General features: G+C 42.7%; 13 protein-coding genes, 5 long non-coding RNA genes, 1 other non-coding gene and 1 pseudogene across 72 annotated transcripts; 12 read left to right on the plus strand and 8 right to left on the minus strand.

The window, feature by feature from the left end:
- The first annotated feature begins 2,305 nt into the window (after positions 1–2,305).
- On the plus strand, positions 2,306–24,913 carry GCKR (glucokinase regulator). The gene is given in 24 exon segments (XM_081484249.1): positions 2,306–2,365; positions 2,660–2,699; positions 2,702–2,758; positions 2,761–2,813; positions 2,989–3,062; positions 3,873–3,936; positions 4,318–4,351; positions 4,354–4,381; positions 4,690–4,756; positions 4,953–5,012; positions 6,497–6,547; positions 6,549–6,613; positions 8,850–8,954; positions 10,300–10,400; positions 11,081–11,208; positions 11,451–11,536; positions 11,864–11,942; positions 12,330–12,426; positions 12,625–12,691; positions 12,761–12,867; positions 21,252–21,406; positions 21,697–21,718; positions 23,759–23,874; positions 24,507–24,913. Coding segments are annotated over 24 exon segments (1,890 nt in total). The 3' UTR covers positions 24,681–24,913.
- On the minus strand, positions 22,357–30,035 carry LOC145503828 (uncharacterized). Its single transcript, XR_014051800.1, has 3 exons — positions 29,789–30,035; positions 23,730–23,854; positions 22,357–22,538 (listed from the first exon to the last, which is right to left on the minus strand). It is a non-coding gene; the product is annotated as an uncharacterized LOC145503828 (long non-coding RNA).
- A 71-nt stretch (positions 30,036–30,106) lies between these two features.
- SPATA31H1 (SPATA31 subfamily H member 1) lies at positions 30,107–64,298 on the plus strand. Its single transcript, XM_081484233.1, has 5 exons — positions 30,107–30,272; positions 44,668–44,710; positions 45,376–45,430; positions 45,932–46,027; positions 46,416–64,298. Exons 1-5 carry the CDS (start codon positions 30,129–30,131, stop codon positions 64,075–64,077), a joined length of 18,000 nt encoding a protein of 5,999 aa, XP_081340359.1. The 5' UTR covers positions 30,107–30,128; the 3' UTR covers positions 64,078–64,298.
- Positions 34,272–45,199, minus strand: LOC145503829 (uncharacterized). The gene is made up of 2 exons (XR_014051801.1): positions 45,051–45,199; positions 34,272–35,736 (listed from the first exon to the last, which is right to left on the minus strand). It is a non-coding gene; the product is annotated as an uncharacterized LOC145503829 (long non-coding RNA).
- Positions 64,299–64,571: 273 nt separating the features above from the next.
- On the plus strand, positions 64,572–92,197 carry ZNF512 (zinc finger protein 512). Of its 15 annotated transcripts, XR_014051796.1 has the most exons (16): positions 64,572–64,669; positions 65,190–65,248; positions 73,379–73,566; positions 74,514–74,609; positions 74,901–74,984; positions 75,641–75,765; positions 76,322–76,408; positions 76,817–76,915; positions 77,502–77,669; positions 80,463–80,657; positions 84,069–84,170; positions 85,072–85,134; positions 86,637–86,735; positions 88,931–89,025; positions 90,255–91,501; positions 91,938–92,197. XR_014051796.1 is itself a non-coding variant. In XM_081484238.1 (14 exons), exons 1-14 carry the CDS (start codon positions 64,640–64,642, stop codon positions 90,561–90,563), a joined length of 1,704 nt encoding a protein of 567 aa, XP_081340364.1. In that variant the 5' UTR covers positions 64,572–64,639; the 3' UTR covers positions 90,564–92,197. The 15 variants fall into 15 exon arrangements, 10 of the variants coding, with proteins under 10 accessions (XP_081340364.1, XP_081340365.1, XP_081340370.1 ...); XR_014051795.1 differs by having other exon boundaries at positions 90,255–92,197; XR_014051793.1 differs by lacking the exon at positions 88,931–89,025.
- Positions 92,198–94,580: 2,383 nt separating this feature from the next.
- Positions 94,581–99,037, minus strand: CCDC121 (coiled-coil domain containing 121). Of its 3 annotated transcripts, none has more exons than XM_081484252.1 (2): positions 98,609–99,037; positions 94,581–97,564 (listed from the first exon to the last, which is right to left on the minus strand). In XM_081484252.1, the coding sequence occupies exon 2, from the start codon at positions 97,450–97,452 to the stop codon at positions 96,610–96,612; it is 843 nt and encodes a 280-aa protein (XP_081340378.1). In that variant the 5' UTR covers positions 97,453–97,564; positions 98,609–99,037; the 3' UTR covers positions 94,581–96,609. The 3 variants fall into 3 exon arrangements, with proteins under 3 accessions (XP_081340378.1, XP_081340376.1, XP_081340377.1); XM_081484250.1 differs by having other exon boundaries at positions 98,373–99,037; XM_081484251.1 differs by having other exon boundaries at positions 98,369–99,037.
- GPN1 (GPN-loop GTPase 1) lies at positions 98,615–125,791 on the plus strand. Of its 4 annotated transcripts, none has more exons than XM_081484260.1 (14): positions 98,615–98,935; positions 99,884–99,977; positions 106,219–106,258; positions 107,064–107,130; positions 108,010–108,047; positions 111,174–111,252; positions 111,466–111,560; positions 112,489–112,534; positions 113,408–113,554; positions 114,322–114,404; positions 116,293–116,332; positions 117,232–117,322; positions 123,144–123,251; positions 125,126–125,791. In XM_081484260.1, the coding sequence occupies exons 3-14, from the start codon at positions 106,251–106,253 to the stop codon at positions 125,209–125,211; spliced, it is 888 nt and encodes a 295-aa protein (XP_081340386.1). In that variant the 5' UTR covers positions 98,615–98,935; positions 99,884–99,977; positions 106,219–106,250; the 3' UTR covers positions 125,212–125,791. The 4 variants fall into 4 exon arrangements, 3 of the variants coding, with proteins under 3 accessions (XP_081340386.1, XP_081340387.1, XP_081340385.1); XR_014051798.1 differs by lacking the exon at positions 98,615–98,935 and adding an exon at positions 99,080–99,205 and having other exon boundaries at positions 117,232–117,361; positions 123,099–123,251; XM_081484261.1 differs by lacking the exon at positions 98,615–98,935 and adding an exon at positions 99,080–99,796.
- Positions 125,767–139,922, minus strand: SUPT7L (SPT7 like, STAGA complex subunit gamma). 4 transcript variants are annotated; one of them, XM_081484255.1, is made up of 7 exons: positions 139,662–139,922; positions 139,386–139,441; positions 138,753–138,853; positions 136,879–137,496; positions 133,046–133,370; positions 131,638–131,875; positions 125,767–128,891 (listed from the first exon to the last, which is right to left on the minus strand). In XM_081484255.1, the coding sequence occupies exons 4-7, from the start codon at positions 137,289–137,291 to the stop codon at positions 128,629–128,631; spliced, it is 1,239 nt and encodes a 412-aa protein (XP_081340381.1). In that variant the 5' UTR covers positions 137,292–137,496; positions 138,753–138,853; positions 139,386–139,441; positions 139,662–139,922; the 3' UTR covers positions 125,767–128,628. The 4 variants fall into 4 exon arrangements, with proteins under 4 accessions (XP_081340381.1, XP_081340383.1, XP_081340380.1 ...); XM_081484257.1 differs by lacking the exon at positions 139,386–139,441 and having other exon boundaries at positions 136,879–137,283; XM_081484254.1 differs by lacking the exon at positions 139,386–139,441.
- A 263-nt stretch (positions 139,923–140,185) lies between these two features.
- SLC4A1AP (solute carrier family 4 member 1 adaptor protein) lies at positions 140,186–161,475 on the plus strand. The gene is made up of 14 exons (XM_081484237.1): positions 140,186–140,852; positions 141,063–141,258; positions 142,949–143,071; positions 143,923–143,983; positions 144,315–144,454; positions 149,473–149,633; positions 150,729–150,798; positions 151,172–151,358; positions 154,082–154,193; positions 154,873–155,110; positions 156,887–156,973; positions 157,638–157,699; positions 159,223–159,292; positions 161,137–161,475. Exons 1-14 carry the CDS (start codon positions 140,193–140,195, stop codon positions 161,184–161,186), a joined length of 2,217 nt encoding a protein of 738 aa, XP_081340363.1. The 5' UTR covers positions 140,186–140,192; the 3' UTR covers positions 161,187–161,475.
- A 43,787-nt stretch (positions 161,476–205,262) lies between these two features.
- On the minus strand, positions 205,263–329,501 carry RBKS (ribokinase). Of its 3 annotated transcripts, XR_014051802.1 has the most exons (9): positions 329,371–329,501; positions 300,684–300,816; positions 288,635–288,698; positions 287,631–287,693; positions 284,287–284,451; positions 277,121–277,212; positions 271,820–272,008; positions 262,387–263,309; positions 205,263–207,359 (listed from the first exon to the last, which is right to left on the minus strand). XR_014051802.1 is itself a non-coding variant. In XM_081484264.1 (8 exons), exons 1-8 carry the CDS (start codon positions 329,463–329,465, stop codon positions 237,423–237,425), a joined length of 975 nt encoding a protein of 324 aa, XP_081340390.1. In that variant the 5' UTR covers positions 329,466–329,501; the 3' UTR covers positions 235,682–237,422. The 3 variants fall into 3 exon arrangements, 2 of the variants coding, with proteins under 2 accessions (XP_081340390.1, XP_081340391.1); XM_081484264.1 differs by lacking the exons at positions 205,263–207,359; positions 262,387–263,309 and adding an exon at positions 235,682–237,596; XM_081484265.1 differs by lacking the exons at positions 205,263–207,359; positions 262,387–263,309; positions 329,371–329,501 and adding exons at positions 235,682–237,596; positions 322,188–322,282.
- MRPL33 (mitochondrial ribosomal protein L33) lies at positions 227,562–235,768 on the plus strand. Its single transcript, XM_081484269.1, has 4 exons — positions 227,562–227,629; positions 228,506–228,524; positions 230,166–230,272; positions 235,465–235,768. The coding sequence occupies exons 1-4, from the start codon at positions 227,608–227,610 to the stop codon at positions 235,512–235,514; spliced, it is 198 nt and encodes a 65-aa protein (XP_081340395.1). The 5' UTR covers positions 227,562–227,607; the 3' UTR covers positions 235,515–235,768.
- A 377-nt stretch (positions 329,502–329,878) lies between the features above and the next one.
- On the plus strand, positions 329,879–738,381 carry BABAM2 (BRISC and BRCA1 A complex member 2). The gene is made up of 12 exons (XM_081484262.1): positions 329,879–329,968; positions 333,284–333,435; positions 372,419–372,495; positions 411,892–411,986; positions 446,764–446,958; positions 463,558–463,632; positions 540,356–540,465; positions 632,541–632,640; positions 636,920–636,990; positions 639,718–639,800; positions 700,664–700,817; positions 738,003–738,381. The coding sequence occupies exons 2-12, from the start codon at positions 333,308–333,310 to the stop codon at positions 738,064–738,066; spliced, it is 1,152 nt and encodes a 383-aa protein (XP_081340388.1). The 5' UTR covers positions 329,879–329,968; positions 333,284–333,307; the 3' UTR covers positions 738,067–738,381.
- Positions 403,943–406,756, plus strand: LOC145503836 (uncharacterized). Its single transcript, XR_014051830.1, has 2 exons — positions 403,943–404,763; positions 405,229–406,756. It is a non-coding gene; the product is annotated as an uncharacterized LOC145503836 (long non-coding RNA).
- Positions 517,931–521,606, plus strand: LOC145503832 (BCL2/adenovirus E1B 19 kDa protein-interacting protein 3-like pseudogene; annotated as a pseudogene). The gene has a single exon (XR_014051803.1). The product of XR_014051803.1 is annotated as a BCL2/adenovirus E1B 19 kDa protein-interacting protein 3-like pseudogene (transcript).
- Positions 595,988–608,555, plus strand: LOC145503835 (uncharacterized). Its single transcript, XR_014051829.1, has 2 exons — positions 595,988–596,088; positions 604,093–608,555. It is a non-coding gene; the product is annotated as an uncharacterized LOC145503835 (long non-coding RNA).
- Positions 730,436–735,526, minus strand: LOC145503833 (uncharacterized). Of its 27 annotated transcripts, none has more exons than XR_014051815.1 (6): positions 735,103–735,526; positions 734,445–734,599; positions 733,806–733,898; positions 733,062–733,315; positions 731,410–731,648; positions 731,109–731,226 (listed from the first exon to the last, which is right to left on the minus strand). XR_014051815.1 is itself a non-coding variant. In XM_081484267.1 (6 exons), exons 1-6 carry the CDS (start codon positions 735,115–735,117, stop codon positions 731,185–731,187), a joined length of 627 nt encoding a protein of 208 aa, XP_081340393.1. In that variant the 5' UTR covers positions 735,118–735,526; the 3' UTR covers positions 731,109–731,184. The 27 variants fall into 27 exon arrangements, 2 of the variants coding, with proteins under 2 accessions (XP_081340393.1, XP_081340392.1); XR_014051805.1 differs by having other exon boundaries at positions 733,806–733,911; XR_014051804.1 differs by having other exon boundaries at positions 733,806–733,911; positions 734,445–734,602.
- A 40,142-nt stretch (positions 738,382–778,523) lies between the features above and the next one.
- Positions 778,524–778,595, minus strand: TRNAC-ACA (transfer RNA cysteine (anticodon ACA)). The gene has a single exon. It is a non-coding gene; the product is annotated as a tRNA-Cys (tRNA).
- Positions 778,596–790,483: 11,888 nt separating this feature from the next.
- Positions 790,484–816,394, plus strand: FOSL2 (FOS like 2, AP-1 transcription factor subunit). Of its 3 annotated transcripts, none has more exons than XR_014051832.1 (6): positions 790,484–791,379; positions 801,130–801,381; positions 806,188–806,295; positions 808,674–809,948; positions 814,082–814,183; positions 815,974–816,394. XR_014051832.1 is itself a non-coding variant. In XM_081484272.1 (4 exons), exons 1-4 carry the CDS (start codon positions 791,278–791,280, stop codon positions 809,193–809,195), a joined length of 984 nt encoding a protein of 327 aa, XP_081340398.1. In that variant the 5' UTR covers positions 790,484–791,277; the 3' UTR covers positions 809,196–814,018. The 3 variants fall into 3 exon arrangements, 1 of the variants encoding a protein (XP_081340398.1); XR_014051831.1 differs by having other exon boundaries at positions 816,076–816,394; XM_081484272.1 differs by lacking the exons at positions 814,082–814,183; positions 815,974–816,394 and having other exon boundaries at positions 808,674–814,018.
- A 15,768-nt stretch (positions 816,395–832,162) lies between these two features.
- PLB1 (phospholipase B1) lies at positions 832,163–1,018,413 on the plus strand. The gene is made up of 63 exons (XM_081484271.1): positions 832,163–832,318; positions 834,486–834,631; positions 844,550–844,644; positions 849,694–849,883; positions 871,780–871,958; positions 897,756–897,941; positions 916,407–916,468; positions 917,721–917,802; positions 918,988–919,037; positions 922,645–922,685; positions 923,271–923,314; positions 924,850–924,940; positions 925,299–925,350; positions 927,249–927,335; positions 934,326–934,388; positions 935,422–935,501; positions 936,429–936,504; positions 937,425–937,529; positions 938,572–938,628; positions 943,571–943,642; positions 945,622–945,696; positions 947,931–947,994; positions 954,188–954,246; positions 955,796–955,869; positions 957,550–957,593; positions 961,012–961,120; positions 962,403–962,454; positions 962,776–962,856; positions 964,159–964,224; positions 964,553–964,653; positions 966,638–966,719; positions 969,628–969,732; positions 969,846–969,941; positions 970,172–970,243; positions 971,288–971,326; positions 971,898–971,958; positions 972,773–972,831; positions 973,786–973,859; positions 977,928–977,971; positions 978,421–978,529; positions 980,049–980,100; positions 980,485–980,565; positions 981,112–981,177; positions 982,105–982,205; positions 983,112–983,193; positions 983,834–983,938; positions 984,949–985,044; positions 985,599–985,670; positions 991,891–991,956; positions 995,512–995,572; positions 996,129–996,187; positions 997,796–997,863; positions 998,110–998,153; positions 998,371–998,470; positions 1,002,567–1,002,618; positions 1,003,994–1,004,074; positions 1,005,569–1,005,634; positions 1,006,171–1,006,265; positions 1,007,479–1,007,560; positions 1,008,412–1,008,510; positions 1,009,249–1,009,344; positions 1,016,418–1,016,492; positions 1,018,023–1,018,413. Exons 6-63 carry the CDS (start codon positions 897,887–897,889, stop codon positions 1,018,224–1,018,226), a joined length of 4,386 nt encoding a protein of 1,461 aa, XP_081340397.1. The 5' UTR covers positions 832,163–832,318; positions 834,486–834,631; positions 844,550–844,644; positions 849,694–849,883; positions 871,780–871,958; positions 897,756–897,886; the 3' UTR covers positions 1,018,227–1,018,413.
- Positions 1,018,414–1,093,654: 75,241 nt separating this feature from the next.
- LOC145503839 (uncharacterized) lies at positions 1,093,655–1,112,973 on the minus strand. Its single transcript, XR_014051833.1, has 3 exons — positions 1,112,870–1,112,973; positions 1,099,136–1,099,876; positions 1,093,655–1,095,389 (listed from the first exon to the last, which is right to left on the minus strand). It is a non-coding gene; the product is annotated as an uncharacterized LOC145503839 (long non-coding RNA).
- Positions 1,112,974–1,121,952: the final 8,979 nt, after the last annotated feature.

Raw genomic sequence — 1,121,952 nt, forward strand, 5'->3', positions numbered from 1 at the left:
GCAGCACGCCAGGCTTCCCTGTCCATCACCAACTCCCGGAGCTTGCTGAAACTCGTGTCCATCCAGTTGGTGATGCCATCCATCCATCTCATCCTCTGTCATCCCTTTCTCCTCTTTCCTTCAATCTTTCCCAGCATCAGGGTCTTTTCCAGTGAGTCAGTTATTTGCATCTGGTGGTCAAAGTATTGGAGTTTCAGCTTCAGCATCAGTTTTTCAATGAATATTCAGGACTGATTTCCTTTAGAATGGACTGGTTGGATCTCCTTGCAATCCAAGGACTCTCAAGAGTCTTCTCCAACACCACAGTTCAAAAGCATCAATTCTTTGGTGCTCAGTTTTCTTTATAGTCCAACTCTCACATCCATACATGACTACTGGAAAATCCATAGCTTTAACTGGACAGAGCTTTGTTGGCAAAGTAATGTCTCTGCTTTTTAATTTGCTGTCTAGGTTGGTCATAGCTTTTCTTTCAAGGAGCAAGCGTCTCTTAATTTCATGGCTGCAGTCACCATCTGCAGTGATTTTGGAGCCCCTGAAAATAAAGTCTGTCACTGTTTCCACTGTTTCCCCATCTATTTGCCATGAAGTGATGGGACCAGATGCCATGATCTTAGTTTTCTGAACGTTGAGTTTTAAGCCAACATTTCCACTCTCCTCTTTCACTTTCATTAAGAAGCTCTTTAGTTCTTCGCTTTCTGCCATGAGGGTGGTGTCGTCTACATATCTGAGGTCATTGATATTTCTCCCAGCAATCTTGATCCCAGCTTGTGCTTCATCCAGCCCAGCATTTCATATGATGTACTCTGCATATAAGTTAAATAAGCAGGGTGACAATATACGGCCTTGACATATAATAAAATCATCATCTTTTTTAAATTGAATTATAGTTGACTTACAATGTGTTAGTTTCAGGTGTACAACAAAGTAATGCATATATGCATATATATGTATATGTGCTGGTGTGCTCAGTCACTCAGTCCAGTCGTGTCCGACTCTTTGTGACCCGCTACAGTCCATAGGGTCACAGAGAGTTGGACATGACTGAGCAACTTCACTGTGTGTGTCACATTAATATATATTCCTTTATAGGTTATTACAAGATATTGAATATAGTTCCCTGTGCTATATAGTAGGTCTTTATTGTTTATCTATTTTATATACAGTAGTGTGTATCTGTTAATCCCAAACTCCTAATTTATCCTCCCCTCCTTTACCCTTTGGTAACCATAAGTTTGTTTTCTAGATCTGTGAGTCTTTCTCTGTTTTGTAAGTTCATTTGTATCATTTTCTTTTTAGATTCCACATATAAGTGATATCATATGATATGTCTTTGTCTGACTTACCTCACTTAGTAAGACAATCTCTAGGTGCAAATGGCATTATTTCATTCTTTTTAATATTATCTTCTTAATGTATCAAATGAGATACTGTATGTGAAAAGTGCATCATTCAGTGTAAATAAATGTTGGCTAAACTTGTATTTAGGGCAGATACTTTGGTTTCTAATTCTCACTGCAGTATTTCTATTTCTGTGGCCCTTTCCCCTGTAATATCCAGTTCAGTGTGTGCACCCCTGGGGCTCTGAAGTTTCTGTTGCCTTCTTTCTGAGAGGAGAATGAAATGGGGTATGTGGGGCAGGGAGGACTGTGTGTGCTGCGCATGTGATCAAGCCATGGTCCTGGTCTCTGACCTTTGCTGATCCTGAGGACCCTGATCTCTGCTTCCTGATGCATCCTAGTTCCAGAGCACTCATGCCCAGGGATTCTCTTTGCCCTGGGCCTGAGTATTGTCCTTCCAGGCTCCAGGCCCTCCACAGAAGAGGCCATTGTCTGAAGGGCAAGAGTAATGAACCTTAGGTCTTCCTCTTCAGGAGCAAAGCAGAGGCTGGGGACTCTGGGTGCCTTTAAAGAGGGACCTGGGGAGCTCCCTGGGGGTGACCAGAGGGCTGGGGGCCTAGTGATCAGGAAAGGGTGCAGGCAGAGGTGTTCATAGCGGGTGGTGCTCAGAGAGGCCAGGGTACTTGGGTTAATCATCAGTGTGCCTCATTATTACTGTGCCTGATGAGATGGTCAGATGGCATCACTGACTTGATGGACCTGAGTTTGAGCAAGCTGTGGGAGTTGGTGATGGACAGGGAAGCCTGGCGTGCTGCAGTCCATGGGGTGGCAAAGAGTTGGACTCCACTGAACGACTGAACTAACTGTGCCTCAGATAAGGCCCTGCCAACTGGAAGTACAGTCAGTGTGACACAAGGGGTTGTGTGGCTGAAAAGACACACAAGACAGTGTGTCCACAGCATCAGACCATGCCAGGCACAAAACGGTTTCAACTTGTGATTGAGACCCCGGAGCCTGGCAAGTGGGAGGTAAGACACTTTCTCCATGTTGGCCTTCTGTGCCGATTCCTAGAATGCTGTCTGTTCTGGGCTTCCCTTCCCCCTGAGTTTCTGCCGTTCCTGCCCTCCTTCCTATCTTCCTTCCTGATTTTCTTTCCTTGATAGGCCCAGAGTACCAACTGCAGGCTAAATGCTGTGTGCGTGTGTGTGCATGTGTGTATGTTTGTCTCAACACCGTGCCTGCAGCCACTCCCACCTCCAGTTCAGCAGGCGTGAACGAAGCTTTGGCTCCCTGCCCTTACCCTTGTCCCAGCTTCCCTCTCCCTGTCTGGGTATGAGGCAGCCCTGCCAATTACAGCGAAGTCAAACCATTGACCCAGCATCTGGACAAAGCTGATGCTGAGCAAATTGTTCAATTGCTGGGGAATGTGATGCTGAGATCTTCCAGGAGGAGGGGCAAGTCATGCCCACACACCAGGTGACCCAGACCCATCCCCTGGACACTGCAAATAAAGATGCCAACCCCAACCCCACCTCAGCCTCTGCCCTCTCAAGCCATGGTTCCTTATTTTTGAAACCCTGAGAGCCTCTCCACCCCCACCCCCAATCCACTGTCCTTTCCTTGGCTGCTGATGCCTACCGGTTGCCTCCAGAAACTCTATAGTGAGTCAACTCTGACCACCATGGAACAAGTGGCTGAAAAATTTCAGAAACTGCTGAAGGTACCAGCTCTCCATTCCCTCCCTGCTTAAATCTGTGTTTCCCTCTACATTTCTATTTTCTTGGTCTCTATATTTCACTTTTATAGACTTTAGTCCTCCTTTCTTCCAGTCCTCCCTCTTGGATCTTTATTGCCATCTTATCAATCAATAGTAATAATAATTATTATTGCATACTACTTTATGATTGACCATGCACTTTCACATCCATTACCTTCAAAAAAACCTGTGAAATTGGTGTTATTGTTTCCACTGTTTTTTTTCAGATGGGAAAACAAAGACTTAAGATAATCATAGTGGTGGTGGTTTAGTCTCTAAGTCATGTCCACTCTTGTGACCCCCTCGCCAGGCTCCTCTGTCCATAGGATTTTCCAAGCAAGAATGCTGGAGAGGGTTGCCATTTCCTTCTCCAGGGGGATCTTCCCAACCCAGGGATTGAACCCAGGTTTCCTGCACTGCAGGCAGATTCTTTACCAACTGAGCTACCAAGGAAGCCCGTAGTAGCTTGCCCAAATACACCCAACTAATAATTGCTGGATAATGCACTTCTATCTATCTATCTACCCATCTAGGACCAAGCTGCTTTCAGTCCTTTTTTGGATTAAGTAAGGGTTTGAATAAGTAGCTAAGCCAGACTTTTGGGTCAGAATGAAGTTTCTCAAAGCCGAGGTTCTTTCTACTGCACTGCACTCTCTGTGTTCTGTTCACTTTTGTGATAACAGGCGAGTTCTCTTACCGGCAAAGAAGAAAGCATACTTTCCCCAATGGGCTGGGGCCTGGAGAGCTAGGCATTTTTCTTTTCTCAGGAGCCTGGGGTGGGGTGGGGGACTGGTGGTGCTGAATGGAGGGGGCACCTCTGGCAGGATGGCATTCCTCATGTCTGTGAGTATTTCAGTCCCCAGTTTTGCTCTCTCTGCCTCCTTGGGGTGACCCTCAGGACCGTAAAGCTCATCATGGCTCAGCTCCCAGGCAGACCCCCTCCAGGTCTGACTCTCTTTCTTCTCTGAAAGCTAGATCTTACTATGGAGCCCCATTTCTTCCAAGCCCATCTGAGCCCCACCAGTCTATTGCCAATGTCTCCAATGGCCCACATTCCCTGAGTCAGTCATCTCCAAGAAGTGTCAAGTGTCAGATTCCAAGCAGTACTGGCTAAACACTAACCTAAGAGAATCATTATACAACCTCTCCTTTCTAGGTGTTGAAAATCCAAGATAATTGTTCCTTCCCTGTCTTTACTACTTCATGTTCTCTCCCCCTTGGCAGGTCTCCTTTAACCAGCTGATGAAAGGTCTAGGAAAGAAACCTACCTCATTGCTGGAGGTGACAGGTAAGCCAAGTTGGCCTATGACTACTGTGCTTGACCTGAATAACGTCTTTTAGAAATTGAATTTGAATGCTTTTAGGTGGAGATTGTGTCGGTTTTCTTTCCACTTTGCATTCTTATGTTGCCTGACTAACCCTCATAGGTATTTCAAGTTTTTCAACCCTACTGAGTGTTCATCATGGTGCCCAACAAATAGTAGGTGCTCCTCAGTGATAGTTTTCCCCTCACTTCCTCCTCTCAGGAGCAGTCTTAATAAACCATAGGCTTCCGCTTCCCAAGCAGTGCCACTGACCTTGCATATGTCCTTTTAGGTCTGTGGTGGCCTCTAGGGAGGGGATAGAAGATAGTGCCTTGGACAGGATTGAGGAACTGAAGAAGGTCTGTGTTTTCCACTGACACCCAGCCAGAGACCTCTGTCCGTTCCTTCTCATGGGGACATCAAAGCCCCAACATCCAGCCAAAGCCCATTCCCCGCCTCTGCCACCCCTCCCCACACAAATCCCTGCCCTGACATCCTCACAGTAGGTTTGTATCTGGAATCCTCTTGGTGGATTCACCCATCCTCCCCTCCTAGGTGGCTGCTGGGAAGAAGAGGGTGATTGTCACTGGCGTTTCGGTGGGACTCTTTGAGTATGCAGATGGGTTGTGTGAATCAATTTTACAGGAAGGCAGGCATAGAAGTGGAATAGCATGGAAGAGACGTTGACAAGATTTATCTAGATTTAGCTCAAAAACAGAAAAGATTTGCGTAAGGAAGTTTGATTTTATGATTAATTAGGATCCAGTTGTATGAATGTGGATCAAGGGGAAGGGATCCTATCTTAGAATAACTGTGTACCACTCCATTTCACAACCAAAACAGAGAAGTCCAGGGGTCAGCCAACTATGTTGGTAGGTCAGTCCAACTGCTGCCTGTTTTTGTAAATAAAGTTTTATTGAAACAACCATTTATGTTTACATATTGTCCGTGGCCACTCTCATTCTTTAAAGACTGAGTTGTGAAACAGAGGTTATAGGGCCCAGAAAGCCTAAAAAATTTGCCTTCTGGCTCTTTACAGAAAAAGCTGACCCTGGACTAGTCCCTTGCTACTTAAAGTGTGGTCCTTACACCAGCAGCATCAGTATTACCCAGGTTTTGTTAGAAATGCAGAATATCAGGCCTCCCCACCTGGGATTTACTAAGCCTGAATCTGCATTTTAACAAGATTCCCAGGTAGTTTGAGAAGCACTGGGCTAGAGGACCCTGAGTTTCCTCTCAGCTCCGCAGCTCTGACTCTGACTCAGAATTCACTCAGCAGAGCCTGGACCCCAGCAAGGGCTGGATGTGAAATGAGGCACGTGAGGAGAGCAGGACATTGACCTCATGGAGCTTTCAGTTTAGTTCAGTATTTTCAAACTTTCCTCCAGATTCCTCAGGGGAACTTGTTAAAAATGTTAAGTCCAGGGCTTCCCTGGTGGCTCAATGGTGAAGATTCCGCCTACCAATGCAGGAGACATGGGTTTGATCCCTGATCAGGGAGATTCCCACATGCAGCGGAGAGGCTGGGCTTGTGCACCACAGCTGTTGAGCCTGTGCTCTGAGCCTGGGAGCCGCAGCTGCTGAACTCATTTGCTGCAGTTACTGAGGCCTGTGAGCTCTGGAGCCCATGCTCCCCAACGGGAGAAGCCACCGTGGTAAGGGGCCTGCGCACCACAACTAGAGAGTAGCTCCTGCTTGCTGCAGCTGGAGAAGAGCCCTCACAACAACAAAGACCCAGCACAGCCAAAAATAAATAAGTAAAATTTAAAATAAAAAGAAAATTAAAAAAACGTAGGTCCAAGGGATTCCCTGGTGGTCCAGTGGTTAGGACTCAGTGCTTCCACTGCTGGGGGCCACAGTTCAATCCTTGGTTGGGGAACTAAGATTCCACAAGCTGCATAGTGTGGCCAAAAATAAAGATAAAAATAATAATACAAAAAAATGTAGGTTCATGGCGTTCTTCCCTTCAAATTCAGATCCAGCAGATTTTAACTGGGCCCAGGAAATTGCCTTTAAACAAGCATTTGGGGGTATTTTGATGCACATGGGCCCCAGGCAGCACTAGAATAACCCCCTCATTGTGCCTCCTCTCTCTCTAGGTTCCCTTTGTGGCAGGCCAGGTGGACTACTGTGTGGATAACCCAGCCGTCTTTTTTGCCAGTCCTGGTTGGTCTCAACCCATTGAACATGGCCAGATGAGCCTTCTGTAGTGAAAAGTGGTGGCCAGAACCCCAGGGGAGGCTGGGAGGGAACCTGTGAAAATTACCAGGCGATCACAAAAGAGAGGGCAGGGTAAATATAGCCTTGTTCACCAAATCTCAGAATAAAAAAGTAAATAAAGGGTTTTTCTAGCTCAGAAAGCTTTTGGTTGGTCGGTTGGTTTGTTCTCTCATTTCAGAAAGGATTGAAGGCAGCTTACAAATGATAGATAAAATATAAGAAAGCATACATTGAAAGCAGGAGTGAAGAGGCAAGAAAAACACAGGTCAGAGGACAGAATGAGCTCAGGAAAATGATCCCACAAAGACCCGTACTTTCATCTGCTGTGGGCCCCAAGCCTCTTTTCAAAGAAGAAGTAGTGAGTGCTGACTGGCCTCATACTCTCTCTCCTTTGCCTATTTTTCTAATTTTAGAGCCCTTTCTCCTTCATCCATGAGCCCCTTTGGTACCTCTCTGGCTACTCACATCCCCATCCTATTCCCCTTTCCTGAGATTCCAGTGCCTCCAAATGACCTCCCTCTTATTCTCTGCCTAAATGGCCACTTTGATCTCAAGAAGGTCAGCATTTTAAACCAATAATGCTTAATTGTAATTCTGTGGATACACTGCCTTGAGAATATTAAAAAAAAAGTAAGAAAGATTTCTGTAGGAGAGGTCTGATGTAGGCTTGAGGTAAGGTCCTGAAATATCTAAAGTTTGGAAGCATCCTTGGAGATTCTGATGTACAGCCAGGCTGGGGAAACTCTGCTAAATAAACCATTGGAGTGGGCCTCCTGAAGAAGCAGAGGGTTTCCTGTCACTGGAGGTATTTCAGCAAAGGCTTGTTGATTACTCAACAGCTGCTTTGTGTATCTAGTGATGGTCTCCGGGAGAAGCACAGCTGAGTTCTTTCGAAGACTTTTTCAACTCTCAGATTCCAGGCATGTGGTGTAATTCATATGAAGGTATAAATGATCTCTTCTAATGGAGGACCTTCCTTTACCAAAAATGTTTCTGCTGCAGTGGATGCTAATTTCAGGCACTGTGACTAAGTGAAATGAAGGATTTCAAACAATGTAGGCGTGGAGATCTTCCAGTTGTTCCTTAAATCAGTGGCTCCCAAACTTGGCTGATCTTCAGAGTCATCTGGGAAGCTTTTTAAAAATACAGATTTGGGGGCTCCACTCCAGAACTACTGAAGCATTCTCAGAGTGGGCATGGAACCCAGAACTGGGTAATTATTAAAAAAAAAAAAAAAAGACAAACCACCCCAGGTGATTTTGATGACCAGCCAAGTCTGGGAATCTCAGTTTTCAATCATACAGTAAACACTGTCTCCTCTCTCTGCTTAGGTCTCCTCTGCCTGAGGTCTCTAGAAAGTTTCAGGAGTAGTTTGAGGACAAGTTATAGAAAACACTTTACCCAGTAGGTATGTAACATATGAAACTTGTTTGACCTAGAAGTAACGCAGATGAAAAAAAAATTAAAATAGTTCAAGAAGGGATAGAACCTTTGTAGGAATGCGATGATAAGAGGAAGTTAGGGAAGCCATAGACAGAAATAACTTTTTGAGGTCTTGCCATGGTGAGTAATTCCCGAATTATCCCCTTTCAAAGCCTGGAGAGCCAACCACAGAAGATCCCCATTCGTTGAGATTCCGTGGTTGCACCTAAGCAGATAACAAACCTGTTGCTCTCCTCATCCACACTTTGTCTTGTTCCTGATTAACTTATTCAAGGGAGGTTCCCAACTGTTAGGTGCTACACTTCAGATCTTGTCGCTTGGTTCTCTCAGTAGGAACTTCAGCTAGTGAGGGGTTCACTATTTGGAGAGATTTCCAGAATATATTTCCAGGAATGGGAAAAGCTTCTGATGGACCCTAAAACTGAATAGGTGGTGATTTTGACATTTGGTTGATGGGCATTCCCTCAGGTACCTGCAGAGGGTGTAGCTAGTGTGGTCCTGGCAACGAGACCTGTGCAAGGACCAGGTCATGAGGAAGTTCTGGTCTCAGGCTGGAACTTTATGCTTGAGTGTTGGTTTTTCTCTGGGCTTCAATTGCTGAATGTTTTATTAACCCTCGTCCTTGAGGTTCAGGGACACAGTGCTCCTGTGGGCATCAAAGCACATCTCTCTAGGAAATTGTAGACCTCTGACCCCTATCCCAATGTGGTCTTTGATCTCGACTCCCATCTGAGGTCCTCCCATTAGATCCTTGAGACAATCACCCCTCTGTCTCTCTTTGGGCCCTAGAAATGATCCCATTGAAGACTGGAGTTCAACATTCCGACAGATAGTGGAGTGGATGCAGAAACTGCAAGAGAAACAGGAAGCTTTTGTGCGCAATCCTGCAACTGGGGTGAGATCTGCCACCACCCCTGCCCCTTGCCCCCAACTCAGGATGGTTTGCCTTTGAGGGCCTCTGATTTTATTTTCTGTTACATCTTGTCTGAATTCCTGGCATTATGTGTCTACTGAAATGTTGAAAATCACATCCTATTTTCTCATTTTGTTTCTCATCTTAAGATGTTTTATTTCCATTCTGGCCCTGTCTCTTAAATCAGTAATTGTTAAACACCTAAATGGTCTAGGGAAGTTTCTATTTAAAGACATTCTTTTGTATCTGTGTGTGTGTGTGTTTTGCTAAGTTCCTTCAGTTCTGTCCAATTCTTTGCAACCCTGTGGTTGTAGCCTGCTAGGTTCCTCTGTCTGTGGATATTCTCTAGGCAGAAATATTGGACTGAGTTGCCATTTCCTTCTCAAGGGGATCTTACCGATGTACAAAGTATCAAGTAGACTGGTGAACTGCTTTATGTCTCTTTTATATGTTTAAATTTCAAATATGGGATTTTAAAAACAATGGGATGCAGTTTCATTCTTCTGCTTTTCTAAAAGTCTCCAAAATTGACTTGGGCTTTCTAAGCCTCCTGTGCTCCTGTTCCTTTTGTCTCTGGATTGTGACTGCATCTCACTAGTATCATCTTCTCTTCTTTTCACCTTACAAAGTACCTTAACCAAATCCCTGATCCTCTCTGCCAGGGATGGGCACATCTGTGACATTTCCTTGACCTTCCTTCTGTGAGATTGGAAGGCAGGAATTCCATATCACCCACAAGTTCTGTATCTTTCATCTCCCAGGGACTCATCTCTTCTCCTCTCTGCAATTACTTACTTTTAATCTCCTTTTCTCAAACACTGCTTTTTATCATTCTCTTTGCTGTCATCTCTTTATCTGTTTGGTGTGTCATGTTACATATCATGTTACGGCTGCTTCATCGGTCTGTCCAAAGAACAGGAAATGTGATGTCTGGATTAGTAAACTGCTATTTAAAAAGGGGAGGATATAGGGGGGAGAAAGTTCTTGGGAAAAAGAAAAACCCTCTCTGAAAACCCTTATCCCCAAGTAACGGAAGACCCATTATTCTGGCTTTGTCTCTAAAGTCCTGAATGTATCATAGAAATGACAAGAGCGAGGATCTTTCTCTCTTTCTTCTCTTCTCTCAGTTAAGCTCTCAACCCAGCTTTCCTCTTCACAGCACACTGGGTGCCACTAGTCCTACAAATGCCTGTGCAGTGGTCACTAATCAGAGCACATGTCTAAGAGCCACTGTAACCAGACTGCATGCACAATGGTCACTAACTAATAAACTCCAGGACCCTCTTTTCACTCCCAGATTCTCCTCGGTGTCATCATCACTCCCCAACCTGAGGGCCTCAGTGACTCCTTCCGGATGAAAGGTCAAAGCACCACCAACATCCTTTTGGAAGCCCTGTTGCCAGCAGCTCACGAGACTGTGGACCATTGTAGCATCAGGACCATTGGACCATTGTAGATGGGGCATTGCAGCATCTCCAAGGTAGGGAGGATCTGGGCGAGAGAGAGATCAGAGTTGGGCAGTGGGTGGGGTGGACAGTGCAGGTGGAGGAATGGCAGATCCAGACCTGGAGACTGGGCTTAGCAGCAAGACTGAGGCCTTGCTGGTCCTTCCCTGGGAAGGGAGCTGGCTGGGGACACTGGTGGTCCCATGACACAGTCACGACATCTGGCTTGTTCCCAATGGACCCTGGGTTCCACGTGTCCAGACCTGATCCCTGTGCCTACCTGGAACATCCAAAGCTAACATAGCTTCTGAGAGTCTTTGCTGTGGGGACAGTCCAGGCCATGTAGGGTAGAGGTCATATTGCTGTGGGCCTGCTCCCCTCCCCAGGGTCTCTTGTCTGGCTTCCACATGGTTCACTTACCTTCTGGTCAGCTCTCTGATCCCATCCTCCTCTCACTGCTCTGGATGCTCTCTGCCACTCTCTCCTCTTTAGTCTTCTTCCCACCAAAGCCCTTCCTCCCCTTCTTGAATGCAATCTGGCCCTTCTTCCTACACCTCCTCCAGGGACAAGCAGAACTTATTTTCAAGGGAATTGTGCCTTCCCTTGAATTGGATGGGAGGGACCTAGGTTTTCTGAAGGGTGCACTGGGCCTGCCCTGGGAGATGGTCACCTTTCTCCCAGATGCCTTTTGGAAATCCTGCAGACATTTGAGTGAGCTTATCAGGTGACCTATGGTCAAAGCCCCAAGATCGCCACCCTGATGCAACAGGCCAGTGCCAGGTATGTAGATGTATATTTGGAGGGAGGAAATGACCTGGGCAGAGAATGTTCTGAGAGCAGGGGAGACTCTATGGGATATGTTAACATGGGGAGGTCCGGGGGCAGGGGCCTGTGTGTTGGAGGGTCAGGATAGGCTTTTGGTTCATTTATTCCTGTGCTCTTCCGTGTGTATTTTTCTCTGATCTCTGGACTTTTTTCACCGTGATCTCTCCTTTCACATCCTGACCTCTGACCTATCCTCAGCCTGGCGAGAAAGGCCAAGTGTACCTGGTTGACTGGCAGACCCTGGGCATCATTGCCATCATGGATGGAGTAGAGTGCATGCATACCTTTGGTGCCGATGGGACCCCTGTCCAGACTTCCCTCCTGATTCTTCCTGATCCAAACCGATTGGTCTGCTATCCAAATTCTTTCCTACTCCAAGCCATGGCGGGGCTCCTTATTCAGTGTCCATCCTGTGCTATCTAGATAGGCATTTAGTCAAATGCTCCTTCTTTTGAACCCTCACTCAGTCCTTGATCCCTTGCTTAACTATGGCCTCCCTTGTATGTTACTCCACACCCTGCACCCCACTTGCCACTTTCCTCCCAGCCCCACTGACACCTTCCCAAGCCTAGAACCTTCTTCTCCTGTGAAGCCCCTCACTCCTCTCTCCCTGATTTCCTAGATTTCTGAGATGTCCATGGCTTTCTCATTGCTGATCACAGTGGCATTTTTAACCAGAAGGCTGAGCTTATCAACCAGGTGGGAAGATGATGCGATGTGGGGAAGTTGGGAAGATAACTAGTGTGCAGAGGGTGGGAGAAAAGAGGAAGGTGGAAACAGATAGGGGAATACTATGGGATTCCTTTCTAGAGAAGGGGAAATGGGTTAAAGGTCGTGAGGCTTTGGGGCAGCATGGGGGCTGTGGGAAGCTCTGAATTCATCCCCCCAACCTGGCTCTAGTCCAGAGATCTTCCATCAGCTGCGTCATCTTGGGCAAAACACTTTACTTCTTAGAGTCTTGGTTTTTTATTGTACATCGGTAGATAAAAACTCTGGACTCAACGTCCTTTAAGGTCCTCTTTGGTCTCCAAGTCTGTGTGCCAGGGCTTTTCATGGGAGGGATTCTCTCCTCTTTTTCTGCCCCAGGGTCCCCATTTCTACCTCTCCCAGGAAGTCTTCCTGACTTCCATCCTGCCGTCCCTCACAGAAATTGACACTGTGCTCTTCATTTTCACCCTGGATGGTGAGAGGGAAGATGGGAGTGATGGGGTGAGGAGCTGAAGGAAGCAGAGTGACTCGGAGGAACTATTATTTTTCCAGGTCTTAGGGTGCCTGCTCAGAGGTGGGGGCAGCAGTATGCATCCTGACTGGGCCCCAGGGGAGGAGGAAGAACTGCTGAAGAGCCAGCCCTTCCACTCTGATGGCCTCTCCCTCTCCTTAGACAACCTCACGAAGGTGCAGACACTGGTGGAGAAGGTAAAAGAGAAGACCTCCAACATCCAGGCCTTCCCTGCCAGTGAGGGGCCAGCCTTGAGGAGGGGACCCCCGGGGGCAGTGACAGCCAGGTCTTTCTGGGGATGGCATTCCTGCTCCTCTCTCTCTCTCCAGATCCCTCTGAAGAAGCTCTTCCCCTCCAGCATCAGCATCACATGGCCCCTGCTTTTCTTCAAATATGAAGGGAACTTATCCAGGTATGAGGGATGAGGAGGTAATGTCTACAGTGAGGGGCACAGAAAAGGCGGGATCCCAGGAATTAAAAAACCCAGGGCTGGAACTTCCCTGGTGGTCCAATGGCTAAGACTCTGCTCTTCCACTGCAGGGAGCACAGGTTCGATCCCTGGTTGAGAAATTAAGATCCCACATGCCGTATAGGTGGTGCTAGTGGTAAAGAACCCACCTGCCAATGCAGGAAACTTAAGATATGTGGGTTCGACCTCTGGGTTGGGCGGATCCCCTGGAGAAGGACATAGCAACCCACTCCAGTAGGCTTGCCTGGAGAATCCCATGGACCGGAGAGCCTGGTGGGCTACAGTCCATGGGGTTGCAAAGAGTCAGACACGACTGAGCCATTAACACTTACTTATGCAGCAAAAGAGGAGAGAATCCCTCCCATGAAAAACCCTGGGTTCTCTTAACAACCTAAGGATTTTATGTTTAATGTCCCCATTTCCCAAATAAGGAAGCTGAAATGAAGACATTAAAGGATTGTAATCATGACTACACAACTAAGACAGGAATCAGGGTTTTTTAAATTTAATTATTATTATTTTTAGCTGCACTGGGTCTTCATTGCCGCAGGTGGGCTTTCTCTAGTTCCGGCAAGTGGGGCCTATTCTTCGTTGCAACATACAGCTTTCTCATTGCCTTGGCTTCTCTTGTTGTGTAGCACAGGATCTGGGCTTGTAGGCCTCAGTGGTTGCAGTGTGTGAGCTCTAGAGTGCAGGCTCAGTAGTCATGATGCAAGGGCTTAGAATCTCCACAGCATGTGGAATCTTCCTGGACCGGGGATCGAACCCATGTCCCCTGCATTGGCAGGTGGATTCTTATCCACTGCACCATCAGGGAAGTCTAGGAGTCAGGATTTGAACCCCGTTTGAACTCAGCTTTTGTGACTCTAAATCCGTGGTTTATTTCACCATATGTTGTAAATTTCAACTGTCTTCATGAGTTGTGTGAGATTCTTTTATTCATTCATTCAGCAAATAATTTTAAAGTACCTGTCACTGGAGAAGGAAATGGCAACCCACTCCAGTATTCTTGCGTGGAAAATCCCACGGATGGAGGAACCTGGTAGGCTACAGTCCATGGGGTTGCAAAGAGTCGGACACGACTGAGCAAAAAAAAATGAAAAAATAAATAAATAAATAAATAAATAAAGTACCTGTCACATGCCAGGTACTATCCCAGGGGTGGGGGATATAGTAGGGAATGATAATCTGTGCTATTTTAAAGAACTGTATTTTTAAAGAAAATAGTAATTATAATAGCAATATATTTTTTTATTGTCAAAACTTTCAGAAATACAGAAATCAAAGAGGAAAAAAACCATCCATAATCCGTCTTCTTCCAGGAAAACCCCTCAGACAAATTTTAGAGAATATCCCTTTATTTTTCAGTGCATATGTAAAATATTTATATAAAAATAGGATCATACTCAGCATGCTGTTTTTAGCTTGCTTCTCTTTATTTAAAATTATAAACACCTTTCTGTACTAATATTATTTACCTCATCATTTTATTTATTTACTTATTTATGGCTGTGCTGGGTCTTGGTTCCTTTGCATGAGTTTTCTCTAGTTACGGCGAGTGGGGGCCCCTCTTTGTTGTAGTGCATGAGTTTCTCACTGAGGTGGCCTCTCCTTTTGTGGAACACAGATTACAGAGTACAGGCTCAGTAGTTGTGGCCCACGGGCCCAGTTGCATCCATGGTATGTTGAATCTTCCCAGACCAGGGGTTGAACCTGTGTCCCCTGCATTGACAGGAGGATTCTTATCTACTGCACCACCAAAGAAGTCCCTACCTTATCATTTAAAAATTTTATTTATTTATTTATTTATGGCTGTGCTGGGTCTTCTTTGCTGTGTGCAGGCTTCTCATTGAGATGGCTTCTCTTGTTGCAGAGCACCAGCTCTAGGGCACTCAGGCTTCAGTCGTTGTGGCACACGGCTCAGTAGTTTCGGCTCTGGGCTCTAGAGCACAGGCTCAGTAGTTATGGCCCACGGACTTAGTTGCTCTGAGAGACATGGACTTTTCCTGGACCAGGGATCAAACCCATGTCTCCTGCATTTGCAGGTGGATTCTTTACCACTGAGCCACCAGGGAAGCTCTCTGCTTCATCTTTTTTAATGTCAGTATAGTATTCCATGGAATGGATGGACCATTATTTTTTACTCTAACCCCAGTCATCAGATGTTATAATTTCAACATTATGGCTTTTATTAAAATGCTGCACAAAATATCCTTATACACATATTTGACGCTCTCATTAGTATAAGCCTCCAAAAGTGGAATCACTGGGTTAAAGTCTGTCTAAAATTTTAAGGCTTTTTGATGCATATTGGTACCTCCAAAAAGGTTTATAAACAGATGGTAAAATTGGTTGTTCCCCCACACCCTTAAAATACTGGGTAGCATTGTTCTTTTTAATCTTTACTAACCAGCAAAGGAAAAAACAAAAGGCATTGAAGTGTGAATTTATATTTCATTACTATGGAGATTGGCTGCTTAAAGATATTTGTTGGCTTTTGAATATATAAATAAATAAATATATATATATATATATTTTTTGACTGCACTCTGTAGCATGTGGGATTTTAGTTCCCAGACCCGGGATCAAACCCATGCCCCACTGCATTAGAAGCAATTTTAATTGCTTCCTGAATATTTTTATCTTTTTGTACTGCTTCTTCATATCTTTTGGGCATATTCACTCATTCTTTTTTAGGGTATTTTTTCTTACTAATTTATAAGAGGGAGTATACATAGCAAGGATGGTAACCCTTTTTTCCCGTTCTATATTTTCCCCTGTTTATTATCTTTAATTTCTATGTTTCTGATGTAGAGACATTTTATTTACACTTTTTTACATAGTCAGATAGATCAGTTTTTTTGTATGTGTTTGTATAGTTTTTGTCTTTTGCTTGATTCTGGTTTTTTATCTTTTAAATGTACTGACATTGTTTGAAATAAGGAGGCTTCTTTTAAAGCTTATAAATCTTTAGTTGTAGAAATATTTTTGATGTAAAATCTGCCCACACTTTTATTTTGAAAACTTTCAAATCTGCAGAAAAATTGCAAGAATAGTACAATGAACACCCATATGCTTTTCGCTAGATTACCAGTCATTAACATTTTGCCACATCTGCTTCATCTGTTTTTTCCCCTGAATCATTTGAAATGTAATTGGAGATATGATACTTGACACAAATTACTGTGTTCCTTAAGAACAAAGGGCATTTGTCTCCATAATTACCACATAATTATTGTTCAAGAAAATGACAATTAATACAACATGATTATCTCATATACAGACTATATTCAGATTTCCCCAATTATTCTTGTATTGTTTTTATCTTCCAGATCCAGGATCTGATCAAGAACAATGTGTTGCATTGCATTTCATTATGTTTCTTTAGTTTCCTTTAATCTGGCTGAGTCCCTCAGTCGTTTTTTATGTTTTTCATCAAAACAGTGATGTTTTAGAAGTCTAGACCAATTGTTTCCCATAATGTGCCTCACTTTGGATTTGTCTGATTGTTTTTCATTATATTTACCTTAAATTTGGGGGCAGGAATCCTGCATAGATGTGGCTGGTCCTTTATCAGTGTATCACACGGGGAAGTTCCTGATATCAGTTTGTCCCTTTGTTTGGTGATGCCATGTTTGATCATTTGGTCAAGGTGGTGTCTCTTAGGCTTCTTTTTATCTTATTCCTCAGCAATATTTCACCCATGATTTTAGCATTCACTGATGATTCTTGGTTGAATCAATTATTACTATGACAGTTTTCAAATGGTGATTTTCCTATTTCTACCCTTCTGTCTACATTTATTAGTTGGCATTCTTCTGTGAAGGAAATCTCTCTTCTCTCCCCATCTTATCTACATTTGTTTAGTATTGATATGAATTCATGAATTTTTGTTGTTCAGTGTGTTTTAATCTATTCCTGTTATTACTCATTTTAATGCTTACTCAGCTCACTCAAACTGGCCCTTGTGTTCTTGTGACATATCTATCCACATTAGCATTTAAACACTCTACTGTGCTGCTTTTGGCAAAAAAAATTTTTTCCTGTTCTCTTATGCAACATACATACTCTTTTGTGCCTTGCATTTTTGCTTAACAAGATATACTGAAAATCTCTCCACTTCAGTTTATAAGTCTCTTCTTCATTATTTACATCTGTATGTGTATGTGTGTGTGTATTTATGTACCCAGGGGAGAATGGTATAACTTACAGTCGACTCTCTGTATCCATGGTTTCTTCCTATCTACATGTCGTTGTTGTAAGTCAGTCAACCGTGTCCAACTCTTTTGTGACCCTGTGGGTTGTAGCCCACCAGGCTCCTCTGTCCATAGGATTTGCCAAGCAAGAATACTGGAGTGGGTTGCCATTTCCTTCTCTGGGGGATCTTCCTGACCCAGGGCTCAAACTCACATCTCCTGCATTAGCAGGCAGATTCTTTATCACTGAGCCACCAGGAAAGCCCCTCTCCACATGTAGGAGCACAAGATGTAGGGACACAAAAATGTTGGCCCAAGTTCACCTTATCCTTTCCCTGGTTCCAGCCCTGGAATCAATCATTTTCCAAGGAACCCTGATTGTTAGTGGAAACTGATATTTAGAGAGCTAGATGCTTGGTATGCTCACTGCTCCTGGCTTGTTTTGCCTCCAAGTCCTTTCAGTAGAAAGAAAAGGAAATATGTAAAGACATATGTTTTCAAAGACACACATATATACATGTACTCTGCTCCAACATCATCAGTATATTTATGCATCTGTTCAGTACTGCAGTGAATACCAGTTTGGAACTGCTACCCTTGTACCACTGTCATTAACAAACTTACCAAGAAGTGGTCAAGATTTTTGCAGTTCTTTTTGTCCTTTGGTCACATCCCACTCAAGATAGATAAAGTGTTCAAAAGTCACTTGTATTTTTTCTTCTTTGTGGTTATGTTATTAAGGTGAAACACAGTTAGGTTCATTTGTTTTTATTTGTTTTCAATTTCAGATTTTTTTCAGTGTTTGATCTAATTTTGTCTTTTGAACATGTAAAATGTGAAAGTAAAAGTCACTCAGTTGTGTCTGACTCTTTGTGACCACATGGACTATACAGTCCATGGAATTCTCCAGGCCAGAATACTGGAGTGGGTAGCCTTTCCCTTCTCCAGGGGATCTTCCCAACCCAGGGATTGAATCCAGGTCTCCTGCATTGCAGGCAGATTCTTTACCAGCTGAGCCACAAGGGAAACATAACATGATTTAAAAGTCAGAACTTAAAAAGTTGTCTTCTTCTCTATTCCTTCCCTCCCATTCCCACTCATCCCTGCAAGTAACAATTTCATTTGTGACTGACTTCTCCTCCTGTGTTTTTTTTACCAAAAAAGTGTGCGTGTGCGTATATGCTTTGCACTTCTTTCTTATACAGGAAGCAGCTTACTATATATACTCTTTTGTGCTTTTGCGAGGCACACTGAAAATAACTGCACTTTGGTTTATAGAACTCTTTTTTAAAAAGCATCTCTATTTTTATTTTTTAAATGAACGTGGTTTATTTATACATTTATTTTTTTAACTATTTTGGCCATGCTGTACGGCTTGTGGGATGTTAGTTCTCAGACCAGAGATTGAACCTGGGCCCTTAGCAGTGAAGAGCATGGAGTCCTAACTACTGGACTCCCGGGGAAGTTCCTATAGAACTCTTCCTCATTATTTTTCACATTCAGGTGTGCTCTACATGTGCAAGGTTATTCGGGTAGTCTCTTCTGCAGGGCATTTGAACTGTGTGTCTATGTATATACATGCTGCTGCTGCTAGGTTGCTTTAGTCCTGTCCAACTCTTTGTGACCTTATGGACTGTAGCCTGCCAGACTCCTCTGTCCATGGGGTTCTCCAGGCAAGAATACTGGAATGGGTTGCTATGCCCATTTCCCCACCCAGGGAGTCTCTTTTGTCTCCTGCATTGGCAGGCAGGTTCTTTACCACTAGTGCCACCTGGGAAGCCCTGTAAATACATGAAATACACTCATTTTCTAATGATATGGTGGTCTTGATGATCCCTTGATTGTGAATTCTTTATAAATTAGAGATATTAGTCCTTTATTTCTGATATACAGTTATCAATTGAACAAGGCAGTGGTTAGGGGCACTGACCCTCTGTACAGTGGAAAATGGTATAACTTATAGTTGACTCTGTGTATCCATGATTTCTCCTTATCCGCATTCCTGGGATAGGAACATTGTAGTACTGTGTATTTACCATTGAAACAATCTGCATATAAGTGGACCCTTGCAGTTCAAACCCATGTTGTTCAAGGGTCTCTATATATTATATTTTCTGAGTTTTAACAGTACAAAAGTCTTTGCTTTAATATTTCTATGGTAAAACGTATCAATCTATCTTTTATTGAATCTGTATCTTGAGGAACAGAAAGCACCCCTCACCCTACCCCCATCCCCAGACTGGAAATGAACTCCATCTGTGTTTTCTTTTAGTATGTGTTTTCTTCTAGTAAAAATGGTCTTTCTCTTGCTCTCTTTTATCAAAACCATTTTTTAAATGGAAGTCTGTTTATTTTACAATGTTCTGTTAGTTTTGAGTGTACAACAAAGTGATTAAATTATATAGTATATATAATTCCTTTTCAGGTTCTTTTCCATTATATAGTTCATTATAAGATATTGAATGTAGTTCCCTGTAATATACAGTAGGTCCCTGTTGCTTATCTACTCTATATATAGACATGCCTAAATGTTAATCCCAAACTATCATTAGGAGCTTATTCTTGTGTATAGGGTGAGGTATGGACTCAATTTTATATTTTTCTGAATGACTATCCAATTGTCCCAGTATATATTTTTAAAGTTACTCTTTTCCTAAGTGATTTGAGATGCTACCTGTATCAAACACTCAGTTCCCAGGTGCAATGGTTTATTTCTGGAATTTGTGTTCTGTCTATTGATGTGCTGGTATCATACCATTTAAATATAGATTCTTTATGGTATATTTAATGTCTGATAAGGGCTAGTCCTCCCTTCAATACTCTTCGGTAGAATTACTGCCCTTTTTCCACATGAACTTAATTTTTTATAAGATTTATTTATTTTTATTATTTTTTGGCTATGGTGGGTCTTTGTTGCTATATGCAGGATTTCCCTAGCAGCGGCGAGCTGGGGCTACTCTTTGTTGCGGTGCACAGGCTTCTCATTGCAGTGGTTTTTCTTGTTGCAGAGCATGGACTCTACAGCACAGGCTCAATAGTTGGGGGACATGGACTTAGTTGATCCAAAGTATGTGGGATCTTCCTGGACCAGGGATCGAACCAGCCTCCCTTGCATTGCAAGGCAGATTCTTAACCACTGGACCAACAGGGAAGCCCTCCTCATGAACTTTAAAATGAACCTGTCTAGGTTCAAATATGTAAAACTTAAAATATTTTTATGTTTATTTGTGTGTGCTCAGTCCTGTCGGGCTCTTTGCAACCCCATGGACTGTAGCCCACCATGCTCCTCTGTCTATGGAATTTCCCAGGTGATAATACTGGAGTGGGTTGCCATTTCCTATTCCAAATGGTTAGTGATATAACTCAGAGTTGATGATATCTCCCCAGCTGCATAGTCTGACATGTAGCCTATAGCATCAGTACTGCATACTCGCCAGCTTTATTCTGATTGGTCAGATTTCTGTTCTTAAACTCAAGAGTGTTTGTTGACCACTTGTTAAGTATTTTTAGTATAGGCCTTGCCAGGGGTTTGTGTGACCAGCTATGTATAGAGTTGCAGAATAAGGAGGTAGTAGTAGTAGTAGTAGTAGTAGCCTGTTTCCTCAGCCTGGTAAGAACCAAGTACTTAATCCCCTCAGTTCCTTTACTGGATTCCTGGTACCCTCAAAGATGTTATAAATGCAAGATATGAGGGCCAGGAACAGGTGATAATTAATACAGTCCCATGTATTTGTACAACTTTTCAATTTTCATTGTGATTTCATATCCGGGAAATAATTGTGGCATAGTAGGAAATGCCCTCATCACTAAATCAGAAGACCTGGATTTAGGTCCTGATTCTATGTTTCACTATTAAGTTATTTTACTTCTGACTTCTAGTTTCCATATATGCAGAAATGGGTATAGAAAAAAATCTATTTCATAAGATTGTTTTAAGAATTAAATTGAATTAATTTTTCAATAAAACAACAGTAACCATGGTGTTGATCAGTAACCATGTATCAGCCATTACCAAAGCAAATTATGTCTGCACTTTTGATTCCTGGATTCCTGTCTTATAATAAGGCCCTGTTCATCCTGCTGCTCTACTGATAACTCATTTTTGATACCCCCGTATGTCTGCCTTATTTAGAAGTTCCAGCATGAGCTAAGCACCAAGTGGGTGCTGAATACGAGTACAGGGGCCCATGTGCTTCTTGGGCAGATCCTCCAAAACCACGTGTTGGACCTCCTCATTCATAACTCCAAGCTCTTCTAGTGGGCCCTGGCCATGCTGCAGGTAGGATGTGATGCGGTGGGGCTGGGTGGGGCCTGGACCCAATGCCTAGGCTGCCATAGGAATCATATTTCAGAGGTATGGAGATGTGTAGATGTGAGGGCTGACTTTTCTCCTGTGCCTCTCCTCCTCCTTCTATCAAGTCATCCTTTTCTCTAAGAAGTCTATGTGCACACATGGATGCGTGTTTATGAAATTATAACTATTAGGCAAGAGTCCCAAGGTAGCTAGATCCAGACATGCAAAGTGATGTGCTCCAGAACTTTCAGGCCTTAGCTCTGCTTTCCTCTGAGTCACTCTTATTCTCAGGCAGGTGTTCTCCACTAGGCGGCAAACTGGCCACCAGCAGTGCCAGCCTAACATCCTACCAATCCAGCAACCCTGGTGGAAGGAGAATTTATCTGTCCCTGTGATTCCTGAAAATACCTGGGGGAGGGTTCTCATTGACTTGTCTTGGTTCACATGCCTATCCATTAGCCAATCACTGTTCTTCAGGGGAAAGCAGCCCTCTGCCCAGGCCTGTGTCATGTGTTCTCCCTTTAAGATGGCAATGGAGGAAGGGGCAGGAAGTGAGCCTCAATCAAACATAAGTCACACGTGGCTATGAGAATGGGGGAACAATCATTCCCCAGAGGAAAATCAAGGTGCTGATGCCAGGAGGAGGAGAAACGGATGCTGAGCAGATAGCACAACAGATGGTCCTGAAAGTAGGGTTGCTAGATATAGCAAAGAAAAGTACAGGACACTGGTTAAATTTGAATTTCAGATAAAGAATAATTTTTAGTGTAAGTATATTTCATGCAATATTTGAGACATACTCACACTATATATATATATACATATATATACATGTATGTATGTATATATTTATTTATTTATTGTCCATATGAAATTCCATTTAGCTGGATATCCAACATTTTAATTTTCTAAATCTGGTAACTCTACATGAAAGGAATCAATCAATGGTCATTTAGTGAGCAACCAACAGGGCCCCAAAACAACTTTTTAAAATGAGTAAAACCAACCAGTCAACTGGGAAGATAAAATCCTTCATGCTTTTCTCGTTTCCGAAGTTGGGGCAGGTCAGGGGAGCCAGAGTATATGATCCAATTCTTGCCACCTCAGCATGGCCCAGCTAATGGAGGAGAGACAAAGCCAACACTTGAAACAGAGAATGATTAAGTGTCAAATTGCATGATCCTTACTGAAGTCCAACAGAATGTCAGAGAAGGTAGAATCTAGGCACTATAGCAAAGCAGAAGGCTTCACAGAAGAAGCAATGTTTGAGCTAGGCCTACAGGTTATGGCTCGGGAGAAGTGAAAGGCAGAAAGGCATTCTTGTGAGAAGGAACATTAGCCAAGGCCTGGAATGGGGATTAGGCATGATATGTGGGGGACACAGATCTGGAGTCATTTTCACAGAGTGGTGAGGTGTGATGCGGGAGCAGGAAGGTGATAAATTGTGGAAGATTAAAAACCAGACAGGAATTTAGACTTGCCAAATGTAGCTAGATCTGTGCTGTCCAAGATGGCAGCCACTGGTCATATGTGACTACTGGAGCCCTTGAATTGAACTGAACTTTACATTTTGTTTAAAAAATGAAGCAGTGTAATTTTTTTCATTAAATACAACTTTATTCTTTTGGTAGGACTATATTTCACTTTTGCATTGAAATTCAGCACCTGAACTGAAATGTCCTGTGACTGTAAAATGCAAACTGGATTTCAAAGACATGGTACAAAAATATTGTAAAATATCTCACTCATAATTAATTTTTAATACAGTTTTCATGTTGAAATAATATTTTAGATATATTGGATGAAATAAAATGACCAAAATTTATTTCACCTGTTCTTTTTTTAATGCAGTACTAGAAAATTTTAAATTACATATGTGACTCACATTTTATTTCTATTGAACAGAGCTGAACTACATAGCAAGGAGAAGGGTGGTGAAAAAAACTAGAAGAAAAGTTTGCAGATGAACAGTCTTACAGCAGCATAAAAGATGGATGTGGTTTGGGAGGAAACCAGAGGGAATGAGTTCAGTTTAAGATGACCAGCCCTTGGGGTTGGTGGGACGTGGCCGAAAATGTGATCAATTTGCCATTAATTCTCCAGTTTAACCCAGCCAATCAAGGCCCACCATCAACGCTTTTAGCCCAATTTTCCTTTACATCTGGGGATTTGAGTTTGGGATTGCATACAAGGGTGAATTCTCTATGACTGGTCTTCAAGATCCCAGCCTCCCCCCTCTCCTGATTGTTTTTCCTTCCTTGACCCCATTCTCAGCTCCCCTGGCATTCTAGCCCAACATTGACCTTACCGCTTCTTCCACAGCGGTTCTCCAGACAGCCCAACCATGATGGTTCGAGAATCTCCTTCAGGTGATCCACTTCCCTCAGCCACTGTTGGATGATATGCAGGAAGCTCCCATCTTCCACGTCCAGGCTGCACACGAGAAAGAACAGGTAACTCGCCAACTGCTAGTCATTTAGCAAACACCAATGGCAACCCACTCCAGTACTCTTGCCTGGAGAATCCCTTGGACAGAGGAGCCTGGCAGGCTACAGTCCATGGGGTCACAAAGAGTCAGACACGACTGAGTGACTTCACTTTCACTTTTCTGAGTACTTACAGTGTGTCAGGAACTTGACTTGGCACTGAATTTACAAAGCTCAGTGACAGTCTGCCAGGAGTTCCCTGTTCATGGAGGCAACATGGGTTGTGACAAGTATCACAGAAGTGTGAAACAGGTACTAAAGGAGCGCAGAAAAGGGGTCTTCAGTTTTGCCTGGAGGGGAGTTAGGAAAGAGAGGGAGAAGGGGTCTTTGAACTGCATCATGAACCAGGCCTGGATTAATAGGAGTTTTCTGGGTCAGAATGAAGGCTTCTCTCTGTTCTTGACCTGCCTCATTCTAACTTCTAGTCTTTGGAAACTCCCTTCTATTCTTTCATCCAACCTGGTAGCTTCTCACTCCCACACTGAATATCCAACGTGGTAGCTTCTGACTCCCACACTGAATACGCGAGCTCCTCCAGGGTTCTTCCTCACATGACCTCGTCTTCCCAGGCTTCAGTTCTCCCTGCCTCTTCCCTACAGATGATCCCCATAGCCTTGCTGAACCTCCTCTTCCGGTGCTCCAGTGCTCCGTCCGGAGGCCCAGGCACACCTGGCTGCAGCTCTGTCTGTGGGGCTGTCAGGAGCGCCCTCTCTGGGCCAAGTCGGAAGTGCAAGGCGGACCCCCTGGAGACCCTAAAACCTGCCCTGCCGTGAACTGGTGTTCCTGGGAGCGTGGAGAGGGCCAGCCCAGCCCAGCCTACCCCATGGAGACTTGCTGGGCCAGCAGCAAGTGTGGTGGGAGGAGAGGCTCATTCTTCAGGAACACCAGCTGTCTGGGATGGGGAGATGGTTTCTCTCCTTTGGGGAGAGCTTGCTCTGCAGCCAGTGGTCTCCACTTCCCCTGGCATATTCCGATTTCAGAAGTAAAACTGAATGTCTTCTGAAAAGTTAACTTTCCACTCTCAGTTGATCAGACTCAATAGATCAAAGTCAATAGATCAGAGGAGAACGGGAAGAATGGCATGTGTTGGTCCCAACAACAGGCTTGTTTCTGTACTTCTCCATCTACCTCCCAATTCCATTTTAAGTGGCCACTGACCCAGATCTTATTCCAGCTTCTTTATATCCCCCCATCTCCAACATGTAGGTACGCGTGCGCGCGCGCGCGCGCGCACACACACACACACACACACACACACACACATTTCACTCCTACACAGGATCACACAAGAAAAGAGCAGTAGGAACTTAGATAATTCCAAGGAAAGAGAGAGGAAATTGTGTCCCCAATAGATGACATCCAGAAAACAACAATCCCAGTTAGGCATGACAGGATCCTCATCACTAGGATGAGTGCTACATCCACACATTTTAGCATGAAATGAGCGTTGCATCTCCTAGCCAGTGTTTGCAAAGGAATGTAGGGAACTCTGGCAGTGCTGAACACCTTTCGATGGTGGGCCTAACACACACTAGAAACCCCAATACATTTTAGACCTCAACTATCATCTGTTTTGACAAATCGTAGGCACCCTGGCCCATCCCAGACCCCGGCCAGCTCTTCAGTGCCTATGAGGTATGATCCCTGTAATAGAGAGCTGGCTCCCCCTTGTGGCCAGAGAGTACCTTGGTGCTAGATACCCAGGAACTCTCAGGGAACAAAACTCTGAAGCTCACTTGAAACTTTTGGTACAAGAGTGACTGTTAAGGAGCCAAATAGATTTCAGTTTTATGAGAACAGAGTATTCAACCCTTTAAAGACAGCCATAAGGGCCTGCTCTATACCTGTAGGCCTCCAGCCTCTATTTGAACTCCCTTTTGTTGTTCTACATTTATGTGGCTACCTCAGGTCTTTAACCAATGTCCCCTTCCTCAACATCATTCCCACAGGGCCTTCTGACTGTCATCCATTTGGTTTTTATCCTCCACAAACACCTCTTCTTAATGCTACAAGTCAAGATGGATAAGGTCAGGAAAAGGCCCTGCAAAGGCTTTCAGTTTCTCTTTGCCCACAGCTCTCCCATGCACTCTGTTGGGTAGATTCCTCTCTCATCTTGGCCTCATGAGCAGGGTCAGGTCAGAGAAGATATCCAGCTCTCCAGGGCTAGAAGAGGCAAAGCTAACATGTGCAGTAGGCCTCCTCCCACATGTGGAATGGATAGAGTGCAGGGTCAGATTTCCCCAAGGCTGAATGCAGGACTACTCTGGAAGTCCAGAAAGTTTTCCTTTTTGTGTTTTTAGTTTACTTGCCAAGTACTTGGATGGTGCAAAGACAGCAAGTGAATTCATTACATGTGCAGTTGCATGTGACACGTGTTATGAACAAGGTGGACTACAACTCACCTTGGGAAACTTTAGTGGCTTGGCAATACTCTGGCATTGTAGAGCAGATAACTAAGATCTGATCCCTACCCTGTAGGAACTCAGAAGCATATATGAGCAATTCCAGTATAGGGCAGAGATCACTGAAGTGGATTAGAATACCAGGCTAGGTACAGAGAACTGCCAGAATTATTCTGAGGAGATTACAGAGTAGGCCAAGAATCAGGGACAATTTTGAAAGAAGATTGGGGTAGGGTGAGGGAACATTCAAAGAAAACCTAGGAATGTCTGGAGACTTGCATAGGTGTGTGGATCCAGCATCAGAGAGTCAAGTCATTGTCAGTGGAACCTGAGTTCTAGGAAGAGCTAAAGAGATTCAAAGATCTTTTTTAGAACTATCCACAAACAAAAGATGATAATTTTTACCACTATATTTAGAAAAAGCAAATATCTGAGGTCAGGAACAACTGGAGAGTAATCTATAATAACACAAGGCAGTAATTTATCCTGAAATGACTAAAAGAGTCTATACCAGGGGACTGGGTTGGATTGTGGAAGATGATGGAAACAATTTCCTGCTACAGCCACTTGCTAGATCAAAAGTAAGAGGTGAAGAGGCAAAATATATCCGGCCATTGCATATACTTCATATTTAATATATTTAAAAATAGAACTCATGATTAACATATTTTAAATCAATGGCACCCCACTCCAGTACTCTTGCCTGGAAAATCCCATGGACAGAGGAGCCTGGTATGCTGCAGTCCATGGGGTCGCTAAGAGTCGGACACAACTGAGCGACTTCACTTTCACTTTTCACTTTCATGCATTGGAGAAGGAAATGGCAATCCACTCCAGTGTTCTTGCCTGGAGAATCCCAGGGACAGGGGAGCCTGGTGGGCTGCCGTCTATGGGGTCGCACAGAGTCGGACACGACTGAAGCGACTTAGCAGCAGCAGCAGCAGCAGCAAATCAACTATACCTCAATAAAACAAAATTTTTAAAAAAGAAACAAGAATGAAAATTATCAGAAAAAATAAAGTCCATCACAAGGCCAGAAGAGGTGAAGAGGGCATGACAAGTTAATACAATATAAGGCCTTGGTTGTATCCTGGGCAGAAAAGGGGCATTAGTGGAAAAATTGATGAAATTCCAATGAAGTTTGGAGTTTAGTTAATAGTGAATGTACCAAATCACATAGATTTTTTGAATGTACCAAAGTTAGATGAGATGTTAACATTCAATGAAACTGGATAAATGCCATACAAGAACTCACTGTGCTATCTTTGCAACTTTTCTGTAAATTTAAAACTTCCAAAATAAAGTGTTTCTTCTTTTAAGGTCAAATTCATTGTCATAAAATTATTTGTAATATATTATTATTTTTTTCTATGTTGGTTATATGTTTTAAATATAGCAGTGTATACATGTCAATCCCAAACTCCCACTTCATCCCTCCTGTTCCCCCTCCCCCAGAAACCACAAGTCTGTTCTCTATATCTGTAAGTCTGTTTCTGTTTCATAGAAAGTCCATTTGTATCAAACTTTATTAATAGTATAAAGAAAAAGAGGAAACATTTCCAACTCATAAGTCTAGCATAACCTTGATATCAAAAGCCTGACAAAGACAGAACAAGAGAAGAAAATCACAGGCTGGCCTCATTCTTCCAAATAGGTCACAAAAATCCTAAACAAATTCAACTGGAATGCAGCAGTACATTTAAAGACAGAACGCTCAATTTACTTATGAAGATGTGATCACAAGCTAGTAATTATTAATAATTAGAGAAATTTAAGTTATAACCACTATGAAATATCATTACCATATACACCAAAATGGCCAAAATTAAACAGCCTGACAGTCACAAAGGGTCAGACATGACTGAGCAACTGAACTGAGCTGAAAACAGCCTGACTGACAATCCCATGGACAGAGAAGCCTGGTGGGCTACAGTCCACAGTATCACAAAGAGTTGAACACGATCGAGCAGGAGACAAAACAAAACAAAAACAGCCTGACAATACCACATGTTGTCATGAAAAAGAGAGCAAGAAGAACTGCCAGTCACCACTGGTGGAACTATTAATTTACATAACCATTTAGGAAAGACAGTTTGGCACTGTCTACACGGTTGAGTTATACCTACACTATAACCTAGCAATTTCATTCCTAGATCGATACTTTGATCAGAGATCCTCAAAGTATAGTTCCTGGACCAACATCATCAATATCACCTGGAAACTTATTAGAAATGCCAAATTCCTGGGCTCCAGTCCAACTTAATCAGCAATCAGCGTTCCACAATCTGTGGTTTAACAAGCCCTCCAGATGATTCTGATACATGTTAAACCACTGCCATAGAGAAATAGAAATATATGTTCACTAAGACACATAGACAAGGATGTTTTTAATAGCATTGTTGATAATGGCCAAAATGGAAAACAAGCCAAATGTCCATCAACATCAAAATGGATAAAAAAATTATGGACTAGCTATATAATGCTATATATATTAGCTATATAATGTACTGCAATAATAATATGAATGAATCTCAGCTTTACAAAATAGCATGAATGACTCAAAATGGTGAGTGAATATTTAAGACACAAAAATACATTTTTATAGAAATATATTTACGTAGAAAAAAGTTCTTGTTGAAACATATACATGTATTAAGAGCCCCAAACTATACCTCCACCCCTAGTCTTTTTTTTTAGAAATTCAGTACCTGCCATGTAATGTGTGCTCTTATGACAGGCTTCATTCCTTATAATCTTTATGGTGACTGCAGAGTATTTCATAATACGGATGTATCACATTTACTTAACCAGATCCTTGTTGATGGGCTTTTCAAGAATACTATTTTGGCTGCCCCAGCAGACTGAAAATTCTATGAGGTGAGAGAGCACGTCTGTCTTCTTTTAAGACAGTGCCTACTATTTAACAGTTATTGCATTGTTTTTCCAAATGAATTTTCCTGTAAGAAAAAAAATGCCCTGGCCAGTTTTATTTATCTTTGTTATAGCATAGGTTGATTCCTTGTAAATTTTGTTTTCAGTGAATTAGCTCTAGAAAATCCAGTCAGTTCTGGATGTGATGACAAAATGAAAGTTCTAGACTTGGAAAATGTTACAGACTTAGAGTAGCTGCTGCTGCTGGTGCTAAGTTGCATCAGTCATGTCCGACTCGGTGCGACCCCACAGACGGCAGCCCACCGGGCTCCCCCATCCCTGGGATTTTCTAGGCAAGAGTACTGGAGTGGGTCGCCAGTGCCTTCTCTGGACTTAGAGTAGAGTGATCCTCTAAGATCATTTAATTTCTCTATGTGATATCTCTTCTCTGTCTCAATGCAGTGACAACTAGGAAATGTGTCAAGCATTGGAGTTAGGAAACCATTTATCACACATTTTCTGAGAGTACCTACTTAAAGTATTCTAGCTTTCTTAAATGTACTTGACCTTGTAGTCTAACGTCTGATTTGAAACATATGGCACCATACCTGGACCTCTAGGGAGTGACTGGCTCCAGAGAAGATGCTTACAGGGCAGGACATGCCATTTGGAAGGCTTGCTCTTTTGAAACCTTGCCATCATATCCGCTTGTCTATAACAAATGGTCCAGCCTAATTCTAGAAGAATCATAAAGGAGCTTCCTTGAGCATTGGCTGTCAGAGCAGGGCACAAAGGCAGCTGCAAGAAAGGGCAGCAGGTGTATGACAGAGAAGAGACTCAAGCAGCAAGCACATTGGCTGGACTCTTGGGATGCCCATTGTGACGTCATATGGAGTTACAGCCTTGAAGGATAAAACTGTTTGGCTGAGACGGGCATGGGGTTGAGTAATGGCTCCAATCTGGGGGCTCACCATCCCACTGCCACCATATGTCAGCCTTCTACTATTATTTGGTTTCCTTGTCTGGGGGATTTGGATGCTGTTTTCTGGGAAACAGAATAGGGAACAGGTGGCAGCCAAGACATGCTCAGAGGTATGTGATGCAACAATCTCTTGAAACTATCTGCTCCTTGCCTCTGCTCCTGGAGACATAGAAACTCCTAATCTTGGCCTGTGGGAGGAACTGACAGTGGAAAGAGGGGAGTTGAGATGGTGCCTATGGATGTCTTCCTATAAGTCACTCTCAGTCCTTTTCCTTTCAATCCATTTCAACAAACCTTGAGCACCTATTATATATATATCAGCATACTGGGCATTGAAGAAGAATAAAACACCATCTCTACCTTTTCAAGGTGTAGTGGGGGAGACAGTCAGACAGATATACATATATACATATAGCCCAAGGAAAGAGAAAGGGATGAGTTAATAGAAGTATAAATATTGCTAAAGAGATGGGAGGTAAATATCTTTGGGGGGAGCTTAGGTTTGAGTTGTGCTTCAGAGGAAGGATAGGATTTTAAAAGTGGATAGGATGGGGGGAGGAGGGTAATGGATGACTTTCTGGACAGAAGGAATTGATTGGGGGAAGGCAAGGGAAGCAGAAGAGTGTTGGTAGGGTTATGAAGAGAGGTGAAGATGGAGTGTAGAAGTGTAGGGAACGGTTTGGGGAAAACTGAGAGGAAAAGAGGTTAGAAAGAGGAGAGAGGTTAGAAGTCCCCTTGCAGAGGGATTCAAATGCCAAACTGAATAGTTTGCATAAATACTACTCTGTCTGCAATTGAAAGATATTAAAGATTTTAAAGCCAGGTGAAAGTGTACTTAGATCTGTGCTATCTAAACAGAATTTAAACTTAAAAAAATTTAAACTTTTTTCCTCAAACTTATCACATGGGAGTCGAATTAAAAAGCAGATTCTGATTCAGTAGTCAGAGGAAGGGATTGAGAGTCTGCAATTCTAAGGAGCTCCCAGGTGATGCTACTGCTGGTAAACTGAGAACCATACTTTGGGTTTTTTGTTTGTTTGTATTTGTACTTGTTTGGTCTTTTGTTTCATTTTGGTTTTTGGCCACATTGCCTGGCAGGAATCTTAGTTCCCTGAGTAGGAACTGAATCCTGGGCCATGGCACCGACTCCTAACCACTGGACTGCCAGAGAAGTCCCAAGTACCATACTTTGAATGTGAGGCTTTACATACCTCCAGTGAGTGCTTCCCTAGTGGCTCAGCTGGTAAAGAATCCACCTGCAATGCGGGAGACCTGGGTTCGATCCCTGGAGAAGGGAATGGCTACCCACTCCAGTAGAATTGCCTGGAGAATTCTAGGCACAGAGGAGCCTGGTGGGTTACAGTCCATGGGGTCCCAAAGAGTAGGACACGACTGAAGCGACTTAGCACAGCACAGCACAGTGAGTGCCTATGGTAGTTGTCTGGCTTGGTTAAGCCAATAGGAGGCTACGTTAAAAATGTAGTGAGGAGAGAAAAGGAAGTGAAAGAATCAGAGCAGCCAGATGGGAAAGAGGATCTTGATTCACTCCCCCAGTGTTTATCACCTGCCACCAACACCATGTACAAGGCACTCCTCTGGGGACCACGGATGAAGCAGTAAATGGAAGGAACAAAAATCTCTGCCCTCTGGGTTGTAAAAAGATAAGGGCCTCGGGTGAAAATTTGGATGTAGGAAGCAAGGCAGAAAGAGTGAAGGGGGAAATTCCAATGGTTAGGACTCTGAGCTTCCATTGAAGGGAGCATGAATTTGAGCCCTAGTTGAAGAACTAAGATCCTGCCACACTATGTGACCAAAAAAAGGACAAAGAAAGAAAGCGAAGAGACTGAGTCTTTTTTGCCTGATTGGACCTTAAATACAAACAGCTGACTATAAGCATTATCATCATTTTCCTACAAGGACTATATTCATGTTTGTATCCTCTATGCCTGGTATACTACCTTTCACTTAGTAAGCACTCCACAAAGGTTTGTGAAATGAAAGAATGGCTTCTCAGTTTTAACCCTGAATGATTGTAAAGATAGCATTTTTTTTTTTTTTTTTTAAAGATAGCATTTTAAACAACACAGGAAACATCTGACAAAAGTTACAAGTGTGGCAGGAAGCAGAAAATGTATGTGGAGATATTAACCAAGCTTCTCAAATTAATAGTCTGTACTTGGGCTATCCAGTCTAATATCTGTTGGCTACATGTGGCCATTTAAGTTTAAATTAACCAAAACTAAATAAAATTTAAAATTTGGTTCCTTTATTGCACTACCTACGTTCAAGTGTTCAGACAGGATGATTTCCATCATCATAGAAAATTCTGTTGAGTGGCACTAACCTAGACTTTAGATCTTGGAGATAGATAGTGGTGGTCTATGTATTTGGCCACAAAGTCCTTTTAATTGTTTTTCTCAGAAACATTTCTCAAACGTGGCAATCCAGATTCAGTGTCAATGTTTTAACTACAATTCCTCTTGAACTGTTTTCAGTCTCTAACTGGTCTCCTACAAATGTTTTCCAGCATAAGAGCATAGACCCTGGCTCTACAAAACAACATGACAGCACACACAAAACCTCCCAAAGCTGATTGTGCCACTCCACTAAAAGTAACTAAAGAAACTAATAGGGACTTCCCTGGCAGTCCAGAGGTTAAGACTGTGCACTTCTACTGCAAGGGGCACACATCTGATCCCTGATTGGGGAGCTAAGATCCCACATGTCTCCTGGCATGGCCAAAAACAAACAAACAAAAAGAAATTAACAAAAATTTCTCAGCATCCCACTGCCTGAAGCAGCATTTCTTAAACTTTTCGACTTTCAAACTTCTTTGCCAAAATTTGCCAATCACCTTAAGAATTTAAAAATTGTTTCATCCCTTTTTCATAATATTTAAGCGATTTTGGGTAAATAATATTTCATTTTACAACACCGTGTTTTCTTAAAATTGCAAAGTTCATTTTAATATCATCTATAAGAGATAAATGTTCACTTTTTCTCATATAACAAGTGATGCATGACATTTAATTGACTTTAACTTAACAGACGGAGAAGGCAATGGCATCCCACTCCAGTACTCTTGCCTGGAAAATCCCGTGGATGGAGTAGCCTGGTGTAGGCTACAGTCCATGGGGTCGCTGCGAGTCGGACATGACTGAGCGACTTCACTTTTACTTTTCCCTTTCATGCACTGGAGAAGAAAATGGCAACCCACTCCAGTATTCTTGCCTGGAGAATCCTAGGGACGGCAGAGCCTGGTGGGCTGCCGTCTATAGGGTCGCAAAGAGTCGGACACGACTGAAGCGACTTAGCAGCAGCAGCAGCAGCAGCAGCAGCAACTTAACAGATATGAATCTCCCCCCCAACATTTAGGTATGAAAAATGGCAAATATATTTCTTTGTCTACATCAGATATAATCCATCTTAAACTTCCTATCACCTAGGATGGCATAAACTCTAGTGTCTGTTTTTCTTCTCCCACCTGTGTGCCATATGAGAACCCTGGAGTGGGTGCAATTTATCTAAAATAGCAGAGGGCAGGTCCTTAGCCATGGAAATAGCTGTTGCTTTTCTTCTTTGCCATCTGAAAGGCAAAAATTGCAGTTGTGTGCTAAGCTTGGTCACAGAGACCTTTGCCAAGGCCCCCAGTCCACTATATCTGAGCTCTTAAGAGCAGGAGGAATAAATTGCATCAGGCTGAGGGCCTCGCTACCCAGCAAACCTGTAGTGTCCCTGTTGTTTCCCAGTTTCAGTGAGTCAGCTCATCTCTTAACTCCAGAAGCACCAAACACTAAACCTCTGGTACAATTCAGCTTAAAATTCTCCACAGGCCTAGTCTTATATGAGGGTTATCTCACATATTGAGATATATAATACATTGGAAGTTCCAACCAATCTTTTCAGCACCCAAAAACTAGCTCCCTACTCCGGATTAGGAGAAACGAGACTGTAAGAACACCATCCTGGCTACCTTTTTTGGTGAGCGGAAACATTAGTTTCTCTCCCAGAAGAATGCAGCAATAAACACAAAGTGGAGTGTAACTTATTCCATGCTGCTCTTCTACATAAAAAAAAATCTCACTACATATTTATGTAAGAAGCAGCTATTTTTTTCAACAGTCCTACTTTTTATTCAGCTACACAGGTTCCCCTTGACTTTTATCACAATAAAAAAATTAAAACAACAACAAAGAAAAGTAGAGTGAGTCTATAAAACCTTTTATAAGCCAAAATGACACAAAGAGAAGCGATTACCTCAGCACATATCTTCCTAATGGATGCATAGAATAAACTGAGATAAAGCGCATGCTCACAGACACATTTCAAAGCTATGACGGTCTGATGCTGAGATGCTGAGTGTAGTTCACAGGGAAGCTGTGTGGCAGGGCTATTCTTGCCGCTGGAATGTGTGCTGCTTCTACAACAACTCACTGCAAAACGAATGTTGAATGCTTTTTGCCTTTGTTTCCCCCATAAAAATAAAACTCCTCTGTAGATTTCTTTGTTAGCAAAAACATACTAATATAGGTCTTTCTTAAAATGGAAGCAGCATAAAGCAAATTTTTCAAAAAGTGGAGGATACTTGTAGTTCAGTTCAGTTGCTCAGTCATGTCTGACTCTTTGCGATCGCATGAATGGCAGCACGCCAAGCCTCCCTATCCATCACCAACTCCTGGAGTCTACCCAAACCCATGTCCATCAAGTCGCTGATGCCATCCAGCCATCTCATCCTCTGTCATCCCCTTCTCCTCCTGCCCCCAATCCTTCCCAGCATTAGGGTCTTTTCCAATGAGTCAACTCTTCGCATGAGGTGGCCAAAGTATTGGAGTTTCAGCTTCAACATCAGTCCTTCCAATGAACACCCAGGACTGATCTCTTTTAGGATGGACTGGTTGGATCTCCTTGCAGTCCAAGAGACTCTCAAGAGTCTTCTCCAACACCACACTTCAAAAGCATCAATTCTTTGGCACTCAGCTTTCTTCACCGTCCAACTCTCACATCCATACATGACTACTGGAAAAACCATAGCTTTGACTAGATGGACCTTTGTTGGCAAAGTAATGTCTCTGCTTTTAAATATGCTATCTAGGTTGGTCATAACTTTCCTTCCAAGGAGTAAGTGTCTTTTAATTTCATGGCTGCAGTCACCATCTGCAGTGATTTTGGGGCCTAAAAACATAAAGTCAGCCACTGTTTCCACTGTTTCCCCATCTATTTGCCATGAAGTGATGGGACCGGATGCCATGATCTTAGTTTTCTGAATGTTGAGCTTTAAGCCAACTTTTTCACTCTCCTCTTTCACTTTCATCAAGAGGCTATTTAGTTCTTCTTTGCTTTCTATCATAAGAGTGGTGTTATCTGCATATCTGAGGTTATTGATATTTCTCCTGGCAATATTGATTCCAGCTTGTGCTTCCTCCAGCCCAGCATTTCTCATGATGTACTTTCCATTTAAGTCTTCTTTAATGTCTTCAACAATGGTTTGTGGTTGTCAGTATGTAAGACTTACATCTCCTTGGTTAAATTTATTTCTACACAGACAAATACTGTATGATGTCATTTATGTGGAATCTAAAAAATAATACAAACAAATGTATATATAAAACAAACAGAGTCACAGATATAGAAAAAAAACAGTTATTACCAAAGGGGAGAGGGAAGGGGGAAGAGCAAATTAGGGGTATGGGATTAAGAAATACAAATTACTATGTATAGAATAAGATATATATCATATAGTAATATTTTATATTACTATGTATAGAATATATACATTGTGCATAGGGAATTATAACCATTATGTTGTAATAACTTTTAATGGAGTATAATCTATAAAAATACTGAATCACTATATGCTGTACACCAGAAACTAATCTTATATTGCAAATCAACTATACTCCAGTAAAAAAAATCATTAAGTATTTTTTTAATTAAAAAAATTTTATTCTTGATACTAAAAATGGAATTATATTCTTCATTTTCTTTCCACATTGTTCACTGTATGTAGAAATACAACTTATTTTTGTGTATTGATGTTGTATCTTTTAACTTTTAGAGGTAAATTTATTTATTAGCTCTAATAATTTTTTATGTATATGTGTTCTTTAGGATTTTCTGTAAGTAAGATTATATCATTTGTGGACAGAGATAATTTTACTTTTTCCTTTCCAATTTGGGTGTCTTTTATTTCTCTTTCTTACCAAATTGCTCTGGTTAGAACTTCCAGTACAATGTTATGAAAAAGTAGTGAAAGTGATCATCCTTTTTTTATTGAATTATAATTGATTTACAATGTCGTATTAGTTTGACTGAAAATGTCTCTTTTTCATCTTTAATTTTTAAAAATTTATTTTTTAATTGAAGGATAATGCTTTACAGAATTTTGTTTTCTGCCAAATGGATAGTTTCACTGAGTACAAAGGTTTGAGTAGTTATTTTCTTTTAGCATACTGAGGATGTCATTCTACTGTTTTCTGGATTCCATTATTTCTAAAAAGATATAAACTGTTAATCTTATTGCTCCTTTGAATGTTATGAGTCCTTCATCTTTGGCGCTTTTAAAAATTCAGCGTCTTTTGTTTTCAGCACTTTCTAATGTATTTAAGCTTGGGTTTTCTTTGTCTTTACATTGCTCATAACACTTCTTGCATTTATAGCTTGAATCTCAGGCTTTCTCAGTTTTGCAAAGTTCCCAGGGATGAACTTTTCCCCTAAATGTAGGCTTTAGTTTTTAGAGCAGTTTTTAGGTTCACAGCAAAACTGAGCAGTTAAGTACAGAGACTCCCCATATACCCACTATTAAATTTCTCAAATATTTTTCTCTCTCTCTTTCTCTTCTGGAATGCCTATCACTTTGTCCTTGACATTTCTTGGTTCTTATATCTTTTTTCTCTTTCTTTCCTCACCATGCTTCAGTATGAATATTGCCTTCAGACTTCTCTTCAGTTAGTTGCGTCTAATCTGCTGTTACACTCATTTTAAGTTCTTTGCTGTTGTTCTCGAATTTCCATTAATTAAAAGAGATTCTAGTTCTTGGTTAAGATTCTCCATCTTGTCACTTAATTTCTTGAAGACATGAAGCATGTATATTTTAAACACCATGTCGTTTTAACAATATCTGGATTGCCTGAGAGTTTGTTTGTAATGCTTGTGTTTGTCTCTTAGTTTTCAATCGTTCAGTCTTATCTTCAAGTATACATGGCAATTTTTAGTTGAATAACAGCTATTTTAAAAGTAAAGTTTAAGAGATAATTCAAAGCTCTGGATAAATTTACTTTCCTCTAAACAGAAAAAAAAAATTACTTTCCTCTAAACAGTAGAATTATTTTTGCTTCTGGAAGTCATCTAGAGTAAGCAAAGATGATCTTAATCCAATCAAGGATTAGACTCACTGGAGGCTGAGCTTCAGTTTTAGAGACTAGCTTATTTCAGGTTTATTTCCAAGGTATGGCCGATTGCAGGTACCAACTGCTACTGCTACTGCTAAGTCACCTCAGTCGTGTCCGACTCTGTGTGAACCCATAGACGGCAGCCCAGCAGGCTCTGCCGTCCCTGGGATTCTCCAGGCAAGAACACTGGAGTGGGTTGCCATTTCCTTCTCCAATGCATGAAAGTGAAAAGTGAAAGTGAAATCACTCAGTCGTGTCTGACTCTTAGCGACCCCATGGACTGCAAACTGCCAGGCCCCTCCATCCATGGGATTTTCCAGGCAAGAGTACTTGAGTGGGGTGCCGTTGCCTTCTCCGGCAGCCAAAAGCCTGGAATTTCTATTAAGGCCCCTCCTTTTTGGTCCCTGAAGTCAGTTTTTGTCCATTAGCCATATAAAACTACTGAATGTTCTGCTTAGACTTTTATACATAATTTTTTTTTAAGTTTTTTATTGAGTTTGTTACAATGTTGCTTCTATTTTATGTTTCAGTATCTTGGCTTCAAGTCACATGGGATCTTAGCTCCCTGATGAGGGATCAAACCCACACCCCTGGCATTTGAAGGTGAAGTCTTAACCACTCCACCATCAGAGAGGTCCCCATAATTTTTAAAATAATTTTTTAAAATTTATTTTTGGTGGTGCTGGGTCTTTGTTGCTGCGTGGGCTTTTCTCTAGCTGTGGTGAGTAGGGGCTACTCTCTAGTTGCAGTGCAAGGGCTTCTCATTGCCGTGGCTTCTCTTATTGTAGAGTATAGGCTCTAGGGCACTCCAGCTTCAGTAGTTGTGGCACATGGGCTCAGTAGTTGTGGCTCCCAGGTTCTAGAGCACAGGCTCAATAGCTGTGGCCCATGAGCTTAGTTGCTCTGTGATTTGTGGATTCTTCCCAGAACAGGGATCAAACCTGTATCTCTTGTATTGACAGGTGGATTCTTTACCACTGAGCCACCAGGGAAGCCCTTGCTTAGAGTGAACATTGACATTTTAGGAACCAGTGAACTAAAATGGACTGGAATGAGTGAATTTAATTCAGATGACTATTACATCTACTACTGTGGGCAAGAATCCCTTAGAAGAAATGGAATAGCTCTCATAGTCAAAGAGACTGAAATGCAGTACTTGGGTGCAATCTCAAAACCGACAGATGATCTCAGTTCGTTTCCCAGGCAAACCATTCAATAGCACAGTAATCCAAGTCTATGCCCCAACCACTAATGCCAAAGAAGCCGAAATTGAATGGTTCTATGAAGACCTACAAGACCTTCTAGAACTAACACCAAAAAAAATATGTCCTTTTCATCATAGGGGACTGGAATGCAAAAGTAGGAAGTCAAGAGATACCTGGAGTAACAGGCAAGTTTGACCTTGGAGTACAAAATGAAGCAGGGCAAAGGCTAATAGAGTTTTGCCAAGAAAACGCACTGGTCATAGCAAACACCCTCTTCTCACAACACAAGAGACAACTCTAAATAGGGACATCACCAGATGGTCAATACCGAAATCAGACTGATTATATTCTTTGCAACCAAAGATGGAGAAGCTCTATACAGTCAATAAAAATAAGACCAGGAGCTGACTGTGATTCAGATCGTGAACTCCTTATTGCAAAATTCAGACTTAAATTGAAGAAAGTAGGGAAAAGCACTAGGCCATTCAGGTATGACCTAAATCAAATCCCTTATACTTACACAGTGGAAGTGACAAATAGATTCAAGGGATTAGATCTGATAGAGTGGCAGAAGAACTATGGACAGAGGTTTGTAACATTGTACAGGAGGCGGTAATCAAAACCATCCCCAAGAAAAAGAAATGCAAAAAGGCAAAATGGTTATCTGATGAGGCCTTACAAATAGCTAAGAAAAGAAGAGAAGCTAAAAGCAAAGGAGAAAAGGAAAGATATACCCATCTGAATGCAGAGTTCCAAAGAATAGCAAGGAGAGATAAGAAAGCCTTCTTAAGTGAACAATGCAAAGAAACAGAGGAAAACAATAGAATAGGAAAGACTAGATATCTCTTCAAGAAAATCAGAGATACCAACGGAACATTTCATGCAAAGATGGACACAATAAAGGACAAAAATGGTATGGACCTAACAGAAGCATAAGATATTAAGAAGAGGTGGCAAGAATACACAGAACTGTACAAAAAAGTCTTGACCTGGATAACCACGATGGTGTGATCACTCACCTAGAGCCAGACATCCTGGAATGTGAAGTCAAGTGGGCCTTAGGAAGTATTACTACAAACAAAGCTAGTGGAGGTGATGGAATTCCAGCTGAGTTACTGAAAATCCTAAAAGATGTTGCTGTTAAAGTGCTGCACTCAATATGCCAGCAAATTTGGAAAACTCAGCAGAGGCCACAAGACTGAAAAAGGTCAGTTTTCATTCTAATCCTAAAGAAGGGCAAAGCCAAAGAATGTTCAAACTACCACACAACTGCACTCATTTCACATGCTAGTAAAGTAATGCTCAAAATTCTCCAAGCTAGGCTTCAACACTATGTGAACTGAGAACTTCAAGGTGTACAAGCTGGATTTAGAAAAGGCAGAGGAACCAGAGATCAAATTGCCAACATCTGTTGGATCACTGAAAAAGCAAGAGTTCCAGAAGAACATCTACTTCTGCTTCATTGACTACGCTAAAGCCTATGACTGTGTGGATCACAAGAAACTGTGGAAAATTCTTCAAGAGATGGGAATACCAGACCACCTTACCTGCCTCCTGTGAAACCTGTATGCAGGTCAAGAAGCAACAGTTAGAACTGAACATGGAACAACGGACTGGTTCCAAATTGGGAAAGGAGTATTTCAAGGATGTATTTTGTCACCCTGCTTATATAACCTATATGCAGAGTAAGTATATCACGTGAAATGCCAGGTTGCATGAAGCACAAGCTGAAATCATGATTGTGGGGAGAAATATCAATAACCTCAGATATGCAGATGACACCACCCTTATGGCAGAAAGTGAAGAGGAACTAAAGAGCCTCTTGATGAAGGTGAAAGAGGAGAGTGAAAAAGCTGGTTTAAAACTCAATAGTAAAAAACTAAGATCATGGCATCTGGTCCCATCACTTCATGGCAAATAGATGCGGAAACAATGGAAACAGTGACAGACTTTATTTTCTTGGGCTCCAAAGTCACTGCAGATGGTGACTGCAGCCACAAAATTAAAAGACACTTGCTCCTTGGAAGAAAAGCTATAACAAACCTAAACAGTGTATTAAAAAGCAGACACATTACTTTGCCGACAAAGGTCTATCTAGTCAAAGCTATGGTTTTTCCAGTAGTCATGTATGGATATGAGAGTTGAACCATAAAGAAGGCTGAGCACCAAAGAATTGATGCTTTTGAACTGTGGTGTTGAAGAAGACTCTTGTGAGTCCCTTGGAATGCAAGGAGATCCAACCAGTCCATCCTAAAGGAAATCAGTCCGAATATTCATTGGAAGGACTGATGCTGAAGCAGAAGCTCCAATACTTGGTCATCTGATGCAAAAAGCCGACTTATTAGAAAAGACTCTGATGCTGGAGAAGATTGAAGGCAGGAAGAGAAGGGGATGACAGAGAACAAGATGGTTGGATGGCACCACCAACTCAATGGACGTGGTGAGCTGGTGAAGGACAGGGAAGCCTGGCATGCTGCAGTCTATGGGGTCGCAAAGAGATGGACACAACTGAGTGACTCAACAACAACAACAATAGTCATGGAAGTTTTTTTAAGCTTAGGATGAAGATCTTTCTCAGAGAGTATCTCATCTCTTTTAGACTATGGCGCCATCAACCCAGGATGACCTCAAAATCATAGTTTGGGGACCATGCAGATGATGTGAACTTGAGCTGCAAATTATACAAAAGTCAACCTGTAGTTACAACTTCTCAGATACTTTCTTCCAGTCCTCTTAACTTCTCAGTGTCAAGGCAACTTTCCCATCAGGTCTCTGAGATTAGAAGTGGCAGATTTGTCATTTTGCTGTCCCAGTTGGATATGGTAGTCTTCTATGGATTTTTTCCCCTCATGCTGGTATTTTTGAAGTTTTAAGAAGTTATTCTATGCCCTAGGTCACAATGGTTTTCTCAAACATTTTTTGATTTTCTTGTCTACCTTTCACATTTTAGTTTTTAATACATTTAGAGTCCATCTCTATATGCAGTATTAGAAAGTGATCCAATTTTATTTTTCTCTTTCTATTGAGCCAGTTTTCTCATCACTATCTGCTAAAGAATCTTTTTCCCATTCATTTGTAGAATTCCTTTTTTTCATATTAAGTAGCCGTATACATAGGAGTCCCTTTTTGAGTTCTCTATTTTGTTCCATTGGCTTACTTGTTCCTGTTTCTATTACCATAGATTGTAGTATGTCTTAGTTTTTGGTACAGCAAGTCCTTTCTTTGCTCTTCTTTTTAAGGTTGATTTAGCTGTTAATAGACCTTTATTTAGCCATACAAATTATAGAGATTTTTTACAAGTCCTTGAAATAGTCCAACTGAAATTTGAATTGGGAATGTATTAAGTATAATTTAATTGGGGGAGTACTGACATCTTTATAATCTTAAATTATTCCAACCAGAGCCTAGAATGTCTCTCCATTTATTCAGATGGTGCTCTATGTCTTTTAATAGAGCTCTAATAGTCTTCTACATGATGCTGTTCTGTCTTTTTGGTTAATATCTTGGTACTTGGTCATTTTATTGCTATTGTGAAAAATATCTTTCATTATTTAAAATTGCATTTGTCTAGATTTTTTGCTACAGAAGAGAAATGCATTTATAAGACATTTATAAGTTGTGCTTGTGTTCAGAAACCTTGGTGAGCTCTTTCATTAGCTCTGATGAAGAATGTCTTTGATTATCACTTCAGTTGCTTTCATGCTTACTGTTCTACTCAAATGATCTATTTTTTTTCCCCAATTTTGATGTTTTTTTTCTAAGAAGTTAACCATTTCACTAGGTATTTCACATTTATTATTATAGTTATTCAAACTATTTTTCTTCTCTCTCCTCTTCTACTTCAATTTTCAAGGAGCTTTATATTTACTTTTGCCTTTTGCCCAGGACCACTTTTATTTTCAGTTTGAGGGCTCCTGACTACACAGGGCATATAAGTTAGAATTTCAAATCAGTATGAGGGTAGATTCTTGGTTAAAATTTTCAAAGAAGGCTTTTTTCCCCACCCAGAGTTCAAGCTTCCTTGTCTGGCAATTTTTTTTTTCTTCTTTTTTTTGTCTGTGTTGGGTCTCTTGCTGCACGGGCTTTCTCTACTTGCAGTGAGTGGGGGCTACTCTCTAACTGTGGTGCAATGGCTTTTCATTGTGGTGCCTTCTCTTGTTGGGGGAGATGGAGCTCTAGGCATATGGGCTTCAGTAGCTGTGGCACTTGGGCCTAGTTTCCCTGAGGCATGTGGAATCTTCCCTGACCAGGATTGAACTACATTTTTTGAGGAAGTAGCCCCTGCATTGCAAGGCAGATTCTTAACCACTGGACCACCAGGGAAGCCCTGGTAGTATTTTTTTCTAGCCACCTTTTTACCAAGTGTGTAGCAATTTGTGAATCCTGGCTTTTTTTCCCCTGGGGTCTCATTTAAATACCACTTCACACAGGCCTTGTCTTTGACCCACCTTGCTGTTCCCTCAGTGGCTGACACTGCAAAGGACTAAGGGCATTTAAGTATTAACAAGTTTCCATTCTTGTTTTTCAGTTTTCTCCTGATTTTTGGCCTGGAGATTTTCCTTACTTTCTTGTAAGGAGCTACATTCTGCATTTAAAAAGATGTTTGTTGTATTTTATTCAGCATTCCCAAGTGTTTTATAATGGGAGATTATTTTAGGTCTATAATACATAGAGATCATTTTGAGACAAAAATATAGACAGGTCACTTGTAAATATATAAACTTGTATTTCAACATTAATTTTCCTTTTGCTTACGTTTTTAATCAATAGTCCATTATGGATGTAAATAATATATCATAAAGTATAAAATCAATTTTAAACTGTCTAAAAGTCAAAACCACCACTGCATCTAGGGCTATTCTACTGAGTAATAAACTGAGTTTCTTCATCATCAGCATATTCATGAATTCCCAACTAATTATTGTAGGTTCTTTTAATACACTTTCAGAGACTGGTATCGTAATTTAAAGAGAAAAAATAAAAAAAATGTTTAGTTGAAATTGTAACAATGTCACTCTGCCTTCAAAAGGACCTGGAACACTCTTGCAGAAACACTAGGAGTTTATTACCTACTGAACGGGAAATTCTGCCCTGCAGGATGAAATGAAAATCCCATATGATATGGCTTCCCATCTACTTTTTCAGCTTCATCTCTCACTACTTAGCAAAGATGCATCTGACAGGGACTTCCCTGGTAGCCCAGGAGTTAAGAATCTGCCTGCCAATGCAGGGGACGCTGGTTCGATCTCTGATCAGGGAAGATACAATATGCCGTGGGGCAACTAAGCACATGTGCCACAACTACAGAGCCCCCGCTCTAGAGCCCACGAGCCACAACTAGAGAGAGAGTAGACCTCACTTTTCACAACTAGAGAAGTCCTGAGCACAGCAACAAACACCCACCACAGACGAAAATTAATTTATTAAAAAAATGTACCTGACAATTGTGATGCTCAGTGATATTCCTGCTTGCCTGGAAGGCTCTTTTTTCACCTAAAAACATTCTGTTGATTCTTCAAACTCCAGTACAAATGGTAACTTCTTTGAGTAATTCTTCCTTTCTCTCCCAAGCAGTTAATCACTATCCTTTTTATGCTCTCACATTTCTATTTTGTTACAGCATTTACCACGTGGTATTGTAACTTACCTGTTTAGACTTCTTTTTTCCCTGCTAGCGTAAGTTCCTAGAACACAGGAATCATATTTATCTCTACAGTTCCAGCACCCCACACATCACATTGAACATAGTAAGTACTCAATAAATGATTCAGTATTAAATGAATGAAGTAACTGTTGCTGTCTTTATGAATGCCAACTGTTTCTATTTATGTCTATGAGGTGAAATGTGCTATCATAAAGTCTCTAACCTAGAGCATTACTTGATTTTATTTGTTCTTTTTGTGCCTTTCTAGACTTCAAAGCAGCATATATTGAAAAAGATCCAGAAATTCACAGGTCAGAAAGATCTTATCTTTTATTCTTCCGTTCAAGACTAATGACAAATCAACTGTGGGGTCTGCTTTAAGACTTTAACCTGTAATAGCAGGTAGAAGGAGTAAGGTTGAAAAGATTATGTTATATGAAAGAAATATGCCTACTTTTTCTAGCAACTACACTTCTGAAGAAATGTAAACGGCTTCATAATTCTTTTCATGAATGAAAAGAATCGTGAATTCTTTCATTCCTATCCTCATACTTCCTTTCCTAGTCTCCTTTTGTGCAAAGCTTAAAGTATCAGGAAAGAAACTGTGAGAGGGGGTAACTATGAAAAGTTTGGTGTAGGAAGTTTTGATACCTTTTTTCTCTACCATAGAGACTGGATAATATATATCTTTTCCTCCAAAGATATGTATTTCTCTGTTCTTCCCACTTCTCCCTACCATGATTATTTCTGCTGTTTCCAATGGCTTACATTGACCACATGGTGAAGACAGCACACTGTAGCTTAAAAGAGAAACAAACAAAATGACACCTTGGGTAAATCTGAGCTCTACCACTAATTAGCCTTTTGATCTTAGGCATGGTTTTGTCTTTGTTTCCTTATTTGCAAAATGAAGGAGTTGAACTAAGGTAAGGTCAAGAGTCATAATGCTAATAGATTCTTCACCTCTTACTCCCAGATCCACAGTTGGAAAAAAATCTCAGGATGTGTTGCATTGAAGCTAACCTGAAACGGTGAGTAAAATCAATCTTCTCTGTGTCTATTTTTTCTCTCTTCAGCTTACCCTACTGATAAATCCTGTGAAAGTTAGGAGTAAGATATCTGGGATTCTGTTTCACTTCTCTCACTATGATAGCTGTCTCCTTTCTAAGTCTCTCTTTTTATTGCTCTCCTAACCAGTACATTATGCTATGCTATGCTAAGTCGCTTCAGTCGTGTCCGACTCTGTGCGACCCCATAGACGGCAGCTCACCAGGCTCCGCCATCCCTAGGATTCTCCAGGCAAGAATACTGGAGTGGGTTGCCATTTCTTTCTCCAGTGCATGAAAGGGAAAAGTGAAAGTGAAGTCGCTCAGTCGTGTCCGACTCTTAGTGACCCCATGGACTGTAGCCTACCAGGCTCCTCCGTCCATGGGATTTTCCAGGCAAGAGTACTGGAGTGGGGTGCCATTGCCTTCTCTGAACCAGTACATTAATATCACTTCAATTACGCTGACACACTCTGCTGCATCCAGTTTTTCAGAACTCCCTGTGGGATGGACCCAGGAATATGTACTCGGGTCAATGGACAGGAGTCTTCAACAGATCTTCCAACACCTGGAAAGTACAAGGTCAGGTGGTTTCTGAGTGGGGGTTGAAAGTGGTAGAGCTTTTAAGAGGGAGGAAAGAAGGGAGTGAAGGAGGGAGGGAGGGAGGGAAGGAGGAAGAGAGAGGGGAAGGGAAAAGAAAGATGGTTAGTTAGTTTTAGTAGTGGGGCAAAGTTTAAGAACCACTGGTCTGTGAATCATTTCTGATTGGAATGGGGACAAATGCCTCCCTTTTTCCTGGTGGAGGAATTCTTTCCATAAATAAGCAACTAATGTTGGGGAAAGCAACCTTTTTTGTTTGTTTGCCTTACCTCAGTCCAAAATATTTTGCATTCAAAATGGCCACTGTCTTTCCATTTTCCTACTTTTTCCTGTTTCAAAACAAATGGGAACTTTTCTCTTTATTTCTTAGATCAAGTCTTATGGAATTTGGTTTGCCTGAACCACAGGATACGATTTCTTCTTCCACCTCCTCTGTTTTTGTGGCTCAGGAGCCTGTTCTACCCCGTTGTGACTGTAAGAATGCAGAACATTCTACTGACAGTAGCATCTCCTCTGGATCATCCTACAGCTCGAGCCTGTCTCACCTTACTGTCTTTTCTGAAGAAACAACTTGGCAATTCCGGAGCCATAGTTTACCTATTTTACCCCAAAATCAACCTCCTGTGTTCAGGAACCAAGGCAGATCTCTGCCTTCTTTTAGGATTTCAGAGTTTGGGAAATCAGAACTTTTTCAGAATTTGGAAACTCTTTCATCCTTAAGCCCTCAAAGCACTTTTATCAACTCTCTTTTTGAATCCCCAGATCTCCACAGACAAGAAGGAAAAACAAAGGATAAGAGAAGGAGCAAGGGTGATTTGACATCAGATCATAAGCCAAATATTATCTTCAAAGAGAGACCACTATTGTCAGGGTCAGCTCCAATCCAGCTCTCTCCTTTGGCTAGGTGGGAGTTAGAGGGACATATGGCTTGGAAGGTTTGTACTTTGCGGAAACAAACAGTGCCTCTGCCTGTGAGGGAATCATGGGCAATGCTGAATTATCTAATTGAGGTGCAAGGAGGAGTCCCTGAACCAGAGAAACCCCAAATCCAGCTATCTATGCCCATTCATCAAAGCACTGAGCAAAATATCAACAATGAATCCCCAGACCTTCCATCTCTTCAGCTCCAGGGGAACACTGGAGTGGAATCTGGATTAAATAGAACAGAAACAAGAATTTCTCAGACTCTTATCCCAGGTAAGCAGTCACAACCTGGAGATGGCCCCCAAATCCTTGAATCCAGGCCATTGATGACATCAACAGGTATTCCACTTCCCAAAAGGTTAGGAGCTGACATCGCTCAAGAGGAAATGACTTTACTGAAGAAGGACCCAAAACATGTGCTAGAGCTTAATATAAAGCAGAGGGTCTTAGGTCTTCCAGACAAAAGGATACAGCAGCAACAGACCCAAGTGCCTAATATGGAGCTGACTCCACAGCTACCATACCAAGTCACAGATAGTGTAAAAGTTACTCCACTGGCATTACTTCAAGTCATGGATTCAATGGGGATGATTCCAGGTTCACATTCAGAAGTGATACAATCTGTGGGTTTGTTCCAATGGCCACCAAATGAAGTTGTAAAACCAATGGAAGCCATGGAAACAGTGCATGTAAGCCAAAAACCATCATATCAAGTCATTAAATCAGTGGAGGTAACCCCAAGACCTCAGCAGCAAGTTATGGAATCAAGAAAGATAACTTCAAGACCGCTGAATCAAGTCATAGATAATGTGAAGGTAACTCCGATAGCATTGCTTCAAGTCATGGATTCTATGGGGATGATTAAAAAATCACATCCACCTATCATACAGTCAATGGGAATGACCCCAACAATGCAATATCAAGTTATGGAGTCAGTAAAAAGGAGTACATTGTTGGACCATCAAGTCATACAACCAGGAAAGATGAGTCCAAGACTACAACATGCAGTCATAGAAACTGTGGAAATAACCCCAGGGCCACATAAAGTTATGCAATCAGTTGATGTAACATCAAGGCCACAAAGTCAAGTCACAGAATCACTGAAGATTACTCCAGGGCCAGTATGTCAAAATATGAAATCACTTGACATGATCCCCAGGCCATTGCATCAAGTGATGGATTACATGAAAGTGACTCCAGTGGCACTATTACAAGCTATGGATTTTATGGGGATAATTCCACCAACAAAGTCACATGTTATAAAATCTGGGTGTTTGATTCCAGATACACAGTCTCAAATTGCAAATTTAACCCCAAGGGCAATTCAATCAGATGGTTTGACTTCAAGCTCTCTTACTACTATTGGTACATTTGGAGTGGTAGAATCTGTGGGCTTACCTCCAAAGCCACCACATCAAGTCATGCAATCAGTAGGAGTGATTCCAATATCTCAAGCCAACTCCAAGAGTCTGGAGTTGACTCCTGGGCCATGTATTCAAGTGCCAGACTTTGAGGGGATGACTCCACAACCATATTATCAAGGCACAGAATCCATGGCATTAATACCAGGGCCATCTCATCAAGTCACGGAGTCTTCAAGGTTGACCCCATGGCATCAAATTCTGGAGTATTCAGAGATGAGTCCAAGGCAAAGTCATCATGTCATAGAAACTATGGAGTTGACCTCTGACACCTGGCTAAAAATGGAGAAATCTGCAGAGGTGACACATTCACATCATCAAATGATGGAATCTTTACGGACAATCCCAAGGTCATTGGGTAGAGGTACAAAATCTATGGGAATGAGCCAAAAGCCACTGCCTCAAGTCACAGAATCTGCAGAAATGTCCACTACATCAGTTCAAGATGTGAACTATAGAGAGATGAAATCAGTCCCACAACATAAGGTTATGAGTTCTAAGACGTTATCCCCAAGATTGCAAAATTTGAAGTCTGGGGAACTGGTTTTGGCAGCAGAGTCACAAAATATAAAACCTGTAGACATAACCACAGGTTCAGTCCCAGAACTGGGAAATTACAGCCAGCCAGTCTCAACTGTGAACTCTATAGACTTGGCCATAGAGCCACAATGGCAGAGTGTAAAACCTGAGGAGTTGGCCGCCATACCACAGGGGCAAAGTGAGAAATCTGTGCAGTCAGCCCCAGGCGCTCAGCTTCATGGTGTGAAATCTATCCAACTGATGCTGGGACCCCAACAACAAAGTAAAAAATCTACTGGGTTAGTTCCAGCACCACAGTTGCAAAGTAGGAAATCTATAGATTTGGTCCCCAGTTCACAGTCGCAAGGTATGGAATATGTTCATTTGGCCCTACTATCAGAGTTTCCAGGTATAAAAACTGTGGAATTATCTCCAAGAATAGTACAAAAAGATATGAAACCTATGGAGTTGGCCCTAAAGCCATGGTTACAAGATATAAGATCTGAGGAGACAGCCCCAGTACCATTGCTTGAAGATGTAAAAACTCCTCAAATGGTAGAAAGTACAAGACTGACTCCTGAGACAAAGGTAGAAGGTATGAAATATGAGGAACTGATCCCAGGAGCACACATTCAAGCAGTAAAATCTGTAGAGATAGACTCCAGACCAAATCATCAAATCATAGAACCTGAAGGACTGATCTCACAGTATCAAGCTTCAGAATATTTAGGGACGATCTCAGAACCAGGATATCCAGAAACAGAAGCAAAGCTAACCTCTGACACTTGTCACCATGTGAAAGAGTCTATGGGGTTGATACAATCATCTTTAGGAAGCACCCCCAGGTCATTGAGCCAAGCATCTATGCAGATGAACTCGATGTCATTCAGGGGCACTCTTGAGCCAGTGTCCCAAAGTGTGAGAGCCATGGATGAAACTCCAGTGTCACAGTACATGACACAAGAATCTCTGGAGTTGGTACAAGGATCAGAGATGCAAGGTATGAAATCAAAGATGTTGACCCCAGAGTCTCAAGATACGAAGTTTGTTCATCCGAATCGAGGACCATATTCAGAAGTTATGAACTATGAGGAGCTGATCTCAGAACCACAATTTCAAAATGTGAAATCTGTGTCACTGACCTCAGAACCACAGTCCACAAGTATAAAACCTGAGGAGTTGACTCTAGGGCCATTAAGGCATGATGATAATTTTGTGGATTTACATGTACCACTGGAAGAATCTAGTAGGTTAATTCCTGAATCACAGTTACAACATGTTGAATCAAGGAAAGTGACCATGGAACTGCATTTACAAGGATTGAAATCTGTGGGTCTAACTTCCAGACCAAGGCATCAAGACATAGCACCTACAGAGTTAGCTACTGAGATCTGGCCACAAGAGGAGGAATCTGTGAAACTGGTCTCACAGCTAGTCTTGAAACCTGGTGGTGTGATGCCCAGGCCGCATTTTCAAAAATTTTCAGAGCTGACTCCAGGTCAAGACCGTAAAGACACAGAAACCGTAAGACTGACTTCTGAGGCTTTGCCCCAAGTTAATTTGCCCCAATTAATGCAAAAACCAACAGATCAAGTTATAGAATCTGCAAGAATGACTCCTCTAAGGCCACATCTTCAAGATACAGAATCATCAGAGATACCCCTAAGGTCAGAATATGCAAACACAGAAACTGTGGGGTTCGCAACATTTCCAGTTGAAAACATCCAGGTGGTAATACCAGTACAATCGTATTCAGAAAAAGGATCTCTGGAGTTGACTTTAGAACCAAGGATGCACTATGAGATATCAGAGCCACTACTACAAAATTTGAAATATGTGAAGTTAACCTCTGAGTCATCCCCATTAGTGGTGGAATCTAAAGAGTTTATTACGGGACCAAACCCCCAAGTTACAGAGTTGACTCCAGAGCCACAGCTCCAGGAAGTAACATCCAGGCAGTTGGAGCCAGAGCCAAAACTACAAGACGTGAAATATGTTAATTTAATTCAACAGTCAACTACTACCAAAATGGTAGAATCAGAGAAGCCAATACAAGAGCCAGTGCTACAAAGTATGATAACAGAGGAACTGACTCATAAGGTACAGCTCCAAGGTGTGTCCCTGGGACCACAGTTGCATAGTGTAAGATTTTCAGAGTTATCTCCCGAGCCACCACTTCAAGGAGAAAGACTTTTAGATTTAATCTCAGGGTCTCCACATCACAGTGTGACGTCTGATGAATTGACCCCAGGTTCCCCAATACAAGAAATAAAATTGTCAGATTGTATCCCAGGACCAAAGCGTCAAAGTGTTGTATCTACACAGTCAACAGCAAAACCACAAACTCAAAGTACAAAATTCGTGGAACTAAGCTCAGGACCATGCTTACAAGGTGTCAGATTTTCTGATTTGACTCCAGACCCAAAGCATCAAGGTTTCAAACACGTGCAGTTAATGCCAGGAACACAGCTTCAAGATACAAAGCCTGTAGGATTTGTAACAGAGTCATCTTTGCAGTTAAGTCAAGGGCTCCCGGTTGAAAATATGAAATCTATTCTGTCTATTGAAGGGTCACAGTTTCATAGCATGAAATCAGTGAAACTGACCTCAGAACTACAATTTCAAGATATAAAATCTGAGGAACTGAACCTAGGGTCAAGGCAGCAAGATGTCAAATTTTCTGAATTGACCTCAGGGCCAAAGCTTCAAGGTGTTAAATTTGGGAAGCAAATCCAAGAATCACCGTTTCATAGTGTGACTTCCATGGAGACAACTCTAGAGTTAGGGCTTCAAGATTCTAAATCAGCAAAGATGTCTCCAGGGCTTCAAGGTATGAAACAGGTGGGGCCATGGCTACAAGATGTCAAATTTTGTGATCTAACATCAGGAGTTCAGTCTCAAGGTGTGAAATCCTCTGAGTTAAACTCAGGGCCACAACTACAATATGTGAAGATTTTTGAGTTAACTCCAGAACCAAAGATGCAAGGAGAAAGACCTATGAAGTTGGCCTCAGGACCTGAGCAGCAAGGGGTTAAGCCTGAGATGTTAGGACCAAAGCCACTGTTTCAAGGCATAAAATGTGAAGCAGCAGACCAAATGTCAAGCTTTGAAGGTGACATTTCTTATAAATTAGTTTCAGAGCCACAGAGACCAGAGGCAAAATCTATGGAGGTGTCTCCTGGACTCCAGGTGCCAAGTGTAAACTATTCTGAGTTGACCGGAAGACCACTGTTACAAGTTATGAAATCTTCTGGATTGACCCAAAGACCACAGATGCAAGATGTAAAACCTGCAGCGAGGACCCCAGTCTCAAAGGTTGAAGGTTTACAATCTGAGGCACTAATGCCAGAGCCACAGCTGGAAGATACAAAATCTGTGAAGTTAACCCCAGGACCACATTTAGGAAGTATGAAATCTATTCAGTTAACATCAAAGCCACAACTGGGAAATGTTAAATCTATGGTGTTAACCCCTGGGTCACAGGGGGAAGATGTGAAACCGGTAGAGGTGACCCCAGGCTCAAAACTTCATGGTTTAATATCTGAGTTGCTGTCCTCAGAGTCAGAGTTGAAAGATGTGAACTCTGCAGTCTTAACTCCAGGACAACATCCAAGAGGTATGAAATCTACATTGCTAACCCCAAGTCCACAGCTGGAAGGTAAAAAATCTGTGGAGATAACCTCAGGACCACCGAGAGATGTCAAATCTGTGAAACTCACCTCAGATTTCAAGCTTCAAGGTGTGAAATCTGATGTGTTGGCACTGTCCTTAAGAAATCAAGGATTAAAAACTGTGACATTCATCCCAAGAACGCAACTGCAAGATGTGAAAGCTGTGGAATTGAAACTTGGGCCAAGGATGCAAGATGAGAATTCTGTGTTTTTGGCACCAAGGTCATTGCTCCAAGGGCCTCAACTGCAAGGTATGAAACCTCGGGAACTGACTGCAAAGCCCCAAACGCAAGATGTGAAAATTTTGCAGCTAACCCCACGTCCAAAGCTTCAAAGTTTAAAACCTGTAGAGGAGACTCCAGATCAAGAGCTGCAATTTGCAAAACCTGTGAAGTTGACCCCAAGGCTAAAGAAGCAGTTAGTAAAATCTGTGAATGCAAGCAGAAGACAAAAGTTTCAAGGAGTAAAATCTGTGGATTTAGCCCCAAAGCAACAGTTTCAAGAGAAGGCACTTGTGAACTTAACTCCTGGGCCAAAACAGGTTGGTGAGATGTCTGTAATTTCATCAGAGCAGCAATGTGTGAATTCAGAGTCACTGAAGAGAGGGTCTAAGTCAGAAGATGGGATGTCTTGGGAGTTAATTCCAGAGCTAAAATTTAAAGACGGAAAATTAGTAGATCTCAACTTTGAGTTACAGTTGAAAGGTAGGAAATCATCAGAATTGACTCCAGAATCAAATATTCAAGGTGTAAAATCTAAAAAGTTAAAACTTGAACCACAGTTGCAAAGTCTGAAGTCTCCCAAGTTGACCCCAGAACCACAGTTACACCAAGTAAAATCCTCAAAGTCAACTTCAGAGCCACAGCTTCAAGGTGTGAAAACTGCTGAGTTTAAACACGAGCCACAGCCTGAAAGCATGAAACGTATTCAGTGGATACCAGGATGTGAGTTCCAAGACGTGAAATCTGCAGAGTTAAATCTTAAGTCACAACCTCAAGGTGGCAAATTTGTAGAGCTGAAATCTTCAATACAGTTAAGAGATACGAAGTCATCTGAATTGTATCTGGGGCCAAAAATTCAAGGTACGGCATATATGAAGTGCAACCTTGGGCCACAGTTGAAGAGGGTGAAAACTCCTGAGTTGTCCCCAGGACCACAGTTGCAAGAAGGAAAAGTTTTGGCATCAACCTCAGAGCCACAATTTAAAGGTATGAAAATTATGGAGTTAAACCAAAAGCCACAGTTTGGAAGTACGAAAACTGTTCAGTGGATGTCTGCACCAGTGTTTCCAAGGGTGAAATCTCTGCTAAATCTTGAGTTGCAACCTCATTGGGTCAACCCAAAAGAGTTGATACAGTTAAGAGATATGAAGTCATCTGTATTGACCCCAAGGCCAAAGCTTCAAGATGTACAACCTTTGACATCACTCCAAGAGTCTCAGGCTCAAGGTCTCAATTTGAAACCCTGTCTACAGTTTAGCAGTATGAAATCATGTGACCTGACTTCCAAGTCAAAGCTCTGTGATATAAAATCTATGACATTCAAATCTAGGCTTAACTTGCAAGAAGGGGAATCTCCTTCATTGACCCCAGGACCATGGCTTCAAGAAGTGAAACCATTACAGTCAGCCCCAGGAACACAGCTTCAAGGTGTGACATCTCCATTGCTTACACAAGAGCCACAGTTTCCTGAGGTGAAATCTGAGGTATTAAGCCAAGGGTCACAATTACAAAGTGATAAAACTATAGAGTTGAATTCCCTATTACACTTGAAAAGTATGAAGTCATCTGAGCTGACTCTTCAGCCAAAGCTTCAGGGTGTGAAATCTGGGGATTTCAATGCTGGGCCACAGTGGCAAGGTCTAAAATCTTCTAAGCCACCGTTTGAGACGAAGTCCCAAGATAAGAAAGTTACTGAGTTAATCCCTGGCTCACAGTTGCAAGGTACAATGTTTTCTAAATTGACTGTGGGGACAAAGATTCAAAGTGTCAAATATACAGATTTTGACCCTAGGTCTTTGTTACAAGGTGTAAACTCTTCTGGGCGGACCTCAAAGGCCAAGCTTCAAGATGTAAAGCATAAAGAATTTAGCCCCAGTCCCCAGTTGCAAGTTCTGAAATCTTCTGAGCTGATCCCGAGATCAAAGCTTCAAAATGTGAAACTGGTGTTCAACTCTGAGTCACAATTTCAAGGAGAGAAATCTTCTCAATTAATCTCAGACTCAAAGTTACAAGATGTGGAATCTGCCAAGTCCACATCTGGGCCACCGTCGCAAAGTGTGAAATCTGAGTTGACACTGAGGACAAATCTTCAAAAAGTGAAATCAGTGGAATTCAAGTCAGGTCCACAGTTGCAAGATATAAAATCTTCCAAGTTGATCACGGGTATAAAGCTTCAAGGTGTAAAATCTATGAATTTCAGGTCTGGTTCAAACTTGCAGGGTGTGAAATTGTCTGAAGTTATCCCAAGGGAGAAGCTTCAAGGTGTGAAGTCTGTAGACCTGAAACCTAGTCCAAAGTTACAAGGTGCAAAATCTGATTTGACTCTGGGGAGGAAGATTCCAGTTGTGAGATCAGTAGAGTCAGACTCAGGCCAACACTTACAAGATATGAAATGTTCTGAACTGATCATGGGTATAAATCTTCAAGATGTAAAATCTAAAGGGTTAAGTTCTAGACCACACTTTCAAGGTATGAAATCTTCTGAAGCGGTCTTAGGGACAACGCTTCAGGAAGCGAAATCGATGTTCAACTCTGAACCACAGATACAAAGTAAAAAATGTTCTGAATTGATTCAAGGGACAAAGCTTCAAGATGAAAAATCCTTAGAGTTCAACCATGGACTGAAGTTACAATGTGGGAAATCTGAGTTAACCCAGAAGAGGGAACTTCAAGGTGTGAAATCAGTGGAGTTCAACCCTCAACCACAGAGACAGGGTGAGAAATCTGATTTGAGGCTAGGGTGGAGGCTTCAAGATTTGAAATCTGTTGTTCCATGTCTGCAAGGTATGACATCCTCAGAGTTAACAGCAAACACAAAGCTTCAAAGTGGAGAATCTATGGAATTCATCACCAGGCCAATGTGGCAAGATATGAAACCTTTTGAATTGACTCTTGGTACAAAGGTACAAGATGTGAAATCTTTTGGGTTCAACTCAGCTCCACAGTTACAAGATAGAAAATTGTCTATGTTGACATCAAAGGCACATCTTCAAGGTGTGAAATCTATGGAATTTAACCCTGTGGCAGAGTTGCAAGATGCAAAATCTTCTGGACCTATAAAGCTTCAATTGATGAACTCTACAGAAGTCAATCCTGGCCTAGAATTTCAGATTGCAAAATCCTGTAAGTTGGCCTTGGAATCAAAGATTCGCAGTGGGATATTGTCTAAGAGCAATACTAGAAAGCAAAAGCAAGAGGAGAAATCATATAAGTTGAATCCATGGCAAGAGCTTCAAAGTGTAAAAGTCATGATGTTCAGTCCTAGGACACACTCACAACATATAAACTCTTCAGAATCATGCAAAGGGACAAAGCTTCAAAATGTGAAGTCTTTGGAATTCAATCCTGACCAACAGCTGCAAGATGTGAAATCTTCTGATTTGAGTCTGGGAACAAGTCACCAAGGTATTCAATCTTTAGAGTTCAATCCTGGACCACAGTTGCAACAGGTAAAATCTGAATTGAGCACAGAAATAAAGCTTCCAGATGAGAAATTGCTGGAATTCAAGCATGAGCCTAAATTACAAGGTGGGAAATGCTCTGAACTGAAGCCAGGGCCACAACTTCAATGTGTGAATTATACACCATTCAACACTGGGTCACAAGTGCAAGATACAAAATCTTCAGAGTTGAATCCTAGTACGGAGCTTCAAGGTAGAAAATCTAAGGTGCTCTGCGTTGGGCCAGATTTGCAAGGTGTGAATTCTTCTGCATTCATTTCAGAACCAAAACTTCAGTGTGTAAATCCAACTGAATGCAAGCCTAGGTCACATTTGCAAGGTACAAGCTCTTCTAAATTAACTTCAGTTTCAAAATTTCAAGGTATGGAGTCTTCTAAGTTAAATTCAGGGACAGAGCTTCAAAATGAGACATCTATGGTGTTCAACCCTGGACCACATTGCCAAGGTCTGAAAGGAGCAAAATCATTTGAGTTGACTTCAGGGAAAAAATGTCAACATATGGGATCTGAGGTGAGACTAAGCACAGAGAATCAGTGTGAGACATCTATGGTGTTCAACCCTGGACCACATTGCCAAGGTTTGAAACCTGAATTGAGTCCAGAGTCCAAGTTTCTAAGTGTAACACCCACAGAATGCAACCTGGGGCCACAGATGCAGTGTGCAAATTCTGAGTTGAATCCAGAGCCAAAATCACAATGTTTAAATTCTATGGGTTGCAAATGTGGGCCACCTTTGCAAGGTATAAAATCTCTTGAGTTGACTTCAGGGGAAAAATGTCAATATATGGGAACTAAAGTGAATCCAGGCACAGAGAATCAATGTGAGACATCTATAGTGTTCAATCCTGGACCACACTGCCAAGGTCTGAAATCTGAATTGAGTCCAGAGTCAAAGTTTCTAAGTGTAGCACCCACGGAATGCAACCCTGGGCCGTGGATGCAGTGTGCAAAGTCTTTTGAATTGAATCCAGAACCAAAATCACAATGTTCAAATTCTATGGGTTGCAAATGTGGGCCACCCTTGCAAGGTATAAAATCCCTTGAGTTGACTTCAGGGGAAAAATGTCAAAATATGGGATCTGAAGTGAAGCCATGCACAGGGAATCAATGTGAGACATCTATGGTGTTCAATCCTGGACCACACTGCCGAGGTTTGAAATCTAAATTGAGTCTAGAGTCAAAGTTTCTAAGTGTAACACCCACAGAATGCAACCCTGGGCCACAGATGCAGTGTGCAAAGTCTTCAAAGTTGAAGCCAGAGCCAAAATCACAATGTTTAAATTCTGTGGGTTGCAAACGTGGGGCATCTTTGCAAGGTACAGAATCCCTTGAGTCAACTTCAGGGGAAAAATGTCAAAATATGGGATCTGAAATGAAGCCATGTATACGGAATCAATGTGAGACATCTATGGTGTTCAACCCTGGGCCACATTGCCAAGGTTTGAAATCTGAATTGATTCCAGGGTCAGAGTTTCTAAGTGTAACACCCACAGAATGCAACCTGGGCCCACAGATACAGTGTGAAAATTCTTCTGAGCTGAATCCAGAGCCAAAATTACAATGTGTAGATTCTATGAAGTGCAAATGTGGGCCACCCTTGCAAGGTATAAAATCTCCTGAGTTAACTTCAGGGACAAAATGTAAAGGTAGGAAAGCTTCTGATTTTAATCCAGGGCCAGAACTTCAAGGTATAAAACCTGTTATGTTCAACCCTGTGCAGGATTTACAAGACATAAAATGTGAATTGACTCCAGGGACAAAGTCTCAAGATAGAACCTCAACAAAGTTCAACACTGGCCCACAGCAGCAAGGTGTGAATTCTACTGGGTTGAATTCAGGGTTAGAACTTCAATACTTAAGTTCTGTAAAGTCTAATCCAGGGCCACAGATGCATGGTATGAAACCCTCTGAAATGAAACCTGGGCCAGAATCTCATGGTACAAAATCTATGTTGTTCAACCTGGAATCACACTTGCAAGAAGCAAAATCTCCTGAGTTAACTTCAGGGACAAAGTTTCCAGAAGTCCAATTTTTGGTCAACCACGCTGGGTCAGAGCAACAAGTTGTGCAGTCTGTGTTCACTTTGGGCCCTCAGTTAAATGTTATGAAACCTATGTTATTTTTACCAGAGCAACTGTTTGAAGATATAAAATCTATGAAGATGAACAAAGAGCCACTGCTCTGTGGTACCAATTCCACAAAACTGATTTCAGACTCTGAGCTGCAGAATTTGAAATGGAACGTGTTTGCTCTAGAGCCATGTTTTCAAAAAATGAAACCTATGGAGTTAAATTCAGGGCCACATCCTCAAGTTATGAATTGTGAGGAGTTGCCCTCACACCTCAGGCAGCATGGTATAAGATCTGTGGTGTTTGCACAAGAGCCACGTTTTCAAGATGGGAAACCTCTGGAGTTGAAACCAGAGACACAACCTCAAGATGTGAATTCTAAGAAATTGATTTCTTGCTTCAGGCAGAAGTCTATAGTGTCTGTATCAGTGCCATGTTCTCAAGACATGAAATCTGTGAAGTCAAACCTACTGCCCCAATCTCAAAGTATGAATTTTTTAGGATCATCATCATGTCTCAGTTCACAGTGTGTTAAATCTGAGATCTCTGCACCAGAGCCATGTGTTCAAAATATGAAATCTGTAGAGTTGACACCAGGATCCCAAGAACAAGGCATGAATTGCCAGGAGCTGACTTCAGGATTGCAAGGTGTGAAATCAGTAATCTTGGCACCAGAGTCAATTAAGAACTTCATACCAGGACCAATGTTGACTAGTGTCAAATTTTCAAATTTGTCTCCAAAATCACAGCAACAAGGTGTGAAACATTTGGAGTTTACTCCAGAACCAAAGTTGCAAAGCACAAGGCATGCAAAATCGTCTTCAGTGTCTCTGCAACAAGCTATAAAATCTGTGGAGTTAGCATCAGAGTCACTGTTTCAAAGACCAAAATCTGAGGATCTAACTCCAAGAACAAGCTCTCAAATGATAGGCTCCTCTGAAATCATCTCTAGGCCAGGGCATCAGTTTGTAGAACACACAGAGATGATTCCAAAGCCAATGCATCGAGTCCCTAAATCTGTTAGTTTGACTTCAATACCAATTTATCAAGTCACAGATTCTTCAAAAATGGCACAAAGGTTGGCACATCAAGACACAGTAACTGTAAAGAAATCTGTGAAGCTGACCCAAAAGCTAAAAGGAAAAGCCATGAAAGCTTCAGGAATGCCTCTGAAACTAGATCTTCAAGTACCAGAATTTGTTGATCTGACTCCAGTGCTAAGGAATCAAGGTTCAAAATCCTTAGAATTAACACCAAAGAAAAGCCACCAAATTCCGGAAACTCTGGAGTTGCTTTCTCAGTCAGGGTCCCAACTTAAGGAGTTACATACAGGGCTGCTGCAGCAAGTTGTGGAATCTGAAGGGATGACTTCAGGACCCAAGGATCACATTACAGAAACTATGGGGTTGACCTTCAAGACAAAGCTGCAAGGGGAGGAATTTCTTGGAATGAGTCCAAAACCAATAAGTAAAACCACTGATGCAGAGAGATATCCAAGGCCCTACCCTCAAACCTGGGAATCTGTGGAGGTGATCTCTGAGCAAAAACTGCCAAGGGGAGAGTCTGTAGCATTGATTACAAAGACATTTCAAGATGTCCCAGAATCTTCAGAGATGACAGAAGGAATACGATATCAAGTTCCTGGGTCTGTGGGTTTGACCTCTAAGCGATTCCTAAAGGCAAAGCAAATAGGTCAAGTTGCAGGACATGTAGAATCTGCAGAGGTCACCACTGAGACATGGCAACAAGGGGAGGGAAAAATGAAGCTAACACAGTCACAGAATCAAAGTATGAAATGTTCAGAAACAGCCCCAGGACTACTGGGTGAAATTACAGAATTCACGAGGATTAGTCCAAAGCCACTAGAACAAGTCACAAACTCTACAAAGACACAGCTTCAAGTTGCTCAAGCAGTAGGGGTAAAGCCAGTAGCTCCCATCAGAGTTGCTACACCTGTGAAACTGACTCCTGGGCCACCATTTCAAGTTGTGAAGTCTGTGACGTTAACGTCATGGCCAAATTCTCATATGGTAGACTGTGTTGAGTTGACTTCAAAACCACAAGATGTGAGACCTTCAGAGTTTACCTCAGGCCTAAGGTTGCAAAATGCAAAACTTAAGAAATTAAGCACAGAACCAAAGTACCAAACTTTGAAAAGAATGGATTTGACAGGGTTTCAAATTGTAAAGACTGTGGGGCCACCATTTCAAATTGTAAAATCTGAGGAATTAGCACCAGGGCCAATTCCCAAGATTGCAGAACCAATAGGATTGGGGCTTAAGGCAACAAATTACTTGGATTTATTCACAAGGCTACATCTTCAAGAACCAGTAGAATCTGTAGTATTAACTCCAAGGTCAAATATTGAAGTGAAATCTGCAGAATTAACCACAAATCCAACATCTACACTTGAGGCACCTACACTGTTAAATCATAAACAAGGATTTCAGGCTGAGAAACCTACAGGGATAAAAACAGGACCTCCTCAAATCATGGAATCTGAGGATTTGAATCTAAGTGAGGTATGTCAGAATAAGGACTCTGAGGAGGGATCATCAGAAGAAGAGTTACAAACAGGGAATTATTTCTCTAGGTTTCTACACAACTCTTCAGACTCACTCATCTCAAGTTCTGTCAGAACATCTGAATTAGATCTTTGGGATTCTGAGATGCCACAAGTATCAAGTGTGTTGGATATAGAAAACCTTGCGACAGATATTTTGCAACCTGAGGAGTCTTTTATAGACCTTGATATGATACAATCTTCAACTTTTTCCTTATCCCTTCATAACCAACCCCCTGATGAGACAGCTATTGCTGTAAAAAACTCAAATTTTGAGATCCCAGGAGTGGATGTCATACCTAATGAAAGGACTAAGAGGAGACATGTGGAGGAGTCAGAGAGCTCACTCCAGAGACTCTCACAACATTCACCACAAGACTGGAGATCACCACCTAGGTTTTTCCAGGCAGAATCAGGGGCTCAAAGAGCCCTTTCCTGGCCTGTCCTGGGTAGGCAACGGAATGTCTGGGAGAGTCGCTCCTCGAGGCCACGACTACCTAGAAAATATCTCTCCAATATGCTAATGCTGGGGAATGTCTTGGGGACCACTATGGAAAGGAAGCTTTCTTCTCAAACATCTTTAACAGAAAGAGCCATTGAAAATACCTGTCAATCTATTCAGAATTTATTTGGGGTTCCAGCTGAATTGATGACATCTTCTGAGAGACTGCTTGAGAAGGGTCAAGGTACTATTTCTCAGCCTTCAGTGGTCAAAAACTACATTCAGAGACATACTTCATGCCATGGTCATGAGAAAAAAACACCCTTAAGGATGTGGACACGTAGTTCCATGCCCTCCATAATACAGCACTACTCTGGGAGTAGAACGAGAACAAAGAAAACAAATTCAAAACCCTGCGATATATCCCAGGAAGTCATTCAGTACATGCCTGTTTCATGCACAGGGAGTCAGCCTCCTGCCCCAGCAAAGTCACAGTCTTCCCTCAACATATTTTTTGCCAGGAGAGATTCTGTTCCAATGGAAGAGACTGAGAACTCACAGAGTGATTCACAGACAAGGAGTTTTGAGTCCCAACACTCTCTCAAGCCAAGTTATCCTTCCCAGGCCAAGACTGACTTCTCAGAACAGTTCCAGCTGCTACAAGATTTACAGCTAAAAATAGCAGCAAAACTGTTGAGGAGTCAAATACCCCCCAATGTACCTCCACCTTTAGCTTCAGGTCTGGTCCTAAAATATCCTATCTGCCTACAGTGTGGCCGATGTTCAGGATTTAATTGCTGTCATAAATTACAGGCCGCTTTTGGGCCTCACCTTCTTATCTATCCACAGCTTCACCTTGTAGGCACTCCTGAAGGCCATGGAGAGATTAGGTTACATCTTGGCTTTAGGTTGCGAACTGGTAAAAGACCCCAGCTCCCAAAGTATCACAGAAGAGACAGACCAGTCACACCAAGGAGCCTTAGATCAACATCATTAAGGAAAGCTAAAGGTTATACACGAGTTTCCAAGAGTCCTACTTCTTCAACAGATTTCCAATCTGGGTCTTTCCAGTCTCCTACTCCTATAGAAGTCCACATCAGGCGAAGGCAATATGACAGATCTAGCCTAGTAGAAAAGACAGAAATTAGAGAGCCTGGACACTATGAGTTCACTCAAGTTCACTCTCTATCAGAGAGTGACTCTGAAAGCAATCAGGATGAAAAATGGGCTAAAGTGAGAACCAAAAAGACCCATGATTCAAAATATCCAATGAAAAGAATCCCCAAGGGAGTTAGATCACAAAATACAAAGTTCTACACAAATGGTAGAGCTATAATACAGAGTTCCTCTAGGGAATTACCAAACCAGTTAAGAAGGAAGAGGAGTGGAGCATCTCAGACAACCACCGCCTCTTTAAAAAGACAACCTAAGAAATCCTCCCAACCAAAATTTATTCAATTGCTTTTTCACGGCCTAAAGCAGGCAATTCAAACAGCACACAGAATTATGGCTTTGGCTGGGCAGAAGCCTGAGGGCACAACAAGGTCAGACTATTTCTGGTCAAGCAAAACCTACCTTCCAAAACAAAAAGCCGAAGACTATTGCTTAACAAGAGACAGCAAAAGACACAGGATGCCAACTCTCAAGCTAAGGCATTCAGACTCAGTCACCAAGCAGGAGAGCACACGGTGGGAAGAAACAGACCAATTCAGACCAGCTCAACAGCCAAAAAGGGATAGCTCTTTCCAACTCAGACCTAAGCAATTACCCAAGCCCACAGTTTCCCAAAGAAGTACTACTCTCAAAAACACCTCAACCAGCCAGTGTTTGGGTCCTGTTCAAAATGACAGTAGTAGCAGAGCTAAGAAAAACTTTAATAGAAATGAAATCTCTAACCAGGAGTCCAAGAACTTCAAACCAGGAATCACAGTTCATGCTGGAGGGAGACTCTTACAACCTGGTTCTCTTATGAAAAGGACCTCACACAGTCACCTCAAAGGGAAACCCACACACAAGGAACGAAACCACCAGAGCTTCCACTTCAGTAGGGAAGCAACCCCATGTTATTCTTCTGGAAGGAGCCAATATAGTCCCTCTGAGAGGGGCCAGCACAGTACCTCTGAGAGGAGCCATAGAAGTGCCTCTGAGAGAAACCACCGCAGTGCCTCTGAAAGGAGCCATCGCAGTGCCTCTGAGAGGAGCCATCGAAGTCCTTCTCGGAGGAGCCATCAAAGTGCCTCTGAGAGAAGCCATCGAAGCGCCTCAGAGAGAAGCCATCGCAGTGCCTCTGAGAGAAGCCAGCCAAGCCCTTCTCAGAGGAGCCATCGCAGTCTCTCTGAGAGGAGCTATCGAGGTCCCTCTGAGAGGAGATGTCGCAGTCCCTCTGAGAGGAGATGTTGCAGTCCCTCTGAGAGGAGATGTCGCAGTCCCTCTGAGAGAAGGTGTCGCAGTCCCTCTGAGAGGAGCAATCGCAGTCTCTTTGAGAAAATTCGTCGCAGTTCCTCTGAGAGGAGAGGACACAGTGCTTCTGAGAGAAGACAGCACAAGCCCTCTGAAGGGAGCGGGCAAAGTCCCTCAGAGAGGAGCCACCACAATCCCCTCAAGGATAGACTCAAACACAGCTCCCCTAGGGAGAGGCCCAGACATGGTTTGAGTAAAGACTTCAAGAGTAACTTTAACACGTCTCCTAGAGACCACACCAAAAATCCCCAAAGGAGGGCAAGTTTGGAGGCCTGTCGCTAGTAGATGGAAGAGACCCGCCCCCGTTATTCATTGCCTAGCTCAAGTCTCCCCCGAGCAGCCCTGGCTTCTTTCCTACTCGGCCAAGGCCTCCACTTCCTAAGCCTTCAGCAATGAAAGAGCTTCTTCGTCTCTCCACCTGGGGGGAGGGAGAGCGGGAATGGGTCTGTCATTTCCCCAAGATAAATAAAGGGCAATAATTGACCTTCCTGTGCATCAAGAAAGACCACTCTTCTTGCGGGGTGCAGCCTGGGGGCGCCGAAGGGGAGGAGAGCTTGTGCAAACCGAGGGAACGAAAGGGAGAGGCTCTCAGGCCAAAGTTGACGCTCCAAACCCCACCCCAGTTTCCCGGGTCCCACGGCGCACTGCCGGGGCGGGGAGCAAAGGGGGGCTAGTCACGTGACTCGCCCCTGCCGCAGCCCCCGCGGAAGCTGCTAGGCGGAAGTAGACGTTCGCCACCGGGCTCGCGGACCCGACTCCACATCCGGGAGCGGAGCGGAGAGCGGAAGTGGCGTTGGTCTGGCCGGAGCCCTTGGGTGAATTTGTTAAGCGTGGAGAGGGAGTGATGTCTTCCAGACTCGGTGCAGTGCCCGCTGTGAGTTTCTCGGTTTGACCGTTACGCTTTAGGGGTAGCGCTGTCGAGCGCGCCACACGCGGTGCCTCGCTTTTGTCCCCTGCTCAGAGTCGGTTTTCTTAGAGCTCAGCGTAGGCCCCACCCTTCTAGGTTAGATCTATGAGCCCCCGTATTTCCCCCCCACTTTCTGCTGCCCGTTCCCCACCCCCTTGGACTAAGTTCTTCGTCAGAATACCGTTAGTCTGTATTCCTTTTACATCCCCAATGTCTCCCATATCCTTTGTCCTGTCTTTCCGTCTCGCATTTAGAGTCTTTCTTGGACCAGGGCTTTGAGAATGGAAGAGATGAAGGCTCTGGTGTTGTCACCTGCCTTGACCCCGTAGGTAGGGCGGCGCACTTTTCCTAAAAAGTCTTGCCTTGTTCGGTTTGCAGTAGTAGCCCCGGGAGAGCTTCAGTTCTTGGCGCAGGGGGATTCATCTGTTTGTGGTCAAGTTTCAGAGGTCCCTAGCATACACTCACTGATGTGCTTACCATTTGCTAGACCCCGGGACCCACACCCTTTAAGCAGCAGAGGAGCACGAGGATCGTGGGAGCTAAGAAGTAAGTGAGGTTTTCTGCAGTCCATTTGTAATTGTGTCACCAGCGTTGTCCAGTGGAACTTCCTGTGATAAAAATATTCTGTATCCACACTGTCAAGTACGATAGCCACTAAGCCACCTATCCTTTTTGAACACTGGAAATGTGGCTAGTATCAGTGAGGAACTGAATTTTAAATTGTATGTTGATTAACTTAAATTTAAATGGCCACCTGTGGCTAGTGGCGATCTGATTAGACAGTACAGGTCTAATCTTGGTGTGGGGGAGGAAAATGTCCCTTGCAAAAAAAAAGTACTGGATTGTAATAAAAATGGAATGTGTGACTCTGTAGCCCTGCATTTCTTTAGACATCATATATGTACTCATGAATACATTGATGAACTTGGGAAGGACTGATGAAAATGACTAAGAAATACTTATATTTTCAAACTACTTGGCCTCAAGCCTGGTTTATTATATTGTATACTGAATGCGCTAAGCTTTTCCATATTCGTTAATACAAAAAAAATTCTTGTTCAGGAAATACTCAGAAAGGATTAATTCCTTCATGTAACATTTACTAAATATCTGCTTTGTGCCATTTTTGTGATAGGTTAGATATACAGACATGAAAAACACAAGATCAACACAATACTGTGTAAGGAAATATTTTTATTTCAAGAATTATATATAGCTTTTTGGGAAGGGGAATGATGTTTGGAAGGGAAGGGTTGCCAGAGCAAATCACTCCTAAACAGACTTGAAAGTCAAGGAATAATGCGTTTAACCATAAGGAAAAGGATTTTTTTTGTTTGTTTTTCAGAAGAAATAACAATGTGAATTTGTACAAGGTTTTAATGGAATAGCAAATGGGTAATTGTTAGGAAATGGAAAGGTTAATGGACTCTCATCCATTAATAATCAGAATCATTGGGCATCAGAATCCCTATTTTTAACTGGCCTAGGATATTGTGAAGTTTGAGAATCACTGGTGAGAATTGAGACTAGAAGAGTAGAGGATGAAAACGTGGAAAAGATCAGTGTTTTAAGGTTTGGGTAGAATAAAAAAAAAGGCTGCACATGATAGTGAGATGAACTTAAAATATTTTTCTAATAAAATATAACTTTTCACCTAGAGAATGAACTAGGGGCTCTTAAAAATTCTTGGTAGATCAGAAAGGAGTTGAAAATAGGTTAAACTTTACATCTTTGTGATAAGAAACCAAGACTAAACAACAAATTATTTTAAAGTCACTACAATTAGGATAATCATTGTTAGAACCAAAAGCTTTTTCTTGTCATATTTATGGAAAGAAAGTGAGTGAGTGAGTCAGAGTCGCTCAGTTGTGTCCGACTCTTTGAGACCCCATGGACAGTAGCCCACCAGACTCCTCTGTCCATGGAATTCTTCATGCAAGAATATTGGACTGGGCTGGGTTGCAGTTTCCTTCTCCAGGGGATCTTCCCGACTCAGGGATCGATCCCGGGTCTCCTGCATTGTAGACAGATTGTTTACCAACTGAGCCACCACAGAAGCCCCAGGAAAAAGAAGTTTGATATTAATCTGGTCTTTAATAAATAATAATAATAAATAAATAAATAAACCCTGAGTTGGCAGGTACTGTAAAATACTTGAGAATTGTTTTTGTTGCGTGCTTTAAAAATAAGAGACCTGGAGAGAGAATTTCCTATTCACATTGACTTAATCCTCGAGGTGTTAATCACGCTGACCATATAAACTATTGATTTTTCACTATACTCATATGCTTATTCATGAGCAGGGAGGTGGTATATCTGAGTCCAACATTGACAGTATAGAAATTCCTATGAGGATGTTTCCCAAGAGGAGTCATATGGGACTTGACTCCTTATAGCCTGTTGATACTATCAAGTCTTTCTGGTAGACATTATTCTCATTGTTTGGTATGGTGGGTTTTGGCCCTACAGGACTGCCTATTCCCATTAAATTTTTTTTATACCTTCACTGAGGCATAATTGAAGTGCAGCTGGCTGCATATATTAAAAGTATACGGTACCTTCAGCCTTGACATAATATAAGTACCCATGAAACTGTCACCACAATCAAGATAAGTTTCCCTGTTTCCCATAAGTTTTCTCATGTCCCTTTGCAATTCATTCCTTCCTCCACTCCTGTTGCCAGACACCCACTGACCTGTTTTCTGTTACTGTACAGTGGTTTGCATGTTCTAGGATTTTATATAAATAAAATCAGACAATATGTCCTCTTTTTGCATGATTTCTTTCACTCAGAATAATGATGTTGAGTGAAAAATAGTTTTTATTGCTAAAAAGAATTCCATTATGGATATACCATCATTTGTTTAGCCATCTACCTGAGAGATGTTTGCATTATTTTCGGTGTGGGGATGTTAGAATAAAACTGCCGTGAACGTTATGTGCAAGTCTCTGTGTGGAAAAATATTTTTGTTCTCTTGATAAATACTTAACACAATATATATTTATTAAGATGGTATTTACCATCTTAGATTGATTAGCTCATATGTCAGGAGTATGTTTAACTTTTTAAGAAATTATTTTGCAAGTTGGTGGTATGATTTTACATTCCTACCAGCAGTGTATAGAAAGTAGGTCTCTAATTTTAGCAACTTTAATGGTGTATAGTGGTGTTTCATTTTGGTTTTAATTAGCATTTTCTTGATGAATAATGATGTGAAACATCTGTTGATGTGTTTTATTGGTCATTCATATATCTTCTTTTGTCAAATGTGTGTTCATGTCTTTTGCCACCAAAAAAAAAAGTTTCATCTCACTATTAAATTGTATTATTTAATTAAAAAAAATTTTTTTGAATACAGTTCCTTTGTTACATATATCTTGACTATTTCCTCAAGTCAGTAGTTTGCATTTCATTTTCCTAATGGTATCTTTTGAAGAGCAAAAGTTTTAAATTTATCATTAAAAATAAAAACAATTTTATCATTTTTTCCTTTTATGTTTTGTGCTTTTGTGTTTTATTTAAGGAAACTTTGCCATCTCTAATTGCAAAGATTTTTTTCCTGCATTTTCTTCCAGATGTTTTATAGGTTTTGCATTCAGGTCTATAGCTCATTTCGAGTTAATTTTTATGCATGGTGTGTTATAAAGATCAATATTAATTTCTTATATATCTAGTTGTTGAAAAGACTTTCCTTTCCCTATTCAATTGCCTTTGCACCTTTGTCAAAATCAGTTAAATGTAGATAGGTGTGGGTTTCCTTGGTAGCTCAGTGGTAAAGAATCCAACTGCCAATGCAGGAGACATGAGTTTGATCCCTAAGTCAGGAAGATCCCCTGGAGAAGGAAATGGCAACCCATTACAGTATTCTTGCCTGTAAAACATCATGGACAGAGTAACCTCGTGGGCTACAGTCCATGGGGTCACAAAAAGAGCCGGACATGACTTAGTGACTAAACAACAATGTATATATAGGTGTGGGTCTGTTTCTGGACTCCTGTTATCTTATTCCATTGTTGTATATGTTTGTCTTGTTGCCAATACTGAACTGTCTTGATACTGTAGCATTAAGAGTAAATCTTGAAATCAGTTAAGTCACGTACTTTTCTTGTTTTTTCAAGATTGTTTCAGCTGTTTTATTTTCTTTGCTTTTGAATATAAATTCTACAGTTTGTCATACCTATAAAAAGAAGCTAAAATAAAAATCAAAAAGAAAGCATGCTGGAGTATTGATTGGTACGTATATTGAATCTGTAGGTAGATGTAGGGAGAATTGCCATTTTTAACAGTGTTGCATTTTCTGACTTATGAGCATATTTTCCATTTGTTTTGGTCTTCATTTTTTCTTACCACTGTGTGGTAGTTTTCATTGTAAAAATCTTGGATGGCTTTTTTTTTTCATTTTAATTGGAGGCTAATTTACAATATTGTGGTGGTCTTGGATGGCTTTTGTTAGATTTGTTTTTAGGTTCCTAGATTTGTTCCTAGATTCCTGTGTTTTTTGTTATTGTCAATGCTATTATTTTTATAAGTCTGTTTTCTCGTTGCTTGTTGCTAGCAGCTATGAATACAATTGAACTTTTGTACTTTAACCTTGTATCCTGCCACTTGCTAAATTCATTTTTAATTCTAGTAATTATTTCATATATTTCCTTAGATTGTCTTTGTAAGCAAACTGCGAAAAATCTGTTAAAAAAATCTGCAAGTCAGTTCAGTTCAGTCGCTCAGTCGTGTCCAGATCTTTGCAACCCCATGGACTGCAGCACGCCAGGCCTCCCTGTCCATCACCAACTCCCGGAGTTTACTCAAAGTTATGTCCGTTGAGTTGGTGATGCCATCCAACCATCTCATCCTTTGTTGTCCCCTTCTCCCGCCTTCAGTCTTTCCCAGCATCAGGGTCTTTTCAAATGAGTCAGTTTTTCTCATCAGGTGGCTAAGATTTGTAGAATTGTCAGCTTTTCTTTTTCTGTCAGTTTTGTTTTGTATATTCTGAGTCTCTGTTGTTAGACATGTGCAATGAGTAATTATATCTTCCTGATGATGTTATTTTTATTATAAAGTGTTTCTTTTTATCTCTGGTAATACTTTGTCTTGAAATCTATTTTATCTGATAGTAAAATAGCTACTCCAGCCTTACTGTGTTTGCTGATGGCATAGTATAATTTTTTTCATACCTTTACTTCCAATCCACATATGTTGTTTATATTTAAAGTGTGCCTCTTGTGGACAGCCTATATTAAAATACTGCTTTTTTATTTCTCTCTCAATGTCTGACTTTCACCTGGAGTATTTAGGCCATAAACATTTAAATTAATTATTGACATGATTGGATTTAAGTTTGCCATTTAATTATTTGTTCTCTCTACCTTGTTTTTTTGTTCCTGTATACCTTCTTTTGGATTATTTAAATGTTTAGTGTTCCATTTTATTTTATTTAATTTTTACTTCCTTTTCTCCCACCGTCTTTTTTTTGGTGGGGGAGAGATTTGGTAATGGTTGCTTTCAGAATTACAATATACATACCTATCGTTTCATCATCTACTTAAAGTTAATATCCAACCACTTTGCTTAAATGTAGAAGCTTACAACCATATAGATTGCTTTAACTGCCTATTGCTGACTATTCAATTATAGCTGTTGTATATTTTACATCTACATTTACCTTACTAGATAATGTTAAAATTTGCTTTAAACAGTTTTTTAATATTTATCCATCTATTTACCATTTCTCCTACTCTTTCTTCGTTATTAAAAATCCAAATTTGTGTCTAGTGTCATTTTTTCCTTCAGTTGAAATTATTTCCCTTTGCATTTTTCACAGAGCAGGTCTGCTGGTGACAAATTTTCTTAGTTTTTCTTCATCTTCAGGGTATTTTTCACTGAATATGGAATTTCAGGTTTATAAATCTTTTCTCTCAGGATCTTAAAGATGTTGTTGTGCTGTCTTCTGTCTTTGGTTTCTGTTGAGAAAATCATCATTTGAATCATTGTTCTCTGTATGTAATATGTCATTTTTTTTTCTAGCTGCTTTCTGGATTTTTTTAATCTTTAGTTTTAAATAGTTTCATTAAGATATATCTAGGTGTGTTTTTCTTTGAATTTACCCTATTAAGTGTTTGATGAGCTCCTTGAATCTGTAAATTTTAAGTCTTTCATTAAACTTGGGGGATTTTTCCACCATTACCTTTTAAAACTATTTTTTCTTAGTCTCTCTTTCCTCTTCTGCGATTTCAACTAAACTAGGTTAGGTCTTTTGATATTGATCCACAGGTTGTTGAGCCTCTGTGGACTGTTCTTCAGTCTTTTTCCCTCTTTGTTCTTCAGATTGGATAATTTCTCCTGATCTGTCTTAACTTCATAGATTCTTTCCTCTGTCATCTCCCTTTTGTTATTAGTCCATCCAGTGCATTTTTATTTTATTTGTTATTTTTCAGTTCTTAAATTTCATTTGGTTCTTTTTTATGATTTTTATTTTCTGGTGATAACTCCTGCATTTTCCTTTATTTCAAGTGTGTTTTCCTTTCATGAAGTGTAGTTATAATAGGTGCTTTAAAGACTTTGATAGTTGCGTCATCTGCATCATTGTGGAATTGACACCAGTTTATCATCTGTCCTTTAAGAATTACCTGCATTTTACTGGTTCTTTGTCTGCTGCATAATTTTGGATTTTATTCTCAAGATTGTGAATATTATTTGTGTAGACTGTGGGTCTTTTTAGAATCTTCTGGGGATTGTTGCTGTTTTTATTTCTGTTTAAGTTCAGACCATAAATTCTGTCCTGCTTTCTGAAGGCATTGGTTCAGTCTTAGTTCCTTTCTGTGAGTCTTTTTTATGATGGTTTAGAGCTTAGGGGTTAGTTTTAGACTTTTTCAGGTTTTTCAAATCCTGTTTTCAGTTTTCCAATTTTTTAATACATTGGTTTGGATCTGTTTCACACTGATAACTCAGGGGTTAGTCTGAGACTTTGCTTTGTTCAAATCTTATTACACTTTTTAAAGCCTTTGCTAAGCTGGTTTGACTATGTTCCATGCATACATAGCTCAGGTTAAGCAGTGATTTGTGTGGATTTGTACACAGAATTATGAGATTACCTTCTTTGCCTGCCTCTACTCCATGATTCACTCACATTCTCTAGTATATGCTGCTGCTGCTGCTGCTAAGTCACTTCAGTCGTGTCTGACTCTGTGCGACCCCATAGACAGCAGCCCACCAGGCTCCCCCGTCCCTGGGATTCTCCAGGCAAGAACACTGGAGTGGGTTGCCATTTCCTTCTCCAATGCATGAAAGTGAAAAGGGAAAGTGAAGTTGCTCAGTCGTGTCCGACTCTTAGTGACCCCATGGATTGCAGCCTACCAGGCTCCTCCGTCCATGGGATTTTCCAGGCAAGAGTACTGGAGTGGGGTGCCATTGCCTTCTCCGTTAAATAGTTAAGTCCTTATAAAATAGCTAGTGCTATATGTTTATTTGTTAATTTACTGAATTGACATTGTGCTATAGATCTTGTTCTGTTTCTTTTTTTCATTCCACAATATGCTTTTTAGTTACCTTTGTAGATGTGTAGAGATGGTTTATTGCTTCTAACAACTGATTCTGTGGTATTCTACAGTAAGCATGTATCACATTTTACTTTTTTCCCCCAAGAATGGTCACCTGTGTTACTTCTAACTCCCTGCTACCACAAACCTCTATGTGTAATTATTACCAACTCTACCTGTAAAGTGTTGTCTTGAGTTTGTTGGTTTGTCATCTCTACTACGAAACTTTAGTTCAAGTTCAAGCTTAAACTTTCGTCATGTCTTACCCATACTGTTGCAACAGACTGCTAACTCTTCTCTTTTCATTCACTCATCCTCTGTGGGTCATTTTTCATATATCATCCTGAGTGGCCTTTCTAAACCATAAATCTAAGGCAAGTCGCATACAGTTGGTTGGAAAGGGGATGTCTCAGAGATCCTGGACGACAGTTTGAGAACTGCTACTCTACCACACTTTGAGCCACTTAGAAGATACTGTGTTTCTACCCAGTAATGTTTGTTAACTACATACATGACTGGTCTTAGATTTGGAAATTAGGATCTAGCTGTATACCAGATTTCTGGCCAGTGCAACTCAGATAAGATAGCACCCTTCCTTTAGCTATGAAATCTAAGTATCATGTTGCTTAAGTAAGACAGGGTGCCCTGACGTCAAAGTTTAGGGCTGAGGCTAAGGGAAAAGGAAGATGGATCAGACTAGAGCCTACAAACTGTTCTTTTCCTTCTTTATTCTCAGGGGTACTATTTGGTTACTGTCCCTCTGCCAGAGAAATAGAAAGCCTGGATATACCTTCTTATAGATCCAGGGGATCTTCTGAAGGGTCATCAAACACACTGTTACTTTTACTACTTTCTTTTCTTTGATGAATTTAGGAAGGAATACCTACGTTGGCTATAAAGTGATCATTTATGGAGAGTGCTTATTCTTTCTGATTATAGCAAAGTATTATAACAATTTTATGTATTGTATCAGGTCAACTATTTTAATTGTTAGAAAATTACAATCTAAATTGTTTTTATTATCAGGCTTCTTAGTTTTTTTGCACAGGTAACCAACTTGGTTATCTTCTTAGGATGTAATGTAAGTAATAGGAACTTTATCCCAGACCCTCCTTTGTGGTATTTCTCTTTGTGTCATGTTAGTAGCAGGACCCAATGCTCCATAAAGGATAATAGTTTCCAGTACACTATCCCTCACGATGACTCCTTAAGCGGCTCATCATCTGCTTCTTCATGTGAACCAGTGAGTGATTTTCCAGCATCCTTCCGAAAATCTACCTACTGGATGAAGATGAGAAGGATCAAGTCAGCTGCTGCTTCCCATGTAGAAGGTATCAATATCATTATCTTATTCTATCTTATTCCAAAGACAGAGAACTCTCTAGTTATATTTTGAGGTGGTGGTTTAGTTGCTAAGTTGTGTCTGACTCTTTGTGACCCTGTGGATTGTAGACCAGGCTCCTCTGTCCATGGGATTTCCCAGGCAAGAATACTGGAGTGAATTGCCATTTCTTTCTCCAATATTTTGAGGTAGCTATTGTAAATTACTTGTAAAATATTAAGTACCACATATGAGTTTCTTATTAGTGATTGAATTTTTTTTTTTTCGGCTGTGCTATGCAGCTTGTGGGATCTTAGTTCCCCAACAAGGGATTAAACCCGAGACCCAGCAGTGAAAGCACTGAGTCCTAACCACTGGACAGCCAGGGAACTCCCTTGAAATTTTTTAAGGTGTTAGGCTGTCACATACTATTAGTTTCATGAACTGTTCCTCTATTTTACTGGGTGAAAGTCTGCAGATCTTATTACTCTAGGCTATACTGGTATCACCTTTCCTCTTCATATGAATTGAACTTTTTTTCCCATTGTTCTAGTTTGATCCTCTGTTGAAGGTTTAGGGGCTGGTGGTAAAAGGGCTATTCTAAGTAGAATTTTCTTAGTGGTTATAATCTGAAGGGTTCTTAGGAGCCCTTTATCTTGGACAGGTAGCCTCAAATCAGGATCAAACAAATCACACTGCCTAAAGGACCTTATTATTCACAGGGAACAATTAATCACTTGGGATGGAGAACAGTACAGAAGGAAAAGGGGAGGTTGAGTCAATTAGTGGAAAGTTATATCAGCTTCCCTAAAAAAGTTATCAACACTTCTGTGAGGCCTCTGCTCGCTGATGATCTTTTTCCTTTCATGATCTTGTGATAGATTATTTAGGGGCAGGCCCAGATGTTCACACATAAACCATACTAAGATTTTTTTTTGTTTTCTTGTGTTATTTCAGGGTCAGGTGGAGTATCAACCAAAGGAAAAAGGAAACCCAGGCAGGAAGAAGATGAAGACTATCGAGAATTTCCTCAGAAGAAGCATAAGCTTTATGGTAAGGGAATAACTTTGCTAATTCTTTTTCCCTGGGTGCCTAGGTTTTGTTCTTTGAAGGTGAAAGGAACCTTAGGTTTTGGCCCTTAAGCACTTTTGAGCCCTTTGAACTTTTTGGCAAGGTATGGCCTCCAACCTGCCTTATTTTTTATCCTTTTCTTCTCTCTTGACTTAAGGGAGTCAGTTGGTTGAGGGAGTGGGGCACAGCGTGTTGAGGAGGGAAGAGATTTTGGTGGTAGCGCAGGATCAGCAGAGGTGATGTGTCGGGCTTCAAGTTTTTGTTTTGCGTCAGGGAGGAAGCAGCGGCCTAAAGCTCAGCCTAATCCCAAAGCCCAGACTCGCCGTATTCGGAAGGAACCACCAGCTTATGCAGCAGGTATGCTTTCGGAAGCTTTGTGAGATCTAGTTCTCTCATTCTGTCTTTTTTGTTGTTGCTGTTGGTAAAGGAATGATGTACCAAAGCATTTCTTTAGGGAGGCACTTATTAAGGGCATAGGTTTGACAATAAGTCATGTTTGTGCAAGTTTTGGCTCTTCGTTAATTCTTTGATCTGCCTCTTAATTTCTGCAAACTTCAGTTTCCTTGTCTCTAAATAGGAATAATAAAGCAGTCAGAATTGTTGTGAAAATTAAATGGGATAAAAACATTCACCAATCTCTGGCACATATGAACACTTAGCAAACTGGTTGTTACATATCTCAGTTACATATCCCATTCTTACATGCTGCTATGAAAAATGTTACTCATTGTCACTTATAGTTCAGTAAAACTGGGAAAAACATTATTGTCCATTTCTTTAAGCCACTGGGCTTTGGAGTGGTTCTTGGATGGTTTTTATCATGGGAATTGAGTAGGAGTTTCAGAAGCTCTTCACTGTCTGAAAAAAATTATTTCTAGAAGTTATATACAGCAAGAGTCTTCCCCCAGGAAGGGAAAAAACCGCTTTATGATACTTTTCCTAAAGTCTGAGATTGTGCTTTTTGTTTCTGGAGAATACCGCAAATTTTAAGTGTTCCTTTCTCTCCTTTGTAGGCAGTTTAGAGGAGCAGTGGTACTTAGAAATTGTGGATAAAGGCAGTGTCTCCTGTCCTACCTGCCAGGCAGTGGGGAGAAAGACCATAGAGGGCTTAAAGAAACACATGGAAAACTGCAAACAGGTTAGATAATTTGTGGCATTTCATAACTCTTATGACTTTTTACCCAAACTTGAAACCTCTGGCACTGCCTTGGATATGCTGGTTATTGTGGAGAAGAGGCAACATTGTGTCATACAGAGTCTGACAGACTTGGGTTTGAATCATCATTCAGCCACTTACTAGTTGGGTCATTTAGCTTTTTATTTGTGGACCTCAGTTTTCACATTTATAAAGTAGCAATTATTACTACCTGTGTAACCCATGAGGATAAAAAAGAAGTACTTCATGCTAAGTGCTTGTCCCATTTCTTGACAAATACTGGCACTCATTAAATGGTAGTTCTTATTATTTTAAAAATGCATAGCCTTTACCTCTTTGCCCTTGACATGACAGTGAATTTGGGGGATTTTGAGATTCATTACTATTGTATAATTTGGGAAATAAAGATACAGATGAGAGTATTTGCATAGGACTTTGTGACATTCTGTTTCTTTGTTGAGAGCGTTTGCATAGGACTTTGTGACATACTATTTCTTTGTTGAACCGCTTGGCACTGAGCAGCATTTTTCTCTTGTAGGAAATGTTTACTTGTCATCATTGTGGGAAGCAGCTTCGTTCACTAGCAGGGATGAAGTATCACGTCATGGCAAATCATAATAGCTTGGTAAGAGTGTCTTCTGTCCTTCGTGAGCATGTGATATTTGGATGTCTTTACTTGGATGAGTATAGATACCTCAGTGGAGATGGCTAAGGCTCTGGGACTTCATAGGGGTGTAAGGAAGAAGAAATCCTTTTGATAGAAGAGTTATACACAATGAAATGTGGATACGGAGGTATTTGAGGTATTTGTGTGTTTAGGTTAGCCCGAAGGTTCACATCCTGGGAGGTAGCGGCTTTGAACTGTTAGTTCCTTTACATATTCACTTTACTGTTCAGGAGAAGATGAAGAGAGCCAGGAGTCAGATAACATAGATTTCGTGATCATTAGCTTAGGTTCTAGTCCGGTCCTTGATTCTCCTCATGGAATTTTTTTCCGTGAATCATCTGCCTGTTTGTTTCTCTTGTTTTCTAGCCCATTTTGAAGGCTGGAGATGAAATAGATGAGCCAAGTGAGAGGGAACGTCTCCGAACAGTTCTCAAGAGACTGGGAAAGCTGAGATGCATGCGTGAGGTAAGAGTCCAAAGACAGCAACTCCATCTGTCTGGAGCCTCAGGTCAAGGTCTTTCTGTTACTTGCTCCCATGTCTCTTTCTCCCTTACAGACCTGGTTTTGTGTCATCTTCCAGCATCAGAGTGACTTCTGATTTTCAAGGTCTCCTGAACTCATTAACAGTTCTTTATTTTCTTTCTCATCTCCAGAAATGTGTGCTTCTCCCTTTTCCCTTTGTTTGAAGGAGTTTCTTTGTCATCCTTTCTTTTGTGTGATAAAGAGGATCGTAGTAACCTCATGTGAGGAACTTTGATATTGCTGGGTATTTGGTATTGGGATGGAGTTGGATCATAGATCAAGGAGGAAGCTCTGACACAGAGGAGGTATACAGTTCTAGTTTGTTGAATGCTGACTAAATTGGTTGAATGTCTTGCTTGGTGGTAGATAGGATAGCAGTTGGGCCAGGGAAAAGGAAGGGTTGTGCCAATGGGAAATGTTGGAGAGGGTCTAGTAATATCAGAGGGTCTAGTTGTGTGATATGGCTCTTTAGAAATTAGAGGTCATACCAAAATATGTAAGATTATATAGGCCTCTCTCCTGTGTTCAGAGTTGCTCTAGTAGCTTCACCAGCATCATGGGATATCTGTACCATGTGAGAAAATGTGGCAAAGGGGCTGCTGAGCTGGAGAAGATGACCCTGAAATGTCACCACTGTGGAAAACCGTATAGATCAAAGGCTGGACTTGCGTATCACCTGAGGTCAGAGCATGGTCCTGTGAGTATTGATTACTTTCCAGACCCTGTTTGGGGGTCTATTCTGTGGTGACTGCTTTGCTGCTACATCTTCCGTACATCCTTGATTCCTCATTTGTAGTTCCTTTTATTCTGAATGTTTTTTTTCTCTTTTTCCTTGTTTCTTGTGCTCTTCTTTCTGCTGTTTGATCACTATTAGGTTAGAGAAATCAGTTTATTATATAGTCTGGGTCGAAGTAAACTCAATACTATATTTTTAAAGCATAAGGCATTCTCCCTTAGCTAGAAATTTTATGGGACTCTATCCAGCTGATTCGGTCCCTCTATTCCAGTTTTCTTGTCCTGACTTTTTCTTTTCCTCATGACATTTCTGGGCTCCCTCACCTCACGTTTCTTTTTAGCACTAAGTTTCAAGGTATAGTTTAGATATGGCAATTAATATTCACCATTTTTAGTGTACATTATAAGAATTTTGAGAAAAACATATAATTATATAACTACTACCACAATCAAGATATAGAACAATTTGATCATTCCCCCCAAATTCTTTTGTGTCCCTTTGTAGTCAGTTGTTCTTCCCACTCCCAGCTGGCCGACCACTGATATATTTCATGTCCTTATAGTTTTGCCTTTTTTGGAATGTCATATAAATGAAGCTGTACAGTATATACCTTTTTGAGTCTGACTTCTTCCACTAAGCATAATACATTTGAAACTTGTCCATGTCTTACATGTATCATTAGTTTATTCCTTTTTGTTTCTGTCTAGGATTCCATTCTTTCTAGGATGTTTCACAAGTTGTTTATCCATGCACCAGTTGAAGAGCATTTGAGTTGTTTCTAGTTTTTGGCAATTAGGAATAAGCTGCTGTAAACATTTACATAAAGGTTTTTGTATGAAAATAAGTTTTAATTTTTCTTGGGTAAATAAATAGTTAGGAATGGGATTGCTAGGTCATATGATAAATGTTTACCTTTATAAGAAACTGCCAAACTTTTCCAAAGCAGCTGTGCCATTTTGCATTCTCACCAGCAAGGTATGAGAATTTTAGTTGCTTTGCATGTATATCAACTCTTGGCTATTGTCAGGTTCACTTTTGAAGACCATTCTAATAGGTATATAGTGGTATTTTACTGCTGTTTTAAATTTGCACTTCCCTAATGACTAGTGATGTTGACTGTCTTTTCATGTGCTTATTGGCAATGTCAGTCTTAAGTGAAATTTCTTCTTTTGTGAAGAGTCTGTTGAAATCCTTTGTTCATTTTATTGTTGGAGTATGTATTGTTTTACTAATAAGTTTTAGGGCTTCCCTGGTGGCTCAGAAGGTAAAGAATCCACCTGCAATGTGGGAGTCCTGGGTTTGATCCCTGCGTTGGGAAGATCCCCTGGAGGAGGGCATGGCAACCCACTCCAGTATTCTTGCCTGGCTTCCCTGATAGCTCAGTTGGTAAAGAATCCGCCTGCAATGCAGGAGACCCCAGTTCCATTCCTGGGTCTGGAAGATCTGCTGGAGAAGGGATAGGCTACCTACTCCAGTATTCTTGGGCTTCCCTTGTGGCTCGGGTGGTAAAGAATCTGCCTGCAATGTGGGAGACCTGGGTTCAATCCCTGGGTTGGGAAGATCCCCTGGAGAAGGGAAAGGCTACCCACTCCAGTATTCTGGCCTGGAGAATTCCATGGACTGTATAGTCCATGGGGTCACAGAGTCAGACACAGTTGAGCAACTTTCACTTTCATTAAATTTTAAATATATTTTGAATTTTTTAAAATATATTCTGGACACAAGTCTTTAAGCAGATACATGTTTTACAAATATTTTCTTCTGGTCTTAGTTTGTCTTTGCATTTTTTATAGTGTTTTTCAAAGGGCAGAATTCTTAATTTTCATAAAGTTCAGTTTTTCTTTTTTCTCCCTTCATAGATAATGCTTTTGTTGTTATAGCTAAGATGTCTTTGCTCAGTACGATGTATAATTTTCTTTTGCTGCATTAAAATAGTCACCATAAAATTAATGGTTTAAACAACATAAGTGTATTATCTCACAGTTTATTAGGCCAGAAGTCCAGGCTCAGCTGGTTCCCTTGTGTAGAACCTCATCAGACTGGACTCAAAGTGTTGGTAGGACTGTTCTTTTATGGAGGCTTGAGGGGCGGATCTGTTGCAGGCTCATTAAGCTCAATCAAAAATTCAGTTCCATGCAGGTATAGGACCTTATTTCTTTGCTTGCTGGGAGATGTGCTCAGCTTCTGAAGGCCACCTGCAACCTTTGGCTCATGGACCCATTTGTGTTTGAGTCAGCAACAGTATTGAGTCTCTCTCACCTTGAGATTTTTTCCTGTCTCTTTTTTTCTGTCACACCTGTCTTACTTAAAGTCAGCTGATATGGACACAAATTAGATTTACCTTAAAATTAAACCTAGATTAATGTTTGATTAATTAACTGATGACAGTAGCCTAACAAAGTTGACACATCAGAACCCATCATGCCCAGGATCATAAGAATGTTCTCCCTAGGTTTCTCCTAGAATTTTTATACTTGTTATGGTTTATATTTAGGGCTATGATGCACGTTTATTTCTTTTTATATGGGTATGTCTTGACTTTTAACCACTTGTTACAACACAACAGATTTTATCCTGCTAAGAAGCTTTTTTTACCAGTAAAATATGCAATAAGATGGTGGAGCTTGATACTAGTGGTTAGCAAGCTAGTAAAGAGCTCTTTTGATTTTTAGGGCAGGAAGGACAGCCTTTAATCACCGGCTCTAATGGAAACCATTTCTAAAGCCTGTGTTTTACTATGTCTTATTCTTGCAGATATCCTTCTTTCCAGAGTCAGGACAGCCAGAGTGCTTGAAGGACATGAGCTTGGAGTCAAAAAGTGGAGGCCGAGTTCAGAGGCGTTCTGCCAAGATAGCTGTATACCACCTGCAGGAACTGGCCTCTGCTGAATTGGCCAAGGAATGGCCTAAGAGAAAGGTGCTTCAGGATCTGGTACCTGATGATCGGAAGGTGAGGCAGAAACTTGTATTAATTTTGAACCGTTATGTCTGATATTGTGCTTACTACATGCAGAAAGGTAAACACACTTGAGTAATTACATGAAAAACAGTATTTTGCTCCTTTGTCCTCAGAGATGGAGTACATATGATCCAGCTTCAGTGTTTGAACTCGTGTAGGTCCTAGAGTGACAGTCTTTTTCAGAAGTTCTTTAAGGAGCTCTCTTAATTTGAGACTACTTCCAGGGGAACCTGAATTCCCAGATTTTTGTTTGGTCTTTGCCCAGTGTGTTTTTACTTTGTTAGTTCATATGTAGTAGTTTAATATTTAGTTTAGGTAAGTGGTTTTAATTTGCTTTTATAGCAGTAGAACTCCTCTTCCCAGCTATATAAAAGCTTATGCAAAACACCATTTTATATACTAAAAATGGAGTTGTACTGACTGGGGTTAGTGAGCCCAAAAATGAAAGAAAAAAAATCTTAAAAGCAGCAAAGCAACTGGATATGTACAAGAGAACTCCCACAGGACTATCAGTTGACTTTTCAGCAGAAGCTTTGCAGGCCAGAAGAGGGTGACATAATATATTTAAAACTGTGAAAAAACCTACAACCAAGTACCCTACCCAGCAAGGCTGTCATTCAGATTTGAAGGAGAGAGAAAAAGTTTAACAAGACAAGTAAAAGCTATAGGAGTTCAGCACCACTAAATCAGCTTTATAAGAAATGTTAAAGGGACTTAGGGATATATAAAACAAAAAGATGTAGAATATGTCTAAAACATTTGATGGGGGTAGAATAAAAATGCAGGGTTTTTAGAATGCCTTCAAACTTAAGAGAACAGTAAGTATGTATTTATATGTGGCTTGCTGTTGGATTTCCTCTGGTGGCTCAGATGGTAAAGAATCTGCCTGAAGTTCAGGAGACCTGGGCTCGATCCCTGGGTTGGGAATAGCCCTTGGAGAACAGAATGGCTACCCACTCCAGTATTCTTTCCTGGAGAATTCCATGAACAGAGGATCCTGGCTTGCAGTAGTCCATGGGGTCCCAAAGAGTCAGATACGACTGAGCAACTAACACTTTCACTTCCAAGAGTTGCTGTATGTAAACCTCTTGGTAACCACAAACCAAAAATCTGCAATAGATAAACATGAAAAAAGAGAAAGGAATCCAAAACTGTCACTAAAGATAGTCACAAAATCACAAGGGAAGAGAGCAAAAGAAGAAAAACGAACAAAAAAGAATAGATAACCTGAGAACAGTTAACTAAACACAGTAAGTACCTATCTGTCAATAATTACTTTAGATGTAAATGGACTAAATACTCAAATCAAAAGACAAAGTGACTGAATGGATATGAAAATAAGATTTGTATATATGCTGTCTAAAAGAGACTCATTTCAGATCTGACTGACTAAAAGTGAGGGGATGACAAAAGGTATTTCATGCAAATGGTAACAGAAAGAAAGTTGGGCAATACTTATATCAGACAAAATAGAACTTAAAGACTATAACAAGAAACAAAGTACATGACATAATGATAAAGGAATCAACCCAACAAGAAGACATAACAATTACAAATATATATTCACTCAAGGTGCTCACTCAAGGTGCTCAGGGAGAAGGCAATGGCACCCCACTCCAGTACTCTTGCCTGGAAAATCCCATGGACGGAAGAGCCTGGTAGGCTACAGTCCATGGGGTTGCTAAGAGTCGGACTCGACTGAGCGACTTCACTTTCACTTCTCACTTGCATGCACTGGAGAAGGAAATGGCAACCCACTCCACGTTCTTGCCTGGAGAATCCCAGGGACGGGGGAGCCTGGTGGGCTGCCGTCTATGGGGTCGCACAGAGTCGGACACGACTGAAGCGACTTAGCAGCAGCAACAGCAGCAGCAAGGTGCTCATGCTCAGTTATATCCAACTCTTTGTGACCCTTTGGACTGTAGCCCACCACGCTCCTCTGTCCATGGGATTTTCCAGGCAGGAGTACTAGAGTGGATTGCCATTTCCTCCTCCAGGGGAATCTTCCTGACTCTGGGGTTGAACCTGTATCTCCTGCATTGCAGACAGATTCTTTATCTGCTGAGCCATTGGGGAAACCTGTTAAATACATGAATCTTAAAAATAATGTGTATTCTGCTGCTTTTGGATGGAATATATATATTTAATGTATATAAAGTCCATGTGGTATAATGTGTCATTTAAGGTGAGTTTTCCTTATTGATTTTCTGTCTGGATGATCTGTCTGTTGATGTAAATGGGGTGTTAAAATCCCATGCTGATATTGTGTTACTGTCAGTTTCTCCATTTTTGTTTGTTAAATACATAACGCAAGTATTAACAACCAGTTCTGTACTCTGATTTATCAAAGGTTCTTTAGTTTACCTTCCTTACTTCCCCCATTACCTCTACAGACTTGGTTCTGTCTTTCTATCTCAGAGAATCAGCTTCCTTTCAGGTACTTTCATTTTTCAAGTAGGAGGATTCTTTACTCACCAGAAATGCAATTATATGTTACCAATGGTGAACTTTGTAAGAACTCTCTCTGCAGATGTTAAAACTCTTTTCTGGAAACTAATTAACAAGACTTCTCTTGTGGTCCAGTGGTTAAGACTCGGTGCTCCCAATACAGGAGGTTTGAGTTCGATCCCTAGTTGGGGAAATAACAACCCACATGGCTCAAAGCATGGTCAAAAAAAAAAAAGTCACTGAAAACTAGTTACAGTTGTAAGAAGAGACCAACTGGTGTCAAAACGTGTGAAAGAAAGTGCTGGGAATAATTCTAATTTTTCAGTGTAAGGAAATAATAGGTGTTCTATTTCCTGAGTCTTCTCACATTCTTTCAGGTTGAACCTTAATTTTTTGGTGTTAGAATTTTTTGAATACCAAAAATTAACATGATTTCACTGAAGAAATGCAGATAAGCAGAAATAAAATGAAAATCATTCAAAATTCTAGCACCCAGAGAATACTACTGTTAACATTTTGATTTCTATCTTTTGACCTATATACATATATTTCTATTAAATATATAATGTATATATTTCTTGAGTATAACGTATACATATATATTATATACAGAGAGGACATATCTGTATTGCTTTCTCTCTCTTTTGTAACAAATATTTTTACTGTGTCATGCTCTGTCACTAGCTTTTTTATTCTCAACTTTAGATGAAATGTTATATCTGAAAGTCTCCTGTCTTCTGTTAAAAGTCAAATTGTTTTAAGACAAAACAGTAGGCAATGTTTTGAAACATACATATGTTTCAAGAACTTAAAAGGATCTTACATGTTTTTTGTGTACGAAAATATACTTCTGTAACTCCAGAATTACATGACCTGAAGAGTTTACATAATTCTCTTATGGGATATTTTGGTTAAAAGTTAAGTTCCTCCAATAAAATGTTTCCTGTCTTGTAGTTAAAATATACTCGTCCAGGGCTACCGACCTTCAGCCAAGAAGTACTACACAAATGGAAGTCAGATATCAAGAAGTATCATCGCATTCAGTGTCCTAACCAGGTGGTTCTTTCTCATTCATCTAGTCATTAAATGTTGATCAAGTATCTGCTGTTGTTTCAGTTATTTATTCCTTTGTGACAAAGCATGTGAATCTTAAAGGGTTAAAACATCAATTACTTTATTCACAATTCTGTAAATCACCGGTTCTAGCCATACTCAGAAGGCAGTTGTATTAATACATGGCATCAGCTGGAATCATTTATGGGTTGCTTTCAGCTGGAAGTTCTGAGTGTTGAATGGCTTCTAAGCAGTCACTTCAGCTGGGATATTGGCTGCACATATGGCCTCTCTGTCTTGCATCGTAGTTGGGTTACCAGCAGGATACATGGTGACTGAATTCTCAAGAAGAATATTCCAAGAACATAAAGCAAAAGCTCAGATCTCTTAGGCCTAGCTTCAGAATTTGTTCAGCATCATTTCCATAGCATTCTATTTGTCAAAGGAATCACAGGACTTACCCAGTTTCAAAGGAAGGATATATGACTCATTTCCTGATTGGAAAAGTGGCATAGAACTTCCAGCCATCATTAATCAACTGCAATTGTATATGCAGTGCTTTGGGGAGGAGTAGATATACAAAAAGAGAGACATTTATACTAGAGAAAGTTGATTTTTGCAAAACCTGAGCATACGATTTTTTTGTGTTTTTCTAAGTATCAGAAAAGCACCAGGGAAGAGAGTGTTTTAAGCTTTATTAAGCAGCTTGCTTACCTCTTTTTCTTGTACCTCTTCTTGATTTTCTTCTTGTTCTCTGGCTTGCATATTTTTCTGTGTGGTTGTGGTGCAATTTATTTGACCTCTTCCTCCTGAGGGTAGAGTGGGTTAGTATGAATGGCCAGATTGCTAAGAAAACGATGATGTTTGGTGTCATCTTCACATGCTTTCTTCTTCTCTTTTACAGGGTTGTGAGGCTGTCTACAGTAGTGTATCTGGTCTTAAAGCTCACCTGGGCTCTTGTACATTGGTTTGTAACATTCTGAACTATTTATCTGAACATGACCTCTAAAATAGTCTGACATGGAAGAGAATTCAGATTCAGTGAACAGCTAGTTATCCTGTTGTCTGTTATCTTCAAAGACTGGTTTAGTTTTTTAGCGTGTCCCAAAAATTCTTGGTCTGTTACTAGGTGGGATACCAGGGCATGCCAAAGATGCAGAATAGCCCAAAATAGCCATAAGTCATATCAATGAAAAAATTTTGCAGAAAAATACATAGTTCTCAGTGCCTATCAGAGATTTAACTTTTTCCATCTGAGCATATACTACACTGGGCCTGTCCTGCTTTACTGGGCCTTCAGCTTCCTAGAATCAACTTAACATATGTTCATCTAGATTGGTGAAGATCTCCAGAACCATCTGAATTATACTGTCTTCCGGGGATGGGAGATGGGATCCCTGGATGTCAGGTTCATAGCCATTCACCTCACTGAATCTTTTCCATGTTGACCCAGGGGCCCTATAGCCCACCAGCCCTGGGATTGCTGCCAGTTTCCATTTCCGTTCAGCAGTATCTGCTCACACAAAATGAGCACCATGGAAACCTGAAGCTTCAGGAAGGGAGAGAAATCTTAATTGAAGGCAGCAAGGGAGTGATAGGCTCCCAAATCAGACCTGTGCAGGAATGCTTAGGGGTTTGTCATCTTGATCCTAGTTTGAGTCATTCAGCCAGGTCTTATGGAGGGTACTCTTCTAATTCTGGATTCCCAAGGCATTCTTTACAGCAGTGGATTGATTCTAGTGGGAAGAATTACATGTTGGTCCCTCATTGAACTTAAGGAGTTTGATCATTTAGGGGGAGAAACCTGGAAGGAAGTGGAAGACATAGGGAAGATAGAAGAATGTGACATGTTACATAATAAATCAGGGAACTTCAGATTGTGTTGGGGGCTTAGTGGGGGCAGTGTTTGGTATAGAATTGCATTAGAATAGATGTATTATGATGATAATATACCCAAACGAGTTTTCCTAAATATATTGTTGTTCTTCACTTTGCCGAAGTCATATTTCCTCTTTTCATCTCTAATAGTCCCTACCCATTGCCCAGGTGGCATCTGTGGCTTGCTAGAAGGGTAGTATTAACTATTTAATATGTAATGGTGTACTTTAACTTTTACCTAGCATGTTGTCTTCTCCGTACTTTGAGGAAGGGAGGGTCTCTGCTGGCACTAACTTGTTTGTCTGCTGAATTAGCAGTTTACTTGTGCTGTAATCATTATTTGTAGATGTCACTTAGGATAGGCTTAAAGTGCTGGGTGGTGATTTGAGTTCAAACAATAAATTGTATTTTTTCAATATTGTAAATATATGTATGTGTATATATATGTATGTGTGTATGTATATATATATATATATATACATACACACACACACACACACACACACACACAGATACATACATTACTGTTTGGGATTTTCCTAAATTTGTTCCTAAATTGACCAATCATGCTTTTTTTTTTCTTGAAAATAGGGAACATTTGTGGCTGGAAAATACAAGTGTCTTCTCTGTCAGAAAGAATTTGTGTCAGAGAGTGGTGTCAAGTATCACATCAACTCTGTCCATGCTGAGGTAAGGTTCCTTCTTTCCCACAACTTCATAATCTTGTGGACCCCATGACTGTGTCACAAGGGCACATGGATTTTGTGCCTCTTACTATGGGCTGGGACTGTCAGAAAAACTAAAGGGTTTACTGGACTCATTAGAGTTAAAAGACTGCCTTAAATCAGATGTAGACTAATTTTTTTCTATGAAAGCATTGGGGCTTCCTTGGTAGCTCAGCTGGTGAAGAATCTGCCTGCAATGCAGGAGACCCTGGTTCGATTCCTAGGTCGGGAAGATAGCCTGGATAAGGGAATGGCAACCCACTTCAGTATTTTTGGGCTTCCCTGGTGGCTCAGACAGTGAAGTATCCCCTCGCAGCATGGAAGACCTGGGTTTGATCCCTGGGTTGGAAAGATCTCTTGGAGAAGAGAATGGCTACCGACTCCAGTATTCTAGCCTGGAGAATTTCATGGACAGAGGAGCCTGCCAGGCTACAGTCCATGGGGTCACAAAGAGTCGGACACGACTGAGCGACTTTCACTCACTCACTCATGAAAGCATTTGAAATAACTGTGGCTATGAGCATCCCTGATTCTTCTAATTAACTTATGTGCATGGGCTCAGTTGTGTCTGACTCTGTTGTGAGCTCATGGAGTGAGGCCCAGCAGGCTCCTCTGTCCATGGGATTTCCCAGGCAAGAATACTGGAGTGGGTTGCCATTTCCTTCTCCAGGGGATCTACCCGACACAGGGATTGAACCCACATCTCCTGTTTCTCTTGCTTTACCACTGAGCCACCTGGGAAGCCCTCTGGTTACCTGAAGTTAAATTAGGCATTTGACAACCAGGCTGCATTTACACCTTTGGAATTCTTGCTTCACAGCAGTGTTTATACTCCTGTTTTCTGGTATTCCAACATCTTTGAGCAACCTGTTTTGAATATTGTTGAAATACCGCATAGAAACAATGTAAAAGATGTTATTGAGAGAACTGAGGTAATTTGAATACTAACTATACTACAAAGTGATAGTAATGTGTCAATGTTAATATTCCAAAATGTGATAACTATATTGTAGTTATGTAGGGAATGCCCTTGTTCTTAGGCAGATACATGGCGTTTTTAGGAATTAGGTATCATGTTGGTAACTAAACTGAAGATGGTTCAGAGGAAGGAAAAAAGGGAGAGTTGGAGGGAGGGAAGGAAGGGAAGAAGATTAACAGTGGTCAGTCTAGTTACTATTGTAACTTTTGTGGAAAGTCTGTAAATTTTCAAAATTAAAATATTAAAAAGTTGAAAATGCTTTAAGTTCAGAAGGTCAGGAGTTTTCTGTTGGGGAAAGTTTTTAAGAGTCCAGATGAACAGAGAAATTGTTTACTATAGAATTAAATCCCTTATTGCAAAAGCTCAAGGAGTAGAGTGTGCGTTCTCTTGGCATATTTTACTGCAGAAACTATTGTTGCCTGCTGGGGAAAAATAGCAAGCCCCTGCAGCAGTTCTCTGCCCTCAGATGTAATAGTTCTCAGCTATGTGGGCTTCAGTTAGTGTCATCCATTGTGGTTCCTGTTGCTTTACCGGTTGAAGCTTTGGGAATCCCTTTCCACATCTGAGATTTCTTAAGGAAGGCCAGTCCTTCTTTTCTTTTTTTTCTTTTTTAATAATACTGTAACTTTTTATGCTACTGGAAGTGTTTGAAAGATAATTATCTCCTAACAAAATATGATTTTGTGTAATTCACTTGTTTCTCCAGTTTCCTCCTCAAAAGTTGGAACCAACAAATTTCACTTAGTCTGGGACTTGCTCCCAAGCATTTGTTCAATAATTTATGACGGTATTTATGAACTCTGTACTGTGGTAAACATGTTTACCTTGTTCCTACCATTTTGCCTCACTTTCTTAGGCTACATTTTTTTAAACAGACGTTCAGAAATGTGTAAGTGGACAGAGTAGTGTAATGAACAGCTTTCACAGTCCTCAGTGTTTGCCCATCTTGTGTCATTGGTAATCGCATCCACTTTTCTTGTCCTTTTAAGGCTTATTTTAAAGCAAATTCCACATATCAGCTGTCAATGCTTCTTTCAGTCTGTGTCTAGAAATATGAGGACTTTTAAAAATACATAACTGCAACCATCATCACACGTTAAAACTTAACAAAGCTTCCTTAATATCATCATATATCTGCTCATTATTTATACTTCCCTAACTGTCTCATCGTTTTATTTCAGATTTGGTTTATTCCAATCAAGATCTAAAACCGGACTTCCCTGGTGGTCCAGTGGTTAAGCCTCTGTGCTTCCACTGCAGGAGGAAAAAAAAGGAAGTAAATGAATGAATTAATTAAAATAAAATAGACAAATGCAATATATGGACCTTTGTTTTAGATTTTTTTTTTTTTTTTGGCCTCGCCACATGGCATGGGGAATCTTAGTTCTCCGAACAGGGAATCAGTGCCCCTTGCATTGTGAGTGCTGAGTCTTAACCACTGTACTGCTAGGGAAGTCTTTGTGTTTGTCTGTTTTAATCTAGAGTAGTGCTATCTAATAGAAATATAATCTGAGCCACATGTGTAATTCAAATTTTTCTGCTAACTGCATTTTTAAAAAGTATAAAGAAAACTGGTGAAATTGACTTTGATACTGTATTTTGTTTAAATACAATATATCTAAAATACTATCTTTTTAACATGGTAGTCAATACAGAATTATTAATGAGATACTTTACATTTTTTTTGATAGAAAGTCTTTGAAATTTACTGTGTGTTTTACATAGAAAGCATATCTCAATTTGGATTAAGCACATTTCAAGAGCTTATTAATGACACATGGCTAGTGACACTCTCATCAGGCAATGCAGGTCTTTCTTTTCTTCTATTATTTAAGAAACCAGGCCCTTGGTCACCTGTGTTTACTCACATTCTGGACTTGGCTGTTTGCATTCCTGTAGCAGTGATTCTCTATTCTGCTATTTCCTATAAATTGGTAGTTAGAGCTAGAAGACTGAGCAGATTTCTTGATTTAGGTTGACATTTTGTTGATTTTATTTCTGTGTTTTGTTTTGTTTTTTTTCTTTTGCAGGAATGCTTGGTTGGGTTCCATTTCCTCCAGCCCTTAATTTTTTAAACTGAGACTCAGAGAGGTTAAGTAATTTTCTGATGGTCACATGGTTAGAAACAGAGCTGAGATTTATACTTAGGTGATCTGGCTGCAAAATTAAAAATTGAAATAAAAATCTCCTATGGCCAAACGCTTTATGTTTCATGAGGAGATCTTCAAAAGGAGAGAAATGGGTGGGATGATGCTAAGTCATCAGACTTTGTAGATCCCTTACTTCAGTAGTACCTGAAGTCATGTCTTACACAAGAAATGCTTGTAATGACTGCTTTGTACTGAATTTCTCCAGTTTATGAGACACAGTTCTAAGCTCTGGTTTCATATCTGTTTCCTCCTTACTGTGTTCTGCCTAATCCTACCTTAAAAAAAAAAGTCTTCCCATACCACTTCCTCAGGCATTGTATTTTGACTGGATGGTGTTTCTGTTTTGCCTCTGTAGGATTGGTTTGTTGTCAACCCGACAACAACCAAAAGCTTTGAGAAGCTGATGAAGATAAAACAGCGACAGCAAGAAGAAGAGAAGCGGAGGCAGCAGCACAGGAGCCGACGGTGTCTAAGACGGCGGCAGCAGCCTGGCATTGAGCTTCCTGAAACAGAGCCGAGTCTTAGAGTAGGGAAGGATCAGAGGAGGAATCATGAGGAACTGCTAGTGGCGACATCCCATAAAGAACCAGAGCAGGAGCCAGTGCCAACACAGTTTCAGAAAGTCAAGTCCCCAAAGACGAATCATAAACGAGGAAAGAAATAGGCAGTCAGTGTGAAAGCACTCTTGGGAGAGTGGATGGGAGGCTGTGGTCACAGGGACCTGTGTGGAGAGGCCTGAGTCACGGGGGCTGAGTGAAGAGAAATTTACTCTTTCAGCTGTTTGTGTAATGCTGTGACATTCTCAGCTCCTTCCTCCTGTGTAAATTTCACTGTTTTCCCTACTGATTCTTGTGAACCCTCTACCACCCCCACCCCCATCTCCTTTTTGGTAGATTTTCCTGCTATTCTCACTGGAGTCCCCCTGTTTTTCTCTCATCTTGCCCAAAGAGCTCCCCCTTAAGGTCCACTGTAGGCCCTCTTGCCCTGTACAAGACTAAGAAACCTGTTTGATTATCCTTTCCATACTGGGGTATATAATGTTCTTGGAAGCACCATTGATTTCGTAGTTACTCCATCATCTATCTTATAAAATGATTCCAAACTAACTTTTTAAAACCATACTGATTGATGATTTTGTATTTGTGATATAACAAGCCTAGAACCTAGAACTGTTGTCACTCCTTTAATAAGGTTCCCCTGTCTGCTTGGGTGACAGAATTTATGGAGGCTGTTTGTTTCATTATGGTTTTAGGATTAAAAGTGAGAAAATACTTAGAATAATAAAGCTAGACCCTCTGGACACAGGTTTTCCTGGGAAATACTTTGTCCCAGGTGGCAGTAAGTAACTAGACACACAGGCATGATATGCAGCCTTAGGAGGAATATGTCTCACATAAAATGACTGGAAAGAAGAAGGCAGCAGAAATAAATACCACCTCAAATCAACTTTCCTGCAGTTTATTTTGTTCCTGCAGTTTTGAGGATTGATAAGTAATACCCTTTTGCCTCTGATATTTGACACAGAACCGTAATATTGCTGGCACTGCCATGAAGATTGGTAGCCGAGGTGCACATTCCTTCTCCCCTGGACTTGACCTGATGGTTAGTCTGCAGTCTGTTAAGTCCTCGTATCTCCCTTTAGCCAAAGTCTGTCTCTCTGAATTTTCTGAGAATGTTGTTCTTTACCCTTTTTTAGATGTTGTGTTCTGTCCTCTTTATAACCTGAGACTTTGACACCAGGTGTAGATACTTATCTGGAGTTGGAAAGAAAAGTTCTTTTTCTGATACTCATGCCTAGCCGATAGTATCTGTTAGGCTGTTTCTCCTTGAGGCTGGCTTTCCCTGGAGCATTGATTAGAGCAGCTCTGTTATTGTATTTCTGAATTCTCTTCCCCTTTTCAATAAATATTGGTCTTCTATATTCTTGCCAGTTTTTGTGGCTTACGCCACATAAAAAGCCAGAGACCCTTAATCCTGATGTGGGCCAGTACTGCCTTTTCAAAATCTAAAAGGCTGTTCTCTGTACTCCTCCATATAGCCTTAAAATGTGGGCTTTTGTGAAGACCACTTGGAAACACAGGAGCATTGAAACCTGGTTGGGATACTGCCAGAACAGGTAGTTTTGAAACGAAGGACATGGTCTATCCACTCGACATTGTCATTGGCAGTTGCTCTCTTAAAGCCCTTTCCATTCATGAGGATTGTCAGGAAAATGGAGAAGCTCTGTTAATTTCTGGTGAGTAAGATTTGGGGAATGTTTGGCAATGGCAAGAAAAATAAATGACTGTGTTAGAATGATGTTTTCCATTGTTCATTGACTCCAATGTGCTACCTGTCTCCTTGCTGACACTCGGTGTGTGAAGGGAAGGAAATGATGACTAGAGATGGGAATGAGTTTTGAAGAAGTAAGATACAGTTGTCTCAGTAGTTGCTTAGGTCCAAAATTATACTGGTTCAAACGAATCTACTCATACTTTGCTTTATTGCTCTTCCCTTTACAGATACTGATTTTGATTGAAGTATGTACAATTGTTGCTTTAGACATAATGGTATTGCACACTTTAAATCAACTACAATGTAGTGTAGTCTACATTGCATACCTTTTATATGCACTGGGAAACTGGAAAATTCATGTGACTTGCTTTATTGTGAATTTTACCTTATTGAAGTAGTGTGCACCCAAGCCCCCAATAATAGATGTGTGCCTGTAATTGGTTTGAGATTAAACTTGTCCAGTCTCATCCAGGGCCTTCACAGGGGATCCTTTTATTTTTGCTGTCTGAGCCAGGGATCAGCAGGACACACTAGAGAGGATTCTAATCATATTACTGAGTGTTTTAAGTTTTTAAACCAAATTCATTAGAATAATATTTCCTGAAATTGGACTGTATCAGGTCCAGCTAGATTTTGGAGCAGTGTGAATTCCCTGCACTTGGGAATGGACATTGGTACAATCAATTTGTAAACAAATTAGCAAGACCCCTTAAAATTGAAGATATGCCCTGTGACTCAGCACACCCTAGGGCTAGGGCTATATAGATTCCTCCTGCTCAGGGGTTCCAGTAGACATCTACAAGAATGATAGTCCAGTCTAAAAATAATGATACTGCAATCTTATTCCCAATTCTTATTGGAAGCATCCTTGTACCAGACTACTGGCTGTCCAGCAAAATTAGAGTTGCAGAGTTTCGGACAAATGACTACACTTCCCAGGGCTCCACCCAGTCCCCCTATAGTGATGGGGTAACCAGCTAACTTCTCTCCAGTGGAATGTGAGTAGAAATGTGTCAATTCTGTGCCAGAACTTTTAAGAGGGTGAGTGTACCTCCATGCTTACTCTCCCCTTTTGGTAGATGCATATGATAAGGCAGCTCTAGGGCATGGTAGAGCACAACATGGAAGATGTTTGATTCCCTGAATCACTTCAAGAAAGACTATTTGCCCTTCAGGACGATCTTAGACTATTATATGAGTGAAAAATAAATGTTCTTTGAGACATGATACAGTCTTGGGTCTGTTCTCCTGTATAACCTATTTGTCCCCTCCCACTAAGAGTAAGCTCTCCCCTATGCCTTCTGTTCGCTCCCATGTTTGCCTTTCCATTCTGAACAGTTATCACCTCTTGCCTTTTCAAGAGCTTCCTAACTGGATTCCTTCTTTTCACTGGCTTGGTATACTCCACATACAACTGTGCTGAGTTTTTTATACTATAAATCAGACTTCATTCACTTGCTCAAAGCCTGATTTCCCAGTGCACTTAGAATAAAGTTCATCCCCCTTTGTCCTACAAGGCCTCCTTGCTCTTGCCATTAACCTTTTTAACCTTGGCCTCTGCTCCACCCTTTTTCTGTCTAGTCCCCAACTATACTTAGCCACATTGACTTTTATTCCTTAACCCTCCCAAACTCCCCATCTTGGGACTTTGGCATTCTCTGTTCCTACTGTCTAGAATGTCTTTTTCCCCAGTTGTTGTACTGCAGGCTTCATTTTATCATTTAAGTCTTAACCTAAATTTCACCTCTGAGGTCTTTTCTGTCTAACACACTTTCTGTAACATCACCCTCTTTCCTTTCCAGCATTGGAAAGCAGACAAAAAGTGGACTGAAATCCTAGTTGGCCAACCTACTGCTGTCTTGCTGTTATGAATTTCCAAGGGCCTTTATCAGATGACCCACCTCTTAAAGTCTTCAAGTCCTCAGAGGCCTCACTCCCAACAGAGAAAGCCAGAAGTACTACACCAGATCAGATCCGTTATCTGGGATGAGAGGAATTCAAAATAAACAGACAGGATGGAAATTATTCACTCCTGATTTAGATCATCAGGATAGCACTGGCAGGAGGGGGAATTAACAGAATAATAAGATTCTCCATCCCTCCTGCATTCTGACTCATTATCCTTAGTTATATATTTTCCTGTGGTTTTTGCATCCATAGAGAATAAAGGTTTCAAATGTGTTTTGTTTTGGATACCACGTTTTAAAACAAGCTCTATTTTCAGCTCCACTGACAAACTCTTTAGGTTAAGGTTGCTATGTGCTACCTAACATTTGAGTTTGTACACTAAAACTGCATTTTTATTTTATGCACACTAGTATGAGGAAGACATTCAGAGTTGCTAAGAAGTGAGAAAAGATACGAAGTAGAAGGCATATTATATTGGAACAATAATGAAGTCACTGGGTATATTATAATCTTTAATTTTTCTATTTTCAATAGAAAATTAGGAACCGAGATATTACACATTTAACAGCAGAGTTGTTAAAGCTAGAAGTAAAGGCACATGGAGTCAGAATCCTTTTCTGAATTGAAGTACAAGAATTCATTTACATATGAATGAAAACTGGGAAAATCATTGTGAAGTTTTTCATCACTGATAGTTTCTTGAAAACGTAAAGTTGATTCTATTTTTTCATAAGGAGTGATGTTAAAATATGAAGCTATATTTCTGTACCAGGATTTAGCATTCAAAGAAAAATCCCTTTTCTGATCATTAGTATGTCCTAAGTGCCAAAAATGTAACTATTCTAAAAGTCTAGACTAATTTAAAATCCTATTCCTCGTTCAATTGAAGGGGCATACACATGACCTAAAGTTAAAGTGCTCTTTCTATTGAAACTTCAGTCTTCTTTGTAATCTTAGAATTTGAGGATGTTGCTAGGGAACAAGATGGCAAAAGAATCTTCAAAAAGTTCTCCAAATATATGATCACTTTCTTTTGATACATTTTTCTAAAACAGGCAGAAGCATTCAGTCATCTCACTCGGGTTAGTGGTATTTCTCCACAGAAAACTGACTAGCTATACTGTGCCCTCTACCCTTCCTTCACAGAGTTTGAAAGTGTAAGTGAAAGTGTTAGTTGCTTAGTCGTGTCTGACTCTTTGTGACTCCATGGATTGTAGCCTGCCAGGCTCCTCTGTCCATGGAATTCTCCAGGCAAGAATACTGGAGTGGGTTGCCATGCCCTTCTCCAGCGGATCTTCTCAACCCAAGAATTGAACCTGGGTCTCCCACATTGCAGGCAGATTCTTTACCGTCTGAGCCACCTTGGTAAAGATTCTGCTTGTAATGCAGGAGACCCAGGTTCGATCCCTGGGTCGGGAAGATCCCCTGGAGAAAAGAATGGCTACCCAATCCTTGCCTGGAGAATTTCACGGACAGAGGAGCCTGGCGGGCTACAATCCATGGGGTCACAAAGTGTCAGACACCACTGAACAGCTAACATCACACAGTTTACTCAAAGTTAAAAGTGTATGGGTTGAGCATCAGACAGCAGGTCATCCTGTTTACACTTGCTGTTACTAATCTTTCAGTCATGAGAAAACTACAGAAACAGCTACTTGATCACCAGCACAGACTTTACAAAGAAGCTTGAAAACACTGCACATGTGTGCTAAGGTGGCCAAAGAAGGGAGGATACATGGACATTGGTTGTTTACAGAGCACAAAGCAGAATCTTAACAATCTGAAATGCTATTCCTCAGGGGTTTCTTTTTCTATAAAGAAACCTAACTTAGCTAGGTAGAACACACTACACAACCTTTTTTCTGTCACTCTCAAGGTATTTTCTTGAGGTGGTTTCACAGGTGGATTTTTGGCAAATGGTACTGGGTTATCTGGAGGTATAAGGAACAGCCCAGTTATTACCAGGAGCTAATTACGTGGCCCAGACACGTGACCCAAAAAGTTGTCTAGACTCGTATCCCAGACTCATATTCAAGATCACGTGGCAAAGTCACGTGACACTGACTCATATTCCTCGTAACGTGGCCCAGACACGTGACCCTGAGTCATATTCAAGGTCACGTGGCCCAGACACGTGACCGTGACTCATATTCCGGGTCACGTGGCCCAGTCAAGTGACCCCAAAAAGTTATCTAGACTCGTATCCCAGACTCATATTCAAGGTCACGTGGCCCAGACAGGTGACCCTGACTCATATTCTTGGTCTCGTGGCCCAGACACGTGACCCCGACTCTTATTCCGGGTCACGTGGCGACGACACGTGACCCAAAAGAAAAAACAACGGGAAGCCAGTGCTACCAATAATCTAGCAGTACTGGTTGAGAAAAACACCTAATCTTTCACATTAACACATTATAATGGGTATTTTACCATAGCAACCTGAGATCTCAAAGCCTTCCTAACCAGGGTTATGTTATATAGCACCTAAGAACCCTTTCTCCAGTCTTGACTTAGTGTTATTTTAGAAATTACTTTGGATGAGCCTTTGATTTGGTGCCTAGGGCAGGGTTCCTTGTGGTCTTTGGACAACCCTGTCCATTTGGGCACCGATTACATCTTTCTTGCAGCCGTTGCCTCCCTCTCCTTAAGCACTCCACGTACCAGTGCTCCTGCTGCAGCAGCTGCTGCTGCTTTTTTAATTGGCTGTGAGTATCCTCCAACTGATGGCATTTCTGAACTAGCTCTGGCAGTTCCTTCTGTAACTGTTGGTGCTGTCTGTTGATGTTATCGTGGAACTCGGAAACACGCTGCTTTGCTGCCTTCTCCAAGGCCTGGTTCTTCCTGTTCAGCTCCTTTGTTACCTTCTTTCCTGACTCCCTTGCCTCTAGCTCACTCAGCTGTGCCTCCAGTAATGCTTTGTCCTGGAAGAACTGGAGGAGCATGGCCTGTTTCTTTGCAGCTGTCTCAACGTGGGTCTTCTTTATCTCCTGCTGAAGTTTCTCAATTTCTCTGTCCTGTTTTTCCTTTATCACTGAAATGTCCTTCATTGCCTCCAACTGCTTATTCAAATTGGATAGGGTGTTTTCCTTCTCCAAGAGCTCTCTTTTAAGCGCTGAATTTTTGTTTGCATATTTGGAGGTTAATTCTTGTTTTCTTTGTTCCATCTTCACGCTTTGTTGTAGATAGTAGTTCCACAGCTTCTCGGTTCTCTGTCTAGACTCCTCCGTTTGCTTGGTCAGGTATTCCTGAAAGAACTGGTTTTCCTTCTGTATGTGATCTTTTTCCTCCAGTAGCTGCTGGGTTTCCACCACTAAGGGCTCTAGCCGAATTTGAGTTTCTTTGATTTCCTTGTCCAGCTTCATCATTTCCATTACTGCTCTTCCCTTAAACCTCTTCTCGACCTTTGTTAGCTTCTCTGGCTTGAGAAAAGTATGTATGAAATTAACATCTGGTTGAAGGGAATTACTGGTGTCCACAGCCAACCTGAAAGAAGAATAAGTGAGACATTTGCTCATGTTTTTCACGAGAAATTAGGGAATAATTTTAAAAATGCACATTTGTACTGTAATTCATATCTCAAGTATTTAGCAGGACAAATTGATGTCCCTCACATAACATAAGGGGGTAGGAGTGGCGGGGGGAGAGTGGTAGAACTAGGGGTAAAGACAAGGGAGTGTCATTTAAAACTGACATGTCTTCACTGCAACCCTGAGAGGTAGTATCTCGAGCTTAAAGAGGAGAAAACAGGTTCAGAGAATTGAAGTGACTTCACTACAGTGTACACCCCCAGAAATTCCCAGTTTCTCCGAGCTAGGCTCTATGTATCTCGGCGGGGCCCAGCAACTCTGGGGCTCAGATCCTGCCAGGGTCCCGAGTCTTGCAGTCCTAAGCCGCTTAACGTCCTCAGCTTATGGCCAGCCCCCAGTTCTGTTCAGTTCAGTCACTCAGTCGTGTCGGACTTTGCGACCCTATGGACTGCAGCACGCCAGGCCTCCCTGTCCATCACCAACTCCCTGAGTTTACTGAAACGCATGTCCATTGAGTCGGTGATGCCATCCAACCTCTGTCGTCCCCATCTCCTCCTGCCTTCAGAAGTTAACTCCCGGAGTGTACAATGTACAACAGTGCCTGGGTGTAAAACCCACATTTCACAGCTTACTGAACACTACAGCCGCTCCAAAGGGCCATCGGAGCCAACTGGGTGACAGAGGAGTACACGCCTCGGCTCTTTCTTCAGCTTTCCGGGTGCCAAGGGCCCTAGGGTGGAGGGAGGTGCCCCTTCAGTACCTACTTGACAAACTCGTCAGCCGACTGTTCTTCCCCGATGTCACGGTTCTGTCCCTTTCGGGAGACCACCAGGGAGCGAGAGTTACTTTTGGGGGCTGGCAACACGCGGAAATAGCGTGCCATTACGGGGGTTATTCCCAGTTTCTCCGAACTAGGCTCTGCGGATCTCGGCGTGGTCCAGCAACTCTGGGGCTCGCATCCTGCCAGGGTCCCCTGTCGTGCAGTCCTAAGCCGCCTAACCTCCTCAGCTGACGAACGAGCTCTGACGGCCGGTTCTCCAGCGGCTCGGTTCCCCGCTCCCCGGGGGCTGACAGGAAAACGCACTCTCTTCACTAACGTAGCGCGGGAATCCCTGGTCGTCCCTGGGGCCCCCGGGGTCCCTGGTGGACCCTGGGGTCCCTGATCGTCTTGCCTGCCCGGGGTCCAGAGCTTTGACCTTCCCAGGCCCTGCCCGACGACGGTGAGCAGCTCTTTGGTTGGCCTTTTCCAGCCGTCCTCCCAGTGCCTCCACTTCCCCGACGGGGTCTCTAGTTGGGCCCCCATCTGGGTCACGAAGGACAGAAAAAGGTACACGCCTCGCCCCTTAAGACCCTGCCCTTTCTGGCCGGTTGGGTTGGATTCGATTTGGTTTTTTGGGGTTCTAGTCTTATTCAGAATCCGGAAAGTCGCGAGAGTCTCTCTATTAAGTAGCGTCTCTATGGTCTAGTGGGCGGAGCCAGGAACAAGATGGCCGCGCCCGCAGCAGCCACGGAATCTCAAGCTTCAGGGGCTCCCCGGCCCCCAACGTGTCTGTTGGTGTTGGGAATGGCGGGGTCTGGGAAAACAACCTTTGTACAGGTGACCTACATGGCGCGGGCGTAGTAGGGGCCTGCAAGAAGCTGTCTGTGGTGGGAGTAAGGCCAGGGGAGAAAGTGAGGGAGGTCTCTCTGGGGAGTTGGAGGGAACTGGCGCCTGCTTTCAGGGACATACCGGCAACTCAGGTTCCTTTCTCCTCGAAGCCTTCTCAGATCCTAACTTGGGTTCATTTAGACTCTCCTACGCACCCTCAGTACCGATTTGGTACGACCGTAGTTGGTATAGGAATTATCATGTTATTGCCAACTCCACAAGGCAGAGGCTTAAAGGAATTCTGGCGGTTAATAGAGTGCTAGGTTTCTAAAGTGTAGATTTATAAAGAATTCTTTCTGGGATGCCTGCTATGTTTCAGGCACTCGGGATACGGCAGAAATGACAAAGTTCCCGCTTAGGTGGAGCTAATATTTTGGCGGGGAGATAGAAACCCCACCCCCGAGCCAAGTTAAGTGATGTAGAGTAGAGGAGACTCTTGGATGTGTGACGAAGAAAGGTAGAATTTCACCTGAGAGTGAATGTTGTAGGTGGAGATCAGAGACGAATAAGGTAGAGGGAAATGGAAGTACAATTCTTCTGGTAAGTTGGATAAAGGGGTGGAAGTTCACTCTTGTCCCTTTGTCCTGCTCTTGGTCTCAGTCCATCCCTCTCTCCATGTCACTGCAGAGGCTCACAGGATATCTGCATAGTCAAGGGTGTCCACCTTATGTGATCAACCTGGACCCGGCTGTGCATGAAGTTCCCTTTCCTGCCAATATTGGTGAGTAAACTCTGCCAGAACTTGTGTAAAGTTTATTAGAGAATGGGAAGCTGTTAACCTATCCTACCTGTCTTCAATACTTTCATTTTTAATGTTTTCTAAACTGCCTAATTTCATTTCCCTTAGATTTGCTAGTATCCTGAAACAGCCTTCTTCCTATTTCCCATTTTTTTCTTTGTTTACTCCCTCCCCTTCCTTGTTATTGTTCAGTCCTTCAGTTTCTCAGTCATGTCCAACTCTTTTAGACCCCATAGACTGCAGCGTGCCAGGCTTTCCTGTCCTTCACCATCTGCTGGAGTTTGCTCAAATTCATGTCCATTGAATCGGTGATGCCATCCAACCACCTCACTCTCTGTTGTACCCTTCTCCTCCTGTCTTCGATCTTTCCCAGCATCAGGGTCTTCTCAAATGAGTTGGCTCTTCTCATCAGGTGGCTAAAGTATTGGAGTTTCAGCTTCAGCATCAGTCCTTCCAGTGAATATTCCTAGAGGTTTATTTCCTCTAGGGTTGACTGGTTTGATCTCCTGGCTGTCCAAGGGACTCGCAAGAGTCTTCTCCAGCACCAGCTTTGAAAGCATCAATTCTTTGGTGCTTAGCTTTCTCTGTGGTCCAACTCTCACATCCGTACATGACTACTGGAAAAATCATAGCTTTGACTATACGAACCTTTGTTGGCAAAGTAATGCCTCTGCTTTTTAATATGTTGTCTAGGTTTATCATGGCTTTTCTTCCAGGGAACAAGTGTCTTTTAATTTCATGGCTGCAGTCATCATCTGCAGTGATTTTGGAGCCCAGGAAAATAAAGTTTGTCACTGTTTCCATTGCTTCCCCATCTATTTGCTGTGAAGTGATAGGACCAGATGCCACGATCTTAGTTTTTTGAATGTTGAGTTTTCAGCCAGCCTTTTCACTGTCCTCTTTCACCTTCATCAAGAGACTCTTTAGTTTCTCTTTGCTTTCTGCCATTAGAGTGGTGTCATCTGCATATCTGAGGTTATTGATATTTCTCCCAGCAATCTTGATTCCAGCTTGAGCTTCATCCAGCCCATCATTTCTCATGAAGTACTCTGCACCTAAGTTAAATAAGCAGGGTGACAATATAGAGCCTTGATGTTGTCCTTTTCCAATTTGGAACCAGTCTGTTGTTCCATGTTCAGTTCTAATTGTTGCTTCTTGACCTGCATACAGGTTTCTCAGGAGGCAGGTAAAGTGGTTTGGTATTCCCACCACTTTAAGAATTTTCCAGTTTGTTGTGATCCACACAGTCAAAGGTTTTAGCATAGTCAATGAAGCAGAAGTAGGTGTTTTTCTGGAGTTCCCTTACTTTTTCTATGATCCAGTGGATGTTGGCAATTTGATTCCGGTTCCTCTGCCTTTTCTAAATCTAGCTTGTACATCTTGAAGTTCTTGGTTCACATACTGTTGAAGCCTAGCTTGAAGCCTTGCTAGCATGTGAAATCAGTGCAATTGTGTGGTAGTTTGAACATTCTTTGGGATTGCCCTTCTCTTTGGGATTAAAATGAAAGCTGACCTTTTTCAGTCCTTTGGCCACTGCTGAATTTTCCAAATTTGCTGGCATATTGAGTGCAGCACTTTAACAGCAACATCTTTTAGGATTTTCAGTAGCTCAGCTGGAATTCCATCACCTCCACTAGCTTTGTTTGTAGTGATGCTTTCTAAGGCCCACTTGACTTCACATTCCAGGATGTCTGGCTCTAGGTGAGTGATCACACCATCGTGGTTATCCACGTCAAGACTTTTTTGTGTAGTTCTTCTGTGTATTCTTGCCACCTCTTCTTAATATATTCTGCTTCTGGTAGGTCCATGCTGTTTCTGTCCTTTATTGTGTCCATCTTTGCATGAAATGTTCGTTTGGTATCTCTGATTTTCTTGAAGAGATCTCTAGTTTTTCCCATTCTATTGTTTTCTTCCTTTTCTTTGCATTGTTCACTTAAGAAGGCTTTGTTATCTCTCCTTGTTATTATTTGGAACTCTGTATTCAGATGGGCATATCTTTCCTTTTCTCCTTTGCCTTTTGCGTCTCTTCTTTTCTCAGCTGTTTGTAAGGCCTCCTCATACAATCATTTTGCCTTTTTGCATTTCTTGGGGATGGTTTTGATCACCACCTCCTGTACAGTGTTACAAACCTCCGTCCATAGCTCTTCTGGCACTCTGTCTATCAGATCTAATCCCTTGAATCTATTTGTTACTTCCACTGTATAAGTGTAAGGGATTTGATTTAGGTCATACCTGAATGGCCTAGTGCTTTTTCCTACTTTCTTTAAGTCTGAATTTTGCAATAAGGAGTTCATGATCTGAGCCACAGTTGGCTCCCGGTCTTATTTTTATTGACTGTATAGAACTTCTCCATCTTTGCCTGCAAAGAACATAATCAGTCTGATTTTGGTATTGACCATCTGGTGATGTCCATGTTTAGAGTTATCTCTTGTGTTGTTGGAAGAGGGTGTTTGCTATGACCAGTGCGTTCTCTTGGCAAAACTCTGTTAGCCTTTGCCCTGTTTCATTTTGTACTCCAAGGTCAAACTTGCCTGTTACTCCAGGTATCTCTTGACTTCTTAATTTTGCATTCTAGTCCCCTATAATGAAAAGGACATATATATATATATATATTTTTGGTGTTAGTTCTGGAAGGTCTTGTAGGTCTTCATAGAACCGTTCAACTTTGGCTTCTTCAGCATTAGTGGTTGGGGCATAGACTTGGATTACTGTGATATTGAATGGTTTGCCTTGGAAATGAACAGAGAGCATTCTGTCATTTTTGAGAATACATCCAAGTACTGCATTTTGTACTCTTTTGTTGACTAAGAGGGCTACTCCACTTCTTTAAGGGATTCTTGCCCACAGTAGTAGATACAATGGTCATCTGAATTAAATTCGCCCATTCTGGCCCATTTTAGTTCACTGATTCCTAAAATGTTGATGTTCACTCTTGCCATCTCATGTTTGACCACTTACAATTTACCTTGATTCATGGATCTAACATTCCAGGTTCCTGTGCAATATTGTTCTTTACAGCATCAGACTTTACTTTCACCACCAGACATATCCACAGCTGGGTTTTGTTTCCTCTTTGACTCAGCCTCTTCATCCCTTCTAGAGCTGTTTCTTGACTCTTCCAGTAGCATATTGGACACCTACTGAGCTGGGAAGTTCATCTTTCAGTGTCATATCTTTTTGCCTTTTCATATTGTTCATGGGGTTCTCAAGGCAAGAATGCTGAAGTGGTTTGCCATTCCCTTGTCCAGTGGACCATGATTTGTCAGAACTTTCCACCATGACTCGTCCATCTTGGGTGGCCCTACACGGCATGGCTGATAGTTTCATTTAGTTAGAGAAGGCTATGGCCCGTGTGATCATTTTGGTTAATTTTCTGTGATTGTGGTTTTCATTCTGTCTGCCCTCTGATGGATGAGTATAAGAGGCCTGTACAAGCTTCCTGATGGGAGGAACTGGCTGTGGGGAAAACTGGGTCTTGCTCTGGTGGGCAGGGCCATGCTCAATAAATCTTGAATCCAATTTTCTGCTGATGGATGGGGCTGTGCTCCTTCCCTGTAGTTTGGCCTGAGGCAGCCCAGTCTTAAGAGTCTACAGACTCTATGGTAGGGCTATAGATTTCCTTTATTCCTTACCACTACTATTCTCTCTACCTCTTTTTGACCTGAGGGTGTCAGACTATGGTTATTTGGAAAAATGAAGTGACAGAAAGTCAGTCCTCTGTCTTCTAAGCTGTAAACCCTTCAGCAGGCTCTGATACATAAACCGTGTGTATGTAGTTTCTTTTCTTCAAGTTTAGAGCATGAGGGTTTGGTACATAGTCTGCTTACTGATCTGTAGCCATCTTGCAAAGTTACATGGGAAAATGTGTGTATATATGCTGGTGTCATGGTAAGAGATTCCCTCCCTCATCACACTCTGTGAGGATAAAAAAGATTAAGAAAAGGTGAGAGCCAGTGTCCTGATACTTGATAGGATCTAGGCCTCCTGATTTTCAGACTATTCCTTGATGTTAGTCTTTTCTCTCCTGGTCTTTTTTTAATCTTATTAAGCTTGTACTCCAAACATACTAATTAAGGAAGACCTGGTATTAAGAAGCAGAAATCATTATGGGAACAATTTTGGAGAAAAAATATTTCCATCTTTTCACTTAAAGGCTCAGTTCAGTTCAGTCGCTCAGTCGTGTCCAACTCTTTGCGACCCCATGGACTGCAGCTTCCCAGGCTTCCCTATCTGTCACCAATTCCTGGAGCTTGCTCAGACTCATATCCATTGAGTCAGTGATGCCATCCAACCATCTCATCCTCTGTCGTCCCCTTCTCCTCCTGCCTTCAATCTTTCCCAACATCAGGGTCTTTTCCAGTGAGTTGGTTCTTCCCATCAGGTGGCCAAAGTATTGGAGTTTCAGCTTCAGCATCAGTCCTTCCAGTTAATACTCAGGACTGATTTCCTTTAGGGTGGACTGGTTGGATTTCCTTGTAGTCCAAGGGAATCTCAAGAGTCTTCTCCAACACCATAGTTTAAAAGCATCAATTCTTTGGTGCTCAGCTTTCTTTATGGTCCACCTCTCACATCCATACATGACTACTGGAAAACCCATAGCTTTGACTAGAGGGACCTTTGTTGGCAAAGTAATGTCTCACCTTTTTAATATGCTCTCTAGGTTGGTCATAGCTTTTCTTCCAAGGAGCAGTAGTTGATGGGGTAGGTCTACTAATTGCTGCATAGGTTTAGTTAGATATTACTGGATAGATCAATTTCCTTTTTATTTTGAATTCTATCCAAATAAATTTTTTTCTAATTCTATTGAGGTATAATTGACATACAGCATTTTATATGATTAAGTTGTATAACATAATGGTTTGATTTACAAACTCAGGAAGTGATTATCATAGTAAGTTTCAGTTCAGTTCAGTTCAGTTGCTCAGTCGTGTCCGACTCTTTGCGACCACATGAACTGCAGCATGCTAGGCCTCCCTGTCCATCACCAACTCCCGGAGCCTACCCAAACTCATGTCCATTGAGTCGGTGATGCCATACAACCATCTCATCCTCGGTAGTCCCCTCCTCCTACTGCCCTCAATCTTTCCCAGCATCAGGGTAGTGAACATCTATCATCTCATATAGATATAAAATTAAAGGAATGCAAAATCTTTTTTCCTTTGTTATGAGAACTCTTAATAGCTTTCACATGTAACATATAGCAGTGCTCGTTACATTTATAATATTGTGTATTACATCCCTAGTATTTATTGGTGTTAGCATTGGAAGTTAGTACCTTTTGCCTACCTTCGCCCAATTGTTCCCTCCCTCCGCACCCACTTCTGGTAACTACAAATCCAGTCTACTTTTTCTGTGCATTTGTTTGTTTGTCTTGCAGTGTAAGTGACCTGACAAAGTATTATCATTAGTTCCTGGTACACATACTAATTTGAAATATCTGTAAACATTTGAAAATGATCGCTATGACAAATCTAGTTAATATCTGTCACCATACAACAGTATTATATTATTATTGACTATATTCCCCACACTGTACTTTTCACCCCCATGACTCATTTGTTTTGTAACTGAAAGTTTGTACCTCTTAATCTCCATCACTTATTTCTCTCCCTGACATCCACTCCCCAAGTTAATGCCTTTATAAAAATGTTATCTGCTTTAAGTTAGTTACCAGTAAGTGAGAAGTAAGAAATAAGCCTTTTTTCTTGATTTAACTCCCTTTTTCTATATATATATGGTCACTGAGAAAGTATTTAAGTTGTATAAAACCTTTCTTTTCATCTCAGACCATCCCTACTGTAACCAGAGAATTCCTAGCCTAACCTTCTTCTTGGGTTACTTGGTAGTTATCCTTGGCCGTAAGGAAGTAAACCAGTGTGAAGCTGGAGAAATTACTAACAGACAGTGCTGAGCATAGAAGCTTCAAAAGCTGGTTTCAGTTTGTTGTTGGAAGGGAAGATACTTACAGGGTACCTTTTGTCCTCCTAGTCTGTTCCTGAACTTGCTTCTTTTGCTATCACAATTCAGTGATCTTAGCTTGAAAATTTAGGAAACAGATTTGAAAAGTGACTTGGGTGCTAAGAGAGAAACTGATTTGTTTCCTCAGAGGAAGCAGAGATGACTCCAGAGGTCAATTGGCTTAGATATTATAGACAGTCTCAAATTATATTGTTTCTTATGTGTTAAATTCCATTTCATTCTTTGTTTTTTTTTTCCCCCACAGACATTCGTGACACTGTGAAGTATAAAGAAGTCATGAAACAGTATCCTTTTCCACATCTACTTTGTTGTTGGCTCATCCCTGGTTAGTTACTATCTGTGTATTGTGTAGCTTTGAAAAAATATCTCTGCCTTTCCTTGTGAATTATACTAACAAAAGCATTTGATAGCTTTCAAGTAACTTTATAAAGAGGAGGGATGATGAATGTGAGGAGAGGCATTGTATGTGATTAGACATCCTATTTCAGCTTGTGAGTTCCATTTTCTGCCTTTTTCCCAAACTGCAGGATGTTGTGATTAGCACAGAGGATGAGAGGCTAGCTGGTGGTGTGCCTGGGTCCACAAGGTAGTACTGCCTTGATGGATACAGCTATTGGTCACCATCTCTTTAGACTGGGAAACTCAAAGGTTAGTAGGATCAACTCTTAAGTTTTGGGTTGGTCAACTGTTAGTACATTGTCCATAAAATGTGTACTTTCCCTTTAGGTCCTACTAAGTAGGAAGACTGACTCCAATCCTCAGGTGACTTGATGAGTGAGAGTCAGAGCAAGGAATGGTACATAGACGATCTTCATGGCTAATGCTTTCAGGCTGTCAATGCCTGAAATATCTGTCCATTCCATTTGGCCCCATTTTATGTGGCCATTTTTAAACAATAAATGAATGATGTAGACATCAATAATGAATGTTTCCCTATGAAGTTAAGACTGTGTGGTACATTCTAGTCAATGGAACACTAATGTTATGCTGGGTTTGTGTGTGTGTGTGTGTGTGTGAGGGATTATAGATAATAAACTTTATCATCTAAATTGATCTATAAGCAATTTAAATCCTTAACTTAATGTCTAGGTATGGACTTGGACCTAATGGTGGCATAGTGACCTCACTCAATCTCTTTGCTACCAGATTTGATCAGGTATATCTGTCTCTATTTACATAGACATGGCTGTGTTAAAACTTATGACTCTTAAATGCCTTGGCTTGATCACATCGGGAAAGAAGGGCAATCCATCTGGATGTCCATATAAAACATAAGGAGAAATTTTGGTGGACACAGAAGTAGGCTATGTGAGGATGATCAACATGGCGAGAGACTTCACACTGAATGTTTGTGGCAGCCAACAAAGCAGACACTTAAGAGACTTGGATTCTCTCGCTCTCTCTCTCTCTTTTTTTTGGGTGGGGCCATGTGGCTTGCAGGATCTTAGTTCTCCAACCAGGGATTGAATCCTGGGTCTTTGGCATTGAAAACACAGAGTCCTAACCGCTGGACCGCCATGGAATCCCCCTGGATTCTATTCTTGATCTGTTGTTGGCTTGCAGTGTTACCCCAAGGATAGGTTGGAGCGATGGGGAGTGGGAAGATCTGCCAGGCGGGGAATGGAATGATTATGGGGCTTTTCACTTGCAGCAGATAGTTGTCATCTATTAGGTTTTCTCTGTCACATTCCACTTCCTTAAGAGGGTTTTGCATCACTGTTTTTTTTTTTTACCCTGGTTTCACTCAATGAGACAAGCTGTTACCATTTTACTAAAGCACCAAGAAAGAGCCGTGGGAGTGACAGATCAAGTCTCCAGCTCCTCAGGTCCTTGCCCTGTGCTCCAGGGTGTTGTGGTGCTGCAGGTGTAGCTTTGTTTCTTTAGTTCCATGAGCATGTTAGTTGGTGTCCTCAGATGGAGAGCATAGAGATTCAGTTGTTAATGGTGCCTGTGAGGTGGGCCTCTCTGGAGAGGGCCCTGTAATTTTTTTTTGTTGAACTTGGATCCTGTTGTAATTGACATCTTTCTCTTTTAGGTGATGAAATTTATTGAGAAGGCCCAGAACTTGTCTAAGTAAGTGATTTCAGTCTAATGCCTATTTATTACTCTGTAGTAGACGTGTTTCTAGGCTGTTTGAAAGATTTGGGGATACTATCAAGTTTTGAAAGAGTGAAGTTTGAGATGAAATCATGATAAGTGAAAAAACTGTGAGCAAGAAGACAAGTCATTGAGATGCTCTACAGTGTGGAGCTCAGTTTAACAGAATTCCACCCCCAATCACTTTGAAATATGGTTCTGGCTTCTTAGGAGGGACCTCTAGAATTTGAGTCAACTCACTTGTTCAGTTGCCTTCTCTTGCTTGTTGGCATTAAAGTCTCTGAAATACCTTTCTAATCTTTGTATAAAGTAATATAATTCACATGATTCAGAGAGACTGTTTTTTAATTTAAAAAGTATTAAAACATAAAATAGAGTAATATTCTTATTATCATTGTCTATGATTAACTGTTGTTAAATTTTTAATAGGTTTGCTTTTTTAAAAGAAAGGAAGATAATTTACTGTTTTTGTAAAAAGACTATAGACATTACTGTGAATATTTCATACCATGCATAGATTTAAAATAGGAAGCCATCACCCTTCTTATCATTAGAAATAACAATCATTGTTATCATTATTGCTGCTATAAGGATATAGTAGCAGTGATTTATCATCCCAGGTGTTTCTGTTTATATGTACATAGATAGAAGGATGGCTGGATAAGGTGTTTTTACAAAAAAGGATCATATAGGAGTAGTTTTTTTAAAGTAACAGCTTTATTGCAGTATGAATTCACAGACCATAAAGTGCACTCTTTAAAAGTATACAGTTTAGTGGGTTTTGGCATATTCACAAAGTTGTGCATTGATCATAACCACCTGATTTTGGAACATTTTCATCTCTAAAAGAACCCCATTCTCATTCTTATTCATTCTATTCCCTGTTCCTCCAAGCTCCTGATGGCTGCAGGCACCATTTTATAACATACATGCATTGAGGGTTCCATTTTCTATACATCCTTATCAGTACTTATTACAGTTTTTGATTAGAGCCATCTTAGTGGGTATCTAGTGGTGTCACATTGTGTTTATGGTATGTATTTCCTAAATGATTAATGATGTTGAGCATATTTTAGTGTACTTCTTAGCCATTGGTATATATTTGGAGAAATGTCTATTCAAATTTTTTGCTTTTTTTTTTTTTAATAAGTTTCCAGTACACATTATAATTTAACGTCTGAATACATTGCAGAGTGATCACCCCCAAAGGCCAGCTATCATTTGTCACCATACGGTTGATCCCTTTCACCTCTTTGACCCACCCACAACCCCTTTTCCCTCTGGTAACCGCTGATTTGTTCTCTGGATCTGTGAACTTGCTTTTGGTTGGTTTTCTTTTCTTTTTGTTTTATTCTCTCTCTTTTTCCCAGATTATTCCACTTATGAGTGAAATTGTACAGTAGTTGTCTTTTTCCTTCTGATTTGTTTTACTTAGCATCATCCATGTTGTCACAAATGGCAAGATTTCATTCTTTTTGTATGGCTAAATAGTTTTCTACTATGTGTATACCACGTCTTCTTTATCCATTCATCCATTGGTGAACACTGAAGTTGCTTCTGGGTCTTGGGTGTTATACATAGGGCTGCAATGAACATATGGGTGTATATTTTTTCTAATTAGTGTTTTTATATTCTTTGGATAAATACCCAGAAGTGGAATCACTGGATCATATATGGTAGCTCTACCCTTCAGTTTTTAAGGACTCTTCCAACTGTTTTTTGTAGTAGCTGTGCCAGTTTATACTCCCACCAGCAGTGTACGAGTGTTTCTTTTTCTGTACATCTACTTCAACATTTGTTATTTGTTATGTATTTGATAAGAACCATTCTAACAGGTGTGAGGTGACATTTCACTGTGGTTTTGATTTGCATTTCCTTAGTAATTAGTGATGTTGAACATCTTTTCATGTGCCTATTGACCATCTGTGTATCTTCTTTAGAGAAATGTCTACCTATTAGATCCTCTCTCATTTATGAATCATGTTGTTTGTGAATTGTATGTGTACTTTATGTATTTTGGATACCAATCCCTAATCAGATGTGATTTGCAAATATTTCCTGCTGTTCAGTAGGTTGCCTTTGGGTTTTTTTTTTTTTAGCCATGCCCAGTGACTTGTGGGATCTTAGTTCCCCAGCCAGGTATTGAACCTTGGGCCACCGCAGTGAAAGCGCCAAGTCCTAACCACTGGACCACCAGGGAATTCCCACCTTTTAGTTTTAATGATGTTTTCCTTTGCTGTGCAGAAGCTTTTTCATTTGATGTAGTCTCATTTTTTATTTTTGCTTTTGATTTCCTTGCCTTTGGTGTCCAATCCCCAAAAACTTCACTAAGACAGATGGCAGTGAGGCTACTGCCTCTGTTTTCTTTCAGGTGTTACATTCAAACCTTTTATCCATTTTGAGTTAATTTTTGTATGTGGCATGGTCTTGTTTCATTCTCTTGCATATGACTGATTTTCCCAACACCATTTCTTGAAGAGACTTCCCTTTCTCCATTGTATGTTCTTGGCTCCTTTGTTGTCATTTAATTGTCCATGTATGAGTGAATCTTTGTTCTTTTTTACAAACAGCTCTATTGAGATATAGTTCATGTGCCATACAGTTTACCCATTTAAATTGTGCAATTCTGTGGCTTTTATGGTAGTTACAGAATTGTACAGCCATCACCACAAGTTTAGAACATTTCATCCCCTCAAGAAGAGATCCTCTTCTTTAGTTACCACCTTCTTCTTTTTCTCTTCCTCCCTTCCCTCCATTTTACTCCAACCCCACTGCCTAAGTAAACAAGTTTCCTAAGAGATTTACACACTGGTTTTGCTTATCTCTCATTTTTAATGCAGTGTGTTTCTAAAACTATCAGTTTCCTCTGTGGCTGTTTGCAGCACTGATGTATTGCTGCTCCTGCCAATGAACCTGAATACTGGACACTGACCAAAGCCTGGGGGAATGTGATCTTCACTTTAATGGCAATGGGAAGATGTGAGACTTGGCATGGGAGGTTATTTCTTCAGTCTTATATGCCCAGATGATAATGTTTTGTGGTCTGGAATATCTTTCAGAATGCATAAGTAAAAACTTCTTTTATGATCTTTTTTGACACAGGTATGTCTTGATTGACACACCTGGACAGATTGAGGTATTCACATGGTCAGCTTCTGGGACAATCATCACCGAGGCCCTGGTGAGTATTCTAGGACTTGTTACTGAGGGTTAAGTAGCGAGCCAGACAAGAAAAACTTCATCTTTCTGCTTGGGAACTTATGTGGGATAGAGTCATCTATCCCTCTACCACACCCTCCTAAAGTGGTTCTTCTTCTCCACAGAGGGTAGGAGAAGAGTTTGGGGACAGGTCAAGGACCTTTTGACTAAAGCTGTGATTATTCTGTGGCTTTAGGCATCCTCGTTTCCAACGATTGTCATTTATGTAATGGACACATCTCGAAGTACCAACCCAGTGACCTTCATGTCCAATATGCTCTATGCCTGCAGGTAACGCATTATTGTTGGGCATAGTGTTGTGTCAAGAAGTGAAATCTCCACTTCTTCTTTTCCTTCATTTTTCAGTCCTGAGTGCTTCCCTCTGGGTTTGTGCTGCCCACACCCTCTTTAGTGGCTCTGGGTCGGTGAGGGAAGAGAAGCACATATGCCTTGGCATCAGCCCCTGGTTGCCTTTCTCCTTTGCTTATTACAGAACAGGTGATGAAGGAAAATGCACCTTCTGGTAGATGCATTGCCCCCAGCTGAATGAAATCCAATTCTGAATAGAATAGAGGCCCTGGTCTAAATGCTTTTTTTTTTTTCATGCTAGGAAAAATGAGATTATAACATGAGGAGAGACTGAATTAAAAGATTCATCCATGATTCTGCATGCACATATTTTCTCAAGTGTGGTGCTGTTAGGAGAGGAAGGGCATGTCCTGCTAGGCTATGTTAGTGCATTAGACCTAGGAGCAAGGTGGGCTGTTATTAACACTGAGTTTAACTTTAGGCATTTTCAAAAAGCAAGCACTCCAGTTTGTCTCTTCTGATGTGACCAGGGATGTTCCTGTTGAAACAAGAAATCCTTGTCCAAATAGAAATCTGATGTTTGATAGCATGATTTCATCTTCATAGTAACTGTTTAATAGACAGTTAATTTGGTGAAAAACAACACACACACACACACACACACACACCCAGGATCAGTACCAAAACATTATTACTCCAAGAATAGGAGAGAGTGTGTATGTGTGTTGTTTGCTTAGTGGCGGTGGTTTCCTGCTTGGGATGGGAGCACACATGAGTGCTGTGTGAGAATGGATACCTGTATTTAGAGTCTGAACCCGTCTCCCTTTTCATTACTCAGTTCCATTGGACTAATAACACAAGCAGAAGCTTAAGTGCTTTCACTAATAATGCCTTCATATTTGATTTTCAGCATCTTATACAAAACCAAGCTGCCTTTTATTGTGGTCATGAATAAAGTAAGTGGAGTCTTCTTGTCTTGACTGAGTATTTCTTTTCATCCGAACCTTGTGTTAGAAGTTTGGTTAGGTGAGAAGGATGATTTCAGATGCTGGAGAGCACATTTAAGCTAACTGAAAGCAAAGTTGTGAGCACTTCTCAGAAATGGACTCAATTAAATTGAATGAATATACTGTATGTCACTGATTCTTCTCCAAAGTTATTTTAGGCTAAATAGAGTAAGTAGCTCCTGGTCCACAGCATATGGGTTATCCCTCAGGATCAGGACTGTGTAAGTGGGGGAGGGACTGCCAGTCTATGGAGAGTGGCAATTAAAACCAAAACTTCGCTGTGGTTGGTTGTTGGCCAGAATGCAAGAGACTGTGTACTTGACTTTGGAGCCTGGAAAATACTGGCCTCCACTGTGGCCATGGTCACTTGGCAGTGGATAGTGAAGGGTCTGTTTTAACCTGGAATATACAGATCTTCATTTAATTATTTATACTGCACAGCAGTCTTGGCTCTTTGTGGCTTGTTTCAGTGGAAGAGGAAATGGGGGAAGCAAAGAAGGAAAATATATGAATGATTGCTCTTTGTTGTTACCACTTAATTAAAAGAAATTCAGAGGAGGAGCTTCCCTGATGGTCCAGTGGTTAGGACTCCACACTTCCACTGCAGGGGTCATGGGTTCAATCCCTGGTCAGGGAACTGAGATCCACATGCTGTGAGATGTGGCCAAAAGTTTTTCTAAAAATTTTAATTAAAAATAAATAAATAAAATTTTTAATTAAAAAAATAGTTTTTAAAAAATTTTTTAAATAAAAAAAAATTTCCCATTGTTTGGGGTCTGACCTCATCTCTGGTTACTGATAATTGACTTCTCTCTGGTACAGACTGACATCATTGACCACAGCTTTGCAGTGGAATGGATGCAGGATTTTGAGGCTTTCCAAGATGCCTTGAATCAAGAGACTACATACGTCAGTAACCTGACTCGTTCAATGAGCCTGGTGTTAGATGAGTTTTACAGCTCACTCAGGGTAAACTTTCTCTCTTGCTTATGCTGTCCATCTCTCCAGTTAACCTATTAATCCAAAGGGCTGGCTTTGAACATATCTTTGAAGAGGAAGTTCATTACCTTCTGAAAAGTAATTTATAAGGCATTGCTTATTAAAAACTGGAGATTTAAAAGATAAATATGATAGAGACCCTATCCTCAGAGAGTTTATGGTCCAGTTAGAAGAGAAGGCTAAACACAGAGTTGAAATACAATGTATTGTAACTTATATTGTGGTATCTTAAGAAAGATTAAAAGTTGGCCTGATAGTGGTTAGGTGGTAGATCACTTTTGAAATGAGGGATTTTGGAGGATATAGCACATATAGGTGTGCTTTGAAGGAAGGGTAAGATTTGTGTAAGCAAAAGAGGGTGTGGGTAGCAGGGAGTATGTTCCTTGTCTAAGCAAAAACATTGAGATACTAATTTTTATAGAGAACAGACTGTGGTTTGATGTGATAGAGAACAGATGAAAAGAACTGCTGCTTGTTTGGTCCAGATTTTCTTTTTCAGTTCTCTACTTTCCATAGACTTATTACCATGACTTAAACTTAAAAATTAAAAAATTTTTATTTCCATGACTTTTGAGTAAGCATGCTGTTCCATATTGTTTTAGCGTCATTCTTTGCCAGGGACTTCTTAACGTATCCAAACTTCTTCTATGAAGATTTTATGAAATTTGAACCAAATAATGTACACTGTTTAAAAACATGCAGTGTTTCCTCAGTGGCATCAATGATGCTTTTGGCAGGTGGTGGGTGTGTCTGCTGTTCTGGGTACAGGCTTAGATGAACTCTTCATGCAAGTTGCCAGTGCCACAGAAGAATATGAAAGGTGAGGATAAAAGAACATTTAATTGATTGCATTCTTAGTTACTCACAATTCTCATATGACAGCAGTTTTGTCAGGCAAAATGTTTTGGTTTTCACAATATTTGTATTATATTTGCCATGCAGATGTGTACTGGGTCTCATCACATTTAGGGTTAACAAGTACTCATTAGTTAAAAAAAAAAAAACAAAAAACCCCCCACAATAATATAAAATCTTCACTTTATTAAATGATAAAGAGCAGGCATCATCAGACATTGTAAAAGTCAGATATTAAATATTTTTGGCTTTGTGGACCATAATAACTGTCATTGTGGTGCAAAAGCACCTATAGATAACTCCTAAACAATTGGGTATGGCTGTGTTCCATAAAACTTTATTTATAAAAATAGACAGTGGGCTGGATTTGCCTGTTTGCCACATTGGTTGACCCCCGATTAAGAACATAGACTTTGGAGTCAGATAGACATGAGTTCGATTTCTTTTTCCTTCGTTTAATAAAACAGTGGAAACAGTGTCAGACTTTATTTTTTTGGGCTCCAGAATCACTGCTGATGGTGACTGCAGTCATGAGATTAAAAGACGCTTACTCCTTGGAAGGAAGGTTATGGCCAACCTAGATAGCATATTTAAAAGCCGAGACATTACTTTGCCAACAAAAGTCCGTCTAGTCAAGGCTATGGTTTTTCCAGTGGTCATGTATGGATGTGAGAGTTGGACAGTGAAGAAAGCTGAGCGCCGAAGAATTGATGCTTTTGAACTGTAGTGTTGGAGAAGACTCTTGAGAGTCCCTTGGACTGCAAGGAGATCCAATCAATCCATCCTAAAAGAGATCAATCCTGGGTGTTCATTGGAAGGTCTGATGTTGAAGCTGAAACTCCAATACTTTGGCCACCTCATGCGAAGGGTTGACTCATTGGAAAAGACCCTGATGCTGGGTGGGATTGGGGGCGAGAGGAGAAGGGGACGACAGAGGATGAGATGGTTGGATGGCATCACCGACTCGATGGACATGGGTTTGGGTAGACTCCGGCAGTTGGTGATGGACAGAGAGGCCTGGCGTGCTGCAGTTCATGGGGTCGCAAAGAGTCGGACACGACTGAGCGACTGAACTGAACTGAACTGTAGTAGGTTTTTGTTATTTGTAGATGAGGGATAATAGCATTTATTGTTAAGGTTGGTCATTGTGAGGATTATTTGAGATGATATACCTAAAGCACCTAGCACAATTGCTGACACATGGAAAACAGGTTTCTTTATAAATGATTGTTATAACTGTTGTCATGGTTAATACTGGAGTTCCATTTATCTAAAGGAAAGTGGAGTCAGAGCATCTCTACACTTTCCTTAGGCCTGATAACTGGCTGCTTTCTAGCAAGCTTCATACTTAGTACATTCCTAATAGCCACATTATTATTTTCAGACACATTATTTTTTGTTCATCAGACAAGGGTTGTGGGTTTTTTGTTTGTTTGTTTGTTTGCAAGTGTTATCAAAGCCTCAGGATAGGCTCTTTTCTGTATCCTTTCATTGTTGCCCAGTTTATAAACTGGGCTTCCTGAGTAGGCCTAGCTTCTTTTACTCATCATTTAAACATCTTTTATTCATGTTCATCCAAGTGTATGATGAACTCATCAGTCATAGTCTCTCCAGAGTTGATCTTCCCAACTCAGCAGTCAGTGTTTTGTCTCTTTGCTGGTTTCAGGGTTGGGGGCAGGCACCTTGCTTTTAATTCCTTAGGGATAGAGTCTTAGTGACTAAGACTTGTTACATCTGATGTCTGGTGACATAAGATCTTTTGTTATTGTCAAAGTACTAGGAAAATAGAAGTGACATGGGGGCGGCCAGGATAAATTATTAATCAAAGGGATTTAGAGTGTTTCTCTTTCCAGAGATTATCGTCCCGAATATGAACGTCTGAAGAAATCACTGGTAAGATAAGAGGCTGTTTGTGTTTTAGGGCTACTAAAAAACAGTCGCAAACTATGTCCTAATCCTTCTATCATAAGTGATTTTGTTTTGGTTTATCCTTTAGATACTTGTAAGGGCTTCCTTTGTGGCTCAGCTGCTAAGGAATCTGCCTGCAATGCAGGAGACCTGGGTTCGATCCCTGAGTTGGGAAGATCCCCTGGAGAAGGGAAAGGCTACCCACTCCAGTGTTGTGGCCTGGAGAATTCCATGGACTGTATAGTTCATGGGGTCGCAAAGAATCAGACACAACTGAGCGACTTTCACTTTCACTTAGATACTTTTGAAGGATACTTGTATCTTTTAGTACAGTGTATCCTTTAGATACTTGTTAATTTGATCTGTAAATTGGTATGTATGCTGTATGGATGCACAAAGGCCTCTTTTTTTCTTCTCTAAATTTGAAGTAATAAAAGTCAGGTTTTTCCTGTTATGTGTGCTGAGCCCTTCTAGTGCTACACCTCCACCCTGACTCCAAGGTCCATTTAAAGGCTGCTGTAGAATTTTGTTTAAGAACAGAGAAGCATTTCATAACTCTTACCCCAAATGATCAGGTGTCCTGTCCCCATTGGCTCCATTGGACATCTTATCATTTATCCTTCCTGCTATGTCTACTTGAGGGTTCTTTTGAAGATTTTGTGTCCAATTTCTGAAACCTCTAATACAGTCTGCAGAGCCCTCGGGAATGAATTTCTGCTAATATGGACCCACACTGCTTAGGGTTTCTGTCATCATTCATCCCTTATTTCTCTCATTGTTTAAGTAGCCTCTAGTATTTGTATAATTTGTCATTTCCATTAGAAGTCTGGCATATAACTTGGGCCTTCTTTTTAATATAATGACATATTTTTCTATGTATATAGGCCAGTGCACAGAGCCAGCAGCAGAAAGAACAACTGGAACACCTCCAGAAAGATATGGGCTCTGTAGCCTTGGACACAGGAACTGCCACAGGTACTGGAGGGTCTTCTGGTGTTAGGAACTAAAAGAAGGGTACAGTTATCTCCACGTAGTAGTTAGGTGTTGGATTTAAGGGAGAGAAAGAGAAAAGAATAAAGTAAATGTGGTATTTTATATCTGTCAATCGATTTAGATAAATCCTAGATCCAACAAGTAATGGATACATGGCTTGATGTTAGATTCTCCTAGAGACCATTCCCCAACAAGCTGAATCCTCTGCTCAGGACTCAAACCCACTTGCTTAGACTTTCTCCTGATTATTGGAGCTCAGCGCTTACTTAGTTTCCCTGTGTAGGGAGCTTACTTCTATTAGTATATTCAGTTTTCCATTTTTTTCTCCTCTTTTTCCTTTTTTTAAAAAATTTATTTATTTTAATTGGAGGCTAATTACTTCAGAATATTGTTGTGGTTTTTTCCATACATCAACATGAATCAGCCAAGGGTGCATATGTGTTCCCCATCCAGAACCCCCATCCCACCTACCTCCCCATCTCATCCTCCAGGGTCATCCCAGTGCACCAGCCCTGAGCACCCTGTCTCATGCATCAAACCTGGTCCAGCGATTCGCTTCACATATAATATACATATTTCAACCCTACTCTCAAATCATCCCACCCTCGCCTTCTCCCACAGAGTCCAAAAGACTGTTATTTACTTCTGTGTCTCTTTTGCTGTCTCGCATATACGGTCACTGTTACCTTCTTTCTAAATTCCATGTATATGCATTAGTATACTGTATTTGTGTTTTTCTTTCTGACTTACTTCACTCTGTATAATAGGCTCCAGTTTCATCCACCTCATTAGAACTGATTCAAATGCATTCTTTTTAATGGCTGAGTAATATTCCTTTGTGTATATGTACCACAGCTTTCTTATCCATTCATCTGCTGATGGGCATCTAGGCTGCTTCCATGTCCTGGCTATTGTAAACAGTGCTGCGATGAACACTGGAGTACACGTGTCTCTTTCAATTATGGTTTCCTCAGTGTGTATGCCCAGCAGTGAGATTGCTGGGTCGTATGGCAGTTCTATTTCCAGTTTTTTTAAGGAATCTCCACTGTTCTCCATAGTGGCTGTACTAGTTTGTATTCCCACCAACAGTGTAAGAGGGTTCCTTTTTCTCCACACCCTCTCCAGCATTTCTTGTTTGTAGACTTTTTGATAGCAGCCGTTCTGACTGGTGTGAGATGGTACCTCATTGTGGTTTTGATTTGCATTTCTCTGATAATGAGTGATGTTGAGCATCTTTTCATGTGTTTGTTAGCCATCTGTATGTCTTCTTTGTAGAAATGTCTGTTTAGTTCTTTGGCCCATTTTTTGATTGGGTTATTTATTTTTCTGAAATTGAGCTACAGGAGCTGCTTGTATATTTTTGAGACTAATTCTTTGTCAGTTGCTTTGTTTGCTATTATTTTCTCCCATTATGAAGGCTGCCTTTTCACCTTGCTTATAGTTTCCTTCATTGTTCAAAAGCTTTTAAGTTTAATTCAGTTCAGTTCAGTTGCTCACTCGTATCCGACTGTTTGCAACCCCATGAATCACAGCATGCCAGGCGTCCCTGTCCATCACCAGCACCTGGAGTTTACCCAAACTCATGTCCATCAAGTCAGTGATGCCATCCAGCCATCTCATCCTCTGTCGTCCCCTTCTCCTCCTGCCCCCAGTCCTTCCTAGCATCAGGGTCTTTTCCAATGAGTCAACTCTTTGCATCAGGTGGCCAAAGTATTGGAGTTTCAGCTTCAACATCAGTCCTTCCAATGAACACCCAGGACTGATCTCCTTTAGGATGGACTGGTTGGATTTCCTTGCAGTCCAAGGGACTCTCAAGAGTCTTCTCCAACACTACAGTTCAAAAGCATCAATTCTTCAGTGCTCAGCTTTCTTCACCGTCCAACTCTCACATCAATACATGACTCCTGGAAAAATCATAGCTTTCACTAGGTGGACCTTTGTTGGCAAAGTAATGTCTCTGCTTTTTAATATGCTATCTAGGTTGGTCATAACTTTCCTTCCAAGGAGTAAGTGTCTTTTAATTTCATGGCTGCAATCACCATCAGCAGTGATTTTGGAGCCCAAAAAAATAAAGTCTGACACTGTTTCCACTGTTTCCCCATCTATTTCCCATGAAGTGATGGAACCAGATGCCACAATCTTAGTTTTCTGAATGTTGAGCTTTAAGCCAACTTTTTCACTCTCCTCTTTCACTTTCATCAAGAGGCTTTTTAGTTCCTCTTCACTTTCTGCCATAAGGGTGGTATCATTTGCATATCTGAGGTTATTGATACTTCTCCTGGCAATCTTGATTCCAGCTTGTGCTTCTTCCAGTCCAGCATTTCTCATGATGTACTCTGCATGTAAGTTAAATAAGCACAGTGACAATATACAGCCTTGACGTACTCCTTTTCCTATTTGGAACCAGTCTGTTGTTCCATGTCCAGTTCTAACTGTTGCTTCCTGACCTGCATACAGCTTTCTCAAGAGGCAGGTCAGGTGGTCTGGTATTCCCATCTCTTTCAGAATTTTCCACAGTTTATTGTGATCCACACAGTCAAAGGCATTGGCATAGTCAATAAAGCAGAAATAGATGTTTTTCTGGAACTCTCTTGCTTTTTCGATGATCCAGCGGATGTTGGCAGTATGATCTCTGGTTCCTCTGCCTTTTCTAAAACCAGCTTGAACATCTGGAAGTTCACGGTTTATGTACTGCTGAAGCCTGGCTTGGAGAATTGTGAGCATTATGTTACTAGCGTGTGAGATGAGTGCAATTGTGCGGTAGTTTGAGCATTCTTTGGCATTGCCTTTCTTTGGGATTGGAATGAAAACTGACCTGTGGCCAGGTCAGTCCTGTGGCCACTGCTGAGTTTTCCAAATTTGCTGGCGTATTGAGTGCAGCACTTTCACAGCATCGTCTTTCAGGATTTGAAATAGCTCAACTGGAATTCCATCACCTCCACTAGCTTTTTTTGTAGTGATGCTTTCTAAGGCCCACTTGACTTCACATTCCAGGATGTCTGGCTCTAGGTGAATGATCACACCATTGTGATTATCTGGGTCGTGAAGATCTTTTATGTACAGTTCTTCTGTGTATTCTTGCCACCTGTTCTTAATATCTTCTGCTTCTGTTAGGTCCCTAACATTTCTGTCCTTTATCGAGCCCATCTTTGCATGAAATGTTCCCTTGGTATCTCTAATTTTCTTGAAGAGATCTCTAGTCTTTCCCATTCTATTGTTTTCCTCTATTTTTTTGCATTGATTGCTGAGGAAGGCTTTCTTATCTCTCCTTGTTATTCTTTGGAACTCTGCATTCAAATGGGAATATCTTTCCTTTTCTCCTTTGCTTTTCACTTCTCTTCTTTTTCATCTATTTGTAAGGCCTCCTCAGACAGCCATTTTGCTTTTTTGCATTTCTTTTCCATGGGGATGGTCTTGATCCCTGTCTCCTGTACAGTGTCACAAACCTCTGTCCATAGTTCATCAGGCACTCTGTCTATCAGATCTAGTCCCTTAAATCTATTTCTCACTTCCACTATATAACCATAAGGGATTTGATTTAGGTCATACCTGAATGATCTAGTGGTTTTCCCTACTTTCTTCAATTTAAGTCTGAATTTGGCAATAAGGAGTTCATATTCTGAGCCACAGTCAGCTCCCGGTCTTGTTTTTGCTGACTGTATAGAGCTTCTCCATCTTTGGCTGCAAAGAATATAATCAATCTGATTTCGGTGCTGACCATCTGGTGATGTCCATGTGTAGAGTCTTCTCTTGTGTTGTTGGAAGAGGGTGTTTGCTATGACCAGTGCATTCTCTTGGCAGAACTCTATTAGCCTTTGCCCTGCTTCATTCTGTACTAAGTTTAATTAGGTCCCATTTGTTTATTTTTGCTTTTATTTCCATTACTCTGGGAGGTGGGTCATAGAGGATCTTGCTGTGATTTATGTCAGAGAGTGTTTTGCCTATGTTTTCCTCTAGGAGTTTTATAGTTTCTGGTCTTACGTTTAGATCTTGAATCCATTTTGAGTTTATGTTTGTATATGGTGTTAGAAAGTGTTCTAGTTTCATTCTTTTACAAGTGGTTGACCAGTTTTCCCAGCACCACTTGTTAAAAGATTGTCTTTTCTCCATTGTATATTCTTGCTTCTTTTGTCAAAGATAAGGTGTCCATAGGTGCATGGATTTATCTCTGGGCTTTCTATTTTGTTCCATTGGTCTATATTTCTGTCTTTGTGCCAGTACCATACTGTCTTGATGACTGTGGCTTTGTAGTATAGTCTAAAGTCAGGCAGGTTGATTCCTCCAGTTCCATTCTTCTTTCTCAAGATTGCTTTGGCTATTTGAGGTTTTTTGTATTTCCATTACAAATTGTGAAATTATTTGTTCTAGTTCTCTGAAAAATACCCTTGGTAGCTTGATAGGGATTGCGTTGAATCTATAGATTGCTTTGGGTAGTATACTCATTTTCACTATACTGATTCTTCTGATCCATGAACATGGTATATTTCTCCACCTATTTGTATCATCTTTGATTTCTTTCATCAGTGTTTTAATAAGTTTTCTATATATAGGTCTTTGTTTCTTAGGGTAGATTTATTCCTAAGTATTTTATTCTTTTCGTTGCAATGGTGAATGGAATTGTTTCCTTAATTTCTGTTTTCTCATTGTTAGTGTATAGGAATGCAAGGGATTTCTTTGTGTTAACTTAATATCCTGCAACTTTACTATATTCATTGATTAGCTCTAGTAATTTTCTGGTGGAGTCTTTAGAGTTTTCTATGTAGAGGATCATGTCATCTGCAAACAGAGAGAGTTTTACTTTTTTTCTTTTTCTTCTCTGATTGCTGTGGCTAAAACTTCCAAAACTATGTTAAATAGTAGTGGTGAGAGTGGGCACCCTTGTCTTGTTCCTGACTTCAGGGGAAATGCTTTCAATTTTTCACCATTGAGGATAATGTTTGCTGTGGGTTTATCATATATGCCTTTTATTATGTTGAGGTATGTTCCTTCTTTGCCTGCTTTCTGGATGCTTTTTATCATAAATTCTCTTTTTCTTGAATAATACTCAGCTCCTCTGTAATTTCACCCTCTGTTCTCTTCAGACCCTCTCTGAACTTAAATTTCCATCAGGAAGTTTCCCGAACACTCTACACTTTTACGCTGGACTTATCAGCACACTGGGTCTGCTCACATGTCTTTAGCCTTCATAAGAAAAACCATAGCCGCTTTCAAGCTGAGAGCTAGTAAAAACAAATGCTGCTGCTGCTGCTGCTAAGTCGCTTCAGTCGTGTCTGACTCTGTGCGACCCCATAGACGGCAGGCCACCAGGCTCCCCCCGTCCCTGGGATTCTCCAGGCAAGAATACTGGAGTGGGTTGCCATTTCCTTCTCCAAAGCATGAAAGTGAAAAGTGAAAGTGAAGTCGCTCAATCATGTCCGACTCTTAGCGACCCCATGGACTGCAGCCTACCAGGCCCCTCTGTCCATGGGATTTTCCAGGCAAAAGTACTGGAGTGGGGTGCCATTGCCTTCTCCGAAAAACAAATGACATTACTACTAAGACAAGCTTCTTGAGAGCTGAGTTTTTCCTCAACTTAACAATGAGACCTCTTGGGTTACTGGCTTCATGAGAGCACTTTGTGAAATAAACTAGTGTAGAAATGTTTAATGGTATGAACAGTACATTTAGAAGAGAGAAGATCCTGCATTTTATCATGATCACTTTTATCCTGCCAATTTTTAATCATAGTTACTTACTGATTCAAAATTACCCTTTTGAGGAGGCCTGTGTTCCTGATATGCTGCTGATAGTATTTTATATGCAGGCAGCTCATCTCCTGTGCTGGACCCTTCTGATTTGATCCTGACTCGGGGAACCTTGGACGAAGAGGATGAGGAAGCAGACAGTGATACTGATGATATTGACCACAGAGGTGAGAGGTGGCTGAGATGACTCATGAAAACAGACCAACTGCTTATCCTCTCATTGTTTGCCTGGGAGCTTTCTGTTATTGAGAGACTTTAACCATGCAGCTAGTAGTAGGGGAGAGGGGGTAAAGGATATAGCACCAGGAGGGAGTTCCATACATTGAGAGTTCCTGTCTTTCCACAAGAATGGTTAGTTCTGAGCTTGATTACGGCCTTTTGTTAGTCTTATGTCTTTTCATCTTTAGGTCCTAACTCAATTTTGAGGAATCCAGGATTGTTTATTGTAATTATTTTAAGAATACAGGAGGCCTTAGTGAACCTAAACTAGTCAGAAGGGACTGTAATATTGAGGAGAGAATGGCTTTGGAAACCCTAAAGGGTTTTGTGTAGCATAGTTTTATGGACTGTGGACAGAATCTATTTCTTGAAACAACTCTTTTAGGTCCTTGCTGTGCTCAAGGGTAAACCTCTCTTTCTTTCAGTGTGCTGGATGCTAACATGTAAATTGCCTCATTTAATAATATTTATTGAGGTATAATTTACAAACAATAAATCCCACTCCTTTGAAGTGTATAGTTCAGTTCAGTTCAATTCAGTCACTCAGTTGTGTCTGACTCTTTGCAACCCCATAGACTGTAGCACGCCAGGCTGCCCTGTCCATTACCAACTGCTGGAGCTTGCTCAAACTCATGTCCATCGAATCAGTGATGCCATCCAACCATCTCATCCTTTGTCGTCCCCTTCTCCTGCCTTCAATCTTTTGCAGCATCAGGGTCTTTTCCAGTGAGTCCATTCTTTGCATCAGGTGGCCAAAGTATTGGAGCTTCAGCTTCAGCATCAGTCCTTCCAATGAATATTCAGGGTTGATTTCCTTTAGGATTGACTGGTTTGATCTCCTTGCAGTCCAAGGGACTCTCAAGAGTCTTCTCTAACACCACAAGTGAATAGTTAGATGAATTTTAATACATATAGTCTTGTAGTAATTACCATCATAAGCAAGAAACAGGATACTTCCATCACCCTAAAAGTTCGCTCATGCCCATTTTTATTTAGTCCCTTCCCCTACACCAGTTCCTGGCAACCACTTACCTGATTTTTGTGCCTATAATTTTGCTTTTTCCAGAATGTCATGTAAGTGGAATCACAGTATTTAACTTGGCTTTTTTCACCTAGTGTAATGCTTTTGTGATCCTTCCATGTTATTGCATATATGAGTAATATGTTTTTTTTTTTAATTGCTTAGTAATATTCCATTATGTGAACATGCCTTTGTTTATCCATTCACAAGCCAGTTGACATTTGGGTTGTTGCCAGGTTTAAGCCATGGTAAATAAACTGCTATAAAGATTGGTTAATAGGTTTTTGTGTGGACACAGGTTTTCATTTCTCTCAGTTAAAAATATGTAGGAGTGGGACCTCATTTTAGTTACTTTATGACAGAAGCATCTCCCCACTTACTGGTCAAAGAAATTGTACATTTTGGGCAACATGATAAATAGAACCTGCTTCTAGGAAATACTTCCTTATTGGGAGAAGTGAACAGGTAGTGTTTTAGAAAGAGTACAGTTGACTCTTGAACAACTCAGGGGCTGGAGTACCTATTCTTGGTATAGTTTTAACAGTCCTCATATAACTAACTTATAGTTGGCCCTCCGTATCTGTGGTTCTGCATTTGTGGATTTCATCAACCGTGGATTATATAATACTGTATGTTGTGTTTACTACTGAAAAAAGTTCGTGTGTAAGGGGACTCACCCAGTTCAAGCCCATGTTGTTCAAGGTCACATGTAATATTTCTGATGGATGGGAGACAGTGGCTTTAATCCACATGTCTAATGGGGAGAGTTTGAAAATAACTCACTTTCTTTTTTCCTTATAGTTACAGAGGAAAGCCGCGAAGAGCCAGCATTCCAGAATTTTATGCAAGAATCAATGGCACAGTATTGGAAGAAAAACAACAAATAGTTTCTGAGGTTCAAAATTTTGGAATTCTGTGTGAAGGACTATCCTTATCTCTGACTGGGGGCTATTATCTATAAAGGATGGTTTTGTTCAGAATAGCAGTTTATCTTATTAGTGAAACTTCCTGACTCGGATGAAGCCAGGAATAGATTATTTGGATCTGCTGATGCCCACTGGCCTTCCCCTCAGATTTATGCAAGGAAATATATTCTGTTTTTGGACGCTGATATCCCTTTGAGCCTAAAACCGCAAGTTGTATCATCTGAACTGACATACTTCTGCTACTGATGGATGAAACAGAGAATTTAGTAGCCTGGATCTCTAGCCTCTACTTGCCAAGCATTTGCCTTTGAACTTGCACCATGAGTTCCCTTCCTTTTTAGCAGAAAGGACGAGAGGAAACAGGAGCTTGTCCAGAATGACAGTGGAGTCTCCTTGGCAACCAGTCAATGTTGGTATGAAATGTGCCTCCCACTGGGGAGCTCATTATAGAACATCAAGTTCACTGAAGAAAGTGGGCAACACGTAGTTAGTAAGAATTCTACTTTAGATGGTGGCTTGGATAAAGAGTTTTTAATTTTCACTTTGTTGTAAGCCTGCTTGTCATCATTTCAAGTAAGAAAATCATCACAAATAGTCACTTCAGTTCAAAAGAGAGATTTAAAGCCACATGATGTTGACTAAAGTTCTGTGTACACACCACACCTAATAACGAGGTATAAAGCCAGGCCCTGTTTGTATTGTACTTTAATGCAGTGTGTCCTTCCTTAGTGATTTACTCAAAGGACATGGGTTTGGGTCAGGTGCACATTCCATGCATAGTAGCCCTGGTAAGGGTTTGCTTCGCCTCCATATTCTTCACAGTATCTTAAAACATAATATTATTTCTCTTAAGAAATTTTATTCCTGCCTAACCTGTATTTCAGTTCAGTGGTTCTCAACATGTGGTCTCTGGAACAGAAGCATCAGCATCATCTGGGAAGTTACCAGAAATGGGACATTCAAGACCAAAATCAGAAACTGGGGGTGGGGTGTGGGGCCTAGCAGTCTGTTTTAAAAAGGCCTCCAGGGGATTCTGATGCATGCTAAGCTCAGAACAGTGCTCTAACTCAAACAGCCTATGGCATAATTCCAGACCAGGTGAATCTCAGGTATCAATGCTCCTATAACCTGTTTTATCAGAGTACCCGAACCTTGGCCATCTAGTGCCTATTCTCCAATTTAAACCTTCTAAAGATAAAAATATTTTGTTTTATATGAAGTGTTAATTTCAATACTGTGTAACTAATGGGAACCACTGGTCTAAAAACTTGAACTTGTTCTTTAAGAGGGAACCACTTGCACAGCAAACCTGTGCATACCTGTTTTTTCCCTAATGCCTTTGAATCCTTTTTCATTAAAGAGGAAATCATCTGGCCTATGCTATAAGCTCCATAAGGGTAGAGACAGTCTTAATCATCTGTGTATCCCTTGCAAAGGACCCAGTACATAATGGGTACTCAATAAATGTTTGCTAAGTGAACTAATTAAATACTAAATGGCTACTTTGTGGAAACTGACCACTAGATGTGTACTTTGATCAGTAAATAGGGGAAGTGAAGTGAACTGAAAGTCGCTCAGTCGTGTCTGACTCCTTGTGACCCCATGGACTACAGTCCATGTAATTCTCCAGGCCAGAATACTGGAATGGGTAGCCTTTCCCTTCTCCAGGGGATCCTCCCAACCCAGGGATCGAACCCAAGTCTCCTGCATTGCAGGCGGATTCTTTACCAGCTGAGCCACAAAGGAAGCAAATAAGGGGAAATGAAGCTAAACCTGGAACAGGAAGAGTTTAAACATGCCAAGGATGTCCAATTAGCAAACTTATAAATGCTTTGGCAACAGTTTAAATCATAACCTCATTTTGTTGCTGTTGCATTCATATTTATTCCCAATACCTGAGATATTTAAGGCACTCAGTGATATGGGCCTTGATTTCTAGTCGACTAAAAGAGTGCTCTAAATTTCACAAGACTTGTATTCTGCACCCCTAAACCAAACTTCAGCAGTACTTAACTTGCACACATTTGCTACTTACTCATGATTATTCCAGTGCTACATCAAGTACTTAATAAATAATGATTGACACTATCAGATGCCAAGTAGGGCAGATACTGCAATGGATGAGTAACAGCAGTCAAGCTGATCAGGACATGATGTAAAGCAGAAAGGTGCATACTGTTAGCCTTTTAGAGGCTGCCCATCCAGTAGAAGCACAATGTGCAGATGCAGAATTCTGGTAAAGGAATGGACCACTGTCCTCTGATGGCCAAGCAGATGCAACAAATGAAACAGGCACAAGTCTGTCCACAGACAGGTCCTGTCTGCTTCATTCACAAAGTGAAAGTGTTAGTTGCTCAGTTGTGTCCCAACTTTTTGCAACCCCGTGGACTGTAGCCTGCCAGTCTCCTCTGTCCATGGGATTTTCCAGGCAAGAATATTGGAGCAGGTTGCCGTTCCCTTCTCCAAGGGATCTTCCTGACCCAGGGATTGAACCCAGGTCTCCTGCATTGCAGGCAGACTCTGATGAGCCATCAGTTAGTTTCATCATTCAAAAAGGAGAAAATGAAAGGAGCAGCTGAAAAATGTACATGCTGAAAATACTGGGTTGCCCAAAAAGTTCATTTGGGTTTTTCTATAGCATTTGGAAAAACCTGAACAAACTTTTTTGGCCAACCCAATGTTAAAAAAAAAAAATCTGACTGGAAATAAAGAGGATTGGAATACATGGACTAAGTCTAGAGAAGGAAGAAGAAAAACATATGGCAGAGATAGGAGAGGGCTATTTGGATAAGCAAAAAGGCTGTTCACAGACTGCTCTGATTTCATAGGAGTTTCTATGGGCAGCAGAAACAGTTTGAAAAAAAGACTACTGATAGATAAGCTGTGCAATATTTAGCTGTTTCCATTGGATTCTCAATGACTTGAACCAAAAATGAAGCAAGTTAAAAAAATTGACATCTGATATCAGCATATAAGTGAGTCTGTTCAAGCACAGCTGTGAAGCTTAATAACATCTTCATCTTCCTAATATCCCTGCAGTGTAGGCCAGACACAGTGTGATTCTTCTCGGTTGTGCAAGAGAAACAGCTCAAGAGAAGCTAAGTCACTTGTCACACAGTAAAGACAAGTCAGGGACACTGTTTTGGTCTCTGGATCACCATCCCGGTGTGGTATCTGTGAAAGGTGGCTTGGTTGTCGAAAATGACAAAAACTGGATGCAAAAGGTAAAAGTAGACTTATTTGGTTAAATCCAGCTCCACTGATATCAGGAAAACCCATTGTGTTTAAGAGTTCAATCATTATTTGTGGAAACAAATTAGAATTCTTCAGAGTTTCTGTTGGGTCTTCTAGGTCTGGAGAAGTCTCCCTCTTTGCCTTTTATATTTTCCTCATCCTCTTTTTGCAGCGCTGGTTGAAAACAGGGGAGGAGCCCATGAGGCTGTCAGTGGAATGGGAGCCGTAGCTGCTGTCTGAGTCATCAGGGCTTTGGGGGATCCCAGCTTCACTCATGCCTGACATCGGCTCCTCAAATACATCGCTGCCCAGCACGCCGTGCCCAGAGACATTGCCTTCTTCACTCTCTTGAGGCTCCATTTTCACATGGGCCAAGTTCCAAAAAGGGGAAGCATTTACCTCTGTACCTGGGAATGGAAAAGAACACAGAACTAACTAGCAGCAAGAAAGGCTGGAACAAAGCAGGTGGCATACACCACCCAGGGCTGGCTGATGGCCTTTGAACTCAGTTTTCATTCTGATTCTCTACTTGTCTAGAGAATATGGTTATTCTCTGCTCAAAAAGTTACCAACTCAAAATATCTTCTTTTCCACTTCCTCCCCTTCCTTTACCTCGCCTCATCAATCTCCATTTCCCCTAAACCAGGGAAAGTAAAGCTACGCAGGTGGAAATATTCATGGTTCAAAGGCAGGCACAACCATGGGTTCTTGGGCAAGTGTTACATTTGCCTGTCCTTTTATGGGGCTGTCTTGTTTTTCTGCCTTCTGTTTGGGTCCCTGGTTCTCACATTATGAAAAGTTAGTGATCAGTACAAAATGGTGGCAGCAGTTCCCAGACTGCTGAAAAGAGACATGACCCTTATGTCTGCAAGAATTTCTTTTTGGCTCTCCCGCCTCTGTGTCTTCTAGCAATGCTGTTCTGTGGTTATTACGTCTTCCATAGTGAAAGGCTCTCTGCCTAGTACTTTGAAAATGTGGCCTAATTCTGTTTAGGGCACACTGGAGGACTGGCTGTTTGCATCATTAGTGCAATGATGACATAATTTATATTTGTAAAGAACTGGGACTTCCCTAGAAGTCCAGTGGTTAAGACTTCCACTGCAGGGGTCTCAGGTTTGGTCCCTGATTGGGGAACTAAAATCCAACATGCTGCATGGCGCAGCCAATAAATAAGTAAATATATTGTAAAGAACTGAGCCTCTAGGGTTATTTGCGGTCTTTTTGACTTACGGATCAGATTGAGCCATCTGGTTCTGAAGGGAATCACGGAGTCTATCTGGAAGAAGCAGCCAGCTGCCTATAATTGAGTTGCCCTATTTTAATCCCTTTCAGGTTCAACTTGTTGGTACTACTCTGAGGAACCCCAACTATTCAAACATCCTTGAGTATTAACATTACTCCACATGTCTGGAAGTTGCCTTAATTAACTCAGCACAAGCATCAGGAAAGACCAGAATACAGAGAACAGGAGGCCATCTGTCCACCTAGCTGGGTCGGCTGAATTAACTGTCATCAAGAGAGTAACAGCAAATTTGGAAAACTAAGCAGTAGCCACAAGACTGGAAAAGGTCAGTTTTCATTCCAATCCTAAAGAAAGGCAATGCCAAAGAATGTTCAAACTGCTGCACAACTGCACTCATCTTACACGCTAGCAAAGTAATGCTCAAAAATCTCCAAGCCAGGCTTCAACAGTGCGTGAACCATGAACTTTCAGATGTTCAAGCTGGATTTAGAAAAGGCAGAGGAACCAGAGATCAAATCGCCAACATCCGTTGGATCACTGATAAAACAAGAGAGTTCCAGAAAAACATCTACTTCTGCTTTATTGACTACACCAAAGCCTTTGTGTGGATCACAATAAACTGTGGAAAATTCTTAGAGATGGGAATACCAGACTACCTGACCTGCCTCCTGAGAAATCTGTATGCAGGTCAGGAAGCAACAGTTAGAATTGGACATGGAACAACCAACTGGTTCCAAACTGGGAAAGGAGTATGTCAGGGCTGTATATTGTCACCCTGCTTATTTAACTTACATGCAGTGTATATCATGAGAAATGCTGGGCTGGATGAAGCACAAGCTGGAGTCAAGATTGCCGGAAGAAATATCAGTTACCTCAGATACACAGATAACACCACCCTTATGGCAGAAAGCAAAGAAGAAATAAACAGCATCTTGATGAAAGTGAAACAGAGTGAAAAAGTTGGCTTAAAACTCAACATTCAGAAAACTAAGATCATGGCATCTGGTCCCATCACTTCATGGCAAATAGGTGGGGAAACAATGAAAACAGTGACAGACTTTATTTTCTTGGACTCCAAAATCACTGCAGATGGTGACTGCAGCCATGAAATTAAAAGACGCTTGCTCCTTGGAAGAAAACTTATGACCAACCTAGACAGCATATTAAAAAGCAGAGACATTGCTTTGCTGACAAAGGTCTAGTCAAAGCTATGGTTTTTCCAGGAGTAATGTATGCATGTAAGAGTTGGACTATAAAGAAAGCTGAGCGCCAAAGAATTGATGCTTTTGAACTGTGGTGCTGGAGAAAGCTCTTGAGAGTCCCTTGGACTGCAAGGAGATCCAACCAGTCCATCCTAAAGGAAAACAGTCTTGAATATTCATTGGAAGGACTGATGCTGAAGCTGAAACTCCAATACTTTGGCCACCTGATGTGAAGAACGGACTCATCGGAAAAGACCCTGATGCTGCAAAAGATTGAAGGCAGGAGGAGAAGGGGACGACAGAGGATGAGATGGTTGGATGGCATCACCGACTCGATGGACATGGGTTTGGGTAGACTCCGGGAGTTGGTGATGGACAGAGGCCTGGCGTGCTGCAGTCCATGAGTTGCAAAGAGTCGGATGTGACTGAGCGGCTGAACTGAACTGAAGAGAGTAACATTGCATCTACATCCTAACTAGGAATAATTTCAAAGAATATCTGTAAAGCTGTGCTAGTTCCCTCTTCACTAATTATGAAGAGAATGTTGGTATCTCTAGATCAGTGAAGCTATATTTATTTTTAGACTTTCCATTCCCCTGCCCTTCCCTACTTTTGCTCTTCCATCTCCAGACTTTGAGTCTAAAATGCAAGAAGTACTGAGGCTGGCACATGTCCCAGAATCAAGATGGGTAGGTTGTTCTCTCTTACCTGAAGCCTGTGGTGAAGCCTCGACCTCCAGGTTAGATGGGAAGCGCTCACTCTGAGCCCCGAGGACTCCCATGGGCAGCGACTGGTCTCCAGAAGCAAGGTCAGCCTCCACTTCTTCACTGACAGGGAAGGTGATGTCGCTCACAGGTTCTTCCTTGATCTTGACAGGCTTCGTGTCCTCTGTGGCCTTCTCAGGATTGACGATCCTCTCATACTCTTCAGAGAGCTGCTTACTAATCTGTTGGTAAGCAAGAGTCAATTTTCCAAAGGAATGTTAAAAGCAAGTTGGATAGTCAGCTTGTGGCATCTGGTGGAAACAGAATATGAATATGAATAAAGCATCACTGCCAACGGGAGGAATTTGAGTTTGAAATTCATAAATGACAGGGACATGTAAAAAATATTTTTTTGGCAGAGAACGTATATGTCATTAATTAAAAGGTACATAAAGGTAAAATATTTAGATGTATTATATCAGAACCGGGACGAAAGGTGACATTTTTGGCTATAAAAACTAGCATCTGACATAAATACAACAGGTGGCTAATGAGCACTGTAGGACATCTGTATCACTTAGCAAAGCTGATTGGATGTTAAGAATTCCTTATATTTCAGACTTGGGGGAACCAAAACAGTGAACAAAATGCCTAAGACCACAAGGGTGGAAGAGATTAGATAGTTCTGGTTTTAACCAAAAATGGTGTCTCCCCCACCACACTCGACCTTTGAGGGCAGTATCATCTCACTGTTTTGCTCCTGGTTCATAGCACTTAACACCATCTGAAATTATTTTGATCATTGTTTGTTTACCTGTTTTTGTCTCTCTCTCAACAAGAATGCAAGCTCAAGGAACTTGTCCTATTAAACTGCTGAATTCCACAATGCTGCTGCTGCTGCTAAGTCGCTTCAGTCGTGTCCGACTCTTTGCGACCCTATAGACGCCAGCCCAACAGGCTCTGCCGTCCCTAGGATTCTCCAGGCAAGAATACTGGAGTGGGTTGCCATTTCCTTCTCCAGTGCATGAAAGGGAAAAGTAAAAGTGAAGTCGCTCAGTCGTGTCCGACTCGTAGCGACCCCATGGACTGCAGCCTACACCAGGCTCCTCCATCCACGGGATTTTCCAGGCAAGAGTACTGGAGTGGGGTGCCATTGCCTTCTCCACAATAGGCACTCAATAAATATGTGTTGAATAAAAGCAGGCTAGTCACATGCTATAATTTCACTGACTGAAGGAGAACGCTGGGTCTGGCCAGGTCAGTGTGGGTCACAGCCAGGGCCAAGAGGAAAGCCAAGTTAAGTTCACTCTATTCCAGGCCCTGTGCTGTGCACCCTAGGGCAAGTGTTAGGGATCCCACTGAACACTCCCAGATCACACATCCTTGTGCACCCCTCCTCAGGGTCCTCTCACCTGCAGCATGTAACTGTGATAGTCCTTGATGCGGTGCTGCCAGAATTTCTGGAGGGAGAGCACGCTGCCGATGCCCACTTCATGGAACACCTGCTCCATCACGTCAGGAAAGGGAGTCTGCCCCAGCCGGGCCTCCTGATCCACAGCAAAGCGCAGCAGTTTGGTGAACTTCAGGCAGTATTCGTGCGCCACATCAGTCAGGGTCTCCAGGACGCTCTCGTTAGCACACTCAAAGCCCGCGTGGGCCAGGATTGTGGCCACTGCCTGGTAGAGGAGCTGTCGGCAGGAGTGCCAGCTGAGTTCAGTCACAGGCTCCCCTTTCCCCCTGAAAGTGGATACACGATGAGTGTCATTGGTTCTCTTGCATAGGGGTGACCTGTCCTGTCTTCCTAGGCGGTTTACAATCCTAATCAAACATCTGGCTTAGTTTTCCAGGAGAATTTTAGGCAAGTTACATAGTCCAGTTTTACCTTGCTGTTATTTCAGGGCATGTCTCAACGACCCACAGTCATATCCCTGAGCGGTTCCAATTACATAAAGCTTGCATAGGTGATACGTGTTTATAGTAAACAGTATAAAAGGGTATCTACTGAAAAGTAAGTTCCCATCTTGTATCAACTGCTCGATTTTGATCACTTTTAGAATCTGATTAATTTTAAGAGCACAGCTCAATGGTGCACATTTTCAGCATAGCATAGGTTCCTCACATGCTGGGCAATATATGGACCTCTAGAATTTAACTACAACAAACCATTTGTAAAATAGGAAAGCAATTCAATTTTATAAAAGCAGTTTAAATATATATTGCTTACAAGCAACAGAGGATGAGATGGTTGGATGGCATTACTGACTCAATGGACATGAGTTTGAGCAAACTCCGGGAGATAGTGAAGGACAGGGAAGCATGGCTTGCTGCAGCGTGGGTCGCAAGAGTCAGACATGACTGAGAGACTTAACAACAACAATTGCTTACAAAGCATTTTTATCCTACTTTATGCTGTGAAATTGGTAGGGGTCCATATTATTATTCCTATTTGGCAGGTGAAGAAATTGAAGTTCAGAGGGGGTGATTTGCCAAATGTTTTTTGGTAATATAAAGTAATAGAGCTTCTGACTCTAGATCCTGTGTTCTTCATAATACTCTGTTTTGCACCTAATCATTATGGCAAAAATCCTATCTTTCTAAAACAAAACAAAAAAACTTCAAAAGCTGTCTGATTTCATAAAAGTAACTTTTAATGAGCTCCTAATAATTTACCCGTTCTCCTGAAATTTCCTATCTTCTGCCTTCCCCTGACAAAGAAAGTAAATAGATAACAATAAAATAGGGTACAGAAAATGACTCTTCCCTGTCTACACTTTGCATTTGTCAACCTGTGCTTGCTGTACAGAGTGCCTGAGAAGCTCTTCACCCATGCTGCTATCTGCTCAGTAGCAACTACTGCAATTCACCTAATAATTGGAAAATAAGGAAACCAACTGTCAAGTAATTTTTCATTTACTGTTTATATCATCATTTCCCATGGCCAGTCTCTCTGGACCAAAAGCTAAAGACTTCAGAAGTGTCTATTAAACGGAGCTAAATCAGTACTGTTTTACTTAATATGTGGACCCATTTCAAAGGAAAATAATTCTTCCTGCAGCCCCATAACTGATGCAAATTATTTTTGTTACAGTCTCTTAAATATATATAAAATAAACTATGAGTAAACTTCTGATGTTCACAGAATCTTCCTAACAATTAAAATTAAAAAACTGACACAAAACTACAAATTCTAAATAATAGCATCAATTTAATATGAGGGACAGTATTATGTTGTTAAAGCTAAATTGCTCACAAAATGTAAAGTTGGTACTGATTGCTACAGAGTAAGTGTTCTGAAGTTGGGCACATCTATACCAATATATGCCAAGCATGTAATGACACATTTCTCGTTCCTTTTTTCACTATTCCAGTGTCTTCAAAACTTCCAATTAGACAATGCACCATGACATCATCTCGCCTTAATCTGGCCCAACTGCAAACCTTACATAATAAGTCTATTTCTCTTTTTTCATTAGTTTGGGACAATTAAAATAGTAGCAACTATCATCATCAACAGGCAGATGCAATAAATGATGTAAAACACAATTAGTTATGAAGCATTTTTACCAAACATTTAATCTGAATCTTATCTTGAGAAAATAATCAGCAAATCCAGTCTGATTTGGAACAGACAAATGATCTGAACTCTTAAAAAAGATTAATATCATGTATTATAAAAGGGGGAAGTTATTCTAGCTTAAAAGACACTAAAGAGGCAGAGAAAGACAAATACTGTATGATATCATTTATACACAGAATCTAAAACAAACTAGTGAACACAATAGAAAAGAAGTAGACTCACAGATATTGAGAACACACTAGTGGTTAACAGTGAGGAGAGGGAAGGATGGGGCAAGATGAGGTAGACTAAGAGGTACAAACTACTATGTATAAAATAAATAAACTACAAGGATATATTGTACAGCACAGGAAATATAGCCAATATTTTATAATAATTTTAAAAGGAGTATAATCTATACAAATATTGAATTACAGTGTTGTACACCTGAAACTAATATTGTAAATCAACTATACCTCAAGAAAAAAAAAGACATTAAAGAGGTATAACAATGAAATGGAATACATGGTCTTTATTAGGTTCAAGACTGGGGAAAAACATACCTAATAAAAGATATTTTTGGGACAACTGGAAAAATCTGAATACAGATGTATTGAATGATAGTACTTAATTCGTGTTCACTTACTTTGATGTCATACTGGTTATTGGGATTATGTAGGAAATTTCCTTATTTTTAGGCTAAGGCGAAGAATTTAGGGGTGAAATATTGTGATATCTACAACTCTAAAAGATTTGGCAAAAAACACTTTGTATGTGTATATGTATATATAAATGTTTATACATTTGTAAGTAAATGTGTGTATACACACTTATACATATGTGAGAGAAAGTAAATGTAGTAAAATATTAACAATTGGTGAGTCCAGGTGAAGGGTATTTGAGTTTTTGGCATCCTACTATTTAAACTTTTCTGTAGGTCTGACAAATTTCAAAATGAAAAGACAAAAGTACTTATTTGGCATCAGATGCAAACTTTCATACTGAAATCTAGTAGTAGCACTTGCTTACAAGGCAATCACTCAGAGGATATGGAGCAGGGCTTCTCAAATTGAAATATATGTATGACTCTCTGGAGATCTTGTTAAAATGAAAATTCTGATTCAGGAGGTCTGGGTGAGTCTGAGACTGCATTTCTAACAACCTCCCAGGTGATGTTGATGTTGCTGATCTTGGATCAGATTTTGAGCAGCAAGGATCAGGAACATTTTCATACTATTATTTCTTGAACTGTGTTATCAAAATGAAAACACACCATTAAAAAATTCTTGTATAGAACTCGCTTCCTAATAGTAAGAGAATAAGTCCATAAATCTCATCTTGAGGACAATGAGCTAAACCCACAGTATATCTTTTAATTAACAAGAAAAACTAGATTTGGAGGACTACGAGACCATGGCCTATCTTACAAACCAGTGTGGTATTTTGCTCCTAGCAAAGTGCTTGGCATATATTAGGTACTCAATAAATATTTGTTGCATCAGAAAATACAGACTCTGGATTTGGAAGAACATGGTTCAACTCTTAGACTTTCCACTAATTACTTGAGCAACTCTGGCCCAGTCATTTACTCTCATCTTCAGCTGCCTCCTGGACATGTGGTGACATGCTTAACAGGGTTGTTGGGAAGATTTTTTGAGAAAAGTAACATATAGCAAAGCCTTGCCTTACCGATAAAAGTCACTCTCTGGGTCACTGTGCCGGACCTGGAATGGCGCATTGGGGTTCTTACAATCTAAAGGAAGGAGATCATCAGGAAGAGGGGGTGACCCAGGGCAGGATGGAAGAGGTTCACTCTCTTCAGTCTTTACACCTTCTGTCTGTTGTTGATTCTGGGCCTGCGCTGTGGCAATGAGGTTACGCAGACGTCGGTTGTGCTGGATCAGCTGAATAGTGTGGATGGTGAGGCTGCAGGGCTCTGAGGGGATGTCCAGCATAGTGGGGGGCTTGGGCTTGTTGGCTGAGGGTTGGTGCAGAGGCGGGTCATGGACTTCTACCAGTCGGAACTCCCGAGGGAGCAAGTCAAAAGAACTTCTGTTGGTCTGGTTTGACGAGATAGGTATCTCTCCCCAGTATCTCAACATTTTGGAATTACAAAGGAAGAGCTCCCAAGTTAAATATGGATGGTATCCTAAAGGCAGTGTTTTAAAATCTCTAGAAACTGCAGGTTAAGGGCTTCTGTAGTGAAGAATATGAGGTCTAGCCAGGTATTGACATAAAAAGTAGGCAGTTCAAGACCACTTAGAAAAAGTCAGTGTCAGCAACACTGTTGGACCAAGGATGTTCTTCCTGAAGAAATTAAGAGAAATATAACTGTTAGTATCACAGTCATACACTCTGACAATTCCTACTGGACCGAACCACAAGGTAGACTTTGGGTCTTTAGTAGACTAATAGCTGCAAGAGTATACAAGATTATAGTGTCCATATTTTCCAACTCACCGCACTAACTCATTACCAATCCTGAATGATTTGCAAGGCAAGATACTTAAAAGAGACCTGGAATATTTCTCAGAGTATCTTGACACTTCTCTCCTGGATCCACAGGAGAAAAAGGAGTAAAGACAGGAAAAGGTTCTTCTTCTTCCTTTTTTTTTTTGGCTGTGCCGTGCAGCCTGTGGGATCTTAGTGCCAAGTCCTAACCACTGGACTGCCAGGGAATTCCTGAGGTAGTTATTAATCTGTGAATGCTTCCCAGGTGGACTAGTGGTAAAGAACCTGCCTGCCAATGCAGGAGTAAGAGACATGGGCTCAATTCCTGGGTGAGGAAGATCCCGTGGAGAAGGAAATGGCAATCCACTCCAGTATTCTCGCCTAGAGAATCCCATGGACAGAAGAGCCTGAGGGGCTACAGTCCAAAGGGTTGCAGAGTCAGACACAGCTGAAGCGACTTAGCTTGCATGCATGCACGCATGCCAAGCATGGGAACCTTTAGTCCTGGTGGAAAAATTTATGAACCACTAACCTAAATGGTCTTATGCATTCAACTTCTGACATTCATAGGGAAGAATCTGAGATGTCTGCTATCTCTTAAATAATATCCCTTCCTTTAGTCTCTCCTTGTATCAAATCTACTCTCTACAGTGATGCTGTGCTGTGCTTAATTGCTCAGTCGTGTCCTATTTTTTGCGACCCCATGGATTGCAGCCTGCCAGGCTTCTCTGTCCTTGGGATTCTCCAGACAAGAATACTGGAATGGGTTGCCATGCCCTCCTCCACGGGATCTTTCCCACCCAGGGATTGAACCCGGCCTCCCACATTGCAGGCAAATTCTTTACTAACTGAGCCACCAGGGAAGCCCAAGAATACTGGAGTACCCTATCCCTTGGCCAGAGGATCTTCCCAACTCAGGAATCGAACCCTTGTCTCCTGCACTGTAGGCAGATTCTTTACCACAGCTGAGCTACCAGGGAAGCCTCTATAATGACGCTAGACTTAGTATTTTAGACTTAGACCTAATGACTTCCCATTGCCTACTGGAAAAACATCAGTCAAAATTTTTTGATTTACCATTCAACACCAATTACAGTCTAGCTTCAACTCACCTTTCCAGATTCATTGCCCATATGTCTCTTCAAATTCAACAAATATTTATCAAATGCCAAGTGTCATGTGAGGAGATAAAGACTAATTCAAGGTCCTTGCCCTGAGGTGAGGGAGAAAAACATGAAAAGAATGTTTCAGCATTAAAGTGTGTGGTCAGTGCTGTTCTAGAGACACAGACCAAGTTCAGTGAGAAAACACAAAGGAGGAACTTCCTGAAGAAAGTGACCATCTTAGTTCCAACAGTATCAGACTTCTCTGGTTGCAAATGCCATGCATTTCTACAGCTTAATGATGTGATCTCTGCAGGCAATGCCTTGTTACCCGTCACATCCCTGGAAGAATTGTATTCATCCTTAAAGCATGATTTAAGTCACCACCCTCCATCACCTCTCCAACACATCTCCCCTTGTTACTGTCTCACAGCACTTTGTATGTTTCCATCACAGCATTTATCCCTGTATTTAAACTAGTTACTTATTTCAATTTTATTCTTCTATCTCTCACAGCTGTGATCTTGGTGTCTAAGATTTGAGTGTCTACTACATGCCAGGCTTTGCCTCTACTGTTAATTCAATTCTCCCAATCTTTCTATAAGTAGATATCGTTTTTTTAAAAAGTAGTAATATTATTACCTCACTTTTCAGATGTGGAAGCTGAGGCCTTCTGCCTGGCCTAATGTCAGAAACAGCTAAGAGGGAAGATCGAGATGGTCAGGCTCCAGGGTCTGCACTCGTAACTACACTATGCTGCCTCAATTGGTTTCAGAAAGAATAAAAGAACGAACGAATACATGACTGAACCAAGTGACAACAAAAATCGCCCTCTCCCCTAACTTCACCGAAAGGAGCAGGAAGGACAGGCATCAAGCACAAGCAATGCCCACATCCCTACCAGGGCTCCTCCCTCACCATCAGCGGACGCGGGCGCCAATCACAGTGTCCTGGGGTTGTCTAATGCTGGGCAGCCCAGACACGGGGAGATGTGGACCTGGACCGAGGCAAGGAGGCTCCACTATGGACTGCCTCGTCGCAGGCACGGGTCTGGGCGGCTGATCAACTCCGAGAGGCCTGAGACGAGGGTCGTATCAGGTCCGGAAGGCTAGTGTGTTGACCAGTGGTTCAAGGCTGCCGGAAGCGCTTCTTCTCAATCGGGCTCTGCTGCAGGAAGTCATTACAACCCGGTGGCAACCTCTAAAGATGTCCCCATTCTGTCAGTACCCACGCCGCGTTTTTCTGTTTTTCTCTTACTATAACTTCCAGGGATAACTCACTTATTCACAAAGCTCTGGGTCGTAAAGGATCAACTCCACTATCGCTGCTAGAGTAGCGGCTTGGGGGCTGGAGAGCGGGAGACGTGGAGAGGAATATAGAGACCCTATGGGGGTGGGGGTGCGGGTGAGGTTTCCCAGGGACAGATTTTGAGGCTGCTCCCTATCGAGGATGGCTGATAGTCCCTCTCAGTCCGAGCCGCTGGCTTCGCCGGAACTCAATGACGACTTCAAGAAGCCAGCCCTGCCGGTGCCCCCGGCGGTGCGGAGCAAGGCCCCGGCCAACAATCCTCCAAACCCGGAGGAGGTGAAGGAAAGGCCCACGGCGCTGCCGGACTCTGATTCCGGGGAGCCTGACGTCCCGCCGGCCCTGCCGGACAGCGGGGAGACTAGGGGTCCAGCGGAGGAGCAACCGCAGCCCCACACGGCGACTTCTTCCCCTGGCGGCCCGGCCCGGGCTCCCCCTTACCGAGAGCCGCCGTGGAGCGGCCCCACCACGGCCCCCTACAGCCTCGAGACACTGAAAGGCGGCACCATCCTGGGCACCCGGAGCTTGAAAGGACTGAGTTGCTGCCTTTTCGGGAGGCTCCCTAGCTGCGACGTGTGCCTGGAGCATCCTTCGGTGTCTCGCTACCACGCCGTGCTGCAGAACAGGGTGTCCGGCCTCGATGCAGACGGCGACGGCCACGGGCCTGGCTTCTATCTCTACGATTTGGGAAGCACGCACGGCACTTTTCTTAACAAAACCCGCATCCCACCCCGTACCTATTGTCGGGTCCACGTCGGACATGTTCTTCGCTTTGGAGGCAGCACCCGGCTCTTTCTTCTTCAGGTAAGTAGAAAACCCTAGAATTGAAATCTCTGGAGCCCACCCGGCTGCGTTCTTGAGCTCCTTATGTTTTCTCTGAGGAAGGAGATTGTCCTTTATGAAAGTGCGGGAATCTGGCTCCTCATCTCCAGATGTCTGTACTAATTGCCTTGTTTCTGAAAGTGACTTCAGCAATCCTAAACTCTAAAAGAATTCTTTCGCTTGATTTATCAGGGACCAGAGGAGGATCGAGAGGCAGAATCCGAGTTGACAGTAACGCAACTGAAGGAATTGCGCAAGCAGCAACAAATGATGTTGGAAAAGAAGATGCTGGGAGAAGACTCAGATGAAGAAGAGGAAATGGATACTGCTGAAAGAAAGAGAAATACTAGTAGTCAGGATGATGAAATGGGTTGCACCTGGGGAATGGGTAAGGCATTAAAACTGCTGCCAGAGGTTAATGAATCCGTTTCTATTGGTACAGTTAAATTATTAAAAATCGTACAGCTTTCATGACTCTGAGAAAGATAGGGCAAATACAGTTTGCACGTAGGTTACCAAAACTTAGGTTTATTAACTTTTCTGATGCCAAAAACTGAATTATGGGCCCAATTGATTTCTCTTCATGTGTTTTACATTGCACTCCCTTGTTCAAAACTCTTAGCATATAGTTTGTTTTTAACAATTAAAATTTAATTAATTAAGTACCAATTATCGCTAGAGGGGGTGAAACTACATTCAATCAACTAAAATGAAATGTTATCTAATATAGGAGTTCTGTCGAATTTTTTGTACTTTGTGTAAACACCTTGAAATGTGAAATATCTAATCAGAGGGATAAATTGAATTTTCCATAACACTAGACATTTTGGCGAATAGGTATTCAGGAGTGGACTCTGAAAAGCTAAGTGACCTTAACTATGTTGTGGGGAAGACAGATAAATCTTATGAAATTATTTGTGGTAAGTGCCAAACAAAAGCTGGAAACCACTAGTATGCTGGAGTAAGGGTTTAGAGAAGGGAGCAGCCCCTGAGTACCTGCTGCTGCTGCTGCTAAGTCGCTTCAGTCGTGTCCGACCCTGTGCGACCCCAAAGACGGCAGCCCACCAGGCTCCCCCGTCCCTGGGATTCTCCAGGCAAGAACACTGGAGTGGGTTGCCATTTCCTTCTCCAGTGCATGAAAGTGAAAAGTGAAAGTGAAGTTGCTCAGTCGTGTCCGACTCCTAGCAACCCCATGGACTGCAGCCTACCAGGCTCCTCCGTCCATGGGATTTTCCAGGCAAGAGTACTGGAGTGGGGTGCCATTGCCTTCTCCCCTGAGTATCTAGACCTGCACTATCCAGTATGGTCATCATCAACCACTCTGGGCACTTACAGGGTGGCTAGTCCAAACTGACAATGTGCCGTAAAGGTAAAATACACACTGGGTTTCAAAGACTTAGTGTGAAAAAAAAATGTAAAATATCTCATTCATAATACTTTGATTACATGATAATTTCACCTGTTTCTCTTATGTTTTTAATCTGGCTACTAGAAAATGTGAGATTGCATATATGGCCTTCATTATAATGCCTGTTGGGCAGCACTGACAGAACTTTGGGACAGTGTATAAGTTTATAAACAGAAGAGTTTTAAGCTGGGATTTGAAGGAAAGGAAAAGAAGCCCTTAGGAAACTGAGCATTGAAACGGTGTCCAGGGCAGGGAATGATGACTTTTAAGGGAGTACTGAGTAGATCAGTCTGTTGGTGGACATTATAAGTATTGGGAAATTATATTGAAGAAAAAGTATTAGACCTGGTTGTGAGAGAATGAGAATGCTGGACTGAAAAGTTTAGATTTTTCTTTTTTTACATAGAGAATGTGGTAGGCAGTCTTGCTTTTAAAATACATATAGTCATGGAGAACAAAAGTAAGATGCCATGAAAACAAGTTTTAACTTGTCACACAATGTAGAAAACTGAAGATGTTCAGATTGATGGTTTTGTACTTGTTCTTCCCCACTCCCCCTTTCTTTTCGTCACTGGTAACTGTATCTTTATGCAGCCTGAAAGGTTAGTGAGTGCCATTCAGATAGTCTCTTATGTCTGATTGTCTTTGCTTTCTTTCCTGTATCCTGTAGGAGAAGATGCTGTAGAGGATGAGGCTGAAGAGAACCCCATTGTCTTAGAGTTTCAACAGGAAAGGGAGGCTTTTTATATAAAGGATCCAAAAAAGGCTCTCCAAGGTTTTTTTGACCGAGAAGGTACGTATACAGATTCTGAGCCTGCTGGTAAAAATGTATCCACAAGAGGGTGCTTTTCTAGATCTTTAAGTACTCAGAAATGCTGTATTTTATCTGCTGTTGTCCTTGTTCAGTTCTTGCCTGTGTGGTCAGTTGCTTCAGGTTTGTTTTGGAAATTGTAAAAATTCTGTTAGTCTTTTTACACATCTTGGAAAAAGGAAGTACTTTTTTCTAACTCATCTCATCCTTCTCAGAAGATTCAGGACGGGTGGTGGGGAGATTGACCCAATTTGTTACAATTTGTTTGTTTCTAATTCCCCTGATCTTTTGTAATTCTTAACATGGATTTTCACTTTATGTGATTTAAAGAATGTTTCCATTAAAAAAAAATTAAAACTGGAATAAAGCCTTTGAGATAATAATAATTTAAAAAAGAACAATTCTGCAGAGAATTGTTTCAGTAGATATGCTTTTAGAGAACATTTATATGTACGTATGTGTTTGAGTATAAATATATATATATATTAGCTGTTTGTATTCTGCACTTAATAGTTGTGCTTCTAAAAACTAAGCAACTGTGACAAATTAACATTAAGTCTACAACTTACAAGTGTGAAAGCTTCTGTTTAGTGGACAAACCTGTATGTGGAGAATTGATTGTTTTGAGTTTGCTGTTCTCCATCTCAAGCTCATCCTAATTTTATTATCAGATAATGATTCCTAGGAATAGGAAGTGAAATGCTTTGAAGTTTAGTATTCAATGTGGTTTGAGCCCTTTGTATTCTTATTTAACCTCTACTCTCTTTTCCCTTTGTATCAACTGGTAATATTCAGATGCTATTAAAATTGTTTTGTCTTTCCTCTTCTCACAGGAGAAGAATTAGAATATGAATTTGATGAACAGGGTCATAGCACTTGGCTCTGCAGGGTGAGGTATGTTCTCTCCTCAGTAACATCCATTTCTAGAAAGTGGCCAATTTCAAGTTTAATTTATGGTTACAGACAACAACCCAAAGGGCAACTTTAGTCTTTTTGAGACTATTCCTGAATTTGGGGCTTGATAGTTTAGTAACACATTGGGGTTATAGAGAGATGGGTAAAAGCTGTAAGGAAAAGAATTGAAATTCAACCTTGGCAAGATAGAACAAAATGAACTTAGAGATTAAAAAGCTATCTCAAAAACATGACTGTTACCATAAAATATTAATGTTTTTCATGAGACTTGGAGCTTAGTTCTGTGCTTAAATCCCTCCCATCAATGCAGATTACCTGTGGATGATTCAACTGGAAAACAGCTGGTGGCAGAGGCCATTCACTCAGGAAAGAAAAAAGAAGCAATGATTCAGTGCTCACTGGAAGCTTGTCGAATCCTCGATACTTTGGGATTGCTGCGGCAGGAGGCGGGTAAGTATGTGGGGACTCTTTTTCCTTTAAAAAAAAAAATGGATAGAAGGAAGGAAAATTTAACACATAAAGTAATAAAACCTTTTTTAGGGGAAAAATGTAAATTGCACAGAATTCTGTGAAATGAGAAGAAAAACATTCTCTATCTCTCTAACCAAAGGTAACCAATGTTTATTTATATTCTCCCAGACATTATCTGTAGACATGTGTTCAGAGCTAGATCCTTTAACAAAAAACAAACACTCATAGCAAATGCATTTATGTTTATACTCTTTTGTGACTTTAAAAAATTTTTATTTATTTTTGGCTGCACTGGGCCTTTGTTGCTCTGTGTGGGCTTTCCCTAGTTGCAGAGAGTGGGGGCTGCTCTCTAGCTTCAGTGTGCGGGCTTCTCATTGTGGTGTCTTCTCTTTTTGAGGAGCACCAGCTGTAGACTGCTGGCTCAGTAGTTGTGGTGCACGGGCTTAGTTGCTCCGTGGCATGTGGAATCTTCCAGGACCAGGGATCAAACTGGTGTCCCCTGCATTGCAAGGTGGATTCTTAACCACTGGACCACCAGGGAAGCCCCTTTTGTGACTTCTTAACATAAAAATGTATCATGGATAATTTTTATATCATTGCATTAAATTTACATTATTTTGGTAATTTTTATATCATTGCATTAAATTTGCCTTATTTTTATAAAAACTGGGTATGTAATTATTTTTTTATTTATTCTGAAGTTACTTTTTATTATTGCAAAGTAAATTACATGTACTTTAAAACTACCAAAGGCTTGTAACAAAATATACCTGTTCTTGTCCTGCCCCTCCTCAGTCTTCAACCCTAGAAGACTTGTAACTCTTTCAATTATTTCTTCAGTCATTTAAAAATATCCATATGTCTAATCCAATATCTTGTAATAACCTGTAAGGGAATATAACCTGCAAAACAAAAATAAATTACTATGCTGTATACCTAAAACTAATGCAGTATTATAAATCAGCTATACTTCAATTAAAAAAAGTTTGAAAATTTTCGTATTTCTAAAAAACATGAGTGTGCTATTATTTTTTTAGTCATTTAAACATTATTGATTGTTACAAGTATTTAATGTTTACAAGGTTATGTTTATGCAAATATTAATCACAACTGAGCAGTTTTATTTTGTTGTTTTTCCTAGAGTTAATAATTGTGTTTGTGTGTCATGTGTTTGATTTTTTTGGTACCTCTTTCTCATTCTTCCCACACATTTCAATAGCCTTCTAGTGTGTTTTTCCATATGGTCAATTACATTAAGTAATTTATCAGTTCTGATTTTTTGGGAGACATTTCTCCTGAAGAGCACTCTTCTTTTAAGGATGCCTGCTGCAGAACAGTAATCTAGGGCTTCATTTGCTATCTTCCTTGAGATTTCCTTTCTTTTTCTCGAGGGATGGATTTTCTGTTTCATGATTCTCAGTTCTCATATTTCTTGGTTTATTCGCTTGTTTTAGTGGAGCACATCTTTCTGTAGTTTTGGCAGGTTAGGAAGCTGGTACCAACAGTAAGGGCATGGATGGTAATAATCTTCAGTGGAGTTCACATCTTTCATTTTTCTTGCTCTACTGTTGTTTTGGTGGACATCCTTTAGTAGATTCCTAAGAAAGGATAGATAGCAAGTCAACTTTATTAAACTCTCCACTCTGAACGTAAAATTATTCTGGCTTTACTTTTGGTTAATAGTTTGGCTGGGAATAGAACTCTAAATTGGAAGTAATTTTCCTTCACAACTTTGAGGGCATTGCTCTTATATGACATCCAGCACTGCTATTGAAGTACTAAACTATTCAGATTACTGATATGTCATCTTTTCTCCCCTCCTCTCACTAGAAGTTTGTAAGAGTTTCCCATTGTTCTTAAAGTTCTGAAACTTAACTATGATGTACTTTTCTGTGGGTTTATTTTTATCCCTTTCCCTGGATACTTGTTGGATCTGTTTGATATGGAAATCTGGACAGTTCAGGAACATTTCGGGAATTGTGCCATTCCTTCATTTCATCCTTCTGTTTTCTCTGTTCTCTGGAATTTTGTTTGTTAGATATTGAACCTCTTGGGCTGGTTGTCTATGTTTCTTTTTTCCCTTCTCTGTCCTGTTTCTGTGTCTGTTTTGTTCTTTCTGGGTATTTCTACAACTTTCTTTCTGTATTTTGCTATCAAGATTTCAGTTTCCAAAGCTCATTTTGTTCTTTGGATATTCATTTTTAAAACATAATATGCCGTTGTTGTTCATGGATTATTAACATCTCATCTCTCTGCTAATCTCTTTTCTCCAGGTTGTTTTTTCTTTTTATTTGATGTCTATCCTGCATGGTAGAGGTCTTTCTCAGGTGTCATGTAGTTCTTAGTTGTAAAAACTACTTAGGGACAAAAAAGGTGATGGGCAGCTTGGAATATATAGGTGGGACTATTTAAGTTTGAGGAACACTATAGAAGGATGTGGGTGGGCATTTTGCAGGGGAACTCCTCATGTAAGTATCTTTAGATGTTTCTTTTTCTGCTGGCAAGATTCCCTAAAGAGTACTCCTCAGTCTCCTGCAGGAAGGGAGAGGACTGGCTGCCAGCATTCCTGGACCTGTGTGGTAGAGATAGCTGAACATGTTCTCAACATTCAGCCATTTTCAGGAAAGTGCTATTTTTTGAACATAGTACCCATGCCCTCAACTATGCTAGTCAGTCCATAGTTCAGAGATTTTCTATCTTAAACTCTGGGTTTTTCCTGGGGGTGGGAAGGAGGTGAGTAGGCAGGGTGGATGATCTGTTTCTCCATCAGCTTTTACTCAAGCCTCTTTATTTTGTCACTGCTATCCAGCCCCAGTTCTAGATCCTTTTGAGGATTCTGTAGTATAATCAGATTGGTTCTGTTTTCCCCCCTGTTAGGTTAGGATCCTTTTTTTTTTTGTAAGTTTTGCTAAGTTAGTTTCCACTCATCGTCTGCTTTTTAATTTCCAAAAATTTGGTGTTGTTGCTGTCCCCATTTCTATTCTTCCTGTCTTTGTAGATTAGTGTCTTTAAAAAAAAGATCTCTTTGCTGCAGTCTTAGTGGGGTGTGGGGAGAGAATGAAGTTAGGTATGTGTGTTCAGTAGACCATCTCAACTTGGAAATTACCAGGTTTATTATTAATAAGGACTGTTTTGTTTGCAAATAATAGAAGCCTAATGAAAACTCATATGGGGAAAAGGTTATTGGCTACAGAAGCCGGAAAGAGTAGCTCACAGATTGAAGAAAGAACTGCATGAAGCAGGACTGCAAGTTCTGGAAGCAAAACTTAGTGCTGTGAAACCAGAACTCGATATCCTGAGGACACATGCAACCTGTATATGTGTACCTGTATGTCTGTCTCCTGAGTTCATGGTTTTCTTTTGCAGACAGATTCTAACCCCATATGGAAAAGCTGGATGCTTACAGGTCTGGATTTGTATCTTCTGTCTGTAATAATCTCATTGGAAAGAGAGCCTCTTTTTCCCCTATATCTAAATACAACTCTGGGGGAAAGATTCTTATGAATCTGGCTCTGGTCACATGACTACACCTAATCTAGATGGAATGGGAGAAGAATTTTCTAGAGAAAAGAGGGCACTTTTACAACACCCAGGGGAGTAAGATGACATAGGATAGATAGAAACATAATGGCTGCCATAGCCCCCTGCTGATGGACTTTCTATATTTTCATTGTTACAATGTTGCATTGATAAATATGGTATACATTCCTTATAAATAGAATGCTGGATTAATTGCATCTTTAATGTTGATGAATGTTGTAAGATTGACCATCAGAAACATTGTGTCAGTGTACATTCCCACTAACTGTTTGAGAGTCTTGTTTCCCCATATCCTTACCAAGGGAAAGGGAAAGTGTTAGTTGCTCAGTCCTGTTCGACTATTTGCATGGTCTGTAGCCCACCAGGCTCCTCTGTCCATGGGATTCTCCAGAATACTGGAGTGGGTTGCCATTTCCTTAGACATTATTGATCTTTTTATGTTCTTTCTAATCTAATATATGCTTCCCTTGTGGCTCAGCTGGTAAAGAATCTACCTGCAATGCGGGAGACCTGGATTCGATCCCTGGGTTGGGAAGATCCCCTGGAGAAGGGAAAGGCTACCCACTCCAGTATTCTGGCCTGGAGAATTCCATGGACTGTATAGTCCATGGGGTCATGAAGAGTTGGACACAACTGAGTGACTTTCACTTTCAGTCTAATATATGAGAAGTGGTATCTCATTATTTTAGTTGGTGTTTTTTAATTATTAAAAAATGTTTGACATCTTTTTAAATGTTTGTTAGCCATTTGTATTTCTTTTCTGTGAACTGCTTTGATTATTTTTAAGATTTCTTTTGGATTATTGGCCCTTTCCTCATTTATTTTTTTCCTTTTCCACTGATTGATTTTTGAGAGCTTTTGCTCATTAAATAAATTAGCTCTTCCTTTGTTTAACTTTTTTATTGTGGTAAAACATACATATCATAAAATTTACCTTTGTAAGCATTTTTATGTATACAGTTCAGTGGCATTAAATGTGTTCATGTTGTATAACCATCACAGCTATCCATCACAGAACTTTTTCTTCATCTCATACTGAAACCTTGTTCCCATTAAATAGTAACTTGCTATTCTTCCTCCCTCCAGCACCTGGTAACTAGTGTTCCACTTTGTCTCTATGAATTTGACTAGTTTAGGTACCTCGTGTAAGTGGAATCATGCAATATGTGCCCTTTTGTGTCTGGCTCATCTCGTTTATAATAAGGTCTCCAAGGTTTTCTCATTTAGTCGCTAAGTCGTGTTGGATCTTTTGAGACCCCCATGGACTATAGCCCTCCAGACTTCTCTGTCCATGGGATTTTTCTGGGCATGAATATTGCCCTTTGTTTTTATATGTAGTTTGGCAGCTTGTGGAATCCTATCTTTTAATAATTGGTGGTGGTATTTTAAGCTGCTTGCCTACTTCTTTCTTTTTATTTTATTTTTTTAATTTTATCATTTATTTTATCTACCTCTAGTATCTCGGAAAAGGAAAGCCAAGAACTGGGAAGATGAAGACTTTTATGACAGTGATGATGACACATTTCTTGATCGCACTGGCCTGGTTGAAAAGAAGCGTTTGAATCGAATGAAGAAGGCTGGGAAGATTGACGAGAAGCCAGAGACCTTTGAATCACTGGCAAGTTTTAGTTATAGAAGTAGCTGTGGTAGTTTAATTTGTTAAAATAATATATTATTTATGTTTGTTTTTTAGTTTTTAAAGCAGTAGCATTGAAATCTGGTAGTGAAGTATAATTTTTGTGATCTGTAAGTTTGATGGTAATAAACAACCGTCTAGTCTTATCCAAGTTGGAAAAAAGTTTGACTTGTTGCTAGAAACTGCATCTACCTCTAGGTGGGTAGTGATCCATTAATGAGCATTCTTTGGATATGATCTTACCGTATCTTTGGATATGATCTTTTGAAAAAGAAAAAGTTCCAAATTGTGACTTTCTGAGATGCAGTTGACCTTGGCTTTTGGTAGTCAAGAATTGTGAAAGGAATTTTTGAGGAGTATAGTTTTGGTAATATAGGCACACCTCAAAGACATTGTGGGTTCAATTCCAGACCACTGCAATAAAGTGAGTATTGTAATAAAGTGAGTCACATGAATTTTTTAGTTTCCTGGTGCACATAAAAGGTGTATTCACACTATACTGTAGTCTCTTAAGTGTGAAGTAGTACTATCTCTAAAAAAATAGTATATATTTTAAAAATACTTTATTGCTAAAAAATGCTAACCATTGTTCTGTCAATACAGAGTTGTCACAAATCTCTAATTTACAATATCTGCAAGTTGCAAGTAAAGTGAAACTCCATAAAATGAGCTATGCCTATAGTCTTAAACAGTGTGTCCTTCATGAAATTATCATAAGATGGCCTGCATTTTCACTATATTAATTAGTATTCAGAGTTTAAAACATTACTCAATGTCTAGCTTTTTGATTCATCAATGAAAACAAATACCTTGGGTCCCTTTGAGTAAAATAAAGTCTTGTGTTTTGTACATTTCTCCTATTTAATTCTTGGTTCTTTAATTCAGAAATCAATTCAATTAGAATTAAATAAACAAATGAAAAATGTTAACTCCATGAGGAGCAGATTTAAATGCACTTCTGAATTAATCCTTTTAAAACTTGTCACAATAATGAAAATAAGAGGAAGAAGAAAAGGAAAGCTACCATATTTTGAAAGATATAAAACATATGCTAACCCTGTTAATTTGGTGTTGTAGGTTGCGAAGTTAAATGATGCTGAAAAGGAACTCTCTGAAATTTCTGAGAGACTGAAAGCCTCCAGCAAAGGTAAGGCAGTGACTCATTAAACAAATATGTATTGAGTGTCTACTGTGTGTAGTGCACTTTGCTAGGTACTAAGGCTGTATTGGTTAGTAAGATATACAGGATATGGAGCCTTTCTAAGGAGCAACATAGAATTTTAAAACTACAAAGAACATTATAAATTATTTGTTTCAACCTTTTTATTTAATAGATGAGAGCGAAGCCCGTTGAGGCAAAGTGACATTCTAAGATCTGGTACAACCAGTTTCCTTATTCCTAATATCAGTATCGTCCTCTGTCCAGCTTCAAGTTAGTGACTTTTCTGTGGAAACTTGGGCTGAATTTTAAAATATTTTCAGCCATCTTTCTGAACATGCATTATCCCTTTCTTGGACAGCTCTGTCAGAGTCACCGTCTCAGGACTCTTTAGATGAATTCATGTCAGAAATGAAGTCAGGGAGTGCATTAGATGGTGTGTCCCGGAAGAAACTTCACCTGAGAACTTTTGAACTGAGAAAAGAACAGCAGAGACTTAAAGGGTTGATCAAGATTGTAAAGCCAGCAGAGATTCCAGAACTAAAAAAGTAAGTAAGTCTTAGTTATACTTGGAATTTTAAATAAGCATGTTTACATAGATACCATTCTGAATTATATCTTTGTTTCTAAGCTAATCACTTTGGACTAGAAATAGAATATAAGAAGCTCTTTAAAGCACAAAAGACAGTGGTTTTGAAATGGGTAAAAAACCATTTCATTGTGAAATATAAACTGCTACAAGATTTTTAAAAGAAAACTGTATTGATTCCTGTTTCATTGGAGGGCTCTAAATTTTTACTTAATCTTTTAGTGCAGCATAAACTTCTTTAAAAAACAACATGCACAAAAGGCTAATTTCCCTAATATATAAGGAACTATCCACCAAAGAGACAAATGGGCAAAGCGTATCAACTGAAAGTCCACTAAAAAAGAAATGCAAATAACTCAACTATGTAAAAAGAGAAATACAATTACTATACTTATAATAAGAGAAATATGAACACTACAATATATTACCATTCTTAGCTATGATTTTAAAACCACAGATGAAAAGATATGAGTACAGATTGTCATTTTAATGCCTATATCTGTCATCCTAAAGAACGAATTGAAAACTCTTTAGTATATTTAAATACTTTTTAAAAGTGGAATCTGTTCCTTTAAAGGGGGAAAAAGCACAATCCCCTGAAGTTGATTTTTTTTTTTTTCCCCTGAAGTTGATTTTATCATTAACTTTGGTTTTGGGGAAATTATTGGACACAAATGATTTTGAATTACGTTACGGATAGGTGGTAGATTAGCACTAGAATTAGACTTCCTAGGTTTCATTCTCTGTCAATTACTTTTTGGGAATTTTTTATTTTGATACAAAGCATCATTTTGTTTATAAAGCAAATTTGGAGTCTATCAGTAGTTTAGTTTGACAGTCGGTCATAAATTGTACATGAATATTCTTTTTTTAAAATTTTTATTTGGAGGATAATTGCTTTACAATATACTTTTTGGGAATTTTAAGGGAAGTTATATAACTTCTTTGATCTTTACTTTCCTCTTCTATAAATTAGAAGAAATGACGTTGCAAAGATTAACTGAAAAGCACTTAACAATGTGCTGGCATATATATATATATTATTGTTGTCATCTTGTCATAATTTTTACTGTCACTGATATACTTAGCAACTATTTGTGGAGCAAAGGTAAAAACTCAGGAACTATAGTCCAGAGCAAAAACAATTAACAGTTTCAATTCCAATTCTGTAATCCTTTAATCTGCTAAGTCAGCTCTGCGGAGTAGTCCAAGCTAGAAGACACCCATCAGCTTCCTCCAGAACCTCCCCTCTTGCTGTCTATGTGTCTTCAGAGTTTCTCCTCCCTTTTTACTTTAGAAAGTAAAGTAAGAAAAAACTGCTTTAGAAAGCATCTGGCCTTCAGATGCTGTGTATCTTCTCCCTCCTCTTCTCACTTGAGGATTGAACTTCTAAACTTCCTACCTAATTCCATTCCTTCTCCACCCACAAGCAACTCTTGGTTGTGATCCCATCTTCTACTTTTTCATCTCCTTTGGGAGTCTTTGCGTGTCCTCCAGGCCAGCCAGGCTATTTAATGGAGATGAGAAATATCGGTGTTGCTCTTGCCTTTGCTTTCCTGTGCTTCCTGATTCTTGTGGGGAGGGGATATGAGGGATGTTTGACAGAGCATCTTTAAGGACAGGCAGGCAGGATTTCCTCCAGTGGCCTTATCAAGGCGGTGGGTCTGTCTCAGTAGAGAAAGGGCGAGAGCACTTCTGAGGGGGGAAGACTAGGTAAAAGAAAACAGGATTGGAACTGGGGCTTCAGTTGAGCAGAGTAATCAGTTTCTTGTATGGGTCCCTGTGAATCAAGAGTGCCAGTGCTGTCCTTATGTTCCAGAATACAGGGTTGTCCTCTCGTCATGCAAAGAAAGCATAGGGCTTTCTTCCCTCTGTCTCCTCATGCTATCTTGTCCTTGTCACTTCTGCCTACTCTCTGAGTGTATTGTAAACTCAGCTGCTATCCTTTTTGTTTTGCTTTGTTCTTTTTTTCCTTGCATCTTTTCTAATTTTTACAATATCTTCGTTTTGCTCTTCCTTAGCTTTACCCTCAGGTGCTTAGTTTTTAAAACTATATTCAGCCAGTGAGAACATTGACAGCTCACCAGCTGTCGGGTTTCTCATTGAGTCTTTGTCAGGATATCCTGCCTCCCACCCCCTATATACATACTTTTTTTTTTTTTTTTTTTTTAATTTCTGTGCTCAGAGCTGTTGTGTGTGGTTATGATAAGTGTGGCCTCCAGGTAAGTAAGGTATGGAGTCCTTTTCAGAGGTTGGTGGAAAATAAGGCTTTACACCATGGATCCATCTCCTGCCACTTAGTGGGAATGGGTCATGTCTATGTGTACTGGCATGTTACGAGTAAGTAACATAGGCAGTACCCAGGTTAGTGTCCTTTGCCAGTGACCTGTGTACTGTATGTATCATTTTATGAATGTGAAGTCAGATAGCATGTTGTAAATTAAGCACCTTGTAAATTACTAGACTGTGGTAGCAGCCTCATCTGACCCTTAATAGCTCTGTGTCTTTGTTGTCCATTCAAACTCTGCTGGCCTGAATCCCTTTTTATTGTGTATGCGTAAGTGTTTACTTTATGGAAAGTTTTGTTCTGCCAAAAGTTTCTTTCTCATGGTATTTTAAAACGATAAAACCTTGGCCTCACTGGGATATATATATATATAAAAAATTATTCTTTCTTCCTAGAACTGAAAGTCAGGCTACAGATGGAGAAAACAAAGCTAAAAAGCTCACATTGCCTCTCTTTGGTGCCATGAAAGGAGGAAGCAAATTCAAATTAAAAACGGGAACAGTAGGGGTAAGTTGTGGGTCAAGGTCTTAAACTTTTAGCTCTTGATTTATCCTGAGCGAATTTTTCTCTTTTCTTTTCAAAACACAATGACTCATCACACAGTAATGTGAAAAGAGGCTGTGGACTTGGTATGATCACATCTTTTCCAGGATGTGGTTCTTGGATTTTTCTCTTCAGCCTAGGGTTATCAAGAATTGATGGATCGGGACTTCCCTGGTGGTCCAGTGGTTAAGACTCTGTGCTTCCAATGCAGGGGGTGTGGGTTCGATCCCTGGTTGGGATCTAAGATCCTACATTCCACCCAGCTGAAAAGAAGAAAGAATTGATGAGTTGATTCATGCCAATTTGCATGTAACCGATTTGTGAATTAGAATACCAGTTTATTAATTTGTGATCAGTATTGCATTTAAGAAAAGGTCTCCTGTGTGGTTTTTTGTTTTTCTTTTTCCTGGCAGATAGATGTTGTAATATTCAGACTCAGCTAACACTTGTTAGTAACATAATCTATACACCTAGTTCTGCCATATGGTTTTTGTTCCTTCATTTAATCCTTCCATCACTTTATGAGACCTTCCCTGGTGGCTCAGATGGTAGAGGATCCCCTGCTAATGTGGGAGACCTGAGTTTGATCCCGGTCATACTGTAAAGCTGCTTGTTCATAGATTTTTTTTTTTTCTCCTCATAGAAGTTACCCCCCAAGCGTCCAGAACTCCCTCCAACTCTAATGAGAATGAAGGATGAGCCTGAAGTAGAGGAGGAGGAAGAGGAGGAAGAAGAAGAAGAGAAAGAAAAGGAGGAGCTTGAAAAGAAGAAAAGGGAGGCTGGAAGCAGTAGGCTGCATCAGGAGACAGAGCCGGAAGAAGCAGCACAGGAGATGAGTCCTCCCACAGACTTCACGTGTTCTAGGAAAACAAAAAACCATGGTAATGTCTTCTCTCTCCTTCCTATGCTGTGCAGTGGGCATTTGCATTCATCGTGCATAGGTTTTAAAAAGCAAAGCCAGTTCTTGCTTATGCATTTTGACTTTGTGACACTTTGTGATAATGTGATAGAGCTGACTCTAACCTACCTTCCTGGTCTTTCTTTGATTGCCAGTTATTATTTATTCTCACTGCAAAATAAGGGCGAGCATTTCCAGTGTGTTCCAGAATTACGGAAAGTGGAAAGCTGTGGAATCTGAAACCTCAGTGGCTGTGGAGCAGTCCTGAGCTGCTGCCACTCAGTGACTGGAGGCCGGTGGAACAGGGTGGATGACGGAGCCTGACCAGGTGGTCTCAGGGAAAGCCTTCCCTTAGTCATTTTTTTTGCGCAGAGGCTAAACATAATTGTATCCGCAGCTTGTACTTCTCAGGAAACATCATACCTCATTCATCTTTTTGCTACGGTACCTGGCCGAGAACCTGGCATGTAGTTTTCACCTACTTCAGCAAAGGGCTAATGAAAAATGTAAAAGAGGAAATTGATTGATTTTTAAATATTAAGTATAATTTCTTCTGCTTATAAAAGGCATATATGTTCATTTTAGAAACTTTTGGATCATACATAAAAGTCCAAAGAAGAAAAGAGGAATCTGCCACCCCTAGATATTATTGATTATCTTTGTATCCTTAACCCTTGTCAACTGCAGGGGTTATTTTCCTGCAGGTTCGCCAAACTGCTTTGCAAGATTAAGACTGCAGAGAAAATAGGGAACATTAGGAAAAACAAAAAACATTGGCAGTAAGCATGTGTGGAAATGTGTGCATATGGACTTCCAAAACAAACCAGGCATGTCCGTGTAAAAACACCAGGCCTACCTGTATTTTTAAGTTACTTTCAGCTGTTTTAGGCACAGAAAAGTTACTGTTTCCTCATCTATGAGAAGTAAATCTTTTGTTTTTGCATTTTCCTTTGTTATTGGCACAATGCTTGGCCTTTTCAAAAAAGGCAGTTATACTTACTTTTTTCAGCATCTAGTCTTTGATTCATTCGTTATAAGGATGATACATAAACAGCATTATAGGGGAGCAGTAAGTATTGTATTTTTTTGTTTGTTTGTTTAAGGGCCCAAAGCAAATGTGTGTGTCTAAAAATGGCCCATTTAAAAATTTGGTTTATAAGATACATTGATTAGTAAATGCAGCTGATTAGGGGTTACTCCAGGCATTCATTTATTTATTACTTATTTATAAAACAACAGTGGGATCATATTGTACATGCTATTTTATAATCTGTTTTTTTCTATGTCTTAAAAATATATTCTTTTAAGTGTGGTTTTAATAAGGGACAAAGGGGTCCACATCAATGTGCCATAATTCATTTAATCAACTATATTATGCATGTATGTATGTTTTTATTAATTTTTGCTGTTATAAACATGCTTGTATGTGATAAATTTTGGTGCTCATCTTTGATTATTTTCTTTGAATGTTTTTCTTGAAGTAGAATTTTTGGTTAAGGAATATGTCAGTTTTTCAGGCTTTCAGTAAGTATTGCTGAAAAGTTTTACTTCAGAGATGGCCCGTTTTTGAAATAGAAAATTGGTGGTTCTCTGTTAGACATCTGGAGGCACATTTATTGAAAACCTAATTAAGCTTAGTTGAAGCCAATGATAGTAAAACTGGATGGTTATGTATGTACTTAGCTTTTCTTGCTTTTGTTTTCTTGGGTCCCCACCACAGATTAAGTAATACAGTATGCTTTGGTTCTGCATTTTATAGAAAACATGTCTCAACTCAGCCAAGTGGAACAGAATAAAGATTACCAAGAGATTAGTGAAGCAGCTGCATTGTGTGAGGAGCCCTCAGGCAAGTAGAACAGAGACTGCTCCGCACACGGGCAGCCAACCCGTGTCAGAGAGGAGGGGTTGGGAGTTGAACTGTGGGGCACAGACCCGGGGTTGATGCTGCTGCCAGGGCCATGGACAGAGTCGGAATATATGAGAGGTGTCTGTTTGGTGCCATCTCATTTGTCCTTCTTTTCCTCCTCTGCCTCCTGGGGTTCCCCCCCATCCTACAAAGCACCCTAATATCTTCGTTTTCCTCTGACTCTGCAAAGCCCTCTACAATTTTACCTCTCCCAGTGTTGAGTATATGCCTATCATGAGGGTTATTCCAACATTATTAAATTGGTTGAAAGATTGGCCTATTAAAAGGACTGTGTTTTTTTTTTCCTGGTTTTTCACTGCTTTTAACTATAATGATTAAATTGTAAAATAGTAAAGTCACCCCATTTTCCTTTACCTTTTCAAAAGGTGTGATTAAATTCAAGCTTAGGATTTGAAAACTAAGGTTATTAATGAAGGGACAGTTCTTTCTTTATATGGTCTTTACAGTAAGAGTTTTTGAGAATTAGACTCTGATGTTTTCTTCAATAATTTTAATACTGTTTAAGGAGGAATTTTTCTTTTCTGTTTTAATTTCCCGAAATAGCCATTTACTCTTTCTTTTTTTTTTCTTATTCATAAATTAGCATCAAAGAATGAGAAAAGCAGAGATGAATTCAAGAAAAAGAAAGCTCCTGGCCCAGGCAAAGTAAGTATTTTAGTCATAATCTTCACTTCTGCAAGTAAAAATGAATCCCTTCGTCATGAACCATATCCAGAAGAGTGAATCCAGGGGCTATCTTAGCAGAATTCCCAGATGTCTACTACTCTCTCTTCTAGAAATCTGGGCTCTCTTATTTTTATTTTTGAATTTTTACTTTTTTAACTTGTGGTGGAAATCTTTGTATTAATATATAAGTGCACTGAGAGCTTCCTACCATGTGAAGCGAAGTGAAATGAGTTGCTCAGTCATGTCCGACTCTTTGCGACCCCGTGGACTGTCCATGGAATTCTCCAGGCCAGAATACTGGAGTGGGTAGCCTTTCGCTTCTCCAGGGCATCTTCCCAACCCAGGGATCAAACCCAGATCTCCCACATTGCAGGCGGATTCTTTACCAGCTGAGCCACAAGGGAAGCCCGAGAACACTGGAGTGGGTGGTCTATCCCTTCTCCAGCGGATCTTCCCGACCCAGGAATTGAACCAGGGTCTCCCGCATTGCAGGCGGATTCTTTACCAATTGAGCTGTCAAGAAAGCCCTCCTACTGTGTGGGTGTACTGTATTGAACCAGTTCCCTACTGATGGATACTTGGGTTCTTTCTAGTCTTATTATAACAGTGCTATAGTGAATAAACTTAATGTATATATAATTATGTTAGGATAATGTAAGTTCCCAGAAGTGGAATTGCTAGGTTATGTCAGGAGGTCCACCCTCAGGCTGGGTAATTTCACAAGAGGCCTCACAGGACCCAGCGTGTGATGGAACTTACAACTGTGGTGTATTATGTCATTCACATGGATACTAAGCACAACCAGCAAAAGGGAAAGGCACGTGAAGTCTGGGAACCAGATACAAGCTTCTAAGGGTCGTTTTCCAGTGCAGCCACATAGGCTGTGCTTAGTTCCCTTCACAAGTGACAACTTGTGAAACCAGAGAAGCTCATTAGACTCAGTCCCCGGGATTAGTATTGGGGACTGATCACATAGCAATCCTGCCTGGCATCTACCCAAATTCCATTGTCCTAGAAGGAAAGCAGGTGTTCAGCATAAACCACATTGTTTTTGTAATTTTGGCTCAGTGGGCCACTCTTGTCAGGTAGAGTAGTGGGAACCTTCCTGAAATTCAAGTTCCCAGATCCCAGCCAACAAGTCTTTCACACAGGCCCTTCAAAGGGTAACAGTTAGGCTGCTTTGTTAACTTTTCTGCACCTGGATCAAAAGGCAGATGTCAAATTTTCCTCTCTGGGGTTATATCATTTAGAACTCACACCTGCATTGACTGCCTCTTTTAGAAAAAACACCACTCTCATTGGCTGAAAATAAGCTTGTTGAGGCTTTATTGGGGAAAAAAAAAAATCAAGATTCAGAGAGAGAATGATCCCCCAATTTTGGTTACTTATGTCAAGATCATTAGTGGAAACTGTTCTTTCAATTTTTGTTTGCTAACAAAGATAGGGACAATAGTTCTTAGAGTTAAAATTCTTTTGAATGAAATAACATCTTTTCTTCGCAGGTTCCACTGATACTTTCCTCCAAATATCCAGAAGATGACCCAGATTACTGTGTGTGGGTCCCACCTGAAGGTAGATGGTTTTTACTTTTCTTTTACTCTAAGATTTATTTATTTAGGTTTCAGAATAGGTAATATGTACTTAAGTATAAGAACTTTACAAGAGTACATAGTAGAAAAGTCTCCCTTCTGGAGGAATAGGTAGATATTTGATGATACTAGGAAATTATTGTTAATTTTTTTTAAAGTATGAGTGATATTGAGTTGTTTTTTTAGAGAAAGTCCTTATCTTCCAGGAATATTTTATTGTATAGAAGTGTTTACAGATGAAATGATAGCTGGGACTTGCTTAAGATAATCCTGTGGTGGAGGATAAGGGAAGATAGAGGAGGGGCAATAGATAAAGCAGGATTTGCCACATACTGATAATTGTTGAAGCTGAGTTCTGGGTACATAGAAGTTCATTATATTTTTCTCTTTACTTTTACATATGTTTTAAATTTTCTGTAAAGTGGCAAAAAAAGAAGTCTTCTAGCTATTATTTAGCTACTCAGTTTTATCTTTTAAAGACAACTATCAGTTTCTTATCACTTCTTATATACATTATATAAAATGCCTTTGAAAGCAATACAATTTCATCACTTTTTTTTTTTACATAAATAGAAGCATATCCTATACCTTACTGTTTTGCACTTAATAGTATATAGAAATCCTTCCATAGCTGCTTACAGATTTCTTTTCTTTTTTTATGGTAACATAGTTCTTTTTTATGGTATGGATATATCTTCACATATTTAACCGTTTCTCTCAATGTATATTTGCTGTCTTTCCAGTCTTGTGCCATTACAAACAAGTCTACAATAAGTAACTTCTAATAAGTATAATTTTGCAAGTAATAGATGTGTACTTGTAGAAAACAAATTCGTAAAAATCAACATATTGGAGCAGAGGCTATGAACATTTTTAAGATAGTGTAAATCGCATTCTATAGGGATTGTACTGCTGCTGCCGCTGCTAAGTCACTTCAGTCGTGTCTGACTCTGTGCGACCCCATAGACGGCAGCCCACCAGGCTCCCCTGTCCCTGGGATTCTCCAGGCAAGGATACTGGAGTGGGTTGCCATTTCCTTCTCTAGTGCATGAAAGGGAAAAGTGAAAGTGAAGTTGCTTAGTCGTGTCCGACTCTTAGTGACCCCATGGACTGTAGCCCATCAGGCTCCTCTGTCCTTGGGATTTTCCAGGCAAGAGCACTGGAGTGGGATGCCATTGCCTTCTCCTAGTTTATGTTCATACATACACCCTTAAGGTGATACAGGGCTTCCCTGATAGCTCAGTTGGTAAAGAATCCTCCTGCAATAAAGGAGACCCTGGTTTGATTCTTGGGTTGGGAAGATCCTCTGGAGAAGGGATAGGCTACCCACTCCAGTATTCTTGGGCTTCCCTGTGGCTCAGCTGGTAAAGAATCCGCCCGCAATGTGGGAGACCTGGATTCGATCCCTGGGTTGGGAAGATCCTTTGGAGAAGGGAAAGGCTACCCACTCCAGTATTCTGACCTGGAGAATTCCATGGACTGTATAGTCCATGGGGTCCCAAAGAGTTGGACACGACTTAGTGACTTTCACTTAAGGCAATATATGAGTTGCTTGTTTCCCCATGTACTTACCACAGGTTGCTTTTTCTATGGATTGGGTTTCTAATATGCTAGCAATTAATAGAAATGTAGGTACTAAAATGCTTGCTTTTTATTTGCTAGTAAATGTTAGAGTAGTGGTAAAAAGACTGTAGTTTGAAATTATATACAAAAGGTCATATTTCTGTTTGTTTTACTTTTTGGCCCACTGATGACTGGTTATCTTTTCACTCCTGACTTGGAAATGTGAATATCTATTTTCCTTTGTTTCTTTTTATGCTGATATAGGCCAAAGTGGAGATGGCAGGACCCATCTTAATGACAAGTATGGCTATTGATTGCTTCTGAATCTTAAAGGAAGACCCTTGTGGACCATGTGACATGGGATATTTAGAATAATGTATCAAGTTGAATGTCCGGAGAAGGAATTCAGATGATCATTTGTAAAATCTGGTGACTGGCATTTTCTTCTGTGCTCCTAGCTTCCTAAATTTACCTACCTATCTGATTCTCTTGAATTTGGTATTTATGTTTAAAAGTGTTTGTGTATGTATGTAAAAAGGAACCATATATTTTGAGAATTAGTAAAGTGAGAGACATGAGTCTATTAAAGTAAGAAGCTGAAAATGTCTCATGTTTATTTAAGGCCACAATGTCTTTCTTAAGCTTTAGGGACTATGCTTTTACTGAGCAATAGGGTGCTTTTGTCAGATGGGCTCTAGGATTCACTGATAATTGCCTCCTCAAGTAAGTGCCGAAATAGGAGGTCATGCCAGGGCATAACCCTGAGTTCTCTGTCATTCTTGGAACTAAGAATAGATACACAGTGGGGGTTTCCTCCTCCCTCCCACTGTAATCCTCCTGCCAAGTTTGAGGACAAACCAGGGCACAGTTCAGGAACATATAGCACACCTCATGCACTCAGGCACCAATGCTGATAGAAACTCAGCCCTTTGAATATCTTGGATTCTGACCAATTGGGTTAGTCACTCCTCCTGTGGACAGGTGCAAATAAGGTCACAGAATGAATAGCTGGATGTCTTCTGCCCACTGTGGGGCTTCTCACCTCTGTAACGAGGGGAATAAAAATTCCTTCCTCTCTGGAAACATGAAGAAATGCAGGACTATGTCTATTTCCACTCCTACTTCCCATCATTAGTGCCTCTTTTCCACAGGAAAGGAAAGCCTATGAGTGGAAGCAAGGTGGAAAACCTGTGGATTAGGCTGGAGGCAGACATAGTAAGCAGGCAGGAGAAAGGCTGTGGCCCAGCGAGAGGGAGTGGGTGAGGACGATGCTTTCCTGGTGTGGATTCTACGAGATGATGAGGTGGGCAGGAAGTGGTAATAAGAAACTTCAGTTACCCTGACAGATGTCTGGCCTGCTAAAAATAAGTCTGACTTCTCAGAAAACAATACCAATATTGGCATTAAGAGAAATTACTATTTTGGATTTCATTTAGACCAACAGACAAGAACTTGATGTAAGGAATTTGGGGGCAGAGTGTCCATGCCACTGTAGATCTAAACAGTGGACTGATCCAGACCACTGATCTTCAAAGGTAAAACTCTTTATTTAAACAAAATTGCATGTGGAATCTTAATACTTGAAATAGACCTAACTCTGGTTGAGTTGAAGGCATCAGGATTGGATGTACGTACATACATACACCTGCATGCATATCTTCCTCTCCTCACTCTACTCTCACAGTGACTTTGAGGAATCCTAGGTGCTCCATAGAGCACAGTCTGCTTTAGGAAGGCAGATTTCTAAATGTTCTGGGAATGGTAGGTATGGTCCTATGTCTGGAGAGCATGAGAGCAAGTAGGACTCCATTGGCCAAAATAAAATATAAACATGTAACTTGTACAATTAACATCAGTGGTCAGAAGACCTGCACATGAATCTTAGCTTCTTTTTACCAAATAGGAGGCTTTGGGGACATGACTTACATTCCTTGAGCCTCAGTTCTGTCATATGTGAAGCCGGGACAGTAATGCTTTTAGCTCTTTGGATATCGGGTTTACTCTAGGATCAAATGAGACCATGTAGACAGATGTGCTTTACACAGTTTTGAAGATACTAGTAGCTGTTATTCACCACAAAAAAGATCATAACATCTGGGCTGACTTATCTGTGAGAGACTGGATCATATCAGTGATTCATCACTGTAGCTGCATATTAGAATTACCTAGGGAAATTTTTAAAGTTTTTTATTCCAATACTTGGATCCCATATCAGATCAATCTAATCAGAATCTTTGGGCTTACCAGGTGGTCCAGTGGTTAGGCCGCTGCACTTCCGCTGTAGGGGACACGAGTTCAATCCCTTGTCAGGGAACTGAGATCCCACATGCTGTGTGGTGTGGCCGAAAATAAATAAATCAGAATCTCTGAGTCAGTCCCTTTTAAAGGCAGTCCAGGTGATTTTAATGTGTAACCATAGTGGAGAACCTCTGAAGCGGAATTGGCAGACCATTTTTTTTTTTAATTAATGGCCAGGTATTTTAGACTTGTATGCCATACCATCTGTTGCAACTACTCAGCTCTGCCATTGGAGCGCAAATGGCATAAACAGTATACAATGAATGAGTGTGACTGTGTCCCAATAAATATTTACTTATAAAAACAGGTGGCAGACCAGGTTTGGCCCAACCTCAGCTCTAGGCTAATTCACTTTTCAGGGTCTCATCTGATTCAAGATGTTCCTTACAACTTCTTTAGGATATTTGAAAAGTTTCTAATCAAAAGGCTAATGACCTGCTCCTGTACTATATGGGTTGTAGCTTTTTGGTTACCAGAAATCAAAGTGATCCAGTGTCCTTTTCACAGAAATGAAGGCAAGGTTATTAGACATTACAAAGAATATTGTTAACACCAAGAATTCAACAGGTTATCCGTGAGCAAGGTGTCCCTGGTCTACTCTCCCGGCCTCCTCAGGAGTTCTGCATCACATCTGCCTCTGTATTTAAAGAGCAATGGGAAGCCACTGGGGTGTCAGTGATAGTGAAATGGTCAGATTTGGGTCTTTAAAAGAACACTCGAGCTACTGGTCGAAGGAAGGATGAAAGAGGAAAGAGGATGCAGGAAGACCAGTCAGGAGTCTGCTGCAGCGATCCAGCTGAAAGATGATGGCAGCTTGAATTAAGTGGAGATCAAGATGCAGAGACAGAAAGGGGTCCTTGCAACATTTTAACAAGTAAGATGGCCGAGACTGAGTGATGGATTGTCTGGGAGTGAAGGGGAAAGAGGCTGGAGGGTAATTCCTCAGTCACTGGCTTGTACATCTGAATGGCTGATGCTGTTTGCTGAGATGAGGGGACACTGGAGGAGGACCTGCTGGAGGTGGAGGATATCATAGATGTCATCTGGACAAGTTGAACTTGATGTCCCTTTAAGACATCTAAGTAAAGATGTCTAGAAAGCAGTTGGATAAAGAGGTCTGGATCTCAGAAGAGGGCTTGAGAACAATTTCAGTCTTCACCAGCTGAGCCTAAGATTCAGACCAGGTGGCAGGCAGAAATTTTGCAGGCAGACTCCAGTCTTGGACAACTGGTCTCCAAATCTTTGGTACTGGGAACGGTTTTTCTTGGCTACAGGTACTCATTTATTTGGGGAAAAAGTGAGTGATACAGTGAGCAGCATTCTGGAAAGAAAAGGTCAGTGGCGTGAATTTAACTTTAAACAAAATCTCTGCTTTTGGACATTTCTAAGGATTTTGCATAGTACCTGGTATATGCAATAAATGTTTGTTGAGTGCCTGCTCTAAAAATTTTCCCTGGAATTGTCCCAATCTATGATAGGAAGTATGAAGTCCCATTATTTCCATGTAGCCCATTACAAGCCTTTACCCATTACTACTTCACTGGAACTGGAAGGAGTTAATTCTGTGGGAAATAATGACACAATTCCTATCTATTGAACTTTGAAGTCATCACCACAGCCTGGGGATCTGTTGCTTTACTATTAAAATGCTGCCACCTCCCGGATAGGGTGTGACAAGTGACCAGCAGCTGTGGACGGCTTCCTGAGAATGGGAGCCAGGGGGAAGCCTGCCAGCCTTGTGGCAATCAAAAGCAGGAACCCAAACCCCTGTTGAGGCTGAGTTCCCATACAAGGTTTGGTCCACCCCTGTTTGGACCCAGCAGGTTTGATGAACTGCTGGGAAATGACGTAAAACTCGCCTTGACCTTTCTGGAGGGTGGGTCACAGCATCAAGCCAGTATGGCGTCTTCTCGTGACAGGCTGCTCTTTGATCCTGAGATTCCTCACTTGATGTGGGCATTGAGAACTATTTTTCAAGATTTCTTGTCAGCAATCTGAGAGGACTGCCCTGCTTTGTTTTAGAGATTTGGCGCAACCACAGTCCAGGGTGGGACTGAGAGAGATGTCTATTCTAGGGTAGACCAGAAGTTTTTACCCCCCAAAATGACCCAGCATGGATGACAGGTTTGAGGGCTTACCATGTGATGGGGACAGTGGTTCCCAATGAGTGTAACTCCACCTTCTTCATTCTCTAAATCAATCTTTATTTCAAGTCTTCATAGAATTTGTTACTCATTTTAATGAAATATCAATAAAATTGATGGTATGACTTTGAATAGATTTCTATTTGGAAAATGTGAAAAGATTTAAGAATAACTCTCCTTTTACACTTAGTCCACATCCTTGGTTCTGACTGTACTAATTGCCAATTTGATATGGAATTTTAAGTGTAGCATTTAGAGTCCTCATTTATCCTTAAAAGTAAAAGTCTGTTTACTTCCTACAGAGGACAATTTTTCTTGCCATCTAACCCATGAAAGAACATCTTATAAATCAATGTGTATATCTTATATCTCTTGAGGAAGCATTTTTGCAGGCTTCATAAGCCTTTAGTTGAAAAGGATTCTATAACCATCGTGTCTAAATGTTGGTAGTAGAGGGTAGTATAACATGAAAATATATCTCTTGAGGTCTTTGTCTGAAGCCAAACACTGTGACTTTGTTTTGCTCAGCCATTTAAAGTACCTTCTTGTTTTTTTTCTTTTAGCATTAAAAAAAGATTGACCCCAAGTCAATCTTAAAAATTTCTCCATGTAGAGGTTTTAGAATTCATTCCTCTGTATCGCCCACTGCCCTGACCCAAGCTCCACTCCCCTCATGATTCCTCTCAGATTTTCCTCCCTTTAGCCTGTGCCTCATCCAGCTCTTGTCCACACCTCTGAGCTCTCCTAAAGAGAGAAAAACCTAAAAGAACTTCTTGGCCAGTACATCACTGAGCAGAATCCTTGTCTCCAAAACCTCAAAAGCCTCTCAATTATCCAAAGGGTGAGGTCCAAATTCATTTGAGGCTTTAGAATCCGTATCATAGAGTTCCTGTAATTTTTGATCGTAACTCATTCCCATCTGCTCTTGTCCCTTCCCCATCTGTCACCCAACCACCAGTACCCTATACTCTAATAGCAATAGATTTGCCCTGAACAGAACTTTTCCTTTTACTTCTTCCCGTATTGTCCATCAAGCCTTGCTGTACATGGCCTTGAGCCTCAGTTTCCTTGTTTATTAAATAGAGAAAATATGAGCTACCTCAGAGTATTGTTGTGGAGATTAAATAACTGAGCTGTCTATAAAAACTTTAGCCATTCTTGATACATAATCAGCCCCCCAAAATGTGGTCTTGGGCTTCCCAGTGGTAAAGAACCCACCTGCCAATGCAGGGGATGCTAGAGACTGGGGTTCCATCCCTGGGTTGGGAAGATCCCCTGGAGGAGGACATGGCAACCCACTCCAGTATTCTTGCCTGGAGAATCCCACGGACAGAGGAGCCTGGTGGGCTACAGTCCATGGGGTCACAAAGAATTGGAAATGACTGAAGCAACTGGGCATGCAGCATGCATGGTCCTCCTGGCTTGTATCTACTGGGTAAAGTCCTACCCATTTTTCAAAAGTTCAGCCTGAGTCTCACTATCTTCAGGAAACTTTGATCCTCATGGTTGTCACTAAACCCCCCTCTCCCCAGCAGCCCTACAGCACTTTATTTCTGCTTCTGTGATAGCTCTTGCTTGGATGGCCTGACAGCTGTTTATTATGTGTGTGCTTGGGCCATTTACGTTTGTAAGCGTTATGAGTTGAGGACAGAAATTATCTTATTTTGTACCCCACCTGCACCTCATGGAACTTACCAGTTCACAAAATAGGTGCTCAGCTAACTTGCTTTACATGACTGAGGGTTGGAGGGCAAGTTCAAGGCCTGGCCCTTCCTACCCTTGGGTTTTCCAGGCAGAGAAGGGGCATTAGAGCTCTTTGTTTCCAGAACTTTTCCAGACAAGCTGGACAATGTCAGCACCAACCATTTTAGTAGGGTTAATGCAGGCAGAGGCCTGGATTCCTGTCCTACTTGGGGCAAAATCAGGCAGAACTACCCTTTCTGTCGAGGAGCTCTGGGTTACAGCAGCTGGCTTTAATTTGGGCTTTTAAGTCCTCTGCTGGCCCTGGAAAATCTCGATCTGGAGGGTTGGCTCTGGTTTCCTCAGGCTGTCACGCACAGCCCTTCAAAAGTCAGTGTAGCTATGTCAGGGAGTGACCACAAGAGGGCAGTAAAGCTCCATTGCTGTACAGGAGTTGAATGCCAGAAGACAAACATTTCAAAGCAGAAGAAAGAATAAGAAGGTCCTGAACTCTTTCACAATCAGAACTCTGAAAGACTTCAAGGCAGCAAGCTGGTTCAGGTCACCAATGTCTTCCCAGGCCTAAGACCTGGAAGCAGCAAATTAGGGACACTGACAAGCTCCCCAAATCTCTTCCCAGCCTGTTGTTTCTGGTGCTTCGTTTCACCTGGAGAAAGTCATCCTCCAATCTGAATGCAAATATTCTATGGAGGAGTTTGCTGCTGCTGCTATCAGTCTTAAAGGTAAAAAGAGGAGCTATTATCACCTTTTGTCTAAGGAAACTGAGGCTCAGAAAATGAAGCACCTTACTCAAAGGCATGCCAAGTTCATGGTGGAACCATAATTCCAAATTCTTTGCTCATTCCTTCTAGTTTTCAGTTGTTTATGTTTGTAAGGTTTGTGAGTTTCTCAAGCAAAGACTACAGCTCATTTGTCTCTTTGTCTCTGCATGCTGCTCCCTTAACCTTTAGGACTGTGAATGAGTGTGCTGTATTAAGACTCTGCCCCTTAGGAGTTGGATTCCATGACCTCTCTTATCCCCTCTGTTTTAGTAATTCTGTGATTTGGAGGCACAGCACTAACAATGACAGTGGTGGTCCTGAGTGATCCTACTGGCTGAACATTTCAACAAGGGCAGCCACTTGGCTGCCAGCCTGTGACAATCCATCATTAGTAATGCAGGGAGGGTGGAAGACAGTTGGACAGTTTCTCAAAGTGTGCACCAGCATCGCTGGCATTATGAAAGTTGACTTTGGGGGAGGAGAATGAACATGTTTAATTTTAGCAGTTGTGAATATAAATACATGTGTTATTATTTATACATACACACACATATGTAATGTTGCATAGAATGAGGTCAACTTTTAAAGTGAGTTTATTTAAAGAAGAACATTAAGTAAGTAACAGTATGGTGGAATGAAACAGGTGCACCAGTGAGTGAAGTTCAAGGAACTGTGGTGGGACTTCCCTGGTGGTCCAGTAGCTAAGACTCTGCACTCCCACTGCAGGGGGTCCAGGTTTGATCCCTGGTCAGGGAACTAGATCCCAGACTACAACTAAGATCCCACATGCCACAGCTAAAAGATTCTGCCTGCTGCAATGAAAGATCCCACATGCCGCAACTAAGACCTGGTGCAGCCAAATAAGTAAAACATTTTTAAAAAAGGGACTGTGATGAGGTGGCAAATGCTGTAGTCACAAAACTATTTCATATTTGGCTCTGTGACCCTTAAGCCATGAAGCCCTAGGTTGCTGACTTTAAACAAGTCTTGGTTTTCTCATCTGTAAAGTCAGAGAAGAGCTCTTGCCCTCCTTAACTCAGATGAGAACAAATGAAAGCACAGTGATTCTGGAAAAGTGTCCAGTGGTGCTGTATCATGATTCCTGCTTCCACCCAGCTCTCCCTGGGACCTCCTCTTTACCACCACAGAGGGGGCCCCTCAACTAGCATCTGCTTTCCAGATCCCAAGGACCGAGTCCAGTTCTGCTTGTTGTTCACACCTGGGGCTGCCATTCTGAGGAGGAGGAGGAGGAGGAGGAGGAGGAGGAGGGAGGGGCTGGAGAAACCCGGGAATCAATCCGGGAACAAGTCCCAACACGTCACTGTTTGCTTTGTCATCCTGATTCAATGACCTCATACAAGGAAGGGAGGGAGCAGAAGGAGCTGTTCTCTCCCAGATACCTAAGGAGGCTTCTGACATCTCCTGTTTTCCTTGTCATGAGAAGAGCAGGCGCCAGGCTGCGATTTTTAAAGTCTGAGCTAATGCTGGAAGCGAAGGAGAACAACACCTCCCATAACTGGCCAGACTCTGCTTCTTGGGGAGCTGCCTGGAGCAGAGGGGCAGAGGTGGCTGTGATGGGCAGTGGAATCCAGGCTGTTGCCCCTGCTCCCCGGAGGGCTCGAGAATACACAGCCTTGTCCTTGGGTTCTGAACAATCTCAGCACTACTTGGGTGAACCCTAAGGATTGGCGGTTATCTTTCCCTGAGGCTTCTCCAGGAGGTCTTCCTGATGCAGGGAAACGCAACCCACTCCAGGCTTTTTGCCTGGAGAATTCCATGATGGAGGAGCCTGGTGGGCTACAGTCCATGGGGTTGCAAAGAGTCAGACATGACTGAGTGACTAACACACACACACACACACACACACACACACACACACCCATCTCTTCTGCTAACCTGAACTTAATATTTAAATGAATTATCTTGTCAGCCAAACAAACTACATTTGTAAGGTGTTCATTTCCAAGTTTTTTGTAATCAAACATTTATGTAACTGCAAATAAGTGCTTCTGATCAACACAAGATAATAACATTATGACACTGAGTATCTAGTCACACAAAAGCAAAGAAATTCAGCATTTTTGCTATCCTGTTTATCCTCGTTGGGCTTTTTAAAACTTGAAAAGTAGCTGGCAGTCCACCTGGGGAATCAGTTCAAGGTTTTTGAGGCAGTGACATCTCAGCTGGGTTTAGAAAGATAAGCAAGCTTTCACAAGCAGGAAGAAAGAGGTCCCTGCAGGCAGAGGGCGCAGAGCGATCCAGGTGCTGGGCCCAGCAGCTCCATCCCTGGGCCGGTCAAGGGGATCAAGCTGTGACTTGAACTCAGTGGGGTGGGAGCTGCGATTTGGGATGGAGCTGATGAGGGTGGAGATGGGAACCAGCGATCTTACAGTTGAGTCTAGTCACGTGATGGTCCTGGAGAAACCGAGGCAGGAAATACCACTGGAGTCCCTTTGGTTCCCAAGGGCAGGAAGGAAAAAGACAGCAGAGGCCAAGCCAAGACTCTGCCCCAGAGCTGGCTGGAACCCTGTCTCCCACCCTGGCTGCCCCGCCCCTTAACTCCCAGAGCAAGCCGTTTTTCTGTGATTTTTTGGCTCATCTCTTAAATGTTCCAGAGTCAGAACAGGCTGTGCCATGGTTGAACAAACCTGTTGAACAAATAAACAAGGCAGGCTGTGGGGCTGGGAAAGCACCAGACATGGGCCCCCAACCAGACCCATGGGTTCCGGTAAGTCTGTCCCAAGCCTAGGCCTTGGCTTCTTCCTTCAACCATGAGAGGTGGGAGCCTGGTAGTTTGAGGGGATCCTTCCTAGCTCTGTGATATAAGGAAGTTGCCCACAGAGAGGAAAACTCCAGAGCTGCCAGTTCAAAAGAAGCCTCCTTTCTTCTCACTACCCAATGCAGCTAAGGGCAGAGAGAGGGGAGATCACCTCATGGCAAATATTGAAACCAAAGGACACCCGTTCACTCATTCTCTCATCAAACACTAACCGAGTGTCCAATCTGTGCTGGGTGCTGTGCTGCCCCTTCCCTCCAGGAACATACAAGGAGTTATAAATGCTCCAGCTGAGGAGACAGGGTCACAGTTCTTGTGTGTAACTAGTTCTCACCACCGCAGGGCCTTTGCTCCTGCTGTCCCCGTCCCCTAGACCACCAACCCCTCCTTCCTCCTTCTCCAGGCTCAGCTTCAATGGCATTTCCACTGCCTACCCTCTAAGTGGTAGGCTTCCCCATTTCTCCCTGTCTCTCTGGCCACACTGCATCATCCTCATAGAATTTATGGCAGTTTGTAACTGCATGTCTGCCCTTCATTTAGTCATTGATTTTTTTCACCTTTTTGACTTGAGTATGAGCTACCTGAGGGCAAGAATTCTGTTTGCATTTTTCACTTCTGGACAGTTAGCAGCATATACTTGTAGAATTTGGCATGGGCTGGATGTTTTTACATGGACTACCTTATTTAGTCCTCTAGATAGTCCTAGGAGAGAGGCATTGCTATTCTCTACATTTTGGAGTGAAGAGACACATGTCCAGAGGATGTTAAGTATCTTGCAGCTGGCAGGGCTGAGTTTGGACCTCGTCTCCAAGTCAGGGCACTTTCAACTTCACAGCACTGCAGGCCAGATGATGTGAGGCCCTGTGCCCTGCTCTAACTAACTGCTGGCTCAGACTTTTTCTTCTTTTTTCCCTTTTCCTTTGGAAATAATTTCAGAATAATTACCAGAAGTTTGCAAGACTAGTACAAAGTAAGAACTCCTGTGTCCTCTTCACTCAAGTTCTCCAGATGTAAATATTTGCTGCATTTCTTTTAATGTTCTCTTTCTCTTTGCACGTGTTTTTACATGTCTGAACTTTTCTTTCTTTGGACTTTTTTAGAATAACTTGCAGACATTTTATTTCTTTATCCTTAAATCCTTCAGTGTGGATTTCTCAAGAACAAATTCATTCTCTTCCATAAAATAAAAATCAGGGAATTTAAAATTAATCTAATACTGTTATTTAATGTACAATCCATATTAAAAATCTACCGAATTGTTCCAATATTCTTTATAATGATATTTTTTTCTAGCCCAGGATCCAATCTTTTTTGCATTCTTCACTTCTGGATACTTCGCAGCATATACTTGTAGAATTTGGCATCGGCTGGATTTTTTTTACATGGACTACCTCATTTAGTACTCTTGATAGCCCTAGGGGAGAGGCATTGCCATTGTTCTCTACATTCTGGAGTGAAGAGACAGATGTCCAGAGGATGTTAAGTATCTTGCAGTTGGCAGGGCTGAGTTTGGACCTCGTCTTTTAATTTTAATTCTATTTAATTGTTATATCTCTTTAGTTTTTTCATGATATACATTTTAAGACTTTTCTTGATGTGGACTATTTTTAAACTCATTCTTGAAATTGTCACAATATTGCTTCTTTTTTATGTTTTGTTTTTTGGCCTTGAGGCACATGAGATCTTAGCTCCCTGAGCAGGGATTGAACTTACACCCTAGGAAGGCAAAGTCTTAACCACTGGGCCACCAGGGAAATCCCTCATTTTGTAGAATGTCCTTTTGCTTCGGTTAGCCTGATGTTTGTCAGTGATTGGATTAAGGGTAGGCATTTGTTAGCAGGAATCTTACAGAAGTGCTACTGTGCATCTCAGTGCATCATATCAGGAGCCCACGTGATATCTGTGTGTCCCGAAACTGGTGATGTTAACTTCCATCATTTGGGTAAGGAGGTGTTGGCCAGGTTTCTCTGTGGTAAAGTTACTGTTTTTCACTTTGTAATTAGTAAGTAATTTAAGAAGAGATACTTTAAGCCTGTGAATACTCTGCCCTCATCAAAATCTTCCATCTATTTTTTACTTATTTGATTAGTTAGTTATTTGATTTTGGCTGTGCTGGGTCTTTGTTGCTACTCGGGCTTTTCTCTAGGTGCAGCAAGCAATGGATACTCTCTAGTTGCTGTGCGAGGGCTTCTCATTGCTGTGGCTTTTCGTGTTGCAGAGCACAGGCTTTAGGGAGCTCGGGCTTCAGTATTGTGGCATGTGGGCTCAGTAACTACAGCTCCCTGACTCTAAAGCACAACACAGTTGTGGCACAGGGGCTTAGTTGCTCCACGGCATGTGGGATCTTCCCAGACCAAGGATCACACCCATGTCTCCTGTATTGGCAGATGGATTTCTTACCACTGAGCCACCAAGGAAGCCCCAAACTTTTCCACCTATTGATGATGGATGACTGAATCAAGAATTAGTTGTAAAATCAAGATCTTGGCTCTGATTTTAAGGCTGGTCTGTATTTCAGAATGATAGCATAGGATGGAAGGAAGGCGGAAGCAAGAGACAACATCTGACTCTGTAAACTGTTTCTCAGATGTCTATCATGGAAAATGGAAGGTGACTGATACTGACTTTCTAACCCTATTAAGAAAAAAACTGAGGAGGTGGAGGATTGGGAACTTAGGATCAATACATAATCACTATTAATACTATGTATAAAATGGATAACTAATGAGAACCTACTGTATAGTGCAGGGAACTCTACTTAATGATCTGTGGTGACCTGAATGGGAAGGAAGTCCAGAAGTGAGGGGATATATGTAGACGTACGGTTGATTCACTTTGCTGTACAGTAGAAAGTAACACAACATTATAAAGCAACTATATTCTTATAAAAATTAATTAAAAAAAAAGGAAAAAAACCACCTGGAAAATCAGACTGGATTTTAAGCAATAAAAGCTTTTACTTTCTAATGGAATAAGAATTTCCCCTTATCTGGCACCAAGTTCCAAACACCACACCAGCCATTTAGCAGACACAGTATTTTAGTCCTCGTAACCACTCTTCGAAAGAGTACTGTAATCTCCAATTTATAGTTGAAGAAACTGAGATCAGAAGAGTGGAGGTGTTTGCCTGAAGTTATACATCTAGGAGTGGAAGAGTGGATTCTGACTAAGATCCATTGGTCTCCACACTCTTACTCTTTTTAGAGGGAAGGAGCTTGGGGTCGTGTGACTTTCAGCCTCAACACACATCCCACCAGTGCCAGTTTTCAATGAATTCCCAGCTTAGGAGTGAGATAGTTCCCGCTCCCCACGTGGATGTTAAGCCCTGGAGTCCTGCAAAGAGGCTGATGAGGTCCCAGTGCAGTGATCTGGCCCCAGCCAGCTGGTCCTTGACCCCAAGCAGCCCCCTGGCGGGAGTGTCCTAAGAGGACCTCCCTCAGCTCTGCTGCGGCCCCTGCGGCCCAGGTGGCAGGGCCATCCAGACATTGACTCAACAGTTTGCCTTGCCTGCCCAGCACGGCTGCATCTCCCGTGCTTAGAAAGGCAGGAAACTGAACTCCGGTATTTTAGAAAGTCTTTTAACAATAAGCTTGATTAAAAGGGGATTTTCCGGTTAACCCTGGAGAATTTCAGTTAACCAATGACTTATTGTGTTCTAGTTCTTTGAAATGTGGTTATCTATGTTCATTGTGTATTTAGGGTAAATCTCATTTACCAGACGATTCAGTAAAACAGGATTTCCCTCTTTAGGGAAATCCTAAAATTACCGTTTGGTATAAGCCACAGAACCAGAGAATAACCATGTTGAAAAGGTTTTAAGGATCATTTAATACGATTTTTATATTGTTCAGATGAGGAAACCAAGGCCCAGAGAGGACTATAACTTACCCAAGGTCACACGGCTTATTATTGACCTAACTATTAACTAGGAACCTCTCATCCAAAGTGCTTTCTGCCACATCAAGAATAATTACAAGGCAGGAAACCTTTATGTCTAGGGTTACCTGCAGGCTGAATTTATTTTGTAGCTGTGTCTTTTGTTTGTCCTGCACAGTGTTTTAAAAGTTGGGAGGTTTCCTGGAAAAATCCAAATTTGGTGTTTCTTTGGAAAAGCTGGACAATCTGGCCACACTGAGCCCAATGGCAATGAATAGGGGCTGAGCTGCCTCAAGCCCTCTGGAGTAGGGTCATGGGATCTACATTCCTCCATACCCTGTCAGCTCACATCTGGGTAAGCTGACATTTCATGACCTGCTGGTCCCTCTAGGCACTGGGATTTGGGTTCTCTGCTTTCTGGTGGAAGGCACTCCTTAGTTAATTAAAATAAATAAATAAAAGAGGGCTGGAGTGGCCAGACTGAAAAATAGGGGAGACCATGAGGAATCAGAAACACTCATGTTACACGCCAGGGTGCAGTGCCAGGCATGCAGCTGGTCCTAGGCAAGCTCAGATCAGGGGCTAGAAAGAGCTCCAAGAGCTTCTCATTTAGGTGAAAAAGGTAAAAAGCTCAACAGCAATAGGAGGGACTTCCTTCAGGGTCCAGTGGCTAACACTCTGTGCCTCCCAATGCAGGGGGCCCAGGTTCGATCCCTGGTTGGGGGACTAGATCCCATATGCCGCAAAAGAGTTTGCATGCTGCAACTAAAGGTTTTGCACACTACAGTGAAGATCGAAGATCCTGTGTGCCACAACTGAGACTTGGCACACCCAAATAAATATATATATATATATATATATATATATATATAAAGAAATAAACAGCAAAAGGAGATATAGCACCTGGCAAGATAATATGTACTGGTAAAGTGAGTGGAACAGGAAAGATGTGCTAGAGTAGTTCAGATGGTCAAGGAAGTTCTAGTGGAGGTGGATCCTGACTCAGAAGTTGACTTATTTTAAAGAATGGAGACACTGTGGGCAGAACAACTAGCCAGGAAGCTATTTCAGCCATCGGAGCCAAGAGCCAGGGTTAGGTGAGTGGAGACACAGAGACATCCCCCAGCGGGGATGGACAGGATCGGATGCCTGCATGGAGGAGAGGGAAAGAGAACAGTCAAAGCTGGTGGATCCTTTGTGTCTGGGTGACCAGGAGGAGGTCATGCCCCAAACAGAGAAGGGGAGCTGGGAGGAAAAGCTGGGTGGGAAATGATGAAGAATTTATTGCTAGACATGTTGAGTTTGAGGTGATAACAGGGTCAGGCAGGTCCAGTTGAGGAATCAGAATGCAGACCCAGATCATGCCCCTAACCCCCAATAAGCACTTTACAATCTAGCCTCCCTTTGCCCATTTGGGAGTGAAATCCTTAAACATACAGACACACTGATTAAATATAAGGAGGCCTACCGTAGGGGAGGGGAACAGCAGAAGGGAGTGGTGAGCATGGTTGGGAGGAAACTGGCGGGAAGAGATGCATCTGTGAGTACTCAGGACTTTTGTGCTGGAGCTTTTAATCTGGGGTCTTGGGACACCTAGGGTCTCATGCATAGTCCTGTCCTTAGAGGCAGAACTGAGAGCGAGCGAGTGTGTGTGTGTGTGTGTGTGTGTGTGTGTGTGTGTAGTGGAGGGGTGGGGGTTGCCTAAGGCCATTTTTTGGAAAGAGAGTACATAACTTTCATTAGAGTTTCAAAGGGGACTTGTCTCCCTGGCAAAGTTGAAAACCACTGAAATGGAAGCCCCTGCAGTCCCCCTGGTGAATCTGGAACACAGTGGTATCATTTATCCTGGTTCCCTGTCATTTTTTTCCCAGATCCTTGCTTAGAAGTATATTCTAGCTGGCCTCTCTCACCCGGAACAGGGGGAATGTCCCTCCTCCTTAAAGGCCTCTTTTTTGGGGTGGGCGTGGCTGAGTGAGTCCCCGAAGCCCCTGGGGTGCAGCGGAGAGGGGTCGAGGAGGCGCAGCTTCCAGGGGACGGGAGGGGGAGGCTGCGGGGAGCCGGAGCGGATGTCACGGCTTACCTCAGAGCCCGAATTAGAAGGCTGAAAAAATCACAGCAGGAAATAACGTGGTGCCTAAAATAGAAGCATCAACTGGGAGAGAGGCCGGGAGTAGGTGGCATTTGAGGCTCCCGCCGCGTCCTCCCCAGCGGCTGCCTGACAAGCGCGTCGGAGGAGGAGGCATGTGGATGAGCAATGGGGCCAGAAAAGGCCGGAGAGGCCGAGGCTGTGTTTCTGCTGGGGAGGAGGGAAGGAGGCTCGGAAAACAGCCACAATCTGAGGAGCAGAAAGGGCCCTGCTGTCCTGGTCATCTCCCCAACGCCCCCCCCCCTCCTGCCACACACACGTCCACCGTCCCCCTAACCTCCCCCTTCCTTCTCACCGCGGGCGCCCCCCCCCCCCCACCGCCCGCGCTGCCCAACACAACACACACAGCCCCCTCTCCACTTCCTCTTCCTTCCTGCACCTTCAGTCTCTCACCTTGCCCACTGCCTCAGCCTGGCCATCCCCCCCTACCTTCCCAGTACCCCTCCCTCCTCTCTCCTTCCCCCAAAGTCCCCTCCAGGCTTGTCACCTACACCAGCGCCTCCACTTCCACCCTCCTCCCACCGGCCCTGCCCCTCTGCTCCAAGCCTCTGGACTGCAAGGCCTTGGTCTCCAGACAGGAAGCTGCCCGGAGGCCCTCGCTGCCTTCCTGGGCCATGTAATCAGAGGTCATTCTAGGAGCAGCAGTGCTCAAGGTCAGCCTCCCTCTGCCTGACTGTAGTAACCCCTCCACCACCCCAGGCCCAGCCCCTTCCCCTCCTCTATGAGACTGCCAGGGCCTGGTGCCTTGGGAAAGGGCGGCAGACAAGGGGTGGGGGTCCTTCACCTGGACTCTTGCCTCAGGAAGGATTGAGACCACACAAAATCTTTGTCTGCAGACCTGGGCTGCCCTCCTTCCATAGCCACATCTGTAGAGAGGACTCTCAGTACTGTTCCCTGACTGTTGGGTCTCCCAGCACATACCTGCTCAGAGCAAACAGCCAGGAACAAAAACAGTAATGGCCACTACTTATAGAGCGTTTATGTGTACCTATTAAACTCACTTAATCCTCACAAACCCCATGAACTAGGTATTTTTATCATTCCCATTTTACAGATGATGAAACTGAGGTTAAGACTCTTTCCTTCCACTGCAGGGGACTTGGGTTTGATCCCTGGTGGGAGAAGTTCTACATGCCTTGAGGAACAGCCAAAGGAAAAAAAAAATGTTTAAATTATGTAAAAAAAAGAAAGTGGTGAATTCACTTGGCCATATTCACAGAGCTAGTCAGGGGAAGGGCCAGGCTTCGGGCCCAGGGGGTCTGACTGCAGGTCCTAACTGAATTTCACACACCATTGCCTCTCAGCTTAGTGCCATTCTACGCAGCTCTTTTTTTCTAAAAATGTAGATTTTGTTTTATTTTGTTTTTTCTGAAAATAAGCATAAGGTATTTGAGATTCTAAGCATGATGAGTGCTTGGAAATTTCAATTTTTTAAAAAATCAGATAGTTTTATTTTTACTTCCCTGGGTTGTTTTTCCCCCCAGCTGTTGCTCTTCTGAAAACAAGCGTTCTCATTTTTGCCAGTCTCAAGTGCTGAGCGTCCTCATCACCATCTGGAATGAAGGGGCATTCATTCGTGCCCAAGTGCACTGCCCACACACGTACGCGCACCACCCGCTCCCTCCCGAATCACGCCTTTGTGTTGTTCTGGGGTTAATGGCTGATGATTTGCCAAACAGAATTCTCAGGGAAGGTATGTGGCTAACGTGGCTTCACGCAGGCTTTGTTCCCTGGAGGCTGGGAGTTATTGGAATCGTGGTAAGAAACAGTGGCTAAGGTTGTGGGTAGGGGACTCAAAAAAATGTCAGAAGGAAATAATAATGTAGTTAACATTTATTCATACTTACTAAATGCAAGGCTTTGTACTAAACATTTTACAGGAATGATCTCATTTAAGTGACACAATAACCCTATGACATTAGTAGTATCATTACCATTTGACAGAAAATTTGAGGTCATGTAAGGCTTAAGGGCAGAGGGTCTGATGTACTGAACCAGCACTTACTGCAATGAAAACTTGCTGGTTTCTGCAAGGCTGTTTTTTTTCTCTCCGATATGGAAATATCTTTGTCATTTGCTAATTATGAAAGTAACACATGCTCAGGACTTCCCTGGCAGTCCAGTGGTTAAGATTCTGTGCTTCCAATGCAAGGGGCAGGGATTTAATTCCTGTTGGGGAACTAAGATTCCACATGCCATGTGGCTCAGCCAAGACAATATAAAAAAAAAAGTAATACATGCTCATGGAAGAATTAAAACAACACAGAAGTGTATAAAGTAAAACATTGAAGTCTTCCCCAATAATGCCCCTCTGCTTAGACTTTTAATGCAATTCTCCATTTTAAGATACCTGGTATCCCACCATTATACTCCACAGTGGACAACTTTGCACATGTCAGTACACATTAGATGATTTCCTTAATTCTAGCAGGGGAATTGGTGAGTCAGAAGGTAGAAACATTTACATTTTGGTCACTTGTTGAAATGGATGAAGTATTTTATTTTAAGCCATGGTATGCAATGGAGGGTAAAGAGGCAGTGAAAACAGGCCTTTGTTCTGCTGGCAATAGTTTAACTAGTACAATCTTGCTTTTTAAAGAAATGTTGTTTATTTATTTATTTGATTGTGCCAGGTCTTGGCCGCATGTGGGATCTTTGATCTTTGTTGTGGCATGCAGACTCTTAGTTGTAGCATGTGGGATCTAGTTACCTGACCAGGGATTGAAGGGCCCCCTTGTTGGGAGCATGGAGTCTTAGCTACTAGACCACCAGGGAAATCCCTAAGTAGTACAATCTTAAAGAAATTTGTTAACATATATTTAGAGACTTAAAAATGTTCATACTTTTTACTTTAGAGCAACTTATGGGAATCTATTGAACTCAAGGAAATAAGTGAAAAAGTAATATTTAGCGTGATGATAGGCAAAATTTGGGTATGACTTAAATGTCTTTCAATAAAGGAATGGTTAAACAAGTCTTGAAAAAAATTATGACCATCTCCATGCTGGAATATTATATAGTCATTAAAAATGATGGTTTTGAAGACTCTCATAACATGGTGGAAATGCTGAGAAAGTAAAGTCAAGTGAAAAAGTAATATACAAAATTATATGCATGTATGGTTATAGTTGGAAACCCCCTGTAGCTCAGTTGGTAAAGAATCTGCCTGCACTACAGGAGACCTGGGTTTGATCCCTGGGTCAGGAAGATACCCTGGAAAAGGGAATGGCAACCCACTCCAGTATTCTTGCCTGGAGAATTCCATGGACAGACCATGGGGTTGCAAAGAGTTGGATGTGACTGAGAAACTTTCATTCATTCCATGATTACAATTGTACAAAAAGAAACAGTAAAGAAATAGTAGCAAAATGATATCATTGGTATGTTAGAGTGTTGGGATTAATGCGGTTTTTCTTTTTCATTCTTTTTGTAATATGGTTTATTTTTGTAGTAAATGTTATATTCGTTAAGAACTGCAGAATCATTGGAATTTATCAAAAGACTTTGCTTCCTTTTTCCTCTCTGGATTTGAGTTCTTACCTCTATAAATGAAGCAGTTAGAGTGAAGTTGATGACTTCTAAGTCATCCCAGTCCTGTTATTGTATATTCTCTGATACAAGCAAGCGCTTCTTTCTGTTACAGATTCAAAGTCAAAAGTCAGTCTTCATACTGAAGGTGGACAGATCGGACTGGAACCTATTTTGTGACCATGAGCTCAGGTTATGCTTACATGTGTCAAAGCCTCCATATGAATTTGAAGAAGAAAACAGAATGTTCGTAGAATCTTCATAGATACATCTTTAGGCTCAGTGTTTACCCCCAGGATATGGGGTGTTTGAGCAGTGACTGCCCAGCTTGTCCCACTGTTGAGGGGCTATGTCTTAGACCCGCTCCCCCCCTCGTTCCCCCTGCTATGAGTCGGTTACATTGGAGACCCAGTAGGGTTTCACTGACCCTGGGAAATAATGGGAAATAAGTGAGGCTAGCAGACAGGGGAGGCATGTTGAGTTGATCTGGAGAAATCCAGTTGATCTGGAGAAATGTGTGTGTGTGTGTGTGTGTGTGTGTGTGTGTGTGTGTGTGTGTGTGTGTGTGTGTGTGTGTGTGTGTGTGTGTGTGTGTGAAGGGACAAGGCTGGAAGAATGCCACTCTGCTGGCACAGCTTTCGTCAGAGCCGTGTGTGTGTGTGTGTGTGTGTGTGTGTGTGTGTGCGCGCGCGCACAGCTTTCGTCAGAGCCCTGTGTGTGTGTGTGTGTGTGTGTGTGTGTGTGTGTGTGTGCGTGTGCACAGCTTTCGTCAGAGCCCTGTGTGTGTGTGTGTGTGTGTGTGTGAAGGGACAAGGCTGGAAGAATGCCACTCTGCTGGCACAGCTTTCGTCAGAGCCCTGAAAAGGGCTGAGTGGGCTCTGACTCAGCTCTGTGACTCACCCTCTGTACTGCCGTCTCCATGCTCTGGGCACATCCTTTGGACCATTTCAGCCCAGCCTCCAGTGGAGGAAGGTGAGATCTGGGCCGGCAGCTCCAGATGACTCATCCTGCTGAGCTGGAAGGAAGGGGCCACAGCCCCCTCTCCTACACCCCTCATCACCACCCTGCCTCCCAAGGGGTCCCTATGCAGGCCCAGACCCCATGTGGACATTATGGCTGCTCCACTAGCAGCCCCCATTGAGGCTCAACCCACCCATCCACTCAAATACCTGCTCCCTTACCATCATTTCCTTGGTTCCTTTCCCTAGTTGCCCCTGTCCTTCCTGTGGGCATCTGAGGTCAGCTTATAGGGAGACTTGTAAGCCTCTCTGGATTGCCTGTCATTCTGTTCTTTGCGTCTCACAACTTCCCAGCTTACAAAATAGTTTTACATCCCTTTTCTCATTTGATTCTCTGAGACCCTAAGAAGCCTGGCAGGGCCGTAAACATCACCATTCTACAGGGAAGGACATGGAAGGTCACAGAAATGAAGGAAATATTTAAAGGAATTTGTGAAGGGCATTGAGGACTGTGATGCAAGAGGCTTTCCGGGGAAGGGCAGAGCTGTTAGGGCAACTGCAAGGCTTTTGACTGGACAGTGGGCTGGGGAAGAGGGACAGTGCTGGCCACTTTGTGACATGACAAGAAACGTGCCTGCCTGAGAGCAGAAGATGGGTGCGGTGTTTTGACTTTATCCCAAGACCAGTGGGTTTCAATGAGAGGTTTTAAGTGGGGGACCTGAGGGTGGCATGCCAAGGAGCCAGGAGGCTATTTCCATGGTTCAGATGAGAGTGGATGATCTACCTGTGAGCAGTGGCTCCTGGGATGATGTCAGCCCTGAGAAAATTGTAATTTATTCCTATAAAGAGGCCTGGAGCTCTCTGTAGATGGTGACTGGAGCCAAGCAGAGAGTGAGAGGAAGAGGGAGGGACACGGGGGACACCACACTTAAGAGCTGAGCCAGGGAAGAGTGCTTTACCTGAACAAAGGCATGTGTGGCCCCTGCGACAACAACCTCTCAGAAAGAGGGCTGGTAATAAGTGAAAGCACTGCCCACCCTGACTTCCATCCATGTGGACAAGACCCTGTGAAGGAGACAGGTTACTGTCACCTCACAGAGGCAAACGTGAACACCTGAGGGAACCCCTTGCTTCCCCTTCTGTCATGGTCCTTCTCCTCTTCTACCCAGTGCTGGGCTACGCGGGTCACCAACTGAGGACACAGTCTTGGCAGGCAGCCAGCAAGTGGCCTCTTGGGAGAGTTCCTGGAACCTCCAGTGAGCTGTGGCTCCAGGCTCTGGGAAGAGGCCGGGCTTCCTGAGCCCTTTTATTCTCAGGCATTGGTGGAGGTGACAGGGTTTCCAGATAAAATAGGGAATGTCCAGTTAAATTTGCATTTCAGATGGACAAAAAAAAAAAAAATTGTTTTTTTGTATAAATATATCCCAAACATGAGATATACTTATATTTTTAAAGTATTTGATGTGTATCTGAAATTCAGGTCTGACTGGGTATCTGTCCTGTATTTTTATTTGCTAAATACAGGACAGACATCCATGGGGGTGCCTCACTGCCCCCTGCCTACCAGGGCCTCAGGGATTTTCCTTTGTCTGAGGTCACGATAAGACCCAGCCTCTGCATCCCTCAGCCTGCCCTGGGACTTTATGTGGGGCTTAGGGTTGCATGGGGAGACATGCTTGCCCTGATGGCCTCCCACATTCTGGTTAACTAGCATCGAACCCAAGCTACTGTGACCTTCCATGTGTCTGTGGCTCCCCACCTGAATGAACAGCTTGCTGCCTCTGCTTGTGAGGCCTAACCAGTGAGGGGACTGGGGGTCTCCTGCTCCAGCCATCAGCACCCTCCAAGGTGTCAGTCGCATCCAGGCCCAGTTGGTGGCCCCAGGAGCCTGCCGCTCCCAGCCACCAGCAGCTTGCACAGTGGGGCTCTGGCTGAGGACTGGAGGAAAACGAAGGTGTAAGCTCTGCACCTGGGGTAGTGTAGTGTGTGTTTGTTCAGAGGCCTATGTTAGAAAACAGCAGCACCACACCTGGCCTGGGCTTTACAGAGTTCAAGGTGCTTTCCCATGTCTGAGCTCATTTGACCCTCACCACGTCACGGTCAGGGGAGCAGAAAGGGAGCTGCCTCCACCTCTATGGATGAGCGACCTGGGGCTGAGAGAGGTTAGGTCTTTGCCCAGAGTCACCTATCCTAACACACGCAAGAGTGGCTGCTTCACCCTTGCATAGAGCAAAGTGCTACAGCTCGGAGTTGGTGAGTTGGTGCTCTGGGTGAAGTTCCTTTGTTCCTACAGTAGGGGGCAGACCTGAGGCCTTGCATTGAGAACCAGGTGGACCAGGTGGACAAGTCTGCTGCCCTGCCCTGGCCATAAGCAAAATAGACAGGCCTCCCCACCCCAACCCCCGCCCCGCTCCCACTGGCAGAGCTTGGAGAGCTTCCTCAGGATACATCTTATCTCCCCGCTTCAACAGGAGAGAGGAGCAGAGATCTTGGTGAGGACCTCCCTGGGGCAGCAGAGCTGGGCGTTGAGTGCCCTGAATGAGGATCTGGCTCAGTCACAGCAGAGTCTTGGTGAATGCTGAACAGACTTTGAAGGAGGAGGTCACAGTGAAGAGTGTGTACGTGAGGAATTATATATATCTACTCCACAAATATTTTCTGAGTATCCACTGTATCCACTGTGTGCCAATCACCATTCTAGATGTTGGAGATACTTAGTGAAAGTCACTCAATTGGGTCTCTTTGCAACCCCGTGGACTGTAGCCTGCTAGGCTCCTCTGTCCGTGGGATTTCCTAGGCAAGAATACTGAAGTGGGTTGCCCCTGGAGAAGGATCTCCAGGGGATCTTCCCAGCCCAGGGATTGAGCCCAGCTCTCTCGCATTGCAGGCAGATTCTTTACCATTTGAGCCACCAAGGAAGCCCTGGGAATGCTTAAGGATGGAACAAATATGCATACACTGATGCCTCACAAATTGACTTCTCTTGCTTGTGAGCTATCTTGACCCCAGCAAATGGAATGTAAAGTTCAGCCCCTTTACCAGTTTCTAGAAAAAAACTTTTTCCTCCAGACATGGGGGTGGGGTAGGGCATGTGTATATGGAGTGGGGGTATTGTACTAAAGATTTATGGGGCCATGATGAGAGGCTGTCACCCCCTCACAGGCTCTCACTCTGTGAATCAATCCTCAGTGTAGAAGACCCTTCTCCCAAGCCCCCGTTTTGGCCCTGCAGCCATCCTGGGGGTGCACCTCCCTCCCTCTGCTCCGCCTCCCACCTCGAGCTCCCAGCCTAGTCAGGCTTTCTCTGGCAGTTTTCTCTTAGATGTCCCCTCTTGGGAGGGAAGGCTTTTGAGTCATTCTGCTGTCACTGTTTGGTCTTAAAGGACACAGTCTCTTTCTGCAGGGTCCCTACTTTCTGACATGGGGATGCTGTCCCTATTCCATTTCTGCTTCTCAGAATTATTCCAGGGTGAAATGACCTTGTATCTGAAAAGAATTGTTCTCAGAACCCTCCAGCGCCGTAGGTCATGTCAACAAGAAACACACTTGACAGCAGCTTGCTCTCAGTGTTAGGTCAGCCAGCGGAAGAGCAAGCCCAGTGTTTACAGGAGGAAAGCTTGAGCTGCGCCCCTCTAGTCTGAATCGGCTGTGATTTAGCATCTTATTCTCACACTTTTGTTAATAAAATAAAACAATAACACACACTACCATCAAAAGAACATTGACAGCCTGTGTTTATGTGTTTATGTTGTGTCTGTCTCTAATGCAACCACTATGTAGATTTTTTAACAAAATGAGTTTTCACTCACTGTTGGGGGGTATGTTAATTAAACCAAAGAGGGAGAGCTGATCCTTTTACTGTGTCTTTCTTTCTTGCTCTTTCTTTTCCTTTTCTTTCTTTCTTATTTTTTTCTTTCTCCCTTTAAACAGAGATGTTGGCCCTTCCATTAATGTTGATTTTGTCCATCTCTGACAAGGCTAAAGCAGAGAAACTGGGTTCTGAGCAGGTCTGTTTTCACTCTGCAAAGACTCCAACCAGAGTCAGGCAAATACTCTTTCCATCTGCTGTTCCCAGGGGCTTTCTTAGCTGCTCTACCCTACCCTCCCTGGAAAGGACCTTCCTGTGAGATCTGGCTACCTGAATATGGTGCCTAGGGCAAGAGATGTGGGAATGAGGAGAGCAAGGAGAGAGGAAAGGAATGGAAAAGAAGAGAAAAGAAAAAAGGAACATTGAGAGAGACAAGAGAATTACTGTAAGCTTTGTGAACTCAGTGACAAGAATGACAGACACAATAGCCATCTGTACGTTTTAATGAGGAGTTTGATCTTTTGGCTGAAAGTAATAGAAACACAGCTGTAATTAGCTTGGGCCCCAAAGGAGGAGGCATTAGTTCAGTTAAGCTAACTGTGGAGACAGCAGAGAGGGACCATTTGGGTTCATGGACACCCTTAGGACTCACCCTCCTCTTTTGGGTGTTGGTTCCCTGAAGCTCTCAGGGCTGTGCCAGAGTAGAGAGAGGCCCTCCCACTAGTGCCAGCACTGACAGAAACCCCTGAGACATCTTGGCAAACAGCAACATACCATTTTTCAGTCGTCAGATTTCAAAAATGTTCAACTCTGATACTCTCAACTATTGGTGAAAAACGGGGCAAATAGTGATGTTAACACTCTGGTATACTGCTGGAGGGGGTGTAACTTGTTCCAGCCACTTTAGAGAGACAGTTGACCCTATTTATTCTCTTTTTTTTTTTGGCCTTGCAGGATATTAGTTCCCGTGACCAAGGATCAAACCCATACTCTGGGTGGAGGGGTGGAGGGGTGGCGGGCAGTGAAAGTGCAGAGTCTCAACCACTGGAACACCAAGGAATTCCCTCTATTGTGATTTTAAAGGAAGACTCTGCTTCCACTGCAGGGGGCGTGGGTTCAATTCCTGGTTGGGGAAGTTTGCATGCCTTGAAAGTGAAAAGTTCCTCAGTCCAGTCCAAGTCCGACCCTTTGCGACCCTATGGACTGGGGCCTGCCAGGCTTCTCTGTCCATGGAATTTTCCGGGCAAGAATACTGGAGTGGGTAGCCCTTCTCTTCTCCAGGGGATCTTCCCGGCCCAGGAACTGAACCAGGGTCTCCGGCGTTGCAGGCAGATTCTTTACCAGCAGAGCTACCAGTGCAGCCAAAGGAAAAAAAAAAATGAAAATTTGCAAACTATAAAAAAAAAAAATGTGAATATTATTACTCTGATGGTGCCACTTCTCAAAATCCTGACCAGTAACTCTCACACGTGTACATAAGGAAATAGGCAAGGGTGTTATTTGAAGTGTTGTTTGTAGCACAAAATTAGGAATAACTTAAAAGTCCATCTTTAAACGATAGTATCTTTTATACTCTGAAAACATGGAAACTTAAAAAGAATGAAATATACACTGATATAAACCCCTAAGATATCTTGGTTAAATGAAGAAAGTAATTTGCAGAATGATACATACAATATGGTGTCACTTAAGTATAAACAAAAACAAAAGTTTGAAGTAATAATAGGTATGTCTCTGTGTATGTTTATAACATATATTTCTAAATGTGCCCAAGTGCATAGAGAAAGTTCTGGTGAGGGACTAAGATTAGGGGTGTGGAGGGGGTCATAGGAGACTGTCAGTCTTGAATTTTTTCAATGATAACAAATTATGTATTTAGACTTAATTTTTAAAACTTAAAATGAAAAAGCTATGAAAGGATTCTGATTGGTTTAACTTTGGTCATATGACTATCTTTAGACCAAGCACTGTAGCCAAGGAGCCCCTAGGGTTCTATGACTGGCCCCACCTCTGTGAACCTGGGAGCAATACATTTGATTGGCAGCTCTTTCCATAATTACACGTTGGAATGGTGAAAGAGGAGTTCCCCTAAAGGAGGTACGTGTTGTTCTAGACAGGCAACATGATAAGTCCCTATAGTGAAAGCTTTAGAGCCAGCATTGTTGTTGTGGGTTTATGTAGGTGTCATCCAAGGCTGAAATACTTCGTCCAGTATATTTCTATGACAATACAGGATAAGGATTTGTTCTGCTCACTGGAAGTTCACCCATGGAAGTTCTGGGAATACAGTTGTTGTTGTTCAGTTGCTTAGTTGTGTCTGACTCTTTGTGACCCCATGAACTGCAGCACGCCAGGCTTCCTTGTCCTTCATTATGTCCTGGAGTTTGCTCAAACTCATGTCCTTTGAGTCAGTGATGCCATCCAACCATCTCATCCTCTGTTGCTCCTTTCTCCTCCTGCCTTCAATCTTTCCCAGCATCAGGGTCTTTTCCAATGAGTTGGCTCTTCGCATCAGGTGGCCAAAGCATTGCTTGGTATAATAGATATTGGTAGAATGGAGACAACACTACCATAGTCTATGATTATTTTCGTAGTAATCTACAAATGGACAGCTGCAAAGGCAGCTCCTCCCAATGCTCTCAGCAAGGGCAGAAGAACAAAGGAAAAGGAAGACAAACTACCAGCTTGAGACTCCTCCCAAGGCCAGGGAGTTGCCGTGACACAGGCTGGGACAGTTTGACGATGATGTGGACTAGGTGTGGGGTTGGGCAGGGGGAATGTCTTCAACTCAGTTACTCACACCCACTCATGACTAAGTGGTGATTTCTTTCCAGGCTGCTGAGAGTTTGTAAATGCTCCTTTAGTCGGTGTTAATACCTCACAGTTCAACTATGAGAGATGGAGACACAGTGGAAGAGAAGGTGGCAAAAAGGCCCAGGTCACCCAGGATGGGAGACCCTTGGCGGGGAATCACCTAACTCACCTAGAACCTTTCCTCCTCTGCAAAGTGACGAGGATCTCATAAACAGTCTCTCCGTGATCCTGTGAACATGTTCCTTCACTATCCATTGTAAACATGGAGACATCAGCCACAACCATGATGAGGGTGTGGTTTTCAAAGAGAGCCCCCCTGGAGAAAGAAGAGCAGAGTCCCAATGATAGAACCTTGGGGGGTACCCCCAGCAGGGAGGGAAGGGTTTGTAAAGGGTACCAAGGAAAAGAAGGAGTGGTCTCAAGGGAACAATGACTGACAACTGGAGGTCAAGAAAACCAAGGGTACAGAAGCTTCTAGGAAGGCCCTCCCCCACCCCTGCAGTGTTAACACTGGTGCTGTTGGAAGGAGGCCTATGGGGCTCTGGAAGGAGAATGGTCCCAGAAAACAGGTGAGGCTAGAAGTCAGCCTGCAGAGGAGAAAGGGGGAGATGACGTCCAGTTCTTCCTTGAGAACTTTCCAAGCTGTATCTAACCTACGAGGTGAGCCCCAGGACAACTGGGGATCCCTTCCTCCTTCCTATCTTGCTGCTGGGTGCTGGCCTCTGCCCCAGAGAACAACTGTTCTGCCCATGGTCTACAGGCATGGAAGCCTCCATCCTGAGCCCCAGACCTGACTCTAGCCATTGTCACCCCCTCTGCAAGATAATTGGATCCTGCTGGGTCCTGCGCCCACCCAACCTCTCTACTCCCTGTGGGCTGAGGTCCTCCCTGGAAGGGCCCAACCAGCTGGAACCTTTCTTCCCAGGCCTGGCCTCCCAAGAGCATGATGGCGGAATGAGCTTCCTTTAGCCAGCTCCAGAGCATGCCTGCCCAGAACCTCGGTGTTCCAGACCATGTGGTTTTCCTGTTTACAGTCTTCCCTGCCAGGCATGCTGTTGAGTTCCCAGCATGCCTGTCACTTAAGCGCACTTCCTGAATGGAGAATTAGGGGAGAAATAATATGGTCTTAAGACACAGCATGAAGTGTTATAATATTAGACATATACATAAGTATATAATATATAAATAGTATAACATTGTAAAGTATACAGCATCCATATTCCTATTAATATTAGTTTATTTTAGGGGGTTGAGGCTTTACTATAGATACACAATTTGTATCTCTCTCTTTTTTTTCTCACATAACACCAAATCACAAGCATTTTACCAGGCCATAAAAAAAACTTGTGAAGGCATTTTAATTAAGGCCAGGAGAAGCCAACGTAGAAACCAGTGAATAGTTGTAGGCAAAGGAGAAGGTGTGAGTGGAGAAAGAAAGCACAAAGATGCTACAAGGTGAAGGAGTTCAGCCAGGGGTCCCAGTGGAGCCACAAGGGCGGAGGCTGAAGTGGCAAGGCTGGTGGTGTCCCGGATGAGGAGTTGGCTTGCGCCCGAGTTTGCTGACCCGAGTTTGATCCCTGGGTCGGGAGGATCCTCTGGAGAAGGGAATGATGGCAACTCCCTCCAGTATTCTTGCCTGGAGAATACCATGGACAGAGAAGCCTGGTGGGCTATAGTCCACATGGTCACAAAGAGTTGGACCCAACTGAAGTGACTTAGCACTCACTCACTGCTTTACTCTCACTCCTGCAGGTGCTCTAGCGACCCTCAGAGATCAGGCAGGGAGTCTGATCTCTTTAGGTTCTATGGCTTTTTCTGGTTGGAGAAACTTGAGAATTTTAATTGTGGCAACCAAACCAATTTAGTTGCTGTCTGTTGGGCTGAGTCTAGCCTGGCTCAGTTTTCCCTAAGGAACCAAGAGGAGCTAGAGATGTGTATGTCTGGTAGAGATGAGAAACCCAAGCCGGAGAGCCCATGGACTGTGCACATTCCAGGGTGGGTTTTCAGATACGTTTCTTTCGTTTCCCACCACCTTGTCCCCTCCCCAGCCTCGTCATCACTGGCCACCTCAACTCACACAGCTGGGATTCTACCCTGGTGAACACCTCCATCCTTTGCTGTCATCTTTACCCAGCATTTAATTCATCCATTGGAAATATTTAATGAGCATCTCCTGGGTGTCAGATACCATGTTATGCTGTTGCTCTAAGTCACATCCTTGTCCTCAAGAAGCTTCCATCTACCCAGCAGTCAGCTCAAGGGACCACAGAGATCACCAAACCTTTTGTCTGATTATCAGACTTCTCCCCTCACCATGAACTGATGACAGTTTTGTACACTTCCCCAGAAAAATACGCACATGCATAGATATGTGCATGCAACTGTGGGCAGCACCAACCTCCTGAGGCCCATTTATCATTTAAGGATCTATGTTCCCCAAGTTTCAAACAATTGATCTAATTTAACTGTCTCATTTTGTCCTAGAGACAGAAATGACTTGTCCATAGTGGATTATGGGCTGAGTCAGCCCTGGAAGGCAGGTGACTGGCTCCCCAGACACTGCTCCACTGGGCTCCTCTCTCTTCCCTGTTGGCTGGAGGAACCAGGCTGGAGAGGGGACCTAGGCTAGTTCCCTTTTCAACTGCCAAGACCAGGGTGTCCAGCCTACAGGCTCTGGCCTTCACCAGCCCTTTGGCTCCTGGGGTATATGGGCTGGTGATCAGGAGCTCCCAGAACAGTCTCTCTGACCCTGACCACCCCAACAGGTTCCCCCAGACGTCAAGGGAAATGTGATAGAAGGAACAGGATGTGTTTTCCTGCAAAATCACTTGTCTCACAAGATGATTTGCATACTGGTGGGACACAAATGTCAGTTCCTGCCTATTTCCTCCCTAGAGAAAAGTGTTCCCATCACAGCTTTCCCTTTAAGGGAGGAGACAGCTGTGTGGGCACAGCCCCAGGCCCCCGGGGACAACTTCCTGATAGAAGGGAATCAGACATTAGTGAGGACTCCCGGAAGTAAGGAAGTGCCTTTATTTGACTTCTTCCCACTCCCAGGGCTTGGCTGGAAGGGGCTCATGGCTCCAACTCTGGCAATCAGCCTGCTTCTGTGATCCCTGGAACCCTGGGCATCCCACCTTGCTCTATATTTGTTGTTGTTGCTTAGTCGGTAAATCGTGGTCGACTCTTTGTGACCCCGTGAACTGTAACCCACCAGGCTCTTCTGTCCATGAGATTTCCCAGGCAAGAATACAGATCTTTCCTCCTCCAGGGGATTTTCCCAGCCCAGGGATCGAACCCACGTCTCTTGAGTCTCCTGCATTGGCAGGTGGACTCTTTACCACTGCACCACCTGGGAAGCCCTATATTATTATTGGAGTTAAATAACTGGAGGTTCACTTGCTAAAAGAGAGGGTTGACATGATGACAGGTGAAAAATAATAATGAATACTTAGTGTTTACTCTGTGTCAGACATTGCTCTAAGCATGTTACATGGACTGTAAATTCATATAATCCTCACAAGGATCCATTGTCTGTATGAGAAATCAGAGTTCAGAGAGGTTAAGTACTTTGCACGCACTGCATTTAGTTGTCATATTCTCTTGCAGTTTGGAATAGTTTCTCAGCCCTTGTTTATCCTTTAGTGGCTTTGTGAATTGCCCCTCAGTTCAGGTTTATCTGATGTCTGGCTGGCTGAGCTTGCATGGTTCGTTTGGTGGGCGCCGAGGGGAGGAGCCCGGGCAGGGCACAACCTCCTGAGAGGGGCTCGGGGGAAGCCGGAAGAGGAACCTGGGCTGCTAGATTCCCCACTTGGCGGATTTACTGGGAAGTGCCCCGAGAACGACAGAGGCTCTGTGGGGACTTCTCCCTCACCCTTTCCCAGGAACAGCCAAGAGAGAACGCGAGGGTGTGTCGAGGCCAAGTGCTTCCCGTTGTGGCTTCACTGAGGGCTCCCGAGGCCTCAACCAGCCCGGCCCCGCCTGGGAAAGGCAGCAAAGAGAGACGTCGGGATGTCCGGGAAAGGGCGGGTGGGGGGAGACCAGCAGGCCCAGTGCTAGGAAGGAGCTGCCCCTTTCTGGGAAGGACTTTGATGCAAGAGCCCACCCCTTCACCCCTCCCTCCCCTGCGCCCTGCACTCCAGCTTCCGGCGGTCCCAGCCCGGTTCTCCGGGAGGCTCTGGGGGAGGAGGCTGCAGCCTGATTCTAATCAGAGGCTGGAAATGGAGATGGGGGTTGGAAGGCGGCTGGCTTCGCTTGGCCCTGAGCCTGTGTGTTCCTCAAGGACTCCCAGGGCAAGGCCCCGCCCACCTTTGCAAAAGGCCGTCTAGGAGCTCCATCAACAGGACTGAGGGGAGCAGAGTCTTTGATCCTGCCCCTCAGCTGCCCAGAAAAGTTCTGCCTCAGGCAGTAGTGGCTTGTTTGTTCGTTCATACATTCCTTCATTTTGTGGCTGAAGATCCATGTTCCTCACCCTGACCTCACCCTCCTGGGGAAGAAGCTTGGTGGGCCTTCCAGGTGGCTGTCTGGGACCGGGCCTGCTTCTGTTGAGAACACCGGTCCTCCTCAGCTCCAGGGCCTTTGGTTCAGGCCACAGCCAGGGCTGAGCCAACCCCGGCTCAGTTTACAGTGTGGCCTGGAAAATCCCATGGACAGAGGAGCCTGGTAGGCTGCAGACCATGGGGTCGCTAAGAGTCGGAAACGACTGAGCGACTTCACTTTCCCTTTTCCCTTTCATACATTGGAGGAGGCAATGGCAACCCACTCCAGTGTTCTTGCCTGGAGAATCCCAGGGAGGGGGGAGCCTGGTGGGCTGCCATCTATGGAGTCGCACAGAGTAGGACACGACTGAAGCGATTTAGCAGCAGCAGCAACAGTAACCACCTGGGTAGGGCGGTGCCTTAGGGAGCCAACCAGAAGCAGAGCAGGGAGAGGAGGAAGGAAACTAATACAGAGTGAGCCCAGAGGCCAGCAGGCAAGTGGACATCACCTGATCACCAGCAGGTATGCTCTGTTCTGCCCTTACCAGCTGTTGACAGTTGAACAAGTTCACGTAAAAAATCCAGACTTCTGATTTTTCTTGACAAATAGAAAGAGCTGGCAATCCTGAGCCTGCCTTCCACGTGGCAGCCATGGTAAATCAGGAAACTTGATTGCGGAAACTCTCTTCACTAGTTCCATTACCTTCCTGTTCCCCAAGGGCACCTGTGATCACCATCCTGTTGAGGCCAGAAACATTAACCCCATTTTAAACGTGAAGAAAGCGAGGGGAGAGGTCGGTAGCCTCGCCCGAGTCCTGGCCCGGGAGAGGCAGAGCTGGGCTTCTCATTCAGGTAATCCCCTCCGGGTCTGGGCTCTCTGCATGCCCCTCAGCTTTTCCCTGGTCAGAGAGCTGGTACTCCCAGCAGCAGCTGAGGGGACTGAAGATGCAGACAGCAAATGAAAACCGTCTGACTTTCCAGATCTGGGGCCTCCTAAGCCTCAGCAGAGTCCTGAGCTGGGTGAAACAGCGCTTAGCTGAGGCCCTAGAGAGGCAACTCTTTACCCACACGTGGAGCGGGAAGTGGCTGGTCATCGGTCACACCTCCACTCAGACAGGCGAGAGGACCCAGGCACTTCTGGTCAGTCTAGGTAGTGTCTCCCATCCTGGCTTCTCTCCCTTTGCTGGAAGCTGGCTCCTATGGCAGGATCTTGCTCCATTTAGCCTTTTTGCACACATGGTGCAGGCCAAACCATTGCTGGTTGCAAATAACAGCACAGTTCAGACCAGTAAGGCTTCCTTGAGCGGAAGCCCTCTTTCTGGTCAGTTGTACATGCTCCTTGCTTCTCGAGAGGCTTGCTGACCCTTTTCCTGGAAGGGTTTGTCCAGTGTTCCCTGGCAGTTTTTAGGAATGAATGGAGGAGCAGTGCCTGAGGATGGCAGGGCGTCAGAGGTGGAAGGGTAACTGCCTTATAAAAATAGCTCCACTGTGTATGGCACTTACAAATCCATTCACTTCCACGTGTAGTATTTGGTTCTCACAACTTGGTGAGCCAGATAGAGTAGCAATTGGCAAATAAGGCTCATCTAGGAAAGGGCACAGGATTCTGAGTTCCATTCTTAATTGTGCAACTTACCTTGAGCAAGTTTATGCCTTCTCTTTCAGCTTTTATTTCCTCATTGACTAAAAAAGTTAACAGGTGCTTTGTAATGGGTGGTTTTTTGTTTTGTTTAATTAAAAAAGATAATAATCTCTCCCAGCAAGGCTCCTCTGCTTTATAACTTCCGGGAGTATTGTTCACATGGACTACCATGTATCCCCTTGAAATTGTGCCACCTATGGAACTCCTCATGTGTGTGGCATGATGTAATCTATGTGCTAGCACAAAGCCTGGGAGATAGTAGGTGACTAACAAATGCGTGTTGAGTGGATGAACAAACTCACTCGTCAGGGTGGATTTTGAGGAGAGCTCACAGGAAGAAGGAAGTAGTGCTGGCTCCCTGTGGCTGGTGTTGCATTTCCTGCCCATTTTTTCTGTGACTCTTGCCAAGTTGCCCTTTGTCCTAGGCCTCTGGGCTCCAAGCTGGCTGGAGGCACAGACTTATCTGTGGGGACTGGAGAGCTGGGTCTGGACTGGGTAATGACCAGCCTTCCGCTCACTTGAAGTTTCCGCTGGGGGGACTGGAAGCCACAGCATCCAGATGGCTAATTGCTTTGTGCCTGTTTCTGCAAATCACAGTGATTCACTGTCCCTGCTGAAAACACGCTCTCATTTCAAAGATTTAATGGTTTCCAAAATTAATTTAGCCTCATCTGTTATCCCCCTGCCCTTCTGCACTGTCCCCTCCCCCCAATATCCTCCCCCATCCCAGGATGGAGTTTTCCGATCCAGAAAACCTGCTTTCACCCTGCAGGGCATAGAGGAGAGGGGTGGGGAAGGCAGGCCCCTTTCCAGGGTCACCTGAGCACATACTGAGTGCAGATTTTGAGGGGAAGAAGCCCGGGAGGGCAGGGCTAGTGTTAGGAACACACTTAACCTCCCACCATCCTACTTGCTTTTGACCACCCAGCTCACTGACTCTCCTAGATGAAGAACTCCAAGAAGCTCCATTTGCACTGCTTTGCTTATAAGACTCCCAAAGATGATCTGTTTATTTTTTCTTTGCATGTGAGAGACATGGGGAGCTCTGTTTTAGGCAGCTCTTTATGGTTCCATGAGACCTTGGGGCCAGAGCTCTGGTTAAGAGGCCAGACTTTAAGAAGTTTTCCTCCATCTGATTCTGAATTGTTTCTTGACCATCTTAAGACTTCTGTTCTTCCCCGGTGATATAATCCTTCCCTCTGCCCACTATTCATTTATTTAATAAACAGTTATTGAGCTTCTCTGCCTATTAGGCATGTGCTAGGGATTAAGAACACAGTAACCAAAACCCTCCACAATCCTGGCCTTTCAGGATGTGAAATCCAGGCCTTTCTCTAGAGTAGAGAAAGAAAAGGCCTGAGGCGAGCAGGCTGATACATTCTGTGTTAGGAAACAGTGGGGGCTAAGGGAACACCCCATCTGGAGGAGCCAGGAAAGAGCACCGGACAAGGTCATGCATGCCTGAGCTGAGCCCTAAGTGATTAGAAGAAGTTATCCTGAAGAAGAAGAAAAAAAAGGGGAGGAGGAGAAGAGGATAGATGAGCAGTGTCCAGGTAGAGGAAACAGCATATGCAAAAGCCCAAGGCGGGAGAAACTGTAGTTCATACTGAGGATCTGCACACCAGTGCCTCATGACTGGTGGGAAGACAGGGAAAGCAGGAGTGGTGAGACAGGTGGCTGAGGACAGATGTGGAGCCAGAGCAACAAAGTCCTTTTACCACTTTGTGGAGTCACTGCGGGGTTCTAAGCATGGTCCAATGTGTGCTCTGGAGAAATCACTCTGGCTGCAGTTTGGAGAATGGATTGGATGGACGAGACTAGAAGTAGGAAATCAGTCTGCAATGGCTGCATCTTAAAAGCATTCTGAGACCCTGGGTGAGATATTGCTAACCATATTTTATGATACAAATCGAGAAAATATCTTTATGGATTTGTAAAATTCTCTCTGTAACTCTTTTGAATTTTGCTTTATATATTTCAAGACTGTGTTGTTGAAAACATTGAGATTCCCAGTTATTACATCTTCTTGGTAAATTGTTCCTTTTATCAGTATGAAATGTTCCACTTTTATCCTTATAATGCTTTTTACCTTAAATTCTATTGTTTTGTCTGTCAGTAAGAGAGTCATTGAATCAATCATGGTATATCTATGGCAAATAAAATTACAGAGAGAGGCATTCAGATATAACATGTCTCCTGATGAAAGTCTACAACACTGTCTATTAAGCATTCTGGCCAAAAGCTGAACCTGAATCAGATAAAAATTCTGCTATCTTGTTACTGATTCACAGGAAATACAGGGTACAAAAAAAGATGTAAAGAATATATAAAGAGGCAATCAGCAAAATCCAGACCAAAATCCAGAAATTCTACAAAAAAAGATACAATTCAATAGATATAATAGAGAAATAGAATTTTAAATTATTTAACATATAGTAAATATAATACTTAATATACATAATGGAAGTATGTATGAAGAATAAAAAAGGAAGAACCTTACAAATTAAAAGAGACTTAAAAGATATATAGAACAAATACAACTTGATAAAAACCTGATAAAAACAAACTTGATAAAAACATTTTCAGTGTGATACAATAGCCAAGAAGTGGAAGCAACCCTAATATCCACTGACGGATGAATGAATAAACAAAATGTGGTATATACAGTGAAATATATATATATAGAGTGGCATATACAGTGCCATAGCATGGATAAACCTTGATGACATTAAGCTAAGTGAAGTAAGCCAGTCACAAACAGACAAATATTGTATGATTCCACTTATATGAAGTAATTAAAATAGTCAAATTCATAGAGACAGTAAGTAGACTGACTGGTGGTTACCAGGGATTAGCTGTTGTTTCATGGGTATAGAATTTCAGTTTTGTGAGATGAAAAAGTTCTGGAAATCTGTTTATAATAAGGTGAAAATACTTGACGCTACTGAAATGTATGCTTAAAAATGACTAAGATAGTAAATTTTATGTTATGTATTTTTTTTAACAACCATTTTTAAAAAGAATAGGTTCAAGGCAAAAAAAAAAAATGTGTGATAACGACACTGTGGTTATTTTTAAAGAGAGTCCTTAGCTGTTCTGGACGTGTACTGAAATATTCACAGTGTAAATAATAAGGAATCTTGGACTTGCTTCAAAATAATCCAAGACAAAGACGGAGGAGTGAGTGGGGATAGAGCTGAAATAACGTTACTTACATGCTGCTGATTATTGAAGCTTCTATAACGGGTATAGGGAGCATCATTATACTATTTTCTTTATTTTGCTTACTTTAGAACATTTCCATAATGTATTAGTCAGCTTTTCTGTGCTAACAATTCTTTAAATCTCATTAACAAAATTTAGGGAGGCACTCACTCTCTGGTGTGGACTCAAAGGACATTTTATATCCTAAACTGTCACAGTTTCTTTTTGTACAGGTTGGTAGTTCTTTTGATGATGCAATTTTCTCAAAAACTTTGCCTTTTTTTTTTTTTTAAAGAACTGTTTGATTTCAGTCAACTCTTTGTGTCCAACATTGTACCCATAATTCTTTTGGAGACTTGCTTCTCTTTCTAAACTTTGTTACAGATGATTTGAGTTAATCTGCTCCTGTGGAATGCTGTCCATACTCCCTTTTTTAATCCAACTGAAAGGATTTACTAGGGGCCATCTCATAATGGGCTTCCCTCATGGCTCAGATGGTAATCTGTCTGCAAGTTTGATTCCTGGATTGATCGCTGGGTTGGGAAGATCCCCTGGAAAAGGGAATGTCTACCCACTCCAGTATTCTTGCCTCCACACCCCGAGGCTTTAGGTAATCAGTTCTTTTTCTCTCTTGACTTCAAAACTTTAAAATTTATTCTTGCTATTCTCTAGATAATGTTTTTGATATTATCTCATTTCTGGAAAACTCTCACATATTCTTTGAAAAAAATTACTTTTTGTCACCTTTTTCACTTTCTTCCAGAATTCTTACTATCAGACTCTTGCCACTTCTTTCTTATCCCATCTTTTTATCTCTTTGATGTTTCTGGTTATGATCTAGAAAACAGTCCTTACTTCTGTTTTCTAAGTCACTAAAGTGTCACATCTCAGAATAGAGCTACAGAGTGTAAAACTGCTTAGCCACAGTCTAGAACTGGCCCCACAGTTAATGCGCACCCCACAGTTCATGTTTCAGTCATCCAACCCCCTTCGTTTCAGTTTGTTTGACTGTTTGGTGTATGGGACAGGAGCACAGGGAACTGGCATTTTTGGCTTCTTCCTTTGCTGTCTATGTGAGTAAAACATTGTCTAAGTCTCAAGGTGGCTAATTACATCTTTACTGGTTAAATCAATTAGGTCTTGATTTTGCTTTGCCTTGTATGCATTGACTTGACAGATACTATCTGTTGATTTTCTCCATGGTGACTGAGGTGTGTGTTCTCTTACATTTCCCCTTTCTCATATTCCCATATAAGGGTAGATGTGATTTTAAAAATTAGTAGTCAAATGTGAAACCGTACAACCATACAACACTGGGACTTGACCCACATCCTGGGACACAGCAGAGCCTCCTTCCCCCCTGTTGCAAATGCTTATCTTATGATTTTGTAAATATCATTTACTGCTGAAAAATAGTATTATATAATTATATTCCCTCTGACTTTGTGATTTTCTTGCAGTTAACACTTGGCACAGTTTTTATTTTGCTTAGTTTCTTTATAATAGCTACTGCTTATGTTCAAAATGTTCTTTCATTTCAGTTCAGTTCAGTCATTCAGTCATGTCCGATTCTTTGTGACCCCAAACACTGCAGAACGCCAGGCCTCCCTGCCTATCACCAACTCCCGGAGCTTGCTCAAACTCATGTCCATTGAGTCGGTGATGTCATTCAACCATCTCATCCTCTGTCATCCCCTTCTCCTCCCCCTTCAATCTTTCCCAGCATCAGGGTCTTTTCAAATGAGTCAATTCTTCACGTCAGGTGGCCAAAGTATTGGAGTTTCAGCTTCAACATCAGTCCTTCCAATGAATATTCAGGACTGATTACCTTAAGGATGGACTGGTTGGATCTCCTTGCTGTCCAAGGGACTCTCACGAGTCTTCTCCAACACCACAGTTCAAAAGCATCAATTCTTTGGTGCTCAGCTTTCTTTATAGTCCAACTCTCACATCCATACATGACTACTGGAAAAACCATAGCTTTGACTAGGCAGACCTTTGCTGGCAAAGTAATGTCTCTGCTTTTTAATGTGCTGTCTAGGTTGGTCATAACTTTCCTTCCAAGGAGTAAGCGTCTTTTAATTTCATGGCTGCAGTCACCATCTGCAGTGATTTTGGAGCCCAAAAAAATAAAGTCTGTCACAGTTTCCATTGTTTCCCCATCTATTTGCCATGAAGTGATGGGACCAGATGCCATGATCTTAGTTTTCTGAATGCTGAGTTTTAAGCCAACTCTTTCACTCTCCTCTTTCACTTTCATCAAGAAGCTCTTTAGTTCTTCCCTTACTGCCATAAGGGTGGTATCATCTGCATATCTGAGATTGTTAATATTTCTCCCGGCAATCTTGATTCCAGCTTGTGTTTCTTCCAGCCCAGCGTTTCTCATGATGTACTCTGCATATAAGTTAAGTAAGCAGGGTGACAATATACAGCCTTGACGTACTCCTTTCCCAATTTGGAACAAGTCTGTTGTTCCATGTCTAGTTCTAACTGTTGCTTCCTGACCTGCATACAGATTTCTCAGGAGGCAGGTCAGGTCATCTTGTATTCCCATCTCTTTCAGAATTTTCCACAGTTTATTGTGATCCACACAGTCAAAGGCTTTGGCATAGTCAATAAAGCAGAAATAGATGTTTTTCTGGAACACTCTTGCTTTTTCGATGATCCAGCAGATGTTGGCAATTTGATCTCTGGTTCCTCTGCCTTTACTAAATCCAGCTTGAACATCTGGAATTTCACAGTTCACATACTGTTGAAGCCTGGCATGGAGAATTTTGAGCATTACTTTACTAGCATGTGCTGCTGCTGCTGCTAAGTCACCTCAGTCATGTCCGACTCTGTGCGACCCCATAGATGGCAGCCCACCAGGCTCCGCTGTCCCTGGGATTCTCCAGGCAAGAACACTGGAGTGGGTTGCCATTTCCTTCTCCAATGCATGAAAGTGAAAAGTGAAAGTGAAGTCTCTCAGTTGTGTCCGACTCTTAGCAACCCCATGGACTGCAGCCCACCAGGCTCCTCCATCCATGGGACTTTCCAGGCAAGAGTACTGGAGTGGGGTGCCATTGCCTTCTCTGTGCTAGCATGTGAGATGAGTGCAATTGTGCGAAAGTTTGAGCATTTTTTGGCATTGCCTTTCTTTGGGATTGGAATGAAAACTGACATTTCCAGTCCTGTGGCCACTGCTGAGTTTTCCAAATTTTCTGGCATATTGAGTGCAGTACTTTCACAGCATCATCTTTTAGGATTTGAAATAGCTCAACTGAAATTCCATCACCTCCACTAGCTTTGTTTGTAGTGATGCTTCCTAAGGCCCACTTGACTTCTCATTCTAGGATGTCTGGCTCTAGGTGAGTGATCAGACCATTGTGATTATCTGGGTCATGAAGATCTTTTTTGTATAGTTCTTCTGTGTATTCTTGCCACCTCTTCTTAATATCTCCTGCTTCTGTTAGGTCCATAACATTTCTGTCCTTTATTGTGCTCATCTTTGCATGAAATGTTCCCTTGGTGTTTCTAATTTTCTTGAAGGGATCTCTAGTCTTTCCCATTCTATTGTTTTCCTCTATTTCTTTGCATTGCTTGCTGAGGAAGGCTTTCTTATCTCTCCTTGCTATTGTTTGGAACTCTGCATTCAAATGGGTATATCTTTTCTTTTCTCCTTTGCCTTTTGGTTCTCTTTTTTTCTCAGCTATTTGTAAGGCCTCCTCAGACAACCAGTTTGCCTTTTGGCATTTCTTTTCCTTGGGGATGGTCTTGATCCCTGCCTCCTGTACAATGTCACGAACCTCAATCCGTAGTTCTTCAGGCACTCTATCAGATCTAATCCCTTGAATCTATTTGTCACTTCCACTGTATAATCATCAGGGATTTGATTTAGGTCATACCTGAAAGATGATGCTGTGAAAGTGCTGCACTCGATATGCCAGCAAATTTGGAAAACTCAGCAGTGGCCACAGGACTGGAAAAGGTCAGTTTTCATTCCAATCCCAAAGAAAGGCAATGCCAAAGAATGCTCAAACTACTGCACAATTGCACTCATCTCACATGCTAGTAAAGTGATGCTCAAAATTCTCCAAGCCAGGCTTCAGCAATACGTGAACTGTGAACTTCCAGATGTTCAAGCTGGTTTTAGAAAAGGCAGAGGAACCAGAGATCAAATTGCCAATATCCGCTGGATCATTGAAAAAGCAAGAGAGTTCCAGAAAAACATCTATTTCTGCTTTATTGACTATGCCAAAGCCTTTGACTGTGTGGATCACAATAAACTGTGGAAAATTCTGCAAGAGGTGGGAATACCAGACCATCTGACCTGTCTCTTGAGAAAGCTGTATGCAGGTCAGGAAGCAACAGTTAGAACTGGACATGGAACAACAGACTGGTTCCAAATAGGAAAAGGAGTACGTCAAGTACCCTGCTTATTTAACTTATATGCAGAGTACATCATGAGAAACGCTGGGCTGGAAGAAACACAAGCTGGAATCAAGATTGCCGGGAGAAATATCAATAACCTCAGATATGCAGATGACACCACCCTTATGGCAGAAAGTGAAGAAGAACGAAAGAGCTTCTTGATGAAAGTGAAAGAGGAGAGTGAAAAAGTTGGCTTAAAGCTCAATGTTCAGAAAACTAAGATCATGACACCTGGTCCCATCACTTCATGGCAAATAGATGGGGAAACAGTGCGAACAGTGAGAGACTTTATTTTTTTGGGCTCCAAAATCACTGCTGATGGTGATTGCAGCCATGAAATTAAAAGACGCTTACTCCTTGGAAGGAAGGTTATGGCCAACCTAGATAGCATATTTAAAAGCAGAGACATTACTTTGCCAACGAAAGCCCATCTAGTCAAGGCTATGGTTTTTCCAGTGGTCATGTATTGATGTGAGAGTTGGATGATGAAGAAAGCTGAGTGCCAAAGAATTGATGCTTTTGAACTGTGGTGTTGGAGAAGACTCTTGAGAGTCCCTTGGACTGCAAGGAGATCCAACTAGTCCATCCTAAAGGAGATCAGTCCTGGGTGTTCATTGGAAGGACTGATGTTGAAGCTGAAACTCCAGTACTTTGGCCACCTCATGCGAAGAGTTGACTCATTTGAAAAGACCCTAATGCTGGGTAGAATTGGGGGCAGGAGGAGAAGGGGACGACAGAGGATGAGATGGTTGGATGGCATCACTGACTCGATGGACATGGATTTGGGTAGACTCCAGGAGTTGGTGATGTACAGAGAATCCTGGCGTACTGCAATTCATGGGGTCGCAAAGAGTCGGACACGACTGAGCGACTGAACTGAACTGAACTCAATGGTCTAGTGGTTTTCCCTACTTTCTTCAATTTGGGTCTGAATTTGGCAATAAAGAGTTCATGATCCAAGCCACAGTCAGCTCCTGCTCTTGTTTTTGCTGACTGTATAGGGCTTCTCCATCTTTGGCTGCAAAGAATATAATCAATCTGATTCAGTATTAAGGTGATGTCCATGTGTAGCGTCTTCTCTTGTGTTGTTGGAAAAGGGTGTTTGCTATGACCAATGCGTTCTCTTGACAAAACTCTATTAGCCTTTGACCTGCTTCATTCTGAACTCCAGTGCCAAATTTGCCTGTTACTCCAGGTATTTCTTGACTTCCTACTTTTGCATTCCAGTCCCCTGTAATGAAAAGGACATCTTTTTTGGGTGTTAGTTCTATAAGCTCTTGTATGTCTTCATAGAACCATTCAATTTCAGCTTCTTCAGCATTACTGGTCAGGGCATAGACTTGGATTACTGTGATATTGAATGGTTTGCTTTGGAAACGAACTGAGATCATTCTGTCGTTTTTGAGATTGCATCCAAGTACTGCATTTTGGACTCTTTTGTTGACTATGATGGCTACTCCATTTCTTCTAAGGGATTCTTGCCCACAGTAGTAGATATAATGGTCATCTGAGTTAAATTCGCCCATTCCAGTCCATTTTAGTTCACTGATTCCTAAATGTCAACGTTCACTCTTGCCATCTCCTGTTTGACCACTTCCAATTTGCCTTGATTTATGGACCTAGCATTCCAGGTTCCTGTGTAATATTGCTCTTTACAGCATCAGACTTTACTTCCATCACCCGTCACATCCACAATGAGTGTTGTTTTTGCTTTGGCTCTGTCCTTTCATTCTTTCTGGAGTTATTTCTCCACTGATCTCCAGTTGCATACTGGGCACCTACTGACCTGGGGAGTTCATCTTTCAGTGTCCTATCTTTTTGCCTTTTCATACTGTCCACTAGAGAAGGGAATGGCAAAACACTTCAGTATTCTTGTCTTGAGAACCCCATGAACAGTATGAAAAAATGTTCTTTATGTATCTGTTAAATATCTAACAATGTTTCTCCCCCCAAATAAATAAATGTATTGAATAATCTATCACTATTTTCTCTCCACTGCCCCACCCCTCAAATCCTCTGTTTTCCTGCTTCAGTTTGAATGGGTTTTTCTCTATACCTGGGGCTCAGATGTCATCTTAGAACTTCCTTTTATCAGTCTTCTCCTTTGAACTGTTCTTCTGTTTTCTGGAATTTCTTTGTTCCTTCTTCTTGGCTTAGTCTTGCATTTCACTGAATCATACCCTTCACTATCTTCCTAAGAAAAGGTATGTGGGAGGTAAAATTTTTGAGTTCTTACATATCTGAAAATATCCTTATTCCCCACTTACACATAGTCTTTATTTGGATAAGTATAGAATTCTAGGATTAAAATAGTTTTCACTCAGAACTTTGGGTTCCCAACACTAGTATCCTCCAGTATCTTGTACCACTGTTGAGGTGTCTGATGCCCCAGCTTTTTACTCCTTCACATACGATGTGATTTTTCTCTCTAGACGCTATGATATTATTTCTTTTATCTGGGCATTCTGAAGTTCTAGTTATTGCCTTGGTATTTTCCCTCCATTTTACTGGACATTCAGTGGGTATTTTCAGTTTGGATATTTATCTGTTTCACTAATGGGAAATTTTCTTACATTGTTGTTATTTTTAAAATAATTTACTAACCTTTGCTTTCTCTTTCCTGAAACTGCATACAGATGTCAGAACTTGAATAATCCTCTAATACTCTTTCTCTCCTAATTTTCATCTATATTTCTATTCTACTTTCTAGGAGATATCTTCAAGTTTATTGTCCTACTCTTTTGTTTAATTTTTAATTTTAGCTATCTATTTAAAATTCCTAATTGCTCTTACTCATTCTCTGATTATTCCTTTTTTTACACCATGGCTTCCCCAGTGGCTCAGTGGTAAAGGATCTGTCTGTAGTGCAGGAGACTTGAGTTCGATCCCTTGGTGGGGAAGATCCCCTGGAGGAGGAAATGGCAACCGATTCCAATATTTTTGCCTGGAAAATCCCATGGACAGAGGAGCCTCGCAGGCTACAGTTCATGGGGTCGCAAAGAGTTGGCCACAACTGAACAACTCAACAATTCTTTTTCATGGGTGTGTATCTTCTTTTAGCTCTCTGAGGCTATTAAATATATACATAAAATTTTAAAATTCAAAAAATCATTTTCTTAAATTATCTCTGTTTCTTCTGAGTTCCTTTTTCATTTTAATGTTTGTTTGCTTTAGTCTCTCTCTTTCATGTGGGATACGTTCTTGTAGATTTCTGGTGATTTCAGGCTGTCCAGTCCTATGTAACAGTGAGCATCAGTGTGATTGACAGCTGCGTGTGTGGGCAAGGATTTGACTGGTGGGGTTCATCCTCAGGCCATTTCACTGGGGAACCATGAAAAGTCAATACTTTGAGGATTTCTCTCGGGAGCAGGTAAATTTTTTTCCAGTGAATCTTCTATCCAGGGTACATATGCCTGAAAGTTCCTTTCTGGGAAGGAATCTGGTGGAGGGCCGTACTATTATCATATGAACTGACACATGATCAGACATCTGTCCTTTTTTCTTGCTGGAATCCTGGAATTTGGGGATGCTTTGATTCAATTTCTCTAGAGAAACCTCCACTCTCTGGTAGGGGTATGGTTCCTGACCGTGTGATGGAAGGGTATCTAGAGTTGTAATTTCTTCATATCTCTTCCAGCCAGTTCCCTAGAATCTAATCCCATGCTTCAAACTAGCTTCTTGCAGAACCTGCTGCCTCTAAGTCCCCTGCCTCTCTGGGCTCTGTGGGGAGAGTCTGCTCACTCATCACCATCAATTCCTCTCCAGGTCCTTCAAGTCTTAGTTTTCTCTGTTCTGGTGACTCTGTTACCATTCTCCCAGCCACTTTCTTTCTTCTTTTAAAAAATATTTATTTATTTGGCTGTGTCATGTGGCACGCAGGATATTCTATCTTAATTGCAGCTGCAAGATCTTTAGTTAGGGCATATGGGATCTAATTCCCTGACCAAGGATCATACCTGGGCCCCCCTGCATTGGAAGAGCAGAGTCCTAGCCACTGGACCAGCAGGGAAGTCCTTTCCAGCCCCAAATTACTGCACTCAATCTTGTCCACTGATGTCCTCATTTCCACCCTCTGTATTCTCATGAGTCTATACTTTAAAAAGAATTTTGTGAAGTCTGTGGAGGAAGAGGAGATAAAGATAATGATCAGTTTGTTATCTCTAACTGTAAGTTCATACCTACTTTAAAAAGTGGTTTCAGAATGGTAAAAAATACTTTCAAAAATGGTACTACTATATAAATAGTACATACTTTGTAGAAAATTTGAAGCAAACTTGTATGATCCTACCATCCAGAAATAATCAATATTAACATTTTGGTGTATGGTACTTTTTTTTTAAAATAAACTTTTTGTTTTAAAATAGTTTTAGATTTACAGAAAAATTACAATGATGGTACAGAGTTCTCATATACTCCTCACCCAATTCCCTCTATTATGGACATCTTACATTAGTATGGCACATTTGTCATGATTAATGAACCAGTGTTGGTACACCATTATTGTTGTTCAGTCTCTCAGCCATGTCCGACTCTTTGTGACCCCATGAATGACAGAGTCCAATCTTATTCAGTTTTCTGTAGTTTTTCTCCAATTTCCTTTTTCTGTTGTAGGATCACATCCAGGATACTATGTTATCTAGTTGTCATGTCTCCTTAGGCTTCTCTCGACTGTGACAGTTTCTTGGAATTTTCTTGTTTTTGATGACTTTAACAGATTGACAGTCAGGTATCTTATAAAATGTCATTCAGTTGGGATTTGTCTAATGTTTTTCTCGTGATCTGACTGGGGTGTGGATTTTGGGGAGAGGAAGACCACTGTCATCATATCAAGAACACGTATATCAACATGACTTCTCCATCTCCTTGAAGGCAGAGTATCTATAATACACAAGTTATTTGGAATTTTTCTATATGGAAGTTCATCTTTTCTCCCATTTTTCATTTGTATTAGTATGTACTCATGAATAGTCACTTTATGCTTTGGGTTATAATACTTTATTTTCTTGTTCGAATTTTTACAGCTTTAGCCCTTAGGAGCTGTTTCAATTGGCTTCTGTATTTCTTTGTGTTCTGTACCCACTCCAAACCACATCATTGTGGAGTTTTGAGCTTTGTAAGATGCTCCTGAATCATTCTGTATATTTCCTGCCCCAGTTCTAGATCAACCATCTCTTAAGGTGACCTAGTCCTTTTATTGAAAAATGGTATTAGAAACCAAGTTCTGAGCAGTAGGTGTGCTTGTGCTACTGGGATGTCATTGCTTCTTGATCCTCTAGGCTGACACAGCAAGGAAATAGATGTATGTATACTAACCCATGTATGTGTACATATATCTATAAACATTTCCATATGTAACCATCTGTATTATATCAAGTTATACATGATTTCCCACTTATGACTCTAAGTCATTACAACATGGATCATTCTACCCTTCTCCTGTTTGTCTGTAAACACCTACTCCAACAATAAGAAACCTGGCTCTCACCATCTGCCATTCATTTACTTAATTATTCAATTCCAGTGTACATGTGTTGTCAACCACCTGCTTTTTAAGGTAGGAATTTAATTATTCCCAAACTACTTATTTAACATGTCCAAGATTCCATAAAGGACTTTATGCACTCAGCCCTTATAGTCCCTGATCTGCTGCCAATCTTCAGTTCGCCAAACTAAAATGCTGATTCTCACACCGATGTCCTCTCCAGGCTTGGGTTGACTGATTTTTTTCTAGTCTCTCTCCAGCTGAAATGTCCTCTGTAGGTCTGCTGACGGGAATGCATCATTTCAGACACTCCCTGAGTAACAAACTCTTATTCTACCAGATCTATTCCTAAATGGTTGACCAGGTGGTATAAAAGGCAGAGCTTGCTTTTGCTGCGAGGAGAGGAGTACGTTCTCTACATTCTTCCTCACTGTAGACAAAGTTCTCAGAAGCCACTTGGGCTGCAATGAGAGATAGAAGTATCCCTTAAATGGTGTTTTCCCACATCGCCACACACCACACTGCCTGAGGAAACACTGCTATAAATAGCACGTGGTCTCCTTACCAGTTGGCCACAGCCGGGTTAACCCAGACATGATGGAGACTTGGTAGGAAGAGGAAAAAGCAGAAAACTAGATTAAAGCAAGAAGAGGGGAGGAAGAAGGATGACGGGGAAAGGGTGGTGATAATATTAATAATACATGTAATGATTTTAGTAATCACTGATATTTGCAGAAATCTTCCACATGCATGGTCTCATTTATTTCATTAAGTATAACAACTCGAGAAAGTAAATATTTAGTTCATTTTAAGCTATCTTGTAGGTTAAATTGACTTTTGTGGGTTCTAAATTCAGGGTTCCTTGAGTCTAGAATCCAAGCTGGGCCAATGAGAGTTGGTCCTGCCCCCATTGCTATTAATAGAACTATTGGAAAATAACATGTTCTCTTTTCATTGGAATTAAAATAAGCATGGGTGGATGTTCAATATATCTAGTTATCTGTTTGTTTATTTATTTGTTTATATGCATAGAGGAAGATCTGAAGATAGTATCCCAAATGTTGACATCGATTCATTTTGGGGGAGGTTAGGTAATTGGTGATATTTATGGTTTTTACATGTTCACGTATTATTTATATTTTCTATAAAGTAGCATATTTATATTATCATAAATTTTTCTGTTATAAATTATTGTTTTAAATTTTATACTATATGTATGTTAAAATATGAATATATCATAATATGTTTATAATATGTTTTCTTATTAAGAGTAGTGTAATTTTTATAATATAAGACAGAAGTCCTTTACCCCCCATTTTTTAAGAATCATTTTGCACCTTCATAGCTGGTTTTTTTTTTTTTAATGTTTATTTATTTGGCTGCATCCAGTCTTATAGTTGCAGCACGTGGGATCTTTGTTGTAGCACATGGGCTCTATAGTTGTGGTGCATAGGCAGGCTTAATTACTCTGCTGCATGTGGAATGTAGGATTGTTAGTTCCCAGACCAGGGATCGAAGCCGTGTCCCCTGCATTGCAAGGCAAGTTCTTAACCGCTGGACCACTAGGGAAGTTCTCATGTAACCTCTTAATGCCCATTGATTCCTTCCCTTGGTTACTGACTCAAGCCCAGTTCCCTATGCCTGGTAGGACATGCACCCTTAATCCCAGGATGATCCAGTTCCCTAGAGTAACTTTTTCAAAAGAAAGTTTTTTACCTTTTCAAAGTAAAGTATTTGTGAAAAAGAGATTTTTCAAAATAAGAATATTTAGGAACTGAGAGGTTCTGTCGGGTTTGGCCACATTCCATCAGACACTAGGCCTCATCAAAGAGCAGAGTGGAAAGGTGGGTGAGGTTCTGGTGTCATGGAGGTGCTCCTGCTCCAGGCTGACAGTGGCAGGGGTACCAGGGGTGGATGGGTCAGTTTCACTTGGCTTTGTAGTCATTTTAGAAGAAGCTCAGTTTTTTTTTCTGTAGCCCTGCCAGAGGGAAGAACAAATCACAACCCCCAAACAAAAGAGAAGCAGCGCCAGTGGCCACGATCTTGCTGGGGTTCCCTCCTCCAGGTTTGTGAGAAATCTGGTAATTGTACGCAGACCTGCCCTCCCTGCCCATCACCCACTCAATCCAGCTCTCTCCTGCTGTAGACACAGGCCCCACTCTCAAGTCCCCAAAGCACAGCTAAGGCCAGGCTGCAGTATTCAGAAAACTCCCCATAAACCCTGACGAGATGCCACTCATTCCATAAGAAAACCACCTTTTATAATTACGATGCAGAGCCTGTAGTTTCACATTGTTCTGAATTGCATTGTCTCTTTTCCAGAATAGGTTTATGTTTTATCCCTTCATAACCCAAAATCCTATTAAAATATTTGCCTAAAAACAAAAGGGATTATTCCCACAAGAGCAATTTGCTTCCCCCTCCATAGGAGATAGAGGAACTGGATGAAAACCCAAACCCACACAGTTTAGACTAGCACTTTGTTCCCTTTTCTCACCATTGCAGTTTTCAAAAATAGTAGAGACCACTTTCTTCTACACATTTCAGTATCTACCCATTTGGAAGCAAAAGCCTGGGTCTAACAAGGGTCAGGGGCTTGGCTGGGGGGCGGGGTGGGTGTAGGTGGGGAGTGTGGATAAAGGGGTGAGGTGTGTGCTCTGGGATTGACTTTAGGAGGAGGGAGGGAGGCCAGGACACAGAAAGCACCAGTTTCCCTTTGGCTCGGATTTTACATCTTGGAGTCAGAAGTAGGGAGAGAGGGATAGACAGCCATCACGGGCAGTTGACCTGACCACTGAGTGTTTATTTCATCTTTAAAGGAGGCACCAGGGATAGATGACCTCTCAGGCTCCTTTCAGCTCCCGAGCTCTCTGGACCTCAGCCAGGTCAGTGAGGCAAGGGGCTTGCTACCCATGTGTAGGTCGCCACAGACCTTTTCCTGGATTGCAATCAGTGGCTGCCTGCCCACCTGCTGGAGAGCACTCATTCTCCCAATTCCAAGAGCACCTACACCTCCCAGACTTCTTAGCTTGAGATAACAGCCTTTTGTCCTCTCAGTGACTCCACACCCATGGGGAGAGAGAATGAGGAAACTTTTGGGAGAGTGGGGCCTATTTGATGAAGGTATGAGGTGGGAGGCTGCCCCATTGCTCCTCGTGCCTTCCAGGTTCCCAAGGGCCCCCACCCAGCTCAGGAGGCATTTCTGGGCTTGGCTTTCTGGCAGAGGAGGTTTGCAGGCACTGGGGGAGCTGAAGAGGGTGGTGAAGGCCCTTGGCTCATAAATCGTCATCTTGGGGATTCATTAGGGATTTTTTCCAAGGACTCTTCCAGGGTGGAGGTGGGAGTCTGACCCATCAGACTCAGGATCAGGTCCCAACTTCTCAGCCTGGCATCAGGATTCTGCAAAATCTTGCCTCAGCCTTCCTGGCCAAACCTCTCTTCTTTTTCCCAGACCCACTGAGCTCTAGCAACATAGAACTACACTCTAGCTACATAGAGCTACACTATTTCCCTGGACACATTATGCATGTTCACATCTCTGTGGCTACTTTGCATATTGTTTCCTCTGTCTGGAGTGCCCACTGACACTTCTCAAAGAACTCCTATTCATCCTTCAAGACCCTACTCACTGCCTCTTCAAAGCCTTACTTGACTCCTTACACAGGGTTGATTGCTCTGTGCTCCAAGGGATAGGGTTCTTTCCCTGGCTCATTACCCAGTAGGGTAGTTATTGGGATTTGCATGTTTTATCTTCCTCCTAGTGGCTCCTCTAGGGCAGGGACCATGTCATTTACTTTGGTAAACCAGTGCCAGGCTAATAATTCTTCAGGCAACATTTGTGTTAGAATGAACACCATTTCTGCTAGATACATGGTATTTTGAGTAGCATTAAGAAAATGCTTCTGGGGACTTCCCTGGTGGTCCAGTGGCTGGGACTCTGTCCTCCCAATGCAGGGGGCATAGGTTCAATCCCTGGTCAGGGAACCAGATCCTACATGCCACAACTAAGATCCAGAGCAGCCAAATTAAATAAATAAACATTAAAAAAAAGAGAGAGAGAGCAAGAGAACACTTCTGTTACCATGGCCATTTCTTGGCTCACAGTGCTATTTCTCCAGACAGAGGTGATATATCTGTGAGTCTATGTATTCACACAGCATCAGTACAGCACTCCTCAGGTAATTTTACATCTGATTTATTTATTTTGTGCGTTTACCTGATGGGTGGTTATTATAGTTACCATCATAAGATGAAGAGACTGAAATGCCAAGAAATTAAGCAACGTCATGTTCAATGTTACAGTCCGTGTATGGCAAAGCTGGAACTTGAACCTGGGTGTTCTTACTGCAAGATCTCTGCCTATACCAGAGATTCTCAATAATCTTTGGATCATCATCACCTGGGAACTGGTTAGACACGCCCATCATTGGGCCCCACCCCAGACCTACAGAATCAGAAACTTCTAGGGTGGGCCCAGCAATGCTTTAACCACCTGCAGGTGACTCGGTTCCACACTCAACTCCAAGAACCCAGGCCTGCATCCTCAGAGCTACTCCAGTGGCTGCCCAGAGCCAGAGGAGGGCGCTCCAAGGCAAACTTTTACCCCTGAATAGTCATGGCTTCTGCGATAGAAACCTAGCCCCTGGGTAAAGGGAAGAAAACACGTCGATTGGGAGTTAGGAGCCAGAGTTCTAGTCCCACGGGTTCTGCAATTATTGACAGTGATTTTGAGCACCTCCCTGGGTCTCAGTTTTCACATCTGTAAAATGAGGACGTTGACTAAATTATCTCATCTCTAATTTCCCTTTACGCTCTGTTATTCAGCTCTCCTTTGGACTATGTTGTCCATGGCAGGACTGGGATGAAGATGGAGTATGTGTGCTCATTTTTCATGAATTTTCCCCGTACTTGGAAATTGATCATTTCCAAATTCCAGATCCTTGGGCCAGCTATCCTCTTATCAACTTTTTCTTTGGGGGCAGAAAATGGGAGCAAACATTTGAGTTGACTCATGAAACTTAATTAGGCAAAAGATAGAAAACTGTTTAATGATGTTGGATTGGACCCCCTCTGGTTGCCTGAGGCTCCTCATCTGAGCCTCTCCCCTGATTCCTCTCCTGTCGCCTGCTTCCTCACTATAACTGTGCCGGACGCTCTTGCTCACAGGACCGTCTCCTGTCCCTGTCCCCACTGTGAGCTCCTATGTGTCCCCTGCCCCTCTCTGTGGGGTCGCCTGATTTACAGGCTCTTGATAACTCCCCATCCTTCTGAGGAGGAGTGAAGAGTGATGTGTCAGGGTGACTTCCTAGGTGCACCAGCGAGGGGCTTGGTGACCAAATAGGGGAGCCCCATGAACACAATGAAGCCCTGTCCCACTGTTTTCATGTGGACCTCATGGCTCGCCCAGCAGCACACCTGATAGTGGATGGTGTTGTGCTCATTGGTACCTGCTGGGGCGCAGCATTTAACCGGCAGCTGGAAAATCTCCTGTGTGCAGCAGACTGAAAAGAAGGAAAAATGCCTCTTGCCCCTTTGAGATAATGATAAGAAATTCAAGGTGAGTAATTGCATTGTAAGAGTAGAGCCCTAAGGGACTTCCCTGGTGGTCCAGTGGTTAAGAATCTGCCGTCCAATGCAAGGGACGTGACTTCGATCGAGGATGCCCTGGTCGAGGATGCCCCGGTCCCACATGCCACAGGGCAACTAAGCCCACACACTGCAACTAAGACCCAACTCAACCAAAAAAAACAAAAGAAAAAGTATAGCCCCCCTGAATCAGAAAGGTGGGTTGAAGAATTTTAATCTCTCAGGACCTGGGTGTCAGCAGGAGAACATGGCTGAGCTCTCAAGTCCTGAGGGGCTGTGAGAATGTGGGCAGTTCTAGAAGTCAGTTAAAGAAGATATTGCCTTCAGCAAAGTCACAGATACCAGATAAATAGCACAAGTGTCTGTTAAATCAGTGTCAGGCTCAGAGAGAGACTCAGCATGAGGTTTCCAGAGTCCAGGAAAAGCCTAAAAACTGTAGGACATCACGTGTTGCTGGCAGCTTTTGGGTTAAAAACCAAAAAAGGTGGTTCTTAAACAAGGTCCCAGAAAGAGAAGGAGCCGATGTTGGTCCTTCATCAGCTAAAGCTCAGTGAGGCTGCACTTCTCAGCTGCAAGTGACCCAGGAAGCTGGACTCCTCTTGGACTGAGCATCGGTGGAACTACACGTAAATAAAGAAGATGTGTGTATTCCAAACTCATCAAATTGTGTACATTAAGTATCTTCAGCTTTTTGTGTGTCAATCATACCTCAATAAAATGATTTTTTAAAAAGAATATGTATGTGGATTTGTGTGTAGCTCTAGCTTCTGTTGTTGTTGTTCAGTCAGCCTTGTCCGACTCTGCCACCCCATGGACTGCAGCACTCCAGGCTTCCCTACCCTTCACTATCTCCCAGAGTTTGGTCAAACTCATGTCCATTGAGTCAATGATGCCATCCAACCATCTCATCTGTCACCCCCTTCTCCTCCGGCTTTCAATCTTTCCCAACATTAGGGTTTTTTCAAATGAGTTGACTCTTCGCATCAGATGGCCAAAGTATTGGAGCTTCAGCTTCAGTGTCAGTCCTTCCAATGAATATTCAGGGTTGATTTCCTTTAGGATTGACTGGTTTGATCACCTTGCTGTCCTAGGGACTCTCAAGAATCTTCTCTAGCACCACAGTTCAAAAGCATCAGTTTTTCAGTGCTCAGTTTTATGGTCCAAATCTCAATATACCCTTTAAATCAGCATACGTTGTCAGTAGTTATTGATCTCCACCCAGTGCCCTGGAGTCCCATGCTCGTACCTTCAGCTGATGGATGCTTTCTTTGTGTACCTGGGCCCCCACAGTGGGCCTGCTAGTTGAGTTCAGCCTGGAAGCTGACCACCTGCCTTAGTGGACCTGTGACTTCCCGGTATTCCGGGGACTTGAAGGCTGGGGGAAGAGCCAGGCATTGGTTAGGCTTTCTGGGACTGCTCCAGAATGGGTCCCTCCCTTCCCCAGTCTGCTCCTGTCCATCTCAGTCTAAAATTGGCCTGCTCTCCCGCAAGACTTGGATTAAGGGATTCTTCTGCACAGGTTCAGAATGGATTTCAACCTCACTCATTAGAATCTGTTAAGCATCATACTCTCCATCTTAAATGACTTCACAGATCTCAGAGCATTCATTTCTGGTATTGTCTTCCATTCAAAGATTTCTCAAGTCCAGATACTTTGGTCCTTTGTTTCTGAGGTTGTAGAAGGAGAGAGAGGAGATGTGAGCTATAGACTGAGCAAGCTGATGCAATCTAGCTGTGGGCTCTTTGGCAAGTCATTTTGCTTCTCTGGGCCTCAATTTTATCATCTGTAAAATGGGAATGTTGGTTCAGGTGCCCTCTGAGGTCTTCCAGCCCTAACATTCTGAGATTCTAGACCCAACTTTGACCAAAACAGAAGGCTCAGAAGTCCTGTCCATCACCACATGATGTCCAGGTGGAGGTAGAAAGGGCTGCGTGTAGTGTTAGGACAGCTGGGAGGACTCCGGGGCCGACATGTGCTTTCCCTTCGTGGACTTGGATTAGGAGTGCCTGTTGGGTGGGTCCTGGCTGGAAGGAGTGAGACAGTCTCTTCCAGATGTCCCCCTGCCTGAGTGGTTGCTTCACAGTGGTTGCCTTACGTAGCTCTCCCTACCACTTTCCAGGGTGGGGCGGGGAAGGGCAGCTGGGGAGCAACTGATGCAATAGGCAGGCTCAAGCCTGTGTTCTTCGAAGACTAACTAAGCAGAAATTGGCTGGCTGGGCTGGGCCAACCTGGGCTACAGCTTCAGGGCCCTAGTCTTTGTAGGGTTTCAGCTTCCTCTTCTCTTCCTGTAATTGAAATGGGGTTCATTCTGTGGTCACCAGAGCCAGTAATTGACACTTTGTATTATACGTTTACTCAGTGGAGCTCTTTAATCTTATAGCTTAAGAGAATATCCTTCCTTGCTAGGAATGGGGACATGCACAGTGTAGGGACACACACACACAGTGTGGGGACATGCGTGAGTACACACACGCACACATACAATGTGGGGACATGCATGAACATCCGCGCGTGCACACACACACACATACACACACACACTCACAGTGGGGTCCTCCAGAAGTAGGATAGTTGTTTTGAGAATCTGCTCCCACCAGACCATGCTTCCCACTAGCTCTTCCAGGAGGAAGTGGATCCAGTCAAAAGGATCAGACAGCATCAGAAGACGGGGAAATTTCCTCTGTATAGCCAAAGCCTCCAAATATGCCCCAAGGGATGCCATTTCTATTCAAGGCCCATCTATCAAATATAAATGAGTCTCTGGGCTACTTTCCATCTCCCAGGGATCTGGATGCCCAGAACACAATAACTAATCTTTTAAGTTAGTGAGAGGGGAAAAAAAAAAGGAAGTGCATCAAGGTCTCAACAAAAGAAAAATGGCTAAATATTGCACTCAAACTAGCTTGATAATGAGCAACTATGCCTCCATCATAAATTCCAAGGAACTTTGTCTTACTAAACCCATGCTTCAAGGCTCTGTATTCCCTGCAAAAGGCTCAAGAAGGAAAGTTGAAGTCCAGTTGGGCTCTACGTCCCTTGTAATTATCACAATTTACTTTGTACTTACTATGTTTCAGGTCCTATGCTAAATGATTTATGTAAATTATCACATTTCATTCTCACAAAAACCCTATGAGATAGGCTACTATAATCCCCATTTTACAGATGCAGAAACTGAGGCACAGAAGTTTAAGTAACTTGCCCAAGGACACAGGGCTAGTAAGTGGTAGAGTCAAGGTGTTAACCTGATTCTCCTGACTCCAGGGCCTAGGCTGATAACAATCTGAAAAACCCACATGTACAGATAGAGAGTTTAAGTGGCATAGAATCCTTCAGATTACAAAAGGATTCATCAGAATGTTCTCTAAATCCCAAATTCCTCTATAGCTTTAGTTGATAAAATCCATAATTTTATTTTCCAGAGTTTGTTTTATATCCAAATTTTTAGGAACGTACTTTTTTCTTTTTTAAAAAGTTATTTTTATTTATGCTGGATCTTTGTTGCTGCACAGGCTTTTCTCTAGTTGCGGCAAGTGGGGGCTACGCTCTAGTTGTGGTGTGCAGGCTTCTCATTGCAGTGGCTTCTCTAGTTGTGGCTCCCAGGCCCTAGAGTGCAGGCTCAGTAGTTGTGGTGCATAGGTTTAGTTGCTCTGCAGCATGTGGAATCTTCCCAGACCGGGGATTGAATCCACATTCCCTTCATTGGCAGGCAGATTCTTATCTACTGTACCACCAGGGGAGTCTAGGAACATATTTTTTAATCTAACACACAGACTTTTGCTCTTTGGGAAGTGTCACTCCTAGACTTTCATCAAATCAGTTCATTCTGTTAATAGTTAACAACTGACTTGCTGTCTTATTGGCACTGAATACATTTAGAAAGGAGCTTTGAGCAAGGTAGTTCTAATTTAAGTATGAATTGTATAATTATACACTTGTATATATTCACACATAATCAAATTTAATCAAATGGACAGCCTGAAAGAATGAAATTGGAGTGTTTTCATGGTGGAGCAGGAATTGGGGGCTTTCTTCTTGATTTGGCCATCATCTTGATTTATAGATGTTTTATCTCATTAACCTTAATGTCATGGAGCTAATTAGTAACTCTGAAAACTGCAAAACACACTTGAAGCAGTCCTGTAGCTCTTTAACTTCACCATGCACCAGATTAAACTGGACTCAGTTATTCTGAATCACAGAAGACATCTTTCGAAAGGTTTTGCCTCCTTCATTTGGAATGGCTTACTGCCATGAAAATCAAGCTGGATGTGGATCCCAATTTTCCCTTTTGGCTGCACATCACGTTACATCAAAACCATCTGAATCCTTCAAATCCCTTGCTTCACAGAGAGACAGACATATGCACATTGCTGTGATTACCTCTGTTTGGGTTAAGTGGTCCCAGGACCCTGTGGAGGGGCCTGAGGATCTTACTGCCTGCATTGTGCCTGCTGGTGAGCTTCAAGGCAGCCATGTGGGGACCCAGTCCTGTTCAGGAGGCTGCCATCTTCAGGATGCAGAAGGTCCCTTGGGTCCTAAGAGCACTATGGGCATCCTTTTCCTTCTTTCCCTCTTCTCACCTCTGGACCAAGACCCTGAGGCACAGGTAGTTACAGTCTTTCTTCCCTTCTGGCTTTCTATGGGAGGACTCTGGGCTGCTTGGCAAGTCCTCCCTGCCCTCCTCCCTTTTCTTATGGCTGAATTAGATGGTTGCTAGGATAAAGGAATGTAGACATCAAAGAGGCTAAATTAATCTACAGGATAAAGGGAAAAGCCATTCTCTGGAGAGAGAATGGGCTAGGTATGGCCACTTCTCAGGAAACTTCTCAAAGGTTTCCATGATTTTTAAGGCATTTGGAGTTCAACTTATGTTTCTTTTGAATAGGATACCATGTGAAGATAGAACTACATAAGGGAGGAAGGGGGCTCAGGTTTATTCAAGTTACATTTCAAATAATTTTTTTTGAGAAAGGAAAGTGATTTAGGTAGCAAAATCTAAGATGATGACTTACAGTGGGGTTTTCTGAATTTGCCTGGTCCTGGAACAGGATTGTGAATTGTAGGAGTAACAGAGAGCGGCCTGTGATGACATATTATCAGGTGGGGAGCCTTGGATCTGTGGGTGAAGCTGAGGTTTCTCCTAGCAGGATTTCACATGAAGAGCAAACTCCAGTGCTGGAATAGGTGATAACAAGTGAATCTCTATTCTTGATTTAGTTTGAAAATGGACTAGATTGTTAACAGACAGATGAATTTTTGTGTGGGCCCTTGTTCCTTAAGTGCCAAACTGATGTTCTAATGCCGTTTGACATGTCTCCCAGCTGAGTGACTCAGCCCTGGCCCCACAGACCCTCCGCAGGCTCTCCCTCCCTCAGGGGTGCAGGTGTGTCCCCACCTCGGTCAGAGGCCAGGAAACTAACCACAATCTCCTGGCTAGAGACATAGGCTTCTGCCTTGGAGGCAAAACAGGGTGAAACACAGGCAGGCAGGATCCCAAACCACAGAAGCGCAAGTTAGATCATCCTTGTGAACATGACAACTCTCTGTCTCTCTTGATCAACAAAAAAGAAACACAGACCCATTCAAAATGGCCCTAAAAGACCGAGAATTTGCATGACTATGGCAACTTGCCATTGAATGCTATTCCTAAACAACTGAAAAGATAATTAGCCATTCTTTTCACAAGGCAAGAAAGGTGCAATGATACATTCACACCAGGACAGTGGAGTACAGGAGTTTAAATCACTTTTCTGGCAGCCAATGAGTACAATGTTGGAGTTCATGATCTCTCCTTATATGCACTTGGCAACTTGGGGGACTGGGTGCTGGGCAGGGACCATCCTCCCAGGAGATGCTGCCAAGACATTCAGAGGATTGTCCCTCTGTGGGACCCACCTCTCTGGAACAGTTAGAAATTAGGTTGAGGATTGGGTTGAAAGTGAGGAAGTCATGATGGAAAATTATTATCCTTTTGAAAACAGTTATTCACGGAGACTTCCTTGGTGGTCCAATGGCTAAGACTCCATGCTCCCAATGCAGGGGGGCCTGGGCTCGATCCCTGATCAGGAAACTAGATCCCACATGCTGCAACTAAGACCCAGTGAAGCCAAATAAATAAATAAACTTTTTTTAAAAGAAAGGAAAATAGTTATTCATGGAAACTTTGCCATGACTGGCATGGCCATTACCATGGTCATTTTACTTTACCTTAAACATGGATCCAAGTTCAAGACAGAGGTAGATGAGCCCTAGGGAATGCACAGTTACTATTTACTCAATTCATTTGCAGGAATCAAGCAAATGAAATTGATGATAAAAATGACATTGCTTTAGAAGGCATTCTCTCATGTTCACGGTATATTTAAAATAATCATTAGGAAAAAGGTATGGTGTTTTGAAGAATCTATTAGAAATCTTCAGCCCAATTTGTTCCTAGGGCAGGATGAAAATGGATTTCCTTTGGCTGAAATTCTAGCTTCTATTGTTAGGATGATGCAGAAATTTTGGATAATAGTACACATAGGAAAAACAAACATTTTCTCTTCTAGACTGACATCCTTGAAGACTACTTCAAATATGAATTATTGGTCTGTTCCTCTAAGGCTAGTTAATAACAAACATGTTTGTCCTTTGTAGGATCTACTATTTCGCCAACCCACAAAAGCCATACTGGTTGCCTTTGACTCTGGGGTAGATCTTACTGACATCCATTTTAAACAGAGGAAAGAGGAGGTATACTAGAATTGTTGCTGAGTGTAATTAAATTCTACCCACTATAAACATGTTGGAGGCAGCTTCATGGATTCCCTCCTCCAGACCAGAAGAGTTATTTCTGGAGCTGGGGCTCCTTTGGCCACCCATATCTCACTGGTTGGCTCAGCCCCTGGTTCTTGTAGCAGACCTACTGGAGAAGACTAGTGTATTTTTTGGCTGCAATTTCATATAGCCTTTTCATCTTCACAGATGAGACAACTAAATACATTCCTGCCTCACATGGCCATGAGTTCTGCTCTGTGCCAGCATCAGGACCAATCTTGTCTTGGACAGAGGGCTAGAAAGACTTGGACCCTAGAAGTTGGCATCTAGTCATGGTGATTACTGGCCCCACTCTAGCCTCATACCTGGCCCCCGGAAACTGGACTCTTAGCTCACCCACTCACTTGACAAATATTTATTGAGTTCCTATTATGTGCCAGGCCCACAAATATGGCAGTAACTAAAAGAGGTGAAAATCTCTGCCCTTCTCTAACTTAGACTCTGTTTTAAGGAACCGAGCCTTGTTTTCCCATTTGTCTTTCAACCTTGATTCCCTGATCAGTTAGTCACTTCTAGAACAATCTTTCTCAAACTTCAAGGTGCTTATGAATCACTTTGAGTTGCAGATTCTGATTCAGTGGGTCTAGGGTGGGGCCCGAGATTCTGAATTCCTCCCAAGCTCCCAAATGATACTGCTGCAGCTGCTGGGGGTGTTGCCTGGATTACGCTGAGTGGCATTGATGCACAGCCAGTAGCACCATCAGTGAGTCTTTCAGAAACACAGAATCTCAAAAAAAAAAAAACACAAAAAAACCCAAAATCTCAAGCCTTACTTTGGACCTCATGGCTGAGAATCTGCCTTTTGACAAGATCCCCAGGAGTTTCTCCCCATGGTCTAGAACACTGATTCCCAAAGCATGTGAAACATCAGAAGCACCAAGTGAGACTTACAAACCACCTGCGGGCCCCCATCGCCCACTGAGCTGTATTATTTGGCATTGAACACCCCATGTGATTCTGATGGATAGTAGGTTTGAAAACCTCAAAGAGCATTTTTCAGAGGGTGCTTTCCTTGGCTCATGGGACCTCACAGCGAAAAAAGCCTTAGAGATGACCTGAGGATAATCATCTGAGATTGTGGTTTCCTCTGAAGTTACTGTCACACAAGTTCCAGGTAAGGAACTGAGGCCAAGTCCTCGAGCAGGGCCCCTGGCTGGTACACAGTGGGGTCAGGCCTTACACCAAGTTCTCCTTCCACCGCAGCTGCCTCTTCTGCTGCTGTGATGCAGAACTGCTCCCACCCACCACCACCCTCAGATTGCTTCTCCTTGACCACATCCCAAATCTTCCTTTCCTCCTGCCAAGAGTTTCAGCCCATTACCTCCACACCCTCACACCCGCTTTATTTCAGCACCCACAGTTGCCACCCTCTCCCCACCTGTGTCACCAACCACATATTTAACTGGTTGACTTTCCCCAAAGGCTGATTCTGCCAGCCCTTTGATAAAGTTTGCAGCTCTTCTTGGGGAGGTGCAGTGTGTGTGTGTGGGAAGGGTGTTGTCTCCTGGCCTTCCATCCATCTCTCAGGAAGGCAGTTAAGCTTCCGGCTCTTTGTCTTCAGTTCCAGTGCCTTTTTTGCTAAGTATTCTGCAACCTTCTGGAATGCAGGTGAGCACCCCCTCTCCTTACTGACAGCCCCAAGACTTCCTCATTCTTTCAAGCTGGCTACATTCTCCCCTCCCCTGCCTACACAAGTAGGTGCTGCTCACTGTCAAAGTTAAATGGACACACATGAAATTTATGGTCTACGCTAGGGGCCTTCACTTGGAGTCCACAAATCCCTAGCCCAATACTTTAAAAATTTGAGTGTACACTAAAATCTAGGGAGTTTAAAAATCCAGACTGCACTGAGATCAATTAAATTAAAAACTCTGGGGGTGGGAGGCAGGCATCAGTTGCTGATAAATCTCCCCAGGCATTTCTAGTGTGCAGCCAAGGTTGAGAACTACTGGAAAGTCCAGGTAAAATTGTTTCTGGACAAGTATATGTGCATTTGGTGGAAAAACTAAGCCACAGCTTTTAGCAGATTCTTAAAGGTTCCAATGACACTCTTCTACTTCCCTTTCTCCCTCTTTCAAAAAAGGTGAGTTGACTGGTCTAAGGTAACAAGCAGGAAGAGCTTACCAGTTATTACAGAAACACCAAATACATGTGTTAACTAAATAAGCAGGTATTAACATGTAGGGCAGAGAAAGTGCCTATCGGTGCTTCACAAAGTGAAGGGGGCTTGGGAATGTTGTGTTTGGTGAGATGGGTTGGTCCCTGCCTCTCTCCCAGTTAACAGGAGAAAGGTGTGATTTCAGATGCTATCACTACAGAGATCTGATCACATCACTTAACTCCCCTGCTGCCCACAGAACCAAGGCCGCGCCCCGGACTACATCATCTTGGCTCCTTCCTTCCTGGTTACGTAGCCCCAGGGATCCTTTCTAGTCACCACGCTCATTTCTTCACACACTCTAGCCCCAGAAGGATGTGCACTGCTTTTTTTTTTTGGACAAGTCTGTGCCTTTGCTTCTATTCTTCTCCTGTTTCCTCCCACTCTCCCTGTCTCAAGTGGACCTGGGCGGGGAGGTAGGATTGAAGAGATGGAGAATGGCTGAAGGCAGGGTTCCCTAGTATAGAAGGTGCTCAGTTCATACTCGTCAAAGTTAGTGGGGCACCGCTTTGTGTTAAGAGCTCCTGCTGGTGGGGAATGGAGGGTGGCACAAGTGTGGGATTGGGAAGATATACAGAAACTCAGAAGCTCTGGCTCTCAAGGGACTTAGATGCCAGTAGGGAGGCAGACAAGTGATCCAAGGAGGGCAGGAAACATAACAAGTGCTCTTAGGGGAAACTGTGGAAGGTAGGATGGGAAGTGGAGGGTCAGGAGAGACTTCCTCCAAAGAGTAACTGTTACTCTTCCAGGAAGGGCAGGCTCCACGGAAGAGAGATGGGGTTGAATTAGGCGAGTGAGGCCAGACTATAGAAGGCACTGAATGCCAACTTGAGGATACTCTCTGCACACAGATTGAACCTGGTTGGTGCCCCTAGGTCTTGCCAGCCTTTAGTATTGCTGCCTCAGGAAGTTTTTGCTGTAAGACTAAGCTGTTGAGGTGGAGGACCCGATTTTGAAACTGTCCAATCTGCTGGGAGGTGCCTGAGTTGGTGAAGTGAAGTGAAAGTCACTCACTCTCTGCTACCTCAGGGACTGTAGCCTGCCAGGCTCCTCTGTCCTTGGGATTTTCCAGGCAAGAATACTGGAGTGGGTTTCCATTCCCTTCTCCAGGGGCTCTTCCCAACCTAGGGATCGAACCCAGGTCTCCCGCATTGCAGATGGATTCTTTACCATCTGAGTCACTAGAGGAGTCCCTACAGATGTGAGAGCTGGACCATAAAGAAGGCTGAGTGCAGAAGAATTGATGCTTTAAAACTGTGGTGTTGGAAAAGCCTCTTGAGAGTCCCTTGGACTGCGAGGAGATCAAACCAGTCAATCCAAAAGGATGTCAACCCAGAATATTCATTGGAAGGACTGATGCTGAAGCTGAAGCTCCAATACTTTGGCCACCTGATTCGAAGAGCTGACTCACTGGAAAAGACCCTGATGCTGGGAAGGATTGAGTTGGTTATGGTAGAAGCTATTCGCACCTTGTCCTGTAGTCTCCCTCCCTCAAATGCCCATGTGCCCAGGCCCCTGGGACAGCCAGGGAGCCAGGATCACTGACTCTGTAGGCAAGAACAGTGGCTGTACTTTCCAACTCTAAGTCAGGCAGGATGTAGGTAGGACAGTGTGCTGAACAAATAGGCAGTTAGGGACCTCTCAGCCCAGCAGAGAGGGCAACAGCTGTGATCCTAGATCCTTACGGTCTAATCCCAGTGCTAAGCAATGTGGGGTCGACCAACACAATGCAGACACTGGCTAAGGCCCTGTGAGAGCAGATATTCAATAGACGTTGTTGTTTCCCTTCGTCTATTTTTCTGGGCTGAGAATCTAAGTTAAACAGCTCTACCTTCTCCCAGGTGCCAAGAGAGGATGAGTGCCCCTCCCCTAAGGACTATACCCTTTCCATTTGGGCTGCCAGGATGCTCTAATTGTTCTGCACTTTAATAAGGCACAGAGGGCTCATTATGTAAATTCAGACAAATATACACACATATCCCAGATCATAAATTACATCTATATTAATAAACATTTTAATTAACACTTACCAACTGCCAACAAAGTGTTAGGTGTAAATAACAGGTGGATGTAGGGTGAAGTAATAAGACTAGAAAGCCACTGCTTCTCTCTACTCCATACAAGAATTTCAACAAACAGTGTACATGCTCTTTTTAAAAGTAAGCTTATAAGTTTGCCTGAAGCAATCAACAGTATACAAATTCTTATCACTGTTTGCCATTTAAATGTAAGTATTTATTAATAATTTAACATTTGTATGGTGTATCTCATTCCAGAGTCATTCATTTATTCATTCATTCAACAGATATTTAATAGAGGCAGCAGGCATTATTCCAGGCACCAGGATACAGAAGTGAGTAAAGAAGACAAAATTCCTGATCTTAAGATGTATACATTCTGGTGAACAAAGATAGACAATAAGGAAATTAACCAGTACACAAGTAATATTAAATGATAATAAGAACTATCAGAAAATATAAACTGGGGTAGAGCGAATAGGGAGTGTGTGCCTGTGTGTGCATGTGCTTGCCCATTGCTTTTTTACACAGTGTGCATAGGGGCCTCACAGATTAGGTGACATTTGAGTGACAGGACTTGTTGATGGGTTAGATATAGGGTGTAATAGAAAGAGGTATCAAGTTGGCTGCCAGGGTTTTCATTTTAGCAACGGGAAAAGTGAAATTGCCACATACCGACATAGAGGAAGACTGTGGGATGCAGTGCAATTTTGGGAATTTGATTTTGGATGTGTGATGTCAAGGAGGCAATTAAATGCACCATTCTGAAGTTTGGAGAAAAGATTGGGACAGGTGACATAAATCTGAAAGTCTTCAGCTTGTAGATTTTTTTAAAAAAATATTTATTTATTTGACTGTGTTGGGTCTTAGTTGCAATATGCAGGATCTTTGTTGAATCATGTGGAATCTTTCATTATGGCCCACAGACTCTCTAGCTGTGATGTGTGGGCTCAGTAGTTGCAGTACACAGGCTTAGTTACTCCATGGCATGTGGAATCTTAGTTCCCTGACCAGGGATCAAACCCATGTCCCCTGAATGGCAAGGTGCATTCTTAACCACTGGACCACCAGGTCCTAGCTTGTAGATTTTTAAAAACATAAGCCAGATGTGACCATCAAGGGAATGAATGTAGACAGAGAAGAGATCCAAGAACTGGATCTGCCCTCATGACCTCGTCACCTCCCAAAAGCCCCACTTGCAAGCGCCATCGTGTTGGGGATTAGGTTTCAACATATGAATTTGGTGCAGGTGAGGGGATACACAAACATTCAGTCTTTGGCAGATACTCAGTAACTGTGGTCCTGAATTGATTCTGAAGTGCTGTTTCCTATCTCTGAGGAGGTGTAGGTTTTGAGTGGTCTTCTGCTCGAGGCTGTTCCTGCTGCTGCCAATGTGCCCATAAAGCTCTCTCCTCCCTGGACCAGCTTCTGCATGGTCAGACAGTTTGGGAAGGAAGACAACAGAAGTATGACAAAAGGCTGCAGGGCCTGTGGGTGGGATTTGAAACCTCAAACTGGAATCCAGAGCAATGGCACTGGAAGAGAATGTGGCCATTTCCATAATCCAGAGTTTCCATGACTTGTGGCGTCCAAGATTCTGAGGACATCCCTCAAGAGATGATGTTTCATTTTACACTGTGAGCTCTGAGACAAATTTCATTTAAATGAAAATTCTATGGCTTAAAATAAAACTTGAAATCCCCTAAAATCTAGTCCAGTGCTGTGTATCAGATGGTGGCTCCTATATATCACGTCTTTCCAAAAGAACCAGAGTACCTTGAAGAAATGGCTGATTCCATGTTTGGGCCAGGGAAAGTACAAGGTTAACCTGAGTTAGCTGGTGACAGAAAGCAAGGAAGGAAATGCATTGAAAAAACACTGGACCAGCTTGAAGGAATTCCTAATGACCTCCTTTGGGAAACTTTGAACATCAAAAATAATAATGACCATGTTTGACTATAAAACAAGGAATAAAAATCCCTTATAGTGATACTAAAAATTTAAAGAAAATTACACAAAGGGGAAAATATCTTTGTCACCATTGGAAGTGACTCTTATGCTAATGTCTTACTTGAATATTAGTAATTAAAGAGAAAACAATTAGCATTTATCCTGCCTTTTTAGGAAGAATTATAATTCTGCCTCAATTGATAATAGAGAGCTTTTCTTTACAGAAGAAAACTAACAAATGAATAAGGAATGAAATGTTAGAAAAATTACCACTGTGTACCCCAAAACATAATTCCTGAGTGAAAAAAAGATCATCAATGAATGCTAAAACCATTGAGGGAAGGTTGATGCTGCTACTGCTGCTGCTAAGTCACTTCAGTCGTGTCCGACTCTGTGCGACCCCATAGACGGCAGCCCACCAGGCTCCCCCGTCCCTGGGATTCTCCAGGCAAGAATACTGGAGTGGGGTGCCATTGCCTTCTCTGAAAGGTTGATGGGGAGCAAGATATTTTCATATGCTGAAGTATCACCATACAGAAAACTGCAAAGAGAAACAAAATCTACTTTTACAAAGAAAAGGAAGGAAAGGTTGTGATGTCTCCAATTTGCTTTTACACAGCTAGCCAAAAACCCTAACCAAATAATATATATAACATATATATATATACACACATATATGTTATATATGCATATTAAAAAATTCAATATACATAGCAGAATCTTAATATTTACTGAATTGGGTATACAGTATGTTCATTGTACTATCTTTCCTACTTTTTGGTATATTCAAAATGCTTCTTCATAGAAAACTGGGGAAGGGGAAGAAATACTGTATAGACTCTGGGCCTCACCTCTGGCATCCAGGACTTTTAAAAGACCCCAGATGACTGATACACTCTCAGGAATGAGAGTCACTGATTCAGTGCCCACATTGAGCCTGAAACTGAGGTCTGAAGAGTTGAAATGACTTTCAAAGGCACAGAATAAACACTAGAATTCATGTTCTTTGGCTTCCAGTCTTGTGTTTTTTTTCTTATAAATCTTCAAAAGGATTTTTCCTCAGTAAGAAACCTTATCCTCTTGAACACCTGAAGCTGTTGTTTGTCAGCAGCTGAACCGCACAAGGTAAGGAAGGATTTGGCCACCTAGAGGGTGCTCATCTGTTGGAACTAGTTATGGGAAAAAACCCGTTAGAGGTACCCAGGGCAAGGACAGTCCTAATTTAAAAAATTGAGTTGTATTGGATAACATTTTCTCTTTTGAATAATTTTATTACCTTCAGTGAGGAGAATACATGAGAATAAGTCTTTCACTTGTTTGTAATATTTAATATGTAGATAAAACCACAGATTAGAAAAAAAGTCCTAAAATCCTAATTATTAGTTGGGAATTGAGGTTTTTGCTGAAGTACTTGGTATTGCAGGTACTTGCAGGTTTCTTGCAGAAAGACGAAGACTGGAAGATGGCAAAGTGGTTAGGTCCCAATGTCTAGTGGGAAAAGCATGAGTCTTTGCAGTCAAACTCTGGGTTCAAATTTTGACTTTGCCATTAACTAGTTTTGTGACATTAAGCAAATTATGTGACTGCTCTCAATTTCAGTTATTTGCCCCCTATTGCCAGGTAGGTGCTTAGATACAGCAGTTAAGATGCTCAGGGCCCAGCCCTTCTAGAGATCCAACACATAATCAAGGAATAGGGATATTCAGGGGGAGTTCTTAATTCTAGAGGGACTGAGAGTCCCAGGTGGAGATGAAGTTGGGCCGGAGGAGGAAAACGAAGGCAACAATTTAAGGAAATAATGCACCTGGAGTAGGTGAGGAACATGCAGAGTTCCTGTGGCTTTAATGTAGTCGACTGCGACTATTTAGTGAAACGTGTATGGAAAACATCTAACTGTGACCCAGAAGTAGGCGTTAGGGTCTGGGGCGCAAACCCCGAGGGATAACAAAGGTCCTCTCCAAAAATAAAAAGGACTCCACACTCCAGCACCACATAAGAAACACCTGGACTGTAGAGAGCACAGAAAAGAGGCGGGCTCAGTCCCGCAGGTTTATATAGGGGGCGTGGCTGCGGAGAACTTCCGGGCATCCTTTTCCGGAACAGGCCTGTGCCCCGGAAGCAGTTGTTTGTTGCGGGAACTTTGGTCCCGTTACCGAGTCTTCAGGGGTACTGTCGCCATGTTCCTGTCAGCGGTTACCTGTAAGTGGGGCTGGAGGCGGCGGCAGGGCCCGCAGCGCGGGCGGGAGGTGGTGACAGGCGGGCCCTGGGACATTGCAGGGTGGAGTGCGCGCCCGGGGAGGGAAGCTGCCGCTGCGACTTCCCAGGCCTTCAGGACTACAGCACCCGGCATGCCCCGCGGCGCGCTCCCCGCTGGGCGAGTGGGTCTTGGGGGTCTTCGGCGCAGATTTTAGGTCCGTTGTGGCTCTTTCGGACGGTAGAGTCTGGCCGGTAGAAGTGGGGCTCTCCCTCGCTCTCTGTAGCGGCGTGTCAGCAGAATCGCTGGACGTTCTAACTGAGAAAACTTCAGAATTTCTAGTTCACTCATTTCGAGTTCTCAAGGTGAGAAACAGTGATTGATCCTAGGTCGTACAGCGGGCTGGGAAAGAAACCCACTGGCTCCCAAGACAGTGTTCTTGAGTGCACCAGGCTGACTTCCCGGATGGATTTAATTTCCTTTCTCCATCTGATGTGATGGTTGTTGAAGTTTACATAGGTTAATTTACCAGACAAGAGGCTTGTTCTAGTGCAAATATTTGCACCTTAGAAGAGGAGCAAATGGAGCAGATCTTACTTTGGGAAGATTTAAAAGGTAGTCAGTTCAACTGAAAAGAGATTATGTAGAGCATTCCATCCAGAATTGTGGTGGTCCGATTGGATTTTTAAAAAGCTTCTATAAAATCCTAACGGGATCCCCCATAGCTCGGGAGTAGTTACTTGAGTGACAACTTATGACATTTCATGACTTAAATATTTTTATTATAATCTTAAAATTTGAGCTTTATTTGAATTTTGCTTAAGCAAGATAATAAATTTTTTTTTTTCTTTTCTATCCGACTTTTCCTGCCTGTGAAAAAGTTGCCAAGAGCAAGTCAAAGTAAGTAGAAGTTTTTCTTTTTTTTTTTAAAGCTTGTTTATGTTAGATTCATTAGTTCAGCTACTCTCAGTGAATCCTTATGTTAAATTAAGCATTTGGCTTCAATTTTCTAAAGTGTGATTTGAGGATTACACTCAATGAATTGTTTTGGCCCTATGAACTGTTTCCGAAAATATTTTCCCTCCCTCCCAACTGATCTACTTAAGTCAGCCTTCAGTTAATTTACTTAAAAGTTGCTTTTGCTGTCTTGTTCCTAAAGAAATCATCAGGGTCCCCATGCTCTTTGGACTACGACTGCAGTTCTGTTTCCTCAAATTGAGGACCAAGGGCCATTTGTCTGTGCAGCTCACTACAGGAATATAGCAAAAAAAAGCTGTGATTTGACTATCCACAGAGCCAGTTTTGAGTTTTGTAATCTTTTGCATTCATGGTACAAGCATTTCAAAAATTGCAAAGGCTAAAGATTCCATGCTGTACCAGAGAGACTATTATTACCAAACTGGTATTTCAAAAATAAATTTTGTAGACAATAACTGAAGTAAGATTTTCTGTGTTAAAGATAGAAAAATTCTAAAGCAGGCAGCATTTGTTTACAACCCAAGACACATAATAAATCGTTAAAGCTAGGTTTTCTGGATTAAAGTTAATGAAAAACATGTATGTTAGTATTCTTCCCTCAATATCTTTTATTGCTTTATATAGCTTTTCACACAATCCAGTTACTTATTTTCCTTCTTCACATTCTGTGGGAATCTCCTGTGTCTTCAGTTCTTCAGAGGTGTGTCCTGCCTCTCATGTTCTTTGTGTCCTTCTGGTGCCATTTGTCTTGCCTTGTGTACACAGACTTTGTGTACACAACTCACCTTCCATACTGTTAGTGTTACTTCTCCAGGGTGCAGATGTAGACTTAGAGGGCCTTGTATATAGTGCTTTCCATAGAGCAAGTACTTATCTATTGTATCACTCTAATGCATGAAGCACTATGCTGAACATTGAAAAGGATGCAAAGATGTATAAGATATCTTAGGTGCTTCAAATTCTTTTTGGAATTAGATGAGAAATCAAATAGCATGGTCTACATAGGAAGATAAGACACCTGAAAAAGTAACAAACAGTATGAGGTATTACAAGGTCCCGTGGGACAAAACATGAACTTTGTGCTTTGGATGATTATAACTTAAACTATTAAAGGGAACAGCAGGGTTTTACACATTTTCAGTGTGGAAGTTCCAATCCCTTTATTCTGTTGCTTCCTGATTTCACTCTTACTGCTCATACGTGAAAGATAAAGCTCTTCGGAGACAACCATCTTGACTGGCCTGCTAGGGTTACCAGTACTTGTGTATTTTCCTTGTCCTGATTTCTCCTCCTGAAATGTGGGGGTCTGAGTCTATTCCCACAATGCAGTTTGATTAGTCTTCTTGCTTTGGTTAGGTCATTTCCAAGGCACTCTGTGTAACGGAACAAATCTTGGGAATCAGAACCATTCTAAGACATCGACTGTCTTAGAACTGAACTTAAGGTTTAATTGATGTCCCCACAAGTAATACTACTGTATAGTGTTCTCAGAATGTGCCATCCCCCTACGACTGATTTTAGTCTTATTTCCTTAGCTTGTAACAACTTGCTTTTAAATCTTAGAACAATTCTGGTAAAAATGGTGAGCCAAGCTGGAACAGGTTTTTCCTTCAACACTAAGAGAAGCCGACTATGGGAGAAACTGACTCTACTGCATTATGATCCAGTAGGTAAGATTCCAGAAAAGTTGCTCCATAATAAATTCAAATGCTTTCAAGGCCTGTTCCCCTTTTCAGATGATGTTGAACAAAGGCAGTTTTGTGGCCCCTTTGTCACTATAGGATTCATTCCTAGTGTATATTGAAAGTTTACTTTGGTGCTAGTTACTATCCCAGGTGCTGGGATACTCATGGACATAAGATAGACTCACCGCCTTGGCGATCGAAATCTGGTTTTGGAAAGGAGAGGAAGGAAGATGATAATTAATGCTCAGTGCAATGGGAGAAATAAGCAGGATGCTGAGATACAGGATAGAGTTGCAAGGAGGTAGATCCCATCTTTATTCTTTAGGTAGAATAGTTCAGGGAATGTCTCTCCAGTAAGAGATAGTTAACCGAAGATTTGAAGGTAAAAAACCAGATATGTAAATAGAATAGGCGATACTGTTCAGGAAACAGAGAAGTATGTCAAGGTTGAGTTGAATTATAAGTCACTTGGTTGGTGATTAGAGTTGGAATTGGTGCTAGAATCTTATTTCTTCAAATTAATCCATTATGTAATGAAATATGGGCAGTTAATGTCATAATCCCTGAGGGAGGAAATGGCAACCTACTCCAGTACTCTTGCCTGGAGAATCCCATGGACAGAGGAACCTGGCAGGCTTCAGTCATGGGGTCGCAAAGAGTCAGACGTAACTGAAGTGTCTTAGCATGCATGCGGTGTCATAATCAGTTATTTTGTTAACTAAGAACAAGGCCTGATATACTCACTTCTGGCCAAGATGGAGCATTGGGACCAAATTTACCTTCCCTCCTGAAACAACGACAACAGAAGGACAATATAGGCAACAGAAGGCAGTGACCCTTGAGAGAAAGCAAACAAGTGCTTGTGAATAACCAGACAAAATGGAAAATTCTGTCTTCTTTGTTTACCTGCCTGTCTTCAGATACATGAATGCATTGTAACACAAGCACCCGTACTCTCCAGGCAATCTGAACCCCATTTTATAGATGATGAGCTTGATGCCAAGAATTTTAGTTAAGGACACATAACTAAAATATGTGACAGAATAAAGATTTGAATTTAGGACTGTCTGACTCCAAAACCTAGGCCCCGAGTCACTCTATGTATGAACCTCTTACTGAGAGAGGAGGCTAAAACTCACTTACTAGTGTGTGACCTCTGGTTGGGCACCTCTGGTTGAGTACGAATCTGGCTGACAACCACCCTAATACCTGCTTTCAGAGTTTGTAAAGAAGATCTTACAAACTGTTCATTATTCTGAATTCATCAAAATCAAAAATAATATCACCTTCAAAAAAATCAGGGCTGTACCAGTGTAAGGAGGCATTTCAAAAGGGCTCTGAGAGGGATTTTCCTGGTGGTCCAGAGGTTAAGACTGTACTTCTACTGCAGGAGTGAAAGTGAAAGAGTCGCTAAGTCATGTCCGTCTCTACAACCCCATGGACTATACAGTCCATGGAATTCTCCAGGCCAGAATACTGGAGTGGGTAGCCTTTCCCTTCTCCAGGGAATCTTCTCAACCAGGGGTCGAACCCAGGTCTCCCGCATTGCAGGCGGATTCTTTACCAGCTGAGCCACAAGGGAAACCCAAGAATACTGGAGTGGGTAGCATGGGCTTAATTCCTGGTTGGGGAACTAAGATCCTGCATGCTGTGTGGCCAAAAAAAAAAAAAAATAATTGGTATGCGTTCCATTCTTTAACAGAAATAAAATTTCCTGCTGTTATGATGTGAAACTTTCTGGTCATTCTTTAATAAAAAGGGAATTCTAGGTTTGTCCCTGATGATTAGGCGTCTGAATTTCAGGATGATATATCTCAAATGATGGAAAATTATTAGAATGACAAGGTATATGTCTAAGTCTGGGTTGATATAATGAAATACCACAGACTAGATGACTTATAAACAACACAGTTTTATTTCTCACAGTTCTGGGACCTGGAAAGTCCAAGATCAAGGTGCCAGCACGGTGATTTTCTGGTGAGGGCCCTCTTCCTTGTTTATAGGAGGGGGTTCTTCTTGCTGTGTTCTCACTTGGTGGAGGGGCAGGCAACCTCTGGGGGGTATCTTTTATGAGGATTCATCCCATTCACGAAGGCTCCACCCTCCTGACCAAAGCACCTCCTCATAGCCCCACCTCCTAATACCATCATCTTTGCGGGTTAGGATTGCAACATAAATTTGGGGGAACATAAACTTTTAGACCATAGCAATATGATATTAGATTGATGTGGTGGTTTTCTCCCTCTGATTTCTTTTTATCAGCTAGTGAAAACCCAAAAGGACGAACTTTACAATAAAGTGGTTTTCTAGCATTTTAGCTCCTTTAGAGCTTTTTTAGGAACTTGTACAACACATTAATATGTTGATTGAATAACCTTCTGTGAGATTTTAAGTGTGAAAATGTACTGGAATTTTCAGTCTTAGTATGGAGGTATTAGGAGCTTTCTGTCAGATTGATTTTACATTTTGATATCGGGAAAGGATAAACCATAAACAGTTCCAACCATGAGTTGAAAGTGGAAGAAAATATTCATATATAAATTTCAGACGGACGATTAGAGATTTTCTGAGAAGGGATCGTTGGAGCCTTGACAGCACAACTTTGTCCCTTCTGAAGAAAAGAATGTTCTGGGATAGCTGACTGCTTGGCTTTCTGCCCACCTACTGAATGCCCTGTGGGGATGCATGATGTTTGCCTTGTGGCCTGCCCCATTGCCCAGGGTACCAAATAGCTTGGCAGTTGTCCTAGCATGTTTTACTGCAGTGAGAAAATGGTTTAAGGGTTTAGTTTAAGGGTAATGTTTTGCTTGTCTGCTTTACAAAGAAAATCAGGCAAGGAAACATGGAAAAATTCCCAATTATTTGAGTACTTTATGGTATACTCTGTGACTAGAACCAGCCTGTGTCCTTTCAGACTTCTTTTCCTCATATGAAACTAGATGCAAATTTCCCAGGAGGAAGGATTAAAGGCTGAGGCATAAGTGTATTAAACTTTGTTAAATATATGAAGGTTTATTATAAAGAAAATGAAAACTTGTCAGTTTTAATTCCTTAGATGACTAAACAAGACAATATAGACTTTAATTGAAGCAGAATAGATTTAGGTTAGATGTAGGGCAAGAACTTGACAGATTCATTCTTCTATGAATTAAGCAGCAAATATTTTGACAGAAAATTAATTTATGTTTATGACTGTGGATAGCAGTGTGTCATTTGAACTCAGCTAAACACATTGTGAGTGTTTGCTCTCTGGCAGCCCTGTGAGGGAGATGGAGTTATCCCTCTCATGGGGAAGAAAACTGAAGGAAGAGTATTTTGAAAAATTTGCCCAAGAACTTACAGTAGATAAATGATGGAGGCAAGGCTTGAACCCAGTCTTTCTGATTCCAGGCCCCCTATTTTTTCTAGTACATGGAGCCAGTTTAGTCTATTTTTTTCCTTTTTTAATCAGGACCTTCCCCTGTGATCAGCACTGTTGTTCTTACCTCCTGCCACCATTTGTCTAAACTAGATGCTCTTCCCTGTTAGTTCATCCAAATGCTGCTGCTGCTTGAGAGCCTAAACTTGACCCTCTTTGTGAGATGTTTGCCTCACCATTCCAGTCCCTTTTAGTCTTTAGGTTCCCACGGGGCTTACTGGATGTTCATACAGGTACCTCATGCTATATTGGTACTAAATCAGGGACTCTTCTTACACTTTCATAAATTCCACATTGCCTAGCACAGTTCTGTGGACTAAATATTTATTCTTTGAATTAAGGGAATGAATGCAGCAAGTATATCAAATTTTCATGAATAATCTTCATCAGTTATTCCTATCCAGGGTCACTTAAATAATCTCCTGATCAGTTGTCCATGAGACAAGTTCTTTTTTTAATCCATTTTTTAGTTCTATGTAGAAAAACATGGAAATATTTCTTGCAGTGAATAACATTGATGGGAAGTTGTTTGGGTTCTTTACTACTGTCTTACAATGCTTTGTAGTGTTCCTTGGAATTTGAAGGAGCACTGGTCCTACTTATGTTTAATACTAGATCTTTTGAAATATATTAAAAATATTCCTATGTACAAAGTAATAAAATACATTATTAATTTTATAGATAAGTTTCTGTTGACTGGTTAATGGTTATTAATTTTAGCTGCCATCAGAATCATCCTAAGAGTTTTAAAAAATACAGACTTCCAGTCCCACTCTAGTTCTACAGAAATAGAATTAGGGTAGAGATGGAGGTTAAAGTAGGAATGTATTTAAATAAGCTCCCTAGCTAACTGTTGATAATAGACAGTTTGGGGATCTCACATACAGGGTATCCATATTAATTATAGAAGAATAACAAAAAACAAAGCTAAAATTTGTAGGGACAAGTGAGTTGCTGTCATGTCATACATAGTCTCTGGAGTTCCTGGATCTTCCTTGGTGCACTGTTCTTGTTTTTTTGCAAAGAAGAATTCAGGTGGGGTGGTTTTGTGTGTGTGTGTATGAGAGAGAGAGAGAGAGAGAAAGAGATACGTGTGATGTTAGTGGAATGCTATATAGGGCATTACAGGAACTATCAAAACCTTATTGCCTAGCATCTAGTCTCTAATCTTTCATCCTGGCAGTGAGCACTTTTGTTTGATGTGTTTCAGAGAACTATACTCTGTTATGATATTCATAATAATAAGATTTGGGTTATAATAGTAAATCTGTACTTGGGTATATATCAAACCATTTCTGGAAAGTACAAGGTTTAATGTGTATTTACTCTTTCAGCCAGGCTGCCTTTTCTTCTGTGGTCTGCTCAGTTTTTACCACTCTTTTTCTGGACTCCAGCTTTTTCCTACAATGAGGTGCTTTACCTCATACAAGAGTGGGCATTAGCTGAGTGAAGACATTTTTTTTGCCTGTAATTTTCTTTTTTTAATTTGAATATTTCACATTGGTTAAATGTGACTTTGTGGGGTATCAGGGATGCCGCTGGTTGGCTGGTGGGCCTTCCCTGTTTTCTTACCATTTTCTCCAGTCCTCTCTGGTCTCTGGGATCAGTGAACTGAGTTTGCAAGTCAGCTCCATCCTCATGACAAAGGAAAGTAAAAGAAGAGAAAGGAGAGGGCTCATGGTCTGATGTGTATTTTTATTAAAAAATGCTGATGATACTTTTTAGTTTTCTGCTACAATCCTTTTTTCTCCTCCTACAGTGAAAAAAAAAGTCCTCTTTGTGGAACAGAAAAAAATACGCTCCCTCTAAACAATGGATTGAAAATGAATTTGATTTATAAATGAGAAGATCGAGGGTGGGATACTGATTCAGAAATTCTGCAGCGTGTAATAAAAGAAGAGGAAATGGCACAGAATCACTGCCTCCTGTGATTTGAAGGCCATTGTGAAGGAAAACAATGCAGTGAAAACAAGTTCTTCATATTAGGACATATACCATTGCATCACATTTATTTATCTTTCTGGATATTTTTATAGCCCTTAATAAAATATATTAAAATAGTCTGTGCTATTGTCTTTTAGTGATGTTTTCCCCCACTATTTGAAATTTAAAAACTACAGTACTAAAAAATAACCATTGTTTCATACAAGAAAAGAAAATTTTCCATAGTGAGATTTGTGCAAGAGTTTCCAGTCTGCCCTCACTTGTACTTCATAGAAAAGGCAAGGTCATGGTCCAGAGAGATCTTGAAAGAACTCCTGTGCAATAACACAAATGGCAAAGGTGAGCAGGAATGAAAGGAGGAAGCCAGCCTGTTAACACAGAAGAAACCAAGAGAACTTCTATTTTTGATCTGTGCTTATATAATTAGAAAAATGCCATTGGTCCACACTCTCAAACTCAGGTCACCAAAGCAGTATCTAGGATTTTCTAGTAACAGTTCGGACTACTTCTAGAATTTTTTTCTTTAATAAGAGGCACTATAGTGTATTTCCATAAAGCTAATGGCTCAGCTCCTGGGGCAGTGGTACTACACAGCCAACCAGCTTGGAAATTCCACTGATTATCCCTGATGTACAGGTAAGGACTTCTGCCCTACCCAGATCTGTATGCTTTCCCACCCAAGCTGTTGTTTACCACAAGTTTTCAAAATTGCCCATTTCTCTCCCTGTCAAATTTCTCATTGAAGGTAAGGATCAGCTCATATTTTGAACTCTGTTGGTATGTATCCTATAGCATTTAAAGCATTTATAGGGGAGAAGGATGGAGTGTCCACCATGACCACAAGTATTAAGAAACCAGTGCTGTTCCTGAGTAACAGGTGTTCCCTCACTGTGGCCCAGTCTTGTCTCCTGAGGAAATGTGAGAGCGCCTCTCTGGAAATGGAATTAGACAGTTGTTGAGTCTTACAGACTTGTGGCATTACAGTCAGTCAGCTATTTTTCTGGCATCTTTTGTTAAAGCTCTAATTGAAAGCAGTAATAGGAGAGATCTTGGCTATTTTTAGATTGAAACTCTACATTGTGGTATTGGGTTACAAGAAAAATCCTTCACCTGATTCTACCTAAACCCAGTGTAAAGGGTCTGTGACATGCATGAATCACTTAAAAAAAAAAAAAATTAAAATCTGGCTTAGCAAATGACTTGTCTATTTAGCACATAGGCTAAAAGTGGCCCACAGGTGGTGTTTACAATTTTAAAAAACTGAGTTGCTGATACTTAAATGTTGAAAGATTTCAATAAACATCTAAACTTCTGGCTTCTCTTGCAAAACCAGAAGCTCTGACAACACTCAAGGCAAAGCTGAATATCAGCTGCCCTTCTTAGGAACTGCTTGTGTGGCCCAAGTCATAACCCCTCTTTCCCTTGGTTAGCATTCTCTGCTCTGATTCTAGACACTGTTACTCACAAATTCTGCTGTTTGGTGTACATAACAGTATTCATGATGTGTTGGCAGTAGAGTTTGCTGGTTCCTGAATGGTGGGGTTGTTTGTACGGGTCTTTGTTGTAGTATCCTTAATTCTGTCTAGTTGACTTTTGCATGAAAAGCAGAGAAATCATTATAAAGAAATAATTGAAGGCTTGAGGATGACTTGGTAAATGAACATAATATTTGCAAAGAAAGGAGGTGACATTTTATAGTAAGCTGCTAATTAACAGTGACCATCCCTAAGTACATTTTATTTCCAGGTATATTTACTTTGGAGTTAATAGCAATCAAAACAGGTCAAGGGGCAGGTCTTTTTTGTATGGATAAGATGACTGTGTTCCTGTGGCCTGGACACTGACTGCTGCGATGAAATTAGATCTCTTGAGCATTTCTTCCAAGGACAGATTTGAGTAGTAAGCCAGGTAGAAGGCCAAAGCTCCCACAAAACTGTCACCAGCACCCTGTAATTCAAAGCACATTTGTAGAGCTAAGCATATAGTCACTTGTTGCCCAATCTGTGTTTTCAAAATATTTAAGTATACTTTTAACTTTAGTTTTAGATTTACAGAAAAGGTACAAGGATAGTAGAGATTTCACACAGCACACATCCAATTCTGTAAACATCTAACATCACTAGGGTACATTTGCCACCACTAATGAAATAACAGTGTTATAGTATTAACTAAACTCCATTCTTCATTCTGGCTTCCCCGATGGCTCAGTGGGTAAAGAATGTGCCTGAAATGCAGGAGATAGAAGAGATGTGGGTTTGATCCCTGGATGGGGCGGATCCCCTGGAGGAAGAAATGTTAATCTTTTCCAATCCTTGCCTGAAAAATTCCCATGGATGGAGGAGCCTGGTGGGCTACAGCCCAAAGGGTCGTAAAGGGTCAGACACAACTGAGTGAACACACATACACATAACGTACTTCATTTGGATTTCATTAGTTTTGCTTAGTGTTTTTTTTTCTGTTCCAAGATCTCATCCAGGATACCTGAATTACATTTCATTGTCCTATTTCCTGAGAGCCCTATAGATTGTGACAGTTTCTTAGACATTCTTTGTTTTTGATGACCTTGATAGTTTTGAGGACTGGTTGAGTATTTTGTAGAATGTACCTCCATTGGGATTTGTGTCTGTTTTTCTCAAGATTAGACTGTGTTCATGGTTGTAGGGAGGAAGACCACAGAGGTGAAGTGTCATTCTCATCAAAGCATAACAAGGGTACATACTGTCAACAGGACTTACCACTGATGTTGATCATGATTGCTTGGCTTAGGTAGTCTTTGTCAGCTGTCTGCACTCTAAAGTTACTTTGGGCCCTCTTACCACACTGTGTTCTTTGGAAGCACATCACTAAGTGTAATCCACACTTAAGGGGTGGGGAGTTACGTTCTACCTTCTTGGGGGTTGAGTATCTCCATAAATTATTTGGAATTCTTCTCTATGGCAGATATGTTTCTTTTCCCTCATTTATTTATTTAACTGTTTATTTATATCAGTATGAACTCAGGGATATTTATTTCATTCCTTGGGCTATAATCCAACACTACACTATTTATTTTGTTGGCTCAAGTTGTTCCAGCTTTGACCATTGGGAATTCTTTCATCTGGCACTTGTGTCCTTCTGATAAACTCGCATCATTTTGTTTTTTGAGTGCTTTCCTTATTTTCTGACATTATAAGATGCTCCAAGCTCATCTTGTACATTCTCTGCCCTAGCGCTTGTATTAGCTGTTTCTCCATTAAAAATTCATCAAGGAAGTGGTGAGAGGCATTCAGATGTTATTTTCAAACTAAATGTAGGGACATATAAGGCTTATTCCATTTTCCCTGAATTTCCAAAGGCCTACATTGGTGAGGGCCATATAGGAACTCAGGGAAACAAAAACCACCAAAGAAAGTCTGTTGACCTTGCCTTCAGATTGGGCAATACTTAGTCATGTGTTCATCCAACAAATGTGTTTAAAATGAATCTGATGACACAATTTCACTTGAAAAATCACTCTGGTATTTAATGGCTTTCAGGGTCATTGTCCAGTTTTTCCCAGTTTGTTGCTTCCTTAGTCCCAAGGGCTTTCATAACAAATCTTAAGGCTCTACTCGAGCCTTTATAAAGAGCCTTGGTATGCAGGACTGTTTCAGTTGCAGTTTTAAGTATTTAATGAGCTATGTGCCTAGCACAGTGATGGATATTTGAAAAACAGTAAAATCCATTGTGGATTAAACACTAATGTGGCAGTACTTTACATATACTGTTGAACTACAAGGAAGGGTTTGAGGAAAGCCTGCTTAAGGGGAGTCCTTATGAAATGGGACAGATTTATAGGGAGAAGGAAGGCCTTAGAACAAAGATAAAGGAAGCGGAAGGAACTGAGTGAGCTCATGAGACAGCGAATGGCTTTAAGGAGAATGACATTTCCCCTTGTTTACACAGATAAGCCATCAATATTAAACTTGCCAAGGAGTCATAGTAACACAGGTGTGAATTCAACACTTTCCTTCCTCCCATAAATGTTTTCTGAGTACTGAAAATATGTCAAGCACTATGCTAGGTGCCTTAAAGTTGTTTATTAGTGTTTCCTGATGGAAACAATGGAAAAAGAGACAGACATGCCCTACCTCAGTTTGGAGCACAGCAATGTGACAATAGACAGGTCCCAAAGCAGAGAAATTATGAGCTAGGTTGAGGGTGTATTATGAAAACAACAATATATGAAGAGTTATGGCAAACCCTTTTTTCTTTTTTTTTTGGCAAACTTAAGATTTCACGTCTTCATTCCTCCTTATATCATACACAAAGTTACACTCCTGGTAGGTTAAAGGCTTGAATGTAAAAAAATAAAACTAACATAATATGAAAATTTATATGAATATTTGAATAATTCCAAGCATGGAAACCATAAACAAGTCACTAAACCCAAAAACCATAATGAGAAAAAGAATAGATTTAATTTATAAAAATTAAAAAAATATATGTCCAAAGACACTGTAAATAAAGTTAAATGAGGGACTTCCTTGGTTGTTCAGTGGTTAAGACTCTGTGCTTCCTCTGCAGGGGGCCCAGGTTCAAGCCCTGGTAGGGGAACCAAGAACCCCCATGCTGCATTGCTCAGGCAAAAAAAAAAAAAAAAAGCCAAACCAAAAAAAAGTACAAATTTGGTGAAAATTCTTCTAGTATATATGACATATTCCTAATATTCAAAGAAACCTTCAAATTGCTGGGAAAAAGACAAATCCAGGATAAAAATGGACAAAAGATACAGGTTTGCAACTTCAGAAAAGGAAAAGTAAATTGCCAATAAACAAACAAGATGCCACTGTATCAGCTATTAAAGAAAATTCAAATCAATACTTTTTACCCATCAGACTGATAAAAGAATAAGATTGATAACAAAAGCAGCAAGATGAAGATAGAGAGGACAATGATACTCTCATATAATACATTTGTTGGTAGGAATGGAGAAGAGCAATACAGTATTTGTTAAAAAATGTGTGTCTTTTGACTCAGTAGTCTTGCTTCTGGAAATCTACAGAAGTGAAAGCTCTTATACATTGGGATATATGCTCATAGATGTTTACTGCTGCATTGTTTCTAAAGACAAAATACTAGAAATAATGTGATTTTCTATCAAATAGGAGAATGGATGAATAAACTTATACTTTTGTGTTATGGAAAAAATATGCAGCTGTTAATAAGGAAAAAGGTTAGCAGTATATGTACATACCTGGAGAAATGTCCATTACTTAAGGCAAAAAAGATTTCAATATCATGATCCCATAGCGGGTTGGTGGGAGAAAAAAGAAAAACACTTGTGCCTATGTGTGCATTTTTTTAAAAAGGAATACAGAAAAAATGAAGAAGGATATGTATCAAATTGTTAAAATTTATTTTTCTTATCTGCAAAGAATGGCAAATTCTTTTTTTCCCTACCTACTTTTATATTATTGTTTAATCTTGTTATTTAAGCTTACTGTTGTAGGCTTTTAATACTTTTCCAAAAAAATTTAAGGCAATAAGCATATTTAATGAGAAGTTAAGTCACGCCTCTGTGCCTTGCTCATTTAAACTTGCAGCCTAACCAGAGCAGAGGCACAGGGCTGACAGGAAACATTCTAGCACCAATGAAGACATTAGTCTTACACACTCCTGTCAGCTAATGGGGCATTTGACTGTAAAGGAGATTTTGAAGGAAGTTTTAAAATACGTACCTGTATCTGAAAAGACTATTCGATCACTTAAATTTTTTCCCACTATAGCTAAAGCCATGGAAACACAGTGCTTGGTAGAACTGTGTGTGCCAGCAGCATTATTTCGGCACCAACAATTTTTACAGCTTGATTTACATTTATTCTCTGCTATACAGTGTGTTGGTAGACAACAAAGGCAAATCCTTCCTGTATTAAAAAAGGGATTTTTTTTTTTTTTTCTGCAAAGAAAACTCTAGGCTAGATGAAAGAAAACTGAAGTCTAGATGACTTCACTGGAGAATTCTAGCAAATGTTTAAGCAAGAAACAATACTAATTCTACATAAAATTCTTTCAGAAAATAGAAGAGACAAGGGAACACTTCCCAAGTCATTTTATAAGGCCAGCATTACTGTAGTACCAAATTCAGACAATGACATTACAAGGAAAAGCAAAACAAAACAACAGATCAGTATCTCTCATGAATGTAGGTGTATAAACCTTAAAACTTTTAGCAAATTGAATATATATCATGACCGAGTAGGGTTTATCCCAGGAATGCAAGACTGGTTTAACATTTTAAAAGAAGGAATTCATTGTATTAAAAACCTCAAAATATTGTATATTACTTATACTCCAAAAAAGAAATAGAAGCAGAAAAAGCATTTTGATAAAATTCTACATTCATTCATGATAAAAATTCAGTTTGGAATAAAGGTATAACTCGATCTTCTTGATAAAGAACATTTATGAAAAATCTACAGTTAACATCATTCTTAATGAGAAAGACTGAAAGCTTCCCCCTCTAATACTGGAAACAGTTCAAAGATTTGTTCTCACTGTTTCTGTTCCGCATCATACTGGATTTCCTTGCCAGTGCAATCAAAAAGGAAAAGCAGGAAAAGGTATACAGATTTGAAAGGAAGAAGCAAAACTCTTACTATGCAGATGGCATAATCACCTATGTAGAAAATACTAAGAAATCTAAAAAAGTTACTAGAAATAGTGGCTTTAGCAAGGTAACCAATATTAAAAAAATCAATTTTATTTCTGTGTACCAGCAATTAATAAAGTTATCAAAGCAATACCATTTGCAGTAGCATAAAAAATATGTTGTCAGTTCTCCCTAAACTGATCTACAGATTCAATGCAATTTCAATAAAAACCCTAGCTTGCAATTTTTAGAAACTGGCAAACTGAGTCTAAAATTTATATGGAAGTGCAAAGGACCTAGAATAGACAAAACAATTTTGAAAAAAGTAGAACAAAGTTGGAGGATGTCAACTATCTCATTTCAAGAGTTACCATAAGTTATAGTAAACACGGATATTGATGTAAGGATAGACATCTAGATCACTGGAACAGAAAAGAGAGTATAGAAATAGACCCACAGATATATATGGTCAGCCTGTTTTTGACAAGGCAATTCAATGGATGAAAGGACAGTCTTTTCAACAAATGGTGCTGGAACAAATGGGAATCTATATGCAAAACATGAAACTTTACCTCACACTGTATACAAAAACCAACTTCAAATGAGTCAGAGACCTAAATGTGAGAGTTAAAATGACACAATATCCAGAAGAAGAAAATATAGGAGAAAATCCTTGTAACCTTGTGTTAGGCAGATTTCGTAGGACACCAAAAGCATGAAATATTAAAAAAAAACCAAAAAACTGATAAACTAGGCTTTGTCAAAGTTAAAAGTTTTTGCCCTTCAAAAGAATATCAAAAGGCAAGCCACAGACTGGGAGAAAATATTTGCAAAACATATGTGATAAAGAACTCATAACTCGATAACAAAACTCAATATGACAAGCCAAAAATATGACCAAAAGATTTGAACAGAGGTGTGTTCAAAGAAGACATATAGATGGCAAAAAAAAAGTATATATAAAGATTCTAGACATTATTAGACACCAAGGAAATCCAAATTAAAAACAATGAGATAATACTATATACTCATTAGAAAGGATAAGATTAAAAAGACTAAAATACTGACTTTTGGTGTAAATGTGGAACAATCTCATTTCATCATTTGTGGGAATGCAAAATGACACAGGCACTTTGGAAAATAGTTTGGCAGTTTCTTACAACATGTAACATACACTTACCATATAACCCAGCAGTTCTCCTCTTATATATTTACCCAAGAGAAGTGAAAACATACATCTAGATAGAGACCTATATGTGCATGTTTATAGCAGCATTATTTATAATTGCACCCAACTGGAAACAATACAAATGTCCTTGAACTGATGAATGGGTAAACAAACCGTAGTATATCCATATAATAAAATACTACTTAGCAATGAAAGGAAATGAACTGCTAATACAACAGCATGAATGAATCTCAAAAGTATTATGCTTAGTGAAAGAAGCCAGTCAAAAGACTACATACCATATTGTATGATTTCATTGATACGAAATTCTAGAAAAGGCTGAAGTATTGAGATAGAAAGTAGGCCAGGGGCTGGAGAATATCAATTGCAAAGGGACTGCATAGAGAGCTTCCTAGAGTGATAAAGTTCTATATTATGATCATGTTGGTAAATGATTATATACATTTGTCAAAACTCATTGAATCATAAACTTAAAATGGGTGAAATCTTATTACATACTAAAATGATATTTCCATAAAGCCGATTTTTTAAAAATAAAGACTGGGATAGGGTGGGGGCATTCAGACATGCGGGGTCATAAATTGTGAAAACCTTAACTTTCTTAAGCACACTGGGCTTACTACTGATTTACTCTAAAGTGCATGGTTGGGATAATTACTGAGATGTTATGACTGGCACAATGGAACCTGTTTTTATATTGAGAGCCCTAATTCTATCACTGTTCTTCCACTACAGATGTGTCTCTTTCTTTTGACAGCGTGGGCTTTGAAGTTAGATAGATTTGTGTTTAAATCTTGGCTTTAAACTTAGTATTTTGGGGACATTGGGAAAATTAAATTCTCTGCGACTTAGTTTTCTTATAAATAAAATGAAACTATTAATATCTTCCTCATGGGGATTTTGGGAATCTGTCATTCCCTGCTGCTCAGTATTCTTACCCAAAGTCATCGAATAGAACTCTTAACTACTTCACATACCTTTCCACCTTACTCCCTTGACCTCCCTTGCTCTTCTGTACACTCTACCCACAGACTGGGCATATTAATTCCACCCTGGGTTCTTTCCCTGCCCTTCCCCCATGCTCAACATTTCTGCCAAGTCCCCCTTTCTCTGTGTCTAGTCTGAAAGACATTGATTGTGCCTTCTCTCACCTGTCTGTAGAACCCCTTTCCTTCCTTTTTCAAAAAGGCCTCTCAGAGTACCCCATTTTGCCACAGCTATTCAAAACACTTCAGTCAACTATGTGTTCAAGCTTAAAAGTGCCATAAACGTTTTCTACTTCCTGTTCACCTTTGCAGATATTGGGGTGTAGATTAAATGTTCAAGTTCACATAAAAAAGAGATCCGCTTGCAATTAGGTTGACCTAAAAAATGGAGAAGTAATTTATCTAAGGGATGGATTCCAAATATAGGTAAGTTGTTAACAATTACATTAAAATTTACTAAGGGAGGACTTCCCTGGTGGTCCAGTGGTTAAGAATCCTTCTGACAATACAGGGGACATGGGCTTGACCTGTGGTCCAGGAAGATCCCACATGTTGCTGTGGAACAACTAAATCTGTACACTGCAACTGCTGAGCCCATGTGCTGCAACTACTGAAGCCTGTGCACCCTAGAGCCCGTGCTCCACAAGGAAGAGTAGCCCCTGCTCGCTGCAACTAGAGAAAGCCTGAGTGCAGTGGTGAAGACCCAGCACAGCCAAAAATAAATAAATAAAAAATTTATTAATAATCCATAAATCTATACTGATATTAAATAAAGGGAAAAAAGCCTGGACAAAACTCATCCTTAAAGTAGAATGCCAGCTAGTAAATACAGAAATCTGAAAAATCACCATTTTGAACCCAGAGTAATAATAACTACTTCAGGGAAGAATCATCAATGGCTACATTAAAACTGCTAAATAAAGGTCTGATGAAGGCAGAATATTTACAAGTTTCAAAGTCTCTCCCCACAGATTACCTATTAATTACAAAAGGGAAAAAGAGTAACTCTACATGGAGAAATCTGGTGGACAGCACCTTGACCAAGTGATCAACGTACCAGTAAAGAGAGAAACTGACATCACATGCTTCCTGATGTGGGGCCTTGAAAAGGAAATATGGTCACTTGTGTAGTAATCCTGCCCCAAATGCATAACCTAACTTGGATTATGGGGAAGCATCAGACAAACCTAAACTGAGAAAAATTCTATAAATGATGAGGTTGTGCTTTTCAAAAAAGATCAATATCAAGAGAAGCAAAGGTTAAGGACCTATTTCATAGTAAAGGAGACTAAAGCAACATGACAATTCAGTGAGATACATAATCTTGGACTGGCTCCTGGACAAAAAATTTATAAAGAACATTATTGCGCTGTGCATGGAAGATAAGATTATCTCAGTGTTAAGTTTCCTGAATTCAGTAATTACATTGTAATTTTTTTATGTCCTTGTTCTCAGGAGATATATCCTGAAGTATTAAGAGGTAAAGAGTCACCATGTCTGCAACTTACTCTCAAACTGTTCATCAAAAAAAAAAGTATCTTTATGTATTTTGAGAGACAGCAATAAAACAAACTGGCAAATTTGTTAGTATTGTAAAAATGTTAATAATTGGTAAAACTGTGAAGAGTATATGGGAGTATTGCAACTTTTCTGTTCTTTTAAAAATTAAATTTTTGTTAAGAGAAGTTTTTAATAAAAGAAATTTTACTGAAGAAATAAAAAAAAATCAATGTCAGGCACTCTTGAATTTTTAAATGGTCCAACTTCACCCTCTGAATGATTTCTCTCTTTTTCTAAATTCAATCAAGTGGACATCTGAGACAAGCTGGGGCGAACTTAATTGAGAAAACCTCCTTCCTGCAGTTGGGAATACCCCATCTCATTGAGGCAATTTCCTTTGCAACTGAGGACCAGGCAGTGACACCTGCAAGTCCAGGGGACTGGAAGGAACATTTTCTGGCTGTGACACTGACTGCAGAGAAGCTAAATTCCAGGATGTCAGTGGTAGCATTGAAATGGTGTCCAGTACTCCATGCCAGTAACACAACTGGTTTTTAACCAGGAGCTTTGATTGAGGCAATTCCACATGTCAAACTCCTCAGAGAGGCCAGAAATCTTATCTGGTTCTTTCCTATCTGCTGACTCCCCAGTTACACAATCCTTACAAGTAGCATGTGCTCAATTAATGACTGCTGATGGGCCAACTCTCAGCTGCCTGGGTCTCCACCTTCTCACCAGAAAAGAGATGGTGGGAGTCTGGGGTGGTGGTGGACTACATTCTTCTTCACAAAGAAGGCAGCTGTCTGGCCTCATTCCAAAAACAGTACAAGAAAGCAGGGAGGCTCCTGGCTGACAGGGGCCGTAGCTCAAAGACGTGAAGGCCAGTAAATACTATCTTAAAAGTCACATTGCATCAAACAGTGGGAAAACTCTGAAATTTAAGCATGAAGGGGTAGGAAAGTACTACTTGTGTAGAAGAGTGTTGCATAGAAAGGAAGGGAGTGAACTTCTATTGTCTGCTCTGCATCCATCAGGAGGCAGCAAATCTGGGTACTTTCATAGACACGAGACTGACCTCATTTCATCTTACAACGACGTCCCCTCCCCCCCGCCCCAAACCAAGCTGAAAAGAGCCTCCCTTTCAAATATTTATTTGGCCTCACAGGTCTTAGTGTGGCACTCAGGATCTTTAGTTGTGACATGTCGGCTCTAGTTCCCCAGCCAAGGATTGAACCCAGACCCTCTGCCTCTGCACTGGGAGTGTGGAGTCCTGGCCACTGGACCACCAGAGAAGTTCCTCCCTCCCTTCTGATGTATTCATTTGCACATCTTTAGGACACTTAAAGCACTGTAGTGACTATTCGGTGTACAGGCCTAGAGTCTGGGACAACTTGAAAACCCCTTGAGGGCAGAGACCATATCTCTGTCCCCTCTGTGTCTTCGACTGCCTCCCTCAGTGCTGACTGGGTGAGCTGACCTGACTCTCGGTCCTAGCTTCACTGTGTTTTTCTTTCCTGGTGCTCTCTTCCAAAGGGGCCAGATGTCCCTCACTGAACTATGTGTGACTTTGTTTTGTATCAGTGAAAATGGAGGTTAGGTTGCCACAGCCCAGTTACTTGATAGTCTCATTGTTGAATCTATTTATACCACAAGGCTTTCAAGTGCCAATAAATTACTCGGCTGTTGATTCACATCTTCGGTATAACTATTTTTATACATTGGTATAATTTTTTTTTTTAATGGAAAGTGCTTTAAAAGTAGAAGCTGTATTGTATCACTGTGATTTTCCTGTAAGTAACGTTTTTTCCAATCAATCATTCTTGGAATAATGGAATAGTTCTCATTGATACAACATGATGGTTTTAACCTTTTACTGAAAATTATTTTTGTGCCAAAAGGGGTGATGGCATAATTCATCTATCTTCAATAAAAATACCCAGGTGGCTACTATTCATTGCCTTCTCAACAATAATTTCCTCTTAAGGAAGAGCTGCCCTTCGAGAATGGATGTGGCATTCTGGAAGTCCTGCTCTCCCGAGGGCCTGCCACTCCTGGATCCTGAGGGGTGCTGGTCTGAGGGACCTGGGAGACAGCTGGAGTATCCATGAAGTGGAAGGAGCAAGACACGCCTGTGGAGAACCTGAGGCCTCCAGTGGGGTGGAGGGTGGGAGGGCGAGGCACTCTGCAGGGCTGGTGGGGTAGAGATGACATTCATGAGCAGCTGATGAGAGGAACCCCAAGGGGAGAATCTGAGAGGTGGGTGCTCCTAAGGACAGCACCCAAAGGTAGCTTGGGGAGGGGGCAGCCTCTGGCACCAGGACTTGAGGCGATATGGCCCTGGGAAGGCTGGTGGCTCTTTTCCCTTCTCCTCCCTTTCAGACCATCCTCTCTGTCCACCTGCCCCCACTCCCCATTCCCTCCCACTGCCCCTTGCCTGCCTGAGTCCTTGACTATGACCCTGGTCTGCTCCTGCACTGAGCTCACTGGCTCAGTCTCTCAGGGCTCTGCTGTCTGACAAGAGACACAGTGATAAACCTCATAGGTATTGATGGGGCTGCAGGGTCTGGTTATACAAGGTGGTTCTGCATGAGGGTGCTCAGGTGACAGGGTGACCCTGGGTCTGCAGGCCATGCTCAGCACTCGGAGCTGCGTGCCTATTCAGAGGCACCTTCTGATGTGCACAAAGTGCCTCAGGGGTTGGCAGTAAGCCTGGGGGATCCTTATTTTAAAACAGAGGAAACTAGGATTTAAGGAGGTTAAGTAACTTGCCCACAGTAGGAATAAAGAAGGTAGATGGCAGTAAAGACTGTACCAAGGACATCTGGGTGGAAATCTAGCGGCAGAGCAGGTGGAGAAGCTATTTTGGGAGTGAGATTGGGCTTCTGGCTACTGCTAAATTTTTCCTGTTTCCCCAGGGGAAGAACTTATGTTTTCTGTAGTGATGAAGAATGCCAGGGATGAGTGAAGACCATGAATCTTTAATGATGTCCCTCTGGAGGGGGTTCTGTTTCTCTCTGCATGTTTGGAGCAGGAGCAGAGAAGAGAATGGGAATCAGAGTTGCCCTGAGCAGGTGCGGTAGAAGAGGGCAGGTCCAAAGGGAGCAGAGATTTCAGCAAAGAATAACCAGATACATAATCAGTCTAGCCTGGGTAAGGAAGGAAGAGGTCAGGAGGGGTCAACAGGTCAGAGGTAACTAAGGAATGTGAGAACTAGTGTAGGAGAAGAAGGGTGAGAGCTGGTTGTGGGATGTGAGGTTTATTTCCACAGAACTGAAGCAGTGCCAGGTATTAACCATTTCCTGGGAGTCGTCATGGGAGTGGGAGGCTGGAGTGGAGGTGAAGAGTCTCTAGAGGTGAGGGCATCTAGGAACTATGGGACTTGGTGACGTTTCATCCTCATGGTACTGGAGTAATCTTATGTTGGTAGCATTGCAGGGGTGGGAGGGGGATGGAGAGAGAAATGGTGATGTGGATGCCAGCATCTTAGATAAACAGAGAATGACCAGGAAAAGAGATTCAGGCTTTGTAACTGACTTGCATGAGCCTCGAAGATGCAGGAATCTTTACAGGAGGGGAGAGAAGGGGTGGCTGGAAGCCGCAAGAATGTGCCTTAGGACCAGGAGCAGCTTTCACCTACAGGGGCTGTGTGGGGAGTTAAGGATGTGAAAGAGCTTACTTATGAAGAACAGGACCGCCAGAGGTTTAGGGGGCAGAGAAGCGCAGAGCAGCAGGGCACTCTCTTGGGGCCCTGTGGCTCTCTGACCCTCCTTCTTTGTCTCTGCCATGGGTCCATCTTCCCCCTCCTGCACCATGGTTGTTGATATTCTCTCAGGTTCTGTCCTTCACCCACTGCTTTTCTCTTCCCCCTAATATCCTGGGTGTGTCAAATACTGTGCTGTTGTGGTTTTGACTGCTATGAATCTTAGGAGTCCTCAGTCATTACCTTTAGCCCAGATTCTCCTCTGTCTTCAGGCTTGTGTATCTTACCTACCTGTGAGTCAGCTAAACCAGTTTCATGCCTCAGTCAAACTCCTAATCCTGACTGAACATGAGCCTTTTCTTTTCCGTTTGTGGCACTTCCACCCTGAAAATCTTGGGGGTCTTCTAGATAGTCACCAGCTGCCAAGTTTAAATTCTAAATATTTCTCTAATCTGTTCCCTCATCTCATCCCTACTCCATCCCTACCTCATGCTCACATAACTGCCAGAGGACCACGTTCACTTCCTTAGCTATTCGCCCTGTCTCTGCTCTGGCCCCTTCCACTCCATCCTCCATACTGCTGTACATTGGGCCACCTCAATTCCATGCTTAAATCCCTTTGAACATATCTCATCTTTCTTAGGATAAAGTTTTAGCTCCTTAGCGTGGCACATGAGGCTCCCCCTGCCCACCTCCCCAGTTTCATCTCTTGCTTTTTCCTACTCACACATGTAACCTTGGGTCTTCATTCATGGAGATGTCTCTGCTTGAGCTCATTCCTACACGAACTCCTACTCCTCCTCTAAGACTCAACTCAGGTATGAACTTAGTCATCACATATTTACTGACTGGTACCATATTCAAAGCACTGCGTTTTCCCTGATCCCATAAGTCTGGGTTACGTACCCTCCTAGACACCCCCGCCCTCCTCTGTGGTCTTCATCACTTCCATACCCTCGGACTAGGGCAAGGCCAGGCTCACTGCCGAAATATGTGCTGACTGCATCAAGGACTGTCAGGAGGCTGGGTGCTGAGTGATTAAGTGAGGAGCACATGCTGTCTCAAGACTGCCCTGTAGGAAGGATGACAATGAGACAGACCTGTGAAAGTCCTAGTTTGCCAACTTCCAGTTGATAGAAAAATGGAAGAGTTGTTAAGTGTGATGGGTATTAAGTGTGGCTAGGAAAAAAAAACAACAAAAAAAACAAACCATGTGGTGAAAATCCCCAAGATAAGAACTTGTCAGGCACCTACAGCAGAACCTAGATGATCTTGCAAGAATGATGTCATCATGAGGGTTCATTTGTTAGGAATCTGTACCCACACGGGATGATTCATCACCCAAACTGCAGAGGGACCCTAACAGTTAAAGTCCTTGCATTCCTGCCCAATGTGTTAACACATTCCATCTGACAAGCAGATACCACTTTCCTTTCTTCTCAGAACCTCTCCCTACACAAAGCTATTCAAAGCGTACACTGTGGACCTGAATTCCTCAGCCAGGCTCGTGGTTTTTGAGGCCAGGGAAAAGGCAAATGGGATGAAACATGACTAAATCCCAAGTCAAGGCGCTACTTCTTCATAAAAAAGAATATTGCAAGGGGCTCAGGAAAGGGACAGAGAACAATGGAAATGTACCAGGTTCCCTACTCCATTCCATCCCTATGCAGGCAGGGCTGCTGAGGTGGCACTGAGGTGGTTCACCCTCAGGCTAGCTTGGTGGCAAGTCCTGCTTTGCTCTTGCTTCCAGGTTCCAAGAATGGGGCTTCTGCCTCATTCCTGTGTGCTGGAGGTTTAGGCATGAGCATCTGGTTAGACCTGGGAGAAGAAACGTCATCCTTTGTCCTTAAAGGGCTAGTGGTGTCATGAACTTTGGTCTTGGCTTTGAAGGAGCACAGAGGGAACACACACATGGAATTAAATCCTACCTTCTTCCCTCTATGTTACCTCTGTCATCATTTGGGAATGGTAAACCTACAGTGAAGTCCCTCTGTACACAGCTGGGAAAAATGTGTTTCTCAAGTAGAAACACGTTTTCTCAAGTGGGACAATGCGGTAAGTGGTGTGGAGTCAGACAGACCTGACCTGAAGCCCTGACTTCACCACTTTGGAGAGTGACTCAACCTCTCTTGTAAACACTGAACTGGATAACATATGTGAAAAGGCCTAGCACAGTGCCTGGAGCACAGAAAGTGCTCACCAAGGTGGGGGTTACTGGATGGTATCATATCAGAGGCCCTTTAACTCGCTAGCATTTTGGGAAATGAAAGCCTATGATCTAAGTTGGAGGGTTCTAAGGGACAAAGAAGGTCATGTTCCTGTGGATCCCAGGGCCGGGGGTTTCTGCTGTGCCTGGCATTATGTCCCCCGCTCCAAGCAGAAGAGGGCCTCCAGGAATGCTCTAAGAGTCAGGGAAGGCAGAGGAGGCAGAAGCATGTCCTGCAGCTTTTAATTACAAGGAGGCCAGGCTCCAGAGAGTTCTAGCAGTGGCCATCCATGTGTGCTGGGGTCTCTGAAATCCATTTCTTTGTGGGGGGCAAGGGAGATCTTTATGAGGCCTTTAAAGAGTTTGTGAGCAGAGACTAAAGAATGTAAAGTGAGAAGCAGAGAGGTCAGCACAAGACTGGAGAACCTGGTAAATCTCCTGCTTTCATTTGGATGAAGGAACAGAGGGAGAACAGTGAACAAGGGTTCGGGGAGAGGCTAGAGCTGGGAGGGGCTGGAGGACAGCCCGGGAGGGAGGGGACCTGCTGCACAGAAAGCTGTGCATCTCTACCTGCGATGCTGCTGTGATGGAGGAACTGCCTGCATCCCCACCAGCCGGTCACTGGGCAGAGGGCTCCTGCCAGCGAGAGGAGGTGGTTTCAGAACCCTGAGGATGGCAGGCAGGCTGCATGGATAGTTGTGGGGACAGTGTGACTCAAGAGGACATTGCTCAAGCTGTGCTGGAACCTGATGTCAGGGCCTCTCTTGGTTAGTGATGGACACTTGGTCAGCTGGTCCACCTTCTCTGTGTGACTGACCTTACTACTCCAAATGTAAGCGGAAAGAGAAAGGCCCTGTTAGACATTCCCTCCAGGGCATGCATTCTTAATGGAGGGTGAAAATTCATTCTTGTGTGTGTGGGAGAACCACAGTATGTAAACAGACATACACATATATACACACATGTGTATATATTATATACATATGTATATATTATATATATACACACATTTATTTATATATATATATATATATACATACACACATACACAGAGAGAGAAAAAATATGAATGAGTATCTGTGGTGTTAAAATTTCATGGGAGAAGATAATTAGGAAAAGAAAATCTCTTAAGAGGCTCCTTGGGGTAGTGGGTGGTGATTAATGATAAAAAAAAAACGTGTTTGAGATACACCAAAGTAGGGCCTCTCACCACAGAGAACTGCCAGTGGTCAGTCATATGCTTCCGGTGCATTAAGGAGCCCTAACCAGCAGCCTCCAAAGTGCAAGGCTCACTAGGCAGGTGTTGGTAACTCCCTGGTTTCTTTCCACTGAGCCAGAAATTCCTCCATCTCCCAGCCAGTTCCCTTCCTGTTTACCTCATTCGACAGTCTCCATGGCCACCAGTGAGCCAAGGGCAAGCCCCAAACCCTGGAGCGAGGACTTTCACAAGGAGATTAGAACTAGTGTGGCCTGGCCTATCTTGCCAAGGCAGGAAAAGGGTAAATGTTCTCTCCTGGGCAGACAAAACTGAAGCCTAGACGATAAACATACCACAAGATATGATGTTGCTTATACAAGAGCCCCATTTCATAGCTTGAATCTGAATATTTCTATCTTCTCTTATCAACACATATTCCCATCATAAGGATGAGATCACATCCTTTCTAACTTCAACCTTCCAGCCTTCCCTAACCAGATCAGCTTAGGGCATCATGATGGACAGTGAGAATCCAGTTTTCTTATCATTATTGTGTAAATGCTGTTGATTTTTATTCTAAATAAATCTTAGGGAACATGGGCTAATTATTCTGTCATAAATGTTTATGACTTTGGTTTCAGCTATTAGTCACCTTAATTTATTACATTTAAATTTCAGTTATTTGGCCGAGATAGTCTGTTTTTAAAATAGTGTGATTAAAAGAAAGCAAATATTTTCTGCCTTAATGTATTTCAAATGATCACTATTTCATATTTATCAAGTAGGAAGCTACATGCAGGAAAGTTTTGATATGATTTTTATTTCTGTCCTAAATAGATACAGTGTTTTCCTTGGCTCCACAATTTATTAGCAATTTGACTTAAAAAAAAAAAGGCTTGGTTGAGATATAATTCATATTCCAAATAATCTGTCCATTTAAAGTATACAGTTCAGTGTTCTGAATATTCAGTTCTGTCCATTTAAAGTATATAGTTCAGTGTTCTGAATTCAGTTCAGTGTTCAGTATATTCACAGGGTTGAGTAACCATTATCACAGTCTAATTTTAGGAACTTTCATCCCCCCTAAAAGAAACTTTGGACCCATTAACAGTCACTCCTCACTCCTCCCTACTCCCCCTAGACCTAGGAACCACTAATGTACTTTCTGTCTCCACAGATTAATTAAATAGCCACACATTTGGAGCAAAATTATTTCCTATTCTAATTTCATAATTAACCAACAGCTTATTTTCCCATAATTAACCAATAATTTAATCATAATTAACCAATTAGATTCCTATAGAATCTCTTGACTTTAGCTGCCACTGTGTGTAAGAAGTAAAGCTGATGTTGGCCTAGTGGGAACTGTTCCACGTCACTAAAACTGAATTCTCAGTAAGCACTAAGGCCACAGATTTAGCTTTCTTCCTGCCCAGATACGGTCCCTCAGGAGTCTGTAAAGTTTTGAAGTTAAGTTATAAACGCACCAGGAGCTTGGTGTTTATGAATACCTATGGTGAAGCTGTTTGTAAGTGCTAACCTCTGAAGGAAAATCCACCTACACTCTCCTCAAGCACAGACACATTAACGGGTCTGTTTTAAAATCTTGGTTGCTCTAGATTTGGTTTGCTGGAGGGAGTTTCTCTTTCGTCCTCTTGGCAGTGACTAGGATGTAGCAGTGCACACTTAGCTTCCTTTTTGAAGGTCATGATTCCCTTGCACAGGGCTGATGTGGGTGGTTTCAGCATAGACACTTTAACTGCTAGTGTGTGACACATTCTGGCATGAGTGTGCAGTGCCCACATACATCGTCCATCCATATTCACCATCACTCATCATGGAGCTTTCCATAGAAAATAGCATGTCTGAAAATAAATATATTTTCCTTGCCCCTTGTAGCCATTAGTCAGGCAATAGTTTCCCTCTCTTAACACCAAATAAATTGGTGGGCTGCAATGGCAGAATCTTAGACATATCTGCTAAGGTGATGAATCGGTCATAATATGAACAAAAAGGTGGATCTGGCCAAGCGCATGATAACTACAGGCCTTTCCCCAACTCTTTGCCCTGACATAACACCAGGACTACCAGAATCCTGTCTGCAAAATGATGTGACTTTTGTATTTACATAGTACTTTCTGGTTTCCAGCGCATATTTGTAGTTGTGGCTCACTTTGAATCTCATTACAATCCTGTGAAGTAGGTAAGGTGGGCCTTTAATTTTCCAGAGAGAAACCAAGTGTTAAGAACTTGCTCAAGGTCAAATGGCTAGGTGGCAGACCTGGAATGTTTTGGTGGAAGACCAGTCTCTTTTAAAGCAGTCCCCTGGAGAGGCATATATGTACTCCAGCTTTGCTCAGAAAGGTTTTGAAACCCGTTCTTTGGAATGTCTTAAAAAGTAGTAGCACATCTTTGAATATCCTCAATAAAGGCAATAGTTCATCTTGTAAGTCAGTGGTTCTCAAACTAGGATTGCCTGGAGGTCTTGCTAAATGCAGATTGTTGAGCTCCACCCCCAAAGTTTCTGATCCATTAAACTTGGCCCAGGATATGTGTTTCTTGGAGAAGGAAACGGCAACCCACTCCAGTATTCTCGCCCGGAGAATCCCATGGACAGAGGAGCCTGGTGGGCCACCGTCTATAGGGTCACCAAGGATCAGACATGACTGAAACGCATGCATGCATGCATGTGTTTCTTATGAGTTCGCAGGTGATGCTAATGTTACTAGTCCAGGGCCACACTTTGAGAATCACTATCCTCAGGAATTTATTTCTGGAAAGAGTAAATCATTTAGAATCAAGTCTAGCGATTAAGGTGGGGGATCAAGCTAGGAAGTTCCACCAATGGCCAGAAACAATGGGCAACTGTAAAGAACAGCACTGGCTGTGAGGGAAATCTGAATAGAGAGCTCCAAAAGGTGCTGAATAACGGCTGCTCACTGGACTGATCCTTCTGGATGTATGCTAAAGAACATTTCTCCTAAGTGTTAGGAACACCTCGTGCAGTCGTACACGTCTGAAATGTTCATTATCAACCTTTTATTTTCCAGCTTTAGGAAAACAAAAGAAACCATGGACGTAACACCCACATTAGAAAGAATCCATATTAAGGAAGAATTAGTAGCTATTTACAGCAGCTGAACCAGTCAGACTGGCCGAGTGGGGTCCTTTCTGTGCTGCAAACGTGATGGGTGTGGAAGATGAGGGGAAAACTTTGAGTATTCCTACCCTGACTTTTCTGTCAAGAGCAGGATGGAAAAAGTGAAAAGATCTAATTTTGGATGCCAAAGATAAACAAGCAACATTTTATGGGGAAAAAAATACCAGCAGAAAAGAAAAATGAACTGCATTAGGTACTTAAGCTGAGAGTCAATCCTTCATGTCACAGTAGGAAAGAAAGAGGTGGAGAACTGCCTAAATATTGCTTCTAATTTTATTTTCAATTCTACATTACATTAAACTCTCCGTGTACTCGTCTTTAATTTACAGCAACTGCTGACACAAATTGGTGTGCCTTCTCTTCTTTGACATCACAATTTCTCTTGAATTATGCATTTCCATCTGGAATGAGGTTTATGGGGCTGAAGGCTTCTTTCATTTAGATGGATGAAAAAAGAGAGGGATCAATGGGGGGTCGAGTGCAAAATCTAAGTAAGGTGGGGCCAGATATGTTCAAGGCAGCATTTCACTCTCCCCAAAGATTGTAAGTGGTGTTAAAAAATGACTCTGGTCTTTCAACCTTCAACATATTGATTAAAATTCAACTACTAGAGAACAAGAAAAACTCTACCAACCTTCATCCCAGAATTGCCAGATTCTTTATTTATTGGTACCCTACTAATATTTAATAATAATTTGTAAGAGTAGGGTGATCATAATAACTGCATCACTTTGATCTGATCTAAAATTGAGTCAGGGACTTCTGTGGTGGTCCAGTGGCTAAGACTCCATGCTCCCAAAGCAGGGGGCCCGGGTTCAACCCCATGCTGCAACTAAGAGTCTTAGCCTATTCAGGGGCAGGGGCAGCGGCATGGCCGGCACGTGCCCAGCATGCTAAGCCACACAGAATGGCCTGTGGAGACTGAAATTGATTAAAAACCCTATTCTGCCCCAAATGTCTGTGGTGTATTAATTTATGCTATAATTTAAAGAATTCCACTATTAACGAGAGAGAAGTAAAATCCTGAATATGAGCTAAAACTGGAATAAAGAAGGCCCATTCTTCAGGCACTATTAATGGAAGCTTTGTATATAAATAACTTTATATATTGATGAATAAATGGCATGACAACTAAAATGTCTGTTCGTCATTCACTGGGTTCTAAAGACTGCCCTGGCCTTCTGTGGTCAGTGATTTTTTCCTTTGTGACTCCACCATTCTAGACAGAACACAGTTAATCCAATATGATTTAGTATCTCAGAGAAGAGTCTTCTACAACATTTTCTGCCAAATGTTCCTCTTCTAACAGCTGCTTTTTTATTTCGGTGAAAGCTACTTGAAATAAAACATTGTTCTCTGTGAAAACTGCATGCTAAATAATATAGAGCTACCAGATTATTAAACAGCAAAGGCATCTGATAATATTAGCACCAACCACAGGTCCCACTTCTGCTGATGCACAACATTTTGAGTAATTAGTCATTGCACAATATTGTATTTATATCCTTTTTTTTTGCTTGAGCTGTTAGGCCACAAAATCAGCAGGCAGTTGCTGTTATAAAAGGGTTCTCTGGGTTATTTATAATGTTTCTGCTTCCTTACAGTTACTGCTTCACTCTTGGGTCCTGGGCCAGGTCTACACTGTGAAGGAACTGAGCAATGTTCTGTGAATCTAACTGCTGAAAGCTGGTGTAGGTGATTCACAGTGCACTGTGTGCGCCTTGGCTGGAATACCTGGTATTTTTGTCTGCACAACCCAGATTCACCACATACTGGCTGATGTGTCACTTCATCAGCAGGGAGACTGTGTAGTTTCATGAAGACTGTGTCTTTATCAGGAGTCAGCTATTGTCTAGGGCACCGGTGGTAGGGCGAGATAGGTGAACTAGCATTCTGTTGCAAAAGAGTTTCCTTCAAATGTTATTTACTTTAAATGAAGGACAAGTTTCTCTTCCAAATGTTTCTCTGTTGCCTAGACCAGTGATTCCCCCAAATGGTGGCAGGCAGCCAGGCATGCCCAATAGAAGGGCACAGAGGAATCAACAGAGCATTTCATTTTCATTTTTTGTAAATGACACAGGCGTCTTCCTGTGCCATCTGCAGAGAATCACTGATGATATGAACTATTTCTAATCGGAGGAGGTCTGAGCCTTAGGTGAGTCTGGGCTCAGAAAAATGCTGAGAACCAGAGACCAGTAGAATGATCTATTTGTTCTGACGATGAAATAGGCATCTTACGTAGCCCCCACCCTGCCACCCCCATTTGTAAAAAAAAAGGACATGAACTACCACTATGTCCTCTGAATTCTTAAGAGCTCTCAAACCCACATCTCCACATCCCTGTTGCCTTGTTGCCAGTCTAGGCTGCCATAATCTCTCAGATCAATGCAACACTTTTTGGATGGTTCTCCCTCCTCCACTCAATCGCCAATTTATTCTTCACTCAACTGCCACATTAACCTTTTTATAAAGTACAAATCTGATAAAATCTATCCCTTGCTTAACCTCTTTTCAATGACTCCCACTGCCTGCCAAAGAAAGTGCAAATTCCCAGGAGTGGCAAACCAAGCCCTTCACGACCCATCCCCGTTCTAGATGTGCATGCGTGCGTGTGTGCTCAGTCATGCCCAACTGTGGGACCCCATGGACTGTAACCTGCCAGACTCCTCTGTCCATGGGATTCTCCAGGCAAGCATACTGGAGTGAGTTGCCATCTCCTCCTCCAGAGGATCTTTCCAACCCCAGGATCGAACCCGTGTCTCTTATGTCTCCTGCACAGGCAGGCAGATTCTTTACCCCTGCACCATCTAGGAAGTCCCGGATTCCAGCGGATTCCAGCTGTATCTCATCCTTTCCCATTCTTCTTGTACTTTGACCCCTTTACAATCAGAACTACTTGAAAAAGCACAAGCACGACCTGTTCTCTTGCTTCTGGGCCTTTTCATGAGCTGTTGCTATAGATTTTAAAGGAAGGAAATCAGGAGGAGGAAAGCACGAGTGACTAGTTACCCCTTTAACCTCTGTCCCACTGTAGTACATTTACTCACCACCCTGCCACACACACACACACACACACACACACACATACAAACACATGGCATTCATGCAACTCATCATTCACATGGAGCACACATCATCAGCACTGAAAATACACAAAGTAGATATACCACTAACCTAACACATACTTTATAACACACTTATACACAAAGGGCAGACAGATGTTCAGCAAGCTGTGCCACACACAGCTGTTTTCTCACTTCTGTGTTCCCCTGTCAGCAGCCATGGGCACCGAGGGCAGTGGGTTCCAACTCATTGGGCTCTACAGTTTGGCTCTAAAGGGGTTTTTCAGCTCCTTATAATTCCAAGCCTATCCAAGAAGTGTCCTCACACAATGGAAACCTCTTAGGCGATCTACAGTACAGTCCTGGGAGCTCTGCTCCTGGGGACACTACCGCAGCATCCTAGGAAGATGAGCAAAGAACAGACTGCCAGTTCACTCCTGTGCCCTCACACTGATGTCCAGAACACTGAAGGAGCAGGGAGAATGGGAGCTTAGGCATAGGAAGCTAAGAAGACTTAATCATGGGTGGGTAAGCAAGCTCCCACAACCTCATCCTATCCTTTCTTATTGGGAGAGGGACTGTTTCCTGTCCCTTCCGTTAGGGGCCTACTGGATTTAGATTTTTCTCTCCTGACTCTTGCTAAGGTTATAACAGTTTTTTCCCCACTACATCCTACTTCCACACCCTTACCCCTATTATCCCCTACCACTGCTCTTCTTTAGTCTCTGGCCATTATGGCTTCTGAAGCAGGGCCAGGGGAGACACTTGGGAGCACCTAAGATGTCCAGCTCTAGGCACATGTACCAATACATGCAAGTTCAGTTCTGGCCATGGGATGGTACTTTAGAAAAATGGAAAAAAAAAACAAAACACCCCAAACAGCCTTGTATCTGGCCCTGGTTCAATTCTTCAAAGTCAAGATGACATTTCTGGTAAGCAGTTAGAATTAGATTTCTAGAGCCCTGGGTTTTCAAATGATCACATGCAGGATTAAGAAAGATAATTTAAAATGTTTAATTCTGCCTGATTAGCTAGTAAATGAGGTGATTTGCTGATGTGGAAATAATGTAATAGAGTTAATAAGACCCCCCGGCATGACAGATGTCTTGTGCCTTGTCTATCAGTCTCCTCAGCAATTACCTTGTCCTCTGTCCTTTTTTTTTTCTTTTTTTTTTTTTATAGTCAGTGAACTTCGTTTTGTCATCTTCATCTTTTCTGGCAGCCAGAGTTGGCAGAGTTTGCACAGACATCATGCCCATTTATTAGTATCATTCCTAAGGTGAAGATGGCTATCTCAGAGCTCATTTGGATGTAGGTTTTCTTTCTTCTATGATGCTGATTTCAGAGATGTCATTTGGCCTCTGTCACTTTTTAAGGAATCCTGTAGCTTCTAGTACCCCGAGAACATGGAGGGTCAGCAAGGCTGCATGCGTGCATGCTGAGTCGCTTTAGTCGTATCGACCCTTTGTGACCCTATGGGCTACGTAGCCCACCAGGCTCCTCTGTCTATGGGGTTCTCAGGCAAGAATACTGGAATGGGTTGCCATGCCCTCCTCCAGGGGATCTTCTTGACCCAGGGATCAAACTCACATCTCTTATGTCTCCCGCCTTGGCAGACAAGTTCTTTACCCCGAGTGCCACCTGGGAAGCCACTCAGTGAGGCTAAGTGACTCTTACTACTTTCCCAGTAGGAACTGGAACTCTTTCCTTATTTCAGGAGGACCAAGCATTGTATTAAGCACTGGGGTTGTCCAAAAAGAACTCTGAACTGGACCTTGGGGATGGGTAGGTGTTTGCCAGGCAGGGAAGGAGTAGTATTTTTTCTTTCCTTAAATGGGAGGACTAGTTTGGGGGAAAATTAAAGAAGAAGAATTGTATTTTCCTTAGCCTCGCTAGTTCTTAAAGAAGTTACTTAAAGAAGTTCAGTGAAAGATGTTTTGGTTACAGATTCCAGGAGTGGTGCACATTTCCTCCTTGATCATTCAAAGACAAGAATGAATGAAGTGATCTGGGTCTGAAGCTTGGATATCTGGCCTGGCATCATCCTGCCACACGGCTACCTGTGCGATCCAGCTCTTTGTCCTGTACAGGAAGATGCTGGAGTTGAATGGCAGTGGGACTTGGGCTTCTCTCCAACAGTGTACAGAGCCAAGGTCATACCTACCCTGTGTAATGGTGAGTAATGCAAGCTCCTGGTATGTGCTACTGGTTACCCACCCCCATACACCCTAAAAAAAAAAGAAATCCAAGTAAAGTGAACATTTAGGCACATAGGGACCTACTAATAAGCACTAAGGATGTACTGAGCTCTTACATGAGCCAGGCCCTGTTCTTAGGGCTCTATGTGGGTAATTGCATTTAAGTGAGGCTGCAGTGTCCCATACAAAGCAGGTGGTGCTTTGGCAAGATCTGGAACTTTCTGAAAAACTAGAGAAATGGAGCAATTTACAGAAGCCTCTATCATGACAAATACAAGGAGACCATGCTGGAATGCCAAGCAGAAGAGACTGGACACTAGGTAGACTGCTACTAAATCAAGAGGGTGTGGTAGAGAGTACATGGATGTTAACAGTCAGACAGATGGGCAGGCAGACCTAGAATCAATTCCTGACTCTGCCAACTTACGAGCTGGATGATTCTGGGCAAGTTGTTTACCTTCGGGCCTATAACTTTCTCCTCTCTAAAGTGGGCATTAGCCCATCTTGCAGGATTGTTCTCAACATGTGAGAAAATGCACAAGGAGTGCAGCACAATGCCTGGACTAAAGTAGTGCTCTGCTTTTCATTATTAGTCAAAGGATTCTCGTGTTCCCAAGAATCTGTAAGAATCAAGGAATTTCAGAGGTTGAAGACACCTCAGAGATTGCCTACTCCAAATACATCATGTTTGGATGCATCACCTGAACCCCAAACATAGTGAGTCATTTCCCCAAACTGTCTGCTAGTTACTTGTTAAATGAGGATGAGAACCCAGGACTTCACCTGCCCCTAGCTACTGGGACCAGTGATTCCAGTTAACCCATAGGCAATATTCTTGAGATATTTCATTAAAAAGGTTTTACACTGACCCTAAATTTAGGGTTAGTTAGTTTGCTTCAGCTTATTTTTTCCTCACAGAACAGCTGACCTTTTGAGATTCACTCTCGGTCACCTCTGAAGCACGCTCATTTGCTTTCTTGTGCCAGTTGACTTGGGTCAGTTCAGTTCAGTCACTCAGTCGTGTCTGACTCTTTGTGACCCCATGAACCACAGCATGCCAGGCCTCCCTGTCCATCACCAACTCTCGGAGTTTACCCAAACTCATGTCCATTGAGTTGGCGATGCCATCCAACCATCTCATCCTTTGTCCTCCCCTTCTCCTCCTGCCTTCAATCTTTCCCAACATGAGGGTTTTTTCAAATGAGTCAGCTCTTTGCATCAGGTGGCCAAAATATTGGAGTTTCAGCTTCAACATCAGTCATTCCAATGAACACCCAGGACTGATCTCCTTTAGGATGGACTGATTATTGGATCTCCTTGCAGTCCAAGGGACTCTCAAGAGTCTTCTCCAACACCACAGTTCAAAAGCATCAATTCTTCTGCACTCAGCTTTCTTTATAGTCCAACTCTCATATCCATACATGACCACTGGAAAAACCATAGCCTTGACTACATGGACCTTTGTTGACAAAGTAATGTCTCTGCTTTTTAATATGCTGTCTAGGTTGGTCATAACTTTCCTTCCAAGGAGTAAGCATCTTTTAATTTCATGGCTGGAATCACCATCTGCAGTGATTTTGGAGCTCCAAAAAATAAAGTCAGCCACTGTTTCCCCATCTATTTGCCATGAAGTGATGGGACCGGATGCCATGATCTTAGTTTTCTGAATGTTGAGCTTTAAGCCAACTTTTTCACTCTCCTCTTTCACTTTCATCAAGAGGCTCTTTAGTTCTTCTTCATTTTCTGCCATAAGGATGGTGTCATCTGCATATCTGAGGTTATTGATATTTCTCCCAGCAATCTTGATTCCAGTTTGTGCTTCCTCCAGCCCAATGTTTCTCATGATGCACTCTGCATATAAATTAAATAAGCAGGGTGAGAATATATGGCCTTGACGTACTCCTCTTCCTATTTGGAACCAGTCTGTTGTTCCATGTCCAGTTCTAACTGTTGCTTCCTGACCTGCATACAGGTTTCTCAAGAGGCAGGTCGGTGGTCTGGTAGTCCCATCTCTTTCAGAATTTTCCACAGTTTATTGTGATCCACACAGTCAATGGGTCACCATAACATAAAACCACAGACTAGGTGGCTTAAACAACATAAGTGTATTCCCCACAGTTCTGGAGGCTAGAAGTCCAACATCAAGGTGCCAGGAGATAAGTTTCATTCTGAGGCCTCTTTTCCTGGCTGGCAGGAGGCTGCCACTTTGCTATGTGCTCACATGACCACTGTGAATGCACACACAGGAGAGTGAGCTCTCTGGTGTTTCTTATAAGGGCACTAGTCCTACTGGGATCAGGGCTCCACCCTTATAATCTCATTTAATCTTAATTGCCTCCTTATAGGCTCTGTCTCTAAATACAGTCACTTTGGGGGCAAGGGCTTCAACATATAAATTTTGGAGGGAGCACAATTCAGTCCAAAGGCTTGTATTACATATGCTCCTCCATCCCTCATGAACCCTTCCATTTAGGTTGGTTTCTTTTTTTTCTTTCTATTTTTGCCATACCATGGCGGCATGTGGGATCTTAGTTCCCCAACCAGGGGTTTGAACCTGTGCCCCTTGCACTGGAAGCGTGGAGTCTTAACCACTGGACCACCAGGGAGGTCCCTCAGGTCTGTTTCAAATAGGAGGTACATGAACAGTGAAGTCCATGAACTAGTAAGTACCTCAACCTGAGGCATCTCCTATGGCCTGGCCCCTTTCACATCTCCTCCAGGTCATCCATTAGCCAAAGACTAAGAGATGTGGTAAAGCCAAAGTCTGGATCATTCATTCTGCTATCAGTTGTGATAATGAGAGTTAAAGAGTTAAACAGATACATAAGCAGGCTCATTCAGAAAGAAAACCTGAACATGAGTGAAGTTTCTCTGAAGATCTGCTGTGCATTTGAGTGACAAACAGAAACAGTGCAGCTCTGACATTTATTCTGATATTTCCAAAGGAAACTGTATAAAATAACATGTTTTTGAGGGAAATTGTTTCTTTAGAAAGATTAAGGAAAAAACCATCAAAAGTGTGTAGTGAAATATCCAGATTTATGGAGGCTCAAGTTTGATGGATCTGAAGGACATGCAAATCTACGTGTCCATATATAATCAGGACTACATTCAGAGGTCATCCTAAATCAAAGGGCTACTCAATCTACACATATAGAGCTTGGGAATGCATGAGAGGTTCCTTATGAGACTGGGAGTGAACTGTGGTCCTTTTGTGAGAACAATGCCCAGTTTGCCCTTTGAGAAATATTACCTATGTTACTTGCTAGATGTGGCTCCAGATAGTTTTTTTGCTATGTCTGAAAGTCGTATTTACTCCAAATTTCAAAGTAGTACATTAAAAATACAGGTTTATGGAAAAATGCAAATAAGTAAGAAGAATGTGGAGTAGAACATAGAAATCCTCCTTTATAACACTTTCCTATCCTCCAGTTTATTCCCTTTCCCATGAGTAATGGAAAACGGTTTGGTGTTTTATCTTTTTTATTTTTATATTTATTTTAAATTATACTTATGGATAGCTAGAGTTATTTTTAAATCAACGGCACCATACTATATCATTTGACCTTCTTCTACTGATGATTATGTAGACCTGTCTAGTCAACTTTTTGGTTATAACAAACAAAGCTAAAGTAAACATTCTAGGACAAATATTTATATATGTGATCAATTCTGTAGGACAGATTCTTAGAAGGAAATATACTGGGTTACAGGCAAAACATGTTTTAAAAATTCCTATTGTCAAATTGCCTTCCAAAAACATTCTGTGAATTTATACTCCCACCAGAATTACATGAGAGCATGTGTTTTCCAATTTATTTGGACTTTGACATTAGCAATTTTTTATTTTTTGTGACCTAATGGTCAGTGAAGGGAATCTCACTGTTATTTTGATTTGCATATTCCTGATTTCTTGTGGGGTTGAACAGTGTCTAATTCCTTTATCTTTTGTATTTCTTCTTCAGTGAATTGCCTATTTACATTATTCTAAAGAAATGTTTGATTTTTTTGAGCTGTAGGGCCTTCCCATAATAACACATTCACATTTGCTGTTAACAGATATTCAAAATTATGCATAGAAAAATCTGGATGGATTTATACTAAAATGTTAACAGTGGTTGCATCTAAGTGGTAGGATCATGAATATCAGACTTTCTTTTTTATACCTTTCTATGTTGTTTGTTCTTTTCTCCTCTTGAACACTAAGCATGTATTAATTTCAGAAAGTGGAAAAAAAATAGTGTGATTGGGGAGTAAAGGTGATGAAGGCTCTCAAGGCAATTCTAAAATAGCATTTCCCAAGGTACTCTGAGTATTGGCAGTATCAATATAGATGTAATTCTCCTAAGGTCAAAATTTGAAAGAAACAACAGTCACTTCTTAAATAATAAATTGATAGTTAAAGTTAGCCTTATTATTTTATAGTTACCTCTTTAGCACCCAAGATCCTGTCATTCAGGATGTCATTCATTCATTATCTATCGTATTTTATGGCCCAACCCTTCCTGAAGTATCGGTAATCAACAGTGAGGGGCACGCAAACATTTTGGCTATAACAGAAGTTTCTGGACAGAAATGTGCAAAGTCTCTATTGAAGGACAAAATGGCTACTAAGCTTCAAAGACCCCTTAGAAACTCTACCAATTATTAACAAGTGCAAAGAATGTACATGTTGATCAGAAAGAAGGAGGTGGGAGAAAGAAAGGTTTGCTAGGGAAACACAGTTTAAGGAGCATCACAAAAACTACCACTGGCGGGGCCACATGAGACCTGGTGAGTCCCCAGTCCTCTCAGCAAGACTATGGCTCAGGAGGAAACAGTACCTAAATTTGCTGGAGTTGAGAAACACCTCTTGAGAGCACCTAAGTTCAGTGGTCCTAATTATATCTGACAAATGGCCAGGTGGCTGGGGATGGGAAGTGGGTGGAGGTTGGGGGCAAGGTCATACCAAGATGGAAATAATGATCTTTCTGTTGTTGGATTTTCAAAGACTGAACTACCATTCTGGATGATATCAGAAGTGGGTCAATGGGAACCTATGCTTGAGAGCTGAATAAGCCTGTGCTTGGATGGCTGAAGGGTGGACCCCAGGATGAGGGCAATATACCAAGGAGGTTACCTTAGAAAGCTGTGGGTAGCCCACCAGCCCCAGCAATCTCCCCACCCTCATGAGCTGGCTTCCAAATCAACTTTAACAGAAATGATTCCATTTCTTACTGGTACAGTCTCCAGTCTGGAGCTGATTCTCCAGCCCTGTATTGTTCCTTGGGGGTATCCTAGTTGGGCTGATGCTGTCCAATGCCTCATCAACAACCGTGAATACTACAGGACTCAAATGGATAGAAAGAAAGAGGAATAAAAAATAGGGAAGATGAATCCCTAATCTCACTGGCTTCTCATTTTTCTCAGCTTACTTATATACCCTGAATTATGATGATTTATTACAAAGTGAGTGATTATTGAGAAGACAGATTTAGCCTATGGGCTGAATTCTTGAAATTAAGAGTGTCAATGTAGCTTCTTAACCATTTACACAGTGGAAACTTGTAAATCAGGAATTTTATAGAGTCGACAGGCCAAGGATAATTAATGTTACAATATGTTATTTCACCCGGTCACAATAATCCTACAGTATCACCATGCTTGTATGTGTGTAACTCTGACAGTGGAGCGAATGTTCAGCGCAGTCATGAACACAAGAAAGCAAGCCCCTGACCTTCAGGTTGGAAGGACCTGAGCGAGGACATGAGTGCCAGAGATGGGAAAAGAGACACATCTGTCACGTTTTCCAAACTGAGCTGAGGACATCTGCAGCTATTGCCACCCTCTCACTCTAGTACAACGGGAAAAACGGATTAAAAATAGAAGCGATACATCCAACTATTAACACTGAGGCAAAACCGAACATAGCAGCCTGCAGAGGCCTGGTGTAGAGGGGGCGATGGCTCCTTCTAGGGCTGGCTGGCTCCAGTGGACAACGTGCCGACTAACTGAAGAGGTTTCCACCATCCATGCCATTCCTGATATACTGAATTCCCCCCAAGCTTTACTGAGATATGACTGGAAAATAAAAAAGTTGGCTATGTTTAGGTTGCACAGCAGGATTTTTTGCTAAGGTGTAATGGATGAGGAGGAGGAGAAAAGGGAGAAGGTTACAAACCGCCTGAGAGCCAGTAATACCCTCCTGACAGGAAAGTGAAGGAGCCCATTTGTTCAGAAGAAAATGCCTCCCTGGGAGTTCCTTGCCTCAGCAGGTGAATTAGCTCCTCTTTACTAGGCTTATGAAGAAGCTGAACAGTTGTGTGCAGAACAAGCAAGAGTTTTAATAATGAGAGTGCTGGATGAGAGGAGAAAGACAGCGTACAAAAGCTTGAGGGAGATTCTACACCCAGAAAATAACTACCCTTGTTTCCTGTGGCACCTCTGTTGCTCGGGGTTGGGGAGGGGGATGTTGAGTGCCCATTCAGTAGATTTAGTAGAGCAATTAAGTGAAAGATTCTTTATCACAAGAGTATCCATTAGTGAAGTGGCTTTTTGTTATTTTTGTCTGTACTTTGTTTTCTCAACTGAGATATAAATACACACACCATAAAATTCACCCTTAAGAAGTGCACAATTCAGTGATTTTGAGTATATCCACAGGGTTGTGCAACCATCAGCACTATCTAATTCTAGGACATTTTTTATCACCCCCAAGAGGAATCCCTATACCCATTAGCAGTCACTCCCCTTTCTCCACCCTCTAGTAACTGTCAATCCACTTCCTGTTTCAATAGATTTACCTACTCTGGATATCACATATAAATTGAAATGAATTTATATGAAGGCTACAATATGTAGCCTTTTATGCCCACCTTCTTTCACTCAATATAATGTTTCAGATGTTTATCCATGCCATAGCATGTATCAGGATTCTTTTATTTGGCTGAATAATATTCTATCATATGTGTCTACCACAATTTGTTTATCCAGTTTGTTTATATCAGTTGATGAAATTTGGTTTGTTTCCAATTTTGGTCTGTTATGAATAATGCTGTGTGAACACTTGTGGATAAGGTTCTGTGTAATATAAACTTTTATCTCTTTTGGCTATATACCTGGAAGGAGAATTGCTGAGTCTGTTGTAATTCTACATTTAACTTTTTGAAGCACTTCCATAGTGTTTTCCAAAGTGGCTACATCATCTTACATTCCTGTCAGCAATGTTTGAGGCTTCTGATTTCTCACATCTTAGTCCACAGTTGCTATTATCTGTTTTTGATTATGGCCATCCTAGTGAGTGTGAAATGGTATCTCACTGTGTTTTTCCATTAAAAAAAAATCCAAGCCATCCATATACATAGTGGATGTACACTAAAAGACAAAGCTTAAAGTGTAAATGCCCCATTCCTCTCCACTCTCATTTCTATGAAGCAAATACTTTAAATTCTTTTATTGCTTTCCTCTGTTTTTAATCTTCTATTTCTTGGAGTGTTTATACTGTTGTGTTTTTTTTTAAATCTGTTTTAGATATTATCTGTTGAATTCTAGCTAAGGAAGGTGAGCATTTAGTTCTCTTATCTTCCTTGATGTGCATGCAAATACACACTCACTTTATCTTTCCATTTTCATGATATGATTATAATCTCCATGTTTGGTTAATTAATTATTGTTTCACCCTCAAATTCTGCAAGAGAGCTAAAAATCTCTGGGCATATTCAAACACACTGGGATAGCTGGATATTGCACTATTTCTTTCTTTTTCCTTGTTTCTTTTTTGTTGATGGAAGACATTCCTTCCGGAATGGAAGAGCCTGCCAAGCTCCTGCTCCAATCTGGACTGACTGAGGATGGGGTTTCTGCATAGCTATTGTCCTGGAACTTCCTTCATTGTCACTGGCTTCTCTCTCTCTCTTTTTTAAATTAGTTTATTTTTTAATTGAAGGACAATTGCTTTACAGAATTTTGTTGTTTTCTGTCAAACCTCAACATGAATCAGCCATAGGTATACATATATCCCCTCCCTTTTGAACCTTCCTCCCACCTCCCTCCCCATCCCACCCCTCTAGATTGATAGAGAACCCCTGTTTGAGTTTTCTGAGGCATACAGCAAATTCCTGTTGGCTCTCTATTTTACATTTTGTAATATAAATTTCCATGTTACTCTCTCCATACATCTCACCCTCTCCTCGCCTCTGCCTATGTCCATAAGTCTGTTCTCTATGTCTGTTTCTCCATTGCTGCCCTGCAAATAAATTCTTCAGTACCAAGTTGCATCACCTGTTTCCTGGACCCTATATCTTCCTTGGTCTTAGTTTTATCCCAATTTACAACAGCATATCTCTCAGTATCTTTATTCCTCTGTCCCTCCATTACTGTCTTCCTTTGTGTTTAATAGATATTTTCTAGTGTACCATTTTAACTATCTTGATTTTTTCTTTTGTTCTTAGTAATTGTAATTAGTTGGTGATTCCAATTAACACCTTAACCTAGTTTAGATTAATACCAACTTAATTTCAAGAGCATACAAAGTTGTTTATGGATGCTTTCATGTTATGACGATAGTGCTGAGTGGTTGTAAGAAAGCATGTATGCATATGGCATATAAAGCCTAAAACTCTACCATCTGGCCCTTTACAGAAAAAACTTGTCAATCCTGATTCAGCACCCTGATCTCACTGATCCCATCTTCTCTCTCCTGCCTTCAAGTATTAAGTAATCCGTTCTCTCTAAACTATCACTGTCTCTCACCTTTCCTGAACCATAAAAATTAACTGCAGGAGCTCAGAAACCAAATGAAAGGGCACAAGACAGTATCAATGAAGTGTGAAAACCTCCTTGGTGCACATGGCTATACGTAAGATGCTCAAGGTTATAATCCATCCTGATCTGTGAAAGCCAATCCTTCAACATGAAATTACTGAGCATTATTACTATTGATTCCAATTTGAACATTTCCAAGGCTAGTTTCTCCAATCAATCCTATACCCAAGCAGTGCATTTCCACATGAATGTTCTGTGGTGGGCACAGGTGGCTTTCCCTGATCAGGATCCACTTCCCATCCTCTGAAAAGAGCTCTTTGATTTTTATTTGACATCAGGGATGGGATCATTTTGTGAGACACAGTTTGGGAAGGGCACTGCCAGGGGCTACCACCCGGAGGGTGCCAGTCTGAGCTCAAAGCCCACCACGAGGCAAGCAGAGCTGACAGAGCGAGGGTGAACAAGTGAGTCCTGAGGACACGGTTTAGTCTCTGCATTCTGCTGAGACTATGTACCTTCGAACATTCTACTTATGTGCACCAGATACATCCTTTGTTCTGGGTTAAGTCACTGGGGTTGTGCTTCTGGTTGGTACTTATGAGCAAAACGAGTTGTGATTGACACAGTGTTGAAAGCAGAGGCTGAGCCACTTCTCGGCAGCCACAGAGGTCCGATAGCTTCACAAGGACCCTTCGCTTTATTTTCAGCAAAAGAGGACAAACTCTTCTGCTCTAGTTCAGGACATGGAATAGTTTTAGTCTAATGGAGGACTGAGTTCAGAACTAATAAGGAGTCTCTCAAATGCAAGTTACTGTCTTTCTCCACAAAGCAGAAAAACTAGTGGTTTCAGAAATAAGTAAATATGATGAGAATAACACTGCCAAGTATAGTTTATCAAATTCCTGATAAAGCACATTTTAAAAAGCATTCAGGATGTAATTTTATGTAATAGAAGTATTCCTTGCACTTACGTATTTCAATGCATATTTGTATCTAAAACTTTATCAAATGCCCATAGGCTTCTTTTTTGATAAATGACCCACATTTTAAAGTCTTTCCTAAGCAATGAAATAAACAAACATACTGTATAAATATAATAAAACATACAATATATAATATAATAAATTAAGTATATTAACTAGTATATACATATATATGTAATACAATAGTAACTAGTGCTCCTTGCTATTTCATTCTAGGCAAGAAGCTTGTAGGATCTGGCAGTGTGCTTATTGTTTAAAAATCTGGCCCCATGAGGGCAGAGACTTTGTCTTGTACATCACTATATATATGCACCTAATACATGACTGGCATATAGCAGGTATTCAATCAAGGCTTATTTAATGAATGAATGAATAAAGGTAATATGGGTATAATTTTACTGATATTCCAGTTTTATGGAGGAAACTGATTCAGAGAGGCAAAGGGACTTGTATAAAGTCCCACAGTGGGCTAGAGAGGGTTAAGATACAGTTCTCCAGCCTGATTGATTGTTCTTCTCTTCCAACATATTACCTCTTAGGGCCGTTACAACATGATCCAAAAATTCAGGTGCAGTATCTTAGTTACTACATGATGATTTTCAAAGGCCAAAAGGATTCTGAAATTGAAAAACCTACCGTAGTATCCACAGCCTTGACTTTCTCCGTGGGAATGTGCTTTGGGACAGGTTCTGTCTGTGACAGCATCACACATCCTTCAGCACCTAAGGTGATGATTACGACCTGGCAGCCCCTTTCCAGGAGCACCAAAGCAGCCTTCCCAGCATCTGTGGGGCTGCTGACCTCAAGGCCGGTTAGAATCTCAGCCTGAAATACACAAAAGAGAAAAGAAACAGTGTTGAGAATAAGTGACTGGGTCCACTTCTAGATTAGATCTGTTTTTCTAGGAGATGTCTCCCTTCTTTTTCATAACAACCAAGGCCATGGCAAACACTGGTGGATACTGGCTCAGGAAAATAAATGAAATAATAACAGTGACAACAAAAAAGCTATAAAAGATGTTCCTGGAACAACTGGGAAATTTTGAATGTGGCGTGACTATTAAATGATAGTATAGAATTACTGATAATTTTCCTAGGTGTGATAATAGTATTGTGGTTCCTCTTAGGAGATGCAAGCTGAAGTGTTCGGGGTTGAGGGATCGTGTCTGCAGCTTATTCTCAAATAATTCAACCAAAACAAAAATAAATACACACAGGGAAGAGGGGAAGCCAATGCAGCAAAATGGTAACAACTGATTAGGTGGAGAGGATAGGAGTATTCATTGCCCATTCAGCTTTTCCTTATTTATGATGATTTTCATAATAAAGAGTTAGGAGAAGCAAAGAGAATTTCACAAAAGAAAGAAGGGAAGGGGGAAGGGAGGAAAAGAAGGAAGCAAGGGGCCACTGCCAATGATTTCTGATGTAAATCGTACCCATAACTTTCACACCTAAATCCTTTTAGTACTCTCTTGGGCCATAATGCCTTTTTCATATTACTAGTTTGCAGACCATTCATTTCTTCTGTTTGTTTTGCTTGAGAAGATGGAACCAGAGTACGAAAGGCTCTGATATATAGCAGAAAAAGCAATGCGCTGACATTCAGAGACCTCCACTGCTCACTCACACTGGAAACTTCTTCAAGCCACATAAAATCTGTAAAATGTGGGGCTTGGACAGGATCAGTAGTTTCTCCCAGAATATAAACAAGTCTCTAGCTGAAGTAGGGGTGAAGGACTGCAGTCCTGCTTCCTTGCCCGCTAGGTACCCGGCCAGCATCTCCGGGGAACCTTTATGGTTTTGAGATAAGCAGCTGAAAATACACTGGAATAGATGAATCATGTGATGCTTTTTGACTTAAAAAGTTTATAACCAGATTCTGTCTTTTCTGTGTTACAGCTTAATCATATACTATCTTTACTTAAGAGTGGGTCTGTCCCTTCCTGTGCTTGCTCCAAACGTGCCCAGATGAACCCTTCTTGTTGCCTATAAATCATCTCAGTGTCTGCTAACTCTTGGTGTCAGTTTTCCCAGGAGCACGGGTTTCACTAACTTCACCGTGTACCCCACAACCCGATCTTTTCCATAGACCCTTTCAGTCTGAGTGGGTTATACTGTGAGGCCACTTTCTTTTTTCTTTTTATATAAAAGAAGGTTTGCTTTGATCTTCATTACTGGGATCACTTAGGTACGTTGAGCTGGATGGTTCATTTTCAGAAACATTGATTTCTTGTGGTTTTTAAAAACCTTTTAAACAGCTATTCTTTAATGAAAAAATCTTGAACATGAAAAATAATACATAAACACTCATGTACTTACAACCCACCTTTAATAAATTTTACTTTGTTTTATTAAATTGTACTTTATTTGCTTCTAATATTTTTCTTTAAAAAAGTTAAATGATATCTTCCACTTATATTATTTAACAATGTATGTTTCCTCTTAACATTTTAAAATTTGTGTTGATATATATAGCTTAAAAAAAAACTGCTCTGTATTCCATTCTGCAAATATGCTACAGTTTAAACAAAATCTGTTCTCTTTTTCATGGACGCTTTCATTTTTTTCCATTTTCCCCCTTTACAAGCAATGACGTATCAGATATTCTTGATGTTTATATGTAATCTTTTTTCCTCTAGCTGTTTAAAAATATTTTTATCTTTATTAAACCCCTTGATTTTATACAGTTCCACTAAAATGTACATTAGTAGAAAATTATATTTATTTTATATGGTGCTTTTAATACACTTTTGATGTTTTGAGGGCTCATGTCTTTTCTCAATTCTAGAAAACACCCTGCAGTTTTTCTCCTAATAGAGTTTCCTTCAGTTCCATTCTCGTCTTCCTTCAGTCCAGTTTGACACATGTTGAAGCCTCTCAAGCTGTCCTTCATTTCTCTAATTTCCTCCTTAATAGTTAACTATTTTTCTTTCTATACTATTTTCCAGGAGAATTGAGTTTTCTTCCTCCAGGTGAACTGCTTAAGATTTTCTTTCAGTTTGCAAATTCTTCATCCCAGTTTAATGTTTATCTTTCTATGAGTGCTTTAAAATTTTTTTCAACGACTATTTTTTCATTTTCAAGACTTCTGATTGGTTGGTTTTCATATTCACATACCATCGCTTCAATTCTGTTTTTCTTTCACAATTTTCTTCTTTTTAAAAATTTTTTAATTGGAGGATAATTGCTTTACAGTATTGTGCTGGTTTCTGCCAACAACAATGTGAATCAGCCGTAAGTATACATTATGTTCCCTCCCTCCTGAACCTCCCTTCCACCCCACCCCATCTCACCTTTCTAGGCTGTCATAGAGCACCAGGTTGAGCTCCCTGTGTACTCCTTTTTTAATGAATGAGAATCTTGATCATACTTATTTTAAATTCTTTTTTGCATTGTTTTATTATTTGGATTTCATCTTGGACAAATTCCTCTTCAGATTGTTGATTCTGCTGGATCTCTTGCAGCAGTACATTTCTTCATTTGCAGGCTCACTGCTCGCAGTGAGGTGGAGAGTCTGGAGATTTCACTCCCACCAAGTTTATCCCTGCCTTTCTATTGGTTCAATGGCTGCATCCACTAGGTCCCCAAGGGTCTCTAAACCAGAGTTTAGATGTTACATTGACAACAGGGAGTTCCTCTTCTGGGGTTCTTAGCCATACTGTACCGCCTGTCCAATCTCTACGTCATCAGTTGGCTTGGTTTTCTTTCTGATCTGAGGCAGTCTCTCTGTTCTCCTATCTCTACATGTTGGGAGCCTTCTATATGTTCTCGGCATAGCAGCTTCCACCACTTTTTCCTTAGCAGGGAAGCCTTAGCCCAGCACTTCTGGTTTCCAGCCATGGGCACTGCTCCATGCTCCCATGAGTGGCACCCTTTCAGTGCCCATTACCCATCCAGCCACCACTGCCAGCTTCTGGGGCCAGAGTACAGCATACCCAGGGCTAAATGCTCTGTGATTCTGTTCCATTTCTGATCTGTAGAGTTATTTATCTTGTTTTGGGGCTTGTAAGTATGTTTTTGTTGTCTCTTTTTATATTTATGTATCAGTGGTTTGTGTGTGATGCACAAGGAGTATCTTAGAGCATGAATTTACATTGTTATCATGATTAGAAGTCATCCATGAGAATGTTAAGTTTAAAATTTTTTTTTTATTCCATTAAGTTTTTGAGGTCAATTTCCTTAAAGACCAGAGTTCAATCCATTTGTTCATTCATTCAATAAGGATTTACAAGGTGCCAACTATGTTCCAAATATAATATAAAAGGTGATAATTTCCAAAGATAACTATCAATATATTATCACATTGTACATGTTCTTTTCACACTGTGACAATGACAGTCTTCTATTGAGAGGGAACCAGGGTATACTTTCCTATGTCAATCATTAGAATGGGCTAGAAGAGATGCTGTGTGACTTACAAAAGTCACGTAAAAGCTACCATGTCTTTCGCTGGGCTCTCGCGCTCTCTCCTTCACCTTTCCTTAGGAGACTGGATCTAGTGGGAACCTAACTTCCATATTGTGAGGAAGCCCAGGCCATAAGGAGAAGCCATGTGTAAGTGTTCTGGCCAACAGCCAGCATGTGAGTGAAAGAAGCTTTAGATGATTCCAGCCCTCAGTCTTTGAGTCTTCTAGCTGAGACCCCCAGATATCGTAGAGGAGAAACAAACCATGCTGTGTCCTGTCTCAATTCCTGATGCAGAGAAACCATGATGGACCATAAATAGTTACTGTTGTTGTAAGCCACCGGATTTGGGGGTAATTTATTATGCAGCAATGATAGCCACTGGGATACAACAGTGAATAAGAGATGTCCATGCCTTTCCAGGAGAAGACGGAGGTGTGATGAGTGTTTGAAGAATAAACAGTGATGCTCTGTAAGTGTCTAACAGGGAAATCTAAACCAGTTTGGCAGTTGAGGGTACTCTAACATCTTATTGTGAAATGGCCACTATCTCCCACAGTTTCTTTTTCCCAGCACAATGCTTGGCTGTGATGGTTGCTCAAAAATATTGCATAACCTATTGTGGCTTCTTAAAATTACTCTCCTTGTGGCAGTCTTCTTTCTTGTTTCCTTTATGTTCTGAGAGATGAACTTAACCAAAAGGCAGATCAGGAAATCCTAAAAACCTTCATTCGGCCTTTGTACTAAGTGGAAAACTACTATTATAGTTTATTAATTATAAACTGTCTTTCTCTGTATGTTGCATTATATAATACATCTTGCCTTGCAATGGTGGGGGTGAGTGCTGGTCTAACACTGTCTGGTTGATAAAAGGGAAAACATGGAAATTTTTTCCCTAAAATACTTCAGAATGAGTGGCATGATATGAATCCATGTAGACATTTTATGCAGATATATACATTATGACCCTCAGACGGACTGAGAGGGTGGTTCCCCAACAGAGTGGCCACAAGGGTTTCCCATGGCATCAATGGAGAACCTGTGTCGGTCTACCAATGCAGTCACAGGATCTTCACAACAGAATGTAGCAGATGCTCCAGGGTTATATGTTAATTATTAATAGCACTGGTTGATAAAATGTAGGACTTTCAGTTAAACTTGAATTTCAGATAAACAACAAATAATTTTATAGTATGGTTAGTATATTATTTCTTGTTTGTCTGAAATTCAAGTTTAACTGGGTGTCATATTTTGTTTGCTCTCTCTGGCAGTTCTAATGGTAATTAGTCCATAGACTATGGAATGATTAAATAAGAAAACAGAACATGGGTATGACTCAGGGAATTCTTTTTCTTCTAGGACTCACTACTTTCCTTTTTTCTACATCCCAGTCAACCCAAAAAATCTGTTTTCATTATGCCCAAGAATTCACATGCAATAAAGTTCACGTGGTTAGTCCTGGATTCTTTGCTTTATCCACATACATGAAAGTCTTTTGGTCTCTCAAGGAATGAGCACAACCTTCCATCCTTACCTCACTTTCATTGCAGCAGAACACATCCGAGAGGGTGTAGAACTCGGGGTCCAGGTCAGCAATGGCAGGTGCCGGATTGAACAATGTTTTCACTACAAAGGAGTGAAAAGGGAGTTCCGTGGTTATCGTTTTTAACATGGTGCATTTGTGAACATTCAGTAAGGGAAACCCCCAAGTACAACCATTTTCCCCAGCAGATTAAAAAATCAACTTAGTTATAGATGTAGAAAAGTTTGGAATCTCAATCTCTGTGATAGCCTAGTATCAACTCCTTCTTATGTCCATTTGGTCTGCTTTTTACTTTACAACATTTCAGCTCCAAGGGCAAGCATCAGTATTTACAACTAAGGTGGTAACAAAGTTCTGGCAAAGAGCAAGAAGAACATTAAAGAAGAATTTGAATGATGTGGCATGAAAGGACACGTGCAAATGTGAAAATGCAGGCTGGTGAACATTTTTGCAGATTACTTTAAGCACTTAGTTGCAAGGCTAGTTCGTAAATCCATTTTCCAGGAAAAAAATAAAGACATGATAGAAAGGAAAAAATGAAGAGCTCAAAAATTTCCTGGTAAGGATAGTAAGTAGGAGGGTCATGTACATATGCATGTTTTGAGCACCTATTTTTTTAATATCTTACGAATATATTCCACATACTCACGCAACCATGCAGATTCACACAAAAGCTTACAATCTTGGCTTCTATGGGCAATCTGGGAACATGAAGTAAAGATTGATAAAGGAGGAGAAATTCAATCAGAGGCTGAGAGCTAGCTCAGAATAGGAGACTACAAGAGGAGAATGGATGGGGACAGCAGAAAGAGGAGAAATGAGAATGTCACAGCCATCACAGTGTCAGAAGAAGTACATTTTTCAGAGGAGGAAAATGAGCCTCAGAGAGATGAGGTCAGCCTGAGGACACACACTGGGAGATGGTTAAGCAGGGTCCCTACCCAGGGTCCTCGGGCTTGAATTCTAGGGTTTAGTCATTTCTCAAGTGGTTGCCCTCTAGGATAGGACTCTGTGCATAGCAACACAAGCCCCCCATGCCAATGTGCACTATTTAACAATAGTCTTTGTTGTGGAACTTTGTAAACATTTTAAAAAAGTATTTAAAAATTACATTCACAGGAAGTTCTCCTTCTGTCAAAACACTTATGTATTCACCAGAATACCTGACTAGATTGGTTGGTCTTTTTTTTTAAACTTATTTTTAATTGGAGGATAGTTGCTTTACAGTGTTGTGTTGGTTTCTTGGTTGGTCATCTTTTCCTTACCTAGGTCCACTGACTTATGTGTTTAGTAACTCTGCTGCTGCTGCTGCTAAGTCGCTTCAGTCGTGTCCGACTTTTTTACTATAAACCCGCAGAGTAAAATACTCTAGCTGCAGTCCTCAGAGACTCTTTTAGAACAGTGGTTCACAAACTTGGCTGCATATCAGCCTCACTGGGAGAGCTTATTAAAATGCCCGATTTCTAGGCTCCACCTCACACCCACTGAATCAGAATCTCCGGGGGTGAGGTCAGTGTGTGTGCACAGTAACAAGTTTTGCAAGTGGCTCTCCCGTGGTTAGTCTGGTGCTGATCCATCCACGTTCCTGGAGAAGATGTGTATCAGCACGTGGCTAGTGAAAGCTGTCCACTCCTTCTGCCTGGGGAAGCGAGCTGGTGTATGGCTGCACCTTCTTTTGTCTTACTCAACATTTTGGTTTCGTCGGTGGATGTTGGCCAGCGGTTTGTAGGCCAACGCTATTCCCACATTTTCATTATTTTAGAATCTAGAATGTCCACCCACAGAAATTCTATGGTATATTTTTGACTGTTCATATTTTTGCACAGGGCTATTGTGAAGCTTAAATTAGAAAATGGATGTAAAAGCCGTGTGTAAACTGTAAAGTGTTGTACAAAAGTAAATGATTATTACTGTTATTATACTGTCCTTTAGCCATAGCCCCATACCCCTGCCTGTCCACCCATCTTGTCTGCCTTCTGTTGGAGTTTGGATCCTGGCAACAATCTCTCTCATTGGTTTTCCTGCTTCAGCAAGGTCTCAGAGATGTCAGTTATGCACAAAAACTGTCATTGTCCAGCATTCTAAAACACCCATTTAGTTTTTAGGTTTTCAAAACAAATATGTTGTTCCCTATTTTCCACAGGCATAGAGTTGAAACACCATTGCTCACCCTATCTGATCCTCAATTCTGCATCCAGCAGCTCTGAGCAGAGGTTAGAGCAAGCTGTCAGGATGGAACAACTGGACAGTCATTTTTCTTATAAAAGTTCCATTTTATTGCAAAAGAGTCTTGATCTAGCAATTCCTTTTCTAAACCTGTTCTATACACACACACCCAGGCCTGCAAAGATGAGGTACAGTAGTGTTCGTTCAGCTCTGCTTGTAACAGAAAAAAACAAAAGAAACTAAGTATCTATCAGAATAGATAAAAAATTATGACAAATACCCCCTGCTGCTACTCAAAAAAATGAAGCAGATCTCTGTTTTGTCAGAAAGACTTCTATAATTTATTTATAAGTAAAAAAAAAAAAAAGTATTATAGTAAAGTCTGTGGTAAGATCCCCCTCTTTTTTAAACAAAAGAAATAAAATATAACTATATGTGTATTTATATTTATACACCTACACAGAAGAGAAAAAAGTCCGAGAGATTACTCACTAAATTAATAAGTGATTAGTTACAAAAGGCTGAGAATAAATCTGACCACAGATTAGTTGCTATATACCATGCAAAGACATAATTCTTAAAATATATATAATATCTCACATCAAAAAACAAATACACTCTGAGTGAAATGATATAATGTCTTGGTTTCATTTCAAAATAATCCAAGGTTGCAGTGGAGGATAGGAGTAATGAGTTGGGGTATAAGTGAAACAAGATTGGCCAAGTGTTGATAATTGTTGAAGCTAAATGATAGTATATATGGGTTTACCATACTATCCTCTATATGTTCACATATATTTGAACTTTTTCACAATAAAAAAACAAATTTTAAAAGAAACAGTTACATTGAATTTTAAGCAATAATCGCTGGATTGAGAAATTCTGCAATTTAATTTGACTGTAAATACTGTATAAAAACCAGTCAAATCTTATTTGCCTATATCTTACTAAGGGGAAGCATTCTTACCAAAAGAAACTGAATACATCTGGTTAGAGTCCAACTAATAACTAAATTTAGGAGAAAAGTGAAAATACCATAAAGAAAGGATTCCCTTTGGCTCATGCTACCATAAATAAGCAAGGATACTTTACCATGATGAAAAAATGAAGAATCAGTAGGTAGAGCTCATCAAAGAAGAATGCAAATTTGTAATAGCCAAGATGGAAAAAAAAATGATGTCATCTTGGAACCATGTGAAACTAGAGAACACAGGATGTGCAATGCCGTGGAGTAACTTGGAGCTGAAGAGGTGACAGACGGTACTCGACAGTAATTATTATTCATTACCATGTACAATGGACTAAACTCCCAATTGTCTTAGCCTGTTGATGGCTGGCACAATAATATCAGTGAGGCACTGGTGAGGGAGGCAGGGAGGCAACTGTACAGGCAAAGACAGGAAAACGAAGCTGACTCTTAAAAGATGTCGGCATGAAAGGCAGAGGCTGGATAGTTAAGAAGGCCCTAAGAGCAAGCTCAGAGAAACAGGAGAAGACATCACCCTAAGTAAAGAAACCATGGGAGAGTTGGGCTACCCAAAACACTGGCTAGGCAGTCTCTCACTCTAGAGCTCCTTCTCTGTGACTTGAGCAACAAAAACACCCAAAGCTTAGGTTATGTGCTGAACCATGTCATCAAAGTCAAGGTGGCCAGCCAAGAAGCCTGGTTTGCTAAATGGAAAAGGACTAAAGTGGCATTAAAAGATATTTTGTATCCTACCTAGAATTTAATTTCTTGGAGATCTTACAATTTCAATTATTTATAATTGTTCCTGTAATGTTCCATTTGCTTTAAAATGGATATAAAGACCAGAACCAACATGCATAATTTCATCACAAGCAGCTGCAGCACCAGCTCTGCCTTGGGCCTCCCTCACAACAGTGTGACCTAGACAGGAGAGGGCTGTGGAGGGATCTCAAGTTATTTTTGACATTGCAGGTGTTGCATAAAACCAATGCTTTCATTTTGGTAAATTCTGAGACAGTATATTCAAAGATGGAGGGGGGACTTTCTTCTCTGTATTTTAACACCTGATATATAATCCAGTTATACAATGTTTAACTCAAACCTCACTGCTTATAAATATAGAGATAAGGGAGTCATGAAATAAACCCATGACAATGGGTTTATTGTCGTCAATGGATGACGACAATGATTTTACCATCTTTCTTGTAGATGGAATAAGGCTGATCAGCACCTATGCCAGCCCTGGGCAATGGACAGGACACTCAGTGCTCAACAGATCTTCATGCTGCCTGTTCTGCTCTGTGATCAGCCCACTCTCACATTACAACATTAGAGGAATGTGAGGGCTCTCAGTCCGATTCCCATGTTTCACAGAAGAAACTGAGGCCCAGTGAGAGGAACCAACGTACTTGCACGAGGTCCTCCATTTGGTAAATGATTTGATTCTGAATTCAAAGCCATACTTCATGACGCCCAAACCAGTGCTGCTTCTATTGTACCATACACTTCCCTCAGGTGAGAATGAAGACACGTTAAACTCAAACACACACACCCACAAACCACTCATAGTATAGAATCTAAGCTATGTCTGACTGGTAAGTACCAAATGGGGACCAGCTGGATACTAGACAAAGGCACATGTGTGCACGGTTGCTTGTGTATGTGTTTTATGTGGGCAGGTAGGGGACACACTGCCGAAAACACTGTAGGGTCTTGTCTCTGTGACTTAAGCAGTAATAACACTGAAAGCTTAGGCTACATGTTGGAGAGTATTGCAATTCACTGGTTTCACTTTTCTAGAGGTACTCTTCATAAAAGCTCAGTTCCTTGAAATCAATGGGATGTGGCAGTTTATTTAAAGTTTGCCCTAGGACATAGAACTTGGCTCTTGGAGTCTGGAATGATGTGACCTTGGTTGAGCTAATTACTTAACCTCTCCGAGTCTATCTTCTCCTCTTTAATCTGGTAGAATAATGTGTGCCTTACTTTGTCATAAGGCTTTTCTGAGGATCAAATATGTATGAAAGTGCTTTCTAAACTGTAAAGTACATATAGGTGCAGGTATTACTAGTCCCAATATTACAATATAAGAAAGATCATGCAGAATTTCCTGAGGCATGCTGGCTCTCAGGAAAAATGTGAAGTAGACTAAGTCGACTGTGGCCCTCCATCACCTGCTCCCACCCATTCCTGATGCCCCAGGTCCTCCAGCTCCTCAACAGAAAAACTGCCTGGCAGATAACAGAGGGAACATTGCTGGACCTCAACCAAATGACCACCCAGGTCAGGCTGCCTGCCCATCCAGATAACTCGAGCCTCACCTGTGAAAGGTTAGCTCTTCAATTGTGGTTGCTGTACCTTTCTCTCCTCCACAAGCTGGGTAGGTAACAGGCTATTAGACTAGGACAGAAGGAAGAGTCATCTCTGAGAAGCAAGGGATAGCAGGAAAAAAAGAGAAGTTACATGAGAACATGCTTTGACCTATACAAGGAAAGATAGGAGCTTGAATGAAGTGGCTTGTTGTACTCACATCACCTGATTATGATGAGTGCAGTGTGGAGAATGCTCACCCTAAGCCTTAGACTTTATCTGTGACACCCTAAGGAAACGTAACCAAATGAGTTTTGGCTTAAAATTCTTTCTGACAGCTTCGAGTCCATTAGAAATACATTAAATGTCAGTGCAAATTTGCCACAGCACATTGTTTTGCCAAGAAGAAATTTGTTAAATCAGGACATACATTTTAAAATTCTTTACAAAAATCATTTCGGTAACTTATTTTCCATTTATTGCTATGTAGAACACTAACACTTTGAGAGAAAGCACTTATTATAAACACACACACACACACACACACACACACACACTTTTCTTTTTTTCCTTTTTGTCTTGATGAGAAAGTTCAATCTGGAAAAGTCAGTGTGGTTCTCTCCCTATTTTCTTTTTAGTATAAGTCACAAAACTATGGCCACAATATCAAGAAGCCACTGTCTTAGATAAGTGGCTACTTTTTATTTTGATTTTTTTCACCAAAGGGTGCTGAGATCAGGATATTATCCTAATTTTAATTTAAAAAAAGAAGTGAAAGAGGGAAGAAAATTGGTGTCTACTGAGAAGTACTACACCAAACTTGGCATCCTATTTTATTTTATTTCATTCTTAGAACAATTCTGTAGGGGAGTATGTCTATATGCATTTAACAGACATGGCTCAAAAAAATCAGATAATTCTGCTAAGACTATAAAGCTAACAAGGAACAGAAATGGGATTCTAACTCAGATGATTTCCTATTAGTCAGTGGTAAAAAAAAAAGAAGCAAACAGAAAGAAATTACTTAGATTTTTTTCAAGTTTGTTATATGTTGGGGGTGAGAGAAGGGGAGTGGGTGAGAGAACAGATGAATCAAGATGAACCACGAGTTGACAACTGTTGAAGCTGGGTGATGGGTTTCCTTATAGAATTCTGCCTGCCTTTGTGTGTTTGAAAACTTCTAAAGCCTAAGATTAAACAAAACAAAAAGAGCTACTTAAAGGACACTGACAACATAGAAAATATTACATATAAATAATCTTTTGTTGTTTTTAGAAAAAGTGATAAAGTTTTATAAAAAGGAGGAAGATTTAATCTTCAATCCTTGAGATATTTATCCAAATGTACCTGGGCAGTGATTAGCCACGACCTGCAGCTTAAACTCTGCTTCTCAGAATGGAACTCATTCTACTACTTAGAGTATATCTTGGACAAGGGGCTCTTTCAGAGATTCCAGTTACTACTTGAATTATTTCTGCTAACTAGACTGGAGATTTATATTTCAGTATATCAGAAATGCTACTCATGTTATTTCTCCCCTCCCCATTTGTAAGGTTTTCTAACATTATTGAGAACTACAGGAAGACAGTGAATCTCAGATTAGAGAAAATATTTTACTGCAGAAAAATATGGCATTGCTTAACTTGAAAGGTTAACTTTCACCGAGACAGTGATAAAAGCTTTTATAGAAAGAAGGACAAATGTGTAAAATTACCTCCATTGCTGTGGGCTATTCTCAGGGCTTCCAAAGAAGTTGCAGGAGTTACTTCTAGCTGGCAGATCATTACTTTGGCTCTGCTAATGGCACTGGCTGCTTCCCTCAGGTCTTCTATATTCAAAAGTAAATTTGCTCCAGCTACTATAACGATGATATTCTGGCCTATAAAGAATTTCTAGACGTTTATATTAAATATCAAGCAAAATCAAGCAACAACATCCTGTAGTGTTACGTTCACCCTTAGAAAATCATTATATACAAAAATGTGTTATAAGTATGAATTTTAATATTTCTAAGTCATTCAGGTTAAATTTTGTATTCCTCATGGATCTTCTTTTGTATCTCTGTAGGAATCATATTATTCTGATCATCTTGAGCAAAAAAAAGATTTCCCTTCCAGTATTCTTATGTACACAGAATATTAGCTGATAAATTATATATAACATACTTAAAATAGTTTCTCTTATGGGAAATGGCTGATACAATGTATATGGTAAAGATTCTGAATCCTAAATGACAGATGTCATAATGATGAGTATAAACAGGGAGAAGCTTGCTTAATGCTAAAAACTAATGCTCTTTAGTATGCAGTCAGTTCATGTGTATGTCCCAGGGTATTTTGAAAAGTGATTTTGTAAATCAAAACAGATTTTATAATATTAAACAGATAAAAACTGTACTAGGTAAGTAGGGAGACAGTGATATCTGGCCTGTACTGTACTACATCAAACAGAAGCAGGACTGAGGAATCTTGTATGCTCATCACTTGGAGCCACTCTCTACAGTCCAACCCAAGTGGGGGAGGGATGGTGGTGCATTTTCTCTGTCAGGTGAACTCCCCAGAGCTGTGCTGTCCTTTAGGGTAGTCATGAGTACAAGCCACGTGTGGTGACTGAGCCCTTGAAATGTGGCTCGTCCCAACTGAGATGAGCTTCAGTTGCACAATACACAGCAGATTTCAAAGACTGAGTAGTAAGAAAAGAAGCTAACATATCTCATTAATTTTAAAGAACATTTTGATTACATGTTAAAGGATAATATTTTGGATTAAGTCAATATATTAATTTTACCTGGTTCTTTTTACTTTTTAAAATGTGGTTAAAAAGGTGGCTCAGTGGTAAAAAATCTGCCTGCCAGTGTAGAAGAGATGGCTTCGCTCTCTGGGTCAGGAAGATCCCTGGGAGGAGGAAGTGTCATCCCACTCCAGTATTCTTGCCTGGGAAATCCCATGGACAGAGGAGCCTGGCGGGCTACAGTCCATGGGGTCACAAAGAGTCAGACACGACTTAGTGACTAAACAACAACAGTGGAAAATGTAAATTTATGGATATAATTTGCATTATGGTCTACAGCACAGCCTGACTCAGAGGGATGGGCTGTAGCAGTCTTCTGTGCCCTAGGCTGCTTGTGCTGATTGTGTACAGACATGACCTAAAATCTCTTCTGACTACAGAACACGTGCTGGCCTGTCATGTTACCACAGGTATGTGTGTTGACCAAGGAGGACTTGATAACATGGGGGCGGTTCAGGGTAAACCCAATCTCAGTACTGGAAAAATTCAAAGTACCTGCATCGTGGAAGACAACATACCTCCTCTCCTTTTTCCTCCAGTGACTTCATTCTCTCGGCCACAGTCCACTGCTGCTCTGTGTTACTGACGGGTTTGGCCTGGCTTTGGCTGATGTGCAACAAAGCCCAAGATTACAGCTGTCTGGTGGACACTGTTATATGGCTAGCTCATTCATACCTCAAATTTAACTTGTCAGAACCACTACTCATCCCTCCACTTAAAGATGCTGCTTGTTGCCTCTTCGGGTATCTGTGTTAGCTCTTATTCCATATGCTCTAAACCAGACAAAGTCTACTGTAATAGGCAGCCCATACACAATATTAAATTATATCTTTGCATGGAAAACGTGGTATTGTGTCACACAGATAAGGAAGAAACAGAACTTGACGATATCCGTAGAAACCCCACCACCACCGAAAAAGAGGATTCAGACAGGAAATGAGCTGTTGTTGGCAGTGATAATTACATAAGATATGGCTTAAAGTAATGGACACAGACTGTTGTTAGAATGAAAACTTTTGTCTACTGTTTTTAAGTGGAATATATTTTTGGGGGGTTGTTAGTGCAACTCTGAGATCACTAAAGTAGACTAAAAATACCATATTTTCTGTGATAAATGATTTTGTGAAACTGCATTATAAATAAAAGACATATTGGGACAGTTCAGTTCAGTCAAATCCTAATTTAATACAGTGCACTCTGACTCCTCCCAGTGCAGTAGGTTCTTCTGTCCTAGGAGCTCCATGAAATGCTTGGTCCTTCTGAATACTGTGTGTGTGTGTGTGTGTATGTGCCCAGTCATGTCTGACTCTTTGTGACCCCATGGACTGTAGCCTGCCAGGCTCCTCTGTCCATGGAACTTTCCAGGCAAGAATACTGGAATAGGCTGCCATTTCCTACTCTGGGAGATCTTCCCGATCCAGGGATCGAACCCTTGTCTCCTGCATTGGCAGGTGGATTCTTTACCACTAGCAGCATTCAGAGGGTGGTGGGAAGCCCTCTGAATATTAACTCTGATTTAAAAAAATCTTATGTAGGTGTTTTTATACTTAAAATAGTTGGCAGAAATTCTAAAAGCTTTCCTTGAGGGTAAAGAGAAGTTACTGTTTTTCTTTGACTGCACCTTGCGGCATGTGGGATCTTTGTTCCCCAACCAGGGATTGAACCTGCACCCTCTGCAGTGTAAGCATGGATTCTTAACCACTGGACCATCAGGGAAGTCCTGGAAGGTTACTGTTTTTAAAAGACACATTTCAACTATTGCAAGGCCCTGTGACAGACATGGTTGTATATATAGACTTTTGAGATTTGATTGCTGTTTAAAGAGCAGACAAAACTGAACACTAATGACAAGTTATAAGCAATTGGTTGCTGCCATTTGCTCAGTAAATATTCTATAAATACGATTCATCAACTTTCCTTTGCACCTATCTATTTACATGTATTTACTTAGTAACTGAAGTGACAGATGAATACTTAACTACTTTTAGAGACAAATATCAATTCTGGGTTCACATGAAGGGTAATGCGATGCTACAGAATATAATTTTGAGGCAACTATATCACCTCATTTGTATTGGATGGACAATTTTGTATTTGAGCGATCAACTTGGGAAGTATAAATAAAGGGAAACATATATATTTAGATTGGAAAGACCATACATTAGGCCTTGGAGTGGTGAGTATGGTAAGAGACCACAGGAATAGGGTAAAAAACGGATGTTTCTGCTCTAGTTCTGGAAACGATACTCCAACGTGCAAAACATATACCTTCATTATCAACAATGATAGAAGCAGCTCCTGTTGCAGCTTCTTTAGTCTGATATGTAAATTCTAAAAGAAAAAAGAAATCATCACGTATGTACAGCCTGGCAGGGATAACCTATTTTTTAACAATTTCAATGCAACACTAATCCTTGGAAAAACTTTTTAACCTTTAACCATCTGGAATGATAAAAAAGAAACAAGTAATTAGTGCTAATTTATACCCATCACCTACACAATGAGGAACATACAAGTCTTCACACTTAGTTGTGCCTTTTTTCTACATTAGTGGCAGCCCGGCAAACCACCCCCGCTTCCAATTCCTTCAGATTATTCACAGTTGTACATGTGCATTTTCCTAGACCGCCATATTTCTTTTCTTCAGTGAAAGAAATGACAGACTTGAGATGAAAGACTAAAGGTCAAACTCATAAAATGAACTTGTTTGATTCTCTTCATTTTCATAAGCTTTGCATCTCATCAAGGATTATGGTCTGGCGCGTAAATGGAAATGTTGATCAGGCAGCCTTTGGCAGCAGCAAAGAGCCCTGAACTGGAGCCAAAGACCTGCATTCTAGTCCTAGCTCTCGCTCCAGCTTAGCTGTGTGCTCTTGGACACATTCAGAACCAATCTGGCCTTCAGTTTTCTCTCTTGTGACATGATGGTATCAGCATCAGTGGTTTCTCAGATCATTTCCAGCTATGACATTCAATGACTTTTCTTAAAATATCTTCTGTGAATGCAGCACCTGTTTTCTCTTGTCACCTACTTTTGAAACATTTCTACGAGATGAAGGTTTGTAACCTCCTACCATTTTATTCCCATCTGGAGAAATGTATATGAAAGAAGTAACCAAAGGGTAGTCAAGCAAGACTAGACAAAGCTGAGGATAAAAATTCTCTGGCCACCAGCGGAGGATCTAATAACTCTATTCTATATTCAACTTTTCTTATAACCAGATTCCAGAAGAAAGTTACAAAAACTAACTTTAAGAAAGATGAAATTTTACCTGTAGAAATATCATTCTGTTTTAAGTTTTCTATATAATCATTGCCAAAGGAATCTTTGCCAACCTGTACCAAAGAAATGATGAACATTAGATGTTTTACACTTAGTAAAATGCTACAATGTAGTTTTTAGAATACTTAGCATTTTAAAAGGGCATATCTGTACGGTACTTTATAAACATTAACTAATTAATCTTCTTAATGTAAGATGCTAGACTTGATTTCAACCCAAAGAATTGTTATATATTAATGTTCCATTTATATCCTGCCTAAAATGTGAAGCATTTAATGACTGTCACAAGTTCCATTGCTTCATTCTCATTTTGATCTGTTCATATGAAAATTCCCATTGAGACAGAGCTGTCCACCATCAACAATCCTCAATATTTATGAAGAATCTCAGTTATTCATACTATATATCTATATTATCTATAGCTCATACTGATATACTATAAATCACTATACATGAAGACAACTTTGGAATGACCTGCCTGGTGTTTTAGAATCTTCTTTATCTTCTCCTCTGACCCTGACATGGGGGGGCAAAGAGGAAGGAAGTTAAAAAGCCCTAGCTAACTTGGGTAAGTTGGTATAGTTGCATTCTGTTGTTTAGCATCCTAGCATGCATTCTGGTAATGATACTTCAGGTTTTCCTTTGGACTCTTCCAGTCATAGACAACATGAGTAGGGTGGCCTATTTGTTACAATTAGTGAATCTGAATTGACACATCATTATCACTTAAACTCCACAGCTTACATTTGGGTCCACTTGGGTATTGTACAATCTTTGGGTTTTGACAACTGTATAGACATGTATCCACCATTATAGTCTCATACAGAATTTGTTGTTGTTCCGTCACTAAGTTGTGTCCAGCTCTGTGCAACCCCATGGATTGTATCACACCAGGCTCCTCTGTCCTCCACTATTTCCCAGAATTTGTTCAAATTCATGTCCACTGAGTCGGTGATGCTATCTAACCATCTCATCTTCTGCCATCCTCTTCTCCTTTTGCCTTTAATTTTTCTCAGCATCAGGGTCTTTTCCAATGAGTACGCTCTTGCTCTTCGCATCAGAATATATATATATATAAAGCTATGTATCTTATTCCTTTCATAAGAACAATATAGCCAACTGGGTGCATATCTATGCCTAGGTTCCAATGTTTATTGTATTGAAATGTGGACAAAAAGCAATGGAGATCTGAGTCCTATTTAAAAAGGACTTTAAAAAGTCCTCTTATTTGTGCATTACAGAGTTGCACAGATTACTTGTGCAATGTTTTGTTGTTGTTGTTCAGTTGCTAAGTCATGTCTGACTCTTTGTGACCCCATGGACTGTAGATGCCAAGCGCCTTTGGCCTCCACCATCTCCCAGAGTTCGCCCAAATTCATGTCTGTTGAGTTGGTGATGCTATCTAACCATCTTATCCTCTGCTGCCCCCTTCTCCTTTTGCCTTCAGTCTTTCCCAGCATGAAGGTCTTTTACAATGAGTCAGCTCTTTGCATCAGGTGGCCATAAAAGAATGCCATCTTCCCTATTTCCTCTCCCACAAAATCTCTTACACACTTATTTATTCTTCTGGATTTACTTTAAAAAAGGATGAGAGAAGTGAACATCTTCCAATCTCCTTTGTTTACTTCTGACTCAAATGTAAGCAACTGGAAACTGATAACCAGAAGACCACTGACAAAATGTGGTCCACTGGAGAAGGGAATGGCAAACCACTTCAGTATTCTTGCCTTGAGAACCCCATGAACAGGCAAAAAGATTTAACACTGAAAGATGAACTCTCCAGGTCGGTAGGTGCCCAATATACTACTGGAGAAGAGTGAAGAAATGACTCCAGGAAGAATGAAGAGATGGAGCCAAAGCAAAAACAACGCCCAGTTGTGGATGTGACTGGTGATGGAAGTAAAGTCGGATGCTGTAAAGAACAATATTACATAGGAATCTGAAATGTTAGCTCCATGAATCAAGGTAAATTGGAAGTGGTCAAACAGGAGATGGCAAGAGTGAACATTAACACTTTAGGAATCAGCGAACTAAAATGGACTGGAATGGGCGAATTTAACTCAGATGACCATTATATCTACTACTGTGGGCAAGAATCCCTTAGAAGAAATGGAGTAGCCCTCATAGTCAACAAAATAGTCCAAAATGCAGTACTTGGGTGCAATCTCAAAAACAACCAAATGATCTCTGTTCGTTTCCAAGGCAAACACCATTCAGTATCACAGTAATCCAAGTCTATGCCCCAACCAGTAATGCTGAAAAAGCTGAAGTTAAATGGTTCTATGAAGACCTACAAGACCTTCTAGAACTAACACCCAAAAAAGATGTCCTTTTCATTATAGGGGACTGGAATGCAAAAGTAGGAAGTCAAGAGATACCTGGAGTAACAGGCAAGTTTGGCCTTGGAGTACAAAATGAAACAGGGCAAAGGCTAACAGAGTTTTGCCAAGAGAATGCATTGATCATAGCAAACACCCTCTTCCAACAACACAAGAGAGAACTCTACACATGGACATCACCAGATGGTCAATACTGAATCAGATTGATTATATTCTTTGCAGCCGAAGATGGAGAAGCTCTATACAGTCAGGAGAAACAAGAGCAGGAGCTGACTGTGGCTCAGATCATGAACTCCTTATTGCCAAATTCAGACTTAAATTGAAGAAAGTGGGGAAAACCACTAGAACATTCAGGTATGACCTAAATCAAATCCCTTACGATTATACAGTGGAAGTGACAAATAGATTCAAGGGATTAGATCTGATAGACAGCGTGCCTGAAGAACTATGGACGGAGGTTCATGACATTGTACAGGAGACAGGGATCAAGACCATCTCCAAAGAAGAGAAATGCAAAAAGGCAAAATGGTTGTCTGAGGAGGCCTTACAAATAGCTGGAAAAGAAGAGAAGCTAAAGGCAAAGGAGAAAAGGAAAGATACACCCATTTGAATGCAGAGTTCCAAAGAACAGCATGGAGATATAAGAAAGCCTTCCTCAGTGATCAATGCAAATAAATAGAGGAAACAATAGACTGGGAAAGACTAGAGATCTCTTCAAGAAAATTAGAGATATCAAGGGAACATTTCATGCAAAGATGAGTACAATAAAGGACAGAAATCGTATGGACCTAACAGAAGCAGAAGATACTAAGAAGAGATGGCAAGAATACACAAAGGACTATACAAAAAAGATCTTCATGACCCAGATAACCATGATGGTGTGATCACTCACCTAGAGCCAGACATCCTGGAATGTGAAGTCACCTGGGCCTTAGGAAGCATCACTACAAAGTTAGTGGAGGAAATGGAATTCCAGTTGAGCTATTTCAAATCCTAAAAGATGATGCTGTGAAAGTACTGCACTTAATATGCCAGCAAATTTGGAAAACTCAGCAGTGGCCACAGGACTGGAAAGGTCAGTTTTCATTCCAATCCCAAAGAAAGGCAATGCCAAAGAATGTTCAAACTACTGCACAGTTGTACTCATCTCACACTCTAGCAAACTAATGCTTTAAAATTCTCCAAGCCAGGCTTCTACAGTATGTCAACCATGAACTTCCAGATGTTCAAGCTGGATTTAGAGGATTTAGAAAAGGCAGAGGAACCAGAGATCAAATTGCCAACATCTGTTGGATCATAAAAAAAGCAAGAGAGTTCCAGAAGAACATCTATTTCTGCTTTATTGACTATGCCAAAGCCTTCGACTGTGTGGATTACAACAAACTGTGGAAAATTCTTTAAGAGATGGGAATACCAGACCACCTCACCTGCCTCCTGAGAAATCTGTATGCAGGTCAGGAAGCAACAGTTAGAACCAGACATGGAACAGACGGGTTCCAGATTGGGAAAGGAATACATCAAGGCTGTATATTGTCAGCCTGCTCATTTAACTTATATGCACAGTACATCATGCAAAATGTTGGGCTGGATGAAGTACAAACTGGAATCAATATTGCTGGGAGAAATATGAATAACCTCAGATATGCAGATGACACCACCTTTATGGCAGAAAGTGAAGAAGAACTGAAGAACCTCTTGATGAAAGTGAAAGAGGAGAGTGAAAGAGTTGGCTTAAAACTCAACATTCAGAAAACTAAGATCATGGCATCTGGTCCCATCACTTCATGGCAAATAGATGGGGAAACAATGGAAACAATGACAGACTTTATTTTTTTGGGCTCCAGAATCACTGCAGATGATGACTGCAGCCGTGAAGTTAAAAGACTCTTGCTACTTGGAAAAAAAGCTATGACCAACCTAGAAAGCATATTAAAAAGCAGAGACATTACTTTGCCAACAAAGGTCCGTCTAGTCAAAGCTATGGTTTTTCCAGTAGTCATGTATGGATGTGAGAGTTGGGACTATAAAGAAAGCTGAGCGCCGAAGAATTGATGCTTTAGAAGTGTGGTGTTGGAGAAGACTCTTGAGAGTCCCTTGGACTGCAAGGAGATCAAACCAGTCAATCCTAAAGGAAATGAACCCTGAATATTCATTGGAAGGACTGATGCTGAAGCTGAAACTCCAATACTTTGGCCACCTGATGTGAAGAACTGACTCGTTGGAAAAGACCCTGATGCTGGGAAAGATTAAAGGCAGGAGGAGAAGGGGACGACAGAGGATGAGGTGGTTGGATGGCATCACCGACTGGATGGACATGAGTTTGAGTAAAGTCTGGGAGCTGGTGATGAACAGGGCAGCCTGGCGTGCTGCAGTCCATGGTGTCACAAAGAGTCAGACATGACCGAGTGACTGAACTGAACTGAACTGAACTGAACCAGAAGTCAGGGGAACAGAAGCCAAGTAAAGGAGTCATTCATTGCTCACCACTGAGAGCTAAGTGAAAGTACCTTGAAAACCACTGTGAATGCTACAAGGGCAAGGCCCCAGAAATAATGACAGTTACAAAGGAATCCTCATGGGTATTGTTGGAGGCTTTCCCATTTTCCCTTCACACTTTGGCTGTCAAATGTGTGAAAACTTTAAATGTGGCCATGAGGCAAAATGGCGCTTGTGAGAATCAGGGCATCTGGAACTGATTTTCAGTTCCACTATTATCCTAATTAAAATGCTTTACAGTTTTCTGTAAACTATTCCACCTGAGCCAGGCTGTAGGGTGGGACTTGTATGAGTTATCTTAGGCAGGTAGGAAACCAAGATTTCTCAGCCTGAGGATGCCCAGGTTACACTGCAGACCAATTAAATCAGCCCCTGTGGCAGGTGGGACAGTGGCAAGGTCCCCAGGTGATTACAATGTGTGACCTCCAGTCAAGGCTGCTGGTTGCATGGTTAGAGCTGGGAGTGTCCGGAAAGCTGTGTCTGAGTGGAAATGAAGAGGGGGAGCATAGTCCTGCTTGGTTTCCATTGGGAAGTCTGCTCAGTGGGAGCCTGAAGGGACCTGCAGAATCTGCTGGGGGCAAGAGGCCCATCAGGGTCCAACACTGGCATCAAGGTACTGTAAAATCCGAAAGCTTTCTTTGGCTTGTGTTTGCTGACTCCAGACTGATTTTGACGTGGCCCAGACTTGCTTCCCCTTGCTTCTATTTCTCAGAAACTCATAGTTGGCAAAATAGTAGGATTTCTGTTTTTCAGAGTGGTCAGTAGAGGCACTCCTAACTTGAATGGTCAGTGTTTGTGTTAAAAACATGCTGTGAGTACAATATATTTATGCCTATTTCCTTGCCTTCTACTTACAAGAACTCAGAAGTCCTTTCGTCTCTCCTCTGCCTAATCAAACCTCACCTGTTTTTCAAGCATCAACTTAAGGCTTACCTTCTCAATTCTGGCCCTTGTTATTCCTTTCATTTCCAGAACTCCTACAGCGTTCCTCATGGATACCATATAATTAAACACTTAATTGAATATCATCTTATCGTGTTTGCCCAAACAGTCTTGAAGTCTAGTCTTCCTAAAAGTTTACTGGAGATTCTAGCTTAGCATATATTTATCCCTCCCCCAGTCCTGTGCACTAAAGGTGTTCTGTAAGTATTTGATCGTCTTAATTGCTTGTCTGTTCATTTTCCTTGAGTCTAGCATATCATTCTTAAAGGGACATGACTTACAGGCATCCAGACTATGCTGGTTATGGCTACAGAAAGCTTCTAGCCAAGGTTTTGCTTTGAACAGCCTTCTTGAAGGCACCTTCACATTCTTTTGGTTGCAGCAGTGAAATACTTTTGGGAAGAAAGACTCTGGGAAAACCACCTAGTCTGAGGTAGCCTGTGTCAGGTGAAAGAAGCCAAGTCAGCAGCAACTAGGGACAACCACTCAAATGTAAGCCAAGGCAACTTACGGAACCCCGGGTGCTCTTCAGGAAATCCCAGGTTTCAGCCCTACCTGAACATTGTAGAATGGAACTTTCTGCAATCATGAAATGTTCTATATCTGTGCTGCCCAGACAGACACTTGAAAATGCAGCCAGCATGACTGAGGAACTCAAATTTTTTTCTTTATTTTTAATTGAAGGGTAATTACAATATTGTGTTGGTTTCTGCCATACATCAAAATGGATCAGCTATAGGTATACACATGTCCAATCCCTCTGGAGCCTCCCTCCTACCTCCCTCCCCATCCCACCTCACTAGGTTGTCACAGAGCCCGGTTTGAGTTTCCTGAGTCATACAGCAAATTCCCACTGGCTCTCTATTTTACAAATGTTAGTGTTTATGTTTCCATGCTACGCTCTCCATTTGTCCCACCCCCTCCTTCCTACCCTCTATCCCCCTGTGTCCAGAAGTCTGTTCTCTTATGTTTGCATCTCCATTGCTGCCCTGCAAATAGCTTCATCAGTACCATCTTTCTAGATTCCATATATAAGTGTTAATATACGATATTTGTTTTTCTCTTTCTGATGAAGAACTCAATTTTTAATTTCACTTGAATTATGTTGAAATATAAATAGCCACATGTGGCCAGTGGCTAGTGTATTGGACAGTGCGGCTGTGGAGAGATGTGAATTAGGATCATGGAAAAGTAAAGGGCTGGACTGTGTTTGGGAACAAGAGCAGCTCCTCATGCTGAGGGCACTGAGGTGCTTCCTTCACTCTGAGGACTGGAAAGATCTCTCTGCATCGAGGGAGAGCCACTCAGCGGCTTCCACAGTCCAGAACTATGACCAGTGCTGAGGAGAGGAACTTCAGTTAGTGCGGTCATGATAACCAACACTGTCAAATGGGTGAGAATGATATTTTCTGCCATTCAAGGGTTCCAAGCGTCATTCATCCAAGGAATGATGCTTGGAATCCTTGAATGGCATAAAATATCTAGTAATTCCACCCATCAACATATACTTGAGCTAAATGAAACAGGGGACCAAGATAGCATACCCAGGGACACATGAAATGATATATACTGCTAAAAAAATGGTCACATGTATTAAAACAGGTTCCTGAGTTTCAAAGTTAGAATACATGAAGATACAATTAACAGTAAATCTAAGTTGAACATAATTTAATCTTTGTGATTCAAGAGATTTTGTGGCTTTTCAGTGCCTGAGGGTCACAATGAACAGCACGTTGAAGAGACTATAAGCTGCATTTGTTGTCACATAACAAAACTCAGCAGCTGCTTTTTTTGGAGGAAAACTCTCATAGTAATTTTATAACTTGTCATTTGTGGCTTTATCATAAAAGATGAAAGAAGAATACATAAAATTCCAGTTTATGCTGTCTGGTTGTTTAAATCCTAGATAAATGGGTGTTTACCTTACTGAATGATGGCTTTTAACATACAAAGTTAATGTTTCAATCTCCATTATCAGGCCTGCTTATCTGAGAGTGGTGGTGGGTTTGTGATAATCCAACTATTTTTTCCATTCTTCCTATATGAGGCATATTGGTTAGGGTCATAGGATCCTAGTGTTTGAACATGCATTTCTATCAATACAGCCAACTAGTTTTATCCAGTCGTCTTTCAACAGAGTTCAGAAAAGAGATTTCACTTCATTATGTATATTATCTATAAAGGCCTGGTGACTAGTTTTTGATCTTTGAAGATTAAAATCTCAGTGCATGATCAGTGGATTGTCCCACAGTAATCTAACATAGAGGGCTTCCCAGGTGGCATTAGTGGTAAAGAACCCACCTGCCAATGCAGAAGACTTATATAAGAGACTCAGGTTTGATCCCTGGGTCAGAAGATCCCCTGGAGGAGGGCATAGCTACCCACTCTGGTATTCTTGCCTGGAGAATCCCATGGACAGAGGAGCCTGGTGGGCTACAGTCCATAGGGTCACAAAGAGTTGGACATGACTGAAGCAACTTAGCACACGATCTAACATTTAGAAGGGTACTTTTATGGCTAACGTGATGGACACATTGCTTTTCAAGTTTTTCGTGGTGAAGGATCAGGTTTCTGTTTTTTTGTTTTTCATTTTCTATACATTATGGACTAATAATTTTTAAAATATAACAGTAAAATAAAATTACGAGTCATACAAAATACAAGGCCTAATTTATTATTGTTATATTCAACAGCTATAAAGATACCTTCAGATTGCTGGAAACGCTCCTAACTGCTTACTCTCAAGTTTCTGTACTGTTCTGATCAGTGACAGTTTGCCCTGAGGACCAGATTTTGAGTAGAACTGCTCTAACATACTGCCTCTGTCACAGACCTTTATGCCTTTAAAAAATTAAAAAAAAAAATTTTACATTGGAGCACAGTTGATTAAAAAATGTTGTGTTAGTTTCAGATGTACAGCAAAGTGGTTAAGTGTATACACATACATGTATCTGTTCTTCAAATGCTTTTCCCATTTAGGTTATTATAGAATATTGAGCAGAGTTCCCTGTGCTGCGCAGTAGGTCCTTTTTGGTTATCTATTTTAAATGTACTAGTGTGTATATGAATCTGACCATTCTTAAGAGAAAATAGATGACTGCTTATATGACAGTTTAGACTATCCCATTGTGTGAAGGAGGCAAGACCAGGTAATTTTGTGAAGGTCCTCCCAGTTTGCTGATTTGCTGTGTGGGTTGTCAGGGTCCACACCTGCTCATGGCTTCTTTCTACCCTCATGGGAAGCAAGGACCCTGGGCCCATGCTGGGTCACTGTTATGTTTAGCTGTTTATCCTGTCATGGTCCTCCTGAGCTGCCGCTTTTTGATATTTAGAAATAACTTCCTTCTAACATTTGGCTTCAGTGGAATGGAGGAGGAGGAAATACTTAAACTGGGTGAGGTCCGATGCAATGTGTCCTAACAGGCTCTTTGCCCTGCCAAGTAGACCTTCATTTTCTATATCTGCCTCAATTTTTAATGTCAAAACATTACCTCCAATTATCCTTGGACCATGACTTTGGCCCATGACTCAGCTGAATACTGACTGCACAACTCTTAACTTCTGGAAGTGTTTCATTATACAGGTATCACTGTGCACATGTTGATGGACTCTTGTTTAGCAGCCCTCATCACAACTGACAGACATTTCTCCTGAGTTCAGTGTAAGATGTTGTACCTGTGTCATCAAACAGTGTTCCTTCATCAGAGCTCGAATCTGAGCTTGTTGCAAGGCAGTAGTAGATAGGTTAATGTTGCTAACAAAGCCATAGAACATTTTCTACCTGTTTTTCTTTTGCTTCATCTGTTCATTTTTATCTTGAGTAATTTAATGATTTTGGTTTTCTACTTGGAATTTGTTACCTTTAAGAAACTGCTATAAGGCAGTTAGGTTAATTTGCTCAGTAAAAATATACCTCACAACTGAAAGAAATACTATGATTAATGGTTAACAATAACTCTTATTACAAAAGATTTTTTATTTTTATTTTTAAGAAGCCTAAGAATACGATGCAATTTGTTTAAGCTTAAATAAATCTACATCTAAAAGTCCCTCAGGGTATCTAAGCAAAGTAAACTTGTACAGGCTTTAGATGAGGCCATGTTTCCATGTCCTCTCAGTACAGACAATTAGGGTAAATTTCACTGTGGGGCTACACCACAGACGACTAGACCAGACACTGTAGACATAAAGAACTTTCAGAATTGTATAGGTGCTCACATAACCATCACACACAGACCAGAATAAAACAAACAGCATCACTGTTTAATCAACCTCCTTACTGGAGCATTTCCCAAAATACAGCCCTCTGTCTTCTATTCTGCTCACCTCCACTCCTATGGTCATGATTCATTTCCCAAGTTCAATTCCACAATTCAAATATTTCTATTTTGCATTTCTCCTTGCCTCAAGTTCAACAGACCTAAAATAAAACCAACCTCCAAATCTTTGAGTTGGATGAGATTGCAGGGGACATCCATTTTTTATTTTAATGGGCTTCAGGAATAGCTTTTATAAAGCTTCCAACAGGGGGTTCTCTAAACTCTCCTTTCACATCTCCAACTCTAGGGGACTCCCCTCTGCCCAGGGCACCCATTTTTGGTACCTTGCTTCCAATACCAGTACTAATTCTCTGTCCAGGTTTCCCAGCCAGGAAATGATACCATCCTCTTTTCACTTCCCACGCCCCGCTTAAAGCCTGCACCATCTGATTGTTCCCCAAACCCCCATTTCTAATCAGGTAGAGGATGGGTCAGGCCTAACACTTTTAATCAGCTCCTTCTCCCAGTCCCATAATTCTTAGCACATAATAGGTTATCAATAATTAATTGCTAATTGATATTTTAAAAATATTAAGAGCTCAACCTTAGCAAGAGAAGGTTTCTTAATTTGAATTTTGTGCTTCATGTGATGTTTTTGACCAATAGCCAGGTGAGAATTATATCATCAATTAGAATAAAGATACAGTTCCTTAGCAGATGAAGTGATAATTGTATAGCTTATACATCATTTAAAGACTCCTGTGGAGAGAAAAGTGCTGTATACAATGGGAAATGACATTTCAGAGAAATTTTGGTAAAATCTACCCAGCTCACAGGAGAGAGATTATTCTTTTAAATTTCTCATGTTTTTCTTATCCTCTACTGTGCAGACCCTAGCTAAAGCAAATAAATGATTTTTCCCATTATACCAATAATCCTAGCATCTTAAAATTTCATTAAAGATGCAAAAAATTGAAACTTTGGCAGCCAATTTTGTTTTATTTTCAAATAATTTCAGTAGAATGGCTAGAAACAGGATTTCCATATTTTACATGTCTTTTCTTAATATACCTGAAAACAGAACTAAAGATCAGTTATGTGCAGTTCATTAAGGCCCAGATTCCTTTCTGATCTGAGATACAGCATTAGAAGAAAACAGCTTAGAGGTGAGGAAACCACCAATTATTAGACCAAGTTTCCAAAAGCCATGCTGCTGGAGTGAAACTTGCTAAAACAAGATGATTCATGCTGTTGTTTAGAAGCAGGACCACAGGAACCCATCAGAGTAGGCTAATTCCTCTCACTTCTCACACTCCAGTTATAAACTTGTTAAATTCAGGGAATGCAGCATTAAGTTATTTGAGGACTGCTACTTCCCAGAAGATTCAGTGAGGTAGAAACTAATATAAAGGACAAGGAAGATTACTCTCTCCTATTTAAATCTTTAAAAACAATGAGCCTCTCAAAGGCTCATACAGATACTTAAACATGCATGTACATGTACTTGTTTATAGCAGCACTGTTCACAATAGCCAAAAGGTGGGAACAGCTCATCAACAGATACATGGATTAACAAACTGGTACATACAATGGAATATTATTCAGCCACAAAAGGAATAAAAGTACTGATACATGCTATAAGGTAGATGAACCTTGAAAACATTATGCTCAGTAAAAGAAGCCAGACACAAAATGTCACATATCATATGATTCCATTTATAGGAAATATCCAGAATAGATAAATCCATAGAGACAGAAGGCAGATTGGTGGTTGCCAGGGGCTGAGGGGAGGGGGAATGGGGAGAAACTGCTTAATGGGGAAGGAGTTTTACTTTGAAATGATGGAAGTGTTCTGGAACTAGATAGATATGGTGGTTGTATAACACTGTGAATATACTAAATGCCACTGAATTGCTCATTTTAAATAGTTTATAAAAAAACGAGCTCATGTCTTAACCAGGTTCTTGCCTCTAGAACCCTCTTCACTGTACTTTATGCTTACCTTGCATACCATGGATGTCTTTGCTCCAAGCCTAGCAGCTTGGACACACTGGTTGGCACCTTTCCCTCCAAAGCCAATAAAAAACTTATGTCCATGGATGGTTTCTCCAGTTTTTGGCAGACGAGAAGTAAGGCTATAATTTAAAAGAAAAAGAGGGGAGAAAAGCACATTGGTAACTGCAGTCAATTTGAGTTTTTCAGAAGACAGAGGGATGTTTATCTGATGGAGCCCTGGCCTTAGCAGCCAGAACTGCAAGCAGGAGCAAGAAAGATTCTCTTTTCCTTGAAGATAATATTCAGTAGTTTGTATCACTATCAAGAAGTCATCTGTTTGACAAAATTCCTTACTCTCATACTGCTGTAGCTCTACTTCAGAGCACAACTCTTAGAGTCTGTACTGCATCAGGGTTGTTCATGGGTGCCTCTGTTTTCCTTCTCGTGGAACTCTAAGAGGGAAGTAACTTCATATTCCCCTTTCCCAATGCCCAGCACAGAACTTTATTCACAGTGGGACTTAATAAAAGGGACCAAGTTATTGTGTTCTGTACAGGTTTACCTAGTCACTTACAAGAAGGAGGAAGTGTGCTATAATTCTGGTAATCATGTGCAGGACCTAAAGAGAAGAGGGACGTTGCAAATCCAGGCACTAAAGAATCTTATTTGTTTCCTTGAGGGTGGGGTGGAAGTAGGGTATTTAGATGGCAGGATTAGGTTTTCGTCCTAGTCCATCCTGTATACCATCCATTTCATGCACTGACTCAAAAAGAGCATTAATCAAAAAAAAAAAAAAAAGATTCTAAAGATCTTAGTTTAAAATTTTTACTATAGAAAATTCCAAACATAAAACTATAGAAAATGTTACAGTGACTTCCCCTAGCCTCATGTACCTATCACCCAGATTCAATTATTGTCAACTCAAAGCCAATCTTTTTTCAGTTTGTACCTTCACTGACGTCTCCAAGTGCTAAGGATTTTTATTGACATGTTACTGCCTAGTGAGGATAGTATTAAGTGAGGCAGAAAGAGGAAAAGACTTGCTCTAGGATAACATTAAAGATGTAAGATGCGAGGAAACAGTACCTTTGAAGAATAGACAACTTTAAAAGGAGAAAGAGTTCTGGGTATAGGGACAAGTGGAGAAGATGGACTCCAGAGGCATGAGGACTGCTCAACTGGCCACAAAGAAGTGGGCCAAGGGCTGTGCCTGTGTGTGTGCTGGGTCGCTTTAGTCATGTCTGACTCTTTGAGACCCTACAGACTGTAGCCCGCCAGGCTCCTTTGTCCATGGGGTTCTCCAGGCAAGAATATTGGAGTGGGTTGCCATGCTCTCTTCCAGGGGATCTTCCCAACCCAGGGATTGAACCTGGGTCTCCTACATTAGCGGGTGGATCCTTTACCACTAGGGCCTGGAACCAGCGAAGAGATAGCAGGCATTAACTACCTTTAGACAAGAAAGAAAGGCCAAGAGTTAAGTCCACAATAAGTCAACTGAGAACCTACTCTGCTTTAGCAGGTTAGAAATTTATATTCATTTCCCACATAGGCTGCAATCTAACAGAAGACAGTATCTTACTGTATTAGAGTAACAGAACAGTGCCAGTTCCTACAGGTCCCTAACAGCCTATTTGCAATGGGATGACATATGACTGATGCCAGGAACACATGATCATGTCAATAAAATCCAAGTTTGACCTGTGAACCTCCCTTATGAAGTTATAAAAGTCTCAATAAATTGGGCTAAAACATTGCTCGGTTTCCTAGCAATGCCCTGTCAAATATGGTTATTTGAGATTCAAAAGAGACTCATCAATAATTTGAAAACATCCCACTCTACTCCTCCCCTTTTCAATTCTATTTTTATCTTGGATTCTAAATGCATTTATAGTACCGATGGAAAAAATATACATCTACAAGGTTCACTTCTGAAAAAGGTACTCAATCAAGAGAAAAATGCTCTTAATGTAATGTTATTATCCTGTCATTTAATTTAGCAATGACAAGTGATGATGAGAGTTTGATTTGCATCAGAAATCTTAAGCACTTTAGGATTCTGTTATGAACAGGCAATGATGAGTAATCTGTGTGATTGAGTAACTGTGTGAATTCTTGGCTTATTGATGCTGCTACAAACAACATTCATAACAACCTTAAAAAGAATAAAGTATACAATGTGGCTAAAAACAGGCTGAAATAACTTAATTAGTAAGACTGTCACTAAAGAAACTTATGACTTCCACTATATTTATACTTAGATCTGGGTCACAATTCACTGGTTTGAATTAAGTGTATTTTTTATTATCAACTGTGGGAAATCATGAAAAACATATCACCAGATTATTATTGGGATGTACGTGTTTGTGGGGGAGGAGTGAAGTCAAGGGTACAGCGTGTATGTGTTTGACGTGGGAGCAGATGGCTGAGATTTAAACTCATTTCTAAACAACTTATATTAACACAAGCACTGTACTGATTTAGCCATCACTTAAATTTCTCACTCCTTTGGAATGCTACTATTTTCTTTTCTGTCTGCATCTCTGTTCTACTCTTATCTCTTCCTCCCCTCAGTTGTCACCTTTTCCAGCACGAGGACAGGGACCAATGTCTGTACCATCTTATCCCCATTTGCTGACTGGATGAACCTTGTAAGAGTCTCCTCTTGTCTCTGAAGGGCAGCAGAATATGCTACCCCAAAATATGACTGTAGGAGTTGAGGACACGCCACTGAAAAATGTGCTGCTTTGGTATATTATCTGGAGTTGTAGGCACTTGAAAACCAGCAGATACAGGGAGAGGCTTGCTCTGAACTCCCTCATCTGCCTATAGGCAGATCCTCCAAAGGAACTCAGCTGCCATCAATCCCCTTCCTGGAGTTTGATCAACCAGACGGGATGGACTCTTGTCACAGGAAAGGAGAAGTCAATACCACACCTAGACAGCCTTTCTTGCAGACTATCACACCTCCCATCTCCCATCTATTTTTCTAAGGGCCATCAGTCTGTCCTAAAAATCATTTACTCTCCCCTAAAGGTTCTACCAGGCTTCCCAGGTGGCTCAGTGGTAAAGGATACACCTGCCAATGCAGGAGACATGGGTTTGATCCCTGGTCCATGAAGATCCCCTGGAGGGGGAAATGGCAACACACTCCAGTATTCTTGCCTGTAAAATTCCATGGACAGAGGAGCCTGGCGGCCTACAGTCCGTGGGGTCACAAAAGAGTCAGACATGATGTAGAGACTAAAAACAGTGAAGAGACCTACCACTCCCCTCCCTCTTCCCTATTAAGATGTTACATAATCCCAAATTCTAAGTCACCTTGTGGATTCATTTCTTCCCCTGGATATCTCCCAAGTATATCTGAGGGATACATGTTACTGAATTTCTGTTTTCCTCCTGCTAATCTGTCTTTCATTACAGGGGTCTCAGTCAAGAACTGAGAAAGGTAGAGGGAAGGTGCTTATTTCCTCCCCTACATCTCTTTTCCATGTCTCCCTTGTATGGCATCCTTTGTTTCTCCTCATTTGAAGATGTGGAGGTGTTGACGAATAGGGAAGAGGAGGCTGGGATGACAGTTCAATTGTCTGGCAATAACAATTCCATGTTTTATAAGATCTTGTCCACTGCATTCCCAATATCAGCAGCATTCCTTTTCTATTAATATAAGCAAGAACTGTAACTATCATTCTTACATTCAGACATTAATTCAACAAATGTTAAATCAGTGTTTTCCAATGAATTTCCTACAGGGCAAAATCAGCTTGCTGACAATAAAATAAAATCTAACCATGATGCAAATAACAGAGGAGTGAAAAAAACATGTTACAGAAGAAGATTAGTATAACCCAGTTCATGTTTCTTAAAAGGAAAAAGATAATATGTATATATCCTCACATGGTATGCAAATGTATAGAAAATGAAATGTTAATGACAGATATCCATGAGAAAGATGGGAGTGGGGAGCAAAAATACACAGAAATGTATGTACCAAGAATATCTTTGTCTTTTACAGGAAGCCACTTGTAACTATTTCAGATTTATCTGGCCTCTCTGCATCCCAGCACCAGTTGCCTCTAGCTGGCTTCTTGCAGGTGCAACCTAACAGAACCTTGCCTTGGGCGACCCTCTCACCATTTCAGGGTTTCTGTTTCTGTTCTGGGCTGTTCTGCAGGACAGAGAAATCTGTTAAAATACATCAAGTATCTTGGTATAGACGCTTCTGCTTCCTGGCTTCACTTTCTTTGGCTCTTGCTTCCTGGATTATAGTCCAGCATACAGGATGTGCACTCAAGCCTTTGTCTTATTGATCTGCTTTCTGCTGAACCCAGATTAAGGCAGTCTATTGTTGATTTATTATTTTTTAAAAGTGAATGAGTTAAAGAGTGGAAAGTGGACTGGAGAGCAACTAGAAAATTAGTTACAAATGGGCAGAAGAATTTCTGAATTAAAGATCCTAATTTACTTTGAATTAGGTTTTTCTATCTTTTTGTTTTCTTTATTAAAGCCATGAAATTAAGGTCAGGTTCATGAAAGAACCTGCACAAAGTACTGTCCTCTGTATGAAAGCATCACCATGATTCTTCCCAATTCAAACATGAGCTCTCAGTAGGGTGTCAAAGACCATACTCAAATAAGGACTCAAAGAGAGAGAAAAAAAAAAGGAAGTAGTACTGGTAGAAATATGGAAATACCAGGTTGCTCAGTGGTAAATAATCTGCCTGCCAATGTAGGAGACTGGGGTTCAATTCCTGGATGGGGAATATTCTCTGGAGGAGGAAATGGCAACCACTCCAGTATTCTTGCCTAGAGAATTCCATGGACAGAGCAGCCTGGCAGGCTACAGTCCACAGAGTCACAGAGTTGGACACGACTGAGCACACACTGGTAGAAATACACTGTTGCTACCATTTAAAATTTTAAATAGTATAAATTTCTGAATGAAGGAGAAAACCAGTTATAAGAAATATATTTGAATTTAAAACAAATTTGTAGCTTTAAAATGTCATGATATTTCAAAGTTGGACAGAAGAAGAACCAATAAATGTTTAGAGGTGGCCCCCCAGTCACTTGGGCCATGAGAGGCCATGCAGTTAGAGCTTAGTTGTACAAGGCAGGAGGCCTGAGCCGCTTACAGACTGTATTACCTTTGACAGCTTTTCCCTCTTTGAACCAGATTCTTCTCTTGCAAAACAGGTTTAATAATACTTGTCAACTCCTTAAATGCCTGGGTTTTGTACTCTGAGTTATTTCACTGACAGGTATTATCAGAACAACTTATCAATTGCTTTTAACTTCTTGACAATGACGTCCCTGTTAAAGATTCTCACAGATGATTCATATTGAAGGAAGGAATGACCTGGTGAAACAGGGATGAGAAGCGTTTTGGGACCAAAGAGGTCACACTGATACTGACTCCAGCCAGAAGTCAAAGGATGTGTTGCTTTTTGGCTTTTGAATTCCATCCTTTCTTCTTTCAGGCTGCAAGCTTCTGACACACGGTACACCCCTGTAATAGGGGATTGTACCATTCGTTTTTACCCAGTTAGCATTCATTATGCTCATTTATTATTCCTACAGCCTGTATTTTTCACCCATATCTATTCTTCTCATCATTTGTGTATGTCACATTTATAAGCATAAGAGTAATTCCCAAACCAAGCTGGTGACAGCTATTTCTACCCTTGTAAAAAGAACTTAGCCTCGAAACTAAAACTTCATTTTGTGGAGCCTAACCTTACATTTGCAGACATACACTTAAGATTTATTTAAGGAAATGAAACATGAATTAGGCTTTAAATGCGTCTTAACTGATTTCCATTTCTAACTCTTTTCCTGGCTAAACAAGCCTGGGGCTAAAAAGTCATTTTGTCTGAAGATACAGCTAGTTTTGAATTTATAGAATAGATAAACAATATTCTAGTCAGAAGTGGCCAGCCTTTCAGCGTGTCATATACTTGACCCTTATTTATTTAAATTTTGCTTATGTGTGAAAAAGCATGCTGGGCATTGGAAGAGCCAGTAAAGCTTTAGCACGTTATGGCCTTCTTCCATGTTATGGTCTTCCATGGCATTTCATTCACTACTTTGCTCCAATGTTACCTCCTCAGAGAGGCCTTCCCAGACCACCTTACAGGTGAGATGTCTGTACCTAACTGAATTTTTGTGACGTATTCATTCATTCATTCTGACAAGAAGCACTAAGTTTTTGAACCAGATCCAGGCTTTTAATTACTCATAATTGTGTTAGTTCTCTGTGTACCAATCCCCCGTGGGGTGAGGTGATGAGAGAAACCTTTAAATAATGAATTTTGGGAGTTGATGCAGGACAACTGCCACAGCTGCTGCTCCTCCTGCCCTCTGGGGTGGGACAGGCAGAGAGCAAGGGTGGGAGGGAGGGATGGGGAAGCCGGCTGACCTTTGCTCTACAGTGTAAACCAATCCTCTTAGAGGAAAGGAGGGGGAGGTCTCTAGGTTTATAACCCCTAGAATGTAAACAAATGTATCCAAGGAAAAGTCTAAATTTCTCCAGAGGTCTCTGACTTTTAGGCTTTGTTTGGCATTCAAAAACATACTTTAATCCACGTGCCAACAGACTTTCTCAGAAAGTCCTGATCGCACAGCAACGTGAAAACATTTATGGAGAACTGCTTCCCAACAATTTTCTTCATAGCAACACCACTGCCCAACATTACAGCACTCACTTCTGTCCTTTTGCCCTAGTTTCTTCTGGAATAATTGTATTCCATTTCTTCTTCACTATACTTCCCTGGTGGCTCAGTAGTAAAGAATCCTCGTGCCAACGCAGGAGACACAGAAGACCTGAGTTCAGTTCCTGGGTTGGGAAGACCCCCTGGAGAAGGAAATGGCAACCCACTCCAGTATTCTTGCCTGGAGAATTCCATGGACAGAGGAGCCTGCTGGGCTACAGTCCATGGGGTTGCAAAGAGTCGGACACAACTGAGGGAGTAACAATTATGTGTTATTGACTCTCTTGTTCTATTTTTTTAAAAAGCGACTGATCTAGGGTTTACAATATGCACTTTAACTTGGTTTATTTCCCAGTGTTACGAAATTACTTTACTTATAAATGTAATTTACAGTAGTATTCTTCCATTTCCCCTTCTTAACCTTTGTGCTATTATTGGCCTACATTTTACTTCGACCTGATATAAACCTTACAGTATGGCGTTATTTTTATTTAAATTGCCAACTGCCTTTTAAAGAAATTAAGAAATGAAGAAAATAACGCTTTGCATTTACCCAAAGATTTACCAGTTCTGGGGCTTTTCACGCCTTTGAGTGCATCTGAATTTCCATCCAGTATTATTTTAGTTTCCCCTAAAGAACTTCCTTCAGTATTTATTGTAGTGCAGGTTTCTAGTAAGAAATTCTCTTTGCTATTGTTTTTGTCTTTATTTCCCCATCATATTTGAAAGATATAGAATTTTATGTTGACAGTTTATTTTTCCAGTACTTGATTTTTTTTTTTTTTCTTCTGGTTTGCATTGTTTCCCACAAGAAGTCTGCAATCAATTTTTGTTCCCCTTATGTAATGTGTATTTTTCCCTCTGGATACTTTTAGGAGTTTCTGTTTATAATTGGTTTGCAGGAATTTGATTACACAGTGTCCTTTGCTATGGTTTATATTGTTTATTCTTCTTGGGGTTCATTGAAATTCTTAGATCTATGTATTTATATTTTTTATAACATTTGACAAAAATTCAGTCATTATTTCTTCAAATATTTTTTGTGCCTCTCCCACTCTGTTTTTCTTCTTAGATTCCATTTACATACATGATACACTGCTTGTCTCACATTGTAGAAGCTTTGTGCATTTGCTCAGTCATTTTTTTCCTTCTATGCTTCAGTTTAGATAATCTCTATTCTGTCTTCGAGCACAGTGATCCTTTCTTCCGTAATGTCTACTCTGCTGATAAACCCCTCCAGTGAATTTTTTATTTTTTAGATATTGCATCTTTCATTTCCTACACCTCCATTTGCTTCCTTTATACATCTTCCACTTTTCTCCTCACTATATTCATGTTCCTCTTTAAATCACTGAGCATATTTATAAGGGCTCTTTTAAAATCCCTTTCTGCTAATTCCATTATCCCTGTTGTTTCTATGTTGGTTTTGACTTTTTTTTATTGGTTATGGATAACATTTTCTTGATCCTTTGCATGTCCAGTGACTTTTGAGTGAATGATGAACATGCAACTATTATATCAATGTGTATCTTAATTTTGTTGTATTTTTCCAAAGGGTTGAACTTTGTTTTTTCAGGCAGCTAAGTTGTGAGTCTGTTTGATCCTTTGAGGATTGTTTTTAAGAGTTGGTACAGTGACATCTTCCCTGGTGGCTCAGATGGTATAGCGTCTGCCTACAATGTGGGAGACCTGGGTTCAATCCCTGGGTCGGGAAGATCTCCTGGAGAAGGAAATGGCAACCCACTCCAGTATTCTTGTCTGGAAAATCCCATGGATGGAGGAGCCTGGTAGGCTACAGTCCATGGGGTCGCAAAGAGTCGGACACAACCGAGCAACTTCACTTTCATTTTCACAGTGAGTATAGAGTAGCCTTTACTTCAGGGCAAGATTCCCCTTCTACTAAATCCAATAAATGGTCCTTATTGGGTCTCTATTGAATGCTCCAGGGGTTCAACAATGTCTCTGGCTGGACAGAACTCAACACCTCCCATTCCTGTATAATCTCTGGGACATGTTCAGTTTAGAGCTCTCCAGTAGGAGCCCAGTTTTGTGGCGTTTCTTTTTTTTTAAACATTTATTTGGCTGTGCCAGATTTTAGTTGTGGCACACAGCATCCTTAGTTGGGATGTGTGGGATCTAGTTCCCTGATCAGGGATCAAACCTGGGCTCCCTGCAGTGGGAGCACAGTGTCTTAGCCACTGGACCACCAAGGAAGTCCCCAGTTTTGTGGAGTTTCTATGTATGTCCATTGAGTATTTAGTAATACAATCAATGGGACTCCTATGTAGATTTCTGGACCTTTCTCTGATTAGTTTCCTCCTTCCCAGTACGTGTTGCCATAAATTCTAGCCACTGTCGTCTTCCTAAATTATAAACTCAGTTTTCTCAGCTCATGAGAAAATGCCACCATTTTCCTGAATTCCTCTTTGTGCCATGGTTGGTAACATGCTTCCAGGGCCCACTCTATTGTTTCCTTAGTCTTCTGGATAATACTCCTGTTTGTCCAGTATCAGAAACAGTTGCTTCATATGTTCTGTCCCATTTTCTAGTGGTTTATAGTGGTAAGATAAGTCTAGTATTAGTTATTCTAATATGGCCAGAAGTAAATATTTTTGAACGAATGGTCTGTACCTTAAAAGGTGCTTAGATAGTTCTTCCACTGTAAACTGAGTCCTCTTCCAATAGAGGACTGAGTACAGAAGACACCAGGAGAGGCACATCGGTCAAAGTATTAAAGACTTTAAAGTACCAGCTAATGTTAACTATTCCTTTTGAATAGACACACACACACACACACACACACACACACACACACACACACACGGCTTGCCAGGTGGCGCTAGTGGTAAAGAACCCACTCCAGTATTGTTGCCTGGAGAATCCCTTGGACAGAGGAGCCTGGTGGGCTACAGTCCAGAGTTGCAAAGAGTTGGACACCACTAATGTGACTGAGCACATACCCACATACATACCTCCTTACTCCCAGCTGAGAAAAGTCCTGGAGAAAGACGAAAAGCTTGGATAGGTAGGTGCAGAATGAGCTAATTTTGGAACTACAAGTTGCAAGAGGAGAGGGCAGGAGAAATACATATATGTGTATATGAGAGATCAGTGAGGGGGGGACTGGACACGATAGGATAGCAGAAAGGTATGTAGGATGAGGAAAGAACTATTGAGGCCAAAGCATTTATCAAAGTTCCTGATGAAAATGTTTTAATTCTTTGAAGAAGACAAGCGAAGTATGATAGTGACAAATAACTATAAAATGAATATTTTATTTTCTATTTTGCCAGTTAATTATAGTACATTTTAAATTTCAAAATGACTTCTGTCACCACCATTGTAATTATCTGTAGGCTACTTCTTGGCATCTGCTGGTGTGTATGCCAAGTCACTTCATTTGTGTCTGACTCTTTGTGAGCCTATGGACTGTAGCTCTCCAGGCTCCTCTGTCCATGGGATTCTCCAGGCAAGAATACTGGAGTGGGTTGCCATTTCCTTCTCCAGGGCATCTTCCCAACCCAGGGGTTGAACCCATGTCTCCTGGGGCTCCTGCACTGAAGGCAGATTCTTTACCACTAAGCCACCATTCTTTACCGTCTCCTATGATTCCTGCATTGGCAGGTGGGTTCTTTACCACTAGTGCCACCTGGGAAGTCCAGCTGTTAGGTGCATGAGCCTAAATTATAATTCCGGACTTAGAAATCCACTGCCATGGTCTTTAAACCACTCAATACTACTTTTTTTGGCAATAAACTTTCAATTTTTTAAAATGAAAACTTAAAAAAAACTACTCTCTTAGCAATATAGTATTATTTACTATAGTCACCCTGTTACACTACATCCTTACAACTTTTTTATAACCGGAAGTTTGTTCCTTTTGAGCCCATACCCATTTTGCTCACCCCTGAACCCCACCTCTGGCAACCAATAGTCAATTCTTTGTATCTATGAGCTTAATTCTTAAATTAAAAAAAATTTTTTTTAAAGATCCCACGTATAAGTGATACCAAAAGGTATTTGTCTGACTTATTTCACTTAGCATAATGGCATCCAGGTCTATTTATATTGTTGCAAATTTTAATGTTTTTCTTACGACTGAATAATATCCCATTGTATATATGTATAACCACATTTTCTTTAACTGTGCATACAACAATGGGCCCTTAGGTTGTTAGTTCTACTTTTAATTTTTTGAGGAAGCTCCATTCTGTTTTTCAGAGTGGCTGCACCAAGTTACATTCCCACCAACAGTGCACAATGGTTCCCTTTTCTCCAATGCCTATTTCTTGTCTTTTTGATAATGGCCACTCTTAACAGATGTGAGATGATAATACATTGTGCTTTTTGATTTGCATTTTCTTCATGATAAGTGATCATCATTAGTGACTGAGCATCTTTTCATGTACCCGTGAACCATCTATAGGTCTTTGGAAAAATGCCTATTCAGAACTTCTGCCCATTTTTTAGTTGTGTGTGTATATATATATATGCTATTGAATTGTGTGAGTTCTTTATATATTTGAGATATTTTTCCTCAATTTTGACTATAATACTGGACATTCAGTAGCTATAACAGATATATTTAACATTTTTATGAACATAGAAAACAGCAAGTTCTGTATTCAAAAAGACTTGTAGTTCATTGCATTCCTCTACTCCCTTTGACTGTGGCACCAAGTGATATTACACAGGAGAGCAGTGGCCTCCACACAATGTCATAATAGATAATTGTTCATTCAGCTGCAGGGTCTTCGCTGCGTCATGAGGGATCTTTCTGCTGTGGTGCACAGACTCTCTAGTTGTGAAACGTGGGCTCAGTAGTTGGGGTGTGCAGGCTTAGTTGCTTCATGGCACGTGGAGTCCTAGTTCCCTAACTAACCAGCGATCGAACCTGCATCCCCTGCGTTGCAGGGCAGATTCTTAACCACTGGACCACCAGAGAAGTCCCAATAAATGTTCATTCTTAAAATTTAACTTGTATGTTGAATCTCTTTGCATACCCTATTCCCTATGATTGGAAATTTCTTTCCCCTGCTTCTTTTTGGAGCCAGTCTATATGCGTTCTTCAAAATTCAACTCAGTTATTACTCCCTTTGGGAGTCTGAATGTAACTGTGTGGGTTAGCTGCCCTGCCTCTTCTCTCTAGCAGTCTATGCATGTTACCTCTCATAGACTGTATCCCATCTGCTTCTGTATCACCATGGCCTAAGACTTTGCCCATACACACCAAGTGTCCAATAAACAGCCGTTAAAATATATGTACATCAATAGTGCCAGATACCATTTCTTCTTCTTTTTAAAAAATATTTATTTGGCTGCGCCGGGTCTTAGTTGTGGCATGCAGGGTTTTTGATCTTAATTGCAGCATGTGGGATCTTTGTTCCCTGACCAGGGATGGAACTGGGCCCCCTGAATTGGCAGCATGGAGTCTTAGCCACTGGACCACCAGTGAAGTCCTCAGGTACCATTCTTTGAGTGCTTATAAGACAAACAGTGCACTAAGCGTCTTATGACTGCTAAATCACTCAATCCTTACAGTCGCCCCAAGACAAGGTTATTATTTTCATCTCCATTTCACAGATAAGAAGACTGAGAATTAGATTAAAAAAACATACCCAAGTTCACCCACTAAAAGACGGCAGAGCCAGAATTCAAACCAAGGTTGGTCTGACTCCAAAACCCATATAAGATATTATGTACAAATGTATTCAGTGTCCCTTGGAATTATTTATATTTCATGTTTTTATAATTTCTCACGTAATTTTTGGTAGCTGTACTTTTGAAGAACATTGGAATTTTGCAAGCTGAACCAAGATGGTAAGGTGGGAAAACCAAATAATGGTGTTCTTTTTCTTAGAGTTCAGAAGGAATTGAGTTGATGGATCAAAGAAGAAATCCAATGATATTTAGGAAGTAATGAAAACTAAGTTACAACAACAACAAAAAGTTACAAGCATACCTCAGAGATATTTCTGGTTCAGATCCCAACCAGCACAATAAAACAAATATTGCAATAAAGTGAGTCACATGAATTTTTTATTTCCCAGTGCATGTAGGTTACCTTTATATTATACCATAGTCTATTAACATGCAATAGCATTACATCTAAAGAAAACAACATACCTACCTTAGTTAAAAATACTTCATTGCTAAAAAATGCTAACCATCATCTGAGCCTTCAGCGAGTCATAATCTTTTAGCTGGTGGAGTGTCCTGTCTTGATGTTGATGGCTGCTGACTGATCAGGGTGAGATAGCTGTGGCAATTTCTTAAACTAGGACAACAATAAAGTTTGCCACATCAATTGACTCTTCCTTTCATGAACGAGTTCTCTTTACAGTGTGCAGTGCTGTCTGATAGCATTTTACCATCAGCAGAACTTCTTTCAAAATTTGAGTCAATCCTTTCAAACCCTGCTGCTACTTTACCAACTAAGTTTATACAATATTCTAACCCCCTTGTTATTGTTTAAACAATCTTCATAGCATCTTTACCAGGAGTAGATTCCATCTCATGAAACCACTTTCTTTGCTTATCCACAAGCAGCAGCTCCTCATCTGTTCAAATTTTGTCATGAGGTTGCAGCAATTCAGTCATATTTCAGGCTCCATTTCTAATTCTAGTTCTCTTGCTATTTCTACCACATCTGCAGTTACTTCCTCCATTGAAGTCTTAAACCCTCAAAGTCATTTGTTAGGGTTGGAATCAACTTCTTCCAAACTCCTGTTAATGTTAATATTTTGACCTCTTCCTATGAATCACAAATGTTCTTAACAGCATCTAGAATGGTGAATCCTTTCCAGAAGATTTTCAATTAACTTTTCCCAAATCCATCAGAGGAGTCACTCTGGCAGGTTTAGCCTCATGGAATGTATTACTTAAATAATAAGATGTAAAAATTGAGAGAACTCCTTGATTCATGGGCTGCAGAATGGATGCTGTGTTAGCAGGCATCTCGAAACATTAATCTCATTGTAAACAACATTAATCTCAGTGTACACCTTCATCAGAGCTCCTGGGTGACTAGGTACACTGTCAATGAACACTAATATTTTGAAAGGATTTTTTTTTTTTTTCCTGAGCAGTAGGTCTCAATAGTGAGCTTAAATAAACGTTGTAAACACATGTGGTGTCATCCAGGCTTTGTTGTTCCATTTACAGAGCACAGGCACAGTAGATTTAGCCTAATTCTTAAAAGACCTAGGATTTTCAGAACGGTACATGAGCACTGGCTTCAACTTTGAGTGGCCAGATGCATTAGCCCCTAACAAGAAAGTCAGCCTGTCCTTTGAAGCCAGGCATTGACTTCTCTCTAGCTATGCAAGTGCTAGATGGTATCTTCTAATATGCAGCTCCTTTGTCTGCACTGACAATCTTCTGTTTAGTGTAGCCACCTTCTTATGATCTTAGCTAGATCTTCTGGATAACCTGCTGCAGCTTCTACATCAGCACTTGCTGCTTCACCTTGCACTTTGATGTTATGGAGATGGCTTCTTTCCTTAAACATCATGAACCAACCTCTCTGCTGGCTTCAAACGTTCCTTCTGCATCTTCCTCACCTCTCTCAGCCTTCACAGAATTGAAAAGATTAGGGGTGTGCTCTGGATTAGGCTTTGGTTTAAGGGAATATTGTAACTGGTTTGATCTTCCATCCAGACCACTAAAATTTTCTCCATATCAGCAATAAGACTGTTTTGCTTTCTTACTCTTTTATGTGTTCACAAGAGTGAACTTTTAATTTCCTTCAAGAACTCTTCCTTGGCAGTCAAAACTTAGGTAACTGTTTGACACAAGAGGACCATTTTTCAACCTCTCTCTGCTTTAGACATGCCTTCCTCACTCAGCTTAATCATTTCCAGCTGTTGATTGGAGCCTGAAATATGGCAGAGAGATGTGCGACCCTTTCACTTGAACACTTGGAGGCCACTATAGGGTTATTAACTGGCCTAATTTCAATATCGTTGGTTGTCTCAGGAAACAGGGAGGTGTGAGGAGAGGGAGAGAGACAGGGGAATGGCGGGTCAGTGGAGGAGTCAGAACACACAAAACATTTATCAAGTTTGAAGTCTTATATGGACATGATTCAGCAGCTCAAATCAATTACAATAAAAACATCAAAGATCCCTGATCACAGATCACAGTAACAAATACAATAATAATGAAAAAGTTTGAAATAGTGCAAGAGTTACGAAAATGTGACACAGAGACACGAAGTGTGCAAATGCTGTTGAAAAAATGGCATTGACAGACTTTCTCCACGCAAGGTTGATATAAAATTTCCATTTGTGAAAAACATATCTGTGAAGCACAATAAAATGATGTTATGCCTATATTGAAGAACAGCTTATAATCTTTATCAAGCCTGAAGGACTTTAGAGTTGAGTTTCTTTTAAGAGTTTTGGCAGAGTACAGCTGACCCTTGAACAACTAGCTTGAACTGTGTAGGTCCACTTACAGTCAGATTTTTTTTCACTAAATACTCACTATTGTGCCACATGACCTGTGGTTCGTTGAATCCATGGATGTGGAACCATAGATATGGGGGGGGGTGACTTAACTCCTGCATTATTCAAGAGTCAACTGTACTTATTTGCAAACAGGTAAATGAAAATTTAGATTTGTTATTTCTCACTTGAAAAATGAAGATTTCTAATTTAGAAAAAAATCAGTATTATTGCTATCACAGTCTATGGATTATATAGCATTTTAAACCAGTGGTAAAAATCCAGATGTAAAATATAATATGTAAGAGATTCTTAAAAACTGCTGCACAAGTTACTTTCTGCAATATTATGGAAGAATTGCATTAAAAAAAAATTTTGGCCACAGAGGAAAAGCCAGTATCTAATATGTGATATATTTGGGAAACAAACTAAAAACAAAACAAAACACCTCCAAGCCCCCAAAAACCCAAACCCCAAACAAAACCCCCAAGTTTTGTTTAGAAAGCAAATCGATCATATACATACAAAGATCATTTATAGCTGCCTGCCTTCTGCAGATATACAAGAAATGCCCCAAGTCAAGCTAGTATTATAAAAATTGTGAAGAAAGTAAAGTAAGATAGATGGAGATATTTAAAGTGCTCACATGAAGATTTTAAGAAGATAATCAGTTGTCATAAGAACTTTGCACAATTCAAGGAAACCCTCCCCTGTGACCTTTGTTGTATGACCTTATCATACAACGAAAGGGTAACTCATCACCATGTGGAGAATACTAACAAGTGATTAAAATTATATCCAATGAGGCAGAGTTTGACTTAGTAGTATTCTTTCCTGGGAAATCTCATGGACAGAGGAGTTGGCGGGCCACAGTCCATGGGGTCGCAAAAGAGGTGGACATGACTGAGCAACTGCATGTAACTATGGAAGAAATACATTGGAATCATCTCAGACCTGTTTGGGATACTCATTTCAACTGTCAGCACACATTAATTGTGTTATTATATTCCAGGCTCTGTCTTGAGGTTCTGGGGACATCCACACCCTGTCCTCACTGAGCTTACAGTCAAGTGCTAACCCTGTAAGCTCACTGTCAAAATGGAGAAAGATCCAGCCACTTAACTAGGAGGTAACTATCCTTAGCAGAACTCATGTAATTCAAGAACTGATATCCATTGTGTCACTGTTCTGTGACACAATGTGTCAGGAGTTAACACTCTGTATTATCACAGCTCAGAGACTGTATAACCAGGTATTTGCTGTTGTTTAGTTGCCAAGTCGTGTCTGACTCTTTGTGACCCCACGGACTGCAGCACGCCAGGCGCCTCTGTCCATGAGATTTCCCATAACCAGGTATGGTGCCACTTAAAAACAGATGTGCTCATCTGTGCCAAGGATGACTCCCCAGGGTCAGGAATAACCCTACTCCCATTCTCTCAAAGGGTTATTTCTCCAAAAAATTGAGTGTGTTTTGCCACATTCACACGACTTCACAGTTCCTGGTTTTATTGATTAATCACTATTCTCTACCCTGGTGGCACATTAAAAATCTATGGTGGTAGGACAGGAGGTGGGAGGGAGGCTCAAGAGGGAGGGGACATATACATAATTATGGCTGATTCACATTATTGTATAGCAGAAACCAACACAACATTGTAAAGCAATTATCTTCCAATTAAAAAATAAAAACATATTTTTTCTCTGTGCAAAAAAATAAAAAAAGAAGTAAGATAACTAGGCTTACTTAGTAGCTCAGACAGTAAATCATCCACCTGCAATGCAGGAGACCTGGGTTTGATCCCTGGGTCAGGAAAATCCCCTGGAGAAGGAAATGGCAACCCACTCAAGTATTCTTACCTGGAGAATCCCCATGGACGGAGGAACCTGGTGGGCTACAATCCATGGGGTCACAAAGATAATTGTAAAGGTGAATACTTTAATTATTAAATACTTCTCTATCTTTATTGATCACCTTAAAAAAAATCTATGGGAGGAATTTATTTAAAAAAATATTGATGACTGAGCCCTATCCCTGGAAGTCTAGTTTAATCAGCCAGTGTTGAGACCTTTTTCTTCTTCATTTCCACAGTGTCTTATGCTAGCTGGAGTCAATTTTTTAGCTCTACTTTCACTTTTACTCTGTTAGTTCCTTTGCTAGATTAAGAACTCTCTTTCATACTAGATTCCTCACTTTTTTTTTTCCTCTGAACACTCTCATTTAAAATCTCAAAGGGAAGGCAACAGAATAATGGACAAAGGACTCATGGATGGGAAATTCTCGAAAGGAGAAATACAAACCAACAAATATCTGAGAAAAAACTCAACCTCACTAGTAGTAAAACAAGAGAACATTTATCACCTTTCAAACTAGCAGTGTGTTGGTTAGTTTTCTAGGAAATAGGTGTTTCTCACATTGCTGGTGGGAGTGTATTTCTGAACACATTTTATGAAGGCAAATTGGCAATATATTACAAAAATGTTATTTCCCTTGATCTAGAGATTCTATATCTAGGAATTTTCCTAAGGAAAAGGAAACAAGTCCAAAAGATAAGAGTTCAAAGAAGTTTATCAAACAGATCAACTTACAGATATAAATTTAGGACACTGTAACTTCAAGTAATACAGTGGTGAAACCATGCTGTTGCTGAGTGTGGGGCTAGTGGAGAAGGTGTGAGGTTTATTGAGCTCCTCTTCTGCACAGACACCCCCTCCCCCACCAAGCATATACTTGTAACATGTATGCATGCACAAGGGAGATACATAATTACATAAGAGGACATAAAAGAGGGATTACTAGGCAGGACCTGCCTCTTGAGAAACATGTATGCAGGTCAGGAAGCAACAGTTAGAACTGGACATGGAACCACAAACTGTTTCCAAATAGGAAAAGGAGTACGTCAAGGCTGTATATTGTCACCCTGCTTATTTAACTTACATGCAGAGTACATCATGAGAAACGCTGGGCTGGATGAAGCACAAGCTGGAATCAAGATTGCTGGGAGAAATATCAATAACCTCAGATATGCAGATGACACCACCCTTATGGCAGAAAGTGAAGAAGAACTAAAGAGCCTCTTGATGAAAGTGAAAGAGGAGAGTGAAGAAGTTGGCTTAAAGCTCAACATTCAGAAAACTAAGATCATGGCATCTGGTACCATCACTTCATGGGAAATAGATGGGGAAACAGTGGAAACAGTGGCTGACTTTATTTTTCTGGGCCCCAAAATCACTGCAGATGGTGACTGCAGCCATGAAATTAAAAGACGCTCACTCCTTGGAAGGAAAGTTATGACCAACCTAGAAAGCATATTAAAAAGCAGAGACATTACTTTGCCAACAAAGGTCTGTCTAGTCAAGGCTATGGTTTTTCCAGTAGTCATGTATGGATATGAGAGTTGGACTATAAAGAAAGCTGAGCGCCGAAGAATTGATGCTTTTGAACTGTGGTGTTGGAGAAGACTCTTGAGAGTCCCTTGGACTGCAAGGAGATCCAACCAGTCCATCCTATAGGAGATCAGTCCTGGGTGTTCATTGGAAGGACTGATGTTGAAGCTGAAACTCCAATACTTTGGCCACCTCATGCGAAGAGCTGACTCATTGGAAGAGACCCTGATGCTGGGAAAGATTGAAGGCAGGAGGAGAAGGGGACAACAGAGGATGAGATGGTTGGATGGCATCACCGACTCAATGGACATGAGTTTGGGTGGACTTAGGGAGTTGGTGATGGGCAGGGAGGCCTGGCGTACTGCAGTCCATGGGGTCGCAAAGAGTCGGACACGACTGAGCGACTGAACTGAACTGAACTGAACTAGGCAGGAGCTAAAAATAAGAGACAAAAGAAAAAAATCTTACCCACATTTTATAAACTGGAATAGAAAAAGGAGGCTTAAACAGGTAAGATGAAAAGTGGGCAGTTTAAAAAGAAATGCAAGATAGGAAAGGAAAAGTACAATTGCTACGGAAAATAATATGATGGTTCCTCAAAAAATGAAACAGAATTACCATGATCCAGCACTTCCAGGTACGTACCCAAAAGAACTGAAAACAAGGACTTGGAATAGATATTTGTACAGCTATGTTTCATAGTAGTATTATTTACAGCAGCAAAACTGGAAGCAACGTAGTGTCCATAGATGGATGAATGGATAAACAAAATGTGTCTACACACACTGGAATATTATTCAGCCTTACAAAGGAAGGAAATTCTGATACATGCTAAAACGTAGATAAACCTTAAAGATGTCATGCTAAGTGAAATGCTAAGTGAAATATGTCAGTCACAAAACGACAAATACCATATGATTCCACTTACATGAGGTACATAGAAAAGTCGAATTCATAAAGCAAAGCAGAATGGTGGTTGCCAGGGGCTGGGGGAGGGGGAGGGGTGATAGAGTTATTATTTAAATGAGTACAAACTTTAGGTTTGGGAAGATGAATAGTTTTTAATTATGGACCTTTTGAGTTAGTGGTTTTCAACCCTGATACATATTAAAATTATCAGAAAGTAATCCAAAAAAACCCAAGGGGGACTCTGTCTAGCTGGAGGAAATCGACCAGGTAGGGTGGGTCGATTTTTAAACTATTTTTAAATTTTCCCTGCTGCAGCTAGGGTGGCAAAGACTGCTGTAGGCCAGAGGAAATAAAATATTGTGATTTTTCTATAACTTAAAAAAATAAGTTCTGGAGATGGATGGTGATGATGGTTGAATGTACTTGATACCACTGAACTGTACACTTAAAAGTGCTTAAAATAATTTTATGTCTAGTGTATTTTACCATAATTTAAAAAATCTGAAGGAAAAAAACCCTCTAAAGGACAATATTAAGCCCTTTGATACAGGTAATTGCATTATTTGCTTTTTTTTCCTTGCAAGGAAACTGTTCCCTAGTAACATTTTGAACTCCTTATCTCTTGCAAATGTATGTCAAACTGCTAAAATGCTACTCTAACCTTCACAATAATGTGTTAGTATCTGAGAGTCAATAGAGGTAAATTTTAATCCTGGCTCCAACCTTTACAGGTTGGGGCCAGATCACTGAAGTCTTCCCAAGTCTTGTTTCCAATAATTAACATGAGCAGGGTGGCAGACAAAAAAGAACTGGACTCAAAAGTCTCTAGTTCCATGGTACTTAAGTTTCCAAATCACATTTTGCTACATTACAAAATCTTTGTTACATGAGTAGTTGAGTTTGTATAGTTTCTGTGTTTTCAAAAGTATTGGTATATTTACTATCTTAGTTTCATTATCTCCAATAAGCAGCTGTGAATTTCCTGAGCCAACTTTGTCATTAATTTCTCCATTATAATTATAAAAGCACATCAGTATTTTCTCTTAAATCTCAAAGCCAAATTTAGGATTCATTCCCTCTCACTCCCCACTGCCCAACTCCCCGCCATCAGGGGATTTGACTGCCTTATAGTTACTTGATAACACTTATTTTGATTTTTTAAGGAGTAGAATCTTTTTCCTTGCTAAAAAGCATGAAACATAGTATTCTTTCCTTCCACAAAGTGTGATTCTTTCTAAGAACTCCACTTTCCAGGTATTGTCAGTGTGGGAAAGCTAACAGGGTTTGTTCCTAAAGGAACAGAGAGCAGAAGCTTGACTCATGCCCATTTTACTGAACAGATGTTTTGAAGTCTTTTACTCCCCAAATATTTAACCTTTCTCTTCTTTACTTCTCAGTACTGTCTTAGTTAAGGTCCCTATCAACTCTTGTGAAGACCACTGCTTTCCCTTGGGTCTCTCTGTCTTCAAGGACAATATCTTTGATGACTTCCAAACACTGCCTTCTTTTACATCTGCCTTTGGCACTGAGCAGGCTATGGCACTGAGCAAGCTAAATGAAATGCAAACCTGACCATGTCATTTCTATACTTTGAATCCTTCACTAGCTCTCAGAGCCTACAAAATAAGACCCAAGCACCTTAGCATGGCTAATGGGCCCTTTCATTGACATCTTTTATCTGATGCTTAGTGTACAGTGAACAGACCCAGTGGTTGCTCTTCCTGGCACACTCATGCATACCCACAGCCATGACTTTGCTCCTGTGTGACCATCCCAACTGGCCAGGATGTTCTCCCTTTTCAAGACTTGGCTGGGGAGGCATCTTATCCAGGAACATTCCTCTGTGCTCCCACAGAACCTGCAGGTACTAAGCACATCATACTACAATGATCTGCCTCTGTGTCTGCCTACTTCTTTCGTCTGTAAGTTCCTTAGGAACTTGTTACACTATGGCCATGTTACACCAATTGCAGTATCCCCAGCACTTAGCACAGTCTCAGCATTTCAATATTAAATATAAGTAATCAAAATACTGGAGCACATTCATCACAAAGCCCACCTCACCGTGCTCTCCCCACCATGCAGACACTAGGGCATGAAGAGCTGGCCAAGGAATGGATTGCTAAGTGGAAGTTGCTTGGTCGTGTCCGACTCTTTGTGACCTCATGGACTATACAGTCCATGGAATTCTCTTGGCCAGAATACTAGAGTGGGTAGCTTTTCCCTTCTCCAGGGGAATCTTCCCAACCCATGGATCGAATCCAGGTCTCCCGCATTGCAGGCGGATTCTTTACCAGCTGAGCTGCAAGGGAAGCCCAAGAATACTGGGGTGGGTAGCCTGTCCCTTTTCCAGGGGATCTTCCTGACCCAGGAATCAAACCAGGGTCTCCTGCATTGCAGGCAGATTCTTTACCAACTGAGCTACCAGGGAAATCCCAAAGTATAATAATACCAAGCAATAGGTGCTCTTTGTCACACGCAATTTACCTTTTAACATATATTTTCTTTGAAGGGACCAAAATTAGCAAATTTCCCATGCATGATTGCTTTTGAATTTAGAGAATTCAGTTGACAGGAACATGTTCAATGAAATATTAATTGAAAAACTGATTTGTAACTGATAAGCAACTTTCAAGGCCAATTTAAGGAGCAGAAAGAATAATGATGATATGATATTCTTCTCATATTGGGAATGCATGATACTTCTTGGACCAACATTACTTTGGATTTTAGTTTCCTGAAAATGTGATTGCTAGGGAGATCTTTCTGTTCTAAATACGACAAGTCAAGAAGCTTTTGTGGAAGGCAGGTTAGAAGGTACTATAATTTGCCAAACACATATAACCTTTTCTAAGTATAATATAAAATTTTGGCCTTTTTTTTTTTTGTAATCGAGGTCCAGCATTTCATCCACTTTGGATCTAAAAAGCTTCTGAATTCACTTCTGCCACCATCCAATTAAAATCTTTTGAGAATTAAGCAATCATTTCCTGACTTGCCAAGGATTAAATTTAGATGCTTGGTTGAACATGAGCCTTATCTCTCCAGCCATCACTTTTAATTGGAGCATGTAAAAGGATAACATAGGGTTTTAGTTGACATCATAGTCTATTGCCATGGAAATGTAAACATGGGTTTGTATTACACTTGTCTCCAAGCAAGTTTTAGGGGTACAGAGAGACTGGGAGACAGGAGATAAATTATGTAAAACAGATCCTCTCAATGTTGGAGTGCCCCAGGAGCACAGACCTGGGTGATCTCATCTTGTCTCACGGCTTTAAATACCATCTATACACTGATGACTCTCAAATTTATATCTCTAGCTCCATCTTTCCTCTGAACTCCAAACTCATATATCTGTCTTCTTGACCACTTCAGCTGGATGTCTGACAGGCACCTCAAGTCTCATACATCCGGCCTGAGCTGCTAATACTGCCCTCTCCCTATGCAATTTGCTCTATCACCATCTCAGTACATGTCAGCTTCCCCTTCCACTTGCAGAGGGCATAGAACTGGGGGTAATCCTTGACTTGTCTCGTATTCCTCCGCAAATCCTGTCAGCTCTACCTTTAAAATATAATCAGAAGATGCTCACTTCTCCCCACTTGCACTGTTCAAACTACCATCGTTTCTTGCCTGGACTATTGTTAATTAACTCTGAATTGGTCTCCCTGTTTCTGCTCCTATGGGTCATATCATGTCACTTGTCTGCTCAAACCCTCTAATGGCTTTTCGTTTCATCCAGGATAGGACCCACTGGCCTTTAACCATCAATTATCTTCTCTTCTCTCTTATTTTCTTCTTTAGCTACACTGGACTCCTGGTAGTTCACTGATCCTACGAGGTGTGCTCCTGCCTCTGGGCCTTTGCATATGCTCTTCTTCTGGAGATCTGTATGGCTTGCTTCCTTTCTTTTGGTAGGTCTTTACTCAAATCACTTTCTCGTTGAGGCTTTCTGTGGCTAATGATCTAAAATTACTATTTCCACCCCCGTTTCATGCTTTCTTTTCCTCCTTAGCATTTCTGTAACAGGCTGTGAATTTTACTTATTTCTACTGATATTGTTTGTTTCTGCCACTAGAATGTAAGCTCCAAGTGGCAGGGACCTTTGGCTGTGTTTTTCATTGCTGTATCCTCTGCCCTTAGAGAAGTGCAGAGGCACATGATATAAAACCAATAAGTAATTGCTGAGTGAATAATTTTAAAAAAATGGGTGATACATGTCACAAGAAATAAAGGCTAGTGAAAGCATGATTAACCAGTGTCTAAAAAAATTCATCTGTTACTGGGTTTTCATGGGAATCTGTCTTTGGAGGAACTCTGACTTAATTTTCCACGAGAACAGACTTGATTTCTCTTATCTTTGCCATTTGGAACTTCAGAGATGATTGTTTAAGAAGGAAGAGAATAATTAAATAAATACAGGTGGGTAGTAAATAATGTTCATTGTTTGCCATGCTGGATGAGCTAATGATTTTTACAAATTATTAGCACACAGAGCTTACTATTCATAGTGGACTGAAATTAGAAATGAAAAAAGCTGCTCATTGATTGCATTAGCAGTGTCTGGCACACAGTAATGTAATATATAAAGTGAGTTAGACTTGGATACTATCCAAGAGGGCTTAGTTACTGAAGTAGTTTCATTTCTAAAGCGATTCTACAGTATAGGCATGGGTGTCCAGGTTGGTTATGGTTAAGCTTAGATAGAAACTAAGAAACAATAATGGAGAGCCTATCTTTAGACCTGAAAATGATAAATCTTTAGTTGATATTCCTTGCCAACTTACAAAGTAAACACTTAATGAATCCACAGACTATAAGCCCTTAAATGAACTGTAGATGAAAAGGGCAATAAGTATGTGCCAGAGTTAGTGGTACAATGATATAATGGAAAGATAAAGGTTGAGAAACCCAGGTTCCCACTGACTGGCTCTATGATTTGCAGTGAGTCATCTAACCTCTCTTAATTACCTCATCTGTAAAATGTGGAGGATGGACTGATAGGCTTCAGTGGTCCTCCAAGCTCTAAGTATTATAAGATTTTTTGACTTTAATCACTGTGGTAGGCAGAATTATGCCCCACCTCCACCTCAACAATGTCTACATCCTAGTCCCCAGAACTTGTGAATATGTTATGTTATATGGCAAGGGGGAATTAAGGCTGCTAATAAGCTACCTTAAAATAAGGAAATTATCCTGAATTATCCATTTGGGCCCAATGAAATCACAAGAGTACTTAAAATGTAGAAGATGGAGGCAGAAGAGTGAGTGTGAGAGTGAAGCTATGTGAGAAGGAATTCACCGACCATTACTGGATTTGAACATGGATGGGGAAACAATGGAAACAGTGAGAGACTTTTATTTCTGGGGGCTCCATAATCACTGCAGATGGTGACTGAAGCCATGAAATTAAAAGATGCTTGCTTCTTGGAAGAAAAACTATGACCAACCTAGACAGCATATTAAAAAGCAGAGACATTACTTTGCCAACAAAGGTCCGTCTAGTCAAAGCTATGGTTTTTCCAGTAGTCATGTATGGATGTGAGAGCTGGACTATAAAGAAAGCTGAGTGCCAAAGAATTGATGGTTTTGAACTGTGGTGTTGGAGAAGACTCTTGAGAGTCCCTTGGACTGCAAGGAGATCCAACCAGTCCATCCTAAAGGAAATCAGTCCTGAATATTCACTGGAAGGACTGATACTGAAGCTGAAACTCCAATACTTTGGCCACCTGATGCGAAGAACTGACTCACTGGAAAAGACTCTGTTGCTGGGCAAGATTGAAGGCAGGAGGAGAAGGGGACGACAGAGGATGAGATGGTTGGATGGCATCACTGACTCGATGGACAAGGTTTGGGAGTTGGTGATGGACAGGAAAGCCTGGTGTGCTGCAGTCCATGGAGTCACAAAGAGTCAAACATGACTGAGTGACTGAGCCAGTTGCTGAACTGAAGAGGCCATGAGCCAGAATGTCAGCAGCCTCTAGAAGCCAGAAAAAGCAAGAAAACAGATTTCCCTTAGAGCCTCCAGAAAGGAATGCAGTCCTACAAAAGACTTGATTTTAGCCCAGTTAGACCTGTATCAGACTTCTGGACTTCCAGAATTATCAGTATTCAATTTGTATTGTTTAAGCCATTAGGTTTTTGGTAATTTGTTATGGAAGGGATAGAAAAATAATACAAGCAAGTTTGGACCCAAGTTTATTACAGATACAGGCTTTTAAATAAAAATCCTATACTCAGGTATTCTGTAAAGATCTTCAGAGGTAGCAATAATCAGAAACCATGAGAAGGTTGTTAGAAAAATCGTGGGAGAGAGAGTGTGTGTGTGTGTGTGTGTGTGTGTGTGTGTGTGTGTGTGTGTGTGTGTGTGTGTGTGTGTGTGTGTGTGGTGTGTGTGTGTGTGTGTGTGTGTGTGTGTGTGTGTGCGTGTGCGTGCATGTGCATGCTCGCACTAAGTCACTTGAGTCGTGTCAGACTTTTTGTGACCCCATGGACTGTAGCCTGCCAGGCTTCTCTGTCCATGGGCTTCTCTAGGCAAGAACACTGGAGTGGGTTGCCATGCCCTCCTCCAGATGATCTTCCTGACCCAGGGACTGAACCCTCATCCCTTACATCTCTTGCATTGGAAGGCGGGTTCTTTACCATCAGCACCACCTGGGCGATTTACTAGTGATTCATGTGAAGAATAGAAATCTGGGTATCTTATAAAGAAAATAAAATGTCAAGAGAAGAGAGATCAAAGATTATCCACAATGTAAGAGTTTCTTCTCTGGATCTCACTATACTCATCTATAAGTACAGTGAAGGACTGGGATAAACAATCTCCAAATTTCTCTAGCTCTGAAATAAGCTTTTGAATCCTGACAGATGCTAATACGGGCATTTGAGATCCTCCCCTCCCAAAAGTTTGAAGAGTATTCATTTTAGAAAGTAACTATAATTATCTTTAATGTGTAATAGTCAAGCTTCACAGAAAGCTGTACTTAGTTTAACAAGGAGGGGGCTCTGAATTCTAACCCTGACATTCTTATTCAGAAATTGTTCAGCTTTCCTTCTCTTCTGTTACTTCCCCTATAGAAGTATGGTAAAATTTTAGCTAGATGGATTTTCTAAAGAATGAATTATTTCAGATGTCTCAAGGTTTAGTCCTTTATGTACTGAATAACTAAACTTTAAATATATTTGATGGAACTATATCTAAAGTAAAACTCATGCCCCATTTTTATATACAATTTAATGATTACCATATTCCCTTCTCTTGAAAAGAGTCATGACTAACAACATCAATTACTAGAGTGAGCTGTCGGATAGCAATGCTCTAGACAGCAGTTGGCAAACTATGGCCTGCAGGCTGTTTGTAAGGTGTAGTTTTTTATATTCTGGTTAAAAAAAAGGTGGTGGTGGGGGGGATATGTGACCTTAGACCCTATGTGGCCTAAAAAGTCTAAAATAAATATTATCTGGCTCTTTGCAGAAAGGTTTGCTGGCTCCAGCTCTAGAGAAAGATGTGTAGGCCTCTTCATCAAATGTACAAAACTAGACTGAACTCTGTTATGTCACTAAACGAAGCACATTCATCTTGGCACAAGGTAGCTCAAGTATTCGTGGAAAAATAAAGGCTCTGGGCATTTTTTTTTTTGGCTGAGCTGCACAACTTGTAGGATGTTTAGTTCCTGAACCAGGACTCCAACCCCAGGCCCACATCAGTGAAAGTGTAAGCGTTCTGTCCACTGGACTGCCAAGGAATTCTCCAGGATCTTGACATTTAAAATTCTTCTGTTGCTTGTTGATACACTCTCCTTACTTTTAGGTTTTTTTTTGTAATTACTACCTGCCCCTTGCAGTCTCCCCCCCTTTCTAATCTCAGTCTGGAGATTTGATAACCTGGCTTATAAACATTGTAAACAATGTAAGATTTAGTCAGTTATGTGAAGACCCTAAAACTAGCTTTTAGATAAATCACAGGTGGTTTAGTGCAGGGATTTGGTAACTAATTTTGCTGGTCCCAAGGTCTTTTTATTTATTTCCAGGTTCTCAGCTGTCCTTTGAAAAGGCAAGGTGGCAGGACAGATAAGGTCTTACTGTAGTGTGATCATTTTTTATTTTTATAATATAAAAATAGCAGTATATCTGAAAATACACTCACCAAAAAATTAAACTCAAGCAACCTGAATGGTAGGATTTTCTTGGAACATGTTTTTTTTTTCCTCTTTAAAATAAATTAACATTACTTTTACAATCAAAAAGGCGATTTCATTTTAAAAAAAAAGATATGTTGGAAAGATCTCTCCATCCAATCTCACTGCCCTAACTCAACTATTTTCATCTAGCATATTTTGTTTATTCAGTCACTTTTTTAAATGGCTGTATATACTGGGGTTTTAATTTGATTCACATTTGGTTTGCCATAGATAACCTATGGTTACTCTAATACTGAAAAATAAGCTGTAAATATGAAATGCAAGAAAGCTGACAATCAATATGGTGAAAGATGACCGCCTAAAATTTTGGTCTCGGGTCTACCCATTTTCTACACATTCACACGTATAATACCCAACCTAGATAGTGTTAACAGCTCAAAACACTTTCCTCCATTTAGTGTTCAAAATAACCCTTATGTTAAGTGGGCACATTCTCGGAGGTAAAATGACTTGGCCAAAGTCACTCGGCTAGCCAGGGAACAGGTTTAGTAGCCTACGGGGGAGACTGGTGGGCTGCTGTCTATGGGGTCGCACAGAGTCGGACACGACTGAAGCGACTTAGCAGCAGCAGCAGCAAGAAAACAGGAGCAGGTCTTTGGAGGCGCTGCTAGTTAAACGAGAGCTTTCATTGTACGCTGGCCTTTATGTTCCCTCATCTGACAATGACCTTTAAAAACTCAAACCTGCCTCTTCTACCCTATCGAGGCACGCGCGGCGGGCTGCGGAAATCCGTGGGGGTTAGTCGCTCAGTTGTGTCCGAGTCTTTGTGACCCCATAGACTGTAGCTCGCCAGGCTCCTCTGTCCATGGAATTCTCCAGGCAAGAATACTGGAGTGGGTAGCTATTTCCTTCTCCTGGGGATCTTCCTGACCCAGGAATCGAATCCGGGTCTCCCACACTGCGGGCAGATTCTTTACAGACTGAGTAGCTCACACCTAAAGTCAACACTCCATCCCCAAAGCCCTAGTGCCAAGGCAGAGAGAAGAGAGCACAGTCCGCCCCTCGCTGGAGGCGCAGCCTCTGCGCGCTGGCCCCGAACTAACCTGACCAGGTCGGTCATGCAGGAGCCCACTACCACCACCGCCGCCTCCGCAACCTCCTCCTGCCACTGCCTCCCAGGGTCCCCAGACGCGGCCATTGCTCAGAGTCGGCACTGTTCAACCTGGAGGCTGCCCTTTAACCTTTGCCCCACCCCGTAACCAGAGACGCCGCTCCCACGCTCCCTAACGACGCGGGCCTTCCGGACGCCCGGGTGGGTCGCCCACCTGGATGCCCGAAATAACCCCATCCACCAACTGCCCCCAGTTCTTCCAGGAATTGTCTTCCTGCACAGCCTCTCGTAGCAGTGCCATCCTACGGAGTTCCAGACTCCGTGCAGCTCGCCGCGCACGAGGTAGGCGCGGAGGCAGGAACTTTCAGGCACTCGGGGGACGCCCTTCCGAGCGCTCGGCCTGGCGCGGCCGGGGACGCGCACGCCGCCCCGCTCCAGGGCCGCCGAGGGGGCGGGGCGGGGCGGGACGTCCGGGGACGCGCACGCATCCGGCCAGCGGTGCGCGCGCAGGGTGGTGCGTCGGTCGGGGGCGCGCTCGGGTAACCTGTACCCCACGTAGTCGCCGGTTACCGATCCGACTTAAGTTCCAGGTACCTGGACTGGGGCTGGTGCGGGGAGGTTGGATCCCGAGTTGCACAGGTGGCGCTGAGGACCGTGGTTTTACATATGCCCAGGGCTCGCCTTCTCTTCCTATAGATAAGGCCCCTGTCCCAAAGATGCCCTACTCATTCTCGTCACGCTGGTCCCCTCAAGAACGAGCCCCCAAGGCCAGAGGCTGCTCTCTCTCCACACCTAGCCCACCCCCTGGTCCCTGATTAAGCTCAAGACTCTTTGCTTTTCCCCGCCTGATGAGGGGATCATACAATTTGGGAGAAGGTGTCCCCTTTTAGAGCGGGGTGGTCATTCTTTGGGTTCGAGCTGATTGTTTTTCTTGAATGCTGCCCCTTGGAGAAATTACTTCCCCTGTGTACTTCCCTCGTGCGCCGTATGACGTCGACGTGACGCAGCAGGACGCCACCCCTTTCCGTTCCATGACGTAAGCTGGGCACGTGTTTCCGTATTTGTCATCCCATCTTAATTGCGAGAAGGTAGACGATGCTTTAGACGTGTTTGTATTCCCCAGACTGCCCATCGAAGTACCTCATGTGACCCTATCTTGAGGCAGCAGAGCTCTGTAAAAATTGTATTTCTGCATTTCCTTCTGTATGTTACACGTCAAAATCAGAAAATAGAAATTTCACAACTAGCTTTCAAGGGAAACGGGCCACAGTAAATTTTTGCCTATCTGGGATCGATTATTGTGCTTTGTTGTGTAAAAAATACTACTGGGAGATCATACCCCGCCTGTGTACCCGGCTCAGAAGCCAAAGAACTACCATTTTAGCTATTCAGTGACCTCTGATTTTGGAGTCAGGTTTTTTCCCCCCTCTCTTCTCTAAAGAAGTCACAGCAGCTGTGCTTGTAACATATTAATGCTGCATGAAATCTTGCACTGTCAAGACAGTATTATGGCTGTTCAGGAAACAAAGACAAATTCATTCCTTCAGGTGTCATTCTAAGGTCATGACAGTTGCTGAATTGGATGGGGTGTTGTCACCTTAAGTATAGTTTGGTTTCTGGAGCAGGTTTGTTCCCTCTAGCATTTTACCTAGTGAATCACGTAGGCCAGCTTCAGCAGTAGGCCAGCATTAGTCTAATTTGTTTCTAGTTGTCAAGCAACCGTTAGTCTAAATTCATGACTTTTTTGTTCATTTTACTAGATGTATGCTTTTAAAAAAACAAATTGACTTTGATGTTTTTCTCTTTGGTGTTTATTTGAGAAGAAGATAGGTATAGTGGACTTTGAGGGAGATCTGGATTTGAATTCCAGTCCTTCTGCTTGCTAGGTTTGTGACTTCGAGTAAGTTACTTAGTCTTGCTCAACATTAGTTTTCTTATCTTTGAAATGGGAACAATAATATTAAACAGAGGATGAAGTAGTTATTGGGAAGTAAATGAAATTTCAGCTAGAGATGGATAATATAGTGCCTGATATTCAGTAAATTTTGAGAATGTATTGGTTCTGTTTCCATTTTTCATAGAAATGAGAGATGAAATAATAATGGGTATTGTGGGAAAACACATGGAAGAATAATTTTGTAGTGTAGATAAGGTCCTTTTGCTTTTTTCCAAAATGAGTATTTCTGTTTTGCATATGATCTAGATAAGCATCCTTTCAAGAACTGTGACATCAATGAGCAGAAGTAAAAGTGGAAATGTTGCAGAAATAGGAAAAAAATAGACTTCAAAGTGATAATATGGTCTAGTATACTATTCAAAGACAAATTATAAAAGTTATCTATGTCATCTTTAAAATGGGAATTCTAATATATGCCTTACCATCCAGAATTGTGGAGGTCAAGTGCACTAATGTTTATGGAAGCGCTTTATAAGTGATGAAGTGTTATAAAATGTACTTGATTTTTATGACTGATAATTCAGTGCATTAGATGTTTATTCTTATTTTGTGATGACATATTGGAATGGTGGTGGGAGGCCATCTGTTAAGTGGTCAGAGGAGGACCTTGTTTTATATTTGCAGAAAAGATGACTTGAGTACTAAAGTATAAAGCTTTTTCTACTTAAGAGGTACTTTTGGGTGTCATCAGTATGTAAGGTCACAGTGGGTTTTTATGTTGTTATTTGTTTTTATGAGTGTTATTTATTTTTTTTGTCATTTATTACTACTCTGAAATGTTTAAAATGGGTACTAGTTTTCAGCATTTAGCAGGGAGCTGTAAATCCTCATATGGCATAGTATATGAAAACTAGAATGAGCACATCATTTACTTGCAATTGTAACTTGCAGGAAATTAATTTGCTTTTGATGTGGGATTATCCTTTCAGATTGAGGAAGAAAATGATCATTTAAATTGACTTATTCACCTCTGAAAGTGGAGGCTTTCATTTAGAAATCTATTAAGAGGAATTCATGTACTCCCTCCTCCCGCCCCATGGGTTTCCAAGTAATTTAGAGATGATTTATTGGTTTTACTTTTGTACAAGTGTAAGAACTTCTTAGTGCCTTAGAGTCAAAAACTTTTAGATCTATGATAGTTTGTGCTGCTTAGTATCTGGATAGGTGTGTGTTTTCATGATTTAATGGTTACATAGATTTTTGCTACATCTCAAATATGCTATTTTCTACCAGATTTTTTGAGGGCATAATATCTTTTCTTCATACCTAAATATTTCTCTAGCTCTTGTCTCCTTATTCATCTTTATTAAAAGATGCTTCTTGGTGCTTATGATGTACAAGGTACTTCTGTTAAACACTAGAGAGTCAAGACAGTTCTTCAGGGAAGAGATCACTAAGCAGGTAATTATACTGTGGAGGGGAAATAAGTAAGAGAGGTGTATCAGTAAATACACCTACAAATAAATAACTTGTAGTAAGTAATAATTGCAAGTAGGTTTGCTTCTTCTGAAATTTTGAAGTTTTATCAATCAAGTTCTTACTCTTTGTGGGGACACGGAGAGGGGGACTCCTAACCTAGCAGCGTGTGTGTTTTGTGTGTCGGGGGAGAGGATTGTCAGTAAACCCTTCTTGAGAAGGAAGGACCTGCCAGTTGTAAGACAGAGTAGGGCAGCTTTTAAGTAGAGTGTGGCAGCATAGAAACTGGCTTTGAAAAGGGGGAGGCAATTAGATTTCAGGGGTTGCTGCTCCTCCTGAAAAGTCTGTGTCTTGAGTAGGCGAGCAATAGTGAGATAGGCTCTTTTGGAGGGTCACTGCAAGGGGCTGCCATAAGACAGGAGATGAAGTATCAAGCAGGAGACACTTCTATGTACTGCACCAGTTTCCAGGAAGATTGTTATATCTAGTTCCTTTGGATAATCTGATCATCATTCTTTCCTTCTTCTTTCAGTGGTGATTTGCAAGGCAAGTTAAAATGTCTCCAGAAGTGGCCTTGAACCGAATTTCTCCAATGCTCTCCCCATTCATATCTAGCGTGGTCCGTAATGGGAAAGTGGGACTGGATGCTACAAACTGTTTGAGGATAACTGACTTGAAATCAGGGTATGTACCAGAACCAATTCATCTATTTCCTCATAACAGACCTTTCTCACCAGGCTTGTAAAAGTCGAGCACCACAGAAATGCATTAAGTCATGCCCTTATCATGTGTTAAGTTGGTTTTGTCCAGTTCTTGACATTTTATGTTTCATGTTATTTTGTTGTGCTGTGGGCCATTGCTTTATGATCAGAATGTTGTGTGTGTGTGTGGTTAAGGCATATCTCTTTGTTAACAGTGTGCCATGTGGTTTTTAGCTAGTGTGTTTTTCATCATTGACTTGTTTTCTTGTTTTGTGTTCTGCAATTCACTATGCACTGTTAAGAACTGGGATTTGAGATTGTGAATCTGACATTATTTGATAGTCTCTCCTAATAGGAAAGTTATAATTGCTAGCCCAAAATGAGTCATTTTTCACAATGGAGTTGAAACAGTAATATCTCATGCCTAGAAATGTTGCATTAAAAAAACCCAACTTTTTATTTTGAAATACATTTACTTAAAAATAGTTACAAAAATGCTACAGAAAATTAATGCTGTTACATGCTGATAATTGTTCTGTAAGTCTTATTTGAATTTTACCAGTTTTCCTGTTAATGTCCTTTTTCCGTCCAGAATCCAATCCATGATACAGACTGCATTTAGTTGTCATGTCTACCTTATCTTCCAAATCTGTGACAGTTCTTGTCTTTCATTGTCTTCCATGATTTTCAAGCTTTTAAAGATAGCATTGGTTTGTTACTTTGTAAAATATTGCTCACTATGGGTTTGTCTAATGTTTTCCCTTTATCAGAGTGAGAAATGCTCACTCTGATACCCCCCTCAGTATTACGGAAGGGATGTATGATTTTCAGTACATCATTAAGATAGTGTGTATCAGGTTTTGCCACTGTGAAACTGATTTTCCCTTTGTAATTAGTAAGTACATTGTGCAGTGTGTTTGACATTGTGCAGATGTTCTGTTTCTCATCTTACTTTTGTCCGTTAATTTCAACCTCCATTAATGGTTCTTGCCTACAATAATTGTTACTGTGGTTCTTAGGTAAGAGTGATTTTTAATTTCCCTTTTCCTCCTACATTTAGTCATTTAATTCTTCTGTAAAGAAGCATTACCCCTTCCCTGCCAATTATTTACTTATTTATATCAGTATGAATTTTGAGGCATTTATTTTATTCTTTGAGTCATAATCCAAATACTGTGTTCATTTATTTTATTTTTTTTTGCTCAGTTGTTCTAGCCTTTGTCATTGGGAGCTCTGTCAAGTTGTCTTTTGAGCATATCCCATCATTTTTCGAACATATTCTTACTAGAGATACTACATTCTTGATTTAGCTCTTCTTTTAAAAGCTCTTTTATTTTTACTTTCTACAAATCTTGCTATTTTCTGACTAAGCTGAAGACCTGGATATAAGTAAGATAGAGGAGACTAGGTTAGTTGGACATGTCATTGGAATGGTAGGATGCTTTTTAAGTAATCAGTGGGTATGGGGTTTCTTTTTGAGGTGATGAAAATGTTCTGAAATTAGTGGTAATGGTTACATGACTCTCTAAATATACTAAAAATGACTGATTTATGCATCTATAAAGGTGAATTTTATGGTTTGTGAATTATCTCTCATTAAAGTTGTCATTAAAAAGACAGACCTGTGTATCCAGGGTTATTTACTGGCTTAAATGGATGGGACATGGAGAAAGGTCTTTCTTCTTTAGTTTGTCACAAGTATTCTTTTCAGAGATATTGAAGACATGACAGAACTGATGGCAGAGGACTAGGAACTGGTGTATGTAAGATGATATAAACACATAAACCTGAACTTCCTACTCTTTTGTTGGTATCCTGAGAGAACAGTTGGATTCATCCAGATAGAGTCACTTTACTTCTTCTTTGTAGACTCCCTCTTTGGTGCTCCCAAATTCCTGAATGTTTAGCTGAGTGTTTAGGTGCAAATAGTGGATCTGATGATTAATTTGAAATGAATCGACTAGACCTGGCCCTGTCTGGACTAACTCTGTGTAAAATACTTGAAAGGGTGTTTAGTGACTTGTCGTATTTATGGAGTTTACTTTCTTTAGATTTAGAAAAGGAATAAAATTATCTCTATCTTCATTAACAAACCCGCTACAGATAAAATGATGTGAAAAGCGTTATTAATCTAGAGCATTATTGATGCCTTTTATGTAGTACTTAACTGAAAGATTCATGAAAGTTCTTTTGAAGCTCATTAACAATTCTTTCCTTAGTGTTTCAACCAAAGTATGAATTCCTGAAGTTTCTATAGCAAAACAATGGCAGAGTTAGAGAAAATAATTTTTTTTTTGGTGTGTTGCTTTTGGCATTTCCCTTTCTTTTAGATCAGCAGCCATCTGGTGGCTCAAACGGTAAAGAATCTACCTGCAATGCAGGAGATCTGGGTTCAATCCTCATGTCTGGAAGATCCCCTGGAGAAGAAAATGGCTACTCACTACAGTATACTTGCTTGGAGAATTCCATAGACAGAGGAGCCTGGAGGGCTAGAGTCCATGGGGTCACAAAGAGTCAGACATGACTGAGTGACAGACACTTTCACTTTTCAGTCAGTTATGAGAATTGGAGTCCATGTTTGGGATTTCTCTTAACTCAAATGTTTAAAATGAGGAGACTGGTTTTTATAGATCACAAGAGCCAGTATTGTTACCGTATATAGCTACTTGCCCTTAAGAGATGAGTTACCAGGATTTCTGTATTCTAGGTCTGACGCACAGAAGGACTAGATAGGCAAGAATCTATGCAAAGTAAGTTTTTTTTTAAAAAAAATAGCAATTCACTTTTATTTCTCTTATGGCAACTAAATCTCTCTACCTTATGTGAGATTATGTGTGTTTCCAAACTCCATTGCTAGGCTGTCAGTATCAAGGACAGGATTCTTGTTTAAAATATTTTTATGCCTCTAAGTTCTACCATGGTGTCTTTCTAATGTAGTAAGTAAAGGTTGAATGAATGAATGCATTAGCTGTTTTCCCAGAGAAGTTGCTCTGTTTGGGGATCAGAGTAGTTTGGACTTGTGGTTCAGAACATGTTTGTTGGTCTGAGAGTTGATCACTTAAATTCTGTTGCGCATAATCCTTTTAAATGACATTCCCTGATAAATGAGTTGGTTTTAGAGATTACGGTCAAGTGTGTTACAGTACGGGGTTTACTCTTCTAGGTAGAATTTATATTGAGGCCTGGAGGGGCTGAATTTTTACTATTAGGGAATTACTCCATGAGCCTACTGAAGGTTTATTAGCTCTCTGCCCTATGTTAATTTGATCACAAGCATGTGTTATTTGTAAGATGCCATATTTTGTCTTTTTTTAGCGATTTACTAATCTCGAAGATGTCTAAGTGTTCCACATTCTGGAATGATGCCTGAGAGGAAAGCAGGGGAGGGCTCACTGCAACCTGTGGCAGCTGAGCCTTAATATCTTTTTTCAGCACATCACAGTGACTCAACCTTACTGGCACATGGCTGTGTTTGGGGCATCTGCTATGACATCTCATCCACCCACAACTACCTGTTGCATTTTTTGGGTCCATGTTCTGAATTTCATTACTTAGTTAAAAATAGATACTCAGTGTAGTTGATTACTGAACAGTTTTGAAAGATGAGTGTTGTCGGCTTTGAAGACTGATCTCAGATTGGCTACTTTAGTCTCTAGCTGGCAGGCTGAGCCTCTCTCTTCAGCCTCATGTCTAGAAGGGAGTTGCTGCCCCGAGAAAGTGTTAGTCTCTCAGTCGTGTCTAACTCTTTGTGACCCCATGGACTATAGCCCTCCAGGTTCCTCTGTCCATGGAATTCTCCAGGCAAGAATACTGAAGTGGGTAGCCATTCCCTCCTCCAGGGGATCTTGCCAACCCAGGGATCGAACCCAGTTCTCCTGCATTGCAGGCAGATTCTTTACCAGCTGAGCCACCAGGGAAGCTTCCCTGAGAGGCAATAGTTTAATTTTGAAGATGGGCAACTTTTAACAATTTAACTATCTAGCTGTTCACTTGGTCTTTCCATTTTACTTGCTTTTTCATACTCTTCTGTGATCTTTTTCCTTTTTCCCTGTGCATATTTTTATACTTTATTCATTATGTATAAATGTATCCCTAAATAATATGTAGTATTGTTTTGTAAGTTTAAAAAGTTTATGCAACTGATACCATACTAGATGTATTCTTCTGTAACTTGCTTGTTTTGCTTAGTATTAAATTCATCAGATTTATTGATAATTATATTTAATGGTCTCGTTCTTTCATTGCACCGCTGTATCATATTCCATCGTCTGAATATGCCTCCAGTTTTTTAATTCACTCTTATGCTGACTGACTTGTATGTTATTTTAAATTTCTTTTGAGAAAAGCAAGCCGTGATGAACATTGTCCCACCTTTGCTCAAGAAGCTATTTTGAGATTATTTTCTGGGGCAAAGGTTTTTGAATTGGGTATGTTTACCCATTTTTGGTTGTAAAATCAGTGGAATGAGTCACCCCAACATTTAAAAACTGAATGAGAAGAGAATGGAACTATCAGAATGTGTCACACTTAATAAGAATAAGCACCATTTTGTGAATTTTCCTTTGAGTTGTATGCCTGAACTGGGTCACAGTGTAAAATGTGTGTGATGATCAAAAAAGTTTGAAAGCTACTCCTTTAGAGTATATTCCTAGAAATGGAATTGCCAGCTTTTAGGGTATATGGTATTTTATTCTATTAGATATTGCCAGATTGTATCAATTTCCTTCCACCAGAAATGAATGAGAGTTCTGGTTTTTCTACAGCCTTCACAATACTCTGTGTTGTCAGACTTAATTTTTTGTGAAGCTGATGGATGTGAAGTAGTATCTCATTATGCTTTTAATTTGTATTTCCCTGATTGCTAGTGTAGTGAAAAATCTTTTCACTGATTTCTTCTTTTGGGAATACCTTTGCTCATCTTTTGGGCTTCCCTGGTGGCTCAGATGGTAAAGAATCTACCTGCAATGTGGGAGACCTGGGTTCGATCCCTGGGTTGGGAAGATCCCCTGGAGAAGGGAATGGTTACTAACTCTAGTATTCTGACCTGGAGAATTCCATGGACAGAGGAGCCTGACAGGCTACAGTCCATGGGGTCACAAGGAGTAAGACACGACTGAGCGACTTTCACTTGCCCATCTTTTAAGTGGATTGTTTATGTGTGTGTGTGTGTGTAGAGAGATCTTAAAATGTTTACGTAGTTTAGATACTAATCTTTCAGCAGTTACATATATTACAATCTCCATTTAGTCTGTGGTTTACGTTCTTAATTTGGTGCTACTGATATCTAGCAGTTTTAATTTAATGAAGTCATTCATCCATATTTTCCTTTTTAGATTTGTTCTCGTGTGTGTGTGTGTGTGTGTGTGTGTGTGTGTGTGTGTATGTATTTATAAGAGACAGGAAAGAACTATTTCAGGAAATTCTGTCCAACTCAAAAGTTATATGTCTTTCTCTCAGAATTTTAAAGTTTTCCTTTTTGGGTCTTTAAATAGGAATTTATTTTTCTATAAAATACGTCGTAAAATAGGAGTATAGTTTTTTTCCACCAATGGATAATTGGTTGTCCCAGCATCATTTATTGAAAAGCTCATCCTTTGCTTGTGGCTTGGTAGTGCTGTGTCTCTTATTATGTAAAGTTTACATTGCACGTGGATCTATTTCTAGGGTTCCCGTCCTGATCAGTCAACCTCCTTGTCCTTGTGCTTGTTTGTGCTATATTAACCATTACAACTTTATAATATGTCGTGATAGCTGGTAGGAAAATTTCTCCTCATCCATCTTGTTCTAATTCTTAAAACTTGTCTTGCTTAACCATATATCCTAACTACTTTTTTTTTATAACCTCATTAATTTTGTTTGTTTGTTTGTTTTTTGGCCACACCATGCGGTTTGCAGGATCTTAGTAACCCAATCAGTGATTGAACCCAGGGCCATGGCAGTGAAAGTACTGAGTCCTAACCTCTGGAACTCCAGGGAAGTCCTTCATTGAAATGGTTGCATACGTAAGAATCTGCCTGCAATGTGAAAGACCTGGGTTTAATCCCTGGGTCAGGAAGATCCCCTGGAGAAGAAAATGGCAACCCACTCCAGTATTCTGGTTTGGAGAATTCCATGAACAGAGGAGCCTGACAGGCTACAGTCCACGGGGTCTCAAAGAGTCAGACATGACTGAGTGACTTTCACTTTCACTTTTCACTTTCATGCTGTTAAGGATATACCATAATTCACTGAACAAAACTTCTTTTTGACTCACTGAGAAAGGAAATGAAAGGAAACTGACCTGGTGAGGGGCTAATTGAGAATTGACGGTCAGGAAAGTTCTCTCTCAGGAAATGACATTTAAGGTGAATAGTGAAAGATGAGAATAGTTCAATGTGAAGAGCTGGGGAAGTTGTTGTAAAAAGGGAATATCACGTTCAAAGATAGGAGAAAGCTTCCATGTTCAAGGATCTGCAAGGCCACTATGGTTGGACTATAGGGAGGGAGTGTGAGAGGGAAATAAGGTGAGATTTTAAAGATAATCAAGGGCTAGATTATGCAGAGTCTGATGGGCTAAATTTGGGAACTTGGATTTTATTCTGGGTGGAATGAGAAGCTATTGAAGGATTTTAAGCAGAGTGACATCTTATTTATATTAAAAATATTACTGGTTGTTATGGAAAATTGTTTGTGCAGGATAAGGTAGACTAGTTAGCTGTCCATTACAATAGACCAGGTGAGAGATTAAATAGAGTCTTGGAATATGGTGGTACCAATGGAGATGGAAAGAAGTGAATGCATTTATAAGTTATTTAGAAGGTAAAATCAAGAGTATGTTGAATTTGAGTTTTGAGAGAGTCAGGAATGACTTCTTTGTTAGCTTGAGTGGGTAGGGTAGCTGGTCATGCCATCTGCTGACATGAGAAGGTGAGAAGATGGATGGAGGAACTGCTTTAATCTGGATTGATTGTTGTCTAGGTCTGCCAGGCAGCTCTCATTGCATCATGTATCATTCCCTTTACCTCTTTCCTGTGTTGAATCTCATGTCTTACTTTCTTGTTTTACCCTCTAGCTTTGTTGGAGCAAGTACTCCAGTAGCATCCTAAGAAAGGGAGAAGAGGAGATTCCTTTTTGAGTTCTTGGAAGTCTGGAAATGTCTTTATTCTACTTTAAACTTGGTTGCTAATTTGGACAAGTACAAAAGTGTAGGTTGCAAGTTATAGTCTCTTTGAAATTTGGGAGCCTTGATCTGTAATCTTGGGGACTCCTAACACATACTGCAATTTTATGGATGGAGTATTCTCTTTTCTGCAGGGATATTAATTGTAGTTTTTTTTTTTTTTCAGTTGAGATATAATTGACTAAATGTTTAAAAACCACTTCTTTATCTTGTAGTATCCCTATTTTCTCTTTCATCTTGGTGGCTTTCCTTAAACTGATGATTCTTGGCTGTCCATGTCTATTAAAGAGTGAGGTTCTGAAATGTGAAACTGAAGCTCTTTGAGCATAGGTGGGCTTGTCAACTACTGAGCCTCACTGCAGTGTTATCAGGCAGTGTGGTGTTTTGGTTTATATTTGTCTCCTATATATTTGGTCTTCATCCACAGGCTCATAGCTCCCCAATTCCTTGGAATTTCCTGAATGATAAGAGCAGTGGGATATATTTGGTCTCTTGTCCTCAGTTCCTGAACCTGCTTCAGGCAAGGTGACTATTCGTTCCCATCCAAGGTTGGGAGCTAGCCCCTTAGATCGTAGTTTTACAATATTGAGTATTCCTGCTATATAATATTGAGTATACCTCTTCAGAAATGTGGTAAATTTCTCTTATTTACATCTGTTTTTGTATCTGTGAATAAAAGTTTGTGTTTTCTTCATTTTGTTCTTGCACATTTACTGTTAACTTATTCCTAGGTTGTTTATTCTTTGTGTGCTATCAGATAGAAATTCTTAGTGGTTTATTGGCATATATGAAAGCTATTACAGAAGTTAAAGTGAAATCAGGAGTTGTATTGAAAAATTTAATAATTCAGAAATCTATTATCAAAATACTGAAGAATACTTAGGGAGAATTTGGAGAAAGGAAACATAACCATGACTGGAAGAGCTGAAGCATGGCTGGGGAGTGGGGCTAGGTGGGCATAAGCTAGAAGTCAGGGTAATGGGACCGGAACCCTCTGAGCCATCTTTAGAGGCGTTGGGTAGCAGCATCATATAGTGGTGAGTATACAGGTTTTCCAGCCGGTCAGGTCTGAGTTTGAATCCTAACTTTACCACTTAGTAGCTTATGACCTTTGGCAACTTACCCTTTCCGTGCTTTTTCTTACATAGGGATGATGTTAATAATTATCTTATTATGTAGTTATGAGAAGCCTTGTGGAACCCGAAGGTGCTGCTGTGGCTTCCGGTGGGGCTGATGTGAACATCGTTGGCTGGGCAAATGAAGCTCCTGAAATGCCAGACTACATGGGTGATTGGCTTGAGGGCATCGACTGCCCTGCCACTGATAGAAATGCTTTTTGGAAGAACTTGATCCTCAGTTTGGGACTTTTTGCTGTGGGAGTGTGGCTCGCCAGGAGTTTAAGTGACATTGATCTAATGGCACCTCAGCTTGGGGTGTAGCCAAAAAGGCACACAGAACCTCTGTGCTGTACTCGGACCTTCTAAAAACAGAGCCTCCAGTCTGTGAGTGTCACAAGAACTTGCCCAGAGGGGCACCTTTCCTCCTCTGCCGGATTTCCTTTGTCCGCAGAGTCTACTCAGAACACCATTCTCTGGTCAGTAGTCAGGTTTCAGCTACAGTGTTGTTTTCTGTAAAGTTCTGTACATGGTTGCCAAGTTTCTGTAGGGAATTATCTTTGCTCCTATCCTGTGGAATAACCTAATGATATTTTAACAAATACTTGAAATAAAGACTATTCATAAAGATAAAAAGTAATCATAGAGTTGAAATGAGATAACTTATGTAAAGCACTTAGAGTAACTTCATCATAGTGCTCAATAAATGGTAGCAACTATTATATTACTATTGTTATGTTACATATAATATATACATATTTTTTAATAGTTTGTATATATATTTTTTCATAGTTTATATATTATATATATTTATTATTTCACTGTGTTATTATTGTTTGGTAGTTGGTAGAGTCACATTGGCATTCCAGAATCAGGGACTCTGTGAAGAGTGAGTGTTCCTGTGAGTGGTATAAAGGAGGTGTCTAATAAAACCCAGGTAATTCGAGCAAGATAAGAACTCACACATGTATAACAGAGATCAGAAATCATAGAGCAGACAAGCGCAGGAAAGCCAGAGACTTTTGTTTCTAGGGTAACTTTCTATCTTGTTCATTGGTTTTTGGAGATCTATGGAGGGAGGAAAAAGTGTGGCTAACTGAGACCCAGCAGGGGGATATATTGTTCATTTGGAATATATGATTATGTTGAAGAATGAATGGGTGTGAAGATACAAACTTTTTTTTTTTTTTAAGCAGATGGAACCTAACAGTTTTAAACAGCTATTAGAGACTGAACATTGCTTGTCCTGAGCAGAGACATGCAACAGTTTTTAGCAGAGGGTTGAATAAGCCTGCCTGGCGAGGCCTGCTGAGATGGTGTGCAGGCTAGATTAGGGAGCTCTGTTGGAGGGTGGAGAGTTAGTGTGGGCAGTGGGTGGGTGGGGTTGTGGATATTACAGAGCAGATCTTTGGCCAGGGTTCAGGGTGCTAATCTAGGTACCGAAGCATCAGGAAACCCCGTGAACAGTGCATGGTATTACCATGTTCAGGTCATCCTCTAGGAATTATTCCTTGAGCTTTTTTAACCATTAGAAGCACGAGTTCTTCATCCTCCTCTGCCCCAGCCCCATACTCTTTACTTGTCTTAGATGTTTGTCCTGAGCAACCTTCTTCTGATTATAATAGTATAATACAGTAATATAAATAATCTTAATGAAACAGTTAATGGGTCTTTTTAACGTTTCAAAGGGCTGTCATTTATTTTATATTTTGTACTTTGGATTTTTGGGGAAAAAGTCAGAGTGGTGATATTGTCTTTGACCCAGTGAACTCTGCCATCACTAGCTTTGGGAACTTTTGCTAGGATTCCACAGTCTTCCCACAGAGTCTGGGGTGGTGAGTGCTAGGATAAATCTGAGTCTGGAGTTTTAGATGGTTGTCAGTCTTGGACTTTTCATGCCTTGTAGTGACTTCATTTCAGGATGGCTTCATTTGGGGAGGGGGAATAAGTAGAGGGAAGTAGCCAATTTAATGTGGGAAGGAAAGAACAGAAGATTCATTTAGTCAGTTCCTGGCTCTACTTTGCATTGTTCAAGGGAACAAAAAAATCACTCCTACCCTTATTTTTGTCCTCTCTGTTCTGTGCAATTTTAAGGTAGTATTTTTTGACTAGTTTTTGTTTAATTAAAATGAAAAATTTGTAAATTGCTTGATTAGAGTGTGGCTCTTTCAATACATGCTAATAGGCACATCAGTTTGTTTCAGGGCTCCAAGTAACTGTTCCTGTGGCATCACTTACATGTTAAAGGACCCCTTATGTCCATGTAACACAGCCCCCTTTTTAAACTTCCATGTTGTTTGAATTATCTTGCTTTTTGATGCCATGGTCTTGAGAAATAATTTTGTAATTTTCCTTTCCAGGGCCACATTTCCTGAGTCATTTAGTTATCTTTCTAATGGCATGTTATGAAAGTTGTTTTTCCATTGACCTTGCTTCTCTTGACTTTTTGAAAAACATATCCCTTTTGTTTTCTGAAAAGGTTTTTTATCTCAACCTTTGCTCTTGCCAACTTATTGATAAGAGATCTTGAATCAAGTGGAAGTTTTGGGAAACATTTTGATGTTCTACTATTAAGTAGATATACTGCCCCCAGAAAAATAGCTTGTTTCATCTGTAGACACATTTGTAGCCTGCTAACACTTCTTCAGTTAAAAAGGATTATTTAAAAATTTTTGTGTTTCAGTAAAGTATTAACATGTAGGTTCAATTTGGGACTTAGCACATACTTTGTTTTTAATGTGGTGAAATATACATAACATACATTTACCATTTTCACCATTTTAGGTGTACAGTTCAGTGTCATTACATACTTTCACATTAAACTAGAGCTCCCCATCCCTCCCTTCCCTCAGCCTTGGCAGTCACCATTTTTTTTTTTGTCTTTGAATTTTACCACTTGAGGTGCCTCATGTAAGTGAACTCAGGAAGAATCTGTCTTTTTGTATCTGGCTTATTTCACTTAGCATAATATCTTCAAGTTTTATCCATGTTATAGCATGTGTCAAATTTTTCTTTTCTTTTTCTTTTTTTTGGCTGCACCTTAAGGATCGTAGTTCTTATAGGATCTTAGTTCTCTGGTTAGGGATAGAACCTGGGCCCTTAGCAGTGAGAGTGCAGAGTCCTTACCAGGGAATTCCCCAAATTTTCTTCATTTTTAAGGCTGAATAATATTTCATTGCATGTATATGCCACATTTTGTTTATCCACTCTTTCATTGATTGACATTTAGGTTGCTTCTACCTTTTGGCTATTGTGAGTAATGCTGCTATAAACATGGGTGTACAAACGTCTGTTTGAGTCCCTATTTTCAGTTTGGGAATATACCCAGAAGTGGAAGTTCTGGATCATATGATAACTTTATGTTATCACCGTACTGTTTTCCATAGTGTGCTTTGTGTTCAGTCACTCAGTTGTGTCTGACTCTTTGCAACCCTGTGGACTGTAACCTGCCAGGCTCCTCTGCCCATGGAATTTTCCAGGCAAGAATAGTGGAGTGGGGTGCCATTTCCTACTCCAGAGGATCTTCCCGACCCAGGGATCAAACCGGCATCTTTTGCGTCTCCTGCATTGGCAGGTGAATTCTTTACCACTAGTGTCACCTGACTGTTTTCCATAGTGGCTGCTGCTTTTTACATTGCCCCTAGCAATGCACAGGATTCTAGTTTTTCCACACCCTCACCAACACTTGCTGGTTTAAAAAAAAATAATAATAATAATACTATCCAAATGTATATGAAGTGGTATTTCATTATGGTTTTGATTTGCATCTCCCAGGTGATGTTGAGTATCTTTTCATATGCTTATTAGCTATTTTATATATCTTCTTTGGAGGCATGTCTGTTCAAGTCCCTTGCCTATTTACATTTTTTCATTGATGTTGTCTAGGGTATTTTATGTATCCTAGATATCGAATTCCTTATCAGATATTTGATTTGTGAATACCTTCTCCCACTCCACGGGTTGCCTTTTCACTGGTTGACAGTATCCTTTGATGCATAGAGTTTTTACTTTTGTTGAAGTCTAGCTTATCTGTTTTTTCTTTTGTTACTTGTCCTTTTGGTGTTATATCCAAGAAATTTTTTTTTCTCTTTTAAACCAAGAAATTATTGCAGAATCCAATGTCATGAAGCCTTCCCCCTGTGTATTCTTCTAAGAGCTTTATCATCTTAGCTCTTGTAATTAGGTCTTTGATCCATTTTGAGTTTTGAATTAAATATTTTAGGGTATGGTGTAAGATTAGGGTTCAACTTATGTTTTTTTTTTGCTCATGCATATCCAGTTTTCTCAACACTGTTGAAAAGACAATCTCCCCCATTAAATGCTTTTGGTACTATTGTTGAAAATCATTTGATTATATATTCAAGGGATTATTTATGGGCTCTCTATTCTATTTAGTTGGTCTGTATGTCTGACTTTATGCCAGTACCACATTCTTGAGTATCATAGCTTTGTATTAAGTTTTGAAGTTGAAAAGTATGAGACCTTCAACTTTGTTCTCCTTTTTCAGGATTGTGTTGGGTATTCATGAATCCCTTGAGTTCCCATTTGAGTTTTAGGATAGCATTTTCTATTTCTGCAAAAAATGTCGTTGAGATTTTGATAGAGATTGCATTGAATCTATAGATTGCTTTGGGTAATATCAATATTTTAACAATAGTAAGTCTTCAGTGAACATAGAATGTCTTTCCATTTATCTGTGCCTTTAATCTCTTTCAGAAATGTTTTTTAGTTTTGAGTATTCAAGTCTTTTGCACCTTGGTTAAGTTTATTCCTAAGTATTTTATTCTTTTTGATACTATTGTATATGGGATTGTTTTTGTAATTTCCTTTCCAGATTATTTATTGTTAATATATGGACCTGTAACTGAATTTTGTGTGTTAATTATGTATTCTGCAACTTTGATGAATTTATTTATTAGTTCTAACAGCTTTTTTTCTGGAATCTTTAGGGTTTTCTAAATGTGTGACCTTGTCATGTGCAAACAGAGGTAGTTTGCTTCTTTTTCAGTATGGTTGTCTTTTATTTCTCTTTCTTGCCTAACTGCTCTAGTTAGGACTTCCAGTACTATTTTGAATAGAAGTGGTGAAAGCAGGCATCCTTGTCTTGTTCCTGACCTTAGAGAAAAGGCTATCAGTCTTTCACCATTGTTTTTTTTTCCCCTTCAGTTTATGCTTTGATTCAAGCCTTTGGCTGAGAAGGCAAACTAAGTTCTGTGAGGAAAGCTACAACAGTACTGAAGTTGTGAACTTATTCTTGAACTGTAAATTCTTATGAAACTAGCTTCTGTAAAGGAGGCTGCCCCAAGATTTATTATTAGCCAGAATAATAGCAAGGGGAACACCCTCATTAGTTTTACAAGCAGCTGAGGTTCTTAAAACTCAAAGAGGCTTTTTTTTTACCTTTTCAGTCTGTACAAGCATATAGATTTGTATCCACACTGTATTTTTAGCTTTATGGTGTAAATGTGCCTGAGTACATACTGTTCTGTGTAGGACTGAGGGATACAGTCAGGAAAAATAGAGGGGATCAACGTGTTGACAATTTGGGCTGTATAGGAGTGGCTTTTAGTGGACTTCTGTATATAAAATAGTCACAATAGTAGCAACAAAGTAGCAATAATAATAGCAATAATCCTGGCTAGGGAAATTAGGTATATAACCTCCTGCAACATCACATCACTGCATAAGGTGTAGATATTAGCATCCTCTTGTTACAGGTGAGGAAGCAGTCCTGAGAGGTCAAGGTGAGGGTCTCAAGCTGTTACATGGCAGAACCAGGATTTGAAACTAAGTCTCTGATTTCAGAGCCCTTTTGCTTTCCCCTGAATTTGTTGTTTTTGTTTGATTTTAGTTCTGCCACCATATCATAAGTATGGACCTTGATCATTGTGGTACCAAAAAAGTACCAGGTAATAAATGAGGGTACTGCATATATTTTCTTTTGTTGGTTAATTTGAACTCTGAGATGATGTCACTTGTCTAGCCTTCTCCTTTCTTAGCTCTGTCTGTCTGTGCTTGCTTCTCTTTAAAGGCTGGAGAGGGCTGTGCTGAAATTGAGTCAGGCCTTTGTGTCATTAGCGCTTCTTTAGAGGGAGTGGAGAGCCATTTATCAATACACCTGCTTCTACCTAGAATAGAAGCCTTTTAATTGAGAATTAGTGACCTAGAAAATACTATTCCTTGTTATTATTACTGTATTAGTGTAGACCAGGCTGGCATTGGTTAACTCAAGCAACTTTATATTGAGCATGTGCATGCTAAGTCCCTTCAGCCGTGTCTGACTCTGTGTGACCCTCTGTGTGAGCACGCCAGGCTCCTCTGTCCATGGAATTTCTCAGGCAAGAATACTGGAATGGATTGCCGTTTCCTTCTCCAGGGGATCTTCCCAACCGAGGAATTGAACCCTTGTCTCTTGCTTCTCCTGCATTGACAGGCAGGTCTTTGCCACTAGCGCCACCTAGGAAGCCCCAAAGTGTTAGTCGCTCAGTTGCATCTGACTCTGCCACCTCATTGACTATAGCCCACTAGGCTCCTCTGTCCACGGGATTCTCCAGGCAAGAATGCTGGAGTGGGTAGCCATTCTCTTCTCCAGGGGATCTTCCTCACCCAGGGATCAAACCCGGGGCTCCTGCATTACAGGCAGATTGTTTACCATCTGAGCCACCAGGGAAGCCCTCTTATATTGAGCAGTAAGGGCAATAATTTGATAAGAGCTGTTATCATTAATAATGCTATCATTATAAGTGCTTTGAAAGATATTATCACATTTGATCCTTATAATAATCTCTTAAGGCAAATGAGGTAACTAATATTCAAGTAAGTTAAGTGACTTGTTCAGGGTCATCTAGATAGATGATACCATCAAGAGCAGGTCTCGCCTGTTTTTCTCCATTACAGGATCTGGCTTTTTGCTAATTTCAAGCATATATATATATATATATATACACACACACACACACACACACACTCACACACACACTCACACACACATATACTTGAAATAAATATACACACACACACACATGTATTTGTTGCCTCAGAGAAGGCAGGCTTCTCCTCTGGCATCACAGCTATGTCCTCAGTGTCTAGAGTAGGACCCAGCCCAGTAGAGGAGCATTAAGTATAAAGCTGGGAATCTGAGAGTAGATTTCATGGTTCCAGGTTCAGAGCCATATCACAGTTGTTTCCTGGGGTAAACAAAGTAAGTTATTAGGACCTTGAGGTTCTAATGATCCATAAGGGCATCATGGATCAAAAAAGTGGCTAGTTGTTGCTACTGCTTGCTTCCCCTGGACATTAAAGTTTTAAGCTCATTGATTTAAAAAAAATTTTATTGAAGTATAGAATACATTCAGAAGACTACACTTAATCAAATGTGAATATAACTGAATTTTCACAAACTGAACACATTTGTGTAATCAGCAGCCCCCAAAATGGAACGTTACCAGCTCCTTATACATCCTCCTGGTGCTCTTCCTTCCCCATCACACACACAACTACTATCCTGCCCTCTAAAAGCATAGATTAGTTGTGCTTTTTTTTAAAAAAAATTTTGGTGTAAGTAGGATTTATATTCCACAAGACACTATTTTGTGTCTGGTTTCTTTTGTTCAACCTTATGTTTGTAAGATTCTACATTGTGGTGGATATATTGATTCTCTTGGCTGAGCAAGGAGTATTCCATTATTTGAACACACCAGTTTATCTTTTTGGCTGTTGGAGGATATTTGGGTAGCTCTTGGTTTCTGTCTTTTTTAAAAGAATTTATTTAATTTTTGGCTCTGCTGGGTCTTCCTTGCGACATAGGCTTTTCTCTAGTTACAGTGACCGGGGGCGCTCCCTATTTGCTGTGTATGGGCTTCTCTTTGCAGTGGCCTCTCGTTGTGGAGCACAGGCTCTAGCGCTATTGGCCTCAGTAGTTGTGGCTCCCAGTCTCCAGAGCACAGGTTCAGTAGTTGTGGCGCTCAGGCTTAGTTGCTCTGCCGCATGTGGGATCTTCCCGAACCAGGAATCGAACCTGTGTCTCCTGTGTTGGCAGGCGGATTCTTTACCACCGTGCCACCAGGCAAGCTCCTAGTTTTTGTCTTTTGTGAATAGTGCTGATGTAGACATTCTGGTACATGCCTTACGGTGAATGTATATAAACATGTTTGAATCCTGCAGATTTTAAATTAAGAACTGTTCACTAAGTAGAATAGATATTTAAAAATGATTTCCATTTCATATTGTATCTAAATAAGGAAGGAGGTTATGGAGGGAAAAAAGAAGGGATGGAAAGGAGGCAGAAGGACGATATGGGGAGATAAAATTGAGAGAGGGAAAGATCAGAGAGAAGAAAGGGTGAAGAAAACCAGAGGCCAGTATCCAGACATTAAGAGGGGCTCCTATGTAAAGGGAGCTACTGAAACAGACTCCTGACCCAACCTTGAGTATGGACTTCAAGGTTACTTTACTTCTTTTTTATTTTTTTCAAGGAGTTTTTTTTTTTTTTAATTTTTAAGTTATTTTTATTTGTAGGATAATTGGTTTATAATATTGTGTTGGTTTGCCATACATCAACATGAATCAGCCATAGGTATACAAATGCCCCCTCCCTCTTGAAATGCATCTCTTTTTAGTCTCATCAACTCTTCTCAGAGGCTCTTTGATTTCCAGTCTACCCATTTCCCTCCATCTACATTGTCAGTGTCAACTCATATCTAACTAGTCTCTTCATAAGTGCTCTAGGTCTTTTCTGTAATTCTAATCAATTTATTTTAAGTTAAAAATAAAAAAATAGATCCTGTGACTCATTCAGAATTATTGAACAGCTTCCCTTTGCTCTTAGAATAAAATCTCCAAATGCTCATTGATTTGCCATGTGGTTGGGCTCCTCTCCCCTGTTCTGCCTTATCTTGTGTTGCTTTCCTCCTTGTTCCCTTCCCTGAGCTTCACTGACCTCTATGTTTCCAGAAGGCCCCAGATCCTTTTCCAGGTGGGGCTTTTGCTCACCTGCTTCCTTTTTCTGGATCATTCTTTCCCATTACCAATTGTCTGATTTTTGTAATGTTTCAGATTTATTTTGAGTGCAGCTTTTTTTTTAGTTTCAGAGGAGTCCCCCAGCCCCTATCTGAATTAGATCTCTTGGCTGTGTTCTCTTATAACATGTTATTTTAGCACTTACTGCCACTTGAAATTATATGCACAGCTGATTATTTAATGCTATGTCTTGCCAGATTTTTAGCTCTATGAGGGCAGGCACCATGCCTGTTTTGTTCAAAACTTAAAACGTTGCAGATGGCACAAAGTAGGCACTCGGTAAATACTTGTTGAAGCTCTAAGAAACTGCTGTGAGTGGAGTAATCTCAGTGGCTTACCTCTGGGAAGTATTGCCTGTACTGCCAAAGTGCCACTAAAGGAATGTTGATCAGGACTGAATGCCAAGTAGGTTGAGTGTCAGTCTACAGCATAACAGGTACTGTATGACTGTGTTACCTGCATGTGTGTGTAAACAGGTACTATAGGACTGTGTATACCTGCATACATGTGTGCATCTTAAGTTGCTCAGTTGTGTCCGACTCTATGCGACCCTATGGACTGTAGTCCACCAGGCTCCTCTGTCCATGCAGTTCTCCAGGCAAGAGTGTACTGGCATGGGTTGCCATACCCTCTCCAGGGGATTTTCCTGACCCAGGCATTGAACCTGGGTCTCCTGCATTGGAGGCGGATTCTTTACTGCTGAGCCTTCAGGGAAGCCCATATGTATACCTCTGAATTTCTAAGTGTACAGAGGAAGATTTGGAAGGATATTAAGCAAACTTTTTTCAGTGTTTAACTTAGGAAAGGGAAGGAGTGTGAAAAGTGAAGGGATTCTTGGTACTTTCATTTCCATATTATTATAGTTTTTTTATAGTAAAAATTTTTACTTGTATTTATTTTAAAAAAAGGTAGATTTGGCTTAAGAACAGTTTCTGCTGTAGGACCCCAGTGGGATGAGACAGTAGCAGGAGGTATTTATCTTAGTATTAGGAGAAAAGACAGACATTGGGATAGAAGATAGAAGAAATGGAACTTGAGGAAGAATGAAATTCTAGAAAAAGCGTATTTTTCACTTTGTGCTTTTCCCAGTGTAGGTTTATCATCAAGATTCATTGTGTGAGTATATATTTTATATTGTAATAATGACAGGACTTTCAATAGTATTCCTGGAAAGAGTATAAAATTTGTTTTATTGTGAATTGAACAGTGGATTCAGAGCTCTAAATAGACAATATTTTTCTGTATATCTGCCTGTCTTTTATCATAAAGAAATGGGCAATAAATGTATTTAGCATTTGTGAATAGTATAAAGCTCTCTTTTCATTGGCTTTCTTTGTCTTCAGTAAATCCATGAGGAATGTTTTTATAATCATCCCTTAAAATTTATGCGTATATATTTTTAAAAACATGTGAGGACATAAGTCTCAGAGAGGTTAAGCAACTCATTCAGGGTTACTTAGCTGATAAGTGGTGGAGGATAGGACTGGATTCCAAGTCTTATTTATCAGATTTTATTTATTTTTTAGGAAAGCATTGGCCAGAAAAAGGTAAGAATCACTTATTAATAGAGTATGCTGTGGAATGGGTGTTTTGGCCATCTTCATTTGTGAGACATCTTTATATATGACACTAACAAAACCCATTTACTGGGCAGATTTTAGAAATTGTTAGACAGTTGAGACTAAAACTTAAACATCAGAAAGAGGTCAGTATTTGAAGTTATTTAGAAAAAGCTGTCTGAAATAACATTTTCTAGGCAATAAGTTACTACAAATGAGCTAGCTCTCAGCATTTTAGATAATTTGACAAGAGTTTGTAGATGTCTACAAATCAAAAAGACTATGGGAAGATAATACAATTTTATAGTAGAACCTGGAGCAGAACTTAAAAACATGTAGTTTTTTTTATTAATACTGTCACTGGTTCATTCTTTGACCTAAATCTCAGACTCCTTCGTAGTTCTTTTTTTTTTTTTCTTTTTTCCATTATTCAGGTTATTGAACAGTTGGAAGCTTAAGTGATATTGCAAATCTTAACTAAAAGTATGTAATTATTGGAATTCTGGAATAATTTCTTATAGTACAGCCTTGTGTATTTATTCAACTTTTCCTCAGAGTAGTATTGATCATATTTTTGTATAATAAAAATATCTTTGGGAATTGTTTGTTATTGGCAGATTTTTATAACTACAGCAGTTGCCCTCCTCTCCTCACTTTATCCATGGGAGATACGTTCCAGAAACCCCTGAAACTACAGATAGTACTGAACTCTACATATATGGTTTTCTTTCTCTACACACATATTTATGATAAAGTTTAATTTATAAATTAGTCACAATAGAGGTTAACAACAATAATAAAATAGACTAGTTATAACAATGGGGCTTCCTGAGTACCTGAAACAGTAATCTGCCTGCAATGCAGGAGACCTGGGTTGAATCCCTGCGTCTGGAATTATCCCCTGGAGAAGGGCATGGCAACCCACTCCAGTATTTTTGCCTGGAGAATTCCATGGACAGAGGAGCCTGGTAGGCTACAGTCCATGGACTCGCAAAGAGTCGGACACAATTGAGCAACTAACAAACACACACAATTATAAAATATACTGTAAAAAGTTGATGCTTTTGAACTGTGGTGTTGGAGAAGACTCTTGAGAGTCCCTTGGACTGCAAGGAGATCCTAAAGGAAATCAGTCCTGAATATTCATTGTAAGGATTGATGCTGAAGCTGAAGCTCCCAATACTTTGGCCACCTTATGTAAAGAACTGACTCATTTGAAAAGACACTGATACTGGGAAAGATTGAAGGCGGGAGAAGGGGACAACAGAGGATGAGATGGTTGGATGACATCACTGACTCAATGGACATGAGTTTGAGTAAACTCTGGGAGTTGGTGATGGATAGGAGGCTTGACGTGCAGTCCCTGGGGTCGAAAAGAGTCGGACACGATTGAGCAACTGAACTGAACTGAAAGTTAAGTGACTGCAGTGTCTCTCTCAGGATATATTGTCAGTACCCTTTTGCTTCTTAGGATGATGTGAGATGATAAAATGCCTGCATGACTTAGGTGAATTGAGGTGAATAACATAGGAATTGTGACTTGGTGTTAGCTACTTACGACCTGACCATTTGTCAGAAGGAGAATCATCTGCTTCGGGTGATTCTGGATCATTGAATCCTGACGATATCAGTGACTGATGTCAGGAGCAGACTGCATTGATGGTTGGGGATTCCTTATGGGATGACCGAAAATTTCATCCTGCTACTCAGAAAGGACATGAAACTTAAAACTTATGACTCGTTTATTTTTGGAATTTCCCATTAATTCCTTTGGACTTTGACCATTGGTAACTGAAATCTTGGAAAGGGGAACTGGATTTAAGGGGGGACTTGTTGTTATTGTTGTTTAGTCACTAAGTCAAGTCTGACTCTTTTGTGACCCAATGGACTGTAGCCCACCAGGCTCCTCTGTCAATGGGATTTCCCAGACAAGAATACTGAAGTGGGTTGTCATTTCCTTCTCCATTAAGGGAGACTATATATGTATTATATCCATCTTTGTACTTATTTGTGTAAGAAATAAAAGAACATGTAAGTCAGAAAAGAGTTCTGGGGACCAAAATAATTCAAATGGAGAATTGAGAGTCCAGGTAGATTGACAGAATTGCAGAGATATCAGATCTTTACATGAGTTCAGGATGCAGCAGGCCACTACTTCAGGTGTGGAGGCTTAGGGTTTAGACTTGAGCGATACTTTCTTTAGACTTTTCTAAAACATTGTGGCTTGCTGCCACAGATTCTGCCAGCAGTCTTATTGTAAGATTGGGTGATCCCCTTCAAACTGGATCTCAAATTACTTAATATCTTTTTAAAAGGAATGAATCCAAGAACATGTTGGAACTACATCTGGATACAAACGAGGTAGTGTTACAAATTCTGAGCAGTCAGATAGATAATCTGATGATAAATTATAAGCAGTGAGCTATATTGATATTACTGTCAATTTAGTAGGGATATCAAAAGAACACTTGGCAAGGAATAAATTAATAGTGTTTGTTACTATAGTGGGAAAACCAAAGTGAGTGGAGGGACTGGGAGACTTCAAAGGAAAGCAGTTTATCTTTATAATCAAAGACCTTCAGCATTTAAATAAAGGATATTTAGCTAAATGTTTCTTAGTTGTCTTTGGTGAAGGACTAGAGTTTTAAAAAGCTTCCAGTCTGTCACCAAGTCCTACTTTTATAAAATATAATAAAAAGGAATTAGTCAAAAAATGAAATTAAAAAAGACACATGAAATACAAGGCATGGCTTTTTTATGTTAAACTCACCAGACTTAAAACTGCACTTGTAAATTGCTATAAAATTTTCCAAATTCTTACTGTCAGTATCTGTTCTTGTCTCATCATGGATTAGTAATAGTTTGTAGTCTAGTACTGGTCCATGGGTCTCACTTTGAGTATCACTGTTCAGGGGGTTTCTGCATTCTAACAGTCTAAGAGCTGGCCTTTTCAGAATTCTGAGTGGTGAGACAGCGGTACACTAGTGATAAGTAATTGCTAGCTACACATGGGGTAATCTGAGATAATTTTTTTCCTTTTTAAACAAATACAGTAGAAAAATATGGTAGAAGGTTGTAAGAATGCAGACTTCTCTCAAAATTACTAAAGTTTTCAATTAGTAGGTCAGTGAAAACTGAGAGCATCCTTACTTTATTTATGTTTTCTGCATATAGACCAAAGAAGCATGACTTTTGAGTAAGGAGAAAATGTTTACAATACAGTTCTTTTTTGGGAAACCTTCTTTATTTCTGTACATTTTAAAGATTATTATTATTATTTTGCTTTTTGCCTGTTAAAGCTATGTGTAGATTTATATTTTCTAAGTTGGTAAACATCTTAACACTATGCCAGTGACTTGGGTGGTAATTCGGTTTTTCTCTCCTTGTAACTGATAAAGGTTTTTATTGACTGGACTAGGCACATTTAGTCGATGTTTAGCCTGTTTTTTGTTAAAATGTTAACATTTGCCATTTCAAGTTTGTTTAATGTAGTTCATGGTAGAATTCATTTCTTTATAAAAACTTAATATAGTTGTAAAGAGAAAAACAAATATCATATATTAATGCATACATGTGGAATCTAGAAAAATGGTACAGATGAAAGTATTTGCCGGGCAGAAATAGAGACGCAGATGTGGAAAATGGGGAGGAGAGGGACATGAACTGGGAGATTGGGGTTGGTGCCTGTGCACTGCCATGTGTAAAACAGGTGGCTGGTGGGATCCTGCTGCATAGCACAGGGAGCTGAGCTATATAGCACAGAGCCGTGCTCTGTAATGCCCTTGGTGGGTGGTATAGGGGGCAGGGAGGGAGGTCTAATAGGGAGGGGCTGTATGTATACATATAGCTGATTCACTTTGTTGTACAGCAGAAACTTACATAACATTATAAAGCAGCTATATCCCCCTGCCCCCCGCCAAAAAAAAAAAAAACTTAATAAAGAACTGGTGTTGGCTTTTGAAGTCATATTATAGTTTAACATTACTTTAGTCTGGAGTTACAGAATTTCAGGATTGGAGGCATTAAACCCTAACCGCTACCATGTGATCTATTAGCCCCTCCTGATGCTTCCTTGCTAAATACCTACTCAGACTGTGCCTGAGTATCTCCAGTCACAAGGAAACTCCTGAGACCCAAGGCCACTCATTGGGCACCTGTGCTGTTAGAAAGTGCTTTTGTGTCACTTCTGCTTATTGACACAGTATGGAACAAACTTAATCAGTCCTCCATGTGATAGCACTTTGAGTAAAGGGAGGTAGCTGTCATGTTTTGTATTTTTTTCTTCTGTAGACTGGCATATAGCCTTTGCTTATACCAAATGATTTGTGTCCTTTTACCATTCTTGTTGGCTTTTCGAAAAGTGGTCCAGTTAATCTGTCTGCTTCTTAAAGTGTAACACCTAGAACTGAGCGACTTTTTTTATGGATAGCTTTGACTGCTGTGTAGTGTAGTGCTGTTGTTTTCATTTTTCTGGAAGCTACATTCTTGGAAGTTGTTTTGGATAGAGCTTTGGTAGCACACCATTGGTAAGTGGTAATACATTGGTGTGTTATAAAATCATGTTAGTGGGTCTTGATCCACATTTTAAAAAATATCAAATAGGATAGAATTGAATAAAAAATTTCAGTGCATTTCATGTAGTATTATAGCTAAGTATTATAGAAAAAAATGTTTCAATTTATGTAGACACTTAATGTACACTTGTGTACACTTGTATGTGTACATAAATACTCAGCACATGTGTGTGTACTGGGTGGTGGTATAAAGTGGTGACATGTAAGTTTCTTACTGTGTGTCAGAAACGTGTGAATGTCTCTGGTCTTTACTCCTTGCCTCTCTCTGAGGGCTGCTTCCCGTCTCTTCTGGCTCTGCCACCACTTAGATTTTCCAGCTGATACTCTTTGTTTTGCCGTGGGCCCTGCTGTGCAACCCGAGGGGCATCCTGGGCTCCATTTGAATTGGCACCTGGGGAAATCATTTCCCTGCTCTGATTCAGTCTCTGCACAGTGGGACCACTTCTGATAACTTTTGTCTGTAGATTAAAGAAGGCATAGTAATGAGGTGAGGGGGTACACTGAAGGTTTTTTTGGTGGTTGCTTTAAATTCTAAAAATTATTGCCCAAGTGAAATTAAGGCTTTAATGAAAATAATGTTTGAAATAGTCTTTCCTTCTCCATATTTTTGATTTTGCAGTTGTGCAAAACTGTTTTGCAGTACTTCTAACGGAGAGTACTTATTCTGTGCCAGAATCTGTTCTAAGTACTTTATCTGTATCATGTCAGTGGATCCTCATAACAACTCCATGGAGTGACTATCATCCCCATTTTACAGATGAGGAAATTGAGGAAGAGACAGACTGTTTAACTCACACAAGGCTTTACAATTCATGGTGTTTAACTGTTATAACCCAGATGGCAATCTAAGGAAAAAATCCTCTAAAACAATCTAACAACCTAAAATACATGGATGGTGTGTTTATCCCATTGCCCTGTAGTTCTTGATACACTTATATTAATATTACTAAGTCTTTTCATAATCACTTAGAAGAATTTGAGAATTAAAAATTTTTTTTCTTTCATCTATAGAAAGTACCTCTCACCAACAGTAGTGGGAATCCTTTAATGACACTGCAGAATCTATTAATTCTCCCACTTCCCTTCTTCTCTGCTCTCCCATTCTAGCCTCCATTTTTATCTCTACCTTGTTGTCTGTCTCCACTGCAGTTCACTCTTCTACTTTTTGCTTGTTGTTTTTTCTTCTTTCTGTCCTGTTCTACCCCCTGCCAGTTTTCTATCTGTTCTTTACTGTACCCTCCCTTTGCACTGTTCATGTTCACTCATATTTATTTATTTTTTATTAGAAAAGCATATATTGAGCAGCTAGTAAGTGTGAGGCACTGTGGAGATACAAACATAAATAAAACTAGTATCATGAAAAATCAGTAAGAGAAAGATCAAGGCTCTGTTAGTTCATTCCCTTGAGAACCACTGAAGCCTGAACCACTGGAGCCTGCCAAGATAAACACTCTCCAGTCCTTTCTTGTAAGGAGCAGGAATTGAGATTGAGATCTAGATACGTAGGATATAAATGATATAGAATATAAAGCAGAGTTCCGAGAATAGGGAATACATCCATTTAGGGCATTTTTGGGGTCAAGGATTGAAAATGGTGGCATAAAACTATTATAGGAGTATTTTTATTGAACAAATTAAAAGTATTTAGTGTAAAAACTGCTTTTTCTAAATATATGTTGTGTAAAACATTAAATGTAAAGGAGTAGTATGTCAGTTGGCCTTGTCCCTGGGGATTTCTTATGCAATTTTTTTTTTTTTTTTTAGTGTAAGAATTAACGGCATTCCCACAGTTGGAATAAGAATCTGTCCAGGACATTTATGTAACTTATTTTGACTTTGAGATGACCTTGGAGTGTGCTTGTCATCTCTGGCTCCCCTTGCTCACCTGTACTATGTATGCAGTAGCTATCAGGTACCTCCTGTGTGTTGTCAGGTATGCTGCTGAGCACTAAGGGATCAAAGGTTTAATGTACTTTAGTTCATTATAGAGCTTTTTTTCTAGCAGACTATCTGTGTTTTTGGTTTTGCCTTATTAAGGACACTTGCTGGTAGATATTTTTCCTTCCTCTGTCTTGATCAGACCCAACTTATTCTTTGAGGCCAGTTATATTCCAGTGAACCTTCTTTGATTACTTCTGCTGAAAGTGGTTTCTCTGCTCTCTCAGCTTCTATTGTGTTTATTTTCTTTAACCACTAATTTGGCAATTAATCATGTTAATTGCTTTGTGACTTGTATCTATTGTTGTCTTGAGTTGTTATTTAAGTTGTGCCTTGTTTGACTTTCACAGATTTGATTTTTGTCTTCTGATTACAGTTCAAGGTTCTTGAGGAGAGAGACTCCTTTCTGTAACTTACAGCAGTGATCTTGTTCAATCATGCACCTCAGATAATTTGATTATGAACCCCTAATACATGCAAGTTTATTTAATTATAAAGCATGCTTGTATATTATAAAGCAAATATAAAAAAGAATGATATATCCATTACTATATATAAAATAGATGATCAACAAGACCTATTATACAGCACAGGGAACTCTACTCTGTATTCTGTAATAACCTCTGTGGGAAAGAATCTAAAAGAAAATACCTGAAACTAACAATACATTATAAATCAACTATACTCCAATATAAAGTAAAAATTAAAAAATGATATAAAATGGAATAAGCGTTACTGTAAATATAATTTATATAATTGAAAAATTGTTTTTGGCTGTGCTGTGCAAAATGCAGGATCTTAGTTTCCCTACTAGGGGTCAAACCTGCACCCCCTTGCAGCAGAAGCATGGTGTCTTAACCACTGGACCAAGAGGAGAGTCCCAGGTGTAACACTTTATATTCATGTTCAACAATACTTATAATTTGATTTGGAGTAAAGAAATTTGTATTCCCAGTTGCAAATTTTTAGAAAACTTTCTGGCTCCATAAGAGTTAAGAAAAATTCAATTAAAGAGGAGATGAAGATTATGAAAATAAACTATTTCAAAATGATTTGGTATCATGGGAAAGGAAAATGTCAAGTTGCATATGCAGGTGGCTGTGTTGATCCACTGACAACAGAAAATCCAGCTCAGATTACTGTGATCAGTACTAAGCCTAGACATGGTACCCATTCATAGCAGTGGTCAAACTGAGTGTGCATTAGAGTCTCCTGGAGGGCTTGTTAAACCATAGATAGCTTAAAACATATTCTTACAACTTAATGAATATTAAAACATGAACATCTGAATTACCACTACCCAGATCAAGAAATAAAGTGTTTGGCAATGCCCCGGAAACTCCGTATGTGCCTCTTCCCAGTCATCACCCCATTCTTCCCTCACTGGTAGACCACTGTTCTGACTTTTGTAGTCATCACTTTCTGCTTTCTTTGTGCTATTTTTATCAGTGTACAAACACTTAGTTTTTTTTTTCTGGTTTTGAACTTCAAATAAATGGAAACACACAGTATGTATTCTCTCTTTAAGCAATATGTTTGTGAGATTTATCCACCTTGTTGCATGTAGGTATGGTTTATTTATTTTATTGCCATATAATATTTCTTTTGATGATTATATCCTAATTTGTCTTCCTAGCTTCCCTGGTAGCTCAGCTGGTGAAGAATCTGCCTGCAATGCAGGAGATCCTGGTTCAATTCCTGGGTCGGGAAGATGCCCTGGAGAAGGGATAGGCTACCCACTCCAGTATTCTTGGACAGGGAAGAATCTGCATGCAATGTGGGAGACCTGTGTTTGATCCCTGGGTTGGGAAGATCCCCTGGAGGAAGGCATGGCAATCAACTCCAGTATTCTTGCCTGGAGAATGCCATGGACAGGGGAGCCTGGTGAGCTACAGTCCATGGGGTCTCAAAGGCTTGGACATGACTGAGGGACTAAGCACATCCTATAGCTAATAGGCATTTATATGGTTGTTCAGTTTGAAATTCTAGTTTAGTTGTTCAGTTTGGGGCTGTTTTCAAAGATTGATGCTGTTATTGACATTTTTGTATTCTTTGGTGAGGGCTTACCTGGTGGCTCAATGGTAAAGAATCTACCTGCCAGTATAGGAGATATAGGTTCAATCGTTGGGTTGGGAAGATCCCCTGGAGAAGGAAATGGCAATATTTCCTTCAATATTTCCTTCAATATTTCCTTCAAAAGGAACTTCAATATTCTTGCCTGGGAAATCCCATGGACAAAGGAGCCTGGTGGGCTACAGTCCATGGTGTCACAAAAGAGTTGGACACAACTTAGTGACTAAACAACAAATTCTTTGGTGAGGTATATGTACACATATCAATTGGGATCATTTTAGAAGTAAAATTGCTAGATCATAGGGTTATATATATATATATATATTTAGCTTTAATAAATACTATCCAGTGGTTTTTCAAAGTGGCTGTACCAATTTATACTTCTGCCAGCAGAGTATAAGAATTCTCGTTTGTCTTCATCCTTGTCAGTACTTGGTTGAGATTTTAATTTTAACTACCCTGATGGGTGTGTTGTGGTAACTTATTGTGGGTTTAAGTTGTATTTTCCTGGTGACTAACTCAGTTAAGCACATTTTCATATGTTTATTGACCATTTGGATCCCCTTTTATGAAGTGCCCCTTTGGATCTACTAACTTAGTTGCCTTTTTCTTACTGACTATACAGATGTATATATATTATATACATATATATACACTATATACATATTATATATATTATATATTCTGAATATGAGCTTTAATCAATTTTGTATGTTGTAGATATCATTTCCCCCTCTGAGGGTTGTCTTTCACTGCCTTATGTGTGTGCTAAGTCGCTTCAGTCATGTCCAACTCTTTGCGACTTTATGGACTGTAGCCCACCAGACTCCTCTGTCCATGGGATTCTCTAGGCAAGAATACTGGAGTGGGTTCCCATGCCCTCCTCCAGGGGCTCTTCCAGACCCAGGGATTGAACCCACATCTCTTATGTCTCCTGCATTGGCAGGCAGGTTCTTTGTCACTCGCACCACCTTCACTCCCTTAATGGTGTTTTTTGATGAACAGATCTGTAATAATATTAATGTGATCCTATTTACCCATCTTTTCTTTTATAGTTAGTGCTTTTGGGGAATTTTTGTTCACCCCAGGTTCTTTTTTTAAAGGTTTTAATTTTGTGTTGGAATATAGCTGGTTAACAATGTTGTAATAGTTTTGGATGGATAAGCAAAGGAACTCAGCCATGCATATACATGTATCCATTCTCCCCCAAACTCACCTCCTATACAGACTGCCACATGACATTGAGCGAAGTTCCCTGTGCTTTAGAGTAGGTCCTTGTTTTTTCACCCCAAGTTTTGAAGATATTCTTCCAGTATCTCCCTCCATCCCAGGTTATCTTCTAAAAATATTTTTCTTTTTTTTTTTTTTTTACATTCAGAGTTTCAATCCACTTGAACTTGATTTTTGTGGAATGTTATGAGGACAGGCATTGAGTTTCGTATTTTTCACTATAAGTATCAATATGTCCAGCTGACCCAGCATCATTTATTGAAAACAGTTTTCTTTCCTCACTTCTGTGTAGAGCTACCTTTGTCAGAAATCAAGTGTTCAGGTATGTGAGGGTCTTTCTCTGGACTCTCTCTTCTGTTTCTCTGTTCTTTTTGTCTATCTTTGTACCAATATCAATACTTTAATGATTTATAGTAATTTTTGATAGCCAATAGAGCAGGTTCTCCTACTGAGTGTTTTTCTTATTGTGGTAAAATATCACACAAAATTTACCATTTTAATCATTTTAAGTTTACGTTCAGTAGCATTAAGTATATTCATGTTGTTGTGCGGTCATGGTCACCATCCATCTCTATAACTTTTTCATCTAGCAAAACTACAACCCTGTACCCAGTAAACACTCTTTCCCTTCTTCCCTCAGCCCCTGGCAACCATCATTCTCTTTTCCGTCTCTTTGAATTTGACTACTCTGTGTACCTCATATAAGTATTTGACCTCTTATGGCTGGCTTGTTTCACTTGGTGAAGCATTTTCAAGGTTAATCCATATTGTAGCATGTGTCAAAATTTCTTTCCTTCTTAAGGCTACTGAATAACATTCCATTATGTGTGTAGACTACATTTTGTTTATCCATTCATCAGTTGATGAACACTTGGATTGTTTCCACATTTTGGCTATTATAAATAACTCTTTCAAGTTTTTCTTCCTCAAGAGAATCTGGTCTATTCTTAGTTCTTAATATTCCATTTACATTTTAGATTGTGCCATTCAGGTTCCAAATCAACTTAAGAACTGTTGTCTTCTCATTACGTTTCTTTTAATTTGTGAACGTGGTATCTATGTTCTTTTTTTTTTTTTTGGTTTTCTTTATTTTCTTCTTAATAATAGCTTTTCTATATAGTGCTCTTGTGCACCTTTTGTGACATTTATTTCTATATATTTGATTGTTTGATGTTATTTTTAATGACATCTTTCTAAAAGTTTTTACTTTTTAACTGACTGTTGATGGTATATCAATATACATATACAGTGTACGGTTGATTTTATGTGTGTCCTTTGTCTAGCAGCTTTGCTAAACTTGAATGTCATTTCCAGTGATAGATGTGAAGAATTTAAAATACTTTCTACATAAGGTCATATTACCTACAAATAAGTATAGTTTTATTTCTTCCTTTCCAATGTTTATACCCTTATTTCCTCATACTGCAAACTTTGTACTAGCCAGGATTTCAATTTCAATGTTAAGTAAAAGTGGTAACAAAGGATATCCTTGTTTCATTCTTCGTCTGGAAGGGAAAAATTTAACATTTTGTTAGTAGTATGATGTTGCTGTAAGTTTTTTATAGATGGTCTTTACCATATTAAAGAAGTTTCTTTTTTATCCTTGTTTTCAAAGAGTCTGAAGAATCATGAATGGATATTTAATTTTATCAAACACTTATCCTGAACTTATTGAGATAATCCTCTTAATTTTCTTTTCTGTTCTGTTAACAGAGTGAATTAAATGCATATATTAGAAAAGAAGAAAGGTTGAACAGTAATGAGCTAAGCATCTATCTCAAAAAGTTAAAGGATTTCCCCTTGCCTACTTAACTGTTAAAAATAGTATTTGAGCCCATCGTTCCTACTGAAATGATATTATAATGTAAACCACATTTTTGCTATAGAACACCTACTAAGATTTAAAAATACTCCTCACTCTGAAGTAGAGTTGAAACCTCTCATTTGTAAATGGAGATATAGCAGAGAAACTGAGAATAACAGTTGATGCCACATGAACTGGCAAACACATATTTTTGAATATTTTAATTTTATAATTTTTAAAACATTCTGGGCTGAGTCACTTATTTTGGTAATGGCATTTTGGATTCCTATGCTACGAATTAAATCCCTCACTTTCTAGTAGGGTTTAGAAATAGGGTTTAGACTTTAGAGTTGTAGAGGATGTACTTGGTATATCAGGAACATCATATGTCATCAAGTGGGTAGTTCCAGTCTTCTGGATAATCACTGAAACATCTACCTCAGTGTGATTTTGCTGCTTTATTTTACCAATTTTAATTCATGAGTCTTCTTGTAGAAAGGCCTAAGACTTGCCCTAGTGGGTTTTGATGTAGTCAACTTGTTGCACCATAATTTCCTTCCAAGACTGAAGGTGAAAGATTCTGTGAATCAGAAGTTCAGATACCTCCACAGATAAAATGCTCATTTTATAGATTATTTAGATAGCTGTTAAGATATCCTACTTCAGCCTTCTAGCTTCTTTACTGCTGAATTTCAGTCTGGAAACCATTATAATTTTGAAAGTGCTTTAGTCTGAGTGGAATTTTTGATGTTAGAATTAATTCAGAGAAAATTAACTCTGTAAAATGAAAATGTGCTGAATATCAACTCACAATAATTCACTCTAATTTATGACTTAATAGTTATTTAAAATGCAGTTATTGGTCTTTGAGCCTGTTTTTGCTTCATACTCACCTGGTATTTTAGGTTGCCAAAGCTGAAGACTTCCTTCTTAGCTAATGTTAAATATTGTTGGTTAAGCACACACGTCATTATCAAGAAAACAGGAAGCTATGTAGGAGAACATGCCAAATAGTGAATTAATAGGGTAAAGGAAACTGACGTATACTCAGGGAAGGAACCCTAGACTCATCTACTTTGTTCTTTTTAGGTGGCTTGAAGAATAGAAATGGTTTGTCATTATTTTTTTCCAGAAAGTATGTCAAGTAATAGGTTTAGCTTTAAACTGGAAAGCATATATTTTGCATTTTCTTAAAAATGCTGATGTCTTAAAGGTTGTAGAATATCTTCATTTAACTTTGATAAATCAAGATTAATTCTTGGCTGTTACTCAGATCGTGTAAAGTGTTGGGAAATTGCCTACCTTTTCTTCTTTATAGTGAGACACTCCTAATTTGAGTATGATCTCAGTAATTAGGAACAAGTAATGATTTAAAAAGGATTCAAATCTCAATTTACATTTCACTATTATTTAAAGACTTTGCTGAACAAATCAAGAGTGTCAGCACTGCAGCACAGATTTAATCAAATACATTTGTTGAGAAGAGTTATAATTCACATTTTTCACTAATTCTGATGGTTTTCTCTTTAATTATTGAGAGATGATTTAGTTTGGTGGTTAAGAAAATGGGCCTTAAAACATAAAAGAAAATGGGCCTTGGAGCTAGACATCCTGGGCTTGGATCCCAGCTCTGTCACTTACTAGCAAGTTACATAGCTTCTATTTGCCTCAGTTTCCTCATCTGTAAAATGGAGACAATAATAGCACCTATTGCTGAAAAGTTGCTGTGGGCTTAAATAGTTTAATTAAAGAACTTAGTGCCCTTTGCACAGTAAATGCCTAATAAATGTTAGCTGCTATTGTTAATTATTTATTTTGAAAATAGAGTAATTTTAGGTTATGACTTTAAATTCTGAGTTGCATGGACAATTCTTCAAAGGGCGTACCTTCCATGAATAGTTACTTTTAACTTTCTCAGAGGTGAGGATGAGAATGGCTTCCCAATTCCAGTTAGATCATTGGTTCTTGCAGGAAAAGAGCACTAGACTGGGAATCAAGTTTTACGCAAACCTTTCATTCAGCAAACCTTTACCTCCGTGCATAGTTGTTGGACTCTCCATGTCCTGGACATAAATGCTGCTGGATTCTGAAGATTAGAGATGATTTAAAGATGCTTAGGTCAGGGAGACTAAGATGTGACTAGAGTGCCTTGGAAGTGGTTTCCAATCTGTTGTCATCTATAAAATGACAATTTTTGAGTTTAGTTGATGATTTCAGTCATCAGTGCTGAGTTCTTAGCACTGTGCTGGATTGCTGTACTGAGACATTTTGAAAATGGTAAAGCAGTTCTTGGCACCAAGAATCTTAGAACTGGAAGGAAAAACAAACTGCAATTAGAAAATAGATCAAAGATAATATTGCGAGTCATGTGATTAGATGGGAAATAGGAGATTATAGGGATAATAGTTTGAGAAGGTTATTATGCTTAGCATTTTATCACGTCAGTGGTTGGCTCCAAGTTCTTAATAAGGTACCAGAATAAACTGCCTGATTTGATGTTAACTTGAAAGGAACCTTCTCTTTCTCAGAGTACATCATGGGAAACGCTGGCTGGATGAAGCACAAGCTGGAATCAAGATTGCCGGGAGAAATATCAATAACCTCAGATATGCAGATGACACCACCCTTATGGCAGAAAGTGAAGAACTAAAGAGCCTCTTGATGAAAGTGAAAGAGGAGAGTGAAAAAGTTGGCTTAAAGCTCAACATTCAGAAAACTAAGATCATGGCATCTAACACGCTAGTAAAGTAATGCTCAAAATTCTCCAAGCCAGGCTTCAGCGATACGTGAACCATGAACTTCCAGATGTTCAAGCTAGTTTTAGAAAAGGCAGAGGAACCAGAGATCAAATTGCCAACTTCCGCTGGATCATTGAAAAGCAACAGAGTTCTAGAATAACATCTATTTCTGCTTTATTGACTATGCCAAAGCCTTTGACTGTGTGGATCACAATAAACTGTGGAAAATTCTGAAAGAGATGGGAATACCAGACCACCTTACCTGCCTCTTGAGAAATCTGTATGCAGGTCAGGAAACAACAGTTAGAACTGGACATGGAACAACAGACTGGTTCCAAACTGGTTCCAAATAGTACGTCAAGGCTGTATATTGTCACCCTGCTTATTTAACATATGCAGAGTACGTCATGAAAAGCGCTGGGCTGGAGGAAGCACAAGCTGGAATCAAGATTGCTGGGAGAAATATTGATAACCTCAGATATACAGATGACACCACCCTTATGGCAGAAAGTGAAGAAGAACTAAAGAGCCTCTTGATGAAAGTGAAAGAGGAGAGTGAAAAAGTTGGCTTAAAGCTCAATGTTCAGAAAACTAAGATCATGGCATCCAGTCTCATCACTTCATGGCAAGTAGATGGGGAAACAGTGGAAACAGTGTCAGACTTTATTTTTGGGGGCTCCAAAATCACTGCAGATGGTGACTGCAGCCATGACATTAAAAGACACTTGCTTCTTGGAAGGAAAGTTATGACCAACCTAGACAGCATATTAAAAAGCAGAGACATTAACTTTGTCAACAAAAGTCTGTCTAGTCAAGGCTGTGGTTTTTCTAGTAGTCATGTATGGATGTGAGAGTTGGACTATAAAGAAAGCTGAGTGCAGAAGAACTGATGCTTTTGAACTGTGGTGTTGGAGAAGACTCTTGCGAGTCCCTTGGACTGCAAGGAGATCCAACCAGTCCATCCTAAAGGAAATCAGTCTGAATATTCATTGAAGGACTGACGTTGAACCTGAAACTCCAATACTTTGACCACCTGATGCAAAGAGCTGACTCATTTGAAAAGACCCTTATGCTGGGTAAAATTGAAGGCAGGAGGAGAAGGGGACGACAGAGGATGAGATGGTTAGATGGCATCACTGACTCAATGGACATGAGTTTGAGTAAACTCCAGGAGTTGGTGATGGACAGGGAGGCCTGGCGTGCTGCAGTCCATGGGGTCACAAAGAGTTGGATATGACTGAGTGACTGAACTGAACTGAACTGAAGCGTCACTTGGGAATTCCCATATGGATAATCTTTTTAAAAGGGAGCTCAACACCCTTTGTTTTCTTACCTGTTAAACTTTAAAATAGTGAATCCCCAGTATAATGAGGTAGTTAGAATTTAGTGGAAGATACATTTTTAGAGCATGGTTCATCGCCAAACCCTTTTTGTGTTGTAGTGGTAAGATAATGTCTTTTTGTTCTTGTCATTGCTGTATTCCCAGCATCTAGCACACTGTTTGATGTGTAGTCAACACTCAAGAAATATAGTTGAGAGAGAATCCCCCGATGGTCCAGTGGTTAGGCCAATATACTTTCATTGCTGAGGGCATGGGTTCAATTCCCAGTCAGAGAACTAAGATCCCACAAGCCTCCACTTGGTGTGGCCAAAAATGAAAAAAACATAAGAAAACAAAAATATAGTTGAAAGGCAAATTTGAAGTTACATTTGAATTGTCAACAATTTCTAAGTCATTAAAAATTATTTTATTGTTAAAAGATACTGGTCTTTTTAAACCTTAGATCTAACTATGTTAGAGGAAGTTGCCATTATGCAACTATAATTTTAATGAAGCTAGTAGCTTCTTACTTACTAGCTTTTTCATACTTGGGTAAGGAAATGCCTTTCTAGGAGAATGAACCTGCATACTGTATTAGTTCTCTGTTACTGCATTTGACCGCAACTTCATGGGAGATCTTACACCAGAGTTGCCCTGCCAAGCCATTCCTAAACCCTGACATGTAAGAAACTGTGAGAGGTAATAAATATTAGAAATGTCATGTTTTGTGATATCATAATATAAAGAGTTTCATACATCTCATTTGAAGACTGTTCATCGGTAAATCACCCTGCCTTATTTCCTTTTGAAAAGGAGTGAAGCACTTTAGAAGAAACAGATAAATCAAGCCATCATAGCCAAGTTTCCTGAGTCAAAATATAAAAGAATATGTTTAGCTTTAAAATATTTAATTGTAGAATAGTTCATGTTCATTATTAATCAAAACAATGCAGAAGGTCATTGAAGAAAGTTCTAAGGATCACCCCAAATCCTACTACGTTTTGGTGATGCTCTTTTTGAAATCTGTTTTTGTACATAGACATAAGCACACTTAGATCTTTCTTTTCCATACGTGGAACCTTTCTTTTCATCTGTGTTTTTCAGTATTTTTTAGCCCAAACCTTTTTTTTATTAATTGAAAAACTATTGGCCTCCTTATGTATGATTTGAAATTTCACAGTAAGTTAAATAACATGACCAAAACCAGTTTTAGACTAAGGTAATTTAAAAAGGGAAAACAGTTTAATCTTAAACGAACCATTAGGTAAGATGACATTGGCTTGTTTCCCATCAAGCTATTTATCCTAAGACATACGGAAGACAGCATAACAAGATTTTTTAAATAATTTGCTCAACGTTTCCTTGGAGGAGAAGCTGAGTGCTGTTTAGGAGAGAGAGACCAGCTTAGCCTTTCTTCTCTGCTCCCTTGAACAGTTTGGTTCTTGGCCCCAAATTTGTGTATACCTCTCAGCCAGACAGAAGCCCTGCAGTTAACTGGAGGTTAGCTGATGTAACCTGTGTATAGTCCTGCTTGAGGACTGTTACCCCTGCCACCATCCCCACTTCAGTAAGTGATCTTTCCAACAACAGACAGGGCTCTTTTTTGATGAGTTTTTCTTCTATCTTCTGTTTTTGTGTGTGTGCTGCTTTAGTGGCTCTTATAGAATGGCTGGCCCTCCCACTGATCTGCCTCTGTTTCCAGGAAGAATTGGCTGTCAGCTGACACTTTCAGCTCTTCACTTCCCTTCTCCCTCAGCTTGCTTCTCTCCTAGTGTCCCTGTTCAGTAAATCCTCTCATCTCCATCACCACTCTCTTTCCCCAGTCCAAGGGTCCAGCATCTTTCTTGCCTGTAATGGATTTGTCTCTGGTTTCCTGGTTTCTGTTTTACCTTGTCACAATCCCCTATCCATACAATATACTGGATAATCTTTTAAAAACTTAGACTCAGATAATAATACTCTTCCTAAAACCCTCCTTTGTACTCAGAATAAAACCTGAATTAATCGCCACTGCTTCTGTGGCTCTGCGTGGTCTGTCCCTTGTATATCTCTTGTCCTGATCTTTTGCTGTTCTGATCTCCCACAGTCACTCTGCTCTAGCTGCATTGCCCAGACTTAGCAAGATCCCTTCCCCCAGAAATACCCAACTTGTTCCTGCCTTCACGCCTTTGCACCAGCTGTTTCCTCTGCCTGGAATGCTCTTCACCAAAACTGTGCATGGTTGGCCCCTTTGCATTATTCAGGTTTCAGATTTCACCACCTCCAAGGGTCTTTCCCAGTCTTTCAGCATCGTGTGGCTCCTGTTTTATTGCAGCTCCCTGTTTTATTTTCTTCATTACATTTAGCAATCTTAAACTATCTTTGTACATTTGTCTCTCTCTCTCTCTCTCTTTTTTTAATTTTATCATTTCTCCTTCCCTTGCCAGCATTTAAGTATCATGAGACTGTAGCTCTTGTCTATCTTGTCCACCCTGTATTCTTAAGACGTGGGACAATGTTCAGTCAGTCTTATCTAAGTGAAAAGAATCAGGGAGTGAATCACTCAGATGGAGAAATGTATTTTTTTATGCCCTGAGGTGGCTGGAACCAGCCATTCAAGTAGGAAGGGAGGAAGGTGAAAGGGCAGAGCACAAAGACACCTTCCTAGTCCTGGTTTAAGCATAAAGTGAATAATATAAAGTGTGGCACCACAGTGACTGTAATTATTTCAAAATTTAATTCACATTGTAGAAGGATGAGTTTATTCAAATTAGAATCAGATTAATCTTGAGGATTTCCTGGACTATTAATTACTTCAGTCATTAAGTGATGTAGGTGATTTGATCTTCAAGCCTCCAAAGACACTTGATTGTATGCTTATTTGTTAAATTAGTTAAAAACATTGTTGAATATCATGTAAGAGAAAAAAATTCTTAGTGTTGCTTGTAGAGTCATTTCTGTCATTAGATTATACTTCATATTTTATAATGTTAGTGTTTAAGTGTTTTCCATAAGTGTTTTCAAAGAACTATTATGTTGTAGGCTAGAAAAGATGATACTATAAGGGAGATATTTTAGTACCTTTAATAAAATGTGCCCCAAAGAATTTTTTATGTTGAAGGGTAAAGGAGACTGTGATCTTAAAACTTGTAAAAAAAATTAAAGTAAGTTCCTCTGTAATTACCAGTGCAGTTTTGTTGTTTAGTTTATAAACTAATGTTTTTATTGGCCCCTAAAGATAAAGAGGGATACTAGACCTGGTGTGTGTGTGTGTATGTGTGCGCCCTCAGTCACTCAGTCTGGTTTATAAATACATTAAAGTTTCTGTCTGCTTTTCTCTTTCACATTCACAGAGTTTTGGGAAAAAAGTAATAGTAAATCTAATATGAGCTCTGATTTAGTGTTTTTAGAGTCAGCACTTCTCAAATTTAGTTTCAAATGCCGGTTGCCTTTCACAGTGGCCATCTAGGGAAGTGGTACATTTGTTCCAACAGTGCTTCCTTCCCTTAAACCACTTATGTAGGTTCTTTTTCAGAAATGTTTCATAGGCAGTTTTGGAGTTATGAAAAAAATTAGCCTTCTTACTCTACCAATGAAAAGCTTTGCTTATTTTTTTGACTAAATGAAGACATACAACTTCCTCAACTGACTTCATATTAATATTTCATTAATTTATGAAGCCAATATTGCTGTTACACAGTTGAAGTTATGACTCAGAAGATCATGAGAGATAGCTTACAAAGTAAATCTGTGTAAAGAACAAAGAACATTGTATAGAGATATCTTACAAAGTAAATCTGTGTAAAGAACAAAGAACAAAGAACATTGTATAACTTCGCGAAGTAATAGATTAAAAAAAACCCAACAAGCTCTTGAGACCTGGGTGGCTAACTCACCCCCCCCCACTTTTAAATTTGCATTTTATCTGAAACTGAGTGCAGAGCATTGTGCTCTGCTACAGATGTAAGTTATGGGGTGCCAAATCTAGAGGAAGCGCTGTGTTTTCAGGAAAAGAGAGAAAACCATCTGGTACCAGAAAAAGGCCAAAAGTGGGCTCTTTTTAGTACTAACTGAGTGAAAACTAAGAGTCTATATATAAACTATGACCATAAAACTACGCTTCGTTTACAATTCTTGGCATCAAAGACTACAGACCTGTTTTGGATCATGTACCTGTTTTCAAAGTTGAGATATACTTCTTTGAGAGAAGTAGCTGAAGCAGTGTTGGTATTTAATGTTAGAAGGCATATAGGTTTTATTGTGAGATAAATTAGTTATTTCTTTGAGCACAGGTCTTATTTTGTCTTAGCCTCCATGACCATTAAGGGCTTTTATTTTGGTCTGTAAGTCAGTGTTTTAATCATTGGTCTGTAAGGATTACTTTTAATTAACTTTATTAAATATTATAAATATGTGAGATTTTGAGAAATGCTTTTCTTTTCTTTCTTTTTTAAAAAGCTGCACGTCATTGACTCCTGGACCCAACTGTGACCGATTTAAGTTGCATATACCATATGCTGGAGAGACATTAAAATGTAAGTAAATGATGACTATTTTACTGAAAATGTAGATGACAGTGCTAGCTATTGGACTTTGTGTTTTAGTGTTTTTATTTCTGGCTTTTAAGTGTTATCTCCTAGGATATCAATCAGAAGGATTTACCACTTTTTGAAAATTTGTCTTTCAGTCCTGGTTCTAGTCAAAGTAAGTTGGCAGGCAGTAAGTTGTGGTCAAGTGGGCATGCACGTGTTTTATCTTTTATAGCAAAGATCAGAAATATAAATGACTATAAGGCCAGACTGGTAACATGAATGAGGGAAGTAGGCTAGGGGTGGCAAATTGGAGCACTCAACCCAGTTTTGAGGGGTTACCCTTACTGATTTATTGAGAAAAGGTGGAAATCTGCATTTTTATTTGCATTCTCTCAGTTTTAGACCTTGGCCACTTCTTCAAAATTACAGTGTGGGCCAGCATTATGTAGGCCAAATGAAATGTGTGTGTGGGCTGCCTTGAGTTCTTGAAACTCTGGTTTGTGACCTCGATGAATAATATGCAAGACCTCCTGTTGGATTTAGTCCACCATCTGCAGCACTTGCCTAGGTTGCGTCAGCACTTCTTTGCCGTAATCACCAGGACTAAAGCTGTAGCCTGTGATGATGGAAATGATGATCGCTTTGGTTGGTTAGTATCAGTACTCTCATCAGGAATTTTCCCTTGAAGCCATTCTACTGAACAGGGTATGAAAGTCTGACTTTTCTTACAAAGAGGAATAAAGAACAAAGATATTGAAGGTGGGACAGATGGGCAAGCAGTACCTTTCAGACCATGGATTGTGTGTTTTGCCATTTTAGGCCAGGAAAGGCCACATCTTAATATTTGTAGAATCACTCTATATTAATTTACCAATTGTAACATGAACTGAAAAATGTGTGACATGCTGACGTGTTAACCTTTTATTGTTAGGTCATTCTCTGGAAACCATTAAAATAGAAAAGAATTTCACCTGACTGAGATAGTAGGACAGATTGGATTGCTACTTTTGGGGGGAAAAATATTATTAACTAAATTTGAAAGAAATTATCAAAGTAAATCATTCACAGGGTGAAAAATGTGCGAAGTTCAGACATTTTTTAATATATGAAAGCAGTGGTCCTCTGTCCCATTTCTCTCCAATCCTAGACCTATGTCTCAACGGAACCACTTAAAACCTTAAAAAAAATTGTTTCAGCATCTAGTTATCCTGGGGATGATCTCCGTATAGCTAAGTAATATGCTTATGCCTCTGTTTCTTGGCTTATCAGGTTTAGATGTTACTATCTTTTGATTTCCTGCACTGATGCATGAGGTATGGCCTGTTTTCATTGTACCGTTTATCTCTCTCATCATCTTCATCTTATAAAGTTACATTGTTGTAATTATATAACCACTATTGGTTCCTGTATTGGGAAACAGTGGAAAAGTGAGAGACTTTATTTTCTTGGGCTCCAAAATCACTGCAGATGGTGACTGCAGCCATTAAATTAAAAGACGCTTACTCCTTGGAAGAAAAGCTATGACCAACCTAGACAGCATATTAAAAAGCAGAGACATTACTTTGCCGACAAAGGTCTGTCTGGTCAAGGCTATGGTTTTTCCAGTAGTCATGTATGGATGTGAGAGTTGGACTATAAAGAAAGCTTTCACTGAAGAATTGATGCTTTTGAAGTGTGATGTTGGAGAAGACTCTTGCGAGTCCCTTGGACTGCAAGAAGATCCAGCCAGTCCATCCTAAAGGAAATCAGTCCTGAATATTCATTGGAAGGAGTGATACTGAAGCTGAAACTCCAATACTTTGGCCACCTGATGCGAAGAACTGACTTATTGGAAATGACCCTGATGCTGGGAAAGATTGAAAGGAGGAGGAGAAGGGGGTGACAGAGGATGAGATGGTTGGATGGCATCACTGACTCAATGGACTTGAGTTTGAGCAAACTCTGGGAGTTGGTGATGGATAGGGAAGCCTGGTGTGCTGCAGTCCATGGGGTCTCAAAGAGTCAGACATGACTGAGTGACTGAATTGAACTGATTGGTTACCCTGTAGTTTCAGTTTTTTTTTTTTAAAGGTTATTTGATATGAACCACTTTTAAAGTCTTTATTGATTTTGTTACAGTTTTGCTTCTCTTTTTTTGTTTTGGTTTTTTGGTCCCAAGGCATGTCGGATCTTAGTTCCCCGACCATGGATGGAACCCCCACCCCCTGCATTGGAAGGCAAAGTCCTAACCATTGGACTGCCAGGGAAGTTCCTTCTTTTTTTTAAAGACTCATTTAAAGCGTTGTATTGTATAGTTAAATGAATAGCTCCTAAAAATTCTTAGTAAGTGCCTGGCACCCAGTTACCACTGTTGTTTCTTAAGCAAAATCTCTGTGCAATAATGATGCTCACTTAGTGTGCTTTTGTTTAGTTTCCCATTAGCCATAGATGGCGTCTTTTGGCTCCCCACTTTGTTGTCAAAGTTGATAACTTATTGTCTGTTCTAAATCTGTAATTGCCGTCTGTGCTTTGTCTATAAATTGCTTGACTGATTACCTTGCAGGCCTGCTCCTGCAGTTATCACTGTAGGATTCACCTTTATTCTCTTGAGTTTGACCTTGCTTTAAAAAATTATCTGAAAAACTCTCAAATCGATACCCTTTGGGGTGCCTCAGTGCTTCAATATGGAGGCCAAACTAAAACCTCTTTAGATTTCCAGATGGAAATTGTTTTTTAATATCTGTTGATATTAAAATATGTTAGAATCATCAAAATAAATGAAACCAACTACATAAATTTTGAAACAAGTTACTGCCCTCTGATAGTATAAACTAGAAAAATTTATATAAATAAAATCAAAACAGATGTACAAACCCTTCAAACACCTAGTTAAAATTCAAGTGAATGAAGATCCATTGAACTTATTGGACTGGTGTTTTGTGAATCTGCCCACCTAATGTCAGTGATTATATAGCAAGATTATTTTGCTTTCCTTAATTTGTGTAACTTTTAGGCCATGGCAATTAAAGTTTCTCTCTTTGAAACTGTACTTATTTAAATTATTTCAAAATTAAATCTCTTTACAGTATTTTATACAGTTTATCCCTTGGTATCAATGGGATTTGTTCCAGAAGCCCCTGCAGATACCAAAATCCACGGATACTCAAGTCCCTTAGATAAAATGACAGTACATTCGGTCCTCCATACTCATGGGTTTTGCATCCATGAATATGGAGGGCTGACAGTAAACTTTTCTAAGCTGAGTTTGTTGAATCATGATGCATCAATGGTAGTAGTAATGTAAACAACTTCTTTATCTAAGGTTCTCATTGAAAACTTGTGGTATGTGATTTAAACTATAATTTTAATCAAGGCTGAATCAAAGTATTTGGAGTTTACTTATTACATAACTTTAAACTCAGCAAAGTTAGAGATGGAGACCTTTTTGTTTATTTTGTTTATTAAATTGTATCTTCAGTCCCTAGCACTGTAAAGATATTCAGTTAGATATTTATTGAAGGAATGTGATGAATGCATGCATGAATTTTTGAATCTTAGTGTTCAGATTTTTGTGGGTTGAAGTATAGTGTTGTAAAGAATGTGACATTCTGTTACTTGTATCAGCCTTTTGCCAACAGAAATTCAGTCTTTAGAAGTTATTTATTACACAAGGAATTTGTAATTGGAACATTGCTCTTAACAATTCAGAAAACAGGAAGGACATACAGTATTTTGCAGATTTGGAGTCTGTTTCCATTTTCTTTATATATTTTACTGTGCCTTCTCAAAGCAGATTAATGAAAATAATGTGTGACTAAATTTTATATTTTGGAATGTTTTATGTACTAGGAAATAGTTCTTCTATAAATGTTTCATCTGGAATAAAGGAAGTTGAATAAAGGAAGCTTTGCAGTTAATAATAGTGAAAATGAAAGACAAAGGAGAGGGCATATTTCTACCTGTAAATTTATGAATCGATTCCTAAGAATTACCCACATGTATAATGAAATAACAGACATTAAAAAAAAATAAGATTATCATGAATTAGGAATGATGTTTCCTCAGCTATTTTTAATGTGAAGAGAAAACTGTTGGGCATTGAAAGAGGTGCTAATTTGTGTAAGATTCTCATAGAAAATATCAAAGGATATCTGAATTAAAGAGAAGTCCTTGTATTGCATGATCATAGAAGAAATGACTAGTACTTACTTAAAGAGGATTGGAAAAGTGACTCTTCAGTGATCAAATTGATTTAAATAAAACAAATATTAAGGTCTAGGATAGTGCCATTGAAATGACTCAAAATATGCAAGTTACAGCAAAATTCACAAAGGAAGATGCGAGTCATGTATATGCTTATTTGTAATAACTGTCATGCTCTAAATCTTGAAGAAATTATTGTGTTTGTGCTTTTGTGTATCCTGTTTAAATAGGGCCGTAGTGAGGCTGTTTTGATCATTTTATTCCCAGTCTGGAATTGAGAGTCCCTTGGACTGCAAGGAGATCCAACCAGTCCATCCTAAAGGAGATCAGTCCTGGGTGTTCATTGGAAGGACTGATGTTGAAGCTAAAACTCCAATACTTTGGCCACCTGATGCAAAGAGCTGACTCATTGGAAAAGACCTTGATGCTGGGAAACATTGAGGGCAGGAGGAGAAGGGGACGACAGAGGATGAGATGGTTAGATGGCATCACCAACTCGATGGATGTGGGCTTGGGTGGACTCCAGGAGTTGGTGATGGACAGGGAGGCCTGGTGTGCTGTGGTTCATGGAGTCACAAAGAGTCAGATACGACTGAGCGACTGAACTGAACTGAACTGAACCTGGCATTTAGAGGGGCTAAATACATGTTTGTGAAATGAATGAACCATGCTCATTCTTTGGATATAACACTGATGAGGTTTGATGAAGTGGCAGAATCCTGAAATATTCTCAATTTTACAGGTTTTTTGAACAGCACTGTTTCATAGCTACAAAGAGAGATAATGAAAATATTTTAAGTTTCATAAAGCAAAATCTGTGGCTAGTAAATCAAAAGATTTCCTAACATTGGTTTCAAATATGAAATTATCTTTTGTTTAAAATTGCTATTTTTTCATACTGACAATTTGTTTTAATCAAGGACTGTTTGGTTATAAGAAATCCATTGGAACAAAGATAAACTGAGGAGTTTGTTCGTTTGTCTTTATAAGGAATTAAGTGAATTCCATGGTGCCCAAGGGCAGGAAGTATAACCAGGCCTCGTAGGGACTGAAAGGATGGTGGACACAACAGTAACCAGGCAGTATCTGTGTTTTTGAGTGTCTTTATCCTGTAACATATTTTCTTGTCATCATATTCACTTTATTCTTTTTTAAAAAATTTATTTATTTTTAATTGGAGGATAATTGCTTTATAATGTGTTGGTTTCTGCCATACATCAACATGAATCATCCATAGGTATACATATGTCCCCACTTTACTCTTTTTCCACCGAATTTCTGTTTCTTCTCACAGAGAGTAGAAATGACTTCCTGAGCCCCGCTAGGACATGGTGACTAAGCTCATGGCCAGCAGAGACAGCCTATGGTCTAAATTCCTGGGAGAGAGGGTCTGATTGGCATCTTGGGCTGGATGTTCACTTGTGATCCAGTCAATGGTCAAGAGTTCTGGTTAATGTCTTGGCTTGGGTACTAGAGGCCAGTTTAACACAAAGTGAGCATGGGCTGGGCAGGTACCCAGGAACCTATCTATCACACTGTTTCAAGAGTTCTTTCTGAAGAGCTTCGAAGTGAAACTAGAGACATTTCCCTTTGTCTTTAGCAACAGAAGCAATGCCATTGTTTATCATCTGAGAGGAATGATGAATATTTCAAAGCCATTTGTGACAGAGTCAAGAAGTCATGCCAAAAAAATTATCTCCAAAGGTTTTGAAGTTGAAAGACTTCCCCAGAGGAAAAGCTTTTTCCTACAGGAAAAAGTGGGAAAAAAAGAGATAATGATTTGAATAATATGTTATCTCTTCCATGTCTTCAGAGGAACAGTATAAAATTACTGTTCATTTCCAAAGCTTTGATACTACGTCACTAAATTTAAATTTTTTTTGAGAGTTATTACAACAAAAAGAAATCAATCTCAGAGCTCCTATTTCAGTAGAATGCACCATTTAATTGAACATTGGTCAGACACATACAAAAATTTTTATAGGCAAACTGCAAATAGTGTTCCAGAGTTTCTGCTTTACTGAGTCTTGAAATTCAGCTTCATTTTTTGATTCTGTCTCAAGTAGTTTGGCTGCCTTATGTGTGTGTGTATGTGTTTCTTTCATCTCAGGTCTACTATATATTACTTTGTCTTAGCCAATCAGCATAGTAAACTCAGAATACTCTTTTTTCCTCCTCTTTGTCCTCTAAGAAGACTTCACTTATGTAGTACTGTGTAGAGACACTCAAGGTCTTCATACTGATGACTGTCAAACAGAAACTAAACCCCAAACTGATAGTACCAAAAGGTCCCAGTGGTATTGAGGAGAAGTTTGTTGCATCAGCTGAAGGAGATACTAAGGTTCTGTTGATATATCTAAACGAATCTTGCACTTTCCTTAGGTTTGTTCTCATACCTTGTATTTTGAACTTTGGTACATCCAAAGATTGGCTGCTGTGACTACAGCTGTTGGCAGTTTTGTTGGGATGACAGTGTTATTTTATGAAAAATTTCTTGTATTGTTTACAATAAATAATCTGTTTGGGAAATGTTAACCACGTAACGTTTCCTCTCTTCCCTTCAATATTTTAGTAGCCAAATCCCACAGCCTAGCATTCAAGGCTGCCACAATCTGCCCTTCCAGCCCCTCCATGGGCCCCCTTGGTGGACCTCAGCTGATGACAGTCCAAGTCAAAAGCCTGTACAAATGATTTGCTTGTTGTCCTTCTCAGATATCCTGCCTGTCCTCTTTCTGCTTTTGTTCACACTGTTTAGTCTTCAGTGCTTGTGCTTAGTTGCTTAGTTGTGTCCGACTCTGCGACCCCATGGACTGTAGCCTGCCAAGCTCCTCTGTCCATGGGATTCTCCAGGCAAGAATACTGAAGTGGGTTGCCATGCCCTTCTCTAGGGGATCTTTCCAACTCACGGTTCGAACCCAGGTCTCCCGCATTGCAGGTGGATTCTTTACCGTCCGAGCCAACAGGGAAGCCCTTTAGTCTTCAGTAGGACTTCCCTGATAGCTCAGTTGGTAAAGAATCTGCCTGCAATGCAGGAGACCCTGGTTTGATTCCTGGGTAGGGAAGATCCCCTGGAGAAGGGATAGGCTACCCACTCCAGATAGGCTTCCCTTGTGGCTCAGCTGGTAAAGAATCCGCCTGTAATGTGGGAGGTCTGGGTTCGATCCCTGGGTTGGGAAGATCCCCTGGAGAAGGGAAAGGCTACCCACTCCAGTATTCTGGGCTGGAGAATTTCATGAACTGTATAGTCCATGGGGTCCCAAAGAGTGGGACATGACTGGGCAACTTTCACTTTCACTTTCAGGATGGACCAAAGAAACAGTAACATGGTCTTACAATTCTGTGACATATTTGGTTCTTCACTCGCGCTCACCATCCTGCCTTTCCAGTGGCTGCATTCTCTACGGGGCTCCTTGGCCAGCACTCTTCTTGTCTTCAGGATCACCTGCAAGGAGAGGAGGCGTGAACCACTTTTACTAGGACTTGTAACAGTTGCGCTTAGTAAAAAAGTTGGATGTGCAGTCCAGGGATTTAGTTTGGCATCATGCTGAGAAGCATTATAATTTTCCTTGGTAGCGTAGTTCATTTTACTTTATTTTCATCTTTTTAAAAGATTCATTTACTTAAGGATTATTATTATCTAGCATTCAAGGTATTTTTAGAGGCTAATTAGGGAGGCAGGTCACCTTTGATTTAGTGACTGTTCTAAAAAATGCTCATTGAAAGGCAAGTAAAAAGTGCTAATTTTGTGGATTAGACATTAACTCTCCCTTAAACTTTGAGGATTCCTTTGTCTTGGTGTTTCAGAATGTTTTTTTCTTGGAATTCATGGAATGTTAGAAGAATTTTTAAGAATAGCAACTAACATTGTTAAAATTTTATAAAGTGAGCTTAGTTATAAGCTCATATGTATATGTTTAAATCTGGTTTTGATGCTGATAATTATTTATTAAAAATGATACAACTGTTGAAAGTAAATTATTGAGCATATATTTTATAGAGTATTAGACTTATTTTTATACATGTTCTCATTTAATCACACAGTAACTTTGGGATAGAAATTTATATCCCACATTTTTGTATTAACTTTATAGAGGTATAATTTATATAAAACAAAATACCCATTTTAATGTACAATTCCATACATTTTGGCAGTTATAAATAGCTATTTAACTACACTACAAAGTGTAGAACATTTTCATCCTCCAAAGATAATAGAACATTTTCTTTCCTCCCTAAGTCAGTCCCTTCCACCATCATCCCCCAACCCATGATCTTTATCTTCTCTCTGAAATTGTAAAACATTTCTTCCTAATTTATAATTTCATATAAATGGAATCGTATACTATGTAATTTTTGGTGTATGGCTTCTTTTATTCAGCCTAATGTTTTTGAGATTCATCCATATTATTCCTTATATCAGTACTTTGTTCCTTTTATTGCCGAATGGTAGAACATTGTATGGATATACCACAGTTTGTTTTTTTTTTAAATCATTCATCAGTTGAAGGTTATTTGAGTTATTTCTAGTTTTTGGCTAGTATTCATAAAGGTGCTATTAAATTTTTGTTCACATCTTTTTGAGGAGATATGTTTTTTCATTTTTTGGGTAAATATCTAGGAGTGGTATTACTGTATTGTAAACTCTGTTAATGGTTAAACTGTTTTCTAAAGTGCTTATACTATTTTGCATTCTAGTTACGAGCAATTTGCAAGAATATTTCCTAGTCATACCAACATTTGGTATTGTTGGCCTTTTAAATCATATCCATTCTAGTGGATGTGTAGCAGTGTCTCATTGTGGTTTTGATTTGCATTCTCATGTGCATATTGGCTATTCATATATCTTTTCTTAACTATTCAAATCTTTTGCTCAGTGTTTTAATTGATTGTTGGTCTTTTTGTTGAGTTATATGTTCTTTATATAGTCTGGAAAGAAGTTGTTTGTCAGCTTGTCAATATTTTCTAATAGAATGTGGCTTCTCTTCATTTTTTTTAATGGTATCTTTTCAAGAGCAAAAGTTTTTAACTTTGATGAAGTCAATTGAACAGTTTTTTTCTTTTATTGTTTATGCTTTTGACTTCTTGTTTAAGCAGTCTTTGTCTACCTGAGCGTCTTAAAGATTTTCTCCTAGAAGTTTTATACTTTTATCTTTAACATTTTAATCCATTTTGGGTTAACTTTGACCATATCTGTGTTAACCAAGTGTGGGCCCATTTTTGGAGTTTACGTTGTATCCCACTTATTATGTCTGTTCTTATGTGAATATAACACTGCCTTGATTGTAACAGCCTTGTAGTAAATCTTTAAATCAGATACAGTAAGTCCTACTACTTCTACTATTTCTGTTTCCATGAAATTTTAGAATCAGTTTTCAGGTGTCTACAGAAATTCTGCTGAAACTGCGTTGAATCTGGAGGTCGATTTGTGGACCTTAATAACATCAAGTCTTCCAATGGATGAAAATGATAACCTCTTCATTTATTTAGGTCTTCTTTAATTTCTTTAAGTATTTCATAGTTTTTAGTGAACAGGTCTTATAAAAATTTTGTTAAATAAATCTCTGAATATTTTATATTTTGATGTTAATTAGCAGTACACATATTTAACTTACTTTTTCCCTTTATTGCTCATCTATTGAAAATACAATCCCCCCATGTTTCTTTTTCTTACTTTAGTGCCTTGACTAGAATCTTGTACGTGTTGTTGGATTCAAGTGATGAGAGCATATATTCTTGCCATGTCCAGATTTTAGGGGAAAGTGTAGTCTTTCACCCTTAAGCATAATGTTGGCTATATATTTTTCACAGATACCCTTTATCACTTTGAGAAGTTCCTTTCTATTCCTAATTAATTGAGAGGTTTGTGTTTTGTTTTAAAATAAAAAATGGATGTTGTATTTTGGCAAATACTTTCTTCTATTGAGATGATCGTGTAATTTTAAAAAATTTTACTAATATGGTGATTAACTTTTGAATATTCAGCTTATCTTGCATCTCTGATATAAACTCCAATTGGTCATGATGTATTAGCCTTTTAATATGTTGTTGATTCAACTTGATAAAACTGTTTAGAATCTTGCATTTATGTTCATGGATGATACTGGTTTGTAGTTTCTTTTATGCTTTTTACTGGTTTTAGCATCATAGCAAAACTGATTTCAGAATAGGATGAATTGTGAAAGAATCGTGAAGGAAAATTGTGAACCATTTTCCTCAGTATTTGGGAATAGTTTCTGAAGAATTCATATTGTTTCTTCCTTAAATGTTTGATGGGATTCTCCAATGAAACTACTTTCAAGTACAGATTAAATTTCCTTGATAGATATAGGCTTAGGTCATCTACTACTTCTCGAGTGTCAGTAGTTTGTATCTTTAAAGAAATTTGTCTGTTTCAAACAAGTTGATGAATTTATTAACATAATTTTTAAAATAATATTCTTCTTTTTTAAATATGTAAAGTCTGCAGTGATGTCATATCTGTTTATCCTGATGTTGGTGACTTGTTTCTTCTCTCTCTCCCTTTTTTTTACCAGTCTGGCTGACTTTTTAATTTTCTCTTTTCAAAGAAACAGCTTTTGACTTCATTCATCTTCTCTGTTGTATTTCTGTTTTCTGTTTTATTGATTTCCATTCTGATCTTTAATATTTCTTTCTTCTCTTTGAGTTTTCTTGCTCTTCTTTTTTTAGTTTATTAAGTAGAAGCTGAGGTTACTGATTTGAGATCTCTCTTTTCTGCTGTCAATATTTAATGCCATAAATTAGTACCTAAGTACTGCTTTAGCCTTGTCTCAGAAATCTGGATATGTTATATTTTCATTTTAGTTCATCATATTTTCTTATTTCCTTTTTGATTTCTTTTTTGACCCATGGGTTATTTAGAAACATATCATTTAGTTTCCAGAATTTTCTCGATTTTTCAGATATCTTTCTTTTAGTGATTTTGAATTTAGTTCCACTATGGTCAGAGAACATATTTTGTATGATTTACATCCTTTTGAAATTGTTGTGACTTGATTTGGACTGTCTAAGTAAATGTGTAGTGTCTTGTGAGGGTACAAAGTTGGTGTCAATTCAATACATGCTTGCCTTAATTATCTTTGGGGAATTTCCCCCCACTCCCCTTTTTGGCAAGATTATGGCACTGGCAATAGTGTCTTCATATCAGAAAAGAGGGACTTGAAGTTTTTCAGAGTAGGTAAAGCAGAGACTTTAAAATTCTGGTCTGACCTAAGACTTAATGGAAGCCAGTTAGAACCTTATGTGGAACAACAGTGACAGATTTTATTTTCTTGGGCTCCAAAATCACTGTGGACATTGACTGCAACCATGAAATTAAAATACGCTTGCTCCTTGAAAGAAAAGCTATGACAAATCTAGACAGTATATTAAAAAAACAGAGGCATCACTTTGCTGACAAACGTCCATATAGTCAAAGCTATGGTTTTTCCAGTAGTCATGTATGGATGTGAGAGTTGGACCATAAAAGAAGACTGAGTGCTGAAGAATTAGTGCTTTCGAATTGTGGTGCTGCAGAAGACTCTTGAGAGTCCCCTGGACAGAGGGGACTGTCCAGAGGGACAGAGGTCAAACCAGTCAATCCTAAAGGAAATCAACCCTGACTATTCATTGGAAGGACTGATGCTGAAACTGAAGCTCCAGTACTTTGGCCACCTGATGTGAAGAGCCAGCTTATTCGAAAAGACCCTGATGCTGGGAATGATTGAAGGCAGAAGGAGAAAGGGGCAACAGAGGATGAGATGGTTGAATGGCATCACCGACTCAGTGGACATGAGTTTGAGCAAAGTACAGGAGATAGTGAAGGACAGGGAAGCCCGGCATGCTGCAGTCCATGGGGTCGCAGAGTCAGACATGACTGAGCAACTGAACAAGTCAGATTCTTAATGGAAGAGTATGGAGGGCCTGGATGTGCTTGTGTTTGTTTTGAACTAGTCCTTTTTCTTCATTATTTTGGTCCTTAAGTACATTCAACCACTCTCACCTCTAGGATATTTCTACAGAAGGTAGTATAAGAGCTTTTGGGACATTTGATGGGCATTCCAGATGGCATAGGCACTCCAGATCACTGTAGGTTGCGTGGCAGGATTTGTGTGTTAGTCACTCAGTCATGTCTGACTCTTTGTGACCCCATGGACTCTCTTAGGTGGCATTTTCTGATTGCTGACCTCCATTGATTTTCATTGGGTCATTAGTCTATTTTAGAGGAAATAATTGAGATTTCATATTTCTGTTAGGTAGAAAGTTAGGCATGAGCACAAGGGTTGGGCTAGCTGGAAAGGATGCAAGCTGATTTCTAAACCCCACCCCAGACACACCCAGGAGAGCTCACAGATATGCTACAAAAATAGCAGCAGAGACTTTCAACTCCTCCACTTGCTCCCTAGATGTGCAGTGGATACAAACTAACCACAGGGGTTTCTCCAACTTGGTCACATGTGCCCTTGATATATGGCTATATCCTCAAGTAAACTTAGGCAGCCTGGAGCCAATTAAGGGTTCATAAATATTCTATACATACATCAGTTCAGTTCAGTCGCTCAGTCGTGTCCGACTCTTTGCGACCCCATGAATTGCAGCACGCCAGGCCTCTCTGTCCATCACCAACTCCCGGAGTCCACCCAAACCCATGTCCATCGAGTCGGTGATGCCAACCAACCATCTCGTCCTCTGTCGTCCCCTTCTCCTCCCGCCCCCAATCCTACCCAGCATTAGGGTCTTTTCCAATGAGTCAACCCTTCGCATGAGGTGGCCAAAGTATTGGAGTTTCAGCTTCAACATCAGACCTTCCAATGAACACCTAGGATCGATCTCTTTTAGGATGGATTGATTGGATCTCCTTGCAGTCCAAGGGACTCTCAAGAGTCTTCTCCAACACCACAATTCAAAAGCATCACTTCTTCGGTGCTCAGCTTTCTTCACCGTCCAACTCTCACAACCATACATGACCACTGGAAAAACCATAGCCTTGACTAGACGGACTTTTGTTGGCAAAGTAATGTCTCTGCTTTTAAATATGCTATCTAGGTTGGCCATAACCTTCCTTCCAAGGAGTAAGCATCTTTTAATTTCATGGCTGCAGTCACCATCAGCAGTGATTCTGGAGCCCCAAAAAATAAAGTCTGACACTGTTTCCACTGTTTCCCCATCTATTTTCCATGAAGTGATGGGACCAGATGCCATGATCTTAGTTTTCTGAACGTTGAGCTTCAAGCCAACTTTTTCACTCTCCTCTTTCACCTTCATCAAGAGGCTCTTTAGTTCTTCTTCACTTTCTGCCATAAGGGTGGTGTCATCTGCATATCTGAGGTTATTGATATTTCTCCTGGCAATCTTGATTCCAGCTTGTGTTTCTTCTAGCCCAGCGTTTTTCATAATGTCCTCTGCATGTAAGTTAAATAAGCAGGGTGACAATATACAGCCTTGACGTACTCCTTTTCCTATTTGGAACCAGTCTGTTGTTCCATGTCCAGTTCTGACTGTTGGTTCCTGACCTGCATACAGCTTTCTCAAGAGACAGGTCAGATGGTCTGGTATTCCCATCTCTTTCAGAATTTTCCACAGTTTATTGTGATCCACACAGTCAAAGGCTTTGGCATAGTCAATAAAGCAGAAATAGATGTTTTTCTGGAACTCTCTTGCTTTTTCGATGATCCAGCGGATATTGGCAATTTGATGTCTGGTTCCTTTGCCTTTTCTAAAACCAGCTTGAACATCTGGAAGTTCACGGTTCACATATTGCTGAAGCCTGGCTTGGAGAATTTTGAGCATTACTTTACTAGCATGTGAGATGAGTGCAATTGTGCAGTAGTTTGAGCATTCTTTGGCATTGCGTTTCTTTGGGATTGGAACGAAAACTGACCTTTTCCAGTCCTGTGGCCACTGCTGAGTTTTCCAAATTTGCTGGCATATCGAGTGCAGCACTTTCACAGCATCACCTTTGAGGATTTGAAATAGCTCAACTGGAATTCCATGACTTCCACTAGCTTTGTTCGTAGTGATGCTTTCTAAGGCCCACTTGACTTCACATTCCAGGATGTCTGGCTCTAGGTGAGTGATCACACCATCGTGATTATCTGGGTCATGAAGATCTTTTTTGTACAGTTCTTCTGTGTATTCTTGCCACCTCTTCTTAATATCTTCTGCTTCTGTTAGGTCCATACCATTTCTACATCTGTTTATAACAGACTGAATTATGGTAAAGGGACGTGCAGTAGAGCCTATTGTTATTAACTTGGCAGCTGTCAATCAAAACTCTCAGTCCAGGCCCACCTGGGTGAATATGTAAAAGCCCTAATTTTCATGTGTCCAGACACACCCCTTCCCTGATTGGCATTGAGCATATGCCTATTTGTATTCCCTTTTCTGATTGGCGGTGGGTACAGGCTCTATTTTGCACATGGCCAGAACCAAGAGTTGGAAGTATAAAATGGGAAGCCAACAGAACACCATTCCAGGTCCGATGCATGAGACAAATGCTCAGGGCTGGGGCAATGGGATGACCCAGAGGGATGGGATGGGGAGGGAGGTGGGAGGGGGGTTCAGGATGGGGAACACATGTAAACCCATGGCTGATTCATGTCAGTATATGGCAAAATCCACTACAATATTGTAAAGTAATTAGCCCCCAACTAAAATAAATAAATTTATTAAAAAATAAATAAATAAAATGGGAAGCCAAGAGTGATCATGGCCTCTCCTTTGGGGTTTGCCTGCTCCCATGTCAGGAGTGTCTTATCTGCTGTCAGTTTAATAAAAGTTCTGTCTACTTGAGCTGTTACTGAATTGTAGCTAGTCTATTGTTTCAAATCCTTGCTACCGCTGCAAGAGCCTAGAAATCCTGCCTAGTTGAGCTGTAATTAGGCCCTCTGCTATACCAAATCTTTGTTACAACAAGACAAGAACCAAGGCAGAGAAATAAACCAACCTGACATTTCCATTCTCCCAAAGGATATGAACCATGTGTAAATTTCCTAGTATGTGACATCATTCATATTAACTTGTATGTGTTGGTTCTTAATAAATCAGTCTCTCTTTATATACTTATTTGTGTGGTAGATATGACTCTTCTGTTTCTACTGAAATTAAAAAGTGAGACTTCTGTCTGATATAAGCAGCCTAACTCTTCATAGAACAGCCCTTTTAATACTTTTCTCAGGTTTCTGTCAAACTTCCAATTTATTGAAAGCCTTCTTCATATTTCCAGAATCAAGCAAAATCTTTTGATTCTTCTACAGGTTCTATATCAGTGTATAAAAAAGAAAACCAGCAGTGACTTTATACTTCCCATTTCCCTTTTGATGCCATTCATGTTAATATCATTAGTAACCACCCCACCAGAAACAAATAAATAAAATTCTTGTTTTTCTTCTGCTTTTGGCTACAGGCTAGGTTGTAAAAAGAAGAGAACAAAATGTTTTAGTATGCTCATGTCTTTAGTGATGGGGAATTAGAGCCATTAAAAAAAAATAAACAAGTTAACCAAAAATATGGCAAAATGGGAAGGTAGATGCAAGAGGATTTAGGAAGTTCCAGAGCATTTTACAGATATGAGATTTCAGGTGAAGACCACATACATCTATCTTTTCGGGGAGGTGAAGGGACACAGGAAGAGAGTTAGCTTGAGGAGGAAGAGAAAGGAATTTGAAAAAAGTTTTCATGCAGTCTGAATAAAATTTATAGTTTCTCCCTTCCTGGGCCTTAGAAATTAGACTCTTTTCCTGTTATTGTCACTCTGTATGAGAAACCCTGTTTGATAGTGGTGCTGTAAACCTGAATTGATGTGGCTGCATTCACTGTATAGAAAAGTTCCAACTCCATCTCTAGTTAGTTCTTCCTTTGTACTTATGCCTAAACCTCTTCATCTGGAGAAGTGCCAATTTACCACTAAATTTAAATAAATAAGAACATTTCTCATCAATAGGGGTGGCAAATTTAGCCCCTCTTTAGAGCACTGAGCAATTTATGACCATATGTTAAATACCATAAAACAGCTTTAAAGACTTGGTCCCTGGCCATTGCCAGATTGTACCGTAGGAGTAGGCAGCACTGCGAGGGACTGGGAATGTTTCCTCCGGCCCTTGGAGGCCTCAGTAACTCACTGATGTCACAGCCAGAGAGGCCTGTTTTCAAACATTCCCTTTATAAAGGTGAAATACTAAAAGATTCCATTTTGGCATTTGGGTGCAAAGAAGGCAAGGCTTCTTTTTTAATTTTTAGGGGTTGAAATTAGTATGGAAAGTGTTGTGTGGGAGAATGAGTAACTTGGCAGCAGCGAGTCCAGAAGGCAAGTCTAGGAATAGGTAATAGATATCCTACTCATTCTTTTTCTTGGAGCATGAACTGGACTTTTATAAGGCGTAAGCAAACCAAATATCACGTTTCTCAATCGTTTTCTTTTTGCCAACTTTTATGGAATTAATATTAATGTTAAAAACAATTTTGAAAATTTCGTTCTATAGGGCTGCCAGTTACAAGGATTTCTTTTCTTCCAGGAGTATGACTCATTATTTGGTGAACTCCAAATATTAGTTTTTATTCTTACCATCATCACAGCCTGTGAATCATTTATGGCATTCTGTGGGCTTATGGCTGAGAAAACGAAGGTGTGTGCCAGCAAGCATGTGATTTTTTTGGTCAAGTAAGTGCCATAGGATCTTTGATGGACTTCTGACACGTGAGGAAACCACTGGTTCAGGCAGGGGGAACTTACTGTTACTAAATAGGAATGGGCCTCAAGACGCTTTGTCCAAGATTTTTCTGACTGTTCTCTCTGACGGATAACTCTTCCTACAAAGGAAGATGGTGAAATTGGGTGTCAAAGGTCTAGGAATCCTAGCCTTCTTAAATGTGTCAGTGCCAGCCCGAGGGCTGACTTCCTGTCAGTTCCTGTGTGGTTTGCACTACATCCTCTTTGCATCTGATCAGTGTTTTAGGTCATCTATCATAACTGCTATCCTGTGAATTCTTGGCAATCTGATCTCAGTCTGCAGAAGGCAGCTGGCACCCTTCTCTAGGAAGTGCAACTGGGGAGCTCCCGTCTCTCTCTTCCTCAGGCCAGGAAGTACACTATTGTTATCAATCGGTGCTTTCTTCCTTTGAAAGAACAAAAATCTTCAAAAATCTTTGGCAACTCCTAAAAGTGCTGGGTAGCAGTTTGAAATGACCCTTTCCATTTTGTTGGTTTAGGGCAAAAACTTGAGTGATCTTTGACATCACTTGTAAATCTTGTCTGGTTTGTCCCTAATGCATGTATATGCATTAGTGGAAGTTTTCCCCCCATTGTGAATGAAGTCATGCTTAAGTCTTCAGAGTCACATCAGAGTGCTTTGTTTTATTTTGGGCTTTGATTTTCAAGGGTATTCTTTTGACTTAGGCTATGTTGTTGCCCAGTTATTTCTTCTCTGTGTGTCTTCTTAACAGTGGGAATTTTCAATTCCTGTTACCAGCATTCATTAAAGACTGTTCATCTTGGATATGACTTCAGTATTTGCATTGGATTTTCACTCTTTGAAATAAGTGATAATTTAAAGCACATTTCTTCACTATTGAATGTAAAGACAAATGTCATCTTAGTTGTCCTGATTTGTCATGCCATAGTTTGGCATTTGTCATGCCAAACATGACATAGTTCATGTCATACCATGAACTATATTGTGGATCTTAGAATAGTTTTCTTCCTTTCTCATGACTCAGAGGTCACATTTGGGCAAGTTGATTTTATTCACATAGAATAGGAGTTACCTTTAGCCCAGTTCATCTAAAGAACTTGTTTATAAGGGAATACAAACCCATGGATGAGTTATTTTAAGTGGCATCCTTCAGTCTGTCTTGGCATACATCATTTCTACTTCTGACTCTTCTTCCTTTCATCTTATGAAAACCCCATTTTCTGTAAGGTTTCAGCATCATTAGTGTAGCTCTTGGTTTCTTTTGTGTTCTGCTTATTAAGATGGGTGAGGGGAAAGGAAAGATAAATTGTGCTTCTTTACAGAAAAAAGATGAACTTTCTGAAGGTGGATTTTATGTTATATTTATGGACATCAGGCAGTATCATCATATAGAGAGCCTGAATCCTGCTAATGCACTAAGAACAGCATGAAGGAAGAAATTCGGATTTCAAGGCTTGGGAGAATTTGTTATTCAGATTATTTATAGCCAATCAAATCTATGGTTCCTGAAATAATACACTGTTAAACTCTAGGGGTGGTATCCCTGAGATCTCTAAGGTCTGTATACCCCACACAGTAGCTGATAAAGAAATGTTTGTTTATTAAATGAGACCAGAGCACTAAAAGAATTATTTATGTGGAAAGTCTCAATTGGAGGGATACTAAATTTCAGAGGGACTTTGAATAGGATGTGGGTTATCTAAAGATATTTGAGAAAGAGCATCATGGTTTCTGCATTGAAGACAGGGAAAGAGAGCTCTGAAAGTTTATATAAATCTACCAGGTTGACATGCATATTTAGAAAGAAACAGGAAAAAGACTCACAAAGGCAGTTTTGCCAACACTTGGCTACAACAGGACTAAATGACTTAACTTTGTAAGAACAACTCTTAATCAATGAATCTCTTATTTTAAAATGATAAGTATAGTATATTGAGAAGGAAAGAATAAATTGAATTTGTCCTGAGGGTAGCAGCGCTTTTGATTTTATCTTCAGGATGGATCGGAGAAGCAGATCATGAAATGATTAGTGAGACATTAAATACGTTGCTTGACAGTATGCCTAAAGCCTGTCATGACGAAGAATTAATGCTCCTTATTGTTGAAATCAGACAGTTTGGTCATCCTAATGTAGAGCAAACTGCAAAATGGTTTCTTTTGCAGTTAATTTTTTATTGTTCTTATTTTCCTGTTTCTCCTTTTTCTGTTTTTCTGAGTATAATTTCACTACTCTTGGGTAAGACAAGTTCCAGGCAGTCGTCCTCAGACATCAGACTGTTTACCTGCTTTCTCAGGGTTGGCCATCTCCTGTAGAAAGGAGAGGTAAGGATCCATGAATCTCAAAGCACTTTTGCCCATGCACTCATCTAGTCATTATTGAGCACCTCCTCAGTCCAAATTCTGAAGCCCAATACTTGAGGGCCTCCACTATTTGGCACCATCATAACATTGTTCACATTCTCTCTTTACCCACTTTTTAACTCTGAACAAGACTGCTTGAACAGTCTGTCCCTAACCTTCATTTTCATCTCTTATCTGCCCTCCCCCTTCTGAGCATCTCTTTCTTACCAGTGTAGTCTACTTGCTATCCCCTGGGCACATAATTTGCTTTCTGCCCCCAAGTTTCGCTCAAGACTGCTTGAACAGTCTGTCCCTAACCTTCATTTTCATCTCTTATCTGCCCTCCCCCTTCTGAGCATCTCTTTCTTACCAGTGTAGTCTACTTGCTATCCCCTGGGCACATAATTTGCTTTCTGCCCCCAAGTTTCGCTCATTCTGTTACCTTTGCCAAATTTCTCTGTTTATTGAAGCCTACTAGGGACAGCCCTCAGCAGACATTTTAAGAGAGATTTGATTAGACTGAGCTTGATTTTAAACTGAAGCAAAGCAGGCTGTGAAGTGGGAGGCTGTGGCAGGTTGCCTGTAGAGGGTCATGGCAGTATCTCCTGCTCTGCATGCTCTTCTGTACTCAGTGAGACCTTGCCACCTCTGCTTCAAGCATTGGAGTGTAATTTTCCTCCCCTTGAATCTGTGTGAGCTTGTGACTGTTTTGACCAATAGAGTGTGATGCAGATAATGGTGTTTGACCTCTGAGGCTGGGTCATCAAAGATAATTGAGTTTTTGTCTTATTAGCAGGGACACTTGTGCTTGGAGCTTTGAGCCACTGCATGAGAAGTCTGACTGCTTTGAGGCTGCTGTGCCGTCTGGTAGCCAGGCCACCTGGAGAGTTCACCTGTAGGCATTGCAGTTGGCTGTTCTTGGCCTTGGGATTATCCCAGCCCAGATATTGGACCCTTCAAACTAATCTGTCCACTAGCTGAGTATCACTTAGTGATATCAGTCAATGCTGTGAAGAGTAAAAGAATCACTCACCTGCATTCTACCCAGATTTCTTTCTTGCTTTCTAGCTCTCTCTCTTTTTTTTGTTTTGTTTTCGTTGTTGCTGTTTTGGCTGTGCTTTGTGGCTTGTGGGATCTTAGTTCCCCAACCAGAGATTGAACCCACACCCTTGGCAGTGAGAATATGGAGTCCTAATCAGTAGATTGCCAGGGAATTTCCTCTACCCAGGTTTCTAACCCAGAGAATCTGTGAGCATAGTAAGAAGGTTGTTGTTTGAAGCCTCTGAGTTTTGGGGTACTTTGTTAGGTAGCTTTAGTAATTAGAATACAGACCCTGATGAACAAGAGTGGATTAAGAGCCTGTAGGAGGGCGGCAGAGGTGGGACCCAGGGCAGAGACCAGAGGTGAGGTCTGCAGAGGGAAGAGGAGAAGACAAAAGGATTAGGAGAGAAATGGGAAATTACTTTTCATTTTATATTAGAGTATAGTTGATTAACAATGTTGTGATAGTTTCAGGTGGACTGAATCAAAGTGATTCAGTTCTATTCTTTTTGAATTCTTTTCCCATTTAAATTGTTATGTAATACTGAGCAGAGTTCCCTATGCTATACATTGGTCCTTGTTGACCCTCTGTTTTAAACATATCAGTGTGTACACGTCAATCCCAGACTCCCTAACTCTCTCTCTTCCCCTTCCCCCCAACCATAAATTCATTTTCTAAATCTGTGAGTCTGTTTCTGTTTTGTAAATAGATTCATTTGTATCATTTCTGTTTAGATTCCTTATATAAACAGTATCACATGATATTTCTGTGACTTAACTTCAGTCAGTATGACAGTCTCTAGGTCTACCCATGTTGCTGCAAATGGCATTGTTTCCTTCTTTTTAATGGCTGAATAATATTCCACTGTGTATATGTACCACATCTTCTTTATCCATTCCTCTGTCAATGGGCATTTAGGTTACTTCCATGTCTTGGCTGTTTTAAACAGTGCTGCAGTGAACATTGGGGTGCATGTACCCTTTTGGATGTTTTTCTCCAGATGTGTGCCCAGGAGTGGGATTGCAGGATCATATGGTGTTTCTCTTTTTCATTTTCTGAGGAACCTGTATACTGTTTTCCATAGTGGCTCCACCAATTTACATTCCCACCAACAGTGCAGGAGGGTTCCCTTCTCTCCACACCCTTTCCAGCATTTATTTGTGGAGTTTTTGATGATAGCTGTTCTGATTGGTGTGAGGTGATATCTCATTGTAGTTTTGATTTGAAATTTCTCTGATAATTAGTGACGGTGAACATTTTTTCATGTGCCTCTTGGCTATCTGTATGTCTTCTTTGGAGAAATGTCTGTTTAGGTCTTCTGCCCATTGTTTGATTGGGTTGTTTGTTTTGATGGTATTAAGCCACATAGAAATGGGTAAATTTTGAGGGAAAAAGGTGGGGAATTCACATAGATGATTATTAATTATATATGTATATATATTAAATATATCTTTGACTTATGTTACTTATTTTCATGTTTGGGTGAGGTTGGAGTTGAGGTCCTCTTTCAAGAAGCAGAAGGTCTGGAGAGGGCCTGGCTGCCTGATGGAGAGTATTGAAGACAGTACAGATAACTTGCCGTCAGGTCTTGCCTTTGACAGATACTCTGGTGAGGAAAGACAGGAGCTTGGTGTTTAGTCATTATGGTGTGCTTTCCTCAGGTGCATACTGTCGGTGTGAAGTGCTTGGAACCCTCAGAAGTACAGGAGACCCTCCCCAGAGGGGTGCCTTGGACCTCCATGGCTGTGTTGCAGTTCTGAACCTCAGCATGGTTCTTCAGGATTTCCAATAACACACAGCTGCCTGTGGTTTTGGGGAATGAAAAGGATCCTACCTTTGCCTGGGGACATTGTTTTTAAGTGGCAGCTTTCTTGAGAGAAGAGGGGAACACACCTCCAGTTTTAGTTAAGGACCATCAGAGGGCTTTTGTCCACACTGAAAACTCAGCACGTGCTATGAATTGAGTGTTGGCATTGCTTTCATAAAAGAATTGTTTTCTGTATCCATCCAGCAGTCTAGCCTCCAGCCACATGCAAGTCAGTTTATTTCTGTGAAGAATTACATGCTCCCTGTCTAAGTGGACTCTTAAGATTCTGGGAATCCTGCAAGTTTTAGATAGCTTTCCGTTTAGTAAAATATTTAATTCATAGTTGAAATCTTTTAATTACTGTTGTAAGGAGAGAGATGCTATAGCCTCATTGAAATGCTATTACTGGATAAAAGAGTGCTACTTTTGTGACAAAGTAACCATAATGTATCAACCCTTTGCTTCATGTATTATTGTCAGGATAGAATTTGCCCCTGTGTTATAAAGAATTCTACTATGTTTCACTTGGTCTCTGTTAGGTGCTTTTAGATTTCACTATTTCTTATCTTATGAATGATAAAATTCATTCTTTGCTTTCTGTAAAGCATTTTCTTTTATCTACTTTTGAAGAATTTTATTTAATCTGTTCATCTTTATTGTTCAGCATTCTGAATTTTCATTCATTTGGATAGATTCCCGCCGCCCCGCCCCCCCCCCACCGACTTGAGCTTCTGTGGATTACACGACTTGCTTTTGTTCATTGTTAGACTTGTTTGACTCTTGTCGTGTGTGAACTCAAAGGATCCTTCACTATTTATTTATTTATTTTTTTTAGCATCTTTTTCGGTCCAGCTGCTGGGCATTTCAGAGTTATTTGACAGTGAGAAGTATTATTCTGTTTTTTTGTTTTCATGAATTCCACAGGCTGGTCCTTGGTTTTCACACAGTTTCTGAAAGTTTATGAGTGGGCTTTTGCACGATCTTCCAAGCCCTGTTGTGTGGGAGCTGAAGCACAGGGCCTGGACTGAGATTGTTCTTTGTGTGCTTGTTTGATTCTGCCGCTGGTGCTCTGGTTTATGCCAGTGGGTGCAGTCAGCAGAAGACACATTGCTAAACAATGAACTCAGAACTGAAAGAAAGATTGGTGTGGTTTTTTTCTCCCCATCTAGCATTCTGTGGTTATTTCTCCTGATTTTTTGGCAAGTGTTATTTGCCTTTGTCAAGCTGTGGCCACATCAGCCTTAAATTTTTGCTTTGTATAATTCAGCTAGGAATTAGAAAGAAGTATTTGCAATCGTATAGCATTCCATATTTTTCGAAGTATTTATACCTAAATGATCTCACTCTAATTGCCCGACAGCTCTCAGAGGGCCAGTGGCTCTGTGTCTTCACATACAAGAGCAGACTTACAGAGTCTAAGTGACAAGGTCACATAATTGGGAAGTCAGGGACCCAAATCCAAGACTTCTGAGTACAAGCCCGATGCTTTTCCTGTGGTTAACATGCTGGGAAAGAATTACTGTCTTTATTACCATACACTCATAATTGGCTTTTCAAGTAGAATCAGATAAAGGCAAATCAGCGTGGTGAGAAAGTCATCCAGGAAATAAGGACAAGCAGTGACACTGCTGAATAGGAAGTAAACACAGCATCGAACACTCATGCCTTCTGTCTTACATCAGCTGGGAAAGGTGTGGTGGTCAGTTTGACTATACCTGATTGGGAAACTAACTGACATGCTTCCACTGTTGTGTGGATTTCTCTTGGACACTTGAAGAGTAATAGCTCATGGCTGGATATATTTGTTTTGTTTGTTTCTGAAGGCAGAAATCACAAGCAGAAGTTGCTGAAAACAGAATGAGAAGTTAATCAGGTTTGTGAGAGATAAAGGCTTAGCGTCACCCCCGAGATGTAGAGAATAGCCTGAAACGCTGATTTTACTGTGTGTGTCTTTAAGCCTGTGATCTTCAGTTATCTTATAGACCTTGACCTAGCAACATAGCTTTATGATTCAGATCTATTATCTGGCCTAATACATCTTTCATTGTCTTAATTATATATTTTTGATATAATAAAATCTGTTGTTTAATTTGCAGTCAGATCATAAACAACAATTTTGAGTAACTTTTCAAAATCACTTGGATGGTTTCTCTTTAATGTGGGAAAGATGAGGGAAGAAAATTTAAAGGTCAAGATAACTTAAAAGTCAAGATAATAAAATGGATCAGTTATGTAGAGCCAAACTCTTTGGGTATTTTTGAATGAAAGAATTGGCTTTTCATTTAAAAATGTACTTAAAGTTTATTTAGAAATGAAATTATCAAAAGATTTTGACCTTAGCATAAGCTTTAAATATCAAATACTCAGTTTTATTTTATGAAACAAAAGGAATCTTAAAGGAATTAGATATGATCAAAAGCAAATTTACTTAAAATAGAATATTCTACCCTCCACCTATTAGTCTTGCTGTAATTCCTCTTATGAGACACATTGATTTGTTAGAACTTATGTCATCCTAATAATTAACTGAAGTAAAAGAATTTTATTTTTAGAGCTGTAGAGTCTTTGATGTCATGTAATCCAGTACCAGTTGTAGCAATTTCTTTGGTAAGTGGATAAATAGCTACTGTCATCAATGGGAATCTTATCATTCATAAGACAGCATTACAGAGTGCTCTTCAATAAATATTTTTTGTCCCAGAGACAAAACAACTTTATTTCCTCATCTGTATGACAGTTTCATGGTACTAAAAGGAATGCTTAGTGGAGTTCTTGTTTGAATTAATTAGCCAAACCAAGATTCTTTTTGTAGTGGTGATCTTTTTTGGAAAATGGAATTGCTGGAATTGCTAGAATTACCAAATAATTATTAGGATTGAGAAATTGTGGGTAATAAGCAGACTACAGATGAGGAAAATCATGGACCCAGTATTTAAAGAAACAAGAAAGATATATTCTTAAAATGACAGATTAATTTTTGTGTTGATGCTGGTTAAACTTCAAGAGCTGATTATTTTTTAATTTTTTTATTTTTGAGCTGATTGTTAAGCAAATGGTTTGAGAGCATTTAAAACATGTTATATGTTTAGTAGCCGGCATAGGTTTACTTAGCAACAAGTTATGCCAAACTAACTTATTTCTTATTTTTGATACATCAGCAGCAAGTCTGACCACATCCCTGTGATGTCCTTCTGGATATATATGTTAATAAACCAAAAAATGGTTAATAGATTTTCAGTAATATGTACAATCATTGAAAAGTCTCTAAATGAAATAATCTAGGGTTGTATTTTTGACTGTGTTTTAAGATTTTTATGAATGATACGGACTTACGTGTTCAACTTGAGAACACAAGTTTAAAGAGGTTAATACAATCTTTCATTACCAGGCAGTATTCAGATTTCCCTGAGTCAATATATACACACAGACACATACATATGTAAACAAAATGTGTTTGTGTGTTCACAGTTTGTTTGGATAGTGAGAGTATATGCATTGCAATAATAGGCTGATGTGTTATTTACAGTCATCTCATCTCCCATCCTTCCTTCTTCCTCTTGTTTTTCCTTTTTCTCTTCATGGTCTTTTATGTCCTGTTCTCTTTCCTCCTCTTCCTCCTTCTTCACTTTTCTTTCTCTCTTTCTTTTTCAGTCTATTTGTGAAGAAACTGGGGCATTTGTCCTATAGAGTTTTCCCCTATATGAATTTTGATGATTTCAGCCATGTGATTTAGCATGTTCCTTTGCCGCTGTGTATCCTGTATGAATTGGTTATCAAAATGAGTAGTTTCCTTTGCATTTTTCAAAGATAACTTGATTGTTTTAGTGTATCATTGTTGACTCATAGTTAACTGGTTATTGGAGCTTCCCAGATGGCACAGTGGTAATCTGCCTGCCAATACATGAGACACAGGTTTGATCCCTGGGTTGGAAAGATACTCTGGAGGAGGAAATGGCAAACTATTCCATGTTTCTGCCTGGGAAATCCCATGGACAGAGGAGCCTGGCAGGCTACAGTCTGTGGGGTCACAAAGAGTCGGACACAACTGAGCACACAGGCCTGACTGACTTAATTGGTTATTAATGTGTTTCAGCCCATTACACTTATTGTTGTTGATGCTTGAAGCGACCCATCTTTGGCCAGTGAGAGCCTCTCCATGATGTTCCTGAGTCTTTTCAGTATGACCGCAAAAGCTTTGATAGCTTTCTTGCTTGCTGGCTTGACCAGATGTTCCAGGCTCATCTTGTAGTTTTTTTTGCCCTGGGCCTCCAGCTTGCCTTTTCACTCTTCCTCTCCTTCCAGGGAACAACTGGGAAAGGAATTTTTTGTAGGAAATTGTTGTACTTTGCAAAGTTGTGTGTCTGTCTCTAGTGAGTTGCTCAGCCAGATTCTCTCAGGTCTCAACCTACACTTTGGTTCGATTAAGTTGGTAGAGGTAGCTTTAATAGTGTGAAACAGTCTCCTCTATTTGAAGTAGCTTGGTTTGTTTAGCCTTCTGTTCCATTTTTTGCCTTTTGGGTACAGGGATTCTACATTCCTTTTCTGGTTGTGGATTAGAAGTGGAAGGACTGAAGCCCAGTCTCATGACACTAAACTGTAGGGGCTCAGACAGAGCGCTGAGCAAAAAACTGTCAGCGATGTGGTTATGGAAACTCCCACCCAGTCAGGGTTAAACATTTCATTTTTACAGGAGGAATGTACATTTCTTCTTTGAACAGCCACATGTTCAGCTTTAAGTTTGGATACTTAGAACAGCGGAGCCTGAGACAAGGATTTGTGTACAGATAGTTTATTTGGAAGGTGATCCCTGGAAACATAGTGAGGGAGTAGGGAAGAGAGACAAGGGAGGCAGAAAAGCCAAAAAAGGGTGTATAAATGAGTGGTATTCCTGCGGGCAAATGGGGTTAAACCATACTTCCAGTCTTCCAACTGTAGAACTCTTCCATACTGTCCCAAGGAAGGGCAAGGAATGTTTATATATCCATTCTCATCCTTTAGTCTTAGTGTCATTCACTTTCACTTTTTGTAGCCTTTTTGTTTTGTTTTTTGGCCAGGCTCTCTTTTAGGCCAGAGAATGCCCTTAGGGAAATAGGTGAGGTTACTTAAGCTGGGTGGCTATTAGTTTATAGTGTGTGTGTGTAGGAGGTGTGTGGCAGGATTAAGAGGTGAGGTAGGGGAAAGGGAGTGGGGTCTGGCGGGGGAGGTTGGTTTGTTCCCCAGTGACCATTTGGTAGTATCTGGAGATACTTTTGATGGTCACAGCCAAGGGTGGAGGAGAGTACTACTGGCTGGTATTTAGTGGGTAGAGGCCAGGGATATTGCTAAACATCCCTCTCATAGGGTGGCCCTGGACAACAAAGTATGGAGCCCCAGATGTCAATGGGACTGAGGTTAAGAAGCTCAGATGGAATCCAGAGCTGCAGTGAGTGCTGCGGTGGGGGGACCAGAGGGTGTGTTGGGAGCACTGGAGGTGTCTGCTACATTTCTTTACATGTGCTTTGGGTTTCCTGCGACTCTGCTTTTTGCTTGATGTTCCCTTCATAAATTCATTTTTAAATCTTTTTCACTCTTTAATTTTTTGGTATATATTCTGTGTTATTTCACTTTTTATAAGAGAATATATTGTATTTTGTAAATTTTTTTTTCTTTTAGAGCCATTTTTGTTATCTAACACACAGCTCAAGTGCCACTTCTTTGATGAAGCCATCTCTTACATTCCTTACTAATTCCTCCATTTTCAGAATTTCCATATCATATTATTTGTCTGTTTACCGTGACACTAATCTGCAGCCATGAAATTAAAAGATGCTTACTCCTTGGAAGGAAGGTTATGGCCAACCTAGATAGCATATTTAAAAGCAGAGACATTACTTTGCCAACAAAGGTCCATCTAGTCAAGGCTATGGTTTTTCCAGTGGTCATGTATGGATGTGCGAGTTGGACAGTGAAGAAAGCTGAGCGCCGCAGAATTGATGCTTTTGAACTGTGGTGTTGGAGAAGACTCTTGAGAGTCCCTTGGACTACAAGGAGATCCAATCAATCCATCCTAAAGGAGATCAATCCTGGGTGTTCATTGGAAGGTCTGATGTTGAAGCTGAAACTCCAATACTTTGGCCACCTCATGCGAAGGGTTGACTCATTGGAAAAGACCCTAATGCTGGGTAGGATTGGGGGCGGGAGGAGAAGGGGACGACAGAGGATGAGATGGTTGGATGGCATCACTGACTCGATGAACATGGGTTTGGGTAGACTCCGGGAGTTGGTGATGGACAGAGAGGCCTGGCGTGCTGCAATTCATGGGGTCGCAAAGAGTCGGACACGACTGAGCGACTGAACTGAACTGAATCTGTTTTAACCTTATACCATTTTTTCTGTCAAATTTTTATTTTTAACAATAACATCTATAAAAATTTGAAAGAACTGTATGATGAACATCTGTAAACTCTTTAATTTGTCAGTTGTCAACATTTTACCATATTTATTCCTCTCTTTACTCACACACATGTGCAGATGTATGAAGTTATAGATTTTATTTATATCTATATGTCTTCATTTTTTGTAGAATGATTTTAAGGTAAGTTGCAGACATTTTGATAGTTCACATGTAGTACTTCAGTATATATCTCTAATGAAAAGGACATTTTTCTTCTACAGAATTTCATGCCATTATCACACTCAAGAAATGTAACAATGTTGCAATGCTATTATCTAATATGTGGCTCATATTTATATTTTCAGTTGTCTGGTGATGTTGTTTTCCCTTTTTTCTGCTGATCTATGGTCCAGGGAAGAATCATCACTGTTCTTACTGCTCATCTCTCTTTTATTTTCTTTAATCTTGAAGAGTTCTCTAACCTTTTTTTGCTTTTGTTGTCATTGTTGTTTTCTTTTTTTGTTCATGATATCTATGGTTTTGAAGACTCTAGGCCAGTTGTTTTGTAGAATATCCCACAATTTGGTTTGTCTGATTATTTTTCTTCATGATTGCATTTAGCTTAAACACGTTTGTCAAACTTTCTAAACAAGTGACGTTATGTCCTCAGTGCGGTCTTCATAAGGTCCATGTTGCCTCTTCCATTGTTGGTGTTGCTAAGCTTGACCACATGATTAAATTAAGGTAGTATCTGCCAGGTTTCTCTGTTATAAAGATAGCCTTTTTTCTAGTGTAATTTATTAGTAATCTGTGGGGGTGATGTTTGAGACTATCCTGTTCCTCAACAAGATTTTGAGAAATGGTTTTAGTATCCATTGGCTGATCATATACTGAATCAGTAATTTATCAGTGTTTATAGTTATTTTCATATCTCCTAGATTGCAAGCTTTATTGAAATAGAATTTCTTGATTCTTTTTCTGTTACTGACATGACTCAGAGTATTGTATATGCTTAATATTTTTGAGATATTGAGTGAATTAATAAGTCAAGATTATCTCTCTAGAAAATGAGAAAAAAATTCTTCTTTCATTCTGCCAGTTCAACCTAAATCTTTACAGTACGTAACTACTTCAATGGTTACATACTCTTTTTGTTAAGCTTCTTCAAGTATAGAATAATCAGTTACTCTTTTGTTTGGTATTGCTTCACGTTTCAGGATTTTTTTCTATAGTGCCCTCCAAACGATAGTGTCTCTTGTTCTTCTCTGTAAGTGCAAAGTTACTTACTCTGTACTTTTAAACTAACCTTTTTATCCACCCAAGTATGATATTTAGTTCACAGAAAGTGAAATGTAAATACATAGCAGTTTAGAGGCTATACCTAAATTGATTAACATCAGTTTTTCACTATTTCATGACAGTCATCATTACTGACTGTTTAAAAATTATATTTGATTCCTAACTACTTTTAAAAACTATAGAAGAATCATAGAAAGATTGAGAAAGCTTACTTTCTTTGTATGGTGTCAGATACATTGTAGTCATTAAAAAAGAATTGGTAATAAATCGTATTAATGAAACATTTTGTGAATATGCATTAGAAAATTATTATGACTAAAATTGTCTGCAGTAGAATATTTATTACTCAATAAGTAATGCTAATTCACAGTGTTTGGCTTAAGATATTGTTATTTTATGTGCTGAAATAAGAACACAGAAATTCAAGGGTAAAGGTTCATTTAAAACATATTATAGCATCTGAAGATGGGACATTATACCCCTAATTAGCCTAAGTTTCTAAGAATCAGTAACACAGCAAATTCCCTTTGATATACCTAAGAATTATGTAGCTTAGGCTTAATTTCCTGAGAACTGTCTCTTATTGTACACCAACCACTGAAACAACTGGCATATTTTATCTGAAGAAGAGAAAACTAAAAGAAAAGGTCATTTGCAGATAGATGATTTAGGGACTGCCATGTAGAATAATGCTTAGGGTAAGATTTCCATGAATAGGTAAAAGTGATATACAGACATATATAGTTTTCCTATATAAGAAAGTACTTTACCCATAAACTAATAACTGACCAGCAACAGACTATGCTGCTTATGAAGTTGTGAGCGCATTTTACCTGGAAGTGGCCATGGAAGATTGGGTGACCTCACCTTCTTGCTTTCCTTTCATTCCCTTTGTTCTCTTATTTGCTTTTATTTGTTCCTCTAGCTCTCTGCTGCTCAGTGTGGTCACTGCTAGCCACATATGGCTGTGGAATACTTAAAATATGAATAATTTGAATTTGAGGTGTGATGTAAATATGACACATCAGATTCTGAAATCTTAATACTAAAAAGAATATAAAAATCTCACTAATTATGTTTATATTGATTATGCATTGAAATGATACTATTTGGAATCTGTTGGCTAAATAAATTGTTAAGATTAATTAAGCTTACTTAATTATTTTATTTATGATTATTTATTAAATATTTATTTCTTAAGATTAATTATCAATTACAGATAAGAAGACATAAATGTATTGCACCCTATCTCTCTCAGTGGTTGCAATTAAAGACCCTAGAATACCTAAAGAATGTAAATAGCAACTACTTGAGGACTCAGAAAAATAAATAATAGATACTAAGAAGAGAGGTAAGAGCTTAAAGAATGGCCCATATAGAGGTAAGAGGTTAATTTCCCGCCCCCCTCCCTATCTTTCTTCCTTTTCCTGGATCCTGGAACCATGCAGGGTGTGGACAGAAGAAGCTTCAAGGAAAACCCTTTTTCTCGGGTCAGAAGATCAAAAGGATTGAGGAGGGGTTAGGATGGAGCTTTTTTAATCAGGTAATGAAACTGAACTCCTGCAGCAGCCTCCATAACTCTTTTCTTTTGTTCTTTCATCTTTAGGTGGACATAGACATAGGAAGTGCACTTGGGGAGGCTATAATTCCAACTTCTACCATAACACCAGGAAGACGCACCCCTAGGAGCCAGAGAGTATAGAGAGAAATCGTGAAGCGGAGGGAGCTGGAGAAAAGGCATCCTTTAGTTTGTGTGTGGAATCTCAGACTTATCCTCGGGCTGCACGTGTGTGGAACTGGACAGAGCCAATAGGGCAAAGTCTTTGAGAACTGGACTGTAGTGTAGCCTCTTGCCCAGGTCCTAAACTGGTTTCTGGGTAATAAACACTTCGAGAAAACCAGGATAGCATTAAAAGGCTTTGAAAACTATACTGACATTTGAACCAAGTCCACAGAATGTAGTTCTGCACTTTTAGTCTGAACCTAACTTTTTATCAACTCATTTGACAACTTAAATGAACAAATTCCTCAAAAGACTTAAATTATTGAAATTCACTCAGGAAGAGATAGATAATCTGAATAATCTTGTATCTATTAAAACAATTGAATTCATAGTTTATAAAAGAAATCTTTCAAAAGTAAAACTCCAGGTCCAGATGGTCTCAGGAGAACATTTAAGGAAGAAATAGCACCAGTTCTACACAGTCTCTTTCAGAAACTGAAGTGAACACAGAATTTACCAACTGATTCTATAAGGCCACATTTTCCTGATAGCAAAACCAGTCAGAGAAAGTACAAGAAAAACAAAGCATACTATAAACCAGTATCCATCATTTGAAGAGAGAAACAACTCTTCAAAAAAATACCAGCACGTTGAATCTGTTCTCTTCTGTTCAGTCGCTCAGTCATGTCTGACTCCATGTTGCGACCCCATGGACTGCAGCACACCAGGCTTCTCTGTTCTTCACCATCTCCCAGAGCTTGCTCAAACTCATGTCCATTGAGTCAGTGATCTAGTGGGAAAAAAATGTATCGCTACCAGGTGGGTTTTATCCTAGAAATAGACAAGAGTTTCAACATTTGAAAATCAATGTTATTTTCATTGTTTATGGACTACTATAAGCTATATGATCATAACAATAGATGCAGAAAAAACATTGAACAAAATTAAAAATCTCTTAATGATAAACCTAAAAATAATATGATGGACTGTAAACTAAAAAGCTAAATCTGACAAGATTGAAGTGGAATAAGGGTAAATTTAAAATCCTGAAATGGCTTCAAAAATTCAGGTGTCCAAATTAAGACCATGTCTTAGCATTAGTATATATGTAAAAGTTTGGGGGCTTTTTTAGTTGATAGGAAGCATAACATGAGTTAACATTGATATGGCTGCCAAAAAAGCTACTTCAATATGCAATGATATTTGTTAGTATAAGTTTAGTATCTAAAATGAAGGCATGGATTTTTATTTGTTTATTTTTTTTACTTGATCTGTTTTCTTTAGAGCACACCTGAAATCTTGTGTTTGGTTCTGGGTATTACCCTCAAAGAGGACAGTAGACAAAAACTGGTACACATGCAGAGAAGAGAGAGAAAATGGTAACAAAAGAAATGGAGACCAAGTCATAAGAAAAGTAGTGCAAGAAGCTGGGATGTTTAGCCTGGTTACAAGGTGACTCTTGGTAGGGTTGAAAGAGAGGTCATAAGAACTGCCTGTGAATAATTTAAGGGCTATGATATTAAAGTGAAACTATGCTTGTTCCATAAATTCCTAAGAGCCAGTGAATGAAGTTTTCAGAGGAAGAGAGGTAAAATTTTCAGAGAAAGATAGGTTAAATTTCAGTGTAAGGAAACACTATATCAGGAGTTAGAACTAACTCTTGGAAATGAGTTACCTCTCCAGAATCTTTGGTAAAACTAAACCTACCTTTCCAATGAAAATCTCCTTCACCCTGGCATTTCCACAAGACTCTTGTCTGACCCTTACTTCCTATAGTTGAGAGTTTCAGTAAATAATCATTTTATGTAGCCACTGAAAAGAATATTTCTTCCATTACTGGTGGGCTTCCCTGGATACCAGTCATTTGCCATTTGAATTGTTTCTTTGAAACTGTGTTTTCCTGTCAGTTATTTCAGCTTTAAGGTAGACGAAGTCACACAATACTATTCATTGATGAGAATAAGGAAGGGAGCTTGGGGACAAGCTGCATTCCTTCTATAACTGGGGAGCAGGACAAGTGGCCCACTCTGCAGCTCTGGTGACTGGGCCTTCCTGAGATGGTGCTCATATGTTCCAAAGGGTGTCAGCTGCGAAGACACAAGAATGTAGACAAAAACTTTCTTGCTCCTATTGTGCTTTTTATAAAGAATTGTAGACGTGTATTTTCAAAGAGAAGAATTTCTGCCCCATTGGTCCTACAGTTGTAGTGTGTGAATTTTCAGGGAATCATGAAAAGTAAGACTTACTTACAACAGCCCCATTTTGTTGTTAGGTGTTTGTTATACTTCTAGCCGGAGAAGGCAATGGCACCCCACTCCAGTACTCTTGCCTGGGAAACCCCATGGACGGAGGAGCCTAGTAGGCTACAGCCAATGGGGTCGAAGGAGCCTAGTAGGCTACAGCCCATGGGGTCGAGAAGAGTCAGACACGACTGAGCGACTTCACTTTCACTTTTCACTTTCATGCACTGGAGAAGGAAATGGCAACCCACTCCAATATTCTTGCCTGGAGAATCCCAGGGATGAAGGAGCCTGGTGGGCTGCCGACTATGGGGTGGCACAGAGTCAGACACGACTAAAGCAACTTAGCAGCAGCATACTTCTAGCCATTCTAGGAGTTTTGTTTCTTTACTTACTTTTTTTAAAACCTCACCTTACATCGCCTCTGATTCTATTTTTATTTCTTTGTTCTCTTGCCTGCTCTTCCTTTTTATGAAACGTTGGAGCAAGCAGTATCCAAGGGATCTGTCCTCTGAGTTCCTATCATCTTGTCCAGGGTGAAATAAAGGAAACACGATGTTATTGCTCTTCTCCGTGATTTGTGTTGGTCTTTTCTCCACCATCTCTGCCTTGAGGTCAGGGACTGTGTTTTCTACTTCCTGTATATCTCCCCAGGTGTCCAATATGTGCATCTGTGCATGGTGGGTTTTTAATAAATGTTCTTGACTGATTTACTGACTGTTCTTCCTAGCGAGGAAACAATGCTGCATTTTATTCCAAAGAGGCTATACAGTATTAAGGTAAAGTATTGTAGGAGTTCTTTGAGGTTGAAGGTAAAGAGTTTGAGAAATTCTGAAATGTTTAAGAGTATGAGATTCTGGAAGACATTTAAATTTATTTTTTGTTTTGAAAATTATTTGTATAATATTTTTTACTCTGTGTAATATGGTAATATCTCTCTTTCTAAAAGGATTGTTACAGTTGAGGATGTAATCATTGGTATACATTGTTTCCTTTAAAATTTTTTTTTGTATATTTAAATAACTTTGGCAGCTTAAAAATTTTTTTTTAGATTAAAAAAATTAACACCCCCCCAGTACTCTCCTTTAAAAAAACCCATTGGGAAACTTCTTGAAAAATAAAGATCTTTGTTAAGTATTCATCTTATAAAAACATTATTTGCTTTTAAAGAGGACTCATTGCAGTTTTTTTTTTTTAAATGGAGAACTCTACAATTGCATTTTCAAGATGACTTTATTTATAAAAGGTAATTTACTCATAACCATTGAGTAAAACACCTTCTAATTTATTTGTGTTTAAGTTCGAATTAAAGTGAGGTGAATTTTTGCATCAGAGTAAAAAAAAAAAAAAACACAATGGCTTTATTGAGATATAATTCACCTACCATGCAGTTCACTCTTTGAAGTGTCTAGTTTAGTGGTTTTTAATACATTCATGAAGTTGTGCAATCATCAACACTAATTCCAGAACATTTTCATCTCTACAGAAAGAAACTTTGAACTCATTAGCAGTAACTCCCTATTCCATCCTTTTCAGGCCCCTGGCAACCATGGATCTACTTTCTGTCTCTATGGATTTATATATTCTGGACATTTCATAGAAGGGGAATAATACAGTAATCATATAATATATGGTCTTTGGTGTCCAGCTGTTTTTACTTAGCATAAAGTTTTCAGGGTTTATCCACATTGTAGCATGTATCTTTTTTTATACTTGAATAATATTCTATTATATGTATATACCTTATTTTGTTTATCCATTTATCAGATGAACACTGGATTGTTTCTACTTTTTGGCTATTGTGAATAATACTGCTACAAACATTCATGGGCAAGTTTTTGTGTGGACATGTATTTTCATTTTTCTTGGGTATATACCTAGGAGGAGTCATGACATAACTCTAGCATTTTGAGGATTTGCCAAACTATTTTCCAAAGTGATGGCAACATTTTATATTCTCACCATCAGTAAATGAAGGTTCTGATCTCTCCACAACATCACCAACACTTATTATATTCTCTTTTTTCTCTCTCATTTTTTTCTTTAGTCTCATCCTTATGAGTATCAAATTATGAAAAATTCTTTTTACCTCATTGAGTTGTCCTGGCACACTTGCCAAAAATCAGTTGACTATAAAGAGAAGATTTATTTTCAGACTCTGAGTTCTATTCCATTGATCTCTATGTCTGTCTTTATGTTGTTGCCACACTGTCTTAATTACTGTGGCTTTGTAATCAGTTTTGAAATTGGGAAGTGTGAATGTTTCAACTTTGCTCTTTTTTAGGATTACTTTCTGTTCATACAGAATCCCTTACACTTCCATATGATTTTTAGGAGTGGTTTGTCAGTTTCTGCCCAAAGAGAAAAAAGCTGTCAGGATTGATTGAAATCTGTACCTTAATTTAGGTAGTATTGCTATCTCAACAATAGTAAGTCTTCTGATCTGTGTACATGAGAAGTTCATCTCCCATATATGTAGGCTTTCTTAAAGTCTTTCAACAAGACTTTCGTAGTTTTCAGAGTACAAGTCTTCATACTTCTTTTGTTAAGTTTATTCCTAAGTATTTTATTCTTCTTGATATAGTTGTAAATGGAATTATATTCTTAACTTCATGTTTGGATTGTTTGTTGGTAGTGTATAGAAAAGCAATTGATTTTATACATCCGTCTTGTATTCTTGGAACCTTGCAAAACTTGTTTATTAGTTCTCATTGTATGTATGCATGTGTGAATTCCTTAGGCTTTTCTCTATGCAAGATCATGTCATGTGGATAGAGATAAGTTTGCTTTTTCTTTCCAGTATAGATGCCACTCATTTCTTTTTCTTGCCTAATTGCCCTGGCTAGAACCTCCAGTACAGTGTTGAATAGAATTGGCAAGAGTAGATATCCTTGGATCAGATTCCTAGTGTTTAGTGGTTTGGAAATATGTATTACTGACAATGCTCCTTTGAGAACTTGAAAATCCAGCTTTGTGTCCTCCTGTAGTAACAAAAGTAACAAAATTTCTTCTATTGGAATTTGGCATGCTATTTATTTTTTGAGCATCAAGGCACAATAGATTCTAGCATGGCTTTCCCCAAAACTTCAATGCCTCTGTTTTATTAACTTATCAGTATAGTTGAGTAAGAATGAATAATTAGAATGTTCATATTGTCTTTGCCTCTTAGTCTTAGCTTGGGTTAATGCTTTATAGTTAGCACATTTGAAGGAGGTTTATAATTTGTAATAGATACAGTTAAAAACCAGAGATGATGATAGTGGTCGAGTGAAGGAAAGGTAGTGATTTTATTACTTTTGATAATTTAACTCTACACCCAACTTCTGATGAGTGTATTTCCTTGTTCAGATTTATTCACTACAGAAAGTGGTAGAAGTAACTCTTCTATACTTTATTCCTTACTGTAGATTTTGTCAGTACTTAGATATCCAATTCAGAGAACAGAATTTCTTTCATATATTGAACATTTCTTGAATATATTCTCTATGTATTGTATTTTGCCCTGTCAAACACATGAAGTCAGTATAAGAGCATGTTTATTCTCTTACTGCGTATGAAATATGTAGGAAGATCAAGTATATGTACTTACTTTGTACCGCTGTGTATTTGTGCTTCAGGGTATATGTTCTGTCCCTCTTACTAAATGTGAGCTCCTTGAGGTTAATCATCTTTATATTGACATGATGTGTATCATAATGCCCCACATATACCATGTGTTTATTATGAATTTTCAAAATGAATGGAGCCGCTTAAGTATAAGCCTCCAGTTAACTATTCTCACTCAATGGCATAACCAATCAGTATTGTTGAATTTCACAAGTAACAGGATCAGTGTATCCTGGATTTATTAGGGAAGGCTTCATGCAAGAGAAGGTAATTAAAGGGGCTCGCACAGGATGAATAAGAACTGAGCAAAGAGAAAGAGCATTTCACCTAGGTGTCATAGTTTGAAGGTCAATGAGTAGATTATGTTGATTGGAATAGAAAATTAGTATTGGCTTTTAGATATCTAAAGAAAAGGGTGGATAAATAAGGAACATTGTGTTTTGGAGGCCTTAAATGCCAGTTTGAAAAGTTTGCTCTTACTCTGTTAGAGAACATTTGAAATTTTTGGAGGCACAGCGATACTTTAAGATTTGCTTTATGATAGTATGTGTTATGGGTTGGAAGTATTGGGAGAGCACTTAGGAGGGTATGGTAATAATTCTTCTAGTCTGTTGCTTTTTTAAGAACAGAGTTCTTTGTTTGCTTTTTCATGCTTAGCATAGTGCCTAGATGAGAGTTCAAATATTTGTTCCTTGGGTGCACAAATATATGGACTAAGTCATCTCAGGCTGGGTTGAGCAGTTAGCAGTAGGAAATAGCATATGAGAAACACTTTGGGGGAAGAACTGAGATGAGTTGTTTTCTAAGAGTATAAGGATGTGGGTCAGGTCAAAGATGACATTGAAGTTTCAGCCTGGGTGATTAAGGAGTAGCAGTGCCATCCTTAGAAATAGGGAAGTCAGTTAGGGGAAGAGAGGAGTGAGAAAAGTGACAGTCATGTACATGTTTTTAGACTTGGTTGAGTTTGAAGTTGAAATCCATAGTACACAGGGTTAGTTAGGCTCAAATGAAAACTGAAGTCTGAATATTTAAATATAGACATCACTATGAAGATATTGTTGTTTGAGCAGTAAAAATGATTGGGCTGACATAACACTATGTGTGTACATGGGTGCAGAGGTTGTGTGCATGTATACAAGTAGATACAGTCTTACACACTAGAACCCAATATGTGTATTAGAGTGTGGATATGCTAATCTGTTAGTGGAATGATGAGGACTGATTCTTTTGTGTGAGCAGAGGGGAAAGAAAAGTAAGTTAAAGAAGGAGAAAGGGGAGGAACAAAGAGGTAGAACTTATAGCACAAATTTGCCAAGGAGTTTTTGTCTTATGCTTGAATATAATACTAGTAATAACAGCAGTAGTACTCCTGTATGACTTGTTGAGTGCTTACAGTATGCCAGACATCTGGCTAGACATGCTATCTTTTTTACCCTCATAACAAATCTGTGATGCAGTACTATTATATCTCCTTTTTAACTGATGAGGAATCTGAATAGTGAAGAGGTTAAAACTTGCCCAAATGACTTGAACTAATAAATAATTAGGAAATCTTGTGAATATAAACCTGACTTTTTGGATTCTGAGCCAAAGGTTCTTTCCATTATATCAAAGGTTTGTATGTTTAATTTCTTCAAGGCCAGGACTTGATCTTTAGAAAATCAGTCCTTGATAAAGGCTTATTAGTTAGCAGGCAGTCATGTTTTCTATTAACAAAATCTGCATGTACTGTGGATGTAGTTGTTTCTACTTTTCTACCTGGGTATTTATATTTATGTGCTTCCCAGGTGGCACTAGTGGTAAAGAACCTGCCTCGGGTTCAGTGCAGGAAACAGAGGCAGGTTTGATCCCAGGGTTGGGAAGATCCCCCTGGAGGAGGGCATGCCAACCCTCTCCAGTATAGTGTATTAGGAGGCAGCACTTTTGACTACATGTTGTAAATGTTAATTTAAAGAAGATATTAGTTCTTTTTGCTTCCAAATGAAAGTGCTTTTCATTATTTTTGTTAAACTACTATAAACTTGTTTTAGAAGTTTTTCTGATGCACTACTCCCCTCATACATTTGCAAGGAAATAAGAACTGACATTTTCTGTATTACAGGGGATATAATTTTCAATGCCCAGTACCCAGAGCTGCCTCCTGATTTTATCTTTGGAGAAGATGCTGAGTTCCTGCCAGACCCCTCGGCTCTGCATGTGAGTGCTACAGGCGTGTTCTGTGTTTGGATGATCTTTGTTTGTTGAAAGGAAAATAAAATTGCCTATTGACAATTCTTTAACATATACATTTGCTGAATACATAGATTTTTTCCACCCCTTATTTTCCCTCTGTCCTGTGAAATAAGTACAACTTGTTTTGTGCCAAAATTGTTTAAATAAGAGGGTTTTTTTTTTTTTTTTCCATTGCAGCTTTATTTACAGACTATTTTGAATTAAAGAAAGTCTCTAGCCTTTTGGTTAAAATATTGTTGCTTCAGCTTAAGGAGACATGTTGAAAACATTTTCTTTGTTTTAACTTAATATTTCATGCCTGCAATCAATTTTCTAATGTTTACTAACACTTCATCACAGGACTTGTTAGGGGAGTGTTTCTTGACTTTTCAAGAGGCCTTTTTTTGTATAGAAGTGAAAGTGGCAAATTTGGACTTGTATGCGCATTATCTCAGTCTTAATATCAGAAGGGTAAAGACCAGATTAAGTGTTCTTTATTAAGCAAGACCAAAGACTTTGTAATTGAAGTAAAATATTTCTGGATTTAAAGCAGAGAAAGAGGTGGTAAAATTGATACTTGTCAGAGCACATGCGGTTTGTATAAAAAGTGTGTTTTTCATGGCTGGTAGAGAAAAACATATGCCATTTTGTTTAAAAGGTCTGACCAGACAAAATGTCTCTTTTTTCCTTTCCCAAGTTTTGATTTTGCTATGATGCTTGTACCATCAGAAGTTCTATTGTTGTTCAAAAACTTTGTTCTTAGTTGTGTTTTTTGGAAAATTTTTTGCCTCATTGAAGTTTTGTAACTAAAAATTTGAGAATTTGCTTTGAAATCTTGTCCTCCCTCCCTTTTTTAAAAAGGGAAGTATTAAACAGGAAGTATGTACCCAAACCTAAAAAATTATCTTAAATTTTGGAACACAACTGTAAAAATGCAGTTGATAAGAGTAGAATGGATTTGTTACAAAATTTCTAATATTTACACATAAACTGTTACTTTTGGTGATTTTTTTTTTTTAATTGTAGTTTATCTGTTCAATGTTATGTGGTAGCCTGGATGGGAGAGAAGTTTGGGGGAGAATGGAAACATGTATATGCATGGCTGAGTCCCTTTGCTGCCCACCCGAAGCAATCACATTGTTCATCAGCTATACTCCAGTATAAAATAAAAATTTTAAGAAAAAAATAGAAAAGAAATGCCAAAAAAAAATTTAATTGAAGCTTTGAAAAAACAATTTAGTTTAAAGTTGAGACCCTTTAAATGCTTCCCTGATAGTTTAGTTGGTACCCTGGTTCGCTTCCTGGGTCAGGAAGATCTGCTAGAGAAGGGATAGGCTACCCACTCCAGTATTCTTGGGCTTCCCTTGTGGCTCAGCTAATAAAGAATCCGCTTGCAATGTGGGAGACCTGGGTTCTATCCCTGGGTTGGGAAGATGCCCTGGAGAAGGGAATGGCTATCCACTGCAGTATTCTGGCCTGGAGAAATCCATGGTCTGTGTAGTCCATGGGGTCGCAAAGAGTTGGACAAGACTGAACGATTTTCACTTCCCTTAAAATGCTTTGTATTACAAATTCATCCCATGTTGAAGCTGAAGGCCTTACCTGAAGAAAATCAGGCGAAGTACCCCTGTAGATCTCTCCTGTATTAAACCTGCCCAGTGGAAGGTAGCATATGCTAAATGCCAAAGTTATATAATAGGTTAAGTGCTCCAGAGGTTTAAGGATACTTCTCAGAAAAGGCTTTGTTGGGGAGGTGAGAGTTGTATCAATATTTGCAGAATGGAGTAAAAGTGGGGACAGTATGGTGGAGAGTGTTTCAAGTGGAAGGAATGATATAAACAAATGATAGGTATAATATATTGTAGAATAAGGTACTTGACAGGTTTGCTGAAGAGTAAGTTAATATAAGGAAGGGCTGCTGCTGCTGCTGCTAAGTCGCTTCAGTCGTGTCTGACTGTTCGCGACCCCATGGACCGCTGCCTACCAGGCTCCTCCGTCCATGGGATTTTCCAGGCAAGAGTACTGGAGTGGGTCGCCATTGCCTTCTCCGATAAGGAAGGGCTGCTGCTGCTGCTGCTAAGTCGCTTCAGTCGTGTCTGACTCTGTGCGACCCCATAGACGGCAGCCCACCAGGCTCTGCTAGAAAAGGTTAAAAAGATAAAGTGGGGTGAGGTTGTTGAATGCGTTGAATTCTAGGTTAAGCGTCACTGAAGGAAATGAAACATGGAGAATTGTCTAACAGTAGTGTGGTTAATATAGTAGATTAGAAGAGATTGAGAAAGAGAATTGAGAACTGTTGTGTAGATCTAGGTGGAGGTGGGAAAGGGGCTTTAAGCTAAGATGATGCAAGAGGGAACAGATGGAAACGATAAGAAATACATGTTTACAATTAATTTTTTTGGAATTGCCTTTATTTATTTATTTATTTATTTTTTATAAATTTATTTATTTTAGTTGGGGGCTAATTACTTTACAATATTGTAATAGTTTTTGCCATACATTGACATGAATCAGCCATGGGTTTACATGTGTTCCCCTTCCTGGACCCCCCCACCCACCTCCCTCCCTGGAATTGCCTTTAAAATTTGCAGAGCACATCTTCAATATTGGGAAGGATTGTGAGTGTATTAGATTTTATCTTTCTATTTATTTATTTATATAATTATTTATTTGTTTTGATTAGAGTGTGGACTTTAAAAGCTGTAAAGGGCTTTAAGTTTTATCTTATTCCACTTTTCGGTTTTAGTATTCAGGAAATTGACCTAGATTTATATGGTTGTGTTGGAGTTTATATTATAACTTCACTTATCTGATGTTTAGTTTTGAGTGGAATTACCATTAAACGTTTTTGAGAAATTAGCTGCAGAAGAACAGCCCCCAAAATCAAAGCCCTAGCTCTAAAAGAAAGATCACAAATCTAGGGAAACACCTGTCTTTAGCTATAGCTAATCTCAGACCTCAATCAGTCTACCCAGTGCTTCTTCACAGACCAGTGAGTGAGCTGCAAAAGCCTAGAGAAGCAACTGGATACACCCACCCCTAGTTGGGTGAAGTCTACACAGCTCTGGAGGGTACCCTGTATCTTTCCAAACAGTACTTTGAAGTAGCTTATAGGATACACAGAAGGTTAATAAAAATATATGAAGTGCTTATTTATATTTATATATCTTCTTTGGAGAAATGTCTATTCAAATCCTTTGTCCATTTTTAAGTTGGGTTATTTGTCTTTTTATTGTACTTTTTCACCATTTGATAAATTTGGGGCTATTTATTAGGTATCTGTGTCTGCTCAGGTGACCAACTGCACTTGTTTAGGAGAGAGGGATTTCCTGGGATTTTTATGTTCACTGTTAAGATGGGACAGTCCTGGGGAACTGGGATATATGATCACCGTTGTTCATTCACTGGACTGGAAGCTTCTTGAGAGAATAGAATTTGTTTTGTTCACTGCTGTATCCTAGTGTCTACAAGAAGGCCTGGTACATTGAGATTAGATGAACAGTTTGCCTTCAAGGTTCTGCATTCCTTAAGGGACTTGTTGGTTTCCAAGACTGAAATGTTTTAAATGAAAAATTCAAAATAGAAGAAAGATTCAAGTTTTGAGAGATTTGAGGGATAAAAATCAGTTAACAGAAACTCTGAAGCAGTGATTTTTCAGCCTTGCTTTTGCAACACCCTGTGGTGTGTTCAACTGCCTCAGAAGGAATTGTGAAACTCTTTCCCCCCAAAATAACAGTGATAATTCACTTTAATTTAAAATTGCATAAAGGAGGAAGGGTGGATCATACGTTTAAAAGAGAAGAATGTGTCGCAATTATCGTGTGTTAGAAACCACTGATATCTGACTTCCTAGTTTGAAGAAGGTGACGATCTTGTGTTTGGGGCAAGCATCTTCAGGGTAGGGAACCTAATGCTACCAGAGGTAATACCTACTGGTTGTGTAATTCCTTCGGGGACTCTTTTCTGCTCACGTGGAGTGTGAGTGTATAAAGAGTATTGTGCTAACATCTTGTTGCGTCTCCTCCCCTGCTCTTCTCTGTGCTAGAAGACATCTGTTGAATGTGTCCATGCAAAATAGTCCATATCTGGTGTACATAAAAAGTATTTGAAATACATGTGAAGAAAGCACCAAGCTGAGATGGACTGCATGGCCTATTATTGAAAAATGCCATCCAGGTGTATGGTGCTCCCGCTCCTGGACACGTCCATTGCCATGGCCACTAACGTATTATAAAATAGGATGCACTGCATATTTCAAATATCTATTTAGTGTCTCATTGGAGACCTATAAAAGAGTCATTTTTCACCCTGAAGCTGGATATAATGCTCAAGACAAGGAAGTGAACAGAATTGCAGCCTTGGGTGATGTGCACAGGGTGCTATGGGACATGTAGGGGAGAAGGTTATCAAATCCATGGATAGTTAAGTGTCGGTGACTTAAAAACATATTATTTGGTTGTTTATGCTCTCTCCTTCTAGAAGGTACATCGTTCCCTCTCACAGGCAGATACGCATTGATGGATCACCTTAATCTGGACAGGGACTCTGCTGGGTTGAGGCTGATTTATGGCTCTCGTCAGGATGTGTCTACCTCTGGTTTGCTATTGCCCTTGAGGTAGAGCTCTTCAGGGTTTTTAACCGAGAATCTGGCGTGGTCAATGTTCCTAGACCCTTCAAAGTGCTTGGGTCAATAAAATATTTTAAAATATACTGACATGTTATTTGGGCTTCCCTGATAGCTCAGTTGGTAAAGAATCCGCCTGCCATGCAGGAGACCCCGATTCAATTTCTGGGTTGGGAAGATCCGCTGGAGAAGGGATAAGCTACCCACTCCAGTATTCTTGGGCTTCCATTGTGGCTCAGCTGGTAAAGAATCTGTCTGCAATATGGGAGACCTGGGTTCGATCCCTGGGTTGGGAAGATCCCTTGGAGAAGGGAAAGGCTGCTACTCATTATCAAATTATTCCGGTACCCACACAGCATGGATCTTTTTTTAAATTTGTTTAAATTGGAGGATAATTGCTTTATAATGTTGTGTTGGTTTCTGCTATACATCAACATGGATCAGTTATAGGTAAGTCATAGGGTACCTGTGTCCCCTCCCTCTTGAACTTCCCTCCCATCCCTCTAGGTTGTCGCAGAACACCGGGTTGAGCTTCCTGTGTCCTACAGCAGATTCCCATTGGCTATCTATTTTACATATGATAATATATGTTTCAGTGCTACTCTCTCAGTTCATCCCTCCCTCTCCTTCTCTCACAGTGTTCACGAGTTTGTTCTCTATGTCTGTGTCTCTACTGCTGCCCTACAAATAGGTTTATCAGTACTATTTTTCTAGATTCCATAGGTATGTGTTAATATACTATACTTACTTTTTCTCTTTCTAACTTACTTCACTCTGGAAACAGGCTCTAGGTTCATCCACTTTACTAGAACGGACTCAAATTTGTTCCTTTTTTTGGACTGAGTAATATTCCATTGTCTATATGCACCACAACTTTTTTATCCATTCATCTGTTGATGGACATCTAGGTTGCTTCAACGTACTGGCTATTGTAAATGCTCACAGCATGGATCTTTGTCCTGACAGATCTCATATTCTAAATTTTATATGGTAGGACTGCTGATAACTCTGCTCTGCTTTTCAGAAGTGATTGCTTAATTTTTAGCTTCTTGCCCTGGGCTGCCCAGAATTTATCGGATGTCCTGAGGGGAACTGGCTTGGTTTATCAGCTTGCCTCCTGTGCCCAGAATTTGCATATGTCCCAGAGGTACCTTTCCCTAATGCTTTCTCCTCTGAATTCTCAGCCCCTCCAGTTCTCATTGCTTCAGCAGATGTTGAATACCTTCAGATATCTGGCTTTCTGGTTGCTTCTGTTGAGAATGCTGGTTTATACAAAGCCACTCTATCCTATCTGGAAGCAAAAGGCAGTTGTCCTACATATCATTTTGTCCTTTGCTTTTGAAGCAAAACTAAAAATCTTTAGTGGACTGTAAATACCACTTACTTTGTTGGTAAGAATACAGAATTAAGAAAAAATTATTATTCATAATAAAAATACTTAATGTTAATAAAATTTTCAGTAACATTAATAAAAATTAATAAAATGTTAAAAACAATGTACTTTTTTGTTTCTTATGAAAACCTAGGTTTTAAGTTCCCGTAGATCTTCCTAAGGTGGAAAGAAGTAAGGGTAAACATTAAATGGAAATGGCATCTCTGGTTCTCTTGGGTTATTCAGCTTGGATTCAAAGGGTACATCAATGTATGGTTTCAAGTGAATATGAGAAAATTACTAGAAATTTCAGTGCGAATTTGGTTTATATGCTGATGAGTTAAAAACTTTATGTTTACACCATTATCTATTTTTACTTACCAGCCATGGAAGCATTTTATGAGGTAGGAAGATACTGTTATTCTTTGTAAAATGTACCTCCTAAAGGGAGAGAGTAGACAGTCCCCAGTCTAAAAATGACAATTTATATAAGTTCATCTATTTTTTTCAAAGGTGTTGCTACTATAACAATTGTGGATTAAGGAGAGGAGTATTAATATACACGCATACGCATACACACACAATTTTGAAGGCATGTGTTATAAACAAGGCTTTAAAAGCACAGTTGTAGAAAAACAGAACATCTTGAAAGTACAAACAAGGTACATTTAAAATGTTCACTCTCATATGACAAATGAAAAAAAGGCAAACCAAGTTATTTTTTGAAATTCAATGGCAAATATAACATTTAGCAGATGTTGCCAGTTTTGATTTACTCAATTGAATTTGTAAAAATGCTTTTAGGAAAATGAGGTACTGAGTTGAATGCAAAGCATTTCTGTTCAAAAATTGCTTACTCAGAGGATTATTTAATGATCGGTTTTGAAGATTATTCATTGTCTTTGGTTGGTCGGTCATCTCTCTTCATCATCCTTTCTTTTTTTAATTCATTCTTTTATATGTAATTTTATTTATTTATTAGTTTTGGCTGTGCTGGGTCTTCACTGCTGCGTGGGCTTTTCTCTAGTTGCAAGCAGGGCTATTCTCTAGTTGCAGTGCATGGGCTTCTCATTGCAGTGGCTTCTCTTCTTGTAGAGCCTAGGCTCTAGGGCACATGAGCTTCAGTAGTTGCGGCACATGGGCTCAGTAGTTGTGGTTCCCGGGCTCTGGAGCACAGGTTCAATAGTTGTGCCACTTGGGCTTAGTTGCCCTGTGGTATGTGAAGTCTTCCCAGATCAGAGATCAAACCTGTGTTTCTTGCATTGGCAGGTGGATCCTTTACCACTGAGCCACCAGGGAAGCTCCATCATCCTCTCCTTATCACTTTTTTTTCTCTCCAGCACTCTCCTCAAAGAATTGGATTTTTAAATTAAAATAATGTATTTTTTTTTATTATTAATGACAGATTGTATAGAATACAGATAAGTACCAAGAAAACACACCATTAATCACACAGTTAAGAGATGAGTATTAAAATGTTAATTATTTTAGTGCGTTTACTCCCAGTATTTTTCTCTGTCTCTGTCACATGCATACATGTCCTTTGCACTTTTCAGCAGTTATTTTTTACCTTACATATTATTGAAAGCATTTTTCCTTTGATGTTATGAATTCATCTGAAACATCTTTTAAAATTGACTTCTATTCTTCTGCCCTGATGGTTAGTGCCTCTCCAGGAATATAAACATGAAAGTCACTTAGTCATGTCCGACTCTCTGCGACCCCATAGACTGTACAGTCCATGGAATTCTCCAGGCCAGAATCCTGGAGTGGGTAGCTTTTCCTTTCTTCAGGGGATCTTCCCAGCCAGGAATCGGAAAATAAAAGGTGTTTATAAAACCAGTCCTATTTCTTTATTTTTAAGTTTGTTTTTCATCAGAAACAATGAGCTTCACTTAAGTGAAATGGGAATAATCTGTGAATTTTAAAACCTAAGAGTTGATGATGGTAATAACTTAAAAAGGTTTTTTACTTCCTCATTGTAAATCTAATTTCTGTAAACAGGGATTCCACGTATATTCCTCTTAAGAAAATAAAGGTAAAAAAAAAAAGAAAATAGAGGTGAAATTGAGGTTTTAGTGAAGTAACATCCATATTATTTTTGGCTAGTTTGTGTACAGCATTGAGTAGAGATGGAGAAACTCCACCTTTTAAGAAGACTTTGGTTTAACTGGAGAAACAGGGCTTAAACATAAAAAGAGAAATATTGTAGCATATTGCAGTGCATTGTCTTAACACTTAATGTATACCTCTGCAGCACTACTATTTGTCTAGTAGTTGTTTGTTTACATTTTTGTCTTCTCTGACATTCTGAGAGCACCTTGAAGGCAGAAGTACACACTACTAAGGTTTTTTTTTTTTTTTAAATGAGTGAATATGTTAAGTACCACATTAATGGTGCAGGAGTTCTGATGAAGTGGTGATTATTGTGCCTTGATGGTCGTATGAGGTTTTATGGGGGAAGGAAGGGTTTTAGTTGGGTCTTTAAACAGGGATAGGTTTAGAAAATGAACAGAAGGGATGGCACTGTAGTCAGGAAGAGAAAGCTACAGAGATGTATCTCAAACCAAGGATAGCATGTTAAAAGCATTGAGCAAAACAATTTTCTTTTCTTTTTTTAACTATTTTTCTTAAAATTGGAGCATAGTTAATTTACAGTGTTGTTAATTCAGATGTGCATCAGAGTGATTCACTTTGATAGTAAGATATTCAGTATAGTTCCCTATGCTGTATAACTATACAGTAGGTCCTTGTTTATCTGCTTTATATATAGTATTGTGTATATGTTAATCCCAAACTCCTAATTTATCCCCCTCCCCACCCCCACTGCCACTGTCCTCTTTGATAACCATGTTTGCTTTCTATGCCTCTGAAATTGTTTCTGTTTAGTAAATAAATTCATTTCTATTATTTTTCAGATTCCACATATAAGTGATATCATATGATACTTTCTTTCTCTGCCTGATTTACTTCACTTAGTACGATAATCTCTAGGTCCATTCATGTTGTTGCAAATGGCATTATTTTGTTCTTTTTTATGGCTGAGTAATGTTCCATTGTAATATTTGTACCACATCTTTTTTATTCATTCATCTGTTGATGGACTCTTAGGTTGCTTCCATGTCTTGGCTATTGTAAATAATGCTGCGATAAATATTGGAGTGCCTATATCTTTTCAGATTAGAATTTCCTCCAGTTATTTGCTCAGGAATCATATGGTAACTCTATTTTTAATTTTTTAAGGCATCTGCATGCTGTTCTCCATAGCAGCTGCACCAATTTACATTCCCACCAACATAGTAGGAGGGTTCCTTTTTCTTCACACTCTCTCTGGCATTTATTATTTGTAGACTTTTTAATGATGGCCATTCTGACTGGTGTGAGATGGTACTTCATTGTAGTTTTGATTTGTGTTTCTCTAATAATTAGCAGTATTGAGCATCTTTTCATGTGTTTATTGGCCATCTGTATGTCTTTGAAGAAAGGTCTATATCAGTCTACCCATTTCTTGATTGGGTTTATTTTTTTTAATATTAAGCTCTATGAGCTATTTGTATATTCTGGAGATTAACTGCTTGTCAGTGCATTGTTTGCAAATATTTTCTCCCACTCAGTATGTTGTCTTTTTGTTTTGTGTATGCAAACCAGTTTTCTCGGAGTAGAATTTGCATAGGTAAAGAGTAGAAAATTATAGAAGTAGTTGGAAGCAAAATTGTTAGGACTTTAGAATACAAAAGATTATTCATTATAGATTTAGGGTGTGATTTTAAGCAACTGCTGCAGCCTTAGGTTTTAATTTGTTTTCCTTTTTTTTAAAAAAAATTTACCGAGACATTTTAGAGATGTTCATTATTTGAAGATATCTTTTCCCCTGTGGTCTTAAGAATTCCACAAATTTTTGATGCTTTCCTTTTTTAGCTACCTGTTGAGGGAGGTACACTTCTGGAAATACTTATAAAGTTAATATGCATACATTAGTTTTTCAGAGGAGTCAGATTTTATTCTACATTTTTAAAGAAAAATATGCACTTGATTATTGATTATGTTCCCTCAGAATCTCTAAATTGATTATTTCACATTTTCTACTTGTTTCAAAGGCTAGTCTTATAACTAACTTACTTTGTGTCCTTTTGGTATACAGGGCCTTATGGGTGAAGGGCTATTTATTTTTTAATAAACTTTTAGTTTTAGAACTTTTAGCTTTAGATTTATACAATTATTGAAAAGATAGTAAGAGTGTTCCAGTGTACCCCTCATTGTTTTGCCTATCACTAACATGTTACATTACTGTGATACATTTGTATAATTATGAACCAATATTGATTCATCATTATTAACTGAAGTCTAAACTTTATTCAGATTTCCTTAGTTTTCCCCTGATATCCTTTTTCTATCTAGGATCTCATCCACGATAACACATTACATTTAGTTCTCTTGTCTAAATAGGTTCCTGTAATTGGGACAGTTCCTCAGATTTCCCTTGTTTTTGATTATCTTGATAATTTTGAGCAGTGCTGCCAGGATATTTTATAGAATGTCTCTCAACTGGGATTTGTCTAATATTTTTCTCATGGTTAGACCATCAGTTCAGTTCAGTTCAGTCGCTCAGTTGTGTCCAACTCTTTGTAACCCCATGAATCACAGCACGCCAGGCCTCCCTGTCCATCACCAACTCCCAGAGTCTACCCAAACTTACGTCCCTCGAGTCGGTGATGCCATCCAGCCATCTCATCCTCTGTCGTCTCCTTCTCCTCCTGCCCCCAATCCTTCCCAGCATCAGGGTCTTTTCCAATGAGTCAACTCTTTGCATGAGGTGGCTGAAGTATTGCAGTTTCAGCTTCAACATCAGTTCTTCCAATGAACACCCAGGACTGATCTCCTTTAGGATGGACTGGTTGGATCTCCTTGCAGTCCAAGGGACTCTCAAGAGTCTTCTCCAACACCATAGTTCAAAAGCATTGATTCTTCGGCGCTCAGCTTTCTTCACTGTCCAGCTCTCACATCCATACATGACCACTGGAAAAACCATAGCCTTGACTAGACGGACCTTTGTTGACAAAGTGATGTCTCTGCTTTTTAATATGAAATCTAGGTTGGTCATAACTTTGCTTCCAAGGAGTAAGCGTCTTTTAATTTCATGACTGCAATCACCATCTGCAGTGATTTTGGAGCCCCCAAAAATAGTCTGACACTGTTTCCACTGTTTCCCCATCTATTTGCCATGAAGTGATGGGACCAGATGCCATGATCTTAGTTTTCTGAATGTTGAGCTGTAAGTCAACTTTTTCACTCTCCTCTTTCACTTTCATCAAGAAGCTTTTTAGTTCCTCTTCACTTTCTGCCATAAGGGTGGTGTCATCTGCATATTTGAGGTTATTGATATTTCTCCTGGCAATCTTGATTCCAGCTTGTGCTTCCTCCAGCCCAGCGTTTCTCATGATGTACTCTGCATATAAGTTAAATAAGCACGGTGACAATATACAGCCTTGACGTACTCCTTTTCCTATTTAGAACCAGTCTGTTGTTCTATGTCCAGTTCTAACTATTGGTTCCTGACTTGCATACAGATTTCTCAAGAGGCAGGTAAGGTGGTCTGGTATTCCCATCTCTTTCAGAATTTTCCACCGTTTATTGTGATCCACACAGTCAAAGGCTTTGGCATAGTCAATAAAGCAGAAATAGATGTTTTTCTGGAACTCTCTTGCTTTTTTGTTGATCCAGAGGATGTTGGCAATTTGATCTCTGGTTCCTCTGTCTTTTCTAAAACCAGCTTGAACATCTGGAAGTTCACAGTTCACGTATTGCTGAAGCCTGGCTTGGAGAATTTTGAGCATTACTTTACCAGCGTGTGAGATGAGTGCAATTGTGCGGTAGTTTGAGCATTCTTTGGCATTGCCTTTCTTTGGGATTGGAATGAAAACTGACCTTTTTCAGTCCTGTGGCCACTGCTGAGCTTTCCAAATTTGCTGGCATATTGAGTGCAGCACTTTCACAGTATCATCTTTGAGGATTTGAAATAGCTCAACTGGAATTCCATCACCTCCACTAGCTTTGTTCATAGTGATGCTTTCTAAGGCCCACTTGACTTCATATTCCAGAGCCAGGATGTCTGGCTCTAGGTGAGTGATCACACCATCGTGATTATCTTTTGGTAGGAAGACCTCAGAGCTAAAGTGCTGTTTTCATCACATCATGTTTAGGGTACATACTATCAATATGACTTACCACTATCGATATTGACCTTGATCACTTGACTTGAGAGTGTGTTTGTCAGGTTTCTTTACTGTAAAGTTACTCTTTTCTCATCCTTTCCGTACTGTCGTTAGAAAGGACTTACTGTGTGTAGGCCACACTTAAAAGATTAAGAGGTATGATCTACCTCTTCAAGGGCAGAATATCTGCATAAATTATTTGTAATTCTTCTGCATGGGAGATTTGTGTGTTCTCCCATGTCACTTATTTATATCAGTATGGGCTGATAGGTATTTATTTTATACTTTGGGTTCCAATCCACTACTGTATTATTTATTTTGTTGCTAAAGTTGCTCTGGCTTTGGCCGTTGCAAACTATTCAGTTGGCTCCTATCTTCCTTTGACATGCCCCCATTATTATAGATTTGTTTGTGGGAGCACTTTCTTGCTTTATAGGACTACAAGACACTCAGTCCCAGCTTATCTAGTTCCTGCTCTAGCCTTAGAATCAACCATTTCCCTGAGAAGCCCTCGTTCTTTTTATTTTATTGGAGAAAGGAATTGGAAACCAAGATCTGCATGCTAAGTGTGCTTGTTGCTACTGGGGTGTCCCCTTTTGGGACAGCTTATAGAGCAAGGAAATATGTATATATAGAAATATGTGTATACATTAGCCATTTGTATCTATATTAAGTGAAGCATAGTTTGTATATATTAGCCATTTGTATCTATATTAAGTGAAACATGATTTTATTGCTGATGTCTTCAACTCGAATTCACTACCACATGGATCATTTTAGTCTCTGAAAAGTGTTATTTCAAGATACCGTGAAAAGTGTTATTTCAAGATACCGTTTGTGTGTGTTCTGATCTCTGCTCTATTGATACACTATTTCCAGCTGCTTATTTGTCAGTTAATTCCATCTACAAGCATGTATTGAATCTGTAGTATATTTAAACCTTTGTATTAAGTATTAGGAATATAAAGATGGATGATTTAGTCCCAATTTCTTCAGTATAAGTTTATCCAGTGCCTCTCTTGTCAGCACCTGTGCTCCATGCTCACAGTTCAGTAGCAGAAGAAATCTGGCTGTAGATAATTATGATATAAGGTAGAAAGATAATAACAAAATTCAGATGGAGAAATGCTTCAAGAAGGGAAATCACATGATGAATTGTATCAGATTCTGGTAGCATTCAGGTGACAGAAATGTAACCTAACTGGCTTAAGTAAGAAGAGGATTTATTGACTCAAATAACAGAGAAGACCGGGGTAGAGCTAGCTAGGGGCATGACTGTTTTTAGGGTCAAATACTTAGTAGCATCAAGGCTTTGTTCTACCTCCTCCTCTTCTGTCATTGTTCTCAGGTTCTTCATGCTGCTGCTAAGTCACTTCAGTCATGTCCGACTCTGTGTGACCCCATAGAGGGCAGCCCACCAGGTTCCCCCGTCCCTGGGATTCTCCAGGCAAGAACACTGGAGTGGGTTGCCATTTCCTTCTCAATGCAGGAAAGTGGAAAGTGAAAGTGAAGTCGCTCAGTCATGTCCGACGCTCAGCGACCCCATGGACTGCAGCCCACCAGGCCCTTCCATCCATGGGATTTTCCGAGCAAGAGTACTGGAGTGGGTTGCCATAGCATCTCCTAATACCTCTAGGTCAACATCACAATACCAGAATAAGAGAAAATCTGACATCATGACATCATGAACAAAAGTCTTAGAATTGAGACTTATTAGTCTTGGTTAGCCTCACTTGGGTCATCATATCCATGAACATTGTTGCTCTTGGGGCTAGAATGTGCTGGTCAGCTTGGCTTTGTACATTTGTTCCATTCCTTTCACAGGTGCTGGTTTTATGATTATTAGTTGAGCTATACATTTTTGTTTTGTGACCTTGTCTATGTATGTATTTTATAATAAAACATTAAAAAATTGAATGCATCATTCAAAAATTAGCATAATTCCTCAGATTCAGAAAGTCCAGTTGATTCTAAGAAGATAATATAAAGAAAAACACTTCTAGATTCATGATGACAAAATTACAGATAACTAGGCAGTAAGAGAAATCTAAGAATAGCTAGAGAAGACAAAAGCGCGACTGTTAGACTGTTAGCTGACTTCTTATGGTAATATGGATGTTAGAAGACAGTTAAACAATATCTTTAGTGCAGTTAAACAAAACCACATTTAAAATTTTTTGCTGGCAAATATATCCTTCAAGAATTTAGGTGAAATAATTACATTTTTAGGTAACAAAAACAGAGAGTTCATCATCAGCAAACCTTTACTAATTCTTCAGGGAGAAGAAAGGTTTCATTTGGAAGATTAGAGATTTATAGGAAGATTAGGATATATTCCTTCAGAATGGAATGAAGAGCAATAAAATATGATGAAGGGAGATAGCAGTAAAGAGAGTATAAAATTACACATCATCCAGAAGGTATTTCAGCTGCCGTTGTCTTTTATATTTTGGTGGATGTTAGGACTTATGTTCCCAATAGACTTCACGTGTGTGTGCTAAGTCGCTTCAGTCGTGTCCGACTCTTTGCGACCCTATGGACTGTGGCCCACCAGGCTTCTCTGTCCAAGGAATTCTCCAGGCAAGAATACTGGAGTTGGTTGCCATTTTCTTCTCCACACTTCATGCAGGCAAATATTAAACTTAAATGAGTTTTTCTTGGTATTTACTAATTTGGGAATGAGGACGTGGATGTATGTAGGGTGAGAAAAAAAATGGCATTAAAGCTTGCCTTTACAAGTGGTTGGCTTAATATTGCCGTCCTTCTTGCTAACTCTTCTGTTCTTATGTTGCTGCTTTGTGTAATACTGTGATTCTTTCATGGGGACCACTGGAAATATACTGAGCCTCCTATCTCCTAAAGATTCTACCCTAGTCTTGGTTAGAGCCGGGGCACCAGTGGTTTTGGAAAGCTCATTCTCATGTACAACCAGAGCTGAAAACTAAGGTTACTGAAAAAGAATATGATTGAAACAGATCTGAATTCTAGTTTCAACTCTGTTGATTACTATGTGGACTATGCTGACCAGGGTGCTTAACATCTATGTGTTTACTTATTAATAAAACTACTAATATTAGTACCTATCTCACAAGGCTGTTGTGAAGAATAAAGAAAGTAACATTTGAATGGAGAAATGGAAATAAAAATAGAGGTGTAGAAACCAAAATGACCAAGGGCAACGTATAATCTTAACTATAGAAGGTTTAGCAGATGTTTGTATTTTCAGAGAAGCCCTCTGGTTTCCCTTTATAACTCAAAGCAGTTTATTCTGATCTTTGAGTTTGCCTTTTAACTCATATCGAAGTGAGGTTTTGTACTTATTGAACGTCTTAAGGTTTAGGATTATTTTACTATACTTGGGTTATCTGCGGGGATGAGAACATTAAAAAGGGAAACAGTATTATAAATTTGAAACTAATTCTAATGTATGCTTTCTCCAACATTTTAAAAAGAAAAAAAAAACTAGCCATTTAAAAACATTCTTCGGATAAATTATCTGTACTCGGCTGAGAATGTTATGCCAAACTGCAGCCCCCACATAAGCTTGGAAGAGCCAAGATATTTAAACCTGCAAAGTAAAGTGCCAGCACAACCTTTACACTGGTCTGATGTAATAATTTAGCCATAGTATGGTTTGTAACCTTGAATTGACAATGACTCAGTAGACCTTGTATACATTTTAAAATGTTTTTAAGTTGTTGGGATTATGAAAATACCATAGAAGCACAATATTATCATAAGTAAAACACTTAGCGTATTTAATGAAGCTTCTTGAATATGTTTCAAGAACATTTGTGAAAAAGCTAGATTGTAAAGTAGAAAGTCTGGATTATAATAGATTTTTAAAAGAAGGTCAGCTCATTACTTACAGTATCTAAAATATAGCATACCAGAAGTGATCAGTCACATTTTTAAATCAAAGGAGTTCTTTAGAAGATTTGAAAAGATTAATTGGTAAGAATAGTGATTAGTATAACTATTGTATATAATTTATATGTTTAAAGGTACATTTTAATAGGATTTATTTCTTTTATTGCTTTGAAGATGTTTGCAAGGTTAACATGAACTTTTAGCACAGCCAGGTTCTATGAGAATTATTTTAAAAATGTAAAAACCTCTACCTAGGTAATACTGCTCCTAAAACCAAATTCACTAAATCTACCCATGTTAGATTTAAAGCATTTTAGGGTCAGAAAAATATGAAAAACTGTTTAGAACATTTGAGTTTGTATGTTTATCTTGATATATGAATAGAACTGACTAGAAATAATTTTGGTGTTAGGTGTAGATTTATGTTATAAATGTTTCTTTTGAAGTTCATAGTGAATATATCATAGGCACCCTTAATTATATTCTTACTGAATCAGAAAATCTGTAATAGTAATTTTCAGACTTTTAGGACTAAAAATAAACAGTTGAAATACATCCATTAACCTAATAACTTTAACTTCCTGAAGAGAGTCAAGGATACTTTTCTTAGTTTTTGTTGGTACTATTTTGTACCTTTTTATTTATGACTATTAAAATTGTGATCTAAAATTTTGTGCTGTTTTGCAACATGTCCTGTGAGAATTCTTTTCTAAGACAGTAATGCAGTATAAAATGTTAATAACATTTAAGGTAAAGGATGAATGAAGATTTTGAAAACTGAGAAACTCTTTTAACTGGATTAAAAAATTAAGATTACTGATATAGCTTCTTTAACTTTTAGTATGAATTTTTAACTAGCGATTTTTAGAAATCAAAGCATAATCTTAGATATAATTTTTAGAAATCAAAGCAAAACAAAATTCTTTCTAACTATAGAATTGCTGTATTTTAAAAAGTGCTTTATTTTAAAAATTTTTATTGTGGGAAATTCCAAATATATACAAAAGTAGAAAGTATTATATAGTAAATCCTCATGGGTCTGTCACCCAGCTTCAATAATTGTCAGCTCATGATCAGTCTTGTTTTATCTGTACCCTCCTCCACTTACTCCCTAGCATATTACACTGAAGCAAATTCTGTACATTTTATCATTTCATCTGTGAATATTTTGGTATGCTATTAAAAATGATAAGGAATCTTTTAAAACACTTAACCAAAATATCATTATCTTGTCTAAAAAAAATAACAGTAATTCTGTAGCATCATGAAATAACCAGTGCTCAAATTTCAAATTATTTGAATCAAAATCTATGCATTGTAATTGTTACGTCTTTTAAATATCTTCCAACTTGTCAGTTTTCTCCATTTCCCCCCCCATTTGCCGTTTATGATTGAAGAAGCAGATCTATTTGTCTTATAAAATTACCACAAACTAGATTCTGTTGATTATATTCCCATGGCGCAGTTTAACATGTTCCTCTGCATTTCCTATGAATTGGTAGGTGGAAATATGTCCCAGATTTTGTGCACCTTCAACCACCTGGTACATAGTCACAAACCAAAAATAACCCCACCCTCCCAGAGAAAGAGGTTCTGAATTTTATGATAGGGACTACATGCTGATTTTATATATGAGCTATAGAAGCATCTTTAGTTTTTATTTAGATAATTGTGTATAATGTATGACGGAAGATTAAAATTTACAATGACAATGGATATAGCAAAATGAGACAAATGTTTGTATAGTAGATAGAAAAGAACTATCAAAAGCAACAGAAGGATTATTAAGGTAAAGTATCCTGGATGCGTTCATTTTAAGGACAGCCTATTCACTTAAAAACCTCTAATGATACCATTGTTTTTTAAAAACATACTGGCAGTATAATACGCTCTCATAAAAATGACCTTGATTCATCAGGAAAGGTGGATTATATTTAATATGGCTTATTTTAAAGAATAACCACAACTAGAGAGTCAACAGTTTGGCATTTGAAGGACTGAAGAATTACCATAGCTGTAAAATATGGTGTTGTGGTTAATCTGCAATTCCTGTTAATAATGTATGTAAATATGTACATTTCAAAGATAGGAGTCATATATAAAAATTACAAAAAATCTGCTTTATCAAGAATAACTGGGAAATATGCATACTGGTTAATCAAATATTCATACTCATAAAAATTTACTGTGGACATTATATATAGATCACCAATTCTTTTAAAATAATTGATTTTTGATAAAAATACTCTTTACCCTTAAAGTAAAAGATAATTCGATCTTTTTTTTGATGATTCAGAAGCTTTTAAGGTACTGTTTATAGCATCAGAATTATTATTAAGCTTGATTGTCATATTGTAGCTGCATCGTAGAGTTGATTAATGCAGATTTCCAAAGTAATGTTAATTACCAGAGCATTATCACTGGATTCAGAAAGCCCAAATGGGCTTTGCGTCTGTGGTGTTCACAGAGAGTCATGTAAAGAGACTTATAGGAACCAGTGTGCATGCATTTGTATGTATGGTTGCATATATAGATGTTTACACATGTGCACATGTGTACGTATTACTGTTAAATTTATAATCTATATTGTTAAACACATAACACCTATATACTGACTTGTGACATGTATAGCCATTACCAGTGCTGAGGAAATTGCAAATTGAAGGAATTTGATCAAAATTTACCAAGAGGAAATTGGCTCCAAGGCATAATGATTTTGGCTGGAGGAGAGAGTGATCCTGGCACGGTACGCTCTCTGTTTCCTTGTGAGGGCTCCAAGATGATAAGAATTAGCTACATAGAGGCAGATGCTTGGTGGTTTTCTGGAAGCACAATTATGAGGTTTATGAAAAACAGGAAGATCAACATTTCATGCAGATTTTTTTGAACGGAGAACTGATTTAATGTGCTATTTTGTACCCCTTAGACCTTGTCTATTGAACCACAATAATTTGATTTTTAAAATAATTTTTTATTCTTATTTTAAGTATGCTAGCTTTTGGAGAGAAATTGTGTCTTAAAAATGCTTTTAAGATAATATTTTTCAGATTGTTCAAACTTTTAATGATTGATGACTGTAATTAATCATATTGCAATATTGTATTTTCAGAATTGCTGTCCCATTTCCTTTTGTCTACTTCTCATAACCACAGATTAACTTGGCTCCCCAGAGCCAGTATCTCTGTTGACCCTGGAATATTTTCAGATCCTTTAATATATTTAACTTAGTTTATAATGAATTGAATAGTAGTGATCATTTGACAAATAATTTTGAGTGCCCACATTGAATAGCCCATGATGTCTAGCATGCCTCTTGCACACAGATGAGTAAGATACTGTCCCTGTTCTTGGGTAGTTTATAGTCTTATAGAAGAGAGGTAATATGAAAGAACTGTATCACCCATTCTTCATGAACATTAGTGGGTACACTGAATAGGAGAACTTTCTTTTCATCTTCAGTTTTCAGTGTCTGAGAAACTTTAGCCATTTGTTTTGCATTTTGCTTATGTGATGCCAATAAACACCTTATGTATCTACTGTAAGTGAAGGGACCAAGGAAGGAACTAAAAATTAATCTTAGTAAATTCCCTAAAATCTGAATTTAGGTGTTGCAAACTCAGATGCCTAGAGGAGCCAGCCAAGCAATACAAATGAGTGAAAAAGGTCAGTATATAGCAGTTGTAATTGGTGGTAATTGTGTCCTGCTGAAATGTGTATGCTTTGTCTAAAGATTTTCAAATAGAAATTTTGTGTAGGTCAAAGAAAGCGTGTCTGCAGGCTGAAGCTGCCGATTTGCAGTCCCTCTGTAATTCCTTAATATAAACGAAACCATCATAAAAACATTTGAGAGAAAAGATGTGGTTTAAAATTAAACACAAATAGGGACTTTCCTGGCATTCCAGAGGTCAAGATTCCTCACTTCCTGTACAGGGGATGAGGGTTTGATCCCTGGTCAGGGAACTAAGATCCCACTTGCCACGGTGTAGCCAAAAAAAAAAAAAATTAAACACAAATAAGTACTTCCAATTTAAGAATGATCGCACCATTTAGCAAGCTATTTGGTGCTTTTTTCTGGGGCATAGATGATGGTAAAGAATGCACCTGCAATGCGGGAGACCTGGGTTCGATCCCTGGATTGGGAAGATCCCCTGGAGGAGGGCATGACAACACACTCCAGTATTCTTTTTTTTTTTTTTTTTTATAAATTTATTTATTTTAATTGGGGGCTAATTACTTTACAATATTGTAGTAGTTTTTGCCATGCATTGACATGAATCAGCCATGGGTTTACATGTGTTCCCCCTCCTGGACCCCCCTCCCACCTCCCTCCCCATCCCATCCCTCTGGGTCATCCCATTGCCGCAGACCTGAGCATTTGTCTCATGCATCGAACATGGAATGGTGTTCTGTTTCACATATGATAATATACATGTTTCAATGCTCACACTCCAGTATTCTTGCCTGGAGGATCCCATGGACAGAGGAGTCTGACGGGCTACAATCCATGGGGTCGCAAAGAGTCAGACACGACTGAGCACAGCACACAGATGACATTAAATTAGGGATGATGGGTTCTCAGGAGGAGCCTTGAAGATAGAAATCTAGGCAGATGAGGGGGATCGAGTTTGTAGAAATTCACAAGAGTGATGTTGGTTCTCCATCATTGGAGATTTTCTTTTCTGAGTATGGATAGCCCTGGATTTCAAATGTTAGTTATTATTAAAACTAGGTCAGAGGTCTGAAGACACATTCTTTTATTCCTGGGAAATGTTCAGGGCAACTTGAATGGAAAGCTCTAGTGAATGGAGCCTTTAGCCATCATTTAAACAGTGGATCTTATGTGAAGGATCAATGAATTTATATGAAATTATTTGGGCCTTTGAGCACAATAAGAAAATTCATCAGAAAGATGATCTAACTTCCTGGGTTTCTGCCTTGCTATCCGGATGCCTGAACATGACTCCAAAAATGACAAAACAGATTCTCTAGGGCCACGAAGTGGGTGTCCCTCCAGGCTTACTGAATCAGTGTCTAAGTGTGTGATTGTTGTTCAGTCACTAAGTCGTGTCCAACTCTTTGTAACCCCATGGGCTGCAGCATGCCGGGCTCCTCTGTCCTCCACTGTTTCCTGCAGTTTGCTCAAATTCATGTCTGTTGAGTTGGTGATGTTACTTAACCATCTCATCCTCTGCTGCCCAGAGTGCAGGATCTGAGAGTCTGTCTTTTTAATAGATACTTTTACAGTTATTCTGGGTGATAGACAGGATGGGAATTATAGCTGTATGTAGAAAAGGTTTCATATATTGCTGAGAATACCAGATTTCTTTGGTCAATGAAGATTGTATACCGACAGACCTTTATTAAAAAATTTTTTTTAAAAGTCGTGTTTATTGATAGAAAGAACCCCATTTTGTCTGATAAAGTGTGTTGATGGTAATAGACATTGGTGGCTTAGGTTATAAGGGCATTGTTAAGGTTCTTGAGGCACATCGTTGGCAGGGTATGTATTTGTAATTATTTACTCTGAGACCCAGGGAAGATTGTTTGGGTGGTACAATTTGAAATAGATACTTCTCTTTAGTTGACTGTGAGGAGCACCACAGTTTTGAAAGAAGTGGTTAGAAGAATGGCCTTGGGGACTGGAGAGGGATGTTGAGTTTAAGGAAGTAAAAATTGATGAAACTGAGTAATAATCACTGTGTACTGCTGAGCTGACAAATGGCTTGGGGCTGTCACTGTGGCTGCTATTGTGGAGGCCTATTTTCAGTCTCTCTGGAGAGAATTTGTGCAAAAGATGTAAAGGCTTATTAGTCAAAGCTGCACACTTCAATCTTGGCGTGGAACCAGCATTCATAAGACACCTAGTACAGTGTGTCCATGCTGATTGTTTCACTCAAGTGGAGGAAAGGTAAAAATACCTCCTGTTTACAGGACCATGAAGCCAGTAAAGGCCTTTCTGAGCTCGTGTTAACGAAGGGCTGGGCTGCTGCTTGTTGTATACGTTCCCAAGACACATGTCACTAATCAAAATGTTCTTATCTGGTCTGAAACAGTTGTTCACTTTTCTCCCTTGCAACTTTCAACAGCACTATCGCGTTTTTCAGAAATCTTACTTTATTACCCACTGAATCAAATACCTTACTGGTATTTGAAAAGCTCTGGGATGGGGAACATCTCCGATACCTATTTCAGATTCATTTTAACTTAACATGTATTGAATGAGCTGTAATATATAGCAGTAGAGTCTCTCATCTTTCCTTCCTTCCTTTTAATTTACTTTTTCCTTAAGGAAAATTATTTTAATCATTGTTGGGTTTATGGAAATAGATTAATCCTCTGTGTAGATTTTCCTGCAGTAATGTAAGAAGCTTTCTTTTTTCTCTGGCAGAAAACATAAGGACCCATGTCAAATGTATACTTTAAATTAAAGGGCTCTCAAATAATGATCAGAGTTTATGAATGTTTCCCTCTGTTCTTTGTCTTGCTGCTAAGTCACTTCAGTCGTGTCTGACTCTGTGCGACCCCATAGACGGCAGCCCACCAGGCTCCACCGTCCCTGGGATTCTCCAGGCAAGAATACTGGAGTGGGTTGCCATTTCCTTCTCCAGTGCATGAAAGGGAAAAGTGAAAGTGAAGTCGCTCAGTCGTGTCCGACTCTTAGCGACCCCATGGACTGCAGCCTACCAGGCTCCTCTGTCCATGGGATTTTCCAGGCAAGAGTACTGGAGTGGGGTGCCATTGCCTTCTCCTTTGTCTTAGGGAGGTGAAATAGTGACATGGTGTATCAGCACTCTTTTATTTCTTCTCTCCCTCTCCTTTTCCTCCTCCTTCCTCATTTTCTTCCAACAGAAAACCTGATTCAAATTAGCTTAAACAATAAAGGGAGAATTCGTTGACTTACAGAAATTAAAAGACCAGAGGTGGGCTTCAGGTAAGGCTTGGTCCAGTGGCTTCAATAATGTCATTTAAGGACCTAGTTTCTATTTCTTTTCTTCTCTGCTCTGCCTTCCACTGTATTGACTTTATTCTTACTCTCCATATTCACCCAGCAGCTCAAGTCTCTTCCTTAGTGAATATAAAATTGTTACTCCAGCTCAAACTTTGTATTCTCCTATCATGGGAAGAAAGAATACTTTTATTTCTCAGAAGTCCCAGCTGATGTATTCATTTTTCTCATTGCACTTGACTGGATGTGTGCATATAGCTGAATTTCCTCAGTGCACAGGAAATGTTGATGGGGTTAGGCAGTCAGGACCATGGAGCTTGAAGTAGAAGTTCTTACTCAAAACTCATGCCTGAGAGTGGGAAGGGGTGGTTTCCCAAGGAAATTTGGGTTTGTCTTACCAGAAGAAGGGAAATGGATGTTGAAAATCAAACAATAGATGTCTACTAAGTGTGGGTTTAGGCCAAGGACGTTATGTGGACCTGGGGTGAGGTAGAGTTTTTAGGGGGAAGGATAAAGACATTGAAAGCTTTTACTATCTCGTGTGTTGCATTTTTTGGGTATCTTTTCCTTTAGTTGATGGTCTACTTTACATTGCTTTTTCTTCCTTGCTCTTTTAGTAGTTGCCTGTGGCTGGTGTAACAGGAAGAGCTTGAAGAAGAGTCTTCTTTTCAGTTGGCGTTTCCCCTAATTATTTATGCGCAAACTGTGTTACTAGGACTTTGGTTGCTTTAAGACCACTGGCCAGAAAGGCCCAACACTGGGATTTTGGCTAAGAGGATGAAGGTCTGTCAAATACTGCCGGTCTGGAAGTAAGTCTAGGGAGCTCACTATCGTGAGGAGAAGCAGTTGTATAGTATAAATCATTGTAGCCCAGGGGCCAAGTCTAGCTAGGGAAATCACTGAGAGGGCAGGGGTCAGAAACCAGGTGTCGGAACTAGCAGGTGTTTGTCTGGTTAAAAATAACAACTTGGTTGAAGCTGTTTAATCTCTTGTCTTGTTCCATATGGCTCATTTCTATAGGTCTCTTTGTGATTATCATAGTTGGAAAGAAATGAGAATCCACTCTGAGGTCTGGTCCTGATTTAAGTGGAGAAGAGATTATTGTCTTGACAGGGGAGACTGGGTAGGATTCCTGTGGTGTTGTGACTCACCTATGGCTATAAAACATTCAGTGCCAACAAAGGATACTAAGGATACTAAACTTGAATCATCTTCTTCTATTATTTAGATAATTTGCTCCAAGTTTAAAATCTCTGTGCAGAAATAGGGATTCTTCATCTTTTAAGTTTAAAAGACTCCTGAAGACATTTTTCTAATGAAAAATGAAGCCCTAACAAAGTGTTTGCTTTAACTAAATGATTGCAGTTAATTTCTTGTAAAGAAACACAGAAGCACACTTTAACTTAAAATAAGCTCACACTGTTGTTTCTTGTAGTACAGCCAGGAAAACCAGAAACAAGCTGTTTCCTTCAAAATCACATCCCTGGATGATATTCGAGCAACCTGGACAATTTAAATGCATCCCCAGGAAAAACAATTTGAGTCAAGTTGGAAATCATATTTGTTAATTTCCTTTCTGTCATGGCAATGCTGCCTTTTATTCTCAGAGTCCGAGTAGCTGTGATTGAGAAGGTGTGGCATCAGCAACTCAGGTGAACAGCAACATTCACTTCAGAGCCACAGCCAATCTGGGGTCATGAAAGGGTTTTGTTTTTTTTTTTAATTGGGGTTTTGGTGAACTGGATACATGTACAGCCTAAAGGAATTTAAATTTCTTTGAAACACTTTGCTGACTAGACAGAAGGATTTCTAAATGTTTAGGGATCACTAGTCAAATTTTAGTCTACACTGACATTTTGTTCAAATATTGAACTTAATAATATTATTTATTCATGCTTTTTTAAATTTGTTTGAGAAACAGTAGGTATAAAACTTAAGCATTTTGGCCCCCAATAGATTTGATTTTGTATATGAAAGATAGCACCTTAAAGTTGTGTGTGTAGAGACAATATCTTAGGAAAGAAATAAGAGTGGATTTGGTCATTATTAAATTCAGCAGTCGGTGATTTTAGTGTTTCCAGTCTTAGTTCTTTTATATTCATTTTGGAAAAGATACTGGTCCTGTGCTCTAAGTGGTTGTACTGTTACGAGAAGAAAGGCTCATAAAGGCTCTGGGAGCCTCTTTGTTTTCAACTTTGTTCCACTTGGAGCAGGGTTTCCAAGATAGAAAGGAATCTGCTCTTTACTTTCTTGATAGACAAGAAATGCTGGGTCAACAGATGTGGTTTGAGATTCCTTTCTTCCCCTGCTCCCTCCCACCCTAGGTTGCTCCCATCTCTCCATCCCAGTTCCAAAGAAACAGAACTAAGAAATGTGCCAGGTGATCCTAGAGACCTATTTGAAGTGGCAGTTCAGCGTGTCCTGGAGTTGCATGCTGGTCACTTTCTTTTTGGAGGAGCTGAAAGGTCATTTGTAAGCAACTTCTCATGGGCAAGAAGCGATATGACAGAGTTGTTGTTTTTTTTTTTGAGTTTTCTAAATGGAGCTAAAACTCTGTTTTTGAGATGTGCTGTGCTGTGCTTAGTCACTCAGTCATGTCCGACTCTGCGACGCCATGAACTATAGCCTGCCAGGCCCCTCTGTCCATGGGGATTCTCCAGCGAAGAATACTGGAGTGGGTTGCCTTGCCCTCCTCCAGGGGATCTTCCCAACCCAGGGATTGAACCCAGGTCTCCCGCATTTCAGGCGGATTCTTTACCGTCCGAGCCACGAGGGAAGCCTGTATTTTTGAGATGCTTTTGTATATTTTAGATTAAAAGCATGCTGGGTTGTGGAAGAAAGCAAACATATATGTCAGTTCCAATGAGTCTGCTGAGCATAAAACTGGGATGGTAGAGAAATTCTGGTGTGATGCACCAGTAGGTGGTAGATATTTGAAGATTCCCCAAAACTCCTCTGTTATTTGGAAGTTTTGCTTACCTAGCAATTGTTGGTGATGCTGCCCACTGAATGGCATTTAAAAAAATTCAGATTTGGCATTTCTTTATTTTTCCTTTTCTCATTTGCGAACCTATTGGTTCTTTCATAAAATCATGCAGAAGAGTGATTTTTCAGAAACCAAGCTATTTGTTTATTTTGCCCAACACATTACCTTTGTCCTTCTCAAAGATGTTTATCCGTCATGTTCTATATTGGCATAGGGTTAGTATCACATTACCACTAGTATCCAGAAGATTTAAGCCAGGGAATGGACTGCTGTCTTTTTTTTTTCCTGCAAGGCAATAAATCAGACCTTTTAGAAAAGCCTATCACAAAAAATTCAGGGAAGTTAGTTGTTGACTGAGAGGGAGGTCAGAACCTTGGAGAGCTCTGGAGAGAGCAGGGACAGAATGCAGCAGAAGCTGCCATGGCTGGCCCCAAGCAGACTAGGTTTTTTTGAGAAGATTGTAGTTCCACTTTGTTTATTGTTAAGATATGCATGATTTAAGGAGATAAATTACTTTTACTCCCAAGCCATGAGCTATATATATTATATATAAATATGTATAATATATATAAAATCTATAATTTTATGACTTGGGGCTACAGCCTTATAAACCAGAGAAAATGCTTTTCTACAGCACATCTGGAAGATCCTTCAGGCCATTGTATAATTTCAGATTCCTCCTGGGAGGGCCTCCAGTATCATGATGAAAATGGTCACAAATAGGAAGGAAAAGAAGCATAAGATTTCAGTGAAGTGCTTACTACTTTCTAGACTAGATCCATTTCCCAAAAAATAAATCTTTTTTTCAAATGACATGTTAGATAAAACTTCAACACACCCCAAACTCAAACCAAACTAAAACAACCAACCAAACAAAAACCAAAAGCAGAATGTCAGAGGTGTTCTGGTTAAAGCAGGTTAAGAGGCTGGGGTGCCCTCTACCAGGTTTACTCCTGGCTCCAGCAGTAGCCACTGAACACAGGCTGCAAATTGCCAGATTTGACCAGAATACTTCAGTTTACTTCTCAGACATAGTTCTTAAGCAAGTGTGAGAATTTAACTCAACTGTACTTCTAGGAATATTTTTATTAGCCTGTATTAATCCCAAAAATGGCTGTATGTTGGTCGTCATCTTAGCTATTCATTTGGATGTCACAGATTTGCATCTCTTTCTAATTAGCTTCTGTGCTTCCAAGAACCCACTGAGTTTTCAAGACTGTAATTAACAACAACTTCAAAGAACATGGCAACATTCTCAAATCTCAAGATTCAATAGGCTCTGCTTACAAGAATGAAGAGAATTATTAGACTATTTGAAAATAAAGCCATTGAGGATTATAAAACTACCCTAATTAATTTTTTGCCATACCAATATTTATTTCTGTGAATACTCTATAAATTGTAGAGGTCTCAGTGTGGCTCCATCTGGGGGATAAGAATAGTCTTTCTGGAGAGTGGAGGGATCTGATAATATAGGTTGTGAGGAAGACTTACCTTTATTCTTTATACTCTTATACTATCAGAAAAAAATGCTGTTTCTCTTACCATGTGTATATTACTGTTTCAATGAAACATTAGTTTATGAAAAAGAAGAAATCAATAAAATCACATTTATTTGCTTATTAGTAAGGTTATATACTTTTCACACATTGTTTTTTAAACTTTTTATTAAGATATAATTGACATACAACATTTAGTTTTAGGTGTACAACATGTTGGTTTATGTATATATTACAAAATGAATACCACAATAAATTTAACTTTCATCACCATATAGTTATAGATTTCTTTTTCTTGTGATGAGAATCTTTAAGATTTACTCTCTTAGCAGCTTTCAAATATATAGTACAGTATTATATGTTGTGTACAGTACTAGATAGTTGTATGTAATTTTGTAATGTTTCAGATAATTTTAAAGAAGTGTTTCTAATTTATATCTATACTTTATCCTCTTATTAATTAACAGTTTTTATTATAAGCATTTTTTAAAAGAAATTTTTTCCCTCATATAAGATTTTTTTTCCCTTCCTTATTAGTCAATGATGGTCCCAGCACTCATTTGCTAATTTGCTTATTTCTCTTTTTCATCTCCCCAGTGCTGTGAATGTAATACATTGTTTCCCGACTCTTTTCATATATTTGTGTCATTGTGAGTGAATTTGCTTTAGTATGACTGAGAAGCCTTGTTTTGAATAAGTGAGATGTGATTTGGGGGTGAAGTGAGTTAGGTATTTGCAAGAGTTATAATCTGCTGTGTTCTCACATAAGGAAGCTCACATAAGAAGCTTAGGATTGGTTGTGCTTTTTCAAGTCTGCAGGGCCATCGATTTGGGAGTGTAACATGTGTGGTAGAGTATATTGATGCGAGAGACATGGGAAGGTTGAGGGTCACACAAACAGGAGCATCCCTCAAGTCAGGCAGCCTGTAGAGTGAGCCAGAGTAGGGAATCCAGAATTACTGCTAGATGGGAGACAGGTTGTGACTACAAAGAGGCAGATGCCAATTCTTTGGTTAGAAACTGATATTTGAGTGAATATCATGTCACTGAGGGTTGGCAGGTTTACATTCTACGCTCTCAGTTGTCTACACTTGAGTGTCATCAGAGTTGTTCAACCTCTTTAGTTAACCAGCATTTAAAAAGCACTGGCATGATATCTTCCATGAACTGCTTCATATGTGTTTGGTGAAAATGAATAAAGTTTCATGATAGTAGTTCATTTTTTTCACTTTTGTCTGTTTCCTCTTATTATACTTTTATCACTTTCTCCTAATGCATTTTTACTCCTTCCTATGTTGATATATTACATGTCCCATGCCTACTTTTCTTGATCATCCTCATTTAAGATTTCCTCTTTCATATATCACCAAAAATAAGTAAAATAACCTTGTGCATAGAGAGAGAAACTTACTTTTCTTTTTTTCGTAAAGAGACTTCTTAATTTATGCTCTCTCACCCTTGCCTTGAAGAAGCTTTGGGCATTTTTCTCTATCTCTTTTTCAAGAGGATGGAAAACCCCAACATCTTGCATTGTTAGACCTGTTTTTAAAATATGCTTTAGCCTTAGAAAATGACCAGAACCTTATGTATCTTCTATGTTCTCCCCTTCTAGGCCAAGTAATTCAAAGCACAAATGACTTCATATGTAAAAGTGGTCATGCAGCAGCAGTAGAAGAATTTTTATCCCAGTGAACATATCTCTGCTTCCCTTGATGGGAATGTTTTTCAACTAAGTTGTTTTCTAGTCAGGTGCGCTTTGAATGGCCAGAGGGGTCAAATGCATTTCCATGTATTGGGAGGTTGTATTTAATGGAAAGGGACTGCTTGGCATGTCTTTACTATGCATTTAATAATTAGATTGAATCACTTGAAATGAATTCAAATTGGTAAGAGGTGTTTGCCAGCTTATATGCTTTCATAATTTAAAAAAATTTTGTCGATATAGGCTGTGACTTGCCAAATAGCTAAAGAGAAATGATAGAATTCATAGTTTAAAATGAGAGACTTCCCTGGTGGTCCAGTGGTTAAGCATTTGCCTTCCAGTGCAGGGGACACTGGTTTAATCACTGAACTAAGATCCCACGTGCCATGGGGCAGCTAAGCCTGTGTGCTGTAGCTGCTGGGCCCACACGCTGCAACTGCTGAAGCCTTAGTGCCTAGAGCCCGTACTCTGCCACAAGAGAAGCCACTGCAACAAGAGCATGTGGCACCACAACCAGAGAGTAGCCCCTGCTCACCATAACTAGAGAAACACTGCTCGTGCAGCAAAGAGCCAGTGCACTACAACAAAGAGCCAGTGCAGCCCAAAATAAGTAAATAAATAAGGTAAATAAAGAGTTTAAACTGAGGCAACTGAAGCTTTTTCTTTTTGTACTGGAAGAAGAACTTGAATACTTGACCAAGAAAGGGAAGATTGTGTACTTTTTCTGTATATCAGTGTTTAATGATGATTTATGAAGGAAATGCATAGCCAGCTATATAATGATCACTTTAAGTTTTATACTGTGTTGTTATATCCTGTTGCTACTTTAAATGTGGTCTTGAGTACCTCAAAAGGACCTCAGGCTCTTGAGATTCAGAGGTTTGCCAGTGAGGAGTTTATACTCTTTTTGTTCAGTCACTTCATAGCAAGGGCTCTCTTTGATTCACTGTAGAATGCTGAAGCTCCTTTTTCCTCTGTTCATCAAGCCTTTATTTGGATATCCCTGAAGACCTATCTTTCCTATAAGTGAAAGAGCATTTAGTGACCTCTCCGTTGTCATTTATTCCCTAAGTCAACCCACTTATTGGGGCAAAATCATCATTATCCTTTTAAAGGATGTATTTCTTTACCTTCTGTTTGTTTTCTTTTGGTAGAAGACTTCTCTGGTGAGATTGGTCATGGTATTAATGAATGTGATTTTTTGGTATTATATAAATGAAATGTGTTAACATTTGGAATATCTCCATAACTCAGTGAATCAGTATTTTCTAAATGACCAATGAATGATAGTGCAAAGTCATACATGAGTAAAAGTTTCATTTAAAGTACAGGATAGACAAATGGAATTTAGGGTAAGAGTGTAAAATATTTATCAATATAATTTTATCCTACTGTTTAATACATGGAATTGCATTTGATATCCTGTAATAAACCATAATGGAAGAGAAAAAAAAGTAGTTTTAGATTCCACATTACAACTAACCTTTAAGAAACCACCACTTGTTGAGTTTTGGTGTAGTATCAAAGAAGAACATCCAGAATTATTTGGAAAGGCTGTGGAACTACTCCTCTTTTTTCGAAGTACATATTTGAATGAGGCTAGATTTCTTCATCTACTTCAGCCAAAACAACATATTGCAACATTGAATGTAAAAGCACATATGAGAATCCAGCTCTTTAATTAAATCAGACATTAAAGAGTTTTGCAAGAATATGAAACAATGCCATGCGTCTCATGATTTTTTGGGAAAATACAGTTTTTTCATTAAAAATGTCTTTATGTTAACATGTAGTAGGATTGTTATTTTTAAATGAATTAATATTTGAAACTTTCTGTTTTAGCTTTTAATATAGTAAACTTAATCCATATAATTCATATATATAGAAGCTCCTTGGGGCCCCCAATACTTTTTAAGAATATAAAAGGTTCCTGAGACCAGAATGTATGAGAACCTGTGCTGTAGTGCTTAAGCAGGGACTTGGAGCCAAATTGCTTAAGTTCAAAACTCAGCTTTATTATTTAATAGTTCTATGACCTTGGACAAGATACCAAACTACTTTTGGCCTCAGTTTCTCATCTAAATAAAATGCTATGGTAATGTAACTTGTAGGTTGTCTTAAGGATTAATTTGAATATATGAAAAATTCTTAGAATTTATATAGTACTCAGCAGGCTATATAATTATCACCTTTTGAGCATTTGTAATGTATTGGTGTTTTCCTTTATAGATGCCAGATTTCTAAATTTCTGGTGATTCAGTGTTTTGTGGTGTTAACATGGTCTGTCACCAGTAAAGTCCCCAATACCCTTAACTTCTCTACACCATCCCCACTGCCCCACCTCCCCGACCCTGCCAAAGTCAGTGGTCTTCAACCTTTGCTGCATTTTAGAATCACCTGGGGAGCTTAAACAAACAAACCCTCAGTGCCCAAGACACACTTCAGATTGACTCAGTTAAACCAGAATCTGGAGGTGGGAATAGGGACCAAACATAGTATTTCTCTTGAAGCCTGAATATTCAGATCCTCTGCCCTGATATTCTGTCTTTCCCTCCATGTTCTCAAATAATTTATTTATCACAGCTGATTTCTCTCTCATCTTTTGTATCACTACACTTAGAGGAGCGGTAGGTGTTCTCCCTGCTCGATGCTGCTCCCAAGGAAACCATCGTTCCTTTTTCCCTGACACCCCATCCCCAGCCTTGAAATTCAGCCCATCAGACAGGAGGACACACCCCTCCCTCCTTGTTGTTATCTAGAGACATCCTTTGAAGATTTTAGCGCATGGCTCACAGTTATTTTCTCAGCACCGTTGATTGCTCTTTTTGTGATTGCAGGTGATTTAATATTCACATAAACACTCCTTCCCACGTGCGGGCCTCTCAGTCCCTGACTTCCCTTCCTGCAGGGATCTTGTCCTCCCTCCACCTCCCTCAGCCAGACACATGCTCAGCCAGGCCTTGTCAGTACCCATTACAGATCAAACATCCCGTTCTCTGACCACACCTCCTGTCTTTTAGAATTCATTCTTTTTAGAATCTCAACTGCAACAATTCTTCCAGCTCACCAGGACCATTGGTCCTGTCATTTTCCCACTAACTCTCACTTCTCTTATGAATTTACTTTGCTTTTTCCTGGCTTAGGGCATCCATGTCCATAATTACAATCATTCTTCTGCAAGCCCTCAAAGATCTCTTGTGCCTCTTTCTTTCTATTGTACTTACCTGGCAAAATCCCAACCTTTGTTAAATCTAAATTCCTCTCACTCTACATTGCACCCAGGGAATTTATGCTCTTGGTCTCACTTAAAAAATCATACCTCAAGCTCAGTGGGGCTTTTAGTGCTGTCTGGAATTCCTCCTCCATTTCCCCAGTTCATTCATTGTTTACTGTTCTAAATGACTATTGCACACTCTCTTCTCAAACTTCCTGTATCCCCTCCTTCTTTCTCACTCTCAGCTGATGGCCTTGTTTCAAGGAGAAAATGTAAACTCTTAGGAGAGAACCACCACAACCTTCTATCACCGCATAGAACAACCTGCCTACATTTGTAATCCTAAGCTGGCCTTTTCTCTTGTACCTACAGATGGATTCTCTGTGCTCGTTTCTAAGGCATCCCTCTTGGAGATCCCATTCTGCCTACGTAATTGTTATCTTCTCTGATGGTGTTCTGTGCCTACTTCCCTTTACAGCAGCATGTTCTCCCCTCTCTATGGGGATATTCCCTCAGACTATAAACATCTGAGCAAAACTTTCTCTTTCCCTCTGGTTACCGGTTTGCATTGTCTGTATCACGTTTCTAATTTCTTTCTACTCATTCTCTCTTAAAGCCTCTACAGTCAAGCTTCTACTTCACCAAGATAGCCCTTGTGGAGCACACTACTGACCCTTGTGTCAACACACCCAGCAGTCAGTTCCTACGCCTCCTCTTACTCAGCAACACCATTTGGCACTGATCACTTCTCTCTTTTGAAGCTCTTCCTTCACCAGTTTTCTCAATAGCATTTATTACCATCTGATTTTGTTAATTATTTATTTTGGCCAATGAAACTGTAAGCTCCTTTAGCAAGGACTTGGTTTATTCCTGTCACTGCTTGGAACAGTGGCTGATACAGAATAGGTACTTGATAAGTATTTGTTGAATGAATGACTGTGAGCTTAAAAGCAGCTATATACTTGTCAGATCTTTCCCATCTCCTTTCCTGGTCAGGCTATCACAGCCATGTCCTTTCTCTTTTTCTCCGGACCTTGCATTTCCTAATTGTATTTCCTGTCATCTCTACTCCATTCCTATCTTTTTCAGGCTGAACCGCCACCATTGTGCTTACATGTCTGTGGGGCTCTAATGTTTAAAGAGCATTCACTTATATCTGGTATTACAGATGCAGATGGTCTGTGGATCTGAGTTGAATGACATTAGCATTTAATGCTGAATTTAGGTGCAGATGGAAGAAATTAAAATTATGAAAGAATAAGAAACAAGTCTTTAGGGCTAAAATTATGGTCTTCTTAGGATGTTTTGGTTTCTTGTTTTGTTACTACCCTACTTTACACTTTACTGTTTCTGCCTGCCCATATTGGAATTCTCCTTGATTGTCTGTAAGAATTTTTAGAAAGCAGGAAAAATCAACAAGTTCAAGAGGCCCTTCTGACTTTAGCTCTGAGCTTATCATTAATTAAGAGTAGTCTGTTCCTCTCTTAGATTATTTGTGGGAATATAAATTGGTGCAGCTTCTATGGAAAACAGTATGGAAGTTCCTTAAAAAAACAAAAACTAGAGTTACCACGTGCCCAGCAATCTCACTCCTGGGCATATATCCAGAAAAAAACTCTAATTGGAAAAGATACATGCTCGCCAATGTTCATGGTAGCACTGTTTCTAATAGCCAAGACATAGAAGCAACCTAAGTATCCATTGGCAGATGAATGCTAAAGAAGATATGGTACATACATACAATGGAATATTACTCAGCCATAGAAAGAAGGAAATAATGCCATTTGTGGCTACTTGGAGGTTAGAGATTATCATACTAAGTGAAGTAAATCAGAAAGAGGAAGACAAATACCCTATGATATCACTTATATGTGAAATCTAAAATATGATGAAAAGGAACTTATTTACAAAACAGAAGCAGACTCACAAACTTAGAAAACAAACATGGTTAATAAAGGGAGAAGGGTAGGGGAGGGATAAATTAAGAGTCTGAGATTAGCAGATACAAACTACTCTATATAAAATAGAGACACAACCAAGTCCTACTCTATAGCAAGGGAACTGTATTCACTATCCTATAATAAACCATAATATGAAAAAGAATATATATATATATATATATATATACACATATATGTGTGTGTATAATTGCATCACTTTGCTGTACCCCAGAAACTAACAAAACACTGTAAATCAACTGTACTTCAATTAAAAAAAAAAGTAGTCTATTTCTCTTAGATTTTCATCCCTCTTTCCCTCTATATTGATGAGCTAATGTGGTACTGGGTTTGTGTGAAAACTCATTTGTTACTGGGCTTTTCTTTTTGGCTTCTACAGAACCTTGCCTCCTGGAATCCATCAAACCCTGAATGTCTCTTACTGGTGGTGAAGGAACTTGTGCAACAGTATCACCAGTTTCAGTGCAGCCGCCTCCGTGAGAGCTCCCGCCTCATGTTCGAATACCAGACGTTACTGGAAGAGCCACAGTATGGAGAGAACATGGAAATTTATGCCGGGAAAAAAAACAACTGGGTAAGGTTTTTCGAGAAAGGGAGAAAAAGGTCACTTTATCTGTAATAGAATAAAATAATCAATTCCAACATTCATTTATAATAAACCCTGGCCATTTCCTTAGAATAAACATGATTGAGGATGCCCGGATACTCTCTCAGTCTCACACCCACAGCCCCTGACTTCTGAGTGTCTGCAGCTGGGAATATGAGTCTCCAAATTTTACAGACTTCCCAGGCATTATCTTTGAGAAACCACATAAACATTAAGGTCTCTTCAAAACTCTGAATTATGAGAAGGTATATTGTATCTCAGTCAGACAAGAGAGGTCAGTAGCTCTGGAGGTAACTAGCTTATGTGGAGCCTTTTATAATTTCTTTTACGTTGTGTGATCCTTTAAAGACACAAGTCAGAGTGTATCATTCCTCTGCCCAGAACTTTCATATCCCTCTCTTTTTCTCTCACAGTAAAAGCCACTGTCTTTCCAGGGGTGTAAAAGAGCTCGGCGTGATTCCCGTCACCACCATCCTCCATCCGTCGTTCCTGCTCTCTCTTCATCTCCTGCTTTCCTGTCTAAAAACAATCATCTCAGCCACACTAGCGCCTCGCTGTGCTGCAGACACACCAGACATGCCCCTGCCCTTGGGTCTGTGCATAGCTTTCCTGTCATCTGGCTTATTTCCCCTGTATAATCACAAAGCTAATGCCCTTCCTCCTTAAAGATTTTACTCATATGTGACTTTCTTAGAAATGCCTGTATTAACACCCCCAATTTTTTTAAACAACTTTTTTTGAGGTATTATTTTGATATCATATATCCACCCGTTTTAAGTGTAAAGCAAGTTGAACAACCACCATCAATCCAGTTTTCAAATGGTTCCATCATCCCAGTGATATCCCTCAATGCCCATTTATAGTTAATTCTATTCCCACCCCCAGTTTTGGGCAACCGCTAATCTAGTTTCTGTCTATATAGATTTTCTTTTCTGAACATTTCATGTACTTGCATACTTGGGAAATACTGTGGGTTTGGTTTCAGACCACTGCAAATAAGCAAATATCAAAATAAAGTGAATTACATGAATTTTTTGGTTTGCCAATACACATATGAGTTATGTTTACATTACACTATAGTCTATTAAATATGCACTAGCATCATGTCTATAAAAAACTTTTGATATATTCTGCTTAAGTCCAACATACACACAGGGGAGGCGTTACATAAGACCGTGAATACCACCAGAGATCATCGGGAGCCTACCACACTTGCTTATTATGTTTGTTGTTTGTCTTCCCCCAATGGGACGTAAAATTCCACGAAAGCAGAGCTATTTGTTCACTGGAAATATTGTAAATACTTAGAACAGTGCCTGGCATATTGTTTGCATTCCATAAACATTTGTTGAGTGAATGAATGAATGAGTAAACTCTAGTGTATTTAAGCACAGAGTAAGTTTAGGTTCCCTTCTCTGTGTTAAGCCTTTCAGATTTCTCTCAGTCTTTCTTTTCTTAGGTTAAACATACCTCTCCCTTTTTGCTCTTCAGCTCTTTCTCAAAGGACATGTTTTCCAAGGTTTTACATGTGATTAATGCCTTTGAATCAGTAGGACTAAAATTTATCCTTGTTACAAATCATCTTGTTTGTTCAGTTCAAGGTTTTTTTTGTTTGATATTTTGTAAATTTATTTTGTTTATTTTATTGTGGTAAAAGACACGTAAAATTAAATTTGCCATCTTAAGCATTTGTAAGTATACAGTGCAGTAGTGTTAAATTTGTTCACATTGTTGTGCAGTCACTCTCTAGAGCTTTTCCATCTTATAAAGCTAAAACTTTGGGCCAGTTTAAACACTAACCCCATTTCCCTCCAGCCCTTGGCAGCTACCTTTCTACTTCCTGTCTGTATGATTTTGACTCCTGTAGACACCTCATATAAGTGGAATCATCTAGCATTTGTCTTTTTGTGATTGGCTTATTTTGCTTAGCCTACTGTCTTTGAGGTTCATCAATGTTGTAGCATGTGACAGGATTTCTCTCCTTTTTAAGACTGCTTGGTATTCCAGTGTACACTTATGCACATTTTGTGTATCCATTCATCCATCAGTCAACATTTGTGTTGCTTTCACCTCCTGGCTATTGTGAATAATGCTGACTACACCTGAGTGTGTACAAAGATCCTACTTTGAATTCTTTGGAATACATCCCCTAGAGTAGGATTGCTGGATCATACTGCTAATTCTGTTTTTAATTGTTTGTTGTTTTTTTTTTGAGAAATCTCTGTACTGTTTTCCATAGTAGCTGCACCATTTTACATTTCTACAAGTAGTGCAGAGTTCAAGGTTTTAAACTATTATTTTGAAACTCTAATCTATTCATATGGATAGTAAGGAAAACTTTACTACTTAGTTTATCCTCTAATCCAAGCATTTCTCTCATTAAACAATCAACTTAGTTGTCCTTTCAAAGGAGTTATTAGGTTAATTTGGCATGACTTCTTGATGAACCTGTTTGTGTTGTCTTTAGTACTGGTAGATTCCTTTAAAGACAGGAATCACTGTCAAACTAATTGGTCTTTAGTTTTTAGGATTTTCCTTCCTACCTAATTCCCCCTTTTAATATTAAGGCTGACTTTAAATTTATCCAGTTTTATGGTGCCATTTCTGATCTAAGAATGTTTGAAATTATGTTCATTGGCCCAGCTAATACTTGAGTTGTAGTTCTTCTGAGTATAGGAGTATAGTTATATAGTTTGAATTTATAGTATATTCAAAACTTTCAATTTAATGTTACTGATTCTCCATTCTTTACTTATAAAACCTACTACTGCTATGTTTACCCCCAGTTTATTTTCATATGCTGTTGAGTAGTTTGTAAGCATCAGGGCAATGATTATGGACTGAGGGGAAGTAAAGAAACTGAGAACCCTGTAACAAGACGAGGTGGACAATTAGAGGTTAAGCTTACAGCAAACCAACCCAAGGAGGAGAGCAATGGAAGTAGGAGCTGAGACACTAGAAGTGAAAATATAGGTATATGAGTTAGTTCCTGGTCCAAAAACAGAACATGAAGGTGAACCTTGCAGGTTGAAACATATTGGAGCTTGATGTGCTGCTTCAGGAATATGTTAAAGGACAACTTGCTTCTGGAATTCAAACACACCCCAAGAACTGGTTGACAAACATGGGACCCTAGCAGAAAGAAAGGAGTTTGATTTTGAGGTGAGAGCTTTTGAATCAGAGGCTGTGTTAGTTTCCTGTTGCTGCTGTAACAAGTTACCACGACCTTGGTAGCTTAAAACAACACAGATATATTACCTTATAGTTCTGGTGGTCAGAAGTCCGAGGTGGGGCTCCCTGGGCTAAAATCAAGTTGTTGGCCAGGCTGCACTCCTTCTGGGGGCTCTGTTTCAGGGCTGAAGAAACCAAAGAAATGGGCAGATGTGTTTCAGAGGTATTATCTTTGAGAAATGGAGAAGCAGAAAGATCCTCAGGGCTGTAGAAAGTAAAAACATTCTGGAGATTTTTAAAAGAAATTGCACTCAGGTCTTTAAGTGGATGATTTGCAGGCATTTAAATAAGAATGCAATAGTCAGTTGGAAGAATAGTTAGACAACTAAGAAACAGTTATGGCAAACTTATTTTATCCTTTTAAGGAAGGTGAATATTATTAGATTGTCTCATTTTCAGTAAAGCATTCAGTCATTCTCTCTTAGTATTCTACTGTGTGCTCCTTTCTTAGTTGTCCGAGTCTCTGGAAGAGCTACATCTAAGAGATTGGATGTATGTCTAGTTTGCCATCACATGTCTTGTGAAATGTCACAGAGCTTCTCCTTTGATCCTATTTTGTTCATTCTTTTATTAGGTGATTGAAAGGCATGCTTTTCAGTTTTTCTGATAACACAGAGTTTGGAAAGATAATTATTTTGAAAGACTACAGAATCAATATTTGAAATTATATTTATATGCTCTGGAATGCTGTGACATACCTGTAAGATATAATTCAACAGGGCTAAGCCAGTATATAACTGATATAGAACGTCTACTATGCTGCTAATGGTTGGAGTAAAAAAAACCAGTCCTGGCTTTTGCTCTTGAAGGTGTTAAAATCCAGTTAAGAAGACTCAACACGTATTTGTAAAAAATGAAATAGCAACACTAAATAAATTGCCTCAAATGGAATGGACAGCGTGTATATGAATTCAGAAGACCCAATCACTGACAAATGAAGTAACTATGGAGCCTTCACTGGTGAACCAGAACTGACCTAAGCCCTAAAGGAAGGTGGAGATAGGTAGCACTATAGGTAGAGAAGGTCAGTGGGTTATATGGTTGCAGAAAAACTTAAGAGGGAAATTCCCCAGCGTTCAGTGATTAGGACTTCCACTGCAGGGGGCCCAGATTCTCTCTCTGGTTGGGGAACTAAGATCCTGCAAGCCATGTGGTGCAGCCCCCAAAACAGAAAGAAAAACATAGGTGTAGCATATGTGGGAGACAAGAATTATAAGGATTCATATGACTGGTTTACGGATCAGTAAATCTTATCTATTATGTCTTATTGTAGCAAGAAAACATTTTAATATGAAATAAATTGATAGGAAATAGGAAATAAAATATGAAAACTAATATATTCTTTTAATAAAATAGAGTAAGAATCAATATGTTCTTCCTGGGCTAAATGTGAATCTATGTATTGTGGTTCTCCTGATTCTACTAGTCCACCTGATAAATATTTTCTGTAAGGAATCTAAGACTGTGCATAATGATTGAAGACCTTTGGATTACAACATCCTGTGATCATTTGAGAGGATGGTGGCTTTCTAGTCCCCTTTCTGTTTGCATCTTTGCCATTACTGAAGTTTTCTTTCTAGAACGTATGTTTACATTCTTAACCTTCCATTTCTGCTCTAAAAGTACAAGGCTCTTAAAATCCTGAGATGCCTCTTCCGTTTTACCGTCAGTTGGCAAAAGGAAAAATTTAAAAATCATGTAGAAGAGAGAGCGAAGGCTCTCGTCTCCTGTCAGCCTTCTGACAAGCATGTTAATTTGAAATACAGTGCTTCTCCATGTCACTGCAGACACTCTTCTTTTTTCTCTTCAGTTTCTAGTTAGAGGATTTCAGCAAGTGCACATTTGAAAGTGAACACTAAAATTAAAAAAAAAAAAAATCAGCACAAACTCTTTATTAATTCTTTGCCATGGTCTTTTTATGAAGCCATCTCTCTTATTGCTTTGTCCATCTCCTTTAATGAGTAGAGTTTTTAATGAGTAGAGTTTTGAACACTTAGTCTTAGTCTGTGCTGGTTTTATAATTTTTAATAAATGCCAATTTTTTTTTTAAATCGAGCGAAAACAGATGATACATTGGGATGCAAGGTTATCTGTTCAGAATGAACAATTCTAATGTTCCTGGATGATCAGAATAATTTTAAGAAGATATATTAAATAGTTACAGATTCACAAGAAGTTGCAAAATAGTACAGAGAGGTCTTGTATACCCTTCACCTGGTTTTACCTATATATATATTTTATATAACCAAGAAATTAACACTGATACAATGTATGTGTATGCCGTTTTATCACATGAGTAATGTCCTGTAACCACCACTGTAGTCAAGATACAGATTACCACAAAGACCTCCCTTCTGCTATTTGAACAGTTATTTTTAAGATTAGAATTTTAATTTTGATGAATGTCCCAATATAAGCTGTAGATACTAAAATTATACATACTGTTTTGATACAATATATCAGCATAAAGGTACATTATTAGTTTTCTCAATGGACAAAATTTAAGGTCTCACTTTATACTGTAAATAATCAACTGCTTTCCTGCTTGTGTCAGTAGTATCTAAAGAACCAATGTCAGTTAATAGTAACAGCACAGTAAGCAAATTTGTGAATTTTTCTTTGGGTTTTGTTTTAATTCCCAGAGCTCAAAGTTAGTTTATCACCCCTAATATTTTGATCAAAGGCATTTTTCTTTCCTGCTATGAAAAGAATGTTATGAGATATTCTAAAACCACATATTTTCACATATTTTACATATTAAAGATCACCAGTGGGTGATCTGTGAGATAAAACATTTTTTTAGCAACTGATGTTTTCCTTTTGTGGGAATTTTCTTAATAATGATATATGATGGAAACTGAAACAATTACCCCCCTTTTTTTGGCTGTACCTGGCCACAAATCCCAGTAAGATTTTAAGAATTTATGGCTTATAAATTAAACTCTGGCAACATTTAAAAATACCATGCAGAGAAGAAAGGAGCCATTTCATGATAGCTCTGCATCTGAATGAATGACATAATTTTGTCATCCCAACTTGTTGTGACATTACGTTTGAAGGAAAGTATATGAGCATTGTTAAAAGATAAACTGAGACATACTAAAATTTTTAAGAGTTTATTTGAGCAAATGTTGATGCAAGGTGGTTAGGAGCATTCTATTGCTAAGAGTTATGGGCAAGGGATTTGCAGAGAGGACTTGGAAGAAAAGCAAGGCAGTTGTTTGGCTAGAGCTTGAAGTGGTTGCGTTATTTGGGAAAGACTAGTTGGCTGTTTGTGACTGGCTATCCTTCTTAACCTTAAGGCATTTACAGGAACTGATTCTGGCTTAGGTTTCTGTTTGCTTAAGTTGGCTACAAAGACATTAGAGTCATCTCATCCTTATGGTCTCCTTGTTTGATTAATTTTATAACAGGGTGGTTAGAGTGTAAGCTCCTTTAGGGTAGAGGCTTCAACAATACGTGAACAGTGAACTTTCATATGTTGAAGCTGGGTTTAGAAAAGGCAGAAGAACAAGAGATCAAATTGCCAACTCCATTGGATCATAGAAAAAGCAAGAGAATTCCAGAAAAGCATCTGACTTCTGCTTTACTGACTATGCTAAAGCCTTTGACTCTGGATCACAACAAACTGTGTGAAACGTGGCTATATGAAACGTGGCTGGTCTGAACTGAGATGTATGCAAATGTGAAATACACAGCAGAGTTCAGGAAACTGGCACAGAAAGTGGTCTCAATAATAATTTTTCATGTTGATTATATGCAGAAATGATAGTATTCTGGATATACTGGGGTATATTCTTGAAATTAATTTCACCTTTTTTTTTTTTACCTTTTTAAATATGGCTATTAGAAAATGTTAAATAATGTCAAATTGCATAGAAGGATCAGAATAGCTGGAGGGTCTGGAAGAGGGTGACCCTTTCACTGCTGGCCATGATGATGGAGTAGATATTCTGGTGACACCATTCAGTCACATGGAGCACGGGATACAGAGGGCTTCTCATCATCTCTGTTTAATTTATGCCACTTGGGAATTAAACTCTGATGGCATTTCACCTGTGGTGGGGATAAACTTGTGGTTGCTCCTTTGGAAAAAGGTGTAGCATGATAGTAAAATCTATTAGAGTCACTTCTTATAACTATCTAGGTTTGTTTGTTATTGTTTTTAACCGCATGGAACTATTAGGAGTTGAACATTATTTAAAATAATAGAACCAATGACAGGGGCTCTCATTTTTATTGTTTGTGTAATGGAACTAGTTATATTGCATTTTGACCTGTATGTCACTAAGAGTACTTAGGATCTTGTCACAATAGTTTATTTCTCAGGTATTTACTTTATTCACTAAAAGTAGTTGTGTGTGTATGAGTGTGTATGTTTGGGCCTAAATTGCTTTATATCTCAAGATGTTTAAAGTAAATATGTTAGGTTTTTCAATCTTACTGATCTTTAAAAGGACCTTTATTATTGTGGGTTTTTTTTTTTTTTTTAATATAAGTATCAGTAGAAAATTCCAACTTTCCTTTAGCAGCAGGGCCCATCAAGTAGAAAAAACCTGGTTTTACAGAAACATATGAAGCACAGAGGAAATCCTTTGCCTGCACCTTGCAGAGCAGCATGTGAGGAAGGACTGGAATTGTGTCACCTCACTTGTATTTGTGAGGCCACTTGTTGGTTCTGAAGTCTTCGGTGCTTTGCCGCATTTTTGGTGGTACTTAGCTGTTGAGGGCACCCCTTGCACAATTTCCTCAGCGTGAGGAGAACATATGAGTATCTTCAAAGGACTGACTGAGTCCAGTTTTTAAAGCCTTCTTTCTACATATAAAAGGAAAAAGATGAAGAATCGTGTATTTGAAGTGTTCTGTAAGCAGGCCCTCAGACTTTTTTTTAGGGCTTTGGGGAAATGTATGTATACCCTACCTCCCCCAAAGAGTTGCCTGGTTTTCAATTCTTTTCAATGAATTTGTGGTAACAGTAACTTTTTCACTGTAAAAACTGTGGAAATAGTGTTGATTAGATCAAGAGGCACCTGAGCCAAGCAGAGTTCTTGCCTAGGAGTTTGGAGTTAGTTGTGAGAGTAAGATTGGTCTTGTTAGGAGTAGCTGGTCTGTAACATGTATATCTGGGACCTTTTTTCCCCTCAAATTATCTAGTCAAAAGAATCAGAAAGTGGTAAATAGAGAGAAAGTAAGATGAAGCACAGGGAGAGCACAGATAAGAGACAGAGAGAAAGTCCTGGGAGCATTTGAGTTCTTTGAACTGAGGCTGGGCTGCTTTTAAAATCTTACATTCCCTGAGATACTACATATCTTTAAAATAAATTATCTTTTATTTGCTCAATTTAGTTTGAGTTAGAATTCTCTCACCTGAAGCTAACCTCCAATGCATCCTGTAAATCTCTCCCTCCAAGCATCCCTTTGTAATATTTTGTTTGTCTGTCAAGATAGACTTTAAGCTCTGTGAATACAGAGACTGTAGTTTGTTGATCTTAACATCTCTATTATCCAACCTGGGACTTGGCACGGTGGGTGTTCAATAAGTGCTTGTTGAATACATGAATGAGTGCATGATTATGAGCATCTCATTATATACACTTCTAGTTTTATTTTTCAAATCTCTTAAATTTTTTTGAGTGGGTAATATATTCTAGTGTTCAGAAATCAAAATGTATATAGTAAAAAGTCTCTCTCCCATCATTGTCTTGTGTCCACCCAAATCAAACCTCCTTCCTTTCTTTCTCCTACCCCAGAAAGCACTGGTGTAGCTTTTGTCTAGTGTAGTTTTTCAGGATTTCTTTATGCACATATAAGTAAATACAAATACACATATATACATATATACATACATATATGCATGTGTGCATGGTAAGTTGCTTCAGTCATGTCTGACTCTGTGCAACCCTATGAACTAGCCTGCCAGGCTCCTCTGTCCATGGGATTCTCCAGGCAGGAATACTGGAGTGGGTTTCTTTCCCTTCCTCCAGGGGATCTTCCCGACCCAGGGATCAAACTTGCATCTCTCCTGTCTCCTGCATTGGCAAATGGGCTCTTTACCACTAGTGCCACCTAGGAAGCCCCTATATACATAGATATTCCCCCCTTTTTATGCAAATGGTAACATATATTATATACTCTGTTTTGCAGCTTACTTCTGACTTTATATAGCTGAGATCTTCTTTCCATATAAGCATTCCTTTAAAAAAATGATTGTATATTATTACACTGAATGATTGAACTGTAATTTATTTAATATGAATTTTATTGTTGGGCATTAAAGTTGTTTTAAATCTTTTACTGTTACAAATAACACTGTCATAAATAATCATGTACATGTGACTTTGCCTGTGTTCCAGTATGTCTATAAGGTAAATAACTAGAAATGGAATTGCTGGATTAAAGATTATATGTATTTATAATTTTATCACCAGAATGCCCTCAGAATGTTTATACCAATTTATTAACCCAGCAGCAACATATGAGAGTGGTTGTTTCTCCACAGCATTGCCAGTCGTAAATTAAACATATTTGGAGATTTCTGTTATGTTCCACTTTGCATAATGGCCAGGTAGCTCCTGTTAGACTAACCCATCCACAGATATAAAGCCATGTGCTTTAAGGCACTGGAGAGTGATCAAACACAGGCAGATATTAGATGGGAGGTTGATACTTAGAAGGGAAAGCAGAGCTAATGGGATAAAATCTAAATGTCTAATATGTGTGAAAGAAAGCAGGAAAATAATCTGATTAAATAATGCCTAGATATTTTCAAATAGAATGGAAGACATGCATTTACAGATTTAAGAATCTCAACACACCCCAACCAAGACAAATACAGGGAAAAAACAAGACACGTCATAGTCAAAATACTGAAAACCAGACATAAAGAGAAAATCTTAAACCACCACAGAAAAGAACACTTTACATATAGGTGAAAGTTATTTGTGTCACCACTAACTTTTCATCAAAAACAGTGGAGGTCAGAAGACAGTGCAGTACTATCTTTAAAGTGCTGATAGATTTCTCCCAGTCTGTTTGGTGAAAAATGATACTCAATTTAGTTTTAATTTGTATTGCTTTTGATATGCATGAGGTTAAGCATTTTTTCATATGCTCAAGAGTGTCTTGTATTTCTTTTCTGTTTATCTTTTCTTTTTGTTCTCTTGGGTTTTTAATCTCTTCCTTAAGAGCATTGCTGTTTGTGATGGAGTTGCAAATATACTTTCCTCAATTTGCCAGTTGTCTTTTAACTTTGCTGATGGTGGTTTTTATCATCCATACAATTTTTATGATCAGGTAGTCAAGTTTGTCTATCTTTTCATTTGTGGCTTTTGAATTATAAAGTCATTCTCTGCTGCAAGGTTTTATAAAGACATTTGTCAGTGTTTTCTTCTATATGGTTTCAGTTTTTACACTGAAATCCTTAGTCCACTTGGAGTTTTTCCTTATATATGATGTGAAATATGGGTCTAAGTCTTATTTATTTCTAGATGGCTACCCAATTGTCCCACATTATCAACCAGGCACTGAATCTTCTGGACTGATTTCCTGTTCCATTAGTATGTCTGCTGATGTAATAGCAGATTATCCTGCTGTAATTACTGTGTTTTTATATGATGCTTTGCTGTCTAGTATAGCTAGCCTCCTTTCATTGCTTTTCTTCTTCACAGTTTTCCTGGCTGGTATTTTTGTCTTTTCTTCAGAATAGAAGACGTTTATCAGTTCCTGGCTGGTGTTGATTGTTTATTTTTCCACACGGTCTTTTGACTCAGCTTTTTAAAGTTCCCTCAAGTAATGAACCCCAAAGCCTGGACAGGGCTTCAGGTCAGGTCTTCCTGAATATGCTCTCAGAGCAGTCTGCCCTTTTATGGTTATTATTTTTTGGAGGTTTTAATTTATAGGAGTATTATATTATTTTGGATTAATGACTGACTCACTCACTAGAATATAAGCTCCAGGAGGGCAGGGATCATATTTCTTTTACTTGCTGTATTTGCCTCATATAAGGCCTGGCACATGTGAGGCTCTTAATCCACAGTAATGAATGGATGAATAACTTTTGAATCTTGAGGTTGAGTTTGACTCTCTATTGTTTTTTGACTGTTCTAAGCCTCAGTTTTCTCATTTCTAAAGTAGATATAAATGAGTTATACCTACTGAACTGGGCTTTGGGAATAATTAAATGATATATCTTAGAAAACATTTTTGTGAAGTGTGAGATGTTCTAATTAGACTAACTTTGGCTTTCCTTCTCACCTGTGGTAGATAATTATGCATTTAGCAAGGAACAATCTCTAGATTTAGGCTCTTGGTTCTGAGTCCCTTTGAATCAGATTCATCCTTACCAAGCTGTCACCCAGCTGAAGTTAGTCACTCTCGAGTATTTCTTAGCTTTTAGCCACCTAAGCATTAAGACAGTCAATTTCAGATGACAGCTTGTTTGTTGACAGCAGACTGTCTCTAAGAAAGGAAGTACAATTTCACTTTGCAGAGCAACCTGGTTTTGGAATCCATTCTGCACAAGATGTCTACCTGCCACTTCTGAAAGGAAAAGAGAACTACGACACAGCTGCTGTTACCAGAAGAAAAGCTTAGACCTAATAAACTGCCAAAACTCAGTGTTGTTAATTTAAGTTACTTGCCAATGTACTACAACTTGAAGAAAAGGGAGGATGTGCGTATTTATTGCTAATGCTGGGGAAATTGCCATTAAAGCAGTTGGCAGAACGGCTGACATTTTAACAGTCATAGGTCAGATCATCTTCTGTGTCTATCGAAGAGAAGATTTGACCAAGGATTGACAAAAAGGAAATCAGATGATCCTGTTGACTTGGCTGCATCTAAGTGTCTCCTTTTCGGCTTACAGGAAAGATTGCTATGGAAGCAGTCTTTGATGTTGCAACAGAGTGGCTGTAAATTGCTTGAATAACTGTTGGAACTTCAAATATAAAAACACAGGAAGAGTCACTGTCTGAGGTCGAACTTGAGTTTTCACTTGTGTTATGCTCATGTAATGTTTAGGGCTCAAATTTTACATTAAGATATTTTTTCAATCACTGTTTGCTCAGTTTCACAAAAAAGGGTTCACTTACAGGTTGCAAGAAAAATCCGTGGCAACTGAAAACTGAATTCTAGGACCTTAGTCTCCAACGTTCCTGATACTATTATAAACAATTGCAAAATTTTCTTTGTTTTCTCAAAGGCAAAATAAAGAATGTATAGTAGGCTTGAATCATAAAGCACTTTTTATGGTTTCCAAAAAGTTCAAATTCTTTTTACACTCTTAAGCTTTATTATTAATTTAGTTATGTAAATCAGCCCATTTCTGATAAATTAATATTAATCCTGAGATCAGCATTTCTTTTATTATGAATTTAGCTGTATAAATCAGTCTTTTGCCACCAAACATAAATTTATATTAGTTCTAGGATCAACATTTTGAGAAGGGATAAAGTAGGGATCGTCTGAGCAGTTTTAAAAGAATGTTGGTCAAAAATAGCCAGTAGAATAAAAATACATTGTGCAAGCTAAAATAGGGCAAAAGAGCTAAAATGCAGCCCATGGACTAAAATAACTGGCAGTTCAAATGAGTCCAAGGGCTAAATATGTGAATATCTTCCGATTACCTTATATGTAGAAGAGTTTTTAATTTTTTAAATTGCATATTTCACTTCTTTTGTTGTTGTTTTAAAAAAAACTGTAAGAGCTGTTGAGTCTAACAAACTAAAAGGTCGGAGTTTGTTAACTTTAACATTTTAACCTACAGGTTGACATTTTTAGGCTAGTAGGTAGAAATGGCTATTTATTGATTGGTAGGGAGTTTACCTAGTCGGCATTTAATGTTCACTCATTTTATGAGTGATTCTTGCACAGCCTACAGGGGTTTAGCCGTGGTGCGCACTGGGGAAATTTCTAGGAGACCTGAGATCAGTGTTAGTGCTTGTTTGTGCAGAGACACTGACCTTGTTGCTGTTTCTTAAACATCCAGGTGGACTCCTGCATCAAGCCTTTTTACGTTTGTTCTCTTTACCTGAGATGTTTCCGCCCATATTTTGTATGGTTTACTTCCTCACCTGTTTCACATCTTTGATCAGCTGTTACCTTGTCAGATGCCTCTATGAAGAAGCTAAATCCCTACCATCTGAGACTTTTGAGCCAAGGAGGAATGTAATCTGAAAAGCATTGAAAAGATCTCTCTTCCTGTGGTGATGGGAATCAGTTGCAGGAGCTGAAGCGTTTAGGTGTGGTTGCAGTCATCCAGGCTGGAGATAACAATGGCTCAGGTCAGATGGCTATGGAGGTGGTGGAATGTGGCTGGACTGAGGATATAAATTGATAGTAGAGTCAGCAGGATTTGCTGCCACTTGGAATGTGGAAGCGAGAGAAACATAAGAGTCAAGGGTGATGCTGAAGTTTTTTGGCTTGAGAGATAGAAGGAATGAAATCGCCATTCCCTGAAATGAGGAATGAATATCAAAGGGAAAGCACAAAATCAAGATTTGAGTTTTTGTTGTCATAGCTGGATAAATGAAACTTGAAGTAGAAAAAGATCTGAAATGGATATAAAATATTTGAGAATCATCCCAGCCTAAAATCAGGAACCTGGATGAAGTCACCTGGTCACCTGGGGAGTGTAAAGAAAAGAGGTCTTGGGGAGAAGTGCTAGTACACAACAGTGTTAAGAGGTTGGGGAGACCAGAGGGAGGGCCAGTGAAATAAAAAGCTCAGAGAGACTGGCTTTTGGAAATCAAGTAGAGAAGTTTCCAGGAAAAGAGTGATCAGCTATGCTGGAATGCTGCTGATAGAACAGCAAGAAGATAAAGACTGAGAAAGGACATTAAATTTGGCAATGGTGTGGTCACTGGTGACCTTTGTGAGCTGTTTTGGGAGAAGGATGTGATGGCAGGGCTGACTTAAGAGGCTTTTGAAGAGAAAAATAAAAGAGAAAATGTAGACCTCAAATATAGACTAATCTCTAGAGAAGATAATTTTGTATAGTAGAACAGAGAAATGAGATGGGACCTGAAGAGGGTGTGAAGTCAAGAAAGACCTTTCAAATGATGTTTGCACGCTGATGGGAGTGAGTGGGTAAAGAGGAAAAAATAGAGTTTACAGAAGATGGAAAAGGGGGACCATTGCTGGGAACCTGTATTCTTTGATGAGTCTTCCTCCCTCTATAGCACTGTATGCATCACTCAAGGGAGACTTTTATGTTCTTTCCAAAATCTCACTGGGCTGGATTACCCTCCTATGTGTTAGTTGCTCCATCATGTCCAATTCTGCTACCCCGTGGACTATAGCCTGCCAGGCTCCTCCGTCCATGGAATTCTACAGGCAAAAATACTGGAATGGGTTGCCATTTCCTCCTCCGGGTGATCTTCCCAACCCAGGGATGGAATCCAGGTCTCCTGCATTACAGGCAGACTCTTTACCCTCTGAGTCTGCAGGAAAGCCCCATATTCCCCTCTTGTAAGTTCCTATATAATTCTGTTTCTCCCATACATACCCCTTTCAAAGTATGACCTCTTGTAGTTACACTTCACAGGATATGTTAGTCTTCTAGCAGCTTCATAGAACACTAAAACCACACTTTCTAATAATCTGGGACTATAACAGAAGGTAAGAATTTTATTAGACTCTTCCACAAACCTTCTCCTCCCGTCCACCATGGCGAGCTGTTTATAGATCCTTAAGTGGCTCTCAACTGTTCTCTTCAGTGTTCAGTTATGAGTAGCCTGTGCGATTGGGGTTCCATACTATGTCAAAGATGATTCTGAGGTTTCTGGCTTGAGAGACCGGAAGAAAGGAATTAGCATTTACTGAAAAGAGGAATAAATATCAAAGGAAGAGCACAGCTGCTGAGCCCTAAGGAATAGCATCATTTCTTAAAATTGGTGTTCCTGGTGGCATGATGACTTCTGGGACCTCAGCATTGATTCTGGCCATTTGGTTCTCTGTTTTCTGCCTTTTCTGTCATGGGATTAGGCTTGTGGGGTTGAAGAAGTACTCTGTCCTTAGTTTAAAAATGTTGCATGCAGTAAAACAAACAACACACAACTATGTGGATGGTAGCTATCATTTTTATCTTTTGAGCTCAAGGTTTATATTTCTGTTTGCATTTTCAAGATTTTAGGTCACAGTTAGGGCCAGGACCTTGAAGCCAGTCATTTGGGTATTTGTAGAAAGGAGTGGTGACTCTTGTGAAATCTTATGTAAGAGGTGTGCATACATCCTTAAGTGTGTTCATCCACCCATCCATAAAAAATATTTATAAATGCTTGCTATATTTAAAGATGTGTTAGGGAGTTTGAAGTGCTTGTTTTGTCAGGAGGGAAGAGGTAGAGATTCAGGGAGCTCTTTAGTGGTCATAATATGAAAAAGGCAGAGACCACTCTTTAGAGTAGTTCTAGCTCATCCCCAGAGTTCTTTGTTGAAACAGCACATCGTAAGAAAACCCATGGTATCATAAGGAAATCCCAAGCTGCACTGCAGGCTTGCTGTCAGAGAGGCTGAAAGACCTAGAACCTCACTAGCTCAGCACCCCTCTTTGTTGCCTTTGCAGAAGTTTCTTAGAACTCTGAGGTGTCTGCAGAGTACAGGTGGAAAAACCCCTCCTTCTAGACCATGACAGAGTTGTTTTTCTTTTTTTTTTTATGTCATTCCTTAGTCTTTCCCATCATAAAAACTACAATAAATTATGATGATTTGCCATTGTAAATTGAGAGGGAAACTTTTTTCTTTTGCATGAGTTTTCTCTTTTAGAAAAAAAAATAGAAGTTATTATTTAACTTGGTTAAATGTTTTAAATCACAAAACCTCTGTACATCTTTCCTATAGAGACTAGTTCATAGAAGTGCTGAAAAATTTTAGTTGATGATAATGATATTAATAGATCATCAGGAGTTTAGAGTCTTATTTGGGGTACCTGCTGATATACTCCTTTATATATGTGGATAGAAGTTTGACCTTTGTTCTTACTTCTAGATGTAGTATAAAGGATGGTGATTCATGTCAATTCATGTATTGACATGGTGAACATGTCAATTCATGTTCATACTGTTGAAAAACAGAAAGGTAATACTACTGCATTATAATTCTTGTGCACATTTAAAATGCAGATTAAAAATTCTAATTGTATTTTTTAGTAACTAATAATTTAATAATGCTTTTTGATCCTCCCCTACTTTTCCAACTTTCTTTTCTTGCTAATGTTAGGAAACCCAAATTGAAGATGCCTACAGTTCAAATAGGTTGAACTTGTGGCCTTGGCTGTAATTGTCACTTCATAATCTATTTTTTATTTTAATCTTATTATTAAACCTTTTTTATTTCTTGCAGACTGGTGAATTTTCAGCTCGTTTCCTTTTGAAGTTGCCAGTGGATTTCAGCAATATTCCCACGTACCTGCTCAAGGTAAAAATGTATGATTATAACTATGAGAATGCAGTTGAGCTTTTTAAGTCATTATTTAACTTTGAATATTTGTATAGTTTGCCAGCATTTTGTTTAGATGATAAATTCTATTAAAAATTTTATTGCATGAAGATCCAGTGAGTTAGTTACCTAAGAGCTAAAATCGTAGCCCTAAAAATAATTTCAAAATGGACTTGACTTATAAGATAAAATTAGTATAAACAAATTAAACCTTGGGAAAAAGACTGCCTTTGGTTAATGATCTTTTGGGGATGAAAGACTCTCTTAAAAATTACCTTAATATTCATTTTGTATTTAAGCAGGATTGCATATTAACTATTCTGTGCTACAGGGCATTTCATTTTCTTTATTTATGTTAGCAGTTGATCTCAGGCATCTTCAAAGTTGGACTGCCCTGGAGAGATCCAGAATTGAATTAGGCCAGTGTATATGGTTCTTTAAAATACAGTGAGGGCAGGGGATGGCTTGAGAGTCGCTACTTTGGGAAGGGGTCTGCAAAGTGCTTTGTAGAGGAGAGGTGGAACCCAAATCCACACCAGGCTGTGATTGTTGTTGTTGTTTAGTAGCTCAGTCATGTCCGACTCTTTGCGACCCCATGAACTGTAGCCCACCAGACTACTCTGCCCATGGGATTCTCCAGGCAAGAATACTGGGGTGGGTTGCCATTTCTTTCTCCAGGGGATCTTCCCAACCCACGCATCGAACTTGGGTCTCCTGCACTGGCAGGCAGATTCTTTACTACTGAGCCACCAGGGAAGTCCAGGTGAAGGAAATTAAATGGACCAGTGAACTGGCAAGTTCTGAACAGGAGCCCTTGAGACAGGGGCCTAAGTTTATTGTGGATGTGGTTTTGGATATGGCCTCAGTCATATTTATCCTGTGGTGATATAGTTTTGCTGTAATGTAAGAAAAATTTCTGCCTTCCAAATTTGATGTTATTCAGAGAGTTAATGGTATTTATTACAGTCTAGAGAGAAGGCAAAATCCTCGTGCAAGTATTCCTGCGTATTATTGTAGTCATAAATAACATGGGATTATTCTTGATAGTGATTGGAATTAAAGTATAGTCTGATAGAATAAAAACTATAGACCATAGGAAAGATTAGGACTGTTTTTTTTTAGCAGTCTACCCATGGGATTTATTAGTTTTTTTTCCCTAAGTAAAACATGGGATTTTTGTGCCTCATTAAACTTCCATTTTTAATTTCTAGTTGACTGTTTTCCCACTCTGTATCCAAGAGTTGTGAGATCCAAGTGAGAATGAAAGTTAGCAATTTATATTAGTTTCTCAATACTCCTGTTGTGGAAAATATACATATTAGACCTGTAATTACCAAGCATAATTAATTTGGTTTCAACAATTACTGTGCTCTATTAGAACAACAAAGTTTCCTTGGAGACTCTTACGTAACAGACTCACTGACTTCCATATGTCCAGTTAAAATTCTATTTCTGCTCATTTAAAACAAAATTTAATAGTATATGAGAGCATTATTATTCACATAGTCACTTTAATCCATAATTTACAGTTACAGTATCTTTTTTTGATCTGTTGGGCCTTATCAGTTTGAATGGTTATCCTGTTTATTTGAACTTAGTGTTGCCTCTGCTCATGTTCTTGAATGTCAAAGGAAAAAAAAAAAAACCACTTCTTGGATCATAATCTATGTAATTTTTTTCCCCTCTTCAAAATCAAATTTCTGTATTTTCTGTTCTAAGAATTCTATCTTTATATTGTTATGCCCTTACTTTCCTTGCCAGTCAGATAGGAAAAAAGTAGAACCTATTTGGCAAAATTGGAAAGTGTTTTTTTTCCTCTCCCAAAGTACAATGAAGTACTTTTTCTACTCTAAGTAAAATGCCTACATTGCAACACTAATGTCTTTCTGGATCTTTTAGTTCCTGCAAAGAGAGTAAAACAACACGACAAAAAATATCAGTGTAGGCAGATTCATTTTTCGCCATACCCTCTCCTGCATTTATTATTTGTAGAATTTTTGATGATGGCCATTCTGATTGGTGTGAGGTGATACCTTATTGTAGTTTTGACTTGCATTTCTCTAATAGTTAGCAGTGTTGAGCATCTTGTCATGTACCTGTTGGCCTATGTCTTCTTTGGAGAAATGTCTATTTATATCTTCTGCCCCTTCTATTTAGGTCTTTTTTATTTTATTTTTTTATTGAGTTGTATGAGCTATTTGTATGGTTTTTTTTTTTTTATATTGGGTTATATGAGCTGTTTGTATATTTTGGATATTAACCCCCTATTGGTTATATCATTTGAAAATATTTTCTCCCATTTAGTCAATTGCCTTTTCATTATGTCAATGGTTTCCTTTGCTGTACATAAGCTTTTAAGTTGAATTAGGTCCTGTTGATTTATTTTTCCTTTTGTTTTCTTTGCCTGAGGAGACAGATCCAAAAAATATTGCTGTGATTTATGTCAAAGAGTGTTCTGCCTATGTTTTCTTGTAGGAGTTTTATGATTTCGGAGCTTACATTTAGGTCTTTAATTCATTTTGAGTTTATTTTTGTATATGATGTGAGAAAATGTTCGTATTTCATTCTTTTACAAGTAGCTGTCCAATTTTCCCAGCACAGTTTATTAAAGAGACTGTCTTTTCTTCATTGTATATTCTTGCCTCCTTTGTCATAGATTAATTGACCATAAGTATGTGGGTTTATTTCTGGACTTTGTTCTATTCCATTGATCTGTATGTCTGTTTTTGTGTCAGTACCATACTATTTTGATTACTGTAGATTTGTAGTGTAGTCTGAAGTCAGGGCATGTGATCCCTCCAGCTTTGTCCCTCTTTCTCAAGATTCTTTTGGCTATTTGGGTCTTTTGTGTTTTCATACAAATTATAGAATTCTTTGTTCTAGTTCTGTGGGAAAATGCCATTGATATTTTGATGGGGGTTGTAGTGAATCTGTAGGTTGCCTTGTGTTGTATGATCAAGAATTAATGATATTAATTCTTCCAGTGTATGAACATTTTATATCTTTCCATCTGTTGTGTCATCTTCCATGTCTTTCATCAGTGACTTACAGTTTTCTGAACAAAGGTGTTTTACTTCCTTAGGTAAGTTTATACTGTTATCTTATTTTTTTGGATGTGATTATAAATGCAATTGTTTTCTTAATTTCTTTTTCTGGTAGTTCTTTGTTAGTGTGTAGAAATGCAATGGATTTCTGTATATGAATTTTGTGTTCTGAATCTTTAGTGAATTCATTGATGAGCTCTAGTAGTCTTTTTCTGGCATCTTTAGGGTTTTCTACATATTATCATGTCATCTGCAAACAGTGACAGTTTTACTTCTTCTCAATTTGAATTCCTTTTATTTCTTTTTCTTAGCTGATTGCTATGACTAGGACTTCTAGTACTATGTGGAATAAAGGTGGTAAGAGTGGGATGCTATCATTCTTTTATATAGTAGGGAGAAAGAGGTAATAGCATGAGCATTTAAAAAGTGTGTGTATGACAGTCACATTTTGTGACTTGTCATCGTAGATTGAATTTTAGTAAATTTGCAGTTTTAAAATTCCTCACTCTTCTTACCTTCCCTTAGGAAGGGGGGAGGATTTTGCATTCTCTCCAGCCAGAAAAAGAGAATTAGGCTGATTAATCTCCCTGAATTTTTTTTTTTTTTTTTTTTTTTTAGTTTTACATATTTGCTAGGAAGGAAACTGATAACTTCCCCCAAAGAGTTTCTTTTTAAAAATATAGCAAGCTTGTTAGGGTGATATATAATACATTGATTATAGTTGTTTCTCAGAAAGCATAAGATAGCAAATATAAAAAAGCCTCCTGGATCCTGGTAAATGAATATAAATTCAATGAATTTTTATTTAGTGAAAATAAATTTTATCCTTATAAAATTTTTTCTCTGAACCATCCATTAGATGATGCTTCAAAGTTTGAAACTTTTTAGTTTATGAAATTTTTTGGATCCATAAAGTCACACTTAATAAGCAGCTTTTATAAATAAAGACTGCTTTAATTCACTCCTGTGAAATCTGGTCTTAAAACAGTTGTCTGGTGTTTGAAAGACCATAAAGAATTCACAGGAAACCCTCATCTTATCTGAAAGGAAATAGTTTCTGTCTAATCAACTAGGAGTAGGCATACTTTTATAAAAGTGGGAATGTGTACCTGGAAGAAAGTGCCATAAAAGTAGGGTGCTGTTTATTCCAGTAGTAAGTCTGATTTATCATTGCTAAAATTGAGCCAAATTTGCATTTGAGGCTTAACCATGTGGAAAGTAGTGAGATGGTCTAGAAATAGCCTGCAGGATATTTCCCTTTATTCCTTCATTAAGTAGGAGACAAATGACTGCTTTTAGTTCATTGTCCTTGTCCCACCTCTCTTCTGTAGAGAATCAGGGCTTAGAGAAAAGCCTACTCTAGATCAGGGGACCTAGATGTCTGCACTAGAGGGCATGATAGTAAAATTTTAGGCCTGCAGGCCATGTGGTCTCCATCACCACTACTTAACTGTGTTGTCACAGCGTGAAAGCAGCTATGACAGTATCTAAATGAATGATTATGTCTGGATCCCAATAAAACTTTATTTACAAAAAACCAGACATTAGATTGGCTTTAGACTGTGGGCAGTTGTTTGCCAGTCACCTTTCCTAAATTATAGGATGGAAAGTGGGAGAAATATTGCTTCACAGTATCATCATAGAAGGATGAGAAAAAAAAGATTTGGTTCACAGAGTTCAAGTTGTTTTTTAATACTGTGGTCTGTTTGTTTTTATTTAACTAGTACCTTGAGCTTGGTTGTAGTCTCGCTCCCTCTTTTCTTCCTCTCTTCCTTTCCTTCCTTATTTTCTTCCTTCCTTTATTCCACCTTCTCTCTTACGTTTAAACAGTCTGTTAGCAGCATATAATTTACTAAGTTCTCTTCCAAGTCTTACTTCCCCTAACTGTTAAAATGTGGTCAGGCTATTGCATACCATATTGGGTTGTTGGGAATATCAATGAGATGATGAAGATGGTAGTACTTAATACACTTCTGAGCTTAGAGTAACTGCAGAATATAGAAATGGTTTTGATTTTATTTAGTCATTAATTTATATTTCAAAGTATTGAATTTATTGTGGTCTAGGAAGAAAGTTAAGCACTTCATTGAAATTAAGATAGAGGTATAGTTACTGCTTCTTTTTTCTTCTGTCCTGTTTTCCCCCCATCTAGAATTCAAACCCAAATTTTCACTTGCCCTAAATTTTTATATATAAATTATGGTAATCTGAACATAGTATTTTTCCCTACAGAAAATGAAGAATAGTCACAGGCAGCTTCTGTGAAATTTCTCCTTTCAGTTTTGTTTTATTGTTTTACTGTTTTCTTTTGCTTTTATTTTTTTATAATATGCTTTTGTTTTTTCCTCTAAATTATAATTTTATAGTGGAGCTGTGTCTCAGATCACTATTAGTTGACCAGCTTTGTTGCCTTGTCCCCATATATCTTGTTAGTTCTTCAAGTAGAGTATATTCTATTACATACAATGCTTTAGTATCATGAATTAGTTCATACATGATAGATAAATAGTGGAAGTATATCAGTATAAGGCAAAAGTTACCATGGTTTATAGTTAATACATTGACCACCAAATATTAGCTGAATGAAAGTTCACTAGTGCAGATGAATTTAGCAAGCTGTGACGGGTTCTTGTATGGCACACAATGTCCATTCACTTCATTCCTTCCCCTTGGCTCAGTTTTGCTGTACATTCTGTTTTTAACTATTTATTGCATAGCTTCTTCCCATCTTTGTGGGAAAGAAACAAACATAAGACAATAAGCCAGAGCTCGCTCTCTCTGGCATCATTACATTTTGTCCAAAACCTGCTTCTCTGCTGTAACTTCTAATGCTGATGTCCCTCTGTGCTTTCCTGTAACTCAGCTGTTTCAGGCTTTCTTTGTCACCCCTTTCATTAAGTTATCTTCAGCTTTTTAAAAGTCCTATACTTAGTATAATAATTCTTTGTTTATTACAACTATAGCATGTCATTTTAGGTATATTAGTAGTTTCACTGGATATACTTTGGTTTTTGTTAATGCTATAGTTACAGAGTTGTACAGGCAACTGTAAGGTAAAGTCTAGACTTGCCATAGTTTTCTCATAAGCCTCTTATTTTTAATGTGTGATTTATTAGAATGCAGTTTTTTAAAGGAATGCATTTTTTCAGTTTATAGCAGAAGCACTTATATTCAAACAGCCAGAGATTCTGTTCTTTTGTAGGCTAGGCATCTTTTGTCCTTTCTACTTATACGTCATAAGTCTTTAAATCCTTCTCCATCCTTGTACTTCTCTTCAGTAGGTATTCCAGATTGCTGGCATCTCTCTTAAACTGTGGTGCCCAGAAATATGCACAAAGCTTCAGATAGGATTGATCAGGGCAATGTTCACTAGAACTCTGATCATCACCATTAATTAGTATTTATTGAGCTTGTGAAGAAAAACTAAACCTCCTTGTTTTACTAATCCTGTTTTATGTAGTTGGTTTTTTATGGCAAAGTATAGATGAATGCCTTAATATTGATTCCCTTTTTTTTTTTCCCCAGCTTGTTTATGGAGGAGGTATTGCCACCTATAATTCAGAAAGGAAAGTGTGGATTGAAACCAGATAGTTCAGTGAGGGTAACAAGAATTGTAGGATATGATCATTACAGGTTGACTGTTTTTTCTGAAGCCGTTTTCTCAATGGTGACATTTCCCCTACTCACATCATAAAGTTACTGCCCGGCACTTGACATACGGGGTAGTGTCAGTTTATCACTGTCATCTGTTACTGTTAGTCTGTTTTCATCAATCAGCGGATGTACAATTCAAATAAAAGTAAAATTGGGTTTGCTGCGTAGGATGATTGCATAGACAATAGTAATGCAAGTCATAATAAATTAAGTACCATAAGAGAAGTACAAAGTTCTTTAGTGGATTGGTGAGAGATTACATCTAGGTAGAAAAGACCTTTATAAAGGAGGTGTTATTTGAGATGGGCCTAAAAGACTTGTTTTGATAGAGAAAGTATGAGCATGGTTTTAGGTGGTAAGGAAAGAACATTTGGAGAATAGTGGAACAGTTTAGTTTGCTTAAATCACAGAACATGTGTACAGACTAGTGAGAAATAAGAAAGGAAAGGCATTTTAAATATACATAATGATATAGATAGAGTCTTAAATATTCAACCACGGAGTTTAGTGGTTGTTTTGAGTAGTATTATGATTGGGATTGTATTCAGGAAGAGAAAACTGCCAGGAAACAGTATATAAAATGACTGGGGAGAAGGAAGAGGGAAATGAGGCTGGTAGGCAGGGTTCAAGGAATGTAGAACTGAATATTAAGGCTCAAGGTGACCATGTTTCAGACTTGATGAAGTTTTCATACATGTAGGTGGTATGCTTACTCACCTAACTCAATGATCAACCTGAGAAAGTGGAGGAAAGGAAAGGGTATAGTCAGAACCTTCTAGTCAATGCTATCCAAAGTATATGTTTTTACTCATGAAGAAATAAGTACAGAATTGATAGTCTTTAGAAACATTTAAAGCAATTTGACAGAATAATCATAGGTCTGTTGACTGTAATGATAAAAATATGGGGTTTGCGTTTTGATGTTTAAAATTTTTTTCTCTTTATAATAACTCATTTTTAATGTATTTTATGAAGCCATCAATCTGTGAAGGATTAGAAAAAGAAAAACAAACAGTAGCATCTCCTTTATGGTAGATATTTTGAGAACTACTATTCTGGCTCATACCTTGTCTTCTAGGGCCCCTGGCTGCCCTTGCCTCCCTTTATCCTGAGACACAGCAATCTCTTAAGTATCCCTGAGGGTTTTCAGTTTTGTTCTTTTTTGCTGAGCTGGGTTTTGTATTCACTGTTACACTATGTTCCAGTCTCCTTTTTGTCTTTATAAATGCACCAACAGGAGTGGGAGTGGGAGAAGGAAACTTTAGCCCTTGATTAGGATGGCATCTAATACAGAACTGGTGGAGAGGGATTTTGTTTTTTTCTTTTATCAGTTCAGATCAGTTGAGTTCAGTGGCTCAGTTGTGTCCGACTCTTTGTGACCCCATGAACCACAGCACGACAGACCTCCCTGTCCATCACTAACTCCCTAAGTCCACCCAAACCCATGTCCATCGAGTCGGTGATGCCATCCAGCCATCTCATCCTCTGTTGTCCCCTTCTCTTCCTGCCCTCAATCTTTCCCAGCATCAGGGTCTTTTCCAATGAGTCAGCTCTTCGCATGAGGTGGCCAAAGTATTGGAGTTTCAGCTTCAACATCAGTCCTTCCAATGAACACCCAGGACTGATCTCCTTTAGGATAGACTGGTTGAATCTCCTTGCAGTCCAAGGGACTCGCAAGAGTCTTCTCCAACCCCACACTTCAAAAGCATCAGTTCTTCTGCACTCAGCTTTCTTTATAGTCCAACTCTCACATCCATACATGACCACTGGAAAAACCATAGCCTTGAGTGGACGGACCTTTGTTGACAAAGTGATGTCTCTGCTTTTTAATATGCTGTCTAGGTTGGTCATAACTTTCCTTCCAAGGAGTAAGCGTCTTTTAATTTCATGGCTGCAATCACCATCTGCAGTGATTTTGAAGCCCCCAAAAATAAAGTCTCTCACTGTTCCCACTGTTTCCCCATCTATTTGCCATGAAGTGATGGGACCGGATGCCATGATCTTAGTTTTCTGAACGTTGAGCTTTAAGCCAACTTTTTCACTCTCCTCTTTCACTTTCATCAAGAGGCTCTTTAGTTCTTCTTCACTTTCTGCCATAAGGGTGGTGTCATCTGCATATCTGAGGTTATTGATATTTCTCCCAGCAATCTTGATTCCAGCTTGTGCTTCCTCCAGCCCAGCGTTTCTCATGATGTACTCTGCATATAAGTTAAATAAGCAGGGTGACAATACACAGCCTTGACGTACTCCTTTTCCTATTTGGAACCAGTCTGTTGTTCCATGTCCAGTTCTAACTGTTGCTTCCTGACCTGCATACAGATTTCTCAGGAGACAGGTCAGGTGGTCTGGTATTCCCATCTCTTTCAGAATTTTCCACAGTTTATTGTGATCCACACAGTCAAAGGTTTTGGCGTAGTCAATAAAGCAGAAATAGATGTTTTTCTGGAAATCTCTTGCTTTTTCGATGATCCAGAGGATGATGGCAATTTGATCCCTACCATTAGATTAGGTCCCTACCATTTCTGTCCTTTACTGAGCCCATCTTTGCATAAAATGTTCCCTTGTTATCTCTAATTTTCTTAAAGAAATCTCTAGTCTTTCGCATTCTATTATTTTCCTCTATTTCTTTGCATTAATCTCTGAGGAAGGCTTTCTTATCTCTCCTTGCTATTCTTTGGAACTCTGCATTCAAATGGGTATATCTTCCTTTCCTCCTTTGCTTTTCACTTCACTTCTTTTCACAGCTATTTATTTGTAAGTCCTCCTCAGACAGCCATTTTGGTTTTTTGCATTTCTTTTTCTTGGGAATGGTCTTGATTCCTGTCTCCTGAACAATGTCACAAACCTCCGTCCGTAGTTCATCAGGCACTCTGTCTGTCAGATCTAGTCCCTTAAATCTATTTCTCACTTCCACTGTATAGTCATAAGGAATTTGATTTAGGTGTATAAAATATTTTAAAACAAATATTAACAGTACACTTATATTTTGATCTTAGTTTCATTACAAAATAATGTCACAGTGATATTTGCCCTCTTCCTATTATTTTTCTGAAGATCCCATTCCTTTCTTCAATCCATTTACTGCAGCTTTTTTTTTTTTAACATGATGACCATATGGTTGAAATGGGTGACACCCAGAACCAAAGTTGGTGTCATTCTTTGTTCCAAGGGTGTTTATAAAAAGCTTTGGCTCTCTTGAAGCAGGATAGACAATAATTTAGGTTTTTCAAACTTTGTGCTAACTCTAGAAAAGTAGTCTATATTGCTTTGAATGTCTGTTCAGTATGTGACTACTTCATGAAAATAGTCTTTAACATAAAACCCTGGAATATTGATGGTGAACATATTCTTAGTCTCTATTGCCTAGCCTAGTACTCCACAAAAGTGTGGTCCCAGGACTCCTGGTGTCACCAAGATCATTTTAGAGGGTCCATGAAGTAAAAACTATGTTCAGAATAAAATTAAGAATTTATTTACCTCAAGATTGAGTAGTGAAGTTTTCTAGAGGCTACATGGTATGGTAACATGTAATCATCACTCTGATGGGCTTACGTGTTGGCTTATGTGTTCTTGTATTTTAAAAATTTTTCAGTGTTTACCAAAACATATTCAAGAAGAAATGGATAACTTGAATAGTCTTATTTCTGTCCTAGTTAAATGGTTAAATACCTTCCTGTAAAGGAGACTATAGGCAGATGATGCCTTCACTGGTAAGGTTCATCAATTATTTAAGGAAAAATAATACATGAATTCTACACATTCATTTGGAAAATTAGAAAAGAGAGAATGCTTTCTGACTAATTTTGTGAGGATAGCATTACATGATAACAAAAATCAAACAAAGATATTACAAGAAAAGAAAAATACAAATGAATCTCTCTCACGAATATAGATGCAAAATTCAAAATAAAATTTTGCATTGTATTGAAATTCAATACAGTAATATATTAAAAAGGTAACATATATCATGACCCAGTGGAGTTTATCCGAGGGATGCAAGGTAGGCCGTGTGTTTAAAAAACCAACAATATGATTCACTGAATTACCAAACTAAAAAAGAAAGACTGTATGATCATCTTAATAGACACAGAAAGAACATTTGGCAGAACCAAACATCCATTCCTGATAAAAGTCTCCAAATAAAAACCCAGGACTAAAAAGGGACTTCCTCACCTGGTAACTTGTATCTCTGAAAAGTCTATAGTTAATATTATACTTAATGGTGGAAAAGACCACTGTTTTTCCTCTAAGGTTAATAGCAAGGCAAGGATGTTTACTTCCACCAATACTGTTTAGTACTGGCGTTTCTAGCCAGTGCAATAAAGCAAGAAAAAGGACTAAAAGATGCACAGAGTAAAAAGGAAGAAGCAACTGTTTTTATGCACAGAAGGTATGATTATTATGTAGAAAAACCTAGGGAATCTACAAAAATGTTTCTAGAACTAATACATGAATTTTGTCATGTTGCAAGATACAGGATCAATATATAAAAATCAATTATAGCACTTTTACATTTTTTCCCTAACGATGAATAATTTGATATTAAAACTAAAGCTGAGAGAAGTTAACTGGGTTATGCAGGTTACTTTATCTATATGTGGCAGCGGACAGGATTTCAGTTCAGGTTTGTCTCACTTGAAAACCCAGGCTCTTTCCATCATGAGAGATTGTCATGCAAGCTAGTGGTAGAGCAGCCCTGTTTCTTGGTACAAAGGGGAGGAACTTTATTGTTACACATTCATAGGTCAACATAGGTCTGTCTAGCCTCTGATATAGTAGAACAGGCGCAAAAGGTAGGAACTTTATTGTTACACATTCATAGATCAACATTGATCTGTCTAGCCTCTGATATAGTAGAATTATGAAAATACTTCTATTTTTTGAGGTGAATACATTCCACCTCCACCCCTCTCTAAAAAGTTACTTCAGCAAGTCACTTGGCTGTGAATGGAGCTTGCTTCAGTCTTGCATATCCTGTGGTCACATGTGTCCTGCCTTGTAGACTGGTAGAGTCATCTAGCCTTGTTTCATTTGAAATCTATTATAGCCAGTCCAGGAACCTTTATTAGCACCTCTAAACAATTACGTCATTAAAGAGCAAGACTTACGAGCCCTGTTAAGGCTGCATAAAATCTGTTTTCCACCCTGAATGTAGTTAAGCAAGTTCCCACAGTAATTTTAGAATGATTCAGTCTTTTCTAGGTTCCATAACTGATGTTGCAAAAAAATTGGAAGTCAACATGAGGCTATTCTTTTTCAGTTTTTCAGTCATTTTGAATGATTACAATACTCTACTGTTTAGTTGACAGTTGATCTTTTTTAGGAAATTTGTCATAATCCCATATGCTGAGGATTAACAGCCACAGAGCTGAGATTTTATGCTAGAACATTCATGCAATCCATAATCTCAGTAAAAAAAAAAAAGTGTATACCTGAAATTCAACTTATTTACCTTGTTAGCCCACTATCAGCTGTTTCATTATTAGATAATAACACAACAGTTCAAAGCAGTTTAATTTTAGTGAATAATGTGGCATAAAGCTCCCTAAAATTAAAATCTACAAAGCAAGAGTGCTGTCTGATTTACATTGTGAGGTCTGAACCTGCTACCACCATTACATCTCATTCAGAAATTCCATCCATGCCTCTTTTATGCTATGTATTAAAAGTTTAAGGAAAAAAATATGATAGATTCACATTAAGGGTCTTCCCATTCATGATCCTGTCACACAGCTCTTGCTTCTCACACACAGGTTTTACAGTTGGCAGTCAGTTCTTAATGCTGTGGGAACTCTGCTCATGAGATCCCGGCCATGATGAGAGTCACCCCTTGGATCTGATTCTCCTTTAATCTCCTCTCTCTTTTCTAAGCCTAAGTAGTCTGGTTCTTTCCTTGCTTAGATATGGGATGTAAGGAAACTATATCTGCACACATGCTCTGTTTGGAGGGGCTCTTGAGGTAACTGACAAAGTTCTATTTTTTGACCTGGGAGGTTCTTTTGAGGGTGTTTGTCTTTTAGTAATTCACTAAGCTATAGGTATTTTTGTGTGTCAGTTTCTGTACTTGTAGTTGTATTTTTCAATAAGAAGGGTAAAAAAAAAATATTGAATGTAGAGGGTTTTAAGGAATTGTATTCTAACTCCATTTGTCATGCCTGGTCTTGTCTTTTGCTAAGAAACTCAGGGCTGTAAAATCTATTATATTGTAAGAAAATCTGCTTCAGAGCTGTCCTCAGAAAGGGGTCCGTCCATTCAACAAATATTGTTGAATTGTTACTGCATTAGGCTCCATATTTGATACTGAGGATGTGTACGGGGGAAACCTTAATAAATATGATCTGTATCCTCACTGTGCTTTCTAATCGTTATCAGTGATACCACAGGTTAAGAGGCTATTTATTCTTTGGTATACTGTTTGGGAATATTGTCATAAAGATTTATATTTATATCTGAAGTCACTCTTCCTGGTAGACATTTATCCCATAGGTAGTGTAGCGGTTATTTACTATTGCATAATAAATTATTCCAAAACTTAATGCCTTGAAACAGTTTACATTCATCATGTCATAGTTCCCCTGGGTTAAGAATTTGGGAGTGACTTAGCTGTGAGCTTCCAGCTTAGAGTCTTTCATATGGTGGCTGTCAGGATGTTGGCAATGATGTAGTCATCTGAAGGTTTATCTTGACGTGACATGGAGCATCCACTTCCAAGATGGCTCACTCACAGGACTGTTGGCAGGAGAGCGTAATTCCTCATTTAGACGGGCTTCTCTATAGGCTGCTTGAGTGTCCTCACAACATGGCACCAGACTTCCTCCAGGGCAAGCAATCTGAGAGAGTAAGAAGGAAGCTTCAGACCGAGTGTCTAAAGTCACACAGTGTCTCCTTCATTCACTTTGTTAGAAGTGGCTTAAATCCAGCCTACAATAAGAGGACTTTCTGGTAGTCCAGTGGCTAAGACTTGGCACCCCTGATGCAGGGGCCCTGAGGTTCAATCTAGTCCCTGGTCAGGGAACCAGATCCCACGTGCTGCTACTAAGAGTTTGCATGCTGCAACTAAAGATCCCCCTTGCCGCAACTGAGACCCAGCACAGCCAAATAAATAAATACATATATTTTTTAAAAGATTTATTGGAGATGGCCAGAAGTGTAGGTTGGAGGAGACAGCAGATGTCTAGACGTGACGTGATACAGTAGTAGTGGTACATAGGAAGGAAAGGATCATGTTTGTGAGCTTAAGCTCTTTATGGCAGAATTAGTATTCTCTTTATATTTCCCTGCATTCTAGGGTACTGTCCTGAACACAGTATATACTCAGGAAGAATTTGCTTTAAAAAAAAGTGTGTGTTTTTGTATATCTCACATGCTAGTAAAGTAATGCTCAAAATTCTCCAAGCCAGGCTTTAGGAATACATGAACTGTGAACTTCCAGATGTTCAAGCTGGTTTTAGAAAAGACAGAGGAACCAGAAAGCAAATTGCCAACATCTGCTGGATCATTGAAAAAGCAAGAGAGTTCCAGAAAAACATCTATTTCTGCTTTATTGACTACGCCAAAACCTTTGACTGTGTGGATCACAATAAACTGTGGAAAATTCTGAAAGAGATGGGAATACCAGACCACCTGACCTGTCTCCTGAGAAATCTGTATGCAGGTCAGGAAGCAACAGTTAGAACTGGACATGGAACAACAGACTGGTTCCAAATAGGAAAAGGAGTACGTCAAGGCTGTATATTGTCACCCTGCTTATTTAACTTATATGCAGAGTACATCATGAGAAACGCTGGGCTGGAGGAAGCACAAGCTGGAATCAAGATTGCTGGGAGAAATATCAATAACCTCAGATATGCAGATGACACCACCCTTATGGCAGAAAGTGAAGAAGAACTAAAGAGCCTCTTGATGAAAGTGAAAGAGGAGAGTGAAAAAGTTGGCTTAAAGCTCAACATTCAGAAAACTAAGATCATGGCATCTGGTCCCATCACTTCATGGCAAATAGATGGGGAAACAGTGGGAACAGTGAGAGACTTTATTTTTGGGGGCTTCAAAATCACTGCAGATGGTGATTGCAGCCATGAAATTAAAAGACGCTTACTCCTTGGAAGGAAAGTTATGACCAACCTAGACAGCATATTAAAAAGCAGAGACATCACTTTGTCAACAAAGGTCCGTCCACTCAAGGCTATGGTTTTTCCAGTGGTCATGTATGGATGTGAGAGTTGGACTATAAAGAAAGCTGAGTGCAGAAGAACTGATGCTTTTGAAGTGTGGGGTTGGAGAAGACTCTTGCGAGTCCCTTGGACTGCAAGGAGATCCAACCAGTCTATCCTAAAGGAGATCAGTCCTGGGTGTTCATTGGAAGGACTGATGTTGAAGCTGAAACTCCAATACTTTGGCCACCTCATGCGAAGAGCTGACTCATTGGAAAAGACCCTGATGCTGGGAGAGATTGAAGGTGGGAGGAGAAGGGGACAACAGAGGATGAGATGGTTAGATAGCACCACTGACTCAATGGACATGAGTTTGGGTAAACTCTGGAAGTTGGTGATGGACAGGGAGGCCTGGCATGCCTGGCGGTTCATGGGGTCGCAAAGAGTCAGACACGAATGAGCGACTGAGCGACTGAACTGAACTGATATAGTATCTGTAGAATGACAACATGACAATGTAGATGATTTATTTTATTATTTTAGCAAACTCTGCTTTTTCTGCTGATGTTTTTAAAAAAACATTATGATCCACATTATAGCAATTAAAATCTTAAATCTGAAGAAAACATGGAAAAGGATATATAATTCTAGAACTCATTCTATTTTTATTTGGTATATATATTTTACTTGGTGTGATGAGACTAGTCTAATAAAGGATAGAAACAGACTTCTGATTATGTAATAGCCTGCAATTATTTTTATGGCTATTGCATTCCAGTCTTCTTATGCAATATTTGCAATGTACATGTGTAACAAGGGCACAATACAAGTTCTAACAATCTTAACCATAAATCAGAATCAAGTCACGCAATGTAACATCTGTGAACTTGCTTGACTGATGCAGACAACCTTTGTTAAGAGTACATAAAACTCTAAGTTTACAACTCTGTAGTAGATTTGGGGTTTTAAGCTCTAAAATTTGATTACCCTTCCCACCCTATAATTAATTCTGCCGAGGCATTTTGATATTGGTTTAATTGTGAAGATGGGGAAAACTCATATATTACAGTTTGAATAAAAATGAAATGTTTTAAATATTCTATGAATGTGATGAGAATTTCAGCAGATTATGGCTACAAAAGATTATGATTCAGCCTGAAAACATAACCTATGGAAAATCATCAACTGTGCAGAATGAGCTCTTCCAGATGACAGATCTTACTAGGAAAACCTGCCAATAAAAGAGAGAACGCTAGAAGAAAAAGAATCCTGTTGACTTTCAACATATGGCCTCGACACTGACATTCTTATAGCTTTTAGTGAATAGCAACCCAAAATAACTGGGTTGATAAAAACCAAAAAAATAAAAAAAGGAATGCATGAATTAAAGAAATTCTGCTCTGATTTTTTCCTTTACTTTTAGTTCAGAGGACTTAAAAAAAAATTTTTTTTAATCTTATATTGGAGTATAGTTGATTAACGGTGTTGTGTTAGGTATACAGCAGAGTGATTCAGTTATACATATACATGTATCTATTTCTTTTCAAATTCTTTTCTTAGGTTATTTTAGAGTATTAAGCAGAGTTTCATGTACCATACAGTAGGTCCTTGTTGTTTATCTGTTTAAAATATAGCAATGTGTACATGTCAATCTCAAACTCCCTATCTATCCCTCCCCCTTCCCCTGGTAATATATGAAGATGCTGAAGTGGTACATCTTCCTTATAGTTTCACCTTTCAGGATAATGTGACTCCTAGCAAACTGAAAATAAAAGACAAATATCCATATACATTTAGGCATTAGTGAGAAAACCTGAATCATCACATGTTATCCTCTCTGTTGGTTCTCTCAGCTACATACTCCTTGCATTGGTCTTTTTCTTTCCCACTCTTCTTTCCAAGGATCTTGCTTTTACCCTTTTTTTAGTTCAGCCTCTCCAACTACTTAAAAAGAAGTGGGCCACTAAAGATGATCGGTTTACTTCCTTGGAACTATGAAGATTATACAATGTGTCTAAAAGTTTTGTGATTGTTGACTCATGTATTTGTTTTCACTTTCATTCAATATTGAGTACCTGCTGTGTGCCAACCACTGTAATAGAGAAATCTATAGCTTATAGGCTAAATCCTATCTGATAATGGGTCAAAGAGTTAGTTACAGCAAGTTAAGCATAGAGATCAAGTGTACCTCTAATATTTCCTTCCCTGAAATAGAATGGACTCAGGTTATCCCTCTAGAGAGCTCTTAGTTTCTTCTGAATTCCATTAAGGTTGTCCCACTACCATGGGGATTGTGGTGCTAATTTAGAGCATTATTGGCCCAACTAGAAGATTAACTTCCAGGTAACTGCAAAGCAGTGCATAAATTAACACTCAAGACACATGAAAGTCTCAGTGTTCCAGGTCTGTTGCTTACTAGTTGTGTGCTTTGGTACATACAGAGTTGCAACCTACTTCCAAGAGTGGCTCTTGAAGAGTAGATGAGTTGATATCTGTAACTGGTTAGTTCAGGGACTACCACAGAGCCCTCTGGGAATGTTACTTACTATCATGACTCCTATTGTGATTGGTATAAAAACTAATTCTTAAAATAACAGGACAAATATTTACTAACTACTGTGATTTACAAACAAAACCAAGGCTAGATGTTACATTGAATATATGCAAAAGAGTTAGACCTACTTTAAGGTACAGTTTCAAATAGTTTCATTAAATGTAACTAAAATCAAAGTACTTTTTCATTCTAGTTTTCTTTATAGTTTTAAGAAAATCTTAGAATTCGCACAGATCTTTCTGGTGTCTTTTTATGTCTGCTCTGGAGATGCAAGGAAAGCTTACCCCTTTATTAACTAACCTAAAAGTTTATGTCCACTGTAGCCCCTATTCTAATACCCCATGCCTGTCTCTATTTTTTCTGTGGAGAGAAAATACTTTGTCATCTCTTACTTCCAGTGAAGCCATACCTTGGGTTTCTTCATAAATCCCTGGGGAAGTATTAATTGGTCAATAAAAAAAGAAAACTGAAACACTAGATCACATAGGAAACATCGTCCTGTCTTATCCCCAGTTCCAGGAAAAGCTCACTTACTGCTGTGGTCTCTGAAGTACCTTTCTTGTTAATCTTAAATTGTTAACAACTTGGTTTTGCCCTGGCAAACATATTTTCTTAAAGAGATTATGCATGTCTCTCTTTAAATGGATGTTAAAACCATCAGAAGAAAGCAATGTTTCAAATGTAAAGTTCATTGGGCTTTACTCTCAAGTAAAAGTTATACTCCAAGTGTATGCACTTTAGTTTTTGTAAGTTAAACCTTAAAAAGAAGATGCTAAATTACAGATAAATCTTGGGCAGGAGCTCAAGTCTGTAGAGCTCAAGCCTGTAGTCAGATAGTCTGTGTCTGAACTACAACTACACAGCCACCACTTACTGTGTTACCTTGGCGAGTTGCTCAAACCCACTAAGCTTCAGTTCCCTTAATTATAAAATAGTAATATCTGTCCGTAACAGGTGACATCTCTCTAATGTCACCTGTTAGCTCTCCCTTGACTTTCTGTGCCCCATCTCAGTCACAGCCTTCTTCCTCACATCAAGGGTAAGCACTACTCTGAGTTTTAGGAAAAACCATTGAGATTCTTTATGGTTTCATTAACCAAGTGTGTAGCCTTCAACTATATAGTGAAAAGTGAAAGTCGCTAAGTGGTGTACAACTCTTTGTGACTCCATGGACTGTAGCCTGCCAGACTCCTCTGTCCATGGGGCTTCTCCAGGCCAGAATACTGGAGTGGGTAGCCATTCCCTTCTCCATGGGATCTTCCCTACTCAGGGATCGATCCCAGGTCTCCCTCCCGCATTACAGGTTGATTCTTTACCATCTGAGCCACCAGGGAAGCCCAAGAATGCTGGAGTGGGTAGTCTATCCCATCTCCAGGGAATCTTCCCAACCTAGAAATCGAACTGGTGTCTCCTGCATTGCAGGTGGATTCTTTACCTGCTGAGCTACCAAGGAAGCCCCATCCTTCAACTATAGTTGTGTCTTATCTGTTGTTTTAAATTTGATGTGTCTTCATGTACCCCAGTGTACATTGCAACAACATTTACAATAGCTAGGACATGGAAGCAACCTAGATGTCCGTCAGCAGACGAATGGATAAGAAAGTTGTGGTACATAAACACAATGAAATATTGCTCAGCTCTAAAAAAGAATGCATTTGAGTCAGTTCTCATGAGGTGGACAAAACTGGAGCCTGTTATTCAGAATGAAGTAAGGCAGAAAGAGAAACACCAATACAGTATATTAACGCATATATATGGAATTTAGAAAGACGGTAATGATGACCCTATATTCAAGACAGTGAAAGAGACACAGATGTAAAGAACAGACTTTTGGACTATGTGGGAGAAGGCGAGGATGTGACGATATGAGAGAATAGCATTGAAACATGCATATTACCATATGTAAAATAGATGACCAGTGCAAGTTTGATGCATGAAGCAGGGCACTCAAAGCTGGTGCTCTGGGACAACCCAGAGGGATGGGGTGGGGAGGGAGGTGGGAGGGGGGTTCAGGATGGGGAGGACATCTGTATTCATGTTGATGTATGGCAAAACCACCGCAAAATTGTAAAGTAATTACCCTCCAATTAAATTAACTAATGTAAAAATTTGGTGTCTTTTAAGTCTTCTTTTTTGTGTGTGTGTGGTCTATGGGTTCCTCCTTTATTCCTTTCCTTTCATCTTTTTTCCCCCGAAGAACACAGGTCACTTACATTTAGAGTTTCCCACAGTCTAGATTTTGCTGATTGCAGACTCATTGTCTGTGAAGTATGTTCCTATGTGTTTCCCTCAAATTGGCAGGTAAATCAAAAGGCTTAATCAGATCTGGGTTTAATTCCTTTGGCAAAACTATAGGTGGTGGTGTGTTCTTTTCTCAAGAGGCACATAAATGTCATTCTTTTTGTGATGGTAGCAACCATTGGCTCTTAATGCTTAGATCCATTAATTCATAGGGAGTTGCAAAATGGTGATACTGTAATTTTATCATTATCTTTCTGTGGATTAGCTGGAATAATTGAATAAGGAGATACTTGCTCTCATCTGCTATTTGGTCATCCAGTGATTGGTTCATATGGGAAAGGCTGGTCCAAAACCACTGAATCCTAACCCCTCCCCCCATTTTTGTTTCTATAATGCAAATCTGTTTCTTTGAATTTAATTCTTAGTCTCGTCATATCCATTTACATAATGATTAAATTCCTGAAAAGTAGTTAAAATTTTCTCATATATGTTACAGTAGTTTGAAGGGGAAAACAGCCTGGGTTTAGTTTCTTTGGTAAAACTAGAGGTGTTTTTGCCTTTTCCTTGAACAGGAATGACAATTTGTGGGAGATGGGCTATGTTGAAAACTTATTTATGCAACACAATGATTTATAATGTTCAGTTTTGCTCACCCTCAACCCTGACGCCCTCTGTAAACTTGGCGGTGCCGTCCCACTGTGTTGCATCCGATGTCGCTCTCTGTGGAGCCAGCAGCCATGCTGGTCACCTTCCCTTTGTCTTCATTGCATCTGAGGACCACCTGCCCCCCTAGTGTTACTCAGTGGTGATAACCCTTTGCTGCTGCTTATCTGGCCATGATTTCTCTTAGAAGTGTAACACTCCCCCACCCACTAAACCACAAATGAATTCAGAGCATAATCTTGGAATTTTCTTTCAGCTAGAAAGTTGCATATGTGGTGTTTCTGTTGGAGCTGAAGCTGGTGAAGCTGATAAGAGACCAGATCTTGAATGTTGTAGAGAGCAGACTGCATTTCATCAGTTTTACTTTTCAAAATGTTTGAAGTGGTATGTAAAGAAATAAGAATCATTTGTTACCACAGCTTTACTCTTGTGACAGGAGCCATGACAACAGAGTCCTTCTCTGACCCTGAACTCAGTTCCTACCTAAGATTTAGGATTGCAAAAGTGTATTCTAATAAAGAGCTAGTTACAGATTTAGGAAGATGCTTGAAGTGAGTGAAATGTCCCCTTGACCTTCAGATTCTCCCTTGACTCAGTTAGGAAAAGTTGATGGTGTGCTGTGTGTTGATGTCTCCCCTTGTTACTGTCTATTAATGTGAAGCTCAAGTTCAGAACACTTTTTGGTTGTTCAGCTTAACATCTCTTAGGACCATACCAAGTTCTCTCTAATCTCTGGTCGAAAAGCAGATGCTACTGGTATCGTTTATATTTCTTTATTCAACAGATTTACAGAGTGCCTTATTTCTGAGAGAAGGGGCTAGGACCAATGCTTATGAGGCAGAAGTGAAATTTTGTGCTCTGTAGATTTGTGTGTGTGTCTATAAATAAAACAGGATATTGACTTCCTCAACCCTTCCTAAGAGTGTTGTTATACTGTTGGTAAATCTTCAGTAGACCCATTTCGCTCTCTCTGGACTTTCACATTCTCTCTTCTTTACTGCTCTCCATGGCTTTAGTACAGGTAGGGGACGATGAAAAGTGTGCAGTATTTATTGGAGGGAGTGGTCATCCAAGCAGATGGGGACCAGTGGGTGGCACTTGTTTATCATCCGTAGACACCCCATTGATGCAGATAAACTTGAATTTTCAAACTCTTGTTTGAAATGTAGACTTTCCTCAAGAATAGTGAACTTTATACTCTTAGTGTACATTTAACCTAAATAGTTATTTGAGATCATGCTTCTGCCAAAAATCTTTGGGAATTGTGGGGATTACTACAGACCAGGAAAAGGAGGGCTTTTTTTTTTTTTTAAGAAGCTCCCATAGGGCATGCCTAAGGTAGTCACAGACTTTCCCGGTTTATGTACCATCAGTACCACATCTGTGTTGAACTTTGAAGATATTCTATACTACTTAGTTAAGAAGTCAGCTGTTGTCTTTGCCTCCTTCCAGTTTTAATACAAAGTACACCCAGTACAGCTAATACAAGTTCTGACAAGCAAGCTTTTTTCTTGATCACAATGGAAACTATTTGAATCTAGCAGAGTATTCTGGGACACACAAGTGTCTGGATTGGACCACACCTCTGGTCCAAAAAAGCTGAGAGGGCTGTTTTTTTAATTTCTTCTTTTTTTTAAAAAAAAAATGCAGGTTAACTTGGCCTTCAGGCTCCTAACAAGTTAGTAAGGGAGCTGTACAACTGTGGGGCCCTGTCTCTATAGTAAGCAGTGGCTCCCTAGTTCATAATGGCATTCCCTTCTAGGCGAGGAAAGTTGGTACTTACATAAGAAAGGATGAAAGTACAATCATCCCTCAGAATCTGTGGGGGATTTGTTTTAGGACCCCCGAGGATACCCTAGTCCCTGGGTGCTCAAATCCTTTATATTGATATAAAGTGGCACAGTATTTAAATATAACATGTACACATCTTTTAGTGTACTTTAAATCTTCTGTAGATTACTTATAATACCTAATTCAATGTAAGTGCTATGAAAATCATTATAAATACAGTGTAAACACTATGAAATTAGCTGCAGGGCAAATTCAAGTTTTGCATTTTAGAGTTTTCTAGAATTGTTTTTCCCCAAATATTTTTGGTTTGTGGTTGGTTGAATCTGTGGATCCAGAACCCTTGGATACAAGGGCCAACTGTAAGGTTAAGTTTGAAAGAACATTGCATCTTCTTATTACTATTTCAAATTAGAGCTACCTTAAAAACAAAGTGTGTGTGTGTGTGTGTGCGCGCGCGCGCGCCACACCAGCCCAGCTTTTTCCTCAGGTCCATCACTTGCATTTGTTCATAAGTCTTTGTGTTCTGCAGTTTTTGATAGATATGGAAAATCACTTTGTTTGTTCAAATACAGTGTTTATATACAGTGTTTGCTGTTGTAGTTCAGTTACTGCAGTTACTGTAGTAGGCAGCTAATCAAATAGAGTGCTCTTTGGCCTATGATTCCTATAACTCTAATAAAATCTTTATTTTAACTTCATTTGAATAAGACTGTCTACTTCCTTTATGCTGTATATCTGTACCATGAGCTCACAAAAGATAGATTCTGTACCTTATTCATCTTTGTATCATCAGTACCTAATTTAGATGATCAGCAGTGTTTTTCAGCTCGACATATTTTTTCATTAATTATAAGTTGGTAGTGGGAGTAAATGACTGAGAAAATCTATAATAATTCTCTCAAATACTATCATCTTTCATTTTCAGAACCTGAGCAAACCTTTCAGCCTTTAGGTTTTGGAGACAAACACTGAAATTGCCCAGAGTTTTGTCTACATGCTGACACTAGAATTAAATATAATTAATGGGGGTGGAGAGACTAGTTAATTATAAAAGTACAAAAATGTTTGTAACACAAAGCTTAACTTTCTGTATTTGAATATCTTCTAACAGCATATATAAGTAAACTTTTTGCTCTTTAAGGACTAGATCCTCAAGAGAAGACTGCTGCTCTTTGTTCCTATGTTTTATGAATTTAAAATACTTTTATAGAGTGTATAAGATGCTATTAAAATTGTATTGTAGTAACTTTTGACTTTTATGCTGTGGTATAATTATCCTTGATTACAGACTTCACAAGAGGTAGTGTATGGAAGAGTTGTTTATCTCACAAAAATTTTCACAGAAGATTCTAGAACTTACATTCTAAGAATAAAGGCTCTTCTTTTTGAGGTAATTTAAACCTAAATGAATATTATTTCAGATAAAGATGAACTTTTTTTTTAAAAAAAGGACAACTGTCTTTGATTTTGAAGTACAAATATTCTTTAGCATGAATAGTTCTGAACACCCAGAATGCTCCCAATGTCTAATTTGATCATATTGCTTCAATTCTTTTCCTAACCTTTCTCCCCCTGTTTAATCCCACCCCGAAGAAAATGCTTAGGAAATACAACAAAGGCACCAGATACTATTATCAGACTTCCTTTCTTTACTTCACTAGAGTTTCAGTATCTTGAGAAGGAAGGACAGTCTTAAGTGCAGTTTTCATCAGATTATTTGTTGTTCAGTTGCTCAGTCTTGTCTAACTCTTTGCACGGACCCCATGGACTGTAGCACGCCAGGCTTCCCTGTCCTTCACCATCTCCCGGAGCTTGCTTAAACTCATGTCCATTGAGTTGGTGATAGCATCCAACGATCTCATCCTCTGTCATCCCCTTCTCCTCCTGCCTTCAATCTTTCCCAGCATCAGGGTCTTTCTGATGAGTCAGCTCTTTGCATCAAGTGGCCAAAGTGTTGGAGCTTCAGCATCAGTCCTTCCAATGAATAGTCAGGATTGATTTCCTTTAGGATTGACTGGTTTGATCTCCTTGCTGTCCAAGGGACTCCAAGAGTCTTCTCCAACACCGCAGTTCAAAAGCATGAATTCTTCAGTGCTCAGTTTTCTTTATAGTCCAACTCTCACATCCACACACGACAACTGGAAAAAACATAGCTTTGACTATACAGACTTTGTTGGCAAAGTAATGTCTCTGCTTTTTAATATGCTGTCTAGATTTGTCATAGCTTTTCTTCCAAGGAGCAAGCGTATTTTAAATTCACGGCTATAGTCACCATCTGCAGTGATTTTGGAGCCCCCCAAAATAAAGTGTCTCACTATTCCCATTGTTTCCCCATTTATTTGCCACAAAGTGATGGGACCAGATGCCATGATCTTAGTTTTTTAAATGTTGAGTTTTAAGCCAGCTTTTTCACTCTCCTCTTTCACTTCCATAAGAGGCTCTTTAGTTCCTCTTCACTTTCTGCCATAAAGGTGGTGTCATATGCACATCTGAGGTTATTGATGTTTCTCCTGGCAATCTTGATTCCAGCTTGTGCTTCATCCAGCCTGGCATTTCACATGATGTACTCTGCATATAAGTTAAATAAGCAGGGTGACAGTGTACAGCTTTGACGTACTCCTTTCCCAGTTTGGAACCAGTCCATTGTTCCACGTCAAGTTCTAACTATTGCTTCTTGACCTTCCATTATTATGTCAAGACAATTTAATACTAGTAGAGAGAAAGCAAGGATGACTACTAGGTTTCTGGCTTGGGTAACTGGGTAGATAGTTGTGCCTTTTACATAGATGGGGAGGATAGGGAGGGAGAGGGGTACAAGTTTGGGGTGCGGTGAAGAGGTTGAGAGGTTGACTAAGAATTCCAGTTTTGACATGTTAATTTGGAGCTGCCTAGTAGACATTTGGGCTTCCTAGGTGGTGCGGTGGTAAAGAATCCACCTACCAATCCTGCCAATGCAGGAGACACAAGAGATGCATATTCCATCCCTGGGTCAAGAAGATCCCCTGCAGTAGGGAACAGCAAACCACTCCAGTATTCTTGCCTGGAAAATTCCACGGATTGAAGAGCCTGGTGGCCTACAGTCCAGGGGGTCGCAAAGAGTTGGACATGACTGAATGAATGAGCACACACGCACAATAGGCATTTAGGTCGAGATATTCAGTAGATAGGATCTGTAAGTTAAGTCTGGAGTTTGAAAGAGAGGTTGAAGTGGAAATGTAAACTTGGAAGTATTGCCCAGATGTATTGGTAATTTGGATTGTTCAAATAAAATTCCTTTCTAAATCTCTTGATACTTGAAAAAATAAAACAACTTGGAAGTTTTTAGCATGGAGACATTGCTTAGACGCATTGGAATGCCTGGGGTCATCTGAAGAGAAAGTACAGAGACTGAATAGTCCAAGCCCTGAGGATTATTTAGAGGTCTTGCAGAGGAGAAGCAGTCAGTAAAGGAGACTGACAAGGGTGGCTAATAAAATGATAGAAAACCCAGGAGAGAGTGGCATTGCAGAAGCCAAGAGAGGAGATGGCCCAGAAGAAAGCGTGGTCAACTGTGTCTGTTGCTGCTGAGCACTGACTGAGAGGAAGATAGTGTTAAAATATGGTGGCTACATTGCTTGTTCTTCATTTATTCATTTGTGCACTTGTTATTCATTAAACAAATGATTTTCAACTCAGATCTTAAAGTTATTAATAATTGCAACTTGAACCAGTTTTTCATCTCTTACTTTTGTGTCAGTTGAACATACAAATTGACATATACTCTCAAATAAATTGGGGAATATTGATCTTAATTTCTCTAGCAAATTATCAATACTTTCAAGCAATAGAAATTTATAGAAGGGAAAAATGACAATAAAAACCATTACTCAAAAAGGCATCAGGTGTGCCAGCGTGGCCTCAAAAAATTTCAGGGTGCTGGATAATTGAGAAAGGTGATAGGGGAAGGGGATATTAAAGGGTGGAGGATACACAGGCACTTCTTTTGTATTTTATGTGTTTCCTTATCTGCATAATTGATAAATTGGTGTTGATTGTATCTGTCTGGACTATTTCATTAAAGGGAAAAAAACTTTTACACACATGTCTAGAGAAAGTCTTCCGAATTTGATGATGACTTCAGTGACAGTGTTTCTTCGTTTTCTTTTTTGTTGTCATAAAAATAAGGCAGGAATTAGAAAAAAAAGGTAAATAAAAGCTCTTTGCTTCCTTTATTAGGAAATATAGCTTACTAAAGAAAAGTTTTATGATTACTTATTGAATTGCAGTACAATTGTACTTATGTAAACTTTGTTCTGTATAGTAAGTACATTATTTCACTATTGATAAGTATGACCAGTGTATTTGTTTGTTATTCTTACAGAATAAAACCACAAAAAGTTCAATAATGTGTACATGGGAGAGATCCAGGAAAGCTGAGTAACTCCCATTGTATATGTTTTTAAATAAAATTTTGAGCTCTAGATCCTTGGTCAAGTATCTTTCCTTCATAATTCTTTTCATGGGAAAGTCAGAGTCTAATTACATTATTTGGATTTACAGTGCTTATTAAGAATTATGATTCTCTGTAAATGAATGTAAGTACCCCCTTTCATTTGCAGTAAAGATGGATGGATTTAATATTATTGATTGAAACAGTGTCAAAGACATTAGAAGATGCTTTACTTTTTTGTTCTCAGATGACCCCTTTTGAAGAAAGCAGAATTATCCTAATGTTTTGTTCACAATGGCATAAACAGTGAAAGTTATTTTCTACTATTTTACAAATATGTTACCCAAAGATCAGTCATGAATCTGGGGTCATAGTTAACTATGTACTAGAGGTATATTTGTATGGATTTACTGTACATTTATTTTGCGTAATAAATTCTTAAATAAGGAGCTATAGGAGCTCATTTTTTAAGGAACTCTTCAGCCAGTCCTTTTATAAAATCAGTAACTTTTTATAAGTGCCAATTTTTAGGTTGGGTTTTTCAAAATAGTTAACACTGAATGCCCTGTATCTTATTTGTCCTTAATTAATGATGTTTTCTGGGGAAGTTAAGAAACCTCTCTGAGTTTTAGCCTTCTTAGTTTTAATTCCAGAATTTGACTAGATGATCTCTGAGTTTCATCCTTAAAATTCTGTGATGCTCATTTAAAAATAACTGTGTCATACATCGTTTAAAAAATTATTAAGGACCTGTGTATTCTTAAACGAAAGCAATATTGGAACATTGGGGGAAAAGTGAGTGTGATCTCAGTTATGTAGGTGGACAGTTACATAGTCTGTCTGTTGGGCAGACTACTTGGATGAGGTAGAAAAATCCATAAACTACCTGCCTTGCCTAAGAGGAAAAAACATCTCCAGAACTAGTGGAAGAGATGGTACTGCTTATAGATGAGCTATCTATCAGCTGATGGCTTTTAAAAAAATTGTGGTAAGATATATATGACAAAATTTGCCATCTTAATCATTTTTAAGTAGTATAGAGTTCAGTGATTTAAATGCATTCACACTGTTGTACAGCTGTCACTGCTATCCATCTTCATAACTCTTTTCAAGTTGTAAAAATGACACTCTATGCTCACTAAACAATAACTTCCCATTCTCCCCTCCCTTCAGCCCCTGGAAATCATGGTCACACTTTCTGTTTCCATGATTTTGACGACTCTAAGTATCTCATATAAATAGCAACATATAGTGTTTGTCTTTTTGTTAACTTGCTGATTTTACTTAGCATAATGTCCTCAGAGTTCATCTGTGTTCTAGCATAATGCAGAATTTCCTTCCTCTTTAAGGCTGAATAATATTCCAACATGTATGTGTATGTGTGTGTACACAGTATATTTTGTTTATCTGTTCATCTTTCAATGTACACTTTGGTTGCTTTCACATTTTAGCTATTGTGAATAATGCTGCTGTGAAAATAAGTGTACAAATATCTCTTCAAGACCTTGCTTTCAGTTCTTTTGGGTATATACCAGAAGTGAAATTACTGGGCCATTCAGTAGTTCTATGTTTAGTTTTTTGAGGCACTGTCATACTGTTTTCCACAGCAGCTTTACCATTTTCCATTCCTACCAACAATGCACCGAGTTTCAGTTTCTCCACATCCTTTCTAATACTTGTTGTTCTCTGTGTTTTTGTGAGTAGCCACCCTAATGTGGGTGAGGTGGTATCTTATTGTTTTGATTGGCAACTTCTGTAATGATAGGTGATATTGGACATCTTTTGATATGCTTTTTGGTCTTTCATATATCTTCTTCAGAGAAATGTCTGTGTAAGTCCTTTGACCATTTTTGAGTCAGGTTATTTTGTTTATTCTGATGTTGAGTTTCAGGCATTCTCTCTATATTCTAGACATTAATCCCTTATCAAATGTATGCTTTGTGAACATTCCCTTTCTGTGGGTTGCCTTGTTATTCAGTCGATACTTACTTTTGATGCACAAAATTTTAAAATTCCTCATGGAATCAGATTTGCCTGTTGCTTCTTTTGTTACCTGTGCTTTTGGTATCATATCCAAGAAATCATTGCCAAAGCTAGTGTGAAGCTTTTGTCCTGTGTTTTCTTCTAAGAATTTTATTGTTTTAGTTCTTACATTTAGGTTAAGTTTTTGAGTTAATTTTTGTATATGGTGTTAGGTAAGGGTGCAACTTCATTCTTTTTCGTGTGGATATTCCGTTTTTCCAGCACTTTCTGTGGTAATGGTTATGAATAACAGTAAACAAAACAAGTGATCCTGTTATGAGAGACAAATCTATGCCCTTGATTTTCAGTGCCCTGTAGACCACATTGTTTAGAGCATGTTTCAAATAGAAGAAAACTGCTTTTAAAGCCTTGTAAAATTACCTTGACATTCTCATTTTTAGTAGCCCTCAACAAGCATATCAATTTCATTATTTCAGTGAACTCCCTGGTTGATTAGCTGGTGACTTGATTTAGTAAACATTTGTTGGGATATGTCTTCCCTGGAGATACACTAAACTTGGAGTATGTAAGGCATCTTTTCCTCATCCAACAGTGTTAAGTTAGGAAAATGTTGTGGTAATATTATGAGTACAATTGTCTAAGAACATTAAGAACCTTAGTCTGGATCTTTTGTAACCATAAAAGGCAATGTGTCATGCTTTCCTGTTTTGCATGGATGAGAAGGGAGTAAAAAACACCAAAAGAATTTTTATTGCATAGAAATATTTCCTTCCTAGCAAGGAGTGTGTGAAGCAATAATGAGCCTAAAAAACAATCATATATTAATAGTAAGGGGAGAGAAAAGCAGGGAAACACAGTACAGCCACACAGACTCGAGGGCTGATCATGAAACTGCTGATTCCAGCCAGGGTGCCTTCTCCCTCCCTGCACAGCACTTTAATGTGCATCTTCTCACAGCTCTCTTCAGATGGGTTGGATAAGTCGTGGCTTCCTCTGTCTGGAAGAGGAACTTGTCAGAGTCTGTGGTGCAGATAATTGATGAAGACAGGCTAGAACCACACTTCCCTAATTGCTAATCTGTGGCTAAGACCAGAGGAGTGTCCTTTGTGTTGAGTTGTTTTCCATGATGCAGATTGCTCAGTACCGAAGATGTCATCTTTAGTGTATCCAGTGGTAACTTGACCATCATAGACCGTCCACACGAAATACCATCAGTCCACCTGAACTGCGAGTTTGAGCACAGCTTGACGTGGTCATCACACCTCAACACATCTTGAGAGCACACATTTTCCACCAGACTGATTCACACTGGGCCCTTCTCACATTGTTAATGACATACTGCTCGCATTTCTTTCACTACCATTTCCTTTATCTCATTCCTAAAACAACTTAGGTTGCTGAATTGAAATGACTGTGAATCTCTATTTACACCAAATTAGAAGAGGCTAATGGCTTCCTGAGTTTGTTTCAGACCCATTGCCTTTCGGTAGACCAAATCTGCTTCGTCCTCTGGGTGTGGAAGTGATATAGCTACTGAAAAGGCACAGGAATTAGTTCTGTCAGGTACTCTTCTAAAGATATGTTTATGTGCAGTTGATTTTTTGAAACAATTCCGTACTGTGTATAAGAATTAAGGTAATAATACCTTAATATATGTTCTTACATATTGTTGTTGTTCAGTTGCTAAGTTGTATCCAACTCTTGTGACCCCATGAACTGTAGCCTGCCAGGCTCCTTCTGTCCATGGGATTTCCCAGGCAAGAATACTGGAGTGGGTTGTCAGTTCCTTCTCCAGGGGATCTTCCTGACCCAAGGATCGAGCCCATGTCTCCTGCATTGGCTGACACGTTCTTTACCACTGAGCTACCTCTCTTATATAATAATAAATATGTTCTGTATCTTTTTAGTAATGAGTTATAGTAACAAAATGAAGATAATCTAAAATTATTCATTTTCTTCTGAGATGAGGAAATAAATCTTGAGACTAAACAGAGCTGCCTAACATTTCATTGGTGTGACTGTGATGTGTCCTTGGGACATGATTGTGGAGGAGAAAATAAAAACCAAGCCATTCACTCTGATACCATTGATTTGAAAGTGGAGAGCAGTTGTTCTTCAGCATAATGCATTTTTCTGTTTTAGGTTAGAAGTGTCACATTCCCTGGGAAGACACTACAGTGCATTCTCAGTGCAGTCCAACTGTGTGGTGTGAATTCTCTGATGTGGTTGAGAATTTGTATTGCATAGCTTTGAAAGACATGTTTTAAAGATAAAAGAATGAGGAACAGAAATGTGGGAAGAGGCAATATTTTATACCATCCTAATTCTGTTAGTGGTTAAGAACAGCTATGGCCCAGTTACCCTTGGGTTCCAGTCCCTCTTTATCACTGACTCTGACCATGGGCAAGTTATTTGACTTATTTATGCATTTGTATCCTCTTCTCTAAAATGAATGTAATATCTATCTCATAGTTCAGTTGTAAGGATAAAGTTAGATAATGCATGTCCACTTCATTATATTCTCTTGCATGTAAGTCCTCAGAAAATTATTCTTAAGTCATTTCTTCACTCCTTTATGTGATTTCCCTCCTACTCTTAGCTTCTCTCATAGCTCAGTTGATAAAGAATCTTCCTGCAGTGCAGGAGACCTGGGTTCAATCCCCGGGTCGGGAAGATCCCCTGGAGAAGGGAATGGCAACCCACTCCAGTATCCTTGCCTGGAAAATATCATGGACAGAGGAGCCTGGGGAGCTGCAATCCATGGGGTTGCAAAGAGTCGGGCACGACTGAGCGAATAATACTCTCCTCCTATTCTAAGTGAAAATTGATTCTTCTCTCTTCTGTGGAGGTCCCTTTTTCCCCCCTTACCGTGATTTGTTGAAGAAGTATTAAAATGCAATCCTTTGTCAACCTGTACCATTCTCTTCAAGTAATCATGCTGACTCTGTCCCCCTAGGACTCATTTCCACCTTTTTAGGCAACCTCAGTACCTGGGTCATGTCTTTCCTCCATCCTCTGCCATCCTCCTTACCAACTTTGGATGTGAGATGGTGATCCACTTATCATTCTTCACCCTGCTAGAGTCTTTCCACCTTCATCTCTGCTTCCACCGCCCCTTTTTGCTGTGCCTTATACTCATTATTGCTTCTCTGCTTCTGAGTTCTCTCCTCTGTCTGCAGAGTCTTGAGCTACTGCCCCTTCCATCCAGGTCTTTGCCTTGAGCCATTCACTCCCTGTTGTTGTTTAGTTGCTAAGTCATGTCCAACTCTTTTGCAACTCAATGGACAGACAGTAGCCCATCAGTCTCCTCTGTCCATGGAATTTCCCAGGCAAGAATAATGGAGTGGGTTGCCATTTCCTTGGGGATCTTCTTGACCCAGAGATCGAACCCATGTCTCCTGCTTGGCAGGTAGTTTCTTTACCACTGAGCCACCTGAGAAGCCCACTCACTCTTAGACGCTGCTAATCCCCTACCCTTCCTGGTCCCCAAAACCTGCTTCACTACCACCTCCTGCTTCACTACCACTTCACTACCACCTAGCCGTGCGCTCGGTCTGCTGTGTGCTCTTCGCATTTTTGCAATCTGATGGTAGAACATTATAGGAGAAATTTCCAGAACCATACTGATTTGGTCCACTACCAATTTGTGATTCTAATTTCACTTTGGGCCCTTTTTGTGGCTCAAAAATTTCTTATCAATTCTTTAGCATATTTTCTGCAATGACTAAAAATATATATTCCATTTTCTCTGTGCTTCCAGTTCTAAATAGCCATCCTTCCTCTTGGGAAATGATTTTACCTGTTACTTCAGTGAGATTATTGATGTTTCTTGCCACTGTGCATATACAGTCATGATCCCTGGAAAACTCATAACAAACTGTTACCCAGCAGCATTGTGTCTCTGAGGTCTGATTGAACCTTTAAGTAACAAGGTATCTAACTCTTGCCTTTGTCTTAGCGTTAGAAAGTGGCCATCTTTGACATAGATGATGTTTTTTTTCTTCCTTGTATGTGTGTATTCAGTAATTTGATGATCTGTATTTATTGAGTGCACTGTCCTATGTTAGGTAGTAAAAGATGTTAAAAAGAGAGTAAAACACATAACCTGTCCTCCCTTTCTTTGAATTGATAATGAGGGAGACATACCTGCCTCATTTAAGTAGAACTTCATTATTACGCACTTGATTCTAACCGTGAATTTGGTTACCTTAAAGGTGTCCTGCCCTTTCTTGTGGTGCATGGTAGAGCAAGATGCCACTTGATGGGTAGCATGGCTATCTTTTCCTTCTGACCCTAGGGCTGCAGTAGCTGTTATTATACACAGGAGCGAGAGAGACACAGTAGAACCATGCAGTTTTTACACTTGTGCTAACACTTAGAGAAGGTCTAAAGACAGAAAAGTCACAGGAAGTACCAAATTGATTAGAATAAGGGTCTGAAAAGGCCTCTGAAGGGGTGTTAAGAGGGAACTCAGATATGGGCTTGGAAAAGAGATGTGTCATTTGATGAGATGGTCTTGCAGAGGACATCTCAGGGATGTGGGTGGCATTCTTGGCTGGAACAGCCTCGATTCTGTTGAGAGATGTGTGCAGATAGGCATTTCTCTAGCAGACAACATAAACATAAACCCTTGTAGAAACTTATACATAGAATGTACCCATCATTTTTTGTGGGTATGTTGAGTTGTATTTGAAAGTAGAACTTGGAAGGGCTCCATAACCTAGGCAGTTCCTTTCCTCCTTTCTAGAGTTATAGATCTTAAGGGAGCCAAGGGGTATGTGGAGGGGAGGATGTTTATTCTGGTTGTGCACCTTGGGTATCTCCATTTCAGGTGGTTTCCTGAAGAGAGAGTATTGATGCCTTTTCATGTGCTGTTGACATTTTAGTCTGTTGCTGAGGAGGATAATCCTAGGGATTTGATCCATTGGAGGAATCCAGGAAGCCTAAGTGGTGGACTCTGACAGCTGGTCTAGACCGGTAGTTTAGGGGCTGTGGTCCATGAAAACAAGGCCTAAGAATCCCTTCTTCCTTCTCATATTCTGTTAGGAAACCATGATAAAGAAAGAAACCCAAGGTAAACTTTAAGTGTCCCCATTTTTGACACACTCCCAGTCCTGTGTAATTTATTTTAAAAGATAGAATATGTATTTGGGCATTGGACATTGCTAATGTCATGTTACTTAGTGTAGTGTTAGAAGCACACCAGCCTAATCTCTTTTTTATTTTTGTTTAAAAAAATAAAAAGAAGGTTGCTCTTACAGAATGAAGAGTAATAAGTAGTACTTGGACCAATAAAAGGAAGGCATTTCCAGTCCATTTTTACAAGAAATAACACTTTCAACCTTTCCACTTTGTGCATTTCCCAACTTGAATACTGCTCTTAAATGTCATTTATAATCAGATATAACATAGGGAATGTTTTAAATACCACATTTCAGTTGGAGATGAATAGAACATAACTTGTATTGTGTTAACAAATACATAAGTTGCTGTAAGGTACATATTAAGCTTTAATGGGCAAAGAGATAAATATTTTGTGTCTGTTAATGTTTAACTCAAGTAACAGTAAATCTCTAAAGTCTACCAAAACATGAAATCATTGCACAATGCATGGTACATTGTGAATGTATTCTTCAGAAGTGATTTATGCATCTGACTTTTATGGCACTGAATTTCAAAACCTCATAAAAGTCTTTTAGAGAAATGTCATGCTGACCTGTGTTGAGAGAGAGGTAAGATTTGCCTGTGTGATCAGCTTCATACCAACTTCACTTTCAGAATTATAGATATAGTTGAAAAGTTACATATTGCTGATATTCAGTAAGTGTTTGTTAAATGAATGAATTACTTGAGTCATGTATTAATGATCTCTCTAAAATTTGAGCTTTTTAGCCTCAGTAATGGAGAAGGCAATGGCACCCCACTCCAGTACTCTTGCCTGGAAAATCCCATGGACAGAGGAGCCTGGTAGGCTGCAGTCCATGGGGTCGCTAAGAGTCGGACATGACTGAGCGACTTCACTTTCACTTTTCACTTTCATGCATTGGAGAAGGAAATGGCAACCCACTCCAGTGTTCTTGCCTGGAGAATCCCAGGGACGGGGAAGCCTGGTGGGCTGCTGTCTCTGGGGTCGCACCGGGTCAGACACAACTGAAGCAACTTAGCAACAGCAGCAGCAGCCTCAGTAACTGAAAGTTTATTTCTCATATATCATATTATCATTCTTTCCTTCCTGTTGGGCAAACCGAAGAGAATCTTAGTGTTTCTGGGACTTTGCCTCAGGATCATCACAAACTACTTGTATGTACTTTAAAAATTCATATCATAGCATCTTTAATATATGACAGTTTTAATATTTTGGCATCTCCTACACATTGACTTATCAGGGAAAATTATGTCTTTATTTTACTTTAAATGAAGTACTGTTTTCAGAGATGATTTCCTTAAATCCATCTGCACTGAAAAAATGTAATTGATCTGACATTTTGTAAAGGTTTCATTGAATTATATTCTTGTCTTATGCTGTGCAAGGATATGTACGTATACATTTTCAGCTAAGATTGGCTTTAGGACGTGTTAAGGAAAAAAGATAACAGTACATATTTTATGATCAATATATTTTAATTAGTCAATTTTCACGTGAGCTTGTCCATCTGTAAATTGTAGATAGGATATGCCCAACTGCAGAAAAAAATGATTTAGCACTTAGATAAATAGAAAAAAGAATTTTGGATATATCTGTGTGAAGCTCATATCCAAGAATAGGCTGGTTTATATATGACCCATTGCTCTAACACATTGACACAGTCCCCAGTACAAGGAAAAACTTGACTTGGGCTTTAAAACACAAATACTTTTTGAGTTCATAAGACAATTTTCTTTTTTTTCCCCGTTCCTAACTAAATTAATTTAATTATTTATTAACCACTGTGAGTAAATTTGGACCCCAGAGTAAACATGCCTCCATTTTTGAGGAGCTTACATTTTCACTTTACCAGTGGAAGGGTTTATCAATGAATACTTGTTTAATGCATGTGGACACCTGTTTCAGGGTTAACAGTTTTTTTTTAAAGTTTAGCATGGCATGTAAGTTCCTTTTGTGATTGATTGAGGTATTTTTTTTTTTTCTTGCCTGAAGGAAAGCAAATGTTTAAATATACTTTTAAGGGCCTTATCTATTTTTATAGTCCTGTGATTTTATAATTTAACTACTGTAAAACTTCTTAGAAGTAGTAAAACAAGTACTTTGGTAGCGATGTATTTTTCTCCTCTTCAAATGAATAATTTCAAAAAAGTTCTTAGGACGAGCACAAAAATGCACCTATAAGTCTCAAATAAATTGCATTTTCCTTGATTCCAACATGGTTTCTTGAATTGTTTCTAATGACTTCATATATCTTCAAAATATCTGTATAGTCAGCCTACTCTCCAAATTGTTGTTGTTCAGTTGCTCAGTCATGTCCAGCTCCTTGCAGCCATGGACTGCAGCACACCACTGTCCTTCATTATCTCCTGGAGTTTGCTCATACTCATGTCCATTGAGTTGATGATGCCATCCAACTATCTGATCCTCTGTCGCCCCTTTCCCCTCCTTCTCCAAATTAGGAGAAAACAAATGTTGACTTGGTTTTCCTCTGTTCTGCCACCGTACTTCAGCAACCTTTTGATATATATTTGTTTTAAGAATGCAAAGTTAATTTTAATATCAGTTTAAGCAGATCTTCTCTGCAATTAGCAGAGAAGCAACCCTGCTGTTTAAACAAAACAAAAAAGTCTACTCATGTAATTCATCATAGTGTAGTTGCCTGTTTATTTTTTCCTTCTTCAGTGTGGATAAACAGAAGGTGACTGTGTAGGCAGTTGGGACCCTTTTGGCATGGAGACTCTTATCTTTCTAGGAAACTGTCTTATATTTTTCCTTTGAAAATGTACTCCATTTCATTTTCTTTGTTCTCTTTCTCTAGAACTCCAGTTTATTGGAAATTAGACTTCTGGATTATATTTCTTTCCTTTTTTTTTGTTATGCCTCTCCTGATTCTCTTTGCTTTTTTTCATTCTACCTTCTGGGAGTTTTTTTTTTTTTTTTGTCTTTATCTTTAGTTTTTCCATTGATATTTTAAACTTTACTATCATATCTTTTGGATATTAATTCTGTGTTTTTTCAATTTCAGTGTTTCTCTGAGTTCTTTCTTGTTTATGTTGGAAGCTTTCCTTGAAAAAAAGGAAAGTAGTTCTTTTATATTTAAGAATGAGATATTAAAAGTCTAAACAGAAGCTGTGTGTTGCGGTGGGTGAGGGGGAGAAGAGAGTTTGACTTTGTGTTTGTGGGTGTGTAGGGAATGCTTGTTAATTGAGGGCTCAGCTGTGGAAAAGATCAGGCAGTGAGCACTCTTTTTCACTGGGAGATACTCAATGGCCAGTATCAGTAGGTGCTTCTGGAGGAATTTTTAACTCCTCTAGAGGGTAAAAATTTTGTCTCCTGCCTGGAGACAGAGGAGAGGTGTGAGAACATAGAGACCTGACTGCTGACATTCTAGGAGTGAATTTTTGGTTTCAGCTCTGTGATGTGAAGAGTTCGAACAGCCTAAGACCCATCCTTACCACAAGAAAAATGCTGGACAGACAGATTTTTGTGAACCCATCAAAGAACCAAGGTCACAAAACAAATGACCACCCCCAAATCTGGAAAGAGTCAGGGGCCTTCAATAGATAAGAACATAAGCGTTCCCTTATCTGAGGTAGAAGTCACCGCATGGGGGTAGGACGATGGAACTAGAAATTTTGATGAATTGCTGGAAGCCAAGGCTGTTGAGAACCTGATGTTTCTCGGGCCCACAGCCAGAAAAGGACTCTGCTCCTCTTTTGCAATCTTAGAAGATTCTCTCCTTGTGTTTTCTTTTAGCTTGTTCTCATCTAGACATTTAGGATCATAAATGGCTAGTATTCTATTGAAACTTGTCATTTGGGTGCATAAAGTGGTGACAAGCATAGTTCTTTATACCTAGACCCCAGTGATGGCCCTAAAGCTCTCTCTTAGGGTTCCCTCCCAAGCCCCAGGGCTTTAAGTTGAACTGCTCTGGAGCTGCACATATGGAAAAAGATGGCCTGTGAACTCCTGCAGTTATTCTTTCTCCCAGGTGAGGAAGCTTTTCAGGGCAGGGTGACTATTGAAATCCCAAGAGATTCTGAGCTCTTCGATGCAAGTGGTGCGCCACCCTGGCTACATTTGAAGAGCTTTCACAACTCCTAATTGCTTAGGTCACACCCAAGACCAATTAAATCAGGATCTCTGGGGAGGGGTCCCAGACACCTTTAGTTTTTTAAACTCTCCAGATAATTTCAAAGTTACTGCTCTGAAGGACAAATTAAATCTTTTCATTTCCAAGTAGCCCTCTGTATCTTCAGAGACAACCTGGAAAAATAATCTCTGACTGACTGTATCTCAGTACACACCTCAGGATTCTGTAGCCACTTTATACCCTGTGACTGATAGGCCACACTCATTGTGTGTCTCTGTGTGTACATCTACCTCAATGTGACAAATCTTAGGTAGTAAGAGGAAAGACAGCCTCTTCTGTTTTATTATTGTATACCAAGTGTCTAGAACACTCCCTGTTATCAAACATATTTGTAAAATTAATGAATTCACCTTTTTTTCTTTAACTAAAAGGGGGCAAAGACTGTTAAATGGTCAAAACATCATTCCGTAGTCTTGATTGTTAAGAGCTGTACCAGCCTGGATTGTGTAGCATTCAGTGAGGAAAGACCTTTCCTTTTCCTGTAATGTGTGTTTTGAATGCCCATGGTTTGCACAGGGCTGTGATGGCTGTGATAAAACACACACCTTTGACACTGTGCCGCAGAAGAACTAAAACTCAGAGAGCCAAACCTTTAGAGAAATAACAAACATCTTAATACAGAAGTGAAAATCACTGTGAACTAGATTCATTTTTCCATTTATCAAGTAGGTTTTGACCATCTCTATCTTGTAGTCATTGTTCTAACTATAGGAGGCCCTGAGGTGAGTTTAACAAATTCCCTGATATTGGTCAGTAATTTAAAATGTAACTTTAGGGCCCAATTTTCATTCTTTTCACAGTCAGAGTTTGGACCAGAGCCCAAATAATAGATTTCTGGCTCTTATAATAGATGATGAAATCTGTAATTGCACTTGTAGTTTATAGTAAACAATCTGATGAGAAAAAAAGTGGATATTTTTATTATCCTTATTTTACAGATGAGGAAACACCTTTTAAAATTTTTTATTTATTTATTTTTGACTGTGCTGGGTCTTCATTACTGCGAGGGCTTTCTCTAGTTCTGGTGAGTGGGGGCTACTCTATCCTTTATATAAGTAGGCTTCTCATTGTGGTGACTTCTTTTGTTGTGGAGCAGTGATTCTAGGTGTGTGGGCTTCAGGAATTGAAGTTCCTGTGATCTTAGAGCACAGTCTCAGTAGTTGTGGTACATGGGCTTAGTTGTTCCAGCGCATATGGGATCCTCCTGAATCAGGGATTGAACCTGTGTCTCCTGCATTGGTAGAAAGATTCTTTACCACTAAGCCACCAGGGAAGCCCAAGATGAGGAAACACTTTTCATGTACTTCAAGTAACTTGCCCAGGTTCATAACCAGTAGTAGGACAGCTGGGATTTCAATCTAGGTCCTCCTGTATCTTCAAATATTCAGAGTAAGAAGCTTAGTATTTTGGTTGTTACATTATGGCAGATTGGATTAACTTTGTACTTAGTGCAATGAAGTTACATACTGTTAAAAATTTAGTTACAATAAATTAGTTTCAATGCCATTAATATTTTGAATATTTTGAAATCACCTAGAAGCTATCCCTGTTAAGCTCTGTGTTGTTTTTGTGCACATGTGTGCATACGTGTGTGTGTTTAATGAGTTAGCATTATTTTACAGGAAGATGTGACCTTTTGAAGGTGCCTTCAGATGAGTTGGCCACTCATCTGAAGAGAGAGCCACTAATGAGAGCCACTCATTACATTTAGGAAGGGTATTTCAGTCTCCAGTGTTCAAATAATCTTGGAATAATTTTTACCTGTCTTTGTTAACAGGGATTATACTTATAACTTCTTAACTCCTAATACACAACTAAAAGGTACTAATCAAGAGATGGCCAAATGACAGAGAGCTTGTATCTGGCACAAAGAACTTAGGTCATTGAGAAAAGTAAATTACCTCTTCCAGTTTCTATTCTGGCTGTTGTTTTCATGTCCTCATTGTCTTTCCTGAAGATTTCACCTATCAGAATATTTAGTTTTGGACTTGAAATAGATAGAAATGCTTCTAGTTCAGGGTGCCTCCAAGGGGGTTGTATTTCTTTAAGATCTCTATTCTTTAAAATAGATGTATCTTCTCGTTTATCTCTGGAAGATATTCATGTGTAAGTTATACATATAGCCAAACAAAGGACCCATGGCCAAATAGAGTGATTTTGTTTCTGGAATTGGAGGGCAAGGGTAAAAGCCCAGACTTGCCATTTGCTGTGAGTGCAACCTTGAGCAAATTGCTTAGCTTTCTGAACCTGTTTTCTTACCATGAAGATTAGGATTGTACAATTTGTGTTTCTATTTTCCTGGGTTTTGGGAGAATTAAGTGAGACGTGTGTAAATACACATTCTTAACTACCAAGTGCTGTGTAAATGATAGACTTCATTGTTTAAAATCTACCATGGTGATCATGTTGTTTTCCTCACTCTTTAGCCTTAATAAAATATTTTCCCCCCAATACTACCTTTATAATTTTAGTTTTTCAATTTCATGTAAAGATATGAAAGTAGTCAATTTGCTTTCACGTAAGTTCTGCTCTCCATCAGTACTTCTTGTTTTCCAGTCCTAAAACAATTAAAATGCAGCCAAATGTCAATTAAAACCTTGCTTTGATTAAAAATGGTGTGAAAAATGCTATTTTCTTTAATAGAGTTTTTTTTTTTTTTTAATCAAATGGATACATGATACTTAGGTGTTACTTGCTCAGAGTTTTAGTGTTTTCTGTTGAACTTGCTTGGGAAAGTATCAACAACACCCCTTCCTGATAGGGGTGGGGTTGGGGTAGGGCCAGGGAGACTAGAGTGTGCCTTGGATGATTGTAGGGATGGGAAGTAGTAGAGTTTCATTGCTGCTTATGGTGTGAATGGAGCAGTTTTATTTCTCAGAGTCAGGGAAGCATGTGTAAAGATACAAACAGTGAGTAAATACAAATCTCTGATGTTTAACATCATCTTGAATTGCCTCCTTGTCTCTGAAAGATAAATTATTAGGACTAGGGAATATGGAGTTAAAGTGAAATATGGCTTAGTTTTCTCCTTATGCTACCTTGGGAAAATAATTTTGTCAGTAAAGGTGTGTGCATGTGTGCTTTAGTTGCTCAGTCGTGTCTGATTCTCTGTGACCCCGTGGACTGTAGCCCACCAGGCTCCTCTGTCCATGGGGATTCTCCAGGCCAGAGTACTGGAGTGAGTTGCCATGCCCTCCTCCAGGGAATCTTCCCCACCCAGGGATCAAACCCTGGTCTCCTGCATTGCAGGTGGATTCTTTACCATCTGAGCCACCAGGGAAGCCCAAGAGCACTGGAGTGGGTAGCTGATCCCTTCTCCAGGGGGACTTCCTGACCCAGGAATAGAACTGGGGTCTCCTGCATTGCAGGTGGATTCTTTACTAGCTGAGCTATGCCAGAAGCCCCAATAAAGGTGTACAATATGCTTATATAATAATTTCTTTAATTGTCTTACACATAAAATTTAGCAACCATTCTCTGAATTTGCCATTTTCAATATATGCGTTGCTAAAATCAGCTGTAAATTTCAGCCCATCAGTGTAGTTCAGTAAAACTGGTTATTATGAGGCCAGAATAACTCTACCAAAACCTACTAGGATACTGCAAGAATAGAAAATTATAAACTGTTATCCATCATGTGTGAGCACACAGAAAGCTTTAACAGAATATTAGTGAATAGAATTAAATATTATATTTAAAATGATAATAATACATCATGACCAAGTAGAATTTTTCCCTGGAATACAAGGTTGATTTAACTTTGAAGAAGCAATGTAATTAACTATGTTAACAAAGAATAAAAATCATATGATCACTTCAGTAGAAAGAGGAAACACATTTGACAAAATTCAATACCCATTCATAATGAAAGAAAAGGAAAACTTAGTGAACTATAAGTATTAATAGAAGGTAACATCTTTAGTCTGATTCAGGGCATCTGCAGGAAAACCATAAGTAACATCATAGTTAATGATGAAATGTTGAACGTACTAATATCAGGAAAAACACAACGATGTCTGCTCTCACTACTTGCATTCAACATTGTATGGGATGTGCTAATCTGTGCAATAAGGCAAGAAAAATAAATAAGAGACACAACGATTGGAAAGGAAGAAGCAAACGTGTATTTGCAGACATTACAATTGTGTGTAGAAAATCCAGTAAAATCTACAAAAAGGCAATACCTTTACAAAGGGTGAATTTAGCAAGTGCATAAGATACAAGGTTAATATTAGAAGTAATTTATTATATTTAAATACACTAAGAAGAACTAGAAAAGGTAATGAACAACAGTATCATTTAAAGCAGCATCAAAAACATAAAATAGTTAGCAATAAGCTAAATTAAAAGTGTAGAAGATCTCTACACTGACATCTATAGGATATTAGTGAAGTAACTTATAGACCTAAAAAATGGAAAGATAAAACATGAGGTAGAGCCCGGGAATCCTGAAAATACCCCACAAAGCCTTGAAACGGGACCTGGAAAAAAATAGGTTAGAATGGGTTCCTAAAACTCCCATAGTACTCTGTACCTAAGCAATCAGTCTTAATCATTATATGCAGTCTCCCTCAGTCCCTCCCTCCCTCCCTCCTTCCTTTCTTCCCCTTTTTACACATATGCGTGCTCACATATGGAGAAGGCAATGGCACCCCACTCCAGTACTCTTGCCTGGGAAATCCCATGGACGGAGGAGCCTGGTAGGCTGCAGTCCATGGGGTCGCTAAGAGTCGGACACGACCGAGCGACTTCACTTTCACTTTTCCCTTTCACCCATTGGAGAAGGAAATGGCAACCCACTCCAGTGTTCTTGCCTGGAGAATCCCAGGGACGGCAGAGCCTGGTGGGCTGCCGTCTATGGGGTCGCACAGAGTCGGACACGACTGAAGCGACTTAGCAGCAGTGCTCACATAGACACACACCATCGTACCTTAATCACTTGTACTTATTTCTGCCACCCTCAGTGGACTATGAGCCCTTATAGGTTCAGGATCATAGGATAATATCTTCTTTGTCTTCATATTCTCAACATTGGGCTTAGTCTCTCTGGCACATGTTCCCTGAATAAGCTGTGCAAAATACATTTTGCTGGTGTCATCTTCAGGCCATTCTTTTTGGTTTCCATTGAAGTATAAAATGACAACTTTTGAGGAACTTAGTTTAAGATGTGATTTGTCCCTGTTGTATTTAGTCTCATTGAATTTTAATCATTAACAAATCTTTGGGCTATTTTGATCCAGATTTGAAGAGTAATCTTCTGTCCACTGTCTGTATATACTTTATCATCACAAAACTCTCATAAAGAATGTTTTATGTGTTAATCCCAACAATTTCCGTGTGGTAGATAGGGCATATACTTTTTTTTTTTTGCATTCTCAGGAGGAAATTGAGCCAGAAGGTAAGCAGCTTGCACTGGGTCTTGTGGGTAGTACCTAGTAATGCTGGGAGGGCTGAACCCATTTCTTTTTTTAAAATAATTTTTGACCACACTGCAGAGGCATGGGGAACTTCCCTGACCAGGGATCAAACCCATGCCCCCTGCGATGAAAGCATGGAGTCTTAACCATTGAATCATCAGGGAAGTCCCTGAACTCATGTCTTTTTATTTGAAATTCATTTTTCTTTACTCCACCATATCACTCACTACCATCTTAGCTGAGCCATTTGCCCTTCTTTTGAAGAAGACAGCATGTCAGCAACATGGTGTCAGCACTCTGCTTCCTTTATTGTCTGCATAACCATACCTTGCTTCGGCAGCCAAGAGCCAGCTATTGTGTATACTTGTAATGACAATAAATATAGAACATTAATTTGCTTGTGGTTTCTTTTCAATATTTAACTTACACTTAATTTAGTTTTTTGTGATTTAACCATTCCTTTGTTTGTTTACTTGTTCATTCTTTTATCCATCCAGAAAATGTTTATTGACCATCTACTGTGTTTTTCAGGTGTTGAATAAAACTGGGGCTGAACCCTCAAAGTGTTCACAGTTAGTGGGGAAACAGATAAGAAATCAATTACTATAATAATTAAGAGAGAAAAGCAGACTACCTTGTGAAATATTTGAACCAGCCTGAGAATCAAACATTAATACTGCTATTATATATTGACAGCATGAATCTATGGCAAACCAGGGGGTGGAAGGGCTAACTTATGAAATGATAACCGAATTCTTATCTGTCCTGAGCCAGGTTGAGGAACACATTGAAATGTCCAGTAGTATTTTCTGGCCTGTTCAGGGCAGGCCCAGGTTAGATCACCAGAACAATGAGCTATCCCTTCTCAAATTTAATTTAAAAGTTTTAAATCCGATTTGAGAAAGTTTTCTATGAAAAAAATTAAAGCAACACAAATATCTTTATGTAGAGAAAGAAATGACAACATTATATTTAAATTCAGTGTTAACATCTGTAATGAGGATGATTTAAGGTCTGTACAGTAAATGCTTTGTTAATTCAGAGACCTAATTTTTAGTCTTGGTCATAACTATGCCTGGCCCAGGTAGGTACTCAGTAAATCTTCATTAAATTTCAATAAATTTAGAGGCATTAAAAAGATCTAAATATAGGTAGAAAGAGAACATTGTGTTAGTCACATAATACAGTGTTTAAAGATACTCCTCCTGGTCTGACGTAAGTATTCAATTTTTTAAAAAATAATAAGCTTTAAGCTTTCTTACAAATGAAGAATCTGATGAATATTTGGTTATAAGTTAAATGTAGGTTAAGTCATATAATTACAGAATGTTAAGAGTAGAAGAACTTTAGAAATCTAGTCCAATTTTAAAGTTCAGTTCAGTCGCTCAGTCGTGTCCGACTCTTTGCGTCCCCATGAATTTTAAAGTTAATGTAAATAAATAGGTTCTGAGTCATGTAAATTGAACTATATAAACAGGTATACATTGATAAAAAGCTCACTGCCATCCCATTTTCCTGTGCTCCATTCACCTTCCAGTTCTCTATAGATAATCACTTTTATTACTTATTCTTATATATCATGGACAAGAGGAACCTCGTGGGCTATGGTCCATAAAGTTGCGAAGAGTCTTACACGACTGAAGCGACTTAGCACAGCACAGCACACACACATTTCCTTCCAGGATGTCTTTATACTAGTACATGCATGTTGCATATATGCAATCTTATTTATCCTCCTCATACAGAAGGTGTCATGCTACATACACTACTCTGCATTTCAGGATATTTTTTTTCCTTAACAAATGTATTTTGGCAGTCTTTGTATGCTGCCATAGAGCCCCCTGTTTCTATGTTTTTCACAAATGCCTAGTAGTTTATCATGTGAATGTATCATGGCTTCTTTAATCATCCGCTGGAGACACCTGCTTGTTTCCAAACTTTGGCTATTATAAATAAAGCTGCAGGTGAATAACTTTGTATATGCATTATTTCCTGTGTTTACTGGTATATTTGTAGGCCAAATTCCCAGAAGTAGGATTGCCAGGTCAAAGGATAAATGCGTTTGTTATTTTGGTGGGCAGTGGCGAGTTTCCTCCATAGCAGTCACTCCATTAGGAGTGACAGAGTGAGGACATTTCTCCAGGAGCTCTTTCTAGACCAAGTTTTGGTCAGGTACATGTCTTCCGTGCTCCCATAATACCTTTTGCCTCCCATAGCAAAACCTTTATCACATGTGCTATAATTGTTGATTTATTTACCTGTCTTCCTGACTACATGTTCATTACTATAGTTTTGATACTTAACACAGCACAGAGCCTGATGCAGAGTTGATACTCAATAAATATTTGTTGAATGGATGAATGGAAACAAGTTCAGTCTTTTGATTCATGGTCCTTCTTCCTTCCTACTATCATTTTCTCTCCTTCCTCCCTCTTCTTGTCCACATGAAATCAGGCAGGACCCACATCATACACCAAAAAATCTGGGACTAGCTGGGGAGATCGGTGAGGAGATGGGAACAGGAGGCAAAGCTTTGTACCCAACCCTGGCCTAATTGGATTTTCATAATTTATTCTACTAAGTTAGTAGTTATGGTTGTGATACCTTAAAATGGTCTTTCATTGCTTTATTAAGCTGTATATCTTTCCAGGGTTCATTTTTCTTGGACCACTTTTTCAATTAAATTCTGCTGATTGACTCTTTTTCTTTATATGCTATGGGTAGTAACCTTACATCACATGCATCACATCTCACCAGTCTACTCTCTCTGTCCTTTGGATGTCTAATATCATATTGCATTATGTTGGTATGTTTGATATTTGATATATTTAGGGGAATAGATATTTTTATCATGGAAAGTATCTTGTCTGTGATAATATTTTACTTTTGGGGGAGCAGTTTTAAAGTTCTCTCTCTTCTGTAGTTGGAATAAATATGCTATTCTGGTTTCTTCTACATATATTTTCACTCTTTAGCTTGCGTGTATGAATGAGCTTAAGGCTCTAAGTTAGTTCTTTACATTTGGGTTCACTTCCCAGTTGCTCAGTAGCACCTTTTCCTCTCATAGAATTGCTTTAGTCTGATCATTATTTATGAATTCTATTCTGAGTTTTTTCTGCTTCAACTAATACCCTGTCTTTCTTTAAGAAAATAATTTTCCTTTTGTAACAATTTAAATAGTTTGAAACCACTATCATAACTTCAGTGTTTTTCTTTTGGTGTTTTTCCAACTTTTCAGACAGATGTATTTTAGTACTAATATCAAATTCTGTAAAATCGGTATTTTATTTAATCTACATAATAATTTGGGGAATGTTGTCATCTTTACTATATTTAGTTTTCCCAGCATGGAGCAAATTATATTTCTCCGTTTATCCATTGTTCTTTAATTCAACTATCAGACCTCGTGTCATTTTGAATAAGATGTCTCTAATTTTCTGGTTTAAATTAATACGCACTTACTGAATTTTTTGTCATCATTATGAATGGTATCTCTTCCATGGCATTTTCTAGCTGTGGCCCTTGTCAGTTAGGCCCGTAGTAGTTTCAAATGGCTTTTTGCCCTGCAATTTTGCTCAAGTTGTTACTTTAAATAATGACTTAGTTTTTTCCTTTAATTTTAAATACTTTTGTGTCTTTTTTTTGTTCTGATTTTTGTTTTCTGGCTGTGCCACACAGCATGTGGGATCTTAATTCTCTGACCAGGGATCAGACTTGCACTGCCTGCACTGGAAGCACAGAGTCTTAACCGCTGGGCTGCCAGAAAGTCCCAACTTATTTTAAATGACTAGTTATTTTAAATTGATTTTAGTAAGTTGTATAATCATGTAATTTCATAACATGATGTTGAACTATGTCATATGTAAAACATATTTTTTCTTACCTTTCTATGTTTGTACATTTCAATCCTTTTCCTAATACCTAATGGCTCATTCAGTGAAGTAACTATTAATATCTTCACTTCCCTAAGAACTAGGAGATAGGGGAATCAAATTACTCTGTGAAAGCTGTAGCCAGCACATAAACAGATGAAGATATTAACATGAGATCTTTGGGAGGTGAAATGGATGCCAAGTGAGCGATATTACACCTGTTTGAATGTGATCACGTTATCTGGAGAAAGAATATATCAAAGGAAAACTAAGGAAAGAACAGGATAAAAAGATTGTTATAGAGTCAATTTGGTAGTAACTGTTCCAGCGTTATCCAAAATAAAGGAATGGGTGAATTTTGAATAATCTGAAAGTTGCAGGATAAAAAGCTACTTGAAACTACTACAGACCTATGTGCCATGGGCCACAGCTAGAAAATGCAGTGGAAGAGACCCCATTTAGAGTTGGATGCAGGAGGATGTTGCTCATAGTCTAAGCACTCCTAGTATCCCATTGGCCCCACTGACAAGATTATTCCTAGGGTGAGCTTGATGTATCAGGCTTTATTAAAATGCAGTTCCTCTAACTCATCTGAGTTGCCTGGCAGCTCACATGGGTCTTCCTCGTGCAAAGAGCATGCCGTGATAAAGGGGCTTGAAATATTCCATTCCCTGTTACTAATTTATCGTTACAAAACAATGGACTGGCATTATGGGGAAAGAACGCACTAACCATGTGAACTTGGAATATTTTAGTACCTAATTTCCCTTGGTAAACTAACAAGTTAGCATTCTGGTTGTATGTCACCTACCCTTGGGCCATGGCCCTGCAGTTGGTGTGCAAACAGAATCGAGTTTCTGAGCTCAGAAGGCTCAAAAAGAATATGAATGTTCTCCTGAGGTCTCTTGGAGAGAGCCTGACAACCTGGCTGTGGTGTTTGCATTGGCAAAAGTCTGAGAATGAGTAATTTAGTTTTCTGTGAGCACTTACTGCAGTGATGCTGTGATTCTTACCACTTCTCCTTTTCATGTGACAAATTTTAATATTTTCCTTGTGTCCAGTCATGCAAGTGTAAACTTTACTTGTTCATAGTGGAAAATTATTTTAATATTGCCTTGTATTTTATTTATTAAGATTTTTATTTAGTTATTAGAGCCATACTCATAAAAAACTATTGTGACTATCTTGTCTGTTTATGGGAAATAAAACTATATTTGCTTTTATTTCATAATGTATATAAATGTTGAATCACTGTATTATGAAACAAATGTAATATATGTTAGTTACACATCAATTAAAAAATTATATTTTCTTTGTGAGTTAGATTGAAAAGCATAACATTCTTATCTGTTTTTGGAAAATTTAGAAACATTCTACACCAAACTGATTGGCCAGAGGCATTTTTTAAAATGGTAGTTCCTAATAACATTACTTTTTTTGTAACTTGTTCTTTTCTGTTTGCTGTTTCTGGATGCTTCTTTTTTGTTCTCCAGTTAGTTTGAATTTTTATCCATTTCTGTTTAGCTACTATATTTATTAGCAGATAACTAAAATTTATATTGCCCCAATTTAAAAAATACTATTTTCTTATGTGTGGTCTTGATTTAATAAAATGATTTTTCTCTGGATTAATGTTATGTTTTGCTTGTTATGTTTTTTCTGCTCTTGGTTTTGTTTTTGCCTTTTCTGATTTTAATTTTATGTTCTTTTTTCTTTTCCCAAATTCTTTTAGACAGATTCTTATTTGTTTTTATTTCTTTCCTTGGTAATCTATACAGTTGGAAAATCTTTTAAGAGGCCTGATTTTCCTTAAGATGGCTACCTGACTTTTGAAAGTCCTATGAATTGAAATGCTTTCTTTATGGATATACATGTAGGGCCATTCCTGCAGTCACTAGTAATTCATTTGAGAATTGCCTTCTTAGTCTTCACAGTCAAATGATTTTATTACCTTTTATTTGAACAGAGATAGGAAGCACAGACAAGAAGGCACTGGAGAGGAGGCTATAACTGAAAGAGAGAAAATATTATCTGTTGAGGTTTTTTTTTTTTTTTAATGCCGCAGAGAGAAAAGAGCCAGGAAGTGAGCTGTCAGATGAAAGGGCAGATGAAGGCTGCTGGTCCATGGAGGTGTAACCCTGAATTCAAAGTCAAGGGGCTGCCCCTCGGCCAAGCCAAGCGGGAAGTGGCTTTAACATCATCAGTTGTGGGGCCATTCATTTATCATGGTTAGGGGAGACCAAACTAGAAACTGATGCTGCACAGACAGGCCAGAATTTGCCAACAAATAGTTTATACACAGAGAAGGCAACTGACAGGTATCATTTCCAGGTGCATGGGCCAGGATCAGTGTGTGCGGATAGCAGGAAACAGGTGGGCCAGGTGTTCCAAGGTGATCTGGGACAACAGTGACAATGATGATGGCCACAGTGATGGCCACCCTTTATTCATGGTGTAACTGATACCATAGTTTTATATAACTACTCCCATTTAACAGTTGAGGAAACAGAGGCTAATCCAGGTTTTAAATAACTTACTCAGCCAAGTGGACATAACAAGCAACCAGGGGAGAGCCTGATTCTCACTAGCTTGTCTAATCTGGAAGCCTGTACTCTTTCTACCTTTATCACATGGTCAGGAATCTAACATGCACAGACACATTCACACATGTTTCAAACGACTGACACAACAGGGTTACAGCTGCTGAACCTAGGATGGAGTTTATATGTTTTTCCAAGTGTGGTTTTTCCATACTTAGTGTATGTCAGCAAGAGCTGGCAGGTATGTGTCGCCAGGTGGAGTGAGGCAAGGTCTCCTGAATTCCTGCCACTGAGATTACAATTCTAATGCCCTCTGCCTACTTCTCTCCCCTGTGCCAGAAGTGAGAAAGTATTAGTTTACAGAGCAGAGTGAGAGCTGAGAAAGAGTCTGTCTTCCCAGGCTATGAATCAAAGGGCTTCGCCTTCAGTTGCCCTGCTTCCCAGTCTTTGTGTGTGAGGAACCTGCAGGCCTCTTGGTTTGCCCCACTTCATAAGTTGCAGCCTGTGCAGGCAGCCAGCCAGGTTGGGAGAAAATATTTGTTTATATTTATTTTTATCTCACCTTCCTAGAATTTCTACTGTTTGTGCATGTTTAATGATATTTATAATGTATTAGCATAGCAGTCCATGTATATAGCTTATCAGTAAATATATAGAAGATATGTTGATCTGAAGCCCAAACTTTAGAAAAAATTTTTATTGAAGTATAGATTACAATGTGTTAATTACTGCTGTACAGCAAAGTGACAGTTTACACACAGACACACACACACAGAGGCTTGCTTGGTAGCTCAGATAGTAAAGAATCTATCTGCAATGAAGAAGGCCCAGGTTTAATCCCTGGGTTGGGAAGATCCCCTGGAGAAGGGAATGTCTTCCCAGTCCAGTATTCTTGCCTGGAAAATTCCGTGGACAGAGTCTGGTGGGCTACAGTCCGTGGGGTTGCAAAGAGTCAGACACAACTGAGCAACTAACACACATATGCATATATACATACACACACATCTCTTTTTCATAATCTTTTCCATTGTGGTTTATCACAGGATATTGAATATAGTTCCCTGGGCTATACAGGTTATCCATTCTATATATTGTTTTTAATCTATTCCATATGTAATAGTTTGTATCTGCTGATTGCAAACTCCCAGTCTATGCCTCTCGCCCACCCCACCCCCAGCTTGGGAGCCACAAGTCTGTTGTCTATGTCTGTGAGTCTGTTTCTTTTTTGTAGGTAAATTCCTTTGTATCATATTTTAGATCCCACATAAAAGTGACATCTTTTGATATTTGTCTTTCTCTTTCTGACTTATTTCACTTAGTATGATAATCTCTGGTTGCAACCATGTTACTGCAAATGGCATTATTTCATTCTTTTTATGGCTGAGTAATATTCCATTGTATTTACGTACCACATCTTTAGCCATTTGTTTGTAAATGGACATTTAGGTTGTTTCCATGTATTGGCTATGCTGCTATAAACCTGTGGGTGCATATATCTTTTTAAATTAGAGTTTTGTCTGGATATATGCCCAGGAGTGAGATTGTTGAATCATATGGCAATTCTATTTTTAGTTTTCTGAGGAACCTCCATACTATTTTCCATAGTAGCTGCACCAACTTACACTCCCACCAACATTATAGGAGGGTTCCCTTTTCTTCATGCCCTCTCCAGCATTTATCATTTGTTGACTCTTTAACAATGGCCATTTTGACCTGTGTGAGGTGGTACCTCATTGTAGTTTTGATTTGCATCTCTCTAGTAATTAGCAGCATTGAGCATCTTTTCACATGCCTACTGGCCATCTGTATTTCTTCTTTGGAGAACTGTGTCTTTAGGTCTTCTGCCCATTTTTTGATTGGGTTATTTGTTTTTTGTTGTTGAGTTGTATGAGCTGTTTGTAAATTTTAGAAATGAAGCCCTTGTTGGTCACATCATTTGTGAATGTTTTCGTCCATTCTATAGGTTGTCTTTCATTTTGTTTCTGGTTTTATTTGCTGTGCAAAGGCTTATAAATTTGACTAGGTCCCATTTGTTTATTTTTGGTTTTATTTCTATTGCCTTGGAAGACTAACCTAAGAAAACATTGGTATGACTTATGTCAGAGAATGTTTTGCTTATGTTCTCTTATAGGAATTTTATGGTGTCACATCTTATGTTTAAGTCTTTAGACCATTTTGAGTTTATTTTGTGTATGATGAGAGGGTGTGTTCTAACTTGATTTACTTGTGGCTGTCCAGCTTTCTCAGCACCACTTCCTGAAGAGACTGTCTTTTTCCCACTGTATATTCTCGTCTCCTTTTTCAAAGATTAATTGACTATAGGTGTGTGAGTTTATTTCTGGAAACCAAATATTTTAAATTGACATTTATAACTTAATGCTTTTAAATGTTTGGAGGTCAGTATTCTAGGGCAGTAGACCCCAAACCTGATGAGCAGTTCAAGGTCTTGATAAGTTGAAGAAAAAAAAAAATCCACATTTCCTTGCCCCAGATACGTGTACTGAATCATAATGGCCAGGGGTAGGGTCCAATAATGTGCTTTTAAATAAGGACCAGGGTTGGAATCACTGCTCTAGAATATGGTTCCTAAAAACTATCTTATTGCTTATAGTTGCTGGGAAAAAATCTTAGTGCCAATGGTATCAAATAGACAGTTGGAAACCTGTAGTGCTTTGAAGAGTATTTATGAATAGGCTTTCTTGTTGTTTGTTTTCCCCTGTGGAAAGGTAAGCTCCAAGAGGTGGCCATTATCTAGCCTGTTCCCCACTTGTTCCTAGAATAGTGCCTGACACATAGAAGTGTTCAGTAGTAAATATTTGTTGAGTAAATAATGAGACCCTTTCCCTACTGTAGTTAGTATATGTCCCCTCTTTCTTCAAGTACTAGAGAAAGAATTGGTTTCAGCTGCACTGCTGTCAATTTGAAGTGATCTGATAAAGTTCTTGGTTATTCCACTCTTATTGCAGTGTTTTAATGTTCAAAAATTATGTAAATTCTCATATTTTATTACATTTTTAATGCCATCAAAGAAAGTAGTGGAGGTAGGAAGGTGACATAGAGATCTGCTTTGATTTCATTTCTCATTTCAAATCCCTGTGTCTTTAAGGAAAGGGCTAAGCTACAACTTGGTCATTCTCCAGATCCAAGAGGAAATGGATTGTAGCAGTTGTGCCTTTGTAGAGCAGATGTTTTGGTTGGAAAGACTGTCAGCCATCTGACTCATAATAAATCCTCAATTCCAGTAAATTCCCAGTTTTCAGTTACAGTAGGTAGGATGCAAGAAAACAATATCTTCCAGTTTGGGAACTTTGAGCTTGTTTCACATATTACCACTGCCCCCTGTGCATTATTGTGTGTGAAAGGATGAAATACTACGGGAGGTTAAGAGCAATTCCAGGAATACACTCAGTTGATGTTTGTAACGGAGACCATTGGAGGTAAACCAAAGCCACGGACTTGCCTGACATAGTACTAATGACGAGAAACATAATAGCATTGAGTTTTCTTACATAGTCCCCTATTAAAATCATTTCTAAATTATACTGATTTGAATAATATATAAACAGGCCTATAGTTTCCTATTGTCTTATGGGGAGGATTCCCTTTTATTTTTTTCTCCAGAAAACTTTGAAAGTAAGTATATGATTACTTATGTGTTATCTTGAATTTTAGAAATTTGTTTTATGGGGAAATCTACTCATACATATAAGCTTCTCAAAATTCTGCCAAGACCTATATCCAGTGTTTTATATGGATAAATCAAGATTAAAGAAATGATATTAAACATTTCACATTTTGTATTATGAGCTTGCTGGAGGGGAGTTCATTATTGATGGAGTAAACTGGCATCTCATTGTCCTCCCTCTGCTCTTATGTAACAGTCAGTTTCTTTTTAACCATCACTAAAGTGAGCAGAATACCATAATCTTCACAGAAATAGATGAGGAATTCAACATCCCATTGCTTCCTCAGAGAATGACAGACCAAGCGAGAGCACCATTGCTCTAGTCAGGGGCTTGACTCTGATTTCTGAGAGCTGCTTCTTTTTTTTCCTTAATATTTATTTATTTATTTTGGTTATACTGGTCTTAGTTCCAGCTCGTGGGATCTTCATTGCGACATGGGGGCTTCTTAGTTTCTGGGCATGCAAACTTCTTTGTTGTGGCATGCATGTGGTATCTAGTTCCTTGACCAGGAATTGAACCTGAGCCTCCTGTAGTGAGCGACCAGCATCTTACCCTCTGGACCATCAGGGAAGTCCCTCTGAGTGCTTCTTAGGTGACCTCTTCTACCAAGTGAAACAAAAGTTTGGAAGGAAGCAGTTCACTTGTCCAGAACTCCTGATATTTCATGGGTTGGTCTTTGACTTTTTTCTCATCCAGTATCACATTATTTAGAAGTAATACTATTTTCTTTATACTCCTTCTGTATCCTTTTGTTCTTTCCGTTTTTAGCTGATTAAGTGGTCATTGTATACTCAGAAACCTCATTTAACACAGTATGTTAAGTGCTCATTTTTTTGGTCTTTATATTTTAAGGCACATTTGTACATCTTCAGAATTGCTGTCTCATCTCTTCAATGACAGAAAAGGTAGAGAAAACAGTGTTCCTGAATTCACCCACTGATAGAGATGTGGGAGAGTCATAGCAGGAGGCAAGAGGCAGACGATTCTGACTGAGACATAAAGGAGAGAAAGCAGAAGTGGTTAGTTCTATGAGAACATGTCTTATTAATTTTGTCTCTCCCGTGGTGAATCACATGATGCCTTGCACGTACCAGGCTACTGGATTGTAGTGGGAAAAGCATGGGCTATGAGTGAGAGAAATCTGAATTTATTTTCTGATGCTCCACTTACTAGTAGAAAATTTTGGACATTTTGCTTAATCTCTTGGAGAAGTTTTTAGATCTGCAAAATAGAGATGACAATATCTATCTTGAGGGTTGTTGACAACGTAAATTTAGGTATGATATGTGGTACCCAGACAGAAATCAGCCTTATGAAACTATTTTCTGTAAGAAACTGGGACTACTTTAGGTGTCAGATCTTGACTCCAGGATCAGGTGGAGGTCAGCCATTCCTGGTAGATAATTATAACCAAACCTGGCAAAATTCCTTAATTTGGGGGAAAATGGCAGTATTTGGAGAAATTACTTAACTGTGCTGTGATTTGAGAATTATAATATTTTATTATGCAGTTAAGCATAAACATGTACCATAAGACTTTAAAGCATGTATAATGGGTTTCTAATTTAAGATTCCAACTCCTCTCCTCCTTTTGCTTCCTGAGAACAGTGTCTTTGTATGGTCTGGTCTGGATTTTTATCATCTATTAATTCTTTCCTTTTTTATATTTGGAACAATCTCAAATTCATACTAGAAATGTAAGAACGGTACAAAGCATTTTTTTTAACCATTTGAGAGTAAGTTGCAATGTGATGCCCTTGACCTTCATATACTGTAGCATATTTCTTATAAATAAGTACATTTTCCTACACAATTCCAGTATAGTTATAAAGATTGGGAAATTAACATTGATGTAGTTCAGTTCAGTTCAGTCGCTCAGTCATGTCCGACTCTTTGCGACCCCATGAATCGCAGCACGCCAGGCCTCCCTGTCCATCACCAACTCCCGGAGTTTACCCAAACCCATGTCCATTGAGTCGGTGATGCCATCCAACCATCTCATCCTCTGTCATCCCCTTCTCCTCCTGTCTCCAATCCTTCCCAGCATTAGGGTCTTTTCCAATGAGTCAGCTCTTTGCATGAGGTGGCCAAAGTACTGGAGTTTCAGCTTCAACATCAGTCCTTCCAATGAACACCCAGGACCGATCTCCTTTAGGATGGACTGGTTGGATCTTCTTGCAATCCAAGGGACTCTCAAGAGTCTTCTCCAACACCACAGTTCAAAAGCATCAATTCTGTGGTGCTCAGCTTTCTTCACCGTCCAACTCTCACATCCATACATGACCACTGGAAAAACCATAACCATTGATGTAGTACTACCATCCAAATGTAAGACCTTATTCAAATTTTGCCATTTGTCCCACTGATTTCCAAATGGAGAGAAGAATTCCATTTAGAATCATGGATTCTATTCTTTTGTCATGGTCTTCAATTTTTAATAGTTCCTCAATTTTTCCTTGCCATTCACAACCTTTTTGAAGATTATAGACCAGTTTTTTAAAATGTGTGAATATAGGTTGTCCAATGTTCCGCCATGATTGGATTCCATATGTGCATCTGTGGCAGGAATAGCACACAAGTGGTGCTGTGTTCTCACTGCACCTCAAGCGGCACATCTGATCTGTTTACTGATTGATATGATCACCTTGATGACTTGTTTAAATTGGTGTCTGTAAGGCTCTCCACAGCAAAGTTGCTTTTTTTTTTTTAAATGTAATCAGTAAATATTTTGTGGGGTGGTCCTTTGAAACTATACAAATATCCTGTTTTTCATCTAACTTTCTTTACAACAGTATGGACTCATGATTTCCTGTTTGAATTAATGGACTATATAGTCAGTTAGCATCATTGTTTATTTTGATGCTCAGTATTATTTCTATATCTAATCTGTCTGTATTAACCAACCATGTTCATACTGATACCTACATTTCTAATTTAATATGCTGAATTTGTTTATACATATTTGTATCTTTCTTCTTTGAAAGCGATAAATCCCATTATCCATAATGTATTTTGGATATACTTCCCATTATCTATAATATGTTATAGCTATATTACATATATATGTAACCCCTCACCACAGTCTCCCAGTGTTTCTGCTGTCCCTCCGTCACGTGGGCACCTTCTGCACTCCGCTTGGGCTCAGACATCCTGCACCAAATTGCCTTTCTATGGGGACATCCTTCTTGTTCTGCTCTGGCCCACTGTAGAGCTCCCCTTCCCTACATTTAGTCTTGCCCTACAAGCTGCTAGAATATTCTTTGTAGAGCAATCTGATCACATCATTACCTTGTTTGTAATCCATTATTGCCTTGTCCTTAAAAAAACAAACTCCTTGGTTGTGTTGCTGCCTGAGAACTGAAGAAGGTCCTTGCTTCGGGGCTGCAGCTCTTCCAGCCGCCTGACAATGTTGTCTCACTTAGTAGAACAGCCACTGCCCCTGCACAACAACAACTGTGAGAAAGATGAACAGTCTCTGCCACTGCCTGCTGGCCTCAACAGTTGCTGGGTGGGGCTCCCCACGAACAGCAGCAATGGCAATGATAACGACAATGGGAAGAATGGGGGGCTGGAGCATGTACCCTCCTCGTCCTCCATCCACAATGGGGACATGGAGAAGATTCTTTTGGATGCACAGCATGAATCTGGCCAGAGCAGTTCAAGAGGCAGTTCTCACTGCAACAGCCCTTCCCCACAAGAAGATGGGCAGGTCGTGTTTGATGTGGAAATGCACACCAGCAAGGAGCATAGCTCTCAGTCAGAAGAAGTTGCAGAAGGAGAGGAAGAAGTGGATGCTCTTAAGAAAAGCATAGACTGGGTGTCCGACTGGTCCAGTAGACCTGAGAACATTCTACCCAAGGAGTTCCACTTCAGGCACCCTAAACATTCCGTTTCCTTAAGCATGAGTTAAAGTGGAGCCATGAAGAAAGGGGGGATCTTCTCCGCAGAATTTCTTAAGGTGTTCATTCCATCTGTCTTCCTCTCCCATGTTTTGGCTTTGGGGCTAGGCATCTACATTGGAAAACGACTGAGCACGCCTTCTGCCAGCACCTACTGGGGGAAGAGAGGAGCCCCCGGGCCAGCGTGTGACTTATAAAGTGGTGTCTTGTCACAGTAATTCATTTGAACTTGAGACCATTGTAAGCATGACCCAACCTCCACCCTCTTTTAACATATCCAAGTTCCAGTAATTCTCAAATCCAGTATTTTATTCCAACTCTCTTGAGGCATTTTACTAAGCTCATTCCCTTTTTGGCCTGTAAAACACTTTAGAATTTTCTAATAAGAGTTTACTCTTATTTAGAAGTTTGCAAGGGCTTCTTTTCTGCAGACGCCACCAACAGATTGTAATTTTGTCAAGAATGCCATTGTTTCCTCTCAGTACCACCAGACCTAGAACTGCACCCATCATGGTATAAATCTTACTCTTGCAAGATAACTCCCACCTGTCTCTTCAAACTAGACCAGGTTGCAAATGATATGAAAGCTTTGTTGTTTTGTTTTTCAAGACAAAGGCAAGCTTCCCTAAACTTGAATTTATAGTTATGAAAACAGAAAACAAATAAAACAGACAAAATATAACACAAGGGAAAAAAATATCCTGGGCAATAAAGTTATTAAAAAAAAAAAACACAACTCCTTGGCTGAAATGCATTGAAGTTGTTTATGGACAGGCGCTTAAACTTGTCCCAGGACTTTCCTGTGGGCCAGTGGTCCAGTGGCTAAGACTCCACAGTCCCAATGCAGGGGTCCCAGGTTCCATCCCTAGTCAGGGAGCTAGATCTTACATGTCACAACTAAAGATCCCACATGCTGCAACTAAAACCCAGTGCAGCCAAATATTTATGTGTAGACTTGTTCAGCTTCATCTGTCACCCCTCCTCACTAATGTCCATTGTTTCAGCCTTTCTGAACCCTGCCCTGGGTGTGCCATATGCCTCTGTACCCCTATATCTTTCCACATGATCTTCTTCCTTTCACTCCCTTATACTTTCTACTCCTTCAGAGCACTGTGATTCCTTCCAACTAAAAGCATTATCTCTTTGATGCTGTTTAATCACTAAGTCATGTCTGACTCTTTTGCAACTGTAGTCAGCCGGGCTCCCCTGTCTGTGGGATCTCCCAGGCAAGAATACTGGAGTGGGTGGCAGTTTCCTTTTCCAGAGGATCTTCCCGATGCAGGGATTGAACCCACGTCTCCTGCTTGGCTGGGGGATTCTTTACCACTGAGCCACCTGGGAAGCTCAACATTATCTCCTTAAAAAGCTGCATGTGACAGCCAGTTTTGTCCTTTCTTTAACACCACTCCTTTTTTCTGCCAGAGATTTACACCTGTATTATAATATACCTTTATTCCAACAGTTTTAGTCAAATGGTCAGTTATTATTTTTTTATTGTTTATTTAGTTTTCTTACTTGTCTCTGAAGATTTTGAGGGTGTGTGTTCCTAGCACCTTCTGGGTAGTGCCTAACACATAGTAGGGCATTAATAACATGTTTATAGGGATGGATGAATGAATGAGTCCTGAGGTCAGCACCAAAGATATAATCAGTATAGAAGGAGAATGGAATTAATTGAAGGCAGAAGAAAAGAAAAGAAATCTGTGATATATTTTGCCCATGGTGCATAGGCTATAGTAGGTCCAGTCATGGTTTATCTTGGGGAGAAGCCCAGTTTAGTTTGCTGAAGCATTGGGAAGGTGTTCTGTCTGCCCTTGTATTTTTCTTTTTTAATAGTTTGCTTGTTTGTTTTTTAACATAGTTCATGAAACCTGTTTTGGATTATTGTGCAGGTTTTCTTGTACACTTAACCAACATTTGATTCTATAATTAACAGACCCAAGAGAGCCTGAAACTTAAAGGGTTCAACCTCATCTGCTTAATTACATTCTTTCATGCTTATTTGATATTAATATAAACTTTTTTTTATTAAGTTTAATCCACATTCCAGTGTGAACCAGAAATGTTAAGCTGTTAATAGCTTCCCTGGAGAATTGCAACTTGCTTGGATGCTTCAGTACTTTCATCATCATTTATGCATCGTGAAATGTCACAATTTCTGTTCCTAAGCACAAAACTGCAAATGTTCATCAATTGGTCTATCTTCAACCTGTTATTAGCTTAGAAATGAAATATTCTTCACTAACCCAAGCCAGTGATAAAGTCTAACTCAGTTTTTAGTTGATCTAAATCTAGTCATCAGCACTTCTATAATTAGTCAAGTTCTAAATAACAAAGCCACCTACTCAATAGTTATGCTAAGTCCGACATTGAGTTTTTCATTTTGGGAACTTTTTAGTATAATATGTTCTTCATATGAAAATTTCCACTCTTCATAACTTCCTCCTCTTTTGGGGTCTTAACATTTTCTTTTTGATTCACACATACCTCATTTAGTAAGTGGCACAGTGTTGGAAGCAGATTGGAATATAGTAGATTGATGTAGTGAAAAGAAGCATTGATGGAAGAATTAGCAGTCATGAGTTTTGGTTTCAGCCCTGTGACTAATCAACTCTACACATCAGACAAATCACTTCCCTTATCTCAGTTTCTCCATCTATAAATCTATGAAGTGTGGGTGTTGGAATCAACTGCTACAAACTTTATTTTTAATATAATAGAAACCTTCTTACAAGTGAAATCTTTCTCCCAGTGCCCAGTATACAAAACACAGTAGTAGCTGCTCTTAAGACACTTACTCGTAGGTACACATGATCCCAAGTTTTCCCCAGAGCACAGGGTAACAACCCCTGGCCCAGATCTCTAAAGAGTCTGTTGTTTTCTTTTTTTTTTTATAACACTCTCTGATTTCATTTACCCTTCACTCGTGTCCTTTCACCTTTGGCACATAACCAGTATCATTGACCCAAAGGGGATAGTGTCCACAATACCAGCTCTCTTGACCTGGCCCCTTCCTCTGGCTCCTCCATAGCTTATCGATGTGGCCAGTTAGAAGAATATTTGAGAAATATCTGATTGTACTTTTCAGCTTCTACCACAGTTATTTCCTCCATTTAACTCTGAGTTTTTGGAATATGCCACAGAGACTTATTTTTAAATCCTCAACTTTGTCCAAGATACCTTCCACACTCTTCCACAGCCCCATGCAACATCACAGTTCCTCTGTGTTCTCCTCCTGTTTAATCACAGGATGAATATCTCAGTCCATTGCTTTTCAGTTCTCTCTTTATTTTTGAACCTGTTTTCTCTTCCTTAAGTGTCAGTTCTCTAAGTCAGTGCTGCTCAGACTTTAATGTTCTAGAGATCATCTAGGCCTTTGTTATAAGTGTCCCCAAGGTGAAGCTGATGCTGTTGGTCTGATTAGCGAGGCTCCACCCACATAGGCTTCAGCTGCTGGCTGTTCAGGAAGGTAATGCCACACCTGCATTTGGGATCTGGTACTGGTTCTCTGTCTCTATGTGTTTTGAACTAGATAACCTGGAATACCAAAGTGGTTGAACTGTTTTCCTGGAAAAACACCAGGACTTGCTGTTTAGCATCATGCAGGCTGGGAAAGTCAGAGCTCCTTTTCCTGCCTTTTACTACTTGTAAAAGTTTTGCATTTTTGCACTTGCGATGCCCATTACTCTCCTGCTTTATCTCCTTATAAACGTCTAATGTCAGAAAAAGTCTGATGAATTCACTCTTAACACATAGAAGAACTGATGAGTTTTTCAGCCTTGGCTTATAATGATTAATCATATCCTATCCTACTGGTTCCAAATAGGAAAAGGAGTACGTCAAGGCTGTATATTGTCACCCTGCTTATTTAACTTATATGCAGAGTACATCATGAGAAATGCTGGGCTGGAAGAAACACAAGCTGGAATCAAGATTGCCGGGAGAAATATCAATAACCTCAGATATGCGGATGACACCACCCTTATGGCAGAGAGTGAAGAAGAACTAAAGAGCCTCTTGATGAAGGTGAAAGAGGAGAGTGAAAAAGTTGGCTTAAAGCTCAACGTTCAGAAAACTAAGATCATGGCATCTGGTCCCATCACTCCATGGGAAATAGATGGGGAAACAGTGGAAACAGTGTCAGACTTTACTTTTTTGGGCTCCAGAATCACTGCTGATGGTGACTGCAGCCATGAAATTAAAAGACGCTTACTCCTTGGAAGGAAGGTTATGGCCAACCTAGATAGCATGTTTAAAAGCAGAGACATTACTTTGCCAACAAAAGTCCGTCTAGTCAAGACTATGGTTTTTCCAGTGGTCATGTATGGATGTGAGAGTTGGACGGTGAAGAAAGCTGAGCGCCGCAGAATTGATGCTTTTGAACTGTGGTGTTGGAGAAGACTCTTGAGAGTTTCTTGGACTGCAAGGAGATCCAATCAATCCATCCTAAAAGAGATCAATCCTGGGTGTTCATTGGAAGGTCTGATTTTGAAGCTGAAACTCCAATATTTTGGCCACCTCATGCGAAGGGTTGACTCATTGGAAAAGACCCTAATGCTGGGTAGGATTGGGGGCAGGAGGAGAAGGAGACGACAGAGGATGAGATGGTTGGATGGCATCACCGACTCGATGAACATGGGTTTGGGTAGACTCCGGGAGTTGGTGATGGACAGAGAGGCCTGGCGTGCTGCAATTCATGGGGTCGCAGAGAGTCGGACACGACTGAGCGACTGAACTGAACTGATCTTACTGGATCTCTTGTTGAAGAAGGAAGAAAAAAAAAGTTTCTCATCTTCATGTTTTTACATATGAAGTTGGGAGATGGATTCTTGCCATTTTTTTCCTTATTGTTGCCATCAAAATGTCTTGCACATGATAGGTAAATCATAAATGAGTATTGACTTAGTGATAGCACATGGTGTGTTATTTGGAAATTGATTAGAAATGGCAAAAAGATTGCTCTTGCCTTTTTATCTTGTAGGATTTGATCTCTCAGTCAAGTGTTAGAACTTAAATTTTCCTATTATTCTAGAGGATGACCTGAATCCAAGCATAATGGCTCATTCTGCCCAAAATTACACCTACTGATTTATATTGGAAGGTCAAATTAATAAGAAACATAGACCTCTGCTATTTTTGCAAGGGAAGTCTGCTTGTGGAACCCATTTTTGGATCAGTAGTTTCCTGACAAGCATATGTAGTCATTTTTTTTCATACACACATTCATGCATTTGTTCATCAAATATTTACTGGGTGCCTATTTTTGTGGTAGGCACCATACTAGGCACTGGGAATACAACAGTGAATGCAACACTGCCCTTAAGGAACTCAGCCAGATACCTGATAAGAGCACACATGTAAGTAACTTTAAAACAGACAAAACAATCAAATGTTATCATATGAAGGGTGTAGCTACACATCTGTAGGATCCCAGAGGAGAAACCATTACATCAGAGGGCAGGACCAGGAAGTCTTGTGAGAGGACATGGCAGCTGAGGGTGACTTTAGAGAGCAGATAGAATTGGGAGATTTGGGGTTGAGGGATGCAGGGGTGGAAGAAGGCATTCAGGATTGAGTGGCAGGATGGAGTGTGGGCAGCTGCTGCAGTTTAGGTGTGTCGGTGACGTAGTGGGGAAATGAGGTTGGAAAGATACCTTGTAGAGGCTGGAATGCCAGGAGGCACTTTTGAGTCTGAGAGAAAGATGCAGTATTTACTTCTCCGAGCTCTTTTCCACTCTGAAATCATTCATCCAGCCAGTTCCAGAGGGATATGGCTCCAAGCCACTAGATTTTTTCAGAGCTCCTAGCTGCCCTTTAGTTTCTGACGATAACATCAATATGCAAATCAGAAGGTCTCATTATAATACTTTAAGGAGAGAGTGTCTAGTAGGCTCCATTTTCTGTTTAGCACCTGTGGTTTTTTGATTGTCGCCAATTAATGAGGGTGCGGTACCAGGTGGCTGAAATCACGTGGAAGTAACCAATTGCCTAGTTGCCATGGGCACCAAACAGTTTGTGCTCAGAGACTGGCTGGGTGGGTGGGTGCAAAGGTGTTATGCGCTTCTACGGTGCCTTTCCCTTCTGTCCTCACTCACAGAACCTCCCAGGAAGAATCTCTAAGCCCCATAACTCAAAGCCACCTAACAAGGAGAGGAAAGGGTAGAGCTTTAACAGTAGGAAGAATAGCATGGTAATGGATATGACTCAGACCTGGAGTCAGGCAGGAAGGAATAAGAGAAATGAAACAGCGTTTAACAAGCACCTTCTTCATGCCTGGTTCTGTGCTCGGCTACTTTCATACACTTTTGCCAAAGCCATGAGAACCTGTTGCTTCCTGTGATGCCCACATTTAGCATGTCTTACTGAAAAAATACAAAAACATGCAAACTCTTAGCAATTTTTTTTAATTTCTGTAGCTAAAAGATCACCATTTTTGTGTCAGTTGTTAAGTTGTGTGATAAACTTGCAAGGCATTGTATGTGTTCAAATAGTGAGCCACTATGGTTTGACAGCCATTAGTGCTGGCACCTCTGATACATTTTCCTTCAGTGGGTGAGGTTAGGGAGGCTACAGAACAGCGAGGGCAGGCTGTTCCATCCAAGGCTTGGGGTGGGTTACTCTGCCGTTTTAGGTCTTCCCGGATGAGAAGCAGTAAGTGCAGGGAAATAGCCTAGTTGCAGCCCCAGCCTGGTGTGAGGCAGATTGCTCCAGTAAAGCCTTCTTCTGGCATGTGCAGAGGCATGCCACGCCTCTCAGTCCTAAAAGCCCTTTCCAGGTTCTGATTAGAGCCTGGCATTTCATAGTATGCAACAAGTATTTAGATAACCCAGGGATGAAAGTCTCTTTTTAGCACTTAATTCTGTAAATTTCCATTTGCCATGGTTATCATCTGTATGAGTCAGTTTAATCATTTACAAGAGAAAACGTTGGTTGTACATGAAGGAAAACTACCTCAAACCAGCTGAAGCACGTAGGGCAATTTACTGGCTTTCCAAAGTCAGAAAAAGGTTGAAGGCAAACAACAGGAGGAGCAGGACACAGCTGGACCAAGCACATGGATGTGCATGCTGCCAGGACTCTCTTCTCTCTCAGCTCTGCTTCTCTTGGTTGTCATTGTTACTGTTCAGTCACTTAAGTCCATGTCTGACCCATGGACTGCAGCACACCAAGCCTCCCTGTCCCTCACTATCTCCCAGAGTTTGCCCAAGTTCATGTCCATTGAGTTGGTGATGCCATCCAACTATCTCATCCTCTGCTGCCCTCTTCTCCTTTTGTCTTCTCTAGGGTGTGGGCTTTGTTCTCTCATGATGGCCTGGCCTCTTTTGTGGATGGGGAACATGGCTACTGACAGTTTCTTTTGCCTCTATGAAAGGACTAGGTCAATCTTCTAGAGATCCATCAGCTCTTCCCAGGGGGTTGGAACTGGTATCTCTGCCAGGTACTGTAAGGATTGGGGTCTAGGTGTGGGGACTAGAAGAGAAAGGGGCTTCCCAGGAGAAGAGACGGTGTCAGCCAAGTAGTATCACAGATGTCCACTATATCAGCTTTCATTTCAAATCTGTGTTTTCTATCCTTTACAAAGAGCTGTATGAACTCCTATGTAAAAGTTTTATCTACCTTTTTGTTAAGTTTTGGAGACATACTGAGGATGTGGTAAATGGTGTTCATATTTGTCCCATATGTGCTTAAAGAAAACTCACTATTGTTTTAACTTGTTTTGTTGGGCTCCTGGAGAACAGTCTGGCACAAGGTTTGTATCAGTAGGTGTGCGTAAAATCACAACTCAGATGTCTGAGGATGTGGTTTGGTACAATTTGTAAAACAGTTGCAGAAACTGATGCTTATATAAATCAGCTTAGCCTCTTATCAAACTCATTAAGAACACATTGTTAGAGTAATAGGGGAAACCCCGCACTCCAGGTTCTTTCTCTAAAAACGCTGGTGAGGAGAGAAGGTAGTGGAAGCCAGGAAATATTCTGTGCTTCTAATGAGGACCCTGGCTGTATTGCAACTCCCCACCCACCCTCCTATCCCCCCAGCCTCCAGCTTTCTAGAGAAAAGGCTCCGTTTCACACACCATTTAATCAGAAGGTTGGTGTTCTCAAGACTATGTCTGTTAGGTATAATAACTGTTGAGACAGTAGTTGACCAGTGAAATCTTGATTATGATTATTTTGAAAGAGCCGGGAATTCTTTTTTCCCCAAAGTTATTTGTACAACATATGTTTCAATTTAGTTTTATAAACAGAAGCTATAACCAACATATTAGGGGTGAGTACAGCTTCACAAGCAGATTCCTGCATAAATGAGGGCAGTGAAATGGTTTCTGTTTATGAAAATAATAAACAAGATATAAATTAGAAAAATGCTAGCCCCATACTATATCATGACATCTCATAGTAATGAACTCAAGATGTCACTTTTAGAAAACACGGGTGGGTGACAACAGCTCCATCCTGGTGTCTCGGACTCCCCTTCTTAGAGCTCCCGTTTCAAGAATATGGCAGTTATCCTTTCCTGACCTGATGATCAGCTCTTCTTATTTCCACTGAGTGTAGTTAGTTAATCATGTGCTGTTCTGTGCTATGCTTAGTCGCTCAGTTATGTACGACTCTTTATGACGCCATGGACTGTAGCTGGTCAGGCTCCTCTGTCCACGGGGATTCTCCAGGCAAGAATACTGGAGCGAGTTGCCATGCCCTCTTCCAGGGGATCTTCCCAACTCAGGGATTGAACACAGGTCTCCTGCATTGCAGGCAGATTCTTTACTATCTGAGCCACCAGGGAAGCCCTAGTTAATCATAGAATGTGCCTAATTTTACATACAATTGAAGGAAGGTTGATATAATGTCTTCAACTCCACAGCCCTCATCGGTGTTCTCAGAGAAGCCATCCTTCTTCCTTCGATGAGTCTGTGTAAAGATGTCAAATAAATACATTTTGTTTGGCACGGTGATCTTTATAGCTTTTAGTCTTTGTACTCTTAGAATTTTAAATTTCTTGCTCCACAGTTTCTAAAAGTAAACATTAAAACACATAAAGCATATATTCTTTTCAGTTTGCTTTGAATACCCATTGATGCAGTCAGGATAGTCTTCTTGGGATAAAAAGGAAATAGGGAATGGTTCCTTAAGTTTCTCATGGTTGTTTGAAGCATACAGGATTTAGACACTAAATGGAGGATGAGTACATGTACAGTAGATCTCTGCTACCTTTTCAGCATGTGGGTTTCCACGTTTTTTACATTTTTCTCTGAGCGCTGATACTCTCTTCTTTGTGCCCAACAGCATGCGAGTGGGTATAGCATTGTGGCTAAGAGTCTGGGTTCTGAGTCAACATACATGACTTCAAAATGCATTTTCACCATTTAATTACTTTCAGCCTCAGTTTCTCCATCTGCGAATGTGTAATAATGGTACCTACCTTATAAGGTTGTCATGGTGATTATATGAGAGAATGTATATAAAGCAGTGAGCAAAGTGACTATTGAGTAAACACTTAATAAATGTCAGCTGTGGTTATTAGATGTAATAGGAAGTAGATCTCTACCCTGCCCTCAAGAAATTCACAGTCTATTTGGAATATAAACTATACACTGCTTAAATACCATGAGGAATTCATAAGGCAACATGTAAAAGCTACCAAGAGTAGACATGATCACAATGCAGTTGAAAGGAATCTTAATGAAGCAACTGAATTTATAGAGTTAAATTAAAATCACACCAATTAAGGAAAGGAGAGAAAGAGCATTTTTAAATTATACTTTATTTTTTGATTGAAATATAGTTGAGATACAGTATTATGTTAGCATCAGGTGTAGTGCATAGTGATTTGACATCTGCATACATTAAGATCAGGCTAGTAACCAACTGTCCCCACACTAAGTTATTACAATATTATTGACCATATTCCTTATTCTATATATTATATCCTTATGACTTACTTATTTTATAACTGGAGTTTTGTACCTCTTAATCCTCATCACCTATTCTGCCCTTCCCAACCATCACAAGAGAAAGAACTTTTTTTTTTCTTTTTGGCTGCACAGCATGGCATGTGATATCTTAGTTCCTCAACCAGAGATTGAACCTGTGCCCTCTGCTTTGGAAGTGTGGAGTCTTAACCACTGGACCAGGGAAGTCCTGAGAAAATGCTTTTTTATAAGGGGAATGGCAAGTGCAAAAGCATTAGTCAGGAAAACATAAGAGAAGTAGCCCAGTTTCTCTGAACTAAGGAGAGAGAATCGTTTTATTCTCATTTTCATTTGGTGAAACCAGATCTGAAGTAACTCTCTTAAATGCTATCTTCACATGATATATCAATATATTGAAGTGACTATTAGCCAAGAACTCAGTATGTGGTGAGATAAGCTGTAACTAGGCTTTCAGAATCCTGATCCTGGTGCTGCAAGCCCTGTTGCATGGAACAGAGGGGCCCAGGGCCGGGAGCCAACTAGCAGGCCAAAGGGCCCAGTATGGCGGCGCCCATTGATTCCTTACTCTTGTATTCATTTTGCTTTCTGACTGAACTGCCTTTCCTTGCACTTATATATTTCCCAGCACTTTGGTGAAGAGGAAATGACCTCATTTCCAAAATGAGTAGTGTCATTATTGAACAGAGACTTCTTAGCAGTGAGACCAGGGTCTTCCCTTAGGTACATTGTTTTTCTTATTCTTCCATATTTCTTTTGCTGTTGTTCAGTTGCTCAGTCATGTCCAACTCTTTGCAACCGCATGGACTGCGGCACGCCAGGCTTCCCTGTCCTTCACCATCTCCCAGAGCTTGCTCAAACTCATGTCCATTGAGTGGGTGATGCCATCCAACCATCTCATCCTCTGTCATCAGTATTTCCCAGCATCAGGGTCTTTTCCAGTGAGTTAGCTCTTTGCATCAGGTGACCAAAGTGTTGGAGCTTCAGTCCTTCCAATGAATATTCAGGATTGATTTCCTTTAGGATTGACTGATTTGATCTCCTTGCAGTCCAAGGGACTCTCAGTAGTCTTCTCACACACTACATTTCAAAAGCATCAATTCTTCAGCTCTCAGTCTTCTTTATGGTCCAAACTGTCACATCCATACATGACTACTGGAAAAACCATAGTTTTAACTATACGGACCTTTGTCGGTAGAGTAATGTCTCTGCTTTTTAATATGCTGTCTAGGTTTGTCATAGCTTTTCTTCCAAGGAGCAAGAGTCTTTTAATTTCATGGCTACAGTCACCATCTGCAGTGATTTTGGAGCCCAGGAAAATAAAGTCTGTCACTGTTTCCATTGTTTCCCCATCTATTTGCCATGAGATGATGGGACCGGATGCCATGATCTTAGTTTTTTGAATGTTGAGTTTTAAGCCAGCTTTTTCACTCTCCTCTTTCACTTTCATCAAGAGGCTTTTTAGTTGCTCTTTGCTTTCTTCCATAAGGGTAGTGTCATCAGCATTCAGTTCAGTTCAGTTCAGTCACTCAGTCGTGTCTGACTCCTTGCGACCCCATGAATCTCAGCATGCCAGGCCTCCCTGTCCATCACCAACTCCCAGAGTCCACCCAAACCCATGTCCATTGAGTCGGTGATGCCATCCAACCATCTCATCCTCTGTCGTCCCCTTCTTCTCCTGTCCTCAATCTTTCCCATCATCAGGGTCTTTTCCAATGAGTCAGCTCTTCGCATGAGGTGGCCAAAGTATTGGAGTTTCAGCTTCAACATCAGTCCTTCCAATGAACACCCAGGACTGATCTCCTTTAGGATAGACTGGTTGGATCTCCTTGCAATCCAAGGGACTCTCAAGAGTCTTCTCCAACACCACAGTTCAAAAGCATCAATTCTTCTGCACTCAGCTTTCTTTATAGTCCAACTCTCACATCCATGCATGACCACTGGAAAAACCACAGCCTAGAGTAGATGGACCTTTGTTGACAAAGTAATGCCTCTGCTTTTTAATATGCTGTCTAGGTTGGTCATAACTTTCCTTCCAAGGAGTAAGCATCTCTTAATTTCATGGCTACAATCACCATCTGCAGTGATTTTGGACCCCAGAAAAATAAAGTCAGCCACTGTTTGCACTGTTTCCCCATCTATTTGCCATGAAGTGATGGGACCAGATGCCATGATCTTAGTTTTCTGAATGTTGAGCTTTAAGCCAACTTCTTCACTCTCCTCTTTCACTTTCATCAAGAGGCTCTTTAGTTCTTCACTTTCTGCATAAGGGTGGTGTCATCTGCATATCTGAGGTTATCGATATTTCTCCCAGCAATCTTGATTCCAGCTTGTGCTTCCTCCAGCCCAGCGTTTTTCATGATGTACTCTGCATATGTTAAATAAGCAGGGTGACAATATACAGCCTTGATGTACTCCTTTTCCTATTTGGAACCAGTCTGTTGTTCCATGTCCAATTCCAACTGTTGCTTCCTGACCTGCATACAGATTTCTCATGAGGCAGGTCAGGTGGTCTAATATTCCCATCTCTTTCAGAATTTTCCACAGTTTATTGTGATCCACACAGTCAAAGGTTTTGGCATAGTCAATAAAGCAGAAATAGATGTTATTCTGGAACTCTGTTGCTTTTCAGTGACCCAGCGGAAGTTGGCAATTTGATCTCTGGTTCCTCTGCCTTTTCTAAAACTAGCTTGAACATCTGGAAGTTCACGGTTCGCGTATTGCTGAAGCCTGGCTTGGAGAATTTTGAGCATTACTTTACTAGCTTGTGAGATGAGTGCAATTGTGCAGTAGTTTGAGCATTCTTTGGCATTGCCTTTCTTTGGGATTGGAATGAAAACTGACCTTTTCCAGTCCTGTGGCCACTGCTGAGTTTTCCAAATTTGCTGGCATATTGAGTGCAGCACTTTCACAGCATCATCTTTCAGGATTTGAAATAGCTCAACTGGAATTCCATCACCTCCACTAGCTTTGTTCCTAGTGATGCTTCCTAAGGCCCACTTGACTTCACATTCCAGGATGTCTGGCTCTAGGTGAGTGATCACACCATCGTGATTATCTGGGTCGTGAAGATCTTTTTTGTACAGTTCTTCTGTGTATTCTTGCCACCTGTTGTTAATATCTTCTGCTTCTGTTAGGTCCCTACCATTTCTGTCCTTTATTGAGCCCATCTTTGCATGAAATGTTCCCTTGGTATCTCTAATTTTCTTGAAGGGATCTCTAGTCTTTCCCATTCTATTGTTTTCCTCTATTTCTTTGCATTGATTGCTGAGGAAGGCTTTCTTATCTCTCCTTGCTATTCTTTGGAACTCTGCATTCAAATGGGTTTATCTTTCCTTTTCTTTTTCATCATCAGCATATCTGAGGTTATTGATTTTTCTCCAGGCAATCTTGATTCCAGCTTGTGTTTCATCCAGCCCAACATTTCACATGCTGTACTCTGCATATAAGTTAAATAAGCAGGGTGACAATATTTCTTTTGCTTAATGCCTTTTTTTGACTTCATTGAATCTTAGTTGTGGCAGACAGGATCTTCCTTCCATCATGAGGGATCTTTTGTTGCTCTGCACCAACTCTCTAGTTGAGGTGCATAGACTCTCTAGTTGCAGCCCTCGACCCTCGGGCTCAGTTGCCCTGGAGCATGTGGGATCTTAGTTCCCTGACCAGGGATTGAACCTGTACCCTCTTCATTGCAAAATGGAGTCTTAACCCCTGGACCACTAGGGAAGTCCCTTTTTGTCATGTCTTAATGCTAGTAGAATACAATTCAAATTTTAACTGTGGCTTCTTATACTGATATATAACAGTGAGTCTAGAGGACATGTTATTGTAAATCTCCTGTCTCAAGTAATGAGAGGCCACTGCTGAGTCTCCATAAGCTGTCTTGACCACTCTTGAAACTTCTGTTCCCTCCTCACACTTTATCCTTTTCTCCAGCTTTAATTTTCCTCCATAGTATTTGTAACATACTATATATTTTACTTACTTTGTTGCATGCTTGTTAAATGATGGTAACATCATGAGAGTCTCATTCTCTTGCTTGAAAAAACTTGACTTGGAAAAACCTAAATTTATGTAATCTGATGACAAATCTATACTGTCAAAATTCTGGGACCTCTAGAGTACAAACTTCATTTAGTATATTTTAAAATAAGGTTCTGTTTTGGAAATTTTTAATTTGGTTATATCTTTTTAAAAACTCATGCCTTTTGTATAATGAGGTGCTTACTCAGACATAGTTTTTAGTCACCCTAGGAATCATGATTAATCCTGGGTCTTATTTAATATAATTTTAAATATAACTCAAAATAGTTCTTACTCTGTTTTTGACAGACAGGATAATAGCTTCTTTATAGTCTTTATGTCCACAAACTAGTTTTACTAGTAATGGTTATAGTTTTATTGTAAAACTTTTTAAATTGAGAAATGCAATTTTTTTTTTTACAGTCTTCCTATGTGACATGTGGTTTGTAATATATATTGTCCAGCTAATATTTTCTATCAGCAACTAATTAATTGATGATTTGATCCTACATATAGGATCAACATATAGGGGCTCCTTTAATGGCTGCTTTCCTCATTTGGAAAATTAGCATGTCAGAAATGTACAGCATAATGATAAATTATACTTGGCTAACCTTGTACTTGTACAGGGCTAATTATTGTCTCTTTTATACCCTTTTGATATTGCAGTGAGCCTCAATGGAGAAAAGATGTATAAATAAACCATTATAACCTAAGCAGAGTGTTAACTTTTATTGGTCAGTATATCCTTCACTTATATATGGTTCAGATTTGAGTTTTCTTTGATAAAATCTGAACTAGTTGTAGATTTAAGGCACGGAAGAGATAAATATTGAGAATCTTTGTAACAGAAAGCATTTTCTGTTTAACTCCATCATTTACTCACTCTTACAGTCATTCCTGTGCTAATTCAGTTTTTTTTCAACCAATTTGCTATATATTTACTATGTTCCAGACACTGGGGATACAAAAATGAACAGGAAAAACTCCCAGCCTGCAAGGAACTCATCATCTAGTGACTATTCACTGCAAGCCACAGGAAGCCCTTTCTGCTATAACCAAGTGCCATGCCAAATCCACTGATAATTCTCAGCAAAATATCACAGCCATGAGTGCCTCGCCATATGCATATCAGTGCCTGATATGCTTCTGTAAAGGTGTGAGGCAGTATTTTTGTTTCAGCTTTAGCAGATTTGGCATTGCCCCCCCCCCCCATTTTAGTCTGCTGCAGTTTCAAATGGCGCAGATAGGAAGCCCTCGAAATGTATACTTGTACATTTTAAAATTTCCCCTACTACACTGTTACCACCCCCTGTTTTCCAAATGCTGCCATTAGTGGTTACAATAATCATCTGTAATGTTAGCTTCTAAGAACCATGGTACAAGAGCCTCTTTTGTAATTTCCCAGATGGGAACGAACACATGTACAAGCCTGTTAGAGTTGCAGAAACTGGAAGCAGCACTGTGTAGATTTGTATTTTTGGAACTCTTTGGGCTTATTTAAGCTCTCAAAGTCAAACTTACGTATCCATTAGAAATCAAATACCAACTCAGGGAAAACTCATGTGCCGCACCAAGGGGAATAAATCATATTAAAGAAGTTCATAAAAGGAGCTCCTAGAAATAGCTATTTTCATACTCAGACTAATGTTTCATGTACTTTTTGCAGGATGCCAGATAATAAATGTTGATTATGTAAACCAGGGTCATTCCAGTTGTTTGGAGGACTGTCTCTGAGCATTTCTGTTCTTTGCTTAAATAGTAGTGAAATGCAAAGTTCAAAAGCAGGAAAGAGAAATAATTATAGGTTATTCATAGGCATATGGAATGAAGCTGTTAATTAAAAGGATTTTTAGTGGACCCTGTTTTTTTCAGTGTTTTTTTTTTAATTTTAACAGAGTTCTGTGACTTGTAGTCAGAGACCTTTAACAAGGAAACTCAGTTGGTGGGCAAAAGTATCTGAAAGTCAGTTCAGTGTTAGTTCTTTTTTTATTGTCTTTCTGAAGGTGACTACCCTAACTCCAAAGGGAACTACTTTTGCACTTAGATTATAAAATGAATTTGTTTCTCTGAATGTGAATTTTTTTCAAGCTCAGCTTCACCCTTATTTTAGATATTTTATGAGTTTTAGAATCATATAATTACATAGTTTCTATTTGCTGAGGCTATAAGTATTTTAAAATTTTCTATCCTTACTTTACAGAAAGGAACATGCAAAGTTGGATTCTTTCTCATCTATAAAAGAGTAAAAAGTGATAGATAAACTCCGACTCCCAATCTTGGCTTTCCTTTTAAAACCACTAGTTCTGGGGAATTTGGTTTACTGTGGAGGGAAGGTGGGGGAGAGGACAGGAGCCAGGAACCAGTACTTAGTTTCCAGACATCACTGGTGACAGCAACTTTTATAAAATCACTAGGTGTGGAAGAAAAGGGTTAGGAATTAGCATTAAATTGTTTATTGATTTATCCATTCAGCAGACATTGAGTGGTTTCTGTGTTCCAGGCACTGTACTACTTGTTCCTTGTACGTACTTCCTCTGTCATCCCACCTAAAGATATAGACCAGATATACATACATTGCAAATCTACATGTAAAAATAAAATTGTAACAGTGTTAGATGAAAAACTAGGAAAATGGTTAAACAACCTCTGAGTTATTAGCCAGATTTAACCCTATAGAATTCTCAATTTTCTTCTGATGTCAGAAGAGCCCCCAAAGTCAGAAGCCAAAAAGAGAAAATATTTATAATACATGGGATAGACAAGGGTTCATAAATCTAATAAACAACAACAACAAAGTCCAAAAACCTTTAAGCAAAATGGGCAAAAGATTTGATGGGAAAGTTTATAGGAGAAATGTAAATTATCTATAAACAAGTAAAAAAAAATTGCCCTGCTTTATTCATTGAATCTAAATTGAGGTACAATTTTCCAGCTATCAGATTGCCAATGTCAAATGAAAGAGAAACAGCCAGTATCATCCAGTTACTCAGGATGAACGGAAAGAGACTCTTTCTCATACTGGTGCAAATTCATGGGCCCAAATGTGTATTGCTGCAGAATTTTTAGAAAAACAATCTATTAAAATGTAAAATGTTTATAGCCTTTGACCCAGCAAGCTGAGTTTTCGTTATCTCCTAAGGAATAGAAGTCCCACTACTAAAGGGTATTTATCCAAAGATACTTAATGCAGCACTATCAAGTTGCTGAGAACTACAGGCAACCTGAATGTCTGTTGCTAGGGGAATGGTTAAATACAAAATAAATCCATGACGTGAAATATTATGTGACTATTTAGAAAGCAGTGGTAGAGTCCTGTGTATAATGGGACTCTTATTAGGGAAAACAGAACACACAGTAAAAGAGTTATTTATATGCAAGTGTGTGCATGTTTTTATGATCATAGAAAAAGCTGTTTAAGGCCACATACACAGTTACTATTGGTTACCTTGAAAAGCAAGGATGGAAATGCCTTTTTAAAACAACAACAAAAAACTTCTGTATTGTTTGACTTGTTACAACAAGCCTGAATTTTGTAATGTAAAATGAAAAAAACAATTGAGAAGTTAAAAAAGAGAGGAAGAAAAGAGAGGGGGAAGTGGCCAAAGAGACAAGAGAAGACCGGGAACATATAGTTTCTTAGAAGCAAGAAGGAACGTTTTCAGAGGAGAGAGAATTCCGTGTCAAATACTGTTTAGAGATAAAGTAAGATGGCGACCTAGAGGCATTTGTTGTCTTTAGTGGCTGTCCTGGTAGGAAGTAGGGTCAGAAGGCTACTAGAGCGGGCTAAGGGGAGGTTAAGAAGAGGGGAGGGAGTGAGACAGGGAGTGTGGACCACTCTTTCAGCAGCAGTCTATGCAGCGGAGGAGGAGAGATGTGAGAGATAACCCAGGGAACTAAGCAGAGACCAACATGATTTCTTTTCTTTCTTTAAAAATTTTTTATATTTTAAGATGGGAGAGACTTCCAGTCCTTGTCCCTGTGTATACTTGCCACAGTTGTGCATCCTGTAGACACAGTAGAAGGCAGAGCAAGGAGACCAAAGATGCTAGAGGTAAGCAGGTGAGTGTGAGGACCAGCTTCTTAAGATGCAGGAGAAGCTGGGCTGAGACCTGTTTTAGACCAAAGGAAGGACATCATGTCTGAGATTCCCAAGTATCACAGGCAGTGACTCTTAAAGTCTTGGTTGGGACCCTCCTAGGATGTCTGCTGAGAACGTGTGATCTGATTTAGAAATGTGGATTGGCTCTTAGCAATGCCTTAGTGTGAAAAATGTGCAATTCTATTAAGTTTCTTAAAAACTTGTATTTGACTTGGAGCCATTTGTGTGTGTGTGTCTGAGAGTCTCTCAGTCGTGTCCGACTTTTTGTGACCTCATGGACTGTAGTCCACCATTCTCCATCCATGGGATTCTCCAGGCAAGAATACTGGAGTGGATTGCCTTTCCCTTCTTCAGGGGATCTTCCTGATTGAACCCGGTCTCCCACATTGCAGGCGGATTCTTTACTGCCTGAGCCAACAGGGAAGCCTCTGTAGCTACTTACCAACCAGAAATAAATTGTTAAGGGTTATTAAAATTTTCTATTCTCAAATTGAAATCACCATGCTATGAAAATTTATTCTAATTCGGTATTTGCTTCAGAAGTCTGCCAAATACTCAGTGCTTGGCAGTGATTGTAAAGTACATTCACATAGTGGTAAGTCCCACAGTTTTAATTCAGGACAATTTAGTATATCATCAGTGTTGGCTTGAGTTGATTATGACATTTGATTGTTGCTATTCTTGTTTTTAATTATAAATTACAGTAAGTTTACCTTTATCATTATCAGTTCAACCTCTCAATGTTTCTTTGTTTTTGTCTTATAACATTCTTATAACTAGACTTTTAAAATACATATGTCTTGTGGTTAACATATGAATCATCCATGATCATTTTGCTTAAGCAGATATGTATGTAACACCCTGCCATTTACATGTACAGTGGCACACTTCATAGTAATATGTTTCTTGGCAATGTTTACTATTTAAATAACTTACAGTATATTATCAAGATAGATATAATGAAATTCCTAGGGTATTTTAAGATTTTGTTGTTTTCTGGTGATATAAATCATGTTTATAATGTATCTTCTTCCTAGGAAAAGTAAATTTTAAGCCATTTGTATGTATTATATAAATTATAAGACATTATATATCTTGCTAGCAGCATGTTTACTGTAACTTAACTATGTTTTTGTCTAATCCTTTATTAACACCAGATTCACTTTTCCCTTCTTGGAATGTGGGAACAACTGAAAGATTGGTGGGGGTCTTTTTATTACTGTGGTGGAGTTTGATCAGAATGTTTGAAAGCTGTCACTAGTAAAGAGTCACTAGATATGTGACAAAGCATGTATGGAGTCTCAAACCTCGAATCCAGGTGACCCACACTTCTGGCCTCATTGCTGGCAGACAGTAAGCTGGTCACCAGAAAAATGTTAGAGAGCAAGTACTAATGACATTGTGTTTTTCACTAACTGTTTAAGGATGTGAATGAAGACCCAGGAGAAGATGTGGCCCTCCTTTCTGTCAGTTTTGAGGACACTGAAGCCACTCAAGTGTACCCTAAGCTGTACTTGTCACCCCGAATTGAACAGTAAGTATCGGTGTCATAATTTTATGTAGCCTGATTATTCTTCTTGTTAATGAGACGTGATTGCTACTTCTTTTGGCAGTCTTAAATTCTTAAAATGGTTTCTCTTTATTAACTTTTGTTTTCTTAAAATGAATTGTATTCAGCATTTAGATTCCAGATTAAATATAGACAGTATTTGCCATAGTGATCTTTGGATAAGACTTAACTGTGCAGTTTGTGATGTGAATACTGTGCCTGGGTCCAAAATTGTGACTTCTTACGAATGTCCCTGGGTATGTGTGGTTGGGCTTCCCCTGATGGCTCAGTGGTAAAGAATCCGCCTGCCAAGTAGGGTTGGGAAGATCCCCTGGAGAAGGGAATGTCAACCCACTCCAGTATTCTTGCCTGGAGAATCCCGTGGACAGAGGAGCCTGGTGGGCTACAGTCCATAGGGTTGCAGAGACAGATAAAACTGAAGTGACTTGGCATGCATGCACTGACTAGTGGAGAGAGGGAGCCATGCAGACGTGGTGGGGGCGGATCTTTCAGCCAGGGGAGAGCATTCCAGACAGCAGGAGGGAGGCTGCTTGGGACTGGGAATCCCAACTCTGGGGCTGGTGCCGCTAGTATGAGCTCCTGAAGCACTCCTCTGCATCCCTAGCAGAGTGCACCTGAACAGTTAGAGCATACGGGTTAACCCGTCTGCCTCCCCTCCAGATAGCAACTCTGAGGATGGAGCCCTGCTTGCCAGACTAATAGGTTAGCCCTATGTCCCCTGGCAGTCCATGGGGTCGCAAAGAGTCGGACACGACTGAGCAACTGAACTGAACTGATGTCCCCTAGGGTTTCCCTGGTGGCTCAGTTGGTAAAGAATCTGTCTGCAATGCAGGAGACCCGGGTTCAATCCCTGGGTCAGGAAGCTGGCCTGGAGAAGGAAATGGCAACCCACTCTAGTATTCTTGCTTGGAGAATCCCATGGACAGAGGAGTCTGATGTGCTATAGTCCATAGTATCACAAAAGAGTAAGACATGACTTAGCGACTAAACAACAACATGTATGGTTACCTTAAAGAGGACTGCTGAACAGCATCCTACTCAATTTCTTGTGTATTCATAACTCTTTTCATTGTTTGTAAAAATGTGACCAGTATCCTGACAGTATTAACTTATTCAGAAGTTAGTGAAGGGAATGTTAGAAGCAGGTAGCTTAAAAAGATGACATGTTTGAATTACGTTTTTGCATTGAAATAGTTCTGTACACAACATTCAGACTATGTGGTACCTGTAGTTTGATGCTACGTTTGTGTTTTAACTCAGTAACTTTGTTCATCAGTAATGAATTTTATAAGCACTAGCCTTACAATGTGCTTATTGTTGGCTAAAATGCTTTAGTAGCTTATTCTACTTCAAAGGAAGTTGAGGTTCATTGAAAATGGATTGTAAGCAGATTTGGTTGGGAACTTCTGACAGGACAGATTTTTCATCAGCAGAGAGAGTTTTTACAGACTCTGCTTGAAATGTATTATTAAAATTCTCTGTAAGTCATCTAGTCAGGGTTGGCTGATTTCTGTCTGAGATGTGGTCACCATCCACATTCATATACCAAGCTCTTTTCACCGCCCCCCCCTTAGTTGCTCTTAATTCATGAGTCATGGACATACCATCTTACACACTGATAAAAGGCATGGCTCTTTATACTCAAATATGGAAGATTATGAGCATTAATAACCCACAGGCATTCTCTCATCTATTTATATACCTCTGACAATACCTGGAACAGGATCTTAAAGTAGCAGTCACTCAATGAATCTTTTAATTTTTAATTGAAAATACTGAACCATAGCAGTAAGAGGCCAAAGGGTACTGGAGATAATACAGTGAAATGGTAACAGGCAAGGGTTCTGGAGTCAAGCATATATGATTTAAACCTGGATTCTGTCACTTACCAACTGGCAAAATAGTTAACATCTCTGAATTTGTTGCCTTATCTGCAAAATAGGGGTAATCATACCTTTTTCATAGTTTTGTTTTGAGGATTATATTAAATACTGTTCATAAAGCATTAATTGCAGTGCCTGTCACTATAGCAAGTTGGAGCTAGTAATGTTATTATTATTGATATAGTTTACAGGAGAAGAATGACTGACTGACTGAGTGGTTAGTAGGACAGATTGGGGCAGAAAAGGAGAGGATGAGTAAACATGTGAGCAAATACTAGTTCCAGAGTAGCCACTCAGTACATACAGAATGCATTAAACTAAGAAGGTATTTTGATGATGAGAAAAGAGAGTTGTAAAACAATCACAAGGTATAGGTAATAAAAATATTATCAGTTAAGCTGCAGCCAAGAATTTGCCAGCATTTACATTATTTTTCTTTGAAGTGACTGCTCCTAGTTTGTAAATAAACTTGCTAATAAAATATTTCTCACTGTAAAAATCAAAGATATGGTGGGAAAAATTATTAGTAAAGGGTATATTTTAAAAGTGATTTCCTATTTCTAAAATCTAGCCTTCTACATCCCCGCCCCCGTCCCTTTTATGTTAAGAACTGGCCACAGCTTACTTTTCCAGATCAGTTTCCTGTCATTTCTCCCCATGTAGCCTGTCCTTCAGCTGGACTCCTTCACTTGAAGTTTTCTACATTCACATGTACTCTCTTGCCTCTGTGCCTTTACTAAAACTGTTACATCCATGTAAAATGTCCTTCTCTAATGCTGTCTTTGTGTTGAAATATTATACATTTTCTAAGACTTTTTGAAAAATGGCATCTACCACCCATTTTCCCTGAGCAAAATTAATCTAGCCTTCCTCTGAGTTCTTACAACACTAAACTTATATCACTCTTAAAGTCTGCACACCATAGATTTAGTGTTGTGCTTTTTTTTTTTTTTCATCTTTTATCTATATCGCAAGCAACTCATGGGCAAGGAGCAAGTCTTTTCATTCCTTTAATGCTTTTTCAAATGCAGTGCAGGGTAAATAATATCAAAAAGTAGTAAATAATTGACAGTGTTCTAGGGCAGTAAGTAATTTTCAGAAGAAAATGTGAAAATGCATCAAGAGATTGTACGTTTTTACTGTTTAATACAAGTTCCCTTAATAGAATGTATAATACCAAAGAAAATGACCAAATGTTCTTATATCCTTGAGTAAAAGTTGTAAAAATGAGCTTTTAGAGAAAGGTTAAAATGGAAAGTGGTCAAATTGTGGTATGATCTTCTAAGGGCTTACATAGTTGCTAAAGTCATTCGTATCTTTGCCTGACTCTTATAGAGTTCAGAGCATAGAAAAGAAGTAATGTCATTTCACTAAAGTCAAGATTATGGGATAGATTTTAGGAACTGAGTGAAGAGAGGTTGCCACTATCTTTGATATTGTGTTAAACTCTCGTTTGTGTGTTTCATACAGTCCTGTCAACTTTTAACTGTTGAGGCATTGATTATAGAGTCAGACTTGGAGAGTTCTTTCAGGAGTCATGGGAAAAGCATCCTACGTGGACCCGCCCAAAGCCGATGCCAGACGCTTGCCCTAGCTCAGGCTTGCACACTTTTTGGCTTCTGCTGTTGCTCTTTCTAGGAAGTCCCAAGTCCCATGCACTTTATTTGACAGGCAGAAGCCCTGGAGATCGACAGCCTGATCCACAGTAGGTAAAATTTGATAAAAGACTTTTCAAGGCATGGAAAGCTATCTTGAGCCTGGGAAATACCCTGTTTTAGTCTGGCTGATGTAATGTCTCTGCCCCAGCTAGTCCATGCAGTAGGCAAGGGCACTGTGCTACCATTAGTAGTCTCAAAAATAGGAAAAGGCTACTCTGGGGTCTTGTCGTCACTTATAGGAAGAGGGATAAATTTATTTTACCCTAAAGATTTCTAGGGAGATGGATACCAAATGCCCCCAAATTAGAGGGTTCCACAAAAGAGAACATCTGTCAGAGACACCGGGTAGAAAACTCCCCAGTGTATTATAATCTATGAAGCTCTGCAATGCAGTCTCACTTCAGAAATCTGTCCTGGAACGGTTGTCTGGTGTTTCTAGCAGTGCTGGGACGCATGACTGACTGAACGCCTATATAGTGTTTAGATGTTTCTAAACACTATAGATGTTTAGATGTTTCTTGTTGTTTTCTGGTCTCTTGCTGTGTTATGTATATGGCTTGCAGAGTAAAAGGTTCTGAGAACTTTGTGTTCTTCTCCAACAAGGGACTTTTATAAAATGTGCGTATTTCAAGGTCCATACATTGGTTTTCAAAGGAACCCAAGCCAATCAGTTGGATTAGACGCTAAGTAATGTTCATTTAAATTAAAAAAAAAAAAGTGGTAAGGATGCAAGCAAAGCTAATGGTCAGTTATGTAAAGTAGATTTTGGTTGAATAACAGGAGAAGGGGGGTGAAAAACTAGATTCCAAACCAATTGCCTTTTTTTCCTGGCAGAAAAGCTGGAATCGTAGGGTTACGTCATCAGAGCTGGCACGAATCCTTCCTTGTCTTCACCTCCGCCCCAGACTGTGGCAGTTCCAGCGGTGGCACCAGAGGTCAAATGGCAGCAGAGGCTGCACAGTTCTCTTCCCCAAAAGGTGTGGCCCTGTCCTTGGCTGCAGCGGGTTAGTGGGAGTGGTTTGAAGAAAACCAGCTAGTCACTCCCTGTGCTGTTCCCATTCTGTGCATAAAAAGAGGACTTCAGCCCCTGAGGCGGACCAGGTGGCATCTTTCACAAGTACAGAATTTGTTTTTAGAACTTTGTGTTGTTGAGTTACAGTCCCGCCTTGGAAATAAATACTCAAAGCTTACCAGCCCACAGACATTCACCATTAGTGAGGCCTGTGTGCCTGCAAATATCCATGCATTCATTCTTTCAGGCAACAAAAACACATTGAAAAGTGACCCAGTATAAGGTCCTTTACTAGATGCTTCAGAGAATATCAAGAAAAATGAGATATGGCTTTTATGCCCTTAGTTTGCATATAATCAGTAAGGGAGATCAGAACAAATATGGCAAGTTCCAACTTGTGTGTAGAAATAGCACAATAAGACTCGGCATGAGAAGCCCTCTGTTCCTCCACTTGCTAAGATACTTGGCAGTCTTGCTCAAGATACTTTAACCATTATGAGCCTCATTTCGTCTTCTGTAAAGGGAGATACATCTTAAGCTTCAGTTTCATCCACTCCAAGGGGATATGAAAGTGCCTACTATAGTGTTTGACTCATGGTTGATGTTCTGTTAGTGCTTCTCGAGTTATACAAACACCCAAGAAAAGACATTAACTACTGAAAGACTTCAGGGAAAGAGAAGGAGATCACAGTTCCAATCAACTTGTTGAGGCGGAGACTTTGGAAAACTTTGGAAAGTATGGCTCTGCCAGTGCAACGTGGCTTTTCTAGAGATTAGATATGGTAATACTGTAGCAATAAAAATGTATTTGTTTAGTGTTTTGAAATGTTCAAGTTGCTTTATAATTTATCATCCCATCTAATCTTCATGGTAATATTCCTGGCTTTCATTTTGTTTAATTGAAGTATAGCTTCCCTCATAGCTGAGATGGTAAAGAATCTGCCTGCAGTGCTGGAGACCCAGGTTCGATCCCTGGGTCAGGAAGATCCCCTGGAGAAGGAAATGGCAACCCACTCCAGTATCCTTGCCTGGAAAATCCCATGGACAGAGGAGCCTCGTGGGCTGCAGTCCATGGGGTCGCAAAGAGTCGGGCACGACTGAACGACTAACACACACGTATAGTTGATTTACAATGTTGTATTAATTTCTGCTATACAGCAAAGAGACACAGTTATACACACACACACACACACACATTCTTTTTTGTATTCTATTGTGTTTTACCATAGGATATTAAATATAGTTCCCTGTGCTATATAGTAGGACCTTGTTTTTTTCATCCATTCCGTATATAATAGCTTATATCTGCTAACCCCAACTTCCTACTCTATCCCTCCCCCAACCTCCTCCCCTTTGGCAACCACAAGGCTGTTCTCTATGTCCATGAATCTGTTTCTGTTTCATAGATAGTTTCATTTGTGTCATATTTTAGATTCCACATGTAAGAGTTACCATATGGTATTTGTTTTTCTCTTTCTGACTTCACTTAGTGTGGTAATCTCTAGTTGCAGCTATGTTGCTGCAATGGCATTATTTCATTCTTTTTATGGCTGAATAGTATTCCATTGTATATATGTACCACATCGTCTTTATCCATTCATCAGTAGATGGACATTTAGGTTGTTTCCAGGTCTTGGCTACTGTGACTAGTCTAGCATGAGTTTCATAATACATCTTTTCCCCTCTAAAAACTGGATTTCTTAGATCCTTCCTGGTATCCTTCACTATCTTTAATATTAAATTATGCTAAATTATGTTTCCCATAATTCCACCCTAGGCCTCTTTCATGGCCTCACCTCTTTGTGGACGACCTAGAAACCCTCTCTCCACAGTGTCTTTATTTTTGTCATTTTTCCTGTCATTTTAGTTCAGTTCTTCAATTGCCACGTCTCCTGATAGCCTTTTAACTTTCCCTGCTATTTCAGTTTATTTAGCACAATACTCTCCTGTCTTCTTAAAGTAAGTTCTAGTCATATCATGTCCTTTCCTTGCTCTATCCACACCACCAGTGCCTTCCTGTTACCAACTGAATTAAGCACATCTCTCTCATCATCCAGAGTATTCTCTCTTTTAATCCCATCTGGTGTTTCTACCCTGATCTGGCCTCTATGTATTTCCTGTTGTTCAGCCAAACTGGTTTTTTGTGTGTGATTTCCTGTGAACAGTTTTTATTTTTTTCATTGTTATACCTTTGCTTGGACTACTTCTTATACTTGAACATTAAATTTATTTCCCTCTCCCGTAGGGTCTGTCCTCTTAGACCTTCTCCCTCACCACCTCCTCTGTGGGACTTTCGTGACCACCACCATCTATGTCCCCAGCATGACTGCACTCTCCCCTGTTTGTGCCTCTGTTGTCATATTGTTTCCCTGGACTATAAACTCCTTATGGGTGGGCTTCTTCTTCCAACAGTTGAGGCCTGGCAGCCACAGCCCACCTCCTGCCAAGCTGGCCCTGCCCTTGGTCCCCATGTGAGCTCAACTACAACCCCCACTGATTAGACTCCCTGGTGGGGCAGAAAGCTCTGAACTCATTATATCCTGTGCCTGCAAATGCAAGTGGTTTCCATCATTGTTTCTTGTTGCTGTGCTTTGTGACCAGCCAGCAGGCTTGTTCCCCTTGTGGCATTGTTTGGAGAGGTGGAATTTATTTTGTAGAGGGGCTTATCAGTTGAATCCTGGAAGTGGTGCATATATTTGTGATCTCATATAATATATAAAGTATGAAGTGTTAGTCTCTCAGTCGTGCCCGACTGTGCGACCCCATGGACTGCAGCCCACCAGGCTCCTCTGTCCATGGGATTTTCCAGGCAAGGATACTGGAGTGGTTTGCCATTTCCTTCCCCAGGGGATCTTCCCGACCCAGGGATCGAACCCAGGTCTCCTGCACTGCAGGCAGATACTTTACCATTTGAGCTACGAGGGAAGCCCATGTGATTGCATATGACCTGTCAACTCCTCCTTCTGTGGCTTCTCCAGCCTCCCCTTTCCCTGTCTTTTCCCCATGGTGTGCCTAGCCACAGACATAATCACTGGGAATATTTGGCTGGCCTGTAATCCACAAAGGCTGGGATAAACTGAAATTTGACCAAAGGGCCTAGAGAAAAAGGAGATGAAGAGAACTGAATGTTAATACTTAGAATTAGAGGTGAGAGTCAATGAGATTGTGGATATTAAATTCAGATAAACCAGATAAAATAAGTTAAAAGCAGTGAGCTAATTCAGTATTTTGTGAATTTTATTTCAATTTGATACTGAATGCAACATCTTAACAGGATGGGAAATTTTCATTTTAGACGCTAAAAAGATTTTTTAGAATAATTGAGAAGGCATGCAATTAAACACAAATAGATTTAAAAGAAATCTTGCCCTTTAACTTCTAAAACTGCATCAGTTGTCTCAAGAAATGGACCCCAAATCTCTTGGGGTGATTTTGTGTCAGGATTTAAGTAATAGAACATCATAGTAAACATGGTTTAATTTAGCTTTACTTATGTTTACTTGAGTCACAGAGATAATCCTGTAATAAATATTGTGCTGCTGGAGATTTTCTTTTTTGCCTTTGATAAATATATAGTCCTGAGTATGCTAAGACAACCAGCTGTCAGGAGATGCATATTTGGTTTTAGTGGAGCAAGCTGTCTTCGCCTCTGGGGACTTGAGATGTTCGTTTTACTAGTCTGGGAGCAGGGCCAGAAGGGTTCTTCGTGACTTAGAATGGAATTCTGAAGAGTAAGTTCAGCAAGTTTTCATTAGTGAGTTTGGCCTTTTGTCTTGCCCGTGCCTCCCAAAAGATCAAGAGCTCAGCTTGCACTTCGAAACATTACAAAAAAGAACCAGAACAGAATTTAGTTCTGGGAGAAAAATCAATCAGTCCCCAAATACCATATTTTTGGAAACATTCTGGTGCACAACTCCCACCTCCCCAGCCACCCAAGTTAGTGATAGATTAATGTTTTTAATCTAGCTTTCTTTTCAGGCAAACAGTAGACTTTCAGAAAGAAGATGTATATAAATCTGTGATAGCTTAAATCTCACTGGTACATGGTTCTTAAACTTGTTTGACCTTTAAGCTCTTAGATTTGTTTTGTGTCTTTGGGCAGTTCTCTGCCTTGTTTTTTTAAATGCTTTTCTCTTCTCTATAGTGTAATGATTAGCTTACATTCTTACAACATAGCTTGATATCTTTATACTATAAGATATAATGTGTCCTCACTTAGGAGCTGAGGCCAAGCACCTTTCCATTAAATAGCTCAAAGATTTTGTGCCAAGTTTTTTCTGTAATGAAAATGAGAAGTTTATGATTTTCAATTTAAATGTATATATCTCAACAGTGAAGCTCTGAGCACTGATCATTACATATAGCCAGTGTTCATTTATATTTCACAAGTAGGAAAATATTCCTCAATGGAAGGTCTGAGATAAAGAGTGGGTAGTTCTTGAAAACATTAAGCTGTATTATAGGGAGGAGCAGAGAAATTACAAAGCAGAAGAGAAAATGGTCTAGGATGTTCCAGAACTGATGGAAGACACCAAATAGAGGAAATACAAGGAGTCTCAGTAGCTTAAATAAAAAGAAATTGACACCTATACATACCATCTGAATAACAAAGATATAAAGCATCTGAAATCAACACATCATGTGTAAAGAAATAGCAGACTGACACAGACCTCTTTGAAAATCTTGGAGAGCCATGACTTTATCCAGGGAAACATAGAGGTGCAAAAAGTTCAAATGCGGTTTTGAGACTACCACATCTGCCCCTAAAGTCAATTCATAACCTTTGTTTAAGGATCTTTGTTCTTGGTTTCATTTCTGCATTGTTAATTGCCTTCTACAGTGTCTCATGCTGGAACAATCACTGAAGCTTCGAATTTAATATCTAGAGTGTAAATCATCATCTAACATTACCCATTTCCCCTTCCTCAAAATCTGCTTTTTTTCTATGTTCTAATTTTCAGTCATGATTTAACTATCCTTCTACTGACCTTAGCCATGAAACCTAGGCATCCTATTTTCGACCTTCCCCCCGCCATTGTTTCTTGAACTTAAAAGCTAAGTTCATTCTCTTTTCTAATAAGCGATCACTCACCAGTTTTATCCAACTCGTTACTTTTCCTTGTATCTCCCAGGCATATTCCTTTTTTAAAAAAGAACTATCTATTCTACTTTATGCTCAAATTCCAGCATTTTTTCCTTCATACTGTGTTGAAGTCTGAACTCCTCCAAGTCTGTTTCTTCTTATCCCATTGTTTCAGCTACCTTACCCTTTAATCCTTTTGGTCAAAAACTGAGTGGAAGTACAATAGAAACCTGTGTGTAATAAAGGTGACATGAAGGTATGAAAAAGTTGATCATCAGTGCTATGAGGCACTCATCTTCATTCTTTTCAAGTGTGAGGACCTGTTTTTAATGTTGAAACTAAACTAAACTTTAGTTTTAATGTTGAAAATTTTTTAGTGTGATAGAATTGTTCTGTATCGTGATGGTGGAGAAGGCAATGGCAACCCACTCCAGTACTCTTGTCTAGAAAATCCCATGGATAGAGGTGTCTGGTAGGCTGCAGTCCATGGGGTTGCTAAGAGTCAGACACAACAGAGCGACTTCACTTTCACTTTTCACTTTCATGCATTGGAGAAGGAAATGGCAACCCACTCCAGTGTTCTTGCCTGGTGAATCCCAGGGATGGGGGAGCCTGGTGGGCTGCCATCTGTGGGGTCGCACAGAGTCAGACATGACTGAAGCAACTTAGCAGCTGCAGCATGATGGTGGTAGTAGATATACAACTCTATGCATTTATCAAAACTCAAAAGAACTGTGTGTCACAAAGAGTGAATTTTACTGTGGGTAAAAAATAAACTTAAAAAACGTTTTACAGACCTGTGTAGAAAATAGTAGTACTTTTTAGTATTTCACGTTATTAGTGATGAATTAAATGCCTTTTCAGTGAACTTACATTTTGTTAATCACAATAGGTTATATATATAATTGGAAATGGATATATATATATACACACACACACTTGTGTGTGCTGTATATTTGTGGATAATATATGTATATAGGTATGTGTATGCATATATGTATCAGTTCAGTTCAGTCTCTCAGTCATGTCTGACTCTTTGCGACCCCATGGACTGCAGCACGCCAGGCTTCCCTGTCCTTTACCAAGTCCCAGAGCTTGCTCAAACTCATGTCCATTGAGTGGGTGATGCCATCTAACCATCTCATCCTCTGTTGTCCCCTCTTCCTCCCGCCTTCAATCTTTCTCAGCATCAGGGTCTTTTCCAGTGAGTCAGTTCTTTGCATCAGGTGGCCAAGGTATTGGAACTTAAGCTTCAGCATCAGTCCTTCGAATGAATATTCAGGGTGAATTTCTTTTAGGATTGACTGGTTTGATCTCCTTGCAGCCCAAGGGACTCTCAAGAGTCTTCTCCAATACCACAGTTCAAAAGCATCAATTCTTCAGCACTCAGCCTTCTTTATGGTCCAGCTCTCACATCCATGCATGACTACTGGAAGAACCATAGCTTTGACTAGATGGACCTTTGTCAGTAATGTCTCTGCTTTTTAATATGCTATCTAGGTTTGTCATAGCTTTTCTTCCAAGGAGCGAGCATCTTTTAGTATGTATATGTATATATAAATTTGTGTATATATACATATTTTTATATATGTGATATCACACACACAGCATTTACATAGCATTTAATTGGAATTCAGATGCTTAGTGTTCAGTAAATTAGTAAACCTGTAAGTCTAAGGTTGCATAGTGTCTTGAAGCCAAAAGATTGAAAAGGCTTGGTACAACGAGTGTATAATGAATGATCATTTTTCTAAGAATTATGATGTTCATGCTTATCAATATTTGCTTCAGTAAGAGCACATTTTAACTTCCTTTTTGTTCTCAAAAAAGCTAACATAATCACTATGTTAGGAAGCAGTTTTTAACCTCATTGTTTTGGCTCACAGTGGAAGGACAGATTCATGAAGACCCTGCCACTTGCATTCCTCTTTGCCCAACACAAGCACCTAGGTTTCTGAGTTTAGCTCACAGTGGAGAGAGAGGAGCTCCAGGAGCAAGGATCCAGGGGGCTGAGCCCTGACACTTAAGGGGCTTTCCTCTGATGTTTGGGCCTTGATTTCTAGGAAACTCATGTGGTTCACAGCACTTCTTTCCCAGGGCTTCCAGCTCTCGGATATTCTACTGGTTCTCAATTTTTTTTTTTTATAAAGGCATTTAGTTTATTTTTCAAAAAATATTTTTGCTAGAAGGTTTGAGTAATTTTACGTGATCACAATCTTTAAATTTTTTCTGACAAAAGGAACCATTTAAGTGGACAGCTTGTCTAGATCTGCTTTTGTTAACACCCAAATAGAATTAGCACATCTGATGGTATTCCCTAGGTCTTCTTAAATTATCTACAGGCCAGGAGGCAGAGCCTAGCACATAACAAAGTATGTGCTTTATAACTGCTGATTAGTTCAGTTTCACAGCAATTAAGCAGAGCAGGTAGTCAGTATATCTAATTCACACTGTTAACACACTGGTTCTTGCCTGAAGGGTCTGATCATTGCAGAGCTCCCAGTTATTCCTTCCAACCCAGGAAGTAGTAAACCGCAACTGCAGAGAAGGGGGGCAGCTCTACTTAGGCTAGTGCTGGCGAAGTCTCAGGTCTGTTCCTTTGTTCCAACTATGAATTCAAGGTGACCAGTGTTAATTATAAATTCAATGATACGTAGAAAATAAAATGCAAAGCCAAAAAAAAAGATTTGGGGACTGCTGGCAGCAAGCAGCTGCTGCTTCTGCCTTTCTTAAGAGAAGATTGGTTTTCTATGATTGAGAGAACTAAAAGTGAAAGTGAAGTCGCTCAGTCGTGTCCAACTCTTTGCGACCCCATGGACAGTAGCCTACCAGGCTTCTCTGTCCATGGGATTTTCCAGGCAGGAGTACTGGAGTGGGCTGCCATTTCCTTCTCCAGTCAATTTTCTCAATATGTTTCTATCTCCACAAGGATACTTGAATTGGTCTGTTGTTGTTCAGTCACTAAATTGTGTCTGATTCTTTGCAACCCCAGGGACTGTAGCCCTCTAGGCTCCTCCTCTGTCCATAGGATTTCCCAGGCAAGAATACTGGAGTGGGTTGCCATTTCCTTCTCTAGGGGATCAACTCAACCCAGGGATCGAACCTGCATCTCTTGCATTGGCAGGCAGATTCTTATCGAGCCACCAGGGAAGCCAGATTGGTCTATGACATTAATATGAATATAATAACTTTTACTTAGATTTCAGAGCAGAGTGTGGATGTGCATAGGGTGATAAGTCAGTTGGGTTTTAAAGATAAAGTCATTCTACCTCATCTTCTTTCTAAAAAAGTATATGGTTTGTTATGTCCACAACATGATTTCAAAAGGTAATTACTTAATACCAAAAGGTAATGTCATGGTTCTTGATTACAAGTGTTTGGTAGGAGTAGGTAATGACTAAAGCTCTTAATGTGTAAAATTAATATATAAAGTGGAACCCCTATACTGTTGTTGGAGGAAAGGTTGAACACCAATATTGTCAGATTTTACTATGTGACCTTTTATTAAAGAACATGTAATTTGATCCTGGTATGTCTGATTTTTGAGTCTCATAATACAGGGCTAATAATTATATTGGACGTTTTCTGCACTGGTTAAAATTCAGACATACTGTCTTTCACTAGCAGCACTAATGACTTTAATGAATGGAGAAGCCTTTAGTTTAAAACAAAACAAATGATGAGTTAACATAATATTGTAACTAGGACCGTAACAGGGAATGGACATCCTGTCTGTGAACATTATCTTTTGTAGACAGCTTCAACAAAATAGAGCTCATACCTGAAAAAGACCGAAATCTGCTACCTTGCCAAATTTCAGCTAAAACCAAACCATTAATGTGAGGAATTTATACATCAGTGGAAAATTTATTTTACCAACAACCTTTTTTTCTCTTAGATGTAAGGAGCTTTGCCCTCCTTCTTTTTAATCCCTCCCATCCCTACTCCACCCCAATCTTTGAAAAGGGTGATGTAAGATTGGGTTATTTTGTGCCAAGTTTTCATCCTGAAACACGTGTTTATAGCCGTGTTTCTCTGAGAAAAGTTTGCGACTAAATGGCGATAACATTTCCATGTTTCCATTTCCTCCTGTGACCTGGTGCTTTTGTGCAAACTTTAGTTTTGTCAGAGTTTGACATGACCAGTATAATATGTATGCTAAAGAAAATTACGTTGAAAACTTTTGAGGATTTATTCATTATACTCAATATGTATTGAGTATATGTGGTTCCTTGGGGAAAACATTCAATATATGTGGTTCCTTGGGAAAAAAAGATTATAGAGGCTGTTATTATTTTTAAATTTTAAATTCTTCTGTTCATACAATTAAAAAACCCTTCAAAATATTTGTTTGTAGGTATAATTTGTTTTAGTGATTGGTTGCTGTTATTTCTATTTTATTAGTGATTCTTCATTTACTTTTTGCACACACTTTCTTAAGGACACAGATAAACTTTGGAGCCCTGTTTTTTCTTTGTCAGTAGAGAATTTAACATTAAAGGTCCAGACGGTAGAAACAACTGAAATGGTTGTCAGTAGGAAAATGACTAAAAATACTTTGGCATAGAATGAAGTGGTAAAGAACCAGGTAGATTTCTGTTTACTCACATGGAAAGTTTTCTGAGTTAAAAAAAAAAAAAGAGCAAATATCAGAAAGATGAGCAGAATCATATGTTTTTATGTTTAAAAAAGCTAAAAATCAAAATCATAGTGTATATTCTCTACAAGTGAGTGTGTGTGTATGTGGGTGTGTATATGTGTATTGGATACTAATGGTAGCTGATACTTAATGAGTACTTGGGTCACATGCTTTTAGTATGCTGTACCCATTAACTCACTCAGTCCTCACAGCAACCCTATAAAGTTGGTTGCCCCCATCTTATAGATGATGAAGCTGAAATTCAAAAGGGGTCTCTTCAGTTCACTGTCTGTCTGCCTCCTATCCTCCCATAATCTCAGGAAGAAAGCCCGTAGCTGTTTACTTGGTACCTTATTTAAAGTGTGTTTCTTCATTTGTAGCTTTGATCTTTTTCCTACTTTCCACTCCATACTCAGTACAGACAAATATCTCCTAGTTGATCTTCAGTTTCCTTACTCTGTTGATCAGAGCAGTTTTGCATGTATACCTTTCTGGGCTGATTTTTATAGACTTTTTTGGAAGGATCCCCCATCATTTAGATCCAAAGGCTAACATAGCTTGAAGACTAACTGGGTCCAAGGTCTGATTCTGCCCTTTTGCCCAGATTCTCAATTCTCAATAAATGTAGTTGAGCCAAGGCAGACTCCTCCCCTCTGCTCTCAACAGCCACTTCACCTCTCTCCTGGCCCACCTACCCTTCCCATCAGGAGCAAGTCTCTAGTGAAATACCAAGGCAGAGCACTGCTTGGCCATAAGACAGATGGCAGTTTATGGCCTGACTGTAACTTTCTGGTTCTGTGAACCTAGTGTAAATTATGTCTCTGTGACTCAGTTTCTTTATCTATAATCCTCATAGAATTTTTGCTAAGATTGAATGAGAGATTGTATACAAATTGTTTTAAGATAGTGCCTGGCATATTGTAAACACCAGATACCTAGTAAGTTGCTGTTTTATTATGACTTCATCTCAGTCAACGTCATCATCTTCCTCCTCTTGAAATACTTGGAGATCCCAATTTTTGAAAATTCCACTCCAGATACTTCCCACCAGGACCATAGGTATTATCAGTCCTCTGAATTCATTTAGGATAGGCTGATGGGGGAAATACAGGAATAGACATGAGAATATCATGGTAACTATGACAACCATGACCATCAGCAGGCCACCTCAGACTGCTGACAGGCTAGACCTATTGAGTAAATCTGGATACTGGGCAGCCTCTGAGATCTTCAGGCTGAACCGGGCTTTCAGTCAGAACGAGAAGGTCTGGGAAGTCTTCAGCGCTCTAGTGAATCCATACTGATTTTGGCTTGGGTCTTAATCTTAAGAACTCTTACATGGATCATATTTCCAGCATTTTTAGGAATTTTAAGAAAGGTCAGTATGAGCTTTTCAGTTCAGTCCAGATTTAGAGGTGTTTAGGATTCCTAAAGAGAGCCCTGGAACTAAGTAAGTCTTCTTCTGAGTTGACCAGATTGTCTGGGTCCTGAGTTGGGCTGGTTGCAGAATGAAGTGGGATCTGAGGATCTGCCTGGCATTTGGGCCTTTCTGGAGATCTGAAAGGAGGCTTTTGCACATAATCCCTGTTCCTCTGCATGTTCACTGTTGCTTGCATATACGACAACTAGAAAGTTTCAGTTACTTGCAAAGTGAAGAGAGGGCCTATCCGGACCCTGACCTTGGACTGACGAGTTCTGAACGCAAAGATTACAGTAGGCCTCAGGGCAGCTTTACCCTATTAAGCCTGGCATGGAGCCTTTTACTCCCACCCGCTTTTTGGAGCCCTGTCTGTCCTTTCTTAGAAATTGAAGTCGCTTCCTTCTTCATTTTAACGAGTCATTTTTAACTTTTACATCATTGGCTTAACACCCTCATCAAACAGATTAAGAACTTTAAAAATATTATTTAGATTTTTTTGCCCCCTTCCTTTTTATCTTTCATTTTTTAAAGAGAAAAGACAAGTGGTAACAAGTACATTAAAAAATTTAATTTAAAAAAGTACATTAAAAATTGATTATTTTTCTCATTAGGAACTTCTTTTGGTAACATGACACATTTTCTCATGTGGATGTTATTCTTTGTTTTGTCGTGTGGTCCTGTCCTGTGCAGGGCAGGACATTTACCACCCTTAGCCCCTCCTGCTGCTTGAATGACCCCTCAGATATTGAGACCACTTCATGGTACATGTCCCCATGCACTCCCATATCCCCCTAAGAGGGTGCTGTCACTCTGGTTGAGAGGGAAAGTAATAACCTTTTTCCTTTGAGTTCCAGATTATAAAATGAGCACTTTGTTAGACTGTTTATTTGAGAACCTTAGTCCTATTCTTAGCGGAGATGTCTAGGAATCCCAGAAGTACTTTACTCTTACTCTGTGGTTGTCGAGCCTCTTACTTCCAGACCAGGATTCTCATCTCTTGGGACGTAGCATCCACAGAAACAGTGTCACATAGCTCAGGCTGGCACACTTCAGGTTTGGCCTTGCCCTTCTGTGTTATGGCACCCTTCAAATTGGGCTGCATGGAGATGTCTGCTTTGGGGCTGCAGTAAGGGTATCGTGACTTTTTAAGATTACTAATTTTTCCTAGTGTGACAAGCCCCCTACTAATAAGTTACATTTCAAATTATATGCGTATGTTGATTATTTGGACTCTGGGACATGCTTTGCCATGGAAACCATTCAGTACATAGTTAGGTTACCAAGGAAACTAGATGTACTCAAGCCATAGTGCCTGCCGTGTAGAGCAGCACATTTAGAGAGATAGGGCCCAATCCTTTTATTCCTCTTCAGTGGCTGTCACTTGTACAGCTTGCCTTGCTGGGCGGTGGCAGGGGGCCAGCAGTGATCCAGTCACAGCAGATTGGGCAGACTCAGTTCAGCTAGTACAAGTCTATATACCATCTTTCTAAATTCCTTATATATGCATTAATATACTGTATCGGTGTTTTTCTTTCTGACTTAGAAAGATGGTAACAATGACCTTATATATGAGACAGCAAAAGAGACACAGATATAAAGAACAGACTTTTGGACTCTGTGGGAGAAGGCGAGGGTGGGAAGATTTGAGAGAATAGCATTGAAACATGTATATTATCATATGTGAAATAGATCGCCAGTCCAGGTTCGATGCATGAGACAGGGTGCTCAGGGCTGGTGTGCTGGTATGACCCTGAGGGATGGGATGGGGAGGGTAGTGGGAGGGGGGTTCAGGATGGGGAACACATGTACACCCATGGCTGATTCATGTCAATGTACGGCAAAACCACTACAATATTGTAAAGTAATTAGCCTCCAATTAAAGTAAATAAATTAATTTTAAGAAAAAGTCTATATACCAAGAGGCCTGCAAACAAAGCTCAGGCGTATCTTCTCTCTATAAAATATAAACGCAGGGCAAACCACAGCTGAGCTGTCACTTGGCCCTGGATTGTTGTCTGAAACAGTGGTGATCGCCTTTCCTTATTGCTTGTGAAACCCCCTATGGATCCCAAAGCCAGGGCAACTAGAGCTGGAATGAACACAGAGCGAATGGGGTACTTTATTTTCTTCCTTGTGTTATCAAGTGTCCTTGCAAGAAATTACTGTCTCTGAGCCTCCATGTGGGCCCTCTGTCACCCAAAGAAAGCCGGCCAGCTCAAACCAGACAGGAGTCTGTGCACAAATGCTTGTTAACTCACGATCTAGGTTCTTGAGTATTAACCGCATTTCTCTGTTATTTGTCGCTTATTCCAGTAAAGATAGGAACTGAGTGACCTCTAGACCCATTATACTCTTCTAAGGACAGGGGTGGTAAGAATATTAGTACTCTCCTGTTTTTATTGCCTGTTTTGAAATTAAGCTGAATTTGGCTTAAATGTTTATAGTGCCTATTTATCACCTGCCCTGGCGTGGTGGGTTAGAGTTGCCCTGCCAAGCAATGAGTATATAGTGCTTAGCCCTTCCGTGTTACTTTTTGGCCTCTTCACTTAGTGTCCTCTAGTCAGGGCGATGGCTGCCATCCTCCTGTCTTGTCATCACCTTTTGGGCCTTCCTCATTTTATAGTCTGTTATTTCTCATCTTTGTATGCTGTCTTACTCAAAATATTTTCACTTTACATATATATTGCACTTCCGACTTTAGAAGTATATTCTCCATAGTTACTTTTGCAGGCTAGATAGGACAGGCATGGCCATCTCCATTTTCCAGAGTTAAAATCACAGTTCAGATACCTTAAAGGCCTTGCCCAACTCTCATCCCCTTTCCCTACAGGTCTGGAGCTGGACCTCAAGGCTTCTGAGGCCAGGTTTCTCACACTCTTCCCACCATGGCTCACTGCGTGCCTGTGCTGTCGATGCCTCCTGCAGCCCTGCTTAGATGCTTAGTTGCTCAGTTGTCTCAGACTCTTTGTGACCCCTGGACTGTAGCCCGCCAGGCTCCTCTGTCCATGGAATTCTCCAGGCAAGAGTACTGGAGTGGGTTGTCATGCCCTCCTCCAAGGGATCTTCCCAACCCAGGGACTGAACCCAGGTCTCTCACATTGCAGGTGGATTCTTTACCATCTGAGCCACCAGGGAAGCCCATGAATACTGGAGTGGGTAGCCTATCCCTTGCTGTTTTCCTGCTTTGGGTTTTTACTTCAGTGCTAACCATCCCTGGTACAGAGCTGAACTTCCTTCTCCAGCTGCTCTAGACAGAGTTCTTGGTACTTTGGCCCTGGTGTACCTCTTCAGCAAATTGGCAGTCTCAGACTGCCATGACTCCTGCCATGACTTATTTATTAGTGAATTGGCACCTTTCCATATTTTATAAAGTGAATTAATGCCTTCAGGTATTAATCTTGATGGTTAATAATCATATTTTGTTTTTATATAGTGTCTTTTCATCAGAAGCATATATTATCTTCCATTATGTAGGGGAGGTTAACTAGTTAATTACTTGTCTAAAATCTTAATAATAAGCACAGAAGAGGGGAAAAGGGAACTCATTTCTTTGAGAAGCTCATGTGAACCAGACGTTGAACTAGAAGCTTTAAATATATGATTTCATTTCATCCTTGCAAAAGTTCTATGATGTTTCTGTAAGATGGTATAGAAAAACTCAAACGAACTTTTCGGCCATCCCAATACTTTACAGGTGAAGAAACTGTAGTCAGACCAGCCAAGTAACTTACACTGCAGGGAAAAAAGTAGATGAAATATTGAAATCTAGCCTTCTCTGTTCTGAAACTCACGTTCAGTCTACTCTCCTGTGTACCTTCCTCTTGGGAAAAGGGCTCAGTTTGCAGGGCTTATAGTAACAAACAAAAAGGTGCCTGGGACGCTGGGTAACACAGAGGGGGAGGAGGTAAGCTGGAGGACAGCTATTTCTTTTTCCTGATAACTCCCAGGAAAGAGCGAACTCACTCCTTTCCTTTTCCTCTGAAGATCATTAATGTATTGACAAATGCTCCGGTACAAGTTTGAGCTTGTCACTAGGTTGAACCATATGGTAAAGAGTCCACCTGCAGTGTAGGAGACCCAGGTTCAGTCCCTGGGTTGGGAAGATCCCCTGAAGGGAATCGCTACTGTAAGGGAAGAGCAAATTAGCCAAGATGGCTCTCTGGCACCACATCTTCTCACCCCATGTTTTGTAAACAATGACTTTGCATGGTTATGCAACCGCTGAGATCGTTTGTAGACCTATATAAGCACCACCTGAAAAGCCCTTGTGGCTGTGTCCACTGGGTCAACCACAAGAGAATACAGCATGTCTGCTGCTTGTCTGCCTTGCTGCTGTGGCAGTCAAGAGAGAATAAAACATGTTTGCAGTTCGTACGGCTCCTCACATCTTCTTCCAGCTTCCCCACTTGCTCCTTGCCTACCCTGGGTTCAGTGATCAGTGATGCAGTTGGCATAGTTGGCAGGATACAATGAGACAGCTACCTACTCCAGTATTCTTGCCTGGAGAATTCTGTGGACAGAGGACCCTGGCAGGCTACAGTCCATGGGGTCGCAAAGAGTTGGACATGACTGAGCAAGTAACACTTCCAAAGTAATCAGGCTCAATGAGTCAGTGTTTTAGGAGCTGTTCAAGGAGGGCCCATTCAGAAACATCACCCACGCCAAGCAGTTAGAAAGCTGCTTGGAAAGAGTGGTGCTTCCCTCCTAGAAAGGCAGTGAGACCTGGGGAGAAGAGGGCCACCCCGGAAGGCAGGAGTACTGAGCTGTGGTTGTGTGACCCTGGGTTAGTAAGTTGCCTCACCTGGCTGGGTTCCAGTTCCCTTACTTGTGAAACGTGGGAACTGAACTCAATGGGCCTCCCAGCAACTGCAGTTTTATTACCATAAACATGTCTTTAGCATATTCCTAGGAAAAGAATCTTTAAAAAACAAGACTGAGAGAATGATGAAAAACCTCTAGCTACTCAATGTCCTTGCCAATGACGTTTTTTTGTGGGGAATCTAGTGTCAGTAGCTCCCAGGGGTCTGACTCTTGCAGAAAATAGGGCACCGCTGGAGGCAGTGCTGCAGTCAGACTTGTGGGTGAGACAGTTATTGATTAATGAGTGACTGGGGATAGTGTTTAACGTTTTCCAAGATACCTGTGATTTGAGATTTTGCTCTGTAGGTTTTGAAGAAAACATATCCCAGGCTTCGAAATTTCTCTTGGACACTGTTTACAGCTCTTCTCGCTGACTCCAGATGACTTGTGATGCCCTTGTTTATGCCCACATGCTCCAGGCAGATCGGCTGCTCGGGAGGTGTGGAATCACTAGGAAAGGAGGATAATGGCATACTTGTTCACTGGACAGTCAAGTGTTCCTACAATAATTCTTAAATAGCTAAAGCTAATAGCTAATTACTTATATAATAAGTATGAAAAAAACCATAATTTAGAGCAAGATAGTTAAAAATACTTTGGTCCAATTTGATCTCTTAATAAACTACAAAAAATTTAACATTTGTGGTTTAAACTGCTTCTGGCTTTCTTTCCCTAAATAGAAAATTCAGTTCAAATCCTTTCTTGGAGAAAGACAGAACTTCCAGAGGTTTCAGGGGACCTTCCCTCTTCCTTGAATCTAGCATGGGCCTTTTTTTTGGTTTTGGCGAGGAGAGGGGACGTTGCAGGAGCTGAGTAGCAAGGAGGAGCTGGGAGGCTTCCCTGCTCTACCGTAAAGGTGTCTGTGGTGAGAGGTTGGGGAGGCAGGCCTGGACAGAAGGAATTGCAGAGAACCAACAATTGTAAGAACCTAGGATGAATGATGCTGCCTGCCCCTTGTGGATTCATGCTGGGAATACCAACAGAAATACCGGTATTTTGATTTGTAAAAATAGTGTAATAACCAGAATACCAAAACTAGTAAAATTTCCCTTGCTGGAGTAAGGAAGAGAAGACTTCACAGAAGAAGTGTGATTTGAGCTGAGCCTTAAAGGACGGTCTCCAACTACTAGGCCTTGAGCCCTAATAAAAGATCAGTTGATTTGGCTGGTGACGACAACAAGAGTTTAACGTAGTGTTAGTTGCTCTGTTGTGTCTGGCTCTTTGCGACCCCATGGACTGCAGCCTGCCAGGATTCTCTGTCCATGGACTTCTCCATGCAAGAATACTGGAGTGGGTTGCCATTCTCTTCTCCAGGGGATCTTCCCAACTGAGTTACATGCTATTCCTTGCAGGAGTTCAGTCTGTAATTTAACTGGGAGGCAGAGGGGGGAATGGTGTAGATAGTTCTCCTGTTCTTTAGAGCCATCCTCTACTTCATTCAGCTGCATCTCTTCTACCCCTTCTCCTCGTTGTAATAAAAGCTTCCAGTAATCACTTGAGCAGTTCTGTGTGTTATTCTTAGTGGGTAACACTTTGATACATTAACACCTCATAACATTTCACATAGAGTTGTTTTTTTCTCCCCCGTGACTTTAGCATTTAAGAATGCAAAGACACATTAGGATTTTGGATCCTGTTTCTTGGATGCTCCTCTTTTCAGAGGCTTATTCACAAATGGCTTTTTTTTCTCATACTTTTTCTTTAATGGGCATTAAATTGGCCCATTGTTTGTCACACCTGTTCTCTGAGCTGCTAGTTGGTGTATCTGAAAATGCAAAGCATGTAGCAATCACTTTTTCTATCTAAAGGCTTTTGTTCTGCTTTATTCTGTTCATATATGTGCGTATTTCTTGAGGTTGCATTTTTGGAACAGCTTTTCAGTTCAGCTTCTTTTTGGTCAAGATTTTAGAAATTCTAGTCCAAATCTTAGCCACTTACATTGCTGTTTAATTGAAGCTGTGTTAAAAAAAAAAAAAAAAGTAATTCATTCATTTCACTTGGTTTTGCTGTCTCTGAGACCTCCAAGTCTTTGTTGAATGTGTTGAATCAGAATTTTGCTGTTTTATTAGATGGCTTTCTGGACCCCAAAGAAGTGCTTTTCAAAAGTGTGACCAGGAGACTATTCATGTGTAGTACAGATTTCCTGAACTCGTCCCAGAGCTACCAAATTAGACTTTTGAGGGCTCTGAAATCTAGGCTTTTAAAAGCTTCATAGGTTGTGCTGTGCACATAAAGTTTGGAAAGTTCTGCCTTGAGCATTTATTTATATATTATATTTGGGATTTATTACCTAATTGTCTTCAGGACATGCTTGAGTGAGGTTTGGACTTCCTGCAAATTCTCTTTGATTTGAATTTTGTGAAGCATACTCCTCAGAAAGAATAGGGTCATACTTTCCCTGGTATTCAATAGTATTATGGAGAAAATCAGGCTCCACCAGTGTTATCTAAACCCAAGTCGCCATACCCTCTTAGGCCTCTTGTTTGTGTGACGCTTTGATACATACAAGGGCAGCACACCTACACGTTATGCTTGGAAATCACCCTCCTGGGTCACAGAGGGCCACATAGCACATTAGACATTAGAATATAGCTAGTCTAAGCTCTGGAGCCTTATAATAATAGTAATTAACATAATGATACTTTGTAATGATACTTTGTATTTCTCAAGTGATTCTAAGCTGAAGGCCTTCAAGTGCCGTATTAAATATGGTATGCAACACCCGGGCAGGAGAACTCAGTGTTAAGTTTCTCATTTTATGGATTCAGAACCTAAAACTGAATAAGAAAGTTAAGCTTTGACACTTCGACAATTCTTTGGGATAATGACACATTCAACTTAGAGAAATGAGACTCTTTCCAAGAAAACGTTTGTGATTTGGGGGGAATTGGAGGAGCAGTAGTGGTAGGATATTTTGGTGTTCCAGAGTATATCCTAAGTGAAAACATTTTTTGGTTACTTTAATTAATGCCTTTAATAACTAGAGGTGTTTACCTGGAAAACACCATCATTTTATTAGAATTTCTGTGCATCTTATAAATCCTATGTTCCTTTGGGCTCCTTCATCTGCCTTTCCTTTTACTGGGTCTTCTTTATTTTCATTTATACAAGTCAAAATATTAAAAATAAAATAAATAAAACCTTCTAGAAAGGACCTTAAAGAACATATCATCAGGCCCCTTTGTTTTATATGACAGGATACTTGAGACTAGAAAGGTTAAGTAAAAGACTCACCCAAAATGACCCAGAAAGTTTGGACATGAAAGATACGGACATTTAAATTCTGTAGTCTTAACAAATCTCAGTAGTGTGCTACTACAGCATTCTCAACTATAGTCACCACGTTTTACATTACACTCTCAGACTTTATTCATCTTACAGCTAAAAGTTTATATCCTTTAACCAGCCTCTCCTTCATGCCCCACCTCCAGTTGTTGACAACAACTTTCCTTCTGTTTCCAGAGTTCTTAATATTTGTGTGTTTTATTATATCTCTATTCTCAAATGAGCTGGAATACACATTAAGTGAATACAGTATAGGGCTGGGAGTCAGTCCATGTCCTTCAGAGTCCCTGTGTAGTTATCACCATTTTTTTCTTGCCATTTTTCTTTCTTTAATGTTCTTTTTTTAAGTTCACCTTTGGAGCCTGCCGTGTCTCCTTGCTATTATACCACCTTTTACATTTTCTCCCATTTGCTTTTCCTGTGTTCTTCCCATCATCTCTCTTCTCTTTCTTCTGCTTTTGTGATCTAATAATACTGTTGCATCTTAAATAGTTAAATATTCCAGAAACATAAAATTAAGTTTTTTAAAAATCCTGAATATGTGTATCATTTAGAAAAGGCAGACTTAATTAAAGAAAAAGTACTGAGAGACTTCTGGAATATTTGAGGGTTTTTTTCTTAAGCACTTCAGCAACTGTAGAAATAAATCATTCTTAATTATCTCAATCTTCAGCATTCTTTAGCTCAGCAACAAGTGTATGCATAACTAGCATTCCTCTTATGGGTGATTTCTGGTGACTTTTGCCTTACAAATAAAATGAAGAACAATTCTGAAGATAACAGATTAAGAATTTAAAGAGAAGATAGGAAATTTATTCATCAAATAATTGATTGATAGAGAGGGATCATCTCCTTATAGCTAGAGTGCAGTGTAAAAATCTCAATGCAGGCTGAGAGTGCTGGTGATTTATGCAGTAGAGTTCTTCATCTTCATACCCAGATGACTGAGCTAAAGGTACACAGTAAAAGTACTTGGGAAAAATGGAAAGGGCCTTCCTTACAAAATCCTTGAATTAGAAACTTCTTATTTGAAGCAGTTCAGCTCTATAAATATTTATTGGGAATCTGAAAAATAAATATTAGTGTACTAAAGTCCAGGTGCTGGAGATATTGAAGTACAGGGAGAGAAGTAGGAGCAGTGAGGGAACATAGTATTTATTCTTCCCTCTGGGAAAGGAAAACAGGGACAGAAATACTAACCACATAATTCCCCATCTTGACCACCAGAGGGGGCTGTCAGCCATAGGCAGCTCAGTTGCTGTTCCATCAGGCTTCCCATTTGGAAAACAATGGGGTGGAAGAAGTGTTAACTAATTGTTATATATGCGGATAATTCATAGCATGAGATACCCCTGTGTTAGGCACAGTGTTTACCAGAATTTTCTACGTCACTTTCCTGTTTTTACCTGCTGTACCTGAGAAGAAAATGAGAGTAATCTGATGTGATTTGTTTGTAGAATAATTCTAGTTATTATTAACTCTTCTTTTTCTGAAGCTTATAAATTTATTTGGGGGCACAAGTATGGATAGGTTTTTCTAAGTATATGTACCCACACTTAAGAGATAGCATGAGAAAATTTATTTCGTACTTTTTCTACCTGTAATCTTGCTATCCTAGTTAGTTTTTAGTCTTCCTTCAAGATTCAGATTAAATGTCATCTCCTCTCCAGAGCCTTTCTTGGCACTATTCTGTATAACAGAGCTAAGTGCTCTCTTTCATACTCCTGCATGGCTTTTATGCTCAATCAGGGTTTTTAACCTCATTGAATTAAAATTTCTTCAGTTTATCTCTGTCACTAGTTGGAAGATCCTAGAGACTATATGGTATTTATATTTCTGTTCCCACTGCTGTGTACAAAACCAAATACAAAACTTGGTGAGTATCAGTCACAGAGTAAGTAAATTTTAAATATTTGTGAATTACAGTCCTACATAGACTATTTAAAGAATATTGTATTACATATTAGTAGTTATGGAGCCTTTCCCAGAATTATAAATAAGCTATCAGGAGTCATCTTACAAAATAATTGATTTTAGAAGACTTTTAGAAAGTAGTGTTTATCCTAAAAGGGAAGAGGTTATAGGGTTAGCTTCTCAGATCAGGCCCTATATATGGCTTATCTTTTCTTCCTGTAGTTTGCTCCCAATGCAGCAGATTTATGAAATTTTGAGACCCATTAGGAATTTTCATTTTGTGACTTGTTTGAAATGCATTTTTTATTACTTTGATTAGAGAAAAATAAGTATTTTCTTTAAATGAGTTTAGGTAGTCTAGGGACATCTTTGAGTACTGCCAAATTTGATTCAATATTATAAATTTTTAAGTGGAACCTAATGAGAAAATGTGATTCACTCCATTCAATTCAATTGATAGAAATCTTTTTCATAGCCAACTTTTCTTTAAAGTGAATTATGTGTTTCTGTTTAGAAAACAAATGTATTGATATATAATTTTTAGATTTCTGTAAGGATAAAAATAGTAAGCTCTTTGACTTAAAGAAAATTGTAAGACTTTTTTTTCTTATAGAAGTAACATCCCAGTTACTTCCCTGTATATGGAAAATTTCCATTTCTCTTATCTTGACTGGAGAAGTTTCTCCTGGGCAGTGTAGAACTCTAAAGAAAAGTATTTCATCATCTTAAATGAGCATTTATCAAGTGACTGCTATGAGAAGGTCATAGTACGGTCTCTTGGAAAAACCCCACTTATCCAAAGGTGAGACTCCTGGTAACCCCCAGGAAAAGAGCCTTGCTCCCTGGACTCAGAGAAAGGGAGTGAGTCTGAGTACTGAAGAGCCTATTTTACTTCTATTTTTTAATTAATTTTTATTGGAGTATAGTTGCTTCACAGTGTTGTTGAAAAGCCTGTTTTAAGGACAAATTCTGATTTTGTTTTATCAATATACTGACCTGGCAAACTTGGTTAAGCCTATTTTTATACCCACAGCATATATGAAGCAATATACATGAAGGTAGGTAGGCTGATCTACGTATACTTTTGGTAGCAGCAGCAAATACAGCTTTAAGAAAGCAGGAAAAAAAAAGTCCAAATTACATCAGCTGACTTCTCCAGTGTTGACTGCACATCATCAATAGAGTTTAATAGTGTAAAATTAATTCTGTTCAGCAGATTATTTAAGGACATGAGTGGGGAGATCAGACAAGCCTGGGTTCTAATCTCAGACACATTCACCCAGCCATTCAAGCTGAACTTTTCTTCTATGTCAGGAATATCATGAAAACAATTTAAAAACAAACTGGAAAGTTATCTGTCACAAATATAACAATAATTAACACCATTTCTTTATAAATGATCAGAAAAACACTGAAGATTCCATTGTAAAAAGATAAAGAATAATGTCCTTCAATTTACAAAAGAGGAATAAGACAACTAACAAATATCAAACCATGTTCACTGTCACCTGATAATCCAGAAATTCGAAACGAAAACAGCACAATACTTGCATCAGGTTTAAGTCTGCAGGACAGTAAACCTATACAAACTCAAAATGAAGAAACTCACATAGGGAGAAAAGACACAGATCTAGAGGAAAAACAAAAATGACTGCTTATATAGCGTTCATCAGGAAAGTTTAAAAATGCTGATATACACACAGTTCTCTTAATAAGGTGGCTCCCACTTCATGCCTCACTATGTGATCCTACAACTATTGGTAGCAAAGGTAGTTTTGGTAAAGGACTCCTTGTCTCTATTCTGTATCTCTGTGCTACTACTGTTTTACCCCACTAAGAGGGTTTATCCCTTAGAACTAGAATATTCACACTTACATTTGTATTTTCCATCTTTTAGACCTTTCTGGTCTGTCTCCTTCATTATTTAGAAGCCAATTCTTACTCTTTCAACATTACAAAAGAGGCGGTAAACTCAGCTTGAGACTTCCATCCTACTCTTGATCCTGCTTGCCTAAGGCAGCTTTCACCTGCATTATTATTATTTATTATTGCATGATTGACACTTTGACTCTTTAGCTAGGAATTGTGGGAGGTTTTTTCAATAGAAAAGAAGTTAAAGTTGGCAGAGTAGGAAATCTTTGTTTATTCTCATTAATGCCTTTGTCCTTTCTTTCTCTGTTTCAAGTTATCACCTGTGGTTTAAGCTATCTGGCAGCCTCAATTCTGCTTTTAGTTCATGCCTGGAAATTTTATTGGTATGGAAAGCATATTTTGGAGCCTTAAGTACCATCAACAAAGTTGTCTTTTCAGTTGAGTGGGTGAGAGAGAAAGCTTCTGTTTGATCTGAAGTTCCTATGTTCTGAGTGAATTGATTTATGTCCAAGTATTTCAGGATTTGTTTGTTTATTTGAAGAAATGAAAAGTATAGCCCTTTATTCATGCAACCAGTTTTTTGAGTGCCTGTCACATGCCAGGTGGGCTTCCCTGGTGGCTCAGTGGTAAAGAATCCACCTGCCAAGCAGGGTACTCAGGTTCGATTCCTGGGTCAGGAAGATTCCCTGGGGGAGGAATTGGCAACCCACTCCAATATTCTCGCCTAGGAAATCTCATAGAGGAGCATCGTGGACTACAGTCCATGGGGTTGCAAAGAGTTGGACATGACTTAGAGATTAAACAGCAGCAGCCCATGCCAGGCACTTGACTAGCATTGTTTGGGTTGGGGTAGGGAGTTGTGAAATAAGGATAAAGATGTCACTGCCTCAAGAATGACAGTCTCCTGGTAGAGGCAAGCACAGCAGTAACCAGCTGGAACAGTGTGGTCAGTCCTGTACTGGAGGTGGGCATGCAGAACCACAGGAACCCAGCCGGGAGAGCCATGCACTTGGTCTTCTGGAGGCCCAAGGACTCACAGAAGGTGTGGCTCCTGATGTGGACATTGCAGGAAGAATAACAATTTTCCAGGAGGAGAAGGGCAGCCAGAAGGGATGTGTGAAGTAGGTCCAGGTGGGAGAATGTGCCTGGCATTTTCAGACACTGTCAGGGAACCACTATGGATGTTTAATCATGTGTCATCCTGGCCGTAGCTTAATCATGTGCCAGAATTTAGTTAGGTAATTCATGTACCCAACTAAAAGGTAATGATCCAGAAGGATTCTACATCCTCAAAAAAAACCAAAACCAAAATCAAATTATTCTTTTGTTCTGGGCTCTATGCACAGAGCTTACCATGTGTTCAGCTGGAGCCGGTGTCCATCCAGGTCCCTCAGCCGCCTAGCCTGCTGGGTTAGTGTCTGTCTTCATACATTATATTGCCAGCATTTCCCCATTCACTTGGCTAGGGCACTGGGCTGCGGAAGCAACAGTTTAAAGGAGCCCACACACGTGCCCTTGCGTGCTTAAGCACCACCCACACAGTCACACAAATATGCTTTTTGTATTCCTTTCTATTATTCCTAATAGAAAATTGAGCTCCCTGAAGGTACTTTCTAAATATTTGGTGGCTTTTTTTTTCTTTTTCTTTTTTGGCACAGGCACTACATTTAGCACATGCAAATATCACATACACATTTATCCAGAGAACTGGATGACGTGAACTGGGAAGGGACACAGTTGTTTAAAAAAATAAAGTAAAAACAGTGGTAGGTGGAACTTCAAAGGACTTCATAATGAATAGTGAGTGTGGGCAAGTGAGCAAAGGGTGTGATCTGGTGGCTATTAGTGACAGTGGTGAATAGGAGAGTTTGGAAAGTATAGAAACTTGTGGTCTCAGAGTTGTCAGAATCTGGTACATGAAAGTTTTCTACTATCCATGCTTTTTTCCCCTTTAATTTAAGGTTATTTAGTCAAATTTCTGGAGACTACTACAAAGTTAAAACTATTAGTGTGGTTTTTTGTGAATTTATTAATGATAGCTTATAACTGTGGTGATTCCAGTTTGCAATTGTGAAGAGCCAGCTTTCCAACAGATTCCCATTAGAAGAAAGGCTCATAACTGAGGAATTAGTTAAACCAGCCAGACATCTTCAAGGAATTATGGGTAAGCAGCTTTCTTTTCAAGTGGTTTATAAAGCATCTGAAAAATGGCACTGTGGGGCAGAGGGCACATGTCCAACCATTGCCCTTCTGGGGGAAGGGACACTAGTTGGCTCTTTCTTGTCTTTAGTTGCCTGAACCCCAGGACTATTCTGTGACCTCTAGGGTTCTTGGGGTGACTCTAGGGCTTGGGGCTGGTGATGGAGGAAGCCGAAGATCCGCCTGCTTGAGCAGGTTTCAGTAGTGCACATGACCCCAGAGTTTGTCATGGGGATGAGGACAAGAATTAGGTTGAGAGTAGGTGGAAAGTGGAAATTATATATAGGTTAGATAAGAATATGCCAATTTTAATTTTCCCCATTTTCAAAGAGTGTCTGGTTTCATCCAGCCTCCTAGTGTCTCAAAGCTCATTCTTCCTTTTATTCTGAAACTGTTTAGAACCCAGATTCTCCTTCCACTTTTCAAGCAAGGATTAGCCAGAGCTCTGTGGCAGACCTGTCCCGGATATTATTCTGAAGCCCCTTGAGCAATGCTGAGCCCTGTATTCATAATGTGAAAGGGAACACAAGTGGGTGTGTCCCTTCTGGCACTTGTCCCCTTCCAGTTCTTTTGTGGTCAAAGAGTCCTGCACAGCAGTTGCTCAATACCAGGCTGGCACAGCTGCAACTCATTTAACCACTCATCTGTTGAGTGAGGGACTGTTTCCTTTCTATATTTTGGGTAAACTGAGGGATGAGATGGTTAATTGCTTAATCTAAAGCCAGAGATAGACTCTGGTGGATCTTGGACCACCTTTTGGACATTTGGACATCCTTTTGCTTGCTTTCAATTTCAAACATAATTCACTTGGTTATACTGTTTCCTGTACCTTAATTAGCATAAGTTTAAATCTGAGCAAAGATAACCATCTCTTCAGATCAAATACTATCAAAAAATGAATACCAGTGGTTTTAAATAAAGCCTTTTGAATTTATACTCAAGTAGTTAGGGGATTGGCAGTTAGTTGTTGAAGCATAAAATTTAGAAATTTGAAGTGTTGAACTTTTTCTGTTTCATGCTGCCTTTAGGAGGTGTTAAGGGCAAGATGAAGAAGGTGCCACCTTTGGACTCTGAGTACAGGGCTCACACCTGGGCAGTAAAGATACAGGACACTTGAAATGCACACCACTTTCTGCAGAGGGACACTGTGAGAAACTAGAACTTGCATAGTGGTTAAAGTATGGACTCCAGAGTCATAAGGACTTGGCTTTGAATCCCATCTTCAGTGCTTACTAGCTGGTAATACTGGACGAGTTCCTTAACCTGTCTATGAGTCAGTTTTGTCCCCTGTAAACTGGGCATAAGGACAGTTGTGGGGATTGAGCTCAAACACATAAAGCACATAAAGTGTCTGGTGTACACAACCACACACAGGAAGCACCCGTGCATGAGAGCTCTTCATGGTGCGACCTCCTCTGTTACCAGCCTCTTTCCTAACTAAGCACTGTTATGCTCATTAATGCATTTCATTTCCCCCACCAATCAGCCAGGTAATCTTCTTCATTCTGCAGCTAGAACAGTGTTAGCTGAACATTTGCATTTTGAAGCATCTTGACTGAATATGACACTGCATTGGTGACATTTTGATAGCTGTCACTGCATGGTTTAGTTCCAGCATCTTTCAGCACATTCAGAAGCATCAACCTTTACATGTTGGGGCGTCTCCAGCAGCAATTATAGCCACAAATGAAGAAAAGCTATACATGTTCCCGTAAAATATCGAGATTTGTGTCACAGGCCTCTGGTGACAAAGACTTGCTGAACTGCTAGATGTCAGCTTTTTTTCCCCCTTCAGATAAAATTAAACTATGGCATAACCATCCACTCCATTAGAATAAATTGGTTTTTCAATCACAGTTCTATAGAAAATCAAAAGTGGTACCATATGTATGCATAAGCATTTTTCATTATGTGTGGACATATAGAGGGGGTGTCCCAAAGAAAAGATGTTGGAATTGTGTTTGAGAGCAGGCTTCTGGCATGCCCTTCCCTACCCCTGACCCCTGTAAAATCCTTGCTGTTCCCTACACGCCTTCCCAGCCTCAGCTACTCTGCTTTCTCCATGACCTTCTTCTGAATATGAAGCTCTGAGTGCTGGTACTTGTTCCAGCCAACTCAGTATATGGACTCTGGTAAGTTTTATAATTAGTTTTCTTAACAGCCCCAACTGGCCACTTTCAAAGCGATTCTGTTAAATGCAGCCTCTTATGTTGTATGGCATAAGTCAGTAGCTGGCTCTGACTTCAGAGATACAGAGAGCTATATGCCTATGGGAAAAAAAAAAGTTTTTTTCCTGGACTTTTGCAGGTCAGAGCAGAAAGATATCTGGAAAAAAAAAATCCCGTATGACTTAGATAATCAAGGCACCATGGTTATCATGACTTACACTGCTTGTGTAAATAACACAGAGCCAGGAACAAAGGTCAAGGGAAGAAGCATAAGGCCATCACCCCTGCCTGGTACTTAACAAAATACCAGATTTAGACATTAATGCCATAATGAAAGAGAATCATAAAAAAAAAAAAAAAAAAAAAACCTGCGCTCACGAGACGTAGGAAGAGAAGAGGCAAGTAAATCGAATGTCAGTACAAGTTTTGACCACAGCCAGAAAGAAAGATGGAGGATAAGACGAAGTCTGTCTTCATCTTGACATGATGTGCTGTTCAGAGTGAAACTTGTATAAGATGGGCTGGGCTGACAGCCTGGGTCAGAGGGTGCAGAAGTGGACCCACGTGGCCCAAGACACTGAGGTGAGGTGATCTACTGTCTTGAGGATGGGAATTAAAGCCACCCAACCCTCCTTGGGGGTGTTTCCCTCAGGGCCCTTACTGCCCACTGAAAATTGCTAGCGTTCCCATCTGATTTCACCTTTTGGCCCACAGCTACTCACCTCTACTCTGTTAGGGATCCTGGAGGCTGGAGAAGAATTTGCCTAAGGATCTCTCTCCTTAACAGAAACTCCCATACTCAGTGACTGATTGCAAGGGATCCATCTGGCACAAGGAAACAGATGCTTTCAACCTATTGTACTGAGTATCTTGATACCAGGGACCATAGGGATGGGAAACAAATGCTGATCCCTTTGCATGTGACATGTCTGGTGACTTTAATGGAAACAGTGAAAATGGAGTGTTGGTAGAAACCTGTACAAACAGAGCAAGGCAGTTCGGTATGTACACATGATTGGTGTTTGCCCTTCCCTCCTTCTGTGTGCTTTTTGCCATGTCAAACACAACTGAAGGAGAGCTGCCCCCAGCCCCAGCCCTAACTGGAGAGAGTGGAGTGTGTCCTAGCCTGGAATAGGCCTCTTTCTGGGCCACTCTCTGGGCAGTCTGCACAGAGAAAACACAAATAGAATCCTCGGGCACGTAAGGACACACACAGGCCACAGATCCTGTCAAAGGGGCTCCATCGTGTTCCGAGTGAACAGATGTTTATTCCACAACATTCTCCTTGGGGTTTGTCCAATGCATTTAAAAAAAAAAAAAGCAAAACAAAACAGTTTACACTAATTATTCCCTTTTGCTGCCTTTGCTTGTTTTGCTTTGCTCTTTTCTTTTTCCCATACATTAAAAACTATTCGTGTAAGGAAATTCTACCCAGCTGCTTGCTGGAACAGACCCTTCCATAGCTTAAACCAGGAACCCTTTGTTCTTGGATTGGAGTGGAGCTCAGATTGCCTTGTCACATGTGTCTTGGCGCTTCTTCCCTGAAGTTTATAGGCTTTTTAAAATCCATTTCCTTTTTACTCCAAAGATGATCGGCTTTCATAACTTTTCTTCAAGTGAATTAATCCAGAGCCCCTCATGGTTTTGGGTTTTCTTCTATGGTTCAGTCAGTATTTTACTGAGCAATCATGTATTAAGCACATCCTAAGTTTGGTGACTACCATACCACTATACTGGATATTAAAAGAGAAATTAAACACTTTTTGCTGTCACTAATTTGTTCATATCTTCACTTCATTATTCATTTCCTTCATAAAAGAAATATTTTTTTAGCTCCTGCTGTGCACGAGGTCTGCACTGGGTACAGAAGAATCAGTAATGAGGAAAACCAGGCTTGGTCCTTGCCTTCAAGGAATTCCCAGGGTAGTGGTGGAAAAAGACATGGAGAGAATTAATTGCAGTTCAGGGTGATACATGCTGTAATAGCAGGGTGTTCAGGGTTCTTTGAGGAGTGGGAAGAATGTAATGGGCTCTGCCTCAGGCATCAAAATAACTTCAGAGAGTACCTGATATGGGAGAGTATTGTAGACAGAGACAACAAGATATTCAGAGTCAGGGAGGTATGAAAGAGTATGTTTGGAAAATGAACATTGGTTCAGTGGGGTCAGTATCTAGGGTGCAAAACCGGGAGATACAGTAGATGAAGCTGGAAAAGTAAGATAGGCATCCAGGTTGGTAAGGTCGTTTTACACGCCACGTTTAGAAATCTAGAGTATATTGTATAGAAAATGGGGGGAGGGAGCAGCAAAGACTCTTAAGCAGAGAAAATACATACTTGTTGCCATGGACTGAATTGTGTTCTTTCCAAATTCATATATTGAAGCCCTAACCACCCCCCCACCCCACCCCATATGTCAGAATGTGACTATGCTTGGAAAGAGGATTTTTAAAGAGGTAATTAAGTTAAAATGAGGTCATTAGTGTGGACCCCAGTTTGTATGGCTGGTATCTTTATAAAAAGAGGAGGTTAGGGCACAGATACACACAGAGGGATGACCGTGTGAAGACGCAGGGTAAAGTAGGCCATCTACAAGCCTGAGACAGAGGCCTCAGAAAAAACCCAACCCTGCCAGTACCTTGACCCTGGACTTCTAGTCTCCGGAATTGTGAGAAAATAAAGTTCTGTTTTTTAAGCCAATGACTAGTGAAACACTTTCAAAGAGAATATTTAAGTAATTTAACATAGGAAAATATTTTTGAGACTTCTTAAAAATATCAGAAATATATTTATTTTTAAGTACAGTTGGCCCTCCATATCCAGTGATTCTGCATCTGTGGAAGTGGCCAACCAGGGATTGAAATACTCAGGGAAAAAATCTCCAGAAAGTTCTGAAAAGCAAAACATGAATCTGCTGTGTTCAGGCAACTATTTACACTGTGTTTAAACTATTTACATAGAATTTACATTGTATTAGGTATTATATGTAATCTAGAGATGATTTAAAGTATAGGGAGGACTGTGCCATAGGTTTTATGCAAATATCACACCACTTTATAGCAGCCATAAATTTTGGTATCTGCTGAGGTCCTAGAACCTATTTCTGACGATTGCTAGGGGACAACTGTAATCTGTGTGTTTAATGACAGGTTATTTTCACTATTTGTTAAAGCAGTGTAAGTCCCTTTGGTAGACAACACTTTGTTGGTTGAGATTTAGTTACTCTATATAGTCCAAGGTAATTAACCTGTGGTACCTGTAACAATAATGTTCACATATTGAATGTTTTTCCTGTGCTGTCTTATTTAATCTGCATTTTTACCCCATAAGGTGGATGCCATTAATATCTTTCTTATTGCTGATGATGAAACAAAGTCTTAGAGAAATTAGTAATTTTCCCAAGACCATACCACTATTAAATGTCAGAACTAAATTATTTTATCTATCTAACTAAATGAGAGTTTTCATTTATACTTGGAAAGACTTTTTTGGACCCCATCCAAGAGCTTTTTGTTACAGAAGAACTCAAGGAACCCAATGTAATGTACTTTCACCTAAAAGGTGTCCTTGTGGTCTAGACTTGGAAGATACTTTTTTAAAGGAGATCCAGCACAGGGGTGAACCGTTTTATTATAAAGGGTCAAATTGCCTGCATTGAGTGGATTAAAAAAAATACATCTTTTATCTCTTTGGCTATTAAAAAAGTTTTATCCTTTGTACTAAATTAAGTAATTTAACAAGAATCTGATTTTGTTGGAAGACCATTATTCATACTTTGCATACTGTTATCAGAGTATGTTTGATTCTTTTATGAGCCATGGCCTACTACTTCTAGAAGTCTACATATGGCCTGGTTTGATATCCTGGGGGTTCGTTTCTGCTTTGTACAGGCAATAACCACTCCTAGGGGCTGTGAATTTTTCCTCTTTCATTTATTCCAAATTGTACCCCCATTTTAGGTTTTGAAAGATGGGACCATACAAAAGCTGAAATGGGTTGATTTTATGACCCAAGGCCCTTTTTACCATTTTTGCCCAATGCATTGTTGAAAGTTATCAGCATGTTTATAATTCTCAGAGGATAGGAAAATTAGTTCTGAGCAAGATTGTAATCTCTGAAACTTGTTTTTTAAATGGATTTGAAAGACCTGCCTAAAAGTTGAATGGTTTCAAGTCAGACTGGAAATGCAGACAAGAACTTATTAGAACCTTCACACTTTTTCCCTTTGTTTTCTATCTGGGTGGGCACAGATCTGCTAACTTTCTCCATGGTGTGAGATAGTTAGTCTCACTTCTCCCCAGATCAGTTACTTCAACTAAACTTTCAGAAAGACAGTGACACTAGGAGTAAAGGTTCAGTCTTATTATTCAGTCATTTATTGGTTTGATTCTAATACCCTGCTTTTTCCCCATGGTGGGGCTTCTGAGCAAACTGATAAAAGATGTAGCTTACCTCCAATATGTGGGCTTCTGATTATCTTCCTGCTCACATTGAAGACCTGATAACTGAATTTTAGTATGGATTTATTTAAACCTTTACTTCTTTTTAAACCCCAGGAAGGACTATGGGTTATTTTTTAAGAGCAGTTCTGAGCTCTGTATTGGAATTTTATTTCAAGCTGTGGTAACAACGCTTGAAACCTATTACTTGAAGTATTCTTCTAGCTGTCTTTGGTTCAGGGAGAAAAATCACGTATATTTTATGTGTATGATAAAAGACATTTTTTATTTTGCTCTAAATATGTCCAGTGTTGTTGGCTTTGTTGCTTATCACCCCTTCTGGAAGATAACTTGAGAATATGTGTTGAAAACTTTTAAAAGGCTCATATCAATTGTTCAAGATTTCACTGTGTTAATATAATTCTAACCTGGGTCTAATCTAACATGAGGGCTTTTTAGCTGACATTTTTATGTTCTTTTTGACCTCTTCAAAGAAACAATCTAAGTATCCAGTAATAAGGGACTAGCCAAGTATATTGTGACATATCAGTGTAACAGAATCCTGTCATCCATTTAAAAAATATTTAATGTCATGAAAATATATTTATAATACAGGACATTCCGAAAGTTTTCAGTTCAGTTTTAAGCTTTAATAACCTTAGAAATATAAATGCTTCAAATTTTCAAAAAGCATTCTTTTTTTTTTTTTTTTTTTTAATAGCCCTCATAGAAAAACTTTATTGGAAAGCAGGGAAAACTACCAAGATATGAATGAAGACAAAAATAAAAAAAGTTCAGATATAAAGTGTATGACCTTGGTTTAAGTGGAAATGGAACCCTTTGGTGGTCTGTAGTTAGTGACCTATATTTTCACTTTGTGGCACTGCTGCTGCTGCTAAGTCGTTTCAGTCGTGTCCGACTCTGTGCGATCCCATAGACGGCAGCACCCCAGGATCCTCCATCCCTGGGATTCTCCAGGCAAGAATACTGGAGTGGGTTGCCATTTCCTTCTCCAACGCATGCATGCATGCTAAGTCGCTTCAGTCGTGTCTGACTCTGCGACCCTATGGACAGCAGCCCACCAGGCTCCTCTGTCCACAGGATTCTCTAGGCAAGAATACTGGAGTGGGTTGCCATTTCCTTCTCCTCAAAAAGCATTCTTTGAAAGTTTAATTATGTCAATTTCTCTTATACTGGTTTCACTTTGTGAATTTTGAGTCATTTAAATTTTTTTGATTTCAGGTAATATTTGTCAGAGACTAAAACAGAAAATTAACATAAAAATTTATCTGAAACTTTACAAGTAATGCATATTTTATAATCTTAAGCACAAAAATTATAAAACAAAAGATAAGTAGGAGTGATAATTTATTAAAGTAGACTTTTAAAACAACTAGTGCAGCTTGATTCCAAGTATTTAAAATATATATACTTGAATGCATTGGAAATAGAAAAGGAAGGCTATACATCAAAACTAATAGTAACTTTCCCTGGGGTAGTAGGATAATGAATTGTTTTAATATTCCTTTTTGCTTTTCTCTATTTTTCAAGTTTTCTACAGTCAGCATGCATCACTTTTTTATTCAGAAAAATATTATTTAAATACTTGAAAGAATAGAACTAATATTTTGACTTCTCTGAAACCCAAAGGTCATAGTTAGTATATGTAAAAAGCCAGGAAATATTAACCGCATCCACCAATTGTCATTAAAGTAATTAACTTAGCTATTAATTCTGAAAATAAAGAACAACTATAAAATATAAGAAAGATTCCTCCCCAAAATAGCTAAAAGCTGTGTTCCAAAGCTTTTTGTTTGATTGAAAGTATCATATTTTAAGATATTTTTAGATGTTTGTGAGCTACAACAGAATCATACAACTGAAAGTGGAAGATTAGAGGGCATTTTGGTTATTATTGTTTTGTATTTTATGATTCTAAGAGATTATACAAAGATTAATGAATAGAAGCTACAAAGGAAAAGAATTTAACTTCACAAGAAGAAATTCATTTCTCTCTCACATTTTAAGACATTTTTTAAAGAAAAATCAAGCAGTATATCCATAAAATGAAATTAAAATTTAAAAAAATTTAAGCAAAGAAAATGGTATAAAAGGATATACAACTCAAAGGACATTTTCTACATTCCCAGACCACCTAGACTTCTAGTTTCTCTCCCCCATTATAGCCAGTTATAAAACTGTGTTCTTCATGAGTATAAAAGTATGAAAGTATCTTTTCTGTCACTTGTATATCATACTATACAAAGTATGCTGCAACCTTCTTTTTTTTTAAACTTTACAATATATCATGGAGATTATTCTGTATTAAGCTGGGTGGGTCTATTGAATGTTTGTAACATAATTTATTTAACCAAATCCTTGATGATGAACATAGCAATTTTTGTTTTCATTTTTCAGCCTTTTGTTAGTCTCCCTAACACTGAATATCTTCATACATACCTTGTGGAGTAGTGTTCTAACAATTACATATGTCGATGAGAGATGATGGTGGGATTCTCATATTCCTGTAGTACTGGTAGTTTTGAAGGCTTTTCCCATATATCTTCTTTGCTTCATTTGTTTGCCTTCTGAAATGATTAGCTCTCCACTGCTGGAAGTGGGCGACCGTCAAGGTGCATCCAAGGTTGTTATGGAGAGAGATCATTCATTTAATGGTTAGGAGTGCCCTCTGGTTAAGGAGTCAAGAAATGAGACAGTCCATTCATGTTTTCCTGTCTAATAGGTCTTCCCAAAATAAAGGCTTTCCCCCCAACCCCCACAGTTGGTATTTTCTTACTGATAGCAACTGAAGGCAAAGGAGGGGAAATCTCATTGTCCTCTAATTGTTTTTCATGTTTCATGCCCTATGCTCATTTTTAATTGGACTACTGTGGCTGAGAATTTCATTTATCCCTTGTTGGAGGCACCTCTTAATTCCATATTGGAATTGAAAGTGAAAGTCACTCAGTTGTGTCCAACTCTTTGTGATCCTATGGACTATACAGTCCATGGAATTCTCCAGGCCAGAATACTGGAGTGGGTAGCCTTTCCCTTCTCCAGGGGATCTTCCCAACCTAGGATTGAACCCAGGTCTCCCGCATTGCAGACGGATTCTTTACCAGCTGAGCCACAAGGGAAGCCCAAGAATACTAGAGTGGGTAGCCTTTCCCTTCTCCAGCGGATCTTCCAGACCCAGGAATCGAGTCGGGGTCTCCTACATTGCGAGCGGATTCTTTACCAACTGAGCTATCAAGGAAGCCCTAATTCCATATTAATGAATAAATTATGTCATTGACACGAGGATTGACTCTTCTAGGATCGGTATAGCACTTGAAATGTTTAGTGATTTGTAGGAGACATGTCAAAGTTTGGAGACTGGGACCTTATTTTCCTCAGATTTTAAAATTAATGTCTTTTCCTTCTCTTCAGCTAATTTAGAAACAACGGCTACTTGATTTCTTTGTATGTAAATTTTAGAACAAGACTTTCTTAAAATGTTGTGTGTTCTTTAGAGTTTAGTTCAGGGATGTGATCAAAAGGGAACAATAAAGTCAGAGGAACTCAGGAAGTGCAGCTGTACTAAAGGCTACCTCCCTCCACTGTGTTTTCCTTTCTTTCAAGGGGTACATGTGTGTGTTTACATTGTCCAGCATACCATCCTCAATAGAATTGACCAGTCCTTTTTTTCTGGCATCTGATAGCATGATCAGATAAATGTGTTTGTTCAGGGCTTTGAAGAACAACATCTACGATACTATGCATGGGTTTAATCTGCCTGTTCCTAACTTGCACATTCATTGTGTTAATTTTTCTCATCAAAAAGCCAAGAACAGATTCTTGTGCGAGTTTGGAGGAGCTCCTCTGAATGGTTACAGAAAAGGGACGATGCAGTTGTGTGTTTCATGCCTCTGCGTTTAGCCCCGGCGTGCATTAGCCCCAGCCCACCGTCCATGCATTTGCTTCCGTGTCCTGCTTCTGGCTCCTTTGGATAAGAAGAGCACTGGAGGGGGTGGGGGCCAGGGCTCTGGGACCCTGCCTTGACATGTCTTTTTTTCACCGGGACATTCTGGAATTATTCTTTCCATCAGCTTATGGTTCCCTGCAAAGAAGATTTGTCTCAGCGTGATGTGGCTGCTCTCAGAGTAGTGTGTGTGTGTGTGTGTGTGTGTGTAAGAGGGAGGGAGGGAGAGACAGGGAGATGAGGATGGGCAAGAGTATTCCTGTATTCTCCTGTTGTGAATAGAAGAAATCAAATTTAGAATGTTGTCAACAAGCATTACAAATATGCTTTCTGAGACTTGGCAATTTAATGCAACTTTTTAGATCTAAAACCTCATGTATTAGTCAGCTCAGGCTGCCATGACAAAACACCATAGACTGGGTGCCTTAAACAACAGAGTTCTATTTCTCACAGTTCTGGAGACTGGAAGTCCAGGTTCAAGGTGCCAGTCTGCTCGGTTTCTGGTGAGGTCTCTATTCCTGGCCTGCAGACAGCTGCCTTTTCACTGCCTTCCTCACAAGGCACAAAGAGCAAGCCCTCTGGTCTCTTCTTCTAAGTGTGTTGATCACGTTGGTCCAGGGCTGTACCCTCATGACTTCTCATCTAATTACCTCCCAAAGGCCCCATCTCCAGATACCATCACACTGAGAGTTAGAGCTTCAGCACATGACTTTGAGGAGAGCACAAACCTTCAGTCCTTGCCTAAGGAAGCCTTGGTGGGTGGGGTGTCCTGGCACAGGTTACCATCTGCTTTTGATAAGACCCTAATTGAGCAAAATCTGACTAATAATACATAAATAAGTGACTCTTTACTTTCCCCACTTTGGTGCGTACAATTCACAGCTTGAACTCAAGCCTCTAGGCCTCATAAGACTTCAGGCAAGGACCAGGTGGGCTGCCCATATCCCTCAGGTCCACACAGGCCCAGGAAGGCATAAGAAGGGTTTTTGTTGTTGTTAATTATCTGGTGTGTCCTAGGATTCAGAGCACCAGGAGGATGTGCTTGAAGTCATTAAAGCCAGCTCCAGTGATCTGGCTCCCAGATTGTAGAGTGCAACAGGGGCGAGGCTTTGGATCACACTGAGTGTGGCTTTAATGTGTGCAGACTGACTTCATGCCAGGATCACAGCGTCCCTAATCTTTCCTTGCTGTTTTTAGATTTTTAACTCAGTCAAATCTAGTTGTTGGATTAACGTGATGTCATTTCTGTTTGATTTATCAATGCATCACTTGACAATGTACTGCCAAGAAATCAATGACAGTTCTGTATTGCCAATGAAAATTTCTGGCAGCTTAAAGCATTCTGTGGTACAGGTTGATACATGACCTTTGGGTTTGCAAGCCTTGGATATAATCCAGGAGAAAACGAAAAATGAAGATGCGATTGAGAAATCAAATTTACAAAGTTTAAAAGAATTAGGAGAATGAAGAAAAAGATTAACCATAAACTCCTTTAGCATATAGGAATTTGAGTAAAAAAAAAAAATTTATTAAGGGGAGAATACCTTACTTGAAGTCATTAAAAGCAGCCTGGAATGCAGGGAGATCAAACCAGTCAATCCTAAAGGAAATCAACTCTAAATATTCATTGAAAAGACTGATGCTGAAGCTGAAGCTCAAATACTTTGGCCCACTGAGACAAATAGTGGACTTATTGGAAAAGACCCTGATGCTGGGAAAGATTCAGGGCAGGAGGAGAACAGGGCAACAGAGAAGGAGATGGTTGAATGACATTACCAACTCAATGAACATGAGTTTCAGCAAAATCTGGGAGACAGTGAAGAGCAGGGAAGCCTGGAGTGCTGTAGTCTGTGGGGCTGCAAAGAGTCACACATGACTTGGTTACTAAACGATGACAATCCCTTGCTTTAGAGTAGATTGGTGCTTTCTAGCCTATTTATTTGTGAAGCACCTTTCACTAAGAAGTTTTGATTTTCCCATTAGTCTTCATAATAGAAATTAGAAATACTGTATTGTAAACCTTTGGGATGGCCTATTCACCCACTCATTCACTCATTAAACAAATATTTATTGGACAGTTACTGGCAGTGTCCCAGGCACTTGGGGGTACAGCAGTGAGCAGAACAGATGAAGTTCCTATCCTCATGGAGAGTACACTGTAGCTGCCAGAGACAGACAATAAAGTAAACAAGAAATATGCAGAAAAATAAAGCCGGGAAAAGGGGCAGGGTGGGTGGATAGGGGTAAGAGTGAGAGATGAAGTTGCTGTTTTGGATAGAGTGGTCAGGGAATGCCTCCCTGAGAAAGCAGCATTTGAGTAGAAGGAAGTGCAAGAGTGAGCCATGCATAGATCTGGGTGAGGAACATTGTGGGGAGAAGAGTCAGCAAGCATGAAGGCCTGAGATGGGAGGCTGCTGAGAGTGATCCAGGATCAACCAGAATTCCAGTGTGGCCAGGGCACAGCCTGGCAGTGGGGAAGATGAATGATGTGATCTGTCATTTTATCCAGATCAGTCTGACTGCTGTCATGTGAATGGATGAAAGGGATCAGGGTAGAAGCCAGGAGACCAGTTAAGAGGTTCCTGCAGGAATCCACGGGAGAGATGATGGTAGTTTTGAGTGGAGTGATAGCAGCACAAGTGATAGTGAGTGGTAGGTTTCTGAATATATTGAGGCAGTTGAGGATTCGCTGATAGACTGGATGTGGAGTAAGAGTGGAATTATTGGAATTAGGGGTAATTTCAGGGTTTTTGTTTGGTTGGTTAGTTTTTATTGGTTTAATGTGAGAGATTAAATAGCCATTTACTGAAGTCAAAAGCACTATGGATAAGTGCAGATAGAGGAGAGAAGACCTAATCTGAGCCCTGGAGCTCCAGAATGAACCAGCCCAGGGCAAAGGTGAAAGTCTAAGTCAGAGGTCAGCAGATTTTTTTCTGGAAAGGGCCATATAGTCAAGAGTTTATGCTTGTTGATGCCAACAATTCAGCTATGCCAGTGTATCGAAAAAGCAACATAGACAATGTATAAAGTAAGGAACAAGGCTGTGTTCAATAAAACTTTACAAAGCTAGGCAGCGGGCTGCATTTAGTCCATGCACCATAATTTGGACCATAATTTGCACATCCCAGTGTTTGTCTCTATGCCAGGAGTTTCCCTTCTTTCTTTCATTCTTTCTTAGACTCGGGGACTTTCTTTTATTCCAGGAGTCCCTTTTAATTAGATAGCCATACTGTGTAATAGAGCCAGGATCTAACATTACACTTTACTGTTAAATTGGTCTGCCCTGATTAAGTCAAGAGAAGTCCTAAATTCAAGATACTACTTTTAAGTTCTGTGCCTTATTATTTTTTTAATTCACTTATATGAGGAAAATTACACAAAAATTACTGATGATGTGATGATGGATAATCAGTAGAAGTCAGTTACAGAGAAGGAGACAGATTTGCAGCAGGAAAGATTTAGGTTGTATATAAGTAATAATATTTTGATGGTAAAAGTTGTTAAATATTTTGCCCAATACAGTTCATGGGATAACTATCTTAAAAGATGTTAGTTTTCTTTAGATTTTGCTTTTTAATGTTATTTCTACAATTTGGAGTAACCTATGTACATTTTATAGTCTGAGGACAAAGGCATAAATGCATGGCTTTGAGTTCTCTTTTTGACCGTTGATAGTAATTAATCTGTTCAGTTAGTAATATGTGTTTAAGGTTCCTTTGTGTTTTATTATGGTATGATCATTTCTTTTCAGTGCTGAATAATATTCTATTGTCTGGATGTACCACAGTTTCATTTATCCATTCATCTACTGAAGGACATCTTGGTTGCTTCCAAGTTTTGGCATATGAATAAATTTACTGTAAACATCTACATGTAGGTTTTGGTGTAGACCTAAGTTTTCAGCTCTTTTGGGTAAATGTTAAGACGTACAATTGCTTTTGTTTGTTTTTTTTAAACAAAAACTTTCTTTTTTTTTTTTTTGGTGTTTAAAGAAACTGCCAAACTGCCTCTCCCAAAGTGGCTGTACCATTTTGCATTCCTGCCAGCAATGAATGAGAGTTTCCATTGCTCTGCTTGCTTCACTAGCATTTGATGTTGTTGATATTCTTAGATGGGGGCATTCTAATAGGTGTGTAGTGGTGTCTCTTTCCTTGATGACATGTGACATGGATCACCTTTTCATATGCTTATTTTCCATCTGCTTATCTTCTTTGGTGTGGTGTCTGTTAAGACCTTTGGCCCATTTTTTTATTTGGGTTGTTTGTGTATTTATCTTGGTTGGTTGGTTGATTGGTTGGCTGGCTGGTTGAGGAGGCAGAATTAAAAGTGTATTTCCAAGGAATTGTCACTCGTGTAAACAGTTCTAACAACCATCTAAAGAAAGCAGAACTGTGGAAAGTCAGTGTCAGAAAGGATTTGGAGTGTTTGTGTTGTAGTTCCGGGTTCTTAGCCTTTAAACAGAAGACCCAAGTTGGGGTGGGTGTGTCTGCTGTGAAATTATTGCAAAGACGACAAACTCATATGAATACTCACTGTTGTTGGTAGACTAAATAAATAATGTCTAACATCTGTATACCATTCCTTTAAAAATGAATGCAGACTCTGCTGTGATTAATAAATTGGAATTTTATTTTCAACTGTCACTGTATCGAGAGTTTCTTTTTATCATTACTTATTGCACAGATTTTTGAAGTATAACTGCTTTCTAATTGCACAGATTCTTAAAGTATAACTGCTGCCATTTGATTAGGCTGAGAGAGATTTTGATGTGTTAAAATGCCCCTCATGCGTGAAAAGTTTGAGAAACACATTTCTAGTCCAGCTGCTCAACTTGCTTTACAGCCTGGGACACTGAGATCCAGAAGAGTTACCTGACTGCCTTGGGGTGGTTGAGCTTGTCAGTAAGAAAGTAAGGACTAGATCCTGGTTCTTTGGGTTCCAAAAGTTGAGTTGTTTTTTTTTTTTAATAGGTCATATATGGCTCTGTTAATCCAGAACATCCCTTTAAATCACACAATACACTTCTTATACAATACACTTCTTACACTAATTACACTTCAATACACAATCACACGATACAATTTACAAAAATATACTTCTCCCCTCAATATAAGTGATGGTTGTATAATGAGGCATGAAGTAAGCAAGCTACAGCAACACAGCGTGACACATGACAGTGCCTGGGTTCACTTTAGAAAAGATGGGACATTTCTGCAGCTCAGCAGCCACCTTATCATGGAGCCAGTCACCAGTGCAGACAGCATCTAAATAAGCCTGACAGGTGTTCACTCCCTTATCATTCTTAGGCAGATTCCGTAGACACACTGTCAAACCAGACACACAGCTTTTCACATCTCTTTTGGAGAGAAGATGCTGCAGAAAAATAAAGTGCACTGATCTGTTTGCGAAAGCTGAGAGCAGACGCCAACATCTGTTAACCAAATGGTGGTAGTGTACAAAATGCGTCTCCTGTTTATGTTTGTGTGTGTGTTTTTCTTTTTCCTATTTTTTTTAAAGAAGGGACTTATTTCCCTTGAAAAAATCTTCATATCAGAGAGTCACAAAGTAGTTATTTGATCACAGAGATACATACATAACGCTTCCCTCTGTGCTCTTATTCATACAAAACTTAACTCCTAGTCTGTTGAACGACAAAGTTTGGGTTTGGACACAGGAGATAAGTGTGCACTTGCTTAGTTGGGTCTCCAAGTCCTTTCCTATTGTTAGCTTTCTTTTTTAAGTGAAATAAATTCCGGGCTTTCTGTGAAGCTTAACCAAAGATTCAGGGCTGTGACTTAAAAAGATTATCTGCCCTGCCTTCTATTCAGTTCTCTCTCTCTTTCTAAGTAGTTTTACAATTCATGAAACAGTTACTGTGCACTGCCTTTACATATAGGACATATTTAATATTAAATGCATCATTGGATGGCATGCACACACTACTTTGTGAGGTGGTTTTAATTAAGTCACTTATTTTCTTAAGACTTTATCTTGATAATTTTCTTTCTTGGTTCATAATGAGATGGAAAATATTTCTGCCTCTACTGTCCTGAAACCTTTGTGCTCTTGTCTAATGTTTATTGAGACTGAAAATAATAAGTAAGGCTGTTTAAATCATGGGTGTCTGTAACCCATTTATGTTGAGAAATGGGTCTTTGAATAGAGTAAAAAGAACATAAAGGCAGGTGTAGAAGATGCTTGTCAAGACCCGCCCAGTTTAGAGTAGTATTAATGCTTCAAAACCTCATTTCTTATCAGAACACAGTTATATTAGAACAAAACTCCAGAGATAAATTCATCTGCCTGCAGACAGAGCCATACACCTGAGCCCCAGGTGGGTGTTTGTGTTTGGGTTTGTTTCTAGGTAGAATGATGTCATGTTCTGCCCTTACCGCAGGATTGTGCAACATGATACACACCTGTGTTTTGATCTTTAAAATCTGTCATGCTTACATGTCAAGCAATTGTAAATAACTTCATGGATGATCCAGAACACACACCTGCCAGAAACAGCACTGGGCACAGTTTTGGAACTGGCTTAGACTCCTGTAATATAAAACTCAAGTTATATTGAAAATATATTAGGTCTCAAGTTCCAGTCTTGTACCTGAGACTCTTGTCTTAATGTGTATTGGTCCACAAGTGACCCCCAGTGCAGGGGTCAGTGCATGAGGGCTTTCCAGATACTCTTAAAGAGAGTGGGACAAACTACCTAGAAAGTAAGGCAAAGTACCTGAATCACCACCTTTCTTTTATTTCCAGTATTTATCTTAAATACTTAAAGTATTTTTTGACCCTTTTAAATACATCTTTATTTTTAAATGTGACAGTTTAAAAATGTGTTAGTCACTCAGTTGTGTCTGGCTCTTTGCGACCCCATGGACTATAGTCCACCAGGCTCCTCCATGCATGGGATTCTCCAGGCAAGAATACTGGAGTAGGATGCCATTTCCTTCTCCAGGGGATCTTCCGGACCCAGGGATCAAACCCGGGTCTCTCACATTGCAGGCAGACTCTTTACTATCTGAGCCAGTTTAAAGTACTTCCAAAATGAATTGGTGTGATGTGAAATATCACTGATTTCTTTCTTTAAAAACTGTTGTACCCAAAGGTAGCATTTAGTGTGGGAAATGATAAAGAAGAGTGAAAGAGAGAAAGCTGAAGCCAGGGCTTCCTTCTTTAAAAGACAGTGACTCGTGAATGCAGATTAACACATTTCTGTCATATCTGCAAATCCGTGGTGAATTCCTACCTTAGCCTACCACCACATTTTCATACTGTCCTTTCTGGGCGTCTATCACTTTCTTCATCCTACCTCCACATTCACCTGTGTGACAGTGGCCTAACATCCCAGCCATTCAACTGGCTTGCTGCTTAAAAAACACTGTTGATGACTTCCTTAAACTGTCCCATATTCTTTGTGGCAAATAAGTTTGAAACTGATTTATTATGTGGGTTGAGGGGACCCTAGAGTTCAAGGGCTTGAAAACAAGTTGGTTACAACCTTAAACTATGCTGAGAAATAGTTAGGGCCAGAATCCAGAGTTCAGTAGTGGGCCCGAAAACACTGAAATAAATTACTGGATATTGGAGGGTAGAGTTTGGCCTGTGTCTTGTAAACAACTGCCTCTATCTTGTAAACAGAGTCAATCAGATGCTAACAGCTATTTGTCAAAACTGTACATACCAGAGACTGAAATGGAAAGTGGGCAGAAGCCACCATGCAACTAGGCTTCCCCCGACAACAGGCCCTGGGGCCCTTTTAGAACTGCCATCTAGGTATGTAGTGGGATGGTCTCTTCAGTGCTTTCCTTCCTTGTGAGCTCCTGAAGGACAAGAAAGCAAATCTACAGTTCCTTGAACCCCTTAGTCTCCAGGCTTTGGTTGAATATAAGAAACACATATTTAATAATTTGTTTTTTTATCTGCTTAACTGTAAGGTAGTACTGAATACAGATAGGCTAGAGTTTTAGACAGGTTTTGTTTGCTGAATTTATGAGTTCCTTCATTAAAAAAAAAATATTTATTTCCTATTTGCCTATCAATATTCTAAGCATTGTAGATTTATGATTAAGTATAAATTATAGTTTTACTCCCAAGGGGCTTGCAATTTAGTTGGGCAGATAAGGCATATACAAGAAACAATTAAAGAATACAACAGGAAACATAACAATGTTGTGTGATGCAGTTAGAATAAATGTGCTATTTGGATATTATAGGCAGTGAGAGCAAAAGGGAAGAGATCAGCATGGGCCAGAGTCTTCAGATCCTGGCACATGGATTGCACAGAAAATATTGGTTGTACAGAAGGACAGAAGATTGGAGATAGGCAGAACCGAACAAAAAAAAGAAAAAATCTTTTCTTTGAAAAGGAGCTGTTTTTGTTACATACCATTTACAGTAGTATCAAATATAGGAATTACTCAGGGATAAATTTAACAACAATAACAAAAAAGGTTAAAAATCTAGATGCCGAAAATTGTAAAGGAAAAGTTAAAGAAGATATAAATAAGTGAAAAATATATTATCCATGGGTCATGAGGTTCAGTATTAAGATGTCAGTTGTTACCCAAATTGATCTTTAAGATTCAAGGCAATCTCAAGCAAAAAATGTTAGCAGACCTTTTTTCACAGGAGTTGACATCCTGACCCTAAAATATATATTTAAATGCAAAGGACCAAGAGTAGTCATAACAATTTTTAAAAAGACCATAGTTGGAAGAAAGACTTATACTACCTGATTTCAAGACTGACTATAATGTTATAATTATTAAGGCAGAGTGATCCTGATATAAAGATATAAAAGTAGATAAATGCAACAGAGTATTGAGTCCAGAACTAGATCTACATATACATGAACAATTGATTTTTGACAGAAGTGCCAAGGTGACTCAACAGGGAAAGGATAATCATTCAATAAATGATGCTGGAATAATTGGAGCCATAAGCAAAATGATGAACCTCAGTCCTTTCCCCGTATCAAATACAGAATTAACTCAAAGTGGATTATAGACCTACCTGAAGGAGCTAAAACTATAGAATATTTAGAAGAAAACACAGGAAAAAAAAATCTTAGTAACTTTGGGCTTGGAAGAGATTTCTTAAGGATGGTACACAAAAAGAAAAAAATATTAATAAGTTGGACTTCATCAAAATAATAATGTTTGCTCTTCAAAGGCACCATTACAAAAACAAAATGGCAAGCCAATAGGCTGCAGAGAAAAAATTTTCAAAACATGTATCTGACAAAGAACTTTGTCAATGTATACAAGGAACTGTAAGAATTTAAAAAGAAGACAAACACCTCAATAAAATATAGGCAAAAAAATATTTGAGCACATACATAGCCTTTAGGGAAAGATGAATTAAAACCACAATGAGATAACACTATACAGCCCCTTTAACCACTGAAAGTAAAAACACCAGCCAAACCAAGTGTCGGCAAGATACAGAGAAATTGGAACTTTCATGGGAATATAAAATAGTACATCTACTTGGCAAAGCAGTTTGGCAGTTTCTTATAAAGTAAAGCATACACCTGCCAAATGACCCACTCATTCTACTCTCAGTACTTAGCAAAAGAAACAAAAGCATATGTCCACAGAAATATTTTCACATGAATTTTCACAGCAGCTTTATTTTTCAGTAGTTAATAGGTGGAAACAATTCAAGTGTCCATCCAACGGGTGGTTGGATAAATGTGTATTGTGGCATGTCTATACAGTGGAATATTACTCAGCAGTAAACAAAAAAATGAATGTACTATTGAAACATCTAGCCATTCTGAGTGGGGAAAAAAACTAGATAAAGAAGAGTACATACTGTATGATTACATTTATATAAAGATCTGGAGAACACAAACAAGTCAACAGTGACAAATCTCATCAGTGGTTGCCTGGGGATAGGAGTGATGTAGTTAAGGAGGGAGAGATTACAAACACAGGAGGAAACTTTGAGGGATGATGAATGTGTTCATTATCTTGATGGTGATGAGAGTTTCTTGGGTATAGTGTATACCTATGTCAAAAGTCTCTAACATTGTATGCTTTGAAAATATGCAGTTTATTTTATGTCAGTTTTTCCTCAAAGCTGTAGGAAAAAAATATTGATTGCTTAATATGATCATTTTCATCTAAGTGATGGCATCAGTCAAAGAGATATTTCCGACAGGAGCAAAGTGTCCCACTGATGTTGGCAGGAGATTATACATGACACCGGGCAGAGAAGCTAAAGCATCACAGTTTGTGGGTTTCTATCTCCTGTCTCAGTTTCCTCATGTGTGAAATGAGAAGAGTCATAATATCTGTCTGGCCTGTCTCCCAGAATTGATATGAGAATCCTATGACCATTCCTAAAAAAATGTAAAATAGCATAAAACTGCAAGGGGTTATTGCTACTTCTGTTGTATCTTGCCTAGGATCTCATTGTCGGTGTATTCGTTGCTCGGGAAAATCCAAGATATATCACCCTTGCAGTTTACAAGAAGGAAGAGAAAGCTATGTCATGGTCACTTCTATGTAGAAACAGATGATGTCCCTAAACTTATGACATGATTGCCATGGACACCCCACCCTGCTCCTTCGGAAGCAGTGCTCTCTCTTCCCTTTTTCCTCTTCCCTCCTCTGCTTCCTCATTTTGCTTCATTCACTTAGTCAGCAGATAATCTCTGAGCACCTGCCAGGTGTCAGGTCCTGTAGGCAATAGAAATAAAACAAGGAAGAAAACAGATGAGTCAGTGCCTTTGAGAAACTGCCCTTCTAGTGTGTGTGTGGGGAGAATGGAGGGTATGCAGTTTGATATGTATTATGAGGGGAAAGAAAGGGGTACTGTGGAGCACTTGAGAGGACCCCTTAACCCAGACTTGGGGTGTCAGGGGAAGGAGACATCTAAATTGAGACCTGAGGATAAGTAAGAGTCAGCTATACGAAGAATGGGAGAGAGAGTTCCACTCAAAAGGAACAGATGTACAGAGGCATAGAAGAAAGCTTAGTATGACCGGAGATAAGAGTGGAAGGCAGGTGGGTGAGATGAAGATGCTTTCTGGGGTTCATGGTAAGAGCAGGGGAGCCATGGGTCAGCTTGCCCACTCTCTGGCTTCTGCTTGGTGGTCCTCAAGATTAGGAAGGTTGCTAGGCAAGATTTTCTTGGCTAGAACTAAGCTTATGGTGACCAAACTGACTTTGTTTACATTGTTTTCTGCCAAGAAAACAGAAAATTCTCTAAGTAAGCAGCAACTATCACTTATGCCGGTTAGTAAAACCATACTTCTCATTGTCTCCCTCGCAATGTGTGATATGTTTGGAACATAGACATTTTAAATGGGAATCCTATACCAGAGAGAAAATTGTGCTCTAGCAGGAACAACTAGAAAGATTTGAGTACAAGGAAAGCTCCGAGGTTAAATCCAAAGAGTTTCTTTTTTAACAATAGAATAATTCGTTTCTGTTTCCCCTTTTCACAACTATCACATTGGCACTTTTAAACACCTTGGGAGAAAGGCATGCTAACTTTTGCAAGCTGCAGCTTGCTGTTAAGAATGCATCTTCAGTTTTTGCTTATTGGTACTTGCATTGGTCTTCCCTTTATCTTTTTACTTTATCATTTTATATTTGTTTGAACAAGGTTTCTTCTCTACTTTTCAGATTCCTTAGTCTCTTCCAGATAGTAATACAGACAACCTTTATAGAATTTTCCCTAGTTTTCAGGGTAGTTTGTTTATTTTTATATCCATGACATAAGAATTCCAAAGGGCAGAGGGCATTATGAAGTAAACTCCTGGATTCAAACTGCAGCAACTGAGCAACATTCATCCTTTTTGGTCGGGGCGGGGGGGGGGGTCTTAGAAGACCAGAGCCTCTAGGTGCACTAGTGTATCCTGATTGAACAAAATAATGTTATCTGTTTGCATTACGTGTGTGTACATGTATGTGAACAGGCTGTATGTGTAAAAGTGGCTCCCATTGGACATAAGGTCTCAGTCAGTGTATTTGACAAAGACCATTAGTCAACTTACTAGCAGAAATGAGTGTGCCAGGTGAAAATAACACATTTTCCACTCAAAATAGTTACAAATTCAAGTCTGTCTAATACAGAAGTAGCTTTGGGCAAGTCTAACACACACATAAAATATTAGCTTGAACAAGCAAAGACAGAATCCCATCCCAGAGGCACTGGGGTTGTAACTAGTACCAACAAGTTTGAAGGTGTTGCCCTGTGAGCCACCATACTTTAAAAGTAAGCATCAGCTTCCACCATAGTGAGCAGAGTGCCTCTCACAATTGCGCATAATTAATCCAAAGTTAAAGACTTTTCCACGAAAACAATTTTACATGTTTTTGTTTTTTTTTAAGTGCCCACTCCGCCATTTACTTGGACTGTGTCTGTGAGCTTGCCCCTGGCCCTTTTTTTAACCTCAGTTCCTTCATCTCTGAATTGACACACTGGTTGACCAATGAAAATGTCAACTCCAGGAGGACTTGAGCCTTTATTTTCTGCTCCTCAGGAACAACATTATGGGTAGAGGAAAAACACATTCTTTTGAGTCACACTGACTCTTGGCTCAAAGCTTCATGCATGTGTGTCCTTGACCAGTTTATTTAGCCTCTCTGAGGTTACTGCTTTATCTCATAATACTTAACTTACTAGGTTGAAAGAAGAAGTCAAAGAAATAGTGTGTGTGAAATCAAAAATCAGAAGACTTTTATGCTTTTCAAGTGCTCAGAATGTGCTTTCCTCCCTTTTACAAGCACCACAGATACTTGCAATGGAAAATGGGCATGGCATATTAGAATGTTTAGAATGTTTCCTCTTTACAGTTATCTACACATCCTACTCTTTAACCTCGATGGGAGATGAAGATGGTAAAAGAGATTAACTAGATAATTGCTATTTTTGTTAGAAGGAATCAGGAAATTATGTCTACTGCAGCCTTGGTTGAAAGCCCTCATAACCACACCTGATTCCACATCTGAATCATTTGGGGAACTTTCTGACACAGAATACATGTCCCAGCTTCTGTTTCTCCTGGTATGCAAGATTAAGTACCTAAACAACTCGACCAAAAGCTCTGGAAATAAAATAAAAACTGAAAGAAAGTTACATAGCTTCAAAGGCCAGAAATAATGTTTAAGCAGAAATCCAGTGGAATAGGTTAGCACTCAAGTCAGCTTTCAGTCCAGGGACATCTACTTAACTGTGATGTCCTTGGGTTTGGGTTCTGATAACTTGTTGGATGTGGGGCTCCCCAGGTGGCGCAGTGGTAAAGAATTCACCTGCCAATGCAGAAGACACAGGTTTGATCCCTGGGTTGGGAAGATCCCCTGGAGTAAAAATTGGCAACCTGCTTCAGTGTTCTTGCCTGGAAAATCCCATGGACAGAGAGCCTGGCGGGCTACAGTCCATGGCGTCACAAAGAGTCAGACACGACTGAGCATGTGCGCGCGCGCACACACACACACACACACACACACACACACACACACACACACACAACTTGTTGGACGTAGGGCACAGGAGCCAAATCCAAGGTTTTGTCCAAGGTGAGGAGTCTAATAAGAGGGACCTGAACAAAATTGGGGCCCCAAAGTACAAAACCCTCCATATAAGGCTAAATGAGAAAGAAATCTGTAATACAGAAGGGGACAACAAGGAAATGTGTCTGCCATGACTGTGGGATTGGGTAGAAGGGAACACAAGCTCTTTGCTGAGAATTCACGACTTCAGGCAGCCTTCAGGCAAGTTTGCACCTGCATTTACACTGTCAAGAGGATCTGAAAGCCTTTAGCGAAAGCCTTTCCTTTAACATAGTATTTGGTTGTTGGTACCCAAGCTGCCTTCCTGCTCCACATCCAAAGCACCTGCCCTTCTTTACCTTCTTGCCTTTAGCTCCAGTGACTAAATACCGGAAGCCTGGGTCTTCTTTTGACCTTCAGATATTGGAGTTTCTAGTTGGCTGCAGTATTCGTCATTAATATCAGTCTTACCTCAGGCCTTTAGGTAAGCAGAGACGCCCCTGTGATATCCATAGTCTTTGGTCTTTACCTCCAGGATGCAAGTGGGAAGGGGGAAAGAGAGAGAAAGGAGAGATTTTTTTTATGCCTTAACTGTATTAAAAATCATTTCTGATTGTAATAAATCCCCCCAAATAAGCAACCCTAAAGCAGGCCCTTTGTGGGCTTTAGGAAGCCAGGGGGTGTGGATTAAGTGTGTGGTCATTTTGGCAGCAGGACAGAGGGGAGGATTTCGACTACAAGATCCCCTAAGGCAGCTGATGGAGGAGAAAGTGGGTGGCTGGGCCTTAGGTCCCCCAGGGCCACTCCCACTAAACAGCCTGGAAAAGCAGGCTCAGGAGAGCCTGCTGTTTAGGTGTGGTTATTAAAAACTAGAATTTGGGGTTTGCTGGCCCTGGCTTTGTGTACCTGTTCCCATGGTTCTGACCCAGCATATCTTTTTAGAGCCTTCCTTGACTTTGTGATTCTTGGATTTTTTTTTTTTTTTTTTTTTTAGTAACGCAATGCTAATCTCTTTGCTGGGTCAGCATTGAGGAGAGACAATTGATTTTGGAAGCATCGTGCCAGTTGGTGTAATCCCAGAAGCAAAGTGGCATGCGCTACATTACATGCTGAATTGACTTCTTGGCCGACTCACAGCCTCTGCTCTTTCATTACGTGCTTGTAGCAAGTTGCATGTTTTACGTGTGTATTCTTGGCCAGGCTGGCACAGGTTAGTGCCACCCAGCTCTTCCTGTTCCCAGCCTGTATTTGCTGCTCAGGCAGCCGTGGGTTTTTTTAGCAGATTGCAGTCTTTATTTCTCAGTGTAAAAGTTTAACAAATGTCTTTGTCCACTCCTATACACCCAGCTCCTAGGATTGTGTTTGGCAAATAGTGAGCACTCAATAAATTCTCTGAATGAATTCTTATTTTTGTATCGACGGCAGTTAAAGTACAGAGGATAAAACGGAGACTAGGTATGAGCTAAGGAGATTAGGGATGAGTGACCTAAGGCAGGATTGGAGAAGAGTTCAGGAGTTGTGTTGTCCCATTAGTTGGCAGTAAAGCAGGTGAGGAGTGGAGAACTAACTAGAGTGCTGGGTCACATTGGCAGATTGGGTTCTGAGAAGGTTAACAGTGTGTTTCTGGCCATAATTTAGGAGCCACAGTGAGGCATAGAACAAAACACCCTGGACAGTAAGACAAAGTAAGTGCTCTGTAATTGATATTAAAGCAGGGCATAGGTAGAGCTGGTCTGTCCCCAACATCCTGTTATTTTGTAAAGTAAATATTAGGAAACCCCTTTCCATTTTGTGCATGTTAATGAAAATGAACTGTTAATCACAGTTAGCACTGCTGTCTTCTCTACTAAATGTGTGAAATGTGCCTTTTAGGGAAATATGCGTTCTCTTCTTGTTTATCTTCTTCATGGTTGATTTAGAATCTACTTTCTGAATAATCTTCCTGTCTGCTAGACTATTGACAGTGCACAGCACTTAAAGGAAAAGGCAGGACAAAAGATTGTAGTCTTTGCACTAAATTCCTTTCTCTCATCAGTCACTGATGAGTCTTCTGTGTTCATTTTTCATGGATCATCATTCAGTGTTTGCCTCTCACTAAGTCCCAAGTGTTTCTCCACTGAATGTTTTTGTATGTTATTACTGTCTACTAATGAAAGGCTTACTTTCATGCATTGGAGAAGGAAACGACAACCCACTCCAGTGTTCTTGCCTGGAGAATCCCAGGGACGGCAGAGCCTGGTGGGCTGCCATCTATGGGATCGCACAGAGTCGGACATGACTGAAGCGACTTAGCAGCAGCAGCAGCAATGAAAGGCTAAAAAGGCTGATTTGTTAGAGAAGTGAATGAAATATAAAGTAATCTATAGATATTAACCCTCTTCTTCATTCCCTGTTAATAAAAGTAGTGTATCATTGCAGGTGGAAGAAAGGACCATGAACTATCCATTTGTAACCATATTCTGCACACTCTCAGTTGGCCAGAAGGGTCAAGTGTGTATTAGTAGGCAGCTGGGAGTTTGCCGAAGCAATTAATTGGTCTTGTCATCTATAAATAATAGTTTAAATAACTTCCTCTTCTTGCTCACTTGACTGAAACAGCCATTCAAATTCAAATCATCAATGACCTTTCCAAAAATAGACTAGAACTACAAGGTTTGGCTGTTTTATTAAAAACTCTGTTCGGTACTCTGTGATGGCCTATGGGATTTCCTATGGGAAGAGAATCTTAAAAAAAGGAGTGGATATATGTGTAACTGATTCACTTTGCTGTACACTTGAAAATAACACAACATTGTAAATCGACTCTACTCTAGTTAAAAAAAAAAAAGACTCTAGGCTGTTTATAAGTTTACCAGGCTTTTTAGATTTTGTTTTTTGATGGGGTAGGGGGTGGTAAATTTCACTAATAACCAAAGAGTTGTAGCCTGTGTAGAAAACAAACTATGGTTACCAGAGGGTAAAGACACGGGGTCGTGGGGGCGAGGGGTGGGGAGAGATAAATTAGGAATGTGGGATTAACAGATACACACCACTATATGTAAAATAGATAAAACAACAAGGACTATAGCATAGGCAACCATATTTAATAGCCCATGATAAACCATAATGGAAAAGAATATGAAAACAGACACATATATATGTAACTGAATCACTTTGCTGTACAACTGAAACTAACACAATATTTCAACTGCAGTACAGTCTTTTTTTCCTAAGTAGGAAAAAAATAGAAAAAAAGAATTATGTCCTGAGTTCTATATTTTTTAAAAAAAAAACAGTATAATATTCTATATTTAAAAGGTTTTTTTGTTGTTGTTATTAAGGACTTAACTATAAGGAAAGGAATCCTAGTATTAAATGATGAGGATAGCAGAAATAAACAAGATGCCAGATTTTAGAGATGAATCTGAATTTCATATTCCTTAGTTCTAGTATCACATAAAGATTGTTTTTACCCAAAAATACCATATGGCTAATGTGGACCCAATCTCCTCAACATTTGTTTGCTGCTCTATACACACATTTTCATTTATATTAATTTTTTATATATGAGGCTTTGAGGATGCCAAGAGAGATGATGTTTTGGAGGAAGTCACTGCCCACTCAGAGAGGCTATGGTGTCAGCCTGGGTGTTACATGGTGCTCTAAATCTCAGGGTGAGTAAGGAGTAACCTTCAGCTTGTGGCTTTCATTGTCACCAAGGGACAGACCATATAAAGTTTGCTTAAAAGTTCTTCTGTTGTGTATAGGTGGGTTTTTAATATGAAGGGAAGGAAGGAAAAAACAAAGAACAAGCATGACCCAGCTCTTGAGATTTGGCCCTACCAGGAATTTCATCTCCATTTTGTAGCCTCATCTAACCCTCTCCAGCTTCTTGCCAGGGATTTCTTAAGTCTCGAGACGCACGAAGATCCTGGCTGGCAAGAAACTGCAGTGCATCAGCAGGAACAGGTTGCAAAATGAAGACAAAGCCTCTGGCAAGACACGAGGGAGCGGTGGAGGCCTGGCTGCAGAATGGAGATGAAGGCCTGGGTGGTGAAAGATCACCGTGGTCACCGCACACAAGCAGAGACGGGCTGTTCCTCCCTTAGGGGAGTCATGTGGGGTGAGCCACTGGGAAGGTTGGCCAGGCCAGCAATTGGGAACAGCAGGTCAGGGGCATCCTTTGCCAGAGGAAGTTAAAAGCTTTAGAACTGAGGGTGCTCCCGGGTCTCAGGACTGTCTCTGGGTGCAGTTCACTCCTCCATGCTGATAAGGAGTATGCGACTGGTTGGAAAAGCACTGCGGGGTCAGAGAAGGAAAATAAATCTTAGAGAAGATACCAGAAAGGTTTGGTTAAATACTGCTTAATGGAGTACAACTTGTGGCCAGGGTGCTTACTGTGTTCCCAATGTTGGATTACTTTAACCCTGCTCTGTTAGTTGTCCTCAACTTCGACCTTCCTCTCCCCCTCCTTGGCTCCTACCCCACCCACGTGTCCCCTGCTTCCTGTTGCCTCCCCTCCCCCTTCCTCCCTTTCTTTCTCCCTCTTTATCCCCTCTTCTTTCTCCTCAGATTTAAGAAGTAACTCTTCTCTCAATAGTTTTATCAAGAACTGCTTATATTCTTATAGTGTTAAGAAGTTCCTCAGAGGATAGAAAATTTTACTTTAATTCCAACATTTAGTTGCTTCAGAAACAGCAGGGTGAATTGGACTTGCCAAAGCTGAGCTTAGTGTTATTGTTCTGGTTTAATGTGATGGGAACAGGTTAGCTGGGGGCTTTTGTTAATTTAATACATGCAGCTAGGGAAAGAAGAGAGGACATGGCATTGTTTAACTTGTCCATATGTCCAAAAGAATATCTTCAAATGTTCAAAGAAAAAATTGAACCTTTGAGTACAAATCATCAAAAAAACTCTCATCCTTTCTTTAGAGGTAATTTTTAAAATAAGAGAAAAATCCAAGTGAAAAAAAAAAAAAAGAGACTTAAACTTAATAAAAATCTTCAGTAAGTAGTACAAAATACAACCTGTAAACACAATATAGGGCTTCCCAGGTGGCTCAGATGGTAAAGAATCCACCTGCAATGCGGGAGACCTGGGTTCGATCCCTGGGTTGGAAAGATCCCCTGGAGGAGGGCATGACAACCCACTCCAGTATTCTTGCCTGGAGAATCCCTATGGACGGAGGAGCCTGGCAGGCTGCAGTCCATGGTGTCGCAAAGAGTTGGACACAACTGAGTGACTAAGTACACAACACAACAGGCAAACACAGTACAGATGTGTGTTTTTAGCACTTCAAACATGGGGGGAAATTCTTGCCATCTTTTACTGCCATTGATTATGGCAAAGCATTGGCGGGTATTTTGTACTTTAACCTCCTGAGAAAGAATACATTCTTACTGCTGAATCTTTGTGAAACACCTCCTGCCTTGTGTATGGGTAGTCATGTCTCAAAATTAACCCATACCAGAATTGGAAAAGTCAAAATCAAGTGTCAGAGTGAGCTAAGGTGGCGGGTTGGACTTCGACCTTTGTAATGAATTCACTTGGTTTGCTTCTTTTTTTTTTTTAATTTATTTTTAATTGAAGGGTAATTACAATATTGTGTTGGTTTCTACTATACATCAACATGGATCAGCCATAGGTATACATATGTCCCCTCCTTCTCAAGCCTCCCTTCCACCTCCCACCCCATCCCACTCCTCTAGATTGTCACAGAGCACTGGTTTGAGTTCCCTGAGTCATGCAGCAAATTCCCACTGACTACTCTCTCCATTCATCCCACCCTCTCCTTCCTGCCCCCCACCCCATGTCCATAAACCTGTTGTCTATGTCTGGCGTCTCCACTGCTGCCCTGCAAACAGGTTCATCAGTACCATCTTTCTAGGTTTCGTATATATGCGTTAATACATGATATTTGTTTTTCTGACTTCACTCTGTATAATAGGCTCTAGGTTCATCCACCTCACTAGAACGGACTCAAATGTGTTCCTTTTATGACTGAGTAATATTCCATTGTATAAATGTACCATAGCTTCTTTATCGGTTCATCTGTCGACAGACATCTAGGTTGCTTCCATGTCCTAGCTGTTGTAAATAGTGCTGCAGTGAACATTGGGGTACCTGTGTCTTTTTCAATTATGTTTTTCTCAGGGTATATGCCCAGTAGTGGGATTGTCTCTGTGACTATGTTTATTTTAGGATCTTGGTTTCTCATTTTACAACATCTGTCAGTTAATTCATTAAGACAGGGGCTTACTTGTAAAGGCTACTGTGAAACAATCTTGATCTACTCTAGATGTTAAAAAGCAAGTAACAACATCAGTATTTTTCATTTGCTTAAAGTCTTTTATATTCAGATCCCCATCACTCCATAGCCCATTTCATTTTATTTGTATGCATACTTCAATCAGTAATTTTAGGAAGAACTTCATGAGTGATTATCACCTAACTCCTGCCAATGATTTTCTGCTTTTTGTGTGTGGTAGTGGTGGTTTAGTCGCCAGGTCGTGTCCGACTCTTGCGATCCTATGGACTGTAGCCTGCCAGGCTTCTCTGTCAGTGGGATTCTCCAGGCAAGAATACTGGATTGGTTTGTCATTTCCTTCTCCAGAGGATCTTCCTGATCCAGGAATTGAACCCGGGTGTCCTGCATGCAGGCAGATTCTTTACTGACTGAGCTATGAGGGAAGCCACTTTTGTACGTGGGTATGAGTATCTATGGAAACTTGGGGTGGAAAGTTGAATTCGTCCTACTTCTAGGTTAATATAAGCACAGGACCATGACCACCAGTCTGTTCAAGGGTTACTTATTTTCTCTGTTTACTTCTTACCCTCATCTCCATTCAATTCTCATTCCCACAAATAATGTTCTTGATACCCTTAAAAATATATTGTGTTGTTTGTGACTTTACAGAAGTGAGGTTTTTCATTCACATAGGTGATTACTAAAGTTCATGTTCTATTCTTACATTTGCTAGGCTTTATTCTTTTAAGATCTTTCCTTTATATCTAGGTTGTTGAACTTGATTGCCATGTGAGGTTCCGTATCAGGCATGCATCACATTTTCCTTTTCATCCCCATAGTGACAAACAGCTAAGTTGTCTCGGTGTGCTGTGTGCGGTGAACATTCTTAGAGCACGGCCAGGTCGCTCTCCCAGAAGGGATGTGCCACGTTAGAATCTCATCAGCAGTCCCAGAGATGCCTGTGGTCCTACAACCTCACCAACACTTTGTATTATACAAATTTATAGTTTTTGCCAATTTTTATGGCATCTTGCTTTAATCTTTATTTCTCTGATTGTTAGTAGACTGATCATCACTTTGTTTGCTCTTACGCATTTAAGTTTCCCCTTCTGTGAATTGCCTGTTCATATTTTTGCCCATTTTTACATTATTTCTTATTGATTCACTAGAGTTCATTACATATCTTAGTTATTAATGCCCTGTTATAATCTTTGCCATTATCTTCTTTCTGTATGTTACCTGTCTGTTCATTTTTTCTGTTGTGGCCATCTTTGAATGAAAATAATTATTGTATTTAAATGTTTATAGCTTTCCAGAATAAGTATAATTTTGTATTTGCATTGAACTAGAGACTGGCAATAAACGGTATAAAAATTATGATGTTTAGGCCATGACCTTAGAGAATTCAAGAAGCAGCCTGATCTCTGGGACGAGAAGCAGTGTGCAGAATGTATACCCTGGGAACTTACAGGGAAGCTGTAGACCAGGACTCCATTGCGAGCTCAGTCACTTTAGTTGCGTCTGACTCTGTGAACCCATGGACTGTAGCCTGCCAGGTTCCTCTGTCTGTGGGATTTTCCTGGCAAGAATAAGGGAGTGGATTGCCATGCTCTCCTCCAGTGGATCTTCCCGACTCAGGGATCGAACATGCGTCTCCTGAATTTCAGGTAGATTCTTCACTGCTGACTGAGCCACTAGGGAAGCCCCAAGACACCATTAGACAGATGGAATTCAGGGATTTAGAAAGATCAGCAATGGAGAGTAACCAGAATTGCTGACGTCTTTTCTGAGTCTTCATTTTTCGTCTGGATTCTTGATAATGATGGTGATGAAGATGATGCTGATCCATGAGATGATGATCGGGGTCTGAGATCCCACCACTGCTCCAGTTGCCCAGCTGCTTTTGTTGCCAAACCAGCGCTTTGGCACGTTTTTCAATTTAGAGGAAAGGGCATCTTTTTGTCATTTATCTTTCGGGGAGGGGTATATCTTTTTTAAAAATTTCTGTAAAGATTCCTTATATGCCTGCAGCAGCCCTGATTAAGTGGCAGTGCTTTGATTTGACTGCAGCCATACCTAACTACAAACCTTGGTGACTTTGCCACAATTTACTACTGTTACAACAACTACCCCTGTTGCTACTACAGTTACTAGGGAAGAGAGGGAATATAGCATCTGATATTCCTTGAGTGCTTGCCGTGTGCCAAACACAGCATTCAGTGAGGTACACATGTTATTTTATTTGATCTTCACAGTCTCCCTGTGAGGTGAGTACTGACACTAGCTATCTCACTGGCAGTATGGGGATTGAAGCCAATCTTTCTCACTCCAAATCTGAGGTCTCACCCAGTATGATAGTAGCGCCTCTGAACACTCAAGGATGAAGTATCTCAGAAAACAAAATTGCTGCACTATTAGAAATCAAACAACAAATTTTTTAAAGCAACAAACTTGACCAGGGGATAGCATTAGTTCAGTACTCTGTCAATAAATGTTTCACTTAATTTCTGCACACAACCATCTTGAATGCTGACACTTGAGGAAAAAAATATCAGGTTAAAGTAGAGGACACAGTAAAAATAGATAAAGATTATTGTGAAAACTCTGATGGTGACTTTGGGATATTTCCAAGAGAGTTAAAGTTTGTTGGTATAGGCTGCCTGTTAATCAGGTCTAACTCTTCTCCTTTTCCTTAGTATGCATAAATATCTAGTTCACTGCTAAATCCTGGTAGCTTCTCTGTGATTTAGGTCCCTGGTTTCCGCTGTTATTGTTTTCATTTCTGTTTTGTTCCTTTGCCTTACAAAGGGAACAAACAGAGAGAATACGTTTTTCTTGAGCAATTCATCAAGCATTGTGAGTGAGAAGGGAGGTGTTAAAGGCTCTGTGTGTGTGTGTGTGTGTGTGTGTGTACACACCTATATGAATGGAACGGCCCACCGGCAGTAGATTTCACTGAGCTCTGATAGAAGATCCCGTGTCTGCAGGTAGTTAGCTCCAGGTACCGCTCTCCAGAGCTCATACTGCCCAGCTGCGATGAGAACAGACTCAGGGTGGGACAGAGGGAGCCCGGCTCAAGATGTTGTGTCTTATAGCCGGCCATGTATATTTATGGAACATTTCCTAACAGAGTGTTGCTATTTGAAAATAAAAAAACTGACTTGTTGAGTTTGGTTTATAAGTACTGTAGGACAGTGGTTTTGAAACTTTTAACTTTTTTTTTTTTTAAGTTAACAAATACCTCCTTTTCCAACCCCTGTATTTACAACTTAGAATCAGGACCCAGCCTGGTAGAACTCTGTTTACTCAGTCTTTGGTACGTCCAAAAAGGGGCCCCTGAGGCACTGCCTTCTAGACAAATTCTTCTTTTTGTACCTTTCCCACAGTTTTGGTTTCCCCTTTTTTTTTGTTCTTTTCCTTTGCATACCTGCCTGAGTGTTCACCCTCTTCTCCTATTCTTCAGACCAGTATGGGAGTTTCTAAGCAGCCCCAGGAACTTGAGAGTCCCCTGGACTGCAAGGAGATCAAACCAGTCTATCCTAAAGGAAATCAGTCCTGAATATTCATTGGAAGGACACATGCTGAGACTCCAATACTTCGGCCGCCTGATGTGAAGAACTGACTCACTGGAAAAGACCTTGATGCTGGGAAAGACTGAAGGCAGGAGAAGGGGTCGACAGAGAATGAGATGATTGGATGGCATCACCAACTCAATGGACATGAGTTTGAGCAAACTCCAGGAGTTGGTGATAGACAGGGAAGCCTGGCGTGCTGCAGTCCATGGGCTCGCAAAGAGTGGGACACGACTGAGCGACCGATCTGACTGACTGAAGCAGCCCTATGCTATTAACAGTTTTATCCTCTGTTTAGATAGGATTTGACAAACCTACCAGGTGAGCAGGGGGCTCTGGAGGAAACAAGTGGGGTGATGCGATAGTGATCTCTAACAAAGTGTTAGGTGGACTGATTGATGATAGGTTTCACCTGTCTTTCTCTTGGTCCCCTTTCTCTGCTGGAAGGTCAGAAGCACGGGCAGATGATTCTAGTTATAATGCTGCCTCCACCGGCTCTGTCATCTCAGGCAAGCCTTTTTACGTGTCTGGGTCTCAGTTTCCTAAAATGTACAAGGAGGCTAAGTTATTGGGTAATAACTTAGGCTATTCTTGGCTAGCTGAATTGGTCATAGTTGCTGTCATGCCCCATTCCCAAAGCTCAGAGATCCTTTACTGGATAAATGTGGGCCCCTGGGCCGCATGTGTCCATAGCAGGAATCAACAGCTCACTCAGGATTCTTCCACTTGAGAGTGGAGGTGGAGTTGGGTGAGGAGTGCTTTGTTTATCTCTGAGGCAGTGTTTCCTGTCCTGGCTGCATTGGGTGGAGAAGGTTCTGATTACCTATTAGCTATCCGCCTAGGATTGACAGCCCACAAATTGGGGGTGGGGACTTGGCCAATAACAGAAACTTTGGACTTTAACCTGATCTTCAGATTCCCCGTAAAAGGTGTGGCCTGGAGGAAAAGGGTTACCTTGATAAGGAACTGAAAACATTTTGAAGTTTCTACACATTGACTTTTGAGCATTGCCAACTGAGAGTAGGGAAGGCCTGCCAGATTAGTAGATGATGTGTGTGCTATAATCATGTTGTTATTGTTGTCATGTTTTTCATTCATTCATTCAACATTCGTTCACTCAACATACATTCACTGAACAGCCATGTGACAGATACTTATCTGGCCACTGAGGGCTTTCTTTAGTCCTAAGGGCCAGTACTGAGAACTGTTTTTACTTATGCACATTTGTTCTGCAGTTAGGGTTTCCTGCCATTAGGAGGTAGTGATTTTTTTTTTTATACAACATAATCCAGTCCTAGGAATTGAGATACTAGACATAGTTTACTTGAGATAGGGATTCTAGTATGGTTTTCCTTTCTAGAAATAAAATTATTCCATAAAATAGGCAACTTTAAACTCACTTTGCCAACAAAGGTCTGTGTAGTCAGAGCTATGATTTTTCCAGTAGTCATGTACGGATGTGACAGCTGGACCATAAAGACTGAAAAATTGATGCTTTCAAACTGCGATGCTGGAGAAGACTCTTAAGAGTCCCTTGGACAGCAAGGAGATCAAACCAGTCAATCCTAAAGGAAATCAACCCTGAATATTCATTGCTGAAGCTGAAGCTCCAATATTTTGTGGCCACTTGACATGAAGAACATACTCATTGGAAAAGACCCTGATGCTGGGAAAGGTTGAGGGCAGGTGGAGAAGAAGGCAGCAGAGGATGAGATGATTGGATGGTATCATCGACTCAATGGACATAAGTTTGAGCAAATTCCAGGAGATAGTGAGGAACAGGGAAGCCTGGCATGCTGCAATCCATGGGATTGCAAAGAGTTGGACACAGCTGAGCGACTGAACAACACCAGCAAACTCTAAGGCTTGATGTCTATATTTTAAAGTCATTGGAATGGAGAGAAAGCGGAAGTCTTAAGTATAATTATGTACTTTGTTCACATACGTTTAACTTCTCTAATCGTTAACCCTGTGGTTCTATTTCCCTGGTATCTAGAAGAGGAACTATTTATTCTTTTCTTGCACCTCGTTTCTTAAATGTAGAAATCCCTGGACTCATTGGCTCTGTGGGTTTGAATAATGCCATTCCATCTCTGCAACATTATTAGCCTCTTGACAAAGAAAAGCCTGCAGGGGGAGCAGAGCTAGAGGAGCTCCTCTCCTCTCTGATTCTCCTCCCCTGCTTCCTGCCTTTTATTAGTTTATAAGGTATTTGGTACCTCTGCCCACAATGCAGAAAACCTGGGTTTGATCCCTGGGTCGGGAAGATCCTCTGGAGGAGGAAATGGCAACCCACTCCAGTATTCTTGCCTGGAGAATTCCATGGACAGAGGAGCCTGGTGGGCTACAGTCAATGGGATCGCAAAGAGTCGGACAAGACTGAATGACTAATACACATGTGTCTAGGATGGAGCCAGGTCCTACAGCTCTAAAGATAAATAAGATGTGTTTTCCACCCCTGAGCTGCTCACAGTCTGCGAGGAAGAACAACACAGGAAATAGTAAATTATGCTATACGATAGAGTGTACTGTGGTTTTTTTAACTTAAATTTTTTTAATTAGAAAATCTTTATTGTTAAAATTGTTCTTTTTCGTTGTTGCTTTTAACTTTTTATTGAAATACAGCTAATTTACAATGTTGTGTTAGTTTCAAGTGCACAGTGAAGTTTTTCAGTATCGGAGAAGGCAATGGCACCCCGCTCCAGTACTCTTGCCTGGAAAATCCCATGGACGGAGGAGCCTGGTAGGCTACAGTCCATGGGGTTGCTAAGAGTCGGACACGACTGAGCGACTTCACTTTCACTTTTCCCTTTCATGCACTGGAGAAAGAAATGGCAACCCACTCCAGTATTCTTGGCCTGGAGAATCCTAGGGACGGCAGAGCCTGGTGAGCTGCCGTCTATAGGGTCGCACAGAGTTGGACACGACTGAAGCGACTTAGCATAGCATAGCATAGCATATATATATACACATATACATATATTCTTTTTTAGATTCTTTTCCATTTTGAGTTATTGCAAGATATTGTGTATGGTTCTCTATACTATACAGTAGGTCCTTGCTGGTTATCTATTTTATATATCATAGTGTATATATTTTAATCCCAAACTTCTAATTTTAGAGTACTTTTAATGCATGTAAAGAATTACCATAGCACTTGGCACTATGGTGCTATTCAAAATATTTAACAACCAATATAGCTCTGGCATTGATCAATCAGAATTCATGGAGCTCCATCCTCAGAATGGAGCCAGCTGGTGCTGTTGCTCTGGTGTGTACAGGCTGAATATCTGTGATGCCTGGCACACACAAACTAGGATTATGGTGCACTGACTGATCAAATCCAGTCTTTATCCCCTTTCCCTAGTAGAAAGTGCTGTGTTTGTATTATGAATGAAGTATACCAGAATAGAAGAGAGTGCTGGTGACTTCCTGAAAGATCAAGGAGTAGGACTTTCACCAAGGTATGATAATGGTTGAGCTGGGTATTAAAGAGGGCCTTGAAGCATGCCCAGTGGCAAAGGTGGTAGCCAGAGATAGTATTTCACCTTCAAGGCTCAAGAAAAGAGAAAGATATCAAAAGCATGTGCTCCAGTGACTTGTTTTCAAAGAAAAAAGGAAGTATTTTGTTTTTCCCTTAAGAGAGAGTTATAATATGCAAGAGAAAGGAAAAACAAGGGCAGTCAAGATTTCCTCCTCTTAATACTTAGTGCCAGTAGATGCTCCTGGATTAGGTGTTCCTTGAAACTGAAGTACAGTAGTGGAGCTTAGTCACTGAGTACTTTTGGCCAGCCCCTTACAAATGAATCTCCAAAAGGAAAGAAAAAAGTACTTCCTCAGAGGAGATCCCTTGAAAAGATTATATGTCTTTAAAACAAAACAGAACACTCAACAGAGATTTTGGAACAGATATAAAGTGATTTCATCTCAGCATTAACTGTTAATTTCTGATGCAAATGAAGGCAGAGGCAAAGACAATTCAGATATTTTAAATCTGTTTTCAGAATGTGGTTTATATGATTTGGTTTGCCAAGTTTACCATGATACTTTTCTTGGCTCAATAATAAAATTAATTCTCATTCCCTATAAATGGGGCTAATAACTGTCTCATGTTGTTGTGAGGATTAAATGAGGATTATATATGTATATAGATATAGATACATATATATAATTCTTAACAGATAATAGACATTTAGTAAGTGCCAGCTGTTGTTATATTGTTGTTACAGTGTTTGTATATTTAACAGTAATTATTAAGCTCTCTTTAGTTTGTGACAGAGTTAAGTGTAGATTTTCTTACAAGAATGTAATTTTCAAATATTCCATATATTTGAATAAAAGAATGAACAGTCTACTCCTCTACTCTTCTGTCAGTCCAAGACTGGTCAGTGTTCGGTCCTTACCCTTCTACTCCTTTCCTTGCACCTGTCTCTTTTTCTTCCTTTCTCCTTCCGCGTCATTTCCCTGTTTTTTGGTCACAACCCAGCTTCCCAGGTGGTGCTAGTGATAAAGACCCTGCCTGCTAATACAGGAAATGAGGGCTCAATCCCTGGGTTGGGAATCTCCTGGAGAAGGAAATGGCAACCCACTCCAATATTCTTGCCTGGAGAATCCCACTGACAGAGGAGCCTGGCAGGCTGTGGGCAGGCTGTGGTCCATAGGGTCACAAAGAGTCGAACAGTACTGAAGTGACTTAGCATGCACACACACAAACTGTTTTAGGTGAGCCAATTTCTACCCTTCCACTCTTGCCTACTCTCTTGGGAATTTCCTCTTCTCCTCTTCCTTCATTTTTGTTTTTTCAGTTTTTCATAGTTCCCATAATTGTATTTCAGGCTGTCTTTCTCTTTAATCTCTTTGTTTCCTTAGAGAACGTCTAGATGGCCCAGCAACCTCAGGACAGTCACTCCTCATGGTTTGCTCTTTTACTTCTGAGCCCAAAACGACCATGATCATGACTAAGCTATCTGAGAGACACCTGAATCCAAAGTAATAATAATATAAAATTAGTGACATTAATGTCTAAAAGCCTTGATGGTGCCCAGAATTCCTTAATAGAATCTCTTCTAAATTTTCCATTTCTCTACTCATTTTCTTCTAATTAAACCTTCTTTCCCTCAAATGACAGTATGAAGAAAAATTAAAAGCTCCAACTTAATTTTTGTTTAATTGCCACATTTCAAAAGAATTCACTTCTATTATTTTCTCAATGCAAATTTACAGTATTTCTGCCACTTTATGAATTTTAAAAAGCTTTAGTGGATTGGCCTGAGTCTAACCTCCTTTATAACATTCTTTCTGAAGGAAGATGCATTCCCCGATCTCCTCACAAACAAGCCAAGTTTAGGAACCCACTTTGTTGGTAATTTGGGCCCTCCCTGAACTAAATGTTCCAACTTGTAGAGGATTGCAGTTCTCTCAGGTATTGTAGAGAACCAAATCAGCCTGTAAGTGTATTACTTGGTTCATCCTCCTTGGAAAGAGACCCATCTAATTAGAATTGCCATGACAACTGTGTTTTAATGTGGTAAAATAGACTTACTGACCTGAGGTCAAGGTTGTTGGAGCAAAGGTACATGATGGTGACAAAAACCATCATTCATGATCTTAGAGTATTGGCTCCATTTCTCTCCTAGCTGCTTTTCTAATTTTTGCCCCTAATAAGCATTTATTAAGCACCTATTGTTGGAGAAGGAAATGGCAACCCACTCCAGTGTTCTTGCCTGGAGAATCCCAGGGACGGCGGAGCCTGGTGGGCTGCCATCTATGGGGTCACACAGAGTCGGACACGACTGAGGTGACTTAGCAGTAGCAAGCACCTATTGTATGGAGAGTTTATATAAGCCCATAAAATATCTACCATAAGGAGAAAGAAACAATGTAAAACCCTTTCACAGACATAGAATGAAATCCAAATACCTTACCATCACCTTCATAATAGGTCCTCTGCCAGCACATTTGACCTTCTCCCATCTACCCCTATGCCCTCCACTTTGTCCTCACCTGTTGACCTCTTCTCTGCTTCGGGCCTACCAGGCTTCTTACCTGCCATTTGAGCTTTTGCACTTACTCTTGCATCTGTCAAAGGGACTTTCCCCCCAGAGGTTTACTTGCTTGGCTCCATGTTACCATTTGGGTGTCAGTTTAAATTTATTTCCTCAGAAAGCCTTTCCTTGATCGCACTGAAGTTGCCCCCCACGTAAATAGCTATGCTCTTTAACATTATGATATTTTCTTTCTTAGTGCTTTCAGTTCTCTTCAATTACTCTATTAGCATTATTGTATTTTTTGTCTCTTATTAGAATGTAGACACGGTAAGAGAAACAACAGTATTTGTCGTGCTCCCTGCCATGTGTGTTAATATTTGTTGAATGAGTGAATGAAGAGGAGGGTGATTGAGTTTCATGGGGGTCAAGAAAGGCTCCATGGATTGGCACTTAATTGTTTTAGAAAAGGTGATAAGTATGATTGGGCAGAAATAGTGTCCAGAAAGCATTTTATGTGTGAGGAGTGATCCATATGAGTAAGTGCTGTGTGGAGGTCAAAAATCATTTGTTCGGTAAGAGCCTTTTTGAGTGTCCAGATCAACTGTGGTGAAGGGACCTCTTAGAGAGTGAGTGTGAAAGAGGCTGGATCAATGAAATTCAGAAATAAGGAAGTAGTTCAAATTTGACCTGTGAAACACAGGGACTCATTCCAGATGCACGAAAATAAACAGCAGACCTACAGTAGAAAAAGCAGAAAGCCTTACATGCTTAAGCAAATCTCTATTTGAAGAAACATGTCTAAAGTTGTACAGCCTCGGAGGAGAGGGGAGGTGGGGCGAGTGAGACTAGTGACCTAGAAAGTTTACAAAGAACCTTTAATTGCTCTTTCCTCCAGGATAAACTGAGTTTTAAAGTTCATTAAAAGCATGATTTTTCAAACATTTGACAGTGGATACCCATGAAATGAATTTATTTTTTAGCTTGGTTTGAATATTGATTCTCTTTCCTATAAAAGAAATAATTAAACAAGTACAGAAGTAGTAGATCTCAATGACAGTAATAAATAACATTTAAAACTGTGCCTGAGGCACAAGATTCTTTACTTTTCACAGTAACCCTGTGAGTTTATTATTATACTCATTTCACAAATGAGCAAAACTGAGGCTTGTGTGCATGCGTGCTCAGTTGCTTCAGTCATGTCCGACTCTTTGCAACCTCATGCACTGTAGCCCTCCAGGCTCCGGTGTTCATGGAATTCTCTAGGCAAGAACACTGGAGTGGGTTGCCATGCCATCCTCCAGGGGATCTTCCCGATCCAGGAATCCAACCCACATCCCCCGCGACTCCTGCATTGCAGGTGGATTCTTTACCTACTGAGCCACCTGGGAAGCCCAAAACTGAGGCTTAGAGAAATTTTAAACAACTTGCCCTAAGGTCATTATACTAAATGAATATTGGATTTCAAATCCTAGAGCCCATCAGTTCCAGATCAAGGACTCTTAACCTCCTCATTTTTCTGGCTCATTTACACTTTAAGCTAATTTTTTAAAAAGTTTTTATTTCATATTATGTATGTATCTCCATGCTTTTATTTGGAGTGCCGACTTTCCTACTAAAAATAAATTACTTCTTTTTAGCCTGCAGATACATACTGCTTGCCTACTATAGTCACGGTATTAAATAACATATTAACATTCATTGAAAAATCACCTAGCTAGTTATATATTGTATTACTTTAGAGAAAATTAAGTTCATTGAATTCATATTTTCTTCCTCAAAAATTCTCTTTGTACATATATAATAGTATATCTAGTATAAACATAAGAATTGAAAGCATAATTCGTATAGTTTGGGAATAGAGTTTTTTATGTTGATATCTAAAAAGTGAAAATAAGTTACTAGAGTGAGGAACTGCCTCATATCTTTTACCCATTTTCACCAATTGTTTATATTTTGCTCCATTTGCCTTACTATTCTGTGTATTTCTATTTGTGTATTATGATTATCTTTTAACACAGCCATCTGGGAGTAGGTTGGAGACGTGGACGTTACCCTAAATGCTTCTGAAGGCATTTCCTGAGAACATGGGCCTTCTCTTTCATAGCCACAGTGCAGTTATCAAGTCAGGAAGTGTATCACTGACACAGCACTATTATCTAATCCCCAGCCTGTATTCTAATTTTGTCAGTTGTTTCCCATAATATCCCTTTTAGCTATTTTTCACCCTGGTCCAGGATCCAGTCCAGGATCACATGTTGCCTTTAGTTGCCGTGTCTCTTTATTTTCCTTTAGTCTGGAATGGTTTCTCAGCCTGTCTTTATCTTCCTTGGCCTTGACAGCTTTGAAGAGTAGAGGCCAGATATTTTGTTCCTCAATTTGGGTCCATTTGGTACTTCCTCATGATTGGATTCAGATTATGACATTTGACTACAGACACGATAAGTGTCCTGAGTACATCATTCCGAGATGCACGTGATATCAGTTTGTCTCAGGATTGGTGGTGTTAGCTTTGATCACTTGGTTAAGGCAATGTCTACAAGATTTCTTTACTGTAATGTTACAAATTTTCTCTCTATGACTAGTAGGAAATTTATAGAGACCAGTGTTAAGACTTGGTAAGTGTCTTCATCAGACTTTAACCCATTAGTTTTAACATCCATTGAAGACTGATGATTTTTCTAGCTTCGTATTTCCTTTTACATTTATTAGTTGGCCTTCTACTGAAAAGATGAGTTTTTCTTATCTATTTATTTATCCATTTATCTATCAGTATATTAGTCACCTAGAGCCAGACATCCTGGAATGTGAAGTCAAGTGGGCCTTAGAAAGCATCACTATGAACAAAGCTAGTGGAGGTGATGGAATTCCAGTTGAGCTATTTCAAATCCTCAAAGGTGATGCTGTGAAAGTGCTGCACTCGATATGCCAGCAAATTTGGAAAACTCAGCAGTGGCCGCAGGACTGGAAAATGTCAGTGTTCGTTCCAATCCCAAAGAAAGGCAATGCCAAAGAATGCTCAAACTACTGCACAATTGCACTCATCTCACAAGCTAGTAAAGTAATGCTCAAAATTCTCCAAGCCAGGCTTCAGCAATACGTGAACCGTGAACTTCCAGATGTTCAAGTTGGTTTTAGAAAAGGCAGAGGAAGCAGAGTTCCAATTGCCAATATCCGCTGGATCATCGAAAAAGCAAGAGAGTTCCAGAAAAACATCTATTTCTGCTTTATTGACTATGCCAACGCCTTTGATTGTGTGGATCACAATAAACTGTGGAAAATTCTGAAAAAGGTGGGAATACCACACCATCTGACCTGTCTCTTGAGAAAGCTGTATGCAGGTCAGGAAGCAACAGTTAGAACTGGACATGGAACAACAGACTGGTTCCAAATAGGAAAAGGAGTACGTCAAGGCTGTATATTGTCACCCTGCTTATTTAACTTATATGCAGAGTACATCATGAGAAACGCTGGGCTGGAAGAAACACAAGCTGGAATCAAGATTGCTGGGAGAAATATCAATAACCTCAGATATGCGGATGACACCACCCTTATGGCAGAAAGTGAAGAAGAACTAAAGAGCCTCTTGATGAGGGTGAAAGAGGAGAGTGAAAAAGTTGGCTTAAAGCTCAACATTCAGAAAACTAAGATCATGGCATCTGGTCCCATCACTTCTTGGGAAATAGCTGGGGAAACAGTGGAAACAGTGTCAGACTTTATTTTTTTGGGCTCCAGAATCACTGCTGATGGTGATTGCAGCCATGAAATTAAAAGACGCTTACTCCTTGGAAGGCAGGTTATGGCCAACCTGGATAGCATATTTAAAAGCAGAGACATTACTTTGCCAACAAAAGTCTGTCTAGTCAAGGCTATGGTTTTTCCAGTGGTCATGTATGGATGTGAGAGTTGGACGGTGAAGAAAGCTGAGTGCCGAAGAATTGATGCTTTTGAACTGTGGTGTTGGAGAAGACTCTTGAGAGTCCCTTGGACTACAAGGAGATCCAATCAATCCATCCTAAAAGAGATCAGTCCTGGGTGTTCATTGGAAGGACTGATGTTGAAGCTGAAACTCCAATACTTTGGCCACCTCATGCGAAGGGTTGACTCATTGGAAAAGACCCTAATGCTGGGTAGGATTGGGGGCGGGAGGAGAAGGGGACGACAGAGGATGAGATGGTTGGATGGCATCACCGACTCGATGGACATGGGTTTGGGTGGACTCCGGGAGTTGATGTTGGACAGAGAAGCCTGGCGTGCTGCAATTCATGAGGTCGCAGAGAGTCGGACACGACTGAGTGACTGAACTGAACTGAACTGAACTGAACTGATAGGACTTAGCGATTCTGTTTTATTGGGTGGAATATGCACCGCTATTATTATCTTGTTGCATAAGGAAAGATAAATTCATGTCATTGTATTTGCTTTAAAAAACAATTGTATTTGGAGTTCTGTATTAGATTTCTACAGCTACTATAACAAATTGCCGCCACTGTAGGAGCTTAAAACAACATAAATGTATTATATTATAGTTCTGTAGGTCTCAAGTCCAGTACAGTTGTCACTGGGCTAAAATCAAGGTGTTGGCAGGCTGTATTCCTTTTTGAAGGCTCTAGTGGAGAACCTATTCCCTGGCTCCCTTGGATTGTTGGTGGTATCCAGTGCCTTGCAGTCATAGAACTGACATCCTTGTCCTTGCTGGAGGTCAGCCGAGGGCCTCTCCCAGCTTTTCGAGGCCGCCTGCATCACTGGCTCCTGACCTTCTTCCTCCGTCTTCAAAAACAGCAGATCCAGTCCTTCTCACACTTCACATCTTTTCTGTCTCTTCATCTGTTGTCACATCTCTCTTACCTACTCTTTTGTTGCCTCTTCCACTTTTAAGGACTCCTGTGATCAGATTGGGCCCACTCAGGCAATCCAGGATAGCTGTATCGAAGTCCTTAACCTTTATTGCATTGCAGGGTCTCTTTTGCCATGTAAGGTAACGTGTTTGCAGGTTCTGGCAGTTAAGGCTTGGACATCTTTATGGAGCCATAATTCTGCCCACCGCAAATGCTTATTCTTGTTCAAGGCTTATGCTGGAGACTTCTGTTTAATCAGACAAAACATCAGGCAGAGGCTTGCAAGCAAATAAACTGTTCAGTGAGAGACTGAACAAAATCTAAGCTTTTGTTAACTGAACTTTTAGTTAAAAGTATAGGCTTGTGGGCTACCCCGGTGGCTCAGCAATAAAGAATCCGCCTGCAATGCAGGAGATGCAGGATCCCTGGAGGAGGGCACGGTAACTCACTCCAGTATTCTTACTTGGGAAATCCCATGGACAGAGGAGCCTGGCGGGCTACAGTCCATAGTGTCGCAAAGAGTCAGACACAACTGAAGCAACTGAGCATGCACACATGCACAATAGACTTGTAGTTAGTAATAGTCAAAAATGGGAGCTGAGAAGAATGTGTAGTAGCAACAGGGCCTCAACCACAGTGCTTGAAAGGTTGGACAGACCATTGAGGAGCCAAGCGAGCAAATGACACTTCGTGTCCAAGTGACCCTATTGCAAAATAAAGCCATGATGATGCTGGCCGCAGGGACTTCAAGTGCACCAGGCTGGTGAGCAGAATCAATTGGACAGTTGTGGCTCAGGGTTTCTGTTTCCTGGATTTAGGACCTGCCCTCTTTACAGCACCTAGACCATCTGCTTATAAATAATGTGCCTTCATCAACTAGTCTCTATTTCATAATTTGGTGCCAGGAAAGTTTGGGCATTAAGATTAGATCTTCCAGGCATTATAGGACTTCTTATAAAGCTTTCCTTAATAAGATACTCCCAGCTTTTTGAATCCAAATATCTACCTGTCAGTCTGTACCACTGCATCAGCCCAGAGTAGAATGATGGAACCAAAAGAGATCTGAGAATGAGTTAGCCTCATCCTTGTGCATATAAGGAAACTGGACAGTGGAAGAGTTAAGTGATTGCTAAGGCCTCCCTACCAGATGGTCTGTGGTAGGAGGCAGGGTGTTGAGCGGTGGTGAAATTGTGTGGCTTCAGGAATTAAATGGCCCAGCTCAATCCAGTGTCTGTGATTTACTGGATGAGTTAATTGAGTCAGTTACTTAATGTGCCAAGCCTTACTGTTTATCTGTAAAATATATCAACCTTATAGGGCTTTTGTAAGGAGTAAATAAACGTAATAAATGAGAGTTCTCAATACAATGCCTGGCTCACAGAAAGTGTTCAATATGTGTTAGGCATTATGACTGCTCTTCTCAACAGTGGTAGGAATCAGATCAATGATATGGAGTCCCAAAGTCCTTGGGAATTTTAGGTTCCCAACCCAAGAACCAAATGATGAACTAGTCTGCACACCCTTCAGGGGCTCCATCCATTGGGTCCCTGCCTTTTTCCTTTTCACCCTCATCTGTCCAAGTTCAGTACCTTCTCTTCTTTGTATTCACTTCTTTTTATACCCTGGTTCCCGTTACCCTCACAGGTAATAAATGACAATTGCAGCTTTCCAGTGGCACCAAAGAACCAAGTACACAGGGTGAAATGTCACAGCTGTGTCCTACTGCAGCTCCCCTTGGTATGTGGGTTGTTCTGTGGCATCATCTCCTCAGCCCCAGGGGGAAATTGGAATAGAAACCCCTCTCCACTTGGATTTCTGTCAGGTGATCTGGAACTTCTGAGCTCTCACCACCTCTACCCTGCTTCTCCCCCACCCACTGCCTCCACTCATTTCTTTTTCTCTGTCTGTCTGTCTGTCTCTCCACACAGACACACGGAGGTCCAAGGCTGGTCTCTCAGACACCCAGGCAGACCTGGTTTTCTCTGATTCTCTCCCTCTTCTGCTTCTGTCTCTCTTCCTTCCCTTCTGGCAGATGTGCTCTAGCCGTCTTCTTCCCTGGACTGGGGGCTTGTCTGACCTGGGCGGGACCACCCACTTCCTTAGGACAGTCAATGAGCCTCAAGTCTCCACCTCAGTGAAAGGAGGGGAAATACAGATTTACTGGGAAGTGCAAAGTAGGTCGATTTTGTGTTTTCACAGTGTTGTCCCTGCTAGCTCATTTGGGGTTTTTGTAGTTATTGCTGTTGCTTTAGTCACATGGATGGTTTGACATCTTACAGACTGGTCTGCAGCTTGCTTTTTTTTCCTTTAACAACACATCGTGGCTAATGTTCTCATGGCGGCGCGGTACTGCGTCAGAAGAGTTCACTCTAATGTATTCAACTCTGCAATTGACAGATACTTCGGTTGTTTGAAATTTGTGGTTTATGTCTGTGATTCGGTCCTACCCATTTGAACCTGTTATTTCTTCTCTAGGAGTTGGCCTCAGTAACCCCCTCCGCCACCCCACTCCCTGATATTGAGGAGGCCCCCGTCTCTCAGAACATGCCCACGGTGTGTGTTGAGTCTGAAGGACAGTCGGTGTGTTTGCTGTTCAGGCAGTGAGCTTGGCTACAGCTTAGTAGTTTGGGGATGTGATGTGAGTGAGCGCAAGGGCTCCCCTGGTTCTGAAATGACCTTGACCCCATTCAGTGAGAAAATACTCAGAAGAGACAGTTGTGCCGAGTTTGTCATTACCAATACTGAGAAGCAGTCTCGGTCTGACTGGGAAAGAGAGGTGCTGCTGGGAACCCAGCCCCTTCCCAAGGGGCTGGAAGCTCTGTGATGGACCACTGAGCCCTGCATGCTCAGAACTTGCCAGGTAGCCCCGAAGCTGTGGATCCCTCCCTGCCTTTCTCCTTCAAGACTATAAATATCCACATAGATTTCTATGGGATATTATTCTTAGAGAGTACTTAGGACTCCTGAGAATTAAATCATATCCTAAACAAAATTCTTACATTGAGCAGTCCATTCAGCATCTTCTGTGTGACTCTGGATGACACTGATGCCACGCACGCAATAGTGACACATTCACTACTGCAGGGTCAGGATTCAATAGCTATGGTTCAACCACGCAGATTGTTAAGTAAGTCATTTTGACAGTCCCCTGTATGCTCTTAATATTGCTCTGTTAGTAAATTTTGAGTGTTTGATTTTAAAGATTTAAGAGAACAGTAGTAATAAAGACTGAAGCAATCAAGAAAGTGAGTTGCAAAGAAGTTAATAATAGGCCAACTTCAATTATATTTGACCAATTAAATTGGCATCATCCTTGTCTACCTTTTCCAGAACTGTTTTCCTTCCTGACACAACCTTTCTCCTTCTGTTGCATCTTGTGCCACTGGGTTAAAGAAAGCAAACACATCTCCTTCTGGGGTTATCACGTTTACCCCAGACAGATTTCCCCGAGCTGCCTGGACCAGTGGGCTCTCCCAGGCTGCCTGCTGCTCCTCCTCAGGCCTGCCTGGCAGCCTTTGTCTGGGAGCATGTAGACCTGTGTTTATTGTCGTGGCTGATTTGAATCATCTATTGCAGAGAATTGGATAAAAATAGTATTTAAACCGTCAGAGGTATTTTTAAAGCAAAAGATGCAGGTAAATAAGATATTCAGAAACAGGCTCCAGTTTTGCACAGAAGAGTGTTAACAGAACTGAACTCCTACTTCCTTCATTAGTAAGTAAACAGTTTATTTAGTAAGATAAAATGTGTTTTTAAATGACAGGAATCTACTCAATACTTGTTATTTTTGTTAAAGTTCTGACTATGCCGACATCCTCCTCGGTCCCTCACCTCTTCAAGTTCCCAAGAAAGGACTTTCCCAAGAGAAAGGACTTTCTCGTTATCTTTTTCTCAGTTTCCTCTCCTTAGTATCTCCAGAAAATGGGTCCTCCAGCTTTCCGGGTGTGTTTTGGAGTACAGGGCCTGGAGGGCTGGGAGTCCCTTAGAAGGGAGCAGTGTTCCCATCCAACATCCGTGCCATGTTTTAGTAGGATGATAGCATCCTGCATTCACATTTGTAGGCATGTCCTGGGGCAGTAGCTGGCACCGGGGCCTGGCACCTCCACGGCAGCAGCACAGTGTGGAGCAGAGGTGGGGCTGCTGAGCATCACCTGCCAGCGGCGCCCCCTTCCCTTCACTGCCTTGCATCAGTCACACACGCTGTCCCGTTGGGCAGCCAGGGGTGTGTGGCAGGGAAGAGGGGCTGGGAGAAGGGCAGGAAGATCAGTGGGCAGCTAGAATGACACGGATGATTTGGCTCTTAAAGGGGTAATAGAGCCAGAATGAACGTTGCCAAAATTGGAAGACTGGCAGTTTCACCTGTTAGGTAAGAGGGTCTTTTATCTCCTAAGGATAAAGGACTCCTCCTTCTGTATGTTTGACATGTGATTCTTCTACTGGTGCTAGGGCGGTTGAGACCCTATCCTATTCATTCACATCAGAACCAGCTACAGGATTTGCTTTTTCAAATCACACATTTTTCTAAGGTTCTAAAATGCTTCTCTACAACAGGGATGTGTGTGTTAGCATGTGTTAGTAATTTAGTCATGTCCAACTCTTTACGACCCCATGGACTGTAGCCCCCCCAGGCTCCTTTGTCCATGGGATTTCCCAGGCAAGAATACTGGAGTGGGTTGCCATTTCCTTCTCCAGGGGATCTTCCCAATGCAGGGATTGAACCAGGCTCTCCTGAGTTGCAAGCAGATTCTTTACCATCTGAGCCACCGGGGAAGCCCAGAACAGGGATGGGTAGAGATTTCTCCTCTCCCCAGAAGAATCTCTGGAGGGTATCACATCACTTGGGTATAGTGGGGCACATGAAGGTGGACAGTCACTGCCTAGTGGCTTGTCTGTGGGTGGCTCGTGTCAAATATGCTAGAGATAATGTTCAAGAACAGACGAACTTCCAATATTAACCAGAATCGTATGCAACTATTGGGCAACTTTTGTTAAACATCAGTGATGATACATATATCCTGAGGACAGGGAATAGTGACTGCCTGATGTTTGGAGATTGTGGCACCTTACTTTTGTATCTAAATGGCTTGGATATTGGGCACATGTTTTTAATTTTAAAAAAAAAAACCACTTTAACTTTACACAAGCCCTTTTGTTATAAGTACAGGTATCATGAGAGCCAGACCTGAGAATTGCTGTTGCCTGTAAACTGAATGTGGATTTTCAATGTCTGCATGCGAATTCAGCCCAAACTTTACTCAGCTTGCTAAAATTTGGGGTGCTTCGTGCTCTGGCCAGTGGTACTTGGAGTGGCTGCCCCTCTTGCAATGGCAGAAGGATGCCTGAATAATGCTTGAGGCCTCTGCTGACAACCCTGAGCTCTCACAAAACTTTGAAGGTTTGGCCCACATACCATCAAGAAGCCAACATCCCGATCCTAAGTACAGGCCTAGCCTAAGGTTAACAGTAAGACCAACATTTTGTTGCTTCATTTTCCTATTAAGCTCCAGATCGCTGATTGAAGCAGAATTCCAATGTATTGACACACTACCACATTGTTAACGCGACAGGGAGGATTTGATTATGGGAGAACAAGTCCAAAAACGGTAAACTGGCAAAAAAAAAAAGAGAGAGAAAGAAAAAAAGACTCTGGGGCCTTGCTTCTCAAGGCAGCTTTTGTGGTTGCATTCCTTTATTTGATGTGGTTCCCTCCTTCTCCTGTGCCAAACGGTGCAATATGGGAAAAATGATGAAGCTGCAAAAAGGGCGGGATGGCAGGGGGCAGGGGAGATAGGGAGTGAACCGTTTAGTAACAGGAGAAAGAAAACAGAGCTTAGGGATCAAAGACAGAAATACCTGTCTCTCCAAGGAGGAAGCAGAAAGAAACACAGGAGTCCTTTCCCTGTGCTCAGGGAAAGGCTGAGACGCTGTCAGCTGGCGCCTTTCAGGCCAACCCGGGCGGGCACAGTAGACAGGGTGGCCAAGAGCTGCCTGCAGGTGAGAAGAATCAGCTTGAGAAAGTCAAGGCTGAGCATGCTGTGCTTGCGTTACCAAGAACTTCGGGGTTAACCTGGGAGGGCCCCGGGGAAGAGGGGTGGGGACCAGAGGTTGCCTCCCATCAGCAGATTATGGGAATCAACACGTTTTAACCCCAGCCACCCTCAGAGGCCAATCCTCGGACAGCATTGGAATCTAGATGAGGAAAAAGCTTCCGTGCAGAATCAGAATTTTATTTATTTACAATTTTCAGGCTGGGCAGCTTTTCTGTTGCATGGTTTGTGACTTCCCAAAGTGACATTTTCTGAGTTTTAAAATTATCTCTCTTTGCACTGTGAAAAGAGCATCTATGATTCATCTTAATATTTCTGAGGATCAGTCACCAACGAACAGCTAGTATTTCGGGTGGGAGGAAGGCTTTTGTAGGCAGCTTTTTCACCTAGCTATAGAAGTAAAAGCACCAGAATATGCCTCAAGCGTCATTTGAGATCATATAAATAGCTCTCTCTTGCAGTTCTAATCCAGTATCATTATGAGAACTCCCACAGTCCACGAGTTGCCTAATGTTCACCTCACCCTTGCCTGAAAAAGGCTAATGCTTGTGGTTTACCTGCTGATCGAATATAGCTTCTAGAGGTTTGACCAAAGGATCTGCTTTTCATTTTGGCTGATCTAATCTAGGTCTTTTGGCCTGTATTTCTTCCTGGATATTTTCCTCAGCTTCAGCATCTGTAGAACTGTCAAGTGATCCTTTAATCCTAGTTTAGGAGTCAGCAAACTACAGCGGCCCTGGCCATATCTGGCCTGCAGCCTGTTTTGTATGGCCTGGGAGCTCCAAATGATTTGTACATTTTTTAAATGATTAGAAAAACATTTAAAGAATAGTATTTTGTGACTTGTAAAAATTATGTGAAATTCACATTTCAGCATCCATAAATAAAATTTTATGGGAACACAGCCGCACACACTTATTTACATATTTCGTCTGACTCTCTTCCTGCTACAGCATCAGACTTGAGTAGTTCCGACAGAAATCTTAGGGCTGCAAGGCCAATGATATTTACTACCTGTCCCATTGCTGAGAAAGTTTGCCAATCTCTGTCCTCAACCCTCAAAACCTTCTTTTTCACAGTGACTGTTTCAGAAAAGATAGATACATTTACAAACTTCTCATATCCATTTTAGAAATTAAACTCTCATCTTTATTTATTCTTTCAACCTTAATGCCACAAATATTTATTGAGTGCATACAATGGACGTGGCCTTATTCTTATTTCTGTTGTCTTAGCAGTAAACAAAACAAATAATCCCCATTCTGGAGGAGTTTACATTCTGGTGGAGGGTAATGGGGGAAGATGGTAAACAAATACAATATGCCAAGTGTTTGATGGAGCTCTGTGCCGTAAACAAAGTAAAACAAAGAAGAGGGGTTACTGGAAAAGGAGGTGGATTGTTTTAAATAGGTTGTTGAGGAAGCTTTACTGAGAAGGCGGTGTTTGAGTAAGACCTGAAACAGGTGAGGAAGCCCCGCACACAGTTGGGAAGAGAGCTGCGAGGCAGAGGGGACAGTGGAAGAACTGAGCCAAGTGTGCTGAGGTGGAACAACCCTTGCATATCCATGGAGGCAAGAATCCAGACGAGAAGCTATGCTAGATAGGACTCAGTCTAAGGAGCCGATCAGTTAGAGCTGGCATGGGCTGAAATGGGAGAGCAGGAGCAGTAGGTTTTGCAGGCAGAGTTTGCTGATGAGCAGGTTAAGTTTGAGGTACATTTTATACACCCAAGTAAGGGTGATGAGTAGGCAGTTGGCTCTATGAGTCCTGAGTTCAGTGAAGGTCTGGCAAGGGTATAAATTTAGAAATTGTGGGTATAAAAGAGCTATGTTAAGCAGTGAAGCTGGCTGAGATTCAGGCTCAAACCCCAGACTCTTCCTTCTCTTCAGGACATCTCTCACTCTAAAACTACACAGAACTTCTTTTTTAACGTTGAATTTTCTTTCCCATTCAGTTCACCATTGGCATGCCTCAGGATGGACATCAGAGCTTCTTATCTCCTCTCTGGGCAGATGCCCTTTGATCAGTAGGTATCCCAGGCAGCCTGAAGAATGAAATAGGCTTTTATCATTGGGGCAAAAAACTGCTTGGTGTGGTCCAGGCCCCACAGCCTGCTGTCTGTAGAGTTCCTAGCCTTTGATCACGTGCCTTACCTTGTTGTGTAGAATCTGTTTCTTCCTTCCTTCCAGCTGCAGTCTTGATTTGACAACTCTTGCTTTGCCTTTTGGATACCTGCATGTGACTGGGCTTCATTTTGCCCATGTACACACTTAGCTGTAATTACCTTTTTCTAGTTGTTTCCATAAATGTCTGCTCTCCCATTCTAGACTTTGAGTCCTTAAGAGCACATCTATGGTTTCTTCTTCTCCTCTTGTCCACACTGCCTTTCAAATAGTCAGTGACCTCATGCCTTGGGGATGGAAGGCAAATTTGCTTTTGCCACATGCCTTCCCATCCTCATCCCTGTTGTGCGTCCTCAGGAGGTACAGGGCAGGGTGTGAGGTGTGAGGACCACCTGCACCTGATCCAGCTTAATCAATCACCTTCTCTGTGGGTGGGCCTTGGGTGTCTGAGTTATTAACAGGCTCCTTACATCATTCTTATGCAGTCATGAAAAGAGTGCAGAGGAAAGATTCCAAACCCACTTTGACTATTGCCAGCCTTAAACCTTGGACAAATTATCCATTTCGAGCCTCTGTATTATCATCTCTACATGAGTTAACACTTGTTACCTACTATGTAGTGCTCACTCAGTCATGTCTGACTCTTTCGCAGTCCCATGGACTGTAGCCCACCAGGCTCCTCTGTTCATGGAATTTTCCGAACATGAATACTGGAGCAGGTTGCCATTTCCTACTCCAGGGGATCTTCCCGACCCAGGGATTGAATCTGCGTCTTTTATGTCTCCTACATTGGCAGGCGGGTTCTTTACCACTAGCACCACCTGGGAAGCCCCACCTACTACGTAAGGCTGTTGTAAAAACCCAAATGAGGAGCACTTTGGAAACAAATTATAAAGTGCTGTGTGCTAGTAGCCTGGCTAACTGCATCTTCTGGTATCCTTTCAATCTTGGTGTATGAAAGCCAGGCTTCAGCTCCCTACAGGTTAGCTCTTGGAGCACAGAGACCAGTGCTGCGTGTTTGAAGTCACTGATGCTGTTTATAGGCCTGTAGCATGTGTGCTTAGTTGCTCAGTCATGTCCAACTCTTTGCTCCCCTTTGGGCTGTAGCCCACCAGGCTCCTCCGACCATGGGGATTCTCCAGGCAAGAATACTGGAGTGGGTTGCCATTTCCTCTTCCAGGGGATCTTCCCAACCCAGGGGTCCAACCTGGGTCTTCTGCATTGCAGGTGGATGCTTTACCATCTGAACCACCAGGGCAGCCCATTCATAGGCCTGAACCTTCAGTGAATACCAACAAACAGGAATCAAGTGGATACATTTCTCTACCCTGGTCAGACAGATGGTAGTTTTTTTCTCTTCTTTTGTCCATAATTAAAACCTGTGTACAATGAGGAGGAGGGAGTTATAAAAATGCTTGTGGGTTTAGTCTAGGATAACTATTATATGCATTGATTTTTTTTCCCCAGCTTTATTGAAGTATAATTGACAAATTAAAATGTAAGATATTTACAGTGTACAATGTAATGATTTGATATATTTGATATGTATTGATTTTTCTCAGTAAGTTTCAAAAGTAATTCATAGGAAGAACAACCTCTACCTGTGCAGTAGCAAAGCAGTAAAGTCATTTCATTGGAATCTCAAAGTTGTAAATAACAAATTCACTCATTCCTAATGACTAGTGTTTGAGAAATTGTGATGGAATCATACCGCAGGTAACAGGCCAGGGATCAAGATACAATAAGAGGGAAAAAGCTTTTCCTTCCCTTTGCCTGTTCATGTCTTGCGTGGCCAGGCATCATTATAAGTAGTTCATACCAGATCTTAATAGAACATCTGCTAAGTTCATTGTTGTTTTCCAGGGCTTACTTTAAATGCTTTTCCACATGCTAACAAAATCCTGATGGTGGACATCTGTTAAGATTGTCCCTTAGAGGCTTTTCTGAGATGTTAACAAACTTAAACACATTTCTGAACAAAAACTTGGTTAGTGTTCATGTCATTAGACAGACTCTGTTTGCAATTAAAATATTCTCATCTTTTGTATTTCTTGAAGTATAAAGTTTCCTTGCTTGCATTTCCCCTCCTCTCTCCTGGAAAGTGCCCATCAAGTCTTCTGGCCCTCAGAGTTTCTAACTGTTCATTTGCCTAGGATGAAAACGTCCCTAACTGCTTCAACTTCAGGTACCTACATAAGTCTAATGAGTGTTCCTGGCACTGGCTCAGGGCTCAGTCAGCCCAGGCATCTGCCTGAAGACACCCAGGCTGGAAGGAGCCTGATAGACCTGGCACACATGGAACCGGATGTCAGGCCTGCAGATCAGGATTCAGTAGTCACAGAAGTGATCAGTGAAGACCTGAGAGTGGTAGACTGAGGTCAGAGAGACCTAGATTTAGATGCTGAAATGGCCACCCTCTCCAGTATTCTTGCCTAGAAAATTTCATGGACAGAGGAGAGGAGCCTGGCGACTACAGTCCGTGGAGTCCCAAGGAGTCAGACAAAACTGAAGCAACTTAGCACGCACACACTGCCATTTTACCACCTGTGTGACTTGAAGGAGGGTTATGTAGCTTCTCTAAGCTCTAGCCTTCTCATCTGTAAAATGGGACAACACCTCTCTTGTAGATTGATATGAAGAAGAAATTATATCATTCATGTAAAGCACTCAGGATATTGCCTAACATTACACATAAAACTTCATAAATGGAACTGTTATTCACCACTCTATTCTTTGGAGAATTCATTTTACCAACTAAATCCCCCATATTGCCTTTTAAATTCTCTTCATTTATACTGCAACTAAGCAAAGAATGTGTATGTGCTTTTTCACTCAAGTCATGTCTGAGTCTTTGTGACCCCATGGATTGTAGCCCGTCAGGGCTCTGTAAATGGGGATTCTTCAGGCAAGAATACTGGAGTGGGTTGCCATGCCCTCCTCCAGGGGATCTTCCCAACCCAGGGATCAAACCCAGGTCTAGCAAAGACTACCTGATTCAAATTTGATCATTATAGTATGCCTACACCTTTTAAAATCACTCTATTTAATAACTCCATAACCTTCTAGGTAATTTAACTTAGCAATTTCAACTTCTTTAGACTTTGCTCCAAATAGGAACATTTTCTGAGTGTTTAATCCTACTCACCCCATCTCAGAACATTTCCGTTTTTATATGTCCCTTTAAAAATGGGAAACAACAAATGGAATAATAAGACCTAATTTTATGCCATGAGGTACGTTTAGTGGAACTTTTTGATCAGGTGCACAAATGAAATACAGCCAGGCCCACGTCCATGTCTAAGTGAACCTCTCATCCAGTGTGACTCCCCAGATTTTCTCCTACTTATAAACTTAACTTGTCATTCGGATCTTTTATTTTATTTTCCTGTTATATTATTTTATTCCCCTATTATAGTCATTGAGATTTTCAGTATTTTGAATTACACTCTGATTTTGTTTAACTGAGGGGTGGAGAGGCTCTTAAGTAAGGGCTCAAAGCTGAATCTATAAAATGAGACAGTGGCTAACAACAGCTATAGAATATGCTTTACTAAGAAAAAGAAAATCCAGTTAGGAAAACAACAACAAAAACCCATACTCTTTGCTTAGTGTAGAATTTGTACTTTTGGAAACTACATATGATTTTTCTTTATCCTACCCAGTTAATATCTTGTAACATGATATTTTAAGAAAAAGTGGGATAACAAGGTGATGAATTTCATGGATGAAGGTTTTCTTAGGATAATTTCAGCCACTTCTACTACTGTTTCAGTATATAGGTAGGGATTAGTAGAGATTAGAGTTTTAGAAATTCCACACCATCTTTCTTATGAAAGAATTTCTAAAAAAGAAGGGCACAGACTTTGGAACCAGAGAGACTCAGATTCAAACCCTGCAGCTTACTTGCTGCATAATCTTGGACAAGATACTTAGACTCTTAGAATCTCAGTTTCCTGATCTGTAAGTTGGGCTAATTAGATCTACCTGGCAGAATTCTTGGGCGGTTTCGAGCTAATGAAACATTTAGTAGAGTGCCTGGCAAAAGTGGATACTCAATAAATAACAGTGACTTTTGTTTTATTGTAATGGCTTTCCTGGCAGGCTACCAGGAAACATACTCTCTCATTATAGAGTGCCCTAGATTCTTGAGGTCCCTGGCATTTCTCTACCTTGAAAGGAGTTAACAGTGGTGCCCAAGTCTTGTATTTGGAATGGAAAACTCAAGCCCAGAAACAGATTTAGGCATATAGTTCATGTTTATTGGATTGAATTGAAGGCTCACCTTTTGGATTTCTGTTAACTTGGGGGCCAGTGGTGGATGGTGTCCTTCTATCATCCTTGAAGTTCTCCATTTTCATGCTTCACCCTCACACTCCCCTGAACCCTACTGTGGAGGAGGCAACCAGGTCAACTTCCTGTCCCTCGGAACCTGGTTCAGAGGCAAAAATGAGACACCAAGACAGCTTCACGCATCTCTGACCATAATTTGACGTAACTCTGGACCTGAAACACTCACACAAGAGGCATTCTAGAATAACATCTCTCTTGGAGTGTGTGGTGCTATTTTCATATTGGTAGAACTCTAATTGTTACTTTAACCCTTGAGAGAGATGGGTCTTTTTGAGAGTAGTAGTATCCCCACTGTACTCAGGGGAAAGTGGAGAAGGACCAAAGAGAGCAGACTTGGTAGAAGCATGAACTGCAGTTGAAAATCAGTGGCCCTTCTGGTTTCTCCGGTGCTAAATCACGTTTTCTTCATTTTTATTTGGCCAATAAGGTGAGGCCCCACAGGAAGAGGGTGGAGTTACTATTTCATAATGGGTTAAAAACCCATTGTCTCAAGTCAAGCTTGCAGACAGGCTGATTGCCTGCCTTTTCCCATGTCAGAATGCCCCAAAATATTTTCTTATGCTATTGACTGCAGCCAAGTGAAGTCTTCAATATTAGAGACGCTTTGAATATTTGCAGACAGAGCAAGGTCCACAGAGGCTCAGTTACCTGTATTTGCATGGAAACAATAATATTAGTACATAGACCGTTCTTATATTTGACTTTTAGAACCCAAAGAGGACAGACTTGGAATTGTTTTCCTGGCTACCTTTGGGTCTGTTCACCTCCACCACTGGAAAGGTTTCTCCAGCTCTGGCCTTGTCCTTCTCATTTCTATCCATGGACTCAGTTTCAGTTCTAAGAATTATCATCTAGTTTCATTGCAGCCCATAAGGAGATAGAAGGTGCTTTCTCATCAAAGCAGCCCTTTTCACCCTTTCCTCTCAAGTTCAGCCTGAGACCCTGCCACACCAATTCAGTTTCTCCATCTTTTAACCCAGCTTTCTCCCTGAACCGCTCCAGAGATCAGAAGAGTCTACAGCCCCAGTGGTCCCTTTCATCTCCCCGTCACCCCGTCCCCAGCCCCTACTCAGCCACGGAGTGGGTTAGTGAGGCCCAGCTTCTTGCCAGCCAGCCCTGCATTCCTGAGAAGAGCTGAGTGAGGCTGGGCATGCCTGCAGAGAGGGAGTTTTCTCTTGTACACGCTCAGCACGGTATTTTTTGATTCATGAATATTAAAGGATTTGAGATCACAAGGCCTTACCTCCTCCATCTTGCACCCTTTGAAAACATAATAGCTCTTTTATTTCATGGCACTTGACTTTGTTTATTCAGCACAATCAGGGCAGCATTCAGGCTATAGCAAGCCTGTTAAATATTTACCCATGAGGCGGATATTTATACATGAATCAGCAGCACTTATCAGCGTGCAATGCTGGAAGTCAGGTTCAGAACTCTCACAGGCTGAAAAACTACTGAGTTAAATAAAGAGTGCAGCGAGTGTCCTTTAAGAAATCAACTCTCGTTTAAAACTATCCTTTGTAGTGTCTGAAGGGCTTCACACATTGAGGCTTCCTTCCCCTGCACAGCTAAGTTGTTCACAATTGAACATGACAGAGTGGTTGGTCCATCACATCCGAGATGCAGTGAATCTGGTTGTTTGACCATCTGGGTGTGAACAAAATCAGGAGGAATACTTGCCCTGCTGCCATGTGGAAAGTTGTAAAGGGAGATGAGCTGTGTAGCACTGTGCTTCCGTGGTGGTCTGAGTGCTTCTAGAAGCCCTTTAACCTCATTGAAATCCTGACCCTGCTCACTGGTAGTCATCCCCAGTGTGTCTTTCCATCCTTGCAGCCCTTTCAAGATTATACTCCACCCCCGCTTGGGTGGCATAGCGGTAAAGAACCCACCTACCAATGCAGAAGATGTAAGAGACGTGGGTTTGATCCTTAGGTCGGAAAAATCCACTGGAGGAGGGCATGGCAACCCACTCCAGTATTCTTGCCTAGGAAATCCCATGGACAGAGGAGCCTGGCAGGCTACAGTTCATGGGGTGGCAAAGAGTCAGACACGACTGAAGTGACTTAGCACACACACCCCCTCCCCAGGAGGCACATAATTCAGCAGTCGCAGCAGCCTGGACACTAGCAACAGGCTTCCCTGAATTCAGATCCCAGCTGTACCATTTCCCGGTTGTGTGACTGCAGGGAAGTTTCTTCTGCTCTCTGAGCCTCAATTTCTTCACGTGTAAAATCACAGTGATGATTTCCACCTCATTGAGTTATAGAGAGGGTTCAACTAGATACTGGGAAAGCACCTGGCGACCAGGATTAGTTCTTGATGATCACAGAAGCAGGGTGCGGAGAGGTGGCCCTGGCAGCAGAGCAGCCGGCCTTTGGGTTTCTCCAGACCTCTGCTTCTTTCTATTATTATAGGTAATTTTTGTTTAATGGCTGTGTCTCAGGAGCAGTTAGAGAGATTCAAGTTGATTTTTCACACACTGTTTTTACTCATTGTATTCAATTTAGTGAATGATTTAAAACTCATTCTGTAGATTTTATACAGATCAAAGTCCATTGCTATCAATTCCGGGGAACTGTCCAAATCATTGGCGGGGGGCGGGGGGGGTTATTATGCTAAAGATTGTTTCTCGAAGTAACCTATGAGAAGCCTGGATCTTAGTATTCTGTTATGCAGATATTTCACCAAAAACCACAGGCTATAGATACTGGATTTATTGTTCTCATAATTTAAAATTTTCTTCTTAATCAGTTTTCCATCCTAATGGAACCATTAGACCCTTGGAGTGAGATGCGCACCCTCTATGTACTTTTGCATACATAAGAGGGAACAGAAAGGCTTCCTCTAGTTCACAGAAAGTCACAGGAATTTTCCTAGCTTTCTTCAGAGTTGAGGCTAAATCTCATCTAGTGTCTACTCTGAGAGTAGCAAATGGAAATGATGTTCTTGCCGATTCTGTGCAGTTGCAGGGTGTACATGATTCATTAATGTCATACTTAGTCAAACGCTGTCGCAGAATCTTCTCAGTTGTCAGAGTTGTGCGTTTTACTTATCTTCTGAGTAGGGTAAGTCAACAGCGAATGTTTCTACTCTGTATTGAGTTACTCGCATCACCTGGAATTTTGTTTCTTGGGATTTCTCATTCCCATAAATAAACATAACATTCATCTTTACCTAAAAAGATTAATTTCAGAAATCTGTAGTCAACAGAGAGACAGACTGGTCCTGGAGTCCTTTGGCTAGTTACAGATATTGTTCCTTGTACCACAAACTCTGTGTGTGTGTGTGCGCTCAGTCACTTCAGTCATGTCTGACTCTTTATGACTCCGTGGATGGTAGCCCCCCAGGCTCCTCTGTCCTTGGGATTTTCCAGGCAAGAATGCTGGCATGGGTTGCCATTTCCTCCTCCAGTGTTCTTCCTGACCCAGGTATTGAACGCGCATCTCCTGCACTGCAGACAGATTCTTTACCACTGAGCCACCAGGGAAGACCACAAACTCTAGACCGAGTCTCTCTGCTCTAAACTATTTGAGAATGATTTTACAGACTGTTATTGTGAAGTGTTTTGTTTCTATGTACAGTCTCATTACTGCGGGGACTTGGATAATGAATAATCACAGGATTAAGGGATTGAGGGGTCTTTTTATATCCTGTTTGTCTTAAAGAAATGGTTTAAGGGGGTTATAGAAATATATACGTTAAAATAAATTCAAGTAAGAAAAACAAATTAGGACCAAAGAAGAGTAGGAAAAAAGATGAAATCAAGATTAAGGATGATATACAAAATGCATGCTATAAGGTTCTGAACAATCTTCTTAATCATTCTATGCCAGTTAATTTAAACTGAAAAGAGAATCTCCAGGAAAGTTCTGGAACCTGTTTCTAGATCAGCAGTGTGTCTTAGTGCTTGGATTGATGATTTTTTTACTGTACCTTCTTGTTCAGATGAGTCGAATATCAGTGTTGACTGTGATTAGTTGCACACTTTCTACCCATATTGGCCCTCAGACTCCAGACCAGTATTTCAGAAAATGCTTAACTGCTTAACACCATTTAAAAATTGAGAGCTTAAATCATCTGGATTTCTGGCTTCAGTTGAAAAATTAGGATCTGATAAGACCAGGCGTGGGTTGCTACATATTAGAAACCAGCTGAGGCTGAGCAGTGGGAGCCCTTCCCACTGTGTGCAAAATCTCCAGTCCCTACCTGGTTCTCTGCACTCATTTACAAAACCTGCCTGGGCTGCCTAACCCCCGAGCGACTGCATCCCCTTCTCTTGACCACCTACTTCACATGGCTCAGTGGTAAAGAATCCGCCAGTAATGCAGGAGACGTGAGTTTGATCCCTTGGTTGGGAAGATCCCCTGGAGAAGGAAATGGCAACACACTCCAGTATTCTTGCCTGGAAAACCCCATGGACAGAGGAGCCTGGCAGGCTACGGTCCATGGGGTTGCAAAAGAGTCGGACATGACTGAGCGACTTTCACTCACTTCACTCACAAGAATGAGAAAACTAAAGTCCAAAGAGGCTGCTCAAGGCAGCCAAGCCAGTGAGCTGCAGAACTAGTCCCTTTGGTTCTCTATAACACCGGCACATCAGTTCAGCATTTAATGAATGACGTATCTTTGCTTGGCTCAATTATGAATTGGGCATAATCAAAAGCATAAAAGTCTGTGTTTCAGTAACAGGTACAACCCATTTGTATTGGTAAGACATTTACCTATGCCAATCAAAATTTGCTTATCTGTACTTTTGTGATAGGATCATGAGTTGTCATTAATCGTTAGTTGTTAGTTATGTGTAATGTGAACATGCTGCTGTAACAAAATGGATTAAAATATAGAAATGGAATCATAAAGTGAAGCACCTAGTTTCGCCATCATTGATTCAGGCAGTTGGTGGGCAGACTTGGACAAGAGAAACCAAGTGTGTTGGGAATGTCACATAAGTTGCTTGAGCCCTAAGAGAAGTATCCACTGTACTCTTGTCCTTTCAGTGCACTTGGCGGCTCCTCGGCTCTTCACATCCCAGCTTTTCCAGGAGGAGGCTGTCTCATTGATTATGTTCCCCAAGTGTGCCACCTGCTCACCAACAAGGTAAAAGCAAGTCCCCTGCCTCCGCAGCCTTGTAAGGCTCCTTCCTCCAGTGTCATTTCCCCAGCATCGTGGTGCAAACACCATCCTCTCCACCCCATCTTAGTTTCAACCTCCATCTGACATGGCCTTTCCTGCTATGAATTAGATTTCATCAGTTTCTCTCCCACTTTATTTGCCCTCCTTCCTTTTCTGAGGATTCTGACCTCCCTATTCCAGTCTTATCTTCATCTTTTTTTAAATTGAAGGATAATTGCTTTACAATGTGTTGTTTTCTACCGTACAAAAACTTGAATCAGCCATAAGTATACATATGTCCCCTCCCTCAAGAGCCTTCCTCCCACCTCCCCCACTAACTCACTCCTCTGGGTTGTCATAGGCACTGGGTTAAGCTACCTGTTGTTATACAGAAGTTTCCCACTAGCTATCTGTTTTACACGTGGTAATGTGTATGTTTCAATGCTGCTCTCTCAATTTGGTCCCCTTCTCCTCTCACTGTGTCCACAAGTCTGTTCTCTATGTCTGTGTCTCTATTCCTGCCCTGCAAATAGGTGCATCAGTACCATTTTTCTAGATTTCATATATATGCATTAAAATGCGATACTTGTTTTTCTGACTTTACTCTGTATAACAGGCTCTAGGTTCATCTACTTTACTAGAACTGACTCAAAATGGTTCCTTTTTATAGCTGAGTAATATTCCATTGTATATGTATACCACAACTTCTTTATCCATTCACCTGTTGATGGACATCTAGGTTGCTTCCATGTCTTGGCTATTGTAAATAGTACCGCAATGAACATTGGGGTACGTGTGTCTTTTTCAATTATGGTTTTCTCAGGGTATCCCATTAATGGGAATGCTGGATCATATGGTAATTTTATTCCTAGTGTTTTAAGGAATCTCCGTACTGTTCTCCGTAGTGGCTGTGTCAATTTACATTCCCACCAACAGTGCAAAAAGGGTTCTCTTTTCTCCACACCCTCTCCAGCATTTATTATTTGTGGATTTTTTTGATGGTGGCCATTCTAACTGGTGTGAGGTGATACCTTATTGTAGTTTTGATTTGCATTTCTCCAATAATGAGTGATGTTGAGCATTTTTTAATGTGTTCATTGGCCATCTCTATGTCTTTTCTGGAGAAATGTCTGCTTAGGTTCTTCATCTTTTAAACGTATATCTTCTCATTCTTGAATTTCCTTTATGCCCTAAGTTTTTGCTTCTTCTTATGATTTAAACCTTCTTATGGTTTAAAATTTTTGAACTCTTTCATTTCCCACTTATTATATGTGTGTGTGTGTGTGTTTGCCACTAGTTAGTATCACAGTGATTCTGTCAAGCGGCTCTCGTCTCTTTCTGCTTTTCTGTACAGCACGTTTTAATAGTTGGTTCCTGATTCTTTCTGTCATGCCCAGGAACAGTTTGCCAGAGTCCTGCTTGTTGGGACAGGATTTCCAGTTCAGCTTGGCTTATAGCCAGATTATAGCCAGATCATCTAAAGCTTTCCCTTAGCTGCGTTAATGAGCCTTTACACTGGCAAGTAACTGAGCTTACACTATTGGTTCTTATCAGGTATTTCTGCAAGTATAGAATGTACTTGCTAGTGTCCAGCCAGTTCATTTAGCTAAAAACTGGAGCTATTAGTCCACAGACAATACTGACTTTCTTTCTTTTCCCACATGGACTTAGTTTGCTTAATTCCCCAAATCCTATTTTCTTTGCTTCTGTTGACTTGTTCACAAGGGCTTGGAAAATAAATCTTTTGTTTATCTCTTTCATTCAAAAGATAGCTCATCTCTATATAGAAAATATTTTAGAAGTATAATAATATTTCAAAGTCTTTAGTATTATTTTTTAAATGTCAAAGGAACTAAAATCTGGCAACTCTGCAGTCTATGGGCTTGGCACAGATACTAGGGCATTTAACTCTCACGGAGTGGTTGCTATTCATCGGACCAGATTCCCCCAGCCCCTGCCCTCCCACAAAACTGATCGGAGGACAGCGTTCTTACTTACAGTATAGGTTTTACACTGCCTTCAAATCTGTGTCCCAGTATTATAGAGAAAAATGCAAATTTGGTCTTCCAGAACTGAGAAGAAAAGGCTTTTTAAAGCTCTCCAATTGAGATTAATTTCTAGTCATACATTCTCCTCAAAAAAAATTATAATACCATTTTCCCAGAAATACAAGAATCAGTCAGTTTTTCTTATCTGGTTCCCTTTCATTAATTTCACTTGTCTTTCAAAATTGATGTTCTTCTGCTTGCTACAAACGAGGACAGTATGGGCTGCTTTTAGAAACAATCTCTTCAAATGAATTTCCATAATTGCATTGGAATCTATCTTTATAGCCAGTTTTGTTGTGGGTTTCTGTTAAAATGGTTTTCTGTTTTTAAAATCAAGTATAGAGAACTGTTTTCATCCCCTTTTTAAACAAAGCCACTTAAGCAAACTTATCATCTGTTTTTCTTTCCCCAAAATAACATTTCTGATCCTGCCTTAAGCCTGCAAAGCAAGTACTGTTTTTATAAATTGACATAAAACCCCTAATATATAAATAGAATTGTTTTACTTTTAAAGGGTACAAATGGCTATCAGTACCAATTGTGTCAAGGTTATTTCAAGCACTTTATCTTGACCTTTGCTACCCATGGAGACTCAGTGTGGCTACAGCCAATATAAACTATTTGGGGGGTCTTTTTCTCCCACTGTTGCTTTCAGCCATTATAAAGACATTTTATAAGGAATGTATTTTTGCATTAGAAACTGATGGGTAAATGACTAACTTTCAGATGCCTAGCTTAATGAGTTCACAATTTTTTTTTATAGATACTATCACTTGGTGTTAAGAAGGAAATATAAAAAGGCAAAATAAAATTGCCTGTTGTAACACTCCTTATTCTGAATGTTACAAACCTAAAAAGAAATAATTGAGCATTACTGTCCTTTTCCGGAGAAGGCAATGGCACCCCACTCCAGTACTCTTGCCTGGAAAATCCCATGGATGAAGGAGCCTGGTGGGCTACAGTCTATGGGGCCGCTAGGAGTCAGACGCGACTGAGCGACTTCACTTTCCCTTTTCCCTTTCATGCACTGGAGAAGGAAATGGCAGCCCACTCCAGTATTCTTGCCTGGAGAATCCCGGGGACGGCGCAGCCTTGTGGGCTGCCGTCTGTGGGGTCGCGCAGAGTCGGACACGACTGAAGCAACTTAGCAGCAGCAGCAGCAACTGTCCTTTTCAATAGGAGTTGTAGTTCAAGGTAACCAGACAGACCCATTTGATGAGAGGAAGCTCTTCTTTATAGAGAATCCCAGCTGTTAAATGCAGATAGAATGAGAAAATACAAACACACCATTTTTCAGGCCTCAGTTGAAGTAATTGATTCAGACAAGGATTTCCAACAGATACTAAAACCATTAAGGAACTTGATCTTTCCCTGCTTTGAGGAGTGTACCCCTGGATTACTCACTCTGGCAAAAGGGAACCATTCCCTTACAGTACCATGGTCTGGCTGATGTCACTTTAACCAGTGATCAAACTCAGTATCACCTAGGAAGTTTTCTTGCCAAAAATGTTTAACCTGGATCCAAGGGGTCTCGAAGAGTCAGACACGACTGAGCGACTTCACTTTCACTTTTCACTTTCATGCATTGGGGAAGGAAATGGCAACCCACTCCAGTGTTCTTGCCTGGAGAATCCCAGGGACGGCAGAGCCTGGTGGGCTGCCATCTATGGGGTCGCATCAGCAGCAGCAATGACACCTTTAGCTCTAACTTCCAATTCATAGGAAATATAGAAGGTAGAGAAAAAAGGAAGGAAACAATCGGAGAGTCTAGAGTGCAGGGTAAGACAGTTAGCCCAATCTCTGAAAAGTCAGTACATCCCAGGAGGTACTATTATTCAATAGTATAAGACTTTCTAGATTAAACTAAATAAATTCAGAGAATGAATTACTAAATTTTGTTGAGTGTGATAACAGTATTGTGATTGTGTAGGAAGCTGTCTTGTTTTTCGGAGGTGCATGCTTAAGTGTTCAGGGGCACACTGTCATGATGTCTCTAATTTCCTCTGAAACATTTCAGCAAGATTGATTGACATGTTGATAGATAGGTAGATGGCTAGATAAAGCAACTAGACAAAATATTCACAGTTATTGAAGATAGGTGTGGGAATATGGGTGTTCATTTTACTATTCTTTCTACTTCTGTGAATCTTGGAAATTTTATATGATAAAGCATTTAATAATTCCCTACTGTACTCAGCTGTGGGTTTGTGTTCCAGGTGCAGTATGTGATTCAGGGCTATCACAAAAGAAGAGAGTATATCGCTGCCTTCCTCAGCCACTTTGGCACGTAAGTTTTTCATTAAGACCATAAATCAGTGATGCCCTCACATCCTGGTGACTCTAAGGAGAGGGCTCAATGAAGAAAATAGCACTTAGTTCTTCCATATGATACCTTTCAGGGCTATTTTGGTTCTACCTGGTGTGTTGCTCACACTAATGCTCCCAGAAAGACATTTTTTTCAGATTGTTTGGAAAATAGAGTCAAATATCTTCCCTGGAACAGCCACATAACTAGCCCCGAACACCACAGTAAAAGTGGTTGTCACAACTGCTGTTTCTTGCGCTCTTTACAGTCTACACAGCACATTCACCTCCGTCATCTCACAGTGGTCACATGAGCCAGGTGGGCATTCCTGGCACATTCTATGAAAAAAAGCCTATAAAACTTGACCAATTCAGTCACCTGTGGAAGTCTCAGAGAGAGCTGGGGCAAGAACCCTGTTCCTCAGATCTCAGGTCTCCTGACAGGACTCCCACTCCCCACGGGGCCGTAGAGATTCAGGAAGGAAATCTGACTTTAGACACCAGTGCCATGACTCACACTTGGGATTAGTGTGTTGGAAGAAGGCCCTGCGAGGGAGGAGGGCAGTGTGTAGCTGCAGTTCCAGGGTGGGTGTCTCCTCTGGCCACCCACCCTGTGCTCTGGCCCTTTCCTTCGTGTGGCCTGGGCTGGCTGCTCTGCAGCTGTTTCCTTAATGGTGGCAGAGCCCTTATCAACCTCCCACTCAGGGCTTAGCTTGGGGGCTGGTGGGTGGTTGCATTTTCCTCACAGTCTCTTTAAAAGGTGGAGCACACTCTGCCTAAGCACTAAGCATTTTAGTGCTCTCGTTACCTCCCACCTCATTCCAGAGAAGGTGTGTATATTAAAATTTTAAACCAGTAACTGAAGAAATTAAGATAAAAGGAGTGAGAAGATGAAATCAAGAATAAGGTTGGGATATAATTTTACAAATGTGGCATAATTAAAAGAAAATTTCTGACTCCTCAAGACAATTTCAAGAAATTTTCTCATCCATTGTGGAATTTCCCATATCACCAAAATAGAGTAAAAATATCTAAACAGCATAACTGTTAATGAGTCATGAGTCTCTTAACATTTAAGGTATTTTTCAGCTTTCTTTATGAGCATTTTGAGAAAGTGCTTATGATATGAACAGTGCTTAATAAATAACTCTGTTAGTCTTCTCATTTTTGAGTAAGATAATTTTTTGTGTATGTTACTGAAAATGAAGATGTTAGCACAGTGACCTGCAAAGCAGGGTGTGTGTACCTCAGGGGCATGTGCCTCCCCTCACTTCATTGGTATTCAAGAAAAGGGTGAAAAATTGCATTTACACTTGTTAACAGTTGTTTTTAAATCGCGTTCTATGTGTGTACATTTTTGTGTTTTATTACACATATAATATAGCAGTACTTGTCTACAACTATAAAATCATATACAAATAGTACTATATACTGTACTATGTGCATAATCAGAAGGATTCTGTCAGTGCTTGTTTTTGCTTATGGGGTGCAGGATCTAAAAAGTTTAGATATCAATGTTGTAATATTGAGTAAATTACATATCCATAAAAGAAATACAAACTGATGAATAAAGTTGTTGACTTAAGTCAGCAGACTTTAATGATGTGTCAACACTCTTTGAGCAAATCACTCAGCCTTCAGTGCCTCAGTTCCTTTACCTTCACAGTTGGGTCAACTTTTCCTTCCTACTTAAATCTGGAGGCCATAAGTATTAATGGTCTGTTTAGCCTGACTCAGCCAGGGAGGAGGCATTTCTAAGGACAGCAAAGGTCTCCTTGTATGGATGAGAGAGAAAGTTATCCTTGTCCTCTCTGTGTGGTTAATATGGGCACATCATGGTGGTGTCACCCCCTATACACTCAGATCCAGAGGGAAATGGGGGAGAGGAGCCCATCAGAATTCAGTCCAGGCCCTTCTGTGTTTGGGGACTGTTCTCCTTTGACACAGGAGGTGTGCATCTCCCATCTGAATCCCACGTCCACCCTGCTAACGTTGCTACTTTGTCTTGAGCCCAGTGGGGAAGATCAGGGGACACAAGAGAAAGGATGCCAAGTACTGTGGAAGACAGTCATCTATAATCCTGAACTTAGTAACTTAGTAATACTGTCATTGCTTGTGACTGTTCAGTACCTGAATGAAAGTGAGACTGGACAATCACTGTATAGACCTGGGGTCTTTGCTGCCCTGACTTCTTCATTTGTCCTTTTGCACATAACTAGTGACTAACATTTGCATAGTATTTTGTGGATTGTTATTATTGTTCTGTCATTAAGTCATGCCCAACTCTTTGCAACCCCATGATCTGTAGCATGCTAGGCTTCCCTGGCCTTCACCATCTCCTGGAGTTTGCTCAAACTCATGTCCACTGAGTCAGTGATACCATCTAACCATTTTATGGGTGGCCTTACTTGTTTTTCACAACTCCATGATGAAGTTTGCACATATGATTATATTTGTTTTACAGATAAGGAAACTGAGGCTCCAAAGGCTAAGTGATTTGCCTGAGGTCATAATAGATAGTAAAGCTGTAACTCAAACCTAGATGCTTTCATTCCAAATCCCACATCCTTCCTGTGGTAACACTCATTTGTCTTAAATGTATCTCGGATTCAATAACCTTGCTTTATGAATATATTCTTTACTTGGTTCCATTTCTTTGATACCTTGTTTTTATGAGGGTTTTTTGTGTGTGTGTGTTTTTATTACTTAGGGGTGTTGTGGAATATGATGCAGAAGGCTTTACAAAACTCACTCTGTTGCTGATGTGGAAAGATTTTTGTTTCCTTGTACACAGTGAGTATACTTTTGCTATTAGCATGTCAACATACATTTTTAAATGCACTAAACCACATGTAATAATGAATATGACAGCCTTTAGTGTCCTGACTTGGTTCCTTTTACTTTAGCATAAGTGTATTTACTGCATGATCTCAACCAGGTATAATTTGCTACTTGGGGGATGTTTGGTAATGTCTGGAAACATTTTTGTTTGTCATGATGGTTAGGGGACCAGGGGTGGCTTTGTTGTTACTGGCATCAGTGGGTAGAGGTCAGAGATGTTGTTAAACATCCTACAGTGCATGGGACAGGTCCCTAAAGCACAAAGTTACTGAGTCCACAGTGTCAGTAGTGCTGAATTTAAGAAACCCTATCCTAGAGAGGGATTTTCCCCAGTGTCGCTAGTGGTAAAGAACCCACCTGCTAATGCAGGAGACATAAGAGACGCAGGTTCAATCCCTGGGTCAGGAAGATCCCCTGGAGGAGGGCATGGCCACCTGCTCCAGTATTCTTGCCTGGTAAATCCCATAAACAGAGGAATCTCGTGGGCTACAGTCCATAGGGTTGCAAAGAATCAGACACGACTGGAGCAACTTAGCATGCTTGCATCCTAAAGAGACTTCTATTTTCTCAGTATCTTTCCAGATTCAGGCCTCAAAACTTTCAAGATTACTCAAAACGTAGTGCCTTGATCATTTGGTTATCATTCTTACTTTTTAAGGCAGGGGTTCCCAACCTCCAATCCATGGACCAATCCCTCCTGTTAGATCAGTGATGGCATTAGATTAGAAATACAGCACACAATAAATGTAATGTACTTGAATCATCCCCAAACCATCTCCCCCCTGCCCCCAGTCCATGGAAAAATTGCCTTCCACAAAACTGGTCCCTGGTGCCAAAAAGGTTGGGGACTGCTGGTTTAAGGTATTTCCCAATAATAACTGCCTTGTCAGGCAGTGCTTCATATGGAGCTCCTACTCAATATAACTAGTCTTACGTGGGGCCACCATTTCAAATGCATCTGAAAAGTACAAGCATATTGTCTACATTAATTATATGCACAAAAAAGCAGAGTTGGAGAGGTGACGATTTTCATTTTGGGTGTGCCTCCAACTAATTATATGACCTTGTTCAAATTGCTGGGACAAGCCTCCCCCTGCTTTAGTCTTCTCTTACGTCACTGGGGATCAGGTTGTTAAGTCCTATAGAGACCTAAGCAGACAGAGCTTATCCTGCAATATAGGACCAGGTGGGAGAGGAAGTCCCAGTCAAGGCCTCCTGGCACTCTCCTCTTTGCTCACCATCTTCTGTGGCCCTACCCAGCTGAGCTGTATGCTAGTGCTTCCAGCGCTCACTTTTGATTCTGACCTTATGTATCACAGCTTTGGTTTTCTGTTCTGGGTGTTAATTCCTTTCTGAGATCTCACTTCCTATTTGCCATGTCTGCTTTGCCATCTTGATCCTGTGATTGTTTCTAGCTTGGTAATCTGACCCCAGATCCTGAGTGTATGCTTGGTTTGTCTTTCATGACCCTGGACAGCTACCTGGGAGATTAGTCTGGTGTGTTTCCTCTAGGCCGGCTCAGCAAGAGGGGTCTGTAACCTGCCACAAATGGTGGTGGCTGTGGGCAGAGGCCTCCCAGAGGAGCTGTGAGAGAAGGACACATAAGGAAGGACACATGGAGAGACAGTTAGAAACAGTAAGTTAGATGACTGCTTCAACGAGTTTTTTCATCCCAAAGTGGCGTGAAGTCTCAACAGTCTTTCTGAAAACTTACTTTGGTCTCCTGGCGATGATTCCACTTTCAAAAAAGATGTTGGTCAGTTGCTAAGTTGTATGTGTCCAACTCTTTGCAAGCTAGGCTTCCCTGTCCTTCACCATCTCCCAGAGTTTGCTCAGACTCATGTCCACTGAGTCTTTGATGCCATCCAACCATCTCATCGTCTGTTGCCTCCTTTTCCACCTGCCCTCATTCTTTCCCAGCATCAGAGTCTTTCCCAGTGAGTCAGCTCTTCACATCAGGTGACCAAAGTGTTGGAGCTTCAGCTTCAGCATCAGTCCTTTCAGTGAATATTCAGGGTTGATTTCCTTTAGGATTGACTGATTTGATCTCCTTGCAATCCAAGGGACTCTAAAGAGTCTCCTCCAGCACCAAAGTTCGAAAGTATAAATTCTTTGGCAATCAGCCTTCTTTATGGTCCAACTCTCACATCTGTACATGACTACTGGAAAAATCATAGCTTTAACTATACGAACTTTTGTCAACAAAGTGATGTCTCTGCTTTTTAATATGCCGTCTAGGTTTGTCATAGCTTTTCTTCTAAGGAGCATCATCAAAAAAGATGATGTCAGGTCATATCAGATATATGGAAAAAAGAAATCCTTGGCACTGATCTTTCTTGCTGTGTTTTCCACATGGGACTCAAGAATGGCTGCTCTGGTGGTGCTGGCAGGAGAGGTGTTCAGAGATAAAAGAGCGTCCACCTCTCAGTTCCTGTTAGCTCTCTTCTCAGTGCGTTCAGTGTTACAGCAATTCTTGTTCCTTAGGAAGGTCTATTCCCCAAAGAATATTTTCTCCATAGTACAGTATCCAGTATTTCTTACAGCTCCTTCTCCACCTTCCTTTGTCAGACATGCAGAATTAAGTCCCAGAGTCATATTTTCAAAGTTACAGTTTCATTTAGTTTTGATTACTTCTTCAGAAACATAAAACCCCCAGACACTCATTAGAACAGGTACAGGGACCTTGAGGTTTGTTTAATTAACTCTTTCCAAAGTGTTTCCTCAGCCTCTTACTCCTTTCTTCCCCAGCCCATTTGCTCCCTGCTCTTAGCATCATGGCCACATTCTTGGCTCTTTGGCAGATAAAATCTTATACAGACAAGGGACAGAATCAAGGGACTTTGATGCTATTTACTACTCCATCATTAACTCACAGCCTGTCTTTAAATAAATTATTTCCACCCTTTTTCTTCTTATATCTAAAATGTAGGACTTGCTACATCATCAGAGTGAAACTTGGTTGTTGTTCAGTCGCTAAGTCCTGTCCTACTCTTTGTGACCCTATGGACTGCGGCACACCAAGCTTGATTAGGTAATGCATTTTATTCAATCATACTGTTAAGCATCTGAAACTTACCTTCTTTGGGAAACACCTGCTTGCTAGGTTATAACCCCCAAGGGACCACTTGTTGCTTTTGTTCTTGCCCTGAAGATGGGAGTTGAATATGGAGTGGCAAAGACTTAATGATAGAACATTGCAGTGAATTATTCTGAGACCCCAAGAACATGAAAAAGAAAGAAGTGCCTAGAGATAGAGCCAGTTTTCTGTGGCTGGCTCACTACTCCATGGAGACTGAAGAGCTGGCAGGACACGAAATAATGTCTCTGATCTCCCCCACCCTCTGTTCTGCCCAGGCCTGGGAAGAAGACTGTTGAGAGGATAGGTGCTGGCAGTAATTCTGAGCCTTTTGGATGCTACAGGAAAGAGGCACTGTTCTCTTGAGGCCAGTGGCTCTGACCTCAGCCTTTGCCAGAGCGCGGAAGCAAAAATGCCCTAGGGGAAAACATTGTACACATGCTGGGATCTCTCAGGAGACACTGCAACTTCCTGGCATTCTGGTGGTTCCAGGAGTGGGAGCTGTGGCCATGATTATGGCCAGGGAGTATTTTTATCCATTTATTCCTTCTTTCCTTCCTTCATCTAGATCAGTATATCACAAGATTTGGAACCACAGCAGGAGCATGTACTTGCTGTCATTCAGAAACTATTTTCAGAAAGGTTTCCTGGTCACCATCTAAGAATTATCTGTAGTGGTTAAATAAGTAATTCTGTATTTGTCAAGCAGTTTGTATCTCTGGAGGTAGATGCTGTCTTTAAACCAGCAGCTTTTCAGAATGCTGGGTGACAAGGGAACCAGAGAGCAAGGCATAGTAATGCAGAACAAAAGTAACCACCGGGGAAAATTGACTCTTTCATGGGCCCCTGTCAGCCACACTGGATGGAGTGCAGCTGCCTAAGGTCACAGGGTTGTTGGTTGGAAGTGGAGGGTATTAAGATTGTGACAGAATGAGAAGCTGTCTTTTCCCATTACCTATAATCCCTGTAAATGACCCTTTGAGTCATTCAGCCTGGACCACAGGCCTTCTCTCCCTGGCAAAATACCTGTTAGACCAAATCTGACTGTTTTAGGTGTTCCATTTCGTTTCTTCTCTATGCCTAACCCAATCGATTTAGCCCAATGCAACTGAGTTCTGAGTTTACAGAGAACCTGCTGTGTGCTCAGTATTGTGCTACGTCCCAGAGGATATAAGTAAATAACTCAGGCTTGACCTTAAGACAGTTGGAGTCTACACAAAGGTTGACTGCCTACAGCCTATGGGCCAAACTCTACCCTCAGTCTATTTTTATATGGCCCTCGAGCTGAGAATGGTTTTTATGTTTTTAAAGGGTTGTTGAGGAGGGATGAGAAGAATATGCAACAAAAATGATAAAGTCTCAAATATTTACCCTTTGACTCTTTACAAAGTTTGCCAACCCCTGACCTAGTGAATGAGACAAGAGATCAGATAAAGGTGAAGTACACTGATACGCATTTTTTAAAAGCAAATATTTTGTGAGCTTGCTTACTATATACAAGGTACAAAGTGATATGTAGCCCAGAGAAAACTTAATATGTTTTATATATGAGAGAATTAGAAAGACACCCTCCCTAATGGAGTCTAATGAGAGAAAGAGACAATAAAGAAGTAAACTAACAAATACATGTTACAAATGGTGATAAATACCATAAGGGAGCAAAACAGAGGGCTTTGAAAGAGGCTAAAAGGGGAGCTGTTGTTAGGATGGTCAGGGAAGCCTTCTCATAGGAGGTGACAATTCAACTGAGACCTTGATGAGCAGTCATTCAGATTCAGGGAGATTTCAGAGGGGAAAATGTGAGCTTCCACAAAGAGCTACAAAAGGCAGTAAAGAATTCTGCATGCACCCGAGTGACTGGAGCACAGTGAGCAAGGAGAGAGTCATACAAGAGAGGTTAGAAAGAGAGTCAGGGCCAGGTATGAGTGCCTCGCAGGCCATGTGTATCAGGATTGAGAAGCAGATGCTTGAAAAACAATGGTTTAAGCAAAATAAAAGTTCATTTCTTCTTATGTATAAATAAGCAGTCCAGGACCAGAATGACAAATCCAAAGGACACATGGGACCAAAATTCCTTCAGGCTTTATCCTCTATCATCCTTCGGTGTGGTTTCCTTGCTTAAAGTCCAAAAAAGCTGTTGGAACTCTAACCGTCACATCCATTATCCAAGTAACAGAATAGATAAATGATGGAAAGAGGGTGCAGACCTTCTCGTTTGCTGAGACTTAGCTCATATGGCCTCAGCACGTGTGCTCGAGCAGACTGGGAAATGTAGTTCTTTTTCTGGGGCAACAAATGCCCAGCTAACAATCAGAGTTCTTTTAACTTGAGTGAGAAAGAGAGAATGGCTATTGAGTAAGCAGCTGCTAGTCTCTTTCAATCCAAGGAGGGGAGTTTAGATATAGGTCAAATTTCCATCAGAGAATGGATGGCACATCACACAGGTGGTGGTGGTTTAGTTGCTGAGTCGTGTCCGACTCTTGCAACCCCATGCACTATAGCCCACCAGGCTCCTCTGTCCGTGGGATTCTCCAGGCAAGAATACTGGAGTGGGTTGCCATTTCCTTCTCCAGGGGATCTTCCCAACCCAGGAATCGAACCTAAGTCTTCTGCATTGCAGGCAGATTCTTTACTGACTGAGCTATGAGAGAAGCCCCATTACATCTCAGGGGTACCTAGGGAGAATTCAGTGGAACCAAAAGGGCTGGTTAGCAGCAGCAGCAGGGAGTCATGACCTTCCCTAGGACCCCTGGGGTGAGAGGAGAGTGTGGTTACCAGAAGCTGGAAAGAACTATAGTTCTCGCTGTAGGAAAGGGTTTTCTGGCAGGAACTGGGGATGGCCTTTCATTGAGGAATATTGATACTACTAACAAATGCAGGAAGGATTATTTCTACTTTCAGTTCTGTCAGTTTTGTTCTTAGGTACATGTACATTCATAATTGTTTCATCCTCCAACATTTTGACCTTTTTATCATTATGGAATATTCCTGTTTGGCTCTAGTAATATTGCTGAACTTAAAGTCTATTTGATCTGATAGTAATAACCTGTTCTAGCTCTATTTTGTTTATTCTTTGCTTGGTATACCTTTTCCAGCTCACTGCTTTCAACTTTCTTTTTCTTCCTAAATGCCTTTAAATCTAAAGTGTGTCTCATAGATAGCGTATGTTTGGGTTTTGCTTTTGTGTGCATTTAAAGAAACTGCTGTTTTATTAAGATAGTTTACTCCATTGACATGTTATGTAATTGTTGGTACGATTGGATTGGGGTCTGCCATTTTGATATGTTTTCTGTTTGTCTCATTCTTTTTTTGTTCCTCTTTTACTGCCTCATTTGTGTCAAGCAGAATTTTTTAGTGTACTGTTTTGATTTCTTTGGTGATATTTTAGCTACCGTTTTGTTGTTATTTTCTTAGCGGTCTTTTCTAGATATCACCGTATGCGTCTTTAGCTGACCCAGTCTGCTTCGAGATTAATGATGACTTGATTCTGGTAAAATATAACAATTTTGCCCCTCTGCCCCCTCCTTTTTTGTGCTCTTATTGTCATATATGTTATATCGATATGTGTCATTATGTAAATACAACAGTACAGCTTCTTGTGTTATTGTTATAATCTTATATTTTTTCAAAAGAAATTAAAAGAAGGTAATTTTCTTTGTATTTTGCTCTGTCCATTATTTAAGGTACGTCTTAATAGGACCTTGTTACTCCATTTCATAGTTGTAGTGGAGGCAGAGGGAAGTGGCAGGGTTTATTTTTTCTAGCAGATGATGAGTTTTTACTCTGATTTTTTTCCTTTATTTTAAATAAGTAAAAGTTAACACAGTTTTCTTAATATACTTTTGGTATTTGTTTTTATCTGTCTCTTTCCATTCATTCATTACTTTTAAGCTTACTTTTAAACTGTTCAGAAAACAGTTATTTTACTTTATAAAGAGTTCAGTTTCTGGTAAGGTTGTTTTATTTTTAAAGCTAGAGGAGATTGACATCTGCAGACTAATTTTGCTAGTCATTTAAATAATTCTTTCCTCATAGGCCTGTAATCAAGGCCAATAAGCTAGAAATCAGGACAGCTTTTGAAATTTTAAGTAAAAATCAGAGGCTTCTGTTTATTGTTGCAAATGCCCCTTCCAAGCTCTGATTGTGTCAGGCTGTGTGATTGCTGGTCTAACCAAGGAAATTATTTACATTGATGTATCACTGTCTTTTCACCACTCAAGGCAGAGCTATTAAAGTGACAGCTACTCAGCTCCTGAGCAAAGTGGTGTGAACTCATCTCTTTGTCACAGAAACAAAGTCTTGTAGAATATTTAGCAGCAGCAAACAAGATAACTACTAGATAATTCAGTAAAACCACAACTGTGCGGTTTCCCAAACCTACTTACTTTTTGAATACAGATCACATTTTTATATAAATAAGATCACATTTTTATATAAATAAGCAGATTTGAAGAGTAAATCAGTCAACAAAGTGATTAAAACTAGGAATGATACGCATGAGAATTCATTTCAAACCAGATTTGTAAAAAGTGTAATATAATTTTAGAATTAATATACTTAGCTCAGATCAAGCATATATCAAACTTTATGATTTAATGTTATCATTTTGGTAGAAATAATAACTATCAAAGCAACAAGAACTAAAATTGATTATGAACAAAAGGTGAAACCAATCAATTGTACTCTTCAAAATGATTTAAAAATACAGAAAAAGATAAAAGAAAATCTACTTTCTAATGCAAAATGCCTTTTTGCTTTGATTAAGAGAACTATGGGTCTTTTAGATACTTTAAACATTTGGGTTAATTTTTATCCTGGACTTCCTTGAAAGTGGTTAGCTCTGCTGGGCAAAGTGGTTTTCATCTTTTGATTACACACACAAACACACCCTATTCAAGGTTTACAGCTCAAATAACTCCAATCCTTTAGAAACCACTGTCACTATTTTGATTCAAATTGAAACTTCTTTCTCATGTTGAGAGTCTACTTCCAGAAAGTCTTTTTTTGTAATTTCTGACAGTGATATGAGAATTCATTTCATTAATTTTCATTGGGAATATTCTCTTCATTCTAATACCTTGTGAGACCTTTTCAGTGACTTTAAAGTCCTTCTTGTAAGGAAAGAGGTTGTGAATATCAGATCAGTTCAGTTCAGTCACTCAGTCGTGTCAGTCAAGTCGCTCAGTCAAGGAGCTCTCAAGAGTCTTCTCCAACACCACAGTTCAGAAGCATCAATTCTTCGGCACTCAGCTTTCTTTATAGTCCAACTCTCACATCCATACATGACTACTGGAAAAATCATAGCTTTGACTGATGGACCTTTGTTGGCAAAGTAATGTCTCTGCTTTTTAATAAGCTATCTAGGTTGGTCATAGCTTTTCTTTCAAGGAGCAAGCGTGTTTTAATTCCACACGATGACAAATACCTTCTTATATATGCTATAGTATTCTTTTCAACTGTAATTCTTCAGTTCAGTTCAGTCGCTCAGTCATGTCCAACAGTTTGCGACCCCATAAACCACAGCACACCAGGCCTCCCTGTCCATCACAACTCCCTGAGTCTACCCAGACCCATGTCCATCGAGTCGGTGATGCCATCCAGCCATCTCATCCTCTGTCGTCCCCTTCTCCTACTGCCCTCAATCTTTCCCAGCATCAGGATCTTTTCCAGTGAGTCAGCTCTTTGCATCAGGTGGCCAGAGTATTGGAGTTTCAGCTTCAACATCAGTCCTTCCAATGAACACCCAGGACTGATCTCCTTTAGGATGGACTGGTTGGATCTCCTTGCAGTCCAAGGGACTCTCAAGAGTCTTCTCCAACACCACACTTCAAAAGCATCAATTCTTCGGCACTCGGCTTTATTTATAGTCCAACTCTCACATCCACACATGACCACTGGAAAAACCATAGCCTTGACTAGACCTTTGTTGACCTAGACCTCTGGACTTTTGTTGGCAAAGTAATGTCTCTGCTTTTTAATATGCTGTCTAGGTTGGTCATAACTTTCCTTCCAAGGAGTAAGTGTCTTTTAATTTCATGACTGCAGTCACCATCTGAGTCCAGAAAAATAAAGTCAGCCACTGTTTCCACTGTTTCCCCATCTATCTGCCATGAAGTGATGGGACCAGATGCCATGATCTTAGTTTTCTTAATGTTGAGCTTTAAGCCGACTTTTTTGCTAAAACGAGTTTATCTGATTTAAGAAAGGTCATGAAAACTCAGTGTTTTTAACTTAAAATGTTTATAGCTGCTTTGAAATTAACAAATTATAACACAACAAGGCACCTAACTCAATGAAAGAAAGGACGCTTTTTACAGAGAGTAACTTTTATAGTATCAATCTCATCTAGTGTAACCTTTCCTTAGAATTAATTTTGAGGTATTATTGAAACATGGGCATTATTTTGGTGTAAAACTTTTGGTGTTGTTGAAGATGATAGTTATGGTAACAGTAGGTAGCAAATATTAACTGTATACCATGCTCCAGACACTGTTCTCAGTACTGTGCATATATATATAGTTATTCTTCCTCATCATCCTTCTGAGGATAATTACTAGTAGTTCCCCATTTTACAAATGACAAATCTGTGGCACAGAAAGAATAAATATATTCACTGTGACAGAGTTGGGATTTAAATTCACGAACCGATTCCAGAGCCTATGTGAAAATGAACTGCATTTCTGTAATGCTTCATGTCATTGGTTGGCAGTGTCCCCACGAATGTGATGAATGTTGCAAGCCTTTGGAGTTTCACAGAGAACTGTGAGTCCCAGGAACTAAAGTAAAGAGTCAGTGTCCATCCATGCAGTGGGAGATAGGCATATAGTGTCTCATCTCCCAGGAACATGAGTGAACATCTCACCAATGACATTACTGATATGAAAGCAGTGGGGTATGAAACTGTTGTTGCTACTCAGTGGTGGTAACAGTTTGTCCAGCTGTGATCCCCTGTCCAGTGGCACAGATATATTGGCTCAAGAAGGGTTTCACTCTGTGGCCATAGAAAGAGAAAAATAAGTGGTTTAATTAAGGAATTACCAGCTCCTGCAGCCCCTATGGAAAACAGTATGGAAGTTCCTTAAAAAACTAAAAAAAAATTACCATATGATCCAATAATCCCCCTACAGGACATATAGCCAGAAAAGATAAAAACTCTTAATTCCAAAAGATATAATACATGCACTCTAATGTTCATAACAGTATTATTTACAGTAACCAAGACATGGAAGCAACCTAGGTGTCCATCAGCAGATGAGTAGATAAAGAAGTTATGGTATACATACACAATAGAATATTACTCAGCCATAGAATAGAATGAAATATTGTCATTTGCAGCAACATGGATAGACATAGAGATGATCAAACTAAGTGAACTAAGTCAGACAAAAACAAATATTATATGATATCATTTATTTGTGAAATCTAAAAAATAATACAAATGAACATATTTAGAAACAAACTCACACATAGAAAACAAACTTATGGTTATTGAAGGAGAAAGGGGGAGGGAGATAAATTAAGAGTATGGGATTAACAGAGACACACTATTATATATAAAAAAAATAGATAAACAAGGGTTTTTACTGTATATCACAGGGAATTCAAAATCTTGTAATAACTTATAATGGAGAAGAGTGTCAAAAGAATGTGTGTATGTGTGTATCTGAATCACTTTGCTATATACCTGAAACTAATACAATGTTGTAAATCAACTATAGTTTAATTTTTTAATAATGAAGATTGGGAAAAAACCAAACCAAAACAAACAAAAAAGAGTTACCAGTTCCTAATTATCAAAAACTAGATTTAAGCTGTTTAGACATAGTGAATGTGGTCAGTTATAATGGTTCATTATATACAGACTATGCAGACCTACAAAGTCAAATGTTATGTGAGCCAAATAGGCAACATAGATGGAGTAACCCAGGTTCTAAGACAAGAGGGTGTGGTAGGAACTGTGGCAAGCTGCAGACTCGTTTACATGATTTTTTTTTTTTTTTAATATATAGAGTATAATCCAAACATTTCTGTGGGCTGGATCTATCCTGAAAGTCTATGAAACTTTTTAAAAAAAATTTTTTAAAAACACTTTTTATTATAAAAAATTCAAACAAAACACAAAAAATAGAGAAAAATATAATGAACCCCCATGTACCCATCATCCATATTGCAATTTTGTCTACCTTATTACTTTTTAAAAATTTTTCTGAAATATTTTTTTTCTTTTCTTATTTTATAAATTTATTTATTTTAGTTGGGGGCTAATTACTTTACAATATTGTAATAGTTTTTGCCATACATTGACATGAATCAGCCATGGGTTTACATGTGTTCCCCTTCCTGGACCCCCCGCCCACCTCCCTCCCCATCCCATCCCTCTGGGTCATCCCATTGCCCCAGCCCTGAGCCCTTGTCTCATGCATCGAACAAGGAATGGTGTTCTGTTTCACATATGATAATATACATGTTTCAATGCTATTCTCCCAGAACGTCCCACCCTCACCTTCTCCCTCAGAGTCCATAAAATTGTTCTATGCATCTGTGTCTCTTATTCTGTCTCGCATATAGGGTTATCGTTACCATCTTTCAAATTCCATATATATGCATTAGTATACTGTATTGTTGTTTTTCTTTCTGGCTTACTTCACTCTGTATAATGGGCTCCAGTTTCATCCATCTCAGTAAACCGATTCAAATGTATTTTTTTTAATGGCTGAGTAATATTCCATTGTGTATATGTACCACAGCTTCCTTATCCATTCGTCTGCTGATGGACATCTAGGTTGCTTCCATGTCCTGGCTATTGTAAACAGTGCTGCGATGAACATTGGGGTACACGCGTCTCTTTCAATTCTGGTTTCCTCGGTGTATATGCCCAGCAGTGGGATTGCTGGGTCATATGGCAGTTCTATTCCCAGTTTTTTAAGGAATCTCCACACTGTTCTCCATAGTGGCTGTACTAGTTTGCATTCCCACCAACAGTGTAAGAGGGTTCCCTTTTCTCCACACCCTCTCCAGCATTTATTGCTTGTAGACTTTTGGATAGCAGCCATTCTGACTGGTGTGAAATGATACCTCATTGTGGTTTTGATTTGCATTTCTCTAATAATGAGTGATGTTGAGCATCTTTTCATGTGTTTGTTAGCCATCTGTATGTCTTCTTTGGAGAAATGTCTGTTTAGTTCTTTGGCCCATTTTTTGATTGGGTCGTTTATTTTTCTGGAATTCAGCTGCAGAAGTTGCTTGTATATTTTTGAGATTAATTGTTTGTCTGTTGCTTCGTTTGCTATTATTTTCTCCCATTCTGAAGGCTGTCTTTTCACCTTGCTTATAGTTTCCTTTGTTGTGCAAAAGCTTTTAATTTTTTTTTTTTTTTTTTTTTGAACTTAATGTTTTATTTCTGAGCATATCTATAGTCTCAACGCAAATACATAATATACATTTATATGTATAATTTTGATAATAATGAAATATTTATTAAGCACTTGTTATGCATCAGGCACTATTTGGATTTTTTTTTTTTTTTTTTTTTTTTATAAATTTATTTATTTTACTTGGGGGCTAATTACTTTACAATATTGTAATAGTTTTTGCCATACATTGACAAGAATCAGCCATGGGTTTACATGTGTTCCCCTTCCCGAACCCCCCACCCACCTCCCTCCCCCTCCCATCCCTCTGGATCATCCCACTGCCCCGGCCCCGAGCCCTTGTCACATGCATCGAACATGGAATGGTGCTCTGTTTCACATATGACAATACACATGTCTCAATGCCATTCTCCCAGAACGTCCCACCCTCACCTTCTCCCTCAGAGTCCATAAAATTGTTCCATGCATCTGTGTCTCTCATTCTGTCCCGCATATAGGGTTATCGTTACCATCTTTCAGATTCCATATATATGCATTAGTATACTGTATTGTTGTTTTTCTTTCTGGCTTACTTCACTCTGTATAATGGGCTCCAGTTTCATCCATCTCAGTAGAACCGGTTCAAATGTATTTTTTTTAATGGCTGAGTAATATTCCATTGTGTATATGTACCACAGCTTCCTTATCCATTCATCTGCTGATGGACATCTAGGTTGCTTCCATGTCCTGGCTATTGTAAACAGTGCTGCGATGAACATTGGGGTACACGCGTCTCTTTCAATTCTGGTTTCCTCGGTGTATATGCCCAGCAGTGGGATTGCTGGGTCATATGGCAGTTCTATTCCCAGTTTTTTAAGGAATCTCCACACTGTTCTCCATAGTGGCTGTACTAGTTTGCATTCCCACCAACAGTGTAAGAGGGTTCCCTTTTCTCCACACCCTCTCCAGCATTTATTGCTTGTAGACTTTTGGATAGCAGCCATTCTGACTGGTGTGAAATGATACCTCATTGTGGTTTTGATTTGCATTTCTCTAATAATGAGTGATGTTGAGCATCTTTTCATGTGTTTGTTAGCCATCTGTATGTCTTCTTTGGAGAAATGTCTGTTTAGTTCTTTGGCCCATTTTTTGATTGGGTCATTTATTTTTCGGGAATTCAGCTGCAGAAGTTGCTTGTATATTTTTGAGATTAATTGTTTGTCTGTTGCTTCATTTGCTATTATTTTCTCCCATTCTGAAGGCTGTCTTTTCACCTTGTTTATAGTTTCCTTTGTTGTGCAAAAGCTTTTAATTTTAATTAGGTCCCATTTGTTTATTTTTGCTTTTATTTCCAATATTCTGGGAGGTGGGTCATGGAGGATCCTGCTGTGATTTATGTCGGAGAGTGTTTTGCCTATGTTTTCCTCTAGGAGTTTTATAGTTTCTGGTCTTACGTTTAGATCTTTAATCCATTTTGAGTTTATTTTTGTGTACGGTGTTAGGAAGTGTTCTAGTTTCATTCTTTTACAAGTGGTTGACCAGTTTTCCCAGCACCACTTGTTAAAGAGGTTGTCTTTTCTCCATTGTATATTCTTGCCTCCTTTGTCGAAGATAAGGTGTCCATATGTGCGTGGGTTTATCTCTGGGCTTTCTATTTTGTTCCATTGATCTATATTTCTATCTTTGTGCCAGTACCATACTGTCTTGATGACTGTGGCTTTGTAGTAGAGTCTGAAGTCAGGCAGGTTGATTCCTCCAGTTCCATTCTTCTTCCTCAAGATTGCTTTGGCTATTCGAGGTTTCTTATATTTCCATACAAATTGTGAGATGATTTGTTCTAGTTCTGTGAAAAATACCATTGGTAGCTTGATAGGGATTGCATTGAATCTGTAGATTGCTTTGGGTAGAATACTCATTTTCACTATATTAATTCTTCCAATCCATGAACACGGTATATTTCTCCATCTGTTTGTGTCCTCTTTGATTTCTTTCATCAGTGTTTTATAGTTTTCTATATATAAGTCTTTTGTTTCTTTAGGTAGATATATTCCTAAGTATTTTATTCTTTTTGATGCAATGGTGAATGGTATTGTTTCCTTAATTTCTCTTTCTGTTTTCTCATTATTGGAGTATAGGAATGCAAGGGATTTCTGTGTGTTAATTTTATATCCTGCAACTTTACTATATTCATTGATTAACTCTAGTAATTTTCTAGTAGAGTCTTTAGGGTTTTCTAGGTAGAGGATCATGTCATCTGCAAACAGTGAGAGTTTTACTTCTTCTTTTCCTATCTGTATTCCTTTTATTTCTTTTTCAGCTCTGATTGCTGTGGCCAAAACTTCCAAAACTATGTTGAATAGTAGTGGTGAAAGTGGGCACCCTTGCCTTGTTCCTGACTTTAGGGGAAATGCTTTCAATTTTTCACCATTGAGGATAATGTTTGCTGTGGGTTTGTCATATATAGCTTTTATTATGTTGAGATATGTTCCTTCTATTCCTGCTTTCTGGAGGGTTTTTATCATAAATGGATGCTGAATTTTGTCAAAGGCTTTTTCTGCATCTATTGAGATAACCATATGGTTTTTTTCTTTCAATTTGTTAATGTGGTGTATTACATTGATTGATTTGCGGATGTTAAAAAAACCTTGCATTCCTGGGATAAAGCCCACTTGGTCATGATGTATGATCTTTTTAATATGATGTTGGATTCTTTTTGCTAGAATTTTATTAAGGATTTTTGCATCTATGTTCATCAGTGATATTGGCCTGTAGTTTTCCTTTTTTGTGACATCTTTGTCTGGTTTTGGAATTAGGGTGATGGTGGCCTCATAGAATGAGTTTGGAAGTTTACCATCTTCTGCAGTTTTCTGGAAGAGTTTGAGTAGGATAGGTGTTAGCTCTTCTCTAAATTTTTGGTAGAATTCCGCTGTGAAGCCGTCTGGTCCTGGGCTTTTGTTTGCTGGAAGATTTCTGATTACAGTTTCGATTTCCGTGCTTGTGATGGGTCTGTTAAGATCTTCTATTTCTTCCTGGTTCAGTTTTGGAAAGTTATACTTTTCTAAGAATTTGTCCATTTCTTCCAAGTTGTCCATTTTATTGGCATATAGCTGTTGGTAGTAGTCTCTTATGATCCTTTGTATTTCTGTGGAGTCTGTTGTGATCTCTCCATTTTCATTTCTAATTTTGTTGATCTGATTCTTCTCCCTTTGTTTCTTGATGAGTCTGGCTAATGGCTTGTCAATTTTGTTTATCTTCTCGAAAAACCAGCTTTTAGTTTTGTTGATTTTTGCTGTGGTCTCTTTTGTTTCTTTTGCATTTATTTCTGCCCTAATTTTTAAGATTTCTTTCCTTCTACTGACTCTGGGGTTTTTCATTTCTTCCTTCTCTAGTTGCTTTAGGTGTAGAGTTAGTTGATTTATTTGATTTTTTTCTTGTTTCTTGAGGTACGCCTGTATTGCTATGAACCTTCCCCTTAGTATTGCTTTTACAGTGTCCCATAGGTTTGGGGTTGTTGTGTTTTCATTTTCATTCGTTTCTCTGCATAATTTTATTTCTTTTTTGATTTCTTCTGTGATTTGTTGGTTATTCAGAAGCGTGTTGTTTAGCCTCCATATGTTGGAATTTTTAATAGTTTTTTTCCTGTAATTGAGGTCTAATCTTACTGCATTGTGGTCAGAGAAGATGGCTGGGATAATTTCAATTTTTTTGAATTTACCAAGGCTAGATTTATGGCCCAGGATGTGATCTATCCTGGAGAAAGTTCCATGTGCACTTGAGAAAAAGGTAAAATTGATTGTTTTGGGGTGGAAAGTCCTGTAAATATCAATTAAATCTAATTTGTCTATTGTATCATTTAAAGTTTGTGTTTCCTTGTTAATTTTCTGTTTAGTTGATCTATCCATATGCATGAGTGGAGTATTAAAGTCTCCCACTATTATTGTGTTATTGTTAATTTCCCCTTTCATACTTGTTAGTATTTGCCTTATATATTGTGGTGCTCCTATGTTGGGTGCATATATATTTATGATTGTTACATCTTCTTCTTGGATTGATCCTTTGATCTTTATGTAGTGTCCTTCTTTGTCCCTTTTCACATCCTTTATTTTAAAGTCTATTTTATCTGAAATGAGTATTGCGACTCCTGCTTTCTTTTGGTCTCCGTTTGCATGAAATATGTTTTTCCATCCCTTCACTTTCAGCCTGTGTGTGTCCCTAGTTTTGAGGTGGGTCTCTTGTAGACAGCATATATAGGGGTCTTGTTTTTGTATCCATTCAGCAAGCCTTTGTCTTTTGGTTGGGGCATTCAACCCATTTACATTTAAGGTAATTATTGATAAGTATGATCCCGTTGCCATTTACTTTGTTGTTTTGAGTTCGTGTTGAAACATCCTTTCTGTGTTTCCTGTTTAGAGAAGATCCTTTAGCATTTGTTGGAGAGCTGGTTTGGTGGTGCTGAATTCCCTCAGCTCTTGCTTGTCTGTAAAGCTTTTGAATTCTCCTTCATATCTGAATGAAATCCTTGCTGGGTACAGTAATCTGGGTTGTAGATTATTCTCTTTCATTACTTTAAGTATGTCCTGCCATTCCCTTCTAGCCTGAAGGGTTTCTATTGAAAGATCAGCTGTTATCCTTATGGGGATCCCCTTGTGTGTTATTTGTTGCTTTTCCCTTGCTGCTTTCAATATTTGTTCTTTGTGTTTGATCTTTGTTAATTTGATTAATATGTGTCTTGGGGTGTTTCGCCTTGGGTTTACCCTGTTTGGAACTCTCTGGGTTTCTTGGACTTCCGTGACTATTTCTTTCCTCATTTTAGGGAAATTTTCAACTATTATCTCCTCGAGTATTTTTTCATGGCCTTTCCTTTTATCTTCTTCTTCTGGGACTCCTATGATTCGAATGTTGGGGCGTTTCATATTGTCCCAGAGGTCCCTGAGGTTTTCCTCATTTCTTTTGATTCTTTTTTCTTTCTTCCTCTCTGCTTCGTTTATTTCCATCATTCTATCTTCTACCTCACTTATCCTATCTTCTGCCTCCGTTATTCTACTGTTGGTTCCCTCCAGAGTGTCTTTTATCTCCTTTATTTCATTATTCATTCTATATTGACTCCTTTTTATTTCTTCTAAGTCCTTGATAAACATTTCTTGCATCTTCTCAATCCTTGTCTCCAGGCTATTTATCTGTAACTCCATTTTGCTTTCAAGATTTTGGATCATTTTTATTATCATTATTCTAAATTCTTTTTCAGATAGATTCCCTATCTCCTCCTCTTTTGTTCGGCTTTGTGGGCATTGCTCATTTTCCTTTACTTGCTGAGTATTTCTCTGCCTTTTCATCTTGTTTAGATTGCTGTGTTAGGCGTGGCCCTTCTGTATTCTGGTAGTATGAAGTTCCACTTTATTGTGGAGGTTCCTCACTGTGGTTGGGGTTGGACAGGTGGCTTGTCAAGGCTTCCTGGTTGGGGGAGCTTGTGTCGGTGTTCTGGTGGGTGGAGCTGGATTTCTGCTCTCTAGAGTGCAATGGAGTGACCAGTATTAATTTTTGAGATGTCTATGGATTTGGTGTGCCTCTGGGCAGCCTGTATATTGATGCTCAGGGCTATGTTCCTGCGTTGCTGGAGAATTTGCGTGGTATGTCTTGCTCTGGAACTTATTGGCTCTTGGGTGGAGCTTGGTTTCAGTGTATATATGGAGGCTATTGGATGATCTCTTATTAATTAATGTTTCCCCTGGCTTTCAGTCTTATTCTTGCAGTAGCCTCAAGACTTCTCCTTCCATACAGCCTCAATAATAAAACTTTTAGGTTAATGGTGAAAAGATTCTCCACAGTGAGGGATACCCAGAAAGGTTCACTGAGTTACATGGAGAGATGAGGTGGGGGGGGGGGGTTGAGGTGACCAGGAGGGGAAGAGGGGAACTCAAATGTGGAGAGAGCAATCTAGCCAGTAAGCACTTCCCTCTGTGCTTTCCACAGTTTGGAACCCTCAGAGTGATTCACAGAGATACATAGAGAGGGGGGAGGAAGGTAATAGAGGTGAGCATGAGTAGAAAGGGAGGAATCAAGAGGGGAGAGAGAGATCTGGGCAGTATCCTGTTCCTGAAGTGTTCTCCGGTACCCAGATCACCCTCAGAGATTCACAGAATTGGGTTGAGAAGAGAAGGAGGAGGGTGGGAGATAGAGGTTCCCTGGGGGAGAAGAAAGAGCATCAATAGGGGGAGAGAGTAATCAGGCCAGTGATCACACTCCTGAGTAAAAATGGGTCCTAAAGATTGGGTTCTTAAATGTACAAAATTGATATCAAATATGTAAAACAAAGATTAAAAATCTAGAGTAGAGGTTAGACTCTTATAAAACTTACAATATAAAAAAAAGAAAAAAGGAAACAGTGTAAAAAGAAAAAAAACAGTAAAACAGTAAAAAAAGAAACAGTAAAAAAAAGTAAAACAGGAAAAAAACATTAAAAAAAGAAAACACAAAAGGTATAAGATATATGTATGCAGTTTGCTTCAAAAATAGGGTTTTTTTTTCAAGTTAATAGTGGGTTATGAAAATGAAAGTTAAAGGTGTAATAGAGGACTTGAAGAAAAAGGAAAGAAGAGAAAAAAATTTTTTTTAATTAAAAAAATAATAATAATAATAGTAAAAAAATATATATCCCGGACTTTCTCTGGAGCTGTTGTGAGCAGTGTGGGATCTGCTCAGTTTCAGATAGATCCTTATTCCTGCTTATACTTTTCAAGATCTATAGGTCCTTTTCAATGCAGTCGGTATTAACTACAGGGATTTTAATCTGTTGGCCTGTCCCTTCCAAAGCGCTTCCCTCGGTTTATTTGGCTTCTGTTTGGAGATCTCTTCAGTATCTAATTTCCGCCCTGCAACAAAGCTGTGGAGGTGATCTCTTTAAGTTCGCTTGTTCAATCGTGCTGTGGGGAGGAAGGAACACTGCAAATCTGGCGTGTGTGTGGTGAGCTCGCAGTGTCTCGGCCGCACTGGGTTCGCCCCCGCTCACGGCGTGTGTGCTTTCCCCGTCTACCCTGCTCAAGCTTCAGGTTACTCCGCCAGGGAGTGGGCCGGGGAGTGGGCCCTGAGGTGCGTGCACTTCCCAGGTCTAAGCCGCTCAGGTTCAGGCTCCCGGTTACTCCACAAAGGCGCAGATTCGGTTTCGCCCACAGCTTGTGCCGTTCCCGGTCGGAGCTGCTCAGGCGGCCAGGAGTTTGGCGAGCGCGCTCCCCCCTGTTGGAGCGGTGCGGCTTATCACCTCCCTGGTCCCCGCCTCGATTTACGGGCGCGCCCGTCTCCGGTGTGCTTTGTGTCGGTTCTGGGGAGCTGGTCTCTGGCTGCGACCCTCCCGGCGGCTGTCGACCCTCCGGGATCTCAGGCAGTCTTTGCTTAGAAACTGGGAGCCTGTTTGCAGTTTGGTAGGGGGTGCCCTCTCTGGGGCCGAGTTTGCCCCTTTCCGGCTCTGGCGGGCCCCGCCTGCCCGCTGTGTCCGGCGGGGGATGGGGCGGTCCGCAGCCGGCTAGCTCTCCTCTGGTATCGCTCAGTCCTTTGTTCTCTGAGCGGGCCGGCAGTGCCTTAGAGTTGGGCTTTTCGCGGGATAGTTCTCTCTCTCTGGCTGTCCCACAGTTTAGGTTACTATCTCACGTTAGCTCCCTCAGATTGCCCTCAGGGCACTCGGGCCCGGTCCTTACCCTAGGCAGTGCCACCCGCTCCTCTCCGTTCAGCCCCTACTTGCTGGTGGCGGATGATGCGAGCGTCTGGGGTTCTTTGCTGGGAGTTGCTTTAGGCACGTAATCTGTGGATTTTATTTATTTTTTCCTCCCAGTTACGTTGCCCTCCGAGATAAGAAATCTTCCCCCACACCCGCCGGTGAGAGGGTTTCCTGGTGCTTGGAAATTCCTCCTCTTTTACGACTCCCTCCCCGGGGCGGGTCTCCGTCCCTAACTCTTTTGTCTCTCTTTTTATCTTTTATAATTTCTCCTACCTCTTTTGAAGATAATGCGCTGTCTTTGTGGAAGCCTGACGTCCTCTGCCAGCCTTCAGAAGTAGTTTTGTGAAGTTTGGTCAGCGTTCAGATGTTCTTTGGATAAATTTGTGGAGGAGAGAGTGGTCTCCCCGTCCTATTCCTCCGCCATCTTAGCTCAACTATCTTTCTGAAATATTTTGAAGCATATGTGAAATGTGATCTCACCTGTAATTCAACATGTATCTCTAGCAGATAAGAAGTTTTTCAAAAAAAGATGTAACCAAAATAACATTACATCTAAAATTCTTTAATATTATCTAATAACCAGTCTATGTTCAAATTTTCCTATTTGTCTCAGACATGTTTCTTTTTTGTTTTTTGGGTTTTTTTTTTTTTACAGTTTGTTTTGTTCAAAGCAGGATCCAAATAAGTCAAGACCCACAAATCTTGAAAAATCTTTCTTTAGAAATGTGGGCTCAAATAATGGGTATCACTACCCATTTTCCTTGCCCTAAATTTAGTTTAAAAAGCTAAGGTGTGAAATCGTTGAAGACATCACTTCACCATGGGCCCATAGAAGACAGCTTCTCACATTAGTGTACTACCTTCCAGTTTCAAAAGTGCTTTTAATCATCTTGTTTACAATATGAGCTATCTATCTCTATGCCAGTTTTGGATAGAATTCCTAGCACTTGAATGAATGGTTAGAGGTCAACTTGCCTAGGGATTTTTAATTTTTTTTTATGCAAAGACTCCTTTGGTGAACCCTATGGATTCATTCTTCAGTGTTTTAAAATGCATAACATAAAGTATATAGTATACTACAAGGAAGCCAATTAAAATGCTGTTACCACACCTTTAAAAAATAATAACAGATATAATTCTTTTTAAATACCTTAAATAACCATATCCATGGCAAATCTAATAATCACTGCAGCTTTGAAGTAGTGACAAACATAGACTATTTTGAAAATATGAGCAACAACCACAATGTGATATAAAAATACCTGTGATTTTTCTTGATACCAAAGTCAGGGTACTGCTAACACTGCTACAGATGGTTGTCTGCATTCATAATTAGAAGAAATGCTAAATTTCAGTTAAAAGTAGTGAATATAAAGATATATATTTTTCCCATGCAAGTTCCCAGATGCCCTGAATTTTATCCAAGGACCTTTGTGGAAGGGAAGTAAGAGAAGGGGGTTGCATGGACCTCAGATGAAGAATCTCTGAAAACCTTCTATATTACAGGAGTAGGATGTGGCTCAGTGGCTGACCTGGGGCCATGCATGATGTTAGGGGAGGAATAGGACTAGAAACCAGGTTTCCTAAATACAATTGTTTTTCCTATGTTTGAATGGCTCAGTTCCAAGATACTAAGATAGGCGAGCACTTTTATAACAGTATGTGTTCAGTATTGTACTGCTGATATTTTAACACTAGCCTGAAGAACTAAATAATGTTCAGCATAAGGAAAATGCCAGAAAATAATGCTCAGATTTGAGGTTTAGTGGCTTTTTCATTTGCACATTGTATACTTCCTAACTGTACAAGTGCAACTTTCATAAGTCAGTGAGGCAGATTTTACCATGAGGATAGCAAGAAGTTAGTGAAGGGACTTCCCTGGTGGTCCAATCTGCCTTCCAGTGCATTTGACCCCTGGTTGGGGGGAAGTTAAGATCCCACAGGCCACGGCCCAACTGAGCCTGCGTGCCAGAACTAGAGAGAGTCTGAGCACCGCAATGAAAGATCCTGCATGACACGACTAAGACCCCAAACCAAAAATAAATAAATAAATATATTTTTTAAAGTCATGGAGCTTTAAAAAAAAAAAATAGTCACTGAAGAATGCCTAATAGAGAAGGGGCAAATATTTGCTTTTTATAAAAACAGATTATTCTCATATGTAGAAGATGATTTGAAATGTGAACCAGGAAATCGGAAAGATAGATTAGGCAAAAGATGATTAGACCAGAACTAAAGTAGTCATAATAGAGATGAAGGGAAAGAAGATATTTCCAGAAATATTTTGGAAGTAAAACTGGCAAAACTGAGTAATTGATCCCAGTGAAGGACTGAGAAGAAGTAGGATGATTCCCAGCTTTCTTCCATAAGCATCTGTTGGCCGATGATGCCATCACTTGAAGCAGGGGTTATATGAGGAGGAACAGATTTGCAAATGCTGAGCCCAGTTTGGGATATGTTGAGTTTTATGAGCCACTGGATATCCCGGTGAAGAATCAATGAATGAATGTTTACATAAAATGAATGTGTGGTGGAGATTCTCACGGGCTTCACCTGGAGTCCATCCCAAACTAGAAACCCCTGGTCATCCCCAGTTTGGACGATTCAGAACTATTTGGCCTGACTGAACCCTTAACAAAAGGATTCAGTCATATGTCACACTGACAGAGTTTTGGTTTGAAACTTGAAACCTTGTTGGTAACTTTTCCTCCCATAGAGGTGGTCCAGATTCTTGACATGGCCTGGTGTAGAATGTAAGAGGCTTTAGGGAGTGACTTCTGAACTGAGAATGACCTTTGGGTAAATTTAAACCCTTGTGTTCAGATAGGTGAAGTGAATGTCAAGACACAATTAAAAGGACAAATACCGTGTGATTCTACTTGTATGAGGTACCTACAGTAGTCAAAGTCACAGACCGAAAGCAGAATAGAGGTGACCAGGGAAGAGGGAGATGGGGAGTGGGGAGTTGTTGTTTAACAGGTAGAGGTTCAGTTTGGGAAGATGAGAAAAGTCCTGGAGATGGATGGTGGTGCTGTTTGCCCAGCACTGTCAGTGTACTTAAAGCCACTGAACCGTACATTCAAAAATGGCTGAAATGGTAAGTTTTATGTTTTACCACAATTTGAAAAATGAAGGAATAAAAAAACCAATTCATTAAGTAGGCAGGCATCTTATTGACCACATTTCTTCAGTCTTAGTCAACCTGGTATTTTTTTTCTTCAATTCATTCTCAGAGGTTACTGGGATGATAAGAAGTGCCTTCTGGTGATAGGTGATGATAATAGTGATCATAATGATGCCATTGTCTTATTAGTACATAAATAATATCACTTATTGAATGCTCATTATGTGCAAAGTACTGGGCTAAGTAGTACATAACATTCCTAATTCCATATAATTCTCTCAACAACCTTATAAGATGGCTACTTATCCCCATTCTACAGTAGAGAAAACTGAAGCACCTAGAAATAAAGTAACTTGCCAGGGTCACATAGCTAGTAGTTGAAGGGAACAGCATTTGAACCTAAGACCTTTCCAGAACTCTTGTACTCCACGTTCACTAAAGCTTCCCAGCCCACGGGCTGGGTCACACTCCTGGGGTGGGGACAAGCTCCAGGTGAGCTACTGATCATTTCAGTCCTTGGAAATGAGGACTGGGCTCAGGACTGGCTCCTGTAATTAGTGATCTCTGCCTGCCTCACATATTTTTCCTGTTGTGCCATAAAATCATAGCACTTTCTGAGTTCAGTTCAGTTCAGCTGCTCAGTCGTGTCTGACTCTTGGCGACCCCATGAACCGCAGCATGCCAGGCCTCCTTGTCCATCACCAACTCCTGGAGTTCACCCAAACTCATGTCCCTTGAGTCAGTGATGCCATCCAACCATTTCATCCTCTGTCGTCCCCTTTTCCTCCTGCCCTCAATCTTTCCCAGCATCAGGGTCTTTTCAAACGAATCAGCTCTTCGCATGAGGTGGCCAAAGTATTGGAGTTTCAGCTTCAACATCAGTCCTTCCAATGAATACCCAGGACTGATCTCCGTTAGGATGGAGTGGTTGGATCTCCTTGCAGTCCAAGGGACTCTCAAGAGTCTTCTCCAACACCACAGTTCAAAAGCATCAGTTCTTCAGTGCTCAGCTTTCTTTATAGTCCAACTCTCACATCCATACATGACCACTGGAAAAACCATAGCTTTGACTAGACCTTTGTTGACCTAGACCTCCAGACCTTTGTTGACAAAGTAATGTCTCTGCTTTTTAATATGCTGTCTAGGTTGGCCATAACCTTCCTTCCAAGGAGTAAGCGTCTTTTAATTTCATGGCTGCAATCACCATCTGCAGTGATTTTGGAGCCCCAAAAAATAAAGTCTGACACTGTTTCCACTGTTTCCCCATCTATTTGCCATGAAGTGATGGGGCCAGATGCCATGATCTTAGTTTTCTGAATGTTGAGCTTTAAGCCAACTGTTTCACTCTCCTCTTTCACTTTCATCAAGAGGCTCTTTAGTTCTTCTTCACTTTCTGCCATAAGGGTGGTGTCATCTGCATATCTGAGATTATTGATATTTCTCCCGGAAATCTTGATTCCAGCTTGTGCTTCCTCCAGGCCAGCGTTTCTCATGATGTCCTCTGCATATAAGTTAAATAAGCAGGGTGACAATATACAGCCTTGACGTACTCCTTTTCCTATTTGGAACCAGTCTGTTGTTCCATGTCCAGTTCTGACTGTTGGTTCCTGACCTGCATACAGGTTTCTCAAGAGGCAGGTCAGGTGGTCTGGTATTCCCATGTCTTTCAGAATTTTCCACAGTTTATTGTGATCCACACAGTCAAAGGCTTTTGCATAGTCAATAAAGCAGAAATAGATGTTTTTCTGGAGCTCTCTTGCTTTTTCGATGATCCGTCAAATGTTGCCAATTTGATCTCTGGTTCCTCTGCCTTTTCTAAAACCAGCTTGAACATCTGGAAGTTCACATTCTGTCAGAATGTGGTCCACTGGAGAAGGGAATGGCAAACCGCTTCAGTATTCTTGCCTTGAGAACCCCATGAACAGTATGAAAAGGCAAAAAGATAGGACACTGAAAGACGAACTCCCCAGGTCGGTAGGTGCCCAATATGCTACTAGAGATCAGCAGAGAAATAACTCCAGAAAGAATGAAGGGATGGAGCCGAAGCATAAACAACACCCAGTTGTGGATGTGACTGGTGATAGAAGAAGCAAGGTCCATGCTGTAAAGAGCAATATTGCATAGGATCCTGGAATGTTAGATCTGTGAATCAAGGCAAATTGGAAGTGGTCAAACAGGAGATGGCAAGAGTGAACGTCGACATTCTAGGAATCAGTGAACTAAAATGGACTGAAATGGGTGAATTTAACTCAGATGACCATTATTATATCTACTACTGTGGGTAAGAATCCCTTAGAAGAAATGGAGTAGCCATCATAGTCAAGAAAAGAGTCCGAAAGGCAGCACTTGGATGCAATCTCATGATCTCTGTTCGTTTCCAAGGCAAACCATTCAATATCACGGTAATCCAAGTCTATGCCATGACCAGTAACACTGAAGAAGCTGAAGTTGAACGGTTCTGTGAAGACCTACAAGACCTTTTAGAACTAACACCCAAAAAAAGATGTTCTTTTCATTATAGAGTACTGGAATGCAAAAGTAGAAGGTCAAGAAACACCTGGAGTAACAGGCAAATTTGGCCTTGGAGTACAGAATGAAGCAGGGCAAAGGCTAATAGAATTTTGCCAAGAGAACCCTCTGGTCATAGCAAACATCCTCTTCCAACAACACAAGAGAAAACTCTGTACTTGGACATCACCAGATGGCCAACACCGAAATCAGATTGATTATATTCTTTGCAGCCAAATATGGAGAAGCTCTATACAGTCAGCAAAAACAAGACTGGGAGCTGACTGTGGCTCAGATCATGAACTCCTTATTGCCAAATTCAGACTTTCTGAGTGCATGCTATCATTTGAAAGAGGTTGGGGAGCACAGTATATAAACTATATAACACTATATAGGCAACATAATACTATATTGCCTTTTCTATAACAATCAAAAGACTCTATGTATGTGATCAAGAGAGTCCCTACCCTAGTGTCCATGAGGGTTTAAATTCTGAGTCTTAGTTCTTTTCTGTAAATGAGTTACTTATCCCTGCGTTACTTCTGATGCTCCCAACTGTGAATCTGTCTCTTTGTACTGTGAGTCTTTTGAACTCTCCCAAGTGTTGAAAAGGTGGATTAAGAATTCCCTGTCTTTAGGGAGACCACAGTACCCACCAGTGATCAGCAGTTTGTATACAGGGGAGCCTAGTGAAGATAATTACAAAAATGAATCTCTCCATGCGGCCAGGGAATTAGCAACTACATTCACATTTAAAATGCCACGCACCCAGCAGTCTCTGACCTAAACCCTTGTCTGCACTCAGTTTGTTTCCCAATAAAGATACAAATTTAGTTCTGTGCATGTTTCCGGTTCGTCTGTCAGGTTAGGTCTTATTTAGCTTTATAGACCCTAACATTTGTAGAAATGGAGTTTGTCTTTTTATGTCCTCCCAGGTGGCAGCTGCGTTTAACTCTGTGAACATTTAAGCATATTCTTCATGACAGGCACCATACTGAATACTAAAGATAGAGGGCTGAAGGGGACATGTTCATTTTCCAAAGGAACTCACAGTCTGCTATACTAAGATTCCCTGAGGCTTTTCCCAATGAACACTCTTCTTTTTTTAAAATCTCTTCAGCTATGCTAATATTTCTTATTTTTCCATTTGGCTGTAGCATGGAAACCTCATGTGTTTTGTAAACTGTCTCCTATGTCAGACAAATTAAAAGAATTTGCAAAGTTTATGCTTAGGTTCATGTTTGGTTGAGACCTCAGAAATGAACTGTGGTCTCAGCAAAGCATCTCCCAATGGCATAGCCTTTGTTTTATGTTGAAAGAATGGAGAGGGCCAAACCTTCAGTTCAAACTGTTCCACCACAGTCAGTCAATGAGAAGGTAGAAGCCATTTCGATTGGGACAGTGCTGGAACACTGTATTTACAAGAAGATGAAAACATGCGCACTTGGCCTTCAACCAAGAGGACAGACTACTTCAAAAGGCCCATTCTTCTGGGAGGCGAACAGCCCAAGATTGCAGGCCTAGTGGACTCCACAGAGAGGAAACAAAAAGAGACTATACACTCTAAGGTTCAAAGACGGTTTACTCCACATCATTCACTGTTTCCATTATTGTCGAGATGGTGGAAGCTGCAGAAAACCAACACAATCAGAAAGAACTGCTTCTTGATTTCAGCTTTTCAAATTTGATTCTTGTAACAACTAGAAAGTCCTTTGAGACAACCCAGGTTTTACTTTGGTACCCTGAGAGCATTTGTGTTTTAAACTGCTTAAAACCCAGAGGAAGTCCTGACTGGTAGTTATAGAGCAGATATGGGAGGAAAGACCTCAGCTACTATTTCTAATCTCCTTTTGTCTGGTTGAGTGAGTTAGGTCAGCCTCAGTTTCCCATATAAAGTGATCATTTAATTAAATCAATTGGTGTTCTGAAACATTGTAATCTGCTGCTGCTGCTGCTGCTGCTAAGTCGCGTCAGTCATGTCCGACTCTGTGCGACCCCATAGACGGCAGCCCACCAGGCTCCCCCATCCCTGGGATTATCTAGGCAAGAACACTGGAGTGGGTTGCCATGTAATAAGCTAAGGGGCAGAAAATCAAAAAGCAGGGGTGGCAGTTTCAGTGGGGCTCCTCCATGATTCCTGGGTATTTCCAATTTGGAGAGACAGGAAGGAGGTAAGACCTCATCCAGAATTCTCTGGCATGTACAGACTTATACTAAGACACACACACTGGTACACACAAATACACACCCCAGTGATAACACTCAGCAGACTTCATCCTTCTGGAACTAAGGCTTTGAGAAAACAAAAGTAACTGTCACACCCACACACACAAAATAGGAATCCTCCCTAAGAATGTCCCTTAAATTTTGTATTTTATTGTTTGAATAGGCAATATATATTCCCCTAGTTTTCAAAAAAGGCACACTGAAAAATCTCACCCTCCTCAATCCACCCTGTTTGTCGTCTTGTCACTTTTATTAGTTTTTAAATTCAGGCTTGCATAGTTTCTTTATGCGAATAAAGTAAAAATGAGTATATATTGTTGATTTTTTTTCTTTATTACATGAGAAGCAGTGTGTTTCACACTCGGTCTGCACCTGGAACAAGGAGGACCTTTATCTTGTTACCACAAAGGTGTAGTCCCTAACAGCCCCTCAGTCTTGGTCACTGAGTTAACACAAAGGCTCGGCACCCACAGCTTTCCAGCACTTATATGTAGGTGGGATTTGTATAATGCTTTGTCATTGCCAAGTTGTTACTAGACATGAGTCTTCAATATTCTGTGTAAAACTTTTCATTGTTTCAAAGTACTTTCCTATTTATCATCTTGTGTAATTTGAATCTGCCAAAACCCTATGAAGTTTTAGGGCAGGTACTGTCCTTGTTTTTAAGGTGAAGAAACCAAGGGCAAAGGGTGTTCCCTGGGGCACACACCTGGGTCTAAGGGCCATCCTCTACCTAACAGCACTTTATTTTGCTGTTTTCTGAAAACAAAGGAGAAACTACCTTCCTCCTTTTGTTTAATACTTCTCCGTATTTACCATACTGTCTTTCACAGTTTTATAAACCTTTTTCTTTTGAGATAATTATATAATACCTGTGAGGGTAGCACATAACACAGAGGGAGCCTGGGTTCCCTTCACCCAGTTTCCTCCTTGAACAGCTGTGGTGCGTTATCAGCAACCAGGATATTGACGTTGACACAACCAAGACGCAGAAAGTCTCCGTTCACCCCATGGATCCCTGGTGCCATTTTATAGGCATACCTCTCTTATTCCCTCCTCACCCCTAGCCCTGACCTGACCCCTTCTGACACACATACACACACTCTAATCTATTTTAATGGAGGTTGTATTAGTCAGGAAAGCCTTACAGATATAACAAGCGACCCCCATCTCTGTGGCTAACAGTAAAGGTTTATTTCTTGTGATATCACTTCATCGATGGTCATTGGGCAGTTTAGGGAGGGCTCTGCTTCTTGCAGGCATCCCAGGACCTGGGTGTTTCTATTCAGTAGCTCCACCGCCCCTTGTGGCCTCAGCATCCTCCACTGCATCTTCTGCCTCAGGCCAACACGTCCAGGGTTGTAGGGCCAGGTCTAGAAGGGGCATTTATCCCTCCTGTCCACAGTCCATAGGTCAGAATTCAGTCATGTGGCTTCACCTCATTGCAGAAAGGCCGAGAAATTTTGTTTGGCTTTGCCCAGGAGGAAGAGTGTTTGTGAGGTACACGTGTACAAGAGCAGTCACAGTGGCATTGTTAGCTGTGGTATCAACTAATGAGAGGGTGAATGTTCACTGACAGGGGGGTGGATAAATAGTGTTAAACTCACCCCACAGAATATTACACAGTTGTGCAAATGACAAAACCGTATCTGCACACGATGAAGATGAAATCTTAGAAACTCAATGTCGACGCAAAGAAGCCAGTTACAGGAGACACCCTAGGTGATAGAATTTATATATAAAAAGCTCAAAAATAAGCAGAACCAGACACTATATTATTTAGGGATAGGGAAGTAGGCAGTAAAATCATGTTTTTAAAAAACAAAGGAGGGACTTCTCTAGAGGTCCAGTGGCTAAGATCCTGTGCTTCCATTGCAGGGGTCCCAGGTTCAATCCCTGATCAGGGAGCTAGATCCCACATGCCATGCCGCAACTAAGACCTGGCACAGTCAAATAAATAAATATAAATACTTTTTAGAAAGGAATGACAGTGGACAGTGGTTATCTCTGGGCAGAGAGGCAGGGGGTTGAGTGGAGAGGGAGCACACAAAGGGCTTCCAGCTGTAGGTTGTGTCTTTGTTCAGAGAGGGAATGTGGATTCACGTACGTTCTGTTTTTGCAATATGTTGTATGTGCATTACAAGTATTCTTTGATATGTATCAGATATTACATAATAAGTTTAAAAATGAACTGAAACACTATCATTAGTAGCAATACAAATAAAGCTTTATTAGTTATAAGAATGTGACAAGGAACAGATGCGTCACTTGAAAAGGTGACATAGTAATTGGTATTACTCATGCAGTGAAAGCGACCCACTTTGGGGCTGGGTCCACCTGAGATCACAAACGTTGCTGGCCCTGTGGTCAGGGTCAGAGATCAGCCCCTGTGCCCTGGTCAGAATCCTTTCTGGTTCTCCTGTGTGGATCAGTCGTCATCACACTCTCAGCGTGTCATGTCACTTGATGTGTGCTGTGACAATTATTCTTTGCAGAGAAACCCTGCAAAGCGGTACTGTGATCCTTCGCCATGAAAGGCAAGCTCTGTGTATCTAAATTTCCTAAAAACTGTCCCTTTAAAAGTATCTCCTTCCTACAAAGATGCAACTGAATCCCGCATCTCAGCAAACAAAAGCTGAGGCTTGTAACAAGCAGCAGTTATTGCTAGACAGTTATCACCACAGGTAAAGGCCCAACTTCCAGGGCAACCAAATGACTTAATAAGCACGTCAAATCTCCTTTATCGTTAAGTGAAAGACCCAAAGAAGCAGCATGGTAACAGTCGCCAGCCAGGATCCATCCCTTATCGAGCTGCTGGCAAACTGTCTTGTAAATAATCAATCCAGCTCTCTGGGTTCCTGTTTTCTCCACCCTTCTCCCTTCCCCCTTCTCCTCCTCCTTCCAAGTTTCAGCCTCTCCACCCTCTGTAGGCTCCACCTTCTGTAGAGGACTCTGTGCTCTCTGCACCCAGAATGAGTCAGCATATGGATACATACCCACGTTTTCAGGGAAATGGACTTAGGTTATCAAAAAATGCAATCCCTCTAACCATAGATAAAAATCAAGGCATTTACAGCAGCCTGGAGAGTGAGTCCAGCAGCCGCCCGCACATTGGAACGGACAGTACATCTCCTTTGGGAAATACCTCCCTGGGGAGTGACTTTTGGTCTCCTGGGTAAAATGTTCACTTGTCAGACAGCAAGCCCTTTGTAAAAGGGAAACAGACTCCGTCAAAACTGGGTGGCGATGAGATAAAGGCAGGCCACTCCTGTTTGAATGTTTGTCCTGTTGGTGGGGATTTTGTTTAACAAGGTGCCTACCTTATCTGTCTTCTTTAAGATTTATAGCTTCAGAGCCCATAAAAGGGAGGCCACAGATATGACCGTGGGCTGTAGAAAGATTAAAAACAAACCTAGGCTATTCAATAAAAATAATCTTGAGATATTTTGGATTTTCTTCTTTTTTTCCCACTGAAGATCACATCAGAGGCTTAACAGTACTTGACTAATAGTACTTAGCAGCACTTGGCTAATATACATATTATGAAAATGCTGGAAGGAATATTGCCTTGGCACTGTTTATAGCACATGTGCTATTTTCCTCTACTCTGCCCTGGAAAATGGGGTTAAGCCCACTATTCAATTAAAAATTAGTTTTTGAAACCTCATCTTGGACCATGCAGTGTATCAGGTACATAAATAAGATATGATCCTTCCCTCAAGGGAACTTAGAATTAAAAATTCACCAACATATCCTACTGTTCTAGAAAACGATGTTAAAATTGTCTCTTAAGAAAGGACCAGATCTAGGAACAAGCCCTTTTAGTGCTGATGTCTGACACCTCTGTTACCCATTTGTGGACTTTATGCTTTGAAGAGGATTTCGGCCACTTTTGCTGTTGGTCATGGATTTGATTGAACCTACACTGGAAACCACCTTCATCTTCTCATTCCTGAACCATGAATCCTGTTCTCCTGGATGGCGAGTTCTTTCTCCAGTCTCTTGATAACTACCCTGCTGTTTCTATGGAAGAGAAAGTATCTGGGCCCTAAATCCACATCACATGGATAGTTGTCATGGACCACTCGTTATGAGACAGTCACTGTGCAAGATAGTTTACGTGCATTGTCTCCTAATCCTTACAACAATCCTGCCAGATAAAACTCATGATTGCCATTCCCTGAATGGAAAGGTAGAAAGCAGAGAGGTTTACTAACGTACCTAAGATCCCATGGGTGGTAAATGCAGAATGATTAGATCAGGTTCCAGATGTTTAAATTCAAACTCTGAGCCCTTTCAGCTCTACCTTGCCTTATCTTACTCACTCAATGATGTAATGCTATTATTTCTTGATTATTGCAATATGCTCTTGCCCTCTTTCCATGGGATGCAGGCATCAGGTATGCAGTGGGTACATGAACACCAAGTTGACATATACAGAGTATGTGCCAGAGCCTTGGAGACAAAAAAGGATGCAGAGCGTCTTATTTGGGTTTCCCGATGTAGAAGATAGCCATCCACAGACATACAGCTAAAACTCAGTGGAATGCTTTACTCGTCTAACAGTGTTGAAGATAAAAGGAGGCAGCTGTGTCACATGTATGCAATTCTTCAGGAGAATACAGACCCAGTCTTCGAGTTTTCACCTCTCATCCAATTAGAAGAGGTTTTTGTAAATGCCGTGGTGGTTGGCTGTGTTTGATTTGGTTGGGCCTCAGGCTGGACCAGAGCCACCAGGGCCACTTCCTGCTGCACCAGGGACATTGTTCCTTCAAGGTCTCACCCACTTGGGGAGTGAACCAACATAACCTCCCCTCCGCACCACTTGGGCCCTCACGGGCACGACTGTGCCTTCAGCTGCAGTGATGTGACTCAGCTACAGTCTTCAAATAGTTCCCGGTATTCTCGTTCAAAGAAAGAAATTCTGAGAGAGTGACCTGTCAACGTATTGTGAAGGAAGCAAGGCTCTTCAAGATCCATGCCACCCTTCCCCCACCCTTTACTGAGGTATATTTGACAAGTGAAAATTGAGGTATATCTGACAAGTAAAAATTGTATATATTTAAGGTACACAACTAGATATTTTGATATATGTATATACCGTGAAATGATTGCCACCATCAAGTTAACTCACATATCCAAAATCTCAGATAGTCACCTTTTTTTTTTTCCTTATTTTTGTATGTGGTGATAACATTTAAGATCTACTCTTTTAGCAGATTTCAAGTGTACAATACATTGTTGTTAACGATAGTCACTATGCTATACATTAGATTTTCAGAACTTACTCATTTGGTATAACTGAAAGCTGGTCTCCTTGGACACCATCTTCCCATTTCCTCCTCCCCCACAACCTCTAGCAACCACCGTTCTACTCTCTGTTTCTATGAATTTGACTGTTCTAGGTTCCACGTAGAAGTAAGATCATGCAGTATTTCTCTTTCTGTGTCTGACTTATTTCACTCAACACAGTGTCCTCCAGGTTTATCCATTTTGTCACAGATAGTAAGATTTCCTTTTTAAGGCAATAATATTCCATTGCCTGTGTAAACCATATTTTGTTGATCCTTTCGTCTATTGATGGACATGTAGGTTGTTTTCATATCTTGGCTGTTATGACTACTATGACTGTAGGAATACAGATGTCTCTTCAAGATACTGGTTTCATTTCCTTGGACATATACCTGGAAGTGAGATCACTGGATTATATGGTAGTTCTATTTTTTGTTTTTTGAGGAATCTCTATATTATTTTTCATAATTTCGGAACCAGTTTACATTCCCATCAGTAGTTCCCTTTTCTCCACATCCTTGCTAACATTTGTTATCTTTTGTCTTTTTGCTAAGAGCCATTTCTTTCTGTGAGGTGATAGCTCAATGTGGTTCTGATGATTATAATCTTGAGCACCAGTTGGCCATTTGTATGTCTACTCTTGAGAAATGTCATTTCAGGTCCTTTGCCTGATTTTTATTGGGTTATTTGTTTTTTTGCTATTGAGTATAAGTTTTGTAAATATTTTAGATAGTAACCACTTATCAGATAAATGGTGTACAAATACTTCCTTCCATTCCATAGGTTGCCATTTCACTCTGTTTATTGTTTCCTTTACTGTGCAGTAACTTTTTAGTTTGATACAGTCCCTTTTGTTACCTGTGCTTTTGGTATTATATCCAAAAAATTTTTACCCAGACAAATGTCAAGGGCTTTTTCCTCTATGTTTTATTCTAGTGGTTTTATAGCTTTGGATCTTATATTCAAGTATTCAATCCATTTTGAGTTGATTTTTATATGGTGTGACCTAAGTGTCCAGTTCCATTCTTCTGCATATGGCTGCCCAGTTTTCTGAGCACCATTCATTGAAGGGACTATTCTTTCTCCATTGTGTGTTCTTAGTAACCTTGTCAAAGATCACCTGACTGTAAATGAATAGATTTATTTCTGGGCTCTCTATTCTGCTTCTTTGGTCCATATGTCTGTTTTTAATGCCAGTACCATACTATTTTGATTAGTGTAGTTGTGTGATATATTTTGTAATCAAGAAGTATGATGCCTCCAGGTCTGTTCTTCTGGCTCAAGATTGCTTTGGCTATTTGGGGTCTTTTGTGGAGTCATATAAATTTTAGGATTTTTAAAATGGTAAAAATTACCATTGGTATTTCAATAGAAATTGCATTGAATCTGTAGATTGCTTTGGGAGTATGGTAAATATCTATGTATTTTACAGTAAGTGTTCCGTTAACAAATAGAGAGTGAAGGAATCTCATAATATGGGGTAAGATTTTAGATACATACAGAAGCATGTATCACCTCCATATTCATCCTTTATTGAGTCATTAGTTAAAAGAGAAAAGGCCAACCAAGGAGGTTAACTGGACAATGTAATATTAGAAGACTCTGCCTATCCATTTGAAATTGGTAAGTTTAAAATGGATTTTCTAGTTTCATAGATATGTGCTTAAGCTTGGTAATTGCCCTCAGCTTATGAAATTTATGCTAATTAGTAACATTTATTAATTTCAAAGTATTCATGTAATCATATTCTAGGCACATGGTAGATTTTAGAGATGGTTTCTACTCTCAATGGTATTAACTTTTGGTTGGCATGTTTGTAGAAAGTATAAATAGAATGGATACAATTACCCTTTGAGAGGAGAGGAGAAGGGAGAATTATGTTAGCTGGTAGAGAATTGGGAGAATTCTTTTGGGAAAGCATCCAAGAGGTCTTAAGTTTCTACTATGAAGGTGGGGTATGGTAAATAAAAGATAAGAGATTCTTTCTAGTGTTTAGACCAGTTTAACTATTCACAAAAACATCAGTGGAGGTCCATGACCCAACTGTGTTCAGAGGTGTAGTTCAGAAAGCCTAATAGAAATCAAAACTCGTGGTCAAGTTGTATCATGGATAAATGAAATATTAAATTTTTTGCTTTGGTTTGTAATTCTGTCAGTTTGGCCTAGTAAATGTGGCAGTTTCATGGGAAAATCATTGTTAAGGCAAAATCTCTTAAAACCTGTAGCTTCAGGGAGGGAAACAGTATAGGATGAACCTCATAAAGTAAAAGGGGCAACCAGTTCCTTGGACAAAGGCAGAACAGTCCAGTGAAGACGTGGTTTGATAGGAGTTTGTGTTTGCTCCAGAGGATGGGGTTGGGGGGGGTGAAACAGAAAGCTGAGAATTGGACAAAAGTTTTTTCAGTTTGGTTTAGATTCAGTAGTCACACAAAGTAAGAGCTTCCCAGATGGCGCTAGTGGTAAAGAACATTACTGCCAATGCAGGAGACATGGGTTGGGGAGATCCCCTGGAGGAGGGCATGGCAACCCACTCCACTATTCCTGCCTGGAGAATCCCATGGATAAAGGAGCCTGGCGGGCTACAGTCCATAGGGTCGCAAAGAGTCAGACACGACTGAAGTGACTTAGCACATGCACGCACACACACACACAAAGTAAACCAATAGTCCCCAAGTCTCTCCTGTGTCAGGAAACAAGATGGTGCCAGACTGTGCCTGCCAGCAAGTGGTTCTGTGTCTAGCAGGGAACTCTGTGAGACCAAGAAAGCCCACAGCAGGGTAGGAATTTCCAGAGTTCTGTGGAACTGGAGAAAGTTCTGAGGAAGCTGGGGAAGGCTTCACAAAGACCCCATGTGGACTAGGAACTGACAGGGCTGACATAGCAGAGGGAGCGATGAGCGATAGGAGATGGGGAGGCTGGGGCCCAGCGGCACCCGTGGTCACTCAGAGCTGGAGAATGCAAAGCCCCCTGACACACAAAGTGGTCTTCACAGCCACTGCTGTCAGCCGGTCTTCTGGAATCCACAGGACGCTTTACTCTGGTGAAGACACAAGATTGGAGCTAAGACAGACACACGGAGCTGATAGACGGCATCCTAGGCTAGGAGACAGTTTTTACCAGATTCCCTGGATTAAACAGCTTCTGCCCCACCCAGCATTTAATGGCAGGACCAGACTCCCATGAACTGAGGCTCCAGACCTTGGAATGGAGGGTAATTTCTCCTCTTCTCTTACCCACTTTTTCCACTTGGGCTGCACAGGGTTCCAGACCCAACCCCACGTCAGGACCCCTGTAAGTCTTGAAAAAGGCTGACACCTGAACACCTACCTCCCTGCCTCTGTCCTCTCCTCACCACCACCCCCCCCCTTATTACTGAATCAGAATCCAGAATTGGTGAGAGGGAGATGTTGAACTTACATATTTTTTAAAAACTTCATGGGTAAGCCTGAGGCATAGCTGATCTTGAGAACCACACACATCGTAGAAGGAACCCTCACCTCACAGTCAGGAAACCTGGGTTAAGTTTCCAGCCTCACCTATACACTGGCCCTGAGACTGTTTCCTCATCTATAAAATGGTATTGTTGCTTGTCCTGTCTACTTCACACGGGTTTTGTGTGGATTAAATCACATGATAGCCAACTGGAAGCCCTCCTGTGCTCTAGAAATGCAGGTGCTCCTTAGCCCTGTTTGCCCCACCCCTGCCTCCACCCCAGTTTACAGCCAGTCACCTCACTCCTGGATTGTTTCTGGGCTAGCTGGTTGGTTTGTCGTGCCTGCGCCCTGCCACCAAGTTAATCCTCTTGAAACACCACTTCTGTTGTGTTTCTCTTCTGCTCAGCGTCGCCTCTCTCAGGACACAGGCTCCCCGTGCCCACTGCGTTTTCTCTCTCTTTCCCACCTTTGGCCTCTTTGCTGTCAGTCCTTGGCCTCCATATATTTCTTGCATCGTTTCTGAAAACCTGTCTCCAGTTTTCTAATCTGATCACCTCCATCTCAATCTGAATAACATAATTATGAGACTTTAACATATATTATGTTGAATGATTCATTGTTATGTGTATTTGCTTCTGGTTAGTTTGCTTGCCAAGGTCCCAGACTACTAGGGCTGATTGATCTTTTAAATGATGTTATTATTATGTGCAGTGCCCCCCACGGTGATAGGCACTTGGCAGGAGCCCAGCAGCCCTGGGCTGAGCTGGGAAGCACAGTGGCCAGAGCGCACTGAACAGTCTGTAAAGCCCTTTCCTGTATAGGTGTCTTTTCATCTCACCACCCTGAGAGGTAGATAGTTATGCTCCCCATTTTACAAGTGAGTAAAGAGAGTCTTGGGAAGGTTAAGTAACATCAAAATTGCAGGAAAAACAGGGAGGCGAGGGGATTCTGTGTCCTGAGAACCAGAGTGGCTGGAGCCCACAGTAGAGTGCAGATGTGAGCGACAGCAAGTGCCCAGGGCTGAGACTGAATTAGTGAAGAGACCTAGCAGAAGGGACCAGACCTGACAAGCTTCAGTAGGTGCCCCTGTAGGGGGCAGCTGCTCCCCTGGGGTGAAGGTCAGGCCAGGGTGACCTCAGCTGGCCTCCTGGGGACAAGTCAAGTGATCGGGAGATGGGAAGGGTTTAATGTGACTCGGCCTCTGCCCAGGTAGGAGCCAGGCAGTGGGCTTTGTAGGCCATTTCCTGGGGAATTTTCAGAGGGACCAGTGGTTTCATCTTCCTACTCTAAAGCACCCCGGTACCCTATGTGATTATCCAAATGTGGCCAAGTGGTCTGATATCTTAAAGGAGAAGCTAAAACAGCAGTGGAAACTTCCTAGGTTTCGAGGCATCAGTAATTCCATTCCTGAGTAAACACTGATGAGAAAGAAATCCTTCCAGTCTTCTCTGGCTTCAGCCAGAGTGTAGTTTAACAGTGCTTTGATATTTCCAGATTGCTCCCTGGCTTATGAAGGTATAAGCTCCTTGCAGGTAACATGCTCCTGCCCCAGGTTGAATTCCTTGCACTTATTGCCTAAGTGGGACAGGCCCGGGGTGGGGCGACTGAGAGCTGGCAACGCCAGGCCCACAAATGCAGGCAAGCAACCGAGAGGCCAGCAAGCAGGCCTGAGGGCTGGACAGCTATCCAGCAAGTGGGTGGAGTACTGAAGCTTAGTTGTGTGGCTGAAGAACCCAAGGCGTGGCAAAGAAATCAACTACTGGAACAGTAAAGATGAATGCTTAATACCCATGCATTTATTAGCGTGGCTGGGTCTTTTGTCAAATATGTCATACATTCACAGTTTAGGATTTTAGAATAAACAAGATTACTGATATTTCTCCTTCAAAAGCTGATAAGCACTCCTTACTAAAAATTCAGAGTCTTTGATTAATCTTCAACTTGAAATATTAAAAATCTAGTTTTCATAAGCTATTAGAAATATTTTTCAAAGGAGTCCTTCCCCCATCCTGCACCCTAAAGCCCTGCCCACGTCAAAGGTTAGGAGTAAACCATATTTTCTATAAACCATCTGATGAAATTCTCCTCCCTTCCCCAAGTCTACCAAATTTTGATCTTTAAAAAAAAAAAAAAAAAAAAAATGAAGCTAATGTGACAGTAAGATTTATACCTTTGCAAGTAAATATTACAGTTTGGCTGGGTAGCTTGTGGAAGCTTGTCAGGTCACAGTGACTCACTTGCATAGATGAAGTTATTTTTAGAGATGTAATTTGTACTGTTTAGAAAAGAATAAAGAGATGGTAAAAGGCTAGATCGCTCATTATAGTTTACAGAGCTCATGAACCCAGCATCCATGCGAAAGATGACTAAGCAACGGGTCGGTTGGTACTTTCTCTCAGAATTTTACAGACGTGAGTCACCCACTTGAGATTGCAGACACAGCACCGAGGTACCTGTGACTCAGCTCCCATTAGGACGAGCACTCGAATTCAATTCTGATACACTTTGGTAGTTAAGGACTGAGGAAATTACATAGCAAAGCAAAATATGCCTTTCTAGCATGCAGCCATTGGATGTTTTTAGCAAGGATTGATTTATCTTCAGCTGTGGCCTTTGAAAGACTCTGTGGTTTGTGCTGGGTGATCTGCCCGTTCTATCTGCTGCTCTCCATAGCAGTGCCACCTGACCCTGGGGTACAGCTATCCTCACCCTTTCTGCATTGAGCTGTCCAGCATTCAGGCCCACTTTCTTTAACCAAATGTGTGTGTGTGTGTGTTGTGTGTGTGTGTGTGTGTGTGTGTGTGTATACAAAAGATCTTCAGCCTAACATGGAAATTCTGGTTTTCTTAAGCTGGGAGAAATAGCTTTCAAAGACTTGCTTCCCTCACACTGTGCCCAGGTCAGGGAGTAGAAGAAATAAAATGGTATTTTCTTAGGGTATTTTTGTATGTTTTGTAAAAAGCCATATACACAAACCTACACATCCATGTGTGTGGTCACAGATCAATAAGAAACATCTGTGTACATAAGCAGACTTTTTGAAGTGAATGCATTATTCTTTCTTCAGGGCTGCTGCTTTGTTCTCAGGCACAGGGCTCTGCTGGCCCCGAGGTGCAGCCTCACACTAGGATTGCTCCCTGGTGATCAGCACACGAGCCTTATGCAGCCCCTTTGGAGTTAAGCCCTCAGAACTTGACCACTCCGTTCAAACACACAGAAAAAGGTCCTTTGCAGCTTGTAGACATACCAGCAGACTATTCATAACCAACAAAGAATATTATGCTTATTACTTTTATAAAAGAAACGTGAACGTGGTTACAAAAGCACATGCTCCAGAAAGAAACGCAGTGAAAACTGAAAGTACTCTGCCTCACAGCACTCACGGACAGTCACTGTTAACCACTTCTGTCACCTGACAGTTCCTTCTGAAACCTGTGTATTCCTCAGCTGCTGTGCCTGTAGCACTATTACTAAGAGCGTCAGGCCATGCAGAGGCTACGAACTGGGTCCTGTTGTCAGAGAGAAAAGCCTTGTGTCCATTCAAGTCAACTCAGCAGACATTTGGGGCTCTCCTATGGACTGAGCCCTCTGTTGGGAGGGGTGGTCACAGAAATGGGTAGGAGTTGGCAGATGTGCAAATACAACCACTGTGCAAAAATGCTATAACACAGATGTAAAATACAGGTGTATAAAACCCCTTCTGTGGGATTTTACAGAAGCGTCCTAGAGCTGGGTCTTTAAGTGCTTAATAGAAACATACTGTGGAGAGAACCAGGCGAGGATGCCCCAGGGAGAGTAGCGTACTTGTGGGCTGATGTGGTACATTCAGAAGACTGGGAATAATTCATAAACTTGAGTGTTTAGAGTGTGTGAGTTAAGGGGGTGTTGGGAGATGAGGCAGGAAAGAAATGTGCCTGATGAGGAAGAGCCTTGCACATGAGGAATTCAAAGAATGTCCTATTCCTGATGGAGAGTCTAGGAAGGATTTTAAACAGAGCTGTGCTGTGATCTCACTTATGCCACAGGTCTGATGGCAGAGTGGAGTATGAGTTCTAGTGGGAAGAAGCCTGGGGTAGGAAAACCCTTTGGGATAACAGTCCAGGCAAGACAATATAAGGCACTGAAACAGTGGCATTAGGGAGGGGGAAGAAAGGACAGATTCTAGAACTACTTCAGAGGTGGTAGAACTGCTCCAGCAGGCCTTCGTGAACACTCAGATTTTGGAAGCAAGGGGGAGTGGCAGATGGCTGTGTGATTCATGGTGCGGAAAGCTGAGTAGAGAGTGAAGGGTCCCAGAGTTGAGGGGAAAGACTGTGACCTTGAACTTGTTGAGTTTGAGGGGTTTAGGTGGTAAGCAGGTGAAGTCAATAAGTAATCAGCAATGTAAGGCTGAAGTTTGGGAAGAGCCCTCCTGGTTGCTACAGATCTGTGATCCACGTAGCACGGGACAGGGGGAATAGCCAAAGAACGAGCCTGTAACAGGAGAGGACTGAAAACAACTGTGGGGAAGGCAGCAGCTGGTGGCAGTTAGGAGACTCGGGTGGAGACAAAGAAGCAGTAGCGAGGTAAAATGAGAACCAGGAGAGAGCGGCCATAGGAAAGCAGGAGGTGCAGATGAGGTGGGAGTGAAAAACATTCGCTTTGGTAATTAACATGGACAGTGTCCGAGTGGGAAAAGCAATTGAAAGAAACGTCCATGTGTTAGAGTTGGCAGAAGCCAGGTGTGAATGGGTTACAAAATTAATTGACAATGAAGAAGGTGGACCAGTCCGCTTTATGGGGGTTTAGAGAATGAAATGGAGAAGGCAATGGCAACCCACTGCAGTACTCTTGCCTGGAAAATCCCATGGAAGGAGGAGCCAGGTAGGCTGCAGTCCCTGGGGTTGCGAAGAGTCAGACACGACAGAGTGACTTCACTTTCACTTTTCACTTTCACGCATTGGAGAAGGAAATGGCAACCCACTCCAGTGTTCTTGCCTGGATAATCCCAGGGACTGAGGAGCCTGGTAGGCTGCCGTCTATGGGGTCGCACAGAGTCGGACACGACTGAAGCGACTTAGCAGCAGCAGCAGCAGCAAAGAATGAAAAGAAGAGCAGATGGGAAGTAGCTAGTAGGGGTGGTGGTCACGAGGGGTCCTTATGGGAAGAGGAGGTTCTTCAGAAGCGTGATGAGAAGGAACTAGTGGAGGAGAGACTGTAATTTAGAGGGAAAAGAGAGAGAGAGATCTTTGAAAGAGCAAAATCCTAGAGGTGGTTTAAGAGTATGGAACCTGGAACATGGGTTAAGGAAAGAGCTTTGGGCAAGAAGGAACTTCACCACCTCTGAGGCAATAGGAAAGGATACAGATATTGGAGTTAATTCATCCCTCTATCACCAGCACCCAGCAGTGCCTGGAGTATAGTCAGCACTCAAAAATGTCTCTGAATCAATGAATTTTTAAGTTGTAGTATTTTAGAAGTTATTATTTTGTGGCTCAGCATGAATAGATGATGAGAAGGTTGGGGGTGTGGCCACAGGGAAATGGGTGCTGGGTAGGTTGCCTTGTTAGATGCTGATGTTACACTGGATGGTTACAGAAACCCGAGTGGAGAGGAAGACTTGAGGCCGGTGTAGACATTTCTCAAGAAGTTAGTGTGTAACCAGGAGACTGAGTAGATAACACACAGTGAGAATCAATAGAAGTGATCTAGCCAAATGGTGGAAGCTTCAAATAGGGTTGCTTTTCTTAGGGGCAAGGTTGAGTGTGTAGGCAAGTCTGGGAAAACAAGTGGCTTCTACTCAAGGGAGTGGCCAAGGGCGAAAGCTAGGTTTCACTTGGGACAAAGAGGTGGCAGGAACTTTCTGGGAAGAAAGTGAGAAGGCTTATCTTAGAGTCAGAGCAGAGGTAACAGTGTGATACAGTGGGTATTTGTCCTGAGAGGATCCAGAGTGACAGAGGACATCATGAAGAGTTGGGAGGATGGATTTTTTTTTTTTCCAACAAAAGATGAGCGTCACTGTAAGTGAGAAACTAATTAGCTAGGGAGGCAGTGGCTGAGAAAGACAGTATGCAGAGGCCTGTACACGGGCAGTGGGTTGCAAGGCATTCCCAGCAGCCAGGAAAGTCATGGTGGAGAACTTGACACTGTCTGCGAGTCTGCAGACCCTCAGAGGGCCACAGTTAGTTGGTGGTCAGATGGTCCAGGATGCCACCTCCATGAGCACACGTGTTCCAGGAGAGCTCCTCCAGAGGTCTAGACTGTCCCCACTCCAAAAACACATCTGGCACATCTCATGGTCTCTCTGACCCAAGCCTCAAAGTATGGTCTGCAGCTGATTACCTGACCATGAAGAGGCATGGAGACATTGCGAGTAAACAGAAACTTTTATAGCTGTTTGACGTTGCTATGGCATCTGGGCATGATTGTTTTTCTAGTCATCCAGTGTTATTTTATCAGTCTATGACGGATTGGAATTTAAAACGAAATGCAGTAGGATGTCCCTCGTGGTCCAATGGCTGGGAATCCACCTGCCAGTGCAGGCCATTATGCATGTGGTCCATCTCTCATACCAAATCATAACTGATTTTTAAATAGTTAAAACCCTACAGGTCTTTCTGTGCTGTGCTAGAAGGTGCCTCAACTCTCACCAGTCAAGAATCCCATGGTTGGGAATGCTCATGACCACTAGCTTTGAGTTTCAGACAAGCAACTGTCTTCTCATTTGTACAAGTCTTAAAACTTTCGAGCTCTTTAAACCAAATACATGCACATATATACCTGTATGTATTTAGATATGCCTCTGTGTGTGTGTGTGTGTTGTTGTTGTTGTTGTTTTAGTTACTCAGTCATGCCCAACTCTTTACAACCCCATGGACTGAAGCCCACTAGGTTCCTCTGTCCCTGGGATTTCCCAAGCAAGAATACTGAAGTGAGTTGCTGTTTCCTTCTCCAGGGGATCTTCCTGACCCAGGGATCAAACCTACGTCTCCTACATTATAGGCGGATTCTTTGCCACTGAGCCACCAGGGAAACCCATATGTGTATGTACACACATATGAAAAATGACATCTCTTGGTAAAGAATTCCTCTGGACCTGGGGTTCCCACACTTCTCCTATAGATCCATGTTGTTGCCTACTCGGCACCCCTTTGCAGACCCTAGTTTAATCTAAGGGTAAGTGATGACTTAGCAAGTTGAACATTGAAAGAATCAAACCTGTTTTTCCATGCATCCAATTAATAATATACCTAAATTATATTAACCTTTTGGCTTATGGAAGCAAAGAGAATTCCATCACCAAGAGCATTGATAAAGGGGTAAGAGAAAGGGTGGGGTGGGATAGAATAGCTATTGTGAGAGCAGCAGGCAGGCTGAACGAGAAGGGGTTAGCTGTTGAGCCCAGATCAGGTTCTGTTAAGGTGTGCCCTGGTTTAAAGTACTTTATTTTAAAGCCCTTTGGATCCTCCCTCTCTTTTTTATTCTTAATCTGATTCTTTACATCTGTCCTTTAATGCTCTTGTGTATATGAACTTCAACTTCTATATTCAAACCTTGGTCTTAGCTGAAGCCTGATGGGCTGTACCATACACACCCTCTTAAGAAGGGCAAGCTGTGTAGGCCTTTCCTGAGCTGCTCCACCAACATTTAAGAGTTATGTTTTTATCCAAAGACTGTGGTTAGTTCCTATCAGCTGCAACAAGGGGGGAGAATTAAGGTAATCAAGCTGGTGGCAGTGTGTAGGACAGTTCAGTTCAGTTGCTCAGTGGTGTCCGATTCTTTGCAACCCCATGAATTGCAGCACGCCAGGCCTCTCTGTCCATCACCAACTCCCGGAGTCTACCCAAACCCATGTCCATCGAGTTGGTGATGCCATCCAACCATCTCATCCTCTGTCGTCCCCTTCTCCTACCGCCCCCAATCCTACCCAGCGTTAGGGTTTTTTCCAGTGAGTCAACTCTTCGCTTGAGGTGGCCAAAGTATTGGAGTTTCAGCTTCAACATCAGTCCTTCCAATGAACACCCAGGATTGATCTCTTTTAGGATGGATTGATTGGATCTCCTTGCAGTCCAAGGGACTCTCAAGAGTCTTCTCCAACACCCAGTTCAAAAGCATCAATTCTGCGGCGCTCACCTTTCTTCACTGTCCAACTCTCACATCCATACATGACCACTGGAAAAACCATAGCCTTGACTAGATGGACTTTTGTTGGCAAAGTAACGTCTCTGCTTTTAAATATGCTATCTAGGTTGGCCATAACCTTCCTTCCAAGGAGTAAGCGTCTTTTAATTTCATGGCTGCAATCACCATCAGCAGTGATTTTGGAGCCCCCCAAAATAAAATCTGACACTGTTTCCACTGTTTCCCCAGCTATTTCCCATGAAGTGATGGGACCAGATGCCATGATCTTAGTTTTCTGAACGTTGAGCTTTGAGCCAACTTTTTCACTCTCCTCTTTCACCTTCATCAAGAGGCTCTTTAGTTCTTCTTCACTTTCTGCCATAAAGGTGGTGTCATCCGCATATCTGAGGTTATTGATATTTCTCCCCGCAGTCTTGATTCCAGCTTGTGTTTCTTCCAGCCCAGCGTTTCTCATGATGTTCTCTACATAGAAGTTAAATAAGCAGGGTGACAATGTACAGCCTTGACAGACTCCTTTTCCTATTTGGAACTAGTCTGTTGTTCCATGTCCAGTTCTAACTGTTGCTTCCTGACCTGCATACAGGTTTCTCAAGAAACAGGTCAGATGGTCTGGTATTCCCATCTCTTTCAGAATTTTCCACAGTTTATTGTGATCCACGCAGTCAAAGGCTTTGGCGTAGTCAATAAAGCAGAAATAGATGTTTTTCTGGAACTCTCTTGCTTTTTCGATGATCCAGCGGATATTGGCAATTTGATCTCTGGTTCCTCTGCCTTTTCTAAAACCAGCTTGAACATCTGGAAGTTCACGGTTCACGTATTGCTGAAGCCTGGCTTGGAGAATTTTGAGCATTACTTTACTAGCGTGTGAGATGAGTGCAACTGTGTGGCAGTTTGAGCATTCTTTGGCAGACAGAGAAGCAATTCCTGGAGGCAAAGAAAGCTTATTGAATTACTTCAGGTGTGAATTGATTAGTATTTGGAGCTGACCTAAAACGGTTGGCATGGGAGGCCTAACGCAGTTCTTAGGTTTAAACAAAAGTATATTCAGTTGCATAAAGTGGGCTGCTATTTTTAAAAATACCCATTCCCACTTCTGTTTATCATGATGGAAGTAGATGGGCCTCCCACCCCACCAAGTAGGACAGTGCCTTGTGGACAGTCCTCTCCAGGATGTACTGCCAACAATGAGCCTTTCGGAGATGCAAACAGCAGGATGAAGAGTCAATGGTGACTCAAAGGTCCTGAGCTTGGCTGAATGTTAGACCCAGCCTGTGTGGGTGAGCAAGCTTATGGCTTTTATTTCAGATGTGTGGTATGGTTCTTCCCCTGTCAATAGTAGGACATCCTGATGATGTCAGAGCCATGGTTTTAAAATCTGAAGACCTGAATCCAAAGTCCAGCTCTGTCACATAACCATAATTTTAAATGAGCTTCTTTCTGTTCCTGAGTTTCAGTGTTCTTACCTGTAAATGGGATAATATGCCACCTTGAACATCACAGATGAGATATGAAAACTTTTAAGCCAAAAAACGTATATTATGACATTTGCCAGGCCTCTGGTCTGGAATTATCGGATTGCACAGGTGAGCAGTCAGAAGGATATGGAGATTTTGAAGACATCAGAGGGTACTGAGATGGAGCTTTCTGGGACTTTCTAAAGGAGGAAAGCTCAGGGCCGACCCTTCAGGGTTAACTATCCCTCACCTGAGCTTTGTGGGGAGTTATTACGCAGATGGAGAAAGGAAACAGTAAATGTTTTAAAAGGAAGGGAAGTACAGATCGATACGGTGTCATGGAAACTATGGGAGAAGAACAGAAGCGAGCACCAGGGTCTAAGGCCATTAAAACTCCATAGATATGACCGTAAAATATTTTCCCAATCCAAAAGAAAGAAAACAAGGAAATTGAAACATCAAAAATAAAAATCCTTAAAAGCCTGAGCTCATTGAACCCAGAGGAATAACTCGTGAGGTCTGGAAGGCAGGCACATTCTGTTCTTCCTCTTGGTCTGAGAGGACCGTGAGAGTCAGTTGCACTTTCTGATTCACGGCCAGAGAACATGCTTGCACATAGCAACCCCTGGCTGAGATTGGCAGACAAGCCAAAGTGTCCCTGAGTAGAAGCTCCTTCCAGAATGTCAGAAACAAGCAGTAAATATAATTTGTAGCACTTGTGATAGAAAGAACACGGACTCCGGACCCAGACGGGCCAGGGCTCACCCTGGCACCATCTCTTCTTCCTGGCTGCAAAAAGGTTCTTGGGCTTGCCACAAGACATGGGCTTCCTCCCTAGTGAAAAGGGACAAGAGAACCATGTGGCAGGAAGTACCCAGCACATTGTAGGTATTCAGCAAATGCTTGTTTCCTTCCCTTTTCTTAGCATTAAAAAAAAGTACTTATTAGAATGGAACACAAAAATAAAAACCATGCCTAACTTTTCTCTAGTAAGAGATTTTTCAGACTTGGGTTAAGGGAGAACCCAAAGTCATACTGTGGACTTCCCTGGTGGCTCAGTGGTGAAGAATCCACCTGCCAATGCAGGAGACACAGGTTCAATCCCTGGGTTGGGAAGATCCCCTGGAGAAAGAAATGGCAACCCACTCTAGTATTCTTGCCTGGGAGACCCCATGGACAGAGGAACCTGGCAGACTACAGTCCATGGGGTCGCAAAAGAGTCAGACAGGACTTAGTGACTAAACAACAGCAACAACAAAGTCATACTGTAAAAGCAGCTTTGGTAGCTGTGGTTTACTTTGTTCCTGTAGGGAGATTTGCTGAGTCACAAGAGGCTTGCTGGATGGGGTTCAGGACCCTGGGGTTCTCTGTCAGCTGCCCAGGTAGCTCACCACTCTACACCACAGGCTTTTCAGTTAAATGGATAGATGACTTCCAAGGCCTCTTTCTGAACTGTGGTTTAATGAGTTTGTCCTCTGTTGTGACAAGACATGGAGATCTTTAAGCACCTCACCTGCCCGTAGCTCAGCTCTTCCCTGAAAGCACATCTGTCAAAAACACAGCTGAAAGAAAGGGAATAGACTAGGGAGGTATTGCAAAGTTTATGTATTTCACTCACAGGGACCTCAGGCCTGACTCTTACACTTGCTGTTAAGCTTGGTACACTAGTTCACTGATCCCTCACAGCTTAACTGCTCAGAGAAGGTCTGTGGTCTCTAGGTACAGCCTAACCTATAGCCTGAGCTGGGCGATAGGGGTGGAGGGAACTAAGAAACTATAGACAACATAATGCTAGACACTTAGACACATACGCCTCATTCAGCCTGGGTTGTCATGACTGTGTGGCCCACTCTGAGAGCTAATATTCATAATTGTGATTTAAGTCATTTAAAGGGGGATATGGAAGAAGTAAATGTGAAGGCTGCTTTGGAAAGATTTCAATCAAAAGCAATAGAAGGGAAAAAAAGTTTTGGAGCTCACAAGAAAGAGCTCTCAGTTATTGGGCGCAAGTGTGCTTCTCTTAGGAGAACCTTTGCTTGAAAAAGATTTTATTCCTTTACGTTTGGATGTACAAGTCAAGCCGCTACCTTAAGTCAAAGACTTGCCTCAACATGTTCACCTTGTGTTTATATGTGCATTCTCTATAATTCAAGTTAGGAGAATATGACAGTTTAAAAACATCATTTTAGACAGCTGTCATACTTTCATCTGAAGTGAAATTTCTAAATGGAGTTGCTATCAAGGAAGAACATGAATTAGTTTCAATTTTCCCACTGTATCCCCCTCCCATTCTCACAGAAGAAATAATAACTAAGGAGATGGCCAAAGAAACAACTAAACAAAAACTTGGATAGTTCATGGACCACATAGCAATCTTTAAATATACAAAGATTTATTACGTTTCTGGTCTTTTTTTATCCAAGCACAATGGAAAACTGTCTGACTGAGTTTTCAGCAGGCTTCCTCTCTGTTCAAACGTTTTATGGTCTTTGGTCAGCTCTTGCTGCAAAACCCCATTTGACCTTATATTCTCCAGAGCTGTGTTGTGTGTGTGTGTGTGTGTGTGTATTTTTTTAATTTGAAGGAAGAAGATTGTAGAATTAAAAATGGGGAGTTCCCAAGGACTCTGAATTTGCCCCACATAAAATAATGGGCAGAACTAAGTTGGAAGCTTAATTGAAAGAACCTGGCTACCTTAATCTATGGGTTGTATTTTCTCAGCTGGAAGTAAGGTTGGAGAAAGAAATTATGTAGACTTGGGTTTGTTTTAATTGCTTCTAAGAGAAAAGTGAGTAATAATAGGTATCATTATGAATACCTGTTAGGTGCCAAGTATTCTACATGTATTCATTATGTCTTATAAACCACCCAACAGCCTTGCATGTTAGGTACTATCCCATTTTAAAGATGAGAAAACCTAGACTCAGAGAGTTTAGCAAATTGCACAAGGTCAGCCAGGTCATAACTGATCGAGTAGGAATCAAGCCTGGATCTGTCAAATTCCTAAGATCATATTCTCTCCACTATACCTACCTGTTCTTACATTCCCTTAGGCTCCAACCTTTATTTATCAAGCACTTTCTGTGCACCAGATGCTGTACCATATGCTTTATTTTCAACCTGGAGGTTAGAGTTTTTCCAGTTTTACAATGAGGAAGAAGCTCAGAGAGGTCAGTGAATCTACCAACGCGATATGATCACTAAGTGGAACCTAGGTCGCCACCTCCAGGGCACGTGTTCTTCACATGACCCTTCAGCCTCACTGAGATAAGCTTTTTCCTGTTCATCTCATCAGATGGAACTGAACCTAAAGCAACCAAAGAATGGACTGACTTATCTCTGAACATTTCCACAATGACCTAATCTAGCGGGTCAGACATTTTCCTGTAATTTTGATACCACAGTACAGTATAAATCTGGAGCGGAGAATGCTTGGAATTGTAATACACCAAAAATAAGTTCATGCAGCTTTCTGCATAGGAGAATGACAGAGTGGCCAGGGTTCTAACGCTGTCTTGTAAGGAAACATACAGTCATTCTTGAGGGTTCTGGTTTCCAAGTGCTGCCACATATTTGACCTAAACTATTTCCCATCCCAGTCTTACACCCAGTCCCAAATCTCAGGCTCTGCTGTAGAATTGTCCTCATAGGAAGTCAGAGTTGTTTGAGAGAAAACGGAAGACTCCTATAAGCTGATGACAGCCCATTGCCAAGCTTACCACTCAGAGCCTCCCTCTGACCATAAGGGACACACTAATAAGTCTTAAGAGATGTTTTGTAAAGTGGAATCAGTTCCAGAACTGAGAAGTGAATGACTGCACTCCTCTAATAATAAATAATAAATTATTTGTGATTTGTGCATGTGTGCCTTCTAAAACATTCTCCTTTCTAGAAGATTTCTACCATTTGAGGGTATTTAAAATATAGGAAAATTTCTGACCAGAGTGGGTGGTATGGGATATCTTCCCTAGAAATGTTCAAGGATCTCACTGCTCATGGAAGAAAGTCCACACTGCTTTGCTTTGTGCTCATGACTCTCCACAGTTTGGCGTATTTATCCAAAGTCCCCCCTGCACCAGTGTTGTATCCTCTGGCCAGTGCTCCCTCTGCCCTGATCACCCGCATCCCCTCACCCTCCTCTGCTCTAACTGCTCGATGCTGTTCCCTCTCCCTGGAATCCCCTCATCTTTATCCCTCCCTTCCCTGTCATAAGCCTCCCACTACAACTGCCTGTCCAAGTCCTAGTGGTCTTTCAAGGTCCTGCTTATCCAACAAACCTTCTAGAAGCCCTTGGATTATCTTTCCACCCCGCACCCAGGCAGTTACTACCTCTATTATAACCCACCATCGTTTTCCTGCCTGAGAACAGTGATGGTCGGGGGGAGGACCAGGCTTTACTCAACTTGGCCCCCTAGAGCTAGCTCATAGTAGATTCTCCAGGAATGCTTCTCAAATTGGATACTTGTTGCTGTTTTCTCTAGCATATTAAGCTTATAACTGGACCTGTTCAAAAATAAAAACTAGTTTCAGAATTTTTTTTCTTCTTAAAGCCTAGTTAGTCATCCTTCACTTTGGAGTAGTTGCGTTATTTGCAGATTTGTGCCTGGCAGGATGTTCTAATTTTTCAAGACTGGAATTTAAACTGACCAGTGTCAATCCTCCCCCTTTTCAAAATTTGTCTTATTCCTTCTAATCATCTGCCCTTGGTAAATCATCCATGATTTTTTGAAATTAGAAGCTTATGACTCTTTAAAGACTTTGCCCAGCTTTTAAATGCCAAGGATTTTGCATTTGAATATATTTTAACTTATTTAAGGATTAGTCTAATCAAATTCTGCCTTAATTTAGCCAGATTTCTGTTTTAATCCTCCCAGGCCAGGAGTTTATTTATTGTGACTACATTCTTTTAAAGGTAGAAGTTTAAATGGTATTAAATTATGTTGGACTATAAAGAAAGCTGAGCTCCGAAGAATTGATGCTTTTGAACTGTGGTGTTGGAGAAGACTCTTGAGAGTCCCTTGGACTGCAAGGAGATCCAACCAGTCTGTCCTAAAGGAGATCAGTCCTGGGTGTTCATTGGAAGGACTGATGTTGAAGCTGAAACTCCAATACTTTGGTCACCTGATGCGAAAAGCTGACTCATTGGAAAAGATCCTGATGCTGGGAAAGATTGAGGGCAGGAGGAGAAGGGGACGACAGAGGATGAGATGGTTGGATGGCATCACCGACTCAATGGACATGAGTTTGGGTAGGCTCTGGGAATTGGTGTTGGACAGGGAGGCCTGGCGTGCTGCAACTCATGAGGTCACAAAGAGTTGGACATGACTGAGCGACTGGACTGAACTGAACTGAAATGCTATTTATGATTTTTCTCTGCATCTCTTAAAAACATGCTTTCTTTTTTACATCTCGTGCTGTTGACCTCTCCCACTTTTATGGTCTCTGCCAGGCAGAGTTCCTAGACATACATCAACTACCTGCTGTGTGTCTAGCCCAGTGTTCACATGTGGAGAATATAGAATTATGACTGGAACACTTCATTGTTAGCAATTCAGCCAAGACTATATCATGGGGACATGTCACTTAGTGACAGAGTGGCCAAGAGAGGCTTCCTGGAAGAAGGCTGCAGAAGCAAGAGCGGCTTGTAGGGACTGAACCAGAAGAAGCCAGGCCTGAGGAAATGCCAAGATCCAAATGGGACATATCCTCAGGGGACACGGAAACCAGAGGACATCACAGGAAGCACATTCATTTCCAGGAAGCGTGGGTCCTCAGGTGTAGCCTGAGACCTGCAACATGGGATGTGCTCACTCAGTGTGTGTTAGATAAGGGAATGGACGAACCAGGAAAAGCAGGCAGAGAAACACTTGGGTAAGGAAGTTTTCCCATGCGGGGAACCCCTCGGTCCTGGTCTCGGCCATTGGCATTCTCCTTTTCTCCAGGGGAGGACAGCCCTGATGAGGCCTTGTTTGGGAGTACAAGTTGAAAGCACGCAGAGTTCTAGGACAGAGGCATTTCCAACAAACTGAGTCGTGATGAGAGGAAACCCAGATAAACCTAGGGAAGGAAGGAGGTTCCTCCAGGAAGGGAGAGCAGCTTGGCTGTGAGCTTCCAAGGGCAGCATCGGCTTCCTTCATCTTTGCGTCCCCTGTTGCTCTCCATGTGTGCAAAGGTGAGGGCAGTGGTGAGAAAGAAAGTGGGATCGGTGAAATAGGACAGGTTATAGCTTCTCTGAATTGAATGTATACAGTACCAAAAGAGTCAAATAAAAATGGAAAATTGATGACTTCCCTGGTGATCCAGAGGTTAAGACTCCATGCTCCCAAAGCAGGGGTACCCAGTTCGATCCCTGGGCACGGAGCTAGATCCTGCATGCCCCAACTAAGAGTTCACATGCTGCAACTAAGACCTGGCATGACGAAATAAATAATTAAAGAAAAAAGAAAATTATTATGTCTGCACAACATCAAAGCTTTGTTGACTTCTTCCTTTTTTCCTGTTTTTGAAATTTATACAAATGGAATCATATTGATTGTTTTGTGCTGCTCTGAATATCAATGTCTGTCTGCTTTTTTGAAAAACTTTAAAAAATCATAAATATTTAAAGCTTACTTGAGTAGATAAAAAGTACCAAAACAAATACCATGTACCCACCTTAGCCAAATCTTAATATTTTGCTGTAATTGCTTCTGCTTTTGTTTTCACTTTGTTTTTAAAGAAAGAACACATTACTAATTTGGTTACGTCCCCCTGGGTACCCCTCCGTGCATTCCTATCCCTCTCTCCTTTCCCATCACCCCCAGAGGGAACTTCTTTCCTTAATCTGGTGTTTATCATTCCCGTGCACGTTTTTATACTTCTACTACATAGGCATTCATAAGCAGTGTGTAATAATGTATGCATGTTTTTGGACTTTGTAAGTATATACTGAACACTGCTCATCTATAACTTGCTTTTTCCACTGAACATTATGTTCTTGAGGTTCATCTGTGTTGGTGCATGTAGCCCTAGCTCATTCGTTTGAACTGCTGTAAGGTATTCCATTGAGGAATGTACCAGTCTCCTGTTGATGGACACTTTAAGATGTTTCCAATTTTTGTTATCACAAACAGTGCTACAGCAAACCTTCTCCTACCTTCTTATGCACTTGTGGCAGTATTTTAGGAGTGGGAATGCCGAGTTATCAAGTTTATACATCTTCACTTTTACTGTACAGGAGGTTATAGAAATTTATATTCTCATTGTCAGTGATGAGAAATTCCAGTGTTCCACATCTTTGACAATATTTGGGGATTGTTGGTGTTTTTAATTTTTGCCAGTCTAATACGTATGAAATGGAATCTCCTTGAGGTTTATAATTTGCATTTCCCTTAAATGCTCCTTTAGTTCAACAAGCATTTACTGAGTGTCTCTCCTGTGTTATGTCATGCCCTGTGCCAAGTGCTAAGAATATAAAATAACTAATTCATGACCCCTACCCCTAGGAGCACTCAACTTTTGTAGTAATTCCCTGCTGGGGAGGCATATCAGAGACGTTTTAGGTGCACTTTCAGGAACCAGAGGTCTGAGATGGGGCCCAAGGGTTAATTCCTTGGTGATGCAGATGCTGACTTCTAGTTGAGACCCTCTTAACTCGTGGCAGGAGAAGCTTAGCTGATATGGTTCAGCCTGGGTTCATTTATGTGGCCAGGTGGGAGAACCTGGCCTCTCCTGGGCCCACACTATGGCATCCCTTTCACAGTAAGATTCTTCCTGGAATTTTGTGTGAATGGCTCATTAGGGGTCGGAATTATTAACTTGTCTCTAGAAAGTACCTCAAAAGCAAATGCTAAACAAAATGTAAGCAGGAACCAGATTTCCTACAACTTCACCTACCTGGGAAGTTAGCTATAAACCGGGAAGGAAATGAACAACAGCAGGCAGAAGAGGAGGAGGAGGTAGTATCTGAACTCCAAACGGTGCCTGAACCAGAGCTCACATGGCATCACTTCACATCATACAGCCCCTGCTCCACACCAGGTCCTGGCCTACAGATAGAGAATCAACCATGCTGACTCTTCAGGAGCTGAGACGCAGGCTGGATGAAGTAGACAAAAGGCAAAGAGAAGAGGCAAGAGAGAGAGACCATACTGAGGCCGGGTTGGCCGTGGTGAGAAGTGGCAAAGGAAAAGGAGCTGGCTAGGGAAACGCACAGCAATAAATAAAGTTTGTGGTCAGGGGGCGAACGGCACACACATGCCAGTAGCACTGGGGACCTCATCACCCCTCAAAGGCATGTCAGCTACTTAACTGAACAGTTTTGGGGGTCTGGCTCATGGTAGGAGGCATTTGTGAAAGAGCAAGTAAGGTCTTCTCTTTTTTTAAACTTTTTAGTTTATATGTAAGTATAGTTGATTAACAATGTTGTGTTAGTCTCAGGTGGACAGCAAAGTGATTCAGTTATATCAGTTCATATACATACATCTATTCTTTCTCAAATTCTTTTCCCGTGTTAGTTGTTACACAATATTCAGCAGAGTTCACTGTCTATACAGTAGGTTTTTGTTGGTTATCCATTTTAAATATAGCAGTGTGTACAGGTCAATCCCCAATTCCCTAACTATCCCTTCCCCCCTTGTAACCATAAATTCGTTCTCTAAGTTTGTGAATCTGTTTCTGTTTTGTAAATAAATTCATTTTGTATCATTTCTTTTTAGAAGGTGAAGTCTTATTAACACTTGACTCTCGTGTATAATGATCTTTTTCATGTGTTGTTTGTCATCAAGAAAAGGCTAAATTCTTTTCAGTAGGTTATTCTTACTGAGATGTAAAGATCTGTACAAAGTTTAGAAAGAGATCCATCAAAATAGTTAAACACTGTGAAAATTTATGCTATAGTTAGAAATTTCACATATATAAAAGTGTATAAAACTAGACTGAGAGAAAAATACAAAGTGAGGAAAACAATGAGTCGGAGGAAAGAATGAATGTTTATTTACTACCTGTTCTGTTTTTGTTCAGTTCTTTCAACAATGCTATAAGAATTATTACCCTCATTTTTCAGGTGAGAAAAATCAAGGATTCAAAGAGATGAAATATTTTGCCTATGGTCTCACCACTAATAAATGAATAGGGCTCGGAATTGAAACCCATTTTTATCAGACTCCAAAGGCTGTGTATACCTTTTCCATCATATCGTGCTGTCACCTCTCATACTAGGATTTTTAGCATTTACAGCAAAATCCAAGAAACTTCAGGCTTTAGTTTGTTGATACTACTACAACCCCAAAGGTCATCTGTTTACATGATCAAATCACAAAAAAAAGTGAAAAATTGAAACCAATGTATTACAATGTGGTTAATATTTGGTCTCCTTGGTCACTTAAATGTAAGGCAGTGATGATAAAAAGAAACTCCATTTGATTTTTAATGCCTTGAGTAGGGACACTTCTGAATTGGAAAACTTGTCTTTTCTGTTTCTTATAGGTGAGTATTTTGGATATGTGGTATTTAGCTTTCTAGTGGTTGGAATCCATGTGTCTCAGAGGTTTAGTGTGTAGTTAGTAAGATCAGGGTTGGTCAGTCAATAAGTGGCAACTTCCCTAATTGGTTGTGTGCCCACTGTAGGGGCAGCCTGGGAATGAGACATGTACAAACTGCTCTTAAGAAGAATTGACCTCAGATGGAATCATTGTCAGAAGGGGAGTTTACAGCCAGTCAACATGGGGTTAAAACTAGCTCCTATTGAGGCTTCGAGGAACTGGAGGGGCCTGAGAGGACTGGAAATCAGAACGTAACCATAGCCACCACAAAGTGAATCCATGAAGCATCTTCCCTACTAGCCCAAGCACACAAGAATACCGAGTTGGGAAGATTTGGAGGAATGAAATAATGGCTGACTTGTGAATAATGATGAAAATATTTGATGATGCGACTCCCAGGGAAGCAATTATGGTTAACCCCTCATTTGTCTGGCATTTTCAAGGGTTGAACTGTCCCACATAACTGAATTTTCCAGACAGCTAAAACTTTCCTATTTATGCGCCTTGAATGTTTTTAACCATGCTTGATGGAAATATTTCTGAAATAGATTATACAATTATCTTGCCTTCTGGAACAGAAGCTGCAAGGAATAACATTTCCTTTAGTTTCCTTGCACTGCAGGTGCGAGAAGACCTGATTAAAAGAGGTTGAAATAGTTAGGTCTTGTAATTGTCTGACATAACAAGGAATCCAGAGCTGGGCAGTACCAGAGAGAGATGAATTCGACAGCTCAGTGATGTCAGGCTGACTTTCCGCTCATGGTCACGAGATGAGTGCCAGCTCCAAGCCTCAAGATCTCACATGATAAGATCTAGGCAAAAATGAAATGGGGGCTTCTCCATGTGCGTCTTAAATTAGGAAAATATTTCTCAGAGACCCCTGGCCAACTTCCACTCCGGTCCCATTGGCAGAACTGAGTCATATTTCTTTGCCTTGGTTTTATAGAAGGTTGAGGGAGTGAATGCTCTCCGACTATGGGAGGAGCTGTCTGAACATATAAAAGAAGATGGAGAATGGCTGTTGGTTAGGCAACCAAGAGTGTTGGCCCTGTTACCAAGATTGGGAGTGAACATCACTATGTATGGTAATAGCTTGAGGGAACGATCAAGCTCTTTGTTCCTACACTGAATCGCGCCCCACCCCCACCCCCTCACTGGGATGCTTTGTGATTTCCTAAGTCTGCTTTTATTTATTATTCTCTCTCAGTGCTTTGTGCCAGACTGCTAGTTATCACTATTTGCTGTTAATGTCCCTTGTTCTAATCTTGCCATAATTAGATTTTTTTTCTTTTTCCTGGAAAAACCATATGATCAAACTTGTTAGAACAAAGCCTGAAATGTTGAGTATCTGGCAGCTGTCCTGTGGATCAGATACACAATGTGGCATTTTTCTTTTGGCTGTTCAGTGTCATTTTTCCATTGTTGAGGTCTGAGGCTGGGAAGTAAAGTTTCTCGAGAGTCTTGTGAACTTAGATAAAACTAATGAAGTCTTCTGGTGCAAGGATGAGCACATAGGAGCAGTTAAGCATATTTATTAGAGAAGATAAAACCATCAGAACTTCATTCAGCATAGTTTGGAGACAGGCAGCAAAGTTTCTCAGTGCATTCGGCACCTCTCAAAGCTGCATGGCGGGCAGTTCTCTGGGACTGTGACCAGTGGAACCTGTCACTGCTGTGACTGTCCAGCATGAGGCAAGCTGATGCAGAACTTAATTATTCCTGCCTTCTGCCAGGGCATCAGAGCCCTGTGAGCAACTCCTGTGAAGTGCCCGGGTTGAGCAAAATTAGCAGTGTTTGAATGTGACTCGTTTCAACAAGTTCTTGAAGAAAATAATGCTTAGGAAATGGCTATTGAAAATTATACTGAACAAGGAGGGGACCATTTCTTCTGTGGCTCAAGAGCTGGGCAAAATTCAATCTCTGAATCCAGAAAGAAGGAAATAGGAAGCACTTGTGAAAACAACGCCGACAATGAGTCACTGAATCCAATGGAGTGATTCTACTATGGGAGTCAAACCTGAGCTAGCAGAGGAGTTGGAGTCTAAGGAAGCAGGTGTTCAGCTGCTCAGAGTTAACACGGCTGAGACGACGAGCCCAAACTGCCTAGAAGCTTAGGAGTTTCTTAAAGCGAGTTAGCTGTTTGAAGGCTCAGCGGTCATTATTTTAATGTGTCAGAAAAATCACGACGTGGCCTGTAGGCAAAATGTCAAGTATCAGAAGCATTTGGGGATAAGGAAAACAAATTTTGTTTTGTTTAATTCTAACTAACTTGTACCATTCAAATCATTCTTATAAGAAAAATGCAAAGTATTTCTCATAGGTATTTTAGTTATTAACTCCTTCTTATGCATAGAACATTTTTAAAGAAGTCATCCTTCTGCTGACTGATCCAGGCAGGATACACCCTTGTTAAACTGAGCAAGATATTTATATTTTTTTAATTTTATTTTCTCATATGTGAATTAATATGTGGATTACCAATTTTTATCTTTGAAGGACTCTGACCAGTCCTACCTCTTCTAATGATGTAGCTACTGTGTTCAAATTTTAGTATTGACTTCAGCTACACTTTTTAAGAAAAATCTCCACGGCAAAATAATCATGTAATCAAATAGTTTTGGGGACATCTTGGTACATATCAGCTAACAGGTTTTATAAAATCAGAATAACTTACTCATTTAGGTAAATAAAATTTTGTTTATATTTTGAATTATTCCTGGTCTTAATTGGGCACTTAGGGGGTCAGAGTGGATGTTTCAGGACTAGGTGGGAAAATCATTTTTTAGCCTATCAAAATACCAGTGACTCATTTTCTACAGAACAAAATAACAGGAACAAAAAATAGAATGCATTTTAAAGCCCCAGAAAGCTGGTAACTTAAGAGTCATGAAGCCTCTGATATTATCTATATTGCTTAGATACTGAATGATGACTATACTTACTTTGAATTGGTAAATTATTGCCATTGAATTTTATTATTGAAAATTACTGCTGTTTTGAAGGGAAACTTGCATGTTAAATACTTTGCACCAATGCTCTAGCTATTGCTTTGGAGATTAATCTGAATCTTATTTTACGTATGAAACATATAATATAAACATGGTTGAAGTCAAATTAAAGTACATGTGAATAGGCATTTTTTTCTAAAATTAATCAGAGAAAATGAAATGAGTAATCAGAAGAGAGATAAACAGTTTTGGAAAATGATATTTATTCCAAATGACTGAAGATATTTCATATCAAACTCTGTAAGATGAAGGGATTCAAAAGGGTTTTCTGAATCCAAGTGCTTATCATGTGAATTAGTCTGTTTTTCATGTTTTGTATTATTCCTATATGTTACCAAATTTTTGCTTTGGCACAAACAGACATGTATTGAAACTGCATTGAGGCACTTGGAAAATGTGACTAAAGAGTGGACATTCAAAATCTTGCCATTTTTCTTTGGTTGGGGGGTGATTCATCTGTAGAAACCCCCTACATCACTGAGTCAGAGTCAGATATACTCAGAGGTCTAAGAGGCCTTACCAGCTGGACAGTTTTTTGTGTTTTAAGTTTGCTGCGAGCCTAACTTCCTTCAAAAAATCATTTTGGGTACTTGGTGGGCCTATTCCAAGTCAAAGGTCACCCTAACTGACGGTGATACATGTATAGCTATCTAGTATGTCTTTTTCTTTCCTATATTTGCCTCATGGAGCCAAAAGGATGAACCCTGTACATCCTTCACAGTAGAGACTTTAGCTTACTAAGTTGTAATTTTGACATAGTGAGTGGTAAACCCAGGAGCAAAAGGCAACGTGAGCCAGTGGAAGGAGCTTAGGATTTAAATTACAGGACTAGATTTGAGTCCTGCCTCTGTGTAGCTATGGTATGAACAAGTCAATAAACCTTTTGGAGTCTCAAGTATGTCATTTATTAAATGCAGCTGGTGAAAATAATGTCTGCTTCAAGGAATTATAGGTATCAAATTAGATAAAGTATATAAAAGTACTCTGTGAAGCTAGAAAAGTCTATACACATTTTTCTTGTTATTATTTTTTTAAACTGATGTGCCTTTTTCTGTGTCCTTGGAATGAGTAACATTTACTCACATATTATATGCCTTGAGGAATTTGACATTGAAACAGTCTGTGTTTTTAGTGATAGTTTGCCTGAACTGAAAATGGGAAGTCATTTTATTTTTAAAAATGGAGTTCAAGTATCCCAAAATGAACATAAAGCACATAATATTTGTAAATAGCAAATATTAAAATCAGTATATACTATAACAGTAGACATATGTAGTCCCTGTGGCATTCCATTAAGCAGCTCGTACTGATTGAGGAGATATATATGGTAACATATACGGAAAAATGTAAAACTGCTCAGTATCAAAATTCACTACTAGATTGAAAATGAAGTGATATACTTTGTTTTTTCTGGTGGCCCAGTTGCCATCTCCTGTAAAAAAGAAAGATCATCACTTGCCCTCTTGATCCCCTTTCCAGATCCATTCTTTAAGAACAGTCTTCTTCAAATTCTAGATGAGAAAGACACAGCCCAGCCTTTGATGAGTTTATGATATAATAGATACTTAAAAGAGATATACAACTAACTTCCCTGTGAATACTAGACAGGGCAATAAGTGCCACAGCAGTTCAGGGGGCTGGGGTTGCCCAGTTTCTGCGACCATTTCATAGTACTCTTTCAGTACCTACCTACACATCACGCCTCATATTGGTTAAATTTTTATTTATGGGTGATTTGCCTCTCTACCTAGATCATAAACTCCTTGAAGGCAGGGAAGACACTTTGGATTGGATTGGCCAAAAAGCTTGGAAAACCCAAATGAACTTTTTGGCCAACATATTTCTTGGGTTCTCTCTCCATACCTATTACCAAGCGTCAACCATTGTTTATGGTTTAAGTAGAATCTTGTACCCACCATTCGTATTTAGCCAAAAACGTGTATTAAGATGCATTTAAGCCCTAACTTGCTTTTCTTTTCTTCTGTCTTTACAGTTGACCTGCCCCTGTTTTTTCCTCGAGATCAGCCAACTCTCACATTCCAATCTGTCTATCACTTTACCAACAGTGGACAGCTTTATTCCCAGGCCCAGAAGAACTACCCATACAGCCCCCGATGGGATGGAAATGAAATGGCCAAAAGAGCAAAGTAAGTGAATCATTGTTTTTGTTTTATTTGGCTGTGTTGGGTCTTAGATGCAGCACAAGGGATCTTCATTGCAACTTGCAGGATCTTTCCTTGAGGTGTATGGACTCTCTAGTTGTGGCATGCAGGCTCAGTAGTTGCAAAGGTGCTTGGGCTTAGTTGCTCTACAGCATGTGGGATCTTAGTTCCCCAACCAGGGATTGAACCTTCTTCCCCTGCATTGCAATGCGGATTCTTAACCACTGGGCCAGCTGGGAAGTCCCCTGAATCAATTGTTATTTCTTGAAAATAGGTAACATACTGTTTATCTAGTCCAGGGGTTGGCAAGCTACTGCCCTGTGCCTGTTTTTATAAATAAAGTTTTATTGAAACATAGCCATCCACATTTTTAAACTTATCTTCTGTGGCTGCTTTCATGCAACGGCAGAATGAGTAGTTGAAACAGACCACATATGGCCTGGAAAGCCAAAAGTAATTGCTATTTGGCCCTTTATAGAAAAAGTTAGCCAACTCCTCGTCTAGCCTCATCAGGTAGATTGCCTTTTTTTTTTTTTAATAGGTTACAGGATATCTTTGAAATCTACTTTTCTATTTAGATTAGATTCTATTTACTAGATGGGAATTGGAGTTATGGATAAACGGTGTCTATGATGAAACTATTGACAGCTGCTTTCACATTTTTTAAAATGGGAAATTTCAGCAGACAGTAAACAAATAGAATTTTGGTCTTATTAGTCAACATGTGGATCCAGTACCTAGTTTTTCATATGGAACTGTAATGCCTTTGAAGGAACAGAGTGAGTTATATTCCTCATTGCATCTCTGCAGCCACTGCCCAGAGTAGGGCCTGCATCATCTTTAATAAATGGCTATACAAATAACTTAGAACTATTAATATCCTTAGGGAAATAAGTTGGGAATTTGAGGTTGAAGTTAGCTGGAGTTTGGAATTTGGAGATATAACTATTGCACTTGAACCTCTGTATAGAAAGTGTTCCCCAGTCATATGGAATAGGTAAATATAAATGCAGAGTGTTTTTTATAGGTAAGACTTTAGTATCTGGAGCACCAGTGTTCATGAACCATGGCCTTCCTAGACTGAAGCAACAGTGAGTGGGTCAATGTCATAATTTCCAAAAATAAATTACAGAGTGGCAGGTGGTTATTACTTTATGATATGGCTGTATGCTCACACCTGTGATTCCAGCTAAAGGATGATCAGATCCAAAGAATCAGAGAGATGAAGAGTATCAATTCAGCATCCTCTTCATTGCTCATCCAGTATTTACTGAGCATCTCCCATGTTCCAGGCAGTGTGCCCAAGGCTGGGGATATGGTGATAAACAAATCAGAAATTTTCCATGTCGTCATGGAATTTATAGCCCAGCAGGAGAGATCAAAGCCTTTATGATATCAAACTTGTGATGGTTTTTTAAAGTGTCTACTAGTAAAACCTGGCCTTCCAGACCTAGAATGTTCTTGATTGGTAAGGCTTCTTGCTCTTTTCTTCCCCACTGTGGGTTCTCTTTCGGTCCCCAGGTGCCCCCTGGCATCTCCTATGCTCTCTGTAGTACAAGGCTTTCACTTACAGCAGAGTTGGGAGTCTTTAAAATAATGAAAGGACAACTTGCTCTAGAAACCCAGATTGCCTCAGATTCATATGTGGAATCCAGAGCTGTTGTTATCTGAACCTTCAGTGTGCCCTTCCTCCCTGTGTTTTTCCTTTTTGTCCACGATGCCCAAGTCTGAAATTCTACTTAAGGAAAAAAACAAAACATACGCAAAGGTAACTAATGGCGATGAGTAAGATTTACTTATCTTGAAATAAACTTGAAAAGGGGGATTATGAAATAAATAAGTTTTATGTTTGAGGAATTGCAGTTTAATGTTTTGGGCTTTCCTTGGGTCTACATAGGATCTGCCCTTAAAAGATGGCCTGTTATTTGTGGTATGTGCTGTGGAGTCTAAACTAGCCGTGTTTTTGTGGTTTCCATGGCAAAGTTATCTCCGTGTGTGTGTGTGTGTGTGTGTGTGTGTGTGTGTGTGTGTATGCACATGTGCATGTGTATGCCCATAGACACACGTACTTTTTCAGTAAACATTTTAGCATGTATGAATTGAGTCTTTAAGGAGTTCCAGACCAGAGCCTATGATTTTAGTGTAGGCATATCGTAAGTGAAGCCTGTTTATCTTAACAGATTGGTTCAAAATTGCAAGAGACATTGGCTTTACATTACCACCAGCCTAAAGAAAACATCTGAAGTAATGTTAAAAAAAAAAAAAATCTGCCTTCTACTATAGTGAAGATGGATACATTTTAAGTGTAATAAAAGAGAAAGCCAGCAGCTCATGCTAGAAAGGAGTAGTTTAAAAACTCTTGTCTTAAACTGACCCAAATAACTTCCCTAACCTGTGTCAGAAGTCCAGGTAGTGGATAAGCACAACCAGATAACTGTCCTGCAGTACAGACTAGAGATTGGGGGAGAAGGTGAAGAGACAGGATAGAAAGAGACAGAGGCCAACTGCAGCATTCCTTACACTCCCTGCTTCTTTGTCCTGTGAAAATACTGTATGTACACAGTGTACACAAGGCTCTAATTCAGTTGGAGAGCTCTGCCCAGGACATAAACACTCTCATGGTTTATGAACAGCACTACAGCCCTTGGAGTGGAGTCAGCTGTTTATTCCCTCCCATAGAGCAAAATTCTAAACATGTGAACTCAGAAAGGCCACTTTCTGGCACTGACCAGGGCTTCTCCTGTGACTTGTACTTCTTGCTCATGACTGTCCAGCAAATTCTGTCCTCACAAGTGAATCCCCTCTGCTGGGTGAGCACAGGCTTTGGGGTCATGTGCACCCCAGTTCCCATCACAACTTCTAATCTGTAAGCTCTGTCGCCTTGGGCAGGGCTATTAATCTTCCCAAACTTCATCCTGTAAAACAAGACTGTACTCCTCCCTATGATAGGCTTGAGGTGAAGGGTCAGTTACGGGGTGGACATGGGAAAGACCCTTGGTTGGATTTAGCTTCTGCTTTGACTTACGATGCCTTTGTCTGCTGCTTTCCTCCTGCTCTCTTTCTGCTCCTGCAATTCTCCCCTTGCTTCCACAGTCTTCCTTATGGTTTTCCATCCATGTTAACTTACAAGCAGTTCTTTCACCTCTCTCCAATTTTGGTTGACTGTTGGTCATAGACTGCTTTGAAATCTCTTTTGTATTGTTCTTTGCTTTTTCACATCTTTGTATACATCTCATTTCCTTCATCAACCTGTGAGTCCTTTGAAGGCAAGGGTTTTGCATATTTGTTTTAAAGTTATCTGTATCTTTTAAACATATTTATTGTAGCATAATTTAGGTACACTTATAGTTTATATACAGTGAAGTAGACAGATTCAAGTGTATCTTTTGGTGGAGTTTCAACAGAGTTACCTTCTACCCCTTTCCAGTTAGTCTCCTCACCCCCAAAACAATGCTTTTTTCTATCACCATGTCTCAGTCTTTCCTCTTCTAGATACTTTACAGATTGTACTCTTTCATGTCTTTTGTATTCAACATAATTAATTTTAGACTTACCTGTTATGGCATTCCTTCTTTTACTGCTGAGTAATATTTTATTATCTGAATATACTGTAATGTACTAATGCATTCATCTGCATGCGTGTGTTTAGGTTGTTTCCAGTTTGGGGATTTTTATGAATACAGCTGCTATGAACTTTCTTACATAAGTTTTTAATAGACATGCTTTCAATTCTGTGGGTAGATAATTGGGAGTGGGAATGTATGTATGATTAACTTTATAAGAAACTGACCACCTTTTTAATAATCGTTGTACCAGTTTGTACTCCACTATTAATATGTCAGGTTCTAGTTATTGCATATCCTCTCCAACACTTGGTAGTGTCAGTCTTTTTAATTTTAGCTATTCCAGAGGGTGTGAAGGGATATTGCATTGAGCTTTTAATTTTGATATTCTAATGATTCAGTTCGGTTCAGTTCAGTCGCTCAGTTGTGTCCGACTCTTTGCAACCCCATGAATCACAGCACGCCAGGCCTCCCTGTCCATCACTGACTCCCGGAGTCCACCCAAACCCATGTCCATTGAGTCAGTGATGCCATCCAGCCATCTCATCCTCCATCGTCCCCTTCCCCTCCTGCCCCCAATCCTTCCCAGCATCAGGGTCTTTTCCAATGAGTCAACTCTTCACATGAGGTGGCCAACGTATTAGAGTTCAGCTTCAACATCAGTCCTTCCAATGAACACCCAGGACTGATCTCCTTTAGGATGGACTGGTTGGATCTCCTTGCAGTCCAAGGGACTCTCAAGAGTCTTCTCCAACACCACACTTCAAAAGCATCAATTCTGTGGTGCTCAGCTGTCTTCACAGTCCAACTCTCACATCCATACATGACTACTGGAAAAACCATAGCCTTGACTAGACGGACCTTTGTTGGCAAAGTAATGTCTCTGCTTTTTAATATGCTATCTAGGTTGGTCATAACTTTCCTTCCAAGGAGTAAGCATCTTTTATTTTCATGGCTGCAGTCACCATGTGCAGTGATCTTGGAGCCCAAGAAAATAAAGTCTGACACTGTTTCCACTGTTTCCCCATCTATTTGCCATGAAGTGATGGGACCAGATGCCATGATCTTAGTTTTCTGAATGTTGAACTTTAAGCCAACTTTTTCACTGTCCACTTTCACTTTCATCAAGAGGCTCTCTAATTCTTCTTCATTTTCTGCCATAAGGGTGGTGTCATCTGCATATCTGCATACTGATATTTCTCCTGGCAATCTTGATTCCAGCTTGTGCTTCTTCCAGCCCAGCGTTTCTCATGATGTGCTCTGCATATAAGTAAAATAAGCAGGGTGACAATATACAGCCTTGACGTACTCCTTTTCCTATTTGGAACCAGTCTGTTGTTCCATGTCCAGTTCTAACTGTTGGTTCCTGACCTGCATACAGGTTTCTCAAGAGGCAGGTCAGGTGGTCTGGTATTCCCATCTGTTTCAGAATTTTCCACTGATAAGCATATTTTCATGTGCTTATTGGTATATCTTCTGTGAAGTGTTTGTTCAAATTTTGTCTATTTTTAATCAGGTTGTTGGTCTGTTTATTATTAAGTTTTAAGAGTTCTTTATATATTTGTCAGAAATATGTATTACAAATATTTTCTCCCAATCTGTGGCTTGCCTTTTCATTTTCTTAACAGTATCTTTTGATGAGCAGAAAATTTTTAATGAAATCTATTTTATCAGTGTTTTATTTTTATGTTAATATTTTTGTATCCTCATAATTATTTGCCTTCCACAAATGCATGAAGAGATTCTCCTCTGTCTTTCTCTAAAGCTTTGGTTTTGGTTTGACATTTAGGTCTATAATCCATCTCAAATTCGTTTTGGGGTATGATCTGAGGTAGAAGCTGAAATTAATTTTTTTGTTTATATATCTCCAGGTATTTAAGCAACATTTGTTGAAAAACGTTTATTTTCCCTACGGAATTACCTTCACGCCTTTATCGAAATAAATAGACCATATATGAGTGGGTCTATTTCTGGATATTCTATTCTATCTAGTTTTCTGTTTATATACCAATAGTTCTTAAAATCAGGAAATGTAAATTCTCCAACTTTCTTCTTTTTAAATATTGTTTTGGCTGTTTTAAGTCCTTTGTATTCCTGTATAAATTTTAGAATCAGTTTGCCAATTCTAACCCCAACCTTCAAAAAAGTCCTGCTGAGATTTTGATTGAGATGGCATTGAATCTGTAGCTCAACAAAGTACTGACTGACATTTTAACAATACTGAGTTTTCCAATCAACAACATGATTTTTGTTTAGATCGTGTATATTTTATCTCAGATATGTCTTAAGATTTTATGTGGAACTCTTGTATATTTTTAATGTTTTTGCTTTTATTGTGAATGATAGTTTTTCAGATTTCATTTTCCAGTTGTTACAAATATGTAGGAATTCAAATGACTTTTCTGTATTGACTTTGCTAAATTTATAATCCTACCAAGTTCTAGTAGCTTTTTTGTAGATTTCTTAGGATTTTTTACATAAACAGTCATATCATCTGTTAACAGCTTTACTTCTTTCTTTCCAGTATTTATAATCTCTATTTTTTTTGTTTCTTTTTTTTTTAACCTTCTGTACTGACTGGGACCTCCAGTTCATTGTTTTACACAAGTGCTGTGTGCAGACATTTGGCTTTATATATCACCTTAAGGTTAATGTTATCATTAGGTTTTACTTAGATGTCTTCAGCAGATTAAAGAAATTCCCCTATATTCCTACTTTGCTAAGAGAGCTTTACATGGCTGAGTATTAAATTCTGTAGAATGCTTTTTCTGTATCTATTGACATGATCCTGTGTTTTTTCTTTTTTCTGTTAAAATGGAGAATTACATTCATTAGTTTTTTACTGTTAGACCAACCTTGCATTCCAGCAATAAATAAACCCTTCTGAGTCATGATATTTTGTCTTTTTTTATATTATTAGATTCAATTTGCTAAAATTGTATTGAGAATTTTATATCTATGTTCCTGAGTCATAGTGGTCAGAAGTTACTTTTCTTGTATTGTCCTTATTAGACTTTTATAGTAGCACTAAACTGGCTTCATAAAATGAATTGACAAGTTTTCCTTCCTCCTCTGTTTTCTGAAAGACTTTGTGTAGGTTTTGCATTATTTTTTTCCTCAATGTTTGGTAGAGTCTGTTTGTGAAAAAAATTAAATATCTGTACTACATATAGGGATATTCAGATTTTTACAATTTCTGTTAGTTTTAGCAAGTTATGGGTTATTTTTTAAAGAAATTTATCCATCATACTTAAGTTGTTGAATTGATTGGCATAAAATTATTTATGGTATTGTCTTACTTTCCTTTTAATATCTGTAGGATATAGTGATATAACTTCTTTTATTCCTTGTAGTAAAAATGTGTATCTTTATCCTCTTCCCCCCTTTTCTTTAAAAAATATCTAGTTAGGGGTTTATCTGTTTTTCTAACCTTTTCAAAGAAACAACCTTTTACTTTGTTGATTTGTTTCCCATGGTTTGTTTTCCATTTTGTTCATTTATGCTTTTATCTTTATTATTTCCTTTGACTTATTTTCAGTTTAATTTCTTCTTTTTCAGTTTTCTCAAAATGGAAGTTTAGATCATTGATTTTAATCCTTTCTTCTTTTTTAATATAAGCCTTTAAAGCTATAAATTTCTGCCTAAGGTTTGTTTTAGCTGTCTCTCTCAAATTTTGATATGTTGTTTTTCTTTATCATTTTGTTAGAAAATTTTTTAAATTTCCTTTGTGATTTCTTTTTGGACCGTGAGTTATTTATAATTATGCTGCTTGAATATCAAGTGTTTGGGGACTTTTCTAGATGTTTTATTGTTACTGATATCTAATTTCTATTTTGGTCAATTATAATCTGTATGGGCTTAATCCTTTGAAATCTGTTAAGATTTGTTTTATGACTCAATACATAGTCTATCTTGATAAATAGTCCATGTGAACTTGAAAAAAATGTATGTCCTGCAATTTTGAGTATAGTGTTTTGTATACATATTAGTTACTTGTTAGTATTATTCAGTCTTCTATATCCTATTTTTTGTGTGGTTATTATTATATCAGTTACTGAAAGGAAGTGTTAAAATTCCACCTATGATTTTGGATACATTTATTTCTCCTTTTAGTTCTGTCATTTTTTTGCTTTTTGCATTTTGAAGCTTTGTTATTTCCATACATATATGTTTGGAATTGTTACATCTTCTTGATAAATTGACCCTTCTATCATTATAAAATGACTCATCTATTTCTGATAATACTCTTTCACTTGAATTCTGCTGTGTCTAATATGAATCTAGTTTCACCAGCATTCTTGTACTTATTTTTTGCATGGTATATCTTTTTTCATCCTTGTTCTTTCATCCTGTGTGTTCCTTTATATGTCAAGAAAACCTTTTATAGGTTGTTTTTCTAAATCTAGTTTGATAATCTCTGCCTTTTAATTGGAGTATTTCATTCATTTACATTTCATATTATTAATGAGCCGGTTGCATGTAAGTCTGCTTTCTTACTATTTGTTGTTTAATTTCCCCTGTTCCTTATTCCTTTATTGTTCCCTTCCAAATCTTTCATTTGATTTATTTGAGTATTTTTTAGTATACCATTCTGTCTTCTCTTGGTCTTTAAGTTATAGCTCTATGTATCATATTTTAGTTTTTAACACACTAAAATACATTCTTAATTCATCTCAGCCTATGATGAATTAATACTATAACATTTCAAGTATAATGTAGAAACATAAAACAGTATAATTCTCTTTATACTTTCTGCTGTCCTCTGATATATCTTCATATATCATGAATCCCACAATATATTGTTATTACTTTGGCTTTAAATAGTCAGTTAACTTTTAAAGAATTTTAGAAACGAAAGAAACTTTATGCTCCACTTTATTTGGTAATTTCCAAATAAAGGTAATGGAAAATAATTTCACCTCCAAAAAGAGAAAAAAAAAACTTATTTTTAAATGTCTTCTTTGGAACAAGCCATCAGAGAGCCATGTCCAGCCTACATGCAGAGGACATTGAGATTCTCAGTCACCAAGAAAAGATACACCTGCATGACATCCAGGCACCTCTTCCTGCCCTGTGGACTTTGCCATTTATCATGCACCCTTACACACTTTCTTGAAATCATCACTGTAGTCCTGTGAGGAGTTTAGTAAAGAAATTCTCACCACCCTTCATCAGTTCAGTTCAGTTCAGTCACTCAGTCGTGTCCGACTCCTTGCAACCCCATGAACCGCAGCACACCAGGGCTCCCTGTCCATCACCAACTCCCTGAGTCCACCCAAACCCATGTCCATCGAGTCGGTGATGCCATCCAGCCATCTCATCCTCCGTCATCCCCTTCTCCTCCTGCCCTCAATCTTTCCCAGCATCAGGGTCTTTTCCAGTGAGTCAGCTCTTCGCATCATGTGGCCAAAGTATTGGAGCTTCAGCTTCAACATCAGTCCTTCCAATGAACTCCCAAGACTGATCTCCTTTAGGATGGACTGGTTGGATCTCCTTGCAGTCCAAGGGACTCGCAAGAGTCTTCTCCAACACCACACTTCAAAAGCAACAATTCTTCAGAGCTCAGCTTTCTTTATAGTCCAACTCTCACATCCATAAATGACTACTGGAAAAACCATAGCCTTGACTAGACAGACTTTTGTTGGCAAAGTAATGTCTCTGCTTTTTAATATGCTATCTAGGTTGGTCATAACTTTCCTTCCAAGGAGTAAGCATCTTTTAATTTCATGGCTGCAATCACCATCTGCAGTGATCTTGGAGCCCAAGAAAATAAAATCAGCCACTGTTTCCACTGTTTCCCCATCTATTTGCCATGAAGTGATGGGACCGGATGCCGTGATCTTAATTTTCTGAATGTTGAGCTTTAAGCCAACTTTTCACTCTCCACTTTCACTTTCATCAAGAGGCTCTTTAGTTCTTCCTCACTTTCTGCCATAAGGGTGGTGTCATCTGCATATCTGAGGTTATTGATATTTCTCCCGGCAGTCTTGATTCCAGCTTGTGCTTCTTCCAGCCCAGCATTTCTCATGATGTGCTCTGCATATAAGTTAAATAAGCAGGGTGACAATATACAGCCTTGACGTACTCCTTTTCCTATTTGGAACCAGTCTGTTGTTCCATGTCCAGTTCTAACTGTTGGTTCCTGACCTGCATACAGGTTTCTCAAGAGGCAGGTCACATGGTCTGGTATTCCCATCTCTTTCAGAATTTTCCAGTTTATTGTGATCCACACAGTCAAAGGCTTTGGTATAGTCAATGAAGCAGAAATAGATGTTTTTCTGGTACTCTTGCTTTTTTGATGATCCATTGGATGTTGGCAATTTGAACTCTGCTTCCTCTGCCTTTTCTGAAACCAGCTTGAACATCTGGAAGTTCACGGTTCACGTATTACTGAAGCCTGGCTTGGAGAATTTTGAGCATTACTTGACTAGCGTGTGAGATGAGTGCAATTGTGCAGTAGTTTGAGCATTCTTTGGCATTGCCTTTCTTTGGGATTGGGATGAAAACTGACCTTTTCCAGTCCTGTGGCCACTGCTGAGTTTTCCAGATTTGCTGGCATGTTGAGTGCAGCACTTTCACAACATCATCTTTCAGGATTTGAAATAGCTCAACTGGAATTCCATCACCTCCACTAGCTTTGTTCATAGTGATGGTTTCTAAGGCCCACGTGACTTCACATTCCAGGATGTCTGGCTCTAGGTGAGTGATCACACCATCATGATTATCTGGGTCATGAAGATCTTTTTTGTTCAGTTCTTCTGTGTATTCTTGCCACCTCTTCTTAATATTTTCTGCTTCTGTTAGGTCCCTACCATTTCTGTCCTTTATTGAGCCCATCTTTGCATGAAATGTTCCCTTGGTATCTCTAATTTTCTTGAAGAGATCTCTAGTCTTTCCCATTCTATTGTTTTCCTCTATTTTAGTTCTTCTTTGCTTTCTGCCATAAGCGTGGTGTCATCTGCATATCTGAGGTTATTGATATTTCAAGTAGGGTATGTGATTTTCTATTGTTGATGAACAGCAGAAATTTAACATCTTAAAACAGCACAAATTGTTATCTCATACTTTCTGTAGATCAGGAATCCAGCACAGCCTTCCTCACTTCTCTGTTCAGGGTCCCAAAAGATTAAAGTCAAGGTGTTGACTTAGGCTGTTACTATATCTGAGGCTCAGGGCCTCTTCCAAACTCATTTAAATTGTTGGCAGAATTCACATCCTTGTGGTTGTAGGCCTGAGGTCCCTGTTTTCTTGCTGACTGTCAGCTAGAGGCTGTTCCCTGTCATGCAGGCCCCTCCATTGTCAAACTTTTAGTGGTACATGAAATCCTCATACTTCCAGTTTCTGACTGTGTCACTGACATCTAGACTCAGATTTAAAGGGTTTATTTGATTAGTCCAGGATTACCAGTTAATACCCCTTCCTTCAAGTCATCAATCCATTCCATGTAACATAAACCACTTGTGTGTGTGTTTGCTCTGTTGCTCAGTCATGTATGACTCTTTGCAACCCCATGGACTGTAGACAGCCAGACTCCTCTGTCCATGAAGTTTTCTAGGCAAGAATACTGGAGCAGGTTGCCACTTCCCTGTTCCAGGGGATCTTCCTAGGGTCAAACCCACATCTCTTGCATCTCCTGCATTAGTAACCCACTGACAGGAATGAAATCCATCATTTTTACAGTCCTGGGGCTTATACAGGGAGTATACACCAGGGAGTGAGGACATAGGAGCTGTCTTAGAATTCTGCCACTACACAGATAATACAGGTGAATTGTCTAGCATAGGATATGGCATGTTGTGAGCATTCAGTAGATGTTGCCTATCAATGTCATCATCCCTGGAGGAAAAACAGAGATTTTTGATTAGAAGGTAGCAGAGTCAGCATTGCTATCTACACGTGTGACCCTGTAAAACAGTCCCTCAGCTCAGTGACTTCACCAGAGATTCTTCAGTTCTAAGCTGCCTCATTCATGGTTGCTACCCTCTGTGATTGTGTCTTCTTGGTGCCAGTATAGCTGGTTTGAAAAGTGGAAAAACTCCAGCCTTCAATTGTTTAATCTACACAAAACCAACAATCACTGAAAAAAAAAGTTGAACCCACTAGTTACCTACCTTGATATCTTGTACATAGCTTTAGCTCTATCTTGAATAATGAACCAGGTAACTTTTATAATCCTTCCTAGCTTGATAAATCTATGAATAGATGGCATGAGTTTTCCCTGAGTTTCATTGTATAAAACCTTAAGTTGATTCTAGAGGTCTGAGTAGGTTCTTAGAATAGAATTTAACCCCCAAACCACCTACTGCAATGGCTTATCACACATTAAATCCATTATATAAATGGAATATTTTGAAAAATAGCTTCTCAGTCAATACATGGTAGTAATTCAGTGTCAACCATCTAAAACATCTTGTTTCCCCCTTGCCTCCAGGTCAGAAAGAGATGTTATTTACTTGTTTAGAAACTTATCCAAAGCAGTCTATATTTACCCATATGTGGCTTTTCACCATGCATACTTCTATTAGTTGTCATTCCTTAGTCCTTGCAGAATAACTTTCTCTTTCAAGAATTTTTTAAATTGTACATTCTGGACTACTTCAGTTATTTTTCATCATTAATGCTTTAGTATTCCCAAAGACACTGTTTTCTTCAGACCTCTCATTAGCGGCCAAATGCTTCAATCCAGTCTTACACGTTAGTCTTCTAAGTCAAACAGATAAAGACAGATCTCCTTTCCTCAAGAGAAAGGGGCTAGATGTCCCCTCACCTGATGTACCCCCCATCGCATCCCTTACTGTGGCCTCTGGGCCCCTCTGGGATGCCATGGAGCACAGTGTGGAAGTCCCAATCCTAAGAGGGTACTTCACAGTATGGTTTCAGGACCCCTGAGGCCTGAGAATTCTTTGGAGACCAGGGTAGGGCTGGTGATGGGGAGGGGATGATCATGAAGTGTAAGTGGTTATAATGTGAGCCTATTTATGTGTTTGTTTCTCCAGAAATTACTCGCGTCTTCTGGTGAGATTTAGTTGAGGTATCAGGCCTCTCTCTCAGTCTCTGTGCTTGGCCAGCTGACCACAGGGAGTCCTGGCTGAACCAGCTTTGGGGCCCAGGTAGCCAGTCAGTGCTCAGTGTTAGAGAAAACCCTGACGGGGACTTCACAGCACTCTCCTGGGACCACTGCCCCTCCCCTCTCCCCTTTATGGTTATAGTTTGGAACTCCCATCTGGCATCCAAGGGTAGGGGTTGACAAGGAAGGTAAGAATTGCAGCCACTATGATTGCTTACCCCCACAGCCCTTCTGAGGGGGGTGGTGTAGCTGCAGAACTGAGCCACTCTGGGCTCGAAGCTCCCTGGGCAGAAGGGAGAACCCCAAGCTGGGCAAAAGCAACCAAGCTTAGGCTCCCAGGAAGCTTAGCTACAGGGGCCCACTGGGGCTCAGACCTCAGTGGCAGAGCCTGCAAGCCCAACTGCTGCTATGATTCATGTGTTTTCTGTTTTCTTTCTTTTTTTTTTTTCCTTTGAGTTTCCTAGGAATACTTCCCTTTAAAAACTCCCAACCTCATCTCAGCTGAACTCCCCTCAAGAGAGAAGAGGGAATTTTTCAGGCCCAGACTAGCCCTAGCTTGCGGGATGAGAGGACCCGTTGAGGACAAGAGAAGAACCAGTGATGGTGCCTGCAGAGGAACTGGTCGAGGACCCCAAACCTTCCTCTACTTCAACATGCCCTGGGTTCCTGCATGCACATGCTTACCATCCCCCAGATTTAGAGATAGAGAGCATATGCATGCGTGCTCAGTCATGTCCAAATCTTTGCAACCCCATGGACAGAGGAGCCTGTCAGACTTCTCTGTTCATGGGATTTCCCAGGAAAGAATACTGGAGTCGGTTGCCATTTCTTCTTCCAGGGCATCTTGCCGACCCAGGGATCGAACCTGGGTCTCCTGCAGAAGCTGTGTGAAATTATTGCATCCTTCAACTTGCACAGATTCATTTTGAAAAGTATCTTCAAGGGATTCAGTTTGTTTTTCCTCTGAGAAGAGAGAGCAACAGAGATGGGAGGAATCCAAATGTGCCTGGCGTCCAGGCCTCCTCTCCAAATTGCGTAGGTCAGAGAGAACATGTTATTTATTAGAACCTGACATCTGTTGCTGTGAAATGATAAGCTCCATTAAAAAGCCTGGCCATCAATTACTGCTAATACAGCCCTCATCCTGGAGTAGGCTGCTCACCATTCTTTCAGCCTTCACAGACCAGGCTGTACCAGGCACAGAGCGTTCACAGCCCCGAGCAGCCTCCCCACTCCTTCCGCACGACCCCGCAGGCCATCTCTTCTAGGTCCTCCATCTGTGTTCCTGGCTTCCTTTGATTCCACTCTTTGGCCACTCTGTTTTGGGGACTGAACCCCCTGTCCAGGCTGCTTTCTCATTGGAAAACAGGGTGAGGCTTTACCCTTTGGTCTCAGTCATGCAAGCCTGAGTCATGCAAGAAGCTGCAGGCGGAAGGGTAACAGAGTGATCAGCAGGTCTAATTGGAGGAATTCACCTAGTTGTCCTGTTGTGAAAGCTACTGATCAGCTCAGGCTTGGATTCTGATTGTCCCTCCCGGATGGGAAAATGTTCATGATAACCAAGTACAGCTACTTCCTTGTTTGTGAGTACGCTCCTACATTTTCTTGGAAAAATAGACAGATCTCTTACAGAGTCAGAAAGGAAAGAGTCGGGGAGTTGGATTGGAATTTTTATAGTGTACCAAAGTAGAAACACATACTTAGGGAATTAGAGTTGCCTTTGAATGGATGGAAGGAAAACCGTAAGTAACGAAAATGCAAAGAATAATGGCCTGGGAGTTAGGAGACCTGGGTCTCATCTGGACACCATTATTAATTTCCTGTGTGAACTTAGAAAGGACATTTCACGTTTTGGGGCCTCAGGACCCTCATCTGAAAGTATTGGGCAAGTAGCCGATGATCACCAAGCTCTAACTTATTTCTGGAATTGTAAATGAAAGTTGTGTTTAAGGTAATTTACATACTTTTTTATTCTTGTTGAGAAAATTCCGCCTCTGTTGCCAGAGGTCAGGCATAAATTGAAAACACTGCTAAATGGAATTAAGTACACTACGTACGTGATGCTTTTTTGTACAACCCGTATCTAATATTTATAGAACACTTCAGCTGTGGAACGTGCACACAGATGCCCTGAACACACACACCCAGTAAAATAATTCTCGGTGTAATACTTTTTCAGATGTCAAGTTAAAACAGCTTCTTGGAAATCAGGCTTGACTGTTCAGATGTGCGTGTTGGTTTCTGACAGGTGCTGTTGGGGCTGCTCAGGGCTGTCACGTGTGATGTGGAGTCCAGCCAAGGCAAGAGGGCCAAGCCTCACGGTTCTATCGCTTCTCATTAAGGCATGAATTCTAGAAAAGGGGGGAAGCATCAAAGAACAGCCATCCAGTCTGTGCACATCATTAGTGACAAGCAGAGGCCTTGTTTCTGCAGAAATGAGATTCTGTCTTGTTTGTTGTCAGCTTCCTCAGCACAGGGGCCACCTGTGAAGATGAGCTAGATTCATGACTTGTTAAAATCACAGCTTTATAGAGGTGAGCAAAAACAAGGCACAGATATTGGAGTAGTTACCACTGTACCAGTGGCCTGCCAAATCCACAGCCAGTGACAGAGCTGGGTTAGGTGACCAAGCAGGATTGCATCTAGGAAGGTAAGTTTGTCAATAGTGGCCAGTCTCAGGCTGTGGAACATGGAAGGGACCTCAGAGATCATCCAGTACAGCCAAGGTTGAGTGTGGTCAGCATTTGCCATTGTGGCAGAGATTAAATGGAGTGATTGGTATATTTAAAACCCTCAGCACAGTGATTGGCATAGATTTGACACTTCATTTTCATTTCCTGGAAGAACTTGTTCAGGGCCATACAGTACAGAGATTAGAACCCCGTGTCCCTGATCACTGGTCCAGGGCCAGCCCAAGCCATCTCTGACCTCCCCCCTTTTCTCTGCCTGTTTCTTGCTCCCTTGCTCCCAGGAGCAGCACAGTGGAGTCAGGGGCTGAAGGATAGTAACATGCCTGCATTCATGTGCCCATCACCTTCCCATGGGGTGACCTGGCATGAACCTTCTTCCTAGCGGCTCACCTTGGAGGCTGAGGGTTTCTGTGGCTGTGGAGGCCACCCAAGGTATTCTTGAGCAGAAATAGCTCTTCTGAGAGTGTGGAGACCTGGCACTGAGTACCTTTAAGGGAAGGTAAACATTCCTGTGGCTTGACTTATTACTATAATCAATGGGCCAACGAAGAAAAGGGGTGTCGTAGCAAACCAGGCCAAAGGAAGGACACTGCTTCACAGCTGCCTGCAGACCAGCAGGAAGGCTGCACATCAAGGAAAGGACGAAAAATTCCAGTGACTCCTATCTTCCCAGACCGACAGAACCTCTGGCAGTTAGTCATGCCTAATGGAAAATGGAAGCCGAAAAAGCAGAAGTGAGCCTGGAGTGATCTCAGGTAGTCCTTAATCCAGAGTCATTTCTGAGGAGAAAAAATGGTTTGCTTCCTTGTGTGCCCTGGATGATCAGGGCTGAGTTGCCAGGTAGAGATGCCATGGCGTGGAGAGAACAGGCTTTAGAGCAACTGTGATTGTAAGAATCAAGTGCAACAATGGCTTCTGCGGTGAAGTTATTGCTAGTATTACTAGTAAGTCACTCAGTAGTTAAGAGCTATATACACTACAGTTGACCCTCAAACAATGCACAGGTCAACCTACAGTTGACTCTCTGTATCCAGAGTTTTTCTGCATCCACGGATTCAACCAACCACTGACTGTAGTATTTACAGTTGAAAAATATCCACGATTAAGTGAACCCTCACAGTTTAAACCTGTATACTTCAAGGGTCAACTGTATATACAGAGTATGTACAAGGCACTGGGGAAACACACACACACACACACACACACACACACACGTACATGCACAAGGTTGCTGCCCTCCAGGTGCTGAAACTCATCCACCTGTTGTGTAGAATCCCAACTACAAAGCTTGCTGATTGATTTTTGGAATGGTCCAATACTGGGTGAGATTCCATTCCAGAGATGGGGCATCCATGGCTTTAATTCCTCAGTATATTGAGCACAAGTCAGAACGGCAAAGCAGGAGGCTCTGTAGCTCTTCTGAAACTCAAATTTAGAAAACCAAAATTTTCCATTATTGATCATTTTGGGAATCAAATAACCCTTAAACTGTCATTATTTGAGTTGCCAAAGAAGTGAAATTAATGGGAACATATATGTAAAGGCAAGATTATATTGTTTCTTTGTCAGAATAGGTGATAGTGGATCATTTAGTTGGTCCTGATCATCTTATAGACGATGATAATAATATACATAAAGTACACCGGCACAGCTGTTAACAGCTTATGTATTGATATTTTAACACTGTGACTCTCGTAACAACCCTGTGAAACAGGTACTGCCATTACACCCATTTTACACATGGTAAAGCTGAGGCCCCACAAAGTGAAATGGCCTGTCCACTAGGTCATAGTGTGACTTAGTGTAGGATCTGAGGATATAGTTTGGGTTTCCCAACTTTTAGACTGATATTCTGCTCTTATAACGCCCTGCCACTGTTCCACAAACTGATTGCCTGAGGTATCCCCAAATTGCCAGACAGCTGAGCTCAGCTGTCTGTTTGGAACCACAGAGCTTCCGGGTGCTCGCTCAGGTTTGGTGAGCCATAGTATGGATCTGTAGTGGCAGACATTTAGGTTAGGTCTGTCCAGATCACCAGCACTCTTCCCATTTGTTTATTCATTCAGCAAACGTTTATTGAATTCAAAGTAGGTGTCAGGCACCATGTTAAGTGATGCATGGGATGCAGTCTGCCTTCACTGGACCAACTTTCTGAGATGAAAGTTCTACATAAATGACTTATCAGGCAGCAGCCTATACAATGGGCAGGTGAAACACAGTCGGCACAGTCGGGAGTCCAGAGGATGGAGATGGTGTCTATCTCCTGAGATCGAAGTGGCTGGCACTGGAGGTCAGAGGTTGGACAGGAACTGATGTGCAGAGATGGAGGGAGGGCGCTCCTGCCAGATGGTCAGAGGCCGGGAAGCACAGGGGTTCCAGGTAGGCCAGTCTGCTCTGAGTAAGGCTGCAGAGGCAGGAGAAAAAGAAAGAAAAGAGGCAGATAGCAAGAGTTCTGCAAGGTGGAGAGAATGTGTTCTCTGGGCTCACCCAACCAGGATTCAAATCCTGGTTCTGCCACTTTCTATTAGCATTTTGTTACCTCTGTGGATATTTGTTTTCTCATCTGTACAGGAGGGTGACAGTCCTCTCTCACAGGGGGCCGTGGATGATTTTTAGTTTTTGTTTTGTTTTTGGGTCTTCATTGCTGTGTGTGGGCTTTCTCTAGTTGTGGTGAACGGGGGCTACTCTTCATTGTGGTGCATGGGCTTCTCACTGCAGTGGCATCTCTTGTTGCAGAGCACAGGCTCTAGGCACGTAGGCTTCAGTACTTGCGGCATGCGGGCTTAGTTGCTCTGTGGCATGTGGAATCTTCCCAGAGCAGGGATTAAATCTGTGTCCCCTGCACTGGCAGGTGGATTCTCAACCACTGGACCACCAGGGAAGTCACTGTGGATATAAAATGGGAAAATGATTGTAAAATGTCTGGGTTATTGTTGTGTGCAATTAATGGTAGCTTGTTATTAACTGCTGTGCTAAGACACTTGATTCTCTTTTCTGTAGGCAATAAGGTTTTCCCTAAATCAGCAAATTACATACTGATACAGTGACCTGTCTTGGCATAGGATCACAATAGATCCTCCTTGCCTTGGAAATAATAAGGAAAGCAGTAAAAACTGAGATCTGTGGTCACACATGCCCATTCCTATAAAGGAATCCTTGTCTTGGGCCCTTTTATCTTTCCTTTGCCACTTCAATGCCCAAAGACCCAGTCTTACTCTCCAAGTTAGGGGTACCAGTTATAGCAATTGAAAATACAAGTTGCCCAGGTAAATTTGAATTCTATAGAAACAACAAATAATTTAGTATAAGTATATCCCTTGCAATATTTAGGATATACTTATACTAAAACATTATTTGAAGTTTACTTGAAATTTAAATTGATGTGGGCATCCTGTGTGAAGGGGCAGCTCAAGAATCAATTGAACAGTCTGTCCACTGACTTGGGGAGGAGGATTCACCCATTTTCTAGCCCTCTCCCTCCAGTAATAAAGGTTCAGCAAGACTTTGGCCATGCCTTCAAATTACTTCCTGGGTAGAGACAGTAAATGCTGACAGGTCCTGCTGTGTGTCTTTGGGGTGGGAGCAGAGGTGGGGGGCAGGGTGTGGGATGTCTTGTACCAGCCTTCACATCTCCCCAGCCCTCTTTCTTCTGAACATTCTCATAGACAGTTGGCAGAATAAAGACAGCCTTTTTGGTCTAGTAACTTGACCCGTGAAATAAGGGCAAGCCCTCTTCACAGAGGTTCTTCTAGGAACATTGCTAAAAGTGGGAATGTAGCTGCTCCTGTGATGTGAGTAACTTGAAACAGCCAGAGCAGGCATGATGGTAACTGACTGGATGCTCCTTACTCTGGGAAGTCTAGAGACTGCAGAACTGGAGCTCGGAGGATGATCCAGCTGCCTTACTGCAGGCGAAATAAAGAAGACCCAGGGAAGAGAAGTGCTTTGCCCAGGGTCACACAGCTATCCAGAATTGGAGTCTGAACTTCAGTCTGGGTCTGCTGCCTTGTGTTCTTCTGTAATAATTCAGGGAGTCTGAGAATTCCCCACACACTTGTTTGGTTGACTTGGCACCGTTTTCTCTGGATGACTTGATAACTCTCATCTCCAGATGTCAACTCGATCACGTGTCCTTCAGCACTGCCATGCTCAGCTTCATGCTTGCCACCCCTAAGAGCAAGATCACTACTGGTAGAGAGCTCATGGCACTTTCTAGACCAGCTTGATCTTGGCCTGCCCCAGCAGTGCCTCCTTGCTGATTCCTTTGCCCCACCCTGACCAAGTGTTCTGTGGTTGAGATGGAAAAATCCACCTCAAAGCAGAGGGCTTTTAACCTTGGTTTCAGAGGAGTAATTTGTCCACGTAAGAGGAGGTGAAAATTAAAATAAAGCAGGGTGTAGGTTGGAGCAGTACAGCACTCCTGGGCTTAAGAGTGCTTTGACCTGTCCCCCCGAGACTGGAATGATGATCTGGCTGCCAGAGAGTTCTTAGAGGACACCCTCTGTTCAGTGGTGTCACTGGCGAGGTGGTATTAACCCTAAGACCAGCTTTATCTGCACACTCTGAAAGTGGACCTGACAGTGCAGGCAGAGCCAGCCCACGTGGAAGCCTGGAGCGGTGATCATGGGATCTTCCACTCTTTATTTTCTTGTTCTTGCCACAACCTGTCATGAGACCAAGAAAACTTGTTTTGAAAATGCTTGACAGCCAAAACAACCTGTTCTCGGCCCTGGACGAGAGGGTTTGTCCTCTCTGACCATTTCTGTACTGTTTGATGTTTGACTGGCTGCTGACTGGAAAAAATGAAGTTGATGTTTTCTTCTCATATTGTTCACAGACTAGGGCCAGTAGCTTGCCAGGTCCCTTGTTTCTCTTTTTTTCCCCAGCCCTTCACCAGAGAGATTTTAAGACAGTGCCTGAGTTTAAGTGATGAATGAACATTAGCAACATAAACTTATGAGGATTTAACCGATGGTTACATCTCTGCAAGCAGAGCTTGAAATGTGGATTGTCTTTCCCAGTCCCATTAGATTTCAACCTGTGATTTTCCACTTGTGTTTTGGTCCTCTTTCCTGAAGTTGAGTGTGTGAGTCAGAATCTCCAGTTATCCCAGTGGCTACTTTGGGCTTCAGCACCGATGGCTCTAAGACCCAGAGAGAGCAGCATCTCTTCTCCTCCTGGGGGTCTTGGTCTTAGATGGTCTCGGGTGGGTCCTGTGAGTGGGAAGGAACTGCTTCACTTCTATTCTGCAAATAGAGGGGTTGGACTGGATAAAGTATTGGCAAACAATTTGTTGTTGTTTAGTTGCTAAGTCGTGTCCGTCTTCTTTTGCGACCCCATGAACTACAGCCCACCACACCCCTCTGTGCATGGGATTTCCCAGGCAAAAATACTGGAGTGGATTGCCATTTCCTTCTCCAGGGGATCTTCTCGACCCAGGGATCGAACCCAAGTGTCCTGTATTGACAGGCAGATTCTTTACCACTGAGCCACCTGGGAAGCCCTTGACAAACAATAGCCAGAGGGCGAATTTTGCCAACTGCTTGTTTTCATAAATAAAGTTTTATTGGAACATAGCCCCACCCATTCATCTTCATGTTGCTCATGACAGCTGTCACTCCAAGGGCAGAGTTGAATTGTAGACAGGGTATATGGTCAGCAAAGCTGAAAATACTTGCTATCTGGCCCTTTACAGAAAAACTTGCTGATCCCTGGGTTAGTTGACCTTTAGAGTTTTCTAATCCAACTTTTTATGACTTTTGAACTTATAGCAGTTTTTTTTTTCTTTTATAGCAAGAACTCCTGAAGTAACTAATAAGGGGCTAACTAGAAGGAACCTCTCTCTTCCCTGCAGTAGTTACAATGTAAAAGGTTGGGACTTATTTTGCTATGTTTTTAGTTTATTTTGCTGTATGTCTGTATTTGCTTATTGGTCTGGCATCTTTGGTGTCCGTCAGTTTTGGTAAAAAGATACTAAAGCTGGGTAGGTCTGACTGCATTCAGTGGCATGGTTCAAGGTGGGACACCCGTCTGTACCCACATGGAAGAAAATGAGGATTTGTTTGCTTGATAACTATGGCAGGAAAGGGAGCCATTGCTGCCTTGAGAACCTGTGTGGCTGCCCAGACCCACCCCACCCCCTGTTTGTGTTTGCCTGTCTGAGTCTGAGCGGTGAGATGGGGGCAGGAATAGCTCAAAGTGGTGAGGTAGGTTGGTGGCCGTGGCTAGAAAAACAGGAAGAAGCCTTGAAAAATGCAGAGACTAGGGAAGAACTAATCTTTTTAATCTTCTTCCCTCGCTGCCAGTCCAAACAAGAGGCCAACACAAAATTTGCATCCCAGTGACATGCATTCCATACCCACATTCCCAGTGCATAATATGGGATCCCAGGCACGGAGCTGCATGGTCCTCCTATCAGGCCACCCTAGCCTGTAAAGAACTTTTGTACGAACTAGAAAAAAGTGCCCCTTTGGGTTGGTGCAGGTTTGGCTAACAGCTTTGAGTAAGAAAACCTTGCCCCTTTCTCTTGGCATCTAGCCCTGGGTAAACTAGCAAGTGGGCAGGGGTTGGATTTCAGCCTCCACTTGCTGCCTTGGCTAAACTTCTTTTGCAGGGCAGACACTGCACGGCCTAATGCAACAGCCACTCCTGCTACCTGGCATCTCTGAAGTCTAGGCGGGGTGGGGTAGGGGGGTTCCTCTCATGGGGGCTTGCTGGTCAAAAAACAGGTCAACTCTGCTTGACTTTGGTTTTTGAGACCACAGCGGCCTGGGCTGGCCCCCTGCATGTCCATTAATCCCCACTCGCTCAGCAATGCTATGGAGTAGGGTGGCCAAGAATCTCGGGGCTGGGAGCACAGGGACATGGTCCTCCCACAGCTACACCGGGGACCCTGATCTGGTCAAGGTGCTTACTTTGGAGAGCCCACAGCCTGGCTCTTCTTTGCCAACTTCTGACCTAAAACTGGCTCAGCTCAAGGAATGCACACAATTTTCCACAGAGTTACATCTCAGAGGTAATACACTGGCAGCACAAAGAAATGTGCTAAGGAGGCCAGAACAGACGAGCTCACGGTAGTAAGAACTGACCTCACCCCCTGGGCTCTGGGTTACACGTACCCCAGGGTGCACAGTGACGACAATGCGCCAGGACACCCTCCTCTGCAGGGTATGTTGTTGGCGTGGTTTGAGAAGGCTGTTATGCACTCCCCGTGGGTGAGACGGGTAAGACAACTTTGCGGTCAGATCTGGTTTCCACCTCTCAGCTCACATTGGAAATTGTATTGGGCCGGCCATGTGGGCAAATTTTGAAATATCCTTAACCTACCCTTTTCATTTTGCGTCTATCAGCAGTTTCCAGCAGATAGTTCAAGGCTAGAGGATTGGGAAGAAAGCCTGGGAGCCCGGAGTAGCCAAAGACCCAATAGCTACTTCCGGTCCCCTTTCTTGGTTCTTAAAAGGCTCCTGGGAATAAGAAGGAATGTAGTTTGTTGCTGTTCTGAGCCCCTAGCCAGTGTGGAGTGCTGTGCTAAGAAACAGAGTCCTGTGGACCAGAGCACTTCTCTCTCTCTGTGTACTAGAAAGATGCGATGGAGGGGAGAGTGGGTGGAGTGTGGGCATTAGTGCTGCTGCACCCCATGGGGAAGACAGTGGGAGCCCATGAATTTGACACTGGGGGACAGCCCTGTACCCTAGTTTCGGACCAGAGCCTCAGGGCTGAAAAGAAAGAAATCTCCCAGTTAGGAAGTGTTCCCAATTTAAAAACTTCACTTTTCCAAGTCACCGAATGCGTGATGATGCCCAGCACTTTTAGCTGCAGCTGTTATGACCAGATATGGGGTGGGGAGCAGCACTCAACAGGGCCCTTCTGGTGGAACGTGGGTGCCCCAGAGCCATGCTCATCCCGCTCCAAGCCTGTGGCCACAGAGGGCCCCCGGAGCTGGCAGTGTGCTGCCGCAGGGCCCTGGCTCATGTCTGACCCTCACTCTGCTTTTGCCACGCACCTGACCCTGGGTAGGTTATCTGCTCTCCCCCAGCCTGCCTCTTCATGTATACAGTGGGAGCAGAGCAAAACTATCTGTTTCATACACATGACTATTGCTTGGATTAAAATGCGGTTATTTTTAAAAGCACAGTATAAACTGTAAAATATTAAGAATTGAGTTAGTTCATTTACTTATCCAGTAACTCTTAAATGCCTACTAGGAGCAGGCACTTTCAGGCAGTGCCCCAGGTATTCCAGGCCCTCCCGTAAACAGGAGCTATTCAACACGTGTGTGCTAAAATTGAGTGAAACAGGAGTTCCTCAGCTAGGTGATGGGAGGGGAGAGTGGGAGGAAAGGAAACCACTCTGCTGTGAATTCTGACCATGTGCCTGGCACTGTTGCTTAACAGTTTCTCTCTGGGTTCATCAGAGAGAAACATGCAGAGACTCAGAGAGGTTAAGTATGACTTCCCTGAGACACACAGTCGTCAAGTGACGGACCCACGTTAGAATTCAGTTCCCAGTGATCCCAGATGTTCCCTTGCCACAGCATGACATGAGCAGATCCCCTCTCTAGCCCACTTTTCTCCTCCCAAGTGTCCCCCAGATCAATGAGCCAGGCCAAATCCAAGCCAAAAACGACCACCCCCACCCCATTCTAGGCCAGTGTAAGTGGGGATCATGTGAAATCAGGGCAAAATGAGGCTCTGTCACCACAAGCCAAATCTCTGTTCACAAGGGCGCAGGTTTTAGGAAAACAACGGCCTTCGATGCATGCTCGGAATTCCTTCCATGGCAAGCCACTGTGAGAAAAATCTCACCCAAACAACGCACTCTTGGCTGCCAAGGGAAGGCGGCTGTCTTTTCAGGCGTAAAGCTACCAGCAAGGACCCAGAAGTCACCCCAGGGAGCTGTTGGTTTCCCCAGAAGATCTAGCTGTTTGAAATCAACTTAGCAAAGGATTCCATTCACCCCTCTGCCCCGCCTCCCAGTGTTGAGGCCTCCCTTGCCTCTAAGTCCTGGGAGAGCAGGAGGGTCATGGAGCTCGTCATCCTCACGTGGGTTTTCAGCTGAGCAGTCGATGAATCCTTTTCTCAAGTGTAGCACCGAGTATTTATTCTGAAAAAGGATTTTAAAGAAAAAAGAACTAAAGAGATCACTGTCTGGCTTGGTCTCCAAAAACCAGTCCAGGTATTGTCTAGATTTAAGATGTTCGATTTAGGAAAGAAGATTATTCATTCATTGTCATTCAGTCATTCAACAGTTTAGGGTATTTCTGGGTCAGTAAGGTGCAGCCCCCAGAAATGAACACAGGAAGCCTCCTGTGTCTACACCACAGGGGGAAACATCTAAAGAACTGCGTTTGAAGATGGACAGGCCCAGGGCTCCAGCTGGAGGAGGGCATGACAACCCACTCCAGTATTCCTGCCTGAAGAATCCCAAGGATAGAGGAGCCTGGTGGGCTACAGTTCATAGGGTCGCACAGAGTCAGACACGACTTAGCAACATAGCACGCACAACTCCAGAGCCAGCAACATCCAGGGAATTCCTGCCCAGGAAGTCAGCCTGACCCCGGAACTCAGAGCACATGAGGGAGGCCTCAATTGACCTCCACCATTCAGTTCACAAGGCCTCCCTGAACCTTGGTAACACTGAGCCCCCAAGCTCCACCCATGGGTGACTATAGAAGTAGACAACTTGTGTACAAGGGACAGCAGCCAGCAACCCCAGACAATTTAGTTGGAACAGTTTTGTTGCAGAAGGCAAAAGTAGACTCCGTGGGTGGGGGTTCCCAGGGGACAAATTCCAGTTCAGGAGAAGGAAGACCATCATAACTGTTCAGTGCTGCAGGCTCTACGGAGGGCCTGATGCTTATGCCAGGCCTTGAGGGTGGTTAAGTTTTCAATAGATACGGAGGCCTCAAAAAGTGTTGCATGGTTCAGGAAAGTACCCTTCACTTGCAAAGCAAAGGGACTCCTACTTTGCTGGCTCCCAGAATTGCCAAGGGGAATTAATTATTGTTTGTGAAACACTTTAAGATTCTCCAATGAAAGACCTTGTATAAATGCAAATTATTATTATTGTCATTAAAAGTACTAGACAGACGTCTGGCCTGCTGGATAATATGCTGGCATAGCTCTGAGCAGCAAAGAAAGTCAGTTCCAGGCAGCAAGTTTGCTCTAGTTGCTCCAGAGGAATAGCAGGAAGAAACAGTGGGTGGAGGAGGGCTTAGCCCCTGACTGTGAAGTGAAACCACCCAACTCCCACCCAGGCTGAGCACGCAGCAGTCTGTCTGGGAGTCCAGGGCCCATGTGTCTCCTGAGGGTCAGGCCTTGCTCAGATCTTTCCCTTGCCCCCTGCAGGAAACAGCCCTCGTGGAGTACAAGAGCTCGCCATGAGTGAGTGAATGTCTGGTTGTCTGGTTGTCTGCTGGTCTGACGGATGAATGCTGGCCTCCATTCTTGGAGTCCTAAGTCAGATCTGGAGACAAAAGAGAGATAGATAGAAACCTCTTGTCATGCCTTTGATGGTGCTTATTAAGGCTCTTGAGGGAACCCCTTTAGCAAAGCCCAGGGAGAGGTCATTTATTCAATTACTGCTTCCACTAAAGAAACTGGCTAAAGTGCTTGGATTGATACCAAAGCAATAATAATAATAATGGATAGTAGTACAGTCGGCCCTTCATATCTGTGGGTTCCACATCCATAAAATATTTCAAAAATATTTGGAGGAAAAAACTCTAAAAAGTTCAAAAAGCAAAGTTTGAATTTGCCAAGCACCAGCAACTATGTACATAGTATTTATATTTGTATTTTCATTGTATTAGGTATTTAAGTAATCTACAGGTAATTTAAAGTATATGGGAATATGTCCGTAAGTTATAAGCAAATTCAGTCAGATCTTCACATTTGTACATCCCATATCCACAGATTCAGCAAGTGGAGGATAAGAAACCAGAGTTGGTTGAATCCAAGGCTGCGGAATCCAAAGATATGGAGGGCCAACTAGTATACCACTTTATATAAGGGACTTGAGCGTCCTTGGATTTTAGTATCCGAGAGGGTCCTGGAACCAGCCTCTGGTGGCAGGTACCAGGGGAAGACTATATATTAGACCTGGAAGTAAACGCAGAAGCCATCCCCTCACTTTCCAGATGAGGCATCTGGGACACAGAGAAGTGAAGTGGCTCATCCACGGTCACATAGCAAGAGCCAGGATCACAACTCATGCTTAATTATGTCAGGGTAGTAATCCCTCCCACTGTATAGCATTTTATAGACACATCACTTCTGAATAGCTCTGGAGAGTTTTCAGAAGCCCACAGACGTTACTATTAAAGGAACCTTCCGGTACCTTTGCTCTTCTGGGGCTTATTATTTGGAGAACATTTCTGGTGCCTCCTGCATGCCCTTGTGGGGATTGCAGGTGCCCTTCCTTCTCCAGACACTCAGACTAGGCCTTGTTCTTCCATAGGATGTGTTGATACTTCCAGGAACCAGATGGGCAAGTGAGCGGGAGGTCCAGTTCCTCCCTTCCATCCCTCATTATCACAGTCATAATTCTACTGGAAAATCACCCAATGCAGGTTCCTAGATGAGAGCTAAGGATACCAGTCACCACCTCCAGACACACGGACTTACAGGATGGAGGAAACAGACGTAGGTGTAATGGGAGTTAGTAGTAAGTAGCCCTCAGCATTCATTACTGGGCCATTGGCAATTCCAGTATTATGGAGTTTTAATAAAGGAGAATAAAAGATCCTAAAATAATGTTTGGGAGGGAAGGATCACCAAATCAAAGAAATTTAGAAATCATCTCTCCCACGCCTTCATTGTGTGGATGAGGAAACAGAGGTGTGAGTCAGCGTCACACAATAGATGCAGACTTGGAGGCCTTGGCTCTGTGCTTAGCCGCCAGCACTCTTTCCGCTGGAAATCCTGGCGGTGTGCAACGTATGTGCACTCTGGAGTCGAGCAGCATTGCCACCTGTTAGCGATGTGATCTTATAAAATTACTTGGCTTCTCTGAATCATAGATTTCTCATTGGCAAAAATAAAGATATAGGTGTCCCCCTCTTTTGGAAAGTTCACTTTATGCCACTTTGCTTTTACAAAAGGCCTACATTAGTGCCTGCTTTCAGTGACCCAAAGACATCCAAAGAGGATTTTCACTTTTATTTTTTTTAAAAAGGCAAAAAGCAAAAATAGCTTTCATTGTTTGTTTTGTGGCAAGCCCTTGTAGAGGCAGCATACACCCCGAGCAGCCAGAGTGGCACTGCCAACCTCATTCTCCAGGAACCACGCTCGCATCCCTGCATCAAGCCACCATAGCTTACTTTCTGGAATTGCTGCTTTTCTATCTGTGAGCCCAGGCATCTAGGAATATCATTTTAGCTGCTGGGCCAGGGGGTTAGCCTGAAAAGAAGAGGGACCATAGCCCTCCTTGCTGTCCCTCTCCCAGATCTTCAAGGGGTATCTGTAAACACCCAGCTAGGAGGGCAAACACCCAGAGTGTTGGCGTGACCAGGAGGTGCGTTCAAAAGCCAGTAGACAGGGGCCCGGGCAGCTATGGAAGACAGAGCTTTCTCCTGTAGATGCTGAGAGCCTAGTGGGAGAAACCAAATTTACAACCAGGCAAACAACACTAAAAAGCCCCAGAGAGACTCTCTGGAGAGGAGTAGAATAGTTTATGCTCCAAGAAGTTGATATCCTAAGTGTTCTCTGTCCTTCGGGGGTCCAGTACTCTCCTGTGCCGGCTGATGCCTGGCGATGCTGAGTGGAAGCCTGAAAACACCATCCCCGCTGGGCTGTGACCAGGCCCCGCATGCTGCGTGGTCAGCTCCACCAGGACCCTGGGCACTTCCTCTCTGTGGGCAGTTCTTTGGTTTTTCCCCTCTTGCTGACTAAGGGGGAGAGGGCTGTCTGTGATCTTGACAGTGATTCACTGCCATCAGACAGGCAGCTGGCTTCCCCTCAGCGGTCCAGCACAGGTGAGCTGCATGAGTAGCCCTCCTCCCAACAGGGCCTGTGGGCAATCCTGGCACCCTCCACAGGCATCTACCTGGCCATCAGCAGGGCCAGTGCTAGGCTCCTACCCATACAGCCCCGGGCAGAGTGAGCAGACAACTTGAGATGCCCGTTGCCATGGCACCTACCACCTTAGATACGTCAGATGTAGGTGCAAATAGGGCGACAAGGTGGACACAGAGAGTAGCTCTGCTCTGGGGTCCCAGGCCTCAGGGAGCACCACATTCCTTAGCCCCCTACACCCACTATCTGGCCTAAGCTTAGCACAGCCAGTGCACTGGGTCATCACAGCCTACCCGACCCAACCTCCAGGGTAGAGGGGGGCCAGCCTTTCTCTGTGGCCACACTGTCGGCTCCTCCTCCCAGTGTCTCATCAGGCAGGTTCACAGTGGAAAGAGCATCAGCCTGAGAGTAAGGAGATAGGGAGGACAGGCTCAGATTCTACCTACTAGCTCTGGAGCCTCAGGGCAGCCCCTTGGGACAGCCATTCATTTATTCATTCCTGCCTGTGAGGCATATGGATGGTGAGCACCATGGGGCACTAAGGATGAACCATCACCAAATTCTACCCTCAAGGGGCTTCCAGAGAAGAGCTAGGCCTTGTGAGAGGGGACCATTAACTTCTCCAGCCCTTAGTTTTCCCTTCCCCATAATGGTTGGAGTATACGGCCGCTGAGGTTTCTGTTATAAAATTTTATCATTCTAAAGTAGATCTTTAAATAAACCACGTGTTTATTACATCATTTGAGAAATGTTTGTTGAGCTGCAGTGTGTCGGCATTAGACTCGAAGCTGGGCTGCAGAGAGGGATAAATATGTACAATGGGGCTTGCCGTTAAGGAGCTTCTGGTGGGACGTGGCAGGGTGAAGAGACAGATGCGGGCAGAGCTAGAGCCCAGGGGAGGAAGGCAGCCCTGTGGCTGGGGGAGCCCACGAGGACTACCCTGCCCCCCTGCCTCATCTGGCCAGCTGGCCGTCTCACGACCCTGCACCAGGGGATGCCAAGGGAGCAGAGGCACCTACAACCCTCCCCAAACCCACCCCCACTCCTGGGCAAGGACTGGCCCTGCAGTTGCAGAAGCTGGCTGCATGCTGCTTTAGCCCCAGAGGAACTGGCTAGGCTCCAGAAGCCCTCCTCGGAGAGTCTCAGAAGGAGGGAGAACCACTAGGTAATTTTGATCATTTCAGTACCCATTGACAAATACCCTATGATTTAGAAGGAGCCAGATTTCATCCCAATACTTTGATGTCTAGAAATGGATTCCAGTTGGTTGTTTGTCCTCCTAAAACAGCATTTTATTTAATTCAACACATACTGAGACTACAGCCAGCTTTCTCATGGGCGAGGAGCCCGAGCTGTATAAGACAGAGTCTAGACACCAATCTAAACATCTCAAACTCAAGGCAGACCATGGCTGGGCCTGAGGTTAGAGGCCAGTGTGCCATGAAACCCGGCAGAGGGGAGATTGATTCCAGCTGAGGGCGAGGGCCTCTGCCTGAGGCTGCTAGCTTGTTCTCAGTGTGATATCAAGCCTTTTGCAGCTCAAGGGTTAGTTTCCTTGTTTTGCAAGCTTACATTCCTTAAAAACAAACCAGGCCTGCTCGAGGATTGGCACCTCTAGGGAGACTGTGTACATGAACCAGTTATAACCACTTGTTTGTTCCTAAAGCCCATAGCAGCAATACAGGCTGGCCTGGCAGGGCATAGCTACAGAATAAGCTCCCATCGTGCCAGGCATTTGCTCACCAAGGCACCCAGAGTCAGGTAGGCCATCTTCACATGGGCTTTTGGAGGGCTTGGGGTGATGGGCATCGAGGCAGAACCAGGTCTCTTTGTAGAGATCCTATTCTGAGGATGACCCCTTTGCCACGGGAGAGTAACCCCTGATGAGTCAGTCTTTACCATGGCCGTTCAGGACAATGAGGACAAGGCAAGACCACAAGGATGATTAGCAGGACTTGTCTTACACTATTTACAGGACTGCTTTGATTTTCAGACCACAGTCAGCTTGCATATGACTGATTAAAAACATGTGCCAGTTGAAGTCACAGCTGCAGAAGAAAACTGGAAAAAAGAAAGGAGCCTTAGATGTTTAGGAACTCGCCTCTATTTGCAAAAATGAATTCTGACTTGATTTGTGTGTCCTTGATTTCCTGACAGTGAGGTTCGTGTCCCTGAACCACTTCTCCCACCCTGTCCCACCCACCCCTGCACTGGCCTGACTTGAGCAAACATCGTAAGGCTCACCTTATGATTGCCCAAAGAAAAGCGTTCGGGAATTCCAGAAAGAGACCTCAGAGTCCTATTTCAGAAGAGAGCAGCTGTTTAGGCTTCTGTGGAATCAAAGGTCCCAAGTAAATGAGGCTAAAGGCAGCAAGATCCCAGGGGCTACTCCGTTAGGTCGTGCTCGCGTGAGAAGACGAGCTCTGGTGGCACTGGGGTCAGAGGCTGTCTTGACTGAACTTGCTCAGCGTCTGTTTTCTCACCTGCAAAATGGGACCATGACTCCTGCCACACACGGCAACATTGTGAGCAGCACCTGCGCAATGTCCAATCTGCTTTGTGGGCTTCCTTCCTCTTTCCCCAGAGTCTCCAACCTCTTGGGACTTTTTATTCTCTGTTTTTTGTTTTCATTTTCTTAAAGTGGTACTGATTCAAATGTTTAGATGTTGATTTCATGGATTTTTGTCCTTTTGAAAAGGTCCACTGAATAAATCAAGGCTTGTAATTCCAGCAGGGAAAACCCCTTATGATGAGAAAGGCTCCTAATTGCCTTCATCTCAAGGCCTCTGAGGATTCCTCTCACGGCTCCCTGTCCCCACTCTCCTTACTGCCCCCAGAGCCCCTGCCCAGGAGCACCTAGATGGTGGATTTTCCAGGTATTGTTACCCCCTGACGACTTTGCTTGAGCTCCCTGACTCTGGACCTCTGCTCAGTGGGAGGGCAGACATGGCCAAGAGGAACGAGCCTCCCTCCTTCTCACCATTGCCTGTGGTTCCCTGAACATGTGTTCGGAGCTCTGCCATGTTTGCAAAAAAGCATCCCAGATAATGATGAGCACTGTCTCCCCGCACCACAAGTCGTTACAGTGCCTCGAGGCCTGGGCTTGGCTGGTGTCTTGATTTAACCAGTGAAGAGTCAAGACACAAAGAGGTTAAGTGGCTTGCTCAAAGTCACGTGGATTTCTCAGAACCATAACTGGTTGGCACCTAGAGATGACCAAGTATCCATCTGCCTTTTAGAGGTGAGGAGCCGGGCCTGGACTAGAGCCCATGGCTCTGCCTCGTGGCTCAGGGCTCTTTCTGCTCACCCCGCTGTTTCTCCTTCTCAATACTTGTTGTCCTGGACAGAGAAAGGTCTGTTCGAGGACTGGGCCCACTTCTGGTAGCCTGAGCCGTGTGATTATCTTAAACATCTGTCAGGCCCACAGCCCACCTTCCCGTAACCACACTCTTGACCAGAGCTGCACACAAGAGCACACCTAGAACTCAGGCAAAAGCCAGGCAGGGGCACAGGTGCCTCCCGCTGCAGAGCCCATCCTTAGATACCATGAGTCCACCTGCAGCCGCTCTGGGCTGCATTTCAAGGGTGCACAGTGTCCTGACAACTTTGGCTGAGTGTCAGGTCCTGAGACCGACCATCTCTGTGCCTCCACCTGAAAGTGCGTATGATCTGTGAAAAGTGACCTTCAAGAAGGCCCAGAGGAAAGGATGATCTGGGAGCTTTCCATCCACACAGGGTTTTTCTCTTTTGCAGCCACACATGCCCTGGCTGTTCCCAGGGACTCAGTCTTTCCCCCTCAGACCCAGTCTTTCCCCCTCAGACCCAACTGGGTCCCCATGGTAACAGTTGGCATCTATTGATCAAGTAGTATGCCCGGCATCAGGCCAAGTGCTTACTTGGAGCATCTCATTTGATCCTCATGAGGATTACTCTGTAAGGTGGGCACTGTGGCTCCCCATTTATAGTCGAAGAAGTTAAAGCTGAAGAGGTGGGTCACTTGCACAGATGGGACAGCCAGGAAGGAGCAGGGCCAAGCCTTGAGCCCAGGGGTGGCTGGCTGCAGACCACACACTGCCTGTCCTGCACAGCTTCCAGCCTGCGGGGCCTTGGAGATCATCGAGCACAGCTCCCTGCCTTGAAGATGAGGGATCTGGTGCCCAGAAGGGAAGAAACTTACTCCTGGACCCCAGGCCCAGCAAAGCAGACCCACTGAGCTCCCCAGCGCCCTGATTCCTGACCTCGGGGTCTGTCTGCTCTGCCCTCCTGCCGTGCCTGTGAACTGAGGTCAGGAGCCCAATCCTGCTTCCAATTCATGGAAAACCTCTCAGACCTCGGCCTGGAGTCAGTTCTTTAAGTTTTATTCTGTGGACCTGAGACTCTGTGATTGGACTAAGTTGTGATTTTATAAAACCCAGAGTGAAGGGACGGAAATCAGTGAAAAGGGTCAGAATCTGATGTTGTCCTCAAGCCTATTTAGCTCTAATCTGGTCTAAAAATAATTTCCCTTTCAGTGTGAGTAGAATGAAGAGCTTGACTGACTCAAGGCCTCTATCCTGCAGGCCCTTTTGACCAGTGAAGGGGGACGTGAGAAGACCTTTCCCTCACCACCCCTGTAACACACTTACACTTTTGAAGCTTACCATACACTTTGTCTTTGGGTCAAAGAGTTTTTTTAAAGGTGACAGACTAGTGCCATTGGCAAGTGATATGTTCTGAGCGGCTCTCCACTTTCTCTGATAAAAAAAACTGAAATAAATGAACATAGTGCTTCAAAAAAATCTATAAATGGCTGGGAGCCAGTTGTCATTTTCCCCTTCCTCCCCCGCTCCCCGAGCTGACTTCGTGTGGCTCCTCGTTGAGAAGCACTCACTGACAACAGCTGGTAGCATCATGCCTTTAAATAGCCCTGCTCTATACTGCTTCCCCTTGGCGTCACACAGTTTGCCCTGGCAGGGAAAGCCCAGGACAGAACAGGAAACTTCAGAATTTTCTGAAGAAGGAAAGAGCTTGCTGTAAAGCTTGCTCCCTCTTGCCAAGACCTTTCCGTCGAAGGAGCTTGCACTGGTGTGGCCCCTTCCCCCAGAAGTTTCCAAGGAAAAAACTGAGCTGAGGAGATTCGCTTCATCAGATTTGCCCCATGTGACACCAGGCATGAGGAGAGAGCATGAGAGAGAGGTCTCTACCCTGGAGCCTGGGGCCCCATTTCAGCAGCAGTCAGTCCCACTCCCTCGTCAGGCACCTATTGTGGGGCCAACCGCCTCTCCCCATAGTGTCCTCACCTGTGACCTAAGACAAGGGTGCCACCCCACCCAGTGCTCAGACTCCAAGATGTCCTTCGGGCAGGAAGGCAAATGCAGCGGAGGTTGGCAGCAGCCCATCGGTGCCGGAGCCCCTGAAGAAGGGCCACCAGGCCCCCCTCCAGCAAACACAAATCCTGCTGGGGAAATAGCAGCACATGAAACACAGGGAAGGAATGGACAGCCCTCACAACTGGTGGCAGCAGCCAGTCAACAAGCTTCCTTCCCACACATGGTCCTGTGAGAGCATTACATCAGGGTGGGCTTGTCGCCCCTTCTCGCCCTGGGGAAACAGAACTCGAGGCATCTCTTGCCTGGTCCTCCTGGCTCTAGGTCTGGGGCGGCTCCTGCCTCATCGCAGTCCTCCTCCCCATAAGGACGATTGTGGGCAAGGGCTCCAAGGTTCTGCGTCTCAGAAAAGGTGGCGGATTGGCTGGAACAGGGATGGTGGAGGGTGTTGATCCTTCTCACTGACAGTCAGCACAGGCTGAAGTTTGAGAACGGACACTTTTGCAGTTTTCTTCCTCAGAATCTAAATGTCGCATCTGCCTGCTTTCTGGGCTTGCTCTCTTTCACCCCGAAAAGCAAGCAAGGGACCTGCTTTAACTGTTCTCGCAAACTGGTGGTCATCAGTAGTTACCTTAATTACAGCCATGAAATCCTTGCCGAGCGCTCTGTACAGGCCAGGCCTGTGGGGTCACTGAGAAGGAGACTCGCTCCCTCCTTTCCGGGGTTGGCAGTGCCACCCTGTCCGCAAGCCGTGTGCACACATGAGACGTGCCCAGAAGAAGCACAGAGAGTGTCTGCATTCAAGGAAAGAACCTTCTGGTGACCAGGGAAGGCTTGATGGGGGCAAGGGCATTTGGCCTGAGCATGACTAAAGGCCCGGGGTGGTAATGGCACGTGTGAGGAAGAGCAGGTGGCCAGAGGGGAGGAAGTGGGAGTGGAGGCTGACATCTGGACCGTGCGTGGGCCTCAGGGGGCTTATGACACCCCCAATTGCTCTCTTCTCACGGGTGGACATCCCATCATTGCCTCTTACGGCTTCAGCATGTCTGCCATCTGCCTTTAAGTGAGCACCCTGACTCCTAATGTGCTTCTGATCTCCTGTGACATCACAGTGAGGAGGCTTACCTGCAGCTTTTCTGGGAGAGGAGCTTCAGCTTTCTCTGCTTCTCAGTGGTGGAGGGCAGGGCACGATCCCAAAATGTGACTGAGGAAAAGTGCAGATGGTGACAATTATGGCACCCCAGGCTGCAGGTTTGGGCAGATGAAAGGTCTTGGTTGGGGTAGGGACACAGACCCACGCTCAAAGAGAGTTCATTTACCTGCAGCAGGAAGATGAAGCCTTGTATCCCAGGAAGAAACAGCAGTGTTGTAAAAAGTAACAAGGCAGGGAGCCCAGGGTGTGGGGACACCAGAGAGGAAGAGGAAGAAGCTGCAGGATGAATTCGCTGCAGAGGTTTAGGGAGAAGTGGAAAGTGAGGGTTCTGTTACAGAAGTACCAGGGCCCGACGCACTTTCAAATGCGTAATAGCAATGAACACGTCCATGTGGCACACACTGGCTTGGATGAATGATAGACGTTCAGGTCATGATGTCCTGGTTGGAAATGCGAGACTGGCAGTTTGGGAGAGAAGGACTGGAGACCCAGATTCTAGGGGCAGGGGGAGGTGTTCTCTGCTGAGGGTGTTTCAAGCCTGAGAGGAAGCAAGGGGAGTGGAGAGCAGGACTGGAAGAGGCCAAGGAGAGACGTCACCTGGGGGTGAGGCGGAGCAGGGAGAGGAAGGAGGGAGCAGGTCTGGATGTGTAAATGTCCGGGCAGTAGCTTCCAGACGCAGGAGCCGCTGCAGAGAGGCTGCAGAGGCTAGGACTGAAAAATCTGAGCAAATCCCTGAAATGTGAAAGAGGGCTTCCCGTGACCTGGCGTTGCAGGGAGGGGATCAGGCAGGTGTCAGACGCTCTGTGTGGCTACTTCATGGCAACCCCAGGGCTGCTGAGTTTGTGGGGCTCCTCGCCTGACATTGAACCACCTGTTTGAGCTTCTTGACTCCTGAGCAGTTCTCTGCTCTTTTCTCACTGGTGGACGTCACCTCGTTGCCTCTCACAGCTTCAGCACGTCTGTCTTCTGCCTTTAAGTGAGCACCCTGACTCCTAGTGCTTCTGATCTCCTGGGAGCCTGGAGCACCAAGTTTACTAGGACTATATCCTAAATATTAATAACATAGACTTGGGTAAGGTACCTGAGGCCTTTATGGTACCGATGGTGACAGGTCATCTAGCTCATGTCACAGGTCCGGGTGAGCCACTGCTGGGTAAGTCAGCTGCTCTGATCTCACCGGCATCAGGGGCAAGGGAGGGAGGACCGGGAGGCACACAAGGTGCCCACCCCAACCTCTCCATCTTGTTGCCCTCCACTTCCCACTGTGCCCTTTCTCTTCTGGAAGAGGGTTTAGTTCCCAGCTCACGAGCAGCAGTCCCATGCTCCCCAGGCCTCTGCTCCTGCTGTGTCTTTCGCCTGGAACATGTGTAAAATGCCTGCTTCACCTCCTCCTCCGTCGATTGCCCCAGGCTGGTGCCTCATGGCACCTCCGCAAGTGCCCTCACCACAGCAGTTGGTATTTCTTCTGTGTCTGCTGCTCCTCGAAACTGAGCTCACCTGCATGGGGTGCTATGTCTGGGGCATCTCCCAACCCCTGGCACCTCAGACAGTGCCGGGCACAGCCTCCTGCTATTGAATGGAGAGTCCACTTCTACAGGTTCGAATATGGGTGCCGGAAGAACCAAATGGTCCATCCCAGATCCTGTTGCTAGTCTGAGAAGGCTCTCCTGACACCCAGCCTGGTTTTCTTTCCAGTAGATCAAACCACGAATATGTTTGCAAATAAATGGAGACCATGGATCACTTAGAAATTCCTTGTATTAGGCCTTGCTTATCTATACACAGGAGACCTAGGTTTGATCCCTGGGTCAGAAAGATCCCCTGGAAAAGGAAATGGCATCCCACTCCAGTATTCTTGCCTGGGAAACCCCATGGATAGAGGAGCCTGGTGGGATACAGTCCACAGGGTCGCAAAGAGTCAGACACAATTGAACGATCAGCACTTTTTTCTTTTCTTTGTCTGTATGAGTTGAAGATCCAATTGAGTGAAAAGTGCAACCCTGTTGATATTTCAGATCACACAAATGACTGGTTGCTTGGCTTGGTCACTCTCTGGCTTGTAGCTTGGACCCTTGGTTTTTACCTGGGAAAGGGCAGACAGAACCTGAGTACTGATGTCTGATGGGAATTGGCAGCCAGGAAGTTCTGAATACAGGCCCTTTAAGCATCCATGAGAGAGCACGGCAGTGAACAGCATGGACCTCTCTTGGAAAAATCCAGAAGGCTTTGCATCAGCAGAGAAGGAAAATCCAACCCAAGATGCATGAACAATAAATAACAACTGTTCTGAGTTAGGTTGAATGCTCTGAGTTGCACTTTTTTTTTTTTCAAGTTGTTTGTGCTAACCACAGTTTTTTTTTCTCCCCTTTTCCCACCAGGGCTTATTTCAAAACCTTTGTCCCTCAGTTCCAGGAGGCAGCGTTTGCCAATGGAAAGCTCTAGGAAACACCAGTCTTGAGAGGTAGCCAGCCAGACTACTCTGTCCACATGCGTGTCAGCACATATGGCTGCTTCCTGGAAGCCATTGGAATGTCTTCATGGCAGCGTTTCGCTCACACAGCAGCTTTGCTCCCCGACTGGAACCCAGACTTGAGCTGGCTGGCGGGAACCTGGATCCCAGAGCCCCCTGCCTCTGGTGGCTCCCTCTTTGTTTCCTGCAGTATATTTCTTAGTTGAAAGAAATAAAGTCACAAATCATGATGCTGTATTTTTCCAGGGAAAGTAAGACATCCTAAATGCACACACTCTGATTCCAAAGCCTTTGTCTCTGAGTCCTCTTTTTAAGTTTTCAGATTAAACACACCTTTGCTTTTCTCTTTCCCCTGAAACGAATGCCTGTGTGTTTGACACCCCAGTGTTTCCCATTTTGGACAGTCCTCCACTTGTAAAGGTGCTGCCTGAAGGAGTCTGACCAGCTGGCAAGGTTTCAGCCACTTCCCAGCCGGGCCCAAGACCGGTGCTCAGGAACAACTAGGTTCCAGCACCAGCCTTGCCTCCAGCCCCCTCCAGGCCCTTGTGTGTACTCCAGGTACAAAGCCCATCCTGACCCAGGAGGCCGTCATTAAAGTCATTAAAGCTTGTTGAATGCCTCAAGAAATGTATCTCTCTTCTCCCGTCCCTCCTCCCGATGCCATTGGGAGAGTTGTTTGGGCTTATGAAGCACTCTGTGAATTATACCTGGAAGACACAGGTAGGGTCCTGTGGGCAAACCCTGGGCTCAGGCCTGCCAGCTCCACCGCCACCCAGGAACGAGGCTGGGGAAGGTACCCTGAGTGAGCTCCGTCTCCCCTAAATTTGTGGATTATCAGAACTGGGCGGGGTTTTAGAAGTCATCTGTTTCCACCCCCCGAATCTCTCTCCCCTGCTATGCCCTTTAGGGTCAGAAGTGAGAACCAAGGCCCACAAGCTAAAGAAATACTCCCAGTAAATGAGGGCAAACCTAGGAGCTGGGAGCCATGACATGACTTCCCTCAGCTTACACCCAGGCTGACCATGGCCAGTTTGTCCACTGGACAAGGTCTAGTTTAGTTTAGTGGGGTTCCACCCTGAGGGCTTTCAGCCCTGGAATTGGGACCCTGGCACGGAGGTGAGAGAAACAAACTGGCCTGCGTGGCCTGGTCTCCTTTCTTCAACTCACATGCCTCCCACCCGCTGTAGGGCCTGCACAGGTGGAACCCAGCCCCTAACTGTTCCCTCAGCTCCTCTTGTGGCTCCTGGAGCCCATGTAAACCTGAAAGGGAGCCAGCTCAGGGAGCCCCTGAAAGGGTCCCCTTGTGGGGGCCGGTGAGGGACACCCCTCCTTCCGGTATTCTCCAGCACTCAAGAATGTTCTCAGGAGGCAGGGGAACCGCTAGAAGAGACCTCTCAGTTTGGCTTCCAGCTGAAGGGCTGCCCTCCTCTGGGATCTTTCATCACGTGAGTACTTCACCTTGAAGCGTTGGGAATTCCTGTGACAGAGAACAGTCCAGTGTCCCGTGTCTGCACCCCAGCTCTGCCATCAGCCAGCTGTGTGACCCTGAGTAAGTCCCTTCTCTGTGTAGTCAGAACCACTCTGGGAGCTTTTTAAAGAACCACTGCCCAGGGCCCCACTGCCGGCCTGCTGAATCACATCTTGTTAGCTGAGGCTTGGGTGTCTGGATTTTGATAAAACTCCCCAGGTGATTCTGTTGAGCAGGTGGTCATGACCACACTGGAGTCTCTCCTGACTGTGGCCAGCTGCTTGCCTCCTCTACGTCAGGCCAGCTGTGGGCCAAGCTCCACTCTCCTGCTCCGTGACACGGTCACTTAGGATGGAGGGGCATGGATTGGGCTCGCTGCCCACGGAACCAAGAGTAGACTGAGTCAAACTTTGTTTCAGACCCAGTAGGGGTTTCCAGCTCGAGTTCTAGCAGGGGCTGGTTGGCAGTTATGAGATGGGTGCGATCACACGGCCTGGACCCTTGGCATTTCAAATAGCCAGTCAGTGGTGGCAGCAGCCAGTACTGGGCAGTGCAACCCAGGAGTGGCCTTCCTGCCCTTGCCAACCTCTAGGGGTCCAGACGGCTCAGGCTGGCCAGATCATCCCTGGTAGCCCACACATCTGTGAAGCACACCCGACCAAAGAAGTACTATCTGTGCTTTATCTCAGCACATCTCTACAGCAGACCTGTGAAATAAACAAGTGAGGAGAGTCGCCCCTGTTCCACAGATGAGGAAACAAGATCAGAGAGGTTAATTTAGTTACCCGTGATCACCAGCTAGTCGGTGCCAGTTGGGACTCAGCCCATGCTCCAGATCCAGTGCCGCTTCTCACTTTTGCCCGTAACTCTAGGAAACAAGGGCTTCCCTGGTGGCTCAGTGGTAAAGGATCTGCCTGCAGTGCAAGAGATGCAAGAGACTCAGGTTCAATCCATGGGTCGGGAAGATCCCCTAGAGTAGGAAATGGCAACCCACTCCAGCATTCTTGCCTGGAGAATGCCATGGACAGAGGAACTTGGTGGGCTACAGTCCATGGGGTCGCAAAGAGTCAGACATGACTGAGCAACTAAACACACATGCACACTAGTAAACAAACAGGTTTTTTCCCCAGTGAAGGATGATGTACTATGTGTAGCTTTGTGAGCATGGAGATGATAGGATTTTTGAGAAGGCTTTCAGCCCCAGTAGCACAGAGGGAAGGTTTGGGCTGCTTTTCTTAGGGGCAACCAAACAACAGAAGGTGACAATAGCCACTTCATAGTTCAAGTGCCAGGGACTCAGAACCAGTATTTGTGAGATTTTTATCTCCACCCCCAACAGCAACAGAAGAAGTGGCGCTTGTAAATGGGCAACAGTCGCCTGTGTGTTTTTTGTTTTTTTTTTTTTTTTCGCCTGTGTGTTTTTTAAACACTTCTTGCTAGTTCGGCGCATCGCTGCATTGTATCCACACACAGAGTGCAGCCCAGGACTAATTAGTAAATGGCTATAAAATGCTTCGAAGATGAAAAGTACCATATATGAGAGCACATTATTATTACCTCGTAAATCCTGTCTCCAGCTTACTCAGCCCTTGTAATTTCAGTTGCGTCTTTAAGCTCAGCATAGACAAGGAAAAGGACTTGGATGTTATGAATGTTTGCTGCTAATAGCTGATCAGGGCATCTCCTGGGGTGCCGGGGAGGAGGCACAAGAGACTGGAGAAGCAAGTATTCGTCCTTCTCCCATCCGTTTGGCTTCCTGAGGACCCACCACCAACAGAGAGATGGGGCCCATTTATTCCTCAGGATGAACTGGAAAGTGGGTGAGCTTGAGGAGGAGAGAGACTTATATTTGAATCCTGGCTCTGCCCACTGAGTCACTAGCAAATATATAACAAGCTGTTCTTCAGCAGTTTAAAAAAGAAGACAAGGGTAGAAGATGAGGGTTGGGGGAGGAGGAGCCTCGTTTGTATCATTTGCTGCTTTTCATGGTGTGAATGCTCCCACCATGACCAATTCCGAGCTCCCAGCATGAGGTCACAAGATGCAGGTTTGGGGAGAGCACGGAGAGCCACGTGGTGGAAGCCTCTTGGAGTGAGCAGGCTCTAGTGTGGATCTTAAATCTCGCTGAGTTTTGTTATCCTTGTCTGTAAAATGGGAATACATACCATCTACCTCCCGGAGTGGTGAGAATTAAATAAGAAAAGTACATGAAGCACCAAGTAAGGAGCTTGGCACACAGAAACGTTTGCTAAACGTGGCTGTTACAGAGCAGAAAAAGGATTTTTTGATGTTGACTTTGGCCTTTTCCTAATAAGTCAGAATGCCCTTATTTGAAAGTCCTGCTTGAACTTCCCTGTCAGTCCAGTGGTTAAGACTCCATGCTTCCACTGCAGGAGGCATGGGTTTGATCCCTGGTGGGGGAACTAAGATCCTGAATGTTGTACAGTGTGGAGACCCAAAAAAAAGTTTTGCCGATGAGTGTGGCCTTTGGAAGAGTGACCCTGTCTTTATGACTAAGAAGAGAAAATGATGTCATCCTGATTTTAATAAAGGAGGGATTAGATGTATCCATGAATGTTCCCTCCTCCCCTGTCCCCCCACCAGTCTTGCTTTAACTCTCAGCAGGTCCCCAGGCGCTTGCAGCGACCTGCTTTTTTGCCCCCACCTCCCATGGGCAGGAGAATCAGAACAGCACAAGCTACTTTTGCTTCTGACTCAGTTTCAGTTCCTGACAGCTACAGGCCCTTGTTTTGGAGTCACAGCCTAGCCAGAGAAACGACCACACTCGGTTGGCCTCTTACTTGAACCTATAATAGAAAGAGCCCAGAATCTGCCCCAGTTCATGGGGACTGGCCTGTCCCACAGTTCTTAACGTGAATGTTAAAACAGCATTTAATGGTAAGGTGACATCGAATTCTCTCAATGGCATCGTCTTAATTCACTGGTGCTTTTAAATATGAAAACAAGAGAAGAAACATCCTCTTTATGTATCTTTGGTGCTTATGTGCAGTGGCAGGAGAATAAAAGCCAAGAGAGTAGGCCAGATATGTAATAGTCACAGTGTACTGAGTGGAGGTCACACTGATCACTGCCCTTAGGGAGCTATGAGTGATAATTCCGCACTAGCTGCTTTTCTTTCTTTTTTTTTACAAATATTTATTTATTTACTTAGCTGCTCTGGGTCTTAAGTTGTGACACATGGGATATTCGATCTTAGTTGCAGCATCCAGGATCTTTAGTTGTGGCATGTGGGATCTAGTTCCCTAGTCAGGGATGGAACCCAGGCTGCCTGCACTGGGAGCTTGCAGTCTTAGCCACTGGACCACCAGTGAAGTCCCACTAGCTGCTTTTCTAATCCTCGCAACAACTAAGCGAGGTAGGTGTTACGATCCCCATCTTACAGAGAAACTATGCCTCAAAGAAGTTAAATAACTTACCCACAGACAGGAAACTGGTACATTTCCTTATTCATCCATCGTTTCTAACTTTCCCTCCCTAACCCTCGTTCTCTCCTTTTCCATCCCCTTCCTGATTACACAAAGGAAGTGAACTCAGATCTCTGTTTCTACTTCCTTTTTCCAGCTTCCCCAAATGAGGAGAGATTTATTGAGCATCTACTGTGTGCATAGCTCTGTATAAGACATTCATATACCTGTTTTCACTATTTTCCCCAGGAGGAAGAGGGACTTGGGTGGTTGGGACTGGTCAGGGTCAGATGCCCAAGGCTGCTGGTTCCAAGGCCAGGCTTCATACAGTGGTTCTGTGTGTCTGTGCCTCAGCTAAGATGCTCTGCAGCAGTCTTTGTAAACATGGATAGGTCTGTATATGTGGCTACCTAAATATATATATAAATACCAGTTGGTTTTCAGATAGTTGAGCCAGGGTCAGCTTACAGTTTAAAAAAAAGTCTGACTTCAAAGCTTGTGCCATATTCTCAGGTTAAAGTCCAACACACACTTGGTTGAAATAATGGCCTAATATCTGGGAAAAGCAAGATGAAAATAGTTGTAATCATTAAGGAAAATTACCAAGGTATTACCAAAGACAGCAGGATCCATGACTGACTCCAGGTTAAATATGAAATAACTCCAAGGGTTATTTCCTAATGTAACTCATGTTTTCTTCTTTAGGGTTCCCACATTGGCTCCTTCATTATTCTCTGATTCCCTGAGAAGAACCACACTTTACAAGCCTGCAAGGTTATGGTTAGGATCACGATGAATTATGACTAATGATGGCAATAAAAGTAGCCCCACAGGCCCCAGGAGTGACCAGATGGCCCTCTCTGCCCTGGGTCAGCTGCCTTGGTACTATCTTGGGATGAGCCAGATGGTATGGGACATACTTGTTCCTCCAAAGTAGAGCCCACCAACCCCTTCTTTGAAGCCCCCAGGGAGCAGAGTCCCTCTACAGAGGTCTCCTCATTCCAGGTTCTCTTGGAATATGCCCTTAGAAGCCACTCAAGAAAATTCATTTCTTTCGACCCCATGACCACATTTCTGCCACAAAATGGAACTCCCCAGTTCCCAGAGACCTGTGACTGTTTGGGCAGGTGCCAACAGAGTAGAAGTTAGGAGGGTACCAGGTACCTCTAGAAATAAGGTGGTGGGTGGCACCGTGAATGATATTCCAGGCCCTTGTTCCAGGTCCTTCGCATCCATTGCCTTCTTGGTCCTCTGACCCTTCAAAGCACTAGGACAGGCCACTGCTGCAGAGAGAGAGTCAAAGGGAGGGGTCAGGGCTCTGCTGGCAATTCCTGAGAATGTCAAGATCATTTGAGGAAGGCAGCATCTCCCACCTCCCCAGGGGAAATTTTGAATGACACAGGTCATGCGGATGCATGAGTTCAAGTAGGCTCTTGGAGGGGTTTTCCCTTGGATTTATTTTATAGCCCAGCTGGAGGCTGGTGTCATGCCATGCCTGGGAACATGAGGACTGGGACAGGGGTTGCTAACAGGCCAGACCGCCCTGAGGGGAGACGCAGTTCACCTGGAAGCATGTGCACACCCACACATGCACACAGCCGGGGATTTAGCTGACCTGACCCTGCTTATCCAGTCCCAGTGGTCACTCCCGGGACTCAGCGCAGGCCCAGGTCGGGGCAGACACCTCACCCCAACTCCACACCATGGTGCTCGACCTGTGCTGGCCAACAGGTTGCACAACCCAGCCATCTCCCCACTTTCCACCTGCACCAACACCCCAGGCTGCCCCCGGGCTGCCCCTTGCCTCACCTGCTGTCACCCCAGCCTCCCGGAACTGGTGGCGCCCCCCACCCCCACCGCCCACTCCAGCTGTTGGCCGGTCAGCAGCCAGCAACCACCAGGCAGTGACCCCTTTCAGAACTCTCCCCAGGCTGGAGCCTCGTGTGGGTGAAACCAAGCCCTGGGCTAATTGGCTTGTTGTCAAAGTTGAGGCCGTGGGCTCTGCAGCCAGCTGGCCTGAGTCAAATGCTGCCTCCACCACTTTCTGGAGGCGTGGACTTGAGTAAGCCACTTGACCTCAGTTTCCTACCCTGCGAAATGGGGCAACTGCCCGTGTCCTGGGCCTGGCAGCAGACTCGGTGAATCCAGCCATGAGGGACGCTGAGACCAGCGCTGGCAGAGTCAATGCCCAGACAAGGCTGTCTTTGGTGTTAGCACGTTTTCAGTCGGACACAGGCTATTCCTCGCCCTCTTCTTAACTGCTTCCTTTCCTTTAACCTCCCTGCCCCTGAGCAAAAACAAAAATCCTTTTCTGCCCCTGCCATCCAGCCTGATAGATGCTGCTCCTTCCTAGAACATCTGGGAACCCTTGCTGCCAGCCTCCTGCAGTCCCACTGGCCCACAGCCTCCTCCTCCTCTCCCAGGGTCCTCAGCAAGCCTGTGCTGAGTGAACCTGGGCTCCCCAACTTGTCACTTCTGTCAAGGTCCTAAGACCCTCTTATTCCAGAAAATTTTGCTTATTCCATTGCATTTCTTAAGTAATCATTTGAAACCAATGACCTACATACTTGCTTACATTCCAGTGAGCACCGGAGACTGGAAGTTACCTCACTGAGTGGGCACATTTCCAGTCAAAACTAGAACACTTTACTAGCTGGGGTTTCTGCTTGCTGGTAAACAGGCAATAGGTATTAACCTTCCTTAAAATCTTGACTGTCAATGGTGGATCTCTTTCCTGCCTTTCGAACTCCCGGTTGGAAAGCCTGGTCTGCCTGGGCCAGGCCCAGGGGTTAAATGGAGAAACAGAAGGAACTCTCAGTGTAACCATCAGAGCTCCCTCTCTAGTATCCCCTCCCCCCCCCTCCACTTGTGAGCTGCCAGGGTCTTGACAGGCCACCCAGAGAGTGAAAAGCAGGTTTCCAGGGCTGGAGACGGTAACGTCATCCAGAAACCTTGAGGAGAGTCCTACACCCATGGAAGGATGGCCAGCCCTGCGGAGGCTGTAGGAAGAGATGCTAGGGCCATCCTGGAGCTGAAAGATGGACTGAGTTCAAGGAGGACACAGGTGATCCCAGGCTGTCAGTTTAGGATAAACATATGTGAAGTAGAACAGAAATCAGTGCCCAGCCAGGTAGCCCTCCATCCCTTCCACACTTGTTTATTGAGTACTTTCTATGGGCCCAGATGTGGGAGTTGCTTCCCCAGAAAGTAGGAATTCTGTTTGTCAGCACCCCGCCCCTGATCCTGGCACTGAGGCTGTACTGATGATAAAACCAGCCCTGCCCCAGAAGTGCCAGGAGGATAAGGCAAGTACCAAAGTTCGGTCTAGTCAAAGCTATGGTTCTTACACTAGTCATGTATGGATGTTAAAGTTGGACCATAAAGAAGGCTGAGCGCTAAAGAATTGATACTTTTGAACTGTGGTTTTGGAGAAGACTCTTGAGAGCCCCTTGGACTGCAAAGAGTTCAAACCAGTCAATCCTAAAGGAAATTGATCCTGAATATTAATTGGAAGGACTGATGCTGAAGCTCCAATACTTTGGCCACCTGATGCGAAGAGCTGACTCATTGGAAAAGACCTTGATGCTGGGAAAGACTAAAGGCGGGAGGAGAAGGGGACAACAGAGGATGAGATGGTTGGATGGTATCACCGACTTGATGGACATGAGTTTGAGCAAGGTCCGGGAGATGGTGAAGGGTTAGGGTTTGGCAAGCCTGGCATGCTGCAGTCCATGGGGTTGCAAAGAGTTGGATATGACTGAGTGACTGAAGAGCAACAACTCCTCCCCTCAACCCCCACTGCTGACAGGGAAAACAGCGATGAGCTGTGTGGTGAAAGCAGATTCACACTGCTTAGGTCCAGGCCATGCACATCAGGGAGGGCTTCCTGGAAGAGGGGCCAGCTGTGCACACATTCAGCCTCTTGGCCCCACCAATACTTTATCCCTTTACCTCACCATGATGTTCCAGCTTCCTGGCAGGCTCTGCAACGGGGCTAAGGAGCACATGATGCCTAGTTTGGATGCATACTCAATTATTGCTCGAGCATGTACTTGGTGCCTAGGCACTGTTTGAGAACAGCGGTGCATAGAGCATAATAGTCCCTGCCCTCATGGAGCTTCCGGGGCGGGAGAGAGCACGAACAGGATACAGAGGAAATTGTGCACATGGTAGACGATAAGAGAGGAGGAAAATAAAACAGGGAGGGGTAGGAGTGCGCTTTTAACGAGGGTGGTCAGGGAAGGCCTCACTGAGGAGGTGACATTTGAGCCAAGACCTAAAGGAGGAAAGCGAAAGGGGCAGGGCATGGCCCTCCGCCGTCCCTTCCCGGAACCTGCCCCATCCCCAGGCCTGGTACAGACTTGCCTCGGGTACCCTGGGAACCCATCCTGAAATTCAGTGCTGGAACCCAGAACATCCAGGGGTGGCAGGCAAAGAGCAGTGAAGCCCTTGAATCTCCCTGGGACACAGGAGGTCTGGGCAGTGAGGAGAGACCCAGAGCCCAGCCCTTCCCATGTTTCTCTCACCCTCAACCCTTCTCTCTGCCTCTACTCCTGCCACTCGGTGGGAAAGACAGGTGGCAGGGGGCCCTACCAGGCAATGGACAACTTTTACTGTGGCTCTTATCCGTGGGTCACCAATGTGTAGGTTTCTGAGGGCCATCAAGATTATCGGGGCTAATGCTAACACAGGTGGGCATCCTGAGGCCCAGAGAAGAGCAGGGACCCAGCATGAGGCTAAAAGCCCAATCTGACTCCAGTAATTTTTCACCTTCCTCTTGGACTCAGCTGAGGCAGGGGCCAAGCAGGCTCTTCCCCAGTATCATGGGGCCAGCATGAGGATGAGAAGGGAGGGAAGATGCCCTGAAAGAAGGCAGGAAGGTCATGATATGCAGGGGGGCTTCCCCTGTCAGGGCCACCACCACCACCCCACCCCACCCCCGGCCACAGCTACTCTGTAGAGACCGCCAGCAGCCCTGATGTAGGTCACCTGGCCTATTTTGGAAGAGCTCCCTGGCCAGCCGAGGCTGTAACTGCAGCTCACTATCGGAGAGCCCATGGCACCCCACTCCAGTCCTCTTGCCTGAAAAATCCCGTGGACAGAGGAGCCTGGCGGGCTGCAGTCCATGGGGTCGCAAAGAGTCGGACACGACTGAGCGACTTCACTTTCACGCACTGGAGAAGGAAATGGCAACCCACTCCAGTGTTCTTGCCTGGAGAATCTCAGGGACGGGGGAGCCTGGTGGGCTGCCGTCTATGGGGTCGCACAGAGTCGGACACGACTGAAGCGACTTAGCAGCAGCAGCAGCATTGGAGAGCCCATGGGCCTGGGGAAGGCCAAGAGGGGACAGTGGTAGCTGGAATCCTGGCCCGGCCCTGGGCTGGTCGCCTCTTTCCTTCTGTCCCGCCTGGGAGCCAAGACGCTGCATCTGTTTTGGATACTATTTCCTCACGTGATGTCCATTCCCATCCAGGCCAGACGTATCTGCTTTGGGCTCCTGCCTCTTCTTGTCTCAGCCCCTGGCCCACCCAGAGCCCCACCAGAGCCACCCTTACCCCACAAGTGGGGCTGCAACACCTGAAAACTGTGGTAGGCCAGGGCCCGATCCTCAGGGTCCCTGGCCCTACTCTGAGCCCCTGGGGCCCACCCATGCCGACCGGAGCCCTGAGGCTGGCGAGGCCGCACACACGGGGCCAGAGCTGACCTCCCTCTGCCTTGTGGTCTGCATGATGTTGGCAAGACTGTCCGCTCGAGTCTGGGTGCTGGTGTCCACCCCGCTTCCTCACAGGATGCCCTGAGCGGTGGACCTTGCCAACCCCCCCACCTCCGCCTCCATTATGAGGTTCAGAGCCATCTGACGGTGACCCAAGTCTGGGGAAGGAAGCTTCGTGTTTGGCGTCTCCTTTCTTCCAGGGGCTCAATGCATTTTTATAAGCATTAATCTCCTTTATCCACACCGGCTGTTGTCTTGTTTGCTCTTTGTGTTTTATTGTTAGCTGACATGTTGTGTTTAACCCTTGGGCAGCCAGCAAGGGGGAATTCCCCAAGCTCAAGGTGGTACAAGCACAGGACGCCTCCTGGCCAACACGGCTGGGACCCTGGGGCCAGGTCCCACCCCAGCTGCTGGGCAACGCCTTCTCCCATACCTGCCTTTGGCTGGTGTCTGCCCTCAGGATCCATCTGGGCAGTGGGGAAGGTGTCCCTGTGAGGCCACTGCTGGGTGAGCTGTGAGGTGGGGACCCCAGTGGCCAAGACGTGTGGGAAAGAGAGCCCTAGAAGGGGAGACAGAAAGCCTAGGCTCCACCAGCCGCTGCTGTGTGACCTTGGGCCAGTCACTTCACCGCTGAACCTGGTTTTTTTTTGAGATATACAGCAGGGGTAATGAGACTCTGTGAGTATCGAGTTGGAGTCCGTAACAGTGATCTGTAAATGCTACAGCTCTGGGGGAATGTCCAGGACAGGGCACCCCTTCTTTGGGACAGGTGTTGGTTGAGATGATCCCATGGGGATGTCAGTCCAGAATCCCACTTGGATTCTAAGATGAAAGGAGCTTTTTCCCTTCTCCCCACACCACCCTGAGCCTGTGTCCCAGGGCCCAAGTGACCAAAGCAGAGGGGAGTGAGGAGAGGGAGGGAGATGTGTCAGAAATCAGCCTCAGGTACCCCCAGATAGATGGCCTGACCTGAGGGGGCTCCTTCCACTGCTCTGCGCCACAGGCAGCTTCTGTCGTTCACAGCTCTTAGACCTAGGTGAGCGTGAGGGTGAAGCTAGCCCCTCCGGTGTCTGTCAGTGTCCGTCAGGGCAGGGCCCCTCTGTTGGGCTGTGTGGTTTGCTGGTGTGGTGCTGGCCTGCCCAGAGGACAAGATGCATTCCCAGCTTACAGTTTGCTGTCTGTTGATTTTGTCTCACTCCCATGGGTGCTGAGCCTGCCCAGGGGGATTGCTTTTGTTTAGTCACTAAGTCATGTCTGACTCTTTGTGAACACCTGGAACTGTAACCTGCCAGGCTCCCCTGTCCATGGGATTTCCCAGGCAAGGATACTGGAGTGGGTTGCCACGTCCTTCTCCAGGGGATCTTCCCAAGCCAGGGGTCCAACCTGTGTCTCTTGTATCGGCAGGCGGATTCTTTACCACCGAGCCTCCTGGGAAGCCCCGCATGGAGGGGTGCTTTACTCAAATTCACGCAAAGGTGCCCAGTGACTGGTGGAGGCCCCGCCTGACTGGGCACTCTCCAGGGCAGGCCATGGTGGGCGGTCCAGTTGGGCAGGAGGGAGTGCCCTGCCACCCTTCATGTTTGGCTCCACACGTTGCCCGCCCTGTCCATGGCCTGGAGCCACCACAGAGCAGTGGAAAGCATTCCAACATTTCCTCCTGAATAGACCAGCATAATAACGATATACCTTCCCCAGTCCTTCATCTGCCATTCCAAACTCCCCAAAGCACTGAAAACCCAAGTTGTTTTTTTTTATAACTTACTTGGCATAAGAATCTGGCCTGATCAAACATGAGGCTACCTATAATTTTTCCCACTTAGGGTGAATAGTCATGGGCATTAATGAAGAAATAGCAATGCATTTCATCATGGGGTGCTGCCCAGACCTCACTGCATTAGATGAGGTATTTATATTACCTTACTAAAAAATGCAATAACGTATAAACTCTGAAACACAAGTGACCAAAGGTTCTAGATAAGAAATTCCGGATCCATAATAACCTGCACTTGGTGTGGGCCTTTGAACAAGCTCCGGAGGGTGGCAAAGGGCAGGGAAGCCTGTCACGTTGCATTCCATGGGGTCGCAAAGAGTTGAACACGACTGAGCGACTGAACAACCAAGTGTAGGCCTTGCCATTACCCAGACACTGTGCAGAGAACTTCGCTCATATAATCCTAACCACTCAACTTATTTCCATTTTACAGATGAAGAAACTGAAGCCTGGGGAGCTCTGTAACATTCATATAGTTAACTGAGGGTGGTGCCAGGATTTGAATCCTGCTATTAACCCTCCACTGTAAAGATGAGGAGACTGTGGTCCAGAAGGAAGAGGGATGGGCTTGAGGTCACCCAGGGAGTCCTGGGTGGAGCTGGAGCACCCCTCCCCAGCCGTGCCTGCTCCTGCTGATGGGGGGCTGGCTGGTTGGGGGAGGTGAGTCCCCCAGCAGTTGCTCAGGGGCTCACAGGCTGCTCAGGCTGGGTTTGCCCAGCCCATCCGGGAGAGTTTAAAATAGAAGACGTTCCCGTGGAAAGTTGGAAGATTCCACTGGATTGAAACCAGATGATGCTGTGCAAACAGACCCCATCAGCAGGCGCAGAGTCTGGGCCTGCGCTGAGCCCCATGCCTGTTCCCAGCCCAGGGCAGGGAGAGAAACTGCCCTGTGGCTTCAGAGAGGTCAACGACACAGGACACTGGACAGGACAAGCTCTGGCTGATGGGCAGGGGCAGGAGACCCTCTTGCCAGCAGAGAAGTGTCTCCAACACTTTCACCTGCTCCATCTGTTTTCCAGTTTCTGAAGATGGACAGAGACTCTAACAAAGAGCATTTCCCCATTGCCACATGCTTCCAGTCATTTCTTTACTCCACCAACTTGTTCTCCTGCAAATTTAATCCTTTATTCGCCCACCCTCAGTCATGCTGCAAACATACGGGACTTCCCTGGTGTGATGGCTGCATGTGAAGCAGAACACAGTGCTGCCCTTCAGAAAGCCCCAGACACACCGCATAGTCATCTTAACAGGGCTGAAGGGTTGAGGCTGGGGAGTTGAGGCACAGGAGCAACCCCAGGCTGGTCAGGGAGGGCTTCTCAGAGGAGGTGATGGACAGGAGCCCTGAGGCAGGGAGAAGTCCCGTCTTCCTGGAGCCAGGATGTTCTAGGAAGGCTCGTCTCCTGGCAGTGGCCATGTGAAAGCAGCCTGAGCAGTTTCCACAACAATCTCTAGGTCATACTCCTTCTAGGAGCAGCAGACTGATTTCTCGGACATAGAAATTAGAGCTGGAGATTGTCATTCAGCACACAGGTCACATCACGGGTCACCTCAGCTCAGTGATCTCTCCCTGAAGAACAGAGCTAGGAGCTGGACTACAGAGGTGACAAGGGCAGGCCCTGACCCAAAGGAGACTGATGTGGAAACTGCTCAGGTCACTTCCACGTGGACCCTGCCAGGAGACGAGAAGTACTTATGGGTAATAACTTGATGTCTAGGATTATTTCCAAATATTTTTAGAAAGTGGAGTGGGAAGTAGGAGAGATTAGAAAATGCTGATGGGTATTGGAGCTGAATGGTGGGCTGATGGCAGGGGTAGAGGCATGGGTCACGATACTTTTTCCTGTTTTTGAGTGTGTTTGGACTTTTTCATGATTTTTAGTTACGAGTAGAGAGAAAGTTTGTGAGTCTTTAGAGTACTGACCCCATAGAGCAATTGGAGCCAGGCAGACAAGACCTCAGTCATCCCACCTTGGAAGCAGATGGGATTGGGGATCCTCTGGAGTTAGAGGGTGAATACATAGGCCCAGAGGGGCCTTGGGCTCAGATGATAGCACCCCAAGTTGCCAAGAGACAACACCCCCACTCTCTCTAATCCCTCATCCAACCAGGCACTGGCCCTTCTTGAAAGTGAAAAGGTGTCATCGCTCAGTCGTGTCTGACTCTTTTGCAACCCCATGGACGATAGCCCTCCAGACCCCTCTGTCCATGGAATTCTCCAGGCAAGAATACTGGAGTGGGTTGCTATTTCCTTCTCCAGGGGATCTTTCTGGTCCAGGGATTGAACCTGGGTCTCCTGCATTGCAGGCAGACTCTTTACCATCTGAGCCACCGGGGAAGTCCTTCTTACTCAACCTTCAAAACTGAAGTGGAGAGCAGTGCCTAGGAGCGGGGTTCCCCTGGGCATCGTGCTCTTTGAGAGCAGAGGTCTAGCCGATGGCTTCCAGAGAAATTGAGGGGCTGGTCATTGGTGTCTGACCCTCACCATCCTGGCCACCTGCAGAGGTCCTTGTGGCCGCCACAGCCACTACACACGAGATGGCCTGAGAGCCTGTGGTGGCCCCATCTCTGTCCCTGTGTCACCCAAGCTTGGCCTTTAAGTGGGCCTTACCCAGCTCACTCGGGGGACGGCTACCATGACCTGGGGACCTTATTCCTCCTGGGTTCCAGAGCCAGGGCCGCAGCAGGGCAGCTGGATGGCAGGTTGGTATGGAAAAATGCTGCCCGCCCCTCAGAGAGGCCCTCATTAATTACCATGGCAGCAAGGAGAGCGAGGAGCCTTCTAAGGACCGAAGGAGGCAAACCTGCTTCCCCCGGGGGCCCGGCTGCCAGGCCAAGTCTGGATAATTGGAAAAGACTTCCTGCTGAGTCCATCAATCTTTACCCAGATGCCTAAAGAAGAAAATGGCTTTTCCATGCTTTTCGGGCCCCCACACACAGCCTGGGCCGGCCCCACAAGGCCATGCAGGCCCCACAACTTGACTTTCCCAGGTCCCTCCCACCCAGAGCAGGGCCCAGGAGGCAGCTTCTCAGTCACGAAGCAGCCTGTGAGGCCGGCTCTGAGCCTGGGCCTCCTGCCAGGAGCGTGAGCCAGGGGGAGCTGGGCTCAGACACCAGCCCAGTGCCTTCGCTCAGGGCTCACTGCCCTTGGCCCTACCTCCCTACCTCCCAGTCACCCTTGGGCCCAGCAGACCAGCCCAGGGTCCAGCCTGCTCTGGGGCCCCAGAGAGCAGCTCCTGTTGATGGAGGAGCAGACGATGGGCTGACAAGAGGAGAGGGTGGCCGAGGGCGGAGAGCGGAGAGGGGCTGCCCAGGACTGTGGCTGTGGAATTATCACCCCCTCCCACCCTCTGGTGCAGGAGAGACCTCTCCACCCCAACCAGGAGCTGCTGGCAGGGTGGGCAGGCAGGCAGCTATGGCTGCCTAGGAGTGATTCATGATGACCAGCAATGATCTGGGGGACAGATTCCGAGGGGCCTGGAGGCCCTGCAGCCAACCCAGCCTGCAGCGTGGATGTGCCTGCTCCAGCTGAGCTCTGGGAGCCCAGGCCAAGGACAGAGGCGCCCCGCCTGGTTTCCTCCCCGGCTCTCCCGGAGACCACCCACGTGGGTGCTATCTGCTCCCATCATTGTCCAGATCTCCAGCTCAGCCCACAGACTCAGCAGTCTCTGAGTGGCTCATGCTTTCCGCTCGCTTGGGGACAGCTTAGTCCCAACAGCTGACCCAGAAAGACATCTGGGCCACAGGGAGTAAGGCGGGAGGTTGACACAGAGCAGAGGAGGGTGGCCCAGCCCTGGAGAAGCTCCCACCTGGACTGGCCATTGACTCCGAGGACACAAGCTTCTGCGAAGAGCCTAAGCTGCACCAGGGTGGGGTCTGTACCCTAGCATCTGCTTTGCCGTCTCAGTCCTTCATCTCTCCCCAAAGGCACCCCCTTCCCACGCCCAGGTTCCGTCCTAATGGGGCGATTTGTACCATGAACCTTGACTCAGGCTGCACCCCTCTTGAGAGTGCCCTTTGCCTCCTCTGTTCCCTTCACAGGCCCCTGGCTCCCTTTCATCCCTCCCTCAGTCCAGCTTTCTGGAATGGGGTTCCTGCTTCAGGTCAAAGTTACTGGAGCGCTCTGGTCAGGACCACAGTCCTATGGTCTTGACTGTCCCAGATTTGAATCTCAGCTCTGCCATTTCCTAGCTGGGTGACTTGGAGCAAGAGACTGAAGCTCATCTTCCTCATCTATAAAATGGAAACAGTAGCCACTTTTCAGGGTTTTTAAAAAATGTTTATGTGCTTATTTATTTTTGGCTGTACTGGGTCTTCATTACTATGTGGCCTTTTCTCTAGTTGCAAAGAGCTGGGGCTACTCTCTAGTTGCGATGTGTGGGCTTCTCATTGAGGTGGCTTCTCTTGTTGCGGAGCACAGAGAAGGTGAGTGGGCTTCAGTAGTTGTAGCACAAGAGCTCAGTAGTTGCAGTTCCTGGGCTCTAGAGCACAGGTTCAGGAATTGGTGGCTCACAGGCTTAGTCGTTCCCACGGCATGTGGGATCTTCCCGGATCAGGGATCGAACCTGTGTCTCCCGTGTTGGCAGGCGGATTCTTGACCACTGAGCCACCAGGGAAGCCTCTGCAGGTTGTTTTTAAACAGCAGTTCAATGAGACAAGCGTGTGACACGCTGAGTGTGGGGCTGGGCACACAGTCACACAATGATCACGAACACTGTGGCGGTGCTGGCCCCTGCCCTGTCATTATGTCTGCAAAGAGTGCAGGTTCCCAGAGGCTGGGAACCAGGTCTTTTTGTCTCGGTGTCCTCTCCCCTCCCTTCGTTCCCTGCGGCACCCTGCAGAGTGAGCGGGACAGGCACAGGGTGGAGGTCCAGCAAGGATTTGTGTCACGTAGAAGGAAATGGGGCCCCCTGGGAAGGCAGAAGGGCCATCACATTCCCCAGCAGTGGACAGGCCTGAACTGAGCTGACTCTGGGTCGCTCTGGCCATCCCTGGCCCCAGCCTGAAGTCCAAGCTCTTTCTGAGGAGGCCCTGCTTGGCCAGGACCCCTCCCACCATGGGTGCAGGTGCCCCTGGAAAGGAACTGGTCTTGTCCTGGGAGTCCTGGAGACCTCTGCTTCTCTAGAAGTTACCATCGGGGCTCATTTCTATGCAGCAGACATTCTTGAACACTGACTGTGTGCCAGTCCCATGGCTCACTGGGGCCTTGGGCAAGTCTCAAACCTCTCTGAGCTTTAGGTCTGTCATCTGTCACTGAGCACTCTGTAAACTACCTACTTCAAAGGGCGGTTAAAACATTACTTGAGATAATAGAGCACAGAGCCTGGGAGAAGGTGGATGTTCAACAGAAGTAAGCTGCCCGTTCCCTGTCCCCCAGCCCTGGAATCCTCCATCCGTTGTGGGGTTGGCAGGGGGCAGGGAGGGGTTTGTGGCCTGGTTTGAGGAAGGGGAGGGTCCTCTGTGGATCGTGGCTGGGGTTCCTGGTTCTGTCACCTGGGACCCTGGAGGTCCCAGCCCTTCCTGACCAGCCTCAGGGTCCCCAGCTCCTGGCCTGAGCCTGATTCCCACATGTAGAGAGCTCTGTCCAAGCCTGTACCAACCCAGGTTCTCGGTGCTAGAAAACCCCCTTTGGCCATCCCAGGTCAGCCTGGGGACGCCTGGCCTGGGGATGCCTTCGGCTGCCCTTTCCGAACCTTCAAAGGACCGTGCAGGCCCCATTTCCCAGGACCAGCAAGATTTTGAGCAGTAGAGTCTCTTCTGGTTTATCTGGAGGAAGGAAGATGACGTCATGAGGTAAACCGCACAGCCTGAAACCACGAGGCTGGGTGCCCCAGTGATGTTTGCTTTTTAGCAAAAGTTACTCATGTGCACATAGGGACAGAGAGCTTGGGCCATTCTGGTCAGAGGAGAGCCGGGAAAACAGAGGGAGATTTCCAAACATGGAACCACAAGAAAGGAGAGGGCTCCCAGACAGGATGGACGTCAGAGGCCAGGCAGGGTGGCTTCCTGGGGTGCTGCGGGCAGGGGCCCTGGGGCGGGGTGGCTCCTTGGCACCTGAGGCAGCAAGGATCATGTTTACTGGGGTGGGTATAAAGAGTAATAATGATAATAATATTGACAGTAAGGGCCGTTTATGTGGGTCCCTGACCCTGTTACCTCCTCAACAGCACCCCCTGAGATGGCACCCTGTGAGGTCGGCATGATCCCCACACAGAGATGAGGGAGAGGGGCTGGTGGGGCCTCTGCTGTGTGCTTCCAACCTTAAAACAACAAGCCTGTTTCCTTTCCAGGGCCTGGGTGGAGGGCTTCCAGGTCCAAGCCCCACCCCCCTCCTAGTTTTTGGGTTACCCTCGGAGGCTCAGTTTCTTCATTTGTTCCATGTCCTGCCTTATAAGCTAAGAGGTTTCCTAACATGAACCCCACTCTTCAGTCTCATTCCATTCCTTTCTCTATCCTTTGAGCAACTTTCTCTGGAGAAATTGGCTCTGAAGGGTAGGCCCAGACACTGTCCTGATGGGCTGGTGAGCAGGGATGGAGGGGGGGTACCCTCTGTGTAGGAGGAAACGTGGACAACTTGTGTGAGGATAGAAAGCTATCTGGGGAAGCCAAAGCCAGAAGGGGCTTCCACACCCCCTCTCCAGGGCTGCATGCGTTGGGGAGGCAGTGCCCAAAGGGAATTTGTGGGGCCTGGGTGGGAGTGTAAGGGTAAATGTGATGCCCTCAGGGATAGGTGAGATCCTTGATCCTATGGTGTGCACTGACCTGCCCCAGGTCCAATCCTTCTGCCTCCGGGAGGGGCCATTGCTCCAGCTTTGACCTACTCTGAGAGCTGCAGGGGCCGCTGTATGGGGTGGGAGATGGGAGGGCTTGGTGCAGAGAGTTAGCCAAGGTATCTTCACTGGACTCACAGCTGTTTGGGGAGTTAGCCAAGGTATCTTCACTGGACTCACAGCTGTTTGGGTTGAGGCTCACCCTTTTCAGATCTTTTTCTTACAATGCAAATACACAATGGGAGAGAGAGCACTTCATCAACCTCGAAGTTCAGAGTGCGTTAACAATGTAGTGACACCCAGCAGGAGCTCTCTCTTTATAGAGGAGAAAACTGAGAGCAGAGAGGGGACAGGATTTCTCTGCAAGCACGTGCTTATCTATCAAGAGCCCAGGAGCCAGAACACAGTCCCAACCCCTGCCCCCAACTCGCCAAGGGACTTTCCCTCCCTGGCATAGCTGTTACCATCCCAGTATAAAATACCCATCAGATTCCTTCCAAGGCACCCCCAGCTTTGCGCAGAGAGCAAGCTTGGGATTGAGGAGCCCTGGCATGTGGATATGGAACTGGGGAAGTGTCCTGGGGGTCCAGGGCCCAGGGGAGGCTGCCAGAAACAGACTTAGCCTCCCTTGCCGGTTTCCCAGGGCCAACTCAGCACCTTAAGTGTGAGGATTAGTCATAAGCAATGCTTGACCTCAAAAGTCATGGTTCACTGGGTTGGTGTCACAGTGATGCTTCTGTGACTCACGGCCCGAGGCGACATGAGGGCCAGAGGGACGGCCAGAGATCCCGCTGGCCCAGCTAGATGTTCTGGGGTCTCTCCCGCCTGCAGTCATCTCGCTTGGCAGCTAGGGCTTTAAGGAAAAAGAACCACTGGCAGTGGAAGGTGGGCCAAGAGGCAGGCAACTGGGGTCCAGCCCTCCATCTGCCGGGGCTTAGTGGTAGGCCTGCGGAGTTCTCTTCCCTTCCCCAGGATCAGTTTGCTTGTCTGTACAATGAGAGGGCAGATTAGATGGTCTCTGGGTTTCTTCCCAGCTCTGAGAACCCAGCGGTTCTCCAGGAGGAGTGGGTAGTTTGGTCTTGAAGCCTGGGCCCCAAAGCTATCAGAGCTTGGCATCCTCCCGCCCTGATCCCATGCCATCCGGGTTCTACTGGAGCCAGGCTGCCGACCCTCGGAGCTCACCCCTGCACTGGCTCCTCTGTGGCAAGAGCCTCGGTGTGTCTCAGCTGAAAGGCCTCCCAGATTCCTGAATCCCACTGTCTCCTAGATGGGCAGAGTGAGGCCAAGAGAGGGTAAGGAGCTTATCCAAGGTCACGAGCAAGCCAGGAACCAGCTTCCCATAGCACCAGCTGCCTTGTGTTTGCACCTGAAGGAACCCTCTCATGGCAGAGCTAGAAGCAGCCAGATTCCTCAGCAGTCCTCCCCGCAGCACCACCTCCACCAGCATTGCCAGCATGGGCTCTGACCCTCCAGCACCATCGCTCCCCTCTCCCATTCCGCTCCCCTTCCTTCACCTCTGTGCTTATGTGCTCTTCTCACTCATTCTCAGAGGCAGGATAGTGCCCATAGAAAGGAAGGTGCAGATCCAGGCAACCTTAACCTGAGGTCAGCTTTCATTCTCACTGTGCTTTAGTCCCTTGACTGTGAAATGGGAATGCTGGAACTGTCTTCTCAGAGGGTTGCTGGGAAGCTTAAATAAGTCGATACCATAAGGTGCTTAGAACAGGGCCTGGCATTTACGCAGGGACTGTACCATCCATTCATTCATTCACTCAGTCTGTCCTGACTGTTTCCAAATAGGTTAGAGATGACCCACAATGGAAAATACAGGCATAAGAGGCCTTTAAAGTCTGGTTTAAAGGAATACAAGGCTGAGGTAGAAGAGGAGAGAGTTGTCCCAGAACCGCGGGCTGAGTGGCTGTGGCCTCAGAACACAGCTTCCAGGCTGGCTTGTCCTAAAGATGATGCTGTTGGTGCCAAGCTCTCTTTTTCTGATAAAAAGGAAGTGCACCAGCTTTTCAGGAGACAAGAAGATTTTTCTGGTGCGACGTTTTAAATGGCAATGTCTTGGGCAGAGATTCTCCCCGGCCTTCCCGCTCCACTTTTTGAATCCACCCCTGAGAAACTTGGGGCTCCTCTTCATGCCATTCCACTCCCCACCTTCGGAACCTGGGGAGCTGGGGGCCCAGGACCGCTGCCCTAAAGTGAAGCCCTCAGCCGTCTCAGGAGCAGAGTTGGCAGCTCTGAGAGAAGCCAAGTCAGTGAGACCCGAAGGGCCTTCCCTCTGAGGCAGAGTGGCCCCTCCCACGGGCCGCTTCCCAGCAGCCAGAGCAGCCAGTGCCCCAGGGAAGGGGGCCTGGGAACGGTCACCGAGAAATCCCAGAGCTGCCCACACACTTCCCCTTCTCTCAAATGCCAGGAGGCGAGGGGAAGGTGAGTGGGGCGCTCCATACTGAGTCACTGGAAAGATTGGGGGACCCAGTGGGCAAGGGTCTCATGGCATCGCCTCCAGGACCCCTGACAGGGAGTGCAGTCCTGGGTGTGGCCCCAAACCACCTGCACAGAGCTAGGTAGCACCAGGGGATGGAACCTTCCAAGCCTCCCTCTCCCCTGCCCCATCTGGCCCCTTCACATGTACATACAGGTTTGGGGGACAATGGGAAATGCCCTCCAGTCCTGTGCAAAAATCCTTTGCAAAAGACTTGTGGGCCCCCCAGCTCTCACCCACCTTTTGGCTAGTGGAGTGCCCCCTTCCTAAGCCAGGCTCCAGGGGTGTTTTCCCAGCACCTCATGGGCTTCCATCCTCAGCTGCGAGCCTCTGTGCAGTGGGAGAAATCCCCTGCTTGCTTTCCTCCCAGAGAGCCCGTTGGAGCCCAGCACAAAATGTACCAGCTCCTGGGGGCCCAAGTGCAGCCGACCCCCATCCCAGTTCCCCTGAGCCAGATGGAGGGAGCAGGGAAGCCAGCTCAGCAGCTGGCCTGGCAGCTCTCCCTACTGGGGTGGTTGGGGAAATGCCTTTGGTACCAGGATGTAACCATCAGGACGTAATGATTTGCCCACATCAAGGTCTGTCCGTGCATTGGTCACGAGAACAGTTTGTCCGGAGGGGTTTTCGAAGGCCAACAGTAGACATGAGTGTGAGGGAAGTCCCAGCTGGTCCTTGGTCCCCTCCTATAGTTTATAGCTGGTATCAAGAGGCAGAGCTCAAGAGCTTCCCTGGTGGCTGAGTTGGTAAAGAATCCACCTGCAATGCAGGAGACCTGGGTTAGATCCCTGGGTTGGGAAGATCCCTTGGAGAAGGGAATGGCAGCTACCATCCCCCATCCGCTTCCCTAGGAGAACCCTCTGCCCCAACCAAAGGCTTCGGGTCTCTTCCAGCTCTAGGCCTCTCCTTCTCCTGGCTGGGCCTCCGCTCTCTCCCCTCAAGGCACAGCCCAAGCCCCACCTCCTCCAGGAGGCTTTGTCTGATGAAAACACCCTATGAAATCTTGGCATTCACCTGTTGGGAAAGAGCCCAGTTTTGGAGTCAGAAAGGTCTGGGTTAGCATCTCAGCTCCATTCTCATTCACTGGTTGCAAATTTCCATCTCCCAACCAGTAAGTTGGAACAAGCCCACCCTGGGAGTACAGAGGCTGAGAAGCATCTGTTATTTTGGCCTTCCCAGGGCCCATTCCTCTTTCTTTTGGTGATATCATGGACTTGCACTTGGATGTGTGGTCCAGGTAGGGCTGACCTTACTTCCTGGTTCCCATGTGAACACATGAGAATGAGGATAGTCCATTGCCCTGGCCACAGAGACAGGTTCCCAGGGATGGACGTGCGACTCACACCAGGCCAGTGGGAATCCTACTTGAAAATTCAGCTGGAGTTACTGAGACTTCATTTCCATCAAACTTCTAGGCTTATAGAAGGAAAACTGGAGCCTTTAGCCATTGTTACGGGTTGAAGTGAGTCCCTCAAAAAGATATGCTCAAGTTCTAGCTGCCTCTAAAGGTGATCCTGTTTGGATAGAGGGTCTTTGCAGATGTAAGCAAGTTAAGATAAAGCCATACTGGAAGAGGTTAGACCCTAATCCAATGACTGATATCTTAATTATTGTTGTTGTTGTTTAGTCGCTAAGTTGTGTCCAACTGTTTTGCGAACCCATAGCCTGTAGCCCGCCAGGTTCCTCTGTCCATGGGATTCTCCAGACAAGAGTACTAGAGTGGGTTGCCATTTCCTTCTCCAGGGCATCTTCCCAACCCAGGGATCGAACCTGTCTCCTGCCTTGGCAAGTGGATTCTTTACCACTGAGCTCCCAGGGAACTCTATCTTTATAAGAAGAGGGAAATTTAGAAGTGGAGATACACAGGGAGAAGACCCCACGGCAACAGAGAGACCAATGTGAGTGACGCAGCTACAAGCCAAGGAGCGCTAAGTGGTGCCAGTAGCCACCCGCGGCTGGAAGAGAGGCCTGGGCCAGTTTTCCTCTCAGCACCTCCAGGAGGGACAGACTTGCCAACACTGTGGCTTCAGACTTCTGGCCTCCACAACTGTGGGAGAATGCATTTCCGTGTGTTAAGCCACCCAGGTTTGCGGTGATTTGTTACAGCAGCCATGGGAAACTAATACAGGCCCAGATGAGAGACCGAGGCTGAGACCGAAGCCAACACTGGAAACAGGGCCACGCACGCGCACTCTTGGCACCAGCACCACACTCGCATCCAACAGGGGCTGAAGCAAGAGGTTTGCCAGACTTTTCAGTTGTGTGAGCCAATACATTCCCTGTTTTACGTAAAGCTGCTTCAGCTGAGTTTGTGTGTCTTTCAACCGAGAGAGGCCTGGCTGATACAGAGATGGCGGATGTGAAATGCACGGCACAGTGCCTGGCCCATGGGAAGCTCTGTGTGGTTACTGTTACTCCTGCTGTTGTTGTTTCTATTCCCGACTAGATGGAGCGCTCTTTAGAGCAAGGGTCACATCTCTCCTCGGTGTCACTGGCCGGGTTCCCTGGAAGCAGGCTCTGACACAGTCAGCATGCCGGACTGAGCTCAACTTAGGGAGTTGGCCTTTCTTAGGGAGGGGCCTTGGGATTAACCCCAAGGGGTCAAGGGGGCAAGCGAGCAGGACTGGGCAGAGGGAAGCCGAGCAGGGCTGCCCACTGACAGCCTCAGTCAGCCCTGTGGGAGTCCTGGAACCAGAGCTGCTCTCCAGAGTCATTCCGAAGGGGTCCTTTATACTCTCGAATGCATCCGGCATGAATCTGTGCAGCCCTAGGAAACATCAGATCTTGGGAGAGGAGGATCCCTGGAGCTGAGGCCATGCCTGAAGGGCCAGATGGTTGGCCAGCCCCCTTGGGAACCTGGGCAACAAGTCCTCACCAAAGGGGACCCAGCTGGGCCATCATGATGCCCACCACACTTGGGGCATAACTCGGAGCCTGGCACCCAGTAACTAATCGTTGTTGAAAACATTCCTTCATTCACTCAAACCCAAGGTTGACAGGGCAAAATCAGGTGTCCTGGTGGTCTGATGTGGAGCCCTTGGCAGAGGGGTCCTGGTGGTGGTTGGATCTGATGAAAGCACCATGAGGAAGCTGGCGAGGATGTGGTCGGGGTGATGTGATCGGGATTGGTGGTAGGGCCTTGCCTGGCACAAAGTAGGTCAAGTGAGTACTGAGGGATCAGGTGCTGAAGCAACGTTTCCCTTGCTTAGAGCTTTAGGCTCCTGGGGCTGTAACACGCCGCTTCCTTTTCTGTGTTGATTTCTGTATGTTAGGGTGGAGTCTGGAGGCTGGCTAAGTCTTTAGAGTTTTCTTTCTTGTGTCTCTCCTGCCTCCACAGGCAGCTCTTCTTATAGCTGGGGTGTTCCCCAATCTCAGCCCCCAAGGGTGGCCTCCTGCACGGGCTCCACGGGCCCAGGGCCTTGGGATCAGTGCTGGCGGGGTCAGGCCCTCCTGAGAAGCTAGGCACTCCTTATCAGATGAGAAACCAAGAGTCAGAGAGAGGAAGCTTGTTGTTCAAAGTAACAGTCGGTGGTTGAGTCAGGAAGCAGGACCCACTTCTCCCTGCTCGGCCTTCCTCATGCGCAGCGCAAACCACAGCTCTAGCCACAGCCCTCCATCTAAGGACCGTCCAGCCCCTCTGCCTGCAGCTCCTCCTTGCAGAGGGCTGCCTCCTTGGCCTGGCGATGGATCGGGGGGCAGGGGCTGCCAGCTATACGTGCTGTGGGGATTAGCCCGGTTCCTGGGCTGAGGATCAAGAGGATGTCAGGCCTCCCAGGGCTTCTCCAGGAAGTGGGGAGCAGCCAAAAGGCCCTCCCGGGCCACCTTGTCCTGCCCTGCCCCCTTCTCCTGTCACAGGTGAATAGGAAGTGTTGAGGTAAGATCTTCCTGAGGCCACACAGTAAGGGGTTGAACTCAGTGGTCGTCCTGTTTTCTCGATAGTTACTCACCTCCCCAAGTTTACATAGAGCCCTTAACTCTGTGCTGTGTGCCAAGTCACTTCAGTTGTGTCCAACTCTTTGTGACTTTATGGACTGTAGCCCTCCATGTTCCTCTGTCCATGGGATTCTCCAGGCAAGAATACTGGAGTGAGTTGCCATGCCCTCCTCCAGGGGATCTTCCCGACCCAGGGACTGAACCCATGTCTCTTCTGTCTCCAGCACTGGCAGGCAAGTTCTTTACCACTAGCGCCAGCTCATCTTATTTCCAAGTGGTCTTAACAGAGAACAATGCAATAATACGCCAACTAGAACAAAGACCCCTGAAGGGTGGGTCACCAGCAGGGAAGGATGTTGGTGATGGGAAAGGCCAACCCCTTCACCTGTGGGTCCTCCCTGGCTTAGGTGACCTAGGCTGCTGTCTAAGAAAGGTAGCTACACTAGATGAAGGGCATTTTGCTCTGTGAGCACCTGGCTGACTTGGATGTGCAGAGAGTGGTCTAGAAGGAGTCGAGCAGGAGGGGATGGGGAAGTTGGGCTGCCTGACAGAGGAAGAAAACCTGAGAGGGCACACGGGGAGGGGAAGGTGGGGGGAGGAAACAGTGGGGCAGAGCCCGGGAGAAGCTTACCCTGGAACTCTGGGGCCCTGCAGGGAGAGGCAGATGGGAAGTCTTGTGACTGAAGAGCATTTGAAGAGCTGGAGGGTGCAGTGTGCATTTAGGAGTTCTTTGCTTCTCTGTCCTCCCAGTCCACTGCACAGTGAAGACCTCTGGCTCTGGGTGTGGTAGAGCTGGCTTTTGATGGAGAGGAAAGGACAGATTGCCTGGGCTGTCACAGGGTGCCACACACAGAGGGCCTCTGAGGGGCCCTGAACCTAGGTGCCCCCAGTCTCACCCCACTGGGTGATCTGCAGACATCCTGGGGAGGGCCCTGGATTCCTTAGAGCCTGGTGTGGGGTCTCTCGCTGATTCTTGGAGATCTCCGTGGCTGGGGAGACCCCAGCTGACTCTGTTACAACTGCATTTTCTGATTTGTTCTTCTTCACGCCTCTTTGTGGGTGGTAACATTCTACCCATTTTCCAGCAGAGACACCTGGGGCCCAGAAAGGTTCAGTAACCCCCACGTAACCACACTCCTGGTCGATGGCTGAGCTTGCCCCACCTCTCCAAATGCTCACGCTCTGCACATGGAGGGGACTGAAGCTCAGGCCCTGGGCTCCATAGATAGGATCCAAATCTTGCTCTGACATGACCAGCTCTGGTGCTTTAGGTAAATCAGACTCTCTGAATTTTGGTTTCCTCATCTGTCAAGTGTGGCTCTGATTCAGGCATGCGGTAGATGTTGAATGAGTATTAATATCACCATCACTATTACTCAGCAGCCAGAGCCCAGGATGGAAGCACTCCCCCGGGGAGAAGCTCGTCCTACTGAGGGGGTCCCATCCTCTCTACCTCCTTTCTTCTTCCTACCAGCTCTGCAAGAAGGACAAGCCTCCAAGTTCATCATGCTGGCTTTTCCAGCATGTCCTGTCCCTTGAGGAGTGAGGGTCCTACCCAGGGGAGAGGTGTCCCTAGCCATTACCCTGGGAAGGGCCTGTGACCACACAGACTCCAGGAGGGGCCTTTGGGACGAGGAGCATGATCGGAAATGGGCGGGGTGGAGGCGTGTGGTGGCGGCCAGTCTCTTGGTTCCCAGCGTAAATGGAAAACTGCAGAGACCACCCACTGAACCACAAGCCAAGGGCTTGTAGCTTCCCTGCCTCTCCGTGCTCCCCTGCCACGGAGTTCCCTGTGTCTGGATCCCATTCCTGGATCCTAGGCTTGACAGATTAGCACCTGTCTGGACTGGAAAACCTGCTCTCCATACCCTCTGCCTCTCTCTCCTCCATCTGCACTGCAGGAATCCGGGCCCTCTCTCTTCCCCTTTCTGCCCGGGGATCTGCTCAGCCTCTGAGCAGCCACCAAACCTGCAGTACTAGGTGATACCCTGGGCTCAGAGCAGGGCAAGATTCAGTGGCCTGTGGTCGTAGCACTGGTGCCCTGTCCCAACTTCAGGAGGCATCATTACCCATTTTCCAGATGAGACCCAAGATTGCCCAGGTCCGCAGAACTTGCCATCGAGCTGCTGGGATTTGAGTCTAGGGACTGGCTGATGCTGACTGCTGCCGGAAGGATCTGGAAATGAGAAAGGGAAATGGAGGATGGAGTAGGAGTGGGGAAAGATACCCAGTTCTGCCTATAATTAGAACATGTCAATCATGTTTTGTGGGCACTATCTGCAAAAGCCTTTTAGCACCTACTTGAAGACATTTAATTACTTAGTACAAACAATAATAAGAACAGTGGTTCTGTTGGGCTTTCTTTGTACTAGGTAAGTCTATTAACTCATTGAACTGAATCGATCCTCACGTTGAGATTAGAAAAGTCACCCCTCCCTTGGCAACAGTTCTGACCTCTGCCTGCTCTGATGCCTGGCCTCACAGAGCAGGCCGTCAGCTCCCCTCTCTCACCTCCCCACCTGAGCCCATGAGAGGACAGGACAGTACTCCTCCAGCATGGTGTGTGTTGAGCCATTTCACCCTTTTTAGAAAGAAAAAGAAGTCACCTTCCCCTTGGGGATCTTCTCAGCAAGCCAGGCCACCAGCCCCTCCCCCCTGTTGCAGTCTCACCAGCTTCCAGGTCATGACCCCACTGGCCTGGGCACTGACTCTGCCAGTTTCTTGGCCTCCACTTGGGGAGATTTCGACAGCCAGGTGGGCAGTGCGTCCAGATCCTTGCCTCAAGTTTCTTGACCTTTCCAAACCCCATGACTTACAGCTTTTCTTCAGTAAGTCACCCCCTGGCCACAATGTGAGACTTGACCCCACCGGGAAGGGCTCCATTCTTTAAATTCCGCTTTAGAACTCTCTGCAGCTTGCTGTGCATCTCTCTCTCCTGTGCCTTCCAGGGACCCACCCCCTTCCACCTGCTTTTCTCTCACTTGCCCTCTGTCCTTTCCTCCCTACCTGCATCCTGTTTCCACCCCAACAGGACATCTAACCAAGACAAGGAAAAAAGGGAATACCAGGCTCTTCTCACTTATGAATATTGGATACATAATTCCTAAATATTAACACAGTGAATCAAGTATTGTATTCTAAAAAGCACATCCTGACCAAATAGACTTTATTCTAACCACAGAGAAAGAGATGTGGTATTAATACTGCTAAATTTGATACTATAACTCATATTAATATATCAAAAGAGGAAAAACAACTTGGCCATTTAGATGAATGCCAAAAAAATCTACTTAATAAAATTCAATACCCATACCTGCTTTTTTAAAAAAAATAAACTCCTAATAAAATGGAAATAGAAGGATACTTCTTTAATGTGGTTTTAAAATATCTATGTGAAACCAATAGACAGAGCCACGTGTGATGCTAAAGCATCAGGGATATCGCTTATTAAAACAGGCATAAGAAGAGGGTGCCAGGATTTGCCCCCGTTCTTTGACATTATTCTGGAATAGACAATCAATGCTATTGGTTAGAGGCAATTGCCCAGAGGCATTGATACCCTGGTAGCAAGAAGACATCAAGAGCCCACTTCTTAGTTTTAAAATATCATTCTCCACTAGAAGGAATGAGAGCTAATAGCCGATCCCAGGGCTAGAACAGAAAAAAAACAAGATGAGTTTAACATACCTTTTTGTGCCAGAAACTAAGGAAACAGTCCAAAAATAATGGGGACATGTCAAAATGACATCGAAATCTCCCTGAAGGCTAAATTGTAAACAATCTGAGCATCAAAATAAACAGTGATGGTAACAGATTACAACCTTTGCATTAAAATAAGAATCTGCGAGTCTCTAATGATATAAATGAATAAAGGGTGGAGAAAAAAAACTCTTCCTTACAGTAGAATGCCAACTAATGTGTGTAGAATGAGTGATGGAAATAGATCTTCTCCATTTGGCAACCATCAGCCTTGTGGTTGAACAAGGCTGGAGTCATCAAAGGATGACTGGTGGGTGGAGATTTGATGAGAAATGGGATATTAGGGTAGTCTTGGAGTACCTCCCCACTGCATACTTATCAAAGACAAAGATAATGAGTTTATGATGGAGAAACCCGCCAGGCACCAGCCTGACCTGTGATCAAGGTTAGCATCACTGTTGGTGGGCCAGGTCAGTAATGTATGCCCAGATGTGATGCCCTGAGATGAGCACATTATCATTTCTGTGGGATTCTTGCCGATAATGCATGTCCTGAGAGTGGACATGAGGAAACACAGGACAGATCGACCCTAGGGGACATACTGTAGACTGAATGGCCAGTACTCTTGAAGACTATCAAGGTCATGATAGACAGAAAGATCAGCTTGCTCCAGATTGAAGGAAACTAATGAGGCATGATAACTAAATGCCAGTCAGACATGGACTCTGGGCCAGAAAGGCAAATGAGGCATTGCTGGATCAGTTGGAGAAATCCATCCAAGTCCATGGATTAAGGGATGGCATTAAACTAATTTTGATTTCCTAATAGGGAGGGGTGAATGATAGTAACATAGAGTAGGAAATGACAACTCACTCCAGTATTGTTGCCTGGAAAATTCCATGGACAGAGGAACCTGGCAGGCTACAGTCCATGGGATTGTAAAGAGTCAGACACAACTAAGCAACTGAGCACACACAAGATAGTAACAAGGAGAGGGTGTTGTTTGGGGGAAGTACAAACTGAAGTATTGGGAGGTCATGGGGCATCCTGTCTACAAGTTTTTATCAAATGGTTCAGGGAAAAAAAAGATCTATATGTACGTCAGAAGAGAGACAGAAACACAAATAGAGAGAAATTGCACAATTGTGGTCAATGTTTATCAGAGGATCTGGGAGAAGGGGATATAGAAGTTCCTTGTATTGTTCTTGAAAAGTTTCTATAGGTTTGAAGTTATTTCAAAGTAGTAATAAATGATCAGTGAATAAACCTCACACCAGTCATGGGGCAGACAGCTCTCACGTGCTTCTGCCGACAGGTGCTGCCGCAAATGTGTAGTACCTGATACTCGGGCACTTTTGTGTCCAGTTAACTGCCCCTTTCATTGCTGACACAGAATCTCCAAACTTTTGCCAGTGACTCAGGCCCATATCTGTCTCTCTCCCTCCCATTTTGTCAGATGACTTATTTTTCAGAGAAACTATAGGACCTCATGAAGGGTGTCTATTAATTTCCCTAAACTTATCTCAGTATCCGTCCTTCTCATTTATTCTCAACACACTGCAACATGGTTCATCTAACCTTGAGATGGGCTTCCCTGATAGCTCAGTTGATAAAGAATCTGCCTGCAATGCAAAAGATCCCGGATTGATTCCTGAGTGGGGAAGATCCGCGGAGAAGGGAGAGGCTACCCACTCCAGTGTTCTTGGGCTTCCTTTGTGGCTCAGCTGGTAAAGAATCTGCCTGCAATGCAGGAGACCTGGGTTCAATCCCTGGGTTGGGAAGATCCCCTGGAGAAGGGAACGACTGCCCACCCCTGGAGAATTCCATAGACTACAGTCCATGGGGTCACAAAGAGTCAAATATGACTGAGTGATGTTTTTATTTTATTCTATTGTAACCTTGAGACAGAGTGTAAAAGCCCCCTCAGATCTGTGATTCATCAACCATACAAACCCCTCCCAGAAGCCTCCACCCTCAGGCTCTGATCTGGATGGGTCGCCCTCCATGCCTGCAACACAGCTGTCACCTGAGATGTCTCTTCACCATTCACTCCATTCCTGGGTTCCTAGCTCTTCCCCTTTTCACTTTGTTGGAGAAGCAACTCAAATAACAGCTTCCAGTGAAAGAATTCACAGGAGGTAAACCTTTTTGAGATTTTCCCTGTCTGAAGATTGTGCCTAGCTAGTTTTTATATTTTGTATTTTGTATATTTTTCTACCCTCACATTTAGTTTAAGCAAGTATTCATTAAAGACTGTTTTCCTTCATAATTTTAAAAATACAGCTTCCTTGTCTTTTTTGCTTTCAAAATTGCTCTTAAGAAGTCTGATTTCATTCTGATTCCTGATCCTCTTCACGTGATCTGCTTTCTTTCCATCCTGGAAGTTTTTAGATTCTTTTATTTCTCTCCATTCTGAAACTTGACAGTGATGGTCCTTGGTCTAGGTCTTTTCTCAGCTATTGTGTTAGGCATTTGGTAGGTCCTTTCATATTGGTCACCTATGTCATTTCTTTGATTGTTTCTCCCCTCAAATTTCTCCATTATCTTTTTCTGAGATTATTTACAAGCAGATGTTGGAACTCTTGGATCCATTCTCTAATTCTCCATCTTGTACTTTTCCCCTTTTCTAATATTTTGCCTTTTTACTCAATTTTCTGGGAAAGTTTCTAGACTTTATCTTCTGACTTTCTCTATTAGATTTTTAAAAAAGGTTTTCTATCACATTAGTTTCAAAGCTCTTCATTAATTTTCCAGTGTCACCTTTTAAACTGTCACCTTGCTCTTATTTCATGGATGCTTCTCCCATTTCTTTGAATACTATAGGTTACTTTAAAGAGGCTTCTTCTGCTCCCTGACTGGTTAGTTGGAGGCAGAGGAGGCTCAGAATGCTGTGCGTGAGGCTCCCAGCCAGAGCCTCTATCCTGAGGCCTCTCACTTTGACAGTCACCTGGACCCCTTCTAATTCCTTCCCTTCACAAAATCTATCACCCATCTTATGCCCATTTCCTTAGCAGCCTTCTGCCAAGTCTCAAGAAGACACCCAGGGAAAGAGTCCTACAACCCTGGGAGTAGGTGCCTCAGCCCTCCTTCTCTCCATCTGTGTCAGAGCTCTACTGGAATTGAAGGTTTCATAGGCATTTCTGGTGACAGAAGAATCAGTGAAGGAACCACTTTGGGTGAGAAGGACCTCCTGGTTCCCTCCCTGTGGTACCAGTAAGCTCCCTCTCTCCTTGGGGAAATGGTCTCAGGGGATGGTGGTGTGAAAGAACTGGCTTGAACCAGCTTAAGAGAACCAATCGTCAGGGTTTCAAGAGATGAGTGAGATGATTGATGCTACAGCAGTAGCTTGAAGTCAGCGATGCATTTACACCACTGAAATTGGCAAACACTACATATCAATCTTTTTTGCTTTTTTTTGGTTTTGTTTTTCGAAAGATTGTTATTAAACATTTAGAACACGTCTCTGAATATGAGTATCACTCACTCAGTGTTCTGGTTCCTAGGGAGTGGAGCTGAGGAGCAAGACAAGGACCAGGAGTTGTGCAGCCCCAATGGGGCTTCATGCTCTGAGGCTGGGTTTGCTGTGGAATACCTCTTTAGCATGCCACCTTTAAGCACTGATTTTACTCCATGTACTTGGAATCATGGCTCAAGCTACCAGCTCTGGGATACTTTAAAAAAAAAAATTACCATATCCATATAGCAGGGCACCAGGGAGCCAGTCACAAGCACCAGGGGCTCCTGATTGTCTCCAGGAAGCAAATGGGCTTCCCCTAGAAAAGGCAGATGGGTGTGGGGCTCTCTAGTCCAATGAGTCCTCAATAGATTGACAGCCCAGAACCACCCACCTCATCAGTCATAGAGCCTCATGCTTCTTCCCCTTCTTGAATGCCTTGGAGAGATAACTTGGAAGGTTGGGCTCACGTTGGTTCACTGGAACTTGATATGATCCCACCCTCCAGGTGACAAGAGGAATTTGGGGAGCTTCTGAGCCCAGCACCCAAAGCAGTGAGCTGCCTTGGGTCTCGTCTCCACTCTCCTGGTCCCATTGTGCCCTCTGCTTTCATGGTCCTCCTTCCAGTCCCCTCAGTGCCAGCTTCTGCCACTCAGCCAGAATGAAGATGGGCTGCCCCGAGGGAAGAATTAGAGGAACAGGTGAGGAAGTACCTCACCTGCCCCTTGTCAGCCCTGGCTGGCTGGTCCAAAGGAAGATACTCAAGTGTGCCCTGGGGGCTGAGGATATAAGAGCCAGGGTGGCAACAGATTCTAGGAACCCTGGGCTAGCTCTTCCCTTTTCTGCCCTGCTCTGACTTCACTCCTCTCTGTGCCTTAGTTTTCCCAAATGTGAAATGGGACTAATCACCCTCAAAATATCCCTGCAAGATACTAATTACCATTTGTAAGAGACTTTGAGATCTTTGAATGGACTATAACAGTACTAATAATGGATAATAATACTCTGCCCTTCTCTGGGGCCTTTCATCCATGGATCTCAAAGCCTTTTACAAACCTTAATTAATTCTCACTATATCCCAGTGCAGGAGGCTGATGGTCATTAGCCCGATTTTTACTGGTGGGGAAACTGAGAGAAGCCAGGAGGTTGGCTTGAGGCCACACAATAAGTCTGCAGCCCTGGGAGGGCTAGAACTCACAGCCCCTGGCCCCTGGGAGAGGATCACATGATGTAGGCTCCAGCTCAACCTGGCAGTAAGGCTGATGGAGCGGCAACAGAGCCTCCTACCTGCCAGAGCCCTGGAGTGGCTGCCAAGGGGAGTCTGGACCACTGAGCTCTCAGAAGACTTGGGCAAATAGGAGGAGGCCCATAAGCATGGTTTTGCTAGCTGGTCTAGAGATTTGGGGAGAGAAGTAACATTGATAGGGTGCCCCATGTGTGCCAAGCCCCTGTATAAGGCACTTGTGTCATTTGGTTACATCCCACCTGTGACAGGCATAGTGTTCCCATATTGTTCCCGTATCACAGGTGAGAAAACTGGCTTGTTGAAGAAGCCACCATTTATGCTCACCTATGTCGGACCAAACAACGTGCTTGTGCCTTCATTGTCACTCATATGGGCCACAAGTCATCCAGGTAGCGTGAAGCATAATTAGGCATCATTTTAGAGATGGGGAAACTGAGGTACCCAGAAGAAAAGTGACTCATTCAAGGGTGTGACCTTGGACAAGTCCTGTTCTTCCACACCTCTCCCTACCCCTCAAGTCCTCAGAGTCCCCCAGCCCTGACTCCCTCCCAACCCCAGCTGGCAGGCAAGGCTATGTGAGATCATGGCAGGAAAGGCTTTGAAGTGCTCTGAGGCAGCACCCAGGTCCTCCCAGGGACAGATGAAAAGCCTCCTTCCCTGAGTTCTTTCTCATCCCACAGGAAAGCTCTCAGAGATGGAAATGGCACAGTCACTGGGCTGACCAGGGATCCCCTGGGGACAGTGGCCCGTGGGCTTCCCTCCAGACCTCTAGAGTGCACCCTCATGTCCTGCCTGGGGATCCTCTGGGGAGTACTGGGCTTCCTGGGACAGAGAGCTGAGGGTGTCCCTCTCCTCCGGAACAGGCTACGGAGAGTCTGAGACCAGGGCGTGTGACCGGGCAGTTCTTGTCCCTCTTTGGGGCCCTGGTCTCCCAGGGAGTTAACCTATAGGATCTCTGAAGTCCCTTCTGGCTCTGATGATCCCTGACACCCTAACTTGGATCCATGCTCCCCAGAATCCTGTTTGTTAATGCTTGCTCCACAGGAACCCAGAAAATTAGTTAGAAAGCAGATTCCTCCGATGTGACAGCGGTGGGAGCTTTAGGTCCGAGCAGGGTGTCTGGGGAAAGATTGAATACAGGAGGAGAAGGGGACGACAGAGGATGAGATGGTTGGATGGCATCACCGACTCGATGTTACATGAGTTTGAGCAAGCTTCGGGGGTTGGTGATGGACAGGGAAGCCTGGCATGCTACAGTCCATGGGGTCACAAAGAGTTGGACACAACTGAGCGACTGAACTGAGGGCATCTGGAGACCTGGCTCTGGCCCCCACAAACAAGCTGTGTGGTCTGGACAAGGGTTTTCCTGATCCTTGCCAGGGCTTCCCTGTTGGTAAAAACAGCAGTGAGGGATGCCTGAGGGGCCTTTGAAAGTAGAGGAAAGAAATAGAGATGGAGAGATGAGTGTCTGTCTGGGGTCGAGGGTGGGCAGGGCACGCAGGGGACACAATGCTCACAGTAAAATGGGTTGGAGGCGGGGGTGGGGTGGGAAGAGGGCTGTGGAGTGATATTTGGCAGCTGGAAGGGGGTGGAATGAAGCTCCAGCAGTGGTGTTGCCCACTGCCTGCTTAATCTTAATAGAAATTCTACCTAATGTTTATTTATGCAGGCTTTCATCCAACTTAACAAAATGCTTTCTCCCCTGTTGTCTCTTTCGATTGCCCTCCCCATCTGTGGGAGAGGTCTATGAGCACTCCCAACCTACAGATGAGGAAACTGAGGCTCAGAAAGATGAAGTCATCTCAAGGACACCTAGGTAGTAAGGAGCAGACCCAGGCTTCTAGCCCAGGTCTGTCCCTGAGACATGCTTCTCTAGCAAGTTCCATACCACAGGGTCCCTTCTGGAACCAGTGCAAGGCAGCCTTGACCTGGGTTGAGGGCCTTGATGGCAGAGTCCCCACATGGGGCCCTTTTCCTCCTCCTGAGGCTCCTTGGGGGTGGCGGTTGGGTGTGTGTGGGGGGCTGGCCCTGAGGGAGGAATCTCAGATGGTGAGTCCAGGGTGCGGCCAGCAGTGGGCGGGAGGCACTGGAGGCTGCTGCTAGCTGGGGCGGGTGGGGCAGGGCAGGCACAGGAACAGTGTGACCTGGACGGTGTGACCTGTGATAATTGAGAGCTGCGTGCAGTGGCTGCGATGGAGGCAGGGAGGCCCCCCTATGCTTGGGGGCGGCCTCACCATCAAGGCTGGGGCCTCCGTGCCTCCCGCCATGCTGGTTCCCCCTCAGCCACAGCTTGGCCACTTCTAGGAGACGATGCTGTCTCTCCCACCAGCAGGTCCTCCCCTGGGAGCCTGCTCAGACCTGCCTTCCTCACAAAGCTTGGTAGCAACTCCCTGGGGCAGAAAATGTCTCTTCTGAAAGCAAGACAAGAGTTTAATTAAGCCCTAAACTCGCACAGTTGAGCCTGAAATTAGGGTGGTGATGGGAGGGGGAGAAGGCAATCAAGGACGGGGGTGGGGTTGGGGGGGGTGCTTCGACCCAATTCTGGCCCAGCTGAGCCAAACAAGCCTGCAAGCAAACATTTACAGAGCCTGTAGGTGCGGTTACAAAGCCTTTCTGACCTGGAGAGGGGAGAATGCCATGTTTCCTTTCGTGTTTGGGGTAAGTCTGTGGAGGATTTGGAAAGTGGGAGAAGGAACAGGGAAGTGAAGGGAGGCCAACCTCTGAGAGCAGATCCTGTGGCTCTAGGGACACGCGAGGGTGCCGGGGTTAGGGGTTGGGGGACGCTGGGGGTTCCTGTGAGACTGCAGCTGGGCCAGTGGGAACCCTCCCCACGCCCAAGGCCAGCTGGGCTCTGGGTGAGCCCAGCCAACCGCACGCACAGGTGTGCCAGGGCTGGGGCTCCTGCCCAGCACCCCGCTTGGCTCACCCAGGTGTGCAAAGCTCATTCTGCTCCCTAAGAAGGCAGGCAGCAGCAAGCCAGGTGCCTGACCGGCTGGGCTCCCAGCTGGAGGACAAAGCCGCTGACACTGGCTTTGCCATGGCTGCAGGTCTTGGGGGCAGTCAGAAGCTTTGAGGGGGGCAGAGGCTTCACCCTCCTCTCTCTCCTGTCCCCAGCTCTCCCCAGGTTGTTGCTCAGACAGTCAAACCACAGCCTCCTCCTCTACCTGGCAATTAATCCTGCTGTGCCCTGCAACCTGGGTTGGGTCTTACTCTGCCAGGGACTGAAGCAAGAAGAGACGGGCTGCTGGGCGTGTTATCGCTTGTCTCCAGGGCAGAGAGGCGGTTGCGACAGAGCCCCTGCGTGCGTGTGGACATGCCTGCGTGGAGCGGTGAGAGAACAGGCTGTCCTTGGGGGGGCGCCCTGGTCCCCCTTCCCTGTGTGTGTGACAGGGAACACAAGGGCAGACCCCACTTGATTGACACAGAAGCTGCTCTCACAGAAGCCGCTCCCCCACCCCCCGGACAGGTCGTCTGATCAGTTAGCGGAGATGCTATAGGTTCTTTGATTTAAGGGATGCTCTGCTGAAGACACCAAAGTGGGAGTCTTTGCCGGGACTGTAGGGAGCACCAGCCAGGGTTCAGCCACTAAGCGGCCCCCACTGGTTTTTCCTAACTTGGGCCTTATGCCTTGATGGCTTCCCCTGCCCAGGGCAGATGGGGAAATCCTGGCACAGGCTGTCACTGAGTCACAGGTGTCCTGGAGGTATGATGACCGCTGGGCAGAGGGTCAGGAGAGGCCCAGGGGTTAATTCAAGGAAGCCTCCTTCACCCATCTGTGCTTATCTCCCCTTGACAACATCTCTGCCCCTTATCCTGTGGCTGCTGTGACAAATTACCACAAACAAGCTGGCCTAAAATGACAGGAATTTACTCTGCCGCAGTTCTGGTGGCCTGACGTCTAAACTCAAGGTGTGGACAGGGCCTCTTTCAGCCCCTGGCGGCTGCGGTGTTCTGTGGCCTCAGCACATCTGTCTCCACGGTCTTCACATAGGCACCTCCGCTAGGTGTGGCATCTCCCTCGGCTTCATTCTATTTTTTTTTTTTATTTTAGTTGGGTGCTAATTACTTTACAATATTGTAGTGGTTTTTGCCATACATTGACATGAATCAGCCATGGGTTTACATGTGTTCCCCTTCCTGGACCCCCCTCCCACCTCCCTCCCCATCCCATCCCTCTGGGACATCCCATTACCCCAGTCCTGAGCATTTGTCTCATGCATCGAACATGGAATGGTGTTCTGTTTCACATATGATAATATACATATTTCAATGCTATTCTCCCAGAACGTCCCACCCTCACCTTCTCCCTCAGAGTCCATAAGACTGTTCTATGCATCTGTTCGGCTTCATTCTTATAAAGACACTTGTCACTGGATTTAGGGTCCATCCAGATAACCTAGGAAAACGTCCTCTGTTGAAATCCTTAATTTCATGACACCTGCATAAACCCTCTTTTCCAAATAACACATTCCTAGGTTCTGGGGATTGGAACATGGACTTATCTTCTGGGAGCCATCTGTTACCCCACCCGGGGGTCAGTTAGCGTGAGTTGGACCTCTCCAGTGATGGGAAGCTTGCTACCTCATGGGTTGGCTCAGTTCATGTCTGCTACTGCTGCTGCTAAGTCACTTCAGTCGTGTCCGACTCTGTGTGACCCCATAGACAGCAGCTCACCAGGCTCCGCCGTCCCTAGGATTCTCCAGGCAAGAATACTGGAGTGGGTTGCCATTTCCTTCTCCAGTGCATGAAAGGGAAAAGTGAAAGTGAAGTCGCTCAGTCATGTCTGACTCTTAGCGACCCCATGGACTGTAGCCTACCAGGCTCCTCCATCCATAGGATTTTCCAGGCAAGAGTACTGGAGTGGGGTGCCATTGCCTTCTCTGCAGTTCATGTCTAGACAGGTCTAATTATTTTAAAGTTCTTCCTTGGGTGGAGCTGAAATTCCGCTCAATAAGAACCTCTACCCACTGGCCCTGGTTCTGTCCTTCAGAGCATATATAATGTACTGAAATAAATAAACGCTATTCCCACTGCCCACGCCCCTGATTACAATGCAAAAACAAAATTCAAAAAAGATGACCCAGCTTAATCGTGGAGTCAGAGACAGTGCACAGACCCTGCGGTCAAGAGACCTTGACTCACCGAAGGTTCTCTCCCTAGAATCTTGTGTCTCAGTTTCCTCACCATAATGCCAAAGGGCTGGTTGAATCACTCTTCCCAAGGGATGCTTTGGGGAAATGCATCCTGGATATTCAGTTTGTACTGGCCTACAAAAGCCTCTGAGAAGCCCTGACTAGAGAAGCCCACTGAGTTCAGTCTTTTCCAAACTTATTTGAAAATGGAGTCATTTTATTGACTACCATCTTTTTTTTTATCACCCTGCAGAACTTCTGTGCTGCTTTGGAAGGAGAACTGGTCTCTGATGCCTGGGCGTCCTTTTCAGCTTTCACAGTCTGTTAAGGTCAAACCAAATAGTTGAGTTCAAGTTCGCTGTCTCTGGTTCCCATCTCTAGAGTTGTTGACAGGCGTTTTGCTGGAGGTGACACACCGTCCATTACAAGCTGAGAGTCAAGGATCTGGAAAATGAGAAGCCCCTCCCCCAAGCCACAGACAGCCTGGGTGAGGTTGTGGGTGGGTGCCTCCTCCCAGGGGCCCTGGGCCTGCTGGGGGTGCCCTGCGGGAGGAAGCCATGAAGGAAGGAGCATTTCCGCTGTTCCGCCCTCACAGGATCTCCTCTTCACATCCCTGGGGTCCAGACTTCTCTGCCTCAGACTCCACCTACTCAATCCTCTTCATTAGGTAAAGCTACCTCTGAGCCTGGAGGCTTTCCAGGTGGCGCTAGTGGTAAAGAACTTGCCTGCCAATGCAAGAGACCTAAGAGATGTGGGTTCAATCTCTGGGTCAGAAAGATCCTCTGGAGGAGGGCATGGCAACCCACTCTAGTATTCTTGCCTGGAGAATCGCATGGACTGAGGAGCCTGGCGGGCTACAATCCACAGCATTGCAAAGAGTCAGACACGACTGAAGTGACTTAGCATGCACCTCTGAACCTGGCTCTTCCCAAAGCTTTCTGCTGAGGGTCCCAGTGAAATCTCTCTTACATTTGCTGGGGGGAAGGGGGTGGGCAGGAATATCCCAGAGAAGTTGGATCTTCTGAAATGAGAGCAAGAAGAAACCTAGACCTCCCAAGGGAAAGGCAGGGCTGGTGGGGGAAGAGAAGGGCCTGCAGGTGTGTCCCAAGGAGAAAGGGGAGAGAATCTGAGGATGGGATGGAGGGGGTGTGGGGCTCCTATCCTGGGCCCAAGAGAAGGATGGAAACATCAAAATGACAGCTAAACTGAAGATGACGATTGACTGAGAAGGCTGAATTGAAGTCACTCAGTCGAGTCCAACTCTTTGCAACCCCATGAACTGTAGCCTACCAGGTTCCTCCGTCCGTGGGATTGCCATTTCCTTCTCCAGGAGATCTTCCCAACCCAGGGATTGAACCCGGGTCTTCTGCATTGTAGGCAGATGCTTTACCATCTGAGCCACCAGGGAAGCTCTAACTGAGAAAGCTACCAGGTTTACTTCTCTGGCCCCAAGTGAGATTACAGCTAGGCTATTATCCTCCCCCAGCAGGGGTAACGCAGCTCAGATCCACCTTGTATTGTATGGAGTCCCCGTGGCCTGACAGTTTCATCTGCAGATACAGGTTCACCATGCTCTCAGACACAGCTCCAGGATTACTTACTGAGCACCAATATATCGGACTATGCTAGCTGCTTTTACGTGTATACTATTTCATCTTTGCAACCCCTAATATTTTACAGGTGAGCACACCAAGACAGAGGTTTAGTATCTTGCCGAAAGTCGAGAGGAGAAGCGAGGAATAAGACCAGTTCTGGCTCCCAATCCACCCCACAGCTTTTGATGGTACGGAGTGATGCACCCCTGGATCCCGATGGTGTGGGCAGTTCTCCTGTAGGTCTGGCCCGAGTCTCTCCTACTCTCATCTGAATTGGATCAGATGGAAGGACCATGTCAGTAGGTCGGTTCTGCTCCCAGCCCAGCCTCAAGAGACATCGCCCATTCCTTGGTACAGGTGGTAGCCTTCCAGTTACTGGGGTGGGGAATGTTTGCCTTCTGTTAATGAAAAGAAATAGATGTGATAATAAATAAATGCCCAACCCAGTGCAGCAATCAATGTCCCTAACAATGAGGCTCTGTGTTTGCTCTCGGCTGTGGGTTATGTTCATTGGCCACAGTCACTGCTCAGGAGCCCCATCCCGGGTGGGGCCCCAGGTGTACTTCCCAGAGGAGGGAGCAAATCCTGCCTTCAGCTACCAGAATTCATCCCACAACATGAGGTTCTTACAGACCCATTTACAGGCACCCCAGGCCAGAGTGAGGGGAAACATGCCAGGTTCACAGTGGAAACAGTGCCCTACCCTTTGCATCAGGAAATGAGTCTGGTCCCAGCTCTGCCTCTGCTGCCCTGGGTGATCTGAGACCAGCCTAGTTCCTTCTCTGAGCCTCAGTTTCCTCATCTGTAAAATGGAGAAGGGGTAGAGTAGTAATACATGATCTCTCATGTTCCTTCTAGCTCTGATGTTACAGGACCCTGTAGCCACGGCTTCTCCCAGAGATGCTTTATGAATTAAGCATATGGGCCCCTAGCTGGTGCCCCTTGGGGCTCCAAGAACCCAAACTCCTCCCCTGTTAGGAGGCCAGACATCCATTCCTGCCTCACCTTCCCTCAATCCTTCTTTTCCTTCCCACTTTCTCTAGCTGTCATGGGTCTGGAACTCCCCAGTTTGCAAGGCATTTTTCAGAAACATTATCCCATTTGAGCTTCACCCCAACCTTGTGAGTTAGGCAGAGAAAGGGATGTGGTACTTTCAGCACAACCAGGTGTCAAGCCCCTCCCTTGATGCTGCAAGGAATCTTCCCCATAGCTACAGAAATCCTTTTGGGAATAAGCAGAATATAAGTAAATAGACGGTGGGTGGATATTTAGATGAATGCGTATGTGCATGATCCTCACCACACCCTGAGGTCTTGGTGTTATGATGGTCACCACATTACAAGGGAGGAAAGTGAGGCTTGGAGGGGTTCAGTAACCGCCCTGGGTCCCTTGGCTCTCAGGCAGCAGAGCGAGGCTTGGAACCCAGACCTCTCTGATCTAAGCCCACAGCCCTTTCTGAGCACCTACCTGTGCACAAATTAGCCTTCTCCATCCCACTTTGCAAATGAGTGAATTTGGTATCTAGAGATGGTGTGATTTTGTCAAGGGTTTGCAGCTCTGAGTAGCAGAACCAGGATGCATGCCTTGTCTTTTGCCTACAAATCTAGGGCTGTTTCTGGAAACATCTCAGTTGCCTCCAAAGAAAACCCAGTGGTGTCCCTTCCTCCCTCCCTTTCTGCCTCCCTTTCTTCCGGGAGCATCTCTTATCTCTCAAGTGCTTCCTTGTCTGAGGGAGGGAATCACGTGATGTGCTCACTGTGCAGAAAACAGGGCCACCACCCCCTGGGTTCGGTGTGTCTTCAGGGGCGCGGGTCCCCATGCCCATGTGCTCCATGGCCCACATCAGCTGATCCACAGGGGTGCCGGGGGGGCATGCTGACACCCAGAGGGCTCTCAGTAGGGGTAGCGCCTGCACCCTCTCTGTGTGTCATTCTTGGGGTGCCCGTGAAACTGTACATGGCTGCCCTCCTCACGTGAGCATACCCGGGACGACTGGAGTGCTGGGGACTGTGGGGGGTGGGGGAGGAGCGTTGAACACGGACGCTGCTCTCCCAGGCCCTTGCCCTCTGTGGTCCCCCCACCTCTCTCCTCTCGGCCTTCACTCTGGGCTCTTCTCACTCCCTGCCACCCTCTACCATGGTGACTGGCTTAACGTTAGATTTTTGTCTTCTGGCTGCAGCCCATGATGCGTGTCTCTGAGTAATGCAAACACAAACAGAACACTTCTCCCTGAGGGGAGCATTCAAACGTGTTTGGAAAACTCAGGCTTAAGGCCACAGTTCACATCGTGTCTTCTAAGAAATTATCAGTGGAGGAGTGGTGTGTGCTTCAGACCGCTCTCCCTCTCACGTGTATATCACAGTTCTGGTCTCTGTCCCACTTATATGCACATGTGGGTGTGCACATGTATGTAGGGGTGGCATTTTGGGGTAAATTCATTGATGTATGAAACATACATCCAGAGGGAAGGGACATATGTATACCGCGGCTGATTCGTGTTGATGTGTAACAGAGGCCAACACCATGTTGTAGAGCAGTGGTCCTCCAATAATTGTATTTTGTTCTGCTCCATATTGTACAATTATAGTCTTTGATAGTTATTACTCAAGAGTTATGTTTTATGAGTATTGTTCAATTGTCATCACCAATAGAATGATACTCAGAAAACAGAAACATCCAGTCAAGTACACAAATTGTGTGCAAATTCACCGAGTTTTTACAAAGTGAACACACAACACACTTGTAAGCCTAACCTAGCCAAGAAACAAGACTCAGCTCTCACTCCCCTACAGTTTGCCTGACCTGCAATGACTTCTAGATTCGTTTTGCCTTTAAAAATTATATAATAGAACAATACAATCAGTATCACTTTCTATCTGGAATCTTTTGTTCAACATTATATTTGCTAATTTTGTGTACATATACTTGTGTTTATCCACACATACACATGTATGTGTATGGGACAAAAATACATCTTTTCTGCCTCTTTTCTTGCTTAAATATTCTAAATCAAGATGCAAACATTATGTCATTTAATCTGTATGTTCTTCAGCATGCATCTAGAAAATATGGCTATTATCTTATATGAATGAACACCATTACCCCATCTAACAACAAAAAAAAATTTCTGGGCATCACCTCTGATCCCATCTATACTAAAATTTCCCAAACTGTGTGTTTACAAAAGAAAGTCACAGATACAGATATATCTCTGACCCCATCACTGTGCCTGCTTCCTTTCCTCCCTCTTCAAGTTGCAAAATATTAGCACTGCCTATGAAATGAAATCCAAATCCCTCCAGTATCAGCCAGATTTCCAAGTCTGGCTCAGTATTCACAGAATGGTGAGGGTCAGCCAATTCAGACTCCCTTTTGCTTTCTGAATCCCTTTATAGCACTCACCAGAGTCTGGCCTCTTATTGAACACCCTCCCCAAACTTCCCATGATATTGGCTGGCAGGGCTGCTTTTCTTAGGCTAAGGTCAACTCTGCCTCTCCCAATACCAGCATCCACCCTTTGCCCTAGCCTCATCCTTTGGAGCCATACCAAATAGACCTACCTTTTTTTCCACAGGGAATGCCTTCAGATATTTGGAAATAGCTCAAAACCATTCTCTCCTCACCCCCACCCCATACTATAAATTTTAGAATGTTCCCCTGGTCTCAGTCAACCCCATCACTTGATTCTTGCCCCTGTATATGCATACTTCCCTGAACTTGGACTCTTCCTAAGGCTGTCTACTCTACAACCTCCCCCACCTTCACCTGTAAGCATCTCATCAGACTCCTGAGGCTAATGTCAGTGCCACTGCTTTCACAAAGCCTTTGCTAAGGTGTTCCACCTGATATGTTCTCACCCTCTGCATCAGGCAGAGGATCCTGGTGGCTGCCTTGTGGTGTTTATTGTGCTCTGACTTGTTTTAAAGTTGTTTGAGAATCTTTCTTATGCCTCACCAGATTCCAGATACTTTGAAGACAGCCACTTCCTTACCTGACATTGCTTATTTCTGAAATGTCTAGAAAACAGTAAGTGCTAATAGTAGGTGCACTTTAGGTGCTCACTGGTGGACTCTTTTACTTGAAACTGACAGATTTGTTGTTGTTCAGTTGCTAAGTCATGTCTGACTCTTTGCGACCCTGTGGACTGCAGCACCCCAGGATTCCCTGTCCTTCATTATCTCAAACTCATGTTCATTGAGTTGGTGATGCCATTTAACCATCTCATCCTCTGTCATCCCCTTCTCCTCCTGTCTTCAATCTTTCCCAGCATCAGGCTCTTTTCTAGTGAGTCAGTGCTTCACATCAGGTGGCCAAAGTATTAGAGCTTCAGCTTCAGCATCAGTCCTTCCAATGAATATTCAGGATTGATTTCCTTTATGATTGACTGGTATGATCTCCTTACTGTCTAAGGGACTCTCAAAAGTCTTTTCCAGCACCACAGAAACTGACCGATAACTCAACTCAGATTGGCTCCAATGGAAAAGGGAATCTCTTGTAAAATGGAAAGTCTAGGAGCACCATTCTAGGCTTGCCAGTGTCCAGGAGGTGCAACAGAGTCATCAGAAGCCTGTTCTCTGTTGAAAAGAGAGGACATCTTCCCCAAAGGTTTCAGCCAAAGCCTCAGGTCTGCCTCTTAGAAGCCAGTCTTGTGTCATGAACACAACCCTGAAGTGGTCAGTAACTGTGACCAGGGAAATGGGTGTTCTGTTTGGTTAGGACTGCATCATGTGTCCATTCCTGGAGCCCAAGGATCAGGATCAATGGGGAAGTGGAGGTTCTCCCAAAGGAAAATCAGCATGCTCCTACTAGAAGGGGAAGTGGGTGCTAGGCTGCCACCAGACAGAGATTCATCAGCACGGGAAGGAGACCTGTGACAAGCAGTGAGGTCTCCTGCTCTTGGTTGTTCTATGAGCTTCTTTTGTATCCCCTGTGGGCCCCGTGTGTGGAGGAGAAAAGCAAAGGCCAGGCACTTGGGAGTCTGAAGACCTGGGTACACTGTGCTCTGCCTGCAAGGTAGGTGTGACCTTGAGGCCATGGCTTACCTTTCCTGAACCTCAGTTTCTCTGTTTGGAAAATAGGCCAATAACACAGGTCCTAGCTACTACATACGCAAGTATGCAGAGATGGTTTGTCATGATTCCATGCCTAGCTAGGGGGAGATTCATTAACCCCTCCCATACCAAGAGTCTGGGACCTAAATCAGTTCAGTTCAGTTTAGTCACTCAGTCATGTCCAACTCTTTGCAACCCTATGGACTGCAGCACACCAGGCTTCCCTGTCCATCACCAACTCCCGGAGCTTACTCAAACTTATGTCCATAGAGTTGGTGATGCCATCCAACCATCTCATCCTCTGTCATCCCCTTCTCCTCCCACCTTCAATCTTTCCCAGCATCAGGGGCTTTTCCAATGAGTCAGTTCTTCACATCAGGTGGCCAAAGTTTTGGAGTTTCAGCTTCAACATCAGTCCTTCCAATGAATATTCAGGACTGATTTCCTTTAGGATGGACTGGTTGGATCTCCTTGCTGTCCAAGGGACTCTCAAGAGTCTTCTCCAACACCACAGTTCAAAAGCATCCATTCTTCGGCACTCAGCTTTCTTTATAGTCCAACTCTCACATCCATGCATGACTCCTGGAAAAACCATAGCTATGACTAGATGGGCCTGAATGCTCGAGTTCAAATCCCAACTCTGTTTCTCTTTTGCTCTGGAATCTTGAGAGAGTTTACCTCTCTTGACTTCAGTTTTCCTCATCTGTTGAATGGGGATAATTGTAACTGACTCATAGAGTTGTTGTGAATATTAACTCAGTTAATATATATGACAATTAAAACACTGTCTGGTACGAGGAAACCCTATAAAAGGTTTTTATAGGTGTCACTATTGTTGTTGCTTCCTGCCCAAACTATTGTGCGTGTTACTCTCTATTTTTCTCAGCTAGATTGTGAGCTGCCTGGGGGCAGGGTTCATCCAGGCTCCAGGCTTCTCCTATTCCCCCTTCCTCAGGAAGTGCTCAGCAAATCCTGGGGTCAGGCTGATGGACAGCTGTGAGAGCCCAGCAGGTTTTGGTCTCTGACCACATTAGAAGTGGAGCAAGCCTGCCTGGAGCCTCTGGCCTGGGGTGGAGCAGGAGGGGGAAAGCTCATGCTGGAGTCTGAAGAGCCCCTGGGTTTCTGTGGTCCTCGGGAGAGAGAGGATAGGTGTTTCTGTGTGAGACTTGAAGATGCCTGGCAGGAGACTCATCCTGGATGGAAGAGTGGTGGGGAAAGTGTCTCCCCCTTTAGGGCTTCTCTGTATCCCTTGCCCTGTGACAGGGCTTGCATTCAGTCCAGCCTCTTGGTGGCAGATGAGGAAGCAGAGGCCTGGAGATGTCAAGGGACTTGGTCCAGGTCACACAGCCAGCCACAGCAGGGCCAGCCTTTGACCTCTGTTTCTCAACTCAAAGCCCAATCTGAGCTCCTCTCCTTGTGCAGATCTTGGACCCAGAAGAGGAAGTGAAGGAAACTGTCCTGTCCTTCCTCTCCAGACCCAACAAACATTCCTACCAGGGGTCACTTCTGTCCTGACTCATAAAGATATTTCTGAATAATAGCACTGGTCACCTTATCTCTGGAATGTATCCTGCTTAAACACACACACACACACACACACACACACGCGCGCGCACACACACACACACACACACACAACTGGGGAAGTACCTTCTTCCTGCCTGAGTCTTCTAAGGCAGTCACTACTGGGAGTCTCTCAGGGGCCAGAGCTGAGCTGGGACCAGAAAGGCCTCATTTGCATATGCTTTCTGAGACATCTTGCACAAACTTCAGTATAGCTAAATGTGGTCTAAGTCAATCAAAAGGATTTGCTGTTGTTTGTTTGTGTTCTTTAAATTGGAGATAACGTACAGTAGAGGGCCCTAAGCTGAGGGCAGAGTTTGATGAGTTTGTCACATATATGCAGATGTAACCACCACCCAGATGCAGAATATTGTTTTAATATTAATATTAAGATGGCCTCTAGAGCAATAGTTTTTGGACTTCTTTGCTTTCACATCTCCTCCTTAGTGTGCATCCCATACGTGAAATGGGACTCATGGTGGGTAAGGGCACGTGTCATGTCTCAGAATACTTCAGCTGGGTGGGCCCCTCTTGGAATGTAAAGGAGGTTGTGTAAGGCCACAGGGAGGAGTCAAACATTGCTTATTCACCCAACTCTTTCTTCTAGATGCTGATCTCTTTTGATCCATGGTTCCCAGCCTTTCTTTCTGCCCCCACACCTGAGGGATACAACACATTCCCTTGGGATTAGTGGCTGAGTGTATACCTGAGGTTTAAAGGGAGGGGAGGTGCAGTTTGAAAAGCTGTGTGGGTTATTCTGATGTTTACCCTGACTCGGGGTGAGATGTGAGAGTCACTGATGGACCGTATTTGCCGCATCCTGAAATGCCACCCATGAGAAGATACATCTGGGTTTAACAGCATCTGTGCTGGTTTTCCCTCACTTGCTGAACGTGTCTTCCCCACCCCCACCAGATCCACTGTTCACCCTTCCTTGTCCTTCTCTGTACCCTGAGAGGCTGACAGTGGTGGGAGAGATGGGCTTGGGATCTTGTCGCCATCCTCTTCAGGGCTCACTCTGGCAGGGGCTGCTTCTCTTTATCCTGCTGGATGGCCTTCTTCCATGGTCCCAGTGTACACGAGGCTCTTAATAACTCTATTTTCTTCCCTTTTCAACCCTGGGGGTGGTCAGCAGTTTGCACCACCTGTTACTAGGCCTAGGGTGCAACAAGGTTCCTTGTCACTCTCTTTGCCCTGCTCACACCTCTTTATGGAAATGTTCCATTAAAGCCTCTTCCTTTGAACCATCTGGGCTGAAGTCTGTTTCCTGATGGACTCCTGACTGATCCAGAGATCTTGGGACAAACAGAAATGCTTCCAGGTTAGTCACTGATTATAACTTGCACCTGACTTTCAGAAATGTTCAAAATGTATGGTTTACAGTAGAGAAATGATGGCAGATTCACTCAGGCATGGTGGATAGAGGACCATTTATCATTAAGCCATGGACTTTGCTTCTGACCTGGCAAGGCTGGGAGCACAGGTAACAGGTGAGCACTGAATGTAAAGCCGGGCAAGAAGGGTTTGTGTTCAGACTCTGGTTGGGAAATCGTGAGGAGGCTGCCTTGCTACTCTGTTCCTCAGCCTCCTCTTTGCCAATCCAGAGTCACCCTGATTATTGTCACATCCCTGGCAGGGATGTTGTATGAGGAGAAACGAGACCATGTATGTGTAAGGGCTTCGTGAACTGTCCAACACTCAGACAGGAGGGCCAGTGCAGTCCAGCCAGGCAGTCACTTTGGTCAGGAGTCAGACATCAGACTGGGAGGGGCAGAGGAGGAAACACCTAACTTTAGTGCAGGGAGGTCCCAAGACCCAGAGAGGCAATGAGAAAGCAGCCCAAGTTACCTTTTTCTGCCCATCTCATTTTATGATCTCTTTTTCTGGCACTTGACATGACCTTTCCTTCACCTGAGGGAGAGTGGCGGGTGGAGAATTAAGGAGCACCTCTAAGTGTAGGACAGAGTCACACACAAGATGAAGTCCATGCTTTCTGGGGACCAGTAAGAGAGAAACAAAGACATTCCCATAGGAGGCAGGTCATGCATGTCCTGGGTAAGAGGAGGAGCCTGGTATCATAGAGGATCAGCTGCACTTCCAGCTGGGTCACTAACCCTCTAATTCTCCTGGGCAAGTTATTTCATCTCATTTTCTTGATCTGCAACCAGGGAGTAACACCCACCTCAAACTTTTGTTGGGAGGATTGCATGAGACAATCCCTTTAAGTATTCCACCTGGTAAGTGTTCAGTAAGGATTGGCCCCTATTAGTATCTTATTCCAGGGAGTCAGAGAATCCTTTGCTACTGAGTGATCCTGGAATGACTCCCCACGGAGGAGGCCATGAACTGGGCTTGGAAGCTAAATTCTCGGTTTGGCACTCAGTTAGTCCGAGGCACCAGTTGCACCAGTCGGTCGGTCCCGCAGCATCAGGGCGCTGCTCCGTGCCTGGCGCTCAGGGACTGAGAGGTGAAGGCCAGCTGCATATCGCGGGCCTCCCCGCGGGCAGAGGGAGCCAGCACAAGTTCTGGAGCCGGGAAGGCCGGGATCAAAGCGCTTCGAGGCAGGCCGGGGCGCACCAAAGGGAGGCTAGCGACTTGCATCAGCACAGATTCCGTGATGCTCTGCAGACGTCTCGGGGCTGCTGGGCTTTACGGGAACCCACAAGAAAGGAAAGGGCTGGGGAGCAGGCAGGGAGGGGGCGGGCGAGGGCGCGAGGGTGCGCTCGCCCGCCCGCGCGCTCCCGGCGGCGCCTGCCCGGGCCTGGACGCGCCTGGGACGGCGGAGGCCACCGAGGAAGCATAGGCTCCCTTTCCCCCTCCTTCTTTCCCCCAGAATTACTGGAAGGACTGTGTGGGAGAGACCCAGAAGCACTCGGAATTTCAAGCGCAGGGTGGGGGAGGGCCGGGTAGCCGCTGTCGCTCAAAGAAGAACTCAAAGTGCGTCTGTTAGCGCCGCTTGGACACGCGGCTGCTCTCAGGAGGGCGCTGGACGCCCCGACCGCGCCTGACTTTGTAGCCCCGCCTAGGAGCTCGCCAGGGCGGCCGAGGACCGTGCGGTGCGAGAGGCGACGGAGGGGCGAGTCAGAAAGTGTCACGATTTCTTCTCCTGCGCTCCCCTCACACCGTCCCCACCTCCAGTTTTCTGGGTTTTGCCGCTGCCGCTGGGGAAAGGGCTAAACGGTTTTGCGTCAAAGGACTGCATTTACTCAGTCCTGCTGGGAGAGGAGCGTAAACACACCCAGGCAGGCAGGACGCAGGATTTAAAAAAAGAGAGAGAGATGGCAAAAACGCCAAGCCCAGAGCTGGGTGCGCGCATCCATCTGCCTCGCACTTCTTGTCCCGACCCGCGGAGTTGCGGACGCTGCGCTGCAGGCGGCGAGGGAGGTGCGAGGAGCCCAGCCAGCCTCGGCTCTCCACGCGCGTCCTTGGGGATGGAGCCGAGGACAAAATGTGTTTGATAGTTGTAAACAATGACCCCGAGTATTGTTTAGGATTACCGTATCTTGGGGCCATTGGGGCGGCCAAATGCCGCCAGCGGTCCCGGAAACGCCAGCGCTTTATATAGAGCCCCGGGAAAGCTTTGAGTTCCCGGCTGGGTTCTATTTTTCTTTCCTAGCAACACCCCCACTTTACAGATAAGGAGACTGAGGGCCGAAACTGTGATGTGTTACAGTGCACAACGCTTCCCAGCCTTCACGCATCTTCCCGCTTGGTACATTAAGAGCTGGGTACGAGACTAAGGCAAAGCGTGGAGCAGAATTCGATTTCCTTGATTCCTAGTACAGTGCTCCTCCGGATCATCATCTCCGCAGGACTGAAGTTCCAGAACTGACAAGGGCCTTAGAAGGTCATGTCTCAATCCCTTCGTTTTACAGAAAGAAACTGAAGCCCAGAGAGGTTAAGGGACTCGCCCGAAGTCTCACAGCTCGTAAGCAGCACAGCCTGGCGTTCACACTTTAGGGCCTGTGCTCTTTACCCCGCACCTCGCCCCGCCCCGCCCAGCGAGGCGGGAGAAGCTAGGAATCTGGACTACCTACAGCCTGAACTTCGCTCCAAAACAGCTGAAGACAACGTTGGGGCACGCCCTCTCTCGGGCCTCCCTCTTCCCTGTTTGTTTTTTTTTTTCTTTCAAATTCGTAACAGTCGAGGTTGCTTATAATGCCCGATTACTCCTATTAGATGCGTCCTAATTGCCCAGCATAGAGGGCGGCCGGAATGTCTTGACTGGTTAATTTCGTCTTCAAGGCTACTCCTAACAAATTAATTGCAGGGCCAAAAAGCAAGGGGAGGGGGGCGGGAAGCAGTGGGCAGCCAGCCGCGGAAGGGAAAATAGGCAGGCCGGCCCCGCCCGGCGGCGCTGCGCCCCGCCAAGGCCCGGCCGCAGGGAGGCGCGGATACCCAGGGCGCCCAGGGCGCCCGCTGCTCCGGGTGGCGCCGCGAAGGGCGCCGACTACCGTGCGCGGCCGCGCCCTCCCTGCGAGCGGCTCTGCGCGCCCGGGTCCCGGCCTCGCGGTGGCGCCGCACTGAACCGCCCGTCTCGCTCTTCAGGACTGTGATTATTTTCTGAAACCGGCGCCGAGGCCCGCGCGGCGGCTCTCAGGGGCCCCGCCCTGCGCCCCTTCCCCGGGCAGTGGAGAAGGTGGGGAGGCCGTGGCGCGCTCGGGAGCCTGCGAGGGAATCCCTCTCCCTCCACGTCACCCGAAAGCGAGGGAACCCGCACTCGCGTCCTCTAACGCAAATGACCATCTTTGGCAACGTGCGCCAGTGGAACAGACCACGGGCGCGTGGCCCGAGGGGGTGGGGATGGGCCAGGCTGCCTCGGCTCCCCCAAACCGCGCCAGCGGTCCGCTCCCACCCCCGCCACCGCCTTCCTTCCTCGCGCGGGGTGTGCGGCTGGCGTCAGCGCGGCCAGGAGCCGGGACAGATAGGGGAGCGCTGCGCCCGCCTCCTCCCGCGCGTCTTCCTCCTCCTCCCCCTCCTCCTCGGCCTTCTCCCCCCGCCTCTCCGCGCGCTCCTCCCTGCAAGGTGGAGTCGGGTTGACGTGAGGTATAGGGGCTGGAGAATAAAGAGTGTGGAGTTGAAATCGTGCCATTGTAGTGACTCATCTCGGGCAGAGCGCTGGGGCTCCGAGCAAACCAGCGAGCAAGCGAGCGGCGCTCGGCGGGGACCGAGAGAGGGAGAGAGAGAGGGAGAGAGAGAGACGCGGACGGGCAAGGCGGGCCCGTCCGGGAGCTGGCGCCGGGGAAGGGGTGCAGGTCCGGGCGCCGGAGCCGCGGCACCGCGTCCCTCTCCACGCCGGCTCAGCTGGATCCTCGCGGGCCGGGCGCAGGCTGCCTTCTTCTCCTAGTCAAGTGTCCGAGCCGCTCCAAACTCCGGCGGCGAGTCGACCGACAGGAAGTTTATTCTCAGCTCCTTTTCTAAAAGGAGGAAATAGAAGTTTCTCCAAGCGGGCAGCCTTTCTTTCTGCCTTTTTTTTTTTCTTTCTTTTCTGCCCTGACATCGGGGGTCCCCAGACCTGGCAGGCTTGACCCGCCGGGTTGACTCCCATTCTTTTTTAATTACCGATTTTTGATTGAGCCGGCGGTCCCGGCTGGGCTCCGATTGCGCGCGGGGGCGGGAGGGCGCGCGCAGGGGAGGGACCGAGGGACGCGCGGACTTTTTAGAGGGAGGGACTGGGTGGACAACTGGTCCCGCGGCGCTCGCAGAGCAGGAAAGAAGTGGTGCAGCGCTCACGGGGCCCTGTTCCCGGGGTGCCTCCGCCGAGGGGGACAAGCCTGAGGCGCGGCCAGCAGAGAGCCAGGGCACAGCAGCCGGTGCGCGGCCCTGGCGAGGGCGGGGGAAGAAAAACACCCTGTTTCCTCTCGGGCCCCCACCGCGGATCATGTACCAGGATTATCCCGGGAACTTTGACACCTCGTCCCGGGGCAGCAGCGGCTCTCCTGCGCACGCCGAGTCCTACTCCAGCGGCGGCGGCGGCCAGCAGGTAGGTGCGGGCCCCGGGTGCACCTGGCGGTGCGGGTGGACCCCCGCCTTCCTCTCGCCGCCACTGCCTCTTTTGCTTTCTTTGCCCTTTCTCGGTTTGGCGAGAAAATTCCTACGGGCCACCATTGTAAGTTCTGAATTCTCATCTCCTGCCCACACCTCCTTTCATCCCCTCTACCCTCGCCAACACTTTTTTTTTTAACTGGAGCGGTGAGTGGGCTGAAAGAGCCTACAAACCCTGTCCTTCACACTACATCGTATCCAGACAAGCTCCTGGAATTGCAGGTCCCGTTCCCAGAAGCCTGTACCTCCTCTCCCAGGAATTCATCTCCATTCCCCTCTATCTCCGTGGTGGACCCCCCCTCCCCAATTTTTCACGGACGGGCCCCTTCCGACATCTAGGCAACTTATTCCTGCGAAAAAGCCCTCTCCTTCTTCCCCCACCGCGACCCCGCACCTTCTCCCGCCGTTGGTCTTAGTTAATTTCGGAAAGAGGTTGGGGACTCGGAAACTGGTTGGGCTCCTTCAAGTGATCCAGAGTGAGGGCGAAAGTTGTCACTCGGAATCAGGTGCGAAGGTCAGGAAGGAGGAGGGCAGCCTTGATTGGCTCCGGCTGCGTGCGCCTGTGTACCCTGCGCCCATCCACCTCCTGTTAGGGTCGGAGGAGCCTGAACTACCACCCGAAGGGGCGCCTTGGGGTCTGGGGAGTACTTGGGGCCACGACGGCTGCAGAGAGAAGGGGAGCTGGAGAGACCTCCTCTAGGCTCCTGAATGGTTCTGGAAGCCGAGAAATAACTTGTTTCTAAAGCAGGCGGACTGGTTTGCACTGGAGGGATTATGCCTACCATCTCTGTCTATAAATACCAGAATAAATACCAGAAAAGTGCTGCTAGGTTGGTGGTGCTGGTGGGGTGCCTGCCCTCTGCAACAGCCACCCCGCACCCCACCCACCCAGAGGCTTATGAGGGAGCTTAACAAACAAGGCTGCTAGAGCCTGAAGCCCGTCCTGGTCAGGATCTGCCGAGTCTCTAGCCCACTTGGCTGCAGCAAGAGTTGCTTTGGTTAGGCGGTGGCCTTGGCCTCTATAAGCCAGCCAACCGGAGGGGCTGGGGTGGGCTTCCAGGGAGGAGGGAACCTGATGGAGAATAAAATCGAAACGTGGCTCTCTTTAGTAACTGAGGAGGGATGTCTTATTCCAAAGTGGTTCCCCATACCTGGTGGAACCTCAAAATGACTTTTCTGTGTCTTTCCTCTACCTGCCCTGGTATCCCCATAAGCACCCACTGGAGAGAGCCTTGTCAGTGCATTGAGGGTGCAGTCAGTGCATGCACCCTTAATAATGAACACTAAGGTGATGAGTTTCAAATCTTGTCCCAAAGTGATTTTGTTTGCTTTCCAGCCCTATTGGTGGTTTCTATTGAATCCAGCCATCATTAGGCAATGGGTTGGAGTCATTTGAAATCCATTCCCTCCTTCTCCACCTCAACAGCCCCAAAATGTCCCTCTCTGCCTCTCCAAATCAGGAAGGAATCTTTTGATTTCTCATCCACTCCTTTGGCTGCCGTTTGTGTGGCAGTCATCACTGAAATGTTACAACCTTGCAGCCGGGCTTTGCTCAGACCCTGGGGCCTGGATGGGAAGTCAGACCGGACATCAGTACCCCGATTGAATAATCTGTGTCACTAGGGCTTTGAGCCCAGGATGTGAGTGGAGGCAATTCCCTGTTTTGGAAGAAAATCAGACAGGAAACCAAAGCTAGGAAGAAGGAAGAGAACTCAGTCCAGCAGAGTGTAATGGGGCCTCATTACCGAAGCAAAAAGCAGCTGTTGGCTAATTCCTAGCGTGCTGTAACACATGAGAATTTTGCAATTAGTAATAACTGGTGCACGGGGTTCTTGCGTATGTGCCTGTCCATTTGGGCCAGCAGCTCAAGCAAGGCGCCTTTCAAACCAGAGGGATTGGTAAGGTAATGCCGCTTTGGGCAAGTTTCTCAGCCTGTCCACTCCTGAGGGAGGGGGTGGCGGGAGGACGGGAGAGGGTTTTTCCATCATCTCTGTGACTGGGAGCAGAGCTGTTCTGTGGTCCCAAGAGCTGACGTGAGAAGCTTTTGTTACTTCACATGTCTGTGACCCCACCCGGGCTCAAGGTAACTTTATTGCATACCAGATAAAACCTGTAATCACTTTATTTCTCTTAGCTTCCTTTATGGAGAGACTTTCCTGGCAGTTGGTGATGGGCCTTCCTCCTTTTGTGGCAGCTCAGTGTAAGAGCTCTGGTTATACTTTGGGCAAGTGAATATTATTTTTTTCTCATTTTTTTGTTTGTGGGGTCTAATATTCCTTAGAAATTTCCTGTTTACTGTTGCTGTTTACTCAGCCTAGGACTTTCTTCTCACTTCATGAAGCTTGATCTTAACACATGGCCGCGAGTTTCAGTGACTTGGGGGGGGAGATAACTCTTTGTTAAAACCTCTGTTCTTGTATGTGGCAGGAACTTGAAGCATGAAAAATATTTCCTGTTCCAGTTATAGTTTTAATCTCAGACATTGGTCATTGGTGATTTGATTTGCCCCTAATAGTTGCACACACACCCCCCACCCCCGGCTTTTTCTTTTTATTGTTGTTTTCTCTCTTTCCTAACTTTGCTAGGAAAACACCTCCCAGATATATGCCCTGGCTGACTGCTCGACTCACGGTTTCAGGCCCTGAGCATTACGCAATCCAGCCAGTTACACAAACATAGGTCATTTCATAACTTGTTTTCATCAGCTTGTCCCCCTTTTAATGAACAAGCAAAACAAAAACAAGACCCAGAACTTTTCCAAGGCTGCCATTTGTCTGTTTCTCAGATAACTTGTGAAAATAAATCAAAGGAGACAGTTCCTTTTTGGAACCAAGAAATACCAGACTAACTCTCTTCTTTGGCAACCATTCTTTTCCAAGAGACAGACAGACACATATACATGCACGCACGCACGCACACACACACACACACACACAGACACACAAAATTCCCCAGAGTGAACTTTTGCCAACTGTACCAGGCTGGGACATTCCTCACATCAAAGAACTTTTACCAGAAATGACTGTGATTCCCAAGTCAGCCCCAATCATGCCTCTCTAGTGCCCCCTACGGGACATTCTTAGAAGAACTATCTGGGGAATGTATTTTTCCAGCCCCAGAGAGGAACTTGGTGAGTTTTCAAAATTCTTAGGACTTTTTTTTTTCTTTTTAATTCAGGACAAATAAATGCCATATATTTAACAGTGGTTAACTAGGAGTTGCTTGACTTCGAAATGCAGTTTCTTTTCTAATTTTGTTTTGTTCTAAATAAAGTGTGGTTGAAAAAGGAGTGCTTTTTTCTTTCTCTATTTTTATATCTGTTCATTGCCAGCACAATGTCTTCAAATTCCCAAGGCTTGTTTTCTTGATATTGTTTGTAGTAGGACACTGGAAATTGAGGAGATGGTCTTCAGAATTGGTGGGAAGGTGGGAGGTGTATATTAAGGATCTGGTGCCCTTTTTTTTTTTTTGCCTTGATCTCACAGATGTTGTAGATTAGGATCAAACAAAATGTTATCCCAGGAATTTGTCTGTTCCGTTGATTCTTGCTGGTGGAAGTCAGTGTCACTGGTTCATCAAAGTGAATGGGGTGAAGCAGCAGTCACGTATTGTCTGAGTGGCAGTTGAATTTTCCTATCCAAACCCCTGAGTGCATTTCCATTGCTTTATTTCTGCCTGGCTCATTATTCAAGGTGAGTGTAGAGTTAGGAGCCTCTGTTTTTTTCTTTCCCGTCTTAATACAAACACACCAGAACTTATGCATCCAAATCAGCTGTTATCCCCTTCATAATCGTTCCTTGAGGAGACTAAATTCTTATTTGGATGCTGTCGCTATTAGTCAGACTCAGAAAGATTTTACAACACCCCTCTTTGGAATCGGCTTCAGCAAATTCTTTTGAAAACCCTCCCTTCTAACATATTTTTGTCTTTTGAGGGTGAATTTAATATTTGGAAGTTATCAAAAGATCTGGCATAGAAGGAACCAAGGGTGATGTGTGAGGTCTGGGTGATCTGGCAGGGTTCAAAGCAAGATGTGACCCCAAATCCTGCTGGTCACCATCTCAAGAGTCTTCCTGGGAGAGCAGTCACCAAGACAAGGCACACCAAAGCAGGCACCTCTGCCACCTAGACCTTTTGATTCCCCCCCAACCCCTGGCCTGTTACAGGGGAATAAAGGCACTGATTTTGAGAATTCAGGAGGCTAGGTTTCTTGTCTATCCATTGAAAGAAAGAAAAAGAATTACTATTTTGTGACTACGTCTCTTCCATGCTGTGTGTGGCATCTTTTGTGGCCACAGCATTTCAAAATGACGGCAACTGCCCTGATTGGAGGCAGATAAATCTGTTCCCAACTCCAGTTGGTAACTCTGTCCCTCTTGGACTCACTGGGCCAGAGAGGGAAGGTGTAAGAGTCATCTTACCCAATGCCATCTCACCCCCGTCACAGGGAGATGACTTGGCTGTGCTCACCTGCTGTGGTTGTAGAGGGGATGAGATGGCATGCCCTTCCCAGGGAGTGCAGGGCTGTCTTAGGATTGGTGGGGGTACAGAGTGGGGTCTACAGAAGGGTGGCGGGAATTCCCTCTTGCTTTGGAGTGGAATTTCTGTCCAAAAGGGCCCTGGAAGGAAAGACATCAGGGAACCTGGTGGACAACTCAGTATTGGTCACCTTCTTTTCCTTGCTTTTTTCTTTTCTTTGCTATTCTTCACCCTAACAGTTAGGTGAAGGAGAATAACGTGATTCCTTCAAGTGAACCTGGCAGGAAGCAGATCACTTGGAAAATGGGAGGGGGGGGCGGGGGGGATTATGAGTTATTGATGACCATTTCCATGATGACATTAGTGCTGATCCTCAGGAATGAAATGTCAAAGGTTAAGGTGATGTCCCATATAGAATCTGTGAAAATTGGTTGAATTCCACAGGGAAGACTTTGGAGAACACCCCACATTTAGTAAAAGTACAGAGCATTTGAGTCAAACTGGACCTCAACAGGTTTATTCTGAGGCATTTGAGGCAGCATTCGCCCTGCCCTCTCCTCTTCCCCCAAGCGAGTCTCCTGGGATGTTGGAATTTTCCTTTTCCTGTGCTGGGAAACTAAAAAATAGGGGTTCTTAAGAGAGAGAACCCAGTCTCTTCTCAGACATGCATAATCATTTCTACCTGTTGAGGCAGGTCCCAGGTATTCAGGGCTTTGATGGCTTGAGTGCTTGGTGGCCCAGTCAAGAGTCAACCTGGTGGAGAAATGCCTGGCTGAGGGGATGGACCCTGAACACCAACTCTGATTCCATCTTAAATGCCACTTCTGGGCCCCTCATCCCAGGAGTTTCTGGGATAGGCCCTGCCACATCCATGTCTGCAGGAAAGCAAACCCTACTTCCTAGACCTTTCTGAACCTGAGGCCCTATAGAGTTCAAAAAGGTCATTTCCCCAAATTAGCAACTTCTGGGCTGTAGGGACTTCTCTGATCTGATGAAGCTGGGTACCACTAAAGGCCCCGTGTTCTGAGCTTTCTCATAGGCAGCAGGAGGACACACATACTTACTGAGCAGCCCCAAGGCTCCCTTAAATTCAGGTTGCTTCAGGATAAGGAGGTTCTGCTGCCCAAAGACCCCCTTCAAGGCTTGTAACCTCAACCTTCGGCTTCAGGTTCTAGAGATTCACGCTGTCTAGTGAGAGTCCATTGCTTGACTCCCTGGGTTAGAAGAATGGTTCTGATTTTTTGCTTTCTCATTTCCTCTCTTTATTCTTTCCCCCTCAACCTGAGCTTACGAGATGAGAATAATCCTCTAGGACAGAGGTCGCCAAACTATGCCCCAAGTATTTTTGTAAATAGGGCTTAAGAGAGCACAGGCACGCCTGTTTGTTTACATCTCGTCTGTGGCTGTACTCACGCTACGGTGCCCGAGTTGAGTAGTTGCGACAGAGACCTTATGGCCCGCAGAGTCTAAAATATTTACTATCTGGCCTTTTACAGCAAAAGTTTGCCAAACTGCCAAAGGAGGTTGGAGGGAGGGGGGCAATTTGTCCTTTTACAGGCATTCTTGCCCACCCAGAAGTCAACAGGATGACACAGTTAAATAAAGCATTTGGAGGCTCTGCCAGACTGGAATACCACATAGCCATCCAGCACCTTCCATGCTGTCCTTAGAGGAGGAGTTTCCAAGGGAGTGGAGAGCCCCAGGGGGGTCAAGTGAGGGTCCTGGGTTACCTCCCCTAGCCCCCCACCCCCAGCACACCAACATCCCTGTTGGTGCTGCAACAGGGATCAAACCACCCTATACCTACAGCTGAGAAGGCCCATCTTGGTTTCTATTTGGTGTTAACCCATTGGTAGAGAACTGTGATTTCTCCCCAACATGACATGTGACTGATTCTTGGGTCCTTGGCAGAGAAAAATGCCAGGCTAATGCCCCCAGTTTGTGGGACCACAAACTCTGAGGCTCACCTCTTCTCTCGAACCCCAGTGTCACTTTCTGAAAAATACGTTCAGAGTTGACACAAAACATGAATCTGCCAGATCTCACTTAAACTTTTGTGTGTGTCTCAGGCTCCTGCTGGAGACCAAAGCCTTCTTTAGCGGAGCCCCAGTCCCCTCTGGGGCTGGGACATTGTTTTCCTTGCAATTCAGAAGCAGTGTGTTAACCAGATGGCTTTACCTCCCTCTGAAACGAGTTGTACGTGTATTTAGAGGCAGTCATTACCTACTGCCTTGTTTTTATTGCGTCTTGTTTTGTCTAGACCAAGCCACTGCTGCAAGGAATCTGGCTGATGGCTGGGCACGGCCTTCTGTAGACCTACCATCATAGAGGTAGTGGACTAGAGGACCCCCTGAGAGGGGCTGAGAGTCTGCCACTTAGTCCTAAGCAGAATTAGTCTTTTCAGCTTTGCTTCAGGCTTTTGGCTTCCCTCCCCTAGCCTGAAATGGGAGCTCTTTTGTTTGTTGGAATGAGGAGTCAACTTCTTGGGTGCTCTCCTGAGAGGAAAGCTGACAGCCCCCCACCCCTCCAAGGAAGGACATTAAACTGTCCTACTAGATGCCTCGGGTGTCTTTCAAACCCAGAACCTGACTCGGGGAGAGAAACAAGAAAAATGTTGGGTGCTTCCCAGGAATGAGAAGCTGGCAGTTCTCCCAGGAGCCACCCCTTCCCACAGACACTTCCAATGACGATGCGTGTGGTGATGGTGGCCGTGATGGTCGTCGTTGTGATGATGATGATAGCACCTTCCATTTATTTGGAGCATCATTTCTCAACCCTGACTGCACATTAGAACCTCCTTAGCTTTTTTTTTTTTTAAAAACACCTTATCAGAACCCCATCTGAAAGTAGTGATTTTAGAACTCTAATGGTAAGGCTGGCTCTTGCACTGGTGTTTTTGAAAAGCTCCTCAGAATATTCTAATGTTGCAGCCAGGGTTGAGCACCACTGGTGTGTTTTCGTAGCCTGTGATTACAAGTAGCTCCTTATTTAATCCTTGTGATAGTGCAAAGATTTTGATGTTACTGTTCCCTTTTCCAGACAGGGAAACTGAGTCCCCAGTGATTCACCAAGGCCTCACATCCAGGCCTCCTGACTCAGATGACCTCCCAGCCTCCCTCCCAATTCAGCATCCTAAGAGAGACATAGCCCCCTGGGCTTTAGTACTTCTGCACACACTCAGCTGCTCACTTGTTCCCAATGCCCTCTTCCTTATGGCCAGCCCTGGTTGTCTGTTTTTCCTCCTTGAAGATCATTTCCCACTTGGATCCTTCCATGTTCACTGTACCCAGCCCTCCTTCACACACATCACACATACTCAGATACACCTGCTACTTTTCAGTCAGCTCCTGATAAAAAGCCCAGTTGTCTTTGCCTTGGGAGATGACTCAGAATCCATTCATTGCACTGGGCAGCTCTCCTCATTGCCTCCCAGAATCCATTGCACTGGCAACTTCACAGAATCCCAGAATCCATTTCGTCCAGGTTAGTCTGGGAGGTGAAGCAGCCCCATCCCACCACCTAGATTGGGGTCAGGCAGGGGAGTGAGCAAGGAAGGGTCCCCAGCTCCCTGAGCTGCAATGAAGTACTCTAAGCTTCACTTTATTTACACAGAGGAACACGGATGTCATCACCAGGGGCAAAGACCATGTTAGAGGCAGCTGCCATTGCTGCTTTCTAATCTTGGTTGGGCTGCAAAAGCAGGGATGCTATAGCATCTGTACTAATGTCAGTGGGCTTTCATCTGGGGTCAAACAGACCTGTGGGGCCTCCTGGGTGAGGGAAGGTCTGTAGGGACCCTGGGTGGGAATGACCCTGATGCTCTGTCCAGGTGCATTGGGGGTGGATACCAGCACTTGGGGCTGGATTTCAAGATAGAAAAAAACAATTCTACAACGTGTTGCATTGTGTAGGAGAGACCTGACCTCTCTGTCAGACCGAACTGGGTTTGAATCCTGACCCCACTGCTTATTAGAACGTGGCTTTGGATAAGTTACTTAATCTCTCTAAGCCTAAATTTCTGCCTCTAAAATGGAGATAATGGTAGTTCTTACCTCAGAGGGAGAATTAATGGGATAATCTAGGTTAAACACTACTGTGGCGCCTGTCATTTAGTAAGTGCTCAGTAAGTGTTAGTTATTATTGTTTTCATCATTTCATCCTCCAAGTTAGGGAAGAAAGGATGTGCAGAACCTTTTTGTGGGAACAGGAATCATCTGAGGCTGAGGGTTCCAGGAGGGGGGCTCTCCCCTGAAAATCTGGAAGTGGGGGGGGGGGTCTTCCCCTTCTCCCTCCTTCTCACTTTCTAGTAGCTGCCCTGAAGGAAGGTCAGGCCCAGCTGCTGAGGAGCATGGCCCATTTTAGCTTTGGTACTCTGTCATCATGTTATATTTTAAATAGACTGCTTCCTGCAGCATGTTCCACAGGGCTCTGCAACGTGGTCTGGGCGTAAATTAAGTGAGAGGGAGAAAACTCGGAGCTAGCAGCACCAAAGTTTCCCACAGACATGCCTGTGAGCTCAGATAGATAGATACATAAATGGGTAGAGAGAGACACAGTGTCTCTCAAGATGGGGGTGAAGGTCAAGGAGGGCAAGGACAGCAAGGGGAAGTCTGGCAGCAAAGGCTACCACTTTCAGTCTCGTGGGTCAGGGACATCTTTTCATGGACCTGGTCTCACCCTGATGGGATCACAGCCCGGTGATGAAGCTGTTTGGAAAGTAACAGAAGCAGATATGATAAGCTTCCTGGTGATCTTTGTTGCTGTAGAGCAGTTGGTCTGCAAATCTCCTCAGAGGATCCTAAGCTGGTACCTGGGGAATAAGAGCAAGTGACCCAGAGGCTCAGGTGGCCCAGATGGGAGGCCTGCTCTCCTGCAGATGAGGGCATAGCTGGCCTGGAGGGTTTCAGAGAGGGCCTTCTGGGATGTGAGCTGCTGAGGACCACATCTGTCCTGGCAGCCACTGAGGATATGACCACATCTTTCCTGAGCCAGTGGGGGATGGAGTTTCCAGGACCTCAGTCAGGGAGCGGATCTGACGTGTAAGAGTTAAAATCCCCTTGATTCTTGGATGTGCAGGAAGCCCGCCCAGTTATCCTGACCTCGGCACTCCAGGCACTGACCCTGCTTTCTGCTGGTTTTGGCCTCCTATCTCTGCTTGGCCTGTTTTGCAGTATTTGTTGGCTCAATCCTATCTTCCTCTTCATTTCAGAAATTCCGGGTAGATATGCCTGGCTCAGGCAGCGCCTTCATCCCTACCATCAACGCCATCACGACCAGCCAGGATCTGCAGTGGATGGTGCAGCCCACGGTGATCACTTCCATGTCCAGCCCATACACCCGTTCACACCCCTACAGCCCCCTACCAGGCCTGGCCTCTGTCCCTGGGCACATGGCGCTCCCGAGACCCGGCGTGATCAAGACCATTGGCACCACGGTGGGCCGCAGGAGGAGAGATGAGCAGGTACAGTTCCGACTGGGAGCCACATCAGTGGCTTTATAATGCAGAGTGTTTTTCTGCAGACTGGCGAGGAGCAGGGTGTGTGTTCTGGGAGCACTGGGGAGATGAAGGAACTCAGGACCCTCATCCTTGGAAACAGAGCATGCGACCTGAGAGTCAGGCATCTTGCCCCTGTCCCTTAGAATCTCTGAGTCTCAGTTTCCTCAGCTGCAAAATGGGGATGGTGTCTTGCCGGCCAGGACTTGCTGCCACTGGAATGAGATCATGGTGGGAAAGCACATGGTGAATGGTGAGGCGTCAGCACACAGGCAGGACCATTAGGACCTGCCTACAGCAGCATCCTCTGATGCTTGGCAGAGGGACCGCAGGACAAGCAGCCGATGAACCCTGGCTGGGAGCTTTTGTGGGCTTATCCCTTAAGTGTCTCCTAGTATCTAATATGGGCAAGAACCCAGCTGTCCTAAAGGGGACCCCCTCCAGGCCAGTACTGCCCACGGTGTGTCCATCGCCCCTCCATGTCCCAGGCCTCCAACTCGAGGCCAGAGCCCATTTCAAGGGCCTGGGATGCACATTCCAGAAGTGCATCTGGGACCCTGGGGTCTTTGGAGTCTGCTCAGCTCCTTAAGTTCCAGGGACACCTGGGGGAGTGGGGGTCAGACAACAGCAGCCTTTTTTCCCCTCAAGGGGCTTAGCTTTGAGCAGGAGCCAACCTGGCTGGGAAGGATGCCAGAAAGGGGCGGGTCCTCTGCTCTCTAGATAGCATCTACCCAAGACTCCAAAGGCCCATCGTCTGTATTAATCGAGAGTGGGGCAGTGATGGCCCCCCGCTTCCCAAAAGAGAAATCAGAGTCATGCATAATTCTAGAAATGAGGGAATGAGACTTGTAAGAGCCCCACCTGTCCCCCTTCACAGATGACACAGCCAAACAGCAACCTGGGGCTACTTGGCCAGTGACTGGGGAAGTGTGGTCTAGAACCAGGCCTCTGGGATTCCACCCCTCTGCAGTGCTCTTTCTACAACACCATGCTACCGTGAGCTCAAGGAAGGGAAATACTTTAGTAGCAGAATCCCTTTTTCAACTGAAATGTTAGCATGGAGAATTACTTCTATTACAGCTTTGGAACCCCTTCCCATTTCAGCCACTGTCCACCTCAACTCTGGAATCCCCAGGCCCACAGTGTTCCAATACAAGGACCTTTCAAACATGGTGCCCAGTGGATAACTGTGGATCCAGTGCCACTAGTCCCCTTGCGTGTGTGCTAAGTCACTTCAGTTGTGTCTGATTCTTTGTGACCCTATGAACTGTAGCCCGCTAGGCTCCTCTGTCCATGAAATTCTCTAGGCAAGAATACTGGAGTGGGTTGCCATGCACTCCTCCAGGAGATCTTCCCCACCCAGGGATCGAACCCAGGTCTCTTATGTTTCCTGCATTGGCAGGTGGGTTCTTTACTGCTAGTGCCACCTGGGAAGCCCGCCACTAGTCCCCAGCACACTTAGAATTACAAAGATCACTGCTTTGAGGAACTGGAAACTTTCACACGAATCCCATTCCTCTGAGGACAAAGCTGGGCCTTGTATCCACTACTTGTTGGCTTGTTCTCTTAATGGCAGGACCCTGTGCAGGGGCAACATGGGGAGATGTGTGTAATAGACACTAACAGACAGTTCCCAGGTCCTGTTGGGCTTCTGCTCCTGGGGCAAGTGGCCAATATCCCCCCTCACTGCTGCTTCCATACTTGTAGTTATAAATATGCAGTAGCAGCGATCCCAATGTCCTTCTCTAAGTGTGCTTCCTTCAGGGAGCTCAGGGTACCAAGCTTTATACTCGCTGGTGATCTCGATTCTCCTGGTATGTAAAGGACCCCTTATCCTTTACAAGCTAGGCTTGTGAGGGACTCCCAGGTTAGCAGGACAGCCAAGCAAAATGTGCTAAATACTCTTCATTCTTTTGTCCAACTCTTTGCGACCCCGTGGACTGTAGCCTGCCAGGCTCCTGTGTCCGTGGAATTCTCTAGGCAAGAATACTGGGGTGGGTAGCCATTCCATTCTCCAAGGGATCTTCTGGATCCAGGTCACACCAAATATGCAAGATTAGAGTTAGAGAGGAAGAGACTTTGGAGACTGGCTTTTCTAAATTTCCCTCTGCACCCATTTTACAGATGAGGAAACTGAGGCCTAGAAAGAAGAGCCTTGCCCAGGCTCGTGCAGTGAGTGGCAGCAGAGCCAGGACTGTAATCCACCCCCTTTGACCTTCAGCCCTATGATTTTTCCCATCACACCACCCAGGCGTGCCCTTGGAGAGTTTCCTTCCATTTTTGAGAGAGAAGGAGAAAGCCAGGAACATTTTATCCCATGTCAATTAGGAGTTGAGGCCATCATTTGGCAGCTTGGAGGAAGCTTAGGCAGCAGCATCCTAGAACTTGGCTCTTTGGGTTCCTAGCTCTAGGGTCTTTTCTCTGAGGCTCACTTCCACCTTCCCAGCCTCCTCTGGGGGGCAGAGGCTGTTATGGTGCTGGCCTGGTGCCTCACTGCCCTCCTCCGGGGCCTGCCCCAGAGGCTCCCTCTGAGGCCAGCAGTGGCGGGGAAGGGAGGGTGTGTGTGGCTTGTGGGTGGATACGTGGTGGTGTGACACACTCATGCTGTAACCGTGTTGTCACCGCCCCTGAACACTTCCTATGCCAAGAGCTCCCACAAGTTGCCCTGTACCTCACCAGACAGGAGAGAAACTTCTAAGGCACTGGGAAGGCCAGAATCTGTCCAGGGGGAATGGAGGCAGAAGTGGATCAGGACCAGCTCTCTGTCTTGTCTGCCCCTCATCAGTGAGGGAGCAGGGTGCTAGCTGGGCCTCAAGGGGAGCCCGGGGAGCCTTTTGATGCTGAGCCCTGAACCTGGAGCTGCAATAGGGCCATCAGGCTCTCTCAGTCCCTCTTGGGCTCAGGCTGAGATGGAGTTTGGAGCAGCAGGTCTTCAGGGCCTTGGCCAAGTGGCCTTTTGTGACCTCAGCCTGTGATCTTCTGTGATCCCACAGAGAATAGGGTGCCCCAGTCTGTGTTCTCTGGGTGTCAGGTTGATTTGCTGCTCAGTGAGTGCAGCAAGGGTATCAGAGAGGAGACCTCTGGACTGCGTCCTCTTCTTTCCAGCACTTTCTAGTTTAAAGAGGATTCTCACACTGTATCTCATCTGATCCCTGCAGAAACTTTGTGGGAGGTGTGGCAGGTCCTATTAACCCCACTTTTCAAATGAGGATCTGAGGCTCGGAGGGTCAGTAATCTGTCCGGGTCCACCCAGAAGTGCCACATCTGCATTTGGCTCTGAGCCACCTGACACTTCTCAGGAGAGAGACCATGGAGCCGTCAGCTTTCCCGGGGAGATGGGACAGCGGCTTGAGGAGGGAAGTGGAGCCAGGATCCAGTATGGGCTCGAAGACCGGGCCTTTGTAAGAGAGTTGAAGACTAATAGCAATGTTACCAGCTGGATGGGCTCAGGTCAGTGCGCCCCACATGGAGGCCACTGCAAGGACAGATGATGCTAGGGAGGGACACAATGATGCTGTGCCCTGCTCTGCAGGCAGCATCCTGGGGACTCTGGCCTGGGCCCAGCCCAGGGAGTGGCTCCCTCACTTGCAGGCTGGCTGGAGGTCCAGATAGCATCCCTCAGTGGGGACAGCTTCTCTCTCAGCCCCTCCAAAAATGGCTTTGGCCTTTTCCCCACATGTCCCTTGAGGGGAGGACTCGGGCCTTACTGCCCCCAGAATCTTCTAAGCCCCCAGTACATCACTTGGCACCTAGATGGTGTGCTATCAGGGTCTGATCACTGAAGGAGGGGCTCTTTCCTTTTGAATTCCTTCCTGCCTTGGCCCACAGCCATCTCCTCACATCACCTCTGGAAGGGCTCTATGTAAACAGAGTATCAGCCCTGATGGTGGAGCAGAGTTCTTGCCCTCTGGCCTGAGCTGCAGGCCCCTAAGTAGCTTCCCGATAAGGAGCTAGGTCATAAGCTCTGCAGTGGATTTTTGTTCATTTGGTTCGCTGACAAATCTATAACCCCTCAAACCATGCCTGGCATGTTGAAGGGCTGGTTGGTTGAATGAGTAGATGTGGTGGGCAGCAGGGTTTTAACCTGCCCCAGGGCTCCTCCTCCTTTTTGCCGGTGCTGTCCAATCCAGCACTGTGCCAGGTACACTGGTGAGTCCTCTGGGTTGAACTGCTAGCAGCCAGCACTCAAGGGCTGATAGAGGGACTTGGGAGTGGGGTGGCCCTCCCTCCCGCCCTCTGGCAAGAGAACATGCCCCCCCCTCCGGGTGGTTCTTACTCTGGGCCCAGCTACATAATCAAGTAGGGATAATGAGGCTTGCAGAGCAGGCAGAGTGTTGGGGAGGAGTAATTAGGCCGAGTTGGGAGGAAGCTGCTTAAGTGGGTGGGGCCAGGCCTGGCACGAGGGGACTCTCTGGGGAACGGTCCCAGCTCATTCTCGGGTCTTGGCACTGAATCAGGGCCGACATGACACATGCTGCCATCATGCCTGGTCTGGTGAGTCTCTGACCCATGGCTACCCTGTTCTCCCTTCAAACATGTGACATCACCTTCTGGGGGCAGGGGTTTAGTTCTGAGTGCTCCCTCTACCCCCAGGCACCCAAAGTGGGGTGAGGTACATGTTCTGGGGCCCCTCAGCCACGTTCCTCTTGCCTTCCTCCTTCCCCGCCTAGTCCCAGAAGGGCTTCTTCCCCTACTTACAATGCGGTTAAAAGCGGAAAATCTTGGTGAGCCATGCACCCGAGCCTAACCGTGATCTTTGACCCTGGCCTCTAGCTATCCCCTGAAGAGGAGGAGAAGCGTCGAATTCGGAGGGAGAGGAACAAGCTGGCTGCGGCCAAGTGCCGGAACCGCCGCCGGGAACTGACGGAGAAGCTGCAGGCGGTGAGGAGCCCTGCATGGGGTGGGGGCGCTCCTGAGTGGGCTGGAGCTGGGACCCCAGGGCTCCCGGCCCTCTCCCCTCCCTCCGTCATCCCTGGTGATTGACAGGAGAGTAAATGTGGGCAGAAGCATTCCTTCTTCTGAGCACATGGGTCAGCCCTGCCCTGATCTGAAGGAGCGGGGGTGGGGAGAAGGAAGCTGGCCTTTATTACCCAGCCTGGACCCAGAGAGAACTGGACGAGCTTCTTGGGCCTGGCACCCTGTCAACCTCAGCACCCGAAGGATCCTGTGTTGAGACCTGCTGGGGCTCCTGGGCGAGGGATGGAAGAGGGTGTCACCGTTGCCGGCCAGGAGCCAGGCAGGCCCAGGCCTGTCCCCTCCAGGGTTCCTCTTCCCAGGTTCCAGCCACCCCCATGCCTGCCTGCCTGCCTGCCGCCAGCAGGAGTGGCCCAGCCTGGCTTCAGCTATCTGGTTCTCTGGGCTTCTCCACCTCTGCAGGGTCTTGGTGCTCCCTTGGTCTCATGGGGATGGATCATAGGCAGCTGAGTTGTACTATCTTGGGGTTTTCTCATATCCTCCGTGGGCAGGAGGGTTCCCCGCCTCTGCTCTGAACCCGAAGCTGTCACCTCATTGGTACCTCATTCTGCCCTGTGAGTCATTCTCCCCCACTGCCTAATTGCCCCACCTGGGGGCCCTCAGCCCCACCCTTCCCTCCCCAAACCTTGACCTGACCGACATCACGTAATTCCCTCCAGAGCCCAGCCCTCCAGGAGGGGCCGTGTGCCATGTGGAGGAAACCCAGAGCCAGGACTGACTCTTCCTGGGTGGAATGTTTTCCAAGTGAGGAAATGAGGTGGACTGTGTCAGCGGTCCTTGCACTGAGCAGCCAGGTTGGAGCTCTGGAAATCGCAATGGCCTTGCACATCCTATTATTTTATTTAATCCTCCCAGCTACCATTTCCCTGCTTCCACTTCCCTTTGTCCATCCTGGAGCCCTCGTTCCTGGGCCTTAAATGTGCACTGGGTGAATTCTGTGATGCCTGTAATAGGTATATGGAGGTGTTAGAGGCGGGAGGAGGAGTGAGAGCTCTCTGATGCCAGGTGGGGCGGATCCATTAGTGATCAGCACTCCCTGGGAGACACCCCAGGAGAGCCCTCCCCACCACTAACCTTTCGGGAAGCCATATCCCCCTGGGTCTACCCCCAGGTGCTTCTGCCACCAGCCCCAGAATAGCCTGCCCCCCAAGGCCCCTCGGTTTTCCTCCCCTCTCTCCCCTTGAAGCCTCACACCCTACGCCCCCGCCTCCCCACGACCCAGCCACCCAGGCCCCTGAGCCACATCCTGCACAGGAAGCCTCTCAGAAGAAGCTCATGACGTTCATCAGACCCTTGAGACAGATGGAAAGTTTTTTTCACTCCGGAATATGCTGTACTTTGCTTAGCGAAGCTCTGGCCCATGTCATCTCGTTCTCAAACAGGAATCTGTGTTCGGGAAAAGTGGGGAGGAGGCTGGTGACACGTACCTCTCCGTAAATTCCATGACGACCCCCCCACCCCCCGCCACCACATGCATCTGTTGCTTCTCTGGCTTTGTGTGAAAGGAAGGGCTGAGGTCATTGCAGAGGGTCCCTGCCGGCCTCATTTGCCCACTCAGGCTGGCAGGGGTCTCATCTGTTGAAGCATGGGGGCTGAACTGAATGTTCTCCTGGGGTTCTGTGAGTCCTGAAGCATAGACTTTCTGCTTAGAGCAAAAAAAGGGACGAGGGGCAGGGAAGATCCAATGGGATGGATTGAGCACTTCCTACAAGCCAGGTACTCCTAGGCTTGTGTGTGCAGACAAATATCCAGTCACGCGGCTCAGAGTTCAGTGTCGATATGTCCTGATGAGCTGGAGGGCCTTGAGAAGGCATGGGGGGAGAGGGGTGCAGCTGCCTGCTCTGCTCCCTTCCCCCGCCAGGTCTCACTATTACTCACCCCCTCGGGGTACCAGGGGCAGTCCTGACAGAAAAGTGTAGTAGCACGTGGACTCTGCAATCAGATACGTTGGAGTCAGATCCAGGCTACTCTATCTGCTTGCTCTGTGGCATCGGGCAAATGATTAAACCTCTTGGAAACTCAGTTTCATTATCAGTGCTCAGTCATGGCCACTACAAGGGTTAATTCACCCTTCCTCCAAGCTAACTTACCTCAGCTCTCAATCTGGAGTTCTGGAAACAGAAGGAATCCTGAACATGCAGGTGGCCCAGAAGCAGTCGGATGTGAGGTCACTAGACTCATGGTCAGCCCTCTGAGGACCGTGTTTGGTTTTCCCTCTCTCACCCAGATCTGACACCCCTCAGCCCATCCCCTATCATCCCTCACAGGCCCCTCTTCCCCTGCAGGAGACTGAGGAGCTGGAGGAGGAGAAGTCGGGCCTGCAGAAGGAGATTGCTGAACTGCAGAAAGAGAAGGAGAAGCTGGAGTTCATGCTGGTGGCCCATGGGCCTGTGTGCAAGATCAGTCCCGAGGAACGCCGGTCCCCGCCAGCCTCCGGGCTGCAGGCCCTGCGCAGCGGGGCCAGTGGAGGGGTCGGTGCCGTGGTGGTGAAACAGGAGCCCCTGGAAGAGGACAGCCCCTCGTCCTCATCGGCGGGGCTGGACAAGGCCCAGCGCTCCGTGATCAAGCCCATCAGCATCGCTGGGGGCTTCTATGGCGAGGAGCCCCTGCACACCCCCATCGTGGTGACCTCCACTCCTGCCATCACTCCCGGCACCTCGAACCTCGTCTTCACCTACCCTAGCGTGCTGGAGCAGGAGTCGCCAGCATCGCCTTCTGAGTCCTGCTCCAAGGCTCACCGCCGAAGCAGTAGCAGTGGGGACCAGTCATCAGACTCCTTGAACTCCCCTACTCTGCTGGCTCTGTAACCCAGCTCCCGGGGGCAGGGGTGGGGGTCCTCGTCACTGCCTCCTGCCCAGGGACCAGCACCTTCCAGCGCTCCAGGGCCATGAGGGGAAGAGGGGGACCCTGCCAGAGAGCTTGCTGGCTCTGGGGAGACCCAGGTGGGATTTGGTGGTGAGTCGCCGGAGGACTTGGATGAGCTCTCGGAAGTCACAGGACCTCCTCCTCGTCCGTCTTGCGAAGCAAATCCTGTTTCTTGAAAAACATTGGAGAACTTGGTTTGGTGGACTCGGGCATCTCCCTGGCTTCTGAAGAGCCTGAAGCTGGTGTGGACCGTTCCTGTCCCTTGGTTCCGACGTGTCTCTGGAGTGATGGCATTCTTCCCGCCCCACCAAGCATGCTCAGTGCCTTTTTGGTTTCACCTTCCCTCTATTTGCCCCTTCTTTCCTCCAGTATCAATTTCACTTCCTATTAGTTTTTTATCAAATTTGCCATGACATTTCATCTGGGTGGTCTGAATAGTAAAGCTCTTCATTTCTGGAGAGGGGGCACCAGGGTGACTCTTTGGCTGGGGCTGACTTGTCCAGAAGGGGACAGTCCATGTGCAATACAGAACCTTCCCTCCTCTGACACTTCTGGTCCACCACCATCTCTGGAACCGCCAGCAGGGCTCCTTGAGCTCTCCAGGAGAGGCCACCATCACTAGGAGGTTTGGAGGACCCTTCCTCCCCATCCTCGGAGACGGCTTTTGGAGGAGCAGCTTGGCCAGAAGACAGGGTGTGAGTGAGACAGCTGGGGCATGGATTGGGTTTGCCAAATGCCTAATTACCAGGCCAGAAATGGCCAGGAATAGTGCCAACGAGCCACACGGGTGTCCCAGCCAGCCTCTTTTCACCCCATGTCTTGAGTAGGACATCTCTTGTAATTACTGCCTCGTCATTCTGCCTCGGACCCTTCTCTCCTTCCTTCCTCGGAGCCACACGTCACTCCAAGTCCCTGCCGGCTCCACCCTCCCCCACCCTGCCTCTCAGAGTGACGCCACCCGTGGAGGTTTAATGAGCGTGGGCCTGGCCCCTCCCCAAGCCTCAAAATCACCTCTGGTGTGGATGGAAAGGCAGGGGGAGGAAGGAGGGAGGCAGTCGGAGTGGGGTTTGCCTCGCAGCAGCCCTAGCGCCTGCTTCTCGCCTCTCACCGAGGTGCTGGGCTGTGCTACCCTCTGTGGTCATCTGCTACCTGATGGATCTCGTGCTTTTTCTCTTACACTCCCTGCCCCCTCACCCCAGTGTGCTCCCCAGGTCCACCAGCCAGCTGTGAACAGCTGGCCCAGAGCTGCTGTTGTGGCTTGCAGCTTACAAGCCATTCCCCAGGGGCTGCTGAAATCAGAGATGAATCCCACTGCAAGAGAGCTGCCCCTTCCCGTGGGGTGGGGGATGGGGAAAGGGGGTCCTCCAGCCCCCCAGGAGCACAGATCCGCAGAGGTCAGCGGAGTTCCCGCCTGCCACCCCTCGGAGCCTTTTTTTTCTCCCCAAGGCTGGTCTTCCAGCATTGGCCTCTGCTGAGCTAGTGCTCTGAGGGAGGCCCTGCTATTGTGATTCAGCTCTAGAGATCATTGTATGATAATTTAAAACTATATAGATATTATTTAAATCAACCCAGTGGGGGTTAAATCTCAAAGTTGGACTCCGGAGAGAGAGAGAAAAAGCGATGACATGGTTGCTCACCTGTTCCCTTCACAGACCCAGGCCTGGCACGCCGGCTGGTATTTAATGTTACTCACTTGCCATGCCCTAGACACACAGAATGGAACAGCCCAATGCCTAAAATACGCAGCCCACTATGACCGGAAATGATGTGTGGAGGGATAGGGCTTGCAAAGAGAGGAGACTAAAAGAAACAGGATTTTTTCCCCAAATGCTTTAAATATGTTATTTCCCACATTCCTTGGCTGTGACGCTGCCCCCCAGCTCCCCAAAGGTTCTGGGAGGGGCGCTGCTAATCAGATGGGGCCTTTGGGTTTCTGGCTTCAGATTAATCAAGGACACAGAAGTCAGCTAGGAGTAGCAGGAGACAGACAAAAAGAACTGGGGTGAACTCAGCTCTGAAAGACTTAATCATCTCAAGTGGTATTTGTGGCCAACTGGGAGCTATTTACTTCTTTTTGAATATATGTATTATATATTTCTTAAATGAAGCTGCTCTCTGGTGTTTTGTTTCTCAAGTCCCTTTGTGCCCCACTTTGCACAGCCCTGATCCCAAGGCAGGCCCCGGCATGTGACTTGGGGCCAGGCTGGACATTCCTGAGACGGAGTCTGGCTTTAGTTCAGATTTCAAACTGCATTGGCTTTGGGACCAGCAGAAAGCAAGAACCCAGCCGCCTTGCAGGACTTCGAGGTTTCTGAGCTGTGTTTCTATTCAGGACCCTCTAACTTTGTTCTCGGAGGTAGTTTGGCTTCCCCAAAGCCAGAGGTTATTTGGAGAAGGCTGAATATGCACTCTTAACTCATAGGCATATCCTCAGTCACTGCCTTCTGGCTGGTTCTCCAAAGTTGCGGCCAGACACCAGGGCTGCTGCTTCTTCCTCCTTCCTTTCTCCTCCTCCTCGGGAGCAGCGGCAGGGGGAGCCTTTGGACTTGGGCAGGGAACCCCGTGCCCCTCTGTGTCCCCAGCCGTGAGGCAGCTGGTGTGGACTCCAGTTGGGCTGCAGGCAGCTCTGGGACAGGATAGGGCAGGCACTCCTTGACAGGCTGGTATGAAACACACAGTCCCCTTGGCCACCTGGCTAGCCTCTTGGGAACAGCCCTCTTCCTGTCGAGTGGATAGGGACAGCTGCTGACACAGGACAGAGAGGAGATCCCAGGTGAAGCTTAGGCAATTACCAGAGCCAACTCAAAGCAGAGCATTCACTGGGGAAGTTTTCAGAAAGAAATCATTTTTCTGCCTGTGAGACTGGCCAGGTATCTTCACTATGGCCCATTACACCAGCATCTCAAAGCCAAGAACCATCAGAGGCTACTGGTTCCCTTCTCAGGCTTTGGGGAAGGGAGTCTCCTCTCTGTTCCCACTAGGCTCCATTTTAAAGTTGAGCTCAACTCATAGGCATTGGGACTTTTCTCCCCTTTCCTTGATGGACCAACAGTACTTCTTGCAATCTCATCTTGTAACTTTTAGGTTGATTTCCTCCCTTGATCAGACATCCATGTGGCCTCTTTAAGAAGGAAAAGAATAGCACCTACTATGTGCCAGGCACTGTGTTAGGCACTTTTATATATATACACCCTCTTTAGGGTGAGACTAAATGATGAGGACTTCCCTTATTAAAGGCCCACCACTAATGTATCAACAAAAACACTTGGAGGTGAGAAAGTCTTTCTCCAAAGATCCAAGGCAAGATTGCCTTCAGTCTGAGGTTTGTTCTCAAAGACCCACCCCCTACAATATCCTCCCACCTCTAAATTTGTTTCCCCTGTGATGTGCTCCTTTGCACTCTTCAGATGGTTAACCTGAGTCCTTACAGAATTTGTGGACCAATAGGATACGTGGTGTGTGTAACTTTCTTTTAAAAACTTAAGTAAAGTGGTCTTGCTACTTCCTGCTTGTTGAGTCTTCTTGGCATTCAATCTTAAAAGCCAGCATCTCACTATTTATTGACGGGTTGTGTGTATGTGTGTGTGTGTGCGTGTGTGTGTGTATACATTTCTAGGTGTGCCCATGTCCTCCTGCACCTTTTAAAAAGGAAACCAGTCACCCCACTACCTATGTGACATCTTCTCATGCTTCTAGTATATTGGTCGTACATCAACAAAGGGTTTTAATTTTCTAATGCTGACATGTTCAGGAGGAGCTGGGTCAAATTTTGAGCAGGGCATGGGAAGGGAAGGGGGAGAAGTAATTGACATTTATTTTATTATTTATTTTAAATGTTTACATCTTTGTGTTGTACCAAGCCTGAATAGAAACAGATAGCATTAAAATGCTCAGTTCCTCTCTCCCTCTTTCTTCTTTATAATTTTTTTTTTTAATTTAGGCTAATGATGCTTTGTTGTTTCTAAAATGATTTGTGACTTGTGCTGTATAAACTGTATAAAAAAAGGTTCTGTTTTTAAAGATGGTGTGTCATTCCTCTGGGGACAGTGGTCACCAAGAACTCTACGTTAGAAGAGAACACAAGGAAAGATCCTGCTCTGTTCCTCAAAAATTATTTTCTGTGTATGATTAAAAGTTTATTCCATTTATTTTAGTTTGTGGTTACTTGATGTCAAGGAAGAAAAATTTTCACATTTGTATAAAGAATAGGTATCAGGGTGTCTTTTCTGAAGTGAAAGATGTATATATAGTATTTTGGTATATCGTGGCAAATCAAAAGCTTTGTGCATCTGTATTTGAGGTATGTTGATGATGTGGAATAAAGACTGCTCTAAGATCCTGGAGGTAAAAAAAAAAAAAGTTGTGCAAAATTCCTACAGCTTGATGGGGAACTTAATTATCTTTCTGAGCACCTTGTCTTTTTTTTTTTTTTATTAAGTATTGGTGAAATGGTCCCATTGGAAAGGCTTCTAAATAGGCCTCTCCAGGCAGGACTAGGAGCTCAAAAATCTTTGTATAGTTTTGAAATTTGAGGAGTAGCTCAGCTCTGAAGCATCTCTGGTGGTGTTTTGTTGTTGTTGTTCTGTTTTGTTATTTTACTGTAATACAAGCCTACAGTATTTGCACTAAAGAAAGCTTGTTAGAAAAAGCTTGCTGCTATGGAAGAAAGAACATATTACAACTTTTTTTCCTGTTTTTTTGTTAGCTTTTTCACTTTCAATTGAGTAGCTTTTTGTAGAATAAAATGAATTAAGATTGAAGAGCCTCTGATGGTTGGTTTATTCTGTCTTTTTTATCTTTCCTGTCACTTCTCTTTTTTTCCTTCTAGGCTGTTCTACCTTTGGCTCCGTGGGCAAAGAGTTGTTCTTTCTGTTGGGAATGGGGAAGCAGGGAACAACTCCCTGGGAATCTCTTTCGGCAAAATTAGAAGGTGAGCTGCTGGGGGTGGGGCTGCCTAGACCTTCCGCACCAACTTTCTCATGCTTCTTTCTCTTCACCCCCTCCAACCCCTTCCCAGTCCTATTTCCCACTTCTTAGGGCCTGATTCTCAGCTAGCTGCCAAGTGCTAGCCACTAACAGTTCACAGGGCTGTCCCTTCCTGGGGGCACTTCGGATTTTGTTTCAATAAAATTGACTCTGGAGACTTGAGAATCTTCAAAAAGCCAATTTAAGGTATTGCTCAGAGGGTCCAGGAGGTTGCATGAGATCAGGCTCAGGCCTCTGGAAATAACCAAGGCATGTACATGAGTGGGATGATCACATCCCCAGATGTCCTTTTTGAATAGACACAGGTTGGTGGGTGTGGAACACTGAGAAGTGTCAGCCAGACCCTGCTGCCCAGGAAGCCGGGGGTAAATGGGAGTGTCTCTCCTGGGTGCTCTTCCCCTGCGGTGTAAATGCTAGGGAGGCACACGTGTCAGTAGTTAGCAGTCAGGATGGTCGGCAGCAGCTGAGTGTCAGGTGCTGAGTTAACACCACTCACTCCTAATCTGCGGAAGAGGAGCCCAGGGTGAAGGCCTCGTTCCTTGGAGGACCCAAGAGCTCCGGACTGTGAGAGTTACGGGCGCTCTGAATCCTAGCCCTGCCCCTCTACTTGTAATCTCTCTGAGCCCGAGTTTCCTCTCCGTAAAGGGGGAGGGTAATGATAGTGCTGTGGGAACCCCCACGTTTTATCTCCTTTCCCTTTTGAGAAGGCCTGGGGTATGAGGGAACCGGACATTCAAAGCTCTTGACACGGCCTCCCAGCAACAACTTCTGCTTGAGTAGACAACACAGGCCATGGTACCTGGGGTGTCTCAGTGGTACCTGCATTTTTCTGAGCAGTTGATGTGGCTCTTTTCCATGTAAGTGTTGGGGAGGCAGATGCTGGGAATATTCACATCGGCTTCGATCGGCTTTCTGGGTTACGCTGTCCTGAGAGAAGCATGTGTCTCTGCTTGCCTCTCATGCCTAGGCGCTTCCGTCACATTTTTCATCTTCCAGTAACACTTCGAAATCTCCTTCGTTTGTTTGAATTCCCACCTCTTCACCCACATGGCAATTAGAGAGGTTGGTGATTGCCAGGTGCTTATTAAGTGGAGTCATAAGTAGTCCTGCTTCTTTGGGCAGCTGTAAATGCCTTAAAAGCATGCAGAAAGCTTTTTAGTTTTTTTTTTTTTTTTTTAATTGAGAAAAACAATAAGGGGCCACCTCCACTGGGTTCTAACAGGGTCTATCGGGGAATTCTGCAATTCCGGCTGAGTCTAGGCTGTCTTGGTCCAAACTGGTTCAGTGATCTGGGTTGATGGTAAATGCTGTCGATTACATTTCTAACAAAGTTGGAGTTCTTCAGACTGAGTGGGGTTCTTTCCCAGGAAAGACGTCTTGGTGAGGAACTCCCAGGACCGTCCCCTATGCTGGACCTAGAGTTTCCCAAGTGGATGCTTGTCACTGGGCTTTCTTTGTTCACTGGACCGCCCCTGGGTAAGGGAACAGGAATTTCCCCTGGAGTTGCTATTTTCCAAGGCGGTCAGCAATGTTTGTTTCTTGGGCTGGTGAATGAGACAGTTTATGTGAAGGCACAGGGAAAGGTATGAAGTGCTAAAAAAGGAAAAAAAAAGGAGACTTGGTTATAAAGTTGACTGATACAACTTGATTATAGCATAGCCCCTGGGTTTTGGGCTCCGAGCTGTGTTTGAAATGAAAAGGTGTGATTTCCCCTTGGGTCCTGTGTGTTTAAAGGATGGATGGGTACTTGTTCGTGGGCAGCCCAACCCCGCTGGCCCAGGGCCCACCAGGCCTGAAGGTCGACAAGGAGTGCTGACAGCCTTCCCTCCCCACCAGCCTCGCACCTGCCCTTGTTCCTGACACAACAAAAGGACTGTTTCCTGAGAAGCTGTGAGCTGTTAGGACAAGTCCACCCGCCCTTTTCCATTGTCACAACTGGTCTTCGCCTTTTCGGGACCTGCCTGGAGTGGAGAGAAACTGTGACCCCCGACTCTGCCCTCTGGGATAGGATCGTCCTCCTTCCTCCCCACGGGCCCCAGTGGAGAGACAGATGGCCCAGGAGAGCATCTAGGGCGCCATCCACAGGCTGTGAGCTGTTGTCTCTGGGAAGTTCACCCTGGTTTAAAGGAAAAAATAAAACGTGCTCCAGGCTCCACCTCTGGAACTATCAAATCCTTAATCAAACTAAACACCTTCACAAGTCCTTGTTAAGGACTCAGCCAGTGGAGTAACAAACCAAAATACACACACTCAGTTGGCTGGTAATAGTGCTCAGCTGAGTGTCTCTGAGGACACTTGGAGGTCATGCTTATACATGGGGGGACTCCAGTCTTGATCCAAAGGTGCAGTACAAGGTGCTATGGGACCTTGACTCTGGGGCTGCCCTAGAATATAGCACTGTCGTGCCCTTCGGGACATTTAGAAATGATTCAGTGTTTAGGTATGCAATTTTTTTTAATTGAGGTAAAATTCACAAAACTATAAAAGCAACCGTTTTATGAACTTCTCTGGCAGCCCACTTGTTGAAACTTCCAATTCAGGGGGTGCAGTTTGGATCCCTGGTCAGGGTACTAGAATCCCACATGCCTCCTGGCCAAAAAACCAAAACATAAAACAGAAGCAGTATTTTTAACAAATTCAGTAAAGACTTAAGAAAAAATGGTCCACATCAAAAAATCTTTTAAAAAGTAACCATTTAAAAGTGAGCAATTCGGTGGCATTTAGTACCTTCACAATGTTGTACAATGACCATTTCTGTCTAGGTCTAAAACATTTTCATCACTCTGAGAGGAAGCCCTGACCCATTACACAATTACTCCCTGTCCCCCTGCCTCCAGTACCTGGCAACCACCCATCTGCTTACTGTCTCTATGGATTTATATTGAGGTAGAACTTTTGAGAATCCCAATGACTCTATTTTCCGAACTAAAAAACAATCGTGAGACCTTAGCATGGAAAATAATAGCTATGAATAGTGATGTAGTTTCCTTCTTATTTTAGCACTTTGTAGATTTTATATGCTTTCACATACCTGGTCTTGTTCAGAAGCCCAAGAGACAAATGTTGCTGAACACTTCGGAAATTATCAGCTCCAGGAGAAATTCCTTTTCCCTTACGCAGTGGTGTGTCTGGTACGCTGGCAAATACAGTCACCACCTTGATCTGCTGCATGAGGCATGCATTTGTTTCTCAAGGAAAGATGGAAAAAATCTGAAAAGACAGATTTTGTTCATGGATAAAAACAAGCACCTCTTTCTGTGTTGTAAGCATAGGAAAACCACATTTAAATTAACTTAAAAAATTAATGTGGATGGAGACTGTCACCATCATATTCTTACAGGTATGATGGAGAAAATATTCATTCAAAATTATTTTTGTGTCCCTACCAAGTCCATGACACCATGCAGACACCACTGGGGATAAAGTTGTATAAGACTATTTATACAGATGTTATATAAGGTGTCTCTTTGCCTCACAGTCAAGTGTTTTCATTTGAAATAAAATTACTATGTAGAGGTTTCCCTCAAGGAGGTTGCAATGTGATGGGAGGAAAAGGACAGGAAAGACATTCACAGTAGAATATGGTAAGTGGCTCAGCTTGTGGCTGGTGGGGGTTTCAGAAAAGATTCTGCAGTGGAAGTGTCCCTGGGCTTGGAGGGGAGTGGAGTCTGTACAGGACAGAGTGGAGGGTGAGCATGCTGGTCAAGGAACAGTCTGAGCAAAGACCTGTGCAGAAGGAAAGCATGGGGCAGCCTTGGGAACCAGGAAGGAGTACCCTGCATGTGGAGCATAGGCAGTTATAGGGGATGCTGGAAATTTAACCTGAGATCTTAAGAGCCTCAATGACAGGCTTGAGTCTTGCTGTCAGTTAGTCATTCAGCCCAACACAGTGCCTGTTTGTGCCAGGCTGTCCTCCGTGCTTTGGAGATAAAGGTGATAAGCACTCACATGCGCACACACACACACACACACACACACACACACACACCAGCCATTGTCTAATGGGGCAGTCTGATCACATAATTACAAGGTCAGTGAGCATCTCAAAGACATATAAGCTGTTGTGGCTGCAGATTATTACCGGGACTTTCTCTAATCTGGGGGCTTTTCCAGAACTAGCCCCACTTAAGCTGAGACCCCAAAAGTCAGCAGAAATGAGACCTTTGTTTTGAGGTATTGGGAGCTGTAGATGAAGGGCCAGTGGATGCGGCTATAGTCACTCTAGAAAGATTAAGGTAGATGTGCAGAATGGGTGGGGGTGGGGCAGAAGGAGGCCAGGGGCTGAGAGCCCTTGAGTAGGCTCTGCCCACTGCCCAGGAGAGAGCCAGCCTGTCTCCTGTCTGCCGTCCTTCACCTGCTTTAACAGAGAAGGGATCCTCCTGCTCCCCCAAACTCATTCCTCCCACCTTCTTCTCAGAGATCCTCTTCAAAAAGCTTCTTCCTCTTCTTATTCCATCATCGAATCTCTACCTCTCTAAGGGTCCTTTCTTTAAATGAGGTCAAGTCTCACCCATTTTAAAAATAAGAACCCTCCATGACTCCACCCCTAGGTCAGCTTCAGAGGAGTTATCTCTACGCTCTGGGCCCACTTCTTCACCTCCCACTCTTCCTTCAACCCACTCAAGTCTGCTTCCACCTCCACTGTCCTGAGGCTACTTCCTTGTGACCAAATCCTACAGACTTGTCTCAGCCTGCATCTTGACTGTAGCGCTGCTCATGGCTCTGCTCACTGCTCCTTCCTTGCAGTGCCATTTTCTTTGACTTCCTTCTTCCTGTCCTCATCTCTCCCTCACCACCACCAACTCCTGTCTTACCTCCTAAGTGTGTTTCAGATCTGAGTGTTCTCTCCAGCTCTACTGTTACCATCCTTGTACAAGCCTCTGTCACCCCTTACCCAGGCAACTCCAGTCACCTCCAATCCGCCCCCTGTAGCCAGAACATCAGCATTGTGTCTGTAGGTTTTGGGTCCCAATCACTAAACTGATTATCTAAGTCTCCCACTCGACCTCTGTCTTAGAGATATATCAATTAGGATTACATTCAGCTGCCAGTGACAGAAAACCCGAATAAGCAGAACTATGAACACACAGAGCTTCTTTCTCTCCCTTAAAAGTCTGGAGCCAGAAGCTTGAGGGCTGGTCTGGTGGTTTCAGGAAGTTGTCAGGGGCCAGGATCCTCTTTCCTGTCTGTTCCAAAGGTATGGCTCTAATTTCCATGATCTACATTCTAGCAAGCTCTAGCCATCATATTTGCTTTCCAAGAAACAGTGTGGCAGAATGGGAGAGGGGCTTCCCCTTCCCTCTTTTATTTCAACTCCCATTTTACAGAGACTTTCCTGAAAGTCCTTTTGACATTTCTGCTTATATTTTGTTAGCTAGAACGTATACACATGGTCAGAGCTAGCGGCAAGGGAGTCTGAGAAATGTAATCTTAAATACAGCCTTAGTGATATACAGCCTTAAGGCATAAAACTGAGGGTTGTGTTATTGAGGCAAAAAGGGAAGAATGGGCACTGGAGTAACTAAAGAGCAGTTTCTGCCATAGTCGCCCCAAAATTCGCGTGACCCCCTTCTCATACATCAAATTCTTTCTGTTCCTCCCCAGGGGAGACGACCCCAAAGCCTCATTCAGATCAAGGATCATCAGGCTATGTGCAACCCCCTTCATGGGCTCCACATGGTCTGAGCACATAGAAATGAAAACACTCCACCCCATGCTGACTATGGCAGGTGGAATAGGAGCAGGATAACTGCAGTTAGGACTCCCATTCAGAGAAAAGAAGCATGGGAACACATCTGGCACTGGTTCACGCCAACGATCAGATGCTGATGGGCTGGAGGAGGGAGCCCCCCTACCCCGGCAGTGGAGCTTTGTCCATTGTCCATGTCTCTGGGCTTTTCCTTCTGGGAGGCTCTTATCCCCAGTGGCTACACCTGAAACAGGCATTGGTGAGCAGGGGCCCCTGGGAGCTTCAGAGTGTTCACCTCTACCTCCTGCCGCTGCAGCTTGTCGACCCCAGCGACTGTACTAGGAAGTAACGGTCATAATCAATACTTTTTATTGTTCAGTGCATTCAAAAAAAAAGCTTAGCAGGCTTTCAAGCTATCTGCTTCTGATCAGTTTCTTATATAAAATCCACAACTACAGACCTACTGCAGCCATCATTCTAACACTGCAGGGGAACCAGGGGGGACTTGAGAAAGTTAAATTCAAACTTCCCCTGTGCCTAACCTCACTGCAGTTTACTTTGATGTGAAGACCTTTAGAGTGGTATGTAAGGACATCTCCTCCCAGAGCTCCCCTCCCTCCCTTTGCAGTCTGGGACTTCAACTGGAGGATGGACAATGAGGATACCCACCTGACTTCCTCCCACACTTGCCTCCTCTCTCACCTCCTCCCCATCATCCTCCAGAACTGAGATCAGGGCTCTCCCATCTGTTCTCCTCTTTTAGATAAAGCTCTAAGGTCAGTTCTGTCAGGCTAGCTTCCTTGATATATTGCAGAGAAAGTTAAAGGCATCCAGAACATCCTTTTTCTTAATAAAGACTGTCTTTCAAGACCATTGTCTGGCTGAAGAATCTGATTTTGAATGTCTGCAGCTCAATACTCCTTATCCCCTTCTCTGAATATTTTTTTTCTTTGATCACTCTAACACCACTTTCAAGGCAAACAGACCAATGCACTGACCAGGAAGGTCACATACACAGAAATCCAAATGAGAAATGCAAGTGATCCTATTTTTCAAAATAGGATCCTGCTTACATCATACTTCCTGTTTTGCTGAGGGTAAGTCCAAAATGTGTAAGAGTGTTCTGTGGGGTTTGATTCCTGCTACCTCCCCAGCTTCATCTGGTCAAACTTCCAGCCTCACATTTTCACAAGAACCACACTGGACTTTTCTCAGTTCCTTTAGCATATTTTGCTGAGGACCTTCATAACAGCTTTAGTGTAGTCTGGAAAGCTCTTTGCCTCTCTCACTGACCATCTCCTGTTCATTCATTCCTCAGGTTTCAATTTAAAGGACCTGCCATGGCATCCCTTAGAGTACCTTGCACCTTTGGGACTATTTAACTAATTATTTTAAACAACATATGATGTATCTCTGCTTCCCATTGGAAATCAGCTGCAGAGGGCAGCAAGAATGACCTCTCTTCTGTCTGCCTGGCACATCGTTAGGTCATTGAAATCTCTAATCTACTTTAGAACAATGAGTTTCTAAAATGCAAATCTGCTTGAATTCCCTCTCTTTTCACTCAGGTTAAAGTCAGTCTCCTTTATGCAGCTTCCAAGGCAAAGTGTGACCTGGCCCCATCTTTTCTCACTTGTCTCCCTCTCCCCTTCCACATTCATCTAGATTGAAACATTGTTCAGGGTATTGTAGGGGCTGAACCTTTGCCTACAAGTCTTCAGGTAAATTATGCCTAATTCCTAGTGTAAACGACTCTCATCCTTTGGCTCCTACCTGAGAGAGCTGCACTGATGGATGGGTGGACGTGCCATTCATCCTGTTCTAGGTGCCAGAAACGGTGCTAAGTGCAAAGGAAACAGCATGAACAAGGCAGACAGCGTCCCCAGTCTATCTGCCCTCGATGGCCTCACCCTGAGGCTGAGTTACCTGTCTTTCCTCGGGGCTCCTCTGGCTCTCTGAAAAACCTCTAGCAGTGCCTCATCATACTGCTGCAATGATTGCTACCTGTCTGCCTCCCCTGCCAGCCCAGAAGCTATTTGTTGAATGAATCTAGGAAGCATCAAAGTCCTCTTCTGTGGGTAGTTACAAGAAATAGGAAATGGCGTAGAACAGATGAGCTGGGCCACAGACACTGTGGGCAGGGTGTGCAGGGCAACATGGACTAGGGGGCAAGGACAGATGCAAAGGAAACAGAAATGGCCCTTGCTCTTCCTCCTTTCTTAGGGAGTTATAGGAAGTGTGGTCCAAGAAAGGTGTTTGGAGCCAGACACAAAAGGTCACATACTGTATGATTCTGTTTCTTCCATTACTGGAATAGGTACACCCAGAGAGGCTGAACGTGGGTTGGTGGCGTCCAGGGGCTGGGGAGAGGGAGGATGGGGAATGATGGGGACAGGGTTTTCTTCTGGGGGCAGGAAAACGTTTTAGAACTAGGGAGAGGTGGTGGTCGCACAACACTGTGAAATGTGATAAATGCCTCTGAACTGTACACTTTAAAAATGAGTGATTTTATTATGTGAATTTCACCTAAAGAAGGGAGGAAGCAAGGAAAGACTTGGAAGCTAGAGGAAGGGAGAGAGCATTTCTTTCTCCTGCCAGTCCCTGATGAAGTCACAGAGACTCCTGGGTCTCTGGGGCTTGGTCGGCTTTGATAGGAGGAAGAGTCTCCCAGGGTATCTGGTTCTTCTCCAGGTACAGGTAAGCCTGGAAAACCAGGACACTGGCCCTTACGCACCCAGGCATGGGCAAGAGCATCACAGTCTTCTCAGATGCAGGGACTAGAATGACAGGCTTTCATGGATGGAGCAGAAGAGAATGCTTGGCACACATGTGCACCAACAACTGGGTCTCGAAAGCCAACGGTGAGTAAGTGTTTGTGAGGGTGTGTGATCAGCATGTCCAGCTGAGGGGCAGCTTGGTCAAAGGGCAACTACCCAAAGGGGCACTGCCTTCGAGTCCTTCCTCTGCCAATGAATGGCTGTGTGATCGTAAGCAAGTCACTTTTCATTTCTGAATAAAAATAAAAGCCACAGCCATTGCTAGAGAATGAGAAATGGTACAGCCACTTTGGAAGGCAGTTTGGCAGTTTCTTATAAAACTAAGCACACTCTTAATTTTCTTTTCTTATTTTATTGAAGTATAGTTGATTTACCAGGTTGTGTTAGTTTCTCAGTTCAGTTCAGTCGCTTAGTCGTGTCTGACTCTTTGCGACCCCATGAATCGCAGCACGCCAGGCCTCCCTGTCCATCACCAACTCCCAGAGTTTACCCAAACCCATGTCCATCGAGTCGGTGATGCCATCCAACCATCTCATCCTCTGTCGTCCCCTTCTCCTCCTGCCCCCAATCCTTCCTAGCATTAGGATCTTTTCCAATGAGTCACCTCTTCACATGAGGTGGCCAAAGTATTGGCGTTTCAGCTTCAACATCAGTCTTTCCAATGAACACCCAGGACTGATCTCCTTTAGGATGGACTGGTTGGATCTCCTTGCAGTCCAAGGGACTCTCAAGAGTCTTCTCCAACACCATACTACAAAAGCATCAATTCTGCAGCACTCAGCTTTCTTCACCATCCAACTCTCACATCCATACATGACCACTGGAAAAACCATAGCCTTGACTAGACGGACCTTTGTTGGCAAAGTAATGTCTACTTTTAAATATGCTATCTAGGTTGGTCATAACCTTCCTTCCAAGGAGTAAGTGTCTTTTAATTTCATGGCTGCAATCACCATCAGCAGTGATTTTGGAGCCCCAAAAAATAAAGTCTGACACTGTTTCCACTGTTTCCCCATCTATTTCCCATGAAGTGATGGGACAAGATGCCATGATCTTAGTTTTCTGAACGTTGAGCTTTAAGCCAACTTTTTCACTCTCCTTTTTCACTTTCATCAAGAGGCTCTTTAGTTCTTCTTCACTTTCTGCCATAAGGGTGGTGTCATCTGCATATCTGAGGTTATTGATATTTCTCCCAGCAATCTTGATTCCAGCTTGTGTTTCTTCCAGCCCAGCGTTTCTCATGATGTACTCTGCATATAAGTTAAATAAGCAGGGTGACAATATACAGCCTTGACGTACTCCTTTTCCTATTTGGAACCAGTCTCTTGTTCCATGTCCAGTTCTAACTGTTGCTTCCTGACCTGCATACAGGTTTCTCAAGAGACAGGTCAGATGGTCTGGTATTCCCATCTCTTTCAGAATTTTCCACAGTTTATTGTGATCCACACAGTCAAAGGCTTTGGCATAGTCAATAAAGCAGAAATAGATGTTTTTCTGGAACTCTCTTGCTTTTTCGATGATCCAGCGGATATTGGCAATTTGATCTCTGGTTCCTCTGCCTTTTCTAAAACCAGCTTGAACATCTGGAAGTTCACGGTTCACGTATTGCTGAAGCCTGGCTTGGAGAATTTTGAGCATTACTTTACTAGCGTGTGAGATGAGTGCAATTGTGTGGTAGTTTGAGCATTCTTTGGCATTGCCTTTCTTTGGGATTGAAATGAAAAGTGACCTTTTCCAGTCCTGTGGCCACTGCTGAGTTTTCCAAATTTGCTGGCATATCGAGTGCAGCACTTTCACAGCATCATCTTTGAGGATTTGAAATAGCTCAACTGGAATTCCATCACCTCCACTAGCTTTGTTCGTAGTGATGCTTCCTAAGGCCCACTTGACTTTGAATTCCAGGATGTCTGGCTCTAGGTGAGTGATCACACCATCCTGGTTATCTTGGTCGTGAAGATGTTTTTTTGTACAGTTCTTCTGTGTATTCTTGCCACCTCTTCTTAATATCTTCTGCTTCTGTTAGGTCCATACCATTTCTGTCCTTTATCGAGCCCATCTTTGCATGAAACGTTCCCTTGGTATCTCTAATTTTCTTGAAGAGATCTCTAGTCTTTCCCATTCTGTTGTTTTCCTCTATTTCTTTGCATTGATCACTGAGGAAGGCTTTCTTATCTCTCCTTGCTATTCTTTGGAACTCTGCATTCAGATGGGAATATCTTTCCTTTTCTCCTTTGCTTTTCACTTCTCTTCTTTTCCCAGCTATGTGTGGCCTCCTCAGACAGCCATTTTGCTTTTTTGCATTTCTTTTCCACGGGGCTGGTCTTGATCCCTGTCTCCTGTACAATGTCACGAACCTCTGTCCATAGTGTTAGTTTCTGGTATACAGCAAATTGCTTCAGTTTTATATATATATAATAGTTTGCATTTGGTAATCCCAAACTCCCACTCCATCCGTCCCCTTCCTCAGTCCCCTTTGGCAACCACAAGTCTGTTCTCTATATCTGTGAGTCTGTTTCTGTTTCATAGATAAGTTCATTTGTGTCATATTTTAGATTCCACATATAAGTGATAGCATATGGTATTTGTCTTTCTGACTTCACTAAGTATGATAATCTCTAGGTCCATACATGTTGTTGCAAACAGCTTTATTTCACTCTCTTTATGGCTGAGTAGTAGTCCATTATACACACACACATACCACATCTTTATCCATTCATATGTCAATGGACATTTAGGTTGTTTCCAACACATACATATCTATCAATAGTTACTTTAAATGTCAGTGAACTAAAGACTCCAATTAAAAGACAGAATGGCAGGTTGGATAAAAAACAAAGGCCTACATTAAACATACTCTTTATGAACCCATAGTGGTGCTTCTAGGTATTTTCCCAAGTGAGTTGAAAAGTAATGTCCATGCAAAAACTTGCACATGGATGTTTACAGCAGTTTTATTCCTAATTGCCAAAACTTGGAAGCAACCAAGATCCCCTTCAGGAGGTGGATGAAGAAAGAAACTCTGGTTTCCATCCAGAAAATGGAATATTATTCAGTGATAGAAATAAATGAGTGATTAAGCCACAAAAAGACATGTGCAGGGTATTGTGTGGACATAGAAGATGTGCTTTCATTGATGAACTTGCTAGTAAAGGGTAGTGTAATAAGCTCTTGGAAAGAAGAGTTACTTTAAACCAAGGGCAGTGGCTTTTCTCAGATTTGTGGGAACAAGAGCAGGTGTGTGGGGTGTGGAGGTGCCAGAGCTCTGACTTCCTCTTCATGTTCTCAGGGGTCCTGGTAGCGACCCAGGTCATCCCCACCCACACTCTGCATACCAAGCCCAGGGTCCAGCCCTCAAACAGCAGTGAGATGGAGCATAAAGGAACTGGGGTGGCCCTTCTGGATTTTTCACACTCAGGATGGAGCCAAGAGCTGACCCTGAGGGATCTAGCATTGGGGTTAGCAGGCATTCAAGGCTTTAAAGTCCTATTGGGTGGCTCATTAGCTGTATGAACTTGGATGAGTTACTTAAACTTCCTGAACTTCCATTTTGATATTTGCAAGATGAGGATAACCCTTCAGAGGATTATTGGAAGGATTATGTGAGATAATATACTTAAGGTGACTCAAACCCTGTAAGCCCGGCATAATGATTTACGCCATTGTTATGTAGCCATCATTCCTTCTTACAACACGACAGAGGTGCCACCCAGAGAGTGGAAGCAGCTGGTTCAAGGCTACACAGCTGGCTCATGGCTGGCTGGGGCTTTCTCTGAAATCATTTCCCCCCCTGCCTTGGTTGGGCCTTTTCTGAGAATCCCTAACAGATAGGATGAATTGATAGCCTGCATTTCACATCATAGTCAGCCCCCTGTGCCCATCAGACAATGGGATTACAAAACCATAGGCTGCTACTTTTTTCCAGCTCTGCCACTAGTTTGCAAACTGGGATGGTTTGTTTGAGTTCCTCTGTGCTGAGCTCCGCCCACTTCACAGAGCAGGCCTCCCTGTGGGAGACATCAGGGCTCCAAGGATCACACACCTCTCCCTCTGCAAGAGCTATGTTAGCATTCCAGAGCCCCTAGCCTGCTCATCCTGTAGCCAGACCCAATGCCAGACATCCCACCCCCACCTCTCCTGAGTGGACCCAGACTCATCAGCATTTCCCTGACTTGGTGACACCTTATCCCCTCCTGGAAAGTGCTGCCTGACATACAGATCTTTTGTACAATTGAAATGAATCGAAAGTACGTTATTCTCTTTGGAACATTTCATAACAGCCCTGGAGATAATGAAAGACATGTTGGTGTTGTGAAATAGAACCAGGAGTTCCAGCTCCGTAAAGCTGTCTCTGACACCCCAAAGCCAGTCATTTGGTGACAGGCAGTGTCTGCCCCAGGCACATCTCTCCGTGGAAGTCTCTGCTACTCTGGACCCCTCCCGTCCCCTCCTTCCACCATGTCGGAGCTCTTCCCCCCATAACTACTGTCTCAGAAGCCATCACTTCTTCTGCTTCTCTGTGCCACAGGCCCTGCTGCCCAGACCACCCCAAGGGCTGGAGGAGCAGGTGTGAGCAGGTTAGGGCCATGGCCAAGAAATGCAGGTGGCCTTTAGAAGCTGGAAAAGACAAGGAGATGGATTCTTTTCTGGAGCCTCCGGAAGGAATACAGCCCTGTAGAACCTTTGATTTTCATCCACTGGGATATCTGATCAACAGAGTAACATAATAAATATGTGTCATAACATAATATAACATGTTATTGACCAGAGATATATTAATATGTCTTTTGTTCAGTTCAGTTCTGTCGCTCAGTTGTGTCCGACTCTTTGCTACCCCATGAACCGCAGCATGCCAGGCCTCCCTGTCCATCATCAACTCCCACAATTTACCCAAACTCATGTCCATTGAATCGGTGATGCCATCCAACCATCTCATCCTCTGTCATCCTCTCCTCCTCCTGCCCTCAATCTTTCCCAGCATCAGGGTCTTTTCAAATGAGTCAGCTCTTCCCATTAGGTGGCCAAAGTATTGCACTTTCAGCTTCAACATCAGTCCTTCCAATGAACATGCAGGACTGATCTCCTTTAGAATGGACTGGTTGGATCTCCTTGCAGTCCAAGGGACTCTCAAGGGTCTTCTCCAACAACACACTTCAAAAGCATCAATTCTTCGCCACTCAGCTTTCTTTATAGTCCAACTCTCACATCCATACATGACTACTGGAAAAACCATAGCCTTGACTAGACGGACCCTTGTTGGCAAAGTAATGTCTCTGCTTTTTAATATGCCGTCTAGGTTGTTCATAACTTTCCTTCCAAGGAGTAAGCGTCTTTTAATTTCATGGCTACAATCACCATCTGCAGTGATTTTGGAGCCCAGAAAAACAAAGTCAGCCACTATTTCCATTGTTTCTCCATCTATTTGCCATGAAGTGATGGGACTGGATGCCACGATCTTAGTTTTCTGAATGTAAAGTTTTAAGCCAACTTTTTCACTCTCTCACTTTCATCAAGAGGCTCTTTAGTTCTTCACTTTCTGCCATAAGGGCGGTGTCATCTGCTTATCTGAGGTTATTGATATTTCTCCCGGCAGTCTTGATTCCAGCTTGTGCTTCCTCCAGTCCAGAGTTTCTCGTGATGTACTCTGCATATAAGTTAAATAAGCAGGGTGACAATATACAGCCTTAACGTACTCCTTTTCCTATTTGGAACCAGTCTGTTGTTTCATGTCCAGTTCTAACTGTTGCTTCCTGACCTGCATACAGGTTTCTCAGGAGGCAGGTCAGGTGGTCTGGTATTCCCATCTCTTTCAGAATTTTCCACAGTTTATTGTGATCCACACAGTCAAAGGCTTTGGCATAGTCAATAAAGCAGAAATAGATGTTTTTCTGGAACTCTCTTGCTTTTTCGATGATCCTGTGGATGTTGGCAATTTGATCTCTGATTCTTCTGCCTTTTCTAAAACCATCTGGAATTACGTATTGTTGAATTATGTATTGTTCACGTATTGTTGAAGCCTGAATTGGAGAATTTTGAACATTACTAGCTTGTGAGATGAGTGCAATTGTGCAGTAGTTTGAGCATTCTTTTGCATTGCCTTTCTTTGGGACTGGAATGAAAAGTGACCTTTTCCAGTCCTGTGGCCACTGCTGAGTTTTCCAAATTTGCTGACATATTTAGTGCAGCACTTTCACAGCATCATCTTTGAGGATTTGAAATAGCTCAACTGTAATTTTATCACCTCCACTAGCTTTGTTTGTAGTGATGCTTCCTAAGGCCCACTTGACTTCACATTCCACGATGTCTGGCTCTAGATGATTGATCACACCATCGTGATTATCTGGGTGGTGAAGATCTTTTTTGCAGTTCTTCTGTGTATTCTTGCCACCTCTTATGTCTTTTGTTTCCTGAACATTATTGACCAGAGTGTTTCAATATTCACCTACATAACAATTCGCTGGCCACAGGCATTTGTTTCTGCAAAAATACCCCAGTCGATAATGTGTTAAGCCAGAATGTTTGAGATGATTTGTTACAGCAGCCAGTGAACCAGTGAAGTTGCTCAGTCATGTCCGACTCTTTGTGATCCCATGGACTGTAGCCTGCCAGGCTCATCCATCCATGGAATTTTCCAGGCAAGAGTACTGGAGTACTCTTTCCTTCTCCAGGGGATCTTCCTGACCCAGGGATCAGACCCAGGTCTCCCGCACTGCAGGCAGATGCTTTACTGTCTGAGCCACCAAGGAAGCCCAGTTACAGCAGCAGTAGGAAACTAGTATGGTGGGTATACAGCTGAGATAAGCAATAATACTTATGGCAGTAATTAGTGTTTATTGAGTGTATACAATATGCCAGATGTTATTCTTCTGCTTTGGATAGTGTCTTAGTGGGCTAGGGCTGCCATAACAAAATACCACAGACATTTGTTTTCCTAGGTTTCTGGAGGATAGATGTCCAAGATCAGTGTGCCCACAGGGTTTATCTCTCCTGCAGCCTCTTTCCTTGGCCACCCTTTTGCTCTCTCTTCACATGGTCTTTTCTCTGTGTGCCCATTTCTTTGTCTTTTCTTCTTCCCACAAAGACACCAGTCACATTGCATTAGGGCCCCACTCTAATGGCCTCACCTTAATGTCATCACCCCTTATAGGGCCTGTCTCCAAATAAATTCTGAGGTACCGGAGGGTTAGGGCTTCAACCTATGAATTTGGTGGGGGACACAATTCTACTCATAATATGTAGATTACCTCATTCAATTCCCAAGTAACCCATGCATTAGAACCCTTATTATCGTAATTTTACAGATAAGGAAACAGGCTCAGAGTGGTTAAGCTGCTTCCCGAAATTTACACAGCAAATAAATAGCAAGGCCAGGTCTGAGAATAATCAGTTCATATCCTTTGCTCTTTGTTTCTGAGAGAAATGTCTGCCGTTTGGGGTTTGCAGGTGCACGGGGGCTGAGGAAACATTGATTGATGAAGGAATGAGTGGGAGTCGCTCCCACGACTCCTAGAAGAACATGGGCCAGGCTGGGCTGAGCCTGAAGGCAGCTTGTGCCCCACTTCCCTAGGTTGGCAGAAAGTGCTTCCAGGGGAAAACCAAAAACCAAGCAGGAGGTGGGTGGCCAGGAGGGGTGATGAGAGAGGAAACGTGCTACCTGCTATTCCCCAAATGAGCACACTCCTCAGAGGTTTTCTGGGTGAGGGGGTGGTCTGGTTTCTCTTAACCCTCAAAGAACTGTGGCAGACAGTTTTGTAGCTTGAGGTATCCCATGGACAGCTCTGGGATGCTAGTGTCAAAGCCCTCTACCTCTAACTCCAGATTTCAGGTACTCAGATGTCCCAAGGGAGCCCCTCTTCAATATGGACAATCCCGGCCAGCTGCAAAGGAGGGATTGACAGTGACACGGCCAGCTGTCTCTTGGACACAGGTGGCTGGCCAACACCCAGGGCTGAGGCTGGACTTGCCTTGACCTGGCCTGACAGCTTATTTTGGTCACTGTGGCAAAGGAGACAGCTGCCCATGAGAGCCAGGCAGGTCTTTGGCTGGTCGCCCAAATCAATGGGAATGGCCCAGTTACCTCTCGGGACTGAAGAGAACAATGGCCTCGGAATGCTCAGCCCTCAGAGCATGGAGCTGCAGCAGACCTTTCCCCAATCAGACTCTCAGCTTGCTGTGGTCCAGAGCCTGCCATGCAGCCCACCATCCCTGCTCTTGACATCTTCTCTCCATTCTATCCCAGTCTGTAACAGCAGAAGGTAGAGACACTCTGCAACAACTTTATCGTGATCCAATATGGCACTCACAGAGGGTCGCTCAGTCATGTCTGACTCTTTGTGACCCCACAGACTGTGGCCTGCCAGGCTCTTCTGTCCATGAAATTCTCTAGGCCAGAATACTGGAGTGGGTAGCCATTCCTTTCTCCAGGGGATCTTCCCAACCCAGGGATTGAACCCAGGTCTCCCGCATTGTAGGCAGATTCTTTAGTGTCTGAGCCACCTTGGAAGCCCCATAGAGGGAAATTTGAGGGCCAAAGGGTCAAATAGAAGCTGATATGGCTCCCATTTCATCCTAGGCTCTTGGTGTGAGAAAAATGTAAATATCGTGTAGCCTTATTCTTCCCACTCACCATGACAAGAGTTGAATTTCCTATATAACATTCCCAGGGTAGAATGATTACCCAGCCTTTGCTTGAACTCCTTCAGTGATGGGGAGCTTACCTCTTTGTAAAGCAGCCGATCACACCCCCCACCAGGCTGGAGAGTTCATCTTCATACTGATCCTTCCCTACATTGTGTCCCGTCTGCTTGCTGCTGCTTCCGCCTGTTGTCCCCACCGAAGATGGCCATTCCCCATTCCTCACGGCTCTTCAAAGAATGTCATGGGGTTGAGCAGGAGGAAAGAGGTTCAGCCTTGTTGATCCTCAGGCAAGGTTTGTCCTGAGTCTCAGGCACACTACAGAATGACTTCACTTTTCTGACCTTCTCAATGAACCGGTACTGCTGCCAAGGGCAGAAGCGAGGTGGGCCTCTAGGCCCTTTGGACCACAGATACACAGCCATGCTGGCTGGGAAGGCCTCAGCCCACTGTCTGAGTCCTGGTGGGGCTTTTCTGGGTCCCTAGGGCCTGGAGTGAGAGACACGACATCCCAGAGACAACAATGATCTTGAAATTTGACCACCCAGGTCCCTGTCCTGTATTTACCTCTTTCTAGTTGGTATCCTTTAAGCTTGTTGCTTAAACTCTGAGCTTTAGTTTCCTCCTCTGTAAAATGGGGAAATATTGTTTTGTTATGAGGATCAAGTGACATCACATGTGGGAAAAAGGTTTATCAACCAAAACAGGCTCTGATAATGAATAACCAGTTCTAGCCTTTAGCAAAGGGGCTTGTGGGGCTTGGAGATTTCTCTGGTCTGGGCCTTCCTGGGAGGGTGAATGTCTGAAGCGGAGTTGGTTTAAACAGGACTTCAAACTCCTCCTCAAGCCCTGTGGCTGGTCCTTTGGCACCCTCAGGGCCTCCCTGTGGCAAGGCATGATGACGGAGCTCCATTCCTGTGTCTTCAGGAGCAGACTCTGGCCCAAGTGCCTCAGCCCTGCTTTGAAGACCTGGAGAAAGCAGGTAAGCCTCACGAAGTCAGGGTTTGGAGTGGGGGCAAGGCAGAAGGTACCAGGCAGGGCTCCTTCACCCCCAGGTTTCAGGTGGTTCTCCTCTCTTCTCAGGAGACCCCAGGGCTGCCTGCTCAGAGCCACACATGCATGGCCTCTGCCCATCATGGCCCACCATCCCTCCCTGCCCAGCCTTTAATATGCTCAGTCGCTTCAGTTGTGTCCAACTGTGTGGACTGTACGCTGCCAGGCTCCTCTGGGCATGGGATTTTCCAGGCAAGAATATTGGAGTGGGTTGCCACGCCCTTCTCAGCCTTTAATTTAGACACAGGTTAATTCTCATTCTCCAATAGAAGGGTTTACTGAGGGAACTATTTTCCAGTGGAGGAGGGGGTGTGGGGCCCAGCTTGATGACAGTGGAGGGGCATGAAGTGAGAGGATCTCATCTAACCCCACCCCTCACTGGACAGATGAGGCCCTGGGAGGGAACGGCTGCCCCAGCCCAGTACGAGGGGGCTAGTTTGCTGTGCTGGGGACTTGTAAGTCCCAAGCCCGGGTTCTTTCCTGGCAGCTTCCTTGGCGCTCTGCAGACTCTGGGCCTCCAGGCTGGCTTCTGGCAGCCCTGAGCCCCGTGAGAGAGCAGAGATGGCAGCTGCCCTCACCCTTCTGATGTCACAGGAGCAGGAGGCCAAGAGCCTCCACAAATAGCAGCATGTCACCACCCGCCTAACCCCAATCCGGTTTATCCTGAGTTAGCAGAAGCACCTGTGGGACGGACTCCCCAGGTGGGGCCGGCTGGGCGGTTCCGTCCTTCCTCATGTCACATGCCACAAACGTGGGGGTTGGGGGAACGTGGGGAGGGGAGCTAGGTCTGGATCATCTCGGGGCTGTGAGATGATGTGGGTCTGGTGGGAGGGGGGCAGGCAACTTGTTTCAGTGGGGCACACCCCCGCCCCACAATGGCAGTGTCCATCCAGGGGGCTGAGGGCAGTGCGGGCAGGGCCAGTCCCCTGGCTGGATCCAGATACAGGGTAGATGCTGGGCTGTGCCCGTGGCCTCCCCTCTCTGCCTGCTCATCCACTCAGCTTGGGCTTCCCTGCTATAAAGCAGGAACAAGTCCCATCCCTTACCTGCCTGGAGGGACATTGAGCTGGAGTGAGATAATGTCTGCACAGCTCAGCCCTCCACCAAGGAAGGCAGCCTCTAAACATGAATCTATTTTTACTGCCTAGAGCTCTGCCTGGCTCCTTCTGGGGGCCCCTGCTGCTGCCTGGCCCCCTGGAGACAGACACGGGAGCTGGGCCTGTGTGCAGGCCCTTCAGGCCTGTCCTAGGCACGGCAGTGGCAGAGGCAGCTCCGAGCGAGCGCCCTGCCCCTAGCTTTCTAGGCCCCCTGGCCCTGGTTCTGGATTAACTCCTCACAGGCCATTGGCCATTGTTCAGGGTTCAAGGAGCCGCCCGCTCCTAGCATTCTGGTTCCACCAGGAGTCTGGGCGGACAGGCGTGGCTGGGGCCTAATGAGCAGGGTGTGCCCCGAGGAGTTGTTAGGAACAGGGTGACAGCTGTGGGCAGGTCCCCGCCCTCGGCTGGTGGGCGGGCCGGCTTGCACAATAGTCACCTGGGCTGGGGGCACCGCATGGCATCCTGGCCAAGTGTTTATTTTTAAAAAACAAATACTCAGCTTTGGTGGTAGGGCGGAGAATGTTTCTAAATATTTAAAGGACATCATGCCAGCACTTTTTAAACCCCCAAATCTATTGCATTAGGAAAGCTGATGCGAGTTTATAAAATTGCTCCCAACTACAAACTCCGGGAGATACTGAAGGACAGAGAAGCCTGGCATGCTGCAGTCCCTGGGGTCACAAAGCGTCAGACACGACTTAGCGACTGAACAACAACAAAGAGGGTAGAACGCCAGACCTATATCTGGGTTCTTATCTCCCTCAGCTTACCCCTTCCCCACCAGCTTTAAAAGGAAAGGATTTCCACAATCACTAGGCAATTGCAGGCAGGTGAGCCTCACACCGTGGCCATCCTCCACGCCTGCGTCAGGCTGGGTTTCCTGCTCTCGGTCCTCTGCAGGCAAACATAACTGCCTGCTGTCATTTTCTGGGGTGAAAATTGCTGGTAGAGGGGTGGGTTCCTGGCCTGACTGATTTTCATGGTAGAATTGTCACCTAGACCTCCAGCAGCTCATGGAGTTTGGAATGAAACCAGTCCTCCAAGTAATAACCAAGTGGAAGTAGACTCAAAATGCTGAATGTTTGTGTGTCTTCGGGGGACTGTTTCTCTGTTTTCCAAAGCAGGTCTCCTGCCTGGCAGCAAAGGTTAGTCTGTCTGTTACATATGTGGAAGAGGGCCTGTTGAGACAATGTTGAAGTATGTGTGACTGTGTGTGTGTGTGTGTAGTGTGGAGTCTTGCATCCCGGGTCCTGCTGCCGGCTGGGAGGCTTCTAGCTTGGAAATGGGACTGTGGAATCCAAGGGCTCAGTGGGAAATGCTGTGGGGACGATAAGGGCAGGCGGGCCTGAGAAGAACACTGTGGTAGTAGCGACGTGTTTTGGAAGGTTTCTGCAGCTACTGCTGGGTCTAGCAACAGGGCAGACCCTGGAAACACCAGAATTTCTGTGGGGTGGGGCTCAAAATAGAGGCCGTTCCTCTAGAATCTCTTTCTAGGATCACAAGCACTAGGCCCCAGCGAGGACATCTGCTACAGTCCACCAGTTGGCCATTTCTGTCCTCAAGCAGCTTAGTTGTGCACCACGGCAGACTTTGAGAAGACCATGAGATGAGCGAGCTTGGGGTGATCTGCAGGCAGCCCAGCTTCTGGTCTTACTCTAGCCTGGATCTCTCTGCTGAGCCCCAGACCCTGTGGACCGCCCACCTGACACTACTCATCCAGTCTTCACAGGGCTGTAGGGTGAACACCATGGTCTCTGCTAGGAACAACCAGGGGATTAAGAAGCGCAAACCTCGTCTCTCCCACCTCCCCACCCCCCAGGTCCCTGTGTTCCAAACAGTGGCTCCTTCAGCCTTGTGGAATGAGCTAAGCTCATTCTTCCAGTCACCTCTGCAACACACTGTATAACTTGTATCCTTTCCTCCATTTTTTCCAATTGATTTCAGAAAAATTTAAATCCCACCTCCCCTCTTCTGTGTGGCATTCTTCAGCCAAACCTTTAAACTCTATCTCAGTGGAGGGAGTTTCCATCACCAGCAAGGGAAGAGGGTCACTGGAAAGAACTGGAAGTTGTTAAAGCAGATGATAGCCACTGGGGTGGGAGGAGGTCAGAGTAGAGCATCTAGAAGTATCTTCAGTCTTACAAATAAGACGGTTCTATGTTGTGATGAAGGGATTGAGGTAAGGGGGTGTAGGGGCGATGACTAATTTAGTAGGAGACCTTGAACAAATCCACTCCCCATTCTGAGCTTTCATTTCTCCATTGACAAAATGGGAATGATGTGTTCCATCTCTCAGGGTATATGATATACCCCTTATGAGTTTTTAACACAGACCTGACCAATAGGAGATGCTTGCTAAATGCCAGCTCTCCTTCCCCTTTTCACAAGGCAGCAGTCTGTTCCAAAGGCCAGGGAAGTCTGGAAGTGCCCCCAGAGCATTAACATCCCCCAGGGAACTCTTGGGAGACTGAGGAGGTAGAGGGACCAATCACCAGGGGTGACAGGGATTCTGAAAACTGGGAATCAAGACATGGCCAGTACCATGGCTGTCATGCTGGTCTCTTAATTAGCCTGCGTTAATGAACAGCATGATTCATGATTTGCTGCTTCTCAACTATGCCCTTTCTGTTTGCCTTCCTCCCACCTGGGCCCAACAGCTGTTGCCATCCCAATTCCACCGTCCACATCACCTGTCAGCCACATCAGGGAGGTAGGGTCTGTTCTCCTTGGTCCCCTGGGCCTCCAGCTCCACCCCTGTCTGGTTCTTCGACCAGCTGAGCCAGAGGGGAGTAACTTTGTGTAGGAGGCCTTAAGCCAGTCCCTTCAACACAGGTGACAGAGGACAGACTTGGCAGAAGCCGCACAGGGTGTTATGGGTGGAGTTCAGGCTAGCGGACTGAGGCCTCCCAGTGCTGGGACTCGACTCAGTCTCCTCAACCTACTTCCTTCCTTCAGCCCCACACACACAACTGAGGCAGGGCCTGCCCTTCTTGTACATCAGACCTCTAGGGGACTGGCAGTGTCCAGTTCTCAGAAAATGCGTTCATGAGAAAGGTCTCCTGAACTTTTCAGTCTCCATTTGTCTTGGCTCCTCTGGGGAGCCGAGATGGGCTGAGACCTGGGAACTTTAAAGAGTCTGCCATGTTCCTCAGCTTAGAGCAGGGCAGCCTCACATCCCTGTCAGTGCCCACTTACTTGCCCACAGCCATCCGCAGCACCTTCCAATGCCCATGAGTTACCTTGCCTTCTATTTCAAGGACTACATAAATATTATGAAATTAACTTGCTTATGTTTGACTCCTCATGAGTAACATTTGTTAGGCTGTATGTGGTAGAATATTTTGTTTTTTAAATTGTGGTATCGTGCTGTGCTGTGGTTAGTTGCTTCAGTCGTGTCTGACTCTTTGTGAGCCCATGGACCATAGCCCACCAAGCTCTTCTGTCCAGGGAATTTTCCAGGCAAGAGTAGTGGAGTGGGTTGCTATGCCCTCTTCCAGGGATCTTCCTGACCCAGGGATGGAACCCAAGTCACCTGTGTCTCCTGCATTGCAGACAGATTCTTTACCACTGATCTACCAGGGAAACCCTAAATTGTGGTGCAATACATATTATATCAAATATACCATTGTAACCATTTCTAGGTGTACATTTCAGTAATGGTAAGTATTTTCACATTGTTTGCAACCAATCTCCAGATTTTTTTTTTTTTGCAAAACTAAAACTCTAGACCTGTTAAACTAAAACTCTACACCTATTAAATTGAAGAAAGTAGGGAAAACCACTAGACTATTCAGGTATGACCTGAATCAAATCCCTTACGATTATACAGTGGAAGTGACAAATAGATTCAAGGGATTAGATCTGATAGAGTGCCTGAAGAATTATGGATGGAGGTTTATGACATTGTATAGGAGGCTGTGATCAAGACCATCCCCAAGAAAAAGAAATGCAAAAAGGCAAAATGGTTGTCTGAGGAGGCCTTACAAATAGCTAAGAAAAGAAAAGATTCGAAAGGCAAAGGAGATATATCCATTGGAATGCAGACTTCCAAAGAATAGCAAGGAGAGATAAGAAAGCCCTCCTCAGTGATCAATGCAAAGAAATAGAGGGAAACAATAGAATGGAAAAGACTAGAGATCTCTTCAAGAAAATCAGAGATACTAGTGGAACATTTCATGCAAAATGGGAACAATAAAGGACAGAAATGGTATGGACCTAACAGAAGCAGAAAGTATTAAGAAGAGGTGGCAAGAATACACAGAAGAACTATACAAAAAAGATCTTCATGACCCAGATAACCACGATGATGTGATCACTCACCTAGAACCAGACATCCTGGAATGCGAAGTCAAGTGGGCCTTAGGAAGCATCACTACGAACAAAGCTAGTGGAGGTGATGGAATTCCAGTTGAACTATTTCAAATCCTAAAAGATGATGTTGTGAAAGTGTTGCACTCAATATGTCAGCAAATTCGGAAAACTCAGCAGTGGCCACAGGACTGGAAAAGTTCAGTTTTCATTCCAATCCCAAAGAATGTTCAAACTACCTCACAACTGCACTCGTCTCACATACTAGTAAAGTAATGCTCAAAATTCTCCAAGCCAGGCTTCAACAGCATGTGAACCGTGAACTTTCAGATGTTCAAGCTGAATTTAGAAAAGGCGGAGGAACCAGAGATCAAATTGCCAACATCCGGTGGAACATAGAAAAAGCAAGAGAATTCCAGAAAAACAACTACTTCTGCTTTGTTGACTACACCAAAGCCTTTGACTGTGTGGATCACAACAAACTATGGAAAATTCTTAAAGAGATGGGAATACCAGACCACCTAACCTACCTCCTGGGAAATCTGTATGCAGGTCAGGAAGCAACAGTTAGAACTGGACATGAAACAACAGACTGTTTCCAAATGGGAAAGGAGTATGTCAAGGCTGTATGTTGTTACCCTTCTTATTTAACTTATATGCAGAGTGCATCATGAGAAATGCAGGCTGGGTGAAGCACAAGCTGGAAGCAAGATTGCCGGGAGAAATATCAATAACCTCAGATATGCAGATGACACCACCCTTATGGCAGAAAGTGAAGAAGAACTAAAGAGCCTCTTGAAGAAAGTGAAAGAGGAGAGTGAAAAAGTTGGCTTAAAACTCAGCATTCAGAAAACTAAGATCATGGCATCTGGTACCATCACTTCATGGCAAATAGATGGGGAAACAATGGAAACAACTCACTTTATTTTTTGGGGCTCCAAAATCACTGCAGGTGGTGACTACAGCCATGAAATTAAAAGATGCATACTCCTTGGAAGAACCAAGACAGCATAAAAAGCAGAGACATTACTTTGCCAACAAAGGTCCATCTAGTCAAGGCTATGGTTTTTCCAGTAGTCATGTATGGATGTGAGAGTTGGACCCTAAAGAAATGTGAGGGCTGAAGAATTGATGCGTTTGAAGTGTGGTGTTGGAGAAGACTCTTGAGAGTCCCTTGGACTGCAAGGAGATCCAACTAGTCCATCCTAAAGGAAATCAATCCTGAATATTCATTGGAAGGACTGATGTTGAAGCTGAAACTCCAATACTGTGGCCACCTGATATGCAGAACTGACTCATTGGAAAAGACCCTGATGCTGGGAAAGATTGAAGGTGGGAGGAGAAGGGGATGACAGAGGATGAGATGGTTGGATAGTATCACCGACGTGATGGACATGAGCTTGAGTAAGCTCCGGGAGTTGGTGATGGACAGGGAAGCCTGGTGTGCAGCAGTCCATGAGGTCACAAAGAGTTGGACACCATTGAGTGACTGAACTGATTAAACCCATTCCCCCCATTTCTCCTCTCCCAAGCCTCTGACAACTGTCTTGTTCTTTCATTGAGGTACACTACATATGGTGAGATAAATAGACTTAAGTGTAAAACCCATGAATTTTGACATATGCATGTACATGTAAACATGTCTCCAAACAAGATGCAGCATCTTTATATCACCTCACAAACTGACGTTATTTTCCTTTCCTTTTTCTTTTTTTAAAAATTTAGTTCATTAAAGCTAAAGCTAACAAAAAACCCAATTCATCTATTTCTCCCTGCCGTCCCCCTTTCCTGCCTCTGGCAACCACCAATCTGTTCTCTTTATCTGTTAGCATGGTTTTTAAATTTAAAAAAATTTTTTTATATTCTTCATATAATCCTTCTTTTAATAAGCAGTTTTATTAACTATAATCATATCACCATGTTGTACATTAGGTCAGCACGTTTCTGTCAATCCCCACCTGATTTCTATCATCATAGATCAGTTTTGCTTGTTCTAGAACTTCATGTAAATGACATTATACTATATGTATTCTCTCATGCTGACATTTCTTTCAGCATCATGTTGTTGAGATTCATCTATGTAGCATCTATCAGTACAGGCACACCCCAGAGACACTGTAGGTTCGATTCCACTGCAATAAAGCACATATTTTTGTACATAATTCTTTGTCTGATCTGATCTGATCTTTTAGACTCCTCTGTCTTGTTAGTTTGTTAACTTTTAAAAATCTTTTCATTTTATATTGGATATAGCCAATTAACAGTGTTGTAACAGCCCCAGGTGCTAAAGCAATTACTGCAATAAAGCAAGTCGCAAACAATTTTTGGTTTCTCGGTGTTTATAAAAGTTACATTTATGCTATACTGTAGTCTATTAGGTTTGCAATAGCATTATGTCTTAAAAAAACAATGTACGTAATTAGAGAATACTTCATTGCTAAAAAATGCTACCCATCATCTGACAATACAAGGTTGCCACACACCTTCGGTTTGTTTAAAAAAAAAAGACAGTATCTTCAAAGCTCAGTAAAGTAATGCACAATAAAGTGAAGTGTGGTAAAGTGACACATGGCTATAGCTTGTTCATTTCTATTGCTGAGTAGTATTTCAGTGTACAGAGATACCACAGCTAGCTTATTTACCCACATATGGATGGATGTTTGGGCTATTTACAGTTCTTGTTATGAATAAAACTGCTGTGAACACTTTTGGACAAGTGTTTGGTGACTATATGTTTTTATTTCTCTTGGGCATATGCTTGGGAATGGAATTGGTGAATCACAGGGCAGATGTATATTTAACTTTATAGGAAACTGTCAAACAGTTTTCCAAAATAGACCATTTTACAGCCCCACTAACAATGTCTGAGTCCCAGTTGCTCCATGTCCTTGCCAACATTTAGTATTGTTGGTCTTTTTAGGTGTAGCTGTTCAGTAGGTGTAAAATGTGATTGTACGGTGGTTTAATTTGCGTCTCCTGATTAACTCAATGATGTTGAGCAATCTTTAATTGTTTATTGGCCAATCTTCTTTTGTGACATGTCTGGTCAAGTTTTCTGCTCTCTTTTATCAAATATTTCTTTATTTGGGGGTAAGTTCCTTTTTATTGGAGCTTCCCAGGTGGCACTATTGGTAAAGAACCTGCCTGCCAACACAGAAGATGTAGGAGATGTGGGTTCAATCCTTGGGTTGGGAAGATCCCTTGGAGAAGGGCATGGCAACCCACTCCAATATTCTTGCCTGGAGAATCCCATGGAGAGAGGAGCCTGCTGGGCTACAGTCCATGGGGTTGCAGAGAGTCAGACACGACTGAAGTGATATTTATCTGTTGGTATTCTGTATATATTCTGGATACCAAAACTTTGTCAGATATATGTTTGGTGAATATTTCTTTGTTAGACTGGCCTGCCGATTTTTGTGACAATGTTTTTGATTTTTAAAGAAAATTTTGACGAGGTCTAATATATAAATCTTTCTTTAAAAAAAATGCTTTGTGCTTTTCATGACCTTTTTAATAAAACTGTCTTCTGCAAGGTCATGAACATTTTCTGCTCTGTTTTCTTTTGGAAGTTTTATAGTTTTAGGTTGTGTGTTTAGGTCTATAATCCATCTTAGCGTAGTTTTTGAGTATGATGTAAGGGTCAATATTCATTGTTAAATATGTGAATATCCAGTTATTCTACCACCATGTGAAATTAAAGACTTTCCTGCCCCATTGAATTACCTTGGGGTTTTTTGCTGATTTGCTGATGATCAGTTGACTGTATGTGTGTGGATGTAGTTCTGGACTCTGTTGCTTTGATCCCATTGTCTATTCTTATGCCAAGATCCACCATCTTGATTACTAGAGCTTTAAACCAGCTCTAGTAATCAATCAAGTCCTAAACCATGTAGCAAGAATCCTCCATGGGGCAGCATAGTTTTGAAATATGAACCCATTCCCTCAAGTATGTATCCTCTGCCCTTTTCACCACAATTCTGTGCTGATTGCCAAGGGGAAGTAAGCACAGTCTTAAGAGAAGTCAAAAAAGGGAGACTTCCTGGCTTTGGTTTTGAAAGCCGAATTCCTCTGAGGACTAAAGACAAAACATTTGGGGAACATAGGGTGATAAAAAGTGGCTCATCCATCCACTTCTAGTTAACAATTCTTCTAAGATGAGAGAACCCACCCTAGGCTTGGTGGAAGGAATCAGAACAACCGTGCACCCTTACATCAGGGTTAGGATCTCAGGAAGGCAGGGGAACCCTTGTAGAACACCTCCTGTCTCTGATGGCCCAGGGAAGCAGAATGAATCCTGGACCCTCACTGCAGCTCTGGGGAAGAGCTGTGCCCTGAACAGCCTATGGATCAGAACAATGGCCATCCCAGTAGAGGGATGAAAAGTTACCCTAGTGCCTTGGTTCCCTGTCTGTCCTGACCCTAAGAAAGGGGAGAAGGAATCATGAATTGACTGTGATTAATGTCTTGCCACTCTGGTAGCAAGGGGTCTGAGCTGAGTCATAGGGAAGGAAAGCAAGTAATATCCTGAAGCACATGAGTTTATTACTTAAGGTTTATCCTGCTTTAAATGGAAGTTCTAACAATCCATATTTAAATGACTGAGGCTAATGATAATAAAGAGTGAAGATGGAGGAGATGAGCCCTCCTTTCTGCTGGGAGAGGTACTGGCAAAGAGGAATCAGGGGGTGCACTGGCCAGTCCATTTGCCTGCCTCACTAATGTTTTAGCTCCTGCATCTAGGATCTCAAGATGATGTGAGACAACTCATCCTATGTTCTTCTGAGATCTAGTGCCTCCTCTGTTCTGAAATGCCTTATTAAAAACCCTCCACTTGATGAATCGATCTTGTCTTGAGCAATTCAAAAGACATCAGAGTGGGTCCCATGTGACACCTCAAGATCCTCGTGGGGCACAGCTTGGAGGTGAGTCCCATTTCCTACACAGAGGGACCATCTGGGGAACTGAGGCTCAGAGTGAGGACACCGTCTTGTCCTGGTTGCAGAGAACATAGATGTGGGTCTGCCTCATGCTTCACAGTCCTGGCGCTGTTGTCCATGCCATACATGTCCTGACTGCACCCATGTTAGGAATGGGGAAACTGATGCTTCAGCTCTATTTATTAAGTGCAGGAAATCTAGTTTGCATGTTGTTTTGCTTATAGTAGTATGTTCAGCTTGTACTTTAATGCCAAGATTGTAAAGCAAACATTTCAGAACACGTTGAATTAATACCTCCCCTTTGCTGAGATCCCATTTCCAACAAATGTCCAGAAATGGGACATGTGGATAATGGAAAACAGACCAAAAATATTTGCTTGACTGGCACTGTGGATTAGGGTGTACAGGAGAGTGTAAACACACACCCACTCCACGTACGCACCCTGCAGATTAAGCCCTGGATTAAGGTCCTTTCAAAGTAGCCAAGGCTAGGCTGCCAAGTTCAGGGTTGCCTGGGGCCTGGCTGTGCTGGGGTGAGGCTCGGATGCTTGGGTCAAAGAAACACAGTGTCTTGGAACCCAGTGAGAGCCCCTGCACCCACTGCTCAGAATGGGGTGGGGGCTGTCAACCCATGTTGAGAAGGCTACTGTCACCCAAAGGTTGGCAGAAAGCCTGGGGGGAGTGGGGAAGGACTTCTAGCTTGTTGCTGACTGGCTTTTCCTAGCTCTCATCTAGGGTCTTGTGGCCCCTTCTGCCAGCAGGACTCTTGGCACATGTCTAAGTGGCCCGGCTCGAGGGAGCATTGAACTTATTCACCCTCCCAGCAGTTGGGCCATGACGTGCATGGGCCTCTTACTCATCCCGAAGTCATCAGTCATGTTTCCAGGAGTATGAGTAATTCAGGGAGGTGGGGGGAGGGGAGAGGACTCGCGATTGTGGGGGTGGGGTGATGTTGTAAGAGGCAACGTGGCCCAGAATGAGCCCTCATCCCTCTTATTCCAAAGCTGGAAAAGTGACTTGTGTTGAAAAGTAATGCATCCTTAATCTGCTGCAAAGTGGTGTGTGTGTGTGTGTGTGTGTGTGTGTGTGTAATGCTGACAGTTTAAGGAAATTGGAACCCAAAGCAATAAGGACTTCTCCCTTCATTCCAAGGCAGCAGAGAAAGTGTGGTAGCCCAGAGGAGGGTTGCCAGTAGGATACCTCTAGGACTTATTGATAAAATATGAACTCACATTGTTCTAACACATTATCCCATGTGTCTCTCTGAGGGGAACATAAGCTCAGAGAAGTCTCGTGAATTGCCCACCACTGGAGACTATCAGAGCTGGGAATAGAACCTGGGTCCCCACACTAGTCCAGTACCCACCTCTCTGGACTGTGAGGTCTGGTCTATGCAAGCCCCTGGACTTGTTTTCTCTGCCTGACCAGCTTCCATAGCTGGGTCAGCCTGAACCTGATGGTTGTCCCCCCCCTTTCCTACATCACATTCTCACAGAGGTCCTGGCAGTGGGTACTGCTGATGAGGTTCAAGTCCAGATTGTTTTTCCCTCTTCCTGCTTTGGGGTCTGGCTGCCCTAGAAGAGGGTGGAACCTCTCTTGAGGCAGTAACAGGTAGAAAAGTCAGGAGACCACCTGTGGGATGGAGAGCTAGTGAGCTGGTCAGCCTGGACTGTAAGAGGTGCCCAAGGAAGGGTCCTTCTGGCCCAAACCTGAGGATTCAAGTGTGGTGGTCAGGCATTTGGGCTACGGATTGGCTGAGGAAATTGACGTCTTAACCCTGTATCTGAGTTTCTTACATTTCCCGGCACACTCCTCCAGGGAACGAGAATGGATAGGGTACATGGAATACATCCTTAATACCCTGGAAGAGGAAATCCTGCAGGAGATACACCTGGAAAAGGAACTCCCACTAGGTGAGTGGGCTTCCCAGGTGGACTAGTGGTAAAGAACATGCGTGCAAATGCAGGTGATGTAAGGAACCAGGGTTCAATCCCTGGGTTGGGAAGATCCCTGGAGGAGGGCATGGAAACCCACTCCAGTATTCTTGCCTGGAGAATCCCATGGACAGAGGAGCCTGGCAGGCTACAGTCCATGGGGTTACAAAGAGTCAGACACGGCTGAAGCGACTTAGCACACATATACTTGGTGAGTACTTACCATGTTCCCAGACATTGCGCTGTGTTTCACATGTATTATCTTTTTGGATCTTCACAAAAACTCCCTGTGAGACAGGCAGTATGATCCTCATTATACTGTGAAGAAGCAGAGGCATCAGAGCATATGTAACTTGAGCTACATCACCCAACTAGTAAGTGAGGGAGGCAAAATTTGAATTCCAATCTGACAGTTCAGTGCCTATTCCATAGAGTCATCCTGCCTTAGAAAGTCTACAACAGCTCAGGAAATACATCCTAAACCACCTCGTCTCAGGGGCTAACCTCAGATGGCAATCAAAGAGAAAGCTGTTGTCATAGGAAAACGCCTTCTTGAGACCAGAGGCTCTTATCAGCTGAACTGTGTTCCCCTCAAATTCATAACTCCAGGAGATAGTGAAGGACAGGGAAGTCTGGCGTGCTGCAGTCCATGGTGTCACAAAGAGTCAGACATGACTTAGCAACTAAACAACAAGATTCATAAATATTGAATTCCTAATATTGAATTTGGAGACAGGATCTTTAAATAGGTAATTAAGTTAAAATGAGGTCATATGGGTGGGCTTTCATCAATGTGACCAGTGTCCTTATAAAAAGAGAAGGTCGGGACACAGACACACACAGAGGGAAGACCATGTGTAGTCATAGGGAGAAGGCGGCTGTCTGCAAGTCAAGGAAAGAGGCTTCAAAAGAAACCAGCCTGCAGACCCGTTGGTCTTAGACTTCCTGCCTCGAGAATCGTGGGAAAATAAATTTCTGTTTAAGCTGCTCCATCTATGACACTTGGTTATGGCAGCCCCAGTAAATTAATTCAGAACCTTCTTTAAAATTCACCTCTGTGTTCTCTGCACACGGTAGGCACAGCATCCACGTTGGCTGACGGGCAGGAGGAAGGAAATGCCGCTCCAATAGGCAGAGAGAATTCAAATTTTGACTTTTGCAACCAGCCTCTATCCTTCTGTTGAAACTTCCTGTTTCTGAAGAACAGAGATTTTTACAGATCCCAGAGGGCATCCAGTAAACCCAGCAGTGATTACCAAATAATTCTGGTTTTGATGAGCTCAGTGGGTATGAATCAGAAGCAGACAGAGTAGCGTTTCCCTTGAAATATACTCAAGGTTAAATGTTAGAGGGAGAAATAAAAATATGTTTGGGAATTTGTTGCCGGCCAGGAAATATGAGCAGTGTTGGCACCCCGGGCCAGGTGGAAAAGGTCTTTCCTTCCTTCTGTGCAAAACAGAAGCCACCATGGGTCTGGGCGAGGTCTGATACTGATGTTGCTCATGCCAGAGCCTGTCCTCGTGGTTCTCACCCAGGTCTCCTTTTTGAAAAAGGAAATTCCGGGTTAAGAGTCCCTCCTGCAAGCCCTGTCATCTTGTTAGGCTGTGGCCTACAGCAGTGGTCCCAACCTTTTTGACATCAGGGACCAATTTCGTGGAAGACAATTTTTTCATGGATTGGGAGGTAGGGATGGTTTGGGGATGATTCAAGCCCATTGCATTTATTGTGTACTTTATTATGGGCTTCCCTCGTGGTTCAGTTGGTAAAGAATCTGCCTTCAACACAGGAGACGACGGTCGATCTCCTGGGTCAGGAAGATCTCCTGGAGAAAGAAATGGCTAGCTACTCTAGTGTTCTTGCCTGGGAGATCCCATGGACAGAGGAACCTGGTGGGCTATGGTCCATGGGGCCGCAAGGGTTTGACTTGACTGAGCAACTAAACCACCACCTACTTATTTCTATTATTGTTACACTGGCTCCACCTCAGATCATCAGACATTAGATTCTGGAGGTTGGGGACCCCTGACCAGAGGATAACCTGGCTCCAGCTCCCCCAGGAGACAGACCTGATAACTTCCCCAGAGGTGCAGAGGTTTGGGACAGGGAGGTAGTATGGGGTCCTCACAGCTAGGAGCCCCCAGACCCTGACTTGGGGAGCCAGGGCTCTGGGTCCTGTGATGGGATCAGAAGGGGCATGGGTGAGAAGGTTGAGGCAGGGAAGGCCACACATCATGGTGAAGCCTGGCTGTTGTTAAGAGCAGCCTGTGAAGCTTCCGTACCTGGGGAGGAGCTGTGAAAAATCATGGAAAGTGAGTTCAAGCAGGAGGTCCTAGGTAGGCCTCGTGGTAGTTGGGTTTGGAAGCAGGGCTCGTGTGAAAGCTTCTGGTTTCTCAAAGCAGTGATCCTTGTAATTCTAGTGTCCTGGGGACTAGCGGCAGGCTTCCCAGGAGGCGCTAGTGGTAAAGAACCTGCCTGCCAATGCAGGAGACATATGAGACGTGGGTTCAATCCCTGGGTTGGGAAGATCCCCTGGAGAGGGAAATAGCAACCCACTCTGGTATTCTTGCCTGGAAAATCCCATGGGCAGAGAAGCCTAGTGGGCAGCAGTCCATAGAGTTGCAAAGAGTCGGACGTGACTTGAAGCGACTTAGCATGCAAGAGCTCAGAAGGCCTGGCTTCTGATTTTGGCTCTGCCACTTATTGGCTGTGGGATGTGGGCAAGCTTCAACGCCTGTGGCACCTCAGACTTTATATCCATCCACAGGGGAAATCAGATCTACCTCTGAGGGGCACTGGAGGGTGGTAGTGGGTGATGTGATGAAACCTCTGACACAGGCCTGACCCCGTGAGAGCACCATACTGAGGCCAGTCTCTCTTCTGAGCAAGCCGGTCACCCAAGTCACTCTGACTTAGTCACTTGCCCATATTAGACATGGGGTCTTCTCTCCCAAAAGGGGGCCTGATCCATGCTCTCCTGGGTTTACACCTTCCAAGGACCTTGCTGCCTAGAAAGAGCATCTCAGCTCCTTCAGGATAGGCTGTGCTTAGGTCTTCAAACTCATTTCTCACCACCGTCCCCTGCACCCTTCTCAGGAACTACCTACAGTTCCCCAAACCTCCCCCACCCTGCAACCTCCGTGCCTTCCCCTCGGTGCTCCTTCCTCTGCCTGTAACTCCCTTCCCCCTCCGTCTGTCTGGCGGCTGGCACTACTCCTCCCACAGCACATCTCCTCCCCACCCTCCCCTTCCCTCCTGGGGGGCAGTCTTTCCTGCCACTCCCTCCATGCCGCCACGCCCCTGCCCTCCGGCCCCATCTCCCTCTGCCCCGTGCACACCTACACTCTGCAGTGGAACCGTCTTTCCTTGGAGGCCACCAGCTCCCCGTGTCTTGTCAGTTCTCGCTCCCTCCCCGGTGCCTAGTCCAGTGTCTAAAACAGGATAACAGCTCCATCAATGTGTACTGAAAGACTTAATGACTTACTAAATGAGTGACTTCTCCTGGGTATGGGGGCCAGACTCATGAATGAGTCACAGGGCCTTGCCCCCACAACACTCCCCATGATAATATCACTAGTTACCCTTAATTCTCAGAATCACCCATGCCTTCTTTCTTCTCCTTTTGGTCCTGTCATCTCCCTCCTCTTCCTTCCTTCCTCCTCTGGGGGCAGCACATCTAAATAAGGCGATGCTCTTCCTGGGGCTGGCCATGTACAATCACGTTTTTCGCCCGGTTACCCTCTGGGATAATTGTGAGATAGTCATGAGTTCGATCCCTGGGTGAGAAGGTGGGACAGATGACACAGAGACCCTGCAGCAAATGTGGGACCTGGTGATCAAGTTAACTGAGTAGGAACCTGGGAGGGCACGGGTGGGGAAAGGAAGAGCGTGTCTGATGAGACCTGAATCAAGAACGATGGGCACGGGGTGAGGAAATCTGGCAGGTTTGGGCCCCTTAAAGCCTCCATTTCCCAAGAAATTCCTGGTTCTGGTTTGGGTGGCCGGGGGGGACCACTCTCACCCATACACTCATGTCTGGCCACCTTTGGTCCCTTAGGGAGGCAGTCATCCTCCCCTGACCCAACTCAGATGGTCAGGCACGAGCCTGGAGGTTTTTGCCCCGGACATGAGCCCCAGCCAAACCCAGGGGACACCCTGCTGCTTTCCTCTCATTTCCCCAAGACTTCCCCCAACTTCACTGAATTTCATGGAGGTGTTTCAAGCATGTTCTGAGGCTTGGCCTTGCAGAGGGTGCCTCTAGGTCACTGCCATTGTCCAGTTGTATACTTTGTCATGAGAATGAAAAAATAAATTAGCACCCTGCTTCTGAAACATTGATGTTTACAGGATCACCAAGGAGCAGACAGGCTATCTACAATTCTTAAAAAAGAATGCCCCACGATCTGAATGGAAGGCAGCTCCTGAGGCTGGTGAAAAATAATATTGTAATGAATAATAGGAAGGCTACTTCATGTCCCTGGTGGAAAATGTATGGTGTGAACTGACCTGAAAAAGTTGGTTTGTAAATAAGTAAAAGTAAATTACCTCAAGCAGAGAGAAATCAAAGGAGGCTTCTCGGTGGGATCTTAGTGGCCAGAGGGGCACCAGCTGGCCACACTTCTCCAATCATCTCATCTGTTTCCTCACTAGCTGGTGAGCCCTATATAAGGCTTTATAAGCCCAGTGGCTTTATATAGCATCCCTCTCTCTCAATCCTTATGGCCTAGCACAGGTTCCAGCACACTAAATAGGGTGATCATATAGTCTATCATCCAAAGCAGGACACCTCAAGAGTGAAAGGAGGCCATTAACCATTATGTCATGACAACAGTTGTAACCTGGGACTAATGCACAAATGAACAAATGAACGAATGAATGAACAAATGATGCTTTAAAAGACTGAGGCTATTGGCACTGAGGCAGCCATGGTTTCCTACATCCCCTGATGTCACTGTCAAATAGAAAATTCATCTGCATGTACCATAGGTACCATCACACGTTTTATGGTCCATCTTTGTTCTTCTCTTGCAGACAAGGACTCCAGCTGGAGAGAGAGAAGCTGGGCTGAGACTGAGGGGCCCTGCTGGTGCTTCCCAGAGTCTCCTCCACCAAGGGCACTGCGTCCTCAGGTGCCAGGCACTGAACTAGGTGCTCTGTGTTCTTACTGCATTTAATCCTCCCACCACCCTTATGAAACAGCTGCTTTTATAACCTTTGGTAGGTGAGTCAACTGAGGCTTAGAGAAGTTAATTAACGTGCCCAGTGTCACACATCGACCAATATCAGAGCTGCAACCCAGGCCAAGTCTGTTGGAAGTCAAAGCATGTGGTTTTAACAGTCCCCAACCTTGCTTTTGTGTGGCCTTCTCTCTCCTGCTTGGGGCCCCAGCAACACTGGGTTCATCAAGGAGAGGGGTCATGGGGGTTGGGGGCAGGGGGAAGAACAGGAACAGAGAGTTTGTCCCCTGGAGGCCGATCCTGTGTCCGGTTGTGGGTTGGATGGGGCAGTGGCCAGGTCAGGATGGTGAGCAGCGGGCTCTTGGCAGATTATATGCCTTCCAGGCTCTACATGGAAGGGAATGCCCAGACCCAAGTGTTGTGTCTGAGTCTGCATGATGGGGAGGGTGGGTTAAGGAAGAGAAAGCAGGCCTCTCCTACCTCCTGCCAGCCCCCTCTCCACCTTCTCCCCTGCAGGGCCGTGGGGTTTCCTTTGACCTGGCCGGGCCATTTTTCCAGAATGGCCATCTGAAGCCCAGCCCCAGCCCACTGGGAGAGGCCCAGCGGTCTGAGGCCTCCAGCTGGGGTGGACCATGCCACACCCTGGGGAGAGAGGCTAGCAGGGACTTAGCCAGGCTGAAGTGGAGGAGGGGAGGCAGAGTGGGCAGGGCTCAGCACTTTGCTGGGTGGACAGGGGCAGTGAGGGGGTGGGCTAGGCTGGGTGCAAGCCAGGAAAGGGTTTGACTATGGCTCTGTTGGACACCCGCCCCCACCTGCAGGTCTCTGCCTGAGACTCTCTTCAGACAGTCTTGGCCCTGGCTGCCAGTTTGGCCCATCCTGGAGACTTTGCCCGCCAAGCACAGCTAACTGGCGCCCTCTAGTGTCCACCTCTCTGGGCCCAGTTGCCCCCTCTTGGAAATCACACATCACACACAGCTCCCCTGAGCCCGTCACCCAACAGTCCCCCCAAACCTATCATGTGTCTTCCAAACCAAGACACCTCTAAGAGTGAGGGGGGGCTCTGAGGATAACAAGGCTGGGACAACAGACATAAAACGGGACTGTCCCCAAGGCAGGGCATCTGATCCTCCCCAACCCAGGTCAGAAGCAACCCCCTACCCCTCCCCAATGTTGTGGCTACCAGAACCATCTCTGGGAGGCATCCCATCAAGGAAATGAGAACCTCATCAGCACGAGGCCTGGGAGAGCAGGTGATCAAGAAACGTGTGATCAATACACAAGCTGCATGTGGTGGTGGTCATCACCTATTGGCCTACCTTGCCCAGTTCCAGCTAGGTGGCAAGGGAAGCTGCATCCAAAGCTCCTTGTGAAGCGGGAGGGAGGACCCGATTCTGGAGTCCAGCACATAGCAGGAGGGCGTCTATTGGTCACAGAGCCAACAGACTGACCGAAACATAGGCCTATGAGTAACTGAGACATTCCCGCTCCTGCCATTTTGGGTCTTGCTGGGGCATCTGGAGAGAAAACCACCCCTCCACCAAGAGAAGGACATTTTTACATGACATCTCTTCTGGCTAGCTTTCAAGTGGGTCCTCCATCTCCCTGCCCACCCCTTTTGGGGTGGCATTCGCCGTGACCACATCTCTGCAGGGCATGCTCCATGCCCTCAGTGATGAACACAGGCCAGTGCGTGGGCCGCCACTTGTCCCTGCCCCGGCCATCCCCCTCCATTTCCTCATCACTGCCTTGTGGCTTCTGGAACAAGGCTTCTGGGTGGTGTGATAACTGCTGACTCCCTGGGGCTCCCTGATGTGGGCTGATGTAAGGTGGCTGGCATCCGTGACCCCTGCACCCAGTGGGGCCCAGCATCGGGGCTGTGTCCTACCCTGGGGAGCCAGCCGAGAAGCCCCAGGGCCAGAGCCTGGGCAGAAGGACCAAAACAGGCCTGGGAGAGCAGAGGAGAGAAGGTACCTCAGGACTGGGGAGGTGGGATGGGAGCAAAGGGTTTCCACTGGTGGATCTGGGGTTGGGGGGGGCGCAGTGCTGACTTGGGCTCAGCCTGGGGACCCTCAGGTGAGGGCTCTGGGGGGCAGTCTGTGTGTGTACGATTTGAAGAGACTCAGGAGTGACTTTGGCAAAGTCAGGCAGCTTTGGAGGCAGGGCAGATGTTGTTCTGGAGAATTCCTTGGCATAGGGATGACAGGGCAGGTCTGGTGCCTTGTGTGGGAAAGGGAAGAAATCTTTCAGCTGGGTTTTTGTGTTCCTCAAACCAGTCTGCCCACATCCTTGGCATCTGTGCCTGGGGAAGGATCTGTTCGCAGCCCTGCATGTCTGGGCCTGAGGGGCAGAGCGCCTACGTGAGGCCTGCAGTCTTTCCAGCCTCTCTCCAAGGGGTCGCGGCCACTGCTGGAGTGAAGGGAATATCCGGCTCTGCTTGTGCTCCTCCTGCTCCTCACTCCCTCCTCCCCAACCCCATCCCCCAGCCAGTGGGCTCTGCTCTCTGTGCCGCCTTTTCTCTCCTGGGGTTCTGGCTCTAACATAAGGCTTCCTTCTCCCGCCACATGCAGGGCTCTTCACGACCAGCAACATACAGACATTGGGGCTGGAAAAAAAACCCAGGGTGTGAGATCAGACTCTGCCATTTACTAGCTATGTGGCCTGGGGCAAGACAAACTCTTTGAACCTCAGTCATCTCATCTGTAAACTGGGGATAATAGCACTTGATGGTCCTTATCTCATGGGGCTGTCATGAGGCTCAAATGCATGATGCATGTGCGAACACTGTGCAAAGGGCTCCGCCCATGGGAGGGATTATTATTACTGTTTTCATACCACGCGGGAGACCCAAACAGAACACTCATCCAAGACTGGAAACACGTGCTGAGGGCTGTGCCTTGACTCATTCCTCACTGTCTAGTGAGCCTAAGGTGTGCCAGACCCTGTTCTAGGCACATGGGCTGCACAAACAGATATGAGTGCTCACCATCCTAGAGCTCACATTGTAACGGAGGAGCTCCCCCACAACCCCCTCTACTCGGCTCACACTCTGACCCACCTCCTGCATCTGCAGACCTAGCCTGAGAAGTCAGGAAACATCGATCGGGCTTCTAGGCACTCTCTTCCTAAAGACCTCGCAGTCACCTAGTGGCCTGGCAGAAGCCCTTGAGTGGAAAAACAAGGTCATTCTGATAGTTGCTGGAACATTCAGAGCATTGTAGCAAGAAGACAGCACAATCATTAAATCTAATCGCTCATTTTACAGATGAGGAAATTGGGGTCCAGAAAAATTTAACTGCCTTGCCCTGGGTTATACAGCTGGTTACCCAATTACTCATTTAGTCAACCAACATTTATTGACCTCCTACTCTATGCCACCCACCAGGCACCAGGGACAAGGCTCTGCCTTAGTTTTGGCCTGTGTAAGCAAATAAGCTAATTTCAGGTGGTTAGGAGGGCTGGGCAGAAAACCAGGCCTCCAGATAGGGAAGTGGGGTGACTACGGATTGGGGAGGTCAGGGGAGGCCTCGTGATGGGTGAAATTTAAGCTGAGGAATCAAGTATAGGGTTTGAAGGAATCCCCTCTCCGCACTTCTAAGGCAAAGGAGTGCCTCTCCATCCCTGTCCCTGAGAAAAAGAAATGGCATCGGAAAAGAAGATGGGGCTGTGAGCCCTCCTGCTGGTGAACACGTGTCTCTGAGCCTACAGCTGAGTCACTGTGTGTGAAGAACGAGGTGGTGGTCCTCTCTGGTACCCAGCTCTCAGGGTGTCTGGAGCTGCTTTTTTTTTTAATAGACTTTATTTTTTTTTTAGAGTTTGAGGTTCACAGCAAAATGGAGCAGAAAGTACAGAGAATTCCCATATGCCCATGGTCCCATATATACCCCCACCCTGCACGCGCACAGCCTTCCCGCCATCCATATCCCCCACCAGTGAGGTCCATCTGTCACAATCCATGAAACTGCACTGACATGTCATCATCACCCAGAGTCCATGGTTTCCCTTTTAGGGCTCATTCTGGACGTTGTACACTCAACGGGTTTTGACACTTGTATCCATTATAATAGCAGCACACAGAGTAGCTCTGCTGTCCTAAAAATACCCTGGGCTCTACCAATTCGTCCTGCCCTCCTTCCTAACCCCTGGCAACCACTGAGTTTTTTACTGTCTCTGTCGTTTTGCTTTATTCAGGAAGTCATAGGGTTGGAATTGTACTGTATGTAGGCTTTTGAGCTTGGCTTCTTTCTCTTAGTCATCTGCATTTAAATTCCTCTGTGTCTTTTCATGACTTGATAGCTCATTTCTTCTCCCTCTTTTTTTTTTTTTTTGAAAAAATTTATTTTTGTTTTTGGTTGCACTGGGTCTTTGTTGCTGTGTGGGCTTTCCCTAGTTGAGGTACCTAGACTTCTCATTGTGGTGGCTTCTCTTGTTGCAGAGCACGGTCTCAGTAGCTGTGGTGATGTGTTTAGTTGCCCTGGGGCAGGTGGAATCTTCTGAGACCAGGGATTGATCCTGTGTCCCTGACATTGGCAGGCAGATTCTTAACCACTGGCCCATCAGGGAAGTCCTCATTTCTTCTTAATGCTGACTAAAGTTCTGTCTGGATATAGCGGCTGCCTTTGTTCTGGTTTTGGTTTTTATCTAGCTTTTCCTGCAGTGGTTTCAGCTTGCAAACCTTTCCTTCCCTGGTGGCAGGGTTGAAGCAGGCATGTTGCTGCCTGGTGCTTGTGGCAGGTCCAGCTGGAAAGGATGGGTTCTCTCTCTGGGCCCCAAGGCTGTACCACCCCTGGTTCCCAACAGGTGGCCACACCACCCTGCCCTGGCCAGCTTCTAGTTGGCAGTGACTGAGAGGGACAAGGGCATCTTGGGAGACTGCATGAAGGAACAAGGCAGAAGTGGTGGCTGTCCCCATCTGCCACCTCTCTCTCCCTCTCCCCAGGCAACTCAGGTGACCAAGCTACATTTCTTGGTTTGGGGCAGCAGGACAACCTGGAGGATTTTGCCATTCCTGTTCTTCAAGGAAAGACAAATACTGTCTTCTAGAAGACTGGTAACTACCACTGTTCTCACAATGGGATCTGATTCCAAGGTGGTAATTCCCTGTGCAAATAACCCCATTGCATGCGGAGAGACTCCCTGGGGTAAAGAGCAAGGATGCTGGCACAGTCTGCTCTTGGAGCTAGCAGCCTAAAGGGGGATATATTTCTGGAGAAACAGGCTACTCCTTTTGTCAGCAAGATTGAACCACAACAACTGGGAATGAACACAGACAATGTGGTATCTAATACACACAGTTCAGTTCAGTTGCTCAGTTGTGTCCGATTCTTTGCGACCCCATGGACCACAGCACACCAGGCCTCCCTGCCCATCACTAACTCCCAGAGTTTACCCAAACTCATGTCCATCAAGTTGCTGATGCCATCCAACCATCTCATCTTTTGTTGTCCCCATCTTCTCCTGTCTTCAATCTTTCCCAGCATCAGGGTCTTTTCAAATGAGTCAGCTCTTCCCATCAGGTGGCCAAACATCTGTTGAGTTTCAGCTTCAACATCAGTCCTTCCAATGAACACTCAGGACTGATCTCCTTTAGGATGGACTGGTTGGATCTCCTCGCAGGCCAAGGGACTCTCAAGAGTCTTCTCCAACACCACACTTCAAAAGCATCAATTCTTCAGTGCTCAGCTTTCTTTAGAGTCCAACTCTCCCATCCATACATGACTACCGGAAAAACCATAGCCTTGACTAGATGGACCTTTGTTGGCAAAGTAATGTCTCTGCTTTTTAATATGCTGTCTAAGTTGGTCATAACTTTCCTTCCAAGGAGTGCTGCTGCTGCTAAGTCGCGTCAGTCGTGTCCGACTCTGTGCGACCCCATAGACGGCAGCCCACCAGGCTCCTCTGTCCCTGGGATTCTCCAGGCAAGAATACTGGAGTGAGTTGCCATTTCCTCCTCCAGTGCATTTAAGTGAAGAGTGAAAGTGAAGTCGCTCAGTCGTGTCTGACTCTTTGCGACCCCATGGGCTGCAGCCCACCAGGCTCCTCCGTCCACAGGGTTTCCCAGGCAAGAGTACTGGAGTGGGGTGCCATTTCCTTCTCTGAGGAGTAAGCATCTTTTAATTTCATGGCTGTAGTCACCATCTGCAGTGATTTTGGAGCCCAAAAAAATAAAGTCTGCCACTGTTTCCACTGTTTCCCCATCTATCTGCCATGAAGTGATGGTACCGGATGCCATGATCTTAGTTTTCTGAATGTTGAGCTTTAAGCCAACTTTTTCACTCTCCTCTTTCGCTTTCATCAAAAGGCTCTTTAGTTCTTCTTCACTTTCTGCCATAAGAGTGGTGTCATCTGCCTATCTGAGGTTATTGATATTTCTCCCGGCAATCTTGATTTCAGCTTGTGCTTCCTCCAGGCCAGCATTTCTCATGATGTACTCTGCATATAAGTTAAATAAGCAGGGTGACAATATACAGCCTTGACATGCTCCTTTCCTGATTTGGAACCAGTTTGTTGCTCCGTGTCCAGTTCTAACTGTTGCTTCCTGACCTGCATACAGGTTTCTCAGGAGGCAGATCAGGTGGTCTGGTATTCCCATCTCTTTCAGAATTTTCCACAGTTTATTGTGATCCACACAGTCAAAGGCTTTGGCATAGTCAAGAAAGCAGAAATAGATGTTTTTCTGGAACTCTCTTGCTTTTTCGATAATCCAGAGGATGTTGGCAATTTGATCTCTGGTTCCTCTGCCTTTTCTAAAACTAGCTTGAACTTCTGGAAGTTCACGGTTCACGCATTGCTGAAGCCTGGCTTGGAGAATTTTGAGCATTACTTTACTAACGTGTGAGATGAGTGCAATTGTGTGGTAGTCTGAGCATTCTTTGGCATTACCTTTCTTTGGGATTGGAATGAAAAGTGACCTTTTCCAGTCCTGTGGCCACTGCTGAGTTTTCCAAATTTCCTGGCATATTGAGTGCAGCACTTTTACAGTATCATCTTTTAGGATTTAAAATAGCTCAACTGGAATTCCATCACCTCCACTAGCTTCCTAAGGCCCACTTGACTTCACATTCCAGGATGTCTGGCTCTAGGTGAGTGATCACACCATCGTGATTATCTGGGTCATGAAGATCTTTTTTGTACAGTTCTTCTGTGTATTCTTGCCACCTCTTCTTAATATCTTCTGCTTCTATTAGGTCCATACCATTTCTGTCCTTTATTGTGCCCATCTTTGCATGAAATGTTCCCTTGGTATCTCTAATCATCTTGAAGAAATCTCTAAGTCTTTCCCATTCAATTATTTTCCTCTATTTCTTTCCACTGGTCACTGAGGAAGGCTTTCTTATCTCTCCTTGCTATTCTTTGGAACTCTGCATTCAAATGGGTGTATCTTTGCTTCTCTCCTTTGTTTTTTGCATCTCTTCTTTTCACAACTATTTGTAAGGCCTCCTCAGACAGCCATTTTGCTTTTTTGCATTTCTTTCTTGGGGATGGTCTTGATCCCTGTCTCCTGTATAATGTCATGAACCTCTGCCCATAGTTCATCAGGCACTCTGTCTATCAGATCAGGTCCCTTAAATCTATTTGTCACTTCCACTGTATAATCATAAGGGATTTGATTTAGGTCATACCTGAATGGTCTAGTGGTTTTCCCTACTTTCTTCAATTTAAGTCTGAATTTAGCAATAAGATTTCATGATCTGAGCCACAGTCACAATACATCAGTGAAATATTATTCAGCCTTCTAAAAGAAGGAAATTCTGATAAATGTTATGATATGAATGAAACTTAAAAACATTTTGTCAAGTGGAATAAACCAGACACCAAAGGACAAATATTGTTTCATTCCAAATAAGAAAAGGAGTATATCAATGCTGTATATTGTCACCCTGCTTATTTAACTTATATGCAGAGTACATCATGAGAAATGCTGGCCTGGAGGAAGCACAAGCTGGAATCAAGATTGCCAGGAGAAATATCAATAACCTCAGATAGGCAGATGACACCACCCTTATGGCAGAAAGTGAAGAACTAAACAGCCTCATGATAAAAGTGAAAGAGGAGAGTGAAACAGTTGGCTTAAAACTCAACATTCAGAAAACTAAGATCATGGCATCCGGTACCATCACTTCATGGCAAATAGATGGGGAAACAGTGGAAACAGTGGCAGACTTTATTTTTTTGGGCTCCAAAATCACTGCTGATGGTGATTGCAGCCATGAAATTAAAAGATGCTTACTCCTTGGAAGGAAAGTTATGGCCAACTTAGACAGCATATTAAAAAGCAGAGACATTACTTTGCCAACAAAGGTCCATCTAGTCAAGGATATGGTTTTTCTAGTAGTCACGTATGGATGGGAGAGTTGGACTCTAAAGAAAGCTGAGAGCCCAAGAATTGATGCTTTTGAACTGTGGTGTTGGAGAAGACTCTTGAGAGTCCCCTGGACTGCAAGGAGATCCAGCCAGTCCATCCTAAAGGAAATCAGTCCTGAGTGTTCATTGGAAGGACTGATGTTAAAGCTGAAACCCCAATACTTTGGCCACCTGATGGGAAGAGCTGACTCATTTGAAAAGCTGACCCATTGACTCATTTCTCTGATGCTGGGAAAGATTGAAGGCAGGAGGAGAAGGGGACGACAGAAGATGAGATGTTTGGATGGCATCACTGACTCAGTCAACATGAGTTTGGGTAAACTCCGGGAGTTGGTGATAGACAGGGAGGCCTGGCATGCTGCCATCCATGGGGTTGCAAAGAGTCAGACACGACTGAGTGACTGGACTGAACTGAACTGAACCACTTATATGACGTACCTGGAATAGTTAAATCCATAGAGACAGAAAGTAGGATGGTGGTTGCCACAGGCTGGGGAGGGGGACAGAGCTTCACTTTGGGATGATGAAAAGTTCTGGAGATGGATGGTGGTGATGGCTGCACTATCTTGTGAGTGTACTTATTGCCACTGAACTGTACACTTAAAAATGATTAGTGGTGCATTTTATGTCAGATATACTTTACTACCATAAAGAAGCTTTGTAAAGAAAGATTGAACCAAGATCATGAAATCATAAAGTGCACAGATTCCCTCATGCTCTTCCACTGTGGTTCACATTCTCTCCCCCCGCCCCCCCCCCCCCATGACAATCCAACATGGAGCCCTACTGCTCTCAACCAGCACTTCAAGAATGGAGCTATCAGAGCCTCAAATGAACTCGGAACTTCAACTGAAAGGACCCAAGTTGAACCTAATGGCTGAGTCCCTGCTGCCTCAGGTATTAAATAGGGAAAGAATACTTGCCCTTTCCTATGTTACAGAACTGTCACAGAATCAGTGAGGTTATGTATGTGAAAGCACTTGTAAACTCTGAAGTCCTCTGAACAGATAAGGAATCATTAGCAATATCATCCTTATTGATTGCCTAGGTTGTTGGCTCCATTTGGGGACATCTCTGATTGTTGGAAAGGTCAGGCAGAATTGTGAAGTAGCAAAGGTTGCTCTTGCTGTCACCCTCCTCTTACATGTGTCTTAGGATGGCCCTCTCCGTTTAGCAACTGATGCTAACCTCCTGCCTATATCTTGTCTCTTGGGAACTGTGCAAGGAAAACCCACTTCTCTGGTGTGTTTCCTTTGCTCTCACACTTCTGTCACACTCACAGCACTCCTGACACCAGATGTGTGGGGCTCAGCCCCACCCCCCGACATCAAATAAATTTGTGACACAAGCTGGTTGTCCTACATGGAATTTCATCCAGTTCTGACACTGTCTACCTGGAGATAACATCAGATGCCACAGGTTAGGGCTTAGTCCCACAAGGCTGCCCCCTTCTACCCCACTTTCTTTTTTCCCCCCTCCCTTCCTCCCCCTTTTCTCTCCCCTTCTCTCTTTCTTTCTTTCTCTCTCTTTCTGTCTTTCTCTCTCTTACTCTTTCTCTCTCTCTCTCTCAGCATGCAACATGCAGGATCTAGTTCCCCAACTAGGGTTCAAACCCGTGCCCTCTGCTGTGGAACATGGAGTCTTAACCACTGGACCTCCAGGGAAGTTCCTTCTACCCCACTATATAATTTTTAAATTTTTAATTTTTTTAGACTTAAAAAAGATATACTTATGACTGTGCTGGATCTTCATTGCTGCACGTGGGCTTTCTCCAGTTGTGGCAAATGGGGGCTTCTCATTGCAATGGTTTCTTTTGTTGTGAACACAGGCTCTAGGGTGCTCAGGCTCCAGTAGTTGAAGCTCTGGGGCTCTAGCGTGTGGGCTCAGGAGTTGTGGCTCATGGGCTTAGTTGCCTCACGGCATGTGGGATCCTCCCGGGCCAGGAATCAAACCTGTGTCCCCGCATTTACCATCTCCTGCATTGGAAAGTGCATTCCTTAGCACTGAGCCACCAGGTAAGTCTCTCCCACTTCACTTTAGATGACAATTTGCAAATCCAGGTTGCCACCTACGCTGCTTACTGACTGACTATAAATCGGAGGAGGTTCAACTAATTTGCTGCAGTGGCTCACAGACCTCAGGAACAGTTTCTTTACTATTTACTAGTTTATTATGCATGTGTGCTCAGTCACGTCTGACTCTTTGTGACCCCATGGACTGTAGCCTGCCAGGCTCCTCTGTCCATGGAATTCTTCAGGCAAGAATACTGGAGTGGGTTGCCATTTCCTTCTCCAGGGAATCTTCCTGACCCAGGGATCAAACCCGAGTCTCTGGTGTCTCCTGGGTTGGCAGGTGGATTCTTTACCACTAGCAGAGCTGGGCGATTATCAACTCCATTTCCCCTCCCCTTTCTCTGGAGAATGTGAGGTGGGGCTGAAAATCCCAAGTTTCTAATTGTGGCTTGGTCTTTCCAGAGACCAGCCCCCACCCAAGAACCTCCGAAGAGCCACCTTATTACAGCAAAGGCATTGCTATCCACCCAGGAAATTCCAAAGGATTTAGGCATTCTGTGTCAGAAACCGGGGTCAAAGACCAAATATTAGAACAAAAGATGCTCCTAGTGCTCTTATCACGTGGGGGAATTACAAGGGTTTTAAGACTCTGTGCCAGGAACTGGGAAACACATAAATATTTTTTCTCTTACCTCACAGGATTCAGAATACCACCTCCTCCAGAAAGTCTCTCCAAATACTTCTGGTCCCTCCCTCATCTGAGCCAGATGGGGGTTGGGAAGCTGTGTGAGGCAATGAATGTATCAATGAAATTAATAAAGACCTAGGTTGAATTCTGCCACCTTCACTTACTATACATGTGACCTTGGAAAACTACCTTTCTGAGCTTCAACATCTCTCTGTAAATTAGTGGCAATACATGATTTAACAGGCTAGTAATGAAGATTAAATGATATAACCAATAGTGATAGAATATGAAGAATGCTCAGTTAATAATAGTTTCCTTCCTTTAAACTCTCATAACTCTTTATCTGAACTTTCAGCCTTGTGTTGTAGGTATTTGTGTCATTCATTCATTCAACAAATGTTTAAATAATTATGAAGCCAAAACGTGTTATGAAGAAAAGTAAAAACAAAGGAGGCTGGTTAGGAAAGACTTCACTGATAAAGGATCATTTAGGCAGAACATTGAGGGAGTGGATCCTGAAAATACCAGAAAAGGAGGTTGGGGCAAGAGCAAAGTCCCTGAGACAGCAACGTGCTGGTGTGTTTGAAGATTGAAGGCAGGAGGAGAAGGGGACATCAGAGGATGAGATGGTTGGATGGCATCACCGACTCAATGGACATGAGTTTAGGTAAACTCCAGGAGTTGGTGATGGACAGGGAAGCCTGGCATGCTGCAGTCCATGGGGTCGCAAAGAGTCGGACATGACTGAGCAACTGAACTGAAGGAAGCCAAGGTAGCCTGATCAGAGTGAGCAAGAGAGGGAGAGAGGAGGAGCAGAGAAGGAGCAGGGACCACATCACATGAGGCCTTTGTAGACTGTGGCAAGGACTCTTTTTGTTCCCTGGTGAGATGGGAAGTCAGCAGAGAGTGATGAGCAGAAGAGTGAAAGAACTGACATAGGCTTTAAAAGGATCCCTTTGGGGGGACTTCCCTTGTATTCCACTGGTTAAGACTTCTCCTTCCAGTGCAGGGGGTACAGATTCAATCCCTGGTCGGGGAGCTAAGATCCCACGTGCTTCATGGCCAAAAACCAAAACATAAAACAATACTGTAACAAGTTCAATCAAGACTTTAAAAATGGTCCACATAAAAAAATAATCTTAAAAAAATTCTTTTGACTGCTATGTCCTTTGCCATTGGCTGCATGGTAGCATGGGTAGAAATAGGGAGATTGATTAGTAGGTTAGTGCAGTAACCCAGGCAAGATATGCTAGTGGCTTGGACCAGAAACGCAAATGGGGGTAGAAAGAATGATCAGATTCTGAATATATGTTGATTTGAAAGGAGAACCAAGACTACTTTCTGGGGAGTAAGAGAAAGACTTAACCCTAGTATTTTTGCCTGGGGAACTGTGAAGATGAAGTTTTCATCGTCAAAATAAGGAACCTACAGGAAAAAGTGGATTTGGGTGGGGCAAAGTGGAAATTACAAATTTGATTTTGTATTCATCCAGTTATTACTATTTGCCATGGTCTTAATTTGATTCTAATAATCCACATTTCCTTATATTACTTTCCTTCAGCCTGAGAACTTCACTTAGCATTTTCTGTAGTGAAGGTCTGCTGATGGAGATATTTTTAAGTTTATCTTTAACTAGAGATATCTATTATAACTTCAGTTTTGAAGAATATTTTTGCTGGGGTAGAATTCTGGGTCAAAAATTTTTACTTTCAGAACTTTACATATGTTTCTCCATTGTTTCCACTCCCCCCTACCTTTTTCAGTTTTATTAAGGTCAGTTCAGTTCAGTTCAGTTGCTCAGTCATGTCCGACTCTTTGTAACCCCATGGACTGCAGCATGCCAGGCTTCCCTGTCCATCACCAAATCCTGGAGTTTACTCAGACTCAGGCCTATTAAGTTGGTGATGCCATCCAACCATCTCATCTTCTGTCATCCCCTTTTCCCACCTTCAATCTTTCCCAGCATCAGGGTCTTTTCCAATGAGTCAGTTCTTCGCATCAGGTGGCCAAAGTATTGGAGTTTCAGCTTCAGCATTAGTCCTTCCAATGAATATTCAGGACTGATTTCCTTTAGGATGGACTGGCTGGATCTCATTGCAGTCCAAGGGACTCTCAAGAGTCTTCTCCAACACCACACTTCAAAAGCATCAATTTTTCGGTGCTCAGCTTTCTTTAGAGTCCAACTCTCATATCCATACGTGACTACTGGAAAAACCATAGCTTTGACTAGATGGAACTTTGTTGACAAACTAATGTCTCCACTTTTCAATATGCTATCTAGGTTGGTCATAGCTTTTCTTCCAAGGAACAAGTGTCTTTCAATTTCATGGCTGCAGTCATCATCAGCAGTGATTTTGGAGCCCAAAAAGATAAAGTCTGCCACTGTTTCCACTGTTTCCCCATCTATTTGCCATGAAGTGATGGGACCGGATGCCATGATCTTAGTTTTCTGAATGTTGAGTTTTAAGCCAACTGTTTCACTCTCCTCTTTCACTTTCATCAAGAGGCTCTTTAATTCTTCTTCACTCTCTGTCATAGGAGTGGTGTCATCTGCCTATCTGAGGTTATTGATATTTCTCCTGGCAATCTTGATTCCAGCTTGTGCTTCCTCCAGCCCAGCGTTTCTCATGATGTACTCTGCATATAAGTTAAATAAGCAGGCTGACAATATACAGCCTTGACATACTCCTTTCCTGATTTGGAGCCAGTCTGTTGTTCCATGTCTAGTTCTAACTGTTGCTTCCTGACCTGCATACAGATTTCTCAGGAGGCAGGATAGGTGGTCTGGTATTCCCGTCTCTTTAAGAATTTTCCACAGTTTGTTGTGATCCACACAGTCAAAGGCTTTGGCGTAGTCAATAAAGCAAAAGTAGTTGTTTTTCTGGAACTCTCTTGCTTTTTTGATGATCCAATGAATGTTGGCAATTTGATCTCTGGTTCCTCTGCCTTTTCTAAATCCAGCTTGAACATCTGGAAGTTCATGGTTCACATACTGTTGAAGCCTGGCTTGGAGAATTTTGAGCGTTGCTTTGCTAACGTGTGAGATGAGTGCAATTGTGCAGTAGTTTGCACAATTCTTTGGCATTAAGGTAGAGCTGATAAAATTATAAGATATCTAAAAGTACATAACACAATGATTTGATATGATATTTATTATGGTATAACTGATAAAATGATAGGATATCTAAAGTACATAACAATGATTTGATATATGACCCATGGTGAAAGGTTGCCCCCATCTAAGTTGATTGGGACATCCATCACCTCATATATTCATCTTTTTGGGGGCTGGGATGAGAACATTTAAATTTTCCTCTCTTAGAAAATTTCAATAATACGATACAATGTTGTCACCTTTAGTCTTCATGTTATACTGTAGACCGTCAGGCCTTATTTATTTTATACCTGAAAGTTTGTACACTTTTACCACCTTCTGCCTGTTTCTCTGACCTATAGCCCCTGGCAGCCACTCTTCTGATCTGTTTCTATGAGTTTGATCCCTGCCCCCTTTATTTAAAGTGAAGTCGCTCAGTCATGTCTGATTCATTGTGATCCCATGGACTGTAGCTCTACAGGCTCCTCTGTCCATGGGGTTTTCCAGGCCAGAGTACTGGAGTGGGTTGCCAGTGATACCATGAAGTATTTGTCTTTGTCTGACTTATTTCACTTAGCATATTGCCCTCCAGGTTCATCCATGTTGTTGCAAATGACAGGATTTCCTTCTTTTTTAAGGCTTAACAGTATACTGTTGTACACATATACTACATTTTCTTTATCAATTCATATTTTGAAAGGCACTTCAGTTGCTTCCGTACCTTGGCTATTGTAAATAATGCTGCAATGAACATGCGGGTACAGATATCTCTTTGAGATAATGGTTTTACTTCCTTTGGATATATATCAAGAAGTGGGATTGCTGGATCATATGATAGTTCTATTTTTATTTTCTTGAGGAGCCTCCATACTATAGTGACCATACCAGTATACATTCCCACCAACAATGTCCAAGGGTTCCCTTTTCTTCACATCCTTACCACATTCTTCTCTCTCTTTTTTTTTCCTTAATTTCCCTGATGATTAGTGATGCTGAGCACCTTTGCATGTGTTCAAGGTGCATTGACAATCTGCATATCTTCTTTGGAAAAATGTCTATAGGTTATTTGTTCATTTTAAAATTGGGTTAAATGGTCTTTTGCTATTGAGTTGTACAAATTTTTCTGGTATATTTTGGATATTAACCCCTTTTTGAATATTGGTGTCCATTATTTCTGATGAGAAGTCAGGGTCATTGGAGTTGTTTTTCCCTCTATATGGGGTTTCCCTTGTGGCTCAGCTGGTAAAGAATCTGCCTGCAATGTGGGAGACCTGGGTTCAATCCCTGAGTTTGGACAATCCCCTGGAGGTGGGAATGGCTATCCACTCCAGCATTCTGGCCTGGAGAATTCCATGGACTGTGTAGTCCATGAGGTCCCAAAGAGTCAAACACAACTTTCACTTTCCCCTCTATATGTAAACATCTTTTTCCTCTGGTTACTTTCAAATTTTTCTCTTTATCTTTGATTTTTAGCAATTTAACTACAATGTGCCTTGGGGAAATTTTCTTTGTATTTGTCTTGCTTGGGGTATACTGGGCTTCTTGAACTTGTAATTGTATATCTTTCACTTTGAGGGAATTTTGTCTATTTCTTAATTCTTTTTTTTCTGTCCAGTAGTCTCTCTCCTTTTCTTCTGCGGTTCCAGTTATGTATGTTAAACATTTTGATAGTGTTTCTTATGCTCTGAGGTGCTTCATGTTTTTCCTCCTTGTCTTCAGATTGGATGCTTTCTACTGATCTAACATCAAGGTCATTGACTCTTTCCTTTGTTATCTCCATTCTGTTGTTAAGCCTAGCCAGTGAATTCTTTATCTCAAATATTACTTTTCTCAGTTCTAGAGTTCTCATTTAGCTTTTTAAAAATAGAGTTTATTTTTCCCCCAAGGTTTTCTCTCTCTTCGTTTGTTACAAACACATAACCACTTACCTCATGAAGTATAGTTATAACAGCTTATTTTAAAATTATGATCTGCTGATTCTAACGTGCGGAGAAGGCAATGGCACCCCACTCCAGTACTCTTGCCTGGAAAATCCCATGGACAGAGGAGCCTGGTAGGCTACAGTCCATGGGGTCGCTAAGAGTCGGACACGACTGAGTGACTTCACTTTCCCTTTTCCCTTTCATGCACTGGAGAAGGAAATGGCAACCCACTCCAGTATTCTCGCCTGGAGAATCCCAGGGATGGCGGAGCCTGGTGGGCTGCCGTCTATGGGGTCGCACAGAGTCGGACACGACTGAAGCGACTTAGCAGCAGCAGCAGCAGATTCTAACATGTGGATCATCTCAGTTTTCATTGATTGTCTTTTGAGTATAGGTCACATTTTCCACATTCCAAATGCATTGAGTAATATGGGGATATTCTGGACTTGTGATTAAGTCATACGACTCTGGATTCTGTTGTACAGCTCCCTCCAAAATGCTGGACTGTTTGTTTGCTTTAGCAGGCAATCAACTTGGTTGTATTATCAGACTATAAACTGTCTCTTAGGCCACAGTTCAAATCTCAGTTCTTTTATTCTTATCTGGGCCTCTTAAACCTGCCTCATGTATTACATTTCAGGAATTGTCCAGAGATCTGGACAGAGCTTATACATAAAAATGTATGGTTTTTTTGTCTCTGGGTCTCTTTTCTTGAATTCCTCCCCTCATTTTCTACAGGCTGTGGCTGTCTTAAATTCTCTCCTTTGAATCGTCAGGCTAGAAGGACTGTAGGTTTTCTATTATTTTAGCTGCCCTGTGTGACTCGACTGTGGCCTGCTTCAGGCTAAAAACCATTTTTTTTTTAAAAAAAAGGAAACATGCTCTATGCATTCTCTTTTTCCAAATGTTGATTCCTCTCCAGAAACTGCTTGCTTTTGTTCACTCTCCAGGGTAATTGGTAGCTCCTAAGAGTTCACAGTTGCTATCTGCAGGAGTCTGTCTTCTATGAGCTTAACTGAACTATCCTGGAAACAGAACTGTTAACATTTTTGGTTTGGATATATTAAGTTGCAGAAGTCCATTAGAAATCCAAGTGGAGATGTTCACTATCCAGTTAGAAATGCACCTGGAGTTTCTGGAGAGAAATTATTCAACATTTGAATGAATGTAGATGGTGTATAAAGTTATGGGTGTAGGAAAATCAACCAAGATGTGAATAAACCTATAGAAGAGGGAACCAAACCCAGTTGTATTCCAGGGCTTAACGATCAGTATGATGAGGAAGAATTAGCAAAGAAAATCGAGAAAGAGTAGACAACAAAGGAAGAGAAAAACCAAGAGAGTGTTATTATGAAGTCCAAGTGAACGAAAAATTTCTAAAAAAAGAAAACAGGCAAGGCAGTCACCTGTATCCAATATTGCTGATAGATTAAAATGAATAGTAAAAACTGACTTCTGGAGGACTTCCCTGGTAGTCCAGTGGTTAAGACTCCACATTCTCAATGCAAGGGATGTGGGTTGGATCCCTGGTCGGGGAACTAAGATCTCGCATGCTGTACGGTATGGCCAAACAAATAAATAAAAACTGACTTCTGGATTTAGCAACAGGAAGGTTGTTGGTAAACCTAAAATAATTGTGTTGTTCAAGTGCAGTCAGTTCAGTTTAGTTCAGTTGCTCAGTCGTGTCTGTCTCTTTATGACCCCATGGACTGCAGCACGCCAAGCCTCCCTGTCCATCACCAACTCTCAGAGTTCACTCAAACTCATGCCTATTGCGTCGGTGATGCCATCCAACCATCTCATCATCTGTCGTCCCCTTCTCCTCCTACCTTCAGTCTTTCCCAGCATCAGGGTCTTTTCAAATGAGTCAGCTCTTCGCATCAGGTGGCCAAAGTATTGGGGTTTCAGCTTCAACATCAGTCCTTCCAATGAACACTCAGGACTGATCTCCTTTAGGATGGACTGGTTGGATCTCCTTGCAGTCCAAGGGACTCTCAAGAGTTTTCTCCAACACCACAGTTCAAAAACTGTGGAGTCAGAATTCACTGAAAGTGGAGTCAGAACTCACTGAAATAAAGTGAGGAATCGAAGTCCAGGAGAATGGAGAAATTTATCAGGGAATTTTACCATCAAAGAAGGAAAAAAGATGTGATCAAAACTGGAAGGGGTTGTGTGATGTCAAGAAGTTTTGCTTTGCTTTTTGACATCAGGAAAAATTAGACCATGTCAGTTTGCTAAAGTAGAAAGTAGTTGAGAGGAAATAACTGGTGTGTTGAGAGAGAGAGGACAGGCTTCTGTGCACATGTGAGGAGGTGGTCTTAGATAAAATTGTGAGCAGCTCTTTCAGAGCAGCTGGAGGCAAGAAAGGAAGCTGTTAGATGTCGGATGTGATGGGGGTGGGAAGGTCTATTACGAGAGGACCCAGAAAAGGGAGTAGAAAGAGGCAGCACACCAAAAAGAGATCCCCTTCACTTCTTAAACCAGTTTGTGTCAGATTTTGTGTTGCTTAGGATCAAAATTATCCTAAATGACAAATATAGTTCTTATGAATCTTTCAAAAATTAGTTTTCATAGACCAGAGCATTACCATTTAAAAGAAATGACCACAAGGGACTTCACCTCTGGTCTAGTGGCTGAGAGTCCGCACTCCCAATGCAGGGGGCCTGAGTTTGATTTCTGGTCAGGAAACTAGGTTCCAAATGCTGCAACTAAGAATTCACATGCTGCAACTGAAGATTCTGCATGCTACAGCTAAGACCTGGTACAGTCAAATAAATATCTATATATCTATATCTGTAAAGAAATGGCTATAAAGCAATAAACTTTCTTATTAATGGACAGATCAGAAGTTCTGAGTCCAAATGGGTATTTACCACGCTTTCGTTTACTTCTGGGAACCAATTCCAAAGAATGTCACACCTCAGAATATCTTTGGACTCTATTCTGTTTTGAATTCCTTTAAAAATCTGTTACACATTTTGAGTACTCTCAAAGATGACAGATTTGGTCTTTTGTTGGTGGATTTGATGTTGGAAATATACATAAGCTATTTGGAGTTGAGACTGGCAAAAACCTTTTTATTTTTAAAGTTTTTAAAAAATTTTGGCCATGCCGCACAGCATGTAGGATCATAGTCCCCTGACCAGGGGTTGAACCTGTGCAGCCTGCACTGGAGACCTTCCCAGGTGGCACTAGTGGAAGAAAAAAAAACAAAAAAAACCCTGCCTGCCAATGCAGGAGACATAACAGATGTGGGTTTGATCCCGGGAAGATCCCCTGGAGGAGGGCATGACAACCCACTCCAGTATTCTTGCCTGGAGAATTGCCATGGACAGAGGAGCCTGGTGGACCACAGTTCATAGGGTTGAAAAGAGTTAGACATGACCGAAGTGACTTAGCACACACACACTTGACCCTGCATTGGAAGCGCAGAGTCTTAACCAGTGGACATCCAGAGAAGTTCCTAGCAAAAATCTTTTTAGATCAAAACTTGTTCCATGGAAAGTCCAGTGCAACCTGGAGCCTGAGTATGGGAAAGAAAAGTCACTATCCAGAGCTTGTCCTTTTGGAGTAAAAAAGTCATCTCAAATCCTTCTTGGTTAGCCTGACCATTCAACCCTGTGGATTATTTTCTGCAGGTATCAAACTGCTGATGGCAAGGGAAATAGCCAGTGTGGACTTCATTTCTGATGTGCAGGAAGTTAAATTTTCTACTTTGAGACAGGATTATCCTCAGATGTGTGTGAGGCAAGCGAGCCACAGAAGGGTCTCCTCTTCTCATTTATCTTTCACAGGGAGTCTGCATCTTTCTCACTTTTTCACTTTCTCCCTCTCTTCCTCACCCCCTTTCTCATTCTCATGCCCCCTCCTCCTCTTTGTTGTTGAACTATAATTGACGTACAGCAGTGTAAGTTCCAAGCGCACAACATTGTGATTGATATTAATTATCACCACAGTAGGTCCAGTTACCATATGTCAGCATACAAAGATATTACAATATTATTGACTATATTCCCTGAGCTGTTCATTTCATCTCTATGACTCATTTATTTTATAACTGGAAGTTTGTACCTTCTAATCACCCTCACCTGTTTCACCCATTCCCACCTATTCCTCTCTGCTCTAGCAACCACCTGTTTGTTTTCTGTATCTATGAGTCTTGTTTTGTCTATTCATTTGTTTGGTTTTTAGATTCTACATATAAGTGAACTCATACAGTGTACACTTTTCTATGTCCGATTTATTTGACTTAAAATAATACCCTCCAGGTCCATCCACATTGTTGCAAACAGCAAAATTTTATTTTTTGTGGCTGAATAGTATCCCATTGTATATATACACCACATCTTCATTATCCACTCATCTATCAACTGACCCTTAGGTTGCTTTCATATCTTGGTTGTTGTAAATAATGCTAGTATGAACATTGGGTACCCATAACTTTTCAAACTAGGGTCTTTGTTTTCTTTGGAAAAATACCCACAAGTGAAATTGCTGGATCCTATGGTAGTTCTATTTTTAATTTTTTGAGGAACCTCCATACAGTTTTCCATAGTGGCTGTACCAATTTACATTCCTACCGGCAGTGCACAAGGGTTCCCTTTTCTCTGCATCTTTGCCAATACTTGTTATTTTTGTTTGTTTGTTTGTTTTTGATAATAACCGTTTTGTAACAGATGTGAGATGATATCTCATTGTGGTTTTGATTTGCATTTGCCTAGTGATTAGTGATGTTGAGCATCTTTGCATGTATCTCCTGGTTATCTGTGTGTCTTCTTTGAAGAAATATCTACATATTCAGATCCTCTGCCCATCTTTTAATCCGATTGTTTTGTTTTTTGAGTTGTATGAGCTTTTTGTATATTTTGGATATTAACCCCTTATCAGATATATAATTTGCAAATATTTTCTCTCACTTGATAGACTGCCTTTTTGTTTTGTTGGTAGTTTTCTTTGCTGTGCAAAAGCTTTTAGTTTGATATGGTCCCATTTGTTTATTTTTGCTTTTGTTCCCCTTGCCTGCTGTGACTGATGTCAAAGGATGTACTTCATATGTTTTTTCCTAGGAGCTTTATAGTTTGAGGTCTTACATTTAAGTTTTTAATCCATTTTGAGTTTATTTTTGTATATGGTGTGAGAAAGTAGTCCAGTGGATTCTTTTGCATGTAGCTGTCTAGTTTTCCCAACATCATTTATTGAAGAGTCTATCTTTTCTCCATCATATATTCTTGCATCCTTTGTCTTAGATTAACTGATCATGTAAGTGTGGGTTTACTTCTGGGCTCTCTATTTTGTTCCATATATCTATGTGTCTGTTTTTGTACCAGTACCATACTGTTCTGATTACTATAACTTCATAGTATAGTTTGAAATCAGGGAGAATAGTACCTCCAGCTTTGTCTTCTTTCTTAAGACTGTTATGGCTATTTGAGGTCTTTTGTGTTTCCATACCGATTTTAGAATTATTTGTTCTAATTTTGTAAAAAATGCCATTAGACTTTTGATAAGGATTCCATTGAATCTATATATTACCTTGGATGGTATGGTCATTTTCACAATATTAATTCTTCCAATCTGTGAGCATGGTATATCTTTTTATTTGTTTGTGTCATTTTCAATTTCTTTCATCAGTGTCTTAAGAGTTTTTTTGAATACAGCTCTTTTACCTCCTTGGTTAGATTTATTCCTAGGTGTTTTATTCTCTTTGATGGAATTGTAAAATGTGATTGCTTTCTTAAATTCTCTTTTTGATACCTCATTGTTATAGAAACACAACAAATTTTGTGTATTAATTTTTGTATCTTGCAACTTTACTGAATTCATTTATTCATTTAAGCTAATAATATTTTGGTGGTGTCTTTAGGATATCCTGAATATTCATTGGAAGGATTGATGCTGAAGCTGAAACTCCAATACTTTGGTCACCTGATGCAAAGAACTGACTCATTGGAAAAGACCCTGATTCTGGGAAAGATTGAAGGCTGGAGGAGAAGGGGATGACAGAGGATGAGATGGTTGGATGGCATCATCAACTCAATGGACGTGAGTTTGAGTAGGCTCCGGGAGTTGGTGAAGGACAGGGAGGTCTGGCGTGCTGCAGTCCATGTGGTCACAAAGAGTTAGACATGACTGAGTGACTGAACTGGACTGAACTTAGGATATCATTTCATTTGCAAACAGTGACAGTTTTACTTCCTCCTTTTCAATTTTGATTATTTTATATCTTTTTCTGTTTGATTACTGTGGCTAGGACTTCCAATACTATGTTGAATAAAAGTAGTGAGAGTGGACATCCTTGTTTTGTTCTTGATCTTAGAGGATATGCTCTCAGCTTTTCACCACTGAGTATGATGTTAGTGGTGGGGTTCTTATGCTGTGCTCAGTCATATCTGACTCTTCATGACCCCATGTACTGTAGCCCACCAGGCTTCTCTGTCCATGAAATTTTCCAGGCAAAAGTTACTTGATCCTACTCCAGGAGATCTTCCCAACCCAGGGATCAAACCCACATCTCTTGTATCTCCTTCATTGGCAGGTGGATTCTTTGTTTTTCTAATTCCTTTAGGTGTAAGGTGAGGTGGTTTGAGATTTTATTTGCTGTTGTAGGCCTGAATCACTATAAGCTTCTCTCTTAGAATTGCTTTTCCTACTTATCATAGATTTTGGATCATTGTTCTTCCATTTCCACTTGTCTCCAGATTTTTTTTTTTAATTTTCTTTTTGATATTTTCAGTGACCCATTGGTTGTTTAGTAGCATGTTGTTTAACCTCCACGTTTGTGTTTTTTTGAAGTTTCTTCTTTATAGTTGATTTCTAATCTCATTTCATTGTGGTCAGAAAAGATGCTTGATATGATTTCAGTCTTCCTAAATTTATTGAGACTTGTTTTGTGGCCTAATAGGTGATCTTTCCTGGAGAACATCCAATGTGCACTTGAAAAGAATATATATTCTGCTGCTTTTGAATGAATGTTTTATGTCAGAAGTCCTATATGTATTTAATCTGTCTGATCTGTGTCATTTAAGATCAGAGTTTTCTCTGATCATCTGTCTGAATGATTTGTCTGTTGATGTCAGTGGGATGTTAAAGTCCCCTACTGTTACTGTCATACTGTTAGTTACTTCCTTTATGTTTGTTGATATTTGTTTTATGTGTTTAGATACTCCAGGGTTGGGTGTGTATATATTTATAATTGTTATATCTTTTTGTTGGATTGATCACTTGATCATTATGTAATATCCTTCTTTGTCTTATTACAGTCTTTGTCTTAAGTTCCATCTTGTATGATTGTATTGATACTGCAGGTTTCTTTTTGTTTCCATTTGCATGGGTATCTTTTTTTCATCCTCTTACTTTTCAGTGTACCTTTAAATCTGAAGTGAGTCTCTTACAGTCTCTTATAGGTCTTTTTTTTTTTTTAATTCCATCAGCCACTCTATGTGTTTTGATTGAAACATTTAGTTTATTTACATTTAAAGTAATTATTGATAGTTAGGTCCTTATTACCATTTTGTTAATTGCTTTCTGTTGTTTTTATAGTTCTTTGTTGTTCTTCTTTTGCTCTCTTCTTTAGAGATTTGATGACTATCTTTAGTGTTATTTTTAATTTCTTTCTCTTTTTTGCATGTATATATTATAGATTTTTGGTTTGTGGTTGCCATGATATTTATAATAGCTCTAACTGTGTATAAAGGCCATATAACATATATACATGATTATTTTAAGTTGGCCTCTTAAATTTATACACATTTTAACAACCCTGCATTTTTATTCTCCTTGCCACATTTAATGTTTCTGATGTCATATTTTACATCTTTCTGTGTTGTGTATCCTTTAACTACTTATTGTGAATACAGATGATTTTTACTGCATCTGTCTTTTAACATTCCTACTAGCTTTATAAGTGGTTGATCTACTACTTTTACTATGTATTTACATTTGCTAATGGTATTTCAGTTGTTATATTCCTCAGTTCTGATGGGTTCTTCTTTATATTTTCTAACTCTTTGTTAAACTTCACACTATGTTCATCCATTCTTCTCCCGAATTCATGGAGCATCTTTATGATCATTAACTTGAACTCTTTATCAGGTAGATTACATATCTCCACTTTGCTTAGTTCTTCTTCTGGGATTTTATCTTGTTCCTTCATTTGGAACATATCCCTGTTACCTCATGTTGATTTTCTGTTTTTATTTGTATGTATTAGGTAAGTTGGTTACATTTCACAATCTTGAATAAGTGGCCTTATGTAGGAAACACCCTCTGGGATCCAGCAGCATACTTCCTTTTGGTCACCAGAGTTATATGCTCTAGGGGTGCCTATGTGCTGCATGGGTCCTCCTGTTGTAGCATGTTGACTACCATGGCACACTGGTAGATGGGGCTAGCCACCATCTCTGTTGGCATCAGCCCCTACTTTGTATAGAGGCTGCTGGCTGCTACCTGGAGGGTGGCCTCAGGACTAGTGCCAAATGACTGGTGAGTGGTAAGACCCTGATGCTAATAGGCTAGAGAGTGGATTCCAAAATGGCATATGCCAGCACCAGTGTATTTGTGATAGAATGAGCTCCCCAAAATGCTGCCACCAGCATCTTTGTCTTCAGCAGGAGTCCCATTTGCCTTCTGCCTCTCTGGGGAGGCCCTCCAAGATCAGCAAGTGGATTTGACCCCAAGCTCCTTTCAAATTACTGCCTCTGTGCTAGATCTCAGAGCAGGTGAGATTTTGTGCATCCTTTAAGAACAGAGTCTCCGTTTCTTACAGTCCTCCTCTGACTCTCCTGTGTGCAAGACTCCCTGACCTTCAACACCAGACGTTCTGGGGATACATTTTCCCATTGTAGGACCCCTAGGGTTGAGGAGCCCCATGTATGGCTCAGACCCCTCATTCTTTGGGAAGAATCTCTGCAATCATGATTATCTCTCATTTGTGGGTCACCTACACAGGAGTATGGGTCTTGACTACACTATATCTCTCCCTTCACACCTGTCTTTTGTAGTTTCTTCTTTACAACTTTAGTTGTGAAAAATCCTTTCTGCTAGTCTCAGTCATCCTCATCACCCTGTAAACAGTTGGAATTCTGGTGTGCCAGTCAGAGGAGGAGCTCAGGGTCTTCCTATTCTGCAGTCTTAACCATAAACCCAAGTCTGTATCTTTAGCTAAAACAAAGTCACCAGCAGGCATTTGGACTGTTAATTTTCTTTAAAACTTTGAATTCCCCAAAGAAAACTACTCATTGGGCTTTCCTGGTGGCTCAGACAGTAAAGAATCCACCTACCATGCAGGGGACCCAGGTTCGAACCCTGGGTCGGGAAGATCCCCAGAGGAGGAAATGGCAACTCACTCCAGTATTCTTGCCTTGGAAATCCCATGGACAGAGGAACGTGGTGGGCTACAGTCCATAGGGTTGCAAAGAATCAGACACAACTGAGCGACTAAGCACACACACAAGGAAACTACTCAGGCAGTGTTTGGAAGTGTGGAATACAAACTAGAATAGAGGTCGGAAGCTACTGGCTCAGTTTTGGCTCTTGCATTTATTAGCCCTGCAATTTCTCCATCTGTAAATTTCTCCATCTGTAAATAGCAGTGATTCATATTCAACCCAAGAAGATTAAAAGAGAAAAGGTTTATGAAAGCACCTAGCAACATGCAATAAAGGAGTCATTTTGCTCAAGTTCAGATCCTGGCTCTATTGTACTAGCTATTTGATTTCAGGCAAGTTACTTAGCTACTCTGCCTCAATTTCTGGGTAAACAGACATAATAATAATACCTACCTCACAGATTTTATATCAATCAGAGTTTAGTGCAGAAAACAGCAGAGAAACAGTTTCTGCCTTCCTTCTGTATTCCAAAATTCCTTCTAATTTGTGGAACCTATTTCATATCCACAGCCTCAGCTGCAAGCTCCTTTCCAGCCTCTGCAGTAGGAAGGTACACAGAAGGAGGATGCTGTGGGGGCTAAGGAAGCCAATGCACACACACCTCCCGAGTTACCATGAGGATGAAGTGAAATGATGTGTATGAGGGCTTGGTAAGGGTTCAATAAACATTAGCCACGGTTACTTTTAGCACATAGATAATGCTTGAAATATATTTGTTTATTCATTTGTAATAGATCAGAATATAATCTACTCTGTTTACACAAAGAGCAACCCTCTACCTCCAGGTATTATGGACCCAGGTTTTCCCACAGCAAACTGAAGGTCTGAGTTTCCCTATTTCAATCAATATTATTCAGGCTTTAGACACTGGTGTCTACTGTGGACTGTTGCTGCCCTTCTTTGAGAAAACTACTGAACGATTTGAGATAATGTGTGTAGAATGTAAAATGTTCTCAATATCTTTGGAGAGCTACTTAAGAAATTATGACAGTAGTTTCAATGATGTGTGCAGAGCTGGGGGTGGGGACTGGTTGCATGGGGAAAAGAAGGGGGAGATTTGCATTTCACTTTCAGTGAGAAGAGTTGACATTGTCTTGTTCCTTTGAATTTTGTGATGTGTTCATATATTACCTATTCCAAAAGTTATAGAAAAGGTAAGTCTTTGAAGCATTTTCTGATTTTTTATTGGCATTCCTCTTCAGAACAAAGCCATCCTAGGATCAAGCTACTTGAGTCATAGCATCCTGGTTTTTAATGCCCATTTAGGGCACTCATCACAAATTGGCTGTCTGCAGTACAGGAGACCAGGGTTAGATCCCTGGGTATGGAAGATCCCCTGGAGAAGGAAAAGGCAACCCACTCCAGTGTTCTTGCCTGGAGAATTCCATGGACAGCCAGGCCATGGGGGTCACGAAGAGTTGGACACAACGAAGTGACTAACACATGCACACATCAAAAATCAGGGTGGGTAGAAAAGGATTATTTACAGAAATTCCAGTGTGAAAGGCAAAAAGCAGTGTATAATTCTGCCCCAACTTCAGTTCTTGTGAAACGGTGACTAAACAATCTGCTCCAGCCCTTAGGTAAGTCCGAAAGGGTACTTATGCTCTCCAATTCTGATGGCCAGGTACCTTCCAGCAGGTCATTGAGGAGTAGCTGCTCCTAGTAGGCAGCTCCTAGAAGGAGAATAGGTCAGCATAGACCACCCCATTCTGCTTCCATTTTTTCCCCCCTCTTTGGTCAGTTCCTCAGTCTGCAGATAATAGTAAAGAAACGTATTTAACAGATTACATAATTCAGGAAATGGGGAAGGGATACGGATTATGCAGCTAGTTCCTTGCCGTAACTCGGGCACTTAGGCAATCTTGGGTGAAAGGTATCAAGGAGCTGAGGTGGAAGGGTCAAAGGAACAGACCTGGTCATGGGGCAGACTCCAGAGGCTCAGTGGCTGTAGAAGTTTCTGGCTTAATACCAAGGTGAATTAAGGCGTGTGATCAATGAAATTACCAAGATGGTAGCTGTCATCATGGAAAGGTATTTCTCCAAGTAGCAGGATACTCAGGGGAACAATTTCATCTGAGAAAACTGACACCATCTTCCTGACGAAAGTCTGGGATCTGCCAGTACATTCTGCCACTGCCTCCTTGACTTGTGTACAGTTGTTAGCATAACTGACGCCATCTTTGACCCTTACAGTTTCTCCTGTCCTTTGGCTGACCCTACCCAGGATTGTGCTGTGCAGTGAATCACTCTTCTGTCATCAAGGGCTTTGTAGTTAATAGATATTTCTTAATAATGATTAGGACTAGGTAGCCACTGTGCTGTTAGTCCCCAAACAATGATAAAGACCTTTGGTGACATATTCCTGGCACTCATGTGACTTGTTACCCATCATAGGAATGCGTGTCCCATTTCCAAGCTCCTACACCCACACCTTGCAGTCTTCTTGCAGTCCTTGCATCTCCATTGGACTGCAAGGGGATCCAACCAGTCCATCCTGAAGGAAATCAGTCCTAAATATTCATTGGAAGGACTGATGCTGAAGCTGAAACTCCAATACTTTGGCCACCTGATGTGAAGAACTGATTCACTGGAAAAGACTCTGATGCTGGGAAAGATTGAAGGCAGGAGGAGAAGGGGATGACAGAGAATGAGATGGTTGGTTGGTGTCACTGACGCGATGGACATGAGTTTGAGTAGGCTCTGGGAGTTGGTGATGGACAGGGAAGCCTGGTGTGCTGCAGTCCATGGGGTCTCAAGAAGTCGGACACAACTGAGCAGCTGAACTGAACTGAACCCCCACACCCCAGGTCAATTATAAAGTTGTCCCAGTAGCTGCAAGTGATTCTAGATCATTGCCTGCCTGATCAGATCTCAAACTGTGAGTAGGTTACCCTGCAAACTAATCCATGGATTATATGGAGCTGCCGGCTTCAATTTTCAGTCTCCAGATGCTATATCAGTTTGGTGGGCACTTTTGTTCCCTCTGTCCTCCAATAACTGGGAACAGAGCCCATCAAAGGTTGGTCCAGGAGGTTGGCTTTTATTCACCAATTTCACATCATAAATCAGCACACGCACACATATGATATGTGCACTTACCCATTATTGAAACTAAACTTCAAAGAAATAGTTTGTACTAAGTTGTGATGCACCATTTTTATTTTTTTTTTAAATGCTGGTTACAACCAATCAATCAAATTGATTTCATAACCCACCAATGGGTTCCAACCAGTAGTTTGGAAAACACCACCCTAACCACATAAGCTAATCAGTTCTGGGTCTCTCTGGTTCTCAAGGGTGGGGAGCCACACAAAGATCCCAAGAGTCTCTTACACAACCTATTATCTCAGCATATCTATCCATTCCCCATGATTTGCATATACAAACTTCAGAGTGCACTTATGTAAATACACACTTTGTCCTCCTTGACCTAACCTCAAATAGCCTCATTTTCCTGACACTGGAGCCGCAGTGCTGAGTTCACCTCTTTATTCCTTGCTTCAGTCCTTTGAACCCAGCACTCCGCCTTTTCCACTCAATCCCCATGGGAGGTCCCGGAAGGTAAAATATTTGAGTCACAGAATGTCAAGGATGAAAGAGACCTTAAGAATCATGTAATACAACCACCTCTTTGATGCATCTTGGTAGTCTCCGGTCTCTGCTTGCATTCCTCCAGGGACAGCAAGCTCACTAGTGCCAGGGACAGCCCCTTCTCTCCTTGAACAATATTAGTTAAACCAAAATGTGTTTTCCTATGCTTCCATTTATTACTTTTTGTGTCAAGATTAGTCTTCTTGGAACAGTGCCTGGCACTAATGACACTCATATGAGAAATCTAGACAGTGTGCTGAAAAGGAAAGACATCACTTTGCCAACAAATGTCCGTCTAGTCAAGGCTATGGTCTTTCCAGTAGTCATGTATGGTTGTGAGAGCTGGACCATAAAGAAGGCAGAGCACCAAAGAATTGATGCTTTCGAACTGTGGTGCTGGAGAAGACCCTTGAGAGTCCCTTGGACAGCAAGGAGATCAAACCAGTCCATCTCAAAGGAAATCAACCCTGAACTCTCTTTGGAAGGACTGATTTTGAAGCTGAAGCTCTAATACTTTGGTCACCTGATGCAAACAGCTGACTCACTGGAAAAGACCCTGATGCTGGGAAAAATTGAAGGCAGAAGGAGAAGAGGGTGACAGAAGTTGAGATGGCTGGATGGCATCACTGATACAATGGACATGAACTTGGGCAAACTCCAGGAGATGGTGAGGGACAGAGAAACCTGGTGTGTGGCAGTCCATGGGGTCGTGAAGAGCCAGACATGACTAGACAACTGAACAACAGTATAACTAGCGGTGGTTGTGTTAGTGCTGTAAATAGTAATAACTAATCTCTAACCCTTTTCTCACACAACTGCTCTTCACGTGTTCAAACGAAGGCATTGCGTTGCCCGAGTCTTCTCTTTTCTCAGCTAAACACCCACAATTCCGTCAGTCCTTCCTGTAGTGTGCTTTCCTGCCCTTTCTCATCCAGTTCACTGTCTTCCTGATGCAGGTGGGTCTCTGACAGGTTGATACTTCCTCTGAAAACACCAGCCTCCAGAATTGGCCCCAGGCTTCCCCGGTGGCTAAGAATCTGCCTGCCAATGCAGGAGACATGCAGGAGATGTGGGTTCGATTCCTGGGTTGGAAAGATCCCATGGGAGAGGAAATGGCAACCACTACAGTATTCTTGCCTGGAAAATTGCATGGACGGAGGAGTCTGGCAAGCTACAGTCCACGGAGTCGCAGAGTCGGACACGACTGAACATGCAGGAACTGCCCGTGTGGGGCACCAGCGCAGAGAACAGAGGCTCGCACCTCCTGTGACCTGAGAGCTTGGTGGCTAATTATGCTGCCCAGGATTAATTAATAGCCCACATCAGAGCAGAGAGAGGCCTGCACCCACAAATAATGGAGGAGGGGGAGAGATGACATTCCTCCCTCCAGAGCACATTCCCTTTGGGGAAATGTACCAGCTGCTCTCCTGGAAGGAATGAGGCCTGCAGGCATGTAGTGAGCCCACCCAGAAGAATTAAACATCCCATGGCCGCACCAGGAAGTTTCGGTGCTGGCGCTGCTGAGTGGTGGGGCTGTGATGATCTTGGGAGGAAGCGCTTACCCTGCTCCAGCCAGTTATCCCTATGCAGGAATGTAGGCCCTAGTGTTTCAAGATCATCTACCTTTTCTAAAAAGCCTGAAATATGAAGTTTTAAAATAGAATCATCCCACTTGAAAAAGTCAGCTAGTTCCAATTTTTTCCCTCCACATATGGTGTGAGGGAAAAATGTCCAGGCTAGACCAAATGCTGTGACCTCAGCTCTCCTGTTGGACTTCTGTTCTCCATCTGCAGAGCAGAGAGGGCCTTGGAGGGAGAGGCTGGGACTCAGCAGAGCCTGGTGACTTCCAGGCTGGAGCCACCCTCCTCTTGCTTCAGTCTCTCCAGACAGTTTTCGAGCCACATGGCAGCCAGGGCCAAACTTGGAAAAACAGCTCTGTTATCTGAGCAGCCCGAGGGAGCTTGCCTGAGTCTCACACGAGTGATTTCCGGGCAGGTGGAGAGGGCAATTAAGCCTGCCATACGGGGTGGAGGAAGGTTTTAAATGGAATACACCCCCTCCTCCTGCAAGAGGCGGAACACTGCCACCTGGTCAACATTACCTGCTCCATGGGGCTGGGAATCAGGCTTTCCTCGGCTCCTGGCTTCCTGAGTGACCTCATCTCTCCTTCCTTGTAACTGCAAAGTAATGAACATAAAAATACTTTTGTGTGTTTTCAGATATAAAGCATGCAAGACAAGGTTGAAATGTAATTGGTTTTCCTAAAATTTTTTATTCATTATGGGATCCACAGAACCATAGATTTTTAGGGCAAAAGGGAGCCTTTCGACTGGCGAGCTGGCCAGATGGGATAAACTGAGGCAGAGCGTCATTTGCCTAAAGTCTTGCTGTTGGTTCACTAGTTCCTTTATTTCACGTCATCCTCCCTGTGCTTTGAAAGAATGAACCCCAGTTTCCCCTTACCCCGTCCCACCACTCACAGATGGCCTGGTCAACTCACCTTTGCCACAGTATCATATCTTGTGCAGAATATAAAATTTGGATAAAATATAAACAAATTTTAAGATACAATTTTATTTTTAAAAGTTAGTAAAATAATTAATAAAGCCTTTATTTATATGTAACACATGAAATAATGAGAGTCCCCAAAAGTTTTAAAACTTCTTCACCGATTGCATGATTTGAAACCTGGCAGGCCAAGTGAATGATAAACTGTTAATACTGCTACCACATGGTGCTACAACTTCAGTGAGTAAACAAAAACTACTACCAGACATTGTCAGAATTGGTTTTAATTTGCATGAGCTTTAAAATGCGCAGGTTTCCAAAATTCATGTTTCACATAAAATGAACAGCCTGGGACTCCACTGAACAGGTTTTATTGTTTTCCTGATTGATGAAGCCTGCTCCAATCTGAGAGCTCTTGATGATGAGGAAGACATTGTTGGCTCCCTTCCCAACAGCTATTGCTGCTTTCTACCTTGTGAGCAGAATCCCACTTTTGCTTAGATATTGATCAACAATATGTTCAAAGAAGGTGGTACCAACTCTAAGAGATGAGTCATGCTTGCTCTAGGCCAGACATGGTAATACCATCTCCCTTGCCAATGAGTGATCCAGTTCTGCCCCTGAGGAGGAGTCAGCTGGAGACCTCTGGGAATGATTTCCTCTGACGAAAACCAGACATACACCAAAACAGCCATGTTTCTGTCCTGCCTTTGGACATTGTTATATAAACATGAGATGCTTGGAGATGTGGCAGCCATTTTGCAACAATGAGGGAAAGCAAAAGAGACTTGTGGAGAACTCCTATATGCCAGGCTGAAACATGTGTTTTATGGTAACAATAAAGGGACAGGTAAGAAAAGGGAATAGACACAGAAATGTGGGGCATATAGAGCCAGACCTCCCAGCAAGTCAGGACCAAAGCTAAGGTGACACTGGGCTCCCCCTCTTAGCCCTGGAAAGAAAGGTGCTCTTTCTCCTGCACCAGGGATATGAAAGAAACATATGTACTTGGAGTGGGAGCAAAGGGTACTCAGAAGGTGTGGGAGACCCAGAGTGTCCTGTGCACCCTGAGGGGAGTGTGTGGAATACTCCCGCATGTGTCACATGCAAGGGGGCTCCAGAGAGGATGTGAGAGAGTCCTTGTGCCCCATATGTATGTATGCAGTTGTGTGATAGTGCGGAAAATCTTCTCCCCTGGAAATGAAGCCATTCATCAATTCACTCAGTCATTTTATTAATTTACAAAATGCTGACTTTGGGCCATACTCTGTATTGCTTCTTTGTGGAATGCAAAAAAGGAGAACATAGACTTGCTGCCTTTTTGGCATTTGCTATCCTACACAGAGAGACAGATTATGCTTGCAAATTCAGAACCAAAAATAGGACAAATCAAAGAGCAGGTGAAGAGCCCAGGCAACCAGGGCTTGAGGGTTGCCCTGGGGAATGGTCTCTGGGACCTGGGTAGTCAGGAAGGTCTTTGTGGTGGTAAGGACAAGAAGAGGAAGGAATTTGATGATGCAGGTTTGGGACCTGGAAGACAGGGAGAATGGAGATTCACAGAGTTTGGGGTGTCAGAAGGAGGCTTCATCTTACTTCTTGGCACCAATGGGAGAAGTTTAAATTCTAAATCTTAATCTACATTCTAATTTGTGGTTTCATTCATGTCAATACATTTTCACTGAGCAGCTACTGTGTGCCAGCATGTGCTGGCGACTGGGGCCAAGAGAGGCAGATCCCTCCAGGAGCTCTTTGTCTATGATGAGACAGTCAAAGACAAGGGTGAAGTGCTGTTCCAGGAGAGACACAGGATGCCACCAGGCCTGGCCAGAGAAGGGACACCAAGGAGGGCAGAGGGGATGGCAAGGTGGTTTTTCAGGGGCACAGATGGAAATTTGTCTTGGGGCTCCAGAGAATCCGCTAGGCTGGGGGTTGGGCTGCCAGTCTGCTGATGAACCCATCCCCCACTTTATGGTTCAGTCCCTAAGGCCAAGAGCTCACCCTGTCTCTTTGTGCGGATGGTACTCCTGGTCCATCTGATCATTTTGGTCTCTTATCCCAGTTGTTGTTCAGTTGCTAAGTCGTGTCTGACTTTGCAACCCTATAAACTGTGGCACACCAGGCTTCCCTATCCTTCACTATCTCCCTGAGTTTGCTCAAATTCATGTCCATTGAGTCAGTGATACTATCCAACCATCTCATCCTCTGTTGTCCCCTTCTCTTGCCCTCAGTCTTTCCCAGCATCAGAGTCTTTTTCAATGAGTCAGTTCTTTGAATCAGGGGGCCAAAGTATTGGAGCTTCAACTTCAGCACCAGTCCTTCCAATGAATACTCAGGTTTGGTTTCCTTTAGGATTGACTTGTTTAATATTGCTGTCCAAGGGACTCTCAAGAGTCTTCTTGAACACCGCAGTTCGAAAGCATCAATTCTTTGGTGCTCAGCCTCCTTTATGGTCCAAGTCTCACATCCATATATGACTACTGGAAAAACCATAGCTTTGACTATATGGAACTTTGTCAGCAAAGTGGTATCTCTGCTTTTAGGAAGGGGGTTGAACAAGGAAAGATTCTGCTTTGCCACGTTGAGCAGATTCTCTTTGCCTTGAGTTATATGGACGTCTATAAGTTGACACCTGTTGTCCTAGGGTGAGGAAGGATGTGATGGTACAGTGTGGACCCGTCCTGCACACATAGTTCTCCATAGGCAGAGCTTGAAGACTGCTGGGAGGAGATGGGCAGCTGTGAGCTGCCTCAAGGGCCTGCTTCCTGCTCAAGGAGGGGAGAACCATCAACACTAACATTTCTACTGAAAGTGACTCCATCTGAGGTCACCTGGTGGGAGAGAGCACCAGGGGCCTTGGAAAGGAAACCCCTTGAGTGTGGTGCTCCATTGGCACAGTGCAGAGACACGACGCCATGTGGAGTGGCCAAGCTGGTGAGGCAGGAGCCCCTGGGGCACAGCTTCTTCTTTGGCCCTTGTTAGGGGTCTTTTCTGCTCAACTAGGCCTATTCCTGCCCAAGGTCACTGTGTTGGAGGGGCAGGAGAAACGGGGAGGTGACAAAAGTAGTCCAGTACGTTGGGATGAGGTGTAAGACCAGATGGAGAGGTAATTTTGGGATGAAAAGGCAGCTGCTGACCTCTGTTGGTTTGGGGGCATCTCCAACCACAGGAAGTGTTTGTGCTTCCCAGGTTGGGTCCTTACTGGTCCATCCTCATTTCCATTCAACACATACCTTCTGTGTAGGACCCACAGGGGCACAGAAGCAGTTTCTGTTTTAGGGAAGTTTGTCACCTATAATAGAGGGCCAATTTGGGTGAGACACCAAATGTTCCAGAGTTTCAAAGCAGGGTAAGATCACAGCTGGTAGGAGGGGAACGGAAACAAGCTCCGGTAGTTAGCTTTTCTGAGTCTCCGCCAGGAACTACATGCTGCCCTGAGCACCTCGTACACCTGACCTCCTTTCATCCTTGCTTTACTGAGGGATGGATCAGCCCTTGATTTTATAGATTGGAAAACAGGCACAGGAGACATGAAGTGACTTGCCCAGGGGCAAAGAGCTTCAAAGTGCCCAAGCAGAGATTAAGGTCAGAGGTCTTTGGCTCCAAAGTGCATAGTCATGTACATTTGCTTGGCTGCCAGATGAGACAGATGGGGTTCGAGATGAATCCAGAGGGGAAGGAATTTATTAGATGGAAAGAGGAGGAAGGTAGTTCAGGCTGAAGTTACAGCCTGAAAAGAGGTGTGGAGGCAGCCTGGTACCAGTGATGTGTGGTTTGCTCAAAGGGAGTCTTTCAGGGCAAGGGAGGAAGGGAAGGTTTTGACTCATCATGGAGGATATTGAGGACCCAGGCCAGGGGCCAGAGGAATCCCTAGTGGAGAGAAGAGCCTCAGTGATGGAGAGAAGTGATGACATAGAAGGCTGAGGACTTTTTGCCGCTTCCCTGTTCCTCCCGTTCCTCCAACACAGTGACCTTGGGCAGGAATAGGCCTTGCTGAGCAGAGAAGATCCTTAACAAGGAAGGGTTGTTAAGAACCTTGGCTGAGGAGGAAGGGAAGCAGCTGGGCATGTGGGCTGGAGGGGAGGGGACAATGGAAGGAGTCGTCTCCCTTGTGTGGGCAGTGGAGCTTCTTGGAGAAGAGTGCCCAGAGCACTGCTGTCTTGGGCTGAAGGTGCAGTGGGGAGACCCTAGGGAGGAGCCTACCAGCACCCACCACCCTGGGGAGGAGAGCAAGAGGCTGGGCACGAGGCAGGTGAGCAGAGGGAGAAGGGGCTTGTGAATGGTCAAGGTGAGAAAGAACCTCACTGTTGGCTGGGTTGGGGACATGAGGAAGGGCCAGGGTCTGGTGAGAGCCACAGTCAGTTCTCGAATATTCTCCCACAATCTCAGCCCTGGCTGTGACATGCCATGAGTCTGTGAGTCCATGCATCTTGGTCAGGGCTGAAGTCACTCTTGGGGGAGCAGGTCCCTATGGGGTGATACTTGCATTCACAGGTCCCATGAGGCATTTGACCCATGGTGCTGGCTCTGCCCTGGGGCAAGGTCTGTGCCCTGGACCCAGACAGAAGCAGCCATGCCCACATGTCCCCATCTCTGGGGATCCCCGCCCTGCCAGACCTGTCAGCCAACCTTTTATCAGTCTGCTCATGGCTCACCTCCATGCCTTTGCCCAAGTTCTTCCAAAGAGCACACATTCCTTCTTCCAGACCTGAGTCAAGGTTTGCCCACTCCAAGCAGCTTTCCTGCAGGGACCCAGCCCTTATTTTCTGCTTGGTGGTTCCGTGTCCACCTACATGCTCTTTCCTCGAACTTACACAGTCTCTAGGCTTTATTTTTGTGTATGTTCATTGTATCTCCCCAAAGAGATGATAAGATCATTGAGGGTAGGGATCACATCTTATAACTTTTCTGTCTCCCACATAATATCTAAACTTGGGTCATGGAAGGTCCAGCACTCACAGAATGTCAGATGAATGGGAATTCCCTTCCACCCACACGTAGGTCCTGCACCTCTAGGAATATAACCCTAAAACATACCCAGAGGAGGTGGTAAGATGCAGGTGGGGAGCAGGGCCAGGCAGAAGCCGAGGCATGCCTCCATCATGATGTTTCTCTGGAATGATGCTCAGCTGGGAGGGACCTTGTTGATGATTCAACATTCTTCCTCCACTGACTGGTAAACAGAAGTCTCAGGTAGGGGCATAGTTGCCCCCAGGGGCACAGAGCTGAGCTGAGGCTCCAAGGCACACCATGAAGACCAGTAACAAGGCCCTCTGCTAAAACCCAATTTCCCACATCTCAGATCCTTGGTTTTTCAGCAGCATCCCCATGCTTCTCTCTGACACAAAACTTCTACTTCTCTGGCCAGTTTTTCTCTGGCTAATCTTTAAATAATTAGCAGTCTAATTATTAGGACTGGGATGCAGTCCTTGGAGTTTTCTCTTTTTCTTCCTCCATCCTCTCTCCCTAGGCAGACTTGTCCCACATCTGGAATGGCCATCTGACTCCCACATGACTCTGGTTCAGAATTTTCTGCAGTTTTGGGTCCATTCATCTGCTGCCCCTCTGGCATCTCCTGAGTGTCCAAAGCTGGACTTCTGAATTCTTCCCTCAGCATTCTTCCAAACCCTTCCTCCCTGCCCCGTGGTCCCTACTCAGTGTGTGAACCACTGTCCAGGCCAGTGCACAGGCCAGAAATGGAGACAGTTTTCCTTCTCTCTTGTGCATAATCCATAGGTTTGACTTCCTGAGCGTCTCTACATCCCCACCACTCTCAGCCTGTTTCAGACCTCCTCCACCTCCTGCCCAGAGGCTGACAGTCTCCTAACTGGGCTCCCTATGGTCCCTAGTCCACACAGCCATCAGTCCACCTTTAAAAACATTAGGTAGGTCCTGTCACTTTCCCATTTCGATCCTTCATTGGCTCCAGGTCTCTCTTGGGATAAAGGCCCAGGTGTGACTGAGGCCTGTGAGGCTTGAATAGCCCCTCCTACCTCCCCTTTTCATGATGTACTCTGCATATCAGTTAAATAAGCAGGGTGACAATGTACAGCCTTGACATACTGTAACATATCTGAAAACAGACTCTGATAAACCACAGAAAGGTTTAGAAACCTGCCCAAGATCACACAGAATACAGGTGATGAGGCCCAATTTTTAATACTGATCCTTCTGCCCCAAAGGCCTGTCCTCACAAGCCTAGACACAGCACTGCCTTACTTTTGTTCATTCCAGTTTGTTCCTTCCCTGACTGCTACCCCTCTTCTCAGAAAATGACCCCCATGCTTGTAGTTTCCTGGTTTCTTCTCTCCAGCTGCTCTTTTTCAGCTTCCTTTGCCGGCTTCTCAGGATGCTGGCCTGGACTCTACTCTGTCTCTTTGCCTGTCTCCTAAGGTGATCTCGTGTACACCCCCCGCCCCAACTCACGGCTTCATTTAAAATCTATGCATCGGTAAGCTGTCTCCCTTCTCTTCTCATTACAGTCACCTTGGCTTTTCCCAGGATCCTGCTAATCACAGAGTCTTGAAATGAGCCCAGGAAAGATCCCCTGGCCACGTTTCCATATTCTCATCTTATATGCATTTGTAAAACAAATTCATGTTTCCCTCTCTAGCTGCCTAGAATCTAAGCTCCATGAGGTCAGGGGCTTCCCAGGGCACATAGAAGTAGCTCAGGAAGCATGTGTTGGCTCTTAGGTCTCTCTCAGGGATATGTGCCTGGGTTCTGGTTACCGAGACATGGGCAGATGCGTGCCATCCTGTGCTGGGTAAGGTGTGGGCACCTGGGCTGGCACTGGGGACAGTGGGCTGGGGGACAGGGGATGCGGAGAGGGCTTGGAGTACAAGCTCCAGGGGGGTGATGGTCACAGGGAAAAAGGCATGTTGACTAAGGGACTTGGCCTTGAATTTGGGGAAGAATTGCTTTGTTTCCTGGCAATATGTGATGGGGGAACCCTCTTGATCACAAGGTGGGCAGTTCTTGTTTTCTCTTTAAATCATTAGCACACACTGGAGACTCATGAGGTGATTTAGGGTCCAGAATTAATGGAACTCAGCAATGAATAATTTGTTGGGGCTGAGGAGATGAAGTTTTTAAGAATAATTCTTGGGTCTGTCTACAACCACTGTTGCCATTTGCTGTAGGAATGCAAATGAATGTGGGAAAATCATATGTTCAGTTCTCAGTTTCTTGATTTTGAGGTCCTGTGAAACATCACAGTGGAGATGCTGAGTCAATGAATCCATGAGTTCATGGGATTCGAAGTTTGGAAGAGAGCGCTGGCTGGGAATTGAAAAGTGGGAGTTACCAATGCATAGATTTTAAATGAAGCCGTGAGCTGGGGCGGGGGGTGTACACGAGATCACCTTAGGAGACAGGCAAAGAGACAGAGTAGGGTCCAGGCCAGCATCCTGAGAAGCCGGCAAAGGAAGCTGAAAAAGAGCAGCTGGAGAGAAGAAACCAGGAAACTACAAGCATGGGGGTCATTTTCTGAGAAGAGGGGTAGCAGTCAGGGAAGGAACAAACTGGAATGAACAAAAGTAAGGCAGTGCTGTGTCTAGGCTTGTGAGGACAGGCCTTTGGGGCAGAAGGATCAGTATTAAAAATTGGGCCTCATTACCTGTATTCTGTGTGATCTTGGGCAGGTTTCTAAACCTTTCTGTGGTTTATCAGAGTCTGTTTTCAGATATGTTACAGTATGTCAAGGCTGTACATTGTCACCCTGCTTATTTAACTGATATGCATAGTACATCATGAGAAACACTGGCCTGGAGGAAGCACGCTGGAATCAAGATTGATGGGAGAAATATCAATAACCTCAGATATGCAGATGACACCACCCTTATGGCAGAAAGTGAAGAAGAACTAAAGAGCCTCTTGATGAAAGTGAAAGAGGAGAGTGAAAAAGTTGGCTTAAAGCTCAACATTTAGAAAACTAAGATCATGGCATCTGGTCCCATCATTTCATGGCAAATAGATGGGGAAACAGTGCAAACAGTGGCTGACTTTATTTTTCTGGTCTCCCAAATCACTGTAGATGGTGATTGCAGCCATGAAATTAAAAGACACTTACTCCTTGGAAGGAAAGTTATGACCAACCTAGACAGCATATTGAAAAGCAGAGACATTGATTACTTTGTCAACAAAGGTCCGTCTAATCAAGGCTATGGTTTTTCCAGTGGTCATGTATGGAAGTGAGAGTTGGACTATAAAGAAAGCTGAGCACAGAAAAATTGATGCTTTTGAAGTGTGGTGTTGGAGAAGACTCTTGAGAGTCCCTTGGACTGCAAGGAGATCCAACCAGTCCATCCTAAAGGAAATCAGTCCTGAATATTCATTGGAAGGACTGATGATGAAGCTGAAACTCCAATACTTTGGCCACCTGATGTGAAGAGCTGACTCATTGGAAAAGACGCTGATGCTGGGAAAGATTGAGGGCAGGAGGAGAAGGGGACAACAGAGGATGAGATGGCTGGATGGTGTTACTGACCCAATGAACATGGGTTTGGGTGGACTCCGGGAGTCGGTGATAGACAGGGAGGCCTTGCGTGCTGTGGTTCATGGGGCGCAAAGAGTCGGACACAACTGAGTGATTGAACTGAACTGACAGTATAAAAATGTACAAGACTTAGAATGGAGGAAATCAGGAATTTGAAGATTCCTTTTTCTCAGGCTTTCTCTTTGGGTTATAACCAATTATAAAACCCTCCAGTTATAAACAAGGTCCTTCTAGAATCAGAGAAATAAGAACAGGCTGGCCTGCCTCTGTCAACAGTGCCCTGAAGGGAGGCACACAGGTGCTCCCTGGAAAACAGAGTTTGTGGTGACAAAGCTCCTCAGAGATAAGCCTGATCCAGGCCTGTCTGTCCTGGTGGCTGGAACTCAGCACCGATCTGCCCAGCAGCCTCCCTGCATCAGCAACCTGGGACAGAAGGGACCCCACCCACTCCCAGGCCACTCGCACAGCCCTCACCCCAGGTGATGCTCATCAAAGGTAAACGGAGCCAGCCAAGCGAACACACTCGTGTATCATCATCATTACCAAAGCTATTAACACTGCACATAGTGTGTGTGTGTGTGGCTGATGGCCCAGCCCCACAGCAAGCTGGTGAGGCCAGACCGCAGCCATCCCCTGTCCCACAGCAAAAGGCCCAGAGGCCCACTCCTGGATCAGCAGCATAGATCAAAGACGTTGACAGCCGGTAAGCTGCCCTGATTCGGTGGTAGACAGGCTCTCTTCCTCCTCTGGCTCCGTGGTCCGGGAGACGCCCTCCTGGCTGGAGGTCTGCTCTGAATACAGGCCAAGGAGGCATGTGGGGTCAGGCCATGATGGCTGGGGCTGCGGGAGCCAGGAGCCTCCCAGCATGGCCTTAGGCATGTGAGATTCCCAGGAAAGACCAGGAGACTTTGGTTATACCCTTTGGATTTGAAGGACAGATCATAACGCTCCAAGGATGCAAAAAGGATAAAATAAGAGAAAGCTTAGCCACATAGCACAATTCTGTGTGTCCCCCCACCCCCACCCCACAGTGGGCAGAGTACTCTCACCATCACTGCTCTCCCCCAGGGCATTCCCCGACCCCTGCCCCGGGGACCTCGGCTCTAGAAGCTCCAGAGAAGAGCTTCTCCTGTGTTCTAGTGCCTACTGGCTATGCTGGCCAGCCTGTCTCCACAGAAACCCCCTTCCCAGAAAGCCCAGAGGTGTGGGCCCTGGGTCTTAGTTGGTATCTGCTAATGTGAGGTCTGTGCCGAGTCTCTCTGACTTGAACCTGGCCATCCTGGGCTGTGGTAGACAGGGCAAGTGCCCTGGGTTCTACCCCGAGTAGCTGAGCAACTGGGCAAGTTCCTAATCCTCTTTGGGTTTTCATTTCTTATCGGTAAACTGGCCTAAAATTTCCATTGCTGCAAGTGTTTTGGGGTGACTCAGCTCTGCAAGATGAGTGGGAAAGAGCCCTGGACTTGAAACAGGGACTACAAGACCTAGCTCACAGTCACAGACTGGCCCTGCTGCTTTCTTTGCGTCACTCTTCTCCACTGTACAGTGGGGGTGGAGGGGACTGACGAGATGGCTGCTAAGGTTTAGGTGCCCTCTGACCAGTTCTAACCTAATCCCTGCTGCTTTCCTGACTCTGGGTGGGATCCTCCCTGGAAGGGGAGAGTACGTTACCAGCAGAGGTGGAGCAGGGCATCCTTCTTTGGTCTGCTGGTCCTCCTGAGATGGAGCCACGGAGGACAGCATCTCCCCTACGGTTAGTGGGTGCCCCTGGCCTGGGCTGTGAGGCAGTCAGGCTGGGTGGTCTTCTTAGACTCAGTGCCCAGGAGGGAATGGTCATATTGCCAGACTCTGCCGCCAAACTGGGTGCATGGGCCAGAGGCTGCCCTCTACCAATGCACCATCAAGAACCTTCCTGGGCTTCAGTGGGCTCATCTCTCAGTCATGCCAAGGAGAAATTAACAGACAGGGAGGTAGAGAGAAGCCTTGGGTCAGAACCTTCTGTTTACAACTTGCTGGTTGAGTGACTAGTTGTGGCTTTTAACCCCATGGATATATCTGGTATTAAATGAGATAACATTCATTTATGAGTTGGATTAGAAGATGCCTGGCATCTAGTAGGTGCTTAGCAAATGTTGTTCAAGTCTTCACCTGGGTGTAGGGGCATAAGGTGTACAAATGGAGAAAGGCATTGACGGTACCCCTTGCCCAGCCCTGCTTGGTGTGGCAAAGGTGGGAAGAGGTTTGGGAGCAGTCCTGGCTGATCATTCCAGGCTGCAGATTGCCCCATCTGCTCACTCAGTGTTGTACGAGTACCACCATCTTCCATGTGCTGGGAGGTGTAGAGGTTAGGAGGCACTGGGGGGCCTGGGGGGCTCAGCGTCTGGAGATGGTGGATAAGAGAGGGGAGAGAGGGACAAGTGTGTGACTTGAGGATGTCAGGGTTCATGCTGGGGGTGCCTCATGCTCCCCATCTGTAAATGCTATTCAGATGACGCCCTTCTCTGTGCAAAGGGCTGTGTGGGAGGGGGTACCCTGTATGCTTGAGGAGGCAGCTCATCTCACCGCTTCCCCAGTTGCCATGCTCCTGTTCTTTGTATTGCATGTAAGAATGGAATTCATACCATCAATTTCACAGATCAGGAAACCAAGACACCAGGAAGAGGAAAGGCCTGCAGGTGAACTGTAGCCCATACAGTCTGGAACTCAAGGACTGGGCATCTCCAGACACCAGGATCTGGCCCTGTGCCATCTACTCCCTGACCTCAGAGGGGAATCCCAGCATTTTTATCCAATATGTTCATGTGGGTTTCCTCTCTGGAGAGGCTGCCAGGTCAGTCTGACTTTGTCAGCATCCATAGCCTGTTCTGGCATCAAGCCACATCCCCTGGACCTTTGGTTCATCCAGAACAGCAGAGATGAAGGCTCTTCATCCCTCAGTGCTGGGCACTGGGCAGGCCTGACTCCACTAGAATCCATCATTGAACTTGATGTCCAAGTTCCTGTTTAATTTAGAATGTCCGAGGGTAAAGCCAAGGCCAGGGTATTTTTCTTTCTTTTTTTGGCTGCTCAGCATGTAGGATCTTAGTTTCCTGTCTGGGGATGGAACCCACTCTCCCAGCATTGGAAGCATGGGATCTTAACCACTGGCCAACCAGGGAAGTCCCCCACAGGTATTTATCTTAGAAAGCTCTCCAGGTGATTCCATTGTGCATCCAGGCTTGAGAACTACAAGGTGGGAGAATAATGGTATGACCTGGGGGGAGACCATGGGCTGAGTGCCTCAATATTGCTTCTCCATTATTTTTCCCATCCTGCTACATGGTACTGGAATATCATGCCTCTTTCTCCTCAGTGTTCTATTCTAAAACAGAACGTGTATTCCCGTCATCTTTTCTGTTCTGCACTATTGAGCTGATCTTTTTATAGCAGTCTTGGTTTCTTTCCTTTTTATTATTTCATTCATTCATGTATTTATCCAACATTGAATGAATGCCTGCTACAATAGGCAATGTGCCAGCAGCTGGGGACATAGCAAAGGACAAAGAGTTCAGGTCTCATGAAGTGAAGTGTGCATTCTACTGGGATTTATCCTCTTGTTCTTTCTCTTTTTATTAATAAGGCTGTGATACTTGAAAATCATATTTTTTTCCTAGACCTCCATTGCTGGTCCCTTCTTCACTTTGTCTCTTACTGATTCACTTCTTAACTCTTATCTTTAGTAGATTGATTGTAAGAAAATCCTCTGCCTCAGGCAAGCTAAATCTGCTCAGTCACTCACACTGGACAGTTTTACTGGTGTGTGTGTACATATAGGCTTGTGTTTTGTATCCACAGGAGCATGCGTCTGGGTAACATTCCGGTCTGGAGATGGTTAATCCAAGCCTCCTTTTACTTCTGTGACTAGGAAGGGCTAGGAGAATACAGGTGTGGTTAGACCAGTTGTCTCTTTGCCGTTGGAGAATATCCAACCAATGAATGAAGATTTGTTGAGGGCCTTGTACATGCAAGACATCGAGCTAGGTGCTCTGCGAGGAGGGATTCTAGGAATGCTACGATGGCAGGAAGAGAAAGCCCCAACCTCTCCCTCAGGAAACCCACCAGGATCATGGGACTATTTCCATGCAGGACTGAGTGACACAAGGCTGTCATAGTGAAGGGCAGTAGGTGCTTCAGAAAAGCCAAAACTAGGGGCAGACACTTCTCAGGGCCTGACTGTCATCTGTGCAGATTATTCTGAAACTGACACTCCTGGTTCCACCCCTCCCACAGTTCTGGCATGTACCCTTCCTCTTCCAGCTATGGACCTTCTTTAGAACAGGTCCCAATGGGTACTTGTCCTAAATAACAGGCACACACTTCCACCTCATTGCCAGAGCGCACCTAGGAGCCAAAGACTAGATTTTCCTTTGTTGAAAGAAGAGAATAATTTTATTTACTCCTTGCTTACAACCATCTAAAAGCTTGGTTTGTACTTTCTTCCCAAGGCCCAGATCTAATCACAAATATGGTGAGCTTCCCAGGCGGTGCTAATGGTAAAGAACCCACCTGCCAATGTAGGAGAGGTAACAGACATGGGTTTGATCCCAGGGCCGGAAAGATCCTCTGGAGAAGAAAATGGCAACCCAGTACAGGATTCTTGCCTGGAGAATCCCAAGGTCAGAGGAGCCTGGCGGGCTACAGTCCATGGGGTCCCAGACTTGCACATGACTGAGCGACTGACTCTTTCACTTTCCACTATGGCTTCTAGCTCCTGGCACATGGGAATTTGGGGTAGCTGTATCCTTCCCCAGAGGGAAAAACAAATCAGCTTTCTTTTTTGTGAAGTCTAGGGATTTCTTCGTGGATCTGATCAACTACTGTCTGAGGTAGTGGTTTTCTTTCTTTTTTACTGTGATCCATGTTTAGAAATACATATTGTAATATTGTATCACCATGTTTGTTGCTGCTGCTGCGGCTAAGTCGCTTCAGTCGTGTCCGACTCTGTGCGACCCCATAGACGGCAGCCCACCAGGCTCCGCCGTCCCTGGGATTCTCCAGGCAAGAACACTGGAGTGGGTTGCCATTTCCTTCTCCAGTGCATGAAAGTGAAAGTGAAAGTGAAGTCGCTCAGTCGTGTCCGACTCTTAGCGACCCCATGGACTGCAGCCTACCTGGCTTCTCCGTCCGTGGGATTTTCCAGGCAAGAGTACTGGAGTGGGGTGCCATTGCCTTCTCCGTCACCAGGTTTAGTTGAAATTAAAGTTTCTTAGAACATTACTTATCCTTACTATACACAACGCACTCCATTACATTATATCCTTTTCAGTTTTTTTTTAATGGGATTATCATCCACCAAATAAAATTCGTGGGATAATAATAGATCGTAACCCTCCAGTTTGAAAAATACTCTTCTAAGGCCAGTGCCCTTTTAATCCACACAGGCCCTGTGGCCGAGGCTTGGTATAGCGCCCCCTTGTGGATTCTTGGACAACAGCAAAGCGAAAGTGAAAGTTGCTCAGTCCTGTCTGACTCTTTTCGGCCCCATGGGCTATACAGTCCATGGAATTCTCCAGGCCAGAATACTGGAGTGGGTATCCTTTCTCTTCTCCAAGGGATCTTCCCAACCTAGGGATCGAACCCAGGTCTCCCGCATTACAGGTGGATTCTTTACCAACTGAGCCACAAGGGAAGACCTTAGCTTTTTCAGCACCAAGAACTAACAGCAAGCACATAGCTTTTTCGGTCACCAAAATGCCTTCTGACCAAGGCATGGACTGCCATCCCTGAAAGATTTGAACTCCTAGGGCTGTACCTTTCCCTAAAGGAACATCTGCTGAATGTTGCTAAAATCTGAAATGGAGCACCTTCCAATCTCTAGGACACGTCCTCATAGGATATTTTAGTAGCAAAAATCAGAGAACAAGTTTATAAACTTTGGGAGTTTGGCAAGTCCTTTTTCCCTTGTTTTCACAGCTGCTAACAGAGCACAAAGGTCGTTGGTGCTAATTAGACTAAGACGTGTGAAGAGAACACCACAAAGGGGGACAAGGGTGCCCAAGAAATGTTACTCCCCCACTGCCACACAGTTGACGAGGATTCCTTGAGGCACTGACAGGACTCAAAGATTTTTTTTTATCTAAGAGGTAATTCAGTATACAAAAATGCTTCACAAAGGTTCAAGATGGTTTTAAATCACTTCTCAGTTTTTCTAAATGGAAAAGAGGTGAGAGATTGGTACATATGTCACTCCAGTTGGGCCATAATGGTCATACAGAGCAGCAGTAACAGATGGAAGGGGATACATGGACTCCGGGCTATTTCTGTCCATTTCTCATCGGGTTTGCCACCCCACCTGCAACTGACCTAAGCATGAGTGGGGACCTATGAACACTCATGCAGTCCAAGCAGGTTCAGGGACGCTCCTCAAAGCTGCTGGTGGCCTGGAACTGACTCCTGGACTCCTAACATCGTCATAGAATGGGAGCTTTGGGTCTCTCACTGAGCTTATGGGCAGATTGGTGAAGATAACAAGTGTCACAGACTTCCCCGGGCAGTCCAGTTGTTAAGACTCTATGCTTCCACTGCAGAGAGCGTGGGTTTGATCCCTGGTCAGGGAACTAAGATGCCCCATGCCGGGCGATGAGGCCAAAAACTAAAAATAAGTTAAGAATAAAACAGAGAACAAGGGTCAGATGCTCAGAAGTATCTATGCTCAAATGACCCCTGCAGACTCATCTTGGGTTTGCTACTTCTTCCTTCTCTGCCTTGTGTGCCACCCTGTGCCAGGCTCCAGGACCAGTGGACGGCCAACTGATCAAGTTGAATCAGTGCCTCCGCACCCCTGGTGTGACCTGAGACCTTCGTGTCACCCTGAGGCTGAGCCTTTGGCATGGCTAAACCTGTGGTCACCTACAAGCCACATTATTCTAAGCAGGTGAGAAAGGAAGACATCTTAATATCTGGAAGTCAGAAACAAAGGGGCCACCCACTTGGTCTTCACTTTATACTTAAGACAACCCAACTATTATTTCATGCAATTGAGAAAAATGTCAGCAGATCAAGACTTGAGGCTAGATGATAGAAACCAGCTCCGGTCTCCTGGTTAGATCTCAGGAGCCAGGCTCTCGGCCTTGGTGCTGTTAGGGTGGCCATAATGCAAGGATGATTTAAATACAGCTGTTTTGTTAATCATGGGCCATCATTCCTTGATACATGCAGGAAAAAATTTCAGCTTCATCCTCAAGGCTATTTTGTCACCCACGCTTTAAATTCCAGCTCCATCTGCTCAGCCTAGACCCAGCCCAGTATTCTGGCTTCGTTTGCCCAAAGGAAGCTTCTGGTTCTATCCAATGAGCTCCATGGCTCATCTCTTGGCTTACATCTGTCAATTCAACATGCAGCCAGTAAGTGTGTGGCATGCACTTCAGCCCCACACTCTCGACCACCCATGGCTCTGGGGGTGGGGGTCTGAGAAAACCTCTCTGCACCAAGCAAACCAGGGAGCCCGTCGGTGCTCCTGAGATACTGTGGGAACACATTGCACACTCAAAGACCTCACGTTTGGAGGTGGCCGTTTGGCTTACAAATGTTACAAGGTACTTTCAATCCTCTCATGGCTTTCATTTCCATAACTTACAGCAAAAAAACTGGGGCTAACCTAAGGGATGACCCCAAGCTCTGACTCGGGATTCTAGCCCAGCACCTTCCATTTCCAGTGCCCAAACACTAGAAATTTCTGGGCTCTCACCATCCTGGAAGGCCACTCGAAGGGGGCTGTGTGGTCCTGGTCTTCTGGTGCCTTTGCTTAGAATGTGCCACCCATCTCTGACCCATCTACCTTGAGAAGTCTTCTGCCTAAACGTTAATATTTATCATTTACAGCTGGCCACGGCCCCTCTCAAAGGTGAAGACAATAAAATTTATGACTGGTGCTCTATCAGACAACAGAGGAGCATAAAAGCCGCAGGAAGAGTGAGAGCCCATTAGCCTGCAGACATCTGGAAGGTTCCGGCATGGGGTTGTTGCTGTGCGCTTTCCTCCTGGGGCTGCTACTGCTTCTGGGTCAAGGTAAGTCCACTTTTTGCTCATCAGGCAACCAACAGCTCAGCCCTGCAGGTGTCCCACTTCGCTTCTGCTTGGAGCTTGAGAGAGGAGCAGGCAGGTTGCAAGGCAGAGGTTTGAGTGCCTACAGCTGTGGGGAAGAGGCGGGTCTTGGAACAGGCGAGAAGGTGCAGACGGGCTGCAGCCCCGTGGTGGGGAAGCAAGCAGTGCGGGTAGGGGTCTCAGAGCCCCAGCTGCTCCTTCTCTGTGCTGTGTGGTCTTGGGCAAGTTCTACCTCCCTGGACCTTGATTCTTAACATGGAGATATTGATACCTCTGCTACCACTAATGGTAAGCCCATTTGTATGATCGCCTGGGCTTTGCTTGTTTTTTTGCTGAAAGGGGAGAGGGAGGCAGATTTGAGGATGATAAATGCTAAGGGATGGCCCCACGCTTTTTAGGAATACCGGCCCTGATTGAAACAAGAGGTCGCCCAGCCAGGGCTCTGGAATCCTCAGAGCTCATGATTAGAAGACTGGGCCTCTGTCCCTTCTCTCCCAGCCCCTGGCTCTTCCTTTCTCCCTTTGTCCAGAAAGGCAGAATCTCTTAAACCTGAAGTAGGCCGTAAAGATGACTTTTTTACTCTCTCCAAATGAGAGGACTGGGCCCAGAGTGGGAAGACCCTGAAGCCCCCTGACAGAGAGGAGGAGGTGAGGACAGAGGCCAGGGCCTGCTGGTGTCCAAGCCCTGCTTCTTCTACTTACCTAGGACATGTCGCCGCTTTCTCAGAGTCTCTGGGGTGGGAGGTAGGTGTGGTGGTGGAAGATGGTACCTGCTCAGCTCCCTGTATGGGAAGACCGCATTTTCCTGACTACTCCTGAGGCCTAGGAATCTTTATTGACCATTTGAATTCCTCTTTTGTGATGTGCCTATTCTTGTGTGTTTCCCATCTTTTTCCCAAAGGTTTGTCCTTTTTCCTACTTTATTTTGTTTTAGTTTTTAATATGCACTGTGCACTTGCTGTTCGTTTGGTATAACCAAAAATATCTTCTGTTCTGGGTGCTTGTTTTTCCAGCCTCTTTATAGAGACTTTAAGAGAGCAAAATTCTCAATTTAGGGGGAAATAAATTCACCAGGAAACCCCAGAGGAAGACCACCCAAATGAGAACAATTGGAGGCATTTATTCTGAGGTTGCTTCCCAGGTGGCACAGTGGTAAAGAATCCACCTGCCAATGCAGGAGGCTCGGGTTCTGTCCCTGGGTTGGGAAGATCACCTGGAGAAGGAAATGGCAGCCCGCTCCAGTCTTCTTACCTGTAAAATCCCCTGGACAGAGGAGCCTGGCAGGATAAAGTCTGTGGGGTTACAAAGAGTCAGGCACGACTGAGCACATCAGTGCGTTACTCCAAATTTGCTATGGCCAGGAGGCAGCTGCTATCATTTGCGTTGGGCAGAGATGCCTTCAAGGCAGGCAGAGGAGTGGGAAAGCTTGATGACCAAAAAGGAGAAGATTTCAGGGGTGCTCTGATTGGTGGCAGTTGCCAGAGGGAAAATAGCTGCAGGTAGCTAACTGGAAGGCGGGCCCTAGGAAACATACTCAGCTTCTCTGGTTCGTCCTGTGTTGGAAGCAGGGACCAAAGTAGGGGTAATGTAGACATGGACCAGGTCCTGATTGTTTTAGGCTGATTGCTGCAGGAGTGGTGGGGGGGCTTCCTTGCCTGTCTACTGCAGATGTGTGGGTCAAAGTTGTATTGTCATCTATGATCTGGCTATTGTCTGTTTGTATATTACCTGTCCATTTCTAAAGTTTTTTAATCTTTTCTGGTTTGTGCTTTTTGTGTTGTCTTTAAGAACTTCTCTCTGGTCTCTGGGTCAAGAAGATATTATCCTATATTTCCTTCTAAAAACTTTATAAATTTGCTTTTCTCCATGGATCTTTTTAAAGACATCCGGGATTCATTTTTGTGACTAATGTAAGAGGAGAACCACCCCCCTCCCCCTTTTTTTAAATCACACAGATGTGTCTGACTCTGACTCTTTTTAACCCCATGGGCTATACAGTTCATGGAATTCTCCAGGCCAGAATACTGGAGTGGGTAGTCATTCCCTTCTCCAGGGGATCTTCCCGACCCAGGAACTGAACCAGAGTCTCCTGCATTGCAGGCAGATTCTTTACCAGCTGAGCTACCAGGGAAGCCCTAGTGGGATTTTTTCTCTCACACAATATCTGGTTGTCTCAGCACCATTGAACAGTTGGTTGCTTCCTCACCTCTGTTCACATATAAAGGATTCACAAGTGCCTGAATCTGTTTGAAATCTGTTTTGCTTTATTGGCTGCTTTGTCTATTTTTGTGCCAGGAGCTCATTATCTTAATTCTATAGGTTTATAGTAAGCTTTATTATTGGTAAAAACAAGTCTATTTTTTCTTCTTCTTTAAAAGTGACTTGGCTTTGAACTTTCATATAAATTTTACTATTTATCAATTCCTACCCCCAAAAAAACCTGTCAGACTTTTGATAGAAATTGCTTTTAATTCTACAAATCAAGTTTAGGGGAAAATAAATATCTTTACAATATTGAGTCTTCTTTAATGTCACTCAACAGTTCATAGTTTTCTCTGAGGTCTTGCATATGTCTTATTCAATTTTTTTCTTAGTTATGTGATTCTTTTGGTGTAGGATAAATGGAATGTTGAATTATCATTTTGAAAATGTTATTGGTATATAGAAATAAATTTTTATTTTTTACCCAATTAAACTCTTGGGCTTCCCTGGTAGTTCAGACAGTAAAGAGTCTGCCTGCATTGCAGGTTCTATCCCTGGGTTGGGAAGATTCCCTGGAGAAGGAAATGGCAACCCACTCCAGTATCCTTGCCTGGAAAATTCCATGGACGAGGAGCCTGGAGAGCTATAATCCATGGAGTCACAAAGAATCAGACACAACTGAGCAACTTCACATGTACAAACTTAAAAATTTTAATAAGTTATCTGTATATTCGTTTGAATTTTCTGTATATGCAATCCTGCTAATGAGGACAGTTCAGTTGCTCTTTTTTCGACTTGTGTACCTATTCTTTCTTTAGACTTACTGTGCTGGCTGGTGCCTCCAACTACAATTTTCTCATAGCAGTGATGGTTGGAGGCACTCTTGTCTTATTTACAAGTTCAAAAGGAAAGTGTTTAATGTTTCATCAGTAAGTGTGGTGTTTGCTACAGGCTTTTCTGTAGGTACTCTTTATGAGACTAAGAAAGTTCTATTTTATTCCTAATTTGCTAAGAGGTTTAAAAAAGTTGTGAGTGGGTGCTGAATTTTATCTAACTTTTTTTTGCACTTATTGAGATGATTGTATGATTTACTCTAATATGGTGAATAAGTTAATTGGCTTTGTACTATTTTGTTCATTTTTTCAGTCATTGCTTGTTAGATTTACCAAATACCATGCACTGCATTTATTTTCCTGCCTCTTTAATCCCTTTTAATCTAGAATAGTTCTTTAGTCTTTTTTCCCGCTTTTTTTTTTTGTATTTTTGTGTTCTTGAAAAACTGAGGCTTGTTTTTTTGCACTGCAGTTTGAATTTTTCCAAATTGTTTCTTTACTGCTACAGTCAGACTAAACTCTTCAGGTAGCAATACAACATAGATTGTGTTGTGTCCTTGATGTGTAACATTTAGGGATACATGTGATATTAGCAAATATTTTCATTGATGTTAAATTCGAAAATTTGGTTAAGGTGGTGTCTGCCAGATTTCTCCCTTGTAGAGGTACCTCCCCATGTGATTTATAGTGTGTAGGCAGATACCAAGTGATTGTTCTTATAACTTATGGTTTTAGCATCCATTGATAATTTTTACCTGAATTATTACCATAGTGAGTGTAAGATGGTGATTTTTAAATGTCTATTGTTTCTTCTTCTATTGTTAGTTGGCATTCCTCTTTAAAAAAATTCTCTTCTAAAAATACCCCATTCTTTTTAGATTTATTTTTCATAAAAGATAAAATTGACTTGTGGATTCTTTTTTTTAATCAGTATGTTATAACCCAGCCTTGTGCTTACTCATTTTGATGCTCAAGTTATTGGGCTGTGAGAGCCTCTCCAAGCTGACTTCTGTTTCCTCATCAATTTTTAAGCACTTTTAACTTTATGGAACAAGTTATTCAGACTAATCTATTTTTCCTATTTCAGCCATGCAGTTAGCAATGCCTTTAAGATGCTAATTGATAGGGGATTTTATTTAGATCCAGGTGCTGGTGGTATTCATTGCTGCTGGAGTGTCATTATGTCTAAGCTCTCAGCGGCAGAGCCCAGAAACATAGTTTTCTTTCTAAAAAGATGTGTTTATACAGATATCTCTACTTTTAGTTAGGTTAGGGTTTTAGCTCCTGGTCCTATTCCAGACTTGTATTTTCCTTATCCCGCAGTGCAAACCAGCTTTACAAAAACTTGATACATTTGTTAATTTATTGAATCCTACAGTACATACAATATTAGAATTACTACAATACTACACCACAAACAAATGAAGTTCAAAATCTTTGTTTTTTTGTCCTTAGACTGTTTGTCCTGTTCCACTCAGGGTATGTAATCAAAATATTTTGATCAAAGTCACTTGTTTTAACTCTTTTCTTCTCTCTGTATGGTTATCTATTTGACATATAATTTTGTTTCTGTTTGTATTCAATTATAGTGTTTCTCCCATTCTTGTTGATTTTACTTTTTTTTTCCAAGATTTTTTTTGATGAGGACTATTTTTAAAATCTTGATTGAATTTGTTACAATATTGCTTCTGTTTTATGTTTTGTTTTGCTTTTTTTTTTGGCCATGAGGCGTATGGGATCTTAGCCTCCCCATCAGGGATTTAACCCATACCCCCCGCATTGGAAGGCAAAATCTTAACCACTGGACCACCAGGAAAGTCCCTCACTTCATTTTTTGAATATATAAAACATTAACATGTTTCAAGAGTCAAAGCTGTGTGAAAAGATATACTCAGAATTTCCATTCCTATCCCTAGCCTTTCTATCCCATTTCTACCTGTCCCTGTAGGTAACAGATTTAATTATTGTCATATCCTTTCTATGTTTCGCTGTGCAAATATGTATTATTGTTCTTCTTGCACAAAGATAAACTATTATAAATTTCTTTTGCATACTGTTTTTTTTTATTTTTCATTTAACGACATGTCCAGAAATTACATTATATCTGTTCAGATATCTTTTTAACTTTTTTCCCAACTGTAGGATATTCCATTATATACCACATGTATTCAGTCAATCTCCCAACATGGGCATTAGGTTGTTTCCAATATTCAGCTATTTTAGGTAATGCTGTCATGAACAATCGTGTACATGTGTCTTTTTTATGTTTTTGGAGGTATAGCTTAGGGTAAATTCCTAAAACTGGGATTTCTGGGTCAAAGGATAAGTACACAAATGGTTAGATATTACTAAAATCTCCCCCAGCCATAGGGATTGTACCATTTTACATTCCCACTGGCAATATATATATATATATATATATATATATATATACACACACATATATATATATATATATATGAAAACGCCTACTTCTCCATAGCTTGACAATAGAGTATATCGTCAGGCCTTAGAATTCTTGAAATGCCACAGATGAGAAGTAGTATTTTAGTTAAATTCTCTGATTGCAAACGGAGATGTCTTAAAAAAAAATCATGTATTCTCAGGTGCCAAAAAACAATGAATGGGTAAGTTCCAAAAGTATAAACACTTTTCAAAGTCTCATGCCTGCATCACGTTTGATAATGTCCCATTGACCAAAGCAATTCATACGTCCAACCTGGGTTTAAGGGGTAGAGAACTTAACCTCTCCTCTTGCTGGGAGGAACAGCAATGTTATATTGCCAAGTGACATACATTCAAGGATAGGAAGAATTTGTGATTATTTTGCAATCCACTTTACCTACTTTCTTGCTCTTGTTTTCTAGGATTTTCATAGCTATTTTTGCATGTTTATTTTTCTATATGAATCTTATAATCAATTCACCTAGCTTTAGAAAAAGGAAAGGTATTGCTGTTTTATTGAAATTGCCTTAAATTTGTAAATGGAGGAAAATAGGCTTATTCAGAAGTGTTTTATCTTATTATAAATGTCTTCGCTTCCATTATATTTGCTTCCATTATATTTGGCCATATACTGGTGTATATGAAGGTTTTTAATTTTTATGTTAATTTTATACTTCATATCTTGCTAAATCATTTTATTGTTTGAATTAGTTTTAACACTGATTCGCTAGAGTTTTCAAGGTTACTCTCACGTTATCAACAGATAGCTTTCCTTTTTCTGACTTTACTTTTCTGATTGCGTTGTCTGCTGCTCCAATACAGTTAAACAACAAGGGAGATAGTGGGAATTCTCATTTTGTTCCTAACTTTAGTAGAAAACAAATTTTCCTTGTTCAGTTAGATGATGGGCTTTGGGAATTATACATATATACACATAAATTATGTTTTGTGTGTTCATATTAAGGAAGTATCCACAAATTTGTTTTCTTGAGTGTGTTTATATTTATCAGAAATGAATGTTAAAGCTGTTGAAGGTCTTTTCAGCATCTATGGAAACATCTTTTTCCTTTCAGATTTTTGAAAATTGGTTTCATTTTTCAAATTTAATTTACATTTAGTTCTCTATCAAATTTGCAATGTCACTTTTTAAAATAATTTTGTGTTCCTATAAATATCCTCAAATTTGTCTTTTATTTTTAAAAACAGCAGTTCTATAATTTTTGTCTATAATTTCAGTCTTCAAAGTTTTTGATCTATTTTCTTTGTTTTTTCTGCTAATACTTGCTCCTGGATATGTTGTTTGTTTCTGTGCTTGGTTACTTTTTAGTGTGTGGTGCTTTAACTCCTTGAAAAACTAAGATTCGTTGAGGCCTAGGATGAAGATGCCTATCTTCAGAGACTATGAACATTATCTGTCAGGCACCTGGGGCACTACCATTATACTCTTCAAAATAAACTCATGGTGTGAGGTTCAGTAGAACAGCCAAGCCCCATGCTAAGCACTGTACATATATAACAACTTCCCTTTAAGAGGGGTGTACTCTTCTCCCCATTTGATAGATGAGAAAACTGAGACTCAGAAGTTAAATAACTTGCCTAAGTTCATCCAGCTAATAAGCACCGAAGCCAGAATTCAGTTCCAAGTCTGAGACCAGAGAAAAGGCCTTTCACCATCTTCCTGCATCACAATAGAGCCCAGCGGAGGAAAGAACCAAACCAGAGCTTTTGTTCAAGCTCTAAAATGGACTCAACAAAACCCATATGAAAACAGATTCCTGTTCTGAAAGTTTCAATTTAGAAAAGTTTTGATTTAGAAAACTGAAACCTCCCTATCTTAAAACTGAAATTTGCTAAAGCAAGTTGGCAAGGAAGCCCTGTGCCTAATAAAATACAATTTTCTCTAGAATTTCACTTCCCTGTCAGGGGTCAGAAGTTCTCCAGGAGACTGTCATACTGTCATACTAGTAAATGAAGGCTCTTGGCTTGGTAGCACACCCACGCCAGGCCTGTCGCTGCAAAGCCAAAGATGGGAACTGGGCGAAGTCATTGTGTGAGGAAAGGAATGCCTCTTTTATTATTAGAACAAGTAAAGTTAGTCAATGTTTGTTTTACAAGGGCCTGCAGTCCTTCCTGGAGGTTACCAGCGCAGTCTTCTAGAAATAGTCTCTTTCCAGTTAACAGAAATCAACCTTGGAGGACTTCTCGTTGGCCCAGATCTTTCCAGTTATTGCTGGGGGGTTGGGGGTGGGGGGGGCAGGGGCACCTGTCTAGTTGGTGCAGAGCCATCCCTGGAGCTCTGGTGTCAGACTCTCTCGTCTACATCAGATGCCTGAATCCCCATTCCCGCCCCTGCTTCAACTCATACACTTGCCTCCGAATTCCTGCCCTGAGTAGTAGGCACAGGTATGGGATTTTCTCTGGGGGCTCAGGAGTCCTACTTTTCTGGAATGTCATCTGCACCTTGTAGATACTGAAGACTTTATTGTCACTCATCATTTTCATCTAGTTGCATTTTTGCTACTGTCAGTTAACTGTCTGAGCACCCTTCTAAGAACCCAAGTAGGGCTGAGCCTGGTTGGGAAATAAAAAACCAAATGTAAGGAAGCCTCTGGGGAGAGAGAACTGATCTGCATAAAATCACTGGAGAAGAATTAAGCACCAAAATAGGTGCAAGTAGATGTAATAAAAGCAACAGGATTCAGAGAACTGAGAGATGAATGTGGGCTGGAGAGGTTTCACGTGGGAGTTGAAACTCAATTAAGTGCTGGGGATGAGTGGGATTAACGTAAAGGCAGAGGAACAGGGAGGGCATCCAAGTAGGGGAAACAGCATACCCAAAGGCAAAGTCAGGGCTCAACAGGATGGGTTTGAGGAGCAGGGAGCAGGCCTGCCAGATTGCAGTGCAGGATTGGTGTCAGGAGAGGTGACGAATTAGGTAAAGTGCAATTTTGAAATCTTTCAGTTCAGTTCAGTCTCTCAGTTGTGTCCAATTCTTTGCGACCTCATGGACTGCAGCATGCCAGGACTCCCTGTCCATCACCAGCTCCCAGAGTTTACTCACTCATGTCCATCGAGTTGGTGATACCATCCAACCATCTCATCCTCTGTTGTCCCTTTCTCCTCCCATCTTCAATCTTTCCCAGCATCAGGGTCTTTTCAAATGAAATTTCAAATTTGAAATCCTTAGATGAGAACAATAGAGTATCAGAGTGTCTTAAGACTTAGAGACTTCTAAAATGATTTAATCCAAATATGTTATTTTACATTTTAAAAAACTAAACCCTATATGTAAAATAGGTAAATAACAAGGTCCTACGGTATAGCTTGAAGTAAAAATGTTAGTCGCTCAGTAGTGTCTGACTCTTTGCAACCCCATGGACTGTAGCCTGTGAGGCTCCTCTGTCCATGGAATTCTCCAGGCAAGAATACTGGAGTGGGTTGCCATTTCCTCCTCTAGGGGATCTTCCCAACCCAGGGATCGAACCCAGGTCTCCTGAATTGCAGGCATATTCTTTACTGTCTGAGCTGCCAAGGAAGCTTAGGAAACTATATGAAAATCATGTAATAAACCATGATGTGAAAGAATAGGAAAAAGTGTGTATATGTATGTGTATATATATATATATATATATATATATACACAAAACTGAATCACTTAGCTGTACACCAGAAGCTTACATAACATTGTAAATCAACTATAGTTCAATTAAAATTTAAAGGCCCAAACAACTAAGCCTTAGAGAGGTCAAGTGACTGGCTCAAGGTCATGCAACAAGCCTAGGGTTTGGATTTGCTGCATTGGGAAGTGGGAACTGTTCAATGTTCTTCAGCAGGGGAGTGGCCTAATGGAAGTGGTATTTTGGGCAGGATGAGTCTGCTGGCTTCAGACATAAAAGGTCACGAGCTGAAAGAGGCGACAGGCTAGTGAGTCAGTGGGCCTGCCTCCTAGAGAGAGGCCCAGCAGGGTGTTTGCTGGGCTCTGGGAAGGCCTGCTCTCCTTCTGGCTTAGGCAGCCATTTCCTCTTACACTCCTGTGTCTCAGGGAGAAGCAGTGGTCCTCGGGCAATGCTCCCTTCCTCACACAAGCAGGTAGTTTTGAAGGGAACTCCAAGCCCTTCATAGATCCATGAGCTTGAGAATAAAGCAGCTTTCCAAATGGGAAAGTTCCCTTGGGCTTCCATGATTAGTGTCCAAGCAATTCACAAATGCTTTGACAATTTCTCCCCAAAGGCCTAAAGGTGATGTGAGAAAGGCAAGAATTTTTCTTCCCATTTACCTGGTAGGAAACAGAGAATTGGAGTGAAGGCCCAGGAGTCAGTGGGGACAGGTCCGAGGGGTCCTGAGTTTCCATTTGGGTCTTCAAATCTAGACACTTCGATTCCAGGAATATCCTCTTTGTGATGCCTCAGAGCAGTTTTCAGGGATGAGTTAAATCACCAAGGTAAACGTGAATTCTCTGGTTATATGAGGAAATCCCAAAACATTGAGACTAGAAGGATCTGAAAAATGGTCTATGCTTGATCATGTCTCTGATATTGAAATCTGAATAATCATAGCTTCCAGTTACTTCACCATGTGTCAGATGCTGCACTTTGCGTTTACATGTGTTTAATCCTGACAGTGACTCCATGAGGCAACTATTATCAACCTTACCTCAAAAGTGAGGAAATGGAGGTCTGGAGAGATTGACCAGACCAAGAGTGTCCAAGCTCCTAACACCTGTCTGGTGTGTGTGCCACATGCCCACCTTGGTCCTCAGCCTCTGCCTGGACCAGGTGCCCTGAGTGGCCCATTCTTATTGAGGTAGCCCAAGCTATTCTACCAAGGGACAATCTGTCTCCACCGGTCCTGTCCTGGCTTGGGGGTCATGTGGAACAACACCGTCCCCCTTGGTTTTCCAGTCCTTTCAGATACTGAAGGAACTTCTCATATGTCCCCCCTAAGCTTCCCATTTCTGGTCTTCCCAAGTGTGTTTTAAAATGATATCTGACTATTCTTCAATGTGTCCTACCTGTTCTTTGATCTTCTTTCCTTCTTTCTTGTCTTCTTCAGAGTAAATATTTCCATCGTTTCAGTTGCCCCATGCTATCCTGCTCAGTGTTAGCTTGCTGTCTATACAGTTGTGTTATTTTGGCATTTGATTATAGCATGCATCCTTGTCCTATTAAAGTCTAATATAAATAAATGAATGGGCTTCCCTGGTGGTTCATACGGTAAAAAATCTGCCTGCAATGTGGGAAAAGGGAACGGCTAACCCCTCCAGTATTCTTTCCTGGAGAATTCCATGGACAGAGGAGCCTGGTGGGCTGTATCAGTCCTTGGGGTTGCAAAGAGTTCAACACGACTAAATTACTAACATTTAATCATTTCCCAGATAAAGGGAAAACCTCACACAAGTGTAGCTCCATTTGCTCCATTCAAATCTGCTCATGTTACATATATTTTAAACTCTACACTGTATCCTTTTTTTAAAAAAATTATTTATTTGACTGTACCAGGTCTTAGTTGAAGCATGTGAGATCCAGTTCCCTGACCAGGGATCAAACCTGGGCCCCCTGCATTGAGAGCACAGTCTTAGCCACTCAACCACCAGGGAAGTCCCCTTTTTTACTTTTTTTATATCAAGGTTGGTTAACTTTTTTTCTGTAAAGGGTCAAATGGTAAACATTTGGTTTTGTGGATCATGTATAGTCTCTACCACAAGTTCTTATTTGTTTTATAACCCTATAAAATGTAAATATCATTCTTGTCTAGTGAGCCATATAAAAATAAGCTGTGGGCAGATTTGATCTATGGGTCATAATTTGTTGAGTTCTGTTTTATACAGGCAATTTTAGTTTGGATTTACCTCCATATTTACTCTTTGTGTACTTCCTTTCTTTTTATATTACCGTGCTTCCACATGGGATCATCTTCCTTTTAGCATTTTAAATACATCATTCCACTGCCCTCTGGCCTCCACCATTTCCCATAAGTCAGCCGTTAACCATAATGTTGGTCTCCTATACATGAAAAGTTGTTTTTCTTCTGTTGAGTTTTGTTTACCTTGGCTTTAATCTACACCTAGACACATCAATTATTACAGTTGATATGTCCAGGGAAAATTGTGTTTTTCTTACCTAAAGTGTTCTTTTTGTTTGTTTGCTTTTGTTTTTTCCCTGCTTCTTTGATCTGTGGCTCAATGTTCATCAAATGTGAGAAAATTTCAGCCATTATCTCTTAATCTTTCTCTGCCTCCCTCTCTCTGCCTCTTCTGGGACTCATTACCTGGTTATTTTGTATGCTTGACAATATCCACACACTTCTTATGCTCTCTTCATTCTTCTTCAATCTCTTTTTCTCTGTATTTTTCAGAAAGGTACTTTATATTGATCTATCTTTAAGTTTACAGATTCTTTTTTTCTGCCATCTCAAGTCTGTTACTGAGACCATCTAGTACATTTTTCAGTTATTTTACTTTTCACTTCTGGACTTTTTTTTTAGCTTCTATTTGTTGAGTCTCTAACTTTTTTTCTTCAAAAAAGAAATTTTCCTTTAATTCTTTGAACACATATATAATAGCTACTTTGAAAATCTTGCCTGCAAAACTCAACATCTGGGCCCACTCAGAGCCAGTTTTCATTGGCTCCTGACTAGTTTTTCATTGGCTAGTTTTCATCGAAAACTGGACATGTCTGATAAAATTTAGCATTCTGCTTTATTTTTCTGAGGATTATTGGTTCATTTTTCAGTTTCTTGCCTCGACTTAAACTTCTTCCCTCACAGAGGACAGACACTGATGTCTTTGCTCAGTTTTTTCTTTTTTTTTAATCTGACATTCTAGGAATCACCCTGGGTTTGCATGGTTAATGATTTTGAAAAAGATAGTGATGGCCAGAGACCTTGAGTTTCTAAGGCTCTGTTTATTGGTCTGTGTGTAGGGTGGGAAAGGAACACAAATTTGCAGCCAATTCTTAAGTTTCTTTTCACTTAAATTTTACGTGAGTTGTACAAGTTGCTCATATATTTTGGAAATTAAGACCTTGCCGGTCACACCTTTTGCAAATATTTTGTCCTATTCTGTAGGTTGCCTTTTTTGGTTTTTTGTTTTATAGTATCCTTTGTTGTGCAGCTTGGACAGCAAAGAGATCCAACCAGTCCATCCTAAAGGAAATCAGTCCTGAATATTCATTGGAAGGACTAATGCTGAAGCTTAAACTCCAATACTTTGGCCACCTGATGTGAAGAACTGACTCATTGGAAAAGACTCTGATGCTGGGAAAGATTGAAGATGGGAGGAGAAGGGGATGACAGAGGTTGAGATGGTTGGATGGCATCACTGACTATGGACATGAGTTTGAGTAAGCTCCAGGAGTTGGTGATGGACAGGGAAGACTGGTGTGCTGCAGTCCATGGGGTCACAAAGAGTTGGACACGACTGAGCGACTGAACTGAACTTCCTGTGCAAAAGCTTGTAAATTTTATTCAGGTCCCATTTTGTTCAGTTTTATCTGTACTGCCTTGGGAGACTGACCTAAGAAAACACTGATACGATTCATGTCAGAGAATGTTTTTCCTATGCTCTCTTCTGGGAGTTTGGTGGTGTCATGTCTTATGACATCTTTATGTCATGTCTTTACATCTTTAAGCCATTTTGAGTTTATTTTTGTGTATGGTGAGAAGGATATTTTCTGACTTCATCGGTTTACATACAGCAGTCCGACTTTTCCAACACCACTTGCCAAAGAGACATTTCTCCATCATGTATTCTTGCCTCCTTTGTCAAGGATTAATTGACTATATGTGTCTGGGTATATTTTGGGGCCCTCTATTCTGTTCCATTGATTTATATATCTGTTTTTGTGCTGATACCACATTATTTTGATTATTGTAGCTTTATGGTATTGTCTGAAGGAGGGTTATGCCTCCTGCTTTATACTTTTACTTCAGGATTACTGTGGCAATTCTGGGTCTTTTACAGTTTCATGTCAATTTTAGGATTATTTGTGAAAAATGTCATGGGTAATTTGATAGGGATCACATTGAGTCTGTAGATTGTTTTGGGTAGTATTGTCATTTTAACAATATTAATTCTTCCAATCCAAGGGCATGGGACAGCTTTCCATTTACTTGAATAATTTTCAGTTTCCTTTATTAATGTTTTATAGTTCTCAGCATGTAAGTCTTTCACCTCCTTGGTCAGTGTTTGTTCGACTCTTTGTGACCCCATGGACTGTAGCCTGCCAGGCTCCTCCATCCATGGAACTCTCCGGGCAAGAATACTGGAGTGGGTTGCCATTTCCTTCTTCACCTCCTTGGTCAAGTTTATCCCTAAGTATTTTTTAATGCAATATTAAAAGTGTTTTTTTTTTAATATTAGGTCTCTCTGATATTTCATTGTTAGTGTAAAGAAGTGCAGCTGATTTTCGTATGTTAATCTTATATCCTACTGCCTTGAGAATTTATCAGTCTAGTAGTTTTTGTGTGGAGTCTTCAGGGTTTTCTATATATAAAACCATGTCACCTGCAGATAATGACAATTTTACCTCTTCCCTTCCAATTTAAATACCTTTTATTTCTTTTTCTTGTCTGATCTTTGTAGCTAGGACTTCAAGCACTATGTTGAATAGAAGAGGTGGGAGTGGGCATCCTTGTCTTGTTTCAGATTTTAGCAGGAAAGCTTTCAGCTTTTCACTGTTGAGTATTATATTGACTGTGGGTTTGTTGTAAATAGCTTTTATTATGTTGAGATATGTTTCCTTTATACCTACTTGTGGTAAGAGTTTTTATCATGAATGGATATTGAATTTTGTCAATGCTTCTTCTGCATCTATTGAGATGATCATGAGGTTTTTGTCTTTTATGTGGTATATCACATTGATTGATTTGCATATATTAAACCATCCTGGTGAACTTGGGACAAATCCCATTTGGTTGTGGTGTATGATCTTTTTTATGTGTTGTTGAATTCAATTTGCTAATATTTTGTTTAGAATTTTTGCATCTATATTCATCAAAGATATTGGCCTATAGATTTCTTTTTTGGTGGTGTCTTTGTCTGGTTTTGGTACCAGGGTAATGGTGGCTTCATAGAATGTTTTTGAGAATACTCCCTCCTCTTCAATTTTTTTGGAAGAGCTTGAAAAAGATTGGTATAAGTTCTTCATTGTATGTTTGGTAGAATTTACCTGTGAAGCCATCTGGTCCTGGACTTTGGTTTGCAGGGAGTTTTGTTCTTTATAGATTTTATTTCACCTCTAGTGATCTTTCAACTTATCTATTTCTTTTATTTTTTTTTTCAAATTATCTATTGATTCAATTTTGGTAGGCAGTATGTTTCTAGAAACTTGTCCATTTCTTCTAGGTTGTCAAATTTGATGGCATATGATTGTAATGTTTCCTTATGTTTTTGGTATCTCTGCAGTATTGATTGTTACGTCCCCTTTTTCATTTCTTATTTTGTTTATCTGGGTTCTCTTTTCTTCTTGGTGAGCCTGGCCAGATGTTTGTCAATCTTGTTTACCCTTTTAAAGAAACAGCTCTTGGTTTTATTGTTTTTTTTTTCTTTCTATTTTTTTAATCTCTATTTTATTTATTTCCTCTCTGGTATTTATTATATCCTTCCTTTTGCTGACTTTAGGTTTTGTCTATTACTCTTTTTCTAACTTTTTTAAGTGGTAGATTAGGTTGTTTGAGATTTTTCTTCTTTTTGAGGATGGCCTATATAGCTATGAACTTCTCTCTAAGAACTGTTTTTGCTGTATCCCATAGATTTTGTATGGTTATGTCTCTGGATTGATAATGAAACAACACCTTTCAGCAAATTTAATGTATCTCAATATACACTTTGTATATTGTCGTTCACCTCTTCCTTTTTAGAACAGTGCCTCATGCCCTACACTCTGCTTCATTTCTCCATAAAACTTTACTTCATTGGTGAAGTGAAGTAGACACTGGGCTAGATCTTTTGCTTATATTATTCAATTTTTTAAAATGTATGAACTATAGAGTACAAGTATATCCTCGGTCATAAAAATCTTTTTTTTCTTTTTTAAATTAAAAAAAAAACAAACTTCTATTTACAGCAGAGACCAAAGCTTTCTTTGAAGAGCAGTTTACCCCCCACCCCCTCAGGCATGAAGCCTGAAAGACCAGGAGATGTGCTGAGTGGGACATTTCTCAAAGATCAGGGGACAGCTGCTCTAGCACCTGTATTCCTCTATTTGTGAAGGTGCTGGCAAAGCCCAGTGAGGAGCTGTGGCAGTAGCAACCAGCCTGGTAATCTAGAGGTAGATCCAGGTTCCCACCTGGGATGCCTGGGGCTCAGGGCTATTGCTGATCACTAGAGATGTCATCTTCCCATTTCACTTTGACCTCTTTTTAGTAGTGTCTAGATCAGACACTGGTTCTCAAACAATAGCTCATGGACCAAATCCAGCCTTTACCTCTTTTTGTATGATCTGTGAGCTAAGAATGATATTTACATTTTTAGATTGATTTTTTTTTTCATGTGAACTTCTGGTTATTCCAGCATTTGTTGAAAAGCTGTCTTTTCTCCTTGTATTGTCTTTGCACTCTTATTCAGAGAGCAGTTGGCTCTCTGTGGGTGTATGTCTGGGAACTCTCTCTTGTTCCATGGGTCTATTTGTCTGTTCTTCCAATATCACCCTATAGCTTTATGGTAACTTTTGAATTTGGGCAGCGTCAGTCCTCCGACTTTGTTCTTCTCTTTCAATATTCTGTTGGCCATTCTGGGTGTTTTGCCTCTCCATATAAACTTTAAAATCAGTTTGTTGATATCCAGAGAGGTTTTTATGTTTTTTTAATGGTTAAGAAAAATAAAGATATTTCATGGTATGTGAAAATTATATGAAATTCAAATTTGTCTCTATAAAGTTAATTTGTTTACATATTATCTATTGTAGCTTTCATGGTACAAACAGAGCTGAGTATTTGTGAGAGAGACTGTATAGTCGGAAAAATCTAAAAGACTGACTATCTGGCCCTTTACCAAAAGTTGATTGAGCTGTGGTCTAGATCCTAGGCTGTGACTTACACTTAGTTTGGTTCTGAGCATGGCCCATGGGGCCAGACTCCCTGTTTTCAAATCCCTCCATCACCATTTGTTCACTGTGTCATCTTTAAAATGTCTCTGACCCTTTCTGGGCCTGTTTCTTAACTGTAAGGTGGGGAAGATATCATTTATCTCACAGAGTCGTTGTGAAGATTAAATGAATTATTTCATGTAAGTGCTTAGAATAGGGCTGGGTACCTAGAAACTGGATATAAATATTGACTTCCTTACGTGTTTTTATCCTGGCTTAAAAAGAACATTACCAAAATGGTCTCAAATCTCTCCCCTGCTAATGCATCTACCCCACTACTTCCCAGAGTGATGATCATCTTAAAACACACCCTAATGCTCATCTCTTCAAAGATCTGTCACAGCTTCCTGTTGCCTATGGAGTAGCCTGGTGTTGACAGCTCCACAGCCTGGCTGCCATCTGCCTGTGCAGCCTCATCTACCTTGCCCTCCAGTTATGATCCCTGTGCTCCAGCCCTTTCAAGCACTCTGTGTTTGTCCACATCTCAGCACCTTCCCATCCTGTGGTTCTTTCTGCTCAGAAATATTTCTTCTGGGCATTTCCAAAGGGTCACTGAGATCTGGAGGCAGGATACAACCCACATTTCTGTTATGAGTTCCTATGTAGAAATCAATGCTAGATTGCATTGTAGGCGTGAAATGGAAATACACTCTTATCCCTCATGAAACTCCAGATAAATTCTTTTCCGGTTCAGGAAGCAAAACTGCAAAAGAAGGCTGGAGTGGAAAAGAAATCAAGTCCCCTCTCCCCAAGTCAGGCCTCCCTTCGGCCTTGTCTGATGCTGTCTGGGGGTTCTTGCATGGCATGCTCATTCAAGGAATGTGCACCCTGGACAGAGAACTGGGTGGAGAGAAGCCAGAGGGAGCAATGGAGCCAGACCTCTGATTACATATCAGTATCATAAATGTTTCTTGAAGCTGTTGAAGTAAGCATCAAGATTATATATCAATGTGAAAAAGAAAGCTCAAGATACAGCATTAAAGGAGTTTGTGGGATACAACATTGCATCCACACTGATTACAACTGAATGAAAAGTGAGACTGGTCAGGAGCCTGATGGTGGACATGAGTGTAAGCACATGAAACCACTCTTGGCTGTAGAGATGCTGTCACCGTGGGTGATTGTTTTTGTTCCTTTGTTTAGAGTGCTGTTATTGTGCTATACCCTTATTTGTGTATTTAGAAAGCTAAAGGTTTGATGGGGAAACTCATTGGCTTATAAAGTGAATTTCTCATTGTACATAAAATTTTTAAAAAATTAAGTTTTAAAAGACTGGCACGAAGTAAACTGGGACGAGAACAGTGTCTTAGCAGTCTCTCCACCTTCCTTTTCTTCCTCTTCATTTCATGTTCAGTAAGATGTCTGAAGACAGCCCTTGTCCAGCCACCATGTACAGTCATGGCTATTAGGAATGCCACTATTAGCTCTTGTCTTAAGCTCATATCACCCTTCAGACTGTTTCAGAATGTCCTCCGCCTTCCCTGATTCATCCTGGATCCCCAAACAACAGTAGTTATTTGTCTAACATCACTCTCTCCTAGAGTTCTGCCCTTCACTAAGGAACCCACAAAGCAATCTGTGGTAATGTGTCCATGCAAGATATAGGGTTATTGCTAACCCCTCCCAGATAACACTTTTGCTTCTCAACCTAGGAATTCTGCCTTAAGAGGATGCATTAATGGATGTACAGGGTCCCAAACAATGTAAGTGATAGTTGGAAGAATGGAACCTGGACTTTCCTAACACAAGGGGCATTAATGAGCAGGGCAAATAGGTAGGGCGGAGAGGAAAAGCAGGAAAGCTGTGAATCTAGAGCAGGGAGTTAATTCCAGATAAATAACCAGGACAGTTCTTGCTTTCTTTTAGGAACGACCCAGGCCCATACTTCCCCCGGAGAGAACACACTGGAAGAGCAGCTATGGCCAGAGGTAAGGGCTTTGTCCTCATGGGAGAGGTAGTGCCTTCCCTTCTGAAGGGTGAATCCAAGTCTTGATACAAGTTGACAGGCCCTTCCCTGAGGCTTTGGGGGGATAGGCTGGATGAGCTGCTTCCCCAGGGACAGGTAGGTTGCCTGGCAGTGTGGAGGCAGCATAACTGTAGCTCCTGGAATCTGGGGCTCAAAATCTCTTCAGACTGAGCAGGTGGTTCCCAGAAGTACCCAGAAAGACTTATAAACAGCCTAGTTATCTCTGTGAACCTTGAAGCAGATGCTGTGAGTTTTCCGAAGTCATTTGGGTGAGGTTTTCCCAGAACATCTACAAGATAAGAGTTGAGAGTACATGCTTTATCTCTTACTGAAATCAGTAATTCATGAGAAATTAACTTGTGTCTCCTTGTGATGGATGTGCAACCAATTTACTGCACATTTTCCCCCATTGGAGTATTTCCCCTTTTGTTCTCGGTTCTGGGAAGAATACATATGATCTCCTTTCCCAAAGTCCTCCACCTGATTCACAGAAGTGGAGGCTGCTCTGGATGTACACAGGCATCTGAGGCAGCCAAGTGGTCTTGAGGACCAGCCCTCCCCCACCACCAACCTGTTTTCAGCAGCCCCTCTGGGCTTAGGACACATTCTGTTCCAGTGGGGACACAAGAGTCTCCCAATTTCCACTTTATCCAATTCCCAGCTTTAAATAACATAATGCCCCATATACCCACTTTTGTATAAGCAATCAAATTTAAAGGAAAGTAGATAATACAAAAAATATAACACCATAGAAGAGATTTAAAAGTTTTTTTAGTATAGATATATTTGGTCTCTTCTTAGTGATTTCCTCTTTATTGTGATAAAATATACATAATATAAAATTGATCATTTTTGAGTGTACAGTTCAGTGACGTTGAGTATATTCACATTGTTGTGTACTTGTTGCCACTTTCTATCTCCAGAACTTTCTCATTATCACAAGAGTTGGTTTTTATTCTTTATCCTGCCTCCCTCCCTCTCCACCCCACTGTTCTGAGGCATCCTTACTTGCCACCTCTGAAATCGTTCTCAACAGGCATGTCTCCTTTTACCAAGTGAATTGGCTAAAGGGTTAAAAGAACATGACTATGGACAATTGTTGCTTCTGGATTTTGAGCCTCATAGAATAAGTACGTGGTCATTTCTACATCAAGCTTTCAGGACCTGTAATGTTTCCTTACAAGGCAGTTGATATTTCTGACATTTGGTTTCAGGGACAGAGCCTGAAGAGTTTTTCATTCTTTTGCAACCCAGAGAATGTGCCTTCTCTAGGATCCAGTGTGCCTTCTAACTCAGGTACGTGACCCTGAGCCATGAGCCAAGAAGGCCAGTGTCTTCTCTCTGGTGTGGCTGGGAGAGGCTTGAACCCCACTCTACTTGCACCTTTGGCTGTTCACATCTTCCCTCTTCCCTGTCCTCAGTCCCTCCTCTTTTGATATCCTCAGTCATTTCTATGGAGGGACACAGCCGAACACACTACTCAAGAGATAAAACTAACATGGCCCCATGGTGGTTTTACCTGGGTGAATGCGACCCCTGGGAGCTCACCTCCAGGAGGGTGGACCATGTCACAGGAGCTGTGGGTTGGATGGATCTTGGCTATGCACGTACCTTCCCAATCCTGTAATGTAGCCACAGTGGCTGCTCTAGACATATTTTTTCCTATAATGGGTTAGGTTCGTCTAATTCCTGGATGCTATGAATGTTGCTGTTGAACTGATCCTCTTCTCCAGCTTTATCGTGTTACATGGCTGCATTATAGACTATGTTTAATGGCTTTGTTTGTTTGCATTGTACTGGCTTACAAGGATTTCCAGTTAAGCATTCTACTCTTATTATTCTGTCATGTAAGAAGTGTGGTTAGAAAAAGAAATCGACGTACTTCTTAGGAAGTGGCTTCTTTAGGAGGCTTACCCTTAATGCCCCCATAACATGACCAAGGAATATATCAGTGGTTTCTAAGGAAACTTAATTTTAAGGATGCTGGTGACCCAGGTAGGTCGTGGAGGCTTCCTGCAGCTTGTGTCTGATATTTATGAGTGTTCACAGGCTGTTCACAGCCCTGTTCTCTGGCAAGCCTCTAAGCCGACATGATCTCTTTTGAAACCAGATGGTTTTCATTTTAATGTGTTGCTCTCTTATTAATGGTGGCCGAGAAATGCAGAGTCAAGGGATAGAGGGAAGTGAGAGGCAGAAAGAGCGCCAGGTGAGAAGGAAAGGAGGTTCGTGAGTAACCTTCCATGGGACACCTACTTGGAGATCCTGAGACCAGTCGGCAGTGTGGCCTCCACTGAGGACTGAGCCTCTTTGGAGCAGGTTTAGGGCTTCCAGTGACTTCTTGGTCTTCAGATTCCCACTCCCACAGCCAACCTTGGGGCATCCTTGGGGTGAGGGCCTTGGGTCTGCTTCTCCCATTTGGCATTCTGGGCCCACATTGTGCAAAATGTAGATCTGATCTTACATGGGTTCTTGTCTTTGCAGTTCACTCTTTGAGACCTTCTGATATTAAATTTGTGGCAGCCATTGGCAATGTGAGTATAGCAAGGAGATGGAAGTGGGAGGCGGGGTTTGAGACTGGGGATTCTTTGAATGAGCTCCTAGTAACCAGGAAGAGTGTTTCACTTGGGGTGAGAGAACATTCTCTGAACTGGAAAAATCCTAAAATCTAGGGTTCTGAGTTGATGTTGTTGTTTTAAATTGAGTGACTGACTTTCTTTACATTAGGATCAAGAAACTTTTGAACTTTCTCATGAGTAAATCAAACCTATTGATAAATAAGCCAAAGATCACACAGAATTTTAAAAGCAATCTCTTAAACTTTCTGCTTATGAGATAAGGAAGAAAATGTCCTTATCTGCTTGGCAAATTTTTAAAAATACACCCATCTTTGCTAATAAATTTGAAGTGGTATTGTTTTATGTGGTCAGGAACTGAGAAAGGGAGCAATAAGGGAAGGATGGAAAGAGAGGAGAGAGGGTTAAGCAGAAAGAGAGGAGGGTTGGAGAACAGAGCCAGTGTGATTTCCCGGTCAGTCCTGGCTTCCCGCAGTCCCACTGCCCTGGTCTCAGCACTGCTGCCCCACAAGTCCTAGCCGTCCCAGCTGCATAGACCACTAATCAGATGTTCTCATCTCTGCCCTGTACCCCTCACACCTGAACCAGTACACCCTCGCCTCTCCCCTTCCATGTCTTCCTCCCATCTCTGCCTACCTCATTTCCTTCTTCATGTCCTCTGTGTCATCGCTGTCCTCTGCACCCCTGCAGCCTCAGCCCCTGCCCCTGGTCCAGGCTGCCTCCTTGCTGCAAACCCATCCCGCTACCCTGCACACAGCGCTGGCCATAGGTGAAGTCTTCACATTAGAAAAACTGACCAGGGCCCAGTGAAATCTGCAGCCAGGGCTTCCACCCTTGTTCTTTGCTACTTGTGGTGGTGGGGTTAAACCTGCACATGTGACTGTGTGTGTGACTGTGTGTGTGTGTATGTGTGTGCACATGGATGAGAGTGAAGGCAGAGGTGTCCCAGGGGGAGGGATGTAAAGGAGAGGTGGGAATAATGAGAAGAGAGATTTTCTGTCACGAGGAGCACATTGCCGCTGCCAGCCTGTGTGTCCCTGCATGCTGATGGTGACATCGCAGAGCCAGGAGTGTGTGACATTGGCTGGAGGACTTGAGAATTCTCCTTCCTGAGGCAGGGAAATCCCCTGCAGGGAACTCTCCACTCCAAGCCAGGTTTCTAAATTTAAACCAATCAGAGGTTTCCACTCTTTGGTCCTGGCTCTGAGAGAGTTCTTGACTCATGAATTATTCAACCTCACAGCTCTTGCTGTCAATCAGCTCACCCTCTCCTGGAAGCCCAGGGTGCTGGGAGATGCTTTCAGTCCATGACTGTCTCCCAGCCCCCGATCATTATCCTCAAGCTGACGACACCTCAACCTTCAGGATAAGCCCCAAGAGCACAGTTCTTAGGAGGCTGCCTGCCTCTGTCTGCCCTGAGAGTCAGCTCTCATGAACTCAGCCTGGTTTATGAAAGACATCAGGCTAGGGAAAGATAATGGAAGACAGTGAAATGAAAACGAAGGCGGAAAGCAGGTGCCTTTGCTCCAGGTTCCTGGAGCTTCCTGTCACCAAGGCCAAGCATTTACTTGTGACCAATGCTAGCAGTTGTTTAATTGCTCTGGACTTTGTTTTCCTCACAGAATGTTAAAGATGAGAATCATCAAAACTGTTTTCAAACTAACACTTGTGATAGATGTTCATTATAAGGAAAAAATAAAAACAAATGTAGATAGTATTAAAAAATGGAAGATCTAATTCATATCTCTTATTCTCTTGCCTCAACAGCCACATACACACACACACACTTGAGTATATAGGGTGTGTGTGTGTATGTGTGAGAGAGAGTGTGTATGACCTAAATAGGGTTACACTGCAATATGCTATCTGTGACCTTTTTTCCTCTTTAATTAAGAGTCACAGACATTTGCCATGCCAGGGAGGTTATAATCCACTCTATCAAATTCCTTGAAGCCAGGGCTTGTGTCTCAGTTATGTGTCTCTAGGGCCACAGAACACATAGCCAGTGAAGAGTGTGGGGAGAAAATGGCCGGCAGCAGGCAAAATGGTGGCAGGGGAGTTTGCTGGGCTTGTTCCAGTCTTCCCCTCTGTGACCTCTCCCTGAGCTCTTTCATACTCTCTCTACCTTATTCCTCTCGTTCTCTCCCTTCCTTCCCCTCACCACTCCCATCTGGCTTTTCTGAGGAAAACCTCTACTGTCAGTCAGGTCCACTTTGGTCAGGTACAGGCTGACCCTCTTTGCCTCAGTCCCAGAGGCAAGCCTCCCTCAGGACTTCATTTGACTTGTATTTGCATGTGGTCTTCTGTTTAATGTGTTACCTTCCCCTAGAAAAAATTTTTTCACACTCCCTCTCATTGAAAAGAAGAGAGGACTCCATCCCCATCAGAGGAGAGTCAGCCTGCCCACCCCAGAGGGAGGCACAGGTGTGGCCGATTTTTACAGACTAGCTGTCTTTGAAGCTGGGTCCTTAGGGATAGGCAGGCCCTTTAAAGGGAAGCAGCAGCAGGCTGGGTGTAAGGTAATGTGGGTACAGCATCACCTGTCATCACCACACCTGGAGACACTGTCTTCTAGGAATTTTGAGAGAGAGAAATTTGCATCAGAACCTGTGAAAATAATACTATTGACAACAGCTAATATGTGCTGAGCACTTTCAATGTTCTGGGCACAATTCCAAGCACTTCTCTTCTTAGTCGCTCAGTCGTGTCCGAATCTGTGTGACCTCATGGATTGTGCCCACCAGGCTCCACTGTCCATGGGATATTCCAGGCAAGAATACTGGAATGGGTTGCCATTTCCTCCTCCAGGGAATCTTCCCAACCCAAGGATCGAACCTGCGTCTCTTATGTCTCCTGCATTGGCAGGCGGGTTCTTTACCACTAGCATCATCTGGGAAGCCCCCAAGCATCCCTGGGACCTCACAAAAGACAAGATTCCCATGGTCTCATCTCAGCCCTATGACCAGGGAAACTCTCCAACTGAGTCCTGTGTGATTCAGCTTTTACCAGGAGGACAATCAAACACTTACATTGTTCATTCAAAAAATAGTATTGAGTGAGTATTTATTGAGTACTTGTGATGCATCAGATGCTGTTCTAGGTCTGAGGAATATAATCAAGAACAAAACAGGCAAATTCTTGCCCTCCTGGAGCTTACATTCTAGGCAAGGGAGACAGACCACACACATTTTAGATTATATATTAGATTATCTAATTATTTTAGAGTATGGAAAGTCACAATGAAACAACCTATTGTGTTTCTATGAAGGATGTTAACATTCTACAGAGACACATTTAAGTCTTAAGCTCTCCCACCCAGTTTTCTAATCTGAAGAAAACTTTTACACCTGTTATTCCCTGAGTTTGGACCAGCAAGCTTTGGAGAAAATCTAACATTCTTTCTTCCCTCCCTGAAAAATGAATACAGGCAGGTCTGGCCATTTTCTGGATCCAGGAATTCCCTTTTGTTGGTGGGAGGGGCTGTACGGCAGGCAGCTGGAGTCTCCCCAGGACAGGCTCTGCCACCTTCCCTTGCTGGGCTGCTCACACCCCATATCTTTTCCAGCCTCCAGACTCAGGGACGGATAACCTGGAGGAACAAGAATGGTAATTGTCTGGGAACCCCAGAGCAAGAGAGCTGAGCTGAGCCTCCGTGTTGGTCCCCTCTTGTCTCCCTGCTTCATTGGCGGGGAGACCTGAGGGCCAGGAAGGAGACGCCTTCTCCAGGCTCCCTTAGGGGCAGGCAGAAGAGTGGAGACCAGAACACAAACTCCTGCCTCTTCATCCAGCGCTCTGTGTGGGAATCCCCCTGGCTCCCTGGGGTGAATACGGGAGGAACAGCGGGAAGGGCTGAATGAGGGATTCTTGCTCTCTTCCTCCAGCCTCTGTGCTCTGCTCCGGGGGATGCAAGGAGAGTTGGACCAGGGTCAGGCTAGTTCTATGTGGTGGTTTGTGTCCCCTTCCAACTTGGGACCAGACTAGAGGGGTGGGGAGGAGGGTCCAGAGCTGCTCACCCCATTTTGGCAACTCCATTGCCCTCTGAGATGTGCCTCTGTCTCCAGGAAGGATAAATCCAGAATCAGAGCAATGCTGAGCCAAAGCCTGTTGTGAAAGAGACCACAGAAGCTTGAGGGCAAGCATTGGTAAGCGACAAACTCAGGCTGACATTTGTATGTTTGCTTCTACTTGCAGGACCGAAAAGCAGGAGCCGCAAGCGTGCATAGGAGTGGTAACTGGTGAGTTCAGTGTTTTCATGGCCGGAATCCAGATTGTCCCTGTCCCTCCCAACACAGCAGCCCTTTGGTGAAAGAAGAGGATGTGCCCTACTGGCCACATTGTGGCAGAGCCTGAGGAAAGGGGGAGTCATTCTGAGAGGACAGAGAGGGAGCCAGGGTGTGAAGAGTCATGTCCCTTGAAAAGAAGGCATAAGAGAGGTGTCCGAGGGCCCCTGAGTGAGAAGACTCCAAGAGACATGGGGTTAAGGTTAAGGGATGTAGGAGAGGGGTCAGGGGTGCCTGGGTCAAAATCCTGAGGCTCCTTCTCCCCCAGGACCCCAAGGCTGGACTTAAGCACTTCATCTGCGAAACTGTCTGCCATTCACTGCCGCCACCACCACACCCAGGAGAAGACCCAGCTCCAGTTATCAGTTCATTTCATTTTGTAGTAACTCCCTTACTTACAAAATAGATATATCAATTGGTTTCAGCAAAGTGAAATGAAAAGAATGAAAACTTAACTGTAATCCCTCCATCTAGAGATAATCATTGGGCTTCCCTAGTGGCTCAGATGGTAAAGTATCTGTCTGCAATGCAGGAGATCTGGGTTTGATTCCTGGGTCAGGAAGATCCCCTGGAGGAGGAAATGGCAACCTACTCCAACATTCTTGCCTGGAGAATTCCATGGACAGAGGAGCCTGGCATCTACAGTCCATGGAGTTGCAAGGAGTCAGATAATCAGTATTAACATTCATGAGTTTGGGTTGAGGATGAAGAAGTTGTAGCCCCAGGTGACTGAGGGGGCTGCCCAAGCGGACAAAGTGCAATGGACGACTCCTGCTCTCCTGCCCCTTCTCTCTCTGCTGCCTGCACAGTGTTAGCTCCCTTCAGATGCAGCACCTCTAAAGCCCTCTTCTGGGTTCTGCTCCAAAAAGCCCCAGGCACTTGTGGATGGGGACAATAGAAAGAGGGGCCGGGGAGGGGGACACCCCTTCACCGTCATGACACTCTCCCCGTCTGCCCTCTCCTCTCTTGGGAGCAGACATAGCCTAACTGCTCCTGACAGCGCTATTTTTAGCGGTCCTCTGGCTGTCAGCTCTGGAAAGCGTCTTCTGGGTGCTCCCCGGAGCCTTCCTGCGCTGCTGTCACTCTCAGGAGGAGGGAGGGCAGGGAGGCAGCCTGCCGGGCACCCCATCCCAGCACACTTTCCCTAATGAGTATGTAGCGCAGGACAGTGAAGAACTGTGGGATCTGAGTGCTCAGGCTCAGATCCCGGCCACCTCGGGCAGCTGGTGTAGCCTCCCCCAGCCTCGGTTTCCCTTCACACACACACACCTCAGGGCTTAGCGCTTGGCTGGCCTAGCACCTGATGGATGCTCCCTCTTCTCAACTCAGTTCACTTCTAAGGGCCTGCTACAAAGTGGACTTCACAGCCCAAGGCAGGTCATGCTTTGGGGCAGGGGCAGTGACCCTGGCACCTCACCCCAGAGTTGGTCAGTCTTTACAGGTGACCACCAGCTGCCAGGACCACAGTCTCAAACCAACTCTCTCTTTAGTCCTTTCAGATGTCATCAGACACTTCAGCCCATCTGTTCTGAAGCCCATATGCGCCCTTGGGACGGGAGTGGTACGCAGTGATGCTGCTGAGTAAGCTCTTTTTCTGGCTCTCTGCAGGGCTAGGCACCCTGTCGTCTTTGGCATCTAGATGGGAGGATTTGATGGGGGTGGGTGGGGGGAGGGTGGAGGTGCTGGAAGAGTCAAAGAGGCTTTAAAAGAGACATCTGTGTTAAGTCAAAGCCAAAATGTGTCTCCCGTGCTGACTTTAGTCTGTTGATGGGCCTAACAAAAAAATCAGGTCAATATCTGCCTTCCAGGACTCAGGAGGGGTGCAATGCAGCCTCCTGCTCAGAGCCTTGTGCATAGGCTGGGGCAAGCGGCAAGGTTTCAGCCCCTGACAAAGTTGTATTTAACTGAGTTTTCTCTTGGCTCTCTTCCCTCTGTGCAGAGACTTGTGGATTCAGGCAGAAGACCTGGTGAGGAACATGAAAGAGAACCAGGTGAGAATCCATCTGACTCTGCTGGGGGCTGTTCCATCTGCTGGGAGGCCATCAGACCAAAGACACCAGGCAACCAAGGCCCTGCGGCCACCATGCCCTGAGGCCATCATGCCCTGAGCTTGGCACCCGGTGTGGCCTGGGCCCTCCAAGAACACTCCTGCCCCTGGTATCCTCTGGAAGCCAGTAGAACACAGGGCGGCTTCTCATATCCCCAGTATGGTCCTGCCAGAGTCAGCAGATGAACTAAATAACTTCTTGCTCAGCAAGGTGGTTGAAAGCTTGGGATCTAGAGGGACACCTGTTAGAGGGTGAATCCTGAATTTCCACGTACTGGCTGTGTGAGGTAAGGCACTTAACCTCTCTAAGCCTCAATTTTCCCATTTATGAAATGAGAGTAATATGAGGGCCTGCAGCGCAGGGCTTGGGGTGGATTCAGTGAGGTGGTGGGTGTGCTTGGCACAGAGGCGGTGCCCAGTGAAAGCTTGCAGCTGTCATTGTCATTGAAGAGACTGTTCCTGTCATTATTAATCATCATACCCATTCTAGTTCTTGGGTGGAAGCTTCTGTCACATGCATCCTGGGGCCCTAGTCCTCACTCTTCTAGCAGTATAGACACCCTTAACTCAGAAGCTCACATATGAGTTTGTAATAAACTGTCTCTAATCTTTTGTGCTTTCCTTATGGACAAGTATCAAATTCAGGCAAGCTTTGCTACCAAACTGGCTTTTAATGAGGGACTTAGCCTGAACCACTGGAACCAAGGGAAGCTGCTGTCTCAGCCAGCCATGCATCCATTAAAGAGTTTGAGTGTTCAAGCCAGGTCATTCCAATTTATACAAGGAGAGGGGCAAATACAGGAGCAATGCTATAAAGAGTGGCTTCCTCCAAACTAGAGACTTCTCAAATTTCTGGAATGATCATAACATTCTGGAAAATGGCTAGAGATCTTGAATCAAATCCTGTCATTTTACAGATGAGGAAACTGAAGCCCCAGAAAGTCTTAATGACCTGTTTGAGTTCACAGCCAGTTAGTTAGAGCTAAAATCAAAAGTGCCTGATTCACATCCAGTGCTCCTCCAGAGCACCACGCTGACTCTTACAAAACAGAAGTTTGTTTTTTGTTCCACAAGTAACACATGTTCATTAGAGAAAGATCAGAAAATACAGATAAACAAAAGAATACTAAAACCATCCAAAACCATCCTTAAACCTGATGTCTAGAGATAATTACTGTTGACAAGTTGGTGTACATTCCCTTCCATAATTTTTCTAAGCACGTAAGTTTGTATACATTCTATAAAATAGTGGTGTTACTTGATGTAGATACTTTTTACAATCTAATTTTCTTGATATCATATTTCTGCTGATGGCAATTATGCTTTCCAGCATTGTTTGAACAGTCACGTAGTATTTCATGTCATGAGCGTTCCATAGTCTACACAGCAATCCTCTATTTTTAGACATTTATATTGTTTCCAACTTTCGACTCTTATGACAAGGCTTCATCATTGTAGCTAAGTCTTTCACACATCCATTTCCTTAAGACTCATTTTTGGAAATGGATTGCTGGATCTAATGGTAAGCCTCTTAAAGAAAAAAGTTTTGATAAATTTTGCCATATTGCCTTCTAGAGCAGGGATTGAACCCAGGTCTCCCGCATTGTAGGCAGATTCTTTACCATCTGAGCCACTGATCTTGGGGACTCTGATCTAGGGGATTCTAAAGTTACACAACTTTAAATACCTACCCTATATGTCTCCTTTTGAAAAAATCCATACACATGGTTTGGGGAGGGGGTTGTATGAAATCGAAAGACATGCAAAGGAAAAAGCTCTTTTGGTACCAGGTTTCCCTGCCATCTCTTTTTCATGCTATCGTCCTTTATTTCTTTTTTACAGCAACTTGACTTTCAAAATGATTGGAAGCTCATCACTGTGTTCTTCAGTAATGCTAGCCAGTGTCACCTGTGTTCCTCCACCCAACAGGTAAACCACAGGCGGGAGGTAGAAGGACTGCAGATGCTGGGGTGGGTGCCGAGTGAAGGAACTAAACCCGACTGATCTGCACCTGGCAGGCTGGGCCTGATGGTGCATATTTCCGAGTTAGGGCAGGCAGGTAGACAGACAGATATCTAAGGGTCAAGGAACCATATTGAGGGACATGCATACACGCATGCTTAGTCACTCAGTCATGTCCAACTCTTTGCGACTTCATGGACTGTGGCCGCCAGGCTCCTCTGTCCATGGGATTCTCCAGGCAAGAGTACTGGAGTAGTTGCCATGCCCTCCTCCAGGGAATCTTTCCAATCCAGGGATCAAAACCACATCTGCGTTGCAAGAGGATTCTTTACCACTGAGCTATGGGGGAATTTTTAACTCACCATCCTATCAGGAAAAGGAAACCATGATATAGATAAACTGAGCCAATGATCATTCAACAACTGAGGAAAATTCACTTTCTGATAAAAGATCATTTTGCCTCTTGTAGCTCCAATTTTATTTAAATACTGACATCAGGAGTTAAAGCGGGATCTGTACTTTGGCATTGCCTCTTAACTAGTTTACTGTGAACTCCAGTTTTAAAGGAAAGTTGTCGAGTTGTTCACATAGGTTGACTATATCGTCAAGGCTCTTTGGCATTCCCAGGAATGGGATATGAAATATGTGACTTTTAAAATATTTTATGTAGGTGACTGACTGTGACTTACCTCTTTATTGAAGAGTGTCTAGGTTAGGATGAGTTGAAGGTGAGAGGGTGGCTTAGGCTATGGTGACATTAATGGCCCACAGATGATTCTTCAGGAGCCTGCTTGCCTCCAAGATGGCCCTACCACTTACGGCAGTTCAATTACTTGCCCGCTGTCCTTTCAGCCACCTTCCAGAGCCTCCACCAGGCCATAGCACAAACAAGGGTGAAGTTTCTTGAGGTGCTGTCCTCTTATTTTCTGTGCCCCTCTCCCAAACACATACTCTTGCCTTCCTCCAAATGCCCCTTGACTCCTGGCCTACCATCAAAACTCCACTTCCTTTAGTGACATTGGACATGTAGATCTTGAAGATTGTTCTACTTCACTTCTGTTTTCTCCTGTGGCAAGTGAAATTTACATTATCTGTTTATTCTTGGCACCACCCCCTCCACTTTGGCCATTATGCAAACCAGCATGTACCCATGAATTTACACATTCATGCATTGAATGCTCAAACAAGTATTTAGGCATTGCTGTATTCCTCTGTATATCCACTCATGCATCCATTCATCCATCCATCAGTTATCTGTTCATGCATAACTTCATTCTTTCTTCTTACATGCAGGCACATATTATGGTATTTATGATGAGTTTTTCATGCTAGCATTTGACTTTTTTAATATTTGAATGTATTATTAACACTTATACTCATTCACGATTTCTTCCATACATTTTATCTTGGGTTCAAGCATTGCTGCGTGAATTCTTGCATTCTTTCGTGTATTTATTCCTTCAATACATTATATTGATTCTTAAATACATACATGGTACATTTCTGTGTGCATGTGTCCATTTATGTATTATTTACTTTTATTAGTTTATAACTACACAAGCAGTGCACAGATGCTTTCTCCTTTTAAAAATGAAACATTACAGTTAAAGCTAAAATATTCTGTAGACAACACCTCTGATCCTCTCACTTTTTTCTCCCAAATATTTTGCACATCTGTAATTCCTAGTATTCCTTTATGTGTATGTATATGAGAGAGGTTTAACATAAATAGTGTTATATTGTATGTACTATTGAACAATTTTTTTCACTAAATATTTTTGAGATATAATCATGTTGATACTTAAACAGATTAAATTTATTCCTTTAATTGCTAAATAATATCCCATAGTGTATATTTACCAGATTTTATTGTGCTGTTTCTATATTAGTGACCACTTAGGTGTTTCTAGTTTTTCACTATTGTAAACAATCTTGTTCATTTACTTGAATATAGTGTTTTTCTAAATACAGTGATTATATTTCATTGTATTCAATTATAGTGTAATTATATTTCAAATTGTAGATTGAAGTATATTAATGGGCCAAAAATCAGTTTAAAAGATTACAACCAAGGATTATAAAAAATAGAATAGAATCAACTATGAAATACTAGAGTTTATTGCACGTAGAAAGGTGAGTGTTGGCTTGTGGTTATTTTTGTTTCATTTATATATAGATCTGTATGTACTGGGTTGTGATGTGAAATATACCTCACACCATGGGTCATGATCAAAGCAGTTTGAAGAAAAGTGCCTTGAGTAGATTCTTAAACAGAGAATTGCTGGTCGTCAGATACATACACTTTAAATCTTGAAGGACTACCTAATTGCCCTCCAAAGGAGCTAAACCCATTTATAGTCTAATATCCTGGGACCAATCCCAACATGTAAGGGACTTTTCCATACCACTAAGCAGTTCTCAGATACCAGCTGGATGTCCTACAATTCAACTCAATTCTGACATGATCTACTTGGAGATAACATCAGATCCCACAGGCTAAGGGCCCAGTCCTCCAAAACTGCCCCCCCACCCCACATTTCAGATGCCAGTCCCAAGTCCAGGTTGTCATCTGAGCTTCTGCCCAACTGGCTATAGATTGGAGATTCCAACAAGCCCCTTCTTGAGTTCAGTTAGTTTTCTTGAATGGCTCACAGAACCCAGGGAAACATTTGACTTATTAGATTATTGGTTTATTATAAAAGGACATAACTCAGGTTCAGCCAGATGGCAGAGATACACAGGGAAAGGTATAGGGAAAGAGCCAGGACCCTCCATGCCCTCTCCAGGTGGGCCACTCTCCCAGCACATCCAGGTGGGAAGCTGGGAAGGTCACCAACTGGGAAGCTCTCTGAACCTATCCTTTTGGGCTTTTATGGAAGCTTCATTATATAATACAATGATTGACTAAGTCACTGACCAATGGCAGTTGATTCAACTTTCGCCCCAGGTGGGGGGTGGGGTGGGGAGGAAACTTAAGTTCCAACTCTCTAGTCACAGGGTCGGAGAAGGCAATGGCACCCCACTCCAGTACTCTTGCCTGGAAAATCCCATGGACGGAGGAGCCTGGTAGGCTGCAGTCCATGGAGTCGCTGCGAGTTGGACACGACTGAGCGACTTCACTTTCACTTTCCACTTTCATGCACTGGAGAAGGAAAGGGCAACCCACTCCAGTACTCTTGCCTGGAAAATCCCATGGACGGCGGAGCCTGGTGGGCTGCTGTCTATGGGGTCGCACAAAGTCGGACACGACTGAGGTGACTTAGCAGCAGTAGCAGCAGCAGTCACAGGGTTGATTCTCCTGGCAACAAGCCCCTGTCCTTAGGTGTAGTCCAAAAGTCACCTTATTAGCATAGCAAAACACACTTTTATGCTCTCATCACTTAGGAAATTCTAATGATTTATAAACTCTGTGCCATAAAAAGGGACAAAGACCAAATATATACTCTGTATTATAAATCACAATATCATGTATTCTCACCAATGTTTGAGCACACCCATTCCCTACAACCTTCCCAACACTGTTATCAAACCTAATGATTTTTTTGGTCAATATGTGAAATTCCCTTAAGATCTAGTCATGTTGATACATATGGATTAAGTTTATTCACACTTAGAACCTCACACTGTTAATTGACTGTAAACATATGACAAAAGTAATCATGCCTCACCTCTGATTTCTAAATGGCTACACACCAGTGACTTAATCTCTATAAAGTGAGCTCACTGTAGTAATGTTTACTAGCATCCACTCAATTTTCCACTTTGTTGCATTTTTTTCTTCTATCCTGATTTTTGCTTTGCACAAAGACCACCAAGGCTTTGGAGCCTAGAATAAATCCCACCTCCACTGCCATTGACCCCAAAGGACCTCGTGGCTCATAGGTCTGGCTCTCCGCCTCCTTGGCCTGGGTTGGCTGCTTCCTCCCTTCACTCCTCCAGTCTTGCTTCTGCAGCACAGACCCACCCCTCACATCCTAGTCTTCCTGGCGGTGCCTCTGGCCACAGCTAACCCAGAACCCCCTTCTGAGAAGCTCTTACACAGAAGTTTGCATCCCCAGTGGACATCACAGGCACAGCCTCTCCATGAGGGGTTGTTCTGCAGTCTCAGGAGTTGCAGGAGGTACTCGGAGACTGTGGGCTCCAGGCTTTCACCTGACCTCAAAGCAGTTCTACCTTTACCAGCAACATGCATACATCAGGTTCCCTGAAATAGTTCATATGAAATAAAGGTATTTTACTGTTAAGGAGAAATTGTAAACATATGTTCCTGCCCTATTTAGGACCTGGAATTTCCCTCCTATAAGAGGCCTTGGGGCTCCTTTCATGGGGAATAGACAAGGGCCTTGGTCCACACTTGCTCTTTAGGGGTTTCTTAAGACCAGAGTTGTAAGAGAGGACGATGAGGAGCCACTCATTAGACAGTGACAGTGCTGCCTCAGGCCTGCTATGGTGGGTCCAGCTGTTCAGAGGCAGCTGGTAATCTGGCTCATAGCAGTGACACAAGGATGCTTTTAGGGTCTGGACACTTACTGCTCTCCAGTTAAAGTCTAGATGTAGGGAGTAAGAAAAAAAATCAGAATAAGAGAGAGGAGAAAGGAAAAAGACCAAGACTGGCACTACAAGAATTTGTTCCTGAATCCAGTTTGTTTGCCCCATGCACAGTGGGCCAAATGCTGGGACACTGAGGTTTGCAGAGAAAAAGGATTTATTCACCAGGCAGCCAAATGAGGAAGTGGGAGAACAATTTTCAAATCCACCTTGGGGCATTTATGGGATAAAGAGACAGGGTGATCTGAGACGTGGGGAGTGTGGGAGAAAGGTGACTGCAGAGAAGAAAAAGGTGAGGGAATCATAGTTCTGCACAGGTGCAACTAAGCTGTTAATACCTGCTTCTTCATGGGACATGTGTTCAGAAAAGGGCTGTGTCAGCCTGTTCTGAAGGTGGAATTCAGGGTCTTCTGATATCAAAAGGTCACCAGTGGAATACTCAACACATGCCCAATTGGAGGTCTCAACAATTCTTGTTCGAGAGCCAGTGAACAGCTGACTCCAAATTCCTGAAAAACAACTCAGGCAAACATCTCATTGTTTAAGCTATGTCATGCTTGGAGGACATACAAGTTATTGTAAAAACAATTAAAGCGAGCTTGATCAGTGAAGGCAGGTTGCAGTTTATTATTTATTAAGCAAGTTACAGTTTAATGTATCTAATAAATAACAACTCTTGGTTTCAAAAATACACTCGTTTATTCTTGCAGATGTCTTTAGAAATGGATGTCAACATTTTGGAGGGCACACACTGGCAGTATGACTCAAGAAATCTAAAAGTGTTTGTGCCTTTTGGCTGAATAATGTTACTTCTTGGAACGAATCCCAGGGAAATAATTTGTTAGAAAAAGTTGTCTGGTTGCAGGCACACATTTGATAATAGAGCATTCTTCTGATTCTAGGGAAGTTCATTTGAAGAAATAGGGCTTCCCAAGTGGTGCTAGTGGTAAAGAACCTGCCTGCCAATGCAGGAGACATAAGAGAAATGGGGTTCCATCCCTGGGTCAGGAAGATTCCCTGGAGGAGGGCATGGCAATCCAATCCAGTATTCTTGCCTGGAGAATCCCATAGACAGAGGAGTCTAATGGGCTACAGTCCCTAGAGTTACAAGGAGTCGAACACATCTGAAGTGGCTTAGCACACGTGCGTTTGAAGAAATAAGCTTTTTCCTAATTTCAACTTATGGAGGAGTTTATCACATGTGACCTCATAGGCAAGGGACATTTTATAGGAGTATCATGTCTTCCACTAAAGAACAGGGACAGCTGGTGCCCCAAGGGCAACCATTCAGCACTTGGAAAGCCTGGGTGGGCCCTGGCTCACTCTGCAGCAGTGAATAGGCACCTTGACCAAGAATTTTCTAAAGCAGGGTTTGCAGTCCAAGGAGAACCATGCAGGGACTCCCCGAGGGAAGAGGGATGCCCTGAGTATGGTCCAGAGAGACAACGAGGCCCTTTCTCGACAGACTTCCCATGCCTCTTTAGAAGGGAAAGCATGATGCTGAATGTCATGCTCAGGGAGAGAAAAAATGAGGAGGCTTTAATGCTGGCTATGGCAGCAGCACAGGCAGGAATGGCTTCCAGGGGATAGCCTCGCACAGAAGCAGAGACACAGGAGCGCGGAGACTGCCCTCCACTCAGTCCCAGCCCGAGTGATTGACAGCTGTCTCCAGAGTCTGTGCCTGTGAGGTGTGCTTTGTCTTCCTCGGAGCCACATTGCCTCGGGGAGACGTCAGGCTTGCAGGCAGCTGAGAAGTTTGTCTTGTTGAAAAGTTTACTTTTGTTTTTACACTGAAAGCTGTAAACCGGGGCTTTTTTTTTTTTTGAGGTGTTCTCATTTGTTTATTTTCATTACCTGAGAGGAATAGGGTGGGTAGGAGGTGTCTTTAAATAGTCAGTGACAGGACTCCTTTTCTGGGGGAGGATGTGGCAGGGAGAGATCTGCTAAGAGTGCCATGGAGAAGTTTGGAGTACCTTCCAAGTTCTTAAATTCAAGTGTAATTATGTCCCCCCTCTAGACCTGATTTTCTTCAGGTCAAAGTGATTCCATCAGCCTTTGGGAGTAAGTCTGGTCTCCTGTCCCATATGTCAGCTTTATAATTGCCTTGATCTTGGGTTTGCTCTTCCCTGACATGAAACTTCTCATTTGAGGAAGTTTACTTATTTGCTGATGGGTGGTGGGTTGGGGAAGTCATAGAATGGACAAAAAAAAAAAAACAACTAGGAAGCTCTGGGAACTCTACACCTATCTGTGGGAAACTGGGATCTAGACAGAGCCTTTGTCACTATCAGATCCATCGAGATGGGTGGGGGTGGCTGGGGAAAGGAAGAGACAGGCCGGCATGAGCCTGGGCATCTTTGCCCATATCCCTCATCCCCACTCACACTTAGCATATTTCTCCTTCCATAGCAGATACATGTGACGAGCAGCATGGACCAGCTGACTAGGACGCTGGACTACCTGCACCAGGAGGTGAGGCTCCCCCAGGTCTGTGGGCCCAGGCACCCAGAACTCCCTCACGGCACCTGCAGCAGCCGAGAGAAACTGCCCTTCTGCGGGTTGATAGGGTTCTGGTTTCCTTTAAATGGCCTCCACTGGGATGGGGAAACGGACTCCCAGGAGGGAGACCAAGACTCCAGAGAAAGGGAAGGCATTGGAGAAGCCAGGCTTCTTGCCCTTTTGATGAAAAACGGATCAGATATACAACTCTTTACACTTGTAAAGGGTATTCCTGAGGGACCTCTGGAGGGGAGGAAGGATATAGGCCAGTTCTTCCCTGGGTTCTTGGTGACCTGCTATTTCCTGAGGACTGGCTCTGACTGCATCTAGGGTGGTGATGGCCTGGAGGGGCCTTGAGGACCCTTGAGGACCCTGAGAGCTCCCCTAACTGACCAGTGAGAGCACTGCATGTCCTGAAAACCCCAGGAGAGCTCTGGGGGAGGAAGAGAGTCTACAGTCTTATTACCACCGGGTCTTGCTGCCCTGTCCATACTGTGGTGGGGAGGCCCCCTGCCCACCATGGAGGATGATGGCACAGCAGCAGGGCTAAAAGCCTTGAACCAACCCCAACCAACCATCTCCCAAAGGGCCTACCTGTTTAACAAAAAGAGGCCCATCGTGCTTATGCTATGCTAAGTCGCTTCAGTCGTGTCCGACTCTGTGCGACCCCATAGACGGCAGCCCACCAGGCTCCGCCGTCCCTGGGATTCTCCAGGCAAGAATACTGGAGTGGGTTGCCATTTCCTTCTCCAGTGCATGAAAGGGAAAAGTGAAAGTGAAGTCGCTCAGTCGTGTCCGACTCTTAGCAACCCCATGGACTGTAGCCTACCAGGCTCCTCCGTCCATGGGATTTTCCAGGCAAGAGTACTGGAGTGGGGTGCCATTGCCTTCTCCCCCATCGTGCTTAACTGGACCCCAAACTAGGCTCAAACCAAGGGTTCCAGAAAGGCCATGGAGTCGTGACACTGACTTGCAAATGTTCATCTTTTCCCTTGTATCTTCCTAGGTCCCCAAAGCATTTGTGAACCTGATAGATCTCTCCGAGGCTCTGAGGGGCTCACACTGGCATCAGAAGACTGTGCTTAGGTAAAAAGGGAAGTGGAAGGGGGCCAGCATTTGTGGCTTGGTGCCACATGCCATGCACTGTGTGAGGCACTTCACATGCATTAACTGATCCAAGGGATGGAGTTGGAGAGAGGCTAGGGGACATGTGTGTGATCACACAGCCATTGGGGGCAGAGTCAGGCTGCAGGAGGGGCCTGAGTTAAAGAATGAAATAGTCACTCTGGTTGACGTGGTGCCAGGTGCCCTACTCCCACCAGAATGACTTGAGAGTTTAAAAAACAGCCTGGGCAAAACATCCAGAAGCCAAGAAGTATTAATTCAGGACATTGGAGAGACAATTTAGCCTAAGTGGATTTCATTTTCACACAACTTGATTCCCATATATTTCTGAGATGTTTCAGAGAATTTAAACTTTTTGAACCTAAATCTTGAGATTTCTGGCCTTGTACCCAGAAAAGATATCCTTCGTGATGTCCTTGGTGATGGACAGTGCTGCAGTCCATGGAGTCGCAAAGAGTTGGACACGACTAAGCGACTGAACGGAACCCAGAAAAGTTCACGTGGATAAAGTCAGAACAGGGATGGCTGGAGCTGGTAGCAATGGAAAGGAGAGGAAAGGGGCATATGAAGAGGAAGAAGGGAGAGGGTCTCAGAGTAGGGGAAGGAAGGAGAGGAGGTAGGCCTCTGGGGGGGGAGGGAGGTGGTGCATCAGGAGATGCAGTGATAAGTGTCTCCATAATGTACCATTTTTCTCCCCAATGTGTCCCTCCCACCCTCCCTTTCTTCTTTCCTTCCTTCTTTCTCCTGGACCCTCTGAGACCCCCAACTCGTCCCTTCTCTGCTGCCTAAGCAGCTCCCAGTCCCCGCAGCCCCATCTTTCCCCAAGGGGCTGCCTTGATGGTCCCAGCACTGCATCCACACTCACTTCTGGCTTGTTTTAACCTGCAGCCCCACGGCCCAGCCCTGTAGGTGCTCAGAGGAGACCTCGCGGCTGTCCAGTGTTGTGACCCAGTGGGCTTATCAGGTGAGCCCACTCTGGGACACTGGCTGTTGGCTCACAGGGGAGAGTGGTCATGAGAACAGAAGTGTAGGGTGCCAGCTTGCTGAGGTGGGACCTCACCTGCTGAAGGCAGGACTGAGAGTCAGGAACTGAAGGCAGCAACTCCTCTTGGGTCACTTCCGGGTGGTGGCCTGATTTTTCCTGTATGTAAAGTGGGGACTACAGTACTGGTTGGTGGGGGGAAAGTAGATGGAAATGCAAGGATGGTGGTGGTACCTACAGTTAAAGATGCTGAAGAACTTTGTAGATCACTCCGAGGTCATTTGGTCATTATCACTGCTTATACTGTGGCTGCTGATCTAGTTTGCCCAGCTTAGGCTTGTGCCCTAGACTATAGTCAGGGGCTATAGCCCCTGAAGACGTGTATCTAGCTTATAGCAGAGACCCCAAGACAGTGTGGATGGCTCAGCAGAAGACTTCATCCCCACCAGCAAACAGCACAAAGCACAGCTCCCACTGATACACATTACCACAATGATTTTTATCTAAGAAGAAATTTATCCCTGTGAAGCTGTATGGCACTTAACTCACTCAGGAAGGGACAGTTTCTGACGGGGTCATAGCATATCCCTCTACAGAACTCAGCCCTTGAAGAGAGCGTGGGGGCCCTAGCTATGTGCTGGACAGCTGTATACTTCTTGAGCTCTCAGAGAATATATTTCAGGTCTAACTCTGCTATTACCTGATGCTAGCGCTTCAGAGAAGAATGAAAACCCAATTTAGTCAATCATAGGGCCCCAAAATATGAGATGAGAGGAGCTTCCAAACAGCATACAAATCAGACCAGCACGGGTGGGTCATTCTGACCGGGGCAGGGGTGAGGGAGTTGCCGGGAGGACGGGAGGATGGGGCAGGCTGAGCCTTGACGGTGCTCCTTTCTCCAGGACACTTGGGAACGTCTCCTGGCCTCCAGCAAGTACAACGAGCAGGAGTCCTTCGCGGTCGTCTTCCAGCCTTTTTTCTACGAGAGAGCCCTGCCACCACCCTCAGTGAGTGAGGCCCGGCCCACACCATCTCCCGCCTCCACCCTCTCCTCCACAGGAGACCCAGCCCAGGACGTGCAGTCGCAGGGGAAATGCTGCAGTTTTCTCTTATACTCTGGGGCCCATTTCCCCATGGGGCTGGCTAACCCTGTGAGGTGGGTTCCAAGAGGCAGAGCAGCCCGCAGGTAAAGAGCATGGACTTCACACAGACAGCTTCCAGCTCTGGAATGGGCTGGCTCTGTGACTGTGGGCAAGTTGTCTGAACTCTGTGCTTTGGTTCCTCACCTGGGATGTTAGGGCCATTGTTAGTAGTCCCTCCTTTAGGGTGGTTGTCAGAATGAGTACGTGTGAGGAACTTAGAACAGCGCCCGGTGTGTGGAAGCCCTCTGTATCTCTCAGCCACGGTGACTATTCAGGGTGGAATTTCCAGGCACCACGCCACACTCCTCTCTCTGCAGGCTCCTCCACACCCATCCTTACAAGGGAGAGTTGCTTCCTCACCCAGGTCACTGGACCAATGCCTCTCACCCCAGGAGGCCCGCAACCACAAGCGCTGTGGTGGGTCCAGGCCTGCTCAGCTCAGCAAGGTCTCTGACGCCTCTAGGGCTTCAGCACCTTGCATCTGGGTCAGTCCTCCCTCCAGGCTCTTGGTTTCTGTTTTCTGGAGTCACTGTGTCCGGGACTTCTGTGATGTTTAAATAGTGGTTTAGAAAGAGGAGGAGGAGGAATGTTAGTTCTCATCCCCCTCCTACTCAGACCACACCTGAATCACTTCTGTGCCACCTGCTCCTGCTGCTGTTTAGTTCAGTGTGTACAACCCCATGATGACAAGTAGCAGCCAGGAGTGTAACCCGCCCCTCCAGGCCCTCACCTCCCAGCCCTGACCCCAGACAGCAGTCCTCGAAGTTCCCATCATTCTTAATGGAGAAGCATGAAGGATCGAGGTGCATTGGGGCCCCCCATCTCTGCCAAGAGAGCTTCGAGAGTATGTGGCAGGGCTATCCCATCCCTTGGGGCACACAGGGCTCTTCATCTGGTTCTCTTTCAGGGGGAGCAGCCATTCCAGGATCCCACCGCTCTCGGCTTGACTCTCTGGAACAGCATGGTGAGTGGCTGGGGGTCCTGGGGCTGCAATGATAACCTGGGGTTTGTTCTGTGGAAGGAGGGGCAGGACTCTGCTGTCGCGCCCGGCCTGCCCACTTGCTGCTGGAGGGGCTGCAGGAACCAAGAGGACTCCAGGATGATGGTGATTCTGGGCCACCAGGGGTCCCTCCCACACCTAGTGATGGCCCAGCTAGGACCCCTGGGAGTTTCCCCTCCTCTTCGCAGAAGCTGGGCTGTAGCCCTGACAGTGAGCAGGCCTCCCTGGAAGGCCTCAGTTCCGCTCTTCCTGGAGGCAGGGACACTTCCCTGGAGTCTGTCTGGGAGTCTTCACTGGGAGTCAGGCACTAGGGATCAGGCTCAGGTAGAGAATGGGTCCGGGTTTCCCTCACTTCACACTTAAGTGCTGTCCTGTGGTTTCCAGTGCCCATCGTGGTGCCTGGGGTTAGCGCAGACTCTGGAGTGATGAAGACCTGGGTTCAAAGCTCTCACAGGCTGTGTGAACCTAGGGTCTCAGCTCCCTTTCAGTGACCCTTCCTCCTCTGACTGGGACAGGCTTTCCCCAGACTCTGAAGTTTCCCCCAGGGCTGTCTGGGATTCATCAGTGGATGGGATGTTCTGTCAAGACTCTGAGCCTCTCCAGGACACCAGACAGAGACCTGATTTTGCCATTTACTTTTTTCCCCATCCAAGCTATCTTATTTTTAGAACTCCCAAGACAGAAACTTGGTTTTCTTCTTCCTTGAATTAGAACAATTTTTCTCTCCATCTCCTCGACTGGGGTGCTGTGCTGAGTCCATGAGCAGCTGCAGCTGGGTGTGTGGTAGCCGATGAGACAGGGAGGGCAGGGCCAGCCCAGGCAGCCCAGGTCCATGGAGTCACACCAGCCTTCAGAGGAGGCATTTGGTTTCTTTGGATGTGGACCCTTGTTAGTGGGCCTGACCCCTGGGTGAGATATTCTCCCGGAAAACCACTTTGCTGCTGATCTCTTTGAAGGGCCGAGGAAAGGAACCTAACCGGTCCTGCACACGCTGTCCTCCCCCACCCTCTCTCTAGGGAAGGAGAGCTGATGCTTTAAGCTCAGCCAAACCTCTCCTCCCCAGGAGTCCAGAGGGGAACAGAAGGTCTTGCATTCAAGACCAGGGACTGGGACCTAGTTGGTGTCCCAGGGGCTTTGAGGTGGAGGCGGCTTTCCTAGGTGGGCAGTTACCTGCCCACCTCAAACAGCAGCTATTTCCCAGTGAGAGGCCTCACGCTTCCTGGAGCTGAGTCGCTAGGAGAGAAGTGTGTCCCCAGGCAGGTCTGTGCCCTTCTTCCTCTCGGATGAAATGACAGGCTATCCCACCATCTTACTCCCAGAGCAAGCACAGCTGCCAGAATACATGGACAGCTCCTGCAGGCCCGGGGTAATTTATGAGAAATCAGGGCAGTAACAGGTTTCGGGAAAGGGCACCGGGTAATGAGCCAGAAAATCTAGGTTTGGGTCCAGCTGTGCTTTTGGTTGTTTCTTGAGATGCGTCACGTGGTCTTTCTGGGCCCCATTTTCTCTCCTGGCCAGCCTCAGAAGGGCTTGCAAAATACAGGAGCGTTCCCCCTCGGGTTCTCTCCTGTGTCCTCCCAGGGACATGGGGAGACCACGAGCCTCCCTTCCTCTACCTCTGTGCGTCTCTGCCATGTTGGACCCCACCAGGACCATGGAGTTGTCAAAGCGAGTTATGTCCATCATGCCCAGATTTGCAGACCCACAGAGGCCCGAGAGGGCCACTTTCTTGCTCGTGGAGCAGAGGGGCACCAGCAGAATTGCTCTGACCACAGGGGCCGGGATTCTATCACTTCTCTCCTTGGCCTCACCCCAGGACACAACAGTGGGGCTGGCTGGGCCAACCACATAGTGTCTGCTCCCCTGGCTGAGCTCGGGATGGGTATGAGCTCAGAGAGTTGGTAAAGGAAAACCCCACACACCTAGCACCATCCCAGCCGAATGAACCACTCAGATGGAAGTTGAGCTCCCAACACAAAGCAGAGGAGGATTTGTGTTTGGAATGTAATTCATTCCCAGGCCCTTCCTGCCTCCCCAGTAAATTCTGATAATTCTTATACAACAGTAGTGTTGACGAGACCCACCTGTGGGGGCTCAGTTGCCAGATCCAGTGGCCATGGACTCCCACCTTATGCCAAGCCCTGTGCTAGTGTTAGAATCTCAGGACAGAGCAAGAAGGCTGGGGAATGGCTCCCAGTGGAGTGGGAATCTCAAGAGCATGTCTAAGGTCATCCCCTTGCCCCTCCCACACTACAGTTCATCTTGGGGGCAGAGAAGCCATGCACAGGAGATGCAAGCAATGAAAATACTGAAAGGAGACCAAGAGCAAAGACCCGCATCAGTGTCCTTGGAGTGTGTGCACACATGTGCAGCGTGGGGCGGTGGCTGGAGGAACACACGAGTGTCCTTTTGATGGAGCAAGTCATTTTCCATCCTGAGGATGGAGGGTCAGAGCAGGTGTAAAAGGAATTAATGGCAGCAGGAAGGATGTAGGTGATGGATAAAGAGACATTTAGGATAAGATTATTCATGCAGATGGGTTTATTGGGAAAACCTATGAATCTTCCTTTGGAGTCCTTAAAAAAATTAGGCTCTGTGATATCCATTTGACTAAAGTAATCATGATGTGGTTTACTCAATGTTTCTTTCCAGATTCTATCATTGATTAAATTCTTGAAAGATTGGAGAAATCAGGCCAGTTCGACATCAGGCCACCAAGCCAGACCCACTGAACACTTCCTTTCAGAGCAGTCCTGAACCTTATGGGTGGGACTCCCATACTTAGAAGTGTCCACCATCAGAATAAAACTGAAAGGAGCTGAGGAGCCCTGTTCTTCCTCAGCCCCTGAGTGAAAGGTTGCCACTCCTTTGCCAAAAGGTTAATTACACCCTTTTATCTGACCTGGTCCATTTGGGTGACAAGCCAATCCCAAGAAGGGTAAAGTTCTTTCCTGTTCACTGGGCACAGATGCTGGGATAAGATACTGCTGAGGAGTCTAAAAGGCTCTTGCAAGATGGCAGAGCCCATGACTGAGCCAGACAGAGGGGTCCGTCCCATAGTCTACTGTCTCTTGTGTCCCTTATCGGGGTCCTTGAGAGGGGAAGGGAGTAGCAGGATGGGGTGCCCTAGGAGCCCAGCCCCTGGGTGCAGCAGTGATGGCAGCAAGCATGAGGTTTCCAAATAGTAGAAGTGCGGGCAAGAGAAAATCTATGATTTCTCAAAGCTACTGCGTTTTTCTCCTAAGTGTTTACAAATGTATGTATGTGTGTGTGCGTTCTAAGTTGCTTCAGTGGTCTCTGACTCTCTGTGACCCTTGGACTGTAGTCTGCCAGGTTCTCCGTCTATGGGATTCTCCAGGCAGGAATACTGAAGTGGGTTGCCGTACCCTCTTCCAGAGAATCTTCCCAACCCAGGGATCTTGCCGACCCAGGTGTCTTTTACATCTACCTTCATTGGCAGGAGAGTTCTTTACAACTCGTGCCACCTGGGAAGTCCCTTACAAATGTATAATGAATATTTTAAAATAACAGAAGGAGCTTAAAATTCCTCCTCCATTGAATTCTCCAACTGCCTTCATTTTCTCATCTTCCCTCCAATGAATTTCCCCAAGTGGATCCTCCGCTGCTCACCCTGTGGATACACCACACGCTTTTTGCTATGTCATTAGATAGGCTTCAGTTATCATTTAAGTGGCTGCCTCTATCAGCGCTGATACCACTATCGCTGTTCCTGAAATGCAGACACTCTCTCTAGTTGTTAGCATGGGGCCGTGCTGTGCCCCATGCCCCTGCGCCTCTGTGTCCCAGGTGGAAACACGGGGCTTGCCAGATGACCAAGGGTTTCATTCATTTCCTGCTGGTTTACACAGTGTATTTGCCCTTCCTTCCCATTCCTATTCTCCTCTCAGAGAGAAATGTAATCAGGGAGCCAGGCAGCAGCAGGGCAGCAAGGACGGGGGACAGGAAGTCAAGCAGAATAAATAACCGGCTGCTGAAAGGTCAGGAAGCAGGCAACTGCATGAGAGTGATTCTATTGGATCTGGACACCCAGGTCCTCGTGTCAGTTCAGTCTCTCTGGTGTACAGTTTCCCTGTCAGAGCAGTGGGCTGGGAATCGGTGGTTCCTCTCCTGCAATGGAACTCAAGTTGTTGTTCAGTCGCTCAGTCATGTCCGACTCTGTGACCCCATGGACTGCAGCATGCCAGGCTTCCCTGTCCTTCACTATCTCCCTGAGTGTGCTCAGACTCATGTCCATTGAGTTGATGATGCCATCCAACCATCTCATCCCCTGTCGCCCCCTTCTCCTCTTTCCCTCACTCTTTCCCAGCATCAGGGTCTTATCTGATAAGTCAGCTCTTCACATCAGGTGGCCAAAGTATTGGAGCTTCAGCATCAGTCCTTCCGACGAGTATTCAGGGTTGATTTCCTTTAGGATTGACTAGTTTGATCTCCTTGCTGTCAAAGGGACTCTCAAGAGTCTTCTCTAGCATCACAATTTGAAATCATCGATTCTTTGGTGCTCTGCCTTCTTTATGGCTCAACTCTCACAACCATACGTGACTACTGGAAAAACCATAGCTTTGACTAGATGGTGTTCAGTTCTCTCTGGTGTTCAGTTTCCCTGTAATAGGAGCAGTGGGCTGGGCATTGGTGGTTCCTCTCCTGCAGTGGAATTCAACTTGAGCGGGCATCAGAATCCCTCGAGGACTTGATAAAACACAGGGAGCTGGGCCCCACCCCAGAGCTGGGGGCTGGGAATTGGCATTTCTAATGTGTTCCCAGCTGCTGCTGCCCACCCAGGGTCACACTCTGAGAAACACTGGGTGAATGAGCCTCTCTCAGTGGTACCCTAGGATGCTGCCATCTGTGTCAGACTTTGCTGTTCTAAATATTACCTCTATTCCAGATGCAGCCAGCAGGACAGAAAGATGAACCATTCAGTGCAAAAGAGATAAGACCTCTGAAATGTCCCTCCCAGGTAGGCAAGGACTGGAGGGGGGGGAGGCGGGGGAAATCTCCTACTGAGTTGGGAAGAATAGTGGGGTCACAAAGAAGAGGGCTTTTCTGTGAAAGTGAGTCTCACCTGGATGAGACATTAGCCCCATTAGAGTCATGGGTCTGTTCTTCTGGGCCAGGGCATACCTCAGGTTTATACCTGTGGACCAGGAGAACTGTTTTAATAGAACTCTGGCCCCTTCCATACCTATGCAGGGCATAGGAACAAAGCCACAGCTCGCCTGGCCCCAAATGCCAAGATGGGTGTCTTAAATATGTGCCTAGTGTACAGTAGGTGTAGAATTAATGTTGATGAATAAATTAATTTTAAAAATGACAACGTAAATGAGTAGAATTCCTCTTCTCATGTAATGCTGGTCAAATTTTTGGCTTTCTTGATGAATTAGTAAGTTATTTTGTTACTGGGCTGTAAGAACTACGCAATTCATTCTATTTTTCTCTTGGCCTTGGCTCTCAGGAAACTTTAAGTTCTCTTTTCATGGAAATATACCTACTGCGCCTGGTGGCATGAACCTCAGGTAGAGAGCAAGAGATGCTGAATGTGGCAAATGGGAAATTTCAAAGTGTTAATGAACTCCTGCAGGGAACTAGTGGGCAGTACAGAGAAGAAAAGCTAGAGAATGGTTTTCTCATCATTTAAAGGATGGTATGAGTTTTAGAAAAGGCAGAGGAACCAGAGATCAAATTGCCAATATCCGCTGGATCATCGAAAAAGCAAGAGAGTTCCAGAAAAACATCTATTTCTGCTTTATTGACTATGCCAAAGCCTTTGACTGTGTGGATCACAATAAACTGTGGAAAATTCTGAAAGAGATGGGAATACCAGACCATCTGACCTGTCTCTTGGGAAAGCTGTGTGCAGGTCAGGAAGCAACAGTTAGAACTGGACATGGAACAACAGACTGGTTCCAAATAGGAAAAGGAGTACGTCAAGGCTGTATATTGTCACCCTGCTTATTTAACTTATATGCAGAGTACATCATGAGAAACGCTGGGCTGGAAGAAACACAAGCTGGAATCAAGATTGCTGGGAGAAATATCAACAACCTCAGATATGCGGATGACACCACCCTTATGGCAGAAAGTGAAGAACTAAAGAGCCTCTTGATGAAGGTGAAAGAGGAGAGTGAAAAAGTTGGCTCAAAGCTCAACGTTCAGAAAACTAAGATCATGGCATCTGGTCCCATCACTTCATGGGAAATAGCTGGGGAAACAGTGGAAACAGTGTCAGATTTTATTTTGGGGGGCTCCAAAATCACTGCTGATGGTGATTGCAGCCATGAAATTAAAAGACGCTTACTCCTTGGAAGGAAGGTTATGGCCAACCTAGATAGCATGTTTAAAAGCAGAGACATTACTTTTGCCAACAAAAGTCCATCTAGTCAAGGCTGTGGTTTTTCCAGTGGTCATGTATGGATGTGAGAGTTGGACAGTGAAGAAAGCTGAGCGCCGCAGAATTGATGCTTTTGAAGTGTGGTGTTGGAGAAGACTCTTGAGAGTCCCTTGGACTGCAAGGAGAGCCAATCAATCCATCCTAAAAGAGATCAATCCTGGGTGTTCATTGGAAGGTCTGATGTTGAAGCTGAAGCTCCAATACTTTGGCCACCTCATGCGAAGGGTTGACTCATTGGAAAAGACCCTAATGCTGGGTAGGATTGGGGGCGGTAGGAGAAGGGGACGACAGAGGATGAGATGGTTGGATGGCATCACCGACTCGATGGACATGGGTTTGGGTAGACTCCGGGAGTTGGTGATGGACAGAGAGGCCTGGCGTGCTGCAATTCATGGGGTCGCAGAGAGTCGGACACGACTGAGTGACTGAACTGAACTGAACAGATGAATGTTTCAAATTGGCCAAAGGCATTGCTGGATGATAAGACCCGATGATTCAAGGATATGGATTCCTGGATCATGGTTACAATACATTATCTTTCTCTGCAGGAGAATCCCTATCTGTTCACCTACAGGAACAGCAACTATCTGCCCAGGATGCTAAAGCCCCAGGTGAAGACTGAGGTACGGAGAGGTGTTCTATGATTGACAAACGTGCAAATGAACCAGGGGCAGCCACTTGATGAGTCTTTGGAAGCTTCCGAGGGGTTCTTTATGTCCTGGACTCCCGGGGGCAGGCTGGAGAGGGTGAAGGAATACGTGTGTGGGTGTCCCCTAGGTGCTTGAAGCAGGGCTGCCCTCCAACCCCATCTTTAAAATGATCCTGGCAACCAGCGTCCCATGGCTTCACTGGGGGCTCAGCACTGCCTAGTCCCTGTCTATTTTGATATGAGGCAGGAATCTTTGTATATGATTGTCTCAGTCATGTCCGACTCTTTGCGACCCTATGGACCGTAGGCCACCAGGCTTCTCTGTCCTTGGGATTTCTCAGGCAAGAATACAGGAGTGGGTTGCCATTTCCTCTTCCAGGGGATCTTCCCAATCCAGGGATCAAATCTGTGTCCCTTTCTGTCTCATGCATTGGCAGGCAGGTCCTTTACCACTAGCGCCACCTGGGAAGCCCTAAAAATCTTCAGGCCCTCCTCAAATCTCTGACAAGTCCTTTTAAACTCATCCCAGCCCTTAATCTGAAGAGAAAGTCAAGAAAAGACAGAGAAATGGGGTGAAATCTGAAAGCAGTCAACGTGGAAGTCCTCAGCCGTCAGCCGCCCCTTAGGGGCCGCCTCACACTCACTCATGTCTTCCTTATGACTTATCTCATGAGTCTTTTTCTAATACTTCCTGTCGAGATTAGATAGGGCACCCCACAGTCCTCTGAGGACATGAGAAACACTTGAAGGTTCTCATCCTCCTTCTCAGAGGACCAGGGAACAATGTGGGTTGAGACAAATTCAGTCCTAGCACCACCCCTGCCTCCCTACTGGGTAAAAGAGGGTGCAGTTTGCTCTGGGTGGTGAAAGCAAAGCTGATGGCCAGGGCCTGCATCGCAAAACCCGAGAGATAACTCTGTGAAAGACTCAATTTATCAGCTCATCCGACACTTTCTCACTAACATCACAGCAATAAGGATACATCTAAGAGGCAATACGGCTCAGTGAGTTGAGCTAAGGGGCTCTGGATTCAAGTCCAGACTCTTCTATTACTGGCTCTGTGTCAGCAGGCAAAGTACTTAACCTCTCTGTGCCTTGGTTTTTCAAATCTGGGAAATGATGAGAATCATCATCCTACCTCATAGAAGTATTAAATGGTAATAAGTTATAAAGTATAATGCACATTTAACAGTATCTACCGGGCCAGGAGTTTTATTTAAGAGGGAGCAATACAGCCCTTCAGGATACACTTACTGAATACCAGTTGTGTACCATTAGGATGCAGGCTCCGTGAGGGCAGGGGATCAGGGCAGGTATCTCGTCACTGTTAGCTGAGAAACTGAATGAGTGGGTGGATGGAAACCAGGCATAGGAGATAAAAATACAAATAGTCTAGTGGGGTCAGCCAGCAGTGACAGCACAATGTACCAGGTGCTGTGAGGTTTCCGTGGGTATTCTGAGAACACAGCTGGAGAGCACATGCCAGAAAGGAGGAGTTGAGAAGGCTTCCCCAAGGGTTCCATGACCTCAGCATTGGGGGTGACTAAGGTGCAGCCAGGTGGGTGGGAGGGAGGGAAACAGGGAGAGGGAAGAGGAAAGAAGAGCAGAGGGAAGAGCAGAGGTAGGTGTTTGGTCAAAGACACGGAGGGGACAGAGAGCTAGGTGGATGGTTTGGAATGTCGAGGGCCTCCTAGGCCATGCCAAGGAGGATGGACTTTATGCTGCTGTTAGTACAGAGAGGAAACATGCTTATTTAACCAACAAGCATTTACTGAGCTTCTACTATGCAGTGTTATAGGCTCTGGAAACATAATAATCAAAACAGACAAAAATTCCTGCTTTCACTGAGAATTTGAGCAAAGGAGTGATTTTTATGTTGAAAGAAAAAGAGTCCTCTGAATGAATTCAGAAGGCTAAGGAGGAAGCCCACAGGCCAGCAGCAGCGATGCTGAAGAATACAGCCATATTTTAGAAAGAAGTGATGAAGCCTGAAATTAGGCTGAGGCACTAGAGAAGAGGGGCAGGCCTGGGAGCAGCTGGAAGGGGTTTTGTGGACACTTGGTGTGAGTGTTGAAGGAGAGGAACAACTCCTAAAGATGCCCAGGTTTCTGTATTATGTGGTATCTTCCCAGTAGAGGCACATTTCTCACCCAGTTTCTTATGTGGCAAGAACCATTTCTTATTATTTCTCCATGTGTCTCCTTTCAGGTGAGAGATGGAGCGGAAATCAGGTGCTCTGACAAGGATCCCTCTGACATGGTTCCCACCTCAGGTACACGGCTCAAGCCCAGTGATTTGTAAACTCATGTGAGGTCTAAACCCATCACAGTAAGAGCAACCTTAGGATGTCAATCCCCACAATCTGAGATATACCTGAGGGGTTTTCAAGGCCATCCAGCTCTGTGTGTATACTTGTAAGTTCATGCCTGTATTTGATTATTCTTTAACAAAAATGTGATACCATTATCAGAAAGCATTTATTGAGCATTAACTGTGTGCTAGGCCATGCTCTGCAAAGGGCCCAGTGTTAGGTGAGTGAGCTGATGAAATTGTCCCTGCTGGAAAGCCTTGATGAGGCAGATTTGTTCTGTGATAAGCAGAACTACCTTTAAGCAGGAAGCAAAAAGTTCACGCTCTGAGTAGAGCCGTATCAGGGTGTACTCAAACACTGCACAGCACAGGAAAGCACAAAGTCTTACACGCGTGCCGTTTTCACTACTACTTGGTATTTTCAAAATGACTGTTGCTGGGTCATGAAAGTGAGACTCATGGAACATTCTAGGCAGAGACCTTCCCAAAGAGGGGCTGCCTAAGGGCTGAACCTTTTCCTCCAAATGAGTCAGCCTGGGGGTGATAGCTGTGTGCACAGGACCATGGAAGATCCCAGGTGGGGGGGATGTGGTGGCCCACATGACTCAGAACCTCAACCTAGGAGCATTTCTGCAACCGTGCAGTGGGTTCTCGTGTGTCCTGGGGGGTGACTCGTGTGTTCATTGATATGTTCCCTTTACACTCGTCTATTAGATCATTGTTGAATGCCTCCTACGTGCCTTCCAGGATAGACAGCAAAGTTTGGAGATGTCACGGTATGCAAATCTTTGTGGTCAGGTTGTCTCCTTTTGCTGAGTGTTAGTAGAACAAATAAGTGTCAGCTTGCCCTTCATGCCTGTCTTAGCTCTATACACTCTAATCAAGCCAAGTGACTGGCAAGTAAGTTAAAAATCTTCTCCCAGAACACTTCAGTATGTAACTGGCTCTTGACTAAGTTGCAGAAGAATGGAATAGGTGATAAAAGTCTTACACACACAGCATCTTTATGCTTTTTTCCCCATATTAGTGACAGCCTCTTCCTGTTGGTTAGTTTGCTAGCAGAATTTTAGTAACAGAAACAAATTATTAGCTTCATATGTAGGCTCTCCAATAGCAAAAACTCAAAGATGTATGTGTATATGTATGTTACATATGTATGCATGTGTATATACATATATGTATACACATGTGTCTGTACATATATGTGTGTATATACATATGTATGTTTGTACAAGGAGAGGGAGGATGGTGTTTGTTTTAATAGCCATACTCTCTACAGTGAAATGATATCTATCCTCTTTTAATCTTATCATTCTAAAAGGATGGTCTGTAAAGATTTTGCAGTCTGTCCAGATTATGTTCCTATCATGACAGTGATAAGCAAGCAATCCATTAGAGCATATCTGAACATCTGAAAGCCAAATGAAACATGAACCTCTCCTTTATCCTCTGACCCTGGAGATGGTCCTGTTTATTGGCACTTGAAGATGTAAGCACAAGAAATCTCGAGACCTTGAGAATGAGATGCTCTGGTGGTAGTTGTTTGGATACGCACATGGACAGATACAGGCATCCTTGATCTAACCAAGTAGGCCTGGGAACAAAACACCAGCAATGGCCAACTAGGGGGCAGTACTCATGAGCTAGTGCTGGGTTGGCCCCTCTGAGTACCCCCCCCAAAATGCGTCATTTAGAAAAATGGCCACAGCTAACTGGACAAAAATGAAAAACACATTTCATTACTGCACTTGATATCTGATTGGACATTTTAATCATACTTGTGGCTGTGGGGCAGGAGAAAGACTTAGCACCGGGTCACGTTATTATCACCCTCGAAAACTGTCACATTTTGGTGAGGTCATTCACCCTTCTGGAGACCATGTTTACAATTTCTAATTGAAGTGAAGACATCTGATACGTACTTATAAGAGCAGATCATCTATCTTTACCTTGCCAGTGACTCAGCACGTGGTGGGAGCCTGATAAATGCTTGTTGAACTTATCTTTATTGCAGAGTATTTCTACTTCAGCAAATCAAAAATTCCCAGGGTTGAAAAAGATCCTAAAAACCCATTGCACCGAAGTGCCTTCCATTAAGACAATTTTTCACTGGGACCATCTTATCAAATAACTGTTTTACCTTCAGAGTTATTTTCAAAACCCTTCTTTGTAGTCCCCTTTTCTAATGTCTCTCTCAAACCAATCCACCAATACACCCAGCTAATGAACAAGTGATAATTTCAAAATAAGACACTGCCTTCATCAACAGGCCACAGCCCCTGGCCACCGGGGTGCCTCACATCACTCCATCCGGAGCCCGTAGGTGATGAACATCTTCTGCTGATCTGTGGGGTTTGAGATGAAATATGTAGAGCTGATGTAAGTAATATTTATTGCCAGTTGCTATTTGGTAGCATGAATAAGTGAATGCATGCATGCACGCTTCTAGTTTTTTCCTTCTGGTCAGTGGGCTGTGGCTTGTGTTCATGCTCAGTCATGTCTGACTCTTTGCGCCCCTGTGGTTTTTAGTGCATACATAAAATTTATTGAATGCTACCTCCTGTGGGCTTTATAACTTCATAAGTACTTACATCATTTTGTATTATTTCATGGCCCTGTCCATAAGATCACTGGGATAAGTTAAAAAAAAAAAACTACAATGGGCCTTAAGGATGACTTAAGGTTTTCCCAGTGAGAAAAAGAGTAGCATTTTGGAAACAGAGTGGCAATAAGGAGCCAGAAAGCACACTGGCTGTCTATTGAAGTTGGCTATCTTGAAGTCAAGCTGCTAATTCCATGCAAAGGGGAAAAATTCATAGCATTTGAAAATAGAACGAAGTTAATTCTATGCCACTGTCACCAATAGTATAAATCAGAACAATTCATTTCTAAGTCCCTGAGATCATTTATTTAAAATGAGTGATTCCAGCGCTGATATTGAAAATGCCCAGGTTACAGCACTGACCACCAGGGGCTTCACTTCATTGTGAGTCAGTGGCGAGCTGTCCAATGTACATACTATCCAGTGTACATCCTGAAGCTGTTTCTAGAGTCACCACATGCTCATGAGTCTTGGGACCTAACTAGCCTGTGACTAGGAAGTCATGATGCCCCACAGGGAATAACAGCCTGCCTGTCCCCTTGGCGGGACCTGCCTACTGAACAAGTTCAAACTCACCCCAAGACACTTGGATGAATGTATTTCCCTTCCCTGCAGTTTCCATCATTTAGAGCTTCGAGAGCTGTAAAGTCTCTGATACAGAGCCTCTTCCCTAGCCTTTAATTCAGCTGAACACATTTCTTGAGCTCCTATGTGCCAGTCACATATTTTTTCATATAAACGCATGCCAAAGCACTTCAAAGACAGAAACAGACTAACCTGGGCCAACAGTTTACCACCACTGCAAAAATCCTTATATAAGTCCCTAAAATCTGAGAGCAGAGGGTTAGGCAGCTCTAGCTGACAATTGAGAGAAAGTTGGTTTTTCAGATTATGGCCCCAGGTAGTTTAAGAACTCTCAAGCATCAGAGCTTCTCCCTGCCATTCCTTTTTGTGTTCAGTGGGCAGTTTCCCCATTCTGTACTCTAGTTAACCATTTTCTGGTAATTTGTGATCTTTCATCATAGTTTAGGTGGCCTTCTGATGAGAGGCCCCTTCTGTAAAAATTTTGATGAGTTAACGATATGTTTATCAACTTCTTTTGAGGTGATGGACAATCTGTACCAGATAATGTTTAGCTAATCAGCCCACACAAATTTAATCTTATCTCTGAAGAGTTCTCTCCCCAAGGAGAGCAATTGCTAAAGTGCTTTGCTGTGGTTCCAGGCTGTGTCTTTATCATATATAATGATATTAACAAAACTCAAATCGAGGTTTCCAGAATAACAAACCAATGAAATGTGTGTGGGGTTCTATTTTAATAAGATCCCAGATGAGTCAAACTTCTCCGTCTCTATTTGGTTCTTTTGGTTTATTATCTCTTACAGGTCATTTCTTACAGATAACCAACAGGAAGCCACTCCTTCCAATATACATATCAAGCTATATACATGTATGTACACACACAGATGTGGACATACATGAGCACACATACATGTGTGTGTTTCCTTTCTGCCTGCTACAAATTTAGGAGGCAGAAATGGCCAGCTTCAGCCACCCCTTTGGAATACTGTAATGTGCTTTCAAAGCAAATCTCTCATCTCCACATTTTACCAGCCCTAAAGATTTCCCCTAACCTTTGCACACTAGTTAGTGTTCCCAGAATTCACTGTATTACCCATTATGGCAACAAGAATACGGTGATTGGCCATCATCATCAGAAGCTAAAATAAACCCTCTAGAGTTGAGGAGAGGAGGTCTTATTTTTCATTTTGTTGCCTTTTTTACCCAGAGCCTGATTTCTTTGAGAAGAGGTCATTTCAGAGTTCTCAGGCTCAGCCCCGTAGATGTGTGCTAATGTCTGCAGCTGGCTTTGTGATTTGATATTGTTCTTCTAACCACAGAGCCTTGGGCCCACCCCAGACCTACTAAATCAGAACTCTGAGGGTGGGGACCAGCCATCTGTGTTTTAACAAGCTCTCCAGATGATTCTGATGCATGCTCAAATTTGAAGACCACTAATCTCTATATTTTGCATACACACATTCACAGCTATGCATGTTTTAGTTTGCATGCTGTCATAGGAAAGAAGCAGGGACTTTTACTTTTCCAATGAGAGCAAATTCTCAGTGGGAGCAACAGTTCCCCATAGGCGGACGGCATAGAAGTCGGGTAGACAAGATGTCTCCATGGAGGGAGCAAGACCTGGAGATCCCTTTGAACATTGTTTCTGCTGAGTGTGAGCACAGCTTCCCATGCAGATGTGATCATATAACATGCTAATGAGTGAAGTAGACTCTAGGTAGTCAGGTGGTGTTGAAAGCATCTTTTTCTCTGCGTTTCACTGCCCTCATCATAGAGTGACTTGGTAAAGAAGGGCTGTTGAGAGAACCTCCTGGAAGATAGATTTAGTTTATTTATCTTAAGCAGTGGCTCACTGAAATGAAAGGTTTCTTTCCCGGTTGGAGTAGTGGGCCACTCCCTGGCATAAATGCTACATTAGACTTCTTCCAAGGCTGAAAGGTAATTGACCAGTTAGTGCAGCATCACACAGCTAGAGACCATGGAGGCACATCTGAGGAAAGATGGAGCTGCGTCAAAGTTGGGGTGACTATGGGAGGAGGTACTCCAGGGAAGTGGGAGATATAAGGGGGAGTAGGAGGTGAGCTTGTGATATGATGAAGGAATAGACAAAAGGTGGTATACCCACACAGTAGGATATTAGCCATAAGAAAGAATGAGGTACTCACACCTGCTACAACATGGGGAACCTTGAAAACATCATGCAAAGTGGAGGAAGCCAGACACATAGGTTGCATTTTGTATGATTCCATTTATATGAAATATTCAGAATAGGTAAATCCATAGACAGAAAGCAGACAGTGGCTGTCGCAGGCTGGAGGGAGGGAGGAGTGACTGCTTAGTGGGTATAGGTCTCCCTCGGGGGTGATGAGAGTGTTTTGGAACTAGATAGAGGTCATGGTTGCACAACACTGGGAATGTACTAAAGGCCATGGAATTGTTGACTTTAAAGTGGTTAATTTTATGTCATGTAATTTCGCCTTGATCTTTTTTGAATTGTCAATAGTATAAAGGCATTTCCCTTTTCACTTCAGAAAAACTGAGCTGAATTTTTTCTAATAAAATATAAAATAAAATATAATATTTTATCCCAAATATCAACAGATCCTAGCATAGATGAAGTATAGGTTTCACCTCCACCACAACCCCCTCCTCCCTCCCAGATCAGGTCATCAGGGACTGTTTACGCCCTGAGGATAACTGCCCACCTGTGGCATCAGGTTCACCCAACACCAGCAGATGCCCCTCTGAAAGTGGGGCCACCTTCCAGCTCCCCAGCCCTGTGCCCAGGTGCCCCAAGGAGGAGACTGGCAGTCAGGCTCCACAGCTGCTACTTCTGGGCTTTAGGACAAGGATGGGCTTTTAGCATCTTTGTCCAAACGGAATTTCCCTACTTTGTGTCAGTCTTCCTAGAACATTCTTCCCTGATTCAGAGGAGACAGGAAGCCCATCTTCTGTTCATCTTTGCATTCAGTTCACAGGCTGAAGCTGGCTGACATCAAGGTCATCGGAGCCCTGGGCGACTCGCTCACGGTGAGTTACAGATGGTGGAAGGAAGGGCAGGAGAGGAGAAGATCTTGGTTAATAGGAGAATCTCGCTTCGAGCCCTTAGAGCTGCCATCATCCGTGCAACCTCAGTCCCTCTCCACCTCCCTACCCACTCTGGAATCCAGCATTCCCTACTGGCATTGAGTTTTCCACTGCCATTCTAACCTCATCTTTCTTCTCCTAACATTGGCTTGAAAGAGAGAGCAGGAAGTGGGGGGCCCAGAGGGAGCCCCTGAGATAGAAGTGACCTAGCCCAGACCACACAGACCACCCAGACCACCACCTGTCGGTGGTGGGGTGGAACAGTATGAGGTCTCCTGCCCATGGTGTAGGGCCCCTTCAAAGACCAGATGCTTTGTTCTGTCCACGTAGGAAGGCTAAGGGATCATGCCAAGAGCCATGCGATGATGCAACAGGAACTAGTACTGATGGAGGGGGTGAAAAACCAGGGTCAGTGGAAGAGATGGAAATACTAAAGATGACCCAGCCTGTGTCTGCAACTGCCTCGTGGTGACCTCCCAGTCTCACAAAGAGTGATCCAGAAAGAAAGCAGAATCAAGTCCTTAGAGAGCCGGGGTGGGAGATGGGGGTCCCTGCTTCTGGTCCACAGCAACTCATTACAGAGGAGTCCAGCTTCTGTTCTCTGGAGCAGTAAGGTCAAGGGCCTCCAGCTGAATTTCTCCCCCCAACCCCCAACTACCAGCTGACACCTTCCATGTCTGTGGCCTGTTCACATTGATATGATCTCACTCAGTATCGTCAACAAAATCCTGTGACTTATATCTCTCCTCAAATGTAAACCAACAAGGAAGGTGAAGCTGGATGAGGCAAAGTGAGTACCAGGGCCACAGAGCCTGTAAGTGCTGGATAAGGACAGAACTCTCAGGTCCTGGCTCTGAGGCCAGAATCCTGTCCCTGTCCCATAGCCCTCTTCTCCACGACCCCTCGTGGACTCTTTACCCCAAAGGCAGGGACACCTCTCCTAGAGGCCAGTCTTCCCCCACTGACTTCCCGGGAGGCTAGCCTTCAGCACAACCTTGAAATGGCTCGTCTCAGAAATAACAGGCTTCAGGCAAGGGACATGAACCTGCAGTGTGTCAGGTGGTGGTTTTAAAAGACTCTGCTCTTTCTTTAGCTGAGGAGTAGGTACATGGCATTTCGTTTTAATTTTTCACATTGTACATATGTGAGATCTATTCATATCAAAGGATTATAATACACTTCCTTTTATGATATAGTTCACAGCTTTTAGAAAAATGGGGCCCTGAAATGAGTCCTTTGGAAAACCACACTGCAGTCTAATTTCCAGAGCACTTTTGCCAGCCTAGGGTCTGGGCAGGGTTTCCCAGGGTGGGTTCCAGGATTCCCGGTGGGAGCTTGCACTCATTTCTGACAAGGTAGGATTCACATCAAGACGTGGTGCTGTCAAGACTCTGGGTTCTAAAGGGCTTGGCATTCTGGCCTGGCCAGAACAAGAACACAGACCCTCTGGTGAGCAGGCAGGAAAATCACCCCCATGTTGTTCTCTTTTCAGGCAGGTAATGGGGCCGGGTCCAAGCCTGGAAATGTCCTAGACGTCTTGACTCAGTACCGAGGTCTGTCCTGGAGGTGAGTACAGCCGTGGCGAGGCCCAGAGACACCTCGTCGTCACAGGACAGGGGAGGATCCCGCTGAGCATGTAGAAAACAAGTTCTCTAGCAGAGAGATGAGTCACCTGGTGCTTTTCCATGAGAAATTTCTAGGTTTAATTTAAGGAAGGTATTTATCAGCTTCCCCAAACCACTATTTTCCCCCAAACAAGTCTGGACCTGAGCAGGAGGAGTTTAGGGGAGAACCTACTCAAACATTTGGGTTGGAAAAGATTGGGCTTCCATTTCTTCCTCTGGGCAGTTGTCTCAGAAGGAGGCAGCAGCCTTCAGAACCACAGTTGTGTCTGAGTCCCAGCTCCCTGCTCTGTGTGACCTTGGGCAAGTTATTCAGCCTCTCTGAACTGGTCTCATCTTTGATGCAGAGACAATAATATTGGCTTAGCACTGTCACGAGGCTTGCATGTTGCATGCTAAGTCGCCTCAGTCATGTACTACTTTGTGCAACCCCATGGACTGTAGCCCGCCAGGCTCCTCTGTCCATGGATTCTCCAGGCAATAATACTGGAGTGAGTCGCCAGGCCCTTCTCCAGGGGATCTCCCAACCCAGGGACCAAAACCATATCTCTTAAGTCTCCTGCATTGGCAGGCAGGTTCTTTACCACAAGTGCCCAGGTCACGAGGCTTAGAGAGAATTTAAATGCCTAGCACAGTGCCTGACAGAAAGGAAGGTGTAAATGGTAGCTGGGATCACTATTGAAGGGCCTTCATTTAACAGATGAGGAAGCATGGCTCAGAGAGGACAAGTAACCTGTCCAAGATCACACAGTCAGATGATAAAAGAGCAAAAATAAGGTAGATGGCTCCTGACCTCTAATCCAGCACCTCTCCTAATCACGTATATATATCTTGTGCATGCTGGTCCTGCTCCGCCTGTAATGAAATCCAGGCACCGCAGACTGTGGTGAGCAGCACTTCAGCTTCACCTTTGAAAGACTGGCTCATGCCAACGTGAGAGGGCAGGTTTGGTGTTTCCTCAGCCTGCAATCCATCATCTCTGGCACCAGCTTGGACCTGTGTGCTGAGTCCCTGGCCTCCTCCCTGATGATGCTCCGCAGAGTTAAACCCCCAACGTTTTGAGAACCTTTGAAGTGTTCCCAGACGTACTTGGCAGAGAAGGAGGAGATATGGAAAAGCAGGGAATCCAATCAGCTCTGGAATGCTGTGTATTTTCACGCCTAGAAGCCCATCCATCTTTGATTTCCTTGGAATTTTAGAAGTGGTTTGGAACATGGGTTGCTCTCTAGAAGACACACTTTAAAGACGGGTTTTCCCCAAGCCAAACGGGAAGAAAACCATGAGGGCAAACTTTTTTTTTTTTTCTTTTTAATGAAGGGGCCCACTTAATTCCCTTGCCTCGAGGTTAAAACTCAAACTTAAAAAACAAATAAGTCAGCCCCTCCGGTTTAAACCAGTTTTTTATTTGGACATTCTGGTTTGTGGGGCAAGTAGAGAGACATGCTGTGTTCTGGGTTTTTTTTTTTCAGTTTTTCTACAGAAATAATGAGGAAAGGGAAAGACCCAAGCCCCTAGAGTGTTTCTCAGAAGGAAGAAGGTGTGTCTTGGTGGTGTCTGGGGTGTTTCAGTGTCGTTGGCAGTTTTAACCTTCATTTTCTTTTTTGTCCCCACGACGACGACGCAGTGTGGGCGGCGACCAGAATCTCAGCAGCGTCATCACCCTGCCCAGTGAGTACGCGCTCCCCCGGGGTTGGGGGCGGGTCCGCCGCCGCCCTGCGCGTTTCGGCAGCTCCCCCTGGCGGTGACCGCGGGCTTAGCAGGGAACCGGGCTGCAGAAGACAGCCGTGTTCGGCAGGGGTCGCTGCTTCCCCAAAACGGTCTCCTCGCTCTGCTTCTTGAGAGTAGTTAAAGCCTTGCGGATTTTTTCTTTTAAAAAAAGAGAAATCGGAGCAATAGAGAAAGAATGCTCCATCCAGCTCTTAGTACAAGTTATTATTAAGAAGTGATTGAAGAAGGAAAGAAAGGAAACCCCTCTCTGCTTTGCCTGTCATTCTGACGAGAGGCGTTGATTTAGGCGCCTCCCATTCTGGAAGGCGTTGATTTAGGCATGGACTGCGTTAGGCACCACTGCATACAAAGACGTTGAATTCCTGTGTGTCCGGTTTAGGAAAAGCTGCTATGGCAGCAGCAGAGATGAAATTACCTTGTTCAGGCCATGCAAACATAGCCATATTTGGGGCTCAACATTTTCCTTAAATTGCTTCATCAACAACCTGTTTGGAATAATTTGTTTAAGCCTGATTACGTTCTTTCAATGGTCTTATCTTATTCATCTTTTCATTCTCTTTAGTGCATACCCAGTGCTTGTTCTTAAAGCACACATAAAATACGTGTTATTTTCTCTTAAAATCTTCTGGCTAACAATTTTGCCCGAGAGGAATTTAATCGGTCCCATTCTCATTTGCTTTTCTTGTAATTATCCCTTTGTAATATATCTTTAGCAGTTAAGAAATTGTTTCAGCTCTAAGTCACCCAGACTTTGATGATAAAGATGGCTTGATCGCTACATAGGCAGAACTGGTTGGACTTCATGTGCTATCTGTTCTTGCTATTTGCAAATCCTGTTGAGTGTAAGTAGGTACAGTTCTGTGGCACAAGTACTCCTTGTCTTCTTTATTTCTAGGTCCACACAAAAGAGCTCTGAATAAACTCCACTATCGCTAGGAGATGGTTGGCGTTGCTTTTGTGAATGTAATTGACTGGGCTGTGAGCTGGGCTAGCGTACACAGCGGTGTGCTGGGCTCTCTGATTGCCATGCAGTTGTGGTCAATAATATGACTGGAAACCATCTGATTCAAGGTCTTCCACTAAAATGACTTATGGGAAAATTGAGAAAAAGTCGTCCCTTAGATGGATGCCCCTGACATGCTTAGCTCAGCTGTGGAACATTGCCTATTCAGACTCCCTTACTAGAGTTGTGAAGATAGATTGATGGTAGGGACCAGATAATCTATGTGGAAATAATCATATAGCCATGTGTTGGAAAACTTATGGAAACATAGGGTCAGAGCAGAAGCTCAGTTCAACTCCCTCTTCAATTTAATCCAGCAAATACTCCTGCGCTGAGTGCTTGAGAAACAGGACAATTAGACAAGGCCCCTGCCCTGATGACATTATTAATGTCTGTTTAGGGCCATGTCTCCCTAAAGACAGACCCACGTACCAATCACTATTGCTATGTACAAAGTTTAGGGGAAAATAAAGAAGAAAGTTGTTAACCTTGCCTTTTGAAAGGGGGGTTTTAAGAACTGGAATTCATCAGATAAGGAAAGGGAATAGAACGTTCTTGGCAGAGGTAACTGCATGACCCAGCAAGCTCTCACCCTGTCCAATGACTAGTGCCTTTCTGTGACATTCCTGATAATACCTAGGTAGCCAGAGATGGATTCTGCCAGTAATGAGGAGTCTGGGACAATCCCTTCCGTTTTCAGATAGCTCACTAGTGATCTCACAATGCTTCCTTCTATTGAGTAGAAATCAGAGCAGTTATCATCCATTCGTACAATGTCCCCAGAGCCACAGGGAATGAGTTCAGTCCATCTGGGTTGCACAAGCTCTGCAGCAATGCTTGGTTCCAGAGCACCCTGCTGGATGGCGTGGTGCCTGAAAGTCCGGACTGATACGTAGAGTTCCTTTCCCACATCCGAGAAGATTGTAGGTCTGGAAAAAATACCCTGTTATAGCTTAAAGACGAGGTTTCTAGCTTAGGATTCTATTCTTAGTAACTGTATGACTTTTAACAGTTTTCCTAGCCTTTCTGAACTTTGAGTTATTCTTACTTCAGTCTATGAACATTTATTGAGCACATGCGAGGCTCTGGGGTATATACAGACCCTGCTTGCAGGAGTTCTCAGCCAAGTTGTGGGCAGGATGCAGTGAAAAGAGTAGATCCAGCATGATAAAGGCATTAGAATGAGTGAGATTGAAAAGATGAACAAAAATGGCAGCAGGTAGACTGACCAGAGTAGATGGGGAAATAGAGCCTGAAAATCAGAAATGAAAGAGGAGACTTTATTACTGAAATAAAAAGGATTATGAGAGAATATTTTCAACAATTATATACATACAATAGAATATTATTTGCCAATAAAAAGGAATGAAGTACTAATACATGCTATAACATAGATGAAAACTGATAACACGCTAAGTGAAAGAAGCCAATCACAAAAGACATTGTATTCTATGGTTCCATTCTTATGAGTGTCCAGAGTAAGCAAACCTATAGAGACAGAAAGTAGATTAGTGGTTTCCATGGAGCTGGAAAGCTGAGCACTAAAGAATTGATGCTTTTGAACTGTGGTGTTGGAAAAGATTCTTAAGAGTCCCTTGGACTGCAAGTCCATCCTAAAGGAAATCAGTCCTGAATATTCGTGGGAAGGACTGATGCTGAAGCTGAAACTCCAATACTTTGGGCACCTGGTGCCAAGAACAGACTCATTAGAAAAGACTCTGATGCTAGGAAAGATTGAAGGTGGGAGGAAGAGGGGAGGACAAAGGATGAGATGGTTGGATGGCATCACCGACTCAATGGAAATGAGTTTGAGCAAGCTCTGGAAGTTGGTTAAGTACAGGGAAGCCTGGCTTGCTGCAGTCCATAGGGTTGCAAAGAGTCAGACATGACAGCGACTGAAATGGACTGATGGGGCTGGAAGAAATGGGGAGTGGCTGCTAGTGAATACCAAGTTTCTTTTTGGGGTGATGAAGATGTTCTAAAGTTTATAGGGGTATGGTTGCACAACTGTATAAGTGTACTAAAAGCTATTGAATTGTACTTTGGTGAATTTTATGTTATGTGAATTTTATCTCAGCAAAATGATTATATATTTAGAGAAAAAGCAAAGTGCCCAAGAGCAGCACCTGAGCCAGACTGGCACTTATTTAGCACCAATTCATTGAACCCCTGTGTGTGCTGCCCACGTATCTCAGCATCGCCCTTCTGGACATTTTCTTTGGGGGCCAAGTGAACTGTAAGGGTGAGAGCTGTAGGGTGGGGGGGCCTCTGCTTTGTTGCCAAAACCCCCTGGCACTTATCAAAGGAATTTGAAGATGGCTTTGGGGTACTGACATCTCTTCTTTGTATTTACAGACATGCTCCGGGAATTCAACCCTTCCCTGAAGGGCTTCTCTGTTGGCAAGGGAAGAGAAAGCAGTCCTGGGGCCTACCTAAACCAGGCCGTGGCTGGAGCCCGAGCTGAGTGAGCAGGAGAATCTTTGGGGTGAACCCCAAGGGTCCCCTGGGGACCTGGTCGGGCCCTTGGCCTAGACCAGGGTGTATGGCTGAAGGCTGGGGGATTTGGTCCGGGGGAAGGATCTGAGGATCAAAGACGGCTGGGTGGGCTCTCTTGGGGGGTGTCCCTTGCTCTGGGGCACAAAAACCCACTAGCCCACCCCTAACCACACCCCGAGGAACTAGTCACGGTTGGTTCTGATGCCAGGTACATGCTTTGAGCAAATTACTTTGCCTCACCCATATTTCTTCCAGAATAATCACAAACCTTACTTAACCATGTAGTTCCTAGGGATTCCTATGTTTTGGTTCCTAGATCCCCTGATACCATTGTCTCAACTCTCATTGCCACCCTGAGCATAAGCCCCCATCCCCACCCCCACCCGAGTAACTATTATTTATTCAGGACAGGAAAGGTGACAGAATATCCAAAGCAGAGATCATACAAAACCTAATAGGCTTTATCATGAATTCTGTGACTTCCTTTTCCTTTTGGTGGGGGAGGGGTGAAAGGCTACCACTTAATGGCTTAAAATCTGAGGCTTACATTAATATTACCTTAATCTTGCTTTTTTCCAAGAATATGTCAACTGGTAGTATAAGAAGAGAGGCAGTTCTCAGAATGATTAGATCAGGAAGCCGTCTAAGAATGAAGCCTGAGTTGCAAGCATGGAAATAACCAAAGCAGAGAGTGATTCATATGGCCCTGGATTTCTTCCCTGCTTTCCTCCAGGCCCCAGGGCTCTTCCATGTGGGAAATTATGTATCCAAGCATGTCCTGTGTTGTAGGGGAGAGTTAGGGATTATTATCCCAGATTATATATTGTCATTACAGATGAAGACACTGTAGCACTAAGAGATGAAGTGGCCTGAACAAACGTATTATCTCCACCACACGGTCTCTCATCTTCGTGCCTCACAGGCTTTATCTCAAGTTCCGATAACAACCTGTCCTACTAGACAACAGTGTGCAGTTTAGAAAGTACCTTTGTTATCTCTCATATATCCTGTGTAGTAACTGAGATCGAACAGTGGGTCAGATGCCCATGTTTCCTTGGTGATGCTGCTGAGGCTCAGAGAGGCCAAGTAATCATCCCAACACTCTGGTCCATAGAAAGAGCAGCACCCCTGCTAATTTCAGAGCAATCAATGAGGAAACTGGGGCTCGAAGAGCAAAGTGTCCGTTCAGGTAATCTGATACCTAGCCTGCTCTGCTGGTCACATGACATTTTTCTTATGTCTGTCCCCAGGGATTTACCTGTTCAGGCCAGGAGGCTGGTGGACTTGATGAAGAATGATGTGGTAAATCTGGGGAAAGTGGCATCTGGGCCTAATTGAGTTAGGATACCCAGAGCAGGGAGTAGGCGGGAGGAATTATAGAGATGGAGAGTTTGGGCTCTGGGGGAGGACAGGGACACACTGGAATCCAGAGAGGCCACCTTAAAAAAAAAAGATTTAGCACCTGTGACCTCAGTACCCCCAAACCAAAGAAAAGAAATTATTAATGTCCCCACTAGACCTCCAGCGTGTCCTGACCCATCCCTGCAGCATTCAGCACTTTGTATTTTCCTAGACTTGACTCTGGGGCAAGACATTTACTTGTTTGTTTCCTATTCATTTCAGAATATAAGTTTTCAGGAAGACTGGAAGATAATAACCCTGTTTATAGGCGGCAATGACCTCTGTGATGTCTGTGATGACCCGGTAGGTCTCCGGGCCCTAACCCAAGGTTCCCCCAGGAAGAATTTCTATCCCAGATCACTGAAACAGTGCAGCTGGGTTGGGACTTGGCTAGTGGTCAGGCATGGATCCAGCCTGGGCAACGTACTGGGGGCCAAGCAGACACTGAGACACTGCTCTGTCCATAAGGAGCTCACACCTCCAGGGCAGGGGGACACAGACAGCTCACCTTCAGGCGTGATAGAACTGTACCCAGAAGAGAAGTCTGGGATCAGGACTGCCATGGGATTTGGCATGGGGGTGGGGGTGGCATCAGAGGTTTACAGGGAGCAGGAGAGTCTGGGTCGTGAACACAAGAAGCTTTGTCAGGCAGAAAGGGAACCAGCAGAGCAAAGTGGTGGGTCTGGCTGTGGCTTGAGAGCACCTGCCCCCAGGGGTGACCTTGCCCCCCCACCCCCACCCCCGAGACTTCTCAAGGCCTGCTTTCCCGGCATCAAAGTCACCAGAGTCTGGGATTTTCAAGCTGTGTTTCGGAGGGCCCACAGTGGAGCCTGAGGGCCGCTGGCTGCAGGGTGGAGCAAATGAGGTGGGGCCATGGGTTCCTCCCTCACTTCCCCTGAAGATTTGATCATTTGGTAGAGCAGGGCTCTTAGCTAAATTTCATTCAGAGAAAGCATTCCACTGCTTCTTGAAAAAAAAAGTTTGATAACCACAAGATGAGGGGAAATCACCCTTAAAATGTTTTACCCTTGGGGAGGGGGAGGCAGGACCCTCTTCCCCTCTCCTTATCTCCTCAAGTGATGTGATTGAGCTGTGGGTCCCCGGGCACAGGAGGCTCCAGCAGAAGTGATTAGCCACTAGGATGTTCAAGCAGCAGGAGATCTTAGAGGCCCCCTGCTCCAGCATCCCAGTTCAGAGATGTGATGTGCTTTAGCTAAGGCCCTACCTCTAGTTGACACGAAGTGGGTCCAGAGCTTTCCATAGCAGAAGAAAGGGTGTTTCCCTGAGGGTCACAGGCTTAACAACCTTGAGGACTGTGTTAGGGTGGAGGCTGGGGTCCCCAAAGACAGCCTGTGCTTTAGTGTTGCCCATTCAGGCTGACGGAGAAGGCAATGGCAACCCACTCCAGCACTCTTGCCAGGAAAATCCCATGGACGGCGGAGCCTGGTGGGCTGCCATCTATGGGGTCACACAGAGTCGGACATGACTGAAGTGACTTAGCAGCAGCATTCAGGCTGAAAGGCAGGGAGGAGGGGACCCAGGAGAGTCCTGGTTACAGAGAGACTGGGTGGTGACTGGGGTTAGAGACGTCGCCTCTCCCCACAGGTCCGTTACTCTCCTCAGAACTTCGTTGACAACATTGGGAAGGCTCTGGACATCCTCCACGCTGAGGTACGAAGGCTGGACCAAGTGTCCTCTGAGCCGCTCAGCCACGGGCCTCCTCCTTGGGCCTCTGGCTTCCAGCTGAGACCCTCCCACCTGGTCCCCTTCTCCTGGAGACCAGCGCTGGCCGTGCTGTCAGTCCTGGGCCCAGCAGCCTGAACACACGTGTGTTAACAGTGAGCAGCGGAAAGGAGGAGACAGGCATGAAGGGTGTGGGTGGGCCCAGGTGAAAGGCCACAGACCTGACACCCAGCAGGAAGCACGGGCCCCAGACCTGGGGGAGAGGCTGCCGCTGCCCAGCCTTGATCCTCTTGGGGACAATCTTGCCTTTGCTCAGGTGCCTCGGGCCTTTGTGAACCTGGTCAAGGTGCTGGAGATCATCAACCTGAGGCAGCTGTACCAGGATAAGAATGTCAGCTGCCCGAGGCTGATCCTCCGGTGAGTTGGATGTTCTCCACCTGTTCCCAAAAGTGCCTGTGGGACCCTTAGCAGAGAGTGACTCTGGCTGGTGAGAAAAGCCAAGGGCAGGACTGTGAAGAGTGCTGAGACCCCCTGGTCAAATCTGACAAGGCCTCCTGGAGGAGAGGCATTGTGGCCCCAGTCCAGGCTCCTATACCCTCAGAGGATATGCATCTGCCACCCAACGTACTTCTGTTTCCGTGACAGCTCAGGACACTCTTCAGTCCTCCAGGGAAGAGTAAAACATGAGGGACGGACGAGCCTCTGTGGGCCAGGCTCACTAGGGCCACATCTTTCTCAGTGTCCAAAACCTCCCCGCTCCCTCCCAGAGGCTCAGCTCCCAGACAGACAAGGCTCTGTTCAACTTGAGTGCTCTGGGCTGGACACTCACAAAGGTAGGGCTGTGGTCACTTTCTAGAAGAGAGGATGGTCAGGTCAGAATCAGCATGGTAGAGGACAAAGAACCCTCACCCTGAGAGGCCGCCTTCATCCCCAGCCTCCAGAGCCGAAGATGGCTCCCCTGCTCATGTTACATGTGACCCTAGGGAGGAAGACGTCCTTCTGCCCCAAGCGTGAGCCGTTCCTGCCTGCAAGGTCCCCTCTGGCCTGTTAGCCCAGATCACAGTGGCTGTGCCTCCCACCCCCTTCTTCCCTCCCCAAGCTCTATACAGGCCTCCGCCGTAGGCCTAAGCACATCACGTGGTAATGACCCCGAGTGCCTGTCCCCCCTCAGCCCTGAACTCTGTCTGAGTCACTGCCAGCGCAGAGTCAGGGCTCCGTGGCTGTTTGCTGAATGACTGAATGAATAATTCACAAGGGCCAGATCTGCTCTTGGAAATGAAGAGGTATCTTGGCTGTTCCCTGAGGATGCATGCCAAAGCGCCCCTGGGGGGCCTAGACTGCATGGGTCCCCAGGGAAGGCCCGAGGATGCTGTGAACAGTGGGAGGACAGCTGCCGGGTGACACTTGCCTATTAGCACAGCTGGTGTCAGGCGGGCTATTTTTGGCTGCTGACTCATCCCCTGGCTCCCACTTTCTCCAGTCACTGGGCCACATGGGGTGGAGGAGGGGACAGAGAGAGTTCAGCATTTTTATTCCATTTCAGAGCACCTCACCTAAAAGTCTCTGGCTGCCCATCACTACAAGGTTTCTAGACGATTAAAGCTGAAGGTTCAGAGTTGCCATTTGTCTGACCTGGAATGGCCAAGTTTCTGACGGCAGGATTAGGAAGGCTCAGGGTCACCGCGTTCTGCCACCTGTCCGCTGTCCTATCCCAGCGGCTGTGCTTTCCTTGGTGGTGCTGAGTCTGCATTGAGCCATCCTCACTATTATTGCCTCCTGCCTATGGACCATAAGCCCAGATTTGTGAGATGGCTAGTCAGGGCAGAAGCAGCTTAAACAAGGCTTGAGAACTCAGGTTAGACCAGATAGACTTGAGTTCAAGTCCTGGCTCCCACACTCAGCATCCACATGAACTTGAGAAACTACTAAACCATGCGGAACCTTAGTTTACTCATCTATACAATGGGGGCAATGAAAAGACAGCTTCTAGAATAGCTAAGAGCATTCAGCAAGTTAATACTCATAAAACTCTCAGCACAGTAAACATTCAGTATGTGTTATCATTATTATTATTGTTGTCACTATTATTTAAAAGGAGGCATGCCTTCCTCTACTACATTATTCTCAGACATTCTTCAGGTAACTTGGCTCCATAAAAGCCACTCCTGCAGACGTCAGAAGACATAACTATTTCATTTTCATGAACAAATCCAGGTCTGGGAAATTTTCTTAGGTTTCAGCTGGTGCAGTTGACACGTTAGCCAGCCAGAGCCTCCCCCCCTTAGCACAGCCATCTGGTACCTCTGAGTTAAATATATTCTGAATTTCAAGCCACTGTTCCTGTGTCATGCTCTCAGACGGTGGTTCTGGCGGGTGAGCACCTCTTTGGTTTGGTCTGCAGGAATCTGTGTCCCTGTGTCTTGAAGTATGATGATAATGCAACAGAACTTGCCTCCCTCGTCGAAGTGAATAAGAAGTATCAGGTAAGCCAGGAACTGCTGTGTGGTTCATGGTTCTGGTTAGAAAAGAAACAAACACTTAGATTATTTCAACCTCGACTGCGTGTGACACTACCACTGACCAGTTTGCAGATATAAAGACCACTCCCTCCCCTCAAGGCAGCAGATTCAGTTTATTTGAATCAAGTTACAGAGCCAAGTCACTCAACACACATGACCAAATCTCAGTTCCTGGCCTTACATCAAAATAAGTATTTCCAGTTGTCCATGGAGAATGGGTATGAGGTTCTGACTCCTGGGGCAGGAACCCTTGCCACCCAAGAGAATCTGGAGGATTCAATGCAACAACACGTACTCCCTCTGCCCTCCCTGCTGGCGGGGGTGGGGAGACAGGTGTTATTAGGTGTTACTGGGGTGCACAGAGAGAAAGAAAGCTGATGCTCTCCCAGCATTCTGTGGGCTGTCCGTTTGAGGCTTTTCTCCATCAAATCTTTGACCACAGCAGCGGTCTCTCTTGAGTTTTGTCCCAAATAATCATCCAGTCACTTGAGAACGATGGTCACGTTCCAGCTCTTCCAGACTGGGTGGGATGCAGAGAGCTTCCAGGGTGGATCAATCCTTCAAGCCCATGGACTCCTTGGAGCAGAACCCCTCCTGGAAGCCTCATTCAGAGCAGCCTTATCCACAAGTGGTGTCTGGGCTCAGGGCAGTGACCTGTGTATCATTCTTAGAGGCCATCGCCTGGCCCCTTGGGTGACTCCTCAGTGCACTTCCCTCTGTTCCCTTGTCTCTGCTGAAGAAGTCATGGCCCTCACCAGGTGAGGGAAGGCAGCTAAGGTTATGGCTGTGAAAGCAAACCTTTTGCAGGTGGGGTTTGGGTGCAAAGCATAAGCACTTATGCACTTCTGGTTGGTTTATTGTTTATTATTATATCAGATGTATTATTTTCTATAACTTGATTTATTTTTGGCTGTACAGGGTCTTTGTTGCTGCACAGGACTTCCTCTAGTAGCTGAGGGCGGGGACTACTCTCTAGTTGAGATGCTCTGGCTTCTCATTGCCGTGGCTGCTTTTGTTATGGAGCTTGGGCTCTAGGCACTCGGGCTTCAGTAGATGCGGCATATGGGCTCAATTGTGTGGTTCCCAGGCTCTAGAGCACTGGCTCAATAACTGGCACATGGGCTTAGTTGTCCCTTGTCATGTGGGATCTTCCTGGATCAGGGATGAAACCCGTGTCTCCTGCATAGGCAGGTGGATTCTTTACCACTGAGTCACCAGGGAAGCCCCAGATGTATTATTTAAGCAGACTATCTGGAAGAGCCAAGGTCAGAGGCCAAGCCATCAGAAATTGCAGAGTCATGGAATTCTGGGGCCATGCCATAAGAATAAAATCAGGCCAAAGAACTAGTTTGATGGAGTCACCATAGACGCCACTATCACTGATGTTTCTAGAAACTAGATGCACCCTTAGCAAAATAGATTCTGTGCTGTCCCTCTGTCTTTCAATCTCTAGCTTCCAAACCAAAGCCTGAGGCAGGAGCCCCCACACATCTACTGGGGGACCCATGGGCGTGTGTGAGAGACATTGGGAGAGACAGCATCCGGGCTTCTCACCTACAGTGCAAGGCGGGCTCTTCTTCACACGGTGGAGTGGGTTCAGAGAACCAAAGAGGAGAACTGTTCCCTAAAATGGCCTTCACAACCTCTCTAGATTAGCCAACTATTCCCAGGTCTGCTCTTGGTGACCACTGAGACCCTGCTGTAGCAACCTAGACGAGCTCACAGCTCAGCCCCATGAGGCCATCATGTCCTCTGTCTGAATCCTCTGACTCTCTACTTCCTGTTCCCCTGTCCTTGAAGATGAGCATTGCTGTTAATTATTACCACCATGCGCCAGGCCTTCTCCACACTATTTACGCCATTTCTGAAAAGTTGCGGGGGTGGGGGGTTCCACTGTGAGCCATTGTAGCTGATTCACAGAGGCCCTATCAGCATTTAAAAGAATTTAAGGGATGGTCCAGGCCTCAGTGAACATCCTCCACTTCAGGTGAGGAAATAGAGGTCCAGAGAGGGAAAGCAGCTTGCTGAAAGTCACACAGCTAGTTAGTGGTATCGTACCTTCTGCCTGCCTCAAGGCTTTGTCTGTAACTGAAAGACTCTCCCCCAGGAGGTCAGAGCTGATGTATTTCCAGCCTGGGGACTCTCTGTCTGACCATGGAAAACAGAAGGTGTCCTGGTGTCTTCTGAAGCAACTGCGCTAATGTTCAGGATGTGGAAGCCTGACTTCCCCCTCCAGACCGGGTCCTGGCTCCGAATGACGGAAAGCCAGCAAGCACTGAAATGGCAGAATCTGGCAGAAGTGGGAGCCAGAGCTAGGGTAACTGGTCCTTCTGGAACTGAGTCTAGGTGTAAGCTATGAGAGTAACAGCTCTGCTACTTCCTGATAGATCTGAGCACTTCAAGGGTGCGTGGAGAAGAACACCTGTGTTCACACACACTGCATGCGTGAGTGATACAGATGGGCATTAAATATGGTTGCTAATTCACCTTTGATTTCCTGAACCAATGTAGGACAGAAATAAATGTAAGGATAATCCCCCAAAGTCATTAAATCAAATCCATACTCACTCCACCTCCACCTTAGTCTTTATAATCAGAATCTTTAAAAGAGGATTAGACTGATGGACTTAGGTTTTTTGTTTTTCCCAGCCTGGGTCAAATAGATACAGTGGCAGCAGAGGTTGGGGGCAGGGTGTGAGATAAAGGCTGATCTGAAACATAACTAGCTGGGTCCTGATCAGTAGGGATTTTGCTGCAGGTTGATTTCACTCAAAGGTCAGATTGTGTTTAACTCTCTGGTGGAGAAAGAGTCCACACAAAGACCAGACAGGTGCAGAGAGCCCCCTGACCCCTGACTCCCTTCCTCCTGCAGGAGGGGACTCACCAACTGGTCGAGAGTGGGCGTTACGACACCAGGGAAGATTTTACGGTGGTCGTGCAGCCGTTCTTTGAAAAAGTGGACATGCCCAAGACCCCGGTAAAGCCTCATGGATAAGTGGGAGCTACAGGTAGTGCCCAGCTCTTTCTGAACATCGTTGGTGTTATCTGACGTTCCTATAACACGGCCACTTTATTCTGTCCTGTGACCAGGAGGGGTTGCCTGACAACTCTTACTTTGCTCCCGACTGTTTCCACTTCAGTAGCAAGGCTCATGCCCACGCAGCCAGTGCCCTGTGGAACAACATGGTAAGATGACCAAGACGGAAAATTATGCTTCCTCTGATAATAAAAGATTCTGAAAAGTGTTCAGAGGACTTCAGATTCCCATCACTCAGGCTGTGAGGTTCCCCACACAGCACTGATGATAAACCCCAACCCCTCTGTCCCTCCCTCCCTCCCTTCCCCAGCCCTGCCTCCCAACTTTTCCAGTCTTGCCACCTGTTTATCACTCCCCATCTTCCTGCTTCTTGGTTTAGTTGCAACCTGTCGGCCAGAAGACAAGACAGCATAATTTTGAAGACAAGATCAATATCACATGTCCAGACCAGGTAGAGTGAAGAGCACAGCGTTGCCATGGGTCTACCTAAAGCCTCTTTTGCAGCCTTTTGAACCTTTCATTCAGGTTCCTCAGTTCCTTTCATCCCAGGTTCTCATCCATACCCCCAGCTCTGTTCCCCTACCCGCCCAATCCATACTGCAGTTAACCATCCACAATCCCCCATCTGATTGGACGGTTAGGGGTGACAGCCAGTGGCCAGGAGGCCCTAGATCTCGCTTCTGTCTCGCCCTGTCCCCGTGAGCCCTGGCACAAGTCTGCACCCAGGCCCTTTTCCAGCTGGGAGGAGGAGAGTGATAGTACCATCCAGCCCTCATGTAGAAGCTGATGGTGGGAGGACATTAAGGGCAGGATGGCACATCTCCATGATGTCCCCATGGCGGGATGAAAGAGTGAGGGGCTAAGATCTGAAATAATATTTTCTAGGATGGATGTGGGGATGAAGGTGGGGAGGTCAGCTGGAAGCCAGAGATAAGAAAGCAGACATTCACCAGGAAGGCAAAGCAGATCTCCCTGTTCACTCACAAATTGTCAGAAAGCTTCTTGGACCTTTACACCTGCTCCCTCACATCTGTCAGTTCCTTCCTCTGGATTCCCAGAGGGGTCCCAGGTCCGAGACAGGAACCTACTGAGTAGGGGCTTCAGGGGGTGGAACCTCAAAGCGCTTGGCTTTGAGGCACCTAGGCTACTACAGGGCAGGAGTGGCAGGGGTGGGAAAGAGGGCTAGGAGTTCGGGACCTGGGCTTGTATTAGTAGACAGTGGGACTCTGTTAGAAAGGGGCAGGGTGGAGAGAGGGAGGTGACCTAGCCACCCCGGCCAGCTGGATAAGAGGCAAAGTGCAGAGGTACTCATTCCTGGGAGCCCTGCAGGGTTTATTGTAGTTGTTTAAGGGGGTTGCAAAGAAGGCTGGGTTCATCCTGGGAGGGGGCCCAGCGGTCACCCTGGCGGGCAGGGACTTGGGAACCTGGAAGGTATGTGAGAGCAGAGCAGGAGGCCAGTTGACTTGCTGCAGTGGTTCGCCCCCTCTTCTCACAGGCCCGGCCATTTCTGAGCACCTACAAGAACCTCGTGCAGGTATGAACTTGTTGCTTCCTTTCAGCTCAGCTGCCAGTGCAGTGGGCAGCCCCTAGCAGGCACCAGTTCTGCAAGGCGATGGGTATGTGGGGAGCATTTCTGATGGGCAGTCGGAGGGTATTCACACTCTTCTATAAAGTCCACTCACCTACACCTTCAGACAGTGGGGAGGGCAAAGTACGCACTATTGATAACAGTTCAGACAGGGGGCCAGCCGGTCAACTCTCAGCCCCTTTAGACATAGGTGAAGAGAAACTTTCCCTTATAAATCCGCTGCAGAAGTGGGGGGTAGGGGGTGAGGAGGGTGTGTTTGCAGCGGGCTGGGCTCATCTTGTTGATGTCGATTTTGGCATTGGATGGTAGGGGTGGTGTGGGACAATCAGAACTAGGTTAACAGGTGGAGCCCAGCCTGACACTCAGAATCACCTGGGGTGCCTTCTTCAGATGTCCCTGTAGGCCCTCCCCAGGGTGGGGCCCAGGAATCTGCATTTGTTAAAGCTCTTGGGTGAATCCGATGCCCAGCCAGCTTCTCTGGCCCCTGGCAACCCTGGGATCTATTCTGCATCCCTAGGATCAGGGGAGCCAGCTGCTGTGCGGTGACAGAGCCCCTTCTGCCTCGCCACCCACCTCAGGTAAGCCCCCGGTGGCACACCAGGACTCTGGGCCCCTCTACAAGAACTCAGTTAATGGCCAGCACTTGCTTCCTGTCTGGGTGGCCACCTAGGAGAAGTCCCCCTCTTCTATAGCAGAGTCTGACCCAGCAGGACCCAGAGCAGCCAGGGTCCCCCCTGTTCCTCCCGCTAATGGGAGCACATGTGGGAGAACCACAGAAGAGCCTCCCTCAGTGGCCCAGCCTGGGGTGTGTCCTCACCGAGGCCCAGAACCGGGGTGTATGGTGCCCACTAGGGGGCCAGCTCTGTGGGTCACCCTGTGGCCCCAGGCTCTGCAGTCACTGCTGCCGCCTGGAAAGTTCTCAGGAGTCTTCAGAAGAGACCTGGGGGCAGGAAAAGACCCAACATGATTATTCCTCAGACTCTTGGAAATCCAGAACCCAGCTCTAAAGGAACCACGCATCAGACTGTGACCTCCTCTCCATGGGCCAATGCCCATCTGGTCGTGCACTCCGGTCACAGCTGGTATCCCACGTGACTGCTGGCACCAAAGTGCTGGGATCCCATGGTGCCCAAGCATCCTGCCCTCCCCTTCTTCCTCCCACCCTCTCTCAACACCTCTCCCTTCCCATAGGTCCAAGTTATCAGTTGTGTCTCTGATGGGGAAGCTGTTTTCCCCTGCCCTTTGCCTCCACGGCACCACAGATGCTCAGTCCTGCATGACCCAAACATGCATGTGGGCCCTGTGCCTGGTCTTGCTGAAAGCAAGTAGCACTGGACTTTGATGGTAGCTTCCTCCCCACAGACTCAAGTGTGTGCCTGTCTGTCTTTCCAGTGCACACCCTGAGACCTGCAGACATCCAAGTTGTGGCTGCTCTGGGGGATTCTCTGACCGTAAGGACTCTTGGGCCCCGTCCTTGCAGGGTGGGGGTGACTATGTCAGCTCCAGGTCCCCATCCTCCTAGCTCCAAGGCTGTGCTCTTGGCCTCTGCGGTCTCCCACCCCTCTGTCCTGACTCCGTCAGGCTGAGAGCAGGACGAGAGTTTGATTTTGCAGTCGCGTTCTCAGTCAGGTGTATAAGTGGGAATCCTTCAAGAGTGAGCTGAACTGTCTTAGGCAGAAGAGGTTATAAAAACTTAACATCACCTTTTGAACAGCTGCAAAAAATAATGTCATCTTGGACTCAAAAAATCTTCTAAACCTTCTGTGAGGGTGCTTTCCTCTTGGATTATACTTTACAAGCAGCTCCAACCCTCACATCTGTTTCCTCTTTGCATCCGCTGCAAAGCAGGAAAGACTCTGTAGTTGTGGTAAAGTTATGCTCTTAAGTTCCAAGAAATAAGGCCACGGTATCATCCTAGAGCACCACTTTCTGGCAGCACTTCTGAAGCCATGAGATTGCCTTACAGAATGTCCCCAAGGGAAAGTGAACTGTGAAATGCATGAGAAATCTGTCCACTGCAGATCTGTAGGCTCGCTCTTCATGTATGTCAGGAACTTAGGAGTAGAATGCTGCTAATGGTATTGAATCTCACGTTCGTAAAGCACTTTAAAGGCTTCAAAACTGATTTTGCAATTATGATCCAATTTGGCCATAAAAACAGTCCTGTGAGATAAGCAGGGCATGAGCTCAGGTCTGTAAGGAGGCAGCTGAGATCTGGGGAAGGCACGCAGCTGGAAAAACAGTAAGCCCAAGAACTCTGCCCCCACCCCCCTGGGGTGATGCTCTGCTCATGCTGCAACGCAGGCACAGGGAACACCTTGGGAAGCCCTGCACGTACGCAGCCTCCCTTTTCTCGGACTTGCTGATTTTTCCGTGGATTTTCATATTTGGATATGTTTTCAAAGGCCGGCAATGGAATCGGCTCCAAACCGGACGACCTTTCTGATGTCAGCACTCAGTACCGGGGGCTGTCGTATAGGTAATGTTAACCCGTGACCCCCTCCCACCCCATACTCACCACTCCCCTCCACCCCCAGAGATCGAGTGGGGATGTGTCTCCTGTAAAATGCATAAATACCAAAGAGCAAGGACCAGGTCTGGAGGGGGCTTTCAGAAGGAAAACCTATCTTATTTCTGGAAAAATGGAACAATTTGATGAGTGGAGAGGATATTTTTCTTTGATAACTCTTTTCTTTTAATTGTGCAGAAGAAGCAAACCGAGGTTCTTATCAGACTTCTGGGTCAACAAATTCAACATGAAATGCACCAGAAAACCACCAGATCTCTGAGTCTTCACCTTCCTGTTTGCATGTATATGTGCCCATGTGGTTGTTCCTATGTTTCTTGTTTACTGTCTGTCTGTGTTTATTCATGTTGCTTCTTCACGTTGTGTAGCCACACCTCTGCCTTTATGTATATGCATACATCTGTACAGAAAGTTCTGAAATGCAGCACCCACTTCAGGTGGAATCAGCCGAGACAAAAACCCCAACCAAGAGGCATTCCTGGGCCCCTCCCTTGTGCCTGCATAATGGGGGGAGTGGGGGAGGGTGGTATGGGAAGCACAGGCTAAGCCTTATGCTCAGTTGGCAAGTGCCTGATGCTACAGGAATATAGAAGGGGGGGTACTCAACCCTGCCAGCTGGGAGAGGAGGGCTTCCCAGAGAAGGTGGTACCTCGTTATGCCTTGACATGTTAGCAGTTTGGTAGGCGAGAAGAGTATTCCAGACAGGAAGTAGGAAAGCTTAAGGCATGTCAGGAGAGTGGTTGCTTGTGAGTATTCTTGTTTCTTTCTTTCCTAATAAAGTTCATGTTTATGAGCCCTTCAAAGTCATTGGTGATGAGCTCAGGTCTCTGCCACGAGAGGGCAGAGCGCTGATGAAAAGTGGGGTAGCCCAGTGCCGCCCCTCCCTTTCCTACAGAGAGAATCAAATGAAATGTTTCTTTCAAGGAAACGAGAGGGAACAGTGTACGGCTGATGCAGGCTGTGGCAGTTCTCTGGCCGGCCCTGAGGACCATCCCAGAGAGAAAGTTTTTCCTGAGTGAGGGGCATCCTCACTCAGCCAGGAGCCACCCACAGAGAGGACGCAGGTGTGGGTAGCGAGAGCTGAGCTAAAGGCCTCCCAGTGCGAGGTCCCATACACCTTCAGCCACTTTCAGGCGGGGGGGTCTCTGAGGAACAAAGTCAAGGTTGCCTCTTGCCCACTGGGTCCCAAGTGTTACTGAGGCTGCAGGAGAAAGACAAATCGAAGGGAGGAGCAGGAAAGCGGAGGGTATTGTAGTCAAAAAAACACAAGGTAGGGGCAGCTTTACTTGGTCTGAGCTAAAGGAGGAGGCAGTGTTGTCACATCCTCATGTGGGAAAACAGATAACAAAACAGACAAGCCGGCCAGCAGTTGACAGGTGAGCTACCCCTGGTGTGGTCAGGGGAGCAAGGTGACCCACCTAACTTCACAGTTACTGCGCAGATTCCCAGGATTCAGATACAGGCCATCTTCCGCTGAATGTTTCTCTCTGCAGCAGTGAAAACAGTCCAGCCATTGATGTTTCTTCCTATGAGTGAGGTCTAGTAAGGCTGGATGTTTTAATCTTCTGGTTCCGTTTTCAAGGCCTCATATATTCAGTGGCTCCTGTCCCTTTAAACCCTTTATTCTAAGTGTTTCAAAGACCTGCCCCAAACCCCACATGTGTTAAAAGTAGAGGTTCTTGGTCAGAGTCTAAGAGATAGTTTGACTCTTCATAAAATACGTAATGTTTCCCAAAGTGTGTTCCATAGAACACCAGCCCCAATCCTTGTGTTTGGGGGGCCTACTATATCCTTCCTCTGGGAAATTCACATGCATATAAGCATATTAAAGGCTCTGAGAAGCCTGACAATGTAGAAATCTATTTAAATTGTGTCTGTTTAATCCAATATTTCCCTTAATCCCAGAACACTTTGTTTGTTCAGGGTACCTGTTAGCATCTCCTGGGAAATGTCCATGTAGTAGACCAAGCTGAGAAAAAGCAATTTTCTGAAGCCATTAAAGCTTCTGGATAGGAAATAGGAAATTAATGATTCTGGGTAAACTAAGAATGCAATTTGAGCCCCTTTCTCCAAGGAAACAAAGTGGAGGGAGTGGACCTCACAGAGTCAGACTAGGGAGAAGAGTTCTTGGTAGGTGGGTAGTTATGAGCAGACCTTGCAGGAAGAGGTTAGGCTGTGAACATTTCCAAGGCCCCTTGGCCTGTAAGAATCACATAGCAGTGAAAGGCCCCAGCTCTGGCTAGCTTACTAGTGTGCCAAATCTGGAGGTATTTAGAGAATTGCCTTTCCTTCAGTTGAAGTGTTGGCTTGATTGCTCATTCAAAGGACCAAAATAAAATTTATTTATCAAAAAAAGCATTTCTTTGTCTTATTAATTAGGAGTTCAGTCTCACATTATTGAAACTCCTTTGATAAATGTTATCAAGCATCAGTTTTGCATTTCTCTTCATACTGTGAGTGACTCTGGAACAAAGCCCATCCTTTGAGCTCAAGATGTAATATGAACTCCATTCATCTGAAGGGTCTTGTCTAAACTAGCTGTTTCATGTGGGTCTGTTTTCTTTCATGTTTCCCATAGTTCTGATCAAAACCAGGGTTTTCATATTTTTGTTTCTCCATATTTATTTGTATAATTCTCTCTTTTCTCCTGGAAATGGGCTCTGAGAGATTTCTGTAGCCTATTGTCTTAATCAGCTACCACATTTGTAGAACAAAGATAGTTTTAGATAAGAAATTGTAATAGAACGTACTTGATGTGTATGCATTTATACGTGTTTCTGTGTTTATAATTTTTTAGCTTTTATATATTTCTAGAAGGAGGAAAGGAGGCAGGGTTAGAAGACAGTGATGAAAGGAGGTATAAGTCTTTGTCATTTCCTGCCAAGTGAAAAGTGTTGTGATGAAGTGCTTTTGGTCCAAAGAAGGAAGGATCAGGAAGCAACTAAAGTAGTAGCTTCATGCAGAGTTGGGAAAGGATCAGAAGCTTTAAAAGCAGTGCCCAACCAAAGGCCAGGTTCAGTTTAGACACTGGGTGGGACGTGGGAAAGAGATACCTGAGTGAGACTAGAAGGGTAGAGTTTACCTGGCTGCTTTTTGTCTCCACCTTTTGAGGATCTTGACCCTTTGACTTAAGCCCTTGACCCCACCCTAGTATAAAATAGTCAATTTTATTCCAAGCCTTCTCTTGAATGAAGAACAGCCATAACTTAGATTCATGGCCTGTCCTTCAGAAGTCTACACTGGTGGGCTGAATGTTAACACTGTATTCTCTGAGACCTCTTGGCCTGGAATAATATACTGGGATGGAGGAGGGAGTCACAGAAGAAAAATAACAGTAAACGTAGTACATCTGAACAGTGGACTTCATTAAAACAGAAATACTTCTCCCCTTGCCTCCCACATGTGTTCAGTTTAAATGCATGAAAGAAACTGAAACTTTGTGTGTGTCTTGAAGTTAGATTGAGGGCCATAAAACTAGATTATATGAAATTAGATCGAGTGTTGAAAGGCAGTGAGAGGCCATCCCCTGAACCTTCCAGTGGAATTTACCTGACCACTGGGCAGAGAAGAGCTTATCCATTTTCTAAAGGTTTCCAGTTCAAGCTGGTTTTTAGTTACCTTTATGGTTTTAAGTTTCCATAGAAAGTTGATTGACCTCTGTGTGCCTCAGCTTCCTACTGTGTAAAATGGCGATAATTCATCTACATTCCAAGCTTGTTTGGAGATATGAGATAACTAATGTAGAGCATGGCTGGGTGCATAGTATAGAATCAGCTAAGTATACGCCCTCCTGATTTGCAGAAGGAAAAAGCCCTCAGATTTCACCTTCATATCCTGGATTTGGAGGAGCCAGCCTCTTGGGGAATTCACATTTTTTCATAATACCTCAAACACAAAGAGGTGGCTCTGGGGCATCTGACAGATGCTGATGGTGTGGGTGTCTTTAAAAGATGGGGACACTTTTCTATAAAGCCTGTACATTGATTCGGTCTCTCTCACTGACTCGCTCACTTTCTACAGTTCAGGAGGGGACAGCTCCCTGGAGAACGTGACCACCTTACCGAGTAAGTAACCACCAGTGTCTTGACTCTGTCCACTGGGTCCATCTGATGCCCAGGCTTCCTGAAAGTGCCTCTCAGCTAAGAAAGGGAGAAATGACATCTTCCTTATGGACTGCCATTGAAATGAGAGGAGAGACCTGTGGACAGGCCATTGAAGGGGATGGAAAAAACTAGGTTCAAGCCCTGGCCCTTCTATATGCTGGCCAGGTGACCTGGGCCAAGTTACCAAACACCCTGAGCCTCAGATCTCTTCACCCAGCCCAAAAGGTATGGAGATAGATGAGCCAGTGAGTATGGCTGCACTGCAAAGAATAAAAAAAGAAAAGCTGAGAGGCTCTTGCTGCCTTGGCTCAGCCTGTCATCAAGTCATCTGAGGCCTCAACTCCTTTCTGGGGCATACTCCACCCCCCATCCTAAGCTCTCTGTGTCCTGTGCACCCTCTTCTCTTCCAGATATCCTTCGTAAGTTTAATGGGAATCTCACAGGCTATGCGGTGGGCACAGGAGATGCCAATGAGACAAATGCATTCCTCAATCAAGCTGTTCCTGGAGCTAAGGCTGAGTATGCATTTTTGGGGGGAGAGAGCTGTTGGGTAGGGAGTGAGAGGCACATCACTCCCTTTAAGGCTGTAATTCTGACCTCTGTGTACACAAGGGACCTTTATTTACAGCAATGATTTTAGAGTCTCCTGGCCATTCTCTTTGCTGGCTGCCTCTATGACTGCAGGGAGGCTGGATGGCTGGATCTTGGACAGAGACCGTGATCCTAGAGCCTGAACTTGGTCTTGCTTTCCTATGCAGCATGTTCTAATCTTCCAACCACCTGACCCACCATATCCAATTCTTAACACTTACCATGGCATAATGGTATTCTCTCCAATGCCTCATGAGTGGCAGTTTCCCCCATAGATCAGGGAGAACCAAATGGATGGGCAATACAGTCTCCACGTTAGAGGCTGCTTAGAAGAGCTGCTTAGAGGAGTGAGGAGTCATGTCCTGTCCTTATGCCCATTGTGGGGCTGCAGGAAATGCAGTTGGGAAGTTAGAGGCAGCTGGAGCCAAACACTCAGCCCCCCAGGCTGACCTCCAAGGAGGCCCCTCCTCCCACACCCCACTCCTGGAGGCTTCAGCCCCCTGGGTCTCCTCACTCCTGGCCCAGCCTGGGAAGACCCTTCTTGGTAATAGAAACAGCCAAGATGGTGGTACACGTGGACCCACCACCAGGTGCCAGGAGACCTCTGGTCTGTGGCTCCATCTCACACTAAAACAGGGGCCAAAACTAGTGAGGAGCTGAGGGTGCCTGAGAGCTAGTCTTTCCGTGTATTATAAACCCAGGTACGTGCAGGGTGTCTGTTTATTACCCCACCTCTTTCTATGCATGTGTGCTCAGTCACTTCAGTCGTGTCCTCCAACTCTTTGTGACCTATGGGCTGTAGCCTGCCAGGCTCCCCTGTCCATGGGGTTCTTCAGGCAAAAATACTGGAGTGGATTGCTATGACCTCTTTTTAAGAGAAGCATTTAGCTAAGTTGTGTCATTACCAAAAATGACACAACTAACATATACCTAAGAAAAATCACAGCCACTGGTAGGGGGAGGAGGGGAAGAAGCAGCTGTGTCAATATGAGACTTTTAACTATTGTGCTTGAGCATCAAATGCTCAGCTTCCTGGCAGCCAAGGTAAAAGAGGAAGCAAGCTAAAACTTACCTAGATCTAATTTCAGAGTCTATACCAGTCCTTTAAAGGAGACGAACAGTTTCCTGCACAGAATTGTTAAAGACGCTTTGCACGTGGAGTCCTAGAAAGGAGACCATGTGTAACAAATATAATTGGCAGTACCCTTGATTATAGAGGCTTAGGACAAACACACAGCTAGTTTTGTGAAGGGTTATTTGTTGTAATAACTTCTCCAGAAGAAGCAAGTAGCTTCTTGTCCCTGAGCCTCAGGGTCTCTGCCAGCTCATGTTGGAGGGTGGGGGGTCAGGGGTGGGGTGAAAGCCATGGAAGCCTCCAATTCAGGCCCTTTAGGGTGAAAGATCCAGGGGCTATTCCTCAATGGGACTGACTTCCTCTCCTCCTCAGGGAACTTGTAAGCCAAGTCCAGACTCTGATACAGAAGATGAAATCCGACCATGTAAGTCAGATTTATGATTATCTTTAAACACTAGCTTGCTAGCCCAGTAAAATCCCCAAATGGAACTGTTGGCCATGAAAACAGTGAGCCCCCGGTCCCTAGAGGCATTCAAGTGGCAGAGAGCAGCCCCTGTCAAAGGCCACCTGGAGGAGATTACGTCAACCAGAGGGAGGTTTGTCGCTGATCACAGTGACCCTGAAAGTCCTTCCTGATGCTAAGAATCTGTGGTCTATAAATAAATCCCTGAAGTGCTGTCAGCTCTGAGGTTCTGATCCTGTTATTTCAAAAGGACAAGGAAGTTTTAGAGGTTTGAATGGATTTCCTAGAGCTGTGTTGTTTTTTGGTTTGTTGGAAATCATCAAGCATTTTCCTCCCTCCGTACAGAGAGTAAATTTCCATGAGGACTGGAAGGTCATCACGGTGCTGATTGGAGGCAGTGATTTATGTGACTACTGCACGGACTCGGTAATGGGGGTGGGTCAGGCCTACTCATTGCTCTTGACTTTGACCTCTGGGCCCTGGAGATCCTCTTTGAGAACAGTCCCTAGAATTAACCTCAGGATTGTCCAAGGATACCTCTGTGTGTGTGCAGGCACATATACACGTGCACATGTACACACACACTTCTTTCCCCAGCCCTTCAAATTTCTGGCCCCACCTCCCTGTCCCAGGTAGTAGGAGTCAGAAGGTGGCAGACATACAGGGCTTCTGTTCCCCTCTCTTATAATTCCTGAAAGAAAGAGAAGAAAGAGTAAACCCCAAGCAGTTAGAAGTGGGACTTGACACGTTCTACTCCTGAAGTAAAGCTCCAACTGAAGGTTGCAGTCTTCTGTGTGGCCCAGCTAGTACCCAACTGTTCATCTCAGATTCTGACATCATGAGCTGGTCATAGTTGGAGGCCAAGGGAGAACGAGTCCTTGGGGCTGGATCTGGGGGCCTGGGGGAGAACCCAGTTCTGCCCGCTGCCCTCTCTCCCTAACCAGCTTCTCTTCTCTCTCCTGTCTCTCCCAGAATCTTTATTCTGCAGCCAACTTTTTTGACCATCTCCGCAATGCCTTGGACACCCTACATAGAGAGGTGGGTGGGGGCTCCCACAAACTGGACACTGCTCAAGCATGGTGGGGATAAGAGGGTAAAACGCTCTTCCCAAGGAGCTGGACAAAGACATGGGCTCATGCCCTTTCCATAGTTTGGGGGTACCCCCAAGGAAGCCTCATGCTATTTAGGGTCTCAGCTCCAAGGGTCTCAGGCTTGAAGGGGAAAGCATTGTGTGCACTAAGCATCCCCTCACCAGTACTGGGAACATTCTCTGGCAATGGCAGGCGGGTGGCTCCCAGGCTGGGCACTGCACCCTCAGTGGCAGGAGTATCTATAGCAGGCCCCTTTCTGATCCTGCACCCAATGTGTTCTCTCCCTACCCCCTGGCATGGACAAGACTGTCTGGCTGCCTGGGAGGGGTGCTCAGACAGCCAGATGCTTCTCTGGGTTTGCAGAGTTAGTCCAGGCCAGGCTGGAGGGGAGCCCATTAAGGGCTTATGTCCTGGCAAATGGGGCTGCCTCACCAAATTGAAAGCTAACTGATAGCTGAACAGAGCTAAGTCGTATCTGATTCTTTTGCGACCCATGGACTATAGCCCGCCAGGCTTCTCTGTCCATGGGATTTCCCAGGCAGGAATGCTAGAGTGGGTTGCCATTTCCTTCTCCAGGGGATCTTCCCAACCCAGGAATCAAGCCCAGGTCTCCTGCATTGAAGGCAGATTCATTATGAGCTGAACCCTCAGCATTTAGACCCAAGACTGCCATGTTGGCCCACTCTGGGAGGCACATTCACACTGCTGCCCATGTGGGTGGCACAGACTGCAGGGCTCTAGGTGGTCACTTCATGCTGACACCTCCCAGAACCCCACTCAGGGACCCCAGAGCCCGGTCCCACTTCTCAGGGTCCTAAGGCAGCTGGTGAAAGAAGCTTCCCAGGCCCTCTCTCACCCAGGGCCTCGCACGTAGGTACCCCGGGCGCTGGTCAACCTTGTGGACTTCATGAGCCCCAGTATCATGCGGCAGGTGTTCCTGGGGAACCCCGACAAGTGTCCTGTGCATCAGGCCAGGTAGGCAGGTGCTTGCTGATCTGGTTCACATGGTGGGAACTCCTCGGGGTCTCTGGTACTTGATCTGTCCGTGTGTGTATCTATAAAAGGGTCGGTGCCAGGACCACCTCCTTCTGGGAGGTCGAAGTCAGGGCCTCCACTTCCCTAACCTTAGGGTGCCAGTGAACCTCTGTGATGGGGGAAGTTGCCAGGCAGAGGTCAGGGCTAGGACACACACTAGTGTTTGAGAGACAGTGTAGCCCAGCCTGTGAGAAGGAGTGACATACAGGTGTGTCCACACATGGTGAAACCATAACAAAAGCAAAGCTCACTTACCTTTGTGGGGAAGAAGTGACTTGGGGAGGGACACGCAGAACTTCCAGTTGGGAGTGTTTTGTTTAAGTGGGGTGAGAAGTACACAGGTGTGTGTTTTATTGTTCCTCCTCCCTTACACATCCATTTATTCACTTAACAAATGCTTTTTAAAGTCTTACTGTGCACCAGGTTCTGTTTTGAGTAGAGTGATCTTTTTTCACATCCAGTAGATTTTATGAGTGTGAAATAATTCATCATAAAACAAAAAGGAACACAGCAGGGCACTAGTGTGAACTCCAGAGGTGTCTGGGGACCTGAGCAACAGAGGCTTGCCACAGCGTGCATTTGTACTCATTTTTAAACATTAAACATGGGCTTCTCATTGCCTAAATGCATTTGTTCAACGTAATTTGTTGAAGGCCCAGGGCCCGTGGTCCAACACTTCGTACTTTGTTAACGTGAGGGGGTGCCCATCCATACATCCTCCCCTTGTGCATCCCTGGGTCAGGCCTGAAACCTGCCCCTGAGCAGAGTCTCCTGTGAGCCACTCCCGCACCTCCACCCTGACCGCAGCTTTGGCTCTGGGTCCTTCTGTCTCTCCTCTTTTTGCAGCATTTTGTGCAATTGTGTTCTGACCCCACGGGAGAGCTCCCAAGAGCTGGCCAAGTTGGAGTCCATCACCCAAGCCTACCAGGTAAGACCAAGAAGGTCTCTCCTCTGCCTCGATCAGCACTCCAGCCCAGAGCCCCCCTGGGGAGGCTCATGGGAAGGGAAGAGCTATTCAGGGCATGAGGGTCGACATCACCATCCAGACCACTTCCTGGCTGAGATGTCTCAGGCACCCCAGGCAGATTCACAAAGGAACCTAGGTGTCTTGCTAGCTCAGCCCTAACCCTTGGCCTGACCAGGGGAATAGCCCTGGGTGCCCCATGGGACTGCCTTTCCCTCCCCTGCCCCCCAGATGCCCAGCTGCCCCCACAACCCCCCATCTCTCCAACAGGCAGGCCACGAGCCAATGGGGGTGTTGCAGGTCCCAAGCCTAGGGGCCCTCTAGAGGCCTCTCCCAGGTTTCTGTTCCTTTTGGGACTTCCTGCTGGCCCTTCAGAACTTGCAGTCCACTTAAAACCAGAACCAAAAGGAGGCACAACCCATTTCCAATTCTCTGGAAAGAGATTTGTCATCAAGTGTGTTTGTGTTCTCAAGAGAAGAACTGAGTTAGCCCACCTGTTGAGGAAGATGGGGACAAGGTCACTGCCCATCACCCCCAGCCTTGCGCTAACGGGTACCTGGAGCACCTGGGCCTGTGCTGAAGATGCCCATGGGTGTGTCCCCAGAGCAGCATGCGCGAGCTGGTGGAGTCCGGTCGGTACGACACGCGGGAGGATTTCTCTGTGGTTCTGCAGCCCTTCTTCTACAACATCCAGCTCCCTGTCCTGGCGGTAGGCTCCCTGCCCTTCCTGACAGGGCTCCCACAAGGAGGAGGAAATTCAACGTGGAAATGCCAAGTGCTCCCATAGACTGGGAACAAATGGGGTGGACCCAGGCAGCTCTCTAGCTGCTGGTCTGGTGGCTGCAGCCTCCTTGAACATCAGAGCTATATTCAAGAGGCAGCCTGATGTTTGATGTTCTCTTGACTGCTCATTGCAGCCTCCATTTTACTGAGTACCAACTACATGCCAGGCACTGTGCATACCATATGTAAAATCTTCACAATTACCTTTTGAGGTGAGCTTTATCATCCCCGCATAAGAGAGGCTCAGAGACATGAAGAATCCTTCCTAAAAGCATGCAGGAAATAAGGGACAGAGGTGAGATTTGAACACGTCCAACTCCAGACTGTTCACTTTCGGCCCCATACCCAACACTCCGGTTGTTGTTTCTCTCCCTGCCTCTGCTCTCCACCTGACTCTTCCATTCTGAGCAGAAGGGCTCCGTGAATGGACCAGGGTGGGGACTTGGGTCTGTCCACCTGGGCCTCCCTCCCAAGGGCCTGGCCTACCGAAAGAAGCTTTAAGCATCTTGACTTTGCCTAGGCCTGAAGCCCTATTCTCCCTACCAAGCTCACTGGGACCAACTGGTCGAGAGTTGGGAAATAGCTGTTCCCAGCTGGCTGGCTAAGACTTCCTCAGGGACTAGGATCTCATTCCCTCATCCATGGCATGGGTTGCATAAATGCACCTAAAAATATACATAGCACTTTTTAAATTAAATAATGGGAATTGTGAGATCCAGAAAGCAGGTTGGGGCTTGGGGTCACTCAAGGTTGTTGATCTGTGGGACCACTCTGAGCCCTCTCTCGAGGTGAGCAGGCCCTTAGGAAGCTGAGGGCTGGGAGCGCCCCCCAGGGGAGGGGGCTGTTGAGAGGTCCAGAGGGCAGGCCTGGCAGTGAGGCCCACTCTCCACCCTCGGCACCAACAGGATCTTGAGGATGTCTGTTTCTCTCCTTCAGGATGGGCGCCCAGATGTGTCCTTCTTCGCCCCAGACTGCCTCCACCCAAGTCAGAAATTCCACTCCCAGCTCTCCAGGGCCCTTTGGGTCAACATGGTAAGATGAGTGGGGTTTCCTGGTTCTCTAGGGTTCTAGTCTAGAGCAAAGCACCAGCCCCTCCAGAATGGAGCTTGTTCTTGGCCTCCCTTTGCAAGCAAGGTGTGGAGGAGAGTGACTGGCGCCCCTGTAGAAGTTAATGTAGAACAAAAAATACGGAGTCCTTAAGATTCTTGGATCAACTGCATCCTCTCTGACGGGCTTTGAACTGTGATACAGGAGTCTTTACATGAATACAAGGCAGAACCCTCATGTTTATTCAGTATTTTCTATGTGCCAACAACTCTGCTAGGCAGTTTAAGCCATGTTTATCTCATTTAAGCTTCTCAACAGCCCTGCAAGACTTACAAGTTTACGAGGAAGCTGAATCCTACAGAAGCTAAGAGACTTGCCTAGTATCCCACAGCTGGTGACTGGCAGAGCCAGGAGGAGAAGCCAACCCCCCTGAAATCAAGTTCTGAGTGTTCCCCCACTGCAAGATGCCCTGCCAGGGAATGTTCACTTCAGCGGAGACAAACTAGTACACTCACGGCTCTCTTTCCTTCCCCCATCAGCTTGAACCACTGGGAAGGAAAACGGATACCCTGAATCTGACGGCAGACATACCCCTCTCCTGCCCTGCTCAGGTAATGCTGCTCTCCAGAAACCCAGAGCTCAGGCCCGGCCCGTCTCCCTTTACCTCCCTAACCCCCTGCCCCCCACACCAGCACTTCTCTGTCACCCATCTTGCCCCTTGCCTGGGAGCAGATGGATTCGGAGGATGGAGGGGAGTGGAGAATGGAGAGGGGAGAAGAGGGTGCAGAAGCACCTCTGTCTTTGGGAGAAGCAGGTGGGAGAGGAGGCCTGAGCCCAGCAGAGGGAGAGGAGCAGGGTGACATGTGTGGATTCTTCAGGAGGGGACTTAAGAAGCCAGAGGTGGCCAGACCAAGTATTTCAGCAGAGATACGTGGGGCCAGTGGGAAGGTCCACCTGCAGGTTGGTGGCCTAGTGTGAAGCCAGCTGAGCTCAGAAGTTGCAGTTAGTGGTCGTGGAGTCTGGATCAGGAGTGTCTGGCAGGAAATAGGTCAAAGAGGAAAGCCCTAGAGCCACCTGGGGAAGGGACAGGCAGGACCGGCTTTGCGATAGTTGGAGTGAGGCTGGCCTGGGCTCATTTTAAGGAAGAAGATGTAAGTGGTTATTAGACCTGATTTCAAGCCTAGGAGTGGGGCAGGTACACATGCCCTTTGCCTTCAGCTCCCTCTTCAAGCCTCTGTCTTAGGGCTTTTTAACCAAATAGGGTTGAGGCCAGAGAGCCCTCAACAGCAATGAAACGGGGACAGCCTGACCCAGTCTGGGGGGCCGGGTTTCCCGCCTGGGTTTAACTGCGTCACCCTCTCCCACCCTCCAGACTGAACAGGGGGAGGATCTACATCTCTCCCCGACGTGTCTGCCAGGGGTCTAGAGGCAGTGGGCACCCTTCCCTGTCTGCTGCCTTCCCCACACCAGTCTCGGACCAAGGCTCAGCCTTGGATACCATCACAAGTCTCGAACCCAGGCTCAGCCTTGGGTACCATTAGCCTCACCAGGAGGGTGGGTTGAAGGGATGCAGAAGTAGAGGCGGTGATTGTAGAGGGTTCAGATGCTGGGTCCAGGGCTCGGGGCAAAGATGATGGTCAAATGATGTAACAATCAGTGCAGCATGGATGCCTCCAGTCCAGATGGTCAGATGCGGGCTGACGGGGTGGGGTAGAGGCCTAAGGGCCCTTCTGTACCACATGTAAACCCTTAAATTGCTAGATCCTGAGCTTGTCCAGTGCATTCTAGGGGTAGGTCCAGGCAACCTGAGTAGTAGAAGCATTTGGGGATTCAGAATGGTGGCTATAAACCATATGGGGGGGGGGTATTTCAATATTTTAACAACCCATATGGCTATACTGAACATCAGCCATGGGAAACCCTCTCCAATCTGCCAATTCTCCTTCTATTTAATAGTGAAAGTAATAACAACCCAGTCCAGGGAGCCATCCTTAGCTGTCTTTTTATCTCATAAATATCTACTATGTACCAGGTTGGAGCCTAAGCTCTGGGTCGGGTAGAGCCCTGTCACCACCGGCCTCAAGGCCCCCGACCAGGCAAGGAGCCCCGAAAGGCTGCTGCCTCGGCCAGAATCTCAGGCCACGGTGGGTTCCACTCCTCCTCCTGGACCAGCCTGACTGAGCCGTTGGTGAGCAGAGGAGAGCAAATACAGCCTCCTGGAACCGTAGAAGCCCCACCTGGGAGAAGCAGTTGCCAGGCAACCCCAGAGCCCATTCCAAAAGATCCATCTGTTGGCCAGCCCAACTTCAAGGCACCAGGCACTGTGGAATCCTGCACTCCTTAGGTCCCATCTGCTCCCTGCTGTGTGCCATGGAGCTATATAAAAGTCCACCAGCATCTCAGTGTGAGCTGACAGGGGCCAGGCGGCACATATTTTAATCCTAGCTGAGTCTAAACATAGAGGCAACAGGCAGGACCCAGCAGGGAGGAGGGGCTGAGACAGATGCAAGCAAGGGGGAGCTTCTTTCTCAACTTCCTGCCTGCTCCTCCCCCAGCCCCAGTCAAAGGCAAGAGCATTCTGCCCAGCCAGGTCAGGCGCTTAACTGCGCTCTGTGGATTTCTGTTAGACTTTCAGGTTGAACACATGATTTTACGGCCAACTTTAGCTTATTTGCTCTGTGAACTGTTACTGTGGTCCCCTTGCTGCCCCTCATCACCTCTCTGCCCACTCCTTCCCTAACCCAGGGCAGCTGCCTGTGGCCCCTCCTCAGGCTTTGAAGAAATGGGCTCAAAGACCAGCAGGGTCCTTTTTCAGCTCTTATTTTTCTTGCCCTTGAAAAGCATTTGTCAGAGTTAACCACCTCCTCCATGAATTTATTCCTCCCTGCATTCATGGATGGAAAACCACCTGACTGCCCTGGCTTTTCTGGTTTCTGCCCCCTCCCATCTCCTTTAATGACCCCTCTCCCCTTCTCCCAGCCTCAAAAATGTGGATGTTCTCCAACTTTCATAACTTAGCCCTCTTCTCTTTTCTCTTTCTCTACACAGTCCTCACTCTGAGATTTGTCCATTTCCAGGGTTTCCTGTTAAATTTCCTTGCCTAGGATCCCCCAACCTATATCTTCATTTCTTATTTTTTTATCCAAACTTGAGCTCTATTTCTAACCCTTCAGAGGTCTTTCTCCCTTGGATGTAAAGTTTACCCAGAAGGCAGATTAAATATATGATCAGAGTACCAACAAAATAGAAAGACACAGTGAGACAAACAGAAAAAATTTCAAGTGATACTTCATCATTCAGTCTTTCCTCGTGAGAAAAACTGAGCTTTGTTGGATTCTCTTATACTTACTTTATTGTTTGCGATATTTCTATTTTAGCATTATGTATGCAGAGCTATTCTCTTTTGAATGCTTTGGACTTCCAAATCTCCCAAATCTGCCCTGACCCCATCATCTCAAACTCAACATTCATTCAGAAAATAATTTTTGAGTAAGAATGTCAAAATAGGACCGAAATCGATGTCTTTCCAAACTCCCTAATCCTGAGGACTTCCTCTGTCTGTCCATATTGTCGTGGTGGTCACAGTTCTGCAGGCATGAAACGTCAGGCACCTCACCTGATAGAATCCTTCCTAGTCCTTCCTCTTCCCACTTCCACCACCCCAGTTCAGGTCCTTGTCACTTTGTGTGTTAAAAGTTACCCTCTCCTTTCCATCATAAAGCAACAGAGAATTTTATAACCTTACAATCTCAGTGGGGAGGGCTTTGGAGTCCTGTTGATGCAATCTCTCATATAATTGAATTATTCTACCACATCCTCCCAGGCTTCCCAGGTGGCACTTGTGGTAAAGAACCCACCTGCCAATGCAGGAGACATAAGAGATGTGGGTTCAATCTCTGGGTTGGGCAGATCCCCTGGAGGAGGGCATGGCAATCCACTCCAATATTCTTGCCGGGAGAATCCCATGGACAGAGGAGCCTGAAGGGCTACAGTCCATAGGGTCGCACCATTGGACACAACTGAAGTGACTTAGCATGCATGTACCACACCCTCCCAAGGCAAGCAGAGGCTTATGGCCTCTATTTAAACCTCCACACTCTCAAGGCAGTAAGTACATTACTAGCAGCCAAGTGGCTACCAATTAACAGGTTGTGGAATCAGCCTAGTACGTCATGTCTGGGATGGGATGATGGGATGGGATAGAAATGTCAGTGGGTGTTCCATGTAGTACTCCTACGTCCTCCTCCTCTTTACCACTACCACCCTTCCCTGGATCTTCTCCTCAATTTCCTCAACCATTTATGGCAGACAAGTATTCCAAACCCCGCCTCATATAGTAGGTATGAGTCCTTGGAATGTGACCCCCACTTAAGTCAGTGCCTGCGCCTGACTATACACACCTGGTTTGGTCCGAGCAGCACAGAACAGAAGAACACCAGCTCTCCTTCACTGTGGAATTTCACACCTGTTATCACTGCCAGGATGCACATGCCCTTTTCCGGTAGCCACTGACGCATGTCGCTGACCCACATCAGTGGCTGACCAGGCTCTGCCCCCGGGCAGGCTGCACCATCTTTTCCCAGCTGTACCAAGGAGGACAGTTCCTTGTGCTGGCATTCAGTGGGCTTAGCTTTCTGCTTCCTGGTGTTACCAGCCTAGCCTAGGAGAGCCAGCAGACTAAGTGGACTCCCTTTTCCCTCTGCTGTGCTCCAGGCCTTTCACCCAGTCTGACTCACGCATGCACAATGCAGCTGACAATCAATAAAACAGGCCCCAGGCACTCGGGCCACTTGCCTGGCCGTGTTCTGGACCTGTTCTCATTGTTCCTTCTCTGGCCTCACTTCCCACCACATTCCAGTGTCTCCCTGACCTCTGACCTCTTAGTTCAGTCTCTCCCTTCTGGCCCTTCCCTCTACCCTTGGATCCTGTGATGAAATAAACTCCCCGGCCTGACTTTCAGCACATCCAGAAGGGCAGGTGGAGCCTGCCCTCCGGTTCCTCTTATGCTAGCTACTCTGAGAAAAGCTCCGGCTCCCAGGCCCTGTGCCCAATCAGGGTCTTGGGAAGCAGGGGGAGAATACTGAGGAGTGACCTACCTCTCACTGAGTCTCATCTTTAAGGACCACACATCCCCAGATCTTGCGATCCTTCCTCAGCAATAACTGTGCTTACTGGACACACTGTCTTTGATGCTTCCCCTACCCAATACTTGTCACGTTTTCTGCCTGACCGAATTGTATACCTCTGAATCCTCCCTTCATCCAGCACCTAGAACAGAGCTCTGAACACATGGGGTTTTACAAAGGTGAGTCAGTTGTTTATAGGATGCCACATGCCCTCAGCTACTAGGGAATCTCAGGGGACAAGTCTGGTTAACCATGGTGACATGCCACTGTAAGGTCTCTCTCACCTTGCACTGTAGCAGATGGTCCAGGGCATACTTCCTTCCCTTGGCCCTGAGTGCTCCTCTGGCCCGTGTTTCAGCTAGGAACACCTGGACTCAGAGCAAAGGAGAGACGTGTCATGCCCCAGGGGGCAAGGTCTGTGCTGAGGGCTGGGGGTTTGGGTTTTGTGCATATAGATTTCATCCTCCGAGCTAACCGCTAACACCACCTCCTCATCCCTCTGTCTGGCCAGCAGGTCTTTTGCAGGCCTGACTCTGGTGTGAGCAGTGGAATGAGGGCATTGCTGGTCAGGAGGCCTGATGGATCAGGCCCAGCTCTGCCCTCAGTGCTGCTCTCCACCTGGAGCAGGTCCTGCTCCAGCTTGCACCTCAGTTGCCCCTCATCTGTAAAGCAAGATCACTCAGGGTTGAAAACTCAGACGCGGTGCCAGGCTAGAACATGACTGTGTGGGTGGGATGGACAAGAGACAGTGGTAGGGCAGAACTGAAGGGTACACGCCTCTTGTGGAAGCATTCAGAGTTGTCTTCTCTCCTTCTCCTTTTTAAACACCTTTCAGGCCAAAATAAAGCAGATGGGCAATAGGCTTTCAACCCCTGGAACAGATATCCAATGACATCTCCTCCAACATTCTGGTTCTTCCTACTTACTCCCATATTATTCCCAGATTTTCAGACCATGGTCCTTCTACTCCAGTGAGCATGACTTGTGAAGGTGTTGACAGCCCTGGGCTGTCTGGGCTGATCTCTGTCTTACGAACTTTTTCTTGCTTCACTATCATTTCCACATTTTCTCATTACCTGCTTTCCCCCGCTACCCCTCTGTCTACTTCCTTCTTCCTTCTTTGACTAACTTATCACCCACAACTGAATAGACTTGGATTCTTGATTGGGCATGTATGAAACCGATGGTGAAATAGATAGGTGAACAGGGAACGAAGAGGCCGTTTCATGAGAAAAAAATGCAACCAGCATATGTGAAGCCAACCGGAAGCAGGTAAGGGACGTAACTCAAAGGAGGCAAAATCATAGCAACAGATGTTAAAAGACACTGATGATTGTAACATTTTTTGGAGACAAAAAGATCCCTATAATATCAATCTTTTGCCAGAGCAACGACAAAGGAGAGAACATCATTCTGATGATTAGGGAGATGTTCCATTGTCAGGGTGAAAAGAAAAGCGCAGAACCCTGAAAAGAACGTGGATGGAACCCTTTTTAGTCCTTTTATTGTGCATCCTTTGTCAAAGCTGTTATGTAAAACTCTCTAGGGAATGAATGAAATTATGTCTGTATGATTCTTTCTATTTAAATGCAGAAGAATCATGTTAAATGAACCTAGAGAACAGGATTGTTAGTACTTAATATTTCCTAAGCAATCTTCCAAGCTGTCAGGTAACCTCTCCCTGTGGTTTCTTTTCCTCTCTTAGATTGAGCCCTTCCTGCGAACCCCTCGGAACAGTAACTACACGTACCCCACCACGCCAGCCATTGAGGTAACCCCTGACACATGTCTGCCTCTCTCAGAGACAAACCGTTTCCACCCCCCACCCTCAGCGACTCAGGGAGTGGTGCGGATTTCAGAGAGGTAGCTTAAGCAGAAACATACCCTTCTTACCTACTGGAAATTGGAATGTGAAACAAAGGCGCCTGAACCACAGAGTCCTAGGATTGTCCTAACTTGTTCTCAAGTGTTTACCTGACGTCAGCAACCAACTAGAGGAAGTGCCGGTGGATCTTTGACCTTTGCACAGGCATCATTTCTGATCAGACAGCACAGCCTTTCAAGAAAGGATGAGGGGGAGACAGTGGGTATAATGCACATCGATTTCCTGTGAGGTGGGAGCTGAGTAGGAAGAGCCTCAATTCCAGGGGCTGGGCCCCCAGGAAGCTGATGTATATGCAGGTGGGTCTCCAGGGCTTGTCTGGTTCAGGTCAATCATTCCTAGCTCTGAGGATTTAGGGCCCATGGCTTTAGGGACAATTGCTGCAAAGATGGCCTGGAAGATCCTGAATCACACCAGGCCTTGAGGGACAGGCTTGGTCCAGGCCACATCTGTTGGCCACCTGGACAGGGAATCAACCACCAATGTCAATTGAGCACCTATGGTTTGCCCAGTCTTGTGCTAGGGGCTAGTAGGGATTCAGAGGAGTGTCAGACATAGTTCTGTCCTCGGGGGTTAGAAGTCACTCCAGACTGGGCACCTCCTGTGTGTCAGGCACTGTTTCAGGAAGACAGCAGTAGAGCAGACAGATGGAGCCCATCCCCTTTACGAACCCTACAGTCTACTGAAGGAGGCATCCAATAGTGGAAGCATAGTCATGTCAGAGAGTAAGGACAGTCTTGAGAAAGTGCAATGGGACAAGGAAGGCACATTCTGATGAGCTGTGACCAGGACCAGCTATTGCAGAGGCTCAGAGCTGGGGCTGAGTTGGGTGTATTTGAGGGGAGAAAGAAGTCAGCGTGGCTATGGGCGTGCGAATGAAGTGGAGAGTGGGGTCATGAGATAAGTGGGGTTGTCAAGGGCATAATCATACAGAATCTGAACCCCTGAGAAAGAAGGTTGGACTTTGGTGGAGAGCTGTGGGAAGCTGTTGGAGGTTCTAGGAGAAAGTGATGTAATCTGGTTCACCTTTTTAAAAGAGCTCCTTGACTAGTGTGGGAAATGGATGGGGGAGTAGCAGGAGTGATTGAGGAAAGACCTTTTATAAGCCAGCTGAAGCACTGAGACTAACTTACATGAAAATATTGAAGAACTGTCAGATGCTCAGCTCTGGGATACAGGCCACACCAGCTTCATGGCTGGAGTAACGCTACCATTCAGCCTCTCCAAATTCTCTCAGGCTCACATTAGCCCAACAGAGGCTTATTTTAGGCCAATCATGGAACAAAATCCATTCGAACTGAAATGTCAGCTGCATCTCGTCAGTTAGGCATTTATTTATTTATCTAACGTGTGTATTTATTGGACGCCTAAATGGTGCCGGTGCTGTGCTAAGTGCTGGATATAGACTGATGAACAAAGTGGTTCTGGCCCATTGTCTTGGATCGTAGTCTCACATGCCTTTGCTTCTGTTGCTGGAAGAGTGAAAAACTCAGGCATAGAAAGTGATTTTTTTTTTTGTAATACTTTGCTATTTAAATTAGCCACAGACGGGCCACATCAACATTACTTGAGAACTTGTTAGGGCAGAGTCCTGGGTGGCACCCCAGTTCTGCTGACTCAGGACCTGCATTTCCTAAGACCTGCAGGTGATCTGGGTGCCCTAGCATAGGGTGCAGCCTGCAGTTCTTCCCTTGGGACAGACGAATGTGCTCCAGTTCCAACCTGTGTCTGTTCGTCTGCAGGGGATGGGCTTGTCTCTGGCTCATCAGTTCTCTGAGATGTTTCTAAAGCACTCATGGCTATAGAATTATTTTAAATTGCATCTTCCCTGGATATTTGTCATCTGTACACAAACATGTTCTTGATTTCAATAGAACCTCAACACAGAAGGAGGACTCCATCGATATGACTAATTGAGCGGTTCCTTGGAATAAATTCATTTACATCAGATTAACCAAATAATATGTAAAGGAAGTTGCATTTTTGCTCCCTTGTGAGAGGAGTGTTTTAACAAGGTGTGTCTACGTCAGCCTCTGATCAGATGAAAGAGACAAGCTTCCAAAGCATTTGGCAACCACACACCTAGAGAATCAGCAAACCAGCCAACACATGTGTGTGGAGCCCTACTGTGCACTCAGCCCTGGGCTTGTCCCTCAAGCCCCTCTGGAGATGTGCAGATGTCCGGGACACTAGGGGAGGGTGTCTGTTTCTCCACCGACTTCCATGCCCTCTGCTTCCCACCTCATCCCCTGCTTCAGCACTTAGAAAGTGTGCCCTGTACTCCAGAGACAAGAGAATATGACTAAAAGTATCCAGGTTATGGGCTTCCCTGGTAGCTTAGTGGTAAAGAATCCGCCTGCCAATGCAGGAGATGTGGGTTTGATCCCTGGATGGGGAAGATCCCCTGGAGAAAGAAACAGCAACTCACTCCAGTATTCTTGCCTGGGAGATCCTATGGACGGAAGAGCCTCGTGGGCTACAGTCCATGGGGCATGACTTAGTGACTAAAAAACAAACAAAAAAATCCAAGTTATAGACTTTAATTTATACACATGTAAGGAACTGGTTAGCTATTAAATACACAAAAAGACATATACATGTTCAGAAATGATATGCAGAAACTAGAAACTTTGCATTTGTAAAAATTTCATATTGCTCTACTAAAAATATTGTAATTATTGTTTTGGGCCTAGCATTTTAATTGGTGTCCATTAGCTTCATATTAAACAACACCACCTAAACCCATGTGGAACCCTGTAGTTGCCCTATGGTGAGATCTAAGACAGTAGTTTGCAAACTCTATGCAATGATCACCTGGGGAGAATCTAAAAGGTATTGAATCCAGGTGCCACCCCAGACAGCGTCAGAATTTCTGGGGATGAGGCTCAAGCACTTTATTGTGCATGGGGAGGTTGCAAACACCCATTTTCTCTTCTCTGATTCCCCTCTCACTCAGTCCACAACTCACAGCTCTTTGCCTCACATGCTCCCCTACAGTGACATAGTTTTAGCTAAGGAATTCTTGGTGGAGGCTGGAACTAACAAGGTTGGGGAAGCATTTATGTTTACCTTGGTGTCTATACAGAATCCTAGGATAAATTCTAGATTAGTGAAAGTGTTAGTCGCTCAGTCGTGTCCAACTCTTTGTGACCCCATGGACTGTAGCTCACCAGGCTCCTTGGTCCATGAGATTCTGCAGGCAAGAATACTGGAGTGGGTTGTCATTCCCTTCTCCAGGGGATCTTCCCTGGATTGAACATGAAAGAATTAGTGACCTGTACCCTGGATACCAGTGTCTCTCACCTGCCTCTGCCAGTTTTCATCAAGGCACCATATTCAGGGAACAACTATGTGCCAGGGAAGAATTCCTTAGCTAACTCTTCTTGGGCTAACCTTCCTGAACCATGAGTGTCTGGTGTTGTGTCTTTACTTTTGTTGATTTAGAACTGGGGCAGTGACTTCCTGTGTACAGAGCAGAATCCTTCCAGCAGTGTCCCCATGTCAGGTGAGTATAAACGTCATCACCCCCTTCAGTCAAGAGCTAAGTGTCAGGTCGCTGGGAGAACCTACAAGTACATCTTGGAGCCTTGAGCAGGCCGTGCTGATTCTGATTCCTGTACACTGTAGACCTTGATCCTGGGCAGCCCATGACAAGCTGGCCTGCAGCACTGCTGGGCTCCCAGGTACTCCACAAACCACACTTCTCATCTCAACTTATTCCTAATGGCAACCCCTCAGGCCTCCCTGCCTAGTGGGGTAGCTACAGTCAGGGATAGGGGTCCTCTCTGCCTGTGCTCATGATCCCCACAGCTGGAACTTTCTTGGACCCCTCAAAAATTAATTGGGCTCCTCTCCAGATGGCTAAGAGCCATCAAGCCCGTTACCTTCAGTGCCTTGGTTGCTCTGGATGCATGGAAGAGACAAATTTTCTAAAGCCTTAGGCTGGAAATAAGTGTAATGGGGATGGATAGGATGAGAACAGAATCTCAGGCTTCTAGTCAGGTTAATAGTTTAAAAGGAAGACTTCTGCCAACCATCCATCTCTTTGCCTGTATCCTTAGTCCATGAGCTCCGACCAGCGGATATCAAAGTGGTGGCTGCCTTGGGTGACTCGCTGACTGTGAGTACTGAGTTGAGCCAGGAATCAACTCTTCTTCCACACTGGCTCTGTGTTCATTTAGCTGACACTGTCAAGAACCTACCTGTGTCTAGCCCTGAAACATAGCCAGGCAGCCATGAGACATCACCAGGCAATCTAGAAGCCCTGCCCTCCACCCTTCCACAGCCCTGCTCAAATATCACCTCTTCCCATGAGGCTTCCCCTTCAGCCCCAGATAGAAGCCATCCATCCCTTCTTCCCCCTATTTCCAGGCATTTCATCTGTATGTGCTAAGGTACTTATCCAAGTCTGCCCAACATTACTAGGGAACTTATCTTCCTCACTCTCTCACTCACTCCCTCCTCGGGTGGTGGGTCTACCCACATACTGCCCAGCTCCTCTTCACCCCATTCAAAATGTGTTCTTAGGGGAAGAAGGGACCCAATTCCTGCACATAGTATAGTTTCACTAAAGGAATTATATTGGCCAACCCAAGATTTCACTATTGCTATGTGTGAGACAGTCTGCTAGATTTTCAGAGGAAAAAGAAGTATGAGACGTAGTTTTAACTCTCTTGAAACTTGTCCAGCTGGGGAAATAAAAAACTTACACTGAAGGAGATACCTACCCAGATAGGTGACAAATAGTACTCTTGAAATCAGGTATTCATTTCTATAGAAAAACACTTCCCCATATGTGTATGAGTGCATCTAATTTTCATACGAACATGGGTAAAGCTGTGGAAGGATACACATCAGGCTCTTAACCATTCATCGGCTCTGGTAGTGTGTATATGTGGGTAAGGGGTGAGGAGGGATGTAGAACCTGTGGCAGGAGGCAAGGTTATTAAAGTAGGGGTAAATTATCAACTAAAAAATCCTTGTATTATTTCACTGGTTCACTTACTTTTGTATGTTTCAAAGAGGAATTTCTCTTTCTTAATAATAGGGACTTTAGGTAAAGCTTGATGGAGGAGGTAGAAGCCGACAAAGGTCTTAGGGAATGAACCGGAGATTTAAGGGCTAGAAAGGAGGAAGTTTAGCATTCCGGGAAGGGATGGAGTGGCTGGTAATAGGTTGTCCCAAGGTTCTCATGCTTCAGATCAACTTATTTAGACCTGAAGGTGTGTGTGTGTGGACAGGAAAGGAGGGGGTGAACAAGAAAGGGAAGTGGAAACCAGGTCGTGGTGAGCTCAGAATGTTGGCGAAGGGTCAGAGTCAGAGGAAGCATGAAGAAGCAGGTGTGCTTGGAAGAGCAGGTGGGCAACCAAGTGAGAAGGGAAGAGACATTGGGGGCTGGGGTCAAATGGAGGCCAGAGCTGTCCTTGGCGAGGAGATGAGAGTCTCACCAGGGAGTATGGCAGAAGGCACACAAAGAAAGGGTTGGAAGCCAGAGAAGATGGGGAGGAAGAATCTTGCTTCTTCTATAACGTGATTACTGGTTGTGTGTGGAAGGTTGGGGAGTCAGGACAACTCAGAGATTAAGCAGCCTGGAGAAAAACTGGCACCATTTTCAGAAAAGGTAAATCCAGGTCCCAGCTGCTACACCAGGGCCAGAGGGGCTCTCCCAATGCCCCCAGCCTGCCCCTGACCCAGCCCAGCTCTATAGCCTTCTCTTTGCCTTTTTCAGACAGCAGTAGGAGCCCGACCCAGCAACTCCAGTGACCTCCCCACATCCTGGAGAGGACTCTCCTGGAGGTGAGGGTGTTCTCCTCTCATCTCTGTTGATGATGCTCCCCATAGAGGCAAGGGTGGTATGTTCCCCCGTCACTCATCAGAGATGAGGCCAGGTACCCATGGCCCAGCACTGGAATGCAAGGCGATCCCCTGATGCTCATGCTAGTCCTAAGGGGGATGGAAATCCTGCCCTGGGGCAGCCTCTCTTGTTCTGGCTCAGAAACATGATGACCGATGGTTTTAACAAATGTGCTTTCTCTTCCCCAGCATTGGAGGGGATGGCGACTTAGGGACCCACACCACACTGCCCAGTAAGTAGCAACACAGAGAAGCACCATCACTGTGGCCATAACAACCCCTCACTGTGGCCAGGGCCCTCCCTTGAGCGAGGGAAGAGAAGGTTGTCTGTAAGGAGAGGGAGTCAGCCCACCCTGCAAAGACCCAGGAGCATCTGGTCCACACCTGTGCCCCCACATTGCACATCCATCTCCCTCTCACCTGTGCACTCTTCCATCTCCCTCTTCAAAGACATTCTGAAGAAGTTCAACCCCAACATCCTCGGCTTCTCCACCGGCACCCGGGAGGAGACGGCGGGGCTCAACGTAGCCACAGAAGGGGCCAGGGCTCGGTGAGTAGACATGGGTACCTTAGGGACAGAGGAGGGCAGGGCTGAGAGATCGGGGAGGAGAGAAGGGTGGTGTCTGGGAGCTGGGCTCCCAGACAAGCAGCAGTAGTAGCTGTGCACGGAGTGCTTCTGCTGCCCAGCCCCGAGCTGCCCCTCACGTGGGTTATCTCCTGAAATCCTCGCCCACTTTGAGATGGATATTAACATGAGGACCCAGAGGCCTAAACCGTTTCCTGAACGATTTAAGATCAGAGTAAGTGCCCAGAGAAATCAGGATCAAATAGGCTGAATCAGAGCCTTCGCTCTGCCTGCAGCACGGTTAGTGCCTCTCAGGGCAGTGGAGGAACCACTTGAGGGTAGCTGGACATGAGGCAGGCAGTCGGGGCCCAGGATGCATCCTGCTGACTTCAGCTGACCTCCCCACCCAGGGGAGGCCGGGGTCGAATGTGTGGGTGACTCTCAGCACCCCGGGAACGCAGAGCAGGGCCCCACAGAGGGCCACCCTTCCTTTCTCTCTTATCTCTGAGCCTCTAGTTCTGGACTCTGAAAAGGCTGTATTTGACACTAGGGTGTTAGGTGGTAGAGCCCCTAACACACCGAGGTAGTTGTTTGTTTTCACTTGGATTTCTGTGGTTGACAACAACCCAGATAATTAAAGTTGAAATGCCTGACAGGATTCATTGATTTTCTGCACAGAGCATGCTGAGTCTTTGCTTTGTAGAAGGGTTGCTGCAGTCATATCACCAGGGAGACAGAACCAGCTTGACTCACTCTGTTTACAGGCAGCATTCCTTTCAGACACGGTAAGGAGGGCCCCACACTCGCTAGGTTTGAGTCTCTGGGCCACAGGAAGCGATGTCAGTTCCTCAGCGTCATAAGCAGGAAGAACTTATTTTTCTGTGAAAAATTGGGCTGCCTGTGGCCATAATATCTACATCTAGTTGCTGTTATTGCCATCATTATGATGATGATCATTATGATTTTATTAATATCATTATAGAGCTCAGGCTTCATTAACCAGGAATTGATTCTTTCGTCTGTTGATGTTCAAGCCCCCTTCCCCTTTCTTGCTTCACTTCTCTTAAACTGCTTTTTCTATTTCACTGCTGCTTGGTGCCTCCGTGAGAATGAAGAGTGACGGGGGAAGTGGCAGCTTCTTGTTAGGATCTCAGAGGTCCCGTGTTAGGGGAAAGGACAGCAAGCCATTAGTCAGCTTAAGTAAGCAAGGATGGAGCACCGTTCTGTGAGCCTTCCTTGTCTGCACTGTGTCGTGGGGCATGGTGTGGAAAAGGATGAGTTCACCTAAAGAGAGAGATGAATGCCACAGCAGAGCAACCAGGATAATGAGACCTGCGGTTAGATTATCTATGTCCAGCCCCCAGCCTTGCTGGGTGTGTGACCTTGGGCAGGTCACTTAGTATCTCTGAAACTGAGTTTCCTCATCTATAAATGGAGATAAGAATAGTACCTACTTCTCTTGGCTGTCACAAAGATTCAATGAGACCAACAAGCCAGCTAGTTTATAATATGTATGCAAAAAAAAAAAAAAGTTGGTCGTCATTAGGGTATTTTGTTTCAAAGTTTTATTCAAGATCAAACTTCCTTTCTATCAATCAATAAGCAAGAATTCACTGAGCACCTGGGAAGGACAGAGCCCCATGGTGGTTACTAAAAGATACAGAAGAATCAAAGAGTGAACTGTCTGCCCACAGAGAGCTTGCTGTCTAGTTAAGTAGCCTAAACCAATAGGAAATAATTTTGGGGGGAAGAAGTGTTGTTTATGGCCATGTTGCAGACTCAAATGATTTTGTACTTTGGAGCACAACTCAGAAAACAGAAAAGTGTAAAATGTGAACTGGGCAGTCTAGTTACAGACAAGTACAGACCCAGAAGGGACCCCAGAAAACATCTAGTCCTGCCTCTTTGTATAAAGATGAAAAAATTCAAGGTTAGCAGGGTTCCATAACTTGGGTGAGCTCCACAGCAAACTGCTAGCAGAGCTGGAAGGGGATCCCTGGTCCCATGGCTCTCAAAGCGTGGCTCTGCACACCAAGACTGAAGAAGGAAATGGGGGAGGTGTGGGTAAACAAACCCAGAGAGAAGCCTCCTAGGGGAGGTAGGGCTTGCTCTGAGCTTGAAGCGTGGAAAGAACTTGGCTGGGGAGAGGGGAAAAGAGGGCATTCCTGACTTGCGCTAGTGTTCTGGAGGGCTTATCACCCACAGATACCCCTGTTCATATCTCGAACCTGTACAAAGATTACAGAGACTTCTGCGGTCACCTTTAACCAAGCCGGGCTTTCTTTATGACTTTCTGACATACCCATGATAGCAATAGCATATGAGATACAGTCCTGAGTGAATAAATGAGAAACGTGGCAGAGATGGTACCATGTATGCTCAGCCACATGCCCAGCTCATTGTGGACATGCAAAGATTTAAAATGCCCATCCTGTACCAGTTCCTTCTTTTATGACTTTTTCCATGGAACCCTCCATTTGCTGTATCCCTTCTGTTATACATATCTGTTTTAAATAACTGCTTTATTGAGGTGTAATTGACATAAGTACACTGCACCAGTTCCTTGGTGGCTCATACGGTAAAGAGTCTGCCTGCAATGCAGGAGACGTGGGTTCAATCTCAGGTCAGGAAGATCCCCTGGAGAAGGAAATGGCAACCCACTCTAGTATTCTTACCTGGAAAATCCCATGGATGAAGGAGCCTGATGGGCTACAGTCCATAGGGTCACAGAGAATGGGACACAACTGAGTGACTAACACTTTCACGCTGCACGTATTACAAGGGTGCAATCTGATCAGTTTGTTATATGCATATACCTATGAAACCATTACCTCAATCAAGATGATGAATATATCCATCACCTCCAAAAGTTTCCCTGTGCTGCTTTGTAATCAGTCCCTCCCTCCTGCCCCTTCCGGTCTCTACCCTACTCACTCCCTGGGACCCGGGTAACCACTGACCTGCTTTCTTGTCACTATAGATTAGGTTTAATTTTCTAGAATTTTATACAAACAGAGCCATAGATGACATACTCTTTTCCCTTTCCAAAAAAATATTTATTTATTTGGCTGCACCAGGTCTTAGTTGTGACACATAGGATCTTTGATCTTTATTGCAGCAGGCAGGATCATTAGTTGTGGCATACAAACTCTTAGTTGTGGCATGCAGGATCTAGTTTCCTGACCAGGAATCGAACCCGGGTCCCCTGCATTGGGAGCACAGAATCTTAGCCATTGGACCACCAGGGAAGTCTGTGTACTCTTTTCTTGTCTAACATCTTTCACCTGGCAAAATTATTTTGACATACATCCCTGTTATGTGTATCACTAGTTCATTCTCCTTGATTGCTGAGTAGGGTTCCGTTGGCATGCCTCTCTCTAACCCAGAAGCATTCATGGCATACATCTAGGGGGTGAAGTGAGGACTGCCCTGTCGGTATTTGTCACCCTCATCCTGTTTTATTATGAGCAGGGCAAGTGAGGAGATGGGGAATGGTCTGGAAATACAAAGGAATGATAGAGAAGAAAAACAGAAGGATTAAAAGAAGAGAGACTGGGACTTAGAGGTAAAGGTTGAAGAAGTCATGAAGCCTGGAAATGAGGAATCTGAGGGGTCATTTGGGGTAATGGCTTTTTTCAAATATACAAAATGTTATTTTTAAGACAGGTAACCGAGTAAGAACTGAACAGGCTCAGCCTGCAATGAAAAGAGCTGGATGAAATATAAGGGAATGTCCCTGACGGGAAGGTTGAGCAGATCGCCACTGCCCGCCCGCCTCCCCACCACCACCATCCCTGCTGCCGAAGTGGCCTCAGAGGACCAGGCCTGCAGAAGGGGGTGGTGAGATGCCTGTCAGCCCCCTGGCATGGTCAGGATCAACTAGGGCTCCAACGCCCACAGCAAATCTTTGATTGTTCATAGGTTGAGATTTCTTGAGAATTGAAAACCTTTCAATACCTTCTGAAGGAATAGGTCTTTATATAACATTTTTTTTTCCTGAAACATCTCGCCAGGCCCAAATCCTACAGCTTGAGCCCTTGCATGAACCAGCCCTAATATTCCCTTCTCTTCCCCTGCCCAGAGACATGCCAGCCCAGGCCCGGGACCTCATGGAGCGAATGAAAACCAGCCCTGTGAGTACAGGCCCCGGGCCACCCTCTGTCTTTAGCTGGGGTGGGTGCAAATGGCCTTGAATGAGCCCCCTTTGCACTGCTGCAATTCAATCTCTTGGCTCATCTTTACGAGGGACCAAATGAGCAGGTCTTGCCACCAAGGCGCCGTCTCTGCTACACCCCTTCCCCAGGCACCCTCCCCTCCAGGCGGGCTGCAGGAGGAAAGATGAGCAGAGAGCCGGCAGAGGTGGCAGGCCTCGGCCTTTGGCAGCTTTCCACTGCACCCAAGAGCTGGCTTCCCAAACCCTATTATGTAAACTTTGGCTTCTAAAAATAGGCTTCTCAGTCCAGTCTTTCCTCCTTCCCGCTCACCCGGCCCCTCTAAACCTCCTCACCAGCACTTTTTTCAATGCTCTGGGTTTATGCTTGGAATTCACTGCCTGGCAGCACTTCTATTATGGGGCTACTGAGTGGAAAGCAGGCTCCCTAGAACCACTCCAGCCCCCTCCTCACCTCTCTGTCCAACCGGTCCCCTTCCCTAGACCCAAGCAGCTCTGGGCTTTTGCTTCTAGATGCGTCTTTTGCCCTGGGCTCCTTTGAAGGCCTTTGGATCACATTTTATTGTTGTTCGGTTGCTAAGTTGTGTCCGACTCTTGACCCCATGGACTGCAGCACAACAAGGCTTCTCTGTCCTTCACCATCTCCCTGAGTTTGCTCAAACTCACGTCCATTGAGTCGGTGATGCCATCCAACCATCTCCTCCTCTGTTGCCCCCTTCTCCTCCTGCTCTCAATCGTTCCCAGCATCAAGGTCTTTTCCAATGAGTTGGCTCTTTAGTAGTATGTCAATACAAGCCCGGAGAAGGCAATGGCAACCCACTCCAGTACTCTTGCTGGAAAAATCCCATGAACGGAGGAGCCTAGTGGACTGCAGTCCATGGGGTTGCTAAGAGTCAAACACGACTGAGCGGCTTCACTTTCACTTTTCACTTTCATGCATTGGAGAAGGAAATGGCAACCCACTCCAGTGTTCTTGCCTGGAGAATCCCAGGGACGGGGAAGCCTGGTGAGCTGCTGTCTATGGGGTCGCACAGAGTCGGACACGACTGAAGCAATTAGCAGCAGCAGCAATACAAGCCACCTCCTCCTGGACTTCAGCTTTCTTAAGATCTCAAAGGGAAAAAAGTTCTCTGTACTGAGTGAGCAGACACACAGACACACACACACACATATGGTGGAGTCCTTGCCCAGTACCAAAGTGAGAGCGAGGGAGCTCCACTTGATATCTTCTCTCCACTGTGACGCAGAGGATGAAAGGCACAGGGGGGAAGGGGTGTCTAGCACATGCATGTGCCCCCCCCCCCCCAAGGCCTAAGTGGGCTCTTCTGTCCCCTCAGGAAATCAACCTACAGAAAGACTGGAAGCTGATCACGCTCTTCATTGGGAGCAACGACTTGTGCCATTACTGTGACAGTCAGGTAGGCCCCTGGGGGATGGAACTGAGAGGGGTGCTGCTGGCCAAGATCACTGTCTGTACACAGGCTGGGACGTCCCTCGTGGGAGGCACCCAGGCCAGCTCTCCCAGGCACCTGAGTCTGCCCAGACAGCCTGGCTCACACACGCCAGGACAGGCCAGCTATCCCCACTGCTGAGTGGCTGCTGCGTTGGTTCCCTGTTCCAGACGTGTCTGGATGTCCCCACTCTCAGGCACTGCTAAGGTGGTCTCTCTTACACCCTTAAATACTGTTCTCTGGTAGCCAGTGGATAACCAGGGAACCGCCTCACCTGTTTGGTGTCTCTGCCCATTTTTTTGGTGTTTCTTCAGGGTAGGGAAGTTGCAGGGGGGAGACTGAAACAATGTCAGAAACTTGGTTGATACAGTTGAACCAGTCCTGATCCATGGCTCACTTCCCTTCAAGGACACCATGTGTTAACCACCTTCAGCCAGCCTATGAACCCAACCCACTCCTAACCTTGTTTCTATGGGGAAATACGTCCAGACTTACAAACTTTGGGAAGTAATAACTTTTAGAATTCATCTTGTTCTAAGTTGAGGAAGTGCTATATTTGGCCAGGAAAAAAAAAAAGAAGCTGCCATAACTCAGAGGTTGTGCTAGAATGTTTGACAGTCACGGGTAGCAGGGAGAAGGCATTTATCATTCCTTGTGGCTCAGAGAGAGAGTCCCCAAATTCTAGATGAGAACCAGCCTCCCCCACACAGGACCTCTCTTCCTCACTGCCCAGACTAGAGGCAGAAGTGATCCAACCCCATGGGGTTTTAAATATCATTGTGTCCTGCACTCCGTGGGGTCCAGGGAGCCAGAAGTGACCCCAGAAGACCTGTCTTCATGCAAAGTCAGGTTTACCTTCCTGAGAGCAGCGTTTTGTGGAAATGACTTGGGGCCACCACCAGAATTGAGGCTACGTTTTTGGAAGGGGCTAAATCAGCTTCCAGTTGGGAAAGGGGCCAGAAGAGGAGACCCTCAAGCTGAGTTATAAGGGTAGAAGTGATGCGGAGGCAGTGCAAAGGGTCCCAGGCAGGGGGGCCAGCACTGTCAGGATCTAGGTTAGAGATATCATGGAGCAAGGTGGGTTGGGGGCCGTTGATGGTACCCAGTAGGCATCAAGGGATGACTTTTCTTTTTCTTTTTTTGGCCTTGCTGAGTCCTTGTCATGGTGTGTGGGCTCTTCATTGGAGGCTTCTCTGGCTGCAGCATGCAGGCTCAGTAGTTGCCGGGCACGAGTTTCTTTCTAGTTGCAGCATGTGGGCTTAGTTCCCTGACTAGGAATCAAACCCACATTCCCTGCATTGGCATCCACTGACTACCAGAAAAGTCCCCAAGGAGTGACTGTGTCCATCAGCAACAAGGGTTGGGCTTCCCATCCGGTGCAGGACCCTCCTGTGGCTGGGCATCAGGCCACCTTCTCCTCCTCCTCCCAGGAGCTGAGCAGAGCCCCTTCCTTCTTCACAGGAGGCCCGCTCCGCTGAGGAGTATGTTAAGTACATCCGGCAGGCCCTGGACATCCTCTACGAACAGGTAGGGAGGCACAGCGGCACGTTCCTAGGTCTTGTTTCCTGCCAGCAACCAGGCTGTCTGCTGGCTCACCGGGGGTCACTCCCTGAGCGCAGCTACAAGACTTGTGGTCAGTGAGATGCACACTTCACAGAGTCCCCCAGGAGCAGGTACCTGGATGGATGGGATGGGAGGGAGGCAGCTGCCAAGCTTCTCCGTGGGGTGGAGTCTAACTGGATCTGTCTGCCTTGGTTGGGTGGCAAAGAGCCTGCTTCTGGAGCCAGTTGGGCTGACTTGTCGCCAGGCACTGTGGCTTCCTAGCCATGTGATTTTGGGCAAGTTGACTGTGTCTCAGTTTCCTAATCTATAAAGTAGGGCCAGTAAAGACCATTCCATGAAATAATATAAGGCACGTTCCCTCTTTGGGCCTCAGTTTATTGGTAAAATTGGGAAGGGGGAAGTAGACTGTAGATGATCCCCCAAGCTCTTTCCAGCAGTAAGCTGTGCTCCTCCACAAGTGCCTGGGGACTACTGAAGCCCACCCCCTCTACTCTCTGCAGCTTCCACGGGCTTTCATCAACGTGGTAGAGGTCATGGAAATGGCTGACCTGCACCAGGGTCAAGATGGAAAATGTGTCATGCCACTGGCAGCCCAGTAAGTAGACGGACGTGGTCCCGAGGTGAGGGCACCTGGGGAGAATGGGGCTCAGATGCCAGCGGGTGAGACTGAGACAGGCAGAGCCGGACAGTCCTGTCCAAGGGGCAAACATCAACAATTAGCCAGGGGCTTGGAAAACCATTCTAAAGTGTTGCTACCTTTTTGAATGCCTACTGTAGGCAAGTCGCTTCATTTCTCTGGACCTCACTTTGCCTTTCTGGAAAGTGAGGTGCAGTCAAATGATCTGTGAGGGCTCCAGAATTTCTGGGGTGCCAAACCTCAACTTCAGCACGTTGTTCCCTGTTTGAGAGGCAGCACGAGGCAACGAGCTTTCAAGACAGCTCTGCTGGGCCTCACGTTCTGGCTCTGCCGTTTAGAAGCTGTGGGACCTTGTACAAACCACACCACCTCGCTGGGCCTCTTACTCCTCACATGTAAAATCTCCTGGGAAAGTAGAGGTGACGTCTAGGGAAAACACATATAAAGTGCATGGTCCCCCTTGGGCAGGCGCTCAGAAAATAGTAGCTTTTATAATGTGCTTCTTAGGAATGGCCTTGAAAGCCAGGCTTAGAGCTAAATTACATCATGCAAGAATCTCTGTTGGGCTGGAATTTGTTAAAGCTCAGCTCTGACCCTGCAGGAAGTGGCCCTCTTCTAAGGCCAGAGGGTTGCCCAGAGTTCCTATGACGGTTGTTATGGGGGAGGAGATTCTACGGGGTGGTTAAGAAGCCTTATCTGGGGTCAAATGGATTTGCTGAGAAGGTGACCAGCTGGTTCCAATCTTGTCTGGAACCTGGTCCCTGCATGGAGCAGCCAGTGCTGCCCAAGAGCATTTTCCTGCAGGAGAGTCCTCAGCTGAAGGTAGAGAAGGAGGCCTCGGGAACATGAGGAAGAAAGGCTGGGCCACTTTGGCAGTCTTTCCAAAACCCCAGCCCCCCTGGAGAAACTCCAGGAGCCACAGGCTAGGGAAGGAATAGTCAGGCGGCCAAGGAAACGGACGGCCTGTCCACAGGAGCCCCGGGCACCAGTGCCAGCCCTTCTGCCTTCTCTCCTAACAAGCACCTTCTGGATCTCATGTCCCTAAGTCATGGTTCTGTGACCCGGGCCCAAGGGGCAGCAAGTCTGTGTTGTGGGGGCACCTGTGTGTGTGGAGTGGGGGGGTGGGAGCAGCCTCCCAGAAGCCTGAGCCTCAGGACTCCTCACCACACAGGAGCAACTGCACCTGCCTCCAAGGCTCCCAGGAGAACTTGCCAGAGATGCAAGAATTGAAGACGGTGAACTGGGACTTCCAGGTGACCCTGTCCCCCTTCTCCCTCCCCACCCTCGTCTTTACTCCCAAAGCAAGGATTGGGAAATCAGGTGTTTGGCAGGGCTCTGCTGAGAGCAAGGCCACTTTCTAAAGGCAGATCACAGCCCCGGAAATGTGTAGCCATGTAAACCAACATCAGGGGAGGGGAGTGAGAAGCTCAGAAGGGAAGCAGGGAGAACCCCCTCCTCTCAGAGGAGGCATCACCCTTTCACCACCCCCCAGCCCACCCAGAGGAGAGATGGGCTGTGTTCACTGCCCTTGGGCTCCCTCCCTCCTTACCTGCTCATGTCTGTCTCTGCTCTTGCTGTCCCCTCCCTGGACCTGCCCACCTGGGACCTTTCTGCAGCTCATCCATCTCATGCTGAGAGCTCTTTCTTCTTACCTCTCTGAGAAGCTTCCCTTGACTAAGCTCCCTGCTGGCAACTTCAGTCAGCACTTCACTGACCCTAAAGCCCTAGTGGTTTTGAGTTTTACATCTCCCAGATGGATGACCAGCTCCTTGAGGGTGAGCACAGCTAGTCTATTCCCTTTACAGTCCACCTTTGGGCACTTAAGCAATGCCAAGACTGTGGATACTCATCCTAGGTCACAGGCATTTTGAGGAGCTGGTGTTGAAAAGTTCCCCATTTGGACTGGAGCCCCATGTTCCAATCCACTTCTTCATGTGGTGAGAGCAGGGTGGTGTCCATGCCTGGTGCCACCTAGGTGGATGCTTGTGCACTAGAGCAGCTCCTCTGGGTCTCCTGGCCCTGACACGACCCACCCGCGGCCTCAGGGACAGCCCGTCTGTCCAGCCTCGCTGTGGGACTGAGCAGCCTCTCTCCCCATCCCCAGAGTGCCCTGTCCACGCTCTCCTACCAGTACCTGCAGCGTGAGGACTTTGCCGTGGTCGTGCAGCCTTTCTTCCAAAACACTCTTGTCCCCCTGAACAAGGTGAGCAGCTGGGAGGCATGTGTATAGCGGCCGTTATCTTGGGGAATGTATTTCCTTCTCTACATGGGCTTTTTTGGACCATCTCTCTCCAGGAATGCTTTCAAGGAGCTGCTGTTTCTGCTTTTGCTCCTTCCCCCCTTTTGAGTATTACCTTGAACTTAGATGTAGTTGGAAAGAAAAGGTGAAAATTAACAGTGACTGAGCTCCCCAGGTATGGCCCTGCTATTTGCCAGGTTGGAATAAAATGAAAGCTTCCCCAAAATATTCTTCTTTTCAACTATTAGGGCAGGGATGCTGAAGGAAAAGGGATGGACTGTAGGTGGCTATAGGCTTCCCTGGTGGCTCAGAGCTAAAGAATCTGCCTGCCAATGCAGGAGACGTGAGTTCAATCCCTGGGTCAGGAAGAGCCCCTGGAGGAGGAAATGGCAACCCACTCCTGTATTCTTGTCTGGAGAATTTCATGGACAGAGGAGCCTGGGGGGCTACAACCCATGGGGTCTCAGAAGAGTCGGACACAACTTAGCAACTAAACCACAACAAACAATAGGTAGCTACAAATTTTTAAAAAAATAAAAATTCCAAAACTTGGGAATTTCTCCATCAATATATGAGCCAGTTGGCAGCAGAATTGAAAGGATAGAAGGTGAAATGCCCAGGGTGCCACTGGCTGGGGTGGGGGATGGGGACAGGTAGCAGTGCTCTCATCTCAGGAAGATAATCCCCTTCCTTTGGTCACAGAGAGGGGGCGCTGACCTCACCTTCTTCTCCGAGGACTGTTTCCACTTCTCAGAACGTGGGCACGCAGAGATGGCCATCGCTCTCTGGAATAACATGGTCAGTACCTGAGGGTCGAGTGGGCTTGGGTCAAGGGTACAGCCAAGGACACTCTTTCCCACAAAGAAAAACCTATTGGTTGATATGGCTCCTTTCTCCCCAGAGTTCAATACAGCAGCTCACGTGTTTGTCCTGACAGATTCTATTCTTTCTGTAATGCCCCGGTGCTGTCAGGGGATAACTTTATCATCAGATAGGCTAGATGAAAATATCAGCATCAACCCTTTACTGTGTGATCTTGGGCCATTGAGCCCACTCTGGCCATTTGTGGGCTTCCCAGGTGGTGGTGTGATAAAGAGTCTGCCTGCCAATGCAGGAGACACAGGTTCAATCCCTGGGTCAGGAAGATCCCCTGAAGTAGGAAATGGCAACCCAGTCCAGTATTCTTGCTCAGAAAATTCCATGGACAGAGGAGCTTGGCAGGCTACAGTCCATGAGGTCACAAAGAGTCGGACATGACTGAGCGACTATGCACACACTGGCCATCTGTATCAATATCTACAAAAACAACAAAAGTGACACAGATCTTAGAGATAATGTGTGTACCGCACCCAGCACAATAATCCCCACACTCCCTACTATTTCTTTAAACATTAAAAAGAGCCACTCAGCTAGTTTTCCCAGGCTGCCACCTAGTTTAGCCCTTTTTGATGGGGAGAAAAGGGGACCTTACGAAATGAAGGTACAGCCCAGGGGCCACAGCCCTGTGCCTTGCTCTGTCCTTTACAGCTGGCTGCTCATGACTGGACAGTCAGCTATGTTTGCACAGAGCTTGACAAGTAACCCTGAATGCTGTATCCTCTTGTGCAGAGCAAATGAAATGCCTTTCCAATCCAAAGGCTCCTTTTGATCTAGGCTCAGCGGGTAACCCGATCCCCACCCCAACCTGCATGTTCTCTCCTTTCTCCCATGGTGACTAAACCATCCACATGCCTGCTCCTTTCACTGCAGCTTCAGGCTCACTGCAACTCTGCCAGGCAGCGCTGTGCAAATATTCCCACACCTGTCAGCTCTGCCAGCGTGGCCAGTATCTTCCTCGGCTGACTCACAATATTGACTTTCTCCTTAGCTACACCACCTCCTCCTCCTCCTCCTCTCAGAACAGTGTGTGAGGAGGTTTTCTCCTTGGCCTACTTAATTGCAGGCTCAACCTCCCTCCGCTTGTGTTTTCCTCCTGTTGACATCACAGTCTGCCCACTCCTGGAACTTTCGTCATCTCATCTCTGTCCGTCCAGGACCGGGAATTGCAATTAGAATACTTTGAGTTCCCTCTCAAACCTACTTCCCACAGTGGTTTTTTTAAATCAAAGTTAAAACACTATAATTCCTGGGAGCAGTTATGTTTCTCTTGATGATTTTTTGCTTTGAAGTCCAGTTGTCTTTCAGTGACTGAGTCATTCAACTTCATGCTTTTAACTACCCTCTGCCCCAGTAAAGCCTGGATATCTCTGTATGGTTTCCTGTCTCCCCCTGCAACCCTGAGGGAATCCACGGATTCCAAGGAGGAGCGGGAATGCTAAGCCCTTAGCCTTTCCCTCCCAGTGTCCCATCAGGGTATGGTTTTCCTACCTGGGGGTATTTGGAGCCTACTCAGTGCCAGGACCCTCCGAGTCTCCTGGGACCGATGGCCATATTGATGACTTGAGCATTACAGGACCCACCCGTCTCATTCTGCATGATTTAATGTAGTTCTGGCTTTTCTCTTCCAAAGCAGCTCGGTAGGTCTTCCCATTAAATGCTTCTGTTTCATAAAAGCAAGTGGAAGGAATTTAGATATGAAAATGAAAGGTAAATGCTGCATGGAGCCATATTATTACTACTACAAGACTGTTCATAGCTCCTCAGCCATACCCCAAATTTAAAAAACAACAGCAAACACAAACCTAAAACTATCTATGAGTATGTTATCCTGTGCTATATGATTTGTGGGAATAATTACATAGTCCAGTGTTTTCCTCCAAAAGCATCTCAGATATAAACCTACAGCATCGTGCCAACTTCTCAGGTCATCTTCTTCCTGGAATTTCACCCCTAAAGTGACATAAAATAAGTGACAAACCAATAGAACTGGAGAGCATCTTAGAGGTCATCAAGCCAGAATGCTCTGTAACTAAAATACAGAGACATGGAACAATTTGCGAAGGGTCAAACAGCCAGCAAGTGGCAGAACAAGGATTAGAACTCAGGTCTAATCACCAAGCATCCTGGCTACAGCACCAGCCTGATAAGCACATGTGTAACCGGTGAATTCATGTCTCATAATTAGAGTCCGATGACATAGTGTCTGCAGGCTTTGGCTGATACCCCGGGTGCCCCACTGTGGCAACAGACACTCTTGAAACTGTTCCATCTCATGCCTCTCCTCTAGGAACAGTTTTTGCCTCCTTTTTCAAAGACATTTGCAAAACCAGAAACTCCAACAGCACTAGGGCATGTTTTTCTCTCCCTTTTTCTTTTGTCTTCTTACGAACAGTCTCGCCTCCTCTTTTCTGATAACTATTCCTCCACTGCTGCCTGCTCCCTCTTCTGTGGAAATCTTACTCTCTTCTAACATTGACATCTCCCTGGGCATCTCCCCTAACACGAATTAGGAGACAATGCTAGCCTCCTAATTGGTGTCCCTATCTCCAAGTCTTACAGCCATTAAACAGCTCTGGCTGTGTATTACAGTTATTTGGGGGCTCTTAAAAATAATAAATACCTACAACCACTTTGTATATCTACTAAAGCTGAACACACGCATTCCCTATGACCCAACAATTCTACTCCTATGTATATCCCCAACAGAAAGGTATACACACATTTCACCAAAAGATGGACAAGAATTTTCATAGCAGCACTATTCATGACCCCCAAACAGGAAACCCCCCAAATGTCTACCAGTAGCAGAATGGGTAAACAAATAGCACATTCATGCAATAGAATAACCTCACAGCAATGAGACTAAAACTTTAACAACATACTACTATATATATAAATTTCAAAAACAAGCAAATATATACATGGTCTTATTGGGACGTGGATAGAGCTAAAAGAGAGCAGGAGGGAGCTTTTTAGTGTTGATCATATTCTGTTCCTTACCTGGATGCTGACTATGCGGTATGTTCATTTTGTCATAATGTATCAGTGACTCATTTCTTATATTTGTTTCTATATGTATGTTAGCTTCAGTTAAAAAGAAAACAGTGCCTGGGCCTGATCCCCAGAAATTCTGACTTTGTCTGGGGTAGCACTTAGATTCAATACCTTTCAGATGCTCCCCAGGTGATCATTGCATAGGGTTTGTGAACTACTGCCTTAGATCTCCTCACCACAGGGCAACCATGTGCTCTCCATAAATGAAATATGATGAAGACTCACCCCTGCTCTCAAATGTCCAAGGCTGGCCTCTCCTTGGGGAAGAAAGGTCAGGCTCCTTAGCCCGGCACGCCAGGCCTTCCGGGTCTTGGCCCCAATTAACCTCTCCAGCAGCCACTCCTACCAAGTGATCTGCACTTGGCAATCCAGCAAGGAGTGAAGTTTCCTGCACCACCCATGCTGTCTCCTGCCTCTGTGTGTTTGCCCTTGCTCATCCCCTTCTCTCTGGCTGCCCTTTCTACCTCCTTCCCCTGGCTAATGCTGACCCACCTCAACAATGGCACTGGCACTCAGGTGCCAGCTTCAACAAGAAGCCTTCTCCAAGTCCCCAGAGCAGGCTAGAGTCCCCACCACCAGCCTGGCCCCCTACCTGTCTCAGTCCTGTCATTTGCCACATTGTTGTATCCACAGTGTCTGTCTTTAGGAAAGGTGGGTTCTGGCAAATACAACTCCCTTTCCTGTGGCCTCCAGTTCTCTGTGACTCCAGTTCATCCATCCATCCACTAGGCCACTATTTCCTGAGTACCACGATGCCATGGGGGATGCCCCAGGTGCTGGGGAAAAGAGATGCCCTGCTCTCAGGGAGCTTCCAGTCTAGTGGGGAAAAGAGATTGAAAAAAAAAAAATAAGCAGCAAGGTAATTTGTGACCATATTCAGGGCTTTAAAAAAATTAAAGCAGGGTGCTGTGACAGATAGAAACAGTGGGGAGAGGGAGGCCTCACTGGCGAGTGACATGTGAGCTGAGAACTGAATGTCAAGAGGCTGCCAGGCACACTGAGGTCTCAGGCCAGGGTGTTCCAGGCAGAGGAAACTGGACCTGTGTGGGCCAGGAATCAGGAATGAACTTGAAGTGTGTGAAGAGCATAAAAGCCAGTGTGGCTGGAGGGAAGGAAGCAAGGTCAGAGAGGTGGACAAGAGCAACGGCTGGGTCCTTGGATGGCTTTCAACAGGGGAGCCATGTGACCTGGTTTGCCCTCTGGCTGCTGCTCAGAGATGGATAGGAGGGAAGCAAGAGAGGAACTCGACCATTAGAGGAAGCTGCTGAAAGCCCAGGTGGAATGTGAAGGTGACAGAGAGCAGGGGATGGCAGTGGAGAAGGGAAATCGTTGGGTCTGGGGTGTGGTTTGGACTGGCTGGTGGATGAGGCAGAAGAGGAATAAGGGATGACTCTTCATTTTGGGGTCAAGGAATCTGGGTGGACAGTTGAGGTGCATAGAGAGAAATAGGGTTGGGAGGGGAAAATCAAAAGTTATTTTGGACATGGTCAGTGTGAGCTGCTTTCAGAAGTCCACCTGGAGGAATCAGGTAAGGTGTAAAATGTATGATTCTGGAGTTCAGGGAGTCAGAAATGGAGATTTGGAGGGGGGAGAATGTGGGGATGATTAACCTAGAAGTGCCATTCAAGGCCACAGGATTGACTGAGAGCTCCTAGAGAAAGATTAGGTGAAAAAAAGCATAGGGCCAACCACCAAACCCTGGGGCTTTCTTCCAACTTTTGGTCTAGCAACAGATGAGAAGGACAGAAGGAGGAGGGGGGAGGGAAATAACAATGCTGTGTCTTGGGAGCCAAGAGAAATGTTTTGAAAAGGAAGCATCAACTTTGACAAATTCTGCTGAAAAGTCAAGCAAGACAAAAGAAAGTGAGCCCTGAATCCAGCAATATGGAGATCACTGGTGACCTTGACCAGAGCTTGAGTCAAGTGATAGAGACTGAGAGAGAACAGGAGATTGGGAAGTGCAGTTGAGTTGCTCAGTCATGTCCAACTCTTTGCGACCCCATGGACTGCAGCACACCAGGCTTCCTTGTACTTCACCAACTCCTGGAGCTTACTCAAACTCATGTCCATTGAGTCAGTGATGCCATCCAACCATCTCATCCTCTGTCATCCCCTTCTCTTCCCATCTTCAATCATTCCCAGTATCAGAGTCTTTTCCAATGAGTCAGTTCTTCGCATCAGGTGGCTGAAGTATTGGAGTTTCAGCTTCAGCATCAGTCCTTCCAATGAATATTCAGGACTGATTTCTTTTAGGATGGACTGGTTGGATTTCCTTGCTGTCCAAGGGACTTTCAAGAGTCTTCTCCAACACTACAGTTCAAAAGCATCAATTCTTCAGTGCTCAGCTTTCTTTATAGTCCAACTCTCACATCCATACATGACTACTGGAAAAACCAAAGCTTGGACTAGATGGACCTTTGTTGAGAAGTGCAACAGGGGCTAAAAACAACTCTTCTAGAACTATGGGGAATAAGAGTGAAGGCAGTCAAAAAAAAAAAAAAAGGTGAAGGCAGCTGGTGGGGAGGTGGGAGGGGCTTCAACCTGGGAGATAGAAGATAGAGTAGATTGTGTGCCAAGGCCAAGGAACCAGTAGAAACAGAGAAACGGATACAGTCATCAAAACCATATGATTATTACCTTCCTCTACGCCAGTTACTTCCTGGGTTCCTGGAATATCACTGGGAGTCAGCAAACATGACCTGTAGCCTCTGTTCTGTCTCTAGGTGCTTCTGTTACAATAGAAATAATGCTATGTTACCTATGTAAGCCACATCCTGCTCACACGTGTTTCATCGTCTCATATGATGCTCACAACACCAGATGTGGAGTTGTCCAGTCACAGTTTAATGCCCCACCCCTAACCCTGGGGCAGTTCCGGAGCCCACCTAGCCCCACACAGCATTATTAGCAGAGCCAGCACCCCAGCCCATGAGCCCACTGTGCTCTGTCCATTCACTGCAGCATCTCTCCCAGAACCAGAGCACCCTATCCTCCTCTAACTGTTACTAACAAACAGGTGCAAAAAGACAACAAAAAGCAAGGTCCTGGGCCAGGTGTGGTCATTAGCTGGCATAGAGAACTTTCACTTCCCTCCTGGGCAGTACCTGGGTGTCAGGAGCTGATGAGGTCAGGAACAGGCAGAGAGCAGATCACGGGATGAGTGGAGGCCATACGTTCAGGATGGAGTCTGGATAGGTGAGTGCTAGGGATCCATCTCCTCAGTGCAGGCCACGTGTCACAAGGCAGGGTACTGGCTAAAGATGATGGGGAGGAGGGTACAGCAACCTCCAGCTCATTCTCAGAAGGTCCCAGGATCAAACGCATTAAGCTAAACCTGAACCATAATTGCTCCCCAGGAGGTTTCAAGTAAACCTTTTCATCTATACAAAAAACACACAAAAGTAGCTCAAGTGGGAAAACTCCAATTTTTTAAGGGTTGACAAGTCAAGCGTAATAATCATGTCATGGTAACCAGTGCGTTTTCAAAGTGTTCCTGAAATTGACTACCCCCAGACACTTCAAGAAGTTGAGAAATATGCTCATCACCATTTTGTAAAGTTGAAAATGCAGAGTATCTGCATTCACAGCCACCCACAGGGATGCAGGAGCTGGAGGTCCTGAGCTCTGCTTCCCCTCTACCCCAACTCATCATTTGCTGAGGCCTCTGAACGGGTCAGACTCCCCTGGGTCTCAGTGTCCTTCGCAGTAAATCCCAGATGCAGATTCAGGGTCCCTCTGCTCTGATGGCCTCTGATTTGCCGATCTGTGAGTCGGAAATCAGGTCCAGCTCTGGCCTCAGGGTGGCAGGTGTCGGCCATGGGTCTTGCCCTTTTGCTGGTTTCAGCAAAAGTGGGGAACCTGGTGTGAGATACTCCTCCCTCCGACAGCGGTGGGGGCTTAGCCTTGGAGGAAATCAAAGTTTCCTTTTCTGTCTTCAGCTAGAACCCGTGGGCCATAAGACCACCTCCAACAACTTCACCTACAGCCGAACCAAGCTCAAGTGCCCCTCCGCTGTGAGTAAGGCCCCGCCTGTCTGGTGTACAACAGGTGTCTGAGCTGGGGGAGGAGGGCCTGGCCACCTGGGGTCACCAAAGTCCCCTAGGAGGCTCTACCATTGGACACGGTCATTCATTACCACCCTTCTCAGATCTCACCTCCCCTGGTTGCCCCTGACACTTCTCAGGTCCTCAGGGCACTTAGCCGGGAGTGAGTCAAGGGAGAAAGCATGGGCTCACCGAAGCAGGAAGAGGCCCAGGGGAGGCAGATGAGCAAACACTGGCCAGACCCTCATTACCCACCATGATCCCCGAGGGTCTGAGGCATCCTCTGCCTTAAACGTGCACCAAGGAGCCCTCCTTCACCAGGCATGCTCCTGGTACTGGGGCCTGCAAGGCAGAGAAATAAGACACCATGTCTGTGCTGGGCAGCTGCCTTGTCTTTCTGGCTTTTCAGCACTCCCAGTGTCCAGACCAGGAAACCCTCCCCCAGATCACTGACAAAGCCCCCCACTTTGCCTCCCTGGCTCTTCTCTGCCTTCTCTGTCCACTCTGTTATCACCACCAGACACAGAGTGGCACACCTGGAAGGAATTCCAGTCTTGTCAAGACTGCTTGAAACCTTTCCCTGGTCCCCATGTCCCACCGAAGAGAGTCCAGATCGGAGGCCCACCTCCCTGTATCACTTTAGACACACAACTCTGATCCAGGGAAATGGAGCCGCTTCCCAAACAAGACCCACGATGGCCCCCGTCTGTGCTTCCACTTCTGCCATCTGCCCACCCTGGAGGCTCATCCCCCATCTCCGCTTGTGGAAAATGTTCACATCCTACAAGGCCCAGGTGTTGCCCCTTCTCTACTATTGTTCACCCTATCTCCTCTACACTCCCACTCCAGATGCACCCCAGTGTTGGTGTCTTTTCTCTGCATACCTCTCACAAGCCCTGACCCAGGCCCCTTGGTAATGTGATTATTTGTAAACATCTCTCATCTCCCAATTGGACCACAAACAACATCACATCTCAACCCTCAGGCACTCTCTGAGCTCCCAGCACATGCCAGCATGACATCAGCCTTCACTGGGGGAACAGAAAGGATCCAGGGAGGCAGGCCCTTTGCATCTAGGGTGCTTAGTCCACTACAGAACCAGCTGTCCTTCCACACCAACCTTCCCCATTCACAGGCATCCCTGGGATGGGAGGAGGGGAGTAGCTGTCCAGTGGAGGCCTAGAGGAAACAGAGGTAGGGGCTCTGCCAGCACCCCAGGACTCCCTCCCATGGGTCACCTATCAGTTCCTGATCATTCAAAACTGAGTTGACAGGAAAGGAGGTGCTGGTGAGAAACCAAAAACCAAAACCAAAAGGGTATCCACTTTGGATACCCCTCCTCATTCAAGGGGCTTGGGCTCAGTGTGGATGAAGGAGCTTTACAAACAAGAGATAGGCTGTAGAAACAAGGCCATTGCTCCATCACTGGGATGGGGACCACATAAGCCTCAGATGGGTTGTTTTCCGGCCCCTGACCCAGAACTCTCTCCTCCTCCACAGGAGAACCCCTATCTCCGCACCCTGAGGAACAGTCAGCTGCTCCAAGACCAGGCTGACACAGAACCCCCAGTGCTCTCCTGGGCCGTACCAGTGGCAGCAGGAGGCGGCCTGGTGGTTGGTGTCGGTGCGGTGATGACCTGGAGAGCCCTAAGAGGTCACCAGAAGGAAAACTCTCCCCTAAGTCTGAACACCATGAGCTTCTAGGCCTGCCAGGCTTGTACGAGCTCTCATCCTGAACTCCCCAGCCCTCCACCTCGGTCCCCGTTTGCCCACTACAGAGGCCACTCCAACACCAAAACACAGGAGGCCAAATGGATAGTCACAACTTCCTGGGGCCTGGGACCTATCCTCCTGGAATTGGTGCATTTAAATAAAGGCCAAATCTGTTCTATTCTTGAGTTTGCCTGCTTGAAACGCTCGCCTTTCACCTGTTGTGTGCTGCAGATGTGGGAGCTAGAAACTTTCATCTCAACCAGAACTGCCCAAGGGATGGCCAACCGAGCCCAGACCATCACCCTACAAGCCTGTTCTCCATCACCAAAACCCTATTTCAAATGTGGGGAAAATGACTAGAGTTTGGGGGCTTGCCGGCCACCATTGGGTACAATCCAACACATATCTGTTATGCACATTTCTATACTCAGGGCAAGGTAGAGCACTGTAGTACCTCCAAGGCTGTTCACGTCACAGCCCGGCCCAGAGATGAACTCTTTTCAAAAGACAAGATGCTCTGTGACTGTGTGATTCAGTCTTGGAGCAGCAGTAGGTAAATGTGTCTGCTCTTGAGAATAGGAGTTCCTTGGGAAAGGTTTCCCAGAAGAGAGCAATTTTGAAATGTCATTTTACAAAAGGATTGGGACATGAACACTTCATATATCCTCAACCTGACTTTCTCGAGGTGCTACATTTAGGAAAGAATCCTTCTTTCTACACTATCAAGTTTATGAGAGAGCTAGACAGAGTCTGTTAACACAGCCTCCCTTCATTCAGCCCCTATCAGGGGCAAGGCCCTCAGCTGAATTCTTACACAGATAAGCTCTTTTATTCGGCAAAAAAACCCAGGGAGGGGATAATGAAAAACTCTGAAGACAGAACTAGTGATTGCACAACATTGTCAATGCACTAAATGCCACTGAATTGCTCACTTTAAAATGGCTAATGATATGTCACGGGAACTTCACCTCCATAAAGAACAAGCAAAAGTCCATTATCATCAGGATCTACGTACCTTTCTGATTCCAAAGCCTGAGATGACAGAGAATATGATATATCATCTGAATGTGTGGCTTTCATCAAACCCCATTACCAACCTGAGTCCAAGTTTCTCAGACATTTCATCTACACAATGAAAAAATGGAAGTAAGAGTATTTATTTGGGCTGTCTCCCACTCTTGCTTAAAAAAAAAACAAACAGAAGCTGTGTAAAAGTTCTCTGTTCCTCTAAAACACTGCACACATGAAAGTGGGTCATTTTCTCTTCTATGAAGAGTTGAGCTAGGGTCTAGATTATTGGGGACTTAGAGAGGTTCAGAGATGGGTTTGGGGACTTGGGAGTAATGTGTGGATGAAGACTACTTGCCTTCCACTCATGGAGGTTCATCATCTTGTTTCTCTTTGGCAAAAATGAATAGTCTCTCCAGAGGACCTCCCAGTTCCAACTTTCTAGTTTCAATTTCTGCATCTGAGCAAGAGGAAACAGCATACCTGCCCCCACTTCTTCCTGTGGACAAGAAACAATGACTAAATAATCACACACCCTAAAGAACGACCACATCCCAGCTTGTGTTCTTGGCTTAACACAGCATAACAACCAAGATAATCCATGAAGTTGAAGAATTCAACTTTTTTTTAATTCCCTAAGTTTCCGTTTCAATAGCTCCTACTTCAAAGAACCATGAAACTCACAAGTCTACCCTCACTTGGATTGGGATTGAAATTTATACTACCTGAGTCATCCAGGAGCCCCCAGTCTGAAAAATTTATGAAAGATGTGGTCCCACACGGGGAACCAAGGAACACTTTGGAGAAATAAAGGGAAATCTCCTCTGGAGGGACTCAACCACAAACCCACCCACATTCCCACCAAACATATGCTAAAAAGCTAAAATTTAAAAATACATGAGAGCACTTATTTGAACTCAGTGGTAGTAATATATACACTGGAACATGCCCTTTTCCCCCAGGAAAATGTTCAGTCTAGTTAGGAAGACAACCATGGCCACACCGGAGCAAAGTCACCAAATCCTAAGAACGGTACACTCCATGATACTTTCCATGGAGGCTTTTTCATTCAAAAAAGATTGAAAGAAAAGTGTTAGAGCCTCAGTCATGTCTGACTCTTTGCAACCTCGTGGACTGAAGCCTGCCAGGCTCCTCGGTCCATGGAATTTCCCAGGCAAGAATACTGGAATGGGTTACCATTTCCTTCTCCAGGGGATCTTCCCAACCCACGAATTGAACCCAGAATCAAAAAAGATTAGTGTGGATTAACACTTGGTCAAAAGCCTTCATAAAGGACATGGAAATGTGAGTTCTGAAGGATGAAGAGATGCTTTGGTTAGAGGCTGAAAAAAATGGGGTCATGAGGACTGGAAAACTCCATTTAAATAGAGAGATGAATGAGTATGGTGTGTATATAGGACAACAAGAAAGATGTTGTCCAGAAAGTGAGGATGCTTGAGCCAGATATCATCAGATTAGGGGGGACACTATGGCAAGGGCAAGGAATTAATATGATTATGTTGTTATAATAGTTATAGTATCAGGCTGTATTTGATTTGGGACTGAATGCTACTGGGAAAAGACTGGTACAAGAAAAATAATGCCAATAAAAGTTGACATACAGTGTTTACACTACAACAGACAAATGGTACACAATTAAGCTTCCATATGCCTTTGATCATCCCTTTAAAAAAAAAAGACAGACAAGAAACTCAAGACTCAGAAAGTGTTAACTGGCCCAGAGTTATGGTTTCATTCCATAATGGAACATTCATCAAAATGAATACTGGTTTCCAGAGTAGGAGAATAACCCAAAAATACAAAATAGATGATTCTAGCTGAAAACTGGGCTGAACTGCAAACAAATGTGATATAAAATAAAATGTGATCTAGAAAAACAGGGATACATATTATCATCACAAGGCTATGATGGCACGGTAAGTTTTTGTGCTTCCAATTGGTCTGAAGAATTCAGCCATCTCTAGCTAGTAAGCTTTTAAAAATTTACTATAGGACTTATCTGGTGGTATAGTGGATAAGAGTCTGCCTGTCAATGTAGGGGACGGGTTCAATCCCTGGTCTGGGAATATTCCACGTGCCGCAAGACAACTAAACCGGTACACCACAACTACTGAAGCCCACATGCTTACAGCCCATGCTCTACAGCAAGAGAAGCCACTGCAATGCGAAGCTCGTGCATCATACAAAGAGTAGCCCCCATTCGCCACAACTAGAGAAAGCCTGCACATGGCAACACACACAGACCCAGTGCAGCCAAAAAAAGGAAAGAAAAATAACTATAGGGACTCAGATTTACTATGCTAGGGTGTATGTGGGGTTATAGCAGCTAGCAAATCTTTTAATTAGGAAAAAAAATGAAGAAACAATCCCAGTGAGAATTAGTAGACACAATATATGACAGGAAACATATGATAGGATTAGAGCCACATTTTATGTAATAGTACTGAAGACAGACTATATACAAGTAGATTTCAGAAGATTAAAGACAAAAGGCACTTAAAACATGAGATAAGAAAAAGGTAGTATTTTTTAATAAGGGCAGATTTATAATAAAAACTAAGAACCAAGTGGAAATTCTAAAAATAAAATATATTGTTGTTAAGATAATCTTCATTAGATTTGTACAAATAACAGATTAGAAATTCAATGAACCAACATGTCTGGTGTATTTACTGTGTAACAAGTGCTGTTTTTAATAGTCTATATTACTCATTAATTCTCACAACAGCCCAATGAGATAGGTACCACGGTTATCCCAATCTTATAGGCAGAGAAACTGAAGTAGATTCACTGTCTTTTCAGTCTTTTTGTAAGAATTAAATTAGATGAAAACAATAGTTTAAAAAGTAGGTATTCAATAATGCACTCCCTTCCCATATCCATATCAAATCCAATAGAGTATTCAATGGGGACTTGGTGAAACAACCATAATAAGGAAAATGTATTTGGTACCTTACAGTTTACAAAGCATTTTTATATGTTTTCATTTGATCCTCACCACAAACTTGGAAGCAAATTGCTGTATTGTTAAGAAAAAAAAATCCCAAACTTAGAAGAAAAGGAAGAGAGTGACCACATGTCCTGTTAATGTCACTATTGAACAAGCTCTCTAAAGAAATATTGTTATCTAAAATACACTTGTGTTTGACTTTTCTATTTGATTAGAGCCCAGATACTCTGAAATTATGTTAACTAATGTATTTCTGACTGATAAAAAAGATAAAATCAAGGTTATGATTTTGTTACCCTGTACAACATTAACCAGTTTTCTATTAGCAACATATTTCAGCATTCCTTTGGCCAACTAACAATGTAATTCTCCTTCCTCAAATTCTCCTTTAAACCAAACTTGACCATCATAATGACTCCCTCGTTAATAACTGAGTTAAAGTCTAGACGGTGAGATGGCATCACCAACTCGGTGGACATGAGTTTGAGCAAGCTCTGGGAGTTGGTGATGGACAGGGAAGCCTGGTGTGCTGCAGTCCATGGGGTCAGAGTCAGACATGACTGAGTGACTGAACTGAACCTAAAGTCTAGACATATGTTCATCTTATATTTATATGAGAATTTTTTTAACTTTTTGAAAATACTTTTTAAAATTCATAAGGGGAAAACTAATTTTAATTACGAGAAAATATATAAAACAATAAGATATATTATAAAAACCTAGTAGGGTTGAACAAGTGGAAAGCAATGATCCATTAATTCCATCCCTAGGTGATGGTTCTCAAATAAATATTTGCAAATGTGTCTCTTTGGGGAGATGTGTACAAGAATATTTGTGACAGTGTTGTTCATAAAAACAATAAAGCCGGACATGAGATGAATATCCATCAATAATGGACTGGGAAAATAACTTACGGTATATTAATCTAAGTGAGTATGCATCAGTGAAAGTAACTACAGCTGCATTCATCAGCTTGGGTGACTGACATATAATTGAGCAAAAAGTATGACAAAGAACACATGTAATACAACTCCATTTAAACACAGAGATAAGTAGTAGTAGTAGTCAAGGAAATCAGTGTAACAATTATCAGAAAAATCAGTAATGTTACTTTTGAGAGAAGGAGGGGTTGGCAATTGAGAAAGGATGTACAGAAGGCTTCTAAGATACTGAAATGGCAATTTCTAAATGTGGGTGATAGTTTCACAAGATCTTGCTTGATTACTGTTCTTATAATTGAATGTATATATACTTCAGACTTTTTCTGTATGTGTACTTCATATTCTTTAAGTTAAAAGAATGAAGGAGGAAGATGTTTTTATAAAAGAACCAAGCTAGATTAAACTGCTTATTCATTCATTGACCAGTTGGAGGGGGTTTTTTCCTGAGTGCCACCTGCAGAATTTGTGAGTGTTCATTCCAAAGTCAACTGAGTGAAATAAATAGAAGTCAAAGTTGACCCGGGCAAAGAAAAAGAGATCCCACATCCAGCTGGCAGGGAATCTGCCTCCTTGCAGCAGATCAGTTTGAGGCCAGCTCCTGAGCAAGCCTGGGCTTCCCCGGTGGCGCAGAGGTAAAGAATCTGTCTGCCAATGCAAGGGAGCAAGAGATGCAGGTTCGATCCCTGGGTCAGGAAGATCCCCTGGAGTAGGAAAGGGCAACCCACTCCAGGATTCTTGCCTGGGAAATCCCATGGACAGAGGAACCTGGCAGGCTACAGTCCATGGGGTCACAAGAGTCGGACCATGACTAGAGACAAAGCACAGCTGAGCAGCATGGCATTGCTGGGTGGCAGCCAGGACTCACCAGGCTTCAGCAATAGGAGGCCACTCAAGTGCGTACCTGCTGTGTTCTATGTGAAATCCAGATGACTTGTCCCACTGTTTGGCAGCTGGCACTGTGACACACCAAGGGCCAAGGGAACGTGTGCCTTCCTGGAGGCCCAGGGTCCACCCCTACTGGGCCACGGCTGTCCCATCTAGCAACAAGCCTGCTGCCATTAGAACACTGTCACACAGGGCTGGGTGAGCGGGAAGTGAGGACAATAAGAGGAGCAGGAGAAAGCAGAGGCTTCTCCCGAATACATTCACCTGGATGCTGTTTCAGTCGCTTGAATTCCATTCTTTATCATCAAATAAAGTCTCAAGCACATGCGGGCTCTGGGAGGAGGGGAGCTGGGGAGCAGACAGGAGTATAAAACGATTCCCACCCTGAATTATTAGGATTGACCTTCTTTCTTCAACTGCAATAAAGCAGCGATAACTGCTGCTTTAAAAGGCTATTAGCAGATTAAATGAAGAAAACATATGAAAAGGGGCTGGCAGAAGAGGAGTTTGATCAATGGCAGCTGTCATTTTTCTCATCTCCTGTGTGCAAACTGGGCTGACAGCGTGTCCACGAGCCCTGCTCTCCCTACCCTCAGCCACTCTGCATTGTCCACTTGGGTTCTCAACCTAAGAATAAAATGGTTGGCCTTCCAGCAAAAACTCAGCCTCCCCTGGTAACCTAGGAAGAGGCCTCTCCTCTGGATAGACCAACCAAGACAGCAGCTGGGGTCTCCCACTCAGAGGTGAACAGGGCTGCTGCAAGTGCCTCTGATGGTTCCTTTCTGAGCATCAGTTAATTTAATTTGAATTGTCTGTCTTTGCTGATATCCCAAAAGGATAAGAAAGAGGTTGACAGGACAGCCTCCTTCCAAGAATTATCATCTTGGTTTCTCTGACTTGGGGAATATCTCAGGGTCTAGGATGCAAAGGAGGGCAGGCTCACACCACCTGGTCCCCACGTCACCTGGGAGGCAGCTGTTTCCTCTGCCCACTCCGTCAGGGGACTCTGTCGTGGAAGAAAGTCTGGTTTTAGTCGATTTCTATACCTGCCTAGGTTTAGAAGTGAAAAAGCTGGCCTTGCCTTAGACCACTTAGTGCTCCCTGCTCTCCTGTTCCCCATTTGTGGGCAGAGGAACAGAGGAGGCCAAAGGACGTCAACCCCCTAGAGAGGAAGTTCGGGGCCCTTGGGTAGAATCGAGGCTGCCCTACCCACAAGGAGGCCTGCAGGGCAGGTTGGTTTTTTCCACTTGCTGGAAAAATCACTCAGAGCATATCTCCTGTGCCCAGGAAATCAATGATAATGTCATTATACATGGAGGCTCCATTTAGACTTTTCTCTTGCAGCTCTATTTCTGTAACTCATTTTACACAAGAAGGCACACGATCGGGATCTCTTTGGGTCTGAAATCCCCTGAGCAGACAAGGAAATAGTTCTCAGAATTGGTCCCCAGAATAGTTCACCTTCTAGAAGGCGGCACAGGGACCTGTGACAGCAAGCCCTGTGATGGCGCACATCACAAGGCCGTTGTGAAAATTCAAGAGGGTCTGAGCATTAAGCACAGAACACTCCTGGCACGGAGTAAACACTCCATGAATTTAGCTACTATTAAGTGTTTTTCATAGGATGCACCTCAGGCTTCATATTTGATTGTTTTTGTCCCTCCGCCAAATGCTTATTTATATATTCAGTCCTTTCCCCCTGAGTTGATATTTATGTTGTTCCTATGACAGAAACACTTTTACCGATAGTTTTCATTCAGCCAGCCAGCCAGACTATGGAACTCAGGCTCGTAATCGTGTGTCCTGTGTGGGCCATGAGTAAATCTCAGCAAGGAATACAGGTCACCTCCAAGGCATTTACAGTCTGCTGAAGGCATTGCCACACTCTTTCAATTATGTACCTGCAAAAAATATTAGCACATGAACCACAATGGAGAGATGTTTATAAGTTTTATTAGCCCTCTAAGCTCCTCTGTCCATGGGATTCTCCAGGCAAGAATGCTGGAGTGGGTTGCCATGCCCTCCTCCAGGGGATCTCCCCGACCCTGGGATCGAACCCAAATCTATTCTGTCTCCTATATATATATCAGGAGACAGATATATAAATTAATATATCAGTTACAAAACACATAAAAATAGACATTTGCAAAGAACAAGGTAGTTAAGATTTGGGATGAAGAGAGCATTCTAATTGACTATATTTCACTACTTTCAAAATCTTGGGGAAATTCCCTGGTAGTCCAGTGGTTAGGACTCCATACTTTCGCTGTCTAGGGCATGGGCTCAATCCCTGGTCAGGGAACTAAGATTCCACAAGCTGCATGATGCAGCCAAAAAATAAAATAAAACCTTGATTGAGAGCTTTGTGATAGGACTATGCAAAGGTCTGGTTTTAGGTTAATTTTCTTTCTAAACTTGTCTTCAAAGGTAGTCATGGCTCAAAAATAAGAGATAGAAGGAAGAACTGACCACAGTAAGAGAGGCATCCTGTCTAGTCCTGCTCTTGGTTTCCTGTGTGTACATGGCCTCTTCCCAGTCAGAACAGGACACATTGTTGCTTTCATTTGCTTCCCAGAGCTCGGGGCACAGAGAGTGTTAACCATTTCTTGCCTCAGTCCCTGCTAATACTGGTTGTGCTCTGGGCAGGGCTGGAGGACACAATGGTCACCACCTTCCAGGGCCCAGGAGACTGTGCAGGACTGCACTGTGACTTCCATGATCCTTAGACACTTTGTCTTCATGGGTACCTTCTTCCATAAAAAAATAAATAAATAATATATTTTACAAGTGTTTTGGCATAAAGACAAATATAATCCAGGCAGAATTTAAAAAAAGCAAAACGTGGTCATGGCTGAAAAAAGATTGCTCGCCAAGATGGATAGTTCCAAACAGAAGATGTACCTGGTTGGTTTTGCTAAGTCATGATTCTCATTCAATTGTATAAAGATTTTTGTTAAATGTCACTCATGAAATACTCTTTTTCCTAAAGTTAACCTTTTTATTTTTTAGCAAGTTAATTGAAAAGTATCCCATTTTTCACAAATGGGCTCATACCCCACAGTTGAAGCCATTTTCAAGTTTTGAAGTTTCAAATTTGCTTCCTATATTTCTTTAATGTACACAGATACAAGAATTTATGGAGGAAGTTCATGATTGTCAGAAGCACAATCACATAATAGTAACAATGCTTCCAAACATCTACTTTCAAAGTCAACTCCCAACACCACCTTTGTTGTCATTTTGTTGACTTTTTTTTTTAATTAATTTTTGTTGGAGTATAGTTGCTTCACAATGCATTTTGTTGACTTTTAAAAGTTTAGTTTATTGAATTATAGTTGATTTGGTGGTTTTAGTCACCAAGTGTCCGACTCTTGCAACCCCATGGACTGCAGCTCGCCAGACTCCTCTGTCCATGGGATTCTCCAGGCAAGACTACTGGAGTGGGTTGACATTTCCTTCTCCAGGGGATCTTCCCAACCCAGGAATCGAACCCGGGTCTCCTGCACTGCAGGCAGATGACTTACTGACTGAGCTATGAGGGAAGCCCAGTGTGTTAATTTCTATTGTATAGCAAAGTGATTCTTTTTCATATTCTTCTCCATTATGGTTTATCACAGGATGTTGAGTATAGTTCCCTGTGCTATACAGCAGGACCTTGTTGTTTATTCATTATCTATATAATAGTTTGCATCTGTTAATCCCAAACTTCCAACCCTTCCCTCCCCAAACCCTCCCTTTGCTTTTTCTATTATTATTTTGCTTTTGGCCACTCTGGGTCTTCGTTGCTGTGTGTGGGTGTTCTCTAGTTATGAAAAGTGAGGGCTACTCTCTAGTTGAGCAGTGCTTTTCTTTGAGGTAGCTTCTCTTGTTGCAGAGCACAGGCTCTAGGGCACGCGGGCTTCAGTAGTTGTGGCCCATGGCCTTAGTAGTTGCAGCTTATGGCTCTAGAGCTCAGGCTCAGTAGTTACACAGGCTTAGTTTCCCCAAAGTATGTGGGATCTTAGTTCCCAGATCAGGGATGGAACCTGTGTCCCCTGCATTGGCAGGTGGATTCTTAACCACTAGGTCTCCAGGGAAGTCTCCCTATTTTTGTTTTAAAGAGTACCTTTGCATATCATGGAGAAGGAAATGGCAACCCACTCCAGTACTCTTGCCTGGAAAATCCCATGGATGGAGGAGTATTGTAGGCTACAGTGCATGGGGTCGCAAAGAGTCAGACATGACTGAGCAACTTCACTTCACTTTGCATATCACATTCTACACCTTACTTCCTGGAAGCAATTACTTCCTCTCCATTTCCATGAAGTGAGGTTGTTTTTTTTTTTTAATATATGCTAGGTGACATATTATCAACAGCCAGTTGTCATCATAGAAAAGGTCAGCAAGTTTGAAATAGCTGTCTATTGACTTTAAAAATGCATAATTCATCTTTAGTCTTGGTGGCTTTTACAAGCACATTGCCAAAATATTTACATGGTGACTCCCCATCTCCTTACAAAATGTTATAAGGATTCTATGACACTTAAAAATCTGGCTCTAGAAACAATAACCACATTGATAATATCCTATCTCTTTCTGTATGCTTTTGGCTTTGCTGTGACAGTTTGCCAACAAATGATACAGTGAAAGAATTTCATTGATGATGCTGTGTTTGTACTCTTACCCAGGAATCTTTGTATTCTAGTTAATGCAGTTACCCCATTAGTGAAGACATTTCCACAATTTTTCCAAAGTATTGGTTTTATTAAAAAGTAATTTTATGTTGAGTATATATCTCCACTGGTACATTTCTCTTTTTTTAATGGTACACATAGAAAGAGAAAGAGCAACTGTGTGTATATTTCATAACTGAAGTGATTCAACAAATACCATAGGCTAAGACATATTGGGTTTTTTATCTATATTTTATCCAGATGCCCAATGCTTCATAGTTTGTTCAAACACTTGGCAATATTTTCTGTGCATCTTCCAACAGTGAGCCTAGACAAGCATGCACCTATTCTTTTTGCACTGTGCGGTTTCTCTTGTTTTATTTTAGTCGTTATGGCATGTGGCTGTTTGCCTCTGCTAGTAAGAAAACTAAAAAAGGAAAAAAAAAACCCTCTAAACATTTACTGATAAGTTTAGTGAATTTTATAAGGTGTTGAATTCAGAACCCTATGATTTCAAACATCACTTTTAAAAAGTGTAGTGGTTTGCTAACATGTTATCAAATGCTTAGGTTTTAAATGTCTTGTGAATCCACATGGCTTCATTTCATTAGCTTAAATCTGAGTACACCATAATGCGCTTAGGGAGGGGGTTATTATTACTAGGAAGAGGTACTTATAAATTCATAGTCTGTATAGACTTCTCGACTTCTTCATAATTTCAATGTCAATGTTTTGGGGCGTCTGGTTGTTGTTTTTTGTTTTTTGAGGGTTTTTTATTTCCTTGTCAGGTCTGCTTAGATCATTGTTTTTCTTTCACAATGTGGCTTTGAAAAGCCCTTACTCTCAGGTTGTCAGCTACGCCATTTTTCTTGTGGCTTTAACTTGTCTGACAGTTTGTTGCCAGACAGCTTTCAGCTCTGGTTCTATTACTTTCTAACTGTATGATCTGGGAGGACAGTCATCACACCATGTTGGAAGTAGACGATTGAGCAAAGGACCACTTTCAACCCCTCTGTGTTGGGTTCACATTGCCACCCCTGGGAAACCACTCATGCGTGTGACACTTGCATGAGAACGCCAGGGTCAACCCACAGATAAGATACTAGGAAGGTCAACTTCTTTCACTGATATCAGAATCACCTGTAGAAATTTTAAAAATGCAGATCTTCAGAATCAGAGTTTCCAGGATGTATATAGAGAGCAATTTGTATTTCAACAGACTCTCCAGCTAAATTTGTTTTGCATTACTCTATCACCCCACTGCTTCACCTCCACAGGGATCAAGACAATCCCCTTGGAAAAGAAATGCAAAAAAGCAAAATAGCTGTCTGAGGAGGGCTTACAGACAGCTGGGAAGAGAAGAGAAGCGAAAAGCAAAGGTGAAAAGGAAAGATATTCCCATCTGAATGCAGAGTAGAAGAAAGAATAGCAAGGAGAGATAAGAAAGCCTTCCTCAGCGATCAATGCAAAGAAATAGAGGAAAACAACAGATTGGGAAAGACTCGAGATCTCTTCAAGAAAATTAGAGATACCAAAGGAACATTTCATGCAAAGATAGGCTCGATAAAGGACAGAAATGGTATGGACTTAACAGAAGCAGAAGATATTAAGAAGAGGTGGCAAGAATACACAGAAGAACTGTACAAAAAAGATCTTCACGACCAAGATAATCACGATGGTATGATCACTCACCTAGAGCCAGACATCCTGGAATGTGAAGTCAAGTGGGCCTTAGAAAGCATCACTACGAACAAAGCTAGTGGAGGTGATGGAATTCCTGTTGAGCTATTTCAAATCCTGAAAGATGATGCTGTGAAAGTGCTGCACTCGATATGCCAGCAAATTTGGAAAACTCAGCAGTGGCCACAGGACTGGAAAAGGTCACTTTTCATTCCAATCCCAAAGAAAGGCAATACCAAAGAATGCTCAAACTACCGCACAGTGCACTCATCTCACAAGCTAGTAATGCTCAAAATTCTCCAAGCCAGGCTTCAGCAATACGTGAACCGTGAACTTCCAGATGTTCAAGCTGGTTTTAGAAAAGGCAGAGGAACCAGAGATCAAATTGCCGATATCCGCCGGATTATCGAAAAAGCAAGAGAGTTCCAGGAAAACATCTATTTCTGCTTTATTGACTATGCCAAAGCCTTTGACTGTGTGGATCACAATAAACTGTGGGAAATTCTGAAAGAGATGGGAATACCAGACCATCTGACCTGTCTCTTGAGAAACCTATATGCAGGTCAGGAAGCAACAGCTAGAACTGGACATGGAACAACAGACTGGTTCCAAATAGGAAAAGGAGTACATCAAGGCTGTATATTGTCACCCTGCTTATTTAACTTATATGCCAAGTACATCATGAGAAATGCTGGGCTGGTTGAAGCACACGCTGGAATCAAGATTGCTGGGAGAAATATCAATAACCTCAGATATGCAGATGACACCACCCTTATGGCAGAAAGTGAAGAAGAACTAAAGAGCCTCTTGATGAAAGTGAAAGAGGAGAGTGAAAAAGTTGGCTTAAAGCTCAACGTTCAAAAAACTAAGATCATGGCATCTGGTCCCATCACTTCTTAAAGCTCAACGTTCAAAAAACTAAGATCATGGCATCTGGTCCCATCACTTCATGGGAAACAGATGGGTAAACAGTGGAAAAAGTGTCAGACGTTATTTTTTTGGGCTCCAAAATCACTGCTGATGGTGATTGCGGCCATGAAATTAAAAGACGCTTACTCCTTGGAAGGAAGGTTATGGCCAACCTAGATAGCATATTTAAAAGCAGAGACATTACTTTGCCAACAAAAGTCCGTCTAGTCAAGGCTATGGTTTTTCCAGTGGTCATGTATGGATGTGAGAGTTGGACAGTGAAAAAAGCTGAGCGCCGCAGAATTGATGCTTTTGAAGTGTGGTGTTGGAGAAGACTCTTGAGAGTCCCTTGGACTGCAAGGAGATCCAATCAATCCATCCTAAAGAAGATCAATCCTGGGTGTTCATTGGAAGGACTGATGTTGAAGCTGAAACTCCAATACTTTGGCCACCTCATGCGAAGAGTTGACTCATTGGAAAAGACCCTAATGCTGGGTAGGGTTGGGGGCAGGAGGAGAAGGGGACGAGAGAGGATGAGATGTTTGGATGGCATCACTGACTCAATGGACATGGGTTTGGGTGGACTCCGGGAGTTGGTGGTGGACAGAGAGGCCTGGCGTGCTGCAATTCATGGGGTCGCAAAGAGTTGGACACGACTGAGCAACTGAACTGAACACTAAAACCTGAGAACAAAAACTAATAGAAAAAAAATTTAAGAAAAAGACAATTGAGAATACATTATTTATTTTAGAAAATAACTGTGTGGTTGATTTGTAAGATAGAATGTATCAGCAAGTGATTATGTTTCTATCTTAGCATTTCTGATAGTTACCTAAATTACCCTTAGATTCAAACTTGAAATACAGTGCTCATTATTTTTTCAACTTTAAGCCTATATTGTTGTTAAAGAGTCTAACTCTTCCCCTCTCTCAAACTTGTATCCCTCTCCTTTTCCTGGCTCCCAAGTTTTACATAAATCATGTGGTCAAAGCCAGGTGCTTTACCTTTTAACATTGTATCCTTACAACAACTTCATGAGGAAGGTATGGTTCTCATTTTTAAAATGAGACTGGAAGCTGGACCCCAATAAGAACCAATAACACATCCACAGTTACGAGGTTAGCAAGTAGGCTTCCCTGGTGGCTCAGTGGTAAAGAATCCACCTGCCAATACAGGAGACATAGGTCCAATCCCTGGTCTGGGAAGATCCCACTTGCCTCGGAATGACTAAGCCCATGTACCACAACTATTGAGGCTGTGCTCTAGAGCCCAGGAACTAAAAACAACTGCGCCCATGTGCCACAACTAATGAAGCCCTTCTGCCCTACAGCCTGTGCTCTGCAACAAGAGAAGCCACCGCAATGAGAAGCTCATGTACCACAACTAGAGAAATAGCTCCCTGCTTGCTGCAACAAGAGAAAGCCTGCGCAGCAATGAAGACTCAGCACAACAAAAATAAATAAATAAATAAAATTATTTTTTTTAAAAAAGAGGTTAGCAAGTAACAGAACTAGAATTTCAAATCTGGCTGGTTTCAAAACCTGTGCTATTGAAATTTTAAACACTAACGAGTGTTGGTGAGGCTGTGGAAGAACTGGAATCCCCATACAGTGCTGATGGGCATGCAAAATTGTACAATCACCTTGGAAAACAGTTTGGAAGTTTCTCCTGAGTTTAAAATGTACCCTTACCTTATGACCCAGTAACATATTCCTGTGTTTGCCCCAAAGAAAAGAAATATACGTCTATACAAAAAGTTGAACAAAAATGTTGATGGCAGTTTTGTTCATAAAATCCAACACTGAAAGCTCCAACTAATGACAGGAAAATGGAATGAACAAATTGCAGTATACCCATACAATTGAATATTACTCAGCAGTGAAAACTACCAAGCCCCACAACATGGAAGGATCTCAAAAAGAAGCCAAATATGTAGGAAGTACTCTGTGGGACTTCCCTGGTGGGTCAAATGGTAAAGAATCTGCCTGCAATGCAAGAGGCTGGAGTTCAGTCCCTGGGTCAGGAAGATCCTCTGGAGAAGGAAATGGCAACCCACTCCAGTATTCTTGCCTGGAGAGTCCCCTGGACTGTGGACCCTGGTGGGCTACAGCCCATGGGGTTGCAAAGAGTTGGACACAACTGAGCAACTAACACTTTCTTATACTCTGTGTGAAATTCCATTTATATGAAATCCTAGAAAAGGTAAAATAGATCTATAATGACAGAAAGCAGATATGTGGACTCCCTGGGTTGGGGCAATGAGTGGCAAGAGGGCATGAGGGAGGTAATTTTGGTAATGGGACTGCTTTATATCTTGATTGTGGTGAGGATACATTTGTCAAAACTCATTAGATACACTGAAAATGGGTGCATTATATCCTTTATGTTACACCTCAATAAAGTAGATTTAAAAAGAAACAAAAACCAACTTGTGCTCTTTCCACCGAACCACACTGCCTCTTTCTCTGACTCAACCATAAATCACACACTCTGCCCACGGGCCAAGTGAATGATGTAATGTGCTGTGGCATCTACAATGGAAGCCTAGGAGGGCGGATAGCTGCCCCTGGTGACCAAGTGAGATTTTGGTACAATATCATGTCCAAGTTCATTCCTTTCAGTTCAGTTCAGTCACTCAGTTGTGTCCGACTCTTTGCGACCCCATGAATCACAGCACACGAGGCCTTCCTGTCCATCACCAACTCCTGGAGTTTACCCAAACCCATGCCCATCGAGTGGGTGATGCAATCCAGCCATCTCATCCTCTGTCGTCCCCTTCTCCTCCTGCCCCCAATCCTTCCCAGCATCAGGGTCTTTTCCAATGAGTCAACTCCTCGCATGAGGTGGCCAAAGTATTGAGGAGTTTCAGCTTCAACATCAGTCATTCCTTTACTGGGCTCTAAATGTAGTTTTAGCCTGAGGTCCCATCCATGCAGGGGTGGTGGGGAGGAGGGGGGACAGCTTTTGTTTTCCTTGTCATCTGTGTTGAGGAACAAAAAGGTAGGGTCTCCCTGGAAAATTCTCCACACAGGGCTGGAAGGGCACCACCAAGGAGAGAAGCACTAACCATGCACCTCACCTGGCACCACCAAGAAACCTAATAAGAGCCCAAGTCAGGAACAATGGCAAAGTTGTTGCCTACCCTGGCCTCCTTCTAAGTGTCTCCCACACTGAGGAGGGGCTCTGGAAGAAGCAGGAGTGCATCTCCTCCAATCCCTGGAACTCAATATTTTTCAGTCACCCAGATGCAGCTTCAGGTTGCACCTTCTCCTTGACTCTTTTTCCAACTTGTAACTGCCAGCACTACTACTCCCTGTCTAAGCTCTGAATTCACTTATTACCTTGCCTGCATATGAACAGCTTAATTACACTGCGTATAAACCCAAAGCAATCTTGGGAAAGAAAAACAGAGCTGGAGGAATCAGGTTTCCTGACTTCAGACAATACTACAAAGCTACAGTAATCAAACTACTATGATACTGACACAAAAACAGAAATATAGATCAGTGGAACAGAATAGAAAGCCCAGAAATAAACCCATGCATCTATGATAAGTTTATCTATGGCAAAAGAGGCAAGAATATACAATGGAGAAAAGACAGATTCTTCAATAAGTAGTGCTGGGAAAACTGGATAGCTAGACACAAAAGAATGAAGTTAGAATATTCTCTAACACCAAAGACAAAAATAAACTCAAATGGATCAAAGAGCTAAATAGAAGTCCAGATATTATAAAATTCTTAAAGGAAAACATGGGCAGAACACTCTTTGACAGAAATTGCAGCAATATCTTTTTTAATCTACCTCCTAGAGTAAGGAAACTAAAAGCAAAAATAAATGGCACCTAATTAAATTTAAAAGCTTTTGCAAAACAAAGGAAATCATAAATAAAACGAAAAGACAACTCACAAAATGAGAGAAAATATTTGCAAATGAAGCAACTAAAAAGAGGTTAATCTCCAAAATATACAAATATCTTGTGCAGCTCTTTATCATAAAAACAAACAATCCAATCAAAAATGGGCAGAAGATCTAAATAGACATTTCTCCAAAGAAGACATATAGATGGCCAGAAAGCACATGAAAAAACACTCAACATAACTAATTATCGGAGACAATGCAAAGCAAAACTACAGTGAAGTATCACCTCACACTGGTCAGAATGGCCATCATCAAAAGTCTACAAACAATAAATACTGGAGAGGGTATGTAGAAAAGGGAATTCTCCTATACTGTTGGGGGGAATGTAAATGGGTGCAACAACTATGCAGAGCTATATAAATGTTCCTTAAAAAACTAAAAATAGAACTACCATATGATCCAGGAACCCATTCCTGAGCATATATCTGGAGAAAACCATAATCCACAAAGATATATGTGGGACTTCTTTGTGGTTCAGTGGTAAAGAATCCACCTGCCAGTGCAGGAGACACAAGTTCAATTTCTGATCCAGGAAGATCCCACATGCTGCAGAGCAACTAAGCACATGCGCCACAACTACTGAGCCTGTATTGTAAAGCCCACGAGCCGCAACTACTGAAGCCAGTGCACCCTAGAGCCCATGCTCTACAACCAGGGAAATCACTGCCATGAAAGCCCATGCACCGCAATTGGAGAGTAACCCCCACTCTCTGAAACTAGAGGAAAGCCTGCACAGCAACGAAGACCCAGCACAGCCAAAAATAAATAAATAATTTTTTAAAAGGTACATGTACCCCCAATGTTCATTGCAGCACTATTTACAATAGCCAAGATATAGAAGCAACCTAAATGTCCATTGACAGAGGAACAGATAAAGACAGATACATATATACAAAGTAATATTACTCAGCCACAAAATAAAATGAAATAATGCCAATTGCAGCAGCATGGATAGAACTAGAGCTTATCATACTAAGTGAAACAAGTCAGAGAAAGACAAATACCATGTGATATCACTCATCTGTGGAATCTAATTTTTAAAAATGATACAAATGAAGTTATTTACAAAACAGAAACAGATTCACAGATTTCAAAAACAAACCTATGGTTATCAAAGGGGAAACATGGTATAGGGGATAAATTAGGAGTATGGGATTAACATACATACACTACTACAAATAAAACAGATAACCAACAAGGACCTACTGTATAGCATAGGGAACTCTACTCAATATTCTAAATAACCTATTTGGGTAAAGAATCTGAAACAGAATGAATTTATGACTACGTATAACTGAAATACTTTGCTGTACATCTGAAACTAACACAATATTATAAATCAACTATACTCCAATAGAATTTTTTAAATAAATATTTAAAAACTACAAGATATCACTTTACATTTGTCCAATTCAGTTCAGTCGCTCAGTTGTGTCCGACTCTTTGCGACCCCATGGACTGCAGCACACCAGGTCTCCCTGTCCATCACCAACTCCCAGAGTTTACTCAAACTCATGTCCATTGAGTTGATGATGCCTTCCAAACATCTCATCCTCTGTTGTCCCCTTCTCCTCCCACTTTCAATCTTTCCTAGCATCAGAGTCTTTTCAAATGAGTCAGTACTTCGCATCAAGTGGCCAAAGTACTGGAGTTTCAGCTTCTGCATCAGTCTTTCCAATGAATATTCAGGACTGATTTCCTTTAGGATGGACTGGTTGGATCTCCTTGCTGTCAAAGGGACTCTCAAGAGTCTTCTCCAACACCACAGTTCAAAAGCACCGATTCTTCAACACTCAGCTTTCTTTATAGTCTAACTCTCACATCCATACATGATACTACTGGAAAAACCATAGCTTTGACTAGACAGACCTTTGTTGGCAGAGTACTGTCTCTGCTTTTTAATAAGCTGTCTAGGTTGGTCATAACTTTTTACATCTGTTAGGATGGCTGTTATCAAAAAGACAACAGATAATAAGTGCTGGCTAGAATATGGAGAAAAAGGAACCCTTGTACATGGTTGGTGGGAATGTAAACTGGTACAACCACTATGGGAAACATTTTGGAGGTTCTTTAATAAATTAGAAATAGAACTACCATATTATCCAACATTCTCAAGGTGAATACATATCCAAAAGAAATGAAACCACAATCTCAAAGAGATATCTGTACTCCTGTATTTACTGAAACACTACTCATAGTAGCCACAGTATAGAAACAGCTTAAGTGCTGATTGATGGGTGAATGGATCAAGAAAATATGATATTAATATATATATATATATATACACATAGTGAATATTATTCAGCCTTAAAAGAATATCCTGTCATTTGCAACAACACGGATGAAATTGAGGAGATATTATGCTAAGGATCAGTCAAATAAGTCAGACAAAGACAAATACTGCATGGCATCACTTATATAGAGACTTTTGGAAAAAAACATTTTTAAATAACGTCGAACTACAGCAACAGAGAGTTGAAAAGTGATTGCCAAAATCAGGAGAAGCTGGCAAAAGGTTATAACACTTTCAGCTATAAAATGGAAAAGGGCTGATGATCTAATATGTAGGATAGTGACTACAGTTCTTAAGATTGTATTGCATACTTGAAATTTGCTAAGCAAGTAGAACTTAAATATTCTCACACTCACGCAAAAAAAATGGTAACTATGTGAGGTGACAGATGTGTTAACACCATAGGGGGAATCCTTTCAAAATGCACATGTATATCAAATCACATTATACAATTAAAATACTTTGCAGTTTTTGTCAATTATAACTCAATAAATCTGAAAAAAATTAAATACTGTAACCATAAACCAACCAACTGCTCCCACAGATAGCTTCTCATTTAATTTCCCACAGACCAAATGGTTTATATGTGTTTTGTGCCTACAACATCTCCATAAAATTATCTCACCAGCTTAATATAAGATTTCCTTGTTTCTTTCCTGGTACAATCACCTGAATTTTACTGACATAAACTAAATATAGGTCATTTTTGCCCTTTGTCAGCTGAGGTTATATTTCTAAGTCCTTGTATCCAGCAACCACTTGAAACAGCTTAGTGAATTGGAGGCCAGCCCAGTTTCAACCCTGGCAATAAATGAGTTTACTAGTATAACTCACACATAATGGATAGAAATGGAAGGAAGTGCTCCTAGTTAGTGTTTTTACTATGACCCCAGTTGAGGTCTGCAATGCACTGATGTCTTGAATATACTGTGGCTTTTACCATGGCATATAGTGCCCCAAGCCTGGCTAGATTGAAAAGGAGCAAATGCAAGTTGGTACTGAAAAGTGACAAAGGAGGGGATGGCTAGAGAACGTGGATCCACAACAAGGCAAGGACAACATGAGTGGGTAAGTCAGAGACAAGCAAGGCATCCAAAGCTAAAGAGGTGAAGGACAGAACAGAAAGGAAGGGAAGGAAGGGAGAACTGCATAGACACTTTGGGATCGGGGCTTAAACAAAATGAGCTTGGGTGGTAGATACATGGATGGAGGAACCCTGAAGGGCCAGTCTTATTTTGTTCCCCAGAGAGGCTGTGTTCTTGGAAGACCTGTCAAAAACCTGTCCCTTCTTAACAAAATGATGGCATATCAAGAGGGGCTAGAAATGCCAGGTAACATAAAAGACACTCAGTTAAATTTGAATTTCAGATAAGCAATAAATAGTGTTTTAGTATAAGGGTGTCCTAAGCAATATTTAGGACATATTAACACTGAAAAAAATTCATTATCTGAAATTCAAATTTAACTGGGCATCCTGCCATCTTAAATCTGTCAACCTTAGGAGGGGTAGATAACTAATTTCTCACCAAAGAAAATGTTTGAGAATCACACCTTCACAGAAAGCTCCCACCCCAAAAGTGAGATACGAGTGTAGACACAGTGAAAATAGAGGAGAGAGCACTTGAAGGGAGCAAGCAGGACCATTAAGAAATTGAGAGAACAGTAGAGGCAGGAAAAAAAAAGAAGTGAGATTTAAGATGTAGAACAGGGGCAGAAAAGTGCAAGTGATGCCAGCCTTATAGGGTATTGAGTTACTTGCAGAGGGAAGCAATAGACCCAGGCTTCAATTCTGAGCAAAGCAAGCTGACACTCTTCCAAACAGAGGAGGGAGCCAGCAAAGAGAGTGAGGTCAAGTAGGACAGCCTGAGACCAGGAGGGTAGCCTGCTGGCGGTGTATCCTGGACAAGCCGTTTTACCTTGCTGAGCCTCATTTTCTCAGTTGTAAAATGAGGATTAAAACACAGGGTTTTAAACCCTAATTCAGACACTTGTGCGTTCTAAGTTGTTTCAGTCATGTCTGACTCTTTGTGACCCTCTGGACTGAAGCCCGCCAAGCTCCTCTGTCCAAGGGATTCTCCAGGCAAGAACACTGCGATGGATAGGCATACGGTCCTCCAGGGGATCTTCCTACCCAGGCATTGAGCCCGCATCTCTTTATGTCTCCTATATTGGTAGTTGGGTTCTTTACCACTACTGCCACCTGGGAAGCCCCCAAGCACTTGTACCACTATAGATTTATTTTACCTTTTTGAGAAATGTCATATAAATGTAATCACAGAGAATACATTCTTTGATGTCTGGCTTATGTCTTTCCTTAGTTCATCCATGCTGTCATTATTTTTTATTTCTAAGTAGTATTTTTCTGTGTGGATATACCACAATTTATTTATGCCATTCACCTGTTTTTGGATATTCTGGTAGTTTCTGGTTTGGGATTACTGTGAACAGAACTATCAAGTACAAGTCTTTGTGTATGTTTCATTTCTATTGGGTAAATATCTGTCAGTGCTAGATGACTGCTGGGTCACATGATAAGGGTTGGTTTAACTTTAGAAGAAACTGTCAAACTTCTTTTCAAAGTGGTAGTACTATTTTTCATGCCCATCAAAGCATATAAGGGTTCCATTTTTTCCATATCCTCAATAACGGTAGTTATTATAAATCATTGGTCTCATTGGGTCTTGTTTTTAAAATGAGAATAATATTCATACAATGAAATTTTATGTAGCAAGTGAAAATGAAAACTATGTGTTCAGACGTTTAGCACCTCTAATTACATTCACATTGCATTTACGCAGTATCAATTCTGAAGACTGGTTTGTCTGAGGTTCTAATTTCAGAGCTCTATCAAGATGTTTTTGTATAAAAATTACCTGAAATAAAGTGCAGCCTGATGCCATGAGCTCACCACAGTGATCAGATAGAGGTATTAGGTTTGCCTTCACACCTGCCCCCAGGTAGAAAGAGGAGGAAATTATCCTCAAAATCAGGTGTAAAGACACCCTTCTGGATCTTTCTCTCCAGCCCTGGATAATAGGAAAATAATGGGACTTGGAGTCATTAGCCAATTTCTTAAACCTTCTGAAGCACAGACTCAGAAGGGTTTAAAATGGAGCTTATGATTCTTTACAACATTGTATTATTGTTGAAGATCAATATTAGACAAATTGTAAGTGCTATGCAAATGATAGTTTTACTTCCACTAGAGAGAGAGAAAAAAATCATATCCAGATAGGCACCACCTTTAACTAATCAAATGGCAAATACAAATCCTTATCAACTCTTCTAGCCACACTGGAGATGGTGGATTTCTGTGCCAACGGGCAATTGAGGAAGATAACTACAGAGGGGCCAGTAACCCAGTATTCCTATTTGGCACCAGAGGGAGGGAAACTGGCCACCGGAGGCCAGACCAGAGAGAGGCAAAGGAGATATTGACCCTTGGCAATCTCAACTCAGTAGAGCTGGTGAGCTCCAGGAATCTTCATGTAAACAAGCTACCCAGTTGACTCTGATGCACAGGTCTGGAAACTGCAGATAATAGTTCTCAAAAGGTGGTCCTCTGAAAAATAGCATCAGTATCACATGGGAACATACAAGAAATGCAAATTCTCAGGTTCTATCCCATCAAAAATTCAGGGGGGTACCCAGCAATCTGTGTTCTCAAAAGTCTTCCAGATAATTCTGATGAACACCCAAGTCTGAGAACCACTGTAGAAGATCAGTGACTATTGAAGTAAAGTGAAAGTTGCTCAGTCGTGCCTGACTCTTCACGACCCCATGGACTACACAGTCCATGGAATTCTCCAGGCCAGAATACTGGAGTAGGTAGCCATTCCCTTCTCCAGAGGATCTTCCCAACCCAGGTCTCCCACATTGCAGGCCGATTCTTTACCAGCTGAACCATCGGGGAAGCCCAAGAATACTGGAGTGGGTAGCCTATCCCTTCTCCAGGGATCTTCCAGACCAAGGAATCGAACTGGAGTCTCCTGTACTGCAGACAGATTCTTTACCTGCTGAATTACCAGGGAAGCCCATTGGGACTTTCCAATACAGAGGGGCTGAGGCCAGAGCAGGAGGAGCAGCAAGGGAATAGATCCCATGAAGAAAAATCAGGGAGCATCGCTGGTTTCAGCCCAAATGGCTATGGTTACACATAGAACTCGGCCTGATCCAAAGAAACAAGGACTGACTGCACCCTGCTCCACTCTGTCCCTCTGGGTCCTGCTCACTTGAGTGAAGAAGGTGGGCAGCTTCTGTCCTGGCAAGTATAGAAAGGCTAGGGTCCCTAGGCTTTGCAGAGCTTTTCTTCTGAATTTCAGTATAGTTTGGCACATTGATTGAGACAGGCTGCCAATGCCAGTGCACAAGACCCCAAACACTAGCTTTAAACGTGTTAGACTGTGATAACCAAGCTTTAAAAAGGCACTGGGAAAAAAAAAAAGGACTGGAAGGAAACATGCTGAATTCAAGATGAAAGGGTAGGCTAATCTTAAAATCACAATTCTGTTTTGCTCAGGTTTCTAACCCTTAACCACCCTTCCTACAGCACGCTCAGGAGGCGGCAGAAGGCCGAGGCCCTAATGTGGAAGCAGAAAGCATTGCAGGTGTGTGCCACTGGCCCAGCTGAGCATGGGTTGGACTGAGTTTCCCAGTGTTCCAGGAGATGTGAACATGTATGCCAAGGGAAAAACAAAAAAGGCTATAAAAAAAAAAAAAAGTTTGGAAAACTCTACTTTCTATAGCTCTCACCTAGAAATTCACATTGCGTATTTGCACATTAAAGGTTCTGAGGACTCCTGTAATACAGGAACCTGTGTAGCTTCCTTTGATCCAGTATTTCCCATCTTTACTGAGCAGACCCTGCTGTCTTGACACACTCAGAAGCATCCTAGGGAACGGTGTTCTGCAGACCATCCCCTTGGGAAACAGCTCTACAAAAAACTGTCAGACATTCTCGCACTCCATCTCCTGCTTCTCTCACCACAGCCCACCGGCCGGCTTGCCTTCCACCGTGGATTCAGACCAACCTAAGCACTTATACCTAGCTCTGTCTTGGACAGGAAGTCTAAAAACAGCCTCTGCCTAATGCAACCCTAGACAGTGTCTGTCTTGGTATTCTTGGTCTCTTGTGTAGACACTTTCTTTTCTCCAAGCTGTTTATTGCCAGACATGAATCATTGACAATTCTTCTCCAGAATTCTGGGCCTGGGTTCTGAAAACCCAGACTCTGGGCTTGACCTGCCTCCTGCCCCAGCTTTTCCAGATCAGAGCCTGGCTTGCTGGGTGGCACACCCTGCCTGCTGTTCCCCACATTAGCTATCTCCAGGCATGACCTTGGACCTGCTCAGTTCTGTACCTGTGCCCTTCCCTCAAGAAGCATTCCTGCTCCTCCCTTGGGTGTTTTAGGTCCTGTTATTCAGATGCCAACTCAGCTCCCAGAGCACTTTGGGTAATTCTCAGGTGTTTTTCAAAAGAGTTGTATTTGGGGGTAATAAAATAAGGAATGACAATTACTGGTAGTAAATCTGCCAGGACTTGGGTGGAGTGCCCCCTCTGAAGATACTGTTGGCTGGCGACACTGTGCATCCACGACAAGTGACCCAAAAAGCACTGGAACTGAGGAAATTTGCATTGTAGACCTAGAGCTGAGACCTTGAGCAAGTCCATTAACCTCTTTGAGCCTCTGTTTTCCCATCTATAAGATGAAATTAATAACACCTGTCCTGCCTACTTTGAAAGAAGGCATCAGGAGGAATAAGATGAATAAAAGTCTCATGGGATAATTGGAAGTGACCATTGCCATAACAATGGAAGGTATTATTACCAGTGTTTTACAATTTGACGTCTTTCTGCCCACTTCATAGGCTCAGGATGGGAGCAAGGCGAAGGGGGCTGTTGCCTTTTTTTTTCCCCTAAGGTTGGCTTTATAAGCAGTTGTGAAGTGATAGTGACATTGCTGACCATTTCCCCATGTCCACCTCATTGAATTCAAAGTTTCAGTGAAGTGACCATTCAGCCTGCTGCTTTGACACAGAAGCATGACCATAAACAAATGGGGTTGGTCACTGGACTCAGGGAGATTTGAGTTCCTGCTCTGGCTGGATAAGCACCATGCCCCAGAGGAGAATAAATGTGCCCCTCTCCATGGAGCAGGCCCTCCCTGCTAGGATAAAACCACAGGCTCACTGGTGAGACTCAAGTAGAAGAGGGACCTATGGCTCCTTGGAGGAGACAGTGGAACAGGTGGTGATGACACTTGCTCTGGAATCAGGGGACATGGATTTGCATTCCAGCCCTGCCACTTGGAGAGGGAAATGACAACCCACTCCAGTAATCTTGCCTGGAAAATCCCATGGACAGGAGAGCCTGGAGGGCTACAGTCCATGGGGTTGCAAAGAGTCAGACACAACTGAACAACTAAGCACCTGACACTTACCAGCTCTGAGACCTCAGACATAGAGTGTAGTTTCTTTCACCCTCATACTTTTTTTTTAATGCAGGTAATAGTGCCTACCACATAGGTTGATATGACAACACCATGAAACTACCAGAGCTCTACATGAGTACAAGCTAGAGGCAGAGGAGGTGGAGATGATGGAGTTGGTGCTGGAGAGGCAGAAGCAGAAGTGGCAGTGGTAGAAGTGAAATGTTGGTAGGAACAGAAGTGATGATTGTTGTGTACAGCTGGATTGGATTCCAGAAGAGAATTGGGTGTGTGCAAAATCTCCGGAAGTAATGTCCAGGCTAGAAAGAGCCTCAAAGATCCTAGAACTCAGCCAAGACCCCTAACATGACCATGGGATCCTAATGACCACCTCCCTGGAATTCAGGAAGGCTTTGGTCACAAGGGGTGCTTGGTGAGGCTGAGGACACAAACCTCTTCACCATAGGGATGTTCCTGGGGGCCAGCAGTGTGAAAAGGGGAGATGCTTGCCTTCTCTTTCTGCCTGGTCCTGGGGCTAGACCACAGGACTCAGCAAGTGGCTGACAAGGCTGGGAACTAGGTTCTTTTCAAATTCCAACCTATTGTCTTCTGCTTTCCGGTGAAGACGACTTCAGCCTTTCTAACCACCTCTCAGTGAGGCCCAGGTGGGGATGTTAGATCAAATCAGTAGGTGACTAGCCAGCTTTTAGGAAGGATGAATATCTCTGCTCCAAGTGTGGCCCAAGGACCAAGAGGATCAGCATCATTTAGGAGTGTTAGAAATGCAGTCTCAGGCCCCACCTGGACCTACTGAATCAACATTTAAACAAGATTCTTGAGAGAGTGATTTTTTTAGGGGGTGTCAGCTGGAGGCTTGGCGGGGGGAGGTACGTGGAGAATCTACTGCTTTGCATTTTGCAGCTTATAGAGGCCACCTGTATTCCTTGGCTCCAGACTCCTTGCTCCATCTTCAAAGACAGCAATACAAGACTCAAAAGAAATTTCAGAAGTGCTCATTTAGTGAGCTGTATCTGGACTTAAGTCCTTCCTCAGTCGCTGGTGTCCTTTTTCACAGTAATCAATTAAATATTCATTCCTGTTCATGAAAGAGGTACTCCGTATGCATCTACCTGGTAGCAAGCATTTACCAGACTCTGGAGACAGGGTGGGAAACAACACCAGCATAGTACTGAAGAGCTCGTGGTGACATCTTCCACAGGAATGGAAACCAAGGCCATGGTCAAAGCCAGTCCTCCAGGGCAGAGGCTTCCCTGGCTGCATTCTGGGAGATGTCCAGAGCTCTGGACACTCACTGTAACATATTCCCATGTGGACAATTCATCTTGCTGTGGACAGCAGAGCACAGGGCGTGTTTATGAATGCAGGTGCTGGCGTTAGCACCTGGCATACAGTAGGGACATACTGTACGCACATAAAACTGAACTGCTCAATTCCAGCTGATCACCTCTCCTCCCCCAACCTTCTCTCTCCCCTTTGCTTTTTCCTCTCCTTCTCTCTTCTTCATTCTCCTCCAGAATTGTCCCCCTAAAGGTTTCCTTTCATGTGATTTTAGCCCCTACATCTTCCAAAAATCTCCATGTTGCACTTGATCAGTCTGTGTAGCAAAAACAGCTGGGGCCCCAGTGGCTCTCCAGAGTTTGTTTTAAGCCAGGATGACACACACACACATCATGAACCCCTGATGCACAGCACTTAGGAACATTTGTATTTTGTAATGTGACTCTTCCTTTTGAAGGCTCTTCAGCTCAAATGCATGGTTGGGGCAAGCCAATCACCCGCCCACAGGCGCCAGGACGCCGGAGTGCCTCAGCCACCCGCTCCAAGAAGATTAGATGCAGCTGTAAGGCTCAGATATGCCAGGAGGCCTCGCCTCTCAATGACATTTTAAAGGGCCAAGGAACCACTCTCTTTTGACTAATAGCAGCAAATACAGCTCAAACTCAAGGGGAAACAGGGGGCACAGGTGGAATACAGCACAAGCAGGGCTGTTTGACGAGAAATTCATTCCTATAGAGGATGAAGTATCCGGTTGTTCCAAAGCGAAGGCACAGAGCAGATGGCCTGTCCAAGTGCCTGAGGCCACACTCCACCCTGGCTCTCTCACCAACATGCAACCAGAGCTAGACTCTCTGCCCACAATCTACATTGTGGGTGAGGCCCAGACCCCAGCCTTCCCTGTAATTGTGATGGATATTGTGTGACTCCATACCCAGAGGACCGAACTTGATCTCTAGGATAGAATATCCAGCTCAGATTCTCTTTTAGGAAAGAAAGAAAGTTGCCTCTGGCTTTCCAAGGGAAGGAAATAGACTCTGTCTCCCCAACCTCCTGTTTACAGCAAAGCTGACACAGATGGGTTAAATTGTGTTTATGCAAGGCACTCATTTGGATTTGCAAAACACAGAGGGCTCAAGTCCCCTATATGGGATGCGGGCTGGGACGGGGGAGCAAGGAGACTTCGTGATGAAGTGGGTACTTCACCCTTGTGACCTCCTTCACCCTCACGACTGCGCTATTTGTGAGGTAGACATGAGGGAACCCATTTGAGAGATGAGAAAACTGAACCTTAGCAGGATGAAGAGAAATTTCCTTGAAATACCCAGATTCCCAGAGCAAAACCAGAGTTCAGAGCTGTTTGGCCTGATTCCAAAGTGCTTTCCTCTGCAACCTTCTTGGTTCCTGCCAGAAGTCTCCCCCAGGGAAGACAGTGTGGGGAGGTGGGGGGCGCATGAGTGAAGGTAGACTTGTAATTAAAGCTCAGAAAATCCATGACCTCCTTGGAAACTATCTAACTGATAACTCACCCCACATTGTTTCCCAGCAATGGAATCTGGGCTCAGGCATCGACAGTCCCACCTCCCCCTGCTCCCACACATTTCCTGGTCTGAAGCCAATCCCGGCAGGCGTCCAGCCCTCTCAACACCCAGCCTGGGCATTGACATCACCTTTCCAGGTGCACGTATGTTGCAACAGACACATGTCCACTTACCTTCTCTTCTCTAACCATCCAGTCACCACTGAGTCCTTGGGTAGCTCTGCTTCTAGGCCTGGAGCGCCCGCCTCCTCAGCTGGTCCCTGCTATGAGAACTTGCCCCCATCTCACCCAGCTCCAAACTTGATGGGCTTTCAGGTGGCTACCCCCCAACTCTTGCTTCCTTCTCCCCATGACCAAGAGACTCCCCTTTCCATGTCCCACACTTGGGCTCTAGCAAGCCCTCATCTTATGCCAAAACCAGTTACTGATGTGGACACAGTAAGTTTTTGGCCACTTCCCTCAGAATCCAGCTCCGCAAATGAGTGCCTGCTTCCTCTCCACCCCCACCGCTAAGATCCCCGAATTCCTTCCAGCCCTGCCCACCTGAGCCACAACCTTCACAGGTGCAGACAGTAATGGTGATATGCCTGCTAGGACTGGTGCATTATTTAGCATCAATGGGCAAAACATGGAGGCTGGAACTCTCACTGCCTGCCAGCAAACATTGAGTTGTGGGATTTAATTACAGCTCTGGGACAATTGATTTTTACCAACAACTTTTCATAAGATGATTTATTGATTTTAACATGACACATCCAACTCGGGCATGCCAGTCCCTGACCGCATGTAATATTGATATCCCATTCATCTTCCTGTCCCTAGAGTGACAAAGCACCGGCAGGTAGAGATGCGAAACAGAAACGTGAAAGCCCTGAAAGTGCTCGTGGTGTAACAGCCAACCGCACCCCTTCCAAGGGAAGTGATGCCCCACACTTCACCAGGGCAAGGAGCTGGAGGAGGATGGGTGACGAGAAGTGTGGGAAGTGCCAGGCACACTGTGAAATGTGGAGAATGCAAATTGCTCGCTGACAGTGTTTGCTCATGCAAGGCAGCTATGAAAGGTTACTGCCAAGTAATAGGGCAGAAATCAATAACTCACTAACAACCGGGCAGCCTAGAATCTTTGGCTGGTACCCAAGAGCACAAGTGAAAGTGGCCGAGAGGCCAGCATCTGCTCTGGCCTGGCCTGCACATTAGGGCCTGGCGTGCCTAACCAGGCCTGCCTGTCCCAGCGGCTGCCCACCCTTCTTCCTGATGGAGTCCTGACGGTTCCCTTACCTGTTATCGCTGGCTGCCAAGGTTCCTGCTTCAGGATGGACCTCCTCTTCCCAGGAAGCAGCATGTACTGGACAGACACCTTAGTGGCTCTTCGAAGCCAACACCCCAAACAGGCCAGGACACACCTCACTAGCCTGCCCGCCACTCTCACTGTAGCCCAGAGAACCTGTCAGCTCTTGCGTTCAACCCTTTACATCTCTCACCTGAGCGCCTAGGAGAGCAGTGTTTCTCAGAATCCTCTAAAATTCAGATTGCTGCTAATTCAGTTAGCCTGAGGGAATCTGAGATTTGCCTTTCTAACAACTCCCAGGTGATCCTGATGCTGCTGGTCCCACGACCACCTTTGGAGAGCCAACCACCAAGTTAGAGGAAGCCTGAGCGTCCTCTGAACCAGTCTAAGGCACAGCAAAGGCTTCGTGCATGGGAGTACGTGCTCAGTCACTTCAGTCATTTCTGACTCTTTGCAAACCCGTGGACAGTAGCCCACCAGGCTCCTCTGTCCATGGGATTCTCCAGGCAAGAATACTGGATCCGATTGACATTCTCTCCTCCAGGGGATCTTCTTGACCCAGGGATCGAACCCACGTCTCCTCCATTGGCAGGTGGAGTCTTAACCACTGTGCCACCAGGGAAGCCCCAGCTAGGGGCTTCACTATCTTGCAAAACTTGTCCTGAGCCCATGATGGAACTAGATAGAAAAACACGTCAACAGCCCTACTTTCCTGTTGAGTATAAGACTTCCTTCTCCCTGAGCAAGGCCTGGCTCTAATGTTGTCCTTGGGTTCCTGTTTGGGGGCAGTCAACAATTAAATGAGACCTTTATGGCACTTTAATAACACAGTGTGTGGGATGGGCCCCGAGATAAGCTTTTACTGAAGTCCAGGCAGCTGCAGATTACAGGTCCAGGGCCTCCCACGAATTTACAAGGCTGGCAATGGACAGAGGCCAGACAGGCCCAGTGGGGTGGCCCCGCCTGGGAAAGGCAGGCTCTGAGGTTCCTCTCTGGGCTCCCCTGGAGGTGCTGCTTCCTTCTGAAGCTGGTCTCCAGGATTTTATTTATTTACAAAGCAAAGGAATGTGGAGCTGGTGCAGAGAGGTAGATGATTCAGCAGTCTGCTCTGGCCTCCCCCTTCTAGGGAAGAGACTGCTGGGCTAGGAGTGAAGGAATGCAGGCTCAGGCCTGCTGAGTCCTAACTGGAGCACTAACTGATGAGTGACTTCGAGAAGTGTCTCTACATCACTGAACAACTTATTTCTTCTGTCAAGGGGAAAAAATGTCTGTCTTGTCTAATTCATAAGGTCATGGCAAATGCATAATGGTGCTGTAGGACATTATTTATTTTCATTAGTATTATTGTTATTTTTCTTAGGATCTAATTTATAAGGTCATGGTAAATGCATAATGCTGCTGTAGGACATTATTTATTTTCATTAGTATTATTGTTGTTTTTTCTTAGGAGAGGATTATTTATCCCAAAGCAGTTTCTTCCCTGTTTTGGGACACTTTCCTGGCCCCTCCCTCCTATATATTTTTGCCAATGGTATCTGTTTATTCATCAAACACTTGTTGAGCCCCGCCTCCTTACAAAGCACTGCACCAAATACCAACGCCCAAAAATGAAGCAGACAAGATTCTCAGCCTTAAGGAGCTCTCAGCCTAGCAGGAGTGATAGCAAGTGTCAAATAATCCCATTCCAGTGAGACGTGCTGATACCAGGGTATGCAGAGGGCACTCTGAAACAGAGGTGAGGCCTAATATTCCTACCTAATATTTAGGCTTCCTTCTTCCTTAGTAACAAAACTCCCAGTTTTTAGTATGCTATGCAGTCACCCAAATAAAGATTATAATTTCCATTCTCCCAGCAACTTGATTTGATAATGTGACTAAGTTCCAGCCAATGAGATATAATTGCAAATGGTATGGGGATACTTCTAGGAAACAGACAACAATTAGCATGTGTCCTTTTCCCATACCCCTTCCTTCATCCTGTTGCCTAGAATGTAGATGTGATGGTTGGAGCTCCAGCTGCAACTTAAAACCATGAGGATAGAGATGTCTTTGAGATGATAGAGCAGTGAACTAGAAAGGGTCTGGTTCTCTAACAGTTTTGTGTACCAGTCCTGGGCTGCCTATCTCCAGAATTCATTCACATGAGAGAGAGTAAATAAACTATCTCACTTTAAAGCCACTATCATTTTGGGCTTTCTGATACATGCAACTGAGCTTAATCCCAACTAATTCAAATCTGGGTTGAATTAGTGGCCTGAGAACTTTTGACTTCATTATATAGGCAATAATGAGCTACAGACAGTTTATAAACTGTGGAGTAACTTGAGGTGGAAAGATAAAGGGAGAAGATAAAGAAATGACCCAAGATACAAAGAGACTATGGAAATTTATTTCTGTTGATAGAAATGAGGAATTCTGATTTGAAGGGACAGTAGGTGAGCATGGTTTTAGACTTGTGGTCTTTGAGGTGACTAATGATTCCATGTTAAAGAGTCCAAAAGGGAGCTGGGGTTGTAGATGCAAATCTTCAAAGAGAGGTAAGGACTGAGCTTTAGGAATTACTTGTATAAAAGAGCTGACATACTGCACCACAGATAAACTTTGAAAATATTGTGCTAAGTGAGATAAGCCTGTCACAAAAGGACAAATACTGTATGATTCCACTTCATACACTTGGTATGAAGTACCAAGAGTAATCAAATTCACAGAGACGCAAAGTAGCATGGTGGTTGCCAGGGGTTGGGAAGGTGAGAATTGGGAGTCAATGTTTAAAGGGGACAGAGTTTCAGTTTTACAAGGGGAAAAGACTTCTGCAGACAGATAGTGGTGATGGTTGTACAATATGAATATACTTAACACCACTGAACTGAGCTCCCCTGGTGGCTCAGTGGTAAAGAATTTGACTGCCAATGCAGGAGATTTGGGTTCAATCCCTGGGTCAGGAAGATCCCTTGAAGAAGGAAATGGCAAACCACTTCAGTATTCTTGCCTGGAAAATTCCATGGACAGAGGAGGCTGGTGGGCTACAGTCCATGGGGTTGCGAAGTCAGACACGACTGAGTGACTGAGCACGTATGTAATATCACTGAACTGCCCACCTAAAAATGGTCAGGATTGTAAATATAAATATATATATAAATAAATAAAGGAAATTGCTGCTGCTGCTGCTGCTAAGTCGCTTCAGTCGTGTCTGACTCTGTGTGACCCTATGGACTGCAGCCTACCAGGCTCCTCCATCCATGGGATTTTTCAGGCAAGAGTACTGGAGTGGGGTGCCATTGCCCTCTCCGAAGGAAATATCTATTGACTTTTAAAAGCAATAGTCCAATCCCAAGAGTAGATGAAGTTTCCTAGAAAAGTGAGATAAAAGCACTCACCTTTGAGGAACAGGAGAAGGAAGCTGATCTAAAGAGACATAGTTGGTCTGAGAGATGGAAGGAGAGGGAGGAAAGGCTTTGCATCACAAAAGGCAAAGAGGTAGAGAATTTGTGACATGATTCGGAAATTTTGGAAAGTGGCAATGCCAGAGAGAGAGAGAGGTTGTTCAGCAAAGTCTAACCAAATTGTTTTGGTAACAAGAGTCTGACTTAGCATTGCAGGCAAGACTGAAACTGCTGGTGGTGCCAATCTAAATTGGATATTTCAAAGCTGATCAAAGAAAATGTCATGTACAGCAAGACTAGGCTTGCGTGAAGGGCAATCCAGGCACCCATTCCATTGTAATTATTTCCAAAGTAAAAGGGCTGCCTGCATGAAGTACAATGGAGAATCCACCCAATCAGAAGTCAGTTTCTGAGCCATGTTAGAGAAACCCGGGCTTCCTAGGTGGCTCAGTGGGTAAAGAGTCCACCTGCAATGCAGGAGATGCAGGAGATGTGGGTTCAATCCCTGGGTCGGGAAGATCCCCTGCAGGAGGGCATGGCAACCCACTCCAGTATTATTGCCTGGAGAATCCCATGGACAGAAGTGCCTGGAAGTCTACTACAGTCCGTATGGTCACAAAAAGTCAGACACAACTGAAGTGACTGAACATGAATGCACACTTGCTGAGAAACCCAGAAATGCAGGGTAAAATGTGCCAGCAGCATGCTAGGGGAAATGCCTAGGAAGAGGGAGGAAAATGGTCTCAGAGAGAAGAGAATTCTAGAAAAGTGTCTTCACTGTCCCTCCAATTTGAGTCAGTCAGGAGAGGTGATCTTTAGCACTTGATCCATCTGTGATCACTGTAAGAATTAACTAAGACCAATGGGGGAAAAAACGAAAAACCTTTATTTAAGGTCTGGTAACAGAATTCCCCTTCGGAGAAGGCAATGACAACCCACTCCAGTACTCTTGCCTGGAAAATCCCATGGATGGAGGAGCCTGGTAGGCTGCAGTCCATGGGGTCGCGAAGAGTCGGACATGACTGAACAACTTCACTTTCACTTTTCACCTTCATGCATTGGAGAAGGAAATGGCAATCCATTCCAGTGTTCTTGCCTGGAGAATCCCGGGGACGGGGGAGCTGGTGGGCTGCCGTCTATGGGGTCACACAGAGCCGGACACGACTAAAGCAACTTAGCAGCAGCAACGGAATTCCCCTTAGGGCAAAAACTGTCTTCCCACAAGATAGTACCTTTACTTTCAGATGGCAGGTGTGACTAGAGACACAGGCTAGCAGGAGACAAGCTTATGAGGGAGAAAGTTCAACAGGGCTGCATCGGTGAAGGGATGGGAGTACAGAGTGGGGAGCAGCAGGAGTACAGTCACCAAAGGACTTCTAAAAATAGAGGCTCCTCATAATCCGTTGTGGGCAACTCAGTAATGAAAACACACTCCTTCTGTCTCCTCAAACTTTATTCAAGTAGGAAGGTTTGGGTAAAAAGTAAGGAACAAAGGATGAATTCCCTGTTGGTACAAACACCAGGGTAGCAATAAAGGGAAAGTCCCACTGCCAGAGCAGAGAACAAGAACTCACTGCAGACAGGAAGCTGGACCCAGAGGTCACCTTGAGAATGAGAGCAGGAAGCCCCCAGGCAACGTCTGGGGTAGATTACCGTGAAGGTCTGCCTTTGTGAACAGCTGTGCTGGGACTTGGGGCTATTGGAATAGCCAATCAATTTTGTAGTAATATACCACTTGTATCCTTATTCCGGCTCCATCCTGTCTCCTTCAGTTCAACATTGTTGTTCAGTCGCTAAGTGGTCGGACTCTTGGTGACCCCATGGATTGCAGCACTCCAGGCTTCCCTGTCCCTGGCTACCAATTCAAAACAACAAGTTGCAAAGAGGAGGGGGTGGTTTACAATGTCACATGAAACTGAGAAAGCAAAGAAAAGGAGAACTAAGGAAAGGTCATCAGTTTTGATGACACTGGAAAGGAAATTTTCAGCAGGAGTAAGGTAGTGCACTTCACCAAGGCAGCCCATCTGCAAGGCGCCGTCCCTTCCTAGTCCTCACAGAGTGGATATTCGTGACAATTCTCCACCCAAAGGGAGAAAAGTATCTCAAGGAATGGGTCCCACTCCCCACTCTTTTGTTGACCGTGCCACGAGCGAGGCTTGCGGGATCTTTTTTCCCCAGCCAGGAATCAAACCGGGGTCCATGGCAGTGAAAGCACCAAGTCCTAACCACTGGACAGCCAGGGAATTTCAGGGTCTCTTTTCTTAATTGGCACAGGTGCCTAATGGGCCAGGAGCAGCCCTGGTGGGGACAGAAGGTAGATGGCACAAAGGTTATAAATGAATCATTAGTGAAGAAATGAAAGCCATGTATTCAGAACTCCTACATGGGGATATGTATTATTTATCTATAGCTGCATAACCAACTAGTCCAAAATTCAGCAGCTTAAAACAACAGATATTATCATCTCACAGTTGTGTGAGTCAGGAAGCCAGGAGAGGCTCAGCTGAGTGGTCCTGGCTCAGGGTCTCCCATAAACCTACAGTGAAGCTGTCGGCTGGAGCTGAAGGACCCACTTGAGAGCTTTTTTGTGAGGAAGTCGGCAAGCTTCTGCTCTTCCAGTTGTTGAGCTGAGGGTCTCAGTTCCTCACCACATCACGTGGCCGTTTCCATAGTGTTGCCCACAACGTGGTGGTTTGCTTCCTCCAGTGTGAATGATGCAAGAGAGAAGGATAATGGACAGAAGGGATGAGGAGGGGAGGGGAGGAAAGGGGTAGGGTGGGAGAGAAGGAGGGGAGGAGAGGGGAGAGGAAGAGAGGAGAGGGGACGGAAGTGTGGCTACATTTCTAATACAGAAACCATAGTCTTTTCATAATCTAATCTCAGAAGTGACATCCCACTGTTTTGCTCTATTCTGTTCTTAGAACAGGTTAGTAAGTTCAGCCCTCATTCAAAGAGAGGAGAGTAACCTAGAGTGTGAATACTGGGAGATGGAGACCACTGGAGACATCTTAGGGGAGGCCTGTCAGGATATCACGGCTCATCCACTATTTCAGAGAGAAAGCAAAATCTCTCTCTCATCCTGGGGGTGAGATCATTAAGAGACAAACAGAATTTGGGAAAAGTTCTAAGCTCACTCTCAGTGGAAACCAGATTGTGCTCCAAGTTAGTGACATGACCCTAAGTTGAGCCTGATGGCAGAAATCTTTGCCACTGGGCTGCCCCTTGGAAGGGACCTGGTCACTAGCTTTACAGGGATTTAAGCTTTGGTGCCCAAGTAAAGCTTTCTCTACATCCACCTCACGTGGATGTGAAGAAAGTTCATGAATGCCAACAAAGGTTTCTAATCAGGAGAAACAGCCCATGCAAACATCTACAGAGGCATTCAAAAAAAATAAAGCACCTCCCAGGCCAGCTTTGATTCTGTTTTCCATGTGGGCAAACCTGTTATGCAGAAGCATGGAGGGAAGAAAAGGCTCATTAGATCAGCCAGTAACAGGCAACAACTGTTTCCTGCACCTCCACTATCAGAGGCCCTGTCCAGGCCACCTAGAAGGCTGGGCTTGAGGCTGCCAACTATGCTAGAGAATAAAAGTCCTGTGTGGGGAGTAGCCTCTTGTCTTATCCTGACTCACACCCTTGTGGGACTCTCTATGCTTTCTTTTAAACTTCTGACACAGAGAAGCACAGGGATGAAAGAAAAGTCTTAACTTGGAACATACCATTAGATGACAGCCAGCTCTTCTGTATTCTTTTTTAGAAGTACCTGGAATTTCTGAACCACTCTGGAGTTGATTCAATTCACAAATATTTACTGAGGACCTGTTAACCATGATGGGTCAGCTCCAGGCCATGGGCTGTCTCAGATGAAGTGGGTCAGGTACTAGGAGGTGGGTCAAGCTGGTGGGCATGGTGGCAAGAAGTTGTCATGTCAGCAGTTACAGTTCAGGGGCCAGTTTGTTGAGGAAGGAGATGTGCCGTAACCATGAACCCAAACGTCAAAGTCAAGGGCAGAGACTGACAGGAGATCAAAGGCAAGACATACATAAGACAGAATCTGGATAAGAGTGCCAAGGCTAATGCTCAGCACTTCTAGGTGAACAGAGAAAACACGTATAGCCCTGGCCAGAGAGTAGAGGCCAGGAGCCAGCGTCCTTTCCTGGAAACAGGCTCCTTTCTGCCGTGTTCAGCATCCTATCCCTATCTGGCACAGTGATTCATTCAGGTGCTCAGGTCAGGCAGGAGAACACAGAGGTGTGGTCATCTCTGTGTGTGTGCTTAGTCGCCCAGTCATGTCTGACTCTTTCCAACCCCAGGTACTGTAGTTCACCAGGCTCCTCTGTCCATGGAATTCTCCAGGCAAGAATACTGGAGTGCGTTGCCATTTCCTTCTCCAGGGAATCTTCCTGAGCCAGAGCTTGAACCCAGGTCTTCTGCATTCAAACAGATTCTTTACCATCTGAGCCACTAGGGAAGCCCAGTCATCTCTGTAGATACCTATAAGTCAAGATTTGGGGTCTAAGATGGGCATAAGGAAACAAGCAGGGAAAATTGTCCAGACCCAGCAGCTAGGAAAGGTAGCTCAGGATCCAGAGTAGGTGGGTGGGGCCATCTAACTGCCCAATCAAGGTATGAATGCTGATTCCAGGTAATTCTCAGGATTAATTATAGAATTAATTCCAGAATTAATTATTTTAAGCAGGCTTCTGCTGGACTGAGGACTGAAGCCGTGTCTGTGTTACTTACTGGGTATCACCAGGCTGGCACGGAACCTGGCATGAAATATATGCTCAGTAAGTATGTGTGGAGGGAGCAACTGATCCCAGAGAAAAGAGGGATCTGCAAGGGTTGGAGCACAGGCCCAGGAGCCAGAGAGTCCTCACAGTCAATGCAGAGGTAGAAAGGTTTTACTTCCAGGTTATAGGGAATCAGGTGAAGCCAAAAGAGCCCAGATTTCAGATTGAGAGCAAAAAATAAGATGCCAATCTTCTATTTCATGTCCCTATCACCCTCCTGGCTGCCCTTCAGAATAGATCAGACAATTCAAATGACAACAGCCATTCACCTTTCCCAGAGTCCAGTCTCCAGATGATGGATCTCCATAGGCAGAAACCAGGCTAACAACTTCAACATGAGACTGTGAAATAGTCCCTATACCCAAAACTAGGTGGGTGACCTTGAGCAAGTCATTTAACCTGTATCATAGCCTTAAACTCTTTCCTTATCCATACTGAGCAGAAGCTTTTTAATTTGATGTACTCCTGCTTGTCTATTTTTGCTTTTGTTGCCTTTGCTTTTGGTGTCAAATTTAAAAAATCATTGCCAAGGACAAGGCCAAGGAGCTTGATTTCTCTGAATTTTCTTCCTAGACTTTTACAGTTTCAGTTGTTGTGTTCAAGTCTTTCATTTGTTTTGAGTTGATTTTTGTATATGGTGGAAGATAATGGTCTAATTTCATTCTTTTGCAAATGGTTGTCCATGTTTCCCCATTTATTTCAGAGACTATCCTTTCCCCATTGTGTATTCTTGGCCCCTTTGTTGAAAATTAATTGACCATATATACATGGTTTTCCTTCTAGGCTCTCTATACTGGTCTATGTACTCAGTTTTATTCCAGTACCACACTGTTTTGATTACTATAGTTTTGTAATATAGCTTGAAATCAGGAAGTGTGATGCCTCCAATTTTGCTTTCCTTTTCTCAAGACTGCTTTGACTATTTGGGCATTTTGTGTTTGCATAGATTTTAAAATTATTTTTTTCTATTTATATGAAAAGTGCATTGGAATTTCTTTATTTATTTGTTTATTTTTACTTGGAGGATAATTGCTTTACAATGTTATGCTGGTTTCTACTGTACAACAAGATGAATGCCATAAGTATACATGTATACCCTCCCTCTTGAGCCTCCCTTCCATCCCTCCCCCCACTGGAATTTCTATAGAGGTTGCATTGAATCTGTAGATTGCTTTGGGTAGTATGGACATTTTACCACTATTAATCCTTTCAGTCCATGAGCACAGAATATCTACAGGAAGCCATCACAAAATAAAAAGGCAACCTATGGAATGGGAGAAAATATTTGCAAACCACATATCTGGTAAGGGATTATTACCCAAAATATATAAGTAACTCATAATAACTCAGCAAAAAAACAAATAATGACAAATAAAAATGATCTGATTAGACATTTTTTCCCAAAGAAGACATATAAATGGCCAACAGGTACATCAAAACACACTCAACATCACTAGTCCTCAGGAAAATGCAAATCAGAAAAAAAAAACCATAATCATGTCACACCTGTTAGGATGGCTGTTATCAAAAAGACAATAATGCTGGCTAGGATGTGGAGAAAAGAAAACATCTGAACACTGCTAGTGGAAATGTAAACTGGTACAGCCACAACAGAAAATAGTATGGCTGTTCCACAAGAAATTAAAAATAGAACTACCATATGATCCAGCAATCCCACTTCTGGGTATATATACAAAGGAAATGAAACTATTATCTCTAAGAGATATCTGTATTTTCACGTTCATGGCAGTAATAGTCACAATAATCAAGAAATTGAAACAACATAATGTTCATTGATGCATGAGTGCATCAGAAAATGTGGTATAAAAATACAATGGGATATTATTCAGCCTTAAAAAAGAAGGAAATCCTATCACTTGCAACAATGTTGGATGAAACTAGAGGAAATTATGTTATATGAAATAAGCCAGATGAGAAAGACAAATACTGCATGGTATCACTTACATGTAGAATCTTAAAAAACATTTTTTAAAAAGATCAAACTCATAGAAACAGGGAGTAGAAAAATGGTTGTCGGGCTGGGGGCGGGGAGAAATATGGAGAAGTTGGTAAAACTGTACAAACTTTTAGTTACAAGATGAATACAGTGTGAGGCTCTACTGTATAAAACATGGTGATGGTAGTTGATAACACTGTATTTGTGTAATTGAAACTTGGTAAGACAGTGTATGTTCTCAAACGCACATACAATAAGTGTGTGAGGTAAAGGGTGTGTTAACTGGACAGGGCAGAGCGGAGGAAGCCATTCACAATGCACACGTGCTTCAAGTCATCACATTGTAACGTTACATATCTTACCATTTTGTAATTTATACCTCAATACATCCGAAAAATGAAAGAAAAAGTTTTTTTCTCATCTGTAAAATTAAGGTATTCAACTAGAAGACGACTCTGGTTTATTTTCTAATATTCTGTGATTCAATTTTTCTGGCTTTGAAGAGGACATGGGTCAGGATTGACCCACCATGAAAATACAGGATGGCTCATCAGCTACTAATGAGAACTGGAGTGGGTCTAGAGGAGACACCCGTACACACCCTCTGTGTTCCATTTCCATGGAGTTTGGTTCTGGAACGCCGTGTCTGTGAGGAAGGTGAAGCATATTTCCTGTAGGCAGTTGCTTATGCTCCCTAAGCTCTCTGGGAAAGAGGCAGCATGACAAAGCTGAAAGCTCATAGCCTTAAATATGAGGAGACCTGGATCCTGGTCCTGAACCAGGCATGCAAGTCAGCAATTCACTCACCCTCTTTGGGTCTCCATATGCTCGTCTCTAATGGACAGAATGTCCACTCTGACAGCCTCACAAGACTGTGGAGAAAGTCCTTCCCAAAACATTAAGTGCTAAAACAGGCATATTGTTAGGAGAGTCCCGCCAAATGACTGGTGGGAAAGAATGAAGAATGTGTGGGGCAAATAGTCCACAGTTTGGAGGCACAAAGGACTCCTTAAAGATTTGTACATTCTGAAAATTAAGATGAAGGCTGGACTTTGTGAGTATGTCTGCTGAGAAGCAATGTGTATAGCCGTCGAACCTGTAAAACTGGTGGATCTTGATTCCAATATTGCCATTTATGAGCTGGGTGGCTGCAAAAGTCACCTTTTTTTGAGTCTCAGTTTTCTCATCTATAAAATGGGTATAATCTTTGGCCCTGCCTATTTCCCAAAGTCATCCCTTGATCAAATAAAATCATTGTTTCTAAAAAGTAGTTCACTAGAAAGGCCATCACATGCTGGACATCAGTACTCCTGGGAGAGTCAGGCACTTAGCAGGAACTCTTAGTAATTAACCTGGCTGAGCACCCACCAAGGTGCATCCAGGCTATGCCATCCGCTCCGGCACGAGAGTAGATGGACGAGAAAGACATTACACGAAAGAGTTTGTGGGCAACTATGAGACTTCATCTGCATCCAAAGCTTTCCCCTCCTCCCTAGCCTAGAGCCTTTCCCATTAGACTCACTCCCATGAAGCATATTCAGTTGAGAGAGAGCTCAGAGCCCAAGGGTGTCCAGGCAAAGGGCAAGTAGGGACTAGAATCCAACCTCAATTCCACCTGGCAGGGCCTGAGCCTGCCCAGAGGGAGGGACGTTTTTCTCTAACTCTCATGGACAGCCTGCCATATGCACCAACTCATCCCTCTGCTGGAGGTTAGGAAACAAGTGATCAGGGTTTAAATGAACAAACGTTCCCCTGAAATGTGAGTCACTCTTCCACTGCCTCCCTTTAGTAAACAGAACTCTGGAGAAATAAAACGCCAACTGGTGAATTCTGTGTATATGTGTGTGTGTGTATACCTTAGTCCTGGAGGGTATGGCAGGAGAGAGTTGTATAATGAGACCCACCCGGGAAACCTAGTGTTGGCCCTGGGAGCTGGTAGACGTGGGCCAATGCGGGAGGAGTGAGCAGGGCAACATGGCACCCCATCTGGGTTCCAGGGTATGGAGGGTAGCTTGACCATCAGAAACTTGGCTGACCTCAGACTCTTGCTGAAGATCAGTGCTTCCAGCTTGGGCTGTGGAAGAATAACCACAGTGTGTGATATTACGTGAGGGGCCCCAGGGCTCCACCCTCTGACCTCTCAGGCGAGCCCTTAGCCTTCCGCCAAAGTGCTTGTTAGAGCACCTTCACCTCTTCTCCTCATTTTGGCAACATGGTAGACCTTGAGCACAGTTAGGTAGCCTCAATCCAACAGGAAGAAACAGTCAAGGCCACTCCGAGATCACTGTATCCACAAGGATTCTGATGACGCCCATGCCCCTCCTTTCTCTCCAGATGAGAGACCTTACTGTCTGGGGCTCACCAGTCCTCCAGGGAGTTCTGGGAACTGGACTCTGGGCAAGACAATAAAGAGAGACGGTGGACTGTGTCATTGTTGGAAGGGAAGAACATTTTCCTTCAGGGAGGGCAGCATAATACCCCAGGGCATAGCTCCCTATGAACCTTGGCAGTGCAGTCTCGCAACCAAGGGCACACTCACCTCATAGGCATGTCTGCCAGCTTTCTAGGCAAGCAGAAGGGCCACAGAAAAGGGCTTTTCTTCTGGTGGAATGAAGGCTCTAGCCTAACCCCTCCCCATGGAGTCCATCTCTCCTCACTTTGGAGTGGAGAAATTTATCCATGGAGAAAAAGAAAAGGAAGAGGACATATCCAAGGCAAATTGCACACCAGCCCCCAAAGCTCCAGTTTTGAGGAATGGGGAATAAAAGCTACTTATTATCAAAGACCTTGTTGGTATGGATGAAGGCCTAGACATAAACACTTCAGTTCAGTCGCTCAGTCGTGTCCAACTCTTTGCGACCCCATGAACTGCAGCATGCCAGGCCTCCCTGTCCATCACCAACTCCCGGAGTTTACCCAAACTCACGTCCATTGAGTCAGTGATGCCATCCAACCATCTCATCCTCTCTCGTCCCCTTCTCCTCCTGTCCCCAATCCTTCCCAGCATTAGGGTCTTTTCCAATGAGTCAACTCTTCGCATGAGGTGGCCAAAGTATTGGAGTTTCAGCTTCAACATCAGTCCTACCAATGAACACCCAGGACTGATCTCCTTTAGGATGGATTGATTGGATCTCCTTGCAGTCCAAGGGACTCTCAAGAGTCTTCTCCAACACCACACTTCAAAAGCATCAATTCTGCGGCGCTCAGCTTTCTTCACCGTCCAACTCTCACATCCATACATGACCACTGGAAAAACCATAGCCTTGACTAGACGGACTTTTGTTGGCAAAGTAATGTCTCTGCTTTTAAATATGCTATCTAGGTTGGCCATAACCTTCCTTCCAAGGAGTATGTGTCTTTTAATTTCATGGCTGAAATCACCATCAGCAGTGATTTTGGAGCCCCAAAAAATAAAGTCTGACACTCTTTCCACTGTTTCCCCATCTATTTCCCATGAAGTGATGGGACCAGATGCCATGACCTTAGTTTTCTGAATGTTGAGCTTTAAGCCAACTTTTTCACTCTCCTCTTTCACTTTCATCAAGAGGCTCTTTAGTTCTTCACTTTCTGCCATAAGGGTGGTGTCATCTGCATATCTGAGGTTATTGATATTTCTCCCAGCAATCTTGATTCCAGCTTGTGTTTCTTCCAGCCCAGCATTTCTCATGATGTACTTGGCATATAAGTTAAAAAGGCAGGGTGACAATATACAGCCTTGACGTACTCCTTTTCCTATTTGGAACCAGTCTGTTGTTCCATGTCCAGTTCTAGCTGTTGCTTCCTGACCTGCATACAGGTTTCTCAAGAGACAGGTCAGATGGTCTGGTATTCCCATCTCTTTCAGAATTTTCCACAGTTTATTGTGATCCACACAGTCAAAGGCTTTGGCATAGTCAATAAAGCAGAAATAGATGTTTTTCTGGAACTCTCTTGCTTTTTCGATGATCCAGCGGATATTGGCAATTTGATCTCTGGTTCCTCTGCCTTTTCTAAAACCAGCTTGAACATCTGGAAGTTCACGGTTCATGTATTGCTGAAGCCTGGCTTGGAGAATTTTGAACATTACTTTACTAGCTTGTGAGATGAGTGCAATTGTGCGGTAGTTTGAGCGTTCTTTGGTATTGCCTTTCTTTGGGATTGGAATGAAAACTGACCTTTTCCAGTCCTGTGGCCACACTTCAAGGCATTTATTTATTTTTGCTATGCTGCGTCTCCATTGCTTTCTCTAGTTGTGTCGAGCCTGGGGCTACTCCCATTGCAGTGGCTATTCTTGTCATAGAGCAAGAGCCTGTGAACAGGCTTCAGTAGTGCACAAGCGGCAGTAGTTGTGACCTGCAGGTTCAGTAGTTGTGGCTCTCAGGTCCTAGACCATGCAGGCTTCGGTATTTGTGGCTCCTGGGCTCTAGAGCACCAGCTCAGTAGTTGTGACACACAGGTTTAGTTGCTTCATGGCATGTAGACTCTTCCTGGGCCAGGGATCAAACCTGTGTCCCCTGAAATGGCAGGTGGATTCTTACCTACTGTACCACCAGGGACGATTCCTTCAATTTTGATGCAAAATTGATCTGAAGGCCAAAGAATCACCTCTTTTCACAAATGGATATTATATTAATACAATAATGCAGTTGATTCTTCTAGCCCTCATTTACAGCCCATTCACACTTCTCATACTGTTGTGTGAGCTTTTTGATGTGTTTGAATACGCACAGAGCGTTAGGAGAAGCACTCAGCTATGTTCTCCCAGTTATCTCAGAAAGCGATGGATTTTCTTTATCAGGCTTCTCCTTGGGGCTCTCATAATAGATCACTATGAAGCAGGCCACCCCTAAAACTTGTGGGGCCCAGCACAAGAGTACAAATAAAGCCCCATTTATGTAGGTCTAATAGTTAAAGGTTACAGATCAACCTAACAAATAAATAAAATGTTATACCATCCTAACCAAGGCTTCCCAGATAGTGCTAGTGATAAAGAACCCACTTGCCAATGCAGGTAGATGTAAGAGACTCGGATTCGATCCCTGGGTCAGAAAGATCCCCTGGAGGAGGGCACAGCAACATACTCTGGTATTCTTGCCTGGGGAATCCCATGGACAGAGGAGCCTTGAAGGCTGCAGTTCATAGGGTCGCATAGAGTCAGACACTAATAAAGCCACTTAGCACGCACACACACCATCCTATCCTAATGAATACATGTTCACATTGACTCAGACAGCCAGTTTCACATTTAGAACTCTTTTCCTCCTCAGAATTCAGCTACAAATATAGAATTCACCCCCAAATGCTCAGACCTGGGCTCATGGACCTCTCTTCCCATCCCCCATCACTTGCCCATTGCCCATATCCCAGCCCATATACACAAGCTCCCTCTACACACCCTACTAACAGCCTCCCATATGCCACCCTTTGTACAGACTGGCCATATTGGCTGTGACCTCTGCCTTCGGTAGGAAAAACCTGGGAAAGAGAACTGAAGAAGGCTGGAAACAGGCTCGGGATCATATAGGCAACAAATTCTAGGTACCATAGAGAATCTTTAGGTAGCCAGAGAAGGTTCTAGAAGAGGTAAATGGGCTCAAGACAGTCACATTTCCTTGGTCCTACAGACTCGTTACCCATCTATACCCATAGAGAGAGACATAGCTGAAAGAGGGTCATAGTGGGGGTCCTGTAAAGTCCAGGGTCCAGGGTAAGAGAGGGTATCTAAGGGCATTATTATTATGTAAAATCTGAATCCAGAAACTCAGTGCTCACCCAGATCACTTCCCATGACTTTGGGCAATCCCCTTCAACTCTCTGGGCCCAATTTCTTCATTTATGGTTTGAACCAAGAATTTTTCAGTGCCTTTACAGACATCAAATCCTATGAGTCCTCTCCAGATTAAATTCCAGTAACACATGTGGAGTACCTATCATGGGCCGGGTGAGTGCTTTTGTGTACATGGTCTTGTTTAATCCATGATTTCCTCACTACACACCCACTTCACAACCAGACAAATTTATGGAGCTGTGCCCAGGTCAAACATCCAAAGACTTTCAGGGATCGACACTAAAAATGATGCAATTCTAAGAGCATCCAGGAGGGAACATCTAAGATTCAAACAAACCCACAGTCTACCTACAGCAGCAACCACAAGGGGCTGGCAGAGAGGATAATGTGAAACAGACCTAGGGGCAATGGGTGCCTCCTGCCTAGCCTGTAGGTGGAGAGCGAGCTGTTTAGGGCTGCAGTGCAGACACAATTTCATACTCACAAAAAGCAATTGAAAGTTCCTGGGTCATTCTATTTGTCTTTTTTTTTTTTTACTTTTTGGTGGTGCCACAAGGCATAGTGGGATCTTATTTCCCTGACCAGGGATCACACCCACACCCACTACACTGGAGTCACATTCTTAACCATTGGACCACCAAGGAAGTCCCTCTATTTGTTCTTAAAGGGAGATGTCTGGGCCAGGCAAAGAGAACAGCAGTGGGAGAAGGGAAGCTAAAATCAGAAGAGACATTAAAGTCAGTTCCAGGATTCTTGTGCTAAGACTTGAGGCAGGTCTGCAGACATTTGGGAATAAGGCTTCCCCTCCTTTTTCTCTTTCCCCAAGATTCTCTGGCTTGTGAAAACATCTCTGCCTGAATACCCCAGTTCTTAAGGTCAAGTTGACTCATGTACTTATTCTCCTTGGTTAGCTGGCCCTCCTCAGGTCATGACCTACTATTTGACCTTGAGTGAGTATCTTCATTCTCCAGGCCTCAGTGTTCTCAACTGTAAAATGAACCTTCAGAGGACTAAAAGAGACAGCACCTGTTACGTGCCTGGCATAGGATAAGCAGTCAGCAACTGTCAGATCTGGTATTATTATCCTTTCAAATGGGAGAGCAAGAAAAAGACAGAAGCCAGTTTTGAGCCTATCAGCCCTGCTGTCTTCCCTGAAGGACAATGGTCCACTTATTCCCCGAGGACATCACTCTCTGGCCTGTCACATCAGATGCAGGACAGCTGGTAGTCACACAGCAGAGTCGGTCAACCAAGCACACCGCACACCCGGGCCTTATCAAATATTGATGGAGTGTATAATGTCTTCTGAACACAATACACCTCTTCTCGAACATGAGCCCGACCTTCTCTGACCCCAGAGGAGGGTGACAGCTTTCCATACCCCTTAAGAAGCTGTACATCTAGGGAAACTTCCCCTCGTCAGGGGCAAATATCTCAGAGTATGTTATCTTTTCCATGGCAGGAGGAAAGCTCCCACTGCCTACTTTTAGGTTTTTCCTACTAGGCCAGCTCCCCAAGAAAGAAAGGGATGGAGATGAAAACTGATGTTGGAAGCATGTTTTCTCTGCCAACGGTGGTGCATATATGATCCAATTTAACCCGAGCAGGCCCCCCTATAACATGGGCTTGTAGCTGAAGGCAGTGAGATGCAAAGCAACTCACTGGGTAGCTCAAGCAAGATCATGACATTTGTCGAGCGTGGAGCTGACGTGTAGACTTGTGTCTAAAATCAGTGTGCTTCTGCTGATAGTACTCAGGAGGTGAGACCAGAAGTCAGGAAGTCCCCAGGATCCACGTAGGTCTATTCTTGGAACCACTGCTCAAGCTCAGGCATGCCTGGCTGTGAAACCTTCCTCGAAGGCTGATCACAGAGTAAAGCCAAGTCAAAACTCTAAGTTCTCTCTGTGCTTCTGATACAGGGCACATGAGTTTGATCCCTGGGCAGGGAACTAAGAGCCCACATGCTGTGCAGCATGCCCAAAACAAAACAGAAAGACAAAATAACAACATCAACAACTCTAAGTTCTAAAAACTAGTGCTCACCAGTGGGGAGAAGGAAGCAGGGAGGCACACTGCAGGGGTAGAAGAGTAAGAGGTACAAACTATTGGGTATAAAATAAACTACAGGGAATTTCCTAGTGGTCCAGTGGTTTAAGAATCCGTGCTTCCACTGCAGGGGGCAAGAGTTTGTTCCCTGGTCAGGGAGCTGAGATCCTGCATGCCATGCAGTGTGGCCAAAAATAAATAAAATAAACTATAAGGATATATTGTACAACAAGGGGAATATAGCCAATATCTTGTGATAACTATAACTTGTAAAAATTGTGAATCACTTGTAATTAATATAATATGGTGCAGCAATAAACATCTACTTCTGCTTTATTGACTATGCCAAAGCCTTTGACTGTGTGGATCACAACAAACTGTGGAAAATTCTTAAAGAGATGGAAATACCAGACCACCTGACCTGCCTCCTGAGAAATCTGTATGCAGGTCAGGAAGCAACAGTTGGAACTAGACATGGAACAACAGACTGGTTCCAAATGGGGAAAGGAGTACATCAAGGCTGTATATTGTCACCCTGCTTATTTAACTTATATGCAGAGTACATCATGAGAAACGCTGGGCTGGAGGAAGCACAAGCTGGAATCAAGATTGCCAGGAGAAATATCAATAACCTCAGATATGCAGATGACACCACCCTTATGGCAGAAAGTGAAGAAGAACTACAGAGCCTCTTGAAGAAAGTGAAAGAAGAGAGTGGAAAAGTTGGCTTTAAACTCAACATTCAGAAAACTAAGATCATGGCATCTGGTCCCATCACTTCATGGCAAATAGATGCGGAAATAATGGAAACAGTGACAGACTTTATTTTGGGGGGTTCCAAAATCACTGCAGATGGTGACTGTAGCCATGAAATTAAAAGACGCTTGCTCCTTGGAAGAAAAGTTATGACCAACCTAGACAGCATATTAAAAAGCAGAGACATCACTTTGCCAACAAAGGTCCATCTAGTCAAAGCTATGGTTTTTCCAGTAGTCATGTATGGATGTGAGAGTTGGACTGTGAAGAAAGCTCGGCGCCGAAGAATTGATGGTTTTGAACTGTGGTGTTGGAGGAGACTCTTGAGAGTCCCTTGGACTGCAAGGAGATCCAACCAATCCATCCTAAAGGAAATCAGTCCTGAATATTCATTGGAAGAACTGATGCTGAAGCTGAAACTCCCATACTTTGGCCACCTGATGCGAAGAACTGACTCACTGGAAAAGACCCTGATGCTGGGAAAGATTGAAGGCGAGAGGAGAAGGGGACAACAGGGGATGAGATTGTTGGATGGCATCACCGACTCAATGGACATGAGTTTGAGTAAACTCTGGGAGTTGGTGATGGACAGGGAAGCCTGGCATGCTGCAGTCCATGGGGTCGCAAAGAGTCGGACATGACTGAGTGACTAAACTGCAGCAACTATATTTCAATTAAAAGAAAAGAAAACAACTAAGTTCTATGGTTGCCTGTCAAGCAATCCCTGATCAGCTCATGTCTCCTGACCCTCTGAACCGAACCTTGTTTTCAGATTCTTTGTAAATAAAATTCCATCTATTCTTTTAAAATCCTCATTGTTAGTAGATATTTACTGAGGTATCCCCTGTGATGGGGCTCTGCATAGGTTGGGGCAGGATGGGGCAAAAGTGTGGCACATCCATTTCTCAGCGCAGCTTCAATCAGTATTTGCCCTCAAGTTATTTATAATCGACTTACAAGTCACAGGGATTGTGCTGATAATCAATGGTATTTATAAAATGCATGAGAATTTAGATATTAACTCCATATTAGGGCACCACCAAAGGAAGATTACAAGTCTCTTGGGATCTTCATGACATGCTAATGAAGTTATCGGGATTTTTATGAAAAAACCAAGTCAAAAACTGTTCAATGACTGTCCCAGAGGTAGTGCTGAGCCAGGACTGGAACCCCAGTCTTTTTTTTTTAAATTCTTTTCCTTTTATTTTCTTTGCTGTGCCATGTGACATGTGGGATTTTGGTTCCCTGACCAGGGATTGGAACCCAGGTCCCCTGCAGTGGAAGCATGGAGTCTTAATCACTGGACCACCAGGGAAGTCCCCCAAGTCTGTCTTATAGATGATATTTAATATGAACCATCATTGTAGAGGGCTTTCCTGGTGGCTCAGATGGTGAAGAATCTGCCTGCAATGCAGGAGACCTGTGTTCAATCCCTGGGTTGGGAAGATCCCCTGGAGGAGGGTATGGCAACCCACTCCAGTATTCTTGCCTGGAGAATCTCCATGGACAGAGGAGCCTGGTGGGCAGCAGTCGATGGGGTTGCAGAGTCCGACACTACTGAGCAACTAAGCACAGTATAGCACATCAATGTAGGAGCCAGAGATTTTAGAGATTAAATAGATAGTTGTTTTAAAAAAGACTCGGGCAAAACAAAGCAGTAAAGTGGAATGGCTTGACTCTGATCACACAGCTAGCCAGGATTTGAACCTAAGCAACCTAGCTGCAGAGTCTGGTACTTAACCATCATATCTTCCTCTGTAACAGCTTAATTTCTACACCAAATTCCCTTCCACTGGGGAAGTAGAAACCTAAGTTCCGTCATATTGTGATTTTTCTTCCCTTTTCTCTGAGGTGTGTGCAAGTTCTAGTGGCGGGGGTAGGGTGCGGGCAGGGTGGTGTTGGGGTTTGCCAAGTGCCAAAGGGGCATCTCATGCTGAGGTGGTCTGGGGTTGGCTGACCCCTCAGGGCCTCAGTCATCATGCCCCACATGGGTAGCCCTCACTGTCCACTGTCTCCACCTCCAGAGGGGTGCCATGCTCAGGGCAGGGGACTCACTCCCCTGTTCTATGCCACCCTGGCCCTAGGAAGTTCTGTGAGGCAGGCCAAGGCCTGGTAGACCAAAGCCCACCACGTGGCCATCCCCTCTGTGGTCTGGCGACCTCCCCAGGGCTCCCCTGCAGGATGCTGACAGTCTCCCATCCTCCCCTTCTCTTGCCCCCCAAGTTCCGTTCTCTTGTGTTTTCCCCAACCTTTCTGTCTACATCTGTGGCCTCCTCTGGTCTCCTAAAGGTAAATTTATGGGGCCACAAAGATGAGGGGAAAAAAAAAACTTCCCTGGTAGTCAGGGAAGCTGGTAAAGAATCAGTCAGCTGGTAAAGAATCCGCCTGCAATGCAGAAGACCCCGGTTCAATTCCGGGGTCAGGACAACCTGCTGAAGAATGAATAGGCTATCCACTCCAGTATTCTTGGGCTTCCCTTGTGGCTCAGCTGGTAAAGAATCCACCTGCAATATAGGAGACCAGGGTTCGATCCGTGGGTTGGAAAGATCCCCTGGAGAAGGGAACGGCTACTCACTCCAGTATTCTGGCCTGTAGAAGTCCATGGACCATACAATCCATGGGGTCGCAAAGAGTCGGACATGAATGAACGACTTTCACTTTCACTTTCAAAGATGGGACAGGGCTTCCCAGGTGGCGTTAGTGGTAAAGAACCCACCTGCCAAAGCAGGAGACATAAGAGACGAGTTTGATCTCTGGATGGGGAAGGAGGATCCCTGGAGGAGGGCATAGCAAACCGCTCTAGTCTTCTTGCCTAGAGAATTATGGATAGAGGAGCCTGGTGGACTAAAGTCCATGGGGTTGCAAAGAGTTGAACACGACTGAGTAGCTAAGCACAGAACACAGCACAGGTAATTATCTACATACATACACATATATATGGAGGAAGATCCAAGAGTGGATATAGTAATAATAACAGAATAACATGTATTTGAGGGAGATCTTACAGCAGGTAAACACTGATCAACCAAGAAGAGAGAAAAGGCAAGTATTAATATTTCCACCCAGTCAACCCAGGGATAATAACACCACCCGTCACAGCGCCAGAGGAATTGAGGGGAGAAGGTGGCGAGTTGTTTCTTTCACACTCAAATTAGAGTAAAGGCGAGGCAATTAACTTCATTCATTCTTGAGTGCTTGCTATGTGCCTGGTACTAGTACCTGATACCAGCACCTGGTACTGGGGATTCAGCCAAGAACAAAACTAACACAAAAAATGTACAGCAGGTCCAGCGCCAGTAAGAGGCCACAAAGTCCAGCATTCCAGGTAGATGCCATGGCCACGCATCCTGAAGAGACACTGGCTCCCAGGGTGTCAGAGACAGAGAGCTCTTGGCAGAGAACCTAATCATAGTGACTGCCCAGTAAATGCAGCTACTGATGGTCATTATGAGTCTTCCCCAGTCAGGAGCCATTGCTGTTTGGACTCCCGTGGGCATCTCCACTGTGGGCATGGGGCCAGGCCAAGGAAGCCATGTGCTCTACATCAGGCTTGGTGGTCCCTGGGACTGGTGTCTCCAGTGTTGGCAACGCGGCCCCAGACGTTGGCTCTGGCACAAGCACTCCAGGCCCCGGAGCCTAGAGAGAAACCTGCTTCCCAGCACGACTCCCACATTCCTTCTGGGTGGAATGCCTTTATATGGCCAAGTCTCGTGGGCAAGGATTTAATTAACTCTTTACATGCCTTTGCAAAACTCCACATGGGAGAACAATTCCTCCTCTATCCACGGAAAACGCTGATGCCAAGGGAATGTTTATATTTGGTGATTCTCCAGTTTCCTCTTTATGAGATCCTGCAGTGCCAGGTAACCAGGGCGGGGATCTGTCTGAGCACTTCAAGGGCAGGACTGAGTCATTCCTGGGGGAGTGGGAAGAGTTCGTTTAGTTGGTTTTGAGTTGGGCAAGAATGGTGCATGCCTACTGTGTGCAAAGCATGGTGTGAAATATACAAAGTTAGAAAAGATGTAACTCTTGATTTCAGGATAGTCCTTGATACAAGAGAGTAAATAAATAGTGAAAAAAAGGAACAAGTAACCTGTGTTTCCCTGGTGGCTCAGACGGTAGAGAATCTGCCTGCAATGCAGGAGACACCGGAGACTCGAGTTCAATGTCTGGGTTGGGAAGATTCCCTGAAGGAGGAAATGGCAACCCACTCTAGTATTTTTGCCTGGACAATCCAATGGACAGAGGAGCCTGGTGGGCTACAGTCCCTGGGTCACAAAGTGTTGGACACGACTGAGGGACTAACACTACTACTACTAAACTGGAAGAAGGATGACCGCCCCCCAGACTGTTCAGTGCTCAAAACCCTGAGTTTTAACACAGGGGTCTGATGGGAAAGGGAAGAGCCAGGGCAGCTATTTAATCCTTCCCTCCCTCCACCCAAAGGGACTGGATAAGGTCAGCCTGTGAGAGAGGATCTCTGCTTATCTGTGACACACCCGCTCAACCGGCCTATGTAACCTGGCCGCCTTATCAGAAGCCCTGTCTTGCAAGGCCAGTGAGGGTCAGCACAGCAAGCAGGGTGGTTGAGGTGGCTCCAGGTCCCCAAGAGGAAAATGAAAAAGCTCAGGCTTCCACTAGACTGCAGAAGAGCCTTCTAGAAGGTCCTCTGGGGGCCAGGTACTCCTTACATCAACCTATGGCAGGTGCGATTTCCATTCTGAACTCTCTGAAAGCCAGTGACCCATGTCTGTATTGTTTGTCCCCTGCCCTAAACTCCTGGGGTGCTATGTCCTTACTGCCAAGCTCCTGTGTCAGCTGCTCAGCCCAGCATCCCAAACCCCACCCCCATCATCAACAGCAGTGACCCTTCCAGCCTCTCCCCAGTACTCAGGCTGCCCAGGTCACCTAGAACAGCCTCCCCTGCCTCCACCTGTTGAAATCCTGCCCCCTCCCTCAGGGTGACCTCAAATGCCCTTTCCCTCACAGAGGCTTCTCTGTTCCCCCAACCCCCACTTCCTGCCTGCCCTACCCCACTCCTGAAACGCCCTTGCATTTCATACCTGCCTGGTGTCACGTGTCTCACTCCAGCCAGGACGGGCCTCTCTTCATTAACTTGGCAGCTCCCTGAGATCAGCCTCCGTCCTATCCTCTCCTTCTCCCTTCCCCAGAGCCCCTCGCTGTAAAGGAGCTCTCTGTGCTCCTAGCCTCTCCGTGATGTCTGCTTCCCCTGCTCCCCTGCATGAGCCATGCCTGCTCCCCCTTACAAGGCAATGGTCAGGGCCACTGGAAGCCCGCTGGGGAGATCGTTTGTTGTTCGGTTTTGGCATTCATTCACATAGAATCAAATTGCTATGAGGTCCTAATGGACCCTTCTCACTCCTCCTTTCCTTGAAAATCTTGGTCTAGTATTCGGATTTTCTGTTTTAATTTTTGTTGGAGTAGAGTTGATTTACAATGTTGGGTTAGTTTCTGCTGTACAACAAAGTGAATCAGTTATACATATATATATAGCCAATCTTTTTAGATTCTTTTGCCATATAGGTCATTACAGAGTATTCAGTGGCATTCCTTGTGTTATCTATTAGTTATTTATTTTATGTATAGTAGTATCTATATGTCAACCTCAATCTCCCAATTTATCACTTCTCCTTCTTTCTACCCTGGTAACCATAAATTTGTTTTTCTACATCTGTGACTCTATTTTTGTTTTGCAAATAAGTTCATTCATATCATTTTTTTAGATTTCACATATAAGTAATATCATATGATACTTGTCTTTCTCTATTAGACTTACTTCACTTAGTATGATAATCTCTAGTTGCATCCATGTTGCTGCAGATGGCATTATTTTGTTCTTTTTATGGCTAATATTCCATTGTATACATGCACCAAGAGAACTGACTAGAAAGCCTCTCTGTGCATTCCTTCAACACTGACTTTTCACTCAGAACTTTCCACAAGAAAGAGGCTCACTCCAGAATCAAAGAAGCTTCATCTCTCCCAGCTTTCATGTGAGGCACCACCTCTGGTTTTCATCCTGCCTCTCTGATTATTCTGACTTCTCTTCCTGCAGCCCCTCAGGCCCTGTGGTCTCCAGCCCTCTTCCCTCCTTGATAGCGTCTCCCTCAGAGATGGGCCCATTGCTACAGCTCCTACCATCTCTTCAAAGTTGTTGACCTGAAAACTCCAAACCTCAAGTTCCTATGTCCCGTAGCTCTCTGAACATTGGTGCTTGTACATGCATTTAAGGTCTTTGCAAATTTAAATCCCCAAGTGCAAATTCTACCCTCTTCCTGGACTTCCCCATTTCTGCCAACACTACCTCCAAGAGCAGGTAGGGCCTTCAAAACCCCACTCTGGCCCCAAAATGCTCAGTCACTCTCAGAAATGGGAACTCTCAGAATTTACTCCTAAGCTTCCCTTTCCCCCACCATGTCTGTTTCCCCCTTCCAACCCCACATTGCTGCTGTCACCTCCCTCTTTTCAGGCCAACCCTCCAGCACCAGGCGCCGATGGACCTTCCCTGGTTATCAGTCTTCCTGCTATTTCCCATCCTCAGGCTTGGGTTCCCTCCTTCACCAAGATGGAGTAACAGACCCTCCTTCAGCCAGGTCCTGACTCCACACACTGTTCCCTGCTCATGACAGCCCCCACCAGGCTCAGGAACTTTCAGACAAATGCCATCACTTGTTTAAGTTGGAAAGTCCAGGATAGGCTGTAACTCCTCCTTGTCCTTCGGTGCCCACATCCATTCACTCTTCTGGTGTAATGATTTGGGAATCTCCCTCTTTAGTTCCTTCACCCTTGTTTGTCATCCTCCTCAAACATACTGACTACACTCTCCCTCCACAGGCTCCTCTGAGCTGTGGCCCCACTTTCACTCTAGAGTTCAGCACTTGGCTATGAGTCTGCTTCCCACTACGCGGTGAGGCTGGAGATGGGGCTCATCAATCCTGAGCCCCTAGTGTTGAGCAAAGGTCTCTTTATATCATATTGTGCTTAGTCGCTCAGTCCCATCCGACTCTTTGTGACCCCATGAACTGTAGCCCGCCAGGCTCCTCTGTCCATGGGATTTCCCAGGCGAGAATACTGGAGTGGGTTGCCATGCCCTCTTCCAGGGGATCTTCCCAATCCAGGGATCAAACCCAGGTCCCCAACATTGCAGGAAGATTCTTTACCATCTGAGCCACCAGGGAATAGGCACTCTATAAGTGAAGAATTGAATGAGTGCCTACCTGCCAGCCATGTGCAAGATCTGATGTGAAGTCCTAGGTGGACCCTGAACTTGCCCCCTGGGAATGGTTAGATATGGACATACAGAGGGATAACGGCAGCAGAACACCAAGGGAGAGGTCCAGATTGAGTGCTGTGGGACTCCTGAGAAAGGAGAGGTGACTAGAGGCTGGAGCTTCAAAGGCATCTAATAAAACAGGCAGACTTAGATAACTAGAAAGAATGTGAGGTTAACGCAGGGAAGAGAAGGGGAACAGAGAAGAGGATTCGAGAGCCAAAATGGCACTTGGCTTATTTGAGCCACCAGGGAAGCTCGCTTGGCTTATAAGAGACAGTAAGGAGACTTGTTTGGAGAGGGCAGGTTGGAAAAGTGGGCTGGAGTTCATTTGCAGGGGCAGAAAAATACCAGGCTAATAGCAATAACTTAGCTAACTTTTTTTCAGCACTCACTAGATACCAGACACTAATCTATGTTTGTTCATGAATTATCTTGCTTACTCTTTACAAACTTCCAAAGTAATTACTATGATTACGGCCATTTTACAGATGAGGAAACTAAGGCACAGTATGGTTATGTTATTTGTCCATCACAGGATGGTTATATCACACAATGTCAAGTGGTAGAGAAGGTTTGATGCCAGGTCTCACTCTCCTGTCCATTATCCTCAGCAGCCTAAGCCTTGGTCTTTATCCTGAAGGAAGCAAGAAGATATTTTAAATGGGGGGTGGGGGTGGGCAGGGAGAGGAGAGGGAGAAGAGTGTCACACACTCACTGAGGCTTGGGAAGTAATCATCTATGAGCACTCTTTAGAGTGGGTCTGAAAAGGAAATCCTGAAGTCTGAGGGGTTATTCAGAGGAAGGGGACAAAACAGTGCTCTAGAAAGAGATCCTCAAATTTCATGAGAAAACCTTCGTTTGAAGTCCGTATCAGTACTTAAAAGGCAACTTGGTCCTTTCTTGGGGACTCAGTTTTCCCATTTGTAAATTGATAGGGAGGGCTGGAGTCTCTTCCAGTTCTGAGGGTCTGTGGTTTTATTAATATGAGGATTTTGTAATATGAAGAGATGGTCACCTGAATTAATCCTTGGCAGAGAACGGTGGCTTTCCAATTGGCTCAGTGGTAAAGAATCCACCTGCAATGCAAGAGACGTGAGTTCGATCCCTGGGTTGGCAAGATCCCCTAGAGAAGGAAATGGCAACCCACTCCAGTATTCTTGCCTGGGAAATCCCATGGACAGAGAAGCCTGGCAGGCTATAGTCTATGGGGTCGCAAAAGAGTCAGACACAACTTAGCAACTAAACAACTACGTAAAATCAGCCAGTCCCCAGCTCCAGCCCCACACTCTTTATGAAGACTTTCTGATATAGCCTCTAATTCATGTGCCCTTGTTGTCAACACCCCACGTTGGTCACTTAGTATGAATGGCCTCAAACCATTAAAGAACTTGGAGGGGTCTGTCTTCAACCGAACTCACAGCCCCAGAGGTCAGCATAGTCTCATTTTAAACTTCCCTGGGCTCTTCCCTTAGCACCTAATTCTGTACATATACACTACAGATATTCACTAAAGACATCCTGAATTTTGAATAACCCCCAGGTGTGCAAGCCTAAGGTTATCTTGCCTGTCATTTACATCATGCACCAGGTAACCAGGACATACTCCTGTGATAGAGTGCTGACCTTGCCACAGTCATAGGCCACTTCTCTGCGCTCAAGACCCAGCAGTGCTACTTCTTGGCTAAGTGATTCTTGCTCTTTTTAGTGTCCCTTATCTATAAAAGCAGACTAGTAATACCTACTTCAAAACATAGTTGTGAGGATTAAATAAGACTGTATGCGTTCATGCATGTTGTAAAAACAAAATGCTATCTAAATATAAAGTAATGTAAATCCTACAAGGCACTGAACCAGGTTTAAGCTCTGATTCCAAAGTGGCCTAGCCATTTAATTTCTAATCTCTTCCATCCTCATATACACTCTCTCCCACTGAAGCCCCCATGGTCCTCTTGACCTGCCTTTTCCCACCCCTCCCCACTCGCAAGCTCTAGGGATCAATTTCCTTCTCAGCCTTCAAGGACTGGCTTAAAATCCTAATGACCACTCAGGTCAGGATTCTTTTTTCTAGGTCATCTGTTTAGATGATTCACATTCTTCTGCAACTGGCTTCATCCTGATTATATATCCACCTTCCGCTCTAGACCAAGGGTCAGCAGACTTTTTCTGTAAAAGTACTGATGATAAATATCTTGGACTTTGTGGGTTATATGGTTGCAATGACCTGATTCCACGACTGCAGCCAGAGAGTCATCACAGATAATATGTAACTGAATGGACTCGACTGTGTTCTAAGTAAGCTTTATTTACAAAACAGGCACAAGGCCAGAATTGACCCAAGGGCCATGGTTTGCTCACCCTGCTCTAGACTGCCAGCTTCCTAAAGTACTGACAAGCTTTTCCTCTTGTCTCTACCTTCGTGTGTAGACGCAATGCCAAGCACAGAGTTTAGCCCCAAAAGGTCTCAAATAATTTTTAAATGAATAAATACCAGTGATAATAATTAGCATCCTTTTACTGAAGGCTTATCAGGTGCAAAATACTTGAAACTTTGTAAGAAAAGTATGGGAGTTGCCCTGGTGGCTCAAATGGTAAAGAATCTGCCTGTAGTGCAGGAGACCTGCCTTCGATCCCTGGGTTGGAAAGATCCCCTGTAGGAGAGAATGGCAACCCACTCCAGTATTCCTGCCTGGAGAATTCCATAAACAGAGGAGCCTGGTGGGCTACAGTCCATGGGGTCACCAAGAGTTGGACACAACTGAGCGACTAACAAAAAAAAAAAATGGTATATATTATTTCACTTTACAGATGAGGAAAATGAGAGATGAAGGACTTTGCCGGCAGAGCTGGCAATCAACAGAGAATCACACCCAGGTGTGTGCAAATCAAACCCGCCCGTGCCGTGCCACATGTGTGTGTAAATGTTAACTGCATTGCATCTGAGTGGTGTGGTTGAGCTAGGTGTCATCTAGGTTTCCTGGCAAAGTTAGCCAAAGAATCTTCAAGTCCCAGCCTGGCTTCCCAGGCAGTCTCAGGCCGCTGCACTGTGGGGTGAACACCATCTGACTTGTTCTTTTGTCTCCTTCTCACTCACCCAGGGCCAGTCCCTCCATCCGCTCCGGCATGCACAACCCAGCCGCAGGCACAGTGGGACCTCTCTGAGCCTGAACACACCCTGCCTTGGGGGGTGGGGGGGAGCTGGGCTGTTTGGTGCACCAAGAACCTGGTCCCTCCCCCTGCCCATTCTCTCCCAGGATCCTAGAGAGGGAGAACCATCGTGGCAGCCTCCCAGCTGCTAGAGTGGGACCACCATCCCAGACTCTCCAAGAGACAGAGGGAATCTATAGGAGGGAGAGAGAATAGGAGATGGGGGCTAAGGAACAGATCTGAGTTCAGCTACCTAACTTTGTGTTCCCCAGGCCTGTCTCAAATCAGCTTAGAATCCCAGGCCTTAAAAGGACAAAGATAGATAGGGAAGAAGCCGATCATTTTTAAGTAAATGATCCCCACGGTGTTCCAAGATTGAGAACAATGTGAAGAGTCCAGGTTGAAAGCGGGAGGTAGAAGCTGATGCTCGGAAGCACACAACAGAATTTAATCTCTACAATTCCAGGAGCCACTATAGCATTGGCTCAAGCAACTGAGAATGAGATTTTGGGAAAGTCCCTGAAGCAGTGGTCAGGTAGATTGGAGGAAACCAGCCAGGAAGCTGCTGTCCCGGGGGAGCTGTTCAGAAGCCCTGAAGCAGGAGGAAGCAGTGGGAATGGGGAAGTCCAGCCTTGCTCTTTGCTAGCACTACCCATGCTCCCCACCTTCTCCTTCTACTTCCTCCCATCTTTCATTCATTCGACAAATATCACTTGAGCCCTACTATGTGCAGACATGTGATAAACATGGATACACCTTTTCCGTTCTCTCTCTTCCCCATCTTTTCCCTTTCCTTTCCTCCCTTCTTCATGCCTCACAATCTCTCTTTCCTTGCTTCCCCGACATCCTCTTTCATGCTACTTTTCCAATTGGAATTCAGGAGTGAAAGCCTAACTCCCATCTTCTCGCCAGGGGCAGGGGGCTGGCAGTCAGGGAGCTGCAGGGATTTCCTGGAGGGAGATGGCACAGACTGCACAGAGCTCAAAGTGAGCATAATTGTGGTCTGGAGACCAAAGAAATGCACCCAACCTCCCACCCATCCAGGCTAAACATATACACCATGCACCCTTACCCCATCATAAACCAGAAAAAGACAGAAGTACACTACCTCCTCCAAGGTGCACATAAGTGACCTCACTCCCTACAGTGGGGTCACAAAACTCAACTAGTCAGGGTCCAACCAAAAAACAGAAAGCACCGAATACTTACCACAATGGGGATCTATTTAAGGCACAAAATTAGTTACAGGAGTGACAGAGGAGCTGGTAAATCTATCAGGGGATGATGAGGTAACCCTGAGCAGTTGGAAGCAACTATCACCCCCAAGGACCAGAGGGATGAGGAAAGAGAGAGGCAGCATTACCTGAGCCCAGGGACCTGCCAAAACCCAGAATAGTAGCAGGACATCTGGCAGGTACCCAAGACCCCAAAAGAGTCCCTGCCAACAATGCCCCAGCTTCCCACCAGCAACCCGGTCAGAAACCACTGACACGAACCCTCTGGTGTCAGCCTCCCTGTGATTCAGAGCAAGTAAGAGATCTGGAAGTTAACAGGCTTGACTGGTTTGCCTTTGCATGTTCCCTTACCATGTACCTGTGCCAGGCCTCCGGAGGCCCACCTGGCTTTGCCTTTGATCCACAAGTTCGGGTCCCGAGACTCGAAGAGAAGCCACTTTCATCCTGGAGGACAGACATCATCTGGGCTCCATTTCCCCACACCCTTGGGTCTTGCCTTCTGGATGTTCGAACTCACTTGTTTGCATCATATCTTCCTTCCTTCCTTTCTCCTTCCCTCCCTCCCTTCCTCCTATTCTGCCTCCATCTCTCTTCCTTCTTTCCGGTATCCCTCATTCACACATTTGGTGACATGTGGCTCACCCTCTATGTGTCAGGCACTGTGCTGGGCACTGGCCACATGTTGGAGGATGAGAACTACTTCCTGCCTTCCAGGAATTCACAGTCAAGGGACAATTCCATCTATAACCCTCTGAAGCAAAGACAGGAATGTCAGTTCTGCCTAGGAACTGGTCAGGAAAGGCTCACAGAGATGCTAATGTTTAACCTGATTCTCAAAGAACATTTCACAAGTAAGTAAGAAGAAGCAAGGCTTTCCAAGCAGAGGAAACAGCAGATTCAAGGATCTGGAAGCAAGAAAGAATTAAAATCCACTGGGGCAGAGGATGTGATGGCGTGACAAAGGATGGGTAACATCTACTAGGCAGGGCTCATTGCTGTACGGCCTTGCAGGCATACTTCTCCTGGGAGCTATCAAAGGATTTTAAACAAGAGAGGAAGCCTATGAGAACTGAACTCTAGAAAGAGTAATCTGGCTGCAACGTGGAGGAGGGACTGGGGTCAGACCTGAAGCTGAAGCCTGGGGAGAAAGCTGGTGTCCATGCAGGAGTCCAAGCAAGCCAGGCAAGGTAAAACCAGCATCTCTGGGAGAAATCCACAAGGATCTCGTCATAGTCAATGTCTGATTGTTTGAAAAGAAGAAAAAGAAAAGAGAAAGGAAGAAAAAGAAAACCTGCTTGGAGAAAGTCAAGCTTTTCTCCAGTAAACCAGTTGTCAGGGGCGCGGGTTGCTAAGCTACAGCCCGCTCTAAAAGGAGCTTTGTGGGAGGTGGGTGTCATCAGTCAGGTTGCTCCCTCCTCCAGGCCCAGAGGAGGGGAAGGGGTTGCTCCACCTCCTGGAAGGACCCACAGGGTGCAAATGGCAGCAGCACAGCAGGGAGACAAGGCTGCAGGGCCTTGGTGGTGTCTGACAGTCAAACTGGGTGCACATCTCATCAGCTACTCACCATGCTTGCGGTGTGCAATACTCCGGGGCCAGTGAGCACAATGCTGTTTCGTTATGTAGGGTCACAAGATTCCATCTGTCTTTTAACGTGTTTTTAAGCCATGGAGGTGTGGGTTTTTCTGCATCTCTGCTCTTGCAGGTTTGCCCTGTGCAATCAAAGAGGCTTTCAAAAAGAAAAAAAAAAAGTCAATTTAATCATCCAATGATTTAACTACTATCACCTGTAGCTTCTTAAAATTCAGAGGACGAGGGTGGAGAGAGTTGCATTGCAGCAAGAAGGTCAGCAGTGGAGGCTCAGTTTACTTCCCAATGTCTTAAATTGATGGATTTTCCCCTGGAATTCAAACGTGAAGCAACAAGGCCTGGGGTCTTGTAGGGGGCTCTTCATAGGGTCTGGTCATACTGTGTGTGGCCAGGAGCTCCAGCTGCACATTCCTGAGACTTTGTTTCCCCATCCAGGCCCAGCACACATCAGCTTTGTGTTTATCAGGTTTTTTTATTATTATTTATTTACTTATTTTTGGCTGTGCTGGGTCTTCGTTGCTATGCGGGCTACTCTCTAGTGGCGATGTGTGGGCTTCTCATTGCGGTGACTTCTCTTGTTGCAGAGAACGGACTCTAGGGCGCACAGCCTTCAGTAGTTGCGGCACATGGGCTCTGCAGTTGGGTTCCCAGGCTCTAGAGCACAGCCTCAGCAGTTTTGGCATGCAGGCTTAGTTGCTCTTCGGCATGTGTGTTCTTCCTAGATCAGGGATCGAACCTATGTCTCCTGCATTGGTAGGAAGATTCTTTACCACTGAGCCACCAGGGAAGCCCCCATCTTTGTGTTTATAACAGTCACTCATAGGCAGAGTACTCTTAAAGGTCAGTCACATCCTACCTCCCTCCTTCTCTGATTTCCAGATGTCCTACGGCCTCTGCCACATCCCACTGGACCAAGTGCTCCTGGAGATAACTGTTTAGGGAGCAAAGCCAGTGTAAGCTGCCTCCCAAGATTAGGCCCTGAGAAGTGAGCACAGGGAAGTGACGGGGTACCTGGAAAGAGAGAAACCTGAGGAGCAAAAAATAGGAAACTGGAGTCTGTGGACATGCGGTGATGGGGATTGATGACAGTTGATGGAACCAAGACCTGACTGAAAAGAGAAAGTCTGGCAGGAGAGGTGAACTGAATCACAGGTGTTGCAGCTGAAAAACAGCAAGCAGGAAATCGAAGCTGGAGATAGAGCAGCTGCTAGAGGAGATGACCAGGGTCGGGAGGACCTAGAGGAAGAAACTGATTACTGCCAGCATCACCTGTTGAACTCCCTCCCACCTGTTGAGCAAAGACCGTGCAGGGCCCAGTGGTGGCACAAGGTGAACGCTTCCTGAATCCTTTCAGATCTGCACAACCTAGGCCCCAGGGATTTTTGTTTGCCTCTCTTACCAAACATAACTTTCCCACTTACTACCTAGGAGTCCTTGAGCAACTTACTTAACTTCACTGTGTATTGGTTTCCTCATCAGTAAAATGGAAATCAAATCATCCCTACTTAACAGAGCTGTTGTAAGAATTAAATATGTTGATATATGAGAGATGCTCAGAGTGATTACTCAATAAATATGAGCTGTTAGGATTTACATCATTACTGTCATCATCTTCACTTTAGTGAAAAATGAATAGATTCTAAAACATGGATGGGGAGGAACCTCTCACCCTCTTTCTGTAACTAGGCAGAAGGAAGGCTGAGAAGGTCAATACTTCCTGAGCCCACACAACAAAATGAGTGATGGAGCCAAGATCCAAACTCAGATCTGCTGGCTCTACAGCTCAGGTTGCTTCCACTGTGTTCGTTCATCTCTCTTGGTTCCTTGGATCCTTGATAATGATGGATGTGGGGAGCAGCCTGGGCTGTTGGGAACAGCACAGCCATGGAGTTGGACCCTGGATCCTATGTCCTATCTGTTAACTGGTGACCTGGGACATGGTACTTCTACTCTCTGGACCTCAGCTTCCCCAAATCAAATAATAAGACCGCCTCGCCAGGGGTGTTGTAAGGACAGTGAGGCTATCAATGTGAAGAGGACAACGCAGAGCATTTACTTTTGATGACAAGACTGTCATCAAAAATCAGAAAGCATACAATGATTCTGCTGCTTCTTCCCATTGCCTGTGGATCACTCACTGCTGTTTCTTGGCTTCCTGTCTACCCTGGGAAGTCATTTTTATCTCAATTTCTGAAATACCTTTGCTCACTCTTTGTTATTTTCTTTCCCTTTAGTTTCCACCTACTTCTAAGTTTCTAGTTCCTGTTTGTAGTTAGTGCCTGCACCTGGGCCTTTAGCTGGAGAACTGAAATACTGTTTCATTTCAGGGACCATTTCCAAGCCAAATAGGGGATTGGGTAGAGCTGGTCTTTGACTTCTCTGACTTGGTATGCATCCTCTCTTCCCAGCCCCAGGTACCAAGGGTCCCTAGGTTCCCTAGGTTTTCTCTTCCTCTAACCAAACCTGATCTCTGGACAGAATCTGAAATTCCTTCCCGTTCATGTAAAAGTAGACTAATACCTCTAAAGAATATACATATGTATATACATATAATATATTATATATATATATATATATATTAAAGCAATGGCAACCCACTCCAGTACTCCTGCCTAGAGAATCCCATTGACAGAGGAGCCCGGCAGGCTACAGTCCATGGTGTCACAGAGTCAGACACAACTAAGCAACTAACACACACACGCACACACATATATATTTGGCCTTGCTGGGTCCTTGTTGCTATGTGGACTTCCTCTAGTTTCAAGTAGCAGGGGCTACTCTTTGTTGCAGTGCATGGGCTTCTCGTTGCAGTGGCTTCTCTTATTTCAGAGCACGGGCTCTAGGCATGTGAGCTCCGTAGTCGTGGCACCCAGGCTTCGGTTGCTCCAAGGCATGTGAAATCCTGCCAGACCAGGGATCAAACCCATGTCCCTGCATTGGCAGGTGGCAGGTGGATTCTTATTCACTGTGCCACCAGGGAAGTCCGCAAGAGCATTTATATACTTTTAATATTTTTTTTTTGCCACTCTGCAAGGCATGTAGGATCTTAGTTCCCTAATTAGAGATCGAACCGAGGCCCCCAGCATTGGAAGCACAGAATTTTAACAACCGGAAACCATCAGAAAGGTCCCAGCATTTATATTTAATGAGAGTGAGAACCTTCTGCCAAGCACTGAAATCTCCCTGCAGAATTTCAGTTTGGTGCGTCTCCAAAGTGTAGGGCCTTCCCTATACCACATAGGTGGTTGGGACCCACCTATGCATCATCCAGGCCCTTGCAGTGTTTCTGGAATGTTTCCTTGCTTTGGGATCAGTATGTCACACCTATGACAGTTCTTATCTTTGTATCTTAAAGAGCTCTGGGAATGTTAATTAATGTAAGACCTTCTGAAAAAGCAGACTTGCAGGCGGCAACCTCCAGCTACAACTGCAGTTTCTTTTATACTTTTATCCTTTTACACTTATACTTATAGATCTAAGTCTCCATTAAGAACAAAATTCAAGATTTCTAAAGCTCATGTCAGCCCTTGTTCTGGCAAAGAGGTAACATGTCTGGAGTGTTTTGGACATGTTTTAGTTCCATTCCTAGCTGATTTCTAAAAAAGTGTTTCATTATTATTATTCCATTTGTATCAGGTACCGACCTCAGTATGCAGGTTCAAGTTCTAGCTCTGAATCCCAACTTCATGACCTTGGGCAAGTCTTTTGAGCTTTCTATCTCAATTTCCTCATCTATAAAGTGAGATAATATTATAGTACCTAATTCTGGAGATTGTTGTGAGCCTTAAATGAGATAATATCTGCAAAGTACCCACCCAGTGCCTGGTTCTTAGAGGCACTCAGTGGAAGTCAGTTCCTTTGTCTCTTCTTCCCCCATATCCCCACTCATTTGCTCCACAACACTGTAGAGAAGTAAACAGAGAGATCCTTTCAGGTTCACCCACACTATGTGTTCTAAAAGGACATATATTTGATTATTAAAAACCTCAGACACACATCCTTTTTGTTTAAAGGCTTTTCAAGGAGGAATTTGTTAGGAGTTTGAGATTAAAATATACACACTATTATATGTTGGAGAAGGAAACAGCAACCCACTGCAGTATTCCTGTCTGGAAAATTGCATGGACAGAAGAACCTGGTGGGCTACAGTCCATGGGATGGCAAAGAGTTGGCCACGACTGAGCATATCAGCACATTATATATAAAATAGATAACCAACAAAACCTATGGTATAGCACAGGGAACTATACTCATATCTTGTAATACCCTATAGTTGAAAAGACTCTGAAAAAGAATAAATATATGTATATAGATATATATATAAATAACTGAATCACTTTGCTATACACTTGAAACTAAAACATTGTAAATCAACTATATTTCAATTTTTAAAAAATTAGGTGTTTTATTCTTTTTTTCATTTTCTAAGTCTTTGTTGCAGCATGCAGGCTTCCTTTGTTGTGCAGCACAGGCTCTAGAGCATGAGGGCTCAATAGTTGCAACACGTGAGCTTAGTTGCCCCGTGGCATGTGGGATATTAGTTGCCCCAACCAGGGCTCAAACCCCTGTCCCCTGCATTGGAAGGCAGATTCTTAACCACTGGCAGCCAGGGAAGTCCCCCCCAAAAAAATTTTTTAAGACTTTTCAAACACTCCCTTTTCACTTTTTCTACCCTTTCCTAGGAAAGAGAAGAAAGAGTAGAAAGTGAACTGAAGAGAAAATTGTGGAAAGCTGTGTATGCTGATCATTAAGACACACCAAAATAAACAGACTGCTTTGAACAAAGAGATTATTTACAGTCTGCAAAGTAGAATTACCAACCTGGCCCAAGCTGCAATGTATTAGAAAGAAACCAGCCAACTGTTTCCTCCTTTGGAAGCACCGTGACAATTAAACTGTCAGCTGGTGTGGCTGGTATTCATCTGAAGGTTGCAATAACAAAATCTTGTCCAATTTGCTACGGCCTTCTTTAACCCACTCCAGGTGCCTCCACTGTCCTAGATCCAGGTAGGTGGGGCAGGTGGATAACTGCAAATCACTAACATCTTTCTGAGTTGGGATCAGAGCCAGGAGATCAAGGGCAGTGGTTAGATCTAAGAACTAATGTGAAGTTATACTTAGGAGACAAAGCTGGATGTTAAGAGACCAGGTCAGAAAATAGAATCACAAATTGTGGATGGATCCACCATGGGTGCTGGATAAATAGAACAGTCAGCATCAGTTGACCCAAAAGTGCCAGGCATAGAGCAGGAGCCAAGTGCCAACCCTGGGAAATGAAAGGAGTAGACAGAAGAGAGCAGAGACCAGGAAATAGCCAAAGGTGTAAACAAGTAGAACAGGTTAAAGTCAGAACTCTGTGATCCCACTGCTAAATCCAAGAGTGAGTGACAGCAAGAACAGAGGCTAAGACCCAGGCTGAGGGCTGGTGCATTTCCACCTGAGCAGGACTGGAACACTCTGAGGGGAAGGACCCTCCCCTGCCTTGGACACTGCCTTGTGCTCAGAGCCTGGAGCAGAGTTCGGCAAACCCACGATAAGAATTACATAAATCCTGGCTGTTGACCAAATCAGCAGAAGCCAATCAATGAGTGAGCAAGATGAGAAAGACTGGGAGGTCGACCAGATGGAAGGCACAGCACCTGAAATGGACCTTTCTCTATCTGCCTCAGAGCACTGGTAGATAACATCTTCAATGGGACCCACCTCAGACCTTCCACTCTCTGCTTGCTTAATTCCCTATGGTTACCATAAGGAATTCTGACCAAGTTGATGGCTTAAAACAGCAGAAAGTTATTATCAAATGGTTCTGGAGGCCAAAAGTCCAAAACTGGTATCAATTAGCCAAAATCAAAGAGTCAGCAGGACCACACTCCCTCCAGAAACTCTAGGGGAAAATCTGTTCCTGGCTCTTCCAGTGTCTGCGGGCTGTCAACATTACTTGTTTTATGGCTGCATTACTCTAAGCTTTGCCTCTGGTTTCACATGGCTTTCTGTGTCTGTAAGTCTGTGTCTGTATAAAATTTCTCTCTGCTTCTCTCTTATAGGGGCACTTACAATACCATTAGGTTCCACTTGGATAATCCAGGATAATCTTGCCAACTCAAGATCCTTCATTAAATCACATCTGCCAAGACCTACCCCACCCAACCCCACCCCCGTCCTTTTCTCTTACAAGGTAACACTCGCAGGTTCTAGGAATTAGGACCCAAAGTCTTTGAGGGGCCTTGATTTTGCCCACACAGGGCCTAGGGCATCAGTGATTTGGACAAGATTCCAGGTTGCCCCTCACTGGAGTGACTTCCCTGGGTGGCTCAGATGGTAAAGAATCTGCCTGCAATGCAGGAGACCTAGGTTTGATCCTTGGGTTGGGAAGATCCCCTACAGAAGGGAATAGCAACCTACTCCAGTATTCTTGCCTGGAGAATCCCATGGATAGAGGAACCTGGCAGACTACAGTCCATCCCTGGAGCATGTGGCAGGGCCAGCAGCAGAGCTGTCACCAGGGCAGAGACGAGACAAAGCAGGGCAGAGCAGGGACCTGCAGGAGGCTGGTACAGGCCACATGGCGATGGGCAGTGTGACCTCAGTGAAGCCGTGCGGCAGAGTGGAGCTCAGCACCAGTGTCTGGGCAGGGGCGTGTTAATGGAAAACCTGTATTGAACACCTGGCCTGAGGAAGGAAGAGACCAAGGCCTAGCTGATCGCACTGCTTAGGTTCAGAGTCTTGGTGGATGGTACTGGGAGCCTCAGGCCTGAGAGCCTGTGTCCAACCTCCCTAAACTGGGCCCAGCTGGTGAGTTCAATGAACAGGACCCAGTCCCTGGTGAATTCACATCCTACTGGTGGAGGCAGGCACAGCTCCATCTCCACAGGGCTGTCTTCCTCTGTGTCTCTTATAGGGATGCTTGGCCTTGAATTGAGGCCCACCGTGATAATCTTGATGATCTCATCTCTAAATCCTTAACTTGATTACGTTTGCAGGGATGCTTTTTCCAAATAAAGTCACACTCACAGTTTCCAGGTTGTGGACATGTCTTTTAAGAGCTTTCCTGGTGGCTCAGACAGTAAAGAATCTGCCTGCAATGCGGGAAACCTGAGTTCGATCACTGGGTCAGGCAGATCCTCTGGAGAAGGGAATGGCTACCCACTCCACTCCAGGGTTCTTGCCTGGGAAATTCCATGGGCAGAGGAGCCTGGTGGGGTACAGTCCATGGAGTCACAAAGAGTCGGACACAACTGATCGACTAAGCATGTAAATACATTCAACTCCATTTTCCCTGTCAAAATTTACCTGTCCTGTGGTTCATTCCTTAAGTCCCAATGTGATGTTAAATATTTTGAGCAAAAATTCTTAATAATTACTTCTCTATTTTATCAGAGAACTCCTAGAAACTTAATATCTTTGTCAAGAGACAAAGGCTGTCTAGGAATTTCAAGCTCTCTGACAAAGATAGCTTTAGGGAGTGGCTCTTTTATCAGCAGCCCTCTTATCAAATCACTGTTTACTGTGGATTTGCCCCGGTAACCCAATCACTGAAAATCATGGGAGAGTTTGGAAATGCTGATTTCACCATTTCCTCTGCTAGCTTGCTAAGTAATGTTTGTTTCTTTTTATTCCTAATCCTTCCCTTTCAAACCAGTAAATAGTAATCCTGCCTGGTGCTAAGTAATTTACAAGTATCTTCTTTCATGCTCAGAACATCTCTATGAGATCAGAACTATCAGTACTGCACATGTAGAAGATTCCACAACTTCGAGGGTAAAAGGCAGAGCCGGGACTTGAACCCAGGCTCTCTCTTGCAACAGGAAGTTCCTACAGACCTTAGAATGGTGTTGCTCTGGAAAATGGACTGTCAGAAGCATGATGGGAGTGGTCACGGGAGCCTTGGTGGAGGGCGCTGGCTGTTTCCAGGAAGTCAGGATGAAGGAGAGTGATGGTAGACCCTTGGCATCTGGAATGTGCATTTATTAGGACCACCATGACTGAGAGACCCCTTATTTTTAGTAGTATGGAAACTCAAACTGGCCAAATTGAGAGGCACAAATGTGTGTGTGAAAGGACCAAACTGAATCCGTCTGCACATTTACTTGTGAGCATAGGGGGAGGGAAGAATGAGGAAGAAAATAGATTTGAGAAAACAAAGAAGTGTAATTTCTGGTACGATGGGATGCCTTTAATACCCATAAAGGTTATACGTAATGTTATTGTGCCACCCCGAGCAGGAAGAGACTTTGCCCCAGTGATGGTCTATCAGACTAAGCTGCCTTACCTCTCAGGAAGGAGGAAAATAGCATTTATTTGAGCATGTAGATTTTTAGATCATTTTCCCAACATTATTTTACTTAATCCTGAAAATCATCCTCTGAGGAAGATGTTACCACGCTCACTTTACAGAAGGGGCACTCAGGCTCAGAGGGCCTTCATGGTTTGCCTAAGGTCACAGAGGACAAGGTCCCTTGTGGACAAGGCAAGGTGAAAGGTGGGCACACAGCTGGGCAAGGCAAAGCCATGAGTCGCGCTTACATGTTCTAACTCCAGATTCGGAGTTCTGTCTTGTATTGTAACTCTGAGTTGAAGATACGCCCTGGCGATGCTCAGCTGCTTGTTTAGATGTGAAGAAGAAGCCACATGCCTCACAGGAAGGTGGAATTATGAAACCTGCAAAGACACAGCTAGAGTCCCCAGCTTCATGTCTCCTTGTCTCTCACCCATACTTTGCCCACCTTTGCCTAGAAAACTCCTTGAACTTGAAGACTCACTTCAAATTGTCTCTTGGAAAGTTTCTAGATCCACCACCCTCTGGCACCAGGTAGAACAACTATTCTTAGACCCATATAGATATGAGCTGTATGAATAGAGCGCTTTGAATATGCCTGCCTCTGCCGGTAAGATGTGAACTCACCAGGGACTGGTTCCTATTCATTGTGCCCCAGCTGGGCCCAGTTTAGGGAGATTGGGCACAGGCTCTCAGGTCTGAGGCTCCCAGTAGCTGTTGTTGCTGTTAGGTCATTAAGGCTCCCAGTACCATCCACCCAGACTCTGAACCCAAGCAGTGCAATCAGCTAGGCCTTGGTCTCTTCCTTCCCTGGGCCAAGTGTTCTAGTGACTCATGCCTTTTCTAGAGGCTATTAACACACCCCTGCCCCAGACCAGGACACTGGGGCCCCTGCCTCAGATGCTGGTGCTGAGCTCCACTCTGCCCCACGGCTTCACTGCCCTTTGTCACCCTGATGTCACCCTGCCTATTACCATATGGTCTGTACCAGCATCCCCCATGTTCCTGCTCTGCCCTGCTTCATCTCGCCTCTGCCTTGGTGACAGCTCTTCTCCCCTCCTGGCCTTGCCACCTACTTCTGGGAAAGAGAACCTGGAATCCTGTCCCAACCACTGACACCTCGGGCCCTGTGTGGGCAAAATCATGGCTCCCCAAAGACCTCAGGTCCTATTCTCTAGAACTGGCAAGTGTTACCTTATAAGAAAAAAGGATCTTGGCAGAAGTGATTTAATGAAGGGTCTTGAGCTGGTGAGACTATCCTGGATTACCCAAGTGGGACCTAATGGTATTTGAAGTGCCTCTATAAGAGAGAAGCACAGGGTGATTTCACACACACAGACACAGACACAGACACACACACACACACAGACAGACACACACACACAGACAGACACACACACACACAGAGGGCCATGTGAAACCAGAGGCAAAGCTTAGAGTAATCCAACCATAAACCAAGGAATGTCAACAGCCCCCAGAGGCTGGAAGAGACCAGGGACAGATTTTCCTCTAGAGCCTCTGGAATCAGTGTGGTCCTGCCAACACCTTCATTTCAGCCCATCAGCTGCCTGCCTCCTCCAGTTTCTTATGGCCCCTTTCTCTAAGAACCTAGAATGGTAACCACCATTTATTGAGCACCTACTACATGCAAGACAGTAAACCAGGGCCTTCCCATGGGCTGCATCACTACTCCATCCAATAACCCTATGAGATGGGTACTGACTCCAGAAGAAGTTAGGTTACTGATCCAGGATCATTCAGCTACTAAATGCTGGTGCTGGAATCTATTGATAAACCTAGCTGTGTCTGACTTCAAAGCTCGTGGCCATAGCCCTGGTGCGTCACTGCCCGAATGGGAACCTTGTCTAGTTGACCTGTCATTCCTCTAGAAATCTACCAGGATCTCATATGAATAACAAGAACTGGGACTTCCCTCATGGTTTAGCGGTTAAGATTCCGTATTACCAATGCAGGGGGCCCAAGTTCCATCCCTGGTCAGGGAACTAGATCCCTCATGCTGCAACTAAGACCCTATATGTGGCAACTAAGATCCAGCCCAGCCGAATAAACAAATAAACATAAATTTTAAAAAATAACAAGAGTTTATTATGTGCCAGGCATTGTACTCCGCACTTCCCATACATCAATTTATTTTTGTCATCAAAGCAACTCCAGGAGGTAGGAGCCACGAGTAACCCCTTCCACAGACAAGAAAGCTACCACTAGTGGTAGAGCCAGCCCCAAGCCCTGGATTTTCTGGGAGTCCTGGACCAGTGTTACCTCCTCTGATCCATTTTGCCTCCTGTTCACGCTAGCACACAGGCTATAATTTGACTTGGATGCAGTTCAGATTTCTGAAAGGTTTCTCTGTTGTCCCAAGTCTGGAGGACTTCCATCAAGTGTATGTGTGGAGCTTGCTTATTAGTTTCCAGAGAGTTAAAACACCCACCGTGCTGAGAAGTATTCCACTGTCCAGACATTCACAAACACCCTGTTCACATTTTCAAAAGTCTCTCTACCGAGTCCAATCCACCCTCCTCCCCCTTCTCATTAGAAAAATTGAGAAAATTATAGGGTGTAATTAATATACCCCAAAACCTGCAAAATATAAATTGTTACAGCATTAGTCATTATAACAATGATCATACAAAAAATAGGAAAGAAAATATTAAAGATTTCAGCAGATTTTGTATCCCAAGTCATTAAAAAAGGAAAAAAATATCTTAATGGAGGCAGGTAGAGGGAAGAAAGCCAGGGAAGAGATACAATGAGACAGAAAGCAAGATTCTTTATATTCATAAACCCTGAATATCTGAATTGATTTATTTAGAATCAGTGGTAATTTGCATGCCCTCCTATGAAATGCTGAACAACTTAATTGAACCAGCAAGCCATACAAGATGGCCAACAGACAACAAACTGCTTTTGGAAGTGAATTAGGACTTCCTGCATCATTTTGGTTCTTTATGGGATTTGAGTAAAGAGAAAAGATGATTGGAAGGGAGAAAAAACTTGCCCATTGTTGTCCACAGCAGTAGGATAATGAGAAGAAAACAGGACCAAAGCAGAAAACCTAGTTTCAGTCTTAGCTCTGACACTCATTTGCTATGTGAGCTTAGACAAAGCACTTGCCTTCTCTGGGCTTCAGTTTTTCACGTCTGCAATTGATTTCTCTGGTGCTTTCAAATTCCATAATGATATTTTTAAGTTATATAGAATCACAACCATGTTTTTTGTTTTGCTCTGCTTTTGCTCTTCTTCTCACAGTTGCATAATCAAGTAAAAGACTGAGATGGGCTTGCTGCTGGACACCCACATTTTTCCAGAGAGCAAAGCTACACAGACATTTGATTAAGTCTTCTGACAAAAGCTGTGTCTCGCATCCAAATCCCAAGTTCAATAGAACTGCCTTGAGATGCCGGCCGGGGCAGCCTCTGCTAGGAGGAGGTCCATGGAGGCCTCTGAATTTCTTTCATTGCAACACTCCCAGAAAGGCAGCCCTGTCATTAGCCTGCAAAGTAAACACTATCCTCTGCAAAAGCCCGGTCAGAGTCACCTAGAGTCAACCTCGCTCTTTTAAAAAGAGAGCTTTCACCATTCATCACCCCACCAGGCCCTGCTTTAAAACATGAAAACAAACATGGGACTCCCCTAGGAAATCGCCCTAGCCTTTCATCCAAAATCATGGAAGGCTGTGGGTAGAACTCAGAATTATGTTTCACTGACTGGTCCAGATCACAGTTTGTCTGGGAAGAAAAATCAACACAGGGGAGGGAGAGGCAGGGTCCTGAGGTGGGGGATAAGAAAAGAGACTCTCTGCTGTGATGCCATAGAGCTATGCATGGTATTAACAAAGTCAGAACATTTTACCCAGAGTCTAGAATTTAGACTTATTAATAAGCATTTCTTTACATTGAGGAGTTTTTACCATATCATTTTGTTCTTGTTAACTCAGATTCTGCTTCATTACATTAAAGCTGCATCTTGTGTTATGTCTTGAATCCCCACTGAGCTAGCAAATTCTTCAAAGACAAAGGAAGTTCCAATTCTTTGGTTTTCAAGCCCAGCAAAGAGCCCAGTGGTGTACTGAGCTGAGATAGGCAGACTGCCTGGGCCAGGACGTCAACTGCAGCTCTTCAACCTGCCTCCCAAGCCCTTCTCCCACCCGTTTATCCCCATCCATTTCCGTGACTCACAACACACAACTTCCTCCCCCAGGTCTGAGAAGACTAACAAGGGCATTGAGGAAAGCATTATGAGGTTCCTACACAGCCCAGCTTAGCCTATACTCCATCTTGGACTTTCTGAATGATGATTAATAATAATAATAGCTAACACTTATTGAGCACTTACTATGTAGCTACTTTTATCATCACCATTTTACAGATGAAAAAACTGAGGCCCAAGATACACACCTAAGATACAGTAGACCTGGGATGCAGATCAGGGCTCTCTGACTTGAATCCTGTGTTTTATCATCTCAGATAAATTGCTTCCTAAACTGGTTTGTATACGACTTAAGAGAAGAGATTGTCTTTTTTTTTTTTTTTTTCCTGAACTGTCACAGAACCTAGAGGAATTCTGAGCAGTAAATTGTAGACTCATGGTACATTCCTGGTAACTGACTGATGGGAGACCCTTGCCCAGGGTAGTCAAATGCCAGAGACAAGAGTGACAGAAGGATAGACAGGGATCCTGCAGAGAGTTTGGAGAACTGCTTAAAGCCAGGCCAATTTAGGGTGTGGTAATGTAGGCACAGAGACCCCTTGTAGGCAATACTCGGAAATTTCCAGAAAGCTCTGAGAAGGAAGATGGATTTCTCTCCTCTAAGGAAGACTCTCCAGGGAATAATGAGGCATCCAGATCTACAGCTAGGGCACGGGGTGGCTACTGAACCAAATCTAATTCACTGTCCCCATCCATTGGTGGTCAGTAAGGAGCCAATGTTGATCTTTGCAAGCAACTGCTGATTGGCTATCCCAGCTGACATCCAGTTTAGAAAAAGTTAAGCACTCAACATTTCCTCTGCTTTGGGTGGTGTGCAGAGTTTTTTGGGTTTTTTTTTCCTTTTCCTACACTAAAAATATGAACTTCAGTAGGAGATTTCCTTGGCAGTCCACAGGTTAGGACTCTACACTTCCATGGCAAGGGGACCAGGTTCAGACTCTGGTTAGGGAACTAAGATGACACAAGCTGTATGGTGTAGTAAAAAATATGTGTGTGTGTGTGTGTGTGTGTGTGTGAAGGAAACATATCATTTAAAGTGGTTAGGATCTCAGATAGGTTCTAAAGGCCTTATTTTACCCATTGTTAATAGTACTGAGTTCAATGGTACATATCAGTTACAAAGAATCATGCTTGTATAAGAAAATGCAATCTCAGTTCTTTATCAGCCTTTCAGGATCCCCTAGACCTTGGAGTAAGGATTCAGGACAGGAGCCCTTCATTGTTTATGACTGATTTCTAGTCAGTTCAGTTCAGTTCAGTTCAGTCTCTCAGTCGTGTCCGACTCTTTGCGACCTCATGAACCACAGCACACCAGGCCTCCTTGTCCATCACCAACTCCCTGAGTCCACCCAAACCCATGTCCATCAAGTCAGTGATGCCATCCAGCCATCTTATCCTCTGTCATCCCTTTCTCCTCCTGCCCTCAATCTTTCCCAGCATCAGGGTCTTTTCAAATGAGTCAGCTCTTCGCATGAGGTGGCCAAACATCTGTTGAGTTTCAGCTTCAACGTCAGTCCTTCCAATGAACACCCAGGACTGATCTCCTTTAGGATGGACTGGTTGGATCTCCTTGCAGTCCAAGGGACTCTCAAGAGTCTTCTCCAACACCACAGTTCAAAAGCATCAATTCTTCGGTGCTCAGCTCTCTTTATAGTCCAACTCTCACATCCATACATGACCACTGGAAAAACCATAGCCTTGACTAGATGGACCTTTGTTGGCAAAGTAATGTCTCTGCTTTTTAATATGCTATCTAGGTTGGTCATAACTTTCCTTCCAAGGAGTAAGCATCTTTTAATTTCATGGCTGCAGTCACCATCTGCAGTGATTTTGGGGCCCAGAAAAATAAAGTCAGCCACTGTTTCCCCATCTATCTGCCATGAAGTGATGGGACCAGATGCCATGATCTTAGTTTTCTGAATGTTGAGCTTTAAGCCAACTTTTTCTCCACTTTCTTCAATTTCAGTCTGAATTTGGCAATAAGGAGCTCATGATCTGATCCACAGTCAGCTCCCAGTCTTGTTTTTGCTGACTGTATAGAGCTTTTCCATCTTTGGCTGCAAAGAATATAATCAATCTGATTTCGGTGTCGACCATCTGGTGATGCCCATGTGTAGAGTCTTCTCTTGTGTTGTTGGAAGAGGGTGTTTGCTATGACCAGTGCGTTCTCTTGGCAGAACTCTATTAGCCTTTGCCCTGCTTCATTCTGTACTCCAAGGCCAAATTTGCCTGTTACTCCAGGTGTTTTTTGACTTCCTGCTTTTGCATTCCAGTCCCCTATAAAGAAAAGGACATCTTTTTTGGGTGTTAGTTCTAGAAGGTCTTGTAGGTCTTCATAGAACTGTTCAGCTTCAGCTTCTTCAGCGTTACTGGTTAGGGCATAGACTTGGATTACCGTGATATTGAATGGTTTGCCTTGGAAACAAACAGAGATCATTCTGTCATTTTTGAGATTGCATCCAAGTACTGCATTTCGGACTCTTTTGTTGACTATGATGGCTTCTCCATTTCTCCTAAGGGATTTCTGCCCACAATAGTAGATATAATGGTCATCTGAGTTAAATTCACCCATTCCAGTCCATCTTAGTTCATTGATTCCTAGAAGTCAATGTTCATTCTTGTCATCTCCTGTTTGACCACTTTCAATTTGCCTTGATTCATGAACCTAACATTTCAGGTTCCTACGCAATATTGCTCTTTACAGCATCGAATCTTGCTTCTATCACCAGTTCCATTCACAACTGAGCGCGGCGGCGCACTGAGCACGGCCGAGAGGAGCTATCCCGGGCCGGAGGTCCAGGCGGCGGCCGAGAAGAGCTACCGCGCGTCTGCGGTAAAGGGCGGCAGCTGTGCTTTCTCGGAGCAGCCGTGGAGAGACCCTGCGTCCAAGGTAAGAGAAACCCAGGTAAGACGGTGGGCACTGAGAGAGGGGATCAGGGGGCAGACAGGCTGAAACTACAGTCACGGACAACTAGCTAATCTGATCACATGGACCACAGCCTTGTCTAACTCAATGAAACTAAACCATGCCGTGTGGGGCCACCCAAGACGGACAGGTCATGGTGGAGAGGTCTGACAGAATGTGGTCCACTGGAGAAGGGAATGGCAAAACACTTCAGTATTGTTGCCTTGAGAACCCCATGAACAGTATGATTTCTAGTCAAGAGAGGCCAAATATGATTATGACACACTGAATGAATGAGGGTTTTACAGTTGATTGAACAGAGACTTTGGAGAAGGAAATGGCAACCCACTCCAGTATTCTTGCCTGGAGAATCCCAGGGACGGCGGAGCCTGACGGGCTGCCGTTTATGGGGTCGCACAGAGTTGAGCACGACTGAAGCGACTTAGCAGCAGAACAGAGACAGATCATAGGAGGCTTGCCTCCTCATGTGGTCACACAGCACATGGTAATATAGGTATGCCAAATTCACAAGGACTTGCCCCTTAGGTACCATCCTCAGACTGGAAGCATTTACCTTACATAGATTCCACCTTTCTCTAGCCAGCATTGCACACTATGTTGACTCATCATTTTGGAGACTAGCTAATTGGCTGCTAAACTGCTTTAGTCCCCAGTGCGAATTTTTAAGAAATAAAGTTCTTTACCACATCTCTCAGCTATTTTTCTTTTCTTATGAGTAATTACAAATATCCTCTAGAATCTTCTCATTTGCCTACTTGGAAGAAACTCAAAGAAACAAGACAGAAACCTGCTGGTTCAATCATATATGAGTAGCTCAGGAAACACGTTTGTGAGAAAGGAAGAATCACAAAGTTTAGCATTAGAAAAAGTGGGAGAGAAAAAGCAGTACACATAGGAAGCACAAAATGAGATTATAGAAATAAATCCAAATATGTCAGTAACCACAATAAATGTGAATGGACTAAACTGACCTATTAAAACTAGAGAAAGTATTAGATTGAAAAATATTATAAATCCAAATATATTTTTAAGAGCCTTATTAAACTGTAAGGAAATCCAAATATATATTTTAGAAGAGTCTTATTAAACTGTAAGGATGCAAAAGGACAGAAAAAAGCATGAAAGAATATAGAACTGTCAAATACTCACCAAAAAAAAAAAGGTAATGTGGTTATTATATCAGACAAATGAGTTTAAAACAAAAAAGCATTATTAGGGATAAAGTGAGTCACTACATTTTGATAAAAGTGCTAATTCATCAGGTAGGTGTAACAACTCTAAATGCATATGTACTTATAGTTGACCTAGGAGGAGTCATTTGAAATGTTCTTAAAGGATAAGTAGGAGTTCACCAGAAAGACAAGGGGAGAGGGCAGGGAGAAGAACATGCCAGACAGAGGAAACATAAGGCACCAAAATCCAGAGAGGTAAGAAAATGTAGCATTGTATGGAGATCTAAAGCACTGGATAATTACACTGATGAAATCTTTGTTTCTTTTACATTTTCATGTACCAGGAAGAACTATACCAAGTTCCTCTACAGCATAAAACCAAAGCCACTAGAAAAAGAATATTTACTTACACAGGGACGAGAGGACTGAAAGAGCTATGGTTTCATTTTCTCTGGCAAGTCCTGCACTGCAGATTTTTGCTAAATCCCAGAGTAATTCGCTCTGGTGATGTCATTTTCGCCCTGGATGATGACACATCCTAAACAGTCATGTGGCTGATACCCTCTGGCTGTCATGGAAAGGTCCAGACAAAACCGGCAGCACTGCTCAGCCTCAGAGTGCCAGCAGGCCGCCTTGGCTCCTCGCTTTCAAAATTACAGTCTGACTTGTTACATGTAATAAAAAGAGGGTGAGAAAGGAGAAAGAAAAACAAAGTGTGGAAACAATTTCATATTAATGTCATGACCTAATGCATCCATCTGATCTCAGTTGGCAAAGGAAGCAGAAGATCCAGTCTGACAAAAAAGATCCGGGATAGTTGCACAACAGGGTTCTGAGCTAGGATCGTCTTTTATTTATTTCTTTATATATTGTCAGTCAATCACGAGCAAAACACCTCAAAGAGCAACCCAAAACTTTCAGTATGTAAGGCACACTTGACGAGGAATTGCTTTTTAAAATTTCAGATGATTTAGATAATTTGTGGCCTTTGAATTTGGACCCCATTTTTTGCTGGTACTTTAAACGAAGAAATTATCTAATATGTGGTAGGAATTGGTGCTTATCTGGATTAGACAGTAAAGAATCTGGCTACAATGTGGGAGACATGGGTTAAGTCCCTGGGTCGGGAAGATCCCCTTGAGAAGAGAATGGCTACCCATTCCAGTATGGCTACCCGTTAATGGCTACCTGTTGCCTGGAGAGTTCCATGGACAGAGAAGCCAGGCGGGCCACAGTCCATGGTGTCACAAAAGAATCGGACATGACTGAGTGATGAACACTTCCAAATACATATATATATATATATATATATATATATATATATATACCCATTTTTAACTTTGGTGATGAAAACTGGAAAATCAGAGAAGGAGGCAAGAGGGACGTGAGAAAGGATTGTTTCTTTTCCTGGTTTCTTCTAAAATGTCCTTTTCTGCAAGGTCAATCTTGTTTTTCCTTTAATCATAGCAGAAAGCATTCTCCATATCAGAGAAAGTGAAGGGCAGGCCTTGAACTCTGTGTTCTATTTTCTCTCCAGCTATCCAGGTTTGTCCTCTGCCCTTCAAGGAGCTCTGTCCCTCTCTTCTCTTACTGATTCCTCCTTTGTTTGTTCATTCCTCAGTTTCTTTCTTGCCCAACACAGAATGGCAGAACTTTTGCAGCCTAGTACTTTATGTAGAGGCTGCTTTATTTTATTAATTCAGCAAGTGTTTATCAAGCACCTGCTGTCTGCCAGCACTGTTCTGGGTGCTGGAAATACCGCAACAAACAAAGCAGAAGAAATCCTTTCTGTCACCAGGTTCCCATAGAGGGCCGCCAGGGAAGGTAGTGCAGAGGAAGTGCTCTTTGAGCTGACATCTGAATCATGAAAAGGAGTGAACCTAGGGGAGCACACTCGGAAGAGGTTTCCAGCCAGAGGGACCAGACCCAAAAAAATGGCTTTGAGAGGAGCATCAGTTCATGCATTCCAGGAAAAGGAAGGAATTCCATGAGCTATTCCTGGGATCCAGTCACCCGCCCATGAAGGGCACTTGTAGCTGCTAGGTCACTGGACTAGAGCCATGCCAAGAGAGAAAGACATGCCCCCTGCTCAAAGTGAGAAGTTCAGATTCTGAAGGGTGGCTTCTAATTCCATTCCGAGCTATGGAGTTGGAGGTCGGGGTGGGGGATCCTGTGCTTCCAGAAAAGCAGTGTGATAGCTGTTGGCGATGGCAGAGTAGAAAGACTAGGGCCTGAGGAGCAGAGAGGGGAGGCCAGTGCAACAGTCCAGTCTCCCAAGGTGGTGGCAGAGAACAAGAGAAAGATGAGGGCTCTCTAAGAAAGGGAGAGGGGGGCACAGTGTCTTCCAGAGAAAATGTATCAGTTTGGATGAGGAAGAATGGGAGTTAGAAATATGAAACAAGGGAAATTAGCTTAGGACATTCTGCTCACAGAGTTCCAGAGTCGGATTAAAAGCAGTCTCAAGAGAAAGACCTAAACACCTGGGGGACCAACGGCCTGGAGCTAACACACAGATAGGTGTACTTACCTGTATACTTACCTGACTCACACCTATAGTCACATGCTCATGCAGCCATCACAGGTGCTTTTACATTGTGTGCCAGGTTGAGGAAAATGAGCACAAAATATTGCATTGGCCAAAAATTTTGTTCAGGTTTTTGTATAACTTCTTATGGAAAAACTCAAATGAACTTTTTAGCCATCTCAATACCTTTTTTTATACAGAAGGCAGGAGGACCATTCATCCAGTTCATTCTTACAGACTGCATCCAAAGGTTAAGTGCCTTTTAACCTTTGTTCCCCTTCAGTAAAACATGGAAGTCACGAGCGTGGGTGTGTGCTCAGTCGGTAAGTCATGTCTGATTCTTTGGGACCCCATGAACTGTAGCCACCAGACTTTTCTGTCCGTGGGATTTTCCAGGGAAGAACACAGGAGTCAGTTGCCATGTCCTCCTCCAGGGGATCTTCCAGAACCTAGGATGGAATGTGTTTGTCTTACGTCTCCTGCATTGGAAGGAGGGTTCTTTATCTGCTGAGACACATTGGAAGCCCAAATGTCACATATTACCTCTCAAAGCTATTCGAAATTTCAAAGTAAAAATAGTAACTAAAAACAAAGCAAGGTGATTTCAGAATGTTTCTTCAAGCTACATATGTCCCCTCTGCCCAGATTTTGGTCTGCACCTTTCCGATCTAGAGGCTTTCCATCAGGATCTCTGCTGAGTTGTCAAGCTTGAAAGGGTGGCCACATCTGCACACCAGCCTCGGGCTGTGTTCATTAACCCAAAAGAGAAAAGGAAAAGGCAACAACTTAGTGAACTGCCAAAGCTTGTCTTTAAAAATACGTAGATGGGTTGAGTCAGGGAAGGAGAAGGACCCTGGAGTAAAGAGAGAGCTTACCTGGCTTCAGAGAGCAAAGCTAGGACCAGGAACTAAAAATTTCAGAAAAAAAGTTTCATATTAAAAAAAAAAAATCTCACTAAAGATGCTAAAGATCAGAACTTTCTGACAGTGGATGAACTGCAGGTGGGCTGGGTTGCAAGCAGGAGCCTGCCCTTGGTCTAAGGTCCCTTCCAACACTTTCATTCTATGATTTGGTTTCTATCTAAACACCATGAGTGCAGCACTGAGTGAGGGTGTTCACAAAGATTTTTGTTTTCTTTCTCTTCAGGAATAGTCAATTAAAAAGAAATATCAACTTCATTAGCCATTAGGCAAATACAAAGCAAAATCCCAATGAGACACCACTTACCACTCACTAGGATGGTTATAACAAAAAAGATAGACCCTAATGAATGTTGACAAGGATTGTGTAGAAACCAGAACCTTCATGTATTGCTGGTGGTGATCTCAGAGAAACAGCAGTGCGTGGTCCTGAACAGAGATCTTGATTCCCTGCCTAGGACTCGAACCTGCATAGCCTGTATGGAAAACCAAGAATCCTAGTCGCTAGACTACCAGGGGCTAGAAGCTAGAAGCAAAGTGGCCCTGGTCCTTGCCCCTGTTTGAAAGCAAGAATGTTTCAAGGAGGGAAAAACTGTTAAAACAGGTGATGGTGTTCAATTGCTAAGTCGTGTCCAACTCTCTGCAACCCCATGGACTGTATCATACCAGGCCTTCCTGTTCCTCACTATCTCCAGGTGTTTGCCCCAAGTTCATGTCCATTGAATCAGTGATGCCATCCAACCATCTCATCCTCTGTTGCCCTCTTCTCCTTCTGTCCTCAATCTTTCCCAGCATTGGGGTCTTTTCCAATGAGTAAAAGCAGGTACAAAGTTTATTATTAGAGACAGAGCACAAGAAATGGGAGAGCATAAGGAGAAACAGTTTATTTAAGACAGAAGCAAGGCAGAAAAACACCCCGAGAGAAAGAGTATGGGTGTCCTCTCCAATGAGGAGGAACACAGTAAAGAGGCAGTTAAATTATTTATATAGGGCAGTTCTTCTGGGTATTTGTTTGCCTTTGGCTAATTATCTCACTTCTTTTTTCACACCTGAGTGGTCCTAGAATCCTCCCCAACATGCATGTGCAACTTTTTGCTAAGATGGATCCCACTGCAGAGGCCTGTGGGGGTATGTCCACACTTACTATGGGGTGGCACTCCCTACCTTTTTGACTCCCATGGAGCCTTCCTGCACATGTACAGACAGGGAAGTGTTCCTTGACCTCGGGAGTGGTCATCTCATCTCTTTACTCTAGCAGAGCTCAGCTCCTGCCATTAACTTTGTCCTTGGAGTGTCTGGGGAAAACTAAAGCTTCAATTTTACTCCACTTGACAAACATCATCTGTTTGGCCGAGAGGCCCATCTGTCTCCTACCTCAGTGGGAATGTAAAATGGTACAGCCTCTTTGGAAAACAGTCTGGCAATTCCTCAAAATGTTGAACATAGAGTTGTCATATGACTCAGCAATTTCATTCCTAGTTATATACTTGAGAAACAAAAACGTTTAAGTCCACACAAAAACTTGTACATGAATGTTCATAGCAGTATTATTCATAATAACTGAAAACAACTCAAATATACATTGGAAACAATCGAAATGCCCAACAACTGATGAATGGCTAAATAAAGTGTGGTATATACATATAATGGAATGTTATTCAGCAGCAAAAGGGAATGAAGTCTTGATACATGTTACAACATGGGTGAACCTTGAAAACACTGTAAGTAAAAGAAGCCAGTCATGAAAGACCACATATTATAGGATGCCAGCTATGTGAAATGTCCAGAATAGGCTCATCTATAGAGACAGAAGACATAAGTAGATTCGTGGTTGTCTAGGTCTGGGGAGGGGGAGGAAGAGTGAAGAATGGAGGGAGAGGAGTTGGGGAAGAAATAGGAAGTGACTGCTGATGGCTACACAGTTTCCTTTTGGAATAATGAAAATACTCTAAAGTTGGTTGTGATGATGGTTGAGCAACTATGCAAATAAACAAACAAACAAAAAAACCTCACAGCTAACACAACATTGTAAATTAACTATTGTTGTTGTTGTTTTTTAGTCGCTAAGTCATGACCAACTCTTTGCGACCACATGGACTGCAGCACATCAGGCTTCCCTGTCCTTCACCATCTCCTGGAATTTGCTCAAACTCATGTCCATTGAGTCGGTCATACCATCCAACCATCTCTTCCTCTATCATCCTTGAACTCCTGCCTTCAATCTTTTCCAGCATCAGGGTCTTTTCCAATGAATTGGCTATTCGCATCAGGTGCCAAAGTATAGGAGCTTCAGCATCAGTCCTTCCAATGAATATTCAGGGTTGATTTCCTTTAGGATTGACTGGTATTATCTCTTTGCTGTCTAAGGGACTCTCAAGAGTCTTCTCCAGTACCACAGTTCGAAAGCATCAGTTCTTCATGCTCAGCCTTCTTTATGGTCCAGCTCTCACATCCGTACATGACTACTGGAAAAACCATAGCTTTGACTATACAGATCTTTGTCAGCAAAGTAATGTCTCTGCATTTTAATATACTGTCTAGGTTGATCATAGCTTTTCTTCCAAGGACCAAGCTTTACACTTTAATTAAAAAATCACATGCCATTAAAGAAAGAAATTGATAAATTTAAAAAAATTGACAAGTACACAATGAAAAAAAATGTATAGTATGTGGATTATATTAATATCTCAATAAGACTGCTAAAAAAAAAAACAGAATGCCAGCACCAAGTTCAGAATGCAAATGATTGATGTATCCCAGACCAGTTTAGATTTCACTGTCAACACATAAGGGGCAGTGGGAGAGATAGAAAGAGAGGGATCAAGAGAGAAGGAAAGAAAGAAGGGCAAGAGGGTATAAAAGAAAAAGAAAAAAAAACTATTCTTACAGCACAATGGGAAGTAGATTTTTAACATAAATATTATTTGTAATTTGCTAATTAAAGCAGGATCTCTATCATGTAAATATGTACTTCTGAATTCTGACACCACAGGTGTTTTTAAGATGATTTATTCTGAATTTTCCCCTGAGACCCAAACAACAGAGCACTCTGAGCTGCACCCAGTGTCTAGTGCGCGCACACACACACACACACACACTAACTTGATGAAAGGCCTCTGCCCCCCACTCTCCGAGATCCATCACTTCATGCTGGCTCAGTGCAACCCATGATGCTAAACATTTCTTCTTGAGATAACACCATCCTGAACTCACAGGACCGGTTCTGTACTTCTTTTGCTCTCTATCTTCTGAATAAAAGGTTTGTGGGTTGTTACGCTGCCCATATTAGAAATAAAAACTACTTTGGGAAGATTTGAGTGTCGGAAGCTCTTAGATAAGAAAAGACAAATGAATTAAGTTGTCAAACCCGTCTTTTCAGAGTATGAATGCAATAGATTCTTGTATAATGAAGTATCATTATCCAGGGGTGCTGAGAATCCCTTTTCTTTCTCCTCTTTGTGTTCCGTCTCATAGTCCTGGAGGTACTTGAGAATTATATGGCACTTGTAACAATTGTACAGGTGACTAAAGATATTTCATAGAAGCAAACCATTCATATTACTTTTAAAATGTAAATATGTAGACGTAGCTGCATGAAACATAATGCTGATTCTTTATATTGATAACTAGATGGATATTAAACACAAAGATTGCAATCATTTAAATTTATAAATATATTTAATATGATTTAATAAAATATTCAGTTGAATTTAAAAGTTCAACTGTATTTAAATAATTTTATTTAAAATGGTGTATTCATGAATTATTTTCACATTTTGACTTTAATTTTAACAGATAATACAAATAGTTTAAAGCAGTAACTTTTTGAAAATATTCTAAGTAATTATAATTTAAAATGTACATTCATTTTAACTTTTACATTTTGATAACATGTACTCAAATTTTAAACATTTTGAATGAGATTGCACTTTATTTTTAATTTGTTATTACTGTCAGTTGAACACAAATTACATGAAAATCTTTAAGAACATAATTGGGAATTCCCTGGTTGTCTAATGGTTAGGACTCTGAGTTTTCACTGCCCTAGGCCTGGGTTTAATTCCTGGTAAAGGAACTAAGATCTTGCAAGCCATGCAACATGGCCTAAATAAATAAATAAACAAACAAATAAAATATGGCTCTTTTTTATTTTTAAAACAAGAACATAGTAATTTTGCTGAAATCAAGAAAATGTTGTGAAATAAATGAATGATTTATGGATTACTTATGTCTTTTGTCACTCTTATAAAATGTCACTAGCTCATCCAAACTCCTTTATTAAACTGTTCCCTCATAGTTGGTAAAGAATCTGCCTGCAATGCAGGAGACCACGGTTCGATCCCTGGGTTGGGAAGATCCCCTGGAGAAGGGAAAGACTACCCACTCCAGTATTCTGGCCTGGAGAATTCCATGGACTGTACAGAGTCAGACTGAGAAACTTTCACTTTCACTTTACATGCCAAAGCAGACAAACAACATACATTTTTTAAACACCCACATTTGAAAATTCCTCTAGGTACAGTCCCCTGTAATGTACAGCCAGCAAAGCAACCATGACATTCCCTCATTTTCTCGGCTAAATTTAGAAGCAAATATTTTCAGAACATGAAATTAAATTACAAAGGTCATAGGACAAATGAATAATAGGCCATGTGTGGTTAATTACACTTAGTTCTAAAGAACAAAGTCATCCTAGCCTCTATATAAAAATTGTGTATATAGTTATTTCATTTTGAAATGTCAAAGGGTTACTTGGTTTCAAGAGGAAAATGGATAAGCATGAAGATATTTATGTGATACTGGAAAAAAATATTCCTAAGAGAATGTAATGTTTAATTCTTTATTGCTTTCTTTTGTCCTGTGGCTGGCTTATAAATATGCAATGCACAATTCTTTGTGCCACTGAAATTAAGGGTTCACAGTATTTTTAGTCTTTTCAGAGAAAAGAACCAAATAATTAAGATACAGAGAAGATATGATTGTTTCCCAACAGCTACTAAATCTGATGAACCATTATAGTCATAAGATACACAGAATTACATTTAATCTTTTTCCATGAGATAACCTGTACTTTTAACTTCAAACCGGATGCTGTTTTTATCTACCCTTAATACTTCAGACTTCAAAAAGAAAACATTTCTGAAATACTTGAATCAAAGCCACTTGTCTGCCTAGTTTTTATTTCTACTGTAATTAAAGCAAGGAACTTAATTGTGAGTGAACTCATTCTAATACTCCAATAAGACAAAATAAGCAAGCCATATTGTTAATAGCAATGATGGAAGTGATAGCTCTGGGCGGTCTAGCAAATGCTTACCTGTGACTTGGGGTGTTCACCTAAAAAAAGACATACTGAGGCCAGCTCTGCCATGTTCTGGGAGATCAGAGAGAGTTTTCCTCTCAATATTTTTTTTCCTCTGTTGCTCTAGGACTTATATTCTAGCTTATTCTGGTTGGTTTAACAAGCATCACTGGACCCTTATTGTCAGACACTGTGCTGAATATTAGGAATTCAAAGATAAAGACTACAGTCTTTGGGTTCAAGAAGCCCAATCTAGAGGATTCAGATAATGGGAATACTGTGTGATATGTATTCTCTGCTAGAGGCATGAGTATGGTCTAGCCCAACCGACAGATTTTGAGTCCAGAGGAGGGAATCATTTACTTCATCTTGATAACTCCTCTAAGGCCCATTCAAACTATAAAATGTATATGATCCTAGTTGATGTATATGACTGATGTATATGTATATGATTCTAGGTTTCTTATTATTTCATCTGAGGCATTTAACAGACCTTCTCCAATGCTGATGCCAAAATTGGTCTTATAGCCTCTTCCAGGCTTCTCTTAATGTTTTCCTTATGTTATTAACCTACCTAAAACCCCACAGTTACTTTTTATCCAGGAGGGCCGTTTTGAGAGTGCAGTACCCCTTCAGCCTGATTTGGTGGAGAATGACTTTGTCATCTTACTCAAGTTACTTTCCACAGACTCAAATTTTAAAAGACTTTACTTGTCTTTGATCCTTTTGAAATGAATACAAGTCTGAGACGTAACTCCTCTCTTCTATTTTGGAAAAGAGAGGCCTTAAATTGGTTCTATCCTGTGGTTTATTGGGCAGCTTCTTGCCAGTGTCTGAGGCGGGTCCCAGTCTCAGTCTCTTGGTTTGCATTACGCAAGTGCATAGGGTTTGCTGATTCAGGAATCATTCTGTTCTTTGTAGCTCTTCTGCTGGCCACTTCTAAATAAGTAGAACCATCTTCAGCTTGAGTTGTAAAACTCATGTTTTGTTTTGATTTTCTGAGGAGGTTTTCTGAGGAGGTTGCTTTTCTGAGGAGGTTTACCCAAGGTAAAGTGAGATGAATTGTAGATCAGTGAATTTCAAATGGGAGTAAGGAGGGATAAGAGCTTATTCAAACCACACAGCACCCCTCTGCCCATCCCTGTCCACTGCTGCATCTGAGAAGAATGACTGTTGGAGAAAGTGATAATAGCAGATTAGAACCTGGAGGCCAAGTTCCCTTTACATTTCTGTCACCAGCTCCCCAGATGCTCTGTGATCCTGGTTTGCTTTCTGGTCAATACACTAATCTGTTCATCTCTATATTTTGAATTTAAATAAATAAAAATTTTAAGTGAAATCTCAAAGAATGAAATGTATATTGAAAAAGCTATCATAGAAAAAATATATGTATTTCGACCGTCTACTGTACTTAATCCCCAAAACAAATGGCAGAGTTGGTTGAATTGGGTTCATTCAGTAAGCCTCATTTCCCCCTCAAAGAAACAGACATTCAACTGTAGCTGGAGGATGCAATTTCAAAATGATGCCCATTCATTTCCTGGGATGCAATTGAGGTGTGTTGTCCAAACTCCAAGGGCATATCCCTTTACCCAAGGGACAGTAGAATGCTGACAGGGCCCAGCAGAGCCAGGCAGTTACAGACCCACAGAGGGTGAGGGTGTAGCTTGGAGACCTTCATGAGAAGTCTCAGAGAGCCTTTGAATTTGGCACTCTCTACCAGGAGGAGCCCGGTAGGCCACAGTCCGTGGGGTCGCTGGGAGTCAGACACGACTGAGCGACTTCACTTTCACTTTTCCCTTTCATGCACTGGAGAAGGAAATGGCAACCCACTCCAGTATTCTTGCCTGGAGAATCCCAGGGACAGTGGAGCCCGGTGGGCTGCCGTCTATGGGGTCGCACAGAGTCGGACACGACTGAAGCGACTTAGCAGCAGCAGCAGCAGCAACCAGTTACCTGAGTGCATCTCATTCCTGGCCAAAGGCATTTTCTCCTTAGCTTTCTCTAAAAGTCTCATCTTGCCATGCCTCCCCCTCCACTTTAGTTCTAAAAATCCTTGTTCTCCTTAGTGTTCTAAGAGGCAATAGCTCTTGTCTGGCCCCTCCAATCCTTGTTCCTCTCTCGGATCTACCTATCTTTATGGCTTTGTTGCTGTTCAGTTGCTAAATCACGTCCAACTCTTTGAGACCCCATGGACTGCAGCACACCAGGCTTCCCTGTCCTTCACTATCTCCTGGAGTTTGCTCAAACTCTGTCTGTTGAGTTTGTGATGCCATCCAAGCATTTTATCCTCTGACACCCTCTTCTCCTCCTTCCTCAGTCTTTCCCAGCATCAGGATCCAATCAGTCGGCTCTTTACATCAAGTGGCTGACTATCTTTATGGCTAGCAAAATCTAATGTATTTATTATCTGGCCATTTACAGAAAAAAAAATGTGTCAACCCATGGTCTAAAGCAGCCACAGCTCCTCTGCAGGGGATGTGTCCAGCACCATCACTCCTGGCCTCTCAACTTTCCCTTGCTCAACATCCCCTCAGGAAGTCATATGAGTTGTATCACTGTTGAACTTGGGAGAAGGAACGGAGCTTAGGTCAGCCCTTATTTCCACAGAGCCAGCCTGTCACAGCAGGATAAATTCTGGTCTATTCTCTGCTATGCAGTACAGGGCCAACAATCACTCTGCTCTAGAACTTTGTCTCAGGATAGACTCCAACTAACCCAAGCTCATAGAGACTGCTATATAGCCAGAATTCAAACTTATTCCATTTTAGTGATAAATGTAATCAGCTAGCCAATGGCCCCTCACATCAGCAGATCGGGGCATTTGCTCCCTGTAGTCAGGGAGCAAAGTGATTTAAATTCTGTATTTACAGCATCACAACTGAATAGGGAGAAGTAGGGAGATGATTTATCAAAGGATACATTTGCCACAGAGACAGAAGAGCTCATATTCTTGGGCCAAGGCCCATTCTCTCCCAAAGAGTATTTGGGAAGCTGCTACCAACTTTGGTTTCCTAGGCTTTGGTTTTCTATGCTATAGGCTGACCATCTCTGCCCACCACCTCTGTTTTCCAGGTTTCCTCCAAACTATCAATTAACTTTACACTTGTTAAGTTAACAGTTACTTTCTGGTGCTTGCTAACCTGAGATTACCCCTTAGGTCTCCTTGGCTGAATTTATAGGTGTTTCCAAAGTTTTCTTTGGAATACTGAATATCTATCAGCTTACTTCAATTGACTTACCACGATCTGTGCGTGTGTGTGTGTGTGTGTCTGTGTGTGTGTGTGTGTGTGTCTTACTCATTTAACTCCCAGAAGGCAACCTCATTTCCTACTTCCAGGTTTCCTTCCAGCCATTACTCCATTTACTGCCAACAAAGGCATTTTTGAGCTCTCTGGAAAGAAAGCTTTCAGTGTGATTGTTTTTTATTATACTTTAAAACTTAACTACCTGAATTCAAGCACTTAAGCAGTTTTTGCTGATTTCATATTGTAATAACTTATTACAATATGAGCTAATGATGACAAATACCTTGTAAAGCCTCTCAGTATAACTCATCTGGTTTTTAACCACTGTTAGTCTTAAGCAATAAACTCAGCACATCTTTAAGATCTCTGATTTGTTTCCAAAGAAGTTGGATAAAAATATTTGATTCTTGAGCAAAGAAAAGCTAGCTGGATGCCTTCTACAATCAGAATCAGTCTCAGATCAGAAGCATCTACCCCCACTGTCTCCCTATTTTTCCTCACCAAACATCTCTCCCGTGTGAGGCATAGTTTAGGGCACTGTAGCTATAACAGTGAAAATATGACATGATAGATTATTCTTGACCTAATGGGTCTTGCATTCTAGTTGAGGGAGACAGACTATAAAAAAGAAAAAACAATAAACATGAAAAATAGCAGCACCTGGTAGTTGCTACAGAAAACAAAACTGAATAATGTAATAGATGGAGGTCATCAGTTTAAGCTGAAACCTGAACAAAAAGTAGGAGCCAATTATAGGAAAATAAGGGTAAAGAACATTACCAGAGAGGAGACCTGGGACAGACCTGAAAGGAGAGACAGGCTTGGTGAGTGAGGGAAGAGAAAGAAGGCTGGAGGATGGCTGGCGGGGAGGAGAATGGGAATAAGAATAAGACTTACATCTAGAGCACAGGATGGAAAATGTGTCAGGAGCAAATACCATGATAATTTCCTCATTTAGAGGGACTGTGGAAACTGTAACTGCCTTACCCTGCCTTATGTTTTCACTCTATCTTAAAAATACGTAATAAGCAAAAGGTGGGCATATAATATGGATTGGTTCAGTGTCCATAGCATTATCTCTGGCCAAATTCATCTGTAAGTCTTTGTAAGATTTATCAGGTGATACCCAGGTTCCAAACAAATGAAATGACATTTGAGAAGAGCAAAAGGGCAAGGATGTTAAAAATTCATCACCATGCCCCTCAAGATCTCAGAGGTCACAGGTGGTTAAAAGCCAAGTGCAGAAGAGTAAGGCCCAAGTGAATGCCTTTTTATGAATTGTTTCACTAAATTTGATGAAATTATCTCTTTGTGGAGGGATGGAGGTATTAGGATTCTGGATCTCAAAATGTGTCTTCCAGCTCAGTAGGACCAAGGAAAGCATAAGTCAGGCCTCAAAATGTATGTTGGCCTTGAAGTTTGCAGGTTTGTAAACTCCTTGTTCTCAGTTCATTTGGCAGAGAGCTGGCTCTGGGGAACTGATTCACATTAATCAGAGTTATAATAGACTAATTAATAAAGTACAATGCTATTTATTCATTACCTATGAGAGTTATAACTACCAACTGAAATTCATATATTTGGTCAGCAGACACTCTTCCTGGTAGAAAAATCTATTTAAGAAATCAAATTAAAGTTGGATGGCTAAAAGTTAAATATGGAAGCTGAACAAATTGAGTTGGATATTTGGAAAGGCAATATTCATTAAGCAGTGTTTTTTCTTTACAAGGACACAGAGTCCTAGCTGGGCAAATGAGCTACTGTTCAGCTGGACAGGGAAGGCCAGTGTTGGACAAACACTGGCAAATTTTTACTCCCAGTCTCTCCTTTTTTCTAGAAATGGGCCAGTGATTCCCAGAGGGTGGTCTGAAGGCCACCTACAAAAAATACTACTTGGGTAGTTATTAAAAATGCATTTTTCAGGCCCTGTCCCACACTTCTGAATCAGAATCTATAGTCTTGGGCTGGGAATACTGATTTCAATTATTTTTCTGTGGAACTGTAAGCACACCAACGTTTTGAAAACCACTGCTAGCTGCTAGGCTACACAGCCTTAGGCAAGTTAGTTAGTTAACTTCTCCAAGATTTAGTTTATTTGTCTGTAGAACAGGGATAATAACAGGTCCTATCTTCCAGGGCTATTGCAGGGATCAAATGAGTCAAGACATGTAAAGCCCTTAGAACAGTGTCTGGAACCTAATAAGTCCTTGGTACCCGCTTCCTGTCATTATTATTACCATGACTATTGTCATCACCTTCATTGTCATTATTTGGCTTGCCACATTCTTGTTTCCTCACAGACTTTATTTTTTTTAATTAAGCGAAGCCAAGTTTATTGGTTATTATAGGAAAGGAGACCATACCCTTGACAGAGTCTTAGAAACATCTCCTAGATTGTTTTTCATTGATGACATTTCAGATTTCTGCTTCTTAAAGGATGGAAAAGATGGTATTCTAAGCCATTTCTAAATCATGCATCAGGATGGATTTATTTTGCAGAAAGTTTCTAATGGCATCCACAGTATTTGAAGTCAAGTTTATTTTGATCTCAGAATTTGGTACACCCTTGCCCCTGCTTTGAAAGTTAGGTTGCATCTTACTTGGGGCTAAAAGTTATCTGTCCACTGGCAACAGCAACATATCAAGTTATTTAAAGTCATTTCTTTAAACGTTGTCACATACCATGAATTACCCTCATCTTTATACCTTCCTTTACAAAATGAACACAATGTAGAAATAGAGTTCTCTCATCTAGAAATTGTTGAGTGAAATCTCTTACAGTATGGAGGCCTTAAAAATCTAAAAACAGAATCTAAGAATAGAACTACCATATGACTGAGCAATTCTACTGATGGGCACGTATCTGGAAAAGATGAAAACTCTAATCTAAAAGGATATATGCACCCTAATGTTCATAGCAGCATTATTTACAATAGCCAAAACAAAGAAACAACCCAAACGTCCATTAACAGATGACTGGTTTAAGAAGATACGGTATGTGTATGTGTACACACACACACAATGGAATATTACTCAGCCATAAAAAAAAATGATGAAATATTGCCATTTGCAGCAACATGGTTGGACCTAGAGAATATCATTCTAACTGAAGTCAGAGAAAGACAAATATTTATATTATATCACTTTTACAGAATCTAAAAAATAATGCAAATAAATCTATACAAAATAGAAACAGACTCACAGACATAGAAGCCTGTTTACCTTATGGTTACCAAAGGGGAAGGAGGGGGGAAATAAACTCAGAGTATGGAATTAAGAAGTTCTGTTCAGTTCAGTTGCTCAGTCGTGTCCAACTCTTTGCAACCCCATGAACTGCAGCATGCCAGGCCTCCCTGTCCATCACCAACTCCCGGAGTCCACCCAAACCTATGTCCATTGACTTGGTGATGCCATCCAACCATCTCATCCTCTGTCATCCCCTTCTCCTCCTGCCTTCAATCCTTCCCAACACCAGAGTCTTTTCAAATGAGTCAGCGCTTCTCATCAGGTGGCCAAAGTATTGGAGTTTCAGCTTCAACATCAGTCCTACCAATGAACACCCAGGACTGACCTCCTTTAGGATGGACTGGTTGGATCTCCTTGCAGTCCAAGGGACTCTCAAGAGTCTTCTCCAACACCACAGTTCAAAAGCATCAATTCTTCGGTGCTCAGCTTTCTTTATAGTCCAACTCTCACATCCATACATGACCACTGGAAAAACCACAGCCTTGACTAGACGGATCTTTGTTGACAAAGTAATGTCTCTACTATACATAAAATAGGTAAGCAACAAGGGTTTACTGTGTAACACAGGGAATAATATTCAATTTCTTGTAATAACCTACTATGGTTATTACAAGTGGCTTCCCTGTTGGCTCAGTGGTAAAGAACCTGCGTGCCAACTCAGGTAGACAGAGGAAACACAGATTCAATCCCTGGGTCAGGAAGATATTCTGGAGGAGGAAATGGCAACCCATTCCAGTATTCTTGCCTGGGAAATCCCATGGACAGGGGAGCCTGGTAGGCTACAGTCCATGGGGTCACAAAAGAGTTGGACTCGACTCAGCAACTAAACAACAACAACAGCAAAACTATGATGGAAAAATAATCTGAAAGAAAAAAAATGTACATATACAAAACTGACTCCCTTTACTGTACACCTGAAATCAGCACAACACTATAAATCAACTATACTTCAATTTAAAAGGATAAAATAGAGTTGTTAAAAAATGAATACATTTTTGCTAAAACAAAAGCTGAGTCTAACCTGGTGAAGAAAAAGGGAAGGTATATCCTGAGTTTAGCTAGGACTTAACTCCTCTGACTTCCTTTATGTCCGATGTGCTTCCCAGGGCTGGGTCTTCCCATTCTAATCAGTATGGATTCTTGTCCCTCCCTCTCACTTCTACTCACCAGTAAACTGTGAGCCTACACTACCCGCTGGTCTGCAGTGGAGGGAACAGCCTGAGCTACTGATGACAAGCGTGGCTCAAACAGCTTGCTGAGAGCGAGCCATGCCTAGCAGACTCACAGTGCTCCACTTGGCTCTCCCGCATTTCACTCACGTGCTGGTTTCTGCTAAACATAGCCCAGTTCCCAGGTCACCAGCTGGCAAGGCTCTGAACTATTTTTAGCTGGGTCCAGGGCTCAGGGCACTAAATTGGGATAGGTAGCTGAGATACCGCTCTAGCTTTTAAAAATAATAACTTCTATTTTTCTCTCGTTACAATTCATCATGACTTCATTTTAGACTTTTTGGAAAATATTGCTGAGGAAAAGGTGAGAACATCGAAAACATGTAGCAAAAAGAAGAACATTAAAATTTCCTTAATTTTAGGGCAATACTCTTCATTGAGGCGCTATATCTATACATAGTAAGGCATACTAATCTTAAATGTACACTTTGATACATTATGTAAGTGTGTACTTGTTTAACCCAAACCCAGATCAGCATTACAGATATTCCAGCATCCCAGAATGTTCTCACTTATTCTTCTGCAGTCAGTATCCCTATGCCTCACACACCTATAATTCCTATCCTGACTTTTATCACTTTTGATTTATCTATTTTTGATTTTCATATAAATGGAATCATATAGTACATATATATATATATTTTGGCCACACAGCACAGCTTATGCAATCTTAGTTCCCTGACCAGAGGTTGAACTTCCACCCTCTGCATTGGAAGCACAGACTCTTAACTACTGGACCACCAGGGAAGTCCCCATCATCATGGTTTTCTTTTATATCTCTCCATATATAGGAGAAGGGAATGGCAACCCACTCCAGTATTCTTGCCTGGGAAATTCCATGGACAGAGGAGCCTGGCAGGCTATGTTCCCTGGGTTGCAAAGTGCTGGACACGACTGAATGACTAACACACACACACACACACACAATTTTTACTTATTTATTTTTGGCTGTATTAAGTCTTTGTTGCTCATGGACTTTTCTCTAGTTGCAGTGAGAGAGGGTGGGGGGGGCAGTGATCGCAGCCTACTCTCTAGTTGCGGTGTGTGGACTTCGCATTACGGTGGCTTCTCTTGTCATGGAGCACGGGCTCTAAGGTGCACAGTCTTCAGCAGCTTCGGCATGTGGGCTCAGCAGTTGTGGCTACCTGGCACTAGAGCCCAGGCTCAATAGTTGTGGTACAGGGACTTAGTTGCTTTGCAGCATGTGATATCTTCCCAGACCAAGGGTCGAACCCATGTCTCCTGCATTGGCTGGCAGATTCTTTACCACTGAGCCACCAGGGAAGCCCACATCACGGTTTTCATTTGTATTTCCCTAGTGACTAATGATGCTGAGTACTTTTTCAGACACTTATTGGACATTTGAACAATCTCATCTGCAAAATGTTTGTTCAAATCTTCAGCCCGTTTTAAAAATTTAGTTGTTTGCCTTTTTTCTTATTGGTTTATAAGATTCAAGCTATTTGTTGGATATTTATCTATCTGTGTCTCTATCGATCTATCTTCTCTCGGTCTGTGACTTGCCCTTTCACAAAACTTATTAATTTTAAGGAAGTCAAATTTATCAGTCTTTCCTTTTATGATTGCTGCTGCTGCTAAGTTGCTTCAGTTGTGTCTGACTCTGTGCAACCCCATAGACGGCAGCCCACCAGGCTCCCCTGTCCCTGGGGTTCTCCAGGTAAGAACACTGGAGTGGGTTGCCATTTCCTTCTCCAATGCATGAAAGTGAAAAGTGAAAGTGAAGTCGCTCAGTCGTGTCCGACTCTTCGAAACCGCATGGACTGCAGTCCACCAGGCTCCTCTGTCCATGGGATTTTCCAGGCAAGAGTACTAGAGTGGGTTGCCATTGCCTTCTCCACCTTGTACGATTACCTTTTCTAGATCCTGTTTAAGAAATATTTGACTGCCCTGCAACCATGAAGATTTTCTCCCATATTTTCTTCAGAAGCTTTATTGTTTTACCATTTAAGTCTATGGTTCAGCTGAAGTTAATTTTTTGTGTATGGTGTGAAGTAGAGGTCAAAGCTCTTTTTTTTTTTTTTTCATAAGACTATCCAATTCCTACAGAATTGTTTACTGAAAAGACCATTTTCCCCCACCACATATGTGTAAGTCTGTTTCTGGACTCTACTCTCTTTGTCTATTCTTGCACCAATGCCACATTACCTTAATTCCTGTAATTCTATATTAAATATTTTAATTTGGTAGTGTGTGTGTGTTTTATTTGCTCAGCTGTGTCTGACTCTTTGTGAGCCCCTCCCTGTACTGTAACCCACCAGGCTCCTCTGTCCATGGGATTCTCCAGGCAAGAATACTGAAGAGGTTTGCCATTCCCTTCTCCAGGGCGTCTTCTTGACCCAGGGATCAAACCCAGGTCTCATGCATTGCAGGCAGATTCTTTACCATCTGAGCCACCAGTGAAGCTCTTGGTAGTATAATACCCAGCTTTATTCTTTCTCTTCAAGGTTGTCTTATCTGTTTTAGATCCTTTGCATTTCCATATACATTTTAGAGACAGCTTGTCAATTTTAACCACCTCCTCCTACTCAAAAAAAAAAAGTAATTGAGGTTGTGATAGAGTGCCTTGAATTTATAGATTAATTTGGAGAAGACCGACATCTTATTCTCATTTTCCCAATTCATGAATATAATACATAGATCCATTTATTTAGGTCTTCTTTAATTCTATCCTAATTTTATTTTAACTTAGAAAAAGATTATGTGTTGGGTTTTCCCTCTGTGTGTGTGTGTGTGTTTGTTCTCTTTTGCTTTCCTTCTTACAGCTCTCAGACATCCATCAAAACGTATACACACACAAAGTATAATACACAGTCACTGGAAGGTGACTTCCATGTTTCTTCTCATGCTCTGAGTAGTTTAAACATTATATTTACATAGCTCATGGCTCAAGCAAAACCCATTCCACACAGGAATAGCTGGAATATTTTTTTTAAACTAAAACACATTTTATTCATTCAAGCTACAGGAGAAAACTTGGTCCTAGCTACTAAAAAATGACAATTTTGTGGTATTAAGTCAGATTCTCAGACCCTCAGAGTCCTCATTCATAAAAAGAATAAGGACCAGGACATTAAAATATTCTTCTAAGCTACAACAGTCTACTGTTTTACTCAATAGATACCTTTGGTAGAGACAAAATAGATCAGCTTAAATAAACAAAACATATCCAAATATAAAATATATATTTAAAGGAAAACACAGGATGAAGAAAATACATATACTCAATATATAGACTAAATAGGATCCTCCGATCCAAAATATATTGATAGAAATTGATACAAAATGTAGATCCATATAAGTATGGTCAATATACAACTGTATTCTGTAAGTAAGAAAAATGAACCCAAAGTTTGCACACTTGATTATAAATGTAGTAAGTCACTATATGGAAAAATGGAGAGGCTTGTTAAAAACGCAAATTAAAATGGCATTAGTGTATCACTATCTACCTATTATACTAGCAAAAATAAATGGAAGTTATAAAAGCCCAGTAACAACTATACTATGGAAAAGTAAGGTATTTATTGGGTACATAATATTTTGCTACTCAAAACTATCATTGTTTAATGAGTTTCCTGGAGTTAGGCATTTAAATTGTCACAGGACAAAATTTAATGAAGAGCAACCTGTGAATATGTATAAAAGAGCTGCAAAATTGTTTTTCATTTTTTACTGATAATGGAAATTAAAATTTAAAGTTTTTAAAAATATTAATAATAGTATTTTATTAATAAAAGCTTGGGCACAGTCCAAATCTTTCAATGAGGAAAAAATTAAATAAAAGAGGAAACAAAGTCTTTAAAAAAAAAAAGATTTACTTATATCTCTGTTCAACAAACGTTTAAGTAACTATTTGGAAGAGATAGAAGATTTAAGAAAGTCTTTACGACTAAATCCCTAGTCTCATCCTTTAAGGAACTCAAACTCAGGGAGACAGATGTAATAACTACAGGCAATGTTTCTTGAGGGCTTCCTATGTAGGAGGTACTATTTAAGCACTTTAGATATATTAACTCTCAATATTCACGACAACCCTGTGAAGTGGATATTATTATTATCCTGAAGCACAATGGTGAAGTAACTTGCTCAAGGTCATGGCATTCTAGTTTAGGGAAGTATCATCCTTTATTTAATTAATCTCTAATCATTAGGCCCAGCTGTTAAGTAACAGGGCTGGTATGAGGATGGAGGTTGGGTGGCTCCAGAAACTGAGCTCTGGACTCCTGCATCAAATACCTTGGTATTTTTATACAGAAATAATGGGAGGTAAGTATGAATAGGTACTAAGTGCCATGGAAGCATGAGAAATAAAACTGTGTACTTGGCAGGGATGGAGGATAGAGAGTGGGGCCAAAGATGGGAGTAGGTCAGGGAGGAAAGTTTATGGAAAACTAAGCAGAGGCAACATGGACAGTGCAAGACCAGCTCAGGTGTTTAGATTTTTATCCTGGAGATGTTGTGGCCTGAAGGATGTGAGAGCATAGCTTGGAGGATGGGGAGACCGGCTGGGAGGTTTCTGTAACTATCCCAGTGAAAGGAAAGGCACATCTGAACAGAGGCAGAAGAAGGAAAAGAACCAACTGTCCAGAGTTGTGGACTCTACCAAAACATAGAAGTGTGTTAATGGAATATGTAGGCTGGCGGGTAGGGAAAGGGGGCCAAGGAGCACAAAATGACATATATGGTACTGATCCCTCCTGAAAATGTGTAGGGACATGGCCTGAACTCCAAGGGTACAAACAGAAGGAGAGAATGAGCCCAGATTGAGGGCTCAGGATTGTTCTGAACTAGGTTCTCTCTGAGTGTTACCTCATTCAGTGCTCCCAGCTCTGCCAGGAAGGTGTCAGCATTTCTATTTCACCATTGGGGGCCCTGAGAGCCCCAGGGTTTAGGTGAGCTGCCTGAGTGGTATGGCTTGTCCATGGTGGAGACACGGTGTGAGTCCCGGACTGTAAGACCCCAAGTGCCTGCTCTTGCTATCATGGAACCCTCCTCATTCCAGGAGAAAACTTCATGATCCCTGAAGTTTGGATCAGGACAATTGAGGGAGAAATTCAAACTAGGAAAACAAGTGTGTGAAAGACTAGCTTGGAATTATCTTTGATTCATCACTCTCCTTCATCCCCCTGTACCATCCTGCACCACCAACTTCTGTTAATCTCATCACCAAGGCAACTCTAGATGTTTCCTCCTCTCCACTCCCATTCCCTGCTCAGCCCAATCCTGCCCAGGCTCATCTGCTTGAAATGCATTGTGTACTACTCTCTCTCTGATCAAACGTTTTGAAAAGGAACTCTTCAAGACTTTCTAATGACACTGCTTCCTAAATGGTCTTCCTGTTTCCGCTCTTATTTTCCCCACATTCTGAGGGATTAGGTTGTGTCTCTGTTCTCAGCCCTCCAGGACTTCCCATCACACTCAATGTAATCCAGGATCCCTGACAAGGCTCACTCTCTTGGGACCTTCTCCGCTTCTGACTCCTCCTCTCAACCTGTCAAGATTGTTCTTTCTTCATCTATGCCATGCATGTTGCCACCTCAGGGCCTTTATATGGTACTTCTCTTTGTTAGAAATAATCAACTCTCACCAACCCACCCTGAGATATTTACACGGACCCACTCTCATTTTATTCAGATTGCTGCTCATTTATCACATTCTCAGAGATCCTCCCTGCCCACCATCTCTAAAAAACCATTTTTCTTTATCCCCAACCTCTTACCCTGCTTTATGTTTCTTTATGGCCCCTGAAAACTGAGAATGAAGTTGTTCAGTCATGTCTGACTCTTTGCGACCCCATGAAATGTAGCCTGCCAAGCTCCTCTATCCATGGGATTTTCCAGGCAAGGATAATGAAGTGGGTTGCCATTTCCTTCTCCAGGGGATCTTCCTGACCCAGGGATTGAACCCGGGTCTCCCACACTGCAGGCAGACTCTTTACTGTCTGAGCCACCAGGGAATCCTAGACCCTGGTACTACACATGAATGTGCATCCATACTCCACATCCTAGGAAACCAACCATTGTGCTTTGCCCAGGGGGTTCCTGGGCCAAGGCACCTTCAGTGTTAAACCCCGACAGTCCCAGGCCAATCGGGATGGATTGATTACCCTACACTTGCCCTACCAGAATATAAGCTTGACGAGGAAAAACTTTATTTTGTTCTCTGCTGGATCCCCAGCAGGTAACATCGTGCCTGGCACTGAGCAGGTGCTCAATAGTCATTGAAGGAGAATATATGAACAGTGTCCTGTTTCAAATAGCTCTAGGTTTAAACTTTCCTGCCCAGCATTGTAGCTCCTCCTAGACTGCTCACTTTAATCACTCCACCCTATTTCCTATCACTCCCTGTGGACACTCTCTGCCCCAGGCATTCCAGTCTCTTTGTACTTCTGCAAACTCCACCAGAAATGACCCCTTCCCCTGAAGAACCCTCCGCTGGCTCTCCTATCTGAGCCAGCCTCTTTGATATGCTTTGTTTTATTTTTTGCCATCTATGCCAGTGAAAAATGGAGGATGGATGCATGGGCTCCTATCAGAACTTCCTACGGCATTGTTCCAAAATCTACTCCTCTCCTCCCAATGCTGAGAATTATTAACAGATAGGACTTCCTAAGGGGAGGAATTTGAATTTGAAGTTTATTAGAATTTTAGTCTGTCCCTATAAGGATATTGAATACTCTGGGATGTCTTTGTTTTGTTGTACTCTTTTTCATCAATAAGAAATCATTGGTTTGCTCTTGTGTGGTGGTATTTCCAAGTGTTATGAATTACCCTAAGGCATTTGACTTCGGTCTTTTGCTTTTGGTTTAAGTATGGGAGTGAATGGGCTTTCCTGGTGACTCAGGTGGTAAAGAATCTGCCTACAAGGCAGGAGACCCAGGTTCGATCCCTGAGTTGGGAAGATCCCCTGGAGGAGGGAATGGCTACCCACTCCAGTATTCTTGCCTGAGAATCTCCATGGACAGAGGAGCCTGGAGGGCTACAGTTCATAATGTCGCAAAGAGTTAGACATGACTGAGCGACTAACACTTTCACTTTCAGGGGAGGAAGGGAAATCAAACACTGATATTTTCAAAAAGTTCCTGAGATGATTGACAAGAAGCCTACAGCACCTTGTATGAAAGGCACTGATGTAAACCCCACAGCGCTTCACAATCCAGCTCCAGCCCCTCAGCTGCACCACTTGTATTATGGTCTTACCTGCCCTCTCCCGTTCTAAAAAGCTCAGGATCTGAACCACATTCCCAAGACTGATCCGGGGGGCCTGGCATAACCTATGGACAAATCAGGGTCGCATACGTGGGATTGTTGGTCTGGCTTGGGTGCCCTCTCAAGAGGATGAGGCGGGCATTTCCTACCCTTCTCCAGCCATTGATGTGAATGGACCTCTCTTTCCTCTCTTTCTGGAAGTCTCTGCGCTACTGAAAAACCACTCACCTTCTGCCCACTCACATCCTGCTGTGAGTGAACTATCCCTGCCATCAAAGCAGATTACAGCCACTGCCAGGGCCCACCCCCTCCTCACCTCCTCTTCTCACAACCCTGTCCCAGAACCGGTATACCGAACCAGCCCTGACCTCTAAGTTGTACTGTGTGGTTTTTCCAGCCAGGTCTTAGACATCAGACTGAGATGGTGACTCAAGGTAAGCCAAAGTCTTTGCGCTTTCAGTCCCACGTCTATACAGGGAAACATACTGACCTCACAGGATTTTTAGGGGGATTAAGTGTGATAATGTCAGTAAAAATTCCCAGCACAGGGTAGGAACCACCCCCACCCCGAAGCCTTTTTTTTCTGACAAAGGAGCAATGCCTGTCACCTGGGCATGGGGACACTGGTTCTCCCAGCCAGTTTGGGTTCTGTCCTAACAGAAACATCACTACTAGAAGCACCCCAATGTCACTAGAGTTTGGGATTACTCTGGCTTACTCTCTGGATGGCTTGTTCAACCCTGCACTGGAGTACAAGAGGCTTCTTTTGAGCAACTAGAGAGTCATTCTTTGAGCTGGTGGCACTGTTGGGCAAAACAGAAAAGTGCTGTGCTGATGATTGAGCAGGCTGTCCTGGAAGACCAGGGGATGAAAAAGAGGATAAGGATGGGGGTGGGGTGCAGGCTTCCAGGGGAAAGAGAGGGGTGAAAAGAGCCTGTTCTTGCACAGCATGGTAGCTTTCAAGTAAAAATCAGAGGGAAAGGGAGGGAGTAGGGAGGGAGGTGTGGGACTGAAAAGAGTGTAGACGAAGAATCCTAAGTCTCCGTTCAAGTCCTAGTTTTGCTAAATGCAATGCAGCCTTTCTAGATCTCAACTTCCTCAACCACAAAGTGAGTGCGATCAAAACAATTGTATCTTTTTAAAAAAGTTCCCAGCACATACATGTTCATGCCCTTATTTTTTATCTCCTGCCCTTACATTCTCTATCCTCTGGTTTGGAGCCAACTTCTCCCTAGTAACAAATCTCCAGAAGCCATGAACTATCCTCAGCATCCCCCCACCGCTTTATGAGATCAGAGGTATCAGAGCCTCCCTCACTCTCTGTCTGCCACTCCAGCCTTTGTTTCACATTTGGGGCTCAGGTCTGCCTCTAAATTAAAACTAGAATTTCTTCATTCTTATTGCTTCGAATAGTGGAAAACACTGATAGATGTTTTCTGCCATGCCAAGTTGGAATCCTCAATGGCTTTTCCCATAAACTTTGTTATACGTAATCGGTGGTTAGAGTCCATATTACCATGGATACTCTTCTACAGTTACATGAAGGATCAAATTGATTTTGCAGATGGATCTGAGATTTAACCACCACTTGTACCATCGTCTCTGTGGGAAAATATATTCTGTGTTCCAAACAATTGACCTTTTGG

This window comes from Giraffa tippelskirchi, chromosome 4, assembly GCF_054371585.1.
Source record: "Giraffa tippelskirchi isolate mGirTip1 chromosome 4, T2T-mGirTip1v1.2.pri, whole genome shotgun sequence".
NCBI classification, from domain to species: Eukaryota; Metazoa; Chordata; class Mammalia; order Artiodactyla; family Giraffidae; genus Giraffa; species Giraffa tippelskirchi.

Bases quoted from the DNA above. Each gene is read 5' to 3' on its own strand.
- SPATA31H1 (XM_081484233.1), top strand. From the start codon at position 30,129: ATGGCTCCAATCTGGGGGCTCACCATCCCACTGCCACCATATGTCAGC. The intron at 45,431-45,931 runs GTGAGTAAAATC...TGCTGCATCCAG, and splicing joins ATTGAAGCTAACCTGAAACG to TTTTTCAGAACTCCCTGTGG. The intron at 46,028-46,415 runs GTCAGGTGGTTT...TTTATTTCTTAG, and splicing joins CAACACCTGGAAAGTACAAG to ATCAAGTCTTATGGAATTTG.
- ZNF512 (XM_081484238.1), top strand. From the start codon at position 64,640: ATGTCTTCCAGACTCGGTGCAGTGCCCGCT. The intron at 64,670-65,189 runs GTGAGTTTCTCG...ACCATTTGCTAG, and splicing joins GACTCGGTGCAGTGCCCGCT to ACCCCGGGACCCACACCCTT. The intron at 80,658-84,068 runs GTGAGGCAGAAA...CCTGTCTTGTAG, and splicing joins TGGTACCTGATGATCGGAAG to TTAAAATATACTCGTCCAGG.
- CCDC121 (XM_081484250.1), bottom strand. From the start codon at position 98,911: ATGGGGGCCCAACTAGAGACCCCGTCGGGGAAGTGGAGGCACTGGGAG. The intron at 97,565-98,372 runs GTAGGTACTGAA...TTCTTCTTTCAG, and splicing joins TCGGCTGACGAGTTTGTCAA to GTTGGCTGTGGACACCAGTA.
- GPN1 (XM_081484259.1), top strand. From the start codon at position 99,095: ATGGCCGCGCCCGCAGCAGCCACGGAATCTCAAGCTTCAGGGGCTCCC. The intron at 112,535-113,407 runs GTAAGTGGAGTC...TCTCTGGTACAG, and splicing joins TTATTGTGGTCATGAATAAA to ACTGACATCATTGACCACAG. The intron at 116,333-117,231 runs GTAAGATAAGAG...CTATGTATATAG, and splicing joins AACGTCTGAAGAAATCACTG to GCCAGTGCACAGAGCCAGCA.
- SUPT7L (XM_081484257.1), bottom strand. The intron at 133,371-136,878 runs GTAAGGCAAGGC...ATCCACTTTCAG, and splicing joins CCAGAGAGTGACTTTTATCG to GGGGAAAGGGGAGCCTGTGA. The intron at 128,892-131,637 runs GTAAGAGAGAAC...TTCCATTCCCAG, and splicing joins GGCTTCACCACAGGCTTCAG to GTACAGAGGTAAATGCTTCC.
- SLC4A1AP (XM_081484237.1), top strand. From the start codon at position 140,193: ATGGCTGATAGTCCCTCTCAGTCCGAGCCGCTGGCTTCGCCGGAACTC. The intron at 141,259-142,948 runs GTAAGGCATTAA...TGTATCCTGTAG, and splicing joins GGGTTGCACCTGGGGAATGG to GAGAAGATGCTGTAGAGGAT. The intron at 155,111-156,886 runs GTAATGTCTTCT...TGCATTTTATAG, and splicing joins TAGGAAAACAAAAAACCATG to AAAACATGTCTCAACTCAGC.
- MRPL33 (XM_081484269.1), top strand. From the start codon at position 227,608: ATGTTCCTGTCAGCGGTTACCT. The intron at 230,273-235,464 runs GTAAGATTCCAG...CTCCTCCTACAG, and splicing joins ACTGCATTATGATCCAGTAG to TGAAAAAAAAAGTCCTCTTT.
- RBKS (XM_081484264.1), bottom strand. From the start codon at position 329,465: ATGGCCGCGTCTGGGGACCCTGGGAGGCAGTGGCAGGAGGAGGTTGCG. The intron at 287,694-288,634 runs GTAAAATTTCAT...TTTTTCTTTTAG, and splicing joins ACAGAATGATATTTCTACAG to AATTTACATATCAGACTAAA. The intron at 284,452-287,630 runs GTATATGTTTTG...AATTCTTTATAG, and splicing joins TATCATTGTTGATAATGAAG to GCCAGAATATCATCGTTATA.
- BABAM2 (XM_081484262.1), top strand. From the start codon at position 333,308: ATGTCTCCAGAAGTGGCCTTGAACCGAATTTCTCCAATGCTCTCCCCA. The intron at 446,959-463,557 runs GTAAGGTTTTTC...TATTTCTTGCAG, and splicing joins CCGGGAAAAAAAACAACTGG to ACTGGTGAATTTTCAGCTCG. The intron at 639,801-700,663 runs GTGAGTATACTT...CTGTCTTTACAG, and splicing joins TTTTTGTTTCCTTGTACACA to TTGACCTGCCCCTGTTTTTT.
- LOC145503833 (XM_081484266.1), bottom strand. The intron at 731,465-733,061 runs GTAAGCACTTGG...CTTCTGAAATAG, and splicing joins GATCAAATGAGATGCTCCAA to GACTCTGAGGTCTCTTTCTG. The intron at 731,227-731,409 runs GTGAGCCTTACG...TCTTTTTTCCAG, and splicing joins TTTCTTTGGGCAATCATAAG to TTTTCTTCTGCAGCTGTGAC.
- FOSL2 (XM_081484272.1), top strand. From the start codon at position 791,278: ATGTACCAGGATTATCCCGGGAACTTTGACACCTCGTCCCGGGGCAGC. The intron at 791,380-801,129 runs GTAGGTGCGGGC...TCTTCATTTCAG, and splicing joins GCGGCGGCGGCGGCCAGCAG to AAATTCCGGGTAGATATGCC. The intron at 801,382-806,187 runs GTACAGTTCCGA...CCTGGCCTCTAG, and splicing joins GCAGGAGGAGAGATGAGCAG to CTATCCCCTGAAGAGGAGGA.
- PLB1 (XM_081484271.1), top strand. From the start codon at position 897,887: ATGGGGTTGTTGCTGTGCGCTTTCCTCCTGGGGCTGCTACTGCTTCTG. The intron at 924,941-925,298 runs GTAAGCTCTTTT...CCCTCTGTGCAG, and splicing joins GTACGCAGTGATGCTGCTGA to AGACTTGTGGATTCAGGCAG. The intron at 962,455-962,775 runs GTAAATCTGGGG...TATTCATTTCAG, and splicing joins ACTTGATGAAGAATGATGTG to AATATAAGTTTTCAGGAAGA.